Genomic DNA, 959,480 nt, shown 5'->3' with positions numbered 1-959,480 from the left:
CCAGATGTGGATCCACGCCGTCGACGGAGGTGGCCAGCTCGAGCTGTGGTCCGGTAGCCTCGTCAACAAGTACGCTTTTTATATCAATATTTTGGCGAACCTCTTCGGGTTTACAATCCCTCCAGCCAGTTTGTATGGGCCGTCATGAACACCTCGCCCTCGAACCAGACCGTCAATGTATCCCTGCTCGATATCTTCACCGATCAGGGCGCGGCCTTCGGCTCCGGCACCTTCACCATGTACGACCTCTGGCAGAAGGACGCAGACGGCGCGTGGGGCGCCAAAGTCGCCGACGTCTCCGGCAGCATGTCCGTGGACGTCGTCACCCACGGCGTGCGCGTCTTCAAGGCCGTCCCTGTCTCGAGCTCGCGGAGGGCTGCAGGAGAGTTATGACTCGTGGAAAAGGGGGCGCCTTAGCGCCCGCTTCCACCGCGTTCGCGGGTGAGTGGTTTGTGAGGCTCGGTGCAGCGCAAAATCGGGATGAAGTGGGAAACACTTGTACAAATGTACATCAGATTCTGGACTCCGATGTTGCTTGTGATCGCCACCAAACTCTTCGGTCCATGGACTCATTGACATTGGCTGCTTGGAACGGTGCATACAGTAAATTGTGGCTAGGAGATCCGCCAAGACACAGTGGGGGCCCGCTACTAGGGGCGAGAAGTCGACTGAGCAGGTAGCCGGTAGCCAGTTTGCGAAGGTAAACCTGCACATGGGCTTTAGGTTGGAACTGGGCAGCCTCGAGAGATATCTTGGCCATGTTCCTTCGAATAAACCGACACGAGTATGTGAGTACCATTTGCGTTGAGCACAAACACCGCGCACTACCAATTCGCAGGCCAATCGAGATGAGACGTAACATCTACATCCTCCACAAAGTCCACAACGAGCTCCCAGATGCGCTCCTCGATTCCATGCAGAGGCAAGACCACCGACGCCGCCACGCACTGCAGATCCCCGACGTGGAAGCCCAACCGTCCGAGGCGCGCACCCGCCGCGCTCCGGCCGCGCAGCGTGGCCTGCAGCTGCCCGAACACGCGTCGCGAAAGCTGGTCCCACGCCTTCGCGTCTTCGCGCACGACCTGCCAGCGGACGCCGAGCTCCTCCAGGTGCGGGCATGGGAGCGGGTCCGCCCGGGTGGGCTCCGGGGCGCTGAGAGCCTGGAGGAGGTCGAATGGCGACGTGCGCGCGGTCACCAGGCGTGTAACGGCGGGAAAGGCCGCGACGAGGCCGCGGAGCGAATTTTCGGGGAAGATGTGGGCGTGCGTCGGGAGATCGGGCACGAGCAGCTCGAGGTCCGTGATCGAGCCGGACACGCCGACGAACGCGGATGCGAGGGCGTCGGCGCCGGCGGTGATGAGGTCGAAGTCGAGGCGGAGGACGCCAGCTGGAGACCAGCCCTTCACCACGCAGCCACTGGAACCAGCTGAGAAGACGACAGAAAGGCGCGCGACGTTGCGGGTGAAGGGAATGAGGAGCGAGGAGACGGAGGGGTACGGGGCGGGGAGGAAGTCTCGGAGGCTGGTCGCCTTCATCTGGACGAGCACACCCAGGGGGGCTCGAGGCGTTGGATGAGGCTATCGCCAGAAAAAGACTGGGTGACGTTGAAAGAGAGGGTCTGGAGGTTAGGTAGCGGTGTGGAGGAGACTTCTCCGGACAGCTGCGAGAGATTCATGCGAATATCAAGAAAAGCGAGGTTGGTGAGGGTGGGAACACTGCGGAGGAGCGACATGAGTGATTGCTGGATGTGCGTCCCGGGAGGGCCGAATGTACACCAGAGGCAAAGGCATCCTTCGATCTGCAGCGTGCAGAGAACGGGTAGCTTCGTGATCCTGAAGACATGGAGGAAGTAGGGTGATATAGCGAGAGTTTGGAGCCGCGGAAAGGCTGTACCAGAAGAATGTCGACGTGAGAGTCGAGACACCGACGGTTCCGGGTCTCGAAAGTTGGATGCGTGATGGCAGGAGAGCGAAGTGAGCTGAAGGAAATCAGACTCAGATAACCGCTGAAAGGTGGGAAACATATTGGTGGAAACGCTGAGCCACAGAGAAGAGATTCGATGTGCATGAGGAGCAAGGATTTCGCGTGTGCTCATAGCGACCTGGTATATACTGAGGCCAATATGCCGGGGGGAAGATAAGCGCAAGAACGTTTCGTCACGCTCGCGGACGCGAGTGCTACGAGGCTCGGTGTCGTCCGTGTGCTCCATCGCGATTCGGCACATGTTCGCCCAGTATTCGGAAGTGCTGAGCAAGAGGACGCGCCATGCGCGGCACACGTGAAGGAGCCGGATGCCGCTGTAGGTCTTGTGGTCCAAATGGCCGAACACCTCCATGAGAACCTCGGGAGGGAGAGACCGGTTGATAAGTGCGGCGGCGTTGTAAGCAGAGAGGAGCGCGCAGCTGTAAGAGGCGTTCTGCTTCGCCCTGTCGAGCACCCAAGCTTGCCAGTGGCGGGTGGGGTACATACTTCGAATTCGCAAAGCAGCCTGGTGATCTGGAGTGAGTCGGATATACGGGTCAGACATGGATGTCGACTGTTGGCACGTGCACGAGAGGTTCTGTCTGAAGGCCTAGGGTTATAGCTGTTTTAGAGCGAGGTGTGCATGGTGCTTGCTGAAACCGAGGGCACCCGGCAGACGCACGACTCCTGGACCCAGCCAGTCCCGTTCGCGGCGCAAGTTTGCGGGAAGCGCCCGAGGGCCACCGCCGAGGGCAAGGAGCGCGTCCGACCACGGCAACAGTCCCATCTTGCCCCCTCCGGCCTTGCTTTGTCCCCCCTCTGGCAGGCCGACCATGCTCTACGACCCGGACACCGCTAACCATCTCAAGCCCTGGCTCATCAGGACACTCGAGCCCATGTCCGTCTGCCTCTTCTCCCTACAATCCACCCCATTGCTGATAAATTCGACAGATGCGACGCTGAACCCGGCGCGCTCGCTGACTACATCCTCGCCCTCCTCAAGCACAACGCGCCGGAGCCGGAGCTCAGGAAGGAGCTTGAGACACAGCTGGAGGAGTTCCTGGAAAATGGTGCGTCGCGTGCAACCTCGGCTCTTTCTGCGACTCACCCGCAATCCACTTCGCAGCGGTCCCCGCCTTCGTCGATACATTGTTCACCGCCCTCCGGTCGAAGTCATACCTCCCCTACTCTGCCGTTCCTTCTTCATCCGACCGACCCGCCCCCAGCACCTCCGCCGATGGCGGCATCCCAATTCCTCTCGACGGTCTCTTTGGACCCTCATCACAGCCATCCGACCGGGGCCGGAAACGCGGTATCGACGGCACCGACTACGACTCGCACGGACCTTCGAAGGGCGCACGACTGAACCATGACGGCCAATCGTCAAGATACGGTCGTGGCGATGGTCGCTCGGCGTGGTCCGGACGTGGCGAGCGCGGGGGGAGGATGAATGTCAGCGGCCGTGCTGACTTCATGGACGGCGGCATGGCGGGGATGGAGATGAACACGGGTATGAACGGGATGGGCATGAACGGGCGCAATGGCCAGAGCTACAGACCCCCAGACCAGCGGCGGGGCATCTGCAGGGACTATCACAGTGAGTCAAATTGCAGGCTCATGCCCCGGCCCCAATCCCTCATCATTTGGCGTAGACAGTGGCTATTGCGCGCGGGGCGCGTTCTGCAAGTACAGTCATGGGGACGATGCCGTCATCCCTGGTCAACTCTTCCCCCTGGGCGGCGGTATGCCGTTCATGGGCATGATGGGCCCAGGAGGGATGCCGTTCCCCATGGGCAACGCCGCCGGTGCTACTTATGACCCTCACGAAAGGATGGACATGCGGCCGATGAATGGGATGGGGGCAGGACGCGGACAAAATCCTCGACCAGCAGTGCTACCCCGTACGGAACAGAGCGATGCGCCAATGGGACGCAACCCCGGTGAGCTGCCTGTCATCCAGGACCTGACGCCGCAAGTACCTATTCAAGACGTCCAACCGCACATCAATGGCGACGGTCCTGGGCGACCTATGGAGCAACTTCAGTCAAATGGCGCCGTTCCTTCCCCTCAGATCCCTGCAACGGACGGGAACACGTCCAATCGCCCGTTACCGGCGAATGGTCGTGGCGGCATGGCGGGGCGTGGACGCGGACGTGGAAGCTTTGGCGGCGATGCACAGAGCTTCCGTCCCGAGCGTCGGAATGACAAGACGCTCGTGGTGGAGAAGATCCCCGAGGACAAGCTGTCACTGGGTGCAGTCAACGACTGGTTCAGCAAGTTCGGCACGGTCACGAACGTCGCTGTCGACGCCCCCAGCTCAAAAGCTCTAGTCAGCTTCAACACCCACGAAGAGGCCTACAAGGCGTGGAAGTCGGAGGAGGCGGTCTTCGGTAACCGATTTGTCAAGGTCTTTTGGCATCGACCTATGGAGGGTCACGGACAAGCTGGCCAGCGGATGCTTGCCGCCTCTGCACCCATCGTCGCGCAACGAACGGGTCCTACAGCCGAAAGCGCTTCTGTTCCTCAGCCACCAGCACCTGCGCCATCGGTCGCGCGCTCCACATCAAATATGTCTTCTGCTGCGGCAGCACTGGCCGCAAAGCAAAAGCTCATCGAGCAACAAATCGAGGAGCAGAAGACACTCATGGCGAAGCTCTCCTCGGCCACCGCAGAAGAGAAGAAGCCCATCATGGCACGCTTGCGGGAGTTGAACAAGGAGATGAAGCCCTCTGCGACGTCTGCACAATCTCCGCCGCCACCAGCATCTTCGTCCACCCCACGGAAAGCCTCGACGCCACATGTCGACGAACGCCAACGAGCAGAGCTCGAGCGGCTAGACAAAGAGCTCGAGACACATCACAGCGAGAATGGGACACCAGGCGCGGAAGGCGAGGAGGAGAGCACGGAGGAGCTCAAGGCGAAGCTTGAGAAGCTCAAAGCGGAGGTACGTCACGACGAGCTTTTCCCGTCTCTTGCGCGTGCCAACACAATCCCCGTTGTATCATCACAGGCCGCCAGTCTCGGCATCCCTGTGTCGGAGCCAGCAGCGGCACCGTACGGTGGTACATCGTACCGGCCGTACCGCGGTCGTGGACGAGGCGCGCGCGGCAGCTACTATCGCGGAGCGATCCGTGGCGGTCCGCCACGGACGAGCATGAAGCTCGACAACCGCCCGAAGAAGCTTCTCGTCAAGGGCGCCCCGGTCGAGTCTCTTCAGGCGGTGCGGGACTGGTACGAGGTAAGCGTCCGTCTGGCACTTCGGAGTACGACGTTTTCCGACGGTGCATAATTTTCTGTCTAGACGACCGGTCAAGTCGACGCCGTGGACGCCCTCGACGGCGGCAATATCCTCGTCTCGTTCCGCACGCGGGCTGCCGCCGAGCAAGGGTTCGCAAAGGGCTCCCAGATCGCTACTGTCGGTGGCGTACAGCTCTCGTGGCACGCCGGCCCCTCTGGCCCCTCCAAGACATCGACGGTCCCGGTCTCTGCATCCGCCGCGACGCTCGCCGACGCTGACAGCCGGGTGTACGGCCGCGAGGCTGCTGAGGGCGTACCCGAGGACGTCAATGAGGACTCGGCGATGCACGCCCCCGATGACATTGAAGTGGGCGGCTGGGGTGTCGACGACGACGGGTTCGGGATGATGTGAACCTGCGCTCGAACGCCTAAAACTTCCCATTCCCCGCCCGCTGAACCGCGCGCGACCTCATGTCTGTTGTCTCTTCTGTCTCGAGCATTCGTGTTTGTATTCGTAGCCTAGTCATACCCGTGCGCGCCATCAATTAATGGACAAATCGGTGGCCCCGCCTTGCGCGAGGGCCGCGGCCACGAGTTAATCCGTCGGAACCCGCATTGCCCGCAAGCAGAGAACACAAGTCTTCACCGCTATCACACTTCAGATATACGCTTGCAGCGAGAACTCGTAGATAATAATTGCTTACTCTAAGGCCGTCTGAAGCTGCCAACTATGGCCTTGTGTCAAGAATATTAAGCACCAGGTGACCATATATATTGCCGTACTGGGGTGCACTTCAACGATATCATCCTATTCAACACGCCGAGAGTTCGGATCCGCTTCTGAGGCCGTTCACGTTCACGCGAAAATGAATTGTGTATCCGATGCTACACGCGCAGTGTGCGGCACTCGTGGATCCAAAGGGAAGTCAGCCCGCACCTACTACAATCCATTTAATGAGTGCTTCAAAGCATGGTCGGAGCTCGGAGTGATCCAAGTTGCCATGAAAAACGCTGCCAGGCACATCCGAGCGACGTGGTCCACCCTATCGATACTCAGAAATCTGGGGAATAAGCCCAGTTGAGGTGGCGAAAGGCTCAGCCGGTCCTACAGCTGCGTGCAGAAAGCTTGTCCAGGCGCTGAAAAACGCGACGCGCGTCGAAAATTAAATCGAAATTGGTCGGAAAATCGCCAGCGGTGATGAGCACGTTTCTTCTCCCTCTCTCCCTCGCTGCTCGCCCCGATGGCCCTGAAAACTTGAAAATCGCGTCGCGCACGCACTCAGGTACGAGCGGACGCTTTTCCGCGTTCTCAACGACTGAGTTGACGCATCGCGCGGCAGGTTGGGGTGGGGCGGTCATGGTCGACGATCTCGCCTCTGTTAATCACCTCGAAGTGCGTCAAGCCCTGCCGGGATGTGTGTAGGGCGTGGAAGAGGCCTTTACAGGTGAGAATCAACTGGTTTCAACCCCTTCTGCATTGCTCTGGAGACGTCATTTACCCCCGGCGACTGTCACTTTCTTCCGAATCCCCGATGAGTCCGAGCGTGAGCGCACTGTGAATGTATTACTATATCTACCATTCCTTGGGTCCCAGACCTTGGATATGCATGTGTTGTGTGAGCCTTTTGATTCAAAAGTCGCACCCTTGCTCGGAGGGCTGGAGAAGTGTTCGATTGATGGGGTGAAAGGAAGGTATGCATACGTCTACAAGTTACAACCATCATACAGTTCCTTGTGCCTATACGTAGTTCTAATGCGAACGATGCAACTCGCGCAAGAGATAGACGAGCAGCTCACCGAGACCGGCATCCTCTCATTGCGTGAACTGAGTACTCGCCCGCTGCTGCACCTCCACCACGGCACCAGCAGTGTTCATCCTCCAAGGTTTTGACAGATGCAGAGACTGGATGGATCACAGAGAGGTGAATCCGTGTCTTGCTCATGTAGCGTGGCCATTTGAAGCACGTCGAGGTGATTAACAGAGGCGAGATCGTCGACCATGACCGCCCCACCCCAACCTGCCGCGCGATGCGTCAACTCAGTCGTTGAGAACGCGGAAAAGCGTCCGCTCGTACCTGAGTGCGTGCGCGACGCGATTTTCAAGTTTTCAGGGCCATCGGGGCGAGCCAGCGAGGGAGAGAGGGAGAAGAAACGTGCTCATCACCGCTGGCGATTTTCCGACCAATTTCGATTTAATTTTCGACGCGCGTCGCGTTTTTCAGCGCCTGGACAAGCTTTCTGCACGCAGCTGTATATATACCCACTCCGAGCCTTAGAGCCTCGGTCACCGAGTCACGCAGACGCACCAGTGATGGTGGGAAATAATTGGATTATCATCGATATCCAGACGGTATAAACCACATGTTAAACCCCGAGAAGTCGACGCACATATGCGAATGCGCACCAAGCGGTATCGGTCTGGAGGAGCCATTCCAGGATTGGTGTCCACCAAGGAAGGGGCGGTGTCCGGTGTCTCCTCCAGGTCGCCTGATCCTGCGGAGATAGCCTCGACCAGTACGCATCACTAGTCACCGACCAGTTTAGCTCCGTCGAGCATTTTGCGTCCAATGTTTCTGCTGAAAGATGGGAGGTGGTATCCCTGACAAAGCAGAGAGCCTCCTCTGCAGTGAATCTCTCGTGGAGTACGTGTGTCGTCATCCGGTCGAACAAAGGTGCAAGAGAGGGCACATGAGCCGCCATAGGCTACACAGAATTTTGGTGTTAGTACAAGCGCGATACGCAATGAGAATGACCATACCGCCCAATAACGTCGGAATATGTTTCCCATTGACCCAACGTCATAGGCGAACGGGTTGCAGAACGGGGCTCCCCATATCATGTCATCGGGAGGAAATACTCTGTTGCCGATGAACTCCGACGCTGGTCCACGGCACGTCCTCAACGATTCATTGATAGGAAGCTGCATCGATGCGTCGAAGTCGATTAGGGCGAATGTATGCTCAATGTCGCCTTGATTCCGACGCTCGCGCACGTCAGTTTCGAGTGCTTCCGCGTCGTTGTCGAGCCTGAAGTAATCAGCGAGGATGTTGACAGTTATAATGTCCTACACATAACCGTTAACTTTTTCGAACTGACTAGAAGTAGCATGCAAGGACTTACGAGATGAGCGATGCGACGAGCGTGCAGGAATACAAGACTCTGAGCAGCATGTGAGCTCACTTGATGTCAACGTTTGCAAAACACTCACTCTGAGCATGCAATCGATGAACCGCAAGCATTCACGAGGGCTGTCTATGTCATCAATCCAATCTATTTTCCCCCATCTGTAAGGTGTCAGGCAAGGTTGTGCGAAACTTCCATGGGTGTCGTACCTCGGCATGCTCACAATCGAATAGTCGTAGGGGGTGTCCAGTACGGCCAACGGAGGAACGATGCACGGAAATGTCGACGGGTCAGTGTGCTCCACAGCTCCCAGAAGAGATTTACATATGACGTTCTCTTGATCATTTCGGCCAATCGCTTTCAGGATGACATCCCTGCCTGATGAATCTCGAGCAGGAGCAATGCGCCCCTACAATTTGTGTAAGAATGGATGTTGTAGAGGAGCGATGGGGACATACAACTGTTCGAAAGGAGATCTGCTGCCCTGCTGTTCTCGCGACTTTGGCCCAGGGAAGTTTCCCTTGGAGGGGCGATGCATTAGTGGGGGAAAGCCAATATCTGCCCGGAAATTCGTGCAGAACAGGTGGATCTTCAACGTCATACAACTGAAAACCTCTGCCGAGGAGCCAAGCACGGTTGCCCGCCCAAAAGGCCGACCCATCATGCCATTGAACAGGCTATCACATTGCGTTAGAAGATCATGAGAAAACGGTCAGATTGTTCGCATACCATCGGTGCACAGACGTCGTCTTCAGAGTCAGTGACGTTCCGGTGAGTGTTTTTATCGCGGTCGGCCATTATGTACTGTGGCGAAAGGGCAGCGACGGCCTTATGGTGAGAGATCGGACCACGGCAGTTGCAGCAATTGACCAGACAGCCTGCGTTGTTGTCATGAATTCGCTGAAGCGCCAACATGTCACTTGTTCGCATCGCGGCTTGTCACACTGTGACTGTCGATTCCGAGCAAGCAGGCGCTAAATATGGAAAACAAACGGCCGGTCCCTGTCCAGACTGTACCTCGATATTCCAGTGGCCGCCGCGGTGGCGGGTCGGCTGGGCGTTTTGCATGTACTTGGATGAGATTAGAAATATGTAGATCGACAGGCCCGTATGCAGCACGTCTAGAACCGACGACGGGCTCCCGAGACATGGCAAAATAGGTGTCCAGCAACCCTCAAGAATATCCGCCCCTCTACCCAACCCTGCTCTTCCTGCTGCTGTTCTTCCGCAACTTCCCGCTCGCCGGCCGCTGTTTACCCGGCACAGGGGGGCCTACGTCGCCCGAGCGCCCCGACGACACGCTCGCCGTCGATAGCGGCGTCGCGGTTTCCGTGCGGCCTCGTCGCTCCGGCACTTGCGGTTGTGGCGGGTGGAACACCTGCGACTGCCGCTCTGGCGGAAAACTGGGCTGCATCCAAGGCTGCGGCTTCGGTGGGGGCTGCGGGCCTTGTGGCAGGAAGTATCCGTCCACATGCGCGCCGGGGACCTGCTCACGTCCGTACATGGACGGGATGCGCGGTACGGGCGGCATGGGCGAGCGAGGCATGAAGACGGTCTCGACTTCGTGCGCGGGTGGGTACGGCATCGACACGCGCGGCCCACCCGCAGTAAGCTCTCGTGAGGGTGAGCGAGAGTGACGGCGTGATCGCGGAGCGGGTGAGGGTGATCGCGAGCGCGCGGAGGGCGCCGGTCGTGCCGTGTATCCCGGACGACCGAGCGAGGGCGCACGCGAGTGGGAGGCGGGAGAGGCGGATGGCTGCGAGCCGAGGATCTGGCTGGGAGGTTGGGAAGCCGTGCGGCGGTGAGCCACGGCCACCTCGGTTTCTCGCACGGAGGAATGTGAGGACACTCTTGACAGTTGGCTACGAGTCCGGGTCGAGGACGTCGGGGGCCGCGGCGCCGCTGAATGAGGGACAAAGGAAGGGGGTGAACACGAAATGTCAGCTACAGACGTCATGGATTACGGGAGGGAGGCAGGACAACAAAAGGCCCAGAAGGACCGGATAGAGGGCAGAATGCTCACCAGTATAGCTGTGTCGAGGGGCGCCGGTGCCCTGGTTTGTTCGTAGGGTCCCGACTCGCACCGTGGACGGCGGCCGAGTTCCCGCGAGCAGCCACTGATCCGCTACGCTCTTCCTGTCAGAGCCAGCGCTGTGTGTGACACTGTTGCTGAACACGCTCTGCCGATCGCTCATGCTCATGGCGTCGGCCAGGGGATGTTGACCGTGCGGGTACAGTTCGGGCGCAAGAGGAGCGGGGAGGACGATGTTGATGTTGCTATGGATTGAATGTGGGGCTCCGTGGAGGACATTCGGAGCGGAAGTTGAACCGTGGAGGGAGTGCACAGACGAGGAGGCAATGGACATCTGTCGGACGCGCGAACGTGACGTGCGTGGGGCCGAGGACGCGCGGGTAGAATGCTGGAGAAGTCGTTCGAGGATTCGACCGAGTGGGTCATCTCGGAGGGCGAGGCTACCATAGGCACGTCTGACCCAGATTCGGGGAGGACATCCTGTTCCAAGCTGGCCGTACTCGACATGCTGTTGTGTAGATTGAGGCCCGAAGGCAAATAGGAAGGGGTGGGAGGTGAAAGAGGATGTGGCGAGCCTTCACGGGAGGCATCATCGAGGGCCCAGCTGCTTTCCCTGGTTTGACCGTGGCTAGAGAATTCGGGCGCACCGCGGATGAGAGAAGCGCTACTTCCGCTCGAGAAGCCAGCCCGGGAGTAGATGCGAGGGTGAAGGAGGTCAGGATCGACCCAAGTGGTGGGACGGTCGTTCTTGCGGTCTGCATAAGCGGCAACCTGTTGTTCTCGGTGGCGCGCGAGATCTTGTACTGGCGGAAGGGGTACCTTTCTGCTTGCGGAGGAGCGGCAACAGCGAGCGAGAAGGCGCCAGGCGAAGAGGGCGAAGACGAGGATAAGGACCGCACCCACCACAACGGCTATGATGATGATCGTGGAAGTTGAGGGGCCCCCCGAACCACCATCTCGCTTGAGGAGGATGTAGACATTTGGCATAGTCCTGAACGCGTGTGCTGTAAGCGGGGGACTTGACGGGTGAAAAGGAATGTGGAAAAGAGCGTCGAGGGACGAAGCAGGTGACCGGCGGGATATTAATGCATAAACAAAGGGCGACCGGGCAACCGCGAAGAGCTCGGCGCGACCTGGCGGGGGGTCGAGCGGGGGGTCGAGCGAGCTCCGCCGTAGCCGCAGGGCTGGCGGGCAGTGGGGATGAAGGCAAGAGATGGAAGCGGGCGCTGGGTGCACAGGCTGAGCTGGGCGGAGAGAAGAGTTCAGAGGCGCCGGTCTGTTGCCAAGTCCGTCCAGATCCCTCGGCTCGAGATCAGGCCCCGATCCAGGCGGCCCGCCCCGTCCACACCTCGTCCGACGCCCGACATCCCTCCTCGAGCCTCGCTCGCGCGCGACGGCCATGTCCGCCGTCCAGCCTCCATCGCGCCGCGTCGGTCCCCGCTCCATCCAGTCCTTCTCCTCCTCCACTGCCGACAAGTCCACCGCTCCCAACAGGCCTCCCACAGCCAAGCCTGTCACCCTCGCCAAACGCATCCTCTTCCCCACTCTTCCTGCCGATGCCGACTTGCCTGCTCTCCTGCTCTCTCCCGAGGCCGAGCCTGAACTAAACGCAGAGCTTTATGGCTTTATCGCGCTTGCTCTACGAGCCTTCGTCAACACCTGGTGGTCCAAGATCACGCGTTACGACAAGGAATTCCTCCCAGAGATCGCCCGCATCCTCACCGTAGTGGTCCGTGCCTTTGAGGCCCGTTTGCTTGCCACCGACCTCTCGCCACTCGTCTTCCGCGACCTGCCGACGCTGCTATCCCAGCACTGGATCGACTACCGCAATGCTCAGGCCAAGCTACATACCTCCTATGCTTCGGGAGGCGCGGCTTCCATCGCCCAGCTCTTCCACCAGAGCCAGCCGCATATGGCCGTATCCGCTGAAGGCGTCATCGATCCCGTGTATGTCCGTCAGGCCGTCGACCACATCCTCAAGACATGCTTACCGCCAGAAGACTACGAGCCAGAGACGGAGCGATACATCGTTCGCGAGATCATCCTCAAGGTCCTGGTGGGGAGTGTGTTGCCAAGGGTCACCCAGCCGTGGTTCATCCACAAGATTATACTCGACCAGTTGGGGCCCGAGAAGGCTGCGGGCAAGGTACCAGAGGTGTGTGGTCTCCCCCTCTCGGCGATTCGGCGGCCGTCTGTCGCATTTGTCTTCACGAGCACACGAGGGGACTATATATACGTGCCATGTATAGGGATTGTCAAATGCTCAGTTGTCAGTTCGGCCCAACTGGCTGGAGACTTTATTTCCATCATCAGAGCTCTGTGAGCGCAGACCCAGACCCGTGCAGTATCGCCTTTCATGTCTGGGGGATGCATTTCTTTCACCTATGGAAAAGACACACCATGTGAATCGAATACAAATATGAAGCACTCTACCCCATCCCTACGGTGCTACCCCATGCCAACAACATATGCTGACATCTTCTTCTAGTCTCCCAAAGCGGATCCGACGACGCGACCTCCGTTGGCCCGTCAGTCATCCGCACATTTCTCATTCCAGTCTATCGCCATCGTCGTGCTTTCGGCCGTGCAGGCGGTATCAGGCGTATGCCTCGCCATTCTGCACGCATACAAGCAAGCGCGAGATACCATCAAGAAAGTGAACGAACGGAACGACCCGTATGTTGCGGACATCACGCCCGAGGCCACGATGCAGGAGCCAGAGCCTGCATGGAGTCCCTCAAGAGGCGAAACAGGCTTCTTTGCCACACCTTCCATCCCAGGAACCCTGAACCCCTCACCACGACCACCTCCCCCACAACCGACCCATCTACCATCGCCGACTTCGGAGTCAGGATCATTTTTGCAAGCACCCTCACGAACCTCCAGCACGTCCTCCCATTCCCCTACACCCCCATCTTCGTCTTCTCCCACCTGTGCACCCGCCCCCATCCTGAACTACACCCACCCACCTCTTACCTTCCTGCTCTTGATCCTCAACCCCCCACCTGCATCCGCGAACTCGCCTTCGCCCTACACCACCTACACTACTGCGCGAGCACTGACGCACCTGCTCAGTCTCTTTGCGTCCCTCGCCGCACCGTTCCTCGGCCGGCTACTTCCCTACATCCTCTACACCCACGTCCTCTCCCCTGGAAGGCTCTCAAACATCATCCGGAGCGCGAAGACAGCGATATTTCCTGACGGCTGGCCAGGACCACCTCCCATTGACCCCACGCCTGAGGAGCAGGCCGAGACGCGTGCTGCAGTGCGGCGACGGCTTGCGGACCGTATTCCTAGTGAGATTTAGAGCGTGTTGTTGCGACTCGATTCGAGCTAACCTCTGTCACGCAGGCGCCGTGGGCCCGTTACTTGGTCCAACTCCAGAAGCAAGGCTGGCGACGATCGACGCTGCATTGGCGCCGCTTGACGACGCCGCCTGCAACGCGCACATGGCGATGTTCATCGTCGACCTCGTGCTGTTGACGGTATTCCCCGAGATGGGAGTAAGTGAAGACGTCTAAGCTTGAAGGGACGTTGGTATGTTTTTCCGGGGCCGGTTTGGCCGAGCTGTTGTGTCAACTTCCGGGGGATGCCACGAATTGTAACGAACATTAATGTTGACAGTACTACAATACCATGAATGACATACAGATATGACGGACACCATACATGGAGCCTCAACTTCGCGTGCGCGAAATGCGGGGTGTCCCTCTCAGGCAAGCCGTCGCGAGAGGCGATCATTTGTAGCAATTTCTCAACACACTTGAAGGCGATTAAGTTCGTGTAAAAGGTGACCTGAGGCCAGGCTCCTACCCGGGCTCCTACCCAGGCTCCGTCCTACACCCACGTCCAACCTGATATGATAGGCAAGTCTCCGCGTAACATATGTCATCGGCGGTTTCTGACATAGTCATTTTCATTACCCCACATATCAGTCTCGGATTGGAGCGGGAACGCTAGGTCCGGCTGGGTAGGAGCCTGTCCTGAGGCTCGAATGCCTAGATCCAGCAGGAGCCACGAAGAAGGAAAAGACACTCGGAGACGGTCGTCTTGGCCAGATGCTCCATAATTTGCCTTCAGATGTAGTTGCGAAAAGCGAAGCCTGTGGCACGTCGACGTGCCTGCGTCGGCCTGCGCTGGCGTGCCATCTCCCCCGCGTCACACATGTTGACGTTGGGGATCTTTAAGAGCCACCTGTTCTTGCTACATCGCTAAAATGTCGTTCCAGACTACCCGCATGCGTTGGCTGTTGACAAACATATTGTAATCGTAGAAGTGGTACAAAACGTCGCCTTTTGCAATGGCCTTTGTTGACAGGGAAAGCCACGGGCTGGGTTCTGTGCCACCGGCATTTTCACCTCGCGAAAATGCACCCACAGTGGAACACCGTAAATTTCTGCGCCAGTTATGATACAATCGAAAGACTGCTTCCAGCGTACAACCGCAAAGACCCGTTCCTTTCCCCAGCCCACCCTCTATGCAATCCACTCACATCTTGAACGGCGTCCTTGGGTACTGGACCTTTTCAGCCGCGGCGTCATCGACAAACCAGTACACCTGCCCGGGGTGGACAGGACGGATCCGGCTCGACGGCAGACCAACTTCGGGCTCGTCGAGGATGGTGTGCAGGGTGTCCTGCTTGGCGGCGCCGGTAGCAACGAACGCGATTCGGGCGGCGTGGTTGAGGACGGGGAACGTCAGCGTGATGCGCTTCGTCGGCGGCTTCGGGCTGTCGTCGATGTACGCCACCCAGCGGTCGTCCTCGCTGAGGAGGGCGTGACCGGGAAAGAGGGACACGGTGTGACCGTCGGGGCCGGCACCGAGGAGGACGAGGTCGAAAATGGGGAAGCGCGCGGCGTCCCTCATCGCGAACTCCTGGATGAGCTCCTTCTCGTACACGTCCGCGAGCTCCTCGAGGTCGTCCTCGAGCGAGGGGTCGATGGTGTGGATCGTCGGCTGCGGGCCGCCGGGAGGGAGCTTGCCGAAGATCTCGCGCATGCAGAGCGCGTGGTTCGAGTCTTCGTGGTCGAGCGGGACGACGCGCTCGTCGGCGTAGAAGACGTGCCTGGGCGCACCAAGGTGAGCGTGAGCACGGGACCGTGAGCGGGGGATGCGGATGCGGCGATGGAAGATCTCGATCGCGCTCGGAATGCGAGAAATAAGAGGGACGCACCACTTGTCCCACTTGACGGCGGGATTATCGACGAGCTTGGCTAGCTGCTTGGGCAGCGAGCCGCCGGAGATGGCGACGGTGAAGCGTCCCTTCTTCTCGATGGATTCCTTCTGTGCTTTGAGGATGAAACGCGCGAGGCTCTCCATGAGCTCGGCGCTCGACGGGAAGGAGCAAAGCACGGGCGGGTTCGGTGCGGCGTGCGACATTGTGTGGGTTTTCACGGCTGCGTTCGCGGCGAGGGGGGTAACGGAGAGCAGAGGATGAGAGAGAGACGTGGGCGCAGGAGACAAGATAGGATGCACACCTCAGTCCGTCCGTCCATCTGGAGCCGCGGGTGCACTGAGCCCGCGCTGATGTCATTGGGCCCTCCCTCAGCGATTGCCGCCTCGTCTGGTCCCACCCAGTTTGCCCTCGTCCTCGCCCCCCGCTGCCCTGCCCGGCCGCGCGACGAGACCCGGGATGCCGCCGCTCTACTTCTCCTCCTTTGAGGTCTCCCGCCAGGCGTTCTACCGCGTCCGCCTCGCCGCCGCCATCGTCAACCTCAAGCCCATCGTCCCCGGCCGTGCGTCCGTCTCCCACCCGCTCGCGCTCTGCCGCCGTCTCTGCCTCCGAACGCTCACCAGTAGCCCTCCCACCCTCGCCCGCGCGGCCCGCCTGCAGACATACTCGTTATCCCCACGCGTCCCGTCCCGCGCCTCGCCGATCTGGAGCATGACGAGCTCGCGTCGCTCATTGCATCGGTGCAGCACGTCGGGCGCGTCATCGAGCGCGTCTTCGCCGCGGACGGACTCACCATCGCTTGCCAGGTGGCGATCCAAGCGGTCTTAACTCCGGACGTGCCGACCTCCCACTCACACACCCCGCTTCCCCCGTCCCGACCTCCACGCTCACGGCCCATCATGCAAACCTCGCGTGACGGCAAAACAGGACGGGAAAGCGGCGGGGCAGACCGTCCCGCACGTGCACTTCCACCTCCTCCCGCGCAAGACGGAGGGGGACGCGTTCCCGAACAACGACGACGTATACCCCGCGCTCGCCCATGCAGAAGGCGCACTTCCTGGTGCCCTCGCACTACGGCAAGAGCAGTCGGTGCCGCTGCGTGTGGACGCGGACGAGGATCGCAAGCCACGCTCGCGGAAGACATGGAGACAGAAGCGCGCTGGCTCGCCACGTTCTTCGAGCCGTCCGGCGTAGATGTGTAGAGGGTGGGCCAAGGTAGCGGCAGTGGTTCGTCGGTGTAGGCATGGCGCTCCTGGCAGGCCGGGCATGCGCGAGCTGGGCATAGAGCGCACAAATGAACATCCATATCTTCAGACCCCAGTACACATGGAAGTCGAGCATCCTGAGCCAACTGAACCAAGCTTCTAGTCCTTGACGAAGCAGCCAAACTCGACCTGGCAGCGTCTTGAGCTTAGCACTGCTTTGAAGCGCCACTCGTCGGTGTTGGCTGGGACATTGCGTTAGGAGTTCGCAGCGGGATTCGAAAACCGCGCAACATGGTTCGCGGACATCTTCAGGAGCCACGGGCCCATTGGTTAATGTGTCGAAACTCAAGAGTGCTCAGTGGACGTTCGGAAGTATGGACAACCTCCACCACGTGATCGCGGCGCATGACGCGCTCAGCCGTCGCGTCGCGGGGCTCGGCAAATCCGTGCTTCTGCCGCCCCCTCTCCTCTGCCCACAACCACTTCCTTGAACTCGCACCTCCAACGCATCTCCGCACCTCTTGCTCGTTGCACCTCTGTGGGCAAGCGTACAACTTTATCACCGCTCATAAAGAAGTTGCACGATAAGCTCCAAGTGCGTTCCCATGTTTTCACTACGGGACGCGCCCTAATCAGGCGCGTCGCGTCCACAAGATGAATCCATACGCGCCCCCTCTACCTCCACCACAGCACCCACAAATGGCATCGTCCACTGTTCCCGACGCCGCCGTTTCGACCCATGGCCCGTCCCCTGCAAATCCCATGGCAGCACAAGGCCAGATGCAGGAGTATCCAAACGCCCCCCTTCTATTCCGCCACCTAGAAAACACCTTCTTCCAAACGCTTGACAGAAGCTACGCCCTGACCATGGCGCGCTTCGACCGCGTTGAGATTGTCCTCGGAGGCATCTCGAAGAACACGAACGAGCGGCTCGACCAGACCGCAGCCACCCTGCAGCAGACCAAAGACGCGGTCACCGAGCTGAACACGGCGCGCCGGGATGACAACCAGACGCTCCTCCAAGTGCACGGCAATCTCCTACAGGCGTCCAAGATCTTTTTGGGCAAGGCGGAGCGTCTCGAACAGGTCATGGGCAGCCCTTCGGCGACCAACGCAGACGGTGAAGGAGCGCCGACGGTGCTAGAACGGCTCCAGCGGCTCGAACGCAGCATCGCGGAGCTGGTGGAAACCTTAGGAGACCCGACGCTGCGAAGCCTGTCGTCCTCCACCATGAGGTCGGGATCAACACTTCCCCTGTCGTGCGTCCTATGGCAGACGCCGGAGTGGATGCGATTGATCTCGTCCCCCTCTGGAACACTGGACGCTGTGGTGCAGTCGGAGCAGCCCTCCATGGTAGATGTCGGGGTGGAAGCGAGGGAAGTCGAATTGCCAAGCCCCGCATATATGCGGTACTCGACTGCGTCTCAGACGGTCTACGGTTCGTCCCCTGACCCGCGTGAGTGCATACGCATTCTATGGCATACTACACTTCGTAATATGGACTATGACTAGCTTCAAAAACGTATGCTACCACCTCAACGTATACTGCACAACCACTCGCACCCGCGAAGTGGACCCCAAATAGTATGGACAGCGGTGAGTAGATTCTACCCCACTTCTGCCTAACTAACCTCATAAGCGGCTTCGCATGTGCTATAGATGCTTCCTCGCCTTCGGAATCCGCATGGGGCCACTCTCCTGCTTACCAGGATGGCTTCGAAAACGAGACGAGCTTGGACTCTCTCAGTCGACGGGGAAGTTCTCTTGTCGACGAGCAGGAAATTCGCCGCTCCTTAGAGGGCCGAAGCTTCTCCCAGATCTCACCATACACGCTGCTACCTCATGTGAACCATACGACTCCGGCCGACAATTCCCACCCTCTCGGTCCATCACTGTATCGTCAGAAGCCACAATCAACACTACTACCTCAAGTCCAACACCGATTGCACCCCCACCCCCACCTCGCTTGCCCAACCATTCAAGAACTTATCCGCAGCGACATCTTCCATCCTTTCCAGCGTTCCACCTTCGTCCCCAGAGTCCCGTTCCGCCCCCCTGCCTTTCACGCAGTAGCACTGCGTCATCGTTCTCCGTCTGTTGAATCCTTGTCTTCCCTTTCCTCTCTCTCATCTGATGAGGTCATGGAGACGCTCGAGCAGTCTCAACCGAACCTCAACCCAAGAAGACGAGGAGGCAACCCGGCGGTCCGCCCCCGCCAGGATCAAGAGGGAGGCCAACAAGTCCTCGTCGCATGATCAACGTCCTGCCAAGCGCCGCAAAACGATGGGGGCCGTCAAACTCGAAACCTCAAGCGCCTCTCGTGCGGGTGGCGAGAGCAAGTCTGCGATCTCGAAGAGCACAAAACGGGCCAGCAACAGGCGCAAGGGTCGCCCATTCGTCACCACTCCTATCAAGTTGAAGGTGAAGGTGCCGCCATCGTCCCCACAGGTCACTCCAAAAACGAAAAGGCGATACGAGGCGCCACAGATTGGGACCAATTGCCCGTGGCCAAACAAAGTCGATGATGATGGTGCAGGCGAGGTTGGTGGTTTCGCCGCTCGACGACGTCGGAGATCTGACGATCCCGCTGACGATCCCATTCAGATGGTGGCTTGCGATAAGTGAGTGCATAGAGGACCCACAATATCGTTTCCTCCACTGACGCTTCTGTTGCTTAGCTGCAACGGGTGGTATCATTACGGTTGTGTGGGACTCGTTGAAGACGACCCTCGCGCGGAGGACGATTGGCACTGCCCCCCTTGCGAAACAAGCGAGTGCGTCTCCTCCCGAGTTTCTTTAGTTCCGCCGCCTCATATTTGTGACAGAGAAGTGCAAGAGCTGCGCCGCGAAGTGGCGTGGGAGGAGGCTGCGTGCCTCCGTCCAGACTGCGATCATCCTGGATCGGCGGAAGACACCGGCCAGTACTTCATTGAGCGTATCATCGGCCGGCGCCCATTCGACCCGGCCACCGACTGGTCTCCGACAGAAGGCGGGTCGAAGTTCATGTGGTTGGTCAAGTGGGACGGGTACGTGTTCCCTGTATTTTCATATCGACGAGCTTCCTGACGGCTTCTGCAGGTACCCTGTGGGTGAGGCTACCTGGTCTTCTGACCACTGCGTACGAAACTGCCGACCTAAAGTCGAAAACTTCTTGGCTGCAGCCGAGATCGAGAACAAGAACCTGGCGGACAAGAGAAAAGTCCTGCTCAACGAAGCCAGTGCGGCTGGGTTGTAGCGGCCCCACGCCCTCTGTCTTGACTCTTGTTCGCTTTTGTTCCAACCCGCTTAGATTTTGATATGCAGCTCTTACGGCGCTTTCGAAGTGCTGTGCTTAATTTCTCCTCGTGTAGCTTCGTGTCGTGATTCTGCACCATCGTGCTCGTATCCCACGCTCCATTTAATCAATTTAGAACTCGACGCTGGGGCTGGTCGCCGCGTCTCGCCTTACACTCATACCGTCACCCGCATCATTAATACTCTTGTTGGGAAATGCACCAAGTCCCAGCTGTGCTTGAACATATATTTCATGATTGACACCAAAACTGTCGTACCTTTCTCATGCTGCCCTTTCACTCTCCTTCAAGTTTTACGATTCACTTCGATTTCCGTTTCATCAAGTTCTGATACCATTGGCAATCGCGCGACGCTCGACTAACCTTACGTATCTTCCTCAGGTGTAGTGCGGTATCTGCGAGAGGTAGCCTCCTCCAACCATGGCTCTTCGACAAGAAGCAGCTCATTTGTGACGATTTTTTCCGCATGGGCCACGTGGGGATTCCGAGCAGCGCCAACTACCGATGTTTGTCCCTCAGGTTCATGCGATATAGGTAGTCCTGACATGCTACTTGAAACCACACAGGTACCAACGTACTATACGCGCATTTTGGTTTCCCCGCTTGCCAAGTTCACCATCTCCAGAGGAGGAGGTGGCGTGACAAGCGGGTACTCGTCCCAAGGACCACGAAGAGGTATGCGCCAGGACCGAAGTCCCTCCCTTGGGAAGAGAGGGAGACTCACCTGGGCTCAACTGATCAACGTCTTGATGTTGTGCGGAATGTCACGGGTTCTTCGATCCACTAGATGCGCCTGTAAGTACCTTTGTCTGCTGTGCGTCGAGACTGAACTGACCGTTCCTTATTGTCGACGCGCCTAGGACGCCTTGTTGCCAACGGACGCGAAGGCCTTGCGGGTCTTCATGACAGTTCAGCGGTGTCAATGCGACGAGCCGCGCCCCACGGCCGACGCTCACCTTGCCCACTAGGTCCCCGTTCTTCGCCGATATGCACTTGCGCCGCTGCTGCGACGAAGCCCCGCCGCGCCCCTTGCCCTTACCCTTGCCCGTGCCCACCAGCGCGGCGAACTCCCCCTCTACCGCCCTCGTCCCCGCCGCCCCGCCATCCCACGGGCTCGCGACGGAGGCCAGCCAGTCCCTCACGTCGCACCCCCGGAACCCTCTAGGGCCGCCGGTGTTTTCCGCGTCGAGCCTGCGGGCCTTCCGTCCCCTCGTCCTCTCGGCAGCGGACGCGCCTTCGCTCTCGCCCTCGCGCGCAGCTGCACATGCGGAGAGCCAGCTCGCCATGCGGTGCGCCGCGGAGTCGGATAACGCGGACGCGGACGCGGTTGGAGGCTTTGGTCCGCCTGGGGCCTTGTCGTTGCTGGTGCTGGTGCCGGTGCTGGCGGCGGCGGCGGTAGTGGTGGTGATGCTGCTGCCGCCGCTCCCAAGCGCGACCCGACCTCCCCTCTTCCTCTCGCGGGCGCGCTCGAGGCCGTGCAGGGCCGCACGGGGAGGCACCCCGCCGTCAGCCCCCACGGCGCGCGCGATCGGAGGCTCGGCGTCCGCCGGTGCTGCGACGCTGTCGACGACCGCGATGGTCGTGTACGCGTCTTCGCCCTGGACGCCAGCGCAGGAGTCGAGGCTGAGGTCGCCCGCCACCAGCCACGCAACATACGCCTCCTCGGTGTCCAGTACTGGGATCGAGACGTCGGCCGCCTCGGACACGCCCGCGAGCTCGTCCGCCCACTCGTCCCCAACCGCGCTCCGGAAGAACGCGTCGACGTCGATGGTCCTGCCCGTGCACGCCCGCGTCTCGACCTCGGCCGCCAGGGCCTCGGCGTCCTCGACGGTCTGCTCGACGCGCACATCTGCCACACCCGATGTCAGCCACCAGCACAGCGCCCCGCGACGGACGACGTCGACGTACCCTTGGCTGTCTCGCGCTCCTGCTCCTCCGCCTTGCGGATGCGCTCCTCCTCCTCATCGAAGATCCTCATCGCCCGCGCCGCCTCCCACGAAAAGTACTCCGCGCGCAGCCGGGCCATCGGCACCTTGACGTAGTCTTCTCCGTCCAAGCGGAAGAAGGCTGTGCCGCTCGGGGTCGCCCAGGAGCCGCCGACGATGGTGCTGGAGGTGTACGACATGTCGACCGGTGGTGTGTAGAAAGCAAATGTATATGCAGAAGATGGGTTTGGGTAACGGAACAAGGAAGATTAGAAGCGGGAGTGGGAGCAGGTTTGGTCTTATACCGAAGCGGGCAGAGGGGCCGGAGGCTGACCGCCCGTTTTTGGTGTTTGCTCCTAGGAGGAGCGGAGGCTCTGGATTCGACCTGCTGTATTTACCCATGCGCAAGTGGCCGAAGGAGACTCACCGGATGGTGTGAACCTACACCCGAAAGCCTGAAACTTCTCATTTCCCGCCCGCTAAACTGCGCGCGACCTCATGTCTCTGTTTTCCTTCCTCCCCGAGCATTCGTGTTTGTACTCGTAGTATAGCCATACCCGCACACGCCAACGATTAATGGACAAATCGGTGGCCCTGCCTTACGCGAGTGCCGATGCCACCAGCCAATTTTGAAGCATCTACTCGCTCGGGCTGAGATACACGGCCGCAGTCGATACGAAGCTGCCGATCGGCATCGCTCTAGCCTGCACTAACGAGAGCCCATGGATTCGCGCGTCGTGCCATTCAATACTGCGCAGGACGCAATAGTAGCCGTACAGATACCAATATATCCCGGAATATCCCCAGTCGGTGTCGTAGCCTCGCATCAGTCCGTCCGCACGCGATTGGTTGAGGTTCGTATTGGAGACCATACTTGAAGTGTGCGGCACTCATGAACACGAGACGAAATCAATCCGAACATTCAATACATTTCGTGAGCACTTGCATAGGAGTAATACACATTGCCGGGTCAACACATTGGTACATCTCAGCGGCGTTGGATGTTCCATCGATATTCCGAGGGCTCGGGAAGCCGGGAGGCCTTTCGAGCCAGGTCCTCCGCGAAGTCCGCAGGCACTGGCTCAAACCAGCTCCGGGACTTGGCGCCCCAGTAGGGACGCCGGATCATGCACGGGATCTTCAGCGTGGTGTGTAGAACATATCTGGTCTGCCCCATATTACCGGGTACTGCAGTGAGCCTGCCCTGTTCACCGGCCAAAAATGAGCTTTAGGGATGAGGCGGACGTAACAAACGTCTTACCTGTTGGCTGACTGTGGTTCGATCCTCAATCGTGCAGCGTGTGTATGCCGGTGCAGAGTACAACTTGTGAGCGATATGCGGAGGCGGTGGCGGTGGAAACTTCCTGTATGAAAAAACGGCAGACGAGGCGTCGATAGGGATGAAATCTGTCTTCGAGGTGATACAAACCTAGAAAGACTCGGTGAACCTCTGAAAACAGAGAGGACTGTGTGTCTTACTTCAGTGCCGCTGCGCAGCGCATTCGTCCCTGGTGGCCACATCTGCCCCTGCTGGTCCAGCACAAGCAGATCGGCATGTTTGACGGGAGGAATCTTTGCACCTTGACCAGGGGAGGAAACCATGACCTGGTTCCAGAACCCTGGCTCAAGGCACTCAAAGAAGTAGAGCACATTACTGTCAGACTGTGGCGGGGCGGGAGGTGGGTTCTGGTATTCGTGGTCGGCATGCAACCTGTTGAGCATAGATCAGGTGGGATGACGAAGAACGCACCATTCCCGGTACAGGTGGAAATGGCTCTGGAACATGACCTAGGATGCGAACAATCGTTCCAGCTTTCCACTCCGTGTCTGGGATATCCTCTTTGAGTCTCGCGTAATTTCCTGGGGCGAAGGAAAGAGTCTGAGTACGTGGTGGGGGAGCCATGTCGCAAACGACTAGAAGAAGGGAATGGACGAGTGGATGGCATGAGGGGCGAATTCAACCGGTCTTATATACCCACTGGGAGCCCTAGGGTGGTCACCGAGTCACACAGAAGCACCAGTGACGGTGGGAAATAATTGGAGTATCAACCGTATCCAGACGGTACATAATTTTAAACCCCGAGAAGTCGACGCACATATGCGAATGCGAGCCAAGCCGTTTCGGTCTGGAGGAGCCATCCCAGGATCGGCGTCCACCAAGGAAGGGGCGGTGTCCGGTGTCTCCTCCAGGTCGCCTGATCCTGCGGAGATAACCTCGACCAGTACACATCGCTAGTCACCGACCAGTCCAGGTCTGAGGGACATTTGCTGTCCAATGCTTCTGCCGAAATACGGGCAGTGGTGTCCCGGAAGAAGCGGAGAGCTTCCTCTGCAGTGAATCTTTCGTGGACTACGTGTGTCGTCATCCGGTCGAACAATGGCGCAAGAGAGGGCACATGAGCCGCCATAGGCTACACAGAATTTTGGTGTTAGTGCAAGCACGATGCACAGTGATAATGACCATACCGCCCAATAACGTCGGAATATGTTTCCCATTGACCCAACGTCCCATGCAAACGGGTTGCAGAACGGGGCTCCCCACATCATGTCATCAGGAGTGAACACTCTATTGCCAATAAACTCCGACACCGGCCGACGGCACGTTCTCAGCGATTCAGTGGGGGGGAGCTTCATGGATTTGTCGAAGTCGATTAGAGCAAACGTATGCTCAATGTCGCCTCGATTCCGACGCTTACGTATGTCGTTTTGGAGTGCATCTGCATCATTATCGACCCTGAAGTAGTCGACGAGTATGTTGAAGGTTATAATGTCCTATACATGAACGTGAGGACCCCCAAAGACTGAAAATAGCACGCGATGACTGACGAGATGAGCAATGCGGCGATTGTGTAAGAATGCAAGACCCTGAGTTACGTATGAATTCACTGGAGATCAGACATCCGCCATGTACTCACCGTCAGCATACAGTCGATGAATCGTAGGCATTCACGAGGGCTATCTATGTCTCCAATCCAATCTGTGTCTCCCCACCTGCCAGGTGTCAGGCCCGCCGTATGTGATTGAAAAGGGCACTATACCTCGGCATGCTCAAAATCGAATAGTCATAGGGGGTATCCAGTATGGCCAACGGAGGGACGATGCACGGAAATGTCGACGGATCAGTGTGACCCACGGCTTCCAGAAGAGATTTACATATGAGATTTTCTTGATCATGTCGGCCAATCACTTTCAGTATGACGTCCCTGCCAGATGAATCTCGAGCAGCGGCAACTGGTCCCTAAGATTTCGTATAAGTTTTATTCAAATAGAGGAGGAAAGCGGACGTACGGGTGTTCGGAAGGAGATCCTCTCCCCCCCCGTTCTGGAGACTTTGGCCCATGGGAGCTTTACATCGCAGGGTGACGCACCGGTTGGGGGAAGCCAATATCTGCCTGGAATTTCGTGCCAAACAGGCGGATCCTCGATGCCATATAGCTGAAGTCCTCTGCGGAGCAGCCAAGCACGGTTGCCCTCCCAGAACGCGCTTGAAGTCAAACCATTGTGCCAATGGTCAGGCTATTGTGTACGTCGTGTTAGAATATCATGAAGAAAGAGGTCAAATTGTTCGCATACAATGTGTGCTTCACAGCTGTCGTCTTCAGAGTCAGTGATGTTTCGGTGGGTATCGCTATCAGGTTCGACCATTCCCGAGGCGAAAGGGCAGCGATGGTGTATGGCCAGAGGCAGGAAGATCGGGCAATGGAAGTAGCAGTTGGGACGGTGGTATGCGACGATGCGTTGCTGACGTGGCACTCGTGGTGGGCAGTGGTGGGCAGGACCCCCGACACTCCTCTTGCACACACCGACCGCTAGGCAGCGGACGCCAAAGTTCGAAAACAAACGGGTCCCTGTCCATGCGAGCGCACGTCGATAGTATTCTGGCTGGTCGGATGGACGGTTCGTGTGAAAAGGAAGCCATACTAGGTGGGCTGAGCGGTGACTCGGACCAGAAACAACTACACTAACATAGCACTTACTCCCACAGGATGTGGTTGTCATTATGTTCTTGATCAAACTCAATGCATCCGAGATCATATCCTTGCCTTCTATTCCGTGGCGGGACCCACAAATCCCAGACGAGCAAGGAAGTTCTGATACTCTAGGAGGGAAGGGAACAAGTTTGGAACAACGGGGGTTGAAATCGGAACAACGCTCTCGGCTCTTCTCGCCGCTTGTGTTGTGATCAGAACTTGATCAGAACTTCCATAGGTTCAGCGAAAGACCACGAAGTCTGACGCAAGCAGGGGCAGATGTGCCGGCACCTCCTCGTTCATGACTCGTCGTGACCGTGAATCGAGCCCTTCGCCAGATTCAGTGGACTCAGTGATACGACCCCACAGGTCCCCGCCCCCGCGACATCACGCCGTTTTCGCGCAGAGCGTAGCGCCAGGTAGCGCCCCTGCGCACCGGCGACCGTGCGTATGTACCGCGATGCCCCGCGCGCGTGCGTCACGGGATCCTCACAAGAAGAACGACTCAGAAACCACGGTGCCAGTCAGAAGCCGGTATATACGCACCGTGCGACTTCGCAGCAGGGAAAGCCACCACCAAGGGGAAGGAGTGCGTCCAATTAGGGCAACAGTCCCATCTTGCCCCCTCCGGCCTTGCTTTGTCTTCCCTCTGGCAGGCCGACCATGCTCTACGACCCGGACACCGCTAACCATCTCAAGCCCTGGCTCATCAGGACACTCGAGCCCATGTCCGTCTGCCTCTTCTCCCTACAATCCACCCCAGTGCTGATAAATTCGACAGATGCGACGCTGAACCCGGCGCACTCGCTGACTACATCCTCGCCCTCCTCAAGCACAACGCGCCGGAGCCGGAGCTCAGGAAGGAGCTTGAGACACAGCTGGAGGAGTTCCTGGAAAATGGTGCGCCGCGTGCAACCTCGGCTCTTTCTGCGACTCACCCGCGGCCCATTTCGCACGGGCCCCCGCCTTCGTCAACACATTATTCACCGCCTTCCGGTCGAAATCCTCCCTCCCCTTCTGCTGTTCCCTGTTCATCCGACCGACCCGCCGCCAGCAACTCTGCAGTGACATCCCAATTCCTCTCGACGGTCTCTTTGGATCCTCATCACAATGTCCGACTCGCCAGGGCCGGAAACGCGGTATCGACGGCAACTAATATGCCTCGCACGGACCTTCGAAGGGCGCACGATTGAACCATGACAAAGATGCGGTCGTGGCGATAGTCGCTCGTCGTGATCCGGATGTGGCGAGCGTGCCAACGGGAGGATGAATGTCAACGGCTGTGCAGACTTCAACTGCAGACCCCCAGACCGCCGGCGGGGTATCTGCAGAAACTATTACAGTGAGTCAAATTGTGCCCTCATGCCCCGACTCCACCCCTCATCATTCGGCGTAGACAGTGGCTATTGCGCGCGGGCGCGTTCTGGAAGTACGGTCATGGGGACGATGCCGTTATCCCTGGTCAACTCTTTCCCCCTGGGCTGCGGCATGCCGTTCATGGGCACGATGGGTCCTGGACCAGCAGTGCCACCCCGACGGACCAGAGCGATGCGCCTATGGGATGACGCGACCCCGGCGAATTGCCTGTCATCCAGGACCTTCGGACGCCGCAAGCGTGCAATCACACATCAACCAGGACGGCCCTGGGCGACCTACGGAGCAAATTCATTTACAAAATCGAAGAGCAAAAGACAGTCATGGCGAAGCTCTCCTCGGCCACCGCGGAAGAGAAGAAGCCCATCATGGCACGCTTGCGGGAGTTGGACAAGGAGATGAAGCCCTCGGCTACGTCTGCCTGCGTTTACGCAATATCCGCCGCCACAAGCATCCTCGTCCACACCGCGGAAAGGGTCGACGCACGAACGCCAACGAGCAGAGTTGGAGCGGCTAGACAAGGAGCTCGAGACGCATCACAGCGAGAACGGGACACCAGGCGCGGAAGGCGAGGAGGAGAGCACGGAGGAGCTCAAGGCGAAGCTTGAGAAGCTCAAAGCGGAGGTACGTCACGACGAGCTTCTCCCGTCTCTTGCGCGCGCCGACACGATCCCCGTTGTATCATCACAGGCCGCCAGTCTCGGCATCCCTGTGTCGGAGCCAGCAGCGGCACCGTACGGCGGTACGTCGTACCGGCCGTACCGCGGCCGTGGACGAGGCGCGCGCGGCAGCTACTACAGTCAAACCCCTCATAGTGCATACCCCTCGGGAAGGCCCCCGAGGTATGCGTTATGTGGGGGTATGCAGTATGAGAGAAGCGCTTATCGTGGGAGACCCATTGACGCCCTTCTGCAGGGCGCCCTTTTGGCCGCTGGCGCGCGTATCAATCCTCACGCGCGCATTCCTCCCCCCTACATAGCCTACATACGAGTAAAGTAATCAATGACTACGAGATGGTTTTCCCCAGCCTGAAGAGAAGCTTGAAGGGCCGTTCGGCGCTCTTTCACCTGCTTCTCGAGGACAGCAAGGCCGGATTAGAGGAAGGCGAGAGGGATAGTGCGGAGGCAGGGAGAGGTGGCCTGGGGTGTGATCAGGTCGCGCGTGAGCCCCGGCCAGTCCCGACGGTTTGTGTGGCTATTCCAGGCTGCTGGCAGTCGGGCACGGAGGGCACATGGGAAAGTCATCCCGCATTTGGGCGGCATGCAAGGCATACATGTGGGGCGCTAATACTGATTATATACACAGGTATGCGTTATGGACCCCCCGGCCGAGGTATGCAGTATGCGGTATGCGGGGGGTATGCGTTATGCCCCTATACCAACTCGGGAAGAGGCCAAAGGTATGCACTATGTGGGGTAATGCACTATCACAGGTATGCACTACGAGGGGTTTGACTGTATCGCGGAGTGATGCGTGGCGGTCCGCCACGGACGAGCATGAAGCTCGACAACCGCCCGAAGAAGCTTCTCGTCAAGGGCGCCCCGGTCGAGTCTCTTCAGGCGGTGCGGGACTGGTACGAGGTAAGCGTCCGTCTGGCACTTCGGAGTACGACGTTTTCCGACGGTGCATAATTTTCTGTCTAGACGACCGGTCAAGTCGACGCCGTGGACGCCCTCGACGGCGGCAATATCCTCGTCTCGTTCCGCACGCGGGCTGCCGCCGAGCAAGGGTTCGCAAAGGGCTCCCAGATCGCTACTGTCGGTGGCGTACAGCTCTCGTGGCACGCCGGCCCCTCTGGCCCCTCCAAGACATCGACGGTCCCGGTCTCTGCATCCGCCGCGACGCTCGCCGACGCTGACAGCCGGGTGTACGGCCGCGAGGCTGCTGAGGGCGCATCCGAGGACGTCAATGAGGACTCAGCGATGCACGCCCCCGATGACATTGAAGTGGGCGGCTGGGGTGTCGACGACGACGGGTTCGGGATGATGTGAGCCTGCGCTCGAACGCCTAAAACCTCCCATTTATCGCCCGCTGAACCGCGCGCGACCTCATGTCTGTGTGTCCCTTCTGTCTCGAGCATTCGTGTTTGTATTCGTAGCCTAGTCATACCCGTGCGCGCCATCAACTGATGGACACATCGGTGGCCCCGCCTTGCGCGAGGGCCGCGGCCACGAGCTAATCCGTTGGAATTTGCATCGCCTGCAAGCAGAGAACACAAGTTGCCCCGCCTTCACCGTCATCACGCTTCAGATATACGCTTGCAGCGAGAACCCGAAGATACACGCGCGCGGTACTTGCTCACTCCATGGCCGTCGGAAGCTGCTGTGAGCAGTAGCAGCTGTAGTGATACGCAGTAGATTCTAGACCTCAGTACGGTGCGCTCGAGCAGAGTGCAAGACTGAGGGCGGCGCTGCGCGGGCGGGACGGTATAAGTGACAGACAGGACTGATGGCTACGGACCGGCGCGCGTGTATGTAAGCAGGAACAGGAGAACGCGAGGCAAGCGGAAACGGAATGGTATCGTAGGATAGACCATGGAAAAGCGAAAGTCCGGGCGGCATCAAGACAAGGATGAGCGCGCATCGCGCGCACCGCGCGATGTGGGATCAGTGTGCTGCGCCCGCGCGCGCACAGCGCAGACGGCCAACGTCCGGTGACGCGCTGCGCGCGGGGCGCGGGTCGTGCTCCAACAGCTGCTAACTAAGGCCGTGTGTTAAGAAGCACCAGGTGACCATATATATCGCTTCTGAGGCCGTTCAAGTTCACGCGAAAATGAATTGTGTCTCCGATACTACACGCGTGCGCAGTGCGCGGCACTCGTGTACACAAGGGGAAGTCAGCCTGCACCTACAATCTATTCAATGAGTGCTTCAAGACATAGTTGGAGCCCGGAGTGATCCAAGTTGCTATGAAAAACGCTGCCAGGCACATCCCAGCAACGTGATCCACGGCCACCCCATCGATACTCAGAAATCTGGGGAATAAGCCCAGTTGAGGGGGCGAAAGGCTCAGCCGGTCCTATATATACCCACTCCGAGCCCTAGAGCCTCGGTCACCGAGTCATGCAGTGATGGTGGCAAATAATTGGAGTATCATCCATATCCACACGGCATAAACAACATGTTAAATACCGAGAAGTCGACGCACATGTGCGAGCGCGAACCAAGCGGTATCGGTCTGGAGGAGCCATTCCAGGACGGGCGTCCACCAAGGAAGGGGCGGTGTCCGGTGTCTCCTCCAGGTCGCCTGATCCTGCGGAGATAGCCTCGACCAGTACGCATCGCTAGTCACCGACCAGTTCAGCTCGGTCGAGCATTTTGTATCCAATGTTTCTGCTGAAAGATGGGAGGTGGTATCCCGGAAAAAACAGAGAGCTTCCTCTGCAGTGAATCTCTCGTGGAGTACGTGTGTCGTCATCCGGTCGAACAAAGGTGCAAGAGAGGGCACATGAGCCGCCATAGGCTACACAGAAATTTGGCGTTAGTACAAGCGCGATACGCAATGAGAATGACCATACCGCCCAATAACGTCGGAATATGTTTCCCATTGACCCAACGTCATAGGCAAACGGGTTGCAGAACGGGGCTCCCCATATCATGTCATCGGGAGGAAACGCTCTGTTTCCGATGAACTCCGACGCCGGCCGGCGGCACGTCCTCAGCGATTCATGCAGAGGAAGCTGCATTGATACGCCAAAGTCGATTAGGGCGAATGTATGCTCAATGTCGCCTTGATTCCGACACTCGCGCACGTCAGATTCGAGTGCGTCCAGATCGTTGTCAAGCCTGAAGTAATCAACGAGGATGTTGACGGTTATAATGTCCTGCATTATAACCGTTAATACGTCCGAACTGACTTGAAGTAGCATACAAGGACTTACGAGATGAGCGATGCGACGAGCGTGCAGGAATACAAGACTCTGAGCAGCATGTGAGCTCACTTGATGTCAACGTTTGCAAAACACTCACTCTGAGCATGCAATCGATGAACCGCAAGCATTCACGAGGGCTGTCTATGTCCTTGATCCAAGCTATCTCTCCCCATCTGTAAGGTGTCAGGCAAGGTCGTGCGAAACTGCTATGAATATCGCACCTCGGCATGCTCACGATCGAATAGTCGTAGGGGGTGTCCAGTACGGCCAACGGAGGAACGATGTACGGAAATGTCGACGGGTCAGTGTGCTCCACAGCTCCCAGAAGAGATTTACATATGATGTTCTCCTGATCATTTCGGCCAATCGCTTTCAGGATGACATCCCTGCCAGATGAATCTCGAGCAGGGGCAATTTGTCCCTAAGGTTTCACGTAAGAATCGATGATGCGGAGGAGTAATGGGGACATACAGCTGTTCGAAAGGCCGGAATTGGCTGCCCTCCTGTTCTGGCGACTTTGGCCCACGGCAATTCCACTTGGAGGGATGATGCATTGGTGGGGGAAAGCCAATATCTGCCTGGAATTTGGTGCCAAACAGGTGGATCTTCAATGTCGTACAGGTGAAGACCTCTGCGGAGTAGCCAAGCGCGGTTGCCCTCCCAGAAAGCGTTTGAAGTGAACCCATTGTACCAATGGTCAGGCTGTCGTATACGTCGCGTTAGAACGTCATGAAGAAAGCGGTCGGATTGTTCGCATACAATTTGTGGTTCACAGACGTCGTCTTCGGAGTCAGTGACGTTTTGGTGGGTATTATTATCGAGGCCGACCATTTCTGTGGGGAAAGGGCGGCGATAGCCGTATGGATATCGGGCAACGGCAGCGGCGCCCAGTTGGGAGTCGGGACGACGGCACCGTGTGGTATGCCACGTTGCTTGTTCACACCACGCTGATTCCGGGGAAGCGAGCGCTAAAGGTCGAAAAACGGGGAGATTTTGGCCGCCGTAGTGGTGGGTCAGCTGCGCGGATCACTGGTACTTTGGATGAAATTAGAATGATGGAGATCGACAGGCCCGTATGCAACACGTCTAGAACCGACGACGAGCTCCCTAGACATGGCAAAATGGGTGTCCAGCAACCCTCAGAACATCCGCCCCTCTACTACCCAACCCTGCTCTTCCTGCTGCTATTCTTCCGCAACTTCCCGCTCGCCGGCCGCTGTTTACCCGGCACAGGGGGGCCTACGTCGCCCGAGCGCCCCGACGACACGCTCGCCGTCGATAGCGGCGTCGCGGTTTCCGTGCGGCCCCGTCGCTCCGGCACCTGCGGTTGTGGCGGGTGGAACACCTGCGACTGCCGCTCTGGCGGAAAACTGGGTTGAGTCCAAGGCTCCGGCTTCGGTGGGGGCTGCGGGCCTTGTGGCAGGAAGTATCCGTCCACATGCGCGCCGGGGACCTGCTCGCGTCCGTACATGGACGGGATGCGCGGTACGGGCGGCATGGGCGAGCGGGGCATGAAGACGGTCTCGACTTCGTGCGCGGGTGGGTACGGCATCGACACGCGCGGCCCACCCGCAGTAAGCTCTCGTGAGGGTGAGCGAGAGTGACGGCGTGATCGCGGAGCGGGTGAGGGTGATCGCGAGCGCGCAGAGGGCGCCGGTTGTGCCGTGTATCCTGGACGACCGAGCGAGGGCGCACGCGAGTGGGAGGCGGGAGAGGCGGATGGCTGCGAGCCGAGGATCTGGCTGGGAGGTCGGGAAGCCGTGCGGCGGTGAGCCACGGCCACCTCGGTTTCTTGCACGGAGGAATGTGAGGACACTCTTGACAGTTGGCTGCGAGTCCGGGCCGAGGACGTCGAAGGCCGGGGCGCCGCTGAATGAGGGACAAAGGAAGGGGTGAACACGGAATGTCAGCTACAGATTATGGATTACAGGAGGGAGGCAGGACAACAAAAGGCCCAGAAGGAACGGATAGAGGGCAGAATGCTCACCAGTATAGCTGGGTCGAGCGGGCCGTTTTCCGACGGTGCTTTTCTGCTTAGATGACTGGTTAAATTGACGCTGCGGGCACCCCCGACGGCAGTGATGTCCTCGTCTCGTCCCGCACGCGGGCCGCCGCCGAGCAAGGGTTCGCGAAGGGCTCCCAGATCGCCACTGTCCCGGGTACCGTCCAGCTCCCGTGGCACGTCGGTCCCTCTGGCCCCTCCAACAACGGTCCCGGTCTCTGCGTCCGCCGCAATCCTTGTCGACCCTGACAGCTGGGTGTATGACCACGAGGCTGCTGAGGGAACATTGTACTTGGGTACTTGGGTTGTCGAGGGTTCAGATATCCGATAGAACGGAATGGTACAGTACTCCGTCCTGGTCCTGATTGCGGAAAGACCGTAGCTTCGGAGAATCGGAATACACGCCGGTGCGGTCTACAGCTGCATCAGGACTCATCTAGACAACCGTAGTTTGCTGCAGGGTGTGGATCACAAGAGAGAAGACTGTGTTCGCAGCCACGACAGGATGTGGTCTCCGCCATCACCACGAGGGCACGATATCTCCGCACTCTCATTCGCGGTGGTCTTCGCCGGGACCCACAGATCCGCTTCTAGGTGCTCATCGTATCAGATTCTGCCGGTAAATTTCACCGAAGGGAGGAATGTCCACTGGGCAGCCGCAGAACTCCGCAGAAGCACATATATGGCCCTTGTGCAGTAGTGCCCCTGCCCAGTGAGTACTTGAGTATGTATCATGACTCACTCGCTGGCTTTGGAGGGTCTTTGCCAGGATCGATGTTTCGGTGATGTCCGAATTGCATCCGCCTGTGGGACTCTACCACCACGGTCACGTGCCACGGCTTGCTGGGATGCAAGCAGGACGCCAAGAATCTGCAGCCTCGTTCCACTACCCATGTGCGCCACCAGCAACACCGTGATGCTCGACCTCCCCACTCCAGACGATGTCTGCGAATCGTACTGTGTATGTGAACCATCATTTTCTTGGTCCCAACGCCAAATGACGCGTGCGATACAGCCCATGCTTGATCCTGAGTGGAATTTCTCAGACGATGGACCAACCAAGTTCTGGGAGGGGAATCGTGCTTGGTTGCTTCGTAGAGGTATCAACCTCTACTCTTTGGCTCAGAGAGACCAGTCCCATGAAGGGAAGGAATTGTTCACGCATTGGTGCACCCCAGTGAGATCTTGCACACCGGCCGGTGCGCCTCAACTCGAAGGTGAATCGCTCCCGTGGGCAAGGTGTGCGGAAGGACCCCGACGAGAGGCTTTTTGGTTACCGTCGGTGCGTTTCCTTTCTTCACTCGGCGTTGCAGAGGTGTGCTTTCCTTCCACCGCAGAAATATATCGCCCCTGCGAGGGATCCCTCTGGTAGAGACGTGATCCTCAAGGTGATTGATCGCCATGGCGTGGAAAACACCGTGTCCAAAGCCCTCCTGGACGCTGTCGATTACACAGATCCATCCACCTTTCCGTGTATCGTCCCTCCCCTGGCAGTGCTCGATACTCCGTACCATTACTCGTTCCTGTGCATGCCGAGGTAAGTTCGGCTGTCACATATGCAATCGCAATGTCCCACGCGTTAACACGCCCTCCTTGCAGATGGGGAACTGTGAATTGGTTTTACGATATCGACACTCCTCGCGAATTCCTCCGGTTCGCTGGCTGCCTGCTGCGGGTAAGTGCAACGCTCGCTGTTGCGTACCCACGCGCTCACACGCTCCTCAGGCGTTGGAGTTTCTTCATTCTCGTCGCATAGCCCACCGAGTACGTCATAACTTGAATGAAGCCCCTGCCAATGCTGACAGCTCGGAGCAGGACATCATCCCCCAGAACATGCTCTCCGACTCCTATACGCTCGATAGCGACAAGCAGCTCGTTGTTGCTAACATACAGGAACGTCGAAGTCAAGGTGACATTGACAACATCACCGCCCTAATGGACTTGGGCGCCGCCTTCGTGTTTCCTCGGGGCAAACCTTTGGCGGAATGTATCCTGCTGTCATCAGAGGCCATAGGCAACAGGATGTTTGCTCCTGACGATCTTGAGCGAGGGGCTCCATACCATAATCCCTTCTCGTACGACGTGGGGATGCTTGGTAATATCCTGCGGTATCATTTTTGGGTGCGTGGACCGCCTTTTGCAGGTCTGTCCTCCGCGCTTCAGCTGATATCGCATATACCGGTAGCACATGGCATCTGCCGTTCCATCTCTGGCTCCGCTTTTCGACAGAATGACAACATATGTGATCCATGAAAGGTTCACTGCAGAGGAAGCTCTGCGGTTTTTCAAGGATACCACTACACAGGTCTCAGATGAAGCACTGAATACCAAGTTCCTGACTCCGGAGACGGAGGCGCGACGAATCTCGACAGGAGACGTGTATTGGTCGAGACTTTCTCCTCAAGACCAGGAGTTTTGGAAGAGATACCGCACCCCGCCGGAGGCTTGGTGGATTCCGCTCGTGCGGTGGCTTCTACAGTTCCACTGGCCTGGGACCCTATTCTTCTCCATACGCTGGTGGTTGAAGATATGACTGTTGATCTTCAAGAGCCGAGGTTTCGAGTTCATATAGTACATGATTGAAAATCGATTAATCATGTTTCACGTGTTATCTCTTGCGTTCCCTGTGCCCCCGATTCCGACGTAGTCATTCTGTGTCAGACTCTGACGCGTGAACTTGGAACCAAAAATGAGTCACAAACGTTCTGTGCGGATTCGGCGACATCTCGAGGTCTATCGTCGCTAGCATCAGCAAGGGCCAGTGGTGCCGATGAGGCCTCGAGGGACTGCGCAGAGCTCTTTCCTACCCTGATAAGCAACTGGTAAGTATAGCCCTCGAATTTTTGCGAAGGTCTGCCCGCAGCATAGTACTTTGATGGATGTTGAAGACCGTCTGGTAACATTCGACATCGCGACTACAGACAGACACACGGATCGTTACATCCCGAGCCGACAGCGCACAGAGGTTATAACTTCCCAAATTCTCTCGTACCGTAAAGTCCAACGCAATATTGGCACCCACCAAGGCGCCGAAGGCGTCCGGTATCGCTTCCACTTCTCGGGCCGAAAGCTTTGACTAGTACGACTCCCCAGACCATATCCTGTCAGGAACCAACACGAATTTTGTGTCCAGAGCCGCCTCTGAGAGTTTTGCGGTGGTATCCTGCAAGAAGTGCAGCGATTCTTCCGCAGTGAACCTCTCCCGCACTACGTGCGTCGTCATCCTGTCGAAAAGCGGGGCGAGTGATGGAACAGCAGACACCATAGCCTGTGGGGAGGTGAGCGACAAGACGAGCCCAGAAGTGGTTCAGGCTGCACACCGAAAAGTAGTTTCTGAAGAGATTTCCCAGTGTCGCAACGTCGTACGCGAACGGGTTGTAGAACGGTGCTCCATAGTCGGTATCATCGGGGGTAAAATAATTGGCCCCTGTGGCTTCCGGCGACGGCCGACGACAAGTCGTCAACGGCGTGTCGGGAGGAAGGAGGATTGACTTGTCGAAGTCCATGAAAGCGAGTGTGTTTTCGGCATCGCCTAGACCCCTACGTTCTCGTAAATCGGCCCTCAACGCGACGGGGTCGTTGTCCAGCCTATAGTAATTGGCAAGCATGTTGCATTCGCCGATGTCCTGTTCCACATCGTCAACGTTGCAAATCTCTAGAACAACGGAGCGGTTTACTCGATGAGCTATTCGTCGGGAGTGGAGGAATTCAAGCCCCTAGTCTGTCATGAGATATGTAACTGTGAGATACGAGACTGCACTCACCCGCAACAAGCAAGTTGCGATACGGAGAAACTCGCGAGGAGTATCAACGTCGTCTAACCAAGTCACCTCCGACGACCTGAGCTTAGTTGTTAATCGGGAACGAAATATACCGCTGTCAAACACACCTTGGCATGCACACGATCGAGTAGTCGTAAGGAGTATCCAGGACGGCCAGAGGGGGGATAATGCAAGGAAACGTGAACGGGTCGGCGTAATCCGCGGCAGTCAGCAGGAATTTGGATATCGCATATTCTCGACAGTCCCGTCCCGCGACTGTCTTGAGAATGACGTCCCTGCCAGAAAGATCCCTGGCCGGAGCGACGTGATTCTGAGGCTAGGCGTCACGCATTTGAGTAGAGGACGTAAAAGATGGCGTACCCAGAGGTTGAACGCCTTCCGTTGTACCCCTATCGCGTGCCTCGCCCACGGCAGCACCCCCTCGCTGGGAGGTGCGCCATTTGGTGTAGACCATTTCTTGCTTACGAAACGAGGGTCTTTTCCTGGAGGGAGGTCTTCCAATGAGTACAGAACGAAGCCTCTCAGCGAAGCAACCAAGCGCGATTGCTTGCAGGCCTCCTTTCCATCCGCGCACCACTAGTCGGGCTGAGACTGTAATGAGCTGGTAGTGAGACGGGCAGGGAAGATTTCACGCACATATGTCGGCACACAGGAATCGTCCGCTTGTGGATCAGTCAAAGGCTGGGCGCCGGGCATGATGGTTAGGATGCAGGAGTGAAGCGCTGGTTTCGGCCCTTTGGGAGTCCCGGGGCACGCCATAATTGAGTAGCATATTGTCAGAGGAGCCCAAAGTCACGGCCTCGCATTTTGGTTCCAGGAGGTAACGATAATGGGACAGCAAATATCGGTGAAAGCTACATAAGCAGCTTGCGAACCAACAGTATCAAAAAACCGATGGAACATGTGTGTATAGATGCCTGTGCCTGTGGCTAGGGTAGCTACAACATCAGTGCTAGGCCCAGATCCAGCAGGGTTAGAACCAACGACGAGCTCGACATGACAAAACGGGTGTTCAACAACCCTTAAGAACACCCATCCCTTTACGCAGCCCTGCCGTCGTTCTTCCGCAGGTTCCCACTCGCCGACCACTATGATGGCGGCGTCGTGGTTTCCGTGCGGCCCCGTCGCCCCACGGACGTCATGAACCACGGTAGGAAGCACGACAACAAAAGGCACACGGCACCGTGCACGCCACTTTAAGGAACAGATAGAGGGCAGAATGCTCACCAGTATAGCTGGGCCAAGGTGCAACGGCGGCCGAGTTCCCGCGAGCAGCCACTGGTCCGTGACGCTCTTCCTGTCAGAGACACCACCGTGCGTGACGCCGTCGCTGAACACGCTCTGCCGATAGCTTATGCTCATGGAGTCGGCGAGGGGATGTTGACCGTACGGGTAGAGTTCGGGCGCAAGAGGAGCGGGGAGGACGATGTTAATGTTGCTGTGGATTGAATGTGGGTCTCCGTGGAGGGAGTGCACAGACGAGGACGCAAGGGACATCTGTCGGACGCGCGAACGTGACGTGCGTGGGGGCCGAGGACGCGCGGGTGGAATGCTGGAGAAGTCGTTCGAGGATTCGACCGAGTGGGTCATCTCGGAGGGCGAGGCTACCATAGGCACGTCTGACCCAGATTCGGGGAGGACATCCTGTTCCAAGCTGGCCGTACTCGACATGCTGTTGTGTAGATTGAAGCCCGAAGGCAAATAGGAAGGGGTGGGAGGTGAAAGAGGATGTGGCGAGCCTTCGCGGGAAGCATCATCGAGGGCCCAGCTGCTTTCCCTGGTTGGACTGTGGCTAGAGAATTCGGGCGCACCGCGGATGAGAGAAGCGCTACTTCCGCTCGAGAAGCCAGCCCGGGAGTAGATGCGAGGGTGAAGGAGGTCAGGATCGACCCAAGTGGTGGGGCGGTCGTTCTTGCGGTCTGCATAAGCGGCAACCTGTTGTTCTCGGTGGCGCGCGAGATCTTGTACTGGCGGAAGGGGTACCTTTCTGCTTGTGGAGGAGCGGCAACAGCGAGCGAGAAGGCGCCAGGCGAAGAGGGCGAAGACGAGGATAAGGACCGCACCCGCCACAACGGCTATGATGACGATTGTGGAAGTTGAGAGGCCTCCCGAGCCGCCATCTCACTTGAGGAGGAGGTAGACATTTGGCGTAGTCTTGAATGTGTGTGCTGCAGTGTAACTTGCGGGGGGCTTGGCGGACGAAAAGGAACGTGGAAAAGAGCGTCGAAGGATGGAGCAGGAGACCAGTAGAATATGGATGCATAAACAAAGAGGGACCAGGCAACCGCGAAGAGCTCGGCGATACCCGGCGGGGGTCGAGCGGGGCGAAGGCGAGCACGGCCGTAGCCGCAGGGCTGGCGGGCAGTGGGGATGAAGGCAAGAGATGGGAGCGGTGCACAGCTGAGCTGGGCGGAGAGAAGGGTTCGGAGGCGCCGGTCACTCTGTTGCCAAATTCACGTTGCCGTCTGGCCGTACGGGTCGCTCAGCGCTCGGCACTGACGAGGCCTTGATGAGTGGGAGTGGGAGCAGGCTTGGTCTTTTATCGAAGTGGACACAGAGGCGGGAGACTGACCACCCGTTTTTGGGGTTCGCTAAGTACCAGTCGGAGGGGCGGAGGCTGTGGACTCTCCGACCGGTTGGACCTGCGTAAGTGCCGAGGTCAGCAGGACGGTAGCATTTCCGCACGAGAAGTTTGGAAAAAGCGATGTAATGGTCTCGAAAGCGAGCATGCATTCGGCGACGATGTCGTCTGGATGTGTATGCGATGTGGATACAGGGATATAGATGGATTACGTCGATGTTAGTCTATCCGTCGCGGTCCTACCAAGATACAGTCTGTCAAGTCACACAGGCAAGTGGGTATACCTTCCGGGTCATCAGAGTCGTGAGTGCGTGATCGTGGTCGTGATGTCGTTGGATCCAGAAGAGGCCATGTCAAATCCTTACTTTGCTATTTCCCCCGCAATTTCTGAGTGCGCTTCCTGGTGCGCTTCCTGGTGCTCTTCCTCGACCTCGATCGCAGCGACCCCCTCAACTGCCGCTTCAGTTGCAACTGCCTCGACCTCGACAGCGGCAGGCTCCTCGACCGTAATCGAGTCAGGCTCCTCCACGGCGGGTTCTGGGTGTTCGGTGACTGCGACCTCAGGCTCTGGCTGCGCCTCAACAGCGAACTCCTCAACAGCGTCTATCGCAGGGATGTCGACCGGCACCGGGAGGGAGACCGGTGCACGTTCAGGAGATTCAGGGGAGACGAAGACCGGCGGTTCCGCGACGGGGGGCGCAGGCGATGTCGGCGCGGAGGTCTGGGGACTCGGGTCCGGAGCTGGAGCTGGGGCCGGCGCGGACTTCGGCTCGTCGCTCGAGGATGGCGGCGGCGCCGCGGGCGTCGACGGCGCAGGCTCCGCCGTCTTCGGCGCCGTCGTCGCCGGGGTGGTGTCCTTCGGCACGTCCGCGTCCTGCCAGGTGCCGGGGATGAGCGCGATGGGGAGGAGCCAGGTGGAGGTGAGGGTGACGCCGTGGCCCTTGTCGAAGCTGAGGATCTCGCCCCAGGACCAGGAGATGAAGCCGCCGATGTAGCCGATGTAGGGCACGATCGCCTTCACGAGCTGGAACGCGGGCATGAGCGGCAGCGGGATAAGCGACACCGGGACGTGTCCGACGAGCCAGCCGAGCGCGGTCGTGATCAGCGAGGCGACCTTGACTGCGTCGGCCTCTTTGCTGTTGAGCTGGGCCATCACTGGGGGAGGGAGCCAGCTGATATGACAACGTGAGCCAGCGTTCCAGTGCATAAATAATAGACGGCACGTACAGCCTGTACCCCCACCACATGACCTGAAGGGAGAGCTTGGTCGTGGAAGGCAGCCAGACAAGCTTCTTGACAGTGGTCGGTGGGGTGGACGCGCCGGGCTTGTCGCCGTGGTAGAACGGCCAGTGCCAATCCCAATTCTGAGCCTTGACAGGCGTGGCGACGCTCGTTTGGGGCGCCTCGGACGACGAAGACGCTCCCAGGGCGCTGTCGGAGATGATCTTGACGACAGTGCCGTTCGCGTCGACGGACACGATCTGGGAGCGGGCGAGCTCAATCTCGGATTCGTCTCCCGGTTGGAGCGGGCCGTAGAGCATGATGCTCTCTGGGTCGTCGACCATGAGCTCCTCCGTCCCGCTCTGCTTGAGGTTTTGCTTGAGGGTGGCGATGCGAAGGTTGTCGAGCGACGCCCAGATGCTCTTCTGGCAGCTTGAGAGGCTGCCGCGCATGAACTCGGGGTCCGACAGCAGCGCGAACATGCGCGCGTTTGAGAGCGTCTTCGAGGGAGCGGCGTCCGCGACGCCTTCAGCGGGCGCGGGCGCGGGCGCAGTGAGGTACGGAGGGCCGGGCAAGAGCAACGACTGGATCTTGAACGCGAGGGAGTCGACATCCGCTCCAGAGTCGCCCGGCTCGTGGGGACCGCCCGCGGCAACCGGGGGGTCGTCCTCCGGAATGGCCGTGAGGTCTGGGTGCGCTGCGTCGGCGGACGAGTCGGACGAGGGCGTGGCGTCGAGGGCGACGGCGACGGGCTCCTCCTTGGCCTTCTTGCCAGTCTTCTTGCCGCCCTTCGTCGCAGCCTTGAGCCAGTCAAGTCTGACAGACTTCGCCCGCTTGGGAGACGCGGCGTCCTCCCCGAGCGCTTCGGTGTGCGTGGGGGCAGTCTCGAGGAGGTTGGGCGTCGAGTGCGAGCTGTGCTTGGTGCTGAAGGAGCGGCGAAGCGAGACGCGGGTCCGGAGCGCGCGGAGACCTTTGGCTCTCTTGACTGCCTCCGCAGTGGGGCTGGTCGCCTCCGTCGTGGGTAGGGGTGCAAGTGCGTCAGCCATCGTGCGCGGGTATGCGGGGTGGGAGACAGAGGAGGGAGGGCGCACGGGGCGAGGGCGGGCGAGAGGAATATGAGGCCGGAGTGGCAGCGGGCGGTCTGAATTCGATCGTGCTCGTGCACCCGCCAGGCCCGCCACTGCCACCGTGCCACGGGACCAGGGCGCCCAACGCGGCGGCGAAGCGCGCACGCAGACCATGTGCTCGTCATCAGCATCTGGCAAGTGAAGCGACTCGGTGACAGCGGAGGGAGTGAGTACTTTACTCGAGCTTGAGCTCCAACGGAATCTCCGCGCGGCGAACGTTCGCCTCAGAGTGCTAAGCGGGCCGCGGGTCTGGGCAGGAACGGCAAGGTGAGAGCAGCCTGGCCACGATCGGCACCTCTCGAAGCGGTAGAGCCCGTCCCGTTGGACACATTCTCGTACTCAGACATTTCACCGCCCGCCACGGGCCAACCGACGTGATCACATGTTGCGGCATGCTTTCTCTGTGCGCAACAACTTCCGAGCGACCATCGAGGCAACATAGAGTCTGCTACTATTTTGCACATTAACGCCTGAACCACGGTTCCAAGAAGTTGGGTCGTCACAATTTCAAACATTACAGCGTGCGCGTTGACGATCTCACGTTACAGTATACGGTTACGCCGGCAGCGAGCACAGACTGCCAAATGACACCATGCGCATGCCTGTGAAGAAAACACATGAGAGAGTATTACTGTGATATGGAATGGGCCAACGTACATATAGGAACAAAGGAAGATGATGCCCGCATCCTTCGCAGTTGCCGGCCCCAGGAGTATACCGCCACTGATGAACGCAATCATGGTTCTCTCGTAGCCTCGCAGCTTCCCGCAAGACGGTTTGTCTGAAGTCAAAGGCGGGCCGAAGCGCCACAGCTGGGACCGCGGGGGCCCTCCCAGCGCCAGCTCCTCCCTCGAGCCGTTGCTGTCGCTCCACTCTGCGCTCCGCGGCGTTGTACAAGAGTTGCTCGTCCCATTGCTCGCACGTGCACGTCTTCCAGCGCGCCTCGCATACGTAGCAGAACTCGTACCGGCACCGGCACGTCATGTGGTTGCATCCGTGCGTGAGCTCGACAACGTGCCCACATCCCGGGCAGCGCTTCCACCCCGCTTCGCCCGCGAGCGCGAGCACGGCTTCGTCGGTGGCGCTTGAGCATATTTGAGAAGCGTCGTGAGCTGCCGCCTTGCAATGGGTACAGGTCTCCGCCCAGCAGGAAAGGCAGTGGATGCGAGTAGGAAACGGGGTTCCAGCACCAAGGAAGGCGGAGCAGGCTGGGCGATGACAGTAGACCCGGTTTGCGGTGCCGAACTCGATGGCTTTTTTGTCGAGGAGGGTTGCAAGAGCGCGATTGAGATATTGACGCACGGCGGTGAGGTCGAAAGGCCGGCGGCAGCAAGTAGGAGGGAAGAGCGACTCGTCGATTGTCGCTGCGCGGCAAAGATCAACGAAACAGGCGATGTCGTACGGATCGCCGCACGGGGCGTGAATGACGGGTCCGCGGATATCGTCTCGGCAGATCACGCATGTTTCGGTTCTTCCAGCTTCAATGAGACGAGGTATGCATACATGCACGGTGAAAGACTCACGGAACTTTGGCGATTGCCAGTTGTTTCTTTGAAGAAGAGGGGGTCGAAGCGATTGGCCTGGTTAAGTAGTAAACGTCAAATACGCATAGCATGAGAGAGGGTGATTACATACTTGACCGGTGTCGAGGATATCCTTGGCTGGGTTGAAACAACCAGCCTGTTAGAGTCATCCATCGACGGTCTCGGCGTGTTCGTCCTGGTGGGCGGTCGACCCTCGGCGAGAGCTCTCGCGATATCCCTGTCCCCACGAGCAACGTCCTCCGCACGTTCCAACTCCTCTATGAGCTCCGCGTCGGAGCTTAGTGCTTGATATAGACTGCGAGCGAAGACCATGTCGCAAGTCGTGGTCTGTAACGCGGAGGCTTCCTCTGCGAAGAGTTGAAAGGCGAGTTCTTCGTCGCTGAGCGTATTATGGCTATCCTTGCCCTTAGTACCACCTTGGACGTCTGCCACATCATCCAAGCTGAGAGACGCAACCAGTGCCAGCAAGTCCATGTCCTCTCCCGATCGATGTTTCACGAGGTCGCCGGGGGCCATGGGGAGAGCGGGCAGAAGAAGGGGGTGAGAGGCTGACTCGTCACCGTCGTTGGAGCCTTAAGGGCTGGCCTCGTAGAGCGCTGCGCATCGTTCAGAGAAGTCAGCGCGGAAGGGTGTCAAAGACTTACCGCAGCGACATCTTCCACACGGGCGACCTGCTTGAAATTGCCACCGTGGACGTTGCGCAACTGCCACAGCAACTGAGACTCTGATTTGAGCACCGATGGTGCTTCTGCTGGCGCATGCTATACTAAATCGGACCTGCAGCAGCATGGTGGTGGTCAAAAGGAGAAGAAGCGATAAGCGCTTGGGGACCCGCGCGGCCTCAAGCGCCAAAATTTGCTACACCCCGGCGATGTAGAGAACACCATCGTTCATATGCGCGAGTACTACGTGACCACGCACAGGATATCACTGCTTCTGCATAGTGGCGCATTCGCCGCAAGCCCACATGACACTCCTTGACCAGCTACGGGAAAAAGAGCGGGTGATCTACGCTAGCCTTGCTATCTCCAACATCCCAATACATATCCTCCCCATCCACCCTCCACTCCTCCGGGTCTGGGACTTCCGGGAACAGCGCCTCCCCTGGTGCCAGTACCACGAACCCGGGCGCCAGCGCCGGCACTCCCTCGTCCTGGAACGCCGCCCACGCCCGCGCCTTCTCCCGCTCTACGCCCTCCGCGTCTGCCGTCGCCACGGCCAGAACGGGCTGAATCGCGAGGCAGTCGAGCGTGCGGCCCCGCGCTTCGGACAGACGTCTGAACGCGCGCGCAACCGCTGGGAGGTAGCCGCTGCGGTCCTCCGGACAGCTCGGAGCGCAGCGTGCCCCGCGACAGGGGTAGTCGGGATGGAAGGAGGAGCCGATCTTGAGGGTACGCAGGGACGGGCATGCGACGAAGCGGGGTGCGGTGCGGTCGGGGGTGGGCGCGGCGGGGGCAAGGGTGTCTGCGAGGGAGTGGAGGGCCCGGAGGAACACCTGTGGGTATATGTATACCTCGAAACCCAAATCTCCTAGGTGGAAGCCAGTGCAATCCGAATATGGGAGGAGACGTAGAACGAGCGAAGCGAGGGGGGACATGTCCCTGAGCAGCGCGGTGACTTGTGCGACGCCAAAATCAAACACTTCGAGCGAGAGTTCGACGAGTCGCGTAGAGGCGAGCGTTTCGCGGAAGTCACCCAAGAAGGAATTATGAGAGTCTACTATCTCCCCGCTTGTTCCGTCAAGCCAGAATGAAGGAAGTCCAGTGCAGGCGGGATCCGACGCTCTGGTGCCCTCAGACACTGTCGATCTAGCAGGCTTGAGGAAACAGCGTATGGGGCAATCTTCACCAAAATATTCCGCGGATGCACAGCGAAAACTCATCTAAAAAAGATCGTCCGCTGGCAGAACGGTAGGAGGTGCTGAATAGGGGAAATAGGGGCGGAGAAATCCTGTGGAATCAGACCACATATCGCAAGAATGGTAGTGTCGACTGGCGACTGAGGGTGGGAAGGCGACCTCGCTCAAGGTATCGTATACGAGGTATCCATCTGAGTTGTAGGTCGTGAGGGAACGGAGGTGGATGAGTGGAACAGGATGCGGGAGTGGGTCTGGATCATTCATGCCTGGTAGTCCACAGAGATGGAGGTGCTCTAAGCGAGGTGTATTTGCCAGAATGGAAAGGAGCATGTTTCCATCCACGTTGTCAAACCCAAGAGAGAGATGCGTGAGGTTGGGAACTTGTTGGCCGGATACCAGAATGTCAGCTCTGCCAGAGAAAGCGCTTTGAGGGACGCAAGTACGGGCTTCTTGAGAAGGATGAAGAATTGTGGGTCTTGAGCAGGCTCAAGAGTTCTGTCGTAGGGGGATTCAATGAACAGGTTGAGGACTTGCAACTGGGGCATCTCCTGCGAAGTAAGCCAGAGAGGCGGATTTGATTTTGATTGCAGTAGTCCAGGAACAGCCGCATCGAGCCGCCGCAGGCGCTTGGAGAGGGTGGTGATATTTTCCGGAGCAGGAGTGAAGCCGTTGAGGTGGAGAGAGAGAGCAAGAGATTGGGACCTGGCCATGAACATCTTCGCACGAGTGGTATTATAGGTCAAGTCGAATCGAGTCCACAAATGAGGGGATGAGATGGCGACAGAGCGCCATCGCTTGCATATGAATGTGAGGGCGAGGAGAGGCTGCAAGTTGAGCTGCGCGAGTCGGAAGTCTTTGCTTGCATGCTTGAGGCAGAAGGAGGGACCATCGTGTAGATCATCGTAGGTCACCCAGCGGAAGATCATGAGGAGGATTTCGTCAGGAAAGCGATTGATAGGTGTCCTCAAGTTCATTGCAGCGAACAGCTGAGAGGGGACAGATTGCATGATTTGACAGATTGCCGTCGCAGATGCAAGCGCCTGAAATGGGATGAACTTTCGACGAAGACCCGAGCAGTAGAAGGCAGCACCTCATCATGGCTGTGGGGCGGGGACATATGTATAAGCTCTGGCTCGGTCTAGAAATCAGGTTGGCGCACCTCAAACCTGCTAACTTGCCGCTCCAATTGCCGACAAAGCTGGAAATCACAGCTTCCAGCTGCACAGAAGGCGTTGAAGGGGGCATCGTCGTCTGGCTGAGGCTGTCTAGCGAACGACAATGGGATAGTTAAGAGTTTCCATTGACCCCAATCGACCGCCCGTACCCCAAGCCCCAAGCTGCTCATCATTCCCACGCGGGGTGTGCGGGCAGCATAATTACAAGGAGGGGGGCCTCCCAGGTGCTTACCATCCTGAATGTCCACGACCTTGGCCCCGTTCTTCTCAACGCCCGCCCGCCGCGAAACCCCTCTTCCCCACGCACGACTTCTAGAGATCAACGTTCAACGTTCAACCCTCCAGCCCACCTTCGACGCCGTCCTCCCCGGTCATAACCCTATCCTCAAGCCCGCACCACCCTCGACACCTTCGGGCTCCGGCTGGAGTGAAAAACACATCGAGCGACGCGCGCGCGGCGGACGCGTCCCCCGCCCGCTCGCCGCCGCTTTCTGGCATTGCGAGACCTCCAAGCTTCAAGCCTCCACGCCGGTCGCCTATGTGCGCCGCGCCGCGCGTCCTCGCCTCCCTCCCCGCCTCTGCGACGCACCTCCTGCGCACCTCCTGCGGGCACGAAGTCCGCTGCCGCCCGCGGACGCCGCCGTCGGCAGGATCAACATCGTTCCCCGCGTGGCCTGTCTCATGGCTAAGTATGCGCCGCGCCCGGACCTCAGGGAGCACAAAGCAGACGTCACCGAGCACCTGCCGGGCTTCGAGGGGTCGATGCGGTGGGTGTCCCTGCTTTTGGGCAAGGCGCAGTGGGAGGACTCGTGCGGCGGGGAAGTGTTCTCGCCGGAGCGCGCGTTGGACTACATACCACGGGAAGGTGCTGCCGGAGGTAGTGGACGAGGGCGGGGACTGCAAACTGTCGGGAACGCTGCTCATTCGCGAGGACGATTTGCGCACGTACGCGGATGGGCTGGTTGAGGGTGTGTTGGAGAGGGTGCGCCGGATCGCGGCTGACGAGGACGAGTTCTGCAGGTCAGTATTTTGGGAGGGATGGAGTGCGGACGCGATGCTCGAAGTACGAACTCCCCGATTCTGCGTTCCGTGTCGGACACCTGGTTGGAAGTACCACAAGAAGTGGTGTTCTAAGCCATAGTACAACACGCCTCGTTAACTGACGTCAATGTAGGCCCGCAGCCTCCATGTTACACAGGCTGCCAGCGATAAATGAAGCTCCCTCCTCATCTACAGCTCATGAATTATTCTATTAAGACGACTGGTACTAGTATGAAGGTACGAGAAGTTGCGTCGAGACTTAAAATCCCCCAACGAAGACCAGACATATTCGTATATCGTACACCGAGAGAACTGGATAATCTATACGAAACACAGGACGGAAAACCGACAGACAACTCCCCCACCAGTACTAGACTGGCCCGTAATCTGTCTCAGAGCGAGTTACTGGCTGCAGCGTGTGCTGCTCCGGGCACGCCTCCGCCTCCGTCTCCGCATACGCGGTCGAGCCGTCGCACTTGTTCTGCGTGGTGCTGAAGAGCTGGGACGGGACCACGAAGGAGATCGTGCGGCTCGACGGCGGCGCGCGGGCGCTGAACTCGTTGGAGAGCGCGACGCGGACGACGATGAGGCACTGCGAGATCCCGAAGAAGTCGGGGATCACGGACGCCATGACGTAGCCGACGTCGTAGTTCGTCTGCGCGGAGACCACGGGCGTGTCAGATAGGCGTTGCGGCGGGGGTAGCGAGCGGCGGTCGGGACGGAGACTCACGACGATGTGCCCGTTCGGCGCGAGCGAGCAGATCTCGTACAGCAGCAGACCGACCCATGTCACTATCGCGGACTCGACGCAGGCGAGCAGCACGGTCTTGTAGAGCTTCATCTGTCGGCTCATGCGCGCGATGTAGCTGTGGCAGGAGCGAGTGAGGGTTTGGATTGTGCGACGAGCCTGAGGATGACGTACAAAATCTTGACAACGATGGCAGTGGTCAAGATAGTGTTGATGGCGAACATCAGCCATCCCCAGGCCATAGTGATTTGAAGCGTGACGGGGAGGAGCACGTCCTCGTAAAGTTCGTAGTGATAATACGCTGCCAGATGTTGCGCGTCGGAAGACCAACACAGCACTGCTCAGCGCACAGCAGCAGTCCTAGTCAGCATCAACCTTCAGGATGGCAGTGATAAAAACACTGACGAGCGTTGATGACAACGAAAGTCATTGGGATGTAAAGGCCCCATTTTTTCCGATCGAATATGGTATAAAATCGCCACGCCAGCAATCCGTCAGAACAGAGTCCCTGGGAAATGTGCATTAGCTTCCCGATCTCGCGGAATGTCTTTCGAGCATGCGACGCGACCTACGGCGAAGGTGGTAGTGACACTGCTACCGCCGTCAGCGCTCGAGGATCCGTGTCAAAGTAGAGCACTCGCTTTCCAATCACAATCAAGGGAATCCCCCATTTGAAGAACTCGTTGTCAGGAGGGTTCATGATCCTCGCGCGGTCGAACTGGAGGGACCGCGCGACGAAGTGTGCGCAAAGGTTGACGTATCTGCTCGGAAACCAGGGAGTCAGCTTCTCCAACGAAACTTCAACGGCAAAGACGCACAGAGCAATTGTGACGGCCCGCAGTCTGCGCGAAGCCACGCCCCGCCGGCCATGATTTGCCCACAGCGCGAGGACGAAGAGAAGCGTGTAGACGCCTGTAGCACCACGGTCAGCCCGGTCGCGCGTCGCGGCCCGCACCGCCGTGCCGACCCACCGAACAGCGCGCAAAGCACGGACTGGATGATGCCTGTGATCTCGAGCAAGTGCCAGACCGTAGCGAGGTCCGCGTCTGCCATGGCCCGCTAGTAGGGCAGTGTTTGGGATTCGGCGGCCGGGACCCGCAATAATTTGGAGGGTGCGGCGGACGAGCCTAGCGAGGAGAGAAGGTGCGCGGAAGGGAGGCTTGCAAGCCGAATGTTCATGTACTCGCGCGCACAGACGACAAGGCGTTGGGGTATTTGAGTGCTCACCTGTGCGCGCTCCGCGCGCCCGGACCTGTGCGGGTGGCGGAACGAGAAGCATGCCCTCGGCCGGTCAGAAAGCGTCGGTCGAACCCGCCGCGCGTCGGAAGTACTTAGGGTGATACGCGTGATACGCCTGCACGGAGTGCGGAATATCAAAGATGACTTCGAGCCGGAGGCTGGTGCAAGAGGAAGAGCGGCCAAGCTTCCAACGAGCCATCACCTTTGTCGCTCCGGTCGGCGGCGTTCGCGTTGGAGAAACCCAGGGTCCGGAGCTCCGACTTGATTTGCCAGACCACCCAATTTCATCGCGTAACCCGCCAATGGACGATCGGCTCCATGCTCCGCCGGACAAACGCTTCCCTTCCAGCCAGCAATCTTCGCGGTTGCTGTATCACATCCCGAAACCCTGTGTAGATGTGCGTTCGTCGCCGAGCGCATTCAAGAAAAGTAGGTTGTATATCCCGCAGGTCTCCGAATGTCGACATTGCGATCCCTGGATCTAGTCATACGTACGGAGCCCTGGAGATAAGTAGCTCTCAGTCCTGGTTGGGCGGCCTTGCTTCGGGGCTGTCAGTGTCAGAGCCGTCTTCAGAATTCAATGCTTCGGCTCCAAACCAGGGAGACTAAACATCTACGCTCTGATAAGCCGTCGAGCCTGTCTCAATGAATACACTACTCACTTCATATATCATCTCCGCCGGTGCAGCCCAGCCGCGCACACCCTCCACTTGGCTCACGAGTTGCGTCCCTAGCACGACGCCAATCACCGATCCGCTCTCCTCGTCCACGATAGGCCCACCGCTAGAGCCGGCTGTGGGAGGCGGTTCGAAGTGCAGGTGCGCGAGCGAATCGTACGTTCCCGGCTGAAAAGAACATCTCAGGGTCAGCATGGCGAATGCGGTCGGCGGGTTCATCAAGACTGAGGCGCAGCACGCGAACACCTGCGAAGTCTTTGTGACTTCCGCGGAGCTACGAGCGAGGGCGCGCGAGGGCTCGTGTACTACAGCGAACGTGCATTCCACAGGCAGTGATGATGGGAGGTGGGAGGGCGGACCGGTGCTCACCTGGGCCTCCCTGCCGGCATAGTCTCGGTAGCCCAAGACGGTGCCCCGCACCCACTTCCTCCACGCACCGCCGACCCATGGTGTCCAGCCCTCCGCGTCCTGGCCCTCGGCAGGCGGGCGGTCCGTGACAAAGTGCGCGCACACGCGCGTCCCGGGCCGCACGGGGTACGGGTTTACCGGCAGCGAGCACGCACGCGCGGGGGCGGGCGCGGCGAGCAGGACGAGGTCGCCACGGTGCATCGCGGACAAAACCGCGGCGACGGGGTGGAATGTCGGCGCGGCGGACGAGCCTGAGATCACGAAGGAACCCGACAGAAGGGAAGAGGAGGGTGCGGAAGCTGATTGAATCGGGGTCGTGCGCAGGACGGGGTCGTGGCGGATCTGGTGGGGAGCATTCGTGAGCACTTTGCTTGATGAGTGCGTACGTGGGGAGTCGAGGGTTGGAAAACGAGACTTGTTTCCATGCAAGCATGCCGACAGGCGCGCGAGAGGATGGCACAGATTGTTGCTACTCACCTCTTCCAGCGTATGTGCGCACGTCAGGTAGACCGCCTGTCCTTCCGGCGTGCCCGGGACATTCAGCGCGAAAGCAGAGCTGTACGTGACGCGGTGCATGCCTGTGCTATCGTGCACGGCATGCGCGACCACTGCCAGAGCCCGGTCCGCGTCCTCAGTCCCTGCACCCGCCCCTCCAGGACTTAGGAATGTCGTCCGCCTTGACGAGTTAGGGCGCGACTCGTACGGAAGAGCGGCATCGAGGACACGACCGGCGTGCCGCATGTACTGTTCAATGAGCTCAGGAAGAGAGGTTCCGGGTCTTTGCTGCAGCTCGGCGAGGACACGCGCATCGAACAACTTCACGATTGGCGGTTGTGGTCGTGGTTGCGTTGGCTGGGTTCGTTTGTCGTTCGTGTTTGCAGAAGTCGAGGCAGAAGGACCTGGGGGTATTGGTGCGCCCGGAGTGGTTGGTGGATGGCCGAGGTATGTCGTCGAGCCCACCTGGGCGTAATGTCTGGCCTGGTTGCATTGCAACCTCGCATATGAGCTCGGAGCTGAAGCTTGCACGCTTTGAGAGGCGCGGGCTCGTGATGTTGGCGCGAGTCTCAGGGGGGTTCGTAGAGCCGACTTCATGAGGGAGGTCGGGAGGATATAGGATGAGAGCGAACGGTGAGTTGGCAACCTGAACGAGAAACCGGGCGGCGGGATGATCATGGAGCAGCATCCGTCCTCGTGACATGACGTCATGTCCATACTGCGCCCCGTCTGGTTCGGAAAGCCCACATTATGTATTGCTCTTCAGAGCGACATGCGATTAGTGATAGGTTGTAACCAAGCACAACTAGAGTCCAATTCGAGTCGACCTAATCCCTCGTGACCTCGACGCACCACGGGTGGTCGATCTTGCCCGTCTGGATGCCCGTCAGGTACTTCCACAACGGCCGCGACAGCGGGCCCATGCCGTCCTCCCCAGTGGGAATGTGCACGTCCTCGCCCAGGTAGCCGATGCGGTCCACGGGGCTGATCACCGCGGCGGTGCCCGCCCCGAAGAACTCGACGACCTCGCCCGCCCGCGCCGCGTCGCGCACCTCCCCCATCGTCACCTGGCGCTCGCTGATCACAAGTTCGTCGGTGAGGTCTGGGATCTGCAGCCTGCCCTCCGCGTGGTCCCGCGCGAGCGCGAGCACCGAGTCACGCGTCACTCCGGGCAGGATGACGCCGTCGAGCGGGGGCGTGACGAGCTCGGTCACTGGCGGGGATGGCAGTCGTCAGCCAGGAGTCCGGCGCATGAGAAACGGCGAGAAGAACACGCACCTCCGCCAGGGCGCTTGAAGGCGACGAAGACGTTCATGGCGCCGACCTCGGTGATGTAGTGCTCTGGGCCGTGGAGCCAGAGGTTCTGGACGTAGCCCTTGGCCATGGCCACCTTCTGCGCCGCGATACCGGCGGCGTAGTTTGCGCCGAGCTTGTATGCGCCGATACCTCCTGGAGAGGCGCGCGTGAACTCGGTCGTGCCGTAAAGGGCGATGGGTTTGAATCCTTGTGGGAAGTACGGGCCGACAGGGCTGCAGATGATGAAAAACAGGGCCTCCTTAGGAGGGGTGATACCAAGGGCTGGCTGGGTACCAACTGACAACATCCAGCAAAGGTGAGCACATGTTAACAAGGGCTGGCACAATAAAACTTACTCAAAGTGGGACGGACGTATACGCTGTAGCCAGGCTGTTTGGGAATCCAGTGCTTGTCTAAGCGGATAAGCTGCTTCATAAGGTCGATCATGGCCTCGCCGTCAAATTGCTGGACGAGAAGTCATCGATAGGTGGACAGCGCGGGATGACACGGGGTGCTTACAGGCAGGGCAATTCGTGAAGCGGAGTTGTTCATACGCTTCATATTCATATCCGGCCGGAAAAGTGTCACACGGCCGGACTCGTCACGGTATGCTTTCATGCCCTCGAAGAGACAGTGGGCATAATGGAAGACGGTCGCACTTGGGGGCAGGGCAAGATCCGCATCTGGCGGAATGGATATAGCGGAGACTTTCTCTGCGCGAAGGGAAAGACTCACAAGGCATGATTTTGGGCGTGCCCCAGCCCTCAAGAATATGCCATGGGATAGTCAACATGTGGTCCGTCTTGGAACGAATGAACACAAGCGTGAAAAGCAATACAAACAACGACGCACGAAGGTATGGCCGAAGACGAGACCAGATGGGGAAGGAACCGGTTTAGGATCCTTGGTTTTAGTGATTTGAACTAATGAAGGCTACATAGACGTTGGTTGGATGACCGGTAGAAGAGACGGGAACAGATGCACACCTGCACATCCGGAAGCTGGACACGCTCGCCAGTTATTGGGTCTTGTGCAAGGGTGGAGTTCCATCTTGCGAAAGCAAGCCTGCCGGCGCGCGAGGGACATTGGGAGAGCCGTGGGGTGCGCAAGAGGGCGAGGCGAGCAGAGCGTAATGTGGAGGCCATGGCCGCAGACGATGGAAGGTCGCAGCGAAGAGACGGACCGGAGATGCGCAAGGACGAGGACCAATGAGTGACTCACTGCGATAGGCTGAACGGAAGGCTGAAGGGGGCTGCATGTTTCGGCAAGTTCCGGGGTCTCAGCGCCTAGGGCGTGGATGTTAGAACAGGCGGCGGCCTGTGTGAGAGCGGCGGCGGACTGGTGGGCGGAAGGGGTTCTGGATTGACTGCGGTGCGGCACAAGGCGACCACACTGCGGTGCGCGGATGGCGACAGGGAACTTGGGCGATTATATGTTGCAATTACCGGAGGCGCCGATGCCGCGGGCCAATCGGGCGTAGTCACAGACGCGGGCGGTCACAGCTGGGCAGTGTGTGACCGCGACGCGCCGGCCCCCCGACGCGTCGTTATCGATGGCCTGCAGCTGTACTCCACACCGGCAGGGGCGGCAGGGGCGGAGCACACGCACGGGCCAGCGCGGGTGGCTGTGGTGGGCGGGCGCACGGAGGTGGAGGATGGGCGCGGCCGAGAGGGCGCGGCGGGGAGTGTGCGAAGACAGGGCGGACGATTGGCTGTTGCAGTCGGACGGCACCGGGCAAGGCATTCGGCCGAGTCGCACGGCGCGGCAGGTCGTACAGTCGGGCCGGCGTGACAAAGACGTCAGAGTGAGGGATCGGATTCGCAGTCACCGAGGGCATCGCGGATTACATATCTCATCGCCATCGTTGCTTGCTGCCTCACCTCTCTCCCCCTCTCCACCACCTCCTCGCCATACACTCTACTGCACCATGGCCGCTCCTGTGTGCGTCGCGCGCTGCCTTCCATGTTTTCTCCCACTCACCGCTTTCATCTCCAGCGGTGACATTGGCCTCATGGTCTGGCCGTCATGGTACGCGCACCCCTGTTCACCTCCTTCCTTTGCTCATCCTGCCGCCGCTAGGGCCAAAACCTGATCCTCAACATGAACGACAAGGGCTTCACCGTCGTCGCCTACAACCGTACCACCAGCAAGGTCGACAACTTCCTCGCAAACGAGGCCAAGGGTCAGTACGCGTTATCTAGCCGGTCCCTCCTAGCCGCTCATCCTTCCGTTCACCTCACAGGCTCCAAGGTCCAGGGCGCCTGGTCGATCGAGGAGCTCTGCGCCAAGCTCAAGCGCCCCCGCAAGATCATCCTCCTCGTCAAGGCCGGCTCTGCGGTCGACGACTTCATTGCCCAGCTCAGCCCTCACCTCGAGGCCGGTGACATCATCATCGATGGTGGTAACTCCCACTACCCCGACTCCATCCGTCGCACGAAGGAGCTCGAGTCCAAGGGCCTCCTGTTCGTCGGCTCTGGTGTCTCTGGTGGTGAGGAGGGTGCCCGCTATGGCCCCTCTCTCATGCCCGGTGGTCCCCCGCGGCCTGGCCACACATCAAGGAGATCTTCCAGGCGACCGCCGCCCAGGTCAACGGTGAGCCCTGCTGTGACTGGGTCGGTGAAACCGGTGCCGGCCACTACGTGAAGATGGTCCACAACGGTGAGAGAAATTCACACGTTCTGCTCAGTTCCCCAATCCCATTCTCATATATGAGCACCAAGGTATCGAGTACGGTGACATGCAGCTCATCGCTGAGGCCTACGATATCCTTAAGCGTGGTCTTGGTCTCCATGAAGACGAGATCGCGGACATTTTCACGACTTGGAACAAGGGCGTCCTCGACTCCTTCCTGATCGAGATCACTGCCAACATCCTCAAGTTCAAGGATGACGATGGTCAGCCCCTCGTCACCAAGATTCTTGACAAGGCGGGTCAGAAGGGTACCGGGAAGTGGACGGCCATTGCGGCTCTCGATGCCGGCATGCCCGGTCAGTCTTCCGTCTCACGACCATTTGTGCCTCCTATTCATTCCAGGCGCTAGTTACCCTCATTGGTGAGGCTGTCTTCGCCCGCTGCTTGTCCGGTCTCAAGGAGGAGCGCATGCGTGCGAGCAAGGTCATCGCGGGTCCCCAAAAGGAGCCGTTCAAGGGCGAAAAGAAGCAGTTCATCGACGATCTCGAGCAGGCTCTCTACGCGTCCAAGATCATGTCGTACACCCAGGGCTTCATGCTCATGCGTGAGACCGCGAAGGAGGTTCGTGTTGACGCCCGTCTAGGCATTTCACCCTCTACCCGATACTGACCGAGCTTTCGTAGCTCAACTGGAACCTTAACTACGCCGGTATTGCGCAGATGTGGCGTGGCGGGTGCATTATCAAGTCCGTCTTCCTTGGCGACATCACCGCGGCGTACAACAAGACCGCAAACCTCGAGTCGCTCCTCTTCGACGACTTCTTCAACAAGGCCGCCCACAAGGCGCAGCCCGGCTGGCGTCGGATCGTTGCGCAGGCCGTGCTTTGGGGTATCCCCACCCCCGCGTTCTCGACTGCGCTCTCGTTCTTCGACGGTTACCGCAGCGAGGTTGTCCCTGCCAACATTCTCCAGGCGCAGCGTGATTACTTCGGCGCCCACACCTTCAAGGTGGTCCCTGGAAAGGAGAACTCCAAGCTCCCCCTCGGCCAGGACATCCGTGCGTTCTGCTACCTTCATGCTCCTGAACAGGTGACTGACACTCTGATAGACATCAACTGGACCGGTCGTGGTGGCAACGTTTCTGCGTCGACGTATTCGGCATGAGCATGCTCTCACACTGTCCCTCGAGGTGCGGTGTCGCAGAAAGCCGGCCGTTGATCACTGTAGGCGACATAACGCTTCGCATATTGCGCAACAACGGCTCGGTCAAGCTGCGCGTCATCCCGATCAGATCATGCCCGGCGTGTTGTGACGGAAGGTAAATCTTTGGGAAGGTACGATATTTGTATCGTGTAGCATGTAGACCACAAGAAATCGAGCATTTGTACCATCCATCACCTACCGAACTCGTACGTGAACCATCCCGTATACACTCCCATCATGCCCTGGGACGGCCGCCGTCACCTGTCACCCGGGTCTCGCTGGACGTGTGCTGGGCCGGATGCCGTGGCATCCAAACCCCCAATTCCTCGAGCGCAATCGCCCGGCGTCCAGTACATATGATTCGCCACCCGCGATCGGTGCGGAAGGCACAACCAAGGTCGGACCGAGAGGCTGGCCGCCACCAAGCCCGACGTCGCCCGCCGCGATCTCCGGTCGGTGGTCCCAGCGTGACATCGCCGCGGAGGTATATCACGTCGACTTGGCCGCCTCGGTCTCCTTGATCGGCGGGAGCTCCCAGCCGTGCGGGCCGAAGCGCGGGACGACGACTCGCTCGCCGTGCTTGTTCGTGACCGGCTTCGAGTACGTGCAGAGGGCCTTGCCCAGCGCGGACAGCCAGGCGGGGTTGACGACGGTGAGGCCTCAAAATGAAACGGCGTCGGTCAGCATCGGGTCGAACTGGGGCGGGGCGAGGTAACGTGCGTCCATGTAAGTCACGTTATGCGGGTTAGAAAGCCGGCGTCGTCGTTAGAAAGCAAGGGCAGGTCGCGGAAGGATGGCGCGATGCCCGGGCGGAGAACCAGTTCCTGCTGCGCGCGCCGGGTGTGGCTGTGCGTGCGCGCGGAAGCGGGAACGAGATGCGCGCGCGAGGGAGACCGGGAGAACGATGCGGAAAGAGGCAGAAGAGGGTGGGAGAGGACACACACCTTTGAGATAGACCCTGCTCGTCCTCACGACCTCGAGATATGTTACGTACTCCGGCGGCGACCCACCCGCGAGCACCGACGATGGGTGGAGGAAAACATCCTCGTCGGGGATGCCGAGCGCACGGTACGCGACGCCCCGCGCGGTCGTGTATTGCGTCCCGGCACCCTCCGTGCGACCCTTTTCGCTATATCCTTGCGTACGGCGATCTGGTCGATGAAGCCGGCGGCGACGAGCTGACGGAGCACCTTGAGTTGGAGAGGGGAGGGCGGGGGTATGTTTGACTCGAAGCCGGTAGAGATATCGGGGAAGTTGGTTTGCACGATAGAGCTGATCTGCGCACGGAGTTTATGGATCTCTTCCATCGCCTGAGGAACAAGATCAGCATCGTGACACAGAAAACCCGGGGGGCTGCATACCTTCGGCCTAACAAAGTGCTCTTCGCAGAACTTGTGTCCACCACCTGCATATTCGTACGCTCCAACCACTGAAAGGATGCGCAGGATATCGCTCGTCGAGTTTCCCAAGGCCGAATGGAGCTCTGCGACTCAAAGAATGTTTTGCGTCGCCTTTTCCGCACCTCCTTCGCGCGGGCAGCATCGCCGGTCAGATGGCGGAGCTCTTCGTCGTCTTCGTCTTCATCGTCCGATTCCTTTTCCTTTTCCAGCGCTTCTTCTCTGAGGAACGGTCCCCGACAGACAACGCGGACACGATCGCGATGACATACGGCAGGCAGCCGTGCTGTCGGCCACTCACGAGCATACGCGAGAAGCGGGGCGAAAGCGGGAACAGCGCCATCGTCCGCCCAACGTCCGTGATGGCCCCGCCGACCTTGAGTCCACCCGCGGCCGGGGCAAGGGCCGCAAGATGAGTGAGGACCCTCTCGGCCTTCTGCAGGCTGGTGCGGTCCGGGGGAGTTGGGAACGGGAAGTTGACGACGGCATCGATGTGCATGCTCTTCATCTGAAGGACGACACCCTCGATGGGCATACGGAGGATCTCGGGCTGCGCGAACTGCTCGAAGTAGTGCTCAAACAGTGGGGACGAGTACAGGCGGTAGCAGTGGCCTGGGCCGGTACGTCCCGCGCGGCCGGCGCGTTGTGCGGCGGAGGCCTTGGATGTCCAGCTGACTTGGAAAGCTTGGATGCCGTTCGCAACGTCGTACCGCCGCTCTTTGGCGCGCCCGCAGTCGACGACGTAGCGGATGCCCGGGATGGTGAGAGAGGTTTCGGCGACGTTGGTGGAGACGACAACGAGCCGAGTCCCTTCTGGAGGGGGCTGAAATACTTGCATCTGCTTCTCACTTGGTAGGAGGGCATAGAGCGGGACAATATGCATCGGAACTGCAGCAAACGTCTCGGTTTTTCGGGGGGGCTGCGGTAGTGGCATGGACGCACCGTCTGACTCTTCAGTGTCGATCCCCAGCTCATCATTTCCATCCTCGTCATCGGATTCCAGCGCTTCAGCGTCAACCTCTCCATCAACGTCGAAAGCAAGGGCTTCATCCGCTTGCTGAGAGTCGCCGAGTCAAGGTCCTCGGCTTCGACGTCGGCTGTGATCATGGTGAGCTTGTGTTACTCATTAACAGGACGTCCTCACCATGCGCTGGTGCGACGGTGCGACCCTTATCACTGTCTTCTCCCAACTTGGTTGCGAGCGAACTCAGTCGAGATTGAAGAGACTGTCTGGACTTCTTCCGCTCCTCAAGCGCCTTCTTCCCGTATCTCGCCTCCAACTTTCTACAAACACCGGTAATCTCATTTTGACCAGTGAGGAAAATGAGGATACCACCCGGAGGCAGCCGAGAGTGAATCTTGCAGGTCTTCTTGATCGCCTCAGATACGTAATCCGAAGAGGTGCGACGACTGAAGTGGACGGTAACGGGATGTTGTCGAGCGGGTACGTTGATGATTGGCGGAGGCGACGAGAACAAAGCCGTGTTTTCCGCAAAGTCGGAAACTCGTAGAGTGGCTGACATGATGATAAGCCGTAGAGGCTGATCAAATACTATGATTAGTGACAACAAACGGGTATAACATTTTTGTGACGCACCTTGATTTCGTCCTTGCCCTCTTTCCACATTTCCTCGCGTAATTTGACCACACGGCTGAGAACGCCTATAAGAATATCTGTGTTCATGCTCCGCTCGTGGGCTTCATCGATGATGATAACGGAGTACTTGTTGAGAAGAAAGTCCGTCGCCAACTCCCGCAAGAGGACACCGTCAGTCATAAACTTGATGACTGTCGACGATGATACTGTTGCGTCGTATCGGATCTGGTAAGAGACCTTGGTGGATGTCAAGGACAACTCGTGAGCGACACGAGATGCCATCGACATTGCGGCCACTCGTCTTGGTTGGGTCACGCCTATCATTCCTGGGTTGTCTGTGCGAAAACGTCAGAAACATTCGGGATGACGGAAATTGCTGTCTTACCGCTTCCCAGTGTTCCAAAGCCGGCTTCGTACAAGAATTGAGGAACTTGAGTGGTCTTCCCGCTTCCAGTCTCACCGCATATGACCACAACAGAGTTGAGCAAAATTGCCTCCATGATCGGCTGCTCTTCCGAGACGATTGGGAGGAGTAATCTCGCTTCCTCGACATCTGATGGACGAGAGACTGCAATAGCCTTGCGTCCTTTTGCGCCTCTCCCCGAAGAATCAGAAGCTGTCTTCTGAATATGCTCGGCGAGGGAAGTTTTCGGTAGTTGCAGAACTTCGCCAAGAGGACCACGCATCTCCGTAGGTCCGTCTGGAATAGTCTTCTTCCGCTTCTTCTTCGGTGGTGGCGGATGCTCGAGATTCTCCGGGGGTACTTCTGACGTATCTTCACGAGATGGAGGTGCAACATAGCCCTTAGCTGCGCTAAGTTGTGTGACTGCCCATTCCTTGAAGCCCAGACGTTTGCGCTTGTTGTCCTGCGGCTCCTCTTCAAGCGTTTTCGCGGATGTGTCTTCGCCTTCCTCATCCGCAGATGAAGAAGAATCTTCGGAGCTCCCGCGCTCGCCCTCCGAGTCTGAGGCATCGTCATGTTCTTCATCTGGATCGAAAGCCGAATCAGAACTGTCGAACGAAGTGTCGGAGTCTGGCTCCGTAGGTCCTCTTCTCGTGGATTTGGTCTTCCACGTGCCGAACACGCCCTTTAGAGCGAAAGTTAAATTGCGATCTTAGAGACAATCTCATGGTACTACCTTGGCATTGCGAGGTTGCCTCTTGAAGACCTTTGGTGCGATAAATGAGCCATCCGCGTTGCGTTTCAGGGCGCTGCCCACGGCCACGGGTGCAGACGACGTCTCGTCTAACTCATCGTCTTGTACAGCCGTGGAGAACCCGGAGTCCACGATTACGACGGGCTTTGATCGCGACAAGCCCTCGGGCACGTCTTCCATCTCCTCAGTTCTTGACAGGACGCCACCGCCAACATCTACGTCCATGTCATCCCCACTGGCCTCCGGATCGCTCGGGTATGCGGACGATGCAAGGGCGTTTTGGCGACGTCGTTTGGTCGTTCCGGCTCTCCCGTCCATGGCTCGTCTGACTTCCTTGTCTTCTTGCTCATCCAAACGCTGCCGGTGAGTGATTGGGTGACCAGTGCCAAGAGTTGCAGAGGACTGCAGGTTGAGACCAGACGTCCCTTGAGCCTGACTCTTCCTTGGAAGGTGTTGGAGAGCGCGTAAAGGTGCTGAGAGACCGCAGGACGTACGATAGTTTCTGAAACAACTCGACACGTTCTTCCTGCTTCAGCTTCTTCTCCTGTATATAAAGTTATACGCATGTTTCCTCCTCTTACGCATTGCGAATACTGACAATATACTTGTCCAGTCTCTTTTTCTTCTTGCTACTAGCTTTGGAGTTAGACTCCGCAAGCATCTTGCGCATAGTTATGTTAATGGAGCCGTCACAGAATGGGCTTCCGTGCGTACCTCTTCCCTTAAGCGTCTTCTCCTCTCGTGCTCCTTCTCCGCCTCGCTTTTGGGGACCACTATGGTCGCATTCGGATCAGGGAGCTCCTCCGTCTCGCGCGGCTTGTCATTTACACGTTTTGCCTCTTCTTATGAGAGCTCCGCCTGGCTTTCGCGTTGAAACGTACCCGGGGCTGCATGGCGGCAGTGGTATGGATGTAGCCGAGACAAGAGTGGAGGAGTAAGAGAGGCTCGTCCGGGCCCTGGCAGTCATGAGACGCCCACTGCAGTAAAATTCAGATCTCGATCACCCGCGCACGTGGAGATCGGGCCGGGCCAAGTTTGCCAGCCTAGCGCCGGCGGATCGTCTCAATCATCTCCTCCGACCTTGCCGAAGAGGCCAGCCCCCGCCAGTCCCGCAAACCGCCTGGAGGGAGCCATGTGCGGTATACTGTTTTCTTTGCAGGTACCTTCGGAGTCTGAGGAAGCCTACGGGAGCACATCACTTGACGAACTGCTCGAAAAGATCCGAGGCAATGTGATTGCAAGAGGTATGTTGCCTCCGCCCAACCGCCCACGCCATACTTTTTACAGTTCGCAGGACCGGACGCACATGAAGTCATTTGCCACGATACTTTGGCTTACGACTTACATTCTGTGGATCTGAGTTACGCCTTCGAGGGGACTCATTCGTGAAACAACCTCATACAAATGAAGACGGCAACATTTTGTGCTGGAATGGTGAGGTGTGTTGCACTGATCCGAACATAAAGAACACTGAATCTTGACGCTGAGTCAGGTGTTCGAGGGTCTAGAAGTAAGGCTACCCAAAATTATGGAAATCGTTCAAGTGCTGAAAGGTGTTGCGTAGATCGGCGAGCATGAGAACGACGGACAGAAACTTTTCTCGATGTTGGCGGGGACGCCAACCGCAGAAGAGATATGTGACGTCTTCGCCCACGTCGAAGGGCCGTAAGTCTCAAATAAAGCGCCTGAGCAATCTCTGACCTTGATCATCCAGTTATGCGTTTCTTTTTTACCATGTGCGACGCTCATTTAAGACTTGTCGTAGATTCTGCGCTCACACTGAAAGCAGAACGCTTCTCGTACCGTATTCTACGGACGAGACCCGCTTGGTCGTCGTTCGCTCCTGGTGCATCGACCTACCAAAGCGAACCCATATCTCTTGATTACCTCGGTCTCCGCTGGAGTGCACCCGGGATATGTCCTCGAAGAAGTGTCTGTGGCTCATATCCATGGTATACAGCTGGAGAAGGTCTCTGATGTACGTTGCTTCATATTCCACAACCGTGTAAGCTAAAAGTGCAGATAGATACTGAATCTTGAGGACTGCGCAATCTCACTTCCCCGTGTGTCTCGTGTCGAAGACCATTTCGTAAGTACGCTTTTGGATGCGTTTGAAAACGTCTTCAATCACGGCGCCGATATATTCCTCTTGCAGGCAACTCCTGCGAACGTGAACAGGAATATTCCCGACGATCCCCCGCGACCTATCGCCCTGGATAGAATCCCTGCGCATATGAGTGACACAGTTGACCGGCTAATCGTGGAGCTTGACCGAAGTGTTATGTTGCGTGTGCGCAACATTCCGCAACGAGAGTGAGCGCCCGTTATGAACGAGGTGTGCGGGGCTTTGGCTCACTGATATGTAGCAATGCTCCTGGGCAGGCAAGAGTGGCAGTGCTTTTCAGCGGAGGGATAGACTCAACCATGGTGGCTTTCCTAGCAGACAGGCAAGCTCGTCGTTCGGTTTTATTTTGGTGTTGCTGACATCAAGCCATCACAGACATGTGGACCCAGACGAACCCATCGACCTGCTAAATGTGGCCTTCGAGAATCCGCGCAAGATAGCAGTGAAAGTCGAAGGAAATGTGTACGCCCTGCCGAAGAGAGAGAAGAAGAAAAAGCTCCAGGAGCGCTTGGATTACTCGACGGTCACCGTCACGTACGACGTACCAGACAGAATCACCGGACGGCAGGAAGTTGAAGAACTCAGACGATTGTGCCCGCGACGGAAGTGGAATTTCCTTGAGATAAACGTCCCTTTCGAGGCAAGCATCAGTCACATCTGCCGAGGTCGCCTCCGTTGACCGTGTACTACAGGAGTCTCAGCAGGCACGGGCGCATGTCGAAGCGCTCATGTTCCCCTCAAAGACTGTCATGGATCTTGTGAGTCTGATTCTGAATCTCCTTTTATTAGTGCTCATACACGCCCAGAGTCTGGCAATCGCGTTGTACTTTGCGGCACGAGGGATCGGGCAAGTTCGCACTCATCCAGATGCAGATGCAGAAACATATACCAGTCCCGCACGAGTATTGCTGAACGGATTAGGTTCGGACGAACTGTTGGGTGGTTACGGGCGACATCGAACAGCGTTCAAGCACGGGGGATGGCAGGCTGTCATTGATGAAGTAGGGTTGACTTTCTCATATCACTATGCGGGACTCAACTTGTTCCCAGCTTCAGCTCGAGATAGACCGCATCCCAACGCGGAATCTCGGCAGGGACGACCGGGTGATATCTTCGTGGGGGAAGGAGACACGACATCCCTTCTTGTCCCTTTCGGTCGTCAACTTTCTCGCACAACTTCCCGTGTACAAGAAGATGGACCCGCGCCTAGAGGCTGGGTTAGGAGAGAAGCTGCTGCTGCGGCTAGCCGCGTGCAAGCTTGGGCTGGTAGAGGCAAGCAGTCGTAAAAAGAGAGCCATGCAGTTCGGAAGTCATTCGGCGAGAATGGCCCCCGGGGAAGGGGATAGGCAGGGAGATCTATTGCTCCGGGATAATAATGCCCTAGAGTAAATTGCAACCGCATCTAGACGGCAATATTCAACAAACTATAATTCTCAGCCAGGAGGGACTCGAAGCGATTGCCGTGTTCACCCCAGCAGCGAGGGGGCTGGACTCTCTTGGGGTAAGGACATGTCGACGTTCGTCACCTGCAGAGTCGGCTAGTCGCCATTGGTACAGGCCAGGATTCCTGCAGCCTGCATCGATGAAGAAATGGTGGACGACGTGCAAAGGTCAGCACCATCCCCGTGTTGAGAGTCCAGGTTCGATGAATTCAGCCTCGAGTCGGCGAGCCGCGGCTTGAAAGTTCAAGCGCTCGAAGAACGCGATCAGGGCACGTGGTCATGCCGGCCGGTGACGCCGCACACGCGCCGGGCGCGTCGTCTCTGCTCGTCCCCACCACTCATCCTTCCACCTCCTCCGTTGCTCGCTATGGCCGCCCAGCTTGCGAACCGTCTCATTGGTACGCAAGAAGACTTTATACTTCTCTTTAACGGCTAAACGTCCACGTTTCACCTCAGTACCGGTTGCAATTGCTGCCACGGTTGTGCAAGCCAGCATCTATGACGTTCCCGGAGGGTACAGGGCAGTTATGTTTGACCGGTTTTCTGGTGTGAAGGGCAAGGTGCGTCCTCTCGATATCGAGCATTTTTGCAGAATATACTCAGTGCGGGTGCCCGGTTAGGCTTCTGCTGAGGGAACCCACTTCCTTGTCCCCTGGCTGCAAAAGGCCGTCCTTTACGATTGCCGCATCAAGCCTAGGGTACGCGCATCCGCTCTTGTGCATATTCCGCTTCCTCAATTCTTTTTAGAACATCTCTACCACCACTGGTTCGAAGGATTTGCAGATGGTGTCCATCACCCTGCGTGTGCTCTCTCGTCCGGACGTCGAACACCTCCCTCAGATTTACCAGAGCCTTGGTCTTGACTATGACGAGAGGGTGTTGCCTTCCATTGGGAACGAGGTGTTGAAGAGTATCGTTGCCCAGTTCGATGCCGCGGAGCTCATTACTCAGCGTGAAGTGGTATGTTTCTCATTCCTCGTTGTATGTCCGCAGTGTGACTGAAGTCGCCATGCAGGTGTCATCACGCATACGCGAAGATCTTCTCCAACGCGCAGGAGAGTTCAACATCGTTCTTGAAGACGTGTCCATCACGCATCTCACGTTCGGAAAGGTTGGTCTTGTCCGGGTCTGTCCCCCCTTAGCGTGTCGCTGACGTCATCTCCGCAGGAATTCACTCAGGTGCGTTGATACGGGCGACCGACGGTCTTGCAGCATCTTGATACCGTACACGCAGGCGGTTGAGGCGAAGCAGATCGCTCAACAAGGTACGTGCAGTGACGGCACGCACCCCAGAAATCAACTTACGTGGATAACGTTCAGATGCGGAGCGCGCAAAATTCATTGTTGAGAAGGTACGCGCCATTCCAGGGTGAGCATGGGTTCAAAGTGCCTGATGTACCTCCTGTAGGCGGAGCAAGAACGTCAGGCGGCAGTCATCCGAGCGGAAGGCGAGGCGGAGGCGGCCTCAACCATCTCTCGCGCGTTGGCCAAGGCTGGCGATGGCTTCATTGCGTTCAGGAAAATCGAGGCGAGCAAGGCGATCGTCCAGTCGCTCGTGACGAACCCGAACGTTACGTACCTTCCAAGCGGCGGTGGGAACGTGCTGTTGAACGTGCCGACACCCCCTCTCTTCCCTCGCAAGCAGTAGTCAGCGATGTGGATGGTCTATATTATAGCGTGCTAACTTTCACCCCTCACAAATCGCATCTCCGGGAGCAATGTTGCGTGCTGTGACTGATATGAGTGCTCTCGAGCACGCGAAGAGGGGCCGAGTCGTTGCTGGACAGCAGTGGTCTGCGGATCACTGGTTGACCGGCCTGATGATCGGCTGAACCATCGAGTCGACAACTGTGGAGGCTAGTCCGACCTGAGTCTGGCCTGCCTCCCCCACGCTGGTCGCTCGTAAATCTAGCGTGCTGGCAACGGAGGTCGTGCCACCCTCGTTACGGACTGCGGCGAGGCCGAGCGCGCGCAGCGGATGAGCAGGAGGCCTGTGGCCTGGTGTGCAGAGGGCGATGGGAACCGCTGACATAATGGCCGGTGTGCCGGTGGGCGGCTGTGGGTAGGGAGTGACGCAGTGCTCGTCTCGAGCTTCTACCCTCTCGACTTCTGTGATCTTGCAAGGCTCGAGTCTGTCCGTTTTCTCTCTCTCCTCCTCTCTCCTCTCTCTTCTCTCTCCCTTCCTCTCTCGCTCTCTGCTCCTCTCTCTCCCCTCTCTGTCTCATAGCGCCAAAGTCTCGTCTCTCACGGACTAATCTCCCGATTCCGCTGTCAAATTTCCTCTGTACAGATCGCCGTCCGTTTCCCTGGCCTCTCTGATACAAGACCCGTCCACCGTCACTCTAGCCCTTACGACTCCATTATCTCTCTCTCACGATGAATCCAATGGGCTCTATGTCTCCGGCTGAGGCACCCGTAAGTCCCCTCACCTCCCCTGCTCGCCATCCGCTAAAACTCCCCATCCCCGATCGCGCCCTCCCCCTATCCCTTCTCATCATGCCGTCGCGCCGCCATCACATCGCATCCCATTCACATCCACATCCTCGCGTGTTCGCAGAGGCGGGCCCACCTCTACGTTGGCAACCTCAGTCCGCGGGTCACTGAGTATATGCTCACCGAAATCTTCGCCGTCGCTGGCCCAGTCCAGCACGTCAAGATCATCCCGGACCGCAACTACCAGCACGGCGGCCTCAACTATGGCTTCGTCGAGTACATGGACATGCGCGCCGCGGAGACCGCGCTACAGACTCTCAATGGCCGGAAAATATTCGACACCGAGATCCGCGTCAACTGGGCTTACCAGGGCCAGCAGAACAAAGAGGACACCACTGCTCACTATCACGTCTTCGTCGGTGATCTCAGCCCCGAGGTCAACGACGACGTCCTCGCCAAGGCCTTCAGCGCGTTTGGTACGCTCTCCGACGCCCGCGTAATGTGGGACATGAACTCAGGCAAGTCCCGCGGCTACGGATTCCTCGCCTTCCGCGACAAAACCGATGCCGAGCAGGCGATTGCGACCATGAACGGCGAGTGGCTTGGCTCGCGCGCGATCCGTGTCAACTGGGCGAATCAAAAGACCCAAGGCGCCCTCCCGGGCGCGCCTCCTGGTCCCCCTCCTCGCGGTAACAGCATGGGCGGCGGAGCCCCGGCGCCGATGAACTTCCAGGGCGGGCCGCTCTCGTACGAGAGCGTCGTGCAGCAGACTCCGGGCTACAACTCGACCGTCTACGTCGGCAACCTCGTCCCGTACGCGACCCAGGCGGACCTCATCCCCCTCTTCCAGTCCATCGGTTACCTCTCGGAGATCCGCATGCAGGCCGACCGCGGCTTCGCCTTCGTCAAGCTCGACACGCACGAGCACGCCGCGATGGCCATCGTCCAGCTCCAGGGCCAGATGGTCCACGGCCGCCCGATCAAGTGCAGCTGGGGCAAGGACCGGGCGGACGGCGGTGCCCCCATGTCCGGCTCCATGAGCCCGCAGACTCCCGCCGCGCCGTTCGGAAACATGGTGCGTTTCTTCGTGTCTTGTCTCCACCTCCCACTCCTAGTTTTTCCGACCTTTCCCCGCCGTCCCCGCACCTCTCGCGTCGCCGCCATGTGCGCGCCGCGAGACGCGCTGCCGCACAACCCTCTTGTCCAGCCACGCCGCAGGCACCTTGCTGACATGCTTTCCCCCATGTTTCTAGCCTGTGTACGGCATGCCCCAGCCCACCCAGTACGGCCAGTACGGCTTCAGCGCGTACGGCGGCTACCCCAGTCAGCCCGCTGCGGCCGGCACGCCCGGAGCCGCTGCCCCAGGAATGCCCAGCCCCGTCGCGCCTCCGGCCGGCATGGGGATGGGTGCGGCTGGCATTGCGGACGCCAACGCTGCTGCTGCTCAGGCTCAGTGGGGCAGCGCTGATCCTAGTTCTTATTACTCGAATTATTGGGGAGGTGAGCTATTACGCCATTGCGCGTGCTTAGGATGCTGACGCGAGCGCTGGCAGGTTATTATGGCCAGCAGGCACCCGGGACCGCGCCCGATGCTCAGGGCCAGGCTTAACAACTTATATCAACGAAGACTCCCACTTTCAACACGGCTGTAGCATCACCAACCAGTGTCTCGTTAAAGTGTGCCATTACGACCTTGATTGTGTTGCTTAATTGGCCCTAATCCACGCATGCGCAGAACGTCCCGTATCCATTATTGCACAATCATCAGCACTCCGTCCAGACCACACATCGTCTCGAATGTCTTGTCTCGTCCCCGCGGCAGCCCCTTCACTGGTGCGCGTCGTCCACCACACCCGTTTCCTAGCTCCTTCCATCCTTCCTCCCCACGTGTGCAAGTAGGCTTTCATGCTCGTGTTTTATCTATCTTTTGTCTGCAATCAATCATCGACGATGTCTCCATTCTCGAATCGTGCTCCCATTGACCGCGACACCAACAGTACATGATATCCAGATCGTAGTCCTCACTACAAATAGGCCGGCATCGACGCCTATCCACCCTTCGCCCGACAAGTACCACCAGTCTGCGAGGTAGGTGACATGTGCGCCCTATACGTCAGAGGCTGATCTACCTGGTAGAAGATGGTCATACTCACCAGAGACGATGGCCAGTCACATCTAAGCGAGTGATCAGGCCTCAGGACGGCGCTGGTTGTACGCGAGGGGGCGAACAGGGTTCTGGTTGCCTGCCGTGCTCTTGGAGGCAGAGGACGTCTTCTGCTGCGACACGTCGTTGAACGATGGCATGCTGGGGGGCTTGGCCGATGCAACTACCTGCTCGGCCTCGGCCTGGCCCTTGGCGGCGGCATCGGGGTCGGGAACCTTGAGGTCATCCTGCCTGGCGTTAGAACCGCCGCCGCCGGATGATTTTCCACCGCCGGTGATGAGCTGGGCGATGGGAAGGCTGTCGGTCGGAAGGGCCGGGAGGCCCCGACGAATGGGAACGGGAAGGCCCCCGGTGGGAAGGTCGGTAAGATCACGACCGAGGAGGCCGGCCTTGTGGTTATCGCCAAGGTCGGTGGCGCTACTGAGGAGGTCAGATTCGCCGCGGGGGAACTTGGCGAACTGCTGGACTTCGGTGTTGCGGGGGGTCGCGATCTTGCCGCCGAGGCGGGGCGCCTGGGGGGCAGCGTTGACGACGGCGGTGCCGGCGGCGGCGAGGAGGGAGAAGGCGAGGATGGGGCTACGCATGATGTTGAGGCGGGTGGGCGTTGGCGTAGGCTGTGGGCGTGTTGGATTAGGCGGGTGTAGAGTAGGACGCGGCGGGCGGGGTGCGCGTCGGGGGCCGGCCGCGGGGTTTTTGACGGCGGCTGGGCTGACAGGTGCGTTCGGACTCCGCTGCGTCTTCTCGACCTCTGCGCCTGCCTTTCTAGGGTCGCGTCCACCCGTGTTTGGCAACTGCCCTCGGAAACCACCCAACGCCTGCGCGCCAATGACGCCATCGACGAGGCTGGGGCGAAGGGCACGCCCTGCCCGCCAAAGAGCGCGGGGCGATCGCTGCCCGCCGCCGGCCGCGGGGGCTCTTTTATAAGCTCGCCCGTCCCCGCCGTGCACCCCAGGGCTGCTCGCTCTATCTCGTCGTCTTGCTCTCTGTTACCACATCCTACCCACACTCGTTTATCCAACCTCATCCGCCTGCGACCATCATGCGTTCCACGCTTCTCGCCTTCGTTCTAACTGCTCTCGCGGCCACCGCTGTCGCTGTCCCTCTGCCTCAGCTCCAGCAGAGCACGCGCAGCCATGACATGGCTCTCGTCAAGGCTCGTGGTCTCTCCGATATCACCGGCGCCAGCCCCGTCACCCTCCCTCGTGCGTCCTCCATTTTGTTCTTGGTCGACGCCTAATGACCCGCGTCGGCTATTCCAGTGTCCCGCCGTGCGACAGACACCACGGCCAGCACGGATACCAAGGACTCCAAGGACTCCAAGGACTCCAAGGACTCCAAGGACACCACGGACACCACGGACACCACGGACACCACGGACACCAAGGCCACCAAAGCCAGCACCGACTACAGGGGCGAGGGATACCACGGCGAAGACTACAGCAGCGGTGAGTACGCCGTTCGCAGTCACCCTGTCACCATCTTGACCTTTCGTACGCAGCCCGTGACGGGTACTCCGGGCGTGCATACAGCGCCTGCTCCTTCCGTAGCGAGGGCCACTACGACGGCGAAGGCTACTCCGGCCGTTCTGGGTCCGCTCGCGACGGGCAGGTCTACAACAATCGCCGCTCCGAGTCCGAGCACTACCGCGGTGACAACTACCACGGTGACGACTACCGCGGTGACGACTACCACGGCGAGGAATCCTACTACTGCGACGCTTACGACCACGACGGGTACAATCACGACGGGTACGACCGCTACTGCACCGTGGATGGCTGCTACTTCTGCGACGACTACGGCTGCCACCACTATGCCTACGACTACTGCGACAACTACGGCTGCGACTACTTCGACCACTACGACGACGGCCGCTACGGCTACCGTGAACATGGCCGCGAGTACCGTCGCGACAACTCCGCAGACTACTACGACCGCGACGGGGACTATCATGGCTATGGTGGGGACTACCACGGCGGTCACGGGGAATACTACGACCAAGGCTACCACGGCGATGGCTACTACCACGGCGATGGCTACTACCGCGACGGTGGCTACTACCGCGGCGACAAGTACAATGGTGAAGAAAGCTACGGCAAACCCTACAGCTATGGCAACACCGAGACGTACGGGTACTCCGAGTCCTACGACACCCCCAAGACGTACGGCTACTCCAAGCCTTCCTACGACACACCCAAGACGTACAGCTACTCCGAGCCTTCCTACGACACCCCCAAGACGTACGATGCCCCCAAGACGTCCAGCTACTCTGAGGTTTCCTACGATGCCCCCAAGACGTACGACACACCCAAGACGTACGACGCCCCCAAGACGTCCAGCTACTCCAAGCCTTCCTACGACACACCCAAGACGTACAGCTACTCCGAGCCTTCCTACAACACCCCCAAGACGTACGATGCCCCCAAGACGTCCAGCTACTCGGAGGTTTCCTACGATGCCCCCAAGACGTACGACACACCCAAGACGTCCAGCTACTCCAAGCCTTCCTACGACACACCCAAGACGTACAGCTACTCCGAGCCTTCCTACGATGCCCCCAAGACGTACGACGCCCCCAAGACGTCCAGCTACTCCAAGCCTTCCTACGACACACCCAAGACGTACAGCTACTCCGAGCCTTCCTACGATGCCCCCAAGACGTACGACACACCCAAGACGTCCAGCTACTCCAAGCCTTCCTACGACACACCCAAGACGTACAGCTACTCCGAGCCTTCCTACGATGCCCCCAAGACGTACGACGCCCCCAAGACGTCCAGCTACTCCAAGCCTTCCTACGACACACCCAAGACGTACAGCTACTCCGAGCCTTCCTACGATGCCCCCAAGACGTCCGACTACTCCAAGCCTTCCTACGATGCCCCCAAGACGTCCGACTACTCCGAGTCCTACGGCACCCCTGAGACTCACGGGAATGGCAACAAGTACGGCAACAACGACTCCAGCTACGGCCACGACGACCACGACGACTACAGTGGTGATGGTGGCGACTACTGCAAGGGGGATTACTGCAATTCTACGTACGAGGAAGCTGAGTACCACCCGTACTCCAACACTACGTACACTGCGGCGGTGTGAAGTCGGTTTGTCCAGTCCTCTGAGCGAGGCGCTTCCTATGATGGTTCGGATGTATTTGGAACAATATAACACCACTCGTTTGAACACGCGCGGTGTGAACGTGGATGCAGCCAAAAATCCTAACCTTGCATGTCGTTTGTCGCATGGGAATTTGTATCACGTCATGGAGCGGGAGCGTTAGTCTGTTCTCCACTGGCTGACGCTAGTCGTCCGCAGGCTACGGCAGTAAATGCTCGTCAAAGTAAGGCTTTCGCTTGTCCTCCCCTTCCACTATCAGCCCCTCTGGATGCCCGGCCGTATCCGTAAACAGAGCTTCTCCGGGCCCAACGACTACGAACTCCGATACCATCGCCGGCATTCCAGCACTCGAAAACGCCCCGCGCACGCGCTCCGACTCTCGCTGAACCCCACCCGTGTCACTGACAGCAACTGTCAAGAATGGCTGGACCACCAGACGAAGAATCGCGCCGCGCCGCGCCTCCACGAGGGGCAAAAGAGCGTTGACGCAGTGGTGAAGGTCATCTTCGACGCCGTCTTCCGACGGGTGCTCGTCCATGCAAATGTGGTCATGGCATGGTGTCGCGGGGTGCAGGGTGGTGCCGAGCGCAAGAGTACGCAGAGCCGGGCAGGCCGCGAAGCGTCGGAGAGACGGCGAGGCATCCGAATCGGCTCCCCCAACCATCGCGAGCGCGGCGAGGGCGGAGAACGCGTTGACGACGAGGTCCGCGATTACATAAGTACACCAACACGAACTCCGCGCCGGCCGGCTCTACCATGCCGGTGTAGAATCGTCCTGCGTCGCCGCTGACGGTGAGCGCGTCGAGGCGCGGCATGCTCAGCAGCGCGGAACATAGAACACCTCGAGCGAGAGCTTTACGAGGTGCGCGCTGCCAGCCTGGCACGACAAGCTTAGGGCGGACCACAGGGAGGCGTGCCAGGAGTCCAAGGCGCGATTGTCAGAGTCGAGGAATCCGTCGACCTATACGGAGGGAAGCCGGGCAGAGGCGTTCAGTCGGCGCATAGTACCTCTCGACGGATCTTCCTGGGTAGCGGGCATACTAGTGGACCTGAGGAGAAGGCGTACGACGAGATTCCCGCCATCTCTTCCATACGGCTCAGGGTGTCTAAACGACACCCGAGCGTGTACCTCGAAGGAAGCGTCGGTGGAGAGAGGCGTACTACACGGTGGTGGGAAAAGAAAGACGCGAGCGGAGAACTCTGAAGGCACGGGGTATAGCCGGGTGTTGGTGTAGCGACGGTGCTGCACGGAGACCTAGGACGGTGGAGCAAGGTTTTCGATGCCTTCGGGGCCATATGAGCCATTTGTCACCAGGGAGCGGAGGTGGGGGAGAGGTGCAGGTAGTACCGCTGGGGTGAGGTCCATGCTTTCTAAATAAATAGTTCCACCCAATTGGAAATGCTCCAGACGTGGGGTGTTCTCCAGAACAAAGAGAATCGTGTCTCCTCGCAGGGAAGTGCCCAAGCCAACACAAAGGGACAGGTGGGTGAGATTAGGGAACAAGTTCGTCGGGGTTCGGTAACCAATCGAGAAAAGCGCGAGTGCCTTGAGCTTTTCGAGGCTGGCCCGTGGGTGAGTGACGGCTGAAGAGCAGTTGGAGATAAGCAGTCTATCAGTCTAGATCGGTCCTAATCGGGGTTTCCCACGTGTCTCTACACCCAACTGCGTCGACTGCCAGATCATGTACCAGGATATACCGCGACCGTGATCCCCGTTCCAGGAAGCCAATCGTGCACGAAATAACTGCATTAACAGAGCCGGAGAGAGATCAACGCAAACCGTCCGCAAGCTACACTACGGCAAAAAGTGTTCGTCAAAGTACGGCTTCCGATCACCAAGGTCCCAGTACTTCTCTTCCTCCTCGACGACCCACGCCCCGGGACCTCCAATGTCCGCGAACAGAGCCTCCCCCGGTCCAACCACCACGAACTCGGGCACCATCCCTGGCACTCCCGCTTCGTCGAACGCCCGCCGCACGCGCGTCGACTCTCGCTGCACCCCTTCCGTGTCCCCCGCCGCGACGACCAAGATCGGCTGCACCGCCAGACGACGGAGCGCGCCGCGGCGCCCTTCGACGAGGGGCGCGAGAGCGTCGGCGAAGCCGACGACGTGCTCGTAGTTGTCCCGGTCCGGGCACTCCGTCGTGCAGCAGTCGCCGTCGCACGGGCCCGCGGCGTGGAGCGCGGTGCCGAGCGCGAGCGCGCGCAGCGCCGGGCACGAGACGAACCTGGTCGTCTGGGGCGCGCGCACCGCGAGCACGGTGGCCAGGGCGGCGAACGCGTCGATCACCGGGTCCGCGTCTTCGTACACCATCACCTCCTTGGGGCTCCCCTTCGTGCCGGCGTCGAAGGCCCTCGCTTCGCTGCCCGCGTAGCCCAGCGTGTCGTCCGGGGTGAGACGCACGGTGAGCGCGTCGAGGCGTGGCGTGTGCTCTAGCGCGGTGCAGAGGCCGTTGACTTGGGTGTGGAAGACCTCGAGGGACAGCGTGGCGAGCTGTGCGCTGGCTTGGCTCGTGGAGAGGGCCGACCAGAGGAAGGAGTGCCAGTGCTTCACGTAGCGGTTTTCTTGCGTGAGGAACCCGTCGACCCACACGGAGGGTAGCCCAGATTCATGCGCCGACGGGTTCAGTGACGGTCCCGGCGGAGCGTGCGTGGCGATATGAGGGGGATTCACGGGCTTCATCAGAAGGCGTACGGCATGATATAGGGTGTCATCCCTTCCACATGGCTCGTGTCTGGAAGAGACCCGGGCGTGCACTTCGAAGGAAGCGTCCGGGCCAGGGGGAGCAACGCCTGGGGGTAGAAACGGGAAAATGCGAGCGGTGAACTCTGAGGGCCCAGATGGTGGCCAGACGTTGGTACATTGGCGATGTTGAACGGAGACAGATGACGGAAGAGCGAGATGATCGAATATCCGGATGGTGTCGTCTTCGTCGGTGCGATTGGTCACCAGTGAGCGGAGGTGGGGGAGAGGGATGGGGAGCATCGCGGGGAAAGAGCGCAAGTGTTTATACCTGAATCTGGCCACATGGAGGTGCTCCAGGCGCGGCGTGTGCGCCAAAACGAGGAGAATATCGCCCGCTCTGCGGAGGTTGTACTGGACTCCAAGGAACAGGTGGGTCAAGTTGGGGAACGAGTTTGAGGGTATCCAGGATCCAATCCCAAAGAGGGCGGCTGCTTTGAGGTTGTTGAGAGTAGGATCCTTCAGGATAGTGACTTGAGCAGCATTTCTGCCACTCCCATCACACGATGTTTCTCCGAAAAACAGGCTCAACACCTCTAGCTGCGGTAAGTCTTGAGCGACGAGCCATTGGGGCAGGTACGGTCGGCGGGTGTTGTAGACGCTAGCGTCCAGTCGTCGCAAGCGCGTGGCCGTTTTAGCTATCACATGTATGTTTGATATGTCCTTGTCGTTGACATAAAGCGACAGGGGGAGAGACTGGGACCTGGTGACAAAGACCTTCGAGCGGGAAGGACTGGTGCCGTCAAATCGAGTCCACAAGTGAGGACATGATACGGCGATCGTGCGCCATCGCCTGCAGATGTGGGTGAGGTTGATCAGAGGCCGGAGGTCTAGTTGTATGTCCCAAGGATCGCGATAAGTGGACCAATGGGGACCGTACTGGTCGTCACACTTGAGAGCGAAAGTGGGTCCATCTTCTGAGATATCCCACGTCACATGCTGAAAGATCCGAAGGAGGACCTCTTCTGGGCAGCGATTGACTGGAGCTCGAGCATTCAAGATGGTAGAAAGCCGGGAAGGGATGGATGTCGAGATGTCGCAGATAGCAGCAACCGCGGCCAGCAGCTGCCTTCGTTGTTCCTCAGCCCTAAGTAAAGACCGAAAGGTAGATGCCTTCGCTTGATCAGTACTGCTGTGTCGCAGGGTTAGCCTTAAACCATGGTGGGGACTTTGGGCTAGAGTGGACGTACTGAGCGGATTCTACCAGATTGGTCCATTCGCTGATCAAGGCGTCTGTCGCGGTTCTGAACTGGGTTACTACGAAGTCGACCGCAGTCATTGTCGCGCGTCCTGACCGGGGAAAGGTGGGAAAACCAAAGGACTTGTAGTCCACTTTTTTTCGAACCAGGGCCTGAAAAGCAAGTGAGGTAAGCAGCGAACATCCGCAACGGCCTTGTTACCGAGCGGCGGCGGGAGCCATGAGCGGATTGGTCAGAATTCCCACGCGCCCGCCTTTGGTCAACAAGTACTGATCGACCTGTTCGGACCTGTCCTGCTGATTATCCGCCTGAATTAGGCCCAAGGAAGGCAGGGAGAGCGTCGCCGCGATTATAAATAACTACACTAGTCGCTACAGTAAAGCAGATCGTAACAGCAAGCACACGGCCGCGCGGCGGTCCGTGCACGTCCGAACAGCACCAAAGCTGGCCACAGACCACAGCAAGGAGGAGGAACGAGCGGAGAAGGTCAAGTCGAGGGCGGTCACTGGTCGTCACATCGGCCTCATGTCCTCCGGTGACGGCGTCCTCGGCTTCCGGTTGATCCACGCCGTCGTCCCGCCCGCCGTCGGCGTCGCGGGGCTGTCCGGCGCGCTGCCGGGCCCCGGACGGGCGACGAGAACGCGAACCCGGCGGAGCGCAACGGGCTCTTCGGCGGGATCGGCGGGAGCGGGCCGCGCGCTGACGAGCTCGGCGAGATGGGCGGGAGCGCGCGGCGCGCTGGGCTCGGCGGGTAGTAGTCCTCCGCGGTGAGCGCGACGTCCTCGCGCGGGTAGTACACGAACGGCCCGTCCCGCAGCGGCGGCGGCGGCACGGGCAGGGGCGCAGCCATGGCCAGCGGCGGGTCGGTGAGGTCGTACGAGCCCGCGGAGGTGATCGAGAGCACGTCCGCGTACGTCTGCGCGTCCGCCGCGGAGGGCTCGTCGATCGGGACGTTGGCCGGGACGGTGTCCGCGAACGGGTTCTGCGGGCGCACGGGGACGGGCGTCATGGGCAGCGGGCCGGAGATCGCGAACGCCGCGGCGCCCACACCCCCGCCCGCGACGGGCGCGACTTGCGTCATGAGCCCCGCCTCGGCGGCGGCAGGCCCGACGGGCGGCGGGCCCTGCGCGTTCTTGGTGCGGACGAGGATGAAGATGATCGCGGCGAGGAGGGCGAGGACGAAGAGGGAGGCGACGACCGCGACCGTGATGATGATGGGCTTCGAGATCCCGCCAGAGGCGAGCGCGGTCGCCCTCGTGTTCGAGGTGGGCCCCCCGGCCGACGTCGCGCTGCCGTTCGCGCCGCCGGGCCCGGTGGGCACCTGGTTCCCGCTCGAGTCCGTCGGGAAGGCGGTGACAGCCGTGCTTCCGCTCGCGTCGGTCGTGGTGACCGTCTTCGTGCCCGTGACCGGGTTCCGGTTCGAGTCTGTGAGGGTGGGGGCGGCCGTCGAGACCGGATTGCCGTTCGAGTCTGTGGGGAACGCCGTGGTGATGGTGCTCCCGTTGGCGTCCGTGGTCGTCGCCGGTGGCGTCCCGGTAGCTGGGTTCCCGGTCGAGTCGGTGGGCACCGCGGAAGGAGTTCCAGTCGAAAGTGGGTTGCCATTCGAATCAGTCGCCGTAGTGGTCGCGGTGACAGAGCTTCCCCTCGAGTCAGTTGGAGTGGCGGTCGAGACAGGGTTCCCGTTCGAGTCCGTAGGGAAGACAGTTGTGATGGTGCTCCCATTCGCGTCAGTAGTGGTTGCCGTTTCAGTACCCGTGGCCGGGTTCCCGTTTGAGTCAGTGGGCGTGAGTGTCGAGGTCGAAGTCGGACCTGCATTGGAGTCCGTAGCCGTAACGGCGAGCGTTGTAGTGACGGGGTTGCCATTGGAGTCCGTAGTTGTTGTAAGGGTACTAGAGGTGGAGCTTCCAGAGGACGTGGTGGGGCTCGAGGTCTGAATCGGGCCTTGACGCGTGGCGGTGACGGTCGAGACGGCAGTCGGGGTAGACGCGTCGGATGTAGTAGTCGTAGATGACGAATCTACATGGGACGAAACGTCAGCTGGTGCGGGACGCCATCCGAGACCCACGGGGCGGCGATGCACTTGGAGATTGCGCGAGGCGAAGCGAGCGCGGACAGGAAAGCACTCACCATCCGCACCGGTGGTGACGACAAGCGAGTCGAACGTGAGCTGGCTCGTGTTGTTGAAGCGGGCATCGGCGAGGTTGACTACGTGCAGGACATGCTGGACGGTGGGATCGAGGCCGGTGAAGGAGAAGATCGGTTCCTATCCGTGCATCATCCGTCAGCGCCCTGCTCACAAGACATGTCTCGAGGCCCTCGCTCGTGGCGGGACGTATGCGACCCTGCACGCGCCGTGTACGCAGCTGCTCTTGCATAGCAGATCTCCAGAAACGGAAGACGGAATGCGAGACTCACCGGAGGCTGCGAGCCGTTCTCATCGTCCGCGTGGGCGTCGACCCGGAAAGCATTGGGTCCGGTGTCGGATGTGGAGGCGCAGTCGATGCAGGCGAAGTAGAGTGCGCCGGTCTGGACGAGGAAGCCCTGGTAGAAGACGGCGGATGTGTTCGCTGCAGCCGCGAGGCAGCGTCGAGTAGGCGCCCACGGGGGAGAATGAATGTGCGGGGTCAGCGTGGGTTCAACGCGGGCGCCCTCGAATCGGACGAGCGGGACGACAGAGGCACTCCGCGCGATCCGAGGGTGCAAAGGAACGGTGCGGCAGGGTGTGAAGGGGGGGAGGGACTTACGAGGGAGAACGACCTGCATCTGCTCGCCCACAGCGTCTGTGAAGGCGAAGTCCTGGCCCTCGAACTGCGCCAAGTTCCATCCGCTGGAGAAGGAGACTCCGGAGCCGTCGAACCGGAGGGTGCTATTGGAAGCCGCCGCCGCTGCCGCCGCCGCCGGGGCGCAGAGGAGCGGGAGAAAAAGGGTATATAAAGCAAAGAGGAAGTTGAAGGGGGCGAGAGAGAACGAAGAGAAAGGCATTAGGATGGATGCTCAGCATACCGTGCGGGAGGAAGGCGAAAGAAAAAGGAGAGGGAGAAAGGGGAAAAAAGATGAAGGACGACCTCCCGCGCGCAGACGGCGGCGGCGGAGCAGACGACGGCGAGGAAGACAGCGACCGGGGGCGGCGACCTGGGCGCGGGGACCTGCGCCGCTGCGCAACGGCTTTGAATTTGAGACGCCGAGCTCGTCCGATGACACCAAAGACGTCCGTAGGCGAGCGTCCGCCCCGCGTCCTCCGCGCCGGGCGTGCTTCAGCCAGGGCGGGCGCACGTTATCGCTCCCTGGAGCCAATCGCGGGCGAGGGCGAGTGATGATCAGCTCGGGAGAGATGACGGGCGTGCACTGCTCTCTCGATGGTCGTTGTAAATACCTCCGGTTCGCTCACCCCGCCAGGTCGTATTTTTGGCCAGCGGGCGACCGAGGCGAGGGGATCGTGTGGAGAGGACCGACGCCTGGACCTGGTCGGGAATCACTTTGAGCACAACATACCCACAGCACGGACTTTACGCGCTCACGCAGTCCATGATACGGCAGCAAGCCGTGACACACCGACTCCGCCGACCCCGCGGTACATGTTTCCGTTGCGAGATATCACCATCCGGTGCTGTGGCCACATCACAGACGAACAAATCCCCGTAGCTGGCCGCCCCGAGGATTCGACCTTTTCCGGCAGGTGAGCACTTGGCCGTCTTGTGTTTGGAAGTAAGGCGAATGACTAAACAACGTGGAGGCGCCGGCGTAGGAGAGGACCCCAGGATCAGAGCATGCGAGCCTTGCGGAACGGTGCCGTGTGCTGGGGATAAGCGATCGAAGAAGCCCGCTGACGGTCTTGATGTAAGATGCGGGGCATGTACACGTAAGAGCGGACTCGGTCTGGGGTGCCTTCTGTCCTCGGGATGTTCATGGAGGATTGACATAGGACGCCAGAAGACGCCGGGTGGTGGCTCTACCGGGGCAGAAGCGCCCGAACCCTGTTTGACGGTCCTGTGGGTTTTGAACCCGAGGAAGCTTCTATGTCCGGACTGTTTGAACCCACTCTCTGTGGATCCCGCGGCCTGGGCCCAGTGCCCGTTCTGGGAACGGAATCGCTCGGCCACTCAAACAACACCAAGCGCGTACAAACGAGGCTCGGGGTTGGCAAATGTGCGACGTCCTGTGTCGATGTGCTATCGCGGAAGTGTCAGAGCGGTCGCGCGGAGTGGCAAGGAAGGCGGAAGAAGAGGAGCTAGGCCGGAGACTGGCGAGAATGCGTTCAATGGCGGAGAGAGGCCGTGGACAGATGGGGTGTGCGGGTGAACACATCCTTGGATCAAACGCTGAGCTTGGTTGGCACCGTCGGGCTGGGATGCCGTCGTAGCGGCGGGCCGAGGCCGATGGCAGCAGTGGCGGAGGCTCGCGGGCCGGAGCGGGGCACAACTGAGACCTCGGGGGCTTGTTCGGCTCGCAGGCCCATTAGACCCCCGGAGGACTAATGAGGCAAGCGGCGGCTTAAGGCGGAGGGTGAGATGGATCGGGCGCGTGCCGTAAGTGTGGCGGGCACAACCTTTGGCTCGTCGCCTTCCGTCGCCCACAGCTACCCCCACTTCTCTCTCCGCCCCCACCCCCATGCCGCCCGCAGGGTACGTCGTGCGCCCCCACTGCCCCCGCCTGCTCACCCGCCCCACAGCTCCCACGGACACCAGCGCAAGCACCTCGCCGTCAAACGCGCCGATGGCCAGCCCCTCACACGCGTCGACCTCCAGTATGACATGCTCTACGCCATATTCAACGACCCCCAAGCCGTCTTCACCGACCCTCACAACACCATCCGCGGCTATCCCCCCCACTCCAAGGTCTCCTTCCGTGATCTCTACGTGAACGCCCTCATCCACTCCCCCAAGTGCTCCCGCGCCCTCCGTGACAAGATCAGGGAAAGCCCACTCTTCGGCAATGAGTTTGGGATGATCTCACTGCTTTCCAACGTCGGGCGCATCAACACCACCATGGCCTGTAAGTCTCTCTTGCTCTCATCATCCCCATCGCTGGTTTGCCCCTGTCGTGCGCGTCTACCCCGCATACATCCATGCACCACTCCCCTGGGATCCCCACTGACCCCGTACGCGCGCCTAGTTTTTCCTGAAATGAAGACCCAGTTGCGCACCTACCACCCAGTACCTGCTCTGCAACAGACAAAGGGCAATTTGCAGGATGCCCCTCGCATCAAAAACATACTCAAGACTTGTTTCCTCCAGAACGAGGCGCAGGGGAATGTCACAACTCCCAACGACGTTCTTGCCCGCACCGTGAGCACGATTGCACACTCTCCGCCCAGACGATATTAATCCCTGCCTGTTAGCGTTCAAATCAGATCCCACCCACCAGCATCGTGAACCTGGTTTTCGTCTTCGCGAGCCACTCGTCCGTACGCCTTCGCTCGCACCCTCCATCCACCTCGTCCCATTGACGCCGGATGATCTCACAGACAGTGGCACGGTCACACTTCACCCCTCGTTCATACGAGTTCCTTGACCTCTTCACTCCGATCAAAGTGTCTTCACAGTCGAGAGCACAGGCTTTCCTCTGGCTCTGCTACCATTATTACGAAGGCTCTGTAGGAAATCCGTTCCGTGCACCAGACTCTGAAGAGGGCTCCGAAATGGCCCCTCCTTTCGTCGCCTTGTCAGATGCCCAGTTAAAATTGGAGAACGTCGATACGCCTGAAGAGATCCAACGTGGGAAGGACATGATATCCCAGAGGAGTCTCGTTCAGAGCACACGGGACCATCTAGCCGCCCAGGAGGACGTGGCAGAGGCAGCGCGACAGCAAGCTCTCGGCTTGACAGGACGCGGCAAAGGGAGGAGCAGACTCGCCCAATCTACGTCCGCCCTCAGCACGAGAGACGTCACGCCAGCAGATAGCCATTCCTCGACACCGCATCCATACCACGCCGACGCCTTCGATGGTACGCTCGCGGCTCCTCCGTCGTTTTTGCCACTCAATGACTGAACGTCCCACAGGACCAGGGCGGAGGCAGCTCACATCCTCGCACTCTGACAGCCTGAGTTCTCGTCGAGTATCCACTCCTCCTTATGTGCGGGGCTCCTTGCACGCGTCCACACATGAGGCAGCCCCATTGCCACGCACCCCGACCGAGCTTTATCCCGACCGAGCGGCTAGCCCCTCTGCTGACCTGCTCCAACATAGCAATGGGAAGCCGACGAGGAACTCACGAAAGTCCCATGGGCATACTTTGTTCCACCCTATTTATCCCCGTGAGCCGCATGGCCCGACAAGACGTGCGTCGCACCCCCATCTCATGGTTGAGAGGTATCAGCCTGCGTCCCTAGATATTCCAGAGAGAACCATGCTTGAACGTGCGCGCACTTTCCCCTGTCTTTCATCATATCCCTCCATTGACGCGGCTCGCTTCCCAGAGGCCATGCACGTCGTGTTGACCAGAGACCCTCTCTCCGACTCGGACGACGAGATATATGGGGACGAGAACACGCGCCGCGATTACAGTACGCCGCTTCTTCCGCTGAGTTTCGGCCTGCCCCTCACCATCCTTCACTCCTTCCAGCTCGGCGACTGCGTGTGTTAGCCGCCTTCGCGGCAAGGACCCAACCCCGGAGCCGGAGCCGGTCTATCAGCCTTCGTACCCCGCGTCACTTCGAAAAATTCTCGCATAGTGCGCGGCCACCACCCATCTCGTCCAAAGCATGGAAGCGCGGACGGGTCCGGATGGCAGGAATAGACTTTGTCTTGCAACCGTACACTGCTGACGCCGTCCACCTTCTTCTCCATCTCCTCTTTCAGACCCGCGGTCGTCGGGCCCGTCGCATCTCATAGACCACAGCCGCATATGCTTTCTTCTTCCGAGTTCCAAGCCCGCTCACCGCCCCCACCCATCTTCGCTCGCACCCCACGCCACTGATATACCCCGCCACTCCATGCCCCTTCCCCGTTCGTTCGTCTTATGCTGTGTTCATCCCTGTATCATCCATAGCTTCTCGCACCCTTGTACCATCGCCTGCCAGAGCCCGTCACCCGTCTCACGCCACCGCGTCCGTGCATCCATCCGCCTCGGACACAACCGCACTTGCCGCCCGCCCCGCATCCATCACGTCCCCCTTATTCTCTATATAGACCCGTGCATGCCTTCTCCCTCCCCAATAACCGCGCGCGCGCGCGCGACCGCCGGTCCCGCCACGCGGGCTCCCGCGGCCGAACGACATTCGCTCGTCGGGCGCGCGGTGGTTCCCGCTCACGAGGCTGTACATGGGCACGCAAGCCAGTGGCAAGTGGGACCCTGGAGGTGCGCGGAGGTCCACCGCCGCTGCGGGAATGGAGGATCGGCCCGGGATGTTCGCGTTGCCGCTTTTGTCCAGTCGGGTCCGGGGGCCCCCAGGCTCCGCAGGCGAAATTAAAACACGATCAACGAGTGTCCGTGATCTGCGCGCGCGGTGGGCGCGCGAGCGGCGGAGGGGGAACCATTTCCGTTTCTTTTGATCAAGTACCGAGCAGCGCTCGGACGGGCGGGGTGCCCGACGGGAGGGGAGGACGAACGAGAGTACCTGCGAGGATATCGACCGTTTGTCGCTGGGCGAGGCGAAAGTGAGTACTTGTAGGGGTTCCTGAGCATGTGGAGACATGTCTGTGCGCGCGCGGAGAGAGGGAGCTCGGGAGTCTATACGGTAAGCATAATTATACAGATGTGGGGAACCAGGCCAGATCGAACCAAACGTCGCAGGTAGAACAAGGGAAGCGAGACGAGAGAAAACAAGTGCAGAGTGTCAGGTAACCAAGGATGAAGACGAAGGGAGACGCGTGTGCATGCCGGCGCGTCGCGGTGGGCTGCTACCAGTAGAGATGCGATACGTACGTGGGGACAGACTGTGTGTGTATGTACGGTGCATATGAGTGAAACACATGAAGGGGGCCGCAGAGATGTGAGACGGAGAGAGGCGAGGGCGGGGTAGATGGGTGGGGGTAGGTAATGGACAAACAGAGTACATGGGGGGTTCGAAACAAATGAATTCAACAACTGGGCCGCCGCCGGACTGTCCACGAACGACGACGAAGACAATCGTAGCCTTCTATCCTTCCTTTGCTACAAATGCATGCTCCTTCCGCACCTCCCGGCGATCTCACACAGCACGCGCAAGCGTGCCGGCAGATGCGGAGAGCCTTAATGAAGCTGATGTCGACAAGGGGACCTGGAGCGACAGCTGATGGGCGGCGAATGGTTCGAGGGCAGGACTGGACTCCAGAGTCACGGGTGATGCGCCTTATTCCGCAAGCCACTTCTCGCACTTCTTGACGTACTTGTCGAGGAGAAGGGCCATGTCACGGATAACGAACGTCAGGACGACCTTGGCAAAGAATTCGGACGCGTGCCGGAGCTTATTTTCGATTGCGTTGCGGCAGTCGGGAGGGAAAGCGGCGTAAAGAGGCGCGGTACTTTGCGGAGAGGCGGCCTTGGTGTGCTCATCAAGGATTTGGGCAACCATGAAGAGCCTCGACAGGCCCTGAACATACAACGCGGGCGAATCGAGGCTGTGGGTACGATCACGAAGACGAAGAACCTTGATTAGCATGTGGATGTCAACGAAAGATTGCAACGCAGACGTACTTCTTGCCGTTCGTGATCTTGTCGAGTTGACGCGTCAGGCGTCCACCCCACGAAGTGACCTGTTTGAACTCCGGTCAGTTTACGCTCAAACGAGGACCAGAAATGCGTAAGCGGGGTAGTAAATGTCGGGATAGCGGGGGATACGACACTCGCGAAAAAAACAGTGGGCGCAACACTCACCCCGCTGCTCTTCTTGGTAGCGAATCCCTCACCGACACCGAGCTTCTTGCCAAACTGCCCCACAACGCCATCACACACGCTCGTGAATTCTTCGAGCTTGGCCGCCCAGAGGTCGCCCTCCTTGCGGCCGATTGAGCCGATGCCAAAAGCCATCCCCGAGCTGACATTGCCAGCGCCGAAGTACTCCGCGGACCAATGCTGCACCTCCTCCAGCGCAGAGCAGAGGACCTCGACGACGCGGATCTTCTCGGGCACGTTCGTGAGCTTCGCACCGCCCTGCGACCACACCTCCTGCGGAACGTGCAGTCGACGGGTTATGTAACCGCCCGTCTTGGAAGTCATCGTCGTCCGGAGGAGGAACATCATGTGGTACGGCTTCCGGGTCGGGTCTGGCGGCGCAGACGTGGGCAGCGGTGAGAGCGGCGCGGCGGGAATATTGGCATAGGGTATCGGCGGAGGTGGGACGAGCGCAGGTGAGGTGAGCGAGAGCCCCGACAACGACAGAGGCGGGGAAAGAATCGCGGTGTTGACCGTGATTTGTGGAGGCTGCGATGGGTTAAGCCGCGAGGGTATGGAAACCTTCCGTTGCGCGGGGGAGCCAGCTGGCGCGCCGGGGAAGGGTGCGGGGTATGAGTTAGCTGATACAATGGATGGGCGTCGTCCTGGCTGCGAAAGCGCACGGTTGCGGCCGAGGCCAAGACTCGACTGCGTGCTCGACGGCAACGCGGATGCTATCCGAGAGCCCATGTTAGGTACAGAAGCGGCGGAAATTGGGGAGTCGGTGGGGGAGGACGCGTCGCTTCCACTGCCTGGCGGAGCGGACGACTTGCCACGCCGTTGGTGAATCGTGCCTAATGCTGGGGACGCGTTGATCAGCGTTGCTTTCGCCATAGGAGTGACCTCCGAACGGGTGGAGATGGTGGACCCTCCTCTGGGTCGCGGCGTCATGAAACTGCCAGGACTGCCCGGAGGAGGTGAAACCGGTTCGACTGTCTTGGGCGTGACAAGCTCCGGGGAAGGCGAGGGTAATGGCGGAAGGGGTGGAGAGGCGCCATGTGGATGAATGTTCAACCTTGACTTGGAACGGGGAGGCTCTTCAATTGTCGGACGCTGTGGTTGCTGTTGCTGCGTGGTCGAGGAGCTACTGCCGTAGACGGGCTCCTCCCGCAACGCAGCCAGCCGACTTCCTGAGTTGTTGCGTTTGTGGCTTACAGAGTTGCCACGACTCCTTGTGGACATCTCTGCGGGCCGCAGGGTGTGTGTTGGCGTCAGTTCCGGGTACTCCGGTTTCGTAGGTGAAGGTGCGGGGGGAGGAAGTGATGTGGGGAGCGGCGCTGGAGGTGGGAGCGTTGACGGTGCTCTTGACCTGGATCGAATCACGGAGGCACGCGAGCCGGAGGCAGCACCAGATATTGGTGACACCAACGATGGGGATGCCGCGGCGGCATACGGGTGTATGGGTGACGGACTATGTTGGGATTGGAGGGAGCGCATCGAAGGGGATAGACTTGTGTAACTGCTGTTCCTGCTCAGAAGCTCCGACTCGTCATCCGTCGTGCTTTCACCGCGCATCGTCTCGCTTGAGTGCCGATTGTCATGATCGCGAGTGCGAGAAGGGGAACGGTTGCGGGAGCCGATATCCGATGCCGAAGCCTCCGAAGTTGGTGATATTGACGCGGGCGATGAGGGACGGGTAGAATCGCTGGAGACAGACATCGAGGACATTGCTGGCGGTGAGTGAGGGGGGAGGGGGATGTCGTACACGACGCTAAGGATGTTCATCCTATCCGCGTATGTGTCGTGCTGTATGTGCGGCGACGGAGCAGGGCAGTGGCTTAGATCGCAAACATAGGTGCAGAGGTAGATACTCACAATGGACTTGAGCCGTCGAACCTCCTCCTCCTGAGCGACGACGCTTCTTCGCCGTCCGTTCTTCCGCCTGTGGCTCTCCGTACTATCCTCTCCCCGCATGACGCGCTCCATTACTTCGCTCAGAAGAGCAACGCTCTTCGCGTAGGCCATAACAGCACCATAAGGGTCGTCATTGGTTGAATCCAGTTTTACCGCTTCCCGGGCGAGTTCCAAGGCGCGTGTAAGGGCGCGACGCGACGAAGGGCGCTGGCCGGAGGAGCGATGGTTGTCCATGGGAGCGAGCAGGCGGTCGAGGGAGGACTCCTGGGAGGGCGGGGGCGGCTGTGCGGGGGGAGGTTGGGGATTGCGGAGGATCGAGGGAGGGGGAGAGTCGGCGAGATGGTCGGGGACGGCGTCTGGGATGGGAGGGGAGGTCGAGATGGAGGCGTACCGGGCCTGAGAGAATGCGGTGACGGCAGCAAGGCCAGGGGAGGGGGAGGGGCGGGCATATGCTGTGGTCATGCTGGGAACATCGGGGGCTGATCCTGATGCATCCGGGAGGCCATCATAGGACTCGTAGCGCGAGAGACCCATGGCCGGCGGGAGGCGGGGGATGGGCTGTGTTGGCGGCGGGCCCGGGGGAGGGGGAGGGGTGTGGCCCGCGTTAGAGCGACGGCGCGACGCGAAGGTGGACGAGGAGGACGAGGGGGTCCGGCTGATGTGCTACTAAGCGCCCCTGGCCCCCACTCTCGGCCCCTGTGCGCGACCGTGACCGGGCGGGATTCGTAGTCGAGTTCCATCACCGAGCGGATGGCGAGGACTTGGCCGCTGCGCAGACAAGTGTTGCGTTGTCTCGTGCGGGGGTGGGGGGGCGGCCTCTGCCAGCGTCCAACCGGGCGAGTCGCTTGTTCAGCCAAACAAAAGACCCGTTGAAGCTAGTATCCCGTGCTCGAATGAGGGCCTAACGAGCGGGGTGGAAAGCGCGGAGAGACAAGGCCGACAGCGAGGAAGCACAAGCTGGCGGCGTGAGGAGGTGCGGGCCCGGGGGTGCGGGAGGGCCTATATCGGTTGCGCGCCACAACGGGTAGCCGCGTAGCGAGATGGCGGCCTACCAGACGCAGAGATCGATCAATGCAGCGCGAACGTCGTCGGGGACAGCGCGCAGGCACAGCGGGACGGCGGGGGAGGTGGGCGCGCGCGAGAGAGGTTCGGAGCGGAACCAGACGCGGACGCAGACGGCGTGCGGGGTGTCCCAACTGCAGCCTGTCGACACCCGCTCGCCTGCGCGCCCTCGTGCCTCTCCAACCCTCGCCAACCTACTGCTCGTGGCGTGCCCAGCCTGCCAGAGCCTGCCCGCCCGTCGTCCGGCGCTGCCCACACGACAGCCTTCTTTGTGCCCATGTGCCACGGCGGACAGCTGTGCGGCCAGCGACGCTCCCGGTGGTGTCTTTGCCAGTCGCTCAGCGCGTCGGCTGGCCTCGCAACGCATCTGTACCCGCCCTCGCGAACACGCTCCTCGGTTGTTATGGTCGCAGTCTTACCCCCATCACTTCTTCCTTCCCCCCTCAAACCTGCTCATATGGTCTCAGACGCCGCGTCCTTGACCTGGCATACACAAATAACCTGGACGCCAACAGGATCATCGTTTCATACTGACAGAACTATTACGCCGATCCAAAAGAGTGGAAGATTGTCGCACTACCAACATCAGTCTACAAAACACGGAAGGTTCAACAAAGGAGCGAGACGGAAAGCAGCGAGGTAACGCGGAGTTGAGAGGGAACGCCGGCCAGCTAGTAACTCAAACGGGTTATCGTATGTAGCATATCATCCGAGGGGAGGCCCACATGCAACGGGAGAAGAACGAGTGTGAGCCTTGCACACAGGGTATATCGAAATGCGGAGAATATTTTCAAGGAGAGCGCAGTCAGGTCCCTGCAGATCAATCGCGGAACTCCGACTGAGAGCCTTGCGCGGCGAGACGGCTCTCGAGATTCCTGATCGCCATCAAATGAGCATTGGGGTGCCATGACAGCTGAGACAAGCGGCGCATACCTGAGCGACTCTTCCTTGGCAAGCAGCTCCTGCCTTTTCTCGTTGATCTCGCGCTGCACGCGCAGTTCGACCTCGCGCAACTTCTCCTCTTCGCGGCGGAGCTGCTCTTCCTTGAGACGCACACTCTGATTTGCGAGCTCCTCGGGAAGGATGGACGAGTCCTGGGTATCGGAATGGACGGTTCGGGAAAGCTTCTCCGTACGGTAGGTCTCGTAGAGCAAGTCGTGCGTCAGCGCCTTCAGGTCTGCGAGATGGGTGCTTCAAAGCTTATCAGCGATAGTGCGATACTCGAGAGCCAGATGTAGCAACTGACCTGAGAAGAGCTCCACGGAGGCGACTGAAGTCGCAGTGCTTGGGGTTGTCGACCTCAGCAATGCCCCACGGGTAGATCCTAGCGCGGACGGGTTGACCGTCAATCTCGATTTCCTCCTCGGAACCGATGATAGAAAACGGCATCATCGCCTAAAAAGAACATCAGTCCAAGTAACATGCATGCAAGGTATGTGACATACACGGAGCTCACTGTTGTCCTGGATCGTCTCCTCATCATCATCCTCGATGTCGTAAGGGAAGTTGTAGACGGGAATATCGTAGTACTCGATATCCTCCATGACCCGCTTCTTGAAAGCGCGCAGCTCGCTAGGAGTGAGCGAATCCGCCTTGCCAACAACAGGGATGACGTTAACTCGAGGGGACAGGCGGCGCATAAGCTCAATGTCCATCTCCCTCAAACTACAAGACACTTGATGAGACAACGTGTTCTGAGAACTAAGACGAAATATACGTACGAGTGACCAGTAGGAGGGATGAAGTAGAGGAGAGCGTGTACACGGTTGTCGCGGAAACGAGGGTTACGCTTGATACGAGACTCCTCGGCGAGGATGTCGTCATACTGGCGCTCGAGGTACCCAACAATCTCCTGGAAGCTGCATTCGGGTGGACCATGAGAACACTACCACGCCATGGTGGTATATCGTATACATACGCAAACTCGTTGTCGATGTTGTCACCAAAGCCAGGGGTGTCGACGATGGTCAGGGCGATGCGGACACCATCCTCCTCAAGCTCTGTAAAGACATATGAGCGTGTATCGCGCGCAGATGCAAGAGGAAATACTCACCAACGTTCACAGGCTTGATACGAATGCCCTCCTCGACGTGAGCAGTCTCGGGGCTGTCGCACACCTTGTGCGCCAGAACCTCGGACTCACAGAGGGTGTTGACGAAGGTGGTACGTCCAGTACCCGAGGCACCTATATGCCAACGTTCAAATGAGAACAGGAGCACGCGAAAGACACGGGAGGTTGGGACGCTGGGACGCGTGTCCATCCGCAACACGGAAGCATCCGTGCGCGTTGGCGGGCGCAGGCACTCACCAACGACGGCGAGGGTGAACTGGACACCCTTCTTGACCTTGTTTCCCCTGCGGCGACCGGCGAAAGACATGATGACGAGAGGTGGGGGGGGGCGAGCAAGAAGCGGAGAGGACGGCGGACGACGCGAAGGCGACCAGTTTTTGGTGGTCAACGAACACGAAAGCAAGACGGGTCGCTGGCGTCTTCAAACTCCGCTAGTCTGACGCTTATGGGCGCGGGTCGTCCCTTCCTGCTTGGCGCCCATGTGGCGGTTGTGGCCACACTTGCTCAGCTGGGAGGCTCCCAACCACCGCTGTTCCCTGCATGCTCTCTTTCCCCTCCACCTCCATCGCGTGTTACACGAGAAGGTCCACTTCCCTGTACTTCTCGCGTTCTATTGCATCCTCCGTCGCCTTCACCGCACGCTCTACGAAAAACTACAGTGTTCGCCCACCCCGGAAAGTCACCACCGACGAACAGAATGTGTCTGCTTCGGAACTTCTTGACGGCGTATTCACTCATTCAGATGAGTCTCTGAATGCGTCCGAGTCCTCCAATACCCCTTCATGTGCGCCAGCCTTTGCAAGCCGAGTGATTTGCGTTCTAATTTCGATACACGTTGTTATGACGCGTCGAATCAGCTAGCAAGACGCGTGTTTTTTTAGAATCATGCGCACTCAGTCTGGATGAATCATCTCCAGACCTTGTGCCCGCGACATTGCCCCGTCGCACGCGCGGTCGACCCAAGAAGACCGCTGAACCCCTAGTCCCCGCGGCTCGAAAGCGTGGTCGACCCAAGAAGTCTTCTGAAGGCCTAGACCCCGCAGTTGCAAAGACACCGGATGCGACAATACATACATCCTTGGCAGTACGACGCAAAAAGCGTTCAGCGCAGACAGAAGAGACCACCAATGGTACGACCTCGCTTTGTTTTCGCGCATTTCAAGGCGATTGAACGAGGTAGCAGACTCGGACACGTTCTTGCCGAGCACACGTCTTGCCACAGAAGTCTTGGAGAACCTGAGGAACTACCCTCATTGTATTCTGCTCACCCGGGTTGGTCAGTTCTACGAGGTGTGTTCAAATCTAGTGTGTCTTGGAAGTTTACCTGACGCAAATGCATTTAGTCCTACTTCGACCAGGCCAAAGAAGTTGCACAGCTCCTCAACATCAAGCTTGCTAAAAAATCATGGGACGGACAACGCTATTGTATGGCAGGTTTCCCCATCGTGCAGCTGAACAAGTACCTGAAGGTCCTGGTGCAAGATCATCGTCGCTTCGTAGCTATTTGCGAAGAGTTCCCTCGAGATCCTGCACTTGGTGCCAAAGGCGGCTTCGACAGACGCGTTGTGCGAATCGTTACCCCTGGCACTCTCATCGACGAACCCTTCCTGAACCCTTTCGAGAATAATTTTCTGCTCTCCATCACGGCCTCGCAAGCAGAGCAGGGGTTCAACACGCCTGTGGGCCTCGCGTGGATTGATGTCTCAACCGGCGAGTTCTACACCAAGCACGGCGCTCTTTCCACTCTCCGGGATGACTTGGTACGTATCAACCCCAAGGAGGTCGTGCTGGATCAACGCCTTTCGAAAGACGACTCGTCGGCCATTCGTCAATTACTATCAGAAGAAGGTTCATTCGTCTCATATGCCGCAATGCCTCATGAGCCGCCAATTGAAGACGCTTTGCTCTCCGATGGGGACGCATTAAACCCGGACGACGTTACGGCCCAATCAGACGCTTCATGCACCTTGCCGACTCGGTCTTCCGTCGATGAAACCGAGGCCATCCAGCTCCTTGTCTCCTTCATGCATACACACCTCATGGAGCATATGCCGTCACTCATATCGCCAAGTCCTGAAAGCACAACGGGACGAATGTTGATCGACTCGCATACCGTCAAAGCTCTCGAGATTCGCGAGAACCTTGGAGATGGGGGTATGACTGGTAGTTTACTGTCTGTCATCAAACGGACGGTAACTTCTAGTGGTACTCGACTTCTTGCCCGATGGTTGTGTGAGCGCCATAAATTGCTCAGCGAAGACTTATAGCTGACAGGTGTTTCAACTAGGTTCTCCCAGCACGTCGGTCGCCGAGATCAATGCTCGACAGTCGTTGGTCGCGTTCTTTCATTCTCGTGCGTTCTTGAGACAGGATATACTGCAGCATCTACGGGAGACCGAAGACGCATCGCGAATCATCCAGAAACTACTTCTTGGACGGGGTTGCTTCAACGATCTGACAAGCATTTGCATATGCATCGACACATGGGAAAGGATCAAGCAACGTATCATAACTGAGAAGTGGGATTCAGAGGAGCGCTCAGAGTCCCCCGAGTGGACGAACATGGAGGCGTTATTGAATAAGCTAGAGGATCTAAACGCACTGGCAGACCGTATACGGACATCGGTCATCCCTCGCGATTGGACGGCAACAGAAGGCGAGCAATCTGAGCTGCCAGACCCAGCCGCGAGTCCGCCCGCTGGCGCTCGTGATCCCATGAATCCACTTGGACTGGTAGAATGGACTGTCAAGCCCGAGTAAGCCCGTCTTCCTGTGCCTTTAAAGAGGCTTCTCATAGTCTTTCAGATTCTCGGAAGAGCTCATAACACTCCATGAAAAGCTGAGGTCACTCCTGAATACGAAGGATTCTCTAGAGCGGAGACTGCAGATCCAATTCCGTAAGAATTTCGATGACACTATGCATCTCTGATCTGACTTAATGCGGTCTAGTCGCTCCGTCCCTCAAACTACGGGCTTCTCCTGGAGCAGGCATGTTCGTGCACCTGTCACGCAAGAAAGATGCAGCACGACTCAAAGGCAGTCCGGAGTTCGCCCCCTTGTCTGAAAGCAGCTCCACCTGCACGTTTTTCCATTCAGTGCGTCTTCATTTCCTACCATTTTTGTCGCTCACACATATCAATCGATTAGGCATGGAGTCGATTAGGCACAGAGATCAGCCAAACTGCAGTTTCTATCTCGATGGCTGAAAAGCGTGCATTCGAAGATTTGCGACTAGAGGTCTGTGGCTCGTATGCTGTGTCGCTGTGTTATACTGAGATGGCACCAGGTTATCGCCCAGTCTGGGAAGCTGCGCCGGAATGCGAAGATCGTAGACGAACTCGATGTCACGCTTGCTTTCGCTAGTCTCGCCACAGAGATGCGATGGGTACGTCCCGTCGTGAAGGAAGGGTAAGAGCTCATAGAGCCCGCTATGTCGTATCTATCTCCTAACCTTCCCACGACAGAACCGCATATAACGTAGTCAATGGCCGGCATCCCACCGTCGAACTCGGTCTACTGAAAGCTGGCCGCACTTTCGTCCCTAATGCAGTTTCATTCACGCAAGATGCTCAACTTCATCTCATCACGGGCCCGAATATGGCCGGCAAGTCGACGCTCCTCCGCCAGACCGCACTCATGTCCATCCTCGCCCAAACGGGATCCTTCGTTCCTGCGGATCACGCGGAACTCGGCATCGTGGATCGCGTCTTCTCGCGAGTCGGAGCGAAGGACGACCTCTTCAGGGACCGGAGCACCTTCATGGTCGAGATGTTGGAGACCAGTGACATCTTGCACCGCGCAACACCGAATAGCCTTGTGGGTCTATCTCCTTAACTGCTTGCTTGGGCTGTCGCTCACCAAGTGAGTATCATCCAGGTCATCATGGACGAGGTCGGTCGAGGCACGACAACAAACGACGGGCTTGCCATTGCGTTCTCAGCCATCAACCACCTTTTGACTGTGAATTGCTGTCGGGCGATGTTCGCTACGCATTTCCACGAGCTAGCAGATATGCTCGGGCACAACCCTGAGACGCACCGGGGACGTGGACCATTCTCAAAAGTCGCCTTCTACTACACCGATATCACAGAAACCGGGGTGCGTGTAATCTCAAGTTTTTACCAAGATCGACTTCTGATGTGTGCCACAGGACGGATACTTCACTTACACCCACCGATTGAGCTCTGGGGTCAACCGCGACAGTCACGGTTTGATGGTCGCTAAACTGGCCGGGATGCCGCAGCCAATGATCGAAGTTGCGCAATCCGCGCTCGCATGGCTCAAGCAGCGGTCAGCAGAGCGCGTGGGAGACCGGCAGGCCCTTCAGGACTTGGGACAGACACTAGCTACTAATCGCATTATGACACTTGAGACCTAATCACACACTCCTGGACTGGACCCTGGACCTCACGCCACGCCAAACACATGCCGCTCACCAGCTTGCACATCCATTCGATCGGGTACACTACATTCTAGGATATATTCTACAGTACATACTTTTTAGAGACGCAGTGGTTTGGTATCCACTTCACTGAGCACCCGCCGCGATTTGCGAGCGAATATAGTTGAGTGCAGAGCCCGCGCGGAGCCACTTGAGCTGGTCGGTGGACATCGTGTGCTTCACCAGCACCTCGAAAGTTTCACCGCCCTTGCGAGTCACACGTAGGCGAATGTTCGCGTCCGGCATGCCCTCGAGGAGGTCCGAAAAGCCAACGGTTTCAACCACGTCACCAGAGCCGATACGGTCGTAGTCTGCCTTGTCGGCGAACCAGAGAGGGAGAACGCCTTGTTTCTACCCAACGGGAGACGGTCAGTTATGAGAATCAAGACGCGAACACGGGGAACACACCTTCAGGTTGGTCTCGTGGATGCGGGCGAAAGAGCGTGCGACGATCATAGCGCAACCTGGAGGACTGTTGTGAGCTTGAGATACATCTATGGGTAGAAGTCCCCCACCATAGAACCGGGGTTGGAGGGCGGCATGCTCGCGGGCACTGCCTTCGCCATAATTGTCGTCGACAACGAGAGCCCAAGGTTGCTGACGCGCCTTGAAACGCTTAGCCACCGCAGGGATAGTAGCAGTCTCGGATTCAGAAGGAGAATGATCGTGGTCGAAAGCAATGTTAACCTCGCCCCCCTCATCATTTACAGCCTGAAAGTCGATGAGTGGAAGGTCAACCCCGGGTCACAGCAGCACTGACCGTGATAACTGAGAAGGAAGGGGTCAAATGGATGCCTCAAATATAGATCAAAGCACTCACGGAGATTCTCGGAGATGTTAGTGAGATGGCCTTTGTACTTGAGCCATGGGCCCTGGGGAAGTGCAAATCAGTCACATCAACTACAATGCCCTGATTGGGAATGGACGAACGGCAGCAGAGATGTGATCCGTGGTGCACTTGCCCCGCACACGCATCAGCACCTTGAGAGCAGGGAGCTCCAGTTCACGTGCGTTCCCAGAGCCTTCGCCAAAGTGGCTCGAGAACGGCTCGAGAATCTCCAGCCGCTGCGAATCAGGACGGATCACGACTTCGGTCTCAGGCTGGGGCTCAGGCGTCGGCGTCGGGTAGTAGCGCGTCTCTCCGGGAGTGAAGCCTGCCTCGGGCAAATCCTGTCCATGCGGGGGTGAGAAACGGAAAGCTTGACCATTGGGGAGAGGGATGAAGTCCGTCATAGGATTGAACGAGAGCTTGCCGGAGAATGCCATCGCGGTGACGACCGTCGGTGAAGCCAGGAAGTTCATCGTCAGCCGGTTGCCATCATTACGGGACTTGAAGTTGCGGTTGAAGGATGTGAGAATGGCTGAGTACGAATGTGAGTGGTTGGGGTGAGCTGATCGCAAAAAATCGTCACGAACCATTCTCTTCGCCCTGCTTGTCTTCACGCTTCCATTGGCCGATACAAGGCCCACACGCGTTGGCCAGAACGGTCGCTCCGACGTCCTCGAGCTGACTGGTGATTTGGTCACGCTCGATCGTCGCACGGATTTGCTCGGAACCGGGTGTGCAAAGGAAGGGGATTTGCGTCTTCAGCCCGGCTTGTTTAGCTTGTCTAGCAAGATCCGCAACACTGGTCATGTCTTCGTACGAACTGTTTGTGCATGATCCGATGAGGGCGGCAGAAAGTTCGTCCTTCCAGCCTTGGTCCTTCACGAAAGAACCGAACTTAGACAGCGGAGTGGCAAGATCAGGAGTGAAAGGTCCATTGATGGTGGGCTCCAGTTCAGACAGGTTCTGCGAGGTTGCGTGAGCTGTGCATGGAGTAATCGGGTGAGCTCTGGCATACGTACAACTTCGATAACCTCATCGTATTCGGCACCCTGGTCAGCAGCCAAGTAACCGTGGGCTGCTGCTTGGTCCACTGCTTGTGCGACAGGTGCGCGACCGGTAGCTTGGAGGTATGAACGCATGCGCTGGGAATAAGGGAATGTAGAAGTCGTCGCGCCAACCTCGGCACCCATATTGGCCACGGTAGCCAAACCTTTGACAGCGAATCAGGGCGATTGGTCAAGCTTTTGAAAGTTCCCCATACCTGTGCACGATTGGCTGGCCACTCCAGGACCGAAGTACTCCAAAATGGATCCAGTGCCGCCCTAGAATACGGTGAACAAAATGAACCACTGCATTTGTGCGTCCGCTTACCCTAACTGTGAGCTTGCCAGCCAAATGAAGGATGAGGTCCTTGGGCGTAGCCCATCCATTCATCTCTCCCGTAAGCCGCACACCTGGAAGCGATGAGCATACGACTTTCACGGTAAACATATGCCTCGCTGCCTTACCAATGATCTTGGGGGCCTTCAACTCCCAGGGGGTGCCGGTCAGGGCGTCGACAGCATCCGCGCCGCCCACGCCAATTGCAAGCATTCCCAGTCCACCGGCGTTCGGCGTATGAGAATCTGCAAATACCTGAGTGCATGAACAGCGCACTATACTGAAAACAACGAACCTGTTCCAAGCCTGGGCGTGTGTGAGACAACTGAAACGCGACGCTCAAGGGCAAGGATACGCACATGAGCATACCCGGCGCAGCGTAGTTCTCCAGTACAATCTGGTGGATAATGCCCGAGCCTGGTTTCCAGAACTCGATGCCGTACTTGCGCGCCGCGCTCTCAAGGAAGTCAAAGACCTCTTGGTTCGTGACAATTGACCGCTACAACGCAGTGCGTTGAACATGCATGGCGCATCCAACGCAGACAGCGAGAACATACCTCCAAATCCTTCTCAGCACCCTCCGAGGCCTGTATGAGATGGTCACAGTGGATGCTCGCGGGCACCGCACATCTTGACATCCCCGCACTCATAAACTGCAGCCTTGACGGATGGTCTCAGCACAGTCCCGGCTCGCGCGTCATATCTCAGAACTCAGTACTCAATACTCACAGTGCCATCTGCGCCGACGCGTCCTGCATCGCGACGCGCTCCGGGCTGAGCTGCAGGTAGGTCTCCCCGCGGCTGATGCCATTCGCGACGGTGCGCTCCGGGTCGTGGATGTGGCTGTAGAGGATCTTCTCCGCCAGAGTCAGGGGCCGGTTCCCGAGGATATCGCGGACGGTGGCAAGGTTCTTGAGCAGCTTGGGGTATGGAGGCGTAATGGACGTGCAGTCCTTCTCGGGAAGGGAGGTGGGCGTCGCGAACGACCTGCGCAGTCCGGACACCGTGCCACGGAGGCTGCGGGCGAGAACCCTGGGAGAGAGAGGAGGGAGAGACATGGCGACCCAGTGGACAGTCCTGCAGCCCAGAGTGACTGTTGGGACTAGGAGGAGGGGTATTGTTCACAGGGCGCGTCTGTCCGAGTCACTCGGACGACTACTTTTTCCACTCTACGGACCGCTCGGACCGATGCATGGACAGGCGAAGGTCGTCAAATTGGGACTCGTATGTACGTCTGAATGAATCATGGTATGGTCATCAACACGGCATCATGACTTTCACATCGCCCACGGCCTAAACCACCTCCCGACCCCTCAGTTCTGCCCAGTGAAATACGCCGCCTTGTAGGCCGCAGCGTAGTCCCCGACGTTGCCTCCAGTAGTTGCTTCACTGGTCTTCGCGGTATTTTGTACGTCATCGTGGACATCCGACTTATACTGGTCCGTCTTGCTCTCGTAGAACTCTTCGACGTCTCCACCGTACGCACACCCAGTCTGAGTGAGACCCGCGTTTCCAGCGTTGTCTACGCACCCTGGTCAGTACGGCAGCGAGCCGAGCATCCTGAAGACACTCACTAGAATCGACATTGACGACCGCGCCCGAGTTAAAGACGCTGCCGCCCTTCGCGTTACCCGCCGTGCCCGAGCGGCCATTGCCTCCCGCGACATGATTGCCACCGCGGCCGCCGGAGGCGCACCCGGCAAGCGAGTTACCGCCAGTGCCGCCGTTGTTGGAGTTCTGGTTGAGGATCGTCGGGATGCCGTAGTTGTCCGCGAAGTTGATGATGTCGCCGCCGTCAACGTTGCCACTGTCGCCCGTCTGGGCGTTCCCGCCGAAAGTATCCTCGTCCAAGACTCGCTTCTCGAGCGCGTGGTCGGCGTGCCTAGAGAAACCGCAGCGGCGGTCAAAACGGAGGTGGAAGTGGCCGTGCGATGCAAATGAGCAGCTTACTTGACGGCTGAACCACCAGTGGATGAACCCACAGCTCTGAACGCGTTGAGAGCGCGTGCTATAAGGTCGCGTGGGCCAATCCTGCACAAGGTCTATATAGCATACGAGTGAGGGGCAGCTTCAAGGTACTCACTTGGAGGTCTTGAAGGACCAGAGAGTAGGCGAGTGATCAGGGCTCGCATCACGAAGCACGAGGTTCGGGGTGGCCGGGGGGGAGTCGGCGTTCGTGACCGGCTTGTGGGAGACGGTGAAGACGTTGGAGTTGAAGCTGCCGGCAGGGATTGGCGAGGCGTTGGCGATACGAGAACCGAGGGCGGCGAGGGCCACGATAAGGAGAGTGGGGGCCCGCATCTTGCGTGTTGGTTGGTGTGTCTTGCTAGGCTGTGATCTTGAGGACAAAACGAGAGGCGGGGGAAGAGACACGGGAGTTGATTTGGAAGGGAGAGGCAGGAGACGTTGAACGCGACCGGCGCGCTGGGCTCGCCTTATGTCTGGCAGCGAGGAGGCTGACTGCTGCCCGGCCAGACCCCACTCGCCGTGCGCAGGACCCGAGCAGCTTGCGCGGCCGGGCCTTCGCTGTCAAACGATCCCGAGGCGACCGAGAGCAGCCACGCTCTTCACCAACCCACCGATCGGACGCATTTCGCGAGTCGTTCGGGATGACCGGCTTCAGACACGAGCAGGAGTGCAAGGTGGAACGTACAGCATAAGATTGTCTGTCCCCAACTAACAGCAGCATCACCGCCAGAAAATGTGGATTAGAGATTACAGCGCGGACGATCATAAGAAGTAGAGGATATCTGGGACGGTTGGGTATCCAAAGAGAGGTGAGAAATGGGGATCGACAGAGATAACCATGAAATCATACAAACAGAGCCGCACACCCTCTAGTCGTCCTCCACCATTAGCCATTCGGTGTCAGATTGAGGTCCGTCCCCGTTTGAGATGGCATCCCATCCGTCATCATCGTGGTTCCCCCCTCGTTCAGAAGATCCCCGTTTCCCGACTCCGACCCGTTCGTGTCTTGAATCGCTTGTTTCCGCGATTGCATATCTTCGTAGAACTGGTTCGCTTCGTTCATTCGGTTCGCCTCTGCCTGCTTCGCGTCCAGCCAGCGCTGCAAGAGCTTCGCGTTGTCCTTGGTCAACGTCTGATTCCGGTCTTCTATCTGGCTCAGCTCAAGCTGAAGGGTCGAAATCTCATCGTGAAGAATCTGCGCAGAGATGTCAATAACAGCAAACGATAGGAAGGATCCATGGCTCACCTGGGCCGTCCTGTCTTTCTCCGCCATCAACTCGCTGTGCTGATCCACCTTCTTGCGCAGAAGGGCAATCTCATCGCGAGATTTCCTGAGGCCTTCCGCGTCTACCCGCGACAGCTCTTCCTTCTCCCGAAGCGTCTCGTTCATCGCCAATAGCCTCTGCGCGTTCTGACCTTGCGTCTTGTACACGGTGGCCAGCTCATCGCGCAGCGACGAGATCTGGGACTCGAGCGACGCGATGTACGCAGCGCGTACGGGATTGCTGCACAGGCTCTCACGATCAGCGATAGTCCTGACACGCAGATCACGTCCACGCACTCTTCGCTGGTCCCTGGCACAAACACGGTCGAACTGCTCGGATTCGGGCGCGAGCTGCCCATCGCGTTGAGGAGAGACGCATTGCGCTCCTTCAAAAGCTTCGTTTGCTGCGCCAATCTGCGGTCTTTTCAGCGTTCACATTGGGTGGGACGGCGCGTCCAGAGGGCGGAAAGAGGAATGTGAGAATAGGAACAACATCGGCGCAGACCCGTGGCGCCGTCGCCGGACAGCACCAGACGTACATGCGCGAACGTGGACGTACATTGCTCGATGATGGGCGCGTAGGAGCCTTCGCGCGCATTGCGCTCGACGAGCCGTACGCGGAGCGTTTCTTGCCATGACGGCTCGGCCATGGTGAGGCGAATAGAGGTCCGGAGGTGGGCACGCAGGGCCGAGAGCACAGGGCGTGCAACGGTCAGCGGTACGAGCGAGAAGCAGACAAGGGCTAGACGGAAGGAGCAGAGGACCGCAGCGGGGACGGCAGGCGAGGCAGCCTGGTGAGGAGAACGCTCGAGGAAAGCGCCTGGCTCGAGTCGGCGGCACTGCGGGCGCTTACCGCGGGCATCGGAGATTCCGGACTAGACGCCCGTGTCGCCTCGGGCACCCGGCGGTTTCGTCCCATATCCTACCTGACTCTCATTCCCCCCGAGTCCCTCTCCCCTCTCCCGCCACTAACGAGTTTGCCATGGGTCGTGTCCTCCTCAAGGTTTGTCTTTATGTTTGTTATACCCATTCTCCCTGAGCTGACGCCTCACATAGGTTATCATTCTGGGCGATAGCGGGTGGGTCGTATGCCCACCTTTCGGGTTGTCCCTGGTCTAAAGCTCCACCCTATGCTCCTCTGTGGCGCTCTAGAGTCGGCAAGACTTCGCTGATGAACCAGTATGTTAACAAGCGGTTCAGCAACCAGTACAAGGCCACTATTGGTGCCGACTTGTGCGTTCGGTCACTCTCCCGACCTGTCGAGCTCAGCTCCACTGACATGCCGGTAGCCTGACGAAGGAGGTTATGGTGGACGACAGGCTGGTGACGATGCAGGTGTGTTCCCCTTTGGTGCTGCAGTCCATTCACGGTGCTCAGGCCCGGCGTAGCTTTGGGACACTGCCGGCCAGGAACGCTTCCAGTCGTTGGGTGTAGCTTTCTACCGTGGCGCGGACTGTTGTGTGCTCGTCTACGACGTCAACAGCGCGAAGTCGTTTGAGACACTCGATAGTTGGCGGGACGAGTTCCTCATTCAGGCGAGCCCTCATGACCCCGAGAACTTCCCGTTCGTTGTACTCGGGAACAAGATCGACATGGAGGAGAGTAAACGTCAGGTACGCTTTGGTTGTGTTTCATGCCCCTGCCATTATTGAATGCCGCCGTCGCGTGCCACAGGTCACCCAGAAGCGTGCGATGACTTGGTGCCAGTCCAAGGGCAACATCCCCTACTTTGAGACCTCTGCCAAGGAGGCTATCAACGTCGAACAGGCGTTCCAGACTGTCGCGAAGAATGCTCTGCAACAGGAGCAGGACGACCAGCTGTATGTATTGTCTCTTGTGGCCGTGTATGCCCCAGGCTGAATACGACCACAGGTATGTTGATTACCCGGACCCGATCCGGATCGACTCCGACACCAACCAGAACGCGGGCTGCAACTGCTGAGCCGCATCGTTTTTGAGGACTGTGCCGTGGAACTTTTGTTTGTCTTCCTCACGCACCACTGGTTACCCCTTGCCCCTTAGCACCAGGCGCGGTCTGCACCCTGGTTTAATTTACTGCTCTTCGTCGTCGTTCTGTCCTCGCATCTGTACCCCCGTAGCAGCCATCTGAATCATTATCACCGGTGTTGGAGTAGCGATCCGACTCTCCACGGCCCATTGGCACGCAAGTGGGACAAGGGAGGTGTCCCTACGCGGCCCTGCCTCGCTGCCAGCGGAGGTCGCTCACGACACTCGGCACCAGCGACGCGGTGACCTCATCGACACGGCCATGGCCGCAGTGGGCGCTCCGCAGCCAGAACATGGCATCCGTTGGATCCTGAGGGCATCCGCCCCAGACGGCCCAATCCGTCCTGCCCGATATCCACCATCTCACATATACCCAGTGCCTTCTCCATGTGCTAGGCTCGCAGAGCCTCTGTCACTTGTTACGTACCCCAGGGTCAGAATACCCCGCCCCCACTCATCTTCGCGCGTCTCCTGCTTTTCACTCCCGCACGCACACCATGTACGCAACCAATGCGACCACCAAGCTTGTCAATGCCTCTCTGGTGTCGACTGCACACGCCGCGCCTGTTTCCCCCACGACGACTATATGCGAGGGATGGGTGGAGAAGAAGCGCAGGAAACGAATGCAAGGTGCGCACATCCTTCAGCATCTCTACAACAGTTAATGCTCAATGCTCGCTCGCCATCAGGATTTGCGCGCCGCTACTTCACTTTGACAAGCACCGGCGTCCTTTCATACTCGTTCGAGCCCGGCCAGCCCCAGCGCGACCAGATCCTGCTCAGCCAGGCCGCTGTCGCCACTGCACCGGGGCGCAGAGACATCCACATCGACTCGCACACCGGGACGTTCCATATCCGATGCCTGAGCAGAGAGGACTTCGAGATGTGGATGGGGGCTTTCCGGTGAGCGTTGTGCCTTCCATTTATGCTTGTGGTTTGGGTGTCGGAGGTCAAAAGCGGAGGGCGGAGGGCATGGCCATGCAGGCGCATGGCGATGTCTCATCCCGATCAATCGTGTCGACTCTCCATCGGCGCATCGACGGCAACGCTGCTCCTCGCGTCTTCAACTGCACCTCCCACTTTCCGTGGGGGAGACTGGCATCGCGCCCGAATTCTCGAACATCATTCGTCCGGTTCTCGACCACGTTTGTCGACGCGACGTGACGGCAAACGCGGCGCCGTGCCTCTCGGGTACCGGCTCCTCGCGCCAGTTGCCCTCCGGCCTGGCCGAGGGTGACACGGGCTGTATGCCGAGCGGATCACCGTGGTGGCTCCTCGAGCGGGATTGCGCGTATATCAGGGCACTCGTTGACTTACGCTTGCACTCCCTCCTAGCAAAATCCTTGCGATCGAAATACCCAAGTCCCGTAGATCCTCCCTCGCACGCTCGGCCGCGCGCGGAGGCATCCAGTTCAACAGGGCGAACGCGCTCGTAGACGAGATCGGCAATGTGAGTGTGTTGTTCCCGCAACGCACATAGGTCGCTAACTGCCTCGTAATGCGCTTATAGACCATCGCGGATATTGAAGACGCGCTCACTATACTGTTGTCAGAAGACGACCACCTGAAGAGAAGACGGAGCACGGGTATGCGTTCACGGTCTGAGAATGGGAAGGAACATGGGATGTTGGGGTTCCTGAAGAAGGGTGCGTACTCTTCCCTTGGCGCCTCCATATCAATATTCAGTGAGGCATAGGACACCACCACGAACTTCAGGCGCAACTGAGCGTGCAGGAGCATCCGCCGTCGACGGAGGTCCTCAGTCGCATATCCACTGCAGTCAAGCAGCTCAAGAACCAGCATTCCGCCCTAAGCAAATCGCTACAAACACATCCTGCGCTTGACACCACTTTTGTGAGCTCCCCCACTCTCGCCACTACCACAGAAGAAGACGAAGAAGGGCCGCACACGCCATCAACGGCCACACCAGCGGCAGGGCGTATGTCCTTCATCAGTTCTCACAGCGGAGACAACGGGAGTATCTGGTTTGATGCTCCCGAGTACGACGGGCCGGAGGAATTCGTGTTGGATATGACCACGGCCGACGAAGGCAAGTCGCTCCATACGGATTCCCGACTGACTGCCCGCACGGACATGACGGATATGACGGATGTCGGGTCAAGCATCGGTGCGGACACCGACTCCGAATCCGAATCCGACTCTCCGCCTCCCCCGCCTCCGGTAGAACCCACCGCGGCGGCAGTTGTGAAGCGCAGGTCGGCCTTGCCATCAGGGCCAGTCGGAGACGAGGGCAGCCTGTTCGCGGTTCTGAAGAAGAATGTCGGGAAGGTATGTTTGTCCGAGAATAGAGGCGATGTGCAGAGGTTTACCCACGGTGCAGGATCTCTCGAAAGTGGCACTGCCTGTTACTTTCAACGAACCTTTAACGATGCTCCAGAAGGCTGCGGAGGACCTGGAGTATTTCCACTTGCTCTCGCAAGCGGCGAATGCCTCCGATCCCGTTGAGCGCATGTGCTTTATTGCGGCATTTGCAGTGTCAACCTACGCAAACACAAGGCATAAGACAGGAAGGAAGGGCTTGTGCGTGATGTTTCTTTCCTCACCCTGGATATTGTTGACGTGACCTTCGCGATAGCAATCCGATGCTCGCTGAGACCTTCGAAGACGTGCGCATGCACTTCCTCGCGGAGAAAGTCTGCCACAACCCCGTCATTCTTGCCTGGCACGCACAAGGCGAAGATTGGGAGCTTTATGCTACGTCTACAGGGAAGACAAAGTTCTGGGGTAAGTACTTCCCTTACTGCATGATGTTCACCGGAGATCAACCGAGCACCATTCTACCAGGGAAAAGTATGGAGATTATACCTCAAGGGACCATTCACCTCAACCTCGGGAATGAGCACTATGAGTGGTGCGTGACTAGAAATCAGACAGCGTTGACAGCGAGAATCTAAAAGAGACTCAGGAACCGACCTTCGTCATTCATTCGCAACCTAATGATGGGTACCAAGTACCTTGAGCACGTTGGCAAGCTAGAAATCAAGAACACGACGAGCGGTGACTCGTGCACACTCGACTTCAAAGAAGGCGGATACTGGGGCCCCGCAAACGTCGTCACGGGAACACTCAGCTCCGCCTCGGGGAGCATCGTCGCGTCTCTTGAGGGCAAGTGGGACGAGCAGATGGCACGCAAGATCGACTCGTCGCATTTGCATGTCCTGTGGCGGATCACACCATTCCCCAAGAATGCGAACGAATACTATGGCTTTACCTCGTTCGGGATCACCCTCAACGAAATTACGCCCGACCTCGAGGGTCGCATTGCCCCAACCGACTCACGGTACCGCCCGGACGTGCGCGCGCTCGAAAATGGCGACCTCAATGTGGCTGAGGCGGAAAAGGTGCGTGTCGAAGAGCTCCAGCGCTCGCGGCGCGCGAAGGGCGAGGAGCGCGGTCCACGTTGGTTCAAACAGGTCAACGAGGAGTGGATCTACGTGGGCGGGTACTGGGAACAGAGGCAGAAGGGATGGTCGGAGGTTGAGCCGCTCTGGTGATATCGCACAATTCTTTATCTCAAGCATTGGATGTGGGCACACTCACTCGACGCTCATCTACATTAATGGCTGCAGGCTGGACATGCATATAATCTACAATACCGTAATGCATTGGACACCCGGGTCCCCTGAGCATTTACCCAACGGCCCATTCGGTGAAGTCTCCTGGCCTGAAGGTCTCTGATCGACCGTTCGTGCTGCTTGGCGTGCGGCGAAGATTGACAAAAACCAAGACGCCGGGACTGACGAGACGACCCTCGTGACTGCGACGCGCTCACGGGAAGACGAGTCGCCGTGTTGAACACCGACAATTGGACGTCACGGACGCGTGCGCCGTACTCCATCCGCCAATTATCCGCGCCTTTTCCGGGAGTCGACGGCATCCTGCCTCAACCCGCCTTACATGGCGGCCGCAAGGCGTCGGTTCGGGGTGAATCTTCATGGGCGGGGTATATAGACACGATTGGGCGTACGGACGAAATGACAAGGGCCCCGCATAAGCAGGTCCTCCCCATCATGGCTTTCCACGCCATCATTGCCCTCGCGCTCTTCGCTGGCTCTGTTGTCGGACAGCAACAGGTGTATCAGCAATGTGGTGGTATTGGATGGTAAGTACCTGTATTATGTGCACTTCTATGAGAGATTGACATGTCACACCTACAGGTCCGGAGGAACGACGTGCGCGTCGGGATCCGTGTGCACTTTCGTCAATGCCTGTGAGTGTATTCCACTTGCCTAGACGGGGAGAAGGAGAGACGTTGAGATGCTCTTCGTTAGACTACTCGCAATGTCTTCCGGGTACCGCGTCGACCTCTAGCACTTCAACCGCTCCTACCTCGACATCGACCGCACCTTCGACCACAACTTCGACGGCGCCTGCGCAAACAAGCCTTGCGAACATCTCGCCCGAATGGGCTACCGCCTATGTCAAGGTGGGCCCATAATCCGTTTTTGATACCCCCGTCGGCTAAGGCACAACCTATCACAGGCGAAGGCCGCCGTTGCAAAACTTTCCCTCACTGACAAAGTAAACTTAGGAACAGGTGTGCAGTGGGAGAAAGGTACTTACGACACATCAAGGTTCAGCTACGGTGCTCATGGCATAAGTACAACAGGACCCTGTGTTGGAAACACGCCTGCAATCTCGGCTCTGTCTGGGTTCGGAGGACTTTGTCTTCAAGACAGCCCTGTTGGTGTGCGTTACGCGGACCTGGTATCTGCGTTCCCTCCGTACGTACAAGCCTTCGACGACCGACACGCAGGCTCACTGACGCCCCTTTTCAAAGCGAAATCAATGTTGCGGCCACGTGAGTACATGACGGATCTCGGTATATACCATAAACTCACTAAACTTCCTTCAGGTTCAACCGCACTTTGATGAGGCAACGCGGAGCAGCCATGGGTGCTGAGTTTAAGGGCAAGGGTGTCCACGTTGCCCTCGGCCCTATGATGTGAGGCATTTCGAGGTGCCTGCATATAGAAGGTGACTGACTGTACTTCAGGAACTTGATGCGCGCTCCAGCCGCTGGTCGCAACTGGGAAGGAGGAGGAGGCGATCCCTTCCTTTCCGGAGAGTTGGCGTTTGAGACCGTCACCGGTATCCAGAGCGCTGGCGTCCAAGCATGCGCGAAGCATTACATCAACAAGTGGGTAGGTTTACCTTTGTGGAGAACAGCATGCTGACCCTTGATTTAGTGAGCAAGAACATTTCCGTGACAGCAGCTCTTCCCAGGTTGATGACAGGACGGTACGTGTACTAGTAAATCAATACTGACTGCTTGAAGCTCAATCTCCATCCAGCAACATGAGCTTTACAGCTACCCAGTACGTCCACTCTGTCAGAGGGCGAGCAATATGCTTAACTACCAACATTAGTTCCTGCGTAGCGTCCAAGCCAATGTCGCCTCCGTCATGTGCAGTTACAGTAAGTTATCGACAAGTCGTGTAGCATAATTGGCTCTGACTGTCCATTTCCCTAGATCAAAGTGAGCCACGTTGCGCTTTGGTCCTGCAATAGCCTTTCATCATTGCCAGTCAACGGAACTTACTCCTGCGAGAACGATGCTACCCTGAACGGACTGCTCAAGGGTGAATTCGGCTTCCAGGGTTGTGAGTGCTCCAGACGCGACGAGTCAAATTTGCCACTAACTACCGTGCGCAGACGTAATGTCGACTGGTGGGCGACGCATTCGGGAGCCCTGCAGTGAATGCTGGCTTGGACGTGCGTGTTTTGTCACCACTACAGGATTGAACTTACTCTTCAGTCCGCAGATGACCATGCCAGGTGACACTACCATCAACTCTGGACAAACGTGAGCTAAGTACAGATATCTTGTGAGTTGGATTGTGTTGACTCTGATTGTTCCAGCTACTTCGGACAAAATTTGGTCAACGCAGTTCAGAGTGGACAAGTTTCTGAGGGTCGCATTGATGTACGCCATCCCACGTCCATACGTCACGCCCATTTGTGTTAATGCCTTCATGCTCAGGATCTCGCGACGCGTATTTTGGCGGCGTATTACCTCCTTGGTCAAGATTCCGGTTTCCCTGCCGTCAACTTCAACTCTTGGAGCAGTGGTCAGGGCTCGCATGTCAACGTGCAGGCCGATCACAAGAAGTAAAAATCCATTCAGCTTACGATGCATATGTGGTGCTCATGTTTTCTCCAGTATTATCCGCGAAATCGGCGCCGCTTCTACAGTGCTGCTCAAAAACAGTGGCGGTGTTCTCCCGCTCACCACCCCGAAGACCATTGCTGTTGTCGGGAATGGGGCCGGTAACTCCTCCCGTGGTCCCAATGGGTACGCCGTAACCAAGAATAATACAGTAGAAGTCTGATTTGAGTGATATCCAGATACTCAGATCGTAGCGGCGATGATGGTGTTCTGGCTGTGGGCTGGGGAAGCGGGTAAGGGCTCCTTGACATCATACTTGCATGCCTTAGCTTACCTCAAACACAATAGCACTGACGATTTCCCATATCTCATTGCTGTAAGTGTTCATCGATTGTGCTCTAGGGTTCAAGTTATAACACATACCCCCAGCCCATAGATGCTATCACCACACGCGCCAAGCAAGACAGCACAAAAGTCTCATCTTCACTGAGTGACACCGACCTCTCGTCGGCTGCACGCGTCGCTACCGGCGCGGATGTCGCGTTCGTCTTCCTCACGGCAGACAGCGGGTAGGTGCCCCTTGTTCTAATCATGACCCTCTCGCTGAACTTGGCGCTACAGCGAGGGCTATATTACTGTCGAGAACAACGCGGGTGACCGCAATAACCTCAATGCCTGGCACAGCGGGGTATGCTTGGTTTTACTCTATCAGTTTCACAAAATTATCCCTGAACTGATCCACCTTTCGCTTGACAGGACGCGCTCGTGAAGCAGGTGGCCAGCGTGAACAAGAACACGATCGTTGTCGTCAACACCGTCGGGCCCATCCTCGTTGAAGCCTGGATTGACCACCCCAACGGTACGCTAGTAAATTTTTGTTCTCCTATAATGCATTCTTACGAATCCCTCTCAGTGACGGGCCTTGTCTGGAGCGGCCTCCCAGGGCAAGAAGCCGGGAATTCGCTCGTCGATGTTCTCTATGGCGCATACAACCCTTCCGGTCGCCTGCCGTACACAATCGGAAAGGCTGTCACAGACTACTCCGCGCAGGTCATCACCTCCGGCAGCGGCATCGTCCCGATTCCATACAACGAGGGCCTATTCATCGACTACCGGCACTTCGACAGCGCCAAGATCGCGCCTCGCTACGAGTTCGGCTTTGGTCTGTCTTACACCACCTTCGACTACTCCAACCTGAAGATCTCCGGTTCGACCGCGGGTGGTACTCGTCAGCGGAACGGCCCCGGCGTCGCGCTCGACCCGTGGTTGCACGAGGATGTCGTGACTGTCAGCTTCACTCTGACCAACAACGGCACCGTTGCCGGCCACGAGGTACGCCCCTACCCTCGCTCCGCTGTGATCGAAACAGATTTCGATGGCGCCTTATTTCAGATCCCTCAACTGTACACCTCTCCCCCGCCTCGGCCAAATCGGCGCCCTACAACCTCAAAGAGTTCGACAGTGTATTCCTTGCTCCCGGGAAATCGACCACGGTGTCCATGGACCTCTCGCGCCTCGACTTTGCCATCTGGGACGTGACGTCGCAGAGTTGGCAGATACCCACGGGCAAGACGGGCATCTCCATCGGCGCGAGCAGCAGGGACCTCAGGTTGTCAGGGTCGTTGACGAATTAAACGCAGGGAACGCATTCGCTTATTACCCACGTCGTCTGAAACCGTGGGCGATTGTACTGTACCACATGCATCTGCATCTGTATAAATACCCAAGTCTTCATGCGTTAGCCATGGCGTCAATGATGCGTAGATACGCCAATGCGTCCAGGCGCTAATGGGTCCACTGAGCGTGCCGAGCGTCGGTGTCGCAATTCGTCACCAACAATCGATATATTGCGTGCGCACTGCGCGATTCCACAGGCTGTAACCATCCCTGCAGAATGCGAGGAAATGTGAGCACATGAAGTTCACTGGTCACGATGCGTATATGTTATGTTTCGCGACGCGTATGGTCGCATCAGCGTAACGAATGTATAGGCGGCAGCTGGGCATTCCACGATTAATGTCCTTCAAGATGTTTGTTCTGGAAGAACCTCGAGGCAGCGTCCATAAGACTCAGAAAAAAAGGGGGGGAAAGGGACGGCGTTTGAACATTTTAGAGCGACAGGCGGGCAGGCAGGTATATAGTACGTGTGCCGTCGGGACCACGGCAGCGGGGGTGCACAATATGTGCGAGAAACGAAACGGGGGGTGAGTGCGTGCGGGCGTGGGCGGAGCGTTCGGGGGGCGTGCGGGCGTGCGGATCCATGCAGACACAAACAGGGCGGGAGGAATCGGAACGAAGTGTACATCGGAGGGCAGAGTGAGTGGGTGACAAATAAGGGCGTGCGCGTAGCGACTGGCTGGCTGGCTGGCTGGCTCCTCAGCCGCGTGGCTGTGGTTCCGGGGGTGGAGGTTCGGGGTCGGAAACAAGTCGGGAAATCATCAGATCCTGCACGAAGATTATACGGCGTAATGGACAGTAATTAGTCTCTCCAAACGTGGCTGGGGTGGCGCTTAGCGTAGAATAAACGGTGGTAGAGGAAAGGAGGGGCGGGGGAATGACGATGGAGATGAGAGAGTAGGGATGGAATCGTAAGGGCCAAATGAAGGAGGCGGCAGGATACTCATGCGAATGCAATGTATAAGATACAGTAAAAGGGTAGGGCTCCTGGACAGCGAGGGAACGACAAGGAGAGGTATCTGCATGAACTGGTATGTAATTCAACAACCACGAAGTGAACAGAGCGACGGGTGGCCAAGCAAAGGGAGGACTGCAGAAACCGACCAAACGAGACGAGAAAAGGGAAGGCGAAACGTCGACCGTGGTCATGGCCCTGGAAAACATGATCGTCAGCAAGCCGGGTTTCCATAGAGGGTCGACAGCACTCACAGTCACGCCAGAACTGCGTCAGCTGTTCGAGCACCTCGATGACGACTCCGCTCCTATACACGAGCGCGTGCTCAGCACCCTTGACGACCGTGACGCGGCACTTGTCGGGACCCATCGTCTGCTCCATCCACCGCACCGCGTTCTCCCCAATCTTCTCGTCGTGGTCGCCGTACCACACACGCACGTCGTGCGGGTACGTGAGATACGAGAAGCCTAACGGGAGGCGGTCGTGGTTCAAGATCTGCAGCAGGTCGTTGTGCGTTCCCTTCGCGGACTCGGCATGTGACGCCGCGATGAGCGCGTTTCCAAGCGCAACCTGGAACGACTGCGCCGAGCCCGGGGTTGGGGTGGCTGTGGGCGTCTTCGAACCAGCGCTCGAGGTCGCCGTCGAGATCGGGTGGAGGGAAGACGAGAGGGATATGGATGGTGACGCTGGACTGGCAGTGACCATCGACATTGACCGCCTACCAGAGGCTCGAGGAGAGGTCGTCATGTCGGACATCTCACTGGTATCCAGAGGAGCGAGGTCTTTAGGCTTCAGCACAAGAGGTGAAGGTGACCGAGACCGTGACTTGTTGAACTCTCCCCAGTCGAACGGATCCAAGCCCAGGCCCACTTCTGGCCTCTCGGGTGCCGGGGGAAGCCATGTTGTCATGGGCAGTGGAGGGTCGGACGCCTTGGTGCCGGCACGGGAACGGCCCTTGAGAGAGCCCATAGACCGAAGCGCTTTAAGTCGCTTGGTGGGACCGCTACTCGACTTCTCGCCCTGAGGACTCGTTGGCTGCTGCTGCTGGTTACTCTGCCCGTTTGACTTGAAGCGACCGAGGAAGCCTCGTGATGGTTTCCGTGCTGGCGTGCCGGGGCTCGACTTGAATTCGCTGATGGTACGATTCCGGCTGAGGCCGGGCCCGCCCTGCCCGATGGTGCTCAGGCTGTCGAAGCGACCTTCAAAGTCGCGTAGGTCATCGTAGTCGGAAAATGTCGTCGACGTGCTCGGTCGTGGCTCTTGCTCTCGCTCGGACTGCGACGTCTTGGCGGGCGTGACGGTGGAGTGGGAGTGGGCGGAGTGCGGGGGCGATCGCGGGGTGTTCAACGCAGATGACGACGACGCGGCGGAAGAAGGCGGGGACGTGTGGGCGGACTTGATGTCGAAGCCGATGCCTTCGAACGCGATTGTCGGAGGCTTACCGAGCATCCACGCCTGGACCTTCCACTCCGCCGCTTGAGCGGTCTTCAACAGCCCGTTGGGAACATACTTAAGCCACTTGTAACCGCCTAGTAATTTTGTCAGTACGTAAATCAATTCCACTAAATGAAAAGATGCGCTCACCACCCTCGCCGCCCGCCACCCACGGTGCGAGCAGACATAGCTCGCCTCGTACTCGTTCTGGGTGCTTGTTGGCGAAAGCCATGGCATACGGCGTACCAGCCGAATGTGCCATGATGCTGCACTGATCAATCTCGAGTTGGTCTAGCACCTCTTCGACGATAGACGCCCATTCAGGGATGCCCTTCGACGACTTCGACTTGGGCACCTCTGTGCGACCAAGTCCCCACCTATGGCAACCGCGCTCAGGGAAATTGCGAGATCGAGTCTAGAAGAGCGGAGCTCACCGGTCGATGGTAATGAGCCTGATGCCCATGCACTCCGCCATCTCGTCGTACAGCCCCATAATGTGGCGTACGCACCCAAGCCCGAGGAAGACGAGGACGGGGAAGCCGGTCTTGCTCCCGAGGTCGGAGAGGCTCACCGTGAGCGGGCTACCCCGCGAGGCGTGCGGCGAGCGCGTGAGCCTGAGCAGGGTCGTGAGACGCGTGGAACGGAGGTACTGCGCGATCGTCTGCGAGGGCGAGTTCACCGGCACGCGCGTGAGACCCATCAGGTCCAGCGGCGGCAACGGGGGCTGGTCCGAGATCGTCGTCGAGTTCGAGTAGATCGAGCTCTCCCGCCTCGCGTCCGTGGTCGGACGCGGAGACCCGAGCCCCCGCGCGCCGTGCTCCGCAGCGGAATGCGCACCCATCATCTGCTGAGAGCGGGCCTTGTGCAGCAGGTGCGGTGCGATCGCGGCGCGCTTCTGCGCCTGCATGCTCCGTTGGATCTCCTCCGCGAGCGTGTCGACCGAGGAACGCGAGACCATGTCCGTCTCGTCTTCGGTCTCTGGTAACGGTGCGGGCTCGGGCTCGGGCGTAGGCGACTTCAGGCGCGTGCGAGAGCTGCTGGGTACAGAGTCGTGTCCGTAGCTGGTCGCATACGACGTTTTGCGGGACCGCGTCTGCTGCTCGACGGGGGCATGGGCGCGGATGATTTCGGATATCGAGGGTGCGACCGTCTTGGGCGCCGTCGGAGGGCCGGTGGGCGATGGGTACCTGGGGAACTCGGTCGCCGCAGGCCCGGGGCTCGTGGACTGGGGTGCGACGCGTCCGTTGGCCTTCCGCGAGCGCGGGGCGGAGAGCGGGTGCGGGAGTGATCTTCATCGTCCTCGTCCGCGTCCGAGTCCCTGTCGCGTTCCCACTCTCGCTCTCGCTCCCGCGCCGAATGTTTGCGGGGGAGAGCCCCACCGAGCTTGATGCCAGGCGGGGGCTTGGGCAGCGGGGGCTGGTAGAGCGGGTGGAAGCCCACCTTCAGGGTCTTGGACGGGCGCGACGCGGACATACCGCCCAAGCCCATGAAGTGGTCATCTCCGCCGAAGCCGTTCATGCCATCAACGAGGGCGTCCATCGTCTCCACTCCTGCGACGGGTGCGGCCACGACAACCGGCCCGAACGCGGGGTCGCGGAAGAAGAGCGAGTCGTCGACCGGCGTCGGCGGTGTTGGGTCCTCGAAGTGGGAGAGGGAGGACGAGTTGGAGTCGCGGACGGGGTACGAGCTGCTGCCGTAGCTGGTGAGGCTGGTGAAGTGCGTGGAGGGCCCGGAGCGTGCGCGCGAGCGCAGCTTGTTCGAGCTCTCGTCCGGGCTGCGGGGAGCGCGGGGGTCGGCAGAGGGAAACTCGAGGAAGCTCTGGACGTGTTCAGGGAGCTCGTCGTCGTCGTCGTCGGCTCTGTCGTCCCAGCCCCGGTCCCGGTCCCGGTTCCGGTTCCGGTCTCGCTCTGTGTCCCACGGGCGGCTGGAGGACTTGGGTGTTGGGAAGCTCTGCTCGTGGCGCAGGCTGGCTGTCTTGGACGGGCGGCGGCCGTGTGTACGCGGAGGATCGGGGACGCGAGACGTCAGAGGGGCGGGGTCGTCCCTGAAAGCATAGAAAGAGGAGGGTGATGTGGATTTTGCGGGGGGAGAACGGCTGGTGGGGGAGGCGGGGTAGGGTTCGGTGCAGGCAGGCTGGTCGCGACGGAGGGAGAGGAAGGAAGATCTACGGGGAGCCTTCTGCGAGAACGACGAGGGCGGGTCCTGGACCCGCACGCGGCTTGACATCGGGGGTGTGGCACGTCTTGAAACCAGGGAGCGAGTGTGTGGAAGGAGCGGCGGATGCGTCAGAAGAGGGAACGACTGAGGGCCGTGCGGTGTGGCGGCGTCGGGCTCCGCGGCCAGCGTCGAGCTCAGGGCAGCAGCGGGCACAGGCAGGGCGTCGACGGCGATAGCGACGTCGACGAGGCTGAGAAGACGAGACGGCCGCCGACGCGCTCCTGCCCGATATTCCCCCGGCGCCTGCCCGCTGATGTCCCGCTAACGCTCGTGCTAGTGGCCTCCCGCGGTGCCTACTATCAGCTCCGAGGCACAAGAACTTTCTGCCGAGCGACTCGTACATCGTATGATGGAGACAGCATTCGCGGCACTGCGTAGGCTACCAGTCAACATGTCACTCAAGAAAATGTCTGCACCCATACATCGAAGCGAAAAAAATCGGTTTCAGGGTGAGTTCACCCGAAGCCCACAGGACAGCATTGGTATTCATACACTATAATTACATATTCACAGGGCAACTACTACTGGTACAGTACGGTCCAAGCACGAGAGCATAACGACAAGAGTGCATCGGGGGGGGGGGGAATCATCCAAACTCAAGGGATATCCGGGACCAATCGAACGTGGGTGGGACAATGAAAAACAAAACCAGGGGAGAAGCGAGACGCGCGTGGGATTAGATACCACCTGAGCGAAAAGGATGAGGCCATCAGACTCCGCAAGTGAAGCAGAGGGAACAGACGACCATCAATCCGATATTGAACAGGCTATTCCAGATCCGACTGCTAGACCAACACCACGAGCGCGGCAAGCGTCCCGCAGCTCCTGTGTCTGCGCCAGCGTCCAATACGTGAACGGCGGCGCCATCGTCCCTGCGGGCGAGACGAGCTGCTGCAGATGGGGAACGGCCCCGGACTTGAGGAAGGCGCGCCAGAGCTCGGGGGACACGCGGACCATGCGGCCGAGGACGGCGAGGTGCGTGAGCGCGGGGCATGCGCTGGCGATCGCGTCCAATGTGTGGGGATTGGCGTCGAAGCCGGCGAGGCACAGCCTTTGAAGACCGGGGAGCGGGACGGGCTCGTCGTCGTCGAAGAGGGAAGGATGGGAGGACATCTCGACGGACTCGTAATGGAGCTCCTCGAGGCCCTCGCAGACCTCGAGCATTGCCCGCACGTTCTCGTCCATCTCGTCTGACGCCTTGCCGACCACACGGAGGGAGCGGAGGCGGTCCCACGCGCCCTGGAGGTCGGGAAGGAGACTTCCATCGGCGATCTCGACGTTGTTGAGCGCCAAGGACTCGAGGGCGCCGGGCCGGTCCATCATGGAAGGGTGAACGCTCAGTGTGACGTTGCTGAGGGTGAGGTTCTGGAGGAAGGGGAATCGGAAGGCGACAACGTCGTCCCAGTCGAGCGAGGGAAGGGTGTGGAACTGAGGATTGATGGGGGACCGGCAAAAGTCATCGTCGAGGTCGGCGGCGGAGTGGCCGTCGATGTGGAGGGAGGTTATGGTGCGGGTGTTGGACATGACGTGGAGGAACTGCTGAGCAGAGACGGCGAGATCACCGCCGAGGGTGACCTCGCGGAGGCCGTTGAGGCCGAGGATGACCCTGAGACTGTGCATCTCCTGCTCGTCGAGGACATTGCGGCCGTCGGCGACGGGGCGGAGGTCGACGCCGCTGAGGTAAGGAAGGAGGTCTGGGTTCTCCTGGAGCGTGCGGGCAAAGAGCTTGCAAGCGCGGAAGGAGCGGAGAGAGGGGCGCGCATATAGTCGCTTCCTGACCGGGTGGACCCACGAGGGCGAGATGAGGGCGAGCCGTTGGAAATCGCGGGGCCACCAGTGGTCGTCGGACTCGAGAATGATGGGAATGAGGTCGTCGACAAGGACGGGGGGGACGTGGGTGAGGGCCATGGCGGCTGCGCAAACGCGAGGGACGGGAGTGGACGGGGCGGGGGATGGGGGAGTGCAGAGGGGGGGACCGGGCGAGGGATAAATAGCGTGGTGCAGCCTCGCCTGGCCAAGTGCGCACTGCCAGCTGCCGCGTTCTCACTGGCCGGGCGGAGGAGCAGCTCGAACGGCGGACAGTCCTGGGAGCGCGCTGCCCCCGCGCGGGCGTCTCTGCGCTAGCGCTCACCTAGCGTGCTTTGCGTCAGTCAAGCACTCTGCACGGTGCGTGACCGTCGGCTGCAGCGTGCCCACTGGCCGCCCGATGCTATTCACTAACCCGCGCCAGTCCGCGCAGATGACCCGGTCACGAAGGCAGAAATCCGAATTCCCCTCCGCGCCACATCTGGCAGCGAACTCTCACCCGCACACCCTCGTTCCCCTCCTGGCGACCCGTCTGCCCGCGCATCCGCTCCGCCATCCGCCGCTCCGTCATGCGAGCGATAAGATAGGCTGCTCGCCGCCATAAAATAGCCCTCCTTCACGCCTCGCCCCGCCTGCCGCCCACCCTGGTCTTCCTCGAACACCATGACGACATCCTCGAGCAAGAACCGGTTTCAAGACCTTTCGTCCGAAGGCCGAGTGGAGAACGACGTCTTCGAAGACGATCCAGACCACGAGATCCGGTACAAGACGCTCAGCTGGCAAGTACGTCACCCCACCGCCCTCCCTCTTACTCGCTTGCGAATGCGGTCTGATCCACTCTGGAACCCAGCTCGTCAGTGCCCTGATGATAGCGGAGATTGTCAGCAACGGGATGCTCACTCTCCCAAATGCCATGGCCGCCGTCGGTGCGCCTCTGTCCAAACGCCCGCCACCGGCACACATTGAACTCTCTCCAGGCATCGTGCCATCTCTCGTCCTGACCATCTTCCTTGGGGTCTTCGCCCTCCATACGGCGAAACTCCTCATAGATTTTAAGCTCAATCACCCCGAAGTACACAACATGGGTGGGCACTTCTTCTTTCTGATCATCATCCGGCGTCGAATTCTTGGCCGTGGTCAGAAGACTTAAAGCTTGAGCTACGCAAACGCCGCCGCAGTGATCGCGCTCGCGTTCGCCCATCACGACTGCCATGCAGCGCGGTCCTTTGGCGCGTGCCGACCTCATTCGGGCTGAGCTTACCGCGCATTGCACTACACCCAACGCCCCACTGCCAGTGTATCTACTCGCGATTTTCGGGTTTTAGGCGGACCAGGTGTTACGACTCGTTATGTCGGACTTGTGCTTTCCCGACACTGGTTCCCATCCGCAGGTCGCTGCAACCCTTGTATGAGAATAACCATTGTCATCCTCTAGGTGATGCGGGTATGATTATTTTCGGCCCCCTCGGTCGTGAAGTTCTTTCGGCTGGGACGATTATTTTCGCTATATTCGGAACGGTGACATCTTCTCCTCCGCCTGCGCCCGACACACACGCTCATTCCGAATTCCCCTCGGGACTCGTCTCCACAGGGCTCCGAGCTGCTCTCAGGACAGCAGGCGCTCTCGACCCTGTCCAACAACGGACTTTGTGCGACGGTGCTCCTCGCCATCTTCGCGATCGCCACCTTCGTGCTGTCGCTCCCTCGCACGCTTGGACGGTTGTCCTGGCTAGGCCTCTTTAGTGCGCTCCTCATCGCAATATGCGGCTTGCTAGCCATGGTCGGCGCTGGCGCAAATCCCGTCCGCGATCGCGTCATCGTCGCCTCGGTCCCAACGAACTTCTACCAAGCCTTTTTGGCGATAACCGGTCCAGTACGTCGGAGGGCGCTTCTGAAGTACCATAAGTCGCCAGGCTGATGCACAGGTTTGCCACCGTTGCAGGTGTTCGCGTATGCAGGTATGGAATGTTAGCTCCTTGCCGGTGTCTCAGCACATAATCGACTCGGATCTGCCGCAGGCCATTTCATGTGAGGCCGAATGGCGCAAATGATGCGACGTTTGGCAAGGCACTGATTCAGGGGGAACCGGGGATGACAGGTTCTTCATCCTTATTTCAGAAATGCGTAGACCTCAGGATGCCATGAAAGTATGTTTGTCCTCGCTTTCTTGGTTCCTGAAATTTACGGCATGCATCACTTTCCAGGCCGCTTGGCTGCTTCAAGGATTTGCTACGACCTTCTATGCGGTTTTCAGTGTGGTTGTCTACGTCTACATCGGAAACGGCGTTTTGTCACCCGCGCTCTTCTCCCTCCCACCCGTCTGGTCCAAGTTAACCTTCGGGATCGGCCTGGTCAACTTTCTCATGTGCGTCTCGCCGCCCTTCTCGGGCCCTCGTTGTCCCGTTCACTCAACGCCTTCTCCATTCATTCCTACTTCCCGTCGACCCCCGTCTCCGATCGCTCCCGGCCCCCCGACAGCGCCGGCGCACTTTACTCGCACACCGCCGCCAAACTCGTCTTCGTGCGCTTTTTCCGGCACTCGAGGCACATCTACACCCACACCGCCCTAGGCTGGACCGTCTGGACCGCGCTCTGCTTTGCCGCCACCGCCGCCGCGTTCGTTCTCGCCAGCGCGGTCCCCATCTTCTCCTACCTGACCGGCATCACCGCCTCACTCTTCGCCGCCTGGTACACGTATGGCCTCGCCGGCTTCTTCTGGCTCCACGACACGTACCATCAGGCCGAGCCGCAATACACGGGCGGGGTCGGGGGGTCGGGGATAGCGGCGCTGAGGAAGCGGCCTGTCGGTACGGTCTCGGCGGTCTCGACGGTGCTGGCAGGGGCGTTCATCTGTGTCGCGGGAACGTACGTTTCGGTCAAGGTGCGCTTTACAAATGGTTTGGTCGCCTTTTCTGCTATCTTATATTGGACTGTAGCTGATTGTTCAGGCCTACGAGGAGGGCATAGTCGGTAAGCCATTCACGTGCTGACTCTTCTTGAGTTTTAGAGAGTTGGGCGAGAAGGAACTATGAATGCGCATCCTATTCCGTTGTACTCCCTAAATAGACAGTAGCACAGCTGCGTTTCGTTGAATCATCGAAGCCGTGTTGCTATCTGCTCTGGCTGGCTAAGTCATTCAGCCATGCACGCGAGGTGACGGAGCAGTGAGACCGGGTCGCGCGACCAAACATTCCAGCAGAACTCGTCACACGACCTGGCCCACCGGGCCAGCACACGACCTTGCTCCCGTCATGCTCCCGTCTTGTGCTCGTCCCCCAGTGCCCCTCACGTCCTCGGACGAACGTGCTCGACGCGCGCCGGTGACGTCCGCAGGCTGACTTGCGTCTGATATGCAAGTGATGCAAGATGACCCCCGCGCGCCATCTGCCGCGATGCGTCCTCCAGGCATGCATCAGTACAGTCTGTAGGCCAGCCAGGTCTTCTCACCGCCTCAGCCTACGGATCTCGCGACCCCCTGCTGATATTTTCATCGCCCGCACCCGCCCTGTCGCGCTCCAGCCAAGCCTCTATTCAAGCTTCAAAAGCTGAGCTCACGGTCGAACCAGGCGTAGGCGCGCGGCCGCTGCTCTGCACGGGCCTTCCCCGGCCGCTGACTGCAGCGCATCCCGCAAGCCACACGCAATCCGACCCACACCTTCCGAGCCTAGTACGACACATCGGGCCCTCGCCGGTGTGCCTCCTCGCGTTTGGCGTCGTCCTCGCAGCCTCCACTCAAGCCCAAGGCCCATCTCACCCCTTCACACCCTTGCGGCCCTTCCTCACTCTGCTTGCACCTTTTCTTGCAATCTATTCGGACTTCTCTACGCTGCTGTCGGAATCGCTATCGGACCACACCCTCCTGGATCACGTTGACCTTGTACAACCACTGTACTTCTATCACCCACATACCCCAGACCCCAATGACCGCCGCGAACCCACCCCAACTTACGCCATCCCGATACCCAAGCGACCGCGGAGGACATGGTGGCAGACGCTGCACGGAACCGTCTTCCTCCTCGTCTTCTTCGCCGGCTGCATCATGATCAACGCCGCGCAGATCGTCCTCCTCTTCCCGCTCAAGCTCGTCCCGCTCCGCGGGCGCGCAAGCTCTACTACGAGGGCATCCGGTACACCAAGGGCGCGTTCGGTGCCCTGCTCGGTGCGTGTCCCTGTCCATCAGCGAGGGTGGTGGCGGGAAACGGCTCATGCGGTATGTGGATGGTGGGGGAACAGTGCTTGCGAGCCAGTGGTTCGGGCCAACCAAGCTCATAATCTCGTTCGAGACGGAAGGCCAGGGCAAGTTCACGCGGGAGGAGATTGAGAGGCTGGTGGTGCGGGACAGCGGCGGACGGGTCATCGCGCTGGACTTGCCGCGGAAGACGGTCGTGATTGGGAACCACCAGGTGCGCACGCCCCACGACTGACTACCGGACACTTTGGCTCACCTTCTGCGCGCAGGTATACACCGATGGTGGTATGCATGGACGCTCACGTACTTCATGGGCACCCACCGGGACGTGTTCATCGTCCTCAAGAACAGTCTGAAGTGGATGCCGATCCTAGGTTGGGTGAGTCTCCGCCTTTTTGTACCCCGCGTTCCCCACACGCGACCAACCCACGCCGCTCTCTGCAGGGCATGCAATTCTTCAATTTCATCTTCCTCGCGCGCTCTTGGGCCTCGGACCGCCTCCAGCTCGCGGCGAGCCTCTCATGGCTCGCGCGCCGCGCAGAGGAGGAGGACTCCCCGCTCACCTTCATCCTCTACCCCGAGGGCACGCTCGTGAGCAAGGACACGCGGCCCATCAGCAAGAAGTACGCGGACAAGCTCGGCATCGTGCGTGCTTCCTCCCTCCCTCCCGGCCCCCGTCCCTAACACGCCTCTCCTGCCCGCAGCCCGACATGACGAACATGCTCCTCCCGCGGTCTACCGGCCTGCACTACTCCCTGCGCGCGCTCGCCCCGCGCATCCCCAGCCTGCAGCTTCTCGACATCACCATGGCCTACCCAGGCGAGTCTCGCCCGCCGCCGCCCTCCTTCGTCCGCGCGGACTGACCGCCTCTCTCTCCCTCCCTTCCTCCTTCTCCCATCCGCAGGCGTGCCCCACCTCGGCTACGGCCAGTCCTACTACACCCTCCGCTCCATCTTCTGCGACCGCACCCCGCCGCCTGCGGTGCACATGCACCTCCGCAAGTTCGACATCGCCCGCGGCGACGTCCCCATCGGCGCCGTCTCCGTCTCCGCCCCGGCCGCGTCCTCGTCCTCGTCCGCGCACGCGCACACGAACGCGCCCGAGGTCGAGCTCCCCGAAGGCGAGCGCGACGCGTTCGAGCTCTGGCTCCGCGCGCTCTGGCGCGAGAAGGACAAGCAGATGGACCGCTACCTCGAGAGCGGCTTCCTGAGCGACGCCGCCGCGACCGTCGCGGCGGAGGGTGGCCCGTGCGCGACGGCCGTGGTGCTCCCCGTGCGCTTGCGGCGCGCGTACGAGGTCCTCGACGCGTTCTGCTTCTTCGTGCCCGCGCTCGTCAGCTGGGCGTGGGCTAAGGTCGCCGTGCGCTGACCGGCGACCTTTGCTCGTGCGGGGTGCGGGGGCACTGTGCGGGGATCCGACAGTGGTGCACGATTTGGGCTGCGCTGAGGGTTGACCTGTACATCACACCGGATTTTGGATTGGGCGAGCGAATGCAGACTTTAGGTGTTGTTGTTTTCCTATTGTGTATTGCGACGTCAGGCACGAGGCCGCGCGTCGTCGCCGGGAAATTACACAGATGGGCAGATGGATCTAGTGTACTGCGTGATAGAGAGTGGGGAGTGCGCGCGTGACGCGTGGCGGGTCTACGACGGGGTCCGGGCCCGTACTCCGCGTGCGTGCCGGACGGCCACCTCGGCATGGGACGCGTATGCTCGAGGCGGGAGAAGGCCCGGCATAAAGCAGCGGAGACATCGATGATACGGGAACGGGCCTAACGGCGTACCCGGTGGGGCGGAGTGGGAGAGGAGAGGGCTCAGGACGAGACGCCAGCCGAGCTACGCTTCTCCTGGACCTTGGCGATGATGAAACTGGAGGTGTCGAGGAAGCGGCCGACGCAGTTGTGGAGGCAGTCGCGCTCCCTGGTCGAGAAGCCAGAAGAAATCGAAGAGACGCATCTGCATTCAGACGCCGCGCGCAAACCGCACGACGAAGGTGGGACGGCGATTACGGTTTTGGGGCGGAAGGGGCGAGGAACCGCGTGGCCGCGGCCAGGAAGTGAATGGGAGAAGGGGCGAAGGAGGAAAAGAGGGTTGAGATCGCACGGATTGCGGGGCGCGGAGGGAGGAAGACAACGTACTTGTCCCAGCACATGTTGGTAAGGCTGTGGATATTTTCCTGCACCCGCTGTTGCGCCTGCTCGGCCTCGAGGAAGGTCTGAAGCTCCTTCTGAAAGCCGTGCCGGAAAACAATTGGTGACCCAGGCGGATGCAGCGGGTGTATGCACATGGGGAGAAAGACACCGAAGACGACGACGATCAACGGGGTACCACGCATACAACACTGCGCATGCGTACCTTCGTCGTTGCATCCATGTTAACGTCCGAGAGCCCAAAGTCCGACATGGTCGCTGAGTTCGGAGACGGGAGGGTGATGAAGGGAGTTGGTGGCAGGAACAAAGAACGCGTCGCTGACGTCGCGCGTCACGGCTTGTGGCTTGCGCGCCTGTCCCACGTGGCTGTCTGGTTCAATTGGGAAGTTCCTGTAGCGCCCATGGTAGAAGGAACGACGACGGGCGCCAGCGCAATGCCCGGCTCAACTCAAGCCACCAAGCTCACACGCCCCTGCGTTTGTCAAAGGCCGCGAATGGTTTCTGTTGAAGCCACTCCACGGTAAGGGCTTAGCCTACCCCGTGCTTGTCATAGCTATGGCAGTTCGACGGTCTGAAAGCGCTAGAATCACACGGATGGGAACACAGAACACTTCGTGCAGTACCTTGGACCCTGACGGCTCCTGCGCTTGTGCGCAGGGCGACTGACCTTATCAAGCCCGTGATCATATGCAGGCCAGCGCAGAAGGACACGGAACACGGCGTTCGACCACACTGGGCGAGACTCTCTGGGTGTCGGACAGTCACGTCACCGTGAAGTCTATTACGAAGCCGAGCCCTCAATATCGCGTCCGGAGTTTATTCTCGCAGCCGGAGAAGCAAAGGCGACGCCGCAGGCTGCGGGTTGGTACTGAGAATGGCCACATAGGGGCAGCGATGGGAATGGGCAACCCAGGGTCGATGAAGCCTCAGAAGCAACAAGTGAGACGTACGTACGGACGGACACGAGTCTGTGCCAAAGCGATCGGTCGAAAAACGGTGGTGTGCATGAGGATATCATATGCGTTGTCTGGTGATGTCCGAACGCCGTTTGGAAGAGGCTAGAGGGGTGAGAAGTGAATCCGGAATATGTTGCCGGGACACACGAGCCTCGTTGAGTGGGCGGCTGCCATTCTCGGCCGACCGCAGAGACTTCGAGAGGCGGCACGGGTGACACGATGTGTACGTACAGAACGGGGCGGGGGGCACATATCAGACGACGAGTAGAGCGAGGGAGGGCGACCGGACGGGCGCGGTGGGCGCGTGGACGATCGATATGGGAAGGAGTGGTCTGCGAGTACTTCCTTACCGACTCCCGCGACGCAGGCACGGTCGGGCGCAATAGGAAGATGAACGGGCTCTGGGTGCGGGCTGAGGAGTGGTTTGCTGTGGAGGCGGGACGTAATCGCCAGGCAGGGGGGCGCATGTCCCTCTGGACGAGAGGCTCACCGACCGGGTTTGGGCTGGGCGACAGCCTGTTCGAACGGCCGGTCTGCGCTGTGGGCCGCGCACCGTCTGCGGGGGGCGGCCCAGACGGTGCGCGGCCCAGGGCTGCCTGGATGGAGCAGACGGGAAAAAAGGCTGAGCTAAGGTGGCAGATTTGCATCCGCGAACATCGCAAGCGCGGGCGTGCGAAGATCCGGGCGCGATCCTGGACGCCAGCGGAGCGCGCGACGAATTTTGGGCCGTGGCCGGGCCGCGGGAGACGTTGGGCTCGTCCCTCGCTCAGCTGTCCGCAACTCGCTCGTCCTCTTCCTTGTCTCGCGGCCCCAGCGCCCTGCATCCCCGTGGTCTGTGCCGTGCAGCACCGTCCCCATGCGCCAGGGCTGCCGTCTCTGGTCCTAGCCTTCCCGCGACATCCTTCACCCTCTTCCCAGCCCACATCGATCGTCCACCGGCTGATGAGTATCGGAAACCAGCCGTTCGTGCCCATATTCATACACGTGAGACCCTCCCGACATTCGAGAAGCCGCCGACTGCCTACGGTCTTGATATAAGGCGCATCATCCACCGCAAGCCGTTTTGACGCCTCACTCCGAGAGGGTCAGTACCTCCCCATCGCTGCCTTGTGCACCGCTCTTCCTCCTCTTCATGGCGTCATCCAGCTCAACAGACCGTTACCCCGTTGTCCAAAACATCCAGGGATGGAACATCCACCAGGTCAACACCCCGTAGGTCACCCGCCCCTCCCCTTCCTCTTCGTCGCAAACCACCCGTCCGTCGTCAGTGCACAGTACCTCGGCCGCAAGACTCTGCCTATCAAACGCGCAGATGCCGAGCCTCTGACCCGCGAAGACCTCCAGTACGATCTCCTCTACTACATCTTCACCGACACCACCAAGGCCTTCGTCGACTACCTCGCCCCCGACCTTCCCGTCGTCAACTTCTGTGACCTGTACGTCAATGCGCTCTACAACTCGCCAAAATGTTCCAAGGTCCTCAAGGACAAGATGGTCGAGACTCCCGCGTTCGCGATCGAGTTCGCCAAGATCGCCTTGCTCACCAACGTCGGTCGTATCAACACCACCATGGCCTGTGAGTCCTTCTCCGCCACGTGCTTCCCCTCAGTGCTCAGAAATCTTGCGCGTAGTCTTCCCAGAGATGAAGACCGCCTTGCGGAGCTACCATCCTGTTCCTTCGCTTCAAAAGACAGACGGGAACCTGCAGGATGCGCCCCGCATCAAGAACTGCTTGAAAGCTTCTCTGCTTCCGTTCGAGTTCAAGACTCCGCCTCCATCGTCCCCGCTGGAAATCCTCGAGAAGCTCGTACGTTGATGCAAAGGCTTCGCCAGTGCTTATAATTGACATTGTTGTTTAGCGCGGTGGGCAACTCCCTCCGACGAGCGTTGTCAACCTCATTTTCGTTTTGTCTAGCTCTAATCATGCTATGGTGGGTATTACACGCATATAGTTGCGGGTGCTATCTGACGGTGCATTCATACCAGTCGGTTGCGTCGAAGCACTTCGACCCACCTGTAGAGTTTCTGGACCTTTTTTTGCCCATCAACCTCTCGTCAGCCTCACGCGCCCGGTGCTTCCTGTGGCTCATGTTCCACTATCTGCAAGGGCCCGAAAAGCCGAACCCATTCGATGACGAATACTCGCGGCTGAACCCTCCCAAAGTCCCACGCATGCAGAGCCTCACTCGTGAGGAGCAGGCCGGGGAGAACGTCGACCCGTCCGACGAGATCGAGTGGGGCAAGCGCATGAGCGCGCTTCGCAGCAAGTTCCTCAAGGAGCTCGTGGACGAGATGGAAATGGAGAAGAAGCGGAAGAAAAACCCACCGCTTCCTCCAATGCCCACCCAAAGTACCTCATACTCCAGTGAGTGTATATCAGGCTGCGGTCCTACAAGCTCCACAGGATCGTGCCACTGACTCATCCACAGTGCAGGAGATGGCGGCGCTCCGGCAAGCACGGGCACAGAGACACGCTGCGTCCGAAGGAGGCACAGGAAGCCGCGGTTCATCCCACTCTCACGAGACGCGCCCGCGCGGTCCGTCTGCTTTGGGCGAGATCAGCTCGTCAGATGTGATCCCTCATCTCGAAGAGTTCAGACGTCAGTTCTTCGCAGAACTTCAGTAATTTGGTGGAGTTGCTAACTCGATCTATGTCCAGCTGATCTCTCGAGGGAAGATCCTAACCAGGAGCGGGGGATGTTAGAGCGTAAGCCCTTGTGCCACGCAGTGGCTTGGCGGACGAGGACTGACTGGTTATACAGAGGCATGGCATGTAGTCAACGCTACCGACCCGCTAGAAGATTCGGATCATGAGCAAGATGAGCACGTTCGCCTTGAATACAGTATGGCATCCGTTCCCTGTCCATTCACAGTTCACTAATCGCCTCATGGTCTGTCACAGACCGCAGGATGCGTGTCCTGGCGCGTCTGCGCGGGAAGGAGCCTACCCCAGAGCCGGAGCCGCGCTTCATGCCTCCCGGTCCGCCGGGCCCTCCCGGTGGAAGCGGCGGTGCCAGCGGAGACCCCTCGTCTACAGGTCGCCTGCAGCACGTTCACACTTGGCGCTGAGGACCGCGTTGGCACAGCCTATCCTCAAGTACCTTTTAAGTATGTTCATCCTTCACCGGCACAGCGACTTGTCGCGTGATATCGATACATGCTCACACAACTGCGCAGACTCGACTTGCAGCCCGTGAATGCATCAATACCCGCCCGAAGCCCGCAAACCACCCGCCGGATATTCCACCCGTTCTGCTCCCAGTCTACCCCTCGCTGTACGCTTTCTCTCCCCGCATCCCGCTGTCCGCCGCCACACGCGGCTGTACTGTAGGTAATCTCTACGCGCACGCGCTGCGCGCGCACTGCCTTAATACTTGTATACGCCTGTTTCTGCCCCAACCGTTGTGTGCGTGTGCGTGGGTTGTCGTCGGCTGTGCGACCGAACGGTGGACACGCCCCAGGTCCCTGGACAGTTCTACGCTAATAGCCTCACCGTTTACGCACGCCACCTCCCCCCGCCCCCTCCGTACCCGAAGCTCCTATCCCGATCCTGGCCTTTCTACCCGTCGACCTCGCGCCCTGTCGTGGGCCACATTATATCAGTATATTTGGACGTCGTCACACCGCATACGTGCCGCGTGCCTCACCCACCCAACGCGCACTCGAATGTGAGACGAGGATGCAACGAGGTCCTTCAAAGTTCAAACCAGTCGCGAGACGTCTGCCCGCGTGCAACGCATGCGACGCTGCCGCCGCCCGATCGAAGCTCGAACTCGCGCCCAGTCCGCCTCGCTCGTCGCTCGTCGCGACCTCGCCGCGGGGCCGGCAAAACCATACCGGGCGTCCTCTCACAGGCTAACCCCAGCGGTTAACGCCGAACGGCGGCGGCGGCGGCGGCGACGTTCGGCCTCGGGGAGCGTCGCCAGGGGCACGCGCCCGTCGTGCGAACGACGTGGACGTTCCACGCACGCCTTCCACGCCGTGTGTGCGGACGGAAGTTCTCGACGTCGGTTCCGCTGGCCGTTGCGGGCGCGGCGAGTCGCGACGGGCGTGCGTGCGAGCCCGGACGTGTGCTGCGCGCGCGCGCGCAGCCAGTAGCTTGCCTGCGACGGTGCATGCCTGACTACTGTTGGCACTTGCACGGTCGTGTCTCCCCATGACGAGCGTCCCTAGTCTCACTTAATGCGTGGGGCTTGTGTGAAAAGGATTTCGAGAGAGAAGGGCACCGTTGCAAGCCGTCGCACCTCGCGCGGGTCGCTTGGAGTCGGTCCGCCGCTGGATGGGTTTCGTTCCATACGTTTTTGTATAGCATTCGCAATGCGCTATGTTATGTGGGTTGTGCGGGTACGGGATCGATGTGGGCACAGCCCATCCATCTCTCGGCCGTAAAAAGTGGGGGGGAAGAAGGTGGGAGGGGTGGGGTGGGGGATACGGGTAGTGTGGGTGTGGTTACAATTGGTGTGGGCATGTAAGGAGAGGAAGGGAGCGGAGGTGCAGCACGGACGAGGTGCTGGGAGACCGGCTCCAAGGGGCGGCGGGGGGATCCGCACACCGCACGCGGGTCCGCGTCGGCCGCGCCCGCACGGCGGAGGAGTAGGCTGGCCACTCTTCCGCATGATGTAGGGGCGCGGGGGTAGACGGGGACGGGTGAGGGTGTGCAAGGGGAGCGGGTGAGGCGCGGTTCGCCTGGGCGGCGCAGCCGGCCTCAGGCTCCCCGACCGCCTGTGGGTGGTAGGAGGGAGGACGTGCCAGCGGTTCGCCATCGTACAACACCTCCTAGAAAACACGTCCCGGACCGGCACGGCTGGTACGAACGAAAAGAAGAGAAGGAAAAGAAACACGAGCCAGGGATCTCTAGGAGCTAGCTGAGGTGGGGGTGGAAGATGAGGTAGCAACACAAATGAGTCTTCGGGAATAAGAATACAAGCAACGTCCGTTGGCAATCATCCACGATGCAGGGAACATTACGATCGACGGGTCATTCGTGGCAGTATATGTAGTTGAGGAAAGGAGAGAATTGTCGATGTGTCGGAGCCAGTCGTAGGGAATGCAGTTGGTGTCTTCCCGTAGTACAAGATTAGATTCTTCAGAACGCGCCAGGCAGGCCCAGCACAGGATGCTCGAACCCGCTGCGGCTGCGGCGGGGGAGTTCGGGCGGTGCGCTGTGGCGTCGGCTCTTCCGCTCCGCCTCCTCCGCCTCCGTCTCCATCGCGCTGGGCCGGGGCACGACCACCTGCGGGGGCAGCGTGCGCTTGCGGATGCGAGTGAGCATGTTGCGCGACGTCGACTGGCGCGAGGCAATGAACGCCTGGAGGTTGGACTCCGAGAGTTCGATGGGGGAGGACGATTTGCTGCGCGGGACGACCGTCGTGGTAATTTGCAACCGCGGGGCGATGGGAGAACGAGGCGAGGACGGTAGAGAGGGGATCGGAGCGGCGATCTTCATCTTGGAAGGTTCGGGCACAGTAGGAGGCAAGACCTCGCGCGGCGGGAACCGTAGACGACCAACGCCCGCGGGGAGGGCGGGGCGTGCCGCTTTGGGGCTCGGCTCGGCGGATTCGATGACAATGATGGGCGTCGAAACCGGCGTCGACTCGGGGCGCGAGGGCTTGCGGAGGAAAGACGGTAGGCGTTTGGAACCAAGCTGGCGGGCCTCGGGAGCAGGAGAAGCAGGGGCGACGTGCCCGCTCGAGCTGAGACGGGCGGTGATTTGGTCGAGGGACGGGAGCACCTTCCTTTTCGTCGAAAGCTGCGACCGGAGGGCCGGGGCGAACTTGAAGAGCTTGGAGGGCTCATCTCCGGGGAGACGGAAGTCGACCTGTTCGACCCACGGCTGGCACGAAGGCGCGGCGTGCACACCGAGCGAAATCGCCTCAAAGACGCCGAGGGGAGACTCGAGGCCGGGCGACGGCAGCGAATAGTGGAAGACCGCGGGGGATTCGGGCGGGGTGACCGGGATCAGCGTCGCAGAAGGGGACGGGGGAGCCTGGACCTTGGAAAGGAACAGCGCCCTGCGCTCGACTGGGTAACATGAGTGGGGGTGCAGCAGCGGCTTTAAGCTAGACGAGCTCACCCTGCTTGCTTCGGTGGACCTTCAAGGCGATCTCCTTGCGGAGGTCGGTTGTCGGCCTCTTGCTGCCAATGGCGGCGTTTCTCTCTCTTGAAGCCTGGAGGAGGGCCTCAAACCTCTCCCTCTCCAAACCTTTGCCCGTGACGGGCGCATCCTTGGGGCGTAGGGGCGAGAGCTGCTTGGGAGACATGCTCGCAGGGGGGGACAGCAGGGTGGGACGGAAGCTGTCGGCGTCGTCGCTGAGGAAGGAGGCCTGGGAGAAGGGGGAGAACGGCTCCGGGGCGGGCTCCTCTGGGGAAGCGAGAGAGATGGCAATCTCGGGGACGGGGGAGACGACGAGAGGCATGTTGCTGCAGATGGCGGGGGACGATAGGATGTATTGCTTGCTTGCCAAAAAAACAGAAATGTCTGGAAGGGCGACCTGCACCAGTGAACACTTGATGAAGAATGTGCACCGGAAGGCCGGGAGCAAGAAGGAGGAAAGGAAAGGAGAAGAGAGAGAGAAAGCCCGTAAGCTGGCACCACACAAACCCGAGAAGAGGAGAAAGAGGAAGGCTGAGGAGGGGGAAGAGGAAGATCAAGGCGGGCGAGAGGAGGACAAGTGGACAGGCTCGCTGTTGAAGGTAGATCTCGGGCCTGTCCCGGCTGCCCACGCCGAGGCCCCGCCCGGCCGAGTCCGGCGCGCCCTGGCGCACCGTCTGCTCCCCGTCTGATCCCAGCCGGGCCACCGCAGTCCCGCCTGGCAACCCGCCGGTCCTCGCACGCGCCCAGCCTGCCCAGGCCTCGTTCGCGCCAGCGCGCCTGGGCCATCCCCGTTGGGCCTGCGCAGGCCTGCGCTCCCAATAGAATCCCCGTGCGCGATCCTATCAGGGCTCTGTGTTTCGTGCTCTGATCCCTGCCTGATGTTTTGTTCTCACCTTGTTTTCTCCGCACGCCAGAGCCTGCACATCATCGCCCACACGAGGCACCGCGTCGTCAGGCTGCCCTGGAATCTGTCACGAACAGTTGGGCCACGCAAGCCACGGGCGCTCGCCGCTTTTTGGGTAGAGCTCGATGAGTCGATGAACGTTTGAACAGCAGAGCTCCCTCGGCTTGACGGTCACGATTTCGTCAAAATACGATTTGGCATCCCGCGTGGATTTACTCCCGGTGTCATCCGGCCCACGACTTGTTTTGTAATTGCAACGTACCCCTCACAGCCCCTCAACGGCAACGGCCTCCGAAAGCTTCGTCTTGAACAGCTTCTCCGCCTCCACCCACACTCGTGCACTCTCGCGCTGCGGCAGCTCCAGCAGCGACGGCAGCAGGTTCGTGCTGAACTGTTCTGACGCCTCGCGCGGAAGCAGCGTCGGCAGATGGTCGATGGACACCATCGCCAGCGGTGGGTTGCCCTCCCTGCCCAACCCGCCACAGTAAGTTCAATGTCCACACGCCCGCTCTCGCGCGGCGACCCAGGCTTGGAAGGACGCACCCAACTTCGACCGGCACCGTAGGCTTCGCGAAGGTCGTGTTCACAGAGTAAATGGGGATCGGGTTGTGAGGGTTCGTCGTGTCGCAACTGACGTCGACGACGACGCGCAATCGCCGCTCCTTGCCCGCCACCTTGACTTGCTCATGCGTCATGAACGGCGGGATGGGTGTCGCCAGGTAGATGCAGTTCACGAATATGTCCGCCTCAAGGATCTCGGGGAAAGGCCCGCCCTTGGCCGTCTCAGCCATGTCCCACTTCATGATGTCGTCCCTGGCCCGTGACATCAGTTTCGAGCCGTCTCAGACCGCCCGGCAATGAACGACTCACTCCTCCACGCCGACCTTACGGAACAGGTCGACCGCGCCGCGCCCACACCGACCAAGCGCGCCGATGACGATCACCTTCAGGCCCTTCGCGCTCCCACCAAGCGCCTGCCGGACGCCCTCGACCATCGCGTCTTCGTTCTCGAACGGCTCGAGCTGGCCCAGAGGCTTCCCGGCGCGCTCGGCCGCGAGCGCGAGCGCGCCCGCGGCGGAGCCCGCAAAGCCAGCGTGGTAGCCGAACGCGGCGACGCGCCGGCCCTGGTCGTCGGTGAGGAACTCGAGGTCGTAGAGCGTGCCGTGGCCCTTGTGGAAGCGCGCGAGGACCTTGGACCAGCCGCCCTGCTGCTTGTAGCAATGCGCGAACTGGATGTGCGTGTGCGGGAGCGGGTCCTCCGAGACCGGGAGCTCCTTGAGGCCAATGATAGGCACGTCCACCGGCGCGCTCGGCCAGGAATTGTGCTCAACAAGCGTACAGCCGGCGCTGTGGAGGGCGCGCACAAGGCACGGGAGATGGGATGTTGTCTCAGACCACGCGCGATGGAGAGATGGGAGGCGCAAACACTCACGCCTCGTACTCCTCGTCCTTGAAGATCCTCTGCGAGTCCCGCTCAACAGAAATCTCGAATCCGGCATCGATCAGCTTTTTGGCGGTGGTGGGGGTGATGGCCGTCCGGCGCTCGAACTCCTTCTTTTCGCAGCGCAACCAAAGACGTTGGGTAGACATGGCGGTTGGTGGATGGTGGGATCGAGTGTGCAGACGCGAGCTCGCACTTTTGCGCCTTCCTCCAGCCTCGTCCTGACTCCACCTGAGCTGCACGCACGTGAGGCGATTAGATTAGATGGGCCCGATCACCCAGATCAGGGCCACACCGCCGAACCACAGCCGCCCTTGGACTCATACGACCACGCACACAACCATCGAGACCGGCATGCCTGGGCGCGTGAAGAAACGATCCCCTCTCAAGGCACCGGGTACGCTTTCCGTCTGTCTGTGTTTCACAGGAGCTCATCGAGTCGACAGAGCGACCATACATAGCCCTCGGGCTCGAGGGCTCCGCTAATAAACTCGGTGCTGGGATCATCAAGCATTGCCCCGATAACTCCACCCATGTGCTGTCCAATGTCCGGCACACGTACATAACTCCTCCCGGAGAAGGTTTCTTGCCACGAGACACTGCCCAGCACCATCGAGAATGGGCGTTGACTGTGATCAACGACGCGCTGAAAAAGGCCCAGGTCTCAATGCACGATATTGATTGCATTTGCTTCACAAAAGGTCCGAACCCCAGCTCTGTGCGCCGTATTCCGAAGCTGATGGCATGGACAGGTCCGGGAATGGGAGCACCGCTTGTATCAGTCGCCCTCGTTGCCCGAACCCTGTCGCTGCTGTACCGCAAGCCCCTGGTCGGCGTAAACCACTGCGTAGGCCGTGCGTGATATCCGGGCATTCATCGCCCACACTTCTCACGTATGATCTCGTATCCAGACATTGAGATGGGCCGTCAGGTCACCGGTGCCCAAAACCCTGTCGTCCTCTACGTATCCGGCGGGAACACCCAGGTGATCGCCTACTCTCAGCAGTGCTATCGCATCTTCGGGGAGACCCTCGACATCGCAGTTGGCAACTGCCTCGACCGCTTCGCCCGCGTGATTAATCTCAGCAACGACCCCAGCCCCGGGCACAATATCGAACAGGAAGCGAAGAAGTGCGTGGGGCCTATTGCCCGCACTGCCCACAGTGCGAAGCTGACGCCCATCACAGAGGCAAGCGTCTCCTGCCGCTGCCATACGCCACGAAAGGCATGGATGTTAGCCTCTCGGGGATCCTCACCTCGACCGAAGCGTACACCCTAGACAAGCGCTTCCGCCCACAGGGCCCCTCGGCGGAAGACGGCGAGGATGTGATCACCCCGCAGGACCTCTGCTTCTCGCTGCAGGAGACCGTGTTTGCGATGCTCGTCGAGATCACCGAGCGCGCGATGGCGCACATCGGGAGCAAGGAGGTGCTCATGGTCGGGGGTGTCGGCTGTGCGTGTTCTCTGTTCACTCCACGACTGCACACACCCATCTGACTGGCTGCGCGGGCGTTCGTCGCAGGTAATGAGCGGCTGCAGGAGATGATGGGCGTCATGGCGCGCGAGCGCGGGGGAAACGTCTTTGCCACGGACGATCGGTGCGTCGTGCATGCATGGCATCGGACGTGTGTTCGCTTCGGTATTAACACGGCGCTGCGTCCGATCAACAGGTTCTGCATCGACAACGGGCTCATGATCGCGCAGGCTGGCCTCCTAAGCTTCCGCATGGGCTTCGAAACGCCGCTAGCAAAGAGCACTTGCACGCAAAGGTAGGGTCTTCCGAATCTACGCGAATACAGGTGGGATGACCATCGGACCGCAGATTTAGGACTGATCAGGTGCACGTCGCATGGCGAGCGTAGGTTTGATGGTGCGTATGACGCTCGCGAAGCAGTTCTTGTGTTGGTATATGATATAAGTTGTGTATCATAGAAGACGGTTTGAAACGTGGAAATTCGTCGAACGGAACGAAGACAGGCACGGGGCATCTATGGTACTAGCAATAGCGTGGAACGAGCAAATTCAGGTAGCGCAAGAACCGGACTGAAAACATCTAAAAGACACAACAGCAGCCTTCAAGCTTCAAGCACGGGCCACATACTTCTCCATCAGCGCCAGCCCCTCAGGGTCGCTCTCCGCCATGTCCCGGCACAGCCCCTCGTACACGTCCCACCACCACCCGTTCACCTCCTCGTACTCGCCCGCGCGCCCACGCGGGACGTGCCACGGCTTGTCGCTGAAGATGTAGTGCACGCACCGCACCTCGTCGTCGCTCCACACGTTCCGGTGCACGGTCCTCAGCGTCTTCAGCGCGTTGTACTTCCACGGCAGCGCCGCCCAGCGCCCGGCGTAGTGGTGCGAGAGCACGTCCTGGTCCGGGAACGCGAACGTCGGCACGAGCGGCGACGCCGCGATCAGGTGCGCGATCGCCCCGAGCGCGTCGAGCGACGGCTGGAGGACGACCGTGCCCGAGTTGAGCTGCCGGTGCGGCCGAGGCGCGTTCGGCGCGGAGGGGGACGGCGGGGCCCCGTGCGGGCCTTGCACCGCGTTGTGGGCGCAGTTTTCCGGGACCCTGATCGTTGGGAAAGAAAAAGTGTGTGTGTGAGTCGGAGGCGATGGGCGAGGAGGACGAGGACACCATGCGGCCGACGGGCGCGGACGGCTCGCGTGTGCTCACCAGTCCGTGGGGTAATGCTGGAGCTTGCGGGGGTTGCACGCGCAGACGTGGGCGGCCGCGATCCAGCCGTCCTCGAGCGGGAAGTCGAAGAGCTCGTCCATAGGCCGTCGGAGGATCATGTCCGCGTCGATGAGGACGACCCGCTGTTTGAGTGGCAGATTAATGGGGACGGACACGCTGTCGGCTCAAGGGCAGCATGACGTACTTCATACTCGACGAGCTCGAAGGCCCTGCACAGCACGAGTTAGCGGATGATATGTAAACAATCGGAGAGGACTGCGCACCTGAGCTTGGTCCAGGTGTCGCCGAACCGTACGTCAGCGGCATCGAGTGTGTGTTTGCCGTCGTCGGGGCGAAGGGTCTCGACGTCGCGGACAATAATTCCCCGGCCTTTCAGAGCGGCCCGAGCCTCGACAGATAAGCTTGGTGTGGCCATCACCACCAATGGATACCTGCAACCCGCGACAACCATGCTAGCGTGCACTGTGAGCACGCCCGGCAGGTACGAATCCGCGGTGAGAAGCGTCGCATATGCTACTGGGCGTTGGTTGTCCATGGTGGAGGAAGAATGTGAGGCAAGGAGGTTGGGCAAGCTGGCCCCGAACGCGACAGAGTGACCCGGCGACCTATATACGCTGACCGAGCATCTCCGTCACCGCTGCACGGACTGGGATGAGACCTCACAGGGCGTTATCGATGGACGCCACCGCGGGCAGTGAGTTCCTCTTACTGGGCCACACCGTGTTTCCGAGACGATTGCTGGCTCTGCGGATACAACGTCGGAGCGCCCGCACTGAGCGCTCAGACCCTAGCTCCGGCGCGAAATTTGCCTTGCGGCCCGTTGCGGGCTCTGGGATGGGCGACAAGACGACTGTCGAGCGCGCAATACCATCTCGTTGATATGTCGGCACGATCGTCGACCCTCGATGCATCCCCGGCCCCGATATCGCCTCGCTGTACGATACAGAGCCTCATGCGTAGGTATAGACATGCTCACTTTGGATGCGTAGTACAGCGTCAAGCCCACCGATCGGACATTGCAAACGGCTTGCGGCTTGGGGGAGTCTCATGCACATAATTGCATTGGCATGGTCATACACGTGCGTCATGAGGCAGAGCAAAGGAGTAATATGACAACAGAAAAGACGATGGAGCTGCGTTCACCGGAGACGGCTGATAGACGACAGGAATAAGAACGAGGCATGTGGAAAATAAGGGAAGACGCACCGAGCCTCACGCTCACTCTCCAGGAGGGCCAGGATGTCCTTCTCACGGACGGGACCCTTCACGTTACGGATGATGGTACGGGTAGGGTCGTCCATGAACTCGACACGGACTTGCGTGACACCACCGCGGGAGCCAGTGCGCCAAGGACCTGCGGTGCGAAGGTAGCGAAACGTCAGACGAGACGAAAGGTAAGGGGTGAGTCTGGGACCTTGATGACAGTAGCGAGCTTGACGGGGGTTTTTGATGAGTCCTAAGAATAGGTCACACCGCGTCCTTCAGCGACGGCAGTACCTGGAGAGCTCACCATTTTTGCAGGGGAGGAGTGCCGAGGACGACGCTGGTGGTGGGTTTTGGGTCGGTGTATTGGACTGAAAAATAAGGTTCGGACACAGAGTCGGGTGTAAGCTCCGCTCGGCGATAGCCGGTGGCTGATATAAGGGATAAGATGGGTTCGATTCGTGTCAGATATCGATCTAACTCCATATATGATAAGTTATTTACTAGGGACACAAAGTTATGCACCCTTTTCAAACGGTTTACTGCTTGAAAGTAAACCGTTTGGAATGGAGTTGGTCCGCGAGCGGAGAGCACATAACATATTACTAGGCATAAGCTAACAATACATCGATAGATGGAGTAACCTAGTGTCTAATCCGCGAGAGCACCTGTCGTCGATGTAGTCGTGGTCGAGTCAGAAGCCGAAGCGTTTGCACCGGCTCGCTTCTGGTAACCTTTGCCGCGCAGGACGTTCTCGATGAAGTATTCGCCGGCCTGCAATCAGAATTAGCGGGCCGCGCTATGACTGAGAGAAAGCACGCAGTAACGCACCTTGTAGCTACTGCGTACGAGCGGCCCACTCGCGACGTACAAGAAGCCCATGTCCTCGGCGACCTGCTTCCAGCGGTCGAATTCTGCCGGCTCCACGTACCGGTCGACCTTCATGTGGCGTTTGGTAGGCCGCATGTACTGACCAAACGTGACCACATCGACGTCCACCTTGCGTAGCTCTGCGCGACTCATCAGCGCTGGATCGATCGGGATAAAGGCTAGACTAACCCCGCAGTGCATCCATGAGGTCCTCTTCCTTCTCACCAAGCCCGAGCATGATGCTCGTCTTGGTCACGCGAGCGCCTTGCTTCTTGGCGTGTTCCAAGATTTTGAGACTCTGCCGGAACGTCGCTCGCCTGTCACGCACGAAAGGCGTGAGGGCTTCGGTTGTCTCGACATTGTGAGCGAAGACGTCCAAGCCGGACTTCGCGACAAGGGCGGCATGATCGAGATTCCCGGCGAAGTCACCGGTCAAAGCCTCGACGAGGATATGCGGCGCCCTGGGAACGACAGTCAGTAGACTTGTGAGAGCATGGACCTTCCGTCATAACGTACTTCTGCTTAATCTTCATGATCGTCTCGGCGAAATGGTGCGCACCGCTGTCTGCGAGGTCTGGTTCTGGGTCAGCATACAGAGAAGAGCAACTGTTGGAAACAACCACACCATCGCGATCTACGGTTGTGAGAACAATGTACCCCAGGCCCCATCGGCTGATGGCCTCGGCGGTATTCTCGGGTTCATGAGGGTCCAAGGGAGGCGGGTTCTTGGAGGTCTTGACCGAACAGAACCTGCAACCTCGTGTGCAGGTATCACCCATCAGCTGGGAAGCACCACTACGTGAGCACGACGACACTTTCGCTTAAAGGGGAGGAATTGCGCATACCATGATGGTCGCCGTAGCGGCTCTCCGTCCTTCCGCCTGAGAGACGCCTTCCTTCCCGCCCCAGCAGTCGCCGATGTTAGGACACCGCGCTTCTTCGCACACAGTGTGCAAGTTCAGCCCACGGAGATCCTTCTTGATGCTGGAGAAGTTCGAGCCAGTGGGAATCTTCGTCTTCAGAAACGAGGGAGCCGTGGTCTGCGGTAAGGATCATCTCCTGTGAGTTCGGAAACGCGACAGGCAGAGCGCAAGGACATGACTTGCGCTGTAGATTCCCAAGAACGACGCGCTCTGGCACCTTGTCTGCGACGAAGTCGTCGAACGAGGGACCGTCGTTTAGCGTCTGACTAAAGCTCGGCTTGGACGAGGAGGGTGTGGCCAGACACCGCACGGGTGTGCGCACAGCGCGCGCCGCACGGGTAGCAAGTTGAGGCCCGGCAAGACGCATCTCGAGAAGTCGGCGAAAGCGCCGAGGAGTCGAGTGGGAGAGAAGGAGGTGGTGGTCGTACGGCGACCGCAAGCCAGCCGTGCACAGTCCAAGGCTCGAGCTCGTGCCACAGTGACAATATTTGCCGCCACTGCCGGCCCATATAAGGCAGCGGCGCGCTCGATCGCGTCCAATCGCGTCGGTGCGGTGAGCCGTCCAGCGCCTCTTCATCTCTTCCCTTCCGCCCTTGGGCTCCGACCCGTCTCGCTCCACCCGCCATGAATGCGCTTTCGCGTCGGGAGGAGGACATGCTGATGAAAAAGACGAAGGAGACGGCTCTGAAGCTGTGTGATCCCATCGTCAAAGGTACGAAGTGCTACCTCAGTCATTATTCCAACATACAAGCTGGCTCCGCAGAATTCGCCGAATGCGCCGAGGGACGCACATTGTCAGTGGCCTGGCAATGCGGAAGCAAGTACAAGGCGGTTCAGGACTGTATGAAGCGGTAGTGAGTCTGCAGCTGCCTTCATTGCGCGGTTTGCAATTGTACCGACGTTTCGCAGCACTGGCCCTGAAGGGATGCGCCTTGTGCGCGCAGAGTATCTGCGTTTGCGGAACGAACGCGCAGTCAACGCTAATGCAGATGCAACACCGGTATGATGGCGAATGCTACTGCCAAGTCCAGTTCCTCCTCGCACTTCATTTCCCTCACACTGAGACTCCATGCGCACAAACAATGTAGTGTAATAATGGTATGATCTCTGAATATTACTAGCATTCCCCTCCTCCCTACTTCTGCAGAACGTTCCATTGCTGGCGAAGCGCCATCATTGAAGTGATGAAACTGGGTAGATTCTCAATTGTGCGGTCCCGCTTGAGCCAATGAACGCAACGTACCCGAAGATGCCCAACACGCCCTCGTTGAAGTTGACCAGACCGATGTTGGTGGCGGGGATCCAGACGTCCAGAATATCGATGATGAATTGGTACCGAAGTACATCTCGGGCGACTTGGAGGTTGTGGAGTTTGAGGTCCCTCTCCGCCTCGGCACTCTTCTCCGTCCACGACTGGCTCTGAAGCTTCTTGACCTCGTTAGACAGCCGACCGGCCTGTCGACCTCCAGTGAGAGCCATCAAGCTGCTAATTCTGACGTCACGTACCTTGAGCAACCCATGCGCGAGGCTGAACACGATCCCCGCGAACCAGAACTGCATGGCACGCTTGTTAATCTTAGCCGCAGTCGACGGCATGAAGTTGTAGAACTTGATGGCCTGGACTATGTTACGCATGCATATTCTAGCAACCATAAGGGCGTCGGGTGAAAGACGATAGCGTACCCAAGACAATTGGTCCAGAGCGAGATATCCGAAGTAGCCGATCTGGCGGCCAATGGTCGCGATACGTTCCCCAGTCTCTCCTGGCGCGTTCATGGCTCTGAGGACAGCCTGGGCATTTTCCATGAACTTGCCCACGCGTAGCACTGTACGATATGTTCGATACGCACACGCGCGGGCTGGAGATAGATCGGCACTCACACTTCCGTCCCAGAGCCAAGTGTGCCTTGAGCGCATCCCACCTCGCCGCCTGGATTTTGTAGCCACGAGAAAGAAGGAACCACGCAAAGAACCGCGCGAAGTATTGGACAGCACGGTAGAGCTACGCGACGCGACGCATGTCATAGGAGGATGGCTCATATTATGATGAGGTCATACCTTGTCTCGCCCTAAGGTCGTGCCGAGTACCTTTAGAGAGTGGGATGTGGCCGGGTGAAGGACAACCTGCGACGCAATGCTGGCCATGGCGAAGGTGGGTGTAGTGAGAAAAGCAAAGAGAGGTGAGTGAGAAAGGTGCGGTGGGCGTGCGCGGGGGCAATAGCCGAGTATAACGCCGCACTTCAAGGGGAGTCGAATCACGTGTGATACCCCACAGTTCTCCTGAAATCACAGGGGTCGCCACGCGCGGTGGCCCGGACGCAGCGGGACGCGACATTTCTCGTACGGCGCGTCGAGCGTGTATCCGTCGACGTCCTCTGCGCGCCCTTCCACCAAAGAAAGGACGGTCCGCGCGGGGAGCGCAGCGCCGGCCGAGGGTAGCGTCGAACACGGGGGAAGCCGGGCGATACATCGGGAACAGGCGGCATGGTATGCGCGCGTCGTGCTTGCCAAGGGTCGCACACCTTCCCCCACGTCCTCCACCTCCGCCTACACGTCCTCTAGAGCTCTCAGAGCACCCGCCCCCACCCCCACCCCCACCCTATCTCTACATTAATTCTTGAATAAAATGGCCGGCATTCGCCTCGCCCGCGCGATCACCCTCGTACGTGCTCCTCTGCCGCGCTGTCAAACCCTCCAAAACTCATGTGACCCGTCCGCTCCGCGCCGCCCTGCCGTTCGGCCTGGTTCTGGCCTGCAGCGCGATTTCGCTCGTGTAGGCCCGCTGCGGTCGCGCCCGTTCTCATCCACTGCGATGGCCATGGTGGGTCGCCCTCCATTTCGCGCGCAGCGCTGGAGCTCACCGCGCTGCAGGAGCAGAAGTTCCGCATCGAACGCGACACCTTTGGGGACCTCCAGGTCCCCGCGCACCGCTATTGGGGGGCGCAGACCCAGCGGTACGTCGTTTTCCCGCCTTGGCACGCTAGAGGCTAATATCCTGTCGCTCCCGAACAGTTCTCTGCAGAACTTCGACATCGGTGGGCCTTCTGAACGCCTCCCTGAGCCGCTCATCAAGGCCTTCGGTGTGCTCAAGAAGGCGGCCTCAATCGTCAATGTTGGGTATGGGATGGACCCCAAGATTGGCGAGGCGATTCAGCAGGCGGCGGATGAGGTATGTCGGACGGTCCACTCGTGTGCGTGCGCAACGTGGTGATTGAGATGACGTCGTTAGGTCATCTCCGGCAAGCTCATCGACGAGTTCCCGCTGGTGGTCTTCCAGACCGGCAGTGGAACGCAGAGCAATATGAACGTGAACGAGGTGCGTGCTCGTGCGTACAAGCCGATACTCAGGCCCCTCACAATCTGATGTGCGTAGGTCATCTCGAACCGTGCTATTGAGATCCTCGGCGGCGAGCGTGGCTCGAAGAAGCCCGTCCACCCCAACGATCATGTCAACATGAGCCAGAGCTCTAACGATACGTAGGTCACAACCTTGGTATAAGCTGAGAATCATACACCCTGACACGGTTTTAGCTTCCCCACGGCCATGCACGTCGCCGCGGTCACTGAGATTCACCGTTCCCTCATTCCTGCCCTCACCGAGCTCCGTGACGCTCTTGACGAGAAGGCTAAAGCCTTTGAGCACATCATCAAGATTGGCCGCACGCACTTGCAGGTGCGACTACCGGACAATGTCGGACTGACACGAGGCTGATCCTTTGTCCACAGGATGCGACACCCCTCACCCTCGGCCAGGAGTTCAGTGGCTACGTGCAGCAGCTGACGAATGGCATTGACCGCGTGAAGGCCACTCTTCCCCGCTTGAGCATGCTTGCTCAGGGTGGTACCGCCGTGGGGACCGTGAGTGTCGCAGCTACCATATTCAGCGACATGTGTCTTACCAGTAAAATAGGGTCTAAACACTAAGAAGGGCTTCGACGTCAAGGTTGCGGACGAGATATCCAAGCTCACCAACATCGAGTTCAAGACTGCCCCCAATAAGGCAAGTTTCTCATTGAAGCGTTCAGTAGAGATCGTATCTGACGGGTGTGTTAAGTTTGAAGCTCTTGCTGCCCACGATGCCCTTGTGGAAGCGCACGGCGCACTGAACACTGTCGCGGTCTCTCTCATGAAGATTGCGAACGATATCCGCTACTTGGGTTCTGGTCCTCGTTGTGGTCTTGGCGAGCTGCAGCTGCCGGAGAACGAGCCCGGTAGCAGCATCATGCCGGGCAAGGTCAACCCCACCCAGTGTGAGGCCATGACTATGGTTGCCGCGCAGGTCATTGGTAACCAAACCGTTGTGAGCGTTGCGGGCTCGAACGGTCAGTTCGAGGTACGTGATATAATGATGCCCTAATGCGGAATGTGGTTTGTGCTCACGCACTGGCCTCCTCGCGTAGCTGAATGTCTTCAAGCCTGTAATCATCAAGAACGTCCTCCAGAGCATCCGCTTGCTCGCTGACGGTGCGTACATAGTGTGTGAAAACTCGTGTTAGCTACTGACATTTGTTCGACAGCGTCGCGTTCGTTCACCAAGAACTGCGTTGTTGGTATCCAGGCTAACGAGAAGCGCATCAACACTCTTCTGCACGAATCTCTTATGCTGGCCACTATTTTGAATAGCCACCTCGGCTATGACAGTTAGTGTCGACTTTTGTGTTGTGTCTTGAGGCTGTGACTCACAATGCGTTACAGACGTCGCCAAGTGCGCGAAGAAGGCGCACAAGGAGGGCACGACGTTGAAGGAGGCGACGGTCGCGCTGGGCTTCCTGACGCCAGAGGAGTTTGACGAGAAGGTCCGGCCGGAGCTGATGTTGTACCCGGATGAGGCGTGAGGACGGTTGGATGTGGCCATACGTATGTCATGTTAGGTGATAATGCATATGATGTGACGACGAGAGCCCGGCACCATCGGCAAATAGTGTTCGTGGGTGGCCGGATCGGGGCGCTGGTGAACACAGCGCGTCCCCTGCGTGTGGCCAAGGGTGGCAGGGGTGTGCAGAGGACGCTACGGGCAGGGCCGAGAGGAGATCTGGGCAAGGGAGGGCGGGCGTGACAGGGGCAGTGTGACACGGTGGGGAAGCGTAGGAGCGGCAAGGGTTGTCCAAAACGGGTAACGGACATATTTGTAGCGAGAGGAATCCTATGAGACTGCTCGCTGGGCAAATCGCGGGTGAGGTGTCGCTCATCGCGGCCGGCCCTTGATCAACCGCCCTCGGTGCGCCTTCCCTTCCGACCCGCCACCTCCCAGCACCGTCGCTGCCCCCCGCCCCCCGACGCCTGCACGCCCCCTCCCCGCCACCGAGCCAGATTCGACTACTCCTCCACGGGCACCTTGCGTGCTCTCGACCCAGGTGTGTCATCGCCCGGCGCTTCCTAAGCTGTCCAGCAGTCCACGGAAGCAAACCTATTTATTAGCCCACTCCTCTCGACTCGCCCTGTCGCCCGCCTCTCCCAGCAACAATGTCCCTCAAGCACATCCTCAACGACGATCCGCCACTTCAGCCCCTCCAGCCTCCCGGGCAGCATGCCCCACCACACGCCAACGGCAACGGCGGGCCCATGCTCGTCGTCTCCCCCAAGCCCGTCACCCCTCTCTCTCCCATCTCCCAGTCTCATTCTCAACGCGACGGCCGCTCGCCTCCGGATGTCCGCAACGGTGAGCCGGCGCCTGCTCCACGCGAGTACGGTGGCTACCAGCAGCCCCCGGGGGTTTATCAGGGTGCGCCGCACGGGCAGTGGGAACGCGAGCACTACACCAACGGCGACAGGCTCCAAGCGGAAGACGTCCCCTCGGGCCCCAGCAGCTCGTACCATGCGGAGCAGGAGGAGAGCGCGACGCCATCGCCTCGCATTTCGAACGGGTCGAGGAAAGAGGAGTCGCTCCCCGCCGAAGGGAACGGTCGCGTTTTGAGGAAAAGGAAGCTCCCCGACGACGACGAGGACTACCATCCTCCGGGCCAGAAGCGGGTGAGTCGCCGTTCGTTCTTTCAGCGTCGCGTGGTCATTGTTGGTGACCGGTGTCGGTGCAGCAACTACGTCGGACTCCTAGGACGCGTCAGCAGCACCGAAATGAAACCCCGGCATCGGAGACGGTTGATGACACGGGCACGGAAGAACAAGTCGAGTCCGCTGAGGAAGACTCGAGGCTCGGGTCGGACTTGGAAGACTGCCCGGAGCTCTGGATGGCGGAACTTGGTACTTATGTGATAGAGACTCACAAAAGGCAGAAGCAGGTGGATGCGTGGTTCTCGCGATGGATAATCGTACGTGTATATGTACTGAACGGTTTCACGCCCGTGCTGACCCTGTCCTCAGGAACGCGACTCGATTACCGCGTACCGCATGTCCCACCACTACAGGGATAAACTGGCTCGTATTCCCCCTCCTCCCCCTCCTCCACCGCCTACTATGCCTATGATGGAAGAAGACCACATCGCCCCATATCTCCGTCTTCCGACGTGTTTGAGGTACATCGACCGGAGTTCATTCATTCCGACGGCCACAACTTTGTCGGAGACGATGGTGTTCCTTACGAGCCTTCGGTTGGCCCCAAACGGAAAGGGAAGGGCAAGGATGTCGCGAAGCGTCCCCCACCGACAGCTGCCTCGGACAGCGACGGCGACGTGGAGGTTCCGATCAGCGCCATGCGACCCCCGCAGAAGAGAAGGAGGCTGGAGAAAGAGGACGGCGGGGACGACCAGCGTTCTATCGCGGACGAGTCCGTGGCGGGCGCATCTCCCGCTAACAAGTTGCTGAAGCGCGGCAAGGGCAAGCAGCGGGAGACAAGTGTAGACAGTGGGGCATCCGCGACGCCGAAGGTGCGCAGGAAGCCTGGCCCGCGGAGGAAGCACGACAATCTGCCTCCGCAGACGCAAGAGGCTCTCGGCATTGGTTCAGCTGCTCCATCTGTGGCGGGCGACGTGACGCCTGCCGGTTCGCGCCCCCCTTCGCCCACTCTGACTAGCATCTCCGCAACCGTGTATGAACTGGACGAGGCTATCCCTCCTTTGAAGCGCGCACGGAAGGTCGACGACACGTTGATGATCAAGCGGGTCAAGAACTTGGAGGAGACACAGCGCAAGGTCTGGATGAATATCGCACGGCGCGACGTTGCCAAGGTATACAAGTACTATACCACCGGCCAGCAGATCCGCCGTGCGCAAACGAGCCGCCTCGCAACTCTTTCGTCCATCCAAGCTCGGAGACCATTCCAGAAGACAGCCAAGGCAACCAAGGACGTGCAGACCAAGGCGAAGCGGCTGATGCGCGAAATGCTCGTGTTCTGGAAGAAGAACGAAAAGGAAGAGCGCGACGTACGGAAGCGCGAGCAGAAGGAGGCAATCGACCGCGCCAAGGTCGAGGAGGAGAAGCGCGAGGCGGCCCGACAAGCGAGAAAGCTCGAGTTCCTGATCAGTCAAACCGAGCTGTACAGTCACTTCGTCGGCAACAAGCTCAAGAGTATGTGGCTTCTCTGGGGACTACTCTCTCGTACACTAACGAACACTCGCAGCCGCTGAGATCGAAGGAGAAGCTCCTGCAGCTGACGCCCCAACGGGTGCCAACCTTGAGGATGTCGAAGGCGACAAACTGCAGGAAATAGACTTCGATGACGGTGCGTTATTTCCCCACTAGTCTAGGAGCGCTTCGCTTACTCGCCTGCAGACGATGAGACCAACATCTACCGGCATGCGCGTCATAACGCACAGGCAGCAATCTCTGCCGCGAAGAAGAAGGCCCAGGAATTCGATACGAACGCTGCCCTCGAGCGCAAGACAAACGAGGCGCTCAAGCTGGCCAAGCGGCAAGCACACATCAGAGCGGACGAAGACGTAGAACAACCTGGCGGCAATGGCACTCCTCTTGTCGATCGTGCGTTAGTTTTTGGTTTCCTGAATGCTTGGTATTTACCCACCTTATAGTTGACTCCGACGAGCTGAACTTCCAGAACCCCACGGGTCTCGGTGAACTCACCATTGCTCAGCCCAAGATGCTTATGGCCACCCTCAAGGAGTACCAAATCAAGGGCCTTAACTGGTTGGCAACACTGTACGAACAAGGCATCAACGGCATCCTTGCAGATGAGATGGGTCTCGGAAAAGTAAGCCCCAAGAAGGCTCCCCTGTACTAAATGTTGCTCAATATCCGTCCCAGACCGTGCAATCAATCTCTCTGCTGGCGTATCTTGCGGAGACGCACGACATCTGGGGTCCTTTCCTTGTTGTATCTCCGGCGTCTACGCTGCACAACTGGCAGCAGGAAATCACCCGCTTCGTTCCCAAGTTGAAAGCGCTTCCTTACTGGGGCAATCCGAAAGACCGTGCTACTCTCCGTAAATTCTGGAGCAAGAAGGAGATTAGCTATGATCAAGATGCGCCTTTCCACGTCCTCATCACCAGCTACCAGCTAGTCATCCAAGACCAGCAATACTTCCAACGCGTCAAGTGGCAATATATGATACTGGACGAGGCGCAGAATATCAAGAACTCGTCAAGTGCTCGATGGAAGACTCTCCTAGGGTTCCAGTGCAGGAATCGACTCCTGCTGACCGGTACTCCGATCCAGAACTCGATGCAAGGTCAGTATCAGGCTCTTCTTCTGTCCTGAGTCATCCTCACGTTCTACCATAGAACTGTGGGCCCTTCTGCACTTCATTATGCCCAGTTTGTTCGATTCACACGACGAGTTCAACGAGTGGTTCTCCAAGGACATCGAAAACGCTGCGGAGAACAAGGGCAGCAAGCTCAACGAGCATCAGCTCCGTCGTCTTCACATGATCTTGAAGCCGTTCATGTTGCGTCGTGTCAAGAAGCACGTCCAGAATGAACTGAGCGAAAAGGTAAGGGTTGTCTTCATCCTACAGCACACAGCTGACATTTTCTGCAGATTGAGGAAGACATTTACGTGGAACTCAGCGCGCGACAGCGGAATCTGTACAAGGCTCTTCTGGCGAACGTCTCCGTGCAAGATTTGTTGGAGAAGGCCGCAAATTTCGGCGACGCGGAGTCCGCTCGCTCCCTCATGAACCTCGTCATGCAGTTCCGCAAGGTCTGCAATCACCCGGAGCTGTTCGAGCGCGCCGATGTTGTTGCGCCATACTCGTTCTCGGACTTCGGTCGATCGGGCCCTCTTAACCGAGAAGGCGACTTTGTTCAGCTGCCGTACTCGACTCGCAACCCGATCGAGTACACTATACCCACACTATTCTTGCAAGATGGGGGCTTGCTGGACGTCCCTCAAGAGAGCTCGCTTATGCGGACTGGAAACGGTCCCTTGGCGAAGATGATGAACATTTGGTCTACGGAGCTTCTCTACCGGTCCATACAGGAAAATGGTGAGCCATGCAGTTCTTGTCGATATTCGCCCCTACTCACTCAATCTCGTAGACTCTGCGTTCTCATTCTTAAAGTTCATCGACGTCCCCCCCAGTGACGCAAGCGTCTTCCACTCCTTACCGACAATAGCACGACAGGTTCACGCTCTACACCTTGAGAAGGCGTCCTCCGAGAACGAGCCATACAATCTGTGAGTATATTTCAATACAATATCATGATCTTTGAGCTCAAACGATTGCAAGTGATCCCATTTTCGCCGCGAGCGCTGCCTCTAACCCTTACGGCCTCTCTCCTCTGGAGCATCTCTGCAACTTGGATGTCGGTACCGAGCTCCCCGCCCTGCGAGATATTTCAACGAACACCTGGGCCGCTTCTTGCCTTTCCCGGGCAGACCTTCGATGGTTCATGCCACCAGTCGTCGCCCCGCCCATCTCGGTTTACTGTGCAGATCGCACATTCGTGGAGCGACAGGCCCAAATCGTCGACGCGCCGCAGGAAACGCTAGCTCTCTACGGCATGCCACAGTACATGTGGGATTACGAGCCTGCCCATGCATCCTTCGGGGAGCAGGTTGGCGACGTTCCCGTGTCCGGACTTTTGGCCAACTCACCATCAGATCAACTGCCACTCTCCTTCATGCAAATTCCTGAAGCGAAGCGCCTCATCTACGACTCCGGCAAGCTTGCAAGACTGGACTCATTGCTTCAGACGCTCAAAGCTGGGGATCATCGCTGCCTCATCTACTTCCAGATGACGCGTATGATGGACCTCATGGAGGAGTACCTGATTTTCCGACAATACAAGTATTTGCGACTTGACGGTTCATCGAAGCTGGAGGATCGTCGCGACATGGTCATGGAGTGGCAAACGAGGTATGCAGGTTTGAATCTCGAATACCAAGCCTCTCACTAAAGCCTCTATTAGACCCGACATCTTCATCTTCATCTTGAGTACCCGTGCTGGCGGTTTGGGTATCAACTTGACGGCAGCCGACACCGTCATCTTCTATGACCACGACTGGAACCCGTCAAACGACGCTCAGGCTATGGATCGTGCGCATCGTCTTGGTCAGACGCGCCAAGTCACCGTTTACCGTCTAATCACGAGGGGTACCATCGACGAACGTATCGTCCAGCTGGCTCGTGTGAAGAAAGACGTAAGTGCTCTTTGATGGGTCTCTTCATCGCAAGCTCTTATATTATGTTCAGGTTCAAGATATTGTCGTCGGCAACAAGACTTTCACGGATGTCGCGAAGCCCAACGAGATAGTACAGCTGCTGCTGAACGAGGACCAGCTCGCGAATCTCGATGTCAACAGCGGCGGAGCGTCCTCCAAGGCTGCAGGGAAGCGTCCAGCTGGTGCGGAAGGCGCCTCGATCGACCTGTGGAACGAAGAGGGCGACGAGTTCTTCGGCGGCCAGCCGACTGGTACACCTGCAGAGCGCAACAACGACGGGGACGACGACGCACCTCCTGTGGTTACGTCGGGACGGGGCCGAAAACGCGGAAGGGGCCGCGGCAAGGCGGTGGGCGAGTCGACGCCGCGCGGACGTGGACGCGGGCGTGGGCGTGGTGGGCGTAGGAAGGCAGCCGAGATGGCGGACTCGAACTCGTGATAGCTAGCGTGAACAATTCCCGGATGGCTGCAGTCTCCATGATACCGTCTGTTGTTGTCTCTTGCATGGCACAGTCTCTCCACTCCATTTATCGATACATATTGTATGTCTGTCGCTCTAACCCCATTGCTCTCGTCGCTGCTTAGCTACTGTACTCCGCCCTAGACCCTGGTCGCACCCTGTACCCGTATATCATGGCATCCTATGGTTAGAGGTCTTGTCCACCAAGCTTTTGTATCTCGCCCACCACGCCCCTACAACCTGGGCCGCGTTACCGGCCTAAGACAGGACGGACCTTACTGCGCGGGTCCCACCCGTTGACGAAGTGATCAGGCCTCGTACGAGACGTAGGCGACGAATGCCACCCGAAGCACGGAGGCGACGGCGGCGATGGATGGGATGGAGAGGTCCATGGGGTACAATCGCCCCGTACCTACTCTCGTCAGTTGCGCAGTCACCGACACCGATGGACAATGTCAGAGCCGTGGCGGCCATCGTGCTCCGCCCACGCGTTTCATTGTCTGCAATCCGACGACGTAGTGCATCGTACATATTATGACTGCGCGGCGTACAAAAAACTATGAATGACTACCACTCACAGTGCCCTCATTTTGGCGATGGGGAGGCGATAGGTCCGCATCGCGAAGTACTCCCGGGTCTTCCCCCATCTGTCCGCGTCGCCCTCGAAGACATCAACGTCGCTCCACTCAACATCCATACCCACGTCTGCAAGATGCAACTCCGAGACGTGGGTGTAGACGTCGTAGAACAGAGCATCTGTAGTTAGCCTTGTCAGCTCCACCTGGGATAATGGACGTAGCGCAAAACGTACTGGTGGCGCCCAGCCCATTGAAAAAGCCGAAGCGTGAATCGGGGCCCGCAAGTAGGTCCGGCACATGACCAAATAATCGGTGCAACTCTGATCGAACGCACCATGAGCGATATGTCTCTGACTGCAAACGCGCGAGTGCAACCCACCGGCATAGTCTTCGGAGAACGTGTCTGTGTAGATGACATCGAAGCCGCCAATGCTCAACAGATCGTCGCTTTCCACAAATTCTTGCCATTTGCCTTCGAGGATCTTGACGCCTTCCTTGTCATACCACCCTTGTTCTCGCATGTGCTGCAGAACATCAGGATGTGGCTCAATGATCACATGCACCGCCGGTTTGGATGTCTCCTGGAAGAGAGCATCCACCTGGGAGCATGTTATCGGGACCGTACGCATACGCAGCGTGAAAGCAACACTCACAATCCCAAGCCCAAACCCAACGTTGAGAATCTTCAAGCCGTTGGCTAGTTCCGGGTGACCGGTGCACAAGTTACGCACGGTGTCCTGCACTTGGCACTAGCTCACTTGGCCACGAATACACGAAGACCACAGTGATCATAGAACTCACTGATGCCCTCTCCCATCCCATCATAACTCCAACCTCTTCTTCATGGCCGACTTTCACCACGCAAACCTCCTGCCCCTGCTCGTCGGTGACGTACTGCAGCTTTGTGGCCAAAAAGGTGTCGGTCGAGCCCGCCGCCGTGTTGTCGGTTGCTTTGAGAATCAGGGCCAGGGGAGAGTTGGCAGCCGGCGAATGTTTAGCAAGCACTCTCAGCAAAAGTTCTGAAGCGATGCAAACCGTCATCGGCACCACAAAGCAAAGGTATGCGGGATGGGGCGTGAGTACTCACCAGAGCGAATGCCGGCATCGCGGATGATGGTGTAAGCCGTTTCATTGTTCAGAGACAGTGCGATGTCTCCGGCGGTGTTGTGCAGTTTGTCCACTGTGCCCACCTTATGAGCATCCGCATCGGAGAAACACATTGTTGCCGAACATGCTCGCTTCAAAGCAGAAGAAACTCACCAGCGTTCCACAGCGCGCCCTCTTCGATGAGGAACTTGACGAGTTCATTGTTCTCAACGTATGCCGCAGCGTGCAGCGGTGAAGTCCCTTCGTCGTCCTGATACCAGACAGGAGCACCGTCCACCACTAGACCTTTGATCTCGGGCAGCGACCGTCGAGAAAGGATTGCGTCGACGAGCGCATAGCCCTGCTCGACGATTCCATTGACGTCTACGTCCATATCCATGTCGGCGACGTTGGTCTCTTGCTGCACGGACAAGAGGCGAGGGACAAGGACCTACCAAAGGATGTTCAGTCTTTCAGCGTCCGGCACCTACACGGGAATTCACGTGCTGCCACCAAGCGCCAGTGGGCATTTGAACTTTGAATTCCGGCCTGAAGCTTGAAGCCTTGGCTTTCACCACAATGCCCGTCTCCCAGTCTCAGGTTGATACAGATGATTTCTGCGAGCCGTCGTTTGTCAGTGAATGGTTCATATACTTGTCTGATCACGGGCTCAATGCCGTCTCTAGCCGGATCATTGGGACGCGCGTCCATCCGAAGCGTGCAAGTTCTGGGACGGCAATCGTGCATGGTTGCTTCGCAGAGGTTTTGCTCTATATGCCCTCGAAGACATTCCACCGGAGAAAGAGGCCATGCTGCTAAGTGGCAGGAAGTGGTGTACCCCAGCGAATGTGCCACCTAGCGAGGTGGTTTTGCCGTGGGCCAAACACGCGACAGGGACACAGGGGGAAATGTTCTTGCTCTGGGTACATCTGCTGTGTTTTGTCTTTATTTTCGTTGCAACTCATGACGCTCGGCGTTAGAAACATGTCGCTCCAGCCAAGGACCTCTCTGGAAGGGATGTGATCCTGAAAGTAATCGCCCGGGACAGTCATGAGCACGTGGTGTGCAGGTCCTGCTAACAGCCACGGATTACACACATCCATCCACCTTTCCTTGCGTCGTCCCTCCTCTTGGCGTGCTGGATACCCCCTACGATTACTCGATCCTGTGCATGCCGAGGTGGGTTTGGTGGCCATATATTTTGCTCCGAATTGACGCCTTGACTTAGATGGTCGGAGCTCACTTGGTTGGAGGATGTCGACACCCCTCGCGAATTTCTGCGTCTTGCAAGCTGCTTATTGCGGGTGAGTGCGCATTTCGTGCTTCGCTTTCGACCTTCTAATGTATCACCAGGGGCTTCAATTCCTCCATTCTCATCGTATAGCTCATCGAGTAAGTTACTCTTCCGTTCCGTCAACGAGATTACCTGGTGACCCAAGGGGCAGGACATTGGTCCATGCAACATGCTTGTCAATTGCTACAGATGTGATGACGACTACCGCAACTTGAGAAACGATATACGGGAGCGTCGGAATCAAGGCGATATTGAGAACATACTCGCTTTGATGGACTTCGACAAGTCAATCCTACTTCCTCCCGACACATCGTTGACGGCTTGCCGCCAGCCGTCCTCAGAAGCCATAGGGGCTGATCTCTATGCACCTGACGATATTGACTTCGGAGCACCATACTACAACCCCTTCGCCTATGACGTCGCACATTGGGAAACATTTTCAGATGCCACTTCGGGGTGTGCACGTCGGCTCAAATCAATGATTTCTACTATTTCGTCGCCTTCTGTAGCCCATGGTGTCTTCCGTTCCGTCGCTCGCCCCACTCTTTGACAAGATGACGACACACGTCGCACTGGAAAGATTCACTGCAGAGGAAGCATTGGTTTTTTTGGAGAACACCACAGCAGATCTGTCAGAGGAGGCCCTGGATACCAAATTCTTGCTGACACCAGGGCAGCTAGTATCTTCCGCGGGGAGTCATATTGGTCAAGCTGCATTCCAGGATCGGGCGACCTGGGAGAGATACCGCACGCCACTGCGGTCTTGGTGGGTGCCACTTGCGCGCCAGATGTTCCACTTTGAGGTGGTTATGGAGGGCCTCTTCTCTGTGCGCCGTTATCTCGGGATATAGCTACCCCTGTCTGTCTGTGTCCGAACCCGCAATATCATCGTGATCCTCACCCTCCGGCGGAGCAATGCCATGTGAATGGACTGGTTTGCAACGGTATAGGAGGATTGCTGCTCCTCTGCATCATGACATCCATCGGCTTTAAGATTGTTGCATGGGGCACGCAACCGTGCGGTCGTGCCAAGTGCTGCAAACGACTCGGCTGGACACGCAGCTTTGCCGGTAAAAGCCGGGGCTCACAGCAATTAATAGTCCATGTGTCTCCGATTAACCGGGCTCTAATCGTCCGGGTGCCTGCTAGATTCAAGTGGGGATGTGTCTGTGCCCATCGTACACAATGTCCTCAACACCCTCACCGCCTGCGCCGCGACATCGATGTCGTGGCGCGCGCCTGAGTCCTCGGCTCCTGCCTCTCGCCGCCTTTCCCTGTCAATATCCTCCTCCGCGAGGCGCACAACGTTCCCCAGCGCGTCAACGAGTGCACGAGACACAGCGCCGCGGTCGCGCGAAGCGAGAGCCAATGCTGCTTGGGCGCATTCGGCAAGCGTCGCTGGTGTGGGGCGGAATTCTGCCGTCGGGGCGTGCATGAACGCGGTAAGCGAAGAAAGGGCGGCGACTATCGAGGGGCGAATGGAGATGTAGGCGGAGGGTGATTCCTCGGGGAGAGAAGCAGACGAGGAACGATTGAGGGAGGGATCAGATGTAGGCGAGGAGGGGATCGACGATATGCCAGCAGGACCCGGGGTGGAGGTGGAATATTGTTCAGGTTCGGCGTAGAGTGTGGATGAGGCGCTAATTGACGAGTCGACAGATATACTTTGGTCAAGAGATTCAGGCTTAAGAATGGACGTGCTCGAGGTTGATGTCGACGTTGTGGATATCGCAGATTTCTCGCGTTCATGCCCAGAAGTTTCTGGTATGCAAGGCGAGATTGTTGAAGACCTTGATGTTGAAGGCAATGGTGCGAGCAAGGCAGCAGCGCGCACAGCCATGTACGTTGCTTGAACGAAGCGGTACGGTGCATTCTCCGAGCGCGACCGTTCGCCGTATGCACAGAATGCTTCGATGCCTGTGAAAAATGTTAAGCCTCAATAATGTCACCGGGGTTGGATATGTGCAAAGCACGTACCAGTTGGCCCGACCTCCTGGAAGCGCGGAAACATCTTGAGCATGAGGTTGAAGGCGCGTTCGCGGATGAAACGCTCCGACGTTGCACTTGCCACCTCTGCCGCGAGTACTGTCGAGAGGACATCGAAAATCCTGCGGAACAACATGTGCACCTGCCTGGCCTCTCTGCTACCTTTCATGTTCGCGGCAGGAGGAGACGGGATCGCGCGAGCGAGCCGATCCATCGTCATGAGCACCCGCCGGCGCGGGTCCTCTCGCACGTACGACACCGGCGGCGAGGGTCCAAGGTCTTCGCCGTCGTCATCCCCATCGTCGTCTTCGCCAGCTGCGCGCGCCGCGGTCAACCGCTGAAGCACGTCCAGCAGCAGATGCATAAGCGTGTATAGGGTCGGGTCCCCCGCGCGCCGCGCCCCGATGCTTCGCGTGCCGTCGGCCGTTTCCCAGTATGGCATGTCGTTCAGCACGCGCGGGGCACGCCGCAGCAAAATTGCGTCGACGCAGCGGAAGGCGGCGCGCGGGCCGACGTCCGCGATACACGGGCGGACGACCGCTCGCAGGAACGCGTCGTCGACAAACGCGGCGTCTGCGCCTGCCAACGTCGCGCCGTCGAGGGCCGCGCCCATGCCAACGCGCCGTTCACGGTCGCGCCAGGAGGTGTGTGTGCGAATGAGGGAGAGACGATGCAGGTATGCACTGAGGGTCGCGGCGAGTTTCGATTGTACGAAGTGCGGGAGGTCGAGGCGGCTTGCGAAGGGGTCGGGGGTCGTGGCGCCGTGTCCGTTGGTGTGGGACTGGTGAGAGGGAAGGGGGCCGGGGTTGTAGAGACGCGCGTGATAGTGCGTGGCGACGGATGCCACGACGCGCTTTACCGCCTGGACGGTCGCGCAGAGAGCCCAGCTTTGGGGGGAACGGTAAGGACAGTCGGCGTTCTTGGAGGGTATGGGGAGGATGATCGTTGCAGTGTGGAAGAGAACGGCGACGGCGACGAGCGCTGTTACGACTGAGGCGACAACAGGGTGGAGGGTCCAGAGGAGGTCGAGAAGCCCAGCCAAGAAGAGGAGGAGTGCAACTTGCAAGAGGATGGGAAGGAAGAGGATGATTGCGGAGACGTGCCAACGACGGAGGCCGTCGTGCCGAAATTGGCGGACTCGGATGCTCTCGCGTGAAACACTCGATGCGCCGGCGAGGTATTCGCGCAGCCATTGCTTGACGAGGAGGCCGAGCGATGCAGACAGAAGACTGCAAACGAGGGAGGAGAACCAGAGGGTGTTGAGCCTTATAGCGAAGGCACTGGGCTTGAATGACACGACCGCCGTAGTCTCTGGGTCTGTGATATTGGAGCCGGAGGTAATACTTTTCAGCTGTGCTGAGATCTGGGCAAGTAAAGCGGCGGATGAGTCCTCTGGCTGCTGTTGAAGGAGTTTGTAGGCCTCAATGTTGAACGTGGTAACCACGGCGGAGAATAGACCAGCCTGTGGGGTCATCATGTCGGTATGTATGCGTGTCTAGGTGGGCAGTGACAGTGAAAAGGCGTACAAACACCAGGAGGGTGTCAATCTCCTCTTTCCAGCGGGTGATTATGTCCTCGTCGTAGTCTCTAAGTGCTTTGGCGCATGCCGCCCAAGCATCCGAGGTGTCCCAGATGGAGGGAGACTCGCGTTGTTTGCCATCATGAGGCTTGTGTGCACGATGCATCCGGGAGAGCGCAGGGTGGAGGGTAGGGTCCTCGAGCTGTCACGGATTATATACACGCCGGCGCAATTATCTTTGACTGCTTCTCGGGCTGTTCTCGGGCTGTGCAGCTAAGTTCCAGCTGCCCAGATGTAGATGATGAATGGTACTGCCCGTGAGGTAAAGAACCGAACATATCCGCTTACATGCAATGCATTATTCGTGTCAGGATGGATATCTGTTGATGTTGAACGCCGAAGACAGGGATACGCGACTATCACTGGGATGGGAAAGTGCTGCTGAAAACATACGCACCATGAACTGAGGCCATCGCGCGCTGTCACACTGACTTTTGCCTACGTCGTACGATATGTTGGAAGAAGACATACCTATTCACTGGCTGGGAGCAGGAAGAGGTGCCCCTGCGAGCTGCTCGACGACAGCCCGTTACGTCAGCGTGATCGGCGCAAGACCGGGCTTCGGGACTCATTTGGCTGGTCGCAGGCGGCAAGTCTGGTTTGTATCCGCCCACAAACTTCATACATGACTCTTCTCATTGTGCCATCCCCCATATTTAACCGCACGAGCAGCTCTCCTGTTCGTAGCTCTTGCATCTAAATTTCCCGCGCTCCCGTCTCTCCCTGCGTCACGTTCACCTCGCGGCGTCGCGCTAGAAACCCCCATACCCCTCCAGCCTTCAGCAAGTACTGCCTGGGTACCCCAAGACTTCCCCGCGGTACCCTCGCCCGCCGGATAAAGGCGTCGGACGCCTTGTGCATAGTGCGCCACGATGCCACCGAAAAAGAAGAAAACCCAATTGAAGCCGGTCGCGCGTGGCTTTGCGACGACGTCCGTGCCGAAGAAAGTGGTCGAGCCTCCTCCAGAACTCGAGACGGCCGAAACCAAGGACATCTCTACACCTTCGAATGAACAAGTCGATACTGCAAGTGCGAACCGCCAGGGTACCACGAGCACCGACGGCCCACAGGCCCTTAGCGGGGAAGACGAGGTCTTGCAGGGCTTCGTCGACAGGTTCCAGGACAAAGTGGAGAAGGACATCGTTCGCGCCGTCAAGGTGAGTATTTGAGGTTCGCGCATTTTATGCATCTCAGGTCATTTATGGCATTACTAGGCCATCGAGCAAGAGCGGCGTTTCACAGACACTCAGATTCCAGCGCGTCTCGACTTGGACCCTGGCTTCGTGGAACGCCTTCTAGAGCTTGCCTTGGAGTACGAGAATGCCGAATGTATGTCTCGATGCCATGGTTTCCCCTCTTTGTTGTTTGTTTACGGTGAGCATAGTGTCCAGATCTATAGACGAGCCCGAGGACAAAGCCATTATACGGCTGGCCTTGACTTTCGGCACGCTCAGGCGTCTCGGGTTCTCTGAAGCCCGAGTAGAAGAATGTCTTCGTGCAATGAAAGGCGTCGACATGGACGAGGCATTTGACTGGGTAGATTTTGAGTCCTCCATCCCGTTCCGTCCCTGGCTCATTCAACGTGAAGCTACATCTCCATTGTGACGAGGAAGAGCTCGGCGTTCGTCAAGGTTGTTCACTTCGTTAATACTTGTTGGCTATATGCTCACTAGTATCCAGATGTCGGCGAGCCACCTCGAACTCCGATGACGCCGAAGACCCCTCACACTGCTCGCCCTACGCACCTGAGGTCGGATACGGGCTCCTTGTCATCGTTGTTCGTACACTCTGCGCCCGCAAGCCCGGCTTTGAGTATCAAGTCATTTTTGGATGTCAACGCTCCCGCATTCGTTCCCGGACAAAAGCCGCCGGACGCTCCGGCAACTCCTAACAGGACTTCAACTCCATCCTCTCTCTTGTTGGACTCGGATCCCACCCCGGCTTCCCTACGTTGGTCTGCAGTAGAGGATCCGAATACCGAGTTCGTCAGGTTAAGCGTGCGAATCCTGGAGCTAACAACCCACCGACGTCCGGACGAGAAAGGGGATGCCGCGTTCCTGCAAAATCTCCAGCGCCGTCTGAAAGCCGTTCAGGACGATTACTTCTTTAACGCACGCGATGCACACGCGCACTTCAAAGCAGAGAAGGCCAAGCTCGATACCGCCGCCCTCCAGGCGAAGTTACGTGGGCTGGCTTCAGCTGCACCAGTGAAACCGCCACGCAAAAAGCCCGCCGAGCTGGCCAAGGAGCCGCCTTCTCCAGCAGACAGCTCCGTGTCTGTGTCCGACGTCTTCGACGACTCTCCCAACGGAATGTTCGAGCTCTTGGAAGCGATGCCAACCGAAGTGACGGCAGAATCTGGGACCACTATCGCGGTTCGAGATATGGCGCTCCCCAAACATTGGTCTGGACGGACACCGAAGGTGCTCTTGACTGAGCACGTCCACAAGACTGACCGGTATGCTGTGATCTCCTTCAATCTCATTTCTGGAGCCAGCCGTGTCAAGCGCGCCTCCGTCGACATTCGTTGGGATGGCGGCAAAACACAAACTTGGTCCATGGACAATGTAGCGTGCCATGATGAGACGCAAGCGGAGCAGTACATTGCCACCGTCGCTCTCCACGCTGTAAAGTTCGCCAACCCCGACGGTTTCGCTATCGGCGGCACGGCGATTGGAGGTAGTCAAACATCTTTTCGCTTGCTACCTCCTGTTTTCCGCGATCTTTGGGACGAGCTGGAGCAGAACCGTCGCTTGGACGATGACGCTATCAACCGTGGCCTGTGGGGTAAGTTGCGTAACATCCTGGAGCCCAAATTATCGTTGCAAAGCAAAGTGAGTTCTTGTACTACACCTTGGGGTCTATGCTGGTATTGACCAAGAGACTAGTCCGGAAATCGCGTCATCAAAGCAGCTGTCGAGGCTAAAGAGCAAAAGCGCAGCCAACACTACGACAACGGGCGAGATGTTGACCCAGAGCAGATCGTCGCGGACTTCCAGGCTCGACAAGCCAGTCCTGCGTACCAGGAGATGCTCGTGAGAAGGCATATCGTAATGCATTGGAACGGAGACTAATGATCCTACCTCAGAGGTCACGCAACCAGCTTCCTATGGCGCAATACAAGCAAGATCTTCTCTCCCTACTCGAAATGTCGCAGATCGTCGTTCTCAGTGGTGAAACTGGATGGTGATGTTCCCTCCTTATCGGCTATGGCCTGAAGGCTGACGGATTGCGATAGTGGAAAGTCCACTCAAGTCCCCGCATTCATATTGGAAGACCAGCTGCTCAAGGGCCGTCACTGCAGGATCTACTGCACAGAGCCGAGACGTATTTCCGCCATCTCCCTTGCTCAGCGTGTGTCGCGTGAACTCGGGGAACCTGCCGGAGCTGTTGGCACAGGAAGCTCGTTGGTTGGATATGCTATCCGATTGGAGAGCAACATCAACCGTCGGACGCGGCTCGCATATGTTACGAACGGTATCGCCCTACGCATGCTGGAGGGCGGCTCCGGCCAAGGTGGTCAAGGCACAGCATTCGATGAAATCACGGTACGTCCTCTGTTCAGTCGACGCGGCTTAGCTTAAACCTTTTCCTACAGCATATCATCATTGACGAGGTCCACGAGCGGACAATCGAGTCCGACTTCTTATTGATTGTTCTGAAGTCACTTCTCGTTCAGCGACCTGATCTCAAGTACGCACGCATTCTCTTTGGGATGCTCTCTCGCTCATATCGAAACCAGGATTGTGCTCATGTCTGCCACGCTGGAAGCCGAGAAGATCTCAGCCTACTTTGGGGGTTGTCCTGTGCTTTCAGTGCCCGGTCGCACTTTCCCTGTGGACGTCCGGTTCTTGGAAGATGCAGTTGAGACCACACGCTGGAAAGTGACTGAAGGCTCTCAGTACGCAATCAGAGGCAAGAAGGTTGGCTCTTTGTAAAATATTCTGCTGACTAACGACTCACAGGCAAAGACAAGTTCTCTCGCACCAAGGCCAGACAGGACTGGTCAGAGGAAACTGCTGCTGCTGAGGACGATGACGAGGACCAAGGTCAACAAGAGAAAATCACCCTCGAGAAGCGCTACTCCCCGGAGACGATCTCGACAGTCAATCTCCTTGACGAGCGACTCATCCCGTACGACCTCATTGTCAGGTTACTCGAACGCATATGTTTTGAGGACCCGTCGTATGAGTCTTACTCGGCAGCCACCCTTATCTTCATGCCAGGCATGGGTGAAATTCGACGCCTCAACGATATGCTCGTGGAGCACCGCTCGTTCGGTGACGAATCTCAGTTCCGCATCTATCCTCTTCACTCGACCATCTCGAGTGATCAGCAGGGCGCCGTTTTCGACATTCCTCCTCCTGGTGTGCGGAAGATCGTCATTGGTACGTTGGCTGTGAACTCCCAAGTGCAACAGAATATTGATATTGCGGCCTAGCCACCAACATCGCCGAGACGGGTATTACAATCCCTGATATCACTTGCGTTATTGACACAGGCAAGCATCGCGAAATGCGCTTTGACGAGAAACGGCAGATCAGTCGACTCGTGGAGACATTCATCGCCAGAAGCAACGCCGCTCAGCGCCGCGGTCGTGCGGGTCGTGTACAGCGCGGCTTGTGCTTCCATCTCTTCACGAAGGTCCGACACGACACGAAGCTGGCTGGACACCCCGACCCGGAGATTATACGTCTTAGTTTGAGCGACTTGGCGCTACGCATTAAGATCATGAAGGTCAACTTGGGTTCATCCATCGAGGACGTGTTGTCGCGCGCTCTCGATCCCCCACTCGCAATCAACGTCCAGCGAGCCGTGTCTGCTTTAGTCGAGGTGAGCCTTTTCTACTCCCTCTCCGCCGCGCAAATCTCATGTCGCCGCAGGTCAATGCTCTCACCTCTACGGAAGATATTACGCCCATGGGTCGCCTCCTGAGCCAGCTTCCGACGGACGTTCATCTGGGCAAGTTCTTGCTCATCGCCACACTGTTCCGCTGCCTGGACCCTGCGCTCACCATTGCCGCGACCCTGAACTCCAAGTCGCCCTTCCTCACTCCATTGGGCTGCGAGGCCGAGGCCGAGCGCGCGAAGCTGTCCTTCCGTGTGGAGAACTCGGACTTTTTGACCATCCACAATGCTTTCGCGAGCTGGCGCCGCGCCTCCGCGAACGGCATCGCCCGCAAGTTTTGCAAGCAGAACTACCTCAGCCACCAGAATCTGCAACAGATCGAGGAGCTACGGCAACAATTCCTGGGGTGAGTGTCCACGTAGCGCAATCCCTGTTCCTACAGGTGCTTATGCCGGTCCGTCGTTAGCTACCTCGTGGACTCGCACTTCATCCACGTCGACCGAGCCTTCGTCAAGGACCTCAGCCGTGCGCGCTACGGCCGGAACAAAGCCCGCTTCGTGGCCGTTCCACCTGCTTTGGACGTGAACGCGGACAACGCGGCGATGGTGCACGCCGCCCTCGTCGCGGGCCTGTACCCGAAGGTGCTCGCGATCGATACGAACCAGAAGGAGATGAAGACGATCACGAACAACCAGGCCGCGTCGTTCCACCCGTCGTCAGTCAACTTCAAGCGACGGCTGAACGAGTTTGGAGTAAACCACCTGTCCTACTTCACGCTCATGTGCGTACACCTGATCCCTGAGAGTGTTGAAACCCGCATGTTGACAACACAACACTATAGGCATTCCAAGAAGTTGTACGCGTGGGAGACTGGTCCAGTCGAGGACATGGCGTTGTTGCTCTTGTGTGGCGATGCGGAGTTCAAGGTGGGCCCCAACAACAGGATGTTATGCCTTCTTTGCTAACATCACGGCGCAGCTCATGGCCAGCTCGGTTTGGATTGACCGCAAAGTGCGGTTCCGCGTACCACCCAAGACGAGCATTGCGCTCAAGCTGCTCAAGCAGAACTTAGCGTCGATCTTGGCGACACAGTATCGCGTTCGCCCCTTGACAGAACCTCAGCTGCGCTGGAACGAGCTCGCAATGATGATCCTAGGCCGAGTCAAGCTGGAGGGTCCACCACAGCTTCAGGACGGTGTCACGCTGGTGGTGCACAACCGGACCTGACATTTACCTATCTCCTCCATCTGCGTAGCGCACCCGCTGTAAACGTCGTGCATATACATACTGCTGTCTGCTGGCTCGATCCATGACTGTGAGAGCCAGAAACCTAGTCCAATGCATTCGAAAGCGATAGCAAAGCATGTGTGACATGTGTATGATGATGCTAGCCTACAACATATACCGAGACGTCAGGACAGATGGTAAGCTTACTCCTCCTCCTCATCATCACCGGCCTGGATGTTGTAGAAGCGGAGCTGGTAGACGTCCTTCGACGAGGCAACAACGCTAAAGGGGTGGTGAGCAGGAGATCCTACACACTGGAACAAGAGTACGTACCGAATCCAGTCACGGAGGGTGTTCTTCTTGAGGAACTTTTTGGTGAGGTACTTGAGGTACCGCTTGGAGAGGGGGATGCTCGACGTAACGGTGATCTTGGTGTCGCCTACACATGGCGCTCGAGATGAGAGACACGCGAGGAAGAACATAGGGACTAACCATCCCGTTGGATCTTCACGTTGTCGCCAAGCTGGCCAGTCTTGCCCTCGACCTTGATACGGTCGTGCAAGAACTTCTCGAACGCCGCGCCATCGAAGACGCCGTCGCCAGCCGGGCGAGAGTAGTCGATGACGAACTTGTGCTTAGCAGCAGCAGTCTTTCCAGCGGTGGTCTTGGCCTATCACACAGAGAGAGGGAAGAAGAGGGGAAACCCAGAGTTAGCCTACTGAGATGGTAACTCAGCAAAGCGGTACTGGGGCTAACTAACCATCTTGACGGTGGGCGGGCGGCGAGAGAAGGGGGTGGACGTCGGATCTTGAGGCGTTGAATACACTGGTGCCCCACGCCAGACGCGAACTCTGGCGCGGGCAGCAACTGTACAGTTCTTCGCGTTTATTCCCACAAGGGCGTCTATCCCGGCCCGACTTCGAAGCTCCCACAGTCACGCTCCAAAGTCAAGCGGCCCCTAACCCCGAGGCACGCGGGGCGTGGGAGAGCAAAAGTGAGCAGCGAGGACGGTGCCGGCGGCCTTGGACCAGTCGCCCAAAATCGTTGCCGCCATGGCCTCCTCCAGCAAGCTCTCGCGCGGCCAAGTCGCCTCTGCGCAGGTCAGTGGCGACTTCGCTATCAAACCAGAGTCTTCCGCTCCGGCACTGGACACCTCCCAATGGCCGCTCCTCCTCAAAAACTACGACAAACTGCTTGTGCGCTCTGCCCATTTCACCCCCATCCCGTGCGGCTGCAGCCCATTAAAGCGCGACATCACCACCTATGTCAAGTGCGTTGTCGTAGTCATCCATCGCTGTCGCACAGCTCATACAAGGGTGTGAACAGGTCTGGTGTCATTAACCTGGACAAGCCGTCCAACCCATCCTCCCACGAAGTCGTCGCATGGCTCCGCAGGATCCTCCGCGTCGAGAAAACCGGTCACAGCGGCACCCTTGACCCCAAGGTCACAGGCTGTCTGATCGTGTGCATTGACCGCGCAACACGCTTGGTTAAGTCGCAGCAGGGTGCAGGTGCGTCTACTTCCTTCTCTCGCTAAGCGCGCGTCCACATGCCCCGCCCCATTACAGGAAAGGAGTACGTCGCTGTCCTCCGCATACATTCAGCACTCCCCAACCCCACTGCCCTCCCTCGCGCCATTCAGACCCTCACCGGCGCGCTCTTTCAACGCCCTCCACTCATATCCGCCGTGAAGCGCCAGCTCCGCGTCCGCACCATCTATGAATCCAACCTGCTCGAGTTCGATGAAAAGCGCAACCTCGCTGTCTTCTGGGTCTCCTGCGAGGCGGGCACCTACATCCGTACGCTCTGTGTACACCTCGGTCTACTCCTCGGCGTCGGTGGACACATGCAGGAGCTGCGCCGAGTGCGAAGTGGGGCGCTGAGCGAGAACGACGACATGGTGACCATGCACGACGTCCTCGACGCGCAATGGATGTACGACAACACACGCGACGGTCCGTCTACTCCTTGCTTTTTTACCCGCGATTCTCACTCATCTCGCGCCTTCACCATTCAGAGTCGTACCTCCGTCGGGTAATCCGTCCGCTCGAGGCACTCCTCGTCGGCTACAAGCGCATCGTTGTTAAAGATAGCGCGGTCAACGCTGTCTGTTACGGCGCGAAGCTCATGATCCCCGGCCTGCTCCGCTATGAGGCAGACATCGCGCTCAACGAGGAGGTCGTGCTAATGACCACCAAAGGCGAGGCGATCGCGCTCGCTATCGCGCAAATGTCCACCGTCGAGCTCGCCACCTGCGACCACGGCGTCGTCGCTAAGGTGAAACGCTGCATCATGGAGCGCGACACGTACCCGCGCCGGTGGGGGCTCGGGCCAAAGGCGCTTGAGAAGAAGAAGATGGTCAAGGACGGCAAGCTTGGCAAGTTCGGTGAGAAGATCGATGCGACGCCCGCGGAGTGGAGCCGCGACTACGTCGACTACAACCGCGACCCCCAACCTGCGCCCGCGGGTCAGGCGACCTCAGTGGCGCCACCGACCGCGGTGGCGCCATCGAGTCCGGAGAAGGAGAAGAAAGACAAGAAAGAGGAGAAAAAACGGAAACGCAAGTCAGAGGCGGCCGATGCAGACGTTTCGATGGCCGTCGACGGCGAGGGCGCTGTGGACGCGGACGTGGAGGACGAGGCGGCGAAGGCGGAGCGCAAGCGGCTGAAAAAGGAGAAGAAGGCGGCGGAGAAGGCAGCGAAGGGTGAGGGGGACGAGGCCGAGGAGGACGAGGCGCGCCGGGAACGCAAGCGTCTGAAGAAGGAAAAGAAGGCGAGGGAGAGTCTCGGTGGGGATGTATGATCCTGCTCTCTTGCGCGTGGGGGTGCGAGCTGCCCTGGGCTCTGGGTGTCGCGCATATCTAGGAGAGGCGTTTAGCACTGGGACGAGGTTCAGGCCTCAGGGCTCGGCCACGCATACTGCGTCTGGTGACCCATCTCTCACACAAAGCATGCGGCCTGTTGTAATGTACGGAAGAACTTGCGCTTCCTGGCCGCGGTGTGCTTCAGCTGTGTTGTTTAGTACCCACTTCCTCACTATCATTACGTCTCACTGCTGTTCCCCTCGAACCTTCGGCACGAATCTGCGACCTTTCTGCGCGAGAAGTCTGGGCTAGCTTGTTGGCTTTGATCCTAGGGGCGCTTGGGTTGTTGCATGCGCTCCGCAGTTTCTCTTGACAAAGGTGCAACATGCAGCTGAGTTCGGTGTACCTCTGAAGGCGTTGTCTTTCTGTTCTGTCTCTATTTGGTTGAACCAAGGTGAGCATCTGCTTCGAAATCTATAACTGGTTCTTAACGCTATGCTTATTTATCATGTACCTCGCAGATTCGGGCCCTCGGCACTTTGCGAGCCTTGGGTGATTCTGGCACAAAAGGAGAGTGCAATACCCACGCGCTGACGGCCACCGCTATCACTCCCTCTCTTCAATCCTACGACTCCGCAGCGAATTTTACTATCGGCAAGCACACCGATATGATCCACTACATATCTAACCCTGTCCAGTCTGTGGCTAAAGCGAACACTTTGGTGCTCGTCATTCGCCAAGATCAAAGCTCGTGGGGTCAACAGGTGGCCCCCAATTCGTATAGGTCGTAACTGGCTGGTTGCACTCACTCAGACCCTACACAGCTCAGCGAGGAGGGCTACAACGTCATTCTGGTCGATTACCCCGCGGCGCCCGACACGCTGCAGCCGAGTCTCACAGAAGCACGCGCGAAGCTCGGAAATGACTCCGAGTGGGCTCTTCTCACCTACGGCCTCGAGGGGCCCGATCTCTCTGCCCTGGGCGACCTGCTCGGCGTGGGGCACCTCAAGGCTTGCGCGCACTACTGCCCCCAGGCTGAGGCCGCCGACGGGCTCCTCTACGAACGCCCAGACGGATCGGTGGTCCCGTGAGTGTTCTCGACCGGTACCCTTGTCAGGTTCCCGGCCCCCGACGCTGACTCTTCACCTACTCGTAGGACAACGTTCCACCTCTCGGCGAAGCAGGAGGCCCTGCACGCGTCGGCGCAACGACTTGCGGAGCTCAAGTCGGCCGGGCTCGCCACCTCGCAGCGGCCGCCCGTGGCCTTCTACACGTACCCGCTCGTGTCCGCTTCGCCGCCTTTCCGTACGAGGCAGGGCCGCCGATTGACCACGCAGCGGAAGGATCAAGACGATCGGAATACACCTCCGGTCCGCGAACCAGCTCTCGTACTCGCGCACGCTCGAGCTGCTCCGCAGGGAGCTGGGGCCGCACCACCCGCTCGAGAAACTCTGGGACATGCACGCGTACTACGTGAGCGGTCGCTGTGCACCGACGCTGCAGCTCTCGCTCACGCACGGAAAATACAGGAATTTGCAGTTAGAGATTCCGTGAGTGAGTACTTGCGCCGGGATAATCGTGTGGCTCGCAAGCTGACCATCATATCTACCTCAAAGAAACTATGTCTACAATGGTGCGGACTTAAGGCATTGCACATCGACTACGCTTGAACCTAGATGCGTGTGTCCAGGTTTCGACCCCGTATGTCAATCATGTGCCACGTTGACCGGAGGGGTGGGTTACCGGGACCTGGCGCGGTTCTACAAGGTCCGCACATGACTTTCAACCTCGTTGAAAAGCGTCAGTGACCATCCCTGTTTCGATGGCAGTACCACTTCGTTGATGAGAAGGTACGGAGTCGGAGTATTTCCTTGCGCCCGCCGGCCAACCATCCTCGCCCAGATCACTCCGCCTGACTCGGAGCTAATCAGCATCTCGCGGACAAGTGCGTAGCTGTTCTGTTCGAGTCTAATCTCATCTGACACCTGGGGTAGTTGGGGCAGACAGAGTAATTGACGAGATGATCTTCAAATGCACCCACACCACGGTTCGATTCTTCCTGCCCCGAGAAAGGCGCGAATGCTAAATGGAGATGTTATGCAGGAGATTGACTACTTCCTTCCGGGGATCAAACCTACCGGGAAACCGTTGGAAATCGCGCTGGTCGGCGTGGTCGCCTTCCGGGGCGACAAGCTGACGTTCGAGTGAGTGTCTCCTGCCGACAAGTCAAAGCATGTTCTCACCTGTCTGCGCATCCCAGACATATGTGAGCCGAGTCGTCTCTTGACTAGCATGCGGTCGCAGTGACATCAGGGTCGAACTGCAGCTACTGGGACCAGGCGTCGGTGCTCGTTCAGGTGGCTCGCCCTCGATCATGCGGCGTCTGTGTGTGGCTGACACGTTATGGGCAGCTCAGCCTCCTGGATCCCACGAATTTGCCGGTAGCAGGGGTGGAAGTGGCACGAAAGGTTGTCGATCCGTTCGGGATGCCTAGCAACGAGCTCCTGGCGAGGTGGAAGGAGAGCGAGGGTCTATCGATCGAGTGAGGCCCTTTGGGAACATGGAGGCAGAGAGGATAAGCGGTGGGGAACCCGCGATCCGATAGCTGTTCGGTCGAATGTGCCCAGACAAATCCAAGCGGCCCCGGGTGGAATGAGAGTCGAAAGGGGACGTGCACAGGTTCGCGTGGTGGGGGTACTGCTGCGCACGGTGCACCGCTACGGGAATTATGCGAGTAGAAAACCCGCTTCAATTCCACGCCGCATGCGGCGCAGCAGCCCGTACAGCAGCGACGGTGTTCTGAGCACGTCCGCGCGCAAGCAGGCGGGCAACGAGTGGAGGAAAGCACGAAGAAAGTGCGTGTCTGGCGTGTCTTGGCGAGGGGCGGCAGGCTCCTGATGCGCGCGCAGGCCGCGGCATTGCACTGGGCGACCCGAGCGGCAGAGGCGGAGGAGAATGGCGCGGCAGACGGTTTTGACAATGACGGGAGCGTCGACGCGAGGCCGTGCAGACAGCGGGCGTGTGCCGTATAAGTACATCCTCGCATTCTCCGCCCGTCCCGCTCATAACGACCCCGCTGCGGTTCCGTCCCATCTCTCTTCCCCCCTCCCTTTGCCCTCTCCCTCGTCGTCACCGTCCACGACTCCCGCCACCACGTCACACGTCCTTCATGATCACCTCTACGCCCATCAAGGCCACGATCTCGAGAGCTCCGAGGCCGATTCCAAGCCTCTCTTGGCTCAATCTGCCGCTCCCGACCACGAATTCCATCAGCCCGGATATAATCCGGAGTACAACAGCTTCAACTTCAACCCCAGCGGTCCCTCCGATCTTCCCGTCACCCAGCACAACTTTGCGGCGGAGAACAAGCAGCTTGACGAGCCGTTCGTGCCCAAGCCGGAGGAATACAGTCAGCCCCAGGACTACACTCGCCAGTCGCGTTACGAGAACATGGGTGAGTGACGATTCTTGCGAGATATCCGTCTGGTCCTGACGGACCTGTCCAGACTATGCGGACGAGCCCTATCCGTGCCCAAGGTCCCGCAGAAGACACCTAACATGTTCCAGCGTTACTTCGGCCTCTACCCCATTGCTCAGCGCATAGAGGACAAGAAGCGTGGCGTCGGCGTGCAGAGGTATCCGATTGCATGTGCGTCCTCATGCTGCTTTGGTTGGTCGACCCTAACATTCGCGTACAGGCTGGGTGCTTCCGCGACAATGCTCGGCATCCTCATTTACGAGCTGGTGTTGAACAACAAGGCCCAAGGGACCCGTTCTCGTTCAAGGTACACTCTCTTACCTCTTCCCTCCGCACCCACGGACTGAATGAGGCGGTCATAGCCTTCAGTCAACCCTATGCTAGGACCTTCGAGTTCCGCTCTCATCACCCTTGGGGCTCGTTTCCCTCCATGCATGAAGAACGTCACCGATTTCCCTCCAACAACCATCGTTGCCTGTAAGCAAGTTGATCTTCTCTGTGTCGACCCCCCGCTCAGGTAACTACCACAGGCTTGAACAACACCGCCAACCCGGTCACGGAGAAGTGTTCACTGGAGGATGTCTGTGCTTTCGGCGGATGGCAAGGCGAGACACCCGATCAATCGTTCAGGTGCGTCTCGGTATCCTTCTCACCAATTCACTGCATTAACCCATCCTCCTGCAGATTCGTGACCCCCATCTTCCTTCACGCGGGGCTGATTCACTACCTCCTCAACATGCTCGCACAGCTCACATTATCCGCACAAGTCGAGCGTGAAATGGGCACTCTTCCTTTCTTGGTTCTTTATACGGCGGCGGGCATTTTCGGAAACATTCTTGGAGGCAACTTCGCGTTGGTCGGCTCACCTTCCGTCGGAGCCAGTGGTGCCATCTTTGGCACGGTCGCAGTACGTGCTCGATTCCGACTGCACTTGGGTCATCATCTCAACAGCTCCCCTGTAGGTCGCATGGGTGGACCTGTTCGCGCACTGGAGATACCAATATCAGCCCGCGAAGAAACTGGTGTTCATGATCATCGAGTTGATCATCGGTATCGCCATTGGTTTCATCCCATGTAGGTCGTCCTGCCCCATGTCTTTGTTCAATCTCTAACCATCCACCAGACGTCGACAACTTCGCCCACCTTGGCGGTCTGCTCATGGGCTTGCTCGTGGGGATGGCGCTGTACCCCATCATCAGCCCTTCCACCCGCCACCGCTCCATTGTGATCGCGCTGCGCATCCTCTCCCTGCCGCTCATCGTTGCGCTCTTCATCGTCCTTATACGCAACTTCTACACCACCGACCCTAACCAGGGTAAGCAAACGAATAGCTTTACCAGTACCACTGGGCTCACTTTTGTCAACACAGCCTGCTCATGGTGCCGCTACCTCTCCTGCATACCGTCATCTCTCAACAACCACTGCAAGGGAACCGGTGAGTAGCAGCATCCTCGGGTCCTTTTGAATGCGTACTGACACGATTGTGTCTCAGGTTACACCAGCTCGAGCATCTAATCCCATCACCACATCCCCTTCGTGTTCGACTCTACTTTATTACATCCTCTCGTTGTGGAACCATGGACCACTACTACCCATGCCGTGTCTATAATCGCCACGCTCTCTACACCCGGACAATGGCTGTCTTTAACATAGCCGCGTAAAACATACCTCCGCACACCACCATACCAGTCACATTTCTAGCATAGTGCTTTGTATCATAAGACATGGACAGCGCGCTTCTTGATTGACGCTTGTGATTGTTAGAGACTTCAAGTCAGGACTGCCGTGATCTGTTGCGGCTGGAGCCGTTCCATAACCTCGACAGACAGACGGCTTAAGCCAAGACACACCGGCACGCGCACACAGTGGAAAGAAAAGGAAGGACGCCTTGGCGCGCGGCGAGAATTAGAGTGCGCATAAATAGGCAACATAAGATAAAGCGGACAAGTCTCGTTTCCGGCGGCACATCTTCGACACTTTACGGGGCAGAGCAGAGCGAGGGTGTAGGAGGACAACAGGCGGTGTACAACATGTTTTGGACAGCGGGTTCGGTTCGGTTTGGGGGGGAGGGGAGGGGGGCAAGGTGGAGGGAGCGCGTTCGGCTGCCTGCTCACACATGTAGTCGTCGCAAGGCCCTCATGCTCCAGTCGGCTCAGAGGAGCGGCTGGAAAGACATGACCTCATCGTACAGCAGCTTCTTGAGCTCCTCCTTGCTCAGCTCCATGTAGTCGAACTCGAAGTACTCCGGGTCGAGGGAGCTGACCGCGGGCTCGTCTTCCGGGTCGTGCTGTGCAGGGGGATCGGCGGTTAGGCAAAACAGAAACAAGAGAACACGACGGCGACTGACGTAGGCGGTGAGATATGGGTGATCGAGCGCCTGGTCGACGGTGAGCCTCTTCTTCGGGTCAAACGTCTGCGGAGGCGAGATCAGCGATGGGCAACAGTGAGGCGGTGGATCACGATAGAAAGTGGCAGATCATTGGCGCAGGTACACGGAGCCGGGGCCCGAACACGACGGGCATAACTCAAGTGAGAGCGGGGCGTGAGAGCGGGTCCGGTGCGAACCCACGATCATCCGTGACCCCGCGCGCGGCCGTGAAGTCGAAACGAGACCGCATGTGCGCCCCTCAATCCATCAACAGATGGACGGGCGCACTGTGCGGACCCGAGCGCGACCCCGGACAAGCGCGCATGATGGACGAGACAACAGCCGAACAGGAGCAGGCAACGACGACTCACCAGAGTCTTCTGCAGGAAGTCGATCGCATCTGGCGAAGCCTTGGGGAAGAGCGCGGTGAACGGTCTCCGCTTGCGGATGGGCAGCGCACGGATGTAGTCGCGCGAGCGGCGGCTGGTGATCCCATAGAACTCCTCGAGCGTCGGCGTGCCGATCACGTCGAGGATGAGGTCGAGCTGGTGGCCGTAGTCGCGTCCAGGGAAGAGCGGGCGGCCGTTGAGGAGCTCAGCGAGGATGCAGCCGACGGCCCAGACGTCGATCGCCTTGGTGTACATCTTGAAGGAGAGCATGATCTCTGGCGCGCGGTACCAGCGCGTGGCGACGTACTCGGTCATGAGCCCCGCCTCCTTGCCGCCGGGGTTGGTCGAGCGGGTGGAGCGCGCGAGGCCGAAGTCGCAGACCTTGAGGTCGCAGTTGGCGTTCAGGAGCAGGTTCGCGGGCTTCAGGTCGCGGTGCACGATGTCGGCGCTGTGCATCGTCTTGAGGGCGCGCAAGGTCTGGTAGACGAAATACTGCTCGTGCACGATCGCGGGCGCAGATAAGGTTATCGCAGCATCGCGAGCAGCGCGTCGAAGCAATAGCAGTGCAGGGAGAGAGATGAGAGAGATCTGTTAGGCGGCAGTGCGGAGAGCGACGGGAGGAACGTGGACGAACCTGGCAGTGATCATCTGTTAGCTGCTGGGTGCGAATGACGCGGTGGAGATCGGTCTGCATAAGCTCTTGGACGACTGCACAGGATGTTTTAGTCTACGCTGGGATCGCAAAATCGCAAGATGATAACATGGCGGTGTACGCACAGTAGATCTCCTTGAAGTCATCGTAAGAGGTGGGCTTGATGATGTCGAGAATAGAGATGATCTGGGAGCAGTTCGCCGAGATGAAGGACAGCAAATGGGGTGAAGGATTGAAAGACGTACGTTCTCGTTGACGCAAGTATCGGAGAAGAACTTGAGGAGTTTGAGCTCGCGGAGGGTGCGGAGGCAGAAGAGAGTGTGCTCGAAGGGAAGGACCTTCTTGATGGCGACCTCGCGGCCAGAGGGTTTGTGGAGAGCAGCGACGACGGTGCCGTAGGCACCTTCGCCGAGACCGTGGAGGAGCTTGTAGTCATCGCCTGGAGACCGGTCAGAGTGGGAGGGAGGAGGGCGAGGAGATAGTTACCGATGTGGAAGGGAGGGAGAGGCTTGTGCTTGCGGGACGACATTAGGATGTGAGAGTGGAGTGGAAGAGTGGCCGGAAGGGGAGAAGGGGGTCGAAAAGTGGGGGAAGAAGGAGGAAGTCAAGGGGAGTAAGAAAGGCGCCAAGGAGGAGAAAGAAGAAGTGCAGGCGGGGAGCGGGGCGGGAGAATAAGTAGGGCTTTGACTCTGCGCTCGGCGGGCACTCGGTGGCCTTGGAGGGCAGACGGGGTGATGGCGATCAGCATGTGCGACATGATGGGTTGTGCCGATGGTGTGATGAGCAACGGGGGCGTGCGCGCTCAGCTCGAGGACTGGTGCCGGTTCACTCTGGCTGTACGACCCCGTCTCTATCACGATGAACGGGCGACATACGCGGAGAACAGTCCGGCGATCGTGTTTCTGTGTCCGCCGTTGGGCGAGCTGCCGCCACCGCGCCCGCCCATTGGACGCCATGTCCTGCGCGTCTGCTCCACGTGCAGTGCGTCCACGTGCCTGCACATCACTCCCGCGCACGGCGGACCGCTGCGGGCCGGGGAGGGTGGACTCAGGTGGAGGGCAACGAGCGCAGCGGTCTCCGTCGAGGCGGACATCGGAATGTGCGCCGTCGATTGGCCCACAACATGTTCTAGCCGCGTCCGCTACTGAACGCCGACCACGCTTTCCTCCGCCCACCCAGCCCACCCCGTCGCCCATCGTCTGCTCCAAAAATGCACGTCGCTATCGGCCATGTCGGGAGCTGGTAACCATGCCGCGCCGGCTCGCCGCAGCCCGCCGCCCGATCCACATCCATCTGCCGCTGCCCTGCTCCCTCTGCCATATGTTCTCCGTCCTCAGCGCCGCCCCGGAGCGCCTCCCGGCCGACCGAGCCCTTTCGCTCCGCAGGACGGGCAGCGTACGCAATCGCGCGGACACCTCCGGGCGTGGGTGCGCCGGCCTGGACGCTCACCGGGCGCTGGGAACGGGCAAAGGGCAGTTCGCGCGAGGGCAGGAGGGGCGCATGCCACCAATGCGTTGTTTTCGTTCCGCGCGAGCCAATGGGAGCCGCTGCCCCTGGGGTTTGATCGACAGTGCACAATTGTCGCCGCCGACTCTCCGCTGCGAACATGTTTACCGCTCCCTCGGGCCCCTGCCCTCCTTCAAAAGAGCGCGACGCCCAGACGGCATCCGCCAGTACCTCCCCCTTCCTTCTTCTCCCTCTTCCCTTCTCTCTTTTTTTCTCCCTCTCCTGGCTGAGCTAGTCGTCTCTCCTTCCACCCTTCGTCTCTGGCAGTACTCCCGTCTCACACTCTGGCAGTCACCATGTTCGGCTCAGCAGCATCCCGTCTCTCTCTCGTTCTCGCCCTTGCGGCCGCCGTTTCCGCCAAGATGATTGAGGTCCAAGTCGGCAGCGCCAGCGGCGACCTCACGTTCAGTCCCGAGGCAGTCGTGCGTCCTTCGCCTTATCTGCACCCTCCCACCCGCGCTCACACCCACACCCGATCCAGTCGGCCAACGTCGGCGACCAGGTCGTCTTCACGTTCCACCAAAAGAACCACACCGCGACCCAGTCTTCGCTCGCCGCGCCCTGCTCCAAGGTCGATGGCGGGATGGACTCTGGCTTGTGAGTCCCCTCCGCCTGGGCGCGTTCCAAAAATAACGGTCGCACAGCATGCCCGTCCCTGCCAACCAGACGGACAACTTCCCGACCTGGACGGTGAACGTTATGGACGTGCGTTGCCACCCCCGTCCGCCTATTGCTGTCGCTGATCGCTGAGCGCTGATCCCTGTGGGAATCACAGACCAAGCCGCTCTGGTTCTACTGCAAGCAGGCCGCTAAGACGCCCGCCAGCCACTGCGGTGCCGGCATGGTCTTCGCCATCAACTGTGGCCCCGACGGCGCCGCCAACTCGTTCATGAGCTTCAAGAACGCCGCGCTTGCCATCGGCGAGCAGCTCAAGATGGACGCCGCCGCGTCGTCCACCGCCATGGCCCAGTACCCCGGCTGGACCTCGTCCTCCAGCGACTCGAGCAACGGCTACAACAGCATGGACTCGTCCAACGGGTACAACAGCATGGGCTCCGGCTACAACGGCAACAGCTACAACTCCATGAGCTACGACAACTCGAACGGCTACAACGGCAACGGCTACGACTCCACCTCCACCATGGCCTACGGCTCCCAGTCCACTTCATGGGCTACGACGGCTACATGTCCACCTCCACCATGGCCTACGGTTCCATGAGCACCTCGATGGACTACAACGGCAACGGGTACGACTCGATGTCCATGGATTCGAGCAACGGATACAACTCGATGTCCATGGATTCTGGCAACGGGTACAACTCCATGTCCATGGACTCGAGCAACGGTTACAACTCCATGTCTATGGACTCGAGCAATGGCTACGATTCCATGTCGATGTCTATGGACATGAGCTCCACCGACACCGCTTCCGCTTCCATGGCCTCGTCCACCGAGTCGTCTTCTTCGTCGTCGTCGTCGTCGTCGTCTTCGTCGTCATCGAGCTCGGGCAGCAGCGGCAGCAGCCTCGGCCCTCAGACCCACATGGTCATGGTCGGTTCCTCGACTGGTGCGCTCACCTTCTCGCCGAACAACATCCAGGCCAACCCCGGCGACACCGTCACCTTCGAGTTGTATGTTGATCTCCCCGCTTTGACTGCCTTTCGACGCTGATGATGATTTTCCAATAGCCACCAGAAGAACCACACCGCGACCCAGTCGTCGTTCGCCAACCCGTGCGTGCGCCTCAAGGACGCGACTGGCAACGTTGTTGGCCTCGACTCGGCTTCATGCCCGTCGACGATAGCGCCACCACGTTCCCGCAGTGGTCGATCACCGTCAACGACACCACGCCCCTCTGGTTCTACTGCCGCCAGCACAACCCGACGACTCAGGCCGCGCACTGCGGTGCTGGTATGTCCATGGCCATCAACGCTGTTGCGTCCTCCACCAAGAACTTCACCGCCTTCCAGGCGCTCGCCTCCCAGCAGAACGGCACCAACACGTCTTCGACCACGCAGAACGCGTCTGGTGCGAACGGAACGAACGGCGCCGTCGCCGCGCGCTCCCCCGTCACCGCCGTCGCGCTCTACGCTGGTGCGTTCGTCGCGGCGGTCGCCGCGCTCCTCTAAGCGCGTCCCGCGCGTGCGCGCATGCGGGCCGCTGGAACGTGGAGTGAAGAGTGGTGGATCACGGACTGCGCCGTTGTGTTTTGTCGGACTGAAACTCGCTACGTTACCTCGCTGTTTGGGACTCTGGCCAGCCTGATCGCGCTCCTCGCCTTTTGGACGATGCTTTGCTGCACACTCTTTACTCGCCTGAGGCGCACTGCCCGTTCTATACTTAGACCCGGTCCCCTGGAAGGAGGGCCTGCGGCCTGCGGCGAGCCCGCCCGCATGTGTACTTTTCGATAACTAGTACTGACGACGAACTATTCCCCACCCCCACCCACCCGCTCACGCCAGATACCTCAGACTCGGCGGTCCGTTCACTCCCTCTCCCCTTCGTTTCCCGCCGGGCCCTTGTGTTCACGGTTTTTCGACCCACCCACGCTCCGGAGTAGCTTTCGCTTGTGCCCTTCTGCCACTTCGCCCTGGGCCGCCCGGGCGCGCATTCGCGCGTCCGCGCGCGCCGTTTGTACTATCTTTGGCTGGAAAGGATTTGACAACGGCTCCGCCCTCCACTTGCGATTGGTCCTCGCGGCCGCGTCAACGAGGACAGATGTGCACGTCGCACGAGGCTTGTTATAAGCGGTGTCGAGCCTGATCAAGATCTGTGCGGCTCCGGCTGGTGTCCATCGCACCCAGCGGCGAGGAATCAAATTTCGAAGTGGCCCCTGGCCGTCTTTCGAGATCAAGGGCGGCTGGCACGTGCCGTGTTCATCAATGGCTCGCTATATTTGAGCATCACCGATACCGTCGCCCGTGACACACCCAATCTGAAGCCAATTTTGCGGGCCCCGCGCATATTATGTTGTGTCGCGACGGCGCGCTTTCTGCTGCGACACGTTGCGCACACCCTCCGAGCTGCAGCCCCGGGCCCGTGTCAGTCCCCTTGGCGACCGGCCGTGCAGAAGCAGGAAGCAGGAGCCCGAAGCCTCCCCCATCGCACGCGGACGGAGGCTGCCGTACGTGCGTTCCGAGCCGCCAGAAGAAGCCCGCACATTGCACTGACGGGGAGCGCGAACATATATAGCTCGCCGCATCTGTGATGGTCAAAGCTATTCTCGGTGTGCGCCGGCGGCGCCGGGGACCGGTCGTCTCGGGGCGGACATATACGCGAGGACAAACGAGCGACAGCGGTGCGGTTTCGGCGTTCGACGGGCGGTGACGGCGACGGAGGGAGGCTAGGTAGGTACACAACAGCGGGGGCGAAATAGATCATGTCATAATGGTACGTCAAAAGGGCGGCGCCGTCGCCAAGGCTCGTCGTTGGTCGAAGGGAAAGTGTGGTGGGAGGGAAAGGAATTTTATCCGAACGGGAGCGGAGCGGGGGAGATGGAGGGGTAGGCGACGCACTGCACTGCACCAAATTGCGCTGTGGCGAGAAGGCGGGGAGGGGATAAGGTCGTGGGAGTGGGTGGCGGCATTAGATTAGAAGGTGGCGAGCGTTGTACGGCCGTGGAGCGTGCGTGTCGAGCATGCACGGCGGCGGGCGGGGGAGAAGGGGGCGTCGCATGGAGATAACAAGGCGTGTGAGGATAGCAGATGAGAATGGATGGTATCGCGAAGGCAAAAACGAGCACGGGCGTCAGATCACAACACAAGGTGGTTCGCCCGAACCGAGAGGAAGAAGACCACCCCCGTACCATCCCCATCGCGACCTCCATACATGGGCCCGACCAAATAATCACCCCCGCAGGCCGACTTCCCATCGGAAACACTCATCCCTGCCGTCCAAGACCGGCCCAGAAGCCTGACGCGACCCCTTCGACGCCAAAGTCGCCAAAGCGGGTGTCCGCGTCGAGCTCGGTCCCGTACATCGTGCGCTTCATCTGCGCGCCAGGGGTGTCCGGCGGTAGCTGGGATGCGCTGCCCATCCCGAGCTGCATCCCGACTTCTGTGCTTGACACCGTACGCCGCGGGAGACCGCCCACGAGCTCCGTCCCGTTGGCGGCCACTGTGGTGCCGCTCGGTGGGAAGGACGCCGAAGTGTCTTCGTCGGCATCTACGGTAGATGTGTGCATGAGATCGGCGGGATTGACCGTTCGGCCAGATGGGACACGCCGGGGTGTCGTAGATGAAGCGTCTACTGGAGGTTCAGAGCGTGAAGGCGTTCTTCCCTGAGAGGCGGCGGGTGTAAAGCGTCGAAATGGGTGAAAGAGGTCGTTACGCTCTATTCGGCCACCCGCGCGCTCGACAAACCCGCCGGAGGGTGCCATAGGCGAGGGGGATGTTGGAGGTTCCGGGTATGTGAACATTGGTAGGTTCATGTTGAACGGCGTGGACGTCACAGGGTTGAACAGAGACTCGGTGAAGTCAAAGTCAAAGTTGCCGTGCATCTGGTTTGGCGCATTCTCGTCTGCGCCCGGTGGTCGAGGTATTGCACCTCCTCCAGTAGGTGGCGTGACTTGTCCTTCTGCCGGAGCGATCGGGAACAGGTCGGTAAGACTGACCATGGCAGGAAGTGGGTCCGGGTATGCTTCAGCAGGTTCTTCGGGACCTTGGAACACGGTGAACGCGTCTCCGCGTGGAAGGGCTGGCCCAGATCCAGCAGCGTTAGAACCACCTTGATCACTAGTGGAGGGCCCAGGTCTTGACTCTTCAGGCTTCGACAGCTTCGCGCGTTTCTTACTAGGTCGATTCTGCCGCCGTCCCGCGTTGTCATGACCAGACTGGCTCACCCGGCTTCCCTCTGGGCTGTCGCTTTCTTCCGAATCCCGAGAGCGTTTACCCAGCGTCGGCTGAGATGGTCCTGGGGGATCTTGGACAGCGGTGGCTTCAGATGCAAAGCTCCCCCTGGTCGTAGGTGGACCGCATCTCTCCTCTCTATGAGATGTCAATTAGACGCAGCAAGAAAGATGAGCAATAAGTACGCACGATGCACGAGCTTTTCCTAAGCTCTTCTCCGATGGTTGGTCGATCGCAGATCCCAACGACAGATTGGACATGGCTTGCCGTAACACCTGGACTTCGGATTGGAGTTGAGGTACAAGGGCGGCTTGCGAACGCAGTGTGTCCACTTCGGCTCGTAATAAACGAAGTTGGTCTGAGAGGTTGTTGTGGTCAGCCGCTGCGCCAATCGTTGTTGGAATGCGGCCTGCAGAAACTGGATCTGTGCTTGCAGGGCGAAACCTAGACTCATCGTGAGCCCAGATTACAACGGTCTGGGCAACACCAGAACAAAAAGAAACGCACCAGATTCGTGATATACATCTGCAATTGTTCTGGAATCTCCATGCGAGAAACGGGCAACTCAGTCAGGTTGGCCATTGCGCTCGCCAATGGATCCGGCATGGGGTAAGAGATGTCGAACGTGGTCGCGGCAGGTGGGTTGACGGACGGCGGTTCGTGCGAAGTCCCAGACGGGCCCGCTTGGGGCACTTGGTGGAGCTGAGTGCACGACATGCATGTGAGGCCACCGCCGGACTTACTGTCAGACTGCTGCGCTTCTGGTTCTGGAGAGTAGGTTGAGAACGAGCAGTAGGGAAGATATGGGGGTGGGAAACGAACCTTCTTCCTCCTGTATGGCCGCTTCAGTCGGCTTGACGCTTCTGCTCCCCCTCACCCGCTTCCCTTTCTGCGCCATGCTGGTGGAACGTGTCGCAACACGGGCACCTTTCCCTCCCTGCGCTGCTGGCCGGCCTACACCGAGCTTATACAGCGTGTTCTTCGGCCGTCGATTCCGAGGAGGCGCAGCAGCAGGTTGTGGTGGAGCAGGAGTAGGAGGAGCAGGGGAGGCAGCTTCGCTGCGGGAGCCACAGGGCCCTCATCTTCTTCGTCCGTGTCGTGGATGATCATGGAAGAGGACGAGGCACCGCGCAGTCGCGAAGCCGCAGACGACCGGGAAGCGATCCGGGTGGACGGAGGGCGGAGCCTGGAAGGGGGAGGACTGCGACGCGGTGGAGCTGCTTTAGAGCCGGAGAGGAGGTCGATCATATCATCCGTCTTCAAGTTCCCCCTGAAGCCATATTGCTGCCCAGATGGTTGAGGAAGGGAGGAAATAGAGTGGCAAGTGAACCAAACGCACCATGCACATCTTCTGGAGGTCGGCACGTTTCATGACTTTGAGCCTCTCGCGGTCGAGAGGCGCAGACATTGCCAGGACGGCCACAGTGACGAGAGATCAGAGCAAGGGGAGGAAGAGGGAGGACAAGGCCAGAGCCAGGTGTGGTTTCTGCAGAGGTTCAACGACTGAACCAAACAACGCCCAAACAACGCGAGCTATCGGTCACATGACATCGTTCCATGGGCGCCTGCCACACGTTGCGCGCCGTGCCTCCCGATCAGTGCGGGGCCGCCTGGCCAAATAATATTCGTGTGGAAATAAATGCGCACTGAGTCGGTGGGGCTGGCTGGGGGATGTTCCTTCCCCAGCCAGAAGGCAAGAGAGGCTACGGGTGTCCGGACCGCAGGCCCGAGTTGCGGGGGATCACAAGTACTGGGATCACATGAAGGAATGGGGCCCGCGGCCTGCCGAGGGCCCCCATCTCAGCTCGTGTTCCCTCTCATATACATAATATGCCGCATTCTCAGACTCACCGTCTTACCCTCCTTCACCCCTACCCCACACTGTCCCTCTGTTCTTGACGTGCCCCCATGACGAAGACGTTCTCGCTTGACCAAGTCGCGTCCCACAACTCCCCGAGGCATGCACTTCTCGTCTGCTCATCCAGCATCCCCCTACTCACGCCTCAACCCTCAGCTCATGCTGGGTCATCATCAGCAACAACGTGTACGATGTCACGGAGTTCCTCCCGGTGAGTGATCCTCCCGCGGACTACTGTCCCTTCTCACGAGACCCTCCTTTCAGAGCCATCCAGGAGGTACCAAGATCATCCTGAAGTACGGCGGGAAGGACGCCACGTCCGCGTATGAGCCCATACACCCTCCGGATGCTCTGGAGAAGAACTTGCCGCCTGAGAAGCATCTAGGCCAGCTTGATAGCGCCGCCGCCAGTGCCGTCGAGCAGGCTGCTGCAAACAAGAAGAAGACCGTGGACGAGCTCCGTGTGGAGGCGGCCAGAAAGAAATTGCTGCCATTGAGCCGTATGTTGAGTGTCCTGGATATGGAGGTACGTAGGACGCCCCTGCTATCTTACTGTGTGTGCACACTGGGAAAAATGCGGGTGCACGTCGGCGCGCATGCGCTCGTCGTGGTACTTTTGTGCGTTCCAGTCCCTGTCGCGGTGCTTCAAGGCACGACCACAATTCCGCTGGTGATGTGCGTGTAACGGGCATGCGTTGGGTCACTCGTGATGAGGAAGACTCTGTTCATCCAATCCCACGCATACGATACCCCTCGAGGACAGTCTCATGCGCCACTGCATGCTCCTGTCCTGAAAATGTTCTGTGGGCGCAATACTAAAATAGTGTGTGCATGATGCGACCGGAGGACTTGGCAGTCCGCAGGCCGGTACGGCGCGGGAACGCTTCGTGCTTCTGCCTAAGAGTTTCCGATGGTTCTGACACACCAATCAGTCTCCAATTGCACTATCTTGATGTTGTGGCTCCTGCTAACGTTTCTTGCTAGAAAGCCGCGCATCAAGTTTTATCACATAAAGCATGGGCATATTACTCGTCCGCCGCGGATGAGGAACTGAGTACGTTACTTTCCTTGAGTGTTTCTTCGATGGCCTCACATTGGTTCAGCCAACAAGGAGAACGCACGCGCCTTCTCGCGCTACTACTTCCATCCTCGCGTAATGCGCCCTGTGGCGCACTGCGATCCATCCACCACCATCCTCGGCTTCAAGTCTACAATCCCGGTTTTCGTCAGCGGTGCCGCTCTTGCGCGCCTCGGACACCCACTTGGTACGTCGAATTCTTCTCGTCTACCACAGTTAGTCCCCCAACCTAGCTTCCTGTGTCCTTTCCAGGCGAAGCGAACATCACCCGCGGCGCCGGCCAGAGCGGCATCGTACAGATGGTGTCCTCCAACGCCTCGCTTTCGTACGCGCAGATCGCGGAGGCGCGCCTCTCGTCCCGCAGCCGCTCTTCTTCCAGCTGTACAAGCACCGGGACGACAAGATCGCGGAGCAGCGCGTCCGCGATGTCGTCGCGCTCGGCTACAACGCCATCTTCCTCACCGTCGACGCGATCGTCGCCGGCAACCGCGAGCGCGACATCCGCGCCCCGTACGAGCTCGAGGAGCAGGAGGCCGAGGCCGAGCGCGCGGCGAACCCGGACAAGGCCACAGGCGAGGCGGACATGCCGCAGACGAAGGTCGAGGGCCCGGACCCGAACCTGATGGGCACCGCGGGCGCGCTCGTCGCGAACGACGACATCGACATGACTTGGGAGCGCACCATCCCGTGGCTGAGGTCGGTCACGACGCTGCCCATCGTGATCAAGGGCGTGCAGTGCGTGGAGGTGCGTCGTCGGGGCGGGCGTCCTCGTTGGGCGGTTTGGCTGACTAGCGCGCAGGACTGTGTCGCGGCCGCAGAGGCCGGGTGTGACGGCGTGTTGATCTCGAACCATGGTGGTCGCCAGCTTGAATAGTGGGTTTTAGACATCAAACCTAGTTGTGCTTAGCTGACCGCCTCGTAGCTCGTTGCCTGGTATTGAGGTGCTTTACAGGCTTCGCAAGCAACGACCAGATGTCTTTGACAAGCTCGAAGGTGGGTGATCCGAGGGTGCTGGGAGGACTGAACGCTAACTGGTCCGGCTATAGTATACATCGACGGTGGTATCCGCAGAGGGACCGGTGAGTGGCGGCGTGTCTGGGGCGTTCGAGAGATTGTTCTGACGGGCAATTTGTAGATGTACTGAAGGCTTTGTGTTTGGGTGCTAAGGCCGTGGGGATGGGTCGTGCGTTCCTCTACGCGCAGAGTGTAAGCCGTTGATCGAAGTGGGAAAAAAACACAGCCCGCTAACATTTTTGATTCAGGCCTATGGTGAGAGGGTGTCATCAAGACTGTCGACATTCTTCGCGGGAGATTGTCCGTGGGATGCAGCTGCTCGGCGCGAGCAATGTCAAGCAGCTTGTGCCGGAGATGGCGAGTTTCCATTTCATCCCATCACGGAAGTGCTATGACGCTGATACAAACGCTCGCAGGTGGAGCGTGTTGATTGGCAACCGCTCACCCCGAAGTTGTGATGGCACAGCGGATGGAGTTGTGATTGGATTTACTTACATCTAGTGTAGATTTGAACCGGTGAGATAGATTCTTGGATTACCCTGCCCCGCTCGTCGAGGCTGTGGAAGTGTGACACATGCCGTGCGTGTGAGTGCTGCATGCAGACGACGGGACTTCACGCTCAAAGATGATGGGCCGGTGCAGCAACGAAAGGTTTGTCATCTAACGGCGCCTACTTAGTCTTCCAAAAGCTCCTTGAAGGATTGCAGTGATACACCAAACTCCTGCACCATCATAATTAGAGCACGGGACTCGACCAGTGGTCCGGATCGTAGACGCATAGACACTAATGTTACCGGTTGTTGTGAAGCTCTCGTGGATGGGATATTGGGTGAATGCGCAGCACTTGCTTGCATAAAAAGTAAGTCGAGTATGATACATCATGCTATGATACATCTAACAGCCTCTCAATTTGAAGATCGCAGTCAAAGGCTTGCGGACTCACTTTGATTGGTGCACCTTGTCGAGTACCTTCGCCGTGGCCTCGACGATGATTTTCCACTCGAGGCCGTGAAGACGCTCCTCGAAGGCCTCGATGGGTTCTCCGGGGAGGATCTCAACTTCGCGGACGAGAATCGGCTCACCACGATCCACCTCCTTGACCACATAGTGGACCATGACGCCCGAGTGCTTGATCTCCCCTTCTGGAACGCCTCGTACGCCCGTTCGATCGCGTGCGCGCCGTCGAACGCGCCCGGGAGCGCGGGGTGGAGGTTGATGACCGGGACGCCGCGCGCGCCGATGACGTCGAGGAAGCCGTCGCCCATGATGTGCATCCATCCCGCGAGCACGACGAGGTCCGGGGTCTCCTCTACGACCCGCGCGGCGACGGCGCGGTCGTAGTCGTCGCGCGTGCTGCGGGGTGCGCCTTTAGGAAGGGCTGGAGGCCGAGGTACGCGGTCGGGATGGGGGGCACGGCTTGGGCGGCGCGAGTGAGACCGTACGCGGCCTTGCGGTTCGAGAGCACGAGCGAAATGCGGGTCGATGAGAGGGCGGGGGTGTTTTGGGCGTCGATTAGGGCTTGGAGGTTCGTCCCTTTAGAGAGAGGAGAGCTTGAGGACGGGTGAACTGAGAGCGAGCCGGGGAGGGTGCACACCTGAGCCCGAGATGAGGACGACGATGCGCCGCTCGCGGGTCTCTGGCTCGGCCATTGTCGAGGGCGTCGATGGTTACTGGTACGAGTCCTCCCCGAGTGGTGGTCCTGGAGAATTGCATGGCGGGCCGGGCTGGCGGTGACGCTGGGGTTAGGGCCATATGGGCTCCAGTGCAAACATTCTCGCGGATGGTGGCTCGAGATGGGCGGGCCAAGCATCATTGTGCGCATCACTACGACTGACAGCAGTTTGTATCTCGAGCATCACGCGGATGGTTGGGCCGTGTTCGAAGGCGGGGTCGGGTACAACGGCGATGACGATACGACCCGCAACTGAGCGACGCGGAGCGCACGAGCAGTTGCAGAGGCAATTGCCAAGCCCGTACGTCCTCTGCGCAGACAGTGGGCGTAGCCATGCCACTTGCGCCTGCCGGCGTCGCTGCTCGCGTGTGCGCTCGTCGCGTCCTGGGCGAGCCCCAGACGTTCTCGCGAGTCCGGCAGGTGTGCGTGCCTCGGAGCGCGGCGCGGCGAGATCACAGGGCGATTGGCGCGACAACAGAAGGGGGCGGCGTCTATCTGGCCGTCGCTAAGGGCGAACGGAGGACGAGTTGCTGTGAACGCTGCACCGAGCGCTCCGCTCCGCCAACCTCTTTAACCCACCCCTCGAGGTTCCGCCCACCCTCTTGACCGCCGTTCCGCGTCAAGTCCTCCTGTTGGGTGCTTTCCGTACAGGACCGGGTCTCTTCTCCGTCGGGATTGCATCTCGACCCTCTCTGGTTCTCGTAGTGCTTCTCAGCCGGACTGACGCTACGCGCGTAACTTACCAGCTGGCTTTCTAACTTATTCCTTCTTATTCGGCACTACCTCCTCGCTCTCTCGGCACCCTCAACCCCGCGCTCCCTCTCACTCACCCCAATCATGTGGGGACTCTCTCTTGTCACCACCGCCGCCGGCCCCGCGGCTGCGTTCAAGCGCCTGAGCTCTATCGAGGCGGTATGTCTCCTTCTCTCGCATTCACCTCCGTCCCTCACCATTCTGCGCATCCAGATTCAGTTCATCCTCGCGGACATTCCGTTGTACACGGTGGGAATCCTGGCCTTTGGTTCGTTAACTTTCTTCTTCCTCATGAAGCGCGTCGATCGGTGCGTCCTCCTCTTCCTCTCCCATTTGCCGCTGTGAACATTCCAGTCCCCTTGTTAGATGGGTGTTTTGCATCCACGTCGCCATCCTCCTCGCATTTCTCGCTGGCGTCCTCGACCTCGCCCAAATCCTCCTTCGGGTTCCGCCGTGAACGACTCTTCGGCTGCAATCCCGTCGAGCGCTTATGGTATCATCACTGCTCGGGAGATCTTCTACGCGATGTCAAACAGCCTGCGTTTCCTCTTCTACTGGGGCTTTGTCGCCATGATTCCTCTGGGGGAGACGATTCCAGAAGGAAACATTGCACACAGCGGGAGTTGGCGTCGATGGGGCACACTGGGTATCTTCCTCAAGTGGATTACTGTCTTCGTGCAGGTTGTCATGTTCGTCCTTCAACTCCTCTACCGCAACATCACTTCCCTCGGCCAAATCGGCCCTGTCTACGAGACCGAGGCCACGCTGGAAATCATCCTCTCCGCATTCTTCATCCTCAAGCTCTTGATGAACACACTCAGCGTCATGCCTACTCGTGCTACAAGACAGTCAAAGGGCAAGATGTTGGTCCAGTACTCGCCCATCATCGTCACCCTCCTCTTCAGCTTGTGGATTGCTGTCGGTAATGCCATTCTATGTGAGTCCAAATGCCTCTGTATGTCGTTTATCGCTCATTACTTGTCGACGTACCCATAGTCGAGTTCACTGAGACTGTCCTGGGACGCTTTATGCGCGCGATCGAATTCTACATCGACGTCGTCTATGTCATGACCGTCTCTTTCATCCACCTCCGTCACCTGTCCTTCTTCCCTGTCTATAGGCCCAACCGGAAGCGGTCGGAAGGCAGCCTGGCTGGCAGCTTCACGTCTTTCGAGAAGCCCGGAGCGTTTGTTGAGGCCATGCCCACACCAAACGACACCAAGGTCCAGGCAAAACTCATGTACGTCCTGGAGGATCGCTACTATAACGGGCAGAATCTCCCGCAGACAATGGACAGCACCAAGGCCCCGATGATGGTGGAAGGTGTCATCCCGCACCAATCCATGGCCGGTCGTTTGTCGACCTGGCTTGGCCGCCCACGACCGGGTCAGAACGATTCCCGCCCCTGGGACGTCGATGCAGAGCGCGGACCCTCACCGAGGCTTCCTACGATCTCGACTCCATGGACTGAGAGAGCTCGCCCTGAGTCTCCGCTCATCGTCTCCTTCCCTATACCTCGGCTGGATGAAGACGAGCAGCGTGGTGTGGCTCCGGCCCTCTCGTTCGACCAGCCCCGAGCGGCCCTTTGCCTCCCGGGGAGGTCGCTTCTGTCATGGGCCTGGCTCCCTCGTCTACCGGTGCGGTTGAGGATGCTGATCACGCGTCGCAGAACACGCGTATCCCATCCCGCGAGTGGCAGGACATCGAATTCTCCAATGCTGTCCGGAACTCGGGTGTCAACGAAGAAGTAATGGCCAGCGCACTGAAGGAGCGGTTCTACGTCCCTCCTCAAGAAGCCGCCTTAGAATCGCCCTTCGAAACAAACATCGAAGTCCTATCTCCCCAAAGCGAGGAAGGTACGCGTCCCAACAGCATTGCCAGCGTGCAGTACGCCGCCGCATCAACGCCCATGTCTCCACCCTCGAAGTCCGCCGCGCTTTCGCTCTACCCGGCTTCCCCGCTCGCTTCCGCTGCCGCCTCGCCGATCCCACGAAGCCGGCCATTGCCTCCCATGCCTGTACCCAACCGGCCAACCTCCTCGGCGTCTGCTCTGCTCTCCCCGACGTCCCCGATGCCCCCTGACTCCGCGCGCTCGTCCAACATCTCGATCCTGCTCCGTCGCCAGAACGAACTCGACGAGTCAATCGCTGCACTCCGTCTGTTCTCGCCAATCAAGAGCGTGTTCGAGGCTGCTCCGATGCAGCCCCTTTCGATACCGCAAGCGCAGTCAGACTACTCGGTGCGGGACAGCTTGATGCTAGCCTACACCACGGTGCCAAGCATGACGTCGATCCCGACTTCGCTCCCGACACTCCCCAGCGACAATGCGAGCTCGTTTAACCCAATGGAGCCGCTACAGAGCCCGGAGCTGCCGTTGACGACCCACGCACAGTCATCGACACCGCGGCGCAGAGCGAGTTCTATTTCGACAGCCAGCCGCCGCTGAACCGGTCGAGCATTGATTCCGGCGTGTGGCCGCCCCCGACACCGCCGCCGCAGACGAAGGAGCTCGCCGTCACGTTCCTTGACTCGCCGCCGAACGCACTTGCGCCCCCGCGCCAGCCCGAGTCACGGTTCTCGGACGCATCGAGCCTTGGCGATCGGAAGCCCCGCAAGGCCGTTGACTCGGCAGGAACTCAGTATGACATCACCTCCTTCGTTGGCAGTACGTTTGTCCGTTTCCGTTTCTTCATTGCACCGCTCACGCTGCGTTGTAGATCTCACGTCCCCAGTGAATCCGAAGTACAGCGTGATGTCCGAGTTCTCCTCCGAGGAGAGCTTCGCGAACGTCGTCACCGCGCGGCCCGCGCAGTACGTGCGCCCGACCCTCGTCGCCCACGAACGCAGGGAGTCGGACCCCGCCGACATTGCCAACCTCGCGCTCGTCTCGCAGTTCCCCGCGCCGCCTCTACCCGCGCCGACCGCGGCTCGCCCGCTCCCGACAATCGCCGAGCCCGCCCGGCCAACCATCCAAACCCAATTGCCGCCCCAGTCCCAATCGCCCGCTCAGTCCCCCGCAAGAACGCAGCTGCCGTCGCCGCCGCAACCGCGTTTCAAGCGTGCTGTTGGACTCCCGGCGCACCCGCGCTTGAGCCGCGCGAGCACGGCGTCGGAGGAGGTCCCGGAGAGGACACCCCAAGGCGACACCTCGTCCCTGTACACCTCGCAGGGGTCTGGCACCCCTAACACGGTCACGGGGAGGGCATGGTGAGCGGACTACCCTGGTCCGCCTCACTTGTGTCGCTATGAGTCTACCTCTCACCACCCACCACGTACATACCTCATCCTTCCGCACATCGCGCATTCGATTACCTCTCTCGACCCATCCGTGTAATCATTGAATGGAAAGCGCTCTGCACCTCGCACCCCGCTCGTGCACCCAAACATGTGAACACTGCTGTTCGTTCGTCGCGCTGGTTACTTTTTAGCGTTCGTCGTGCAACCCGACCACCCCCATTGTCGTGCACGGACTTTCGGTGTCAGGCGTCGTCGTGGACTGTTATGCGTGTCGATCTCGCCTCGTTGCGTAGTTTCGGACCCCGCCCGTATCATTATTGTGCCCTACTGTATCATACCGCGTAAGGACGGACTGTCGAGTATATCGGACTTTGACGGAGTTCCAAAGTTTGAACATGTACCTAAGCACAGTTCAGCTCTTCTGATGCGCGGGGCCGTCGGACGAGCAGGGGCTTGTAAGTTGTGCCCTTGTTGTCGAGGCGCGTCTGCGGCGGGTACATGTCGCGACCGTCAACGTGTTCTACACGATCACGTGCACGCGTCGGTGACGTCAAGTTGCCGTCGCAGTGCGGAGCCACATAAAACGCGGGCGTGACTGCGCAAGGCACCTCGCACCATGTCTTCCTTTCCCGACTACTACGAGCTCCTCGGAGTTTCTCACACCGCTTCGATAGACGAGATACGCACGGCTTACAAAAAGGAGTCGCTTCGGTGAGTCCTTGCGCAGCTTTCAGGCGAGAGGCGAGCCACTGAGTGGCGTAGCGATCCAGGACGCACCCCGACAGGCTCGTGAATGGCACCGCGGCGGAGAAGAAGGCTGCTACGGAACGGTTCCAGGTGCGTGTTTCGTGGCAGCTTTCCCTGAGAGTGGCGAACCAACACCCGCAGCAGGCGGTAGCCGACGCGTACTACGTCCTCTCGGACGGCAGTCGGCGCAAAGAGTACGACTCGTTGTACTCCACCCGTCGCCCCCGCGACCGCACGGCGCAGCCGGACGCGTCCGCGAACTTCTTTTCCGCGTTTGCGAACATGTTCGGGAGCAAGACGGAGGGCGCGGCGAACCCCACCGGTGCGACGGCGGGGGACCGCCCCGACGCGGACCACGTATTCGCCAGCGTCTTCGAGGAGGTGCGTCTTCAACCTCTCCATCTTCAATATGTATCACATGCTCACCCATCCTACGTCTCCTTCGTGCGCACCACAGCTCCTTCGCCAGAGGTCGAGCGACACGCGCCGTGGTGGGCCTGGTTCGGCGCCGTCTGTGGCGCGGGCCTTGGCTTCATCATCGCCAACGTACCAGGGCTCATGGTCGGAGGGTACGCGGGAAACCGCCTTGGGGCCATCCGAGACGCGAAGGGCAAGAGCGTCGCGGCGGTCTTTGCGCAGCTGGGGGGCTCCCAGAAAGCAGAGGCGAGCATCCTTCAAGACGGCGTTTTTGCTCCGAAGCTAACGAGGTGCCCATTCTACCCCTTACAGATCCTTCGCACTCTCGCGGCGAAGGTGCTCGGAGCTGCTGCGAGCGGCATGTGATTGACGACTTGACGTGTATTATGTATTTCTGCACCGGACCTTGTTGGAAGAAAGTAGTACAGTGCTATGTGTATGTGTATGTGTACGTGCTCTGATCGAGTGCCTCCTATATTACGCGCACCTACCGTTGCGGCCTCGTTGTAACCACACTGCTCTGCATGGCTCATGTTCGCCTCGTGGAGGGCTAAATACAACAGAAAGCCAGATACATTAAGCGCCGGGACCCTGGCGGAGGCCGACGCGTTCGACCTCGTTCCTGCAATCTCTGCTCTTGCCCCCACTCTGCACACGATCGCACCTCCTCTGGCCCCGTAGCGTGCACGATGGTCCAAACCCGTTCAAGGAGCCATGCAACCTCGGCGCGGGATTGCACAGAAGGTCAGGCGACACCAGTCCGTGCCTTCCGTGCATTCATTGTCTCACAAGCTTCTTGCGCCCGGCCGTAGCTTCGAAACGCGCGAGCAGCGTCCCACCGACGGATAACTGCAAAGCGGACCGTGCGTTCGGTGAGCAATGCCCTCCCAGACCCCGTCTTGTCTGCTCACCTGCCCCTGCCAGATTGCGTACTCATGACGCCTAGGAAACGAAGTAAGCACGACACCCGGCTTCACGACTCGCACTGACACTTGGCGGGATCTTGCAGAGCGGAACGTGTCGATGGACGAAGGGTCATCGCATGTTTCACAGGGGTCCAGACTCGGTAAGTCCTCATCATCTCGCGTCCCCACCGCCATCTCAAGTCCGACTTGTGATTTCGAAGCGCAAGCGCTCCAGCTCGAGCAGAAGAGACTCCCCCGGCGCGCGACGCGGTCACGCGCAGAGAAGAGCCAAGCCGAGACCGCGACGGACGCGTCTGTGGCCCCCCCTCGCCGACGCTCCGCCGGCCGCGCGTCCTCGCTCTCCGCGTCCCAGGCGCGCCTCCCGCGGCACCCGTCCGCGCGCGCACGCGCCGCGTCCTCCACACGTGCCGCGAGCGAGGCCCCGACGCAGCCGCGAACGCGCCGCCGGGCCTCCGCGGCGGGCCTGTCGAACTCCGCGACGCAGCCCACAGAGCGCGGCCGCGCGCGGGCGTCCCGCCGGCCCCAGCTGGACGCGCGCGACCGGGCGACCAGGGCAGCGAAGGGCAAGAGCCGCGCTCGCGCCCCCGTCGACCGCCACACGCCGCGTGGCGTGGACGACGATGCGTGGGACGCCGAGTCCGAGTCGACCGCCCCGAACGCCCACGGGGACACGCGGATGCGCGACGAGGACGAGGACGAGGACGAGGACGAGGACTGGGGAGGAGACGAAGACCCTGGTCCCAGTTCCGGCCGCGCGTCGAAGCGGCGGCGGGTTGGGGCACGCGCGAGCCTTGCGGCGTTTGGGACTGGGGCGCACGGGCTCCGTGCCCTGGTGGACGGCGATGGGCTGGATGGGGCTGAGGACGACGGGATGGACTTCACGCTCGACTTGCCCGAGTCTCTGCCGTGGGTGCCGATCGACCCTGGCGACCCTCGCTCGGAGTACGTTCCCGCGGGCGTGAACGCGCTCATCGAAGGTCAGTCAGCCATTGCCTGCGTCTGCCAGTCCACCCTTCCCCATGCCCTCGCTCACGCGCCCTGCCTCCTTCCTTTCACATCGACCCCGTCCCCCCGCGCTGCGTGTGGCCTCGCACGCTCACGTCGCGCAGACATGAAGCGCGCGCTCAGGCTCGAGATGTCCGTCCGCCGCAAGGCCGAGCACGCACACGCCGCCGAGTCCGCGCGCGTCCGCGCGCTCGAGGCGGAAACGGCGCTCCTCACCGCGGAGAACCGCGCGCTCGCGGCGAGGAACGACGCCGCGGCGGACGCGCTTGCCACGGGGCTCCAGAGGGTGCTCGTCCGCGACACCCCGCGTCGCTCCGCCGGCAATGCGGGCGGCTACGGCATCTCGCCCGGTCCACCGTTCCCACTCCCTGCCCCACACTCCGTCCAGGCTTCCCGGTGGGACCGCAGGGAGAAGACGCCCGATGGGAACGCCTGGGCGAGCTCGAGCTCAAGCCCGCGCGCGCGCGGACGGCGTCGGGTCGAAGACGAGCGACCTCGGAGCCGAGGCGGACGCAGACGCGGACGTGGATGCGGACATGGCGGACGGCAGCGGGAGCACGACGCGCGCCGCCGGGCCCTCGCGGCTCTGAATAGCCGGTGTGTGTAGCCAAACGCCGCGCGGTGCCGCACGACCAGGCCACACACACACAGGGCGTACGATGGGCACGGGCGTGGCAGACGGAGCGCTGAACCGCTCCCAGCGTGGACACTATAGGCTTCCTTGTGCTCGCATCCGGACAAGTGTCCAATCAGACGAACCTTGGACAGACAGACCTGGCCAGACCCGGACGGCTCACAGAACCCCACACTCGAGCTCCGGCCGCGACTCCGCGCGCGGCGTTGCAGCGGCCATTCATGACGCGGCTCAGGACGAACCTTGTTGGTATTACGCACCGGCGAGCGACGCTCGATCGCGGATCGCCTGCGCGGCAGAAGTCGGCCTCGTGTGCAACAACAAGGGGACGTAAGCGTGGTGCGTACAGGAACACAAGGTGTGACGGGAGGAAGGCTACGAGAAGAAGGGGCGCACAGATAGACAGACAGCAGAAGGGGGGGGGCCCTGAATGGACAGACACTCGAGCTTGACGCACACCGTGCATTCCTGACACACGCAGACAATCGAAACCACCAGTCTTGGGTCACCCAGTCCGGTGGAGCACATGTTCCAAACGCGCTCGCAAGGGGGCAGATGTCAGTTCGAGAGAGACGGCGCAATGATGACCGCCACGAACGTGTGATTACTAACAACGGTTCGTCGCGAACGTTGCTCTGAGGTGAGTAAAGGTACGGAATACATGCGCGTGCGCGTGGGTGCGCTGGGGTCGCTAGCGTGCGGGAGAGCCGCTGTCCCGTGCGTGCAGGCGACAAGGAGAGGACGTAGTGTGTGATACGGATGACGGTGTAGGGTAGGTAATCTACAGGTACAGGGATGTGCTTTGACAGTGCGGTGGCGTACACGGGCAGGGTGGGATCGGGATTGACGAGGGTGCGCGAGACGGCGTGTTCGAGACTCGATGATAATAATACGCGGGGTGACCAAGACGACGGGAGTATGTGTACACTGCGAGGATACGGCGATTTCGCGCTCGACGCAATCGTATGCAACGGGACGTGTGTGGAGGACCACATCGGAGACGGGCGAGTGATGCAGAGTTGCGAGACGGAATTAGAGTGGGTGAATGCATGGTGGAACGAGGACATGGAGCGCGGTTGCGGTACGATACGATGGGACGGTGCGGGATCTGGGGTGGTGACAGGAGTGTGGCTCAGTCCCAGAGCTCGCCGGCGTGGGTCGCATCTAGACTGGTCAGGCTTTCGGCCATCCGGAGCGCCTCATAGTCGCTGAGGCCTGCGGCACCGTTGGCGATGGCTAGCGTCAGCGCGGCGATGGCCTTCTCCGAGGGGGTCGCAGTGGATGGAGGCGGTGAGGGGCTCCTGAGCTCCATCGCGGGCGGTCCCGTCGGAGGGGACATAGCATTCCCACTGTCGCAGGGCAACAGGGAAAGCGAGACGACCGAGGAGTTGTTTGAGGCGGAGTATGTGTGGGAGAGGGCGGGGGTGGAGAAGACACCCGATGAGGACAGCTCGGTGTCCAGATCGCCGTGTCCATCGTCGTCGGACGAGTAGGCGGAGGGGCCGGAAGAGCGGACGGGGGAAGAGCCGCGATCGCAGTGGACGGGGCCCACTGAGGAATCCGTTTCGTCCTCCGGGACGTCGACCTCCATCATGCTGAGCGACAACGCGCGTTTCTTGTACGGCGGACTGCGACAGGCAGCGGGGGAGACCGCCGGCTTGTCCACGATGAAGATGTCGTCGTCGTCATCGTCTGATTGCTCCGGCGCGGCAAACGCCTGCAGCGTGCGGTAGTAAGAAGTTGGGCGACGCCACGACCGGCGGGGCGAGGCGTGTGGGGGACGCATTGGGCCACCAGCTCTCTCGAAGTCCTGCATGCGGCGAAGGAGGCCCTCGCCGCCCTCTTCGACGCTGCGGTGCAGTTCGCCTAGCGCGTCGGCACGCATTCGGCGGGCCTCGTCCGACGTAATCTGGTCGCCTTCTCGCGGTGATGCATCCCGCGATAAACGCGCGCGCCTGGACCGAGCCTGGCGAGGCGTGGTCTTTTGGGGCTTCTGGGAGAAGAACTGGAACGCGGCGGACGAGGACGGGAGGCCGAGGGTGGGCATGGAGGTTTGCGGAGAAGTTCGCGGTGCGGGGGCGGGCTCGCCTAGAAAGCCCGCGCTCGAGCTGGAACCCGCTAGGCCGTGCTCAGGGCGGTCAGACTGGCGGGATGGGCAGGTGCACCAAGTGAGCTCGGATGACATCAGTGGGTGCGGGACGAGAGCGGGACGAACCTGGGAGTCGCGGCGTGCGCGCTTCCCTCTGCGCCATTGGTCAACGTCCCACTTTTCGGGTTGGTCATGGGCCAGAGCCTTGTAGGAGGGGGCGCGGGGTGCGGGCGCACGGGCCCGTTTTGTGGATATACGCGTGCCGTCGTCGGCCTGGCGGCGGGGGATGGGTGAGGAGGCGGAGAGAGATCGGCGACGATGGACGAGACGGTCAGGCGATTCCGGAGACATGGGTAGAGGGAGAGGCGGAAGGGGGTGCGTCGTGCGGGGAAGACGGCGGTAGTAGGAGAGGTGCTTGGTGGTGGAGGTAGAGGTCGAAGGAGGGTTGGGAGGCCGGGCGGAGAGACCGAGTGGCAGAGGGAGAGCGGCCTCCACCCGCGTCATATGTATGAGGACGGGCCGCCCGGGAGCAGCCACCCACCACTGGCGCTCTCCCCGGAACCCGCCCCAGGCCACCCGGGGCTCCGTCACGGTCCTGCCTCTGCCTGCGATCACTCACTGCATTCCTCCCGGTCCCGTCGTCGCCCTTGCCTACCGCCACCCTCGCCCGTCGGCATCTCCGCGGGCCCGCCCGTGACTGGGCTCCGATGAGTCCTTCATCTTGATTGTATGCATGTCTCTTTCCCCAAACACAGCGCCAGGGTGACACCCCGCCTGCATCGCCTGCACCCAACTGCATTCGGATGGCTCTCAGGTCCTCCGGATGCGGCTGAGGCTGCAGGACGCCCACATGCGCAGGCGGCTGCACTCGGCAGAAGCTGTTGCGACACATGTGGAAGTGCGCATCCGCCCGAAATTATGGTCTCCTCGTCCCGTATTGTCAGAAGCTTCAGTGCAGCTGTCATCCTCGCCCTTTTCTGCTGGGTTTTCATCGATGCTAGGCCGTCTGGGGGCGGAGGAATGGTCCGCAACTCATTCCCCTCCCTCTGCCTTCTGTGCGTCTCCCCCGCACTAACTTCCCTGGATCACCGCCTGCAGTTTGAGTCATTCCCGCCGCCCATTCTGGTCTGTCGACGATGTCGTCCGCTTGACTAAAATACGAGCACGAATCGTGGCACACACACTGCCGTCTCCTCGTTGTGGCGCACGACACACAAGCCTGCTCAAGCATATGTGCCCACTCAACGGAGCACCTCCACCCCGCACGGCAGAAGTCGTCCCCAGTGACCACCCCTGCCCCCGCTCTCGCTTCCCCGCGCGGATCGACCTTGGTCCGAGCTTTACCCCGTTCGCGACGGCGGTCGTGCGTTGGAGGGCATCGGCCCATCGTCGGTGAGCGGCTTCCCCGCAGGACGTACATATACCGCCCGAGGCGCCGCCCCTGGGCGACGCCCGACCATACCGCGCGCAGCACCCCGAAAGGCATCGCGTCACTCCTGCTCGCTGTCTCCGTCCCTTCGGCGACGGTCCTGTGAGATGGAAGGTCATGAGTCGACGTCCTGCCGAACCTATGCACGGGCATCCGGGCCCCAGCTCCGGGCGCGCTCTCATTCGGCCTCGCACCAGGACCTCTGCGGACTTTGACGAATGGAGCTGGAGCAATCAAGTCGGAGCTTGCCAGACGTACATTGACGTGAGTCTTCTGGCGTGGCTATACCGCCGCGGCCCTCAGGGTAACATGGCTGTATGTGACTGCCCTAGCGCTGACTCGCAACACGAGTCCCGTCGACTGCAGCGAGCTCAAACGTCCGCGCGAGTAAGCTCCGGCGTTGACTGGTTGACCATCAATGACGTCATCTGACTCCATTGGGAACAGTGTCGGATGAGACGCGGGGCGTCAAAGTGAAGATCAACGCCCATGCTTCCCCAGACAACACGAGCCCTCACTGGAAACACGTCTCTCTTCTCATCCCGTCTGATAACGGGCTCCGTGAGACTTGTCGTTAGGCTCCACGTATACCCGCTGAAGCTGGACTCTTGGACAGACCCCGACTACAAGCACCAAGTTCGGTCGAGTGTCCTTTGCATTGTAAAAAGAGCGACGCCTGAACGCCGATCATGACTTGCTGCAGATCGTGTTCTGGGAGCGCCACTTCGCGGACGTCTAGTGCGGCCAGAGACGTACGTACGCGAGGGCCGACCGCCTCTTCACCATGTAGCGCAGGCCAGAACGAAGTGGCGGACGGCCTACAGCCGATATCCCTGTGAAAAACACCCGGGTGCGTGTGCTCTCATCCGACCGACTGGCATAAGATGGCACATCGGTGGGTGCCTGTCCTGCGCGTTCCATCAGGAGTGCTGATCCGCCCCTTGCACTTGACCTACATCGCTCGCTGTTTCACAGGTGCGCTGCGGGTCCTTCTGAACGGGACGACGCAGGCGATCACGGAGACGGACCTCCACTGGAGCGGGATCCACGTCGAGGACTCCGGGCCCAGGATGACGCTCTGAGGCCGGACGTGCAAAGTGGCAAAGTGCGTTGCGTCCCACACGTGAAGTCGGGCCTATGAAAACGAGTGTATTTTGTACGCTGGTAAGTAGCTTTATCCGATCCAGCGAGATTGATCCACCAGTTGCTGCTGCTCAAGCGCCCCAGGGCCGTCACCGGCGGTAGCTGCCCCGATCATGCGCTGATATTAGCCTTCCGTTGTTGCCGGCCCGGCTTCTCGCTAGCCACATTGTCCAGGCTGGTGAATAAAACGGTGCTGCCTCTGTCCCAGATGGTTCCGAGCGAGACAGGAAAGAAGTAACATCACGGCAGCGGGTCATGTGCTGCTGCGGCGAGGGAGCGTCTGGTCCAAGCTGCCAAACAGATATGCACGCTGCCACTTCAAGCGAGGTTAGCGGTGCGCAGGTCGTCCTCCAAGGAACAAGCAGACGATGCTATCGGCTAAATGTTGTCCGGCGTCGAGAACACTGGCACGGATCGCCTGTTCAAGGCTTTTCCCATCGTCGAAGCCGTAGACCGCGTGGATGCAGGTGCGGCGGGAAGAGTTCTGTCTCCACCTGACAATGCATGTGTCTACAGCCGCCGGTCGCCCCCGCTGCTGGTCTTCTCGAGCTCAGAAGGTTACGGCGTCGACGAAACCGGCTGCAGGGCTGGCGCGAGGGCCGCTTGAACGAGCCCACGCTCGCGCGTCGATGTTCGAACCGACCATCAAGCATGTGGACCGCGTCACTCGAGTCCAGATCTGCGCTTCGATCGGCTGCTAGCCTTGCCTTCCTTGTCTCCGCCGCCCCGGGACGCGGGATGCGGTCGCCTGCCGCCGCCTGCACCAGCTCGGGTGCCCCGACTCGGAAGGGCTTCGCAGGAGGCACCGGCGCGCGACCCGCCGTCCTATAAGCCCCCGTCCCCGCCCCGCCCCGCGCCCCGCTCCTCCTCGGTGCTCGACTCCGCTCGACCTCCGCGCTCGACCTCCGCGCTCGACCTCGACACACTTCGGACCATGGCCGGCGCAAGCTCTCGCTCCTTCAAGCTCTCCCCCGCGGCGGTCGCGCTCGCGTGCGTGGTCGCCCTCCACGCCGGTTCTGGCGCCGTCGCGCAGACCGACTTGAGCGGCGCGTGTCTCTCTGGCAGCGGGTGCGTGTTCCTCTTCTCCGTCGCAAGTCTTCGGTGGGATGTCGTGGTGGGGAGCACGGCGAGGGCAGCAGCGGGCGCAGAGAGGGACGCCCAACGGAGATCGACGGTGGGAACGCGAACCGCGCGCTGACGTCCGCCCCCTTCGTGCTCGCACCACCGACGCGTCTGCAGATCGAACGCGACAGTGTGCTCGCCCGGCTTCACGTGCCTCGCCCTCAACGACAGTGAGCGCCCAGCCTTCCCCCTCCGCAGCCCTCTCACGCGCCCACCGTGCACGTCTATCACGACCCGCAGCCGCCGCTTGTGTGCCCAACGCCCCAGTCTCGACGGACTTCGCGGCGCTCACCGTCTCCAACTTCGCAACGGCGGCGGCGGCGGCTTCCCCTGCGGTCGCCAACGTCTCTCCGCTCTGGACGTCCGCACTCAGCAAGGTGCGTGTGCAGCGCGATTCTGAAGGCGGTCCGCACGCTCACGCGAGCCCTCGCGCGCCGTGGGACGGTGATCGGCAACGTCCAGGCGAAGGCGGCCATCGCGAACCTCTCCAACGCCGACAAGTCCAATCTCGGCACAGGTGCGTGCTCCATCCCGGGCGCGTGATCGGCGCGGGGGCTAATCCTGGCTCGTTTTGACTTCTAGGTCTCGGCCTTATCGGCGGTGCGGTTTCGTCTGCGGTTTGGGCGAGAGTTCGGGCTGACCGGACGCAGGCGCATGCATCGGCTCGACGCCCTCGATCAGCGGGATCCCCAACTTCAAGGGCTTGTGTCTCCAGGGTGCGTCCTGTCGCCGCTCGCGTCGCACACACTCCCTCAACGAATGCGTGCCGCCATGCAGACAGCCCGGTCGGTGTCCGCTACGTCGACGGCAACTCCGTGTTCCCTTCGTGAGTGTGTTGCCGCGCGTCGGTATGCTCAGCCGCTCAGACGACCTTTTCCCTCCTAGTGAACTCAATGCCGCCGCCACGTGAGATTATTGCAGGCTGCCGCGCATGGTCTTCTGACGACTCAACCGCATATACGCAGCTTCAACCGGACTCTCATTCGCCAGCGCGGCGAGGCCATGGGCGCCGAGTTCCGTGGCAAGGGCGTCCACGTCGCCCTGGCTCCCATGATGTGCGTTTCTTGTCAGTCGTCCAGCGCAGCCCGTACTAAGGATGCGTGTAGGAACATGATGCGCGCTCCAGCGGGCGGTCGCGTGTGGGAGGGGTACGATTCTCGCCAGAGTAATCTCTGCGCACGAGAGACTGACGAAGGCTCTCGACAGTGCTGGTGCCGATCCTTACTTGACCGGCGAAGTTGCGTACGAGATGATTATGGGCATTCAGTCGCAGGGTGTCCAGGCGTGCGCGAAGCACTGGCTCAACAAGTCAGTGCGCTTTCGTATCCTATGGACAGGTTGCTCACCCCGTCCTCACAGCGAGCAGGAGCACTTCCGCATGTCGAGTTCGTCTATCGTCGACGATCGCACTGTAGGAACTCTTCCACTTTGATGGTGCGACACGTTCTCACACATCACGTCCAGCAACACGAGATCTACATGCATCCTGTGAGTCAACAACGAGGACATCAGTCGAGTCCAGTACACTGAAGTCGGGTGCAGTTCGTTCGCAGCATGCAGGCAAATGTTGCCTCAGTGATGTGCAGTTACAGTGCGTAGACTGCCACTGACCTAGGTGTGAACGACTTACCGACATTCAGATGCATTGTAGACCAAAGTGCGCGTTTATTGAGGGGTCATTGAACTAGTACTCACGACACGTGCATCTCTCAGTCAACGGGACCTATGCTTGCGAGAACGACTACGCCATCAACACCCTCCTCAAGGGCGAGCTCGGCTTCCAAGGATGTAGGTCCCCGGAAGTTTGGCACTGTTCACATCAGGACTCATTTGTTTCCCAGATGTCATGTCGGACTGGTATGCCACCCACTCAACCGCCCCCTCCGCCAATGGTGGTCTCGACGTAAGTGGGCTCGGGTTCCCATAAACAATCACTTGCTTACCATACCCTAGATGACGATGCCGGGTGACAAATACTTCGCCGCATTCTCCTCGTGAGCAGATTTATCGCTACAGCAACGTCCGTCCCATTCATGCGTTCGCAGGTACTTTGGGAGCGATCTCGTCAACGCTGTCTCCGAGAGTGATGTCCCCAGTCCCGTCTCGATGTCAGTAGACAGCGCAGCTCTCCATTGTCGCCTCCAACTAACATGCGCTCGGACAGGACATGGCGACGCGCATCCTCGCCGCCTGGTACCTCCTCGGCCAGGACTCGGGGTACCCCGACACCAACTTCAACTCCTGGCTCAGCTTCCTCGGCTCGCACGTCGACGTCCAGGCCGACCACAAGGAGTGCGCTTATCCTCTCGTTCATTCGCATACACACTTTAAACTCCTGTTTTGGTCCACCCAGCCTGATCCGCACGATCGGCTCCGCATCCGCGGTGCTGCTCAAGAACTCGGGCAACGTCCTCCCGCTGAACGCGCCCAAGACGATGGCCGTCGTCGGCAGCGGCGCGCGCCCCGCAATCCTCGGCCCGAACGAGTGCCTCGACCGGAGCTGCAACGACGGGGTGCTCGCCGTCGGCTGGGGCAGCGGCACCGCCAACTTCCCGTACTTGGTCGCGGTGAGTGCACAACGGTCCGACGGATGGCGGCGCATGACGCTGATGGCCGACGGCGCGCCCCAGCCCCAAGACCCGATCGCGGACCGCGCGAAGGCGCAGAACACGTCCGTCGACTGGTGGACGTTTGACAACGACGCCGGGGCGATCGCGAATGTGGCGAAGGGCAAGAACGTCGCGCTCGTGTTCATCACCGCGGACAGCGGGTCAGTGGTCTGCGTGTCTGCGCCCCCGTTTGCTCTCTGATGGAGCGCTGGCAGTGAGGACCAATACACCGTCGAAGGCAACGAAGGTGACCGCAACGACCTCAAGGCGTGGCACAGCGGTGTAAGTAGTTTCGTTCGGCCACGCGAGTTCGAGGCAGAGTGCTCACCGGGATGGATAGGACGCGGTGGTTGAAGCCGTTGCTGCGGTTTGCAACAACACCATCGTCATCGTGAACAGCGTAGGGCCCATTATCATGGAACCCTGGGTTGAGAACCCGAACGTGACCGGTATAGTAAGGGTCGATTATCGCGCGCCTTACCACCGACAACTGACACTGCGGCGTAGATCTGGGAGGGCATCCCAGGACAAGAGGTCGGTAACGCGATCACCGACATCCTCTATGGTGACGTCAACCCAAGGTAAGCAGACAGAATGCCCTCGCTCACAATCAGTATCAGTCACTAAGACACCGTCTCCTATGCAGTGGGCGCATCCCCTTCACGATCGCGAAGGCCGAGACCGACTACTCCGCTCGCGTGATCTACACCGGCTCTGGCACTGTCCAAATCCCCTACACCGAGGGCCTCCTCGTTGACTACCGTCATTTCGACACCGTGAGTTCCCGCTCTGCGCTTGTATTGTCGCCAATGATTGAATGGGCTGGACCTGCAGAACAACATCGAGCCCCGCTTTGAGTTCGGCTTTGGCCTCTCCTACACCACCTTCTCCTACTCCGGTCTCAAGGTGAGCGGCTCCACCGCCGGCGGCGCCCGCCAAGCTCTCGGCCCCGGCTCGTCTCTCGACCCATGGTACGCCTCGTCCCCACCCTCCCTCCTGCTTACTCGCTCAGATGACAACTCGACAACTCGCTCGCCCGTCGCACAGGCTCCACGACCCCGTCGTCTCCGTCACCTTCACGCTCACCAACACCGGCGCGAAGGCGGGGACCGAGGTCCCGCAGCTGTACACCTCCCCGCCCGCGTCCGCGCGCTCGCCGCCGATGAACCTCAAGGGCTTCGACGCCGTCTTCCTCGCGCCGGGCGAGAGCAAGACGGTCACGTTCGAGCTCTCGCGCTACGACTTCTCCGTCTGGGATGTCGTCTCCCAGAGCTGGCAGGTCGCGCCGGGCTCGACCGGGCTCTCCGTCGGCGCGAGCAGCCGCGACATTAAGCTCAAGGGGAGCATCGTCAACTGAGCGCTGCTGGGGATCCGAGGAGCTGCTTGGGTTTGAAAAGAACTCGATCTCATTCGAACAGTAACAGGGCTTTTTGTGCCCTGCCTTGGCTGTATGATGCCGATGTTTTGCTATGGACGCGGACTTGTACGTCTTCGACGAATACGCACATTCTCTGAACTTCAGACTGTGTACTCTTTTTCTTGTATACTCTCCTTTATCATATACCCTTCTTTTAGCTTGCATGTGTCTATACTGTCTTTGCTGCACCTCGCCAACGGAGCTCGAGAGCGAAAGGAAACAAATGCGATTCTCGACAACGAAAACTAGTGTGGGCAGCCAGAGACAGCACGACAACGGACACGTCGGATCACAATCAACGACAAAAACACCACCGATCCATACCAGTCCGTCAATCCGTGCTCAGTTGTCCGTCCCGTCCAATGTCAGACGGGGTATAATCTAACGTACACCGCACCACGCCAGTCACAGCACACGCATCGCGATCACCATCGCCGCCCATTCGTTCAGACCCCAACCTCCGACTTGCTCTTGCCCCCCGTCAGCTGCCGGACGAGGAACATGCCCCGGCCCTCCCCGCCCTCGCTCTTCGTGCGCGACGCGTACCCGATCGCCGACTTCGGGCGCGGGAAGCGCCCCGCGCCCGACCGCGGGCCGTCGTGCATCTTCGTCGGGCTCGACGCGAGCTGCCGGGTGGGGCTGATCCCCCCACCCGTGAGCTGGCGCATGAGCCCCGCGTCGCCGCCGCCGAGGCCGGTGAACTGGCGGGCGAGCGTGGTCGTGCCGGTGAACTGCGGCGTGACGCCGCCGCCGCCGCCGCCGAGGGACTTGTTGCTGGCGTGGTGTGAGGGCGCAGCGGGGGTACTCCGCGAGGGCGAGGGCGAGTTCTGGCGGTTCGTGGGGAGGACGAGCTGCGCGCTGCGTCAGAGACCGTCCGGGAGCCGGTAGTGAGGAACGGAAGGCTCACCAGACACTCGCGGCACCACACGCCGCCGTCCTTGTCCGTCTTCGCGGCGCTGTCGAGCTTCTTGCCGCACCCGGACTTGCCGTCCTCCTTCCGCCGGCCCTTCGCCTCCTTGCCTCCGCAGACGAGACATGCGGCGTGCCACCGCGAGCCCTGCGGGCCGGGGACCACGCCCCGCTCCATGGGGGACACTGACTTGTGGCAGCCGGGGCACGCGCCCGAGCCCCCGAAGCGCGGGGTGGGGAACGCGAACGATTGTTGTGTGGGAGGCGCGGTCTTCGGCGAGGCCTCGACGCGGCTCGTGCTTGCGTGATATGTCGCAGTGGAGGTCTTTGAAGGAGGTTGGCGAAGTGGCGCAGACCGAGGCGTTTGGACTGGATAAGATCGCACGATAGTCTTCTCTGGCGGAGCGCACTGCACGGCAATCGTTAGCGAATGATGGGCCCCCCACGGTCAGAAGGACGTACATTGGGATGACAGACGCCAGATGGTCCACGGACGAAGACTGCACGACCACCGTCGGTGTCCTCGAACGGCCGATGGCACACTGTGCAACGGAAGCAAGACGTATGGTATGTCTTCGGCGAGGCCCCAGAGCTCGGAGAGCCGTCAGGGACCGTCACGAACTTCCCGCCATCCCTTCTGCTAAATAGAGGCAGGTTGCACTTCGCACAGCGAGAGTCCGCTGGGAGGGGAGCAGGGATGTTGATGTCGCGAGGGAGCGCGCGAGACTTGGGAGTAGGAGTGGTCGCCTCGGACTTGGCGGGGCTAATATCGCTAGACGCGCGAGAGGCTTTGTCGGCCTCTGCTTTACCACGACGAGACGGAGGGCTGAGAGAAGGGGGGGTAGAGGGTCCGCTTGAGTGTGAGTGGGCGTCAGAGAGGTCGGCGGTTAGATCGGGGGTGGCAGGAACGGAGTAATACTCAGTAGAACCGGATGTCGATGAACCAGTCCTGAGCAAATCCAGACCGAGTCCATATGGATCGTCGCGAGTGTGTCCAGGACTTGTTAGTCCTCGGGTGAGACGGGGGATACGTGACATCGATCCGCTTCCAGTGAACTCAGAGGATATGCTTGACATGGACGTATCGGAGCTGAGGTCGATCAAGTCAGCAGTGGGGACCTTCTCGCCCAGTAGAGACTCGACTTCCGCATCCCCAGTGCGATCCTTCCTGAGCGTGAACTTGGTGGCCTCCACCGCCGCCTCATTCCGGCCATGGCCGGTGATGTTACGATGGATTGCAGTTCTTCCGGTATCGTCCTGTTGAATGCGGCTAGGAGAAGAGAAAACGGTGCTTTCAATAGATGAGAGGTCATCGTATGTGGACTGCGAAAGAGCTCCACTGGAACGCGGGCGGGACCGTGAACGACGCTCTCGACGTGTCGGGGTCGTTGGCTGTGATGGAACCGTTGACTTGCCAGGAGACGAGGGGTGGCTAGGAGAGGATTGTCTGAGGAACCGCTGCTTCATCTCCTCAATAGCATCCGCGGTTGGCTGTTTCGATGCAGGGCTTCCGTAGCGCGGGCTTCCCGTACCAGTTATTTTTGACGATATTGGCGACCCGTCATTGCTTTCGAGCTCGGGGGATCGAAGCCTGTTGTAAGAGCGACGCGAAACGGGACTGCCGTCACCCGCAAAACTGCGATCGGGGCTGTCGAGTCGTGCCAAAGCCTCCCTCAGAGCGGGCGAACCAGGGCTGACTGCAGAGTGTGCTCTCGCTCTCGCAGCCAGTCGATCGGGTGTAGGACTGGACTGGACAGTGGAGTAACGCTTGCTAAGAGGGCTTTGCGTGCTTGGGGGGGAGGTGGGAATCTGGGTGGAAGGGCTGGAACCGTAGTTCAGAAAGCGCGAACTGCGTACGTCTTTGGCAGGTGTGGTCTCTCTGCTCTTGATACCCAGCCTCATCTCCAATTCCTCCAACGCTGGACTACCCTCGCGGCTCTTACTCACGCGCTTCGTGCCGCCCAGGTTGTTCCGCTCCTCGAACGGCTCCACATTGGCGGTCTTGCGCGGGGTGTTTCCTGTCGGCCGTCTGAGGCAAGTGTCAAAGCAGTCGGCGCAGCTCGGTCGTCCGAGGAGGTCCACCATTGGCCGATCGCTTATGTTCTTGAAACATCCTTCGCAGCAGAAGCAGCGCTTGTGCCAAACCTTGCCACTAGCCTCTACGAAACCGCCTTCGCTCTTGAGAATGAGGACGGCCTTGTCACAGGCAGGACAGTCGCCTTTGGAGCCACCGTTGGCGGTGAAGCACGGACGGCAAAGGAAGCGGGATCCGGAACCAACGTCGTCAATAGGTAAGCCAGGGCGAATTGAAGAGGGGTCGGGATATATGGTAGCGTCAGGCGGGAATGGGTCGGAGCAGATGGCACAGATGAAGGTGGAGAGGGATTCCTTGGACTGCAATACAGAGCCGTAGGCTTTCGCAAGGCGTGACCCGCTGTTCAGGTTGGGTAGAATGCCCTCCTCCGGTTTGACGTCCGACGCAATGTCATCGTCGTAGGGCGCACTTGTTGAGTGCTTGAGAGGTGAGGGTGGGCGGTAAGCGGCGTTGGTCGTATTGATCCGGTCCGAGACTCGTTTGTCCAACGATACCGCTAGCGGCTTTTGGTTCGTCGGGCGCGGGAATCGTTTGGTAGGGGAGGTAGAGGGGGCGGGGGCAGGGGTGGAGGCAACACTTGAACTAGGGTCTTGTCCGGTGAAGTTTCGCTGGAGAGTTTGGATGTTCTTGGTGGGAGACCTATCCCGAGTCACGTAGGTCTTGGACCAAGGATCCTGGGGCTTCTGGCCATCCTCCTGAGACCACTTTACAACGGGGGCTACATGTGGGTCAGAAAGCGAATCAGGGACGAGAGAGTTCGCAAACGTACCAACGGATGTGCCGCCGCATTTACAACGGGGACCAACTACGATATCACCACATCTTCTGCAGAATCCCATATGTGTCTTGAAGGAGCGTGGAGAGAGGAGTCTGGAGGGTAAGGGAGGGGTCGCAAGGAGGTGCGCAGTTGGGAGGCAGCTGAGGCGAAACTCTCCAAACAGGCAACTCCATCCGAACCAAACCGCGTCGCGATCACGTGCCATTCGCGTGGTACAACAGTGGCCCTGGGCGCTCGCCGGCATATGTCTAGACGCTGAAAGCCGCAAGTAACGTGAGAGCGCATCAGAGGAAAGGACAACTCTCGCCTTATCTTTCTTGTTCTCTGGTACAAGTGTCGAGGTCAAGGCAAGATGACAAACCTCGCCCACCGCTCAACTCCCATCGCAGGCTCGAAAGATGACGGCGAGCGTTTCATCAGCATCTACGCCGGCAAGCTGTTCGACTCGCATTCCCAGCAGCTCCTACCTTGTCGTGTTGTGAGCATTTCTCGGGACTCTGGGCTCGTGGCCGACGTCCAGGAATGGGGCCCAGAAGACGTACGCGGCCTTGATTTTGCCAACGACGCCAGCTTGGTCGATCTCCGTGAGGCTACGGTCCTTCCGGGCTTCGTCGACACCCACGTTCACAGTGCGCCTCTTTCATGCCTGAGCAGTTCTGCTCCAATCGTCCCAGGTTATGCGTGTGGTCCGGCGCGTGCGCTGACAGAGCCTCGTAGTGTTCTTGCACCCGTACGCCGAAGTTTCCTGGGAGAACCAACTCACACAAGAGTCTCTCGTCGAGCGCACCGTGCGTGCGACGGTGCACGCGAAACGAACCTTGATGGCTGGTTACACAACTGTCAGGTATGCGATCTCCGCCAGGGCTAAATTGTGCATCTTGACCGAGTTGAACAGAGACTTGGGAACCGAGGGTGCCGAGGACGCCGACGTCCAGCTGAGGAAGTGCATGTCTGGCCCGAACGCGTTGATCCCAGGGCCGCGATACTTTTGCGCGAACCGCGCGATCATCTGCAGCGGGTACTATGGTAATCTCTTTTGTGCGAGCGCCACCATCCGAGAACTTACGGGCCTGATTACAGGCCCCAAGAGTCAGTTGCACTACCACCAAGACGGTGTCGATTGTGTCACAGGCGCCGAGTTTGTCGACGGCGAGGTGGAATGCGTCAAGGCCGTGCGCAAACAGATTGGAGCAGGCGCTGACTGGGTCAAGGTAACGTCTCTAGTAGTACCACCGACCTGTCCGCTGATCCCAACCGCACTCGAACCAGATCTACGCAGGTTCGTAATTCCGCCCCGTTGACGCTCCGTCTTCAAGTCCACTCACACCCTTCCAGACTACAGACCGCGCACGCGCATGGCCGACGTCTCGACCGCCACACCCGCCAAAGCGGTTCGGACCTTCTCCCCACCCGAGCTCGCCGCACTCATCACCACCGCCCGCGGACTCGGCGTCCGCGTCGCCGCGCACGTCCAAACCTGGCGCCTCGACCTCCTCCCCGAGAACGGCGGCGTCGACACGCTCGAGCACGGCGCCGACCTCCCCGCCGATCTCCTCCCCGCCGTCGCCGCCTCGCGCGTGATCTGGGTCCCGACGCTCTCCGTCTTCTACACCATCGACACCGCGCGCGCGCCCGGGGGCCTGTGGGACCGCGCCGCGAAGAACTTCCAGGCCGCGCTCAAGGCCGGGGTGACGCGCATCGCGTGTGGGGGCGACACGGGCCCCTTCCCGCACGGGGAGAACGCGCTCGAGATGAAGCTCATGGTGCGCCTCGGGGCGCCGTGGCGGAGCGTGCTCCGGTGGGCGACGCTCGGCGGGTGGGAGGCCGTGCGGAGCGTCGAGTGGGAGGGTGCGTTGGGAGAGGCGCGGATCGCGCGCCTGGGGGAGATGCGCGAGGACGCACGTGTGGTGGGGGACAACGAAGTGCCGTTTGGTGCTCTGCGGCGCGGGTTTGCGGCGGACATCGTGGCGACTGTGGGGGATTTGGAGACGAACTTCGCGCGAGCGGTGGACAAGGATAACATCGTGTTTGTCATGAAAGGAGGCAAGATAGTGAAAATGAACGGCAGTCCGCTTGTGTAGTACATGGGATCAATCTCACGAGTCTCTGAACCTGTTACGAACAAGACAGTTCTGCAGTCTTAGCGCACCTCAAAGGACAAAATATGTATCAGCGCTCACCTGTAATATGCTAACATAGGCTGAGGAGTAAAGTAAGAACTGCGGAAGTATGTAGCGAGGTCCGTCATCACCCGGTGCGGGCCCCCGCGGGTGTTATCAACTTGACGGGTGTTATTGGAAGTTGACACAACGCAGCGCGAGGAGATAACCCTTTGCGCATGGTGCGTCGCGTGGAGCCGCCTCCGACGTCAACGCGAGGGAGTGCCTGCATCAGATACGGGATCGAGACAAACGTATCTCCTTCAACATCAGGATGTCAGGACAAGGCAGGACAGGCCATCTATCGAGCAGAAGACAGGCTCTATGACCGGCACAGGGGAAGGTGCCGCGCCCGCCAGTATGCAGTCCTCGCTTCTCCGAAGGCCGTCGCACAGAAGCAGCTGTAAGCTAGCATTAGCTTGACGTCATTCGTGCATGTCCAGGCACGACACGCACACGACCACAAAGGCGCCTGGCTGTTGGCTCGATGCGCTCTTGAAGGACGTTGAAGTAACCTTCGTGCTGTCTTCTACCGTGGCCCAAGCAAAACCGCTCCAATAAGGTCCTCAGGTGTGCAGACCACGGAGAAGTAGCGATGTAGGTCCCTAGTAAGGTCGTTTATGAGCTGCAGTCGCGAATACAGAATCTGACTCACAGGAAGGTTGCTCGGCGTGGAGCATAAGGCAGTCGAGGGCCGAGCATATAGCAGAGGCCACTGATAGCGCAAGTGGTTCTCTACAGCCTGAGAAGCGCTTGGAAAGTATCATAAACATGACGTCGCACAGGAATACCCACGCTTCGGCGTGCAATGCACCCTGGGGGTGCATGGGTTTGGCGCAAGTGTTGATGTAAAGTGCAAAAGCAGCTGCAAAAGGTCAGGCGAGGTCGCTTCCATCACTCAATAACTTACCGGCGAATAGTAAGTGCTCAGGATCTGCGCTTCCTGCCATCTTCCATATGAAGTGGTCTTCACAGAGATCCCGTACAAGTTGAGCTACACGTTGATCCGCAAATTGCTGAGCCACGGCGACCAATGTAACGATTGTATCACAGACGAAGAGCCACACTGGCGAGCTGATTTCGGCGGTGCGGAGCAAATGAACCGTAGTTTTAAGGAAAGTCACGAGGGTGTCGGGCGATGACAGGTCTTGGAAGCCTTTGAGCCAGAGCAGGGTCATAACTTGGCCAGTCTGTCTGACGCTTCTCAGCGTCACCTCCGAGATACCATCTTGACTATGGGCGCTGTAGAATCATCTCAACACCGGACATGCACCATGATACAATAGAGTCCGAACTCACGGCAGTCGTAAGTGTAGCGCTTTGGGACGTCAGCAACATTGCACTTCCTTCCATCAAGCATTACTCACAGCGGCTGAGACTGAGAGGACGTTCAGTTGTTGAGTCATGACTCATGGGCTTGAGCAGTGATATGGCTTCAACCAGTAATTCTTTGACTACAAGAAATTAGCGTATGCGTGCATACCGCATTGAGGTCACTCACTTTGGTACTCGATCCATTCTTCCGACAGTGTTTCGAATATGTCCAATAGCATAAAACACAGGTACGGCATGGACGTTTTCTGGAGGATATCTGCTTTCAAAAGCACTACAAAAATCCATAGCACTTTGTAGTTGACGATGAAGATGCATGTGTCATCTATCGTCTTCTGATCGTCTTCGATCGAAGTATGGAACTTCTGCAGCAGTCGCTATATCGTACATATTAGCGTAGCGTGGAGTATATCGATGGCTGAGCTTACTATCATAACCGATAAGGCGGCGTGCGGCACTAGTTGTAGCGAGCTCACCAAGTCGACGTCCTGGACGTCCATGAAATGACAAGGAATAGGCATGTCAAGTTGATTGAAGTAGGTCAAAGTCTATGAAATCGTGGTGAATACATTGGTATGAAAGTCCATGAGATGAAGCACCTACCAAGCAATCCACGATTTCCGACTCATGAAGACGAACGTCGTCCCAGTTGATCCAAGCCCAGGGCAAAGTGGGACCCCATCTCACTAGAACCACCAAGGCCACATCCACGCAAGAAACTGCAGAGGCTTCGAACCTCGGTCCATGGTTTTGGAGGTGCAGCACGTTTTTGATTACATCTAGGAACATCCTCTAGTATGTGGTCGACAAGACAAGCTTGGATTGGTGCCGTCGAGCTGTAAATCCACCGCCTGGCATCATAATGAGCGAGGAAGCAGTACAGCATCGTGAGGAGCACGCACCGCATATAATGCGACGATCATAGCATCAGTCGTCCTGCTGGTATTATTGCGCTCGTGGTCGTACAAGGAAACTCCTCCGTGATTTGCTTGATCCGGGCAATGAGGGCATGGGCTAGCGACTTCAGCTCTTGCCTGTAAAGAGTTGAACAAGATTAAGATACACCTAGGGAGTGTGGGCCTACTTGTTGACATGTATGTGTTCTTTGGCCAAACGAGGCGCCATCACATGCATACCAAATAGGAGGATTGAAGCGAGACGGGTAGCAGCAGGCGAGCAGTACCGAGAGTCCAGTATATCGACGATGGCTCCCCATCTGTCTGCGATTGCAGTCGGTAAGTGTGCACGATGCAAGACATTCCAGGGCTCACCTGGTAACTGAACGGCGGCTCGCAGTGTGTCTTCGTCTTTTTGAGCCCGTACTGCGTCGGGGTCGGTGCCATTCGAAACCTGAATGCCATAAAAACCTCCTGCCACGGCGACGACGACTTGGCCTATCCGCGCGACAACGACATCGGCCCAGCAAACTATGATTCCGGCACTACAGACGAGGTCCGATTCTTTTGCAGCGATGCCTCGGAAAAGCGTCCGATACTCGAAGAGCAGCTTCATGAAGGGAGCGGAAACTAGCGACATTTGTCAGTTGGTGTGAGCTGTAGGGGGCTGGTGAGGTTCGTACGTAGGTCGGCGAGGATTTCGTAGTGTTCGGACGAGACATCTTCGTGCGGGCCATGGAGCTCAGCGAGAAAGGATAGCAGGTCGGAGGAGACTTCACGTATGCTTTCATGAGTGCTTTGGTCCTTCACCTAGGGCATGAGTAGCGTACGGAGATACTAGATGCTCACTAACATGTTCAACAGCGCATATATCCATGTCTTCAAGTATGCTCAGTGCGCGGCGTGCTCGGTGAAGCAGGCATGGTGGGGAGGATTTGGAACATTGAGGAGTATTGCCATCAGTTGGCTTGGACACTACCTCGATGAAATCCATTGCATCCTGTTGAGTGGGGGGCCGTCATCGTCATACTCTGTATCGCTTGAGGTCGACATGAGAGCGGAAGCAGCAGGGTGACGGAGAGGTGGAGAGAGCGGGTCTGAGCGCGCGTCCGACTTCGACTTTCCGGAAGCCCGGAGCCGAGTAGCAGCGGGGAACACACGGACAAGAAAGGGGCAGGTTATACAAGTCAGAGGCCTGGTACATCTTTGAGCAGGTTGGTGATGTCTGTTTTACATTCGAGCTCCTCGTGCGACGTCGAGAACAGAGACTCAAACGCCGCGCTCGCCTCTGCCGTCTGGAACCAGTCAGACACGCGACTATAAGTGGGTGAATGAGCCTCACCTCTCTGCTACAATACACGTAGTCCTCCCACCCCTCATCCTCCTCGGAGTGTATCATGGTCAACATCTCTCTTCGGACCTGAGTCATGCCTCCTTGGAACTGTAACCCTGGCCCTTCGCCCGTTTTCCGGACCGCGACTTGCACCTCCTTAGCGTCGCCAGCCAGCTTCTTCTCCTTCTTTGGCACGGGAATGGGGGCCGGCTCATCTGGATCTGGAGGAGGCCCGTCGTCTTCGTCCGAGTCATCTCCTCGTGTGGGTCGGTGCTTCCGTAGATGCATGTCCATATAAGTCAGAGTAGGACGGAACTGGTGTGTCTCGCTTATTGGGTGAAGGTGCAATCTCCCTATGAAGGGCTTTAACTCTAGACTGGGGGCATCAACAGTAAAAGGAACCCACCTTCTCGTAGGACCCCGAGCACGTAACGGCCAATCTGCGGAACCTGTTCACTCCTCACCCGCACCTCCGACAACCTTGGCGTCTCTCCATCCCTCTGCTTCACCTTCGCCTGCTCCTGGTTCTTCTCCTTGTCATCTTCACTCTCGCCGCGCCGAGGTCTTTAGACCGCTCAGTGTTCCATACTTCTGGACGCCTGTCCACCGGGACGTGCACTTCGATCCGCTTGGCTTTCGGCTTGACACGGGAGCGGATGTACTTTCCACTGGCTGCCGCAGATGGGGGTACCTCCAGAGGTCGTGTGAGAAGAGGGAACTGGTGCAGCTGCAGATTGGGTTCGAGTGCATTGGTGAGGTGAATGGGAATCACGGAGACCAGGCGGTCTTCGACGTCCATCGGCGCGTCCATGGTGGCGGGCCGGAATGAGGGCGACACGAGCGCGTAAATTTCCTCGGCTCAGCCCTGAGAGGCGCGAAGTTTCTCTCCTCAATCTAGTGCACTTGACACATCGGTGTTCGTCTTCCTTGTGCATCATGACACCAAAGCGGGACCTTCGACATCTCATACTACTTCAATCACACTTGGGAAACGGAAGCGTCGAACCTCACTCGTGATCCACCTCTCCTCTCCTTCACCGAGTTACGAGCCCGATCCCACTCACACCGAGTCCGAGTTCGATCCGGGTCAATTCTCAGATGCATCGGCTCCTTCCATGAATGTCGGAACGATTTCAAGACGTAACGAAAGCCGCCAGTACACTTGCTCCTTCGAGGGGTGCACGAAATCGTACAAGAAGCCATCTAGATTAGAGGAGCATGAGAGGTCTCATACGGGCACTGTGAGTATTATTATCGTATGTCCATTGTCTTCAAGCTCGGACCAAATCCATAGCGCCGTATACGTGTTCGGCCTGCAACAAATCGTATCTACGAGAATCCCATCTTCAGGCACATGCTCGAGTACATCTACCAGACTCTGCCAGGCCATTCGCGTGCGAGCATGAAGGCTGTGGCAAGAGGTTTTGGACGTCGCAGCACCTTCGTGTACACACCGAGCAGCATCGCGGTGAGAAAGCGTTCAAAGTAGGTATTACTTGCGAGGATCTCCACAGGTGCTAACATTCGCATTTTAGTGCACAGAGCAGGGTTGTGACCAAGCATTCGCAAAGCATCACCAGCTGCGCGATCACGTTGCTTCCGTGCATTCGCCTCCGGGTACAAAACCTTACAAGTGTACCCATTCGGGATGTACCAAATCGTTCGCCACTAACCAGAAGCTAAACGGACATCAGAAGACGCACGACGGTATGCCCGCAACCACCTTCCATCATTTCGGCACGGCGCTTAAACCATATCGATCCTATAGACAAGCGATACACATGCACCCACCAGTCGTGTCTCCCCGCCTCTGGGACGGACCCCACGTACTACGCGACGTGGTCCGCCCTGCAACACCACACCCGCACCGTACACCCCCCTACCTGCCCGTACCCGTCCTGCAACGGCAAAACCTTCAGCCAACAAAAGGGCCTCCGCGCGCACCTCAAGATCCACGCCCAGCGCGACCAAGAAGCTGCCCTCGATGCCGTCGCGCACTCCGGCGACGAAGACGAAGACGGCGACGACGCCCCGCCCACGCAAGAAGCGGCGCGGCGGCGAAGTGGGCCGCGACTGGGTCTGCGACGTCGAAGGGTGCACGAAGGACTTCAAGTCGGTACGTGCTTCACCCCAGCGCCCCCTTCCCCATTCCCCATTCCGTGGCTCACGCCGATGTCCCGCCTCGCCTCGGCCCGCAGAAAAAGGCCCTCGCGACTCACGACGCCGTCGCGCACCTCAAGCGTCGCGACTTCGTGTGCCCGCACGCCGCCTGCGCGCGCGCGTTCGGCTACAAGCACCTCCTCCAGCGACACCTCGCCAAGCTGCACGCCCCGTCGCCCAACGCCGGGACGGAGGCGGAGGAGGAGGCGATCGCCACCGCGGCCGAGGCGGACACGGAGGCGGATGCCGAGACGGGGATCGACTTGCTCACCGGGAAGGCGTACGCATCGCGCGCTGCGCAGGCCCACAAGCTGCGCTGCCCTCATCCGCACCTCCCGCCGCTGCTGTCACCCACCTCAGCCACAGCCACAGCCGGCGGCTCGCCTCGCCTCGACGAGCCCGCGAAGGCTAGCCTGGAGGAGGCGGGGACGGCTGGCGCGAGGAAGGCGATCGCGTGCCAGTACATGTTCAGCCGCGCGTACGATCTGCATCGACACTTGCGTGCGGAGCACAGCGTAATCGTTGAGCGAGAGCGGGTCGAAGTCTGGGTTCGGCGCGAAAAGGAGGGCAAGTCTTAGGACGCTCGTTCATCTAGTATTGGTTGGCTACAACGTATCGACGCCATCCACTCTGGACACACTCGTTTTTCAATATGCTCCAAGTCCAGCGGCAGCGTCTAGGTTCGTGTCCCCAGGGCGGATCCCGCACTAAGCTACTTACGATGTACAAGACGGGCTAAATAATAGTAGTAATTGTAGTGCGAGGAGATTATATAGTACGCGATGCATGCATGCACGATCGGATGCCGGAGGGAGCCAGGGTCTCTACGTATGAGGTACGTCGTGAAGGGGGCCCATCGTCCAGGTGAGGGCAATGGCTACAAAATACAGCAGGGGGAGGTATAGTTTGACAAGTCCATCGTTCCCGAGGGACGGAGTGCAAGTGCAGAAGGCCTAATGCGAAAGCAGGAAGGGAGAGCGAGCGAGCGCATAACGGATTCGCAAGAACGGCGGTCGTGATCGGCTGGACGGCGCTATGACGAGACGGCGATAGCTTCAGTATCCTGAATGTGGTGCGGTACGCTCGCATAGGAACATTTCATCCTCCTTGCGGCCGAGGAAGAACACCTCGTCGACGTTTTCGTCGTTACCCTCGTTAGACAGTATGAACTCCGCGCGGCCAGGTGATTTCGACGGTCCGATGCTCTGCTTCTTGCGGGGGACAACACCATTGCGCCCGATTGAGGAAGCGAGGCGGCGACGTCCGACTTGCCAACCGGCGTTCCGATTTTCCAAACGAAAGGTCCGCGACGGTTCATGCTTGACAAAGGAGGGTGAAAATGAGGCAGGCTGGTCCGAGAGTGGTCGGCGGGCTTGAGGAGTGCATCGCCGAAATCGACGACCTCGAGACCCCCTTGCCGCATCGCCACAAGGACAGCACGATCCTTCACGTCGAAAGCCTCGAGGCGCTTGACGTCGCCGAGACGGCCACTGGCGGGCGAGCCCTCAGCCTCGTCGGTGCTCCACATGAAGCGGCCCTTGAGAACCGAGCGCCCACGGGAGTCGACGATCGTGGTGCTGTGACCGCCACGGGACGAGTAGAACAGCGCGGGAGGACCAAAGTGTTTCGGCTGGGAGAGGAGAGACTGAGGCGAAAGGAGTGGTTTCGACGAATCCGGCGTGGGGACAGCAGGCACAGCAGCGACGGGAGGAGAAGAGCGGAAAGGGTGTGTAGGGTCTACGCATTGCAGGCGCAGATCTTTCAGAAGAGTGTAGTCGGCATCCTCTTCCCTGCGAACAGGCAGGTCTGGTGGAAGCAGGCCGTCCCGATACCATGCCTGCATGAGGGAGGCTTTCCATGGACCTACGTAACCTTGTCAGCAAATTGCCTTGATCAAAGTACCAGCATGGTACTCACCATGAATAACGCCTTGGGGTCGCGGTAGAACCATCTGGACGGCGGCGCAGGTGTCGGAACTGGAAGGCCCGGGGGCGAAAACTGGACCTGGGACAGATCCACGTTGGCAGTACCATCAACCTCCGGCTCATACTGGCTCCGGTATTCAATGAAGGACCGATACGTCGGAGGAATGATGTACTCGTCCGCGATGGTGGCTAACGGGAAGTTTGGAGCAAACGAGAGCTGCTGGAAGGTTGTGTATGGGCTCATCTGCGCCGCTGCCAGCGTGATCAGCTCGTCCGTTGATGGTACCGTTCCGGGGGTGCCACCTTCGGTGGGCGCCTGAGAGGGCGAATCCGCGGGCGGAGGGAGGCGATCCCAGAAGACGATCCGGTCGGGTTGGCTTCATCTGTCGCTGGCGGGGTGATGGGGACGCCTACGGTCACGTTGACTGTCACCTCTTCCTCAGTGTTGGGAACGCCAGGGTCGGTATCACCATCTCCGCCACCAGCAGATGCGGGCATGTTCTCGCGAGCACGCCGACGAGCCGCCCTACGCTCCGCGCGACCAATGCGGACTTCCCGGACACGGACAGTGGCGGGCTCCAGTCCAAACACGTTCTGGGAGAAGACCAGGAAGACTTCCACAAGATCATCGCCTTGAAGCTGGAGCTCCAGGGAACGCGGGGAGTCCGGCAGGATGAACGTCCGCGACAACCCAAGAGCCGTGCGGTACGTCCCAGCGAACAGTTCCACTTTCTCGCCATTGTCTCCACAGAGGATGGCAAGGAAGCTGCGCGACGCGTCAGCCATGGAACATCCAAACTGCGAACACCTGAGGAGGCTCACCTCTTCTTCCCGGTCTCCACTGCCTTGACAGTGACCGCGCCCTTCGTGCCGGGAAGCTTGACGTATTCCAGTTTTGGTGCGGGGGCATGGGGAGGATTTGGTACGTTAATCAAACGCTCGTTCGCCGTACCACTTCGGCGAGGCAACGAGGGAACGTCATCAGACCTGCGTCCAAGCGCTTGCGTCAGTAGCCGGGGAAGGAAACGAGAGTGAGAAGTTCCGGCTGAGGGAGGCTGCGGCACTGGAGGAATGTCTTGCGTCTGTGTCTGTGTAGGAGGGGTAGTAGTCGGACCGGGAGAAGTAGTCGGACGCCTGGGAGTCACCGTGGACGTCGAGGTAGATGTGGCTATTCTTCCCGACTGTGACCGTGTGAGCAGGCTAGCCCGCCGCTCCAGAAGTGGCGTCGATGTCACTGGCGGCGGCGGCGGAGCTTGTGCCAGTTCAGCAAGGGAAGGAATGGAGGACTGGGACTGTCCGGAAGAATTAGAGAACACCCCACCCAAGACGGACCATCTCCTGCGCCGCCGGTTGTTCTGAGCGTTGCTACCGGTTTCACCGCTTGTGCTCGGCCTGGTGAATGTAGAGTGCGACTCGGATGTCCGAGGACTAGCCGGCAAGTCCCCTTCTGGTTGGTTTTGCGAATTGATCAGGATGGGCTCCTGTTCACGACGACTACCGACGGGCGGTAGCTCCGGCAAACGGCTCTCAAACAGAGCTTCCGCAAGGGATATGCGCTCGCGGGTGGGGGTTGCAGGTGTGGAGATTCCTGGGTAGGCGTCGTCATCGTCTTCACCATCCGCATCGCCGTCGACGTCAGGAGACATCATGCCATCATCTTGTCGAGGAGCAGATCCTAGCGTAAGGGCTTGTCGGAGAGTTAAAAGCGTAGGCGTTGGAGACGGTGGAGGAACTGGAATAGAGTTGGCAATGGGTCGAGACATACTGCTGAGATCAAGGTTGGCTGGTCGTCCTCGACGGCTTGGACGGGAGCTCAGGCTCGGGGCGGTCTGAGCGCGGGTCATCTCTGCACGAGCTGCCGAGGCAGACGCAGCAGCAGCAGTCGAAGCCCCGTTGGCCATCGCACTGGTCCGCTCATCGAGAGCCTGGCTACCGCTAGGCGCAGTCATGACGTTGATAGCTTCGTCGTCGCTTGATGCCCAATCGTTCTTGCTATCGTCTTCCAATGGCCCGTCTTCGTGGGCTTGAGTGTTCACGTTCGTCAGGGTGTGCCTCCGAGACATCGTACCAGCAAGCGCTTCACTGACAGATGTCGCTCGTGACCGGGTCCGTGGAGGTGGAACTATAGGAGGGGGTACAGGTGGGATGGGTGGGATGGGTGGGACCGACGTGATTTCCCGAATGGGGGAGCCAGAGTACGCTGGAGGAGGTCCCGCAGGCTCATCCGGCGGAGGGTCCTCTCGGATTTGCGGCGTCTTCGACTTCGCGGAACGAATGACAGGGGCACGAGGAGCACCGGGGCGCAAGGCCGAGGAAACGGAGGCACGTCGAGGCTGCATGGGTTTCTTTTCCGGGGGCGCGGCTTGCACGATGGCGGGCTGTTTTTCTGTGGATCCTCTCTTCTCATGCCCATCGTGGTGGAGAAGGGTAATAGCGGTGACCGCACGTTTTGTCTCCTCTCGCTTTGCCTTCTCCCGCTCTCGCCTCACCTCTACCTCCATTCGCCATTCTATCATCCGCCGGATCTCTTCCAGTGCGTATACGCGCACGCCATCCCGCCTGCCTGCGATGGCGACGAGAACCCCTCGATGCTCCATGACAACGATGCTCTTGAAGGGTGCCCTGCGGACGAGCGCGTAAGGCTGTGGCGCCGGAGGCGATATCAGCGGCAACGCGTCCAGTCCTTGGGCGTGACATAACAGCAGGTAGTGGGGAGCAAGGAAGGCACCACTTATTGGAGGACTACTGAAGTGACTTGGAGCCAAGTGGATGGTGAGGGGCGACAGCGAGAGGCCTAGATCGTCTAGGCTTGGCGAAGGGAGAGGTGGGGGAGGCGTTGATGGACGGGGAGGAACAGGAGAAGAGGCGCGCGACTGGTTGGTTGACGAGACAGACGGCGGTTGAGGCTCTGCAGGGGCAGGCGCACTGGGACTCGAGGGTTGGTCTCGGCGATGTATCAAGTTGGAGAGGAAGCCAGAGAAACGATTCGAAGCGCGAGGCTGGACGGGGGTCAGAGACCCGCTGAGAAAGGACAGGGGTAGAGAACTCACGTCGAGGGTATTCCTATTACGACGTCTCCGGTCGGTAGCAGAAGCAGAAGCAGACGGGGGAGCCAGACTGGTCTGTGAGCGTGCCGTGGTAGATGAATGGTGGGAATTAACACTACGAGGGGTTGCTGGGAGGATGGGACTGGTGGGCTCCGTGACCTGCACAAGTGGCATACTATGCACACTCGTGGCGTCGGCGTCCGAAACACGCTCTGGCGCAGCTTGTGCGCGAGTGGGTGACGGGGTGTCGACGATCTCGTGGGTCTCTGTTTTGTCCGAGGAAAGCTTTGGGGGTATGGTCAGGTCCTCGCCGCTCTCCCCGGCCTCTTCGATGGCATCGCGCTCGGTGTCAGAGTCAAGCGTATCATGTGCATCACTCCAGTGTTCTTCCCGTGTGGCCGGGGGAGAGCTGGACGAGGCGGGGTTGGGCACCAGGCTCTCAGTGGAGAGCCCGGCTGGATGTGACATCGTCCGGGGTCGCCAGAAAAGCGAGGGAGAGAGACGAAGCAGGAGGGAGAGCCGGGGCCACGAGCGGAGAGCACTCGGAGCGGCAACCGGGACGCGCCAGGGGACGTGGAGGGAAGGAGGGGGGCGGGGAGGTGTGGATGAGACGGGTGACGGAGGGAAGTGTTCTGTCCGTTCGACTAGCGCCGTCCCACGCGTTATCCCTCACGCGAAATGGTTCCTGTCATCCACCACCAGCCCGCCACTTCGTTTCCTAACCTTGACGACGTCCGGCCTCGACACCGGCAGCCGTTATGTCCGCTTGTCTTGGCCAGTTTGGCCAATACGCCCTCACTGACAGAGCGTGGTGGTCTGCCCACCGAAGTTGAACCGCTGGCGTTCGGCGCTCAGCGCTGGATGCTTTCCCCGGCCGGCTTACCAGTCCGCGCGTCCCAGCTCCGAGACCCCGGTCTGATGGCCCTACACGTACTAAACACACTAATCTGCAAAATGGATCACGTTGCCGTCCTCATGCCTGCAGGGCTGTTCTTGTCCTCTGAGTCTCGGTCTCTGGCAAGCCGCTCGTCGGCTGATCCTGGGTAGGCCAGTGCACGCTTCTCGGGATATGGAATGCGGAGTGCTGTTGTAGTTGGCCACAAGACCAGAAGCATATGGGCGCACAGCATCATAATGGAAGAAGACAAAGTGAGGCCACCCCTCGCCTGGTTAATCGTCGTCGTCGTCATCGTCATCGTCGAGATCTTCCTCTATCGCTTTCTTCCCAAGTTCACTCCCGAATGGATCGCCGTCCTCCATCGCGAGCCTCGCGGCGTCCGCCTTGCGCTTCCTCTTCTCGTCCGCCTTCCTTTCTTTCTCCTGCATCTTCTTGTTGTAGGCGTTGCTCCCCACCACCTTCTCCGGGTTCTTGCACAGCCGGAGTCGCCGATCGACTTCCCGCACGGCTTCCACGTCCGGCGGTGAGCCGTCCTGTAAGATGATGGTTTGAATGGCCTCGACCGCGATCGGCGGTGTTGGTGCGGCTGAAAATTTGGCGTGCGCCCACGCCGATGCCAGTGTGGGCGATGCAAGCGAGAAGCACGCCAAAGCAATTTGCGACGGCGTGTACACAAACTCTGCGTCTGTTAGTCGCGCCGCCCGGGCATGCTTCGCCGCATCCTCGTAGGCTCTGCCCAGGTCGTCTAACGAGATGTCTGGTAATGTCTGTAAGCGTGCGCAGACAGTCAGGACAGCAAACATCTCGTACGGCAGCTACTGGAGGCGTACCTGCATGTCTAACCAGATTCCCCAAAGCGCTCTATGAGAATGCCATACTGCGAAGTCGAACCCGAGGCTTTGGGCCACCAGGAACTCGAGATCTAACACGTCCGAAGGTGCTGTCCGTGGTATGTGTGACGCGTACGACTCCAACGATATCGGATGGTTGGTTGTTTTCGTTGCAAGAAACAATGCAGTAAGCCTGTTGACATGTCAGGCATACCCATATGCAGCGACTCGATCGGCCAACTAGAGTGCTATTCAACTCTGAGCGCGATTGCAAGGGCAGATCGAAAGAACTGTCATCACCACGGGTACCCTTGTACACGGGGTCGTCTGGACGAGCGCGGAAGAACAACGGTTTCGTCGTGATACGCCTTCGAACAGATGCACTCCATATAACGCGCTCATATTACGCACATTACGCGGCGCAACTATAAGTCATGATGGCGGTGGTTGTTGTACCGAGGGACCTGGCGAACACAACCCAACAAGTAGTAAAACGGCACTCACATCACGTTCTTCGGATGCCAATCCATTACAGTGTTCTTTAAATAAAACCGTTTGAGATAGGCCACAGCTGTGGCCTCGACTTCTTCAGGGAAGCGGAAGTGACCGCAGAGCTGAGAGATCTTCCCCGCATAGAGTTTGACGAGGAGGTGCTCCTCATGGGCAGTGAGGAAGGAGACGTTGGCAGAGGAGCCAGGCTGAATGTGGGATGCAATGTGAACGCAGTTCGCTTCCAAGGTGAGTGATGCACCCACAGAGTCGGCTTCGAAGGCATCTCGGATCGCAGAAACTGCGGCACCGTTGAGTGCCTCTCTCATGTGCTCGAGCTGCTCGGGCGAGAACCGCCAGTGCCGGTACTGCGAGCTGGCCTCGTAGATGGAGTGGCGCGGCGGTGGCACAGAGTCGTTCTGGCCATCGGGCTGGAGGGACGCGGTCATGGTGGTGGCCAAGGGCGAGGGACCAGGCACGAGCGGAGGCACTAGGACGCCGGGCCGAATTGGGATGCGCAGTTGACGACGCCTGGCGGGCCGGCCACACCTTAGCGACCTGCTTTCCATCAGCGCTGCACATGGGAGCGTTGGGCAGGCCAGGCAGCATCGCGTGCTCGAGCTTTGAGTCTCCACCACTACGAATGCGCTGAGCGCGGTATCCTCTTCTGCGGTCTGAGCTCCCCGTAGCTCCTCTCCTCCTCTTCCCTCAGGGCCGCTGGATGCGCATCGCACACCTATGTGAAGCGACGTTCATGGTGCTGGTCCACCCTCACGGCGCCCTTCCTCCGAGGCCTCTCGGTCCGCTATTCCAACTACACCGTCGGCTGTTTCTGTCCTTCTTCCTATGCCTACTTCTTGCGATCCTTGCCCCCACTGCCTCTGCCCAGCCAGCGCCCAATGATCCTCTTCTTGCCACCTTGGACGCCCCCGCCGCTAATTCGTACGTCAATAACGCGCACTATAGGAAGGATCACATCTGAGCGTATCTATCCATCGCAGGGTTCTCACTGCCGGAAATGTGGTTGATATTGGTGTAAACGTACGTCCATCAACCCTGTTTTTCTGCACTGAATCCCCACACGACACCTCTTAGCTCCCCAAGGCGAGCGATGCGTCCGTGGTCTACAACTCCCTGGAGGTTTACATCGTATCCGCCGAATTGGACCGTGATGTTACCGTCCTCACCTCAGCGGACTTCCTGCCTCTGGATCCCGCGAACCCTTCGAAGCGGGTCTCATGGCCAGTTGCGACTTGCCTGCCAAATGGCTCTTATAACGTACGTGCTTCGCTGCTGTGCGCGCATTCATCCCGGCTCAACGGTACATGTGCAGCTCATGCTCTATGAGTCGGCTACCATGGGAACTCAGAACACTTCGGCACCTCGTCCGTCCCCGTGCAAATCCAGAACACTATTGGCACCGATTTCGATTGCAACTCCCCCGCAGAAAGCTCTGGGACATCCGGGTCAACGACAGATTCGGCGTCGTCGTCCTCTCAATCTTCATCCGCATCTGCCTCCAGTTCTGCCGATGGGTCATTGACATCCGATTCGGCGACGAGCACGGCGGGGTCATCATCATCGTCAAGTGCTACGGAAAGCGTGACCTCCGCCGCTGCAAGCTCAAGTGAGGCCGCCTCCTCTGCGGAAAGCGCCACCGACACCGCAGCATCTGCGTCTATTACGGGCTCTGCAAGCGTAACAGATACTGCGACCGCGACGACGACCTCCAATTCCACTGAGTCCGCGACGGGCACCACAAACATCACGGCCACCATCACCCCTGCGCCCAACAGCACGGACACGAGTGCCGCAGCCACCTCGACAGATGGCGGAGGTATCATCACAGTCACTGTGAGTGACGGGGAGATCACCATCCCCCTCTCGAACCTGCCGGGGACGATTGTCGTGGAGCCGTCTGGCGGCGCGCCCGCGGATAACTCGACTACAACAAGCGTCGGGTCCGGTTTCACGACGATCTTCAAAACGCTGACGCCCAGTGCAACGACGATCCTGGTCACGACAGAGGAGACCCTCATCACTACGGCGCCGGGAGAGACGATTGGTGTCACCGTGACGTGCGTTGGCTCCGCGTTTCACTCCGACTCGGGGTGTCTTCTTTCTGAAACTGACCCTCCTACATCACAGGCTCGTGTCCACGGTCTCGATCATACAGACGCAAGCGTCCAGCCCCGAGCAGGCGGGATTGCTCCCAGTGAACGCAGCGAGCGCAGAGTCCCTCACGAAGTTATCCGCTATGAGGCTTATGATTCTGGGGTGTGTGCTGGCAATGGGACTTTTGTAGGTTTCGGACATGCAAGAATTACAGTTACTTCATAGTCCACGGCGTAATGGAGTGATGAGGGTCCAAGAGGCCCTCGTGCACTAAGCTATACCTAATCATTCAGACCTCCGACGATGCTTCGACTTGAAGCGTCTCAGGACCGCGCACTGACTTCAAGTCGAGCCCGTCTCACTCATTGATTCCATATACTAGACATAGAAAGCATAGAGAGCGTTACAAAGCACTAGTGTACAGTATTGTACTGCATCGGGAATCCCTGTGTGGTGGAGTCAGACGACTTGAGCCTCAAGAACCTTGAGATGTCCCATCCCGCAGGCCCCCTTGTCAAAGTTGCGAACCAGGCGGTACTTTCTCAGAGAAGAACACCCTTCGACGTCGCACCTAGGCAACTCAGCAGGGGGCAACCGAGGAGGGTATGGAGGGATCGCAGCTGCAGGGGGCGCATCGACCCGCATCCCGTCCGCATCTGCCTGGCTTTCGGGGAGTGGTATGACTGTCACCGGCACCGAGAAGGAGAGCTTCATGGCGCGCTCTTCCAGGGCGTCCGTCTTCTCTTCACCCTCTGGCTTGGGCTTCAGGCGCGCGCTCGACACCCATCTGTACATTGTGGGCGGAGGCGCGAGGGCTTCGGGGGTCTCATCTTCTTCGCCCTCGCCTCCCTCACCCGGTCCAGGACGGTCCTCCGCTGTTGACAGGGCGTTGCGCTTGCCTCGCGCGCGGGACTGCTTCTTGAGCAGCCGGTTGATAGTCTCCAGCTGTGTGGCGCAGAACGTCAGCTCTCACGTAGCACAAACCGCTCAGGCAAGTCACGCACCTTCTCATCTTCCAACTTCTTCTCCGTCAGGTTCCTCCGCTTCCGTGCAGTCTCTTCGCGCTTGAGGGCAATCTCAATCTCGGTCAAGGGCTTTTTCTTGCGCGAGTTGGCAGGCTCGTCTGCGAATCCAAGTAGGCTGTGGTGGGTGCACATGCCAAGCAGAAATGTACTCACTGAGAGAGACGTGGGACGGATCGACGACGTTACGGAGTACGGCTTGGCGAGCGGTCAGTGCGCGACCAGAGGACCCCCAGCAATGGAAGCGGAACGTGTCGATGTTTCGTCTTCCTCTTCCTCGTCGTCCTCGTCATCCTCCGATTCTATGTCACTACCTGGAGAGGGGTTGAGGGTGGTCACTTGCCAGAATATGCTGCAAAACTCACCTCGAGTAGCGGCTGCAGCAGCTTTCCGACGTGAACTACGAGGTGTATCATTGGAGACACCTTGAGGGAGTTTGAGCCTAATTTTGAGCCGAGGCTGAGAGCGCGAGGACGATGCTTGAGGTGCAGGAGAGGAGGTCGAACCTTCCTCGTCGTCCTGAGCAAAGTTCAGCCACGTCTGCCAATGCGTAGGTTGCTTCATACGCACGTCGATGAGCTCGTCCTCCGCATCCTCTTCCTCATTCTCATCGTCATCACCGTCGCCGACCACGTCGACGTCATCCGCATCTCCGTCTGCATCCTCGCCTTCCGCCACATCCTCCTCGTCTACGTCCATTGCAAGCTCATCGTCTTCTGCGGCCTCAGACTGCTCTTCGACTGTCAGTGCACGTCAGTAAAGGGATAACGCGTGCATGTGCCACAACACTTACCACTGACTTCTTCCTCCGAATCCTCCTCATACACGACCGGCTTCTTCCTGGGCGGCATAGTGGGTCCTTTCACGACAACGATTTCGGACGGCGTGTGTTCGGAGAGCAGATGTTGCGAAGTAGAGTGCAGCAATGGGCCTCAGGCCTAGAGTCCTAAGAGTCGCAAATGTGTAAGTTGCTCACGTCGTGCAGGCGCCCAAAGGAATGCCTCGATCGCGGGACCAGTTCAGTGATGCGGATCACGCGGGGCGCAGGGGCAGCGGCCACAGGCGACCTCGCTGTTCCCGACGTTCTCTTGGTTCTCCCTGATAGCGAGCCCAGCACGGCCCGATGCTTATCGTCATCACCGTTTGCCAGCGCACCTATCTGCCATCGTCTTTGCCTAGCGGCCATCTGTCTGCAACGGGCGACTAGCTGAGCTTCGAGCCTCAAGCTTTCAAGCTTCAAGGATCCAGTTATGCGGAGTCTCACCTCGCTCGTCGGTCCTATCGTCCTATCGGCCTGGCGGCCCTGGTACGATCCAGCCATCCTACGAAGAGCTCGAACCGTTATACAAGGGTCTGGCCGAAGGCCCTTCCCTCGATGGTCTTCCTCTGGAGCGCCGCGTACCACTCATGACGAACGACGACACTGTCGCGCCTCTAGTTGACATGCAGCTATATGCACCCCCGGTGGTTCCGCTTGGTGGGACGAACTGCGAGGTGCAGCTTCTGCGGCACGACTTCGGTGACGGCAGCTACAACAACCCTGCCGTCGTCAGCTACACCCCACCCAAGTCAAGAGATTGCGGCGAGGCAGGGCAGTGGGCTGTCATCACCCTCAACATGACAGTGTACTCGTAAGTTTTTCCAATCGCACGCAGCGTCGTGCGCGCGCTAACGGTCCCATCACCAGAAACGGTACTCAGTACGATCGTCTGAGCGTAAGCCCGTCCTTGCTCCACCAGTCAAATTTGGGCTGATGGGAACTGCTCATCGGGGAATGTGCAGTCACTTTACCTGTCGCACGTTGAGAGTGAGTGTGATCCTCTCGCCCAGTTACCATGACGGATGTTGATATGAGCTTAGTCTGGCGGCACTCGAGTGCAGAACCCACGAAAACCGGCACGATCTGGACGTACGTGTGGCTTTCTGACAAATTGGACATGTCTGCTGACACCACATGCGCAGGATGTGCGTCCCCTCAGACACTTGCTATGAGGAACCTCACTAAGCCTTACGCTTAGCGTCAAGGATGTCACACACTACAGCGCGCTCTTCGCGGAGCCCGGCAACCTGCTCATGGACTTTAGCAACATCATCTCGGCGGATCTGTGAGTACGCGTACCTGAGAAATTTTTGCTGGCGTTTTCAGCAGTTCCACTGATACATCATTCTCAGCCTGTTGGACGGGGTCTTCCATGGTGCGCCACCATTGATTTCGGCTCCATGATGTCTTCCGCTTAACAACCTCCTTTGGCGCGTTCAGTCACCCTTACAGGAACCTTCTACGCCCCGACGCGTGCCTTCCCCAAGCCCACCGTCGCCGACCTGGTGCTACCGATCAGCAACCTCTCGCCGAACCAATCTAACTTCTTCACCGTCGCGGATAACCTCGGCGGCACTGCGAGCGTGACGGTTCCGCGCACCACGCAGCAGGCCATACTCGAGGTATATGCATCCGGCAACTCGGCCGAAGAGTTTTGGTACCTCAACACACCGGACGCCTTCCTCCCGTACTTCCCCGCCTCCACCGGTGGTAAGGGACCGTTCGCGAGGTGCAGGCGCTCGTCGACGGCCAGCTCTCGGGTGTCGTGTGGCCGCACGCGGTCATCTACACCGGTGGGATAACGCCGACGAACTGGCGGCCAATTACCGCCTTCGGGGCGTACGACCAGCCGACGTATTTCATCGACGTCACTCCATTCCTCCCGCTCCTCGCGGACGGCGCCCCGCACAACATCACGTTGCGCGTGCTCGGGCAGGGCGAGGACCCGACCATCAACTCGAACTGGTTCGTGTCCGGGTCGCTGCACGTGTGGGTCGGGAAGAAGAACGTGTCGGGCACAATGACGCGGTACGAGATCGACGACGCGCCGGCGTCGAGGACGAGCGGGCGCGCATCTGCGGACAACGCGACCGTGTACACGTCTGTCGTGGCGAACCGCACGGTTCTCATCGAGTCCGTATTGTATAGAGATAAGGGCCGGCAGGTAGTCCGCTTCGAGCAGCACCTCGCCTACTCGAACGACCAGAAATATGAAGACGACGGTTGGGTCCAGGTATGTCCGCCGTACCTGCACGACCTGTGCACCCGCTCCCGGCCCGACTGACGCACTTGTCGCTCGGCACGATCCAGTGGGGCACGCAGCTCACCGAGGGCACTACGCTCTCCACGCACGGCTCCAGTGTCGTGCTGCGGGACGCGTTCTCGTATCCGCTCTCCGTGTTCTCGAACTACTCGCAATACGAGCTGGAATACGGTGCGCCCCTATCAAACCCCGCTCTTCACACCCCTCTCACCCGTCACTAACCACCGCTCGACCCCACAGGCGGATACGGCTCCGCGATCAACCAGACGTACGCCCGCGCGCTCCGCACGCCCGCCTTCGCGCACGCCTCGCGCACGACGCTCTCCGTGCAGCACGCCCGCGGCACCGTCGGCATGGACGCCTGGCCGGGGCTCCGCCACGCGATCAACGGCACGGGCGCGACCGCGCAGCGGCTCGCGTTCGCCGCGGGCTCGGGCGAGGCGTACTTCCGCGCGAGCGCGGCCGCCGACGACGCGTGGACGCGCGACGCGGTGTGGGGCACGCCGGAGCTCGTCGCCGCCGCGCCGCGGGTGCCCGAGGCGCAGATCAAGCCCGGGGGAGGCCCGGGCTTCCGCCGTGATCTCGCGGTGGGGGCGGTCCTTGGGCATGCGCCGCGCGTGGGGGGTAGAAGGGGGGTGTGACCGCGAGGTGGAGAGAAGGGAAGGAGAGGAGGGGACGCAGAAATCAGAGTGCGACGCTCGGGAGGTGCAACATCAGCCGCGCGCGAGGAAGAGGCGATTGGTCGAGCTCGAGGGAAGAGATATGTCGGCGGGTCAGGTGTGCATTGTCCACCCGCGCGATGGCGGCGGGAGGGGCGCAGGCACGGACGTCTGTTCCGCCTGTTCCGCCCGCCGTGAACGCACTGCTCGCGCGCGCATTGAGTTGCAATGTGAGCGCGCTCGCACTTCGCACGCCTGCTCGTGGAGCCGTGCCGTGCGCACGCGCGCAAGGGCCCGAAGCCTCAGGAGTCGTCGCGACCAGCGCAATATGTGACCAAGGCGACCAAATGAACGGACCCGGGCGTGTGGAGACTTTGGAAGAGTTGCCCCCTTGGGTGCCGCAGCCAAATGCTCGACGGCCCACGGGCCTATGACCCAATCTCCAGTCCAGATTCTCGGGCCTCGCGTTCTGCTGGACGCATCTCGAGAACATCTCGCGTCGCTCAGACACCGCAACCGTTCTCACAGGTTTGTGACCTGTTACCGAATCGCGTGACCTAACGCGTTGAAATGGCGGCCACCCTCAGGCCCTCTCACCATAAGATGACCCAAAGATGACGGCGATGCCAAGTGCAGGCCCGCAACATCAGCCAGGGCCACCGAGGTCGCACGGAGGGAGCCATATATTCACGGGTCAGTTCGCTTGGATAATCTTACTAGCGGTCCAATGAACCGCATTTCCATCCGAGCTAGAGTTTAGCATGGAAGTAGTCACCCTGCGATTTTAGCACGGAACGACATAGCGGAGAGAAGCTTGTGTGAATGACCATCTGCAAATGATAGCATATTGAGCCGGTATGATGATTGCTGAAACACGGAAACACGGAGCGATGACTTGAACGCATCAGCGTTATTTCACAACAATCGCCGAGGCCCTCGCTGGGATGGACGGGAAGGATGCTGCGCTAGACGGACAAGCATACAACGAGGCGTATCGATACAACAACAGACGCACTGGGTGATGGCAAAGATCGACTACTAGGCCTCTCTGTCTTTCCTCCACGACTCGATCCATTGAACGATGCGGGCAACATTGGATTCGAGGTCTTCGGTGCCTTCACTGCGAAGTTCGACGACGATCTCCTGAGGATAGGAGGACCTGGCCTCATCGAGGACTACTTCCATGATCTCTGCCTCGTTGTTCTCTTGGATCTTTTTCAAGGGATAATTTCTATGCGGGGATGGTAGTGCTGATGGTTAGTATGAGGACGGAAGGCGGAAACAAATGGAGAGGCGGACCTCTTTTCGAGACGCTCCCAGAGTTTGGTGTGGTCGCAGCGCAAGACGACCACGAGGTCTGCCCATCTCTCTGGGAAGATCTCGCAGGTATGCCAGTCAAGAATAATGCCCCCTGCGGAGGCGAGTGGTTCGAGTTCATCGAGGAGCTGTAGAGGGCTGAACTGATCGGTGTACGGGCCAGAAAGATGGAGAAGGCGACATACCTTGTCCTCGTCAACAGTGTAGCTCTGCCACTCCTCATCGAACTCGACGTAAAGACCGTTCTCCTTGACCATGTCTCCGACGTTGATGTGTTTCAAGGGTATGAGAGACTCCTGCGCGAGGAGCTCGGCATGGGTAGTCTTGCCTGTGCCCGGAGTGCCCGTAATGACGATGACAGGAGACTTTTGAGTGGAGGACGACATGGTGTGGGCGCGGCGAATGGGAGAGGGCAAGACAGGGCTCGAGTCGGCAAAGAAAAATCGGGCGGCGATGGAGATCGGCGGGCCGGAGGTGCCGGCATGATCACCGGCGTGTATTGCGGGCGTCTACGGGGCTATGTCGCGTTCCGCCGACTCGTGCAGCGGGTGCCTTTGGAGCGATGGTGCGACGCTGGGCTGGTGCGCGCAGGGGTGGGAACGGGCGGGGCATCACGACGAGCGAGTATTCAGTCCGGGCGTGACACTTGGCAGAAGCCTGGGATGCGGGGCTTGGGCGGGGCGACTGTACCCGGTTACCGTGGAGGACGTGGATTGGGATATGATGAGCTCCCTGCCTCGTCGAAGGAACCCTGCTGCCCGGTCGAGAGCTGAGCTCATCGTCTCGTACACCCTGCCGCTCTGTTCACTTGCTCCTGTCCGCGCCCGACAAATGTCCTCCTCCTGGTGAGGTCTCCTCCACCTTCTCCTCCCCGGCCATGAGCTTGGGCTTCCCTGCCCCCTCGCTCCCGCTTCCATCCACTCCTTTTCTTCTTCTCCCCACCCCGGCCCCGGCGCTGTTTGCTGCGGCCGATCCCCCACTGGCTGGCACATCTTCGACCTCTTCCTTCACTCCGTCCCCATCTCCCCTTTTCGCTTTCGGCGCATCGTCCACCTCGTCTTGTCCGCAATCCACTCATACCGCTGGCCAGCCCAATGCCGTCCTCGTCGTCATCCACACCACCATCACGATCTCCGACTATTCCCGCTACTACAAAGATACCCCGATCTCTGCCTTCCACCCAACCTACGTCGCTCTCGGCGACGGCTCCCTCATCAGCTCCGCCTACCTCCCAAACATCCAAGTCTCCGAGGGTTGGCTTGTCATGGGAGGCGCTCTGGCCGTCTACTTCCTCAGGAACACCTTCAGGGCATTCCAATACACCCGCCTCATGACCGCCAAGAACAAGACGCTTTTCCACATGCTCACCCTGAGCCAACTCGTCGGCGTCGTCGTCTCTATCGTCTTTCTGCTCGCCGATTTCTTTCCCCAGTTCAACTGTACAGCGTCAGTTCAGCCACCCCTGTTCTTGGCGCCGGTCACTTACTCAGGCACAGGGTCGGAGTACTCAAGAAAGGCGGGGTGCTGCTCTCTTCTACTCTCCTGGTGCGTGTACCCATTCTTCCTGCATTTCTGTCCCGGCCTCACTCAGTTCGAACAGGTACCAGGCATCCTCGGTACCAAAGCCTATCGATGTCTCAGCGACGCCGGCTTCGTGATCGTCGTTCTGTGCGTACTACGCTCTTCAATTATTGCCGTGTCGGGCATCGTCATGGCAGAATACCGGGGAGCGAGGAGATTCACAGGTGAGTGTTGCGTGTCGACAGTCTTAATCTTAGCTCACGGTCGCAGGAACGTGCGAGACTGTAAACGAGTCCTCGCTGCTTCCTATCTCTATCTTCCTCCAGTTCGCTGAATCTTGCTTCATCTGTTTATGTTGTGAGCGTATTTCTACTCATGACTTGGCGTTTGCTCATCCAATCCAGTCCTCTACGCTGTATACAGGTCATATCGGAGCCCCGCCGAGATCGCCCGGCTGTCACTCCCATTAACCTCGGACGGTTCGGACGCGGCAGATGACCGAGATCGCCGACGCGATACTCGCAGAGGCTGGTGGGACTACGTCCCGAGCCCTAATAATACGACGGGCGAAAAGCGTGCCGCACCTGGCCCTCCGTTTCAAGGTACATGCCTCGACACTGGGATCAACAGGAAGCAGAAGTGCGCCTCCCACCGCTTTCACCGATGGCTTCTCGGCAACCCGACCACAGGGCAGAACGCGCCTCCAACTGCTCCAAGTCATCCAGAAGCATCACCCTCGCAGACCCCACCGCGAACGTCAGCCGTGTCTATAGTGGTGTCTCCAAGTCGCCCTTCGATCATCCGCGAACCGGACTGTCCTTACCCTCGAGCGAGCTCTCCACCACCACCGTCGGTAATGAATAGGATCATACGCTACGTACCCCGAGCTGAGGTTTTTCGCACCATGCTGAGGAACGAGGTGCGTCCTTATTCGATGCTTGCACGGGAAATTGTTAAATGGGTTACTTCGCTAGCTTCTGTATACAACCTTCATAACGACCGTGCTGTTGGCTATCGGAGTCATTATGCTTATCGGGGTCACGCAGCAACTATTGCTCGGCGCGAATAGCTGGATCATGCTTGACTGTAAGCTGTTGCTGCTCACGATCACCAGTTCGGAACTGAAGAGCTGTGGTAGGGCTCGTCCTGTCCCTGTGTACCATGCACAGCTTCTCCCGCGTTGCTCATCGGCACGAGCGAGAAGCCTGGCTCCAGGACCCGGTCAACTGGCGCGCTATGCGCCGAGCCGAGGTCGAAGACATCACTGCCCTGCGCCCGAAACGAGCCCATCGCTCTTGGTCACCCGTCTCTGTTGACTGGCACCAGCATATCCGTCACCGACATTCCGATGATCCCTCCGAGCCGGCCCACCATCGCTCAGCCGCGGACATGTCCGAGTTCACCACCACCAGCCCTACCACGGATCCCCCCGCGCCATCCTCGCCTGGCTCCCTCTCCGTTTCCTCTTCACGTCAGCGTGCGCGCTCCACTTCCTTCATCCGCTCCCCACGATCCCAAATCCGCTTCCCGGTCATCCCCTCCTCCGCCTCGTCATCGTGCCCACATGCCTCCCTCTCTCCTTCTCCGTCACCTCCACCGACCCCGATCCGCGCGCTCACTGCGGCACTCCACCTCCCACCGTCCCGCGTGCCCAACCCGGGCTCGCCCGCGATCCTCCCCTCGCCCGAATGGCCGTCGACGGCGGTCAGCACGCCGCGGACGGGCGACACCGCCGCCACGGCCCCCGGGCTCGGCCGCTCGTCGTCTACGCCCGGACGGCGGTCGCGGCGCGGGTCCGCGTCGACCGCTGGGCGCGGGGCGCGGTGGCCGCGCGCGCGCAGTCCCGACTTCTACAACCTCGACCCGGACAACTTGAGGTAGCCCTCGCTCGACGCGGGGCGCGGCCGTGCCTGTCTTTACAGCGCTCGTTGTGCTCTCGCGTATGTCTTCACCCCCGCTCTCGTCTCGTCTCGCGCCGCACCGTTTGTGTATGGGAACGCGTCTGCTCTGTCCTTTGCATTGTACATTATTGCATCTGCCCCGTCCGCTGTCGCACCGCTGTCCCCTGCTACCCCGTTCCGATTCCGCGCTCGCGGCGCGTAGCGAAGTACTACTTGGTCGAGCAAAACACGAAAGCTCGAGGGCGCTCTTGCCTGCGTTTCCACGCGTCTTCCTGTGGTGGTTGTGGTCGTATCTCAGCTTCATCATGATGAACACAAACAACCATGCCTGTACTTTAGCGCCTGTATTTAGATATCAGCGCTCGCGTCAACCCGCGAGATGAATCAAATGCGCAACCGCAGCACGCCTCGTCCCATGCCTAGCACTCTCTAATGTCCCCTTCGGGGTGACATACGAAAAAATTGGAACGATACAGAGAAGATTAGCATGGCCCCTGCACAAGGATGACACGCTTTCCCGGAGTGGTACCCTACGGGTCTCAATATTTATGCGTTTTGTTCCACTGAACCCCTTTCAATCACGTCTGGCCTACATTGCACACACCTCAAAACCTTTCGACGCCATAGCTTGCGGCAGGTTTTCGAAGAACGTTTGCCAGTGGAAATCAACTCCCGTCACAACGTTTCGACCTTCAATCGTACGCGGTGAACAATTGTGGATCGGTGGCATCCCGCAAGCACATCATCCATTGGGTCTGCTTCAGACTACGCGACTATATATGCTGGGAGTATTTGACAAGCATATCCTATCAGACATATCCCCAGTCTCATTCCGAACCGCCGTCAGCCAAGATGTTCGCCCCGGCCAGCCGCTCCCAGAGGACGCATATAGTCGGGCCTCCGGCCCTCCATCGCCTGCCCACCCGCAAAGCCAGCCTTTGCTTCTCGTCCCCGTCCCCCCGCCTGCGAGCCAGTGCCCCGCCCTTCATTTCGTCGACAACATGCCGCGCCGGTCCGCTCTCTCTCTCGCCTCGATGGCGCTCCTCATGTTTGCAGCGCCAGCCGGCCTGGTCGCTGGTCAGTCTGGCAACTCGGGCCCCGTGTCTTTCTTTCAGCCTGCTGACCACCCTGTGCAGCGGACCCCAACGACTGGGTCGGGGTCGACTACGTGACGCACCTGGCTGCATCGGATCCCAACACGGCGCAGGCGCGGCGCGCTATCGTAAGCGAAGCGAGCAGCAGCGCGAAGGCGGGGCCGTGGAGTACGCTCTCATTGCTCATGACTGCTTGCGGGGCTTGCTGATGCTCGGCCCTAGGTGTAACGCAGAGCAAGATCTTGCCCCCGAGCGGAGACGTGCGAGACTATTACAGCTGGGCGCCGTAGTAAGCCATCAGTCCGCATGGTCCAGGCCAGACAGATACTCACCGAGATTAGCCACTGGCCGAACTGTAACTTCTGCTCCAAAGGGACGAACCACCTCTCGGGGCCCGGTCGCTCCAACCAGACAACTGCGGACAGCGATAGCGACCCCGGCGACTCCGCTGATGGAGACCCTGCTCCGGACGACGGCGGCGACGTGCACGAGGATGGAGGCATCACCTACGACCCTGCGTACAACGGTGACGGCTTCCGCGGAGAGCGGCGCGACTTGCACGACGAGAACACCGTCCGGAGCAGTACTGGCCGCCATCGACGGATGGTCCGGAAGAAACGTCAGCTCGTCCAGCACCTCGCCTCCGCCTCGGACGCCGTACCGTCTCGTTCCACCGCCTCCGCGCCCACCCGAGCCGCGGCCGCGAACATCCAGCACGTACACATGCTCATACCGACGTCTGTGGACGACCCTACGAACATCGCCACAGCGACGCCGACGTCCAGCACAGACGGCACCGACGAGCTCCCCGATCTGAACGACCTGCCGCCCTTGACGTCGACTACGCCGCGTGGGGTCGCGCCATCCGCCGCACCGGCCCAGGCGGCGGCGAAGACGAGCACCCAGAGCAAGTGCACGCCGTCGCCGACGACCAAGATGGCGCCTTCCGCGAGTACGTGTCCCTGGTTTTGTCCCCCTGACACCCATGGACTGACGATGCGTTCCAGCCTGGACGACGTGCCCTTACGTGGTCCGGGACGGGAAGGTAAACCCGGACGTGCGCGACCTCCGCGACTCGGGGTTCGCCGTCGCGATGTCCCAGCGGTGTGGTACAACGCGCTCGCGTTCGCACTGCAGCGCACGAGCAAGGCCTTCTCCGCGACCGCGGCGAAGCTCGTCGACGCCTTCTTCCTCTCGCCCAAGACGGGGATGAACCCCAATATGAACTTCGGGCAGCTCGTGCGCGGGCCCGGGCGGGCGCACCAGATCGGCTCGTGGACGGGCATCCTGGACATGCGCGGGCTCGTGAAGGTCGTGAATGCGATCGAGGTGCTGAAGGGCGTCAAGAGCGCAGACTGGACGACGGCGCGGGAGAAGGCGATGATGGACTGGATGAAGTCGTATGCGTCGTGGCTGGAGAACAGTGCGCTTGGGAAGGAGGTTGCGAGCAAGGCCAAGTGAGTCGTCTGCGCCGCCTCCTCTGTCACGAACATTGTGTTGACTCGAGGGCAGTAACCACTACACGTTCTTCGTGAGCCAGCTCGCGGCAGCGAAACTGTACCGCGGCGACATCCAGGGCGCCCAGAGGGTGTTGAAGGCGTACTTCGACGGCCGTTCAAAGACCAGATCGCCCAGTCGGGCGAGCAGCCCTTCGAGGCCGTCCGGACGCGCCCGTACCACTACCGCGCGTTCAACCTGGAAGCCATGATCGTCAGTCCCCATTTCCCCGTACTGTTCTTTCGTGACGCACAGCTCTAACGCCGCGCCCGCGGGCCACTGACAGACGAACGCTAAGCTGGGCGACGCGCTCGGCCTCGACTTCTGGACCGCCAAGTCCAAACGCGGTGCGACGATCCAGGACGCGCTCGACTTCGCGATGCGCGCCGACCCGAAGGGCGAGCGCGTCTCGGACCTCGTCCCGCACGTCGCGGCGGTCGCGGCGGCGTACGGGGACCCGAAGGGCAAGTACCGCGCGTTCCTGCAGAAGGCGGACGCAGCGTTCGAGGGCGAGCCGTTCTGGTTGTACGACCAGCCCGCGGCGGTGCCACACTCGCCTGCGGGGCGCGCCGCAGCGAAGAAGAAGACGCGCAGTGCGGAGGAGCGGAGAGGCTTGGGCCACGGGCTGGCGGTCGAAGGTGCAGCGGCGGCGCAGGGGTCGCGTCTGGAGGGCAGAGGCGGAGCCGCGCCGCCGGAGTTCGAGTGCCCTGCGGTGTTCGAGATGGAGGACGTGACGGAACTGGAGGTCGGGTTGTTCGTGACCTGCGACCAGCTGAAGCCGTACTACGAAATCACGCTCCCCGGGGACTCCGGGAAGCCGTAGGGTAGTATCAGAGCCTTTGCAATGCACCTAAATGCAGGATCGTGGTGGACGGCGACATGGTCAGGAGAAAGCAGGATGGCAGGATGAAGACGGAGAGGGTCGAGAACGAGCGCTGCGCGGGCGACGTCGCCCGCGGTGCAGTCGGGCAGAGGCGCCGGGACGGACAAACAAGGACGGACGTGTGCGCTGTGCCTGTTCTTCGTTACGCCATCATCTCCTCCACCGTGTATTCTATTCCCTCTCCCCGCACGACTCGACATAGGCATGGCCGACGCTGCGTCCGGTTCCACAGAGAGGTCTGTCCAGGTCAAACTTGTCCTGCTTGGTGAGTCCTCCTCCCGCCTACGGCTCCACTCGTCTCTCCACCCCTTCCCAACGACCCGTTCCCGGTTGTGGCCGCTCTCCATCTCGCCCATCCTGTAACAACGTCCGGCAAGGTGTAGGCGCTGACGGGGTGCGTGTAACAGGTGAAGCGGCTGTTGGAAAGTCGTCAATTGTCCTGCGATTCGTGAGTCGTCCTACTATCTGTGCTCCCGTCTCCCTCCTCATCACCGCCACTCCGTCTCGTAGGTCTCGAACGACTTCCAGCCCAACAAGGACCTACGATTGGTGCCGCCTTCTTGACCCAGAAATGCCGTCTGGAGGACCGTGTGCTTAGATATGAGATTTGGGATACCGCCGGCCAGGAACGCTTCCACTCGCTCGCTGTGAGTCTTGCATTCCACCTCTGGTATCTGTACATCTCACAACGGCCCGATCGTCCAGCCTATGTACTACCGCAACGCTCAGGCGGCGGTCGTCGTCTATGACGTTACCAAGGCTTCTTCGCTCGAGAAAGCCAAGACATGGGTCAAGGAGCTTCAGCGGCAAGCGAACCCCAACATCGTCATCGCCCTCGCCGGCAACAAGATCGATCTCGTCACACCCTCCGCCGCCGCCGCCGCTTCGCCAGAATCCGAGGACGAGGCCGACGACGCGACCGCGACCCCGGAGGAGTCTGGCGCTGGCGGCGAACCCGAGAGCCTCCGCCAGGTGCCGCGCGACGAGGCGGAGGCGTACGCGCAAGAGGCCGGCCTGCTCTTCTTCGAGACCTCGGCGAAGACGGGCGACGGCGTTGTGGAAATCTTCACCGAAATAGGTAAGCGGCCGTCCACCTGTCGGGCTGTTTCAAGTGCGGCGCTCACCTCCCATGCGCTCTACCTTTCTGCACTACGCCAATTTTGCGTTTGTGCGAACCCTTTCGCAGCCAAGAAGATTCCCATCGACCAGATCCTTGCATCAACCCGTGGTGGCCAGCGCCCCGGTGCTGCGTCGGGACGTGCTCAAGAGGGTGGTGTCAACTTGGACGAGAGCAACGCAAAGGGCAAGGATGCGTGCAATTGCTGAGTCCGCAGTACTCATCATTTTGTCCCGACCCCTCCCCCGTTACGAGCGTCACGTTCTCATACAGTACTATTTACCCACCCACCCCTTACGTTTGTCCGATCTATATGCCCTTCTCCCCGTACATGTACTTGCTGTCGTATTGGAGCGTATTGGACCGCATGTCAATTATTGATGCTGTCTGGACGCTTGGGATGTTCCCCTTTCCTCGAGTGATTGCTTCGTCTTCATGCGCACACCCGACACGAGGCCTCAAGTGCTCCTGTGAGATACTTCGAATCTATGGAATATGAAAGAGTGCAGAAAATGTAAGGATACATGACATGACGAAAGCAGTGGTAAAGCTGAACAAATCAGAAGGATCAGGGGAGAACCTTGCCAGGGTTCATGATACCATGCGGGTCAAACAGGTGCTTGATTCTCTTCATGATGTCGATACTCGTAGGGTTCTTCGAGTATTGCAGAGCGTGAGTTTTCATGTAGCCAATTCCGTGTTCTGCGGAGATGGAACCCTTGTACGAGGCTGTTCGCCGATAAGGCTGAGATTCATCCAACCAAACGTGGGAGGAGATACTCACCAACAAGCTCGTAAACGAACGGCTCCAGGGCAGCTTCGATCTCAGGAGTATATGCCGCAGCAACAATGTTCAGATGAAGGTTGCCTGCGCACCATGTGAGCCGCGCGCCTCTCACAGGGTGCAATCCACTTACTGTCACCAACGTGCCCGTAGCCCACGACGTACTTGACCGCGTCTGCATGCAGGAGGCCCTTCTGCTGCAAGTGCTCGCGAGTCTTGTCGACGACCTCCTGGAACTTGTCGAGCGGTACGGACACGTCGTACTTGTACGCATTGCCCTCCTTCGAGACCGCCTCCGTGAGGCCCTCGCGGATCGCCCAGAGCGCGGAGAACTGCGCGGGCGACGTCGCGAGCACGCCGGTGTTGATGAGCGGCTCGTCCGCCTCCATGAGCGTCTCGAGCAAAGTGTTCAGTTTCTGCGCGTCCGGACTTCGTCAATCACAGTCACACGCGCACACGACCGTAGGGAGTGGGCTACAGCCACAGCGGGATGTGACTTGCCTCCTCGTCATGCTCGCGCTTCCCACCACTCGTCTCGACGAGGACGAAGCACTCGGCGCCCTCGACGTCCTGCGGGTCGAGCGCGCGGCCCTGGCCGTGCTTCACCGCAAGGTCGTACACTGTCCGGTCCATGTACTCGAACGCGGAGAGGATCTCGGAAAGTTGGCGCTTGACCTCTTTGAACAGCGGCTGGACGTTGTCGAACTTGGGGAGGGCGAGGATGACGTTATTCGACGCCTGCGGCGCTGGCGCCGCGAGGATAGATACCCCAGTGACGACCCCGAGCGTGCCCTCCGCACCGATGAAGAGCTGCTTAAGGTCGTACCCTATGAACGCGTCGCGGTCAGCGCGAGAAGCACGAGCGCGTGTGGGAGATTGCGCGACGCACCGGTATTGTCTTTCCGAAGCGACGTCAACTGGTCGAGCACGGTGCCGTCGGGCAGCACGACTTCGAGACCGAGCACGGAACCGTGCAGGGAGCCGTAGCGAAGCAACCGAAGCCCGCCAGCGTTCGTGGACACATTGCCACCGATTTGACAGCTGCGCGAGGAGTCAGCGCGAAGGGTGTTGCTGGGGGAGCACACACACCTGCCCTTCGCGCCAAGGTCGAGGGGAACGATGTGGTGGTAGGGTGCGAGGTAGTCCGAGAGTGACTGGAGGATGCACCCGGCGTCCGCGACGAGAATGCCTGCAGTGAGACCACTCGTGTGAACACTTCGGTTGCGCATGAGGGTGCATTGGGGAGCACTCACCGGAGACGTCGTCAAACGAGCGAACCTTTGTCATGTTGGAAAGGCTCAGGATGAGCTCATCATTTATGGGCACGCCGCCCCCGACGAGCCCGGTGTTCCCTCCCTGGGGCACTATGCCAATCCGGCGTTGGCTGCACCACTTGACTATCTTGCTGACCTCCTCTGTGGTGCGCGGTTTCAGCACGGTGGTAGACTTGCCATGATACTTGTTCATCCAGTCGTTGTTGAACGGCGCAAGCTCCTCCGCCGGTGAGGGTGAGGGAGTTAGAGTGGAGAGGATGGACGTCGGGGGGAGGAACTGGGCGAAGTGCGCCAAGTCCTCCTCCGTGACGGTATTCAGCCCGCGGAGGGCAGCAGCGGAGCCAGCATGTGCCCAGCGGCGAGGGAGGTGGCGGGTGCCGCCCGACGAGCGAGCTGGCGACTGAACATGGTCCTGGTGCGAGCGAGAGAGGAGGAGGCAGGCAGCGCGGCCCGTGAAGCACGCAACTGGAGCGCACATGACGCATGAGGACTCGCGACGCGCGCGTTGCTTCGCCTGTTCTCATGATTGCTGCTCCTTTTCGACATGCCCAAGACGCCGGAGCACATTACAATCAGCTCAGACGATGAGCCGCCACAGTTGATGGGCTGGCGGGGTCCTATGCTTAATCCAACGAACGAAGACGGAATCACCTACACAGGTTACCTTCGGCCTGATCATCCCTCGCGTTCTGTGCAGGGCAAGAAGCGCAAGGCATCGAAAGCTCCATCCAGCAAAGGTAAACACACACATTGATTCATGCACACCTTTAATTAAGCGATAGTCCCGGCAGAGGTCATCGTTATTGAGGATTCCGATTCTGATATTCAAGAGTACGTACCGGGCTCATCCTGAGTAACACCATACTCATCTCACCCACCTCCTCCAAGAATATCTCGGGAGGATGTACTGGATCGGGAAGCGGAAGATGAATATGCTGCAACTGTTCCCGTGGAAAACTACTCGTATCCTCTGGTATAGTGGCTCACCGTTTCCAGCTTCTCTTAGGCTTACCATCGCATCCCGTATAGGTCCTCGACGATCTCTCCACAGATGAGGATGAAGCCGTGCCATACTCCATCAACAACGAGGCATTGAGTAATGCCTACACTCGATTGCACACCCGAACCCTCGCCAGAACAATTCATGGAGAAGGATTTTTTGACTCTTGGACCGCTTCGTTAACTCCCCTTTTTTCGACCGTAAGGGTAGCCCATTTTTCGGGGATCCCTTCTGCTCAAAATTTTTTAGTTACGATCAGAGAGGCTCACAACAGTCATGCGGTCCGGAGGTTCAATCAGGCCAAATTCGCTAAAGCATGCGCGAAAATGCACTTTTCCGAGGGCAAAGCGAGTCATCGGCAACTGTCCGGGTGGTAAGTGCTTGCTTGCTCGTTGAAACCGAGATTCAACCCACGCGTCACGCAGATGTCAACACCATTGTCCAATCTGCCGACATGGTGGTGATAGCAAGCAGTGTCTCCGGCGGAGGATTGAATGGTATGTTGCCACGCACAGTAAAGGTCGGTCATTGTCATTGACAAAGCTATCATCTACATAGATCACGATGATGCATACAACAGAGAGGGGTCTCTCAGTGTATGGGACCATAGCAAATGTACGTGATCAGAAACTTGACTGCAACCCGCTTTGATATCCAATTCATTCCAGTGCATTTGCTCCATGGACATAGCCGAGGATCACAGCATTTCACTGTAAACGATGTTGCACTCGACCCTGCTTAGCGAGTTCACTCACTGGTTCACCATTTGCAAGTGTTGACTCGACCCATACAGCTCTCGTCGGTTCATTTCAGCAGGTAGAGACCACAAGGTCATTCTATGGCAGTTGGACGAACATGGAAGTGTTTCAAAGCTCAAGGAAGGTTTGCAAGTTTCTCCTCTTACTCTTCCGTGATTCATTAGCCAGTAAAATAGTCGAGTGTGAGGACAATCCTGAAGTGGTAAAGTTCCACCCTAGCTCAGAAAGACTCGTCGCTGTGCAATGCAACAACGGGTAATGCGTTCATGCTACTGATGATATAGTACATGCATGCTCACATGTACGCAGTTCAGTATTGCTCCTACATCCCCACGACAGCTTGGAACTTGCCGGCCGTCGTCCGCTCGTCGTCGCCCATCCGAAACACCATCATTTCACGGCGGACATGGTTTGGGGTGTAGAGGCCAGCCGAAACCACCTATTCGCATCCTCCGCGTCTCACGACTCCGGCTTCGAGGGCTTCCACAAGGCGTTCGACATCGTGACACGCAAGGAAGTCGCCAGGTTCAACGCCGGTGGAGAGGCATGCTGTACTCTCGCGCTCGAGACATCGGTCAGTACAGCGCTTGCCCGTCGTCTACCCTCCTGGCCTTACTCACGTCGCGTCTTCCAGGCAAATCCCTCTTCGTCGTCTCTGAGAAAGCACTGACGCGTCCGAAAACCCGAAGGCCGCCTACACCCTCCGCGTCTTCGAGGCCTCTAAACTCATCAGCCGCCCCGCGCAGACGGTCGAGCTCGAGCCTTTCTTAGCTCCCTTCGACCGCGACCGCACATACTCGGACGTCAACAGCATGTCCGTCAGCCCGGACGGGCTCTGCGTCGCGCTCGGGCGCACGGACAACTGGACGGACGTGTACGACACGCGTATGCTCACGAAGGGGCCTCTGCGCTCGTTCGGGCACGAGGGTGAGATAGAACCGGAGAGTGCGGAAACGGAGGGCAGCTCGTTGGGACAGCGGGATGGGCACGAGGGTGAGATGGCCCTGGGTGGTAGCTCGTCAGGACACGAGGATGGGACAGACCCGATGAGGAAGCGCATCACGACGTACGGGATCGTCAAGACGCAGTGGGTAAACGGCCCGCCGTACGGGTACGGGCTCGTCACGGGCGGGATTGACGGTGCGTGGCTGCTTGCGGAGGTTTGTGCACTTGGGGCAGAGGGCTGAGTGTGCGAAGTTGCTTTTTAAAGGCGACGTGAGGTTGTGGGACATCAAGCGTGCCGCGGATGACCCACTCAATGGGCGGGTGCTGGCTCACGGGGATAGTGATGTCGCGACGTTTTGTCTTGGGGACGTTTCTAAAGGAGAGATTCCCATCATTCTGTACGTGCTTTCCTTTCCCGTAGACGCAATACTGACAGCATCTTTGTAGAGGACAGCGCAGTGGAGAAGTCATTACTTACGAGATGAACCCCCGAGAAGACTAGCCAGAACCGCAGTTGCCGCGTACAGAACATCCATACTCTCATATCTCAATTCCCTGTGTCACGAGCTTGCAAGGCAAACCCACACCCCACGATGACCTACGCGATATCATATGATTATTCCAAGGTGGGCGGTCTACTTGAGGTAGCAGAATATACATCCATAGAGATACACGTACTGGTATAACATAGTCGAGAGCAGAGCCAAATCAGCGACTGGAAAACGCAGCCACACGAAGGGGATCCTGTGTGACCGTAACAACTGCCTCGCGCACCCCCATCACCCGACCCGCGCGAGACTCTCAAGCTCCGAGAAGAGCGCCGGCTCGAGCTCGTGCTGCATCATGAGCCCGAACGTGATGTCCTCCTGGTACGCACACAACATCCCGAGCCCGCGCTCGACGCGTGCGTCCCCATGCTCCCCATACCCGACCCCAAACGTGAGCGTCGGCGCGGCGGCGGCGTTCCCAACGTCGAACGAGTCCGCGGCGTCGTCGACGACCTTGAGGAGCTCGACCGCGCGCCGGAGCAGGTCCGCGAACATCCGCCGGCTCTCGGGCGGGAGGGTGATAACGAGCTTGCGGAGGAGGCGCATGACGACCTTGCTGAAGCCGAGCGCGGTGTCGCGCTTCGCGCGTTCCTTGAGCGACGGGGGCGCGAGAAATGCGAGTGAGTACAGGCAGAGGACGAGACGCTCGAGGTATGCTATCCACGATTCGCGCATGATCGCTTGGAAGTCATGATCTGTCACCGGCAGGCGGTGGACGAGGCCTTCGAAAAGCGTCCAAAGCCAGCGTTCGGGCACCGCCCGGGCGACGGCGCGACGGGAGTCGTCGAAGTGCGTGAAGCGAGCGAAGGCCTCGAGGGCGTGGTTGGCGAGCGAGGGGGGAGACGGAGGCTTGGGGTGCTGAAGGCTGATACCAGTCTGGAGGATATACTGAAAGGGGGAAATAGTTTCGGAGGTGTCCACGAGGTACGAAACGATGACTTCATACGTCCGACGGATCATGCGTTGCGTGGAGTTAGATTGGGAGGTAAGGTCGATATTCGTGTTGAAGCTGATGAGCATGTAGATGACCTCTCGGCGGATGGTGAGCAGGTCGGTGAGAGATAGGATGGGTGAGAGAGGGGTGGGCGGCGAGCCTTTCTTGAGCGGAGCTAGACTGCATAGGCGCATTAAGACGGGAACAAGTTTAGGATGTTTTGCGAGGTACGTTGCGCTGGCTTCGTCGCCTTGTGAAATGCTACGAATGATGAATACGACGTTGAGAACGACATCTGCTCGTCGTGGCCCTGGCCCAGCTTTGAGATCTTTTGTGCCTTGGCCCACGTGAAGAGCGGCGAACGGCTTCCCCTCGTCTTCAACGATCAAGTCCAAAAGGTGCTTGTGAGTGAGAAGGGGCGCATCGTCGTTGGATTCGCCTGAATCTTCCATCCCGTCGAAGGCGAAGTCTTCAACGAGATCAACTGCCTCATCCAGCAACTCGGGAGCTTGTGCTATTGGGAAGCCGACTTCACGTTCACGGGAGTGTTGCGTCTGTGGGCGAACAAGAGCGAGCAATCCAAAGGTTGCTAGCGAGTACGACAGCTCGGTGGATATACGGGAGCGTAGGGAGAGCGTCAAGGCGTCGATGTCGACATGGCCGAACTCGTCGCTGTGCTTGATTGGCCTATTGGTCATACGGATCCATTCGGTTTGAATAGCGTCCAGATCTCGACCTCCGTGCGTCGGTAATTCGGGCGCAAATGGCACATATTCAATCTTTCGCCGTGACGGCTGGCGTATGGTACGAGTGATGGTGGCACCGCTGGTTCGGGGGCGCTCGGTGCTATGGACTATTCTCTATGATCAGTAGTGACCCCCCGAAGATGATTGACTAGACTTACCGACCGTGAATCCGACACATCCGACCCTCCTGACAGACACTTAGACATAGATAAAGAAGGGAACATACGGGCGTACCTGTTTTTTGTCTAGCTCGTTTCGCATCGATCTCAACTGCTTCCTGCATCTTCCGCTTCCGAGTCTCCATGTCGTCGCTGCCAATATCCACGGAGCCATTCGGCGCGAGCGAAGGCATGTTTGGGAAACCTCCCGCAGTCATCTTAGGCATAGGCATCACACCTGCGCCATTCATAGCGGGCATGGTGGCCCCGTTCGTTGCCATCGCTCCTGGCATCCCTCCGCCTGACCACAGCGAGTTGAATAAGAGGTTGGGCTGGATAGTGCCTAGGACAAGGACTCACCAGGATGTGCGCCCCCGATGGGTCGAGCCGCATTGACCGGAGGAATCCCTCCTGGCGGCATCATATTCTGGTTCATGTTGGGATTCATGCCAGGGTTCATGCCAGGGTTCATGCCGGTGTTCATTCCTGGTCGCATTTGGCGTTGACGCTGCTCCATCATGTTCCTGCGGTATGCCTCTTCAAATGGACCGAGGAGGGCGTTGTAATACCTCTCGAGGGTACCGACGAGAGGGAGTTCTCCTTGCTCGCTAGGCATGGTTTCGGGTAGGGCGAGTTGCATGCGGATCACATTCCAGCTGTTGGCGCCTTGGACCTGTTATGCCAGAAGAAGTCAGCCGAGTGTTCGGGTAGGCTCACGAGATGAGGCAATGGAACAGGCGGGTACTGGTACGCCAACGTAACGAGACGCGGTTCGCGCGCCAGCATGCGCGTCGACGAGAGCTAGAAGCACGGAGGGGGGATGAGACGCGTCGGTTTGCAAGCGTGCCTGCATAAACACGCTGGAGAAGGGGAAGACACCCGCTCCGGGAGGGGAACGACCAATCGGGATCCTGCGGCGAGTGCCACGCGCAGAGGGAAGAGAGTGTGGGGTAGAAGGATGGGGAACTCTCAAAGCATTTACGTACCGCGGCGCTGCCTCCGGACGAAGTTACGAGTCCCCAGAGCCTGAAGAGGTCGAGGTCGCGGCCAGCAAGCTTGACGACACCGAGGTCGGTGTGGGAGACTTCCAGAGACTTCCAGGGCATGTTCGCGGGGTCAAAGTTGGCGGGGAGCGGGACGCCTGTTAGCTGGGGTGGGAGGGGAGTACCGCGGTTGGCCATGAGGGTCGCGAGGCCGTGAAGCCAGTTGCGGCGGCGCTGCTTGTGGGCGTCGGGCTGCATGGGTGCATTCTGCGAGGACGGCTGCGGGGGCTGCGGGGACGCGGGGTTAGGTGAGGGGATGCGTGGGGGACGGGGAGGTCGGGAAACATACGTTCATGGACGAGTTTGACGCCAGGAGATCGGGGACGGGAGGAAAGGGATGGCTGTCCTGGGGCGCGGGGTCCGGGCGGGACGTGTTCATCGACAATCCGCCGAAATAAGACGCCGAGGTTCCGCCAGGCGCAGAGCGGTTGGCGGTCTTTGCGAGACTCGTGGCCTGCAGCGCGGCCATCTGCTTCGCGGTGAGCGGGTCGAGATTGAAGCCCAGGGCGGGGCCCGCTGGATCAGAGATGCCGTTGGCAGGGGGCGCAAACGGCGAGGCGACGTTCGGGAGATGGTGCTGCCTGTAGTCGGCGGGTCAGCGGGTGCACTGGGCACGCTCCAGTGCTAGCACGGCGAGAGACGCACATCGCAACTGAATGTCCGAGGCAGCTGCCGTTCTCTGTTCACTCGCAAGTGGCCTCCAGACCCTCGACGTCGCTGCCGACCGCCCTGCGAACGACGCCCAAGGACCCCAGCACAGCCGTGGGACCCGCGTGACTCTGCGTCCGCGCGCCTGTTCTCCTTCATTTTCGCCCCCATGCCCCCCTCCGAAATTGACGCCATCTTTGCCTCCAAGCCCAAGGCGGCTCCCCCAAAGGCGTCCACGTCCTCCATAGCCCTTCTCTCTAAAAAGAAGGACAAAGCCGCGGCCAAGCCCGCGCCCCGTGCCTCTGGGAAACGCAAACGCGAAGACGATGCGTCCGCCGAGGACGCTGAGCCCAGCAAGCCTCCAAAGCGGCAGGTACCAGAGACAGTGTTTGGTCCTTCTTCTTCGTCATCCAAAGGCAGGGTAAGGTCTGTCAAAGCAGCCAAACCCGTGCCTGCCACTGTCAGGCCCCAACGACCCAAGAAGGACCGGGAGGAGGACGATCGTTTCAAGGACTCCCGGGGCACTGGCCCTCGTGCGTACCGGCCTATCTTTGTCATCGCCCTTCTGACATTCTGTACTCCAGGTCGGAAAACCGAGGAAGGATTCGCCATATATAAGGAAGATGAACTTGGAATTACCGCGCAAGGCGGAGGTGAGTGCAGCTCAGTTTTAACCGACCATTGGCTGATCGTCCGTGCAGACACTCCCTTATGTCCTTTTGACTGTCAATGTTGTGAGTATATCACGACTTTCGTCTACGCCGTTGGGTTGACTCCCAGCTCAGGTTTCTAGGTGTATCTGTACTCCCGACGGTTGTAGCATATTTTCCTCTCAGCCCCCGTGTGAATTGCTCTCTTCTCGGCTCTTTCGAAGCCTTGTCTACCGCTTCGGCAATGGTAGTTCGAGGTCAATGTGTAGCCAAGACTAACTCTGTAGTCCTCGTGCACATTCAAAGCTGTGCCTTCACGGTCTTGACTGATGGCATGCTACGTCTGAGGAAAACATCACTTGTCTCGATTCGCTGTTTCGTGTGTAAGGTGGGCCTAGTGTTTTCGTTCTGCGTCGTGTTCAAGTCTCATGTGCTTCTAGTTACAGCGTACTTCCAATATATTTTCTTCGCGCATACCTTGGATATACACCCGCCTGAGTTTCGCTGGCTGCTAAGGTATCCTCCGTTGACGTCGCACTCCATGGCATCGAGGTCAAATCGTGCCAGAATTGTCGTCTACGGTCCTACAGGGTACTCATCATATGCCTACTTGGTAGAAGTCCTGGGTAGATATTTTTTGGAGATTTGCCATAATTTGAGATCTTTTCCATTGACCTGTCTAGGAAGATCTCGAGTGCAGTGTGACATGACTCGGGAATGAAATGTTACAATGTATTTGCGTAACACGCAGAACGTATCACTGTCCCAGGCGTGAGGGAGTCGGAGATTCCGCGAGCATTGCCAGCTTGTTCGAAGAGGAGGTACTGGTTGTGCGCGAATGCGCGAGTGGAGCGGGAAAAGAGAGGGCAAGGACGTCTACTGCGAGATGCGCCACCTGCACAGAGTTGTGACCTCATCTCCGTCTATTAGGCGCACTGGTCGGCGCATATGCTCACCCTCTCCTTTCCCCACCATGCTCTCCATCTTCCCTGCTAATTCGTCTACTTCTCTACAAACGCACTCGCCTCTCCTTCTCAGTTTCGCTTTCCGCACCATGACCTCGGACGAGCCCCCGACATATACTCAAGAGCCGTCTGAGGCCGATGCCCCGCTCTCGGACGACTCGGACGACCTCAGTTTCGTCTCTGCCCCGGACGCTGCGAGCGATATCGATGGCACAGAACCGCCACCCTCGGCCTTCGCGCTGGTCCCCAGATTGTCGTTATTCCCGTCGCCGAAGGTGGGGTATCCTTCCAGAAGGGTTTCCTCGGTGCAGACAACGAGCATGCGGCAGTTGAGGGGGAGCTCCAGATCAAGACAGCGCAGGCGGGCTTCAGATGGCAGAAAGTGTGAGTGTATCCCTGCACCGCCCTCTTGGGTTCCCAGGGGCGAGCCACTGAGAACGCGATCTCGACGGCAGCACCGTCGGTCTCAAGTCCGTCGAGAAGACCCAAGCACGTGAGATCGAGCTTGCGCACACCGAGCAGATCCTCGCTGCTACACCCGACCCTTCGCCTCAGCAACGGTCAAGCTTTCCATTCGCTATCCCGCTCCCCGCCGACACGCCACAATGCATACACACCGCGCGCTCCTCGCTCACGCACATTCTTACCGCGTCGGTGATTCCTCTGGACGAAGGTATCCCGCCTCTCCGTCGGTCATACTTTGTTCATACCCGAAGGTACACCTCGCACACCCACGACCTCCATCCGGCCCCGGAGACATGGACTATGGCAGAGCCGAGCGAGGTGGAGGTCCAGCTTCCGCGCACGACGTTTAAGGCTGGAGAACCGCTTCCCATTTACATCACCGTGCCCACGCCTTCTGCGGACCTGGTCGTCGAGCATGGGTTGCGCTTACGGAATCTACGCGCGGAGCTCGTCCGCGCTATACATACCAAGGATGACGATGCGGGTAGCCACAATCTAGCCGACGCCGATTTCACAGCCCTACCCGACGACGACGAAGGAGAGCCTTCCACCCCTTCTCAGAAACGCCCACCCCCCATTCCTTCCACCTCGCGGCAAGCGCCAGATTTTCAGCCAATGGAGAAGGAACACGGTGAACGAAAGGTTGTAGCTCTTTCTGGCGCGTCGTGTCGACTCCACCCATCCCGTCCACTCCGCATTCGTCTGGTCCTGCACCCACCCACCGACTCCCCACGACCCGGCTCACCACATGGTCTTCCGTCCGACGAACTCTCCTCGGCTGAGCTGGATACAGACTGTGCGTCAATTACCCAATCGACACCCCTGCATTCCGTCTCGTTCCGGTTGCTTGTGCACGCGACATTCATGAACATGTCCAACCATACCGAACGCGTCTCGACGCAACACATACCTCTGTTCATCATCCCTCCTTCCGCGCCGCTCCCTGAGGTCGAGCCGTCCGTGGACGCTGCCTACCTGAAAAAGCACGACCAACCGCCGAGTCGGACAGTGCGGCTGGACGACATGGAAGTACCTCAGTACTCAGAAGCGGGTCCTAGTGCCGTTGCTGGAGCGCCTCCTCCCTTCGAGGAGCGCGAGGCCCCACCACCCTTTTTCACTTCTGAGGCGGAAGCATCTACATCCACCCGGCTGCCCACGTTCTTGGAATCAGAAGCCTCGACTTCACGACTCCCCACGTTCCTCGAGTCTGAACAAGAGATCTATGTCCCTCCCGATGAAGACCTGAACATCGTCGCCCCGAGCACATCGGCTCTTGCGCAAATGCGTCCCGCTGTCTTCCAGGGCGAAGGCGAACTCTTCGGTTTCGTGTCTGCCGACCAGTTTGATGGCTACGCCGACGCGCCCCCTCAACGTTCAGATACGCCTCCCCCGAGTCTCGAGATGGCCACGCATGATGCGAACGTAACCGGGCTCGCGACCATGGCCCCCGCCGAAGCGGACGCGGCCATCGAAGCCCTCGGTCTCGCACTCGACCAGCAGAACATCGCTCGACGAAACAGTGAGAGCGCAAGTGTTCACGGGCACGACGTCGACGATCCCCTCCCGCCACCTCCACCACCCATGGACGACCCATCGGACCCGCCGCCGTCCATCGACTCGGAGGAGTTCCGGGCGCCAGGCGCGGCGGTCGCGCACGACTCCCCACCTCGGACGCAGAGCCCGCCGGTGCCGCGCGGGGCGGCACCGTCTCTCCCGCCGCCCCGCCACATCTGGATCATGCGGAAACGCGTGGCGAAGGAGAAACCATGGGCATGCGCCGCCGCCGTATCGGGTGCCGGATATTGGGCATGACGAGCACGGGGATCATGAGCGGGTGGTGCATCCACCGCCGTACATGGATCTCGTGCACGAGTAACAGTGAAATCTGGGGTGCTCACGGATTCTGTTCGCCTACTCTTGTGCATTACTTTAGTTCCGATTGTCACAAACGTTGCTTCCCGGCCTCGTTGCCACAAAGACTTTCGCTCGCTTCCGCGTCCACGTTTGTATTGTTCGATATTTTGCACACATGTATGTACAACACGCCATCAGCCAACAATAGAATGCAAAATCAGCCTCGTAGACATTGCTTAAGTTAGAATAGAACATTCAATTCGACAGATCAGTCATAAATCACGTGTTGGAGCGTCTCTGGGGTTGAAAACCCTAACCCCGACGTGACGTGAGCCAAACTCTAACCCCCGTACAAGGTTACCTCCCGCCGCCCTCGACATCGAGTCCGCAATCCCCACACCATGGTACTTGGCTCTCCGACGACGATCCAGAACGCCAGTAGCATCTGACATGTGTAAACGATACAGGCGATATTCCAAGATGTGAACGGAATGGCGGTCAAGTTTTTCATTCAGAAGGACATTCCACAGGAGATCCAAGCAGAAGTGTGCGAGACCATCACCGTGCGTACCTCCTCCTACACCTATTCTTGCGCCCGCTCATGAGACATGCGCATCATTCCGATCCATATGTACACCTCTGTGGCACAGTCGCTTGGTGGTCGAGTCGAGTCCAAGGTGCCGCGCGCGGGCTTCGTGCTTGTACAACCGGGACGGCAGAAGAGGAGCGTCTGCGGTTGTGCTGGGCGACACCGGAGCGACCAGACAGGTACTTCGTGCCGTACACGTACGTGGAGGCGTGCAAAATCTCGGGCATGCTCCTCAAGCAGATCTTCGTCCACGACGGGCAGTCAATCCGGATGCACATAGACTCGAGCATCGCGAACGTGAACGTGCGCGCGGCGCTGTCCACGCGCATCATGGTGTGTCTCCCTCTCTTGCTTCTCCATCTCTCTCTGTGTACGCCACGCAAGCGGCTGGACAGGCTATGGGAGGACTCCATGATCGCTGGGATCTTGGGTCCAGGGCGCGCGCAGGGGGTGGCGGCTTCCGCGGAGCGTGTGCTCACCGTGTGGGTGCAGCATTCCGGCGGCGATCCCACCGCAAGCGCTCAGTCCGCGCGCGTTATCCTCGCGGACCCGAACACGGAGATTTTCCAGCACCTGGTGAAGACGTACCAGGCCGAACCGGACAAGTTCGTCGAGTCATACCTGTGGGTCAAGAAATGCATCGAGAAGGGGCAGGTCATCTATACCCCCGTCGTCTACAAGAACCCTGGCGGGCGCCGGCCCGGAGAAGAGTGCGTCTTGAGCTTGTTGCCCGCATGCTTCCTCTGGCTAACGCAGCGCCGCAGGCGAACGCAGTTCACAGAACTCGATGAGGAGCATCTTTGCGCGTGGATCGCGGCGAAGATTCCGTACAAAGAGACGGGCGGTCGGACAGGCAACAGGCTGTATCAGCAGCTGTGCGAAATGGTGCGTTCCATGGACTTCACGGGTGGTTGACCGGATGGCTGACCACTCGCACGGCTGAAGGCAGAGGATCCGGAGTACGCCTGGGTGACACGGCATACCTGGCAATCCTGGCGCGAACGCTACAAGAAGAACGCCACGCGTCTCGATACGAAGATCGCGGAGATTGTCGACCAGAAGAAGCCCGCGCACGGAGAGAAGGGCCAGTACGGCTACGTCCGCAAGCCAGAGGAGAAGCCCAAGCGCGTCCGGAAGAAGCGCAATGCGAATGGCGACGTGGCTGACCCCATCGCAGGCCCCTCCGGTCTGCACGCACTCGAGTACGCTGTGCCCATGCCCGTCCCCATTCCGCCGGCCCTCCAGGGGGTGATTGGACAACTCGGCGGTCCGAATGACGCGTTCAACCCGATCGTGTACTCCGGGCAGACAGCGGTCTTCCAACACATACCGACTCCCGCACCTCCGCAACCTCAGCAGGCAAACCAGATGACCCTCATCACCGAGAAGCGTGAAGAGGAGATGGAAGACGAGGACGAGTGGGCGATACGCGAAGGAGATGCGCCTCAGCCGGCTTGGGCGAAGCGCAAGCCAGCCGAAGAGGAGGAGGGTCCAAACAAGAGGATGCGGACAACGTTGGGTGTTAAGCTTAAAATCACATACGAGCGACACGCTTACACTGTCAAACAGCCCGCCGGAAGAGTCATTACATCCGATTGATCAAGCAGTACGCGGCATCGCACGAGAATTTAGGTTCACAGTGGAGGAGGTACAGGAGTACTACGACAAGTGCGGTGACCCGGAACGGACAAGACTCCGTTTCATGAAGATGAGGGAGCTGCTCGATAACTTCAAGGACGATGATCAGATGCTACCTGTTGTATGAGGGCTATCGGGACTTTAGCCATGGGCGATGCAGTGTAATTCTATATTTCTCCCACTTCGTCCGCGGAATGCATTCAGTCGAATTCCGTCAGAAGCTTGTAGTCTGCAGCTCTTGCTGGAGCCGACGGACTATCCGGCTTTCGCCGCCTGCAGTGAACAGATATTAACTCGCGTCATACCCAGCACATGGCGACGTACTTCTCCCGGCTGCGGCAGAGGGAAAGACCCAAAGAGATCGGGGTGTTTCGGTAGTGGCGATTCGCTGAAATAGCCGAACCTCAATGTCATGGTTGTCTAGTGTATCTTTTGCTTACCTGAAATACGGATGTTTTAATGCTTCCTCAGCGGATATTCTCTCCTCAGGGTCGTAAGCGAGTAGGCGTGAGAGTAGATCTATTCCGGCGGCAGTTATGTATGGAAACTTTTGCCGCAACTGAGGGAGGTGGGGGGTAGGAAGAGTGATGGTTTGAGCAAGGGCATCGTCTGGTAGTCCGGCCAGGTCTGGTTCGTTGGGGGCCCAAGAAGCTTGAAGATCATGGAAATCATCTCTATCTCTCCTTTGGCTTGGAAGAGAGGTCATTCAACAGCAGCTCGGCGAAGATGCAGCCGACCGACCACATGTCGACCGCCGTTGAGTATGTCGTCGCGCCAAGGAGAATCTCAGGCGCACTGGACATGACATAGAATAGATTGAAAGTGTGGACTTCGTAGTATACAGGTAGTATCGTACATACCGATACCACAGAGTGACCACGAGCTGTGTCAATCCACCAACACCCACGGGTCTCCGTATCGTCTTGCAAGCCCGAATCCGCGACTTTGATCGTTCCTCGATTGTTCATAAGTAGATTACTGGTTTTGAGGTCTCGGTGGAGGATCCAGCGTTCATGACAATGGGCCACGGCGGAAAGCAACTGGAGAGTAAGGGTCTTCACTTCAGACTGCAAGAATGGTGCCGGCATGACGGTGAGGAGGGTCTTGAGGTCATGCTCTATAAAGTCCATGACGATGAACACCCTGACGGAACCTCAGTATCGAGGTCAATGGGCAGAGAGAATAGGACGAACTGAGTCAAAGTATCGCCAACAACAACCTCTCGTATGCCGACTACGTTCTCGTGCTTGCACACCATGAGCGCATTGACTTCTCGCAGCGCCGTGATTGGAAAACCGTGTTTTTCTTCTTCGAGCTTCAGCTTCTTGAGTGCGACGATGTCTCCAGTCTGCTTGTCCCGGGCTCTGAATACTACACCATAGGAACCCTCTTCGATGGAGTTCAGGCGTTCATAACAATAGACGGAGCGAGAGGGCAGCAGCGGAGGATGGGCTGTCCTTGGAGGAACAAACAAACTATGCGTAGCCCTTGTCTGCTTCGGCGCAGCAACCTGGGACGGTGTGGGGGTCGAGACGCGATCCGGGGTGCGGGCCTTGTCCGGCGTCGTGGCCTTGGACTTCGGGCGACGCTTAGGGGCGGGTTCTCCGGCGGCGGCTGGTCTTCGTCGATGTCCCAACGCGAACGTTTTCGAGAAGGTGTGGATGGGCCTGCGACGTCCGACATGCGAAGAACAAAAGCAGGGGGAGAAGGAGGAGTACAAGACCTATCTAGGGGAGAGTTCAGGCGCGCGACGTTGCGCGAACAAAAAGTCGCGCGCGCAAGACGCGTGATCGAGCAGCGCCGCGCTGGTTCAAGTCTTGCTCTCCCCCGCCACCTCCCCCGCCGCCCCTATGGCCTTCCGGGCATCTCTCGCTGCCCCCCAAAACTTCGCGTCGACATCCACGTTTGGCTCCGCCCTCGGGTCCACCAATGGCAGCAAGTTTGGCAAGCAGGCGCAGGCCGCGTCGAAGCCCGCGGTGGTCCTCGACCTCCCCGCTCTGCAGGCAGCCAGTCGTGTTCTGCTGGAACAGCTCACGAAGGACGCGCAGATGATCCCCGACCTCGGAGACATGATAAGTGAGCATTGAAGCTTGGAGCGCGACACGGTGCTTACGCCGAAGCAGCCGGGATGCCCTCTTCTTCCTCATACACCGTGTTCCCGGACGATTACCGCGCCCCATTCCAGAAGCGGAGACACATAGGTATTCCGGAGAGTCTATGGCAATATTACACATGTGAGTGTTCTCTAACGTGTACTATATTCGTGCACAAACAATGCTCTCAGCCACACAACTCGCCACGCACATGGGTCTGCTGCCCGAGATTGAGCGGGTGTGGATTGCCATTGACCACAATCTCTTTTTGTGGGATTATGTGGAAGGGTGCGTATTTAGAACACTGCGGTGACACTGTCGTTGTTGTTAATGTCTTGTACAGCCAAGAGCTCAGCTCGTACGTCGACCAACCCGACGTGATCACGAATGTGGCACTGGTGAAGCCTAAGAGTGGGGTGTTCATCGACGACATTACCTCCCTTTTGGTCATATGCACTCCCATCACGGTTCTCCTCATTGGCGTCTCAACGCATCCAGTCCCTGGTCCGAACAATACGACTCGCAAGAAATCAAGCTGTACGCCACTGACATGTCCATTGCATGTGACGTCGAAATGACTGCCGTTATTGGGACACCAGACGGCCGCATCTTCATGAACGGTTCGCAAGACGGCCATCTGTATGAGCTGCATTATCAGGAGAAGGAGGGCTGGTTTGGTAAAAGAGTGCAGCTGATCAACCACTCAGTTGGTGGGGTGCAAAGTCTACTACCAATGTTGGGTTCATCCAACGCGGAAGGTACAACATCTGTTGAACACCAGCCGAATTCTTGTTGACTGTCTTTCAGACGGAATCGCGGACCTCATCGCAGACCCGGCCCGAAACTGCTTCTACACTCGGACGTCCAACAACACTATTTCAATCTGGCGAACCAACGGCGAAAAGCACGTCCAGCTCGTACAGACTCTGTCCAACCTTTACAAAGCAGCGCAAGACAAAGTTCCTGGATCACCTGCGCTGACACCTCAAAGCTTCAAGATCATTGCACTCCACGTTGTCGATCCCAGCGAGTCGCGAGCCGGTGTTCAATTGGTGGCCGTAACGAAGAACGGTGTGCGACTATACTTCTCGCCCTCGTCGTATGGTATGGGATATGGATGGGGCTCGACCAATAACACGGGAACACGACCACTCTCCCTCGTTCACGTTCGCCTTCCGCCTCCCAACCTCATTCATCCAGATGAGCAAGGTCGCAGTTCCAGAATACTCACGGTGGCTACGGCGCGGGTCAGGCTCAGTCAGCCCCTCCTCGTCCTTATATCCTTTCCAGTCTCGGCATGTCATGCTACGAACTCGGTGTCGACATTGCCGTCCAGACAGCAGATGTTGCGGACACCGACTACATCCTATGCATATCCCCAGACCTCACACAGATCGCACAAATGGGACAGGGGCAGGTGCCGACAATCCAGCAGGCCCATCCCGCCTATGGTGCGGCTCCGGGGCCCAGCCGCATTCCCCTTACCGAACGCGCAACACTTCTGCCGATTGCTGGAATTACGTGGGCCATCGCGCCAGCTCCTCGTTCGAAGTACTCGCTGGTAACATCCGCGCCTGCTAACACACCAACACCCTTGGTCACCAACGAACTGGCTACCCAGTTCACTGAGCCAGCTCGTCAGTATATCATCCTCAACAATGGCGGACTTCATTGGATCGTCAAGAGGAGGGCGGTCGACGCAGTTAAAGATGCTATCGAGGAGTTCCAAGTCGAGAGGAATCCACAGGCTCTTGTTGCATTCCGCGATAGGTAAAGCATTCGATTCAAGTCTAAGCCTATGCACCCCACTTAACCTGTGGCAGTTATGGCGCGACCAGACATGTGCCATGCTACTTGCCATTGCGAGCGGAAACACTTTCCTCGACCCCATGGAGCAGTCGCCTGTCGGTGCGATGAGTCGCGTTAGTCCGGAACTTGCAAGCGTTGCCAGGCAAGCATTCTATGACTTCGGTGACCGGCCAGGCTGGACAGAACGCGTCACATATGGCACGGGTAAGTCGATTAGATGGCTATGATGCGTTGTATGAGTGCTCATCCTTCTCAGCCGATGCTTCGGGAACTGCGACGTTCAGTGGCAGACGTGAAGGTTTTGCTCTGTACCTTGCGCGCCTCGTCCGTCCCTTCTGGAAGGTCCTCATCACCAAGGCTGGGTATGTGTTGGAACCTCAGCGGTTACCGTGACTTACTGATGCAAAGCCTAGCCCTGGTGGTCTGCAGGATCTGAATGTACCGGATGACGTGCTGGTCACCGCACAGAAGAACCTTCACGCGCTGAAGGAACTTCTCGATACCAACCCGTATCTGTTCCACTCCGCTCCTGGAGACCACACCGGGGCTCGTTCGGCGTCTGTCAGTGAGCAAGAAGCGTGGAAGGTACGTCTTTCAAGTCGTACATATCCCATAGATGTTGACTTCTCCATACAGGCAGAGCAAAGTTCGGTATCCCAGTTGCTAATCTGCTCAGCCGTGCGATTGAAGCCATCTCGTTCGTGCTGCTACTCAGCGACCATAAGCTGGGCGAGTTGATCTCTCAGTACGTCTTGATTCTTTACTGTGGTTGTCATTGCGGCTAACATTCCTCAGTTGCGAGCCTGACATGCAAAAGCTTGTTAGCTCGTTGACCTTTGAGGACCTTATCGCTGCCGACAAGGGCGTAACGGTTGCTCGTGCGCTTGTCAACGTCATCATCAACCAGCAGATTGGCCAGCAGATCAGCGTGAGTCTTATAGGAACAGGTATGAAAGTAGCTAATCTCCGTTCAGGTCGATACCATCAGCGAAGTCTTGCAACAACGGTGTGGATCGTTCTGCAGCACGGACGACGTCATGCTGTACAAGGTGTGCCAACCGCTCGCTGTGTTGTGTTTTTCTGCCAACACCGGTTTCATAGGCGCGCGAGAACGTTCGCAAGGCAGTAGAGACTCGCAATCCAGTGGAGCGTCAGACCTTGCTTGGAGAGTCCCTTCGGTACGTCCGAATTTTTTATTTTGATCAGTACATTCACACATCTCGCCAGCCTCTTCATGAAGGGCGCTCGCAACCTGGAGTTCGAGAAGCTGCAGGAGATCTGTGGGGACTACCAGCAACTCAGCTATGCCAAAGGTTAGTTGATCTCAACTGATTTCCATGGCTGACACTGACGATCCAATCACAGGGGCCGTCGAACTGCCACTGCATTGCGCGCAGGCTCGTGACACCGACCTCCAGGGACAAGAGTACTGGATCGCGGGATGCCCTGCCAACGATCCCCGTGCAGCCTTGTGGGAATCGCGTCGGCAATGTTATGAGCTCGTCTTGGACTCTCTGTCTGTCTTTGAGGAGCGCAGTGCACCGGGGAAGCAAAGCGTCAAGCAAATCGACGATCCGGAAACCGTCAGAGGGCATGCCTACGAGCTGGCTTTTGCCAGTGAGGACGAGATGTTCCACTCCACCCTGTACGAGTGGTTGATCGGCCGTGGCATGGCGGACGAACTTCTTGAGGTACGACCTCCTTCTGTGTGAGACCTTGATCGAGCTGTGATTAACGTTACCTATTCAGATGCGGCCAGCTTACCTCGAAGCGCATCTGAGGCGCGAACCGATCACGGTGGAGAAGTTCCAGTTCTTGTGGCAGTTCTATGTCAAGGATGGTCAGCCGTTACGCGCCGCGGAAGTCCTGGGTATCCTCGCGGAATCGACAGAGTAAGTCTTCGAGATTCGAGCACATGCCCACGTAGCTCACTCCATTGTAGCTTCAACTTGTCTCTTGAGGCGAGACTTGAATACCTGACGCTCGCCGTCAGTAACGCCAAGTCGCATCCTGTATCCGTCGGAGGCAGACACGAGACGGCCATTGCCTTCCTCACGGACCTCGAAGAGAAGCTGGAGGTTGCGCAAGTGCAACTGGAATTGCACAATACACTGTCGCCACGACAACTCGAGCCCGACGTCGCAGATCGGTTCAAGGCGCTGTCGTTCCGACTGTACAATATCACAGAGGTATGTTTGGTGGTATACGTGTCTCTTGAACGAGCACTCACGGCGCCATGTAGCTCTACCAGCTATTCGCCGACCCCTTGGACCTCCCTCTTGTCAAGCTGCTTATCCTCCACGTATCAGAGCACCGTGACGATAGCATTGTTCGCCCGATATGGAACAAGATCTTCGAAGAAGGTATATACCAATCTCAGGGCTTGGGATTGCTAGTGACTCAAATCATTCCTAGCCATCGCAGAAGCGGATGCACAGACGGCGGCAGATCGGATTGTGGCCACGGTCATCCCTCTGGGACAACGTTTTTATCCTTCAGAGAGTGCATTCCCGCTTCGTGAGTAAGGTATCTACTCCATCGACGCTTTGCTGACCATCATTTCACCAGAACATGTCGCTTCGCTACTCGTGCGATTCTCCTTGGCGCACAAGGGCGATATCCCGTACGGGTGGGCACCACGGATACTTGTCAAGTGCGGCGTTCCATTTCCAGAAGTCTGGGACATCTTGCATGAGATGTACGAGTCACAGGTAAAGCCAGTATTACCATCTGTCAACAGTGCAAATCTCTAATTTTGTTGATGAAGGTGCCGCCTTTCAATGAGCAAGCGAATGTACAGGCGATTTCTTCCGACATCGCAGTGCTTCTAAGCGACTGGGTCGATGAGGCCAAGCGACCTCAGTCTGCGGCCGCGCGCGATGAGTTCCCTGTGTTCCGTATAGACCAGGCAGTGGAGCAGTATCTAACCGAAGTAGAGCCCAGTCGAACGGAAACAAAAGTCACGTACGAGGCGATCAAGCGACAGCTTAGACGCCATTGGTAGTGTAGATGTCGCACATTCTAGCCATGTATAATACGGCAGTCCCATAGTTTTGAGTCGCTCCATCTGGGTCGAGCTTTTGGCGCTCGAAGCCACGCGTCATCAGCACGGTTTACACGCAGTCGGTTCCTGGTTTGATACTATCACTTCCACCCACACGCCTGCCTAGTGACTAATATCCCAAAGGTATCGAGGATACTAATGGAAGGACTTGCTCGTCGGGATCCCGAGATTGCCCAGGACTTCATACAGCTACTATTTTCCAAACTTCAGCAGAGGCGGCAGGAGCTGGAAAATTTACGCAAGCTCGTGAGTAACACATGGCCTGGGTGTTTCGAAGTACCGTTTATATCAAAAATGGACAGTCCACACACAGCGAGAGCTTACTAGCTGACAGCTCCGACTTTCATTCGGAGAACAAGGCGCTGAAGCAGGAGATCTCACGCCTGCGAGAACGTCTCGTTCAAACTCAGGATACGCATCCAAGGACAGAAACCGCACGTCACGTCATACCAATGTACAGCCGCTTTATACGAACAGCTGACTCTCGTACAGAGCATCTCTTCCTTGCGGGACGATGCCAAGCAGGCCGAGCAAGAGTTGCTACGACTTCGGTCTGTACAAGTGAGCTGTCACCACAACTCACTGTAGCAAGGCTCTAACAGACTGGCAGGGCGACGCGGTACAGAAAGTGCAAGATAAAATTCAGCTATACAGTCAAAAACTTGTCGCCATAGAATCCGAAAACGCGACAACATCCGAGGTAAGAATTCAAAGAAGTGCATCTAGATGGTACGTTAAAACAAACCTGGGGTAAATCAGGAAGTTGCGCAGTTGGTCAATGCGGTGTCCAAAGGAGAAGAGAAGATGATCGAGAATCAGCGGCTGAAAGAGCGCTTCGAATCCGAAAAGGCATGTCTATCCATGCTGAACGAGTCTTACAATGGACCTCGACTGAGTACTCCATGACTAGCCGTTTGATCTACAGGGTTTCTATGAGCGATGCAGTGGAAATGGACGTACGCCAGAGTATACGGAGACGTTAAGTAGGCTGGACGTGCATCTGATGTCCAATGTACGTTGGTTGTATCACCACCCCTTTGTCGGGCATCACTGACGACTTACATCCCCGATTGTAGAAGATCCGCAAGAAAATAAGGCAGGTTTCACGAACCACAACATCCCTCGTCGCAGTGACTGACCATGAAAACCAGTGAGGGACGAAATGTCGTGTACTTCAGAGACACCCACAGTGTACAGTGGTTTGGCAAGAACCACGATCTGGGGCTATCGCTTCACCCCACCTGGCAATGCTTCCCACCGAAGAAGGGCGGTTCGCCTGTCTGGAAGCAAACGCAACTCTTCCCCAACCACTCACATCTCCAAGAAGTAGACATTTTCCAAGGGCTCGAAGGCGGGTGGACTTGTCTCGGGACGTACAAATGCCACAAGTCCCTTCTTCCTGTGGCCGAAATTTCCGAGTTTGGCAAGGGGAAGATTGTGAGAATGACAAACTCTTGAAGTGACCAGGATCCTTGATCTGACACTTTGCAGAGCCCCACACAAGCTGCCAAAGATACTACAGTCGGTAAAGACCTCCACGCTCCTGCCATCATCGCCTTTGTTGCCGGTCTCTACGCGACTGGGGCGATTACCTACAACGTATTTGCCATTGAAAAAGTTGCGCCGAACAACAAGTGGTACGATATTCTTGAAGTCAGAAATGAGGAAGTGGGCGGCGTTGCAACTGAGGACAGCGACGAAGCTGGTGGCTCTCAGTCCGATGGCTCTGATGGAGACGACGAGCCGTCGGACCACACCAGTAGTACGGACGAAGATGAAGGAGTTGAGAGCTCGGCTGACGAAACTGCTAGCACAGCTACGGAGTACTAATGATACTTTTGGTTATCCTGTGTGGTGTAGACGTGGTTGCCCACCAATTGATACTAATCGTGCACAAAGGCTCGTGTAAACAGCGTTATAAGTTGAAGTTCTAGGGATCACCACGGGTGCGGGTGAGTGGGTAAGGGTACGTCGGGTGCCGTGCCGGTCATGCTTTTCCAACCCGCGCACCCGCATGGTGGACTGTCGGGTACCCGTGGAGACCCGTGGACGTGGCCACCCTCACCAAAGTGCAGTACGAGTCTCTACCCGCGCTGCTCCCGACGCGCACGACGGAGGTGCACATCGCGCTCGCGCTCAACTGGCTGACGGTCACCCCGTTTGTGATGCTCGCGCTCGTGTGAGCGGCGCTGCTCGACCTCCTGACGTGCCGCACGGGCGTGATGATAGTCAGCTTCGCGCGGTGCATCGCGATGGAATGCGCTCGCGAGGAGCAATGGCGAGTACTGCGCAATCCGTCATCGTCGGCAGCGCGCTGCGGGTCGACCTCTACGCGCCACTCGCGCTCCTGTTCGTGAACTTGCTGGGCAGAGGTGGAGGCGTCGAGTAAATGGTCATGGCTGACGGCGCCCGTGCTCCAGTACCTCGGCATTCCAATCTATCCTGGGATCGTGACGCGCTTCCTGCCGTGGTTCTCGCCGCTCGCGACCCTGCTGTACACGACCATCGTCATGTTCGCGTACCAATTTCATCACATCGTGCACAACCTCGGTCCCGTCTTCCACGCTGTCCCCTCGTCCTCTACTTCACCTTTGTGTGGCCCGTCGTGTCGCGCGCAATCAACTCCTGGTGCCATCTGCAAGCAATGCGTCAGCTCTGACGCGTCTCAAATAGCTCCAGAGCGAAACATAGGTGCCGGGGACTTCGTCGGCACGTCCAGCCCCTCGACGCCCGAGAGCATGTCAGGCGAAACGGGGCCTGTGTTCCAGATCGCGGACAAGGTGTCCGCGACTGTGCAGTTGTCGCCCAACAGCCAGTCGTGCTTCGACAGCACGCTCTCGAGCACGCCGAACACCTGGATAACCGTGTCTCTGCTGAACGGCCTTGAGTTTTTGCTGTCCAATGAACATCTGTGAACCATACTAATAGGAAAAAAATAGAGGGCACATACCTGGAGGTGCTACTTGATTCATGGCTCACGCTCGACACCTCTGCCTGCTCCGTTGGAGTACCCACAACATGTACACGGGCGTCCTCTACGTCGCGTTCGCCGGGTCGGAATCGTGGGCGGCAATCGGACGACGCGTGGACCCCGAGATTACGCAGGATTACCCCCAACGTGCCCGCGGACGTGCCTTGAACAGAGCACAGCACGGGCGCGCGGTACATAGTTGCGTGACCCGCCGACCTTGTACATGTACCATTCTGTGCCGGGAGCGCACCTGTGCATACATTGTCAGGTACGCCATGCGAGAAGGTAGCTGCAAGGCGGCAGACCCACCACTGGGGTTGAGCGCGACAAAGGGCGAGGCAGGGTGAGGTGCGCTGCGCACGAGAGATGCACAGGCCGACCGCGGAGGACGACATGTTGCACGAGCGTGGGTCAGAGTCCTGGGTCCGGCGCCGCGCCCGCTGTCCGTGGACAGCCGACTTGCGCGATGTGCTCTTTCATAGCGCGCGGTGGGGCGAGGACACAGGGAAGGCGAAAGACGTACCGGACTCCGTTGTAAAGTGACGCTCTTCAACTCCCAGTGTCCGAACACTGGAGTACGCACCAACAGAGAAGAAGCACGGGCCGCCTGAAGGCTCATGCTGGAGCCAGGCAACGCGCGCAGCATCGTTGAGGAAGCATGTTCGTGCCGAAAGAAGAGAGTTGGCGGCGAGCGTGGACTCCGCTGTCCAGCTCGCCCGCAGACTGCAGTAGTACTTGGTCTCACAGCGGGTCAACTCAAAATGACCCAAGTGTCAACCTGCAGTGGCGATCCCGTCAGAACCGTGCACACTCGAGCGTCGGGACAAATTCGGAGATTGTAAACAATTCAAGCAAACTCGTTTCGGAGCTCGAATATTCTTTATCGGTGCTCAGCTGAGTAACAAGCGCTTACTCCCAACTGTTGAACCCGCACCTACCCAACGGACGTCTCGATAAGCAATCCCTCTCGCCCATCGACTTTCGTGACAGTGGAAATGCAACACGGAGAGCCGAGCACGGCGAATCAGCCATCTGGCGAACGCAATCTCGAGCTAGTAAAATATCTATGTGACGAACTTCATCGCGTTCTTGACGAAACGAACCGCCTCACGCAGCGACAACCTGTCAAACAAGAGGTAGTGATCTTCTCTCTGAGGACCGTCAGGATTTATTAGGCTAATTTGTGCCACCACTGGTACCATAGGTAGCTGAAGACGACGTTGTGCTCGACCAGTCGGATTCTCAGGCACTCCGAACAGAGAATGCGCGACTCAATTCAGAGCTCGAAGCTCTCAAGGCTCAACTACACGAAGTTGGCGTGCAGACTGCCGCAGCCGCCGTTAAATGCACCCAGGTACATAATTGTCAGTAGCCTCGCCCCGTTTTTCGTGTCAACACACCTATATTGTAGGAGGAGCAGCGACTTCGAGCACGTCTGCAAAGCATCAAAGACGAAACTGAGCGCGTGACATCTGAGCATGTAAGCGTTGTTGCTAGTGTACCATGCAGGTGGCTCTTGAACATCTTCGTGCGCTCAGGACGCAGAACTTGCACGCCTGACAGAACAATTGAACATCGCTCGCACCCAATGCAAGGAAGCAAAGTCTGTCAGATCTGTACTCATAGAGGTAAAAAGGGTCACATCATAGTCTTGGATCATCAGCAAGCTTATGGCGTGGTTTTTGCATTGACATAGACTGAGGCAGGCAATCAGGAGACGTTAGACCGAATGATGGTGCAAATCAGTGAACAGGAAGAGGAACTCGCGATGATTTCATCCACGCTGGTACGTCCTTAAAAAACGAAGAAGTATCGACCTCTGAACTTGTAGCATCATTCTCGTTCGTACAGCACGAACATCCGGCCCCGTTTGAATGGCAAAGTTTCATGAAGCAAGCTGCGTTGGGCGAGAGACGTGCAAACGCAAACGGGGCGTTCTACCAAGCAAATAAAGGCTCTCAAACCTTACCTCCTGTGAGTACGTGCGGCCAAACCCTCTTGGAGCACTTCAATGAACGTTATTTGCGACATACTCAGGCTCTAATCAATTTGTGGCAAGTCTCAATTGGTAATTAGTGCCCTCTGTTGCTCAGCTCATCGCGCCCCGCAGCCAGTTCAAGAGTTACATGCTCGTCGACCCTCGTTGCTCGCGCTGGGCAATGAAGTCCAAGAAAGTGGTGGCCAATGAGCAACGTTGCCTAATTTTCGGACCTACCTACTCCCACAGTCCCCGCGCACAGCCATCCACTGCGTGGACTCGCTGTCCAATTCCCTCAGCCGATAGAGTCTACGAGCTTTTCCACATGGAGAACAACCGCCGATGGGAGTACATTGGGACCTACAAGCCGGTACATTGGATTACCGGACCGCTCGAGCAGTTTCAGACCACCTGCCAACTCCGCATCTCTAATGTACGTAGAGTAACACCCTCCCAAGAAGTCCGAACGGCTGACCCTTAAGCTTTCTGGACAGGTTCGCCATCCGCTGATAGAGCAAACATTGATATCTAACGAGATGACGCCGCCAATCTTTGCAACAATGGTAAAAGCAATGTACCATCATGGCACACTTCAGGTTGTATGCACTGGTTGGGAGCGCATTGGGTACAACGACGGGCTAGCGGGGGTGTTACAACATGCACTCAGAAGCAGCAAGTCCAAAGTAAGTAGATGTCGTTTTTGCCGATGTACACATGCTGATGTTCAGGACCGACAACATAGCAACCAAAGAAGCAAAAGCGTGGTGCCGAGAACCAAGGTTCAGGATCCTCGAAGAAAAGGCACAAGTCTCGTAAATGAGCATCAAATAACCAAACTTCTAGTTGCGTGTTCAGACGAACGTGATTCCCAGATTATACAGCACTGCTACATTATAATACTACATAGAGTAGACCTGCAAATACTTGTCCGCCGTGATGGAGCAACCTCAGATGGAGATCACACTGTCATGTGGTCGTAAATAGTCGTGAATAATCTAGTTCAGAGACCTCTCTGCCAAGCGTCGCTCGGCTTTGATGTCTTCCTTGACCTCGCTCACGCTCGCCAAACCGGGCAGCGCGACCTTCCATGTGCCCTTTTCCATGACGACTCTGCGAATCTAGAAGAAGTCAGATCAGCACAGGACGCCGAACACGAGACATGGACAGAGCGAACGCACCTGATTTTGGATGAGCTCGTGGATTTTGGGAACATCCTCCAGTTTCGCGCGGCTCCCCATGAGCGAGGATGTTTTAATGTCAAGCGTGAAATCAGAGCGTGGAACAGGAAGGGCAAATGTGAGAGTGGGGTGAGGAGCGGTGGGGTTCGGCGGCGTCATACGAACCTAGGGTCATACCGGAATCGTGAGAATAGACGGAACGTCATATATGATGAACACTCACCGAAGCAGAAAAGAGCGACAGGGAGATAGAGAGTGAAACGGGTAGGCGAGCGAATGACGGGAATGGATAGTTGAATAGCACAGACGTGGAGATGGATATTGAGACATTATCGACATAGTTCATGTCGTAGTCAATATGCTGTAGTATGCGTCATATCAGGAACCGCTTCGCTGACATCTGAAGCTTAGCACTCACTGTTTCTGCACCTGGGGAGGAGTCGCGACGGATGCGTGCGTGCGAGAATCGCGGCGCAGACGAGCCCATATCTACCGAATGCACTTTTACAACGTCCTGGAAACCCTGGTGAGGTAGATGCATGTGCAACACGCGTCATGGACGTACGAGAAGACCGGTGGGGCGCATCTTGTTCACAAACTCCTCCACGCGCTGGCGAGCGATCTCGTTTCCTTCCGTGCCTGCGAGACCGTTCCGCAGCTTGATGCGGTACGAGTCCACAACCTTCGGACGATACTTGAGGAGTCGCATCAACTCAGGGCCATGGTAACATACCTGCTGCAGGAGAACGTTCAGCCACTCTGAGCTTTCCGCACCTCCCTCCCGCTTCGCCTTTTCGAATGGGTCAAAGTCCAGGCGTGGCGCTACCAGCCCGTCATCATCGCTGTCTAGCTCGACTCTCGGAGGGTATGCGGCCTTCCGGTACGGCTTCTCGGTATCGGTATCGAAGAAGAGGTATTTGAGGATCAGAAAGAGCAGGAAAAGGATCGAGAGCTGTCCAAGGATGAGCCCTTGCGTGAACGTTGGCTGGAGGGAAAAGATGTACGCCGACGCCATGGCGGGGGCAGCGAGCGGGGGCGGGGAGTGGACAGAGGGAGGGAGGAAGCCGGCGTCGCTGCCGCCGAGCCGCGACCGCGAGAGCGACGACGCCGTTCCTGTCGTCATCATTCACGTGCGACGCGTTTTGTCGCGTCGCGCGCGTACGCCTCCAAGTCCTCCTCTTCCTCAGTCCCTTCACGTCGGCACGGCGATGGACTCCCTCGCCGCATTTGTCTCGTGGCCCACCGCGCCGCTCACCAACCGCCTCGTGCTCGACGCCCTCGCAAGCCTCCCGCAACCACCGAAGGTCGTCGGCTCTCTGCCGGATCACGCTGCCGCACCCCGCCTCCTCCAGTGGGCGACCTACGATGCACTCGATCACGATCTCACCTTCTCCCACGAACCCGGATTGAAAGTCTTGTCGTCTCCTATGTCATCCGAAAAGCCCTCATTCGCAAGCACTTCCTCTCGAGATGCATCCACAACTATCTCACGAAGCATCCTACATCGGCTCTGAACAGAGGCGTGCCCCGGACCTGGGAGCTCGAGCTCAGCTTCGCGGACGAGCTTGACGAGCTGTGGAGCGACGACCTCTACGATTTGGCCAACGAGATCGAGAAGAATGACCCTGCGCAATGGTGGATTTTGAAGCCCGGCATGGCAGATCGCGGCATGGGACTTCGACTGTTCCACAGCAAAGAGGACCTAGAGGCGATCTTCCAGGAGTTTGAACAGGACGAGTCGGATGCGGAGGGTGAGACGGCGGACGTTCCTGATACTGCGGTTGCAACCTCCCAGCTTCGTCATTTTGTGATACAGGTGAGTTATTGCCCTGTTTCTCCTGAAGCAATTGTTCTGATCCGCGCTCAGGAATACCTGGCCAAGCCACTGCTGCTCGATCCTTCCGAGGTGCCTCTGGATGACTCTCCCAAGCCTGCTGTCGGAAGTCTACATGGACACAAAGTCAGCTGAATCCTCGCCTCTGGTCTGCATCTCGTTATTCAAGCCTTGCCTAGTTTCATCTCCGGGTCTACTGCATAGCTTCTGGGGCGATCAAGGTCTACATGTACGATCGAATCCTCGCCTTGTTTTCTGCCGTTCCCTACGTGGCCCTTCAAAGCAGGAGTCTGAAGGCGGCATGGACTCTCTGCACATCTCACCAACACCGCTCTACAGAAGGAGCGTGGGGAAGCTGGAGTGCGTCTCCTGGACGAATTGGTTGGATGCCATGTTCTCTCTGCGCCGCAACAGCCTCGCAAGAGGCACGCGATGGGAAAGATGATGGATCCATCCGAGAGACACAACCCAAGGCTGCAGGTCTCTGGGCCTCCAGTCTTCTCTCAAGATGATGTCGCTGATCTCAAAGCCCAAATAAGCGATTTGCTCGCGGAGACATTCAAAGCCGCCGTAGAGATGAGCGTCCACTTCCAGGTATGTGATGACGCTGAGCGTCGGAGGGAAGTAGTTGACTTATCTCCCCTCAGCCGCTTCCCAACGCATTTGAGCTGTACGGCATCGACTTCGTAGTCACTCATTCTCCTGAAGGTCCCCGGCATTTGCGCGCCAATATCCTAGAGGTCAACTCGGAACCAGCCATAGAGCTCACAGGCCCTCGGCTCACTTGGATTCTGGAGGACCTCTTCAAATCCATTTCCAAGACCTGTGTGGAGCCCTTTTTCAGCACGGATGGATCACTGGCTAGCGAGGTGAAGTCCTTGAGGGTTGGGGAGACGAGATGTAATTTGAGGAAATGTCTTGATTTGCCGGTGAGAGGTGCGCAGGGCTGGTGAACACTGCGACGACAAGAAGTATTCTGCATATGTACTCGTACCTTCCTTGATCCTTGACAAATGAGGCTGTTTACTCGATTGGGATACTGACGTCGAATCCTGTTGGCAGTTTCTGCATGCGTCGTGGACGTGGTCACATGATTGATTGTCGTCCGTGAGGCTGGCAGTGCCTTTCATTCTACGCCTTCCAACAACGCCCAATACCACATTCTTTATCCTCCTCCGTGTCTTGCCTCAACACCTCACCTAAACTTTCTTTGTCGCTCCCGTCCATCCTTTCGATGCACCACAAAGATTATGAAATCTGGATTTCATGCGAAGGTAAACGGCTTCCGGAGTATAACGTCCAGCTGGAAGGAGGAGAGGGGAAGACCGTTGCATGCTTTATTCCGAGTGAGAGAAACAAAGTACGTAAACGCATGCCAATTGGGTGGGTACGCAGCGGCTAAGCTAGTCCCCTGAGCAGGCCTTCGAGATTAACTGGCGCAATAACGACAGGGAGCATACTATGGATCTGGTCTTCACCATCGACGGCGCTCGTATGTCGGGAGGGTCTTACAGCAGGCCCGGCCGTGCTGGTGAGCGAAAAGGGGTTTGGACTTCCCCCACGTCCAGGCGACCTTTCCTGTTCTCCGCTCTGAAAACCACCGGTGAGTATTCTCCTTCGGACACACACGTACTTGACGTACATCATCGGAGCTAGTGCTCTCCTAACTCCTCTGAGACGGCAATGGTGACGGTGTTTTATTTCAGACGACGATTCCGTCATGGCTCGCGACCACAACCTTTCAGACCTGGGTTCCATTAAAATTAAAGTCACTCACGTGGTTGTCCAACCGCAGAAGGTCCCGTGGAAGGCTGAGATGCTCGCATGTGTTGATGTTGTTCATGAGAGGACCAAGAAAGCAGGAACTCACAGTGTAGCGTGAGTCCTCAGATTACTTGAAGGTGCAATGTCGGGGTGTATGCGCCTCCTCACAATGTACTGCAATTGCAGGTTAGGGGCCGCAAAGCTCTTGTCGAGGGAATCCGAGTCCTCGGACTGGCGCGTATATGTTGATCCGGTGAACCCTTCAGGGGGCGCAGCAGCAGTGTTTATTTTCCGCTACAGACCACTGGGTACGTCGGTCTGTCGTTGGCCAACTCATGAGTCGATCTCATCATCCTTCTCTCAAATCCACACTAGATTTGTTGAAAGCCCAGGGGATAGCTCGTTCCCCGAGTGCCAAAGAGGGTCGGGCCACACCTCCGAACACAAATGATCGAAACATGGTGTCAATGAAGCGCGGTGCTCCTTCCGGAGCATTGCCCCCGTCCAAACACGCACGGCATGCCGCCGATAACGATTCTGATAACGACGATGAAGTCAAAGCTCTGCCGGTCTGCGTCGTTTCGTGAGGGTTCAGCTTTCTCGACTCACAAGGCGCATTTTGTAGCGTCCACCGCACGGCGTCAAGATTAAGAATGCCGTTTCAAAGAAACAGAAGGCATCCGGTCATGTGGAGAAGGAAATCAAGACGGAGCCGCACAGCGTCTTTCCTGTGGACAGTGCGGGCATCATTGACTTGACCTCACTGGACTGAGCCAAAGCACGCTGTCGATCGCTATTGATTGGAAGTTCCGTGGTACCGTACCCTTCATATAATTCTTGGATCTCATCTACGGTTTGCCGCGACACGGACGGACCCTCGGCCCCGTGTAATATGTAAAGCTTCTCGTTACTCGTGTTAAACCAGGACTGCTCAGTAGTTGCTTATGTGAAAGGAAGCAGCTTTCTTGTTCCGGTGGCAGAGACCCCGCGGGCTGAGTCAAGCGCGCCTGCGAGATCTAGCAGGCGGCAGAGGAAGGTAGAGGCTTCACATGTAGTACCAAGGTTGCCTTTTGGAGCGAAAATGCGGGCGTTTGAGCGACTGAGGCTCGCTGCAGGCACTGGAAGTCCTGCGTCTTCTCCCTTCTCCCGTACTCTACCTTCGTCTTTCCGCTTGCTTTGTGGGCTCTCGGTCCCAACATGTCGACAAATTCGTCCAACGTGCTGTTCGATGACATCTTCACGATCAGCGGCATAGACAAGGAGGGCAAGAAATTTGACCGAGGTGCGCGTGCGCCACAGTCCTCCGCAACCCGGCCCCGCCGCTCATCGTGCTCCTCGATGCGCAGTGTCGCGTCTATACGCGCACTCCAAAAACTACGACATGGACCTGACGCTTGACTACAACGTGGAGCTGTTCCCTTTGCACGACAAGCAGACCTTCGCGCTCGCGCTCGCGTCGTCGCTGTCGCGCGCACCACAAGCGGCGGGGGCGGAGGATGAAGACAAGGACAGGGACGTGTGGAGACCGGATGCGAAGGGACGGAGAGGGCTGGATGATGACTACGAGTATGTGATGTACGGGAAGGTGAGTATCGGTCGCCCTCCGTCCCGCGCTCCCGCTTCCCATACAAGCCGCGTTCTTCCTTGTTCGAATACTCAGTCGTGCTCCTCAGGTGTACCGATTTGACGAGGGCTCAGCAGAGGATGTGTGAGTGGACCCCAAAGTCTTACGCGTCGATACGCGAAGTCTGACGGTTTCACAGGACGGCATACGCGTCCTTCGGTGGCCTGTTGATGTCCCTCAGTGGTTCGTCCAGACATATGACGAGCATTGTGCTTGGGGACCCTGTATTCATCCTACTTCGCCGGTGATGACATGGACGCCTGTTCGTCCGCCTTGTATTTCTACCGTCCCCTCATTGTGCTGGAAACCCGCCGGACCACCGACCATCCGTCAAGAGCTCGACCGATATTCACAGACGGCACAAAACCGAGTCCGTGCCCGCATGGCCCGCCCTCCGCGTCTTCAAACCAGCTCCATGTCTTCACTATTACAGACCCTGCACCGAACGCTCTCTCACCTCTTGCGACGGTACGGGCTCGAAACGGTCCCCTGCGCCGAGCACCGAGCCGACACCGAACACGAGGGCTCGTGAACGGACCTTGCGCCCTCCTGCCCCTGACCTGCCAGCGGAGGCCGCGCGTCAGCACGTCCCAACTACCACGACAAGGAGGCCTCCTGTGCACAGCTCCCGCCTCTTGGCGGCGGCGCGGGGACCACGCACGTCTCTGGGACCATCGATCAGCCATGCCGCGAGCGTCGAGGGTGGAATCGGGCGATGCGCAGTGGTATCGCGGCGGCCGCGTGCTCTTATGTCGCGCTCTCAACCCGCAGGCCCGGACGCACATCGCTGGGAGCCCCGACATCAGGCGTCGTTCGCAGGCCCTCCGTGAATTCGAGCTCAGGCGTCTTCGGGAAATTTGCCGCGCTCCTAAGGCTTGAGGCGTTGAACACTCTGCAAACCCGGCCGGTGGACGCCTGCGGGATGCTGGTGGGTCTGCCCTGCGATGGCGCACGGACGTGAGTGGAGACGTACTCAAAATACACAATTGCCTCCCCTCGTGCAGCAAGACGGGGGCGGCTGGTGGGAGAATACGTAAATTGTAAGATTGCATAGCGTATGGCATGACAGAAATGAAACACGAGAAACAAGACCCCAGCTGAGACACGCAGGCCCGGACCTTCGTGGTCTACCGCCTACACCTGCGGGTGCGGCCCCTGCGAGTAGTCCGCCGGCTGTGGAGGCACGTCCGCGTACGGCGGGTACGGCTGCATGCCCATCATCGGGGCATTGGGGCCTATTGGCGAGGTCGGCACTGCGGTCTTGTCGAGGTCGGCCTCCTTGACGGACTTCAGCCAGACGCGGTCGCTGCGCTGCGCGGGGAGGACGAGCATGACGAGCAGCGTGATCGTGTACGCCCACACTGCGAGCGTTCAGTAGGTGGCGGTGAACGCAGAAGGAATCGAGAGACGCACGGGGGATCCAGCCGAGGAAGCCGAACGCGGCAGTGGCGGAGGTCTCGTGGCAGAGGCCCTGGAACTGGGCTGCCGCGCGCGAGCACGAGCCCCAGAAGGTGGTCGCGGTGGCTGCCGCCGATCCGCCGGTCGCGAGGAAGAGCACGCCGAGGAAGCCTGTGCAGAGCGCGGTCGGGAGTCTGATCACGGGAGGCATCGAGGCTGGACGTACTCAGCCAAGCAATCTCGACCACGATCATGGATGTGAAGACCCCCGAGCGCAGCATATCAATGGCAATCCTGGACAGGAAGACGTGAGCGATAGGCAGAGACTTGTCGAGAGTCGAGCATCGAACGTACATGGCGGGGACAGAGACAAAGGTGAGAACCGCGGTGGCGACCGCGAGCCCTCCCCAAGCGAAGTTTTGGACGGTTTGGCCCTTGAGGACTGAGACGAGGTGGGCGCCGAGGCCCAGGAGTATGAGGGAGCAGAATATTATCCACCCTGGATGGTGCAATGAGCCGCGCGCCGGGATGGGAGGACTCGAAAGACGCACCCATAACAGCGATACGGAAGAGTTGAAGCCAGGACATGTCGAAAAGCAAACGTAGACGGGAGGATGACCGCGAAGGGCTTGGAGAAAGTGGTTAGCGTAAGGGGGCTAAAGCACTGAAGCGTTGAAGCGTTGACGAGACGTACCTGCTAGTAGAAGGGAGGAGGAGGGCCCGAGCCTGGACTTGGATGGAAGGGGCAATTATATAACTGATCCTCGTCGAAGCCGTACCACATTGCTATGCCTCGCGACGGTCTTGGACACCGGCCCGCGTGCTTGGCAGAGATCTGAGACAAGGCCAAAGTGAGCTCGGTCCAGGACACCTCAAATTGATCAACCTCTGGACCGCGCACGCGGCTGGTGCGCCGACAACTTTTTGCAGATCGACAGATCTTGACACATCGCGGTGCTTGCGTCTTCACCCTGCACTGGTCGCCGTGGGTGGGGCAGGTCGATGTGCCGACAAAAGAGCCCTCCTTCGTTTACAGCCCTGGTTTGCCATCAAACGTGGAACCACTCACGCGAGATCAATTGTTTGTCCCGCACAAACAATGCCCGAAAAGTCAGGCCGGCAACGTGCGGTGTGACGTCGCAGTCACAGGCAGCATCGTCCAGCTTTTTAATGAACTCCCCTATATTACGACGTTTAGACATTCCCCCGACCATATTTTGAGTCAACACTCGAGACGAGGCTTGTCTCGGCCAGAGCTCGTGTACGCTATTTACGGTGGGTCTATAGCGAAAATCTCGAGAGCGCTGGTACCATCCGGCAGCGCAGAAAAAACCGATCAACGTTGCCCATGAAGAAACAACGACCGACAGACCGACGTACGCAAGCCCTTCCCGGCTCCGCCCAGCCCATCCACACTCGACTCATCCACCCAAACGAAGTTCTTCGTCGGAATGTCGCCCCTTTGCGCTAGCCGCGTTGCACGTAGCAGCTGAGCTTGTTTCACTCGAGCGCGGCCCTCGATATCTTCCGAGTGAAAGAGAGGTCGCGTAAAGTATAGAATAGGGTCGAGAAAGAGGAGGAGGCGCCGGTGGTCTCCCCAAGGAGAAGCTGGAGCTCACCGAAATAGATGCTGGGATTTTCTCCAATAGCGGAGAGGACGAGTACGATATCGGTGGCGAAGAGGAGACAGGATCATGCAAGATTTGGAGGCAGCGCATCCGTCTAGCCGGACTCTCGGAAGTCACGCAACGATGTTGTAGACTGTTGTTTAGTTCAAATGTATCTTATTGTCGACAAAGAACCACTGTAGGATTTGCTCGCACCTCTCGAGACTGATGTGGGGAGGCATGATATGAGCGGGAGTAGCATAGATCCAGCCAGCGCGTTGGCAGCATCGTCCAGTCGTTGCCTGTGACTGCGACGTCACGCTGCACGTTGCCGGACACACGATTGATCTCGAATTCATCGAATGAGTGGTTCCACGTTTCATTGCATGGGGCTGCGACGCTACGATGGCTCGCAACCAGTCGCAACCACACCTTGCCTGCGCCAGCTCTGAATGGATCGGCTCGGGAAGCCTGCCAGGCCGCTGGAAGCCTTGGCAGAGCTGAGCCTGTGTACATGCCATAAGAAAGTGGGCGCGCTGGACACACTTCCGTATAGGGCTCGAGCCGGGTTTGATGTGCTCGGCTAGCGGCCAGGCTCGGCACACGAGCAAACTAGTTCTTACCCGTGGCGTTGCCACGGCGCGCACGGGCCTTCGGCCCTCGAGACACAACGCTGGGCACGTATTTGAGAATATTATAAATAATACTTACAGTGATAGCAAAAAATGAAGCATGTGCTGCAAAGGGCGTGCAGAGCTTTTATCGACATGCACTCGTGTGTGTTGGTGGTGTGGATTTGAAGGATCCCGTTGGATGCGAGAGAGGTAATTACCCCGTTGGATAGTGAGGTTTTATATAGTCAGTTCTGCGGGGCATGTACCCGAACAGTCACGCTCTAACGCATACGCACGCGCTGGCGTTTGCGCGCCCGCACGCGAGAAGTGTCGCGAGGGGTCGGCCTTGTATGGCTGGCCCAAAATATCGATAGGCCGTTGTTACGCGCGAGTGGGGTCGTTTTTAGTTTTGGAGGGGCCACAGCGCGTAGCACCCTCGCGCACGACCGCACGACGTGTAGCGCGAGTCCGAGCGCACCGCCGTGAGCACCGCGCGCGCATTGCACAGTACCCGTGAGCATTGTGCTCGCGCGCGAGGGCTCATGTCCAAATATCTGTTAGGACGTGAACGTAGGACATACCCTTGTACCGCGTGCAGATGCCATGAATTCCACAATACAAAATCATGCTATTGCCCCACCTTGCTAGGCTCGTGCGGGGGAGTCTGCAGTGCACGCGGAGATATCGTCGCGCGTGCGCGGTAGTCGCGGCTGTGCGCTCGGACTCGCGCTACACGTCGCGCGGTCGTACGCGAGGGCGTAGTACGCACTGTGGCCCACTACGGGATTGCCCCTGGCCCACTCGCGCTCCTGCACGAAAATCAATAACAAAATATTGGTCGGTCTCATCGCCCCGCGCATCGACCTCGTAAACTCGGCCGAAGGACAGTCCCGACCTGGGGCGGCCTCGCAAGCTCGGCCACCCGCCCGGCGCACGTGGAAGCCACATGGCAAAACCTCGGTTAGAGTCGCTTATTTCGGCAACTTCGCTAACTTCGCGTATCGCTGTAAGCGACGTACGCGGCTTACTAACACCACCGCTCCCTTCTTTATAGATTCAAACCCAGCTTCTTGCGGTGCCGACGCGCGACTGGCTCGCCATCGCGCGTGCCCGCACGACGCGACGAGAAGAGTTGTTCCGCTGGAGGAGGACAAGGGACGTACCCGTCCGCTACGACGCCAGCCGCGCCGACGGGCACGTCGACCGTGTGCACGCGCTCGACCGCCCAGTACCAGCTCGGGTGCACGTCAGTTCTAGACTTCGTGTTCGAGTCCGCGCGGGCTCGCACTCGGGGCGTGTGGTCTTCAAGAAACTCGAAGGGCGTAGGGGAGACGACCCATATCCCACCGGGGTGGACGAGCATGGCGAAGGGCAGCGCCATCTGCTCGAGGACGATTGGAGGACGAGGACGAGGACGAGCGGCGCCGTGTCTTGAACACGCATAGGGCTGCAGCGCGGGGAAGACGCGGCAAACACGAGGTCCTCTCTGCACGAGATCGCATCCGACATGCTCTTGTCGGCGATGAGCTCGACGCTGTCCATCGGCCGCGGCAGCGCACACCTGAGCACGGCCTCGTTCGTGAGCTCCTGTACCCGCCCCTGCTCCGAGCCCCACCCCGCCGTCCAGTCCCATCAGTCGTAGACGTACATGTCCGTGGTGGCTCCCGCGCGTCACGGTCCGGGAGTGCGGCCACGGCGACCACCGCGCACGCGACGTCGAGCCCGTGCACATGTTGATGCCGCCCCGCGCGCCGACAGAAAGGGGGACTCGGGTCAGCGAGCGTGACGAACGAACTTTCGCCGTCCCAGGTCGGCGCGCGCGCAATGCGGTTGGGCTCCGCGCACCCCCGTCGAGAGCGCGAACGTACGGACGGTGGGGGGTTCCCTGTGCCAGGCCTCGCCATCAAGCTCCAGCGCGTATGTATGCCCGACGCACTGCATAGGGCCGCCGCTCGTAAGTTCTTCGGCGCTTCAGCGTGCGACGAGGCGGACGGTGTAGTCGGCGTGGAAGAGCGCGTGCTCGCATTGCACGCGCGGGGACGTCGCGTCGTGCAGGCACGCGCGATGGCGAGGGGCCAGAGGGCACGACAGGCGAGGACAGGCGCTCCTACAAGTTCCAACGCGCGCCCTGATGGGCTCGTCTCTGCCCGTCGGCTCACGCCTGAGTTCAAACGTTCAAACCCGGCTCGAGCCCTACGGAAGTGCGTTCACTGAGTATGCATCTCCCCGAACAGAAGACGGATGATGAGCGATGTGCACGTGCGTAGCTTACTCGAAAACAGCGACGATCGGAGGAACCAGCCGCCTGAGGACAGCGGAAGCAGAGAAGGAAGAGTTAAACAGCGACAGAGTTGGTCCGATGTTCAAAGCGTGAGTGGAGACGTACTTACTCAAAACGCACAATCACCCCCCTCGATGCGACCGTCATGCAGCAGGGTGGGCGATGCAGGTGTGGGCGAGGATCGACAAGGAATACGTAGGTTGTAAGATTACATAGCGTACGACACGACAGAAACGGAACACGAGAAACAACTTGACCCCAGCTGAGACACGGAGGCCCAGAGGGCCAGACCTGATATCAATTCGTCGCCTACCGGCCTACACCTGCGGGTACGACCCGCTCGAGTAGCCCGTCGGTTGTGGGGACACGGCCGCGGACGGCGGGTACGGGTGCATGCCCATGTTCGGGGCGGCGGGGCCCGTCGTCGAGGTCGGCCCCGCGGTGTTGGCGAGGTCGGCCTCCTTGACGGACTTCAGCCAGACGTGGTTGCCGCGCTGGGCGTGGATGATGAGCATGATGAGCAGCGTGATCGTGTACGCCCACACTGAGAGCGTTCGACGTTCAGTAGGTGGCGGTGAGGTATGGTTGACGTCAGGTGCGGAACGAGGGCGTGGAAGGGATGGAGAGACGCACGAGGAAGCCAGCCGAGGAAGCCGAACGCCGCCGCCGCGGAGGTCTCGTTGCAGAGGCTCTCGAACGTGGCGGTAAAGAGCGAGCACGTGCCCCAGAAGGTGGTCGCGTTGGCTGCCGCCGATCCGCCGGTGGCGAGGAAGAGCACGCCAAGGAAGCCTGTGCAGTCCGGGGTCGGGAGTCTGGTGGCGGGAGGCATGGAGATTGGACGTACTCAGCCAAGCAATCTCGACCACGATCATGGATGTGAAGGCCCCCGAGCGCAGCATATCAATGACGATCCTAGATAGGAAGACATGAGCGATAGACAGAGACGTCGAGCATCGAACGTACATGGCGGGCACAGAGACGATGGTGAGAACCGCGGTGGCGACCGCGAGCCCTCCCCAAGCGAAGGTCTGAACGGTTTGGCCACCGAGGACTGAGACGAGGTGGGCGCCGAGCCCCAGGAGTATGAGGGAGCAGAATATTGTCCACCCTGGATGGTGCAATGAGCCGCGCGCCAGCATGAGAGGACTGAAAAGACACACCCAGAACAGCGACACGGAAGAGTTGAAGCCAGGACATGTCGAAAAGCAAACGTCGACTGGAGGATGACCGCGAAGGGCTGGGAGAACGCGGTCAGCGTAAGGGCGCAGAAGCGCTGAAGATGAGACGTACCTGCTAGAAGGGAGGAGGAGAAGGACTCGAGCTTGGACTCGGATGGGAGGGGCGATTATAACGGATCCTCGTCGAAGCCGCGCAGGCGGTCATAGGGTGCGACTCGGACCATAGATTGCTATGCTTGGTGACGGTCCTTGGACGTCGGCCTTGTACATGTGGTACAGCCCCCGAAGGCCCGCGTCCTTGGCAGGGATATGTAAGGCCAGAGTGAGTTCGGTTGTGATCCACGGAGCGCGGGCTAGGACGCCTCAAATTGACGTCTGGACCGCGCACGCGGCTTGTGCGCCGACGACATTTGGCAGATCGACAGATCTTGACACGCCAGCGCTTCTATCGCGGGGCTTGCACCTTCTTCCTGCACTGGTTGGCGTGGGGGGCAGGTCGATGTGTCGACAGAAGACCCTATGCATGACGACCAAGACAGTTGTGGACACTGAGGCTCTGCTGGCCGCCCTTGTGCCGCCACGGCAGCAGCCTGTGGCGTGATGGAGGCTTTAACGAAGTCGTGCCTGCTCCGCGTCCGTCCGTCCGTCCGAGGTCTGCTCAAGAGTGGGAGCGGGAGATAACGCTACGATGACTCGCAACCACGCCTTGCCCGCACGAGCTCTGAATTGGCCGGCTCCGGAAGCCGGCTCGGCCGCTGGAAGCCTGGATCATGGGCCTGGCCAGTGTACATGTAAGGGGTACTAGGCTGTACATGTCTCCCCAAAACCGCTGAAGACGGGCGACGAGGAATGTGCACGTACATGGCTCACTCGAAACCAGCGACGATCTGAGAAACAGCCGCCTGAGAACGAACGGAAGCAGAGAGTGAAGAGTTGTGCAGCGGCAGATCTAGACTTGGTCCGAATCGTCCGATGTTCACGGTCAAATTCAAGTCGCAAAGGCGCCCATGCCACCGCCGGCGTCAAATGGCTGTATCACCAGGCACCACCGCGAATAACTACTGCGGCTTTGCACCCCCCATCCTGCCTATACCTCCGAGCAATCCGCAACGCTCGACAACGGCTGGCTCCCGTGTTCGTACGGCCCGGGCGCAGGTCCGGCTCCCGGTCCGAGAACGGGTGTATCGGTCCTTGGTTGAGCATCGCCGCTGACGTCGCGCTGATTCTTCAATGGGGCCATCCCGCATTCTGCAGGGACTTGATCGTAAAGCGCTGGCTGCAGTCCAAGACGAGGCCGTTACGGTTGGATAAATTGGATGCAGATAAGTGAAAAAATACTCACGAAGCAGGGAGGGAGGGGGACACCAAGAGGCCGGTGAAGACGGGCCAGGCGAACGAGTCGAGGAAACCGAATTCGACATGGGCAGCTGTGACGTCCGACTTCAAGCCGAAGGCTGAACGTTTGAACTCGGTCGTTACAAAATGTTGGGTGGACGAGTCGCCGGCGGGATCGTCATGATTCTGTCATCGCCCGCTCACCCGCTCGCGCCCCTGCCTACGATGATTCGATGCAGAACGGAACGCCGCGCGTGGGTCCACCTCCTCGCGAGCAGCCGCGTCGACGCCGAGATCCCCGCGCGGTGAACAGAGGCGGAGGCCGCCCACGACCGTCCGCTCCGCACCCTCGCCCATCGCCGATGCCCGCCTGCGCCGACGTCGGCCGCCCGTTCCCCGCCGCGCCATGACGTCATCCGTTCTCGCCGCCCGCTGTGGCAGCCGCTCAGGATAGGGGCTGTCTGCTTGAGCCTGTGGGCTATATAACGCGCTTTTGCTCGCTGCGAACGTCAACCCAATCCCCTCCCATACCTCCAGTACTACTCTTCGCTGCTTCTCATCAATTGCAATGGCCAACCCAGGAAACGTGCGTATCGCCTATTACGTCCTATGTCTCGCCGACTCACGCATTCAATCAGGTTGCACGCGGCCTCAGTAAGACATCTCTCTGACGACACTCTGCTCCGCACGTCTGACGATGCTGCCGCGGCCTGTTTTAGAGGGCGCCATCTCCAATCCGAACACTTCCGACGACACCCGCGAGCGCGTCCAGAACCGCCTCAACGAGATGTACGAGCGCGGCGAGCTCGACAGCCCGGAGGCGCACGCCGCCCAGGTCGAGCGGGGCCACAAGGTGAAACGGTCTTTCCATAGTCGCATTCTAGTCCAATCACTCACATGTGCGGCCTTTCTGCAGGCGGCGATCTCTAACACGCACAACAGCGAAGAGAGCAAGCAGCGCTCTCAGAAGGCGCTCGACGGATGAACCCGAACGATGGTGATGCGGAGTATATGGCTGAGAATGACCCGTGATTAGTGTACTTCATATGGCGCAGCGAACAGACTCTTGTAATAGCGGAATAAACGATGAGGGTATTGCAACGAGTATTTTTGTATGCCGTAAAGAGTGTCGGGAGTTAAGCAGTGATCGACGTTTGCGTGGCGAAACATCTCGTACCAAACAGTCGATCGATCTCTTCCTACTCGATAGATTTAAAACCAACAGGGTATCGTATTGTATGGGCACATACACACAGTGCTATGTAATCTCAACTCTCCGAAGGCATTGATATTCGTGAGTAGCAGCGTAAGCCGGTGCTCTATGGACATGATCAGAAACGCAATACTACTGGTACCCGGCAGTGTATAAAGCAATGAATAACCGCGCAGCGCAAAGAAAAGAAGAAAGAACTAACGTGGCGTTGCAGACACCAGGGCGGGTCGTGAGCCTCCAGGTCGACGGAGAAGATGTAGGACGGGAGGCAATTAGCAGTAGCAGCGGTAGTAAGGATATCGGTTATAGAATACGTATGCAGTGTTTGGAGTAGCGTGCAGGGGAGAGTAGTTGTATGTGTGGCAGGCCGAAAAAAACAAAGGAAGTGGAATGAATTACTCTCAGTATCATAACCGCCAGAGACGGGCATCAGAAGGCAGCTGGTCGTCGTCGTCGCTGGCGCAGGCGGACGAGACGAGAAGAGGGAGGGCCGGTGGTCACTTGATCTTGCGCAGCTGCTTGATCGCCGCGTGCATCTCGAGCTCGCTCCGGCCCTTCTCCCGCCGGCTCTTGCGCTCCCCGCGGAAGAAGTAGCTCCGGCTCTCCGCCGCGACCTCCACCGTCGTCGACCACGACCGCCCGTGCACCTGCATCGGCGACGCGGGCCGCGCCTCCCCCTCGGGCGACACGGGCTCGAACGAGTGCAGGGACTGGAACGGCCCGGGAGACGGCGTCGGCGCGGGCGCGGGCGACCGCGGCACGACCGCGGTCGACGGCGACGAGAGCGGCAGCGGTGGCGAGAGCGGCGGCAGCGACGGCGACGTGGGCGAGCGCGGCAGCTCCGACGTGACCAGCGGCGGGGGCCGCGGCGACGTCGCCTGCGCGCGCCGCGCGCCCTGCTGGCTCCTGCTCCCCGCGCTGAGCGTGCGCTTCCGCGGACGCCGCTGCGCCTGCGCGTGCGAGTGCGACGACGCCGACGCGGGCGCCGAGCCGCTCTCGCCGGACTCGAACGTGCGCGTGCTCGCGCCCGACGGCGAGAACGGCCGCCGCGGCCGCGTGGGGCTCGGCGGCACGTCCTTGTCGCGGTTCGGCGTCGGCGGCGCGCCCCCCGTGCTCGCGCTGTCCCTGCGTTCCCGGCTCCGGCTGCGCTCCCGGCTCGACGCGCCCTCGAGAACCGCGAGCGCGCGGGAGACGGCGGGGCGCGCGGCGGGGGCGGGATCGGGATCGGGAGCGGGTAGTGCAGCCGAGCGGCGGGGGAACAGACGGTCCGGGGGAGCCGGGCGCGGACGCAGAGGAGCCGGGCGGGACGAGCGCGCCCGTGATGTCGCTCAGGCCGACGCCGAAGAAGCGGGACAGCTTCGCGGCGCGCAGGCGGCGCGTCCGGAAGTCGACGGGGCTGCTCGCCTCGGACGTCGACGCGGCATACCCGGGCGAGGACGGCGCGGGTGGGGACGTCGGCGCGGAGATCGAGCCGCGCGAGGGGAGGGGCAGGTTCGTGGCGAAGGTCGTGCGACGGAGAGAGCGAGGATTGCGACGTGCGGGGGCGGACGGGGGAGAGCGGAGTGAGCGAGTGGGAGGGAGAGAGCGTGTGCGACTGTGCGAGGAGAGCGAGGAGCCGACGGAGAGCGACTGCTGGCTTGGCGAGGTCAGGCGCTCGTAGACGGTCGGGATACCGAGCGGGGGAGGCAGGAACATGTCCAGCGTCGAGGCGTCGGGGAGTTGAGGTAAGGAAGCCCCACGTCCGTCGCAGCGTCCTCTGCGTCCGACATGGCGTCGGGAGTGCCTTCACCAGACGAAAGCTCGCGATCTGGGTTCGCGAAGATGAGCGGTGAGATGTTCCGGGGGTGCCCTCGAGATCCGCCGAAGCTCAGCGTCGAAGATGGGCTGTGTGGGCGTAACGGACACAATCGTCGTGTGCGAGTGCCGTCTCCGTGTGCACTGCGGTCCGAAGGCGCCTTCGGTCTGGTGCAGATGCGGCCGTCGAGAAGTTCGTGATCTGGAACAACGCTGGCGGGACATCGTTGCCGAACATCTGTTGTGGGGGCCGCGCTCGTCAGCGTCCGAACACTAACAGGGAGCCAGAAGCGGGGCACGTACCTGAGCCATCTTCCTCGCGCGCCGGACGTTGAGCGCGCGCTGGCGCTCGGCGGGCGAGAGCAGCGCGTCGTCATCGAAGTCGACGATGTCGACGTCGTCCATCTCGACGTCCGAGTCGACGAGCAGCCCGGGTCGTCTGCGCAGCGTCTCGGGGGCCCCCGCGGTGTGTGGTCGCGCCATCCGGGTGTGGCGGAGGGTGCTGTTGGACTTCTTAAGCACCCCGCGCCTGGCGGCTCCGCGCTAACGGTGAAGGACGGCGCGGGTGAGTCGGGCGTGGGAGCCCGCGCCTCGAAGCTTAGCCGCCGCTTCCCGACGCGATCACCACGCTGAGACCGCTTCGCCGGGCGGGTGCTGCTCTCTGCCGTGGGCGCCGCCCGCAGCTCCTGCGACACCTCTGCGAGCGAGCGCGTCGAGGGCGACGCGGCGGGCTCGCGCGGCGGCACGGGGACGACGCGCGGAAGAGCACGTGCGGCGGGACGTTCTCCCCGAGCTGGCGGGTGAGCTTCGCGGCGCGGGCGCGCTGGACCTGCTCCGGCGTGCGCTCCGGCGGGACGAGGTTGAGGGACGAGAGCGAGTCACGGCGTGAGGAGTGGGAGAGCACGGAGTCGCGCCGGGAGCGCGCGGGCGTGAAGGAGACGCGGACGGCGCGGCGGCCCTGACCGGCTCCCCACCACCCTCAGCCGAGGGCGTGATTGGCGAGGGCGGCAGCGGGGGGAGGGCGCGCTCGTCCCGCGAGAAGGCCAGGTTGAGGGACGGGCGGAGGGACGCGAGCGAGCGAGCGCGGGCGATCTGCTTCTGCTGGGCGAGCCTGTTGTGCGCCACGGTCGCGCTCCGGCTGAGCGAGCCCTTGTGGCCGATCGGGAGGCGGAACGCGGAGGACGAGGGCGAGGAGGGCGGGCTCGCGAATTGCGCGTGGAGGTCGGTGGCGTCTTGGACGGCGACGGCGACCGGGACCTCGCCGAGGATGCGGCTGAGCTTCCGGGATTTGCGGAGGAGCTTCGTGCGCTCGCTCGGGTCGAGGCCATCGGAGACGGGGACGGTGAGGAGCGGCTGGTCCTGCCTGTGCATGAGAGGGGAGAGCAGCGGGCTCCTGAAGGTGTCGCGCTTTGGGGAGGGCAGCGGCCTCGGGAACGGGGCGGGGTCGATGGAGGGGCGCGCGGCGGAGAGAGAGGGCTTGGAGAGGGAGAGATTGAGGCTGAGGGAGAACGACTTGCGATTTGGGTTCGAGGCAAGGCCGAGCATGGTGGGGCGCGAGGCCCGGCGAGGCGGAGAAGGAGGGGCGCGGGCTAGAGGGAGAGGTGGGGGTGGTGGAGTATGGTACTCAGCATATGCATGCAGAGGAAGAGGGTGGAGAGAAGGACATGGTTGGCCGGAAGAAAAAGGCGCGGGGGCCGTTGCAGCCTCCAGGCGGTGGACAAGCTTGTCGCGGTGCCGGCCGCGGGCACGCGCACGGCCGCTCACGTTGGCCGCCCGCGGCGTCGCGTACGCACCATCCTCAGTCCTCGCGACCCGCCGCACGGCCATTGGTCCGCCCCGCTTCGCGGCCTAGCGTACGATCCGGATCTGCCTCCTCTCACCAACGAGGCGCGAATATATCAGTGCCCCGGCTCATCACCTGCCCGCGTTACGCGACGCGCCTCGAAGCCTGCAAGTCAGGGCGGGGCAGACTCCTTGGACCAGCTGTCAAAAATAAAGCGTTGGCTCTCCTCGGACCCGCTTCACACTGACCGCAGCGCATTCCTGGTCCCAGTGCCTCGAGCCAACCTTGCGCAGCCCGAGAGCGCCGCCGCGGAGGCGGGGCAGCAATCAATTCGATCAGACGATGGCGACCAGCTACGTAAGCGCCGCCGCCCGCGATGCGCGGCGGGTGCTTAGTATGCTTACTAGTGTCTTCCGGAGCTGCATCCCCTGCCTCCCCCTCATTGGTGCACAGACTCGAGATAGCGCAATGTACCCCCATGAGTTTATTAGAGCGAACGGAGGGGAAGTGAATCAGACGCAGATGTGCAAACTATGGCCGGACATCACGTCGGCAAAGACGAAGCGCCTGGTGTGCGCACGGGTCCTTGCTCCTCTTCGCCATGGACGCTTCTTCAGGCCTGGTTGACAGGAGGACGCTCTGGGAGAAAGATAGAATGAAGTCCTGAAGACGATGTGCGGTATGCTAGAATGCGAGTGTGACAAATAATACATGATATGCAATAAGACACGGACATGCAGTGACCAGATCCAGCTACTCACTCACGAGTCACGACGACCAACGCCAACGCCAACTCCTCCTGTCGCCCGTCACCACAGCCCAACTCCCGGACGACCGAAACAAAGTCGAGGCGCGGCTCGTCAGAAGACGGCTCACGTATCAAGCATCGCGACCGTGGCGCTCGGCTGGCGCGTGTACGGGCTCGAGGGCTGTGACAGGCTCTGCCGTCGCGTGAGCTTGTCGGCGAGGACGGCACGGACGACTTGGTGGATCGTGTGTTTGAGCCTTGCGCCTGATCCCCGTCGTCGCTACCGTGCCCGTGTCCTTTCGCGGTCGTCGGCGTGACCGCGGTCGAGTCCTCGGCCGTCCCCGTCCCCGTCCCCGTCCCCGTCCCCGTCCCCGTCGAGTCCTCGGGCGTGGGGCCGATCGAGCTGTGCTTGCCAAACAGCATCGAGATGCGGAGGTCTGACGGGAGCTTCACGAGCGAGACGCGCTTCGCCGCCCGCGTCTTGTGCCACTCCTCCGCCTGCTCTTCCGGCATCTCCGACGCCGTGTAGAACTTCTCGTGCAGCGTCCCCGTCCGCGGGCCGTCGTGCTGCTCGTCCGTGCTCACCGTGCTCTCCATCGAGTGCTGCGCGGTGAGGCGGCAGGGCGGACCCGCGTGGGGGATTCGCGCGGAGGCAGCGACGATTCCGACGTGCGCGACTCGGGCGATGGCGACAGCACGGGCGAGCCCAGTAGCAGCGTCGGGTCAAGCGAGCGAGGATGCCAGTCTGCACCTCCGGAAAGTGCGGAATGGAAGGACTCTGCGAACGACTCCTCCTGCTGGTCCCTGCGCGAGCCCGCGCTCGGCCGTCGGGAGATCGAGAGCGGCGTAGACGACGACGACGACAGGCCGTGCCCAGTGCGCGTCACATACTCGGAGAGCGTCAACGTCGGGGGCCGGGCCGTACGCTCCCGCTCCGCCTCCCGCTCTCGTGCCGCCTGCTCGGCCTCACGCTGTGTCACGAGCCGTTGCGTGGCGGCGCGGAGGGCCAGGTGCTTCGTCCGCCGCCAGTCGCGCTGCTCTGCGGCGAGATCCTGGAGGAGCACGTCGCGGTGGCACACGAGCCGCTCGACGTCAAGGCGAACCTGCATAACGTGTTTGGCGACGCCCTGAACGGCCGTCTGCAGGCGGTCGCGCGTCGCGCGTTGGAACGGCGTGAGGACAGCGACGTTGCGAATGAAGCGCATGTCCGTGTCGAGTTGGGTACGTGCTTGTTCGAGGCGCTCCTCAATGTCTGCCACCTTGGCGCGCACGACCTCAGGGCGGGACGATATGCGGGGTTTAGAGGAGCTCGGTGGATGTCCGTTTGCAGCGCCGTTGGCGGTGACGGGGGCTTGGGAGTGAGAATGCGAGTGTGAGGGGGGCAGGCCGGCAGGATTTGAGGGCGAGCCGAGGGTGGACTCGAGGCTGTATGCACGTTTGCGCACCGAGCGGATGCTCATGACGTCGTCGGGGGTGCGGAATTTGCCCGTCGCGAGTTCGGTCTTCACTTCGTCGAAGGTAGCCTTGAAGAGCCGAGACGTGTTTTCCAACGGCGGTGAGTTGAGGTCCGACCCGACTGACCCGACCGACGTCTGCCGCCCGTGAAGATCCACGGGCGATGTGGGCTCCGGCTCCGGTCCGCTCCCGCGAGGGATGTCCCCCGACAGGCGTCCGTTCCAAGTGCGGATCACGGGAGAAGGCGCGCCTTTGTCGAGGTGCCTCACGTCGTTGAGGTGTGACGCTGCCGCGGCGTATCCAGTGAGCTCGATATCCTTGCTCGACAACCCCAGCGTGCGCATTCGCACCCCGGCTGACTTGAACGCGCTGGCGTAGTTGATGCGAGCGATCCACGCGTTCATATCTGCTTCGTCGTGTGCTTGCAGCAAGTACTGACGACCATCTGGGAGTACGAGTCGCAGGGTGTTGGGGTACTGGGCGTCCCTCGTCAGCATTTCATTGATATACAAGCAATCGGATCGCACACCTTGGCATACGACTTGTCGAATACCGCGACTGTATTGCGCAGGGACACCAGCTCATCGGGCTGTGGCAACGAGTTCTGCGGGAGAACCACCTGGCCGTTCGTCGCCTCCCCTTGCGTCTGCAGGTTGCCGATCCACGACGCGTCCCGGAGGAACAGTATTTGTGATCCGGTCAGCACGACCGCCCACTCCCTCCACTTCCGGCTGATGGCACGGCGTCCACCCTCGGTCGTGTCGTCCTTGCGTAAGAGGAGACCGACCTTGGTCACCTTGATGAACGACACGCCGTTTGCGAGGTTCGACGGTGAGTAGGGAAGCGGGCTGAGTGCCGGCTGGAAAATCGGCCCGGGTCCGCCGGCCACGCTCATGCCAAACCACGGAGTCCCCATGTACTTGTTCTCCATCCCGGTGACCTCGACCATGGTTGCGACGGCGAAAGCGCGTTGCAACTCATCCTCGTTCCAGGCGCCGGCAGTACCCTGGTAGAAGTAGGGGCTTTCGGGAGGAATGAACGAATAGACGTCCACTTTCAGATCTCCAAGTAAGTTCTATCGCAATCTAGTCTGAGCAATGGCTTCCTAAAATGTAATACTGGGGACTCACTCGCGCGATGAGATAGTAGGGATCGATCTTGTTGTTCTTCCCGAGCAGGTTAGTGCCAGAGCCGCCAGGCGACGGGGTTCCGATTGTGGACATGCGTCGGGAGATGGCCTCAGGGATCAAACCGCGCTGTCCGGTAGCGTCCAGGGGATCCTCGATGAAAATGAACGGAGCAAAGACGATGTTGTCATAAAAGCACTTAAGGTATGTTCAGCAAACGACGGTTGAACGAAATCATCATAACTCACGTCGAGAACCTCATGAGCTACACCTGGTAGTCGGGCATTCTTGATATAATCCGCTTTCGTCATCTTTCGTTTATTGGACTTGTTGAAGGCGTCCGTATGCAACATTATAAGGCTAAATGCTAGGATATATGGATGGTCTGTGCACCAGGAATCAGCACGTACGATGTAATGATCGACGCAGATGAGCGCACCATCGGATGAGAATAAGTTAGGATTACACTGGACATATCGCGCAGCGAACGCCTCGACGACTCGGTCTATTTGCTGCGTTTCGCGCGGAAGACCCACTTCCATAAGCAGCTTCCGAACGGCAACATCAACGGGATCGCCGACAAAATTGAAACGCTCGATGTAAGCACGGAGCGCTCGTGAGTGAAACTCGTCGGCACTACAGAGAGGAAGGAAGGTCAGCATTAGTACTCAGAGATCCCCGAGAGAGCCTGATGTGAAAAGCCTTGAGAACACGTCTAATGTGACCATACGCTCGCAACAACCGGCGGCGGTACTTGGGGCAGGGACACCATCCGAGACACTCCGCACCGTGTACAATCCCGTGCGCAGTCACCGCCACGATCAAGCGAAAGTGAAGATAACGAAGTTCCAGCCAAGGCGGATCAGAGAGACGCGACTAATCATGCATACGTACCTAGACGCAAGTATCCCGGCGATCTCAGCTTTGCTGACAACGTCAACCAGCCTGGAAATGTATCCCTCTGGCGACTCCTCGTCCGACCTCGGTCTGGGTATTTCTATTGACGGCTTGGATAACGACGGGCGGGCAGACCCGAGACTGGATGGAGGTGACGTCACGGCCGGGTCTGGCAGGTTGGGCGAGCTTGAGGTTGTCGGGGTGGGGGTATTTGACGATGATCCGCCAAACAAGTTGACAGACAGGCGGTGAAGGAGGGGAGGATTTGTGTGGGCTCGGGTTCGCTGTGGGGGCGGGGGCGACGTCTGCTCAGGAGGGTGGGGGTGGGGCGGTTGCGCGTGTTGAGGGGTAGGTAAGGGTGAAGACGTAGGTGATGATTGTAGCGGCCGTGTTTCAGCGAAGAACGACAAGCGAGGGCTGCCTGGCGAGTCTGCTGTCTGCGGTCGTGTCGATGCACGCTTTCGGCGCGCGTACAGCGGCGTTGTCGGTATCACTGTTGGCGCGTCTGGGAGCGAAGGCCGTCCGTCGTCTTTTCGGTGACTCTGTTGGCGCGTCCGTTCGGAATGTCTCCGTTGTAGCTCTGACGGCTGCTTCGGAGCGGAGAGATTGGACGTCGAGGGTGCTGGGGCATGTGAACCAGGAGTGGGAGTACCGATAACAAAGGGAGATATGGGGGGAAACGCAGGTAGGGTGGGTTGAATTTGTGGAGGAGAGGGTGCAGAGGGCTCCGGGCGGGAGTTAACTCTCCTTCGAGTCCAGAACGAACCTTTGCGACTTAGTGGCTTGGGCTCCGCCGGGCTATCGGGTTCCCTCTGCTTGCCTTTGACGTCTGAAGACGACATGAGGTTGAGAGGACCGAGCGATAGTCCGCGCGTTCGCCGACGCTCCCTTGGTAAACCGTTCAAATCATCTCCAGAATCCACAGATGGTTCCTTGTAAAAGCTCTTCGCGTGCCGCATCACGGAGTTCGAGGGCCTGATGTGTCCGGTAGATGTGCTGGGAGAGGGAGGGACAAAGGAGATGGTATTGAGCTCAGTCGTCGATGGAGAGGCGTGGGGGAGGCCAAGGCCAAGCGCGGCGCGAGCGAGGGCAACCTGAGACGAACTCGCAGACTCCCCGAGCGCGTAGGATGCGCGAGAGACGGGCTGTACGGAGGACGCACGCGAGGACGCGAGAGACGGCGCGCCAGACTTTGTGACCGCCCTCCTTCTCGAGCCGTGGGGGTCGTCTCCTTCGTTGTGGGAGGGCACGTCCGGAGATAGACGAGTGGGGGGTGTGAGATGCTCAGGACTGAGCTCGGGTGTTGGAGGCAGGTCTTTGTTTCTCATGCGCATGTTCGGGGTGTTGGACGAGGACGCGAGGGTTGCTCCATAGAGCCCGAGCTCGTCTGTTGAGCGAGCGGCAGAATGGCTGGACGGATATGCGGGAGGGCGGCGGCGCCAGAGAGGAAGAGAGAAGAAATGAGTGGTCTGGGTGGTGGTCACCACATGGGTCGTTGTTGATGTCGTTGCCTCAGACGCGTAGAAGGAGGGGTCGGTGCCATCGGGAGCGTGTGTCTGGGATGGAACAGGAAGCTGCGTTGTATTACGAGGATGCTTTGCGGGGGAGCCCTTGTTGGAGAGGCCAAAGAGCGCAACCATGCCACGGCCGGGGGGTGGAGAAGAGGGAAGCGTCCGGAGGGAGCTCCAGGATGGCGAGCAGAGCAGGTGTATGCGTCGTCGTCGTCTTCAGGCTCGTCCAGCTCGCGGGCAGGAACGCAGGATCATAGGATTGGTTGCTGTTTCGGGAATGGTGTGGGTCACGTGTCACGGCCCGCATTGCCAGGACTTGGACGCGGACGCGGACTCCGCCTCACGCCGTGCACCATGTACACGGACAGCGCGAGCAGGGCTCCGGACCCGTTCTCCGGCAGAAGACTGTCCGAGAGCACGGCGGCCATGCGTGCGTACGCGGGTCCGGCCCTCCTCCCGAGGGCGTGAGGATCCGACCTCCATCTGCATCGATGGCCACACCCGCCATTTCTTCTCCGCTCCTTTCTCTCCCAACGATGTCGCCCCGATGACTTGCTAGCCCGTCTCACCCTCTTCTCCGCACTCGACCATCCCTCGACCATTTCGGCCGCATATCTTCGTACGCTCATTCTATCCCGCGTTCGTATTGAAGTAGTATCCTGAAATATTCCGCCAGGACTTGCGATCATTGAGTGAGGTCTGCTCTCACAATGTTGGTCGTGACTGTTTTCATAACAGGAAGGCCCCCTCAACAGCCCCCACAATGGAGGACACCATCTCCCAGATTCATCTTCAGGTTACCCAGTGGTGGCGAGGCAAGGACGCCCAGGGAAACATCCAGCCCCTCTCCTGGGCCCTCACCTACAAAATCTCCGGCTCGGACCATCGTCCTATGGGCACCAAGTACGGCGTGGCGGGTACCATCGACACCTACGCCTATGAAGTAGACCGCAGCGTCCCCATCCGACACGAAGGCTGGCGCGGATCGCTCGTCGTGGGCCGCATAGCGCCGGACGCCCTCGAGCAGCTCGAACGCATCCTCTCCCAGATTCCGGTCGTCCGTGGTGATCCCTCGTGGAACTGTCATAACTGGGTCTGGCACGGCATCCGCGAGCTCAGGCAAGCAGGCTTCATCATCGATCCAAACCTCACCTGGCAGGGTCTCCGAGACAAGATGCTGGAGCTTCTAGAAGCTTGGGAGCGGGGAGACATTTGAGACGTGGCCTGTCCAAGGTCGGGCTCGTTCAAATGTCTGCTTGTGCGCGCCTGTGAGTTTTTGATGCATATGTCCAGAGCCCAGTCTGATTAGTCCTCTGTTCATTCATATTCACTAGGGTTTGGTTGGAGATACTACTCATTACTTTTGGTGTTCCAATTTCAACCACTTTGCCAGTCGCATACAGATATTACCTTTATGCACTAGGTCAATCGCAACAGGTTTGAATTCGGCTGAGTACACCATCTGCCAAATTTTGCATAAGGCGCTTGGTTCACACCTCCCAGAAAGATATCATTCCTAGATCGAAGGGATCAGCACTGCTATGGCCGTCATGCTTATTTGACGTCGTCGGTGTACGCGTGTAATAGGTTTACGGCGCAAGTTAGGTTCAGAGAACGGGTCAGAGACGATGTATCTACGACGACACAATACAACAGACTAGCACAAAAAGGGGAGACGAAAACTATGTCTTGGATCTGCGCTTTTTCTCCTTCTCTATCGCAAGCTTCTTGACCTCGAGTTGTTGCCTCTACAGCCTCGGTTAGTCCAAGCATGACAGCAAATGAACGCTGGAGACGTACTTCGGCGGCCCGTTTTTTCTCTCCGTACTTCATGCGCTCGTACAGCTTCCGTTGCTTGTTGCTCATCATCATCTTGTTCATGTCCTGCTCCGCCTCGTCCTCCTTTGGAGCCCCAGCCTTCTTTGCTTTCTTCTGCGCCTTCCGCGACTCCTTCTCAAAGGTTCCAACGTCCACGCCCGCGGCCTCCGCCTCGAGCTCCGCGACCCGCAACGTGGCCGCATCCTCGGCGGCGGCGGCAGCCTTGAGCGCAGCCTTCGCCGCACGAGCAAGCTTCGGCTCCTTCTCGTCGTCTTCCTCATCGTCCTCCTCGATGGCCTCTTCCCCGTCCTCTTCGCCAAGGATGACCTCGTCCTCCATCTCCTCGTCCTCCACCTCCGCAAGACCCGCCGTCGGGTCGTACGCGTCGGCGCGCTCCCCAAACGGACTGAGGTGCGGCGGGAGCGTCTTGCCCTGCGCGTAAAGGCCTTCGAGCAGGATCTTGCCCGCGTTCACGCAGTCGACGGCCCACTGCGGCTGCACGTACTTGCGCCGGAGCCGCCGCTCGCGCTCCGCCTCGCTCTCGCCCGCGCGCTGCACGACCGGGCGGTCGATGATGACGTGCGTGATCGACTCGTCGTCCTCGACGACGGGCGAGCCGTCGCCAGAGGTCGCTGGCCAGCCTATCCGACCCCCGTGCGAGCGCACGATGAACTCGAAGATCGGCCGCGAAGTCTCACGCGAAAGCCAGAAGGTATACGGTGCAAAGAGTTTTGAGGCGGTGGATTGGGGGAGCGTGGAGAGCGTCTTGAGAGTGGGAAGGGCAGCGGTGGTAAAAGCGGGGGCAGAGGGGGCGTCGTCGGCGTTCTCCTCGGTCGTGTCCTCGACGAACTCTTCGTCCTCCTCGTTCGCTGGGGCAGATTCGATAGAGTTCATCTGTACGTCCTCTCCGTCCGCGGACGCGGCGGTAATGCTTTTGATCGTTTGCCGGACGTCTTTGTTGGAGACGCGCTTGCCATCAACCTCGACAACTTTGGAGGAGCCATTGGTTGCTGGTCGCGCGTCTTTCGCCTCCTGTAAGCTGAATGCACCGACGCCTGCAGCGCCGTCATCCTTCTTGGTGTCAAGTGGGGGTGGATATACGAGGCCGGCATCCGTGTATAGCTTGAAAAAAACGAATCCGAGGAGGGTCTGATACAATTCCAAAAACGTAAGCATGACGCGCACGTCGACGTCTGTGGGGATCTAAGGCAGAGCCAGGGTTAGAGTAGATAGACGGTACGTCGAAATCACTCATACCGTTTGAGTGAATTGATACGGAACGAGCCAGGTGACGGTCTGGTCGAAGACTTCGGCTTGGTAGTACACGCCCTTAATGGAAAGGAAGACCTTGCGCAGGGCGTGTGTATGCATGACATATAGTTGCCATTCCGATGCGAGCCGCGCACAGTTTTCGACGAGGGTAGGGGAGACTTTGGAGTCGGATGGTAGGGACGCAAAGAGGAAGTCATGCAAAGTGCATCGTCGATATCTCGAACGGCGTCAACGAAGGTGGGATACCTGAATGCATGCACGCGCATAAGACCTCAGTGGCAGAGGGTAGGGATGAATGGCATACCGCTCTTTGATGATATGGTCCAACCGGTACACCGGCTTGTTTTCCTCCAGGCTTTTCGCGCTACTCCATTCGCCCCTTCCCAACGCCCTGGTGAGCTTCTTCGCGAATGCCTTGTGCTCTCTGAGCTTCCGGAGGACTGGCTCGTGGGCGAGGTACGCGATATCCTTCGCATAGTAAAAGTTGGTAGGTGCAGAGGACCCCTTGTTCGCCTTCTTGCGACTACGAGGCTCCCTGGGATATATGCCTATAGGTGTAGATATTAGTAAGCCGTAACGAGAAAAGTCAAGTATGTGCTTACCCTTCAGGATACACAACCTCCGGAAGTCTGCAAGAGAGCACTGAAGTTTCTTGATCGCCGAGGAACGGGTGACATAAGCCTTGGCTGCTCCAGCCTTGCCCTTCTGCTTTAACCGACCCATGCCGCGGGATGAGGTGAGTAGAGTGCGTGAGGAGAGAGGAGGGATGGCGGAGTGCTCAGTGGAAGGACCGATCAAGAAGCGCTCGCCCAAACTTTTCGACCGAGACGCGGGCGCTTCGTGATCCATGGCACGCGCGATCAGGATTCAGAGTGCGCCTCGCGTCCGACCCAACCTCCGTCTCCCCCGCCATCCACCATGAGGTCTGTGCCATGTCTTGCTCCCCTGTGCCCCATCGTGCTCACGTCCTTCGCTTCCTTTCATGCGTCTAGTCAATACGTTCACGTCCCGAAGTCGGAGCTCGATGAGGCTCAGCTCCGTGCGCTGGAAGAGCATGAAATTAGCCAGGGCCCCTTGTCCGTGCTGCAGCAGGCGGTTCGAAATCACACGCAAGTCCTCATTTCCCTTAGAAGCAACAAAAAGCTGCTAGCACGTGTCAAGGCGTTTGACAGACACAGTAACATGGTGAGTGACTCTCTTTACTGCCCGACGACTATGGGCTCATGCACTTTGATGTGTAGGTTCTGGAGAATGTGAAGGAGGCATGTAACATCTTCTACCTCTGCGAGTTGGAAACCTGATGCTGGATTAGATGTGGACAGAGATGCCCAAGGGGAAGAACAAAAAGCCTGTGAACAAGGACAGGTTCATCAGCAAGATGTTCCTGCGGTGAGTACGGCCCACTTTCTCATTTGACCTGAGCTGATATATGCCTGATATGCTTGATCTTATTGAAGGGGAGACTCTGTGATCCTAGGTATTGTTATTAGCAGTTGACGTTGTAGTGATGCTCTAACGATTGTTGTTCCCAGTTCTGCGTAACACTGCATAGTGTTTTCCGCTCTGTTCTGGTGATGACCATTTTGCAACTGCATCGTTTGTGCCTCCCTCATCGCCACCTTGTATCGTGTATTGTATCATTCTGTGATCGGAATTTCATTGCTTTGTGGGAACCACCGTCTCAGACGGTTTCGGTTGTTTAGATATGGTCACATATGTTACCTTCGTCTCACGTGGTACGTTCTCCTTGACATATCGAGGCTGAATGGATAGTCGTCCGTTGAGAGAGCGTTTCAATACAATCAAGAATTCTACAGGACCGTCACGATTCCGCTATACACTGCACCCACTTCCCCCTCAGCCTCCTTAATTGCTTCGAAAACACAGTTCAAAGCGATCCAGCTGAAGCTCCGCGCCCCGAACACGTCACCTTCCATCGTGGCTAGCCGGTACGCGCACCAGGCCCGCTGCAGACTCTGTTCTGCTGTGAGGTCACTCCTTCCTTCGATCTCGCCCCGGATGCTCGCGACAATGTTGGAGGTCTGTTCCCGTATATGCGACATAAGATCCTTTCTTCTTTTTCGCACCGCGGTTTGCGCGACGATCGTTCCAATCTAGTGGCCATTCAATACACGCTCTCGGCAGTTCAGGGCTTAGGCATATCACTTACCATTACTTCCTCCTCGGCCAGCATAGCGTCGGAGGCGAGCGAGAGCGTGTTCTCCATGCAGATGTTGTGCAGAGCAGTGACGTAGCTACGGTAGAGCTCCCACAGCGCAAAGACTTCGTCGTAGTGGCAATGGTGTGGATTGATGAGCTGTGACACTTTGCCTTGAACAGCCTTCCAGAGCGCGGTGCCCGGCGATCGATAGTTCTGATACTCTCCCAGGACGCGTATCCGCTGTTCGTCTGTTCCATGACCCATATGCCTCTGTTGGTAGTTCACAGCGGTCCTTACGGTGCGCAAAGCGGGCAGATCGATTCTGCGGAAAAGCTTGCCAATCGCCTTGTCGCTCTCGTAGTATCTCGGGCCTGTTGCGCCACTTGTCTCCGGGGCACTCCAGTCAGGCTTGAAATCCCTAGGGGGTTGAGGGATGCGACTCGTCGGCACAGGTTGGCCGGATTTCGGGTAGTCCACAGCGAGACTGTGCAGCTCCGCCAACGCGAGACATTCTGTGCTCTCGATCCCGTCCGGCTCCTGGTCTGCGAACGATAGCCAGTTGGTAGCGATGATCCCCACCGTCTGTCGAGCCATGAATCAGCAGGGATGACCGCGAGCGGAGTGAGAGACTGTTAGACTCACGTCGCTGATGATGTACTCGGCGACGAAGTCGGCTACATCGACCATCGTGCTCTCGTAGGGAAGCATCTTCCGTGGGGCGGCCTTGTATGCGGCCGCGGACCAAACCTCTGACTCCTGCGGTAGCAGCTCCGCCCGCGAAGTGACCAGATACAGATCTCCATCCAAATCACCTCCCCCGAGGCCGAAGGTAACGGCCGGGACCCTGTATGCGCCACGAGATAGTAAGAACACAACTCAGCTTGTCATCGAGCGGCAACGCACCGTGAACCGAAAAAACGACCGTGTTCCTGAGAGATTCCCTCGCGAAAGGGGAGCCAACAGGGGGTTTCCCGATAGCGTAGGCCAGCTGTACATCGCCCGGGTGGATGCAGGGCGAGCGAGTAACCATGACCGGCCCTTCTAGGTAAACCAGGCGTTGGTCTGCGTCTCCACACAAGCAAACACTTGGCCTTCGTGCAGGTAATGATGTACGTCCGCGACCCCGACCAGTGCCCAGCTGTCATCTCCAGGAACGGGGATCCTCGCTTGATGTTTGAGTTCCCGCAGGACGTGGTTAATTGCGAAGTCCATCATGTGTCTCCAAAAGATGTCGTCCTTCGGAGGCTGCAAGCCGAGCTTGTGAAGGCTGAGCATGGTCGAAGTTAGACGAAAAGCTGTTCCGAGGCCATGTGCCTCAAGGAGCTTGGCCGACGCTTGGAGCGATATAGTTGCCCTCTGCGCTTCTCGGACGGCGTCGTCTTGTAAGTCGCGAAACACCTCGTACGGAACCCCGACTCCTTCTAGGAGCATGATGAGCGGCCTGTTGAGGTAGAAGCGAGTCGGCTTGTCGAACGCCCTCGCGATCTCGATGTCCAGAGAGAGGTTGTCCTCGAACTTGATCATCGAAGGGCGAATGACAATGGCTCTGTCAGGTAGTCTGTAGTCGACACTGAGCATCCCTTTGGATCCCTGGAAGCGAATCTGGTACGCTCGTGGAGGCAATTTTCCTCTACGTCCTTGCCGACGGCGCATCTGCAGCTGCGCCCAGATCTCGTCGGCCAGCCTCGGTGACATGTTGCCGACGCCATCTGTGAAGGTGTACTCTCCGGTAGGGTCCTTGATGTCTCTCGCCACCATGGTTTGCCCGACGCCGATGGACATTGCCGCGTCCGTAGCCGTGAAGGCTTGAGAGATACGAGCTGCATAGCGAGCAGGGCACCGCATGAGGTGAGGGTCGAAAGACAGGTTTCGGAAATTGCCTAGACTAGCAATGATGGTGTCCGCATTCACGAAGTGAACACGACCAGAAGCATCGACATGCTTGAAAGTCTTGACGAACCAGACAGCGTGTTCCTTCAAAGCGGATTGAGAGTAGGCGAGGAACTCGAAATGGGCTCCGGCGACCTCGAAGCCATCGACCATGATATCTCTTACCCGCCGGTCGATGAGTTCGCTTCCGTCGACGTCCGAGTTGAAGCGATATTGAAGACGATCTTCGTCTCTGAAGCTGACGCGTACGAAGCTGTCTTGGTTGCGCCTGTAGGTTCGCATTACGCGATTGGATTGCTCAGGAAATGGGCCAGATAGATGGGTCGTGGTAGGAGTGATGGTCATGCGGAGGCAGTTGAAAGGGGCGAAGGGATCATCGACCTCTAAGATCGAGTCGAGGGAGCCGTGGACGAAAGTTGCGTGATGTTCGGCGAAAAGTTTGAATACGACGTTGTCTGCTTGAGGTCCCCGTCGTCGAGACCCGGTGTCCGGATTGCTAGGCTCGCCGCCGTAGTTGAAGAGGGTCGTCAATTTGGGGACGAAACTACGGAGGAGGGCTGCGGTATAATCTCGACCATGTTGGCGCAAGATTTGGTCGATGGAACGACGGAGTGAAAGCAATTCCACCATGTTCGCGAGCCATTGGCGAAGGATGGCTTCGATGTGAAACACGACTTTCCACGGTAGAGTCTTGGTCCACGCTTCGTAGTCTGACTCGACCGCAGCGGAGAACAAGTCCCGTTGAGCTATGGTATAGACGAAATCCGTAAGTTCAATGCGTGCGCGTTGACATTGTTGCCGGAAAGCCAAGGTCTGTGCAAAGTCGCATACCAGTCGTATGGACAACGACGTATAGGGCGCGAATGGTTCTTGACTGGGGCTGAATGCCGCAAGCGTCGTCGCGGTTTGGGACCACAAGCTGTCATCGCTTCGAGCTCGAAGGCGGGAGGATAAAGGAGTGAGAAAAATATAGCTGGTTCGACGGTTCCCTGGGCTCCGTTCGCCGAAACCCAAGAGATTTGCCGAGATGAATCACAACGACTCTCCAGTGGCCGGGCTCTTCGTCTTCGTCCTCGACGCAGATGCGGAAGTGGCGCAGGGTTTCGTTGAACTCGATGAACCCGGCACCCAGCAGATTTGCCACTCGACAGAAAAGACATGATCCCGACATTCCCATCCGAATTGAAGGGACGAAAAGGATACGCATTCGGACTGCAGGGGGGCTACTGCATCTTCAGGTTCGCCGGTAGTTGCGAGGTGTGGGGGTCTTCGTAAAGTTGAAACCGAAGGCGATCTATGAGCCCGGTCGAGGTTGGCCGTGGCTAGGCGCGAAGCGGACAGTCGTGCTTCCAAGCACAAGGAATTTGTGAGGTGAAGGTAGCCCGTATAATTGAAGGAAGAACTCCGCTGTGTCCTTGGAGGGGAGAGTTAAAGTAGCGCTTTTCCATTGCCCTGGTCGTCGTTGCGGATGAAGCTGTACTTCGAAATTGAAGCGGGGTTGTGAGGGTTGTAGGAAGGGCTGTGCGTGGAGGATGTTTGCGAGTTCCTCCTTGAGTTTGTCCGCTGACATTCCAGTGCGAATCCGGGAGATGTGGATGTCCATGCTGCGCGAAAATCAAGAAACGAAGACTGATACCGTGATGCCAAAGAGATTTCGGACCATTCAGGGGTCACCTGTCACCGGTCAATTTCAGTACCTTCAAATGACCGAGATGAAAACGTATGACTCACGGCCCTGGCTTTGACGGAAGATGGAGAGGAGTGCAGGCCGCGCGAGGTGATCCGCCTGCCTCTGTCAACGGGTCTTGATCGATGTATGTGGAAATACACTAATCTGGCCGCGCTGCCGATGGAAATGCGCAAATCCCCTGTATAAGTTGACAGGGATGCGTGCGATACGCCTGGCCGGCTCCGACACTTGATCGGGGAGCAATCGTTCAAACGGCCGGCTGTGCATGATCGAGACGGCTAAACCAGCTAAGACCCCATTGCCACGGGCATCAGTGCATACGCGTGCCCCTGGTTATCGCAATGTCGTATCATGCCAGATGTTCCAGCCTGGGTCCACTCATCGCAAGAAAGGGATTCGACATAAGCTGAGTTCTAGAACGCGATATTACCGAGAATACAGTACCCACCTGTCGCGGTACGTTTCTTTTGAAGGATGATGTTGGTTGGGGAAGTCGATATTGATTGGATATTAGGCGCCACTGGCAGAAACACGCAGAAGCGCTTGCAAGTCTGGAGATCTCACGACCACCTCACTTCTGCACAAATGTCTTCACATACTATGTCAAGTTCGCGAACACAAATATAGTACAGAGACAAAGATCTTCTTCACATCCTGAGTTACGTTCCACGTCCGCGCATACCCTTAGATCGGTCCACCATATTTCCTCATGCCCTGTCATCAAGCCATTGTCAAATAATGGTCTTTGTGAACGGACATCAATGCAGACTCACCGCCGAGACACCGTGCGTTGCTCGTCTTCAATCTCCTTAATCGCATCGAAGATGCTGCTCATCGCTATCCAAGCGAAGCTCCGCGCCCCAAACACGCCGTCTTCTGCGCTGGCCAAGCGATACCCCAGCCACGCGCGGTGCAGCGACTTGTACCCGGAACACTGTCATCGCCTTCGATCTCAGTTTTGATGCTCCCCACGAGAGTATTTGTAAGCTCTCTCATCTTCGACATCAGATCACTTCTCTTCCTCGGCTGTGAACACTTCGCCACGATAGTTCCAACCTATCCGTGCCCGTAAGGAGTAAGTAAGTGGACGGAAGAAGAACGTGTGACACTCACGGCAGCCTCCTCCTCGGTCAGCATCCTCGAGCGATCATTGGAAAGCGTGTGGTCCGCGCAGATCGTCCGTAGCTGGGACGTGAAGGAGACGTAGAGTTTCCAGATGTCCTCGACCGCTGCATCGTCACGATCCTCCGTGTAAATGAACTCGTCCACGCGTTGCCGGACGGCGACCTCGACCTCGTCGACATCGGAGTCTTCGTAGACCATCTGGAGGGTTTCCTGAGAAAATGTCTCCACTTCGTCGTGACGCTGCAAGCGTCTGCGTTGATCGCGCCGGGTATGTTGAACCACAGCAACTGCGGGCAGATCGATGCGGCGGAAGAGTTTGCCGATCGCGCGACTGCTAGGATAGTAGGATTCGTTTTCTTTCCTCAGGGTCTCCGGGGCATTCCAGTCAGGTTTCTGCTTGTACTTGAGCTTTGGGATCTTTTCTAACGGGACGCGCTGTCCGCTCTTAGGATAATCGACCGCGTCACTATGGAGCTCGGAGAGTGTGAGACAGTCCTTGTCGAAGATTCCTTCCGAACTTTGATCCGCGATGATGAGCCATGTGATGGCTATAATTCCGAGAGTCTGGGAAACACTATAAGAAAATAACGGACAAGATGTAAGGACTCCGAGTGTCCATGGACTTACGTCGCTGCTGATATATTCCGCCACGAACTCGGCAACGTCCTCCATGGTGCTGTCATGGTCAACATATTTCTTGTCCGCCGGTGCATAGGTCGCAGGGGGATAGCTACTCTGTGGCAGGAGGTCGTGTCTTGTAGTCACATTGTACACGTCCCCGTCGAGATCACCACCTCCTAGACAGGACGGCAGAGGTCGATTTCCTGAACCCCAGTTATCAATACAGTCAGGACCACATGACGTGAGCCTCACCTCGTATAGAAAAGACCACAGTGTTCCTAAGCGGTTCCCTTGCGAACGGCGAATTTGGAGGCGGACGACCTATTGCGCGGACAACTTGGACGTCACCGGGGTGGATAGTCGGGGAGCGGGAGACGAGGATGTCTCCAGAAAGGTAGATGAGGCCCGACTCGTGTGGGGAATCAACGCAGGCAAAGACTTCTCCCTCTCGGAGGTATCCGTAGACGTCAGCCACCCCAACAAGGGTCCAACAGTCAGAACCTGGGACTGGGATACGCGCGTGATGCTTCAGTTCTCGGAGGACGTGATTGATCGCAAAATCCATCATTTGTCTCCAAAAGTCGTCGTGGGGAGGCTGGACTCCGAGCTTGTGTAGGTTGACCATAGTCGACACCAGGCGAAACGAGGTGCCTAACCCGTGTGACTCCAGCAGCCGCGCGGATCGTTCGAGAGACTCGATGGAACCTTTGGCACTGGCCTCGGCGTCATCCTGTAAGCTCTCGAAAACGGTGTATGGGACTCCTAGGCCCTCGAGCAACGTGATGAGTGGGCGATTGAGGATATATGGTCCGGGCTTGTCGAACGCGCGTGCGATTTCAATGATCCCGGACCCCGGGGGAGCTTCGAATTTGATCATCGAGGGGCGCAAGAGGATGGACATTCCCTGCTGCGTGTAGTCTACGCTCAACATCCCTTTGGAACCCTGGAAGCGAACCTGGTAGGCTCGGGGATAAGTCCGATCCTTGCGTCCACGTCGTCGTCTTCCTTGCAGTGTTGCCCAGATAGCTTTTGCCAGCTCTGGGGAGATGGTACCGACACCGTCTGTGAAGGTATATTGATTGGTCGCATCTTTGACGTCAGGACCACGCGTGACCTGAGTGACGGGAACTTCGACGGACGCATCTGTAGCGGTGAAGGCCTGAGAGATCCGAGCAGCGTAGCGAGCAGGGCATCTTATGAGGTTGGGGTCGAAGGGTAGGTCGCGGAAGTTGCCTATGCTTGCGATGATCGTTTCGGCATCGACTATGATGGTTTGTCCGGTGGGTGTCCTGTGACGGAAAGGTTTCACAAACCACACCGCGTGCTCCTTCAGAGATGATTGAGAATATGCCAAGAAGCGGAATGGAAACCGGCCGACAATGTTCAGACCATCGAGCAAGACACGTTTAATACGACGATTGATGAAGGCGGGGCCGTCCACTTCTCTGTCGAAACGGAATTGAAGTCGGTTTTCGTCTTGAAAACTAACGCGAAGAAAGCTGTCTTGGTTTTTGGTGTAGGTTCGGATAATGCGATTGGAACGCTCTGGAAAGGGGCCGTCGAGGATCATGGTAGTAGGAGTAATGATCACTCGGAGGCATTGGAAGGGCGCTGTAGGATCCTCGACGGCCGTCGGGTTTTGCAACGGCCTGTGAACGAATGTAGAGGAGACGCGCCTGAAAAGATCGGGGATGGAGGTGACTTCGTTCGAAGAACCGCGTTGAGGAATATTTGTAGAGGCATCTCGATCTTCGCCATACCAATACAGCGCTTTCGCGCGACCCTTGAAGTCTTGAAGAAGAGCGGCCATGTACTCCGGTCCTTCCTCTGGACCCTTGCGCCGAAGAAGTCTGTCGATCGACGGGCGGAGCGCCATGAGATCTGCGAGACTAACGAGCCATGACCGCAGAAGAGCCTCGACCTGAAAAGCCACGAGCCAAGGCAGCACCCACGTGCGGTACTGATCGCGAAGTTCTTGCGAGAACAGGTTCCGCCGCTCAATAGGGTACGGGGAGTCTACGACCTGGGCATGGGCAGCTTTCGCGAAAGTACAAAAGTTCTTGAGGTCTTCGACGGACTCGCACTGAAGACGGATGGCAGAGGAGGTGTATGGAGCTATGTCTTCATGATCTGCGTCGAAGGCGGTGAGACGCTGTCGCTTCGGGGGCTGGCCACCCCCCAGGATGGAGACGATGGCATTGACCGCAGATTCTGATTCGAAAGTCGGAGGATGCATGAGGCTGAACATGATGACCGGGCGGCCCGATGGCTGGTGTACACCTGCCGACACCCAATACGTCTGGTTGGCCCGGATGGCTATGATGCGTGAGCTCCCAAACAGCTCTGTTGCGCTCTCCTTGATGCGAAACTCCCTGCGATCTGCATCGAACTCCAAGGACGCCCGGCATGGTCGCTCCCACTCGACCGAGTAAACGTGATCAACGCAGAACCAGCCGAACTGGATGACGTCGATGTGGACTTCAAGCGCCTGGAGTTCTGTGTTCCGCTGTTCCCGGTCGTAGGCCGCTCGGGGATCCTCATATGGTATTCGGCGAATCCGATCGACGACCTCTGGGCGAGCGGGCTTGTTGCTCAGGGAGAAGAGTATTCGGTTGTTGTTGACAACCAACTGTCGGCGTGGAAGCTGACCGTATACTTCGAGGAAGCGGTGTCCGACTTCCAACGACGGTAGAGTGAGAGTGCCGATGCGACAGGGTCCCTTCTTTCGCGGTTGTATGAAGCGTATCTCGAAATTGAACCTAGGAGCCGCGAGGCCGTGGAAGAGAGGCCCATGCAGGATGGTTGCGAGTTCAAGTGTGAGGTGGTTGACGGAGACGGACTCTGGAATATTCCTGATGAAGATCTCCATCCCAGTGTCTGCCATGATTGCTGGATGGGCATATATCGGAAGGTGCGAGAGTGCAAGAGTGCGAGAGTGTAGGTGGGCAATGGGAGAGAGAAAGAAAGAGGGCGGTAGGGAGAGAGTGCCGCAGGCCTCCTCAAGAACAAGATCATACGCAGCACAGGGAGGGCTTACCGCAGAATACGCCTCGAAGCACACTAGTATTGACAGCTGACGAAAATAATGTTGACATATTTATTCCATGCGCATGTAGTATCTGAAACCGGGCATGTAAACGTGACTTGTCGCACACCGAATGCTTGGGGTATGACACGGCTACCGCAGCACATCTGGAGCATACGAATCGAACTTTGTCATGAGAGGGATCAATGACCCGGCGGGACGCCATCCGTATCGGCGCATACCGGCATCATGTATGTTCCTCGCGAAGAGCATATGAGAATGGGGTGCTCACCGGCGTTGTCCGCGGCCGTATACCCTTCGGTATAATCAGATGCATCGTCTACACATCTCGTGCAACCTAAACGACAGTAGTCACCGCGGTCTACGGTGTCAAAAAGTTCGCCCCAGGAAAGAGTTGCTTCAGTTCTCGTCGGACGGTAGAGATTCGGTCCTCTATCAATGTCTGTGTCGAAGCCTTAGTCTCGCTGAACGTGGGCGAGCATGTGGAGGACGTACCACGTTGCGGATATGCCCGTTCCGCTCAAACTCTGACCTAACCCATGCCAGTGTTTCTTTGCGCGTAGCTTGGTCCGGAATGGCTGATGACGGTTGGAGCGCATGGACGGAGAGAAGAACGAGGGATGCTTACATCGTGTGGCGCGGACTGCTTGGCGGTAGAGGTTGAGCGCACGCTGCTTCAAGATGAAGTGCTTCAAGGTGAGCGCATTCATTGAGAGAATGTCAGAATACCACTCCCGAGACCAACTAGGAAACAGCGAGAAAGTGAGTGTAGAAAAGTTGGGACAAAGGATGTCTGCACGCGGAAGAAGAGAGCGGGCGTCTGGCGCGTGCCTTCGCGTAGAGGCTTCGCTGACACGGAAAAGGTCAAACTCGTCTGCACCTCCTCTGTAGATCCTCTTCTCCCTCACTCCCCTCGCGCCCCGCCGGCATGACTTCTCAGGACACAGATGCCTATCTTTCTGACAACAACGCGCAATCAACAGCAGCCTCCCCTCCTTCCATCGACGACACCGTCGAAGCAATTGCCAATGTCACTTTGCAGGACGAGGTAGTGGAAGAAGTCGACAAGAAAAGCACGGACTCCCCACCTCGCCCCCTCTACGTGTACCCTCGTAATGAGCTCCTCAACCTTCACAATTCTCCCTTGGTGGGTCCACCGATAGGTATGCCGGTGTTCAAGGATTGGTTTGGGTGCGTTGCACATACGTCAACTGTCAGCTATCCGCAACTCAATCCACTCCGTGTAGCGATTGGAACGAGCAAGTTGGAGGTAAGAAAGAATCCGATTCATCGGCTACTACTACTGCTAGAGACCGTCGGTGCGTCTTCAAACCATGCGCCAAAGATGTTGTTTTAATTCGCAGTGTTTTAGCTTCCGCAGAGATGCAGATGATGGTGGTATGTCCATCCCCATCTGCTTGTTCTTGCTTCGCGTCTTATGCACTGGATTTTAGACTCGGCGCGTACATCGTTCCGTTCTGGCCTCTCGCAGCCCTCGCAAATGGGCAACTTCCGACATCAACCCATCCGAACGACCGATAAAATAGGCGACAAGGATCTCGACAGGGAGCGTGAACGTGACCTCCGTGACCGGGAAGGTCAAGAGCGGCTTCGCAATGTGCGTATGTGCGCCGTCTGGTCTGATTCATACTGACGTGGGCTATGAAGCTTTCGGACAAGTACGATCGTGACCGGCTGGCCTTGACATCTGCATCAAATATTCGCAACAAGGAAAGAGATGCTGCTCCCCATCTCTCTGGTACGTCTACAGGCAGGATTGGTCAAACGCAGACCACAGGTCGACGTGGCGAAGGCAGGGAGACAACTAAGCGGAAGGCAGGGGAAAGCAGTGACGATTGGCGAAGAGGTACGCCTCTCTAGGTCGTTCACTCATGTCTATACATCCTGACCGGTCCCAGGTGCGGAACCTAGTCGCGCGTTGAAAGATGATCGTGAGTGTCCATACACTCGACGTGACACTGTATCTGAAGGTACGCCCATCAGGGACTGACTCCCGTCGAGACCGCGATACCCGTGACAGACCCCGCTCGCGAGTCCGAGACTCCTCCAGAGCCCGACGTGATCCCTCGACGAACCGACGCGACCGCGACCGAGAAGATCGTGACCGTCCTCGGGATCGTCGTGGCGACGGGGACCGAGACGACCGACGAGACAAGGATGATGGCGGCAGGCGTGACCGAGATGAGTTCAGCCGTCGTGACTGGGACGACGGACACGATCGCGACCGCGAAAGGGACGACCACGTTGCTCGGGACGGCCGCGACCGGTACGATTACAGCCGGCGCCCACGAGACCGCGACGACATCGACGAGGATCCACGGCATTGGCGAGACGATGGGCGGAGGGACGAACGCATCGCATCGCGGCGTGAACGCGAACCTCGCGAACGGGACCGAGACCGGGACTGGAACCGGTTCGAGGACCGTGACAGAGAGCGGCCATCTGGGGGCGACGACCGCGACGCACGCAACCGCCGTGGTGGGCGCGATAGGAGGCCAGGCGGAAATGACAACGCGAAAGAACGAGAGGATCGGCGGGACCGTGACAAGGATCGTGAGGCAGAGCCTGCGTGGATGGAGACCTATGTCCCGACGACGCCTGGCGGTGGTATCCTTGGTGGCAAGGGTGCCGACGGCGAGCTCGACGGCATACAAGCATGGAAGAAGGGTATGAAGGATAAGGAGCGAAAAGAGAAGGGCGAAACTCTCGCTGAAAGCACTACGGGGGCCGACACCAATGGTGTATCCGACAAACCAGCCCCCTCCGAGACACCCATGGACGAAATCCAACTTTTCAAGCTGATGATGAAGCGTGAGGCGGAGAAGAAAGAGGGCGACAAGACTCAAAATGGCCTGTCTCACCATTCCTTGTCGGAATCTGGTCCCCAGGGTTGTCCGCCAGCCCGTCGCTTCAGAGCCAAAAGGGCGAACCCATGCCTCCAGGAGGTACGTAGGTGTGACTGGTGTCAATCGTCGTGTTCTAATCACTCTACAGAGCCAACAACCCAGCGGGCTGCCGACCACTCTAAAGTCTCTCCAGTTCCGGATGGGGAGAAAATGACACCGCTTGACATAGCTGCTGCTCAGTCGGGACCATCGACCATTATAGCTTCCTTTTCGTCAGGTGCTCCTGATTCATCACGCCCTTCACAAACCTCGAGTCCTGCCATAGACCGTCCCATTGAGGTTTCCCGAGTAGTCGGGCCACGGTTGAGCCAAATCTCGGCCGGCATTTCACCGTCGTCGTCGCTCGGCTCCGCCAACCTTGTTGATCACTCGCTTACAAGCCCTTCTGCGAACACCTTCAACCCCCCTCCCGGTTCTCGTATGCTTGCTCTTAAAGCGCGCGTCCCATCGTCAGCAAGTGCGAACGGTGTCCCTGGCGCAGGCCATGTTCCACCTCCTGGAATGTCCGCATCCAACCCACAGGGCCTTCCACCAGGCGTGTCTAACCTCCCGCCTCACCTTCCCGAAGCTGCTCACGAGATGCAGTACGGCGGCCAACGTATGGACCAAGCATCCCGCGGCATTCGCAGCTTCTCTCCGCTACACAACGGTACTGGCCCCCACGGACCACTGGAAGACATGCGAGAGAACATACACCTTGGGCAAATCGAAGGTCTTCGACGGACGTCTGGTTCCGCTGCTGAGCGTGCGATACTTGGACTCCCTGGTGATCCTGGCCCTTCCTACGCCGATCTGGGTGGACCTCAACAAGGCGGGTTCCCCCCAGGGGTTATGCTGGACCCAGCCGCGCTTGCTGGAAACGCCAACTTTGCCAAGGGCAGTCGGTTCGCCAAGTTCTTCGACTCCAAGACCCGGGATGTGCCAGCTGGTGGCCCACGCATGGGTCAGCAGACTCCTAACATGGCAAGTCCGATATCACATCTCAATCAGCGGCAAGAATCCATATCGCTAGGCGGTATGGGTGGACTTCGGGGGGAGCGGACGATGGAGGACATCTTCGCCATGCTCCAGAGTTCGGCTCAGGCAAGTGTTGTTACGGAAATATCTCAGTGCTGGTATTGACGACCTCGATACCAGAGCCATCGCGGATCTCCTCAAATCCCGCAGTCAGGACGCATGCACCCTGGCGGTGGTCAGTTCCCTCAGTCTCAGCTCGAGTTGCAGATCCTCCACCAGCAGCAGCAACAGCAGCAACAGCAACAGCAGCTTCAGCATCTCAACCACACCCGCCTGGAGTCGCTCTACGACACCCGCCTCGACGACCGCAACTTCGTGCCCGACGGCCTCGTACCTGGCCTCCGCCCCGTGCCCCCGCGTTCGCGTAGCCGCGAGCCAGGCGGCGTCCTGTTCAACGAGCAGATCGACGATCCCCTCCACTTCAACGTTCAGCGCCTCACCCAGCAGCGCAACATGGAGCAGCAGATGTACAACCAGCAGATGCCGTCGATGTACAACCAGCAACAGGCGAACATCGTCCGCAACGGCGGCGGCGGCGGCCTCCAGATGCAGCAGTCGAACCAGTTCCGCGGTGCCTCCCCCGGCGGCCTCTCGGCGCAGAACGCGCTCCAGGGCGGCGGCCCGCCCACGCAGCGCCTCCCGCCTGGACTCGCGAACCTTGGCGGGCGCCCGCCGCACGACCCGTCACAGTACCTCGGCGCGGGCGCGGGCGGCGGCATGGGGATGGGTGTTGGGGGAATCGGCGGCGGGATGCACGGCGCGACGCCCGCGCAGCAGGTCTACAACACCTTCCACCAAGGTGGGCTCGGGTTCACCGGCGTCGGGAACCAGCCGTTGCGTGGTCCGCCAGGGGGCGGTCCTGGCCCGCAGATAGGGATGGGCGGACTCGGCCCGAACGTCAACGTGAACCTGAACAACATCAACGAGCTCCGCGCGCTCGGGGTCGGGGGCGGCGGCAGCGGCGGGATGCGCGACGGACCCGGGTTCGGGCCGCAGCACGGGCATGGCGGCCAGCTCGCGGCGCTCCGCCAGCAGCAGGTGCAGCAACAGGCGCAACAGCAGCAGCAGCAGCACATCCCGGCACACATGATGCAGCATATGCTGCCCGGGCACCTCCAGCAGGGCATGCCCGGCGGGAACGCGCAGACGACGCAGGACCTCATGGCGCTACTCATGGGCGGGCACCGCGAGTGAGCTGGGTGTCGGCGGTCGTGCGACCAGGTGTGGCTGGTATCGGTAGTGGTTTCGGACTCGTCTCTGAACCGCGATGGGCACTCGAGTATGATAATATTGTACTGTGCATATCTTCCCCTCTTTTGTGCATCTCTCCGTCCGTTCGCTCGTTCGCAACTCCCTTTTCGTTCGTTCGTCATCCATATTTTTTTGTCCGTTTCATCCACTATCATCTCCCCATGTCGATGCTGTAAACGCTCGGTTATGTACTTAATCTTGACACGCGCGCGCGTACCTCGGGTCGTCGAGTGCGGAGTTGGGCTATCATGCGCTAGCGCGCTCGGTCGCTGCAGCGATCGAACGCGAGAGGAAGCAAGACGACGGGAAGCGCACCCAGTGTGGATGGGAACCGCCCTTGATCCAAGTCGGCATCAAGTTGTAGACTCGATTGGGGTGATGCATGTGACGAGCCCTGGGAAGAGGACGACACTATTGCGCCGGGTTAAGACGCGTAGATGCCAGACAGCCATATCGCGGATGGAGCACGATGGCGTCTCATTTCCGCGGTCTCGGCGCATATTTGACACAGACGTACACGGGCGCCGCGAGCCACGGATGGGAGGTTACGAAACGACCATTCCAGCGCTCCACGTGGCCAGAAACGCCGAGGGTAGCCTTAACATTGCTGCTCATCGGTTTGCGGAGAGGAGAAGGACCAAGAAGGGTTGATGATGAAGCCATGAAGACTTGTGATCTGCTGCAAGTGCGAAGTTGGCAGATGTCCTGGTGCCGTGTGACGTCACCACCCACCAGATTTGCGTGCGTCCCTGATCGTGTAGCGCCCGATATTCGCGGGCCGCCCGCCCAAGTACCTGTGACGCGCCCGTCGGTGGCGACTGACTGCTGCCACTTGTTCGCCTTTTCACCCTAAGCTGTTCGGCCGACATGACATGGTAGTGGCCGCTAGTGGTCGCACGAGAAGAAGTGGCACGAGGAGGCAATGGAAGAGCGGAGGACACGAATCCGAGAAGGATGGGGTTTATTAGCCGATGCTGGCAGGGGCGTGAGAGCCAAGTGCGCTCCCGAGGATCGCGGCTCGTGAATCTGATCCGGAGATCCGGGGAAGCCCAGAGCAGAAGCACGGAACCCACACGGCGGGCGCTGTGAGAAAGCCAGGGTGTGTCAGCAGCCTTCTCCGAGCCTCCTCCACGCTCTGCTCCCTCTCCCTCCGCATTCCGTCCGCGAAATCAGCACGAGCTCGGTTTCTCAGCCATGGAAAAGCCCCCGCTATCGCGCTACGCGGGTTGCGCTCGGGCGTGGTCTGTGCCTCCCGATTCCCGACCGCAGATCTGAGACCCATCACCCCACCCGCCAAGCCCCAAGGCCCAGGAGGCCCAAGTGCTCGCTGCCTGTTCGACGTTCGTCAAACAAGCGAACGCCCACCTTGAGCAGACACTCGTATCGCGGGCGCCGTCGCCACATTATCTTTCATTCCACAAGGTTTCGCTCGCCGACCGCGCGAAATGAGGAGCCCGCCACCTACTCCCCGCGCGCAGGCAGCGATAGAAGCCTGAAAGGGAGCAGTACGACGGTCGTGCGACGTGATCGCAGGCTGTAGGTACATATCCGGGAGTGCAGCCAGGGCACCCCGGAGTTCGGGCGGGCGGGCAGTGCAACCACGGAATGGCGCCGTGCGGAAGGCAAGTAGACAACGGGCAACGGGACACTTGGCCCGGCTGACGATCACGCATTGAGGTGAACAGCAAGCCCCGCACCAATCTGACTGTCGTTCGCGTACCCCGTGCGCGGGTGGAACGTAAGCCTGCGCAAAGCGACGGAGATAGCGTGCTCGTTGCGCGGGGCGAGCGCACTCGGTCTCGCGTAGGTATCGGACAGCGCGCCCGGCGAGGCTATAATTTGTGGGTGCGCGTGCGAGGACAAGGCAGAGAGCACAAGATCGCCCCGTCGTGGGCGCGGGGACCATGTGCATGATATGTGGCGGCGAATGGAATAAGCTTATCCTTCGCCGGGGACAATAGCGCGAGAGGCCGCGAAGGCCCAGAAATCGCCGCTATCAGCCCGAGCATCATTCAACGCCCTGTGCAGCCGTGCACAAGACCTGGCTGCAGGCGTGCGCCAGCTTCGCCCGACAAGGCCACCAGGTGGAGCAAAAGCTCCGCGGGACGCCAGTGTGCGCGTACGGCAGTGGCACGACGATGGTGGCAGCAGTACGCCCGCGCTGCGTGCGCCCCGACGAGCTAGAAGCCGCTGATGGACATCTCGTCGTGCATCGCGCGCGTTTCCTCCCGGGTTCTCGAGTGTGCTGGTCCACTCAGCGCGGGCGCAGGTGTGGGCGTGGGGCTCGCGGTGTTCCGGCATCCGAGGCCTCCGTCGTGCTGCCTTTCTCGGGGTGTTGCCTCACACCGACTGCCTCGTGTACGGGCGCGGGGGCCCTGCTCGCGCCCGAGAAATGGACGTCGTCGCGAATGCGCTCGTCGTGATCTAATTTGGCATGGCGGGAGGCGGGACGCCCCGGGCGAGGCCAGTGTGCCACCCTTGCTGCCTCAAAGTGCAAGTTTATACGAGACGTTTCGCTCCGGGAATAACCACGGCAATATGACTCTTCCAAGACCGGCCTAAGACCAGAACTCCCGCTGCTTCTCTTCACACCGCCGCGCCCACCGCTCCCAGGACGTCGCGCCGTGCGCATCAGTGCGCGTCATCGAGCTCTTCGGGGCGCGCGCCTCCACCCCGACGCGCCCAACGCGTGCGACGGCGGGGACGACGAGCAAGACGCCTGACGTACTCCTGACGTCGGGCACGACAGTGCTCGTGGGGGCGCCCCGCCCGACATATCCGCCCGTTCTGATACTGCGCTGCGAGCCGCCCCCGCACGTCCGCCACAACGCTGTCGCGGCGATGTCGCACTCGAACGCTGGGGGCATCGACGCGGCCGCCACCCCGACCCTGTCGGGGACCGAGGCCCCCGCCGGCGTGCACGACCCTAGTAGGATCAGCCGTGGCTTATTGGCGTCCGCGCCCCTGCCGCCGTTTCGACGTTGTCGGCCGCTGCAGGCAAAGGCGGTCGCTTCCGCGGGCGAGGCGCGCTCCGTCGCGCACAGGGACCTCCCGACGCGCACCGGAGCCCGAGACCCAGGTCGACGTGCGCGTCCCGTGGTCCGAACGTCTCGCTATTTGACAGAGTGAATTGGAGGCTGCAGAGGCTGCAAAGGCGAGATCAAAGGCCGGTGTCTGCGCACGTGGGGAATTGGGAAATATGGGACTTGCAACCGCGCCATGGGTCTGGGCGATCTGCACGAGCCACTGGGCCTGTGTAGTTGATCGCGAGTGATGATGATGCAACCATGTCACGGTCGCGCTGCCAGATACGCGGGCGCGCGAGGGGAGCGTAAACGAGGACTTGAAGAGAGTCATCTGCGAAGGCGGGAGTCATAGAAAAGTAATGAGGCTGCTGGGGCGGCGCGCAGAAGGCGGGCAGCGTTCCTGCACGCGCGGGCTGTCGGACGGGGAAGCAGGAGGTTACCTAAACCATTAGATATGGGCTGGATTCGGCAGACGGCAGCTGCCTGCAGGCAGACAACGTGTTCAAGGTTCCCGCAGCTCCCGGTCAGAAATTGGCCAATTGGTAAAGGGTCCGACGGATTAGAGTGGTGAGGAAATCTAAGCGGGCCACGCCTTTTGTGCGCTGTGATTGACCCGCCCGCCAGCTACGTTGCACCGGCACCTCCACCTCTCTCTGAAGTACCTTGGTCGTCGCAAGCACACGTAGCTCTCCGCGCCCTCCTCCTTCTCCAGACACCGGCGAGCTTCCCCAGGCAGCCTCCGCTGGTCTTCCGCCCGAGTGCAGACTAGGCTCCTTCTCTGGACCCTACTCCTCGCCTCCTGCGCACCTCCCCCGCCCTCCCCCTCCCCCTCCATCTCCGGCTCAGCCCTCGCGGTGTCCTCTCGTCGTGGACTACTTCGTAGCGGCCGCCCCCTTGTCCTAGAAGACGGCAGTATCGCCCGAAGTCCTTCGTTTACCCACCCAGTCACTCCTTCGCCTCGGTCGCTTTGGCCCGTACGCCATAAGAGAAAACTAATCAAGTAAGGCCGCACCTAATTCCCCGGACCACCCGCCCACCCGCGCAAGAAAGCTGACCAGCGCCCCGTCACTGTGAGTCCAACCGGGTCTTGTACAACGGCGGTGATCGGGTGACGGTGGGGCTGACGGGGCCTGTTTGCAGGACTTGCAGACCCCCCGCCGACTGAACGAACCGCCCCGAGCCGGTTGGAAGAAAGATCGAACAAGAGTCGAGGCGAGTGCAGACGATCGACGGTGAGTGTGCTCCCTTTGCCGACGTGGCGCGCGCCGCCTCCCCGGCGGCGGCGCTGTGGAACGAGGCGCGTGGGAGTCCGGGTTCCCGGCGCGGCAGACGCCCCTCCGCACGTGGGGGTGCCTCCGCGGTGCGCCTGCTGCTCGGCCTGTGCGCGCATCTGCGGCGTGTTGGTGGCCGGGGCGAGTGGCACGCCGTGGTGAGGAATGTTCGCGCGGGGCAGGGCAGGGCGGTGGGGCGGCCAAGGGCGGGAGAGAGCTCAGGCCTGCACACGAGGCATCTGATCACGGGTCGATAACATCTCCCTTAGCCCGGGGTAGCCCGGAAGTATTATCGGATTATTATCCCGTCTCAGAGCTTGTAGTCGCGCATTGTCCTCCCATCTTCCCGCGCCTGTTTGCCGTCCCGGCCCCCCGGGTCTCTTATATCTCTATTCGGCCGCCCTTCTCTCCCCCTCCTCCCATCCGCCCCGGCCTCGACGTTTGCAACGTCTGACCCGCGCACAGGGCCCCCCTCCCCCTCCTCCCTGTACACTTAACGATTTCCGACACTGACGATCTCATTACGCTCCCCGCGCCAGCTCCCCCGCCGACGCTTATCCCCCCCGCCCGCCCCAGCTACCGCTTCCCTGCGATAGTTGCATGATTTCTCCCCCCTTCGGTGAGTGTTTTCTGCCTCTCCTCGCGTCGGGGCGTTTTCTTTCCCTCGCGTCGTTCTCGTTCTTCGCCTTCTGCCCTGGCCCCGATGTGACGATCGGGCGGGTTGGCGCGCTCGCGTGTCTTTCGACTCGCGAGTGAAATGCCCGTGTTCATCCCGCTCTTTCCCCGCGTCGCTTTGGCGTGCCTCCTTTGCCTTCCCCTCCCCCCTCTCCCCCTTCCCTCCCGGCACTTCTTGGTTACCCCGCAAACTTCCTCGTGTGGTCTTGCCTGTGTCTTCGACCTCTCTCGCAGAAACTTGACCCTCCTCTATACCTTCCGCACGCGACGCTTTCCCTTGGATCGTGATCTTGCGATGACTTCTCTCCCGTCTGGCTTTTTTCTGGTGTCTCACCCGCGTTTTCCATCTTCCAGCGAATCTATAATATCCACCGCCTCCACCAGCAGTTCCCCCGTCTCGACCATGAAAGACGTCTCCAACTCCACCCGGGCTACGCGTCCAACAGCGTACCCCAAGAAGAAGCCTTCTCCCTACGGCGTCTCCAAGTCACGACGACAGTCCCCGCTCTACCCCCCACATTCGCTCGTTCGGAAGACCCGCGCGCAGCAAAGGCAGAACTCCTCGTACAGCGTCAGCGGCTTGCGCAGATCAGCGCGCTCCGACGGGAAGGCATTTATCTCGAGGAGGAATACCATGACGAGATCCGCGCATATATGCACGAGATGGAGGTGAGCCCGCGTTGGCGCCCACATCTTGCGCGAATCATGCCGCTGAGACTGCCTTCAGCGCATGACAATGTGCTCTCTGGCCTCAATGGACCAACAACCCGAGATCAAGTGGCATATGCGTCCGTGTCTCGTCGACTTCCTCGTCGAGCTGCACTTCATCTTCCGTCTCCGGCCGGAGACGCTCTATCTCACCCTTAACGTCATCGACCGCTACGTCTCGAAGCGCGTCGTGTACGTCAAGCACTATCAGCTAGTCGGTTGCGCCGCCCTCTGGATCGCCGCCAAGTTCGAAGACGCGAAAGAACGCGTCCCAACAGTGCATGACCTCGCGCAGATGTGCTCAGAGACTTACGACGAGTCGGCGTTCATTCAGATGGAAGGCCACGTTCTTTCGACGATCCAGTGGACGCTCGGACACCCTACGGCCGAGTGCTGGCTACGCATCCTCTGCTGCGGCCCGGTGACGGAAGAAGCCAAGGTTCAGCACGTCGCGCGGTTCCTCATGGAGATCACCCTCTTCTACCGCGAGTTCGTGCAGTACCCGTCTTCTGCCATTGCTCTGGTGCTCTCTCGCTTGCGCGGTACCTGTGCGGCAAGACTCGCCGGATCTTCGAGGAGACGGAGGAATGCCTAGAGATCGTGGATCATTTGGACAACCGGTTGGCGAAGCACGTCAACGACCTTTCGGAGACCCTGGTCAAGAAGTACTCGTACTCCTTCTACTCGAAGGCGGCGACCTTCGTGCTCCAGTTCTACCTGCAGGGTGGCAGGTGGCAGCGTCAACCTCTCGTTGCACTGCCGATGACGCCCGTGCGTTCTTACACGCGCGAGGTCACCACGCCCATGAGCGTTTCCAGCGCCTCGGATACGGACGATATGCCGGTCACTCCTTCGAGCCCAATCCTGTCGAGCGACGCGTTTTCGGGCTCGTACATGTCAGACGACAAGGAGAACCTGCCTTCGCCCAAGTTCGAGCCGGTGCTCAACAAGAACCTCGTGGAGCAAGTACCAGAACACTGTCTGCCCCACGACTTCCTCGCGTACCAGCGTCAAGCGCTCCACAACCTCAACATGGCCTCGCCGCGTCCATCGGCCATGGTGTCATGATACCTCCGGCCTCTCCGACTGATTCGTTCCACCCCCACGCCGTCGTCCGCTTTGCGCTCGGTGTAATAGGTTGTAAAAAGCTTTCCACCCGCTTTCCTATCCGCAATCTTTTCCGCTCGTCGCACAAAATGTACCACCACCGCCATCTCACACACGTCGTTCAACGGCACTTCCACACGCATTCACCGCCAGCACCATCATCGGCCCATCCACCATGCATTCATTTCTCGCACCTGCAATCGTCTCCACCATCCGTGTTTCTTCTCTGCCAGACGACGTGGCCTATACGAGTACAAGAACGCCGTCGAATCGGACGGCTCGACACAGCGGACCACCGCACTGTACGCGCTCCCTTCTGTACGACTAGGACGGCCGCCTACGCCCTGTTCCCGGTGTACCCGTCGATCGACTGCATTCTGGTATCGCTCTCAGCCCGGCTCGTGCGGACACTTCCACAACCGTTCCCATCTACAGTACCCTATGCACACCGTCTTTCCTTCCTTGCGCACCTCCCCCGGATCGCACACGAACGCCGTTGCCCTTCGTCGTCCGCCGTCCCCCTCCCGATCGCGCTTAAACTGTCGCCGATTTTGTTCTATCTTATTCGTCACGTTTATTGTACATCCTTCACCCCCCGCGTTGTCGCCCACCTCCCACCGATCCTGTTGCGCATTGTGTCATACCGCCCGTTTAGTGACCCTCTTCTTCCCGTACACTTGTCAATGTCGCAGCACCGAATCAACCACAATCACTGTCGTAGTTCTGAGCCTGAAGGGCTCGCCGCACTGTCTCGCCCACCCCCTGCCTGTCGTTTACATTACCAAGCCAATCGTGCATCGAATATATTATTTTGTGTATCGCCCCCCGCAGCGCGCGTGAGGTCGGTGATGCCTCGAGGCGGGACCGAGCGCGACCCCGCATGGGCCGGGATGACGTCGGGACCACCCAGGGCGGATCCGTGCGTTGACGTCGAGGACATGGCACATCAGCCTCGTCGGCATGCCCGCCATCGCGTCCACCGCCCTCCGCACGAGCCTCCCACCGCGCACCGTGTCTCTCGGGCCCACGCGGGGTGTGGATCTGCGCACCCGCATCAGGCGGTCCGCGCACGCTCGTCGGACGGGGGCAGGGAAGGGGCTGCAGGAGAACAAGGCGGCGTGATCGCGGTCGCGCGCGCGGGGGCGGTGGCCCTTCTGTTCCTTCCCGGTTACCACGATCACGTAAACGCGCCCCCGCCAGAAGGCCCGGCGAAGGCGTCGAACCCGCCCGGGGCTTTTCGCCGTGGAGGCCAGGCACGGGACCCGGACGGCGTGCACGCGCACGCGCGCGAGCGTCGCACAGGTTCGAACTTGGACGCTGCCCGGCCGGACCGTTCGAAAGATGACGCGGGTGGCCGTCGAGTCGAGAGTCCCCTCCGTCGACGGGGCCGACGGCAGAGTCGAACATCGAACATGCTCGTCGCCGTTGCGGGCGCAGGCTGGGGTTAACGCGGCCCTGCGTGCGGGATTAACGAACGCTGCGAGGTTCAACGAGCTGCGCGGGACGTAAGCCAGGCTCCAGCAGAGCGCGGGGCCCGCCGCCCCGTGCGGCAGCGCACTCGCACACCTCTCGCGCTCTCGGGACGTATAGCCTCGCATCGCGCCTCGCGACGCGCTCTGCACCCGCACCCGCAGCGGCGAGAGGCCGCGGGTGGGAGCGTCGCGCGCATTCGCCTTCCATCTCCGCGCGCGAGCTTGATTCTGCGTGATTTCGCCCGCCGATGGCCCATGGGCGCGCTGCGGCGGGGAGGATGGGAGAGTTCGTGCGCCCTAGTCTGCGCCGGACTTCCGTCCGAACGGCGCTCCCGTCCCCACGGGCGATCTGCACGAAATCGAAACCCCAATCGCCGCACGGCCAGTGGGCGGAATACCACCCGCAGGGCCCCCTCCTAGGATCCCAAGGACGCCCCCGTTCATCACGCGCACGGGCGCAGAGGGGCGCAGGGAGGGAGTGGGCCCGTGTGCGTACCAAGACGATGGATCGGCGCACGAACGCTCAACAGACGTCCCTGGCGGCGAGGAGCTGGCCCGCCACGGAGCACCTCCGAGGTCGACGCGTTCTGGGCGGAAGCGGCCGTGCTGCGACCTGTTGATGGGTGGTGGCCCGTCGCGCTTCCCCAAGTCCGCCGGACGAGCCCAGGCCGGTCGTGGAACCGCGGTCCTCCTTCCATCATTCCTCGCTCGCGCACTTGTCTCTGGCTCACTGGCACAAGACCGCGGCGGGCGGCGAATGCAGCACCTTCAAAGCGAACGGGCCGGCGCAGCTATTTTCCGTCGGAGTTGCCACCCGGGGAGATGGGATGGCCGTGCTTGCGCCCTTGCGGAGCGGGATGGCTTGCTCCTTGCAACCGCGTGGTCTCTGGCCGGAGAATTGCGGTCAGTGCCACTTAACACGCATCTATCGGCGACAATGGGCATATTTAGAGGACTAGACATTTGCGTCAACGGGCAATCGTTCAACCGATGCTGAGCACTCACTTTTGACCTTGCGTGCCTGGTCGTGGTCGTCATAAGACGTGCCTCGATGACGCTGGCAGGTACACTCTTATCAAGTATTAGTAGCACACAGCCGCGCCGCGCCACGATACTGTACGCTCTGGCGATTGGGTAAAACGTTTCAAGCAGCATGGACGTCATTCACTACGTCGACCGATAATATACATATGAACGACTGCTTTCATCCTAACCCGGTTCCCCCATTTTCCCCCCTGGCCTTCGACCCGCAACATACCATCTTCCGGCGCAGTGGCAGCAGGAGCTGACAGCAAGCCCCGCTCCATCTCGGACGTCCCCTACCACGAGGCGGCGACGGCGACGGCATCCGCGATGTCGACTTGTCCGCCAGCTGCCTTGGCTCCGTTCGCGACTTCACCCCCTCAATCTCAGGCCTCAGTCGGTCGCTCACTCGAGCACCCAGCCGTCCTCGCCGACGCGCTTGATCCCGACGGGCCGCCTCTCGTCGAGGCTGATGCGGCCCGCGTTGAGGATCGCGGTGGTGACGACCGTGTTCGCGATCGTGGGCAGCCCGTGCTTGTCGTAGTCAGCCGCGCCGGTCTGGCCCGCGTTCACGCTGCGCGAGGCGTCGATGAACTTCTCGATCGAGATGTAGCCGTACCCGCGCTGGCCGTCGAAGTGCCCGCTCTCGGACGGGGAGTACTTCATGCTGTGTGCGTGTGGGATGCCGGGGGTGAGGGTTTCGCGGAATCAGCGTTGAGTAGTTTGTCCGGAGGTATTGACGACAACGTTCGAAGGAGGCGATTGAAATATTTGTAGGAGCTTCGGTCAGTTTGGAGCTTCAGGCTAGCGAACGGCCGTGTCACGTACTAGAAGGGGTTGACCCAGGCCTTGCCAGTCTCATCCTGGACGATGTCGTAACCACGGTGGGCTTGGTCGACGTTGATCTCACCCTACAGAGACAATCCCGAGAAGGCGTAAAGTCGCAAGAGGCAAAGAATCGAAGAAAGCGGTGATGAATCAGAATTGCTTCCATGACGCGAGAGGGATAAACGCACCTTCTCAGCCATGTAGTAGAAGTGCTGGGAAGTGTGTACACCGGATTTAAGCGGAGCGGTCCAGGATGCAGTATAGACGGCTGTGCCCCGGTGTTTTTCACTCTTGAGCGACTGCCAGTCGACGAGAAGGGTGATCGTGTCCTCCGTCTGCGGTACGCAGTTGTATGGCGCGCCCGTCGCAATCCCGGCAGCCGCACTGGCAGTGACTCGAGTGGGAACGGCGCGACCCTGCATCATCCAGCAGTGGATGTCGATGTGGTGCGAGGACAGATAGTAGCTAAAGTACACCAGAAGCCCGACGTCAGCACGTAGATCTGTCATAACCAATATGAGACATGGACACATGCCTGATATCCGAGTCCTTTCCGGCCCATGCGCGGAAGGTCTCGAGCTGGTTCTTTGGCTGTGCCATCCATGCGCTGAAGAAGTTGAACTCGCCGAGATCAGCAGCCCGTGCCCTCGCATCACTGTACACCGGGTCGAAGCTATCGCGGCATGCATGAGCCGCGGCATGCAAAGAGCGAGAAGGATTGCAGTGCACTGACCGCTTGTGGTGCTCGACGAAGCAAACAACACCTTTCTTGGCAGCTGCAGCGACGAGGTCCATATGGTGCTGAAGAAGCTGGACTGCAGGCTTCGTCACGAGTACGTGCAGCCCGTGTTCGATCGCGTAGGACGCGATGGGGTAGTGGGTGCCTTACCATAGAACACGTTAGGTGCTCGAATCATGCACAAATGCTTCATACGACGTACTGTCAGGAGTGAAGATGATGACCGCGTCACCCGGAGACATCTTGTCAATGGCGCTCTTGTCTAGCTTTCAACATCAGTACTGGATAGTGTCGCAATAATTCTAGGCTCACAAGCTTCCGGGTTGACTGAGTCGCCTTCGGGGTAGGCGTCGAACCTAGTGTCCCAATGAGGCGCTGGGTGTCTCATTGAGAAACACGACGTACGAAACGTCCATGTCCTTGTACACGTTTCCGATCTTGTCTTGCAGATGTTGCCTAATGGCAGGGAATTTGCCGCCATTAACTCCCACCATTCCAAGGTTCCCAAGCTACGAAAGGTATAAGACGAGCGGAGGCACACTCAGGAGTATAATCTCACCTTTCCCAGCCTTCTCAGGTCAAAACAAGTGAGGGCAACGACCTGACGCGTTTATTAAGAACCGAAAATTACGGATAAACGTGTTTATCTTACGCCGATCTGAAAGAACATGTTATTACAGGCGAAGTAGGCGCCTTACGATTAACGACTTACCTTCTTGTCAGATGTCGAGGCTCCGGCCCCTGTCCAGCCAGTGGTGTACTCTCCCTGGACAAAAACATGCCGAGATGAGTGTTGTTATTTAGCGACATATGGATGAACGCACAGTACCACCTGCAGGATCGGATCGGAAAAACGTCAGCGATTTATGCCTTCAGAATCAAGCATGAAGAGGCATACACATCAACACATTGAGTTTCTTGAGCTCGGACGACATCGCGGGTGTGGCTGAGGGCGTGCTGAGCTGGTGGGGGCAGAGAAGACAGGAGGGGAACGGGTCATCGAACCCTGACGCAGCGAGTATTTAAGGTCTCTCCGAGGATTGTGCTCTGGTGAGGGACGGACCGTGGCCGGACCGCCCACCGGGCCGGACGTGCCGAGCTCGGAATGCAGGGCCGTTCCGACCGGTTTCTTGGAGGCAACGGAGACGACCAGTGCGTGAAGGTTGTCGGTCAACGCTTTCTCTTTCTTCATCACTCCCACCTGGGCTGGAGCGATTGCCCCCCTCCTGCTACGCTAATCAAAGACTGAACTAGGAGCTCTAAGCCCCTGCAAGTGAACCGGGCCCGTATGCGTCTCTTACCAGTCGTAACGTCTCACTGCATGGTCGGCAGGTGCGCCTACTCTTACGGCCCTGGTCGCCTGTGGACTGCAGATCCCATGGCGGAAGAAGGAGCACCCACAGCACACATATCCCCGTGGCCGAAGGTGGACCCTGGGGAGGAAGGAGTAGACAGAGGGGAGTCTAGTGCTGCAGATAGGCGGACTTACCATCCCCACGACTTCGAACGTGGTTGTTATTACCGTTCCACCACCTGCCCGGGTCAGGCGGAAGATCCGTGGGTAGAGCGTCGAGGTGAGCCCCATCATGGCGGCTCAAGGTGATCTCATGGGGTGAGTGCCGCCTTTCAAGTTCCCCCGTGAAGCCGTGTCCTCTCTCCGCCGTGGACAACATTCACGATCTCCTCATACCGCATGCAAACACTCTCTCAGGCAAACCGCACTGTCTTCTTCGTCACTATCGGTGGTGCGGGTTGGCTGCGGGTGGGCCGCTGGATTCTCTCTTTGATTGGTTGGGGTGGATCGGAAACGAAGCGAGCTCGTTGCAGATGAGGCGCTTTGCGCCGGTGCGCTCGCGAAGGCACGGAGGGCCTGACGCTCCGGTCGGCTGGGCGAGCGTACGATCCGCAGAGAGGCCAGGCTAGAGGGCGCTGGAAGGGGGCACGGAGGCAGGGAGGACGACGTACGGAGGGGGCGTGTTGGTGGAGGCGCGGTCAGGGCGAGGGTGGGCGCTCGACGCGAGGCACGTGGAGCGTTTTGGGAAATAGTGACGTGCAGGCTGGAGTGCGCGCACTCTCAAAGGTCGGGCACGCCCTGATATCGTTCCCCCTCCTCCTCCTTCATGCTCTTGTCATGGCGCAGCCATCCGCCTCTCCCACTCCCAACGTTCTCAAGCCCCCGCTCTCTGCGTCCCCTCCCGCCCTCCTTTCCAACTCCCTCTTCCACCCGCGGAAGGAGTTCTTGCGCGACCAGCAGCGGGTCTTCTCCTCTTTCTCCCTTTTGACCTTAGCAGGCACCGGCCTCGTGCGACTCTACAGCTTCCCGGACAGCGTCATCAATGCCCTCCGTAAGCTCTTCGAGACACTCACGGATATCGGCAGCTGTCGCGAAAGCGCAGCGAATCATTTCTTCGAGTTCTCCTTGGAGAGCAAGCCCTGGGCGAACGTCAAGACCCTCGCGTCGGAGAAACTCATTGTCGCGATCCTCTCCGTTGTATATCAGTTTGGTTTTTCTTTCCTGTCCACCATCGAATATGCGCGAGAAGCAGACGATCGCATCGCTCTCGCTTTCTCTCGACCCACCAATGCTCCCCTGAACCCTCCCATCCCTGCGGTACCAAGTGGCTCTGCTAGTACCCTCCCACAATCAAGTCCGATGCTCTTCGCTATTTCCTTCCCCTCCACAGCCATTCTCCGGGTCATTGATCCACCCCTACCATTGACTCCTGGCATCCTCCAAGCCGTCAGGAACGCGTGGCCCCGTGGAATCGCGTATGAGAAGAAGATCGGAGATTCGTATGAGTTCAAGCTGAGGGGTTACAAGTGTATGCGCATGCTTTGTGACTTCTTTGTGATCCTTCGACCTGACGCCCATATTTCGCAGGGTTCCAGGAGAACACATTTGCAGTGGATTCCCTTCAACAAATTCTGTCCTTACTCGCAGCCCTCGACCGCCATTCTTTCACCCTGCTGACCTCTCTGACCATCGGGAACCGCTCAAGAACCAGGGACCTGTGGATTTTCATCGGGCCTCCAGGAGAGTCTCACTCGCTTGAATCACCACCATCCAGTCCAACAAGTTCAAGCCTGGAGCTGAAGCGAGAGATCACGCCGCAACACGGGTTAGTAGTTGGTGGCGTGTAGTGCGTAGGGCGACGATTGATGACTTCATGCCATCCGTAGAGCCATGTTCGACGGCTTGCCCGATCAGAGCCGTCCCACCTCCCCTCCCTTTTCTTCTCCCTTGAAGCAGGTCACTCCCACCAGTAGCAACAACAGTAGCAAGCTGAAGAAGCCGTTCCCTCCAGTCAAGCTTCCCAACGCGTTCACGTCGGAAAGCTCACTGCATGCGAAGGCTGCGAGCGAAGTTGGAAGCGTCGATATGACTGGTGTTGGAACCCACCGCAGAGCCGAAAGCCATTCTAACACGCCGGATGTGTTCTATACCACCGGCCCAGTGCAACCTGGCAACGTCTACCAACGCGACTTCAATCCGTGGAACAGAGGAGGGAATGCTCCCCCCATTGAGGCGACTCCGTCATCGCGACCTCCCCCGTCAGCATTCGGCCGCACCCATTCTCGTCACTACTCCATGTCCTCTACCGACGACCCTCTTCTCCGATCGGTCAATGTTGATTCCCCGTATGATCCCGCACGGCCGGGCTCTATGAGCTCCAGCTCGACGAACTCGCGAGCGCGGAGGGCGTCGTCGCCGCTGGCCTCAACTCCCCTGACAATGCAACCGCCTGTGGTGCACATCACTCCGTCCTCCGACGTATCGTCCGTTCAAAGCAGTTTCCCGTTCTTCACAAACGGAAATGGGCAGGCTCCGAAGGCCGACGGAGAGCCTCTACGCACGCCAACGCCACCGCTGCTTGGGTCGGGCGCGTTCCGCGATTCCGCGTTCTCGTCCAGCACCGGATGGCGGTCTACCACGGAAGTGCCTATCGCCTGGACGGGCAAGGATCCCGAGCCGTCTAATGGAGATGACCCTCATCCGGTCAGCTCGTCTTTGCCCCGGGTCACCCCCTTCGGCCCACGCGAACGCAGGCCAAGCTCCGGTGGACGGACGGACGGCCAGGTGGTGCAGGCACCTGTCCAGCCACCCCTTGAGCGCCGTGGGTCAAGCGGGCCGCCGCTGCCGGGGGCATGGGCGTCCACTCCACAGGAGGAGAAGGATGACGTCGTCGGGCACGGCCCATCCCTCTCAGTCACCACTAGCTCGAGCACCAGCCCGCCGAACCCCAACATGATCCCACCCACCATCACCGAGCATCCGAGCCAAGAGGGCGACGAAGTCACCGTCCAGCTCAATGGCAGCGTCCGCGTCATGCAACCCAAGCAGCACCGCGCCCAGGGCGACGGCGCGCGCAAGAGCGAGGCTGCCGTCCTTGGCAACACTGAGGACAAGACGGCCCTTGCTAGCATCATGCCCTCCCACAACGGCAGCGCGAACGGCTCGGCTCACCCCCCTCCCTATTCAAGCTCGGGCTTGCCCCCGAGCGGCAAGCGCCGCGCCAACTCCATCTCCGAGGGTTGGGTCATCATCAACGTCGATAGCAAGGGGAAGGACGGGCTACGCCCCGGGGCCCTGAAACACCAGCGCAGCCAGTCCGACTCACGCATCCCGACGGTGAACGCGCTCGCGCAGACCACCACGGGCGGGAGCAAGTCGACGATGTCCCCCGCGGCTAAAGCGATCGTCATGGTCGATGCCATTGGGGAGAAGGAGCGCCAGCGCGAGAAGCAGTCTGGCAGCCGGCTCAAGAAGCTGCTCGGCCGCTCGGTGGACAAGTCGGAGAAGGCGAACGGCAGCGGCGCGAGCACGCCCCAGCAAGCTGCCTCGCCCACGCCGAACGGGTCAACTGTAGGAGGCAGCCTGCGCAGGGCGAGGCACGCTTCCCAGCAGGCGAGTCTGCGGAAGTGAGGCGGCGATGCGTGTTTGAGATCATTCAGGACACGGTCGGTTCTGGTTTTCGTACTTCTTTCCACATCGGTTCCCTCAACGGACTCAGTGCTTACTCGTTAGATGACTCTGCTTCGTAACTTGCCAGGTACTGTACACTATGACGATTCATACGTTCTCACCGATACCTTCTCCTACCCCACTCACATCTTGGGTATACTGATGACCTCTCTCGAGTACGACGGCGGCTGACATGCTTCGGACTGCTTGCATTACTTGTACGACAACGTTGCGACCCTTACTGTACATCCACCTGTATTCTCATAGTGTACGGATACCGAGTAGAGTAGTTGAAGTGCGCGCGGTCGATGTCGCAGGTGCCGATATGAAATGAATGTTTTGCGGATGAAAACTTGCTGGACTTTTGGCGATAGTCGTCCGTAGTTCCTCCACAGGGACAGGACTCTTTAGATGGCCTACAGCAAATCCAGTCTATTGCCGCTTTGTAATATGTACACTTCTGACTTGTGCGGCGTGCAAACAAGAGATCTATTGTCTTTCTTTCCAAGCGCGAACATGGCACCAATGAGTATGCACGTGACCGTTCCGCGCGACCACGGCCTTTTGTCGCGGAGGGAAGCATCCTCCATAGCTACCGTAGGCTACCGTTCGGAGGTAACGCTTTGCTGCGCCAGATCGCAGCCTGTGTCTCAATGGTGTACCTTCGTGGTATCCCGGTTTGGCGCGAGTAGATGCCCGTGGAAAGCGCATGGGGAGAGTTTGACGCACCTCGGCGAGAATAGGAGACTGTACACCCTCCCGACTTGTCATGACGGTCTCTCCATGAAGACTCCACGAGCTCTCTGCGCTCTGCGTCCCCCGCCTCAGCTTGAACGACGCGTGACCGTGTCATTCGGCGCGCTCTGGTCCTGTTCATATGGATAGCCACCGCTGCGGGGGAGAGCGCGCGGCGGCGCGGTGGGTGTGGCGACCGATGAGGCCTTTGCACAGAAGGCCAGAGCGAGACGAGCGGGCCTGCGTGGTTTCCCGAGCTGCGAGGATGTCGGGGAAAGGAGGGCCGATGGGAGAGCGCGCGCGGTGACGGGTACGCCGAGGGTGATCTGGGTGGCCTCCGTGCGGCGCGGGGGGAGCATCGGGCAGGAGGCCGGGTGGGGGTGCGCAGCTCGCGCGAGGGGGGCCGCGCGGAGTGCGACGAGGAGCGCGACGCAGGGGGGTGGTAGTGGCGGGGGAGAGGGAAGCGGGGCTGAGTTGGAAACCGCGCGGGGTCGCGGGTGGCTGGGCAGGCAGGCAGAGGCCGGCGGGTGGGCGTGGAGGCCCTCGGGAGACGCACTGCTGCAAAAATGCGAGGAGACCGCTTCACGCCCCCGGAGGCCAACCTAGCCACCTGCCGCCCCTCCGCCGCCCTTCCCTCCCTTCCCTCCCTCCCTCCGCCCCTCCCACCCCCACCAGCTCCCGCCGCCCTGCCGCCCGCCCGCCACCGCCATGCCCACCTGCAGGCGCAAGCGCGTGCTCCTCACCGAACCGTCCCCCGTCCTCCTCGATGCGCTCAAGCATGATCCGGCCAGGGAGGTCTTCTACCTCGCGGAGACCGGCGAGATATTCGACCACTACGAGTGCGCCCATTGTCTTTGTTGCCTCTCGCCGGCCCGCTGCTCACCTGTCCTGCTGCTACCAGAGCCTATGCCGCCCGCATGTCCTTCTACAGGCTCAAACAGTTCCAGTGCGAGGTCACTGGCAAGAGCGGCCTGGACTACTTCCAGGCCCTAGAAAGCGAGCGACAGGAGGCCCGTACCATGCACTCCAGATTCCCGGACCAGCTTAAGGCTGCCGTGCTCAAAGCAGTCCAGTGGCGTGCGTTGGCCTATCTCTTTTATGTTCTACGTGTCCTTTGTGCTCAACATTGCCCGCTCATCCTTCCAGAGGTCATGGGTCGTTTAGACCACCTAGTAGAGGCTGTGTACGACCGCTTCAAAGACCGGTACTACCCTGACGAGAGTAAGTATGTCGATCTTTCTTCCGGAACACCACTTAACCACGACGTCATCGTAGAGGTTTATGTGGACATACAAGGCGACAAGTGCGTGTATTTCTGTCTTGGCGCTTCGGTCCTCGCCCTGACTACCATCCAACTCTTAGGTATCTCGTGCGCGTTATTGAGGTCTCTGCGCAGGGCTCCGCCGCGCCTCCCCAGAGCCCCGTCCCTGTCGCGTCAACATCCACCGCCTCATCGCCACTGTCGTCAGATGTTCCAACACCAATACACAAAGTTGCAGAAGACCTCAAGATCCCCGTCAAAGACTCCATTGCTATAGACGATCCCGTGAAGTACGTCTACAAGGTCCAAGTGCTTGAAGAGGAGAAACAACCTGGTTTCGCTCGGACAGCGGAGAAGAACAAGGGCAAGGAGTCGGGTCGAGGACAGTGGAGTGGTACATTCATGGACGTCAAATGTGCTGCAATGGGGTGCGTATCTCAACATCCTCGCGCTTTACTACGTGCCGACGCTCTGTTGTAGCCGAGACCGCCTAGCCTTCTCCAAGTCTATATTGCGACGGTTCATCCGTGATTGTGTCGACCGCGATGCCGCTGTCGCTTCTCCCTGGACTGTCAAGCCTGCAATTGCTGCGCGATACGGCGTCAGCAGCGTCATGCCCGATGACATCAGAAAAGGCGTAGAAACATTGAAGAAGGGCGAGATTGACAAACGTAAGAAGGTCTGGGAGGATAAGGAAGGTCCTGCAGCGAAGAAGCGGAGGCAGATGGCGGAGGAAAAAGGTACGGCGACTTCTGTCTATTTGTATCCCCATGCCGTACTTACTTCGTTCAAACGTAGCCGAGAGAGAGAAAGCCGTCGCCGAGCAGCGGCAGCGTGAAGAGCGTGAGAGGGTTGAGCAGCAGCTGAAGGCGAAAGAAGAGAACGATCGTCTGACAGACAAGAAGAAAAAGAAACCAATTCGATATCCAACAGAAGACTTGGACGTAGTGCTCGGTGATAAAGAGAGACGTGCAGGCATGAAGGTAAAGAGACCCGCTCCCAGCAAGCTCGCAATGCCTTGTGGAGACGACCCGGAAACCAATGCCCACTTCCTCATGTCCTACAACTTCCTGGTCGTTTACGGGTAAGTTTTGTTCTTCAATCATCGTTCGTGTAACAGTGTGTGGATGCTTGCTCTGCTCCCAGTCAACCGTTACACATGTCAACCTTCACGATGGACGACTACGAGGCCGCACTTCGGCATTCGGCCATTGAACCGCGTTGTCAGTTGCTCGCCGAAGTCCATGCCGCGCTCATTTATAACCTGCGCACCGTCCCATTCAACCGACATAGCGCGGTCATGTCATTGGTTGCTCTGAAAGAGGAAGAAGACATGCAGAGCGAAGTATTTGGTATCACTATCGACGATCTTACGACCGCAATGGCTGACGTTGGCAACAACTGGGAACGTGCACCTCTGCGACATTCAGAAGGCCGTGAAGGCTGGGAGGAGTCATTGATTGGCTGCCTCAAAGACGTGAGTACCTTGCTGGGTACAATGGCGAGTACTGACCGGTATACCCGACTTCCAGCATGCGACGGTCGAGAATTTCCCTCGTCTACGAGAAATTCTGACGCGTCTCCTCTTCGCCCCAGAAGAGTCTCAAGAACCATCTGGTTCTGCCGCCCCAACACCAACTACCAGCCCGACGCCCCCTCGCCTCACAACGCCGACCGCACCCAGTCAGCTGTACCACAAGCTCCCGCACAAGGACCGTATCGCTGTCATCGCTTTTATGTGCAACCTAGCGATTTCCAGCAAAGCCATCCACGCTCACATGGAATTTTGCGAAGAGCAGCTCACTGCATTACGAAAAGAGAAGATCGAGGTCAACCGCACCAAGAAACAACAGTGCGCCTGTCAGCCCTCGCTTCGCATATTGCTAACTGACCGATGCCCGATCAAGCCTCGAGGACATGGCGCGCTGCAAGGCGAGCACAAGTTCGAGATCAACGGGGACGGCGACACCATCATGCGCGACTCCTCCGACCTGTCCGACGCGCCCGGCTCGGAAAACGAGCAGTCTCGCGCTCCCCGGCGGACCGCCGCGAAGGAGCGTGAGCTCGCGCGCGCGAAGGCCTCCTCGGTGAAGCAGGCGGTCGCCGAGCACCGTCGGCTCGACGAGGAGGTGAACAAGCTCGAGCGGCGGCTCGAGGGCATCGAGCGCGAATTCCGCAAGCTCCTCGGCGCCGTGCGCGTCAAGCCAATCGGCCGCGACCGGTTCTACAACCGTGTGTGGTGGTACGACGGCATGGGCGCGGCGTCGCTCATCGGCTCGGGCGGCACGGTGCAGTACACCACCGGGCGCATCTTCATCCAGGGCGCGAGTGAGTTCGACCGGGAGCTGTTGAGCCGGAGGGACGAGAACATCGAACAGCGGCGGCTCGTCGAGGAGGGGCCGGAGGGTATGCTGGGCTCGAACGACTGGGCAGTGTACAATGACATAGAAGAGGTGAATCCCCGCCACGCCCGTTCCTCACCGCCGTTTGCTAACCGACATGCAGGTTCAGGAGTTCATGGCATGGCTGAACCCGAAAGGTGTCCGCGAGTTGAACCTGAAGAACGCGCTCACCAAGTGGTGGAACCACATCGGCCCTGGCATGCGTCGACGCGCGGCGGTGAGTCCCCACTCTATCTCCGCTCGCCAACATGCAACTGATGGCCATCCCCGCGCAGGATCTCACCGCGAACGCCAAGATCCCCGAGGCCCGCCGCAGCGCACGCAAGAGTGCCGGCACGGAGCTCATGCGCGAGCCATACATGCAGTGGACGAACCGCAAGGCCGTCAACGGGCAGTGAACGCACATCGCTCCCGCCCCTCTGTGGACTACGTTTCTCTTCCTCGCCATTGCACTGTACTGTACAAGTGTCGTCTATAATCCTCCCGGGTTTGTGTTCGGCCGCTCTCCTCTGTAGTAGATTTGCCACATTGCTCCACATTTCCTTCCGCCCGCCCTTCCACTTACCGAGTCCCAGATATTCTCTCATCAATCTACATTCACGCAGCTACATTCATCACAACAGACTCCCTCTCTCGCATCGACCCTTCGCCTCCGGAACGCGGACATTATCGCCACGACTCACGCGATCCAACAATCCAATAAGAAGTGTTCCATCATCACACGGATGTCGGTGCAGACTTGACGCGTCCACGTTCTTCCTGCGACAACGAGCCGAATCTGCTCTCAACGACATCAGCTACGAGCACAACCTGTCCACGCAAGCAATGCCTGTGCAACGCAGGCGCGACTTCGAGTGCGCTCAATTGGTGTGATTTGAACTTTCCACACGAATGACGACAGGTATTCGCACAAAACAAGATGCTGATGGTATATGTTCAAGCGGCCCTTCATGATAGCACACAAAACGTCACACAGCGCGTCGCATCACGCGCTGCCCTCGCCCTCGCCCTCGCCGTCGTCATCCTCCCCCTCAGTGTCGTTCCCCCAGTACTTGTTCCCATACCAGAGGAAAAGCTCATTGCCTTTGCGCACCTTCTGCGCTGCACGTATCGGGCACAGTCAGTATCTGCCACCCACCACTGGGCCTCGGGCCAACCAACAGGCACTCACTCGTGAAGAAGAGTAGCCTGTAGTTGCCGTCGATCAAGCGCGCTGCGAAGCAGGTCGTTGATCAGCTCATGGCGCAATGCGCATGACGCAAGACACGGAACGCACACTGGACGTCGACGTTTGTCTTTTTACTGGCGGCGTCGACCTCGGCCCGGGTCATCCCGTCGCTGGGGCCGACCGGGTCGTTCATGCACCGCGTCGGGTCCCCGACGGTCGCGGCATCGGCGATGGCGACCAGATTCTTTTTGTCGATGCCGTCGTCGATGTTGAAGAGGTAGTTGAGCTGGCGGTGGTTCTGCACAAGCGAGTTTGCATCGTCCACGCTGGGGGTGAGACGAGGCGGTCAGCATCGTGTCGAGTAGGTACGGGCTCGAGGGGGAAGGCATACTCTGAACTGGCGACGGGATGGATCTCCGAGATGTACTCTGTCGGCCAGAGTCAGAAGGACGGAAGTGAGAGCGAGGGCGGGACGGCCGCGCCAGCGGGTCAATTGACAGGGCGCGCACCTCCAATGAAGGTGCCCTTCGGAATGTCGCTCGCAGCGAACGTCCCCAGGCCATGAAGCCCGCGCTTCACGATCAGGTCCTATCACGCCGTGCGTCAGCACGCGGCGAACCAAGTCTGTGTGCCGTACGCACCGGCTTTTTCTGCTTTTGATACTCCATGTTCTTGCAGCAATGTTTTGGCCGAGAACTGAGAGATTTTCCGCTGCCCTTTCTCTCTGGTTTATTAGGTTGTCAGCACCCCGGCGGCGTCGCGTCACTGCGGGTCACATTCTCACTCTGTCTGGAGAGACGCGCATGGTCAATGCCACGGTCAACCTCAGGCTACATGATGGCTCACTTGGGCCTGCAGAGCTCTGGGTTGCATTCCCGCATCGCCCGAATGCATGCACACTTGTTATACACACACTTCTTCGTGGATCTGCAGGTGTCCCCGCAGCCCTTGCGCCTAGGACCTGAAAGACCCGCCCGGTAGAGTTAGCTATGGACTGTTCATTGAACAACGAAGAAACGCACATCTTTCAGGGCACTGGCACCTCGATTGACATGGCTTCTTACTGCGAATGCAGTAGCAACGCGTCGAAACGTCGGCGCAATTGCCTTCGTGCGCACAGTAATCAAGGCTGCAGGAACACAAAGCCATGAGTCAAGACGGATCATCATAGACAAGCGGCCCACTTCTCTGAGGCCGCTCTCAATGACGTAGTCGGGCGGTCCAGAAAGGCAAGCACGAGGTCTTGCTCCTGGTCAGGGAACATGACTGCCCTGTGGTACCAAAACTGCAGATTTTAGTCCTAAGTAGTGATCACATGCTACGCGGAGCGTCTATGACTTACATCAAAGCAATTCGTGCCTTTGCAGAGCGCGACCAGGTCACAAGGGAACTGGTTCGGACACATCTTCAGTACTCCCCAAACGTCGCGGTCAAAGGCATACACATCCTATTCAAGGCGTATATGAGAGACACGAAGCACTGGGTCCGGCAAGAGTAACTCACAGGGACCTCTACGACATCTCTCCTGAGCATGACGAGGAAACAGTTGTCGCTGCATGGCCGCTTGTCCTTCTGACTGGCGAGCTGTCGGTTTGTTTTCGATGGCTTGTCGTACTGTAAAGGAGGACCGGCCATATCTGATGGTGACGTGAGCTATTGTGACGTTGCGAGCACGAGAAAACTTACTGTGTGCCATACACAGCGCCATGTGGCAAAGATTACTGCGACAAAACACGCTGTTCATCGTTTCGAGCGACCACAAGAGGTTGGCAGGCGGCGAAGTCGCAAAGACTGTGAGCTGTTCTGCGAGAGAGGGGACGCCCCAATCCGGCAGATCGCTTCCAGAAAGACCAGGGGAATGAAACGTTTAAGATGAACACGAATGTAAGGGTATGAAGAAACAAAACATACCGACGTTTCAAGCTCGATATGAGCCCGTCATGCCCGCGAGCGATTGGAAAGACGCCAGACTTGTCTACAGTTGCCAGGGTCGTGCTGGAATCGAGTGCGGCTCCGCTTTTGAGGGTTTGGTGGTATATCCACATTCCGTGCAATGCAATGAGCTTGTCTGTCAAAGCGTAAGCCAGAAGCCCTGAAACGCGGACTTGCAGAGAGCTCACAATCAACATCATACCAGCGATGCTGCCATGAAAACTCTGTATACGGTTTGACGTACTCCGGGATTTCTTTCTGAAAGTCCTCTTCGTCGGCATACGGGATGAATTGAAGCAAGTACGGGTCGTGGTCATTGCAAATACTCTGGTCCGCTGGCGTGCACGCCTCGTACTTGGGGTAGGCAAACTCAGAAGTTGCGCTCTTTTTCAAGTGTACAGTGTGCGCAGTACGAGGGCCCTGGGTCCGTGAGCCCGATTGCTGGAAAAAGGTTTGGGTGTATGCGGCAGAATTAGAGGAGACAGGCTTTGTAGGAACCTCGCCATTGATGAGGTCGTCAAAGGTAATTGCTGGGGGAGCGGTGTACGCAACCCGCAGGCCCTGTATCATGGTGTTACAGTGATTGTTCTCCCACTCATAATAATCATGCCAGGCTTGTCTGTACGAAGCTACCTGGTCGTCAGTGCGCTTACGACTCTGGCGGAAAGCCTCGTTGACACTGCTGTCTGGAGCCGGGGTAGAGTTTTCAGATCCGGAAGCAGACATGAGAGGAGTGGTGGAGGGCTGAGGCCTGAGGAGCAGCGTGGCGAGCGTGCGCGTGAGCAACGCTGCAGCACGCACAGTGCATGTTAGCGTTTAAGCACTCGAGTCGTGGGTCGCGTGTCACGTCGCCAGCTGCCTTCACCGTGACACAACATAACAGTACTCTGCGATTGCTACTGGTACAAATAATCGGAAGTGGGGTCGAGACAGTATAGCTACAGGTGGTGCTGTGGAATGCGTGCATAGGGTATGTTGGCAATAAGTCCATGTTGGTATCCAGACTTGTGAGTATCGTGCGAGTATCGTGCGCGGAGTGCCCATAGTCCACCGGCCAATCCTCCAGGCAAACACAATCGTGGGTGAGCAAATCTGTACTTCCCATACAGAGCAAAACATATGCAATAAACAGCAAGCGGCACAGCAGCAAAACAAGACCACGCGATCGTCGTGGTCATCGGTCCTTCGTTTTCGCTTAAACCTGGTCAGTCTTTCGTCGGCCTGGGCTCTGGGTGATGCATCAATGGTTGTGGTTGTGGTTGTTGGCAAGCCAGTCGCGCATTCATCCGTGCCTCGCGCGCTTGGCGTCCGCGGCCTCAGCGGGCGTATACTGCTCGCGCCTCACTCCCCCGCCGGTGGCCGAGCTCGCACCTGCATGCTGCAGACCCATACCTTGTTGAGGCCGACGCTGTGCTGCCTGTGCCTGCTGGATCCCCCTGTGCAACACAAAACACGATGAATGAGGCGGATCGCGGGAAGGAAGACGGGGCAGGACATGACTCACTCCATGATCGCCGCAGTGCGCTTGAGGCTCGCGCTCCGCGCACCCTGGTTCATGGATTGGGCGTGGTGCTGGTTCGGCGCGGACGGAAAATTGAAGCCCCCACCCATGGACGGTGTGCGCGCCCTGTCTATTGGCGTGCTGGGCCCAGTGCCATTGGACTGGGGCGCCTCCTTCCCATTGACGTTCCCGTGAGCGAAGGCACTGGGCTGTACGCGACGGTGCTCGACGGGGGGGTTCGAGGCCGCCTGTGGTGCCTGAGGCTGAGGCTGAGGCTGAGGCTGTCCGTTGGAAGCAGCTTCGGTCATTTCGTCGTCGACGCCCGCACCCTCGTCGAAGTCGATCGGCCGCCCCACGCCTTCGTCGAGCGTTGATAAATCAGCGTTCGCGAAGAAAGCGTCGTCATCCGACGAGAATGTGTAGTCGTCCGAGCCGTCGTGGTCCGTGGCCGCAGCGCCCTTGGCGAGCACTTGAACTGGGCCGCTAGACACGACCTGAGGGACATTCGAGGAATTCGACGGAAGGGCGTGCTGAGGGGCGGCCTGGGCCGCTCCCTGTTCGCGATGTTGTGCTTCTTGGGCCTCTTGGATTGCCTTCATGCGCTGGGCATGGCGCAGGGCTTTCAATTTCGACAGGGGGTCGTCGTTTTTCAGCGAAGGTGCGGAGGCAGATGAGACCGCTGACGCGCTGCCGTTCTCGGCGGTGGAGGTTAGTACCGTCTTTCCTTTGGCATTGGGAGTGGAGATTGCTTGCGGAGGGGGGAAAGAAGTACGATTGGGAAGGTGAGCCGGAGGTGGCATCATGGGTAGAATAGGCTCTTGTTTTACCGGTGGTCGCTCCGCCTTCACGGAGGACGGTCCAGCTGCCAGGGAAGGAGCTGCAGACACAGCGGCGGATCCATTCGGAACGCGCGAGCTACCCTCCTCGAATTCAGGACGCCGATGGAGTTCGCTCTTGTCCAGTTTGGCCTGCATGGCATGTAAGAATGTGAAAAAGATACTCCATATATGCGCCATACCGGGGGAACCTTGATCTTCACGACCTCTTGAGTGTATGCTTTGTCGTACAGGCAATTCCCGAGCAGGTTACCAAAGTTGCGGAGAGTACGCTTGATAGCATCGGTGACGGCCTCCTTCTTGCACTATATGCGCGCAACCGTCAAACCAGTACTAAGGAATGCAGAATATACATACCTTGTCCAGTGCTGCGCCCTTGCTCTTCGAGTTCTCCAGTAGCCCATACCCAACATCCTCGTGGAACACACCGTCCCGAAGGGTAACGCGGACAATAGCCGTGACTCCCACAGAGTATCGTGCACTTTGCTCGCTGTAGTCTATGAAGTCCGTGGTCAAGCTCACGATGGTGGAGCTCCAACCATTGAACCCAAAGCTGATGTATGCGTGGGGTGGTCAGGGCTGAGACGCGGGGTAGATGCATGACGGACTCACACTTCGTTCGCCAGGTTGATGACCTTCCAGCCTTAGTGGTTCTCAGAGAAAGGGCTTCAAGCAGGTGTATATGCCACGCACCTTCCGCGTAAGTCAGCTTCGGCCCTCCGCCAGGCCCTGGCCTCTGCGAGATGAACTCCGGCCCAAGCTTCTTGTTCAGCTTTGCTTGCAAGGCCGCAATCTTCCTCTCGCTCTCTTCGCTCATGATGGAATACGAGCTGTCTGACCAAAATGACTGCTGCGTTCCAGCAAAGCCGGATGACGGAGATGCTCCATGTACAGAGGCGTTGTAGGACATGGGGCCGCAAGTCGCGATGTGGGTAATATTATGGGACGGTTGACCAAAGGGGGCCCTAGGAGATTGCGCGGCGTTATGTGAGTTCATGAGATGCGAGCTTAGGGAGCCTGGAGAAGCCATGAGGACATTAATGAGGAAGAGAGACTGAGTCCAATCGAGTTGGTGGCGGAACCGTGATCGCGGGCGCCAGTTGACGCGGCGAGCGATCGCGTCAGTGTCGTGCCTAGGTCACGTGCACTTTGAACAGGGTCAAGTATGCTGAAATACTCACCAGGGTCCAGCGGGCACTGGCCCGGTGCCAGATATTCATGCACATACAAACGAGTGCACTTGATCATGTCTGGTACGCCATAACAAAGGCGTCGTAAGTGGGGCTACCGACCGTAAATTGGAATCGGTTTCCATGACTCTGCGTTGCATCGAGTCAAAGTGTTCGACCGCCCTGCTCCAACTTTGCATCCGGCTTCGCATTAGCTAGGATGCTCCGGCCGCCTCGCCTTCATGGGTTCCCCGTCATCCTATGCGCTCGACAAGAAGAAGCGCCTATGTGGCTTCGCCGAGCAGCTCTTGTGGAAATGTATAATCTTCAAACCAGCAATTGTACTCGACGTATATAAACAAAACGTCCAGGTATCGATACACATCATGAAAGGTCGTTACCGTGCTCGAGTCTATGCTTCTATCTAAGGTGTCATCAAACCGAAATGATTGTCCATACACGCTACCTCCAAGTACTGCGTCTCATGACCGAACGAACCCTTCCAGCCATGAACTGGCAATTTTCGTCTCCTACGCCAGAGCACCCTCTTCAAAGAACGGGATTCGCGCTCTCGAAAGCACATATCGTGCCCCACACCGCCATCGCGGTGCTCACTGCGAGCAAAATCGCGTCCCAGAAACCACACTGGCGCGCACCACCGGCGAGCGCCACTTTGGCGCAGACGGGGCCGATGATACAGAGGAGGAAGGAGAAGGTAGAGCCAAGAACGGCCATAACGGACGCGAACTCGGGTATGAGGATGGAGACGGCGACGGAGAGTAAAGTGAGCGCGATGCGCTCGGCGGTAATGAGGAGCTCCTTGGTCTTGCTGGAGTGTCCGGAGGAGGGAGAGATTGGGGAACCGTGAGGGTCGTGAGGGTCGGCGGCGCCGGATTCAAGGCCGAAGAACATTTCGATCGTAACATTAAGCTGCAAATGTGAGACAGTGAGTTGCTTGGGAGTAAGGGACAAGTCGAGGGCATACGCACGGGGCGGGCAGTAAGGGCATACTTTGACCTGCATGGTAATTAAAGCGTCAGTAACTTGAATGAAAAATGACGGGAATCAGACGCACAGGGGAGTGATGACGAGACCCCATAGTGCGATCGTGTTCAGAGCCGGATGAGTGTTATACCTCATCAGGTCCTGACTGAACTCATCGCTGACGGCGTTGCCGAACATGATGTAGCCGACTACGCCAAGCAGACCGTATATTCCGGTTGCAACGACGAAGGCCCAGTTAATCATTTCGTCGAAACGCGAAGGATCTTGCATGTCCCTCGCCAGAGTGGGGATGACAGCATGTCCAGAGAACTGCGCAGGCGTTATAAGCGAAGTAATGGCGTGAAAACAGAGAACTTACCCCCGCCATGAACAGCCCGAACGCAACCCCGAGTTCTTTAAAGTTGTCAATACCAAGACTAGTAGCCGCTGGGTTCCAGAGACTGCCAGGGCTGTCGAATTTGGTGAAGCCGTCGAAGATAATTATGCAGATGATGGCCACGAGGGAGAAGATCCCGACGATAGACGCAAACGAAAGCACAGAGAGGGGCATGAGAACCGCGGGTATCATTCTGTAATTCTGTGAGTCTTCAGACAATCCACATATTGGCATTACAACTTACATAGCAAGACCAATCAGCTTGTAGATATCTGAAGAGTATTCTGGGAGGACCGCGTGCAGAGAGTCGGCATATAAAGTGACCAGAGCAACACTGCAATGTGTCATTATATGGAGTGTGTGTTTGCTACTAGGATAACTCACGAAACGGTGAATAGTTCGAGGCCAAAAATGGCACTGATGAGAGGCATCGAGCGGGGTCCAAAGGCCTTTCGACCAATATCGGCGTAGGAACGAATGGTGTTATCTCCGAGAACTATACGCGCAAGGATCTTCGCACTGGTGCCAGTTAGCTTCGGATTACAAGACAACTCAGTGGAGATACGCACGTATAGCATGAGATATAGCCATATCCAATTATAAGAATAGTGCCCCAGATCCAACCGGCGTAAGAGAAAGCCATGGGCTCGGAAAGCATACCGATACCAAACAATACGGCAACTGCATTAAGCAACTGCGGGACGAGCTTGTATTAGCTCGAGATATCTCATAGGCACGTAGAAAACGTACCGTCTGCGCAAAAGTGCTCTGCCCGCCATGGCTTGGCTTGCGTTCCCTCCAGGACGACTTGGATCGAGTACTCAGATGTGAAGCTCGCCTTTGAAGGGCGGAGTGCTCTGGTATGCTCTGCTCGACTTGTGCGGGGGTCCGGTAGTTCGGAACAACGGTGCGAGAGGAGGAGGAGCGGGCCATAAGGGGTGTACGTTCGCCTGGACCGGCGCGGGGAGTAGGGAGGTCGTCCTCGTCTTCAAATGCTGGAGGAATATTCCACGGCGCTCGTGCAGCAGGACGAAAATCATACTGGCGACCTTCGGAGGTAGGGGCAGGAGTCAGATCGTCGTCCCACTGGATGTTGGCAAGGAACGGGTGTTCGCCGGAGCTGCGTGTCCTCTCGCGTATCGACGGCGCATCCTCGTCGTCGTCGAAAGGGTCGAGGTCATCGTTTTCTTGAAAGGCATTTTCGGGGTCGGTTGCGGCGCTGGGACCAGAGGACGAAGAGAGCGATCCAGAGACGAAGTCGGAGTGTTGGGTTTGCGTGCGACGGTCTAGGGAACGTTATCAAACTGCGAGCAGTGATCGGGAAAGGGAGCAAAAGACTAACAGGCTTCTATAGCACCTATGACACTACTCGCGGACCGGTAAGAACCAGATACGACGGCGGCTGGGAGGGACATGAGAGCGGGTCAGAGAGGTCGTGTGCAGAGGAGCGCGGTCCGCGGAGGGAGGGCGATGGGGAGCGGGAACAAAGTCGAGGGCAGAGCTGTACCTCCCGGAGCAACGGTGGCGTTGATGTGGGCGGGGGCGGAGGTGGTCGAGAGAAGCAGCAAGGTCCGGGGCGGCTGAGTCGGCAGGTGAAAAATGCTCAAGTTTGAACGAGCTCACCACGCGGACGGTGTTCGGCCTTTCCGGTGCGTTCGCTGCGCCTTCGGCAAACTGCCTCAGCTTTGGGCGGGTGCGACAGTGCGAGTGACCTGACGTCACTCGCCCACGATATCACGCGCCTCGTTCGTGCCCGGTTCTTTCATTTCCACCACCATGGCCCGCCTCCCCTTCCTCGGCCGCCTTACCTCCAGAGATTACGCCGCCCTCATCTTTGGCGGCGTATTCGTCCTCTTCGAGGCCATCCTCACCCTCGTTATCTCCTTCCTCCCCAAAACCGTCATCGAATGGTTCTACGACCGCTCTCGCAGCCTCTTCCACTTTTCCGTCGGCCCTCCCATCCCCAAGTCTCCCCACCAGCATCTCACCGACCGCATCCGTCGTGCAGAAGACTTCTCCAGGCTATGCGAAATCTTTGGCTATGAGCACGAGGAGCACGTCGTCCTCACCAAGGACGGTTACCTTCTCGGACTCCACCGCCTGCCTGCAAAGAAGGGCGAGGTCAGAGAGAACTCGGGTGTATCCACCGGCAAGCCCGTCGTATACCTTCACCACGGCCTCCTCATGAATTCCGAGGTTTGGGTTTGCCTCACCAACCCCGAGCGTTCTCTTGCCTTCACCCTCGTCGAGCTTGGTTTCGACGTCTGGCTCGGTAATAATCGCGGCAACAAGTATTCCAAGAAGTCCATTCACCACAATCCTAACTCTACCAAGTTTTGGGACTACAGCATCGACGATTTCGCCTGGCACGACATTCCCGATTCCATCAACTACATCCTCGAGGTCACCAAAGAACCCAGCCTGAGCTATGTTGGCTTCAGCCAGGGTACCGCTCAAGCATTTGCCGCCCTAAGCATCCACCCTCCTCTGAACGAGAAGATCAACGTCTTCGTTGCTCTCGCGCCAGCTATGAGCCCAGACGGATTGGCTGCTTCTGTTGTCGACAGTCTGATGAAGGCTTCGTGAGTACCCTCGACATTCATACGCAGGGTTATTCTTAAACGCTACTGTACCCTCAGACCGACACTCCTTTTCCTCATCTTTGGTCGCAAGTCGATCATGTCCTCGGTACCCGCATGGCAATCCCTCCTCTACCCTCCGGTTTACTGCGCGGCCATCAGCTCTTCCCTCAGTTGGCTCTTCAACTGGCAATCCCATAATATCTCCGACTTGCAGAAGTTGGCCGCCTTCTCGCACCTCTACTCCTCGGCTTCCGTCAAATCGGTAGTCCACTGGTTCCAGATCATGCGGAACGGCAAATTCCAGATGTACGACGACGACGTTCAGCGCGTTGTTCTGGTACGGCGCACCGCCAAGCCGTCTGGCGTTACTGCGTACGCGCCCGCCCAGTTCCCAACACGCAACATCGTCTCTCCCATCGTGCTTCTGTATGGCGATTCGGATTCGCTCGTGGATATCGATGTGATGCTGCGCGAGTTGCCTCGCAAGAGGACGACGGCTCGTCGTCTTCGCGGCTACGAGCACTTGGACGTCATCTGGGGCGATAACATCCACAAGGACGTCAACCCGCATGTCGTCGCCGCGCTCCGAGACCACTGCATTAACCCAGAGCGCCTCGATGCGGCGGCGAAGATGACCAACGGGTTCTCGGACTTTGACGACGTTACGGAATCCAACACCCCTGCAGATACCCTCTCCGGATACGAAAATTAATTCTTCCCTCGTCATGTATGCAGTCGAGTCTGGAACACCGTCACAGATCCTAGCGTGTCGCATTTACACACTGTACCGTATGGAGAGCTGTAGTGCCCGCGCTCATAATTGTCCGACCTTGCTTACCGTTATTGTCGAAAAGCTTGTGTCAATTTTCATAGCCACTTACGATCACTGACATTTCTGTGATATGCTATTCATATACTCGAGTGTGTTCCTGATTTGCTATCAACGGCAAAATGACTGCAGGATAGTGTGAAAGGAGATTGTGCCATCTCTATACGCGAGCACGATCCGTGTGTCGTCCTTGCACATCGCCATCCGCACGAGGGGCTTCTCCCCCGTGTGTACTGTGTAGTATCCGCGCGACACACGCTGCGCTGCCGACGCTCCAGAATCGCACCCTCCAGTCGCCGTAGGAGGGGTCCGATTACAACCGAATGCCAATCTCGACCAGGCGTTCAAGCGTCAAAATACGAGGGCGAGCGTGCCAGGCGTCCTCGCCTGTGTCGCACAAATCCCGCGGACTCGAGGGAAATGTACTTTCGCAGTCAGATCCAGTATAGAGACACCGGTAAGAAGATCTACAGGCTACAGCGTCGCGGCTAGTTTACAGCGGGTACAACAGGAAGGGATGTCTGCGCGGCGTGTGCAATGACTTTTGTGAGCTCTGCAATTTGACGCAAAGCGCGCTGATGAGACGGAGGTTAGGGAAAGAAAACATGAAGGACGCACGAGAGAGCTGAATGTTCTCCTGAACTACTGTCGACTCGATCTGGTTGTCGGGATTGGGTGGGATACCGACGACGCTCGAACTTGCGTTCCACGTCCAGCCGAGCTTTTGAACGTAGGCATTCAGCTCAGGGCCTGTCAGTGAGCGAAACGGACGGAGCGATGAGCTCCACGCATGAAAGAAAAAATGCGGCAAGACGTTGCATACCAGACAGGTTAAGATAGGACCCCAAGCGTTCACTGCCTATGCTCGTGAACGCGGCCTTAACTGCGCGGACAGCGACCTGGCGCACTGCGTCCTCGAACCCCACGCACTCCACCGTGTAGTTGTCCCTCAACGACTCGACATCATTCGACCGATAGAAGACCCAGAATGCAGGGAAGCGACATTGCTGCAAGAGACCGTGGAGTGCGGTGAGGATACGGAGCTGATCAGGAAGGGGGTCGGGCTCGTCTTGCGGCGGTGCGGTGGTACGCTCGTCCAGGAGGGATATGCAGAGATTGAAATCGGGGAAGGGGGCGGAGGTGAGGGCTTTGATGAGAATGTTGATCACAACATCGGGGTTGTACAGGTCCGGGTTGAACTGGTACCTGGAGGAGGACCATTAGCTCGCACACACAACCTCAATGGGTGGCAAGATCTTGGGGAGGAAGAGAAATGAAACTTACAGCTTAAGAATGGCAAGGTTGGCAAGGCAGTCATACTCCTCACTACGGATCTGGTGGTAGAGGTAGTCCTCAAGGATGCCGACATTGGACGGATTGTACCGGTCTGTAGATTTGACGTCCGATCAGAGAGAAAACTTGCATGCAGGGGGGCTTGGACTCGTACCGACTCCGGAAACCAAAGTCTCGATCAGAGGGGGCCGTGAAGGAGGGGCCGCCCAGTTCGCCGCGGAAGTCATTGTGAGGTCGTGAGGGATACAAGGAGCGTCGAGGAGCTGGGAGCAGGTAGGAGTACAGAGCAGACCGAGGGCTGAGCCAAGCGGCGAATCGCCCGGCGGGCCGTACAATAGTTGTAGACGCCCGCCTGAGACATGTTCACCAACTTCGTCTGAGACGCGCCCAACTTCGACACAACCTCCAGCTCAGATGTCTGTTACTGTCACCATGAACATCGACGACGAGGACCACAAGCCGCCAACGGAAATGGTCATGGGTGGCGCAAATGGCGCATCTCGTTCTCACTCTCCTGTTGCCCCGGACTCGCGCATGTCAGCTCCTCCTACCGCGTCTTCACCTCCTCCGCCCCCTTCCTCCGCGTTTACGCCTGTCCCTGTGTCAGCACCAGCACCAGCACCAGCACCAGCACAGAAAGGCCCATACAAACCCAACTACAAGCCACACTTGATGTTAAGCGGTCATTCGCGGTCAATATCTTCGGTCAAGTTCAGCCCAGATGGGACCATGTTGGCGTCGTGCGGTAAGTGTGGTGGAAGCCCGGGAAGCTGTGGACGAGTACAGACTCACGCATGATGGGAAGTAAGCTGCCGATAAACTCGTCAAGCTATGGGATGCAGACTCGGGCGATATCATCCATACATTCGAAGGCCATACAGAGGGAATTTCCGACGTCGCCTGGTCGAGTAATGGCGAGTTCCTCGCATCTGCCTCAGACGACAAGTCTGTGCGCCTGTGGAGTCTTGAGTCGGTGAGTTGTCTGTCCTCTTCATGCGTGCGTTGGCCGACGTCTCTCTTCACTGGTAGTACGATGTTATGAAAGTTCTACTCGGGCACACCAACTTCGTGTTCTGTGTGAACTTCAGCCCTTCGTCGAACCTGCTGGCCTCGGGCGGTTTTGACGAGTCTGTCAGAGTATGGGATGTGGCGAGAGGTATGCAACATGTTTGTTGTACATGCACGGTCAACTAATGTTTCCGTTCAGGAAAGACCTTGAAGACGCTCCCCGCACATTCGGACCCAGTGACTGCGGTGGCGTTCAATCACGACGGTACTCTGATTGGGTCATGCTCAATGGACGGCTTAATGTCAGTGTCCGGGATTTTACTCCAGTAGGCAGTGCTGAAGCGCAGTCTTCCACTTGTAGTCGGTTGTGGGACACCGAATCCGGGCAGTGCTTGAAGACATTGGCGGATGACGATAACCCAATATGGTCAGCTCAGCTTCCCTGCTAATAGGAACCCTACTTACCCCCGACAGCTCACACATCAAATTTACCCCGAACTCGCGGTTCATCCTGGCAAGTACTCAGGACTCGACGATTCGGCTCTGGAATACGCAGACAAATAAGTGTGTGAAGACGTATAGCGGGCATTCAAACCGGACGTATTGCATATTCGCGGACTTTGCGCCGGGCCGAAAACACATTGTGGGCGGGAGTGAAGACATGAAGGTCTACATCTGGGACCTGCAGACGCGAGAACTTATTCAAACGCTGGAAGGTCATCGAGGTGCGTGACGGCTGTTGTGGCAAGGCCGCGGATGTTCTAATAGCTTTACAGATGTCGTGGTAACAGTCGCCGTGAGTGATTATGTTGCCGCGTGGAGGACCGTTAGCTGACAACGACATTAGTCACATCCTACTCGGCGACTCATTGCGTCGGCCGCGATGGAGAAGGACTTGACTATTCGTCTGTGGACTGATGACCAACCTGACGGACATTGACCGGAATCTGATTTTGGGGCGCACGGATGTCGTCGTTCCGATAGAGCCTATTGTTATATGAGTATAGTTCCAGTGGATGACGTTCCGTAAGGAAATACGGAACTACGGACGCTCCGTAGTTCTCTAGACCGCTCGAAAGGGCAGTTCCGCCGAGATGCCGACGAGAAAGTGATACCCGAGGATCTCACTGTGGCTGCTGGAATAACAAGCGCCCAAAAGTCTGTGGAGGGGTCGGCACCCCCCTCGCAGAGCAAACAAGCCTGCCGAAAAGCTGTAGAGGCCTCCTGAAGGCCTATTTTGGAGGGGAGGTAGTGATGTGGACCATTATCGGCGCTGACAAATCGACGACTGGACCTCAACGGACCTCCATGAGGTCTGGCTAAGGTCTCCGCGCGGTGGAGGCACTCCGTTGACGCCAGCTTGACGCCAGAGATCCCTCTCGTCGCTTAGCCTCGCTTAAAGCTCCGGAATTGCATTTACGGGTCTAGTAAGAGCGGTCTGGCTTACGGACCGTCATCCAGTGAATCTAATTGTCGCCATCTGGCTCGGAACAGTCGCTCAGACTGACCCCAGATTCCGACTCTGAGTGAATGCTGGCGGAGTTCTGGGTGCTCTCCGGCGTCGGAGTGGTTCTGAAAACAAGGAACGAGGGTCCGAACCCCGACGCCGGACCTGGAACGGGAAGCCTTGTCGAACGCCCAGGCCTTCAGGAAGGCGGGTGAGGAAGATAGGACACGGCGTCTCGCGTTCGAGAAGGTCCGGTCGTGTTCCAGAGTGCGCAGCGCCTCCCTATTCGGCAAGTCATTCTGAGGGCGCAATCGGCTGACTCACCGTTCCGTGCCCACGCTTTCAAACTCCGCCGACCGCCATATATAAGCTGCCCGCGCAACCGCTGCGCCTCAAGCTACCCTATCTACACCACCCACCTCGCATCGCATCCCTCCTCATCACTCGCCATGCAGATCTTCGTTAAGACCCTCACCGGCAAGACTATCACGCTCGAGGTTGAGTCCTCCGACACCATCGACAACGTTAAGGCCAAGATCCAGGACAAGGAGGGGTGAGTGGCGGTCGTCGTTGGAGAGTGTGAAGCATACTGACGACCTTAATAGCATCCCCCCTGACCAGCAGCGCCTCATCTTTGCTGGCAAGCAGCTCGAGGACGGCCGCACCCTTAGCGACTACAACATCCAGAAGGAGTCGACTCTGCACCTCGTTCTCCGTCTGCGTGGTGGTATGCAAATCTTCGTCAAGACTCTCACCGGCAAGACCATTACCCTCGAGGTCGAGTCGTCGGACACCATCGACAATGTCAAGGCGAAGATCCAGGATAAGGAAGGCATCCCCCCGGATCAGCAGCGTCTCATCTTCGCCGGCAAGCAGCTCGAGGATGGCCGCACCCTCAGCGACTACAACATCCAGAAGGAGTCTACCCTTCACCTCGGTACGTCCGCATCGTCCTTCGTGCACGATATCTCGTCTGAGACCCTTCATAGTCCTTCGTCTCCGCGGTGGCATGCAGATCTTCGTTAAGACGCTGACTGGCAAGACGATCACGCTTGAGGTTGAATCTTCCGACACGATCGACAACGTGAAGGCGAAGATTCAGGATAAGGAGGGCATCCCGCCTGACCAACAGCGTTTGATCTTTGCCGGCAAGCAGCTCGAGGACGGTCGCACCCTCTCGGATTACAACATCCAGAAGGAGTCGACGCTGCACCTTGTCCTTCGTCTTCGTGGCGGCATGCAGATTTTCGTTAAGACGTTGACCGGCAAGACCATCACCTGGAGGTCGAGTCGTCCGATACCATCGACAACGTCAAGGCTAAGATCCAGGACAAGGAGGGTATCCCGCCTGATCAGCAGCGCCTCATCTTTGCTGGGAAGCAGTTGGAGGACGGTCGCACGTTGTCCGACTACAACATCCAGAAGGAGAGCACCCTGCACCTCGGTATGTTTGAGTGATTCATCTATGAGGTCTGACGCTAATCATAACATTCTGCAGTCCTCCGTCTCCGTGGCGGGAACTGAGCTGGATGTTGTCTGCTGTCGCGCACTGTAGTTTTTCTGTCGTATCATCAGTTGTCGCCCGTAGCATGTGGAATGTATCATCACCTGGCTTTCGAATTGTCGTCATCGTTGGGGAAGAGCTCCTCGGAGCCAGTGTATAAGTGAGAACGTATGCTACATAACATATCAGCGATGCTAGGTCACTCCGTCTAGACCGCCTTGGGTTCCGACTTCGCATGCCGTCGCCTTCGTTTCCGCTGATGTCCTGATCCTTCTGTATGCTGCTCCCCGTCGTCCAAACCTTCCACCTCGCGTTTACGCTTCTCGCCCGCATTGTTCGTTTCAGACTGGGGCTTCGAAGATGTACCCGCATCTACCTTTGGTTTCTTTTTCTTCACGCTCAGTGGGTTTGGCCCTTTTGGACCCTTCTTTTTGCGTGGCGGTTCCGCAGGTGCAGGTGCCGCACTCTGCAACGCTTGTGTCTCCGGTTCGCTCGGGCGTAGCGCGTTCTCCTCCGCCTGCACAATAAAAAAGCGAGGGATGAGCAAAAGGGCGAGCGGTCGCCAGGGAAAGGACGCACTAAGGCTTTCGTGTGGAGCGTCGCGTCGCTCGGGGGTTCGAGAATCATCACCGCGCGGTTGAGGTGCACGATCGGGACGGCGGGGATGGCGCGGAGCGCACTGCGAAGGTCCGTGGATGCGTCGCGAGCGCGTAGCGGTGCTTGTTCGTGTCGCCTGCGGGGGCGGCGCATGAGCAAGAGCGAGCGCCGCGGGCCGTCTCGCGCAAGCGGTAGAGGGCAGAAGACTGTGGGCTGTGGGACGGGGAACGGGCACGCACCGACGACACTGCGGAGGCACTCGTCCCCGGGTATGGGCGTGCGGTGGTTGCATTTTCGCCGCTCGAACGTCTTCGCGAGCGCGACGGCGTCGGGGTGGTCTTTCTCTTCGAGGTAGAGCTCTTGGATGCAGCATTGGGTGATCACTGAAACGCGGCTTCGCCGAGCGGATGGTCAGCATGACGCTAACAATAGCGCTTGGGGACGTAGCCAACAGAAGATGCAGGGAGGATGGCTGCTCACTGGGTTTAACGGTTCCTTGGAGAACGACGCCAAGCTGCTTCACGAGCTCGATCTTGTGCGCGCTCGCTTCCTTCGCCATATGCGAGTCCACTATATTTCCGCCGCAGAATGAGCGTGGGTACCGGCCGGGATATGTCGTTGCGCGCACCGAGAACTTGGTATGGTTGTCGGAATCCGAAAGACATCGCATACAGCGACATGAGCTTCCGGTATGCTTTGGCACGCTTATGTCTCATGTTGGGTGAACAGTATCTTCAGGCTCCAGTATCAAGACTAAAAAGTCGGCTTTTGGGAGCAGGGTGTATAAGGACTGACAGCAAAGACGGGCAGCAAGACGAGCAGAGGATGGTGAAGGAGCCTGAGCAAAGTGCGAGGAGATTTACCGCCCGCGCCGGGCCGGCGCTGAAGCCTCGCATGCGTGTTGCCGGCCTCGTGCCGGCCAGTCCGTTCTCTCAGCCACCACGACACCATGCGTATATCCCTACTCGTGCTTGCCCTCGCGAGGTTAGTCAAGCGGCGGTTTATGCTTGCGTGGTGCTGACTATGGTTTGTAAACAGCTTTTGCATATCCACATTTGCCCTCGACTTGAAGGGCCGCATACACTGGAACGACCATTGCAAAGGTACGTTCCCGATCCTCGAAAGGACGGCTTGTTAACCTTTCGATGGCACCGCAGGTCTCAACGAACTTGGACAGACCAAGGTAGCGCTTGACAATGGAAAGCTGCATGGAGGGGTGACACGAGATGGCTCGTTCGAGATGTACGTCTCCTGTTCAAACCCATCTGCGCTCTCCCTAATGTCTTCGCATCACCTAGCCCCGATGTCCCACCAGGGACGTACGTGCTCTCCGTACAAGCCCCCGACCATGCATTTGAGCAGGTGCGTCTGCTCCCGTCTGTGCGCCCCCACCCTGCTCATCCCGCCCCGACGCATGCCTCGCAGATGCGTGTCGACGTGTTCGAGACCGACTCCCTCCCCGAAGTGCGCCCGTACTTCCCCGGGACGCCGCTCTCGGCCGCGTCGACGGTGACGCTCCCGTACCCGATCCAGCTCGCCGCGCGGGTGCGGTACGACTTCTTCGTCCCGCGCGAGAGCTTCAACCTGCTCGCGATGTTCCAGAACCCGATGATGATGATGATGCTCGGCGCGGGCGTGCTCGTCCTGCTCATGCCGATGATGATGGTGCGTGCCCCTTCCGGATCCACCCCCCTTCGTTCTCCGTGCGCGACGCGCAAGGTGTGCTCACGCGCGGTGTGGCCGAGCAGAAGAACATGGACCCGGAGGTCATGGAGGAATTCAAGGAGCGGCACGCCAAAATGACCGGCGCCGGCGCGCAGTTGCAAAGCGGGGACCTTTCAGGCGGGTGCGTGCCGTATGCTACTTTGTGATGAGTCCGTGCTGACTCGACATGTTGTGCAGGCTATCTCAGCTGTTCGCCGCGGCGAGCGAGGATTCCAAAGCGGTGACGTCGGGCCAGTCGAAGAATGCGAGTGCCTCGGGAGCGAAGCAGCGCAGTGGCAAGGGCAAACGTCGGTAATTGGTCGGTTGTGCAAACTTTTGAGGGGCGACTGAGACTGGAGTCACCTACATAGCTGAACGAGATGCCACGGCCTCTGCGCCCTGATATCAGTTCGCTGTACTCCCTTATTTGTACCGGAGAGAGACCGGCGATGTGTGCGCATGCTGTGAGACAGGCTTGTTGTGACATGATCTGTCTGGACTGCTTGTCGCGGCCAAGGGTGACGTCAAGAACGAGAACGTGGCGGTGGAAGAGCAGTACGTTGTGGCATAATGTTCCCCCGTGTAAGGAGGTATAAATACTCTGGTTAATGTTACACGGGTCCTCCAAGTAGGTGAAACAGGCCCAGGTCACCACAGGTGACAGGGATCAAAGGAGCACACTGCGCGCCGTGCCGTATCTTTAACCTATGATGGCGGTGGGTCTTGGCCGGTTGTAGCAGCGGTCGGGTAGTCGAGTATATGGCGCAGAACAGCGTTCCTGGACACGGACAGCCTCAGCGATGGCACATGAGGGGAGGCCACGCGGGCACGGACCTCTGCTTAAACCGAGCGAGCACAGTGTGCACAGACATGTCGTCCTCCTCTGGCAACGGACTGCGTGCAGTGAACGTCAGGGCTGCGGGCAGGAACGCGGAACCAAGGACGCTGCGACGAACCTGGCGCTCTCAGCGACAGGTTTGGTGGCAATCTCAACAACATAGATATTGTTGTTCCGCAGGGCGGGCTCGCCTGCGACGGCAGCGCCTGGGGCGTCAGACACCTTGAGGGAGGAAACGATGAGATCCTGAGAAAGACTCTTGACGGCGGGGGGACCGGGACGAGCGGAATCATAGTCTAGGACGAGCACATGCTCGCCGGGAAACTGGGGCAAGAGGGCGGCGGGAGAATCGTCGGCGTAGTGGTACTCTATGGCGGGGTGGCCGAGGGTGGTGGACGCCGCTGTTACGGGGTTGAGGGCATTGGTCTGGGCGACGAGGACATAGTAGGCGGGTCGGACGGGGACGGCGCGGCGGCCATCGGAAGGCGGGCCCGCGAGGGAAGCAGAGCCGGTGTGGGGGAAGTGGAGACGACTGACGGATGGCGCGGATGGTTGCGAGAGCGCTACGGACAGGCACAGACGAGGGCGGTTTCCCGCGGTCATTGCATAGCGTGCGCCTTCCGAAGCTGGTGCACCCCGCCTCGGCTTCCTCTCCGCGACGAGTCGAGACCGCGCCCGCCCAATAACCCTCGATCGCCGACGACTGTCTTGCGTGCTCACTTGACGTCGCTCGTGATGTGCGGACGCTCGGCGGATGGGTTGCTTCCGCCTCATCTGCTTGCATGTGCACTCCGCCCGCATCCACACCCTGGGCACATCATCCTCGTCCCCCTGGTGACCGACGACGATTCGATCGTCCAAACTTCCGACGCGCTCGCCTATCCTCGCGTGTGCCGTCGACTACAAAAGCCCGCGCCGGGCCCTGGAGCAGGCCACGAACCTCCCGAGACTGACGCAGTGCGCCCCGCGTTGTCTCTTTCCTCCCTTCCCCCTTCCTACTCACCTTTCATTTGCACGCTCACATTCATTTTGTATCCATACTCTCTTTCGCGATCATCACCACAATGACCCGCCTCGCGTTCACCCTTCTCACCCTTCCCGTCCTCCTTTCCTTCCTTGCCTCCGCTCAAGCCGGCCCCGCCTGTGCCAAGAGGAACCAGGACTCTACCGACTGCGTCGAGGCCTGCAAGGGCAAGTGGGGATGGCCTGGGTTTGCCATGAACACCGACCGCTGGGGGTCTGTTGGATCTGCCACCGGCACCTCGACCGATGCTCTGACCGCCGCTGTGACCAAGGGTTGCCGCGTCCGCACGTACGCCACGTCCTCACTTTCCTTGCGTCCTTCGCTCACCTACTGTTTCTAGGAGGTCCTCTTCGGCCCTCTCGTCTGCGACCGCACCCACTAGCTCTGCGACGCTTGTTGGAAACGTCGCCCTCACTGCATCGGCTTCCACCGCGTCTGCTGCCGTCACATCATCCGCGTCCATTGCTCCCCTCGCCAACTCCTCCAGCGCGATCAACGCCACCCTCTTCCACAGCTCGACCGCGTCCTCCTCTCACAAGCTCACCGCACTCGCGAACACCGTCTCTTCAACTTCTACTAGCAGCTCTAAGCCCAGCACCACCTCCACAAAACCCGAGACCACGAGCACCACCCCCAAGACGACCTCCACCTCTAAGAAGGAGGAGACGACCGAAGCCCCGCCGACCACAAGCGCCAAGCCCTCCACCTCCACGAAGAAGGCCTCGACAACGAAGCAGGCACAGACCACACAGTCCTCCGGCAACTCAGGCAGCAGCAGCTCCGACGCGACCTCGCAGAGCGACATCAACGCCTACCTCACTGCGCACAACTCCGTCCGCTCCCAGCACGGCGCTTCCGCGCTCTCCTGGAGCGACGACCTCGCCGCGTCCGCGCAGACCTGGGCCAACAACTGCGTCTTCCAGCACTCTGGAGGCAAGCTCGGCGCGTTCGGCGAGAACCTCGCCGCGGGCACGGGCAGCAGCTACGGGATCAGCACCGCGTCAAGTCGTGGACTGACGAAGTTTGTGAGTGGTCTCTGCTTCGCCTGTGTTAGCATCTTACGCCGGAGGTTGACGCCGCCATGCAGCCGACTACTCTTCCAGCAACCCCCAGGCGTCCCACTTCACCCAGGTCGTTTGGAAGGCCACCACTCAGGTCGGTTGTGCCGTCCAGTCTTGCGGCGGCATTTTCGATGCCAGCTTCGGGGTACGTGTCCTACCTCTTGTCCGACTTGCATCTCAGCGTCTGACGACGACCCTCGCCACAGCCCGCCAAGTACTACGTGTGCGAGTACTTCCCTCAGGGCAACGTCATTGGCGCGTTTGCGCAGAACGTCCAGGCCTAAGTCTGAGCGCAGCCTCAGCGCTTTACCTTTCAATATTCCGCCTCGACCAGGGGACCACCCGTTGCCTCATTCCCGCCGCGCGAGCGCGAAAGCCGAGAGGGCACGATTAGCGTATTTCTTTTTAACCTTTCAGTGCCGCCGGTGCATCAGGCATGTCGCGACGTGTCACCCCTGTATCTTTCTTGACCATTGGCTAGTACCGTACCTTTCGACCTTCTCTGTAGCATCTTGTCGCGTTTTGGGCAAGGTACCCCTCTTTTGTCGTCCCGTGGCTCTCGGTTCTACCTGTGGCGGAGTCGAATGCAGCTTGTACCATCATCTTTTCGTGTGAAGGCGTGCCAACCTGTGCCAACCCACTCGTAGATCTCGAGGAACCCGCAGTTCTTGCTGTGCTGCCATCTCGAGTCAGGATTCGGAAAAAGGTTGTTGAGTGGGCCAGAGATGCCGTCATATAGCCGGCGTCGACCGGGCGGTCGGTGCTCTGCCGGGCGCCGACACCAGAGGGACCAAGGTGCAGCTCTTGGACTCTCACCTGCATGTTGTCCCGGGTGGCCCGGTGGTCGGCCGTCTCCCACCTTCTCTATGTCGTCCTCGTTCTCCTAATTGCTATCTTCACCACCATCTCCTGCGCCTTCCTCATCTCCCAGGCGGTGCGCCATGCTCCCAACCAGTCCTTCAAACAGAACATCAATGTCATAATAGTTGGAGCATCATATGTCGTCCTGGTGGGTGGTCCGTCCGCGTAGTCTCACGTGCTATTGTTGTCTCATGTTCGGCGGCAGCTACTCGTGTCCATCGCGTTCTGCCTGAAGCGGAGGATCGCAGTCCACAAGCGTCTGCAGAGGATCTCGGAGACTTTCCACACTCTGGGCAAGAGTGATGTCCCTGAGGTGCGCACCGAGAGTTGCTGAAAGTTCATGCTGTAACGTCGGTGCCCGCACCCAGTCCGTCCACAAGTACATCCAGCAAGAATACACCCGCGCGTGTCTCATTGCGTACGAGTCCCGGCCGAAGGGTCTCTCGCAGGACGGGTGGGGCAAGCCCGGAACGGCACTCGACGGTCTGCGCTTCCGTACGGCCCTGCTGGACTCAGTTCGTGTGATCGGTGCGTGGCCCTCCCTTCGCTCGCGGTGCTAAACCCTGCTCACGTCATGCGATGTGTAGACAGTCTCGCCCACGAGGTCATACCTCGACATCCGGTGCTGCGTCCTCACGCACGGATGCTGCACCACTTCCGCTTCATCATGCCGCTCATGAGCAAGGACGAAGACGGCTTGACGCCTCTGCACTATTACGACTCCGCCGTCCAGCTCGCTCGACATGCTACCCGGGAGCCGGGGAGAACGAGTTTTTGGTCGGGATCACGGCGGCGAGAGAGATCGAGAATGTGTAAGTCGACTATATGCTATCTGATGCGTCTTTGGGTCTCAACGCTCTACCAGCCTGCAGGAGTGTTTGGCGGAGATGCGCAGGGGCTCCGCTTCGGACCTGAGTACATGTAAGCCCGTGCTGTGCATGTCCTTCGAGGCTCTCGAACTAAACACTCGCCACCGTAGACGCAGACCTGTTGACGGGCCGTACCAATGACAACCGCGGTCACCCCGAGCTCTCAGGTGCAGTGCGAAGAGTCCATATTCGTCAAGGAAAAGGGTACAAGTACACGAACAACCGCCATTTAATGCAAGCCCTTCTCGTACACCTTCTGGAACGCCGGCCTCGCCGCCCACGCCTTCCAGTACGCCTCCACCTTCGGCGGCACCGGGCCCCTGTCTCCTTTTCGAGCGTCTTGTACCCGTCCGCGACGGAGCCCCCGGTGAACATCGCGATCCGCGCGAGCCACGCGCCGAGGTGGTAGTCGTCCTCGCCCGGGGTCTCGCCCCCGAGGAACCCAGACTCGGGCAGGAGCGTCGGGAGCTCGGTCATGATGAACGCGGTGATCGTCTTCCAGAGTTGGTGCCGGCCTCGAAGACGCCGGCCTTGGCGGCGTCGGGCGCGGCGCCCTTGAAGACGGCGAGCAGACCGCCGTTGACCGCCTTCTTGCCGGTGTAGAACTCCTGGAAGTCGGCGGCCGCGGGCAACGCGCTGTGCTTCTCGAGCGAGTCTTGGCCTGGAGGTCGTGCCCGGCAGAGGAACGGTGAGTGGTTAGTCCTGGAGTGCGATGGCGGAAATAACTCACGGTTCTGGAGGAAGATCAGCGGGAAGCCGGACGCGAGTGCCTTCAGCTGCTCGTCATTGCGCTGGACGGCGGCGCGTCAGCACGGGTCTGGTGGCACGGCACGGTGCGGAGCACTCACCGCGAGCAGCATGGGCGCGTTGGGGTCGAGCTGCGCCTCCTGAAGGGTGTCCCGGAGTGCGGTTCCCTTCGCGGCCTTGCGCGGGGCGTGCTCGATAAGGTACTTGATCACCTGCTTGGTGGACGTGTACGCTTTGCCGTCCGCGACGAGCGTCGGGAGCGTGCCGTTCGGGTTCTGCGCGACCCGTGCCGCGGGTACCCAGTCAGTCTCGGGAAGCGCTGCAAGTCACAGGGGTAGGCTTGGGCACGCACGATGGCGAGGAACTCGGGCGTAAAGTTGGCGCCTTCAGCGAGGTTGACGACCTTGACATCGATGGCGTCGGCGGGGTACTCGAGGTCGGCGCTGTGCCGGACGCGGATGAGCAAACGCAAGGATGCGGCACAATGGCGCGGGGACTCACATGGCAAGTTCTCCGGCGGCAGCCCAAACGGACATGCCGAATGTGTAGTAGGTAGGCTGTATAGGGAAAATATTCAGCCTCTGGTCGGCCAAGCCACTGTATAGTCGTTCACCTTGGACATGGCTTTGCTAGGTGGTGGGTGTAATTGCAAAGAGGGATAGGAGGCGTGCAGGAGAGATGATATCGATGGCAGTCGAGGCTCGCCTGCCTTTTATAGCGTACTAGTATACAGGTACGGGCTCGCCACATCTCAGACATGGTCCGCTCAGTCGCCAGCCGACGAACCCCGGGCTCGACAACTACCAATCGCCGTGAGAGAGACGCAGACTGGGCGGCGCAAGTGTGCTATGGCGTCAGCGCACGGGACGTCGTTTGTCACACCCAACAACTTCTTGGTGCGCCGCGCTCGGGCTTTGATGGTGTCTAAGCCTGCCCTAGACTCATTGGCCATTAGTTGCCAATCACGCCGCTGAGCGTTCGCTGCATCGTTCCCCCGAGCCTAGTGATAATAGCTAGATGGAATTCTTCGGAAGTCGTTCGCAGCGTCAGCTAAACATGTGCCAGTAACAATGTCGCCCCGGGTCGGACCCGACGCTCGACCACACTGCTGAGAGCAGCGGTTATGATGTGCATGTGTTTCGATGGTTTTTGGCAGTCCTCGCACTTCTGACTCACACTGACCGTGCGAGATCCGGAGTACGGTGAAGCGCACATCGCATGTCGTACAATTTCATCATCTCCGAACGTACGGGCGCGTTAACTAGTCGTAATTGGGAACAAAGACATCTTCGCGGTCGAGAGTCGTCCATTTCCTTCAGCTTGCTTGGTTGGGGGGAACCTCCTGTCCGTGCGTCACCACTGTCCCCCAGCGAGCGTGAAAGGTGAGCACAGAGCACTCAACCCTCGGGAACAAAGGCACATAGACTCACCTCCACGTACTGCGGCAGGTCCCGCACCACCTTCTGGAGCGAATTGACGACGCTCGGCATGTGGTACAGCTGCCGCCCGCACACCGCGCAGCACGCGGAGCCCATCTCCGCCATCTCCTTGAGCATGTACACCTGCTCGTCGAGCGCGGCCCCGAGCGGGAACCGGTCCAGCCGCTTCACGAGCGCGTACTTGAGCCCGATCCACGCCGCGTGCTCGAGCGGCGCCCCGCACCGGCTGCTCCCGCACCCCGTCGCCACGCCGTATCCGAACGCGCCGACGCTCGCGCGCCGGCGGCCGTCCCCGCCGCGGGCGCCGAAGGCCCAGCCGTCGACGCGCCCGCAGACGGCGCCGAGGACGTTCATCGGGAACGCGACGAGGTCGTCCAGGGCGGCGACGAAGCGCGCGCGGCGGGCGCGGTGCAGTGCGAGGAGGCGGTCCGCGGCGCGCGGCGGGGCGTGCGTCACGAGTTCGAGCAGCGCGGCGGGCGCGAAGACGTCGAGGGCGCGCGAGACGGTGAGCGCGGAGGCGCGCTGGGCCTCGTGCGCCCAGCCCATTTGGGAGGCGATGGCGTAGAGCCGGATCGGGGACGCGGGCGTCGCGGCGGGCGAGGGGGTGGTCGGGGAGGTGGGCGAGGTGGGGGAGCCGTCCGAGAAGAGTTGGATTCGAACGACGTCGAGGGCGAACTGGACGTCGTATTTTTCGGCCGCCCTCAGGGTTTCTTCCAGGAGGTCGATGTCATTGGCGGGAGGCCCATACCGCCGATTATGCCGAACAGTGCTGCGAGCACATCCGTCCCTTCAGGCATTGGGATGGGGTCAAACGCTGCCGCGCTCGAACTTTGGGGCAGTGTCAGCATTGTAGAGAAAAGAGCTGAAGCCTGCCGTAGAGTATCCGGCGAGACCCCGAAGTGAACACCCTCCCGTGATCGTAGGACGAGGCGTCCGTCGGAAAAGGGAAATTTTCATGAAATACACAGTTTGTGGAGGTCGTGGGGGATGTCATCATGCCTGAAAATACATCAGGATTCCATAAGGCTCTCAGGGTGAAAGGGAACATGAAGACTGACGGGGATAGGGGGTGGACGGACTGGCACGTTGTTGGAGCCACAGATCAAGATGGAGACGAAGGACGGGACACTCATGTGCTGAGCACGCCGGACGTGAAGGCTTAGGAACGGTAGAGGTTCATTGTTCCCCATTCACCTGAAGGACGGTTGTATCGAACGACATTCGCGAAGGTTGTCTCCAACACGACGGCTATTTCCACTAAATCCTTGATGGTACTTTTGTCATTAACGCACAATTAGCCCACGGAAGCACCTCTACGGACAACATCTAGAATAAAGCACTCTGATGGTATAGGGCGCTTAGAAGCAGAAGACCTGAGAAAGGTGCGGTTAGCCAAGCGTTGTTACGTGATCTCGTCATACACACCTGATCCTCCAGCTTGCTGACAGTCCGGGGCGCAGGGTACTTGAGCTCGTCAAGGTATTTCCTGTGGTTCGCGGAGCATTCAATACGCAAGCGTGACAGGCGAAGGGGGAAAATCTCACTTCATGGCAGTAATCATGGGCGGAGGGCCTGTGGAACGCGATTCAGCTCACGCCTTGCTGCGGACACGTAAGGCGCGTTTACGTACCGCAGAGAAGGACCTTGATGTTGTGGTCCGTGGGCGGCATGTGTTTCTCGATCATGTCCTTTGTCACAAAGCCCACACCGCCTTGCCACGCCGTAGGCGGGTTGTTGAGCACGTAGTAGACCCGGAAGCGGTTCGAGTGCTGGGCGGCGAGCTCATCAAGCTCCTTCTTGAGCAGGATGTCCTCCTCGTTCACGTTCGCGTAGATGAGCGAGAGCTTGGTGCGGTCGAGCGGGTTCTTGAGCGCGGCGCGCACGATCTGGAGCATGGGCGTGATGCCCGTGCCGCCTGCAATCATACCGAGCTCGCGAGAGAGCGAGGGGTGGTACTTGAACTGTCCCTTGGGACCCTTGATGCGCACCTTGTCGCCGATTTTGAGGAGCGAGATGTAACGGGAGATGTTGCCCTTCTCGTACGACTGACAGTGCGCGTGGGGTGGTAAGCGCCGGTGGGGATGCACAAGGGCGGACAGAGAACGCGCGAAAGGACAGCACACACCTTGATAAGAAGGTCGAAATGGCCAAGGTTGTCGTCGCTGCTAGTGGGCGTGTAGCTGCGCATGATGTCCTTGCCATTTATCTCGGCCGAGACAGATACGTGCTGGCCAATGGGCAGGCCGAGAACATCCTGCGGGTGGGGAAGCGCGAAGCGGTAGCTTCGGGAACGTTGAGCACGGCTCGGACAAGCCAGCAGACTGTATGCGCGGGCGTGGACTCACATCGCGGTGTTGGGAGAGATGACAATCTTTTCCTTGAGGGGGAACTCCTTCCACACCTGAGCGTCCAGCACCGGCTTGCGCTCTGTCCAGCAACGCGGCGTCAGTTAGGACACATGGGCAGCGGACAGCGGACACGTACTGCCGGAGCTGAACTTCATGAAGATGAATGCGCCGGTGGCAAGCGCGAGGGCAAGCGCGATGAGCTGCGTGTAGGAGCTGTCCATCCTGCTGAAGTCGTTGTGGGGTAGGTCGCGGTCGGGATTGTCGAGGCCAATGAGGATGAGGTCGGCGAGGTATATGCCGCGGGCGTGAAGCTGGGCGGAGATGAACCGAGAGAGGCCGAAGAGGACGACGGACGTGCCAGCGAAGGACGCGATGAAGGTGACTTGGAGGAGGTTGGGCATTTGGGCGGCCGCGGGGCATGCGTCCGCGTAGCAGTTTCGCACTATCCGAGTCTGCCCAGGCGCGCCGAGGCCGCGTTACGCGTCTGACCGGCCCGCAGACGCCCACTGTTACATACTGGAATCGCGCCAGCGCATCCAAGAGTTCATGCACACGACTTGCGGTGGCACGCGGTTGGTATCGTTGTTAGCGAGAATGGACATGGTATGAAGCAAGAGTCGCGCGTACACTGATGGATGGACGCTTTCAAACACTCGGCGGAAAACAACAAAAAAGTGGCTAGGAGTGGACGTTTCCTCGCACCTCATGGCGGCTGCATTGTCGAGGCGGGCGGCAGGACGGTGGGACAATAGTAGCGGCGATGGTTGCACGGAGTTTTTGTGGATCAGAGTACAATGAGAACACAAGGCGGTCAGGCGCGCTTCCAGACCTGTGTGAATGGACGCCGAGGGTGTGGTCATGGCGATGCCCGCGACTTTTCTACGGCCGAGTCGTCTATGAAAGAAGCTCGGTGTCGACGACGCGAAAACCGTGTCCGGTCCGACAGGAAGCCGTCGTTTCATTGACCCGCAGTGCGCAGCCGAGCCCCACGGATGAACCTGTGCAGAGCCCGGGAGGTGGATGAAGGCGACGGTCTGCGAAGGTCCACATCGGCCTTACGGCTCAGGCTGAAAGAAGCTACGGATTGACGCAAAACGACACGAGCTGACCATGCGAGGATACCGACGAGCTTGAGCTCAAGCCAGGCACAGGTTTACGAATCGCTGCGGGGAGAGCGTTTTCCACCGGGACGCAAGTGGCCAGGAACGAGAGGACGAGCGCAGCGCATGAGCGCCACGTTTGGTGATGAGGGGGTGATGTGAGACCAAAGGACGGGGGAAACGGGGCCGAGCCACGAGGGAATCCGAAGATGTGCCTGCAGATCTGAAGCGATTGCAGCTGATGGATGTTCATGCGGAGGGGAGATGTTGCAGATCCCCGTGGGCGAAACGCTGGCTCGCGCGAGACGTGGCGTCGGGCGGGGGGGAGTCGAGAGTGGAGTGGCGGGGGAGCGGTGTGCGGGACCGTGGCGCGCCAGCTCTGCGTGGCTCCGGTGGATGGCGTGGCGCGGCGCGGCGGTCGCTGCGGACGACAGGCGCGGGCGGGGAGCGGAGGAGCCGTGGGCCGGAGTCCGGAGCCCGGGCGGCGCTCGGTCAGTGGGCGATCGTTTGGATTAGGGCACATGGGCCAAAGCAAGCCAAACACACGCTCCCGCGCCCAGACGCCCAAGTTGAACTTATGGGCCGGGTGGGCGGAGGATGCTCGCCACCTCCCCCGACTCCCTCCCGCCCGTCTTGCTGGGGCTCCTCCCGTCTCCCGCCTTCTTGGGAATCCGCTTCTCGTTCATATTTTTCATTTCTCCTTCTTCGGGTTCCCCCCAAAATCTTGCTTCTTGCAAACGCTATCTACACGCCGGCGTGTTGACCAAGCCATGAACCCCCCGCAGCTCGCCCTTCCCCCACGCCGCAAGGGCCCTCCGACCCCGCTGCACATCCAGACTCCAGGCCACAATCCGTCTCTCGCCTTCTTCTCGAGCGAGAGCTCCGCCTCGACTCTCTCTTCCACCACCTCAGACGCCGACTCCTTCATCCTCCCCTCCCCCAGCAAGCCTCGCTCCCTTCGTAACATGAAGAAGCTCTCGATCACCCTGCCGTCCGCTCAGTCCTCCGTCAACTCCCTCGGCCTTCCCGCCGACGACCCTCACAATCCTCCTCCCACTGCCCCCGACGCTTCCGTCCTCTCCAAGCGCCGGCCCTCAGTGGTTTCCCTCCCTAACACGAGCAGCCTTCTGCTCCGGAGAAAGGGCGAGGATGGCGATGGCTCCCCCACTGTTGCCTACAGCGATGGCCCTATCCAGATCCTTCCGGGCATCTGGCTTGGCTCCGAGGACAATGTTCGCGATTGGGCGGGTCTTAGGGAGAGGGGAATCCGGTCGATCCTGAACGTAGCAAAAGAAGTTCAGACCGTCTTTGACCAAATCGTTCAACCCATGCGTCCGTTCATGTCGACTCCCGACTTGAACGCGACTGTTGCTCACGGGCCCGACTCTGACTCGACATACAACCCTGCCCATCTCCCCACGGGTCGGCCTGCTATGCACTATCTCAAGCTTCACTGGTCGCACGGCCAGGCCGATCTGGTCTCCAAAGGATTCCAAACCGCGTTCTCATATGTGGATCAGGCCTTGGAGCGTGGAGACGGTGTGCTCATCCAGTGCGTATATCCAGTATTCCATCGCTCCGAAAGCTGACTAATTCTGGTCTATGTAGTTGTCAGTGCGGCGTCTCCCGTTCCGCCACACTCGTAATCGCCCTCGTTATGCGTGCTGCTGCACAGCAGTCCCCAAGCGTCCCTCCCGAAGTCTGGGCGCTGAAGGGGATGCAGGGCGCCTACCAGTTCGTCAAGGAGAAGAGCAAATACGTCGGTCCGAACATGTCGTGCGTTTCTGTTCTCCCCACGTTATGTCAAATCCATCATCTCACATGTGCTCCCTGTAATAGTCTTATCTACCAACTGCTCGATTATGAGCGTGCGTTGAAGGGCGGTAACACTTCTCCGACGCCCTCGGAGATCTCTGCGGAGGAAGAGTGGAGCCGTCGCCGTCTCGCCATGGAGGACACAGATGGTGAAGATGACCGCCGAAGTGTCGAGATGATGCAAGAGGCCAAGGCGCTTGACCAGGCCATGGAAGACCGTATCATTGCTCGCAAGGGGTCCGCCTCTTCTCTCAGCTCGACAGCATCCACAGGTACAGGAGGTGTTGGCATGGGCGCTGCGTGGCGTTCCAAGTACGGCTCTGGCCGCAAGCGGAAGGGCTCTACTGCCAGTGTTCTTACCAACGGGAGCATCCTCAGCGAAGATCTCGTGGAGGAAGACGAGGAGCACGAGCTTCTTGGTGTTGGCCGGGACTTCGACGGCGCTAGTCTCGGCGCGAGGAGCTCGGGTGAAGAGGAATCTGGTGATTCGGCTACCGACCCAGTTCCTCCTGCCTCGGCATGCTTGACAGCACGCCCTCTCCCATCTGCTCGTCGCCAGTCACGTCGTCCGCCTGGTCTTTCGCTGGCTCCGCCTTCTGCCCCTGCCACCAAGACCTCGTTTGGTCTTATTTCTGCGCCTGCCAACAAGGCGTCTTTCAACCTCCCGCCCATTCCGGCCACTGCGGTCAAGTCCTCGTTCGACCTGACCCCTCGGGCCAACCGCACCGCGAAGGTCCCTCGCCATCGCCCGCCTCCTCTGGGTATTCTACCCGCCGTGCCCGCCTCCCCTATCATTCCCGTCAACGTCCCCATTGGTCAGCCCCGCAGTCGGACGGAGTCTCGCAAGCCGGATATGCCTCCTGCGCATCTTCGCCATTCGCTCAAGATCACCCCTCCGAAGACCAAGCCCTCCACCATTCCTGCGACACCCTCCCAAACCCTATTCGTGTTCCCTCCGTCTCCGACTTTGGCGGCCTCGCGCACACCATCGACACTCACGCTGACGTCGAACTCTTTCCCCTTCCCCTCTTTGTCGACGCCCCGCGTCTCGACGTTCAAGGCGGAAGGACGTCGCAAGACTTTCATTGGCCTTGCGGCACCACCCACCCCCACTGTCGCGTCTTCGCGCGTGGATGTTCGTGGCTGGATCGCATGATTGATACCATGCTCGGCACATGTTTATGCCCATGCACCCCTCTCCTCTCGCGCTGTCGCCTGTCCTCGTGCATTTTTATCCGTGTCACATCCCGGATCCCTCGCATGTTCTGTTTGTCTGTTTATTACCTTCATCCTTCACTTGGACTGTATCTCTGCATCCAAATTTGTGGCCGCGTAAATATGACATATCATTATCACGGCGTCTGCTTTCCTTCGCTGTCTATTCTTACGCCCTCACGCGTCCTTTACGTTCTCTGTGCATGTTTTCCCCCTCTTCACTTGACATTGCATTCGGACTTTGCATCGTGGCGTCGCTCCCGGTTGTCTGTATAATATACGTCTCATCCTTCTCCCGATCGAGCCAGTCAGCATCTCTCCTCTTGCCGCACCTCATCACTCCGCTCACCCCTCTCGCATCACCCAAGGCCCGCGTCTCCTTTGCATTTCTTTATTCCTTTCACCTGTCACATATCTACACTTCTCCACATCCGAGCACGTTCCGCTAAGCGGGCGAGAAAACAATTTTAAAAAAGGAACCATGTTGTTCCCTGGCACAGACCAGACATGTATCCCGCCCCGTGTGTGCCGCTTTTGTCGGACTGCCGCCACACACTGCGATGCTTGAGCACGAGAATGGGGCGTTCCACAGGCAATAAATTACGGAGCACCGCATCCGACATGCGTGTACACGGGTAGCAAATGAAATGACGTCGACAGCCATACGCACGGTGGCGACGCCTCGCAACCGTCTCCCTGAGAGCTTGAGCCGGCGGCTCCTGACCACCCTCCGCCCGATCACCCGTGCTCGCTCGATCGAACCGCCCCAGCCTGCGGCGGCAGAAAGGTGCGGCCTCGGGGGTTGACGTTGCGCGCTGAGCGCTGAGCGTTCAGCGACCGCCACTGAAGACGCGGCCGACGCTGGTTTTGACGACGCCGGTGAGGAGCTGGCCGCCCAGGCCGCCCAGACCGGGCACGCCCCAGCTCGAGGCGGCGAGGTTGTTCGCCCACTTCTGCTTCGCGTCGCGGTCGCTGCAGGCGGGCGCGTGCGTCCCCCGGGGGTGGCGGTCGCGCGCGGACGGCGAGCGCGACGTGAGCCGGGAGAGGGGGTTTTTGGGATGCGTGAGGGGCGCAGTCGTCGGCGGGGAAACGGCGGGGGGACGGAAGCGGGGAATCAGGGACGTCAGCTTCCAGAGTGCGGGCAGGCAGCAGGTGATGGGGGAGGTGCGCACGCGTATGTGAACCCGATGGCGTTCGTGACATTGAAGACGAGCGCGAGGATGACGAGCGGCACGAATCTAGACAGCCGTGGGCGTTGGCGTCGAAAACGCGTGCATGTGAAGAGACGGGCACGACGCACGAGAGGTTGGATATGAGCGCGACGATGAGGAGCGCGACCCACGCGACTGGGAAGGTGTACACCGCGACCTAGGAGCGTAGGACGGGTCAGCGCGACGTTGGCGCGGCGTGGGAGGTGCGAGTCTCACTCACCCAAAACATCCTACGCGAACACGGGCGCGGTGTGAAAGCGCGTCAGTGGTGTGTGATCGGCCCCAAGCCACCGCGTAAACGGCGACGCGAACTCACCTCGAGTCAATGGGGTTCGCAGGGTGGGTGGGCTGCGGGATCGAGTAGACAGGAAGCAGACATGCGAGAAGCGCGGGCGATGGGATGGTTAGATGCTGCACGCAGATATCCGGCAAGACAAAGATGGGCGCACATCACGGCTTTCAAACACCCAGTAGCTTTCACCATCATCGTCCACCTGTGGACATATGGGATCGTGTCAGCGGGCGAATGATGCGCGTGAAGTGATGCGCGTAGGGCCGCGCGAGGAAGGGACGGACCTGGTTCCAATAGCGCAGGCCCACGAGTCGTCGACCCGCGACGTTCTGTGTGTACGCGTCAGATGAGCATGTTCATTACACATGCATATGACATACGCACTTTACAGTTCCAGAAGTCCATCGCGAGCAACACCACGACGATTACGGACTACACACGCGAGCACGTTGAGCTCATTTGGCGGGCAGATGTGACGGAGATGAACTGACAGAAAGAACATAGCTGGAAATGAAGAAGCCGCACAGGATGTACACAGCCAATGCTGCGGAGCGGAATGCGTAGAGAAAGAATAGAACAGTTGGGTGGGCCGACTGGGACACGGCAGGTCAGTAGACTCGCGAGACTGAGGCAGGACGACATGTACGTGCCTGTCTGAGGATTCCGGCGATCCCTGTAAACCGAACATACACAACCAGTCCCACCGGTGTCCTTGCACCAAGCTCGAGCGTACGCACCTGACTCTGCGTCCCCCGGAGTGGACGCCAATTGTGTCGGTGCAGTACGAGTGTTGGTCGCTGCGGGTGCTGGGCCGGACGCAATGTTGCCGGTCGCGGACGTCCTCCGCTCGTACTCCGGCTCGTCCGGCTCGATGGTGTCGAATAATGGGGTGTTAGAGCTCATGGCTGTAGAGAGACAACGAGCATGGGCGGTAGGTGTCCGCGGCGATGTCACCGGTGCGCGCAGGCGCCGCCGTGCATACAGCAACCGAGGCCTACGCCGCGCGGGCCGGCACTCTGCTCTGCTCCTCCTCCATGGACCGTCTCCGAGCTCTTCGTCGCACCGGCCCCGCCACGCCATCTGAGCGCACGCCTCTTCTGCAAGGATCCCCACGCCGCGGCCAGACAACATCCAGCCTCTCGATAGACGAGCATGAGGACCTCCCCCACATTGGTCCCTTCGTGGCCGCAATGCGATCTGAGGACCTCCCGAATTACACTGCCGAGAACCTATACCCTCCAAGCCTCTATTCTCGCTCACTTCGGGCGTCCTTCGCGCTATGCTCGCTCATGTACTACCGCGACTACCTCAAGGGCCACTCGCCACGCGGGCGCAACATCTGGGTCCAATGGACTGAAGAAAAGCGGCGTACAAGTGCACTTCAAGACGTTGACATGCTCTTAAGCCAGGTGTGGGCACAGTTCATCTCTGAGGAGGGCTCTCCAAACGAGCTGGAAGAAGTGCTCTGGGCTCCATTTCTTCTCTATCCAGATTCCAAGCTGTCCGTCCGTCGTGCGTCCATTGCTTTCTTCCGCGCACCCCGAAGTTCATGTTCACTGCCAGTTGTTGATTTCCTCGCTGCGGGGGAAACACCTGTCGACCTCGTCACCCATCCCCTGATACATTTGAGTCTCCTGGATACCTGGAGATATGGCCGTTCTAGCCGTTCCTCCGACGATAGTATTTCAGCCAGGATCCTCCATCTGGTTGACGGCAACGGGGTCCCTAGGTGAGTAAATACTCATTTCTGCAGACTTTGCACTTGTTTACCACTTACAGGGTGCTACACCTCATGGATCTTCTGATATTTTTCGCTTTCCTTGGGGTGTACTGCAGCTATATCATTGCGCCTGCCAATCAAGCAACGGCCATACAACCAGATTCCAGAGGACCACTCATTGCACTATACGCGCTATCGCGGCTATGTCGTCGGTGGTCCGCGTCCACCCTGTCGTTTGCACTCATCCTGGGGTCGTTCATCTCGTTCGTCCCTTCCACACCTCCAGCCACGTCCAGCGCCTTTCTTTTCGCCATGCTCGCCTTCGCTTGGCAAATCGTCCTGCTCCATCTCCCAGTGCACCCTAGTCCATTGTACCTCCTGCCCGTCGAGCGTATTCTTCCTTTGACTGTGCTGGTGTGGCGAGGACTGCTCCGGACCTTTCTTCCAGTCACGGCGTTCTTCCTCCCAGGGTTCCTCATCTCGTTCTTCCTTCTATCCGTTTCCCTATATGACAACTTCTTCGTTCTTTCTTGTGGCCTCTTCGATCAGGCGATGTCTTCACCAATGGAGACTCGAGTTTTGATATTCACTCTGTTCATTGTCATGTTTATATTTCTATGCTGCGCCCTTGGCGGTGCTGTCCTGGTGCAGCCCTTCCTTACTTCTCCAGAGGGCCCCGCTCCTCTTACTTGGGATCGATACTCTCCCTACATTGGTGTGGAGGCTCGTCGAGTGTTTGCTCGTACAGTTGCGATCTATTCTGGCCCATATTACTTCCCTGCTCCTCTCAACATCCTCCACATACTCTTTGTTCAATTTCCGGCCGCCGTTGGTGCCATTGCGGGATGCAAGTCCCGTTCCAAAGTTTTCGATGTCGCCGAGAAGGTGTTATGGAGAGTGACAGTAGCGCCATTCGCCTTTGTGCTTTCGACCCTTTGGTTGTGGAACCTACGCACCCGATAGCTCAAGGAATGTTCGATTGCACTGCTACTATATCATACATGGTGTTGGAATTACTTTCTCTCGTTAAGCTACTGTGTGTTATAATTTATGCTGTACCACGTGCCTGAACATCGGAGGATTTGGCGCGATGTGTATACTGAAGCGTACGTGATGCGTGAGGCTGTGTTGAGCGCTGAGTGACTCTTCGGGACCGGCGTCTCGGCCTTGGCCACGGTACCGGCCGTGTTGCCAGCGACTTCGCTCTCCTTCAGACCATGATGAGCTCACGCAAGAGGGCGAGTCGCTCTGGCGGAAACCCTCTATCCAAGCGCCGAAGGACAGGTGGAATCGGACAGCCCACGCCCGACGACGACGTCCCCATCGCGCAGTCACAAGCAGAGGCGCCGTCCGCCTCGGCGTTGTCGATCCGGACCGTTGCTCCCGAGCATGTGTCCTCACTGTCTACTTTCTGCATCAGGTCGTTCACTCAGAGCTTTCAGCGGCTTTCGGGCGAGGAAGACGTGTGGGATGACGCGAGACTGTGGCTGAAGGAACTCCCAGACGCCCTCCTACAAAGGGTCTTCACAGCTCTCCGGCAGACATGTCCCACCTTTCTCCATCATGGATTTATCGCTACTGTAAGTTGCTCCTGCATTTTATACTATGCATCCTCTCAAGGAATCAGTATCTTCTGCGTGGCCACGCAATAGCTTTGGGTGAAGATCTCCCCGCTGTTTCCAGGAAGACCATCCAAGCTATCGGCGATGTCCCTGCGAAGGACAAACTTCGTGAGCTGAGTCTGACCGGACTGTCAAAGATAGCAGACCCTGTGTTTGCGGGAGTCATAAAGAAACTTCCTTCACTAAGGAAAATAAATTTACGGTCAGTTTACTTCCGTCTCACTAAAGCATCTACTGGATATTGAAACTCCACCAACAGCGGCTGCACGAAAGTGTCCCAGAACACTGCTGACGCGATAGCAAACCACTGTACATTACTTGAAGTGCTCAACCTCAACTACACTGCGGTGCCTGCAGCCTCGCTAGCCCCCGTACTCCTGAACTGTAAACAGCTGGAGGTGCTCAAGGTGGCTGGCATTCCCAACTGGGTAAGCTATCTGTGCCATTCGCGAACCATGACTCATCCCAGAAACATCAGACCGACACCACTGTCTCGAAACTGTGGACCGCCCTCGAGGTCTCTGGGGACCTCACGTTCCCAAATCTCCGCTCACTCAAGCTGCGCCAAGCTCCTCTCACCGATACCGTCCTCCACCCGATCCTCGCCGCGTGTCCAGGCTTGCAGCGACTCAACCTCTCATTCACAAACGTCAAGAGCCTCACCGTCTCGCACGGCACCAACTTGCCCCTCAGCCCCCACCTAGAAAAACTCGTCCTGACCTCGACGAAGATCTCCGTGCTCGAGCTCCCCGCGCTCATCAGGAGGCTCCCGAAGCTACGGACGCTGGCCATCGGCGCGCTCGGCGGTGGGCAGGGCTCCAGCGCGGCGATAGCAAACACGTCCGCGATGACGCTCACGGACGACGCGCTGCGAGAGCTCGCGCGCGCGATCGCGGCGCACTGCCCGGACATCGAGCGCGTGAGCCTCGTCGGGAACACCAAGCTGGGACTCACGGGCTCGCGCGGGCCCGACGCGGCGCTGAGCCAGTTTGTCCGCGCGGTGGGGCGCCGGTGCAAGGTGCGTCGCCGGGAACGGAATGACCCGACCGGATCACGCTCACTCCGTGACGTGTGCGTTTCAGGGTCTGAACCTGGCCAGGATCACCTCGCTCCGCTCTTCCGACTTGGAAGGCCTGGCGGACGCGGACGATGGAGAAGGCCCGCCGCGGCTGACGCATTTGAATCTGAACGGCACGTCTGTAGATGACACCGCTGCGCCATATCTGTCTGCGTGCGTGGATCTACAGACTTTGGAGCTGGGAGGGACGAAGATGAGCAGTGAGTGTTTCGCGGTATACATCGGGATTGCGCAGTTGATACGTGAACGCTTTTGTAGGCGTGGGACTCTTCCCTATCATCGACGCGTGTGAGAAGCTCGAGAAGCTGGACCTGACAAGCTGTCGAGGGGTCAAGGTCGGCGAGAGGCGTCGCTTCTTTGAAGTGAGTTCCATACACGGATGTTCAAGACACAGTTGTTCACCGCCGTCAGGTTTGGGAAGAAGAATGGAAGAACACCTGAACCAGAACAGGTCGGAAGGAGATGGAAAGCAATGGCGTATATTAAGACTACAAATGCCCTGATACAAGGAACCCTGTCAACTACCCACTCATCGTAATATCCCTGTTCTGTATCTTGTTTTATGCAACTTAGGAGGGAACACACTGCGAGTAGAAGTCGCTATACTTCACACAGGTCGAACCAGCTGTGGACAAGTCCTCGTATCAGCATGCGTAATCTAGGTCCCACATCACGAAGGCACGTACCAGCACAAGCCGTGGGTCCGGTCCAGCTTTGGCCACCACACTGTCCATAAACAGCCGAGGTGCCGGTGGAGGTAGGTGCAGTCGAAGTCGTGGTCGACGAGACCGTCGTCGTGGATTTCGAAGTTGTAGTGGTGGTCGTTGGCATGGAAGTGGTGGTCGTAGTTTTCGAGGTCGTAGTGGTGGTCGTAGGCTTCGAAGTTGTAGTCGTAGTCGTAGCCGTCGTGGTCGGGCTCGTCGCAGAACCCGACACGTCTCCATAGAAGATCCCGCGTCCGTTCGTGCCTATGTACACCCTGAAGAGCCCCGAGTCAGCGACCGTTCCTCCCTCCCAGACTAGAGACGAGCGAGCAAGCACACTCACCGGCCGTAGGTGTTCAGGTCTGCAGCCATGCAGTTCGACGCCGCCGATCCGAACCCGTGCGCCGCGTCGTTGATCTTCACCCAGCTCGCGCCGGCGTCGTCGGAGCGGAAGTAGCCGACGCCGCCGATGTTCGCCGCGGCGAACACGGCGGGGTACCCGCCGCTCGTCTTGGGTGCGCCCAGCGCCATCGCCCACGCCTGGGTCGGACCCGAGATCGCGGTGAAGGTCTTGCCCATGTCGGCCGTGTGGAAGATGCCCTTGTCGGTCGAGACCCAGACGTCGCCGCTCAGGCTCGGGTGGACGACGACGTGGGAGGGCGAGGTGGAGGAGCCGAGCGTGCCGGCAGTGGCGGCGAAGGTCTTGGCGCCGTCGGTGGAGAGGTAGAACTTGGACGAGTCCGCTGCGTAAAAGAACGAGTTGTTGCGCTTGTCGGAGGCGATGACGGCGGTGGAGGGGAGCGAGGAGACGACGGCGAAGGAGTTGGTGAACTGCGAGACCATGATGCCGTTGGAGGGCGTCTTCCAAAGAACGGTGTCGCCGTCGGCGGAGAGGGCGACCTTGCCGCCGCCAACGTTGTCAGGTGCGCCGTAGTCCTGGTACCTGAAAGAATCGCCTCAATGGGGCGAACAGGGTGAAGAATGGCTGGTGACGAACCAGGTGGAACCAGAGTTGGACGAGAGAGCGATCTGTTTGCCCTGGGAACCATCCGTCGAGGTACCGACACGAACAATGTTGGAGGGCTTGTTGCCGGCGTAGTCGATGTCCGAAGAGGTAGTGTATGTAGGCTCCGTCCGGGAGGTAGTGGGAGCCTTGTCGAGGTTAGTGTGGACGAATCCTATACCCTAGATAAGCAGACAGCAAGAACCTTCACGTAGGACACAATTACCGTCAATATCGCCAATGGCAGAAATCAGCGGAGGACCTGAGGGGGGAGAGATAAGGCCTTGCACAGAAGTCTCTTCCACTCCGTCGGCGAGCGACTTGAGCGTCACGTTGCGGACCGTGTCCCACTTCAACAGGTCATGACCGCCGTAGATGGTCAACCCCGTGCCGTAGAGCCAGTGGTTCGAGTCGAAGGGGTCGATGACGAGACTTTCCATCATCCAACCGATCTGCTTTTCAATGTCGGAGGCCGTCATGGAAGGCCCAATCCAGGGCGCTAAGCTGTCGTCGTACGCGTAGTAGCGGTCCATCGATGGGTACGAGTCCCACGCCCAGAGCCCAGTCCAGGTCGTACCGCTGTCAGTTGAGCGGAAGATCTGTCCGTCGGGCCACCAAGCGTTAAGCGCAGCGACCATGATCGTACCAGGTTTCTGGGCATCGAGGGCAATGCCGCTGAACAGGAGTTAGTGACGGGGAACAGAAATGTGACATGTCTACATACCCAAAGCCGAAGTAGAGGTCACCGGCAGACACGGGAGTAATGTCCTTCCAGGTGCCAGCAGCAATGTCGTACCTATGAATGTAGCCCTGGGCAGCGAGTTAGTATCAATGCTGCTAACAGGACTTCGTTACTCACGTTTGTGCCATCGTAGGGACCAGCACCATCGGAGTACGAAACATAGAGTGCCTTCTCCGCTTTGGAGAGAACACCCTTGTGAGGCATGAATGTGTGGTTCTGCCCAGCAACAGCGCTCCCTACAGAGCTGATGAGAATTTGGCAACACATACTTAAGCAAGCTGACGACCCACAAGTTGAACCGGCATCCTGAGACACGAAGACGTTGTTGGCTCCAAGGTTGGCCACACCGACGAAGATACGAGGAGTAGCAGTGCCTGAGGTGCCTGAAGTCGAGTCGAAGGTGACCCAAGCCAAGCCGACGATGTCGCTGTTGTATCCAGAGGCATCTGTGGGGTCAGGGATGTAGGTACCTACGTGGTGCGTTACGTTAGAGAGGGCGTTTCTTTTAGACACACATCTCCACTAACCGACACTGGGGAAGCTCTTGACCTGGCTCCATGTAGCGCCGTGGTCAGTAGACTTCCACAGGCCATTACCGCTCCGAGCACCGAACAGCAAGATGTTGTTACTGTTCGGGTCGATGGCAAGGCGCTAAAATGACAGGTCAGCTTCACGGTCATCCGACAAGGGATAGCCATCCGCACCTCACCCATGCCGCGACCAGGCATGTTGCCGCCAACTTTGAAAGGAAGTTTAGAAGGCGTGAACGAAGCGCCACGGTCGGTGGAGATCAGGATTTGCCCGTTGTTGGGATCCCACGAGTTTGTGTACATGCCAGTCGCCTTTAAAGACGTGAGCAAACACGTTGAAGGGGAGACCAAGCGAACGTACCAGGTACAGCCGGCTGGGATCCACAGGGTCTGTCGCAAGTGCGTCGACACCCCAATAATCCCAACGCGCATCGTCGGCAAAATCCAGCAGAGGCGTCCAGGAGTCGTCCGAGTTGAGCCTGTAAGCCGCGCCAATGTCCGTGCGCGCATATGCGAGGCCTTTCTCGGAGGGGTTGAAGACGATGCCGGGCACAAAACCGCCCCCGCCGCCGATCTTGACGTTCTTCCAAGAGTATGTCTGGGATGAGACTGCGGCCACGAGGGTGATGGCCGCAGAGACGGACAAGGCCGTCAGGAGCGTTGAGTGCAGCATGTCTAGCGAGGGGCGTCGAACGGTCGGAGGAGTGCTGAGCTCATTATATGCGCGGCGCCCAGTGAGCGGGGCCCCGAGTGGAAGACAGGAAGCAAGGAAAGTCGTTATTAGCTCCGAACATCATGCGTTCCGCAAGCGTTGACCGAAGAATATGCGGGGCAGAAGGGCGAGTGAGGTCGCATGTGCGAGGGTCGGCACAACTCGTAGGTGGCCTGACAGGGTGACGAATAATAATGTTCCGAAGATCATCTGCGACATGTAAGGCCGAGACTGAGCCGGAGGGTCCAGCTGTTGCAGCACATGGGACACATATCTAGGACACATATCACTCGATGACGAACAGTATTGCAAGATCAACGGGACGCTTACCGCGCTGACGAGCACAGAGGGCTGAATGGGGAACGGCAGGCTTGCGGGGTTACTGAGGCCCACGACGCTGAGAAGGCAGACATGACAACAGTGGGAATTGGCGCGTTGCATTGGAGGTGATTAGCCTTCGACGTCGAGCTGTGCTCGGTCCCTATGCGGCACACACACGGTCAACCATGAGCCTCAGCGGGACGACCAAAACCTGTTCGTGCGAGAGGCACATCTGCGATGTCGTACTAGAAGACCACAGATGGACAGAGTGACGTTTGGGGGTCGCATGCGAGGATGGGAGATCAGCTGACTGGGGAGCAGATGGTGGATGGGTGCCTGGGGACGGACATCGCTGGAGAGCAGTGCACGGAGAAATTTGGCTCCCATGGGTGAGAGACTGCAGTGCACAGGGCCACACTTGAAGCGCGTGCCTGCCCAGTGTAAGAAAGACCTGCAGGGCGAGGACGAGAACGTTCAACCAGACAAGGGCCGCACGCGGAGAGTCGGCGGGTCGCCAGGCGATGGCCGGCCCGGGTCGGTCCGTCGTGGGTGGCCGCTCTGAGGCGTCAACGGCTGCCTTTTCGGCTACAAGGCCATTTGTTGTCCTCCACAACAACCTCGCAGTGGCCGTGTGTCCACCTTCTCTCGCTAGCGTTCCCCCCGCTCTCAAAGATGCCCTCTCGCGCACCACATCCACACTTTCGCCCTTTCCCCTCTCTCTGCACCCCTCACCTCTGTATACCGTGATGTCTCAACTCCTCAGCTTCCTCCGTTCCACCGCCTTCACTTTCAGTTGGCCGTTTGCTGCGCGTACCCCACACACCCAACCGCCAAGATTTCTCACCCTGGATGAAGGAGTCAATACCGGTGGCGGCGCTGCAGGGTCTAACGACATGGAACTAGATGATGAACCTCCTGTCAGGCCTTCCGATCATACTCGCATCTTCGTCCCGGATGGTTCACTTGCTTGGGCTGCGTATGAGGATTTGGACCCAGAATTCACCGACCCGATACTCCTTCACGGTGGGTCACCTTCGTATCTTTCGGTTCTGACATCTGAACTTGTCCGTTTAGAGTCTTCCTCTTGCGCCACTGAGCTGGGACAAGCCCTGATCGGACACCGTTTGACGCAGCTTGTTCGCAGGAGGTATATATTCTCTACCTCAATCTCATTTCTTGTTTAACGATGGTTTCAACGAAGATGGCTGCGTGACGCACCCTCGGCATTCGTCGGATCCTACAGAGAGGTGCATCCATCCGTCACACACTCCACCCCGAAGCCGCTAAGCGTCATCCCGTCCTACAGATAGCACTATTGTGCTCCAAACAGTACCTCCGTTCAATGCAAGGCGCGGGCGTGCCCAGAGTAATCAACGTCTACGACGACGTGAACTACATCAATCTGGCAATTGTGCCTCCCCACCCCACCCTCTGGTTCAACGCATCAGCCGTGATGCCGCATGCTCTCAAGAGAGCAGTCATAGAAGCTTACAGGAAGCTGCACCGTGCAGGTATTCTTCATAGCGCGGTCGAGAGGCATAACATCCTCATCGGAGCCGACTGCCGCGTCACACTGTTCAACTTCTCCCACTCCAAGTCCACACGCCCCGTCGACGGGCTTTTGGGCCGTGCAACAGCCAAAGATTTCCAGGCGGAACTCAGAGAAGTCAAATACAAACTTGACTACGACGGCACTCGTGCACGCACTCGTTATGCTTTCCGGGACACTTCCAGGGACCCTCGCCTCATTGAAGGCAGGATTGTCAACGAGCGGAATGGGAAAGGCGATGACGGCTACGTCTTGCATCCCGCCACAGGCAAGCGTTGGCGCGAAGCATTCCCTATGGAGGAACCTGCACGAATATACGTCCCTAGCCGAAATGCTGAGCAACGAGAAGACGCGCACCGCGAGTACGAGGAGGCCCTCAGACGTCTAGAAACACGACATCGGGACGAATCTGAGCTACCGCTTTTTGTGTGGCCTCTCAAGTCTCGGCTTCCAGCTCCCTTGGCTGCACTACGGGAAAGGGACCCCCAAAAACACCAAGCAATACCCTCGGCGAAAGGTGCGCCTCGAGATGGCATTCATCCTCTCAAGTACCCATGTGCGTCATCTTCCCCTGCATGCTGCCCTTGACCCCACTAATTATGCTATGCAGCGACCACGAGAAGCTACAGCACGGGTTCTGGCCCGCTTCCACAAGCGTCCCCCTGCGACTCACCCCCAGCTGAGATCAAGGTCCGGGACTTCGTCTCGGAGTCCTACACCGGTCCCCGCGGCTTCTACGTCCCACACCCGCCCACAGAGGCCCTCTCCTCCCTCATCCGCGTGGCCCACATCCGGAACGAGAACGCGCTCGCCTGCGGCGCGGAGGGCCTCGACACGTACTGGCGCGGCGACGCGCACGCGCACGCGCCCTCGAGCGGCTTCTCGCGCCCCGGCGGCCACGGCGACGACCACATCTCGCGCGGGCACCTCAAGCGCAGGCGCGAGGCTGCGCTCCGCGGGTACCCTCTGACCGCCTCGGAGGAGCGCGAGGCGAAGCGGCGGCGGGTGGAGGACGAGCGACGCGCAAGCCTGCGCGAGTCCCCCGACCGCCCCGTCCGGTTTCTCGACATCCCGATGCCCCCGGCGCCGCCCGTGCCGCAGGAGATGCGCTTCGTCGAGGTCGGGGTCGAGCCTAAGCCCCGCGCGCAGTCGCATCGTGGTCGCACGGCCGACTTGGACGTGCGGTCGACCGGGGCAGACGACGGGCAGGCGGAGGCGCCGCGGCACAGGTTCGCGTGGCTGCCCCGCCCGATATTCCCTCACCGCATCCCGGGAGCGGTCCGCAAGGGCTCGTTGAAGCGCACGCGGCCGGTGCGCGAGGTGTCGTATGACCTCCGGACGTGGCAGCCGCGGCGGCTCGCTGAGGAGGCGGCATCAGACGAACGCCCGTGCCTCTGTGTCACGGAAGACGGGTTCCCGAGGTGTGTCCGCGAGCACAGCGGGTTCAGCAGCGACGAGGACGAGGACCTGGACGACGTGGTGGCTGCGGCGGTGGAGGAAGCGGCGAGGGAGGACCGCGAGGACACGCCGTTCCCGGACTTCGGGATGCTCGGGGCGGGCAGCACGTCGAGGCGGAGCGCGCGGCTCGCGCAGAAAACCGCGAGGACGTCGAGCGCGAAGGGCAAGCAGAGAGCCGCGAACGGGAAACGAAAGGCACCCGATGACGCCTCGGATCTCAACCCAGCCCCCACCCGCAGGCCTCGGCTGTCCTCGAGCGCGCCTGAGGCTGGACCTTCCTCTCACCGTGGCCCAAGCTCCTTCCACCGAGCGTCGCCGGACGCGTCTGGTTCCGGCACAAGTACGAGCCAGGGCACCAGCGTTGCTGCTTCGTCGAGCGGCGGCAGCAAGACGAACACCCGCACTCGAGGTTCGAGCTCCAGCCGCCGCCGCTCCGTGCGCTTCGCCAGTCCGGATCCAATCCCTGCATCAAGTCAAGCTGGACATTGTCATCGATCGGCCTCCCAGACCACTTCCAGTGCCTCCTCGAGCACAGCTGGTCCCAGCACTAGACCCCTCGGTTCGAACGCGGAACGCGATAGCGCGCGGGGCTCGCAAGGGATGAGCAGGATGAACAGCTTTCGAGGTCGTGCGAGGAGCGGACCATCTGCTGCACCTGCGCACCGGTCGGACTACGACTCGGACTTGGAGCCCGCCCCCTCGGCCACGCCTGCGCAACACTCGCCGGCCGTGCGGGAGAACGCGCGCTTCTTGGAAGCAGGTGCTGGGACACGGGTAGCCCCGATGACGTCCGGGCCGGACACGGATGTCGACATGGTGGACAGCATGCCTCTCACGACCGTCGACGACATTATGGAGGACGTCGCGTCGCGTATGTGGATGGACACGCAGAAGAGGCGGGCGACGTCGATCACGCATTGGCTGGCCCATGGGGGGTTCGAGGACTTTCCGATACACGATTAGACATCGGATGTCGCGTGTATTTGGGTTCTGTCGTTGGTGCTCTGCTCGTGACGCCCTGCAGCAGGATCATGTGGAGTTCAAGAATGAGAGTTTTGGGTCCGGGGTCTGTGTTCCTGCTATGCATTGCGCTGCGTGTGCCAGTCATGTGCCAAGCGGTGGGCCAAGTGAGTCGAAGTCCTTGGTTGTAGAGCGAAGATGTCCGGAAACGCATATGATACTTGTGTACGTATCAATCAGGCTAGGTGCGGCTCTCGGCTATCTTTCCACTGCACGAGGGATCTCCGGTGCCACTGGGTTTTGCATCTCCAAGAGGCAAAGCCGTGATCACATCCACTCGGACATACGTTAGCGACTCGATCGTGACTCACGGGGAAGCGTCGCAACTGTCGAGCTTTGTGAGCCGGGCGATGGCTCTGACAACAGCTGAGAGAGGTTTACGAAAATGCGAAGGGTACTCACATAGCCCTGTATGCACTCACAGTTCCGAGTCCTTCTGCTGCGGCTGAGGTGTGTGTGGAGGCCAGCAGTTGTGGCAAGGCCGGGGGCTGGAAATCAGTTCGGACGTGCCTGGGGAGCTAAGCCAAACACAGCCGCTCGCGTATCCGCGGACGTCGCTGGTCGTGTGCCCGGTGTTTTCGCCTCCGCCATGCTAAGTGGAGCGTTCCCTCTGCGCCCACGCGTGGTGGCCGACGTTCGCGAGCAGGCACAACCCTCACGCTCGCAATAAGGTATGCCCTGGCCTGCGCAGATAGGGAGCAGGGTCAACCGTGAGCGGTTCGGACGCCCGGAGGTGAGGATGTCGATCAACGGGTCGGCTGCGACAGGCGATCGGTCGGTGCGCTCACCGCTCGTCCGAGATCATCATCTCCCCCTGGGCAGCCTCACCCGAACGGACGGCACGATCTGAGCTGGGGGCGAATTCGTTGCGATCTGCACCACGCATTCCACGTGACTCGTGCTCGCGCCGGGACCACAGCTGGGCGCACCGTCGGAGCCCATGGTTATGAATGAACGGCCGATGAGCTACTCATCCGCGACATACGGACCTGATAAGTGCGCAGGCAGGGCGGAGGACGAGCAGACCTGCGTGGGCTACGCGACGGTAGCCGAGTGTCGCAGCTGGGGGCGACGGTGTGTTACGCGCGCCACTGACGGCACGAGAGATTTTGCGCGCGACCCCACAGCGGCCAGGCGCGTGGTTATCGCCCTGCCCCGCACCAGACGCCTGCCTCTTTGACAGCCTGCGCGGGGCACTGGCTCACAGACAGGCATCTCACGCGCACTTACGCGCGCGCGCAGGGAGGGCGCACCGCAGCGGGAATGGAGCAAGGAGAGGCGGGGGCAGTGAGGGCGAGCAGCTATCGCGGGAAACGCAAGAACGAGATTGGACATGGCAGATAGCGGCGGCGGGGGCGCTCCAGCTGCCATCGCTAGGGACGCCGGGCTGACGGAGGATATAAACTCGGCCCCCGTCCGTCCGGACGCGAAGCTCCTCAGGCCTTGCCTTCCTCCACCTCCCGTCTCTGTCCCCCATCCTTCCACCATGGGCGTCGAAGACAAGCGGTCCGCCGACCCTCACTTCGTGAGCGAGGCCATCGTGGAGAAGCCTCTCGACTACGACTCCGAGTCGTCAGGCGCAGCCCCCCAGAATGGCACCCTGAAGCGTCAGCTCAAGAACAGGCACATTGCCATGATCAGGTCCGTCCGTCCCCCTCCTCGCCCGCGATAACACGCTCCTGACCCCACGTCTCTCGCAGTATCGGTGGTATGTTTCCCTTCCCCTTAGCCGCTCATCCGGCCCGTGTAACCCCTTCGCGATCGCAGGTGTCATCGGTACTGGTCTCTTCTTGGGCAGCGGGTCCGCTCTCGCAAAGGGAGGGCCCATCGGTCTCCTCCTCGGCTACCTCACGGTCGGCACGGTCTGTTTCTCGGTCATGGTGCGTTTCTCCCCGCGTGGACATTGTCGCTCGACCTATTCTTATCGCACCACTCCCTGCGTATGTTTGATAGATCTCGCTTGGCGAAATGATCGCGTACTTGCCGCTCCCTGGTGGTCACATCAAACTGGCTGAGCGTTTCGTCGACCCTGCGTTCTCCTTCACTATGGTATGCATCACGTGTTTACCGCGTCCCTTCGTGCCGTCCGTTTTCGATCGCACTCACTCTCCGAATCCAGGGCTGGAATTATTGGTACAACTGGACGATCATTCTCCCCGCTGAGCTCTCTGCCGCTGCGGTTCTCATCAACTTCTGGAACAAGTCTGTCAACAACGCCGTGTGGATTACCATGTGTCTTGCCGTCGTCGTCGGCATCAACCTTTTCGGTGCTGGTGCTTACGGCGAGGCCGAGTTTATCTTTGCGTGCGTTCTCTTGTCCTTGTGATCTGGGGATGTGCCCGATTGACACCCCCTGTCTCAACTAGCTCGATCAAGGTTATAACTATCGTCGCTCTCATTATCATGGGCATCGTGCTCGACCTCGGAGGAGGTCCCAACCACGATCGCCTCGGCTTCCGTTACTGGAAGAACCCCGGTCCGTTTGTCCAGTTCGATGGCATTGGGGGCGCCAAGGGACAGTTCCTTGGTTGGGTCGCTGTCTTGACCCAGTCTGCCTTCTCCTTCATTGGGACTGAGATTGTGGCTGTACGTCATCGTTATAAACGCGTTTTGAACTCCTGACGCTTACTTACTTCGCATAGATCGCTGCTGGTGAGGCCAAGAACCCTCGCCGCAACCTGCCGAAGGCGATCAAGCGCGTCTACATCCGTATTCTGCTCTTCTACATCGGTGGTGTCACTGTCATCGGCCTGCTCGTTCCTTCCAACAACCCCGACCTCAACCTGAACACGTCCAACGCCGCCGGGTCGCCTTTCGTCATTGCCATCAAGACTGCAGGGATCAGCGGTCTCCCGTCGGTCATCAACGCCGCTCTTCTCACCTCGGCTTGGTCTGCTGCCTCCTCTGACCTATACACCTCGTCGCGCGCCCTCTGTGAGTATAAGTATAACTTGGTTTCGACGGGGACGACAAAAGCTAAATTTATTCCACTACAGACGGCCTTGCCCTCTCTGGGAATGCGCCCAAGATCTTTACCAAGGTCACGAGAAACGGTCTCCCCATCGTCTCGCTCCTGTTCTGCGCGATGTTCGCTGTTCTCGCCTACATGAGTGTGTCGTCGGGTGCTGGTACCGTATTCAACTGGTTCGTCAACAGTGAGTACCCAAGTTCAAAATGCTGTCTGCACAACTTGTTGACATACTCGCACAGTGACCTCGATTGCTGGTCTGATGACCTGGTTTGGCATCTGTGTGACGTACGTCCGCTTCTACCACGGTTTCAAGGCCCAGGGCTTCGATCGCAAGACTCTGCCCTACGCGCACTTCCTCCAGCCCTACGCTGCCTACTGGGCCATCTTCTGGTGCCTCCTGATCTGCTTCGTAAGTGTTTCTGGGTTCACGTTGCGTCGTGGCTGTGCTGACGCCCCGCTGCCATTCATTCAGTTCTCGGGTTGGGCTGTCTTCCTCAAGGGCCATTGGGCGACGGACACGTTCGTCACGAACTACCTCCCCTTCGCCCTTTTCCCCATCCTCTACGTTGGCGCGAAGTTCTGGTTCCGCACGCCGATGGTCAAGTACGAGGACATGGACTTCATCTCCGGTCTCAAGGAGATCGAGGCCGACACTTACGACGAGCCCCCTCCGCGCAACGCGCTGGAGCGCTTCTGGGGCTGGCTCATGTAAAAAGCGATCGTCGTCGTCGACGGACGTGTTGTTGTGCTACAAGGTCCCTCGGAGGTGTTGTGTGTGTACGGGCGCCGCGCGTCGACGCTAGTCCGCGCGGCCCGTCTTTCCTACTGTACTGTAGCTGTATATCCCATTCGTATACCACGAGTCCGGACGCTAGGGCCGGTATGCTCTATAATCTATGCCCAGTAAAAGCACACATCGAGGGCCCGCGCGCGGACGTCGGATCATGTCTGCAGATTATTTGCGAGGTGGCCGCATAGGCACCACAAAGTCGCACGAATATGCTGTAAGGGATTGCATCCGTTGACGTCCGCGCCAGGGACAGGTACCTGCAGATCCACGCGCGATTTGCTTCCGCAGCGTCCAGCCCACTCGAATCCGCGGTCTAAGCCCATCCGGACGCGGCCGCGCGGGCTGCACTCGGTCCAGTCGCGCGTCGTGGCTCTTCTCGTGCACGCGGCCGCGCTCTGCGACCGGGTCAAGGATCCTGCGAAGACGCCGCCAGCGGAGATGTGCGTTGTGTTCGATAAGCACTACGTAGAAGGGGCTCCGCGAGTGCTCCAACATATGACGCTGGACCAGGGTCAGAACCTCGCCGGCCGGAGTACGTTCTCCCGCGCGCACTGCGACCCAGTGCTGGCTTCCCCGCCTTCTCTCCCCGAGCCGCCATCTTCTGACGTTCCGGCGTCGGGATCCATCGATGGGTGATGTGGATGGGAGACTGGGATCAGAGGGCAGAGGGCAGGTGCGACCGTGCCGGGCGCCGTGGCGACGCCATCGCGGCAGGTTCCCTCCCCAGCTGTACTTAGGGCGCGCTTCTGTCCGCATCGACTCTTCCGAACGGAACTGCGTCATCGCGCGCTCCTGGTGGAATGCGAGAGGGGCATGAGAGGGGACGAGCGGCTGAGCGGCGACACGGCGATATGCTGTCTTCGTCGACGAAGGTGTGTACGTGCTGAGGGGTACTACTTACGTCTGTATCGACAAGCGCGACTCACTAGCGTGCGGATCACCGAGCACGATTCCCCATAGGATGCAACGACGTACTTTTCAAGGCCGCTACACTGTGCATTTGTGGGAGACCTCCGCCGCCATGCCCCGCTTGGTGGTCTCAACCACCCTTTCGGGTTGCTTGTTTGACGATGTGTGATGTTCCTTGATGCAGCCACTAGTTTGTTGGTTGAGATATTGTTCACTGGCGGGACCTCCGCCAGGGGATGCGTTGGATGGGTCGGCGACGGGTGTCGCGAAACCCATGGACACAGTGAAGCTGGACCCTTGAGGTCCAGGCTGTGCCTGGCGAGGCCGACCAATCGACGCCTGTAGACCGTCGCTAGGCTCGTCAACGAATGTATGTGAGGATCTTGAGGCTCCCGCAGCCACTACGGTTGCCGACCCAGACCCAGTGGTTGACGTTGACGGTGCCAGAGTGGACTTCTGAGCGAGGCTTCGACCTCGACCGCTGATCGGAGGGAGTTCAACGACTGGGAAAACGGGCCACAGCCTCTCCGTCGGAAGAGTGGCAGAGAGGAAGGAGATCGCGAGTGAGCTGTGATCTTGCTTGGCCATCGTAAGGGATAGACGGGCGAACACGCGATTAGCGGAGGTGGAGAACTCGACGATGGTGCGAGGCAAGAGAGGGAAAGTCATTTTCTCTTGCCCCGGTGTCGGCGCGCTTTTGGACGAGAGGGGCATCATGAAGAGGCTGTACTTGTGTCGGTCTTCTGCCCGCCAGAAGCAATGTTTTGCGTGAGGCTCAGTTTCCTGTGTTCGAGCTCCGTGATGCGGCGCCAGGATGCCTCAACGGCGCGGAAAGGCGTGACGATATGTCTCCGTGAGATCCGCACGTCACCGCGGCCCTCCCGGACGTACTGGATGAACATGCTCACCCGCCCGTCCAGCTCGCGACGTTGGAGCCGAGTGCGACGAGCAGCCAGGATATCAACAACGAGGTGCAGTTGACCCGCGAGCGTGAGGCCGCCGAGCGCCGTGCCGAAGGTGCGCGAGTGGTGAGTTTGAGGACGCTTGATCAGCGCGGCGACGCGATCCTGAGGCCGGAAACCACTCCGAACTGTCCGCCGGCATCCTGGTGAGGTCGTTTGTAGTGCACGAGAGGTGCGGACGGGGTATCACCGCGCGGCCATCATGGATGATAATCAGCTGCAGGTTTTGGGCCACCCCCGCACGTCGCTTGTGGTCTGCAGATCGTCCATAGACGATTTGCGGGGAGGGAGCTCGGCCGAGCGGGCTGACCACAGACGGGGATAGGTCCAGATGCCAGGACGTACACTGCTCACGGATGTCAGCGTCATAGTCGCTTGCGTACTTACGACGTACGTCCGTGGTGGGTGGCATTTCCAATTGGACCGTAGGAGGTGCGTCTCTCGATAGGCCACGACTCGGAGAGCGCGAGTGCAGGACCCATGACCTGCTGCCCCATAAGCGGCAGTGCCTTCGCAGGAGGCATGTCTGAGAATGACGGTGAAACCGACACTGTGAATTGGTCAGTGACCAGAGTGTGCGAGGTACGGGTTTGAACCGTTGAAACCTGGGCCAGACTCCGATGCATGGGCTAGCCGTTAGCGTCGGGGAGCGCTGGGGCATAATCTCCGCCATAGACCGGACCAGGGGATGAGCTTCTGAGAAGACGAAGGCGGCGGACAAGGGGAGAGTGGAACGCCAGTGCTACGCAGTGGAGCCCTAGGACCACGCGGCATCCCTCCGTAGCGACAGTTGGGACAATGACAGTCTGGGGATCCGAGGATGGTGCGGCGTGGTGGCCGTCGCGAAGAACCAAGTATTATCGCGCCGACTCTTTGTACGCAACTTGTACGCATAGACGATGGTGCAGGCCAGCCGTGTCCCCACGACGTCACACCATCTGGTCGAGGCCACACATCGTGCTGCGCGCGGCGGCAACAAAGCTTGGAAGGCTAAAACTAGCGGCGGGAGTTGCGGTCGTCGGGCCCTTGTCCTTAGCAGGCAGGCCTTGGGCTGCTAAGCAGTTGAGCATATCCGTGGCAGAGCCAACGGGAGCGCGGGTAAAGGATGGTGGATGCCATGTTTGAGATCATGCGGAACGCGTCGGCCAACGCTCTGGACTGTGCGCGCGGGGCGGCGGGAGAGGGTGCGCAGGCGTTCATTATGGGGCGGGCTGTACGGTAGAGGCGTGATACAATCATCGCCGGACGGTGTCGTGATGGATGATCTCGCCCGGTACATCCTGTCCATGGGAGCCTGAAGGGGTCCAGTGCCGTTCTCCCTACACGCTCGCGCTAGCCACCCAGCCGGCCTCTTGCACCTGCACACCATCCTGGACGTCCATCACGCCTCCGTGCCCGCTTGCTTCCCGCCCCGACGTCCCTCTCCCTGTCGCCGATGCCTGGCTCCGACCTGGACGAGCTCTACTCGTCGTACTCCTCTCGCTCGGGCCTCGCCGACGTCGACGACCTCGATGTCGACAGCCCCGTGCTCGGCCACCTCTGGGCGGACGGCGAGGACCGGCGGGTGACGAAGAGCAAGCGCGAGTCTGGTGAGTTCCGCCCCCCTTTCGCTTTCGCCCGTTTTAGCACTGCGCCCATCGAGAACCTGGCCCCGGGCCCGTCACGACCGCAGACGGCCCCGCGTCCTCCCCGCCCCCCGCCCCCATTCCTGCTTTCCGTCTGCGCTCTCCTCCCATCCTTCCCCCCGCTCCGGCCCTGCGGCCACAGCGCGTCCCCTCCTTCGCCTTCCCGAGCGCGTTTCAGTGCTGATCGGCCCCCTTTCCACCCGCGCAGAGCTTGACTATTACCACTTCTCCGCCCTCTCCCCCCCGTCCCCGTTTTCCCCTGGCAAGACCGCCATGCTCGCCCGGCCGCGTGCGCCCACACCTTCCCGCGTGTCTGTGGCCGTCGACGACTGGAACTCCGACTACGACCCCCAGTCACCCGACGCCTCCGTCTCTCCCTCTTCCGCCTACGTCGTCGCCTCTCCCCCGCAGATGCTCACCCCGTCTCCCGTCATCAACTCCCACTCCCTCTCCGCTCTCGGCTACACCGCGTTCGGCGGCGCCAGCTCTGCGCCCGGCCCCCACGACGAGGAAGCATCCCACTCTGATCATTCCTCCCAGCGCTCGACGTCTGCCACCGCGCTCCCCGATCCCTCCCAGTTTCCCGATCCCTACCCGACCTATCGCAGGCAGCCCGCGCGCTGGCAGGTCGGCACAACCACCCCCGCCCTTTCCTCAGCCGACTCCTCCTCGGCATCCACCCGCTCGTCCGCATACACAGGCTCCGCAAAGTCAGGTGACTACGGCCACGTCCATGTCGCTCTAGGCGAGGACGAATCGGCCAAGGGCGTAGGCGTGGGTATAACCACCGACGAGGTCGTCCAGCTGCTCTCCAAGGAGAACGGTGCCGTCCCCACCAACCAAGGTAGGACCCCCGTGGACCAGTCCCGGTGGTCGGACTTCTACCAGAACGGCCTCCGTTCGCGCTCTTCTTCTCTCGCCAACAGCAACAGCAAGCCCAACTCAATGCACGAGAAGGCCCTTCGTGGGTCCCCCAGCTTCGACATGGGCTGGCAGCGGCCCGACGAGCGGGATGAGCAGGGATTGGCGAGCGACGAGGACACGGACGAGGATCCATCTTTTGAGGATGATGAAGACGATGAGGATGACGGCGAGGGAAAGGACGATGACGAGGAGCCTACGAGTGCGGCTATCATGGCAGAGGACGGTCGTGGGGTGATTATTCATGGTCACGACGTCCCAGTGAGCAAGCTGCATGTCTCTCCAGGTGCGTATCCCTCCATCTATGCGCGTCGAAATCGCTGATTCGCCCCAACACGAACCAGAGACCACACATCTGCTCATCGGATCGTCCCCTACCCAGAACGCCGTTCCATCATTCCTCGCCACTACGCTTCCCCAAATCTCTGCGTCCCTCCTCGCCCTCGACATCTCGGCCAACTTCCTGAGCGCTCTCCCACCAGCACTTTCGACGTGCGAGAGGCTGGAGGAGCTGAACATCGCCTCCAACCCGCTCCGCGTTCTGCCGACCTTCTTGGCAACCCTCGACAGCCTCCGCGTTCTCATCGTCGATGCGACGGGTCTCACCACGCTCCCGGCGAACCTCGCTTCGCTCGAGAAGCTTCACACGCTCAGTGTTCGGCGAAACAAGATGCATTCGCTTCCGAGCTGGCTCTGTATCCTCCCGGCTCTGGAGACCCTTCTCGTTGACGGCAATCCCTTCCAAGGACCGTGGAAAGCTCTCATGGAACCCCTCCTCTCCCGCGGCCCGCTGTCTCCCACATTCCCGCCTTCCACGCCCATCTTCCCCCTCCCGTCCGCCAGCATGCGGAGCATGATGACCACTGCCACAACAGAAACAGACGACTCCGAGGAAGCCGTCCCGCTCGCTACCCTCGCCGCTCGCTCCGCACCCGGACGCGTGAGGATGAAGACCTTACTGTCACCTCACCGCGTGCTCCGAACCTTGCGCGATCCATCACCGCTCCCACTCCTAACACCACCACCCAGCTTCCATCCCCCGGGCTCTCTCGCACGAGAACAACGCCGAACCGCGCATATTTTGACAAAAGCCGCAGCGGCAACGCAGGGCCGCAGTCGATGTTCAGTGAGGCCGGCGCACCCGGCACGTCTGCGAAGTCCGCTGGGCCTGAGAATCAGGTCCGGAGGATGAAGAGCGCTGGCGAGTTGCACCGAAACTATGGTGGTTCTCTCCGCAATCCCTCCGCATCGGCCTCTTCGTCGCCCCAGCGCCCCGCGCTCACCGAGTATGTCACGTCAGCCTCAAGCTCCAACTTGCTGACCATGGCAAATCTGGCGAATGCCGCGGAAGACTCGTCTATGCCTCGCCGATTTGCAAGTCTCGGGGTCGCTTCGGGTGCGATGTCGCCTACGTCGAACAGGTCTCGTCGGACTGTGGAAAGCAGTATCTGGGATAGCCCAACAGAGGATATCGAAACTTCTCCCGTCCCCCCGCTTCCGAACCGGGTGGCATTTCCACAGGGAGAGAGCGTGTATGCTATGGATCAAGCACCACGGCCACGCTCGAAGCATGAAGGGGAGAAAAACAGTCGATGGGGCTTCCTCAAGAAAATGTCAATGGGCAAGATGCGTCCGGATCAGCCTGTGCCCACGAACCGGTTGTCGCACCACGGTTCGCAAGCGCGGCCGGGTGCCCGCCCCGGCTCTTCACGGCAAGCACCCTCTATGCCCGTCATCGATGCTCGCTTCTCCACAACCGGCGCTGCCCTCCACCAGCCCGAGCTGCCTGGCACGGAGCCCGCCATTGCACCCAACCTCTCGCGGCAGGCATCTGGCGACCTTCTCAAGATCTCACCCCTCGACCAGCTCAAGAAAGCGTCGACCGAGGCCGCGAAGCAGGTCCCCCGGTCGTGACCAACGGCCTCCTCTCCCCTACCACGCAAACGTCGCGCGCGAACAAGCGCAGAAGCTTCCTGCCGATCGACATGACCCCGATCCCGATCCCGAACGCGTCACAGTTCGTGCCCGACGTCACCGCTACGAACTCCCACGAAGAGGCGGAAGAGTCGGCCGTAGCGTCGCTCTCCGTGCCCAGCCCTGTACCCGCCGAGGCGTCGTTTGATGAGATCCGTCTACGGGAGGAGGAGCGCGCGCGTGAGGCGCGGATTCGCGCCCTGCGCTCGGTCATGTCCTACCTCCGCGACATGCACGACCTCAGCCAGTCCGCGACGCAGACGCTGTCGATGTACGGCGGCCCGCCTGCGGAGATTCCACCTACGCGCTCGCGCCGGCCGACGATGGTCGACGGCGGGCGCATACTGTCCGAGGCGTCAATGTCGTCGATGGGTTCCGGGCCGTCGTCGCGGCCGGAGTCGATGAACTTGCGCCAGACCGAAGGCCGGATGGGCTTGTCGATGATCCAGACGAATAGCGTCGCGACGACGGACAGCATTGGCTCTGGTGCCGGGGAAGAGCGCAAGTGCAAGGACGACAAGTCGAAGCGGGTCAGGGTCATCCAGGAGATCGTCGAGTGCGTGCTCATATATATGGTTCCGAAGGCTGACTGAACGCTCAAGCTTACCTTTTGCGTCCTAGGACCGAGAAGACGTACGTCAAGCAGCTTCAGGAGCTCGTCGACATCTATATCAAGCCTGCCACTGCCACCATCACCATCTTGAGCGGTGTCAGTCAAATCAAGGACACCGTCGTTCCCTCGACGGATCGGAAGATCGTCTTCGGAGGTCTCGAGTCCCTGTACTACTTCCACAAGGAGAGCTTCCTGCCCGCGCTTGAGCGTGCCGCCCATCCGCTCGCGATCCCGTCGAACGCTGAGGACGCACGGATCTCGCTCGACGTCGCACGGCATGTGGCCAACACTTTCACCTCGCACGCCGCTTTCATGAAGATGTATTCGACCTCGATCAAGTAAGCTGTCGTCTTCTCCGCGTTTGCCTCTTTGCGTCAGTGCTGATCATGCATGCGTGCACAGCAACTTCGATAACTCGGTCGCGAGACTGAAGCAGTGGGTGTCTGACAAGCCGCCGCCTGCGGCGAGCACTGCCCTGTCACCGTCGTCGAGCACCGCGCAACTTGCGAGCCTAGGCATGGGTCTCACGGGTGGGCTTGCGAACGTGACGTCGCCGGACGGATCTTCAAAGGAGCCGCCGCTGTCGTCGAGCCAGCGCAAGCGTCTCAAGCAGTACCTCAAGCGCTGCAAGATGAACCCCCGGCACTCGCAGATCAGTCTCGAGAGTTACTTGCTCCTCCCGGTGCAGCGTATCCCTCGTTACCGCATGCTTGTAAGTCGTGGATCACATCATTTAAGATACAGTACCGTTGCTAATCAACCACTCTGGGGTTGCAGCTCGAGCAGCTGGTCTCTAGCAGCCCGCCGGCAAGCGAGTTCATGGACGACCCCATCGAGCGTGCTTTAGCGGAGATCTCTGGTCTCGCGACCACCATGAACGAGGGCAAGCGTGATGCCGAGTCTCGTGGTCGGCTTGTGCAGTGGCAAGGCCGGATACGCGGAAAGTTCCCCAGTCCTCTCGTGCAGCCGCATCGGTGAGTGGATGAATCTGGCGTCTTCTGTTGTGTCAACTGATCGCTCTCTCTGTCACAGTCGTCTCATCATGGACGGTCCGCTACACCTCACTCGTGTTGTGCGCAAGGCGACGGTGGCGTTCGAGGTCATCAACGCCCAGGGCGACTCTTCTTCCGTCGAGGTCGAATGCCTGTCACCCGAGCTCACGCCACGGTCCCTCATCGGTATTCTCTGCAACGACTTGCTGGTGCTTTGCAGGGATCCTTCTGAAGGGCAGGACCCGAGTTCCAGTGTTGATCTCTGGGCTGTGCTTCGCATGCAAACTCTTCCGCAGCCGGCGAGCATCGTACACGCCAGCAGTACGTCCTTTGTCTGTATGCGCTGACGGCGGTAGAACTGATGTTGGCGTGCGTAGCCCTCCGCTTGGTCGACAACAAAGCGATCCTCTACTTTGACGCGCCGTCGACTACCGATGCTCTGACGTGGTTCCGAGGTGAGCCCGGTTGCTCGTATCCGATGACGCCGTGGGGTCCTGACAGACACCCTCGCAGCTATTAATCTGCATATTCCTGCATCGAAAGCTTAAATTTCTACGACCCTATCTGACGCTTGCCACTAACAACCTCATATTGTCTCATTACACCCGATCTACTCCCCCGTCCCTCCATACTCCATGCCCTGCCGGCACCTGGCCCGGCCTCCCTCCCTCGGCCCTGGCCTCGGCCGAGCCTCCCACTCTCATGTGCACGCTCGTTTATACTGTATTCTGTCAGACCGCCCGCTCACCATCGCAGACCTGTGTCCTCATTGTCAGCCCTTTCGCTCCTTACCACCTACCTTTATCTCATCTGCATGCCCACGGGTTCCTCTCTCCTCTCTCCTCTCCTCTCTCCTCTCTGTCTCTTCACTGCATCTTTTTATTCTAGACTGGTCTGTGTACTTAAGCTGCCGGCTCTGTCGATAATCCCATCTAAGTCGCTTCGTATGCCCTCAGTCTTGTCCTTCAGGGTGATAATCGGTTGCTCGTGGATTACGGTAGGTTACAACAACAATACTATGCGAAAAGGTCCCCGACGGATGTGCCGCTGCTGTTCAGAATGCAACCAGGCCGAGTATGATCACTCCGACGGCGCACAACCACGGCAACGCTAGCGTTTGCCTCGTTGCGTCGTTGCCGGGTCGCGCTGCATCTGAAGGGCTGACTGTTGCGCCCGAGCCTACTGTTGCCGCATGACAATTGGCGAAATCTAGACGAACACAGGCGAGAAAGGAGCTTACCGGACGCTCCCTGTGAACGAGACGAAGGAGTCGCAGTCCCGCCGCCGGCGTCGGTGCTAGCAGAGGTGAGGGGGGAGACGCTGGTACTCACACTTGGAGTGCTACTGCCGCTTGCGCTAGGATTGATCACTGCGTTGGTCGACCTGCGTGGAACGAGCGGCGAGTTGACGCTACCGAACGGCTTAGTAGGACAGGGGACGAAGGACGCACGGGCAGAAAGTGAGGGTGTAGTCGGCGTTCAGGCCGGAGTCGCACGTCCACAGAGCCGTGCCGCTCGATTCGTCGAACGCGTACGCGTACGCGTTGGGGCAGTTCCCCTCTGCTCGCGGAGTCAGCGCCATCGCCGTGCGTGGGACGGAACGAGGGAGCGCCCACTGAAATAGGTGTAGAACTCGACGCCGGACGAGGGGCAGGTCGCGGCGGTGGCGTGGCTGCCCGAGCAGCAGTTCGCAGAGTCGGCTGCGTGTGCGTTTCCGGGGGCACGGGTTAGATTTTCGGCGGGATGGTGCTGTGGGGGTGAGGCCTACTGAGGTCGCCGTCCAGGTTGGCGGAGCATGCGCTCGAGCAGCCGACTGGAAAGCCTGTCGAGTTGAACGGGCCCTGAAGAGGCTGGGGACCTGGGAGGTAGGTGGCTCCGTCAGCCGTGATATTTGGCGGAGAACGAGAGCGCAAGCACAGTCCGGTCCTAGATCGACAGGACAGTCCGCGACGGGGCAGTTCGCCGAGTTTGTGACCGCCATGGGCAAATTGTAGCCGTCGACGAGGGACACTGGGGTCGTCGTCGCGGTCAGTCTTCGAATATTCATCGAGAAGTGTTTGGGCTTGCCATCGTAGAAGTCACGGTTGTTAGAAGTCGGCGGCTCGGTCGGGGTCGGACGAGGAATAAGATGCAATCGATACGACGCGGTTGGTCCCTATGGGCACCGGGAGGCGAGTACAGACGGACGCGGGGGAGAACGAGGTGGTGGGGAAGGGCAAACGCGTGAGGCGAGTGCGGGACGAGGGGCGGCGGCTATCTACGGGATGACTAAGCGCTGGTACCGTACGACCGAGCTTGCTAAGTATGCGGGCAGATTCCAACAACGGTTCCCGTCTCCTTGCAGTGTCCATTCCGCGACAGATGCTGGTGGGACGCCCTGTGGATGAAAGGTGAGAAAATCGTCGACTGGACGGCACTCTGCGAGGCGCACCGTTCCAGTCGAGGGATCGCACAGCAATCCGCCATTGCACCACCCGTCCAAACAAGTGGGCCCGGTGGTGATGGAAAAATCACAATCGCGCCTGCCCTGTCCCCGGCCCCTGTGGGCCAACATACGTCAGTAGCTGGTCCAAACCAGCGCTTGCCCAGCGGCGAGCCCACCCAGATCCGTCCGGCCTTCCAGTTGTCGGGTACCGCGAAAGTGACGGAGTTCGATGGCGGCGCCTCCCACCTGCACACACAAGAACAACGACACTACTCAGTAGGCTTTGGAAGCCGAGTGCAAAGTGACAGGCCGCACCCGGTGGGGAAGTCTGGAACAGCGGTGCCTGCCGACAAGTCCGTGAACATCTAAAGAGGAGCAGAGATGAGCTACGTTCTCCGCTGCGCTGATCTGTGCTCACAGCAGGCCTGCATCAGTGAGTCAGCGTAAGAACGGGATTATCTGCGGTCTGCACGGACCATATCGTGAATGGGCACGAATTGAGGACTGTAAAAGTCCGCGCCTGAACAGTGGTGGCTGTACCGGCACTGAAGGCGAGAATGAGACAACTGGAGAACATCATGATGGTGAGGCGTTGTTTGTCGCGTGAGGGGGTCGTTGGTGGTCGTCAGAGATTCGGAAAGGTGCTCTCACGCGTTTTCCAAGGATAGACACGGCGTGGGTGGAGCGGAGGGCTGAAAGCCCCCGCCTTCAAAGTTTGCTCGCTGCGGGGCACGTTCCAACAGTGCTCCTCGTCTTGAAGCTGAGTGGCTCCGCTGCCGGCGCCAATGGGCCCGGCGCCACCACGCCCCATCGGAGGCGCCTAGATCGCAGGTCAGTGAGTCAGAGTTATCAGATAGGCCGACGCTGACGGACCCATGACGCATCTCGCCGGCTTGCCACGGCCCACGGCGCGGGCTCACACCCACTCTTCACTCTTCCTACCAACCATTTCCGAATTCCCTCCTGCGGCCGCGCGAGGCCTTTCTCACGTCGTCTTCTCCTCTGCACCTCTCCCTCGGTGTTAGGAGACCGCGACATGGATCCATTCGAGGCAAAACTCGTTGCGGCCGCAGTGGGCTCGACCGTCACTGCTCTCACCAGTCAGTCTTCTTGCATCTCCCCTTCGCTCGCATCTTTCTGACGAATCTTCTCAGTGACCCCTTTCGACGTCGTCAAGACTCGATTGCAAACCCAGCCCCCTCGACCCCGTCCGTCGGCTCCGCTGTTCCCCAACCCACCACAAAATCAATGTTGCCAACCATCAGGAGCACCGTGCATTCGCAACATGTCCACTCTCGCCAGGTCTGCCGTCGAAGGCGAGGTGGTCTGTGTGTGGGATCATGGGGTGTATAGGACAGAGCGCGTGAATGGTTTCTTTGACGCGGTCAAGCACGTCTGGAAAGTAGAAGGACTCGCGGGTCTATGGAAAGGAGCGGGAACTTCGCTGTGAGTTTTCTCTTCTCGTTGGCGCCTCCCCGCTCAACATCTCCAACGCCCTCTAGTCTCATTGGTGTTCCTGCGTCAACATGCTATATGCTCACGTATGATCATTTGCTCAATACTACTCTCCCTCCGCTCCTCCCACAAGCCGTCGTCCCACTTTCCGCCGGTATCGTTGCACGCACTGCCATGACTTCCCTCCTCTCTCCCCTCGAGCTCGTCCGAACAAATCTCCAGTCCACGCCAATCTCCCCCGACAACCCTCACACGCTACGCTCCGTCCTCACCTCCGTTCGAAATCTCGCCCGCGTCAATGGCTGGCACTACCTCTGGCGCGGCGTCGGTCCCACGCTCTGGCGCGACGTGCCATTCAGCGGCCTCTATTGGGCGGGCTATGAGCTGTGCAAGAGGCGATTGGGACGGATGGGCTACGAGGGCGCAGGGGTCGCGTTCGTCAGCGGCGCGGCCAGCGGCACCACCGCCGCGCTGCTGACCTCTCCATTCGACGTTCTCAAGACCAGGCGGCAGGCGCTTCTGATGGCGTCGTCGTCGACTCGGACGTCCAGTCTGGGACTCGCGGCCGAGATCCTCCGAACCGAAGGTCCCGCAGCGCTGTACGCCGGGATCGCGCCTCGAATTACGAAGATCGCTCCAGCTGCGGTATCATGATTGCCAGTTTGAGGTAGGTTTCGTTGTGGTATCTGAATGCACTAAGCTCATTATCGCTGTCAGGGTATGGGCGTTTCCTTTCCATGGGCAATAGACATAGAGACAACTGATGACGCACGGGGACGTTTATCTTTATATCCGCATCTAGTACAGGAAAATTACCGTCGTTGTAATACCAAGAGACATGTCATATCCAACGCGAGTGCAGGTGTGATCAGAAGTAAGTGTGCTAACCCAAGAAAGCAGCAGAGCGAACGAAGTACTAGATAATGCGGAAAGCAGCAGTAGACGCACACGCAGTCATCCTAGCCTGTTCAACTGTCTCTTCGCACCTGTGAGCTTGCCCCCACCCGGTCCACCTCATTAGTCAAGTCATCCAGCTCCTCGTTCTGCTCCCGGATCTCCTGGTTGATCGCCAGCCCGAGCATCCTCTGCCTAGACAGAATCGTCGACAGCTGCGCGAGGTGCGAGTCCTGCTGGTCCATCTGCGTCTGCTGCAGCTGCACGAGCCCGTGGTTGTCCAGCGGCCGCGTCTGCTCCGTCTCCTTCGGCGGCGCCGCCTGCCCAAACACCCTCGCCACCGGCCTGCTGAACCCTCCTGGCATCCCCCCGCCGGTGGGGGACGACCCCGAGCCGAGCAGCGCGTCCCTGTCCGCCTGCGCCGCCGGGTTGCGCTCCGCCGCGGACCCGATCCCCCTCCCCGTCATGCGCGCGACGGTGACGATGCGCGCGAGCCGTTCGCAGTCGTCGCGGAGGCGCGCGGCCATGTCCGTGCGGCGCTGGAGCTCGCCCTGCGCCATGCCCGACGCCGCGGCGAGCACAGGGAGCGCGGCCTCGAGCGCGCCGACGCGCTGGAGCGCGCCCGCGAGGCGCTTCTTCGCCTGCACGTTCGCGCCGTGCGCGCCGTTGACGTCGCCCGCGTCCGCGAGCGCGTCGCGCCGGTTGATGTCCGCGCGGACGTCGCGCACGCGCGTCTGCGCGTCCTGGTGCGCCTCGAGCCACGCCGCGGCGCTCATGCCCGCGCCGTCGCCCGCGTCCGCGGCCGCGCCGCCGGCGTAGTCGGGCTTGCTGGAGGGCACGCCGAGGAAGTCGCGGAAGGCGAAGGCGGCGCGCCAGACGTCGTCGCGCGCGGCGAGGATCGCGCGGAGGTACTGCTCGAGCCCGGCGCGGCGCGCCTCGAGCAGCGCCGGGTCCGTGCTCGAGCGCAGGAAGGAGAAGGCGTGCTTCGGCGGGAGCGGGGCGGGCGGGGGCGCGCCGCAGGCCTTGGTGAGCTCGAGGTGCAGGTCGGCGAACTCGGAGTACCGCCGCCACATCTGCCAGGAGCGCACCGAGGCTTGGATCTCGATCCGGAAGACGACGTGCGGCTTGGGCTCGGGGCGGTCTTGCCAGCCGCGGATGTGGATCGCTTGGATAGCCGTCATGTGAAGGCGAGCGGAGGTCGGGAAAGAGATGGGGGTGGCAGATTAGATGGGCCGAGCGAGGAGGAGGAGACGCAGGAAGTGTAACAAGAGGAAGAGCGAGGATGGTGGTGGTAGGAGGGAGAAGAGCACAGCGCGAGAGCCGTATGTGCGCGGCGGAGGCACGCAGTCCGCACGCTTACGCACCGTCGGCGTCTAACCTGTAGATGCAACACGCTCCAGAATCCGGATGGAGTCAGAGAAACAACGGTCGTATCTCGTCCTGAGCAGAATCGCCATGCTGTTTACAGACCATACCAACGTGCTTCGATATCAATGCATACAGACAAGGGGGCTCAATAAGGCTACATCTAGGGTTTCTGCAAGCTACTACGACCGTCCTCGACAAGAATCCTCGATCGGAGATCAACGTAAAGTCAGCGACTGACTGCCGGGATCGGACTATGAAAGCTGTTCCGGTGGGGGAACTTCTGGTGGTGGTGCTTCTGGGGCAGGAGTTGGCGGAAGGGGTATCTCCACCGGGACAGGGATGTGGTGGTGCTCTTCGCCAATGTGCACGTCGCCGACGAGATAGCGAAGGACGTCGCTCAAGGTGATGATCCCCAGAAGGCGGCCCTTCCTCCCGCCCCGCCGCTCTTCGTCCTGAGAACGACGGTCAGTACGCACGGCGCCAACGTCAAAACAGAGCGGCACTGACGTCACCCTCGACGACGACCAGCCGATGCACCCGACGTTTCTTGATAAGCTGCATCAGCGTGGCCAAAGAGTCTGACGCAGTGCAAATCACAACTCCCGGGAAGTCGGGTGTCCGCTGGTTTAGTGCTTCGGAGATGGTGAGGTCCAGGGACTGGTATGCTCCTAGTCGTACCAACGTCTGCACGTCCCTCAGCTCGGAAAGCGCGAGTATATCCGGGCAGTACTCACAATCACGTCCACGGTCTCATACATGTTCACTACGATGCCATCCTCGTCGATGATCGGCACTGCGGAGATGCCGCGTGCTGAGAACATGTGTACGACGTCGAAGACGGTGGTAGACATGGTGGCCGTAGCTATTGGATCGTATGGGTTGTGACCTTCAGGCGTGTTTTCAGGATGCGGAAAGGGGACGAAGGTGCCAATGCCTAATCTGCGGAGTGGTAAGTGCAGCTGTTGGATCTCCTTCCCGCACTGAGGAAGGCGAACGGGACAGGGTTTGAGACTCATAGTCTAACGCGCGATCCAAAACCGGGACACTTGAACTGACGTTTATGGAGATGAACTTGAGGAGACGGTACTGTGTGAGGATGGATATGATCACCTCATGGCCGGTCTCGGTGTCGCAGTCGAGTAGGGGGACCCGACGAGCATGGGTCTGGATGAGCAATTTGGCGGCCTCGTACAGCGTCGCAGAAGGGTGTTCGCGGAGAAGAGGAGGCTGGTCAACACCGAGCTGCTTCTCGATGTCTTCGGCGATGTGAGGCTGATAGCATGGGAAACTCGGCGGGGGAAGCACGCACCTCGCAGTGACTCTAGCCGAAAGGTCTCTACGTCGGAGGCGGCGGCGTCGTACGACCAGCACTGGTAGTAGTATTGAATGAGATGGATGATGTCGGACACGGTGAACATGCCGGCGAAGCAGGATCGCTCGCTGTTCCATAATGGCGCGGAGACCACGCCTGAGAGACGCGGGCATCAGGCGAGGAAACGCGTTGGGAATGGGGGAAGAGGATACCATTAATGAGGAGACATTGGAGGGCCTTCTTGACCTCCAATTTGGAATCGAGGACAATCAACCTAAAGCTGACGGGAAAAGTGTCGTAGCAGGTTCTGCCCTTGAGGTAGGTCCTGATAGCAGCAAGGGCGGCATCGTGGCTCTCCTGGGTGATGGGCGGGAGATGGGAGCCTGCGCGGGGGCGGCGCGTGGAGCCTTTGCGGCGGACGCGAGGGGACGAGTTCGGGGTGAGGTTGCTCATGAGGACGGCGGCGCCGTGGACGGAGGCAGAGAGCTCGAGGAGTGCATCGCTGCCCTGCGCCTGCCCGCTTAGTCAGCCTGCCCGGAGCTCGCCGGCGGGCTGCCGGCGGGGCTCCGGGGCCCAGCGGTGGCTGGCAGTGGGCAACGGCCTGCGGGCGGTGCTTTCGCCGCCGTCCTCCGTCATCGCCGCTCGTGTGCGTTCCCACTGTTGGTTGTCTTCCTCTGCCTCTTGCCCTGCCCCTTCTTTGCCTCGTGTCTCTTTCCCCTTCTCCTTCACTCCAGGGCCATGAGCCAGTCCGAGGGGCCCTTCGTCCCTCCCCGCTATGCCACCTGGGATGAGGTAGCACAGGCCCTGTCAGCCGGCGTCGCCGCCGTCCAGGACAACCTCCAAGTCGGCCCTCTCGACCTCTCCGAGCAGACCCTCGTTCAGCCCACGCCAAATCGCGATCCTTTCTACATCATTCTCCCCATGCTCATCGTGCTTTCTACCTTCCTCTTCCTCCTTCTGCTCTTCCTGGTATGCGTCATCCTCCTCCGCCGACGGCGAGGCATCATGCTCCGCGACTCCGATGGTCCAGTGGACATGAGCCGGGAGGATCTCATCGAGGGCGAAGGCGGATTCGAGGGAGTCGAGTCCCGCTGGCTGGAGACTGTCTCAGAGTTAGAGCGTCGAACCTATCAGCGTGCAAAAGGTGAATTCCCCATCGTTCTATCCTCTTGCTCCCCCGCTGACCCCATTCCCCCAGAGTACCAACTGCAGTACCCTCCCAACTCCCTTCCCACCGACATCACGCTATCCCAATTCCTTTCGATTCAAGAGAAGGGTGTATCAGCATGGTGCTTTGAACCGGACTTCGAGGCGCTATCCTCCCTCTTGGTGCATGCTCGCACCGAGCTCACGTTTCTTCCCGACCCTGCCTCTGCCTCTTCCGTCCAGTCCAATCTGCCTCTACCCAAACTCAACGAGGTCTACTATTGGGAGACGAAGATGTTTGACCTTCCTGAGACGACAAACGTTGCTATTGGCTTGGCCACGAAACCCTACCCGTCTTTCCGCCTTCCTGGTCTTTGTCGACACTCCGTTGCGTATCACTCTAACGGTGACAAGTCCCACAACTACCCGTTCACCGCTACCGCCTGCGGAGTGTCGCTCAAGGAAGGCGATGTCCTCGGTGTTGGATATCGGCCCCGCTCAGGCACGGTGTTCTTCACCAAGAACGGGAGGAAAATGGAGGATGCGTTCACGGGTCTCACCAATTGGAACCTCTTCCCTACCATTGGTGCAGATGGCCCGTGCAGCATCCACGTCAATCTCGGCCAGTCCGGTTTCGTCTTTATCGAGGCCAACGTCAAACGCTGGGGTCTGGCGCCCAGCGTCGGAACTCTTGCCCCGCCGCCAGCGTACGGGAGCGAAGTGGGCAGTATTCTTCTCGCCGCTGGGGGCGAGATGACGCCAATTCATAGTGGTGCCGGTACCCCCACGAGTCCAGCAGGCGGTTCCACGCGGTCCCGTCGTTCCCACCGCTCACGCAGACCACGGTCGGGCCTCTCTATATCCGCGCCCGTCGAGTCCTCCCCCCTCCGCAATAGCCCTCTCACCTCCCCATCTCCCCCGGCTACGCCCCCGCCCCCAATCACCCCCATCGAGGAGGAGCCCGCCTTCCAGGACGGGGCAGGATCATCCACATCTCGGAGGTACATCTCGCCCACCGACACGCCATTCCACGCCCCTCCTAACTCTAATATCCCCTCCTCTCCGACGGAAAGAGAGGAATACCTCCCTGTGGATGACGAGGTGTCAGGTGCTGGCTCTTCCCCGTCGCACTCCCGCAATACCTCGGGTGCAGGTGCGAACCAGTTCAATATCCCCCGACCTCAGCCTATCAACATCACTCATACCCGTACCGGGTCACGCTCGTCGGTATCAGGCGTGGACCTTGCGATCCAGGTTCATCCACCTCCAGAGTCGCCAATCACCAGCGACCTCCCCACACCCGGACCCCGTGACATCCACCTGCAGGCGTTAGCCCCCCCAAGTTCTTCTGCTGCCGGGCCGCCTGCTCATAATTCTGTTAGCTCGGCCTCGCAGCTGGAAGTCCTGAACGCGGAGCCCCCCGCGTACTCTCCTCTGGATGCCTTTGCGTACCCCGACGGTGCCCAGGTGGATCTCCCCGCCGAGGTCATCGCCGCGGCGCTGGAGAGAGGTGCTCTGCCGCCGCATGTCATCGGGACTGGGAACTCCCGTTCTGATAGGCACAGGAGTCGTCGTGACCGGCGGACGTGAAGAGGCGGTAGCGGTAGCTTGAAAGAGGTGTAATCCAAGGACTTTAGAGTAATCCTATCCGGGTTCGTCGCTGCTTGATCCAGGTTTGTATTTGTATGAGGGCTCGCTCGTTGAGCCGTGGACGTTGCCGTTAGTTGTCGAGGTTTCGAGTCGCATCTAATACGCACACCCTGCACTGTACCCGTCATTCACCCACCCATCCCACTAGCATCCCCATCACCACCCCACACTTGCACTCCCATAGGCCCCTCCCACGTTCGCTCACCTCCCTGAGGCCAACATTTTGTCTGTTGTGTTATTGCTACCTATCGCGCCTGTTTTCCTTCGCTTCGCCTCGTTCTATGTAGATCTCGTCTCGATGCATAAATCTAGCCGGAACCTAATCGCACGCGCTCTGCACCGCGCGTTCTAGTAGTCATTCTTGTTCCTTAGCAGATACACCTCCGCTTGCACACATCCCTCTCGACCCCGAGCAGGTTGAAGCCATTCTGAGGGACGCGCCGGTGCGCAACAACATAACGTGCATTGGCAGTATCGTGGACTAATGTGGAACATCCGATTACTGCAGCGCAGCGGGTGGACGAGCCGCACGGCACAGCGCACAGCGCAGAGAACCAGCCGACAACTAGGAACCAGCCCCCAAACGACGAAGACGACGCGACGACAGCGACGACACAGCAGACAAGTACACCGACAGCGTCACGCAAAGCGCACCGCTCGAGGCCGCGTCGGTAGGTCCTGGCAGTCCAACCCGAGCCCGAATGCCACCGATCCCTCCTTTTCCGCCTCCTCCTCCGCCTTGGACTCGACGCTCGAGCCCGCGTCGCTCGCGATGGACGCCTCCCCGCGGCGCGGCGCGCCTTCTCGTCCTCCCCCGCGCTCCACCGCGTCGGGCGCGCTCCTCGCGGTGCCTTGAAGTCGCTGCTGTGTCTGCTGCATCGGCGTCGGTGTCACCTGCGCATGCGCCGCGCTGGCAGGGCCCAGCCGCGCGCGCTCGCGCTCGCGCACCTCGCGGTCCGCGCGCCACTCCTCCACGGCCACTGCGGGCGACGTGAACCCCAGCGGGTCCGCGCCGGTCCCGCGGCGTCCTGCCGGCGCTCGCGCGCCCGCGCCCTCTTCCGTCGTGCGGCGCGGAGGCGGCGGGGCCACGCGCCGAACGCGAGCCAGAGCGCGAGGGCGAGGAGCGCGAGCACGCCGAGCACGACGAGCCCGATCGCGTTGCGGGCGCCGAAGCGCTGGATGTCGGCGGCGAGCGCGGTGTCGCGGCGCAGGTTCGGGAGGTCTGATGTGGAGAGGGCGGCTGGGTCGTGGGCGGAGGAGGAGGCGGCGGAGGGGCCGGCTGGAGGGGGTGCGGAACTGGTTGGGGGGTCGTGCGGGAGGGCGGCGACGGCGAGCGGGGGTGCGATGAACATTTTGGACGACGGGAAGTGCGGGCGCGGCGAGAGGGGGGAGGATGGCGAGGAGAGGACGGCGTTGGGGAGCACGACGGCGAGGCGAAGAACGGCGATGGCGAGAGCGAAGAGAGGGCGGACGGGTGGGTCGACGCCGTCGACGGATGGACTGGCTAATTCACTTGAGACCGCGAACAGCAAGCGGACAGGGCGGGCGACGGTCGCGGGGCGGCGAGCAGTGTCCGACGAGCACAAGGCGATCGGGCTGGCAGTGCGTGTGGCTGGCAGGTTCGAGTTCCAGTCGGGCGTCGTGCATGCATCATGCATCCTCGATCGGGACTCGAGAATGGAGCGGCCGTGCTTTCACCGCGGGTGATGGAAAAAATGTGAGCGAACGCGCGGTAGATCGTGAACTGAAATCTCTTTCATACAAGCCAGGATTGATTGCTACAAGTCGCAGTGCTACAGGTGCATGGTACGCTGCTATGCGGTCTGCGCCACATAGCTATCTGCGCCCTCGCTGCCTCTCTCCACAATCTTACACGGGATAACCTGTGCACGCAGATACGCTCCACCTTCACACACACATTTGGGCTGCCAGAGTAGTCGGAATCACGGCTCCAGTCGCTTGGGGTCACGGGGGAAGAGCGAGGCGCGGCGGATGTTGTTGAGCTTCAAGAAGAGCATCAACACCCGTTCCAGACCGATGCCACCTCCGCCGTGTGGAGGCAGCCAGCTTGAAGGCGTCGAGGTAGTGGCTCATCGACTCGGGTTGCACACCCTTGCTGAGCATCTTCTCAGCCAGCAGGGCGCGTCGTGGATACGTTGAGCGCCGGAAAGGATCTCTTCGCCGCGCATGAAGAAGTCGTAGGAGTTTGAGAGCGTCTGATAGAAAGAGACGAACACGGAGCCAAGTCAGTGCGGGACGAGCGTGGGGTTAGTAGAGTGTGGCCTTACCGGGTCGTCGGGGTCGGGCATCGTATAGAAGGGTCGGAGGTCCATAGGGAATTTGTCGATGATGAAGTAGTCAGTGTCATACTTTGCACGGACGATGCGACCGAGACGCTTCTCGTTGTGGTGCTGGGAAAGCCCCGGTGAGTACAAAATCTTCCCTAGACAATGAAACGTACTCGATGTCGTCAGGTCTTCTCGAGGAACCCATCTCGACCAAGAGGTTAACAGCCTCCCTGAAGGATAGCTTGAGGTTCCTTCAGGACCCTCTCTCCACTTGAACTCGTCCGCCGGGAACTGTTCCGCACGGTCTCGATCTCGTTTGCATACTTCTGCTTCAAGCTGCGGAACATGTGGAGGAAGAGCCCGTCGAGCAGCTCCATCACCTCGTGGTAGTGCTCCTCGAAAGCCATCTCCAGATCCAGACCGATGAACTCGGTCATGTGTCGGTGAGTGTTTGCGTTCTCGGCGCGGAAGACGGGGCCGATCTCGTATACGCGCTCAAATCGGCAGCATGGCCATCTGCTTTGCGAGCTGGGGCGACTGCGCGAGGTAGGCCTTGCCCTTGAAGTAGCTGACCTCGAACACGGAGGCACCAGATTCTGTGGCAGCACCTTGCAGTTTCGGACTGTGGATCTCAATAAAACCCAGGCCATCCAGGTATTCGCGGAAGAGGTGGGTGATCCCGTGCTGGAGCTTGAAAACAGCTTGGTTGGTTTGTGTCTGTACAGTGATTTTAGACAGTGTGATAGATGGTCAATGTAGTGTATCATACCCTCAGGTCGACGACACGGTTGTTCAGACGGGTGTCAAGGAGGACGCGCTTGATCTGAACGTCCTCTGCCTCCGTTTCTGGGGGCTCGGGACGGTTGGCGTCGTCAACAGTAAAGGGCAGGACAGTCTCGAGGCCAGAAACGAGATGGATCTGACAGCCCGGCCATGTGAGCATGACTGAACGCATCTCACGAACGATCAAGCTCACCTGCGAGATATGCAGTTCCGCGTCCTGAACCGTGGCGCTCTTGATCGCCTCCGGCGCCTTCTTCACGGTGCCCTCCACAAGCACAATGCTCTCGATCGACAGACCCGCGGCCCACTTCGCCATCTGCTTGCTGACCTTCTCCGGCGCGACGGATAGCAGCGCCTGAACGGAGTCGGTACGCTGGCGCAGATTGAGGAAGACCATCTTGCTGCCCTGCGCACGCGAGGTCTGGACGCGCGCGCGAAGGAGGACGGACTGGCCGTCCATGGACGCGTTCAGGTCCGCGATGCGCGCGTGGGCGCGCTTGGGGCGCGACTGCGACTGGTTCAGGGGGAGCTTGCCGTAGAACTCGGTCGCATAGTCCTGGTGCGCGTGCGCTCTGGGTGAGGACGGCGGGAACGGGGGGACGAGCGGGGGCATGGACGCACGACGTCGGCGGCGGCCTTCTGCGCATCGGCCTCTGCCTGCTTGGCCGCCTTCTCTGCCGCCTTGCGGGCCTTCTCCTCCTCCTTTGCGCGCTTCTTGAGTTCGTTCTTGGATGGGCCCTTGGGGCCGTCCGTTCCCTCGGCGGGGCTGCGCACAGCAAAGTAAGCGTGCTGCACGGTGATGCGGATCAACGCGGGTCAGACGGCTCACGGGGCGGGGGCGGGGTCCTGGTTGGGTTGCTCTGCGTCGGCCATAGTGAAGGTTGGGAGAGAAGGGGGACGGGGCGAGTTTTATGTCGCTCGACGCAGGCTGGCCGAGTCGAGGTGAGTCGAGCAGATCCAATGTGTGCACTTATCTGATCTACCCGGTGGGGTTAGGAGAAGCGCGCGCGGGGTTAGGGCCCGGCGGCGCCGTCTGGACCGCGCCGGGTCCATCCGGCCGCTCAATCGCCGTTCTGGTCCGCGGGGACCTCCGCGGGCCCAGATGTATATCCCTCGACCGCATACGCTGGCAACCTGCACTCTTGTTCCCCCCTCCACTCACTCTACACTCGTCCACAAAATGCAGGCCATCGCCCGCCCCCTCGCGCGCGTCGCGCCGAAGCACGTCCGCTATGCGGGCACCGTCTCCGCCTGGTCTGCGGTCCCGGCCGGTCCTCCCGACCCCATTCTCGGTGCGTGTCAGCCGTTCGTGTACGCCGAAAGGCCCCGCGCATCTCTTCGTCCGGGCGTGGAATTCGCGTGGAATGCGCCATTGCGGATGCGGGAGTCTGCGCGGGGCCCCGTGGTTATAATTACCCCGCATTCCGTGTGCGCACCGTGCGCCCCGGATGAGTGCTGACGATCCTCCGGTGCACTCACAGGTGTTACTGAGGCCTTCAAGGCGGACAAGGACCCCCGGAAGATCAACCTCGGCGTCGGCGCGTACCGGGACGACAAGGGCAAGCCGTACGTCCTCAACGCCGTCCAGAAGGCGGAGGAGCAGCTCGCGGACGCGAACCCGGACAAGGAGTACCTGCCCATCACTGGACTCGCTGAGTTCACTTCCGCGGCCGCGAAGCTCGCGTACGGTGCCGAGAGCGTGCCTCTGAAGGAGAACCGCGTACGTACTCTTTTGTTTTGGCGCGCTGTGCGTGCGGACGCGTCCTGACGTGGCGGGCGGTCTGCAGATTGCTGTGACGCAGTCCATCTCGGGCACCGGCGCTCTCCGCATCGGGGGCACGTTCCTCGGCCGTTTCTTCCCCCATGTCAAGACGATCTACCTGCCGGTGCCGTCGTGGGGCAACCACACGCCCATCTTCCGTGACTCGGGTCTGGAGGTGAAGGGCTACCGGTACTTTGACAAGAAGACGGTCGGTCTCGACTTTGCGGGCATGATTGAGGACCTGAAGGTACGTCGGGTGGCGAGTCTGGGTTCGAGCGCACCGCTGATGTACGCCACCTCACGTGCAGAACATGCCGGCGCAGTCAATCGTGCTGCTGCACGCGTGCGCGCACAACCCGACTGGGGTGGACCCCACGCCGGAGCAGTGGAAGGAGATCTCGAACGTTATCAAGGAGAAGTCGCTCTTCCCGTTCTTCGACATGGCCTACCAGGGCTTCGCGTCGGGGGACACGTCGCGGGACGCGTTCGCGGTCCGGCACTTTGTCGCGGAAGGCCACCAGATCGCGCTCTCGCAGTCGTTCGCAAAGAACATGGGCTCTACGGCGAGCGCGTCGGCGCGTTCTCGCTGATCACGGCGAGCCCGGAGGAGAAGGCGCGGGTGGACAGCCAGCTGAAGATTGTGATCCGGCCAATGTACTCGAACCCGCCGCTGCACGGGGCGCGGATTGCGAGCACGATCCTCCGGAACGAGGCGCTGTACGGGCTGTGGGAGTCGGAGGTGAAGCTCATGGCGGACCGGATCATCGAGATGCGCTCGCGGCTGTTCGAGAACCTGGTGCAGCAGAACACGCCGGGGGAGTGGAGCCACATTAAGAAGCAGATCGGGATGTTCAGGTGCGTTTCCGGTCGTGGTCGCCGCGGCGGGCGTGGGCGCTGACAGACCGGGGCGGGGCAGCTTCACGGGCCTGACGCAGCCGCAGACGAAGGCGTTGGCCGAGAAGGCGCACATCTACATGACCGCCGACGGGCGCATCTCGATGGCGGGTCTGAACGGGCGGAACATCGACTACTTCTCCGAGAGCGTGAGCAAGGCCGTCAAGGGCGACCTCTGAGCGCGGTCGGGGCGGGTTGGAGCGGGTCGCCGGTGGTATAGAGGGACGGGGCCGTGGTAGACGTTAGACTCACCGTGTCCCCGTAGAGCGCACGCAATGAGACTTGTCGCTTCCAAGCATGCTCGCCTGCAACCGCCGGCACGCGTGCCCCAGCCGGACGGACGCCGCCGGGGGCGTGCGCGCGGGAGCTCCTCGAAGCGGACCGCCTGTCACCCGAACCCGCTCATTTGCCTTCATTTACTCGGGACGGACGATCGACAGAGGCCGCCTTCGTCCTTCGCACCCCCCGCGCCCCGCCGTTTTATCCTCTCCCCCCGCCCCCGCCCCTCTCTGCCCCTTTCCCCCCATGTCGACCAACGCGTCCCGCAGACTGTCCGCCGTCCCCCGCCCCCCTCCCACCCCCGCAGACTCCGGCGACGACCTCCAGGACGCAGACGTCTCCTCCGTCTCCTCCAGTGGCAGCTTCATGGCCACCGTCCGCGCACGCAAGGCCCGCCGTCGCTGGACTGCCCCCGCCCCCGCCCCCGCCCCCGCCCCCTCTGCGCGCGTCCACCCGACCTCGCGTGTCCCAGCGCCCATCCGCACCGATCTCAGCCCCTGTAGGTCCAACCTGGAGCGCGGTCCCAACATGTCTCCACTCACCGAGGGCACGGTGCGCGTTTCTCTCCCCCCCTTGGCCGTTCGCGCTCACGCATACATCCAGGTTTCGTCTGCGTGGTCCACACCCCTCCACACCCCCGATCTTGCCGACTGGACAACTTCCATGGGCAATTATGGCGGACACTCACTCCTTCTGGATCATCCCATCCCTCCTCGCTCCCCCACTTCACCCACTTCACTCACTTCAGCCGCTCGTTTCAGTCACCCTCCGCCCCCTCGCACTCCCACCGGCTCGCCTGCACACCATCCACGTCTCTCGTCCTCGGGTTCTCGCGACCTTCGCTTTCCGTCCCCCCACCTCGACCCTCCCCTCCTCAACTTCATGCCTGGCCTTCCTCCGCTCAAGCTTCCTCTCGCCGACATCTCCGCCCAGGTGGACACCCAGGAGTACCACAGCCCCCCTTCCCCTGCCTCCGACGCTTATTCCACCACGTCCCTCTTCGCCATCTCCCCCCAACACCTCAGCCACACGCCCTCTGATGCCGATCCTCCCCGCTTCAACGTCCTCCCAGCGGATCCGGCAGAAGAGGTCGCCCCCCAGTCCTACCTCCCGGCATTCTCTCCCCAATCGGTCACCGGCATCTACTCTCCCACTACCCCGGACGTCTCTGGAAGCGATTCCCCTATCCTCCCCACCGGCACCGTCGCTCACATCGCGGACCGTAGCCGTCCCGAGTCGGTTCGCTCCGCCTACATGGACCCGGACATCGACGCGTTCGCGCTCGCGACTGCGGTCGCCGGCTCCAACCACTCGTCATTTGACCTCCCATCGTCGGTGGTCTCCGTGGCGGTGCTCCCCGCGGTGTCCTCGGGCTTGCCTTCGCCTGAGCTCCCTCGTCCGATGAACTTGAGGACGGAGTCAGGAGTCGCGTCCACTGTTCATGTCACACGCGATGTTTCATCCGCCGCAGCGGAAGTTCTTAGACGGGGTAGCGCCGATCACGATCGCACCTCCCGGCGGCACTCGACTCCTGAGCCTAGCTCATGGTACAGTCCCAACATGGAGCCTCTCCACACGATCACCAGCCGTGTGGACGTGGATGTGGACAACCAGCTTGCGTCAGGGCAACAGAGCCGACAAAAGCAGCCTGTTTTTGACTCGGTGCGCAAGATCGGTTCTCGCATCCGTGGCCTCTTCAAGTCCAAGGCGGAGAGCAAGATCAAACGCAAGGATGCCGATACCCAACCGGAGTTTGGCATGATGACTCGGACTACCGCCGTGACCAATGTCGAATACCAATCTGTGCGTCTCTGTCTGTATTCAAATCTTATGTTGCTCAATGCGCACTGCAGGAGCATCCTATACCCTCTCCTAGCCCGGTGGCTAAGCTCAATCCCTATCGTCGTCGTCGCTCGTTACCCCCACCCGCCCTCACCGATACCCTGGCGCCTGTACCGAGCAGCTCCTCTATGTTTACCTGGGCTCATTCCTTGTCCGCACCTGTATCGCAGTCCAAGTCCAGCCTTCCCAAACCTCAGGTCCCCACTGTCGACCAACGTCCTACACAATCACTGGACGATCCCTCTCGCTCGCCGCATACTCCCAAACCTCGTAGGGATAGGACAAACACCAACGGCAGCGAGCGCACTAGGGGTTCGCTTTTCTCGCTCACCCCTACCGCCGCGAAGCCGGAGTTTAGCTCTGTCCGGTCGACCACTGCTCGCGTCCAACCCGCCCCAGGCTCACGCCTCGCGGAACTTTTCCAGGACAGCGCCTTTTCCATCACGACTGAGCCAGAATCATTTTGGGGGGACGAGCTGCCAGTCGTTCAAGTTGCCGAAACAAATGCGGAAGAACACCCAGCAAATTCGTTGGACTTGAGCGCCCCGTTCTCAGAGCACAAGAGGATGGAGACAGCCCCCTCACAGACGGCACCGAAATCACAGGCGGCGGTCGACATGGAGCAGTCTGCAGCAAACGACAAGCGATCCCGACGGTTCTCCCTCTCCTCACTCATTAGCAAGCGGTCTTCGCGAAGCGGGCCTTCAATGTCTACTGACTCGAAAAAGGGCCGCCAGCGCTCTCGTACCAGTGTCATTATCCCCGCCGTCCCACCTCTCCCTGCGGACAAGTTCGCCGGCCTGTCTACGTCACTACTGTCACCTCCCGACTCCCGGGTCTCTGTCCTGAGCTCCGGCGCCGAGTCAACATATTTTGACGCCCCAGACCACCCACACGACGAGTCCGACCTCGAGAGCATGAGCTTCGCACGCATGTACGGCTCCACGACCAACGGCTCTTTCATGAGCCTCGGCTCGAGCACGGACCGTGAGCGGCCCTCGGACCATGGCGGTAGCGGGCGGCGCGAAGCGAGCGAGGCCTCGACGGCGACGGCGACATCGAGCCAATCGCAACCACAGTCGCTCTTTGCCCGCGCGACGCACGGGCGCGCACGCCGCGTCTCTGCGGTCGCGCAGCTCGTCGGGGAGAGCGAGAGCGCCCCGGTAACAAAGACGCTCCGGTTCTCGCCTGGGGGGAGCTTCGGCGGGAAGGAGGCCGAGGACGCGGACGCGGACGCGGGCAGCCTCGTGGGGAGCATGCGCGGCCTGGAGCGCGAGGAGGACGCGGGCTTTATGCACGCGCTCGGGTTCGAGTACGACGAGATTGTGCGCCGGGTGCGAGAGGGCTCCATCTGAGATGGGCTCTAGGACTTCAGTCGAGTATTCTGCACACGGACAGGATGGTAGGATCGTGTTTTATTGTATGTTTGTGTTCTCGGTTCGGTAGCTTACAGCTCGAGGCTTGTACTTTTACCGTCCTCGCTCCAGTCTTTGTCGGACCAACGTTCTTTACTATCTCGCGAGTGTCTGTAGCGCACATGGCACGCTACATGTATTGTACATATCATCTTAATGGGGCGCATCAGATATCCAGGTCTTCGTCGGGATCATCGTCGTCCAAGTCGTCCGCTGAGTCGGGGTCGTACAGTATCACTCCAGGGGCGGGTACGACGGGTTTTCCTGTCAGTGTTGATCAGTAAAGCTGCTCGTGCCGCAAGCCCACAAACAGACCCGACCTTCATGCGCGTAAGGCAGCGGGACCTGCGCGCGGGACCGCTGCTGCTCCGGCGTGAGATTCAAGTTGAACGACAGGTCCTGCGTCGGGTCCGCCGTGCCCCCAGGCTGCGAAAGCGCGCAGGCAGTCAGCCGTTCCAGTCTCCCCCGTCGAGAAAGAGAAGGAGGGACGCACCTCGGACGCGGCGGCCTTGCGCCCCGCGAACAGCGCCTTCAGGCCCCCGAGCTCGCGCAGGGCGCAGGGCGCGCCCCCGGCCCAGCCCTCCAGCCCGCGCTCAACGCCGCGACGGCCGCCTGCGCCGCCGCCGCCACCGCCGCGGACGAGGGCCTCGACGACGAGCTCGTCAGCCGCTCCCGCGCCGCCAGGGCCCCCAGGCCCGAAGACGAGGCGCTCGACGTCGGGCGCGCGCGCGGCGAAGGGGGAGAACACGCGCCAGAACTTGGCGTCGGCCGGCGAAGGAGGAGAGGCGGAGGACGTGGGAGAGGCGGCGGGCGGCGGGTGGACGAGGTAGGCCGCGGCGAGGTGGGGGAGGAGCGCGGCGGGGTGGGCGGTGAGGTGAGTGAGCGCGGGGGAGAAGCGGGTCGCGAGGAGCGGCGCGAGGAGCGGGGAGGGCGCGACGAGGTGGAGGACGAGGCGCGAGGGGGCTGGGTGGGCGGACGGGGGGTGAGGGGGGCTGGGAGGAGACGACGAAGGGGCGGGCGTACCTCCGCGTTCGCGGACGAGGGCGAGGACGTCGGAGAGGAGGCGGGTCGTCTCTGAGAGGGAGGCGAGGTCGGAGAGGAGGGTGTCGCACGAGTCGATGGCGACTGTGAGGGCGCCTTGGGGAGCTTCGGGGAGAGAAGGAGGTCTTACTTGCGGTGAGATCGGCGCAACGGGATGGACGGCGTACCTGCACGGACGGCGTCGAGAATGCTCTGTTTCAAGCGCGCTTTCCATTCGCCGTCGGACTCATCGGAGTCGTTGTACCCGGGCACATCGGTGGTTCGGTCCAGGATGTGTATGCGCGCCGAATCTACTTGAGTGCTCGAGGCCAGCAGGCGCGACGGCGGGTAGAGAAGGCAGATGAGCACGAGCGATTCGCGCGCGCTACCGCTCGACCGCTGGACAATGGCGCGCAAGATCGGCAAGCATGTTTGGGCCGTCGATGACTGGAGCAGGACGAAAGACGAGCCGCGGGGAGACGTTCCGAGGGAGGAGGAAAGGAGAGACGCCATTTCGTACGCCAAATTCAGAGCAGTCGCGGCAATCTACTACCTCTCTGCCACGGGCCGGTTTGCCGGGCTGAAGGGCTCAGGCGCCGCAATAAATATCGGATTCATTGCGACAGTCGACCCGCCCGTCATTGGATGTACACGCACAACTTCCTCACCAGCTACCCATACCAATAGTTCTAAAGTTTTAAACTCGCCTCCCCTGACTGTACGTGTCGGTGACTTAATGAAGGCTTTGAAGGTAGGAGTTGCGGCAGTGTCCTTCAAGAGTGCGAAATGCACGGAGCCATACTCGAAATCACCCACGGCATCTTCAGTAAACGCAGGTACACGGCTAGAAGTTGACACGCTCCATAGCAGGACATGGACAGAACTTTGAGCTTATGTGCCGGCGAAGCGCACTCTAGATCTATAACGACGACCTCACGGCGAATGGGAAGATCGAGGTACCCGGCAGCCCGCTGATCCGTTCTCACCACCATCTCCAAGGTATTAAAACACCAGCGGGGCAGCAGCAGCAGTTATACACACGTACCTCTCTACGCTTGTGCTCCTTCGACCCCTCGACGAAGCACTGCGAGAGACGTTCGAGATGTATTCGGAAACCGTCAGTAGCGCGTTATGGTTGGCTAGATGTCGCTAACACCGCACTCATTAGACGTTCCCCAACTTCCCAGTCCCCGTGGACCACTCCATGGAGGCGCTCCCTATGGACTGTCGGCTGAGACAGATGTACCCTGACGATCTCTTTCCGAACGGTGCGGGTATCCGCCTCTGCGTGCCTTCGTTGAAAGTGCTGAGGGGTTCCTAGGAGCGTACGCGGCACTCCCTTATGGGCGTGTGCGGTACTGGCTGATGGGACCGCAGGATGGTATCAAGGTCGGCTTTCATCGCGTTAAGAGGGCTCTAACAGATCACTCACCATGAGCCGAACGACAGGTAGTCCTCATCCACGGCCTCTCGACGCCCGCGATCACCTGGAAGGACATCGCTCCGTACCTCGCTGAGCGCGGTTTTCGTCTCCTGGTCTACGGTGCCTTCGCGCGTTAGTTCGACATCGCGCGGGTTCCGCTCACACATCCGCCAGACCTGTACGGCAAAGGGTACTCCGAGGCCCCCAAGGTACCCAGCACGACGACGCTCTTCATCACTCAGCTCGCGTTGCTTATGCAGTACGTGCACTGGGACTCGGCCAACATCGTTGGCTTTTCCATGGTCAGTTCCTAAACTAGTGCCCCACCGGTAGGAGCCGACACTCACTTTGCGCATCTTCACGTAGGGCGGCGGAATCTGCGCCGCGTTCTGTTCGACGTTCCCATGGCTCGTCGGGGGCAAGGCTGCCTTCGTCTCGGCCGCTGGCCTTCTTAGCGTGAGCATCCATCAACACGTCTGCATCGAAACCGCGTGCCAGGAAGACTCACCAGCGTCGCAGACCAAGCTCGCTCCTCCCAGCCTGCCGGTACGTCCCCGCATCCAGCATCGCAGCCGCTGCTCCGCTCACAAGGCGCATCGCCGCGTCCCAGCACACCGGCGGGATCTACACAGAAGTAAGTTGGGCCACACTGCGCTCTCACCTGCGCTCCTGATACCTACGGGTTCGCGCAGTTTCGCGACCTGCAGACCGCAGAGCTTCCGGGCTACGTGCGCAGCCTCAACTCATGCCGCAAGGTCGGCCCGCTCCGCGCACTCGAGCCGGCGTACGACAAACTTGCCGAGGTCGTGGTCGGTGCCCAGAAGACGAAGCTGGCGGTGCTCGTCGTCCACGTCCGTGCAGTCTCGTTTCTCGTGTCTCACCCGTAGCTGACAAAACGCAGGGCACGGCCGACGAAGTCGTCCCGCTGGAAGAGGCGGATAAGATCAAGAGGCGTGTTCCACAAGCAGAGGTGGTTAAAGTTGAAGGTGCCATGCACGACATTGTAGTGAGCGAGGGTCATTGGCAGCAGCTCGCGCAGGCTCTCGCCCGCTTCTTGGCCTGAGGGCAGACCATGAACTCCACGCACGAAGTGAGCGATAAAGTAGTTAGCAATTCACGGAGGTGCCCTGTGTATGACCAGTACAAAGTGATCAACATTGTCAGTAGATGAATACTATATATACGCGCATTATACCATATGTCCCAGAACCCGTTGCCCTCAGCCACGGGCCCTCGCCCTCACTGCTTGCCCTTGCGCGCCTCCCATGCGTTTCTCGCGAGGATCCGAATGCTACTCTGCCATCGGAGCGCACCGACGCGCTCCGTCTTCCTATCGAGCACGAAACCGTGCTTGGCCAGCGACTTCGCGACGTAGCCCTGGAGCGGTGACGAGTGGGCGCGGACGGCCTCGAGCGTCTTGTCGGCGCCGAACGCGTGCTCGAGCGCGAAGGAGAGGAGGTCGTCGGCCATGTCCGCAGGCCGGTACGGCTCGTCGACGTAGAAGTGGCGGATGGACGCCACGGCGGCGGTGCCCTTGGTCGTCGCCGGCGCGCGTTTCGGCGTGGGGTCCGCCTTCGTCTTCGCCTTGCCTTTGCCCTTGGACTTGGGGCCCGCGACGGCTGTCGCAGCGGCGTCGAGGGCGGCGTCCGAAGCGGCGTCGAGGGAGGCGTCGAGGGCGATGAAGCCGACGAGGCGGGAGTTGTACTCGAGCACCCAGAAGCCAGACGCAGGGGAGCGCGAGTAGTAGGCGGGGATGTCGACGAGGTCCGGGGAGCGGAGGACGTGTGAGGAGCGGTCTTCAAAGCCCCAGCGGTTGAGCCTGCGGCCGAGGTGAACAAGACATCGCGCGCGCGGGGCCAGAGCGGAGGGAGAGGGACGCACCAGTCGATGGCGAACATGAACACGATGGATAGCGCACCAAAGGCAGGGACCGGGGTCAAGTAACCAAAAAGTCCGAGCTCGGGTCTGGGCCACCAGTTTTGCCACTGCACCCATACGGACGACAGCGCCACCCAGAGCGCGACGACGAGGGGATTGAAGTACACTGCAGGCGCGCCATGTCAAGCTGAGGGCGCGAAGGGGAGAGAAACACGACAAACTTTTCTGGTTCGCGACTGCGATGGGCTCCATGCCCATTTTTCCAACCAAGAAGCGGATTTTCTTCTGGTCATCGGACGCAACGGGGCGAATGGTGGCCGACGGCTCTGCGTTTGGCTCGGCCATTTTGTCGCGCGAGAGACCAGGAGGCAGGAGCGAGATGGAGGTGGTCTCGCGCGGGGGACGCGGAGGCGGAGAGGCAAGAGGGGACGGTGAACGACAGCGCGGCCGCCATTGCGCTCGGTGGGGGCAGAAGATGGACGGTGGCAGCGCGATCGCCCCGCGCACGTTCGTCCTCCCCTCGATCCACGCCCGGTGCACGTGACCGACGCGTCTAGACTCCTTTTTTTTTTTTTTTTTTGGATCCTCGTTTATTGCCCTCGAGGGCGGGGCCCTATGGTAGGCATAACATACGGCCAGTTCGTAGTTCGTAGTGTATCGCGTAACAGCGGGGAGCGTCGTCTTCGCATATGCACCCCCGGGAGTGGTCCCGGAGGCACAGGGCCGAAACTTGCCGGCGGGCGTTAGCCGGCGTGCCAGTGAGCCTTGTGGGGGCTCAGGGTGTGTCTGAGTGGGGGTGGAGAGAAGAAGAGACCGGAGAATGTATACTGTACTAATTCAAACACTCCGATACCCCTTGTGACCTGTGACACAAAAGTTCCGGTTCCAACATCCGACAGGATGGTCCGTGAGCCGTGACATGTCCGAAATCTCGACAGACCGAGCACTGAACCTCACCTGAACATGCGAGAAACCCGTTTACACAGTGTCTGAATTCATTAATGGTTACACATCTTCTTCTCTTACGCGTGTACATGTGTGCGACAAGCATTTACTACTGCGCTCGCTCCCTGGCTTGAAACCTGGCTCATATGGTTTCGTTTGCGATTTTCGACAGATGCCCCGGTGACGCGTGACAAGCGCCCAAATCTCGTCCGCCCAGCGGGCTGGTGACCGTGATGTGACGGAGTGTTTGAATTAGTACAGTAGTATGTGTACAGTAGTAGTATAGTAAAGAGGGGAAAGAGAACAAGGCGTGTGGGGTGCATCAACGGGGAAAGCGCGGTGGAGGCTGGCGTCCGTGCTGGTCGTGGGCGTCTTCGCGCGGGTGTCTTCTCGCGCAGGGGTGTCTGAGTAGGGGACGGTTGAACGTTGATCAGCGGAGTCGTGCAGCAGCGGTCGTCTTTGCGTCTAGACTCCACGGTCCCCGGTCCGGAAATCGGATCCCATCGCGATGCAGTCCAGCGTAGACGGCTTATATATGGCTCTCTCTCAGTTCTGTGCTCGCCTGCACTCAGACTGCGACGATGCTCGTCACCAAGACCTTCCACGACGTCCCGTCCAAGCTTGACCCCAATGGTCGCCCTATCAGGGTTTTTGTCATTGCCCCTTCCGTCCCAGGCTATCCGAACGCCAAGTTCCCTGGTACGCCCATCGACTCCCTCGCCTCTGATGGATGCTCACGTCTCGCCTCTTTTTAGGTGTTGTTTGCTTCAGGTGCGCAGCATAGCACATCGTTTGCCCCTGCAGCAGCGTGTGACGGCATTTCGCTTGTGCCAGTGAGATCTACCAAGTGACCGGACCTGTTGAACGTTTCGCGGGCCAGATCGCCAGCCAGGGCTTTGTCGTTGGTATGTTCTTCAACTCACGATTGTCATTTCCTTTCATTCAATTTCACGTCCCTCAAGCGTGCCCCTCGACCTACCATGAGTTCGAAGGCCCTGAGGGCATCCCGTATGACGTCGAAGGTGCGACAATGTCCTGATCACTTTGACATAGCATGACTGCACACGAGGTTTTAGGCACCGATCGGGGGAACAAGTACAAGGTCAGAATCCGCACGCACGCTGCGTATCCCCAGCACTGAACGTGTACCAGATTGAGAAAACGATCGCGGCCTACGACGAGGTCTGCATCCCTCAATCGCTACTACCTCTCGATCTCATATCCGGTGCCAGGACGCAGCCTTGGCCATCGACCTCTTGTGCTCCCTGAAGAACTGCAACGGGCGCATCGCAGGTGAACGCCCCGTGAAATTGCTCGCCCGTGTTCACCCCTCACCTGTCTCCCTTCAGCGACTGGCATGTGCCTCGGCGGACACCTGGTCCGTGCCTCCCCTTTCTTACCCTCCTCCCAAAATTAACCTTCGCACCTCTACAGGCGTTCAGGGTACGCACCTCGCCCAGCGCCTCCCTCACCGCACACCCAACTCACCCTTCCGCAGGCCGGCTTCGACAAGCGCGTCCTCGCCTCCGTCTGCTTCTTCGGGACCGACATCCACTCCGCGACGCTCGGCAAGGGCAAGAGCGACAACTCCCTCGTCCGCGTCCGCGCCGGCGAAATGAACGCCGAGCTCGTCGTGCGTCCCGTTCCCCTCGTCCTCCTCTCTCTCACTCTCACCGCTGCCCGCCCCAGATGATATTTGGCAAACAGGTGTGTGCATTCCACCCCATCCTGCCCTTCGCGCGCGCCCTCCTTCTCACTACTCTCTCTGCACCAGGACACACACGTTCCCCGTCCAGGCCGTGACCTCATCCGCCAGACGCTGGAAGACGCCAATGTGACTGCCTCGGTTCGTCAACCCATCTGCTCTCGTCCCACCCTTAGCCCTCATTGCCCATAGTTCCTCGAGGTCCAAGCTCAGCACGCCTTCATCCGTGACGAGTCCTCCAAGGGTCGTTGGGACGCCGCCTTGACCCGTTCTCTCTTCACCTTCATGATGGAGGTCTTTGAGAGGACTGTTGGCCGAGACCTCGGTGATAAGGTCGATGATGGCGCAGAGATCGAGCATGTCTGCTGAACATAAGTAGTGACGCTTCCATGCACGCTGTGTACGATACAATGAGAATCGAATTGCATACTGGTCTAGGCGTACATGAACATCCCCATGGAACTCCTGACTGGTCACACAGCAGATAATATCAGAGTGCGAAGAGAGCAACGCTACAATCAATTGACTTCTTCTCATCCTCTACGCAACGTACGACATTACAGAACATGAGCCGCGGCCCGTGAGACCGGCGGCATGCTTCGTGATCGTGAATACAACAATGGGGGGAGGTGGTAAGAACACAGTTGCGACAGTTAGAGATACCATGCGAGATGAGATGACAGAAAGCGTGACGGGACCGAAGGGAAAGGAAGACCGCGTCAAAGAAGTTTACTTCTTCTTGGATGCCTTCTCCGCTGACTTGGTGACTGCAACCCATACTGGTCAACATCATGTCATGCTGCAGTCAAAAAGCGCGCTTACCCTTGCCACCAGACTTGTCAGTCTTGTCGACGCTCTTGATGATGCCGACGGCGACCGTCTGCCTCATGTCACGGACGGCGAAACGACCAAGAGGGGGATATTCGTTGTAGGCCTCAACACACATCGGCTTGCTCGGGACAAGCTTGGCAATGCACGCATCACCAGACTTGACGAACTTGGGCGACGCCTCCATCGTCTTCCCCGTCCGGCGGTCGACCTTCTCGATGAGCTCGGCGAACTTGCAGGCAATGTGGGCGGTGTGGCAATCGAGGACGGGCGCGTAACCAGCACCGATCTGACCAGGGTGGTTGAGGATGATGACCTGGGCGTTGAACGACGCGGCCTCCTTGGCGGGGTCGTTCTTGGAGTCGGAGGCGACGTTACCACGGCGGATATCCTTGACCGACACGTTCCTGCGATGATGATCAGCATCCGTCAATTTCGTCGAAGAGCAGTGCACTCACTTGACGTTGAAGCCGACGTTGTCACCGGGGGAACCCTGCTCGAGCTGCTCGTGATGCATCTCGACGGACTTAACCTCAGTGGTGACGTTCGTGGGCGCGAAGGTGACGATCATGCCGGCCTTGATGATACCAGTCTCGACACGACCGACGGGCACCGTACCGATACCACCGATCTTGTAGACATCCTGGAGGGGGAGACGGAGCGGCTTGTCGGAGGGACGGACGGGGGGCTCGATGGCATCGATGGCATCGAGGAGGGTCTTGCCCTTGACGGCGCCGCCTTGTTCTCCTTGGTCCAGCCCTTGTACCATGGCATGCTGGAAAAGGCGACATCAGGCTATGAACATGAGTAATTACCGTGCGCATACGTACTTGGCCGACTCCTCAAGCATGTTGTCACCGTGCCAGCCAGAGATGGGGACGAAGGCGACCGCCTTCGGGTTGTAGCCGACCTTCTTGATGAAGGTGGACGTCTCCTTGACGATTTCGTTGAAGCGGTCCTCTGACCACTGTAGCAATGTCGTTGATACGATGTTAAAGGAAGCCAGAAGAGAACTGCGTACCTTGGTGGTGTCCATCTTGTTGACGGCGACGATGAGTTGCCTGACACCGAGGGTGAAGGCAAGGAGGGCGTGCTCGCGGGTCTGGCCGTCCTTGGAGATACCAGCCTCGAACTCACCAGTACCACCGGCAATGATGAGGATAGCGCATCAGCCTGGGAGGTACCAGTGATCATGTTCTTGATGAAGTCACGGTGGCCAGGAGCGTCGATGACCTGGAGAGGTGATGAGAATACATCCACCATATTTACAAAGAAAAAAATAACATACAGTGACCATGTACTTCGGGGTCTCGAACTTCCAGAGGGCGATATCGATGGTGATACCACGCTCACGCTCAGCCTTGAGCTTGTCGAGCACCCAGGCTGAGACGCTCTTCGATTAGATAAAGAATCACATGCGAGCGCCTAGATGTACTCACCATACTTGAACGAGCCCTTGCCGAGCTCAGCAGCCTCCTTTTCGAACTTCTCGATGGTACGCTTGTCGATACCACCGCACTTGTAGATCAAGTGGCCAGTGGTGGTCGACTTGCCGGAATCGACGTGGCCGATGACTAGAGGCGATCGCGGATGGACGATGATGAGTACTGGGGACATGGTCGACATGCCAAGCGATGCTCACCGACGACGTTAACGTGGGACTTATCCTTTCCCATTTTGAGGCAGATCTGCGAGGCCCATGTCAGTACAAGGTCGGGATCGAAGGAGGTCGCGCATCGGTCGGACGAGTAGCCGGCGGGTAGATGTCGGACGAGCGCGCGACATCAATATCGACGGCGCGTTCGCTCGCGCGACTGCCCGCCGACATCCTAGACCACAAGGGATAAATCATAGAAGAAACTCACGCAAAAGAAAGTGTGAAGGAGGGGGAGACGAGAGGGGGGGATGAGGGTAAGAAGAAACCTGGTGTGGACGAGATCTTAAGGTTTATATCCCCCCGCACGGCCTCAAAAATTTTAGATGATCGATAGAGATCTTGCTGATTACGGTGCAAACCCCCCATCGCGGCTCCGGCGCCTGCCCGGAGTCACCGTCCGGGCCGCCGATTTGGCGTGTGAGCGCGCGAGATCCAGGCAAAACGCACGACGGGCTCGAAGCAATGGCACAGGCCCAGGTTGCCGGGCGATCGCAGACAGCGGGGAGTGCGGAGCGAGACAAATTCGAATTTCTATTGCACATGGCTAGTTACTACGTACGCAATACACCGTATGGATGACAGGGGGCATGTAGGAGAACAGATGCGGCCAAAACGAGGGACGATGCGATGGGGTCGATAACATTATGGTGTGTACAGAACGGGCGTGAGCGAGTGCGAGATAAATGTCCCTTCGGGGGTGCCGAGCGATGGATGGATGGAAGAAGATAGCATGACTTGCAACGAGGTCAAGGGCGCGTTCGAATCCCGCTCCGGGGGCGCGAAGCGATCAGATAGCATTCCGGTGGTCCGCATCTACAAAAGCCAAGTCCAATCAGCCCGTCAGCTAGACACTTCCGATGACGCGAAGCGACCCCGCGTCGCACGCACTTTCCATGGATCTTCTAAGTACTTTCGTCGGCGACTACGCCTCCATGCCCCACCCACCGCTCCCGCTGAGGAACCGGCTCTGGAGGATGGTCTGGAACGTTGGTCGCGCGTTCACGTCCACTTTGAGACATGCGCGAACGAGCTCCGCCGCGTCGCCGACAGCCCCACCTCCGTCATCTTCTTCGCCATCCTTCTCCTTGCCGTCCGCGCAGCGCTCGTCCAGCGCGATCGACGCCGTGGCGAACGGAGACTCGAGACCATCCTGCGCCTCGGCTGCTGTCGTGAACGGGCATTCGCCGACCAGCATCACGTACGCGACGACGCCGAAAGCCCAGACATCTTGCTCCTTTCCGTAGTATCGCTCACCGCGGAGAATCTCAGGCCCAGCGTAATCGAGGCTGGAAGGTCTCACGGGTTGAGGGTCATCAGGGTCAGATGGAGGACGATATGCACTCACGTGCCGCTGAAGGTGTCCCAGCCGCCCTTCCTGACCAACCCGGAGCTTCCAAAGTCGATAAGAACGCATTTGCCGTCGGGGCCCAGCACCACGTTCTCGTCCTTGATGTCTCGGTGAACTGCATCCCGCGTTTCAACATGCAAAACTTACGTATAGACGGGTCAGACTCACCGATGCCTTTTGAGTGTAAGAATCCGACGGCGTCAGCGATCTGGCCAAGATAAGTTCGGATAAGATCTGGGGGCAGCCCGTGAGGGAAGCCCTCTACGAGTTCGAAGAGGTCCGAAGGCGGCTGCGGCTCATCCGGTTTGGGCTCCGGGGTTGTAGACGGAAGAACGAGGTAATAGTAGTGGTCATCCTCGAAGAAGTCTAGGAGGGGGCAAATGTTAGGGTGTCCGCTTACGACCTTGCCTTCCACCCAATCATTCTGGGCATCTGCTTTACGGCGAAGGGGGTCCCAGGGGCGCGGTGGAGGGAGAACATAGTGTGTGGTGGAGATTGCGGACATGACATAAATCTCTATTGGGATGGTGCCAAACTTCGGATGACGCTTCCAGCAATCCGCCAGAATACGCGACTTGATAATCTGTTTGATGACAAGCGGGGGCTGCAAGAAAACGTCAATCTACCGACTCTCTGACTCGCTCCACAAGGACTCACCCCCATTGTCCCGTCATCCATCATCTCCCGAGCACGCTTGACCAGTCCGTATGCCCCACGCCCGATCTCGCGCTCGACCACAAACTCAGAGATGCTCCTGTCGCCAGTCGGGCATGCCTTTTCTCCAGGGGTCGGTGGTCCGACGCTGCTCGCGACGCTAAGGAAGCTCGCCGCACTGCTGGTCCGGACTAGCTTCTGGGGACCAGACGGCATCGGAGATGCTTCCACCGGAGCTATTGAGACACGCCCGGCCACGAGCGACACGCGTTGTTGAGAAGATCGACGCCGCATGCGGGGCATTTGAGAAGATCGGGGAGAAGACGGTGTACTTGAAAGAGCACTGCGGAGGGATAGGGAAGACGCCGTGGGCACCATCGGAGAGGTTGGACGAGATGTGAATGACCGCGGAGAAGGTGGTCGGGATGAAGCGGGGGACCGAGTCAGAGGACCAGCGATGAAACTACCTGTCCGAGGAGACATGGGGGTGAAAGGCGTGGGGGGAGTGAAGGACGTAGAGATCTTGGGCATGCCGTTTGTTGCCGCAGAGCGTGGCACTGCGGAAGAGCTGAGCCACACTGGACGAGTTGGACGGATGAGACTTGGCTTGTCCTTGGGTAGACTGAGAAGAGAGTCGGGGGCGACTTGGAGACAGCTTTCATCGCTGGAACCTTCATCTTCTGCCTTGTGGTTGTTCCACTTGAAGCCGCGGCCGATGGAGGTGACTCCCCAGCTATTGCCAACGCTGGCTGCGCGGTATAGCTGGGGACCAGAGGAAGGAGCTATCCAGTCGTCGTCATTGTCGAGGGAGAGGTCGACGGCGTGGGACGCGAGCATGATGCCTTGCAAAGGGGGGAGGCCCTTTGGGCGGTGACGAGTGCGTGAGAGGGAGGGAGTGGAAGATGGTGGGGCTGAACGGGAACGCGAAAGGCGGAGTGACGGCTTGGGAGACGGCGGCTCTATGAGGGCGCACGTGAGCAATTGCTCGCCACCGCGTCCGTGGTTGAGCCGACTGGCTGCAGTCCACAAAAACTCGTCCTCTGAGCTGGAGTCGTATTCCTCATCCATGCAGATCGTGGTGGTTGGAGGCGAAGCTGGGACGCATGGATCGTCGTGGCACCGTCGTCTCCCTGCCGGATCCAATGGGACGACGCGACTCGATCTGGAGACCTCCCTTCTCAATTCGCCAGCCTGCCACCGCCCGACCCCAGGTGATAAGCGTCACGCGTCACGTCCCAAGGCTCGCTCGGCATCCCGTCCCCACGTGGAACAGGCGCCCGTCTCCCCGCGCGCGCATCTGGTGTCGTCCTCGAGCTCAGCACACCCCCGCCAACGCCGTCCTCAAGCCCCAATAATCGTGAGTCCGTCCTGATTCTCGTTCAATACGACGTTCCTGCATCCCAGAATCCTGTCAGTGCAACGTTTGACGGCAGACACGACCAGCAAGAGGTTGGATGCTTATCCGCACTTGTGGATGACTGGCGGGACTTGGCTGGCATATCACCCGCAACCTTTTTGCTTACGTCGCTGCTGCCTCAGTTCGCCATGGTCAAGGTCCCCATCGTCAAGAAGCGCACCAAACCGTTCAAGTGAGCTCTACAGGCTGCCTGCACACCTCCCCAGATCCTGAGCATAACTGCAGGCGCCACCAGTCTGACCGCTACAAGAGCGTGAAGGAGGCATGGAGGAAACCCAAGGGTATTGATAACCGTGTCCGGCGTCGTTTCAAGGGCCAGCTGCCCATGCCCAAGGTTCGTTTATGTATGCTCCTCCCGTTTCCGTTCTCACAACTGGACTTCGCATAGATTGGGTACGGCAGCAACAAGAAGGTAACATCCAAAGTCCTCGTGTGCGTACTCGCAGACCCCTCATGCGTTTGATACAGACCCGCCACCTCCTCCCCAACGGCCTCAAGAAGTTCTTGGTCACCAACGTCCGGGACGTTGACATGCTCTTGATGCACAACAAAAGCTTCGCAGCGGAGATCGCGCACAACGTGAGCAGCCGCAACCGGACACTGATCCTTGAGAGGTACGTCGGGATATCACCTCGGATTAATGCGTGTAGTCTGATTTTCTGGTGCGGGATAGGTCGAAGGTTCTCGGAGTCAAGGTCACCAACCCTGCGGCCCGTCTGCGGTCAGAGGAGTAAAAGGTCGTTGTCCGTATTACTGCTGTCCCACTTGATGTTCCTCCACCACATGTATCCATTTGACTATGCCGAGCACAATCGACATGCGACCATGATCCAGGCCTCACCGCAGATATCTCGTTTCGTGAGCGTGATCGGTGCGCATCGCTGAACATGCTGCGTGAATGCGGTCGAGGTCGAGGTGGGCGGCAGGCGTCAGATGTAGATAATGGCAAATGGACCGATCTGGTGCGTCCGGAGACTCCGAGCGCATGCAATTGGACAGACTGGGCTTGTTCCAGATGTGCGGCTGAAGCGTTCTTGCCTCTGACCTCGACCACGACCTCGAAGGAAAGCATACAAAACGAGGCCCCGTCTTCGGCGTCTCTGCTGAGACAACCCGCAGCTCTGTTCTTGTCCCTGTGCCGCTGCCTCCCGATACCCACCTCTGTATCCACCATGAGTTCCAGGTGAGCATCACTCCGATCTCTCCAATCTTGCTCCCCCGGCTCATGCATCACTTGCGTATACGGACAAGCGACACATGCGGACTCCTGGTACACCGGTAACCAGTCTCAGTTGGATCAAGAGCTCACAGGCTGGTTGGCGGGGGTGACGCCTGCACCCGAAGACAATTTCAAGCCTCCAATCTCCGGGACAAAGGCTATAATCGCGCCGTGAGCAAACCTACGATTTATCTGCCTCTGCGATGATGTTGTAACACTATGGCTAGTCATGCCGGATACTCTTACTCGGGTGCCGCGGCCGCGTGGGCGTACAAGAGTATAGATGTTACAGGGATGTAAGTAACGCGCTCTTGGCCCTTCCTTTTAGTGCTAACAAAGATAATCGTACAGAAAGCGGGTGTTCATCTTGGGCCCTTCACACCACGTCTACCTAGACGGTTGCGCTCTCTCGCGATGCTCTCAATACGAAACGCCGCTTGGTGGGCTCCCTATAGACACAGATAGTAGGCGGATCGCATTTCTTCCAAGTGTCACGAAAACATGACACACATGCGTAGCGATGAACGAGCTAAAGAAGATCGGTCGTTTCACCGAAATGTCGCTCGAAACCGATGAAGACGAGCATAGCATCGAAATGCATTTACCCTACATCCGCAAGGTTTTCGAAGGGTGCGCAGTGTTTCAGCGATGCGGAACGGCCTCTAACACCAGATGCGCATGCGCAGGCAGGACATCAAAGTGGTGCCTATCCTTGTGGGCGCGATCAGCTACGAGAAGGAGGTGTCGTACGGCCAGCTCCTTGCTCCATACTTGGCCCGCGAAGACACGATCTTTGTAATCTCTAGTGACTTCTGCCACTGGTCAGTGGGATTAACTTGCAATAGAAGATACTTGCTGACACTAGCCAAGGGGTCTGAGATTCCAGTATACTTTTTATTACCCTCGCCCTCCGCCCACGACCGCTATACGGCTCTCGCGCTCTGACATATCGCCGGCGAGTATGAAGGAGCACCCCATTCATGAATCCATCTCGGCTTTGGACCACGAAGCTATGGAGCTCCTTACGATGCCTCCCTTCCGGGCGGGCCAAGCCCATCAAATGTTCGCCGATTACTTGGCGAGGACGAAGAATACGATCTGCGGACGGCACCCCATAGGAGTGTTGCTTGGCGCGCTCACGGCACTGGAGGAAGAAGGGACGGGGCGTCGCTCAAGTGGGTGCGGTACGAACAAAGCAGTCCCTGTATGACCATCAAGGATTCCAGTGTCAGTTACGCTAGCGCATATGTGACGTTCTAGATGTACAGCATGAAGTATAAGACTTTGATAGGACTGAAGCAGCAGCAACCAAGTTCCCTGTACACTAATGTCAATATATGCCCGTGTGCCATTCTCTACCTCTATGCTCTATGGATATCGTCTGGACAAGGTATTGGCGACAACGGCGTTCAAAGTTTCAGGCGCTCTCGAACCTCAACGGGCAGAAGATGAACCTGTAGGCCAACCGGGTGGTCAAGCTCGTTCTCGGTGCCGGGTTCACCACGGTGGGCGACGACCTGCACAAATCGAATCAGTATTCTCCCGAACCACCGTCAACAGGGAGGCTCACGTTCCAATCCCCACCACCTTTGCCCTTGCACCGGCTGTCGACGATGTACTCGGCATCATGAAAGCCCCAAGGCCGCTGAGCGCCCTCCGAGAGGTGCCCGACCTCAGCGTTCCTCTCGAGCGTGAACCCCCCGAGCACCTCCTCCGCGCCCAGGTCCTTGCGCCGGACGCCCGTGATCGAGCACGTCGCGACGCTCAGCGGCGCCTCGCGGTCGCCGACGAGCTCCCGCGCGAGCGCGGCGACCGTCGCCGCGTGGCTCACGAGCAGGATGCGCCGGTGCGCGCCGTCGAAGCGCGCCTCGACGGCGGGCACGAGCGCGCGGATGAGCGCACCGGAGCGGTCGTGCACCGCCGGCACGGACTCGCCCTTGCGCGAGGGGTAGTAGAGCGACGGCCACCGCTCGGCGTCGACCTGGGGGAAGTGTGCGCGGAGCTCAGACGCGGGCCCCGGGCGCGGGTGCAGCCCGGTGTTGGGCTCGACCTGGGAGTACCACTCGGAGAGGCCTGGCCGAGTACATGACGAGCAGGACGGGTTCTGGTCAGCAGAGCGAGCAGGGCGGGGAAGGGCTTCGAGGGGACGGACCGTGCTCGACGAAGAGAGGGACCTGGAGCGCTTCAGCGGTCGGCTTCGCCGTTTGCAGGCAGCGATCTGGGGGTGGGGGTGATTCCCGGTTACGCTGTTTATCAATTGACACGAAATCGCCTACACCTACAGTATGGCGAGGAGAATATCGCAGTTGGGCGCTCTTCAGGTGCGAGCGATTTGAAGAATTCGGCCACTTCTTCAGCCTGAGTCACCCCAGTCGGCGACAAAGCTGGGTCGCGAGGAAGACCTGTAAGAGTGTGCGTGGGTCATGAATAAGGGCTTGGAAGCTATTGTCTCTAGCCGAACCTGTCGCACTCTTCCTGTAAAGCGGACCGTGGTCCGTGAGTCATGTCCGACGAGCTCGACAGCTGTAGTACGTACCAGTCATCCGTGACCCAGTTCATGCGATAGCCTGCAGAGTAGTCAGAGAGCGAGCGTGAAAGCTAGGCCAGTGGTGTTTACCATGTCGGGCAATGTAAATGTACTCGACTGTCATGCCGCGAAGGAGCCCGTGGAGGCGGAAGTAGAGAGGCGACAATACACCTCACTATCAGCTCGCCGATCTCGGGTCGACCCCAGCACGGCAGCTTCGGAGACGCGGTGATTCGCCGCCAGACTCTTTCTGGTCCAATGAGAACCGCTGTCTCCGCACGTTGTCAGCACCAAGGAGGACCCACGTTCAGGCTGGAAAATACGCTGGGCGCAAACTGCATCGATGTTCTTACACCTCGTATACAACACGACTATATATGATGTGCCAAAGAGCATAATATACCGTGCATAGTCTTGGTTCATATGTCATGTGAAGTGAGTGAGACGGCTACTACGGAATCGCGAGCAGAAGGACAGGGTACGCGGAGCAAAATGATGGAGATAGAGGGAGAAACACGAGGCAGCGACGATGCACGAGTAGCGCACAGATATCAAGACACACCAACGACGGCACAAGCAGGGATCAGAGGATGTGACTCCACTTTTTGTCGGGTCCGGGTTATAAGGAGGGAGTCAACGGCCGAGTCGCGAGCCAGTATGTTCTTCAGGCCAGCGAGGGGAAGGCGGTCTCGTCGTTCACGTTAAGCGACGTAGTGGTGCCCGTCCCGTTCGCACCACGACCACGACCTCCGCCACGGCCACGACCACGGGTGCCGCGCTCGGCACCACGGTCTCCACCACGGCCGCGACCACCGCGCGCCGGACGCTCAAAGCGAGCATCAATTTCAATGAAGACCTTCTCCTCCTTCTTGGTTTTGGTCTTAGGAGCAGACCTCGTCTATAACGGTGACGGTTAGATCTATTTCACTTGAGAGGACATCAAGCAACATACCTTGCCAACAAAGTAGGCGCTCTCTTCTTCGTCCTTCTTGGCGACGACGACGGCATCCTTGAACGCTGCGTCATCAATCTTGCGACTCTCGAGCTTCGGAACGATGTCCAGGCCGCCTTGCTTCTTGCGGTATTCGTCCAGGGTGAGCGTGTTGTCATCTTCTTCAGGCTCGCGGGGCTCGCGGGGCTTGCGCTCAGCCTTCTCGTCCGCAGCGCCCTCGGCGGCGGGGGTATCGGTGGGACCAGCACCCCAGGCATCAGCATCGGGAGCCGGGGCCGCTGCGCCCCATTCGTTGGACTCGGCGGCGGCGTCGGTGACGGCCGCGGCCTCGGCCTTCAGCTCGGAAGTGCCCTCGTCGCCACCCCAACCTTGGTGGACCTTCTTGTCTGAGTCGCTAAACGATCACGGGATAAATCACCATACAATCACCGATATCGAAAGGAGTACGTACGTCTTGCCAGTCATGCTGTGGCGATCGAAGGGGCGTCCACGACCACCTCGTCCGCGATCGCCGCGTCCCCGGCCACGGCCACGACCACGGCCTTCGCCATCGACTGGATGCCAGAAGTACAGGGAGAGAGGAAACCTGTGAGGATGATGGGGTAGTGCAGCTCAAGGCGGCTTACCACGCTTCTTGGGCTCGCTGTCGTCACCAGCAGCCTCAGCATTCTCCTTGTCACGAGGAGCAGTCTTGCCGCCGCGTTGGTAGTAGCGGCCCCCTCTTGAGGCAGGACCACCACGGGTCTTCTGGGCACCATCGCGAGCAGCGGGGGCGGTGGCTGCAGGCGCTGCCTGCTTGGCCGTAGCGGCAGGAGATGGGCTCGCCGGCCGCGAAGCATCATCTGGTGTATGCGCAGCGAAATCAGTCGGTCGTCGAGAAATCGTGGGGCGCGATGCGGATTGGAAGATGGGGGGAATGGGTGCATAGAGTAGAAACGCACCATCGAGGAGGGCAAACGGATTCCTGCTGGCCACCGACATCTTGAAGACACGGGGCCGACTTTCAGAGTCAGAAGGGGTGGAATTCCCTGAGTACGGTCAAGTAGATTGGCGGCAGGGGGCGTGAGGGGCTCGCAAAGTCTCTGCCCAGATTCAGCCCGCGCAGGGACCCCGACTGCGCGCCCGGGGTCCTGGTAAGCCACCCCCGATCGCTGTACAGTTCTTCGCACCCTTATAAACCCGGGTGGGCCCGACCGTGCTCTTCAACGCTTAAACACAGGTGAGCCAAGTCCCTTCCTCGGTGCCTGCCCTGTACTCATCTCTTCTTCTCCAGCCTTCAAAAGCATCTCGACGATGATCTGCTCGCCAGCACGCTGGACTTGAGTGGGTCGAGGACCTTGAGACCGTCATAATGGGCTGGAGAACGAGAAGGCTCCGGCTGCGAACGATGGGACTTGGGTGCGACGCACTCGTGCTCTGTGGATGGGACTTCGGTCTCAGCAGTTGACTCTTCGTAGTCGCTGTGTGGGCTGCGTCGCAATGTCTCGTTGTACATCTCAATGTCATCTTTTCCTCCTTTCATTGCCGGTGTGAGCTGTGACAATACCCCTGCCTCGTTGGGAAGCTGGCCGATCACGCCCGTGTTCCCGCCCCGAGGCTGTCCCGCCCAAGGCTCGAGCGACCGAGGTGATTCGAGGGGAAGGCTGCGAAGGTGCGCTAGCGGCGGAGCGCTGCACGCGTGGTCCTCGACGGACGATCGGCGGGTAGGACCAGTGCGGGACATGTGCATGATAGCGTTTCTTCGGCGAGATGCGCCTGTGACCAGAGAGCCTATAGCGGCGCCCTGAGCCTCTCACCTAAGATGCAGTTCGCCCTACTCCTTGTCTCCGACCCTGCTCCCCGCCACGGCGACTGAAGCACTCAGGTCCCACACTCCACTCCGGGCCCCCTTGTTTATGAAGGATGGGCAGTCGCCGTCTCACCATCTCTTCGCTGCTCTGCGCCGATGACCAACCACGGAACATCCTCAGCCACCCGCCCCTGCAGAGCCTCTGTATCCTCAGATACTCTCAGGCCCTGGCATACCACCCCCCAACGACTTCGTGGACTCCACATATCAGCCTCCCCCCCTCCATAATACAGGTCGTGTTCGCAGCAGGACAACGTCCGGGCCGAGCCGAGACAGTCACCATACCGTTCCTCTTGCCTTGCAGCCCGGACAGCTTAGGGCATATACCCCTTCACCCCCGGTAGATGATGCGGTTGTCCATTCTGGGTCAAGAAGAGGCTACAGGGATGATGTTGCGGCCCCAGACACATTTGCCAGTAGTTCCAGGATCATGGTTTCATCTGGAGGCCGTGACCGACCTTACCATCTCACACACCACCAGCCACACGTTGCTCCTCAGCCCACTTCTTCCTCCTCCTCCCGTCGAAGCTCAGACCCGAATCGTGCGGAGTATCGTTTGCAAGACACCGCTTCTTATTTCTCACCGCCAACCTCTTCGCGAAGTATTCGTCCCGACTCCGTGGCGTCGTCGCCCTATCCGCCGCCGCCCACGCAGCAGCACGCTCTCTCGCATTCTCCACCACACCAACCATCTCCTCTTTTATATCACGCACAGGCTACCCGACGAGCCCCCCAATCACCAGAGGTCGGCCTTCGGCCAACGACTTACTCGCCCTCGTCTACCTATCGTCCAATGACGCAGTCTTCACCGTACTCCCATTTGTCAGGGCCAGGTTTTCCTCCCCAGCCCCTGTCGCACGCCCAAAGTCCCGGAGCGCCATCGAATGCGACAGTTGTCTCTAGTCAAGAGACTGTCACGTCGCGGGGACCTCGCTTCCGTGCTCCGTCGCTCTCACAAACCGAACCTTCGTCATCGACCCCACGACACTCGGCGGCAGCACTTCCCAATCTGCTCAATGCCGAATCTCCACGCTCTCCCAACATCGGGCTGGGACCCCGCCCGACCTCGAGCGGACTGAGTGGACTGGGAGGTTTGGAGGCACTGGTGCAGGCTGCGACGGAGGAAAGGCGAAGGCTGAGCGGTGAGCATCCGACCTCTTTGGAAGCGAAGGAGACGGCTCGTAGGGCCTCTCAGAGCCCTGTGCTGAATCGGCACCCACCTCCGCTACCTCCAACCCATTCTCCGGTGCTACAGCGGAGTCCAATGCTCCCCTCCCCTCGATACGACACTCGCGTGAACTCACTTGCCGTAATCCCACTTGGGGGTATGAAAAGTACGCATGATGGAGAACCACCGAACAAAAGACGGCGCAAGACTGGTAGTTTCAGCACCGGGCAACCCAGTGCCGCCGCTTCTTCGACGACATCATTTGCTCCTCCTCCTCCGCCATTTTCGACGCCACACCCTCCATCAATAACTATGCACCCCGAAGACGCATCCAGCCACGCTCAGCCAAGCCAAGAGCCGCCTAGGGTTCCCAAACGCACTAGCATCGCACAGTTGCTTTCTCCTGAGCCGGCACGATACAGCCCTCCTCGAATGACCTTCAACCTCTCTTCCTCGCCGTCTCTTCCGACCCCAGAGCTACAAGAGGGGCTATGTGACAATGCGAACGTTCCGGACACGACAGTTGTGGCCTCCGCCGCGAGTGTGATGGGGAGGAAAAAGGGGACGGAAACACGAGAACAGGCAGTTGCGCACGTGGAGAAGGCCCAGGTGGTCAAGTCGCCATCACCCATTCAGCAGCCCGAGGTATCAGTTGAAGAATTTCCACCCGTGGATGAGCTTGTCGCGGTCCCTTCGCCTCGTCCAACTGAGGCTTATGCTCTCGCGACACCCCCGGCTCATCTCCGTGCGTCGATATCTCACCGTTACCTCTTCAGGTGGATGTACATCCAGAGCCGTCCCACACGCCTCCTGAAGCGGAACATCAGGTCGAAGTTCCAGTCATTTCATCCTCTCCACCGCCTTCAGATGTCCATCCTCTTCCGGTCGTATCGACAGTACAGACAGAGGCCGAAGACGTTGGGCCGGTCGACAGGTCATCGCCATCAATCCAAGCTCTACAGACTCTCCCTATTGAGGATGTGAAGCTGGATATCGATCTGTCTTCTCCCGAACGCCTTGAGAATACCTACCCGCCGGTACCCGTCTTCGCCCCGGCAGAGGCATCCGTGGATGCACACGAACCCTCTATCCCGCCTGCTGCCGACATCGTGCGCGACACGCCGGTGGAGGACGTGAGTATGGGATCTCCATCGTTGCCTCCTGCGGTAGTGGCTGTTAAATCTCCCCAAACTCTGCCGATGAAGATGCTCGCGCTGTCACCTAAGCTTCCTGCCGAGGAACCCTTGGTGCTGTCTGCGGTTCCCGTCGTGGCCGCCATGGTTGTGGATGCTCCTTCTCCAACCCCGGCTCCGGCTCCGGTCCCGGTCCCGGTCATTGTCAAAACGGAGCAGGGAGCGCTCCCTTCATTTCCTGCAGATATCAGTGTGCGGCCTGTTCTGAAGGTCTCAGCGAAGGAGGACAAGAATGGCGAAGGAAGCAGTCGACCTACGGAGGTACCCGCACCACAACCAAAGCCGAAACCGAAGCCGAAACCTCGGCCAAGGCCGAAGGTGAAGCCAGCACCAGCACCAGTTCCGGAGCCCGAAGTGAAGCCTGAACCAAAGCCCGCGCTGAAGGTCGAGCCAAAGCCTATCCCGAAGCCGCCGCCCAAACGCTCTGAGCCCGCTCAGGAAGAGGACGCTCATGAGTGGTTGCTTGAGCATTTCGCAGACGGATCCCCCGCACCGTCTCGGCGTTCATCGGTGCCTCCTGAAGAACCTCCACAATCGCCATACGTCTCAGAACCCTCTCCTCCCCCTCGTCCTGGCCCTTCATCCAAACGATCTAGTGCAAAGAAGCGTCCTAGTCCCCTACGCTCGCCGACGCCCACGGCTCTCCTGGAACAGGAGCTTGACGATATCGCTCAGGACCACACCACGTACCACCAGGCGGCCTCAACGCCTCGATCTGATGGAGACACCGATTTCGCGCTTGAGCTCGATCTCGCTTTGAGCACAACGCCAGACAAGGGCGCTGACTCCGATGTCGTGATGGCGAACGACCTAGATGATGAGTTGCTGGACTTGATCGACGAGAAGCCTAGGCATACCCACACCCACTCGCACGTCGCTCCCGCAAGCAAAGCCTCCCATCCGTCTACAAATGCCGCTCGACCCGAGAAGCCACCTGTGGTCAAGGAACCTGTGGTGAAAAAATCTTCACGCGAGGCCACTCCTCCGCTGCGCGTCGCCTCCGGTTCACCAGCTCCTTCTGAGCGCATCGTGATGCCTCCGCCTGTTGCTCCACCAGGTCAGAAAACTGGTACGGCTCAGTCGGGATTTGTTAAGGCGGAGAAAGAGGAGGTCGGCAAGGCTGGCAAAGCGGAGGCTGGCGCCCCGTCCGGTGCTAAGGAGAAGGAGAAGGAGAAGGACTTAGCGCCATCGAAGGTGAGAATGGACCCACTTAACCTGTATCGTTTTGCCAACATTCTATCCTAGGCTGCTCCAAAGCCGAAGCCTGCCAAAGCCAAGCCCAAACCGATACCGCGACAGAAGGCGAAACCGACCAAAGAGACGGATGAGGCTGCTGGCTCTTCAGGGCGCCTCACCCCCTCGGGTGCTGCTCATGTGGCCAAGAGCAAGAAAAGCACGGCTGGGGCTACTGCCACGAAGCGAGCCGTTCCTACGGCGGTTGGAGCCGCTCGATCACGCTCTACGTCTGAAATGCCCGTGGAACCTGCCCCGGCCCCCAAGCCCAAACCTCAGCCGGAGGAAGATGAGGAGCTTGAGACGGAAGAGGGGGACGATAAGCTTTACTGCATCTGCAAAACGAGCTACGACGAGGACCGTGTTATGATTGCTTGCGATAGGTGCGTTTCAGCATTGTGACATTACTATCATGAGGAGAGCTAATATGCTTGTAGATGCGACGAGTGGTATCACACCCAATGTCTAGGCATCAATGACTTGGAGGTTGACCTCATCGACCAATTCGTTTGTCCGCCTTGCATTGAAGGTGGGCCATCTCGTTCCGGCAATAGCAATGGTCGAGCTGACGTGGACTTTCACAGCGAACCCCGATGTCAACCTAAAAACCACCTACAAGCAGCGCTGCATGGCTGGTCTCAAGCACCCACACCCCTCCTCCTCTTCCGCATGCCACAAGCCGTCCCGTGGGGCCTTCTCCAAGTTCTGCTCTGACGAATGCGGAATCGCTCACATGCAGCAGCGGATCGAAGGGTGGGGTGGCGACCAAGCCGTCCTCTGGGCCAGCGTCCGGGACACGAAGCAACGTGAGGGCGTCGTGGTGAAGGTGCACGTCGTTAGCGGTCCGAACGGCGTCGTCAAGGACGAGCGGCGCCCCGGCGGCACCCCCGTCAACAACCTCGTCCAGGAGACCCTCGAAGTCCAGCGGCCGCGCAAAACGCAGCGGGACCGGCTCATTGCCCGACTGCAGGTCGAGTTGGATAAGATCGGGCCCAAGCGCGAGAAGCTCAAGGAGGAGCTCGAGATCGTCTTCTGGCGGCAGAAGCTCCTCACTCTCGCCGGCGAGCGGTCCGATATGGTCGACGAGTGCGGGTGGGACCAGCGGCTTTGCTTCGACGACGACGAGTATATGGAGTTTGGCGCGGGTGTGCTGGAGAGCTATGAGGAGGGTCACGCGCCGCAGCCCGTCAGTAATGGGGACCTCGAGGATCCGATGCAGGTGGATGGTCAGGCGGTAGAGGACGGGGAGTGGTGGTGTAGGGGCGAAAAGGTGTGCCCTCGGCACAGCGGGTACGTACATCTCATCTCGACGTTAGAGCGTTTCACCGAGCACTCGTCTGGCAGGTGGCGCAAACTTCGCGCCAGTGAATTCGACTTCGACCAGGAGCTGAAGGAGAAGACGATGGGGGCGCTGACGACACAGGAGCGCGAGATCCGGAAGCAACTTGAAGACGCGATGAGCGCGCCCGAGCGGCCGCTAATGCTCCCCATGCTCGCTTCTACGGCGCCCAACGGACATGCGCTCACAAATGGATCAAAACCGAAAGCAAACGGAGTGTCGGGGAAGAAGGGGAAGCAGAAGAAGTGATGTTTGGTTGCGTAGATGCTGATGAGATTAAGTTTCGTTAACATGTCGCAATGTGCTCTTTTACAAGCTATGCACGCGATGATCGACGCTGTCAGGTTGATACTACGTGTGTGCGACAACAATGTGAGGTAAATACAACAGTCCGGATGCCCCCCAAGGTGTAATGAATCTGCCTGTGTAGGGGGTGCATCGACACGATGAAGATCAAGAGGTCCAGGAAGCTGGGTGCAGCCAGTGCAATCGTCGGTCAGTATCCATCGCCTTCTCCACCCTCCCTGCAGAAGCCCTTTTCCTCATATAGGAACTGTGACTTGTCGTCTTCGCGTTTCTTCTTCGTCGCGACCTCCTGCTTGTGGTACGGCTCGAGTTCAGCCCAATCTACCTGTGTGAGGGGAATGTCGTCTTCCTGATCTAGGTCCTGTATGAAAGCTTGAGATCGAACAGAGCGACACGACCGTCGGGAGACTTACAATCTCGCCAAGCAGCACCACGTTCTCTCCACGAATGAGGAACAACCCCCGCCATGCCTCCGCAAACACATTTTCGTGGTATATTCGCTCTACAGTGTCCTCGAGCACAAGATTTGCTGCAGAAAGCCACGGACTGTTAACGCGTCCCCTAACCCGCGCGGAAGCGACGTGGGACGGCTCACCGAACTGATCGTAAGAACGCAACACTCCCTGAAGCTTCCGGCCATCACGAAGGACCACCAACATCTTCCCTAGGAGTGCCCGACGGAGGGGGGACATGGGGAGGGAGACAGAGAGTGGCAAGGGAATTGGGCTCAGGGTGCACCTCGAGTACGCGGACTTTGGATAGACGTACTGTCGACGCAGTCTACGAGCGAGCCCGAGGTTGTGAATGGGATCAGGGAGTCCATTGCGCTGGCGAGGCACCCTTACGGGTGAGGGTGGACGTTCGTCTGAGCGTTTCCGGAGTCCGAGTGCAGTCCGACTTGTCCGTTCCGCCATTTTGACGGCGCACACGGCGGAATGGCGTCTCGATGTGCTATGTGGGTCTATATGTAATGGGGTTGTTCTAACACAAGCTGATATGGCCGAGTCGTTAAGGCGAGTGATTTGAATTCTATTCATTATCACTTGGGCGTTGCCCGCGTAGGTTCAAATCCTGCTGTCAGCGAATCTTTTTCTTTAGTCGAACGTCAAACATTTTAAAACATCTCCGTTGCACTGTATGTCATATTGACAACATGTACAGGCCATCCCTTTTAAGAGTGTGTAGCCATCTCAGCCGAGTTTCGGACGTTCTCGGACATGACCTGCTCCATCCTTCCACTCCTGGTCGTTGAAGTTCGCTGCAGCATGGACGTGTTCGCGCGTTATGCAGAAAGGGATCGCTCGCCGCGAGTGCTCCGTGCAAGATGGGTAGAAGGTGTGGGCAGTCGAATGCATAGTACAGTGCAACAAAGCTTATGGTGTCGACGCGGTGGCCTCCTTCCCAAAGTACGTCCACTGTCCGGGCTCCGGCTTCTCTTCCAGTGGCTCCCAACTGCCGTCCGTGAAGTGTGAATATTCGTGCCTACACGGAAGGAGATGATTGACCCACGCTTTCCACTCAAGCATCTTGGTCGCAACGGACAGCTCGTCCTGCGCAATGTCCATGGACTCCTCGATCTGCCCCTCGTTCAGCTCCTTCTCCGCCGCGTGCACATCCCCGTTGGCGCGCTCCAGGACTTTGAGCTTGTGCTGCGTCAGGGCCTCGGCGGCTTGCCGGTAGACGGAGGCTTGCGGGATGGCTGAGAGCGCCTGGAGGGTGTCCTCATACGTCTTCTTGAGCTCGGGGAGCGGGTTGGCGGACACTTGAAGTCCGGTAATGCCCGTCGACCGCTTGGCGACTGCAGTGAGGAGGGTGCGGGTGCAGCGGAACATGGAAGGCGATGGTGGAGGGTGAGAAGGCCAGCTGAGCTCGCAAGTTGCGTCGAGACGCCCGGAGGTTCGCGGCGCGCGTTGGCACACGGACGCGCCGACCTGCCAGTCTCTCCGCCCCATCCCTTCCTCCTCAACTACCATGGCGGCAGCGTTGGCTCTCCATCAGTCTCGCTCGTGGCTTGCCGTCCCGCGGCTTCCTCTTCCGCGGCTTTCTCTTGCTGCTGCGTTTCTTCCTTCCTTCCTGGCCACACAGAGGCCGTTCACGTGGGCGATCCCTCCACTGTCCTCCCTCCTCGAGCTCTTTCCCCCGTGGCTGCTCGCCGTCCCCAAAAAGAAGGTCTCGCACTCACGAAAGAACATGCGGAGTGCGAATAAGGGCTTGAAGGACAAAGAAAGTAAGTCGTGCTACGTTCTCCTAGCCCAGTAGAGTACCCATGTCTAACACGCCCACGTTTGTACCAGACTTCGTTCAATGTCCAAGCTGCGGGTCAACTAAACTCGCCCATCACATCTGCCCCACATGTTATCGCGATATCAATCTGAAGTGGAAGGCTCGGAAAGCCGAGGGCTCAGCAGAGTTGTGAGTTGTGGGGGTAGACTAGTGTGTGCGTTAGATCCTCCGTCTCTCACAATGGGATATTGACCTTCCCATCTCACCCGTAATAGAATCTAAACTCTCATAATTCATTTCATAGAACTTTCTCGCCGCTCAGCACGCACTTGCGACGGAGACTACGACGCAACAGTTGATGCTAGAACTGCCAGATTCATGTGGGCAAGTCCCAACTTGGAGTTTATATGCCCCTGGGTGACATCATGACGATAATTCATGGTATTCGTCAGGACAAGAGGTCGCGCAAATGACATAACATACCAGGGCATCTCACCTCTGAAATACACGAGCAGCTGAATGCGCCACGAGCCCTTGCGATTGGCGGAGCTCGGGATTGAACGGATGGCCGCGCGATTCTCACCTTTAGCCGCGTTGTAAATTGGTGATATAAATATACCAGGTTCAAGTTCAAGGGAACATGGTATGACCTTTGTGGTCTTCGTGTTTTTGTTTCATTTGAGGAAGTTTGGCGGGCTACCCCCCTCCCTCAACCTTTGTATGTTGTATACATCGCGTTTGCGCCTCCTGCACGTAGCTAGCTCGCGTCACTTTCTCACAACTCCCTCTGCGTAAAGTGTGTGTCACGGCGTGAAGCAAAACCATACTGCCGGAGCGGCGGTCGACAGTCATACATGATGTAAAGTGCGGTGAGGGTGTACCCTTCAATCTAAATGCTAGGACCTGTTAGGATGTTTTCCCTTGGGTAGCATTCTCCCCGTTCTACTCCTACACACAAGGCGAGCAAACCCGTTGGGTAGGTCGCGACACTTCATATCCAGCGTACAACACAGGGTCAAGCAAACGTCTCATTCAATGTACTTTCATTTGTGTTACAGCGTTGTAGACTTCTCTTAGCTCATATGATCCCATGGGCCCTATATTGAGCTACTGCATGGCACAATTCCGTACGAGTGCTGCGGCCTCTGCGGAGCGAGGGACTATGTCACACTCGACCTTGGAGGGGTACCTGCGAGGGTGCAGAGTGTCAGGTGGAGTGGGTGAAGATGAGAGCCGAGAGGAAATGCATACGATACAACTCCGTGCAAGAGATCGGTGGGGTCCACCTCCACATGGTTGCCGACCTTGTCTTTCTTCGGGTGGATCTCGAAGGTGTGGAGCACCGAGGCTGCGTAGATAAAGATCGAAGCGAGGGCGAAGTGGCGTCCCGGGCAAGCTCTACGAGCAAACCATTCTCAGCCGCTTGCGTGATAATTATCCGATAATCCTACGTACCTGCGTCCGAAACCGAAAGCAAAGGCACCGGGATCCTGAACTTCCGGGTTTAACGCACCGTCCTTGAGGTAGCGTTCCGGCATGAACGTCATGGGCTCGGGATACATCTCCGGGTTGTGTGTCATCGTCCTGGAAAATTCGTCAGTCACACTGTTGGACAACAAGTTCCACACTGTCCTACCAAACGTTCCCGAGGACCATGGAGCCCTTGGGAATGCGATATCCCTTGTATTCGTCTTCCTCCATGACCCGGTGGGGTAGACCCAGCGTAAAGACATTCTGCCACCGCAAGCATTCCTTCACGATGGCAACAATGTAAGGCAGGCGGCTCTGATCCGCGAATTCAGGAAGCCGGTGAGAGCCGACTACCACATCGAGCTCGGCCTGAGCCTTGCACTGTACTTCGGGGTAAAGAGACATAGCCAAGAAGAATGTCTCTAGAGTCGAGAAGCTCTGGGTGACGTAAATCGAGCCGGTTGGTCTCAGCGGAGATGAATGATGTGGGAGTGCTTACTGTGTCAGCACCGGCTACAATGGATTCCAGAGCCCGATGTCAGATCGATCTTTCGAGCTTGCACTGACAGGCCTCTCACCTCCGTAGACAACACCTGCGACACTCATAGCCAGCTCTTCCCGGTCCTTCGCAGGAAGGTCGTTGTTGTCGTCACGGGTCATAACGTCCGTGGCGAGAGACCAGGTCCCTGTACCGCTTTGCTGCAACGATTGAGTAACGAGATGGCATCGTGGTCACGAGAGCACCTACCATGTCGGCCATCGCCTTCTTGAACGGCGTGTGCTTCAGATCCATGGCCTCGCCCCGATATCGGACAGCTTTCCGCGCAAACGACGCACCCGGCCATCCAAACGGAAGTCGCCGCAAGAACGGCAAGAATTCGCACCACAGGGCGCCGAGCACCAGCGACTTCGTAGGCCCTTCTACTGCTCTTTCCCCAATCAGGATATACTCATCAGTGGCACCCTTGGCCTTGACCCCATAAGAGACCTCTAGAATAGTCGCCCCGAGCACGCTTCGCAAGATATATGTCGGTCGTTTTTCCGCCATAGTAGAGTGCATGTACTTACTAGCGGAGATCGTGCACAAAGTTCTGAGGGTTTTGCAACATGCGGAACAGAAGATCGCGAGCACCGGAGACCTGCGCGGGTTGGAATTTGCGCGAGGCAGACTGATGAAAGTGCTCGTGCAGGGAGCGTCGGATCTGCCGCCAGCGTGTGCCGTAACACATGAGGGCCACGTTCCAGTCCCATCCGATCCTAGGATTCCCAGTGAGATGGGACCGTCGGTAAAAAGTGCGCGACTCACATGTCAACGACTGTTGAGTGATAACGATCTGAATAGATGGCGGAACGCCTCTCGAGAAGGTCGGTGACCGCCTCGGCACTGTTAAGGACAATGACCGGTTGACCCAAAAGACTGATATGGACAATGTCCCCTGCGCGCTGCATTAGCACAGGTATTGCAGTGGAGGCAGTGGAACAAACCGTAGTCCTTTGCCCACTGATCGAACGCGAGAAACTGTTTGGTGTGAGGAAGATCAAGGGCGTTTCCAACTAGTGGCCGGGGTTTTGGACCTGGGGGCAGCGGGAGCGTCTGAGGTCTGCGATATATTGCAATCGTGAGGGCGATGGTGAGAAAGGACCCAAGAGCGGCGGCAGGCTGCAAGTCCATCATGTAGTCTCGGCGAAAGACGGGGGTTGACGATTCTGCGACGATCGAACAGGGCATTTATACATAAAGCACGCGCCCACCTTGGCTATGACGGTGCTCGACACCAGAACCGGGGAAGGTGCACATAGCACATCCACATCGGACATCGGAGACACTAAATGAGGACCGCGCACCGATATACCGTTACCGCCAGGGTTCAAACGTTCACTCCTGGTGAAGAATTGCCAAGAACGCTGGTCTTAACATGTGTATGGCAAATCCGCGGATCCAGCATGTCCACCAGAGTGGACGCCCAAACCGAAGACAGCAAGACCATGTGAGAAATAGCGTAAAGGTCGAGAAGTAAGGCACTCACCGAGAGGCTCTTGTGGTGCAAGTGATTTATCAGGCAGATGCCCTGACAGGCTAACCGAAATGTGCCCTCTCTCGCATTCAACTTGGAAGGGGCTATCCTCGCCCCGCTATAGCCGAGTTGACGTTGTGGTAACCGACGTCGGACGCAGTGGTGGAGCGAGCGTATCGGAGCGGTGCCGGCATTATGCCATTTGGAATGCGCAACAAGAGTGGCCACGCTGAGAAGAAAACGTATTAGAGCTCTGCCACGATCACTAGCAGCGATGGCAAGCTTCGATCAGATAATCCGAGTGGGCTGAAGCTGAAGGCTTACCCCACGAAGTCCACCTGGATGACGGAATGGCATCTTATGCACAGTCTTGCCCGTATCATCCTGCTCGCAAGGCACGCGTGTGCGGCGGCCGGGCGTCTGGTGCTTCGCTGCTAGAGCGGACAAGTCGCCTTGAAAGGGCTCCCGGAGGCAGACGGCGGGAAGCGGGCGGCGCTCCGAACCGACTCGAAAGCCGCCCAAGTCGCCCACTTCACAGACGCAGTCACATGACTGACGCGCCTTCAACCACCACGCGAACCCAGCTCATTCCCTTCTCCCCCTTCCTCAACCTCCCCGACGCGCCATTCGCTGCCCCTCGTCCCTCGAGAACCCGCCTGCACACCATGGATGGCTCAAGACCCGGAGAAGCAGGCGTCATCACCTGGTGCAACTCCCTTCGCCTCACAATGGCCAAAGATTCCGGCCGCCAGTTCTTGCACGAACAGATTCAAACCGAAGGGTTTGATTTCCTCGACATGTACCTTGAGAACTTCCTTGACGGCCCACGCAAAGAGTATGTGTCCACTAGCTCCTTTTGTTTGCACGTCTTATATGAGTTGCGCAGACCCGTCCTCGAGCTCCTCAAGACTCCCGGCCGCAAGAAGAAAGCGCCTACTACAACTCGCTCGGCCGTCGCTGCCGCTAGCAAAGTCCAGGCAGTAGTGTCATTACCGCTCGAAGTAGGTTTTCGGAACCATTCCATCCTCCCCACCTAACGTGCAACAGGACGGCGACGCCAAGGAGAATCACGGTCCCATAAACGACTTCCATAAGGCTCTGCTACAAGTTAAAGATACGAAAGGCAAACCCAAGGATGTTCGAGATTCAGAGACCTCCCGGCAGCCGTCCGAAGAGCGGCCTCGTCCAAAGCCACCGGCCATCCTCGCTAAGCTGAAAACCCAGAGGGTCGTTACGGTCGCCGACAGCCCAGCCCCGGAACCTGCAGTTGAGATTCGCGACACGCGGCCACCTCTGCCTTCTCTCCCGTTGGAGGAGCCGTCTCCCGTTCACCCTCCCGTTCACCAGGCCGCGAAGGAAGATACAGCGATGGAACAGGTGCAGCAAATGGCGAAGGAGCTTTCGATGATTGAAGAGGACGATGAGCTAGCCGAACGAAGTCGTGCGTCTTTTACTGTCCCGCCCCCAGCCCCGTCAAGAGACCCAAATCCCACCCCCGACGCTATGGGTATACTTCAGCCTCAAAATACGATTGATCCTCCGTCGCCGGACGTTATGATGGAAGACGAGCTCGATATTGCGCCAAGCCCAGAACCAGAACTTCAGCCGGCAGATACCACAGCAGCATCAGCGCATTCATTCCACGACGTGCCTCTTAGCCCTCAAGTCCCTCAGTCTCAGTCTACGTCGGCTCATACTGCTGAATTTCACACTGCACCTCTCCCTCGCGTGTCGATACCCCCCGTTCCTGTGGAAGAGGAGCAATATTCACATACTGCACCTCTCCCTGCCACGTTTTCCACCGTTCACGAAGAATTCACCGTGCCTCTTCGTGACGAGCCCTCCGCTCCCGTACCAGGCCTCTCCAGAAAGCCTAGCTTGGCTCACTTCACGGGTCTTCCAGCACCATCCCCTTTACGCAAATCTTTGCGACCAGTCGGCGATACAGCGACTGTGCCCACCGCTCAAGCTGCTGCTCCCGCGGCTCTCGGGAAACGCAGTTCGACGTCATGGCTTTCGAAGGCGCGAGAAACGAAGGCTCTCGAGATCACTAACAAGCGCTCAAGTACCTTCGGTGCGGCGAAGCGGAAGAGCGGCGAGATGTTGGACGCCGCGCACGCGGTTCTCAGGTCACTGGAGGAGGAAGAAAGGGCTCCGAAGACACGGAGGCTATCGAAGTCTCCTGAGGAAGCGGACGATGAGCAATCCGGGAAATCGCAGGAAGCAAGCTCGTCACGGTCGACAGCACCGCCTGTCGAGGCACATGCGGACGAGAACGACACGGACGTCTTCACGATGCTCTTCAAGAAGAAACCCGAGCCGAGGCCGGGCAAGAGCATGGGGAAGTCCCTCGGAGGGATTGCCGCCGCCGCGTTGGCTGAAGCGCGAGCAGCAGCAGAGGTACGCGTGGCAGAGCGACACAAGATCGAACTGGGGGTGTCGAACAAGTCCGAAGACGCTGCGATGGACGTAGCGCGCAAGTCTCCCTCGCCGGCATTGGAGCCTACCCAAATCGAGCCAAGCCAGCCGGAAGAGTCGAGCCGCAGGCTGAGTGTGTCCGACCTCGTGCCAACGTCGCAAGGCAAAGGAAAGGAGAAGAGCAAGGACGTCCCGGTGTTCTCCTTGCCTACGCCTGCTGCCGTTGCCGCCGACACCAGCTCGTCCACGACTCCGCCCACGTCCCCGCCCCCCTCGCGCAACAACACCTTCATCGCGCCCAGCGGCCCCGTGTTCTCCAAGCCGCCGGCCGCGAGCACGGTGCGCAAGGACGCGCCGCCCGGGCCCCCGCGCGACTTCAAGCTGCCGACCACAAACCCATTTTCGATCCCGGCCGCGATGGCGCTCGGGATGGGCACCAAGTTCCAGCCACTCTCCGCGCAGAGCAGCAAGGCGAGCATCTTCTCCGACGTCGTCTTCGACCGCCAGGACAACTCTCCCGGCTGGCTGCCGTCGACCCAGGACACGTCCTACTCGGCCGCTCAGTCGCAGTCGCAGTCGCAGGGCAAGACGGGCGCGGACGAGCACGACGAGCTCGGCGACGACGACAGCTGGGGCATGGACGAGAAGTTCGGGCCGCAGCACCAGTGGACGCCGTACGGGTTCACGAGCGCGAACCCGGACGGGAAGGACGACTCGATGACGTGGAGCACGCTCCCGAGCCAGAGCACGGGCCGGAAGGGCGGGGACACGACCGGGTACCAGCCGACCCAGCCGTTCTTCACGACGTCGCTTCCACGGACACAGGAAGAGGAGGAACAACAGGGAGAGGAAGATCGGGAGCGCGGGTTTGCGGAGCGTCTTGCGGACGCTGCGCGGGAGGAATCTCAGAGAGAAGAGGAAGCCATGGAGGAGGCGGACGTGGCTATGGAGATGACGACGATGAGCCGGAGCGGACAGACCGGGGGAAGAGCTGGCTGCAAACCTACTGTCAAGCTCGTTCAGCAGGTGGATTGTCGCTCTGACCTCGAGCCGATTGTTATGTTACGAGCATTTCACTGACGGACTTCTCTTTACAGGCTTCGAGGAGCGACAGCCAACAGTCCATGGCTTCGATGACGTCGTCAGCGTCGTCAAGTCAGGACCTCGGTTTCTTTGGCCAGGCCAGCAAGCTGGTCAGCAGCGTGCTTGGTGGTGGCAAGAAGGTTAAGCCCGAGGTGAAGAGCCTCCAGCTGGCTGCCGCCGCTGCGAAGAGACAGCAGGAGGAGCAAGATAAGAAGACCACTCGTCTCAAGGAGATGGAGAACCGCCGTCAGCAAGCCATGCAGCGCAAGGCGGACGAGGAGAAGGCCCGTGCTCAGGAAGAGGAGCGGAAGATCAAGGAGGACGCCGAGCGTCGCAAGCGCGAACGTGAAGAGCACACGGACAAGCGCCCCATCAGGCCTGCGACCTCCATGTCGAAGAGGGTAAGCGGATGGATATCTTTGCTGCTTCGCTGCGTTTGCTGACCCCATCGCACAGTCGGAGGACGACACTATGAAGCGCAAGCTCAATGCGCCCGCGGCGCAGAAGCCTCCCTCAAAGGAGAAGAAAGAAGTGGTGCCTCCGCGTCAAACTAAACCTCCTTCCACCGCCGCAGCGAAATCCGCACTCAAACCCGCACTCAAGCAGCCCGCGGCCGGTCCTTCTTCCAACCCCGTCACTCCTGGCGCACCAAAGACGGCTGCCACGAAGACCGTGAGACACGTCCCTTCTGCCAACAACCTCAAGGCCGCCGCCGCGCCCGCGACAGGGAAAGGCAAGGCGAAGGAGCCCGCTCCCGCCGCCGGCCCGAGCCGCCCGACGGCCCCAGCAGCAGCCGCGCCGGGGCCCCCGCGCGTGGCGAGCGAGACGATTGAGCTGCCGGACATCAACAGCGAGTACTCGGATTCGGAGGACGAGGACCGGCCGCGGCGCGACCTGCCGGACTGGGCGAAGAGCCCGGACATCGCGGCCGCGCTGCGGCAGCAGAGCACGATGAACCCGGACGACATCTTCGGGGCCGTCGCGCCGCTGCGGATGGAGGACATCTTCAAGACGCGGCACAGCCGGTTCCGCGCGCGGACGAGCTCCGCGAACTGGGCGGGCCCGGACGAGCTCACCGCGGCGGAGGAGCGCGAGTACGCGCGCCGGATGGGCTTCAAATAGACGAGCGAGGGTTGGGGGTTCGTCGGTTGTGATCGGCGCAGGGGTTGATGTCAGACTCGGATCAGCACGCGTGATGTGGACTTGTTAGACATGGCGTTGGATATGCAATGGTGGGGTGTGTTGGTCTCTGATTACAGGATGGGGGTCGCGCCACTACAGCCAGGGATACAACAACGAGCGCCACGTGCGGAAGATGCGTATGGGAAGACAAGAAGACGAAGGTCCGAGGTAAGTGGTAGGTACAGTACGGTCTATTGACATTATCTACTATAAACAGGAGGGGATCCTGGGGGGTATACCTGGGAGATAGACGAGGAAGGTCGCTAGAGACCGCGACGGCAGCGCCGCTTGTGCGCCTCCCAGTCGCTCCTCTGGGCCAAGGGTCAGCACCTGTTGTCAATCCCGACCGAGTCAGGCAAACATACCTGACAGTTGACAGAACAGTAGAAGGCAGTCTGTTCCGAGGAGGTCAGCTCGGTCGGCATGCAGAGAGACGGATTTGGACTGACCTTGCAACCTCCGCAGATGCAGAAGTCCGGAGACCGGAGCAGCGGCCCAGCACACTGCAGAGAGACATAGAACGAGTGCGTGAACAGGGCGGCAAGGAGAGACAGGGGGGCGGAAGGCGTACGCTGGTGTGGCTGCACGCATGTCGTCGGGGGCGCCGAGCATGCGGAGGGCTTTGGCCTTGAAGAGCTCGCGCTTGGCGCGCTGGACGCGGGCGAGGTTCTCGCGGCTGCTCGCGATCTCGGCGAACTCGCGGATGGCGACGGAGACGTCGAGGGACTTGGAGAACCACTGCTCGGCGTCGTCAAGACGGCCCATGTGCAGGTAGGTCTCGCCGAGGCCGTTGGAGAGCCGGGCGAACGTCGGGCTCGTGGAGGGCGTCGAGGGGCTGACGAGCTCGAGGGCCTGGTGGAAGAGCCGCTCGGCTTCGTAGTAGCTGCCGCGGGCGCCGAGCTGGCGGGCTTTGGTGCTGAGGGACGCGGCTTCCTCGAGCGCAGCATCGGAGGTAGAGGGCCTCGGGTCGGGGAATGCAAGAGTGGGGATTCCATCGCGGACTGAGGAGGTCGGGTGAGAGGAGAGGAGGGGCGGGACTGCGGGCGGGACGGAGGGGGTTCAGAGGGCGACCGGTGGTGGGCGTGTCGGGGGCATCAGTCGTTGCGCTGCAAGACGTTGTTGCGGGCTCGAGGGGAGGGGGCGGATATATGACATCCGCGACCGCGCTCCGAGCCAAAGTTGGCCAGGAACGGTCACGTGGGTGCAGCCCCGCGACGCGGAAACGTCACAGCCACCGCCGGGAAGGCCGGCAGGGGCGCGGCGCTCGGGTCGGGGGCCCGTCAGGGGCGCGCGGCCATTCTCCGTCTCTCGACCTCTTCCGCCCGCAGTCTCCCGCGCGCGGATGGCTCCTGTCCTCCACCGCGTCCACCGCTCCCCGTCTGCACGAAATGGATAAATACCCTGCGTCGTCGCCGGTCAGTCTCAGGCTCCCATCTCTCACTTCTCATCCCGGCTTCTCATCCACTCACGACATCCACTCACGACAATGTTCGCTCTCTCCTCTCTTTTCCTTTCCCTCGCGCTGGGCGCGCTGGCCGCACCGACCCCAGACAGCGCGATTCGCCGCATCTCCGCGCCGAACCGCAAGTCTCTCACGACTGCAGATGGCCGGTTTGATCACCAGAAGGCCCTCCGCCAGGTCGCACACGATCACAAGTAAGCAGCCCTCGCCAATCCCCCGTCCTCCGCCGTTCCTGATCTCCCGCCGCCCATAGCAAATACCGCAACAATCTCATCAACCTCCACAACAACGTCGGCCCCGATCCGTCCAGCAACGGCTCCCAGCTCCTCCCGCCTGCCGAGCACCACGCGCCCCACGCGCGCCAGCTCCCCCACGTCGAGCCGATGACCGACGAGGACGAATCGTACTGGGCTGGCTTCATCGCCGTCGGACCCCTTCCCAGCCTTTTACGTCGACTTTGACAGTGAGTGTGTCGTGTCCACCGCTCCCTGCGCCGCTCACCTCTCTCCAGCCGGCTCCTCCGATCTCTGGATCCCGTCCGAGAACTGCAAAGGGCCCTCCTGCGACCGGAAGAGAAAGTACTCGCCTGGTCACTCCCACACCAGCAAACTGCAGAAGGACAAGTTCTCCATCAAATACGGAGACGGCTCCACTGCGAAGGGCCCCGTCTACACTGACACTGGTGTGTACCTCCCCCCTTCGATGATTCGAGCGGGGAACGCTGATGCTTCGTCGACGCGCAGTCACTCTCGCCGGCATCGCTGTCAACAACCAGTTCTTGTCTGCCGTCGACACCATGTCCGACGCGTTCATCGACCAGGCCATCGACGGCATCCTCGGCCTCGCCTACCAGTCCCTCTCGACGATGCACAAGACGCCCTTCGTCAACTCGGCCAAGCCCAGCACCTCATCCCTCCGCCGAGTTCGGCATGAAGCTCACCGTCAGCACCTCCGAGCTCGTCATCGGCGGCCAGGACCTCAAGCAGTGCGCCGGCCCCCTGAGCGCCATAGCGTCACCGGCAAGACCGGGTTCTGGAAAATCTCCGGCGGCTCCCTGCTCGAGCACTCTCGCCCCGTCTTCACCTCCCACTTCGACGCCATCATCGACTCGGGCACCACCCTCATCTACGGCCCCCCTGCCGACGTCGCCAAATTCTGGAGCACGATCCCTGGAGCAAGGCTCTGGGACGCCGGTGCCGGCTTCTACTCGTACCCCTGCCACGAAACTCCCTCCGACGTCGCCTTCAACTGGGGCGGCCGGAACTGGGTCGTCGCCCCCGAGAACTTCAACCTCGGCGAGCTCGACCAGCCGGGCATGTGCATCGGCGCCATCGCCGGCCACGAAACTGGCCTCGGCGCGAACACCTGGTTGCTCGGCGACAGCTTCATGAAGGGTGTCTACACCGCTTTCTCGTTCGAGTCCAACACCGTTGGTTTCTGCCCCAGATCAGCTTGCCCTAGAAGGATCACACACACACTGTATCGTTAGCATTTCGCAGTGCTGGACACTGCAGAGATCTCGTTAGAGCTTGTATCATAGACATCTACACACATTGTACATCAACCAATCAAATTCTGAAAACAATCCCAGACAGAGGTCTGCCAGTCCAAAGAAGAGGTATACGGTTACTTGATCTTGTTGAGCTGTGGACGTGGTCAGCACAAGAGGCATGGTCTCAACAGGAGTTGACTCACCCTCTGGGTGTTCTTGAAGAGAGCTCGTCCAGACCATCGTCTTCTGGGTGATGCGGGTGATACGCTCATTCTGGGTATCCAGCTCGCCGCTCATCGCCGAGCCAAGGGCTTTCAGGCGCTTCGTGACGTCCATGATCTCGTCGAGATTGTCGTCAAGCTCGTCCTCGAGCTGGTCATCCTCCTCGTCCGCCTCGAATTGGTACCGCTTGCGCTGGTCCTTGCGCTGCTGCATTTGCGCCGCGGTACGGAAGCGACCGCTGCCCCCACCGCCGATCCCCTCCTCTCGTCCTCGCCCCGGCCGTAGGTGGCCGCGCGGCCGAGCCGGTCCTGGGTGTCGCGGATGTCGCCCATCGCCTTCTCGCGGTTCTCCCGCTCGTCCTCGTATCGCGCCTGGATCTTGGCCTCCTGCGCCGCGCGCTTCGCGTCCTTGTTGAACGTGATCACCGGCCGGAAGATCGAGCGGTTGAGCTGCTTCAGCTCGTCCGTCTTGTCCGTCGCGCGGAGCGAGTGGCCCTTCGAGACATCGAGGTGCCGCTCCGTGTCCGCGAGCCTCTCTGCGGTTCGGTTTCGCGTCAGCACCGCCCAGGAGAGCGCCCCTCCGCACGCACGACGCCCCCAGGGGACGGGCGGAACGCAGCACGCGCGGGGGAAGAGGACGGACGGCTCACCAGACTGCGACCCGAGCTTGCCGATCGTGTTCCGCGCGGTCTCCTCCGCCTCGCGCGCGAGCCGGAGCGCGTTGCGGTCGAGTTGACCGAGTCCTGCTTCATGTTCCGGAGGTCCTGCTTGATGCCCTCCACGTCCTCCTCGTTCTCCTCGCCCGGCGGCGGCGTGCCCCGCCGCCCGGGCCTGCCCCCGGGGCCGTCGTCGAAGAAGCGGCCGGAGCCGCCCTTCGGGGCTGGTACCCGGAGAAGAGCTCGCTCCGGTCCTGGTTGACGTCGCCCCCGCCGCGCGAGTAGGCGTCGCCGACGGCGTTCTGACGCACGTAGCGCTCTCCACCGTACTTGTTCTGCGGGGCGGAGGCGTGGCGGTGGCGTACGGGTCGCCGTCGCGGCTGGCGACGTAGGTCGACGAGGACGAGCGGGTGAAGTTGCTGGGAGGGCGGGGGGAGCTGCTGTTGCCGCGGTTGCCGAAGAGCTCGTTGCGTTTGACGTCCTCAGACATGGACGGCTGCTGCACCGGCGGGATGGCGGTCTTCTCCTTGCGGCTCCAAAAGACATGGTGGATGACTTCTAGAGGGTAAGCGAGAAGGAGGCGGTAAGAGGGAGCGACGGGATGAGAGAGGACGGATGAGAGAGCGACGAGGGGACGATGGGCGATGGGCGATGGCAAGGGCGGTGTGCTGTGCGGAATCTGCCACAACGATTTAAGTACAGCACAGGCATCACGTGAGCATTCCCCTGGAACGCCCGATCGGCCTGACCACACGACGCGGTTCCAGACACACTGGCACCGCGAGCTGCCCGGCAGGAAGACGTACAGCGCAGCACAACAGTCAAGGCGGCGTAATATTATGCACGAGGCAAAAACCCAATGATATACTGACAATGACTATATGGCTACATTACGTCCGCTTGTGATGATCCACATGGTATAGAAGAAATCATGCTAGGTCGCGAACACAAACTGGAAGGGAGAGGACGTGAAGACAGAGCGCAGGACGCCCGTGGTGTGTATTCAAAAGGTCGTACGGTCGAAGTCGGCGTGTGGATACATGGTCTTCAGCTGCTTCCGAACCCACCAAGCAGGGGTGGCGAAGCTGATGTGGGGGAAGGTGGCATGGCGCTTATTGAATGTGGACTCTCTGAATATGCCGGAGTGGAGGATGCCAACCATTTCTCCTTTGCCATTGACGATGAGCGAGCCCGAATCGCCGCGTGTGCTAAACGGACGGTCTTCACTGCAGTAATTGAAGAAAGCGAGATCTACTGATTCGACGCCTTGAGGGTTGCATAAGAAAGCCTCCAATCCGGCGTGGTTCCCGACCGTCAGGTCGGTGGTGCTGCCGTCCTTCATGACGACAAAACAAGGGTGGCCATTCTTATCTGTGCAGTTGGGAGTAGCCAAGCCGTCGCGTGGACACATCCCTTGATCCTGAGCTGGCCATTCAAAGGCCACTTGAACGCCCTTTGATCATCGAGTCGTAAGGAGTAGAATTTTCCCGCAAGCTCGCCGGGGGAATAATGACCTGCTGAGAAGAGTCTGTCGGTTAGACTCGGTGGTATGAGAGCATGGGGTCATGACACACCCAAATCGAGGACGTTGCCCTTGAAGCAAGGCTTGAACTTTCTCTCCTCGACCTCAAACGTCGCCAGATCCCGAGTATAGTTAGTATCTTGGACGTCGACAGAGATTCTCGGAGCCCAGTGGACGTGCCCTATGTTGCGAAAATCCAGGTCGCTCCATTTGGTTTGCATGTCGACAAGAAAGGTTTCCACCACGCTCCTGTCGCAGTGAGCTTTTGCTAACTCCTCCGCTTCCTAGCTAACTTGGTTGCTACGTTTGGGTCGTCGATCGTCGGCGTCTGCTGCAACAGGTCGATCTGCTTCACGAGTCCTTCGGCTTTCTTAGCGTGACCAGCCACAGCCATTTTCGTCTCTTCGAGTCCGCGCTGGTATCGACGCAAGCCAGCGAGTCGAACGCGTTGGATACGGCAACTAGCAGGATGGAGCTTATAGTCCACGGATGGGCTCCCGTGGAGAACATGGCAGTTACTGACTCCGAAGACCTTGTCACTAGGGGCACCGTGCTCGTCCTGGTTTTCGTGGAAGAAGAATGCGACGCTTCCCTGAGCGTCGGTCACTTCCATCTCATCCTTGGTGACCGACATACCGAGCGCAGTGGTGAGAAAGCAGCGCAGATGGAATGTGGGTTTCCTTATCGCGGTGTCGAGGAGGCACGGGCCTTACTTAACATCTCCACGACACCCTCAGACCACTCTACGGATGCTCCCTGGATTCCGTGGCTGTCGAGAATGCTGAGGATACCCGGGGTGGCGTTGAAGGCATCTTCGGCCGTTGTGGAGTTGGGGTAAACAAACATCCAGACGACGACAGGGCCCATGGTGTCTCCTTCCTGGTCGTGGGTGACGAAGCGAGCAGGCACGATGACTGAGTACTTGATTTTCCGAGCATTCACGTGATCGCGGATATGGGGGCCAACGACAGGCCAGACGGAATTCAGCGATGTGTTGAAGACTCCGCGGGCAGTCTTGGTGGGGACGAAGTGAAAGCGACCGGTAGGGGCGGGAAACGGGCAGTCGAGGAGGTTTGATCTGTAGACCAAGAAGGGGGGATTCGGAGCAACGCCACGATAATACATTGCTTGTTCAAAGGCGGAGACGAAGAAAGGAGAGCAACGGGCGCCACGTCAAGTGTAGTGGAGAAAGATGGGACGACTGGGAAGCGGCACTTTTGGGCCATCCTATCGATACATTGAAGGGTGAGCAATGAGAAGTCTACGTGGACGATAAGTGAGGTGTCCGCGGGAAAAGCAAATGAAGGACTCGCAAGGGCGTTTGGATGCATCGACATCATCTCTAATGTCTGGAGAACGACACTGGATACGCCTCCAAGAAGGCTGTCAGTATGACTCGGCAGACCTAGAAGCGTATTGCGATGTTCACCTTCGCCCCCAGACCTGCTTCGTCCAACTCTTCCTTCGTGAAAGGGGATTCTGCGCTGGGGAGTTAGTTAGCATGTGAACACGGCGAGGGAAACGGCCATGGCACTACCAACCCGACGGTACCATGGATATATGCATAGGGGAGGGCATCCGCAAACTGGTTGTCGGAGGCAAAGGCCAAGAGGCGATCCAGGCAGGTCTCAAGCCTCAGGCCTTCAGGCCCGAAAAGCTCGTGCAACGTCAACGGCCTCGATCGAGGGCCAATGAAAGCAGGATCAGGATGTGCGGCTCGTGGCGCCTGCGTACTTACTCCTCCAATGACATCATGATATGCAGGACTTGCGCTTTACACCACCACCCGGAACGGATGGCTGGCGGATAATTTTGCCGAGCTGAAACTACGGTGGAACGGAGCGTTCCACCGGCAGAGCTGAGAGCGAGTCACCACGCGCGAGGGGTGCAACACACGAGGTCGCACATTTGTCGAAGTACAGCAGCGGCAGAGAGCAATGAGGTAACAGAGAGGATATGACTACGGTAGGCAGGCGACTCTCGCCAGCCGTCCGAATCATGACTTGCCTCGTGCGCGTTTGCCCTCCGCCTCCTTGCTTTTCTTGCCCACCACCGTGACACCCTTCCCGTTCTTGACCAGTGTCTTGAGCGCAGCCTCCTTCTGCCGCTTGACGTCGCCGACGCCTTTTGGCCGCCCGAACTTCTGTACACTCTTCTCGATCGCGTCGCGGGTCTTTTTCTTTGCCTTCTTCGTCTTGTTCCGGAGGGCGCGTTTCTCAGTCGGCGTGAGCTCACTGCGCGCACGCAAGTCGCGTGATGACGGTGCGAAGATCTCCTCTGGAGCGAGCATGCTCGAAGTAGCCATCATAGTCGGGAGTGCAGATTCCAAACTCGCGGCGGCGACATTGGAGACGCTCTCGATTGTGCCCTTGGGCTACGAGGAAAGTCAGTGATTTATACGAGCGATGAGTGGACATGATCCTTACAGCCTTAGGAGTGAAGTGAGCGTTGCACAGCGCATCCAGCTTGTGGCAGATATTCTCCCAAAGCTTCTCGATCTCTTTGTGTTCCTTCTGGAGCTTGCCGTCGCGATCTTGCCCCGCAACGCCACCGCTCTGTGCCGCGGTGTATTCGTCTTCGTAGATCTCCGCGAGCGACTGCTTCGACTTGGAGTCTTGAAGCTCGAAGAAGCGTGACGGGAGGAAAGGCTTGTCGTCAACTGGACGTTTCCGCACAACGTCGTCGAACTGTCCCTCGAGGATGCGAGCCTTGATCCGCTCTTCGAGGCTGTGAACAACGTCTTCGGTGATGACTGGCACGGACTTCATCACCCGTTCGAATTCCAGGTCTTCTTCAAGAAGCGAATTTTGTGGTCGCGACTTGGATGTCGCCTCGCCCATGAGAGTCCAATCCTTCTTGCCAATGTTTTCAGCTTCCAACGCCGCGATCTCTTCGCGCAGTGTCGCCATACGCTTTTCATGCGTCGACATCCCTGAAAGATCGTTCAGCAATAGGCCAGGCCAACAATACACTGAATGGACACACCTTTCTGGTCGTCCTCCTCCTCGTCATCGTCAGCGAGGAGATCATCCTTTGTACGCCGTATCGTCGCCAGGTCATCATAGTCCTCGTCTTCTATTGACGTCTCATCCTCTTCTTCCAACTCGTCGTCGTCGCTATCTTCATCTTCCTCCGCCGACATATCTTCATCCTCGTCCTCTTTGTCGTCGTCGTTGTCGTCATCATCACCTATCGTGTCAACATATGAAGAATCTTCGCCTTCGTCCTCCTCTTCCTCTTCATAAAACATGGCTGAAACAGGGAGATTCTTGCCCTTTGCCTTGATCTTCTTCACCCTGACCTGGTCGTTAAAGCGAACCTTCCCTGTTGAAGCGGCCCCACTAGCAGGTTTAGAAGGCTTCTTGGGTTTCGGGGCCTTAACGGCTGTGGGAGGGTCGAAGAAGTCTTTGTAGAGCAACTCTGAACGCGAGAAAACGGAAATGAGCATCTGAATCAACGACAGATAACAATAAACCTGCACGTACCTCCGCCGCCTTCAAGATCCTCTTCATCAAATGCCGCTGAGCCGTCAACCGGTGCGAAAAGGTCAACTTCCTCGTTATCGTCATCGTCGTCCTCGTCGTCCTGGCTGAGTCTACCGCGCGAAACGTGCTTGGACTCCGCAGCCTCGATCTCCGCATTGAATGCCGCGAGGTCAAAAAAGCCGTCGTCCAGCTCGGGGTGCCCGCCCTTCTTCCGCTTGAACCTCAGCGTCCGCTGGCCTCCAGAGAAGAAAGACGGCTCGTCCAGATCCAGCCCCGGGTCGTCGTCGTCCGAGTCGTCGTCGGAAGGGTCCCGCAGCTCCTCCACGCCCTCCCCAAGGTCCGCATCGTCGCCCTCCTCGCTTTCCTCGCTGCTCTCCTCCTCGTCTCCATCTTCCTCGTCGCTCTCCTCGTCCTCCGACCCCGCGAGCTCCAGGTTCTCCAGGTCGGCCGGGTCCCACCCCTCCGCGAGCAGCGCCGCCTTCATCTCCTCGAGCTCCCGCCGGCTCGCCTCCTCGTCCAGCTCATCCTCCTCGCTCTCGCTCTCGCTCTCTCCCCCCACGCCGCCCCCCTCGTCCTCGTCCGCGTCGACCCGTATCGGCCCGTCGAGCGCGTACTCGAGCATCTCGCACACGCCGCGCGCGCGCAGCTCCAGCTGCGCCCAGATCTGCTCGTCGCTCATCTCCTGCACGAACAGCTCCGCGAGCGGGGTCTCCTGCATGACCGGGGCCGCGGGGCGTGCGGGCGTGGGCGCGGGGCCGTCCGGCTCGTCGCGCTTCCGCTTGCGGTCGTTGCTGCCGCTTGCCGGAGTGGAGGGGGGTGGGGTCGCGCCGCAGCAGCGGCGGCGGCGGCCCTCGCGCGCGTCTGCGGAGCCTGGCTAGGATATATGGACGCGAGGAGGTTGTTCACCTGATGTGAGGCGGGGTGCTCGGTGGAGAGAGCTGGGTTGGGGCCGTGAGCACACAGGGGAAAGCACGCGCGAGTGCCAGGTTCGGTACGCACCGTGGTCGTAGACCCATTTTGTTGCGTCTAGGGCGGCCTGGCGGAACTCTTCGCTCCCTGTGGCCAGGGCCTCGGGCTGTTCTCCGATGAGCTTTGAAAGATGTTCGAGTTGAAGGGGAAGCCTCCGTTCAACAGCTGCTGTCTTAGTCGGGTCGGCGGGAGCGTCAGCCGACATATTGCGGTTGAAGGGCCGAAGACGAGGAGGTAAGGACTGTATGTGGAGAGTGGTGCAGGCTCAGGCAGGCGCCTACAGTGCAATAATTTTGGATCCGAATTCGGACGCCAGTTGTTTGTTCGTGTTGTCCAACGGCTTCAACTTTCCGTTCACCACCTCGTTACTATATTTACACACACCTGCTTATTCACGAGCAAGCCATGGGGGGTAAAGAAAGCGTACACGTGGATAAAGTACAACATGCCATGAAGATTACACCACTCAGATTCCCTTCAGCGCAGCCTCCACCACGGCACCGATCCCCAAAACTTGCTCTTCGTGCAAGTTAGGGCCGACAACTTGCAGACAAGCAGGGAGCCCGTTGAACTTCTCGGCGTCGTCTGAGAGTACGATTAGCATGAGATTAGCACGCATTCCCCTCGATCCAGCTCCACTTACAAGTATCATACACAAACTTGTCATCTTCACTCCAGAAGTCTTCGCGTATCGGTTTGGCGTCAAGAGCAGGATCGACTTTTGTAACTGGGAAGACGAGGCTGGGGTAATCCATCGTGTTCCAGATAATGGTATAGACAGACGACCTGATACAATGTCAGTCATGGTTTTGGGCAATGCAGGGCGTTTTGCACCACATACCTAACATGCCCGTGAGGCACGGCAGTGTAAGGACCCGCGGGAGAGATGAGTGCGTCGATCGGACGGCCAGTGCCCGTCTGCGCGGAAGTAGCCTCCCAGCGATCAAGGAGCGCTTTTCGGAGCGCTCGTCGCTCCTTGTTCAACTGCCAGATCTCGTATGCGGTGGCCTTCGGCCGAGGCACACGCCATGGCGCAACATAGCTGGGGTCTTCGTCGGGGTTCATGGACTGAATTAGAGGCTCGCCGGTTATGATACTGGCGTTGAAGTCGTCGTTGCCGTCATTGAGGAAAGCCGAACGCTTCACGGAACAGCGGTGAGTGAGGACCTCCCGCGCAGTGCGTATTGGGGACTCACCGCTACGGTAACATACTCGGCATGCCGCAAGGACTGCCAATCAATAACTAGACGCATGGTATCAACGTTAACGAACCATCTCTGTCAGTGGGAGAGCACGTACCAGTATGCCCTGCGCTTTCAAGGGCCTTCTTGGTCATCTCCAACGCCCGTTGGATAGGTGGGACAGGTTTCATTGACCCTTCGTCCCACATGATGCCAAAGCAAAGTTTCTTCCCTCCGCCAAGACCCTTCAACTCGAATTCGTCTTGGGACCACGGTTTTGGGACGGTGTTCGGACAGTACCGCCATGGTTCTGCCTCGATGATCGTTCGCACGAGTGTCGAGACACCCGAGAGAGAGATGCTCAGTGGGCCGAGCGAAGATGGGACCGATTCTTGACCATCAAGCGAGTTGACGATACCATACGACGGAAGGCGGTTGCTGGATGGCTTGAATCCATAGAGACCGCAAAAGGACGCCGGGATACGGATGGAGCTGAACAGAATGTCGGTGAAACGACCCGTAGCAAACTTTGAGTATGAGTGACCCACCCTCCTATGTCAGAGCCGACACCCAATACACTGCCATGCATCGCGATAAGCGCACCCTCACCGCCAGACGATCCACCAGGGGTGAATCGACGATGCAAAGGATGATGTGTGCGCCCAAACACGTTGTTGGCGGTCTCTCCCCACTATAGGGAGACATGAGCGTGCGTTCATTTTATTTGGAGAAAATTCGGCACCATCAGTGTCTGAGGGACATTTGTCCTGACAAAGAGGACCGCCCCCGCCTTGACGAGCAACTTTACGAGTACGGCGTCATCCTCTGCGACTTTACCGATCCATGCAGCGTAGCCTAGTTCACACAATATTAGTGCTAAGAGTAAACGGAGTGAGGAGGGCATAACTACCCATCGTAGTTTCTAATCCTTTGATGCAGATCTGGTCCTTAAGGGATATAGGAAGGCCGTGAAGTGGACCCATCACGGTGCCATGCTCCTTAAGAAAGGCATCTAGCTCTGCCGCACGTTCCAGAGCCTTGTCGATGAAGATCTCCGTGAGACAGTTTACCTGCGTTCCGGTGAGTGTGAGTTTACCGATGATAGACTTCAAATCGCGCACCGCTTGCTGGGCGATGATGGCCCTCTTGCTGAAAGCCGTCGTGACTTCCACTGCGGACCATACTCCAGATGCAAGCTTCTGTAAAAGGATAGACACGTCGGGGACATCCGTGATCTCAATCTCCTTCTCTGTAAGGAGGCCGCAAGTGTATGGGACGGCCGATACGTCGGTCTGATTGTCGGGTATCGCTGGAATAAGCCATTCCTTGGGTATAGAAGCTTTCCGCCGCTCGAGTTTGTCGGCGACATGACGTTTCCATTCCCCCATCTCTGCCGGCGGCGCAGTCATGGCAATCTTCGATGAGAGAGAGGTGTGGGCTGCGGGAGGAGGTGAGCAAGGCACAGAGAGCGCGATAAGAGGGTAGGTATATATATGGTGCTTGCCTGAAACTGAAATTCCCAGAGGCTCTCAACGCGTGCCTATGGATACTAGCACGGACTTGGATCAAACGAACGTCACGATGCATGGTGAAAAACTGGAACATGATCAAGCTCCAGCTGACTTGATCGAGTCCAGATGAAGAGGACAGTTGACGTCTCGGGTTCAATGTTCAACGCTTCACCCGAGCCACCCAAGAGGATCATCGAGGAGCGGTGCCTCGATAAGAAGACGCTTCACATACGCGGGGGCCGCACCGCACCGGTGACCTGGGTTCAAGGCTCGAGAGCAAGTCAGCTGGTGGCGGCCCACCGTGCGTAATGTCCGTGACCACCTCGACGACCACCCGAGCGCACACCGGCACAGAGTCAATGTACAAGGCGCATCAGTGGCAGCAGGCATGGAAATAGAACGTGACATAAAAGGCAGAGCAGAAGAGGAGGCGAAGAGCCTGGCCGGCCCTGTTTGTTGTCCGGGGCATAAGCGCCTGGGACCGAACTGGAACAAAGGGTGTCGCCACCCCCGTCGTCGACCCCACACTTGTCGTCCTCGCTCACGCTTATCCTTGTCCTCTATTGTTCTTCGCCTGCTCCGTACGATGCTCCCCTGCTCTGCACCGCCTGTCTGGACCTTCTGCCGACCCTATATTTAAGGCCTCTCTTTGCGTCTCACTTTTCTCCATTGTCTCTTGACGACCTCTCGCCCCCTCTCCATCTCTGCAGGCAGGCCTTCCACTCGCTCTCTTCTCTTCACGACCTTTCAGCTAGAAGCTCACTTGCCTCCACGAAACCCGACTCTCTGCACACCTCACTCGCACCTGCCCACACGCTTTATTCACGATGCTTAACGGAGTCACCAAGGCCGTCAACCTCTACCTCATCCCCCTCCTCTCGCTCACCTCCTTCATCCTCATCCTCTTCACTTACCTGGCTCCGGTCATTCTCTTCCCGGGTCAAGTCTCCCTTCTATCGGTCACCCCATCTACTGCCCTCACAGACTCTAGGTCTTCTGACGGTGTGGATGGGCCTTCGGTCTTCCTGGGCGCGCTCGGTATGTTTTTCTGCGTTGACGACGTCAGTTCCCTCGCTAACTTCCCTCTAGGCTCGTGCACGCGCCCCAACAATGGTGGTCCTTTGACCTGCACTGCGCCCACCGTCTCTCCCACCTACGGTACGTCGCAATCCCCGCGTTTCATCTACACCCATTCTTATTGTGCCCCAGACCTCTCCGTGCTCCCCAAGAGCGCGCCGGACCTGCTCTCCGCGCCCACCGCGACGACGCCCGTGTTCATCGCCATCTCCCTCGCGTTCACGATCATCTTCTTCATTCTTTTCACCCTTACCACCTTCCGCTCCAAGATGGGCAAGGCCGGCAACGTATTCGACAAGCCCGCTGTGCAGCGCGCGACCGCCTGGATCGGCCTCCTCGGCTTCCTCATCGGCATCGTCTCCTTCCTCGTCATCCGCATGTGGTTCGGCAAGGCCGTCGAGGACTTCAACCGCGACATCTTCGAACAGGGCTCCAACGCCCCGCAGCTTATCGCGTCGACCGCCAACGGCTTCATTAGTGAGTTCCGCCGAAGCTGGGCGGTGTGTAGCGTGGTTTCTGACTGTCTACGCTCTACAGTGGCCTGGGTAGGCTTTGCGTTCTACGCTGTCCCTGTCGTATCTTCTCTGGCTAAGCTCCACGTCGCTGCTGGCAAGGCGTGAGTTTGCGTGCTCCCGAGCTCCTCCGTTCTACAAGGGCATAGAAAAGGACTCGCCTCATGAGTCGTGGACATCACGGACATACATACATATACCTTGAGCTGCTGGTGCGGTTCTGCACTCCTTTACTGTATCGATACGACTCCCCTGTACCTTGTATTCACTCGCGATATACATAATGCTCTCGCCAGAGATGGAGCGCGTCTTTCCCTCCCGATTTTCTCGATTACAGCCGGTGTGTCATTGCATGAGTGTCATTGAAGAAGTCGTAAAGAACAAACCATGAGAGCGATACGAGAGCCAGATGAACCGACCGAGGCACAGACAATCTTACGAATCCAATGTTCCCACATTCTCCTCACCGCCGCCAGGCCTATAGACTAGAGCTCGGCAGCGTCTGCGTGACGCTCGCCCCCGCGAGCCCACCCGACGGCAACGTGAAGCTCAGCGTCTTCGTCTTCGCCGTACCCCACCCCGCCGGCGCCGAGCCCGAGCCGAGCGTGAACGTGAGCGTGAGGCTGGCGAGCAGCTGCGTCGGGTCCGCGACTGTCACCTCCCAGCTGTCCATCCGCACGATCACGCTCGCGCTCCCCGTCGACGTCAGCCTGATCGTCGCGCCCCCCGCGGCCGCGGCGGGCACAGTGAACGCGCCCCCGGTGGCGTCCCAGAAGACGCCGTACGCCGTCGGGCCGTGCGCGGCGTCGAGCAGCGCGGAGATCGAGCCGTCGTTGCGGATGACGGCGAGCGTCTGCGCGGCCGTGGCGGCCTTGCTCGCGAACGAGGACGCGGTCGTGCCCGGGAAGACGAGGTAGGCGATGGACGCGGAGAGGTCGTTGTGCGTGAGGTAGGCGGTGAACATGTCGACGGAGATCGCGCCGGCGGAGGACGCGCCGATCGCGCTCCAGTTGCCGGTCTTCGTCGACGCGTCGACGGTGAGCGTGACCGGGTTCGATGTGTTGAAGGCGTAGCCCACGCCCCCATGCCAGAGGGTGCTCGGGTGCGAGAAGTTTCCGCCAGTGGACGCGGCGCCGTTGACGAAAACGCTACCGGAGAGCTTGCGCTGGTCGAGCACGGAGAGCACGGGCGTTGATGTGTTCGTGACCGAGACGCGGGCGACCATGACGAGCTGGACATCGTCGTCGAGGAAGAGCCAGGTCTTGCGCCAGTTCAGGCTCTTGTTGATCGGGTTCTCGTACCGCATCGCGACCGCGGCGACGGTGCCGTCGGTCGCACCACCGACCATCGTCTGTGTGCCTGTCTTGCGCGTCATGCTACACGAGAGGACGGTGCCGCCGTAGTCGACGGTAATACCGGGAATGAGGTTCCAGTCCCAGGCGGCCACGATGTCTTCGTACTCGTCGCCGTTGATGTGGGTGTATACGGTCCCGTCCGCAAGGTGGAAACCGAAGTTGTTGGCGGACGCGGTGCACTCGGTGTTCTGGGTCCGCTTGGAATACATACGCAGAGTGGTAACGTAGCCAGGTCCACGCTGAACCTAGTACGATGTTCAGAAGAAGGCGATCGGTTCAGGAGGAAAGGACATACAAAGTAATCGTTGGCGAAGAAAACACGGCTTCCCATAAGATTTCCGGAGTTCGCCGTCGTTGTGTTCAGGTTCAGGTTGTTGAAGACGTCAGAGAAGACGTCCGAATCCCAGAGCTCTCCGATGACTTGTATCTGGGTAAGATTGGTCTTGATATTGGCCGATGCGCTGTAAGGGGGGCTTCAGCCACTGCTCTGTTAGGTCATCGTACACATCCGTGCTTACTGGTTATCGGAGACAGGATCCGTCATCAACCTGCCCAGCACGCTCTGAACGAGCTATCAATACTGGAAATCAAGGGGGAAAGTTGTATACACTCACGAAATCCCAGTGCAGCACATTAGTGAAGACGTTCCGGAAGATCATCCACTGAATGGCATCCACCAATGTCTCCAAAGATGACCTTGCGGCGTCGCTGGCCTGGAACTGGGTTCCTGCGGCTTCAATTTCGAAGGAGAACAAATCATTTTCGCTGAACGTCATCCGTTGGTGCATATACGCATATTTGAACGCAGACGACCCACTAGTCTTTCCCATAATTGCCATTATAAATAATTCCGGCATGCTGCCCAAAGGAGCCGTCCGCTCTGATACCGTCGGCCTTGGTACCATTCTGGATGAGAGCATCGGAATGCACGTGGTCGAAGCCGGCAGAGACGAGCGAGACGTTCCCCTGAAGAAGACCTTGATCGATGCCGATGCTAGCGATGTCTTGCAGGTTCGCGCCGGTGATGTTCGAGACACCGACGATGCCTGTATCGAAGGTGGCGAAAGACCTCGAGGTGAACTTGACGCAATTATCGAGTTCAGTGGCTATCAAAGAGTCGCCCAAGAGCAGACATGCTTCACCGACGGAGGTCGGGATTCCGACGACCTGTGAGAGACGAGTCAGATCAACCCATACGTTTGTGATATATGTCCTGAATATGTACATTACTGAACCAGTTCGTATTCCACAGCCCGGGGACCCACACGGGCATGCATCGGTGCCGCCTTGGTCAAGGCAAGCGGGAATCGGAAAGTCGTTCTCGAACCAGAAGTTCATGGCCGACGAAATCGCCGCGCGGATCGTTGAGTCCTGTGTCCACTGGGCGGCGTTCTTGAAACCGCCGTGCCAACCCGCAGAGAATGTCACTACGCTTTTATGAGTCCATGGCTACAGACCGTGGCGTAACAAAAGCTCACATATGCGGGACCAGTGCGTTTCCGCTTTCCAATTGGCGGTCGGGGCGTTACAGCCAGTAGTATAGTCGACATCAGGCCAAGAGCCGTCCGCAGACTGGGTAGAGAGCCTAATACCAGTGTGAGGATCAATGCTACCGTATAGCGTGAGATCGTAGTGCTCACCAAGTTTGGATCGAGGTTGCGCCGGTAGTCGCGCCGACAATAGTGGCAAACCTGCGCTCCTTGACGGTGTCAATATCGTCGTCCGCGGTAGAGGCCGCTCGGACAGCAGCGGTATCGGCAGGGATGGCAACCGCAAGGCGCGAAGCCGAAGCAATCAGAGGAAGGATGGCGAGATAGCGCATATCAAGCACCGGCTGCTATCAGAGGAACGGCTCGAGACCTGACGAGGCATGGGGGGCATGGTGGTGCTTTTATACTTCCAAAGGTCTTCCCCGAGAATGCCCAATGTGCAAAGAAGCTCGGCGCCATCCGCGATGCAGATGGTCGTCCACCTTCGCGCACGCGATTCTCCGGCAAGACTCCCTGCAGTGGCTCTGGGCATGATGTCGGAGGCCTCTCCAGGCACAGGGCTGGAGTAACTCCGTACAATACGGAATGCACTGCCATGAACAGAAAACTGGTCCTATGTGATCAGGAAAAATATACACAAGACCTGGAGGCGACTCACAGAGCGAGAGCTGGATCTTGGATCATTCGTATCGCCTTTTGGAGGAGACTCTGAGGCAGTCTCGGTGCATTGCTCCGCGAGTGTTCCTGCACAGAAGCGTGTCTAATTTGGGGGCTACCGTGCGCGCAACGCTACGTGCCGCGTGGTATGTCGGATAGCTGCATCGGAGAGAGGGCCAGTTGTGGCGAGGAGCAGGTTGGGAAGAAGACGAGGCCCGCGTGGGATGGCGGCAGCGTTGATCACGAGCCGCGCGCCCGGCGAAACCTGGCTCTCATGCGAAACGGGCTCAAAAGGCTAGCAGACGGCCCCGGCACCACTCGGGGCCACTGACAGTACAGGCACAGGAAGTTGTGGGTCCATCGCGTACATGTCATCTCTAGTCACCGTTTAGCACGGGCGTCGTGTGTATCACGGCCGATATGTCATTTCGTTATATATAACTAGTCGCACAACAAATGACTTGGACCATTGGCGATCATAGCAAGGGGAAATTTTGACTCCCAACGCTCATTCAGGGTATTTTCCACCGCCCCTGTGTGATGACTCGCTTCGAACATAACGGAACAATTGTTAGACCTCGACATACGTCCTCCCGGAACTCGAGTCAGACGTCAGCGAGCTTGCTTGAGCGACATTGTTCACGATCCAAAGCAAATTAAACCCACTTATTTGGCTTTGTCAATGTGAACCGAGACTGAAGGAGGGCTCGTCGGGCAAGCCAGGTTGTACAACAGGGGTCGTCCCATGGATGCATAACGAGCAACGTACGACATACAAATCGACATAAGATCAGAACGCAGCGGTCTGCTCGTAACCTTGCTGGTAGCCCTCCTGAGGGGGGTACGCAGTCTCCTCCGCCGCAGGCGGCGGTGCAGCGACGACTGCAGGCTCGCGCTGCTCGGACGTGGGCTCGGCCACGATTTTGTCGAGAGGGGGCTCGAGGATCTGGACAGAGTCGGGAAGAGGCTTGCGGGGTCCAAGCTGACCCTCGGGGTCCCAGCCCTTCATGCTAGATACCGAGGTTAGAATACTTCTTCACAGTAAAACAAAATAACAGCGTACATTTTGACCTTGATACCAAGGACACCCTGACGGAGCATGACGTGCCTGACGGCGTAGTCAACGAACTCAACGGCGGGCTGACCGGAGTGGATCATGAAGCCGTCGGTGAACTTCATGGACTTGGCACGTGCCGCACGAAGCTTGCCGGAGACGACAACCTCGCAGCCCTTCGCATTGGACTCCATGACGAAACGGAGGACACCATAGCAAGCACTTCAAACCGAATCAGAATACGGCAGGGGGAAGCGTTGGCTGAATGTGCGTACCGGCGGACAGCGAGACCACCAAGGAGCTTGTAGCGGAGAGACTCGCACTGGGCGATGGCGGAAAGACCACGGTACTGGACCTTCTCGGCGTAGAGCTCGAGGGAGTTGTCGGGGAACTTGAAACGCTTTTGGACGAGCGCGGTGAGCTCGCGGATGCGGCGGCCCTTCTCACCGAGGACCTCCTGGGTGTGGGTGGCACGAATGATAATCTGGGGGTGGGTCTATGGCTCGAAGTGCATTCCGCATAGTGGACCGCAAGAGCACTCACCTCAGTGCGAGCGTGGGTCACACGGACATCGCAGCCGGAGTAGCCCTCCTCGGAGAGCTCGCGGGTGAAGAAGTCGTTCAACTCGGCGCGGAAGACACCGTCTGCAACGAACTTGCGCTTCTTGCTAATCTGGCTGGCCATCTTGAATTTGAGGCGAGAGCTATGGAGGACAAGTGATGTGAGCGCAGTTCTCAGCGTCATCCGAAACCAATCTCATCCATCCATCCGGTTCTGCAACGCTGACCGCGCTAGGAATCCGCAAGGCATGACCTAGAAACCATACGTACTGGATAGACACTCACTGAGGGGGGTTGCTTCACGGTGGACGCGCCGAGGATGTAGCTCTTGAGGCTTTGGCACGAGACTCCAGCCAGGGCACGACTTCCATGCTGGGAGGCTGCATATGGTAATTAACTCCCACGACCAATGAGCGCCGAGAGTAGCATAAATTTCAGCCGCGGACGCATCGAGTTTTCTCGTGCTCTCCCTTCTCCCTCTTTACGACGCAGTCTGCACATCTCACGCTTGCATTGGTGAGTTTGTCTCGTTGCGGTTCTCGTGTCCGCTATGAAGAGTGTTGTGTCTTCAACCGTAACTGGCACCTCTTAGTCGATTCGATCCCTTGCTTCCTGGCACTTGCCTTGCTTGGTCTCGATGACATGAATGACCTTCTGAGCTTATCATGTCGTTTTCCGTTATATCCTCAAGCTGACTTTGTGACTCCGTAGGTTCATGTGTATCATCTCTACACAGTAGCTGTGGGGTGGGGCGCGGAATATGCGGATGTAAAGTCAAGTAGCTGCATGTATCACAGTTGCGTGTATAGGGTGATATCGTAATGTTTATTGTCACTTTTATTGTCACTGCGGAGTTGGTGGTCGAGGTTATGTTTGTAATATGGGGACGGCCATGGCTCTCTGCTTTACTCATTACCCGGTGGTGTTACGGCTCATTGCATTTCCAGCAGATATCTCCAGGTCCAGTGGATTGGTGTCCTGAATTTGAACCCGGTATGGTCTGGTATGGTCCCTTGGTAGCCACCGTCGTGAGAGAGCAGCGTGCCCATGCGAGCACTAGCACTCGCTGTATAAGACAGCCATCTGGCTTCCGCAGGGCGCTATCAACACCCCCACCTCTTCGACACGAACGGCCATGGGTAGCTGGCAGGACCTCGTCGCGGACAAGAAGCTCAGGCAGCAAGCCGCCATCCCGCTCGACTGGGTGCTCAAGTCGCCTCCGGCCCCTGATGTGCTCGATGTCAGGACGTTCCCCGACAGCCCCCAATGCGGTGTACTATCGGAGAGGGAGATCACGATCACGAACGCGGTCGACGTCGAGCTCCTGCTTGCCAAGCTAGCATCTGGGGAGTGGTCGTCTGTGGAAGTGACCACTGCATACTACAAACGAGCTATCATTGCACACCAGCTGGTACGTTCAACATCCTTGCTTGCAGCCATGGTCGCTCACTGACCTCTTGCCGTTATAGGTCAATTGCTTGACTGAGATATTTGTCGATCGTGCCCTGCAGAGGGCTCGGGAACTCGACGAGCATCTGAAGACTACCGGCAAGGTGGTAGGCCCGTTGCATGGTCTCCCGATCTCACTCAAGGACCAAATCCCTATCAAAGGCCTCGAATGTACCATGGGTGAGTATAGTGTCTTCGCTGACAGGGCAGGCCTGACCAGACGAGTTTCCCAGGATACGCTTCATGGATAGGTCGATACTTTGAGAAAGATGCAGTCATGACCCAAGTTTTGTATGCTTGCGGGGCAGTGCCATTCGTCATGACAAACGTGCCACAGACTCTTATGGTTCGACTTAAATTGGTGCTATTCAGCGGCTGCGTTCACTCACGCCATACATTTCAGTGGTCAGAGACGTACAACCTTGTGTTTGGTCGGACCTCCAACCCCGCCAACCGCACGCTCACATGCGGTGGATCGTCCGGCGGCGAGGGCGCGCTCGGTGGGATGAAAGGCACTCCTCTGGGCATCGGGTCTGACATCGGCGGGTAGGAACACGCCAGGCTCTTGCTTCTTTCCACACATAATCTAACCTTGTCTCTCTGTAGCTCCGTCCGATACCCGAGCGCCTTTAACGGACTCTATGGTCTCCGCCCCTCTTACCATCGCATCCCCTACTCTGGATGCGTCAACAGCCTCATGGGCCAAGACTCGGCCCCGTCCGTACTCGGCCCGATATCCGGCAGCCTCTCTGGAGTCCGCGCGTTCATGAAGGCCGTCATTGGGCAGCAGCCATGGCTCCTTGACCCGCTCGTTGTCCGGAAGCGATGGATCGAGGAGGAGTACCAGCTCGCCGATCACGGCTTCGGGAAGCAGCTTTGTTTCGCCCTTATGGAAGACGACGGGATCGTGCTTCCCCACCCTCCCCTTCAACGCGCCATGAAGATGACGGCAGACGCGTTGCGCGCGGCTGGCCACAAAGGTGCGCTTCGCTCGTGCTTCGTGGCATATGCATGACGAGAGCTCACTCCCATGATAGTGATCCCGTGGAAACCATACAAGCAAATGGACATCTATACGACCGGGGCAAGTGGACATCGACCTGCTCCGCGCGCACCGCATTGATTCGCTTTTGTTTACTAACCTAGGCTGCCATCTGGCTCGCTGGCGCACTCGAAGATATCGATGCGGTCACCGCGGCCAGCGGCGAGCCACGCATTGAGAGCATGGCGATGCCCGGGGCCCAAGCAGTCGACACGGGGATGGGCTACCCGGCAGGCATTTCGGCGTACGAGAACTGGCAACTGCACAAGCAGCGCACTGCCCTGCGCGAGGAGTACCTCGCTCTGTGGCAAGCCAGCGCGGCCGAGACGGGGACCGGACGCCCGGTCGACGCAATCATCTTACCCGTCGCGCCGTCCGCTGCCCCGCCTCATGGCAAGAGCATGTACGTTCAGTCTACTCTCGATGCTACGACCCTATTGATCAAACCGTATCCTGGAGAAGCATTGCGACGTACACCGTGCTCGGTAACATCATGAACTACCCAGCTTGCGTGTTCCCGGTCACTACGGTTGACCCCGTCCAAGACCCTGTGCAAAAGAGGGAGACCTTCATGAGTCCGACAGACGAAGAGAATTACAACCTCTGTAAGCACGAGGGTTCATGATGCTTGCAGTGTGTTGCCGACTCTAATGCCATTGCTGCAGACCATCCTGACACCTTCAAGAACGCTCCCGTCAGCTTGCAGCTTATGGGTCAGACTTTGGAGGAGGAAGCGGTACTTGCAATGACCGAGATTGTCGATAACGCACTCAAAAGCAAGTTCGGAGTCGTGAAGAAATGACGGGTAGTGTAGGATCCATTCGTAGGGTGAAGTTTTCCAGAAGATGTACATTGAGCAACAAAGAATCACCTTTCAACCCGACAACATCCTTCACGCGCGTGCTTCGTTCACGAAGATAGCGGCCCCTCCCATGCCACTGCCGATACACATGCTTGTGCAGAGAATTGGCGCTCCCCTCCTACGGAGCTCTGCGAGACCTGTAACAACTTGACGGATACCGGCTGGGCGGAATATATCAGTGTATAGAAGCACATATTCCATTAATGTGACATACTCATTCCCAGTGGATGCGTGAGTGCAATAGAACCACCACTAAAACAAAGGATTAGACGAAAGCACCAGGCGAATAACCGGTATGAACGGACTTGGGATTGATATTCTCCATGGGAATCTGGAGGTTCTCTACACAGTACGCAAATTGCGACGCGAAGGCTTCGTTGATCTAAGATGGTCTTCTGGTGAGCCTGGTGAAGATGGCGAATGGTGATAGGAAGTACATACCTCCCAGACGTCAACGTCTTCTTTCGAAAGGCCTGTCATGGCCAAGACCTTCGGGATGGCGACCGCGGGAGAGATCCCCATATACCGCGGCTCAACGCCTGTGAAGCCGTGTTTTCTGGATCAGAGAACAGACAGAATAAGATGGACGGGAGATTGACTCACCGACAAACGTGCTCGCAACGTACTTGCCTACAATGTCCCAGTCCTCGCGCTCCGCGCGCTCACGGGTTGTCAGGAAGCAGAGAGCAGCACCGTCACCGACGCCACTGGCATTCCCAGCAGTAGTCGAACCGTTTTCGCCGAACACAGGTTTCAGTTTGGAGAGTGAATCGAGAGTGACACCAGGCCGAACGGTATCATCAACTGAGATCACGGCACCGCGGATCTCCAAGGGCAGGATCTCTTCCGAGAAGGTACCCGACTGGACGGCCTGTCGGACATGTCAGCTTGTTCGTTCAGAGTACGAGCATGAGAGATGGACCTTTGCCGCACGAGTGTGTGAGATCAATGCATACTCGTCTTGCTTTTCGCGAGACACATTGAAGGCCTTCGCGACTTGTTCGGATGTCCATCCCATTGGCTGCGTAGGATTGCGACTCCATCAACCGAAAGTTGTAACAAAAAGAAGCATGGTCGCACCTGCACGCAGTCGGACGACTGCGAGTTGCTACTTAACAGTTCTACAATCTCGGGTGTAGGCCGAGGGCTACAGAGGAATCGCTATGGGTTCCGAGCGGAGGTTCGAAGGGATAAAATCCACTTACTTCAGCGTCATGCTTCCACCCCGACCGCCATCCCCAGTTCAATCTGACCGCTCTTCACCGCGTTTGCAATAGTGACAATAGATTGAAGTCCGGACCCGCAAAGCCGGTTCGTGGTGGAAATGGAAGTCTCTACGGGCACTCCGGCCGCAATCGCCGCCGCACGAGACACATACAGAGGAGACGGCGGATGGCATGTTCCTGTAGAGGGTTGTAGACGAATACTTAACAGCATGTGGACGTGCAAAGCTCACCCACGCAAATATCTTCCAACAACGCTGGATTCAGCTTCGACTTCTCAAAGCTGGCCTGGTCCAGAAGAGCCGTAAGCTTCAACGCTTGGACGTCAATAGGTGAACCATACCTTAAAGAGGGCATGCAGCAACTCATCGACAGGAACGTCCTTGAGCTGGCCTTTCTTCGCTCTGCCCAACGCCGTTCGCTTGGCGAACGTTATGACGACGTCGTCAGGATGCTTCGCGAGGAGGCCCGCGCGACCGTTGGCCTGGGTAGCATAGGAACGGGCCAGCGGTTGCGCAGTCTGTCGGAGGCTTAGTCTAGACAACATGGTCGATAGCAAAACGGAGAGGGAGAGAAAGAGAGAGGGGGAGGAGGGTGGTTCATGGGTCCAACAGCACTAAGTACTGTGTATTGGGGGATATTCCCCACACTAGTGGCTGCAGCTAGCGGTAGATCTGTGCTCCCAATCCCTACGACGCGCACACATGACCTGTCTCGCAACGCGTCTTGCTCATCCGTCCGACTAAATCCGACAATGGCTCCCGCGCGGTCCTCCGTCCATTACGCGTCCGTTATATTTGTAGCTATATACACATAGAAGTAGGTACATTTATATACGTTGAAAAAGCATTTGAGAGCAGAGCAGTACGAAACGAATCCAGATATAGTATACGAGAGCCTCTAGGAGCAGCAGTGAAAAAGCAGATAGGACAGCGATAGCAGGAAGAGACAATCGCTGTGTATGGTGTCGAAACTCTTTCAGTCGAAGTCGTTTGAGTATATTTCAGGCATATTCTTCGTCATTGAATGCCTTCTCGCTCTTGGCTCGTTCTCAGGCCTCATAATTGTCTCCATTATCTTCAGAGTTGACGTTGTCCTCGCTCTTCAGCCAAGCTTTAACCTTGTCATTGACTTCGTCTGTAGGTTCATCTTCATCTACTTCGCTGCAATGTTCTTCGGCGGTAAGCAGAGGAGGCTGACCAGGAATGCGCTGTCGAAGGGTACATCCTCAATGAGGAAGTCGTACAAAGCTGAACAAGACCTCAACGATACCTTCAGAGCATACTTGCACACCAGATGACCCTTAGGATTCATACCCGGCTCTTGCCATGCCTTTGGCTCCGAGGTCAGTATGACTATGCATGACAATTGCGACAGTACTCACCCGCTCCACGGTGTAAAGGCCATCATATCTGTAGCCTTCAGCAGGGGCGAACTCAGAGTGAAGCTTATAGCCACGAATCACGCGCACGGGTTTCTTCGTCTCAGAGGATCGCTATCGGAAAGAAACGTCAATCGGTTGTCCCTATCATGAATTAGGCTAGTAGCAAACCTTTAACGCAGCATTGAAAGGGTTATCAAAGGTCTGGTCATAAGTCTGGGGTCCTGTACGAAGCTGCAGCCAGCAGTCAGGAGTCCTGTACGAACCAGTGTAACAGCATCACGAACATTCTTCGGATTCTTCCTGGTGCCCTTGAGATCGCGGCCACCTATTGTCTAGATTGATACCCTTGAGACATAAGAGACGATAGGAGCAGCTCACCAGACCCTGTGAATGTACTGAGCCGTCGTCAGAGACATCTCATGAAGTCGAAACATGGGCACTCACAAGCCTTCTCCGAAGTCAACGTCATCCTCGTATCCTCCTGACAGTGCAATCGAATATGCCCCATGAGGACCAGCAGAAATACCGGCAACCCACGGTCTGAGAACGCGTGAATGAACATGACCGTGGGACGAAAGATTGACACTCACGCATGTATCGAGTCCGCGCTGCATGCTTGTCTAGAGGAATGTCGTGAGCATGCAACTCAAGCCAGTTGAGCAACAACACGTACCGCGTCTCCCACCAAGAGCCTACAGGGACGCCAGGGATGGCACCATATGTCTTACTGTACGACATACGCATGGATTTACTTGTTCCAGGAGCGGCAGGTGTGGCTTTGGGTACTCACGGGTCATAATTCCTCTTCGACAGATTGGGGTCCCGCGCCGCGCTCACGACGCGGGGCAGCGCGCGAGCGCGGAGCATTGCGGCCACCTCACCGTCGTCCTTGTAGTTGAGCTCCTTCCCTCTGTTACGCGCACTCCTTCGCACCCCTTCTCCGTGGTCGGCCTTGGCAACTTTTTTCGGAGGCTCCTCGACTGCTTCGTCGTCGTCGTCAGCGCCTAGGTCGCGGTTTGACGCGTCGTGAGTGGGTAGTCCGCGCTTTTTCGACGGGTCAGGTTTGCGGGGCTTGCGGGGTTTAGTGATTACGATTTTCTCTATATTCAGCGCTAGTAATGCGGCCTGATTGCTGGCTATTCGCGCCGTGCGTGTCCGGTCGTACTCCGTCATGCTGAAGTGGAGGGATGGGAGGAAGGTGGGAAACTTCAAGCGGATGCCGTCCGCCAAAGCGCTTTCGCGTGTATCACGTGACCGTGTAACCTCGCGTGGTCTTGCGGAGGCTCAGGCAGAGGCAGTTAGATTGTGACGCTGTGATGCTACAGAGTGATAATGCTACAAGGCAGTCCTGCACACACACTCGATATCCCGGATGAACATGTGGATCTAATACCCCGCCGGCCCCGAAGCGATTCCTAGGTAGTTCTGGCTGTGCCCCGATGGCGAGAATGAGTTCGCATCGACACCTTCATAAGTAGGAATGCGGAATGATTGCCCCTCAAACGGACTAGCAAGCGGCGATAGTTGGTGTTCGGACATGAAATGCCCTGCAGGACTTCCGGGGGCGATACTGGGAGTGCCGGTGGAGAAGCCAGATCTGTCGTCAAATCGATCGTGCATGTGCTCTACGCGGGGTCGTCAGCAACAAAGTAACATGTGGAGAAGAATATACGCACTTCCAACGAACTTGCACTTTCCCTGTTTCCGAAACACGCATTTAAGGCCTTTGGGACAGAAGTGGTTCATGATGCAGTGGTCGCCTAGAGGACACCGGTTGCCTTTCATGATGTATCGTTAGCCTCAAGTGATAATACAGTATAGTTCACTCACCATTATTGACTGCAGGGCATGGCCACTTCTTCGCATTCACTCGTAACTCCCCTACCTGATCGGGTGTAAGCGGGTAGTTGTGTTCATATTTGCAGTGTTCTCCGTTGTTGCATCGTGCGAGATAGAAGAAATTGCAGGGAGGTGGCCTCTCTGGGAAACGATGAACAACAATGCGATGGCACGAGCTCAAAGGATAACGTACGTTTGTGAAGAGGCTGAAGACCAACACACCATATCAGAAACCGATGCGACGATGATCACGGTAGCGACATACCTGGGACGGGTCGAGGGGTGTGACCTTCTTGCTTGGTGTAAAGGCCTGGAAGTTTGTGCTCGGCGGGGAAGGTTTGGATTGACGAGCTTTGTCAGAGTCTTGTTGCTGGACAGTGGGATGTTTCGGCTTCGGGGATTTGTTGTATGACGTTGACGCAGGCGTGCCAGCCATCGGGGGAGTAGTGAACGCCGCAGTCGAGACATTGGCCTTCTTATTTCCGTTGGTGTAGAGCTTCTTCTGAATGAACACGCCTGCAATCTCTAACTGAGGCAAATTCAAATTATGGATTTCGTGTGCGAGGTCTTTATATCCCTTAAGAAGGACGATCTTATCCAAGAGACCCTCGTTCTGCAAGAGATTGAGCGTGGAGGTGTAGCCGTTGTCGTGTGCGCCGCCGAAGAACACTCTGACGGTTTGAGGGAAGCGAGTGAAGACGCGGAGACACTCTGTTGTACGTCAAGCGTCGCTCATGAACGTGGGTCACTAGACTTACCTTTAATCTTGGAGTCGGCGGCTTCTTTCCCGCTGCCGACATCGACGATGGAGAACAGAGGAGACGCTTGGTTGAACCCAAGCATGAACGCCTCGAACTCCTCCATGGTGCAAACCGCGTTGCTGATGAGCGTCTCTACCAGTCCACTCTTGTTGCAGTAGATGGTGAGCCATATTTGCCCTCTCCCTGGGGCAGACGCCTCTGAAGGATCGATTGACGCAAGGTGATCGGAGAGACCCTTGGTCAACAGCATAGCCGCTTGTCGACCGCCTACTTGGCCCTGCTTGATGAGGTCGGAGGAGAAGATGTTGCCGTCTCCGTCAATGAGGCACACGACCAGAGGGTTGTCTTCCTGTGGTGGTCATGACGTAGGGACCCGGAGGTAGACAATGAATACCGGGAGAGTGCACAGGAAACAAAGAAAACAGCTGCGGCGCACCTTCAGAGCACCAATATTCCTCTCTAGCCTCAGGACCGTCTTGTTCAGGACCTTACGGTCGCCATCCGCAGTTTTGAAAGCCTCTTTCCAAACAGAGAGTTCCTGCTCAAGCTCCTCAACCCGCGCGTGCAGCTGCGTGTTTGTCTCAAAGGTTCGTCTGAAGAGAGCTGGATGAAGGAAGCACCCAGCATCAGCATGCACATGAGCGAATGGCAGCCACAAGCGTGTGCTTACATGTCTGGTCATCAAGAAGTCGTTTCCTGGTGGCTCGGTAAGGGAAGAAGGTTCGTGGGACCAAATATCCAGTGGCGTGCTCACCAAAGTGTAAGATCCGCTGAATCTACGGTTCGTCGCCCATGGGCATGCTGTGCAGCTTCAAGCTATGAAAGAGCGTCGGTAGGAATGGGGAGTGGTGGGAGCTTTCGCATGAGTCAGGGTTTTATACAAGCCCGAGTAGACGTCGCTACGGCTGGCGCCAGTGTCTGCTGAGTCTGCTCTGCTCGACCACAATTGGATCGAGGACGCCCATTTAGACGCCCATGACTTGCCTGCAGTGGCTCCGGGTGTGGTTCTCTCAAGCATCCGCCTCTCGGCACACGAAGGACGCGACAAAACGAGCTATGAGTCACATTCTAGTAGACGGTATCTGCGCCAGAATATCCTGTTCCCACACCCTGAGTAGATGCCAATGCCCTGTTAATCCTACACCTCTTCCGCAACAATGTGAGCGATTCGAATGAATGCTTCTTTGACCTCATTGCCTACAAGCGGATCTCCTGTGGCAGCACGACCCGTCTTCTTCTTCCAAAGTCTCCAGACGCCTGCTAGGGCGATTTTGAGATCCGCCTCGTCTTCGTCTTCTTCGGCGCTGGCCTCCTCCTCCACTGTACCCGTTCGGTGAAGATACGGAACAGAGGCAACGAAGGCGCCCGCGCTGGGTATCGGCATCCCAGTGGCCACGAGGGCGGGCTGGGACAAGCCCAAGGCCGATGAGGACGACGACTCGGAATCGCCAATGGTTGGAGAGCTAAGCTCCTCTTCCGGTTCGAACAGACCATCTAACGCAGGGCTCGGGAGAGGACTCGAGCGCGGAGAGATGGTGGAAAGAAGATGGGCGAGCGCGGACGGAGAGGCTGGATCCCACCGGGAACCTATAGGTGGTCGCGATAGCATCGACGGAGGAATGGACAGCGGCTCGTCGTAAGACTCCGCGTACGGAGCTTTGGGGGGATGTGACGACTCTTGTTCGTCAACCCCTTCGGCGTGCACTGCCGGAAGTGGCTTCCGTCGATTTGGTGCTACAGGTGAGGGAATGGTAGAATCCGCGGTGCCTGTGAGAGCGGATCAGAAATAGGATCCTCTCTCGTACACGACATGAGGGGGGGATACATACCATGAACAGAGGAGTACTGCGCCCAATATGCGTCTTCAGAGGACGATGTGTCCTTGCGACATGTGGGTATCCCGTCGGAATATGCGCTGTCCCCGATGTCGGTGGAGCCGTAAGAATTCCAATAATCGTCTTCATCCTCGTCACTAGCTAGAGAGCTTTCGCGCAAGGCGGGTGCATGGGCCGTAACTGGACGCACAGGGCTTGCAGGAGGGACGAGAATGTCCTCCAAGCTGCTGCGACTCCCCGAGGGGAACGGCATGAGGTCGAGGTTGTGATATCTCCAGTCTCCTGCGTCGTGCCACTGAAGAATGAGGCGAACGCCATCGCCGTCGTCCGAGACGTTTACATGGGCGAAGAACTCCTCGCCGTCGAACGAGTACTGGATGGGAAAGGTGAGAGGCTGATCGTCATCGAGGGGCTTTGGGCGGGATTCGAGAAGGTCGAGGATCTGGGCTCTCTTCTCCGGGGAAGAAGGCCAACAGAGGTACTCGTCCGGGGTATCTGGGGTAAGGCGGAGATAGTGATGGCGCTGGAGGAGGGTTTGGGAGAGCAGATGCGAGGGAATCGGCTGCGTAAGCTGAGACGGCGGGGAGATGTACTGCAGGAGGACGTGGGGGATGTTGGGGGAAAGCAGTGAGGGCGCCATGGAAAGGGTGAGAATGGGGAGAGAGACGTACGGGACCACGGCCTCTGAAGGCCAGCTGATACTTATGTTCAGAGAGAGAAATCCGGCACGCCGTGGCGATGTCCTCGCGTACACGATCGGGTTTTGCCGCCCAGACGACCGTCTTCCTCCCACCACCGCCAACGCCCCAGAGTCCGCCTCTGTCCCTCTGCATCTCGCGCCCCCGCCTCTCTGTCGCAATGCGTTGCGCACACGTCGTTGCCTCGTTCCTCTTCCCGCTGCTAGCCGTTGCCCAGGTGCGTAGAGTTGTCCCCCCTCTTCCGGCCCTTTTCCTCAAAACCACCCTCCCAGTCCAATTCCTCTACATCCGGCTCAACTGCCCCATCCTCGGGGTCCCCAGCTCCCGTGTCCAACTCAGGAAGCGGCACCCCCTCCGCAACCATTACTGTTATAACTTCCGTCTTCACCACCGTTGCACTCGGCACCGATCGCGCTCTCCACACTCTTACCTCCACGAACCTCATCACGAGCACAATAGGAGGCACGTCTACGGCCGGTTCCACTGGCGGCGGAAACACGGCACCCTCCTCCACCACTCCCATCACCACCACAACGGCTGCGGCGAGTATCGATGGTGGAGGGAGTGTCGCCGGCGGAGCCCCAACACCTGGCCAATCGTCCAGTGGAGGAAAATTCGGCCCCAATGACGGCTACATTGCGGCTGCTCTCGTTCATCACGCTCCTCTCGCCCTCGTCATCTTCACGGCCGTAGTTGGTGGTGCTGCGATGGTGATTGTGTAGGAAGGGCATTGGACATCACTTCGGACAGTCGGAACCCGTCGCACTCATTTCACACACTCGCATACGCATGGACATCTTGTATGACTTTGACGGACATTCGATACATACTGTATGCGTGTGGTTGGCCTGTATCGTGCTGTGTATCGTACACTCGCCATGGCATGGTCTTCACTGAGGTCACCGCACACCGTTCTTATCGTACACCTACCTAGACTGGATAATGACCTTCACGTTGATATCGACGACGACTGAACCCTCCGACGAAACGAGCGACATGTTCATCGCATATTCTGGCCGGAAACAAGCGTCCGGATCCGTGCGTGAACGCGTTTGGGCAGATCTGTCGGAATCCCGCGGACGGGATTCTTGAACCCAGTTCCAATCGATGTCGATGAGCAGGTGCGCATATCGCAGCATTCGCTCCTCTCTTCTCGCCAGCACTCCCCGCCGCACTCGCTGTTTTCCATCTGTATCTTTGACGCATCCCGTCCGTCTACACACTGCATCCATGTCTGAGGAACAGCCTGTCAAGAAGATGCGCATGGAAGGCTCAAAGGTGAGCAAATCCGACATGTTCCCCTTCAACACTTTCCGATCTATCGTAGGTCATCGGCACCCATAATGGTACATTCCATTGCGACGAAGCTCTTGCTGTGTACCTGCTCAAGCACACCAAAGCCTACGAGAACGCAGGTGAGGGATATGTTGACAACCCGTCGGGAGGATCGTTAACGCCCTCGTCAGGTCTCAAGCGCACTCGGGACCCCGCCATTCTCGACAGCTGTGACATAGTTGTGGATGTCGGCGGGAAGTACGATGAAGCTGCCCAACGGTTCGATCACCATCAGCGCGGATTCACCGAGATTTTCGGACATGGGTTCGAGACGAAGCTGTCGTCGGCTGGACTGGTGTACAAGTGCGTCCCTTTGCCTCGTCGGAGAGAAATATCGTGACGTTGAAGCGTCCTGGGCCAAGGCATTTTGGGAAAGAGATCATCTCTAACTGGCTTCAGCTGCCCCTCGATGACCCCAAGATCGAGACTCTTTGGCTCAAACTCTACAGAGAGTTCATTGAGGCCATCGACGCCATCGACAACGGTGTCAACCAGTACCCCACAGACTTGCAGCCCAAGTACCGGATCCGCACCGACGTCTCCGCTCGTGTGGGTCACTTCAATCCAGCATGGAACGAGTCGGTGGATTCGCAGACAGTGGACGTGAGTGCCTGGTTGATTCGGAGTGATATTCCCGTGGCCAATCCTCTTCGTAGGCCAAATTCCAGCTGGCCTCGAACCTCGTCGGTGGGGAGTTCTTCCAACGTCTGGACTACTATGCCAAAGCTTGGCTCCCGGCTCGCGACCTCGTCATCGCGGGGCTGAACGCACGCAAGGCCGTCGACCCGAGCGGCCGCACCATCCTCTTTGAGCAATTTGCGCCTTGGAAGGTAGGTTCACATCATGCTCCTTCTGGAACTTAGCCTCATCCGCTCCTATAGGAGCATCTCTTCGAGCTCGAGGCAGGCCTGCAGATTCCGGACGACGAGAAACCAGTTTATGTTCTCTATCCTGACGAAACTGCCAACAACTGGCGCATTCAAGCGGTCCCCGTTGCACCCGAGAGCTTCGAGAGCAGGAAGGCCCTTCCTGAGAAGTGGCGCGGAGTCAGAGACGATGAGCTGTCTAAGATGTCTGGCGTCGATGGCTGCATTTTTGTGCACGCCAGCGGATTCATCGGCGGTGAGTGTGTTTTGGCATCCATCGTTGTCGTTGCCCTCAGCTCATCAAATCGGTAGGCAATAACACCAAGGATGGCGTGCTCAAGATGGCCAATCTCGCGCTGACGATGTGAAAGCTGAAAACTATTATGGGAGTCGGTCAAATTGCCAATACAATGGCAAAAGATCACGCATGATGATCTTGTTATTCGAGTTACTTACTCGAATTATCTCTGTCCCTCCCGGGACACTACGTCCAAGACGTCTTTCTACGTCGCACACGCGTCGTAGATTGCCTCAGGCAATCTTCGCCTCGTAGACGAAACCCATGTCAGTGCGGCCAGACGTGCACGGAGTGTACGGGGGGAGTGCCAGCGGATGGTCGGGCCGGGGTAATAGCATCCTACTAGACGCTGTAGTTGGTAGCCTTGTCTGCTCATCCACTATCCGCACGGTTGGCTATTCACCTTTGACTTTTGTACACTATGTCCGCGCATCAACCCAAGCCACGCGTGCTGTTGACTGCAAGTACACTCCGTTTTCTCGTTTCCCCGCCCAACATATTATTGATGGAGTTCATGTCGCACCTTAAGAACGATGATGGCCCCCCGGTCCCGAGTCACCTTACATTTACGGCCTGTACCGTCATCTCACGGAAGATCTGGGTAAGTACAAAGTACTGCATGCTATTGAATGCATGATCACGGCTCATCATGGAACGCAGGGTGGGACGTGAAGGTCGTGGTTCCTAGTACCCAGAAATCATGGATTGGTGCGTACTGGTGTATATCGCTCCCTTGGAACCTCTTTGCGACATGCAAGTAGGCGGCGCATACCATATCAAAGACATCATCAATGGACGCTACTACTATCCCCGTGTTCCTGGTGTGTCTTGACACTCTTATACGAACTGACAAACGTCTCAGATTATTCCATACAGACGGTCTTGGGGAGACGTCAGAAAAGTCAAGATCGCTCAAGGAAGGGGAGACGGCCGAATGGATCCTTCTTGACGGTGTACGTCTCTCTTCTGCTTCGTAATGAGAGCGCGGTTTGGACGCTTTGCGATGATCGAAGACACCGGCTACCTGTGCAAATATTGGGCTTCACAACCTACACCACGGGGAGATAGATCTACTAGTGCGTGTTGCTCGAACCACATCTTCCGATCACTATCCTCACTCTCTACCCTCTTTGACTCCCTAAATCCAGATATCCGGACCCAACTTCGGTCGAAACAGCTCAGGTATGTCCCCACCTCTCCGATCCCAAGGTCTCCTTGTCTGCCCCACTCACACTCCCCTACAGCCGCGTTCGCGCTCTCCTCCGGGACTGTGGCGCCGCGCTCTCCTCCTCGCTCTCCAAGACGCGCGCCATCGCGCTCTCCTACGGCACCGTCGCACGCCCGACCCCGCCCGAGTACTTCGAGCCCGCGCACAAGCTCGGCGCGCGCATCGTCGCGCACCTCTGGGCGCACTGGGCGCGCGAGTCCGGCCCTGCCGCCGAGCCCGTCGACCTCTACAACGTCAACATCCCGATGGTCCCCGGCCTGCTCGCGCCCGAGGGCCTCCCCGTCTGCTGGGCCCGCTTCTGGCGCAACTCGTACGGCCGGCTCTTCCAGCCGATCCCCGGCGCCGCCGCGCGCACGACCGCGGACGCGCCCGCCGCGGTGCCGGAGGGCGCGCAAGGGGGCATCGCGGACGAGGCGGGCGAAGGGGGGGCGGAGGTTGGGGGCGGGCTGGTGTTCAAGTTCGCGCCGGACATCATGGAGCTCATCAACCCTGCGGCCGCGAGCTTGCCGATCGGTTCGGACGGGTGGGTGATCAGGAAGGGCTGGTGCAGTGTGACGCCTATGCGTGCGTCGTTCGCGGAGCCCGTGGAGTGGGACGTGCAGTCAGAAGAGGAATTCGAGGGAAAGATCTGGAAGAGTTTTCTATGAAGGGTACTCGTGTATGTCATGCTTGGATGATCCGTGATTCCGTGAAGCGTTGTACGGTATCCAATCGCGTATAATGTCCGTGTGAGTACATGATAGCGTCGAGTTGTATCGTTCGTGAGGTCCGGGGAAGAAGCCCTCTGAGAAAGTGTGTAGGGGCTCGTGAGGTGCGGGTCACGAAAATGAGGCTGTCAGGTGGCATGTCCGCAGCATCCGCCCTAAAGAGCTAACAATGCCAGCATAGGAAGGATGGCCACAAGCGAGACCACGCTCAAACGCGATGGGAGGGGCAAATTGTGGGCACTGCCATTGACGAGGCCGGACAATTTTTGCTTGCGATACACCTTGAGGGTGTTGATGCTCCAAGATGCGTTCTAAAGAACAGAGGACATGTCAGAATCGAGACGAGTCCGATGACATTGGATCGAGTACACCCACCACAAAGTTCGCTGGATCCATGAGGCGGTCCGTGCATGTCCCAGGGCACCCGGAGCTAGCGTACGAGTTTCCCGCCCAATCGCCTAAGCAAGAATGAAATCAGCGTGTTTGCTCGCGCACGATCCTTTTGAGTTTGCCTCACCGCAAAACGTAATGTCTGGGTACGAGTAGTCAGTTGACCGCCGGAAATGAAGACGCGTATGGTTGTACTCACCGAAAATGATCGAATGGTTTACGAAGTTGGAGATGGGGTCGCACCCGCTTGGGTCCAACATCGCCACGGGCGAGCCCCAGCTTGATGGATCCGGTTGACCATTCAGAACGTTCGCTGGGACGGCCGCACGGTAGAAGGACCCTACGCGAGAAAATTTAGGGAACAGGCATCACAGAGACGGAAGTAAGGACTCACAGACGGCAATTCCGTCGTCGTCCCACTTCATGGCGAAGACACCACCTCCCTGTGCGTCGAAAATCGGCCCGTATGACGCACGGCTCCATTCGGTAACACCGCAACCGGCGTTGTTGTTGATGGTGCCGTCACAGTTCAGGTTGGCGGACCCATTGCTTCCATCCTGTCCCGCCTGTGAGACCAAGGCAGCGCAAATCCAGTGCTCCTGAGCGTACCACGATAGTCCCAGTGAATGTGACATTGGGGTTCATAGTGCAATCTTTGCGCAGCTCTTGGTCAACTGATCAATCTACAAGCGTCGAAATGGCTCACTGGGCCCCGTGTGCCAAGTCACCTGGTTGTGAGCGTTGTCGTGCACGCCTTCAAGGATATCTATCTCTCCGGTCTACGGGCTTTAGGTTTAAGAGAATACGAGGTGTGACGTGTGAGCACTCACGTAAGGCCATTGTCCACCGCCAAGTGTCCACCATGCAGGCCATACACCTAGGACCTGGTCGGTCAAACCTCTCCCAGATGGATACGGACGGCTTACCACAGCCCCATGGCGCATGGTTGAGATCTAGAACGAACAGTCCTAGAGAAAAGTCAATCGATATTCCGCAAAGCCCAAAGGATTAGCTTGCCGGTGTTGTACTGCGCTATGCTTGATATACGCACACTCGAGGGGGATGAGAGGAGAAAATGTGTAAAAGAATGCTCGACTCACCTGTTCCGGAACACACCTGAATCCAGCTGGGTGGTATTGTCGCCTTTCATAACAACCTTTCCATCGTCCGTTACAAACGCTAGCCCGTTTCTTATGGCAGTGTCGTGGTCGGTGTAGCTGGGACAAGGGCAAGGATAAATCGACCAGAGCGCCCCAGTGAAGAGAGTACTCACTTGACCATGCCACTAACAAGGGCCACACGACGCCGTAAACATCACGCAGGAGAACGTCTCTGGCACATAGGCTACATACTGGGTGGGGTCGTCGCCAGTGTAAAAGGAGAACTTGCTGAATGGCACGATGGCTGTCAATGGGCGCCACAACCGCGATCGGGGCACAGACAGCCCGAAATGGCGACGCACTCGAAGAAGTTGTCGCCCTCGTACGTGTCCTGGATTGTCCATACGAACGTCGACCCGTTGGACGTCGTCTGTAGGCTGCTGGCTCGCGTGTCCAGCTTCACGGCCTCGGCGGACCCGGCATGGCGGAGCAGCAGAAGACCGAAGAGGCCGGTCGACAGCCAAGGAGCAGACGAGACAGTCGCAGAAAGGAGAGGGAGAAGAGTAGCAGGCGGCACAGAGAGCATGAGCGTTGCAGAGGAAGGGCTGCTAAGTTCCCGGACGGAACGGGGTCGCAGAGCAAGCCGCTGCTATAAATGGAGCCGAGGGTCCGGGGACGCGAGGCTGGGGACCGGGATGCCTGCAGCGTGTCCTTGATCTAAGCGGCACGCCCAGCTCGTCAAGGCCGCCGTCCAAGTCCGACCCGCACGCAGAGACGCCCCAGCCTCGCGGTCGAGCTCCGGGTGGCACCTGGTGGCACGCGTCCACCTGAGCATTGGCGTAAACAACCATTCTCGGAAGTTCCGTCGTCTTCTGCCATCCTCGTGTCAATCGTGCTGCTTCCATTGCGGCCGATTTGAGACAACAACCCCCTACGACCTTGCCGCTCACCAGATGGCCGTCAGGGTCATTGGCGTTACCGTACCTATGCGTACCACTTTCCACAATAACACCGGAAGGGCAGAGAAACCACGGCACTGCACACTGCCTCATCACCGAGGTTAAACTGGTACACACAATACAGGGGGCAGACAACCTCTTTTGTTGGGCAGGCTGCACAGAGGCATACATCCATAACATGCATGAGAGGACATGGGACGGAATGTGATGGGCGTGGGTGGAGGAGACGATATGGGGCATGACAAAACAATACAACAGATCACCGGTAGCGGCGGAGGCTGAGGGTGTTGTGCTTCTTCCAGGTCGACCAGCCCGGAGTGTGGTTGTAGCGGTGACCCTTGCCGAGACCACGGTTCTATTCGACGATCGATGAGAAATCACCAGGGGTCTCACAGAAGAATACCAACGCACCTGCTTTCCAACAGAGGTGAGACCACGGGCCTCGCGACGCTTGTGAACGGGCTTGGTGATCCAGTTGATCCTGGGGTCGCGGCGGATCTGCATTTTCATTGAGACATGCAGTCGCAAAATGGGATAGAAATGAACGTACCGCCTTGTGGCTGGGGTCAACGCAGATGACCTCGTAGTACTTGTAAACACCGTCCTGGTTAATCCAGTACGAGTTAAGGACCCGCAGGTTGCCGCAACGGCGACCAACACGCTCCTCCGCAACACTCCTCTGTCCACGCTGGGGCTTGAGCTGGTTAACACCCTGCCGAACGGGTTTACCGTAGGTAGCACCTGCGCGAGAGATGAGACCAGCACCAACTGCATCTCGGGAAAAAAATACCCTTAGGGACGTGCTTCTTGCGGTTACCACGGCGGACACGAACGCGGTAGATCACGTAGCCCTGCTTGGCCTTGTATCCCATGCGACGAGCCTTGTCCGGGCGGGAGGGCGAGAAGCGCGGTGGATGACGTTGAGCTGACGGTACTCCCAGCACCTGGCCGCAAAATTGGTTATGGGGACGCATTATGGAGGACAGCGACATACCGAACGCGCAAGAGGAAGCGGAGGACATCCGACTGCTTCTTTTTGTAGAGCTCGCCGATATACTTGTAGGCACCCATGTTGCGGGCTGGGTAAGAGATCAAGTCAGTCTCCGGATGAAGTGAGGGTCATCCACACGCGACGTCGCCCATCCACCGTCTTCCCGCCGTTCTTTCGCGTCCACCGTCCACACAAGCAGCAGAAGTACCATAGGGACGGCGTGGGATAGATTATGGTACTCACTTCTTGTGTCTTGAGGTCGGGCGGGGGGTCGTCGAGTTTGCGGTATCGTCTGTGGGTGGCAGACAGACTCCTTCGTATCTCGGCCGATGCCGACTCTCCACGTGGGCGGCCATTGCGATCAAGCAATAAGCGCTCGCAGCCCGAACCTGTCACATATGTACATATGCCGCGGCCTCGCTGGGAGTAAGTTAATACTTTGGTTGATTATGATCATATAGGTGCTGATCGACGCGTTATCTACAAGATGATGAGGTTGCCGCTGCCACCTCCCTCTCGCTCCGATTTGGACCGCAAGCGCAGCCATGCGGTCACCATAAACAGGCCCCATGCGAAAATAATGAGCGTCCCAGAGAGGATGGCGAATACTTCCCCTCGTCTGACCTCGCCCTTCGTGCGATATATCTTGCGCTTGAGAGTGGTTTCTGAAGTCTCCCCTGCTTCGTCGACGACCATAGCATCTACGAGATATCGACTCCCGCGTATAGTGTCCGTTTGAGAGCCACTTCCGAGCAATGGGATGTTTTGCTCGGCGCTAGACGTTGAAAGGCGTTGGACATGGGCGCTCAGACTGCCGCCCCTGCCTCTGGTCTCCCGACTTGCGCCGTCTTCGCCGGCCTCCGACGAATATTCCCTATCCGACGTGCCTTTGACAGATTCCGCGTCTTCGTCCTCGCTGTTGTCCGCAGTGCGAGGAAGCAGTGCGCTCATGCGTCGTGAAACATCTTCTTTCTGCTTTCTGTCCAAGCGGATGAGTGCGACCACGGAGAGAATCTCTACAACATTGAGAGCCACAAATGCGTTGAGCAGGTGTTGCGTCTCTCTGGAACCACCATCATTTGCCACGGAAGAGGTTTTGTGATTTTTGACATCAAGCGCAAGACCTGCCAAAGTTTGGAAGATAGTAGATCCAGTTTGTTCCAACTGTATTTTGGCGCAAAGCGTCTCATTAGATATCACTAACACCGACCAGCCAGGCAGTCATCTACGTACAGCTTTATGGGCACCAAGAGTCGTCGACACGTACTTGTCAGGTACGATCCTAGGGACGATTACGACAAGTAGCACTGAAGATCATATGATACTCAGCGCGGTCCATGCGGGTATTGTGTCAAGCCGTACTTACGAGGTGCAAATCCATGTCCGAGAGCAAATGATAGAACTGCAGGTATAGGTGTGCGTGTCCACTTTGGCGGTGCGGCGAGCCAGGCATAACATGCCGATGTCAAGACCCCAGAAACAAGCAGCAACTGCATCGGCATGTTGCGTTTCTTCGCACGATCCACTATCATACCAGTCTAGACGAAAAAGACGGTTACACTGAGAGCATTGGATCGAAGATAGGGCCTACCACAGGATACAGAATTACACTACCGGCGAGGAGGTATGACGCGGTTATACTTGCGTCAGCTTCGGGAATATCAAATCTGTGCTGCAAGACGTTGCTATGGAATTGTTAGAATCGGAACGTTCAGGCAAGGCGTTGTATGAGCGCTCACGCGGCAAGGTGTGTGAAAGGAGCCCATATTGATCCACACAGTACATTCAGACCAATGTATCTGATAATTTCCTGTTAATTTCGGCGAAGCAACAAATGGATGAATGACTTACGCCCAAAACACGTCGCCTAGTTTCGTGATGTCTCTGAGGTACACCATCCGCTTCTTCGCCACTTCCTTCAGAGCTTCTGCTTCAGATGAGATGTTATCGCCAGACAACGCAGCTTCTGCATGCAATTCCGACGCCTCTAGCTCCGTGCCTGATTCATGAATGAGCCATTTAGAGGCGGACAGATAGACGATATTTATGGCGAATGAAAGAGCTGTGAGGAATGTCGACGCGTAGAAGGGGGCGTGAGGTCCGAATTGCTGCGAAAGCGGATATGAAGTGAAGGCGGATATGAAGGAGGCGCCCTTCCCAGCGACCAGTCCTAGGGCAAGAGACACCCCCAGGCCATGCGACTTGAAGAATCGAACGATTATGGTTTCCTGTACAACAGCCAGAGGACTGACTCCGAGCCCGAAGACGAACATTCCAAGTGCCATGAGTCGAACATTATCCGAGAGGTTGCCGGCCAGTAGACAAGCTTGGCCTAATCTGACCTCAGGAAAATCAAGAAGGAAGTTCTGTCGTGGATACTCACCAAAAAATACAACCCCGGTAGCAAGAATGCTGGTGTACGTTGTCCCTAGTCTGCTCGCCAAAAGGCCACCTACGAGCGGTGTCCATGTACTGTTCAGAGACGATGCGGATATGAGAAGGGAGAACTCGGTGTTGTTGGTTCCCATTTCACGCGAGAGTCGAGACTTCAAAGGGCCGAGGATGTAGGTTGCACTATACCAACGAGTTGAAAGGAAGAAGACTCATGGCAGAAATGATACGCACTAGTGACTTCCAACGCTGAGCGAACAGGCGCAGAGTAATGCTAATGACCGAATGAAAGTCGCCCGCGCGGGAGAAGGCAGTACACGGTGGTCAAGAAGTGTCGCATCCTCTCCAATGACCTCTATCACTTCCTCGGGCTCGGATTGTGGGACAACCCCTCGGTATTGAGTGCTTTCCATGAGACTTGGTGGTGGTTGTCTGCAGACCTCCAGGACCACAGGGATTGTGTGTTTCCGGACGTCAGGGAGTCATGCGCTTTAGAAGGAAGCACAGAGAGGTGTGTATCCGGGTTTGGGGGATGTCGGCGAGCAGGGGGCAGTCAGACAAATTACGACGCCTGCGGCCTGGAGGCCTGAGAAGTCGATGACGTTTGAGAGCGCATTCTTATCTGATAAGGAAACATCTTCCGATCTCAGTGGCACACGAGTTGCACTGAGCTTGCCAATAGGAGACATATAGTATTCTACACCTTTCGAAACATGCATTTTCACGCGGTGCAGTACGTAGTTCCGTGCGTTCAGTTGGGGGTCTCCGGTTCCTGAGTGTGGGCATTCAATTGAGTTGGCACACATGGTGCATCGTCGAAGCACGCCATGATGAGACTGTCCAAAAGCGCCAGCGTACATTCGGAAGGGAGGTCGGAGAGTCTGAGATGTATGTGTACCGGTCTGCCTATACGAACATTCGGGAATCTCGGGTCCATCTCCGTTTTCCTAGACCCGTTCGTAACCACAGCAGTGTGGCGATGAGAGTCACGCAGCATAGGGCGAACTCCGTCCAACCCAGTGCTTCGACAGTGAGCGTCTGGCGACACCTGTTCAAAATGGTTGGTGGTGTTATTGGGCATATGGAGATCAATAAGATCAGAGTGTAGCGTACCGCGAGATGGGGGGTTTCCCTGCGCAATCTCCTCCCGTGCGGGCACCGTGCATGAATCCTGTCCCAACTCCCTGTGGATACTGTCGGTGCGGGGAGCCTTGACAGAAGCTCTACGGTCGGGATACTTACCCACAAGATGGCAGTGAGAAGCAGCCAGGCCACGGAGCTCGCTACCTGCGCGAGCAGATGGATAGCACCGTCGACCACCCAGAGGACGTACGCCGTTGAGAACAGCAGCGTCCAGGAGGACGAGAAACAGAGCAAGATGAGCCTGAGTTTCAGACGGGTGTCTGTCAGACATTGCCGACATTTGGAAGAAGCTAGAGACGGACAGAGAATGATAACTTGAGCTGCTCCATGTTCCCGTCTCATTGCCGGCACTGATGAGGAAAGCGGTTAGGCCGAGTTCGGCAGCAGCGGTCAAAGTCATCAGAGTGAAGAGGAACGGGTGGTAGTCGGCTCGCACAACCGCCGTTGGCCGACGTGGTCGCGCAGTGGCCTTTGAGGACATGGGGGGCTCTGGCAGAGAGATGATCTGCTCGGGAAAAGAGGATGGCTGGAGATATATAAATCGCCGGAGTCGCGCACGTTGCGTGCGGCAGATGCTCATGTTAGACTTGCACCTCGCGGACAACATGCATAGTGCGTGCATATGCGGGGAGCATCCGTAGAGCGTCCGCTCGCAATCCATTCCCGAAGTACGCTTCTATGTCGCGAGATGATGGTCAGGGCGACAGTCAGTAGGCACACGGGCAACGGTGCATTAATGAAGCCTGGGCGCGTGGCGGACGCTACAGAGTTCGCGGGCGTGTGGGGTCGGCTGTGGGCAGATGAAGGCGGAAGACGGCGCAGATGAGAGAGTTAAGACCAATGTGGGCCGCGGACGCAGGGGGAGGGCGGGCGTCACATGATAGCGAGGCGGGCGCGGGCGGTCAACTGAACGAGCTGTTGCAACACGCAACGGGCCTGCTCTCGAGCCCGTTCTCCGCCACACCTTCCTCTTCCCGTCGCCCTGGAGAGGCTGATGCCCACACCCTTGTCTTGTACCGAGACACCCCCATGAACGGCACCCTCGCCCACAAGTCATGACTCCCAAGGCTCCCCCTATCGACCTCCCCCAAATCCCATCCCTCCCCCCAATCCAGATGCCTGACACGTCCAACATGTTCGGTAGTTCTTCCGCCCCGAGAACTGAGTCGCCTTCATCCCGACCAAACTCCGGCTCTCCCTACACTTCCCAGGACGCTTTTTTGACTGCGCACACTTCCTTCTCACCGGATCCTCCCAGTCCGGCTTCTGGCAATGTCTCTCCGGCTCACATATATCCATCTGCATCACCCACGATAGCCACAACTCCCACCGGGCTCCGGAAGTCTATATCCGTCGACTCTTTTGTCAACCTCAAGCACCCTGGCATGACCGCCTCAAGACAGAAGCCGGCCAGTCCCCTTTCCACCGAATTCCTTCCTTCGCAGTCAGATGTCGACCGCTTCCCCACCACATCCGCGCGCCCCATGGACACGGCTTCGAGTGGCTTCCGGCCTCCTTGGGCTGACCGCGATAAGCGGTCCATCCTCACCCAGTCTGTTTCGTCACGTAGTCGCGGCACCAGCATCAGCACCGCTACTGACGACCGTGACCTCGACGACTCCGACATGGAACGTTCGGACGAGTACGCGAGGCGGACACGGAAAGGAAAACAGGCGACTCGTCAGTCTGTACGCCCGGGCGAGCTGCCAATGCCTCCCCGTCTTTATACCAGAGGGTCCGTACCTGCCATGCATCTCAGCCGGGCGGGCGCGCCATCATCCCCTTCTCGCAGTAGCAGTCTCAGCATCAGGGGATCGAGGTCTAAGATGCCGATGTCGGTGCATTCAGAGCATTCAGAGGTGCGCCATTTCATCGCGGAGGCGTTTTTGCCATGGCTGCTTGCTCATGTGTTCGATCACTGCTCAGATCGCCCCTCTAGTTGACCTCACTCTACTTGTCGTCGGGCCTCAAGGCTGCGGGAAGTCTAGTGTCGTCCACAAGGGCCTGAAGCAATATTCGCTAGGGATGCCTGAGGAGATCAATGTTGATATCGACGGAGGGAACGGGGTCTTCACATGTGCGTCGCTCTTTCATCCTGTTCAATACTATTCTCATTCCTCGCAGATACTGCCAGGAAAGGCGTCATCCCAGCAGATGACAATACCTCTGCATGCGAGCTGCGTGTTCTGGAAGCAGATGTTTCCACGTTTAGTCTCGCTCGGGGAATCTGGGAGGACGCTACTGATACCTGGAATGGTATAGTCATCTGCTACGATGTTACAGAGCCGAACTCCTTACAACACGTTGAGGACCTCCTCCGTGAGTTTCATGGTGGCCATGATGTCGGACAGAAAGCTAAACGTATCTACAGGCGCATTTGGCGACTTCCGTGCCCCAACCATTGTGCTTGCATGCAAGTCTGAGCTTCCTGCCGAAGTAAATCCCGCGGATGCAGCACGGATGCTAAATCAATATGATGTTGGTCTGATTGAAGTCACAACGGCGAGCGAGGACGGTAAGGCGCGCATTCGTAACGCCTTCCGGTGGATTTTTACCGCCGTCTCATCTCAACTCAGTGAGTTCAATTGTCGCGGATTTCCTGATTTATGCCGACACCTATTTCATGTGTAGAGTATGGTCATGATTGGGTTCGCAACCCGGCCTCTCCGGCGATGCTTGCGTCCCCTTCATTGCCTCCGTGGGACATCTCACGCGCGTCATCTGCCACTCCGACCGCATCGTCGTCTATGCTCGCGTCTCAGCAGCATTCTCCGACAAGTCGCACATCAATCGGCCACTCTGCCTCGCAGTCTACCTCGCAGGTTCCACGTGGATACCATCTACCACTTACCAGCAGTACCCCTACTTCGCCTCCGACACCTGCATCTCCTACCCGTGCACGCTCGACAAGCGATCTTCTGTCTGAGCACGAAAAGTACAAGCGTGAAGAACGCGACTCAGTCTACAATGCTCCGCGCAACGGTAGCCGCACGTCATTACAGGGCGCCCCTCCGATTGCTGGACTTAGTGCAGAGAGTGCTACGGACATTTCAACAGAAGCAGCAAGAGATCCTTCGGTGAAGGAGTCGTAAGTCGTTGACCGGTGAATTGGACATCCCCCAACTGATTATAGTTCCAGCCGAGCGCCTCCATGGATGAGTCTTGACGACTTGCTCAACAAACTTTTGTTCATGGCTGTCTGCGACGACGGTATGCTTGTTTTTGACTATGTGGTCCGAATACTCCCTGATCGATCTGAACAGATCCCCTCTTCATATCACACTTTCTGTTGACATACCGTCGCTTTGCGAGTCCACGAACCGTCCTACTGGCCATGCAGAAACGGATGCGCGCACTTGATCTCCCCGCTGGTGATCCAATGTTTGCATGTTACGCGCAGATGCGGTCAGTCACCCTCGCTTCTAACCATCACAGAACCCATCTCATTGTCCGTACAGGGTTTGCCAGCTTCTAGATCATTGGATCAGTCTATATCCCACCGACTTTGCCGTTCCCGGGGCCTCGAGTGCATTGGCTGCACTGATCAAATCCATCTTGAACAAGACCTACTTGTTACACTATGGCGCAGAGTTCCTCCCTTTCCTTGAAATGGTCTCGAGCCTAAGGGATAAGGACTCTTCGTGGGCTCTCAAAATTGAAGACGAAAGCTCGGATACGTCAAGTATATCAGATGAAGAGCATTTCATCGTAGACCACAGTGTCGCTGAACGGTCTGCCAGTCCTTCTCCGGTACCTGTGGAAACCGCCCCTGTCACTACTTTGGCACCATCTGGGTTCACAAGAGAGCGCAAGGCGAGCCTCCCTCTCTCCGCCAAGGCTCTGATCGCCGTGCCATCCACGTCTGGTAGCAGTTTTCACGATCCATCATATGGCATAGGCAACCACCTGTCAACGAAGACTATCCTCCGGGCCCTTCAAAGTGCCAGCCATAGTCTCCATCTCTGCGATCCAGCAGATATCGCACAAGAGCTCACCCGAATACAGTGTCAATTCTTCCTGCGTATAGAGGTGGGTTACTATTACCGTACGTTGATCGTGTGTCAACTGATGGAAACTATAAAGCCACGGCACTGGTTACAGCATGTACTTGTGCAAGGCAAGAAGGATACAGAATCGGATCCTATCACCGTCTACAATCTCATTTCGAACCATTTCGGCGAATGGTATGACCATCTCATACATGACATGGCCTCTTGTGCTGATGATGAATAACAGGGTGGTTTCGTTGATTCTTTGTCACGACAAGCCCAAGGCTCGTGCTCGACAAATCGAAAAGTTCATCGACGTCGCCAACCGGTTGCGCAATATTCACAACTACTCCGGTCTCCGTGCTATCATTGCTGGGATCAACAGTGCGACTTTCGATGGGGACGAGTCTCTGGAACTCCTGCGTACGAAGGCCAGCGATCACTGGAAGAACTTCCAGCAATGGGATCAGCTGCTTCAATCCGTGCGTTCACATCAGAAGTATCGGATGGCCTTGAGGAACACCAAGGGCGCATGTATACCCGCACTGTAAACGTCTTACAGCGTTGTGATATTTCCAGGACTGAAATTGTTTTTCAGCGAGATCCACCTTTCTGATCTTCTTCGTGCCCATGAAGGCAATCCTGATTACCACGACGATGATCCTAACAAGATCCACTGGGCAAAGTTCAACATGATGGCGCGTTTCATCGACACAATCGTGGGGTGTCAGAAAGGATGTCGTGAGAGTGGCGAATACGATCGATTCCCGGATCGCCAGAAAGTTCGCGAGCTCTTCCTCATCCAGCAAGAAGACATGCTTATGGACTATGAGGTATGTCAATGGTAACCCTGGCCGTTGTGTATACGCTAATCACGATCTCAAGATGCAACGGTCGCGTATAGCGCCCCCAGAGCTTGACTATGATGAACCAGCCCCGCCAAGAGGACCACGCGTCGCAGTACGGGATCAAACCCACAAGGACGCCGCGCTCTTCCGCAAGCTCCTCAACTTCTCATGGAACTGATATCCCTGCGTCGTCTCTCGGCTCATCATGTGTGCTCGTCGCTTTCCACTATACCTTGCTTTCCACACGTCGCACATATCTATGACATACCTTACCTCGCGCGGATCTCGTTTGTATCACACTTGTTGTCGACCTTTGCTATCCTGAATATGACGAGACTGTATGCGGGCCTCGGATCACACCCTACCATTATACCCTGTATGTCCATATCATCGAATCTTTCCCCCAATGCAGCACCAACGCTATGAACTGCACGTCGTTGTTCCAGATAAAATCGAAACTCTTCCTAAAGCTGTCTTTGCCCATTGCAAGCCAACATATTGGAACCTGGGGTAGCGTGCAGTCCGGACCGAGGGTGACGGGCGTCTATATCTTTGCTCCTGCCTCCGACCCCGGCGATGTCGAAAACCCAAGTGACCGAAGAAGCCGTCGAACTTAACCCGGAATTCACTTTTGATGTCACAGGGGATATCTATAGTGCATTCCTCGACGAGCACCTCGATGTGCAAGACCTTGTGAAAAAAGGTTCCAAGCCGGTACGCTGAAATTTGGTATGTACCCAATTTCACCACTGACGGATATGCAGGAACCTATCTCAGTGGACGATATCATAGCGCGGAGGAAGCTACGTGCCCATACGGGGAAACGGAAGAGGCCCATAGAAGACGAAGGACAGGAGGATGAAGACGAAGACAGTGAAGGAGAGGAGGATGAAGACGATGAGGAATCCGAGGAGGAGGATGAAGATATAGAGCAGGATGGTTTCGAACTGCAAGGTGGAGAAGGAGAAGACGAAGAAGACCCTTTGGCAACTTCGGACGAGGACGACGACGACGACAAGGGGGGCTCAGAACAAGCGGCAGAAGCGGAGGAGGAGGAAGGAGCGTCTTCCGAGGACGAGTCCGAGGAGGAAACCCAGGTGGAAAAAGACCGTAAGGCCGCTTTCTTCGACTCCGAAGCTGCACCGGCCGAAAACCACACATCCTTCCTGTCCATGAATCTTTCTCGTCCCATCATCAAGTCCCTCACGACCCTCAGCTTCACTTCACCCACACCGATCCAAGCAGCAACTATCCCCGTAGCCTTGCTTGGGAAGGACGTCGTCGGTAATGCTGTCACCGGTTCAGGAAAGACCGCAGCGTTCATCATCCCAATGCTGGAGCGACTCATGTACCGTGATCGCGGGAAGAAAGCCGCCGCGACTAGGTGTCTTGTGCTCGTTCCCACTCGCGAACTCGGTGTGCAATGTTACGAGGTTGGTATCAAGCTTGCCGCGCATACGGACATTCGATTGGCGTTGGTCGTTGGTCTGTCCCTGTTATTCGTCACGTTGGTGGCCGCTTGCTCAATACTATTCATACAGGTGGTCTCTCCGTGAAGTCCCAGGAGGCGACTCTTCGCACACGACCGGACGTGGTTATTGCTACTCCTGGTCGTCTTATTGACCACATTCGAAACTCGCCCACTTTCACCCTTGATGCTCTCGATATTCTCGTGCTTGACGAGGCTGATCGTATGCTTGAAGACGGCTTCTCGGACGAGCTCACGGAGATCATCAAGTCGTGCCCGACATCCCGTCAAACGATGCTCTTCTCAGCAACAATGACCGATTCTGTCGACGAGCTGGTTCGCATGTCTCTCAACAAGCCAGTCCGGCTATTCGTGGACCCCAAGCGTAGAACAGCCAGCGGACTCCTTCAAGAGTTCGTTCGAGTCCGTGCTGGGAAGGAGGCCGAACGGTCTGCTCTTCTTGCGACACTGTGTAAGAGGACGTTCAAGACTCGGGTCATCATCTTCTTCCGAAGCAAGAAACTTGCCCACCAGATGCGGATTGTCTTCGGGCTGCTGGGCATGAAGTGCGATGAGTTGCATGGTGACCTTACCCAAGAACAGGTGAGTTGAGACGCCAATACCACCTTCTTGTTGGAAATTGACTTGAACGCAGCGATTGAGGGCTCTTCAACAATTCCGCGACGGAGCCGTAGACTTCCTCATGGCTACCGACCTAGCCTCGCGCGGTCTGGACATCAAAGGGGTAGAGACGGTTATCAATTATGACATGCCGGGCCAGCTTGCGCAATATCTTCACCGCGTGGGAAGAACCGCCCGAGCCGGGAAGGAAGGACGGTAAGTCGTCCTCCGCCAACAAACGGTGCCTTGTTCTCACCAGTGTTTCTGCTAGGTCCGTGACACTTGTGGGCGAAGCAGACCGCAAATTGCTCAAGGCGGCGATCAAACACTCTTTCGGTGAAGACCAAGTCCGCCATCGACAAGTACCGCCTGAAGTAGTTGGCAAATGGTCACAGAAACTGGAGTCACTGAAAGGCGAGATCTCCGAGATCCTCCAAGAGGAGAAGGAAGAGAAACAGGTTGGCCGTTAGATGTCTCTGAACCTGACAGACAAACACTCACAACTTCGTCGACAGATCCGGCAGGGAGAGATGGAGCTCAAAAAGGGGCAGAACATGATCGAGCATGAAGCGGAGATCTTCTCGCGACCGGCTCGCACTTGGTTCCAGACTAGGAAGGAGAAGGCCCAGGCTGAGGGTGAGTCCATAACTCCGTGATGGCCAGCGCTGACCGCTTCCCGCGCAGCTGTAAGCAAGCAGCAGTACGAGGCCGGCTTCGAGGCCATCGAAAAGGGAAAATCGAAAAATCCCGTTGAAGCGAAGGTACGTAAATTACACCCCTTTGATCCGGCCGTACGACTCACGGGAGTCTCACCAGCCCAAGCGAGAGAAGTTTGCGGGGCTGTCTCGGCGGGCCAAGCGGAGGAAGATGGCGATGGAAGAGGACGAGGCGCCAGATAGTGGGGCCATTCGAGCTGCTGTCCGGTCGGCCAAGAAGGCGTCGCGTCCGGGTAAGATTGGCGAACCCGAGAAGCGGCCGGTGTCGTCAAAGGAGAAGAGGAAAAAGGCTCGGGCAAAGTCGGTCTCCAAACCAAAGGGCAGTGCGTTCGAGAAGGACCTCGGCCAGCGAGCCCCTCGAGAGGGTGCCCGAGCAAAGAAAGGCGATGTCATCGGGGGTATGGGTAAGAAAAAAGGCGGAAAGCGGAAAGCTTGAGCTATTACCGCTTCTCGGTCTTCCATCCGTTCGTGTGCTATGTTGCGGCCGTGTAGCTTTGCTTCATGTGTCGTGATACCATGTATACGTACCATGTATACGCCCACTTCCGACCATACTCAGTCTCTTCAGATGCTGCGAGTACTACGATGTCACAATGACTATCGTATAACGTGACCGTGCTTTGGCTGGACACGATCCTTACGCGTCGAAGCGCCTACAGACCGCGTTTGAACCGCGACTGAGTGGCACGGTGCGCCAGTCTCATCGAATGCATTCCTCGCTTTGTGCTCTCATGCACCCATGTCCATTTCCTCGACGCAGACGACACGTCCGATAGCTTAATAGCCACTCGCCTAAGGGTGTCGCCTCCTCTGGAAGCCGCTTTGATACTCTGCACCACAACTGCACCAAGCAAGTTTCGGCATACTGAGCCGACTCCTTGCCTGCGCCAAGCAAGTGGTTTGTCTGCATCCTCTGTCGGCTTCTCACGTCGCTCCTTCAGATATTGTCGTGATGACTTCGACAATCGCCTCCATCGCGACTATTCAGCTACCCGCACCTACGCAAGTTCTCACCTCATCATGGTGCCCAGACAAAGATTTGCTTGTTGTATTCTATCGCGTGTCACATCAAACCAAGATGGCCTTGTACAAAATGCAGGGCTCGAAGAAGTGGGAGGTGACCATTGACTCGAGGCAAATCGGAAGAGCGGAGGTGGAAGTACTTGGGGTGGCATGGAGCCCCGACGGTACGTTTCTTCATACACATCGTTCCGTTGCCCCTTCACAATCGCATAGCCCAGTCGCTTGCTGTGATTTCCAACCCTCCTTTGGTCTCTGTCCACTCGATACAAACCGGGCAAGTTGTGAACGACATACCGTTCAGCCAGACTGCACCCCTCAAACTAGCGAACGTTTGGTGGTTTCGTGAAGAGAAGAAAGTAGTGGGCAATGGGATACCTGATATTTTCAAACGGGGGGATAGTACCGTGAGCAGCAATTTAACAGCTGTTGGAAGTGTGTTCCGACCATCGCGCAGACAGGTTCTGCACTCGCGATTTTGAGGAACCTGCCGTTGTTGGATCCTATGGAAGATGATGCGACACCACTGAAGTACGAGGTCTCTCAGATCGTGGTGGATGAGTCTCATTTAGTTGCAGTTCAAACGATCTTTTCGCTTTCCAAGGGACGCGAAACCGAGCAGCTCCAACGGCTAGGACCATCCCTGGCAGCATCGCCTCTTGGCCTGCTTTTCAGCAACGTCGGGATGACGCCTCAATTGCGGCGCAGGCGCAAACAGCGCAACAAGCATTCCCAGAGGAAGCTGATAAACCCGACGATACGAACCTCAATAGCATCCTCGCCGTTGCAGACACTTACGGCCAAATGCACTTGTTCTTGGAGGGCTCATATCTCCTGGGCACGCTGGGTATCCGCGAAACGACGTACCCTCGATCGGTTCACAAGCTCCGAGAATTCTTCTTTGCTCACATCGGATCCTCAGCCGCGGGCGATGCCGATGTAGTGCTATTCCCGTACGCAGCTCAACTCCCGTACCTAGCAACAAGGCACTGCAGAGAAGTCGCTCGTGTGTCTACCGCAGCGAGGGAGCTCGCTGGATACGCTATACAGGTGGTGAAGGACATGCGTTCAGCATGGTTTGGCACGGAGACTCAAGGTGGAGCACGGCTTCTGGGACAGAAGTGGGTCCAGGCCCTCGAGGAGAGGCAGACGAAGGAGTTCGGACGTGAGTGCTATTGCCATCCGCTTCATTTGGCGCCTCATTGACAACTGCGCAGAGGAGGAGGCGTATGGTCTCCTTGATTTGACCTGCTTGCTCACTACTGGCCGTTCTTCGGAAGCACTGATGGACTTTCTCGGGAGTGGGGAACATATGAGCGAAAGGGTGCGTACGGGGGTTTTAATCTCTCGCTTCGCTCACTTCATCTTTGAATTGCTACCAGAGCATGCACAAATGGGAAACCATGATGACCGAAGCACTGGTGAAGCTCCGCGATATGGCGGAGCAGCGTGTTGCACCCGCTGTGCAGCGTCTTCACCTTCTCCTGCAAGAGGTCCAGGGCTGGGCCACTCTGTAGGCGAACCTTATATCGAGTCTTGGAACTTGCTGACTGTGCCCTCAGGCCGCAGTATGCCGTGTGCAATATCAACCCGCCAACGATCGAGGCCTGCCTCGAGCTAGCAGCAAGCGCGATCATTCTATCGAGCTGGCTCGCTACTACCGCACGCAAAGAACTCCTTCGCTTCAGGGAATTCATGAAATGGCTACGCTATGGTTCGTCTCGGATGTCTCTTCTGTGACGGTGTCCGTTCATCATTTGTCCTAACACGATTGGATGTACTGCAGAGACTAGTCGTGGAAATGCTACCGGGGACCACCCTACACCACGACCGCAACATGATATCCTGGAAGTCAATGAATACCTTTCATCGAGTCTCGTCGTCAGCCCGATCGACAAATGGTTCTTGGGTCTCGCCGCGCCCATCAAACGGACGGCACTCGGCGTCCCGAGCATGGACACCGCGAACCTCAAGGTGGCAGTCAAGAAGGCCCGCGAGGCACTAGCGCAGTGGGATCGCGGCACGCAGCAACAGGTGAGCACGCGCCTCGACATCAGCGTGGGGGGCGACGGACGCATACGTGGGGTCTACCTGATGGGTTGTACGCGACGGGTAGGGAGCCCCGCGTCCCCGTGTCTGCCCTCCCGAGGCGAATTTCCACTTTTCATTATCGCCTGCGAGACTGACCCGATCGCTCGCAGCCCGTCCAGCCCCGCGACCTTCCGCACATTGAACGGAACCTGGACTCGCTCCTGCATGCTCTCGCGTCGCGTTGCCAGGAAGTGTTCGTTGAGGCGTGCAAGGCCGCTGGGCGCTCAGCGGTCGTGCTCCGAAGTCCCGAGACAGTGCCTGTGCCGGGAGAGGCGGCTACGGATTTGCCGACAGGACCCGCCGCTCCGTTAGTACGCGAGCGGACGGTTGAGGATGACAGCAAGGCAAGCGACGCTTTCGGCGTTCTAGCGTCCTGCCGTGCGTTTACTGACCGCAGACGGGTACACTTGTTTCCGTCCCCACAGCCGGACAATTTTGTGCACTGTCTCGCGATGAGGCCGCCGCTCGTCGGTGACGGTGTCGGAACGGGCCCATCATACCGTGAGCACCATCCCTTCCGCACAATCTCCCCGTTCGGCGTGGTTCGCCAGAGGCTGCCTGCGCTGTTCCACGTTGTCGTGCGCGATCTGGACTGACTGCCGCCTATCGCTTTCGCTAGTCTGCCTCGCCCGACTGCAACAGGGCCTCGGGGCCCTGGACACCCCGCCCACGATCGAGGTGGCCGTGTTCGAATGCAGCGTCCTCGAAGACGTGGGCGGCGCCGGGCACGCGTTCGAGCTCGTCGACCTTGACTTTTTCGACGGCTCGCTGCTCGTGATCGTGTACCGGCACCCGGAACAAGGTGAGTGTGCGCTCCCTCCGCCTTCCTCCCGTCCCCCTCCCCCACCCGACACCCCGCCTCCGCCGCCCCGATCGCGCGCAGGGTGCTCGGCTGGCTGTCGGTCATCACGATCACTGACGCGCCCCGCCCACGCCCAGGCGCGCGCATCGCGACCGTCGGCTACGCGGACCTGCTGTACCACACGATCCCGGCGGACGGGTACGTAACCGGCACGACTCGAGGGGCGCTGATGCGCGACGTGCTCGCGCGCGTCGCGGGCGGGCAGGTGAGTCGGTCGGGCTTCCCGCGGTCTTGCCTTCTTTGTACGCGCTGCGCGTCCATTGCTGGCCGGACGGGGCTTTGCTTCTTTGCGGCCATTGCTCTGGGCTCTCGCCCTTGTTCTCGTATCCGCTCGGCTGAAGGGGGACAAGGGCTCCGCCGTGGCATGTGGATACCGACCGCTAACGGACGCGCTCGGCTCGGTTTGCAGCTCCCTGCGGTGCCCACGCCGATTGTGCAGTCGCGGCCGCTGGGTGTGGCATTCAAGACCGGCGCGGTGAAGCTCGCGGTGAACGGGCGAACCGGCCGGCGGGTCGCGTGCGTGCTGGACGGGACGGGGACGGTGGTGGAGGTTCTGGATATGGAGGCGGAGGAGGACGAGGAAGACGTGGAAGACGAGGACGAGGACGACGCGGATGCGGCGGAAGAGGGTCCAGAATAGGTTGCGGTCGCGCCGCAGGAAATGAGAAGATGGTTAGCGGATTCCTGCATTCGTGCGCATCTGTCGCACTCGAGAACTCGAGAACCACCGCACGCGCGGGAGTATCGCCGCGCACCCACCCACCCGGGGCTCGCCCCTGCAGCCGGGTCGCGGAGGGGAAATGGGCTTGGCTGAGGGGCTGGGGCACAAGCGGGGATGGGGACGAGATGCTGTAAACAATTGACCGAACCGGCGGCGGGAGGCGGAGGTGATCAGAACCTGGAGAAAGCACAGCGGCGGACAAACAAGGGACAGAAGCCCCCATCACCCGAACTTTCCGGGGCTCTGGGCGAGAGCGGGCGCGATGGGGCGTGGCGAGAGCTGTGCTCGGCGGGGCAGGTGGTCTCATTGGTGCGGCGGGGGTGAGCCTGAGAGAGCGCGAGATGCGGGGTTGGCTGGATGGTGGCTTGACGAGGCCGTGGGCGCTGGAGATGCTCTCCGTGCGAAGCGAGAAGGACGCCGGCGGGGGGCGCGCCGGACAATGGCTGCGTACTATATCTGATTCTGGGCTGCAGCTGTTGGCAGGCGGCTGCTGGATCCGTGTGCTGGCGAGAGAGCGCAGACCGGGTCACGCACGCGGGGCAGGGCAGGTGTGCGCTCAAGCTGTGGGCGCAGGCCGGGGACCGATCGCGCAGGGCGGGACACGTGGGCGAGGCGGGCGCCTCGGGAGACAGACGGGCGCCCTGGAGGCGCGCGGAGGCAGATGTGGCAGGGCGTCCGTGCGGGCGGGCCGGGGCTGCCCTAATCTCATCCCGGGCGATCGGGCCTGGGGCCCTGGGCAGCAGGCAGAAATGCGGATTAGGCTCTGGATCGTCCGAGCGGCTCCCGGGCCCTCCGCCGGCCTCCGCTGCGCCCCGCAGAGAGGGCGCCGGGGGGGCGGCCGGCAACGGCGCCTGCCCACCGGTGCCCCGGGCAAGAAATTAATAGACGAGGATGGCCGGCGTCGTGTGCCGGCTCGCGCTCGCCCGCCCTGCTCGCTCATCCGAGTCCCAAGCGCGTTATTTCTCCCTCGCTCGCATCCCCTGCTCCCGCCACCCGCCCGCTCTCTTCTCCTCCGCCGCCCGTCCCGCCCTCCCTCTCTCCCTCCCTCCCTCCCTCCCTCCGCCCCGCGCACCATGCCCCCGTCCCCCGAGCCTAAGCTCAACTCAGACGACAGCACCTCCCGTCTCTCCGACGCTGCCCTCAGGAAGAAGAAGAACGCCGATGCTCAGGCCGCCTTCCGCGCTCGCCGCGCGAACTACATCGCGACACTCGAGGAGACAGGTCCGCTCGAGCTCGCCTCCCGCTATCCCGCTCCCCGCTGATCCCCCTCGCGCCCTTCCCCCGCATACAGTCACCAACCTAGAGGCTGTCGTCCTCGAGCTCCAGGAGTCTGTGCGCAAAAACCAGAGCGCTCTCCAGGAGGCTCGCCAGGAGAACAGCCGGCTCAAGTCCGAGCTTCAGAACAAGGATAAGATGCTCCGTATGTACGAGCAGACCCGCAAAATCGACTGCGACCCCCAGGACGAGTACCCCATGCCTTCCTATGCTCCCGCGCGCACCCCTCCCCTCACCATGCCCTCTATGCAACCCGGCGCGACCAACGGCTTCTCCGACGACCCCATGCGCTACCCCTCGGCCAGCCATACCTCGAGCTCGATGAACGGCTCCTACCACAATCCGAGCGGACAGGACTACTCACAGCGCTCCCCGGCGCTTGGATATGTGCCCATGGCAACGTTGGCTCAGATTCGCGGGCCATGGACGCACACAACCGGATGCAGCGCTATGAGCCCTACACGCCCTACCCCATCGACACTTCCGCGCGCGATGGCGGCTGGGTCGGCCACTCGGCAACGACCGTCAGCGACGGCTCCATGGACAGCAGCTCCGCGACGCACTCGCCCACATTCGTCGAGTCGCCCACGCTCACCGCATCCGAGATTCAGTACCAATCCCGCTACGGCGTCATGGAGGACCAGAAGGTTCCCATCACCCCGCTCGCGACGTCCCCGTACATGTTCGCTCCATCCCGCTCGTTATCTCCCGCAGCCTCAACGCCTTCCTCCGCCTCCTCCACATCGCTCGCCCCCAACTCCTACGCCTTCACTTTTCCTGAAGGCTCCGCCATCGCCGACCGCCCCGAATTTTACGGTCGCCGTCCCCAGAACCCCCCAGAACTCACCCTTCATGGCGGCACTGCCGACGTCACCGCGATTCTCCGTATGAGTGGGCGCGGCGGCACTGCGCCCACGTCGGAACGCCCGGTTCAGGCGCCCTCACCCTACACGCGCGGTGACAACGGTTCGGGCGAGCGCGAGTCCGACGGCGAGTCCTCCTCATACACCTACTCGTCCCACTCGCGCACCCGTACGCGCACCACCAGCTCTGCGTCCGCCGTGTCCGTCGCCGCGTCACGCGCATCGCGCTCCCCTTCGCCGGACCTGCGCCGATTTGTGGAACGCTTGCGGTGATCAAGGCACAAGCGTTCGGGGCTCTCCGTCGCACGCGCGGCCGTTCGAAGAAGACGAGCGAAGGGGCTGCGAAGGCGGCGGTGGAGGCCCTGGCCGCCCGTGGCATCGGCGTGGGCGGCGACAGGCTCGGCAACCCCGCCAAGCGTCCACGGCTGCACGACGGGGACGGCGATTTACGGATCTAGTGCGACGGCGGGCGCGTCGGGCGGGAGCCGCACGCCTCGACTCTACAGATACGCCCGGATGCGGAGTCGGAGACTACCGCCGTCATCGCTGGGCGAAGGGGCTGAGCCTCCGCGATTGCGATTGGGTCTGCGCCCAGGCCTTGCACACCGGGGGACGCCGCGGACGGGCGGGTCCCGGGCTTCGGGTTTGTGGGTTCGACGGCGGGGTGCTTTATTCACGACCGTGGTGGACGCGGACGCGGAGCACGGACCGGACCACGCGATGTCTGGTTGGAGATAAAGGCGATGGCACGACGCGGACGAAGACGAGGACGAGGGGCGATTAGGAGAAGACGACACCACACGCGCGTACGCTCACGCATTGACTCGCAAGCTTGCAATCCCACCCTCCTTTGCCCTGCTATCACGCCCAACGCACAGAACAAGAAATTGAATTGAACGGAGTATGAGAATCGGAACATGCAACATGTAGAGGCCTCCCACACACCATATGTACCAACAGCTCGAACAGCATCGCCATTTCCATCGCCAGCACCCTCGCGCACCCTTTACCCGGTCCCGGCTCTCGCTCTTGCCACTGCTCTAATTCCCTCGTTTCCCCCGCCTGCTGGTTGCTCTCTGACTTGATTGCTTTGGGACTCTGTAGACGTCTGCTCGTTCCTACTTTCGTCACTGCCTCTGCCCTGCTACACGTCGCGCTTGGATATGGATTTTTACTGGTCCACGCTCTGTTCTACTACCATTGTCACATCAGATACCGCTTTCCCTGCGCACGTCCCATGCACACCCACAGTCATTGGTTCGTTACTTATTGCTCTCTCTTTTATCCCCTCGACCACCTTCTATCCTCTATCACACACGGCCTCGTACACTTCACTGTAGGATAGTATTGCTGTAATATAGCACTTGCGCTTGCTTTGCATGTAAATATAGCCGCTATCGTCCACCACATGCTTCCGCCGCCGCCATCGCCGCCGTGTCCCCACCGAGCGCACGCATTGCCCTCGCCAGCCGCAACACACGGGCGCGGGCGTCCGCTCCTCCGCACCGAGCCCGAGCTCGCGCCGGGAATCTCCTCGCCCTTCCGCCTTCTGCGAGTTAATGATCGACGGTGCCCGCACCATCCGCGTCGGAGGAGACAGCCCAGACGGACCCCATACACGTCCCTCGAGCGCGACCAAGCCGCGAACGACCGGCCCAATCCACTTCTTCCCCTTCCCCGCAGCGTCCCCGGCTCCGTCCGGGCCTCCGCGGCGTCGAGTGGTGGTGGCCCCCGCCTGCCCCGCTGCCGTCGCCTCGACTGCGCGGCGCCGTGCCGCCCCGGGCAGCGCGCCAGCCAGCCCGAGCCTAGCCCCATCCTCCCTCTCTGCACCGCGCGTTTGGGGCCCACCCCGGAAACGACGAGCGACGTCGGACGGGCGGGCTCCAAGCCACCAGGCGCGCGCGCGCGCGATAAGTGCGTGCTCGCACGGCCGGGACGGGCTCCGTGAGGGGGGAAGGGGGGCGTCGCGCCGAAGATAGCCAGAAGAATCCCCTGCGGCGGGTACCTGCTGGGTCCCGTTCAGAGCCTGCTCTCGAGCCGGAGCGGACGCGAGTGCCACGCGTTTCGCGCGCGACGTCGTCGTCGCCGTCGGGCCGCGGGTGGCCAGATGAGCTGTGCATGTCGTTGACTGGTGACTCGTGGGCGGGGGGCCTGGCCGGCCCAGGGGCGTTTTGCCTTCACGCTTTTCGCTTTCTGCTCGCGAGCTCGTCGGAACGGCGCGTTTCCCGGGCGCGTCGCCGCCGCACGCAGGGCCCGGGCCGGCCTCAGGCTCGCGGCGCGCGGGCGCCGTGCAGCGTGGTCGCATGGCCGCCCACGAGGAGATGGTTTTGTGGAGGGGTGAGTGATTGAGGGAAGGCTGGAGGCGCAGGTGTCCGGTGGATGTGTGGCGCGCTAGCCGTGGCACGGGCGGGATCGCGGACCCACTGGAGGGCGGCAGCTCGGACTTTGCGCGTCCACCGGCCCCGCAGGCAGTCCGAATGGAGGCCGTTCGGGCGTCGTCCTTGCTCGGCCGAACGTACGGACGAGGGCGACTGTGAGCACGTCGAGCCCAGCGCCAGCCCCCGACCCCCAGGCGCGCGGCCTTTCAATCTCTCATCAAGATCCGTCCCAGGTTCCAACATCAAGACCGTCTCTCCCGCCGCGCCGTGCGCGTTACAATCGACCGCAGCGCGCACGGCTACCGACGGGCGCGCGGCGGGATCACGGAGCGAGCCCACCCCGCGCGCGCGATGCGGTGGCAGCCTGTGGGATGTGGGGGCCCGTCGCCGCGATGGGTGCGCTCGGCTAGCCGATAATCGCAGATGCCACCCCTGCGCCCCATCTCCCAGGGCCGGCCTGGACTAGAGCACTAGACTGCGCGAAGGCTGGGGCGCAAGTCCGCGGAGTCGCCGCAGGGCGGGCGCAGGTCCGCGAGCCCCGACCCCCAGCGAGCGACGTCGACCGCGTCGGCCGTGGTGGACGCGTCCGCCCCACGCCGTCGACGATCGGGCGGCGTGAACACATCGCCCGCACTCGCCCACGTTCATTTCTCCGCGCCGGCATCAGGGCAGAGGGACGCCAGGTTCGAGCCCGTGGGACGACCGGACGCGCTCGGCTACGGCCCAATGGAACGCTAGGCTCCTTCGAGAACACGCGCTCGGGGACTTGGCGAACACCGTCCACGGCGGAGCGGCCGGCGGTCGTTCGCGGACGGCCGTGCCAGCGGTGACGCTCGACCAACACGCTAAAAACACCGAGCTAGGCGTTCTCCATTGTCTCCACCCTGGTGGGTATCCGGGCGTCCACAAGGTCCGGGCGATGGCCTAGGTTCAAGATGGTCTACACAGGAACGTTTGCCTGACCACACCAAACCCCGAACGGCGAGCGGCGAGTCGGCAGAGATGCGATTGGCCCTCGTGCTCCGCTCTACATGGATCCCCGGAAATGACCACACAGGATAGCCTAGAAGTAGCCGATCCGCGCGCGCAGAGTCAACGCGAGAGCGAGAGCCGTCGATTGACCTTAGGCACGGCTGGGTCCCAGTCGCCTCGAATTTCACTAAACACATGTTAGCTGCTTCGGGAGATAGAGGGCTATGACGCAACACGCACTTCTTGTACCGCTGCGCCCAGACGAGGACGCCTGGCGCAATGAACGTGGCGAACAGGAAGCAGACCACGTAGATCCGGGCTGCGGTGCGTGATAGCGACTGCGTGAGGAGAACCGCGAGCGCGGACATGAGCAGCGTGAGGACGACCTGCAGTGTCTTCGCGCTGACCTGGGGCGAGCAAACGTTTAGTTATCGCACCAATCGAGAGTACGCGACCGACCTGCATGCGGCGGCGTAGCATAGGGAACAACGCGAACGATTGGACCGAGAACAAGATCAGCCCAAACACAGACAAATCGTCCGGTAATCGCGAAGCCAGTACAACCGAGGACGAGATGGCAGCGTTCATTGACAGCACCGAGGTAAGCCTTGGAACGAGAAGCGTCCGGAGTTAGATCCCGACTCCGGTGTCTTCTCACGCAAAACGGCGTACCTCTCGCGCTGCTGGCTTCTGGGTCTCATCGCAGTATAATCGGCCAGAAGCGCGTTCAGGATAAACAGACATGCCGACAGAGCCCAAATCGAGTCCGAGGATGTTGCAGCGGTCAAAGTCTTTAGGACCGGAGAGAGGGACATGAGGGCGAGGAAAACGAGGATAGAGGCTTTGACTGCCTTCGCCCCTGAGCAACCGCTGCGGTTAGATATCTAGCACACCATCCGATTTGGGGGAGTGGACGAACTGTTCGTGTTCCGAGTCTCTCTGTCTAGCACGGCCCATTCAAGCAGCTCCCACGCGATGTACCCCACCAGGAAGACTCCGGAGGATATCCATATGAGGGCGCGTGGATCCAGCAACCGCTGTTGTAGCCGAACGAAGATTGCGATGACGACGAAGATGCTGGCAAGGTGCTGACTTATGGGGCATGAGAGGAGCACGAGGTGCCAATAGGTGTAGGGTTTGAAGTTTGCTGCGAAGCAAAGCCGATTGAGATCACTGGAGGAGCGACGCGTTTACCCTAACCACTCACGATTCTTGCTCAAAGACTTGAGAAAGGACTTGGGGACATAGTTATCGGGGTATGGCTTCTTCTTCCACAAGACACGCTCCCACTCTTCCTCCCATGACTCCGTGTACATTCATGGGACAGTGAGGAGCACCCAAGGCAGCGTCCAGCGGTGGTGCTGGCCGTCCCGAGGGCTGGGCTGATTACGGCCGGGCAGGCGGTTTGGGCGAGGACTGGATGGATGGAGACAAGTGGCAAGGATGGCCGGCCCTGCGCTGCCAGCGCCTCCACAGGGCGCGCGTCTGGCGTCTGATAGGCGTCTAGACCGACCAACGCCGAAATGAAGCTTCGTCAATATTAATCTCACTCTTTCCCTAACCACCGCTCTGTTTTTCCGAGCCGAGTGGAAGCCATATTTGCGACGTTTATACAGCCAGACACCGACCAGCTTCAGACGTGCACATGCAGTCCGCGAGGCTGTCTGTGTGCACTGTGCAGCAGACGCTTTGCATGCACCGTTCGTCCATAGAGTACAGATGTCCGTCAGGAGTCCCATGCGGCCAACGGCGACCTGGTAGGTATGGCTAGTCCACAACGTGTGTGGGTCTCTCAGTGCAGGCTCCTCCGTTATCATCCAACTTCCGAGCGCAGACGGCAGTCCGTCTGCCCCGCCAATGGCCATTCTCCCGAACGGGCGGCGTTCAGTCCCACTGCAGGATGCGCGGTGTCGTAAGCCCAGGTCCCCGGTCGCCCCGCCCTGCACCTTGCACTCACCACGAGTCGCTCTGGCGCCGCGGGCTCCGGCGTGCGCGTAGCCGTCTTCTGCGCCTCCAGCTTCGCCGCGAGTCTCCCCGCCTGAGGGTTCGAAGGCTTCACCCCTCGAGCCTGAGCCTGGATTGAGAACAGGGGAAGTCGTCAACATTCGCCGAACACCAGATGCCAGGGACACAGATGAACGGCACGGACGTCTTTCTGCCGTCGCTCTGCGGCTTCCGCGGCGGCCCTTCGAGGGTCGGCGGGCCGGGAGCCCTGTAGGGACCCTCCCGCAGCGCCTGCGGGGGCGGCCCCCAGGACTTCGTGTCCGCCAGTGACGGTTCCAGACTTGGAGCACAGAGAACCCATGGGAGGGTGATGAGAGTCTATGCGAACCTGGAAAGATGCAACATGCCAAGGCGTTCCGGATGCGTAGCGGTGCCGAGGCGCAAGGCACTCCGCACTTGCCTGAGATGGACACCAATCTATGCAACTTCTATGCATCACTTCTTCCGCGGCTTGTCTGAGCGCGGCAGTACGATTTGCAGCTGCCCATCCCGCGACACGAGGGCAGCACGAGTACGTTTCAAGATCAACACGTCCGTACGATCCACCAGGCAAACTCGGCGCCCATGCAATGACGCCGAGAGCTGTGCCTTCGAAAGACCGCTGAATTAGTACAGAATGGATGCGCTACTAAAATACAAATGTCGGACGCTATGCGTCCGGACGACGTCCTCACGAGGATGCGTGTCAGGGATTTGGAGGCGAATCAGCAACGGTCTCGTATGTGCCCCTTCCGTCCCTCGTAAACCCTCTCGTCGCGCCAAGACGGATGTCCTCGGGTCGTCTCTGAGGGATCCATGCCTGGGCGGGACAGCAAACTCAATTGTTTACCGACAGCGGACGCGCGTGAACAGCACTCACCTCCCACCACCTCCTGCTCGCGCTCCACGCCACGCCCGCGTCGAACCCTGCCTTGACCATCCGACCCTTGATCCCCGCCCCAAGCAGGAGGCCGAACACAGTCAGCAGGAACAGCGTCACGACGAGCTGGTCGCGCGGCGAGTCCCTCTCTGCATTCCCGGCGCAGCGATCGTCCGCGCGGAGACCGGCGAGCCCGAGCGCACGGACGCGAGAGAAGGAAGACGGAGGGAAGGGACGAGTGAGCACCCCCGCACACCACACGCGGTCAGGGACTGGGACGCACGGAAACAACGAGCCTCGATGTCGCCCTCCTTGCCCGTCGCGGTGTCCGGGTTCGTGTCCCCGATGGACGCCCCCGCGCACTTGGCGAGGTTCTGGTTGAGGCACCACTGCTTCGTGCACGACAGGCACGGCTTGCTCGGGTCGTCCGGGCTGGACATGGGCAGGATCGTGTAGTTCGTCCCGAAGCAGATGCCTGCGGGCGGGCGCGCATGCACGCGTGGAGATAAGCGTAAGCGTGCGTTCCCTTCACTGGTGCGAGCGCGGACGGGACGGGGGAGGGTGCTCACATTTACAGAAGTTCGTGGCCTCCCACTTGCCGAGCGCAGCGTAGACGGATGGCTGCGCCCGCGGACGTCAGCGGACCTTCCCTGGCGCATGGACATGCGATTCCGCTCACTGTGTAGAGGAGGAGGAGGAAGAGCCAACACAAGACCGAGCTTGCGCGGGCGGACGCTGTCTGAGCCATGGTCGCGGTGCTGGGCAGAGAAGCGCGAGCAACGCGCGTCTGTCACCGTTCCTCTCTGGCCATCGACCGCCAACGCCCCTCTGGGTCCCCTCGCTCCTTCTGCTCCCCGCTCTCCCGACGCGACCGATAGCCTACTGTTTCATTCCGTTAATCTTGCCGATAGCTTACGACCGCGACCTAGAGGCGAAGATCGGTAGCTCGCGATGGCGACCGAATTCGAGGACGTACTCACCAACCAGCCTGTGGTAATCGACAATGTTCGTCCCTCTCCTCGTGCGCCGGTGTAATTCTCCCTAGTGTATCGTGTATTGAAGCCTGACTGAACGCTGCAGGGCTCCGGGACGATCAAGGCCGGGTTCGCAGGCCAGGACCATCCAAAGTGCTTCTTTCCGTCTTTGTGCGTACACGCCGTTGCATGACGCGTCCCGCCCCGTGTTAACGTCCGCCTGCTGCCAGTGTCGGGCGGCCAAAACATGTGCGCGTCATGGCCGGCGCGCTGGAGGGCGACGTGTTCATCGGGCGCAAGGCGCAAGAGGCCCGCGGACTGCTCAAGATCAAGTACCCGATGGAGCACGGGATCGTGACCGACTGGGACGACATGGAGCGGATATGGAGCTGGGTGTATGCGGAGGAGCTGGGGACGTTGAGCGAAGAGGTACGTCGCGCGTTCTTGTCCGGTGCTTGGACGAGAGACGAAGCGTGAGGGATATAGCATCCGGTTCTGCTCACAGAAGCCCCGCTGAACCCGCGTCATAACCGCGACGTCGCGGCCCAAATCTTCTTCGACACGTTCAACGTTCCCGCTCTGTATATCTCCGTTCAAGCTGTATTGTCATTGTGAGTAGACCTGTGGCTATGTCTCGCCCTCGACCGCTGAAACCATCGCGGACTGGCAGATATTCTTCCGGCCGGACAACGGGGATTGTCCTGGACTCAGGTGATGGCGTAACACACGCGGTTCCCGTTTTCGAGGGATTCTCGATGCCGCACGCTATCAGGAGAGTAGATGTTGCAGGAAGGTAAGCACGATCTCAGATTGCTGGAGTGCTTCGCCATAACCGTACGTATTAGGGACGTCACCGATCACCTGCAGCTACTGCTCAGGAAGTCCGGACACCACCTACACACCACGGCAGAACGTGAGGTTGTGCGCACAATCAAGGAGAAGTGCTGTTACGTCGCGCTCAATCCGGTCAAGGAGGAGAAAGATGCCATGGGACGCAGCGAAGATTTCCGGTTACCCGATGGAAACACCGTCCAGGTATGAGACTTTGTTCACTAGGACTATGCGCGTCTCTCACACAAGATTTGCGTCAACAGCTCGGCCCAGAGCGGTTCCGCGCACCGGAGATCCTATTCAACCCCGAGCTCATTGGACAAGAATACGCCGGTGTGCACCAAGTTGTTGTGGACTCGATCAACCGAGTGGACATGGACCTGAGGAAGAGTCTTTTCTCGAACATCGTCCTCAGCGGTGGCAGCACGCTCTGTCGTGGTACGTATACGTGACGTCTTGGCGCGAAGTCCTGATTGACATCGCGGAACAGGATTCGGAGACCGTTTACTAAACGAGGTTAAGAAAGTAGCGTTGAAGGATATCAAGATCAAGATCTATGCACCTCCTGAACGCAAGTACTCGACATGGATTGGTGGTTCGATTTTGGCTGGTCTGAACACATTCAAGAAGGTGAGTCGGATTTTCCTTGACTCGTAACTTTTGCTTATGCAAGAACAGATGTGGGTATCCGCGGAGGAGTATCAGGAGGACCCAGACATCATTCACAAGAAATTGGGTTTCTGAACGTGCTCTTCACTCTACTTACACTCATCACTGGTTGTTCGTCGGTAGGCCATATCCTTTTGTCGCTGTGATACCCGACTGTAGTGTGCACTCCTAATGCTATCTCGGACATCAATCTCATACAGATTGCACAACATGAATAGTCCGCATGCGCATAGTGTTCATGAGCATTAGACAACAGGGGAAGCGGGCATAAGTGATAGGATACAGCTGCAAAGAACTTTTGCGATGTGCGAGTGTGCATGATGTGCAATGCGATAGAGCCCGAGGATAATACAATGCGCCCGACCCTTACTTGCCCTTCTTCGCGGGCTCGGAGGCCTTGGACTTTTTGGTACCCCGGAGCTATATGCAACAATGGATGAGCTGCCAAGGTCGCAAGACCCGCAAGCAATGAAACAGACCTTCTTCGCACGGTTCTTGCGCTCCTTGCGAAGCTTGCGGTTGGTCTTCGGTGGTGCAACCATGAGGCCAGACTGACATACGTTCAGGCTCATGAGTTACATCGTCCGCAACGAGATATGCAAGCACGGAAGACGCACCCGAATCAACCGGTACTTGGGCTCGAACTTCCGCTGTGACGCCTCATCGTCATAGATCAGGCCGAAGCCCGTGCTCCGTCCACCACCAAAGACAGTCTTGAAGCCAAAAGTGACAACGCGGTCCTTGTCCGTCTTGTAGGTGGCGGCGAGGCGCTCGGAGAGCTCCGCCTTGGAGACGTTCGCGCGGCTCGGGTGGAGGACGTCAAGGACGAACTGGCGGCGGGCCAGCAGGCGGTTGGTGATAAACTTGCGGGTGCGGATTGTGACCGGTGCTGAGTTGTCGGCCTGCACACGCACGCGCAGCGAGTACCGGGAGTGTTCAGAATGCGAGCGGGGAAGGGGAAGAGGTCGTCAGACGATCTGCCTTCACTGGTGGACCGAGCTGCCATAGGTACATCCAGATGCCAAATCGTCCATCCATCCCATTCCGCCGCTCGTACGCCCATTCCACCATGCCAAACGGTCTGCCAGACATCCGGCAGTACGATGGAGAGAGACTCACCATGGTTACTTGCCGGCTTTTGGGTCCTTTACCTTGATGTCGTTCGGCGTTGAGAAATCGCCAGTGCGCCTGCCAGTTGTGCTGACCAAACAGGGCAATACACGCGGGCCCGTCGGGCGAGCGTGAGCGCCATTGCAAATACCCGCAAATACCACCGGTGGCGGACTGGGCGCCTGCACTCCGGTCCGTCTCCAACCAGCTGCTGTGCGAAGCCACTCCAGAGTCGGGTGTAAGGAGGCCGCACTGCGCACCCCCCTCCTCGACTGCGCCAACCTCCATCGTTGTCGTATTTATTCCTCCTCTACCGCCTACCCGCACCCTGCGCTCGCGCCGCCACCGCCCACGATGAGCATGAGCAGCAACAACCGCTCGAATTTCGCCTCCTTCGCGGCCTACGTGAGTCTTCAGCATCTTGTCGCCGCATGGCCTCACTGTCTAGGCCTCCCTCCGCGCAGACCCCACCGCCAGACGATCCCTCGCACGCCTCGCCGCCCCCGCACGCCTCGACCTCGCGCGCGTGGTTCCCCTCGGGTGGGGCCCCACCCTCCGGTGGCCTCGCGCAGCCGACGTCCTACCAGTCCGGCGGGATCCCGACGTTCAACACCTCGCAGGCGGGCGGGCTCGGCGCCGTCGAGGATGCAGACGCGGAGAACTCGACGAGCATGTGGGAGACCCGGCACGGCTGGCGCGTCGACCTCCTCGCCGCCTCGGCGTACCTGCTGGGTCCCATCTCCGGTGCGTGCTCCCTGGCCCCTGCCTTCTCGGGAGAGCATCCCCCTTTCGTCGCCCTTGGCCCACGTCTGACGTGCGTGCGTGTGTGCAGCGTTCATCATCCTTGTGACGGAGACCTACAACGACTTCGTGCGTTTCCATGGTGCGTCATCCTCTCCTTGATATGTGTGCTATCAAAACACTCCCCTCACCTCCCTCACTCTTCGCAGCGTACCAGTCGGCCCTCCTGACGACGCCTCTGGTCATTCTCCGCATCCTCGCATCCCTCCTGCAATTCGCTCCGTTCCTCCGCACCGTTTTCACTTTCCTGATAATCGTACCGTCGCTCTACATGGCGTAAGTGGTCCTTGTATGCACCAGCGAGTCTTAGCCGCTAACTCCTCATCTCGCACAGATGGCAAGCATATATCGATGCATCTCGTAATGGCCTAGTACGCTTTCAGATACCCTTTATCGGTCCGCTTGCAGAACGATGGGTCTACGAAGAGTGACCGTATGTTCGTAAATACGGCTTGCCTGCTGTGCATCGCTTTCATCAATGTACGATTTTTCCGAGAACGTCTGCTCTTGCGAAAACAATGGTTCTGAACGGTGGCTCTTGGTGTGCGTACCCTCGTCCCCAACTATCCATACAATCGCTCGTTGCTTATGGTGCCATATGACCTGCTTTATTGCTACAGAAGAGTGTGTGGACCAGCCGTCTAGTGATGTACAGATACAAACGCGAGCCCGCTCAAGAGCCGTTACACCGACATGCAGTGTTCAGAGAAGCACGCCTTCGCACTTCCAGTCAAATTCGCACCCGGTGTTCGTCGCTTTGCCAATCAGTGCCAGGACGGTAGGCTTCAGCTCGTTGATCAGCTGATCGAGAACGTCCTCCAGCAGGTCCAAGACGTCGATGAGGATGCACTTGATTTGGAAGACCACTGTTGCGGTTCGTTAAGGTCGACGCCCAAGGAGCGCAGCGCAGGGAGCCCAACTCACCAGGTTCCAAAGTCGAGCCCAAGATCGGGATGTTGCCGACGAGCTCGTCGATGTACTTCAAGGTGTCCTTGAGCGAGTTCACCAGGTCCTTGATCGCCGTCTCCAGCTCGTTGTTCTTGTCGTAGAAGCCCAGGCCCTTGTCGGTCTCGATCAGGCTCTGGAGGGACAGCAGCCCGGTCTGGAAGGACGAGATCGAGGCGACCGCGTTGTCGCGGAAGATGGGGTCGTTGCCCTCGGCGGCGGACCGCCCGGCGAGGCCGCCTGCGCGGTGGTCAGCTCACGGTCGTCCCGAGCACAGAGCGGGCCCAAGCACACGCACTGATGATCGTCATCTGCTCGGTCAACGAGCTGAGGATCGCGACCGACCGGCTGTGGACGTCGTGAGAGGCGGCGGACGAGGCGCGGCGGGCGACGGGCATGGCAGCGGTGTTTGCGTTTTGGGGGGCGGACACGACGTCCGTCTGCGGCACAGCCGCGGCGGAGGTGAACAGGCCGGGGTTCTTCGCGGCGTAGTCTGCGAAGCGCATGGGAGGGGCGGCGATGGGTAGGGCAAGGGCGCCGAGAGGAGTCGACGAGGGACCGAGAGTGGAGACCAGGGCGGCAGCCTGAAGACCGAGGACGACGGCGCGGGTGAAGGTGGGCATGTTGAACTTGAACGCGAGCGCGAGGGGGTTAGGTTGTTGAGTAAGAGCCGGGATCAACCAGAGTAGGAGACTTGGGGACGCGACTTGCGCGGAAGGGCGACCAGAGAGTCGTAGAGTAGAAACCAGCGGGACGTGGGCGACCAGGAGCGCGAGCGTAGAGGGAAAGACGGGACGGGGGCCCCTCGCCCTCCTTCGCGTTCTTTATACTTCACATTTTCCTCGGCGGGCTCGACGCCGGACACAACCTTAGTTCTCTCTGGCGTGCATCCGCGATTGGCTGCCCGGCGCTCGCGTGCAAGGTTCGAACCCATCACGTGCCGCGATTTTCGGTACAGCCACGCACCCGAACTGTGCGGGTCAATTTCCTTCTTCCAATGCGGACGACGCCATGTCTCCTAGCAACGGCGTTAATGAATTCGTACAGCACACACGGCAAAAGGCAAACACAAAATGAAAGCGCAGGCGCATACATTGGGACGATCAAGCCCTTCCAAAAGCCCAAACAACAAAAACCCGAAGGGAACTACGGAGACGAGTTCACGCCCAGGGGCAAATGTCCAGCAGAGTGAAAGTACATATATGCGGAGTCGCGTACGTCTTGTCGCGATCGCGACATAGGTAATCTACCAGCCTTCACTAGGGTACACCGTGGTACCGTAGCCGACAAGACGAGTCTGTAAAGGGTCCTCCCCACCGCCCTCCGAATCCGAGCGTGCGAAAGCATGAAGACCAAGATAAATAAACAAGAGGGGCGTAATCGTGTGGGGAGACGTGCGCGCAGACCGCAGCCCCCGCGGGCGGGGCGCGCTCAGCCGGCATGGTGGGAGAAGAACAGCGCGGAGCCATCCGCTGCGTGCGAGCGAGGCGGAAGAATGTGCGAATGAAATAAATGGTGCGCGGCGCTCGGGCGTGATGGCTCGTGTAGAGTCCGGGGCAAGTGTCCAACTGATGATACGTGAGCGAAGGGCAGTGTCTGGGTGCCGAGTCCGCCGACTCTTGGGTCAAAGCAGGGAGCGTAGCAGGGTAATGAATGGACGTTCTTCATGTTCGGAACTGGGAAGCCCAGCCAGGGCCGCAGCACGGAAGACGTGCGCGACGCAAGGCAGACTTGGGGGACGCTGGGAAGCGTTTAGACCTTGACGCAGGTCTTGTTGTCGACCGACTTGAGGAAGCCGCTCGCACAGGTCAAGACTAGATAGGCGCGGAGTCAGCAAGCATTGCCGGCGATCGCAGCGGACGTTCGCTGCGTGATGGACAGATAGATGGGCCAGAAACAGATGCTCACCAACACACTCGCCCGCGCGGCAGCCCACATTCTTGGAGCCGGTGATGGCGGTGCAGTCCTCGCCAGCGCCGACCGACGCGCAGCCGCCGCACGACTCGAGGTCCGAGCTGGTGTCCACGCACTCGAAGTTGTCCGAGAGGCCGGTGGTCGAGGTGAGACACGCCTCCATGCCGGCCGGGCACACGCTCGTGGAGCGGGCCTTGTGCGACCGCTTCCAGCCACCCTTGTGGCCGTTGCCGGAGTTGCCCCAGCCGTAGCCGGAGTTGCCAGTGTTGCCCCAGCCGTAGCCACCGTTACCGGAGCTCGGGGTCTTCGAGGGAGTGGCCGGCTTGGTGGACGTCGTGGTGTGGGGGTTGCAGCAGAAGGAACCGGAGTTCCAGCCCCAGCCGTTGCCACACTGCGGGGGAGGTTGGTCGGGGTGGTGGGGGACACAGCAGCCCTTGCCGTGGTTCCACTCCCAGTTGGACGGGCAGTCAGTGCCAGAGGGGGGCGAGGGCGGGTTCGGGCTACCACCGTGGGGCAGGCAGCAGGACTTGCTGCCCCAGCTACGGGAGCGAGCAGGTGCGCGGTCAGTCGGGATCGACGCAGGGCGGGCGAGAGGGTTACGTACTACCACTGGCCAGAACCGCAGGTGCTCGAAGTGGTGGCGGGGGGCGCGGAGGTGGTGTGGACCGAAGTGGTCTTGACCGAGGTGGTAGGGTGGGCGGTGGTCTTCACAGTAGTCGAAGCGGCGGGCGTGCAGCAGCTCTTGCCCGAGTTCCAACCCCAGCCGGACGAGCAGGAGGGGGTCGAACTGGAGGGGGAGTCTTCGGCACACAGCAGTCCTTGCTCTGGCTCCACTCCCAAGAGGACGGGCAAGACGAGCCCTTCGGCGGGCTCGGGGGTTTGGAAGAACCCCCGTGGGGGAGACAGCAGTCCTTGTCACCCCAGCTGCGTAGCGGTCAGCGCCTCGAGTTTCGGAACCGAAAGGGCGTTCGGAGCACTCACTAGAACTCGTTGCTCTTGCAGGAGGATGAGGAACCGGAGTTGCCCCAGCCAGAGTTGCTGGTGGCGAGGGCGAGCGGGAGCGCGGCAGCGACGACGAGGAGACGGGCAAAGAGCGTCATTTTCAAAGATCGTGGGGCCCCAAGGCAGACGGGGAAGGGAGGACGGTGGGATGGGGAGGAACAAACAGGCTAGGGAAACAAGGCGGGCAGGGGGGAGGGTTTTATACCGCGGCCGATCGGAAGGTTCCTCGAGAATCAGCAACTGTTCTGTTCACACACATTCTAGTAGAGAGGGACTGATATCATCTGCACCTTCCAGGCGGCCATCAATATCCGCCACGGACAACCGTGCTGTTGGCAAGCGTCCACTGCGTGAACCCGTCAGATGGCACCGGCGCCTGCGCGAGGGGCCTGGTCGCCGGCAGCCACTAGCTCGCAGCGCAGGGCTTACCGACCGTGGCTGAAGGAAGGGGCGGGCGCAGGAGGTGTTTCGCGCCGCGTCCAGCGCGTAGGGGCACGCTTGTGTGCGTTGCGGCCCGCGCGCGTACGGCATGTGCCTGGCATGCCGACCAGAGAAGGGTCCAGCGGTCCACGCCACGGCCGAAGCGGAGAAGAAGTCCAGCTGGAAATCCGGATCTGACGCGCGAAATGAGCGCGCTCGGGCGCGTGTCGGACGCCAGGGTTTGTTGCGAGCACGATCTCGTCAGCGGTCAACACAGGGCAGGGTGGCGACTGGTGGCGGCGGCCCACCTGAGGCCTGAGGACTGGTTGCGAGGCGCATCGGGGTATCAAAGGGCGAGAGAGATGTGTCGGAGGAGAGATCGCAGTGGGATCCATGCCACCGCCGACGAGGCTGGGCACGCCACGGTCTCTGCAATTAATGCGCCGTCGGGGCCTGCAATGGTCTGTCGGACGACCAGGGCGGGTCACGACGGGCAACGGCCCAGCTTCGGAGCTCGAAAACGCGTAGAAAAAGCCTGTCAAAGGTGTCTTTTCTGCCGCTTTTGTGCGCGTGTGAAAAAGGCACTAAATGGGCAATTTTTCCGGATGCTTTACGGGGTGCCGAAAACGATCGATAAAGAGACCTTTGGTACCCATTCCAATAACGCGCGTTACTTATCATTCGTACTCACTTGTTTGTTACTCACATACTATACACGTTCTATTGCCTTTACAATGAATTCTATTGTCTTTGTTCTGAGCACAGTATTCTGTCGTGCCAAAACATTCTTCCAAAACGTCACCTTTCAGGATACTCTACGACACACACAAACTTGACATAAAAATTCGCCTTTCCCACCCTTTTTCTCCCCTGGAAAAATACCTGCCGGAAATGACACCTTTGACAGGCTTTTTCTACGCCTTTCCGGGCTCCGAAGCTGAGCCGTTGCCCGTCGTGGGTGCAGAGGTTGCCAAGTCGTCGGGGAGGACAAGCAGCCGCCCCGGGCGACAACAATGCATGTCCAGACGCCCGTCGGGCCTCGTGCACGCTGTCCACACAACAGACAACACCCCGAAACCGATCCAAGTCGTCTTGCTCTCGTCTTGTTCCCTGCGGCTGCCACTGTCGTCGACGTTGGGCTCGCCGACTGGGCCTCCGAACGCGCGCCCACCCTGCCGCGAAAGGTGGGCGCCGTCATCCGCGTACCTCGCCCCCTGCCCCATTCAGCGCGCTACCCACGGCTCTCTCCGGGGTTGACTTATCAGAATTGGAGGGAAAACCATTGCGCCTATATTTACATTTCTTGCCAGTCATCACGGACATCAAAACGGAAGGAAGAAGCGGGAGCTTGACGCGAGGGGAAATCGCGACTGTCTGATGTGCCCGTCAGGATCCTCTTCCCTCCCCGCCCCGACCCTTCCGCGCCTCCGCCGCACCGTACCAGTCTCCGTCAGCGTCAGCGTGCGTCCCCTCGCGGGTGAAGGCCGCGTCCGCGACCCTCTTGGTCCGCGTTAGAGCCTCCCGTGCACGTCCTCCACCAGTCCGCCAGCGCCTCAGGCTTCTAGCGCATGTGCCTTGCCGAGCGCTCGCGACGCGAAGAACCGCACATCCGCGTCCGTATCGTTCTTGAGGGCCTCCAGCACCGGGGCCACCTTTTGCTGCACCAGCTGCGAGCCCTCCGGCGTGTCCCCAAACGCGGTCGCCACGCTCTCCAGTGCTTTGGCAACGTTGAAGCGGATGTTCGGGATCGGGTCGCTCGCGAGCTGCACCAAAGTGTCCAGGACGGTCTCCTGCACGACCTCGAGCGTCAACGAGGGTGCGATCGTCTGTCAAATCCATCAATCAGTCACGGTCCATGACGGGAGGTCCATACCCTGCGCCAAAATCGCGAGGCTATGACGTGTTCCGGCCCCTTCTTACCATGATCGCTTGCACGGTCGTCATCCTGTAGAGGTAGTTGGGATGCTGGCCCATCCCGACCACCTTCGGGACAATTTGCTCCTTCGACCATTCCACCCCAAACACCTCCGTGAGCTTCTTGAGATTGACCGCCGCCGCCTCCCGGATGCTGTAGACGTTATCTCCGAGCCACGACATACACAGATTCCCGAGCGACTCGTCGAAGAACGGCTTGCCGAGCTGCGTCGCGAGCAGCGGGATGTACTCGATGATCGCTTGGCGCACGCGCCATGACTTGTCTTCTGCCAACTCGACAATCGCAGGGAGCAGACTGTCCGACAGAAGTTCGATGCCAATCTCTGCGGACACTCGGCGTTAGCTCGCCAGCCCGAAACAGTGGAGTGTATGGGACAGCCTTTGCGTACCGGAGTTGACTTGTTCCAGCTTCGAGATGATGTTGAGCCGCACCTCTGGGAACTCATCTTTGAGCACATGAAGGAATAGAGGCAGCAGATGCTCGATGGTCGCATCTTTGCCCAGGAGCGGCGCGAGCCCACTGATCTGGTTGGCGAGAGCGGCGCGCACATGCTGGGACAAATCCTGGCACAGGTCGCGCACGCAAGGTACGATGCGAGCGAGCACGACCTCCTTCTCGAGCAGCTTGGAGAACCCTGCGGCATGGTTGAGCGATTCTCCAAGCTGACACCTGCCGCACACAACGTACCTGGGACCTGCCCCGCGGCCGCCGTGCGCACCTCCGCCTCGTTGTCCTTGAGCAGCTGGACGAAGTGCCCGATGAGCTCCTCTCGGACAAGCTCCTGCCCGACCACCTCCGCAAGCTGTTCCAGGAACGCGCCACTCAGCCTCAAACGCTGCTCCGACGCACGTGGTGGGCGCCACGCACCTCGTTGAAGTGGCTCGCAGCCATGTATCGCACGCGCCAGCTCTTGTCCGTCATCGTCTGCCGGATCTGCTTCAGGAGCTGTTCCTTGACCTCCGCCGGGGACAGCTGCTGTGCGATCGCGATCAGGTCCTCGACGGTGAGGAGTCGGACCGAGTCCTGGTCGTCTGCTTGCAGCTTCCGGTACATCGCGAGACCGTCGCTGAGAACCTGCGCCTTCGAGTACTTCTTCGCCAGGGGCTATATGCGGGGATAGGGCAGATCGCGCGCAATCAGCATGGAGTCCCGAGGCGTCATGGAAAAGAGCATGCGTGGAAGGGGCGGGGACAATAGGAATGGAAGGGAGTACGCACAGCGAGCCATTTTGCTGCCGCACGACGGACCATGGGGGTGTCATCTGCGGCGAGAGATGCGAACGCGCGGCGAAGGTCGTCTTGGATGGAAACAGGAACCTTGTCGTAGACGGGGGCATAGAGTGCGCAAGCCGAGGTGCGGGACGTGAACCATTCTCCTCGCGATAGTCGTTGTACGAGGGGAATGTAATATTGTTCGATCTGTTGCTGGCTGAGGATGGCTGCAACCTTGGTGATGGACTCTGCTGCCTATCGTGCATCGGGTGAGGATGTGGTCCATGGGACGGAAGGACAGGCAGAAAACGACGGAAACAAGGGGTGGATAAAACGGGCGCGACGATGCGTTGCACGACGTACCTTGTCCCGAACTAAGGTCTCCTCGACCGCAGACAGGTTCTCCAACGGACCCAACAACACATGCGCATGCTCAGGGCCCCCGATGTACTCCTCGAAAGTCCGCCCCAGTTCCTCCGCAAGAGCGAGGAGAACCTCGTCTTCGTCGTCGACCGAGTCTTGCAAAAAGGGTATCAGTTCATCGCGCGCGCGGTCAGGACCCAACGCGAGTGCAATGGTCGAAATGCGGTGGATGGCATTCAGGCGCAGTTGGACGTCCTCCGACCGGAGCTCATCCATGAGAATAGCAATCGGGGCAATCTGGTCATATAAGCAAGAACGTGATGAGCTTCAGCGGGGACGGGAAGACGGCAGTAGGCGGACATCATCTAGAGATGTATTGGGGTCCATGATATGGCTAGTTGTCTTGCTCTAGTGAGAGAGAGCGGCGTTACTATCTTCGTCGACGGCCGTGAGCGTATGCAGGATAGTGCGCAGAACTGCGGTGCGAGAGAAACGCGGGTCGAGGTAGTGGGGAAGGAGCGAATGCTACCAATCGCGCGCCCATGCCCATGTTTGGTGCCGCGCTGCAGACTGCCTCGTGCGACCTGTGCCGCGGGCGCCTCTTTCATTTTTTGATGTACCACCTTTCTAAACAGGGATGGCTACACCGTCGGGCTTGGCTAGCAACAACACGGCAGGTTCAAATCATGCATTTCGACGAGCTACAGATACAATAGCTACAGCCCAATCGCGAATTTCTACAGCACGAAGCCACAGCAAACGCGACTGAGAGCAAAGCCTTCGCGAAGAAGGTAGGGTTTTCAAAAATTGTGCAGCACGGGCTAAGCACGAAGCATAGCCCAAGTGTTGACTCTTCTGTCCAAGCTGCCACAGGTTCTCTTCTAGAAACCCGTGCGTTGATGAGGCCTAGGGTTGATGGCGGTGACTACAACAACGTTAGCTAGCAGAGTAGGAAGGAGATGCTGGATACTTACTTCTTGATGTGGCGGCGCTTATCCATAGGTGGGAGACGGGAACGAAGAAACGACACCGAAGACGACCGTAGCGCCTTGATCATGGGCGATGCCCGCACGCCTGTACTCCTGAGGTCGTGGGCTCGATCTGCAGTCCGTAGACAGTCTCTGGATCCTTTGACCATACAAGAACGCCTCCGGAAACACCGGGGCCGATCGCCGAATGTGTTCGCGATCTACTGACGACGTCCGCCAGGAAATGAGGGTGCTTGACCCTATCGTGTCGACGAGGTTGACAACCTGTGACTAGCCGAGCCTGTCGCCCGCTATCGCTGCGCGTGGATCCGCTAGCGTCTACGACGTTCTGAGTCGATCGTGCGTGTTGTGACGTGAACGTGGACGTGTACCACCGCTTGTTGCGGGGTCTTCGGCTTTTCCAGCCCGAACCGCTTCGGACCGTGCTGGTGCCAGGCTTCGTGCAACCGCGAGGACGGCGAAAGATGACTCGATGTCGATCCTCGTGCGTCCAGCGTCGAAGCCGACCAGTGTCCGAGTTCGGTTGTCCATCGGGCTTCCTAGGCCATTTTCCCAAGGCGCTCCAAGAGAGGAGCGCAAAGCCTTCGATAGACGCACGAAGCGACCTCGTGGGGCTACGAAGGATTGGCAAAGTGGGCGACAGAGATCGTATTGCGTCGTGCGACCGTACACTGCTTTCGCTCGAGCGACGTGACGTGCCGTTGCACCGGAATAAGCCCGTGGCTGAGAGGAGCAGCATTGTCCTTTGCGAAGCGACGGGTTCCCCATTCGTCCGTATATACGCGGTCTGCAACAAAGCCTCTGCAAAGCTCGGTAGGTCAAAGACATAAACAGGAAGTCGACTCCATTTGCCTATCTCTGCGTGGCCGTACGTCTCGCGGCCCCCATGACAGGGACCGAGGGTGCCGAAAATGGTGCGAGAACCACCTCGTACACCCGGCTCGAAACAACCACGCTCGCGACTTGTGTGTACGCAATCCAGCACGAGTGCGGCCATGTCCATGAGGAGCTGTCTCGAATCGAGGGCGTAGCGTCATCGGGAGGAAGAAACAAGACCACAAGCCTGGCGGAGTAACCTTGCCATACTGGCAAGAATAGCGTAAGGACGATGCCGCGAAAACCGGAGCAAACTTGGAAGAAGGCGGAGAAGTGCGTCTGGAATGGCCGAGGCTCAAGCGGGACGACTCTTGCGCAACAGAAGGTGGTGGAGAAAGAGCATGGGGCTGCAAGGGAGGGGAAGCGGCACGGAGGGGGCAGGGCAGAGGGAAGGGAGCAGAACCAAGTCGAGGCTGCGGCCAGGCTGCCGGAAAGCAGTCGCACTTTTGTAGTAAGGCGGGCGTGCTTCAGGGCAGGCGCGCCTATCGTGAAACCCGAGTCACGCGAGGCGGTGACCAGTGCTGTGTCACACTGCGTCACCGCCTGTCGGCGTCCATGGATTGCCGGCGGACGATCGGACCGGGCACACAGGCCGGGAAAGCCGTTGCAGGGCGACCGCTCCCAGCCCCTCCAGGCTCTCTATCCTCCACCCCGACGACGACGACACCCACCTCAGCATGCCGGCCAACATCAAACGCGATCGAATCATTCTCAGTCACCCCTCCGTATGGCCAATCCTACCTCACCCAATCAGTACTAACGCCCATTGTTTCCCAGGGGTCCTCTGCGGAGATTCTGTTGTACGGAGCAACTGTGATCTCCTGGAAATCGATTGGGCCGGACGACAGCACACCGAGTGAACGTCTCTTTGTTTCTGGCAAGGCCGCTACGGATGGGAGCAAGCCCGTTCGAGGAGGCATCCCCGTAGTCTATCCCTGCTTTGGTGCCCCTACACACCCCGATCACATGAAACTTCCCCAGCATGGATACCTGCGCAACAATGTTTGGCAATTCGACGGCATTCCTATGGACAACGAGGCAGGCGTGACGCTGAGGCTCAGTGGGTCGCCATCCTCATCATGGCTCGACACTCAGCTCACCCTCAGCTGTTAGCAATGGCGCCTAATGCGGCCATGAAGGAGCAGTACTCCTACCCAGTCAGGCTTCAATACGTGGTTACCCTTGCCCCCCACCAGCTCAGCACGGACCTTCATGTGAAGAATGTCGCATCCAGCGACTCCTCCCCTATGGAGTTCCAGGCGCTTTTCCACAATTACTTCCGATGTGTTGCCAACGATGCGCTCGTCTATCCTCTCAAAGGTCTTTCTTACCTCGACAAGACGGAAGCCACTCCTGAGCTCCGCAGCTCTACCAAGCTAGAACTTCGCGACGGCGTCGATGTGAAGAAGTTCACCGATTCTGTATACCTGGACGGACCGAAAAGGTACACGCTCAGGTGGCCAGGCGGAGAGATCGACATCAACACCAACCTCAACGACGTCGTCGTCTGGAATCCGCAGCAAGAGGCGGGCTCCAAGATCGGCGACATGGAAGATGGCGGATGGTTAGTAGAATCATCGCGTTCACATGTCTGTAGCTAATGTGATATTCTAGGGACAAGTATGTTTGTGTGGAGCCAGGTACTGTTCGTGGATTCATCACGCTTCCTCCCGGAGAGAACTACATCTGCCGCCAAACGTTGACCGTCAAAGTGTGACGTTCCGGGTCCGAATGAAGGAGTTTAAATGTTGGGAGGTTTTGACTACAGTCCACCAATGTACTTGTAAGGTTGGAGCGTTGACTGGCAGACAATACTGATGTGCAATTACCGTGAATTTACGCGACCTTTAAGACTAAGTGCCCTCAGTCACAGTTGTCGTAAGGATAGTCCGGGATTGTCCGGCGGCACTGTGAGCCAAACGAGCACGTGCTCTCGACGCGTCCTCGACGCGTTTCGCCATTGCGCGTCTGAGCGTCTGTCGTGATTGGTTCTTGATCACTCCCGCCCACGGCCTGTATATGTCCCCACTCTCTCATCTTGTATATTATCTCTTCGTGCCGATGCAACTTGCCGTCGATGTCTTCCCCGTCAGCGACACTACAAGTCAGGATCAATCATATTGATTACACCGTCATTCCACCGGGGCTCCTCGATAATTCGACCCTCCACCGAGTCCCTGTTATACGTATTTATGGGGATTCTTCTCTGGGCCACAACACATGTTTACATGTGCATCAAGTATACCCTTACTTTCTTGTTGAATACCTCGGAAAAATGAACCCGGACCTTGGTATGCCTCCTCTTTCATCCATGCTGCCGCTGCCGTCGAGCTGCCGTCCCTCATGCATCTTTCATACCAGTACAACGCTATGTCTCGAAGCTCAAGCATTCCCTGAACCATGCAATTGCCATCTCCCTCAAACGTAACCCTGAATCCGTCAAGTCTCAGTTCGTCCGTGCCATTGTCCTAGTCAAGGGCGTGCACTTCTACGGCTTCCACTCCAACTACGCTCCCTTCCTCAAAGTGCACATCGCCGACCCCGCCTTCGTCAGCCGGGCTGTCACCATCATGCAGTCGGGGACGGTCATGTCGACTCGGTTCCGCGTGTACGAGTCCCACCTGTCCTACATCCTCCAGTTCCTCTCCGACTTCGGTCTGTACGGCTGCGGTTGGATCAACTTGGGCGAGGTCTGGCGGCGCGGAAGGGAAGAGGAAGATGAGAAGGAGGAGCACACGACCCCCCGGGTAGACTTCAAAGACTCCCCGTACCACCGCCAGTCTCGGATGCCCCTCGAGGTCGACGTCGCCGCCCACCAGATTCTCAACCGGCACAAGCTCTCCGCGCGGGAGATACACCACAAGCTCACCGTGCCCGCGCCCCCTCTCCCCCCAGAGCCTCTCGTGCTCAGCGTGCGCGAGCTCTGGGAGGATGAGCGGCAGCGCCGCGCCGCGAAGGGGCTTGAGCCGTCTCCCGAGCTGCCGAAGGACCCAAGCGCGAACTCGCGCGAACCCGGCGGGGACTGGGTCGCAGAGGCGCGGTGGTGGGAGGAGATCCGGATGCGCATCGAGAAGGAGCGTGGTAGGGAGGCGCCCCCGCTGAAGATGTCTTGGGAGAGGTGGGTAATGACCACATTCGAGAGCGTCGAGGCGTTGTGGGAAGACGAGTACAAGACATGGAAGCCGCAGAGGAAGCAGGCCAACGGGAACGGGGAGCATGAGGACGACAACTCCGGGACGTCGGACGCGAATCCATACCATGCTTCACAGGGATCGGGAACTGCCAGTGGCTTTCTCGGTGCGTTGGATGGGGCGATTGCTGAAGAGGTGGATGTAGACGAACGTATGCTCGGTAGCCAGCCATGGCTCAATTCATGGAACACGAAGAAACGGAATGGCCGAAGGATGGAAACGATGGCGAGGAAGGAGAAGATGAACAATACCCGGAAGAAGATGAGATGGAAGACGGGCCTCCGCCTGACAAGACACTTAGTCAAAACGATACCGAGAAACGCGAGAGGTGCGGCAGGGTCTCATCGCATGGTTCCGCCCAATTTGACTCTCGAGAGCGCACAGTCCGACAGAGCTCACTCCGTCGCCCACAAATGACAACCCCTTCGCAAATGTGTGGTCCAAAGTATCGCGGTGCGCTCGATCATCTCAAGTTTGTCATCAAAGCTAACAAGCAGCCAGGTCCTCGTCTGTTCAACGGTCACAGTCTCTTACTTCGGTTGATCCAAAGACCCCGACGAAGTAGGTGATGCTGCTCATATCTACAATCGATGCTGATCATATGTCAGGGTATTCGTCATCAAACATTGGCCTTAAGGGAGGCTGACTGTTTCCACCAGCGTCGTAGGCTCACTCCGGCGTCGCCCGCCCCCCTAACACCGTCACCCTCGCGGCCCGCAACGAAACGACCATTTGCACGTGCGATGAGCAGCGATTCAGTGTTACCCGGTCCTCCGGTGGAAGCAGATACATCGCGCGCGGTGCTCCAGCCGCTACAAGCGATTGAGGACAACGTTCTGGTCGAAGTCGATACCGCGATGACAACAGCTGCCCATGGAGACAAGAGACCCGCAAAGAAGCGCAAGCTCAGTCCACCTTTGCCCCCCGTCGCCGCCCCTGCGCGGAGTACAGAATCTAACACTTCTGATCCAGTGTCTGATGTCTCCTTTCAGTCTTTTACTCCCATTCCGACCTCCCAGCTACTCAGCGACAAGAACGTTTTCCAGTTTGCTCGCTCACCACCAACTACTGCTGAGCTCCTCGGCAGTACCGATCGTTACAACATTCCCAGCAAGGTCTACCGTGACCCGTGGTATTCCAAAGAGTCAGACGCTCCTGACAAGCCTAGGGAGTTCGCTGGTCTCGTCTTTCATCTTAAGGGAGGAGAGGGGGTTGCGAACCTAGAGGAATGGCAAGCGACTCTGGGTTCCGAGTCGAAATCTTCGCTTTCGCACACATTGAGTCATCGTGGCGTCAGCGGATGGGAGTTCGCCGGTGCGCCTCCCAGCGTTCGGCAAGTCAGGAAGTGGCTCCAAGAGGACAAAGTCCGCGCTAGTCAACGGACTGCAAAGGACACCTCTCAGGCAAGTGTTTCCAAGTTCGAAAGGTTTACTTGCCATGGGTTTTAAAGAAGCCACCTAGATCTCGGGTCCGACCCAGCTCAATCCATTTGGGCTCAAGAACACATTGGTCGCCCGGTCGGACAAGGTCAAGCGTGAGAAGCAGACAATGACCATCCTCGGGCTTGAAGTCTTTGGTGGGTCGTGTGGATATGTTCTAACCTACATGATCTGATGCAAACTGACGATTCAGCGCCGTCCAGGGACGATCGTGTCCCGGATCCTGCGGAGGACGAGATTGTGGCCGTGTTTTATTCTTTCCAGGACTCGGTGCGAGACTCTGATGGAGCAATTGCTTTGGAGTCTGGTATTATTGCTGTGGAAAGCGAGCAACTCAGCCAGCGCCGATTGAGGGCCATCAAAGCGGACTATGCTGAGAACGAGTTGGAACTACTCAACAAGTTCATCGACATGGCGAACGAATTGGATCCAGATGTTCTCACTGGATGGGAAATTCAAGCTGGTTCGTGGGGGTATTTGAGTGCTCGCGGTCGAATTTATGGTAAGCGGAAGGTCCCCCGGTCGTTACGGACAGCACACTCATTTTTCTAAAGGCTTGGACCTCGAAGAGCAGCTATCTCGCGCTCCGGCAAGACATGTCGGCGGGCGCAATGACCGATGGGGCATGCGCACGACATCGACCTTCAAGGTCATCGGCAGACATGCTCTCAACACTTGGCGAATCATGCGCTCGGAACAGAACCTGAACATCTATACATTCGAGAACGTCGTGTTTCACGTCCTCCGACAACGGTGGGTTCCATCTGAAAGCCACAGGTCTATCTTTAGCCCTCATTTCAACTCCAATTCTCAGAACGCCGTGGTACAGCCCGAGGAAGCTGACGGAATGGCACTGTAGTGCCGTCCCGATGCACGCGGAATATGCCATTCGATATTTCTCTCGACGTGCTGCCATGGTGGTCGAGATGCTCGACGCTGTTGATGTAGTGACAAAGACGGCGTGAGTCTGCAGTTGACTCTGAGAGCAATTGAGCTGAGCCCCTCAGCAGGGAGTTCGCGCGCGTCTTTGGCGTCGATTTTTTTTCGGTTCTGAGCCGAGGATCACAGTTCAAGGTCGAGTCGTTCATGTTTCGGATTGCAAAGCCGGAGAGTTTTGTGCTGCTCTCTCCCAGCAAGCAAGACGTAAGCGTGTTGTTTTTCGTCTACCACCATTGCTTATATGCAGTGCTCGCACAACAGGTCGGAAAGCAGAATGCTGCCGAATGTATACCTCTCATCATGGAACCTCTTTCGGCCTTTTACAGCAGTCCGTTGGTCGTCCTGGATTTCCAATCACTATACCCCTCAGTTATGATTGCTTATAATTATTGCTATTCTACTTGTCTCGGCCGCGTCACGGAATTCAAGGGCACGTACAAGTTTGGCGTCACGGATCTGCGTCAACCGGCTGGCATCCTGGATACCCTGAAAGATCACATCAACGGTAAGCCGCATCCCGCTTGTTTTCGTTTATTGCTAACGAATCACTGGCACAGTTGCCCCTAATGGTATGATGTACGTTAAGGAGACTGTACGGAAGGGGCTGCTTGCCCGCATGTTGATCGAACTGCTGGACACGCGAGTCATGGTCAAACAGGCGATGAAAGGCGCGAACGATGACAAGGTGATGTGCACGTACCTTCGCTCGCCGTCTATCACAGCGTGTTGAACGTTCGCAGGCTCTACGTCGGATCCTCGACGCCCGACAGCTTGGGTTGAAATACATCGCTAACGTCACTTACGGATATACAAGCGCTTCTTATTCGGGGCGCATGCCGGCCGTGGAGATCGCGGACAGTATCGTGCAGAGTGGTCGAGAAACGCTGGAGAAGGTATGAGGCAGTGACCAATGACAAGCCCATTCTTCTCAAGCGCTTACAGGCGATTCGCGTGATCAACGGCACAAGCAAATGGGGCGCGAAGGTCGTATATGGCGACACCGACTCCTTGTTCATCTACCTGAGAGGGAAGACCAAGGATCAAGCCTTCCGGATCGGCCAGGACATGGCCGATACGATTACACGCATGAACCCTGCTCCGATCAAGCTCAAGTTTGAGAAGGTTATCAGTCCCTCGTTCCCGTGACCAAAATTCAGGCTCATGAGGACTGTGTAGGTCTATTTGCCCTGTGTGCTGATGGCAAAGAAGCGCTATGTCGGATTCAAGTTCGAAAACCCCGACGACACGGAACCTGTGTTTGACGCAAAGGGTATCGAGACGGTCCGTCGCGACGGCGTGCCTGCCCAACAGAAGATGACGGAGACCTGTTTGAAGTAGGTGGTATCAATTTTCCCAATACTAAATCTCAGCGTGCATCACCCAGGATTCTTTTCCGTACACAGGACCTGAGCGCAGTCAAGGAGTATTGTTGCCGAACCTGGAACCGCATACTTGACAATAAGGCTTCACCTCAAGACTTCATCTTCGCGAAAGAGGTCCGAATGGGAACATACAGGTTTGAGAACCATGGTCTTGAATGTGGTGCTCGGAAGTTGAACGCTGATTGGCTCTAGCGACAAAGTACCGCCTCCCCCTGGGGTCACGGTTGCCGCGCGGCGGATGCTCGAGGACCCCAATGATGAACCGCAGTACGGTGAACGCATTCCATACGTGATCGCCCGAGGGGAACCAGGATCTAGACTCGTCGACCGTGCAATCGATCCTCACGAGTTATTCCGAGACAAGTGAGTGGCCAGTGACAATCATCTCTGGTAGTTTTCCTTTTCCCAGGCTCATTGGTTGCTCAGCCACAAGCGACTCGATGCGACGTACTACATCTCGCGAGTGCTGATCCCACCGTTGGAACGGATATTCAACCTCGTTGGAGCCGACGTTCGCAGTTGGTACGACGAGATGCCCAAGAGCCTACGCGCCGATCAACCCGACGTCACTCTGTCCCCTAGGAAGAGCAAGTCAAAGGAAGCAATAGCGGCAAATGCTCACAAGATTGATGATCACTTCCTGAGTTCTCGTTGCCTGATCTGTGGGGGCTTCACTCCGGAAGGTGAGTATCGATGCTCATCACTGTTCGCTGATATGCTCCCTCATGCTTCGCTCCATAAGTGCTGTGTGACCTGTGCCGGACGGACTATCCTTTGTCCATGAGCGAGCTTTTGGCACGCATCCACAAAACGGAGCGGCGGCTCATGGACGTCCACCTCGTCTGCAGCTCTTGCAGTGGTATTGCACCTGGCGAACCTGTTGACTGCGAGACACTAGATTGTCCCTGGTTCTACGAGCGACAAAAGACATATGCCAAATCAGATGCTCTTGCGACAATTCACGAACTAGTCGACGACCTGGAGGAGGAGTCCAAAGAAGAACCTGGATGCTATGTTGTTGTTGAAGAAGACGAAGGACCAAGCGAGGAACTGTCGAGCACAGACACCACCTCGGATGACGAGTTTATGTAGCCGTACACTGTTTGTGTTTCCCCATGTAGCATATACGCTCATTGCGGCCAGTCACCTACAACTTCAAGTTCGGTTTTAATTGAACGTCCGCACTGTAGTAGCTTCCGACAACGCCGCCACGTGTAGTTCCGGGCCGGTGACACCCGGCCCCGCGAACTGCGTGAAGAGCGGCCTCTGCACCAGGCTCCGCAGCGTTGAAGTTGTCTCCAGTCCTACCACTCTCCTTCCCCATACACATCTGCAGCTTCACCATGGCGGACTTCATTCAAGCTTTGGACCCCTCAAAGCTGGTTCTCGCCGGGACGGTACGTAGATTCGGATGGTTTACGAGTCCACATTGTTGCTCATGCCGGTGTCCTACAGACACTGTCCTTCGTGACCAGCGCGTTCCACGCTCCCGTGTACAATCTCCCCATTTTCCTCTTTGGCATGCTCGCGCAGGAGAGCCAAGATGCTATCCAGTCCCTCAGAGCGGTATGCCCGTCCATGTTTCGTTGCTGTAACACACGCCTCCTGACATGCAAGCCCCGCCCGCCCGTAGTTCACGATGCTTCTCACGGGGTCGGTTGTGTACGATATCATTTGGATGTCCAGAAACTCTCAAAACTGGTTCGTCAAGCTTGTTACCATCCTTATCCTCATCGTCAAGGTGTGTTCCGTTCTCTGCGCGCGTTTCTCTCCCGCTGCACCCACCAACGCATATGCGTAGCTCCCCACCGCGCTCGCGTTTGCGACTGCGCTCCAGCAGCGAGGCTCTTCCTTCCCCGGCCTTGGCATCCGCGGCAACGACCTTTCGGGTCCGACCGGTGAGTCGTCCTTGTCGCGCCCTTGCATAGGTGCGGCTGCGGCTGCGTGTGACATCATCTCATTTCCTCCTGCGCAGTGTGGTCCATGCCCGGAGGCTTCACCTCCAACTTCGGTGGTCGCGACGGGTACCAGAACGTCGACGAGCCGGCGCCAGGCCCCAAGCCGCTCAGCGTCCCTCCCTCGCAGCCTCAGCCGCCCTCTGCCCCCCCTCAGGCACCACCGCAGGCACCAGGCGCGTACCAGAACGTTTGAGTTTTCTCTCGCACGCAAAGGCAAAAGGGCGGACGTGGATGATGTTCGAACGTACTATTTATACAGATGGGACTGCGTAGTATGTGTGTGCTCGAAGCGACTCTGCTATGAATATTGTATACGAGAAACATGCGACATTCTGCGGAACAGATTGAGAGGTACGGAGAAGCGGCAACACGGTGTGGCCCCAAGCACTGGGCAAAGACTTATTCTACGCGCTGGATACGCACCGGATCGTCGTCCTTGATCCAGATGCAGCTGCTTCTCTTGTCCTCGCCCTCACACGCCATCCATTCGTCTGAGCACTCGTACTGCGTGCCGTCGACCCACCGCCGCCACGCCTCCCAGAGCCCCTTCTCGAGGTTCCTCGTCCAGCGCGCCGTGTCGAAGAGCGGCATGTGGTCCCGATTGAGGAACAGGTTCTTGCGGAGCCGGATGAGCTCCCCCGCCCCGCGCGGGACGACCGCGCCCGAGGGCTCGCGATGCGGCACGTACGACACGCTCTGCGCGAGTGCGACCGCGCGCGCCTCGTACTCCTCGGCGCTGTGCACGGTCATCTCCGCGCCGAAGCCCGTGGCGTGCACTATGCTCGCCGCCACGCGGGAGCACATCTTGTGCCGGTGCTTCGGCCAGGTGAGCATGGGCGTGCCCGTCCAGAGCACGTCCGCGGCGATCGTGTGGGCGTTGCACTGCACGAAGACGTGTCGATCAGTCTCAAGTCGGCTCCGACGATGGTATGGGAAGGGAGTTACCTCGACGGTATCAAGGAAGAGGTCGACGACGCGTGCGCGGTAGATGTGGAAGTCCTTCCTGGCGATGTCCGTGAAGCGTATTCGTGACGCGACGTCTTTGCCTGCCCACAGCGCGGCAGACCGCCGGAGATGCTCCTCTGCTGCTCCGGGGAAGCGGAGCAGCCACAGAATACTCCGCGGCACCTTGCGAAGGATGCGAAGCCACAAATAGAAGATTCCCTGACCGGTGATCGCCAGTCAGACTGCAGGATAACGATAAGAGTAATTGTCTCGTAACAGGACTCACCGGATCTACCTGTGCAAACAGCCAAGGCCACAAACGCGCAAACGGCTAATGGGCGGCAATAGGTCGGAGAGATAAAGGCAAACTCACCTTGTAAAGCTGTCCAGACCGTTGTGTGTAAGCGTGTGGGACCTTGTGTGCGCCGCTGATAAGCACGCACCTGGTTAAAATTAGCGAATACAATCACATCCCTACAAGGACGTAATCAGTGTGCGGTGTAGTGCCCGCCGGGCATATGGGTACTAACTGTGGTATGTCCGGGAACACCTCTCTGCGGGCACAAGCTCGCCGACGCTCTTCGTCGAGCCACAACGTATCGGCGTCAATAGTTGAACGAGTTTCTGGGCTCAAGCCGTCGTCTCCACGGAACGATTGCTTGTGATCGGTCACCATGAAGGTGTGCTGTAGCGTTTATCAGACGAAGTACTTGTGGTGAGAGATGGTAATCATACGGGCATGTACATGAACTTCTCGGAACTGGACGAATGCGGTGTAAGCGCAATACTAGATTTGAGTGGATTGACTCACTAGATCCACAGTTCGCTGTCGTCTTCCGGATCTAAGTCCGCGCCCATGTCGAGCGGTTCGATCGGCAGGGGGCTATCGCCTCGTTCGGACTGCAAGATCCTCCATCGCTCGGCCGCAGACAAATCCTGCGGACAGGATATCGGGTCGCAGACGATGTAGTCGCACCAGGCTGTCCGTTCCATCAGCGCGTTAGTGCAACGAGCATGGTATATTTGCCTACACGCGCCGACGGTTCCCGCGTAGCCAATAAGCTGCATTTGGATTGGCACGGGCCTCACGGCGAAGATGTCGTTCCTCGCGCCTTTAGTGTAGCCGCCCAAGTTGATCACTGGGACCAGGAGGCGTGAGCATATGTCCCACGAAAAGGCCGTATTTACCGGTTGACATACAAATGTGGAGCTCGTGCTCGCCAATGTGTTGGAGGATCTGCTGGAGGTTCCAGCTCGAGACATCGACGCAGTGTTCAACCATGCTCGCAATTCGTGGCCGGTACGCGGTACCGTCCCAAGGACTAGTGGTGTAGATAAATATATTGAAGCGATCCCTGTCATGCAGGCCAAATACATTCTGCATGAGATGAGAAAGCGGATGGTTGCTGTAATACAAATATTAGCCGTTGGCTTCGAGGCAATCACTGAGGACGCTCACTTGACATCATTGGATATGTATCCCAAATTGATCCTCCCGTTGAAAGGTGGTCTTGGGGGGCGGAATACATGCTCTGGCATCCACGGATGGGAGTGACCAGCGTATGAGGCTTTCAACGCAGCACGGTGTGGTATAAGACGAACAGTTCTCGGGGATACTGGACATGTGAACTGACACGCACGTTTCATTAGTAACGACCAAACGCACGAGTAGTATGCTCAAAACGTACAGTATGGAACGGCAAAACAGAGGGTACTTCGGGTGACTGCAGAGCCTTAGGGAGGGGTGGCCGGTTGAACTGAGAGGATATAGCGTTGTTGGGTAGATCCACGAAGTCGCGGACTTCATAAGTTCTACCGAAAGTTCGAAGATACCATCTTCGCTGAAGCTGTGGCGCAATCCAGTCGCAGAATCTGAGAAAAAAGCCGACACTGTTGACGTGATAGACCATTCGGTCGTTCACACTGCCTGCCAGACGTTGAAACCTCGAGCGCCATTGCTCATTTTCATCTGGCCGGAGATGTCGTCCTAGTCCACAAACTAATGCGCGCAGGCACGCCTCGGTCGTGGTGACGAGCGAGTCACCTCTGTAGAAGGGCTGTCGATATCCGTCCTTGATCTGCTCGTCCGTCACCGCAACCATCTGGGTGACCCAGCCTGCTTGAGGGTTTCGTGCAGGAAGGAGGTGACATCCAGCGTCGTCGACACCGATTTCGTCAACCAACGCACCGCGTCCACGCCAATCGCATATCGAGGAGAGGGAATTCGCTAGACCGCAAACGGCTTCTGGGAGATTTGGGTTTGCTTTCGCCGCGCGATAATAATACTCGACTGCATCCCAAGGACGACCCTTACGGTTCTGCGTCAGTCTTCTCGATTGTCTGTGTGGTGGTAGTACAAACCGAGTCCTTGATGACATTTCCAAGATTGGCCAATGCAAGTCGCAATTGGGGTTCTGTTCAACAGCCTTCTTGTACAATCTGATACTCGTGCGATTGGGAATCAAAACATGGCGGAGGGTGAACGGAACACTCACCTGATCGCTTCCTCAACCTGGCCTTGTTCATTTACGAGTGATCCGAGATTGGTCAATAAGTGTGGGTGCTTGGGATCAATATGCAAACCCTCCGTGTAGAACATACGAGCAAGGGCGGTTCCATCTATGACTTCGCCATCCGGACTGGATCGGGTTTGCGAAATGCCAGAAAGCATTATCCCCAGGTTGTTATAAGTCGAGGGCGCGGGATCACAGGTGAGGGCGATGTAGTACAGCAGGATGACAATGGACGCGCTGATACGCAGCCCACCCGCCGAACCAGGGATGGCAGCATTGCTCAATGCGGCGTCTTGGAAACGTTTGGCCAGTGTGAGAAGGACTGTGCTCGTCATATTGTTTGCCTGCTGTCGTATGATATCTGACGGTGGCACCAGTGCTCCACTAGGACCAACCTGACAGATACCGGGAAGTACGCCGCCAGAAAAGAGTGCAGTGCGGAGAGATGACACTTGTTCTGGAAGAAGGAGCGGGACGGGAAGGAGGCCTCCTCCAGCGAGTAACAGCGGGTGTAGGAGCTGTTCGCCTGCCGCCCGAACCTTCTTCATAAGAAAGAGAGAAGGGTCGTCCAAACGCTGACTGATGTCGGTCTTGAATATATTGCTGAAGTCCGCGGAACCAACAGTCCTGATATCGGAGCATAGCGCGTGCCCAGCTGTGCATGTGGCAATGAGGAGATCGCGAAGGCTGTACTGTTCGGAGTCGAGGCATGGTGACGGAGGGCGTAGTACGAGCTCCAATGAACGCGCATACTCATGAAGAGCGCGCTCTATGTTCGTTGGGCCGAGCGTTGAGTAGATGGTGCCGCTCGTGAACACGGCGCGCTGCAAGCGAGGTATTTCGATGGGTTGGAGACGCGAAGTCAGTCTGCCATTGGAGTCGAAAACATGCGTCTGAACGTATTGACAGATAGCTTGGGCTTGACGATAGTAATTGAGACGACGGCCTTGATCAGATGCACAATGAGCCAGCGTGAAGGTCATACCCAAGATGTTGTCCTGCGAGGAGCAAGTTCAAGGAGATATCACCACATTGGGTACGGAACTCACCAGTGCATCCCAGAACGTAGGGCGTACTTGCAGCGCTTTCCACCACCACTCAAACGCCTTCTGGATCTGGCCCTGAGCTTTCATGGCTGTCCCGATGTTATTCATTGCTTCCACATAGTTCGCGTCGATGGACAAGATTTGGTCATTGACGGCTATGCTGGAGTCAAAATCGCCCAAAGCATAGTAGATGCAAGCTAGAAGCAGCATGGCGGGGAGGTGATGCGGATGCAAAGCAAGTAGAGTGGTGAGGACAGGAATAAGACGTGTCCTATAACTCTCCGAGGGTACGAGGATCCCCGGCGATATATTTGCGAGAGGAGCCGAGGTGAGACCAACGGGGACGAAGGACGGGCCTGGTGCGTCGTAGGCGTTATACGCGTACACCATTAAAGCGTCCCGAGCGAGAGTCGTGGCTAATGCATTACTGCCACCCAGGGAGAGATCCTGTTGCAGGGGAGGCGAAAGTGCGCGAGAGGTCGATGTAGAAGGTTCAGGTTGTTGGAAAGCAGAAGGTCCCGGTAGATACGCTAGGACAGGTATGAGTATACGGAGCGCGAGAATCCTTGGGACATGAAAAACTTACTGGGACGATGCTCGTTGGGGTGCGAAGCCGAAGAGCAATGGGATTGGTCGTGTGAGAGACACGAGGAAAAATTAGGATGCCATGCCTGAGGAGGAGGGAGTTGCTGTGCGTCGCCGAAGCGAATGGAAATGGATGTGGGGGAGAAAGAACGACAGAGAGCAGATGGGTCTGGAATCGGACGCGAGTCTGACATCTGCAGAGTCTATGGCCGTGGGAGGGGGGGCGGTTGCATGGGGGCGACGGTTTGAGCGGCCGTGTGCGGGTAAGGACGAAGAAGGGGCGGGGCGCGCGGGGTGGATGGAGCTCGAGCATGTTGGACGCGGTGTAGAGCTCGTCAGTCCAAGCTGGAGACAGTGCCGTCACTGTGAACTCGCACTCGCGTCACTCGCCCGCATGACGTCGCTGATCAGTTTCACGCTCACGTGCCACGCGTCTCGACGCGCTCTCTCGCCTCTCCCGAGACTCGAGTCCCCACGCGACACAACCACGTACGTCCGAAGTCTCGTGTCTTCGTCGATCGCACCCGAATCGGCCCGCGAGCAGGACTAGTCCCTCTCTGCACCGGTGGGCCAATGCCGGGCGTGCAGGCTCGGACTCCGAGTCGCTGCGACGCCGCGGCGTGTTGGCCTGCCCCGGGAAAAGCAGCTCAGATGCATCCTCCGGTCCGTCATCCGCACCCCAGCCTTTAGGCACTGTCGGGAATAGCGTCTCCCACCCCTGCCTTCAGCCCCTACGCTCTGCCCCCACCGCCTTCCCATCCCGCGCACCACCCGATCCCTCAGAGCATGTCCTCCGCCACCCTCCTCGCCGACATCCGCTCGCGTCTCGTCGTCGATGTCGACTCGATGGACCCTGATGTAGCGGCCCGTCATACCAATATCGCGGCCAAGTTCTGCGACATGACCTCCAACCAGGCAATTGTCTACGGCGAGGCCACTCGTCCGGAGCGCGCCGAGCTTTTCAAGAAGGCTTGTGACCACATCCGATCAACCAACGCAGAGCTTGACATCGACACTCAAGTGTCGAACGCGATAGATCTTCTTGTACGCTCTTGCCACACTTGCTAGCTCCAGGCCCTACACTCACCATGTTGCAGACCGTGTTGCTCGCCAAGGAGGTCTACCCTTACCTCACAGGTCGTGTGCACGCCCAGGCCTCCCCGTCGACGGCGTACGATACCGAGGCTACTATCAATCATGCGAGGAAGCTCATCTCCGTTTTCGAGGCCAACGGTATCCCCAAGTGCATATACGCCCGTATTCCCACCGCTGTTCATGGCGTTTCACTCACACCTCTCGCATAGGACACGGGTTTGCATCAAGATCCCCGCCACCCCCGAGTCCGTGGTGGCGTGCAAGTATCTCGAATCCATCGGCATTCGCACCCTCTCCACCTGCCTTTTCTCTGTTCCCAGGCCCTCGCCGCTCATCAGGCTGGGTGTCTCTACATCGCCCCTTACTTCAACGGTGCGTTCTGTGATCCACAGCAAACCCGGCTAAATGACGTCTTGATTTGTTGATTCTCCAGAGCTTCGGGTTCACTTTGTGCCCGGCGTTTGGAAGGAGTACACAGACACCGCCAAAGAGCACCCGGCCTCGCCCGTCATCGCTTCGATCGTCAAACTTTACAAGGAGATCGACACCAAGACCCTCGTCATGCCCGCCAGGTATGTCCTCCGACAGCATCGTCCGGTCAGCGCTGAGCTTCCTCCGCCCACGCAGTATTGTAACGGCAAAAGAGGTGCGCGATTTTTCTCGTTCGGGCTCCCTTCATCCTAAGTGAGCATCGGCTATGGATAGGTCGTCGCCCTCGTCACGCTCGGACCCGACCATCTCACCCTCTCCGGCGCTGTCTTGAACCAGCTTGCGGCTGCCAAGGGCTCGGAAGTTTCCCTCGAAGCTGAAGCCTCCGTGGGCGTAGCAGTCGGTGCGGTGGATTCGCTTCCTTCTCTTTTGGAAGACTGACTTGAGATTTTTGACCACAGAGCCCGAGGTAAAGTCAGCCGACTACCTTGCCAATGGTGGCGCTGCTCTCAAGTCCGCCATTGCTGCCGACGCTGAAACGAGTCGCAAACTGGAGGATGCGCTGAAGATCTTCGGCGAACAGGAGGACAAGACCAAGGACCTCATCCGCGCGGCGCTGATGGCCTAGGCCTTCAGGTCGATGCACAAGACACGAACCCCAAGAACCCCGCAGGAGCGTTAAGAGATATAGGGACGGACGGTCACCAGGATATCGCATAGAATTACCATGTTATGTAACAACATCTATAACAAGCCTTCTTGCTTCAGTACGTTGATGATGAGATAGGCCGATCGTCGATCCCTATCCATTCCAATCCAGTCGCCTTTTTTGAATGGCGGATGGTCTCCATCTGCGACGTAAATATCATCTTCATCGACTCGGCGTGCCTTCTTTTCCTCGGCTTCTTTCTCAAGATCCTCTTCGGTGTCCCATTGCACTTCTGCCCACTGCCATTCTCTGAGAGGTCACTGAGCCACGGCCGCACGTCGAAGACAGAAAAGACGTACCCCAATGTCATTGCGACAATGCGAGGATCTGGTACGTTTGGTAGGATCGAGAGCAGCAGGTTTGTCAACACCGGCTGCATGTCAAACGCCTCCTCCATTACCGGAAGCGGTACGTATTCGACCTGTGTGCGGCCCGTGAGCTTCCAGTCCACTAACTCAAAGAATAAAAGTCATACTCGCCTCAAGTAGCATCCCCTTCACCGCACCGCCGGACAAAATCACATTCCCCGCCCTAACCAGCCAATCGCTCCCGATCGCATACACATGCCCCTCCACGACCAAGTGAGCGCCCCCGCCCATCGTCCCCGGACCCTGTTGCGTGCCCTGGCTACCGACGATGCTCGACTGGCTGCTTGAGCCCTGGCTGCTGCCTCCTCCGCCCCCACCGGACGAGCGGACTGGCGCCCAGCGCGCGCGGAGCTGGGTGAGGAGCTGCTCGAGCGCCATCGGGGGCACGAGCGTCGGGAACGTGTGACGGAAGTGTGTGGGTGGCGGGAAGGACGCGCTGCCGTCCGGGTGTGCGCGCGCGAACTCGGCGGCCTGGGCGAGGTAGTCGGCGCGCATGGGCGCGGCGGGGTCTTCGAGGACGCAGAAGACGTTGTCTGTGGGCGTGCGATGCATGAGGCCGCGTCTTTTTGCGAAGGTTGGGGTGCCTACCGTCCATGGTGAGTGTGCACATGGAGCGCTCTACGGGGACCTGGAAGCCTGGGACGGAGCCGAGAGTCGAACGAAAGGACTTCATGTGTAGTTGCCATTTGCCTCGGTACAGACCCTGAAGCCTGTCAGCATCCCCACCAATATGCAGCTTTTTTTCTCAGCACCTGGTGGTTTTTGGTAATATTCTGAGCTATGAGCTCAAGTCCTGTAGTTGGGGCATTGGTCCATCTCACTAGACTAGTAAGCAGGGCATGAGTGATTGATGCTACGTGAAAAGAAGCAATGGACAAACCCTGAGAAGCCCATGTCGAGGTATTGACTAAGGTGGGTCAACCGGATGTTGTGTGCTCATTCACCCGGATGTGTGGCCCACCACCACGCTGGACTCGCGCAGAACAAGCCACATTAGCGCCCTCCCGAAATCCAACGCGTCGTTAGCGTCGTGACGTCACGCGTGTGAAAACAGATCTGCACACCGGATCTAGAGAAGCGCAGCTTTCTGGATCTGTCTATTTCGTCCACCATCGCTGCCGCTACTAACGGACTTTTGAAGATGTCTGGCTTCGACACGATATGGCCTGCAGACTCGGCAGAGTTCTGCCCTCACCCCGACAGGCACAATATTTTTGTTTGTGGAACGTACAAGCTTGAGCAACCAATGCCTGCCCTTGAGGAAGTGGATGATCACGCAGACCCCTCGGATACGTCTTTCGTGAAGAAATCACAGACGCGACGCGGCAAGTGCCTTCTCTTCCGCGCTGACAGTGATGGCCGCCCGTGCGTAGAACCTACATTTTGGTGGGACTGACTGATAATCGTGGCCCAGCTCAGAAATTTGCTTCAGGAAACAGAGCTTCCTGCGATACTGGACATGAAGTGGTATGTTTTTGGCTTGCCCCAGACGAGGTGATTTCAAGGCCAAATCGAGTCTTCGAGGTGTCATCGAACATCCCATGTCCTTCCTCTGCTCGCGATCGCCGACTCGGAGGGCCATATCACTTTACATCAGCTCGAGAAGGGCACGGTAAGGACAGAGCAGCCTGCGTGCCCATCTTTTGCTGATGGTACATACTCTCATAGGCTCGCCTCACGCAGATACAATCAATCGCATGCGCGGCTTCGGATGTATTGTGTCTATCGCTTGATTGGTCCAATCGCAGAATGCCCGCTGAGTGCGTACATTGCGGTGGCACGGCCGGAGCGCGTCCGCTCACTTGCGAGACCAACAGCGGGATGGGCAAGCTCGTCGTCTCCCTTTCCAACGGATCTCTTTCCCTTCTCTCCCCATCAGCTGCCGAGCTCGTCGTCACGGATTCTTGGCATGCACATGACTACGAACCATGGATTGCCGCATGGAACTACTGGGACACTAACGTCGTGTATTCGGGTGCGTAAGGTATTCCTTGCCCAGCGCAGTTACATTTACCGACGGCATTCAGGCGGAGACGACCTCCAAATGAAGGGGTGGGATATCAGACAGGGTGGTGCTCAGCCAACCTTCACCAACAAAAGGTTTTCCGTATCCCTTCTGCGTTCTGACGGAATTCTAAATCGGTTCGTTCACAGGTTCGACGCTGGCGTGACTACTATCCAAAGCCATCCTTTCGTAGAGCACCTCATGGCTGTTGGAAGCTATGACAACACCGTGCGGCTCTTCGACACGCGTAAACCTCTTGTACCTCTCACACAGGTTGACGTCGGAGGCGGCGCATGGCGAGTGAAATGGCATCCGACTCCCGCCCGAAAGAACGACTTGCTCGTGGCCTGCATGCATGATGGATTCAAAGTGGTCCGCTTCGAGCTCATCGGGGAAGACCCTGTGCAACCCTTATCGTCGGAGATCATCAAACGCTTTAACGAGCACACGTCGCTGGCGTACGGCGTGGACTGGTCATTTGCGGACGCGGTGGACGACGGTACACTAGTGGCAAGCGCTTCGTTCTACGATCAGATGTTACATGTATGGAGAGCGTAAATGAATTATATAAATTAATGTCAGGCGGTACCGTCGACATTTTCCCCTTCGGGTAGTGGAGTGGAGGTCCTCGTCAGATGAGCAGGGGTAGAAGGAGCATTTGTGTCCAGACGTTTCCGACGCCAGAAGCCCGCGTTCGGACCCTTCATAACGAATGCCAAAGTCCATCGTGAAAGACCACGCAGGGTATCTGGTCGGTGCACTACGGTGGTGAGCAGCGAGGCCAAAGAAAGAACAAAGATGGTTCTACAACTCATTGTCAGTGCAAAAACAGTCGTCCCAGCAGAACAAGACGTACCTTTCAGCCAAGCGAACGCTGAACTTGCCACTCTTGACCCAGTCCGCGGCGAGGCATGCCCTGATCGCACGAGGGAGGACGTAGAGTGCCATCTCGCCCCTCCGACTGCCACGCTCGATCCAAATACTCGCTCCACAGACCAGACTCCCCATGAATGCGCATCCGAATGGGCCGTCCCAGAAATCGTGCGAGATGTGAGGAAAGAGACGTGCCAGAAGGAGAGTGCGGGTTAAGCATATGGTGAACCAGGTGGACGACACAAAGGCTGATAGGAATGTTGCACTACGGGCCGCACTGAGTGCGGTAGCAAGGAGGCGGGGTATCTCAAGGAGCTTTCGCGGTCTTGTGATGGCAATAGGCAAGAAGTGAACCTGATTACTCAGTCAGCAGGATGTCATTGGCAGATTAATGAGAGCACCCACAGGGAGATAGATGGCAAGAGCCTCGGCGAAAGCCTGGGCTCCACGAATGGCTGCGTTGGCAGTACAGCTACCTCCGGTAACCCCGCCATGAACGACCTCGCAAGGCAAGCCTGCGACTCCTTGCCTTCCGGGGATAGAAAGTCTCCTCCATACTGGGTTAGCGTAGAGGCCATATGCGGGAACAACGGCTGGGTCACCCCATGCAGCTGGATATCCAAGGTCCCTCGAGAGCGACGTGACCAGGTCCTGCGGAATGGACACCCCCCTCACATAGGAGAACTTCCCGGCGCGAATGGCACGAATGGCAGCAAGTAGTCGCGGGTCGATGCTGGCGAGGGTCATGATCCACTTGTTGTAGGACCGGGGTAGCCTGTCCGGTTCGTAGAAGAAGCACCACATAATCCTGGAGCGATGTTAAGCGGACGAAGCGAATATCGAGACTGACTTGACGCACCTTGCACTGCAGGCCCAGAACACTAGGGCATCCAACCGAGTAGACCATTTCCGATTGACTGACTGCTGATCTTCCTTTTGAGTCAGTGTGAGCCTACTGAGCTGCACCGCCGACGGCTTGAAGAACATCATCTGCACCGCGGAGTCCATCGCTCGGACCAGGAGCAGCAAGGAGAGGTCCAATGTCGGTGAGGGACGTCCTACGCCAGCAGAAGTCGCATGACGTCGCCGTGAATGCAGCAGCGCGACTGCGAGAATGGACGACACGACATTGGAGACGAACGATTTCTGCCAGTCTTGTAATGAGGCGGCCCAGGTGCGGAGCTTATGGAGGGCATCCCAGTACCTATCACCCCCTCCCTCTCGTGTACCAATGCCAACAACCTCGCCTTCTGTCCACCTGTCCCATAGTCGGCGAATGGCAGCGCCACCGGCTACGCCAACGGTGATTGAGGTGGCGAACGCGTTGGGAGAAAGCTCGCGTGCAAGGATATGTAGTGCGCGTCGAAGGCCTTGTGTGCGCGCCTTACGCGAGGTCAGGAATGGGAGGAGCGCGGGTCCGAGCGCAAGGGAGAGTGCGAGAGTGTATGTGCGGAGGGCGATCTGGAGAGGATGGTCGTCTGGGAGGGCATGGAGGAAGTCCGCGAGTTGATGGGACGCGTCGTGTAAGCGTTGGCGGATACGCTCAGTCTTCATGGAGGCTGCGACGCGTGTGGTGAGGAGGAAGAGGACATGGTCGTCTTGAATGCAGGCAGTGGGATCGACCGTGGCAATCGGCGTCGACTGCGCGTGATAGCTTTCCGGGTGCGGTCAATCACATGCGCGACCGCACCCGACCGCACCCTCATCATCAACATTCAAATGCATAGTGCCTGACCACTGCGAAGACACAGGCAAACATATTACGCATGTGCCGTAATTCCTTACGAAGATGTAGAATATGCCACGAATCATCGTAAGTACAGTATATACATAGTGCCAGTGAACTACGAGGCCGGAGACTGATGTGAGCTAATGGCGTCGCTGTCCATGCTCTGGGTATAACTCCAAAAGTCCAAATAGTGCGTGCTGTCTGACATGCTCAATCCTGCTTGAAATTCTGGGAGTAAACCGGCCCGACCTAACAGCAGTAGGAATCTCGCGCGAGAATCGGGGTAGACAAATTGAGTCAACACCTCGGGTCCCTGCAACAAAGCATGAGCTCAACTTCAGTGAGCGGCCAAACACTACACTCACATGCTGGCGGAGGACCTCTTTCAAAGAATCTCTGGGGGCCGGTGCAAGGCTAGCGCCGCTATCTTCAACGAGTTTCTCCGCGCCAGACCGACTGGTTGTGATAGAAATCGTATCCTCGAGCGAGGAAGGACCCGCAGGCATAGACGTTGATTGCGGCATCGTTGAGGGATTTACGTATGGCGCTATAATGGGACTCCAGGATGCCGGACGAGACGGCGGTGTACTTTGGAATACGCCAAGCCAGCTCGCCCAAAGCTCCAACTTCCTCCCGTCTCTGCCGAGACGACGAAGGGCAACGTGGCACCGCTCCCAGTCATAGTCGTCGCCCTTCCAGACTTCACACCCTCCGCTATAATCACTGACGGTGAGCATGACGGATGGCGGCCTGTCGCGCCCTCTTCGTGATGTTCCAGTGTGGGCAATGGATCCAGTGGTCCGTCCGGAGCGTCAGGGTCGTATGAGGGTTCATGTGCAAGTTGGGCCGGGCGCATCATGAGACGAATCCACCGTCGTCGTCGTACGAGGCCGCGGTTGTTGAAAAGTCCTGGGTTGGGGCCCCACTGCTTACTGCGAAATGAACGTGCATATTCGAAGCCGTCGTATTGCACTAGACCGTCGCCTCGCATATCGATCATCCATGCGCGGGACACCCATTTCCACGATCCATCAGGGAGTGGGTAGTCTTCCAACGAGACGGTAGGCTGGTTCTTCCTTGGCGACCTCACGGGGGTGGGAATAGTGAACGGAGGTGGATCAAGAGGCAACAGAGTTAAGGACGAGTAATATGGAGTGGAGAACACTGTGGCACTAAATACGTCTTTTCAGGGGAGATGCATGGAGACGAAGATCCTGGATACGCACCCTCGCTGGTTTTCGTATAGGATTGCCCAACGATAGACGTCCTTGTCTGGAGCGGTTTCTGAAGAGGCAGTAAAACCATCTCCGAGCTTGACAAGATCCAAACCATGAGAGGAAGCCGAATCCGGGCTTGTCACTTCGGGGAACGCTGGAAAGAAGGTCGTAGACTTGCGCCTGAACGCTTTGGGGTGCCGACGAAGAATGTGAGGGAGAGACACATTAGAAAGGAGGCCACGCTTCTGAAAACGCTGTCGAGCTTGCTCTACAGCTTCGGGGTCATCTCGCTGAATGGAAGTGGGTGGGGGCGGGGGTGTTTTAGCGGATGGGCGTGGAGAGGACGGACCAGCCAGTGAGGAAGTGAAGGAGGAATCGGACATGGCTCAAGGGGAGCGAGGGGATGTCTGGTTAGGGTCGCAGTTATATGCCAGGGATGAATGCATGATGTCATCATTCACTTCCTCCCCGCCGCCATCATGTTACGCCTTCGCCCTCTAACTTCCGCTCTTCCGCGCATCCTATCCTCGGGCCCTTCTCCGATACTACCCCCCGCGCGAACACACATCGCCGCTTGGAAGATCCCCCGACATTATAGCTCTGGTCCTGGTCGTCCCTCCAAACTCTGCCCGTCATGTTCAGCCCCGTTAGCGACAGCTCTACCCGTCTGCGCGAAATGCTCCTATATTGCTCCCATACCAGAATCTATGACCTTTCATGAGATGCTCGGGGTACCATATGGACCTAACCCGTTCACAGTCCGTGTTCCGGAGCTTAGGCAAGAGTTTCGGGCAGTACAAGCGGTTGTACACCCAGATCGGTGGGTGTCGAAGCCACAGGTCACTTCCTCCGTTCTTTTTCCCAGCACTTTGACGAGCCTTGCTTTAGGAACAGCAAAAAATAGCTGCGGCAATGTCATCTCGCGTGAACGAAGCCTTACATAGACTATCAAGCCCACTGAGGCGAGCAGAGTATATCCTTGGACGGGAGGGCTTCGCCGGAGACGAGACGGACAAGTTGGAAGATATGAGCCTCCTTATGGAGATCATGGAGGCTCGCGAAGGGCTGGCAAGTGCCGAAGACGAGGAAGTGGTTGCCGAGATCAGAACAACGAACAATGGTACGGGGCAGTTCAACTTCACACCACTTGTCTGACCTCGTGCTTAGCCAAAATAGAAGAAACTATTGAGGAGATTGTGCGGTTAGTTGAAGCTAAGGACTGGCAAGCACTGCGTTCAGCGGCAGTGAAGCTGAAGTACTTGGAGGGTGTAGAGTCTGCAGCTGCCGCTTGGCCAGCTCAAGGGCCCGAGCACTAGCCTGTATTCTGCACCACCATTATTCTACATGCCCCCATCTCGTTACAGCCAGAGTGAATATCCTGTTTTACGCGTGGCCCTCATTCTCAGAAGGCAACCTGCGCAATACTTGATGCTTCTTCCACTGAGGAAACATTAGCATACGCGCCTTGCCGATAATTCCAGCCGACGATGTAGGCGCCAATGTAGGCGCTCAACGCGCAAGAGGGCGTTGGCGTTGTCGCTGCCACTCGTCCTCTTTGCGTTCGTCCTCTTTGTCTCGTCCGGATCGGCTTTTTTCGGGTACGCTCAGTGCTCCCAGTGAAGCTCGATACAGTGAGGGCTCTGCCAGGTATGCTCACGTCCCGGTTCACTGCGCTCAGTTAGCTTACTTTTCCGACTGGCCATAGCAGATCTGTCAGTAGTTCCATCCATCCCCTTATGCGCCTTGCCCTTTCTCTTCGACTGAGGCGCGGGCTCTCTCTCATGCAAGTCTCGCATACTCCATCATCTGCGTCACCCCTGGCTTCAGCTTCATCCTTCTCATCCGCCGCCCCCAAGCCGACGCCTGCTTCTCCAAAACGCGCCTCAAGCTCTCCTTCCCCAGACGAGCGGCCTGCAAAGCATACCAAACTCGACGAGCAGTTCTCCAACATGAATAGTCCGGATCGTTCCCGTTCTTTTCCCACTCGTGGCGCCGGCTCCTCCTGCTTGCTAGAGCGCACAAGAACAATGTGTCGAGAGGCAGAGGGGGTAAGAAGAAGCAGAAGGCTCCTTCCGTGCCTGTACTCCCTGGCCCAATGCACGACGAGGCATACATCACGAGCACGTACAGAAAGAAAACTACCACGAAGAAGACCTTGACGGATAACCCCAAATCTCCGTTGAATAACCTCATCACGGCAATGGGCGGACAGATGGTGTTCACGGGCGAGCAGGGTACCATTGATGGGAGCGATGCGCGAATCTGGCGGTGAGTTGTTCGATTGAAAATCTCCCAAATATGATCTCAAGGTGTATCCCTCAACAAGATGCACAGTCACCGTGAATTATGAAGGCCATGAAATTGTCGGGACTGGTGACCATGCCGCACGCAGAACGGCGGAAAGTCTGGCCGCCCTTTCCGCAGTGTATCAGCTGGATACTCTAGATGCAGTATGTCATGCGTATTCATTGAATCGCCAGTCTCCTAACCTTCTGCCCGAAGTTCGATAAAAAGAAGGCCCGTGAAGATGTTGCACCTGTCGAGACGCAGCTTTCCGACGGGAAACTCGTAACCTACGAGCAGGCTCGCCATTTCATGGACTACTACTGTCGCCGCTTCCGCTTCGGCAAACCGGACGTCGTGTACACTCAGCCTCCTCGAAGCGGATGGCAAGCAGACATGATCGTCGGCGACCGTCGCATCGGCTTCGGCAAAGCGAATTCCAAGAAGGACGCTCTTACAAGATGTTACACGGATGTCGTGCAGTACCTGGAAAAGTGCGATCCGCAAATCTGGAAAGATTTTTTGGAAGATGTGAAGACAGGAAAGGACCTCGGCATGGCATCCAGCGTCCTGTTCCAAACAGATGACGTGCTCGCAGATCGGGTCCAAAATCTCAAAGACGACATTAGACGCAGCACGCTTTACCACAATCGACCAACTGTCCGCAAGTTCGAAACCGACGGTGCTCAACCCGCTCCCCAAACAACCTTCAGGGAACGACCACTCCCTTCTCCTGCCTACTTCTCTGAGAAGTCAAAACGTCTGAAGGAGCGTCGCGAAGCGTACCGTGTCGACCCTCAACTGGAGTCCATCCGTAACACTCGAGCTTCCCTCCCAGTTTTCTCCAAGTCGGAAGAGCTCCTCAAGCACATTCGCGAGCACGACGTCACCATCTGTATGGCTGCCACAGGTTCAGGGAAGACGACACAGATTCCACAGCTTCTCCTCGACGAGATAATCGACCGGGGCGAAGGCGCTACGTGCAATATCCTCTGTACTCAACCTCGAAGGATTGCAGCCATCAGTGTCGCAGAGCGAGTAGCAAAGGAAAGAGGTGAAGTCTGTGGTCGCGGCTCTGTGGGATATCAAGTCCGTTTCGAATCCAAGCTGCCCGATGAACACGGCTCCATCACCTACTGCACGACCGGTATCTTTCTGCGCAAGATGCAGAGCGCTCTCAGGGAAACGGGCTCCCGTCACAGCATGGATTCCATCACCCATGTCATCGTCGACGAGGTTCACGAACGCGATGTTGATATCGATCTCATGCTCGTCGTTCTAAAGCGCCTCCTCAACGAACGAAGAGCCCAGAAGAAGCCCATCAAGATCGTGCTCATGAGCGCCACTATTGACTCGACCCTTTTCCGCACCTACTTCCCCGATGAACAAGGCAACCCCGCTGGCGTGGTCGAAATCCCGGGCCGTGCTTTCCCAGTCCAGAAGCATTTCCTTGATGATTTCGTCCCCCAGTTGACGCAACCTTCTGCAACCTCTTGGGTCTTCAGGGAAGAATCGGTCCGCAAGTACCTTGCTGCAGAAATAGGCGACGTCCCTAACCTTCCTACTGCTCTCAACTCCCGCGCTCCTACGCCGGTCTTACGGGATCATTCTCGTGACGTTGACGACCTCGACCTCCCTTATCCCCTCATCGCCCTCACCATCGCGCACGTAATTCAGCAGACCGACGACGGGCATGTCCTTGTGTTTATGCCCGGTTGGGATGACATTACCGCCGTTAGAAGGATACTCACGGACACCGATCGCTCCAAATCTCTTGGTTTCAACTTCACCGACCCCTCAAAAATCAGTATCCACGTCCTGCACTCCTCCGTCCCGGTTGCAGAGCAACAGGCCGTCTTCGATCCTCCGCCCCCTGGCGTTCGCCGTGTCATACTCTCCACGAACATCGCGGAGACATCTGTCACCATCCCCGACGTTGTGTATGTTGTGGACACTGCTCGCGTCAAGGAACAGCGGTACGATCCCTCGAGACACATATCAAACCTCGTCTCCGCATGGGTGGGGAAGTCAAATCTCAACCAACGTGCTGGTCGTGCCGGTCGTCACCGGCCGGGAGAGTACTACGGTATTCTTGGCAGGCGACATTCCGAGGAGCTCCCCGCCCATCAAACCGTAGAAATGAAGCGCGTCGACCTCGAGAACGTGGTCATGCACGTCAAGGCGCTCAACTTCCCGGACATGACCATCGAGGATGTCCTCGCTGCCGTCATTGAACCCCCGGCTCCGGAGCGCATTGAGGCCGCCATCCAATCCCTGCACATGGTCGGCGCCCTTGATGCCGACAATAACCTCACGTCTCTCGGTCATGTTCTTCTCCAGCTTCCTGCCGACCCACGTCTTGGCCGCCTTGTCCTCTTTGGATCATTCTTCCGATGCTTGGATGCTGCCCTCACTCTCGCAGCTATCATGGGCTCCCGGGAACCGTTCGTCGCTCCCATGCACGTCAAGGCCGAGGCTCAGGCTGTGAAGAATTCGTGGTCTCCAGAGGAGTCCCGGTCCGATCCACTTGCTGCGCTCCGTGCATATCGCGAGTGGTGGGAGTACCAAAGCCAGGGCCTGTACGTGTCCGCGAACCGGTTCTGTCAGGACAACTTCCTCTCGAAGCCTACGCTGCTGAACATCGCGAAGACGAAGGATCAGCTGCTCAAGTCGTTGTACGACTCGGGTGTCATTGATGTGTCCGCCGGTGGCAAGCTCCCCTACGTACCCCCGGGCATGCGCTCCAGGGACACCATCCCATTCCCAGTCAGCTCAACGAGAACGGCAACTCGTGGCCACTCTTGGCCGCCCTCATCGCGATTGCGTGCCAGCCGAAGTTTGCTATCCGTACTGGAGAGAGGGCCTACCGTACGGCCATCGAGAAGGTCAGTGACAGTACTGTGAATAAGAGCGACGTTCGTTAACTAGGGGGGTTCAGGTTGTGATTGTTCACCCATCTAGCGTGAACCATCGTAAACGCGACATGCCCAAGGATAGCGGAGACCATCCTCACATGGAGAGGCAGATCATTGCTTACGCCGAGAAGCGTCAGAACATCTCTACGGCTCAGAAGAACTCCGAAAAGTACATCGTCAACACCACCCGACTTGATCCTCTCACCTACGTTCTGTTCGGCGCCTTCCGTATTGCTGTCACGCAACGGGGACTGGAGTGCGACGAGTGGCTTCCCATCATCGGAGCGGTCGACGTCCTCGACGATCTGGAGCGGGTGAAGGTCATGATGGAGGATTGCATGCTCCGCGTTTTCCAGGGTCTCATCGCCAGCCGTCAACGCAAGGCCCAGCAGAACCGACGTCCGCTAACGTACGATGGCGGGCGGGAGGATGAGTCTGGTGATGAAGAAGAGGAGAATTGAGCAACACGCCTCTCTCCGACACAGAAGTCAAGGAATTGGACCTGATGACCATGGATATCGTCCGCATCCTGAACCACTACACCAAGTACCGCGCCGCTACGCAGTCAGAGACGAACTCTCGGCCCGGCACTCCGATGGCCTCGCCTTCGTTTGGGTCCTCGCGCCTCCCTTACTCCCCTTACAGCGGCTCGCGGTCGGGCCACTCGACGCCCTACAACATCGCCTCGGCGTATTCGTCTCGGCCTAGCACACCCAGTCGGTTGTCGAGGGTATAGTGCAGGTGGAGTTGAGGTTTTCACAGAGCGTTCTGGTTGCGTCGGTAGAAAGTTATACTAGTCTCTTTACAAGCAATATTCGTCAAATAATAGCATCACTTTCTCCCCTTACCAACCCCGCCTGAGTTGTTCCTGGAGGATGAGCGCACGTGACCGCGCCTGCGCCCCGGCCGAAACGCGAGTGATGGAGACTGGCCTGCCTCTCGAGCTCTCCACCTACGCGTGGCTTATGACCTGACCTGTGTACCTCTGGACTCACTTGGGACCTCGACCATCTCAGGACTCGCTGCTTTGCTTCGTTGTTCATACTCACTTGCTGTCCGAGTCCCGATACAAACACATTTCCCCGGTTACCCCCCATAACAAGATACCACCATGGCTACTAATATGCGAGGCCTGACGCAGGTACGTGCTTTCTATGTCTCTCTGAGCGTAAGCAGTCGAGCAGTTCTGGCAGTTCATCGCGGACATCCGCGGTGCACGCGTCAGGGAACTCGAGGAGAAGCGCATTAATAAGGAGATGGCCAATATCCGCAAGCGGTTCAAAGGTATGTACGACTTGCAGTGTCCAGACGGTCTTCTGCTCAGATATTGTAGACGGAAACCTGGACGGCTATCAAAAGAAGAAGTGAGTCTGGCTTGTGCATTGATAGAATCCGCCACTTACCCCATGCGCGCAAGATATGTGGCCAAGGTCATCTTCACGTACATCCTTGGGTACAAAGTGGACGTGGGGCACATGGAAGCCGTGAACCTCATTTCCAGTTCAAAGTACAGCGAGAAGCAAATCGTATGTTTGTTTCTCTCAGGCATATCTTTCTGTCATGTTGAGATTTCATACAGGGATACCTAGCCGTAACGCTGCTTATGCACGAAAACTCAGACTTCCTGCGTCTCGTTGTCAACTCCATTCGGAAGGACCTGAATGACAACAACGAAATCCACAATTGTCTTGCGCTTCATGCCATCGCGAACGTTGGCGGGCAGGAGATGGCGGAAGCTCTCGCAGATGACGTCCACCGGCTACTCATCTCTCCGTACGCGCCTTTGCTTTGCAGTCATCCTTTGTCCTGAGTGTTTTTCAGAACATCACAGCCCTTTGTTCGCAAGAAAGCGGCTCTAACTCTGCTACGGCTATACCGCAAGCACCCTGACGTCATTCCTGCTGCAGAATGGGCACTGCGTATAGTGTCAATCATGGACGACCCTGATCTTGTAGGTTATGGTTGTATTCTATGTTTGTCGTCAGTCTGACGCGTCTTCAGGGCGTCGTGCTCAGTGTCACTAGTCTGATTATGGCGCTCGCATACGACCACCTGGACGCTTTCGCTGTATGTTACCAGAAAGCGGTGGACAGATTGAGCCGCGTGAGTGATTATAACTACTCTCGAGAGCGTCCACCCATCCCGCATGCAATATCAGCTCATTGTAGAGCATGAATACGCGGCGACGTACTCCTACTACAAAGTCCCTATTCCCTGGCTGCAAGTCAAGCTCCTTCGATTACTCCAGTACTATCCTCCGTCAGGTACGTCAGCCAGCTCCCGGATAATAAGAACCTCGCTGATGGTCTGGACAGATGACCCCGCCATTCAAAGCATGCTACAGGAGATCTTGCAAACGATTATGAACAACTGCAACGAGCCCTCACGTAACGTGCAGCACAACAACGCTCAGCACGCCGTTCTATTCGAGGCCATCAGTCTAGCAATCCACATAGACACCACCTCTCCTCTCGTCAACACAGCCGCGGTCTTGCTTGCAAGATTCATCAGCTCCAAGGAAACGAATGTGCGATACCTCGGGCTCGATACCATGGCCCACCTTGCTGCGCGGACGGAGAACTTGGAGGCAATCAAGAGGCACCAAGGCACTATTATTCTTTCTCTGCGCGACAAAGATATTTCCGTTCGTCGACGGGCACTGGACCTGCTCTACAGCATGTGCGACACCGACAACTCGGAGCTGATTGTAGGGGAGCTGCTGCGTTACCTGAAGATCGCGGATTATGGCCTCCGGGAGGAAATGGTTCTGAAAATCGCCATTCTCACCGAGAAATACGCCAACACGTACAAGTGGTATGTGGACACCATCTTGGAACTGCTGAGCGCGGCTGGCGATCATGTGGGCGAGGAGGTCTGGTACCGTGTCGTCCAAATCGTGACAAACACGGAGGATCTTCAGTCGTATGCAGCGAAGGTTGTCTTCGAATACCTGAAGTCACCATCATCACATGAGAGTCTCGTGAAAGTTGGCGGTACGCGCGTTTCTCGACACGGTAAAGAAATCGATTCTCATGATATTGCAGGCTACATCCTTGGCGAATACGGGCACCTTATCGCCAACGAGCCCGGCTACAGTCCCGTCGAGCAGTTTCAGGTCCTACATTCGAAGTCCCAGTTCTGCATGGCACCAACACGGGCCATTCTTCTGTCCACGTACATCAAATGGGTGAACGTCTTCCCCGAGATCAAGCCCCAGCTAGTCAACGTGTTCGAGCGCTATCGTCATGTCCTCGACGTCGAGTTACAGCAACGAGCATGCGAATTTTACGCCCTCGCTCGTCGACCAGACGACGATGAACTGTTGCAGAACGTCTGCGAGGAAATTCCTCCATTCCCACCTCGGGAGAGCGCTCTGTTGAACCGCCTCAACAAGAAACATGGGGACACAGAGGACAAGCGTACATGGACCCTAGGTGGCAAGGACTCGAGTCTCAACAGGTCGGCGTCCAAGATGACGAAGCAACCATCAAAGCTTGACATCAACGGTTCTGCACCACCCGGCGACATTTCCGCAGACATCGCCAATTCGCTGCTTGGTTTGGACATGTCGTCATCACCAACGGCTGCAACAGCTTCTCAAGCGATCCCGGATTCGTCTGCCGCTCTTGCTGCGAAGGGGAAAACACGCCTCACCGCCGGCCCCAACGTCGACCGGTGGTTCGACAAGCTCATGTACACCGCGGAGGGAGTTCTGTACGAAGACGTGCAGGTCCAGATCGGCATCAAGTCGCGCTACCAGGGGCCCCTCGGTCAAGTCGCCGTCTACGTCGGAAACAAGATGTCGGCGCCGCTCACGTCGTTCACCACGACCCTGCACACCGAGGAGTCGGAGGCGCTCTCCGCATCGTTCGTCAAGATCGCGCCCTCCACGGTCGCGCCGCGCACGCAGATCCAGCAGGTCGTCCAGGTCGAGTGCAAGAAGATGTTCCGCACCCCGCCCGTCCTTGTCGTCTCCTTCCTCGCCGGCGCGCACCAGACGATCGCCGTTCGCCTCCCGATCGTAATCACCAAGTTCCTCGAGGGGGTCAAGCTCGGCTCGACGGACTTCTTCGAGCGCTGGAAGCTCATCGGCGGGCCGCCGCGCGAGGCGCAGAGCGTCTTTCCCATCACGCTCGACGCGTCGGGCCACATCGACATCGCGAGGCAGCGCCAGGTCGTGTCGGGGTACGGCTTCCAGGTCTTGGAGGGTGTGGACCCGAATACTAGCAACGTCGTGGGCGCGGGTATCTTGCACACGGGGTCAGAAGGGAAGGTTGGTGCTTGCTCCGTCTTGAGCCCAATAGGGAAGCAAAGGTGCGGTCAATATCTTGCCGCTGTAGTTTGTGACTGACCTCAATTGGCTCCATACAGCTTTCGCGTATCACGATCAGGAGTACGTCGGAGGACGTTGCTAGCGAGGCGCAGAAGTTGCTGCAGAAGCCGTTGGCGGCAGAGACGACTGGGTTGGCAGCAAAGTAGTCCAGGCGAGGGTTCACGTGATGATCTGTTCTGTGTAGCATGGACTCATATCTACCGGATGTGTACAACGTACAAGACACTGACGACTTAATGCATGGTATGTATAATACACTGGGAAGCGGTCGCAGATAGCAGCAAGCAGCGGTACGCGAAAGCAGCAACGCCGGCGGTTCGTCCAGCCATACATCCATACCCTCCGTCCAAAAAAATCTACAACACGGTGAGGGACACAGCGATGGAAATAATACATGTGGCGCTATCGCCGGGTCAGGATTGCGCGGAAGATGTTCCGTCGCCGCTTGCCCGCGTCATCCGAGCCGTCCAACGAGGGGTCCATCGTCGGCGACAAGAGCGGCGGCACGGTCTTGCGCGCGAGCGGAGAATCCGTCGACGTGGAGCGCGGGTGCGGGTTGGCCGTCGCGACGGGCCGCCTTGTGCGCGAGCGGCCCTCGAAGGACGCGTCCGCCGTCGTCGGCGTCTGCGGACTCAGCGACGGCAGCGGCGGGTGTGCCGTGCGCGGCGAGCGCGGCGAGGCCGGGTTCGGGCCGGAGCCCATCGACTTGCGTCCTCTGCCGCCCTCTTCGGACCGCTCGGGACTGGAGGGCGCAGTCGACGGCCGGCTTCCCTTGCGGCGGATGCGCTTGGCGGGCGAGGACACCTCCGCGCCGTTCCCGTTCCCGTTCGTGTTGCCACGGGAGGAAGAGATCTTGCGCTCGCGGAGGGGGAGGCGCCAGGGCGACGACGGCGACGCGAGGGCGGGGCTCGCGGGCGTGGCGCGGATCGGGACGTTGATGACGGGTTCCGAGTGCTGCCTGCGAGGCTTTGCGGCGAGCTTGCTGACGCGGAAGAGCGCCTGTTCCTCGACTTCGAGACAGCGGGCGGAGAATTCGGCGAAGTGGCGGTCGTCCGTGACGCTGGGGCCGCTCAATGCGTCTTTGGGAGGCTGGGAGTTCTGGGTCCGGGAGTAGCGTACGACGACGGAGGTGATGACGGCGAGATGGCGGGGTATATCGAGCAGATGGGGGAGCAGAGGGATGGCTTCGCGGTGGAGGACGGGGGCCGTCGCTCCTCGCTGGCGGAGGGCGTTCATGATGCGTAAGCGTTCGTGCTTGTCAGACGAAAGAGGGGTTTGAGGGCCTTTGTTGGTAGGTTCTGGGGTAGAAACGACAATAATGTAGTCAATCATAGCCTGCAGGCTGTTCGTGAGGAACTCTTTGACACCGCGCATATAATCTTCCTTTTGTACAGACTGATGTCACGTTAGTCAACTTTCAAAACCCGATGAACGGGGGAACTCACTGGGTTCAGGTTAGCCAGACTCTGGATCACTTTGGCTATAAGCGTCAAACTTCGTTGAACGGAGATGTCAGGCAGGCCTATATGGAGCGTGAGATTCGGGTTAACCGATGATGGTGTTCGCCCTAGTACCAACCTGGAAGAAGCCCGAAAAGATGCGGATGTAGGATGGCAGGAACAATGAAGCGCAGGAAGCAGAACGCCGAAACGCTCTGCCAAGGCAGCTCACGGCTCTGGTCGTCCTTGTTGCGATACTGGCTCTCCACCAGCCTGCGTGTATGCTCAAACAAACGACGCATTTCCCTGCACAGCCGCGGAGAAGCGTCAGCTTCTGCGATAAAAACAGTCAAAATCAAGCGTACGGCGGACAAAGTCTTCTCGCATCATAGATGCGATCCCAGAACTCTTGGCACCACACCACGAGCAGCTCGACGTTTTTCTCGACCGCGCGTCCCGTCTTGCCGATCCGTACGGGGTCAACCTCGATGGCCACCTTCTCGGAGCAGAGGCGCCTGATGGAGGCGCCTATGCTAGCTTCGAGGAAAGGCATGCCGTACCACGACATATACAACTCCACGGTCTTCGTGAACACAGTGTTGCCTCGGCTGCGAGGAAGGAGATAAGAATTGGTCTTTCACGTGCAAAGTTTCTGCCGAGAGACTCACAAGAGCGTGTTATGTGCTATAGATAAGCGCAGATAATGGTAATCAGGCACCGTGCTTCCTGGAAGAGGGACAGACACTCACAAGTCAGTGTGCCGTCAACTTCGCGGTCAGCCTGCTCAATGATGTCGTCCAGCAAAGCACTCTTCGCGATGGCAACGGCCATAATGTTCTGGTTCACATTCTTCGTCTTCATGCGGGACTCTAGGTCGCGCATCCAATCCAGATGATTGCGTGAATGCAACGTCTAGGACCGATCTCAATCTGGGGTGGTTCCGAGCATCACGGACGGCAACATACCTTGAGCATCTTCGAGTAGGCGGCATAAGGGAGGATGATCTCTCTAAAAAGACGATCAATGCAAGACCTAGAACGAACGGCGCGCACTCACTCGTCCACCCGGACCTTGAGCCGCATCTCACCCGCCTGGGTGCTCGAAGTCGGCCCCCCGTTCACGACAGGGTACCAGCCTTCGACGGGTTCCCCGCGCCGGAAGTTGACGAGCACGATGTTCACGCTCCCGACGGTGACCGGCCGGCTGAGGCGCTTCTCGCGCCAAATGACGATCTCCAGGTTCTCGAACGGCGGGAGGTCCGGGAGCAGGAACCGCTCGTACCAGTCCGGAGAGCCGATTCCCTTCTTCACCGTCGTCCGCCCGCAGAGCGTGCCGTTGAAGAACACCTCGCAGTACACGTCCATGTCGACCGCCTCCGAGGACTCGCTCCCGCGCCCGTCTCCGTCCCCGCTCGGACCCCCGCTGGAGCCGCCGCCGAGGCCGCCGGGGCCGCCGTTCGCGGCGTCGTCGGCGAGGAGCGGGCGCGGGACGCCGAGGTTGCGGCCCTGGAGACAGGAGAGGTCGACCTGGCGCCACATGCGGTACAGACCGCCGTCCTCGGGCGAGAGCCAGCGGCCATACACCTCGGGCATGGCGTACGAGCGGAGGAGGGCGAGCCAGGTGTGCGCCGTCTCCTCGTCCTCGAACTGGATGTACAGCGGCTCGCTGGTCGGGGCCGCGCCGCGCATTTGACCGCTGTGTCGTGTTTCGGTTTCATGACGCGCGCGTTGTCAGCGGGTGCGGGCGCGGTTCCAGGGGCGCGAGGGATCGGCGGGGAAAGAGGGGGGAAAGTTCGCGAGTGAGCGGGAGCGAAGCGCGCGGGAGACATGGCGACGCACGCGACGGAGAACACAGCCAGGCAGTTGCGGCGCTCGAAGAGCGAGCGGTGGACGACTCGGATGTCGGTATGGTTGAGCAGGTACATGTAGATAGATCGGTACAATATCGTGTCCTGCATGCATGCTTCAGCACGACGCGCGCACTGGCGAACGGGGGAGGACTCACGTCGACGTAGATGTTCAGCAGACACCCCTCCTCCTCTTCGACGAGCTTGCATCGTGCGGGCCGCCACTGGCCGCTGTTCGTCGAGTTGCGGGCGAGCCCGAGCCAGCTCGCTTTCTCTGCACCGATGGCACGCACGGCGGGTTCAGCCACCGCGACGACGCGTGTATGCGCGAGGGCGAGTGCGCACCTTTCACTCTCTTGGGGGGCGCGTCGCTCCCGCCAGACGCGGCGCGTACGGCGTCGCGTTTGTCTCCGGACCTCTTGTTTGGCGGCTGCACGCGGCGGGGAAACGAAACGAGAATCAGCGTGGGTGTCGGCAGGCGGGTGGGCGGCGAGCGAGAGATAATCAGGGCGTCGGCTCGCCAAGATCTCTGCCCTCCTTCGTCTCCTCGGGGCGGTAGCGCGGGGAGTGGGCAGCGACGTACCTTGCGCAGGGCCGCTGCGGCCTTAGCGGAGACGTAGAGCTCGACAGACACGTAGAATTCGCGGTCCATCGTGCGCTGCGTTCTAGAACGCCGCGGGGGGCGTGGGCGGGCGAGGGGTGCGCGGTGGTGGGCGGGGCCGAGCTGGCGATCAGGGTCGGTTCGAGAGAGACGAGGACGGATGCAGAGGGGGACAAGGACGCGTCGGGTGGGTGGCGGTGGGGGAAGGAAGGCAAGACGCGTCTGGGGACAGGTCGTGAGCCAAGTGCGGCTTGTATATGAGACTGGGGGAGACAGGGAGGGGGCGTCAACTCGGGGCGAGGCGGGGCAGGGTGCAGGAAGGGGGAGGAGCAAGAGGAGGACGCGGGGCTGGCGGCAGCTAGAACATGACAAAGTGCTCGCCGGGCGCGGGGTCGGAAGTGAAGTCGGAGGAGAGTCCGTCGCAGGTGGCGGCGCCGTAGCTCTGCTCGGGCGTCCGCTGGCCGAGATCGAGGCTCTCCGCCCGTGTGCTCAGCCATATCTGGCTAAGTAGTTGATGGTTGCGTCCCTCAACCGTCCCTCTGTCATCCTCGTCCCCCTGATCCGCACTGCGTCCTCAGGTGCACCACTGTACGCCTTGCATCATACTCCCGCCCAACGCCTCGCTCCCCGTCAATTCCAGACTTGAGCGCTGCCGGGAAGCCACTCCGAAACACGGTTCGCACACAAATCGTTGACCGCCCCGACTCATCCATTCGTATCTAGATGTCCGCTGTACACCATTAACATACGCTACCGTAAAGAGGATGAATGTCGGTTGATGAAACGTTCGCAGCGTGCCCCATCGCGATGACGTCGCGCATTTAGGGTATCAACATATCGGCAACGGCGCATCAGAGCACGTCTGCGTTTTTCGTCCGAGCCCATCGAGTCCGTTACTCTGTTTTGTGACTAGGTATATGGTACATCAGCTGCTGATGTTGGGATGGGGAGACCCAAGTTCGATGACTTACCCGTGACCATTCGCGACGCCATTCGCCTTAACGGGCCTCTTGCCAGTCTTGTACGTCTGAATGTAGAACTGGATGAAGAGCCCGAGATAGCTGGTGAGCAGCACGCATCCGAAGATGGCCGCAGTCTCGGTTCCCGCGCAAGAGCCGAATGATGGCCAGGAGGGGAAGTAGTTGGAGACGTAGTACGAGTAGGCTAGCGCGCAGAGCCCCGCATCAGTTCCGAGATCACAGACTTGGCGCGTTATGAGGAACTCACTGGCAAAGTACACAACGAACAAGTCGATGATGAACTGGGTAATCTGGAAAGTCGTCAAGTATTTCTTCCACTGTGGCGCGCGTCAGTATAGTTGTGGAGTGCACAAGCGCAGTGACCGCATACCCAGATCTTGGCACCACCGGCGGTAGCGTAGTAGTAGTAGTCTGCAGCCAACACTCAGCAACGTGTATCGCAAACATGTCTGGACAGAGACGTACACATGATAACGTGGACTATCAGGTTGATTGCGATAGGAACCCATTGCTGCAACGACGCTCGTCAGCGCTCGTGCCCGTTGGATACGTGGACGAACGGAAAGGGATAACGTACAACACTGGTCCTCCCGTTAAGTTGAGTATAGCATAAAAGCGCAGTTGCAGAGTGGTGGAAGACATGGAGGAATGCTGCGAGGAGTATGAGTTGCGGGACAAGACAGTATAAACGCCGTGCGCACCGAGAGGCTTCTTCTTGAGAGCGAGGAACACGGTGTCGATGAGCTCAATGTACTTGAAGTAGTAGTTGACCATGTAGTAGAACTCTAGTTTCTGTACGGCGCGTCGATACGCGTGCCTGCAGAGTATAGCGCACATACACGCACCTCGGACCACATATCGTCATTGCAGAGAACCCAAAAAGTACCATGCTTCAGGTAGCGGGGAACGACCTCTTCCATGATGAGGAGGACGAGGAGAAGACTGCCAGAGCTCAAGAACGCATTGTGTACGCGAAAGAGGAACTGGAGCTTGAGCGGCGACCTGTTCTTCATGAACGCCCGGATGCTGAAGATGGTGACGAGGTAGGCGGCGAGCATCGGGTAGACCTCTTGGGGCGTCGAGAGCGGTGTCTTCCCTGCGACATAGTGGGTGAGGGGGTAGGGGACAGGGAGAGAGCCGAGGCCGGCGCGGTGGAGGAGGAGGTCCGAGAGAGAAGCCATGGGTGGAGGACGGAGAGGTGGTCGACGAAGGAAAGACGCGAGTCGCATCGACTGAGTTTTCCCTGGCGCGGAGGCGCGTGCTTTTGGCGGGCGGCACTTTCCGGGTCCCGCCATGTGCGTGATCCCCAGTGAGGGTCCCTCCCGTCTACATACGTCTACATACGTCCCGGCGCCACTCACATATGTAGACGTATCTAGACATCCAGGACGGTCGGAGGACGTATTTTAAATCTGTCTAGAAACGTCTGTTCAGATCTAGACGTATTAAATGTGTCTGTATCCGTCTGTATATGTTCAAATATGTCTGATTATGTGTGTGGTACTGGATACGGGAAGCTCCCCACGACCATCGGCCCGTTCCACCCGCCCTCGCCCCGCCCGTCGCCGTCGCCTTGCACCCCGCCTTGCGCCCCGTCGTCCACGTCCCCCGCGCCTCTCACGTTGCGCCTCCCGCGCCTCTCGCGCGTCGCGCGTCGTGTCCGCGCCCCCCTGCACCGCGATGCTCGTCGCCAACCCAGCTCACTGCCTGCGCACGCGCGTGCCAGTCGTTCGCCCACACCCGCCCTTACCCACTGCGTATGCAGTCTTCCCCAGCAAGATGCGTCCCGCGTGTTTATACCTGGCTGTTGTCTCAATGGGTGTGAGATTGATCGGCGAGACCAACGAGGCAGCGCACCGAGGATACATCTGCAACGCCCCGTAACGTCCTTGCTCCCGCTACTCACGCCGCTCCAGCTGCAGAGCGATTTGATTGCAGAGTGCGGAATCTCGCCATCTCTACAACAGATACTATGTCAATAGGTCGTGGCGCCGATGAGTCCAGCCCTTACCGTCCGTTGCGGGTGCTTCATTGACTTGTAAAATGCGTCAAATTCTTCGTGGGTCCCGTGATGCGTATTGTACCGCAGGATCGCGCATTGGTCCCTAGGACTAGAATAGAAGGTGAACGCAGGTGCCAAAAAGGAAACGGACTCTACCTGAGCTTGGCCCTGTCTGCAGGTACCGGTGGCCACACGAACTTCGAGGAACCGGAGGCCTTCTTGGTGCTTGCAGAGACGTTCTTCATGGAGGTCCGAGGACCCCGCGCTGCGACACACCTGAGGATGCCCTTGGGGTCGATGATGAAGAGCCCGCAGAGGGCGATGCCCTCGTCATCGATGAGGACACCGTAGTCGTGCGAGATGGACATGTTGCGGTCCGCGGCGATGAGTAGGAGCTTGAGGCCTTGAAGTCCGGGCCGAGACCTACCTGCTTGTGCGGGGACGTCGCCCAGGCAAAGTGCGAGTACTGCGAGTCAGTCGAGACACTGCGGAGCTAGCATGAGCGGCTTCGGAACTGGACTCGGCGGAAGGGGAGGGAGACGGAGTGGGAGGTGAGAAGAACGGACCGAGGAGGACGGTGTTGATGGTACGGGGATGACATCCATATAAAGATCCGTTAGCGACAGCGACACGCACCACATAGACAGAGGGATGCGACGCACCACTGGCCAAGGTGGTCGGAGAGGACGACCTCTTGAAGAAGCCGTCGACGATGGCACTCGCCTTGAACGCGGGCACGGGCTTTGCACAGTGGCGACCTTCGTTGCATGTGGTTCACAGGAGAGGGAACTATGCACTGTGGATGGCAGAAGGGTGTGAGTGATGGCATCCGTCAAGGAATGGTGAGTATATGCGCACCTTAAACCACCCAGCCTGCATTCTGAACAACAAAAAACATACCGGTGATCATTCCAAGACGACCAGGGTGAGGTACTACGCACTCTCTTGCATGCCTCTGGCAAGACGAAATCCACGTCACACATGTCATCAAAGAAGGGCGTACAAAGCTGCGTTCTTAGATTGCGGAGGATGAAATAGACGAACGGGAGAGGGAGAGGTGGGAGGTGGTGGAACGGACGAAAGAGGGCAAGACGCGCGTCGCGCGAGGCGTCAGAAAGTCGCGACGTCATCGGAGGCATTCCGTGGCTCACGTGATGAGATCGAAACTCGTTTTTCAAGAGAAACAGGTGCAGACTCCAGAGGCAGTGACAGAAGTCTTGAACAGAAAAAGTGGGTAGCAAGACAAATAGCGAGGTGCTCTATTTTTGCGTGGACACACGCTGACAGGAGATGCTAGATTTGCTGATTCTAACGTCGTCTCCGGCGCCTGAGGGGAGCTGGTCGTCTGAAGACGTCCCACGACGTATTTCATCATATGTAGACGTTTGCAGACGGGAGCGGTCCTCACTGGGCGTGATCTCTCAGCCAACGGCCTCACCGGGAACCGACGCGTACTGCACGCTACTGCACGTTGGTCGCTTGGTCTCGTCGATCGCTGCACACGGCTTACGCGCAGGGGCTGGCTGGCCAACAGGCATTAGGTTCTCGCGCGCCTCCAGGGAGACAAGGGTACAAGCCGTACTTGACGGGAGCGCGACAGGGGTGTAACGTCTTGTAACGTGTGCATACGCCGTCTTCCATATAGGGTAGTAGATACATGTCCAAATGCAGGTTATAAACAAGAGAAAATGCGAGGAAAGCGACGACGAGGGTGCGAGGACAGGGGGATCAGGTGATGATGAGAGCGTAGCCATCCTTGAGATCAGCCAAGAGGGCCCTCTCTCTGAAACGGCACGTGTGAGCGGATCCCGGATCATGAACGGGACACATGCGTAGCAGGTGCCAAAACGAGAGGCGCACTTTAGGTCGAGCTTCGCGTTCTGCACGGCCGCGAACGCGGCCGCCCTGACGTTGGACGCGTCGAGACCGGAGGGAAGCGCACAGACGAGGCACATGGCGCAGTTCGCAGGTTGGAGCCTGTAGGAAGCATGGACCTGGGAGCCACGCGCGTCAGACACGTTCCGGGCGACAGAACGAGCACTCACCCCCGCCGCGCGGAGGGACTCCACGAGATTGTGCACGAAGAGGAGGGAGCGGGTGCGTAGGTCATGAAGGTCGTGCAAGTCGGCACCTACACAGGCGGGTGTAAGTATACGGGTTGTGGCCTCTATGACGCGTCGTGTGACCGAGGACACGCACAAGTGGAGGAGGAGGGGCAGCCAGTCGGGATCGTGCAGTGTAGCCTGACGGAGTGGGCCGTCTTCTTGATCAATCTACGCGCGGAGTAGATGGTTGAGAGCGAGGTCCAGTAGCGGACAAGGAGTTACTCACTGGGTGAAGGGCGCCATGGCCTCGTCTAGATTGCCCAGCTGGGGCAGGAAGGTTCCGTGAGACGAGGAGTGAGCGCGTGGGTGACTGGAACGCACCTCATTGAAGGTGACGTCCTTCGTTGGACGGTCGGTCTCGAGATGAACGGGGATGTGGAGGGAGGGGGACATGACAGACATCATCGTGAAAGCGGGGAGGGAGAGGGGGGGTGTGCGGCGGGTGTGGGGTCGGCCTGGGCTGGAGGGCGGGGTGGTGTATATGTATGGATGCAGTGTTCGTGACGGAGGACTGGGACCTCGTTGCAGGCTTCGCGGAGAATACCGGAGGGTAGCCGGGGGCGAGGAAACGGGACGGAATGGATCGGTGGTCCAGTCGCATGCACAGAGTCAGCCACAGCCTCGGTAGGCGAGCGCCGCCTGGGGTCAGGGGACCTCCATTTCCTCGACCGACGGCTCGACGGCTTAGCCTCGAGCGAGATGACCACCGCGCTCCGTGCGCAAGAGAGCGCAGAGCCTCCGTCCGCCCAAGCACGGTGATGCTCGCTGCCGGATCGTCAGCCGTCCCGCTCTGCCGTCGATAGCCCGGACGCCCGCGCCGGAGAGCGGCAGCCGGCGCGACCGCTCCCAGACGCTGCCGTCCTCCACTCTATCGCAACCACCGCCCAGTGCCCCTCCAGACTGCGACCAGGCCGTTCGACCGCTGGTCCAGTTCACCTTCCCAAACCACTCGCCCATCATGTTCCGTGGTACGACTGGTCGCCCCTCGGGAGAATGCACGGCGCATAGGCTAAGTTGTACGCCATCTAGCGTTTCACGTCGCATCGTCTCCCAAACCTCGGCCCAGGCCAGGGATCCAAATAATTCCTTCCGTGCTAGCTCGTCGTGGTCTGTTGCGCTGTAACCCAGGGCATGCCGTTCGAAAATCTTACAGGGTGCAAAATCAGTCGCTCAGATCTTCAACAGAACCACCTTACACTCATCATCCACCGCGCGACCGTGGCGGACCGTATCTCATCGCCGAGAATCAGATTTTGGTCGGCTTTCGGAACCGGGACCCTGCTACAAATTCTTCTCTCACAAGGCCCGTCCCAAACCGGACGTCCAAGCACAGGCAGAACTCGCCTTCCCTTCCTACTACGGAAAGTGACTGTCAGGGACGATGCTACTGCGTCCTGTCCCAGCCTCGTGCGTTCCCAGCACAAGGTAAATGGCCTGATGTGGCGGAATCGCCGAGATTATCTGTTTCGGTACCTGGCGACCCCAGTACTGGGACCAGGAATCCTAGCTGCGTGTTGCACACTTGCTATCTCTGTCACCTACGATGAGACCTTACCAGTCGATGACAGAAGAAGTTCCCGGTTTTTACCTCGCCTGAACGCCCTCCTCCCTCCCTGATCAAATGTCTCCTTGGTCATCACTGCTCCTTTCGTGTTAAAGGGCATTAGATTAGGGAGATTGTAGTATGCGTCCTTGCTAAGGTCGCGTGTCGAACGCAAGTATCACGGTTGGCGCAGGAGCAGGATCTCGCGGCCAGGATAATCCCGGCGCATGCCTCACCGGCAACTGAAGCCCTCAGGAGTCGTGTCTCGAAAACCCGGTCCCTTTTTCTAGTCCCCGTCCTCAAATCTGCCATTCGCGCCTCGTTTCGCCGTCGGACCTCATGTATCGCACGGAGCGCCTGACGTCTCGACGGAACTGCGGAAATGCCGATGCCGAAAGACCAGCCTCCTGGAAAATCAACCTCCAGGGCGCAGGGCTGTGCGGCGGCGTTGAGGGATGGTCACGAGGGCAGGCTCACCGCAAGTATGCCGTCGGTGTGCTCGACGCTGTACCGCGACGCTAGTGAGGACATTCTAGTCGGATGATGGTGGGACCCGGGAAGATGGGTCGATACTGCATAAGAGCCTGAAGTTTGAAAAGGGGATGAGCATCTCTCCGGAACTGTATCTCAGTAGTCAGGCTGCTAGGTAACGTTTACTGGTGTTTCCGGGGTTCACTACTCACCAGGTACTACGCCATCAAGGTGTGCTCACGGCACCACAGGTGATCCGCCGGGATGCGGTCTTCGCGCTGGAAAGCAATTTACCTCAGACAGACCGAGTGGACCACCCTTGTCGTCGAGTCTGAGCGTGGATGGAGATGGCAAGCGCCGACGGGCGGGCGGCCAGAACGGCCCTAAGGCCCGCTAGACGCACGTTGCATGGCATGACGTACGTACGCGACCGCGACCGCGCGCGATCACAGCCGTGCACTCCTCTGCGCGTTCGGTCCTCCAACTTGCTTTCCCCCTACATCTCGCTTGCGTTCTCCACCCCTTGTTATTATTGCTGCAGCCGGCGTATTCTAACGGCACTCACGTCCTCATCATGCCTTGGTGGTCGGACCCCGGCAAGGAGGTCCTGAACATCGTACGTTTCGCCTTCGGTTCGCTTGTCTCCGTTTCGCTTAGCCCGCTCCTGCGCTCAGCTGTTCAACCGCGTCCTTGCCCCCTATGTCGAGAACTTGGACATGAACCAATTGAACTTTGGAATAGGACAAGGTCATATCCTTCGTTGCAGTGCATCTCCTCGTCCTCACCCCGCGCGCAGGCCAAATCACTTTGAATAAATTGCATCTGAAGAAGGGCGCGTTAGACAAGTTTAGGCTGCCGGTAGACGTCATTGATGGTGAGTGGATCTAGCTATGTGCCGCTCCACCGTGTCGTGAACGTGTGCAGGCCACCTGGGGAAGCTGTCCCTCTCCCTCCATTGGATGAACCTCGGGAACCAGCCGGTGGAAGTCCTTGTCGAAGATGTCTACCTCCTCGTCGTCCCTTCCGCCCAAAATGCATACGATGCCGAAGAAGAGGAGCGCCGCATGCAGGCCGCTAAATTTGAACGTCTAGAGAACGCCGAGCTGCTCAATGTCCGCACACGAGCGGATGCAAGCCCAGGTTAGCAGCCCGCCCCGAAGAGACGTCCAGAGCGGCGCGCTGAGACGTTCACAGACAACGCGCAGTCGCAGGGCCTCGTTTCCTCGCTCGTGACGAAGATCATCAACAACCTGCAGATTACTGTAAGGAACATCCACATTCGGTATGAGGACAATATGAGCGTGCCCGGGGTGAGCCAATCGTTCTCGCGGCGGCCGAGCGAACTCGTGTGCTTAATGTCGGACTATGCGCCCCGCATAGCATCCGTTTGCGGCCGGCATTACTCTGGCCGGCTTCACTGCAGTCTCGGTCAACGAGCTTTGGCAGCCCGCATTCATCGATAGCAAGGCCGGCGCAGTGCACAAGGTACGACTGCGCGCCTGGGAACCAAGAGGAGATGAACTTACTTTCGCGCAGCTTGCACGTCTGGAATCTCTGGCCGTCTATTTCGATACTGATTGTCAAAGTCTAGCCGGACTTCCGTACGAGGAGTTCGTGAAGAAATTCACAGCGCTGGCGAGTATCATGAGCACGCGCTTTTGATCATCTCTGACACTATTCTACCAGATTTCAAAAGGCAGTCGCCTCTCACCTCACCAATTCATCCTCAAACCCGTATCCGGAGAGGGCAAGGTGAGCAGCACGCCGAATCAGTTTGGCAACCTATTGCTGAATCCTGGGTAGATCATCATCAATCATCAATACGACAAAGAACACCCTCATTTCGATATAGCGCTCTCGTTCGACGAGATCGGCGTGCTGCTCGATGACAACCAATACCGAGACGCCATCTCTCTCGTCGACATGTACCACTTCTACATTCGACAGCACCAGGTAAATATAGCTCGTTTTTGTCACTGGAATCTCACGCACTGAACTCTCTCACAGTACCAGAAATATCGCCCAGCCGCGACAGCGCTGCAGGAGAATCGGCCGAAGGCCCTGCTCCAATTTGCCACCACGGCCATTTTGGATGAGGTTCGCGAACGCAAGCGGAAATGGACGTGGGCATACTTTGCCGAGCGCCGAGACGATCGGCACCGTTACATTGACCTATTCAAGCGGAAGCAGTTGGGTTCTCTCACTCCAGCGGTGAGTCTAGGGAGATCAGTTCAGGTGACAGTTGTCTCATATCACCCTCAGGACGCCGGCATGCTGGAGGCTTTAGAGCGGAAGCTTTCATACGACGATCTTCGATTATACCGGTCCATTGCTCGTTCCCAGCTCCGCAAGGATATGGCGACACGACGAAAGCTGGAAGAAGAGCGGAGGCGTCGGGAGCCGCAGAAGCAGCAGTCATGGTCCACGTGGATATGGGGTTCGTCTGAATCTGGGCCCAGCAACGACGAGGCCGGCTTCTCGGGCGAAATGACGGACGAGCAGCGGCGCGAGCTCTACCAAGCGCTCGACTTCGACGAGAAGGCCGCGCTCGCCGAGTCGCTCGACACCCCGCGTGATGCACTCAAGGTGCGCGTGAAAGCCCAGCTCAACCGCGGCTCGTTCGCGCTCAAGACGGATCCACACGGCACGAACACCGAGATCATCTCCGTCGTGTTCGACATCTTCCAGGCGACGTTCCTGCAGCGCCTAGACAATTTCGAAACGTCGCTATCCCTCGGCGGGTTCGCCGTCCGCGACGGCACGACGAAGAACACAGAGTACCCGCTCATCGTCCACGTACAGGAGAAGCGGAGCCAGAGCGATGTCGTCAAGACGCTCCCCGTTGAGAACGCGCTTCCTGGCATGCCTGACCCGTTCTTTTACCTCAAATTCGAGCGCAACCCGCTCGACGAGCGCGCGGACAGCGCATTGACGGTTCGCATGAGGTACATGGAGATAGTGTATCACAGAGGATACGTCGAGGCGGTCTACAAGTTCTTCAAGCCACCGAGAGCCAGCTCGAGTCTGTCGAAGCGCTTCTAGATGTTGCAACTCAGACTTTGGAGAGCCTCCAAAAAGAGACGAGGATTGGTCTCGAGTACGCGCTGCAAACCCACAAGACCATCGACGTGCAGATGGACCTCAACGCGCCGATCATCATCGTTCCTGAAGGGTGCGTGCACTCAGGAGCTTCACTCTGGCACAAACTAATCATCATCTAGTGTGACGACAACGCAATGCAAGCACCTACTGATTGATGCGGGTCACATTTCCATTGTCAGCGAACTGGCCAGCAAAGAGTCGGTCCGAGAAATTCACGCCAAGCGGAACAAGAAGTACACCCAGGCCGATTACGACCACCTCGCGTCAATGATGTACGATCGCCTTTCCGTCAAGCTCGAAGCCGCTCAGGTGCGTTTTAGTGTCTAAAATCGACGCGTGCGTACTGATGACGAGTTCAGTTCTTGATTGGCGATGACCTCGACTCATGTCTAAAAGCCCTACGGTCCAAAGAGCAAGACAACCTGCACCTACTCGAGCGCACGAATTTCAACCTGCAGGTCCAGAACTCGATCGTCCCCACCGCGTACAGCCTAGCACGCTTCAAGCTTTCCGGGCACCTTCCGGTGTTAGAAGTCAATATGTCGGACACCAAGTACAAGGCTCTGATGCGCCTTATCGACGTTGCCATCCCGCACTTTGACGACGGTGCAGCAGAAGCCCGAGCTTCCTCCGTCGAGCGACCCACGATTGCGCGACGACGCCACATGTCGACTGCCTTCAAGATTCCCTCCGGCTTCTTCGGCTCGGCCTCGGATGAGCTCGCCATCGAAACCGACGATGAAGACGCCCATGCCACGGCAGACTCTGTGACAAAGCTGAGGGCCGATGGGATGACGGAAACCAAGGATGACGCGGACGATGAGTTCTTCGTAGCGGATGTCGGAGCGGCTTCCGTGAGTCGAAGTTCTTCTTATGGTACTGAAGAATGGGTGACCTCATCTCCTTTCGTCAGGATCCCGCGCTCCATCAACATGTGGTCGAAATCGACTTCAAGGTCGACACGCTGCGGGCCTCGCTGTACAAATCCGCGTCTGACGGGACGGAGAAGCCGTTGGGCAATGTGGCTTTCCAAGGTTTCGGCCTCACGTACTCAATGGAGAAGTTCGTCATGAAGGTAGATGTCAACCTCAGGTAAGCGGTCTACAAGGCCCAGCCACTGGCATTCTAAAATTGACGTGTAAACCCTCAGGTCGCTGTCGATGCACGTGAACCAAGTCGGGAAAGAGCCTCTGGAGTTCATGTCCTCTGCTGCTGGACCGACGGAGGACGATCTGCTCATCGTCAAATACGCCCGCGTGCAGCAGACGTCGCCGGAGTATCAGCAAGTCTACGAGGGTATTGATCAGAACGTGAACGTCAAAATCTCCACCTTCTTGTTCCGTGCGGCGCCGGAACCTGTCGTGACCTTGTACGACTTCATCATGACAACTTTCGTCCCAAAAAACAATGGGAACGTGCAGGTCAACTCTGCCCCGGGTACGCCCGAGGGCGGAACTCCGGAGGCCGTTGTGACGTCTGACCCGTCGTCTGGGAAGATAAGGGTGCTGTTGACCCTAGAGGGCATCCAAGGTGCGTTCGGTGATTGACATGACCGCGTGAACAGACACTAACTAGGTATGCAGTATTCCTAATCAACGATGAGGTGCAAATTGCGACACTGTCCCTTTCGACCGCATATGTGGCGATCCTTCTTCGTTCAAATACCATGCGTATCAACGGTCGCTTGGGCAGCCTTGCTCTCAATGATGATTCGCCCATTCAGACCGCCTCTGCCGACTTCAAGCGCATTCTCTCCATCGAGGGCGACAACTTCGCGGACTTCACTTATCAGACGTTTGACCCGAACGATCATGAGACGTACGCAGGCGTCAAGTCCTCCATTTCATTGCAGACCGGGTCGCTCAAGGTGCATTACCTGGAACACACTCTGCATGACGCGTACTTCTTCATGATGAAGCTGGCCAAGCTGAAGGGTCTGTATGACGCAGCCACCACTGTCGCCGTGCAGCGGGCTTCCGAGATCGAACGCATGAAGTTTGACGTGTCCATCAGCACTCCAATCATCGTGTTCCCCTCCGACGCCCAAAAATCCCTTGACGTACTGACACTGCGACTGGGCTCGTTGAAAGCACACAACGCTTACGACGATGACGATAATCGCACCATTGCTGGTCTGCATGGTATTCAGTTGACGTCGCGGGTGGACAATGCCGGCCTGCCTGCGGAACTCAAGCTCGTCGACGACATCAACATCGACGCCCAAGTCACCCAGAAGGCGAACATCGATCGCTCAAATGACCTTGATTGTCCTGACACAGAGGTCATTTTAGTTCAGTCATCCGGATCCTACAGACACTGACATCACTACAGGTCTCTGTCAAAATATCTGACGTCCGGCTCCACCTCACCCAGACACAGTACTGTTTGGTCATCGCTCTTCTCCAGTCCATCCCCAAGGTCTTCGCGGATGTTCCTGATGCGACATCTCTCACCACTCCCACTCTCCCTTCGTCAGTGACCGCGTCCGACATCCAAAGCCGCCACGACAGCACGACGGAGAGCTCGGTTACACCCGTGGACCTCCGTCCAGAGCTAGCGACCCATCCTTCAAGCGGCGCGGCTCGCCCGTACACTACACTAGACCTGGTGGTCACTATCGGCGCGGTTAAACTCCATCTCTACGATGAACACGCCACGACTCCAGAGAACGTCAAGGAGCATGGGATCGCTAGATTCACTCTAGGCGACAATAGTCTTCGCTTCAAGATGCTATCCCACGGCGCCATGGAGGCTCAGATCGTCCTGAAGTCCATGATGATGAACAACACTCGCCCAGGGAATTCGAAGTTCCGGGAGATTATGCCTGCGGCTCAACACGATCGGAACCAGGTCATGCTCCTGTACACGTCCTCTGGCGGACCGACAAGTCAAAGTCTTGCTATCCTGACCGTCGACTCACCGGAGGTCATCTTCGCCATCGACCCTGTGTTCGCCCTTTTGGAGTTCTTTACCAGCGCTTTCTCCTCTTCTCCTGCCCCATCGCCCGACGTCGAACAGGAGACCGCAGTCACTCAAGTTGCACATCCTTCCCAGCCGTCCAACTCGAGCACGTTTGATTTCCGGTTTGATCTGCATGACGTCTCTGTCAGCATTCTCGAGGACGACGCGATGATCAACACCCAGGCGATCCGACTCACCGTCAAGCAATTGCTCGTGTCTCAACAGGTTTGTAGCTTTGGCTGCACTATACTTCCCTTCTGATGGAGTTATTTCAGGGCATCTTCGCTGTGAGCGTGAAGCAGGTCGGGATGTCCTTGACTCGCATGGGAAAGCCCGCGGAGAGCGTGCGGTTCCTCGATGACATGGACCTTACTTTCACCCTAGACAGTCGCTCCGGAGAAGCGCACCAAACGACCAGCATCGAGATCACTGCGTTGCCGATCGTCTTCCGTGCATCGTACCGCGACATCATGCTCATCATGGCCATCGTCAACAAGGCCATCGCGCTCTACGGCAATTCAACTCAGCAGCCAACCGAGGACAAGTCTGAGGCTAAGACGCTCGGCAGACCTCAGTACCAGACCCGTAGAGTGTCGAAGCCTACGATACGCTCTCAACCTGTCGGAAGTGCGCGTGTGATCATGAGCAAGGAGCAGGTGGGTCTCGTTCCAGAATTGATGTTTTGAAGTGATGTTCTTACCTGTTCCCTTTAGTTCAAAGGCTCGTTCGAAGGATTCCGCCTAGTTCTCATCGGCGACCTGCACGAGCAGCCTCTTTTGCATCTAAGAGTCAAGCCCTTCATACTCGGCGCGAAGGATTGGTCTGGAGAGGTCGCTGGCCAGTTGTTTCGTCCGTCGCACTCTCACCTGACACTGTCTCCAGCTTCAAGCTACGTCCACGTTGTCAACCCACATCAGCTACTGGAACTTGACGAACTCCCACTGGGAACCTTGTGAGCGACACGCTCGTCGTACTCTATATTTGGCTTACAGTGTCCCTAGTGATTGACCCTTGGACTTTCACGGCGAACGTATGTACGCTACTGTTAGTTCACATTCAAAGCCACTGACTTGACGGATAGATCTCTAAAGAATCAGCCGTCAGCGGTATGAAGCTGTCAATCAATTCCAACCAACGCCTTGACGTCAATCTCACGATGACCTTTGTCGAGCTTGGCCTGTCGATGATGTCTATGCTCAGTACAGAAGGCGAACACATGCTGGAGAAGGCCCGTGGGATCTACGCGCCTTACAAGATTTGGAACCGGACAGGCTATCCGATCTTTATTTGGTCTGACACTGAAGGAGGCGAGTCACACAAGGAGACCAACACGAAGCAAATTCCAGCGGGCAAGACGATCGACTGGAGATTCAACGACTGGAAGACTATGCGTGAGGTACGACGATAATCTTGTCCTTCAATGGGATGTTGCTAAATTTTACTAGCACGTCTCGTCGAGCGGTCACAACAGCATTGGAGTACAAATTGTCGGCAAGCAGTGGGAGCACCTCCGAAGTGTTCCGGTAGACCGGGAGGGAGAGTACACGTTCTCGCTCAGGCCTCACACTGGCAAGTTTCCTCATCGCCTGGTATGTGAAGTCAAGGTTCAAGGGAATGTCAAGTTGGTGGAGCTCCGGTCGACATACAAAGTTGAGAATCACACTCTATACCCCTTGGAGCTGACGCTTGTGGACGAGACGGGTCAACCTGTGTATGCCGTCGAGAAAATTGGTATGTCCACTTGAACGGCCTTGTTTGACGTATATATTTAATGTGTTTCAGTGCCTGGTCAAGACTACTCTCTTCCAGTCGACGCTGTAAGCCAATGCCGCGTGCGCATCCAGCCTGATCGTACGTTCCCATCCTTTACACCCGTATGTGATGCTCACCATCAGCACTAGAGGGCTTCGGATACAAGTGGTCACCAGCGGTGCGGTGGGAGGACCTCATCGCTAAGCGCTCCTTCACTCTGCGTTGTCCTCACACGGACCAGAACGAGGCTGCCTTCCGATTCCAAGCGTGGGCAGAAGCAGATGCGAACGACATAACCTCTAGGTACCTTAACACATATCTTCCTTCACCTTGTACTCAAGGGCTCTACAGGAAGCTGCCTCGGATCACTCTCAAGCTGAGAGCACCCATCGAGCTCGAGAACCTCCTCCCCTATAACTTGGAATACCGGATCTACGACAAGGATACGGACCAGAATTGGAGGAGCTACCTGCGAAAGGGAGGGGTCATGCCCGTTCATTCTGTCGAATTGGGTCACCTCATCCTGCTCAACGTACAAGTGCAGGATACAGGTGATTGTTGGTCTGTAATCGCGCCTGCGATATTTTTGACGTGGACTGGGTATTTACAGTCTTCAAGCCGAGCGACTTCGCAATCATCAACACCGATGCGAACTCCGACTTCGATGTGGAGAGTAAACTGGTTCTGAGAGACGCCAACGGCCGCAAGTTGGACCTGAGGTTGAACTACATGTACGTGCATGACACTGGTGGTCCGTTATCGTTCTGATTAATCGCACCTAGACACTATCCCAACTCCGGAGGCTCTTTCAAGGTTCAAGTGTACAGCCCTTACATCGTGCTCAACAAGACGGGCCTGCCGTTCTTCGTGAAACCGGCACGTACACGCATCGGGGCTCCTATAGCGATTGCTGGGGACACGCGTCCAGGTGAGTGAAGCATTCGCTGCCTCCTACTTGCCCTGAGATTGCTTTTAGAGGTGCTCTCGACAACGGCGCCGTTCCGTAAGTAGTCATCGTGTTTATCTTTCGCCACCGTTTCTGTTAACCATGCTGCATAGTTCTATCCCACCCCAACGACAATGGCAAAGACTTCGCCTTCAAGATCGGAGATTCGTCTTGGTCCCAGGTATGGTTATGTGTGTGCAGTGCAGCGGGGACGCTGATTCATATCATCAGGGCGTGAGCCTCGATGCCCCAACCGCTGACACCAGGCTTGTCATGCCTCACCAGAGTCAGGGGACGGAAGAGATTCAAGTCGGGCTGTCGTGGACAGAAGGTCTCGGCAAGTATAAGCTGTCGAAGGTCATAACTCTGGCGCCGCGATTCATCATCAAGAACAACTTCTCCAAGTCTCTCGCCTTCAGGGAACATGGATCCGCCCCGCGCGGACGTTCTACCGTCGAACCAGGGGAACGCGTTCCCTTTCAGTTCATGCGGGTGGGCGAGGACAAGCTGCTCACTGTCGCTTTGCCCGGTCTCAACGCTCTATGGTAGGGCGGAAAATCTCATGAGATAGAAGCATTGCTGACCCCCTCGTAAGGTCGCCGCCCATTAACTTGGAGGACATCGGCACCGTACACTTCCGTCTTCCCATCGCCGACAAGCAGATGCGGTTGATGCGGGCCGAGGTCAAGATCAGTGGCTCTACGATCTTCGTATACCTCAGCGAGGCGACCGAAGGCTGGCCATTCACCATCGAAAATAACAGCGACTACCCCTTCACATTCTCCAGACCGTAAGCCGAGTCCAAGCGTGTCGGACGTACCACTGACTTCGCGACTGAATAGGACCAGAGCCGAGTTAATGCACCGCCAAATGCGAAGCCACTGCCCACCTACACAGTGCAGGCGAAGTCTGGCGCCAACTACGTATGGGACCAGCCAGCGGCGCGAGACAAGAGGATCGTACTCGCATATAAGGGCTCTCGTAGAGAGCTGGACATCATGGAGATCGGAGACCTTATTCCCTTCCGCTTTGCTGTGAGTCATGCCCACCGTATCGAGATGACAGTCACCTCACCGGCTTGCAGGGAGATGAGGGTTCTCGCATCGTATCCCTGGACGTGAGAGCCGATGGGCCAAGGCAGATCTTGAGCATCAGCAACTACATCGCAGAATTCAGCTTGTACAACCCAAGCGTCGCAATACCGGTCAGATCATGCGACAAGATTCAGTTGCAAGCAGTCAAGAAGCTTTCGAGGCAGTGCAGGAAATTGCCGCGCCCACTATCAGCGTTGTCTTGGATCTTCACGGTCTCGGAGTGTCACTCGTGAACAAGAGAATGGTCGAAGTCGTCTACATGTCCATAAACTCGTTGAAGTTCGACTACTCAAACAATCCTGTCTCCCAATCGGTCAACCTCTCCTGTGGCAACCTTCAGATCGACAACCAGTTGCACGATGCCCTCTTCCCAGTCGTCCTGCAGCCCACTCCAATCACCAAGAGTCGAAGACGGTAGCGGCCCTTCCTACTGTACAAGTTGCAGTCATCTGGTTGAATGACCAAGGTTTGTGGTCTGTCTAGGAGTCGTCGCACGTGCTAAGTACATTCCGCAGATCATGGTGTATTTTTCGTCAAGTATTGTTCGATCCTTCTGCAAGCCCTGACAGTAGAAGCGGATGAAGATTTCCTCTTCTCTGTGTACGACCTCACTAAGCTCACGGGGGCGTCATGGGACGCTGCTCAGGAAGAGTATGTATCCTCTCAATCTCTCCCTCCCCCGGGTACTGCAAGGTATCATTAACGAGTATAAAGTGTTCTGCTCCAGCAGCCAGAGGACATTCCTGAACCGCACGGCACGTCGCAAGGACAAGATCTGTACTTCGAGGTCCTCGAGTTGCAGCCGATCAAACTGTCTATCTCGTTCATGCGCACGGAACGCATTAGTGGAGAAGAGAAGTAAGCAACATACTTTTGGGTCGAAACAACGCTCACCGTCTGCAGGCTGAGCCTTCGCAATCCCATCGCTGTTGTCCTCAACGCGATCACCATGGCTATTGGAAACGTCAATGACGCGCCTTTGGAGATGAACGCCTTGGCCATCAAGGATATGCGGCTAACACTCCCTGATCTCCAGGAGCGCATTACGCACCATTACCGCCAAGAAGTCCTCCGGCAACTGTACCGCATCCTTGGCTCTGCAGACTTTATCGGGAACCCTGTCGGCCTGTTCACGAACGTTAGCTCCGGTGTCGCCGACATATTTTACGAGCCGTTCAATGGTGTCGTCATGCACGGGAACAAGGACATCGGCATCGGTATCGCCAAGGCATGTCATTCATCAGCTCCCATACAGCTCCTGGGGCTAATTGTGCAACAGGGTGCGGCGAGCTTCGTGAAGAAGACTATCTTCGGGGTCTCAGACAGTTTCACCAAGTTCACTGGCGCAGTCGGAAAGGGTGAGACAGCCCCTGTGGTCCATCTTGTTGTGACATTAACATGGTCTTGCAGGCTTGTCGGCAACGACTTTCGACTCCGATTATCAGCTCCGCAGGCGCATGAACCAGAGACGGAACCGTCCTCGACACGCAATGTACGTGACATAAAGTTTTGTCTCGGGATGCGAATGACGTGTATTGTAGCTATGGTGTGGCCGCCGGGGCTGAGGCATTCGCAAGTAGTGTTGTCAGTGGTGTGGAAGGTGTTGTCGTAAGTCCAGTATGGTCATACGGCTATCAATGCTGCTCATGCGATGAATATTCAGCTCAAGCCCATCGAGGGCGCCGAGTCGGAAGGCGCGAAGGGCTTCTTCAAGGGCGTCGGCAAGGGTCTCATCGGGTGCGTGTCAGAGCATTCTGCCGGTGTACATACGAACTGAAATATACAGCAGCGCCGTCACGAAGCCCGTCATCGGGGTGTTCGATCTCGCATCGAACGTCGGCGAAGGTACCCTGTTCTGCCTCGAAGCCGCAGAAGAAGCTCACATAGCCTGTAGGGATCCGCAACACGACTACGGTCTTCGATAATCCGGCACGAGATCGCGTTCGCATGGTAAGTCCTTCCTCTCTAGATCAACTAGCTGCCGCTTACAATCAAGCGTAGCCTCGGCTGATTCCCGCGGACGGCGTACTGGTGGTAAGCCGTGCCCTATGGCACTACGGGTCGCGACACTCACCCATTGTTTAGCCTTTCTCCGAGCGCGAAGCTCTCGGTCAATACTGGATGAAAGACTTGGACCATGGCGCGTTCCGCGGAGAGACATACGTCGCGCACATCAGTGAGCTCTTGAACTATGGAACTGTAATCAAGAGCTCATACAAGGTCCCTCAGACCTTCCCGGAGGCGACAACGTCGTCTTGCTCACCACGACCAAAATCATCTCCTTCTGGTCGAACAAGCTCAAGCTCGAGTGGGAGCTTCCCTTCACGCAAGTCCAGGGCGTCACGATAGAGGACGCGGGCATCAAGTTCGCGCACAAGGCTGGCCGGCAGAACGACCGCTTCGTCCACATCCCCGACAAGCCCTCCCAGACGTGGTTCTTCGGGCAGGTCGCATCGGTCGTGAAGGCGTTCAACGCGCGGCGGAGGATGGACTCATGATTGCAGGACGGAACACAGTAGAAGTTTCACGCAGCACATACGCACGCATCTTGGATTCTGACGGGCAGCGTCCCTCTCTCTCGGACATCGCGGACACGATTACGCTGTATTGCTAGACCGAAGTACTGTAATGCTATATGTACCATGCAAAACGCACCCGCGAGTGAGAACGGGCGAATGTGCAGGGCGTGTGTAGGGTGGGAGGGACAACAGCGGGCGGGTCCCAGAACGAAGTCGACTGGCTATGTAATGCAGGGGCGTCGAAGCAAGGACTGTAATGACAAACAAGACAGACATGGGACAGAACGGGGAACGAACGACACGCGGCCTATGAGACAAGGCAGGACAAAACGGGACGGGTGGAGCCAGACGGGACGAGCGGCATGTAAACCGCGGCCGAGACGAGAGCAAAACTGGGCAGGGTAGCGAACGAAGGCCGGAGCCACAGGTTGGGGGAGGAGGCATACGGGGTCGCGGGGGATCAAAGCGAGATATAGACATAAAGTAAGAGAATAAATACCCGGAAGGCACCAAGGACGCCGGCGAGCTCATCGCTCACGCGCGCCCGCCGACGGTGTCCGCGCTATCGCGCGACTTGAGCCGCTGGCCGTAACGGACGTTCGTTGCGGTGCTTGTGCTGAAGTTGCGCTCGCGGCCCTTAGGGCTCGCCGCGCCGGGTCGTCGCGCGCGCCGAACTCGTCGAGGTGGTGGTGCCCGGCGGCGACCGTGGTGGGCGTGCCCTCCTGCTCGCCGTCGGTGTCGCGGTCGTAGATGGAGCCGTAACTGCCGCGCGGGCTGGCCGAGTACGCGCTCTGGAAGTCCGTCTCCTCGTCGTCCGTCGCGATGCTCGTCGCGCCCGGAGTCAGGCTCGGCGTCGATGGCGTCACGAGCGCGGAGAGGGACGCGTTCGACGGGATATTGCGCACGTTTCCGCGCCGGTCGAGAGTCTCCTTGGAGGTCACCACCGACGGGCGAGCGGGGCGCTCCTTGGGGTCCACCTCGGTTTTGGACTCGCTCTCCGAGACGTAGAGGACGGGGACCTTGGGCGAAGGCACCTTTGGGTGGGGCGTGGTGTGGCCAGTGGTCGACCCGCCCAAGCTGCTTTTCCTGCTGTGGGGCTTGGCGCGGCGAGCGCGGAACCGGCTGGTCGCCTCCGACAGCTCGCTCTCGCTCGGCTGACTGTCCAGCGAGCGGCGGTAGGCCTCGGGGCCCATCGCGTTCTCGAGCTGCAGATGATCCATGTCAGCACACGAAAACTCACTATAGACCAAGAAACGCAACATACCTTGCGCTGGATCTCGCGTACTTTCTGCGCGATCTTGTCGCTCTTCTGGCTGATACCTTCGTCGACGGCCTTCATGTTGTCGCCCTCGTCCCCGGCCGAGAATCGCTTCTTCTTCTTCTCCTCCCGCCGCTTCTTCTCCGCCTCCATCTCCTCCTCATCCTCCTCCATCACTGTTCCCGTCACGCGCTCCGTCTTGACCAGGAGGTCGTCGCCGTTCGCGAAGCTCTCCGCAGCGTCGACTCGGTGCTGAACGACCTGAGCGGACGCGCCGGCATCGGGTGCCGGCTCGCGTCGCTCGGGCGGCGGTACGTGCTCGGCGCCGAGCGCGACGACATCCGGCTCGACGGCCGCGAGCCTCCGTAGTCCGAGTCGTCGACGTCGACGTCGACGGCCATGTGCACGAGCGCGCGCTCGATCTGGGCCTCGACCTCGGCGATCATCTGCGCGCGTTCCTCCTCCATGCGCTCCATGTTCTCGCGCATCTCCTCGAGCTCCGTGAGGGCCGACTTGTGCGCGGTTTCCGTCTCGCGCAGTTCTGCGAAGGGCGGGGAAGACCGGTCAGCGTCCCGTCGGAGGGCGGAGATGACGAAAGGGAAGGGGACGGGGCGCGCGAGAATGAGGAAATGGTTCGCGGCACTCACGGTCCTGCAGCTTCATCTTCTCCGCCGCCGTCAGGGTGATCATGCTCGACAGCCGCTTCGTCTCCCGCTGCTCCTTGTTGATCTTGCCTCGGAGATCGCTCGCCTCCACGCTCAGCTTCTCCGCGTACTGCTCGAACGTGACGAACTTGTCTCGCCAGAGGTCGGACTCGGTCATCAGGAAGTTGAGCCGGCGGGAGAGACGGCCGATCTTCGTCTCGAGGTCGTCCCGCGCGTCGACGAACGCGGACGCGCGCTTGCGGATCGACAGCTGGATGTGCTGCTCCGCGACGGTCAGCCTGGGCGGCGCGCGCACCGCGCCGAATGAGGAGATCCGCTTCAGCAGTGACGGCTTCTTCATCCTGTCCGCCAGCACGCCGTCGAACGCCTGGATGATCCGCGTCGAATGCCACCACTCGGGCGGCTTGACCATGTCCGCGACTGCGGTCGATGCGGCACCACGCTTCGCCTGGATCTTGCATACCGGGCGGAAACGACCTGCGGGGAAGGCCTCTTTGAACTCACTGCAACGACGAAGAAGCGGTTAAGCGTATAGCACAAGCAACGCGCGGCGGTACACCAACCTGGGCACGCAATGATCGGGATGGTAGTGAGGTTCGAACGCAGCAAGTAGCTTCTGCCGGTAACGGTCGCGCTGCTGCTTGGTCGAGATGGCACCCGGAGGGGGCGACGCACAGTTCAGGTAGTTGATGTCCCTGGGAGTGGAACGCGACACAAAAGTCAACTCCCTCGGGTCACAAGGACTGAGACGGAGATAACGGCACTCACAAGTCCACGACGCACACCTCCGGAGGAGGGCGCACCGCGTGGCGCGACTCGGTGGCAAGACCGATAATCCACGGGCCGGGGTCCTCGATGTAGATTTTGGCATCGCGCGAGTGTACCGCGGAGAGCGCGACACCGCTCCAGGCGCGCAGCTCGACCAGGTACTTGACCGTGAGCACGGCGATGCCGAGCATGGCGGGGTGCCGAGAGAAGAAGAGGATACGGCCGGTGGGTGCTAGGGCGATCTGACGGCATGGGTGATAAGTCACGCGAGCGCAGCAAAGGACAGGAGGATTTACCTCGCAGATGGTCAAGATGTTGTCGATGTTGAGGCACTTGAACAACGGCCACATGGTGAAGTTGACATCGACAAGCCCACGCCCGAAGTCGAGACCACCAGGGAAGCGAGCGACGACTTCGAGGCTGGTCTCTGCACCGTTGCTCGCCTGCGACGAGGCGTCGAGGCGAACGAGCTCGCCAGGCCGCGGAGCTGAGTGAGAGAGGATCTTGGAAATCTGGAGTGTATGAGACTGCACATCTTTGGAAAAGCGCGCCCAAGACAGCGTGAGATAGTCGCGCATCAAGTCATAGATGGGATAGCGCGAGACCAGGGCTGCAAAGAGAAAGAACCGCGGTCAGCGCTGCGCCGGCACCATCTTCACGGTCAAGGCGCTCCACTCACTCAACGCGTACGGCAGCCAGAAGACGGCGTCGCCGGGCAAGAAGAGCGTGCTCTCGCCCGGCGTGTGGCCCACGGTGCTGGCAACCTCGTAGTCGCTCTCGCTCACCGCCCCGCCCTCGCCGTCGGTCTCCATGTCGGTTTCGGCATCCGTGCCCGCGCCCGCGCCCCACGGGCCCCGCGCGCTCATCTTCGCTCGCCGACGCGCATGCAGGGTCGGGTCGCCTCCGCCGTCACCGTGCCCGCGCCGACGCGACGCGACGAGACTTTGCGCGCTCTCCTTGCGCGCGCGGTTCGCTTCGAGCGTGCGCCGGATGGCCGCTGTCCGCTCAGCGTCGGCGTGCGACCAGACAGTCAGGCACACGCCGTGATATGTGACCTGCGCGTTGTTCCCCCCGCCAACGCCGGAGCCGAGATCGTTCCCTGACCGCGGGTTTGGAGTGTGCCCGTTCGGAGAGAGGAAACCCGAAGACGGGCCCAGGTAGGCCGAAGAGGGGCGGGCTCTCGTGAACGGGTCGTCCGTGTACGGGTAAGCGTACGACGACACGTCGGTGTTCGTTGTCAAGACCGAGGCGCGCAGCATGTCGGTGGACGGACTAGTAGCGAGAGGCGTTGAGGGCGCGGGTAGGGTGAACGTGAAGTTGTGCACCGTCGACGCGGGCTGCAGCGTGGACGCGATGATTTCGACCTCGCGCGTGAAGGACAGCTGACCGGGGGCACTCATCAGCGGGCCGCTCGGCGGGAGTAGAAGCAAGGTGAGCGTACCTTAAGTGCCTTGGAGAGCATCTTTCCGATATCCTGCTTGCTGAGATAGCCCGACGAACTGAACGTCGTGCCGTTGTCGTCTTTGCGGCCACCCTTCTTGCGCTTCGTGCCTCCTCCGCCGGCGCCGGGGCTGATGGTGCTGCCTAGCACCTCAGGACGCCACCAGCGCCCGACGGCGCCCTCGCTATGGTTGAGACCCATGACAGAGTCAGAGTCCGCCAGGGTCCATGTATGCGGGCTCTTGGGGAGGCCAGAGACGACGTAGAGGGAAGCGAGCGGCATGGAGGGCCCAGAAGAGGAGGGCGGGGGTGCGCTCACCGAGGCCGGGGCAGAACGAGCAGACGCGAGCGAGTTGCGGTTCGAGGCAGGGATGGGTTCCATGCTCTGGCGGTGACGGATACCCAGGACGCGGGCAGCCTTGTCGCGGCTGGAGACAACGGCGGTGTTGTTGTCAGCAGGGACGTTGGCGTCGACGGTCACGTAGTCTAGGTCGTTCTCGGGGACTGAGACGAAGGAGGGAACGGAGGGCTGGCGAGAGACGGAGGACTTGCGGCCGTGGCTAGCACTGGACCGCGGCGCAGAGTGGTTGTTGAGAGAGGAGGTGTGTTGGAGGCCGGGGCCGGATCCGGAGTCGTCCTTGTTGGCTCCGCTTGCGGAGATGGTGATTATCGGGTCAGGCGCTGGGATCGCCCGGCCACCGCGGCGGCTGGTGGACGAGCCGCCGCCTTCGGTACGCGAGCGTGCACTGCCGGTCGAGCGCAGGCTCAGGCTCGACTTTTGCGCGGTGGGCCGGCGGGAAAGGAGCGAAGCGGAGTTGGACGTGGGTTTTGTGGACTCGTCGTCGGTGCCGCGAGAGGTCCTGGAGTGCCTCTCGCTAATGGGCAGCCCGGGACTGGCAGACACGGCGAGGGGCTGGACGGGAGGGTTGGCGCGAGTACGAGGACTGGACATCTTGGAGAACGGGTGGGCCGTGGCGCGAGGTAGACGGGGAGGAGTTGGGTGGGTGGCGGAGACGGGAACGAGGGAAAAGAGAGCGCGAGAAAAGGTGCTCAGCTGGCAAGCCTGGACGACCGCTGGAGGGCTGAAAGGAGGGTGGGGTAAGGACAGACGGACAGCCTAGAATAGAAGTCGTCGGCAGACAGAGCGGGCGAGCGACCCGACAGAGGATCCGGAGGACGGAGGAGGAGGGAGCGGTGAAAGAAGAGGGACACCGTGCGCGGCTTGTAGTGCTCGCACGCGGAGCTGTTTAGACTGGGAGGTCGGTCTCTGCCAGCTAGTCACGAACGTATAAGCGACCGGCAGTTTAGAGGCAGCGTGGAACCATTAAGCGATTTGATCACCCTGCGTCGCATCCCAAGAGAGAGATTCCACGGTTATACGGCCATTTCCGTGGAGCACACACGCTTTCTGCATACCCACGGCGCGCGCGCCCCGCGACGCACCCTGAGAGCAAGCGGGGGCCGCTATGCGCCCGCGCGCGGAGCAGAGGAGGTCGCGGAGAGTGCGCGAGAAGAGAGGCCGAACCAGGTTTCGGCGCGCGCGAGATGTGGAACAGGGCGGGCCAGGGCGCGTAGACGCTTGATGGATACGCGATCACGTGTGCGGCGCCGCGCAGGTTTCGCGTTACGGCAGATCGCGATCGGCTATATTGCCCGCTCCTACCGCGCCGGACGCACTTACATAACCGCGCACCTTCACCACCTCGCCCGCCTTGCACCCACGCGCGCCTCTCCACTAAACTCCCGCCGAGGCGCGCACCCTTTTCGAACCGTCCCGCGGCGCGTTCCCGGCGCCCCGGGACCCAGGATCCTTGCAGCCCGCCCATCACACGCTATCACACGTCGACCTCATATCGACCTTCTGTCTCGAAACATGCGCGCGAGCTGTGAGCACGTCGGTTCGGTCGTAGCCGCCCTTTTCGTTTTTCTCGCGTTCTGATCATCATTGTGCGCGAAAGTGCGCGCTCGCGAACTGCCGGTCTTTCGTGAACATGCCGCCCGGATATGAAGCAAACAGGGGGCGAAGGTAGCCATCGTCCATTACACTATTATATGTGCCGGGGTGTGCGACGACGGTCTACAGTAACCGTAGACCCTGGGGTATCGAGTTGGTGTTCCAAAAACAAGTAACATCGGCGGTCTACTACGGCCGCAGCCGGGATGAGACTGACCGTGCCCGCGCGCAATCGCTGGGCCCGCTCATCTCCCCGACTCTGCATGGAACACCCCCCGCAGCCACGTCCACGCGCCCTGGGCCTGCGATCCTCCACCGCCCTCACCTTCGTGCCTCGCGTCTAGCGCACCTTCACTGTCTCCCCGCTCAAGGTCCGTGCCATAAGGCAGCCCACTCCCCGCCACCGCTGCCGCTGTTCTCCGCTCTGCGTCCCCCTCGCTCACCACCCGCCGCATCTTGAGCGGCGATCGCGAGTTCGGCATTCCCCTCCCTAGCTTCCCCGCGCCCCCCTGTTCGCTCTCTCCTTCCTGCCCGCCTTGCTCCGTCCCGGTTCCACTCGCGCTCCCCATCGTCAGGCTCCCGCTCATCGCGTGCCCGCTCGCCGTGCCCAGTCCGCTCGCCGTGGGACGCCGCCGCCGCTCGCGCGGGACGATCGAGAACCCAGGGCTGATCGGTGACAGCCCGATCGAAAAGCCGCCGATGCCCGAGTGGTTAGGCGAGAGCGGGTTCAAGAACGGCGGCGATGACGGCGGGAGCGTCGCCCCGCCCATCGTCGTCCTCCGCCGTCGCGTGCCAGAGCCCGTGACGCCGCTCTGGTAGTCTGACAGCATGTCATGCTCCGCGCCCGTGCTCGTCGTGAAGGCGGAGAGAGAGCGCGGTGGGGGAGAGGCGAGTAGCGCGGTGTCGGTTTGTAGGCGGCCGTGCCCGCCGGGCGTGCGCCGCTTCGAGTGCGCGGGGCTGACTGGTAGTCGAGGGGAGAGTTGAGGGGCAGGTGTTGGTGTCGGCGGTTCGGTGACGATCTCCAAGGGGGGAGAGCGACCTCGGGAAGTCTCCACGATGGATGCTTCGTCCATAGGCAGGGGCTCATCTTCGTACGGCTCGTCGTCCCGCCCTTCAACGTCGATGTCCTCATCGGCACTCATAAGCTCCGTTGGCGGATCCCCAGATGTCCAGGCGCCGATATCGACACCTCGACCACCCTCGGGAGGGAAACTGATGATCCAAACACCCGCCAATAGGACAGCGATGCCGAGAAGGACCAGCAAGAGACAATAGGTCGGGAGCTCCGAGAATTCATCGAAGTACACGAGTCCGTTCACGATCGACGATAAATTGTAGAAGCAGAATGCGACTGGTCATATGTTAGTATGAAGCCATTCAACAACGCGATTTCACACTCACGGGGGCAAACTAACGTGGGGTCGGCGAGGACTAAGCTCTTGTGCATGTACCAGAGCTGCAGGAGGGCGAAGACAACCAGGGCTATCACCAGCATCCATGCTTGCCACCTCCAGAACTGGTTGTCTCCTCCCAGTGTGAGCAATAGTAGCTCAACACCGCTCTTGGCGAAAAGCAGGCACATGCCTGAGAGGATGCCCGAGATGGAGGCATACGAAGACGCGAGGAATAAGGGTGTGCGTGGGGATCTTGCGGTAAATGATAGCGGGCTGGTGATCATGGAACTGATAGAGGTGGAGGGTGAAGGTGACTTTGAGCGGGGATGAGGCTTGCGGTCAATGAGGGGAGTGCGTTCGGTGGGAGATGAAGGGTCCAGCGCATGGCTCGCGGTCGTGGCGATCGTGAGGACAGAAGGTGCGGTAGCAGGAGCAGCGAGGGGTGATAGAGGAGGGGTAACATCCGCAATCTTGAAGCGACGTGCGTATGAGTACTCCACAATGTGGGTCTAGGACGAAGTCAGCGCATACCCATGCGGCACAACGTAGAGATACTCACCGTGGCCAGGACGACTAACACAACGACTCCAAGGAGCGAAAAGTAGGCTATGAAAGCCGGCCTGCTGAAGAGACGGAGAAGGTCTTCAAGAGAGTGGGTAGGCTCCGGCAAAATGCCGAAGATAGCAATGAGCACGGCGCCGCCGGCGATGAGGAGAGTGCCAAGGACCATCCATGGGGAGAACACATCGCCAAGAAGGAGGCGGGCGAAGAAGGCGTTCCAGAGGAGAGAGACGGCACCGAGGGGTGCAAGGATGACGACGGGGAGGGACGCGATCTGGACGACGGATCCAAATAGGTTGGAGGAGATGAAGACGGCTGTAAAGACGTGAGCAAATGGAGACGATCGACCTGCGAGCAAACACACCAAATCCAAGAAGCCAGAGACTGAATGGGCGTGAGCTGCGGACATGAGGGACGGGAAGGAGCAACGCACGGCCTTCTGGTCTCGGGCTTCTGCTCCTCCTCTGGCAGGGCTTGGTTCAGTACATGACTCTTGCGCTGGATGGTGAGGCCAAGGGACTGGACAAAGGAGGCGAGGAGACCGATGACAATGCCGACAGGGATGGAGACGGTGGGTTCGCCGTCGCCGACGGTCATGAAGGGAAGGTTGTGGGTTGTGAGCGAGCACTGGCAGGCCGACTGAGCGCTGAGCGCTGAGCTCCTACACGCTTGAGCGGTGCGTGAGGCCATATAAGGGAATGCACGTGCGGGACATTGAGCCCTTGGGGCGCCCAGTCAGACAGAGTCCTCGCGCGTCAACGTCGCACACTCATCGCGCCCCGCTACGGTCCCCACCTTGGCATACCAGCTGCGCGAGGTCATGAGCTACGAGCTACTGCTCAAGGAGCCATTTGGGCCTTTCCGCGAGCATCACGCGCTCACTCCCGAGACAAGGGGTACTACAGCAAACCGTCCAGTTGCCCTCGACCAGCTCATCTTGGAGCAGGATGGGTTCATTACAGGGTGCGCCTCATGTGTATGCCACCCTCTCTGTCTTCCTCTCACATGCATTTGGACCTCCACCCGTAGATTATCTGAGTGCGAGCTGGACCAGCAGGTGGAGTTTTCCGACAAGCCTAAGAGCAGAGTCCGTTTTCAGGGTATCTTGACCATCCAGTCCTTGGACTGGCTTACTCGGTCTGCATTTGCTCATATTGAAGAGGAACTCCAGAAGCGAGACCTCTCCGCGCGTCGATCCGCCTCCCGGAGCACCCTCACCCTCGCCTCTGTGTACCGACACCATGAGAGCAAACTGAAGGTGATCATTTATGGTGTCAAAAATCTCCCTGCCAATTATTTCACTGCAAGTAGGCATGCAAAATACCTGCCCAGTCCATATCATTGACAACCCTATCTCAGCTCAACATGTCCCCAATGGTCTAATGATTGTGTCTTCCCAACAGTAAGTCATTTCATGTCTCCAAGTGGTATCTATTACTCACAGCAGAACAGTAAGCGAAGATATGCTGTGACGTCAATGCACCCACAGACCTATGAACTTAGCCGCAAGGTGAGCCCACCCATCTGCCATGTCCCGACTCCTCCCAGGGTACTAACAAGCTGACTTGCAGTATTTTTCCCGCTGGAGCCTCTTCACGACCCTCCAAGACATAGTCGCTTTAGATGCTGGGAACAACACATACAATGCAAACAAAACCCCACTCAAAGACCGCACCCCCGACTGGTTCGCCCGTCTGTACATCAAGCACTTCACCAATGTGGGTGGGCAGCGCCAACACCGCACCATCTTCAGCAACTCCGATTCCGACCTTGAAGACACACCGGAAAGCTTGGTGCCAGGCCGAAAAATGCGCGGGGGGCGTGAGCACGTGCTCCGGCACGTTCCCTACACGGAGGTCCTTTCGTTCTTCACCGAACATGTCGAATGGGTCATCCGTCAGGAAACAAGACGCAAACGGGACCACCTGTTCGACGTCGACGTGTGGACCCGGTGGCTCCCCGTCGTCAAGAAGTACCGCTGGGAGGCTGCTCGAGAGGGCCGCCGATGGGGCGTGTGGGTCGGCGACCCGCTTCCGACGGACGAGCCAATGGAAGAGGACGAGCCCGTGCCACTCGCGCCCGCACGCGCCCGCCCCCGCGCAAAGCGCAAAGCGTCGAAGAAGGCGGACGAGGCCGTCTCCGCGCCGCCCGCCGCGAAACGCAAACGCACCGCCGCGGCGACCTTCACCTTCCGCACCACGCGCGACGGCCTCCCGCAGAGCACGTACGACTCGGACTTCTCCGTCGAGTCCGACGTGCCCCCGTCCTCGCGCGGGTCGACCCCGGAGCCGCCGCACTACACGGACCCGGCGGACCCGGCGCTGCTCGCGCTCCTCCCCTCGTCCTGGTTCCACCCGCCGCAGCCGAACAGGGCGGGCAAGTGGGCGTGCGACGCGCCCGGGTGTCTGTACGTGATCGACCTGTTCCGGCCGACGGAGGAGAACCTGTCCTCGCCCGAGATCCCGCACGCGGCGCGCGAGCGGCTGCGAAGCCAGAAGTGGACCTTGAAGAAAGACCATTCGTGGGTGCTGGACGCGTTTATCGCCATGACGAACGCGCACTACCTCGTGCACGCGGAGGAGTGGGGGATCGTGTTTGTAAAGGAGAATGGAAGGGTGAGTCTATACCTGTTCTGTTACTTTCAGTATGGCTGCATCTCATCAATCTGTTTCTCCAGGTGCGGATGCGATGGAAGAACGAGAGGAGCCATGCAGTTGCGCCTGAGGACCGTCTCCTGCAGCCTCGCAAAGATAATCGTCGTCCGCCTCCCCCCGTGATCAAACGAGAGGAGACGTCTCAACGATATGTTATTCAGTGATACAGTCTACAAGTCTGTCGTAGTTCTTGTTCGTCTGCTCCCACGGATTTTAGAAACGAAAGAAAAGAATACATTATGCTATTGTATGTACTTTTAGAGACGTGTGCGGCTAATGATACAACGGTCGTGTTCCCCATCCTAGATCTTTGCATTCATACAGTCCATTCAATCCCATTGCCACTGCTTGCTCAGTCCATCTCCTCGATGTCGATGTCGTCATCGGCGTCCCAGTCGACGTCCATGCTCTCGCCAGTACCCTCGTGGTTGGGTAGGATTTGGAGCCGGTTGTGCGGGCCATCGAAGTGGACGCGGACGACCTCACCGTCCCGGACACGCTCAGAAAGAATCATGACTGAGAGCGGGTTGAGGAGCTCCTGCTGGATTGCGCGGTTGAGCGGCCGCGCGCCGTACGCGGGCGTGTATCCGACCGACATCAGGTAGTTCTTCGCCGCCTCGTCGAGCTCGAGCCTGATCTTCCGGTCCGCGAGGCGTTCCTGGACCTCCTTCAGCCGGACGTCGACGATCTTCAGGACGTTCTGGCGGGAGAGTGTGCGCTGTGGACGGGCAGTGAGCATCAATCCGTTCAAATTCAAGGAAATGCACACTTACGTAGATGACAATCTCGTCGACACGGTTGATGAACTCGGGCGGGAAGTGGTTGCGGATCGCGCCCATGACGAGCTCGCGCGTCGAGGTCTTGACCGGACCCGAGCCCATCTCATTGAGGAAGACCGCGCCCAGGTTGCTCGTCATGATGATGACCGTGTTGCGGAAGTCGACGATGCGGCCTTGGCCGTCCGTCAGACGACCGTCGTCGAGCACTTGGAGGAAGAGCTGGTAAAACTCTCTTGACGCCTTCTCGATCTCGTCGATGAGCACAATCGAGTACGGCTTCCGGCGAATGTACTCCGTGAGCTGGCCGCCCTGGTCGTGACCGATGTAGCCCGGAGGAGCGCCGATGAGACGAGCGATCGAGTGCTTCTCTGAGTACTCGGACCCATCGATGCGGATCATCGCGTCGGGCGAGTCGAAAAGGAGGGTCGCGAGCTATAATACCATAGTCAGCATCACTAATTATATGCACAAGAAGAAACTCACAGTCTTGCTCATCAGCGTCTTACCGGTACCCGATGGACCAGCGAAGAGGAAGCTGGCGATGGGGCGGTTTGCGTTGCGTAGACCAGAGCGGCTGAGGCGAATCGCGTTCGCGACCGCCTTGACCGCCTCGGGCTGGCCGACGACGTTCTCCGCGAGGATCTTCTCCATGCCCAAGAGCTTCTCCTTCTCCGTGCTCATCAAGCGGGTCACCGGGATGTTGGTCCACCTTGCAACGATCTCCGCTATTTGGTCGGGAGTGACGGTATCCGTACCTGCGCCGCGGCGGGCATCCTCCTCGGACTTCTTCGCCTCGAGGTGGGTGAGCCTGTTCTGGAGGTCGGGGAGGGCGTAGTAACGGAGATCGGAGGCGGTCGCGAGATCGTAGCGGCGCTCGGCCTCGTCAGCTTTGGCCTTCACTTCGTCGATGCGCCGGCGGACGATATTGATCTCGTCGCTGCGCTGCTTCTCGGCTTCGTACGCGGCTTGGAGAGGGGTGAGCATGTCCTCGACGTCGGCGATGGCCTTGCGGGCGACCACGAGACGCTCCTTGGAGGCGTCGTCCTTCTCGCGCTCGAGGGCGTGGATCTCGACCTCGAGTTCGAGCTTGCGACGCTGGAGCTGATCGATCTCTTCGGGAGCAGTCTCCCGGGTTACGCGTACGCTATGAGGATGCCATCAGTATCTGGGGAAATGGGTGACGTGGTGACCGAGATCGCTTACCTAGCACAGGCTTCATCGACCAAGTCGATAGCGGAGTCGGGCAACCTCCTGGACGTGAGGTACCGGTGGGCGAGGGTCGCGGCTGAGATGAGGGAGCCGTCGAGGATGCGGACACCGTGATGAACCTCGTACTTCTCACGAATGCCGCGCAGGATGGAGATGGTCTCCGAAACGGTGGGTTCGTTCACGAGGACCTGGGCGAACCGACGCTCGAGCGCCGGGTCCTTCTCGATGTACTTGCGATATTCGGAGAGGGTAGTGGCGCCGATGCACCGGAGCTTGCCACGGGCGAGCAGAGGTTTGAACAGGTTGGCGGCGTCCATGCCTCCGCCCTCTGAGCCTTGGCCGGCCATGATGAGGTGGAGCTCGTCGATAAAGAGGATGACGCCGGTGCCGTCCTGGGAGGCCTTGTCGACTTCGTCCAGGACGGACTTGATGCGCTCCTCGTACTCGCCTTTGTACTTGGCGCCAGCCATCAGCGCACCCATGTCGAGGGAGTAGAGACGGCAGATAAGGGATGCGGGAACGTCGCGGTTGACAATGCGTTGAGCGAGACCCTCGGCGATAGCGGACTTGCCGACACCGGGCTCGCCAACAAGCACAGGGTTGTTCTTTGTCCTACGAGAGACATGAGCAACTAATTTAGGAACAGTGCAACAATATAAAATTTACCTTCTGCAAAGGATGCGAACAACGCGGCGGATTTCGTTGTCACGGCCGATCACGGGGTCGAGCTTGCCCTCCTCAGCGAGGGCGGTGAGGTCGGTGGCGTACTTGTTCAAGGCATCGAAGCCCTGCTCTGCGTTCTTGCTGTCGACGCGACGGTTTCCACGGATCTGTTCGAGGGCGGTCTTGAGGACTTTCTCGGTCATCCCCGCTTCCTTGAGGACGGGAGCAATCGAGGGGTCCTTGATGAGCCCGGCGAGAACGTGGTCCTGGGCGATATAGGAATCGTGCATCGTCTTGCGGAGTTTGTCGGCTTCACGGAGGACCTTCATAGCCGCCGAACTGAGCGAGATCTCGTCGGGCGGGGGTGATTGAGTGGGAAGCCGGACGATGAGCTTTTGGACACCCCTCCGAACAGTGGTCTGCATGGAGATAGGTCAGCATCATCGCTCACAATATGTTTTGATGAAAGCTACTTACGACATCGCCACCGGCCTTCTCAATGACCGATGCGAAAAGAGAATGTGAACCGGAAGTCGCGTTCGCGTCGCCCTGACCCTCGTTGAGGAAGACGAAGGCCATATGTGCGGGTGGACTGTACGCGGGGGTGAGCAGGTCAGACGCTAGAGATAATCGCATGACGTACATACCCTGTGCATTGGCATAGTCCTTGCAGAGCTGGATTGCGGCGGCAAGCGACTCCTGAGTCTTGTCGGTGAAGTTCATAGAAGATGCCATGATCAAGGAGGAGGAAGAGTAACGGGAGAGTGAGGGGGAGAAGCGATAATCTGGTGAGTGGCAGGCGCGGCACTCGCCGGTAGATATACGCAGGCCATCGAGTCCGCGAGAAGTGCGACGAACGGACTGGACCGTCCACGACCACGCCGGAACGTTCGAGTAAGCGCGCCCGCTTTCCTCCCAGGGAAGGCGCGGTGACGTCGACGGATCCTGCGTACCAGCCCGAACGGTCCCGGCCTGCTTCCCACGGCCCCGTGCCCACCGACCAAGCCGTCGTCGTCGTCGCCTGCCATATGCAGACCCCGCCAACTCTCCGCCTGTGTTGACCGCCATGCTCGCCCGCCGAGCCCTCCAGGGCCTCGCTCGCCCCCTCACTCGTCTCTCGTCCACCTCCACCCCCGCCCCAAAGCCCGAGGCACCGACGTCTCCCGTCACCGCCAACCAGGCGCCGAACTTCCCCTCAACATGGTCCACTAACCAGCGGCCCCGTGCCCAGGCCATGACTGGCCCACGGTTCGAGCAGACCGTCCTTGAGCTCCAGCCGACTCCGCTCAGCGCAATGGAGATGATTGACAAGGAGCCCATCCGTGTGGTCCACGGCCGCAAGGCCGTCTGCGACGGCGGTGCGTTTCTCTCCTTTGACCCCTTGTAATTTCGACGTCTGACCCCTCAGTCCCTCAGGAGGTGGCCCTCTCGGTCACCCCAAGATCTTCATCAACCTGGTGAGTCGCCGTCCTCGAACGTCGGAGTACACCTCCTGTGCTGATATTCCCGTGATGCAGGACAAGCCTGGCCCTCGGGCATGCGGGTACGTTGTTCGGCTGTCATTGTCAATCTGCGACTCGGTTCTGAATGGACGCGGTCACTTTGGGCTTCTGGATACACAGCTACTGGTGCGTCCCTCGTGCATCCAGTCTCTTTCTCGTTCTCATGCGCCATTTCTGTCCCAGTGGTCTCCGGTTCGAGCAGGCACCTCACCATCACTAAACGTGGTCGGTCTTGTATGCGTCTTCTTCGCAGCGGAATACACTGTGATTCCCCGTTCCCGCATACCGCGCCCTTATGTGCCTCAGCCGTTCCTCATCGCCTCCAACCTCGATCGCTCGATGCAACGTCCGTGCTTCTGCCCGAGACGTGCCATGTGAAGTCCGCGTACGGCACTCGCACGAGGCCTGCATCCCGTCTGCCTTTCACCTTCCGTCCGGCGTCCACGCGCCGCGGAGTTAGGCTTCTCCGTTCCAGACCCGGGCCTCGCGTGCGTGCTCGGGTTTCTCGTCTGGGGAGCACTCGCGACATGCATCCGGCACTCCGATTGGGGTCGCCGCGCGGCGCGGGGAAGCCACGCCTCGCGCGATTCATGCACTCAGCCGCAGCCAAGGTTGGCGATCTACGCGCTGGTTCTCTCACGGCGCGAGATATTCTCCTGCGTGCTCGGAGGTGCACGGAGCGCCGCACGTTGTACATAGCCGGCCGCGTCGATAGCTCATGGTTTTCCTTGTGGCGTTGAATAACGCACCCGTTGTAGCCGAGACCACGCTTCCTCCCTCTGCAAATCTTCAGAGTCTAGACAGCCTGAATTAATCAAATTGTGCCGGCCTCCCACTACGACAAGCCGGAAGCCAAGACACAGGGTATCGTTTATCCTCGCCACCACCGGCTCTTGTTCTTCATGCACACGTTCGCCTTGTGCGCGGGTAAGCACCGGCGTCTCAGTCGACTTCGCTCGATCGCCGTTTTCCAACGGCGATAGCACGCTCGTCCCGTCCGCTGGGCCCCGAGCGTCGTGACCACCAAGTAGTTTTTCCGCACACGAAAGTCTAGTTCTCGTCTAGGAAGACCATCAGCTGTCGTGGGACACGATTTCGCTCGCGGCGCAGTCTTAGTGGCGAAGTATGTACACCAACCTCCTGCTGCCCAGGCAACGGACAGTCCTCGCTTTGAGCGAGACGAACCCATAAATGATCGGGTCAATCTGATGCACTGCAAGACGGACGGACTCCGGAGGCTTGGATCTAAGGGTCGAAGAGGTCAAGGCAACTCCCGAAGTTGGAACCGAGCTGTCGAATAGCCATGTAGTACGGCGGTGTCGAATAGCCATGTAGTACGGCGGTGTCGTGTTGCATAAGCAAATGAGATAGATGTGGGAGCGAGAGAGCGGTACAGGGATGATCGGAGAGCATTAGCAAGACATGCGCAAACGTGCCAGAGATCGTGTCGCGCACGGAAAGAACGTGCACTAGGTTGTCTCGAGCTGGTCTGATCAGGCGCCCGCTCCGGAGCGATGGCAGGTTCGACGCATGGCCATCCGCCGACTCCGCTGCGCGACCAGAGCTCGATTGCGACAGGCCACCGCCGTACTACATGTCCGGAGAAGATGCCGAGTTCGAGTTCGCCTGTGACGCGGGTCGCTCGCCGCTCGCCGCCTTCCACAACTCCACTCAGACCGCAGCTAGCGGATGCAAGAGAAGGATGCGATACACCACGTTCGTCGCTCTGCCCTTCTGTGTGGGTGGCCCTCGCCGCCTACGCCACCCGCTCGCGGTCGCAGTCGCGCTGCTGCCTTGCCTGCTTCCTCTTCTCTGCACGCTCGCTGTGACACGGCATGCAGTATATTCCGCGACTCGTCTTGACGCAGACGAGATCGTCGATGCTGTTCTTGCAGAGCCTGCATCTGTAGCAGTGGCGGTGGTAGGCGTCGTCACCGGACACGATGACGTCGTCGGGAATAGGCAGTTTGCAGACCTTGCAGCTGTAGGGGCAATCGGCGCATGTCGGCAAGCCGTCCAGGAGCAGCAGCAGGCTGGAGTCTGCGGTGATTTTATTGCCGCATTTTCTGCATTTGAAGCAGTCGAGGTGGAACCAGGATTGGCTGGGGAAGGGAACCACGGTCAGTCTCTAGGCAACGCAAGGACGCGGGTGTGGCGAACATAAGCGGACGCCGTCGCGGCCAAGCAAACACGTACAGAACCGAAGCTCGCGGCCTTGCAGACGCGTACACAAGCGAAGATCGCCGGAGCTGCCGGTGGTCGCTCACAACGGGCGGGGACGTGGTCCGCCACACGACGAGCAACGACCACCCGAAGACCGAGTGCTGAACGCATAGAAGCTCGAAAGATTTTGACTGGAACACTCGATGTCGCTCGAACCAGTGCCACAGGGCCAAGCCAACAGACGAAGTCTGACACCCCTGCAGTCATGCCTGTCGCGCACATAGATGAAAAGCCCTTGACGCATGAGTTTATAATGCATATATGCTCGTAATGCATAGCCAGGGCCATGGACGATCCGCCAAATATTCGCCACCCGATGACCATCTCAGTGGATATATGCTCATAATGCACAGGCCGACCGACGCTGTGCACCATGAGCTTTACATCTCTGTGACAAGTATACCAGGTGCGGCGCGCGTCCATGCAAGATGAAAGTATCGTCCGTATATGCGCAACGGCACCGCGGATATGTCGCACATCCATCCCCGCGCGATAACGCGAGTGACAGAGAGCTCGGGGAAGGGGGCAGATATACGCGTCAGAAACTCACCCGAACGAGACCGCGATCCCGTGTACGAATGACTTGCAGTCGTGGCAAATCTGGGAGCTCTCGGTCTCCAACGCGGTGTGGTGGTTTGCCATGGCGGTTCAGGGAGGGGGGTGGGAGAACCGCGAGCGTCGGGTCGATCGAGGGGGGAGTGGACGCGTAGTCAGTCCACGGAGTGCACGGGTGGAGGGAAGGCGTCCGTCTAGGATCGCTCCCTGTGCGCTGGCTCGCGGTGCATCGTGCACGCCGCGCGCGGCAGAGTACGCGAGCGTATGTAGGCGAGCCTTCGGAGGGTTCGATTCACATACCATCGACCGCGGAGCTGAGCGCCGACGGGTTGCTAGATTGGGACTCCCACGCTGTGGCGCCCTTGTGGCCATCAGCGTTCATCATTGGAATCCCAAGCTCAGGCTCTGTTGCACGCGGAGCTGTTGAGGTGTTTGTGTCCTTTTCTCGTGCGGGTACCGCCTCGCGTAATGTACAAATACAGGTGATATGTAGTCTAAGTACGATAAATGAGTTGAACTAAACCGCGCCGGGAGTGGCGGCGGGACGGCGGGGAGCGGGAAGCGGGAGGCGGAGAGGCGCGTGGGGGTTGCGGCGCGCGCGGTGGGGGGGAAAGCCGCGCGAAGAGCGTAGAGGAGGGGGAAGGGCGCACAGCGCACACGCCGCCGCCGGCGGAAATATTGGGCGAATTATAATGTACCGCGAAAGCGAAAGGTGAAGCAGCAGTGCACGACGAGCGAGGGGAGGGGCCGGGACTCGAGACGGGGAGGGCAGCGGGGAGACTGGGTAAAGTGAGCGAGTGTGGGGGGACGCGGGTGCAGATCGCCCGAGAACCAACGTCCACTCCGCGCGGCGGGGCAGGCGTCTTAATGACATGACGGTCATGACGGCCCGTGCGCGACGGGGGGAGGGTGCGGCGTGCAGGTGCGAGGTCCAGGTAAAAGGGGGGTTGTTCGTGAAGATGGGTGAATGAGTGACGGGTGAATGCTACTGTTAAGTTCGCAGACAGAAAATGCAGGACCAATGGTCAGGGATGGTGTGCGGATGAGGATGATGTGCTGATTACAGGGACAAGTAAGCAGTCCGACGGGGATGTAGTGCGCGAGGAGCAGAGACGCATGCAGGGATGGAGATGAGAGCAGGATGTGAGGCGATAAATAGAAACCAAGAGCGAGCGTGATATGCAGCGGATCATCCGGACAAAATGGAGGATGAAGCAGGGACCGAAGCAGAGAAAGAGAGCAATCACAATGTACAACGGACGTCATCCGAAATCGCTTGCAATGTCGTCCGGTGATGTGAACGACATTGGCGACAGAGGTGGGTACTCGCCTTCTGCGACGGCCTCGAGCTGTGCGAAAGGGGGTAGTGACCCTGGTCGCGTCTGCAGAGTCGCTAATGGAGGCTGAACCACACAGTCAGAACCCGATTTCTAAAGAAAGGGGGTAACGGTTACTCACCACCTTGAACATGGGATTGATCGCGGACTTCGGTGCCATACCAGGGCTTGAGGGGTAGCTCCCGTTCCCTGCAGACCGCGACTCGTACGGACTCAGAGACCCTGCTGGCTGGAAGCCGTTCGGGTGTCTGGGTTGGGGAGGGATGATCAATGTCGGTCGCTCTACCTCTCGCCCTCCTCGCGTGCCATCCCTGTCCAGTGTCGACCCGCTTCGGTTCTCGTGCGGTGCCCATGGTATTGGCGACGACAATGACAGCATGTGCATGGGCGGTGGAACAGGAGAACCGCCGTCCGAAATCGACGAGGAATCCACCGATGCGCGCAGGTTGAAGTCGTTCGCGAACTGCTGCTCCATCGCGATCGAGTTGGAGGATCGCCCGCTAGGCGCGAAGTCGTCCGAGAGCGTTGTCCCCAGGGAAGACATGGACGTCATCCGACTGATCCCCATCGCACTCGGGCGGTGTCGTAGTCGGTTCGGGCCAGGATCGCTGTCCACCGTCGCGAACGAGATGACCGAGACCGCGCTGGTAAGGTCGTTCGAGGACATGGAATGGTCGTCGTCGAAATCTCTCCTTCGCGCTTTGGGAAGTCGCTCATCGCGCCGCCATTCACGGTGATGGTTGTCTGAATGACCGTAGCCGGAGAAGTTGCCACCCGCGACGTCGACGGAGGACACGCCGTGACTTTGCGTTTGTCGAATGGGCCCGGTCGCTGCAGGATGCGGCACATGAGACTTGCCTCCCAACATCGCCACCGTACTGCTCCACTCGACTTCCTCCGTAGCCGCCACTTGGTCCCGAAGTCGCTTGTGCTTCTCCAAGACGGCACGCGCCTGCTCTTTCTGCATCTTCTCCGCGAGCAAACGTCGCTGCTTTTCCGCGTCGCGCTGGATCCTCGCTGCCTCTTTCTTCCGCTGCTTGGGGTCCAGGATGATGCGGGGGACCTCCTGGGCGGGAGAGAGCTCGGACAAGGAGCGACTGTCCGTGCTGGAAGACTGAGTGCGCTTGAGAGAGGGGGTCGAGCTGTTCGAGTTGATGGGATTCTCTTGCACAGGGGCGAGCGCATGGGAAGGTTTCTCCCCGTGACTGCCAAACATCTGCGCCAAACCCCACTTGCTGCTCTTCTTCCCGAAACTGAACTTGCCCAGCTTCCCTGGCTGATGATGGGGGACTTCTTGAATCTCCGCATCGTCGATGTGTGGTCGCTGAGGATGCTCGCGGGCCATAGGGGACGTTTGCACGTCCATGGCTTGGTAGCCATTGGCAGGGATCTCGACCTGAGGGGAGATCTCCATAGGGTCCCAATGCGAGTCCGACGCCGACGCGTACGAAGGCCATCCCTGGGACTGTTCTGAAGGGGTGCGCGAACGACCTGGTGGCAGCCGAACGTGTAAGCCTTCGTGAGGATATGGCCTACTCGAGTCCGAGTATTCCGTCCGAGAGGAGGGCGAGTCGTAGAAGGCTGTGCGGTGAGACGCCGAGACGTCGGGAATCTGGACGGTCGCTGCGGGCGGCAACGGCTCGAACTCCGGCCTTCCAGATCCCGAATGGTGGGAATGGGAGGGAGGGAGGCTCCGAGGTGAGACCGAGGGGAGAGAGCGCACTGGAGACACCCCGTTGCGCTCAGAGGTGTGCACAGCCAGATGGCCGTTGGAGACCGCAGTCGTCGACATCGGCGGGCCAGGCGGGTTGTTAAGCGGCGAAGTCCTGAGGAGGTAGGGATGTTCGAGACACTGCTTGCTGGTGAGGCGTATGTCAGGATCATACTTGAGCAAGTCAGCAATGCAGTTGACAAGTTCGATAGGAACGTGACGGTCGAAGAGAGAATAGAAGTCTTTGGGTGGGATCTACTCGGAAGATGATTAGGAGAGGTCGCAGTATACGGATGGACACGAACCTCAGGGAACGAGAAGCCCACTGCCCGCGCCATCTTGACACCTCGTGGCCACTGTCCCCCTCCAACGGGCATCCCTCGTGCATCGCGTCCATAGTCCCTGCACGGGTCTCCGAGAAGCTCGCAAATCCTCGCGACTTGGTCAACTTCACCTTGCCCAGGAAAAAGAGGTCGCAGATTGACCAGCTCGGCCATAATGGTCCCGAGCGCCCACATGTCCACCGGGTTTGAGTAGTCCCTGCTTTTGAGGAGGACCTCGGGTGCACGATACCACCTGGTTGAAACGTATTCCGTATACGGGGGCTTGCTGGCGGTCTCCCTGGCCAAACCAAAATCCGCCAGCTTGACGATGACCACGACGTCACTCTCCGAAGGTGCGTTGGGGTGGCGTGGGCATTTACCGGACGGTAGTCGTACAGGCCAGTGGTGGTGACGAGGAGGTTTTCCGGCTTCATGTCGCGGTGAAAGTAGCCAGACTCGTGTATGTGGTGCAAGCCCTCCACAACCTGCCGGAAGATAGAAGAGACGAGACCTCCTGCTAGCGGTTTCCCTTTCCGGGTCTTGATGAGCTGGTACAGGTTGCCCTCCATTGACTCGAACACGAAGTAGAGCTCCTTCGTGTCGGGGAGGAGAAAGAAGTCGTAGAGCGGGATGATGTTGGGGTGGTAGGGGATCGCGCGCAACGACTGGGAAGCGGTCGGGGTTAACGACCGCCGCACGGATGACGAGCAGCAGACGCACCTCGAGCTCTTTGAGCTTCTTGCATTCGTCCCATCCTCCCTCCCACTGCTTCTTCATCCTCTTGACGGCCACCAGCCTCTTCCCGGCGTACTCGGGTCGCGCGCCACGGCCACACTGCATGGCGGACATCGGTGTATTGGGCGGTAGCGTCCCATGCCAATCGCAGAGCCAGACGGTGCCAAAGGAGCCGTCGCCAACAATCTTGAGCGGTGTGTATGATCGTGTGGAGCCTGGGTCGTGTGGGGGCGTCGATCAACTGACTGCCACGGGTGGAGGAAGAGGGGCGCGGGGGACAGAAGAGAGGTAGACTCACTGCTCTGGGCGTCGCCGACGACAAGCTCGTTGTTTTGCACGGTGACGGAGGGGATCGCCTGGACGGTGATGCGCTCCTTCGTACCCGGCGCCTGTGTGCGATGGCTGTTGGCCGGGGGTGGGGCCGGCTGGTGCTGGGGCGGGGGATGGCGGGGCTGCGGGGGGAAGGGGTGGCCATTGTGCATGTGCGCGGGGGGATACGAGTGTTGGAGGTGGACTGGAGGATTATGGCCTTGGTGGACATGGTCTGTGTACATGATATGGAGATGAGTTGCATTGCCCAGGTGTGAGGGATTAGAGGACGGGCAGGAGGTGGTAGAGGCGCATAGAGTCGGCAATAAGGACAGGGCGGGGGCCGGGCGGGGCGGGAGAGGAGGGGCGGGGGGCGGGGGAGGGAAAGGGAACTCGGGAGAGAGAGCGGAGGACTTGAAGGGGAAGAAGGTGGCAGGGAGAGAGCGAGCACCGAGCGCTGGGACGCTCTCTCGCGCGGAAGACGAGAAACAGATTGAGAATCCTGCCCGACAGCCGATCACCACCCTTTATTTTCCACATTATTTTCCCTATCCGCCTTCCAATCGGTCCCGAAATCCGCCCTTCTTCCCTTCCTGGGCCGCCGTCCGTCCTCGGTCCGCCTCGTCCCAGCTCGTCCCCCCATCCCGCCCGACGCCCGTCCCGCACGCGCGCATCCTCCCCGCGCGAGTCCGCCCGCCCCGGTTCGTGCTGGGGCCGCGCGCGTGCGGGGCTGGCAGCTCGGTAATCATCCACCTGCTAATCGGGCGGCAGGCCATGCACGCAGGAAGAAGCCGGGGCGACTGGGCCTTTGGCGAGCGCGACGGTGATGCGCATCGATCCATCGCCGCGGTGGAGACATGATGGATCTCTGTGCGTGCTCGCAGCGGGCTGAACAGTTTGGCCATCGCTCGGACGTCACGCAGGCTGGCGGCGGCCAGCCGGCCACCCTCGGCCACCGCGTTAACGCCTCGGCGCTCGAGCGCCTGAGCGTCCGCGAGTGTGATGGGCTGATTGGGTAGCAGGCTGATGGAGCCAGAAGCGGCGGCGCGTGGTCCATCGCGCATCCTCGCCCTTCCCGCTGCCCATCCCCAAGCCCGTGCCGCCCGCCCGCGGCAGCGAACGCCGTCCGTGGGGAGAACGACCGCGGTCGGTGGCCTGCACCCCCTCGCTCCCGGCGCCGGGCTTGGTGGTCGGCCGCGATCAGCGGAGGCAGGCGTCGATGCTTCCCACCCGGCGGCGAGCTTGAGCTTGATCGCCTGCGTCAGCCACGGTCCATGCATCCGCCACGGTCCCGCTGATGCGACTCGGCGCCTCTCTCGAACGCACCGCACCGCTTGTCGCCCCAATCTCGCCCACTGGCCCCGATCCGGGTGCGATCCCGTTCTCCGACTCTCCCGGCCGCCTTTCCATGGATCGCCCACCGGCTCCCTCTTCCTCGATCGTCTGTGGCTGCGTTTCACTATCCGTGCCATTAAAGCCTGCGGTACAAGTTACAAGAGCCTGCACATCTATCTGTTCGTGCGAGAAAGAATCGTCCGCGCCGCCCGACATACCTCCACGCCACTAGTACGGCACCTCGTCGAACAGCTTCGAGATGCTCTCGCCGTAGTGACTGCGCCTGATCACTTCCGCGAGCACGTTCCCGATGTCGATAACCTCGATCTTCGCGCACTCCGCAACGTTCGACGACTGCGGCAGCGTGTTCGTCACGATCAGCTTCTCCAACGCCGACTCCTCGACGTTCTTCAACGCGTTTCCGCTCAGGATCCCGTGCGTCACCATCGCGTGCACGGACTTCGCCCCGGCCTCCGCCAGGTGCCGCGCCGCCAGGCAGAGCGTGCCGCACGTGTCGGCCATGTCGTCCACCAGGATCGCGGTCTTGTCCTTGACGTGTCCGACGAGCACCATCCGTGACACCTCGTTCGCCTTCTTCCGTTCTTTGTGGAACAGCGCGAAGTCCACCCCTAAACGGTCCGCTATCGACGTCGCGCTGGTGCCCCCGCGCCGGCTCTCAGATAAGCTCTTCCGCGATCACAAGACCGGCGGCCACGCACCGTTTCGCCCCACCGGCGTCCGGCGAGACAATGACGATGTCCGTGAGGTTGAAGTTGGCGCGGATGTACATGATGGCAGAAGGCTCCGCATAGAGCTAACGGGGTGGGCGCGAGTGAAAATCAATACGGAAAGCATGCACGGGTGTCACTTACGCTGCAATGTTGGGGATTATCATGAGTTTTCATGTTAGCTTGTCAAGAATGACAAAACACCCACTTGTCAACGGGCACGTCAAAGAATCCCTGGATCTGCGAGGCGTGGAGATCCATGGTCTGTGTGGTGGCGATCGGCGCGCCGCATTGCTCGTGAGACCAATGTTGGACGGGCGAAGGGACAAAACGTACGATGACGTGGTCGCAGCCTGATTTTTGGAGCATGTTGGCCACGAGCTTTGCGGTAATGGGGGCTCGGCTCTTGTCCTTCTTGTCTTGGCGGGCGTAGGGGAAGAGAGGGAGGATGGCAGTTATCCGCTTCGCGCTCGCAATCTTGCATGCGTGGATCATGATGCAGACTTCCATGAGTGCGGTGTTGACCTCGCCACAGCCGGTGTTGATGATGTACACATCGTCCTCCCGTACGGACTCCGCGACGCGAATAATGCTCTCCCCGATGCCGTTCTTCGTCACTTCCGCCTTTGCCAGAGGCACGCCGAGCCTGCAGTGCGTGGGGATCATAAGACGACGGCACGAACCGGTGTAAGAGTCTATGCGCACCGTCTGGCGATGACCTCAGCAAGCTCGGGGTGGCTAGTGCCTACGAGGAGATGAAGCAAATGGTACAATCGATGTGGAAGTGGACGCACCAGAGAAGAGCTTGATGCCGTTCCCAGTGAACATGATGTAGTGATGGTCTCAGCTGTAGTCCATGAAAAGAATAAAGATACGAGGCGAAGAGAGACAGAGGGACAAGGAGTAAAAGGGGAGGAGTATTTTACTGGAGCTGAAGCGGCTGGCGCGCAGTTTGCCAGAACGCCAAGCATGTGGCAGCCACCTTCCGTACAAGGCAATACCCACGAGGCCGGATCAGTTACGTAACCCCGACAATCACGTGTGTCGCGGAAGAGTGCCAAACAGACGCTCGACGCCTGCCTCCGTGCTCAGAACGCGTCCCAACGCTTGAGACGCAGCAGACCATTCCGTAACACAGCGATAGTGCAAATTGGTGGGCGGAGAGGGCCTGGTTTATAATAAGCATCACAAATGGCTCTGGCTACCACGACGGGGTCACTGAAGACGGCGCACTCACAACGCTCGTGCAGTGCCACACAATCTTCAGTACGGCCCTCAAGGACCCCACTCACCAGCACCCATGTGTTGCATATGTATCACCATCCGTCACGCCGTCAGGGAGAATCCCGGTCAAGACACTCGGCTCGTCAACCTGGTGTGTTGCTGTACACGGGTACAAGCGGAGCTTATCTATAATTGCCCAGATTGCTTCTCAGAGAGTTGTCGCACGGTTCTGTCTTCTTCAATGTGAACCAGGTGATCGCTCTCTCACCCTCCTATCCATCCGTATCGGCGTAGTGTTGCCACGCGCATATGTGACGCATAGGGATAGAATGAAAATAATAATAATAATAATAAAGGCGTAGTGTTGCCACCTTTCGTTGGATTGTAGCGACGTGCTCTGACAGGACACTAGAAGCCATCCGCCGCAGGTGGCCTTGTGCACTACATCTACAGGTCCCCTACGATGCAACCGTCTCCTTCTGTCTAGTCAATTGGAGTCGTGAGTCATTATTAGGCCGCCCACATTGTTTCCATTCGAGCTCCCAGGGTACAAGCCCAGCGCATTCGGATATATACGTGCATCCGGACTGGGCTAGCACAAGTACACAGCGCTCAGCCTCTGACAATCCCTACAAAGGTCGGGCTGAAACTGGGCTCACTCCGCTCCCGCTTTCTTCCTCTCTGCCTTGCAACGCTAGTCTGATCTTCCCTCCGATCCCGAGCACAGTTCTCCTCCGCCGACGCAGCAAAATGACGCGTCTGTGGATCCGCCCGCGCACCTTGTGTGGTTCCCTGGCGCTCGCACTCTTATCCGCTCCTTCCTTTGGCACAGCGCCCCGGAACGGTCCCAGCAGCCCTCCGTCCTCAAACTGCCGTTGTCTCTTCGGCGATCCGTGCTGGCCCGGGCCTGCCGAATTCGCGCGGCTGGAACACCATGTCTCACAGCCCCTCCTCCATCCCGTCCCCCCGGCGTCCCCGTGCTACCCCGTGTCCGCGCCGTCTGGAGACTGCGCGGATGTGCACGCGCAATGGACGAACGCGTCCTGGCGCGCGGAGCGGCCGGGGGCGATGCAAGGTGCGGTCTTCGAGACGTTCGTGTTCCCGAACGGGACGACGAGCGCGTGCTTCATGGACACCGCGCTCGGCGTCCCGTGCACGCAAGGGAGCGTGCCCGTCGTCGGCGTCGACGCGCGCGCGATCGAAGACGTCCAGGCGGCCGTCCGCTTCGCCGCCGCGCACAACCTCCGCGTCGTCGTAAAGACCACTGGGTAAGCGGCCCCGCTCTATCTTGCGCCCACGAGGTTTCTCCGTGCGCCGTCTTCTTTCCAAACCCTCGCTAATTCATGTCGTGCTTCCTCACCCTCGGCGTACCCACAGCCATGACCTCTTGGGACGGAGCACCGCACGCGGTGCATTTATCATATGGACGCACAACATGAAGGACATCACCTTTCACCGATCCTTCACGCCTGCCGGTGCGCCGCCCGAGTCGGAGACACATGACAACGGTGCGTCTATACGCGCGGCCCTCGACGCGCGCGTAGTACGTATTCCACGGTTGAGACTCAAGTACTCAAGTACACATCCCTCTTGGCAGCCATCACGTTGGGCGCCGGTGTTCAATGGGAAGAAGCGTATGAAGCTGTGAACGCCAAAGACCGGGCCATCGTCGGTGGACAGTCTCCCGGCGGCACTGTGGGCGCTGCAGCCGGTTGGGTACTCGGCGGCGGGCACAGCCCTCTGTCGCCGACGTTTGGTCTAGGCAAGTGTTCGTGACTTTTGGCGAGTAGCTGCGGTCTGCTAGTGGCGTCCGTCCTTCTCTCCGCGACGCGAGGCTGACGCTGCTCGGCGACAGGCGTCGACAATGTGCTCGAGTTCGAGATGGTGAGCTCGAACGGCACGGTCTTCACCGCAAATGCGCACCGGAACACGGACCTTTTCTTTGCGCTGCGAGGAGGCGGCGGGGGCACGTACGGCATTGTCACGAAGACCACGTACCAGACGCACCCGAACCTCCCGCTCACCGCTGCAGTCTTCGCCGCGTCGTCGAACTCGTCGAGTCTTACCGCGCCAGTGCAAAGTCTGCTCCTCAACCTCCTCAAAGCGCTTCCTCAGCTGTCTGACGATGGCTGGTCTGGAGTGACCTCGCTTTCCACAGACCCGACCACCGGCACGCTAGGGTCCTCTGGGACTTTCGTCCTCGTTAACGGCACCTCGGCGCAGGCAAACGCCAGCATCAACCCGTTCTTCTCCAAGGCCGAGGCGCTCAGCAATGCCTCCGACGGCGGGCTGACGGTGCAGGCCGCGTTCACGACGCCCCTCCCGTCCTACTTTGCCTTCCTGAACGCGTTCGCCACTCCCGACACCGCAGGTTCAAACGGCGCCGCGGGCTCGTGGCTGCTCCCGCGCGACGTCATCGAGCGGCACCCCGAGCGCGTCGCGCGGACGCTCGCTCCGCTGCAGAGCTTGACCATCCTGTGAGCACACTCAATCGTCTCTACATCCCGCCACACGACCACACTGCCGACGGCTCCGCGGGGCGGGGAACAAGACGTCTGCTGCGAGTAGCCGTGACACTCCGCCCCGCCCCGCCCCACTCGCCGTCTCTCTTTCCCTCCTTCTCCCCTCAGTCCTCATTCGAACCCACGCTAACAACTCCCGCCTCACACGCCGCAGGCTCGTCGCAGGCGGCGCGGTCGCGCGCGTGCCCCCGGCCGCGATGGGCCTCCTCCCCGCCTGGCGCTCCGCGCTCGTGCACGCCCTCTTCGCCACCGGCTGGGCCGAGGGCACGCCCGCCGACGTCATCGCCGGCCGCGTCGACGAGGTGCGGCGGAACATGACCGCCCTCCGCGCGCTCGCCCCGCACTCTGGCGCGTACTTGAACGAGGCGAGCCCCTTCTCTCCCGTCCTGGACTCCTTGTGCACTCGTGCTGACGGGGGTGTCGGCATGGCAGGCGTCGCTCGTGGAGTCCGATCCTTTGCAGGCGTTTTTCGGAGACCACCACACCGAGCTGAGGGCGATCAAGGCCGTCTACGACCCGATAGATCTGTTCGTAGTCCGCGATGGGATTGGTTCGAACGAATGGGACTCTGAGCTGGTTTGCAAACTGCCCAATCTCAAGATGTCCGCTTCTGCTCGTTGATGTAGTGAAATTCCAACTCACCCCCTTAACGCAACCGAAAGGAAAAGGCGCAAGGAAGATGGGGCGCGCGATGTGGCGGCGGCGGCGGCAGCTTCCAAAGGCTTCCTGTCGTTTTGGGACGCTTCTTTATGTGCGCATTGTCTACATATTGTATTTAAAATGCCTTGGGTTATATGGCGATGTAGTCTAGCTGTCTATGATGCTGTAGTCAGTGTAAGAATTGTGGAGGGCTCATGGTTCGAATCCTGGTGTATGTGTTTTCTTTTTTTCAATTGTTGCCACTGGTTGTACATCCGGAAGTGAATTTTCTGTCTGTCCCTCGTTTTATTCATGTGTGCCCCGCGCGAGTACACGGCATGTCCCGGCTGTCCGATGAACGAGTCAGTGTCCCATATTACACTCGCTTTTTTTACATTGTGTGACAGTACTTGCAGGATTCTGTCACTCCCGCAATCGGAGTGTAGCAACGCCATACAGACCCACACACGGGCCGTGGGCCCAGGAACCAGCAGCCATGCCTCCCGCCGCTGACGTGAGTCTTTCTGCGCCTCGCACGCAGATAGCCACCTACTTATGGCTGACCGAAACCCACCGAGTTATTTGCGTATCCCACGCCGCCCCGCAAGTACAACTGTTCCAATATCGATAGGCCGTTCTCGCGCAGGAGCGTCTTGGAGCGGGCCACATGAGCGCTAGCGCCCTCGCGCACCACCGCGCGACGGGCAGCGCGCACCACCGTGAGCGCCGCGCAGTCGTGGCGATGTCTCTGTGTGCACCCCCACTGCGCATTGTGCTCGCGTGCGAGGGATCATGCCAAACCTTCTGTCAGGACTTGAACATTGGACATACCCTCGCACCAGGTGCAGAGGCCATTCCACGGGACTCGTCGTGCGCGAGGAGTTTAGATCCGTGGTGCACGTATATCGCCACGCGCGCGCGGTGCTCGCAGCGGTGCGCTCGGACTCGCGCTGCCCGTCGCGCGGTGGTGCGCGAGGGCGCTAGCGCTGTGGCCCACTCGCGAGAACGGCCTATCGCTCCCGTAAACTCCTCCTCCTCCTCAAATCACGCACCTCTTCGCTCCACTCCTCCGTACTCGGCCCATTTCGGGCGTTAGATTCCATCGAAAGAACACCTGCATTACTAAGACTACCAAATCGAGCCATTTAGGCGCCGGGTTAAGGGGGTGAGTTGGATTCTCTGATGTAGTACTTCGGAGTTGTATATCCTATTTGACCCAATATCAACAAAACGTTAACAGCATCATCACAAACATGTCACCCGAGATCCGTGAGGCAGAGCGTCAGGTCGAAGGACGCTGAACACAACAAGGTGGATTGCGACGATCGACGAACATAGACGGACATTTGAGCACTACGCTACAAAACTACAGATGACGACGCAATGTATCGAGCTGCGATAACGACGGGAAGGCGACAAGGGAGGAGGGGGATGCACGGATCACGCGGATCACGCCTAGTCTGAGGAATCTGGGGAGGGGGGTGAGGGTAGGGGGGAGGGGGAAGGGACAAGAAAAGAGCGATGCAGAGAGAGAAAACGGAGGGCGGCGCAAAGGGAAGAGAGTTGGAGACGGACACACGGGCTCATAGCGTAGCAGGCGACAGGACGAAACTTAAAACACAACGACGATATCGAGGAATCGCTGTGGCTGCACTGTCCGGATGCTGAGCAGGTATGGGACGAGAACGGAGAGACGCAGAGTGAGAGACGCAGAGAGTGAGGGAGTGTGAGACAAAGCGGGAATCGAGTGTGGATATGCGATGTAGGTGACAAAACCAATACTAGGACGAACCGTATCAATACACGAAGGAAGAGCGCACTGCTCGACTACCATCGACATTATCTAGAGCCTGTAAAGATATGACTAGGTCACGCCCGATATACGGGGTTCGGTGTGTTAAGGATAGACAGTAGCTGCGCGTTGTTGGCAGCGCGAACAACATTATTGTGAGCTGTACGCACGCGATGGGTCAGAACTGATGGATAGCTTGAGTGACGAATAGAACTTACCAATGTGAGGCGTGTGGGTAGGAGGGAAATGATAGGGAGGAAGGGCACGAGCTGGGCTCGTAGGAACGCGCGCATACGGCTGGGTGAAAGGCGGGGGGCCAAGAGCGGGGGATGGAGGGAAGGGGCCCGAGGTACTGTTGTTCCACTGTCCATTCAGAGGTAGCATTGAACGAAGCTGATGCTCGTTCATGCTCTGTCGGGAGCCAGAGGAAGGGAACGGTGCGCCGTGAAGGGTGTGGCTTGTACGAGGGCGAGCCATCATCCCCTCTGGGATGTGCGGAGGGTACATCGAGTGAGGGGGAGGACCGTGGTGGGGATGAGAGTGCATGGTGGACGTGAAAAGCACGGATTTGTCCATCACCGGAGGATGGGGAAGATGCGGTACGTGCCCGTGAGCGACTTGCACAGTGGGCACCATGGGGGAAGTTTCCGGGCGGAAGGACATTCGAGAGGCCGTCCGGTCGGACTCTTGTGCAACACTCTCAAGGATAGAGATGTACCGCATTTCCTTCGTAATGTTGCGAGGATGCGAAAGATACGGGGAAACATCCGTGGCCACAGAAGACCCACGTCGCGCATGACCAGCTTGCCGCAGCATAGGCGATACGGTTGGCCCCGTGACGGTGCTGCGTTGCTCCTGCCGAGGGATGGGGTTGAGCGAAGTAGCCTCTTGTGGATGAGGAGACAAGGCTGGGGAAGACTGGGTCTGAGGGATGCCGGTTGGCATAGGGCGCATCGTGGGCATACGGGCGGACCAGTCAGGACTCAAGTCGACAGTAGGCCGTGTAGTTTCTGTCGACGATGTGGCAGGTCGTACAGTTTCTGCTGACAACGAAGCGGGGCGTGTAGTCTCCGACGACAGTGTAGCCTTCGTTCTAGTCGCAACCACCTGGGCCTTGAGAGGAGCTTCAAGCACCAAGGACGCTGCTGACCTTTGCAGGCTGGTCAAGAGGCTAGCGAGATGATTATCCCCGACGTCCAGGCTGGGGGCTGGACGAGCAGGGTCAGCAGTGCTCGAGTCAATAGATGAGTCGAAGGTGGCTTGGTGGACACGAGCGGCGCTGTACTGTGGGGAAGGTGTTTGAGGTTCTGCCGACGAAGCCTGGGAGCTGAGTTCCTGCGAGTTGCCCACAGAAGCCTGGTCATTGACGGTGGCTCCATCCTCCTCTCCTGATGAATGTATCTCCTCTTTGATGGGCTGAGAGGGCTTGCGCAGGATGTAACTCTGCTTGCGATCATGGATGAAATGCTTCAGAGGACTAGATGTGTGGACCATGCTCAGCAAAGTCGCTCTCACGTATGCCGGTAGACTTACGGGACGAAGGGTGTGATCAGATAGAATTTGCCAGGTGCTACCCGGTTGCGCTTCCATGTGGGGAGATCGGTCAACTTGAACCACGAGATTTTCTAATCACGTCTTCAGATCAAATGATTTCGGCATATTCAATCATTAGACTCACGCTGATCTCCTTCCTCGTCTTGGTCTTAAATTCGAAGTCCTCTGGTACCCCGGGGACGATGTAGAGGGATATCGACTGCTCCTTGATCGACAATTGAATCACGTTTTCAGGGTCCAGTTGTCCCTCCAGATTGTATCCTGTCTCTTCCAGCACCTGACAGACGGAAGTCAGTGGCACGTCACTTGTTGGCAAGGCGTCGTACTTCTCGGATAGCGCATCGGTACTTGGGCTCCTGCTCGTTGATCTTCCCTTTCGGGAATCCCCATCCTGCTGACGATTTCCAACCTTTGACGAGAACGCACTGCGGTAGCAGGGTAAGGTATTACGTAATGAGACGAGTTGAGCAGATTTTGCACTGACCTTGTCCCAGGTATTGTTGAGCATGATGGCACCACACACAGGCACTCGTGTCTTGTATTTCATAAAAGAGTCGAAGGTCCGATCGTGGTCTTCCGCCCAGTGTGCGAGGAGGGGACATGCGTGGAAGAGAGCTTCAGAGAACGTCTTGAGCGTGTAGGAGGGGAACTTGGAGGGATTCTGTTCCCGGACGAAATCCTCGTAGTACCAGTGGCTGCATCGAAACCGATCAACGAGTGGCGGGAGCATAAAAGAAGAGACCACAGACGCTTGTTCGACCTGGAAGCAAACCCTCTCGACCGATGCGAGCTCCTCTTCCGGGAGGTTAAGGATGAAACGACTGCAGGTCGTGAGCGGGAAGAGGGCGAGATGAACGGGCGCGGGGCGTACCTGGACAGATCTTCGAGGACCTCCTCTCGGCTGAGATCCGAGTATTGGACGGGCGCAAATTGGTGGGATGATGACGCTGCAGCGTGTGGGAGCTCGGGCGATGAGGATGATGATGAGGCCATGGCGGCGAGCGGGGGGAGGGGGAGGGGGAAAAGAAATGGGAGAGATATATAAGAAGGAACGGGTTGAAGCGGAAGGGTGTGGGCAGGGACTGTCGAGGTTGGTGGTGGCTGGTGGACGAACGCCTACGACCCGAGCCCAGTTGGCTCCCATGCCCGCCACAACAGCAACAAGTACAAAGCGACGAGCTCCCGCCCCATCGCGGTCACCGAGCGCTTGGCCACTATCCTGCCTCTTTCGGTCCTATCTCGACCACGGGGTTCTCGTCTTTTCTCCGTCGACCAGCCGCGGTCCGCCTAATAACATCCTCTCCGCTTCTGCCGTTTTCTTCCGCAAGCAATGACCGTTATCGGCGAGGATCTTTCGGCCGCTGCGCTGGCTCCGGACGGCCGTGACGCGGCCATCGAGCTGAACAATGAAGCCATCCTCCTGGAGCGCCAAGGAGACTTCGCGGGTGCCGAGAGCAAGCACTTGCAGGCAATCCGTATCAAGGAAGCCACCCGAGGTGTGGACAGTATTACCACCGCTGTCTCCTACAATGGTCTCGGTGAGCTCTATGCCACCATAGGCAATCTAGACAATGCGGAGGAGTACCTTATCAAGGCCGTGAGCGTGCGCGAGCGATTTGGGCTCAAGTCGGATCTGGCCGTTACTCGTGATAACCTGGGAAGGGTGTTCGAGATGAGAGGAGACCTGAATGCTGCAGAAGAGATACGTCGCCGAGGCGCTCCTAGCAATGTGGCTTGTGGCAACTTCCAAGTGAGTGCTCGTCAATGGCTCAGACTAGCGACTTGGCCGACTCCTTTAGCGACAGTGTCCCAAAATATCCAATGCGATATCCATCCTGTCAAAGTGTACAACATGCAAGGTGGGCCCTTGCGTGCATGCAGTATAGTATGATTGACTCAGCCTGATAGGCCATCTTCTATTGCTCTCGCCCTTGTCAAGTTGGTTTGATTCGTCCGCCCTTACTTCTTAGCAACGTTGTTAATGTGCGGAGGGCAGGTCGCTGACTGGAAGAGGCACAAGAAATACTGCAAAACTCGGTCTTAGCCTTCCGAAACGAGCGCCTACTCGCCCGTGAGTAGCTTTCATACGCTCCTGGCGTTGAGAAGACATCAGCATCGTACAAAGCCACGGGGAGAATCGCTGAAGATGCTCACTTTGTATCCACAACCTTTACATCCTACCGACAACTTCACTTGTTCATTTCGCGCGTGGGTGGTGTCTGATGAGTCGACTTAGGTAAGGGACATCACCCCTGCGGTGCCTTCAGAATGAATGCAGGTAAACTCACCTCGTCGACCGCATGCCTCACCCGCTCGCGTGAACCTACAGGTCATGCTGAACTACTGAAGTCGTGTGGCTGGCTGCTGTCACGCGACTAATCTAGGAGTGTTATGAGTCTGACCACCCACTAGCCACCCATTGAGGAATCCACGATATAGAGTGAAATTACGCCCGTGTACGTTCATTAAACGACACGGTTGCGACAGAAATCTAGCACTGTCGCTGGCTTGGAGAGGGCGATCGCTCAATCATCCACGGTATATCTCGTGAGCTTCAAATGGTGTCGTGAGGCTCTCTGTGGGACAACTCACCCGCGTTGCAAGAGAATGTCACAGTTTTCTCCTGCACAACTGTACAGATGCATCCTGTAAATATCAACCGTGCAGTGATGAAGAGGTTGTAGGAGCATGCAGGTAACGAAGTAAAGAGTGGTAGAGAGCGTTCCAGCGCATGGACATCAGGCCCAATATGCACGCGATCACATGATGTGACGTCAGGCTTGATCAAGCGCCCGAATGACCAGAGTTGAGTCGGGAAGCTATGGCTGACAGAACTATCGACGGCGTGCATTGCATATGGCTGAATACTTGAATTGTCATTTCATCGCAAGAATGGCGTTCTTCTGAGATGATTGCGGTATTCCCCGGCACTTTCGTAGACTTTGGGACGTAGATGAAACCTTAAAAGCACCGATGCAATGACCCAGAGCGATGAAACAGAGTATTAAAAGCTACAACATCCAGGATCCAGGGATAGTAGTACAAGAAAAATGGGGATCCGCATAATAGTAGAGACCTCATAAGATCTTCGCCTCCATTCAACTTTTGATCAAGCGATACCGAGGAATTCGAGGTACTGCTGCTCGAAGAGAGGGACAGTGTGGCCGACGCCCTGAGCGAGGATGGCCTGGAACTCGGATCCAAACGTGGCGTTTGAGTACCCAGCGGGAAGCGCAGCCTCGGTCGTGTTCGAAATGGGGGCGCTCGGGAGGCCGAACACGGTCGTCCACTGCTTGATCTCCTCCTGGAAGTTCTGGGGTGCCAAGATCGTGTCGCTGCGCAAGACATTGTCGTTAGCCAACGGAAGTAGTGAGACCGCAGTTGAACACTCACGCGGTGCCGTGCCAAACCTGGACCCGCGGGCGCGTGCCGCTGAAACTAGGGAAGGCAGCCATGACGCGCTGCGCCCACTGCTTGCCCGTGAGCACGAGCTTGCCGTCGGCGCACTGGTTGTTCCACGAGTCCTCGGGCTGTCCCGGGAGCGAGAAACAGCCGAACGCGACGCCGGAGTCCACGACGGCGGCTTTGAAGATGTCGGGGTACGCGCCCGCGAGGACGGAAGTCATCATGGCGCCAGAGGACGTACCGACGGCGAAGACCTTCTCTGCGTCGACGCCCCAATTCGCCACGGCGAACCGCGCCGCATTGGCGATCGAAAGTGAGTCCGAGCCTCCATCGTGGGCGAGAGTCGCGTCGGAAGAAACGTCCCAGCAAGTGCCTTCGTGCGGCTGCAGAATGGCTGGTCAGCGCCGAAGATCCCGAGATGCGACTAGCAAGGAGGCTCCTACCGAGGAGGGGAAGATGACGACATAGCCAAACTTCTCAGCGAGCTGAGCGAACTTGGAACCTTGGAAGTATATCTGTGCGGTGCCCGTGCAGACTGCGTGCAATCGCGTGCAGGTCAGCTTCTCGTCCACAAGCTTCCAGAACGAGAAACGGCGACGCACAGTGCGACGCGACGAGGAGCGCCGGGTTTGTCGCGACCTTCGCAGGTTTGTACACGAACATGCCGACGTTGTTCGGGTTCGTGCCGAAGTTGGTGAACTGGGTGAGCGTCGAGGCCGGGATGGCGTCGAGCGAGGTCGCGCTCGCGAGGACCTTCCCGGTCCCCTTCGCGGCGGCTGCGGCGTTCGCGCCGCCGAAGCCTGAGCTCGCGTCTGGGCCAGCCCCTACTTTAGCATTGGTTTTGGACGCTTTACCATTCCCAGACCCGAACCCAGCCGGAGCCGCACCTGCGGTGAGGACGAGAGCGAGGGACAAGAGCGCGGAGAGTTTGAACGAGACCATCCTGGATTCGGAGGCGGGCCAAATGCGTGGATAAGAGTTCGGTTGCGCGCGGTGTGTTTCCTTGTGTCGGCGAAAACAAGGACGGAGACGGAAGTTGGTGCGGATCGAGGAAAGGGATGAGCGCTGCTGCAGTCTCCAAACACAAGGGCGGCCCTTTTGTGCATCGACCTGCTCTTATGACGCGTAAACAAAAACCCACGGCAGGCCATCTGACCGCTTCTGACCCGCGCCGGGTGCACGACGGAGGCCGCGGAAGCAGTGGACGATCGAGCGTGGCGGAAGGCGACAGCAGCCTCGGACCGTGGCACGGTCGCCATCGCGGTGTGCGACGCTGGGGGGGCCAGGTCGTGGCCGGTGGTGTCGAGGCCAGGACACGCTTCGAGAAACGCACGTGGAGTAAGCGTATAGATCGTTGCTTCGGCGACGTTGTCAAGTCGTACATGATGGAGACGACGCAACGCTCTTGCATATCTGAGACCACAACGAAGAGTCGCCGTCGACCTCCTAAATAAACAGGGCTTGACACACGCATCGGCGTTAGTAGAGTTGTAGAGAGGCCGCATGACGCGATTTGCGTACCTCTCGAGTGTCATGCGCGTGGTAGGAGGCAAGTTTAGTCCACCGCTTGCGACGAGGTTGCCTTTCAAGGTCGGAAGAGCGCTTGCGTTACCGTTCTTGGAATGCCTAGTGCCAAGAACATCTCACGTCCGGCGCCCCTGTCCAGGTGGTCTCATCCATTTGCCATCGATAATGCTCTGTAATCGAGCCTAAGTTACGAAGTTCCATTCGCGTGTGAGAGTCGAGTGTTGCGAGCCGTTGATGGGGTAATATTCATCACCACGAACAGAGCGTCATTTGACGTTTAGATAGCTCTGGAATTTATGCACGGACCGAGGCCGTTTTTTACATATGACATCATGCGGACTTTCTGCACAAGACCCCTCAAACTCCATCTAGTCAAGTGGATGTCTTACGCAATGCCGAGGAACTGGAGGTACTGCTGCTCGAAGAGCGGGACGGTGTGGCCGACGCCCTGGGCGAGGATCGCCTGGAAGTTGGGGCCGAACGTCGAGTTGGAGTAGCCGCCCGGGAGGTACGACTCGGAAACGTTCCTCGACGGCGTGGCGGAGTAGCCGAAGACGGACGTCCACTGCTTGATCTCCTCCTGGAAGTTCTGGGGGTAGAGCGTCGTGTCACTGCGAGCGGCCCCAGTCAGCTGCAAGCGCTTCGAAACAGAACATCGCAGCACACGTACGCGGTGCCGTGCCAGACCTGCATCTTGGGGTAGCTCCCGGTGTAGCCAGAGTACGCCGCGCGGACCTTCTGCGCCCACTGCGCGCCGGTGAGGACGAGCTGGCCCTCCGCGCACTGGCTGTTCCAACTGTCTTCCGGCTGGCCGGGCAGGGCGAAGCAGCCGAAGGCGACACCGGAGTCGACGATGCCCGCCTTGAAGACATCGGGGTACGCGCCAGCGAGGACGGAGGTCATCATCGCGCCGGAGGACGTGCCGACGGCGAAGACGCGGTTCGCGTCGACGCCCCAGTTGGAGATGGCAAAGCGGGCAGCGTTGGCAATCGAGAGGGAGTCAGAGCCACCGTTGTGCGTGAGAGTCGCGTCGGAGGAGACATCCCAGCAGGTACCGGAATGGGGCTGGACCAGAGTTAGACGGTAAATGAACGTAGGAGGGATCTGAGCCTACCGAAGAGGGGTAGATCACGACGTAGCCGTAAGTTTCAGCAAGCTGCGCGAACTTGGACCCAGAGAAGTACGCCTGGGCGGTACCCTGGCAGTCTGTACGTGCCGGTCAGCTCTTCCACACAACTTTATGTGCTGGACGGATATCTCACAATGGGAGGCGACGATGAGAGCTGGCTTCGTCGCGACCTTCTTAGGCTTGTACACGAACATCTGGACGTTGTTCGGGTTCGTGCCGAAGTTCGAGAACTGGGTGAGAGTCGACGCGGGAATCGACGCCAGACCGCTGCCAGACGTGGGCGTGCTGCCAGAGCTGGTCGAAGTCGAAGTCGCGACGGTCGAGGATGAAGCAGCGCCGGGCAAACACTGGGAGTAGTAGGCGTTGATCACCGAGCAAGTCGAGCCCGCCACTGCGTCGTGCATTCTATCAGGCCCTTGCCAAAGACGACATGGCTAAAGCCTAACGCACCACATGTAGTAGGGCCGCTCCACCCGATCCCACCACATTGGCCGTACACTGCGGACTGAGCCGCAGCGACCGAGGCGAGGGCGAGGGAAACGAAGAGCTTCAGCGAGAACATGGTCGCCAAGAGGTCGTTGCGCGAACTTGTGGGGTATCGAGGCTTGAAGACGACTGTGATGGTGGAGTCGGATTGTCTGAATCTTATACCCAGGCGAATGAATTGCGCGCGGGGGTCCTCATCTGACCCCCATGACGATACGTAGGCAGGAGACCCGGATATGACGGAAGCCCTCGGAGAAACATCAGTTGCCCCGGAAAGGGCCACTTGGGTGATGAACGTTTGGATGGCGGCCAGTCGTGGTAGACCGCGTTGCGAGTCTTGCGCGTCGACGGGTGTCGAACCATACACGTGGGGAGACCAAGCGGAGATTTGTCGCCACAGTCAGAGTAATGGGGCCGTCGGGTACGTCTTCGAGGCCCCGGTGTCAGGAGTTCCAGAACTTGTAAGGTACGTCTGACCGACAACGGATTTGACAGGACGAAGCGTGGACCATGTGGCCGACGGCTCCGAGGTTTGTAGCCAACTACTAACTTGATGGAGGCATGCCCCGGCCTCGGATGCGCGTATTCGACGCCTCGGAAAGCTTGCTCCGTCGATGCGAGGAGAGCTGTACGGGTCACTCCATCCGCTTGAATGCAGCGCAGAAATAGAGAGGCCTCGCTTTGTTCCGAGCTGTACGCCTGTGTCGCCATAGGTCGCCATATGCGGGCAAATACCGCTTGACGGTACAGAATTTTGCATTCCGTCTGAACACCGCGAGTGTCATCCCACACCAAGCGGAAGAACTTGAGCCTTGACCAATACGGTTTCGGACAAAGGTGTTCCACAAATAACACTGGCGCCGAAGACCCATATGGACCTGCCAGTCGCAATTAGAGAGGGGGGCACATATGACCGAGAGGGCAAAGAGACCGTCACATACTTGAACATGACGCGATCACAGACTTGTACGATACATCATAGGACCAGCGTCGGTCCCGGGGCTCGAAGGAACAGGTCTGGAGGTTGGACCTGGGTTGTGGTAGAATGCAGCGATTGAAGTTTGGATCGGCTGAGACTGGAGAGAAACCATATTCAGCACGACCACGTGGATGTGACGTCACCTGACTGCCCTGCTCAGCCGTAACCCATGCATCGACGGTCGTTCCACTCGCACTCCCGAGTCAACTCTTACATCTGTCCAGGACAACTGGGCGCACTCTAATCCCGCATTTCGTGGTCTCGGCGGTCCACGCAATGGCTAGTGTGCACTCCTGGGCGGGTATGCACTATGCACGCTTACGGCATCGCAGTACCCACAAATAGGTCGAGCAACTCCGAGTCCTCCAGGCACTCCATCATCTTGCTGTTCTCCTCAAGGCCTCATGTCTAGCCCAAATTCCGAGACCCCCGTCGCCTTCGTCGCTCAGCCGATGCGCTCGGCCCCTGCACTACCTCCCCGACCCAAAGCTACTGGCAATTCTACGCGACAAAGCGAGCCTCTGGCGCCACCAGCCCTTCCTCCTTCTTCTCCGGTCTCTCCTTCAAGCTCTTCGGCATCATTTCTGAACATCACCTCGCCCCTTCCTTCGCCCGTGCCAGACTCGCATGCCACACCTCTCGTAGTGGAATCAGACTCAGACTCAGGCCCGGAAGATCTTACGGGGGTGGGCAGTCCTGCACCCGGTGCATCAACGGATACACTCAGCACGAAACCTGAAGAGGAATTGTCTGAAGTCCAGCTTAGGGGGCTCTATGATGATGAGGAGATAGAGAGATTCCTCCACTTGTTCTCTACGGTGCGTTTCCTTCGACCTATTTACAATGCCGACTTCAACTCTGGCTTGTTTCTGGCAGTATATCCGCGAAGTAAGGGTCGCAGATCCTGCGAGCGCGTCGAAATCGCATCTTGCTAAAGCTGCAAGCACCTCTGCCCTCCCACTCTCCGATACAACGACTGGTCCAGCAGGCGAGGTCCCGGTCAAGTCTCGTCCTCCATCTGAACGGGATGGCACACTATCACAGCGTATAGCTCTGGTTCGTTCTGCCCGTTTGCCTTGTTGTAAAGGCTGAAGTAAATCTCGCGTGGTAGGACTTCTTGCTTCCCCTACTTCCCCCAGCTCGACCGCCGCCACCCGGGTTCTCTCTTGGTAGGCTGAAGCAGAGCGCACAACGCTTATATGTTGCTATCGAACCATACTACTCTATGGGCGCAATCCCCCTGCTGAGATTAGCGACCTGGCAAAACCCGACAAGGAGTTTTGCCTACTGCGCTGTGAGCATTTGCACGTCTCTTCCATTCACCCCTGCGGAAACCTCAACGGCCCCGTTAGTTGTATTGGGTGCTCTGGTACCGGGGGTTGCTCCTATCAGCCTTGATGGCGCGTGTTTTGTACCACATTGTCCGCTGGAAGATGCACCCGTATCCCACCTTGGAGGAGCTCCGCGACCATCGTTCCCGAATCGACCGCTCGCAAACCTTCGGCACCATTCTCGCGACGCGTTTGGTTTCCAGTCCTGCGATGGGCATCAGGGACATGTGGGGGCTCTTCGATGACTATCGCAACATACGAAGGATGAAGAGGAAGGCCAAGAAGGACTCGAAAGAGAAGAATTCCCCGGATCCCGAGGCACCGCCGAGTATCTACGACGGCACTCGGTTGCATGCCGCAGCCCACAGCACGACGGATGTAAACGGAGAACGCTCAGAGCAAGAGATCATGGAGGAGGCCGACCTGGCACGCTTAGGCTTGTTCCTCTTGAACGAGGCGAGTGACTTGCTTGAACGAGTCAAGAAGTATGTATGCGCGAAATTCTTCTACCCATTTTTCCTAACACATGAATCAGTATCTTTTTGTGGCGTGAGCCAAGCGCCTCGGTGTATTACAGCCTGGTGAGTGTGGTCATGCATCACGGTGCTTGCGCAGTCGTCTGACGGTCGCGACAGCTTCTCGTCAGCTGGCTGTTCTTAGGTCTGCTGCCCGCTCAGTATCTAGTGAAGTCGATCGGGTTCGTGGTGGGGGTATGTTTCTGGCATGCTGTGCCGGTTCTCGGCGCGATTCCTCCCAGTGAACGCAGCAGGTACGTCAACGGTGCGGCAGACGCTGGATATTGCTGACGAAGGGTATGAATAGGTTCCCGTCTCCTCTTTGGATAGTGCCCACAGACACGGAGTACGCAATGGAGCTCATCTCTCAGAGGGTGGCGCGCGGGCTTCCAGTCAAGGCGAGGCGTCGGCGCGGGGACCAGGCCAAGTCGGCAGCACCGGACACGGCCGGCATACGGTCGTTTGGCACGGACGGCGAGGGCGAGCACGCGAGCACGTCGTCGGTCGACTGGAACAAATGGGGGGACCGGATCTCGGACACGAAAGAGCGCGCGGGCGAGCTGAAGCAGATCTTGCGCGATGGACAGGTTCGTGTCTGCTGGGCCTCTCCTCGGCTGTGTCTGACATGGACGTGGATGCAGTGGAAGCAGGCCGAGAGCTGGAAGGCGCTCAATCCGCTGCAACCCAGGGTGGCGGCGCCCCAGCTCGGGACCCAGCCGCGCGTGGAGACACAGAGTGAGTGCCGGGAGTCGCCGCACGTCCGATGCGCCGCTGATCGCGGCCCACGCAGCCTTCCCCGCCCAGCTGAAGAAGAGCCCGGGGCTGATCACGATGACGGAGGTCGCGATCTGCTTCACGCCCCTCATGTCGTCCCACGCCACGCTCGCCGTCCAGCTCGCCGACATCACCGCCGTGAAGAAGACGACGCTCACGAACGGCATCGGGCTGCACTACATGGACGAGCGCCCCGACGGCACCCGCGAGGAGAAGGAGGCCACCTTCATGTTTGTCGGCGGGCGCAGCGAGCTCTTTGCCCGGCTCGTCTCTTGGGGCGGTGGAGGAAAGTGGACGAAGATCTAGATCCTTCGCTCTCGGTACGACTGCTTCCTCAAGTGGAGTCTCGCTCGTTCCAGATTTGACCGCTTCCATCCAGGACTCGTTTGTGACTTCGGTTGTTGTACAGTAGACGTGTATTCTATCGCCCGTACAACGATTCCGTCGCGCCGTGTGCCCTCCCCCGCTCTCTCCGTCTCCCCGTCATGTTCTTTTCTTCAGAATTGCTGGAGCGTCGAGACAGTGGCTATGGGTTGCTTTGGTGCGTGGATGCGCCTCATGCCCTCTTTCCTGTTTTTTCATCCCGAGGTCCCAGGCTTGCCGCTACTCTTGGCGCCAAGTCGTCATTCAAGAGTCTCCCCAAACGTTCCGTCTTGAATGCCGATATCTCTCAGCTATGCGGGCTTATCGCAGAGCCCCCAGAGCCCCTCGCACTCCGGCTGTCTAGCAATCTCATGATCGGCGTTGCTCGGTAAACATATCTTCTCCACCCGCGTCGTTCTCTCGCATTCATCTCCCACTTGTCCAGCGTGTACAAAGGTGAGAACATCGATCTCCGCCATCCCACCCCACGACCCATTCTGGTGCTAGTCAAAGAAGACATCTTCTACGCCGATGTGACAACCTGCTTCAACTCGCTCAAGAAGGCCGTGCAAGAAATGACTGTGGTATCTGCCAGCGCTGCGCAACTTCAAATGGGCCAGCCTACCCTACGGTGAGGAATCCTAACGCACGCGAGGACCTGCCTAATACCTGGTGCTGTAGGGCAGAGGCGATCACACTGGCCGCAGATCCCGCCGCAGCGTTCAGCATCACCGTCGATGGCATGTTCTTGGTACGTCCAGCGATGTTCGCTGCGAAATCCATGTAACACTCTTGCGATAGACCTGGGGAAAGCCTACTCAACAAGGTATGTTGTCGACATATTTCCCTGTGTCCGCCTCAATGATCAGATGTAGAACAAGACTCGGACGATGACTTCGACCCGAAGGGCAAAAAGCCAAGATCTACGAGGCCCCAAGGAGACACGAATGCTCCATCGTCCGCCGTCCAAGAACAAGGTAGAGCGTTGCATACCCTCGACGACCGTCACCGCAATGTTCTTTTTGGTGCCATCGGGGCATCGCTCACGGGAAGTATACATGAGCCTCCGGGATTTGCGGCTTCGTCCTCGCAAGCCGGCGGAGGATTCAGTCTAGACGACATTTTTGATCTTCCAGAAGGCGCAACTGGGATCGATATCGGGGACGAGTTGGCGCGAGAACTTGGAGAGGGCTGGGGAGGCGCCGATCTTCAGCCGCCTAGGTGAGGATGGCACGTTTGCAGCACAACTCGTACCGTTAACGTTGATGTTTATTACAGCGCGCAAGGAGCACAAGACTTGAATGCTGCTCTCGCGGTTGACATGGGTGACATGAGTATGCATGATGACTTCATATTCAATCCCCCCGGGGGTGCTGGTCATTCGTCTACAAACCATGATGGCAGAGGTAATTCCAGACACTACGACCTTGCTACTCGATTCACATCTTTGACGCAGAGAGCTCGCCTCCACGTGGAGAGCCGATGTTGCCAGGGAGCCTTCCCAGCCCACATCTGCAGGAACCACTACCCGATGTTACCTCACAACCGGGGGCTGAGGGTCAAACACCTCATTCCCCACAACGCAAGGCGAAGCGGGCGAGGTTGCAGATAGACAGGAGGATCGAATTGACGGACGAGGAACTGAAGGTACGCCAACTCAGTCTTCTTTTGGCACCACGTCTCACTACTCCCTCAAGACTGCTCGCGCGAACTACGTTCAAATGCAGGAACACCTCAACCAGGAAGTTGCTCAGAAGAAGATGGACAGGGACGCCAATAGAATCATCGAAGAAATGATCTGTGGTGCTCCCCGAGGCGGTAAGCCTCTGTAGTCTCACCTGACGACCAAGCACTGACACACCCGCAGTGGAAGCTCCGCTACTGGTCGACTTTTGGTTGGAAAATTTCCGGTTGCACGTGGGTGCACGTTCTGGGAAACTTCACATTGAAATGGAAGGTGTGTATCGCTGCCTCATACTGTCTGATATGTCATGCTGAACTCACGCCCCCAGGCGAACCACCAAGAAAACGACTGCGGATTCATGACCTCGACACCGACGCGCAAACTGTGCGTTCTCCTGTAGCAGAGATGGAACCGCACGCTATGGATGTTGACCAGACCTTCAACTTCGAGCTCCCTCTTAGTGATCATCATCGTACGTTCGTGCTTACAGGACTCGTCACTAAGCTCATTCTATGCTTTTTGCAGATCACATCGGGGACGAGATCTCCAGGATGCGCTCTTCAGAGGTGCGCCTTTTGTGAACCTATATCATATCCTCCTCACCGTTCTATAGGAGCCCGGCCAAGCCCGTCGCGGATCCCGACCTCCATCAGCTCTTGGGAGTCATCTGGGAATCAACTTGGAGCCGGCGCACGACATCATCTCTGGATCCCAGCGTAGCGCACTATTCCCCTGGGATCACGCCGGCCCCAGTTCTTCCGTGGGCGGTGGTGCCGGTGATGCTTGGAAGTCAGCCAGCAAGCGCAACAGCTCCCACGGGAGCAGGCGCGAGAGCTTTGCGATCCCGGCCGACAGCAACATACATTCATCACCGGTTAATTTCGATTTTAGGAGCTCAGTGGCGGGCGGAGATGACTTTCATTTCAACGGTGCGCATCCACATGTGATCCCCGACGTGGCATATGGCTAACCTTTCGTGGCATATGGCTAACCTTTCGTGGCATATGGCTAACCTTTCGTGGCATATGGCTAACCTTTCGTGGCATCAGTACCGGACGCTCTTGATGGGCCCGAGGAGTCCCAGCAGTCCAACATTTTGACCCTAGAGAAGAACTCGTTCAATTACCTGGAGTGAGCTTCCACCGCCAGGAACACATGCGTCTCGTTCTGATGGGATATTCCCCAGATATGTGAAGATGCAGATCAGTGCAATGCCGACTGGAAATCAAAAGCTCTGTTTCGAAGATGTCGTTCCGAGCGCGACGAGCACGCGGCGTGTTGCGGCGGCGGCGTTCTACCACTGTCTTGGTATGTGCGACTCAATCGTCAGGTGCGAACGAGTTCTCATACGAAAGCACTAGTTCTCGCCACCAAGGATATGCTGAGCGTGCGGCAGGACGAGCCGTACGGCGAGATGGAGTTGAGAGTGAAGTGAAAATTCTGGCTTGAGGCTGGATCTATACTGGAGTGGGGAGCGTGTGTGCTGGATCTCTGAGAGGTGCTCGAAAGGCTCGTTCGATCTTGTAGCAGGATGCATGAATTGTGTGGCACAAAGGGGGAATAAATGCGGCCATAGTTACGTAAGCGACAAGAAAGTGGGCTGAGCGACTCGGTTTCCTGACAAGCGAATACTATTTCTCGCGATGATATCCGCGTCGGCCCACCCGCTCTCTGGCCCTCTCGTCGGCTTATATGTTATCGCGTCTGCCCGTCCTCCTCACACCCGCTTTCCGGCCTAGATCTCTCCCCATCCGCCCCCACACCCGTCCCGTTCTTTTTGCTGTCTCTCGAGCAATGTCCTCTCGTGCCGTCGAAGCCTCCCGCGCGATCCTCAAGTCCATTGACCTCTCCGGGGGCTATGACCCAGAGCAGACACGTCTCATGGACGAGCGATGCATCCTCGTCGACGAGGAGGATAACGCGCTCGGCGCGGCGGACAAGAAGACCTGTATGTCGTCCCCCTCCCCACTCCCCAATCCTCCCGTCCCTGCCCGTCCGCCCCGCTCACCCCCGGCGTCCCCTCGCACAGGCCACCTGATGGAGAACATCAACAAGGGCCTCCTGCACCGCGCCTTCTCCGCGTTCGTTTTCCGGCCCTCGGACGGCAAGCTGCTCCTGCAGCAGCGCGCGAGCGAGAAGATCACCTTCCCGGACATGTGGACGAACACGTGCTGCTCGCACCCGCTCGACGACTTCGCGGAGGAGAAGGAGGAGAGGGACCAGCGCGGCGTGCGCGTCGCCGCGAGCCGCAAGCTCGAGCACGAGCTCGGGATCCCCCCATCCCAGACGCCGGTCGACGGCTTCCAGTACCTGACGCGCATACACTACCTCGCACCCTCGGACGGGCTGTGGGGCGAGCACGAAGGTGCGTGGCTTCCCGCGCGTCGGGGGGCGAGAGCGGGGCTGACCGGCGGGCGGGGCGCACGCGCACAGTGGACTACATCCTGTTCATGACCGGGGACGTCGCGGTGACGCCGAACGTGAACGAGATCCGGGACTTCAAGTACGTCAGCAAGGGGGAGCTACAGGCGATGTTCGAGGACCCGGGTGAGTGTTCTTTGCGTCTGGGGCCGCGTCTGGGGGCGCGCGGGCTCACCTCGCCGCGGGCGCGCAGCGAACTCCTTCACGCCGTGGTTCAAGCTCATCGCGCGCGACTTCCTCTTCGGCTGGTGGGACGAGCTGCTCGCGCGCAAGGATGCGAAGGGCGAGGTGAGCGCGAAGAGCCTCGCAGGCCTCGTGGACGGCGGCAAGGTCGTGAAGATGGTTTGAGCGGGGTATACCTGAAGTTCTTGGGTCTCGGTGCATGTACAACTGAGTTGCTCACGGCGATAGACGTTTTGAATTGATTGCAGAACGCGGTGCTCGGGCGGATCTCGCAGAATCCGTTGGCGTTGTTGGTTCGCACACCACCTACAGTCGAAGATAGCGGAGACACAGCCAGCCGACACGAGCAGCATTGTGGGCCACTTGGTGGCCCACACGCCTGTGCTGGAAACTTCAGGTACCCGGCGCTTCTTCGCACAGCCCGAACCATATGTTGTCTGTTCTGGGGGCTGGACAGAGGAAAGGTTCGAGCACGATATGGACCCCACTGTTTGCGGAAGAGTCCAGAGGGTGGTTTGCGCGACGTCGCATTTTCAAACCACCCTTGACGAGTGCAAGCACCTGGTTCGTTAAGCGGTAGTGCATTTCATTGCCACAGCATTGATTCCTCTTCTTTCCTAGGATTCTGTCGCACAGCTTCACCAGCGTCCTCGGGGCGCACATGCGCCCACCACGTTCCATATGAAGGGGGGCGCTCTCTATTTTCAGCTGCAACCGTACAGCCCGTGGCGATAAACGGTGCTTCAAGGGCGCACAGTGACTCATAAAAAGGCCACGGCGGGACCTTGCTCAGATATCATCCCCATGGCCACCCACCAGTACGGAACCCACCAACCCACCAACTCCACCCGCGCACAACGCAACGCTGCCTGCGAGTCGCTAGAATCAGGCCAGCTTGGGCTTGCCGGCAGACTGCTCACCGTGCCAGCTCCGTCGGCCAGCCCGTGTTCTTCCGTGGAATGTTCTCCTGCGGAGAGGTGGGTAGCCCCGTCGCCTTGCGGCATTCGCATATCGACCACCCGTCAGATCCATGGACGATTTTTCCGAGCATGTCTGTGAGAACGACTTGCCTGCTGTTCCGCAGGTGGATGCCACTATGAGCCGTCCTCTTGCGGACGCGGTGTCACTGCGGGATACGCCCGCCACTGCCGAGGAGTGAGTACTTTCATAAATATCCCTCCACGTCTTGTTTCCGACATACCGCTCGCCTATTAGGGACGACCCCCTCCACATCGTCAAAGTTGACGACGACGCCGACTTCTTCACCCCCAAGGGGCCGAACACCTCGATGACTGGTGGTGTAAAGTCGGTATCCAGGCCTAGGCCTCCTCCGCCCCCTCCTCCGCCCGTCAGGCCCATCAAGAGGTGATAGACCGCACACCGGAGAACGAAGTACAGCAACTATGGTGGATGGGGAAATGATATTCGGGGTTCACTGCGGACGCGAATCATGACATGGACATGGACCAATGATACAGCGGTGCTAGTTTTGTTTGGTGTTGTTCGGTCGCGTACTCTGTATACCCCGCTCTCAGTATGAGCATGTTCTGGACTCTAGGGCTGAAGCGCCGGCACCGGGGCGCTAATGGGCGTCCGCGACGAGCGGCGGTGGCTTGGCATCTGTGAACGCTGTCCATGCTCCCTGCTGCCACTCCATTCCGTCATGTTACAATGCCTGCCTTTCGGTTGTTCCCACAAACACAAGATGCAAAGTGCTCTACAGCAACTAACCAACCCTAAATGGTTCAAGGTCTAAAAACGCAAACAAGTACGTAGCAATGCCAATGCGATTCAAGTCCTCTCCGACGTTCAACTGCTATCGCAGAGCGACTCGTCCGCCTATAGGCTGTTCGTGGCGCGGACGGGGTGCTGTCCAAGACCCGCGGTGTGTGTGATGCTCATTGCTGGTGAGTGGCTTCGTACACCGCTCGTTGGCTAGCATTATACGACGATGTCACATGGGCAGTCTTGCCCTTGGCTGTGTAGTTCTGGGGCGTCAAGAACCCATGGGACCTCCTTTCGTACTCGGAAAACGGTTGCAGGAATGTAGATAGGATCAGCTTGGCTGGTCCAATATTCCCCGCCGCTGCGGTTGGACTGTGTGTGGAAGGTTCCGTGCACGACGTTCGACAGGATGTACGTCTTCTTCGCGCGTTCGGCATCCTTCGCGTCGAGCTGAATTTCATCCTTAAGGAGGGCCCCTGTCGGTGAAAGCCATCTGTCAACTCCACACACGCCCCGTGGTAAACACACCTGCTCTCATAGCCGCGTAGGCTGTGTGTGCCGTCATGGCGCACGGAAGAAGTCGTTACAGCACAGGATGCGTTGACAGTTCCGTGCGCTGGAAAAGTGTATGGCCCCACAGTGCGATGCGTCTGTTGACCGCTTCTTCAAATCTCTAGACGACCGCCCAGAGCGCCTCAGAACGTCAGGAGCCGATAACGACACTCACACTCCCCCATCCCCTCTTCTCCGGACATGCCAAATGTCGACATCCGAGGCTCACAACGAAACCGCGCCAAGTATCGGGCAACGTCTTCTGTGTGCTCTCTCCGGTTTGGTAGCTATGCGTGAGTGGAAGGCTGTCACAGCACCTTCTGTGCAAGAACTCGCGCTGAGCGCAGACGACGTGCTCTTTCAAATCGACCTTTTCCTTGGCCTCCGTCACTCGATTGTATTGCATGACTTCTTCTCGTGAGTCCTTTCCGCACAATGCAGTGTGTGCGCGGCTTAACCAATGGGCGCTGTTCAGGGACTATCAATGAAATTCGCAAACTCGAAGATGGCAGTGTCGGACACATCCTGTGCACCCGAAGGCGCGTTTGCTGTCACGTTCCACTACATCTATCGATCTGGCAATGTCTTGCACCGGATGCTCCACCGCGGACGAGGCTCGAGGTACTCGCGTGGCCCCCTTGTCCGCATTGATTCCACGACGGAACTGTAACTTTAGTTTTATTCCCACCACTAGTTCAACGTGCTTCGTCAGCCCCGTATCATAGAAGGGTGGGTATAAGGGTGGATACAAGGCGCGTCTCCTGACGCTGATGCTCCTGCCGTCGCTATCGCTGGTTTGCTCCAAGCCTCCAACCATCGATCTCTGACCAAATCCTATCGCCCGGTGCGCAACACCCCCTCGCGGCGTTCACTGCATTTCTAATCAGACCGCAGATACCGCTACGATGAACTCGAGTGCCGATGACGCCTCGAAGACGGCCCAGTCTTCCACGCATATCGGACAAGACACCACGTACGCTAGTCTTGCTTCTGAGGCGGGCGGCCCATTCTTACATCTCTCAAATTTCAGAAAACCCAAGATCAAAGCCAACGACGTATCGGCTCGGGCAGACCCGTGCGTTGTTCGCTTTTGAGTATGACAGCGGGAGTCGCTCATTCGTTCATCTCGCGTTGGTCAACCGGCGCAGCATCATGTACGTCTCTGACTATGATACCGTTGGTGCAGCCGCAGGCCTCGGGCTGACTGCCGCTTAGCGAAGAGGACGACGACGATGACGACTACGATATCGAAAGCTTCAGACCAAAGGGTGCAAACAACACCTCCACCATTGGTCCCCGCGGGGTCTCCAAACCTGTCAAGCGATAAAGAATGGGCACTCTCAGCCGCGCGCGGAGCAGTGAGCGCGTCTATGAAAGGGCGGGCCGTGTCCAGACTTTGAACTTGCCTGTTACCCCACGCGCTACAAAGCAGTTGCTAATCACTGCGGCAACCAATACCCTGTAGAGACCCGGACGGCCTAGTGGTTGATTGAGAGTTGGACCGATTAGTTGATGGTCCTGAAACTCCCATGCGGACGCCTCCAGGCATTCTGTAGGGACGGTGAGGCCTGTCGGAGTGCAGGGGTCGGGCGTCGTCGCCTCACAAGGTTCTGGCGCTGGAGCAGGCCCTCTCCAGATATTCCCACAAGGGCGCGGCTGCAGCCTTGCGCCCGATGGCGGTCGGAGGCTGGAAGCTTCGCCCCGGCATCCGCCGCCCCTCGTCTCGAGCCTCGCCCCGAACTTCGGTCACACACCGGCACCCAACCACGCCCCGCCCACACGCTCGAACCGTCCACACAAGCCGCACTCACGATTGTGGCCACCGGTATTCCGGCCCAGAGACCACAATCCCAGCCTCGCCGATGGAGAAGCTCGCTTCTGCATCGACCTTCGCTCGAACCTACTCTCTACTGCCGTCTACGCACCACGTTCCCTCAGCCATGCTCCCAATCTAGGATTCTCGGTGCCATGCTGCGTCGGCCCGCGAAATCGAGACTTTGACCGTATCCTCAGCCGGCGCGATTCTTCGGCGCGTGCCCTGATCATGTGCTTCGAGTGCGTTCTCTGAGCTTTCCCACTGCGGTCAGGATACAAAAGCGATGTGAGTAAAGTGGACCCCGCGTCTTCGCTCCTCTTCGCGTCTTATCGCACATTCGATTCGTCCCGGGTGAGCACCATCATCGTCGAGAATTCGAACGCGTGAGTATCCGACAGAGCGCTGCCTTGCTTTACTCATCTAACTTGCTTCCAAGGCTGCATTCTTCCGCCATGGAAGCGCAAATCGGACCTCCTGGCGCGCCGAGCGATGCGTCAGCGAAGAAACCCGGCCTCAAGTTGCGGTAGGTCAAGCCCATCCTGCGGAGGAATGTGATTCATCGCTGACCCACCTCTGCGACAAGGATGCCTTCTCCAGACAAAACAAATCACAGTGTGGAGTAGGTCGCACAGGAAATGATACCGTGCGCAAGACTCAGTGACGCACGCCCCCACAGGGACGATAGTCAATGGTCAGACGAAAGCGACGAGGAGTTTCGGTCGAAGGCCCCAAACGACCGCATGACCGCGACTCCGCGCACTCCGAAGACCCCGAAGAGCCCGAGATCTCCTACGAAGCCAGTCGCGCGAGTGGCAGTCAAGCCTAAGCCGGCTCGGGCAGACGACAAAGCTGCAAAGGCGACAGACGTGGCGACCAAGTCCGTGACCGATTCCAAGCGAGGAGCGAAGTAGAGAGCTGGAGGACCCGCCGCCGACCATGGGCTCGAGCCCCGCGGCCTCGAGTCCAAGTTCGGGCGGGCACGTCTTGAATATAACGTTGGAGCACGCCAAACTTGTATTTACACTTTGACATCGGTCGTTCGGCGCGCCCCGTTCCCAATCGCCGACAAAGTCGAGGAAGCCAACCGCACGCGCGCTCATCCTTTGACAGGGCAAAACAGGGTTCAGATCCTGTACCTCCTTGCCAAAATGAGCCCCAGCAATGTGGCCAGATCTGTGCGGTGCACAGTCGCAGGGTGGACAAGCGCAGGGTGGATCCCCGACTCATAAGCTCGAGCGTTGAGGCTGGACCGGCAGCACTCTCCCTGCTCTGCCCGCGTCCTCGTCCTCAGTGCTCCCACTTGCGAATCAGTTCTCGGCATCCGCCATGTCCGTCGACGACCACACCACACCCCGCGCCGATTTCGCCACGCTGGACTCGGTCACCGTCAAGGCCTCGGCCAATGGGTTGACTTTGACAGAGGTGCATGTGGCGGAGAGTACGACGTACGTCCTTGTCCATCGTGCGGCAGTGACACCGTCCCTTTCCTCAACAATGTGCTCTGCGCTCCCAGAAATAGAGTGCTGATGACCACAACGGTCGTGAGCTGCGTTGAGGCGAATACCAGGTCAGCAGCGCCAGACACACTCTACCGGAACGGTTTACCCACCCCATACTGCAGCGATTCCGATTACGACTCCGATGTCGACGACCTCGTTCCAAAGGGACAAGAAACTCCACCCAGTAAAGGCCCTCAATCCAAAAAATCCGCGCCCAAGAACCCGTCTGCAGAGAAAAAGAAAAAGGAGGCGGCGGCGGCGGCGGCGGCGAAGGGGAAAGCGCCAGAGAAAGAGGAAAAGGCAAAGGTAAAGGGGAATAAGAAGGCAGGCGGAAGTTCGGAGTAGAGGGATGCAGGCTTGGCACTCAAGGATCATCGCGCGAATACTTTGAATTGGAATTGGATCGTCTGGGACTGGGTGCCCATAAATCTCTCCTCCAGGCCGCAAACGAGGCGAAGTGTCACGCCGCTTGAACTTCTTGTGTGCTTGAGTACTTGAGTAGGTGCTGACCGACGTCGGATCACAGCCTTGCTTGTCCTGTCCTTGTCGGTGGCCATGGCATTGGACAAGAACAGTGAAGAATACGCTCCTCGGCTGATAAACTTGCTCAGCAGACACTGTGATGACCTCGAGATGCTACCGAAGACCGGCATATGTGAGATGTTGAGGTTCCTTCGATAGGTCTTCTCATATTGCCAGTGTAGTCTCCGAAGCTCCCGAAGATGACCTAAACATTCGTGAGTTCATGAGTCATGACCACGCAGGCAAAGCCGAAAGTTGAAGGCGAAGAGACGAACCATCGGCTTAGCGAGGGTGGTGAGGTGTGTTGGCAGTGAGACCGCTGTTGGTCATTTGGCGCCTAGTGCTCATCCGGTGATCGGTCCGCAAGCCGCTGGCGCAGCGCCACGCCGCGTACCGCTCTGCCGTACCATGCCCATACCCAACTTTCAACTGCACAGGATTCACTTGTGTTTTGTTGCGCGGGCCGACACGGAGCTTTGGGACTAGTGTCGGCACGAATTCCGCTTCCTCCTGAGCTCAGTGTGAGTCCATATTTTCTCTTCCGTATCAATTCGTCTCTCCATCTAAGTTACTTCGGTCACTGTATGTAGCCAAGGCGATAGTACTGACGCCGTTCGTTGGCTGACACGGATAAAGCCCCTCAACTGGATTCGTCGACGGCGAATCACAGAGATGGACATTCCTTCGACCAAGGCCTCCGACCCTCGAGGACATTCCCTCTGCCCTCAAGCTTGGCTAAAACCCACCTCAAGAGCCGGCCGCACCCTGGTGTATAAGCCATCAATACAACGGATACTCTGCAAGTCACCGGCATTGGACATTGTCCGCGATCAGCGCGAGACTGCCATCACGCATGTTTTCCACATCCTCACGACAGGACGCAACGCGGCAGCTTCGATGCATAAACTAGGCTCCACGACGGTCCACCTCCGTGAACTCAGGAGCGACCGTTTCGGTCGCCCTTGGAGGACCTGGCAGGCCATCTGACGCCCCTTCAAGTTTGCCTTACACGCCCACGACCGCCCGTCGGAGGTGCGCGCCTGCCACGAGGGCGGCCATGGCCCCCGGCGGGCTTACGCGTATCTGGGGCGAACCCTCCCCGAGGTGTTCAGTATAAATCTACACCGCCTCGTCGCTCTCGGGCCCCAACCCGCACACTGCCCTTCCCCGCAAGACCCGCGTCGACTCCGCGCCTCAGATCTCAGAACCCTTGCTCTCCCTGGTACGTGACCGCATCCTGGGACTTCCCCCGCGCGCTGAAAGGACCTCCCCGCCAGAACGGCGCCCACCCGCCTGCTACCATTCCCCAAGGTAAAGCCCTATTCTTGATGCCCGCGCGGGCATCACGCCCTCACGCGTCTGCCGTCCTCCTGCCGCCCCCGTGTGCTCACCCCTCCCCGTCTAGCATGATCGCCCTGTCCTCCTCGCCACTTAACATGGCCCGGAACGAGGTCCCGGTCGCCCCTCCCCCCCTTCCCAGGTCCGCCGGCCTTCGAACCCACTCCCTCCCCAGAGGCCCATCGACCCGCCGACGCAGTCGACGACGTAACTGGCCCCGCCCGAGCCCGCTCGTCGTGCACGAAATCGGCCGTGCAGACGGACGACTGGGGGCGCGGCGGCGACCATCAGAGGGGAGGTTGATCGGAAAGACCGCACTCCGTGTCGTAAAAACGCAGTCGTTGTACGATAACATTGAGGAAAAGACCCGATGCCACGGCACACTCCCATGTTCTCGCGGGTCGGTCTTGTTCACGGGAGACGTGCGAGCGTATCCCTGCGGCCGTAAACGCTCTCGATGGCGCAATCCCGAAGCACCTCGATGCCGAGCGTCGTGGCCGCTGCTGCTGCTCCCGGCGAGCCGGGCGCGCTGGTAGTACGGCGGGCGCACCACTGCGGCGGACGAGAAGCCGCGCAGCATCGAAGTCTGGTCAGGCTGCGTTCTGTGGCGCTCTCTGGTCGCGAGCCTCGTCCGTTCGCGCTCGGCGGCGCGGGTTCTCTCACCACCCCGGACGCTCACGGAGCGTCGAGAAGCCGAGGGCGTGGCGGCGGCATGGCTGTCTGCCACATAAACTTGGCGCGCCCGCTCACCGCGGACACCGTCGTTATCACAGGTCCTCCTTGCGTGTATTCTCCGATATCGGGATCAGGTGCCGTCGAACTCTCTCCAGAGCGGACCAAAGTTGATGCGACCAGGGAAGCAAATGCGGGAGTCAGACAGATTTACTGTCTATGTGCAGCGCAGCGCAAAGCATGCGCGGTCGATACAATCAGCAGAGTCATAGTAATAGTATCAGCGTCTCAAATACATCTTATGGTAACAACGAAGCGTAGCAGACCTTCATGAGTAGTACACCTTGTACACGTACAGTCTATGAAAGAACATCGTCGTAATGTACGTCGCGATCGTAAATCTCGTATATCATGTACTGGAAAGAAAACGTCGCGTCCCATCGCCCGGCGATGGGCAAATGCCCGTCGGCTTGTCTGGCTGTTCAGACCGGGATCGGCATGGGAGGGTCGGGGTGATCCCTGCGACTCTGGCGACTTGAAGGCCGCCTGCCCCACCCCCGTTCATCATCATCATCTCCTTCTGGCTGGGAACGGCGCGCCACGAATTGTTCCGGAACACCCACATCTCTCTGCGGGAGCGAATGTCGAGCAGAGAGCGGGTGCCCATGGGCACGCTGCCGCACATGCGGAAGCCGTTTAGGTGGAGGAATCGAAGCACGAACGCCTTCAGCATGTTCTTCTCTACCGTGACTGCGGGGTTGGACAGGGTGAGCACGCTCACGTCGAACGAGGAGAAGAGGGCAAACGCACCACCATAGCTGCCCCGCTTCACCTCAAATATGTGCGATCCAACGTCGGTCATACGGTCGACGCTCACCCGCCGCGGAAAGTAAGCGCGTAGCTCCGAACCCATCCGCTGGGTGAGTTCAGGATCAGCGTGGAATATAGTAAGTCTGTCGCCAGAGTTCGAGATCATGATGGCGAAGCGTCGATTTCCTCAGGTTCGTGTTTCAAAAAGACGAGTCGGGGGGTTTTCCACTGCACGTCGCGATAGTGCGAGCTCTGGTGACTACGGGTCCCTCACGTACTGGGTTTCCGGCGTCGATTGTTGCCTGATAATGGTAGCCCTGAGGGGATTGGCCGTTTTAGTGGGAGGGGAGCAATGAGCAATGCACAGAAACATACCATGCGAGCGAGAACACTGTACATGGTGACAATAGTTCGTCCGACCCTACAAGCAGAGCGGGTTTGATATAGATCAGAGAAGGAAGTGGCTGCTACGTACATCGCGAGGTCGAGATCGCTCGACGCGTTCCATGGGCTTGCCACAAACTGGACGGACCGCTTCGTCTTGCTTTTGCTGCGATCAATGGAATGGATGCCGTGGGGCCAAGTGATGAGGGCCTCCTGGTTGAGCTCCCCGAACTCGTCTTCGTCCGTCATGTTCTCGATCTCGAGCTGGTCCGAGGACCGGAGGCTGAGGAAGACGTGCACTAAGCGGCCAAAGGCACGGCAGCGGCAGCAGCAGCCCCCCAGGTTCGGCTCACGCTCCGGGTGCGGGAAGAGGAACGCGCGGGTACTCACGAGGCTGCCAGGCGGGGGCGCGCATGCGCGAGCCGCCGGAGCGCGTCCGCTGGCGGTGGACCGCGTCCTGGCTCCGTCCGCGGGAGATCTGCTGGGTGAGGGACGGGGCGGCGTCGCTCATCGAGGGCGGGTACTCGGGCGTGCGCGTGCGCTTGAGCGCGGACTTGAGCGGGCGGCCGGTCGCGATCATCCGGCCGGGGGTGGAGGAGCGCGAGAGGTCGCGGTCGAGGGGGCGGGGGCGGCCTGCGCCCGGGGTGCTGGGCGGCATCGCGGCGGGGTACCTCGGGAACGGCTGGGCGAGGGGGCGGGGCCGCCGTTGGCCTGGGGGTAGGCGTAGCCCTGGTATGCCTGCTGGTAGTATTGGTGCTGGGCGAAGCCTGCGGGTGGCTGGGCGTAGTAGCCGCGCTCGGAAGGGTAGGCCTGCATGCTGGGAGAAAGGCGTGGGAGGCGACCAGAGAGTGAGCGGGCGAGAAGACGGAAGCGGGTCAGAGGAGAGGCGGAAGGCGGGGACAGCCAGAGCGCGGAGGGAGCGGGCAGAGGAGAAGGGAGGGCGGTGGACTGAGCAGGCGTTTTGGAGCCACAACTGGCGCCTGCGAACCGTTGAAACGAGGCGCGAGGCAGGCCGCGGCCGCGCGCAAGGCGCAGCGAGCACAGCCAGCGCGACACGGCGGCCGGGCGTTGGGAGATGTGTGTGCACAGAGCAGCCTCTCGAGCATTCCGCCGCACCCAGAGCGATCGTCTTTCCCTCCTCCCCATCTCAGAACTACCAGTGCTGGATCCAATGTCGGCCCTCTAGGCGGTCTGCCAGCGTCTATTGCATGTGCCCGGCCCGTGTAGACGCTCAGACGCGCTGGGGCACACCGGACGACTGCGAGAAATCCCACTCGTCAGACTCTAGTCATCTTTCTCCTCCCCCTTCACCATGGCCTCCTCCTTCGCCCAGTGGATTCGCTCCCCCGCCGCCATCAAGTACTTTTGCAGTGCGTAGCTATCTCGCTCCTCTTTTTTCTGCGACCCGCTCACGCCGTTTCACAGGCACGCATTTCTGGGGCCCGGTCCGTGCGGTACAGCACACCCGTGTTGCACGGTCTCACCATTCCTTGGCTTTTCCAGGTCGCCAACTGGGGTCTTCCGCTTGCCGCCCTCGCAGATCTGAAGAAGGATGAGGATGTCATCTCGGGGCCCATGACGACTGCCTTGGCGTCATACTCGTGAGCCTTTCCGTTCGCACTTTCGCCGCTTCGCCAATGTTCAATTCCGCTCCCCGCTCCACCCAGCATGGTCTTCATGCGGTTTGGTACGTCCCCGTGTTCTTTTGCGGTTGGATGCTTTTGTTCAATCCGACTCCGCCTCTGCAGCATGGCGCGTACAACCCCGCAATTACTGTTGTTCGCGTGCCACGCGACCAACGCAACCGCGCAGTCAGTCCAGGGCTTGCGGTTCGTCAACTATTGGTACATGGGAGGGAAGGACAAAAAGGATGCGGCGGCCATCGCTGCGCCGCCCGCATCTGCTTCGTAGATTGCTGGCGAGGAGGATCTGAGGCCTGAAGGTTACCGAGGAGGACATGGCCGAGTTGGCTTCTTCAGGACCGCACCAGGACCACCTGCTATTCACTTGCACGTCGTTGCATGCTTTTCCCGTCTATAACTTACCCATATAGTAGAAACAGTGATAAAATCTCTCATGCCTACGATCGCGTACCCAAGAGGCATATACCCACACATCCTCGTCCAACCGTCGTGAGGGCATTTCACCAGAAACCATCGTCCGCATCGCGACCCTTGCCTTTCTTCCCTCCCTTCGTCTGTGCCAACACCTGCCGCTCGTACATCTCTGCAATCTGCTCGGACGTGTCAGCCCGGTCGACTGCGACACGCGCGTGGTGAGCGGACGCACCTGCTCTGGGCCCGTCGCGTCGTCCGCGCCCTTGTCCTCACGCACGCGAATGAACCGCGGAAAACGCAGCGAGATCCCGCGCTCCTCGACGATGCCCTGCGCCGCGGTGTAGATCGGGCTCAAGCTGAGGTCCGCCGCGAGCACCTCCCACACCACCTTGGGCTCGACCCACACGTCCGGCTTCGCCCCGCCCACCTTCACATCCCCTCGCGGCACGGCGGTCTCGAGCGGCGACAGCGCGCCGTGGTGCGCCTGCAGCGCCTCGTCCGAGAACCCCGTGCCGATCTTGCAGATCGTTTGGTATTCCTCCGAGTCGGCGTCGTAGCAGGCGAGGAGGAAGGCGCCGTAGACGTTGGTCCGCTTGCCCTTGCCGTGGTAGGCGCCGACGACGACTAAGTCGAGCGAGTCCCCGGCGCCGGCCAGGTAGTCCTTCTTGAGCTTCAGCCAGTTCACGGTCCGGCGCGAGGGCTCGTAGCGCGAGAGCTCGCCGTCGAGCATCTTGACCATCAGGCCCTCGCAGCCGTCCTTGACGGACTCCTCGAGGAACGTCTGGATCTCGTCCGTCGTGTCCGCGTCCGAGGCCTTGGCGAACTGGAACTCGAGGTCCACGGGCCGGAAGTGCTCCTGAAGCAGCCGGCGACGCTCCGCGAAGTCGAGGTGGAGGAGCGGCTGCGGACGGAAGGCGGGAATTAGGCATTTTGCGCCGGGATCGGGGGAGTGGGCTCACCTCGCCGTTGAGGTATAGCAGATCGAAAGCGAAAAGGCAAACTCGGACTTTAATGTCCTCGACCTTGACGTCCTTGCGCTTCCGTCGACTGAGCTCTTGGAAGGGAAGTAGCTTCGCAGTATCCACGTCGATGGCGACTGCCTCGGCATCGAAGACGAAGGTCTTCGTGCCTTCCTTCACGCACTACGGAAGGAAAAGGTCAGAGAATGGGTCAAGCCAGGGACAGATAGAATGAATGGAGCGACAAGACTCACACGCGGCAATTGCTCCATGAGGTCGGGATACTTCTTGCTCATGTCTTCAGAGTTTCGACTGAACACGGCGATGCTTCCGTCTTCAAGCTTGTGAACCTACGGCGGGCACTCAGCAACACAATGGTATGATGGAACCACCAACCCACCTGTGCGCGTTCTCCGTCGTACTTGTACTCGCAAGTGAACTTCTTGCCCTCGAACTTATCCAAAACCTCGCCGATCGCCTTAGTTGGCTTCGCCAGCATGGGTTTCAATGGCACTCCAGGTGTAAGCTTGCACTCCTCTCGGAGCCCGTCGAGCCAGCATTCAGAAGCGCGGGAATGACAAGGTCGTAGTTGGGCAGTTCGCTGTACACTTGCTTCAGGATGCCCGACGCTTCCCCAGTCGTGCCGTTATCTTCTCCATGTTCAGCTTCTTGCTCGCTAACAGAAGGGCGTCAATATAATCCAACATACAGCACTTGATGCACCCGCCTGCTTCCTGCTCGGCGAGAAGAGCAGCATGTGAAAGCGCGACCAAGACAGTGCGTTCGGCGTTGCCTATCCGAAGCTTTCCTTCCAGACTCCGAATAATATACTTCGCCTCTTGTCCTTGACATGAAGCTAGAAGTTTGGTAATGATAGACACTTTCTTGTTTTGCGACTGAGACCGGGGTCAGTCAATCCTAACGTAAATGTGCACCATTGGCCTTACCGAATGGCCGCTGCTCATCGCAATCTCTTTAAGATTCTTGAACACGACTGGCAGCGTCAGAGGCTTCGGTTTGAACAATGTCTTCTGGCTATTCTTGGAGTTCTGGATAGGACATCAGAGACGAACAATATTCCGTTGCAAACGTGCGAACCATTGCTACAAGTCCGAGGTCGCCTTCCTTCTTCAGGTCGGCTTTGACGACAGCCGTACTGCGGCCAGTGGACTCGGTGATAGCCTTGATGAGAAGGCTCTCTCCGATACCCAACTCAATACCCATGTAGTCGGGGCACAACTGAAGGAGTCTTATGAGGCGAACTGATTATCTGAGACAAGTCACATACTCGGTTGATGCACAGGTAGACGGCTTGTAACAAACTCTGCGTGTCCCCCGTTGCTCGTCGGCGAATCACTAATAGGAAGAAAGAGGTCAACAAAGCTGTCTTCTCAAGGCGCTTTGTGGTTGCCTCAATGAGCCCGAACACCTTGGCCAGAGCGGCGTAAGGCACGCTGATGAGACGGTCAGGACACTTTGGATGCGTCAATGTATGGGAAACGTACGGCTCTCCAGGCTTCCAACCGTTCGGGAGGTCGACATCTTGTGTGCGGGATAGTGCCTCTTGTGCACTGCACACGCCTGTGAGAGGAAGCCACAGGAAAGCTCAGGAACTCACCTCTGTGAGGCCATGCCTTCTTCTTCTTCTTCTTCTAGTTCGTCCAAGTCTACTTCCTCCTCCCCCTCATCAGCATCCTCTTCCACGGCCGAAGACATGGCGACGTCTCCCTCCTCTGGTTCATCCGAAGGAGCTTCCTGGACTTTGCCCTTCGACCTGGACGGCGCACTGACGCCGCTGGTCTTCGGCTTCGGCTTGACACTGGGACCGCCGGTCTTCGTCTTCGCAGACGACTTGGAGGCGGAGGGGACAGCATCATTGCTCGCATCTGTAGCAGCTTTGGTTTCGGATGCGCGGCTGACGAGACGCGACGGTCCCGCTGCTCAGCGGCGGTTCAGCGACCACAACAGCCCATATTGGATCGCGCACACCCACGTTCGGGAGCGTCCTCGTCGTCGGACTCCACGATCCTGCGCTTCTTGGCAGCCGGGTTCTTCACTTTCGGAGCGCGCACCGTTAGAATGAGATGGAACACAGACCGCAGCACGAACTCACCTTCCTTCGCGGGCGATGGTGAGCGAGGGGCTGAGGTGGAATCAGACGGGGACTCTGGGGCGGTGGCACCGGAGACGCACCTGCGGCAGCGCCTTTGTGCTCTCTTCGGCAACCTCTGAGCTCTTCTCTGGGCCACCGCCTTGGTGCTCCGCTTCCTCTTGCCTCCAAACGCGTCCTTGAGGGTGGTTTGGACAGGTGCCTGGGTGTCTGGCTTGCCAAAGAACTTCCCTGTGGCCGCAGTTAGATTACATCAAGCAGTATGCATAGCAAGCATACCTAAAGTTTGCTGGCGCCCCATGGCAATGCAGTGAACGTAGTGTGCGGTGAAAGGTGGGGCGGACGCGACGGAATGCGGAACGCGGCTTTGACGCGTGCTGTGACTGTTACCAGCATGTGTGACTCTACGCGACACGCCAAGGAGATCGGCGGCCTCTCCAGACAAGCCTGCAAAAGACAAGCAGACAGAGGCAGTAACACAATGGCAGGTTGAAGACAGGGACCAGGATTGCATAGGAATGTGCGAGAGCCATGGGCGGTGGCCACTGCGACGTGACAAGCGAAGTGACAGACGCGCCGCGCGCGAGCGCACTTGGTCTACCTCTGCCTTGACCAATGCCTTCACTCACGACCCTGCACCACATGGCGCACTCCGTTTTCCGTCACAGGCTTTCACCAACACAAAGCCCATGCTCATCACATGAGTCGATTGTGCTCGGACAGATGTCCCCGTGCGCCCTCACCTGCAGTGCGGAGTTGCCTGTTCATGCATGGCACCCGCTCTGATCAGTTTTTGAGTTCCGATACAGCCTTCGTGTACTGACCATCTCGCCCGAAGTCAAACGCAATCATGGCTTCCTCCCTTCCGTCCATTTGGTGTCCTCATCTGCGCTGCCCGGAATATAGCAAGTTCCACCCACACGCCCCTTCTGCCCGGCTCCCGGTATCAACATCGTGGCCGTTTCTGGTGGCATTGCGAGATATAGTTATGCCATCCACAACCTCCGGTGAGGGAGCTCGTCCAGTTCCCTCCTGCTCGACCTTCCTTCAGCGACTCTCCCCAGCGCCCGCGAGTTTGCAGCATCCCTACGGACTCGATGGATGTCCTCACGTCGGCGGTCATTGGCTTGGAGGTGCGTTACTCCGGTACATTACTTGACGGACCGGGCATAATGTAATGCGTGGTCCGCCCAGGCCACAAACATCATTCTATATCTCCTTCTCATATGCACCCCAGCACGAAAGCATTCTATGGTTCAAGGCCTCATCATCTGCTGTCTCCTTCGCTCAGTTCTGGACGTTGTCATGCCCCTTGTCTACAAGGTCTCGCCTTCACAGCTGGACAGCAGGCCTATAGAGTCCCCGTCACTGGCCACCCTGTGTGTCGCACAATCTATCCTGTGAGTTGACGGGGGGTGGGTGTAAATAATGATCAGCATTGACTGCTATTTCAGGCTCCGATATGCTACGGTAGTAAAGGCGGCCTTCGCGGTCAGCTTCACTTTGGTGATTCCCTGTTCTTACACGATCAAGGAGCAAACCTGCTTACTCCTATGCAGCCATTACTCTACTTGGCATTGTGCCAGCTTCAACCGACCCGTAGTGCCGATGAATTTCCTCGGCTCACGAAGAATTACGTTGGTGCGCTCTGCGCTGGGCCCTTCAGTGAGTAGGGTTGGGCACTCTCTGTGAGCTGCCTTGACTATTTGCCAACTAAAACACAGTATGGGCTCTCCCGGTGTTGATCACTCCAATCGGGCCTATTGTGAACGGTACACCCACTGATGTCGAGTTCAACATCGTGAGTAAAACTTCTTTGTTTTCGAGCTGGCGTTACGATTTTACCCTGAACAGACATCATGCTACTTCGAAGACCCGGCTTTTGCGATCGTTTCCTTGGTCTTCACCCTCGTGCCGCTCGCGGTAGCCGTCACGCTTACGGTGCTGATCGGTGTCGTCATCTGGCGGAACTCGCAGACTATGCTAGAGCGCTCAGGCTGGCATTTCATCAAGACTTCCCGCTTTATTCGCTTCACCGCCCTCGTCTTGGTGACCATAGTGTCTATGGCGTTGTATACTGTCGTTCTCACGCGGTGGATGTTGAATCATCGCCGATGGAATGGGGAACATCAAATGTGGACGCGGGATAAGTTGTGGCTCTTCGCTGGTCGGACAAGCGTCATATGGGAAGGTAAGTTCTCCATGATCTGATCTACATCATACACAACTCGAAACTTTTGCATAGCGGTCACTCCTCTCATCTTTTTTGTGATTTTCGCGGCACAAGAGGAGATATACGAGACCTGGTTGGTCTGGCTGTCGCGTTTTGGACTGCCGAGTAAATGGTTTCCAAGCCATCACTCAGGAACTGGCCTTCAAGTGGCTGGACAACATGGTATGACATCACATCCACATGGACACTACGGACCGTACTGACCATCCTGATAGTGATCTCACATGCGAACGTGTCCTCGTCGACAGTATTCGCTCGCCCACTAGACAAACAGCACCCAGCCTCGCCTGCGTTGCCGGCACATCCCAAAAAGATCCTCGCACGCGCACGAGCCTCTTCCCACTTCCGGCAAGGATATCAGCACCACGGAAGCCGCTGTGGACAAACTCAGTCTGTACATGTGGACAGCGGACATCCCCTCCCTCCACGATGTAAACCAGACGATGTTTTCACATCACCCGATGGTATGTCTCGGTTTCGATCGACCTTGTTGAATGGCCTGCCAATGGCAACGTCTGGTAGCCAGGCTTCGAATATCAGTCGTTATACGGACCACAGAGACATCAGATTCGAACCAGTGAATACATTCTACAGTACGTGATGCCCATCGGGGTCGTCCAATGTTTCTGCGAATGCGATACCATTGAGTGTATCTGTATTATATTTGAGGCTCTGTTCAACAATGTCACCCTTGGACTATCACTCCGTTTTCGATCATTGGTACAGAATTGGATGGTATTATCACGCGGCATTATAGGACAAATGTGGTACGAAGGACTTGCTAGTGTGTCTGGACAGAATTTCTGGCAGCGGTGACCTCAGAGCTCCGTTCAGGAATAGACGCCCTGGAGGCTGAAGCCGGCAGTCGCCGAACTGTACAGTTTATTGATGGTGGCTGGGCGGCAATATATTTGGCGCCCGTGCCCCGAAGCTTCAGCAACAAGCTAATCTGACTGGTCCATCCCTCCCATCCTCAAGACACCGCCGCACACCATGGCCGAACAGGTATGCATGTCATTTGCACATTGCGACTTTACACCCCTGACGACGTCGCTTTTTAGATTGAGAAGGCTTTCCAGAAGCAGCCTATCTTCCAAAACGCGAAGGCTCGCGGTGCGTCCCTAAGGTGTCTGAGGATGGCTCGGGAGGATGTTCATGGAGAGTGCGTTCGTAGGCGGTAAGAAGGTCTCCACCAAGGAGAAGCGGTGGTACAAGGATGTCGGTCTTGGCTTCAAGACTCCTGCGGAAGCCATCCAGGGTACCTACATCGGTATGTCTTGAAGTGTCTCTTGCATTACCTGTCGGCAAACCTTTGGATCAGACAAGAAGTGCCCCTTCACCGGCGAGGTCTCGATTCGTGGTCGCATCCTTACCGGTCGTGTCGTGTCCACCAAAATGACCCGCACGATCATCATCCGTCGGGACTACCTCCATTACATCCCCAAATACAGTGCGTTGATATGCTCCCGTTTGTTTTATGCGCTCGATCCTCAAGGCCTCGTTTCTAGATCGTTACGAGAAGCGTCACAAAAACCTTGCGGCACACCTATCACCAGCTTTCCGTGTAGAGGTCGGCGACCAGGTCACTGTTGGTCAGTGCATTATATCGCCTGTAGTCAAGTTTTTGCGTGCTTATCCCACGCAGGCCAGTGTCGGCCGTTGTCGAAGACGGTGCGTTTCAACGTCCTCCGTGTGTCGAAGAACAAGGCGGCGGCGAAGACGTTTGGCAAGTTCTGAGGAGGCTGCCGAGCGACTGCATCGACTTCAGGGGGCGTAGTAGGATATGGTATTATTGTTTCCTCATGTGCTATGACTGCATCAAAATGACACTGCATCCATGCGACGACAACCGGTATGAGTGTGCTGCGAGTGTGTGCATTGTGTGCGAGGCGAGCGAGGGACAGGCACTGGGAGAGGAGCGCAGGAGCGAGGCCATGGCGGAGGGAGTGCCAAGCCGCGGGTGGCGGGGGAGCGGAGGACCAAACAGTTGCCAAACAAGGATGAGGGCGTCCCGACGGTTGGGCCGAGTCGAGGAACGCTGGCTCTGGCGTCCACCACCGCCCTACTTGCCGTCCTCCCCCTCACTCTGTCCTGGTGTTAGTGTACCATATCTTCACGTTCTTACGACGCCCCATACCCCGTCCACCATTCCTTTCCCCACCTAACCCCCACTCTCTGTCAAGCTGGCGCCAACACTCCTCTCCGTGTTCACCTCTCGACTCTCGAAGTCCAGGTCTCAGTCACCTCAGCCTTCGTCGCCCTCGAGCGGTCCAGGAAACCTCCCGATGGGACAGCAGCAGTCCAAGAAGTCGAAGAAGGGCAGCAAAGACAAGGATAAGGAGGGCAGTACCGACGCTGGAGCTCCTGATGCCCCGAGCGCCGACTCCAACGATACGTCCGCCGCCAGCCTCTCCCGCGCGACGGGCTCCAAGGACCACGCAGCCAACGGGAATGGCCACGATGTCCTTGCGACGCCATCGACACCTGCCATGACGATCACAAACCCCGAGGGCGGGGCGGTCGTCCCAAACGGGAGTGGTTCAAGACCCCCCGGCTCTCCGAGCAGTTCTCCTAATGACGGCCTCGCCGACAACTCAGGCAAGAGTCCATCGGTCACATCATCTCCCCTGGCTCATGGCAAACCTGCTCCCCTCGATATTCCTATCACCCATACCATACTTTCCACCTCTCCAGGTTATCCCACCCCCGGGTCGACGAACAGCTTCTCTATCAACGAACCGTCGAGCGTCACGAACAAGGCGAACGGGAAGGATGCTGTGAAACAGCTGGACATCGATGACATGATCCAGCGGTTGTTGGATGTCGGGTACACGGGCAAAGTGAGCAAGTCGCTCTGTCTCAAGAACGCAGAGATCGTCGCAATTTGCCAGGCTGCCCGTGAAGTGTTTCTCAGCCAACCGACGCTCATTGAGCTTTCACCACCCGTGAAGATCGTTGGCGACGTACATGGGCAGTATTCCGACCTTATCCGCCTGTTCGAGATGTGCGGATTCCCGCCGGCGGCGAACTACCTGTTCCTAGGCGACTACGTGGATCGAGGGAAGCAAAGTCTTGAGACCATCCTCCTTCTCCTTTGTTACAAGATCAAGTACCCCGAGAACTTTTTCCTCCTCCGAGGTAACCACGAGTGCGCAAATGTCACCAGAGGTACGTCTCCTGTCTACACACCCCGGCGTCTCTCCGTCTTACACGTCCAGTGTACGGCTTCTACGACGAATGCAAGCGCAGGTGTAACCTGAAGACCTGGAAGACATTCATTGACGTCTTCAACTGTCTCCCCATTGCCGCCATCGTCGCGTCGAAGATCTTCTGCGTGCACGGCGGACTTTCGCCCTCTCTGCACTCTATGGAGGAAATCAAACGGATACAGCGACCAACAGACGTCCCCGACTACGGCCTCCTGAACGATCTGCTATGGTCAGACCCTTCGGATACCGCAGTGGACTGGGAAGACAACGAACGCGGAGTCAGCTATTGTTTCGGAAAGGCCGTCATCAACGACTTCCTCTTGCGGTATGACATGGACCTCATCTGCCGAGCACACATGGTTGTGGAGGATGGCTACGAGTTCTGGAACGACCGGACTCTGGTGACCGTATTTAGCGCGCCCAACTATTGCGGAGGTGAGTCATAATTTGTCCGCGACCTCGTGCGCTACTGAAAGCATTCCCTCAGAGTTCGATAACTACGGCGCATGCATGAGGTTTGTGCCTTCCGTCGCTGCATCGTAGGGCCGTCTTCTCACTCCCATGCAGTGTGTCTGAGGAGCTCCTCTGTGCGTTCGAATTGCTCAAGCCTCTAGATGGACCGGCACTACGAAAAGAGATGACCAAGGCCAAGAGGAAGAGGTTTGTCACGTCAACTTCTTGCGTCGACTAGGTTCTCACTGTCGCTGCCCGCAGCATGATGGCCAACACGACCTGATCGTGTTTTGATATATGTGCTTGGAGGGTGTCTATACGAGTATAATCGCCAACGGAGTGTCTACCCACATCCGTCCCGTGCGTGGTCAAAGCCAGCCTCCCCCCTCCGAGCATAGACTTCCGCGCATCGCCCGCTGGGAACGTCGACACAACATATGGAGTAGGGCTGGCCAATCGACCGCGTGCGCGGACGGCAACTTGTCGGTCCGCCCATACTTAACTTAACACGTACCCTCGTCATCGTTGTCTCGCTCTCTCCAGTGCTGTTGGCCACTCTCAGGGATCACCGTTTGTGTACACACGCCGCTCATTGCACTCTCCACCTCGACGTCTGTGTCCACGCACCCTCTGTCTGTCTGTACGTACGTGCCCCATTCCCTTCGTCTATGTCGATTGTCCATGTCGTTTGGATCCCCGGTTACCCCTTCGTCTGTGCTGTAGCCCATCTGCCCGTCCGTTTCCTCACCTCCTCCTCTACCCTCACTTCATCACCTCTCTCACTGATTTCTTCGCCCCAAAACTCTCGCGCTTATTGGTTTTTGCGGGGATCGGATATCCTGGAACTTCCTCCCTCGCCCTGCCCGCGACCCGGCTGGACCCCTAAGGGCGCCATCGTTCGCTAAGCACCGCAAACGACGCTCGCTCAATTCGAGGCCGACAAGCGTCCGAGAGGGACGAACGGCAACATAGTCGTAGAGTTCATGCCGCCCGGGGACGAGCTTCTTGGAAGGGAGAAGCAGAGCCGCGTGCCGGGATGCCAACGAAGCCGCCGAGGCGTTCGTGCTCCAACGCTCGCACTTACTGCAGTACTGGTCCGCGTGAGCGGTGAGGCAAATCTGCTTCTCGCGCGCACGAGGCTCTCCAACAGTTGCGTGTCCCTATCACGGCAACCTCATGCGACGCGAGCCACACGCGAGCCCTGGATTTCCTCGGCGGGCCACGGAACCATCCTTGACACGGCTTTCCCAGACCTCCACCGGTGTCTCCTTCCGGAGTATCACGCGCGCGTCGGTCGCCCTTGACATTTTGCTGTTTAGCGCCCTTCAGCGCAACGCAGTGCGCGGGTTTTGCGCGCCGGGTAGGCTCGCGACGAACACAGACGTGATGTGCGCGAAGTGCGGCCTGATGCGAGACCACGGTTGGAGAGATGCTGCGACACACGGTGCGGAAACGCGCCGGATGAGGGACAGGAGACATCGACAATGCGGAGATGGACGATGGAGACGGAAGATGGAGTGTCTCTTTGGCTCGTGCGATCGATTTGTATGCGAAATGACAGGGCCTCCAGTGGGCAGAAGGGCGGTGGCGCGATAGAGTGCGGTGTGTGAGCCGCAGCGCGGTTGCATGGCAATCGGTGGCGAAACGGACGTTACCTTGCACCCCTACGCTGACAGAAGCCGCTATCTTCCCTTCATCATATCATATGCCAGAATCCCGAACGCGAGGACGATGGATCCACATCCCAGCAAGCTCCAGACCGTGATGGTCTCCACGGCGTTGCCGAAAACGGCGTCGGAGGCGAAGACGAGCACGATGGTGAGCAGATTGCCCACGGATGTCACGATGGGGCCCCAGACACCCAACAGAACCTACAAATGAGGTTTAATGAGGACTGTGCAAGGAGCACTCAAGAGGACCCATGAGCGCACCATGAAGCTAGCGTTGAATATGGAACCCGTGATTGCGATGCACAGTATGGTGAAATACGTCCGAACCCCGTGTGGCAGCTCGAAGGGAACGACACCCCAAGCGTCCAGCAGCGGCACAGGTACCCATAACAGGACGCAGGTGCACAGCCCAATAAGGGATGTGAGCAGGTTGGGGAAGAGGCCGAATGGGAGAGGGCGGATGATGCCGTCATTGAGGGCTCTGCTTTCCTCCATCACGGCCGCCTCATCGTCGTCCATCAGCGCATCCTCTGCAGAAGGAGCGAGGCGAGAGTAGCGGCGCTCAGCCTGGACCTCCGGATCGTTGGGCAGCACGGCGTAGACCTTGTAGAGTACTTGGTATGCACCGTACCCGACGGACGCTGCGAGCGTCATGAGGTCGCCTATGAGAGCAGTCGTACTCGCTTGCTGTGCGGAGACGGCGTCCGTCTTGTCTGCTTCTAGGTGGAACCACCGTAGATGACCGCGAGGGCTCCAGCGGTTGCGATGACCACTCCCAGCAGCCGGTGAGGATCGACTTGAATCTTGAGGAAACTGATCGTGAAGATATATGCGAAGAACGCGTTGGTGTTCCAGAGGGCGGTGACGTCTGTCACACTGAGCAGGTATTCAACGAAGCGTTATAGCGGGCCAAGGGTATTCACTCACGGAGCCATGGTGACTGCCACGAACCACAGCAGGGAGGGTACAGACATTCCTATCGTTAAGAATATGACGAGGCGAGTGATTCTCCATGTGGGGAAGATGGAAGGACCCTGTGTGATGCCTTCCGCCTTGGGAGAGAAGTGTTGCAGCAGAGCGTCGAGAATACTGTCACGGAGCGCTTCGAAGGTGTGCTGGGATGTTGCATAGAGGTATAGTGCATGCAGAGGGAACATCAATAGGAATGAAGAGTGCACGATGTAGCTGGCATCGTGCTTCAGCGATTTGGCACTTGTGTGAATGCACTCAAGCCTCACAATATGAGGTAGGGGTGTCGGAAGCCGAGAGACGTCTGGACATACTGTAACCGGGTCTCAGCATCGATAGAAATCGCAGCAACAAGGGACATACCTGCGTCAGCTGGGTCTCTGCCACGAACGCGACCAAAGCAACTGTGAATAGGGCGACCGCGGGCTTTCCTCCGAGGTGGACGGCCGCATGGTGCTGCGAGGACATCTATCGGGGGCGGGGACGTTGAAGCGACTTGCTAGCGCACTGAAAGCGGCATGGAAATGAAGAGAGACGATCTGCGCAGGGAAAAGGGCTGGCGGTTGGGCTCTTGCCCGCGGCCGTCCTGCTTTCCGTCCTCCATCTCCGACATGGGGTCGCCGCTAGACGCCGACCGCCCGGTGCCTTCCACCAATCACATGCCGTCCGCTCCGGCCGGCTTGGCTGGAAGAGGAAAGGCCCTGGCCGGGGCCCCGGCCGGCCCCGGCGTCCACGGCTCTGGCAGACAGCAGGAGAGGGAAAGACTCCGCATCCTCAGCTCGCCGACCGCCATGTTGCGTGCCCTCCTTGCCTCCTCTCGCCCTCTGCTCGCGCGCGCCCGGGCGGCGTCCGTGCCCCTCCTTCACGCTCACCCGCACCCCCACCACCATGCGTGCGCTACCGCGTCAGCAATCCCGATGCTCTCGCGAGGGATGAAGGTCCGCGCCTCGGTCAAGGTCATGTGCGACGGCTGCAGCATCGTCAGGCGGAAGGGAAGGATATACGTGATCTGCAACAAGAACCCGAAACACAAGCAGGTACGCCGTGCCCGCTCTCGCACTCCACGGGCGTCGTTGACGTGCCCCGCAGAGGCAAGGATGAGGAGCGAGCCTCGGCCACCCCACGCGCCATTCGGTGTCCCACCACCCGCACTACTCTGTATACTCGCATCCCCGTATAATCATCATACACACACTGGGCCGGGCGGCACCTACTGCCTCACCCACATCTGGAACTCGTACTGCACCCCGTTCTCCTCCTGCACTCCCGCCGCGACCTCGAACCCGACCCACTCCTGCAGCTCCTCGTGCGACGCCTGGTGCCACGGCTGCTCCGCGCACTCCGACGTCGTGACGAAGTCGGGCATGAACACGTCGCAGCCCTCGAACGCCGGGGCGAGGATGCGCGTGAGCAGCACCCGGTCGACGAACGATTTGGCGGACAGCGCCAGCGCCAGCGTGTCGCGGTACAGCGACGCGCCCCCGATGACGAATGCGCGGTGGACCTGTGCGTCTTGCGTCTCCGCCGCCGAGAGCCGGCCAAGCGCGTCCTCCAAGCTCGTGTGCAGGTGGACCGAGACGCACGACGTCGCCGGCGACTTTCTGAGGGAGTTTGTCTTGTCTGAGCGCCGAGGTTCTCTGCGTTTTCGCGGTGCCCCCCACTCACAGATCGTACTGCGCGTTGCTGCTGACCACGACGTTGAGCCGCTGGTTGAGCGGCCGGAACTTGGGCGGGATGCTCTCCCATGTGTTCCTCCCCATCACCACCGCATTCAAGTGGCCTTCCGGCGCGGCGGTCGTGACGCGCTTGAAGTACGCCATCTCTTTCGAAAGTCGCCATGGGAGCTGTGAGTTCTGGCCGATGCCATTGTTCCGCGTCGCCGCGACGATGAGCGTGAGGCGGGTCATGGTACGGTGAAGGGAAAGGCAAAGAGCGCGCCTGAGGCTTGAGAGCAACGGCCCAATGAGGCGCCTCCGTTCATAGGTGCATCCCATAACCACCAACCTACCGCGCGTTGCACAAGCTCTTTACCCAGGTTTTCTATGTAGTATGGAAGAACAGTGACGTCGGATGCTGGATGACTGTTGGAAGCGCCCATGGGGTTGGGTAGCGGTTGTGTACAAATGGAATGGTATCGTGTATCCTTGGTATCGCGGCCAGATGTCTAGCACCCTCCTGCGCTCGTTTTATTTCATCAAATAATCCCCGCTGGGTTTCAAACGAGCGTAAATATGCTCTGTGAGTATGCCGAGATGGCAGATGGCCATGAGGCCTTGCGGCGAATACCACATGGAATTTGAGAACGTATAATCACATCGGACATGTCGGAAGTTCCAGGATAGACTATGGTCGCAAATGATAGTATTGGAGCGTGATATGGGCGTAAGCTAGCGTTATACAAGTAGGTGTAGATCTATAAATCGTCAAACAGAGGAAAGTCCGCTCAAAAGTCCCAGATCGTCATGTCAACATCCTCTGGCCTGCACATCTACACTGATCGGGGAGTACGAGTCTTGGTGAGCTCGTAATCCCCCTCCTCGCTCTTCTTCAACAGACGGCCGGGGTGGAAGACGTTGAGCGTGAACATGCCCAGGGTGATCATGACACCGTCGAAGACGACTGTGCAAGGCAGTTAGCAACGAGTCTCCCGAGTCTGCTTGAATACGACTCACTGAAAAGCCACTCAGTGTGAGCGATCTTCCCGTTAAAGCCGCCAGCGAATTCGATAATACGGTAGATGGACCTGTGTTTGCACACTCTTGTCAGCAAGGACGATGGTAACAAAAAGAGCTTGCGCGTACCGGACGTATATGAAGAACGTGCTCAAGGTGATGCCCGCCAACAGGAACTTCACATTACGGTCCATGGGAAAGCCGCGGGTAACCTCCTTGTGGTACGGCCGCTCGTTCGCCCGGCGCCAGACGAACTCAGCCATGAGGGTGCAGAAGACGGTAAGCGAGACTAGGAGCTAGTCAGAACTGTGAGATCCCGAACCGGGGGATTGAACGCACAGATCTGGATCCCCAGACCGACGAGAATGATGTCGCTGCCCGTCTTAACAGCACTCGGGTTGGTGGGGCCAGTCGCAGCAAGGCCTCCACCGCCGCCGGTGATGAGAAGGCACAGGATGTCTACTGAGAGGAAGATGCGAGAGTCTGCAACAGTCCAATTAGTTGTGCAGAGATTTTTCCGGGCCGCGGCAGATGAACATACACCACCGGGGAGTGAGACGGCTGTACTGAGGGCCGACATGGGTGACTATACGGCGTAGGCCAATGAAGAGCGCGGCTACAAATGGAGTGGGCGCAAGGACAAGTACAGTAATTCTGTGGAAATTTGTCAGCATTTGACTCGAAATGAGTAGGCGAGGAGACTGACTGAATGATGTAGGGATGGAACGAAAACGGGTTGGAGGCGGACTGTATCCGCGCCGCCCACCCAACAACCTCTGCGGCACCTGCAATGACCGCTGTTGGGAACAACCACCACGCTTTTGCCCTCGTGGCTTGGAATGTATGAAGCACTGGACAATCTGGAGTTCATACGGCGCCGAAGGAGCGTCAAAGGAAGGACTCACGTGTTGTGATGCCGAAGAGGACGACAAAAGCGAGACCGGATTCCTTGGAAGGGGTGTATCCATAGAGGTTGGTGGTGTTGTCACCAACTGCGAGAGTGATTAGTCGAGCGTGATTGAAAACGGGTCGGAAGGCAGACATACGCATTGTAGAAGAGGTGCGCTGTTGGGGCGGGAAAGATGGAGGACGGAGAACGGGAGGAGGAGAAGACCGGGGGCAGTCTGAGAGATCTGGTCGGTGACATGATGGCTTATAAGTCGTGCAGAGAGGTTGGAACGGCGTGGGGGCTGTGTACTGTAGGTAGAGCCTGACGGCAGAGGTGTCGAAGCTCGGACTCGCCGCCGAGAAGGATCATGGGCCGAGCCAATGCGGAGGTGCAGGCGTCGAGCATAGTGGATTGCGCAGTGCGCTAGCAATGGCTATGCCCTGTTCCTGGGGCGCTCGGAGTGGTTACGGAAAATGTTGTGAGCACTTGACGGAGATGAGGCGGAGACGCCCCTGCGCGGGCTCGGGGCGTCAGCGCGGTGACCAACTGAATGGGCCAACCTCCGACAGGCGCCCGCGCTCGGGGTCGCCTCCGAGAGCCTGTGGGCGCTTCGTGCATTGTTTGTGGCCACCAATTTGACGAATGCCTCCTCCATCGACATGCGGCACTCAACCGATTTCAAGTCATCGACTGCAGCGGGCGTACAACACACCATCCTCGCACCTGGCGCGAGGCAGTAAACTTGGCGCCTCCATCCCGGCGACAATCTCATTATCTATCGCGACTGATCACAAACTACTAAAGAGAGCGTCCACGAACACCGAGAGGTAAATGAACAAGGTCCACGAAAGTTGAATCTACACCACGGTGTTGACGCGGCGCGAGTTCTTGGTCACCAGCGGCATAGCAGCCTCATGGACCTTCGCAGCCTTTCCCAGCAGCCGCCCGGGGTGGCACGCATTCAGCGTGTACATGGCGAGGACGACCATTGCGGCATCGAAGACGTCTATGCCGCACAGTTTAGTCTGCATATGCTCCGTCTGAAGAGTCAAGACTATGGTACTCACTGAACCACACTTCGGTCCGGATGATCTTGCCGGTGAAGCCGTCCGCGAGCTCGATCGTCCGGTATACCGCACTGTCCCATCGAATCAGCTCAGTCCGTCGGCCTTCTCACATCCACATGTCCTGCGCCCAACTTACCGAATGTACAAGAAGGTCGTCTCGGCCGACAGCCCGACAAGCAACATCTTGAGGGGTTTGATTATGCGAGGCTTGTTGGAGGACGTGCCACCAGAGGCGCCGCTCGACATGCGCACTAGCGAGGGGCGCAGAGGACGCCCTTCGTAGTATCGCCACACGTACTCAATCACGAGCGCACAGAACACGGTGAGGGAGGCTGAAAGGTGGGTATCAGCGCTCGGACGCTGATCCTGTTCTGGGTGCGACTTACCCAGCTGGAAGACGATGCCCGCCAGCATGATGTTTGAACCCTGCGGAGATAACTTAGCTTGAGACCCCAGCCTCGGCACGGACAGGCTCACCAACTGGGAACTAGCGTGATCAGGGCCGGCGGTCGCTGCAATCCCACCTCCAGTGGACTGAACCAAAAGAGCCACGAAGTCCTGCAAGACACACGTATTTTGAGAGCTGCTCCGATATTAGCGCCACTGATTCCTACTCACGATTGTGAAAAAGACCTTGGAGTCTGCATGAGTGCGTCCCTGGTCAGTAAGAACGTCCGAACTACTAGGTCCGACTACTAACAGAGAGCGGAGGGCAGCCGGCTGTACTGGTCGCCCAAACAAACGACGACACGCCCGAAGGTGATGAACAGTGCGCCAACGAGCGGAGTTGCGGCTATAATCGTGCACACGATTCTGCGGCGGGCGTCGTGTCTGAGTCAAGGAAAGGGGATTTAGAGTTGAAAAAACGCACTGAATGAGAAAGCCGTTGCCGTTGAGGGGATCGTAACTTGACCACAGTCTCCCGGCCCAGCCGATGGCCTCTCCGATGCCGGCGAGCATCGCCGTTGGGAGGAGCCACCACATACGGTATCGAATCGACTGCCCCAGATGAAGGACTGCACGCGTGCGCCGTTAGCCAACTATCTAAGACCAAGCAAGGAGCATTTCTCACGAGTAGTGACGAAGAAGAGCACGACGAAGGTGTAGCACACCCATTGCGTGGGCCAGTAGCCATAAGATGGCGAGATGATATGGCCGCCGGAGTCGTGCTGGATAGGATCTGTCGACAGGCATGTGAGTGAACGAGTCATGGGTTAACAGGTTAACAATGGGGGTTGGTGCGTACCTTCGGAGCTCATAGCGGGAGTTGTGAAGAACCACTGCAAACAACAGAGGATGTGGAGGAGAAAGTCCTGATGAGCTGGCTGGGACCGGCGCATCCCATCTGCTTTAATACCGAGGGTCGAGCACCCACGAGTGCCTATCATACGTATGAGCAGCTGCGGGGCCCGGACGCCCATCAGAAAGCGGTGACCGTCAGGAAGCTGCACGCAGGCGAGAAACTGCGGAGGTTCCGGAATCGGAAGACCATCGAGCCGGGAAAGGCGGCACATGCTGGACGTAAGAACTGGTGGGTTTGGGGATGGCGCTCGCAGATGCGGCGTAAACGGGAGTCGTCGACAGCAGACGGTACGGTGCCGTCGATCCATTCTCGGGAGGGTGCATATTTGCAGGCCGTTACGGGTTACTTGTGGTTGAGCGGAGGATTGCCGGCGAACGTGGCATCCAGGACTGCGGGCGTTGAACTGCGCGAGTCCCTCAGATGTCACTCGACCTGCGTCGCAGTCGTCAGAATCGTGTGACTGTCAACGTGCATCGTCAGTCGGACTACCTGCGCAGCCTCGTGGGCTACTCACCTCCGCCTACCACCGTTGAAAAGTGACGTGGATCGCCTATAGAGTCCGCCGGTCTCGGATGTGACGACTGAGCGTCAACTCTCGAGCCAGGCATCTTGCGACAAGCGTTGCAGCCCCCCGTCTTCACCGCTGGGAGCTTCGCCAAGATTTCGCGCATCTGGCGAAATGGAGGGTGGCCCAGGCACTTGGTGGTTGCAGAAGACGAGTTGCCGACAGCACCGCTTCCCGGACAGCGGCCCGTAGGCGCCCTTGCCTTTCGACCTCCACTGCTCCCATCACGGCAGAGAATTCTCCCCCCGATCGGAGAAAAGTAAGGAAAATCCCCACTGAGATGATGACTGAGGCACGCCCGCGAGCAGGCCGAGATCTCAGACCACGCGCCGCGCACTGCCAGAGCGGGGCGACACGTCGTGCGTGAGTCGCGAGTTGGGCTAGCGGCGGTGACGGTCGTTCGTACCAGTAACGTCGGACTGAGGTGCGGAAGGCGGCAAGTAGCATAACTTGGCAACTTCCCCGGTGCTATCAGAGAGCGAATGAATGAGATCTCGGCCTTCTGTATACGTCTTCAGTCGCTCCCTCTTTTGTCATTATAAATAATCATTAATGTGCGGGGGTAGAGATAGGATACCCGGCCACTGCAGGATGCGTCCTTTCGAGTTAAAACGCGTGGATAGAGTCCGAGGTCTCCATCGAGAATCCCATGGCGAGAGAAAGAGCTTTAGTCTCTGTAAGGGCTGTGGCTGTGCATGAGCAAGGACTTGCGATGCATAGAGTCCGACTCCTTGATCCCAGATTCACATGCGTAAGCAGGGTGTTTTTGACCAGCCAGGAGCCATCCGGGATGGAGGATCGCAAGGGTGTAGATGGCCAGAACTACCATGCCCCCATCTAGAACATCTGAACCAATCGTTAGCGGATGAGCGCGTACATGATACTGAAGCGCACTTACTGAAGTAAACCTGGGTCTGGATGATGGGTCCGTCGAAGCCATTCACAAGCTCAACTGTGCGATAGACCGACCTAAGGCGGATGGATCCCAGTCAGCCACCGTGGCAGTCCGGGGTAACATGCGGCATCACTGACCGAATGAATAGAAAGAGTGAATCGAGACAAACGCCGAGGACCATCAGCTGCATATGGGCGTCTATGGCACCGCGGCACAGCGCGAACGATGACTGCGCCGCGGACGGCGACTTCGACTTGCGGACGGGCCTGTCGGCGGCGTAGCGAATGAAATACTCGACCATGAGGGCGACGAAGACGGAGATCGACGCTGCGCATATAAGTGGGAGGACCGGAGCGTGAGAAGCGCAGGTGGTTGTTCGTAGGGCGCAGTCAGCGTACCTAGTTGAAAGACTATGCCACCCAGCATGATGTTGCTTCCCTGTATCGTCGAAATCGGAGTCCGTCATTTTGTCGCAGCACGCGTGTGCACCAGAGACTTACCAGGTTCAGCTGATGCTGGTCTCCATCTGCGGAACCTGCGAGTCCACCGCCAATGCCTTGGGCGTTCAATGAGATAAAGTCCTGCATAAAAACAAATGTTAGACACAAGATACATGCTGAACAGGTTACACCTACACATGCCAGGAAGATTCGCGAATCTGTGGGTGCCTCAATCAGCAGGGTGACCGGCCAGGGGAACAATCAGAACGTACACCACTTGGGCGGAAGTCTGCCGTACTGCGTACCGAGCCGCTCAGAGATTAGCTCGAAGCAGAGGAAGAGGGCTGCGACCAGTGGAGTTGGGGCCATGATCGTAACAGACATTCTGCGCTCAGCGTGAGGCACTGTCAAGCATGCGTTCTGCTCAGGAGCGCTTACTGCATTATGAATGCGTTCTTGTTCAGCGGATTGATGCTGGACCAGAGGCGCGCGGACCAGCCCACAACCTCGCTCAGTCCGCACAGGGCCGCAGTGGGTAGAAGCCACCTCATGCGCCAGTAGAAGCTTTGCGCAGTATGTATCACTGCACGAACAGATACATCAGAAAAAAACTGTAATCATCCGTCGAACGCGCACATACCAGCGGCGAGAGTGAAGAGAATAATGAAGGTAATGCATACGCTCTTCGTAGGAACATAACCGTAGGAGTTGCGGGGGTCATGAGCCAAGTCAACAGGCACTGCGATTCGAGCGATTAGCGATATCCAGTAGAGCCACAAGTCACGCATGTCTACCAGAGTGTTCATGTCACTGGACTGAGGGCTTGAGAGAAAAAATCGAGGGAAAACTGTGAGATGCAGTTCCCCACAGACTCTGGCCTATATATCACGACACTTCATGCATCTCTTGCTCCGATCATCACACCAAGGTGACGCCTCTCCTGGGCGATAAAGTGAGCGGAAGTAGTGGCGATGCACAGCGGCTGTAAACGCACCACGTGGAGGGGGCGCCCGGGTGCTCTTCGATGCAGCTCCTGATGCTTGCTCCGGTCATCATGGAAGAAGCCTCGACATGTAACCTGAAGTTTATTGTACCGGTGCTGCTCTGTCAAGGATACCAATGAGATTTTTCACTTTCCGGCGAGAACGCACCCGGGTCCGTTAATGGCTGAGAGTATGCGCGCTGTGTGCTGCGCTGGGCGATGAGAGCCGATACGTGCACAACCTGACGCTCGCGATAAGAGTATACTTCGGGGCAGAGAAGAGCAACACAATCGACGGATAGCTAGATTTGCAAAGTACAACAATTTGACAGTCAACTTAGGAGAGAAAGCACACACTTGCATTCGTCCGTTCTCCAAATTCCCAACGTCACACGCAGACATTGTCTTCTTCAAGCCGCCCATTTCTTCCACTCGCTCCCTTCAGGCGGCTTGACTTCGACGTTTCCCTTGCCGACCTCAGTCCAGTTCGTGCTGAGCGTCGTGCCGCCACTCTCCTGGTAACTCTTGAGCATCGCGCGACGAGTGTCATCGTCTGCATCTGCGTAAAGTTTCTTGAAGAAATCGTTCACCGCGGCGTCACCACCAGCGTTCGGGTCCTGGTCGGATGTAATAGGCTTGTCTTGCTTGAGGATATCAGTCGTAATCCCCTCCCAGTTCTTCTGCTGCTTCCGGGCGGTGGCAGTGGGGGCTGCCGACGTAGGGAAGGAAGAAAGGGCTACGGTGTGCGCGCGTGGTGTCAGATGCTAGAAGCGTGGGCAGAGAAATTGGGGACGCACGATCAGGAGCTTCGCCCACCAGGCCTCCCCATCGCCCCTGAGCCATCTTCACGAGCCGGATCTCCACCTTCACCTTTCCGACGGTGAAGTCGCATTTTGATGCGTCGATCTGGCCCTTGAGAGGCTCGAGGACGAGGATCTTGTCGCCATTGGTGTACGAGAACTGGCCGCGACATTCTCGGCGGTGAGGATGCGTCGATCGCACGAATGCGGACTGCACTAACCTTCCTGGGCTCAAAGGTGATCTGCACCTGGGCGGGGTCTGCGCCCTTGTCGAAGATAGAGAGGGTAAGCCTTTCGTCCGTCTCGTAAAACTCGTGCCTGCAGGTGTGCCACTCAGATCCTTCCGCCCCTAGGGAGCGGAGAGACGTCTGGACATACCTAGGCGTGGTCATGGCTCGGGTCCTGGAGAGCGATGAGAGTGGGACGGAATGTTGCGCGAGATGCTGGCTGAGTGACGGGGGTGAGCAGCGACGGGTCCTTGGACAAGACGCATGATGGTGGACGCTGCAGTTATTCAGGGCCAGGAATGGCAGGGACGCGAATATTCTAGAAGCACGTGAGCGACGCGACGCGCAGGTCCGGAGATGCAGATCGGGTGTACACCTTCGCCTATGACGTCATCCCTGTCTCATCCCGGACGGTCGAGCGACGACCGTCTCGTCTCGTCTGGGGAGATCTCCACTGCGACTACTTCTCCCCCTCCACCTGCACCTCAGTACTCAGTCCTGACCTCCTCTTCGACCCACCGCCATGGCTGCCCCGCTCCCCAAGGCCGCGCTCTACTACAGCCCCCAATCGATATGGGCCTCAGTTCGTAAGTGTCTGCATTCTCGTCTGCACTGCTCTTCTCACCCCACTCCCGCGTCACAGCCTTGCTTGCTCTGTGAGTGATCGGATCCACTCTTGATCATTGCGACCATGCCCCTGACATCGCTTTCAGTGAGGAGAAGGGATATGGCAGCGATGAGGTCGATCTCAAGGCAGTAGACATTGGTGCAGTGTCGCCTTTTGGGGTCGTTTTCTGGATATGGCTGATAAACTATCAGCCAAGGGCGAAAACTTCGCTCCTTCCTATCTGCGTCTCAACCCTAGTGGCAAGTCTTGTCTTGTGCGCACGGCGTCTTCGCCTCATGTTACCTCCCCGCGCCCGTAGGCACGGTGCCGACCCTCGTGGTTCCTCTCGAAAAGACACTCTCACCGGAAATCGAGAGCCGCTACAAGGCAATCCAGGACACCAAGGTGCCACTTCACTCGAAACTGTGATGTCATGCGTGCTCACACCGGCCTTCAGTCCATCGTGGAATTCCTCGACAAGTCGCGGTCGGCTCAGTCGCGCACCCACACCACCTCCTCCGCGCCGTCACCGTCGCTGACAGCCGCTACCATCGCTTTCGCCACAACCTCCAGCCTCATCATTCAGCTGCTTCACAGTCCGGAGACAGACCCGAATGCCTTGTACTACATGAACGCGCGCTCTGACGAGGAACTCAAGGCTTTGGCGCAGCAGCTTACCCCATTCCTCGCAGGCCGCCATGACGCCCTCGCCACGCTCATCGCGGACAGCAATTCCGACGCAATAATCGTTTCGGAGAAGACCAAGGCGTTCTGGAAGGTGAAGAAGCTGGCGACCGACAAGTTCATTCAGGTCTTCGAGGTGGCCGACAAGCCAGCGTCGGAGTTGTCTGAGGAGGCGAAGAAGTGGCGGGCAGATTATCTCCAGTCTGCACGTGAGGCGTGGAACACGCTCAAGGACGGCCTGACCACTCTCAATACAGAAATCATCGGGCCGTTCGCACTTGGTGAGCTTCGTTCGGCGCGGCTCGAATCGGTCGAGGATACTGACTACGGATACGTAGGCGACCAGCTTTCCATTGCAGACCTTCATCTCGCTGCGTGGCTCGCCCGCATCGCGTTCCTGGCTGGTGCGACCACGTCGGACGACGGCGGCACGGTACTCGCGAAGATCGAAACGCACCTTGGCGACGACTTCACGCTCCCGAAAGACTTCTCTGTCGCAGAAGCGCGGAGAAAGGCGGGTTTGGTGAGTGCCGACGTCGAGACGTCCGAGAAGCAAAGTAAGCTCGCGGCGTTCTGGGACGCGATGAAGGACCGTGCAAGCTGGAAGAAGGTGTATGGCGATGGCTTGCACTAATTCCTGCGGCGGGCTACGGCGGTGTTGGTCGTGCGCTTGCGGGTGCGGTTTGATGTGTATTCCTGAGCGGGACTGGAGAGTTTCAATGTACTAGATCCGTGATCAGTGGAGACGGCGTCCATGGGCCTCGTGAATGATGGTGTGGTGTACGCGGGAAGAAGTTATGCGAGTTGTACTTGTACTCCATGGAACATTGTTACGTTATGTCTTGAACCTCGCTCCGAAAGGAAACGCAAGTGCTGTACGAAACAGCACTGCCCACTCGCCGCGAGGCATGACACAGGACTCGGCCGCGCTTGGGGAACCTTTTGCCCGGGCGAGAGCCTTATCGATACGCCTGGATTGTGCTGACCTCACAATGCGTGTTGAATACGAGCACACGCTGAAGCAGTGGATACGCAACATAGCGCTCACGGGCTCTAAACCCATGTATGACACGCAAGTGGGGCCAAGGAGCGTCGCGCGCAGGGCCGGGACGGCGGCCCGTCGGCGCTATCGATCACAGCGCGCAGACCGCAGGCCGAGACGTGGGGCAGGGAGCGGCCCAGGCAGGAGGCGGCGGACATACGCGAAGACAGGCGAAAGCGGGCCACGTTGGGGTCGACACGGGGAGAGCAACTGGCAGGCGGGGGGACGAGCGTGGTGACGGCCGGATATGTTGATGGGGAGGGGCGAATCGGAACGGGAGGGGGCGTCGTCCGGGGAGGGCGAGCGCTCGGGCAGCGCAGCCGCTGTGCTCAAGCCCAAGCCCGCCAATGCTCTTTCCTCCTCCTTGACCCCGCCCCGTCCCTCGCCCCGTCTTGCGCTGCGCACGTCCGTCTTTTGGCCTCGTGGAGCGCTCTTCCGTTGTCGCCCTCTTGCCAATGTCCTTCATTCGTGACCTTTTTGCCCCTTCCACTTCCTCCAATGTCCCCCTCACGAACATAATCCCCGCATCCGACCAGGACTACTCTGGGATCTCGCCGGAATGTCCACCCACCGTCCCTTTGTTACCGTCCCGCTCCACCCCTCCCGGCCAACCCGCTCCCCCATACGACGAGGATGAAGAGGATCTGAACGTCCTCGCCCCCCGCTCAACTCATAACAGGTCGCGTCTCTACCCCCCCAGCCCCGCCGAAACATCCCTCTCCGCATGCTCGTCCGTGACGAACACCCCAACCCCCTCGCGAGCGCCCTCCCCATTCGCGTCCTACTATTCCGGCACCTCTTCATCCGACTCCGACTCCGATGACGACGAGGCCGACTCCCCTCTTCTCAGCCGAAACGCGCCCTCTTCATGGCGTTCCGGTGAGCAGACGCGTTGGTTTCTCTTTCGGCCCCGTTCCCGGGGACCGGGCAGCGAGCGTGTGCGTGGGCGGAGGAGGTGGAAAGACATACATGGCGGTTGGCGATCCGTCAAGAGACTTGTCCGACGGCTCGTCCGACATCCGTTCTTTCCCAAGACTCCCGTTACCATCGTGCGTACCCTTCCTTCTGCTCCTACCGCTTGCTCCGAGCATTGGGTGCACGGCATGGCCCCGCACCTCACGCGTCTGTAGGCAATTCGAGCCGCGCGGGTCACCAATCGCTATCACACTATGACCCCGCCAGCCGTACTGCGCAGCCGGACCTGCCCTCCGTCTCTTCTGCGTGCTCATCCGACCCATACTAATAGCTTCTGTTGCTCTAGTTGTTAACCCTGCTCGCATTCACTATCTTTGGCGTGTCTCTCACGTTCCTCCTCATCTACATCCTCAACCCCGACAAGGAGCCACTACCGTGGAGAGGATACTGCACGCTGCCACAGTACGATGATGGGCCTCCCTCCATGTCGATGAATCCCAAGGCGTTCCTTCACACACCCATCCCCACCAACATCACCGCGCCGGAGTTCCCGCCCGCGGATTTCGACACTCTAGCGCCAGCGGGCGTGTTCGTCGGAGTTTTCTCGATGGATACTTCTGTGGAGCGGAGGATGCTAGTGCGGTCGACATGGGCGAAGCATGTGAGGAGTCGGGAGGGTGCTGGAGTGGGCGATGGAGGCGTCGGCACGTCGCGCACGATCGTCCGGTTTATTTTGGGTCTTCCCCAACGGGATTGGGACCGGAGAGTGCGACTGGAAGCCGACAGTGCGTTTTTCATGGTCGATGTGTTTTGTTTGGCCAACGGTGATTGACGTGACTCAACAGCGTACAAGGACATGGTCATTCTGCCCATCTCGGAGAATATGAATGGCGGCAAGACGCATGCGTTCTTTTCTTGGGCGGCCAACAACTCTTGGGTACCTCCACAGTACTACGACGGTTTCGGCAAGGTCCCCGAAGGCTTTTCCTACCTCAACGAAACTGATCCTGCCCCTTCGTTGGCGGCTCACGACCCCAAAGCTGCTTTCCAAGATCAACAACGCCATGCTGTCCCTCAACCTTGGGTTCGACCAGATTTCGTGCTCAAGGCAGACGACGATTCATTTGTGATGCTCGCAGAGCTCGAAGCGCGTCTGCGTGTAGACCTCTACAAGGACCCATTGCCGACGCCTTGGGAACGTTCCGAACGGGAGAACACGCGGACAAAGGAGGCTACCCCCGCTACCTCTGCACAGTCGGCATTGTTGGACTACACACAGCTGGCTGCGTACCTTGGTTCTTCGCCCCCTGTCCCGCAGACCCCACCTTCAAAGGACCCATTGGTTTTCTGGGGATATCTCGTCAAGAATCGCTTCATGGCCGGGGAGTTGTATGCCCTTAGCTTCGCTCTCGTAAGATGGGTGGCCCAAGACCCGTTGGTCAAGACTATGACACGGGGAGCTGAAGACAAGCAAACATCGAAGTGGATCCGCGCTCATCCTTTGGCAGATCAGGTCCGTTGGTCCAGCCATCGCTGTTGGATCTACGACCACCCACGAGCAGGCACGGTGTATGTCATCCAAATAATCGGCTTGATTGATCGGCAGCTGATCCGCATGCAGGTACTCACATGGCTTCTTGTTCCCGTCTGAGGTCAAGCGTGTGCAAGATGGCGTCGTTCGTGATCTTGAGCGGCTTGCGCAGCACGAGACCAGAATTGAAACCTCGACGGTGTCGGGCTACGCCGCCGCGCTAGGACATAGCGTCGCTGCCCCTGAGCAGTGGGCGCACTCAACAGTGTCCAAGTTCCACGTTCACTATCAGCCTCCCGTCGCGGATCTTAACCTCGAGCATTCCGTCGAAGCCCTTGTTGAAGGCAGTGATATGTCGTTGATACATGACGGTGCGTCGTTACTGTTCCTTTCGATCCTGTGAGCACCGACCTAATGGCATGATCAGACAGCTCTTTCATGCCGGATACGGCGTGGAAGTACCGCGAGGGGAGGAACAAACGCTACGGTGACCGGCGGGTCGGTGGTACCGTAGTCGTCCATTTCATCAAGAAGAACATGTGGTTCCTCGAGACTGCGGCCGCCCTACTACGTGGAGACGATGTAACGGAACTCGAGCGGTCGCTGGGGCGGCTCGATGCGTCTCAACCGAGTGAGGACGGCATCCCATCGGACTCGGCCGTGGATGTGGTACGCCGGCACCAAATTCCATAGCATTCGTAGGCCTGTGTACCTTCGACCTTCATCTGCACTCTGCTTTGCTCTGTCGCCATTGTGGACCCCTCCTTCACATCCCCATGCCTCCTTGCGTACGCCCTCCACCTTCCATCCGCCTCGCATCGCACCCCTCGTTACTGCACCTGCCCCCGTGCGGCCCACGAAGCCCGCCCCGCCTGCCATCTAATCCAATCCTACTGTTACCCGTAGATACACATCTTACTGCTCGGTTGCGTAAATTATCACCATTGTATATATCCCTGCCGCATGCCGTGGTCCCTCAGATCGAGGGTGATGAGTTTATGTGCGGGCAGCGGAATGTAATACCGATGCTATCGGTGAATGGCCGAAGCGACCCGTTTGCATAGTTCTCCCCCTCGCGACGGAACGCCGTGGCGGCGATGTGTGGTACCGTGAGACTCGGCGACCTGGGTGACTGGAGCCTTCACGATGATCAAGTTCACGGTTCATTTGAACTTGTCGCGGAGAGACTCCCGCAGCTGCGCACTATACACATGAATACATCCGCGGCTCAGCTCACCGTCCACCCGAGTGCTATGCTCTAGTCTGGGCTCCGCTGGAGTCGATGCTATGGGCACGGCCTTGAGGGAGGTTTCGGCGGCAGCTGAGAGCAGGCTGTGCAACAATTGAATGGTGCTCGGCAAGGAGAGCGGTTAACTAGTGCATCGTGTGATGCTCGACGTGCGTAGCCTCCGGGCCAAGAGTTCGCAAATGATGCGGGGCACAACGAGGGCTCGACTAGGTTCTGAATCCCGGACGGACGCGTCGCCGACGTTCATCGTGCACGTCGGTGTCAGCCAGTCCCATGTGGGGGCGCCGAGAATAACCAGAGAGGCCAACTAGCCTGGCAATGACAGCCAGTCCCCAAAGGTCCTCGAAGGACCCGCGTAAACCGACGGATTAGTAGCATGTACCGTGCCAGCAATACAAAAAGCTTCGCAACAACTCGCACTCCGCCTCGCCCTCGCCCGCCGCCCTGTCTCAGCTCGCCCCGAGCCCGACGTCGGTCTCTCAACACATACCCAGCGCGAGCGGCCGGTGCGGCGCAGGGTAGAAGTAAGGCTGCGGCACAAACGGCTGCAGCGCCTCCCCGCTCCTCCTCCGCCGCCACACCGCGTCCCGGATCGCGCCCTCCCAGCGCTGGAACCACTCGCCCTCGCTCTCGCCGACGAGGGCCATCGCCTCGCCCGTGGGCGCCTGTTGCCAGCGCGCGCCGCCGCCGGGCGCGAACGGCGGGGACGCGCCCGGGGGCTGCAGCTGCCAGTCTTGAGCGCGTACGCGCCGCCGCAGACCTCCCAGCGGCCGCCGCCGCGCGCGCTGAAGCGCCTCCAGAGCCAGAGGAAGGGGTAGACGAGGGTGACGCAGAGGAGGAACTTGAGGCAGCGGTTCGAGAGCGTGCGCGCGAGGGTGTTGTCCGCGCGCACGCGGATCTTGTGCAGCGCGAGGTCGAAGGAGACGTGGATGTTGTGGCGGTACACGGAGCGGATCGCGGCCTGGAGGGCTTGGGTGAGGTTGGCGGTGTTCCAGCCGTACACGACCTGGCAGGAGGTCAGCGTCGGCTCGATCGCAGGGCCCAGTCGTCAGACAGGTGCGGCGTACCTTCGTATACGTGAACTCCTTGAGCACCTTGTCGCTTGCGCAGTACTCATCCGCCCACTGCCGCAGGGTCTTCGAGGACTCCAGCACCCGCGCCGCCGCCGGGGGTGCGCCGGACCCGGTCTGCTCGAACCAGGACTCGGGCGCGGGCGCAACCCACGGGGGGAGCCCACACTCCTTCCGCATGGCCTTGCGGTCCTTGGCGGCGCTCTTCTCTTGCTTGGTCGCCTTGCGCCGCCCCAGGTGCATCGGCTGTCCTTCGGGGTCGCCGCCGGCGGGCTCCGCGTTCGTGGGGTCGTACAGGGCGTCGACCTGCATGAACATCTGGCCGCGATACGCGGGCTCGGCGTCGGGCAGGCTCCAGTGCACGGGCCCATGCACAATCTGGGGCGTGAGGTCGATGTAAAAATCGAAGTCTGTCGGGCCGATTAGTGCGCCAGATCGAGAGGGACGGAGGAAAGGACGGACGGACCGGTGACGGTCTCGGTGTAGGTCTCGGTCTCGTGGCGCGTGTGCCCGTTCGAGTCCGTCCTGGTGACCGAGCGCGTGCGGTGCTCGGTGTGTGTCCCGCGGAGGTGTACGCGGTAGTCCGGGCGGGTCGTCGACTGCGAGAGCAGAAAACGGTAGAGCGCCTCCCCTGGGAGAGCGGCAGGTGTGAGCTAGGGTCTGGCGGAAGCGTTGAGAAGCCGCGGCGCTCACCGTCCTCGTTCAGGTGCGGGTCGTGGGTGACGATCTCCTTGCCGGAAATGAAGTATTCCGCCTCGTAGGGCGTGAACTCGGGCGGTGGCTCTTCCCCGCCGGGCGGGATGTACGTGTACTCGAGAGGGTGCTCGACGTATTTCGGAGCGGCAGCAGCATCTGGGGGCGGGCCGAGATGCGCCGCATCGGTTGAAGAGGACGAGGCGGCTTGACTGTCCTCAAAGGTCGGGGGCGCCTCCACGGGTGGCGGCTTGTTGTCCAGCTGGTATTCAGACATGTCTTGTGGGTGCTGCAACGGTGTTGTTGGTGGAAGAGGTGCCGGAAATGGATGAGGCGCGAGAGGAAGGTGACAGCCACATGAGGGCGGTGCGGATTTCAAACACGTGTTGCTAACGTGCTGCACTGGCAGCTGTCGGCATGGCGGGCCGGCTGCTTCCCGCTTATGACCTTCAACCACCTCTACGTTATGCCATATTCTTGACCACTTGCATCACTACTAAGCTTGCTACTCCGGCAGCTGGTGCATAAAGCTCGCCCTCACCTCCCAAATATCTTGCCATGACTTCACGAATACTAGAGCGCCGCCACCTCTCAGAGCGGACAGTCCGGTGCGCCGCACCCGGATCTCCTCCCCGCCTTAATCCGGTGCACCTACGCCCAACGTCAGTCGCCCGCCGTCGCGCCGCCGCCGCACATCCTCTCCGAGCCGACCGGATCGTGCGCACGCAGGGTCTGTCTGCTCTGAATACCCCCAAACCCGGGTGGGAGATCATGGATCATGCGACCCACCGTGCTCGGATTGCAGCTGGGATCGTTGTTGACGCAGATGCTCGGTCTCTAAAGGGCTCGAATGGGATAAGAAAGAACGCGTTGTGTGTAGGCGAGACCTTTGAAAAAGCAAAGTTCGCATGTTCTCAATCGCAAGTGTAAAACTGCAACGCTGCGGAATCCTGGGCCTGAGCTGCGCGCACTATGTGATAACAAATATGGCACCACGCTTGTCGGGCCCATGCGGACGTCGTGTAGCACCTCCGCTGTCCAGAATGTTGAACCCATGCCGCGTTATCTGTCTCACAGAGGGACCCCCACCGCCCCCATCTCGGGCGCTTGAGCATCGCCTGGTGGCTCGTGTGGCGATCGGGAATGCACGATTGACAACCACCAACGTCCAACGTCCCGCTCCCAGGCACGACTCAGATCAGGCACGCAGCGTTAGCACACTTGGTTCGACGTTTTGGAGACATCAGGGGCGAAATTTGGGCGGAACGCGCCGTGGCTGCCGTACGATCCCGTTGAGCATCTCGCGCGCGGCACTCACACGGCAGCGGGCGGGGACATGTAATAACGAATGCAAAACAGTACTTGGCAAATGACTGAGCGGCAGCACGCGGAGAGTCCGAGTCCGTGGGGGGTGCCGGTGAGGGCGTGGCAGCGTGGGGCGTAGGTGACGAGCAAGTGACGAGCGAGTGACGAGAGAGCGGAGGTCCGAGAACGTGCGGCGGGCGAGAGCGAGTGTGGGATGCGCAGTCCGGTCCGAGGCTATAGGCTGTAAGTTAGAGAGCGACGTGCTGTCCTTTCGCGGAGAAGAAGGGCTGTACAGCGCCCGAGGGGGCACGAGGTTGTCCGTGGTCGTGCGGCGTGCGAGAATACAGTAATGCTAACATACACCAAGCGACGGATGGGTGGGTGCGGGGGACGTGCGTACGAGAGACGATTGTGTGCGAGAGACTATGGAAAGCAGGGGTGGACAAGAGTAGAGAATAAGTGAACGCAACGATGGGGGCAAAGCGAGTCATAAGCGTATCTAACAGCCACGAGGAGGGCCCGCAGTTCAACACCTCCTTCGTTCGAAAGTCATCCTATCAGGCGGCACCTCACCCACGCCGCGAGTTTTCCCTCGACATGTCGCCGACCTTGACACCAGGTGGGAGGTTACGAATCTGAGACACCGCCGACGTCAGCGCCGACGTCCGCCACCGTCGAGACAAGACGTACCTCAAGCTTGCCTCTTGTAGGCTCTGGCACGACGTCGCTGTCGACCGAGTACACGCTCACCGTGTCTCCGCTGTCCCCACTCGCCGGCCGCCGCGTCTCACTGCTGCCGCTCACGTTCGCCGCCAGGTCGAGCGTCGGCGTCGCGGCGGGAGTCGCCGGTGCGGTCGTCGCGGCGCTGTAGTATCCGTTCAGCAGCGGCTCTGTGCTTGCGATGCTACCCTTGGCGGCGTGTCCCCATCCCATCGAGCTCGTCGTGCTCGTGTTCCGGCTGTGCGTTTCGGGCCGGCCGGCTGTCGATCCGCCTGGGCCTGGCGGCGGGCTCGACGTTGGTGCTGGGGCGTACCCATCCTTGCGTTGCGCGGGTGGCGGAGGCGAGACTGCGCTGGGGCCGGCGCCGTGGGTGCCATAAGGGTCGAACTCGCCAGTGCCGGGCGTCGGCGGCACGTTGTAGCCCTCCGCAGCTGCCGGCCGAAGTCCGGTGGCCGCGTACAGGTTCAGCAGCCCAGAGGACATGCTGGGGTTCGACCCGCCGAACGTGGCCGACGGCGCGGGCGTGCTGGGCTGACTCATCCCCTTTTCCTCGTCCTCGTCGCCGTCGACCGGATGGCGGTTGTAGCCCGCGGCGGCGAGGGTAGAGGCCACAACGACGTCGTGCTCCATGCGCTGTTGACGCCTTCTTCGACGGATGTAGCAAATCAAGAATAGCACCAGCGAGGCTGCGGTCAGGCCCACAATCACAAATACGCCAGCTACCGCGCCTTTGTTGCTGAAGAATCTGGAAAGTCGTGTCAGCGAATCGTTCCTCTAACGTACCACGTTGAACGCATACTGAGACGTTTGGGAGACACTGTCATTGTTGCTGGCCGGTGTAGGATTTTGAGCGATAATGGTCACCACCGAAGTTCCACCACTACTGTTTGTGACAGTCGATGTCTGTGTGACCAACGCCGGAGTGCTAGTTATCGTGTCACCACTCTTGTCAGTCGTGGTAATGATGACAGTCGACTGCAACGTTGTTCTAAACAATACCGTTAGCTGATTCTGTGGAGAAACTGATCCCTCAACTCACGTAGGCCGTACCGGAGCATCTGTCGAGGTCGTCAACGAGCTGGTCGTCAAGGTGTTTGTGTCGGGCAGAAAGGTGGTGGTCGAGGTCGTCGTGTTCGATGTGGACGTAGGAGGATCCGCAGCGGTGGTGGTACTTGAGGTGGTCGTCCTCGAGACGGTTGTCGAAGTGGAAGTGGAAGTGGAAGTGGAAGTGGAAGTGGAAGTGGAAGTGGAAGTGGAAGTCGTGGAAGTTGAAGTCGTGGTAGTAGTACTAGAAATAGAAGTAGAGGTAGAGGTCGTGGACGTCGTGGTGGACGTGCTAGTAGGCCCAGAGTCCGAAGTGGTGGTGGTGGTGGTGGTGGTACTGGCGCTTGTTGGGTTCGACATGGCAGTGGTGCTGGTGCTGGTGGTACTAATGGAGAATAAGACAGAAGAAGTGTGTGATAGGCCTGAGAATACTCACAGCGTCCCAGTGGATGTGCTCTCTGTTGATGTGGTCGTTGACTCCGCGGGGGGCGACTGTGTGGAATCCGATGTTGTTGCCGTTGACGTCCCTGCAGTGGTAGACGTTGTTTTGTCGGGGGATATGGGAGATGAAGGAGAAGTGGAGGACAAAGGTGTTTGGGGAGTGGGAGTAGCAGTCGTGGAAGCGGTTGAGGACACATTGGTGGACGTCGGAGGTGTAGTGGAGGTGGACAATGGGTCAGTTGGGCCGGAAGCAACGACGGTGGTTGCAGACGGGGTTGTGTCAGACATGGGAGTGGCAGTCAGCGAATGTTGAAAGAAAGGGAGTGAACGCAAGGAGAAAGCAGGCGCAATCTCGCGTCGGGGTCAGGAAAGAGGAAGGAGGCGGAGGCGATAGACTGCGGGGAGTGGCCGAGAGACATGAGTTGGGGGTGCGGACTGCAGGAGATGGAGGGAAGCTTACGGAAGGCGTAGGTTGCGGAGGAGAATCGATAGGCGGAGACGAGAAGGGAAAAGGAAAAGGCGGGGGGAAGACGGAGGAAGGGACTAACCTTCGGGAGACTGTCTCTTGGAACGGCTGAGAACGCTGGCCATGGATGGCTCAGCAGCGGGCGGACATGGTGGGGAAAGGAGAAAAGGTCGGCGGGCGGGATCGGAGGCCGTGAGCGCGGCAGAGTACAGCAGTAGCAGGGCCGATGAGGGCGTGGACAAGCCTCCTGGCGCAGGTGGCGGCGAGCCCTCCACTTTAATCGCCCCGATCAAAATAGCCGACGGCCGCGGCGCGGGCCCCGGCCCGGCGTCCACTCCCCACTCGCCTCCCCGCGGTCTCGCTCCTTGGTCCTGTCCTCGCTCGCTCCCGCCTTCTCTCTCGTGTTCACTCTCGGCGGTCCTTCGTGGTGGAACATCCGCTGGTTACGGGCGTCGAACATAGTCCTGTGGGATGGGACGTGTCCGCGGACAGACGGGGTTCGGTGGCCGAGCGGGAAGGAGAGGAAATTACAGACCGGTGGACGCTGTCCGTCTACGGGGCGCTGGGCTCGAGGGCGCTGTACGGAGGGGGCCAGGGCCAAGACTGTGCAAGTCGGCAAAAGTCGGGTGAGGGAAACAGAAAGCTTGAACATCCTGTCTTTCTCTCCCGAGCTATCTTGTTGCCGCCTCTGGTCAGATCATGGTCGGTCTCCGACGACGAGCGGTGGCCGTCCCCGGTCCGATTGCCATCTGTACCGGCGACGGCGACGGCTGGTCATGAAGTGACATAAACACCCGCTTCCTCCAAGTGGTCTATACCTACCCCACTCTTGGCCTGTCGCGGCCCAGTGAGCGATGGGCGGCAGCGAGCGTTCCTCAATGCGGGGCTTGAACGAATCTGGTGCGCAAGTAAATCGCACACCAAATACACTACAGCTCTGACTGTGGGCTTCATGGTAACAGAGATGAGCACTTCAGCCGGGGCACGACGGCGAGCGCGCATGCGGGCGGGGCTACGCAAGTCTCCGCCCGTCGCTGTTCACGCTCTGGCCCTCGGCCTCAGGTGTTTCGTTGAGGCTTACGCGGTGCCTGGAGCAAACGGTGGTTAAACCATGGGCCCGGACGATATGGATCTATAATTGCAGGCCCTGGCGAGGCACCTATAGCCCATGCGCGCTCCGAGTGGACGTCGACGGCCCTTCGCATCCAGCAAAGATTTGGCTGAGATTTGCTTCGTTTCCCCTGCCTGTCCGGTTATTTTCAGACGAGTCGCGGGTATGCTCCTATCTCCATCCTCGCATCGTCCTGCTGCAGGACGTCCACATCATGCACCCCGAACACGAATGCGAAGGGTCGACCCGTTTGGTGTGCGTAGGGTGGCGTCGACATACAGGCCCCAAGATATTCGATCTCCGGCAGAACCACGCCGGCGTGGGGCGCTCCGGGTGTGCCACATGCTCGTCGAGCCGTTGCACGCGGGGAAGCAGCCTCGTCGCCGTCTTCGATCATTCAAGCAACCGTTTCGCAGCAGTTCGCAGCCCGGAGAAAGCGTGAGCGCCGAGCTTTTTGGCTTGCCAATTAACTGCTAACCCACGCGTGTCCATCACCTTCTCTCTCACTCTCCACGGAGGCCTTCCCTCCGACCCGGTACTGCCTTCGACGTCGCATCGCTAGCCAACAGCACCGATCTCAGCCACCCCCCACACTTGCACGCCTCTCTGCTGGCGACCGCTGGGCTGCCAACAATCTGTATGACCACACGCCATCGGGCCGACGGATGGGCTATTTTTACTGCGGGGCAGCAAGTGATGGCGGATGGCGAATCCCGTGAGGTATGTACCTCATCTCGGTCTGCAGTCTGCCGTTCACCGCCTGCTCCCCGCTCTTGAAGGTCAATGGCACCGAGATCTGCCCTCGAATCTGCCAGAACCAGCTGGTGGGTCCAAGTGAAAAAGCCAGATGCTGGGAAACAGCGATGGACGAGGAAAACCCGGCGCCGGGCCCGGGCCTCTAAATTTACTATCTTGTCTCTGAACAACCACAGATGGCGGTACTCCGACTGATGACGATAACGTCCTGCGTCCGCCTCCGCCATGTGCTCCTCCTCCACCCCGCCCCGCCCCGGTCTCTTCTATAAGATGCCCACGCCCACGCTCCCTCCCCCCAGGGCCCTCCCATCCCCCACTCTCCGCCATGGCCGACCCTGTGACCACCGCGTCCGTCCACACCCCGGTCGACGAGAAGCCCTCGCTCTCCGATGACCTCTCCCTCGACAAGTCCGCTGTCAAGGTCGACGAGGATGCCCGCATGGCCGACGAGGTCGAGGAGTTTGAGGAACGCCTTCAGCGCGACGAGGCCGCCGACGAAGAGTACCTCGTCCAGGAGGCCTACGAGGTCGCCATCAAGGTCTGTTCTCCGACTTCCCCTCCCTCCTTGCCCTTCCTCACTGTTTCACCCCCAGGTCCTCTCCACCCACGACGACCCGGAACTGAGTGCGCTCACTTTCCGCACATTCTTCCTTGGTCTCGGCTTCTCGGCGTTCGGCGCGTACGTTTTCACACCCCCGTCTCCTTTGGCCGCTGCCTGAACTCTCTTCAGTGTCTTGGCCCAGATTTATTACTTCAAGCCCCAGACGCTCAACGTCTCTACCCTCTTCCTCCTCGTTCTCTCTTACTGGTTTGGGACCGCCATGGCAGTCCTCCTGCCCTCTCACGGCATCTTCCGATGGATTAACCCCGGGCCCTTCAACAGTACGTCAGTCCTTGATGCCTCCACACCAGATCTGATCGTACCTCCCCTTAGTCAAAGAGCACGTCGCCATTATCATCATGTCCTCTAGCGCCGCTGTGTCTGCCACCGCCATCCAGGTCATCTCCGTTCAGGACTGTGAGTGTTGGATGCAGTGCCTGGGGCCCGACCTTTGCCTGACCTTGCGCATATAGTGTATTACAACAACACTCTGAACGCTGGTCTCGCCATCTTCACCCTCATTGGTTCCCAGCTACTCGGCTATGGCTACGCCGGGTTGTTGCAGGACATGCTGGTTCGCCCCACCAAATGTTTCTGGCCCTCGACGAGTACGTCGCGTTTTCTATGGATGAACTTGTCCCTGATATTCCGCAGTTTCCACGGCCAACCTGTTCCAGGCCCTCCACTTCGACAACCAAATGACCTCCAAGCGTGTCCGTCTTTTCTGGACCGTTTTCTTCGTCATGTTCGTGTGGGAAATCATTCCGCAGTGTAGGTCACAGTTTGCAGGGCCGTCTGCGTAACGCGCTCATCCGTCCACCACAGGGATCTTCCCGTTGCTCACCGGTCTTTCGATCTTCTGCCTCGCCAACAACACCAACACGGTGTTCCGCAACGTGTTTGGCGGTGCGAGCAACAACGAGGGCATGGCGCTTTTGTCGTGGTGTTTCGACTGGAACCTCATCGGCAGCTCGTGCCTGTTCAGCCCGCTCTGGCTTCAGGTCAACCAAGACATCGGCATCTTGCTCACTTACATCCTCATGGCCAGCGTCTACTACGGGAACCTCTGGCGCGCAAAGGACTTCCCCTTCATGTCCCAGGCCATATTCGCCTCCGACGGCAGCCAGTACAATCAGACTGCCCTCCTTACCAACGGCAAGTTTGATCCCGAGAAATTCGCGACTCTGGGGGTGCGTACTTTAACCGCTCACTTATCGGTACAGCTAACCGAACAACACCGTCTAGCCCGCGTTCTTCTCGGCCACCAACGCTCTCTACTTTATGACCTCCAACTTGTCCCTGGGCGCGACCTTCACCCACGTCTTCTTCTGGCACTGGCAGGACATCAAGCCCTTCTTGAAGACTTTCAACCCTTGGAACAAGGAGGAATACCTCGTCCACGACGCGCACTACGAACGCATGAAAGTTTACAAGGCTATCCCACGCTGGTGGTACTTCGCTCTCCTCGTCGCCGCTTACGCGATCGCGCAAGCGACCAACTACGGAGCCCACTCCGGGCTCCCGTGGTGGGCGCTGACGGTCATCCTCATCATCTCCTTCATCATGTCGCTGCTCTTTGCGACGCTGGCGGCAACGATCGGGTTCTCCGAGTTCAACACTTCCGCACTTGGCTTCTACCAGATGATCACCTCCTACCTCGTCCCTGGGGACCCGATCGCCAACCTCTACGGTGCGTTGTACGGTCAGCACCCGCAGGGCCAGTGCATTTCCATGCTCGGCGACCTCAAGCTCGGCCAGTACACCAAACTGCCCCCGCGCGTCACGTTCTTGATGCAGGTCCTGGGCACCGTTGTTGGGGCCATCCTGAACTGTGCGTGCCTCTTCACACCCTTCCCTTCCTCACCGTCCCACTCTGCTCACACTTGCACCCGTAGACATCATGATGGTCACGATCATCAACGCCAACCGCGCCGCGCTGCTCTCCATCTCCGGCACGCGTCTCTGGTCTGGCCAGAACGCGCAGTCCTTCAACTCCAACGGTATCTCTTGGGGCGGGCTCGGGCCTGAGATGTTTGGCTCCCACGGCGTGTACTTCATGGTGCCCATTTGCCTCGCCATCGGTGTCTTCCTCCCGCTGCCGTTCATCGCGGCGTGGTACATCTGGCCCAAGGCCGGGTTCGAGAACTTCAGCACGCCGATCATCCTCCAGTACTCGTGCTTCCTCTCCGTCGGCATCAACACCTCGGTGAACCCGAGCATGGCGATCGGCATCTTCTCGCAGTGGTGGGTGCGCACGCGCTACCCGCGCTGGTTCACGAAGTACAAGTGCGTATCCGAAAGCCACTCCTTTGATCCGCGGGCCTAAGCTGACCATCCTTCGCTCCCACAGCTACATCGTCGCCGCGGCGCTCGACGGTGGTACCCAGGTCATCTCGTTCATCCTCAACTTCGCCGTCTTCGGTGCGTCGGGTTCCGCGCACAGCTTCCCGCAGTGGTGGGGCAACGACTTCAGCCTCTCCGCCGACCGTTGTGCGCTCCCTGACAACTAGCGGCTGGGAGTGGGGGTCGTATGCGGGTGTCTTTCATCTTGGGGTTTAGGCGTCGTCTTCATCTCTGTCCCAGTACTGTAGTGGTAGCCTGCGGGCCCGCCTCCCATGGTTCCCATCCCCGCGTCTTGTAGTGTAGTAGTAATCTGTACATACGGTCGGATAGTCACGTCTTCGTATGCTTATAATCTCCTTTTCAAACGAACGCCTTGCCGGCCGTAGGTCTGTGTTGGCGGAACTGCCGGGCCTTAGGCTCGGGACCAGGACGGATCAGCCTGAAAGTCGGGTTGGTTACCGATGGACTGGTTCTCGAGCCTAGCTGGGCCTGTGAGTCCTACAGCCCGGCAAACGCCGGGGTTCACACTTCTTTTAGCGCTTCCTGTTCCACCAGGGTAAACGACCACATGTGTCAAGTCGTGTTCGCAGTGGCGTGCAGAAGATGTCTGAGCGCTGCGGGCAGGTATGACCGCGTCGTCAGGACTACACATAGAAAACGAAGTGCCGGCGCATCAGTTCGCCGCTCACTGTGGCAAGGGTCCTGGGTCCAAGTCGGTACGCCTTCAACTAGATAATTGTATACCAGCTCAAGAATAACACTGTCGCATGCGTTTCATCGTAAACCAATGACATCCCATGCACTGATGCACCAGCATTCACGCAGGTTCCCGTGGGGTCATCTCGCAGTGTGGACCCACCCGCACCTATATTTGCGCCAGACAACTTGTAGACTTGCTCCGGACGCCGTTTTCACCGAGAGCTCTCAAAGATGGCGGCTCGCCGGAGGGTTGACCCTGTCGCGACGGAGTACGGCAACACGGTGTCCTTCTGGGTCGAGTGCCCCTCGGAGCTCCTCGACCTCCGAACCAGGACCAGTCGCCTTCTGGCAGTTTCGCGCTAAACGGTCGACACGATCAAGCATGACGATGCGCTGCGCGCGCAGAATTCCCGTAGTCTGGGTGTGAGCGTTCTCGTTCCAGGTTCTTCACCTCCGGCGCGCTCAGCGCCTCCTTCGTGCGCTGCGAACAAGCGCCGGAACTCGGGCCCCGGCGCCACCTCACCTTTGGCATGCCACTCCGCCTTGGGAGTTCGAGGCTCGCCTTCAACTTGCTGAAAGTCCCCCCTTCGCTGCGCCTGTTGCCCGCCCTCGTCCAACGCTCCATCTCCACCGCGCCGCCACCTGTGGTGCCACGTCGCTCGCTCTCAGGCGCCGCAAAATATGGCTCAGACCCCTTCGAGTACACATTTGGACGATGGATATAAGCCTCGTGCATGCTGTCCTTCGGCGTCCGTTTCTGGCCCGTAGTCTAATTGACCAGAGTCAACGATGCGCTTCGCCACGCAGAGCGGAGACTCGTGTTCAATATCGACGAGCTGTGTGGGCTCGCAGCCAAGTCCGTAGGTCGAGATCCGGCTGATGTCGTCGACGTGTCGAGGGTCGGCGAGGGCGGCTGGCATACCTCCACGTTTCCGGCACTACGATGCCCCCATCTCGCGATTCACGACGCTGCCTTCGCGACCGGAGGCGGAGGGAGTCTATATCAGCCTACTGCTACATCAAGAGCACGGAGGAGTCCAACAAGATCCATCACGTTGCATTGACGGACGTCAACTATCTGCTCTGCAAGCGCCTCTTCACCCACGCCGGTAGCCTCTGGGAGGGCGAGACCGTCGACCTGAAGGTCGCTCTCATTGGAGCGGCGCAGGCGTGGAGGGCGCTTACGGGGAAAGACACGCCGTGTCTGGTCGTGTTCGACGCCGACGACGTGCGCGAGACGATGGAGCTGGATAAAGTGCAAACGGACGCGGACGAGGGCTTTGAGAGGGTGCATGACATGCTCCAGGGCGGGTCAGAGTGCTGGGTGACTTCTGGCTACTTACTTTCACGAGCGGGCGTTAGTGCTCAGCAAGCAGCTGAAGGCAGGCGATGTCGGCGGAGGAAGTGTTGGAGTTCACGGATCACTGGGTGTTTGACGATATGGACGGAGAGAAGCATATGCAACGGGTCGAGCTGGATCTCTTAGCCGTATGGTCCGGAATACTCGAGACCTGTAGAAGGTTCCGCAGTCGCCGCGGATGGCGTGGTACGGCGGAGGATGGATCTCCCACCTTATCGCTCCCCTTGCGCCCCGTCCTGCCCCGTCCCGCCCGCCTCTCCCACTCTCCCCTCGGTGAGCCCCTCATATGTGTGCCGCGGAGTCGATCTCGCGCTGACCGCTCGTTCTCCCGCACCCGACGATGGGCGGATCGACCAGCACCCAGCTCGACCCCAGCCCAGCCGCCGCTCCCGACGATACATACGCCCACCCCATCCTCGGCATGACCAAGCGCCCCCGCGTCCCCACCGCAATCGAGTTCGGGAACCCGGCCTCGTTCTGGGTCGAGTACCCGTCCGGGCTCGTCGACCTCACCCGCACCGCGCACCTGCCCGCGTCGAGCGAAGGCGACCGCGAGCCGCCCGAGCCCACGCTCGTGAAGGAGCTGCAGGTGGACGTGCCCGCCGACGGCGAGCGCACCGTGCGCGTCCAGGCGGCGCGCAGCGCGATGGTCGTCATCGACATGCAGAAGTGAGTGCGCGAGGACTCGGTCGGACCATGAGCACGCTCAGCGCGGAGTGCCTGACGCGCGCCCTGGCCAGCTTCTTCCTGCACCCGGACCTGCGCGAGCACCCGACGGGGCTCGCGTGTGTCATCCCGATCGCGAACACCGTCTCCGCCCTGCGCGCAAAGGGCGCCAAGATCCTCTGGGTGTGCGTCCTCCCGTGCCCTCCTCCTTGCCCGCATCGACACCTTCAGCTGACACCGTGGACTCGCAGGAACTGGGGCCTGACCGACCACGAGCTGACGACGATCCCGCCCTCGCTCGTCCGCGGGTTCATGAAGAACGGCCGCGTCGGCTTCGGCGGCGACCTCGGCGGCAGCTTCGGTCGCCTGCTCATGCGCGGGGAGTACAACTCGGACCTGTACGGCCCCCTCCAGATGCTCTACGAGGAGGGCCGCGAGGCGGGGACCGACGTCTGGATCCACAAGAACAGGCGAGCAGTGGGCCCCCGCGCGTCACCCCGAGATCGCGATCGCTCACCGGTTTCTGCGCAGGATGAGCGGGATCTGGGGGCCGCAGTCTGCTCTGGACCTCTACCTCCAGGAGCACGGCATCACTTCGCTCTTCTTCGCTGGGGTGAACGCCGACCAGGTCCGCCCAATCGCTTGCCTCACTTCCCAGGACTCGCTGCTGATACGGTGTTAGTGCGTCCTGGGCACCCTCGTGGACGCCTACTACCGGGGCTACGACTGCATCACCGTCGAAGACTGCATCGCAACGACTTCCCCGGAGGGAGGTCTCGAGAACGTTCTGTACAACGCGGGTGGGGTACGCGCTTCAATTTGCTCTCCTCGTGAAAGTCGAAACTGACTCCACAATCTCAGGGCTACGGCTTCCTCACCGATTCCAAGAGGATCATCGATGCCTGCTCGTAAACATAAGGGTCGCGTACTTCTTGACTGACTTGATATCTTGACTCGGTAGACATTGTAAGAACTTGGGAACGAAAGACCATGTAACATACAGATGGGTTATACATGCACGTGCGTCTGCTGACGTGCCGGTCAAGTGTTCAGTACAGGGGGTCGTCGGCGAGGCGCGTCAGTTCTGTGAGGTGCGACGAGCCCTCTAAGCGTATCGGGGTGGGGTAGTAATACAACACAACGGCGACTCGAGCGCGCGGAAGAGGCGGACCGGGTCTACTCGAAAGCCAACTCATAAGTCATACACTCTCTCATCTTCAGCATCCTCAACTCCGCCACTCGACGCTAGGACGACGCTGACAAAGAAGAGCGAAACCGTCAGCTCTCAGCAGAACAAAAAAAACATCTGAAGGGCCGCAGGGCAGACTCACCTGTTGCCCCCGTATCCTCGAGTAGAACGTGTCCTTCTTCCCCGCCTGGTGCCCGCTCAGGCTCGACCCCGCCGGGCTCGGCGGCTCGTGCCCCGAGTGCGACTGCGGCGGCGTGAGGGACGTGAACGACTCGGGCGGCGTCAGCGGCTCGTACGCCCTCATCGCCGACGGCGGGTGCGAGTCGAACTGCGTCTCGATGCTCGTCATCTGCGGGCGGGCGCCGCTCGTCCGGAGCGGGCTGCGCGGCGGCACGACGGGCGGCGTCGTCGTCGCCTCCGGCTGCCGCTGCGGCCGGGGCGCGGCGATCGGCGGGGGCGGCGGGGAGACCGAGACGGGCACCATCGGCTTCATGCGGTGCGGGGACGTCGGCGACGGTGACGACGGGAGGTCGTGCGCCGGGACGGGCTTGCGCGCGCTGAGCGTGGGCGAGGTCACGCGTGCCGTGCTGCTCGCGGGCGACGGCGGGCCAGGCGCGGGGTCGTCGAGCGCGACGTCGACGAGACTCGCGCTCGCGCTCGACCGCGTCAGCGCTGGCAGCGTCGGAGGGTACAGCGACGGCGACGAACGCGCGGAGGCGGAGGGGGGCTCGGCGCGATGCGCGTGCGCGCCCGCGAACGGGTGGAGCGCGTCAGACGTGAGCGCGAGGCCGATGCTGCCCGTCGTGCTCCTCCCGCTGCTCGACTGGCGCGAGCGGCGATCGTACGAGCGCCTCCGGGAACTCCCTGCGCTTTCTCTGCGGTCGTTCGCGCCGACGCCGGTGAGTCCGAGACCGGATGCACCGCCGCTGGCCTCCTCCATGTCGTCGTCGAAGGGGCTGCGAGTCGGGCGGGGAGCGGGGGCAGGCTTGCGGTCTCCGATGATGAGCGTTTGGTCGGTGAACCCGGAGGCGTAGCGCATCGTCGGGGTCGGGCTGAGTGCGCGCGGGTCCTCGAAAGGGTTGTCGGGCATCGGGAGCGGGCGGGAGATGGAGTTGACGAAGATGGGGTTGCGGCGGCGCTGGCGTTTGCGGAGCATGAGGCAGAGGCCGACCATTACTCCCATGATGACGACGCCAACGACGAGGAAGACTCCAGCGACGGCAGCCGTGTTTCCGAAAAAACTACCGCGAGAAAAATCGTCAGCGTAATCTAGAGATAAAATAAGGACGAGGCCTTACCCGCTCTTAGTGGATGCCGCACTCACGCCCCAAACACCTGTCGGGTTCGCGATGATGTGCGTGACACTGACGTGCGACCCGTCCGGCTTCGTTGAAACGGAGACACTTGTGAACACAGGGGGCACTGAGAGCGAGGTGTGGCTGCTTGCGTCCGTTACAGTCACGAACACGGGCGTCGAGAGCGTTGTCTCCGGCACGTCGGTGATTGTGCTGGTCGTCGTTGGCGCAACGGAGTTTAGGTTCGCCTGTATAATTCCTTTAGAACCTAGTTGCGTCGATGATGAAGAAGCGAGAGAAGAAGCGGGAAAAACGACAGGGAGAGGTATAGAAGGCGCCGCCGTGGTGGCATGCTCTTCAGTGGAAGAGGTGGGGAGACTGCGAGTGGAAGAGGGCAAATGAGTCGCTTTGACCGGAGCAATCGCGGTCGCAACAGTCTTGGCTGGAGTAGTAATGAGCGAGGAAGCGGACGAGAACATTGTGGTGGGGAGTGGATCGGGAATTGGATCCGCAGTGGGTTTGTCTAGAGGAGCGGTCGTGCTGTGCACGTGGATGATAGAACTACTGGCTTTGGTGGAGGAAAGTGGATCCGACACTGAGAAGGTGGAATGTGCAGGAGAAGAAACGGAGGCGCTAGAAATGGGAGGAGGAGAAAGAGCATGCGAAGTCGAACTGACCCCATGAGTGCTTATAGACGAGCCTCCGGCAGCCACGGTCCCTGGATCAGCAGACGTGTGAGAAGCGGAACTGGGGCTGGAGGCGGTGCTTGTAGATATTGGCACAATGGAAGTAGACGGACCAGATGTCGTGGAATTCTTGGACGGTACAGGAGTGGAGACCGAGGTCACGGCAGATGACGTGGACGAGCTCCCTGCTGGAGGTGCAGGGTCGGTCGCGTGGTCGGCGTTGGTATCTGTAGAAGTGGATGGTGCCGACGACGATGACGACGGAGAGGTGGTCGTGTCAGGAGACACTGTGGTCGAGGTGGTTTCCGATGCAGTCGACGACGTTGCATCGGGGGTCGAATTTGAAGTGGTGGTCTGAGTAGACGCGTTCTGGACAGCCATCTTTGTCGATACAGCACTACAGCGGCATTAGTACCTGTACATTGGCGAGATATGAGAATCCAAGCTCACCTTGAACCGGAAGTGTCTGACTTGATAAATGAAGAAGCGTGGAGAGCAGAAGTGGAGACAGACGAAGCCCTGGTGCTGGCTGTAGAGGGCGCGGCCTGGTCAACCGCTGCGCTAGACGATGCTACGGAGAAGGAAGAAACAGAGCCCGAGCCCGAGGCGACAGAGGACGCAGACGAGACGGCGTCGGACGACCTCGCCCCAGAAGCCTGTGAAGAGGTACTTGGCAATGGCACTGGAGCGGACGTCGAAGAGACAGTTGGCCCCCTCGTCGACGACAGAGGCAGCGAGGCGCTCGCACTAGTGCCGTCCACAGATGGCAGTGACAGCAGGCTAGTACCTGCCCATGTACATCAGCGAGGTCGAATGCGTCCCGTAGAGCACGGACGCACGGCACGCACGAGAGGACGAAGCGAACAAGGAGACAGAGCGGATGCCCCGCGCGCGGGCCCGAGGAGGTAGCGAAGGAGGCGGGGGCTGCCTCCCGCGTCGAGACGGGGTATATACCCCCCTTCCGACGTTGCGGCTGCAGTCAAATCCTAGGAGAGGCACGCGGCCCCTTCATATGTCATAGCCGGAAGCCAGGGATACGACACGGCAGGTCCGAAGACACGTCTTCGGAGAGCACTTAGAGTGGGCGCATTAATGAAGTACCGTGTCGCCGAGCGGGTGCGGTGCGTCTACGCCCCCCATAGCGGCGCGCGAACCCCGTCCTGTCACCGGCGGCACGCCTCGCCTTCTGGGATAGAGGGCCAGGCGCGCCGCGAGACGTTGTCGCAGAGATATGCATGGAGCTCGACGGGGGATACGAACTCGCTCGTGGACGTAGTGAACTGAACACCTACTCACCAGCAGACGGCATACCTCCTGGATCGTCGGCGTGTGTTTTGTAGTTCGTCGTCCGTGTCCCACGAAAGAGGCGACTCTATTCCGGAGTGCCAAGAGGGAATGCGCGGCACCGCAGGGCACTTGGGCGTGCGGGAGTGGAAGCGGCGGGCTGCAGGGGCGGCGGCGGGAGGGGGGCGTGCGCAAGTCCGTCGATCTATAAGTACGACGGATGCGAGCGTCGGGTAAGCCATGCGACGCGACCCAACTCAGCGATCCCCCGCGAGCGAGCGTGCGCGCGCCGTGGGACCGGGGAAATCTCGAGTGTAGTGCGGGACGGGTGTGCGCGCAGCACGAGCCCGCGTGCGCGTCCGGGACAAGCCCGGGGGGCCTGCTGCCCGTCGCGAACGGCTTCCCACCAGTCATGCGACTGATAGTCCTACCGTGCTTATCGCCGCGTCCACGCCGTGGATCTCCCTGGGCGAGTTCCCAGTGCGTCTGGGAAGGCGGACTGCGCCCGACGCCCGAAACGGGTGAGGACGAGGCTACTGCCACTGGTCGCGCTCGTAGGACGGCAGAGTGCTCTCGCGACCGTGTGGACCGGGCTGCGAGAAGGCGGTGAGCGTATGCGGAGTACGGACACATGTTCGACCTGCCTGCCCCCGTTACGCAAGAGAAGCGATATCTGAGCTGACGCACGCCCGGACATAGGAAAAGAGCATCATGCGCCGGCTGGGCATGCGAGTGGAGCCAAAGAGAGGACGTCGTCCATGCGGATCATCGTCGCCCCCTCCTCCCCACACAAGTCACACGCCCGCTGCCGAGGCGCGCACAGCTGCCCCGCGTGTGCGACCCGGTTTCGAGCAACGAAGCATGTCAGATGATCAACGGCCACCAAGCACCATACGGAGAGGTCTACTAAACGAATGTGGATGTGGTAAAACTACAGATGATCCGATACATGGAGGCAACAGACCGCAGAACATTAAACGTGACTACTACAAGATATCCCGGCGGGCACTAGCGTGGGCGAGGTTCACAAGAACAGTGAGAGTCTTGGAGCAACGAGGTATAGACGATGGGAAGGGGGTATGCTGCGTCGCAAACGATCATCGGCGTAGTGGGAACGAGTGACGAAGGGAGAGTACTAGTGGCACGGTGTGATTTGCATCAGCGTGTCCAAACCAAGAGAGAACTACCGCCGCTGTCAGCCTCTGTGAACGCGGTGGTGCAGACGACAAGCGAGCACTCACCAAAACCAGATCTATGAACAGGAAAGAGGCCGGGGTGGAGTGCGCTAACAACAGCGCACGCTCGTCCCAGGCACCCTCAGCTTGACCGTCGTACTCTTCCGACGCCCGCTCAGGCTCCCAAAGCTCAGTCGACTCGAGCTGTTCACCCGGCGCAGCGCACGATCTCCATAGCTCACCCCGCTTCCTGCCTTCTCAGGGTCGAGCGTGCCGGCCTCGATGGCGAGCAATATTGACCGTGCGCAGAGGAGGAACGGCGCCTCGACGTTGTCTCCAGAAAGCGACGACGTTTCGAGGAAGTGCACGTCTTCAAGAGCGCAACAGGGAGCGTCATGGCGAGATGCATGAAGACGAGCAAGCGACAAACAGAGTCAGCCTCCCGTCCCGTCCGGACGAACCGGCGTCCCGAGCGCAAGCTCAAGTGACCGAGCGAAAGAGACGCACCATGTTCGGCCGCCCACCGACTCGCCTCTGCCCACTCCACCTCCCGCTCTTCCTCCCTGTCCGACTTATTTCCAACGAGGACCGTGACCAGGTGCGGGCTGCCCAGAGCCCTCGCGTCCTCGAGCCACCGGGCGAGCTTCGCAAACGAAGCGCGGCTAGACGATAAGCGATTGCGCGAAGATGGACAGCGTCTCAGCCCGCCGGCGTGCAAGTGGAGCGGGGATGACAGAGTAGCACGCACCTGGTGATATCGTACACGAGGATCGCCCCCGCCGCCCCGCGGTAATAGCTCCTTGTCACGGACCTGCGGCACGGAGGTGAGCGGGCATTGATCTGTCGACGTCCGCGAGAAGAGACAGGGATCACGCAGGCACTCACCGGAACCTCTCCTGCCCCGCCGTGTCCCAAAGCTATTTCCGCCGTCCCGCTCCGTTCAACATGTGCACACCTCGGATGTATGAAGACTGACCTGCAGCTTGATGCGTTTCTCACCGAGCTTGACGGTCCGACTCGAGAACTCCACTCCAATCGTGTGTTGGGAGTGTTCCTTGACTGGCCATATGGTCAGATAAAGATGGAACATAGAGGCCCGTGCAAGCGCTACCCACAGGAGTTATGCGTAAAATGGTGCAGCAAACAGGTCTTTCCCGACCCCGCCTCTCCTAAAAGCCTCTTCCGGTGAGCGGCGCAGCAGCGTGAAGCATAAGTTCTACCCACCAATTATGATGAACTTCATGAGGAAGTCTGAAGGCAGAGTGAGAGAGACGATCGGCGAAAGGAGCCAGCAACACGCACCGTATGTCTCGAGCAGCTCAGTCGCGTCCGCATCGTAGTCTGTGTACGCCATGGGGGCGGGGATGGAGGGAAGGGTGGATGGTGAGCAAGGGCGCAGGGTCGGCCACGGCCGCAGCGGCACAGGTCGACCACTGTGGCTCCGACTCTCCGAGCGCCCGATGCACGTGGCCCTCCCCGGGTGCCTTCAATTGCGAACCCAGACAGCTGCCTATCTGCAATCTTTGCTTTCCACTGCTCCAGCGGCCCACTGTGTATACGCAACCGCACCCGTCAAGCACGGAAGGAAGGAGCGAGCCAGCGCGCAATGCATACGAGACTCCAATCGTACATATCACCAGATCCTGAAACTGCTTCAAACCATTCCGGTCTGACTGTCCACTCCGCGCCACCACGCCGTTACCACCCCTTCCAGGGCACCCAGACATCCACCACCACGTTCCCGTCGCTCACGTCCGAGTCCACGACGTAATACCACGGGTAGCCCGCCAAGATCAGGCACGCATGCTGCCCGACGATTTGCACCATATCGCCCAACTTCAGCCCACCATCACCCTGGAGCGGTCCAAGGTCAAATGACGACGTTGGCATCTGGCTCAGGATGCCGTGTTCCTGCGAACACCGCGCCAGTCTCCACGGCTTCCCGATTACATCACCATATCCTGGGCGCGGCCCGGTGTCCTTGCTCATAGCGATCGCTCCTGCGTCGCAGATGGCCTCGTCGGTACCGTCCTCGCCGCGGCCGGAGTAATAAGATATCACAGTGGCGAGAACCCGCTGGGAAATGTCTCGGTGAGTTATCAATCCAGTGTTGAGTTGCTGGAGATCCAGAAGCGGATAGTTTCCTGTCATATCAGGTTAGGGCGAGTCTCCAAGTAGCGGCAAACGACATACCTGCGTGCAGTTCCAAGACACCATTCAAAGATGCTTCGAGCTTGGTTCTCAGCTCCTTCGTCGCTGCATGCGCTGTCGGCGTGGCGCCTACGGAGAGCACATAGGGTTCTGCAGATTGGGACAATCCAGGGGTGCTGGCGATGATCTTCATGGCGAGCGCGGCGGCCGAATTGACCGCGTTGATCTCCTCGAGGAGATATTGCGTAGCCTGATCGAACGACGTCGAGGCATACGAGTTTCCGGCATGTGTATAGAAACCGTAGATCGAGATCGAAGGGGACGCGAGGACGGCACGGAGGAGGAGTTCGAATGTGGGCGAGTCAGGGCGAATACCAGCACGACTATGCAGCGTCGCGTGAGCAGTTAAACCTCAGCGGCGGAAGCGGACCGAAGGCGGAGATACACTCACAGGTTCCCGCAGTCGACTTTCATGAAGACCGACCATTTCCTGTGATTCGCCTTGGTGGCTTCCCAGGCCTCGATCACTCGGACCTGGTCTGGATGGTCAACGAGGATGCGCATGGAGGCACCGACGGCGGCGAGCTCGTCGGTGAGCGCAGAAAGATCGGCGATCTTGTTTGGGGCCATGGGGAGGCCGTAGAGGACCTGATGTCATGGCCCGGGCTTGAGGTTAAGGATATCAGGGGAAGGATTCTGATGCGGTACCTACGTCTTTGACGGTCCCGTCGGCCATGAGGCCGGCGCGGAAGACCTCGCAGACCTCCATGACGGTGGAAACGACGATGGAATGGGTCTCATCGGCGTTCGAGTTGAGCTGCAGCCTGGTGCCTTCAGGGGTCTAGAGGGAGGGTTGCTGGTCAACGGAACATTGTGGCACTCGGACCTCGGGGCGCGCGGACGACGGACCTTGTGGGACTTGACATGGGCGCGGAACTTGGCGCCAAGGGACTTTGCGATCTGGTGGACCTTTGTGCAGTTGCGGGCGAAGACAGCGCGGTCGATGACGAGGGCGGGGGTGCGAAGGGCGTTGAGGTTCTTACCCTTGTACTCGTCGACGAGGTCCTGCTTCTCGGGCTTGCCGCTGATGTGGTACGGGGTGCGGGACTGCTTCGGAATGAGGGGGTTGACCTGGTGGTGCTCCTCGGAGCTCATGGCGGGCGGGCGATGTGCAGACGGGGGGTGGGCGGCGTGCAGGAGGGCGGCGACGGGGGAAAGGGACTTATAAGAAGGCGGCCGGTGGCAGGCCTCTGAGGGGTCCTCTGCCGCCCCAAGCATCGACGGAGCACGTCCATCGATTGATCTCCGCCGCGCGCCTCTCCCCGCCCCAAAACCCGCCCGGCCCGCGAGGTTTATCGCCCAATCCAAGGCTAGTCGCCGTCGCGCGCGCCGACTAGCTCGCCGCCAATAGTGTACAGCAGCCTGTTTTGCCTCCTACAACAGCCTACGCGCTCCGCCCCCCGCCTCCCAGCCCTCATCACCATGTCCGAGCCCACCGTCCACCAGCCCATCCCGCCCGAGATCGCGGACAAGCTCCTCCCGAGTATGCCGCCTTCCACAACCAGCACCTCAAGCACTCCGTCCCCGTCCACCTCCTCCCTTGGTCCCCCGACATCCGCAACGCGCCCGCCGTCCTCGGCGGCTCCGACCCGCTCCCCGTCGCCGGCGTGAACGACTACCCCCTCTCCCACTGCTCCGTCCGCGTCTTCACGCCCGAGGGCACCGCGCCCGCCGGCGGCTGGCCCGTCTTCATCTTCTTCCACGGAGGTGCGTGCGCCGTGCCTGCTGCTGCCGCACGCGTGTCCGATAACCGTCGATCGCCCCGCGCGCCCCCACATCGCAGGCGGCTGGACGCTCGGCACGATCGCGACCGAGAACGCGTTCTCGAGCAACATGTGCAAGCGTGAGTACCCCGCGTACGTCACCGGAACCGTCATCGAGCCCTACTGAACGCGGACCCCGCATTGTTCTCCCGAACGGGACAGGCGCCGAATCCGTCGTCGTCTCCGTCGACTACCGCCTCGGCCCCGAGCGCCCGTACCCCGCCGCCGTCGAAGACACCGTCGAGGCCCTGCAGTGGGTGCACACCAAGGGCCCCGAGCTGCTCGGCATCAACCCCGCGCTCATCGCCGTCGGCGGCTCCTCCAGCGGCGCCAACCTCGCCGCGATCGCGACCCATCGCGCCCAGGCGCTCGCCATCCCGCTCGCCTTCCAGCTCCTCGTCGTCCCCGTCACCGACAACACCGCCGCCGTCGGCGACGGGCGCTACCCGTCTTGGACTGAGAACGCCAAGACTGTCTCGCTCGTGCCGGAGAAGATGGTCTGGTTCAAGAACAACTACTCTCCCAATCCCGAGGACTGGACGCACCCGGACAACTCCCCAATCTTCGCGACGGACGAGTCTTTCAAGGGTGCACCGCCGGCGTGGATCGCCGTTTGTGAGCTCGACATCCTGAGGGACGAGGGCATCGCCTACGGAGATAAGTTGAAGAAGGCTGGCGTGCCGGCGGAGGTCAAGGTGTACAAGGGGGCACCGCATCCAATCATGGCAATGGATGGTGAGCTCAGTCATAGTTGCCTTTGAGGACGTAATGCTCAGCATCTTTTCATGCTGTTCAACCTGCCTGTACCTAATTCAGGGTAAGCTGTTCGTCGCTGACAACACACGAACCAGTCTCATACTTCTCCGTGTAGCGCCCTCGAGATTGGCAAGGAACTTGTATCGAACGCGGCTGAGGCGCTCAAGAAAGCTCTCTACCCTTCATGAGTATTATATTAGGACAAGGCATGAAGGGAATGTAAGATTGAATAAGAATATGTTGTTACAAAGGCCAGGACAGCCAGGAAGCCAGACGTGTTAGGTTTGATTCGTTCCTTGATTGAACACGATCCCCCTAGCCAAGGTCGGTAAGAGATGGTTTGCATGTGGCCAACAGGCCAAACAGAGCACGCCTGCACAAGAGCAAATCACCTGCTTCAACATAACCGCCTGAGCCATCTTATAGAGCTCATTGATCAAGGAATGGCGGATCACCTGTCCACTCTGCTCAGCGACACGACAATGGTCAGGCATCATACCAGTGTTGATGGCCCAAATGCAGGCGCATGAGCGAGGTCGATCTAATGCAGAGATGCCATTGAGATTTGGGAAGACATGAGACGATTGAGCCATCAACAATGAACCTGCCTATAACATGCTGAGGCGGGCGTGTTCGTGGGCGGCCGAGCAAGACATCGATATGCGTATCTGGGTAACAAGTATCTCTGAGAAACGACCATATAGCTTCAGTATCAAAATAACATAGTGTCTTCTTTTTTTACCGCGGCACTTGGAAGTCCCGATAGAGCGACCGACGTCGGCTACGCTTGGGGGATCACTGGTGTGCCTGCATAATCGCATCGGAAATGAAAGCAGCAGTGATCTGGCGTCCGCCGAACCAACGGCCATTCAAACCATCGACGGCACCTTTGGCAGCATCCACAGTGTCAAACTTGACATAGATCTCGCCCTGTTGGCGATGAGCATCCATCCACGGCTGAAATTTGAGCGACATACCTCAGTTTCTTTCTCGATCTTGATGGCAAGAACGCGGCCATACTTCGACTCGCACTCTCCCTTGACGTCTTCGGCGAGTTCCTTGTCCCAGTCACGCTCGGTTTCTCTGAAGGAATCTGTAAGCACCCGATCAACCTTCCCGACTCCAAACGTACTCTTCGGGGTCAAACATATTCTTCATTAGTACCGACCGCGACTGCATGGTCTGGGGGATGTTAGGCCGCGAGCTGAAAGGGAATTTGATAAGCAAAAGCAAAAAGGGAGCTTTGAGCAGCACACGCACATCGGCTCTGGTCTGGTCGGAGGAGGGTCAATTCTGGCAAGTTTCTGCATCAGCGCTTGACGTGACGCTGCGTTCAAGTTACCGCCTAAAAGAAACTCATGAGAAACCAACAAGGCCAGAGAATAAATCACTGACCGCCGGCTTCATCCAAAGAGTCTTGTTGAGTGTAACGAGCAGAGCCCTTCTCGTGAACCGTGTTGACCCGAAGCTGTCTTAGAGTGAGCCTTTGTAAAACGTGTTGCACATTGCCGGAAGGACTCACAGTTCTGCCGGCCAAGTCGAAGCCTTCCATCTGCTCAAGAGCCATCTTCGCATCCTCAGAACGCTTATACCTAGATGTGTTGTGAGACGCGTTCAATATGAGACATGAATTGTTGGCTCACTGTACAAACGCATAGCCCTTGCTGCGCCCAGACGAGGGATCGCGATGAAGATCGACAAACTCAAGTTCACCAAATGGCTCGAACACCTGCTTGATATCGGACTCAGTGAGATTGAAGTGGAGAGATCCGACGTAAAGCCTGGGAGTTGTGTTGAGCGACAGACATTTGGGATGCGGAGATGCAAAAGTGCTCACTGCATGCCACCGTGCGGGGCGCTGACACCTGGCGGCAAGTTCAGATTGCCATCACCGGGATGAAGCCTGTTCCTCTCAGCCTCTGTGTGTTGGATCTGAATAGGAAGACCCATGACCACCGTTCCGCTCAGGCTGATAGCCCTGTCAACAAGCTCGACAGTGCGGAATTCGACGTAACCAATACTGTCGGTCTGTGTTAGTAATACGCATATAATGCCCTGACGAACAACTCACCCCTTGGACCGACGGGAGATCCTATCCGTGACAATGCGGGAGTCCATGACCGTGTTTTCCCCCAGCTTGTCCTCAAAGAAGTAGCCCAAGTCGCGGGCTGTGAGTCGTGCAGCAAGTTGAGAGACGAACACAGACCGAGCTTCAGAGTCATCCGGACTGGGCTCGTCGTTCATAGGGTCGTCCGGGGCGACTTCATACGTTGGAGAGGGACGCCTTCGGGAGAAACATAAATAAGGACCTAGGAGAGAAGGACGGCTCACCGACTTTTTGGGAGGGCTGAGAGGACGGCTACGTTCGCTGTCGCGGCGGTCGCCACGAGGAGGCTCGTCGTGGTCGTCCCGAGGATCCTTAGATCGTCTGGGAGGGCGGTCCCCATACCGAATGTCACGAGAGCGGTTCCTGCGGCGGGGACTATCAGTCGCGGAAGGCGGGGCATTGGGGAGGCCAGCGGACGGTGGCGGGGCTTCGTCGACACCGTCGTCGGAACGCTTCCTCTTCGTCCTATCGTCGGCGGAGTGACTGTCGTGGCCGTCCTCGGGCTCGTCGCCCCGCTTTCTGCGCCTGTCGCGGTGGTCACGGTCGTCCCGGTCGCGTTCGCGCTCCCTGTCCCTATCCCGCTCACGGTCTCGATGCCTACGTCGATCTTCGTCTTTATCTCGCTCACTGCGGCGGCGCTCACCGTCACGGTCCCTCCTGCGGTCCCGGTCCCGGTCCCTGTCTCTGTCGCGCTCCCTGTCACGTTCTAGGTCGTGGTTGCGGTGCGAGCGTTCTCTTCTGTCGCGGCTGCGACGCCTGTCGTCGTAGTCATCGCGGTCACGGTGACGCCTCTCCTTCTGATCCCTGTCGCGAGAACGAGAGCGATGAGAGCGCCGAGTACGGAGGGTCTCGCTCGAATGGTCGCGGGAGCTGGTCGACGGTCAGCGGGAAGAGAACTCACGGGGCAAGAGGAAACGTACGATTTAGAGCGTCGGTCTGGGGATCTGTGTCTATCGACTTCCATTTTTTCGATTTTGCCGTTCTCAGAGGACATGATGGTGCGAATGGAGGCGTAGCAGTCCTCGGGAAATTCAAGTGAAACGACGAGGACAAGGACACGCCGCCCAGACCTGGGCCTGCCCTGATTAGTCAGCTCAGAGGGAAGAGATTCTCACGGCTCTCTATTTACGGGGACGGCGTCTATGTTACAGGCGAGGGACTACTGGACTGTCTATACCACCATTTCTATCTCCGCAACGCTCAGCTCACAGGAGCCCCGCAAGCCTTGCCCGTACCCTCTTCTCTGCCTGACCCAGCTCGGATGCCTCCGATTTCTGGTACAGAACGTTGAGAGGGTTTGCATCGCCCTCCTTCTCCAAGTCTTCCTCAATCGCACTGAACTCTTTGCAGAACTTGCCGTTCAAGACCTTTCGAACGACCTCATCAGGACAGCACAAGACGCAGTCGTCAAAAGAGTACTTGCCTGGTTGTACAAGATGTTCTTGAAGTGTTCTCGCATCGCGGAACCGTCCAGATTCAGAGCGCCGTTCAGCTGGCCGTATTGCGAGACCGTGGAGTGGTGCTTGAGCTGTGCGCACGAGCGTTCAATCCAATTTCTTGTAGCAAACTCGAAGAGACGAACCTGTTGGATGAACCCATCCTCGGCCGCACGCTCAAAGATCTCAGCGGGCTCCTTCGACATCCACCTAGACAGCAATATTGAGCGGTGCTCTTGAAGTCGATCAGGAGCCACTCACATCTCGTAGCAGAGAGCCTCGTCCGAGCATCCAGCCTCCTTGAGAACGCTAAACGCTTCTCTGCAGTATCAATCACAGGTCAGTATCTTGCATCGCTATAACAGGCATCAACTTCGCTGACCTGAAGAGCATGATGACGTTCGGCCATAGCGCCTGCTCCGCGAACAGGTCCATGGCGGTCTCCTCGCGCACCGACGAAGCAATGGCCCCAGCCTTAGTGGCGCCAATCGCACGCGAAAGTGCAAGAGCGATCTCCAGCGCCTTGCCAGTGCCATCCTGTTCCGACGAGATGAAGCACGGGAAGCCCTTGCCCTTGACATACAAACTCCGGACCGAAGAACCGATCATCCTGAACAGAGTGCCTGAGTTGGCTTGTGCAGTCAGAAGACCAATACGACCTACCGAGGGGCAACCATAATCACGTCTTGCGTGGGCTTGAAGTTCAGCAGCTTGAAGAACACGTTGTATCCACTGGCAACCACAATGGCGGCCGTGTCCTTCAGGTTCGGAGCCACCTCCGTGTTGAAGACGCGGGGCTGGACCTGGTCAGGGATGAGGAGGAAGACGACTGTATGCATTGTTGAGACCGGATAATGGTACGCAGAACTGATATCTCCGGCCCAAATGGATGCTTACCATCCGCATCCTTGGCAGCTGCGCCAAAGTCGCTGACAACGTTAAAACCCTTCGACTTCGCGTCCTCGGCGTAGGAGTCGGCCCGGTTCGCAACAATGATCTTCTCGTTGGGAATGCCCGAATCGCGCAGATTCTGGGCCTGTGCTGCGCCCTGGTTTCCGAACCTGATGCCAACCTTGTGAGTATATGCAGCACCCAGGCGGAGCAGAACGTCAAACCCACCCAAGGAACATGATAGTCTTGTCCTTGAGGACATCAAGGTTCGCGTCGATGTCGTAGTAGCTATACACAATGTCAGTCAGGATGACCTGCCCGCACGGACTCGAGTCGCTTACATCTTCGCAGACATGATTGCAGAGGCCGTGCGATGTTGAGGGGGAAAGAAGTGCAGCAGTTGCAAGCGTACACCTGGCCTCCTCCCCACGACCTATATACTCCCCCAGCCCCGTTCTGGGCCCGAACGTCCCGTGTTGTCTCCACCAAGACGAGTCCCACCGCCGTCCCTATGACTTGGGATCCAGTCCCTGTGACGTCCGGGACGAGCACCCGGCGGGCCGCGCAGTACCGCCACCCCCATCCCCATCGCAGCGCGATCGGTTCATCCGTCCATCGCCCGCACCCGCGCATGCGGGGTACAAAAGCTGGGCGGGCGCGTGCACCCGCGCGCCGCGTATTCCTGCTCGCGCTCGACCCTTCGCACACATGGCGCTACTCGCGGACAAGGTGGTGTGTATCACCGGGGCCTCGCGGGGTATCGGGCGTGGCTGCGCGCTCGCCTGCGCGAAGCACGGCGCGACCGGGCTCGTCCTGCACTACTTCGGCGACGACGCGACGACGCGCGAGGTGGAGGGACTCAAGGCGGAGATCGAGGGCGCGTTCGCGCAGTGCAGAGTCGTCTATGTCCCCGGGGACATCGCGATGCGGGAGACGTCGCTGAAGGTGTGTTATCGTGCTCCTCCTGCTCGCGTATGGCCGACTGACGACAAAACACGTATTAGGTCGTCGAGGAAGGCGTTAAAGCCTTTAGCCGCATAGGTCCTCCGCATCCAAGCAGGGTGATCTGCTCACCTGACCGATCCCTAAACAGACGTCCTGGTCAGCAACGCAGGCATATGTCCATTCCATGAATTCTTGACCATGCCGCCTGAGATATGGGAGCGCACGCGAGGCGTCAATCTGGATGGGACTTTCTTTATCACACAAGGTCGGCACAAGGTCGCTCTAGAGATATAGTACCGTCCACTTACCCGAAGTAGCTGTCGCGAACCAAATGCAGAAACAGATTCCCCAGGGAGGCTCCATCATCGGCATCTCTTCGATATCAGCCCTAGTGGGTGGAGAGTATCAAGTGTGAGTTAAAGCCCTCGTCGTCTTCCTGCCCCGCTTAAACTCCATCCAGGCACTACACTCCCACCAAAGCCGGGATTTTGTCTCTCATGCAAAGCACCGCGGTCGCCCTCGGAAAGTACAACATCCGCGCGAACGCCATTCTTCCCGGAACGATCGCGACGGACATCAACAAAGAAGACCTCGCAGATATCGCCAAGCGCGAGGGCATGATCAAACGAACGGCACTAGGGCGGCTCGGAGGTAACTTTCCACTACTAACTCACCTGCGTCTCGAACTCATCAAGTGCAGAACCTGATGACATTGCGGGACCCGTGGTCTTCTTGGCCAGCGACCTTTCAAAGTACATGACGGGTTCTCAGGTGTTGGTGGATGGTGGTCTTTTTGTCAATCTCCAGTAACATTTGTAGCATAAACTCGAGTCGATAGGACATTGTTCTGGCGTTTACGCATTTGAATGTAAAACCGGCACCAGATGACAGCTACTAGCACTCGCTCACCAGATCAATGTATCACTTCGTCCACACTGGCGGGAGTGGTGAACCGTTCACGACGGCAGGTTGTGCATCGATGAGGATCGTGACCCAACGAACCCATCCAGGCCCAGGATTCTTCCAAGCATGGATTGTGCCCCTCTGGACGACCACGTCACCCGGATTCTCTACGAGAGTCTCCGAGCCGTCTTCCATCTCCAATATGAGCTTGCCAACGACTGCAACGATATCACTGAGCAAAGTAACGGTTTTCTCAGACAAGATCGATACGAACGAAGAATATTATGATCGAGTGATGACGTTCTGTGCTGCAATTTGAAGGACGGGTCAGTTGACCGTCTTCCACTCCCGCCAGTCTGGCTCACAGCAGGGGCGCGAGCACCGGGAGCGAGATCGGTGTACTGGAGGTTCGTCCCACTTTTCATGAGCATGTCCATTTCTCCGTCTGGCACACGACTGGCGCCGTCGGTTCTAGTGAGTGATCGGTGAGTCCCCTCCTGTTGCATGTAAATCGGTGTCGACGACATACTCATCATTGTTGTCAACTACGGGCACTTGACCCGTCTTCCAGATTGGCCCCACCCTGCCGCCGGGAACCTTCTCTGATATCTGTACAAAGTCAGCACTCATACTATACTGCAGCTAGGGTTGTTTACGGCAATGTCGGCGACAATGGTATCGCTCTTCACCACTGCTACACCATCCTGGCGATGTCCGGTGACAATCCGCCGTACGGGTGGAAGGGGCTCAGGGAGAGAAGACATAGTAGAGGGCGCCAATGAAAGCAAGTCTGCTGCTGGAGGAAGATGGAAGGGCAAGTAATCTCAGCCAGGGCTTGGGTCATATGTATCCAGAGCGGACCGAGGCTTCCGGGCTGGTCACCACGTGGCGTACCCGCACGATTTCAGAAGCAGTTGGGGCACACAGGCAGTCAAGGGATCTCACGGAAGACGAATCCGAGAAGAATATGATCGTACAAGTATCTGCGTACGGAGCAAAAAAAGACATCCAACAACCCATTGCGTTATGGTGCAGTATCTGGGACCCTCGTGTGAGACAAAATACAGCATGACGCGGGGCGGGATACGCACAGTAGTAGTACTCGTCGATAAGCGGGATCCAGTCTTTCACGAACGCGCTGAAGATACCAATGAACGGCATGCTTTCAGTAGTGTTCGCAAAGTTATCCAACTTGGGCCTGAAAGTATACCAACATAAGCGTTCACAAACAACGGCTGATGATGGATGAGAGCGTACCTCGTCCATGAGTCCCAGATAGAACCTCTCAGGAGGTACCAGACGATGTCCCGGTCCCTCCTAGCGTACTCGGAGCGCTCAAGCGCAGCTGACGGGCTCGGCACACGGCGGAGGTTGAGCGCAATTAGCTCCATGGCCAGAACAGTGACGAGAGGCCTAGTATCCTTGCGCCCCTTCGACAGCATGGTAGCTGGGACCAAGATGAGAATCAACGGCGCCGGGGTAGGTCGTGATAACGTACCGTATACAAGAGGGCGGAGGACGTAGATGACCTCCGAGAGCCATTCCTTGGGGTTGGCCAGAGGCTTCACCAGCGAAGTGGGTGCCTTCACGGACGTGGTTGTTAAAGCCTTGGGGAGCAGGTACGCTTCGACGGGAACAGGGGAGTGGGTGGGGGGAGGAGGGGTCAAGAGGGGGTGAGTGGGAAGAGCGATATGGTTGTTCTTGAGGTGCTCAGGAGTCGAGGGCAAGGACGGCGGGGGGGAACTGGCAACCAACGTAGGCGAGGAGGTGTCGGATCGGTCAGGGATGCTATCGGGGTCGAATTCGCGCTCCGGGACGAGTGGGGAAAGCAACGGTCGACGTGTGATCCGAAGCAAAATGAGGCGGAGCAGCGCTCTGGAGGACACGGTTGGAGAGGTCATGGCCGGAAGAGACGCGATACGCACTTGAGCAGCTCGAGCATGACAATTCCTCGCCAACGCGTCTGTCGCGAGACCTTCCTCCGGAGACCCATCTCGACGAGCAGCTCGGTGAACCGAATCAACTCCAACGCACGGCCAATCCATTTGTAACGCGAATCCTTTTCGGACCACGCGCGAGTGAAACGCGTGTGTGGGGAGGAAGGGAGCAGAGGCTTGTACTTGGGATCCGACTGGCCGACCTTGGCGAGAAGGGTATCATGGTACATGCTCATGACGTTCAGGACGGCAGAGACTGCACGTGGCGGGATCAGCAGCTGGGTGAAGAGCACTTGCAGGACATCGGGACTGACGTGCTTCTGAGGCAAGCTCGGCATCCTTGAACCTGCCGGGGAGCAGCCACGTAACGGACCTCAAGGTGGACTCGAGCGAGGATATGGTGGAGACATGGGCGACGAGAAAAGATTCATAGCGGGCCAAGGGGGAGGACATGGAAAGTAAGGACAGAAGGAGAGCGAAACCGAGCGCGGTGGGGTCGGTGGCCGACCCGCAGGAGGATGCGGGGATAGAGACGAAGCGCGGTGCCCACTCCAGCCGCGGCGGGCAGCGTCCTCGCCGGCCCTGGGAATCCGGCCTCTGCGCAACCGGCCCCGCGCCAAACGCGGACGCGCGATGCATATGCATGTGCTATTCCGCCCGCCGTCCCCGCCAGCCGCGAGCACCGTCGCCCTGGTGCGCGCGATGCCCTTCACGCGGCGGCCGACGCGCGACGCGACGGTCACGCCCGCCGCGCACCCCGCAATCGCCCAACAGAACAGCCAAACACGTGGCGGAGGCCACACTTGTTTGGTCAACAAGCCCCAGGAGCGCTCGCTGCCGCGTCCTCGTGCCGCTCCGACCGTGTTCAGCGTCGGACCCGCTGTCCGGGGCGAGTCTTCTTCTCCGCCTCCTGGTAGGCTCTAGCGTGGACCCAGCCCCCACGAGGTGGGTGGCGAAGCACAGAGCAGCGCGCGGCAAAGACGGTGCGGAACGCGTCGCCGAAGGGGAAACTTCAATGGGCTCTGCGCCCCATCTGGGCTTCTCGAGCTTCGTGGCGGACACTGGCGAAAGCGTGTGTGTCCGAGCCACACCTGCCGCGGCCGTCGACAGCCCGCCTGCAGGCTTGGGTAACGAGGCGCGACACGCCGACGTTGTCTGCCTGGGGCATGCGCGCGGGGCGCCAAGCGGCTCGATAGCGCGATCACTGCACCGTCTATATTTTCGCAGGCCCCGAGGAGCGAACCCTCCTTCTCCTTTGTCCCGCCGCCCTCTTCTCAAGCTCGATCGTCCTCACCTGCTCTTTCCTCCCCGCCGACCCTGGCTCCGCCGCCGGGCATCCCCATGGCCTCCCACCGCCCCGCTGCCTCCCAGCGACTCAACTACTACGGTCAGAGTCCGGTACGCGGCCAGCTGGAGAATCCAGATGGGACAACCAGGTCCGGATGGAGATTCATCCAATGCACCGACACTCCCAATGAACTGCGAGTGAGCCTTTCCTCTTCCGCACCGATGACGCAGCCGTGACCTGGCGTGGCTCGCCCAGGTCCTGCTCCCCCCGCGCACCGCCGCGATCTACAGCCATCTCCTCAAGGCTGAATCCTTCGAGCTCGCCAAGGACAAGACCGCCGACTGGGAGCGCATCATGGAGATTCGCCATCTCAAGGACCGCATGATCCGCAAGTGCTCACGCCTCAGTCGCGACGCGCAGCCCAAGGACAAGCCTGTTGCACGGGTCATGTTCCAAACCTTGCACGCACCCCCAGACTTCCGCCTCAAGGAGATGGAGCGCTGGTTCAAGCTCCAGGGCGGAGACGCCGCGTCCGTGACGGTCCCCACCGCAGAGCGAGCACCCCCTCCCCCCGCACCCGCGGTGCAGTACTGCCGCGACTGTCCCGAGTGCATGGCGCACCAGGCGCGCGCGCAAGCATACTCCCGTCAGGCCTCGGTACGTCGCATGCCCTCTCCGGGAAAGCCCTCGCCTGGACGGTCTCCGGAGCGAGGCATGAGGCGATCGGCACCCTCTTCCAGTGCCCACCCTCCTTCTCACCCCAAGCAAACACCGCCTGCCCGGCAAGAAGCCCGCTCGCGAGGCGGACATGTGCGGCACGCGTCCGTCCCCGTCCCCGCGGTCAATGGGCACCCTCCACGTCCAGCCGAAGGACGCAAGTCTGCTGAGTACCTCCGCGTGGACCGCGCTGAGCGTGCACAGGCGCGTTCCCCCGACCCCGTCCCCATTCCCTATCGTACTCGCCCCACGTCTCCGTCTCCGGAGCGCGAGGTTTCGACGCCTTCGACGAGCTCTCCTGACCATCAAGTGCTGGATCTCCCGGCGACTACCCGTTCACCCAACGCGTCTCCATCCCCGGATGACACTCCATCCTACACCCCTCCGAAGGGGTCATCTCCAAACGGCCTTCCGACGATCCACGAAGACCTGGAGCATGAGCCTCATCGTCCTGTCGTTCGGCGTAGAAGCAGCTTGAAAAAACGCGACAGCATGAGCAAGCTGAGCGTTGCAAGCCAGTCTAAGTCTGTGGCATGGGCGATGGACAAGGACTGGGAGGATCAGTTAACGGAGTATTTCAAGGTCACAAACGATGCCGAGGTTCTCGGTGAGTTCTTTCCGCCATTCAATTCTGCGTAATCCGTTCGAATCGCCGGCTCTTCAGCCATCCAACTGGACCAGCTCCGTGTAACGTACCGCAACGAAATGGAAACCATGCAAATGTTGAGGCAGAAGATTGAGCAGTCGCATGACATCATCATCCGAGAAACCGAGCTCCTGCACCAAAATCAGACGGCCATGAGGGAACAGGAGGACCGCATCGTTATGGCTCACAACACGCTGGAGGACAAACACGACGAACTTCAGCAGAAGGGTGGGTGGTCAACTCACATACCCCCCGCCCCTGATGCTCACCTTGCGTCTACAGTGATTGCCGTGTTGGAAGAAGTCAAGCGCGTGGTCCTGCTTTGCGACAAGAAACGCGACATGCACGGACAGACATGACGAACCTCATGACCTTCCACGACGCACTAATCTATGTGCGACATGCATCTATGCTTTCCCCCATCACTTTCATATGCTCAAGATGGACGCTGGAAATCACTATCACCCCCACAGGATGGATATCTATAGACCACACATGTCGGGCCGACGATCGGCAGCAGCGTAGTGCTTTCACCCTATTTTTGGATGTAACATTTGTAGCATCAGGTCCTCACCACGCCTACGCGACGGGACCCACAACGCTATTAGTAGAGGATGATTGCCCCGCTCCACCCCATTTGTGCTTATGGGTCCACTGAGTACCAAGTCGTCTCATACGCCAAAAAGTGCGAAATTTGACCATCGTCAATGAAACCGGACCTATATCCTCAATTGACGCATTGCATATGGGCTGCGTAGTACGCGAGTACTCGGGCGACCGGAGGTGGCTAAATTAGAATACTAAATGTCCCAGGATTAATACTACACAGGCATGACAAACACACAAGTTCCGAGTCCATGCGCGCACTCAGCGCTCAGCACTGCTTCAAGAAGCTGTTCTTGGGTATCACCTGCTTAAAGTCGTCCACCCACGTCGTCAGCAACGCGTTAGTGTACGCCTCCTCGTACCTGCACGAACGAGTAAAGTCAGCGACATGTGCACGCCCCGACCGTGACGGGAAGCTACATACTCCTTGATGTACGCAGCGGTGGGGAAGTCGTCGGGGTCGCAGCCGACGTTCTTCGCGTTCGGGTCCTGGTACACACGTATCCAGTCGATGCGCATCTTGGTCGGGAAGACGAGGTTGTCGAAGTCGACGAAGCCGAAGTTCTTTGACATGCCCAGGTTTGCAATCAGGTACTAGAGTTTGATAGAAACGTTAGCAGAGTAGCGCCCCCGCAGGCACGACACCAAGCTCACCATAGGTTCCTCGGGGACCACACGCTGGCTGATCTCCACCGCCGCGTCGGGTCCGACGGCGGCGGCTTTCACCGTCCACGCGAGTGCGCCATCGTTGATCCAGGATATGTACTGGAGTGCACTTGTGATCAGACCACTGCGGGCGAACCCGGCAAGCCAAAAGACAAACGACTTACAGCGCCATCGACGCCAGGTTTATACTGGAAGCCGTAGGTGGTGTACTGTCCACCGCTCAACTCATAAGCCTGCTGGTCTGCGCACGCTACGTGAGCAAGCTGACGAAGGCACAAGAGAGAGCAGCGTACTAGTGGCACTGACCACAGAGGTGGCTTGCTGGAACGAGCCTCCCTCATAGTGATTGGGTCTGCTTCTGGTTGTGTCGGCAATGACGTAGCTCGAGTTGTCCGCGTGGTATCCCTCATTGAACGGCTGTACAAGTACCGCGTGAGCTCGGACGGGAGGTCGTCGCCTCAAGGTGCGATCACACTCACCCCCCACTGGCCAGACTGGGAGACCGCCCCGACGTCTTCGCCCATGGGCGAGCCTCCGACCTGTCCACGCAAATACACGTCAGGCAGATCCGTTGACTCGAGGACATCACAGTCACACACCTGGGCCTCGAACATGTCGATCTCGGGGGCGGAGCGGCCAACGTACTCGCCATTCTCATGCACGGGACCAGGGTGAGACTCGCCCTTGCAGGTGCAGCGCGAGAGACGTTGGCCAGGAAGGAAGGACAGGATGCCGTCCTGTCCTTCATCTCCGTTGACCGTAGCAGCGACGGGTAGACCGTTCACGGTCTGGTTCGGAACCGTGCCGACATCACACGAGTCATACGAGTACGGCCACTGGGACGAGTGTGAATGGCCTCGCTTTCGGTAAAGAGCGAGAAACGCACCATTCCGTCAAGCGAGGCACCGTAACCAGCACGTCCGAGGTTACCCATGGCCCAGACGGCAGGCCAAAGACCTCTGATGTTGTTCGCACCCGGGAGCATTACAGAAGCCTCTACTAGACCACCGGTAAAGCAGAACTTGTTCCAGGTCGACATCATCCCTCCGGTGTAGCTGAGATCGTGGTTCGGTTTCTTAGAGAGGGTGATCTCGAGAGCACCGTTGCGGGTCGTGATCGCTTCGGGGTCGTACCACTCGAGGTTGTTCGTCTGCCAGTAGTGGAGGTCCACCGCCTCCCAGTACGGGTCGTCGCCGGGGTAGAAGTACCGTCCGTCAGTGTTAAACTCATCGCTAAAGACGAGTTCCCACTGTTGGCCGTTCACGTAATCGTTCTTGGAATACGCATCCTGGGGAGTCTCGAGGTCGATAAGACCCCAGTTTCCGGGGATGGCGGGAACCTGGCCAGTTGCGTTGATGCCCCCAAGGTTAAAGCCACCCAAAAACGAAGGCTTGTTGGTCGTCATGAATGAAATGACAGGGTACCCAGCGCTTTTGGTAGTGACTTTAGAAAAAACCACAGGGGTTCTGATTTGTGCATCACAACTCACAAGAGGGTGACGATACCGGTGACGAGAATGATAATGCATCCAAGGTTTATGAAGCCGCGACCCGTGAAGATGGTTCCGCCCTTGTCACTCCTCTGGTCGCGCCGCGGATCGGGATTATGGAGTTTATCATCGGCCTCGGGCCCATTGAAGATAGACGGGTCCATGGGAAGGGAGTACTAGAAAGAAAAATTCATTCGGGATGGGGAGGATGCACGGGATGGTTAGATGCGTACCTTCTCCGATATGGAACGAGCAGCATCGCTGCCGTTCTGTGGATCCGTTCGGCCATGGACGCGGTTGCGAAGCGGAAGGGACGTACCATAGACGCGACGCTGTTGGAGTTGCGGAGGAAGCGGCCGGGCGGGGCAGCGTACGCAGGCTGGGGACCCACTCGGGAGTGGCTCATCACGAACGGAAAAGCGGTGCAAACGGGTATAAGACAGCCGAGAGTGTTGGTAGAGACAGAAGAAAGCAAAGGAGTGGAGGCGTGGCGGAGGGGTCAGAGGGCCGGGGGTCAGCAAGGATGCATGTACGGAGGCAGCGGTGTTGGTGGGAGGAGAGAGACGTCACGCAAGGGCGTTGGATGTAGGACTCGGGGCGATCCACGCTGTAGCATGGTCCAGGGCACTCCATCAAAGAGGTGGTCCGGGGGACAAAAGCAGGATAGCGCAAGACCTGCCCTGTCCGAGCTTGATCCATCAGAAGAGTGGTTTCAAGCATGTGCCCACGACGACAGCAGCCCCGCCCGTCCTCCGATGCGACCGCACATGGTGACGGCGCGGACCAGACGGCCAGACTGTTGGATGGCCAAATGGCGGTACTGCAGCGACGCCTGTGGGTGTGCAGAGAGGCGGCAATGGACAACGAGCAGGGTAGCCGGGGTGAGCCTATGCCGTGCCTGCGCTCAGCAGCATCAGCAGATGGGGATTGAGAAAACAAAGATGCGCAGACCGACCTGAGAAGGATACCCAAGGCGGGGACAGCAGGCCGCGGGGGACTGCAGTCAGTTGGATTCTGTGTCCTCCGATCGAAGGAGATCTTTTCCTCGGTGATGGGAGCAGCGGGCGGGTGGAAGCCAAGCTTGGCAAGCTTTGCCAAGAACGCTCGCAGTCACCAGGGCCCGCTCTCACGCTCTGCCCTGATGTCGAGATGACCTATATACATAGTATGTACGGTTACAACCAGTTACAACCGCGCACGCGGGGAATGTGTACTGGACAGCGCTGCACAAGAGAGCCTCAACATCAACGTCTACACAGGTAAAAATGCGCGATTTTTCTTTCTTTTTTCTTTTCCGTTTTTTGGCGGTCCTGCTGGATGGGTAACCTGCCGTTTGACTAGTCGGTCGATGATCGAGCCTAAATATCCCCTCGTGCATTAGTCGATACACCTTCCACGCTCTGTGCCCACGTTCGGGTATGCATATACTACTCGCTCCTACGGCTACATGGGGTGCCATCTAACCCCTCCACTAGACCTATTACCATGGTACTTACGGGTATACGTGTATCCGTCGAACGCCTCGTCAGAACCAAAACGCCTATGTAGCCTGCTTTATGACATAACCAGCTGCCGTCGCCTGGCCCTGATCCACCACAAACGAACTACGAACCCGTACGTGACGATAACCACCAACGCGAGGGCAATCACCAGGCCAAACGCTGTGTAGTTGTCCCCGGCTATGTCATTGTGAGGCACTTCGCAATTCATCGACACTGCACCTGCGGGACCATTCGTGAGCACTACTTCAACCTTCCTACCGATGAACGCACCAATGACAGTCTGCACACACAGAACACCCAGGGACACGATCGTGAGCGTTACAATGGCCTTATCGCTGCCCGACTTCGCTTTGCTGACTGAAAGCCGAAGCTGAGACAGATAGGTAGGATGAGACTGGCTGAGCATCCGTTCGTAATGCGCCAGCGATTGTTGGAGTGTCAGGATGTGATCTAAGTCGAGGTAAACAACCAATACCACTTGCAATCACACGACGAAGCTCATACCTTGAACGTCCCCCATGTACACGAAAACGTCAAGATCATCGTCTGTACCTTTCCTGAGGCCCCATTCACCCTTCGCGAGCAACCTCTTCTTGACTTGTGCCACGACTTCGGATTTGACTGCCAGAAACCGTGTCAAAGACGTGACCAGCCGCCGAATGCGTGCCATCCGGTGGACAGTGGTTGTAGACCGAGTCTGCTCCGGCGAGCTCTTGTCGATGGACTTGAAGCGAGGGATAGAGGCGAGTTGCCGGGAAAGGAGCCGCTGGGCACGACGAATCATGAGTGGAATGTCGGTGGGGTGAACAAACCGAGGTTTTGTCTTAGTGGATATTCTGGCACAGTCGACCAAAGAACCCTTATCTGAAAATGCTGTTGGATCTGGCTTCTCGTTGGCATATGCCGTATCTGATGACGTAGAGGAAATGCCCTTCTCCTCTTCCAACGGTAGAAGGACCCCGTCTGCTTTCTGATCACCCTCAGCTTCCCCCGCGGAAAAGACAAGACGTTCGATGTCGAGAACTTCAGCTTCAATGACGTCTAGATAAGGGAAGAAAGAGTCGACAATCGAGTCCATGAGGCCATGGGCGATCCACTCTGCAGGGATTGTCAGTCCAAGAACGCCATTGATATGCAATCATTTCACCTGACGAGGTGCTCGCTGCATCTCCTAGAAGCATGATTCTATGGCGGACTCGGTCCACATGCTCGTCGATATCAGAAAAGTGAAACTGAGACAATGGTGAGGCTCTATAAGACGGTGTCCGACTCTGGCTGGCTCACCGATAGAATGCCCTCGCGGAAGACAACCAAGTACATATTGACTTCTGCCAGAATACTCTCGTCCATGGCAAGAAGATCGTCCTCGCTTAGCAAATTCCGCACTCGGTCTCTGGTCTTCTGGCTTTCAATTGCCCGGAACGAGACGAAGTAGTAGCCGAGCTTGGGGAACAGCTCCAACTTCTCGCGTGGATCTTGCGTGAGAATGTCCTCCAGAGTGAGGGGGTGCAAGTGAAGCATCTAAGCGAACAAGTAGAGTCGGGAAAAATGCTTGGGGAGAAAGCACAGAAGGACCTCACCTTGCCCAGAGCGCATAGATCCTCCCAAGTCGGCGACGATATATCCAGCCACCACGCCTGTGAAGCACGCTGTGGCTCGGGAAGCGTTGGAGTCGACGCCGGTGAGAGCACGGGAGGGGGCGTCACCACTTGAGCCAGTTGCGGTGAGGCCTCCTTCTGCTTCCCCTTCCGACCTGCCCGCGATTCCCTTGGTGGCAAAGTCGACGTTGCATGGGCCGCTACTCCAGAAAGCATATAGTCTTGAAACAGCGGTGACAGTGGGCGCGACGCGGGCAAACTTGCCGACACTGACGAAGGCGTTGGATCCGGTCCCGGCCGCGTGCGCCGCGCCTTCGCCCGCTCTCGCACTACCACGCTCAGCCTCGCCGTCAACTCCTCAAGAGATGCCGTCCGAAGAATGGGGTCTTGAAGAATCGCGGCTCGGGCAGCCTTGCGAGCGGAAGTGGGCTGCGCTTTGGCAGGGCGTGCGTGGGTCAAGGGGAGTGGAGGAGCGTACAAAACGAAGCCGCGCGGGATTGTACGGAGGTCTTCCCGTGCGCGGATGCGCGCTGCGACCTCGCGCTCCGAGCGTGCGTTGTGGACGGTGTTGATACTACGTGCACGTCGTTTTCTGTGGCGAGACTTGGTGACAACGGAGGCGGATGAGGAAGTGGAGGATGAGAGACTAGAACTGGAATTCCATGCGCGAGCCCAACGAGAGATCGCATTCTCAATCCCAGCAGAAATCGCGCCAAGTGGACCACCGAATGAGCTGGAGCTGGAGCTGGAGGAGGAGGAAGAAGAGGTAGAAGCGGAGGGTGCTGGTGAGGACGAGCGGGGAGAAGCCGGGGTTGGTGGCGACCCGCGATAGATATCGTGAGCTTTTCCATCCTCGTCTGAAGCCTCTGCGAGGTCTGCGGGGTTTTCGACTAAACCGTAAACCTCAGCGGGAGGGGGAGGTGAGAAGTATGCCCCCGGGGAGGAGTCGTCCGTCATGACAGCAAGAAAACAGTGGGGGAGGTCAAGCGGACAGGCCTAGAGGAGCGGATCGCCTGCACACCAAGGCCAAGACGCCTGGGGATATGCAGCAGTTGGAGAAGGCTACATGGACGTCGCGCAGATGGGGGTCGCCTCCGACGGTCCAGTGGCGCGACAGTTCTCAACAGCGAACGATCAAGCGCCCATGGCATCATAAGCGCCGCCCTTGGACACTACTGAGTGCTGCTGCAGTTTCTAACATTTCCGTCATGACCACAGAACCGCGCGCAAAGTCGAGTTCACTCAGGAGACGCAACCAAGGTATCGTCCAATTTCGACATCATCGAGCACATACAGATAAGGAAATGGCAGGAAAAACATAGTTCATGAAGGTCGCAGTCGTTTTCCTGGCCGGCTGGTGTTCTGCTCGCTGGGCCGTCGTTTTCGCGAAGGGCCCTCCTGAGACCCCCTGGACTCCGCCGTTTGCCTCTCGAGTAACGGCCGCTTCTTCTTCTCCTTTTGATTGACCTTTTTCTGCTTCTTCTCAATGGCTTTACGAACTGCGCCTCTACCACCCGATGCAGCCAGTGCATCAAACTTGGCGCGCAAGAGCAGCTCCTTCTTGGACGCTTTACGAAGGACAACTATGTGAGGAACAAGGCCACAAAAGCGAATCACCCAAAACTCACCGTCCTTCATGTACCACGGCTTCTTGCCCTCTTTCCGCCTCATCTTCTCCTCCTGAGCGGCGTTGGACAGTGCTTCCATATCGATATGTTGTCTGCGGTCTTTGTTGACGGAACTCTCGGCGCGCTTCACTGCGCGCTCCAATCGCCCGACTTCTGCTTCTCGTTCGCCGCGGAGATCGCGTGGAGAGCTCATAAGTAACTTTCTCGCGCGCTTCAAATCGTCTTTCAACGTCTTCAGCTCATCCCGATGCATCTCAGAGAGAAAGCCATATTGAGAAGAAAACCGCTTTGCGTCGAATTCCCCAGTCATGTTCAGAAACCGTGGATCCCGAGGAACCTAACATGAGAGTAAGCTCATCGCGTTGGATACGCCAGAAAGCAGGTCAAGCGCACCACAGTTTCTTTGGCTGTGAATCTGGAGCGTGATACAGGTCGTTTGGAAGACACTTCCATCGGCCTAAATCTCCATTCAGTAGTCTCTTCTAAGAGACGATGGAAAGCTTACGCATGCTTATTCTTGCGCTTCGGCACCTCCTTCTTTTCACGAACGGTGGATTCCTTCTCCGCCCCCTTCGTAGGACGTGAAGGGAGCGCGGGGAGTTCATCAGGTTCAGAATCATGTGATGATTCTGAGTCTTCATCTGAGTTGTCCGATGTAAGGGCTTTACCCAAGGCCGCTTGAGCCTTTCTTAGGGCACCGAAGGAGAGAGAGTGCAAGTCCTCTTCCTGGAATTCATGGCACATCAGAATCGTTTAGAATGAATGAAGACGAGACACGCACCAGACGAGCATCCTCTTCCTCTTCGTCCATATCGCTTACACTCTCGTAGGCCTCACTCCCGTCGTTGTCTAGATCTTCCTCGTCGATCCACTGCGCGACCCTGGCAGTATCCGGTGCAGCGTCCGCATCCTCCTCTCCAGAGAACGAGGCATCACCCTGAGATTCTTCTCCTTCAGTCACGTCTCCCTCGTTGTGCGAGGCAAGGGGCGACCCAGATTCCGAACTGGTGTCATTCGCCTGAGGGCGGCGGATCTTAGGATTTGGATTTGGATTTGGATTTGAAGAACTTGCGGCAGAAAGGGTGACTGAGGACAGCTGGGGAGGTTTTCTGGAGGCTGGACGGGGGCGTCGAGGCATGCTGCAGTGTACACAGGGCGGGGCTGACAGTGGAGTGAAACTTGTGAAAGAGGCGTACGGGCGCTACGTGTTGTCATATCTGATTAGTAGATTCAGTCCTCGCGCTCCCAACACCAGGTTGTCTGTATGCGATTCTCCCTTACCCTTTGCAGGACTCCTCACTTGCCGAAGGTTCGACTCTCTTGGCCTCGCTCCCATGCTTTCGTCCCCGAGCTTGCCCTTGCTGCGCCCGCGTCTTGGTCATCCAATGGCGACATCGACTACCAATCCCCATCACCCACTCACCGACGGCAGCATCACACCCTTTCGCTAAACTTCAGTCGACCACAATCAATCCAGCCTCCTCATCCGACGTCCCTTCATCACGCCCTTCGCACACCATGCCCAAGGTCGCCGTGCTCCTCGGCAGCCTTCGTCGCCCCGGTATGGGCTTCGGTATCGCCAGCTGGCTCACCCCCCTCGTCCGCCAGAGCTTCCAAACTGCTCGCACTTCCACCCCCGACGCGTCCTCCGTCGACGTCGTCCTCGTCGACCCCACGCAGCCCCCGCTTCCTCTGGGTCCCATCGTCGACGGTTCGCACGTCCCGGCCGACATACGCGACCCCACGAAGCATCCGAACCCGGCCGTACGCGAGTGGGCGATGTTCGTCACCTCTTGCTCCGGCTTCATCATCCTTTGCCCGGAGTATAACAAGTCGTACCCCGGAGAGCTCAAGAACACGTTCGATCATCTCTACTGGGAATGGGCGAGGAAGCCGGTGATGGTTGTGGCTTATGGCGGAGGTGGTGGGGCACGGGTTGAAGAGGCATTGCGAGGTATGCTAGGTGGACCGTTCAAGATGCAAGTGGCGGACAAGGGCGTCGGAATTAAATGGCCAAGGGGTACGGACAAAGTTCCCCCAGAGGGGCCCGCACCAAAATGGTTACAAGCCTATGAACCTGAAGTTCTCGCGGCAGTGGAGGAATTGAACGGGCTCATATTGAAGAACAAGGCTTGAACGTTTGTTAGCACGGTACCATGTCAGTGAGTTCGATCAATACGTATGCGATGCCGTTACAGATGTTCTGCTGTACATATAGCCCAAGATGTAGTCGTGAAAGTCGTAGAAATCATTAGAAGCATCATTCGTACTCCGCCGTTCCCTTCGAGCCTTCCACCATGCCCTTCGCGGAGGACAACGCGCTGACACCGGGACTCCTGCTGTCTAGTAGAACGTACTTCCCGTTCTCCAATCGAACGTCCAGAGACAGCCCATGCGACGATTCTCGGGGTAGCCAATGCGGACTGATGCCAAACCAAACGGCCAGCTTCGAAATGAAGCGACGACGCGGAGTCCTGCACTTGATCACCGGGTCGTCGAATATACCTTCCCAGCGATAGGTTGGGCGAGCGCGGATGGAAGCGTCGTCATATTCCGTGCCATCACCAGTGCCGAGTGTCGACGGGCGAGGAAGTGTTTGTTGGTCAACTTCCTCCATGTCAAGCTCAGAAGTCTCATCCCCTAGGTGGAAGATGATGGCCTAACGTGCGAGTGATCAGATATCCAGAGTTCAGAGCAACGGTTGAAGCACTCACCCTATCCGATCCTTGGTACGCGATGTCGTTCATTCGCAGGTAGATCTTGTTCAAGAAGCCTGCGTGGAAGAAGTCTCCGGACTTCGGTTTTGTGTGCAACAGGCCGCGTTGTGTCAGGAAGTTTTCAAGGGCAGCTCTAGGGAGAGGTGTGTACGCGATGGAGGTTGGGTAGTGGGGATTGAAGTCGGACGCATATAGCTTGACGCCGTTGATAGTGTTCCAGTTTCGACGCCAGAAGTCATCCTGTCCAGAGTCAGTTGTGAACACCAACGAGCAGGAAACAGAGAACTCACCCATAATATGTACCACCATGTCGCTATTTCCGAAGAGGAAGCAGCCATCCAGCGGTCGTACGTGATACTCAAGACATCCACACTGTCACTCATGAGTCGACGGACACGTGCATCGTCTTCTCGATGTATGGCGCTTTTGGCAGCTCCTACTGGCTCCCGAGGGTTGCTGTACACATGGGTAAGGAATGTGTATGATAGCGTCCGCTTCTTGAATTCAGCTTCCTTCCGGAAATGTCTGCGATAGTTGTGAATGACGGCTTCGAGGTACGAAAGACGACTTGGAATAAGGCTTTCGTTTATTGCCAAGAAATGCGCCAGGACCTTGTTCAAGTCGTAGTCATCGGTGAGGCCGATAGCCACTCCGGGAACTGTCACGTCCTTGGCATAGTCGAGTTGAACATCAAAGCCACTCCCGAGATCGACGCCTTCCCACAGGGTGTGGCCACTGTGTTTAATAGAGAACTTGGCAGACCGGTAATGGACATGTGTCTGGGCTGCGTAGCGGCGCCCACAACACCAGTATTTCTCTTGGTTGCCGACGACCTACAAGAGACTGGGTCAAAAACAGGCGTGCGGCCGGTGAGAATATCCATACCTGAATATGATCATACGGCCAGCGGACAATTTGCCCGTCCAGGGAGCGCAGAGCCATACGAAGCTGCCGCTTACGCATGATGTCTTCGCTGGAGTTCACGTGAACATATTTGTCCAGCTGCGTAACCTCGTTCAGAACGATTTGAGGACCATCATCGTACTGCAGAACCTGCACTGGACTGAGACCGACATTTAAAGCGTGATAATATACATAACGCACCAGCGTTGGCGGAAAAGGAATCCAAAAGGCATTGCCGAAGAACCTTGTGCAGCCGCGAGGAGGCGCGCCTTCAGGTTTCCAGTAACAATCCGGTCCAGTGAAATGATTCTGAATGATATCTTCGAGATATTGGAACCGGTCGCGATCTGGTCCTGAAGTGATCTTGACAGCCTTGTTGTACGCTAGAGCACCGACTTCACGAAGGATCTAACATGGCCTCAGCGTCTCTGTTGCACGGATTGAGACTTAGTATGTGTACCTTGAGATTTTCAACATGTCGTTCAGCCGGAGTGCCTTGGAAACTGAGAAGGTATGGTGGATACTCGCTGTCGCGAGCCTGTTTAAATACCATTTTCTGGTCCTTGGGGATGTGACAATGCTCGTCGGTGAGTAGCAGTGTTGTGATGGCCTCTTGCCAAATTCGGCGCTTCGTATGCGACGAGTTCGGAGAGATGTCCATTCTAGAGGAATGTTAGCCACTTGTTTGAATAAAGCGACGGATTTGATACCTAGGAGAAAATATGTCGATGCCTATAGGTGTTTAGCAACATTATTCGTCTACAAAGAGCAGTTTCACTCACTGAAATCGATGCGGCGCGAGAGAGCTAACGAAGCACTGGATGTGAATATCGACCGTATGGTATCTTTCAGTGGACATACTCTTAACCCATTCTCTGATGCGACTCATGTGAATAAAGGTGAAATCTGTAAGGACGTGTCAGTCCAGGCCATAGAAAGACGATGATATTCTCAACACACAAAAACTTAAACCGTAAGTTACGATATACACACTGGCGAAGAGGTGCTATGAGACCAATCATCAGGTGGAAATTTCGGTGAATCATGACATACGCATAGAGCACCGGTCCATCAAGGATGTCTTCTCCGGGTATATCGAAAGCGACAGCGAGTGAGATAACAGACGTGAGGACGTAGTTGAGGCGGGAAAACCATTCGTTAGCGTTGTTGACGGGATCCAAAAAGGGTGCGTAGATGCATTGTAGGATGAAGAACGAAAGCATGGAGATGCAGAGCAGGATTTGACGAGCGACAGCAACCTTGTCACGATCGGAATTTCGAAACCAGCAGTTATCGGGGTCGATGACGGCGGTCAGCAGGAGTGTCGTGACTTTAGCAAGTAAAACCATCGACTCATAGGCAGCCCACCCTCGCCGGAAGCCTGCGAAACCATTGAGTTTAAAAAACGCAGCGACCGATGTGAAACGTACCTCCATACAGAAATACAAGCGGGTTCGAGTCCCGATCAAGCAATCGTTGATACTCCAAATCCATACCGCTTTGACTCCTCGGTGTGCCGAGCTCAGTAAAAGCATCGACCTTCGGTGCAGTGCGACGGATTGTTCGGTATAGGTGAATGGGATACCAAACAGTCAACTTAAAACGCATGTCACTATAATGAGCGACGGCTGTAGAGAGGGCAAGCCGAACATACCCCAGCGAAGCATGTGAGAGCAAGAATCATTACGGCAGGAGCGTAGTTGATTTCATTGCGGAGCATCGTCGTGGTGTAGCAGAAATCCAAAGGGTCGCGGTACTCGTCTGGCGGTCCAAGAGGCGCCACGACAGGCGGGAACGTGGTGGCATTGGTGTAAGGGTTATCCACTGCCCATAGATCGTCCGACCATACGAGGACATGGACTGCCATGGTGCTCAAGGGAAGGTAAATGACGGTGAGGACGAAAGTGACTACGATCACTGCCCAGGAGTTCTTCAGGTAGGTGGTTGGCTGAAGTCCTTCTGGTGTAACGGCAGAACAGCATGCCGCCGTCATACGCATGAAGAAGTAAAGTAGTAGACCCGCGAACACCATGAATATCGCAAGTAAAACCAGGGACTGCACAAGCGAAGAGGCGAAGTTGAATGCAAGGATATTAGGGCTGTTGGAAGTCAGGGCATGTATGAACGAGCCAAGTTTTACTTTACTCACACAGTTTGAAGCATTAATGTTCGAAAATGTTCAGCGGGTCTAGCCCCGTGCGATACTGTTGTCCATTAGATTTGTTGAAATGGAAGAATAAGCAGGCTTACAGAATGTACTGAGGAGGAGGGCAAATATCTGGAGTGTGTCAACCAGCCCTTGGACGCTGTAGAACGAAGCGATGGCACTCGACCCCTACGTTCCTTCAGTTTACTGGCATATCCCAATAAATGTGGTAGGCGGAACTCACCGTGATTCCAAGTAGGGTGTTGGTGAGGGCGGAGAAGATAGTTTGTCGATCCCTCCAGGCTGGGACGGGCTTCGTGTTGTGTTCCAAGTCCGCTATATTTTGCCCTTGCAAGCGATCCATAGGTGGGAACATAGAAGCCTTGCCCTTTCCCTTCCCGCTGCTCTCGTCGATGCTGCCGCCGAAGTCTTGAAATTGCGGTATCTCCAGTGTCGAGAGGTACTGGTCTAATTGAGGCAGGGACACCGGTGCAGCATTTCGCGCCAGAATCTGGGAAAGAGGCACTGGTGTATGGTCTCCGAGAACGCGCATGGGAGGCACCAGGGTGATCGTGGACGAGGTGGCTCGAGGCTGCTTGGGCTGTGTGGAAGAGACAAAAGACGCCGTCTCTTCGGGGTAGAGGGAGTCTCCGCGCAATTTGGATCCATCAAATGAGATTGTCTGAGAAGAACCTGTGGTCTTATGGAGCAGAGTCTCGAGCTCAATGTTGGCCTCGTCGTCGCGTGGTGGTGACTTGGCCCATCCAGACCCATTAGGGCGCGAGCTCCCACGAACGAAGATGCTTTGGTGTCGTCCAGAGACGGCGACGAGCTCATCTGTAACGTCCGCATCTTCCACTTCGTTGAGAGTGAGACCATATTGACTTTGATCGTCTATATGCGGAACCAGGGTGGTCGAGGATCCCTCAGAGATAGAAGGGTCGGGAAGGATGAGGTCATCCTCCTGGTCTGCACCACTGGGTTCTCGTCGACGCAGGAGAGGGTGGGCAACAAAACGAGCGGGAGAGGGTGCAGGGATGTCGAGAGTGTTCTGTGATGGTCTCGGCCTGGGCGTGTAGGGTGAAGAAGAAGCGGGCCGAGGTGCCTCGTCGTTCCGGTCGGGGTGGAGTCGGGAAGGGGACGAGGGGGAAGTAGCCTTGGACTCGTATATGCCGACGAGATCCTTGACGGCCATGGCAGAGAGCGAAGAGCGCAACCAGCAAAGGAGGGGATATAGGCGGCGCGGGCACTCAAGCCCACATCCTCAACAGCGAGAAGGCGGTGGTGAGACGACGACGTCAGACTCGGACGGCGGAAAGCTCCCAGTGGGTGAACTCGATCGGGAATTTCCCCGCGTGACTATCCGACGCGACGCGATGGTGTCATGACCACGTGCCCCAGCTCTGTCGCTCGGACCGCTGGAAATGGCCGCCTTCCGAGCACGTTCCTCGCTTCCTCCCAAGTAAGTACTCCCAGGCAAAGTGGCCGACTGCAGTGGCCGACGCTCGTCCCTCTCCCTCCGTGTTCACTCATGCTTGCCTAGGCCTTATGAATCGATTCCAGGAGCACGCCGCACATGCATACAGACTTGTTCATGACCATCTACTGTACCATTTCACTCAATTCGACGGCCCTTGTGACGTGTGACATCCAAAATACGGATTCGACATTCGACGGACCGCCCTGTGGGCCGTGACATGGTCGAAATTTCGACAAATTGGTGGGTAAAATTCAGATTTGAAGGGCATAGAAAGCGGATTCTTACATGCATGGGCTTTAGCAGAGACTCAGAGGCGATTTCTGTTCTCCGTGAGCCATTTTCGGCCTCGAAGCGGCTGTTCATCGACTGGTTCCTCGCCGGCGCCTGGTGTGACCTCCACCTGCAAATTCGACAGACCGGCCGGGGACACGTGACAAGCGCCCAAATTTCGTGCCCCAGGAGGCCGTGTGACCGTGACAATTCGAATTGAGTGAAATGGTACAGTACTAGATGAGCTCCTGCACAACAGCACCCACTCGGCTTTCCCCCGCCGCCCGGTGCAGCCATCCTTTGACGTACGCTGAATGCGTATTCGACTCCGAGTCTTCCTCGTTCGACTCGGCATGCACTGACTCCTTGATTGCGTTGAACGCCTTGTGGAAAATGGAATGGTCGTGCTCTGGCCAGTGGACCTTTGCTGGCATCTCGGTCTTGAGAGCGGTAGTAGCGGCAACATGACCGTCCCATGCAACCCGAACATTTGCTTCCCACGGCAGGAGCTGGTGAACAAGATCGGGATTCTCCATAAGATGCTGCTTAAGCTGTAACTCAGGTGAGGGCTGCTCCAGCACAGATGGATGGATGACTTCGTGAGTAACATCGTCCGTGACGGTAGGAAGGGGTCGCTCCTTGGTCTTTGCGTACGAGTAGATACCCACGAGCGGGCTAGCAGGACAAGTGTGAGTGCGCTTGAATTGGGTAGGGAAGGCGACGTACGGGTGGAAGGGTAGCGCTCCCCAAGGTGCTGTCGGCGTTGGTAGCGAGGACAAGTACGAGAAGTCAATCGATAGAGCATCCTGGATCTCGGCCTGCGGCAACTTCTCAGTGCAATATCTTCAATGTCGGGCCAATGTCAACGTACCACCATCCAATTCAGAGTCACGTCAGACAAATCATGTTCCTCGTAACCGCCTCCAATCTGTACAAAGGATCAGCCTTATTGTAGACTGACTCATAGCATGACACTGACGTCGCAATGGGAGCCTGCCATACGACGTCCCAATTAGTACTCGTTCATGTTCGGTACCATCCCATAAAATCACCTGAGAACCAGCACTAAAGGGGGCAGAAATCAGTGGCTGACAGTCCGCTTTGTACGACTGTTCGCACCTGTTTGAGGGTTTGTCCTTTACGTCGTCCACCCTCGGTTTGCTCAAATTTGGCGACGCTCTAGAAGTAATTCATGAGTTGACAACAAATGAACGGACGAAGAATACTCACAAAGTCTTCGCGATCTTCATTGATTGCCATTGCGTGGTATGCACGAGCAATGTGCTCTCCCAGCAAACGGTCAGGGAATCCGAAAATAGTTTTTAACTTCTTGCTCCGGAAAACTAGCTCTTCAGGAAGTCCGAGGGAACCAACAGTATCGAAAACACCAACAATCCTGAAAATGGTTGGCAACATGAGGATACGAATGAATGGATGATTCGTACTTGATAGAGAACTTGTGAGGACCGCTTTGTGCTCGCATCTTCCCCGGGGCATTGGGATTCGTCCAAGGTTCAAGCTTCTCATCTAGGATCTGGATCTCTATATGACAAGTTTGATTTAGCAGCACATTTATCACAGCATGGTGGCAGACTAACGATCGAGGTCCGTTTCTTTACCTCGCTTCTGATAAGCAAGGAAGATGGACGCAAAGTGGTCCATCTGAGTGCGGTCCAAAACACCGATGGCCCCCTGTGGGTGGTTCAGTTCCTGCAAAAGATTGAATGCGGGATAGTCGCGTACAATGAACATGGCAACCATCCTAGCAGTATATGCGCCCTGTGACATGTCGGATGTCAGAGCGTGAGATCACAGTCAGAAGTAAATGAGCACATACTCTGGAGAATCCGAACAAGAAGATCTACAAGAGACGTGAGCACGAAGAAAGGTGAAAGCACTCGTCTGCGTGCATACCTCATCTCCCGGATGATAGTTACTGTGTGGAGAGCACGTTATAGGTGGCCATTGGAAAAGGAGAGAATTGAACGTACTGAGCTATGAAACCATATGCGTCCTCGACTTTCTCGGCTAGTTAAACGATGTAAACAGGGGGTCAGAACCCATCTGGATATCACGCACCAAGATTTGCGCCGGTGATTCCTGTGTGTTCAGTAGTATCAGCCTCTGGTTGCCGATGGGCGGACGTCGGACGGACCATCGACAATCTTGTCATACAGGTTGTCTGTGCCAATCCCGGATTGATAGAACACGATCTGATGTACCGGAGGTTCGCTGACAGCTCCGGTGAATTCCAAGTCTGGCTTTAGTGTTTCAACAAAAACTCACACTCGGTCGTCGACGTAGTTGAGCGCGCGCGCGAGGCGCTGTGAGTCTACGTGAGCTAGTGTCCCTGTCCCAACCACTAAGCACATACGAGTACATTAGTGTACTTCCAGTTCTGCCGAACGTCCAACGCGTCCTGCCAGGTGCTGTCGCAGCATGTCAGGTCCTACCGAGAAAGCGGGACAAGAGGCGCACGTACCCATCGCAGCACACGATGAGCCTCTTAGAGACGCGACTGAAGGTCCGCAGATCGGCGCCACCAGTCTGGAGGCCGTCGGCGTAGGTGCCCGCCATGACGGATACAGCTAAACGGGGGTGGAAGTAGTATAGGCCGGCAGGCGAGACGGGTGAGCCACTGGCGTCGGTCCAGGGAACTTTCTGGCTAGGGCCAACTTATGTATGTGGGCCCATGGCCATCTCGAGCTGCTGATGCACCGCATCCGGAGAGAGCTGGAGTGCCAATGATAGATCGCGATAAGAAGCCGCCGCCGCTAGAATAGACCCGGGGAAAGCGACGCCGACAGTCCTCGGCGCCGTCTTGGGCGGCGAATATACAGCCCCAGGCGAACGTGCGAAGCGGCCTGCTCACGTTTCTCTCCTCCACGTGGACACACTGGTCGATCCGGGCAAGACCGGGGCTTAACAGACTGTGCCATTCATCGGACCGACCGCTGAGCTTGGCTCTTCTAACTCAAGATGCATGAGGTACGACTCCTGTACAGCGCTGAGAATCCATCCAATAGTCCGCATTACACATACATATTGTATAGCGTCATTTGCCGAGACGCATCTCTGCAGATGCGAACTCGTCCAGAGCTCTGCGGAACTCGACTTCCTCTATGTGCGACACGCGAGCTTCTGCAGAGCGCAACGGAATTCTCGGCACAGCGGTTTGATACGGCTCCCAACTGTTCGCAGCGTCACGATCAGACCCGCATCAATACGTCGAATGGAGGACTCACTAAATTTCCGTCAGCCTCATCTGCCAAGGGGGCAGTCCGTGCAGCTCCACGGGGCAACACAGCTGCTCAACAGGTGGCCTTTGGTGGACAATCGTGAGCTCAGGAGAAGGGAATCCATAATCCCCTGTGCCAAAGGATTTGTTCAGCTACCAAATGGACATGACAACGGCCAAGCGCACCTTCTAACACGGCGGTGAGCTGTGCTATTGAAGATTTTGGGATAACAAGAGTGTTCCCGTTGGCCTTGAGGTCTATCAATTCCTCGAGAAGAGCAGTGGCCGCCGCCGCCATTGCTGCTTTACTCGACTTGGACCAGAGGATATGTAGAATTAATGGTGGCTCCCCCTTTTCGGTGGCTCCTGCTGTACGGTTGGCCGAAAACAAACGTCACGAAAGTGAAAAACTCACGGGAAACACGTCGACGTCTAACGGCAAGTTTGGTGATATTAGACCTCCGCTTGGGGGTAGAATTATGTGGGACTTGTATCGTGGTGACACCTAGCTTGGGTATAGGTAAGGAGCGAGGAGAGAGGGGTCTTGATTCGGCCCCGTCGGATGGTGGAGGGGTGGGAGGGTATTGGATATCACATTCCGTAGGTGAATCGCTCGTGCTCTGGTCCTGCGCTGAAGGTGACAGTCTCTCTCGAATGTCTAGAGAAGCATTTGCAAGAATCCCTACGCGTCCCCGTTTGATACAGAACATACATAAAACAATCGTACCACGTACCATTCTGATCGTACACCGTCAACCTGGGAATCCCTACTACTTGACACCATTCTGCGACCTTCTCAACCGAGTCGAGCATGTACTTTTCATTGGTTTCCTCATCGTCGAGAGGATTTGGGACCAGGGCGAGAGCAAGATGCCTGGGTACGTTTGAGCGTTGAGCAGTCAACAGCTTAGGGCTTTTGCGTGTTTTTGAAGCCAAGGACTTCAATACCAGGACCAGGTGGTACAAGCAGTGAAGTACAGCGAGCGCGAGCTTCGCCAGCCAAGCCATGACGTGATCCGCGTTTTCCACGAAAAGGACGTGTCGGCCAGCAAGAACCGCGCAACGCCGTTGGCAGTAGCGGCGCGGAGGAGGTTTGGAGGGGATAGAAGTGGATGGACGGCGAGAGCCCCGCTGCTGCGACCACCTCTGAAGTCATGTGATACACAGCTTCCCGACGTTGCCGACGTGTCCAGTCGTGTCTCGTCTGGCGGAGGTGATCGAAGCGACAGCTGCGGAGCAGGAAAAGCGGGCTTGTTTCCCCGGAGGACACAGGGACGTGATTGCCCAAAACACCCGCAGGACAAGTCCAGTATAGTGTGCATGGTCGTACAGCTGCTGGTAAGTACAGCGGATGATGGTAGTTTACATGATGATATCCCATGCCTGCCCAGGGGCGCCGACGCGATAACGGCTCTTTACAGCACACCGCCATCGGCCACCTCCAGCGTACGCTTGACCTTCAACAGTATGCTGGTCTTCCAGTTATCCAACTTCGTGACTTGGTCGAACTCGAACACCGCGCCGGTGAAGGAATCTACGTCTCCGCCTTCGACGGCGTCCGCAAGAACATTGGCGAACTTCGCTTCCCTCGTCGAAGGGAAAGTAGTGTCCAGAGACCCGTACTTCGTCAAGTTACGCTTGGCAGTAACGACGTCCTAACGACGTATGCGATTAGACACGGTCAAATCCCGAGGTACATGTAGGCTTACCTCCATGGCGAGAGCGCAGAGGCTAGAACGCAGCCAGTACTCCTTCACGCTGTACTTCGTAAGGGCCGAGGACAAGGAACCGTTCGCGACCTGTTCATAGAGGGCAATCGCTTGTGGGTACTGCTCTAATTCGGCATGCAAATCAGCGGCGTCCTTGTAGCAGGCATTCGCCGTTCTGCGACACATGAGCGAGCGGTATACACCGACTGATACCAGAACTCACGCAGTAGCATCTTCTTGCGAGTACCATTCGGCGGCGCGCTCAAAGCTCTCGCAAGCCTTTCGGAGATCGTTCAGCTCCTGGAGATAAATCTGGCCGATCTCCTTCTCTCGGTCGGCGGCTTGCCTGAAGCGGCCAGCCTTGCAGAGGAATGTGATAGTTTGAGAAAGGGCCTGAGTTGCAACTACAATTCGAGAGCATGAGACATAGAGCGGAATGCGCATACATGACATGCTTACGACCAGGGTCGACACGTTTGTACGCCTTAGCAGCGTTCCACCAGGCGTTAGCAGCCTCGTTGCCCTCGTTACTCTTCTCCCTACACTCGGCTTCCCGCGCATGAGCATCACCGGCCTCCTTGAACTGCTTGTCGATCTTGAACGCATTCGCCGCCTGTTGGTATAGATCTCCGGCCTCCTCGTACTTGGTCGAAGCGGAGGAGAACCACCCGGTGGAAGAGTTGGCCTTCTTATCCGCCTTCTCGAGGAGGGTCTGGCCTTGAGATTTGGCGGGCATAGTGAGGGTCGTCGGGTACGGAGCAACGATGCGACAGCAACTGACAGCAGTCGATGTGGTGGTGAGTGAGAATGGAGGCTGCGGTGAATTAATGGCAGTACTTGGTAGTATGCGGCACCGCGTCGCACGTGCCCTCGGCGCGGTAGCGATCGAGATTCGCCTGGAGTAACGCCTACCACACCCCATATATCCCCAACTCTGGCGGTGCGACCAGTCGTCGCCCACTTCATCCCACCCATCATGGCCACCCTTCCTGTCGACGCTATAAAGCCGCTCGCAGACAAGCATCCCAAGCCGCCCAACGTGCTCTTCCAGTACGGCACCGCCGGGTTCAGGACCTTGTATGCTTGCGGCTCCAACGGTCTAAATGCTCGCGCTAAATCAATTCTCTCCAGGGGAGATGCTTTGGACCCTGTGATGTTCCGAGTCGGAGTACTTGCTGCCCTCAGGAGCAAGCGGTTAGATGGCAAGACGATCGGAGTGATGGTCACTGCGTCCCACAATCCCGAACCGGTGCGAGATTTCGTGCTGTGATCTGCGCCCGTCTCATTAAGACCATCCTAGGACAACGGTGTGAAGCTTGTTGATCCTCGTGGAGAGATGCTTGAGGTGTTATGGGAAAACCATGCTACCACGCTCGCCAATGCTGCTTCAACAGAAGACTTCATTGCTGCTGTCCAGACGCTGGTCACCAACTCTAGGATCGACTTGTCTAAGCCTGCGCGTGTCGTTTATGCCAGAGATACCCGGCCTTCCGGGCCCGCACTTGTGGCTTCTCTTGAAGACGGTCTCAAGGCTATGGGCGCTGAAACTCGAAACGCGGGCGTAACCACCACGCCCGTCCTCCACTATCTGGTCAAGGCGATCAACACCAAGGGCACGAAGGACTCTTATGGCGATGACTCAGAAGAGGGATATTTGGAGAAGTTGAGTTCGGCTTTCAAGAAGCTTGTAGTATGTGTTGCGTTCCTATCCTCAGGGTGGAGCTCACAGTCGTCACAGGCCGGCAAATCGACAGCTTCTCCTCTTATTGTCGATTGTGCCAACGGCGTCGGCGCTATTGTCGGAAAAAAGCTTGCCGAGGCACTTGGCAGTAGCCTTCCGTTGAATCTCCAGAACACCGCCATCGATACTGTTGGAGCTCTCAATAACGCATGCGGTGCCGACTTCGTCAAGACTTCTCAGAAACTCCCTCCTTCTTTAGCGTCAGTCCTCAAACGGGGCGAAAGGGGTTGCAGTCTGGATGGTGACGCCGATCGACTCATTTACTACTACATGGACGAACGTGAACAGTTCCACATGCTGGATGGAGACAAGATTGCAGCCCTTGTGGCCGCGTTTATTGTCGATCTCACGAAATCCGCAGGACTCGAAGAGGTCGTCCAAGTAGGCATCGTTCAAACGGCGTATGCCAATGGTGGCTCGACAAAGTACCTATCTGAAGTATGCTTTTCCTCCGTCTAATGAGGAACGATACATAACTGATTCATCACCAGCGTCTCCCAGTGAAATGTGTTTCTACAGGCGTGAAGCATCTTCACCATGCCGCAGAACGGTACGATGTTGGCGTTTACTTCGAGGCCAATGGGCACGGCACCGTTATCTTCTCTCCGGAGACTCTGGAGAAGCTCGCCACCCATCAGCCCTCCACTCCCGCTCAGTCCACTGCGCTCAACCACCTCATCAACTTGACCAAGGTTATCAACCAAACGGTTGGTGATGCGCTTTCGGATATGCTTCTGGTCGAGATCGTCTTGGCGCACAAGTCGTACAGTGGCGTCGAGTGGGATGCGCTCTACATGGATCTTCCCAACCGCCTTGTCAAGGTCGTTGTCGCCGATCGCCACATTTTCAAGACTGAAGATGCGGAGCGCCGTCTCGTCAGCCCCCCGGGTCTCCAGGCTCGAATTGACGAGTTGGTTCGACGCTACGCCGGCGGGCGGTCGTTTGTCCGTCCGAGCGGCACGGAGGATGTCGTTCGCGTCTACGCCGAAGCCACCATCCGGAGCCAAGCCGACGGTAGGTGTCTAGCGTCCATAGGTCCGATTTAGAGTGCTGATCCGGACACACCGGTGATTCAGAGCTCGCGTTCCGAGTTGCAGGATTGGTTTACGACGAGACCGGCGGTGATCCTGCGAGACGTCCAGCAGAGTTCTTGTGAGCGGGCTTGTGAGACGGCCGCAGGTCGCGGACGGTTGTGAAAGAAGTACCCACCTGTATTGTATTTCTGAAATGTCAAGGAGGTCACTGGACTGGCGATCTGTTGGTGCGCGAGACGCGAAATGCACGATTGGCTATTTGTCAAGTTTGACACACCGGAACAGCCTCGGGGTTTGCCGGGCTATGCCTAGAGCCCACCTTTACGCTGCCCGCCCCCATAAATGAGCCATGATGTCGCCATGCTGCACCTCCTGCCAGTCACTCTCCGCATCCAGTCTAGGCGCACTTTTATCGCTTTACATTCTTCGAGCAACCCTTGAAAGCCTTCTGTGACTCGATTATGTGCCGTTTCGTGATCTATAAGGGCACTGAGCCCGTCCAGCTTTCTCATCTGCTCACTCGTCCATGCCACTCTATCATCAACCAATCATTTGACTCGAGATTACGTCTGGATCACCGGAGACCCATCAACGGAGACGGATTCGGTGTTGGTGAGCCATGTTTTGCATCTTGTATAGCCCAGAGAGGTGCCTACTGGTCAATAGGGTGGTACGACCCGGTGTACGATGAAGAGCTTGGTAGCCAGCCATGCATTTTCACTTCCGTGACCCCGGTGCGTCTCATCATCTTGTTATGCACTGGATAGCCTATGTATAAGGTGCTCTAGGCCTGGAACAACGTCAACCTTCTCCGCTTGGCTGAGAAGACGAAATCTCCACTGGTCTTGTGAGCACTGACTTTTAGTTCTATGATGCCAGCGGCGTTAACTTCGGGCCATACACAGTGCGCATGTACGTGCCACAACGGCGGGAACGCTGAGTCTGGACAACTGCCATCCATGGTCTTTTGGGAAGCTCATGGTAAGTGATACTGTATTCTTCTTGCGTGATGTGTTGACTGGACGCGGTGTGTTGACTGGCTACAGTTTATGCATAACGGTGGTATCGCTGAATTCCACAGGATCAAACGAAAGCTACAGAACAGTCTATCCGACGAGCTTTTCAACATGGTGACGGGTAACACTGGTAAGAGTGTTCTCGGACCGTTGAAGGTTCCTATTAATCTGTTTAGACTCCCAGTGGTCATTCGCACTACTATTGTCAAAGGTAAGTCGCTCCACTTTGCGTGGTGTATTGTTCGACCTTTTCCCGTCAGCTGCCCGATCCAAATGCCAAAGGTTTCACGCCCTCTATCCTTCAACGCGCCATGTTAGAGACGATTGCACACATCAACGCGTTGCTTGAGGAGGCGAATATCACCGAGGTACGCTGCATTCGCCACCTGCAGCGAGATACCATCAGCCTTATCCAAACCCTCGCACTCAGCCGAGCCTCATGAATTTCTGTGTGACCGATGGAGAAACTGTTGTCGCTACGCGCTATATCTCGTCTCGGACAGATGAAGCGGCTTCCTTGGTGGGTACTCCTGGTCCAACAGCGTCATCCCAGTCTAAATTCCTGTTTTCAGTGGTTCTCATCGGGCAGCACGTTTAGTGAATACGCAGAAGGAGGTCACTATAAAATGTCGAAGACGGACAAACGGGAGAATATCATTCTCGTAAGCCTGGTGTACTTGTCCCCGCATGCTGCTCCTGAACTTTCGTCAGATCGCTAGCGAACCGCTCACGTTCGAGAAAGGTTGGTCGACTAATTTCCTCCATATTGGCCGCAGCTGAACTGACGGAATACTGTCTGTAGCTGACTGGATGGAAATCCGAACGAATCACATGGTTGTGATCACTCCCAAGATGAATCTGCTCCAAATTCCCATTATCGACAAGTTTTACACGCCTCCCTCGGATCCGAAGTCGCCCACAAGAGATTCTGAGTTCGCGGCTACCAAGGGATTTTTGATTCCGAGACGGGAAAGCCACCCTCGCTCTCCCGCCTCATCCCTTCAGAATGGCTCACATTAGTATCGGTGCCTGTAGGCGGGAGGAATAGAGGGCAATACGTTATAACATGTGTGCTAGATACGTCCAGTTTGGATTGTTATACAGTCATTTTCTCATCGGAGGTGCAGTTCGACGTTGAGTGTGCGCAAGAGCGTCGAAGTGGGTGTGCGGGTGTATAGTTACTGTTTAACGCGTTGCACGTGTTTACAGCGAGGCAGCTACTGGCACTCTCCAGTGTCGGCGCTGGTCGTATTCACCACCAGCTCTCCTGTATCGCCCATCGGCGATACCGGACAGCTATGGCTCCTTGGTTCCTCTGGCACGCCCTTTCGAGCACTGCCAGGTAAGCGTAGACTGCATTCTGCTTCGCTGTTCACCCAAGCTGAAGTACGGTCCGCAAAGGCTTTCAACTGTCACTCAAATCCTCATCTTCCTCCCCCTCACGCTCTCCACACTGTCCAAATCGGCATTCCTACTCCTCTCGCTGCTGCTTTTTGTTCACGCTCTCATCCATGGAACGCTTGCACTTCTTTGGGGGTCGCCCGCTCTGAGCATCTTGCAAGTCCCGATGCACCCCTTTCTCCTTCTCGTCTGTTTCAACGCGTTCTCTGAGAGTGTCCACCCGTGGATAACAACTACAGCATCCTGGTGGGGCACAATTCTGCAATGGTCAAGCCCAGGTTTCATTGTCATGGAAGGCGTGTCAAGTCTGCTTGTGGCACAACGTCTGGGACAAGTTGGGAAGGAGCTCGTCGATGAAGGAGAGGTCTACCAATTCGGTCTACTAGTCGGCGCGGCAGCTGCATATGTTGCTTCGGCTTGGTGGATAGTTGTGGTGAGTTTTCAACTTCGGGGTCTGGTCGCGTGCGCCTGATTTACATAATGCGACAGTCTTATCCTGCCACGGCCGATTCCCCGCTCTCTTCAACCCTCCTCGGCGTCGCAATGACAACCCTATGCTTTCTCATCTTCATAGGATTTGCCCTTCGACGAACGAACGTGATCGAAACCAGTTGCATGGCTCTCATTGTCGCTTACAATGTGTGGTTGTGTGGTGTAGATGATGCGCTGGTGCTCGATCCTACGCTCTCTTAGTACGCCTTATGTCTGTTTATATATGCGGATCTGACCTGCCTTTCTTCTGCAGCTCGCCACTAATATCAAACATCCTTCCTCATCTCCAAACTCTGATGAACTTCCTGTCGAATACAGTCCCCAAACCGGTACTCTTCGCACTCGTGTACCGGCTTGTCGTTCTGCACTTCGCCTCGCGCATTCTCCCCAACATTGGCGCAGACACCTGGGAAGATGAAAGTGGTGTTGACGATGGCTGGGAGGGTCGACCGGTACGTCCTTTTTCACGACCTCCCATGCAAGTACATGCTGAGGGTAGACCTCTCCCTAGACGTCGAGGTTAACGAGGCTGTTGCTCACCTATAGACAGGCAATCTTTGTGACGGTGTACTCTCATCTTCTCAGTGAGTAGGCTGTTAAGACTGCTGCCATTTCCTGAACTCCTTGTAGTGCTCGATCATTCATCGCAAGTCTGGTGGAGATGGATGAATATCTTTTTCACCCTCGCCCTCTGGTCAGTGGAGCTTCTAGTGAGCAACGAAGATGATGGGACGAAGACATGGAAGGTGGATTGAACTCGGGTATTTCTTGCACGCGACGTTCTGCACAAGGTTGTCATACAATACGTGATTGATAGCTACTGCTAACTGTGAACCCACTTCAGACCCAAGCCTATTCGCTCCTCCCGCCCCAATCAATGACCCGAATTTGCCTTCCACTCGGCCTCCTCATCCGGTTGTCCCTCGTAGAATTCCCGCTTCCAGATCTGCGCCCTCCGCTTCACATCCTCCAAGATTTGCTCGCAAGCCATAAATGCTTCTTTGCGGTGTGGAGAGGAGACCGCGATGACTATGGATGGCTCGCCTACGGGGACGGTGCCCAGACGGTGGTAGAGGGCGGTGCGGATGACCGCGTGCATCTGCCCGTCTACGGACGGTGTCTGATGCTCCGAGCGTGTGTATGCCTGGTGGGCGTTGTGGACTATGTCAGCCATTGTCTTGATGGCAAGCCTGCTGTACGCTTGATACTCTAGTTGAGTAACTACGCTGCCTGGCTGGACATGAATACAGCGATCAAGATTCGAGCGATGTCGCCATGCCTTTGAATGAGTTGCGTGTGGTTCCGATAAAAACTGCAGTTGCTCCTGCGCCGTCATCCGCAACGGACTGGATGATGTCTTGTGTATCCAGGGCAGAGTAGGTCAACACACAGGTCCCGTCTGGTGTGTCTGACCGTGCTTCGATGGATGCCGAAGGCGTGGCTTGTGACGTAGACATACAGGCTTCCGATGGTTGGCTGAGACTCGGTAGGCACAGGCTAATGGGGTCGGCTCTTGAGGCCTGAGGAGGAGCTGGCGGAAGAGGCGTCGTGCGTGCTGAGGCCGGCGTGCTCGAGGCTGATCGAGTGCGGCCCGGGCTCGCCGACGGTGGCCTCATAGACCGGGCGCGGAGCCCAGAGGGATAGTCTCCCCTAGGCAGACCTTCCACATACAAAGGTCTGCTAGCGTTCGCGCCCGAAAACCCGTAGCTCTGCGGAGTTTGAAAATCCATCGTCCTGATGCGGAAGGCCCTTCTAAAACAGGCAGGCGTTACTGGATTTGGGAGGGTGCACATGATGTGCCTTGTCAGGTGTCTGTTCGAGTGCGCGCGCGCGCGCGAGAGAGCTGAGATCGGACGGCGCGCGTCCTGCAGGCCCTCCACTCGCTCCTCCACCACCGCGTCCGACGCGTTTCCTCTCCTCGCGATGTCTTCATGGCATGTGCGCTGGGATTCCACACCCAATGGCTCGTCATTCCGGCCCTACTCGCCTCCCAATGCCAGTCCGGTTCCACCCTCTTCTCCAACTACTCCGCTACACACAGTCTCCTCCCATATCGCTCTCGCCCCGGCTACTTCTCGGTACATTCAAGGCTCGGAGCCAGGGAGTGTGGTGCCTCAGTACGGCGTCGGATTTGTGCAACAGCAGTCACCGAGAACCCCAGGTACGTCTGTATTAGCTCTAGGCGGACTGGCCAGATTCCGACCAATCCGTTTCTCAGTTCGCAAACGCGCGCGCACGCGCAGCATCGCATCGCAATCCGGGCGAGAGCTAGGATCAAACAAGAAAACACGCAAGGAGAATTTACCCCCCACTCAATCGGCTACACACCCTACGGCTGTCCCAGCGTCTTCGATCTTGCCCGACTCTCGCTCTCATTTCCTGCCCACGTATCCACCTCCACCTCTCCCCCCTTCCACGACTTCCCCCCCGGATTTCAAGGCTCTGAAGGAGGGTTCGCATCAGGCGAAGATAAGTCATGTTCTTCACAGTATCTATGAGGATGCGGACTGGACTTTGGGCGAGTTCTTGTATCATACATTTCTGTCTGGGGACAATGTACATCGTGAGCAGAGCCATGCCCAGAGAGTGTCGAGATTTCTGAAGGGGCAGGATCGTGTCTACACCCCTGGTTCTATATTGGATCTATGGATGCGGCACCCTGATGGTGCACTGCGGCGTCCTGATGGTACACTGGACAAAGAGAGGACTGAATGGGCACGAGTGAAAGATACCCTTCCGGAGGATCGCAAAACGGCTGCCTCAGTTCGCGTCGCCCTCACACGTTTCTCTGCAGAGCTTGTCCGAAAGCACCTCATAGGAGAGGCTGAGCGGGCCGTCCAACCTGAAAATGGCTTGCACGCTACACGGAAGGTCCGAAGGAACGGTCCCACCGGCCAGAAGACTGCCGTTGAATGGGCCGATATCGGCGCAACCACACTCTCCTTGGCCTCCGACATCATCCAATATCATCAACTCTTGCTCTGGGATCTTCTGAGCTCCGTTGCGACGCGCGAGAAGGACTCCGAGAACCAAGATGGGCACGAGGTGGGCACGCCGCACCGAGCCGCACGCAAACAGCGCCCCGTTGAACAGGTGAGCAAACTTTATCTACGTCTCTCTCCCTCAGCATTTCTCAACAAGTTCGTGCAGGTTGTCACCAACGTCATCATCAACCTCGACTTCTCGCGATCGAGCCACGCCAACTTGGTGCCTATCTCCCGCACCCTCCACCTCTTCGCACTCAGCACTCCCTACGACGCATACCCCTACCTGTCCCGCATCGGCATGACCACGGCGTACTCTACCGGCTTACACGTCCTGAACACGTTGGCGGACACTGAATCCCATGCCGTGCGCGAGCTGGGAGCGCAAGTAGGCACCCCCATCTGCATCATAATGGACAACGTACAACACTATCTCAAGCAGCGTGACGCTTGCGTCGGGCGCGCGAACGGCATCGTCATCGGCATTGCCGCCACGTTCGTGGAGAACCCGCACATCTCGTTGTCTGCGCTTGACTTCGACGACAAGCAGACTCGCTTGGCGACCAACCTCCGCGCGTCTCTCACTGTCACGCAGCTCTTGAAGTTCATCGACCAGCCCCACCAGGAGACCGTTGGTGTCCTTTCCCTGTTGCGCACCCTCGTGGAATACATCCCGGAGCTGAACAAGTACAGCACCAACGTGACAACATGCTATCGCACCCAGGCCGCGAAGATTCCCCTCAACCCGGCCGGATACCGTGTCCATCCACTCGGCTCCAGTGCGAAGAACGAGAACATCACGACAGAGTTGAAAGATGCTTTGCTCGACTTCCTCGGTCAGGTGGGCCAAGATTACGCACACTCCAACCGCCGGCTCACCCTGTGCATTGGTGACGGGCTCACATACGAACGTATCTTGCAAGTGAAGGATTACCTGCGCTTCCATGACGACCCTTTTCCAGAGCCTTGCGGTGGTTGAGCCTGTTCTCGCCCCGTGGCACACCGCTTGGGCAGACCTCAGCCGCATCTTCAGCACTCACTGGGGTAGTCTCGTGACCAAGGATCCATCCAAGCTCGGGTTCAGCGCCGCGAAGCTCCATCGACGCGCACCTTCAAACCTCAAGAAACCTGATTTCAACCAGGGCTTTGAGATCCTGGAGACGACTCACGACGCACACATTCTGGACTGCTTCCGGTGAGTCATGTCCGACCCGAAAACCAGGATGATCAGGCCAGCAAGGCTGAGTCCTGACACCCGCATTTAGGGTTTACTACTGTACGGACAATATCTTCAAGTATTTCGCCGACCTGAAAGCATCCCAAGCTTCGAAGACTTGAAGCGCGATGCTGAGCAGGTGTATCATATGTTCTGCACACACCTGGCTGGAGAACGAGCCGTCGAGCCTCGTGCTGATGATGTCAGTCTCGTGGCGACACTATCCAGCTCAGCCCACTCCCCCACAACGATACCCCAATCATTGTCCACAGACTCCCATTCTTCGTCTGCTGCCACCACATCTGTTCCCATACGTGGAGAAGCCCTCGATGACGCTCCCATAGCGTCCGCGCTCATCGACTCGTCCGGCACGCAGCTATTAGCGCCCACCGTGGCGCTGCGCGCTTCAGATCAGCCCGCGGATCCATCGTCTTTCGAGCCGCCTACCTCTATTGAAACAAGCCCCCGTCATCGGCACAGTCTTCCCAAGTGGGAAAGCACTCAAAATGCGGTCCCGAAGGCTGTTTCTGTGTCCCTTTGGGTACCTCCTGGCTGCGGTGCCATCCGACAAGCCCCGCTACGACACTGCCACCTAGCACTGCGACTGGTGCTGTTGCCGATGTTCCTCAGATGACGCCAGAGTCTCCAGTGGCTGCTCAGAAGACGACCAGGGCTAGAAAGAAGGCCAAGAAGGCGTTGGTCCCCTTCCTTGGGGATCGTGTCCTCGCCGACTCCATCAACTTCCTACGCGAGGGCATAGTGCTGCGCGAGATGATATATGCCATCGCTGAAGGCGACGTGGGTCGCATATATGAGGCGATGAAGGTCTGTATCACTATCATGAATAGTTGTGAGACACACTAACCTTCAACTCGAACCAGGTTATGTTGTTCACATTCGCCGGATCTCCTGGTAGCCGATACCCCAACTATCTCCTCACCTTCATCACTGCTCTCGAGCTCGAGTCAAGCATCGATCTACGTCACAGTATCCTCGCAAGCCTCGTCGTCAACTTGAAGGGCCAGCCTGGCAAGTTCACTGCTGCCGACCTTGTTGAAGAGTACTTCAACCGCCTCCTTCAGGCAATTGCGGAGCGCAAAGGCGCTGAGTACAACACCAAGTTCATGCGTCACACTGTGTCACGAAACCTCTATCATCTCTCGCGTCTATGCAACGATATGAACGAGAGTGTCGGGCTTGCCATGCGCTCTGGTCGACACACCGCCCCACGCCGCCTTGCCGACATCCGCATTCTCACGGACGAGTTTCGGCGTCAGCAGCTTCACCTCCGGCGCCCTGGTCGCACATTCACACCTGACGACGAGAACCAGAACGTTAAGCCTAGCAACTTTCGAAGTGGTGTCATCAAACTGCGTACGAAGAAGCTGAAACAGTGGATCCACAGCTCGAACTCATCCCGAGGAGCCACCACCACCTCGACTGCACCCGTGAGCTCGGCAGTTTGCGATGATGAGTCCGACGACTCAGATGAGGATCTCCCAGCCACTGCAGAAGAGCTCATTCAGTCGCTCGACAATGGGATTCCTACGTGGGAGCTTCAAGACGGCAAGCTTGTTCATGACGAGATTAACATCGACGACGAGGCTGTGCGCATGCTGGAAGGCACCGACGACCCGACTTTGGTGGATGATGGTTTAGTTAATGTGGCAAGTAACGGGGAGGCGAGTTGTGCAGATGACATGTAAGCTACTGACGGGTACGGTAGAAAACCAGCTTGTTGCCCGGTTCTGTGATGCGCACATGCCAGCTCTGGTTAGGTTGCGACTCTCCCGACACGTTGCTTGAACCCTCGGTGGCCGTGATTGTAGCAGCCTCAGCGGCAGCCTTGGAAGCTTTGTTCTGCTCCCGAGTCTGTCGGGATTTCTCTGCTTTCTCCGCTGCCTTCTTTGCTGCAACTTGACGGAACTCCTCTTGCAGTTGTTGGACGTTAACTAGAAGCTTCTCATAGCGATTATTTGTTGGTAGCTCGTGAATTCCGGGTGCGATCTGGCGGAGAGAGTTCTCATCACAGATGTCCCAGATGTTGTCAAGGATGTTGTCAAGTGCGTCATCTGGGAAGAGCTCTTCCTCGGGAAAGAAATCTTCAAGATATTCATCTGCAGCCAATCTGAATGCTCTCCGAACAGCACGAAGCTTGGCACGACCGCTCTCCTTCATGTCTTGTGTGATGTATGGCCGTTCTGGTGTGCCCTTCTGAGTGCATGCCGCTATTGTAGCCAGGGATGTCGCTCATATTTCTGACACTGTAGCCCAGGGATACCACTCGGGTGGGCTCATATGAGCGGGCGCTCTGTAGCCCAGATTCCCACTCATATGACGGCACAGCCACACTTATAAGCCCACTCTATGCCACATTTTTGTAGCACCTTCACTACTGTTGCTGCTTTGTAGCTACTGCGTTGATATGAGTTTGTAGTTTGCCTTGCCACTCATATGAGCATTTGGCCTGCGTTGCCGCTCATATGAGCCTGTCGCCGGTGTTGTCGCTCATATGAGCCCGTCGCCAGTGTTGCCACTCATATGAGCCCGTCGCTGATGTTGTCACTCATATGGGCCCGTCGCTGATGTTGTCACTCATATGAGCCCGTCGCCGGTGGGCCATTCATATGAGCCCGTCGCCTACGTTGCCGCTCATATGAGTCTGTCGCCTGCGTTCCCTCTCATATGGGGACGGTGCTCATGCTGTATATCATCTCGATGGCTGCTCCGTTTATATAAATGTATGTACCAAGTGTTGCCGCTCATATGAGCATGTGGCCTCCGTTGCCGCTTATCTGAGTCCATCGCCGGTGTCGTCGCTCATATGAGCCCATCAAAGGCGGGGCCATTGGCATGAGCCTGTTGCCGGCATGCTCATTCATATCAGGAGGCCGCTCTTGGTGTGGAATGTCTAGATACATATAAAAGCATGTTCCCTGTGCAACCGCTCGTATATACATGCCCCTCCGCTGCCACTCGTGTTAGCAAAAATCGCCATTCTTAAAGTTTAACACCGGTCGTGCATGGGGGATTCAAGGACCAAAGAGATTTCCGGCATGATGTTTTGGGTATTGAATGATCCGTGCAGGCCACATTCCTTGGGCCATCTGTCACTAGGGCGATGGGGCAAAGACCCCGGGGAACACGTCGGCGTGCTTCTTCAGACCGCACGTGGGACGGGCGTGGCAGAAATGTATATAGGCTTTGGTCCGCCGTCTGCCCATTTCCTTATCGCATCTTTCCAACCCTCTCTGCTCCCCTTTTCGTTGCCAACAAATATGTCCGAAACTTCCGACTACATCCCATATGCTCCGATGCTCCCCGTAGCTGTCCCAAACGACGTTCCTCTTGGAGCCAATATTCTCTTCGCAAAGCAGGTACGTCACCCACAGAGCAGGGATGAAGCACCTCCTTGCTGTATTTTCTTATTGAAACCACAGTGCGACCACTGCCTCTCTCGGAGCGTAGATTGCAAATACTCACGCTCGATGGAAAGCACCAGGACCCCCACTCGCTGTGATGGCTGCTGGATCAACGGACGTACATGCACGTACAACCTGCTCAGTGCCTATGGCGGCTTGACCAGTATGTGCACACGTTCAATGGGCTCCGTCTTCCATCATAACCTGGGATTGATAGTCGAAGACGACATGCCCTTATCCGCGCTTGCATACATGGACAAGAACGGCTTCCGCATCAATCCAAGGCTGCAAGGCCGTGATCTTATCTTAGCAGAAGGCGCCGTTCGATACTTTCTGGAGAAAAGCTCTGCACGGAGCTACTCAGTGTTGACGTGGCCCTGTGAGGTTTACAAGCCTATCTTTGGGAATGACGAAGAGTGGCCCGTGCTCGAACAGTACAAGTTTCCCAAAAGAACCGCTATGAACGCCTTGTCGGTGGCAATGCTCGGCTATAATCTCGAACACAGGTGCCGTCCGCCAATCATGCCCTGGGTTGTGGAAACATGCGGCACCGGCGTGTGCCTTCCCATTGCACCCTTCCGTCATTTAGATTATCTACGCCCTCGGGTCAGCCCTCTCTGGCAACATGAGGGGCCCATTGAAATCTCATGGCTCCAGCATGACAATACCCGCTTCCAACAAGCTGGGTCACCGGGTTGGCATCCATCATCTCGTTCGCCAACTCCACCGCCGGCATACCCTCAATTTGAGAGGACGCAAGTCGAGGCTCGTGGAGAGACTGACGAAGAAAACGTTGGCAACATTTGGTCGAGAGGCTCTGCCTCCCCGTCCGCCTCCTCCTCCCAGCTCAACCTCTCCACCGCCACGGGCATCAACGTTGCAATTGACGGGAATTTCGTTCTAGGCCCTCGTCGGCTATCTTCTCGTCCGCTCTCAGAACATGTCTTCCACTATACCCCCCAGAGCAGCGCCCATATGGACGAAAACGTGCCAGCAACTGACGATGAAGGCGCCGCCCCACCAGAGGCAAATAACCATCAGTTATACATCGACATCGGCGGTGTGGAGCGGCAGCTCAACCAGGCGGAGATTCGCCAGATCTCCGTCCACCGCAGCAGGTACTTGCATGCAAGAACGGAGCTGCTGCAGGGCTCCCAGAACCCATGCTGGCAGCTGTTCGAGATGGGCAGGTGTGCCATGGATGAGGAATTGGTGACTAATCTCCCCTTTGGACTAGTGGACCTAGCAGACGGTTCCGCAAATGTAGATATTCAAAACGTAGACGGCCTACGGGACGGGATGGATGTCGAAGGCATGATGCTGGTGGGTTGGCGTTGCTGGGACCTTGCTGCACGAGCAGAAACACCGCCCAGAGGAGGCTTCAGTGAACTGTCCCCCGAATACGGTTACATATGACGTATTGCAGCAGCCAGTTCCGCTTTCCACGTATCATTCATGTAAATGTGTCCACTTGCCATGAACACTGTTCTAAACTTTCATAAAGCGATGGATTTGCAGCCATGCTATTCTTTATATGCACCCGATCGCGTTCTGTTTTATTACAGAGAAACCTGTGTATACGTTGGCGGCTTCAAAATATAACTGCCTTACTGGCTGGGGCTCTGTTTGCCCGCCTGCAGGTGGCCACTCAACTCCGAGCGCCCGTCTGCAGGTGGCCACTCAACTCCGAGCGCCCGCCTGCAGCTGGCCACCCAACGTTCCCAGTGAGGACCGCTCCCCTCTAGAGACGTTTACATATGATGCAGAACGTCGTGGGACGTCTCCAGATGATACGCTCCTCTCCGGCGCCGGAAACTACGTTAGAATCTGTTGGGCAGTATCTCCTGTCGGCGCGTGTCCACGCCAACACAGAATAACTCGCTTTGTGTCTCATTACACAATGTTTCTTTCTGTCACTGGCTCTGCAGCTGTACATATCTCTGGAGCTTTGCTCTCATAACGTGAACTACAGAATGGTCCGAGCCTCCAATGACGTCGCGACTTTCTGGCGCCTCGCGCAACGCGCGGCTTGCCACCACCTCCACCTCTCCCACTCCCACTCGTCTATTTCATCCACCGCAATCTAAGAGTACAGCTGTCTACGCCCTTCTATTTGACGTGTGCAACGCGGACTCCGTCTTGGAGACATGCAATAGAGTGCGTGGCACCCCACCCTGGTCGTCTTAGAATGAGCACTGGTATGTTTTCTGTCATTAAAAATGCAAGCTGGGTGGCCGACGGTGCGCATATACCCACTATTCGTTGACGGATGCTACCTCTCACTCCTTTCTGTTCTTTGCGATCATCCACGGTGCATAGTTTCCTCTCCTTCAAATCGCACGCAACAACAGCGGTCGCCACTGTGAAGAAGCCCGTGCCCACGCTCAAGGCGAACGGGGCAGAGGTCGTCCTCTCCACTACCTTGACCACTGGTAGGTCACGTCCCTCTGTCTGTACGGCGTATATCCCTGTCGCTAACGGATTATTTATATGTATGTGTGGATGCCATTCAACGACGCACTCCCCATGCCATCAACACCGTCCTCCTCAGTTCGTTCTTCTCACCTCCCGCACCGCCCCCTCCCCTTCCACCAAGTCCGGCCACTCATGCTAGCCACGCGACGTCCACGGCGGCCTCGACCGACCCGCAGCACTCGTGCTTTGCCTGGGTGACTTCCCCACGCAAGGAGCGCGGCCTCGGCCTGGACCATAAGCTCCCATTCATTGCGGACCACAGCATGTCCATCCCGTGCGCGGTGCGCGGCGCTACTACGGCTTTCTCATCGAGGACGAGGGCATCGCCGTCCAGCGGCGTCTGCATGCTCTTCATTGTCGACCCCAAGGGCATTCTCAGGTGCGTCCGCAGCACGGCGGCATAGGAGAGGGGATCGTAGCTCATCCTGACTCCTGATCTTGTATTCTGGCCACTCACGATCAACGACCTCCCCTCTGCAACAAAATTGCTCTTAGTGAGAGCAAGGACATTACGGGGCGTCACAGATGTATCCTCTGTGCGTTGCCTCGTTGTTTTCGCCGATCAATCTCACCCATCGGGAAAACAGCCGGGTATAAAGGCGCGGGACACATACCGCTTCGGAAGACTGCATACGCAGTGGCTAAGCGCGGGTGTGGGCAAATGACTGACACGCCCGATGGCGAAGAGCACGCGGGTGCGCAGGTAGTGAGCTCGTGGGCCATGAGCCGCGAGCGTCGCGGTGCAGGGGGGCGCAAGGCGCGAGGCGCGAGAGGGGCGCGGACGACGGGGCCCAAGGCGCGATGCAAGGCGATGGCGACAGACGGAGCGAGGGCGGGTGGAACGGGCCAATCGTCGTGTGGAGCTTCCCATATCTAGTACCAAACGTATAATCAGATATATTTGAACAGATACAGACGGATGGAGACACATTTAATACGTCCACATCTGAGACGACGTTCCTAGACGGATTTACGATACATCCTCCGACCGTCCAGGACGTCTAGATACGTCTACATATGTGAGTGGCGCGGGGACGTATCTCGACGTATCTAGACGGGAGGGACCCTCACTGGGATTCAACTCCGAGCGCCCGCCTGCAGGTGGCCACTCAACTCCGAGCGCCCGTCTGCAGGTGGCCACTCAACTCCGAGCGCCCGTCTGCAGGTGGCCACTCAACTCCGAGCGCCGGCCTACGGTCCCTCCACACATGCAGGGTGCCGGAGCCACATGTTCTTCTTGTATCCTATCTGTGTGTAGATATTTATTCGTCTCAGGCGGAGTCTACGGATGGACGTGGGTACGGGGATGAGCATACAGTAAGCAACGGAGACGTGTGGTATTGGCTCAAAACCCATGTATGTAAGTTAGCTAAGCCTGTGCCTTTTCGCGGTGGATGGTTCATCTTCGTGAATGGCTAGCTGCCGAAAGGCCGCCATCCCAGCCATCACGGAGGAAGGTTTGTTCGGGGCCGTCGTGATTCGCCGAAAAGCTGCCATGCCCGCCATGGGCGCGGTTTGGGCCGAACCAGATGCCGTCTGCGAGACACGGCGCAACGCCGCCATTCCACCATGGACGAAGGGACTTCGTGACGCCGCAGGATTGCTGGGGAACTGCCGTAATGCCGCCATTGCCTTTGCAACCGGGCGATGTGGATCAGAAGCAGCCGTAGACGGCCGGAAAACCGCCGTCCCATTGGTCGCTGCGGGAGGATCTTCGATATGAAGTTCGAGCTTAGGCTGCACCTTGCCATGGCCGTCTTTCGAATCGGACTTCGCTTTGCTGTCCGATGATGCCGGTATGTCCTCCTGCTCCGGAGGAGGCTTCACATCTTCTTGGACAGACGTTTTCACCTTCGTCGCGTCGGGCCGCTGCGAATAACGCCTTGTCAGAATGTTCAAATGGGATGAGGCGCATCCTTCGATATTAAACGCTTACAGGAACACTTCCGGGCGTGGCCGGGGCACGTTTCGGATTAAAAAAGCCGGCTTTGCCGAATGAATGTTGAGTCTTTGTCCGTGCCAGACCGCCTCGCTGAAACATGGGGATGGCATGAGTGGCGGTAACAGATGCACAAAACGAAGACTAACCATATGCCAACATTTTACGCAGCCATCCATAACCTCCATTCGGATTGACAATGCCCGCTCCGGTGTCCACATATCATGGTCGACGTACAACATACGTTGCATAGTGTTGAATGTAATCGGCCCACAGGATACGCCGTCGAATTGCCGTGGTGTTGCGATCGATGTCTTGTCATGGACCCAAGGCTGTATGCCTTCCGGTTGCGAGAGATACCTGTCGATTGCTGCCACAAGAGTATGCACCCCACGGAATACGCGCGGGTCCGGGTCGTCGGGGCTGCGGAGAGAATCTACGATGACGAACGTTCTTGCGTCAAGGTCGACGCGGACGGTTACCCAGTGGCGGATCTGTGGAATATGCCAGGGAATGATGATTTGGCCGTTTGCAGAGTTTCCAAGCTTGCGCAATGTTGTTCGTAGGACACGTTGTGAGGCGTCCTCCTGGGTGACGAATGGCACGAAGCCGGTATGGGCGACGACTACCGCCCGGCTTTCACGTTCGAGAGAAGCATTCCAGACATCGGCGCAGTCGTTCAGGGAGTCGTCATTGATCAGGGTGTCTCCTAGAATGCGCTGGCACCGGGCTAACAGATCGGAGTTCATGGCGGCGACCTCGCCCCAGTTCACCCGAGCGTATCGTCGAAGCTCCCGTCTTTGCGACTGCGGTGCGTTGCTTTCGCAAAACCTGATGCCTTTGATCCAGACGTCACGAGCATTCCACACCTCAGACATGGCCCTCCAAGCCGTCGCTGCCCATGCGGGAAACCGGACGTCTGGGGCGGCGGGGTGGATAAGCGAGGGAAGGCATTGGTCGACGAGCAACAGCTTGGATTCAACGGGTATGGTGTAGTGGCGATGGTCGAGCTCCCATATGAAAGCTGGGTAGGTGCTCGGATCAGTGGGGGGAAGATGCGAGGTCTGCACTGCACCGGTGCTGCTGGGAAGAGCAGGCGGAGGTGGATGGGTCGGATTGTACTCGAGCAGCTCGGCTACCCGGATGTCCTCGGGTGCGAGCAGCATCTCTTTGACCGCAGATGGGATCGCCGCTGCGTTGCACTTTGACCACGTCGTCGACTGGAGATCTTCCGGGACCCAACGAAACGGGTCCAAACGAGCGGAGAGCGTGTCTATAATGAACAGTTCAGCGGACAATGTATATCGCAATGAATGTAAGGTACCTATGAATTGGTGCGACATCTGTTTGAAGAGAGGAAGAGCTGGGTTGCCACCTCACAGCGGTGAGCCTCGGGCGCTGTGGAGGATGGCTGTATACCCGGGCGTGACACCGACGCGTCGCTTGTTCGGGCGCTACACGCGGGCATGTGAACGGACATGCAGGCGAATTCGCACCGCGTGCCACATCCATACCGGCCGCCCTCTGCTTCCCTCTCCTCCTTGAATGCCTGTTTCGCCTTGCATCCCTCAGATCCACCCTACCATTCGCAATGTCTGAACACGTCTCTACATCCTCTTCTACACCCTTGCCCAAAGATGTGGAGGCCGAGCTTCGCCGGCACGCGACCGCGATCCAACACGCCCTGCACCACCCCCCGCCCAAGGACACCACTCCGAAGGATATACTCCAGCGTTGGGAGCAGGGCTTCAAGCGCGCAGTCTATGCCATCAGTGAGCTCTATCCAAAGCATCATGCGCAGATCCCCGCCCTTCCAAAGCTCGTATTGGGAGCGCTTTATGAATACGACTATGCGGAATATGCTGCGGAGAACGGTATAAATTACGTTCCCTCACCTTGGAATGTGAAGCCATGCGGGAGGGAGGATCCCCGTGAGGGAGGGTTTCCTTTCAGCTATCCAATCGTTGGTGATGACGACTGGAAGGTCGGATTCGTTCCGATGAAGCAACTACAAGATAGCTGGGTATTTGAGTGTGAGTCACGTTTATCCGCCCAGCCTATCTTTACCCTAAAAGCGTCATTAGGGAGGTCGACAAAACGGACCGAAGGTACGTCGTGCACCGGGATCCATAGCATTTGATAACAAATTTGATCAGATAACGGGGGCGTTGGCTCCTCGTTGACCGGTTCTCTGGACGACGGTGACGATGTGCCGCCCCCACCCGTTCACAAAAAGTCGAAGATGGATCCGCAGGCGAAAGGCAAAGCCGCGGCAGAATCACCCGAAGGAGACGGCAAGTCCGTAGCCATATCCTATCGCGCCTCTTTCTGATGCTGTCATTGCAGCCGGTGCCCCAAAAAAGGAGGATATGAAGCGGGGACGCGCCGCTGTGCGTCATGATCAGGCGAAGGAGCCTGGGCGCTCCCAACGTTTGGATTATGTTTCGCCCCCGCCCCACAGTAAGCCATTGACGAAACAGCAAGTTCTTTGCTAACAGGTGATTCGCCGACAGACGTGAAGGGAAAACGGCGTGCTGCCAAATCCAAGCAGAGGCAATCACCTTCTGTCGAAAGCGAAGGTTCGTGAGCGTTTCTCCGAATGGGTAAGCAGCTGACAGACGTTGCGTAGATCCCTCGGAGCCTCCAAGCCCACCGCCGAATCCGCGCGGTCCTAACAAGCGATTCGTGCGCAAGCCCTCGCAGTCGCTGGGCACGGCATCTCGTGCGACGTCGCAGTCCAAATCCAGGGCAACATCTCGAGCGACCTCTCAGGCGTCGTCTCGCGCGTCGTCTCGCGCTACGTCTCGCGCTACGTCTCGCGCTACGTCTCGCGCCTCCTCTCGCACTCCCTCTCGTGCTTCCTCCCGTGCGCAGCAGTCTGGCCGTGCTGGGAAAAAGAGGGCGCCGCGCAACAGGAAGAAGCCGACGGCTCCGTTCGTGCACCACGAGAGATACTTTCCCCCGCCAGTCCCTGTCAGCCAATTCAAGACGTACTACCCACTGGCGACGCTCCCCCTTGTAAGTTTTATTTGCACCATGCTCCTTCCAGCTCCTTGCGTATCGACCACATTGCTTTGCAGAACATGCGGTGTAGCCCCTGCAAAGAGCATGGTACGCCTTGCCAATTTTGGCCTTTGAGCGGTATAGCGTGTATTTGCTGCCAGGATCGGCGCGTCGCATGTGACGTCGTTCCAGACATTGCGGCCGGCAGCGCAAAGTCTGTGCTCGCAAAACACCGTTTGCTTCGCGTCGGGATGATGGCGGCGAATCCGAACGTCTTCCCCGAAACGATGCTGTATTCGAAGATGTGGCGCCGCGCACGCAAAGACGACGTCCCGACGTGGACAAGGTATTTGTGCGAGATTTGGAGGACTGCTGGGTCCCACAGACACACGGAGGCCCAAACGCGTACCAAACCAGACACCTTAGCATTCCGGGACAACGGCTTAGTCCCGTACCCTGTGGGGCCTGTCGCGCTAGATGATGAGGACGCTACTCCCGTGAGTGAGCTCTCGTGTTGCGCTTCTTCGGCACTGACGCCATCGCAGGATGATCCCGAGTGGGAACCGAACGATAACAAGAAGCCGAGGGGTCGCCTATTCGCGGATGCCAATGATGGGCAGGGCCTTTGTGAGTTCGGATGAGGACGGCCGTCGACTACGAGTTAACAATGGCCGTTTCAGTTGAAACAGAGGAGGACTGGCTGGCAGCGGTGGTAAAAGGCATGATCCACGCTGTGCAAAACGCAGACGTTGGCGACTGACATCATGTTTTTGCAGCGTCGGTGCTTACGGGCGACGATACGCATGGCGACCACGCCGTGGAGAAGGAGCCTCCACGAAAGCGGGCGAGAATTCGTAGCCCGGCTGCAGAGACGGATGACGACGACGCAGGAAAGGGCCCGTTGCCAGGTCCTTCCGTCGCTGGCTTCAACATTCCGCCTCAGGTCCCAGGTATGTCCAAAGAATGCTGTTCCGACATGGTGTTTATCTTATGCAGGACGCGACTTCTTCCGCATTCCAGAATCGACGCTACCGACCATCGACGGGCATAAGCGGTGGCAAGGCAGGGCAGCGTCGCGGCCCGCAACGATGGCTGACATCAACGACCTTCGCACAGAGCTGGCCGCGACTAGCGCGTCACTGGAGGAAATGCGTCAGCAGAACCAGCGGCTTCGAGAAGACGTCGATGCACTACGCGTGCGTGTTCTCCAACTGGAGCAAGTCAACCAGGCTTTCTTGGCAGCGTCGCCTTTCGTGTTCGATGCGGACATTGGTGTCCATGATCTGCCCGCGTCGACCCCGCATTACATGGCAAACTTCGACGCCACTGAGTCTCCTCCGCCGACGTCCACCTCCACGTTCCTCCCTCCACCGACGCGCGCCGTCACGCCTTCTCCCCCGCCCACGTTTATCGCTACGCCGCCCCCGCCCACTACACCCACGATCACGCTTGGCGAGATGGAAAACGCTACGACGTCGTCCGCGGTCTCTGCGGGCCCAACGTCGTCCCGTCCGCGCTCTATGGAGGCCTTGACATCTGCGCCGATTGTCGAAGATATCGGCTTGGCCGGCTCGCCGTCGCCCGCATTTCCCCTTCCCAGGTTGCAAGCACATCTCCCCCAGCTTCCATCGTACGCGTCATCATCATCGGATGAGGAAATGGCGGATGCAAAGTCCAGCCCAATCGAAGAACCACCACGGCCCGTCTCGCAGCAAGAGACCGAGCGTGTCTCAGACACTCGTTCCCCGGGGTTCGTTGGAGAGCACGAAGGCACGGCGTCTACTGCGCCGGAGGAAGGCTCCGCATTGGGGCTCGCTGGGCTCAAGGTCGAACCGGCGTCGCCTACAACGTCGTCCACACCACTTCCCGAAAGTGGAGACATGTTGGAATCGCCCTGCGATCAACCTGCCGGGCCTCGCCTGCCACCATGGCGGATCTTTGATGAGCAAGGCGCGCCAGCGGCGTATCTGCTGGCACTCTCGCCTGACCATGCAGCCTTGGAGGCACTCGATGAACGGAACATGGACATCCCAATGGACGACGCATGAGGCCATTCTGTAGTGTATGAACCTTGTAATACGTCGATGACATGTGGAATAAGCATCTTTCATTGTACAGCCGCAGTACCATGGGCAACCACGACGCCTGTGCATTACCTAAATGTACATATGCCACGGGTGCCAGAGTGGCGAGCATGTCCACGTCGAGGAGGCGTCAATGCTTCGGCGGAGGATGCTGCTGTGGAGGTCGGGCTGCTTTGGTCAGGGCTTAAATGAGACAGCAACGGCGGGGCAATGGACGGGCACGGAAACACGGACGGCTGGTAAGACTCACGGGCTCTGGGAAGGCGCGGATGCCACCTGCAGGCGAACCCTCGGAGTTCAGTGTCCACCTGCAGGCGGGCGCTCGGAGTTGAGTGGCCACCTGCAGACGTGCGCTCGGAGTTGAACAGCCACCTGCAGGCGGGCGCTCGGAGTTGAGTGGCCACCTGCAGGCGGGCGCTCGGAGTTGAGTGGCCACCTGCAGACGGGCGCTCGGAGTTGAACAGCCACCTGCAGACGGGCGCTCGGAGTTGAGTGGCCACCTGCATGGTGCAACGTTGCCACAACGTGCGGCGTCAATATCAGCCATATAAACAATGACGCGTCTGGACAAATCTTCCATTGCCCCGCACGCCTTCTGAAATGGGGGATGTCTTTCTAAGACAAGCTCATCGGCTCCTGCCCATCTTTGTACGCGCCCGCCTGGACCACTGGAGCAAGTCTCTCACTCGCCCCTACATTCCCGAAATGTGCAATGAAGGCGACGATATAGATCTGCATGATGGCTGCCGTCAGGCTGCTGATGTGATCACCAACGCCATCCGGAATGCCAGTACGTGTCCACACATTTTAAGTCTTTCTGTTGCCCATATCGTAGCAGTTCGGGCACCGGTCAAATTGGAGGCGTTTGCAAAGACTGTACCCCGATCCCATGGTTGCCCAACTTGGGAAGAGATTTCAGCCCGCCAACGCGACTTCCCTGTGCCAATGGTCACTGACTCTGGCATTCCCGCGGCGCAGCAGAACCCAGCGGTGGTTGAAGACGAAGACGAACGTGTCTTGGCATGGGTCCTCCCCGGGCTTCTCACGAAGAGCCTCCAGGTACGTGTGTTTTATTTCGCGTAGGCAGTAAATTCTAACGGCGTGCAGGCGGAGCTTAATGCTGCCAATCAGAAAATAACGCACCTTTTTCAACCGCCCAGCGATGACAAATTGAATTGGCGTGTTCACACAACACATTTTCGGCAGTGCAAGAACAATGGTGCTGGAATTTGCGACATTGGGCCATGCAAGATACCACCATTTACGAAGCACGATGTACGCCCCCTGTGTTTGAAGAGCTGGTCATATGTTGACTGTCGCATAGCTGTCGAATGTACGCGCCAGCGCAAACTGGCAAAGGCCTGAGATATCCCAATGGGCGCACGATATCGGGCGCGCGGGGGCGCTGCTAGACGCAGTTCTGAGGTTGGTACATCCCGAACAGTGGAGCGTGCTCCGAGCACATCTGCACCACCATCTCAGAACGCAAGAATCTTGGCCAGTCACTGGGATTGCATTGCAAATCATCCACGATCGCATAACCCCATACCACGTTGATATCAACAGCTTCACAGCGATGTTCGATTTGCTGGTAACGTTGGGATCGTATGGTAATGATGGATATCTCAGCCTTCGTGGCCTTGGCTGTTCTTTCCGTTACTGCCCCGGCACAGTCGTCCTTCTCCTTGCAAATCTCATAGAGCATGGAGTTCCACAGGTGGCTGGATGCCGCACTGTTATGTCGTGGTACAATAGAAGAGAAATGATAAAACTCTGGGCAGAGGGCGGGCTGCCTGCTTTTGATGTAGCCATGGTGCCCAGATTAGATGATGTGCTGAATATACTAGCTATGTAGATGAATAGCTACATTCAATCCTTTTGCCCTCATGTAGAAGGGGAATACCACCCATAGTCTTAGCTCTTGGCTTCCCCACGATGACGTTTCAACGAACCAGTACCTCCTTCCATATCCACATTGCGTTTTCTCCTGTGTTGTTGTTGTTTTGAATGGCTAGCCGGCTTGGAAACTGGCGCCGTCGAAACCTCGTCAAACCCATTGTCGCCACCATCTCTCACTGTCTTCATCTTTGCGACAGGCACTGGGAGCCGGTTGCTCCTTCGGGTAGGAGCAGGGATGGGTGCAGGGGAATGTTCTGTGTGAATTTGGCCCTGTGTAGGAGGAATAGGAGGTGTGCTCTGTGGGTGGAGGGCAGGATCTGCAGATCCAGATGCAATGGGAGTTTCGAAGCTTTCGGCGATGGCTGTCCTTTCCGCTATGGGTCGAGGCTTAGGGTGATGGCTGCTGATCACAGGACGGTAGGCATTCACCAAAGCCTCCAAAACAGACATTCTGGTGACAAAGGAAGCATCATCTGGCAGGAGGTTGATTTGTCCAACTGAACAAAACTGGAAATGATCAAGTGTGAAGCTGGGCAGGAGCGTTTCCTCTTCATCTGGGAGGAACTCGTTCAACAGCTGCAGGTCCCTCATCAATAGGCCAATCGCAAGACAGAACCGCTGAACCTGGATGGGCGTTCGTGTTTCCTGAACGGATTCCTTCCTTAGCCAGTCAAGGAGGGGAGCGTATGCACTTGGATCACGGTAGAGGATCCCGCCAATGTAGCCGTTGTCGTTCTTCCATGTTGCCCACGGCACTGTTTCAATCGGCAGCACATCCACCGGCATGTCGAGCTGTTTGGGAAAGCTTGTCAATCTCCAATTTCAGCAACGCCATTCCATAGAAAACCTACCGCCTGGTTTACTCTAAGCAACATGTTTTGGTACGGCGTTGCATATTCGCTCTGCAATGACTTCAGATAGAGGGACCTTGCATTCGGAATACTGTGGTCCAGAGCATGGGAAGGCGGTACGCGACGTGGGTGCACGTCGCCACCACACACTGCAGGGGAAGGAGGAAGGTCTGGCAGGTCGCGTTGTGCAATGGAGATATGGCTGATGTTTGCAACGGCGGCCTCCACTGCATTGTTGTCATTTTCATCTTCTTCATCATCGCCCACTGTGGCTTGCTCTAGAATTTGCTCTCTGTTCTCCAATACGCCAAGGCCGGGTGCAAAGGGAGGGCCTTCGTCTTCTTCGCTGGACGATACATTATGGATGTTGATGTATTCTGTGTCGTCTTCAGACCCGTTCGCCGCATTTGTGTCGAAGTGTTTCCAAGCTCTTCCAGTGCTCCTTTCCTTTCGTTTTCCCCTTGCCTTTGCCTTTGCTTTTCTGACGTCTGCTGCGGCAGTTGTGGTCTGTCGGGGCTCAGCGGCAGTGGTTGGCTGCTGCAACGTACGATATGTGGATGGTCCCAGTGTTTCAGATCCCCTCGACCCAGACCATACCCGTCGAAGGTGAAAGCGACCGTCGGGGGGATGAAACGGCTTCCAGGATCCAAGCCCGTGGACTCCTCATCAATAGAATCCAAAGCCTTCAAAGAGTTCTTCTCTCTTTGAATTATGAGCTCCGCCCATTCGATCAAGTCTGAGTCCTTGATTTGCTGGATGGTTTTGAGGACCAGGCCAAGCGTCGGGGGATACCAGCCTGGGCCGAAGACTTCTTCCAGCTGCCCAGCCAGAATTCGCCAGGGCGGGTGGTGAACCGAACGCGTTCCATTGCCCATAGCGAGGTCTGTCGGGGATGAGACTCAGTTACGTGATGCAGTAAGCATTAAACTCACCGATGTGGTAGTTAAACCAATCTGCCATCACTGCCTTGATGTTCAGACCCGCCCGCCACTGTTCATTCGTTGGAATGAACAGAACCGGCAGGTTGGCACGCCATACGAATGGAACCTCTCTTGTCTGAGGGGGCTTTGAAGCCTTTGCCTTGATCTGCTTGCTCTGATTAGTCCAGGTTCCATTTGAAATGATTTGGGTGCACCCACTCCAGCGGTCCTAGCATACGATTCCGGCGTCCCACCCTCCAATACAGAATGGAATATGGAAGACAACACCTCGAATGGTCCTTCGTCCCACTTCGGGTGTTTGTCAGGCTCCGGCCAACGAGGGCCGTTCTCCCCTCTGACGTGGGCTTTGTTGAGGTACGTTGTTACGGAAGATCTGTGATGTTTCTCAGCTTCCATGAAAACAAGTTCTGTCGGTGGAAGACGTACACCATATGGCGGAGCTGCCCATTGTTATCTCTCCTGAGGCCATAGATGAAACATGGCATATTTCCGTTCATCATGAGGTATTCGATGACTTCCTCCATTGTTCGAGCAGCATTTTTTTCCGCCCATCTAGTGTTCCTGTTGTCGACCCAATGTCTCAAATATACTGTTGTTACTTACAGGCACTTCTCCTCATTGGTCCCTCCCCCATTCCGAAGCCTCTGCTCGAGCTCTCTCCAGGGTTGCTTCTCATCGTCTGAGAGGTCTTCCCACATCTTGCTGGCTATAGCGGATGTCGCACCAACAGAGTTGTCACTCTGCTCTCTCCCCATTGACTGAATTGTCTCCTTGACCTCTGGATCCTCCCTCCATAGCCAATATGCAGTTTTGTGGCGGCCTTTCGTGAAGTTTGGGCTTTGGGTTTGAGTTCGAACCGCATTGTTGTTACCGAACCAAGTGTGTACCCTCTGATGGAAGATAGAATGGGTGAAACCATGGACGGAGCCCTAGCATTTAGCGCACCTGAGTGACGAATGCCCCCAGGACCTTAATATTTGCACTTTGCCCGCGTCCCTCAATCAGCACTGCTGCAATGTCTTGTTCAATTTTTCGTCGAACTACGGCATTGCCTGCTCCCCATTCCGCGCATTTGGATGTCAGCGTCATTTTCTCCCCCTTTGTCCATACCCATGGGCTGAAGTTGTCCTCGGAGTCACAAAGTGCCATCGGAATAATGAAGCACAGCGAGAAGGAAGATGAGAAGATTCGGGCCAATGGGGCTTCGCAGGCTGGATCTGTGAGCTGGATGAAATGCCACGTGCCCCTCCATCATAAATTTTGCAAAGGACGCGCATTTCAGCGGCTACAACCAGATGGTGCCTGAGCAAAACTTTGTGCCTCAGCTGCTGTCAAAACCTTTGTTTGCAAACCCCACGGCCTGCCCTCATAGCTTTCATCCATTTCAGTCACCATCGTCATCAATGACCATCGAAAGAGCGGATTACAACAGGCGTTTCCGTCCAGCCCCTAAACTTGAAACAACCACCAATGGGCGTCGTGGCCACCGCCAGCGGACAGGGAGATTTCCTCAACCTGCTCCTCCAGAACAGACCCCATCAGCACCCAACGTGGGCAAGCGTCAGAAGACAGGGAAGGAGCATAATCCTGACCAGTTAGACGGAATGGATGGGGAATTTGTTCTTGGGCCAATGGAGGAGCTTCCCACAAAGCCCAAAAACACACGCAAGGCATGCAGTTTGCCCGACTACATACACTGTGGATTCTCACATATGAATTCAGACGCAAAAGGAATTCTATGAAGATTTCAAGCTGAGAAAAGAGGTCTACATGGGTATTCTTTTTAACGCCCATGCGGGACCTACCAGCAGCTGTTCCTGTGGCAGGCCTGCTCTGTGGAGATGCACTGAATGCCTTGGGCGCCCGGCATCCTGTGGCCCCTGTTGCAGGAAAACCCACATTGGCCTTGTATCACACAGGATTGAAAGATGGAAGCAAAATCACTGGGCGAACGCCTCCCTGTACGACCTCCGAATGCAGATCCATTGTGGGCATGGCGGTGCCCCCTGCCCGTCCCTTTGCGAAATGCCGGGAACCACCGCTCTTCCGATTGGGGATTCTTCCTTCACTACTGAAAACGGCACCTTTCAAGACACGCATGCCTCTAGCCAAGCAGGTCAGGATGAAGACGAAGAAAGGGAAGAGGCTGAACCCCCTGTGCATGCATTTGAGGACCACCCAGAATGGGAGGATGAAGACGCCGTGGAAGAAGATGACGACCTTGAAGCCCAATCTTTAAAGCCCCCTCCTCCCCCAGATGCCCCTTCCGACATCAACATTCCGACATATTATGGAGAACGCACTCTCTCAGTCATCCACACAAATGGACTCCATCGCCTTTCATTTACATTCTGTCGATGCCCAGCAGCAGATGCTGAAGATGAGCAGCTTTTGGGCCTGGGCTTCTATCCTGCGTCTTCAAGAAGGGTGAGGACAGTCTATACAACGGAGGTCCTGAAGGATTTCTCTCTGGCAAACCGACAATGCAAAACATCCGCTATGAGCTACCATACATATCTATGTTGAAAAACAGATGGGGCATTCTACGGGGATCTTGCAGTAAAGAAGCCATTCTTCAACCCATTTCGCTTTTCTAACTACTCCCTTTGCCAGCTTGGGTACAAGGGTCTACTACGAACGTCCAGGCAACACCGTGTTCTCTTTCACCACATGCGGGCAGGGTTTGGTCACACAAAGTCGGAGCCTGGGCCTGGTGAACTTGCCGTCAGATGTCCGGCATGCTTAAGGGAGGGTGAAAACACACCACCAGGATGGGCAGAAAACCCCAACCGGTACGTTGTCCGGTTTTGTTGCATATCACACACACTTCAGAAGGTCTTGCAATCTTCCCTCGTGCATCAATGGCTGCTATGCACGCCGAGTGCGAGTGAGTGATGGCTGTGGGCCCTGCAAACATCTGTGCATAGGCGGCCGTTCAACTCCGAGCGCCCACCTGTAGGTGGCCGTTCAACTCCGAGCGCCCGTCTGCAGGTGGCCACTCAACTCCGAGCGCCCGCCTGCAGGTGGCCACTCAACTCCGAGCGCCCGTCTGCAGGTGGCTGTTCAACTCCGAGCGCCCGCCTGCAGGTGGCTGTTCAACTCCGAGCGCCCGTCTGCAGGTGGCCACTCAACTCCGAGCGCCCGTCTGCAGGTGGCCACTCAACTCCGAGCGCCCGCCTGCAGGTGGCTGTTCAACTCCGAGCGCCCGCCTGCAGGTGGACACTCAACTCCGAGCGCCCGTTTGCAGGCGGCCTCTCAACTAGGGGAGCCCATGCACAAAGGGCATATGCACCCTGCGTGCCCCGTTTTTTGCCTATGGCCTACGAGACCACGCACCCTGTGTTCAAGCCCTTTACAGGGGACTTTTATGCCACACAAACTGATTTAATCTTTCAGCTGCCAATACCCGGCTTCCCTTGTTTTTGATGGGAACTTCTGTGCGCAACATATGAAAATGGCCTCTGAATCAGGCGATGTTTCTTTGATGGATGGGAAGATGCACATGGTGGGCCGTGCGCAATATAAAGCACACCTTGCAGATGCACTTGCACGGAATGAGGCGGTGCGTTGAGCTTGTTTTTTTCAATTCTTTTTGAGGGCTGAAATCAAAGCATCATTTAGAAGCCTCGTTCTACCTGCAACTCGCATCGCGCAGCAATGGAGTCCCATAACACGAAAGACCACTTGGACGTCACAGGCATAGGGGCAGCCGCGTGTTCACGACATGGGGTCTTTGTGCCGCATTCTGCGGTCGACTTCCAACGTGGAGAAGCGTACGCCTCCACCTGTATAATATGTCATGCCCCTTACATTCTCCACAGGCAACGGAATATGGATTATTCAGTCAATTGGGCGCTGAAGGCATACACGGTCTACTCCTCCTTCCTGCTCATATATGACATCATTTGCCAATACCACATCAACATGGCCACACGATTTTCGAACTCCCCGTTTCTTGAAATTCCCCCAGAGGCTACGTTTCTCTGGGCAATTGGCCAGTTCCACGTCCATGGGCATCAACACGACTGCTTCGCCCGTTACTCTTTGAACTTTGTCCGTTGGGCAGGCATTCTAGTGCGTAGCAGGGGTAACCCCCGGGTCTCCCGATGCTTACCCTGACCCCTACCCTCAGGGGGTCACAACCCTCATACAAGGGTCAGGGTTTTGTAGAGGGTCACAAGGGTACTCGAGGGTCAAGGGTTTGACAAGGGTAGCAAGTACAGCACACACGACATTGTCCTACTCTACTGTATCAGTACCAGCACGTGGCCGCAACACAATGAGCTCCCAACCACCCTCCAGATCGTCCGATGCATCATCTCGAAGGGCAACCGAGACGTCGGTGTCTCGAACGAGTCCGAGCTCGCTCCACTCATCAAGGCACAGAAGCGCCCGGATAGACGTGGCAGACAAACCGTTGCGGACGTGTGGAAGGAGCAGCCGCCCTTTGCTGAAAACGCGTTCAATGTCGACTGAAGTGGCTGTGGAGCATCCTTACTGTAAGCGAGCTGCGAGAGGTTGAGATACCATGATATACACATACCAGGAATTGTAAGGTAAGAGAGCGCCATGCGTGAGAGATGGGGATATTCACGGCGGCGATTCCACCACCAACTGAGTGGATCGTCAGTGTACTCTGTAGACGCCGCAAGATAGCGATCAATCTCGCTCGCCCCTGCAGCCGGACGCTTCTGTTGGAATGCAGGGAGCTGAGCGAATGGATTCTGTTGTGCACCGCATTGGCCGCGCATGCCACATATAAACTGTAAGACAGGAGTCAAGTACTGGTGATAAAGAACACTCACAGTGTCTTTCTTACGGCGTGGCTCAGTCGTTGGCTTCGGGGCCCGATCGTCGTGCTCAATATCCCTCTGCGCATAGCTGCGGAGGTACTCATCCCGAGTCATCTTCTCGGCCGTATCAATCCAGTCCTGTTCCCACTTCGCAGTCTTGAAGTACTCGAGCTTCATCTGAGGATGAAGGACTGGAGGAAGATCATCACAGCGAGCGCATATAAGTATGTAATACAGGCCAGGACATATATACGCACCCATCGCGATCCGGTAGACCTCCGTATGATCAGTGCGATCATAGTACCGATTAAGTGTCTTCTTGCCAAGAGTAACCGCAGCGCGAACAGCGGCAGTCATTCTTCCAGTATCCAGTGCGTGCTCCGTGAGTTTCTCGTCGAGGTGATCCATGGCCGGAATGACGATGGGCAGATTGACATGCCCCTTTCTAGAGAAGAACGTGGTAGCATTCTCGAAGAGCTGTGAAATCGAGAGAAGTTAGAACGTGACTGTGTGGGACGTAGGCACAAGAAGACGAGAAGAAGAGATTACACTTGTGTGTCCGCATCCGTGTCGCAGCGTCCACACGACGCGCGTCACGGTCCCCGTGTCTGCGTCCGCGTCGCAGCGTCCACACGACGCGCGTCCCTGTGTCCGCGTCCACACGACGCGCGTCCCCGTGTCCGCGTCCACACGACGCGCGTCCCCGTGTCCGCGTCCACACGACGCACGTCCCCGTGTCCGCGTCCACACGACGCACGTCCCCGTGTCCGCGTCCACACGACGTGTGGCCCCACACCAGCATGATCGAAACGGATCTGCTCACGGTGGTGTGTAGCACGTACTCAAGCATGCGCATCAGTGCCAGAGCGTCGGGCACCGCAGAGCGTCGGGCACCGAAGAGCGGAGTCGGGCACCGCAGAGCATGCGCGCAGCGCAAGGGACACAGGTCGAGCGAGCCGGCGTGCGGAGAGCGCTGGCAGTTGGAGTGTGAGATACACACACCGCGCGCTGGCAGCTGGAGTGCGTCAAGAACGGGGTGCATGTGCGTGTGGGGCACACATCAGCACTCTTGAATACAAGAGTGTTGTTGAGTGCACGCCACAGAGGCGAGGGCAGTAGGACGCGGGATCTCATTATCGAGACAGCACCACAACAGCGGGAGCCCAGAACAGGTGGAATATGCGCATGAAAAACAGTACAAACAACTTACCTGTAGTCCCGACGCGTCCCAGGGCCATGCAGAGTATGGATGGCGTCGTTTCCATCCGCGATAAGATGATCACGGATGATCAGGCCGACCGTATGAGATTTTAGGCAGTCGAGTGGCGTTGTTTAACCACAGCCAGAAGAAACGTTGTTGGGTTGCAAGGGACGTCGAGAGCGAGCACAAGAGGAAGCAGTTAGTCATGGATGCCAAGCTGGAGAATGGGGGGACGAGACAGAGCACGGGAGGAGGTGGGAGACCATGAGCGTTGCGGCTGGTTTGAGTTCAAACCAGCTGTGTTGCGGGTGCAGATGCGTGAGAGTAAGATTGCGTAACTGCCACGTACCTTCAGAACGTCTCGCAGCTGCTCGACTATCTCCCACTCCTCGTCGTCCAAGTTGTGCTTCTTCAAGCCAAGATCAAGGTCCGTAGTTATCCGGTGAATGGCGGCCTTGTACTCAACCGCAAAGTCTAGCATGTAGAACGTCGAATTCCAACGAGTTCGAACATCCCGCGGTATCATGCGCTCCTTCAAACGGAGTTCGCGAAGTGTCCGCTTCCACGCAGGGAGGTTTATTGTGGGGGAATTGATGATTGCGAAGGACAGGGTGCGAATCTGTGGTGGCAGATATCAGGTGTGTTGTTGTATTGTATCTGAGTGCGCCGCACCTTCGTTAAGACGTTCTTGATTGGGGCGATACCAGCCTCAAAGTCCTCGCGCTCATCGTCTGTCATGTCTTCATTGATGTCGAAGAGACCGTCTGAGTCGTCCGCTTCAGGTGTGTCATCCGCTTGGTCACCCTCGTCGTCCTCGGTGTCCGAACCCATACCACTCCAGTCAATTTCCGCGAGCAGCCGTGCTAGTGTTTCCTCAGCAGTCTCCGCTGTGTCCTTGTCGCCCTCCTTTACCTGGAAAGGACGGAGTACTGATTGCGCACATAGGTTCACGACATGGTCGAAGCATCGGGCACGATTACACTGACCGCCAAAGTTGTCAAGCCTCTTGTACAACTCGTCGACCATGGTGTCATTAGCGGCCGCGCTGTCGCCTGTCACCGCGAGGATCTACAAATGTTTGGTAAGCAAACACAAGCACGTATCTATGGAGATGCACTACTAACCTTATCTTGGATACCGAAGTCCTTCAACATGGCGTCAAACACAGCTGCCATGACGAAACCGGAGTGCGACTCCGCAACCTCGATGACATCCAGTATCATGCTCAACGGAGCCCCGCGGTGGTGCAAGTGGACGGCAAACGCGATGAACGGCCTATGGTTAGGCGATGTCCACGCGTCAAAGGTGAAGTTTAGTTCGCCTTCATATTCCTATCATGTGTATTCATCCCGCGTCAGTACGGTACCCTGCCATGAATGCGGAACTGCTATCACATACCTGAAGCATCCGGCCGATGCGCTGCCGGCACTTCGCGAACACATGACGGATGTCGCGTGAGACAGTGGAAGGAGACGGGATCTTGTACTCCGGGCGGCCCGTCTTCATCAAGCACTGGAACGCTCGGTCGCTGACGATACGGAACGGCCGCTTGTTCTCTGCACACCAGCGCACAATCTCGATTCTATGCCACACTTCAACGCTTGAGCATGAACTGATTCATGTGAGTGCGTACCTGGTTTCCATTGATGTATGCTGTACGATTGAATACGTGACCTTGCCTTTTCCAGCCCGCTTGAACGCTGTAGTCAGTTTCCCGGTGCGACCGAACGCCTCCAGACCGGGCCGAGCCTTGTCCGCAGATCCCGCCCCCGTTCCAGCCTTCCACGCCGCATCTTTCCAACACGACTTCGCATGCCGATGGAGGTTCTTTGTGGATGTCTTGTCGTTGGTTTGGGTGTTACGTTTGATCTTCTGTGTACATCCAGGGTTCGCGCAAGAGAACTCGTGCACGATTTGGCCTTTCTCATTGGTGAGGATCTTGATGTCTGGTTTGTAGAATGCGTACACCGGGGCTGACCACTTCTTCTTCAACCGCGCTAAAGTGCGATAAGGCGTTGTTGATTCTGATGCGATGTCGGATCCGACTCACCAAGAGCTGCCTCAGGGGTCTCGTCCTTGGGCTCGTTGTCATCATCCTCTGTAGCAGGTACGTCTTCGTCATTTGATGCCTCTTGGTCTGCTTCCGACGTGCCAGAGTTGAATGACCCACGCTTCTTCAGCTTCCCGGCGGCTTTCTTACCGGTAGCCTTGACGGCAGAGGCTACTCCTTTGACCGCAGAAGCTGCAGCACGTGCTGCCTTCTTGATAGTTGAAGGTCGCCGAGTCTCCGTCCCACTCGCATTATCGGCATCGCTCCCAGAGGCGTGGATGGAGACAATGCCAGGGGACGAACCTTGGGAGCGGGTCTCTTCGTTGCCGCTACCGTCTGAGTTGGAACCTGTGATACGCTTCTTCTTCCGAACCTTCTCCGATAGTGCTGATGCCTGGCGCTTTAGAGCTTGGGCACCCTTTCTAAGGGAAGATCCTCCAGCCATGAGTGGTGGAGTGTGGTGAGGTGTAGCTCAGAATCTGTGTGTATGAGGGAACAGGGGAGGGAGAATCTGCGGGATGGCCCTCGCTCGGACAGCCCCCTGAATTTTGGTGAATGTCTTATGTAATACAAAGGCTCCTATTCACGATGACGGCTCTCCGTTCTTCAGTGCACATGCCTGCTGAGCCTGCAAGGCCAGGCTGCTACGTACAGCAGCTCTGGGACCACCGAGGGTATCAAGGGTATTGGGGGGTCAACTGGTACCTACCCCGACCCCTACCCTTGCGCACCCTTACCCCCTACCCCCAAGGGTAGTGGCTACCCCTGCTATGCACTAAGGCATTCAGGATGGGGAGACGATGGAGCCACTGTGGAAACCACTGAATGCCATTGGCGACAGCACCCGCGGCATGAGCACATCACACCGACAAGAGGTTCAAGACGACCACATGTGCGATTCCAACTGGATGAAACTGACTCGCATAGGTGAGATGGGTCTATTTTTCTCAGCTCACCGGCTAATTCTTGGAACAAGCACGCACGCAGTGTCGGAAATGGATCACGGCCCACGGTGAATTTGCAGCTGCGAAGAAGGCATTTCAAGACATCAATGGCGTCGCCACCCAGGAAGAGATTGCCTTGTGGACTGCAGCAGTCAATGATGCTCATAATGCTGCAAGCGAGGATGTTTCGAAAAAAGACATATTCAGCTTCGCCAAAAACCCTTGTATGTTTCTTTCAAGCACTATCTCGCTGCAAAGGCTCATTCTATATTTAGTGCCTGGGATCATTGCTACACAAACGGCTATGGTTGAAGAAGAGAACAATGCTGGGGCGGCGAACGTTACAGAATGGCTTGTCCTTGGCATTGCTATAGATCGCCGCAGGTGCGCCTTTGCCTTCTGATCCCTTCTTCCTTGAAGGGGCGCTCCTTGTTGCAGGCTTGCCTAATGCATGTCTTCAGAGTTATTGTGGCACGAATGGCCCGGCAGCTTAGCAAGGCTTCCACAGACCGCGCCCGCCTCGATCTTGCCCAGGAACGCCAGAAGCTGCTCTCCCTTATTAAGCGCTTCAATCAATCCGGGGCCACCTTCCTTCCTGCCGGCTCTTACCCAGTTCTCGATTCCCTTTCCACACCTCCGACACTTGGTGAGGAATGGGACGCACACGAAGGAATCGATGCCCATGGTGCTATTCAAGTGGACCCTTCTGTTGCACCAGAGCACGTGGGCTCCCCAGAGTCGCGCCCCATCGTTAACCCTGCAACCCTCGGTACAGAATACCTCTTGCGTAATAACCTGTGGCCCCTTGCGGTTCAGGAACGGGAGCTTCGGCAGGCAGATATGCACGACAGCATCAACGCCATCAGGGATGGCATTGCTAACAAATCGTACCAATTTGCCACAGGTGTACGGAATGCTTCTTCTACCCGTGCCTCCCTGCGTTCCTTTGACGACATCAGAATCTGCGACCAAATGATTGCACGGCATGTACGGATCTACATGCAGTCCCGGCAAGCCTTCGTAGCCCTGCATAATGTTCAAGACCTGGATGAACGGGCGCTCCTGCAGAAGCATCTGGCCATGTACCTGCCGATTGTTCCGGCAGACCTTAACATCAATTCGTCCATCGTTGAAGCTTCCTTGCGAGGGCAACGCCACAAACATCCCTCATGGCTGTGGACCTTTGCTGGAGAAGGGGCAGATGCAGAGAAAAACTATCACGCTGCCAGTAAGCATCTGTTTGCAATACCGCGATAGCCCCCGCTGAGTTTTAAATTCACAGCTCGTCGTTCCATGTGGTATAGAGGGCATGAAAGGAAGGGTAGATGGCAGGAGGAGATTAGCTGGCTCGCCCTTGAGATGGATGCAGTTTTGCTGTCATTCCGTGCCTCTGAGACGGCATGGAATGACAGGGGAGCAAACAACAGTTTCTCCCCTGGGCAGCAAAGCTATGCCTATAGGCAGGCTGCGATGTGGGGCCGTTTTGCACATGATGCCCAGGGCTTGTTTTCGGCTGTGGTGAAGCGCTGCCCAGTCTCAGCCTAATTTCTTCTTATGTACGCTTGGTGCTTATGAATGACATGGTTCAATGCAGTGTATATCATTCCTAAAACCCGGCAGCCCCATGCTCCGTCGATGGGCCATCTGGTCTTGTCTGTGATTGCCAAACAGGGCTCAGCCTCCTCCCTTGATGCCGCTGTGTTTGCTGACACCATTCTGTGCCTAGAGTCTAGTTCAAGCATTGCCAATGTTGTTTAGAGGAGCTGCTGCCCCCCCCCCCCCTTCTAACCACCATGGAGCTACACCCTCCTGCTAAATGTTTATTTGAGCAGGGTGTATGTCAGTATGACGTCGCAATTTGCAAAAGAAAGTATGAATGGCAACACAGGCCATGGGCCCCAATTGGTGGCAACGCTGGTTACGTGCTTGTATGAATGGAAACGCAGGGCACATCCTTATATATAAATGCAGTAGTCTTCTAGATACGCAGAATGAGCGCTGTCCAGAAATGAGAGAGAATGCATGTGATGGACGCATGTGTGCAAAACGCCGGTGACGGGCTCATATGAGTCGCAACGCAGACTATATGCTCATACGAGTGGCAACACTTGGCACATTCTTTTATATTAATGCAGCAGCCCTCCAGATATTACACAGCATAGGCGCCGTCCCCATATGAGAGAGAACACAGGTGACGTACTCATATGAGCGATAACACCAGCGACGGGCTCATATGAGCGGCAACACCGGCGACAGGCTCATATGAGCGGCAACGCAGGCCAAATGCTCATATGAGCGGCAACACTTGGTACATGCTTTTATATAAATGGAGCAGCCATCGAGATGATATACAGCATGAGCGCCGTCCCCATATGAGAGGGAATGCAGTGACAGACTCATATGAGCGATAACACCAGCGAAGGGCTCATATGAGCGATAACACTGGCGATGGGCTCATATGAGCGACAACACCGGCGACAGGCTCATATGAGCGGCAACGCAGGCCAAATGCTCATATGAGTGGCAAGGCAGACTACAAACTCATATCAACGCAGTAGCTACAAAGCAGCAACAGTAGTGAAGGTGCTACAAAAATGTGGCATAGAGTGGGCTTATAAGTGTGGCTGTGCCGTCATATGAGTGGGAATCTGGGCTACAGAGCGCCCGCTCATATGAGCCCACCCGAGTGGTATCCCTGGGTTACAGTGTCAGAAATATGAGTGGCATCCTTAGGCTACAGGGACGGCACCCAGTGCCCTTCTGACCCGTGCGACCTTGAGTTGTGAAAGAGACACATCTCAGTATACTGTTCGGTATTGAGTCAATATGTTGTAGGGCTCACCTGGTACCTTAGGAGGCACAGTATCTGTTTGATAGTACGAAGAACATCCACTGCAGTTGCATGGAACCACACGTTCTGCCGGTGGACTCTCACAGCACGTGCGACAAGTGCAGGCGGTGTCCTCGCTGGGGTTGTCGAATGCCTCATCGATGGCAGTGACCTTGCATGCGGCAAGCACAAGCTTGGCTACACCGAGATCCACTGTACTAGCCTGTGACGGAGCATCCGAGGGTTGCTTTGGTGTTGAAGTACCACCACTCTTCCGTTGAGCGTCTTTAGCAGCCTGCCAGTCATGGAGTGTCTTGTCGCATAATGGGTCATCGGGAAGAGCAGCTTGACAAAGCTCAAGAGTGTTTTGTGGGAGGTAGACGATGAGCCTTGACCCCTTCTCTCGGCCATCCCGAACTCGTCCAGCCTTCTGCAAGAGGCTCTCTAGATCGTCAGGTAAAGCCCCCTCGAAGATGATGACGTCATCAACCTCGCGAACATCTATGCCGATGGATAGAGCATCAGTCGCAAGTACAACCAAGTGGCCCTGACTTGAACGGAGCCGAGCGAGTGTCGCAGTGTTATAGGACTCCCAGTTGAGACTGTGGTAGGACCGGACCCGTTCGCTTTGAGTTGCAGAGCTAGCCTGACCTGATGAGAGCTTCGAGGTGAGGTACGACTGGATTTGATGTGTGAATTTGATTGTGCGGCAGAATATAAGAATATTGCGAGGTGCGGCAAGCACCCAGTCGAGTTCCGGGAAACTGGTGGAGCTAGCTGAGGACTTCATCATCCGGAGGTCGAACTGGAGGTCATGACGCGCATTTGATCGTCGCAGAACATGGAAGTATCCCTCGTGAAGTCCGAGAGAGTTGCAGACAGAACGGAATGGAGAGGCCTCACGACGGTCCGTGACAGAGGCTCCGCGCAGAGTGGCAGTCAGCGCGATGAGCACTGGTGAGTGGTTGAACCGTGCGCGCAATGGTCCGATGTGCTGGAAGTCTTGCCGGAACGTTTTCCCCCACGTATTGAGCAGGTGTGCTTCATCGACCCCGATAGCGACTACCCGGCTTTGGTAGGACGGAACCTTGAGCAAATTCTCGAAGCCCTTTGATGTGAGCTGCTCAGGCGCAATGATGAGAGCATCGTAGTCTGATGCGGCAGACCAAAGGTTGCTGTTCTTGCTGCGCAAGCCTTCATCGAGGGTGTTCTTGTTGATTACTAACGGCCGGAGACCAACAGCGGAGAACTTGGCTGCCTTCAGAGCCAACGTGTTTGAATGGGTGCAATGTGTCTAAAACAGAATACACGTACCATATCCCCTTGCAATGCCATTGTCGGACACACTACAACCATTGCTGCCCGACGTCGGAAGTGCTCAGGGGGAGGCTGGGGACAGAGGGATGGTCGCCGCATCACAGCTTGCATAACGAGGAGATACATGGTGAGGAACCCGGTCTTCCCTGACCCTGTTGGGGTGATCGCGAGAAGGTCGGTCTTGTCGAGGGCGTGGGTGATCCCATCGAGTTGGTAGTCGTGAGGATCAAAGGGAACTCGAGCGCAGATTATCCGTCGGCACAATGCACGGCCTTCTGAGGTGCTGAATTTGAAGGAAGAGAGCGCATGTGGACGAGGGACGGTGAGAGTAGATGTCATTATGTACGCATGCTAAGGTAGCGGGGGGAAAGAGTGGATGGGAGTACGGAACTGAGGGCGCGACGACGACGAGAATGGACGAGCCGGCCAGCGCTTCTATCGCGCGTCGCGTCCTCGCGCGCGCGCGCGCGCGCGCCGCGCGTTCGAACGCGGTCGTGTATAGATCACGTGGATGCGGAGATTAAAATTTATGCTGACTAAGGGGACCTACGGTCCCAGGCCTCAAACGCATGCAGACTACCAGAGGGAGGGCATGTCTTTCCTCCAGCGACGAGCTGCTCCGCTTCTTCGCCCTCCTACCGCGCTGCTTCGATGCAGGCGGCCTATCTCTTCTCTCTCCACCGCTCTCAAGGAGCATGCTCCCATTGATGTCCACCCTGAAGTCCAGGAGGCCCTCGCTCACGGTCGCCCGATAGTCGCGCTCGAGACTACTATTGTCACCCATGGGATGCCATATCCCTCCAACCGTGAGACAGCAATGTCAGTGGAGAAGAATGTGCGAACATCCGGCGCGGTTCCAGCCACCATTGGGATCATCGAGGGGCGGGTCAAGATTGGGCTGGGACCTCAAGAGCTGGAGCGTCTCGCCGACGTCTCAGCTAATCCCTCTGTCGTGAAGCTGTCTCGTAGGGATCTAGCCGCGGCGATAGCGGCGAAAAAGGATGGGGTGAGTGTTTCAAACAGGATACATGTCTCCCCAAGTCCTCGAAATGAGCATCATTGTAGGGAACGACATGCAGCACTACTTTAATCCTTGCGGCACTTGCTGGTATCAAGGTATGCGTCTATGCCGCTTGTGAGACTCCACAGACGATTGACTTCATCAGGTTTTCTCTACCGGAGGGCAAGTCGTGACGTATTTACACCCGTTGCGGTGCTGATCATCGCGTTAGACTCGGAGGAGTCCATCGTGGTGGAGAGACGAGTGGGTATTTTCTTCCATGGCGCATCGTTCCGTCACTGAACGCCTTTCACAAAGCTATGGACATCTCTGCTGATCTTCATGAACTCACGCGCTGCCCTGTTGGGCTCGTTTCTGCTGGTGTCAAGTCCATCCTGGACATAGGAAAGTCAGTAATATCATTTATCCCCACCGCTTCGACTCAGGGCTAACTGCTTCCCCGCAGGACATTAGAATACTTGGTAGGACCTCATCCTCGCCTATTCCTTCCCTTCCCAAGTACTAAACACTCTGTCAGGAAACGCTCGGTGTGCCTGTTGTATCATATGGTCCTTCTGACGACTTCCCCGCGTTCTACAGCAGGCGCAGTGGGTTCAAGGTATGCGAACAAATATGTTACTCAGGGTTTCGCTCATTATATATCAGAGCCCGTGGCGAGTTGACAGTCCTGAATCCGCCGCTCAGATTCTTTGTGAGCACTAGTTTGAATGTATAGCGTGACTAACGGTATACTCATTCTACTCCAGACACGCAGAACCAGCTGGGCATGTCAAATGGTGCCCTTTTTGCTGTGCCTATACCTGAACAGTATGAGGAGGTTGGCGAAGAGTTGCAACGAGCCGTTGAACAAGCTGTTCGTGAATCTGAAGGCAACGGCATCAGTCGTCGGGGAAAGGAAGCAACTCCATGGCTTCTGAAGCGAGTAGGAGAGCTTACCGCGGGGAAATCGTTGGAGAGCAGTCAGTTTCCTTCTCGTGCCATCCGCGTTCCATCTCACCGGTCACTTGAACAGATATTGCTTTGATCAAGAACACCGCTCTGATAGGCAAGCGTTATATGACTTGTTTTTGTGCAAACATTGACATGAAACATCAGGGGGCCAGATTGCCGCGTCGTATTCTCGATTAATGGGCGGTCCTGCGGTTGCCTCACAGCCTCATCTATCTCAAACTTCACCTACGCCTTCGAGCCAGCCACAGCCTGAACAGGGCGAATCTATGGTTGGCTCAGATTTCAATGTATCTCCGTCGTACATGCTAATCAGACACGTTCCCAAGGCATCGCCAAAACTGGTTATCGTTGGTTCTGCAGCGGTCGATATCACGGCTCGAGCGGATCCCGTGGGTGGAGCGGCCAACACGAACAAGATGCATACCACCACTCCCGGCGTAGTCTCCCTGACTTCGGGAGGGGTTGGACGCAACGTTGCCGAGGCCTCCCATCGCATATTATGCTCTTACCCGGATGGCTATTCTACAGAGACCCTCCTCATTTCACCCATAGGCGAGGATGGCTTTGCCGAACTGTTGGTTTCCGACTCAAAACGACTTAGAATGAGGACGGATGGTCTCATTCAGGTGCCCAAAGGCCGCACTGCCGTCTGCAATATGGTCCTCGATAGTGCTGGGAGCCTAACAAGCGGTGTAGCCGACATGGATATCGTTCGGACCTTCGAAGCTTCTAAGGTATTATCTTCGTCCATTTGCATCGGGAAGTACTCACCCGAAATATATTCCTTCCCAGATCATTGGCATCTTAGACCAGCACCAGCCTAGCATCATAGCTGTTGATGCCAATACGTCTGACAAGACTTTAAAGTCTCTGGTTGATTACGCAAACAAACGCAATATCTCCAGTAAGTCTCAGTTGAGCTCAAGCACATGCGTAGACTGAGACATTTCTAGCGTTCTTGTCCGTATCATTTTTAAAGCCTCGCGATTTCCTTGGCTGATCAGCATAATGCAGCGAGCCTACCTCAGCACCGAAGTCCACAGTTATTTTCCCGGCGATCGCTGCCGCGCTGAACTCCGCCGATGTTACTCGCGCACCAGTCACTTTCGCCACGCCAAACGTCCTCGAGCTGGCTCACATGTACCAAGAAGCTTGTGCCTCGTCCCTCGAACTTACCTCACACCGCTACTGGTGGCAGGTCATCGACCACATGGGGCTCGGCAGCCAGTTCCGCAACGAACTCGAACAACTTGCCCGATACAGCGCATTCGCGGAAGGTGACACAGTCGCCAACGGCACGCTCGCTTTCCTTGTCGACAACGGCGTCGCGCAAATGGCTATTAACCTCCTTCCATTCTTCCAACATCTCATCATAAAGTGCGGGGAGCGCGGCCTCATCACTGCGTTCCGCATCACTGGGGAACAGGCGCAGACGTCAGCCTGGGCAAAGGAGGCAAGCAATATCGCCGTCGCACGTCAAATCGTTTCCGCCAACGGTGTGGGGACCAGCATCGTGGTATTTAAGCACTTCCCGCCCATCCGGGTGTCCGACGACAAGATCGTGAACGTCACTGGAGCCGGGGATTCGCTTGTCGGTTCGATGCTTGCCAGCCTCTCGCAAAACCCGGATGCCTTCCAGAGCCCCGAGGCTCTGGACAAGCTGGTGTCTCAAGCTCAGCTGGCAGCCGTCTACACTTTGCAGAGCGAATACGCCGTATCTCCGAGGCTCTCTAGTTTACGGAGTAATGGGTCGTTGGATTAAGTAGCAACTATGGTATACATATCTCTAGGCGGACAACGGTCCAACTCTGACTTCTTCTCGCGCGCGCCGGGTCTGCTCCTGTTGATGACCCTGCAACAACTTGGCCTGCCGCCGCAACTTGTCCTCATATCGCCTCTGTTTATGTGCCGTTAGAAATCAATTTGAGTTCAGAGACACAAAACAGACCAGGGCGCCATGTTTGAGGCGAGTAATGATGTTGGCGGCCTGTCCCTTCGTGAGAGTCTTGAAGTCTGGTCTGTGGGCTGCTTCGACCACTTTGCGGCCCTTCCACTTCTTGCGGACGAGTTGCAACTGGTTTGGCGTCGCCGGCTGGGAGCGCCATTTTGCCGTTCGTAAAAGCCCCGCTTCACGACCTGAGTCGATGAGCTTTTTGGCGAAGGTATCGCTGCCTCGCACGGCTTCAATGAAGTCGGTGGCGTCCAAAAGTTTCTGTTGACGGCCATACGGTGATATCTTCAGCTTGAACGACACGAAGTTTTTCAGAGTCGGAGGCGTATAATGGGCCTGCCATTTTGGTGCTATCAAGAGCATAAGTGGTGCTATGCGTTGTCGATGTACTCCACTCACGCTGCCGATCGTCTTCAGACTCAACCTTCACAATTTTGATGAACCCTTTTTCGAGGCATTCAAGGATATAGATGCCTGCGCCGCAGCATACCCATGCGAAAGGAGTGATAGCATTGATGTGAGGGTCTCCCGAACTGTTGTCTTCCCTCGCGAAGGGATCCTCGTGATCCACGTATACAACTGATTTGGGCGGCAGCACGGTTCCGGAGACACTATGCAGCGATGGACCGAGTTCTTCAGACCTGGAAGAGTCACAATGCTCGGCTGATCGTCGTTCTAGGCTCTCGATCGTCTCATCTGTGGTCAGACGGGAGAAGTCAGCACCAGCGGGGGGGTCACTTCAGGAGCGGCCAACCATTGAGGTCATCGATATGGTTAGGATCAAGGCCAAAGAGCGTTGGTGTGGAGATTACCCCAGAAACGCGATTTTGAGAATCGACAAAGTCTATAATGCGACAATCTTCTTTGCCTGTGAAAGGTGATAACCTCATTCCTCGACCGATCTGGTAAGACGTCAGTTCGAGGAGGATGGAGGCAAGAACATGCTCACCATCTGAGCGAACAGATTTCGAGACCGAGTGGGCCGCGCGACCATGACGCAGTCAATGTTGGGCACGTCTGTTCCTTCAGTGAGCACATCTACGATCGCGTAAATTATCGGCACACTTCTCGTGAGGAAGTCGCAAGTCCAACTCACTGCAGTTGATCATTACAGGAAATTCTCCGTTTCTGAATGCCTGGACGAGCTGTCGCCTCTCCAGCGGAGGGGTCCCAGCATGGACGTAACGAGCATCTACGCCTGCCGATCTGAACGTGGAAGCCAGTCTGAGGATATGCTCAACATTAACACAAAACACTAGCGTCGACTTGCGATCCGCTAGAAAGAGGTTCCATCTCAATCCGAGGGCGGCACCGACAAGAATATATGACCTACAAGCCTTGTCCAGCCATGTTCGAACGATCAGCTCATTGACGGTATCGGTGTTGACAACATGAGCGAGACTTGTCGCCTGAAAGTCTCCAGATCGAGAGCTGATAGATACATTGCTGAGGTCCATCTTCGCATGAACTGTGGTGAAGCGGACCCCACAGAGCCTGAGGAATGGTGTCGGTTACGCGATTGAGCTAGTATTGACGGCCTACTCACCACTGTTCCTTTATCATGTCCAGGAATCCTCGGTGGTACACTATCTCTTCAAAAACAGAACCCAATGCAAGTCCATCATGTCTGCTGAAGGTTGCGGAGAATCCGAAGATGGGTATGCGATGCTTCACCGAGGACGTGGAGTGCTCGGACTCGTCTGGATTCTCAACGTCGGAGTGGAAATGAGACAGGATACGACGGTACCTGACAGACGTGGAGTTGGATGTTCCCCTTTAAAATCCCCAAGAGCAAACATCATAGTACAGTGACTTACGAGGGCGCCGCCGCATGGTGGGCTTCATCCACAATAACCGCCTTGATAAACTCCGGGTGGAACTTCTCCAATCGCTGCCCTCGTAGTAGAGTTTGGACAGTCGCGACGGTGCTAAAGACGAAGGAGAGAATGTGGACAAATCCACGAGCAGCCTGATGAAAGAGACATACACGTCGGCCAGGCCAGAGGCATGCTGCTTTCCCTGCTCTATCTCCACTGACCACTCGGGAAACAGGCGTGAGGCCTGATCTGCGGTCTGCTGAGCGAGTTCGACGCTATTGACAATGACCAAAGACCGAGCGGCGCGGGAGGCGTTATGCAATGGGGGTAGCTTTCCAAGCAAGGAGATGAAGACTGTCGTTTTGCCAGAGCCAGTGGGGAGGGATACGCCTATGCGTGAAGAACCTGTCTTCAGCGCGGCCAAGCAAGCATTAAGACAAGTTTCCTGGTATGGTCGAAGAGTGACAGCATGAGCAGAAGAGGAGTAGCACCTCGTGATGCGCGAGGCAGAGAGCAAGCAGCACCATGGTTGTGGCATAGAACCAGCCGCTGATTCCCATAGCCGAAGCTGCCACCGGGCAACCAGTCACGCGTGCTATTGAGTACGGGCGACTGCGCTCAACCCTCCATCGGTACGCGCCACACATACGAGAAACATTTAATCTATGCCAAGAGGAATAAGGACAAGATCTATTGCGTGCGGGGTAAACGATAGTACTATGAGGCTGATAAAGTGTAGAATGTCCGGGACATATACGCTTAGCCAGAGCCACCCGAGTAAACCTTGCCGAAGACAACCTCCTGGAGCTTGTCGTAGAGCGACAGCACACCAGCACCGGCAACACCACGCAGAATGTTGGCACCAGCACCCTTGAAGAGGGATTTCATGCCCTCCTTGGCGACGATCTGGGAGCCAGCATCGAACATGGACTTGTAGTGAACGCCAGCACCAGACGTCATCATCATGCGACGACTATTCATTGGAGTCAGCCACCATCTCCAGGACACAGACGCTAAACTCACCGAATCGTGTCGAGGGGGTACGACGCAAGACCGGCACCAATGGTGACACCCCAGCCGAGGGCGAAGGAGGCCAAGAATGAACCCTGGAGCGCACCGACGAGAACGACCGGCTCTGCGAGAGAGGTCAAAAGATGGTCGAAGTAGCAGCACAACAAAATTCTTACTGAGGGAGTCATAGACACCGAAGTAGAGACCACGGTAGACGATGATGCCGACGACTGAGGGAACGAAGCCACGGTAGAGGCCGGCAATACCGTCGGACGCGAGAGTCTTCTTGTAGACATCAACGAGACCGTTGAACTGACGAGCTCCTCCACCCTTGGAGGACTTGGCGTCGTTCGCGAGACGCGTACGGGCGTAGTCGAGGGAGTAGACGAACAAGAGAGACGCCGCACCGGCAGCACCACCAGAGGCGACGTTGCCAGCGAACCACTTCCAGTAACCGTCATTCTTCTTGAAGCCGAACAGCGACTTGAAGTAGTCCTCTGCGCGTGACGTGTCAGTGGCATACGACTACTGAATGCATAGAAGACGCACTGAAGGCGAAGTTCAAGGCCTGCGTAGGGAAGTACCGGATGACGTTGGCAGTGTTGCCTCTCCAGAGCGCGAGCACACCCTCATCTTTCATGGTGCGAGTGAAGCAGTCACCGATGCCCTTGTAGGGCTCCGCGAGACGACCCTGCTTGATCTGGGGAAGGCAGGAAGTTAGGGATCTGTATAGATGGTACGGACCAAGTCACGAACCATCTCATCCTGGTTTTGAATGAGGAGCTTGATACGCTCAATGGGGGCAGCGGAGGTCTTGGCGACAGCCTACAACAGACGCGAAATGGTCAGAGACGCGTCGGGAGACGAACAGAACGCGTCACATACCGCAGAGACACCACCCATCATGAAGTCGACTGATTATAGGTGCCAGGTCAGCAAAGTGCGGTCCGCGAACAGCACGAACGACGCGCTGCGCGACGGCAGAGCAAGACGGGACGCACTGAAGAAGTCCTGGGGAGTCTTGCCTTTCTTAACGTCGGCCATTTTGACGGAGGGGAAGCCGGGGGGAGGAGGAGGAGGGAGTGGAGGGGGAGAAGAACTTGCGGAGGAGCAGGGCTCGCGTGCGAACGTCTAAGTACGTCCTCGGATAGCGCCGGAATTTGCTTCTCCGAGTACGGCCGACTTCCCAGGCCGCCAAAATTTCGCTGGCCCAATCAGCAGCCTGGTGGCGAAGCGCGGTCCGGCGCCGGTGAGATCAGCCCCGCTGAACCAGGGCCTGCCACGACTCCACCGTCCGCAGCGTCGGGCCCGGTCCGCTCCCACTCGATCTCGCTCATATTCTCACCGCGGCTTGGACAAAAGCAGACATTGGAATAGCCGCAACTGCAAAGCGGGGGACGACAAATAAGGGCTCTATGCTAAGTACTGTACCATGATAAATACACATCAACCCAAGAGGCGCACGACCATCAGCCACCCGGCCAGCCAGCAAATCACGTCACCGCCAATTGCGTGGTGAAGATGCCCCCGCACCGCTTCCACGTCGTGATGGGTAGGAAGAAAGCGGCGGCAACGTATTGTTGCGATAGTCCTCGTGGGTCGGACGCGCGGGGAGCGAAGATGGAGGGGGCGGGAGGGCCCCGGAAGAGCTGCTATACGACTGTGATCCAGACCCGCGATAGGAGGTAGTCTGCTGAGACGAGGAATAACGCGGCTGCGATGAAGACGGGACGGGGGGAGGGAGCCGTCTATATGCGTCGTCTCCCATTCGCGGTGTGGAGCCGGGGACCTGCGCGTTTAGTGAAGCGTGGTCAGGCCGTGATTTCTTCCAGATCTGCTCTGTTGGCGATGGGAGATCGTCAGCCTCCTTCCTCTTTTTGGACGGAGGCGGGGGTGGAGGGGGAAGCGGACGTCGAGGTGGGGGAGGAGGCTGCTCCTCCTCATCCGAATCAAGGGTGAGGTCGATGATGTCCACGGCCTGAGCGCGTGCCGGCTGAGAGCTGGGTACGTTCGACTGCCTTCCTTGAGGCACCGCAACGTCCGTGGAGGGTGACAGCTCACGCTTCACCCGTCCTTCATCCTCGTCTTCATCGTCAGAATCCAGGATCACGATCTCCGCATTGCTGGGCCGAGGCTTGTCAAACCCGTTAGCGCCATTCATCGCGACTGGCTTGCTCGGGGACGGGGGAGGCTTGACAGGGCTCGCTGGCTTGACTGGCTTCTCCACTGAGTGAATTGCTTTCCACCGCGCAGATCCGAATTTGTTGTCTTCTGTATGCCACTCTCCATCAGGCTCGACGATAACATCGTCGACGTCCTCTGGTGTGGCTTTGAGAATGCTGTCGAAATACCTGTCGGCGAGTAATTGTCAACGCCTGAAAGTAATTCGATGGCGTCGTTACGAACCCATCGATGAGGAGTTCTTCAACGTTCAACACTTTCTCACAGACGGGACACAGCCAAGTCGTCGTCTGTTCCATCATCGAAAACCAAGACAAGGCATCGAAGCACTGTGGGTGCACGCAAGCAGAGGATCGACATGGCGTTGTGATGCGTCCATAACTCAGCTGCCGCGTGTTAGTGATGCTCGCACCATGACTTCCAGAGTTGCTACTCACTGGACACTTCAAAGACATCTTCTGATGCCCAGCAACGATGTCGTCGTCGTCACCATTGGCTTTATTCACTGATTACGGGAATGAGCCACGCTAGAAGAGCAATGACCATGAAGACGTACTGTCGGCGAGCACCTCGGCGGCTTGCTTGTATTTGCCTTTGCGCAATCGATCGATAAGCTGTTCCGTCGAAGTGACTTCCACCAGCCCAACTACCAGATAGTACTTCTGCTCGACGCAGTCAGGTAGTCGGTCCGGAATGCAGGCGCAAATGGTGGCGTACCTTGGGGGGCGTGGGCTGCTGGCTGTTCACGTATATTATCTCGATCCTGTTGGACGCGTTGGCGGTCTGGCGCACATGCTTCCCAATGTCCGGCGGAGGCGCTGTGCCCGGTTTCTTCTTCAGTCCCTTGAGGCTCACGTTCAGTTGGTTCCCATTAACGCGAACCTCGCACGTCGGGGGAAACTCAATGGGACATGGCGCAGCGGAGCGAAATGCGCCGGGGAGGTTGGCAGTAGGAGGCGTATGATACGCCGAAGAAGTGCAGTAGAGCCGCAGCTGGTATTTGGGGCTTGACGGACCGTGAGCAAGCATCGATCGCAACAAACAAGACTGGTAAACATACTTTGTAGAGGTAACCTTGGATAAGACTTCGTTTGTCATCACAAACGTCACGTTTTGAGAACGTCGATCCATGGAGCTTGCGGACTCTGGAGATATTGAGGACGACCCTGATGAATATATTGAAACCAAAACGTACCCGGACATTCGGCTACACCAGACACTAGCCGCTCGACTTTGAAGAAAGGCGAGTATTTGAACCGGATAGACGGCATTGGCGGCAATGGCGGTGGGGCAGATGTGGAAGATGAAGACGCTACAGGTGCTGCAGGCGGGACACGGCGGGTCCAGGGATCATAACGTGATGAACCTGCCTGAGAGGCTCCGCTCTGGTAGGGAACAGAGGGGGAAGGGGTCGCGGCGGGGAATGTGTGCGTGAACGACGATGAGCCGTTGGTGTGGGAGGTGTAGTAGCTGAAGGATATGATGTGTTAGCAGCCGTCCTAAAATGTGGCTCGGGAACATAATGGGGGTCGGGCGTAGGTGGCTCGCACGACCGCGATACAAAGAACTCTGTGGCGACGAGAGGCGTGAGTACTCACCCAGTCTGGCGGACCCGTGTCATAATGGCCTCTCCTTTGGTCCAACGATCCACGTTATCGTTCTGCCTCCAGTCGTTGAGCTCGCGGGTAATCTTGTCGATGAGGTCCTGTTTTTTGCCGGTCTTGGTGAAGTTCGTCTGGCACTCCTCGTTGAAACCGGTGAGTATTTGTTTGAGCTGCTCGACCTTGTTGGACCTCAAGTTGTGTCGGAGCGTCTGATGGGATGGTCGCGGGGTCAGCCTCCGCCCGCCTCCGGCCCCGACCACTGACAAAAAGGAACCGTGAAAACAGTCAGCACTCACCTCAAATTCTGCCCACACATCCTGACCGGCCATGTATAATGGGGATGCACAAGATGCAGAGAGCGGCAGTCAGGAGAGCGACACGCGCGAGGGCGACGGACAGAGAACAGGCTCAGCGAGCAAGCGCGTGGGAAAGCAGGTATGAGGCTTGCGTCACGTGGCATGACGTTCCGCGTAACGCGCATCCTCATAGGAACTCTTCAAGCTCTCAGACAGTCTCGTCCTGGCATCCCTCCTACGCATCGCGCTCTCCCCCAGTCCCTCTTCCCCCTGCGAGCATGTCCGCCACAGACGATTACGACAAGCTTACGCCTGAGCAGCGCGAGGCACGCGATAAAGCCGATCGCGCACGCGAAGCGGCCGAGCAGGCTGGTGCGGCATTCTGATCGGCGTCCTACAGACTTCGTACCGACCACGCTTTGCCGGACAGCGCTACCCTACCGCTGGACACAACAACTTGGAGATGTCGACGTCACTATCCCTGTTCCTAAGGGCACTCGGGGGCGCGACTTGACTGTCGTGATCCAGAAGAAGAAGCTGAGCGTAGGCCTGAAGGGAAAGGACCCCATCATGGCGGGCGAGCTCTGCAAAGAGATCAAGGTGGACGATAGCACTTGGACACTTGGTGCGTAGATCTTTAGATTACCGTCGCATTTTAGTACTTATATGTCTGTGCAATGCCTACAGAGGATCAGGAGAGTGTTCTCGTTCATCTCGAGAAGTTTAACCAACAGCAGTGGTGGGAGAACGTTTTGACCCATCACCCGAAGCTGGACACGACCAAGATTCAACCTGAGAGCAGCAAGCTGAGCGATCTGGATGGAGAGACGAGGCAAGTCGATGGGGTACAATGGGAGCTCTGTGACTTATCACCAACCCGTTTAGAGCAATGGTGGAGAAGATGATGGTGAGCCTCCGTTCTATGACTTGCATTTGGACCAATGCTCATTCAGTGTCCAGTTTGATAATCAGCAAAAGGTAAGACTTCTGCCGTTCCTTCTGGGTACTGTCTTACCGTGACATAGCAAATGGGAAAGCCTACCTCGGATGAATTGAAGAAGACGGAGGTCAGCTCTTATCGGATCACCCAGTATCATTTCGCTCACGGATCTTTAACTAGGCGTTGAAAAAGTTCCAAGCTGCTCATCCAGAGCTTGACTTCTCTCAAGCCAAGATCTCGTAGACGATCTGTGATCAAAGTCGTTCATTCCAAGTCTTGTGAAGCCTTGAACAGTGTAATATCATGTCTGCACGTTGAATTGAGTGTCCCGTTCTCAAAACCAATCATGATTCCAAAGTGCGCGTGAAGCCTTCGCAAGCGAAGGTGGCTATGAGTTACAGGGTATGTACGCAAATCAATGTCCAGGACAACACTAGCACAGTCCAGAGTGGAACAATACGTCCTTCGTGGATCCCAATGTGAGAAAGGATTATCAGCGGGGCTAAAAGCTGCCACATACCTTACTGCTCGGCGTCAGGGTTGACAAAAGGGAGAACCTCCCCGTTCGGACCAGACATCGCAGGCTGGTCAACAGGCACGCTGCGCTTGGTCTTGCCGGCGTCAGGGTTGACGAAGGGGACAACCTCGCCGTTAGGTCCAGACATGGCGGGCTGGTCGAGAGGGACGCTACGCTTGGTCTTTCCAGCGTCCGGGTTGACGAAGGGGACAACCTCGCCATTGGGACCCGACATCGCAGGCTGGTCAACAGGCACGCTGCGCTTGGTCTTGCCGGCGTCAGGGTTGACGAAGGGGACAACCTCGCCATTGGGACCCGACATCGCAGGCTGGTCGAGAGGGACGCTACGCTTGGTCTTTCCGGCGTCGGGGTTGACAAAAGGGAGGACCTCCCCGTTGGGGCCAGACATCGCGGGCTGGTCGAGGGGGACAGAGCGCTTGGTCTTGCCAGCGTCCGGGTTGACGAAGGGGACGACTTCACCGTTAGGGCCGGACATGGCGGGCTGGTCGAGAGGGACGCTACGCTTGGTCTTTCCAGCGTCCGGGTTGACGAAGGGGACAACCTCGCCATTGGGACCCGACATCGCGGGCTGGTCGAGAGGGACGCTACGCTTGGCCTTTCCAGCGTCCGGGTTGACAAACGGAACGACTTCGCCGTTGGGGCCAGACATGGCGGGTTGGTCGAGGGGGACAGAGCGCTTGGTCTTGCCGGCATCGGGATTGACGAAAGGAACGACCTCGCCGTTGGGGCCCGACATGGCTGGCTGGTCGAGCGGCACAGTACGCCTGTAGGCGGGGATGGTCTCAAGAGGTTCGCGCTGAGCGATGGCACGCTAAAGGGGGCGCTTAGCGAGATGAGTAGAAAGGGAGGATGAACACCTACGCGGAGGGGCATGGGCATGGGGGCCGCGACGGACTGACCGACGAAGACGGCGATGAGAGCGATGCTGAAGAGCTTGGGGAACATGGCGACCTAAAGGAAATAAAGAACGTAGAGCGGATGTGTGTGTCGTCGAGGATCGGGTCAACCGATGAAAAGCGTCCTGCGGCCTTGCGCGAAAAGGAATCTAGGCGGGGTCAGCGTCGGGGGGCAGCGGAACGGCGAGGGAGCGTACCAGAGAGGACGAGAAGGGGGAATGGGGACGGGGGCGGAGGGCAGGCGTATAAGACGCGAGGGAGGCGCGGCATTGGCGCTGTGTCCGCTGTGTGGGAGCACAGGCAAGGCAGGCATTGGCTGCCAGAGCCCAGATCAGGATCATCCCCGCCGTCTCCTGGCAACTCTTGGCGGGCACGTATTTCGGGCGGGCGTCTGTCACGCGTCCCTGTCACGCACCAATTTCCGCTCACTCGCTCGGCCCGTCTTTCTCCTCGTCGCCATGTCCGACCCCCGATTTGCCCGTCTGAAGACTGACCCCCGCTTCCGTCGCGTCAAGAAGGACAAGCACAGGGTCGTCGTCGACGACCGCTTCAAAGCCATCCTCAACCCCGACCGCAAGGGCAAACGCAGCATCAGCAAAGGTACGCCGCCCTTTGCACTGGTCCTCCTCTCCTCACCCACAACATGATCAGCGCCTGTCGACAAGTATGGCCGTGCTCTTCCACCGACCCACGAACAGGACAATCTCCGCAGGTTCTACCGTCTCGAGGACGACGACGAGGCGAGGCTCGATCTTCCCTCTGCTCCAGACTATGCTCGCGGAGATATTCTGCTCGAGTCTTCGGACGAGGAAGGCGAGCCCGCCCAGCGCGCCGAATCCGATGATGACAGCGACTCCGGCGGAGTGGTCACTCTAGGGCGCGACATCACACAACCTATTCCGGTTCCTGGTGATTCCGCGGAAGTTGATCTCGACGAAGATACGCTCGCCGACTTGGACGCACAGGCCGCCGAGTACGCCAAAGCCAATCCGGAGGATGCTCAAGGCTCAGGTGGCATTCAGCACACTCGTAGGATCGCGGCTGTTAATCTCGACTGGGACCATGTGCGTGCTATCCACCTCTACAAAATTTGCTCCTCCCTGGTTTCGCCTACTGGCGCGGCTGCCACCTCGGGGTCGAAAGGCTCATCCAAGCGCGGCTCCACTTCTGCTGTCCGCGGGAGAGTCCTGAGCGTACGTGTCTACACAAGCGAGTTCGGGAAGCAGCGGATGGCGAGAGAGGAGAAAGAGGGTCCGCCACCCGAGGTTTTCAAGAAAAAGCGCGACCTGAAGCCGGAGGAGGTCAACGAACGCACTGTCTACGAGTTCGGAGACGAAGAGGATTATGACGAGGATGCATTGCGAAACTATCAGCTGGAGCGTCTGCGGTATGTTGCTCCCTGTCGGCATGAGACGAACCCTCATGTAGGACGTTGTAGATACTTCTACGCTATCATCGAATGTGATTCCGTTGAAGCTGCATCGCACATCTTTGATGAGTTGGAGGGCACAGAGCTCGAGCGCTCCGCCAATGTGTTCGACCTAAGCTTCGTACCGGACGGTATGACTTTTAAAGATAGCCCTCGGTGAGTTTGTTTCAACTTAGCTTGACCGCGACTGCCTGACACGTTGCATAGGGACGAGGCTACGGAGGATGTCAACGCGCCTTATAAGCCATTGGAGTTCACGACTGATGTAAGTATCGCCTGGCCACCTAGTACCTGGAGTGACACGTACTCGCACAGGCTCTGCGCCATTCCAAGGTGAAGCTCACCTGGGACGAGGACGAACCAGAGCGCGCCCAAGTCACTCGTCGCACCTTCACCAAGAAGGAGATCGAGGAGAACGACTTCCGCGCATATATCGCCTCCTCGTCGGACTCCGATTCGGACAACACTCCCGCCGCTGTCAAGGGCAAGGCTAAGAACAACAAGACCAAGGACGCCGGGCGCGATCGACTGCGCGCCTTGCTGCTCGGGGAAGGCGACGAAACGCTCCCCGAGGGCTGGGCTAAGGGCGAAGATGACACAGGCGCGGACGACATCGACATGGAGATCACATTTACGCCCGGGCTCAGCACTAGCAAGGACGGGGACGAGACCACACTTGAGAAGTACCAACGAGAGATGCGAGAAAAGAAGAAAAAGCGGAAGGAGGAGATGCGTGGGCGCGCGGGGTCATCCAAGACCGAGCCAAAGACCTTGAAAAAGGCTGAGGGTTTGGAGGACGATTTCTTCGGTGCAGACAGTGAGGATGGGAGTGTGGAAGCCGGGGTGTCGCAAGAGGAGAAGGGCAAGAGCACCGACAGAAAGGGCAAGCGGCCCGGCGGAGAGGACAAGAACGGAGACCAACGAGCTCGCGTCGAGAGTACTGCGGAAGAACTTGCCTTGCTTGCCGCATCCGACAACCCCAATCGCGAGATCAAGCACTTCGACATGAAGGCTGTTCTCCGCGCCGAGAAGAAGGGCAAGAAAAAGGGCAAGAAGGGCAAGCGCGGGATTGACGAGGGGGAGAACGAGGTGCAGGAGGATTTCTCCATCGACGTCAAGGATGAACGTTTTAAAGCGGTCCTTGAGGACCACACTTTCGCTATTGATCCCAGCAATCCTCGGTGAGCATCCGCATCTTACATTCTGTATGCTCCTTCTCTTAACTGCCATGCAGATTCAAGAAGACGAAGAGTATGGCCGTACTTCTCGAAGAACGCTCACGCAGGCAGCAAAACAAGTCTAAAAACGGTCGACAGTCGACCCAGACCGCGCATGCCGACGGGGGGACCTCCAGATCGAGCCTACAAAGCTTGGTGGAAAGCGTCAAGCGCAAGAGCGTGACACTGGACGCACCCGGAGTGGGGAAACGCAGGAAGTTGGCGTGATCATTGTTACGCATAGCTACAATTGTATAATACTGCACACCGCGCGTCCGTGTGCACACCTCTCGGACAGCGTGAAATAACGTCACTGGTTCAATCGCCATACATACAGCGTGCCTTTCTCTCCAATCGCTACCAGTCCCAGTCCATTGAACCCCATTACACACACGCTGATGTCGGGGGACTCGGCAGCACTGCCATCCGTGATCGGCGCGACGACCTCCCATCCTTCCACGCTGCCATCAATCATCGCCAACGGCGCCGGCGCCGGATACATAGTTGCCTGGCGTCCCTTCGACTTCGCATGCTGACTTCCGGGCTCTGCCTGCTGTGAACTTCCTGTTTTGTCCAGCGGGTGGGCATGAAGTTCCGCTGCCGTGTCGTCCAAAGTGACCATCTGCATGGGTAGAACGATATCGTCCAAAGGAAAGCTTGGCGGGTTTCTGGCTTTGAGCATGTTAATATTGAAAATCTTGACTGATTTTCCAAATGGGATGGAGAGCATAGGGTCATGCGTGAACGTTTTGAAGATATCCACATGTCTCGTTCTTTCAGGCAAATGGTACGCCCCCAATATCTTGAAGGATTCTACAGGACGCGTGAGCGCACAGTACAGAAACGGATCACGCATACCAACCACTGTTTCGCCAATCCTGTGGTATGGCGCGTGTGAGCGGATGCGGTCACAGAGGGGTATAGATGGTCTTACGTACACTCGCTGCTCCTCGCATGACCATCTGGTGTATCACTCCCGGCGGGAAGAAGCGGCAAAGGCTGAGCCAATGCCAAAGAACCACTGGAATTTCGTGGAATGAGTACTGCGGACGCGAATAAGAAGGCAATCCCGAATGACCTGTTCCCTCTTCCGATTCCAGATAAGTCTTCCCTTGAGCGTCCTCGCGTCGCATCAATGAAGGCGCACTACATGAAATGAGGATATCATCCATGACCCTGAACCAGATTTTAAGGGAACAAAGCGTGAGCATATCAATAGGGGGCGTACCACTCTACTGAGAAGACACAAGCTTTATGCAGAAGATCTGTACTGAATAAGGGTTTATCTTCTCTTGCAAGCGTCGGTGGGGTCGTAGGTTGGAAGGCGGAAGGAGGTATGAACCATATTTTTATGGCTCGATCAACCTATACGACACAAAGTGTCACAACTGAAAGTCGGCGGGTTCGGGATTTATCCGTGCTCACACCGCCAGTAGCAATCAAAGGCAGGGATGGATGAAATGCCTGTTATAACAGCATGAGCGATGCGCCACAATTAACAGGAATCACGTACAGAGCATGAAACGGCAGCCCTGTGGCCCCCAGAGCGACCACCAACCATGACTGCAACACATCGACCTAATCCCACGCCTTCAGGTTCGTGCATATCCAGCCCGTGTGCCGGACCTGCGAGACTGGGATTCGTGCTTGGAGGCCAGTGGCTATTATTCGGGCCGTTGACAGGGGTAAGAGAAACATCATAAATTCGTGTTGTGAAGTCTTTTGAGGTGGTACAAAAAATGTTCGGTTGGGTCGGATGTACAGCTATAGACGTGATGGGCTTCTTGGGGTAAGCGAGGCCGTTGTGACATATAATACCACTCACACCACCATGGCCTCGTAGTTGCCCAACGATGGCTAGCGAAGTCACATCAAGGAGCATGATGACGCTCCCAACTGCGAAAATAATTAATGGCTGTATCGGCGCTGAAGAGTTAAGGGCCCAGGCAACGTGGAGGACTTGGGCATCTGACTGGAAGATGTATATGTGAATCAAAAAACACAGCGTCAGAGAACACAGTGCTCCATCATTTACTCACCTCATCCAGTTGCAGGTGGTATGGCTCTTCAGTGGCGAGCTTGGGATACACATATATACTGCCCGTCCCACCTACAATGACGGACCCCATCCACGTTCCTGCCACCTTTTTCCATCCTTCAAGGAGATTCGGGTCAGATGTTGGACCTTCCCAGAGTTCGTCAATAGACTGCGTCGTCCACGGGAACGGCGCGAGGCAATGGAATGCCCGCTTATCTGTGGACTACCGCAGATCTCAGTAGTCGCGAGGGTACCTCAAGGTCGGACGACGGACTGAGAGCAAGGTAAATGGGCGGAAGGGGTGATCTTGCCTGGGGTCTCTAAACCACGGGAGGTTGGGAGCATCCATGGGGCGCGACGCGGAAGGCGGGAGAGAAGAGGGGCAGAGGTTGTATTAGGGAAAGAATACTGGGGAGAGAAGGTGTAGTATTGGGGAGAGAGGGAGAATGGCGGATGGGAAAGCCGGCGTGGGCGATTGGCGGAAGGTGGCGCTTCGCCTGAACTGGCGCCCGAGGGCACAACCGCGTCCGACGTCTCTCATCCCGTACACGACTTCGCCCGGCCGCGTTCTGCCATGGCCGACGCTCCTGACTCTTCGTCATCTGGCACTCCGCCGAAACTCCTCTCCTTCGAACCCAAACCTGCCGTTTCCTACGGTTTCGCTGCCGGCGTCCAAGGTGCTGGCGTCGGTGCTCTGGTCAGCGCCGTCCAGAATGCCCTCGGGAAGCATTCCAGCGGTGCCGCGGGCTTCCTGACACGGACAGGAGGGACTATCGCGTTTTTCGGTATGTCCTGCATTGTTCTCATCGCGTTTACGAGCGATTGAACTCTATGTTCTCAAGCTGCAATGGGTGCAACATACGCCACGACGGAGTCGTTCGTCGCCAACGCACGTGAGGTGGATGACCCTCTGAACGGTGCTGCCGGAGCATGTGCTGCAGGATTCCTGGCTGGCCTTCGAGGTGCGTTGTTCCATCTTTTCCCTTCGCGCAGTTGCTCATGCAATTGCCAATAGCGCGTTCACTACCTGTCGCCCTCGCGTCTTGCGCTGTCCTCGGTACGGCGATAGGGACTGTTGACTATGTTGGCCAAAACGCCTCTTCAGAGCAAGCGTTATCGAAAGAGGAGAGACGAAAGCGGTTCTTCAAGCAGCCACCCCCATCGCCGATCCCCTCCGAGTAGAAACTAGCCACCTAATGTAGAGTCGCAATGCACATCCGTCGCTTGCTCTGTCCATTTTCACTCTGGGATGTAGTCGTGTGAGGCTACCACATAAACACATGCAACGTCTCTTCGTATGTACATTGGACACATAACATAACCAGAGGACAGCCTCCAGCGATCCGTGACCAAGTGGATGCAATGGTCAGACTCCTGCCCTCTCGGCTAATTGTGTGGTGGACGTTAACCCTCATGCACCAGACGTGGTAGGATGTAGCCGCTCAACAGCAGCATTGATCTCTTGCGCATTGGTCTCCCACAGCTTCTGCCAACCGGCAGCGTCCAGCTGAGGGTGCTGCGACTGGTTTGAGCCATACAATAGCACTGAGAAGATGCATTCAATACTCACCTCCTGCGCAATAAGGTTCCAGACCATGTCATCAGGGATGTTGTCCGCTCTGCCATCCGCGAAAAATTTGGCCATGACATCGAAAAGGTTCTTTCCCGCGGCTGCCTTGTCTGCAGTTGCCTTCCTGCTTGCTATTCCTGCGTGCTTCCTCCACTCCGCAATCTTCTCCCTCCACAGCGATTGTCCCAGGTGGGTGCCCCAAGAAGCCGTTGTATGATGGGGCATCTACTTCCATTTTCATTAGTATATAAAGGCGCTGACGGAGTGCAACCTCACCTTCTGCTGCAACTTTTCAGCCATCTCGGATACCGGCATATCGTGGTCGCGCGAAAGCAAAATGGGAACGTATCGTTCGACGTATTCGTGATCTTCTTTGGTGTACAGATTTTTTCCGGTCGAGTGCTGAATAATGCGAGTTGGGGGTGGTGGAGATCCCTGTCCTGCTTTCGTGGAAGCTGTCGGGGTGACTGTGCGCTGCTTGACTGGTGTCTCTTTGCGGCCATTCTTGATTGCTGGTGTCTTGGCGATGGCCTTAGTACCGGATTTCTTCACTCCAGCTGGATTGCCTGCGATAGGTTTGGTGCTCGGCTTGCTCACGGCAGGCTTGGTGTTTGGCTTGCTTGTGGCTGTCTTCTTCTTTGGCTTCTTTAGCGGCACGTCGTCGTTCTTCGGTGTATTTGCCTCTTCGTTCTCGCTCTCATCCGATTCCTGGGGTGTGGGAGATGGAGGGGGCGACCCGGCCTTGGCTTTGGAGCTTGGTCGCCTGCTAGATGCGGAGAGACCGCCCGACCTCTTGAACACACTGGGTTCATCATGGGTGTAATTCTCCCAGGGCTGCTTGGAATTTCGTTGGTCACTCTCAAGCACCCAGTCATGATGAAGAGCGGGCTTTTGGAGCCGTTTTGCCTGCTGCAGCCATACAGCGAATTGTGGAGTGGAGACGGGGCCAAGGATGGCGTAGTCCGCTTGTTCCATATCTGGGACCAGCTTTCCCCCGTGCCGCTGTGAAAGAGCAACGTTGAGTAAAGCACTTAGCAAGTAAACACTCAATTGACCTTAATCGCACTCGCAACCTTGTCCCGGCCTCTCAGAGATACGTGCACCCAAAAAAGGTACGGAGAGCCGTTTTTGTGGGCGAAGATCGGGCGACGAGAGGAGTTATGAGGTGACTGCGAGGAGGACGGTACTTTGTCTGTGTCATCTAAGTTTCCCAAGCGAGAGTGCTTCAGCTGACTTTGATCGTTTGGGTCTCTCTTCTCAGACAACTTGCTCGAGCCCGCAACTGGAGACCTTTGCTTTTGAACGGGCAATTCATCTTCGTCCGTGAAAGAGCCTGACAGGAAGGTTAAAATTTTACTGTCTAGGCATATCAAAGTGCATCACCAACCTCGTCTCCTGGATGCCTTCGAATGGGAACCACCACCACGCCGATTCGTAGGCGGAGGGACGACTGAAGGGTGCGGTCCAGAGTGCGGTTGAAAATGAGGGCTTTGCATTTGTTGGGGCCACATTATATTTGGTGGGAAGTGGCCAACTTGCAGCTGTTGAGGAAATGCCTGCGGAACTTGCTGGACAGTGGGGACACCCGTCATGGCCATCATCATCTGTACGCGCTGAATGTATGGATCGAAGTTCATTGAAGCACTGGAGCCCGCCGGGACAGCACCAGGAGTTTGCATGTGCTGGAAGGAGGTTACGGGTGGCATGTGCGGGAGAGTGTGGGGCGGCACAGGGACAAGAAACGGGTTGTGAGCGGGCGGAGGATTCTGCGTCGACGGCGGGGGACTGCGGGGATGACACAAAAGATAGGTATAATGCGCTGCTTCATATATTCTAGACTCACCGTGAAAACGATGCAGTCGCCTCCTGGCCAATGGCTGCGGAAAATCCTCCCCAGTCCTCGTTCGCTAGTAATGCTCGCCCCTTCTTCGCACAGCTTGATATCCAGTCGTAATCGAGTATCTGCTTAGACGGATCAGTGGCCCAGCTTTGAATGAGCTCTTGCCCGCCTATGGACTCGGGGTCAACAAGGATCACGCTGGCTTGTGCAACGTCGGTACAGGTCTCGGCGCCGCCATGCTATGATTGAGAATTTAGGCAATTTGTTTGGTTCCTTGTAAGACGTACTCGCCTTGAGTTTTCGCAGGAGTGAGGGACGCCCTTCAATTTCATCGGCTTGGAGAAAGACTTTCAAAGGTCGATGGTTAGAGTCTTTGAAAACCTTCGAAGAGGACGAATTGGAATTGACGTGAGAGGGACTTTTCATGTTGCAGCTGGCATCCGACAGTACTTTCACGAAGCACGCGAATTGCTGGGTGGATGATGGAGGTTACAGAGAGAGGTGCTATCCCGCATGCAGTGGCGGGGGTGGAACTCGACACGACCGAAGCGCCGAGTCAAGCAAATCATTTAAGAGAAGGGCTTACAGACAGACCCCACGCCGTTTGCATCACATATCCGCACACCCGACCAGGCCCATCACTTGAACAAGCCATGATGTGATGTTTAAATACAGCACAGAGTAGTTGTGTGCTCGCGATAAGCGCTCATGGAAAGTATTCACTCCTCTCGCCCGCATGTAATCAACACCACGCGGCAAGATCAGCACACAATGTAATGCACGCTGGACCATAGCATACTTGAAACATATCACCTGTCGGAACGAGGAAGCGCAAAAGTATTGACTAGTGGATATTGACAAACGTCCGTGGCGTCCACCATACTAGACGTCCTGATGCCAACTTTCTTCATAACTTCCGAACGCACCAAGCTTGGACTCGCCGGGGCCGCCCTCGGCGAGGGCTTGGGCATACGCCTGCGGAAGCTGAGCGTGAAACAAATTAAGGCCGTGAGATCCATTCTAGTTGTGCTAAGTAGTTCTAGCCGAGCGCTGAAGCGCTGACGCTTGCGTTTTCGTAGCAGCTGTTTGGAATGCCGAACGTCAACGAAAATTGCGAGTCGGATCAGAATCAGACGCAACGCAATATCTGAAGGCTTCGCTTCACGCGCGTGCTTGGCGCGTACGGCACGAACTTAGCTTGGGGTTCGGGTCGGCCGTGCTTTGTATGCACGTGTACCATCCTATCTTATCCATCTACGTTGGACTCATGTACTCTGTTTTGACTCTGCCGGCCTCAGACAGCTGATATAATTGGCTGAGTACTGTGACCATTCTCTAGTACGTGTGGTATTTCTTTCCTTCGATATCTGTTCCCTCTAATTGTACCACCATCGAACTCTCCCCCTCGTTGTGAGTGGCTGCCACCAAACAGTGGCAAGCTCTGGTGAAGACTCGAAAATACGACAGAGTCAACGCACAGCTCTTTACATTAGCCTCAGCAGGCCTCATATCGGCGAGAGCACTGTCAACGAAAGAGGACTCAGGAGGTCGATAGACCTACAGTGCGAATGTTGCGCTCGGCACCAAGTTTTGGCAAGTCATATTACGTCGGTGTGTTCAGAGGATCTCAGATCTCAGATGTCATAAACAAGCCTCGGGCAGGTACACGTAGTTTCCCCCATATAAGATACACGGGGATGTCAAATCACACCCGACACAACTACACGATTTTTGCCATGATGGTGGGCTGTTAGGAAGCCCCCGAATTATACATGAGCGCCGTGGACGCTGACATTTTGCATGTTGTCATAACATAGCATATGGAAGATTTACAAAACATGACAGTGCTCGATGCAACGATACTGACGACGCAGCGATAACGTTCACCGGTAGCTGTGCAGAGCAATGAGGAATGGATAACGACACGCAAAAAGTGTGACAAAAGACGCACGACTTCTGCCTCCGGGCACGGGCACCATGACCACCAAACTTCTTTGGCTCTGCTCTCCTGGGGTCCGCTATCAAAAGAGTCCTGTCGTACGCAACGAGCTTCTTCTTCAGCTCGAGAGCGCTGGCAGCATCAAAGTACTTGGCGTAGTATGCGACAACCGCCTTGGCGATCGCCTGACGGATAGCGTAGACTTGCGAAGTGTGTCCACCGCCCTTCACGCGCAGACGGATGTCGATCGCGGAAAACGCCTCCTCCCCAGCGACAAGGATGGCCTCGTAGACCTTGAAGCGGAGGAACTCAGGCTTAAGGAGGGAGACGGGAGAGCCGTTAATGTGGATGAGGCCACGACCCTCCTTCGCGTGAGCAACAGCGGTAGCGGTCTGAAAGCAGCATGATGAGGTTGATGCACAGGGAACGTGTTGAGTAAGACGCACCTTCTTTTTGCCGAAAGTCTGAACGGCCTGCGTCGTAGGAGCCATTTTGGTGAAAGTGAGGGGGGGTCTTGCGAGTTGTTGATGAAGCTAGGTGTCAGGCAGATGAGTTGAGAATGCTTGAAGGCATATCGTGCGCGAGACTGTCATCCACAAGATCCTAGTCCCATCCAACGCCAAAACGCTCCTTTCCCCATCCCGCGACGCTTCAATCCACATCCCAGGACTCACGAAGCCCTCTGGAAGCGGTAGAGCAACACAAAATCACCACTCACCCCTACGATGCTTGACGTATGTTGGACGACTTGCTCGATGACCCTCTAGGCATGCGCGCTGGGGCGTTCCAGAGTCACGCGTAACGCTCTTTCCACTTGAAGAGCCGTCACGTTGATGGCGTCACTCCCGGCTCACGGTCGCGCTTAGACGCCTGCCTTTCCACTTCAGCGACAGTCATGCTGGCTGCTTGTAGGCGTGCGCTGGGACAGGTATGGTGCTTTTCATCTGAGTATACTTGGTCTCATGTGTTTCAAGCCCTCTCACTATGCTTTCCGGGGCTTATCTACACTCGAGGCTTCCGCCAGCCACCCTTTGGTCAGGGATATCGCTCGTCACGCCGGTTCAGGCCCTCTCCCCGCTTCGGCCTCTGCACATGGGCTTGGTGCCAATCAGATTGTGACTCTCCAGAAAAGTGAGTGTATCCAAGGCCACTTTGTCATGCTTCCTCTCAATATAATTTCTAGGCTCCCGCGACCCTCTCTACCTTGAGATGTCGTCCCTCATCCCTCCAGAAGACGGTATGGACCCTTCGACTGAGCTCGTGGAACTCGATCCGACTGTATTCAACCATCCAATCCGGCGGGACATTCTTCATTTGTGCGTCATACACTATCTCGACGGCCAGCGGCAGGGTAGTGCAAGCACCAAAACGCGTGGAGAGGTTCGCGGTTCCGGAGCCAAGATCCGACCTCAAAAGGGTACTGGACGAGCACGTTTGGGCGACGCCCAGAGCCCCATGTTGCGCGGCGGAGGTGTCGCTTTTGGACCCAAGCCGCGCGACTTCTCGACGAAGCTCAACCGCAAGGTGCTCCAAATGGGCATGCGAATCGCCCTTAGTGCCCGGGTCAAGGAGCACTCGTTAGGTGTTGTCAAAAGCTTAGACTGGCAAGGCTCCAAGACCAGGGATCTGGCGACGCGTATCGAGGAGCTTGGATGGGGCAGGACGGTGCTGGTCACAGGCAGGGAGGAGATTCCTCGAATGCTCAAGCTCTCCGCGGGTAACTTGAGTGATTTTGTTACCGTCACGGCAAAGGAGCTCGACGTATACCATACGCTGAAGGCCTCACGTCTCATGCTTGACCTGGAGGCAGTGGAGTGGTTCGAACAGAATTTGGGCCATGCACGGTTCGCACCTCCGAGGGAGTACCACTTATAGTTGCACACGTCCATTTGTATACGATAAACCCTATAATTCTTCACGCCTCTGTTCTCTGCAGATTGTGGGTAGTAAACGTCGCTTACTACGAACCGAGCTGGCGTTTGAAGGTCGGGGGGCCCGGACGGATGGGTGACTTCACGTCCATGTGACTAGACACGCGCTTGGAGTCGGACGCGTCGGGCTGATCACTTAGCTGAAGCCCTCATCTTGTCTCGCACCATCATCTCTGTACTTCTCTTCAGCACCTTGCCTCTCTTATAACCGATGAGCTCCCCGGCCCGTCCCTCCCAGGAGCAAGAGGAAGAAGGCCACATTCCCGGCCCTCTCCTCATTGAAAAGCTCGCGGAGAGCGGTCTTACTGCTCAAGATATCAAGAAGTTGACAGATGCAGGCCTGCATACGGTGGAGGCGGTAGCATATACCCCTAAGAAGACACTGATGGCAATACGGGGCATTTCAGAACAAAAAGCGGACAAGATTCTCGCAGAAGGTACGTAGTAATTTCACTTTGTAGCGGCGCGTCCAACCCACCTCCACGGGACGCAGCCCTCAAGATCATCCCCATCGGCTTTCAGAGCGCAACGGAAGTTCATGCTCGTCGATCTGAGCTCGTTCACATCACTACTGGCTCCAAGAACTTGGACGCTCTGCTCGGTGGAGGCATCGAGACGGGCGCAATCACGGAGTTCTTTGGAGAGTTCCGCACCGGAAAGTCGCAGATATGCCACACGCTCGCAGTGGCGTGTCAGCTTCCCATAGACATGGGTGGCGGGGAGGGGAAGTGCCTCTACATCGACACGGAGGGTACTTTCCGGCCGGAACGTCTGCTGGCCGCCGCAGAGAGATGGGGTTTGAACGGCGAAGAAGTCTTGGACAACGTCGCGTACGCGCGAGCGTACAATGCTGATCACCAAAATCAGCTGCTCACACAAGCAAGCGCGTTCATGTCTGAGTCGAGGTGAGCCTGCTTTGCTACATGCGCCACTCCATAGCACTCACTCCCCGATGTACTCGAGGTTCTGCCTCCTCATCGTGGATTCTGCGACCGCGTTGTACCGCACAGACTTTAGCGGTCGTGGGGAACTCTCAGCAAGACAAGCCCACCTCGGAAAGTTCCTGCGCACGCTACAAAGACTGGCAGATGAAGTAAGAACGCTTGGGACCATTGACTGGAACAGCGCACTGATATCTCTTGCAGTTTGGAATCGCTGTAGTTATCAGCAACCAGGTCATGTCAAACCCAGACGGAGCAGCAGGACCATATGCGGCCAATGAGAAGAAACCAGTAGGTGGTAACATCATTGCCCATGCTTCAACAACTCGGTACGCCGACTTTATCTTCACTAGCCTGACCACTCATGCGAACATTTTGCAGGGTGCAGCTCAAGAAGGCCAGGGGAGCTAATCGCCAGGCGAAGATCGTTGATTCCCCTTGTCTTCCCGAGTCTGAGACGACATTTGCTATATTGCAAAGCGGTATCGGTGACCCAGAGGAAGAATAATGCGGCCTTTTTATTATTGTTGCATGCTGTCCTAGTACTTTTGGTCTCGCTCTGTAATTTCACCCTCGTTCTGCTAAAGGACGTCTCCTTCGGATGCTTACTCTGTATGCTTCTACGGCTCGAGCTAGTAATACATGGTTTACAGGATACAAGTCTACGGCTACGGTTCCAACCCAGTTGAAGGGACGAGGATCAGTTGAGTGATTCTCGTATAGAATGCAGGAGAAGCTGCGGTGTGCTCGATTATTCTAACAGGGAGACCGTCCGATGGCGGTTTTTGATGGGTGGTGGGGTCGTGAATGAGGACGTAATACGTATAGGACGACAAACTATGCCAGGAGACGAGTGAGGATGTTGGCGGAGGTCTTGCTGATGGACTCCTTGAGAGCGTTCACATCTGACTGGCTGACGCCTGCGATGTCGGCCATGAGGTAGGCAATGTCCCCCTTGGAGTCCGAGTACTGCTTCTCAACGTTGTGGGTCGACAGAACCTCGTTCACCTGACGAAGCACGCCTGGGATGTTGTTGTGCACGTAGCATACGCGTACATGGTTCGGCTCCTCTTGGGTGATCGCCCGGAGGTCCACCTCAGGGAAGTTGACAGCACCAACGGTGGAACCGTAGTTCAGGTAGCGGATGAGTGCCGCCGACACCTCGTCGCCGATCATGCGCTGTGCCTCCTCGGTGGAACCTCCGATATGCGGGGTGAGGATGACGTTCGGAATGGAACGCAGGGTGCTTGACCACGCGTTGAGTTGGTCGTCGAAGGGTGCACCATTGGAGCCGGGTTCTGCGGGGTACACGTCAAGGGCTGCGCCCGCGAGGTGGCCACTCTTGAGGGCGTTGACGAGAGCGGGGATGTCGACGCACTTGCCGCGCGCATTGTTGATGAGGTAGGAGCCTTTCTTCATCACCGCGAGCTGCTCGGTGGAAATGATGTTCATCGTCTCCGGGAGCTCAGGGACATGCAGTGTGACGAAGTCCGCCTCGGCAAGAAGAGTGTCGAGGGAGTCAACCTGGCGCGCGGATCCAAGAGGCATGAGGTTGATGACGTCGTAGTAGACGACTCGCATGGCGAACGCTTCCGCGAGGACAGACAGCTGCGAGCCTATGTGGCCGTACCCGACAATGCCGAGGGTCTTGCCGCGGACCTCCCAGCAGCCCTTGGATTGCTTGTTCCACACGCCGTCGCGCATCTCGAACGCGCGCTGGAAGTACTGGCGCGCGAGGGCGACGACCTCGGACATGACCAGCTCCGCGACAGATCGGGAGTTTGAGAACGGGGAGTTAAAGACTGGAATGCCCGATTTCGCAGCGCTGAGAAGGTCGACCTGGTTGGTTCCGATGCAGAAGCACCCAATGACGAGGAGCTAGGGCGGAATGAGGACGCGCGCAGCGATGACGTGATGTACACTTACTTTCGACGCGGCCTTGAGGACGCGTGCGGCGATCTTGGTCTTGCTACGGATGCCAATGGCGTGGTACGAGCCGATCTTCTCGACGAGCTCGTCCTCGGTCATGGCCTTGGCAGAGTGGTCTACATGGAAGCCCAGCGCGCGGAATGCTTTGACGGCGTCTTGGCTGATGTTCTCGAGCAGGAGCAGACGGAGCTCCTCGTTGTCGGTAGGGTGAAGGGCCTTCGGCCGGCGGATGGGGAAGCTGACGGAGTCTTTGTGGAAAAGCATGCGCTCGTGGATGCTGCTCGAGTTGATGGGGGAGGTGGAGGCGGCCACGACATTGTGGGGCATGGGGACGCTGATGGGGATGGCAGACGACATGGCGGTGGTCGTGGGCGAGGTGCAGGGCAAAGGAGGGGAGCAGCGTGGCCTGGTGGGGTGGGCGAGGACTCGATTTATGGGGAGCTTATTCGGAATTGGGTGGTGCGCCGAAAGACTCAGGATGGCGCCATGAACGCGATGATTAGATTAGATCACTGGCCCCGCTTGACTCGACGCCTTTCTTCCGTTCATCCCACATGCCCCCCACCACCTGCCTCGCCTGCCATGGGCCTCTACCTCCTTGACTACGGCGCGGGAAACGTCCAGAGTCTCGCCAACACCCTAAAGAAGCTCGGCTACGACTTCCGCTGGATCGCCCATCCCTCCGACTTCCACAAGGCCACCGTCAGTTTTGCGTCACCCGCAGCCAACGCCTTGCTAATGCGCCCCTCTAGAGCCTCATTTTCCCTGGCGTCGGCGCGTTCGGTAGCGCCATCGATGGCCTTCTGTCACGCGGTCTGTACGAGCCGCTGCGTGATTACATTGCGTCGGGGAAACCGTACTTCGGCATCTGCATAGGCATGCAAGTCCTTTTCCGTTCCTCCGCAGAGTCCCCCCGCGCAGAGGGCCTGGGCATCATACCCGGTGGCATCGGTCTTTTCTCCAACGCCGACAAGTCTGTCCCCCACATGGGCTGGAACGCGGCCGAGTTCCTCGATCCGGACGAGAAAGCACACGAAGGCCTCGATCCGCGCTCCGTCTACTACTTCGTCCACTCCTTCCGCGCCGAGTACGACTGGGCGCACGCCGAGGTCGCGGAGTGGGGCCACACTACCACGCAGTACGGCTCAGAAGTCTTCATCGCCACCGTCCGCAAGGGCAACGTCTTCGCCTGCCAGTTCCACCCCGAAAAGTCTGGCGCAGCCGGCCTCAAGGTCCTCGACGCCTGGCTCCGCCAGTCCGAAGCCGACCGCGCCGCGAGCCCGCCCACGCCTCGCGTCGCGCGGCCCCCTCGGGCAAAGGACGGGTTCACGAAGCGGATCGTCGCCTGCATGGACGTGCGCTCCAACGACGCCGGCGACCTCGTCGTCACCAAGGGCGACCAGTACGACGTCCGCGAGCGCGCCGCGCACGCCGCTGGCGCGGTGCGCAACCTCGGCAGGCCCGTCGCGCTCGCCGCGCGCTACTTTGCCGAGGGCGCGGACGAGCTCTGCCTCATGAACATCACCTCCTTCCGCCACTCGCCGCTCCGCGACCAGCCGATGCTCGCCGTCGTCGCCGCCGCCGCCGAGGAGGTCTTCGTCCCGCTCACCATCGGCGGCGGCATCAAGGACACCGTCGACCCCGATGGCACGCCTCGCCCCGCGCTCGAGGTTGCCGGCGCGTACTTCCGCGCCGGGGCGGACAAGGTCAGCATCGCCACGGAGGCCGTCTTCGCCGTCGAGCGCATGCGCGAGCGGCCGAGCCTTGACGGGATCGGCGAAGGCGACGGCACGAGCGGGATAGAAACCGTTGCGCACGCGTACGGCCGCCAGGCGGTTGTCGTCTCAGTTGACCCGCGCCGGGCGTACGTTGACCTCGACTATGACGGGCCGTACAAGGACGAGGTGGTTATCGGCAAGCCCGACGGACCGGAGAACGAGCGGGGGAAAGCTTGGTGGTATCAATGCACGGTGCATGGCGGTCGAGAGGCACGGCCGTTGTCGGTGCTGCAGCTGGTGAAGGGTGTAGAGAGGCTTGGGGCCGGAGAGATCCTCCTCAACAGTATCGACAAGGACGGGACGGGTGCGGGATACGACATTGCTCTCATTGACCTTGTTCGGCGTAGCGTCCGCATTCCAGTTGTGGCAAGCAGCGGGGCAGGAAAGGCGGATCATTTCGTTGAGGTCTTCCAAAAGACCAACGTAGAAGCTGCGCTGGCCGCAGGCATTTTCCACCGCCGTGAAGTAGGCATAGACGAAGTGAAATCATCTCTGGCATCTGCCGATATCAATGTACGATTGGTTTAGAGGTAGACCTGGCAATAGTATATGTGATTTTTCCTACACTACAACAACCTGTTTCTGCATGCGGAAAGGTATGTGTACACGATGGATATTCGGCGGTGACATTCGTGACACAAGGAACTCGAAGCCGAAAAAGAAAGCAAGGATGCCCACATCAAGAAGGCCGGTATCATTTCACGGGGAAGGTAGGGTCATTATGTTGAAAACGGAAGAGAGGGTTGTAGCGAGAGTGGCATATACCATAAGTACAACGAGACATGAGGGGGATGTTTCGTGTCCAAGACACGCTCGAGTCCTTCTACATGTGCACGACCACGTAATACTAGTCTACATGGTGAGTCAATCAAAAAGGCTCTGGGGGATACAGTTGCAATGAAGAGGCAACGCACGATGCGAGGATTAAGGAAACGAGCGTACAATTGGGGTACAAGCAGCAAGTGGTTCACTCGTTCACTTAGAGCGGCCCTTGACCACCGTTCCAACCTTCTTCAACAGACTGGTCTTGCGGCCGAGGCCAGCACCACCTCCACCCTCCGCACCATCGAAGTAGCCGTCAACTGATTCCCCTGACGGGGTACCTTTCGGAGGGGTTGGAAGAGACTTGTCCTTTTGTGCAGGCATGCGATCGACGTAGACAAACGCCTCTTCCGAAGGGGATTGGGCGTGTCCGGCACGGCCATAACGTCCTAATCAATGCGAATGAGGGGTCTGCGCGCAGGGTTAGAAGATGGACCGCAACACTCACCAGAGGGACCAGGAGACATATCACCACGACCGTCTTCACCGCCCACAGGTACATTGGGGGAATCCCGCATCTTGCGGATACGCTGCATGATTGATTTGTTCCTCCGAGGTGTGTTGCCATTCAGCTCGTAACCGGCGCTGGTGGGCGGAGATGACTGCTCATTGTCCAACTCGCCATCGGGGACAAAGATGGGCTGGGGAGGGGGGATGTTGCGCTTCGTCGGGCGTCGTTGGGGGGTGGGATGATTCTCTTCCAAATACTCCCGGTAAACGTCACGGGCGTCTCTGCCGTCCTTGGTGCGTTTGGTGGAGCTGTTGTAACCGTGGCTTCGGTGGTACTCGCCGCTGCCGCGAGCAGCGGCCCCCCCGCCAGCCGAAAAGTCCTCAAAGGGCTCCGGTTCGTGGATACCCCATGCTTCCGCAATCGCGTCATGCTTCTTCTTGGGGGCCTCGTAAGGAATGAAGAGGTCGGGCGACTTGGGGAACTGCTGGGCGGTTGCTAAGGCTGCTTTGTCTGCTTCCTGGCCAGCTTGCCAGGCAAGCATGGGGGCCTTGGTGCGATGACGGTTGCGGGAGGGTGCGCAGGCATCGAATGGGCCGTCGTGGTGGAACACTGACGTGGGCCAGGGGGTCAACGGGGGGCGGGATGTGGGGGAAGGGAGGTACGCACTGGGACCAACGCCGGAGAAGTCGAGCCTATCGATGACATCAGCATGGGCCGAGCCCTTCTTCTTGCTGGAACGACTGGATTTGCCCTTGTCCATAGTGTTGGCGGCGCGAACGACGGAGTCCTGAGAGTGCGAGCGCCTAGATACGGGCGGGGGAGCGGGGCGGACGGTGGCGGGGCTGCTGGTCGGGCGAGGTGGTGAGGGGGAGAGGAGAGGAGCGAAGGGAGGAGGAAGCGTTGATATCAGCGATCAGACGCAGCGGCCACGGGTGGCCAGGCGGGGACTCACGGAGGGAGCTCGGTTTGGCTCCGGTGGACCCTATGGCGGGGGTTCTGATCAGAGGAGCCCCGGACTGTGACAGTGTCGCGGACGGCATCCATGATGTTCTGCCGGTTGCCGGATGAGGTGTGCGGTCGCTGGGCGGGTGTCGCGTACTGAGCGGGGGCGGGGGCGGGGGCAGGTTTAGGTACGCCGTGTTTCGGGGGAGGCGGCGGGGGGCGGGAAGATGGGTGCTGAGCGTGCCTGGTCAGAGTGGGGACGCCGTATGCCGAGTACGAGAGATGGGCAGGATCGTTGAACGGGTCAGAGGAGGCCGATCTGTGCCGAGGTCGCTGCTTGGAAACGTGCATGATTCTGGCGTTATGGACTGAGCGTTGGGTGGCACGGAGCCTCAGGCACTCGCCGAACGGAGTTTGGAGAGGTCGCGGGAGGCGGTCAGGCGGACTGGATTCGGCAGGTTGGATCTCCCACGCCAAGAGGGTCGGCAGAGATGCTGAAACGGCAGACGCAACAGCTGGGTCGAGGGCGAAGGGGCGCAAGACGGATGCTGGCGCGGGCGGGCAGCAGGACGGAGTGGTGGGAGAGAACACGGTCGAGTGGCGGCTCAAATAGCTGCGCGGGGGCGAGGGGGCAGCCATGCCATGACACACCCCCGGCCTCTGACGCACTCCAGGGCCCCCTCTGCCCGCCTCACCGGCCCGTCCGCGACTGCAGTGCCCACCGCCTGCCATTTGTGCCGATGATATCATCCCCTGGTTCGCTGCTTATTCGAGCCGCTCCCAAGCGTATCTCTCTCGCGCCTTCTATCACCACATAGCAGCCCACACATGTGATCGCCCCTTGCATGCACACCCTCGAACTACAGGAGCCTGGCGCTGAGCTGTCTTCTGCGCACCGGTTGTACTTTGCCCTCTGCCCCTTTACCGTCATGTTGGGATTGGGCCACACCAGTGCCGCTGCATGCGCTTTACGTCCCTGGCCGGATATATTTCCTGCCGCCCTTCACGCACGCAAGGCCAGGCTAGCTCATGAGTGACCATCAGCGCTTCAGCAGCTGTGGCCGGCATGGTGCACCGTTCCGCGTTTCTGTGCTACGACCCCCGTTCTATACATGCTATAATGTCTGCTACCATTCGATCAATGCCCCACGTCCTTCTGTTGTTCAGTCGCTCCATGGCCATATTATGATGCGTCCCGAACCCTGTCTGCTCACCGCCTCGCGTTTGCAGACAGACAGCCTGTAAGACGGCAGTCACTGGCGCCAAATCTCGGCCGGAGCTGTTCCGGCATCGGCCTCGGACCGGAGTAGTCTCTCACGCATTGGAACTCCGCTGTATCAGAGGGCGGCTTACCACTGTGGGCAGATCACCGTACGCCTCGTCAAGACCCCCTCCTCAAGGTGAGTACGTCCCTATGCCGCCCCAAGACACCGTGAAACTCGCTTGAATGAGTTTTTTGTCTCTACGGAATGGTTGTTTGCCCAAAAATCGTGCGGGAATTGGCTGGATGGATGGGCTTGCGGATGGATGAAGCTCTTGTGCCTTCTCTATGGCAGCCACAGTTCGTTCCTCTTTGGCTGGATCCTGACCTTCGCGTTTACGCCTCAGACTAAGAAATGGGTTTCCGGTACAACAACGGTGCGTAGCTGATTGAGAATGTCATGCGATGCCAGCTTCCTCACGAACGACCTATGATCAGTCCTTCACGCCAACCACTTCCGCAAGGACTGGCAGAGCCGCGTCCGCACCTGGTTTGACCAGCCTGGCCGCAAACTTCGCCGCCGCCAGGCCCGCAAGGTCAAGGCTGCCAAGCTCGGTGTTCGTCCTCTTACCCTCCTCCGACCGGCCGTCCGCGCCCAGACCGTCCGCTACAACCGCAAGCTTCGCGAGGGCCGTGGCTTCACCCTGGCCGAGCTCAAGGAGGCTGGTATTGGCAAGAAGGAGGCGCGTGGTGTCGGCATTGTTGTCGACCACCGGAGGCGAAACCTCAGCGAGGAGGGCAAGGCTCTCAACGTTGAGCGTCTGAAGGCGTACAAGGGGCGCCTCATTGTCTTCCCCCGCAACGCGAAGAAGCCCAAGAAGGGCGACTCCACCGTACGTATCCAATGCCCATGTCACCTCGCGATGGTACCGATCATATCTGCAGGGCGACGACCTCACTGTCGCCACTACCCGCGCGTCCGTTCCTCTCCCCGCATCCTTCATCCACGAAGTGCCCCGCAAGATCACCGAGGAGGAGCGCGAGTTCCAGGCTTACCGCACCCTCCGCGACGAGCGGGCTGTTGCCCGTCACGAGGGCAAGCGCAAGCTCCGGGAAGCGAAGGTTCGTGTGATTCACGGTCATAAGACTTTTCGGGCGTGCATTAATACATATGATTTGCAGAAGGCCGAGGAGGAGGCGAACAAGAAGAAGTAAAACATCTCCGTTCGGCTTCCTTCCTTCCTGTACCACCTTTGCACCACGCTACCTCTTGCACCGCACATGTACTCAAAAGCTGGGATGTCCAGAGTCTTATAGCATCATATGCCACATGCACGAATATGACGACCTTATTTGTGCTGGACCGTCTCATTTCGTGTTGCGTAAATACGGCCGCGGCATTCTGTTGTAGGAAGCTGGCGACGCTAGTTCTATACACATCCATTCGACCTAATTGCGTGACATGAAGACAGGAAGTGGACGATCTAGTGACCATGGCTTCCGTGACCTCGGAATCCGCCACCATGCCGATGATTTTGATTTGGTCGGCGACCTGCTTGAGGACGCCGCGGACCTCGCCGTTGCCCTCGACGAAACCAAACTCGGCGTACTCCAGCCCGCGTTCCTTGGCGTACTCCTTCACGATCAGGCTCGCGGCCCGGAGGTTGTGGCGGGGAAGACGAGGGAAGAGGTGGTGCGTGACCTGAAGGTGGAGGCCGCCGTGGATGAACTCGATGAGGGGCGAGCAGATCACGTCGACGGTCGTGCGGAGCTGGCGCGCGAAGAAGGACTCAACGGGGCCCAGATCGTCGGTGGACCGGGAGAAGTGGGAGAGCACGATCTGCAGGCACGGAAGGCGGGGGGTCAGCGCGCGCGATGCGGGGGCGCAGGGCGAGGAACGGGCGGACGCACCTGGACGTGCACCGGGGCGGCGGCGACGTGGCTGACGAGGAGGAAGGCGAGGGCGCGGGGCCAGGTGCCGCAGCCGCGGAGGAGGGCGGCGAACCAGGTGAAGAAGAGGCCGAGGCAGACGACCTCGGCCCACCACCACCAACGGCCGCCGCGGTAGCGGCGGGGCTCGAAGGCGGTCTTGGCGAGGTAGACGTACGAGTTGGCGTAGAGGTTGAAGCGGGCGAGGCCGAGGACGACGTAGAAGAGCTTGTGCTGGACGGAGACAAAGAACTTGCCGGGGCCGTCGAGCGTCATCTCGCGCTTGTGGTAGGAGGACCAGAGGGAGTTGAGGAACTTGGGGGAGATGGCCAAGAAGGGGAGATGTTGGATGTCCGGGTCGCTGGAGAAGGGGTGAGTGAGGCCATCGGGGAGGGTGACGAGAGACGTACTGCGAGGGGTGGTTAGTGACCACTGCATTTGGACCGTAGGGTTAGCAGGAGCCTGGAGGAGTAGGAGGCATTACTTACAATGATGTACATTATGATTCTGGGGAACGGCGTTGAGTGTTGCATCTAACGGACGAAACATAAACACTCACATGGACCCACCAGCCGATACTAAGTCCACCAACCAGATCCGCAATGAATATGGAGATGAGACGGTCCATCAGCCAATCATGGGTGACACCGACATGCCCAAGGTCGTGCGCAAAGAACGTGAGCTGCTGCCAGAACAATCCGAGGAATAGGGCACTGGACATGAACCAGCCTTTGGAGTAGCTGAAAGCAGATATCGCGGCGAGGAGGGTATAGCGGACGAACTCCGGGCCATAGCCGGTGAAGTATGGGGTGTTATAGAGGCCGGCATCTATGACGCGCTTGTGCATCTCTTTGTACACGTCCTGGTTCATTTTCTCGTTCTTGAGCGACAGATGGTTCGGCGAGGGCTCCAAGTCGGCAAGTGTAGGACCGGTGTGAGCAGAGACCCCCTTGTCTTTGCTGACGAGCAGGATCTCCGCGGCGTTCGCGCCCTTCAGAGGCTGGACCGGCGTCGCCTCGTTGTACCACTCCGCCCTCCCGTCTTTCCCTACGCGACGCACCCAGCCGTTCGCGATCGGAGGGACGAGCGGGAGCCAGCCTTGCTCCCCGAGCTCGACGCGACCGATGGAGAAGCCGCGCATCTTCTTGAGGGACTCGTCCGAGTGGAACGCCTCGACTTCATCCGTTGCGTCGCGGCCAGTATAGTGCAAGATGGAGAGGCGACCGCCTGGATGTGCGGTGAGCCAGGAAGCTGGGACACGGATGAGGGAGCCGTTGAGGATGAAGAGGTTGTCCCCCGCGAGGACGCGGGCTGCGACTTGCTCGCGGGTCCACACCTTGGCTTCTTCCGGGAGTCCCATGGGGGCGTTGGAGAAGCAGGGAAGGCGACGAGGCGCAAAAGGCCAGTCGGCGCGGCCTTGAGGAGATGTGTGTGTCGTCTGGGCGTAACCCGCGGGCGTCTGGTGCGCTCGCGCAGCGACACGTGCCTGGGTTACATTGGCGTCCGCTGCACTGGGCACGACTGCGGCGGCTATCTCTCTCACGGCGGCGAGTGCCTCGAACTGCAGGGTTCGTCTTGGAGGGCAGCGTCGTCGGATCTCAGGGTCACTTCGCACGCCGCGCACGTGCTCAACACTCTGTCTGCGCCCGATGTTCGATATATACTCCTTATTAAGGACGTCTAGAGGCGATGTGGAGATGTAAGGGGACGACGTGGGGATAATTGTAATAGCCGGCTCGATCGTGATGGGAGTTTTGAAGCCAAAGTTGAGTGGGCGTGCCTCTCAAGCCATGTTGTCTTCCGAGGCAGAGCGAATCCGTTTCTTACTCCAGGACGTCATTTTGTGTAGGCGCCCATCGTCCCTCGAGCCTCCGCCCCTTCCCTCCAGGAGCAAGCGGTGGCGGGACGAAGGGGATGGTCTTGCCCCACCTGTTCCCTGCAACGCGAGTTGTGTCGAGCCCATGGCCGAAGCCTGCATTTGTTGTTCATTTGTTCTTGAGCTGTAATTCGACCTCGGCATGCATGTCTGGGGAAGGAGCCGACATTAGGAGAGGACACTAGAATCAATCAAGCCAACTTGGCAGGAGAGGAGTCCGGGACTCAGAGTCAGAACATGGTGCGGACGGCTGGAAGTGCCCGACTTGGCTCTTCCCGCTTCCGAGATGCGGCCAGCCTACGACCGTCACGAACGCGCTTGCCGAGCCCCAAACGGAGCAGACGAGACGGGTTCCCCCCGGCGACGGAACGGTTGGCACCGAGAATAGCATGAATATTGCCTTCGTCACTCCGGGTGAATGGCGCCATAACACACGACGCATGGCGGGTGCTTGGATGATGCGACCGGCTGCGTCCGCCCCCACGGGAGAATGCATCCATGAGATGGGAGAGGAGGGTTTGAAATCGAGATGCGACACAGCGCATGCGCAGGTTCGTGAGCGCCGGGTCGCTGAGAACGCTTGAAGCTTGAAGCCTTGAGGGAAAGGCAGACGGTGGCGTGTCGTGGGCAGTGGCGGGATCTGTGGCTGGTGTCATGGCTCGGGCAGCTTGTCTCGGAAGGTGCGGCTTGTAAGGTCTTACAGCCAGGCGTCGCTGTGATGGACCCACGCGAGCCGGCGTCGGAGGGAGCGTGGGACGGCCGGCTGTGCGCGCGTGCTGAATTTGAAGGTGTCTGATGCGATCCTCCCGCGCGCACCCACAGACAGTGGGCGGCGGCGGCAACTGGCCAGGACTGCGACGGCGACGTGCGAGCGGGGCAGGCGCCTGTGGCGGAAGTCGCGACCCCACCCGCGCGCTCCCCGCGCGAACTCGCCCAGAGGCAGTCCCCGGGAGCACTCCCCCATCCTCTCTTCCTCTTCCCTTCCTCCTCCTGTCCAAGTCCCGTGCGCCCCCCGGTGTGCTTGCAGCCTCCTCCCTCCGCCCTCCAACGAGTCCATGCTCCGGCCCTCCTTCCCCCTCCTCCACTCGCTCCTTCTCCTATGGCCTCTCCAAGCTCACGCCGCTAATTTCTCCTTCTCCTACGGCGCAGCCACTCAGTGCGATGACTTCCAGATATCCTGGACAGGTGTGTTCCCCTCTTCCCTTCCCTTTCTTCGCGTTGACTCATCTCTCTCTCTCTCAGGCGGCACGGTGCCGTTCTTCATGACCATCATCCCCGTACGTTCTGCGCGCCTCTCCCGACACTTGGCGTGCTTACCCAGCTCGACCTCCAGTCCTTTGGCACACCCAAGAACATCAGTATTCCAAACAGCGCCTTCACCTCTCAGCAAGGTAAATACTCCACTACCCTCGCCTACACCGCCCAGCAAAACCTCGTCGTCGCCCTCTCCGACGCCTCGGGTTTCGGCTCCGGGGGCATCTCTCCCGTGATCACTGTTGGCAACTCAAAGAGTGGGAACAAATGCAACACAACCGACCCAGGTGGGCTCTCTACCACTGATTGACGATCTTCTCTTATCCCTCCCACTCCCAAGGCGTCGACTTCACCTACTCCACCGACTCGGCTCTTTCTCAATGCAGGTATGATCACCTCCGTCCTACCCCCGCGACGTCTCATTCTCTCCCAGAACCTATACCTTCAACCAATTCTCATCGGCCGTGCAGCCGATCACGATCACAGTGCGTCCTACTCCAATCTCTCCTTCAGGTGTCCTGCGAGGCTCAGTTCGTACGCCTTCAGGGATTCGTGCCGGGCGGCGATTCCTTTGTCTTGAACCCACCAAAGGGCTCCACAACGTTCGATTGGATAGCCGACATTGCATCGGGGACTTCGCTGGCCTTCTTTGCTGTCGACTCCCGGGGACGTCAAGGCGGGACCACGGAGTTCGCGACAGTCGGCCTGTCTGACGACAAGACATGTCTCGACAAGAACTCGCCTGCTTCCGTTATCGATGCCCCTAAATCCACTGCCACGTCTTCGACAGGCTCGGATTCGAACGGCAACCCTACGAACCAAGACAGCACCAGCTCGGATGCAGGGACAATTGCTGCCGTGATTGTCGGCGTCCTGGTATCCTTGGGTGTCATCGGCTCCCTCTTCTGGTTCTACCTCCGTCGCCGAAAGGGCAACAGGGGTCTGTTTGGAGGCCGTTTCCGCAAGCAGGAAGTCGACCTCATCCACGTCGACTCCAATCTACCTCCCGCCTCCGCCCTCAACCCATATCCTCTCTACCAGACACAGACCAACGGTTCCTCTGGAGATGGCAGGACGCCAGGTTCCACGGCCAATCTCATGCACGGGGACGCCCACGACGTCTTCTCGCCTTACGCTACGCCTCTATGAACATCGCACCTCCGCTGACGCCCTCTGCCTACGGGTCTGCGAACGAAGGCGCCGCCACAGCATACGGTACTGCCGCCTCCGCGCACAGTGCATCGCAGCGTGGTTCGCAATACACCGCCGACTACAACGGTGGGCAACGCCCAGAAGGCACCGTCACCTCGTGGGACCAGAGCTTGACGTCGAGCGCAGCGCGCCGGAAGGCGCAGCAAGCCGGCGTGTCCACTTATCAACCGCCCGCGCGGTTCATTCTCCACACCGACATCGAGGACGACATCCCGCCACCGGCAGAAGACGAGGTCATCGAGCTGCCCCCTCAATACACTGAGCGACGCACCCCTTCAGCATCGGGTTCCGGCACGCATCAAGAGAACACCAGCTCCACACAACATACCTTCCCACCCAGCGACGCCGATCGTAAAGGGTGGCGCCAGTCATAGGGCCGGCCCCATGGGTGTTGCTCCCCGTCTCCCTCTCCGCCATGGACGCGTTTCTTGAGCCCACCATGCGCCTTCGTGGCCTCCCCACGCACGTCGTCTCTGTCGTGTCCCTCGTTGTGAGGTGATTGCGGACGTGTCCGTCGCCGTGCTACCGGAGCTGGCTGCTTTCTTGCTTTACCTTCCACTCTCTCCAGACACTGCTATCCATCCGTTACCTTTGAACGCGCGCTCTATCCCTCACCCTCTCACCCTCTCCACCCCCGCCATTTCTGTGAGCCGTTCTCGTATCTACAGAGACCTATAGTTCTTTCACCGCGCTGCGCGCTTGTGTTCGCGTTAGCCGGCCCCGCTGTCATTATCTCGATTAAGTATTCCACACCAGGCTCCCTCTTTTGCTCGCTCTTTTCTCGACGTACCCTTCTGCCAGGATACCAGTGTCATATGTAGGGTAGTATATAATGAGCCCAGTCTACGGGCGCATGTAGTAGAGGACACATCCACCAGACCGTCGCTTGTGTGCCTGTGCGTCATCGCCGAGTCTGGCAGCTCGTTCGCATGACCGGTTCGTGCCCGCGCGTTCGCCGGGTCCGGCTCGCCTGTCAAATAATATCTAAGGCGGTGCGCACTGCAAGAACAGGTCGCGGAGCGCGGTGTATTGGACGAATCTGGGGGCGTGCGATAGGATAGTGCGTAAACAAGGCGGTGATACACGAACGGTATGACGACATATGACAGACAGCAGATGCGGAGGCCCAGCGGGCGGGCGGACGGCGACGAGCGGCCGGAGGACGACGGACGAGCGAACAACGATAGAATACATTAGCAATAACGCGCGCGCGCACCCCTCCCTCCCCCTCTCTCACCCTCCGTCATGGACTCTAGGAAAGCGATACATAGCGATGACACTAGCGGGCGTAGAATCACTGAGCCTCAGGGATCCCGAACCCGGTGAAAATAGGTCCGGGCGCATTGGGGGGTTGCGCTGGCTCCGGGACGGGCATTGCCATCGGCGCGGGGGCGGGGATAGGAATGGGTTCCGTAGGTGGCGAAGGGTCCACCCGGGGCTGGGTGCTCTCCGTTGGGGAGTCTTGCTCGATGCCCTCCTCGATGCCCGCGCGGGCGAAGGCGTCGATCATCGAGTCCTGATCCTTGCGTCGCTTGTGTCGGCGGCGGCGGTCGTCCTTGATGACGCGCGCGACGCGGCGGCGGAACGCTCCGTGGCTGCCGGGGTCCGAAATGGCCTGCTTGCACGCGTAGCAGGCGAGCTCGATGCTGGCCAGGAGGCGCACTGTCTCCGAGTTGTTGAGGGCCTGAGGAGGGTAAGTGGCGGGACCAGAGTAAATAAACCGTGACACGGGATGGGCAAGGAAGGGATCATCGGAGGGAAGACGCCACCACGAACGCACACAATACAAAGGAAACGTCAGTACCGCAGCCATGGCAGAAGGGCCAACGTGCTCACATTCAAAGACCAGGATACCACTCGACCTCCATCAACACAACCTATGACCACGAAGTTACCGCGTCGTTCAGCTTGGAGAGCGGCTCCCTGTCATAGATGGACATGTGAACAGAGCACACGAGCAGAACATTATCAACGAACCTCTCCGAAGACGGTGAATATCTTGTGCGAAGATGCGGAGCGCACAACTGAGCATGGTTCAATGTCAACGAACGCGTGATTGTAAGAAGTAAAGTTCTGGAACCCACCAACTCGCGACGACTGGCCCGAAATCTCCTGAGTGACGATTCCTCGACCCATGTACGCCCAAGTATCTTTCTCGGGCCGTCGGATGTGAACCTTCACGGAAATGTCACGGAATGGCGGAGCTTGCTGGGGCGTGTTGGCGACGGCTGCGCGCATTTGGGCGTAAAGGCGGTCCATTTCGGTCAGAACTGGCACAGCCCAGGAAAGACATGGGCAATCGCGTATACAACGCAGGCCAGCACTCACCACCATTAGATGGAATGACAGGGTATTGGATGTTGTGGGCTTGGTGCGCAGGTTGGGGAGGAGGTTGAGGGAAGCCACCGGAGTCCATATGGATGTCAACATCCTCCATAGCGTGATCTTCGGCGCGCTGAACAGGGTAGCTCTGAGATACGGCCAACGAGAGAAGAAGGAGGATGAAACTCACGAGGTCCATTGGTAGACGCGAGGGAGGGCGTAGCTGGGAGGGACGGCTGACTGGAGTGGAGGCAGGAACGGTCTGCGAGGCGAACCCAAGCCCTACGTACGGGCGCCTATGCCACACGTGATCGTCATTACCGCGTACACGCGCGACGCGTTCAGCCACTTTTGTGTGAAGGGGGATATCGCCATTTGCGTGGCCTTCAACACAGCGGAATCCCTATGTCACTGCCATCCATGTGGTAAGAAAGTATCGTACTGCTTGGTATGTAGCGGATAGGTGTGCAGTCTCTGAACCAGTGACTTCACTGGACACAATTGATGAGGTCTCGTCTTGACATTCTCAAGAGGATCGCCCGAGCAATTCGCAAATCTCATATCTAATCGATCACGACTATGGTCAGCCCAGTAATGACAGCAATGTGTGGCCGACTCTCGCAATTGCATTATGATACTGTCGGCCGAGGTGGATCGGATTGTGGGTGTCATCGCAATCTGCACGGGAAAATGCGAGAGAGCGGGGCTGGACGCACGTTGCGGGATAGATACATTCTTGACAGAATGTTATTCATCGGAGCTCAGGAGACAAATACGGGCCGGCGACAAGACAGAGATTACGCGGGGTAAATTGAACATTAATGATTGGTGTCCGTTTAGTGGGGAAGGTAGCAATCAAGTCCGTCCTGTAAGACATGTTAACGTGTATACTTGTTCATTGTCGTCGCACTTACGTCGCGTTGCTCTCTGTCTCATCCTTTTCATGTGGAGTCTCGTCCGACGCGCCGTTGACCGTCGCACCGTTCTCGCGCGTCTTCGTGGCCAGGCCACCAGAGGCCTTGATATCCCAACAACGCACTGTCCAGTCAGCCGCCCCACTGACGAGCAGATTGGACTCTGCACTGAATGCCAAAGAATATATCGACGCTGTATGACCGGTCATCTTCTTGATACATCGACCAGACCCGAGGTCCCAAAGCCGGATAGAAGGCTCTTCGCCTGAGAAACCAATCCATGTCAGTTCAATAGCCCGCATGAACATGAAAATATACACAAACCCGCGGTGGCCAGATAGCGACCGTCAGGGCTAAAAGCTAGAGTGGAGACGATGTCGTCGTGTCTGTAGAAGACACGGACACATGCGCCGCGCTGGACATCCCACAGCCTAGCGGTACAATCGCTGGAAGCTGTACCCAGATACAACGAATTTGGGTGGAAGTCGACGGCCTACAAAAGCAGCGTCAGTATATGGCCAGCGTGAGTGGCTCATTAACTTACATTGACATCACTCAGATGTCCAGCATATATCCGAAGTGCTGACGTTCGATCCGTTGACCATAAGCGCGCCGTACGATCTCGAGACGCAGTTGCAAAATAGATGCCCATTGGGCTCCACTTGACATCCCAAACTGGGTTTTGATGTCCACGGTAAGCCACGATGTTTGTCATGGTTTCTAGAGACCACAATCGCGCGGTCGCGTCTGCAGATGAAGACAAGAGGTACTTGGGGGACGCTGCTGATCCGCCGATTGGATCAAATGCTACCGAGTAGACTGGTCCACTGTGGCCTATCAACTTCCTGGTCGTAGTGCCACCCCTCTCTCGAATTTTGTTCAGGGACGAGGCTAGAAATAAAATCAAGAATGTGTTCTGACAACAAAGCGTAATGCGCACCGTCTCGTATTGCGTTCATCTGGAAGTCGCTGCGCATCCCCTTCAATTTCTCGCCCTTCAAGCTCCATAATCGAATATAGCTCTCGGAGAAGCCGGCAGCCAAGAGAGAGGCATCGGCAGAGAACTCGCAACATGGGACGCTGGCATTTAGTTCAGCTACGTCGAAAATCAATTTAGTAGAGATGACTCACCCTTCGCCCACGTCATGGAATGTATATGCGCATATACTCGGCAAAGCGCGTGCACGTACGGCAGCACCTTGCTGGGAGTTCGCGGTGGTGGACGTGAGCACCGAGGGGTCAAGCCGTATACGTTTTCGCGCATCGCGGACTTTCTCAACTTCGCGCTTGACGTCAACGGTTTTGAATGATGGGGGATGGGGAGGAAGGTCAGACAGAGCAGGGGAAATCAGGCCAGCGGGAGGTGTCGGACGCGCGAAGTGGAGATCATACTGGGCCCCAGGGTCCTGATCAACGATGGCTTGCTCTCTCAAGGTGCGTTCCGTTTCCGTTCGAAGTTCTTCGGAGATGGGGGCAGGACCGAGCTTGAGCTCGCCCTTGGCAGAGTTGTACGCCGAAGCATCCGTGGTACTTCCGTTTGTTTGAGGCACGACTGCGGACACGAACCCGGTAGACTCTTCCCATCCTCGCTGGGAAACCGCGGTCGTGGAGGAGGTGGTCACTGAAGGAGTTGACTTAGAATAAAGAAATGGACACGGGAAATACACTCACCATCAAAACGCAGGTGGTTATTCACAACTCTCATGACAGCCGCACGACCGCGTTTTCCCTTCTCTCCAGAGAATCCATCTCCAGCCCCGGTCGGCTCGCCGCCAAAACCTTCCGTCAACCAACCGATCAAGAGACTGAACCCCGAGCGGCTCATACGGACAGTGTATTTTTCCATTCGGAAACGCTGCGCAATCTCATCCGTCTGGACATGGTATGGAAGAGTTATGGTTGAGAGGTGGTGGAGGGTGGTATGGTGGACAGAAGAGAGGGATGCCGAGAAGGTAGAGTAGAAACTCTGGGCTGTGAGGGTGCAAAACGTCAGCTTTGAATAGCTCGTACCCGCACATGTACGCGCCTGCTTCACGGAATCCTTGCTGCACCAAGTCCAAATAGAAGTGGCAGAATATGGGGAACAAAATGGGTCTGAACTCAGGCTATACATGAAGCTTTAGGTCCGCGCACAATGCAGTGAAATAAAGGACGGAAGACCCACTCGGTACATGTCAAGAGAGCCGTCCACCCAAGCTTCAAGCTCGCGGAAGCCTTCGTGTTTATCTGTAGGATCCAACAGCAACATCTCCTCCGCGCCAACAGGCCCAATGCTCGAGATGAGATTTTGGATGTTCTGGGGCTGGCCGATCTTGGAGAGCTCGTTCAGAGCGGTCGAGCTATCTTTGAGGGCATTGCCGTCCGCGTCCGTCGGCTTCTCCGCAAAAATGGCAAGCTGTTTGACGAGTTCCTCTTGGGAGATGGTGTGCGTCGACAAGGTTTCCGGTTGTTTGCCCTTCTCGTCTACAGACATGTCGTCGCGCTCGAGGTCTTCGATGATCTTCTCCGGTTCCTTGTGACCACGAGAGCGCAGATAGTCCAGAACCATCCGGTCGAGATCTGAGATGCTGCTTGAACTGTCCGCGCCTCCAGGAGGATTACTGGCAGGAGGCGAAGCCCCATCAGGGGAGGAAGCCGCAGGTGTAGCAGACATGCTTGGTTATTGTACAACAATCCGCAGAGGTATTGGCGGTCAAAGTGTCATAAATGAAGCACGAGAGCAAGGCCGGATGGGTGTGAGAGTAGCGGTTCAAGATGGCAGAGGTATCCTCAGCCACCTCGACGCGTCCGCCTGCGCGTCCTGTGGCGGCCCGTGCGTGGTCATCACCTGTGTGCGCTTTGGCGCGTCGCTCGATCGCGCTCAACGGATGCGTATGGACGGCTAGCTGAAGAGTACATATATTGGAATATACATCCTGCGAGTATTTGGTATACACTATAGTACTTCGGAGGTATCTGGTACAGCAACAGCCCAAGCTCTACAAAGCGCCGATTCTCACCCCTACCACCTTCCTCTACGCCCTCGCTTGTAGCTACCACCACTCCCTCCGCGATATGAGGACGAGGAAGTCTGAGAATACGTGCGTTTCGTTGTAGTGCGCGCCACGAGCGCAGGTTCAGCTTTTGCGTAGCCTGCTTTCTTGCATTCAGCGTCGAATGCTGCTACCAGCGCATTGAAGTCCGTGTTTACCATGCTGCCGAAGAGAGGATGGGATGTCGACCACTTTCCGATTGTGAGCCGAGGAGATGTGATCCCAAACGCCATACGAGCGAGAAGGCGAGGGTCGTCGCGCTCCGGGCAGGCGTCGAGGATAGCCCTGATAGCATGCGGGGAGGGAACTGACTGAGCGATAGGTTCATACTCCACGCCGGCCCCTGTTGTACAGAACGTGCAGTGGCCGCACATGCCATCGGGGACGGCATCGTCATCTCCGAAGTAAGTTGCCAGCCCTTGGGCCATACCTACGACGAAGGCAATTAGCTAGAAGAGCGAAGAGCCGCACGCCAAACTCACAGTCGTCCGCAGTAGCATACCCTATAACCTTGCGAATCTTCTCAACGGCTTCTTCTTCTCGGCCAACCATGCGTTGATACATTGTAGTAGCAAGAGATTTGATGTCCTTACTTGACTTAGGCATAGCATTGAGGACCATATACCTCTTAAGTGCGGATCAGTGACATTGTCTATACCAGCGAGCAGACCGAGACCTACGTTTCTTAGCTGAGATGGCTTGGACCATATATGACCTGCAGGATGCAAGATTGTAAGCGTTTTTGGATTTTTCTGAGGGAGGATGCTACTGGCCGTCGTTCTCCCAACCATTGACCGCTCTAGCGAGGACTGTGCGTTCCATGCGGGAATATTGAGCGGCGTGGACAAGATTGATCTGAAAACAATTGTGAGCCGGAAGTAGCACAATGACGTCGCTAACGAACTTGGTATTTTCCGGCCTTCAAAGTCCAATGGGTGCGGATCACGACTGCGGCTGGGGATATATCGCCCAGAACAGCTTGCCAACCTGCGGGAGTCCGGGACGAGATGTCGTAAATCTCGAAGAAAGGTGTGGTTGCTCGAATGTAGCCGTGGTCTAATTCGAGCTGCGCATAACAAAGTCCTAAGACATTTTGCTGGGTGATAGAATCAGCCGGAGGAAAGATGATTCGCGGCGTACAACGCACTCGGATGTCGTAGCTGCACGCGGATGCACAATCAGCGATGGTCCACCACGGACTTCGGCTGGACGTACTCCTTTGCCTGCTTGTAAAGATTGAAGTCCAGTGTCCCATCCGACCCAGGCTCTTTCGTCGCGACTTCTTGGATCCAGAGTTCGATGTCGCGTTTGGCGCATGTATCACCTCTAGCAAAACCCTCAAGGACAGGAAGGTCGGATGCGCAGAGGAACATGTAGCAATCTGAACGAAGGCCATCACGACCAGCTCTGCCGACTTCTTGGCTATAGTTCTCCAATGCCTTCGGCATGTGGAAGTGTATTACCTGAAGGGTCATCAATGCCAGCCATCTTCCAACCGATGAAATTCTTACCTGTCGAATGTTCGCTGGGAAACGTTGAATTCAGGACAGCAGATACAAGCAAGGGCATCATGCACTTACCTTTGTCAATACCCATACCAAATGCGATGGTTGCAACCACAACCGACCTGTCCGAATCCATGAAAGCCAGCTGTACACGCTCGCGTTCCTCGGCGGGCATTCCTGCATGATACATCATCGCGTCTTCGCCATGAGAACGCAGGCTGTTCATGACTTCCTCTGCGTGCCTTTGCAGCGTCACATAGACGATAGCCGGGCCCGTTCGCGCCTTGAGGATGGTGACCAGGCGTTTAATCCTCTGTTCTGTGTTTGAGAACACTTCGGCATTCAGAGACAGGCTGAAATAGCATGGAATCAGCGCCGTGGTAGTGATCACCATCCATTGACTTACTTGGGCCGGTACACAGGAATGCGGAATACCCCTTCGGTGCGGTGGATATAGAAGCTGTCACAGATATCCCTGGATACTGACTCGGTAGCAGTTGCTGTGAGGCACAAAACGCGCTCAACGTCCATTTCATCCGCGAAACGTGCGATCTTGAGGTATTCGGGCCGAAAGCTCGCTCCCCACTGCAACGTTTGGCTTGGCACAAAACACGGATATGAGCGGGAAACATACCTGTGAGATGCAATGGGACTCGTCCACCGCGAGAAGAGATATCTTGACGCGTTTCATGAGTGAAATGAAGCCTTCGTTGTTGAGTCTGCCGCAGGGAAGACCGTCATGTCTCCGCGACGAAGAGGAGGAATAAGTGCGTGCTCACCGTTCCGGCGCGACATACAATATCTTCATAGCCCCCGAAGTAACTTCCTCCTTAACCCACGCGATTCTCCCCGCGTCTTGCGTGCTGTCGATGCTCGCGGCCTTGACGCCCTTCGCAACAAGCGCATCCACTTGGTCTCTCATCAGGGCGATGAGAGGGGAGATGACCAATGTTAATCCCTGTTCCACGGCATATTCAAGATGCTTGCGAGTTCGCAGGATAACAAGCCCTTACCTCCAAACATAACCCAGGGATCTGGTATGTAAGGCTTTTCCCTCCTGCATGCCAGTATCATCACTTGGTGCTGCTGATTTCGTATAGACGCGTACCGCCAGTAGGGAACAAAACAAGGGCATTGTCACTGTCCACCAGGAGGCGTCGAATGACCTGCGTCGCGGTATTGAAGCGTTTCAGGGGACAGCGACGCGTTGAAAAGTCAGACGCGTAGTACGTACCGCTTCTTGCTCCAGGCGGAAGGAATCAAACTTGAAGACTTCCTGTAGAACTCTGCGTGCTTCCTCCATCTTTGAAACAGCGGCAGTTGTTGACGGGGTGGACATAAGCGAAACACAGTGAAGGCATAAGACAGACAGTATGAAGCACGTGAGCAGCAAGACGAGCAGGTGCAAAGCAATATTTACGCGTTATTTGGCGCTGATTTGATCACACACAATAGACGCCAGTCAAACGGTATCCACTCCCAAGAATCGTAAATATTGCAAGAAAAAGCAGGGTAACACATCTCGACAACTACACTCCTCCGCAGATCATACACACGCCATCCGCCGCCAGCCGCCTCGGCCACGCATGCTCGGCCAACATGGTATTTAGAAATGTTCCTGAAGAAGCACAAGGTCAGCCTGGACAATTGATCCGCTGCCGCGTGTGCCGCTCACCTTCGCGAAAGAGAACTCGACGGCGGAGTTGTTGTTCTCCACACAGGCCTCCTTGATCGCCTTGGCAAGAACGCCAGGACCGCAGAAGTACGTCTGCACGCAGCCATCAGCCATGTTCGCTCCGGTAGGTTAGACACTCCGCTACTCACAGCGACACGACTCTTGAGCTGGGATTTGGTGCCGGGGATGTACTGGCCCGCTTGAATCGCCTGGTTCATGCGGCTGTAGATCGACTTCCAGTCGGGGCGACCGAACATGGTGCGGGTGCGGAGGAGAGTGAGAGGGTCGTATTCCGCGCCAGCGTCGTTCACAGCGATGTTCCAGAGCATGTCCTCCGATATCTTTTGGGTGAGGTAGATATTGATACGGAGGAAGTTGGCTAGAACCGGTCCAGAATGTCAATCAAACGTCACTGAACAACCACTGCCAACACTCACGGTCGGCCTGAGCGGCCTCGACTTCTTGGAGAAGCGTCTGGAACCATCCGAACGAGGGAGCGTCACGGCAAACCCAGAAGAATTCGACGCGCTTGAGAGAGCCGAGGGTGCCCTTCTTCTGGCGGTACCAGATATGCTTGAGGATTGACGCGAATGGAGTAACACCTATTCCAACCAGCCGGATCGATAATTATCCAGAAAATGCATAACAAGTTACTCACCGATACCAGCACCGACGAGAATAGCAACCTCGGCGTTGAAGACATCCTCAGCAGGCGCTCCATAGGGACCGTCGATGCGCACGGCCGGGAGGTTACGACCAGTCGCGTCGATCTCGACGAAATCACCACGAACACCGTAGACGCCATCGTTCTTCTCGCTTCCCTTCATCGCTGCCTTGGTCATCGAGGCAACAACTTGAGGGCCAGCACCGACACGCTCTCCCAATGCATAGGTCCAGTCACCGACCTGACGGATGTGAACGGAAACGTACGGGTCCTCCGGCGCAGAGGTAATTGTGAACTGTAAACCAATGGCATCAGCATTATTCAGGCTAGTCCACGAACGGAATAATTACCGGATGCCACTGGAAGCCAGAGATATCCGGAACCTGGATGAACAACCACTGGCCGGCAACGTACTTGAAGCTAGGCTTGATGATGCGCAGCTCCATAGCACCTATCAGGAACGACAGCACATATGAGATGGATGAGAATAGCCGTAGGGAACAAACGAACGCACCGCTGGGGTGGACAAGGACCTTTGACAGACGGGTGGCACGCCTTGCACGAATCTCGCGCCACATCCTCTCTCCAAAGTAGATAATGCCAGGCCAGATGGTGAACCGCCAGCTCAAGTATCCCAAGCAGTGTTCCGTGCTGTAGAAGGGGAAGCTAGAGATGTAGTCGGGTCCCGGGGAGTCGCGAACGAAGCATCCGGTGGCATGGGTGTAGAGACCGAGCATGAAGAAGAACGCAAGGTGGTGCGTGTACCAGAATGCCTCGAAGCACTGGTGGCGGACCTTGTGGTGCGCCGTCGTGTAGATCAAAAGCATGATCAAAAGCATAAAGTGGCCAGTGATGCCTCCTGGCTGAGTGTAGTGGATGTCGAGGGCGATCTCCGGGCGGACCTCTGCGGACATCGATTTAGGCAAAGGCAGGGCGAAGAAAGTAAGCACACGTACGGGTAAGTTCGACCTTGAAGAAGTTGACGTAGTGAGCAGTGGTGTGAACCATGGACCAGAACACCATAGAATAGGCGACTTGACGGTGGAACCAGATGTTTTCATCCGCAGGGAAGAGCCAGGTGAGCTTGGGGCGAACGACACGGATCAAGTTGCGAAGCATGGGGACGAGGATGAGGCCTCCATTGAAGGCGAGGACAAGACCAGCGCCACGCGAGACCCAGACGGACCAAGTGAGGCCGTTGAGCGCGGACAGCTTCTTGTTGGTTTCCTGGACAGCACGGCACGGCGTATGAGAAGGGGGGGAGGGGAGGAGGAGGAGAGACACATACTTGACTGTACCAGCCATAGGCAAAGAAGAACAGTTGCAGGCCGTAGAAAATGACGTTGAAGGCGAGGCGGCGACCGGTGAGGATCTCGCGATGAAGCCAAGAGTCGCCCATGTTGAGGGAGGAGAAAGTGATCCGGTGTATGAAAACCAAAGGAGCGTCGTCCGGCCGGCCAGACAAAGGAGAGGACTCTGGAACAGGAGAAGAGGGAGGGTCGGGGGACGGGAGAGAAGCACAGAGGGGAAGAAAAGGAACGGGGATATGAGCGTTCGCGCGGCTGGTGGCATGGCGATGGGCGCTCGCGCGCAATCGCGTCCCGGCCCACACCGGCTGTGCCTAGCCATCCCCGGCCACCCCGCGACCCACACCCCCGGCCCCGCGTGCGGCCACCGGCGACGCTACAGTGCGCCCGCTATTTCTGGCTGCTCGCAGCCGCCGCCAGCCACTCTCTACCGTGCGATTGAGCTGGCTGCTGCCCCGGATGCATGCCCTCAACAGGCCCCATTCCGAATCGTACGCGCGCACTCTCACCGAGCAGCATTGCCTCCGAAGGTGGCCCATCTGACGATGTCAGACGGACGGCACACATCAATCATCCCTCTGCCCGGCTCTGCCGTCGGAAACCAATCGTGTCCCATTTCCCACAGCATCGTACACCAACATCCCGCTCTCTTGGGCCCGCGTCCCCTGCCGCCCGCCGCCCGCTGTCTCTACCCCTCATATCGATACGCGACCATGGCCTCGATCCGATGCACGTCTGTGCTGAAGCTTCGGAGCTTCACCTGCTGGCTCTTGGACGCCTCGATTGCGAGCGGGTCCGTATCCACCCACTCGTCCGCAGGCACGTCCGCCGACTCTTTCGTGTACGCCAGGATATTGAACACCGTCGGCTCGTCGATCACCGGCAAGAACGTCACCGTCGACACAATCTGTTTCAGGATGTTGCGGATCTCTGCCTGGATTTCGCTCTCTGGCTTCGAGGTCACCGCGCCGCTGTGTGTGTGTCCCATCAGGGCTCCCGTTCTAGACGGCTCCAGCCAAACGCCAAATCAGTCTACTGACCCCTCCGTGCCTTCCGCCGGTAGCTCGACCAGATTGATGTCGAACACCCAACGCTCGAGCGGTGTGCGTGAGTCCTTGGATATGATCGCAAGCACCAGCTGCGTAATTGCCCCGGTGAGAAGCCATTCTGTCCGGATCATCTCGCCTCAGTTGTCGGCGGCGTTGCCACTCTCGCGCGCGACTTACCGTTCACTTGCTTAAGAATCCTAGAGAGGTGGTTTGCCACCGTTAGTTGCGCCGTCGTCAAAGGACCCCAACACGCACTTCTCAAGATAGTTCTCTAGTGCGAGGTCTTGCGTTACGAGCACCGTCTGGCCGTATTTCTTGACCATATGAAAGTCGTCCGCGGGATAGACCCCGCGCTGGAACAGGATACTAAGATCTCATCAATCCAGGCCGCGCCACACATGCACGACCGGCTGGGCGTACGTGTTCGCCGCGAACTTGAAAAACTCGGTCACCAAGGCAGTCGAACCTTTGAGCGTGATGGCCTGCCGAGTGGGCGTCGGCTTTTGCTTCTGCCTAGTTGGGGCCATGGTATATCTGCGCGTGGGGAAACAAAGGGTGCAGATGGAGAAAGAGAGGTGACTGTTGGGCGGGTTCGCAGTCTTGGGTGCTTGATGCGACCTCACGAATGCGGTTCGGCGTGCGCTGCAGGCTGACGCGTGTGTCACACCCGCACGTGCGCGCGTCAAGCAACCGTAACGCGTCTACAAGTCTAGATCTGCCGCGAGTGCTCGGCCTTACATCGTATGCACAGTACATACGAGGGGCACGCGGACCACTACTGTGATCAAACATTGCCGCTGCCCAGCCAGCTCGGTATGGGATGGGTGTGATCGACAATAGAAGAATCTAGCGAGCCAAGGAAATAGATTATACAAATACCATGAGACTACGCAAAGGGGGCGGAGGCATGTGGCACATTTACAGGCATGAACAAAACTACGTAGATCGAAACAGGCCGCTGAGCATGTGGTCGTCCTGGTTGGTTAAGGCTAAGGGATCTCGAGGGCGTGTCCGGGGGTGCCGGGAACGAGGAACGGAAGTAGGTTGAGGGTGGGAAGGGTAGGACTCGCCTCCGAGCCGATATCCATATCGGAAGACGGAGCGCCTGCGGTCAACATGTTCTCCAAGAGCAGCTCGTCTTCCGACTCTGAATCGCCATCCACAGAGGGAGAGAGAGCCGGTGGCGCCAGCGGGGGTGACGACCACTGAGCGGTAAAGCGAGCGCGAACGAAGACAGGTGTCGGTTGCCTGGCGACGCCCGTGGCGATCGAGCGCAGGATGCGTGGAGTGACAAGAGGATGTTGGTAGAGAGGCTGACGTTCAGGCGGATGGGGGTTCTCCTCCGAATCCGAGTCGAGCGTAAGGTCGATATAAATAGGCTTCGGCTTGGCCACTCGGGGGCCCCGCTTTACTCCAGACGTCGACGGTTTGCTCGGCGAGAGTCCGAGTCTTGGCTTAACTGCTCGGCGCCCCGAGTAAGCGACTGCACACGACCGTCGCTCAGAGTGGTATAGACAACGTACCATTGATGGAGGTCAGCCCGAGCACGCTGGCTTTGAGATTCGGACTGCGGGACGCCCGTGTTGTGATCTTCTCGCTTGTGGAGCGTCGTTGTTTGACCACGGCGCCATGCTTCTTCTGCGCGCGTGCTGTGGCGGCACCGCGGGGAGAGCCTACAGGAGCAGGTTTTGAAGGACGGTGGATGGGCGGTCCGGTGGAGAGCAACCCGGGGCGAAAGTTCAGAGGTTCGACATGGCTTTTCTTCGGCCCAGGTCCCTTCCCAAAGCTTTGGTGAGGGCCGTACTGACTGCGACATGGGGGCGCCGTGATCAACAGTGATGAGGAGGGGAAGTGATGGCTTACTGCACGAAGAAGGTATCTACCACCACTTTGATGAGAGGGGTGTAGATCTCCTCAACCCAGGCATCCAGCGCCTCGAACCCATGATGAAGGTAGTACGCGCCTATGACCGTCTCAAACAAATCCGCTGTGGCTTTCACCTGGTTCCGATTCTTGCTCGGGGCCAGGTGGGCTTCACCAAAGGTCGGACCGTTAGTGCCTCGAGGACTGCACTGCTGACGGCCATGATGTCCAGTTTCTCTGACAAGAGAGAGAAGGTGGCGTTGGAATGCAAAGCCGCCCGGCAACACTATGCGTCCACAGCAAACGGTTCAACGGACGGGAATAGGACGGTCCACATGTCACGCACCGTATACAAGTGGGGTGTTCCATTCGGCACCTGCGCATAGATCTGACGCCCGAGTGTGGCATACATGAGGGCATCGCCAACGAACTCGAGCCGTTCATTTTCCGCGCGAGCTTGGGGTCCGGCCAAGATCTTCATCCACGCGTCGTCCGAGAGGTGGGGAAGTGAAGCTGTGAAGGTTGGATGTCTGATGGCCCCTTCGATGGCCCCTTGAAGGATGTGGTGTTGAACCATGGCTGAGAGAGAGGGAAGCTGAGTGGCGTCACGGGAGCAGGTTCCGTCAAGAAAACGGTGCAGAGGTTGCGCCTTTATGTCGTACTCGAGGGCTGGCAAGAGGGCGTGGAGGGGGGGCTGACGTGCACGGGCCACGACAGGGGCCCATGTGTGGACGGTTGGAGGAAGGGGCAAGGCTCTACAGGGCTCTACCTGCTTGCCAGCCACCTGGGCGCTTGACCGCCCAAAGGCAGCCAGTCCGACTCGGACCTACGGCCTCTACGCAACATGTCACGTATCATCTTCCAAACAAACACATTATCAAAACTATTAGCATACATAGGAATATTGAATACCGTCCTCCATGGCGAGCCACAATCAATGACAAGTACGGATGGTCCCCCCGGGTGTATACCGTACCATTCCAGACGAGTCCGCAACCATTTACCATCAGCGTACTTCGAGAATCGCGTCCTCCGCGCGCAACAGAACTCGCTTCGTCATCTTCGCCGTGAGCTGGTACACCTTCCAAAGGGCTCTGGATCAACGTCAGTTTGCCAGCTTCATATGAAGAACAGCGGAACCTGCCTGGCGGCCCCCGCCAAGACCACTGCGAGGATGATGAGGGCCATTAAATCCTTCGACTCGCGTCCGACACGAGCACGACGGGTGCGCAGGCGCAACCAGTGGAAGGGGAAGGGTATGGAAATGAGCATGTGAGCGATGGAACCTGCACCGACGACAGGGAGGCCGAGCAGGAATCGCCGGAAGAGACTGAGGAGTAAACCCGGCGGTTTCTGAGGCTGAGGAGGGAACGCCGTCCTGCGTCGGTGGCGCCCCGTGGAGTCGTCAATCATGTTGTCGTCGACCAGGATGCCGATCGTCATCCTCACGAGACTTCGGAAAATCTCGAGGGGATACCAGTTGGTATAGGAGAATGTTCCGTCCTCGTCCTCCCCGGCAGTAAAGAATGTTGTGATGAAGGAGCTGATGAGGACGATGGTAGTGAATATCAGCGAGGATACCACTGCAATCACAACTGCGCCAATTGGTCAATAAGCCGTAGGCAGCAAGAAGGTCTAGCAACAAACCTGGGTTGGTCGCGATGCCCAGCACGCGGGTACGGGCGAAATGGTAGTGGTACCCGCACTGAGGGCAGGCATAGAAAGCAGATCTGGAAGACGATGTGTTTCTCCATCGCTGAAGGCATTTGACATGGACATGCTGCAAGTTGAGAAGGAACCTTGGCCGCGCGTTGACATTACAAGCTCGAAGTGGGGACGTACGCTAATTGACCCCTTGCAGAGACATGGACGAATCAGCCTCCCCAAGTCTGGGTCCGCACCCTCGAGGCATATGCGGCATTGTTTGTTGTCCGGCTGAGTCTCCGTCTCGGACAGGATGGTTTCTTCCTGCTCTCGTTTGGTGCCAGGCTCTGAGTCGTCATGGGCATGGTCCAATGTTTCCGGCCGCTCGCGTTCTCCTTCGCCCTCGGCTTCAGGTCGTTCTTCATGCATGAGAACAGAGACTAGGAGAACATGAGAAGCAAAGTGCTGCCTAGAACCAGACTTGTTTTGGGCGGGCAAGGTGAGACGACGGCGACTGAGGACGGCAGTGTAGGGAGTGGGACGCGGGATGCAGCTGACTTCGACGAAAGGGCAGTCTCACCAATTGCTCTCCCAGGCCAACTTTCTGACGAAGACGATTCACCGGCACCTCCGATCGGGTCGGGGACTTGGCTCCATTTTATGTTGAAAGGTAAACGGAGCTAACTACAAATTTGCTTGAAATACTGTAATCGGTAGGTATGCGTGAGGTTCGAACGAGGCGCGAGGAACGAGCGCCTCGGCCGAACGGGTGCTTTCTAGGCGTGGGTTGCCGGTGGTTGCCGGATGAGGGAGACGCGCGCTAGCGCGCTAAAGGCTATCGCCTCTCGTCTCCTCCCGCATCGCACCCACGCAGCTCAAAGCGCACCCACCCACCACTCCCAGCGCTTTGGTTGTGAGAGTGGCGCAGAACGCGTCGCACTCCGGCCTCGCGCTCAAGCGGACCGTCCGGGATCGCGACTCACACTCGCGTTCTGCCCAGCATCGGGCCCGACCTTCCCGGACGGGCGCTCCGCTTTTCCCTCCCGCAGACCAAGACCGAACACGTGGGGCGCTACAGTGACCAGAGCGCCCCTCGGCCATCGTTTCCCCTCACTGCCGGCTTGCCACAAGGTTCCCACCACGCAACTAGGAAGCTATCTGTTATCCCTCCGCTTTGCCTCTTTAGATGAGATGGACCAGGATATGCGGCGCGAAGATGTTCACCGCCCCGAACTCCTCGCTCGTGTCGTTGCTCGAATCTCTCTCTCTTCTCATCAGCAAGTACCACCCGCTCTTCCAATGGCAGTGTTTTCCCCCCAGTCTGGCACGTATTTGTACACTTTGGGCCGCTGCTGAAGCCCCTCCCATTCGAGGACCATAGGCGGGCGTTCCGCGGAATACCGAGCTTAGTGCACCTGAGGTGAGTGAAGACGGCGAGAATGGCTGCGCGCACGGGGTCCGAGTCCTGCGGGTCAGGAAGGGCGGCAAGTTGCAACATTCTAGTCCGTGTGGCTGCGGCAGAAGTACTTGAGCTCATGACGCATAGCGGTCGTCCAATTGAGCACGAGGAATCCGTAAAACCAATAAAACGCGGCCACTGGGGTACTGCTGGCGGTGTGATAGAGAGAAGCAGGAGAGGAAGGCTGAGGAAGGCGTGCGGTTTTGCGCAAGAGACGCGCAACCGGTGTGAGAACGATTTCATGGACAAGATGCCTTTCACCGCTCGCGTTCAGAAAACAGTTCGGAGACGCGGCGTGGAAAGGATTCTGAACTCGACATTCGAGCAGAGATGGTAAGAAGAAACGTGTAGTGTGAGATGAAGACGCTCGGAGACTTGCTCACGTGTCGCCGCTCCGAGGCCACGGCGCTGGCACATAAGAACGCAAGCTGCAAGTTGACGGTGACCACCTCAAGACCACCTCGAGCGACTTTTCCAGTCGATCGGCGTTCAAACGTTCAATAATTCAACCCTCATGGAGTCGGACTCCGAGGTTGGCCATGTCCGTTTCGTCGGTGCCTTTGCTGGCATGGGTAGCGGTATGTGGTTCCCTCCGTATACTTATATTCAATCCTAACTCACCAGTGGCCAATGGCCTTTTTAGGATTGACCAAGGTGGCCCATAGATATAAATGCCATTCTAATGGCAGTTGCTCACTCTCCCTCAGGTAGCTGTCGGTCACGGGTTAGTACAACACACTGCATGTGACTTTTATAGGTCCGCATTCAGGATACGTGTCCAGAAACGTTGCATACTGAACCGCTCGTGTCTGTAGTACTTGAACTCTATGCTGTACATCCAGCTTCGACACCATCAAAACGCGACTGCAGTGCTCTCCGCCTGGAACGTACAAGAACGCCATCGACTGCTTCCTAAAAACAATCAGAACTGAGGTGATGTGACCGTCACACAACCGTGAAAACCTGCACTGACACGAGCGATCTCAGTCAGTTTTCGCCTTGTACAAGGGCGCTACTCCTCCTGCAGTCGGCTGGGCAGCAATTGATTCCGTGCTCCTGGGCTCGCTCCACAACTACCGCCTGCTCTTACTGAGGTGGGGCTTAACCGAGGCCACCTTTGGGTCGGACGCCCAGCGGCTCACTCCTCTTGGCCACGGGATCGCCGGACTGTTCGCAGGATGTACCAGGTCAGCCGAAAATTCAATCGCTACACGAGCATCGGTTGAGCTCTCACGTTTGCAGTGCGCTGGTAGCCACGCCAATAGAGCATATCAAAGGTGTGCGTTTCCCCCTCTGTTCTTTTGCCTCGCGTTGAAAGGTTCACAGTGAAGTTGCAACTACAACTCCAGCGTTCCGCTGCCGATCGCCAGTACAGAAATCCTATCGACTGTATTCGCCAGATTGTCCGTGCGAAAGGAATGCTCGGTCTATGGACCGGTTTCACTGGGAGTCTCGCATTCCGCAGCAACTTCTTCTGGATGTTTGGATCAGTAGAGGTGAGGACGGCCTTGATAAGTCGTTACAACAGTCTCTCACCTAACGCATACAGTTGCTCATGAGAGCATTCGCCAGGCTAGATGGTACTCAGTATGCGGTACGTGCCTAATTTTTATGCACAGGGTAACCACACGACTGACGTGTCTTACATCTCCCAGATGAGTACTGCCACAGCAACCTTCCTCTCTGGAGGATTCGCGTCCTTCGCCTTCTGGTTCATGGCTATCCCTGCCGATAATATAAAAAAGTGGGGGTGGCCGATTGTACACCTAATTCTACTGACGAAGCATCGACAGCCGGATGATGGCATCGCCTCCAATTTTTCCAAGACCATCCTTCATGGGAATGGCAAGGACAATCTTCGCGGAAGGGGGATACCGGGCCTTCTTTCGTGGGTTAGGGCCTACGGTTCTGCGTGCTTTCCCAGTCAATGCGTCGGCGTTGTGGGTCTATGAAGGCACAATGCGGGTGATGGGCGCAGAGAAGGTAAGCCTTGAAGTTTCCGTGTCATGTCAACACCGCCTGACCTCCAACAACAGACTCGTCATTAAATGTACCCGCTTTCTTGGCTCTGAATCCATACCCGTTACTTTAGAGGTCCTTTCGTACCACAAGTTGGTAGACAGCATACCACCCTTCATCGTTGATATCCCATACACATCGAACTGACTTGACGCCTTGCACGAATTTCATCAAACAACATAGGCCGCAAAATGAGAGTGCATCGGCGATTGAACGTAATGTCATAGAGGGAGCGGCATAGGCGTGAAGGTTCGTCTACGGACATCCCAGGCATTGAAGACTACGGCAGATAGAGGAACGAAACACAACGCCGCCCATATTCGCCAATCCTGCGCTAATGTGGCCATCATCGACCGCTGTTGGTTACCGCACTGTCTGCGGCCCAGCGCCCCCTCCACACCCGACTCCGAGCTATCGGCGAGGCGAATCGTGCGTGCGAAGAGGTTCTCCAGTCCGGTGGGCTCCTCGGGTGCGAAGAAACGCTGTGGCCGGAGCCATGACGCGTCATCCTCGTTGGCGCGGCGCTTCCTGTGAGGAGTAGTGGGGTCGATGTCCATCGCGTCGGGGTCCCAGTTGTCGTCGTCCATGTCAACGTCCATGCTAGGGGACCTAGGAGACATGTTCTGCGACGATTGAGGGGTAGAGGACGAGGCCTGGTTGGAGTTGAATGACGGCACTCCGAAGATGGGATTATGGGAGGGGCCTGCAACGACTGGGTTGTTCGATAATGAGAGTGTTGAAAATAATTCAGGCTCGCCTGCCGCGGGAGTGCTACCACGGGACGAGGTGGACTGTAAGGAAGGGGAGGCCGACAGTGCTCGTACGGGACCTTTCGAATCTACCAGTCTGACAGGAGGCGGATGTTGCACTCGGAGGACTAGGGTTGTCCAGACGCAGGCCTCAGGCGAGGCGTTAAAATGACGCTTAGGTAGGAGTTTGAATAGTCCACTTACCACAACCTCCAAGGATAGCATGGTGTAACAATATATCCGCGCTGTACGTGACGAGGGCTCCTCCCATAGATGAAGTAGATCGAAGGAGAGGTTGTACTGGGACGCTGTAAGCGCAGAGGCCGTGCATAACCTTGTGACCCATATCAAGAGTTGCATAATCTGCGACAATTGCTGAGAAATGTCTCTTGAAAACGTATAGGATAAGATGTTCACTCACAACATGTTGGTTTTTATTGTGCACGCGGACCACTCTGCCTTGGAATTGGTATCTTCGTGTGACGGCATACGTGGGATCCCACGCGGTCCAGAGAAGGGACAAGACAACAAGCACTGACAGTAAGACGGGGAAAACTCCGGGAAGTGGTGAGATCTGGCATCGCAGCGCGACTAAAGGAGGATGAGCACTTCAGGCGGAGTAAACGTGATGAGGTCTGCTTACTTGAAGCATAGCCAACCACGGCGCACGCGAAACTACCCGCCCAAAGATAGCCTCGCACCTTCCATGCTTTAAGCTCACGTTCCAGCTTGTCTTTCTCTCTTTGCGTCCCTGATGTTCGTCTCCGGCTGTCCGTTCCCTTCGTAGTCTTCAATGCACCGCCGAAAGCGCGTACGCGAACCATCTGGTCCGACTGGCGAATCTTCTCTTCCACACCGGGAAGACAGTTCGTGCACACCGGAGGGTATCGAAATTCTACGGACCGTTGGTGGTCCGCAAAGGAAGCTGCTCGCCCCTCGTAGGCTGGATCCTGCAACTCGATGTCAGGAAAGGGATACAACTTCATGGCGCGACACATACATCGGGAGGAGGTAGATAGTTTGACAACAGGTTTTGTATCAATGTCTGGTTGGTTTGACAAGTATGGCAAAATTCAGCATCCCTATACACGGAGGGAAGGCGATCCTTGCGGGGTGATGCTATGAGAGCCCGAGGGGTGGTCAAGACGCGTCTGAGAAGAGCATGGAGCGGCACACCTCTCATTGCAAAAGCACGAGCGTTGAGATTCTCGTCGTGCATGGCAGGCTCGTCTGATGCAAGCTCTCCGTTTGCATCATAGCGGTTCCAACATAGGCAGTGGGGACATCGGAAGCAGCGGGGGTTCCGAGGAGTAGGAGAGATGTCGGACTGGCAGAAGAAGCAAGCGACTGGCTGTGGTTGCCTGAAGATGGTCGGCATGGCGGGGTTGGATACTACCTGGACGCAGGGGAGGACATCTGTGGCTGAGGAGCAGTTGAACGATCGGCCACGGGCCGTAGTCGAGGGTCCCCGCGGCACGTGCACGAGACGCGTCCGCGATGTTTCCCTCTGTTTGGCGCCAGCATGATTCCCGCCGGACCTCCATGTCCGTTGCACCAGAGCCTTCTGCCTCGAGGGGCTCCATCTCTCTCCAGCCGAGCTATTTCACATCGTCTCTCTACGTCGATCCCTTACGACAGGATTTCGATGATCTCATTCGTGCCTTTTCCACCCAACTACCTCAGACAACACGCCCATTCGAACTCTTCAAATCTCTATGGATCGATCAAGGATGGTGTTGGCTTCATCTACGAGTCCATGACGGACGCGCAAAGCAAGCGTTTGTGTCCACCACAGAACGTGTATTTGTTGGTATGAATACACCCTCTTCACAGCTGCACTCCGCTGATGTTGGCCACAGAAAGATTAGCGGACACCTCAAGTCCTGCAGCACAAGTTGTTGCCTTACTTGCGCTCTACACGTTCCACAATACCCAGCCTTCGAATTCTGCCCCACCGACAACTTATCGTGCCTCTCACATTGGGATACCCATGGGTGTGTGACACTCATTTGTGCACTCCGTGATTTAATGCCCTCGGCACAGACGTATACAACACCATGATCACCCTTCCAGAGCATCTGAGCGAGCCTTACCTGTCGTTGAAGCCTCACGTCGTCCACGTCCTGTCCAGTCTCCTGGACGCCCAAGCATTCTACATATTGCCGCATTCGTCGCTCAAAGCACAAAACCCACCTCGGCTTCCGCGAGAAATCTTCGTGCCTGATGGCCAAGATGCCTTGGCGGCGCTCCAGGCCACAGGTCTCGGGGAGGCGGATTCGTCGGCTCCTCCGCCTGCGAAGAAGAAAGGGCGACCGTCCAAGCGGGACAGAATAAGGAAAGCCAAGGATGCTCTGACCTCGCTACAGAAGTACATGGACAAGAACACGGTCGCTCTGCCGAGCGAACTCGGTGCAGTCGCTGGTCCAGAAGCTGAGGTCGCACACGTGGTCTTTGGGCAGGCGCCACATGCTTCCTTGGCGAATTATGGCGCTCGCAAGGATGATCTGCTAGCGGCGATCCACCAGGAGACGGCTGACTGTGGATCTCAGGCCGCTTTGCGAAAAGCGAACGAGGGGCTCTTGGTGCGCCTGAAGCAGATTGATGCGATGGCGGCCGAGCAGGGGTTGGAGGTGGGAGGTGAGGGTGAGGATCAGACCGGGTTGGAACGGGTCGAAAAGGCTGTCAAGGAGTTGCAGCGTTCGGGTGCAGGCGCAAACGGAGGTATTTTGAATCTGTTAGAAGGTGCAGGGATGGACACTAGCACCTGGAGCCCACATCAGTCAGGTCTCCTTTTCCCGGCTTACGCAGGGGTTGACCTGGGCTAACTTGACGTGAAATCCCGTTAGTGTCAGCGTACGTTATCATAGGATGCGCCCGATTGGTATTATGTGCACAGTCGTAGTCCTTCCTTCCCTTCGAGGGCGCGGCCTACCACCAGCCAAGAGTCAACGATGACGCTACCCTCGACTGGTTGATACAAAGCATATCTGGACTACATCTCGCAGCTATACGGTACCCCTACAATGCGCCCCCTTCCACTCCTCAGGGGACACCTCGAAGCTCCGAGGAACGACATACGAAGCTCCAGTAGATGATCGCGAGAAAGGGCGTCGGCGGACAAGCAGCTACTCTGCGTCGGAGCCGCCCTTTCCGCCGTCTACGAACAGTGTCTTGTTCTCGAGCATCGCCTGACGTTTCCACCCCGTCCTCCTTCTTGCATTGCGGTCTTCCGTCGACGTTTCCCACTACGCGTCCTTCAACATACCGAGGTCGAAGTTCGCGCGGCCGATTCTGCCGCCCTCGGACGCCTCGCTGGTATCTATCGTCCACCAAAGGTGCAGAGCAACGACACAAACGCTTATGCCCTCTCTCAAAGCCCCCAATAGACTAGACAGAGTCTCCGGATGGCCAGCGCTTTGCGTGTATGAAGCGCCGACCGACCTATGACCCAACTTGGAGACCTGATTGATGTGAGTCTAGAGTAGCTGATGCGCACAGTGTTGCGCCGCAACTTTGAATATATCCCCGACATATGGATGCCTCCTGACGAACCTATATCGGGTGCGCATAGTGCTGCTGTATAAGGGGACGGAGAGCACAGCAGAGGGGAAGCGACTTGGCGAGGGTGGTTTGGGAAGGCGCTGTGCGCTTGACCGCGACCGACTCGGCGACTGATCATTTGATGGATTCTTCGAGTTCTCGTGCGCTGGGACCTCAGCGGATCTGTCGCTGGGCTATAAAGACGTCGAAGCCAAGGAGGCCGCGCCTCTGCCCCCCACCGAATGCACGCCCGGCCGCGATGCAGCCGAGTCCCTCGTCCCTCGCGCAGTCAGTCAGACGCCATTGTGCTAGCCTCCGACACGCTTGACAGGTACGTCGTTTTGGCGCCGCGCGCCTCTTTCTCGCCGAGCCTCTATCTGCACTTACTTAGACCGCCACCCACCGACACGCCGCGCCGCGCTGGGCACTCTTGCGCCGTGCCACGCATGCGCATCCAATTTTCAACTTCTTGGCCACATAGGCATATGCTCGCGTTACATCGCGAATGTGAATGAATCGCCTCACGATGCCACGGTCCTGGGCTCCTTGGGCCCTAGAGCGGCAAGACGCAGCTGACGACCTAACGGCCTTCCGATCACTCCGCAGCCATTGCTCGTCGCTCTTGCCCGATGTCCGGCATAGTGGCTGCGCGCGAACGGGTGGCGGTTTGCGAGCAGGGCGAGGCATATCCCTCTGCGCAAGCTCGACCCAACAGCACCATTACGCCGTACTCCACGTCGGTAGTTCACCCTCCCTAGTACTTCTACGACTCTCCAGCTCGGATGGCCGCCTTCCCCAACCACCATGGCCATAAATCACCTTCTGGCTCCAGTCATTCTCTCCTCAGCCCTAGCGAGATGAGGAGTGGTGGGCCCTTTACTCGTAGATCGAGACTGTCTGCCAGTGCCCAATCATTCGTATGTCCGTCCACTTTCCCTTCTGTAGCTTACGGGCCGCTCACCTGTGATCAGGCGAGCGCAGATGCGCCTCTTCCACCTTCGATCACAGACAAGGTACGTCACAGTCATCCACGCGCGCCTCATTCCACTCACTCGCGCGTCCAGTTCATTCTCCCCCTCGACCCCGCCGAGTTTAATGAACCAGACGCGGACGATCAACTGCACTCGCCTGAACCACGAAGGGATCGCAAGTACGATGGAGGTGGACACATCTTCACCGGCCGAGGGTTCATGAACTTGGGCTGCATATTCGTCCTCTGTGCCGGGATTATCACCCTTTTGTGAGTAGTTCTGTCTCATGTACGCACTCAAAAAGACGCCGAACGAATTGTAGCGCGGGTTACCCGCTCATTACCTACTTCACGGAGCACAAACAATCAAATCTCGGTGGCTTCAACCTTGGCGGAACCAATGCATCTGGCCAGGTTCCTGACATTTCGGGCAACTGGGGTCTCATCGATGATGAAACGCCCGAAGACGTCCGCACGAAGACGGATTATGTGAACGGTGCAACATGGCAGCTCGTCTTCAGCGACGAGTTCAACGTCGAAGGGCGGTCGTTCTACCCCGGAGATGATCCTTACTGGGAAGCCGTCGACCTCCACTACTGGCAGACGAACAACAAGGAGTGGTACGACCCCGCGGCTATCACGACTAAGAACGGCTCGCTCGAGATTCAGCTCTCGCAGAAGGAGAACCACAATCTCGCATATACGGGCGGGATGATGGCCACGTGGAATAAGTTCTGCTTCACGGGCGGCCTGGTCGAAGCTTCCGTGATGCTTCCCGGTTTCAACAACGTCAAGGGTCTCTGGCCCGCCATATGGGCGATGGGCAATTTGGGTCGTGCGGGTTATGGTGCATCGCTAGAAGGCATGGTGCGTCTTTGGCTTTCTGTCTCTAATCTGTCGACTCACACTTAGTGGCGCTAGTGGCCATACACGTACGACTCGTGCGACGTCGGCACGGTGGCCAACCAGACGAAGGACGGGCTGCCGGTCGCCGCAACAGAAGACAACGGCTCCAGCGACAACGGGGTGCTCTCGTACCTGCCTGGCCAGCGCCTTTCCCGGTGTACCTGCGAGGGCGAGTCGCATCCTGGGCCCGCCCACAAGGACGGAACGTATGTTGGCCGATCGGCGCCAGAGATTGACATGTTTGAGGCGCAGGTATGTCCACGGCGTGACTTCTCCGGGATAGGCCAATAGACCCACACCGCCAACAGGTCGAAGGAGATTCCCTCTCCACCAACGTCGGATCGGTTTCGCTATCGGGACAATGGGGCGTGCGTACAACGCGAAGTGTCGTCTGACCAGGATTTCTAACGTCGGCCTTCCAGCCCTTCAACTATCAGTACACGTGGGACAATACTTCCGAGACGTTGTACATCCCCGACGAGACTATCACCGTGCTCAACAGCTACAAGGGTGGTGTATATCAGCAAGCGACGTCTTGCGTGACCACAGTTGGTGGGTCGCGTTGTCGTGCCACCCCCAGAGACGTTAATTTGAAATCGGTCGTCCAGATCAAAAGGCGTACGAGTTCAATGGCTACCAATACTCCACATACGGTTTCCAGTATGCCCCAGGCTACGACGATGCGGTATGTACTAGAAGTCCAGTGCCTCGAGATGGGTCAGTCAGCTTAATGGGGGTGCCCAGTACATAGGATGGATCGCCAACGGGGCTCTCGCGTGGAAGCTGACAGCGGCGGGTATGGCAGCGGATGCTACAGTCGAGATTAGTGCAAGACCAGTCCCTCAGGAACCCATGGTGAGTGGCTGGCAGCCAGGACCATTCGGTGGGCTGACCTGTGTGTGACGACAGTACTTGATCATGAACCTGGGCATCTCCGAGAACTTCGGTACCGTGGACTACGACAACTTGCAGTTCCCATCGACGATGCGCGTAGACTGGATCCGAGTGTATCAGGAGCCAGGGAACATCAACATAGGCTGCGATCCGGACGACTTCCCGACGGCGGCGTACATCGCAGAGTAAGTCGAAGCTCCCGGTTAACTGGAAGCGGAACTCACGGGGTGCTGCCCAGGTACTCCGAGGCGTATTCGAACCCCAATCTGACGACATGGGTGGACGACTACAAGCAGACGTTCCCGAAGAACAGTTTCCTGGGCGAGTGCTGAGCGGACGGTGCGAGGTGCTGTTTCTATTAGTATACGTTTAAGTACTCTAGGGTGTCGGTAAGTGCAGAAGTACTGGCAAGTGGTCGCGGCGAGTGCTGACGTCGGTGGGGCAGTTACAGATGTATGTGGCTCACCGCGAGTAATGATATGTTGCCAGTCGGGTGCGGGAGAACACTTTGGGGACGAGATCGTTGGAGCGCTGTCACCCGAGACGTGCTCGCTTGTTTCCGGCGCCCGCGCGATTGGCTGGCTGCGGGAGGCGTCGCGTCCGGCGCGCCTTCCCGACGGCGCTCTCTCGCCGCTCTCGACGCTGGCTCTCTGCTCTCAACCCTTCCGCTCGTTCCCTCTGCGCTCTCTCTCTTCCCCTCCTGCCCCCATGGCGTACAGACGGCCCTATGACAAGAGCCCTCCCTCTTCCGCCAGTCTCCTTCTCAGTGGCACGCCAGGCGCGGACTCGGACCGTTTCCGCCCCATGGCCTCCGAGTACTCTTTGGTCCGTCCCCCTCTCATTGCTCTCCACACCACCGTGCTCACGCCGTGGCGGCGTCCACAGAACGACACTCGTTTTACTACCGGCAAAGGCGGCGACGCAATCCCAGCATCTTTGTCGGACAAGGTGTGCTGTGCTCATTCTCACTTCCCTGCCCTTGTCATGACGGCATGCTGCGTGACGCCAGTACTCCCTCTCCCCCGACCCACGCTCATGGGGTGCCGACCTCTCGGTGGACACTCCCGAACAAGATGACTTCCTCCACAACCCCGACCCACGGCGGGACCGCAAAAGCGACAAGGGCGGCCACATCTTCACCTCCAGGGGTCTCGCCAACTTGGGCTGTATGCTGATCTTGGGAGCGGGCATGTTGACCCTTTTGTGAGTCTTGCTTCTCGCACCGTCATAAACCGCACCGCTCATGCTTATACTCCCGTCTGTCAGCGCCGGCTATCCTCTCATCAGTTACTTCACACGGACGCCGCAATCCACTCTTGGTGGCTTTAACCTTGGCGGAACCAATGCCACTGGACAAGTGCCGTCCATGCCTGGCAACTGGGGTCTCGTCGACCTCGAGACACCCGAGGACGCTCGCACTTACCTTGATGTCATCACAAACAAGGAGTGGCAACTCGTTTTCAGCGACGAGTTCAACATCGATGGGCGCACCTTCTACCCTGGCGAGGATCCGTATTGGGAGGCTGTCGACCTGCATTACTGGCAGACGAACAACATGGAGTGGTATGATCCCGCGGCGATCACGACGAAGAATGGTGCCCTCGAGATCACCCTGAGCCGCAAGGACACCCACGGTCTTCAGTATCAGGGCGGGATGATGTCGACATGGAATAAGTTCTGCTTCACGGGTGGTCTGGTGTTGGCCTCCGTGATCCTGCCTGGCGCGAATAATATCCTTGGCCTGTGGCCCGCCATCTGGACTATGGGGAACCTTGGACGCGCCGGATTCGGTGCAAGTCTGGAGGGCATGGTGCGTTTCTTATCCCTGTTGGGAGTGCAATATCTGACGCCTCGTCCAGTGGCCATACACATACGACTCCTGCGATGTGGGCACCGTGGCCAACCAAACAATGAACGGTCTCCCGCTTGCGGCAACAACCACGGGTGGTAGGGATTATGACTTCGAACTGTCTTACCTCCCAGGACAGAAGCTTTCTCGTTGCACTTGCGCTGGGGAATCTCACCCTGGACCTGTGCACGCCGATGGTACCTACGTCGGCCGCGCTGCCCCCGAAATCGATATGTTCGAAGCACAGGTACTGAGTTGATCGGCATACAGAGGAGGCGTTGAACTGATCTCCTCTGAAAAGATCTCTGGGGACCCCTTGTCGGGTCAAGTCTCTCAATCGGCGCAGTGGGGCGTGAGTAGCTCGTTTGCTCGTCGAGGAAGGTGTACTGAGGTGATTGGCTCAGCCTTTCAACGCGAACTACGCCTGGTTCAACACGTCCGACAACTTGATCATTCCAGACCCCGACATCACTGTCCTGAACCCCTACGTTGGTGCTGCGTTCCAGCAAGCCAGCTCAGGCGTTACTCAGACCAGTGAGTGCACCATACCTTCGGTATTGAGGCTCCTGCTCATTGCACATCAGATCAACAAGCCTACGAGCACACCGGTGGAGTGTTCTCTATCTACGGCATCCAGTACAAGCCTGGCTTTGATAATGCGGTTAGTAACACCTTGAGTCTCCACTCTGAATTTCTTTTATTGACGTTTTTTAAAGTACATCACCTGGATATCTGATGGCAAGGTGGCTTGGACGTTGAAGCAGCCCGGGTTTGCCGCCGATCCCTCGGTTGAGATTGGACCTCGTCCTGTTCCTCAAGAGCCTATGGTATGTGTGCCGTTAATTTGTGTAGAATCGTACCTAACCGCGTCGTAGTACATCATCGCGAACTTGGGCATGTCGGCCAACTTCGGCTTTGTCGACTTGAAGAATTTAATCTTCCCGACGACCATGCGTGTTGACTGGATCCGAGTGTACCAGGATCCGGATAACATCAACATTGGATGCGATCCTGCGGACTTCCCTACCGCGGCGTATATTGAGGAGTGCGTATATTGTGGAGCCATTGAATCACCATTCTCATCCCCCTTTCAGATACCTCGAAGCTTACACGAACCCAAACCTGACGACGTGGCGGGACGACTTTAAACAGCCGTTCCCCAAGAGCAGCTTTTTGGGTGAATGCTAAGCGTTTGGGCCCTTGCACAGTGTCTACTTTACGGTTCTTTTAAGTATATTCTAGAAGCTCGTGAGCTCATAACCGACATTGTCATCTGAGAGTTGTGGCTGTGCGGAACTGCGTCCCGTTATCCACGTCCGGTCCTTACTCGATATACCTATCACATCTGTACTTGTGTTTCCTTCCCAACGCTCCGTGCACTACTATACTACTCATCTCTTTACATGACCCGGTCGCTTCTTTCTCGTTTAGCTCTGGATACTTCGCGGGAGCAAATAGGAAGGAAAACATGCATCGGCAGACATATCAGTCACTGCATGATGGAGAGCCTGAGCTGGAGAAGCTGAGTGTGTTCTGGGACTGTCTGGCGTCCCTATGCGTACAAAAAACTCTCTGTCGGGGAATCGAACCCCGCTTTCGCGCGTGACAAGCGCGTGTACTAACCGATATACGAACAGAGACTTGCTTAGCAGCTTGCCAACTCCAACTATATAGGCACTCTAGCACGCGAAGCCCTGGAGCCCCTTTTTACTGTGATGATTGTGTGTGTAATGTCGCGACAGCCCAGAAGGCCTGAGGTCTGAGACCTGAGGGGCAATACATTGAATGTCCGTGTAAAGTAAAACATACATTACTTAGGCATAACATCAGAATACATTCGTGAAGAGTCCTGCTCACGCGCTTTCACCGCACGAGAACTGCGAAAACGAGTGTTCAAGTAGCGGCCTACGCTACATCGGGCTGCCGGTCTGCGGCGGCGAGTGGGTCGACGAGGAGAGCGGCTGCTGCCAATGTACGTCCTCCTTCGCGCGCACGTCGAGCGTGACCGTGAGGTGGTGGTACCGCTGGAGGTCGTAAGCCTCAGAGCGGCCGATCCCACCGACGTCGTTCGGGAGCCAGATCACCGGCGGGGGCGCGAGCAGCTCGGGCGCGTAGAGCACCCCTGCCATCTCCTCCGCATGGTCCGCAGAGAGCGGAGGCAGACGTGGGGGCGCGTCGGGGTTCGTCCGCGCGGCGCGCTCCGTCGCGGTCAGATCGTCGAGGGTTTCGGTTTCTGTACGTTCGGGTTGAATGAGGGGTACGGAGAGACCGGCAAAAGGGAAGAACGTACCGAGAGGAACAGGCCCTCGCTTCTCTGACGGTGATGGGCTAACCGCGAGCGTGAGGGACATCATCTCGAGCACCGATGCAAAAGAACCACGGGCGCGCGTGTTCCTCGCTGAGCTGACGAGGCTGGTGACCTCTTCGTCTAGCTCTAGGTTTCTGGACGGTTTGGCGGTCTGCCGGAATGCGTCCAGAGCGCCGATGGTGACTGGGAAGAGCGACTTGTGTCCTGGCTGCTTGGTTCTCCAGTTGCAGAAACTCTCCGCCGCCACAACGACGAAAAGAGCTGTCCCTACAAGAACACCGCCTTCAACCCAGAGACGTCGGGAGAGGAAGATGAGGCCCAGGAGGAGTGGTTGGAAGGCAACGATGGTGCAAAGACGACGCAGAATCCAAATTTGTAGGAGGCCACCCGTTTGGGAGTGTGTTCGTCCATAAACATAGCCAATAAGGAATCGATGTGCTGGAAGGAAAAGCACCCTTAGAACTTCCCCAAACGTGACATTTAGGTGACTCACCAACTAGTGTAAGGAAAAGCAATAGCAAGGCAGCAGGCGCAAGTATAGGAAAAATCAGAGCAAAAGCGGATGCAAAGATGACGGCGAGAATACAGCAACTGATGGCATAGGATGGGTCGTAGGTCCGAGGGTATACGGCTGTTGAGAATCTCCATCAGTATGATATTGGGTGCTCTACATAAGGCTTGCGCACCTCGGAATCGCTGACGAGGCGTAATGGCAGCCTTTTCTGCTCTTGTCACCTGCCACAGGCGGATGGGTTGAAGTAACAGGAGACCGGGGAAGATGATGGCAACGTTCAAGATGAGGGACATGGCGAAGGTGCTCATGTAGATTGCGCCGTTGGATATCGAGTGTGTCACTCCCGAGTTGTTGCTGAGAGCATGCATCGCAAATAGCACGGCACCAACGGCGAACAACCAGATGCCCACTACAGCAGTGAACAGCCAGAACATCGTCTTGAATATGATAAGCTGCGTGCCAGACACGGAAATGGAACTAGCCGTGTTGACAGACGCTGATAAGCGGAATCAGCGCCCTGGAGAACGACATGGCGATGGTAACAGAACTCACCGCGCAAGATCCAAAGGGCGATGCCAATAAACAGGCTGGCCGCAGTAGCGGCGGCCAAAGATGTCGCAACACCCGCGGCAACTGGGTTGCTGGTTGTCATTGGCAGGAGGAAAGGGAAGTAGTGGGCAACGTCTGGCGCTTGTGCGACTGCGAGACCCGCGACCGCCGTTACTGCAAGGCCGTTAGTGTAAGCTAGCGTTTATGGGAAATAAATAACGCACGTCCAACGGCTAGAACGAACCCAACCATAACGAGGGAAACCCAGCGCAACAGATCCTTTATCCAGTCCCTGTGGTTCTGCAGCTCGTCCCAACGAATGTCTTCCTTGGCGCGACCTTCAATGAGCTGGACGCCTGGGATGAATCTGAGCCCTCGGCCAACGAGCAACCAACCCTTGATGCGTGCCCCATCCGCGATGTCGTTATAGCTCTCGCGTTGGACCTCCGCGATTTCCGAGTTGATGACCTTGAGTTTCCATCGCCAATGGTTGATGCTTGCGTACGTCTCGCCCAAGACATCATGGTCGACGCCTGAAAGTGGGCGCACGAAGGGTTGACGTGGTTGCACGCGCAGGTGCGGAGGGGGGATCTGCTCGGGCGCGACGGCTGTGCGCATACGCAACGGGAAAGTCTCGCGATGCTCTTCGACGGGGGTGCCTACACGAGCCTGCGCTCGAGGGGGACGAGGTCGCCGCCGCGCGTCTGCCGGGTACTCTTCTGCGTTCTGGAAAGCTTCTGGATCCTCGTAGGCGACGTCGTGCCACTCCTCTTCCGGTTCATCAGTTTCCATGATGGCGTCTGGATTTTGCTGTTGTAACCAGTGGGGCTGACCAGTGTTGTCATTGAACGCCGAGGTATCCCATGAAGCATGATGATTATCGCCGTAAGGGGCTTGGTTATGTCCGGGCATGTCACGGGATGCGATTGGTTTTAACTGTCCACTGTCATCCACGTGAAGAGGGCTGCCCAGGGGGAGAGGTCCATACGACGCGGACTGCCGATGCATCTCTTGAAACTTGGAGCCAACAAGGCGCTGTTTGACGGATTCGGTGAAGCTGATGTGACTGGAATTGGGGGCTCCAGATGAGGTGAGGTCTCTCTCGGGATTCGCAAATTCGCCCCCAGTGATTCCCCCAAGTTCAGCAAGTTTGTAGAATTGAGATGGCAGCACATAGGATGTGGGAGGCAAGGACGAGGAGCCGAAGGCGGGATTTCTACCTCGACGCCTCTTACGGCGGTCCTACCAAGAAATCAGAGCGAGATATAGAGAATAGTTAAGTTGAACGTACGTTAGCGCTAGTCAAAGGCTTGGGACGACTGATCGACGGCCTAGCTGCCAACGCCTCTGCCTCTTCAGGTTGAGCTGGAGGTTCCCAATCTGCTATTGACGGGTCTGGCGTGCTGAGGCGGAAACTTTGAATGTATTTCGTTTCCGCTACTTCGAGGTTCTCCAGGATCTCATCGCGTTCGTCGATTAGATGAGCAAGCTGGGTGGTGTCGCTGTGGCGTGACCTTAGAAACGTTCTGGAAACCTCGCACAGTGCACTCACTTGATCGAGAAGAGCGATTGAACATCGACCTCCAAGCTCCCCTTCTCTTCGGCGCCGTTCTCGTGTGTTCCACGCCGGCGCCGTTTTGCGCGCGCATTCCGTTCGGTGACGGCGTCCAAGGTCGAACTCAATCCTATTTTGACGAGATGGTCCTTGAATCGCTTTTCGCCCCACCCTACGAATCCGGGTACGTGCTGCGCACCGAGCCAGCCCATCTCGATTCCCCGGCAGTGCACCTCTGCCCACCGCTCCCGGTACAATACGGTACGATTGAATTCCTTGAGAATCTTCCAGATCACGGGTAGGAGCCCCAGAACGATGGTGAGAGCCGTCGCAATGATGATTCGAATGCGTACGGTACGTGCGAGGTCGCCCCCGGACACGTCGCGCACAGAGAACATGAGGTGAAGATCGGATGCCGAGGGCGAGCTTGCGTCTAGTGCCTGAAGAAGACGAAGCAGGCTCAGGTCTTGGAGCACAGAGTACACGCCGGTGAACTGGGGCGTAGGCGCGCTGTTGGCGAGGCAAGGGATTGAAACCATGTAGAGGGGGAGGAAGCCTGCAAGCGCGAGTAGCGTCCACCCGGCAACGATAAGGACGCATATCCAAAGAGTCCGTTGACTTAGCTGCTCGTCGGATGGGAAAAGTTCTGCGTCTTTGGAGGGCGAGCGGCCGGCGTCGGAGACGTCCGACGGCATGGACGGGACGAGCGGTACATGGGGGAAGAGAAATGCCCACAAGGAGCGACCGAGCGGTTTGGGCCGAAGGCTAGCAGTTGTCAGCGGCGACAGGGTTCGTAGGGCGACGCAACTCACTTCTGGTGGACGAACCATTCCCTCAGACCGTAGACCTGACGATATCGGGGGCGCAGAAACGCGAACAATAGCTGTGGACGCGTGAATTTACGCGTCATAGCGCGTGCAGCAAGGAATAGTGGACTGACCCATATCAATAGCCCAACGACGGAGGGGATTAAGAGGGTGGAAAGCAGCCCGAGCGATCCGGCGTCCACGCCGTCGCCTATACAAACGGGTTGAATGGCAGTATTGGCTTGAACAGCGGTGGCGGAGTCGGGAAACGCGGTGAAGATGGTTGAAGAAGTGACAGTGGTTTGGGAAAAGGACGTAAACGTTGTCGAGGGATTAGAGATAGTGACAGGAACCGAAGTGGTGAATGTGGTCAAGTCAGAGGAGAGGGAGATGGAAGAGGTATCACCGGCGGATATCGAAGAGCTCCCAGATGAGGAAGTCAGAGGGCTCGAGGGGAATGTGGATGTGGAGGGTGTCGCAGAAGAAGAGAGTGAGGAGGAGGAGGAGGAGGAGGAGGAGGAGGAGGAGGAGGAAGGGGCGTGCGTGCCGGTAGGGAGGAAGGTGGAGCCACCGCTGGTGGTCCACCAGTTGTTATTGACGTCGATAGAGAGAGCAGACATGGTATGTTCATTAGCTGGTCGTCGCAGTCGTGGATATGGAGTCGTGTGGGCCTGCGCCCAGGTCTAGGGGGGATACAAGAGCGTCGCGAGGGAAGAGAAGCAAGAGGCGCGGTCATCCGGCCGCACACCTCCCACCGTTCGCGATCCAACCGCGTGCCAGAGACTCTTACGTCATATTCTCACAGCCGGACCTGCGCGGGAGGCACACCCGCTCGCTCAGTCTCACATCACGTGGAGCAGATACGGCGGTGAAAACGAAGCTGATGTACAAACGAGCAACAGTAGAGAGCGTGGGGTGGATGTACTATGTACGAGAAAGCGCAGAAGAGCGCCAGCGATCTGCAGCACGGTCGTCAGCGGCCGCGGGGAAGAAGGCGGGGACGGGAGAGGACGAACCACCGGGACCGGAGAAGCACAGAAAGGAGGGCTTGCAGAATCGCTATGACGGCCCGTCGGTGATCACAATCGCCCCATCCTTCTCCGAGAGCAGTCTGTGCGTGCTCTTGACCCACGGCGCCGCATCCTCGCCGATGGTGGGCGACTCCAGTCCTCGCTTCAGCTTCTTCTCTCTCTTCTGCTTCGTCTGTATCCTCGGGACCGCTGACGAGTCGGCCTCAAGCACCGCTTTTTTGCTAGGAATGCAGCCCATCTGGGGCACATCAGAATGAGGCCAATGCAGGGCGCGGGGGAACTGACCGAGAAGCGGGGACCAGGGAGAAGCGGCGGGTGAAGGGGAGGTTGGGCCTGGCAGGGCGGCGCGGGGGCTCTTATCCCATGGCTCTTAGCCGTCGCGAGGGGGTCGTGATACCGAAGGCAGCGGCGGTGTCAAGCGGGCCAGCGCGGATCGGGGCCATCTTTCAGGGACTGCAGCTAAACCACACCAAGGCCCATCCCGGCCACCGCTCACCAATTCGCCCCCTCCCGCCAATCCCCGTCCGTCTCCCCCGAGGCGCCCGCCAGACACGCAGCATATGGGCGCCTACGCGTGAACACGTCCGTGGCTCCGCCTGCACAGTCTGCCGTCCGTCGTCTGCCTCCGCTGCGCCTCTCCTCCCCGTCTCTCCTCGCCCGCCCCCTCTCTCCTCATGGCGAGCGCCGTGCTCAAGCAGGTACGCCCCCTCCCCCCCGCAGCCTCGTCCACTCATCCTCTCGTCAGGCAGGTGCCGCGCCGCCCACACTCCAGGACTCGCAGACAGATGCCTTGCTCACCCTCCTCAATCTCAACGCACCTGTCGACTCCGCGGGTAGTGCATCGCAGTCTGCCTCCAAAGGCCCTTCTCTCAAAGTCACATCTCCCAGCGGCCCTCCCGTCTGGAAAGTGCTCGTGCTCGATCAGTACACCAAGGATGTCCTTGCCACCGTCCTTCGCGTACAAGACTTGAGAGACGTCGGTGTCACGCTGCATATGTGAGTTCAACCGACACATTTCCTTTCACCTCCTCCGCATATTCCTAATCCCACATCTAGCCAGCTTCACTCCAACAGGCCACCGTTGCCGGATGTACCCGCCGTATACTTCGTCTCCCCCACTCTCACCAATGTCCGAAGGATATCCCAAGACCTTGAGAAGGGTCTCTACGAGTCCTATCACCTCAACTTTGTGGAGCCCCTTCCTCGCGCTTTACTCGAAGAGTTGGCGGGGTCGGTAGCACGAGATGGAACCGGCGAGCTTGTGGAGCAGGTGCGTTCTTTCCGACGTAACGCATGTTTGAGGCTTTGTATGGGTTTCGCGTTGTTGGCTTGTGTCAAAACATATACAGCACTGCTTGTTTGCCGTGCAAGAGAAACGTGAATGGTGTTGCGCGAGTCTTGTCTGGATTGATCACGGCAGAGCTTGAGCATGGGCTTTGGAGGGCTTTTACATCGTAACTTCTTTGGAGCTTCCCCATGCTACATGGCTACAGTGTCTGGAGAAAACCCATCCAATCCCTCATGTATGACTTCCCACAGTACTCACCTACACTGGCGTTTGCAGGTTCTGGACCAGTACCTTTCCTTCATTGCACCATCACCCTCCCTGTTCTCCTTGTTGCCACCTGTCAATGCTACGCCTTCTCCATCATCCGGTACTGCTGCACCGACTGCGGAACCATCACCTCCCGTCACAACCTATGAACTTCTCAACTCCCCTTCTTCGTCGGAGCAGCAGATTGAAGAGGAGATTGAACGCATTGCAACCGGTCTCTTCAGTGTCGTAGCCACCATGGGTACGTATCACAAATCCCGAGTCGAACTGCGTTTTCATTGGGCTCGACACAGGCCATGTCCCAATCATCCGTGCCCCCAAGGGCAACGCGGGGGAAATGATTGCGAAGAAGCTTGAACAAAAGATTCGAGATGCGATCCTGTCATCCGCGAGGTCACATTCGCCCTCCTCTTCGCTCAGGATGCATCTGGCTTGTCGAACCTTCAGAGACCACGTAAGTTCGTGCTACCATTATGGTAGCGCCGTCGTTCTTAGTCTGGCACAGTGCTTCTGATCGTGGACCGAAATGTCGACCTCACCGCGATGCTGGCACACGGTTGGACATATCAGGCACTTGCCTCGGACTGTCTTGAGATGAAGCTCAACAGGGTGGTCGTTACTCAGCCCCAGAAACGTTCTTACGACCTCGACTCGAAAGATTTCTTCTGGGCGAAGAATGCCGCCAACCCATTCCCCCAAGTCGCAGAAGATATCGACATCGAGTGAGGAAGTACACGCAAGACGCTGAGGAGATCACACGCTCTACGGGTGTGGGCGACGTGAACGATATCGCTCAGATGTGAGTCTCACTTGCGCTCCCGCCCCATCGTAACCTAGAACCTGGGTCACCTTCCACACAAACAACCCATCTCACCCCGCGCCGCTCTCCAGGGACCTGTCCGCGAACGCAGCACACCTGAAGACGGCGATCACCGCGCTGCCCGAGCTCACTGCTCGCAAAGCAGTGCTCGACACGCACATGAACATAGCGACCGCGCTCCTTGGGGAAATCAAGAAGCGCGGGCTCGACGTGCTCTTCAGCACCGAGGACGCCGTCACGCGCCAGACCGCGCAGGCGATCCTCGAGGCCCTCAGGCACCTGAAGTCGGACGCGGCCCCGACCCCGATGGACAAGCTCCGCCTCGTCCTCGTCTGGTACCTGTCCGCGCCGGACACTGCGGTGTCCAAGGACGACGTCGCGGAGCTCGAGAAGGAGCTCAAGGCTGCGGGCGCGGACGTCGCCGCGTTCGAGTACGTCCGCCGCACGCGCGAGATCTCGCGCATGATGGCACCGAGCATGCTCGGTGGGGCGTCCACGCCCGTGCCCGGCGTGAGCACCCCGGGCGGCGAGCTCTTCAAGGGCTTCAGCGCGCTTGGTAGCAAAGTGAGTCCCTCGAAGAGAGAACCGACCCTGTTGATGACACGACGTCCTTACTCCTTGTCATCGCAGCTCACCGTCCACCTGAAAGACGGCGGGTTGGAGAATCTCATCTCCGGGGTGAAGAACTTCTTGCCCGCTAACAAGCTCCTCGCCGTCACTCGGCTCACCGAGGCGCTCATGGACCCGTCCGCAGCGTCGAACCAGTCGCTCCAAGAGACCGACGAGTACCTGTTCCTGGACCCTCGTGCGCCTCGGAACCCCAATGCCGGACTGGGCATCTCTGGTGTCGGTGCTCCTGCACCAGGGGGCGCGGGGAGTGGCGCGCCCGTCGGATGGCGTTCTCCGAAGGCATCGTATTTGTCGTCGGTGGTGCGGGCTACGTCGAGTACGGTAACCTCGAGGAATGGGCAAAGAAGACTGGAAAAAGGATTACGTATGGCGGGACGGAGATCGTGGATCCTGGAGGGTTCGTGCAGATTTTGGAAAGTCTTGGGAAGAAGGCAACGTAGAACGCGTTTGCTTGACGTAGCTTTTGTGTACCTGCACAATCTATTATTGATCCACGTTCTTTCAGAGTGTGCAGGAGTTTCCGTTGAAGGGCTATACGAATTCAAGTAGATAGCAATACATGATGTGTGCGTATAAAATAACGACTGAGGCCTCTGACCAACGCACGCCTACTTCCGATTGTTTTTCTGGTTAGCAAGTAGCTGGACCATCCGAACGCTGGTTCTAGCGTGAGGATGATAGACCAGCCTGATTGAACTCATCACTCACAAGATGTTGATCATGTCGAGCTCGAGACCAATGGACTCTTTGAGCGGGTCCCGTACCATCCTACCCTCTGCAGCCAGCCTGGCATTGCGCAAAATCTTCTGTGTGCTGTACTTGTGTAAGCGAATGTGTTCTCCGTATGGAACGTAAGACAACATACTCGAAGAGCACGAAACCGCTGAACACGGCAAGACCACCATACAGAGATATCGCCTCAGAAACAGCCAGACCACGCATGCCCAGAGGAAGGGCCAAAGGTGCGAGAGAACTGAGCGCAACCACAGTCACGCCGGCAAGAAGAGGGCCTCCCATGTAGAGGTAGGTATCGTTCCTGCACGTTCGGTCAGCCTCCAGGATCGGAAAGTCCAGGCAGGTTTGGGACTCACTTAGCGGTTGCCCCGATGTACGAAAGTGAGCCCACAACACCAACCGTGTACAATGCGGCCCGTGAGAGGAGGGCGGGACTAAAGAAGTAGAGGGGGCTGAGGACGGCGGCTTGGCAAGCGTTAAAGCCCTACACGAACTGAATATACACACGATCGGTCAGGCCTCGAGGGACTCACCAGCCAGAATGAGTGCTTGAGCACGGGGTTCTCGGGAGATGTGCTCATGGCACCGAACATCATTGCCATTGACCCCAGACAGCTCACGCCGAGTACCACCAAAGGTCGAGCAGCCATCAGCCTGACCGCAAATCCATTCCGGAACATAGCCCGTGCGGCGAGAGCAGTGAACGCGAGACCGGCACCGGTGTACTGGAAGCTTTCATGGAGATACGAACGCTCCGCTGGGGATAGCGCGTCTCGCGTCTCGCGGTTGAGGAAGAAGTTCACGCCGACCATCGTACCGGCAACTGTTGCCTGTTCAACGTTGGTCATCGTGGAAGCAGGATGTCTAGAACAGAGGAACACTCACGGCGGATATCCCAAATTTGACCCATGATTCGGTCTGGGAGGGTTTCCGGGCAACGGGTTGCGCGTCGGTGAGAAAAGTGCGGGAATGTCGGGAGGACGGGAAGGGAGCGCGTTTGTGTGAGGAAGGAGCGTTCGGACGAAGAGTGCTGAAGAGCCGCAGACCGGGAGGCTGCCGACTAGCCTGCGCAAAGGCAGACTGCCCCAGGGGGCGGAGAGCGAAGAGGTTGATACGGAGCATGCTGAAGGGTTGAGGGAAGGACGCGGCCAGGAGCGGGGTCTATGTCCTCACTGTTCCCCGGCCGCGCGTCGGACCGGCACGTTACGTCACTGGGCGCTCGAGCCCTCTCGACTCGAAGCTGCATGGCTAACGGGGACTAAGGCTTTTGTAAGGCCTGAGGGCGTGAGGGAATCGGAATGTATTTCATTGCCCATTATACCATGAAGTATAGCGATATAGAGGGTAACATAGCTGAGCAATACACGAGCACGAATCGAAGACACGACTCTACCGCAACTCCAGGACTTTCGTTAGGTCCACCACTCCCACTGTACATTGCTCCATAGCCATAGCGATACGGTTCAACTGTCCTGATTGCTGCCATACAATCTCAAAGATACTGGGTCTGTGATTGCCGGCATGCCACGACCACCGTTTCTTTCGCGCCTGGTAGGATCGCTGTCAGACGTGTTGGCGGATGAATGAGTCGCAACGCGTACCTGAACGTCGTAGATGTGTAACCATCCGTCGGCACCGGCCGTTCCTACATATCGGCCGTCTGGGCTGAATGACAAAGCATACAGATTCACCGAGACGTGGTCTTTGAAGGTACACAGACACTGGCCATTGACGCTATCCCATAACTTAGCGCACCGTCGAATGAGGTACTTCATACGAGTAAGACATCCGTGGTGGGCTTGCAAAAAAAATCGAAGGTTACTCACGTGGCAACAATCTCATGCTCTCCCGCAGGCGTGAACGGTGACCACACTATGTTGCTGATTGGTGAATTGTGTCCCTTCAAGATGACAGGAGACGGTGTTGCGCGTGAAGAACCAACGTCTTCAATGTTCCATACTCGACCAGTGTCATCATCCGAGCAAGAAGCGAGTCTAGTTCGAGTAGGGTTGCACTTGACCTGATTGACTTCGCTGGCATGCCCACTGACCGGATTGATCAGAACTATGACATCTTGCAATGCGCATTAGACCTACATTAGTGTCTTGACCGGTTTGGCGGAGTCGACGCTGAGCACGCGGATAGACCGTCAGCCTTGCTTGTCACGAATATCGTGTCCGAAATCCAATCTACATCCAAACAACACTCTGCAAGGAAATATTAGTACGTGCCATGACAGGCATGAGCATTTCAGACCTTTTTCAGAATCCGACCACTGGTATTGCCTGTGCAACCGCTTTTCTCCAACTTCCCAGACACAAGCTGATCCATCCAGACTGGCAGAGACGAGCCAACGTCCCGACGGCGAGAACCTCACGGCGAATATCGGCCCCTTCTCAATTCATAGTCAGCAGCGTTCCACAAAGACTTGCAGTAAGGAGCGAGAACTTACATCATGCTGTGCATGCGTGAAGTATCCCTTTCCCTGGGCATCACATATACGAAGGACTGAGTCAAAGCAACCGACAGCAACATATGCGCCATCGGGAGACCAAGTGATCGATGTGAGATCACAGCCCTCACTTCGTGCGACGTAGGCACAGGTAAGTGGATGTCCTATAGTAGGTGATGTGGTTTCCCCTTGCGATGAGCCAGGTACGTTCCATATGTGCACGACGCTATCTTTCGACCTGGGAACTTCGTTAGAGTCTGGCGCATAGAGAAGGTTAGATGACAGAGAGTCACCCTGATGCTAGATAGGTTGGATCCACAGGATTCCAAGCACAGACGAAAACCTAATGTGGACCACAAATGAGTTTATGTGGACGTACGGCGCACGAACATGAAGTACCGCACCTCTGCCTTGTGTGCTTTGAGTAGCTGTACCGCGCCGTTTGCTAAGTCTGGTGGCTCCGTTGTGTCTACAACATGGGTATCTCGAGTAGCAGTTGGTGATGCCACAACCAAACGCTCATCCACGGACCCAGTGGGATTCGATTGGGCAGGTGGTCTAGCTTGAAAGAGACAACATTGGTTGGATGAACCTATACGAAGACAGAGTAACATACGTTCTACAACGACAGGCGAATGCATCTCCACATCCATCCCTGTGGCAATCTTGGTGCGTTTCTCCCTAGGCAGCTCATCAGGGGAGGACGTAGAACTGGTCTTCCTCTTGAGAGACGACTCGGCGATGCCATTCATAGGAGCCGTATGGATATTTGTGTGAGGGGTTTGAGATATGTGCAGGTGCGCGCCGTCTGGGAGAGGTGGAGGGGGGAAGTTTGGATCATACGAACACACGTGAGGTTCCAGCAATTTGAACTGGTTGGTGCAATTGAGCGTCATGTTGTCCCCCCGCCAATGTGCTTCCACCTCCGAAAACAAAAGCGCTTTGCTGAGCAGTTCGACGAGCTCGCCGCGGGGTATATTCTTTCGATAGTGCTGAGAGTGCTCCAAGCGGCCTTCAGCTCGGAGAACGAACGCACTGTGGTGAAATCCTACGGAAGGCAGCAAGTCATCAGGTCCAGACCGCTCGCGGATATATAGATACTTACCAGAATCTTTAAAGTAAGCATATATGAGACAATTAATTTCATCGGCGGTGATGTGGAACGGGTCTGCCATGCCGCATGTAGAGTGATGGCGATGCGAGGAAAGGGATGTGAGCGAGAGCGAGAGTCGAAGTAGCGTCCATGAAACGCGACCAACGATTCAGTTCATTCCGGCGGAGTTTGTCGGAGTTTTTCGGAATCTGAAGAGTGATTGACCTCCCGGGCCGGGGGCAGGATCGGTGTGGATCATGGCGTTCACACAGGTCGAACTCGTCAATGCTTGCTCAGCGGGGCTATCTCCCGGCCGGATTCTCGCCTCCTTCCATCGCGCGCCCCCCCTGTGAACCTTGCATCTCACGGACTGGCCCTGAGCTACTACCACTATGTCCGACAACCGCAGCCCTCTTGACGATGCTTCTGGGGCCCAAGCGCTTCTACGGGCATTTCTTGAAGGTGAGTACACTCCAGGATTAGGTCAGGGGTGGCAATGAGACGGCTCTCTCAGTTCGAGGTGCTTGGGACACGTCAGGCAGTCGCGCCGGTGAAGAGACTACATCGCATATCACTCCGGAGGAGTTCATTCAACTGCTAGGTCTTATGAGTCGGTCTGGCAACACCGAGTTGGAATCGATAGAAGCTCAGGTAGAAGACGAGGACGACGAGGACTATGTCGATGAGGATGAAGACGACGAGATGTACGGTTCTGAGATGGTCCGAGAGAGGTACAAGCCTTCGGTTACTGCCCCGCAGGAAAAGGGCATGGAGCTACTTTTTGGTGGGGAGTTTGGAAAGATCCATCATCAGCTGCAGTCCCGCGCTGGCCTTAACAACCTCGCACGAAACGTGATATCAAGGTCTCTGAGTTCTCGTCCAATGCGGAAGGAGGATCTAGCATGTGTACGTTCACGCACTGCAGATTGTAACGGACCCTCATTGCCCGTTAGGACTTGATTCCCAACTCTAGTGGCACTGCGGTTGCATCCTATGACTCAAACGCTTATGTGGGACAGTATTCATCCGGTATGTTCCCCGCTTCAAGTTGGCCGACTCGTGCTGAATGCTCGTAGATTCCACATTCTATTATACTTGCGGGAGAAGTACGTGTGCTCTCCGCCCCTTGTCAGAAGTGCATATCACTCACTTGTCTGCAGGTTTTAAAATTCACGTATACGATACCACCAAACCGCTTCGGACCGACCTCCGCCAAGTTCGTGGCTCCCGCGATGGGCACGCGACTTCTATGGAAGTCATCAAAACAGTCAACGCCGTGCCCGGTGGATGGACTATCACCGATTCTCATCTCAGTCCTGACAATCAGCGGTAAGTGCAGTCTCGAATGCAAGAGAGCGTGGCTCTTATACCCATAATCAGGATGATATATGCTTCTGTTGTAAGTAAGCCCTGGCTGTGTTCCACCGTCTGAACACTCACTATCATCTATACACATAGACGAACGTCGTCCACATGACATCTACAGCAGATTCGTCAGCAGAGCAAATACCAATAGACTTCAGTGACCCGTCACCAAGACGAGGGCGCAGGAATATTGGTGCCCATTGGTACGAGCGAGACGATTGCAGCATATGGAGCTGCAAGTTTTCGGCGGATGGCTGTGAGGTCATCGCTGGCGGGAGCAGTAACATATTCGGTACGTACTTGTTGTCCATGGCAACCCGTTCGTCGTCTCATATCCTGCCAGTCTATGATCTCCTCGCAGATAGGCGAACTGTCAAGATAGATGCACACACTCAGGACGTGAATAGCTGCTGCTGGGCGGATACCGCTTCTGGAAATGTCCTCGTCAGTGCGTCTGACGATACTTTCGTGAAGGTTTGGTATGTGCTGGATCCTAGTACGAGTCCAGTTGAGTTACGTGTGCTAACTTGGTCTGAATGCTAGGGATCGTCGGTCATTATCCAACAAGAAACCCTCGGGAGTACTCATAGGAAATACAGAAGGCATCACCTATGTGTCTGCCAAAGGCGATGGCCGGTATGTCATCTCCAACGGCAAAGATCAGATCCTTCGGCTTTGGGACCTTCGCATGATGAGAACCAATCATGAGTACGAGGAAGTCGCGGACAAGCAATATGGCATCCCCCACTACGACTATCGGTGCGTGACATGACTTCCATTGTGCAGAATAGCAGTCTCACATCCATTCAGTGGTGACCGCTATCCACACCAGAGGTACAAAGCCCACCCACTGGATTGTAGCGTCATGAAGTACACCGGTCACAGCGTACTTCGTACCCTCATACGGTGTCACTTTAGTCCTACGGAGACCACCGGCCAGCAATACATTTACTCGGGTTCTGCTGATGGTCGCATTCATGTGCGTGCCACTTCTTTTAGGCATCTCATCCAACTGAAAGTTTGCTCAGATATGGTCGCTCGATGGACGGGTCGTGCAAGTACTCGATCGTTCCTTCACCTTGCCCATAGGCCTGGACCCATCCGATGTAGACGTCGGTGACTTCGCTCAATCGAGGGTACAGCCATGTGTTCGAGACGTCAGTTGGCACTCACAGGCGAGTGTAGCGATAACATTTCCGTAACTCCCACCCTCATCTTTCTTCGCACAGCAACCTATCCTCATGAGCACGGGATGGCTGGGGGTTAACTGGGGAAGGTCAGATGGTAGCGTTGTTGCGCGGCATGAGGTGAGCATTCTATAACGTCTTCTGATAAGGCAGTCGCTCACGGTCTTTGCAGTGGAAGGGGTTGACGAAGATCCGCGGCGGTCTGGAAGATCTCGTAGAGCGGGAAAGGTTGGAGCGGGGTGGCCAATCGCGCACTTTGCGACAACGTATGCCAGGCGCCTTTGAACCCGAATCCCCCTTGTCGGATGGTACGTTGGAGCCAGATGAAGACTGGTAATATGTTGTCGACGTAATATTGTTGTGAATTTGTATCCTACTACATCATGTACAAGTCTGTAGATCACCCAACTCGGACTCGTGGAGGATAGTACCGTGATGCCGTTTCATGTGGCTGCCGCAGATGGCGATGACGTTCGTGCAGCGCCATCTTTCCGGTTCGGTTGATCGAGCATGGCGGCTGTGGCGATGAAACTGCTTGTCTCCGATCTCGTCTCTCTCTCTCGACCACCTCTGGGTGACTGGAAAAGGACGTCTGGATTCTAGCATGCTCGTCACCTCGGATAAAGAAGCTCGCATAGGCACTCCTGTTCCCCCACTCGAGGCGGACCTAAACAACCATGGATTCCCGCGCGGTTACTTCATGCTTCGGTCGATCGGGACTGACCGTGTTCTCGACGTTACCCAGGGCTTCAGCGAAGACGGCACACCCGTCATTCTCTGGCCATCCACGGAGAGCTCTTTGGTGGACTGTGAGCAGTGACTGACGCCGCGCTCCCATACAAACGCTGATAAGGCGGGAACAGCGATGAGGCGTCCAGAGTGCAACAACCAGGTGCGCAGCCTGTTGTCTTCATATCTTGACTTCTCCGACAGCCGTCATGCCCAGGTCTTCTTCATCGATACCTCCGGAGCGCTGTGCTCGCGATCTGCGGGGCATGCGATAGATATCGAAGGTACGTGCTGAGATGACGCTCCCCGCCCGGCCTCTCCAGTTCACCCGGCCGCCCCGCGTCCCAGGCGAGAGCCCCGTGGTCCGCCACCGGAGGCCCGTCAGCCTTCCATTCCCCAACGCACACTCCCACCCGCTTCCCCGCTTTGCATACAACCCCGACACGAAGGAGATCACTGTTGTGTTCACCGTCGACCCCGCCCTCCGCGGGGACGCGGACGCTGCCGGTGCAGGTGGGGACGCCGCGACGGCGTCGGCGGGCGCGTGGAAGGAGAAGACGTACTACCTGAGCTCGGTGCCCGTCCGGAATCCGCCCACGATGATCGCGAACGCGTCGACGCTGCTCACCTCGGCGGTCACCAGCTCGCTCTCGCTCTTCGGCGTCAAGCAGACGAACGCGACCCCGGAGGAGATCTTCGACGGGCAGATCGACCTGACGGAGCACGAGATCGCGGAGCAGGACCGCAACGAGGCCGAGGAAGTGGACGATTCCGTGGACGCGCTCCGCCCGGTCAAGGTCGTTGGGCTCACGGCGGAGGAGGCGAGGAACGCGAGCGGGTCCGCGAGACTCCGCCGGCAGTGGGAGGTCCTCCCGCTGCGGAACAACAGGCACCGCACTGGGGCGTCGCGCTGAGGGTAGCTCGATTCGTGCACGTTTGGAGTGCGGCCAGCCGACTATTTTCATTTTCTCTCGGATTGCAAGGTGTGTTAGTTGGTATGGAGTGTACGATACCGGTCAGCTGGATTACTATGGCATTACGCCTCGGGCTTGATGTTACAGTATGGTGTATCAATTATTGACAAAGGACTGGATCAGACTTTAGCGGCTATATCTGAGGGTGTGATGGCGGATGTTCGTCCTGCCTATCATACGCGAGTGTGGCATAGTAAACACCAGAAAAGATAAGCCAAGTATGTATATAGTAGCTCCCGATGGAATTTCGGTGATCCCTCTTCTCTACGACTCCCAACGTTGGTCACGCTCGCCCTGCAGGTGCAATCGTTAGTGAGGTTGCCTTCAATCACATCACTCACTGGCCTTCTGCGTCCAGATGACCATGACGACGCTACTTTCAGCGCTCGTGCTTCTTGCACACTTGGCCTCCGTCCGCTCTCACGTTGGACACGGCCACCCCCAGACCGGGGCCGAGCAAGTGCCCTTGCTGGATGTCCAAGACTTCGCGCCATCCGGGTCTACTCCCCAGACCTGGTTGGAGAAGTACGGTCCTCAGATTGATCAGGCGTTCTCCGGGCCTCTGTCGTTTTCACACCTCCCTTACGCCCGATGCCTAGAAGACGAAAACGCGGGATTCGACATTGCGCTGCTGGGCATGCCGTTCGACACCGCAGTAACATATCGCCCAGGCGCACGCTTTGGACCCTACGCCATCCGTTCAGGCAGCAGGCGGCAGCGCGAGACGCGGGGATACACCCTTTCGTGGAAAAACAACCCCTACGAGCTTGGGTCGAGAATCATGGACTGTGGCGACGTGAGTCGGAGGAATCCAATAGGAACACGACTCGGCTGAAATCTTCTTGCCACACAGGTGCCCGTGAACCCTTTTGACAATGCACTGGCTGTCGACCAAATGGAAGTTGCCTACTCGACGCTTCTGGATCGCGCTCCCACCAGTTCCGACGTTTCTGGGGTCGCTTCGGTCACCCAGCGGTTCTCCAAGGACGGCAAAGCGCATCCGCGGATAGTGAGGTGTGCAGCTCGCTTCTCCGACGAGGTCGGCAGACTGACCGCCTTCGCCCGCAGTCTTGGCGGAGACCATACCATCGTGCTCCCGATCCTCCGCTCGCTCAACAAGGTTTACGGGCCCGTGTCGGTCATCCACTTCGACGCCCACCTCGACACATGGCCCGCATACCCAGGCCCGGGCTCGGAGCAGTCTCGCGTCACCCACGGGACGTTCTTCTACCTCGCCAAGGAGGAGGGCCTCATGACCAACACCAGCATCCACGCCGGGATCCGCTGCAAGCTCGCTGTGCGTCCTCTCCCGGATCCGCATCCCTGTGTACGCCGCGCTAACCCCGACGGGGCCGATGCAGGGCATGGCTGACCTGGAAAACGACGAGGAGACCGGCTTCCAGCTCATCTCCACGGACGACATCGACGACTACGGCGTCGCCGCCATCATCAAGCGCATCCGCGAGCGGATCGGCGACTCCCCCGTCTACCTCAGGTCAGTCTCCGTTCCTGCCCGCTCGCCCCCCGCTCACCCGCGATCGTGTGCCAGCCTCGACATCGACGTCATCGGTCAGTCTCTCCCGCGCGCCGCGCATTCCAGTGCGGCGCCACCCACACTGACTTCGGATATGTGCCCGACCCCTCTTCTCGCCCAGACCCCGGCCTCGCGCCCGCCACCGGCACGCCCGAAGCAGGCGGATGGACGACCCGTGAGGTGAAGAGGATCATCCGCGGCCTCGCCGGGCTCAACTTCGTGTAAGCCGCCCTCCACAGTCCCGTCTCAGGGCACCCGCCGTCGCTCACATGTTTCTGTGTGTGCAGCGGCGCAGACATCGTCGAGGTCTCTCCCGCGTACGACAACGGTACGCGCTGCTCGTCGTCGTCTGTCCAGCCGACGCGCTCACTGACGTACCCGCGCTGCGCAGCCGAGATTACGGGCATCGCGGCCGCAGATATCGTGCATGACTTCCTCTCCATGCTTCTTTCGACCGAGCCGCCGACTGCGCACAGCACCTTCGCTCCAGCCAAGGAGCCCTGAAGCATCCCGCAGTTGCGCAGCTGTTGCTTGCCCCGAGAGACGACTGCTGAGCACTTACGTTTACAAAAGTTGTACTGCTTGCTGCGTGTGGCGTGTCGTCTAGGGTGTGTACATGGCAATGTATTTCGTGCATCATGCGGGAGAATCGTCGTCGCTAGCTAGTGTACATCGCTAGATGGAGGCGGGTCGTCCGAGTAGTAGTCGAATCGAATAATTACGAGAGCTGGTAAACAGTAAAGAGGTCCGCATGAACTAGGTTCAAAGTCCGAGTACATCTCCTCGCGAAACAATGCCGACTCACGGCCTCCAGCACCGCGACCTCAAGCCAGCCAAGGAAACGCAACCCGGGAGGACGGGGACCGGAAGCTCAGCGCTTGGCGCCCCACTGCCCTGGCGGTTGCGCCGTCGCTGCATCATACATCGGCGGGCTGTCGGAGTAGTGCGGAGCGTCTTCGTGAGTGGGAGACTCCACTATTGTCGCGGGCATAGATGGGTTCGGGTCGCGGGGGCCTCTTGGGCTCAAAGGTTGTGGCATCCCGGAAGGCACCGACGTGTTGATGGGCGCAGGAGTGGACGACGTTCCCATTGAATACACCGATGGCGCCGACGGTGCGGGAGAGGCCGAGGGGTGCGGAGGGTACGAGGTATCGAGTGCAGGCACAACGTTCGAGCCATACCCGTTGCCACCGAGGGTGTACGAGTGCTCAGGTGCACGATACGGGTTCGTTGCCGCTGGAGGGGTAGGCGTTTGACTGGGGTACATGTATCCTGAGGTGTTGTACGTATCGTTGTGGAGGTTCGCGTGGGACACCAGCTGAGCAGGAGCGACAGGAGCGGCAAACGGATCGCTGTAGCCTTGACCGTACCCATCGTTGTGTGAAACAGCAGAATGGTCTAGTTGAACCCATCAATACCATATCAACAAAAGGTTGAAGCGACTCACATGAGGTCCCACGGGCAGGATGGCCGTAAGATGCGCCACTTACTTGTTGGCGATGGCCGTAAGGGTCTGCGGCAAGGTAACCGGCCGCACCGGTGGCGGCGGCAGCAGGCGTTGCACCGTAACCAGATGGCTGGTAGTCACGCTGGGAGTAGCCCGGCTGTTGGTACTGCTGGTCGGTGTGCGTTGACGGGGCCTGGGTGTGCTGCGAGCCTTGACGTACGGGCGAAGGACGGGACGGCGTGGAGTTGTTGTAATACGCGTCAACGGCACGGTTGCCGGGAACTGCTTGGGCGTATCCCCCGGCGTAGTTCGAACTTTGCTGGGCTGCGGAGTAGGGAACAATGGAGCCCCCGTCGTCGATGAAGTGGTCGTCGCTCTTCGAAGTCAAAGGCTGCGTCTCGTACTCCTGAAAGGCAGGCAGTCCAAGTTCATGCTTCCCTGCGGCCTGACGGGCCTTTCTGTCCGCCTCCGCCTTGACCGCCTCCAACCGCATCTGCTCTGAGTACCCATTGTTGACTGCTGGACGGTTGGCCTCTCTGTCGGTTCCACGAGGACGTCGACTGATGCAGCAACGGCCAAGGCCGTAGAAACAACCAGCGAAAAAGAGGAGGACCCAAGCGGCAAGGGTGAGCCAAAGGGCTAAACCGAACTCGGCCTTGCCGTTGTTGACCGCGGTAACGCGCGACTTGGTGAGGTAGAAGAGAACGATATCGAAGATGAAGGCAATGAGGGCGACCGATGCAGCGAACCCAGAAACGCAGGTGCTGCAGTACGCCATCGACATTTCGCGGACGTGGGCGAGAAGTCCGAAAATGGAAGAGATGCCGGCGAGGACTAGGGCGACGATGTGGAGGACAAGTGCATAGGTGATCCACTTCACGACCACCTCCGGGATTTCAATGCCAGTGTTGTTCCCGAGGAGGTCATTGATATCTGTTCGGGAGTTGTAGCTGGAGAGTGTAGACCAGAGAATGAACACTCACCAAGCTGATAACCCACCGAGGGCGAAGAGCAGGTCTGGTTGTTTGGGAGATCAAGACAGTATCCGAGGGTACCCAAAAGGACAGAGCCAGTGACACCATTGACGGTCATGGTCGCCTTGAGGAAGTAGATGGACTTGATGATGGGGACATTGAAGGATACGACGGCAAGGAGGATGGTCGCGATGAGGGTGACGAGGAAACCCGGCGTGGCAGGGCGAATAAGGCCCATGAGGAGGGTAGGCGAAGAAGCGGGGGGCAATGAAAGGGGGAATGCGAAGATGGCGCGCGGGTGGGGGGATGAGGGCAGCCTTTGGATACTCAGCTGGCCGGGCGGGCAGTGTGGGCCCTGACGATGGTGTCCAAAATAGGCGCCTCCTGAGCACTGGCGGCCCCCGCGCCGCCTGTGCCCGCCGCCGCCGACCCACTGCCTCTTCCCCGTGCGACATGCACGCATTAACACGTCCGTTACCTGGTCACTCTGCGCAGTGCATGAAAGGCTCCTTACCGCGCCCAGAAATGCTTGTTTCCCCTTTCTCTCGCTCCATACGGGCGGCCTCAGATTTCCATCGCGAAGTCCACACTGCATGCAGTTTATGGCGGTGATGTGAACTGTAATTATGTAGCAGCTGTGGCTGATTTCCATTTCCATCCCCATCTGCCATCTACGTATCTCACACCGGGAAATCAACAGCATTTGTCGCATCGTACAGGCTGAGAGCCTGCACTCACGCTTTCCCGGGCGTGCAAACCGCAGCTCGGTCGCTCGGAAAAATCCATAGCACTTGTCTTACGCGATCGGTGCGGAGTATCCTCATGCTTTGATGGTACGATCCTCTCAAGCACATGGGACAGCTGGAGGCGGTCTCAGAACGAGAAGAATACGAGTATCGCGTCTAGTTATGGGTTGGCGTAACATGATCGATAGAGTCAGTTGTATTCATCCGTGCGTGACCAAACGTGCCGACTTACTACATTTCCTCATTTTTTCGTCGGTCTCCTGCCCGCTCCTTCAGTGCATATCATCTGTCCAGTTCTTGGTTATCACTACTGTCTCGCTATTCGCACGGTTGTGATGCGATGCAACACTCACGGAATCGGATCATTGCGCCTTCCACCAGAGGATGTGCATGCCTTTAACAAGGCGGCCCGATTCTAGTTTTCTCTCCATCGGTGTTGTCTTCTCGTACACAAATCCGTTCTTCTCGAAGACGCGACGGCTCCCAAGATTCTCTTCGAACGTCTCAACGCGAATCTGCCGCACTCCCATGCGAGGTACGGCCCATTCGTGAATCAATGTTCTAATGGCCACGCTCATGATTCCTCGCCCCTGGTGAGAGGCGGCGATGTAGTCTATCGCCGGTCGCTCTGTGAGTGGGACGTGCGGGTGTACGAGCCATGCTCACCTCCAAAACACCATACGATCTCAGGGTCACCCAGTGGTCTCTCGTAGTTGGGGTCCTTCAAGGCCTTTTGCGCGTCTTCATCTGACTCGTCCGGCCAACGTTCACGCAAGATCGCGATGTCGCCCAAGAAGATATCGCTACCGTCGTCGCGAACCTCTCGGATGCAGCGTACCGGACATGCCGATACCAACACCGGCGGCGCGTCTGGATCAGCTTCGCTTGCGATACGGAGGACTTCCAAAGCGGCATCCGCGTCTTTCTTGATCATGCTGATCCACTGCTCGGCGTGCTCGGGGCGGTAGGGGAATGGTGGCCCTTCAAGCCAGCTATAAACGCGAGGATCGCTCATGTGGGAGAAGATCGCGGGTCCATCGGAGGTACGCGGAGGCGTCAAGATTATGTGTTCATGAGGGCTGGGGAGTCGGAGGAAAGGCTCCTTCGTCTGGGGGTTGAACTGCAGAGGGTGATACTGCGACTGGGGCATGTTGCGGGGTGAAGTGGAAGACGACCGCTACCGATGATCAATTGAGTACTGACTGTAGCTAGTTCGAGTCAGAGTTCCGGCGCCTTCCTCCCGCAGACGAAGCTTGCCCATGGTGATACTGCTTACTGGCTATCAATGGATACCGGTGCGACAACGGGGCAGCACCAGCGATCGAGCATTTCACGGCAAGTCATAAAAAAGTCATCCATGGGGCCGCAAGTGATTCGAGGTGACTCGAGAGCGGTGTATGGAGGGCACAGACCGGATCCTGGGCCGGGACAGAAACAGTCGGCATGTTCTGGCGGTGGGCGCGCTCTCGAGTAGTCGAGGCGAAAAGCTCGGGGAATGGTGTGGGCGCGCGCTCTGGTTGGCTGGACCGTTGCACGTGCTCTCATGGGTCAGCCTGCCCTGAAGCGATCGATAAGCTCCGATCCACCGTCGAGCGAAAGTTTCCACCTCCTACTCAGAGTCCTGCGGCCCCGGCGTGTCTGCTCGACTCTACTCCTCCCTATATCAAGCGGCATCTCTCTCGGTGTCGTCCCCAACCCGCCCTTTTCTCTTTTCTCCCTGTAAAATCTAGCCACCATGGTGTGAGTACCGCTCGCTTAGATCTTCGCGCTCGCTTCTCATCTCACCCCTTGCTGTCCGATGCAGTAACTTCACCGTCGGTCCGTGACTGGTCATTGGCACCCATGGCCCATTTGCAACGAACTGACTGTATGTAAAAACAGACCAGATCCGTCAACTGATGGATCGCCCAACGAACATCCGTAACATGAGTGTGATTGCCCATGGTGCGTATTCCTCTCATACACTCTCTTGTTCCTCGATTCGAGCACTCCTTTCTACAGTCGATCACGGAAAGTCTACTCTCACGGACTCGCTCGTCTCCAAAGCTGGTATCATTGCGGGCGCGAAGGCCGGCGAAATGCGTTTCACCGACACAAGAGAAGACGAAAAGGAGCGTGGTATCACGATTAAATCAACCGCCATCTCGATGTACTTCGAGGTCGACAAGGACGACGTCGGCGCTATTAAGCAGAAGACCGATGGTGCGCACTCAGTTTCTCATGCGTGAACCTGATGTAGCTGATGATGGGTGCACTACTAGGTACCGAGTTCCTGATCAACCTCATCGATTCCCCCGGACACGTCGACTTCTCTTCCGAAGTTACTGCCGCTCTTCGTGTCACCGACGGTGCGCTCGTCGTTGTGGACTGTGTGGAGGGTGTTTGCGTCCAGACCGAGACCGTACTCCGTCAAGCGCTCACTGAGCGTATCAAGCCGGTCGTCGTTATCAACAAGGTCGACCGTGCCCTCCTCGAGCTCCAGGTCTCCAAGGAAGACCTCTTCCAGTCCTTCTCGCGTACAGTGGAGAGCGTCAACGTCATCATCTCGACCTACCACGACGAGGCTCTCGGTGACGTTCAAGTCTACCCTGAGAAGGGTACCGTCGCTTTCGGTTCAGGTCTCCACGGCTGGGGTTTCACTCTCCGTCAATTTGCCTCCCGCTACTCCAAGAAGTTCGGTGTCGACAAGGAGAAGATGATGTTGAAGCTCTGGGGCGACAACTACTTCAACCCTGCGACGAAGAAGTGGACGACCAAGAGCACAGATGCGGACAACAAGCCTCTCGAGCGCGCCTTCAACTCCTTCGTCCTTGACCCCATCTTCCGCATTTTCGACGCCGTCATGAACTTCAAGAAAGAGGACGTCTACAAGATCTGCGAGAAGCTCGACGTGAAGCTTGCTCAGGATGAGCGCGAACTCGAGGGCAAGGCGCTCCTTAAGGTCGTTATGAGGAAGTTCCTTCCTGCTGGCGACTCGCTCCTGGAGATGATTGTCATCAACCTCCCCTCGCCGGCGACTGCTCAGCGTTACCGTGTTGAAACCCTCTACGAGGGTCCTATGGACGACGAGTCCGCCATCGGTATCCGCGATTGCGACCCCAACGGTCCCCTCGTTTGCTACATCTCCAAGATGGTGCCGACGTCCGACAAGGGTCGCTTCTACGCTTTCGGTCGTATCTTCTCCGGTACCGTCCGTGCTGGCCCCAAAATCCGTATCCAGGGTCCCAACTACGTGCCCGGCAAGAAGGACGACCTGTTCGTCAAGTCTGTCCAGCGCACCGTGCTCATGATGGGTCGTTACGTCGAACCTATTGAGGACTGCCCGGCCGGCAACATCCTCGGTCTCGTCGGTATCGACCAGTTCCTGCTCAAGAGCGGTACTCTCACTTCGTCGGAGACTGCGCACAACATGAAGGTCATGAAGTTCTCGGTCTCTCCTGTCGTCCAGGTTGCCGTCGAGGTTAAGAACGCGTCGGATCTCCCCAAGCTCGTTGAGGGTCTCAAGCGTCTCTCGAAGTCTGACCCGTGTGTGCAAGCGTGGATCTCGGAAAGTGGTGAGCACATTGTCGCGGGTGCCGGTGAGCTCCACTTGGAGATCTGCTTGAAGGTTAGCGCTACAAATACCTAGTCTTATGGCATCTCTTACATTCTTCGTAGGATCTCCAAGAAGACCACGCCGGTGTCCCCCTCAAGATTTCCGACCCTGTGGTCGGTTTCCGTGAGACTGTCAAGACGGAGTCTTCGATCGTGGCTCTGTCGAAGTCGCAGAACAAGCACAATCGTCTGTACGCCAAGGCCATGCCTATCGACGAGGCCCTTACCCTGGCCATCGAGGCTGGCAAGATCAACCCTCGTGACGACTACAAGATCCGTGCTCGCACCATGGCTGACGAGTTCGGCTGGGACGTCACCGATGCGCGTAAGATCTGGTGCTTCGGTCCCGACACCACCGGCCCGAACCTCCTCGTCGACACCACCAAGGGTGTGCAGTTCCTCAACGAGATCAAGGACTCTTGTGTTGCTGCCTTCCAGTGGGCGACCAAGGAGGGTGTGCTTTGCGAGGAGAACATGCGTGGTGTTCGTGTGAACATCCTGGATGTCACGGTGAGTCCCGTGAAGGCTTTCGAATGTCAGATCTCGCCTGATATCTCCTCAACCAGCTCCACTCCGATGCCATCCATCGTGGTGGAGGTCAGCTCATCCCGACCTGCCGTCGTGTCTGCTACGCCGCGTGCTTGCTCGCCGAGCCAAGTCTCCAGGAACCGATCTACCTCGGTATGTTCTCAACGATTCCACCACCGCGCATGCTGGAATTTACCGTTGACATTCGTTTCAGTCGAGATCCAGTGCCCGGAGAACGCAATCGGTGGTATCTACTCGGTACTCAACAAGCGTCGTGGTCAGGTGTTCAGTGAAGAGCAACGTGTCGGTACCCCCATGTTCACGGTGAAGGCCTACCTGCCCGTTATGGAGTCGTTCGGTTTCAACGGCGATCTCCGCTCGCAGACCGGTGGCCAGGCGTTCCCTCAGTCGGTTTTGGACCACTGGGAGTTGATGAACGGCTGTACGCATGGTCTATGTCTTATCATCGGAACCTGTACTGATATAGACGATAATAGCGCCGCTGGAGAAGGGTAGTAAGCTCGAGGACATCGTCAAGAGCGTCCGTGTGCGCAAGGGTCTCAAGGTTCGTCGCACGGGAAGTTGCCCTCAGACTGGCTGACACATGCTTGCAGCCCGAGATCCCTCCTCTGGACACGTACTACGACAAGCTCTAGACGGGAGGATGTACGAGTGCAGAAGTCCATCGATGTGTCAATGTGTCCCCCTGTACTTGTGTTGCCGTCCAGCCCTGCCTTCATCTAGCATTCTCGACCCTGTTGTACACTCTCATATCCTCTGGCTCTAAGTAGCAATGCATTTCTTATGACTTCCGATTCATAGCGCTTCGCCGCATCGCGACATATTTGCGATTCCCACGTCGGTCACCGCTTGCAGCGGAAAGTACGTCAATCTGCGGCGGCGGCGATGGCAGGGAAACGGAGGTGGCAGAGGATCGGCGAGGCCGCGCCCGGTGGACGGGGGAACATCGAGGGTGCGAAGTGCGCGGGTTCGCTGTCGCCCGCGGACGCGAGCGCGAGGCCATTCGTCGGGAACGCCGCGGTCCCGGACTCCCGGGGCGGCAGCGTGCACGCAGGGCTTCGCGAAGAGCGCGCGGCGGGTGGGTCGCCCGCGGAGTCACCACGCGGGTGACCAGGGACGGGCGCGGGGGATGCAAAGCGGGGATAAGACCCGGCTTGGGTCGCGGGCGAAGCGCGATCTGTGGCCAGCGCAATGCATGGAAAGCAGTCCATGCCCGGGAGGAGGGCGCGGGCGGACGCGAGCGCGCATCGACCGAGCCCCTGACGTAAGAGAAGTCGGGTCCCCAGACCCCACATCGCGCGGCCCCCACACGCATCTCTGGGAGGGTGGGCATTGCGTCATCATGCGATACATACAATCTCAGGTTAGTGTAGGCGTATGTTATATACTAGGCGAGAGCTAAGGTGCGATAACGGACAGCAATGATACACACGGTCGAGAATACCGATAGAGAACGAGCGAGTACGTAGTCAGGGAAGGAGGCGGATCCAGCATCGACCAAGGAAACAAACGACAACACCAAGCAGAGTGGGAGCACGACGGTACAAGCGACAGAGGAGGAATGACCAAACGCAGGGAAAGCACATACACGCGGAGGATACCAAATGATAGAGTGGAAAGACGAAACCCCGTTGCTAGTGCACAGCACCTAACTAGACCCTTCGCGAGCGTCCCCTGTGGTGCGCGACTGTGCGGAAGCACCGCTCCCATCCATCCTCAGATCGCGCCAAGGCGCGAGAGGGGGGAGGGGGAGGGGGGTTGTGCGATGTGCGAAGGCAGAGCCCCGAAGAGGGGGAGTGCGCTTCGTCAAAGGCAGTCCGCATGGAAGGTGTCGGTAACGGACCCAGGGGGTCGGCGCGCCGTCACGACGGAATGCGTCGGGCGGAAGAATGGGTGGTGGACGCGTGCAGAGACGCGGGGGACCGCAGCTGCTCATCTGCGCGCGACGTAACGCCAGTAGAGCTGGTTGGGCGGCTGCGGGAGAGAATGAGCATTGGACAACGATGGACGGCTGGAGGGACGTACTTGGGTACCGGGGGTGGAGTTGTCTGCAACGAAGGAGAGCAGGGTGCGGATGAGGAGGGCTCAAATAGCGGAGGGGAGAGGAGGACTCACGAGCACGAATACACTCCCAAACGTCGACACCGCGACCCTTGGGGTCCCACACGCCGCACTGGGCGTGGAGAGGCCAGTGGAGGTTGAGCTCCCAAACACGAGTGGCGTCGGCAACAAGACCAGGCATGGCGGAGCGGGCAGAACGCGGGGGAGGAGAGGGTGGGGGAGAGGCGCGGTGCACGAGACTTTGGAGAAGGCGGGCTTGGAGCAAGAGTGGCTTATATTCCGGGCGGGGACAAGCGCCAGGGGCGGAGGAGGAAATTCGAGTGCAAAGGCCAAGGGGTGGCGAGAACTAAAGCGCCAGACACCGTCTCCCCCCACATACCCCCCAGGCAAGTTTCCGGGGTCCTGGAATTTGCGTTGCCGAACGCTTTTTGTCTGGAGTGCCCTAAAGTCGTGTTTCCCTTGGACCGATTGGGCCAAAATTTTGAGTACAGTCTGAAGAACATATTCGGGGCATATACTGATAAACACCATGTGCACAGAAGACGGTGAACTCTCAGGGCGGGAAGGGTTTGCTGAGGTCGTGAGCCATCGGTAATCGGCACCGCCAAAGCGGATCGGAGCTGACAGCCGCCCCCAGCGCTATCGTCCCTTCGCTGAGCCAAACAGTGTAGTCATATATTACATACAAACTCCCATGGTAAAGTCTTGTTAGCGCAGCGGCATCGACATCTGGACACCGGTTTTGTTTTACTTGACTTAGGTCAAGGGTTCAATTCCGTGCATTGTCTTTTTGCATTTTTCCTCCACAACTTCCCATCATGGTGCCATGCAGTGCATCTACTATATTTAATCACTGCTCGAAGCATAAGAAAAAAATCGGTGTACCCAGGGTGGGCATGCGTGCAAAAATGCGTGCAGCCGGGATAGCACTCGGCACCAAAACCGGCAGATGGACGACTGTGCCACTGTGCCATCGAGGCTTTGCTGTAGTAGCCCGTATGTAATATATGACCACACTGTTTGGTTCAGCGAAGGGCCAGCCGGGCATTGTTGGAACTGTCCCCACCGCCAGCCGGGATCCGGGGATTCGGCAATCTTTCGCGGATTTGTCCTGTTCGTCATGGGCTGGACCGTCCGGTTGACGGCGATGACCGTTTGCAGTAGGTGGGGGGGTGGCAAGTTTCCGGGGTCCTGGGCCGACGGTTTCCACAGTCAGTGTCGGAAACTTTTGTTCTCGCCACCCCTTGGCAAAGGCGGGCGGTGACATAATGGCGGGACGGGCGGCCGCCTGGGTCGTGCCCGTCTGGCGTCCGGCTGGCGATGGGCCGCGACAAGTCCGAGCGAGCGGGGGCTCCGTCCGCCTCAACCGCGTCCCCTGCCGGCCCCTTGGCTGGGTGCGCTGATCCTCCGCCGCTGCCCTATCCGGGCGGTGGTTACGATCGATAACCGTCCTGGTCGTGAAGCCAGCCGTGCTTGGCCCCGTCGCTCGTCCCCGCTCTCAAGACGAGCGTGCAGGATCCATCACCCGCTGTCCGCCCCGTGCCCATCGTCGTCCACCCGCGCACTGCCCTTTGTTCTCGCTGACGCGCACTCGGCAAAACGGCCTGCTGCCCATGCATGGCTGAGGCCAGACTCGACCGACGCAATGTCAGTCGTCCACGCGCCAGGCTTCTGCGCCTGCATCATTCATCTCATTCACACCGCTCCACTTCCCTTTCTTCTCTCCCCCTCCACCTCCCACGACCCATCAATTTCGGCCAAGGCGTCAGCCCGGCACGCGCTGACCACGCCCCCTCGGAACAGTCAGCACTCCAGACACCGTCGTGACGCCGCATCCGGCTGCACGGGCGCCCAGACGCCCGAGGCGGTCGGCCTGCCTCTCGAAAGGCGCCCTCCTTTCCGTGCCCCCCGCGGGCACCATCGACCGCGGTCTGGCTGCGAAGCCGCTCGCCTGCTCCACACAAGCGAGAGCCAGTGGCCAGACCCAGTCACGTCATCGCGATATGCCAGGCCTCGACCAACCCCCGGGCGCGACACGGCGGCCCAGCCTGTCGCCGTGCGCAATCCAATCCTCCCGATCCTGTCCTATGCCTCCGCTTGCGCCCCCGTGTTTCGGACTGTTTCGGGCTGTCGCCCGGGCCAACCGCCGCCATCGGCACGCCTCCGGGTTGCCTCCGGGCCTGGCGATCAACCAGGTACACCCAGCCGTTCTCCATTAAGCTTTTCGGACTCGGAGGCCACGGCCCACCCGTGACGCTCTCCGAAAGCCGCTGCTCGTTCGGCCGGGAGCCCCTGGGGTCTCCGATCAATCTCCCAACCTCCCCTCTGACCCGCGCGGCCTCCCTGATCCTCCCTGCTGCCCACTGCCCAGCCTGCGGCGTGAGCGGCGCCTCTCGATTGGTCTTGGACTCTGATCCAGACAAGATCCGGCGCGATAACATGGCGACGTGCCTGTTTGCCCTCAGATGGGAGCCTGATCTTGAGCCTGCCCAGTGGCATGGTAGCCTCGTGGCCGCAACACCTGCATGCGCGCCTGCCGCCTGTTGTCGCGGTGTTCGGAGCCCCTCACGTTCGCCGCACGTACGCGTTGTGTGTTTAGGAGAACATCAACGCGGGGCTGCACGAGCCGTCGACCGCAGGGATGCCGCGCCATTTGAGCAGAGACGCCCCCAGGCTTACTGCGGCATCTGCTCGTCGCGAAGGGCAGGCATACTACATTGTCTTTCACCGTCAATTATGACAACGGTCCGCTTCATATCCGCGAGGAGCCTTACCGCGGCGTTTTGTACGATTGCATCGACGCCGTGTCTGATGCTCCACCCCACGCCGTACCGGAGGGCCTCGCGCCACAGCCGCACCTCCGCTATCGGATGCATATCGGGATGCTTGATCCATTGTCGGCGCTGACACGGTTGCGTGACTGTACTGCAGTCTGTCGTCATATTTTCCTGAAGGTCGTCACGCACTGTGCTCCTGAATCCCAAGCCCTGCCCCGTTAGATTCATGTTCAAGGAATTCCCGCAACGAGCAAAGCTCTATTTGCTAGCGAGGTGCCACAGTGTGCCCACTCACCAGCGTTCTAATCTCCGACAGGGTCCTTTGCCCCGACATTCACGTTCAGTGCAAGTCATGATTGACAGCACACGTCGCGCAAACCAAAGAAGAAGGGATAGCTGCGGTGTGCTGTATATATCCACGCCTAGAATAGCGGTCGTTAGCTCTGATGCGCAGCTGCCTGCGCAGCGCCTCAAACCACAGAGATTTCCGTTCTGGGAGGTGGGTGTGAAGTGGCACGTGAGCTGCGGGGCGCGCCTCGGACGCTTGGCCAAGTCTCTCAGCATTGGCCTCTTCTCCGCTGTCTTGTCCCTCTGTTCTGCTCTCTGTCCTAGTTTTGCCACACTCTTTACTCATTTCGCGGTCTCGAGCCTTACCCGTGTGCTCCCCACGAATCCCGTCATGAAGCTCTCTTCACAACTCACCACACCGGCCGTGCTGTCTCTCCTGCTTTCATCCATCTCTGGGGCACTTGCAACCTCTTCTACTCGCCGGGCGACTACATGCAATGGACACTCTGAGGTGTGTACCATTCACCTCTGTGTGCCTATCTGTGTCCTCAAAGCCAATGCCGGTTTGCATAGCTCTGCGACAAGAGCTTTGGGAATGTCACGTTCGTCGGAACACACAACTCGTACGCGGTCGGAACGAGCAGTCGTGAGTTGCCTGCACGTTTGGTGCGCGTTCGCCAGGGTATTCACAAGATTGCCCCGCAGTGTTCGTCAACCAGGATTGGAACAGTGCGCACCCTTGTTTCAGACCCACACCCCTCTCCCGCTGAGCCCTCCCAAGTCACCCAGCAGTTGAATGATGGCGTTCGCATGTTGCAATCGCAAGCCCACAACAAGAGCGGCACCATCGAGCTTTGCCACACCAGCTGCGTGCGTGATCCTCTCTGAGCCGGTGCCAATGGCGGCTGACGTCAGTTTAAATAATCGCAGAGTCTGCTCGACGGTGGCTCCCTAAAGGACTATCTCACGCAGTGTACGCACACGCTCCTTGCATCACCTACAGGTGCTCATCAGTCGTTCTAGTGAAGACGTGGATGGATAGCAACACTGAAGACGGTGGGTCTGGACTGTGCTCCTCCGACGACACCACTGACCCAATTCTGGGACAGTCGTGTCTCTGCTTATTGTCAACTCCGACAACATCGCTCCTTCCGTGTATGCTGACGTCTTCACGTCGGCTGGTCTGGATACAATGGCGTACACACCTTCCTCCTCTGCGCTTACGGCAAGCTCTTGGCCCACTCTGGGGTCACTGATTGACAGTGGCAAGCGCCTCGTCGTCTTCCTTTCCACCTCGGCCGATTTCACGTCAGTGCCGTACCTCATCGACGGTGAGTACACGGCGTCGGTGGCAACGAAGAGCCCGTAGCTGAAGGTTGCACTCCAGAGTTCACGAATGTCTGGGAGACCGCATATGATGTCACGGATACCACGTTCGACTGCAACGTGAACCGAACGAACGGGGACACGAGCACGCAGATGTATCTCATCAACCACTTCCTGGACAAGCTCGTCGCTGGCGTTCCGGCCCCAGATTCCTCGCGCGCCAACTCCACGAACGCCGCGAGCGGCACGGGCTCACTCGGCGTCCAAGTCGAGACGTGTGCCGTCCAGCACGGACGGAACCCCAACTTTATGCTGGTTGACGTGAGTCGCCGCACTGTGTATTCGCCGGGATCGCGGTGTGTTCTAACCCCCGGACACAGTTCTATGAATACGGGAACGGCTCCGTCTTCCAGGTTGCCGCGGACGCCAATGGGGTGACGTACAACCCGACGACGGCTGTCGCGCAGCCCAAGTCGTCCACCTCGTCCACATCCTCTTCAACGGTTGTCACTACCAACAGCGGCGCTATGGAGCTACGTGTTCTGCCCACCCAGTTCTTGGGGGCGGCCACCGTGGTTGCGAGCGTGGTTGTGGGGGCGCTGGCTTTCTTCTAGTGCTCCCGATTTCTCCGGGCTGATCTAAACGCTTTGTCGCGCTGGCATCGCATGCATGGACTTTTGGGATATCCACACTGTAATAGCCATCACATACGCACAGGACAATCATACCGTAGACGACACCATCGAGTATTCAATGCTGGCTGCTCTTTGTCGCCCGCTGACGCGCCCCGCACCGATCACCCGCGCTGTGCTTGAGAACGAGGCCAAAAGGGGGAATCAAGAAAGCAAAAAGGCCGACGGGCGAAGCACGCCCCGCGGGCGCTCGGAGCCCCCGGTCCGACCCTGAGCCAGTTCGCCGCTCCTCCTCCGCGCAAAGCTCGACCTACCCCGCACACTGCCCCCCGCCCCCGCCCCCGTCGCCCGCCGATGAGCTTCCAAAACTTCAGGCTGCCGCCCCCGGTGCCCTCGAACGCCTTCGCCGAGCTCGACACGCCCCCGCACTCGCTCTCCGCCGGCCCGTCCTCGTCGCTCTCCCCGCCGTTCGCGCAGCTCCAGACGGGAGCCGGCCCCGCGCGCGTGCACTCGCCGACGGCGCCGCTCTCCGGGAGCGGCGGGCCCGTCGTCGGGGCGTTCTCCAGCGCGGCGGGGGTGGGGGACGGGGCGGGGGCGGACCACGGGCGGAAAGGGCTGTACGGGAGCGGGGACGCGGACGACCGGTACACGCTCGTGTTCGCGTCGATGGACGCGTTCGAGACGTGGCGGCAGGGCGAGGAGGGCGAGAAGATGGTCGAGTTCGTCAAGGGGGACACGCACGCGTCCAAGGCGGTCCCGCCGCGGTTCAAGGAGCACACCAAGCTCGTCTGCGGCCGGCACTCGCGCGGGGGGCGCAAGAAGTACGTCAAGAAGTACCCGGACAGGGTGCGCAAGGTCCCGAGCAGAAAGGTGCGTCGGCTGGCTTTCAGTGTCGTCTGCGTGTGTGCGGGGGTGCGGGTGTGTGCGGGGGTGGGGAGGAGGGACGCGAGCTAATGTGCTTTAGGTACTATAGCTCGACGGGATTGGTTGTCCTGCGTCGATCAGCTACAAGACGTACTACGATACGGAGGAGGTCAGGGCATGCTGTGAGTCGCCTTCTGCCTTGTTGCTCATTCAATGCTCTGAACCGCTTGCAAGATGTCTCGGAGCACTCGCACGAGATCGGGCCCGCGAACCTGCCCTTCACGAAACGAGGGCGGAAAGCCCAGGCAGAGATGGAGGCCCGCTCCGCTGCAGACCGCACCCGCGGACGCACCCGAAAGCCCGAGCCAGCAGACCCCGATGAGTCGATGTCGATGAGCCCGCAGTCCATATCCTTCATGGACGACGTGCACGTGCCCGGCCCCTCCTCCTCCTCGTCGGGTGTCGGACAGACGGTGGTGGCTCCCCCCCCTCTCCCGCCCCCGCCCTCCCAGATGTCCGTAGCGGAGCCGCAGGGGGTTCAGTCGGCGATCTCGATGCTCGCGCCGCTGCCGCAGATGCAGCCGTCGTCGGTCGACATGTCGCAGGAGCGGTGGGACCGCATGGGGGTGCTGTTCCAGAGCGTCCGCGACCACGCGCGGTCGTTCGAGTTCCCCGCGCCGTCCGTCGCGGCGCTGGAGAGCGTGCTCATCCGGCTTTACCTCGAGAGCCCTATCGGCGGGGCGATAGCGCAGCCGGTGCCGCAGATGGACGGGATGCAGGGCGGGGTGGGCATGGGTGGGCCGCCCATGAATCCGAATCATCATGGAGGAGGGACGTAGTGTGTGTCACGGACGTTGTTCATATGTAGCATAATACCGCACACACCAGTTGTACCTCCGCGTGTAACATAAAATGCATGCCTACCGCCTGCATTTACGTTGTAATGAGCCGGAACCTGCTCTGGTCGAGTCTGAGATCAGCTGGTAACTGCGGCTCCCCGGACCGGGGCAGGAATTTGGAAAAGTGCTCTGGCGCTCTTGTAGGCTCTTCCCCACTTTCCACCTCGACTCTCGCTCACGCGCACGCCCGCGTCCTCCCGTCTTGGCTTTTCGCGCGACTTCCCGCCTTCATGTCCTCCATAAAGAACTCGCTCCACAGGAGAAACCACAAAGAGCGGTCGCAGCTGTCGCACCGCTCACGACTCGGCATCCTCGAGAAACACAAGGACTATGTTCTCCGCGCTCGCGACTACCACTCAAAACGAGACAGGCTCAACCTCCTGCGCGAGAAGGCGGCGACCAGGAACAAGGATGAGTTCTACTTCTCGATGACGAGGGAGAAGACAGAGGTCAGCTCGTCTGTGTGTTTATGGATGATGCGGGGCTAACACCTCATTTTCTGCAGGGAGGCGTGCACGTAAAAGACAGAGGGAACGAAGCCCTCCCAACAGACATCGTGAAAGTCCTGAAAACCCAGGACGAGAACTATCTGCGGACGATGCGAGCTGCGGGGCTCAAGGTGCGTCTCCTGCGTTCGCTCGCCCTCGTTGAAGCTTCTGACACTGCGCGCCGCGGCAGAAAATTGACAGGATAAAGTCGCAGCTCATGCAGCTCGCAAACCTGGTGCACTCCGCGGACGAAGACGGGATCGGTGGTTTGGACGAAGAAGAGCTCGAGGTTCTGCGCGAAGCTGGCGTTATATCGTCGTCGGGGAAGGGCAAGCGGAGGTCGCGCATGAGGAAGAACAAGCAGATCATTTTTGCCGAAGACGAGGCAGAAGGTACGTGGTATCGTTCTCGACTCACTCCTCTGCGCACCGACGTCCGTCCTCCTGAATAGCCCGTGAACGTGCGGCGACAAGTCGCCAGGCATCGTCTTCCGCTTCTCCCCAAGACGGCAGTCTGGAGACAGTGTCGGAAAGAATGGATGTCGACATGGGGTGGAAAACACCGGAGTCGTTTGCGCGGAAGAAAGGAAAGTCCCGCGCATCTGCGGAGGATGACTCGATCACCTCTGTGGATGCTAGCCAGACAGAGGAAACACCGGTGAGAGCCCACGAGGTCCCACTTCTGCATGCTTGTACTGACCCATTTCTACCAGAACCATCGAGCCCGTTTGCTCAAGGAGCTTTCTGCTCGGCTCGTGAGAGACAGACAGCTGCGGTATGCTGAGAGGGAGCTTGAGATGCAGCGACATCTTATGAATAGTGGGGCGGCTAGAAAGCTGAGTGGCTTAGAGCGTGCTGATGATGCAACGGAGACGACGACGAAGACAGGCCGAGACCCAAGACAGTAGACGAAAAAACATGGAAACCTCGGGTTTACAAATGGCGAGTAGAGCGGAAGAGGTAGTTGCTCGATAGTTCATTCGTATATTTCCATGGGTACAACATTGGCTCGCGTGATACAATTGCGTGACGTGTTTGTAAGGAGATGCAGTTGCTAGTAAGACAAGGATATCGAGGAAGCATAGATACTACACAATATCGTCACATCCTTCCACGTCGAGATCTTCTACCTCATATACTCGTACAAAGTTGTCCGTCTGCAATTCGAGCTAATCAGCGAAGGGATCAGCGAAGGGATCCTCCACCTCAGCTGCGGCTTGCGGCTATAGGTAGTACTGCGTGGTTCATCGTCGGATACGTCGACATATCCTCGCCGGGTTCCAGAGGACGGGCCTGCCCGATTGTGAGTTGCTTCGTCGGAGGACTCATAGTCGCTATAATCCGAGAGGGAACCACGACGATATTCATCGTCTTCGTCCGAGGAACGTGCAGTAGTGGGTCGGATTGGAGGAGGGAGATTTCTAGTAGGGCAAAGAAGAATCTTAGACGGCGTGACAGTACTTCGTCCGCAAGCGTACCTCTGGTCTGCACCCAATGAACCGAATTGTAGATCTTGGAGGTCTGGATGGACGTATGAGGGGCTCGTGGGCTCGTCTCTCCTGAACCTGGGCTGAAGTTAGAGCCACCCGCCCGTCCAATGGACCTCTCGATAGCTGCGCGTTGCTTTTCTTGAAGCTTCCCAAGCTCACTCGTTGAAAGCTTGGCTGCAGCAAGCCCCTCTTGGATCTCTTTGACCTGTTGCTCGGAGGTCCCGGGCTTGGAAAGCTGTAGCACGATGGTTAGATGATACCTTTGACAGGTAAAATTTACTTGCAGCATCGTAGTTCTCCAGAGCAGAGATGATCCGGTCGTTGGTGTCGATGAGAACACCTATCATGTCTTCGTTCTCAACCAACTAACAGCGGGGTTAACAGTAGCGCGATGGATTTACCAGGACCCTCATACCTGGACGTAGCGAACGATATGCTTCCTCACTTGCTTGACCTTGGCTAGGCACTCTTGAACACGTTCGTTTTCATCCAAGCGTTCTTGTTGTGTGTTAACAAGCTGCAACATGATAAATATTCTCCCGCGAGTCGTAATGAGCGAAACTCACAGTCATGGCATTCACAAGGTTGTTGGTGACCTGGGATGCACTAGCAATCGCTGTCAAGATCTGAGGCTTCTCCTACAGTGATTACTGGCCTTAGTGTCGTCGAGGTCAATCTTTCATGCAGCGACGTACCTCTTCGAAATTGAATGGCTTCCTCTTCGTGCGAGGCTGAGCCGGTTTGTGCTTCCGTTCAGCCTCCTCCCGTTTCCGCTTCTCCTTGTCTTCTTTCGTCTTTCGCTTCTCTGCTTCGCGCTTCTTGCGGGCTTCTTCCTCTCGTGATTTGCGTTCTACGTACTCCACATCTATGCCGAGCCCGAGATTAACGTGCTCTATGACTTTCTTGTCTTGTGCTGCACGATCCGATTGTGCTAGCTTGCACTGGTCGAAGAGTCTGGCGACATCAATCATGGAGGGATCGTCCGAGAACTGGCGCTTCCATGCAGCCAGCACCGAGGCGAGCTTCTTCTTGACTCTAGGATCCGTAGAGGGATCAGAAGCGAGGTGCTTCAGCGCGTCCGTAAGCATGGTATCGGCGAAAGAAGCTTATTCCTCTGTGAGTAGGGCAGCCATGACAGCGCGGATAGTGCGACTCACTTTGGAACTTGTGTCCACCATTCTCTACGATGGCCTTGAGGATCTACAAGCAGGCGGTGATGAGCAGCTAGAATGTCGTGTTTGATCTATAACCGCGTACATGGAGCGCGCGATATTGTTGATGAGGATTCCCGTGCTTGATTTTCTTGCGAAGCGCTCTCGAAGCCTCCGCTGGGCTGATCGAGGATATGGATCCAGGCAGTCTCGTGCGAGTCATATGAAGCACTTACCCAGTTGCCTGGATGTTGATCGACTCCACTAGTTCGGGAATGCTGGGACACAAACATGGGTAAAAGCGCGTCCGCGTACGGATGCGCGACGTACCCATCGTACGCCTCCCCGTCGTAAGAGCTCGAGGTCAAGATCTCGACCCACTCGCTGATAGATGACTGGGGAACTGGTCAGAGCGGTCTGGTTTGAGGTCACTGAGAGCAGACGCACATGTGGCTTCTCCCGGTTGAAGACCGAGTATGCCTGCTTGGCGAAGGACATGGTGGACATAGTGGATGTGGCGGGGAGGGCAAGTGCGGGCGGAAGACGAGGTTCCGGAGACACCGCCCGGCCCTTATATGTATGACGTCTGCCGTCGGACAAAGCGCCGGCTCCGGTCCGCTTAGATCTCCTCTCCACAAGGACCTCCCTTGCCCTCCCTTGCCCTCGCTTGAAAGCACTCCTCATCAAAGCCCTCGGATTCCATCTGATTTCCCACACAGCCTGACTCTTGTGTACCACTGGGTGCTCTTTCAAGCGTGCCAAATATTCTCGGAAGAGCGTCACCAAGCTCCGGCAAAGAGCCAACGCCTGATTCGCCATGACGCCCTCTGGCAGGATAGCCGACATCCGACCATTATCCCGGTGGATACGGGAGAGCGGGGATGTCACGCTGAGCATCGGTGCAAGCGGTCTGCGGAGCTTTTTGTATCCGTAGTTATGGTTGTGTGCATTCAGATGAGCTGTGGTAGAGTAAGTACAGTGGACTACTACTTGATGTAGTACAGCCTCATGTGAAGCTTATACCCATGTGATAAGGCCTCGAGGATTGCCCCCGACCCAGAACGGTTCTAGTGTCCTTGGAAGACGCATGCCTACGACAGCACCAGACTCGTCCAAGACTCCGCCGTTCTCGATGAGCGCGACAATCAAGCGAGGCACTGCTGCCGCAGTCCCGTTGAGAGTGTGCGCAAACGGCAAGCGCCCCGACTCCTCTGCTGAAGGCTTGTCTCCGGAGGGCGTTAAGCGACGGTAACGAATGTGCAGTCGGCGGGCCTGGAAATCCGTGCAGTTTGAGGTTGAAGAGATTTCTCCCCATCCTCCTCGGCCGGGCATCCAAGCTTCTGCGTCATATTTGCGATACGCACTCGCGCCCAGCTCTTCCGTTGGCATCTCCAGAACTCTGAATAGGAAGGTTCAGTTACCGCCTAGCTGAAAGCTGTCCCGTGTACTCACCTGAACGACAATCCCAAACCCTCAAAGATCTCCGCCTGCAGCTTGCGCATCGCCTCCATCGCCTCTCCGCTCGTCTCCTGGTCCGTCACCGCAAAAAGCTCCAGCTTCGTGAACTGGTGCACCCGATAGAGTCCTCGCGTGTCCACCCCTCGCGCGCCAGCTTCCGCCCGGAACGCGTGTCCCAGCCCACTACCTTGATTGGCATCTCCGCTGCGGACAGTATCCTGTTCGCGAACATCCCTGCAAGCGGGATCTCCGCCGTCCCTGTCAGCACCAACTCCGGATGGTTGTGTTGAGCATCTTCCGCAGGATCCGCGTTGTTCGCAAGATGGTACATTTGTGTCGAGCCCCCTTCAACTGGATCGCGGGGTTGGAAACCGCAGCGCCGCGCGAAGTCGGTGCGTACAACGTCGGGGGTTGTCACAGGGGTGTAGCCGTGCTGCATCGCAACGCTGAGCGCGTAGTTGACGAGGGCAAGCTCGAGCAGGGCCCCTTCGTTCTTGAGGTAGTACCATGATGAGCCGGTTACGGACGCACCAGCTTCCAGGTCGATGAGGTCGAGAGCACGGCAAATGGAAACGTGGTCTCGTGTTGGAGACGCCGGAAGAGGTTCAGGACCGTGTGTTGAGATGGTCACCGCGACCGATTCGGGACCAACGGGGACGTCGGGATGAGTGTCATTGGGGATGGCTAGGGCGAGAGAGTACAGTTCCTCCTCCATACGTCCGATGCGTTCTTCGAGCCCCGTGATCTCGGCTTTGAGGCTCTTGGCTTCATCCAACGCCGCCTGTTTCCTTTGGGGGTCCTTCGACGACGTACGTATGCGCTCACCGACAGCGGTGCGTTCGTGTCTTCGCGCGTTCAGGTCTCTGTTCAGAGCCTTCTGTTCTTCGTACAATCGTGCGACGGTTTGTACCGCGCCGACAGGAAGGGGGGCTTTGCGATTGAAAGCGTTGTGAGACTTGTAAACAACATTTTCCGAGATGTCGCGGTAGTCTAGTCTGGGACGTTGCAGAGCGGTGTATTCAGCAGAGGTAGAATGCATGCGTAGGCTTGGACCTCAACCAAGTATTAGCTAGTGAGGTAGATCAACGGGGAAAGAGACTCACGAAGTTTACACGTACATCGTGCGAATCGAGAGGATGCAAAAGGCTTCATTCCGTCAACCGGTAGAGAACAGAGGAGATTCAGGGAAAGACACTAGCGCACGAGGAGATTAGTCGAGCCAGACGCGCTCTAGGGGGGGACGGGTCATAGTCCAACAAACGGGTGCTGGTTCTACCCAACGGTATATAAAATCATAACGCGCTCACGTCACAGTCGCGACGGTCACGGGACCCAGGCCCGGTTTCCGAGGGCAAGGCCCGTCGAGACGCGTCCAACACACTCCGGACTTTGATAACCCTCACTTCGAGTCGTCCTGATATGGCCCACTAGAAGGTATGTCGGGATGGATGCGCAGATCATGGTATGCAATTAAAAGCCTCCAGGTGGTTATATAATGCGAACGAGAGCTCCGAGGTTCACAACTTCCGCTTCCTCATAATGATATCCACGTCACCACGAGGGTGAATGACACCCAGACCGATGCGCTCCGACATAAGCACAGGTCGAGTGGTGCACCCCTCATCGATCTCTAGGGTAGCATAGGTCAAGAGGACAGCAACAAACATGCGGAGCTCCGTCATAGCGAAATGTCTAGGAGAGAAAATCAGAGACAGCCGGGATTGAAAGATCAAGGATCGATTCACGTACCTCCCTTCGCACATCGACACTCCACCACCGAACGACATGGTGTGATTGGCGACGACTTTGCCGTCCTTTGTTGCGCGAGGAGCCTCCAAATAACGACGAAGGTTGAGGTGAGTAGCTTGCGGGTGAACTTCATCGTCGATGTGCACATTTCTCGTAACGCAAACAACGCGCTCTCCTTCCTTGACTTGATAGCCTCCGAGTTCCGTATTCTCGGTGACTTGGCGCATGGAGAAGGACGAGGTCGTGTACCGCAGTACCTCTTGTAGGGCCGAGTTCAGGAGTGGAAGTGCTTTCGAGCTCGTGCCGACTTCCTCGAAGAACGCGAGGCCGACTGAAGTGGTATGGTGAGTAGCCTGCCACCGGTGACGAGCATTGTCCAATTCTTCGACAATAGGACCGAGCCCTTCAGGCTGGTCAAGACAGAGAGCGATGAGCCAATAGGCGGTAAAGACCGCATTAGCCTGCAACGCCCAGAGCTGAGACCCAAGTATGGTAGCCACATCCCGAGTGGTCTGGGGTGAACGGTGAGTGTGAGGGCGGCGGTAGTGACTAAGACGAACTTGCCCAGTTGTCGGCACGGATACCGTTGACAGCGACTTGAACGAACTCGGTGAGCTCTTCTCCTTTCTCCTGTTGTTCGGCGACATACTTCTCAACCAGAGCAACGAGGTTGTCCCAAGCCGCTACGGTACTCTTCAGGAGAAACCTTGGGATGGGGGTATTAAGAAGTGGAAGGCCTTCGTCAAACTTCTTGAAGAAGGGATACGATGCTTCGGCCGGAAAGTCCGCCCCGAAGTAGCATGCGCTGCTGCCCGGTATGCAGGAGGTATGATGAATGTTTTCAGGGGCCCTGACGCGCCGTCCGTACTCGAAATCATTCCGAGGAGTGCGTCGTGTACACTAGCGAGATAAGCAGACGTGATAGGACCGAGGTTGTTGGGTAGCATGAGGTGGTGAAAGGCTGGCATGTACCGATCAATCATGTAGGAGTCGGACACGATTCGCGGGTCGACGAAGAATAGCTTCTGGCCTATATCGATGCGTATGTTGGTGATGTCGAAGTTCTGCCAAAACTATCAACAATCGAAGCAAATTCAAGAGACAGTTCACGGACCTTGGAATCCCGGTAGACCTGGCTGATGAGCTGGGATCAAGTAAATTAGGATGGGTTGGCCAAAATTCTTATTAGTGTTCAAACGGACCGTAGGTGACGTGACATATATCATCTCTGTTCCCAAAGTCTTCAGACGAAAGATAGGACCAAGCAGACTCCTGAGAGCGGCTCTGTTGAGGAACACATACTGAGGGATGCGACAGATCACTCACTCCATATTCCTAAAGAAGGCGTCGGGATCCTTGCCCATCTCCACAACGGGGCCAATCCATGGTATCCATGATGGTGCACGCGGAGGTCGAGATGAATCGACTGGGCGAATGAGTTTGACGATCCAGTATAGCGCAACGAGGAGGGCAGCGAAGGCAAAGGGTGACTGAGTGACGAGCCCTGCGGGGCTGGAGGCGTCGAGCAGCATGTCGCCGTCGTCGGGTTCCAGCTCAAATCCGTCGGCCATCCGCCTGTTTTCAAGGGTGGTGTTAGTAAATGGCAGTGTGGCCCGACCTCACACGGGATCTTCGATGGCGCAGTCCTTATAAGTTGATGGTGGTGTTTGGAGTGCGATAATCGGGGCGATGCGTGATGTCGAAATGGACGGATACAATAGAGAGGATTCGTCCTTGAAGCTACTGTAGTGTCGTGGCATGGTGGCTGGCCCGGCGGACTCGTGCGGCCTCGCCTCACAGCGCCGTGACCATCAAACGCGAATGGTCACGAAGGAGTCACAATTTGGACGCGTCAGATCTGGCGCGCGTCGTTCGCGTCATTCTCCCTTGCACTCACTATGTCGCTGTCTATCGCTAAGGGGAAGGCCGTCGCCAACGGGAATGCATCTACCACTCCCTACGAATTACCATGGTACGTATCAGTACCTTGAAGAGAACCGACTTTCACCATTCTTCAGGGTCGAGAAGTATCGGCCGCAAGTCTTGGACGACATCGTCGGAAATACCGACACTATTGAAAGGCTCAAAGTGATAGCGAGGGATGGCAACTGTCCGCACATCATTATTTCTGTATGTGGTAATCCTCTATTACGTTCTCTGCTGCTCACCGTGTGGTGGAGGGATGCCAGGCATTGGAAAGACGACAAGCATACACTGTCTGGCCCACCAGTTACTCGGAGATGCATACAAAGAGGCAGTATTGGAGTTGAACGCTTCTGACGAGCGGTACGTCTCTCGTCATATGTGCATTCAAGTAGCCCTGTTCCTCATCTTCGCGTAGGGGGATCGAGGTTGTAAGGAATAAGATCAAAGCCTTCGCGCAAAAGAAGGTCACGCTGCCTTCAGGGCGACACAAAATCATCATCCTGGATGAGGCAGACAGGCATGTTCTCTCGCCTTTCTTGATCACTGCGTGCCAACAAGTTGTAGTATGACGGCGGGGGCCCAGCAAGCTCTGAGACGAACCATGGAACTTCACGCCAAAACCACCCGGTTCGCTCTGGCATGCAATATGTCGAACAAGATCATTGAACCCCTGCAGAGTCGCTGCGCTATCCTTCGGTACTCGAAACTTCGAGACCAAGAAATCCTTAAGCGGTTACTGGAAATATGTGAGGCCGAAAAGGTGAGTCTTCTGCAATGTGATGTTTGCATGTGCTGTGCCGACGAAGATACCCATAGGTCGAGCACAACAACGAAGGAATCGAGGCCCTTATCTTTACTGCAGAGGGAGACATGCGACAAGCAATCAACAACCTTCAATCAACATGGTCTGGTTTCGGCTTCGTGTCTGGGCCAAACGTCTTCAAAGTGTGCGACCAACCCCATCCAATCGTCGTTCAAGCCATGATTCGAGCATGCGTCAAGGGCGACATTGATGGTGCCATGGAGAGGCTCAACGAGCTATGGGACCAAGGCTACAGCGCTGTTGACATCGTAGTCACTGTGTTCAGGGTGGTCAAGACATTCGACGAGTACGCTTGTTTGATGCTTCTCGATGTTCTCTGCTGAAGAGCCTGAATTGTGTAGGATGCCGGAGTACACCAAACTGGAATACATCAAGGTAGGGTCTGGTGTCTGAGTTCTGAAGTTGCTGCTGACGAACGCACAGGAGATCGGATTTACCCATATGCGCATCCTTGAAGGTGTGGGCACACTGGTTCAACTGGGAGGTTTGATGGCTCGACTGTGTCGGATGTATGTCTCGTTTGATCACCTCTTCGTTGAAGGTAACGGATACTGACTCACAGCCTTCTCAGGCATTTCAAACCTGCGCTTTTTCGGGCATGATCCCGCCGGGCGCCCCGTACGCCTTACCCTGCAGAGACGATTGTGTTTCTATGGGGAACAGCAGACTGTTATTTTGGACGAGTCTGCCTTACGGTATGCTGTATTTCTGCTATCGTCGTATGCTCTGCATTATCGCATTTCTTCGCCGCTTCAATACCCGTCTGGGTTGCGAAATCGATGCTGCTCTCGCATGTCGGTGAAAGAAGAGGACAGATGAAACGGACCCGAACCCCGGGCCGGCAGTAGCGCCTGCCAAAAGTGGGATGAGACGCGATAATGTCGAGATTCGATTTATCATCATCTCTCGTTCCGCGCCTCCACTCCCGAGTTCATGCCCACCGCACGCAGTACCCATCCACTTTGCCCATGTTCGCCTCCTCGAGCAACTCGACGACTTCGGAGATGACCACCCCCGAAGACACGCCCGTTGGCCGCCGCCTGCGTACGGTCAAAAACATCATCATCGTCTGCTCCGGTAAAGGCGGAGTGGGCAAGTCCTCAGTCTCGACTCAGCTCGCCCTCACCCTGCGCGCATCCTCTCCGACGGCACGGGTTGGGATCCTGGACGTCGATCTGACGGGGCCGTCTATCCCGCGGATGCTCGGCGTCGACGGGCACCCGGTGCACCAGAGCAGCGACGGGTGGGTGCCGGTGTACGCGGACGGGAGCGAGGGGCGGCTGGGGTGCATGAGCGTCGGCTTCCTGCTGAAGCGCAAGGAGGACTCGGTCGTCTGGCGCGGGCCCAAGAAGAACGCGATGATCCGGCAGTTCCTGAGCGACGTCCGGTGGGGGGAGCTCGACTACCTCGTCATCGACACGCCGCCTGGTGAGTGGTGCTCGCCGGACCTCGAGCGGGGCACGCTAACGTCGGTCGCTGTGGGGCAGGCACGTCGGACGAGCACCTGTCGCTGGTGGAGCACATGGCTCCGGTGCGAGACCGGGTGTGCGCGGTGGTGGTGACGACGCCGCAGGCGGTCGCGCTGCTGGACGCGATGAAGTGCGTGTCGTTCACGCGGGCGACGGCGCTGCCGGTGCTCGGGCTGATCGAGAACATGAGCGGGTACGTGTGCCCGTGCTGCGGGGAGGTCTCGAACGTGTTCTCCACCGGGGGCGGGGAGGAGCTGGCGCGGCGGGAGGGGCTGGCGTTCCTGGGGAGCCTGCCGATCGACACGGAGCTCGTCGGGCTGCTGGACGGGGCGGAGGGGGAGCGGCCTGGGGAGGACGGGGCGGCGCTGGCGGAGGGGGGGAGCAGGCGGTCGTTCGAGCTCCTGGCGCGGTACGAGAAGACGGGGACCGCGCCGCTGTTCACGAAGATTGTCGACAAGGTTCTGGGGCGGCTGGCAGGGGACGGGCAGCCTGCAGGCTCTCTTGACAGGCCGTGACCGCGGGTCGAGCTCGGTCAGTGGGCGGTCGCTCTCGTTCACTCCAGATGCGCAGGCTGAGTGAAACGCGCAGATGGCTTCTCGGGCCTGTGTATACAGAGACATCGATCGCAACTTCAGTCGCGTCCGCCATCGCGAACTTGGTGCCACAAGCAACTTCTGCGGCGGGCGTTGGAGATACTCTGCGGCAGCGTCAAGGCATTCTCTCCGGAGAGCCCGAGGTGGACAGCGGAGGGTGGAACGTAGAACATGGAACGCTTACAGGAGGAACCCGACAAATGATCAGTTGAGCTAGTAGGACTTGAGCGATGACGGGGAACGTCACGAGGTGAACTTCTGAAGCCCATCTTGCGGGATCTGTCTGACGAGGCACTGCGCTCAGCCACAATCACCACGATGAGAGCTGCCGCCGCGCACTGGGAGCAGCAATCTATCGGAGGAGAGCTCGGATCGATTCCAGGGACCCGCAGCTTGCACGCCGGAGACCGGCCGGGAAGACGGAGAGAGCATCCGGCCGCCGGGATCGTGAGCGACGGGCGATGGGATCTCGGAATCAGGATCGACGTTGGACACCCTCCGCCTCGATAATTCGCATAATTCGAGATGGAGCCCGGATGGATGGACGCACGCGAGTGCTGGACTGGCAGGCGATGGCGCGGAGGCAGGCCCGTCCACCCGGCGCATCGATGACGCGAGGCCCGTCTCTCGGCCACACTCGCGCCCAGGCAGCGCCCGTGCATTGGCAGGCGGGTGGCCGACCGTCTTCTGCCGACACTCGAGCCAAGGCGCGTGCTCCTCCCCAGCGCGCACGACTCGCGCGCGGCCTCCTTCGCGCAGCGCGTGGCCCGCGTTCTCAACCGCACCGCGCGCCCCGTGCTGGCATCCCGGCTGCACGCGCACACATGGCCGCGCCGACGGGCGAAGCGGGGCGGAACGAGCGGGCGCGTGCGGCGATGGGAACAGGTCCCGCTGATCCTACCCGACCACGTTCCACCCGGTACGTCAACGATGACCAAGGCAGGCAGCCCACGCCCGCCATCACTGTGGACGGGGACGAGGCGTGGGCTGGTGCGCTGCCGCTCTCTAACCGGATATGGCCCCTGCGCGACTCTCTCTCCGTCCCATATTTATCGCCCGCGCCCTTCGCCTCGCTCCCGTCTCCTGTCGCCCCTCATGCTCTCCCCATGACCTCCCCTCCCTGAGCACTCCCCGCCCCGCCCTCGCCCACGACCGCAACGACCCTCACGATGACCCCCAACGCCTCGCACGATCGTACTCTACTCCCCCTCACTGCAATTGCAACCCGCCTCCTCCCTCCTAAGCGCCTCGACGTCCCCCACCCAAGCCCGATTTTCGCAGGTGCGTCCCCGGCCTCTTCGTCCGCTTCCCTCCAAAGCGTAATTACGCTTGTCCCGCTCTTCGTTTCCCTCCCTCGTCGTGCACCTCGTTTAACCGACTCATGCTAAAGCCCTTCTTTTTTATGCAGAACCTCCGACCCCCTCATCCGCTGCCACGATCCGCGACAACCTGCCCCCGGCCCTCGAAGACGACGTCCGCATGTCGCAGGCCCCCCGTGCGCGCAGTTCAAGCAGGACCTATCGTTGGATAGAAGAACAACAACATCATCTCACTACCCCTGCCGCCCTCGACGATACCCCTCAGATGATCCCTGGAACCCACCCGTACCTCGCTTACCCCTCCATGAGCGCTGCCTCCCTGGCCCCGCCCCGAGTCGACTATGTCAATGGAGGTGTTGGGCATTCGACCCAGAACGCGTCCACAGGCCGGGACGCGAAGGTCACGCAGGTACGGCGCGACCCACGTGATCCATCCGGCGTCTCAGTTGACCGTCTTCCCGTCTGCAGGGAACGGAACCGCCGAGCGACGCTTCCACGCCGCGCAAGAGCAGAAGCTCGCACGGCCTTTTCTTCTCCGCCCAGTCGCCTCTCCGGGGCCTCCACCTCAACTTTTCTCCCCGCCGCGCCTGTCCTGCCACCTCCGGACCCGCGCCTCGCGCGCACAGTCCGGCTGCTTCCTCGACCTCCACCTTCCGGCGGACCGTCGAACTTCCCGTCTCCCATGCCCGTGGCTCCAGTCCCTCGGTTTCGAGCATCGCACCGCGGCCCGCGCGTGCTGACCTCCCGGAGGTGACGCTCACCCCGCCGAAGACGACGGTATGGAAGTTCAAGCGGCCGTCCGTCTCAGGCCATTTTACGGTGCCGTCCCAGGACGAGGACAGCGAAGGCTCCCCGCCGCCCCGTCCCAGCACCTCCTCCAGCTTCACCCAGTCAGGGTCCTCCGCCACCCGCATCTCGTCTGACGCGCCGCGCAAGATGTACTTCGGGTCCACCCGCTCCCAATCTTCCACCACCATCTTTGGCTCCTCGCCTTCGTTGTGGTCGCTGCCTGCGGACGCGTCGCACATGAACGATCCCCCGGAGTCCACGAAAGTTCTCGCTCGTGACCGGGTCCTGTCCGCGTCCGACGGCGCAACGATGACCTGGAGACCCCAGTCGCCGTCAAACTTTGGGACCATCACCAATGTGCTCTCCAGCCCGAGGGCTCGCAAGAAGAGGAAGCTGATCATCAGTGGCATCCCGCCCCATGATGAGCGTCGATTCGACGCCGTCCGCAAGTGGTGCGAGGTGAGCGTTCCGAGCTAACGTCAATGAGAAACCCCAGTCGCTGATTGCGGGGGACTACCAGTCGTTCGGCGAGCTCAGCTCGATTTCGAGGGTCCCCAACGGCGACCTCCACATCGACTTCCGTAAATCGGAAGTCTCGGACACTGTATGCCGCCTCAACGCGCGAGTGCACATCGCAGGCGTCGGCAGCGTAGGCCTTTCATGGTTCACTGGCAAACGCCCGTAACCTGTCTCGGATTTGTTGTGAGCATCCCGTGCTACCCGACCTGTCCAGACTGAATGCTGACCGGGACCTTTGATTCAGTGTACATCAGTGCTATCATAGCTGCTCTCATGCACGCCGGCCTAATCCGCATCATATTCCCAGCTGGCACATACCATATGCTGTTGTCCCTTGCATCCCTCTGCAGTGCTGTACATGCCCACCCCTTCCCGACTCCTGCATGCCCCTCTTACGTCTCTACCTGCTCTACATTGCACCGCGCGCCGGCTAATTGGACGTTCTCGCTCAATGTACCTAGCTGTATTTTTATTCGCGTCCCCTTCCACTGTGTCATGAGCTCGTCCCGCTGCTCGCAGCGTCGCTGTCTTGTAGATCTTGTGCTGTGCGCTGGCAATAACATGCATTCTGCCTGAAACCCTGGTGGGATTATGTAACGTCTCGCTTCTCCGTCCTGATAGAGTCTCCTGGGCGGTCCCGGCAATCGCACTGAGACCGTTGCGAGCCCAGATTGCCGAGGCCTGTGTGGTGGTGCGCACAGCGCCGGAGCGACGCACAGGACGAGCGATGTCTTAGCGGATATAATGTTTAAATGCAAGCTTACGTGGGGATGGTATGTATCTAAGCATATGTACGGTACTAGGTTCCAAGCGGAGCGTACACGGAGGTCGTCAAGCTAGTCCGATGGCGAGAGAAAGCGTGATCCTGAGGATGAAATAAACATATACGTCAGTCCGTGCTCGAGCCAATTCGTCAGTGCGCCCCACCCACACCCAGACCTCAGCGTACAGCTCTGTAACCCGAGCGGCGAGACCACCCTCTCTTCCAGCTCGTCCCCTGCGGGTGCACAGCCTGTGTCGAGGGCGGATCGCGCGACGCCGCTGCGCTCGGCGAGACCAGGCCGACGCCAACGGCGACCGAGCTGACCGACGAACGGCGTCCCCAAGCCGTCGGGCGCAGCAGAGTAAAAAAGGACCAGACCACGGCGGTGGTCATATCTCGGTGTACTCGGGCGGGACGTCGTGCAGGTCGGGTTCGGGGGCCTCCGCGGGCACGGGCTTGCCGTCGTCGTCGAAGCGCACGCCCGAGTCGGCGTGGTACTTGGGCGCGGCGGACGACGAGCCCGCGCCGCGCGCGTCGCGCTCCGCGGCCTCCTTCTCCGCCTGGGCCTCCGCGGCCTTGCGCTGCGCGGGCGTCGCGAACGCGAGCGGGGCGACGAAGCCCGCCGCTGCCGAGGCCGACGACCCTGCTGCCGCGTAGTTGCCGGCGTCGTTGACGACGGAGAGCGTGCGCCCGCTGCTGGAGCCCCCGAAGACGGAACCAGGACGCGATCCCGCGGGGCCCGAGCCGGATTGGGTGTCCGAGTACATGCTCGGGGCGCTGCCGGCGACGCTGCCGGGGGGAGGATACGTGTGCGACGCGGTGGACATATTCCGTGAGACAGAAGGGGCGTGGTCCGAGTACGGCGTCTGTGCCGCGCCGGGGGTAAGGAAAGGCTGGACTTGCAACGCGCGCGGATCCATCGGATGATGCTTGTCCTCTGCGGGCGGGGTGAGATCGAGGGCAGCGGGGGCGTGGGCGCGGACTTACCTGCGTCGAAGAGCGCGGCGCCGTCGAACGTCCGGTAGCCGTACGGGCGCCGCGTGCGCCACCAGAGGAAGTAGAACGCGAGCGCGGAGGCAATGATGAGCGCGACGCCGCCGATGACGCCGCCGACTATCGCGCCGACGGGCAGAGAGGATGCTGCGCCCGCGACGGCGACGTTCGTGGACGCGAGCGTCGGCTGAGACTCCATCGTGGTCGTAACCGTGACTACTTTCCCGGCCACAGAGTCGGAGGACGAGCTGCCGATGTACGACGGCTGGTTGTTCGAGATCCCAAAGGCGACGACGTCGAGGTAAAACGGCATGTCCTCGGACACGTCGGAGATGACAATGTCGAGCGTGTGCTTGCCATAGCTGAGACTGGTCGCGGAGAAGAAGAGGACGTTTGTGGCGGCTACGGCATCCGCGATGTAGACGGAGGCTGTATTGCGCGAGTTGTCGAGGATGTAGATTGAAGACGGGCCAGAGCTGCTGTTTGATGACGACGGCGCCTTGACGGTTTGGCCGATGATGAACACCGAGGAGGCTACGACACGCGTAGAGAAGACGCAGCGTAAGGGGGATGTTGGGAAGGCGAGGCATCATGGTGCGTACCAGTGAAGGAAAACGAGAGGGACGCTGAAGTGGTCTGAGTATAAGACAGCGTCTGATTCCACGCACTAGCCACTGCGGTCGAAGACTCAAACCAGGCGTCCGAGTAGGCTAGATGGGGGTCGGTGTCGTCGACATAGATGTAGGAGGACATGGTGGAGGCGATCGGCGAGGCAGACGGAGAGACAGAGATACAGTGGTGGAATGAAAGAAGCTAGAACGAGCAGAAGATGAACGCCTGTACGCCGCAAAGAGGCATGGGAGAGGAGAAGGAGGAGAGGAGAGAAGACGCGGGGGCGAGGGGGAAGGCGCAGGCCGTTGTCGGGGCACTGCTTCACACTTCACCGCCGGATGACACCCCCCTCGGCGATCTCGCTCATCGCTCACCACCCAGCGCTCGATACCCTGCTCCGCGCTGACCCGTACCACCTGGCTGTGATCCTCCGTCCTTTTCTCCCCTCGTTTTTGTGCCCTGGGTAGTGTGCAGGAGCGCACAGAATTGGCTGCTAAATCGTCCAATATATTGCTCAAACCCTGCTCGCCGGGCTCGCCGCCACGCGGCTGCAGCACCTCACGCCTCAAACGCCGCGATCACATCATCAACACGTGCAGAATCTATAGCACGCAGCCACTGTCCCAAATCTCGCCAAAACGCCTTCTGGCGACCGGACCCGACCCAAATCGGCACCACCGACAGATGGTGCGCGTCCTGCAGCTCGTGGACATGCCAAACCCCAGCCTCAGGCGGAGTGTCGTGGGGCGTCTTCTCGGGTGAGTCGAGGATGCCCTCGCCGTGGTTGTAGTGCCTGCAGAGCGTATTCCTATTTCTTCGGTCAATCTGCAGTCATACAAAAGAACATTTGGACTCGGGCACTCACTCGCAGTCGCATGGATGCCACTGTGAAAACAGCGGGACAACACCATCATTCGCTCGCAGTGCGTTCGATACATAGCCTGCACCTTCGTCTACATTGACGATCCCATCCTCTATTCGGTCTTTGCCACCACCGCTCGACGGATGGGTGGCCGCAATCGCATTGAGGAATCGCGGCGTGGGCCGCAGCACGGAGAAGTCGAACGCGGAGATCGTGCGCGAGGACAAGTACAGCGGCCAGAACACCGCCTTCTGCAGCAGCGAGAAGGTTACACCGCCGTTGCTAGAATGCTCGTCCGACATGCCCTAGGGAGACTTCGGTCACTGCGACGATCGCGGGAAGCAGACGGACGACTCACCATCGTCGCGCAATGGCTGCGGTAATATGTCCTCGGATTTGTCGCGCCCTCGCCAGCGTCCTCGCGCTCCTCCGCGGCCTCAAATGTGACGTCGTACGGCGTCGCGTCGCGCGATGCCGACCAATCGCTCTTCCACAGCTGTCCCAAGAACGATATGAAGGATGCTTCTCGGAAGGATAGGGCACGAGACTCGGCGTGGAAGTCGAGAAAGCTGAGACAGCTCGGTACAAGTGGCCACAGGTATGACCAGACGTGTACCCCTTTCCCGATGAGGTCCCCGAGCGAGAGCGGGCGGACGTCGGGGGCGTTGCAGACGTCTTCGCCCAACGCGTATACAATTTGAGTTCCTCTAAATGGTGATGATACTGGAATACCGTGAGGGATGTGCCATGAATTTCGCGAGAGCAGGACGCACTAGTGTTCACAGAGAGTATCATGTCCGGATGATACTGTCTCCCGAAGAATCCAGCAGACAGAAGCGACTGCAACTTCATGATGGTGGGACCTCCCTGAAATATTCTCAATTAACGACGTGAAGGAACAGATGTGAGAGGACAGTGACATACCACAGAATGCCCAAGGAAATGTAGTGGATGCTGGATAGACCATTCCGGATAGAGCCCGATGTCCTGTGTGCGACCATGTCTACTATGCGCATGCTCGCGCGCATGCTTCGCCCCATAGTCCACTGCTCGCGTCGCGTGTCAGCGGCCGCACGCCTTCCGGACGGTGCTCGTTGCTCACCGGTGCCCCCAACAATCAAATAGAAGAGCTCGCATGCCCGATCGTGCAGCGAGCTCACCGGCCCTACACTACGAACGCGCGCGCCTGGTCAGACTCCCAGCACGCGGGCGGCGCGTAGCAAGACGACGGACCTGGCAAATATCGTGCGTCTATTCCGCTCCCCGATGGACCGACAAGCGTAGTTTGAGTGCTCCTCAAGTTTCCCCACACGAGCGCGCCGGCGCTACTCAGAAAGCCTTCGACGATGACGAGCGGGGGCGACTGCATATGCGAGAGCGAGGGAACGAGAGAAGAGGGGAAGATGCAAACTAGTGTTGGGAGAATACAGCCCTTATTGCGGACTTGGGTGCGTGGGCGGGGACCATGGTCAAATCGGTGGGAAGAAAGAGCACCGACCGTCATCCCGTCGTCTCCATCCTCCGGCGCTAGATCTCGCCCACCAGCGACCGCGTCCTCAGCGGGGATCGCCCGCCACCGCGTCATCCTTTCTCTCCCGTTTCTTCCGTCCGCGTCACTCGTCTCGTGCGTCAGGATGGCTCGTCCAACAGCCTCATTTTCAAACACGACCCATGGTACACGATAAGCCGTCCTTACAACTGAACATGAAAACAGCCCGTTGCTACTAACGGTAGAGGTCAACCCGCCACCTTCAATCGCCGCCCGATCGTCCCTAGAAAAGCATCCCCACCAACTTGAAGGCGTTATGATCGAGTCCTATCCCCGAGTCTCATACTGGGCCGATGACTGATGCCAGCTCGGCCGGTCCATTCCCGATGGCGGACCTTGCACGGGTGCCATGTGCTCGCCTGGGGCCGGGACTCCCTGTGTGCAACGTCAACCGTCGACCAAAGAAAGAAAGCCAAATTCGCACTTACCGGAATCCCCGGCTGAGGCGGATTGGCCACAGGAAGCGCATGTCCGCTTGTAGACTGGAAGGTTGGGATTCCGTAGGGAATTGACCCAGGCATCCAGTAACGAGGCTGCATCTGCGGTAGAAAAGCCGTCGGTGGAACATTGGCCGAAGGTGTACCATTCGGCATTCCAACCGGGAAAGGTCCTGGAAACACCGTGCTTGTGCGTTGCCACGATGCATGCCAGGTAGTACTGGATCCTGGTGGTGTACGGGCGGGCAGGATGGGTGCTTGACGTCCGTGTGCATTGGCCATGTACTGGTCGAGCGCTTCTCTCTGATACACTGGGACTAGGGCGCCGTGGTCATTCTGGATGAAACCCGTGGCTCTGAGAGGGGGCTGAGTGCCTTGTTGGTGAGAATATACTGTAGGAGCGGCCTCTGAAGTGCCCACGTCGACCTGATTCCGTCGTCAGACCAGTAAAACGGAGACAAAAGCACAACAATACCTTCTCGGCCGCGGATGCAGCCCAAAGTGTCCCAGACGCGGTATTGCTAGCCGGGGAGGCAGAATCCCGCGTGAAGAAGGAAGACGAGACTGAGGGCATGGTAGGGTATGGATACCCAGGATACGGATACCCAGGGATCACAGGTACGGCGTAGGGGTAAGGTGCGGTGTATGGGGGCATCCAGGGCTGAGCAGCGAAGAACCCCATATTCACCGGATACGGCACTGGAGCGGAAGTGGAGGAAGGCGTAGGTAGAGACGCACTTGTCGGGGGAGGTGTCGACGTTGCAGTGATACCATCTCGCCGGATGTCGCAACGAAGGGAAGGGACTTTCGTTGTACCCGATGACATAGACGAGGAAGAGAACGAGGAGCTGCTCGCACCCGAGCCGTCAGGCATCCCACGCCCTCGAGGAATGATGTCAGAGAGACCGTGAAGCGATCCACTATCGGGAGTTCCACGGGTGGAGGATGGTGACTCCTGGTATCCATTGTAAGGGAGGGGTTGGTTCAGGGACGCAGGCAACCCGGAAGTGGGAGCAGTGGATGGCCCCAAGGGAACTCTTCTGTCGACGGGAGGATGTCCCCCAAGGTAGGGTCGCCCACGACCACGACCTGGACGCCAGTTCCCTCGAGTGGTTGGATTGCGGTCGCGCAACTGAACTCGAAGAGGTCGTCCCTCGTGTGTACGATTATGCTTCGGGACACAGTGAGCATGATCAGAAGACTCAAGAGAAGAACGGCTTACCGCTTCTTGTACCGCGAGTGTTGCAGACTCCATCGACGCGAACTTCACGAATGCGAATGCAGACCGTTTGTTGACTGCGTTCTTTTAGAAGACGACGATCGTGGGATGATAGAGAACAGACCTGGTTTAACCACTTGCACCTCTTGGATCAATCCATACCGACCGAATGTATATCGCAGCTTTTGTTCATCCCAAGCGTCTGCGATATCTAGACCACCAACGAAGATTGTAGTAGGGTCAATCTCTTTGAGACCGTCTTGCTGCATTATCGGTGGTAGCCCGCGAGGAAATCCGACAAAGGCGGACATGTGGGGACCCTGCACTGGCTCGTTATCGCGGTGCCTCGCTTAAGATATGCACTTACCCGATCTATGGCACCACCGGCTGTTTGGAAGAAAAAGCGTTCTGCGTGAGGTGAAATTGGCGCACTGGGAAGGAGTCCTGGCGACACTGGGCTGTCGAACTCGGAGGACGACATGCCGTCTGGTCGCAGATATGTTGCATCGCCGAGGTTGGGCAGAACAGAGGGCCGGGAAGCCAACTGAATGCTCTCCTGGCTGTTCATATCGTTGTTTTGATCTGCCCATCGCAATGCAGGGCCTGTTGGATGCCCACGAGCCACGCCTACAACACCTGCAACAGGTAAGACCCATGATATTGGCGAACAATCAGTGCTCTGACCTTGAGCACTTGGAGGCAGAGGCAGTGGGTGTCTGATCTGCAGCGGGGATGTTTGCAGGGTACGGGGGCCGCCGATGGGACTTGAGTCGCCGGAATCAAAGTATTTTGCGCGATCGCTTGGACTCCACAAGGCCGATCGCGGTATGGACATGGGTCGCTTGAGTCCGGAAGTTGTCGTTCCACCAGACGGAGGGTGATGCGCCCAGCTGACAGTCAGATGGGGTATCCTACGCAGCGTCTATGGCAATGTCAAAGTTGATGGCATACTCAGAAGAAGGGGACGCGTACTAGCAGGGCGGCAACGCTATGTTCCCTGTCTTTCCATTTGACCTCCCAAACTCCACCATCCATGTCTGCAGCACGAGGGGCATTATGAGGGAAAGGATAACCACATTCTGGCGGTTGATGGTCTTGTTGTGGGGGTCACAAAAATTTCCACAGAAGTAGGAGCGGTGAGCGACGTACCGGCGTCCGGAGAGACTACGTGAGGTTGGAAGCTTTCTAAAGGTCCAAATGTCATGGACAATTTCTTGACGGACTGCACTCGATACGTCAATGCTCACGGTCACGAATCTCGAGATCATGGTGCCAACCTCGGAATCATACTTGAGGGGATGGAACAGCACACCGTCGCCATCAAGCTCGTCGTTATGGCGAAACCCGTCCTGCTCATTCGAAACGTAGTTGATTGCATCTGCATCGTAGAGAAGTCCCAGATATCTAAAGATGCAAACGGTAAGAAATACGCCCGTCTCATTGCTCATGCCCACTTACTTCGCGTTACGGGGTCGATATATTCTCATGGCGTATGGCTGCCGTAGATTTGTGATCTGTCCGTCCGAGTCGTCTGATATACCGTCCAGGCTTCTCGGCAGCAAGCTCATTGGCGCTCTGTTGGATTCGTGAGTCTAATGCTGCACCACGCACGGCAGGTCTCCTACCTATAAGACACTAATAGTGTTCGAAACGCTTTCGCTGGCTCGAATCGGAGATAACGACCTAAGAACAGCGTCGGAGGATCGTTTTGAAGCGCAATGAGTAGACTACGCGCGGCAAGCGGGCTCTGAAAACGGAGCGTGAACAGACCGCACGAAGAGCGCATATATCAAACATACGAACGTCGCATTGAACGAAAGCGCATACACCTCCCCGACTATCGCGTACCACCTTGATAGTCTTGATGTGTGGATATGCCGATAGATGTTCCGATAGACGGTGTGTCAACTCGCCGCGATCCACGTTCGCGGGAAGGCTAAAGACGACCGATTTCAGCTCTAGAAGACCAATAGCCGGGAGGGCACGACGCTCACCTGCCCACGAAGATGCTTGCGTCGTGAAGAGTTCCGTCTTGCCATCCAGTTCGGTCGACGGTAGGGGTGTTGAGGTGATCGGCAGGGCTCCTGGAGGTGTCTCTGGCCAGTTGAATGGTCGCAGGGTTGAGATCGGTCGTGAGTCGCTGGGCCGCGGGAGAGGCGGGCGGGGAGGATTCTAATGTATCGTAGCGTGTGCCCCATGCCCTGTCCTTGGGCGGGAGTTTGGAAGGCATGGGGGAAAGGCTGCGGCGAGAGCGAGAGGGGGACGGCTGGGTATTTGGACGACCGAGAGCACGACGGGGCGAGAGAAGAGGCAAGGAAGATGGGTTAAGGCAAAACGCGCGGCCGATCCCGAGGGCTGATGGGATTTTGGTAGCGTCACAAGAGGGTGCACAAGGGTCGAAGCCGGGGTCGAACGCGCCCTGCGCTCGTCACGGCGTCGGCGTCGGTCGGCAGCCGTGTTTTCTGGGGTAATTCGACGACGATCCGGCGGACATGTCGAGAGCCGAGACACTGCCTGTGCGCGCGGCGACCACCGGCCAGCCCACCAACCGGCGTCCTGGGCAGAGCAGGAAGCCCGGGAGACGCCAGGCGGCGGAGTGGACGACGTGGAGTAAGTGCCTTTGATCGATCGGGGCGACGCCGTCCTTCCCTGCCTCAAGGCTGCCCATGCGGTTACTCGCCGCCAGCGGATCCTGCTAGCTATAGAGGCCTCCTGCACCCACCGGCATCGTACAAGACCGCACTCGGCGCGAACGTGCTGGCTGGCCATGGCAGCACTCCTGGACTCGCCTGGACGTCAGTCAAGCACCTGAGATCGGTCCGACAGCTCGCTCACCTTACTCAAGCCCCTCCTGAGGCGTGTCATCGCTGGCCGCCTGTCATCCGGCATAGTTATAGACGCGAGTAGCGGCCACGTTGGTTGAGGACCAGGTCCAATAAACCTTCTCTTCGGGGAGCCTGCAAGATAAGCGATTAATTGGCGACAAAGCGAACAAGCTCGACACCAGCCAATCTCCTTAGCAGGGGTTCCATACGTACCAAAGGCGACAGCATCATCAGCTCGCTCGTTTTTGGCCCCGAAGCATGACGCTGCGAGCAAAGACCAACTGCATACGGCGCTGGTAGGTGTGACACAGCCAACAGGAGGCTACATAGAGAGCATAAATGCTAGAGGCGGTATCCCTTTTGTGCAACTGATCTGCTGTGAAACGTACGTTCGCAACATGCGGGTGCAAGCAGTGCGAGAGCAAGGTCAGTTAATCCGGTTTTTACACACCAACAATATTCAAGCAATCACGTGCACCCGAGTTGACGCTCAAAGTCTTGTTCTGCGAATAGCCAGAAAGAGTCGTCGTGCGTTACGTCTGTTGTTGTTCTTCACCACCCCTCCTTCTCTCTCTATCGCAACTGCTATTAGCTATGTCTGATGACGGATACGGTGGTGGCGGCGGCAGAGACGACTACGACTACGATGGCGGAGGAGGGTGAGTCGAATGCTCAAGTCCTAAAGGACTACGCTGACTCGGTGAACTCACAGATTTGGGGATGACGCATTCGTACGTGCATCCAGCATGTCAATGTACTTCGTTAGTCCTTATATACACCTGTCTAGGATGAAAACTACGACTTGCTCGCAAATGAGGGCGCCGAGGGTGAAGCTCAAGGAGAGGGCGAACAGGCCAACGGCTTCCCCCCCAACGGCGCAGAGGGCGCACCCGAGGCCGGCGACGGCCAGGCTGGTCAACCTCCATCTCAATCAGGCATGCAAGGGGAGCGACAGGCGAATAAAGAGCGCGTCACAACACCATACCTCACGAAATACGAGCGGGCACGGGTGTTGGGTACTAGAGCGTTGCAAATCAGGTGCGTTCGGCCCTCTTGCCATCTCACTTTCCCCGCCTCAACGCCCCAATGTTAGCATGAATGCACCTGTGCTCGTGCCCCTCGAAGGCGAGACGGACGCTCTCCAGATTGCTATCAAGGAGTTGTCTCAGCGCAAGATCCCCCTTACCATCCGACGCTACCTCCCTGACGGCAGTTTCGAGGATTGGAGCGTTTCTGAACTCATCACTGACTGAGCTTGTTCTTCCCTCTTTTGTCTTGGCTGCTTAGAGGGTTGTACAATGTATTATCTCTGTGCTTTCATGTTTTTGGACTTCCTGTTATGCCACTTTCATCGTCTACATACATCACCCAAAATTACTCCACCGTGGTCATCGCGGTGCACCCCATGTACTGTGTTTTTTAGTCTGGGAATCGCTCCCATGTAATAGTACGGTCCTATGATTTGTCCAATCCCCACGTTCCGCGGTCCCACAAGCACCCTCTCATCTCGACTAATCCAAGGGAGCGCAAGTTCAGTTCGTGTAAACAAAGTACATGTGATTCCAGTGCGAGAATTGAACATTGAAGAGCACTTGTGCCATCAATCCGTCTCGTCCGTGTGATATCCTGCCCGCCGCATCTGGCCCAACTTGTGCCGCGCCGCATTGAGATCCTTCTCCAACCGCAAAATCTCGACCTGTTGCTCCATCTCGCGCCGCTTGTACTCCATCACAGCCATGCCCTTGTAGTCCACGTCTTCCTCCTGGGCCTGCTTCGCTGAGATCGCCTTGACCTGTTTTACGAGGGCCTTGCACGCCTCGGTGACCGCCTTGGCCGCGAGCTCGAGCCGCTGCTGCGTGTTCGACATCAAGTTCGCCTTGACGCGCGACGCGGCCACGAGCTGTGCGGTCGCGGCGGCGACTTCGTTCGAGGCGACGATGAGCTGCTCGAGAGTGTGCGTGCCGGAAAGGACGCCGTCGGCGGACTCGATAAGCAGGTTCGTTGCGAATGCGACCGCGCGGGCGGCGGAGATGAGACCCTCTGTCCAGCGGTTGTTGCGCTTGTAGAACTGCTGGGTCGTGCTCGTGCCCTTGCCCTGCCCGACAATCTCCTGCTGGGATTCGGTCGCGGCCCGGATGAGGCGCGCGATGGCGGACGTGATGGCCAGCGCGGAGGAGAGGATCGCGTCGTGCACCTGCAGGTCAACGGCGCTGTACCGAGACGAGTCGCGGGGGCGGGACTGGAGTTGCTGAAGGCGCTCCGTGGCGGCTTCGATGGCCTGAGCGGCGCTCAGCATTTCCTGCTCGACGAGATCCCCGAGGTCGCCGCTGCTCTTGACTGCGCCAGCCTTGCCGCCCTTCGGTACGAGGCTGTCCACGATTTCTGACATCTTCGACAGCGCGCCCCGGACTTCGCCGTTGTGACGCATGGCCACTTCCTTGCGCTGAGTGGGTTGCGGGAGGAGGTCGAGCTTGTAGGACTGCAGGTTGAGGAATGCCCGCAGGCCGACATCACCAGCGTTCTTTGCAACGTTGATGACTTTGTCTGCGACGTCGTCGTCGACAAGACGAGTGATCCCCTTGGCGTTGACAAGAACGTCCGCGAGCGACTGAGCGAGCTCGTTTGCCCCCTTGATGACCTCGACGTGCTCGCCCCCGGGCTCACCACCCAAGTAGAGGTTGAAGATAGTGGCGAAGTCGGTTGCGTTGTTGATAGTTTTCTCGATCATTGACAGCGTGTACTCTGGCGTGGAGTTCTGGTTCCCAGCCTGCGCGGGAGATTCCAATTCGTAGATCGCTTCGTCAACTTTCTGCACGCAGGCATTGAAGATGGAGTCTGAGAATAGTCTCAACATGAATGTTACATGTATAATATGGGAGGGCAAGCGAACCGATGATGTCGTTCAACTTCTTTCGGTTGTCCAAGATGAGGGTATCGATCTGCGCGTTTGTTGCTTCCTCGTTCAACCCCTGGTTCTGGGGGAAGGGAGTCGGTAAAGGTTGGCTTAGAATGCATCGTACATACCTGCTGGGCTTCATGCAACTGCCGGAGGGTTTGGGTAAGACTATCATTGAGGATTTCAATCTCATCGTCCTTCTCTTCGCGCAAACGATCAAGATCGCCTCCGGCATTGTCGAGCTTGGCGAGCAGATCGTCAATTTGCATTTGCTTCGCCTGATATCTGGTCAGTAGGCAAGTAGTCAGAGTTTGCAGATGGACTTACCCGTAACGAGTCTTCGAGCTCAGTGAGCTGACGGTTATACTTTGAGAGTACACCAGAGACCTCCGAACTCTTCGACCGCGTAGCATCCTCTGCCCGCTCATTTGCGAAGTTGATCTCGCGACGGAGCCTGTCAAGCTCGTCCTTGTGACTCGATTTCTGGCGGTCGAGGTCGAAGCGGGCCCGGTCGCGTTCGCGGATCATGTCGGCCAGTTCCAGGTTCTTGGCTTTGAGGTCGCGCTCCATCCTCTCCATCTTGTCGACGGACTCCTGAGCAGAGTTGGCTTTGAGCTGCAGTTGCTTGAACTTAGAGAGCATGTCAAGGTGCTCCGTGCGTAGTTGGCTGTATAGCTTGGCCAACGCCTCGTACTTCCTCTGCCAAGTCGCGACTTGTTCCTGGAGCTGTCGGATAAGTTCGTCCTTCGAGGCCATCTGAGACCCGACGTTTGCTGTGACGCTACCGAGCTCGCTCTCAAGGGCTTTGACTCTCTGCAAAACAACATGAATAAGCCGGTCGCAAAGAGCTCAGAATACTAACTCGATCATACTGCTCCAGCATCAACTGATCGCGCTCGTATTGTCCTCGCATCTCCAGGATTCCACGTTCCAAGTCATGCACCTGTTGCGCGGCTTGATTGTTGTACTGCATCATTTGCTGTTCCATCTGCTGCCGAAGGAGCTGCTCTTGGGCCAACCGTTGTTGTTCCATCTGCGACGCCTGTCTCTGCTCGAATTCCCGTTGCTGTTGTTCCTCCATCTCCCTGCGACGCCGCTCTTCCTCGTCGCGTGCCGCCACCAAAGCTGCTTGCTGATCTTCATACTGCTTCAGCATGCGCGCCTGCTCATTGATATCAATGGCAGGGGTAGGGGCGGCTGGAGGAGGAGTCTTGACAGAGGCGGTTGTGGGGCGCGCAGGCAGGTCTGGGGCAGAGCCATTGTCCAGTAGGTTCGGCGGTTCCTAAGAGAGTGTCAAATGGCTGCATCTTTTCTACCACAAAGAACTGTTACCTGGCCCAGCTTCGGCACATTAATCAAACCAGTAAGATACTTGAGGTTAGAGCATTCGTAGTAGAACTTGCGGAGGTTGTAGTGTTGTGCGTTGTATCGCGTACGAAGGGGTTCGAGAGCCTCGATGTCATTCGTTCCTTCACTGGAATTAGAGTAGAAGAATTTCGAAGATGGAAAGACTCACGTCTGTGCATTGCGCGGAGCATGCTAGTGATGAAACGATAGATCCCCCAACTTTCCTTCACCAGAGGACCAGCGCAGAGATGCGGCACTCGTTACTGGCAGAATGATGGAAGTGCGCGAATATCATCTTTTGGAACTCCTCGATCTTGTCTTGCAAGGCCATGAGATCTGAGATGGTTTCATATCTGACCGATGGTAAGCAGATAAACCACGAGAATTGGATGTGCTAACCCTTCGTTGGGATCGTCTATGCCCTTTAGTGTGATATACTCTTCGTATTCAAACAGACCGTTGAATTCAGGACGAACTCGATGGAAACGCAATTTCGCCAACAGGAATTGCACGTAATTCCTGATGAGAGGACCATAGCCTGTAACGGATGAGTGGTTGGTCTGTGCCGCACGAATGAACACACCTCGAGAGGTATCGTGCCCAGCTGTTCTCGCACAAGTCTCTAACCAACCAGTCTGACCATGCGCCTCTTTGATACTCTGATCAACTGCAATTACTATGAGTGCTCATGTGGCAGTAATCATGTCACAGACCACAGGGTGCCCCTCCTGCAGCACTTTGTGGACGGTGATGAGGCCTTGAAGGTCTGCACTTCATCAGAGAGGATAGGTTGTACTCGCAAACCGGTCCAGAAGGAAATTGAGGAATGGTAGTCCCAGGTGTAGACAATACACTCTGATGTAGCATAAGAACACATTGAAGAGGTCGTACGAAACGGGCACGTACTCCGGACATGTTTCTGTTTAGGTGCGGATTCGTCTGGGTTGGTAGCCTTCTTAATGTTCACAACCAGCTCTCCTTCCGCCTTGTCCTTGTCGACCGGTCGGGTTGGATAGTGCATGTCATCACCGTCGATGTTGTAGTCAGACTGACGCGTTCGTGAGCCTGAATGCCTGTGTGCTTGTGTAAGCTTGCGTGCGGCGGTGTGTATGGGCTCAGCGTACATGGTGAAGGGATTTCTGAGACAGCGAACAGACAAGAAGCCAGGTAGGAAGAAATGGTCTAGGGAAAGGTGGGATAGCCTCCGCTGCGGCGTGTCCGCCCTTGGCGCCTCGCATGTGCCAGACGGTCACGGATCAACAAGACGCGGGCGCACCTTTCCGCCCTGTACGCTTCACCAACGCGTCCCTTCCGATGCTCTCGCGACTGGCACGATCCTTCCTCGCACACGGTCAAGCTCTCACACAACTGGCGGCATACTCAACTCCGAGACGGGCGTTCGCGTCTGACTTGCCCTCTGGTCTCATTACAAGGCGAAACGAGAACCATGGATTACACCGACGATGGTTGTGGTTGGATGTATTCCAATTGCAACATTCGTTCTTGGCACCTGGCAAGTTCAACGATTGAAATGGAAGGTCGCGCTCATCGACGAACTGGAGGAGAAGCTTGAGCGCGAACCGATCCCTCTCCCACCTCATGTCAAGTACGTGCCATCATCCACTCTGTATTGGCTCATCCTTACTGTGAGTTTGAAGCATGGATGTCGTACCCGACTTTGTATATCGGAAGGTCGTCCTCAAAGGTGTTGGGATGCTCGCATGTCATGCTCATAGGTCCTCGGGTTCGAGACGGCACCAACGGATATCACGTAGTGGTCCCTCTCATGCGTTCCGACGGATCAACTGTGCTTGTCGATCGCGGGTTTGTATCAAAGGACATGGCGCAGTGGGTACGTCGTTCTCTGGCGACAGAAACCGGCGAGGTCGAAGTCCTCGGGATGTTACGCACGGCCCAAGTTCGCAATAGTTCACTCCGGAAAACCATCCCGACAAGGGCGAGTGGTACTGGGCGGATGTGAACACCATGGCCGCCCATGTTGGTGGAGAGGAGGCCAACGTTCAACCTGTCTTTGTTGAGGAGATATTTGGTACGTTTGAGAGTCTACTGTATGCCAATATCTCTCACCTGGATCCAGAGGGGCATGCTGGCGAAGCGGCTTCGCGGCTTGCTCGCGGTGTACCTATAGGCAGGTCACCATCAGTGGATGTTAGGAATTCTCATGTCTCCTACATCGTAACATGGTGAGTCGTTCGGCGCCCGTTGATTTTAGAGACGCGGCTAACGCATTGGTAGGTATTCGCTTTCAGCTTTCACCACCATCATGCTCCTCCGTCTAATCCTTAGGCGACGGCGGGCCTTGGCGCGGATTCCTCGGTAGATTGTGACCTATCTCGAATACAATCGCTAGTACTCGAGTCGGGATATAATACACACATAGAAACTCGATGCAAAATTTAAACAGTCGGACTCTGGAACGTTCAGACTGTCGGAAGTGCGCGCGGTGTGTGTTACTTTACGAATATGGGACGCCCGACGTGGGGGGCGGGCCGCAGACTCACCGCGGAGACGCCGAGAACACGGCCCTTCCTGCCGTACCTGCCGTCTGTCTCCGTTCCTCCACCAAAACCACTCCTTCCTTGCTGCACATCCTCTCTTGAAATCATTCCTTTCAAACACATCACTGTCTCACTCAACTGGAGCTCGCAATGGCTGAGCCCGGTCCCGGGGCGTCCTCCTCCACGCAGCCTGAGTCTCCGCACCAGTCCTCCGTTACCTCTACTCCCTTGCATCGGGCAACGCACATTCACTTCCCAGTAGACCCCCTCACCGTAGGAAACGAGAATGGTCACCACTCACTTGGGTTGGGGCCTCCTCCTTTGCTCCGTGGTAAGTCCGGCATTCATAGTGGTCCCCTGCTTCCCCAGCAAGACGAGAAACGACGGCGGGTCAAGTCGGTCGACGCGTCTGCAGTCGAAATGTACACCACTAGGGAATCCGCGCCCTCACGCAGAACCACGAATTACTCTCGAAGATTGGACCAGCGGGATGCTACTGTGCGGGCAGCTTCAAACGTTCTTACCGAGACCTTTTCCGATGAGTACGACCTATGTGAGCTGTCCTCTCATTGTATGGGCGGTGTGATATTCTGACATGCTTTGAAGCTCGTGAAGGCATGTATACTGCTACGCCGATGTGCTCAACACTCTTCTGATGGCGAATTAGACCCAGGAGTGTTGGAGGACGTGCAACGTGCCTTGAAGCTGAAGGCTCGACGTGAAGCCCGTTTGAGGACACAGTCCAGCCCTTTACGCGTGGAATCGCATCCCCCCTCCGACGACATATCCCTCTCCTCCAGCCCGTCTGTAGCGGTCCCCGTCAACCTCACCTCTCCATTGGTACGCCCCGTGCGGCTCTCTGGTGATTCAGAGATCGACTTCAGTCCCTCCATCGGCGTTGTGCCATTCCGCGCCATTCCTTCTTCATCTGACGGCGGAGCCACGTTGGACTGGAGCTCATCTCCTCTCGAAGACGCTCGAGATCGTCGTTGGTCACTTTCCAGAAGCAAACGCAAGTCCAAGGACCAAGCCTCTTTCAATGGCGCTTTCGGTCGCGAGCAGGAGGCACATCACGCGAGTTAGCACCCGTCACCGCGGTCTATTGCTCACGCTGACCGGGAAATATAGGCAAGCTGAAGGAAATTCGTTCTGGTGTCAGTCCCTTGACTCTGAGGAAAGCGGAGATGATCAAAGATCAGCTGCGACGGAAATATGAAGTCCTCTTCTCCAAGAGTAAATCACCCTCCCCTACTTTATTGGAGGTCAGGCGATGGTATCATAATCAAGGCGAAGAACTTCGATCCACACTTGATCAGGCGGAGCCTTTGACGTGGATGAAGCATCTTTGGGACAGCCAAGAATCTTCAAGGCCAAAGCTCTCGTCTTGGAGTCCTACGGCTCTTGTCTTTGAAGAGTACGCGAGTGCTCACTCCGCAAGACCTACGATGGACACCATCCCTGAGAACGACGTGGTCCTTCCATCGTCACCCTATACGACATCATTCTCTGATGCTCGATCACCTACCAGTAGCTCCTACTCGTGGGCTACTCCCCGTCATTCGTTGGAAGCTGCAATCTCCCTTGCCCGGACCTCCTATGACGCGCAAGTATCATTCGAACCGTTGGTTGAATCTGGAAGAGATTCCCTTGGCCCAGATTCACGCCGAAGCAGTGACAACTACAAAGCTTGGCCTGTCAACGGAGGCGACTCGGCACAGAGTTCGCTCTATAGCGTAGTCTCGAAAGGAGCCTCTCCTAACAGCAGTCGCAAACGGTTACGGGAGCTCAGGAAACGACTCGCACTTCGGCCCAGCGACGAAGCTCTGTCATCTGCAAGGAACTCCTTGTCTGAGAACAGCGGACACAGCGCGTCAGAGGAAGGAGGAAATCCTATGCGCAAACTCACATCCCTTCAACCTCCTCGTAGCCGACCCACCAGCCTCCATATGCACTCTCCAAACCCGTCGGCGGTACAGGCAGCCTCCGATGCCCCGACTTCTAGCGAGCATTCTGACATACCCGCAACGGCTACTCAGAGCAGCACTCGCTTCCCTGGTGTTACTGATGCAAGCCTGACTCCAAGGCCCGAATCTGCGTCCAAAGAGGGCGCGCACTCCACTTTCCTACGTCGCAAGTTCAGGAGATCTCTACCATCTGCCAATGGCGTGTTCGCTCAACAACAGCAGAAGCGTCGACGATCTGCGAATGAGGAGAAGGAGAGGGAGGAATATGAGGTCAAGGCCCAGTACGCTGTTTCCCTCAATGGGTAGCTGCCCGCACTAACCTATACTTGCAGACTTTTGGAGGATACCCTCTCCCAAAATTACCGCGTACGACATCTTCTTCAACGAGTCTGTGGAAGTATCCGCGACTACGACTCCTTGCAGGCCGGCCTATCGACTCTTCTTGGAATACAGTATTCAAGGATACCCTCAGAGGTACTAGATGCCCTCTTGCACGACCCAGCCGCAATCACTGGAGGCACTCGCAGTTCGAAGAGTTGGGTTGCCGTGGAGGACATTCACGCTCGAATACAACGGCAAAGAGAAACCCTGCACGACTTCATCCACCTGGGGATTGGCGAAGTGGACGGTGTCGCTCCACCATGCAAAGTCTTCGATGAGCCGGTATCGAAGCTTTTGGGCGCGTTGGAAACTCTGTCTTCTCAACGCGAGGCCTTAGCCCATCACGCTGAAGACGTGGCAACCGTTCTCAAGAGAGTAAAGGCCGTCCAGGCCGAAGTCAAACGCGAGTATAATGACGCACTTTCACATACGTCGCTGGTCTATCCCGAGGTATGTACAATGGCTCGATCATTATGGCTTTGATCCTCACACCTTTCAGTTGTCACAAATCGCAGCCTTGGAAGAGAACTATCGAAACCACTATCAGCAGTTTTGGGACATCGGCCTGGACGCGCTTACCTTCTTCCTGGACACTATGGCCCCCTTCTGGCGGAATTATGGAAAGATTATTGGTGAAGATGTTCAGGACTTTCTTATCGTTCCTTGGTACCGCAACGAATTCACCGGTGAACCGAAGCGCTATCTCATCACGCAGCTACCCCAGCGTTCGTTTCGTCACTGGGGAGCCTTGCTCGCTCTGTCTTTCTCATGGACAACTGGTACGATTCTGCAAGCCCGTGGCGCTGTCTACTTCAGTTCTCAAATTCACCTTCCTTGGATTGACCATAGCGGACTGTGGTCTCTCGTCTTTCCCGTTTACATTACACTCCTTGCGATCCAGTGGTGCGCAGTTGTCCTGGAAGTCGCCGTCATTTTTGCCCAGTTGGGTATAATCGTCTGGTGGCTTGGCTGGTCTGTCAATCTATTCACGTAGTGCTGTCGATATGCTCTGTTTTTATATCTTTATACCATACGCATCGTCACATATTGTACAACACCGCCTACCCGTCATCTAGACGCTAATGAGACATGAATATCCTCGACTGGGGCAACAACTGGCGTGAGAGCTGGAGGTGGTTGCACCGCAGACTGAGAAGGCTGAACCTGAACAGCACCAGACTTCGACCGCTTCGCGAGCGCGCGGGTTGCAACCCATTCACGAACGTTACGGACTGAGGTTCCGTGCTGGCCCCCTGAGGCAGTCTGCCAGCGTCGATGCAGGTTCTACAAAATCCTGTATGAAGGTGAGATTGTTGAAGGAGACCGTGGTCGAGCAAACTCACGTCCACCCCTCATCAAGGGAACATCCGTTTGTCCACAGACATGGCATGCGATTGGAGCAGGAGCCGAAACCCTTTCTTTGACTGACTGCCTTCGTTTGATAGGAGCAGGCTTCTCGACCTGGGAATGCCGGGCTGCAGTCGCCTTTCTTGAAGGCCGACGTTTTGGTCGAGTGCTGTCTGCGCCTTGCGGTTTGACAAGTTTCATCGAATATGCTGGCGCAGCGGCCTGTATCGAACACAATGAATGAGATGGAAAGTACTCGGTGAGCGCTGAACGCACCGTCTGGACTTCAGTTAACAAATCTCCTTCGGGAAGACGATGTTGAAGGAAAGATCGCGGACGCGAATTCTGAACCTGGGGATAACTCGGTCAAAGACACCAGAAGCTCTGTTTGGGAACGCACCATCTCGATCAACTTGGCCTTGCTTTCTTCCATTTTTTCCTGCCCCCGGCCCAAGCAATAAGAATGTCCCATAGGGACTGAGGCACCCTCGAGAAACGCAGAGTAACAACTTCTTGCTGGCTCTCGTCCTCGGGGATGGACTCGTTTCCCGGCGCCGCTTGAGTACTTGCAGCAGAGATTGACATGGTGATAACGACATCTGTACCTCGCGCAGAGGCTCCTCCACCACTCTTAACACGTTCGCAATAGATATCACCTCGAGGCAAAATCCATCTGTCAGATGGGCGGTCGGGAAACTCGAACACGATGTCAAAAGGCTTCGGAGGAGAAGAGGGCGCGGACGATTGGCTTGCGACAGAAGCTGAAGCACCGGGAGGTTTGGGAACCTCTGGTTGCTGCACGTTTTCCAGAGACTGGACGAATAGGGCCAATGTCTTCATTTGGTCCTCAGTCGCAGTTCCACTGAACACGGCGGAAACCAGGTTTGCTAATATGGGATTGGTTTGGCATGCCGACGCGACCTTCGATGAAAGCTCTGGAGTTACTGTGAAGGAACCCGAGTATTCTTCTGTAACAGAGGTCGTTGCAGAGGTCGTCGCCTGTAACTGTTGTGTAACTGCGCCGCACACGAAGAGTGTTGGTTGCCGATCATCTATGACTTGGATAGAGAATCAGACACGTACATTGCGAATCCGCGCTGCTAGTGGAAGCTACAGGCGGAATGTAGTGGACTTCCAAGATCGACGTGTTGGGAAATAAGTGAGGGCCAATGCGTATGTCGATTTTACCATGGGGTTTGATGTTATGGGGTGGTGGTAGAGGCTCGTTGGTGCTCTTGTTGCCCCGAGTCTTGGACTTGAACTTCGGAAACGTAGAGAATATCCACCGCTGCCTGGCTGTACTAGCATGAGCATTGGCATTGGCATCCATTGGCCTGGATCGCTGGTAACTCACATTGCATCAACGACAAAGGGATGACTCGGCTAGTTTGTGGGATCTTAAGCGAAATGTGCGTAGCATCAATCGTTGCAGCTAACCTGCTTGCGAGAGACTGGAGAGTATCCTCTTCTTGCGCCGGCTCATCGAGCTCCCAGTCTGGTTGACTGCCCGTAGGTAGACGAACGGTTTTGCTCATCTTGAAGAAGTGGGTCCGGAAAGACCGAGAAACTGAGCGCCACGAAAGAAGACACTAAAAGAACGAATAGCACTGGGTGAAATATCAACGAGCGGCGCGGTGGATGTCATGAGCAAGTTGGGACTTGGAGTCGAACTCTGGAGTTTGCACGGCCCGCCCAATGGCGCTTCTGCACCGTCCTTCCTTCCCCCGCTCCATGGACTCCCCCTCACTGAACTGAGACACCCGCTCCCTCTGTACACATCTGCGACTGAACCTGATACCTGGGCTTCCGGAGCATGTCCCAACGCGTCCGTGAGTCATGCTCGTATCGTTCATAGTTCGGCTTCTCAACCTTGGCCAATAGAGAAAGGTAGTACCGTCTTCCGTCCAGTTGCAAGGCCTCGGCCACGTACTGGAACGGAATCACGGCAACCTTCAGCACTACCAGACTCCTCTGCTAGCTCTTCTACACGCGACCAGGAAGGTCACGCCTCCAGAGCTCCCTCTGCCATGCCTCCTCCGGCCGTTTCCCAAAAGCCTACCACGGAGCCACCCACTTCGACAGACTTGTTACAGGATACTCTCTCAGGCATCACCAAAACACCGGGAAATTCCTCTGCTGTAGCAGGGGCAACGACTTCTGTACCTTCGAGCAATTTTCGAGTTCCTCCATCAGTACGCAGTACTCCCGCACGGATGCCTCCTATTATCGCGTCTTCTCAGACATCATCCGGGACTCCACTCTCGATGCCTGTACCTCGAGGTTCAATAGTGCGCCTTCCCTCTCCGCCGCGTTATGCCCCTCTTCCTCCACCAAGTCAGCACCCCCCTGCCTCTCTTTCCTCCGATACAAATGTCCTTCCAGGTCTCCCACAAGTGCTGCTAGACCAATCCATAGACTCGATGCCATTCCAATTCGACGCCTCCCAAATTGACCCGCGGCTCATGCTCCCTCTTGACAACACCTTGTTCCTGATTTCGGAGTCGAAAGGTTGTCGAATGACTTGCCCGTGCCTCAAGCTGAACAGCTTGGAAACCACCATGGCACTTGGAGGAGAAGTCATCGAAGCAGAGGCGGAATTCACGCAAGCGCAAAGAGACAGGTGCAGATTCAGAGCAAGCGGCAGCGGATGACCGTGGGTAGCACCCACATTGTGTACTGGATAACTTGTGCTGACGATGTGGTTTAGAGGCCTCAGACGCAAACCCTCTGCGAAACGACGGCGCTCAAAGCGGTCCCACACTGAGGGCGACGAGAACGCGGAAGATTCCGGCCAAAGGACGCGGGAATCATCTACTTCTCGTCGAGGCAGAAGTCGACTTCCGTCTCCTCCTTTCGACCCGGACGCCGATCCCGGAGAAGAACTCGATCCCACAGTAGTGACTATGGCTACTCTCTGTGACGATACCGGAAGAGGACGGATTAGCAGTAAAGCAAACCAGATTGTCAATAACCATGTTGCATGGAGAGCTGCGAACAGACAGAAGCGGGCTCGGATGAAGGCTATCATGGAAGCCAAGAAGTATGGACGTGACCTCGAAGCGGAGGAGGACGGTATGGATCAAGCCATTGCAAGTACTCCTCAAGGTGGTGATTCTGCTTCGGGTTCCAACCCAAATACGCCTGCTCCCGACTCGACAACAGAAGATGACCCTCTCGCTGACAAATCCGCGGACGACTTCAACTATTCCGATAGTATGGCAGTCAGTCGTTTCAACGTTCAAGTCCGAATAGGAGCCAACGGGGAGACTGTCATCGACGAGGCTTCTCTTTTTGTGAATCGCGACGAGGGTGACCAAACCGAAAACTACACTCATGTGGAGGAGTCGGACTTCACCAAGTTTGTCAACTCGACGACGTACAGCAAGAAGGTCCGGGGGTCGCGATGGAGTGCAGAAGAAACGGATCTCTTTTTCGATGTAAGCCGTGAGGTCTGTGGCCACCGGCTTGTTCTTACAGTTGTGCAGGCGCTGTCTCAGTTCGGGGAGAATTATGAACTTATATCGTACGTACTCCCTGGACGAGATAGAAAGGCATGTAAGAACAAGTTCAAGACTGAAGACAAGAAAAACCCCGCACGCATCACGTTCTGCCTCAATAACCGTCGGCCGTACGGTATGTCAAGGGTATCTCGTTACCATGGAAGACGACCCTGACTTCCGACCACCGTTGCAGACATCGCAACTCTGTCACGAATGACAGGCAAAGATTTTTCGGGCCCAATACCTGAGATCCGTGCACCGACCCCCGTGCTTTCGTCCGAGCTGCAGAACGAACCGGAGCAACCGCCAAGCCCTCCTCCTCCTCGGCCTGTGCGAAAGAAGAGCCGGACACCGAGCACACGCGACGCTGGGGTTGAGATCGTCGGGCATATTGATGACGTGGACAAGGATGACCCTCTCGATTTGTTCGCGCCGACATGACGCATTCGGTCTGTACTCGGCGTATATGCATTGAGCCCATCGGCCGCGTCTTCTCTCCACGGACAGCATGCGTGCACTCGGGCCCGAGGAGAAACGGTCACGTGGTAAGAAACCTTGCTGGACAAGACCGCGTTAAGTTACCCCAAGCACGTCTTGTTGCCATCCCCCATCCGTCTTTACTCTTAAACACCTCTCATCATGGTCCGCCGGGCTCAATCCAGTGTTCCCGCCGCCTCGCGCCCCTCCACACCTCCTGGAGACGATGTCGACGAGGTATGCTTCATAGTGCAAGTCGCGCATATAGCTGCCAATACTTTCCCAGACTCCATTTTTCGACACCGTTGATGAACTTCAACAACATGTATGTTGGATTAGATGCCACGCTTCACTTCACTCACCCACACACAGGGCATCAATGTCCAAGACATCCTGAAGCTGAAGGTATGCGCATATATTGAGCTCTGCCGCAGGACGCGCTAGCTTATGAACAAGCACATAGTCCGCCGCCATTAACACCGTGTCTGGCGTGAATATGACGACCCGCAGACAGATGCTAAAGATTAAGGTCGGTCAATTTCTACGTGTCCCGTCGTCTATGTCCTTGAATGCGCCTCTAGGGTATGTCAGAAGCGAAGGTGGAGAAGATTAAGGTACGTATCGCTTCACATAGGATATTGCTACTGCTCCCACATCTGTGTTGTAGGAGGCTGCCCACAAGATATTGGTACGTGGTATCTACATCTCGCATCCGCCAGACATTAATCTGGCACAACCGGCGCCAGGGATCGTCGTTCGCAACTGGCATAGAGGTACAGGAAAAGCGGAAGAAAGTCCTTTCCATTAGCACCGGCAGTAAAGCTGTCGATACTGCTCTGGGTGGTGAGTAAGATTACACGGTAGCTAAAGCATCCTTTGGACTCGTGACTTCAGGTGGTATCATGTCTCAGTCAATTACCGAAGGTTCGCGACATCATTCTTCTGCGTGTACTTCCCCTGACATCTTAAAGTGTACGGAGAATTCAGAACTGGGAAGACACAACTTGCCCATACCATGAGCGTTTTGGCTCAGCTTCCTGGCGAGATGGGAGGAGCTTCTGGCAAGGTAAGTCGCAAATATGATCTACAATCCGTACTAATGCTCGCTCCAACTAGGTGGCATATATCGACACCGAGGGAACATTTCGTCCGGACCGTATTCGTTCTATCGCTGATCGCTTCGGAGGTATTGATACCAGCATGGAGTTCTAGTTGCATAGTGTTGACACGGGTTGCTCAGTGGACGGAGATATGGCGCTAGAAAACATACTCTATGGTGGGATTCAATTCCTCGAATATCTTTTTCGTAGACGCTAAGATCTATACGCAGCCCGTGCACACAACAGTGAACATCAGGTTACCATTTTTCCTGTCGAAAATATGTCACGAGCACTCATTGGATCTAGATGGAGCTCATCAATGAATGCTCTCTCCGGTTTGCTGAGGATAAGGATTTCAGAGTACTCGTGAGTGGTGGTTTACTGTACACTTTGCACTCATCCACTTGACTCTCTTGGTTGCGCGCAGATCGTAGACAGTATCATGGCCCTCTTCCGGACCGATTTTTCTGGCAGAGGAGAGCTTAGCGAACGACAACAGAAGGTATGCGGGCTCTGATTTGAACATAGCAATGGTAGCTTATCATGTTGGCGGGATCCAGCTTGCACAGGTATGCCTTCAGCGCTATTACCGTAGTCACCTACATGAAGCATATCGTGTTAGATGCTCTCTAAATTGTCCAAGTTGTCGGAAGAGTACAACGTGAGGACATCTGGTTTGCAAGTGTCCCCCTTCAACGCTCACAAACAACCAGATTGCTATCCTCATAACCAACCAAGTACAATGTGCGTCCGGATCGCTTGGATGGGGGACGATTGCTCACAGTACTTGGCAGCCGACCCTGGTGCTACTATGACCTTCGTGGCTGGAGGAGCCCTGAAACCAATTGGCGGCCATATTCTCTCCCACGCTTCGGCCACTCGCATGTTCCTGAGAAAAGGTCGGTGGGCATCTCGGCCTGTCTGACGGTTTACTGATGTGTTTGGCAGGCCGGGCAGAAGAGCGTGTGGCCAAATTGGTAGACAGTCCCGACAGACCCGAAAGCGAGGCGTCATACAAACTGGATGAAGGGGGTTGGGCTGATGTTTGAGAGACGAGCGAGATTCATAGGAAACGGGTTCGGTTGCTGCATGTGCTTGTGGCGCGGGCTCCATGTGAATGACAAGACGTGAGTGCAACTTTGCTGCTGGATCTGGACTAGTAGCGGCCGGGATGATTGTTACTGCCAGCACCACACGGGCAGGTGGCCTGGTGCGGGGGGCGACGCGTCGAGCGAAAGCTGGACAGCCCCGGTGATGTGCTGGGACTCGGCGGGCGGCTACTTACGAGAGGCGGAGTGTCGACGACGCCGACGTCCATGTCTCCCTCGGCGGATCCTGCTTCGACAGCACCCACGTCCAGGCATGGCCAAAATAGCGAGGTCGGCATCCGCGACGAGCCGGGGGCGCACATCGTCCGCGGTGATGGACCCCGCCCGTTGGCTGATGCCCATCGTCGTCGCCGTGCCTCATGTGCATCACCACCGTGCCCAGCGCCGGCTTGCACGTTCGTCTGCCCGCCTCTATAAAGCCCCGCCGCGCCCGAGGGCGCCCCTCGTCGCCTCGACGCCCGTCAAGCTCCCGCCCCGTCGTCCGACATGGCCGCCGCCCTCGTCCTCGCCACGGTCTCCGCCCTCGTCGCCGCCCAGGGCGCGCACGCCTCCCTCTTCTCCGTACCGCGGACGTTCCCGAACATCACCGCCTGCGCCAGCGAGCCCTCCGTGTATTCGTGCGAGAACACGACGGCGATCGCCAACACTTGTTGTTCGCCCACGCCTGGCGGTCTCGTGCTCCAGACCCAGTACTGGGACACCTACACCGGTTACGAGCGCAAGGGCCAGCTCCTTCCCAAGGGCAGCTGGACCATCCACGGCCTCTGGCCCGACAACTGCGACGGGTGCGTTCTGCGCCTCTTCGACCGCCAGGTTTATGGCGCCCGCTCACCTGATGTTCTGCAGGTCGTACGAGCAGTACTGCGATTTCTCTCGTCAGTACGACCCCGCTCCGTCACCTGCCGTTCTGCCCGGCAACACGACCGTCCCTGTTTACACTGGTCCTGGCGTCGACACCTTCGTCGCCAAGTTCGGCCGCCTTGACATGCTCGACTTCAGTATGATCGACCGCTACGTCCGCTGAGCGCCTCACTGACCAACGGGCTCTGTTTAGTGAACAAGTACTGGGTGAGCCAGGGCCAGCCCAACGAGGCCTTCTGGGCGCACGAGTTCTCGAAACACGCGACCTGCACGTCCACCTTCGACGTCGCTTGCTATGGCCCCGACTACAAGAAGCACCAGGACGTGTCGACTTCTTCGAGGCCGTCATCCGCGCGTTCAAGATGTACCCCACCTACGAGATGCTCGCCGCGTGAGTTGCCCACGATGTTCGAGACGGTCGCTCTATGCTCACGCTCCACCGACAGTTCTGGCATCTTCCCGTCGAACCACACGACGTACCCGCTCGCCCAGATCCAGACCGCGCTCAAGGCCCAGACCGGCGCCGTGCCCTACCTCGGCTGCGGCAGTAACGGCACCGTCCTCCAGGAAGTCTGGTACTTCAGCCACGTCCTTGGCACCGTGCGTATACCTTCCTCCGCCTTTCCGTCGCTTTGTTGCTCACGCGGTCTGTAGGAGCAATTCGGGCACTTCAAGCCCCTCGACTCGACCACGAAGTCCAGCTGCTCAACCACGGTGCCGATCCACTACTACGAGCGCACGAAGACCTCGGAGCGCGAGGTCAGGAACGACCTCTTCTAAGTACATGTAATACGCATCTTTGCCATATAGTTGTAGGTGGAGTAGGCATGTATAATAGCTGCCGACGACCTGAGGCCCAGCCAGTCAAGTGACGCCGTCTAGGCGAGGTCTGGTTGTAGTCTGGCCAGAGACAGGAGCCTTCAAGTCAAGTATCTTCTGCTCATCGCCCACCACGTCCCGAATCCTCTTTGCGAAATGCTTCTGCTCAGAGTCCCTGTGCTGCAACCAGCTCTTGGCCTTGCCTGCAGAATGCCGCTACTGCGTCTATCGATCTCATTTGCGGCCCGAGAGGCTGTGCCGTCTTTCCGCAACTTGAACCTCGCCGCCGCTCACCCGTCGTGCCCCCTCCTCCCGCCGCCACCGCCTCTCCCACCGCTCGAACGTATGCCGCCCGACTACGAGTCCCAGGCGTACTGGAACGCGCGCTTCGAAGACGAGCGCCACTTTGAATGGCTGGGCGACGGCGCGGACACCCTCCTCCCCATTCTCCGCACAGATCTCCTCGCCTCCCTCTCCAGTGCTCGATCGCCCGCCCCACCTTGCCTCACATCCCCGACGGTCGATCCGGCCGCCCGAGCCCAGCCGCCGCCGCGACTGCTGCACATCGGCGCGGGGACGTCGTCCCTCTCCGAGCGCCTCCGCGAGCTGTACCACGAGCTGTTCGGGCCCGCCGTCGACGAACGCGCGCTCGTCCACGCCGACTACGCCGCGGGGCTCGTCGCGCGCCGGCGCGCGGCGGAGCTCGCACGCGGCGGCCGCATGCGCTGGGCGTGCGTCGACGCGCTCGACTGGGCGCAGGCGCAGGCGCTGCTCGAGGGCGGCGTCGGCGGGCGCGCGTTCGCGGCCGTCGTCGACAAGAGCACGTCGGACGCGGTCTCGTGCGGCGAGGACCTCGCGTTCGGCGCGCCGACGTCCCGGGCGCGGCTGCACCCTGCCCTGCGGCGCGGCCCTTCCGCGGGGGGCGCGGCGGGGCTCGTCCTCGAGCCGATGGCGCTCTTCGCGCTGCACCTCGCCGCGCTCGTCCGCCCGGGCGGGCTGTGGATCGCGCTCACGTTCTCCGCCGCGCGCTTCGAGTTCCTCGTCGACGCCGCGCACGTCCCGCCACGGATCCCCCCGGCGCGCGCCCGAGTCGTTACTGGACGGTCGAGCGCGTGCACGCGGTCGAGGCGCCACAGGCGCGGACGGCATCGGCGCGGACGGGCACGTCGTGCACGCGCCGACGGTGCAGCACTACGTCGTCCTCCTCCGACGGACCGACGCGTGTCTCCAGTGATAGCGCGAGGTGCGTTGGCAGACTCGCGCGCCGGCCGCCCCCGCTGACGCACGGCTGGTGCCAGGTCCGAACAGGCGCTTCGACGTCGGAAGTCCCGCTGGCGATCGCGGGAGGCAGGGAAGGGCGACGGAGCAGACGGAGCGGTGGAACGTCCACGGAGCGCGCGCATCGACAGCCGCCCGTAAATTTGCGCCGGCCCCCGCGCGCGGCCAGGGCTGCAGGTTGGTGGCTGCTTGTGGGGCGCGCGGTCGTCGGAAATGAATTAATGAAGTGTCAACGTCGACGTTGGACGTTGTGTGCCCCCGTTTCCCTTGTCTAGCTGGCGCTCAGAGCGGGACCGCACGGGCGCACGCAATCTGAGGGAGACCGGCCCCGCAAAACGACTGCCGTCGCGGCGGAGGGGGTAGCGTGCATCAGAACGTGCTGAACCCCAACATTCGTGCGCGACGAGCGGCGTAGGCGCACCCTCGCGGCCTCCGAGGATGTCGATGAATGATCAATGTCGGACGATCGGCTCGGGTCCGGCAACAAGACCGCGGCTGTTGCTGTACCCCTAAGTATGACCTAAGTATGACCACATGATCCTCAAGAGCAATCGAATGCAAGCCACGATCGACCCAGGTTCCGTGGCGAGCGACTTGTCGGGGTTCACTTTCATCATCGCGTTTGAGACGTCTAACGGGACGTTGACACAACGAACGAGAGCCCAAGGGAGGAGAGAGCAAACGGACGGTTATGCGTGCATGAGCAGAAGCAGAAGCAGAGATGGATTGGCCAAGACTGGGAGGGCTCTAAGAAATTAAGCAGGTACGCGCGAGGAGCTGTAGTAGTACGTGCAAGTCCGCACCTGGAGCAAGCGGAGGCGAGTGTGCGTATCGTAAGATGACAATAAAAAGACATAGATACGAATGAAAGACAGGGCGGCCTGCGCCGCCCCAGGGACGAGGTGCAGGGAAACGTAACCTGCCACGAATCAACAACGAATGACATGCGCACAGCGGCGACAGCGAGGCCGACCAAGGACAGTGTGGATACGCGACCGTGGTGCGGCGAAGAGCAGGAAGGGAACCCTGCAGGTGAGAAACATGTATGATACAAAATCCCCAGGTCAGTAGTACGAGCTGTCGACGCTCCGGATTGTGTCGAACGAGCCCTTGCCCCGGTCCATGTCCAGGAAGCTGCTCTCCATCGCTGGCGAGTCCGGCTCAGGCCCGTCCGAATCAGAACCGTCCCCATCGACCGCGTCGTCGGGCTCGTCGTCGATGTCGAGGAAAGAGGGCTTCCTCATCAGCGACCGCCGCTTCATACTCTTCTGCTGCAACTGGTTGAACGAGCTCGGCGGTCTCGAGGACGCGATTGACCTTGCACCCGTCGAGTCGTGACGGGCTCTGTTAGCCCGCATCGGAGGGGGTGAAAGCGGGTTCATCGGCACAACGCTCGCCCTCTTGTCGGCCACGCCGCTCGATGTGATCTCGTTAAGGTCACTCCGCGATGGCCGACGCCGGGGTGGCGGCGGCAGGCTGGCGCTTGGAATGACTGGCGAAGGCGAGGACTGAGAATAGCGAGGGGAGTGAGGGGGCGACAGGCTCAGACTAGCCTGGGCAGTCGATGGCCGGGTGGTTAATGATGGGACCCTGGAGGATCCCTTCGCGAGCATCGACGAACTCCGCAGAGGACCCATGCGAAGTGATTCGAGCTGAGACATCCTGGACGGCGCCGCCGAGAGATGGGAGCTGAGGGAAGTGAGGGAAGTGACGCGGGACCTTGAGCCGTTCTCGTGCCCTTGTGCGAGCGAGGTGCTCGAGAGGACCGAGTTCGAGCGCGAACGAGATGTGGTCGCCGTCGGCGCAAATGTCATCCCGAAGTCTCCTGGTTGCAAGACCAGCCTTGCCATTGCCTCCCGCTCCGCCTCTTCCTCTGCGCTCTGCGCATCCTCCAGCTTCTCCGCGAGTTTGAGCTGGTCCGCCGGAGCCATGATGTACTGGGGCGTGTAGTCCGACTGCGACGCGCTCGCGGTATTCGTTGATGCCCCTCCGGCTTGCTGTTCGTCCCAGAACGATGAGGGTGAGATACACGCGTTCTTCGTCATCAGCGCCAGCGGTGCCCCCGCAGTGCCGAACGACATCGTGATGGGTTCCACCCCGCTTGACGTGACCGGGCGTACGTCGCTCTCGAAGCTGAAGATCGACCGCTTGTCGTCTTCTACAGACGGGCTCGTCGGTCCGTGCGAAGAGGTGCTTCTCCGTGCGCTGGAGCCAGAGAAAAGTCGTTTCCGGGGGCTGGCGACGCTTCCTCGTCGAGGCTCCAGGATGGGTGATGCGGGGTGTTGGGGGAGGGTCTCGACGCTGGCTGATGGGTGGGCACTGCCAGAAGAACCCGGAGGCCTGGGAGCGGCGGTAAAGGCACGCGGGAGGTATGGAAGGATCGCTGCTTGCGCGGTGTCTTGCCTGCATGAAACTCTTCCGACGGCGCTGATGCGGTCGACTGGACGCTGCCACTTGATATGCGCTGTGGCAGATTCTGCGCCGACATCTTCTTCAACAGCTTGGGGGCCTTGTGCGGAATGTGGTCCATTGCTGGGCTGGTGGGCACAGGCGGGAACCTGCTCAGCGGCGACGGCGAATTGGATTCGGTCGCAGATTGGGGAGGGCTGACTTCACCGTCGAAGATGTACAGGTCACGATTGGTCCGACGCTTTGCCTTCGGCTTCTCCCTGTGTTCGCTCGATTCAAACGGCCCGAGGTCGTAACTGTCGTGCATCAGCTGGAAGATGGCGTCACCAGAGTCAAAGTCATGCATATCCACACTAGGTGCGAAGTTCAAGCTTGATGAACTTGAGGAGGCGCGGAATTCTAGAGGCGACATATCGTACGGCAAGTTGGAGGCGGGAAATCGCGGAGGTGGTGGTAGGTCACTCGTCGGGGGTGAAGGGATTGGAGGGAGATGTACACGGGACGATGACGCTTTCCGCATCAGGACCGAGGGTCGCGCTCCTGCCGACACCGGCGAGTCTGGATTCGTCGCATTGGACGCGCTCCGAGAGCGAGTGATGGAGGGAGGAGTGGGAGCATGCGAAGACACGGGAGAGACAGAACCAGAAGCCTTACGGCGGACAGACATCGGTTGCATGGGACTCAGCATCGGGACCGAAGGGGATGGAGGGACAGCGCGATAGTCCATGTCTGCTCTGGGCCGTGGTAGAGAAGGTGTCGACCGCTTGCGTGCGAGATGGGTCGAGGAGCTACCAACGGGAGGCTCACTCAACCGGGTCCGCGGGTCATGCGGACAACGGTGCTGCTGGACGCATTGGACCCTGACACCTTCTTGGATCGGTGGGAAGCGCGAGCCATAGAACGCGTGCTGGAGTCATTCGTCAAGTCGTACGCGGAACGACTAAAAGCCTGTCAGTATCTTTCGCAGCGGGAGAAGACTGGAACACGCACCTAGCCGGCGGTGACCTAGCGAAGGAGGTTGACAGAGGAGACAGGCCTGTACGTCCGAGGAGTTTCCATGAGAGTTGGACGAGGACGAACCGTACGACCGTCGGTTCTGAGGTATCGCATCTGGGCGCTTGTGGTGGGGATCGAGCACAGAAGAGTCCGAGTAGACGGAAAGCCGGTTGGGGTCCTGAGGCAGATGGTGTACAACAATCCCGGCGGACGCGAAGGGGTCTATCTCGGAGAAGGCTGTCATTACAGACGGTTGATAAGAGAGGCGGTCGCGCGGGAGGTCGGACGGTGTACGTGGCTCGGAGACAGCGTCGTAGTCGTACTCTGACGAGCGCACGGTGGACACGGATTTCGCGGGAGGACGATTGGTGTAGAAGGGCTACGATCACCAGGAACGAGGGACTTGGTGCTACTCTGGGACGTGCCTGGGCGGGAGGTGGAGTAGGAATTGGGAGAGGGGAGAGGGGACGGCGGGTCTTGGATGGTGAGGGTCGGGAGTCTTTTCGGCTTGAGGCCTATGGCGGACGCTAGGGTGTTGAACTTGGAATGACGTCCTTTGCCTTGGAGGAGGAGCTGGAGGCAGTGGAGGGGTACTTCTCGTCATCGTCAATTGCGAGACTGGAGAAGGAGCGGTGGGGGCGGAGGGGTTCCTTGGAGGACTTGGAGCGGGACCACCACGATCTGCTTGGGGTGGGGGACGAGAGGGCGGGGGGCATCATTAGGGGAGAGAGGGGAAGGGGAAGGAGCGTGTAGGAGTCGGCGTCGGACTGATAAAAGGCACGAGTGGTGGAATCCGGGATCAGTGATTTAGAGAGGCGAGAGGAGGGGGTGGGAGATAGGCTTGGTGGGCGGGCTCGCGGACGCTCACGGCATGGAGGAGGGAGAGGAGTTGGGCAGGCACCGAGGCGTGCGGGAACGAAGCTGGACAGCGGAGGGCCTGGCAAAGAGAAAGGCGGGTCGGGCGTCGCGACGGATGTCGACCAGTCCGTCTTCCGCCAGCGCAGGCGCCGGTTCATATCACTCCCATTAATTCGCCGTCGCCCCGTTATGTAACCCGCTCGCGTGCAAGGACTGACTCGCGCCTTGTGCCGCTCTGGTCAAACCCGTCGCGGCTCTTGTTATTCTGCGCCCCGCGCGCCCCCTGCGTTCCCCCTGCGTTCCCCCCGCGCCCGCGCGCCGTGGAGAGTGTCGGGCAGCGGGAGCACGTGTGTGTGTGCTGGGCCTGGGAGGACGCGAATCAGAACATCATTCCGCGGCGCTCGATCACAGTGGTAGCGCCGACGTCCACGCGCGCTCGTCCGCCTGGGCCGGTCAGGGCCGGTCACCGGTCATGCGTCCCGAGGGCACGGGCGGATCCCGCTGCCGTCTCTGCCGGTCCCGTCGCCTGCGCCTTGCTCCATCTGCGCGTCCATGGCTGACGATCGTACACACGGCCCATCACCCGTGCACGCCTCGCAGTTGTAAGTATGTTCGTCCACCTGAGGCTCCGTCGTCTCCGCCGTCGACTGTCCTCGCCCGGTTCCGCTCAACGAGGAGGCGGATGACACGGCAACTGCCACAGTGCCAATCTCACCACGACGCTCGATAGTCAAACGCACAGTTAACGCTTGTGTTGTGACATGCACGCCGCCAACTGCCTGCGCGTTGCCACCGAGACGAGCCCTCGCACCCGCCCCAGACCATCAGCCATCAACGAGAGTCGTCTTCCATGACTCTGAGCCCATAAAATAAGCTCGACGCTGAGGACTGACATCGCCGGCATGAGACGTCCTGTCAGACGTTTTCCTCACCGGACCATTTGGCAACCGAGCCGCGCACACCGACGGTCGTCGAGTGCGCAGCGATCCGTGGACCAGAACCATTTCGCCCGCCGCGCTTGCGGTCCAAGGATGATATGAGAGTTTACCCCGAGTAAAGTGCGTACACCGTTCCGTAGGTGTTCTGGGATCAGAAACGTCCTCTCCGCCAATGCATCTTCTCAACAACGGCCAACAACGGCGCGGACCCTTTCGAGCTGCTGTCTCAATTTACCTTCGGGATCCTCGGACAGGCAGCCCGACTCCGGCCTTCTTGCCCTGGACGGCGCGGCGCGTCGACAAGCACGGAGCTCGTCGCTCTTTGTTTTGGTCGTCCTCCGCACCAAGCAAGTCCTCGTCGAAGCCTACCCGGTGGCAGCCTGAATGATCTTGAGAAGCCGCGGGGGCCGCCGGCGGGCGCGAAGCTCACCTGCTGATATGCGAGCCTCAGAACCCGTCTTTCGACAGCGACAGCGACATGGGAGATTGACGGATCGGCGCGATGACCGTGGACGACCTTTCAGGGGTACGGCTTCCCCAACAGTAGCGGGAGCGAGTCACACCAAGCACACACAACAGGTTACCAAAAACGTCCACGCATAGGCATAAATAATGAACATGTGCGGGACACGTCGCATTTCCGTCCCTATCGTCCAACGCACAAGCACGACTCCTGCTGAGCACCGAACACCTTCTCGCCGCCGCCGCTTCGCATTACCCCAGCGCGGCCCACATGTCCTCCTGTTCGCGGTTCTGGGCCGCCTGCACCGCGCGGGGCATGTCCGAGAGCGCGTTCGCGCGCTGGACATTCGTCCGCGGCGGCTCCTCGGCCGCGTCGAACACGACGTCGCTGCTCCGGATCAGCGGCCGGCCGAGCTCGCCCCCTGTCTCGTCCTCGTCCTCCATGTCGATGTCGAGTGTGTACCCGCGCCGCCGCGCCGCGGAGAGGTCGATGGGCTTCGGGCGCGTGAAGATGGACTGTCCGGACCTGTCGGGTGGCGCGGTCAGCCTCTCGTTCCGCGTCGTGGGAGGGATGGGCAGCAGCGAAGGGGGCGAGCACCCCGAGGAAGCACGGTGTGGAAGAGGTATAGGAGGATTGGAGAGGAAGCAGTGGATGAACGGCGGGGAGATGTGGGGTGCGCGGTTGCTTTGTTGAAGAATGAAGTACGTACTGCCGCATAACCGAAGCGAGACGGCCAAACTGGAGCACATTACGTGCGACAAGCAGCAATGTGTCCAGCAGCTCTTCCTCTTTGCTGGTGTTGTCGCAGCCCGCAAAGAAGATGAAGAGGAGGGTGATCACGCAGAATGCCGTCAGGACGAGGTCCATGATGTTCCAGGCGGACTTCCAGAATTGCTGTTTGAAGGAGCGATAGAATAAGTGCGCTGGGTAGGGATGATAGCGTGGCCACGAACCCGTCCAAAGGCCACAAAACGCACTCCAACCTCCAGGATCATAGCTCCATTGATGATAAACTCCAGGATGTAGAATGGGAGGGTAGGACAGTCGTTGACTAGACTGAGGACCACGGTGGTGACGGACAGCGCAGCCATGGCCAGGTAGAGCATGATGTACGTCCCCGAGTGGACAAAGCGATTCGCAATGTTCTTTGCGATCTCATCGCGCGTCATAGAATAGATCGAACGAGTAGGTCTGCAATGTCAAGGGACGCGTACGCTATTAAGTGTCCATGAGCTGACAAGACCACGGCGCGCTCAGGGGACGTACGTTTGGGAGGGTCCATTCGAGAGAGGCTCATCTTCGCCGGCCTCGAGATCGCTGAGTCGCTGGTCGTCGGAGGAAGACATGAGCCCGAGGACGAGAGAGGCTACACGAGGACGTCGACTAGTAGCCATTAGTCTGGTCCGGCGCTTACTCCCACCGGCTCGCTTTGAATCCCAACATGCACAAACAAGCGCTTGTCCCTGCTTGTCCACATACTGCGACGTCGCCCCCGCCGCCGTAGCCGCCGTTCGTCCCCTCCACACTCATATTCCACCCGTCTCCCTCTAGAACTTCGTCAAGATGGGTGGTGGTGACTTGAACATGAAGAAGTCGTGGCATCCGCTTCTGATGAAGAATCAGGAGCGGGTGTGGCTCGAAGAAAAGAAGGCGGTACGTATCCCATCCACTCAGTGCTTTTGTTGGTCGTCCAAACATACACCCCCTAGCTCGAGGAGAAGAAGAAACTTGACCAACTCCGAAAGGAGAAGGAGGAAGAGCGTCAGCTACAAGAACTTCAGCGCATGCAGGAGGAACAGACGGGTCGCAAGCGGCAGGAGAAGCTGGACTGGATGTACACTACTCCCGCGACAGGGAGCACTCAGAACCCGAACGACCTGGAGGACTATCTTCTCGGAAAGAAGCGGGTAGATAAGATCCTGACGGCGGACGAAAACGAGAAGGTACGTCGCTCTCACACTTGAGGCTGGTTTCATGCATTCAACCACTCCCGTTTAGATTGGGGCTGCCCACAAGAACTTCATTGCCATCCAGCACGCCAATACGTTGCGTGACACCGCTGCGAAGATCCGCGAAGATCCTCTTCTCGCCATCAAACAGCAGGAGCAGGCGGCGTACCAGGCTCTCATGGCCAACCCTCTTCGTCTTCGTGAGATGCAAGAGCGGAATGGCATCCAGTCGAAGAAGGAGAAGAAACACAAGAAGGATAAAAAGAGAAGAAGGAAAGCACCGCAAGGACAAGCACAAAGCAGACTCTCGCTCGCGCTCCCCGGAGTCCGATCGGGAGCGACGTCGCTCCGACCCCAGAGACTACTACTCTCGCCGGCGTTCCCCAGTCCCCATAGTCGGCGCTCGCGTTCACCTCCGCCCCGCGCTCGCTTTAACGAGGACCGTCATGATGGCTACCACTCCACTCGCCGTGGACGTAGCCGTGACCGTTCCCCCGACCGGTATCATGACAGCAGGCGGCGTTCCCCGGTGACACGAGTTAAGACATGGCCGAGGTCGGACGACTCGGACGACAACATGCGGGAATTGCGCCGCGACAGGAGCCCTGCCTATCAAGACTTCAGGAAGCGACGGCGCAGCCCGAGTCCTAGGAAAGATGATCCCCATTCTCCGCCAAAACGGTCGCGTATGAGCCCTCCCCTTCCCCCGCGACCCTCTTCGTCCCGGCCAAACCAAGCCGTAGACGACCGTGCGGCTCGTCTGGCGGCGATGTCGTCGAACGCAGCCTCAATGACGGAAGAGCGACGGGAACACTGACTCAGCTACTGGAGCGGGAGAGGGCTGAACACGAGGCGGAAGAACGGGAGAGGGTGAAGTCGAAGGGGATGGGTGGGTTCTTGAGCCACGAGCAGAAGAAGGTATTCGGAGGCTCAGGCGGCCTTGAGGAACGCATCCGGCGAGGTCGTGGGCAGATGAGGGTGGACGGTGACTAGTGAATATACGTTCAGTGTATGATTAGCATTCGATATGGACGGTTGCCGTTCGGACAGTTCGGCCGTGGCGAGGTCTGCGCGAGCAGGATGTCGATGAACCAGGGAGCGCGCAAAGCCCTGGCGCATGTGGGGTTGTGAGCTATTGAGCGGCCTCGGTATAGCTGCAGTGCCCACAGCAAATGCGGCAAGTGCTCCTTATAGTGAATCGACAATCGGCTGCTAGTAATGAGAGCACTGCTGACACCATAGCCGATTGAAATCGTCGCCTCGACCAGGCGCACACGCCGTGGACTGGGTCCGGGCGCCTGCTTCGGACTTCGGTCGAGAGGCGCTCTGGCGCCCTTGTGTGGCCCCACACGGACGTCGGCCGACACTCGAGCGCCGAGGGAAATACCCACCGCGGGGGTCCGGCTAGCAGCAAGCACGATCGCACGCCGGGTCTTCGGAGGTCGGGCTACAGTATATATGTCCAAGGCCTTCGCGTGCAGAAGATGCTCCCCGCCAGGCTCGTCCACTCCTCTCGCTCTTCCTCATGGGCAACAGCGAGAAATCCCCGACTCCCACCACTGGCGACAGCGACGATGTCTCGGCTTCAGCTGTAGACCACGCCACTGCCCAGCCACCGGATGACAAACCACAGGGTGCCCTCCGATCCTCTCCACTAGTCTTTAACCCCGCTAACCTCTCCCTGTCAGATCCTAGCGCTAGCAAGCCATATAGCGTCTACACATCCAGGGAGAAATGGTTCATCGTCGCCGTCACCTCTTTTGCGGCCATGTTCAGGTCCGTCAGCGAGATAACAACCTCTGTCTGGCACGTTGCAACGTCGTTGACGCACGGCCCGGTCCGTTTACAGCCCATTGACGGCGAACATCTATTTCCCTGCCATTCCAACGATCGCCCTTGCCTTCAACAAATCAACGGAACTCATCAATCTGACTGTAACGGTGTACATGGTCATTCAAGGTGTCGGTAAGTCCCCTCGGTGACTTCCATCAAGTCCGTCCCGTTGACATTCATTACCAGCGCCTATGTTCTGGGGAACGCTGTCGGACCGTTGGGGAAGACGTCCGATGTTTGTCGTCTGCCTCCTCGTCCTCTGTGTTGCCTGCGTTGGGCTCGCCCTCGTGCCCACGGACGCCTACTGGTTTCTCATGCTCTTCCGGTGCTTGCAAGCCGCCGGCTCAGCGAGCACTATCGCCCTCGGTGCGTGGCTGTCTGAGCATAATTCCAACCACAGCGCCGTTTACGTGACCCTCTGCAGGCGCTGGTGTGATAGCGGACATTGCGGCCCCTGCTGAGCGCGGCAACTTCTTTGGCATGTGGAGCATCGGGCCGATGGTAGGACCTTGCGTCGGTCCTATTTTGGGCGGTGTTCTCGCCGACAAGCTGGGATGGAGGTACGCCCCGCCACAGTACTATTTCTTCAGGCATCTCTGACTGCTTGCAGGTCCATTTTCTGGTTCTTGGTGATCTCGTCTGGAGTATGTGCGCTTGTCATGATACTGTGAGCACATTGTCAAGATTGTATGTCGAATAATTCAGTTGACGTGCCTACAGCCTTCTCCCAGAGACTCTTCGTGCCATGGTCGGAGACGGGAGCATCCCACCCCCCGCGTGGTACAAACCCGTCATCCCCGTCATCAGCCGCACAACACAGGACACCAGCGACGTCGTCCGGCCACCCCCTCGCCCCTTCCAGAACCCGCTCCTGCTCTTCCTCTGCCCCGACGTGACGCTCATCCTCCTCTTCAACGCGCTCGTCTACGCCGAGTTCTACGCCGTCATCGCCACCATCTCCGTCCTCTTCCAGGAAGTCTACCCGTACCTCAACGAGACCGAGACCGGTCTCTGCTTCCTCCCCATCGGCATCGCCATGCTCCTCGGCGGTATCGTGAACGGGAAGATCTCCGACCGCGAGTACCAGCGCATCAAACGCCAGATGATAGGCAAAATCGAGGCCGACCCCGAGAGCACCCTCAAGCCGGAGGACGTGACGAAGGAGGAGCACTTCCCCATCGAGCGCGCCCGCCTGCGCCTCATGCCGTTCCTTTTGGGGATCTTCTCCGTGGCCTGCATCGGATACGGCTGGGCCCTGCAGGCCCACGTCTCCCTCGCGGGCTCGCTCGTGTTGCAGTTCATCAGTCAGTTTGTGACCCGCTCCGCTCCCTGGCGATCTAGCGCTGACCTCGTCGTGCCAGTCGGCTGGACATGCATCGCGATCATGAACAACGCGCAGACGCTCATCGTCGACCTCGTGCCCGAACACGGCTCTGCGATCACGGCATGCGTTCGTCTTTCTGGTTCTTCGCAGTCTCCGCCGTTGCTCATCGCAGCTCTCAGAACAACCTGGTCCGGTGTTGCATTGGAGCCGTCGCGGTCTCTGTCATCGATCTAATCCTCAAGGCTCTCCGTCCAGGCTGGACGTACGTTCTCCTAACGGGTATCTGCGTCCTCTTCTTGCCAGTCCAGTGGGTCATCCTGCACTATGGGCCCATCTGGAGGGCCCAGCGACGAGCGAGGAAACTCGCTGCCGGGCAAGCGACGCTGAAAGTGTAATCTGCTCATCTATAGTTGCTTTCTAATCACTGCACGGAAGAGGTTCGTGCCCTTACGACATTATACTAGACTTTTACGTATACATTCGGGTTCGGCACATCGTAGAGTGGGCCGAGAGATGGTGCTATGTCTGAAAGGTAATATGAAGACGAGGTACAAGTACAGCGAGATACGGCGTAGAGCAGAAGAACGGCATAGTAGAGACTAAACAAAGCCCAAATACACAGCAGAGAAAGTCGCTCATTGACATCCCAGGTCAATGCATCTGCATCCGATATCACAAAATCTCTACCGCCGATGCCCATCCATATGGTGACCGTTGGTAGTTGGCCCGAAGTTGAACCCTGTATGGTAAGAGGTGAAGTCGTTGTTGAAGCCCTGAGAAGGTACGGATCCGCCATTCGGCGCAAAAACATAGCCGTCCTGGGGATGAGAACCCTGGGGCACTTGGGTGGGTGAGTAGCTGGGAAGGGAAGAGTAGGGCATAGGCGCGGAGACGGGAGGAATGTCCATAGGAGCTGTAAGTCCCAGGCCCTGGAGACCTCCCGGGGTCATGAGCTGAGTTGGCCACCACTGATAACCGGGGTAGAAGGTTGTTGGCATTTCGGGCGCAGGGCCTCCCAACGATTGGGTAAAAGGTGTGTTTTGAACTCGGTCACAAGAGGCGCCAACGCTGGCGCCAGGACCACGCAAACCATCCGTGGGTCTGTGCATGCCTCGAGAATGTATGTCGGTATTCTTCGGACCTCCGAAGGCATGATCAACGCTACGCTTACGCCTGTTCGCGTCCGGAGGGTTCACCGGGTAGTTCGACTCGTCGAGGCGAACCTTGGCTCCTTCTAGCAGCTGACGCAAGTTGGTAGCCGTAGGCCACAGTCGCTGGAAAGTCAATCCAATGTTAGTGCGAATCGCTTGTATTAGCACAGCTCACCAACCTCTATCCGTCGGCATGCAGCAATACACCGTGTCAAGCCAAGGGTAGCCTGGGGATCCCAAGGGCGTCGTGACACTGACATTTAACGACTATGAGGACAGGACAAGGTAGAGGCGTAGGGGAATACTCACGAGTAACGACGTGCATGATACTATATCGACAGAGAGAAACGTGAGTCGTCTCAATTGCGCATGTTCTGAGAAGACTCACCCCGCAGCTTGTAGGTATATGCAGAGAAAAGCGGGCGCTCTCTCCAAACCGAACCGTTCGTGATACGTTTCCGCTGTAGGCCAGCATTAAGACAACGGGGAGAAGGAGTAACACATGGGGCATAAGCACCTAGTGTAGAGATATGGACGGCGGCGGCGGAGCAAGCATCGAGTGCCTTCAAGGTGAGCGGATCGGCGGCCGTATTCGAAAGCGACTGGATAGGCCTGAGACAGAATGCTTAGACATGCGTACGCGGGGACATCGTTCAACTCACTCTTCAGATGCGGGCAGACTGATGCATAATGACGTCATTGACTGTGCTAGGAGGATGGCATCAAGACTTACAATGCCCGATGCAACAGCAAGACAGCAGCGTGGTACTCGGTGTGTAATACAAGTACGTGGGGCAGCACGTTGGCATTCTTGTCGTTGAGATTATACCGCAGAGGCTCAGGTAGATCGATCTGCCACTTGGCGAGGCGTGTCTCCAACTGCTCAAAGACCACGCGACGTGGAATATCGATGGGCGGTTCGACAGGGTATATCTTGTCCATGATGTCGGTGATGATTACGGCTATTTTTTGTCACTAGGTAGCTCGTGAAAAACATCAAGTTTGACATACACAGATGACACGCTTGCTTAAAGGAGGTCATCAACCTCGACGTTTGAGGTGTGAAATGACCGAGGATGCCTGGAGGATACGGCTCCCACGGTTCATTCTCATCTACCTATGGATTTTGAGTTAAGTATGAGGATATCAAGTACTATCCAGCTAACCTCGTCTGGTTTCGGCAGCGGTATTGAATAATCGTTGGCGCGGAACGTGATCGGCCTGCCCAACCACACAGCAGACAGCCTACAGGAGGGTTGAGAACATGATTGAGACATCACACGATCAGTACCTACTTATCGGACATACAGCAAGACCACCAGATGTGCTTCCTGATCTGCTTCTCAACATCAGAGAAAAGTGGCTGCTTGCCGTCAACCGTCCAACTTTCGGTATTTCTGTTGATCCCAAGGTCGATAGCCATGCGCATAGCCATACCTGATATCACAGCGCATTATAAACGGTCGCCATCAGTGACCACGTACTTCGACGCACCGCTGTATAACCACCCCTTGTCCATGGCACCTAATAGCGATGAGCTTGAATTTGAAATTGCATTTAGTCCGCTCACCCATCCCGAACTCCCGGATAGCCAGGAGGAGAAGAGCTTGACAAGTGGAAGGACGACTGCTCTGGTATTTGCGATCTGTGCCTTCCGTCAATTTTTGTCATTGCAGTGAGAATGTGGGATCTGACCAAGCAATTTGTGGGCGTCCACGGCGAAACTCTGACCGGCTTTGGAGAATGCGCCACTTTCATCCAGTGGATGATCGTCCACCCTGTCGGAGTATCGTGCTGCGATGGCGAACATCGAAAGCAGCAACATCTTGCAGGGGCGTTGCATGGGATGGCGATGCAATGAGGTAGTTGTGACAGTAGCCGGCAGAGGATGGTTCGACCTGTGGAATTCTTGTGAGCAACACCTAGATGACGTGAAGTGACAACCGACATTCTAAGTCACTTGCGTCAGTCTTGCGCTGATGTAAAATAGAGGACATACTTACAGAGCGCCGTACTGGTAGAGGAAGTCTTGCTTGTGTATGACTGGAAAGAAGGGATGTACATAGGTGAAGTAGAGCTCGAGGAGATACCGTTGTACGTCCGGCGCAGGCATGTCCACCTCGACATCCTCTTCTTCGTTGATGAGATCGTGGGAGGGTGACTCCGGGTCGACGTTCGCCATGAATCGCCTACACACCAAATGTATGAATTACTTCGGTAGCCACTGTTGGTTACGAGATGCTCACCAAATCCTGTTCTTTTGTTTGTCGTCACCCTGACCATGGCTCTGCGCTAACAGTGGAAGACCTGACGCGGGTCCATGATACCGGAACTGTAATCAAACAATGTGAGACGGTTGAGAGGCCAGAAGGAACACAAGTACCTCCTTGTTCTGATCCACAGAAAGATGCCCGAAAGCCTCCGCTGCCTCGTCGAGAACATCAGCGGGCTCTGTAGTAGTCACGGATTCTAGAATGTTATTAGAGTTGCGGTGAACTTGTTCAAGGGACCTACGCACGGGCCGAATCAGACATCGTATACATATTGTCCCAGTTTTGTTGATCCGGTATGTTGAGTGGCCATTGCTCCAGCCTTCTCCGGGTACGCGCGTAATCCGATGAGTTTCCTGTCGAGGATGACGACCTCGAAGGTGGGCTCATGGGAGATGATGAATAGCCTCCCCACTGTGTGCCATGCGCAAGGCGAGCAAAGAGCTGGTCCTGCCATTCTCGGGTAGGGGTGGCGGATGCAGTGGGATCTACACTGGAATGAGACAGCATCACATACGAGATGAGGTGGCTTACCTTGGGAAACAATCTCTCTCGACACTCGGGACTGCCTTCGTGATCTCCTGTCTTCTCGTGCAGGCGTGTGCTCGGGTACATCAACGAGGGACGCGTAAAAGCCTTCGGTAGTGAGATCGTGCCGACTATTCATGCGTCCTCGTGATCCCTTGGAGGTCATCAGTCAAGGGCAGGGAGATGGCGGCGGAGACGCACATATGGCCCTGCTTGCACCCGATCGAGGATCGCGCTAGCAAAGGAGTCTCCCCGCAGGTCGGTCATGATAGCCTGAGCTCCCGGCGACTCCATGATGGTAGCAAGAATGCACTCGACCTGATGCCATCGTTGTTCTATGGAATGAATGTAACCCTTGGGAGGACCACGTTTGAAGCTCGGACCTGTGCGCATGGGTAAGAAGACGGGAGCAGACCAGCCTATTCCCGCAACTCGCCTTGGAAGGTGCATGCTGGTGGCATACCGAGAGTGAGCCGAGTATAGAAAGAATTGTCCGGGAGGAGACTCACGTGTGCCAGCAATTTCGCAGTTTTGGCACCTCTCGTCGGTGCCAACCTCGCACTTGGACTTGATCTTCCTGCACCTGTCGCACGCTGTGTGCTCTCGGTGAGAATTACGTAGGGGCGCGTAGCGAGAAAAGCGGTGCGTGCCTCTTTTCACGCCGGCCAATTTGGCGGCATGGTCTGCGACAGTCTCGTCCTCTTCCAACTGCTTGACGGTGGGGTTTTGGTCCGGGATTGACGCCATAGCGGCAACGGACAGCTGTGGGGGCTCGAGACGGGAAGACGGTGGTCGCTGGGACAGAGGTGGGCCGGGCGCGGAGCCCCTGGGAGCTGCATAGAGCAGCCCGAATCCTCTGACATCACCGTTCGAGCCACCCCTGCCCCGGGCCAGAGCGACGACGTCAATGGCGCGTCACGTGGCCGTGCCACGCCCGGGCGTCTTCACGGAGCGAGAACTCTCGCGGGAGCTTCGCGAGTCTCCTCCGCGCGCGATGGGCATCCAATGGCCAGCGAGCAGCCCTTGACCTTCAACCGTCCGTAGCCCCAACTGCGCTCTGCCGTCTCTCCGCTTACTCCTCCTTAGAAGCCGTCCGTGGCGTCACCGAGTTCAGTGCGTGCGTGCCTCGCTCCACACACACTCCTCTGCTTATCTTGTCTTTCAGTTGAAGTCGCGACACACACCATCTTGTACGTCCGACAAGTGTATCCTGCAGAGTTGTTCGTGCGACGCCGGAAATACAACACTGCCGTGTTTCAATCTCGGCATCCTGCTCTAAACGAATACATCTCCACCGCCATTCAAGCAGTAGCAGATGAGTTGACTCATGTAAACTCATCCCCTGATGTAGCTGTACGTAGAGCTGAGGTAACGCAGGGGCATGTCGACAAACTCGTCGTCGTCCTCAAAGGCGCCGATGAGAAACCTCTCGAGCGATTTATCTTCGCCGTGAGGACGACTCTGAAAGATGTCGAGGCCTTCAACAAGGACACCAGGCGAGTCTTTTGGAGGTCTGCCGTGTGGCGCATGGATCACTTACTTCCTCATTTGCCAGTGTGGAGGGTGCAATCACTGTCAGCTCACTTGAGCAAGCCTTTCGTTCGTTCCTTGTGAAGCTTTGCATGGTAGAAGCACAACTCGGGCAAATGTACCGGGATGGTCAGCCTCGCCATGGTGTCCGGGTGGTTCGACCTGACCATCGATCCAGATTTGTCCTTTGCTATTCTCTTGGAATTACAGGACAACGTAGCACCGGCCGCGTCTCCTGGCGAGGTAAGGCACTGCACAGTCATCCACTGCACCAGCATACCGATTAGCTTGCTCAGGACCCGCCGCCATGGATACCCGCAACTACAGCTCACACAACCGCTGGTGCATCTGACACGGCTGAACTTCATATGATTCGAGCAGTTGACACAGGCATCATTAACGTCGGTGTAACTTTCTGGTCCATATATCCGCATCTTTTCACGATCTTGTCCCGACGCAGATCTCTATGGCTGTTCAGGAGTCTGTGTTCAAACTTGCTCTCGATACGGAAGAGAAGCAAGAAAGCAAGGGTAAAGGGAGGGATGACAGGAGTGCCTGATAAATCGAGCCTTAATGTCCATCGTCGTACGAGATCTATCGCATCCTCGTGGCGATCATCAATAGAAGCAAATAAGAGTACAGAACATGACGAGAAGGTCCGTGCGATTAGACGTCTACGCGTATACGTTGAATAATTGGTATAACCCGATCCCATTCCTCCATGGCCTGAGAATGCACGTTGTCAGTTATTACCGAACCATGAAGTTACACATACATACCGCCTTGTAAAATTCGATTTGACCATCGGCATAGCTTCCGAGCATCTCTTTCATTTCGGCTTCCTTAGTCAACTGGAAGACCTTCTGTTCACGGAGAGTCTCGTCACTAAACGCATCTGACGTCTCATGAGCTGTCTGAACAGCGTCTTGCAGCTTGACGACGAAACACGGTGTGAGTGGCAAAAAGATGGACATAAAGGAGCATTGGCGCACCTCCTTAATCTTGACGTCGAGCTTGCGCATACGCTCTACACGACTACGATCATCGTCCGCACCGCGAATGGCGTCTACTCTGTCTTTGAGGTACGCCCCGAGGCCAAGGCCGGTGCTCCCAGCACGACCGCTAATGACTGCGGCCAGGCGATCCCGCTCCGCCGTCACGTTGGATAGATACTCTGAGAGTTCTTCAAAGTCCATCTGCTTCTGGTCGCGAAGCTTGAGAACGGCGCGATTGGCATGCGAGTACTGAAGCACTGCGTGGAGGTGGACGAGGAAAGGGTCGGCGGTCATTTGCGTCTACAAGATCGGTATGTGTAAATCCCCACCCCGTGGCTTTGAGCCATGATGCTTACCGTGTGGCGTATGAGCGCAGAAAACTCGAGGAGAGTGTTCGAGAAATGGTTCAGGGGGTCGGTGATGCCGGACTCCAGGAAGCCAAGACCCTGCACGGCAACGGCGAGGTCGTGGTAGTCTCCCGTAAGATCTTCACCCGGTTCAGGGTTGCCATCTCTTTCAGCCTCAGACCCTCGCACAACCAAGGAAAACGAGATAGATGGAAGGAGGCTCACCGTTCGTGCGGTTCCGAATCCGGCTGAAGAGACGTTCAGAGAGCGTGATGCCTTCCTCGAACTTATCAACATGTTCGCGCATGGCCATGAAGCGTTCGTCGGGCTTGCGCACGCGGGAGAATGCGTTTAACAGGGTATCAGAGAGACTGTCAATCACGCCAGATGATTGCTCCGGAACTGGAGGATGAGCAACATGCTGGTGCATGATGACATGCTGCATAGCGAATAAGCAACATATCCGCAGGCGAAGATAGATCGACGTACCCATTCTGTCGACTCAAAGAAAGCACGCAAGAGCGTGCTCCTTTGTAGTGTTGGGTGTCTGGCGAGTCGTTGCAAGAAGAGGTGCAAGCTGCACATGCCTCAGCATCGAGGGTAGGGGTCATCACAGCATTATGGAAACTCACTCTGCTCGCCGTCGCTCCATGAACTCGGGCTGAATCTGTCTCCAGTAACATATTCTATATAGTCGTTGAGAGGACGTTCGGTGATAGAAGGCTGGGAACATACCAAGCCTGTGCTTGTCCGGCAGAGGAGGCACGACGCATGCGGGAAAGTCTTTCGCGAGATGCGAACGAAGGAAAACGAAGTCTGTGAAACGCCTCCGCGCCGACGGAGTAGGTGTTGAGAATATGGGGAGATTCGTCTTGCGTCGTATCAGCACTTGTCGGACATTGCAATAAGGGCGAAAGGAGACACACCTTGGCAGAGACAAATATGACACGTAGGCATCCTTCGTTTCCGCAAGCTCCTTGACGGGGTCTTTGACGGTGGTGATGAGGTAGCCCTCCCACTTCGGGTCGTGTGGCCCGCGCCCGTCCTCGCTCTCGGAAGTGCTTTGCCTGAAGCCCAGAGTGCCTACGGCAGTGGACGGGCCATCGTACGAAGGCGGGATAGCGGGAGATTCCCAGGTAACGCTGTCGAACACGTCCTCGTCTTCGCCGAGCATGTTGTGGGGTGAGGAGAACGCAGCGGGCACAGTGGGGGAAGGGACAGTGCAGGCGAAAGCGGAAGCGGTGCCTGCGCGGCTCGCGGCGCGACGTCAGAGACCACGGCGCAGTCGCATCTTCACCGTCTCTCATTCAACCACCACCACCACCCTTCCACTCCTCACCGACCGCTATGGTCCGCCACTGGGGATGGCTTCCGTTCTGTTCTGTTCTCCTTGCCGCCTGTGGCGCCGCGGCGTACGAGGTCCCGATTGCCGACACCGACTACGACCGTCAAGTCTGCTCTGGAATGTGGGGAGGGCAGAATACATACATAAATGGTGGCGTCATCTACCCGTCCAACTTTGCCCTAGCATGCTCACCGTACACCCAAAGTTACATTCAATCCCACTTCTCATGGCCAGCTTGCAACAGTCATCTATGAATGGGGCGATGTAGGATACCTTGGGGTGTGGGATACATCGCGGTCAGAGGACTTGCCAGTGAGTCTATCCCTGTGTCTGCGCGGTAATCTCGTCTGACCAGAACACGCAAGCAGAAGATCTATGTGTGCACGTCGGACGCCATGCGCGGCGGTTTCTGCACCTCCTCAGAGCTCGGGAAGTTCATCATCAAGCTGGCCGACGGCAAGTCCGTGAACGACACCAGTTTCTGGACTGCACGCGTTGCCTTTTCGCAGGGGAATAATACCGGGTCCGATGGTTCCGAGGTCGCTATCTCTGGCCTCTGGAACAATCCTGCCGGCAACCCCACGCCCCCGAAGGAAACTACACTTCGCCATGGAAGAGACAAATCGGTCTTCAAAGACGTCAGAACGGGGCTGCATTGAACCCAAGTCCCTCTGCGCTTATAACTTATAACGAGCCCATTCAGTATCTCGTCCGGAAGACCGGCTACTACTGTGTTGGTGTGTACAAATGCCTCTGCAATCGTACGCTCACTCATCGCTGGTTCAGCCACTGTCCCCATAACTGTTCTCGGTTCGTCACGTTCTCGAGCCGACACCGACGTAAACTACCACCCCGCGTACAACGGCACTGTCTTCTTCCGAAACACCTTCGATGGGCAGCTTCCAGCGTCCGACTACCCGAAAGTTAACGTAAGTCAAAGCCCATGGTCATAAATGCTCTGAGTTTACCGTCAGTGCAGTTCTACTTCGCGATGTTCCTGCTATACTGCGTTCTCGCCATTGGTTGGGGCTGGCTTTGCTACCAAAACGTCCAAGACCTTCTCCCCATTCAGGTAGATATGACGCTTAAAGCAACATGGCGTTGAGAGCTCACACATCCTCTAGTACTACCTCTCTGGACTCCTCGGCTTCCTCATCGTCGAGATGCTAGGCAATTGGGGTAAGCTCCTATTGCTCAACATGGTGCATTCGCTCACTGCCCTTAGCCTACTACCGATACTTGAATGCCCACGGCGAAGGGACCACTTCCACGGTGTTCCTCATAGTTGGTAAGTGTGATCCACGAGTATTGCTCTCCACCTCGCTCATCCCAGTACGCTGTAGTTGCAATTCTCGATGCTGGTCGCAACGCCCTCTCTTTTTTCCTTCTCTTGGTTGTCTCTCTTGGACTGAGTGTTGTCAAAGAATCTCTTGGTAGGCTGATGCTGAGGTGCCAGCTCCTCGCCGGTGCACACTTCGTCTTCGGAGGTATGTCGAGATTGTGTCTGTTCACAAGCCCAGGCTAAGTTTGTGTACGTAGTGCTGTACGCCGTCGGCATCGTCGAGCTGGAGCTGGAGTCTAGCTCTGCCTTCGTTCTCCTTCTTTTCGTCATTCCTTTGGCCCTTACTCTCAGCGGCTTCCTTCTCTGGATCATCTATGCTCTCAACGGTCAGTTGGTTTGTATGACCATCAAATGCTTGACTGACTTTCTCATAATTCAGCGACAATTGCTCAGCTAGCTGCCAGGAAGCAGCACTACAAGCTCTCGATGTTCGTCTGGCTCCATCGCATCCTCTTGCTGACGGTCGTTGTCATCGCGATCTTCTTCGTCGTATCGTCAATGACATTCTCTGGGCGTCTCGCCGAAGGTGACTGTCCGTAACGTTGTCGCGTACCCACATATCTAACTGGGCCTTCTAGACTATGGTTCCAAGTCATGGAAGTCTCAGTGGTGGCTGCTCGATGGCTGGCTCTGCCTCCTTTACCTCGTGGACTTCGTTTCTATCGCCTGGCTGTGGCGCCCCTCGCCCAACAACAGGAGACTGGCCATGTTCGACGAGCTTGCCCAGGACGAAGAAGACGCCGAAGACTACGATCTCGAGTCGCTCGAACGCCGCACCGAGGCGCGTGGCTTCCACGAAGATGACGATGCGGCGACTCTTGTTGGTCGCGGCGTTGGCGACGACGCTGTCGTCTTCGAGATTGGTGATGAGGACGAGCAAGGCGAGGAAGACGAAGCTACACCGAAAAGGCGGCGTGGGGAGCAGCATGATGGCAATGCGCACGAGAGGGAGGGCTTGATGAAGGACGATTAGGTACACGTATGGGTCCATATCTAATATAGCATTTGTAGAGTACACGCATATCATCTCTGACAGCAGGCTGAAGGTGGAGTCCATGCACTAATCCGAATACGTCCCGTCGACGTAGTGTACAGTCGAGCCGCGATGTTCATACTTTGCAATTCCTGAGGATAAAACAATGCATGAGGGTTTAGGGTGCCATCTGAACTGACTTCACCGCGGCTTACCTGGAAGAGCAGCTTGGCGGCATAAGGGATGTAAATTTGTGAACAAGCAGTCTTGTTCTTGCAAGCACGACACTCGAACGTTTGCTTTTTCTGCATAGAATTGCAATGAGTATCCGCTGGCGATGTCGTATAATGATATTCTTACGAGGTTCGCGATAGCAGTGAGACCGCAACTGTGGACAAAAGGGTTAGAGGACTGCATAGAACGAGTCGGTGAGATACGCACATGTCGCAGACGTGCAGTCGGTATGCGTCGCTGGCCTCGAAGAGACGCTCTTTCAAGAACGCTGCGACACCGTGCGAGATCATGCAATCACGCTCCATCTCTCCGAACCGCAGACCACCGTCACGACTGCGACCCTCGACGGGCTGACGAGTAAGGATCTGCACCGGTCCACGCGCACGCGAGTGGATCTTGTCGTCGACCATGTGCTTGAGGCGCTGGTAGTACGTGGGACCGAGGTAAACCTGCGCCTGGAGCTTGCGGCCGCTGTGCCCATGGTACATGATCTCGAGACCGCGGGACTGGTAGCCCTTCTGACGTAGGTAGCCGGAGACAGACTCGACAGTGAGGTCGGTGAAAGGCGTCGCGTCACCCTCTTGGCCGATGAGGGTGGCAAGCTTGGAGAGTAGACACTCGACCAAGTGACCGATCGTCATACGAGAGGGAATGGCGTGGGGATTGATGATGATGTCGGGCGTGATGCCCTCGGCGGTGAACGGCATGTCCTCCTGGCGGTAGGTGATACCGATCGTACCCTTCTGACCGTGACGAGAGGCGAACTTGTCGCCAATCTGAGGGATGCGGGTCGAACGGACGCGAATTTTGACGAACTTCTGGCCCTCGGCGTTCGTCGTAAGGAGCACCTGATCAACGATACCCTGCTCGGTGCTCTTGAGAGGAGTCGAGACATCGCGCTTGGTATGACTCCGCGTCCGCTGGCCAAGTTCTTCGCTGTCTGGAGGAATAGGAGCCGTTTTGCCGATGATGATGTCTTCACCGTTGACGTTTGTTCCTGGAGCGATGAGACCATCCTCCTCAAGCTTGTCGTAGGTCCCGTGCTTCATGCGCAACGTGGTGTCGCGGGTAGGCTTCTCAAACTCTTCGAGCTGCTGTACACCCGACTTCTTCTCCAGGTCCATGTAGCTCCGGTAGTAGATACTGCGGAACAGACCACGGTCGATCGAGGACTGGTTCATGATGACGGAATCTTCCTGGTTGTACCCGCTGTAACAAAGGATGCAACCACAGCGTTCTGACCGGCTGGTAGCTCCCGGAACTTGAGATATTCCATAGAACGGGTGGTTGCAAGGGGCTTCTGAGGGTAGTAGAGAATGTTCGCCATCGTGTCCATGCGAATCAGGAAATTGGTGAGGAAGATACCCATGGCTTGCTTGCCCATAGCGGATTGGTAGGTATTACGCGGGGACTAAAGCGGTGTTAAAGAGGAACCAGTCAACCTGAATCATGGCGCGTACCTGGTTGTGGTCGGGGAAGGGAATGATGCTGGCACATACCCCCAGAATCATACTTGGATGAATCTCGCAATGCGTCCAAGTGTGAGCATGAGTCACGGCCTTCAGGCGCGCCGACGGGTCCTCATTCTCCTCTTCGACTGGCTCGAGCCCCGCTGCACGAGCCCGAGATTCCTCCAGATCTTGAGGAGTCATGGAAATCATCACGGTCTCCTCTTCCTCGGCATCCAGCAACTCGATGACGCCCTCCTGGATGAGATCATTCCAGCCGAAACGGTTTATGTCTTTTTTCTTGTCTTTGTCCGGAACGGCGTCCTGGTCTGGAATGGGGTCCTTGTCTGGAACGGTGTCCTTGTCTGCACCGATTTCCGGCTTTATAGTGCCGATCAGCTCGACGTGTTTCTTCTTGATGAGAAGCTGCTGATTTTCGACGATGAATAGTGGACGGCAGACTCGACCAGCGTCGGTGTAGAGGCGCAGCTCGCGCTCACGGGTGTCACGGACAACAGAGACCTCCGATTGATGTCGTCCTTTCGGCGAAGTTGACGAAGATAGGTGACGAGCTGAGCAGGATTGCGGTGCACGCCCATCCAAACGCCGTTGACGAAGATCTTGGTGTATGACGCCGTGGCATGGTTACGCTCTTCAAGACTCTCCAGACCCCATTCTTCCAAGAACTCGATGACGGGACCGGAAAGCGAGCCGACGGAAATGCATGACATGAGTGAGAGGTTCTTGACCAGACCGCAAGCTTGTCCTTCCGGTGTCTCCGCGGGGCATACCATGCCCCAGTGAGTGTTGTGGAGCTGACGAGGTTTGGCGATCTTGCCTTCTCGGCCAAGAGGGGTATTGCAACGACGCAAGTGGGAGAGGGTTGACGCGTACGTGTAGCGGTTCAACACCTGTGATACGCCGGCCTTAGAGGACATGGTCTTCTTTTGGTCTCCCCAGTTACCAGTCGCAAGAGAGTATTTGAGACCGTTGGTGATGGTGTTGTGCTTAACAGCAAGCGCGAGGTTGAACTCCTTGTGGGTCTCGACACACTGAAGACGGACATTAGTCGTGATGGGATTACGCGGGCCACAAGACTTACCTTCTGGAGGTAGCGGTACACGTCTTTCGTCAATTGCGGAAGAGCATCCGGAAAAGGTTAGAAAGAAGGGGACCAGCCAGGTCGAGTCGCTTCTTGCCGAAGTGGTCACGGTCATCGAGGTCTCGGCGTTCCAAGCAGCAAGGAGGAGACGGTGGATCATGTATCCAAAGAAATAAGCCTTCTTCGACTCAGATCCTTCGGCCATGGAAACATGAGGCAGCATCTCTTTTTGCAGGATTTCTTGTGCGTAGCGTAGACGACGCTCCGGTTGAGACCTGTCGTCGTGCCACGGTTGCCATGTAGTCAAGGGCAATCTATAAAAGTAGAGATGGGCAATGCGAGACCAAAGGACATGAAGAAAACAAACCTCGCGATCCTGAATTACGAAGCCCTCGTCGATACATGGCTTCAGCATCTCCAGCATCTGATTATCTTGCATATCATAACAAATATGCTCGAGAATGTCGCGGTCGGAGATTATCCCCAGAGCTCGGAAGACGACCCAGATCGGGATGTCTACTTTGATGTAAGGATGGTCGCCTTCATGACATTGCCCAACTATCCAAAGGTATAAGATATCTGGCACACGGGCAGCCAATTGTATATGAAACGTACTGTACGGTCTTGGCTGCGGTGATACAGTTTCACCTGGAACTGACTGATAGTCTTGCCACCCTTCTCAACCGCACTACGAATCTCCGCCAAGAAGCTAATGGGAGATGGCTGGGCCTTCGCGAAGACGTAGACGTGATTGGTGGCCATGCGCTCCTGAGCAATGAGCACCTTCTCTGAGCCGTTGATGATGAAGTAGCCTCCAGAGTCGAAAGGGCATTCGTTCAAGGCGTTGAGTTCATCGTCTTCGCAGGTTTGGAGAATGCAGAAACCGGAACGCAGCATGATGGGCACCTGAACATAGGCACCATGAAGGATTGGCTCATTGACCGGATTAAAATGATACATACCTTGCCTATCCACACTTTCTCGTGCTCCTCTGCCCGTTCATCAAATTCCGACTCCCAAATCATGTCTCCCGTAGCACTATCAGGATCCTCCCTACCCATGAGGACCCTCTTCCTCAACTCCATGTAGAGTGGCGCGGAGTACGTCAGGTTACGGAGGCGGCATTCTTGAGGGAAGAGTGGTACGACAGAGCCATCGGGCTCCGTGATGAGGGGTTTGGAAAGATAAACTTGGCCGAACTTGATTTCATAGCGACGCGTCACATCCGTCTCGTGTCCCGTATGTTGGTCAGCTTGGTCGAGGATTAGGTCCGCATTCTCATCGACGAGTTCTTGCATTGTGTTGTTCACAAACTCGTCGAAAGAGTCCAGCTGCTGTCTGACGAGGCCCTTCTCGTTGAAGAAAGCGGAGATGACAGCCCAACAGTCTTCCTGGGTGATGTCTTCTTGTTCCTCGCCGTCGCCGTCGAATCCATAACCATCGTCATAAAATGATGCTTGAGAAGGGTCAGGGTAAGCTACAGACGTTCGTTCAGTACAATTTCCGTTTAAATAAGTGAACGAGCCCACCTTGGCTCATTATAAGGCGTGAACGATCGTGTACGTGAGGTTGGAACGAGAATCTTCAAGACGCAAATAAGACGCAAACGGGGTACCCCAGGTAGAGCCTGAACGAGACCCAGCGGTGAAAGGACGCGTGTGCAGCTGAATTAGAGAGCGACGGGGGGTCGGACGGCTAGGGCGACGTAGTGGAGAGGGCCCAACGACGCTGGAGACCGCGTCGAAGAGCGTCCTCGCTGACGAAGAGCACTCGGCGCTTGTGCGCCTGATCAAGCGCCCGAGTACGACCTAGGCGACAGGCGCTGGCAATTGCCCTCGTTCATTTTCGTTCACCTGCTCCCGCGTGGTCATACACATTCTTCTCCCATGCAGGCCTCCATGTGCGATTCGTAGATTCGTACGCTCGGCTCGTCAATTGCCTCTGATTTTGAGACTTGTCACAGAGAAAGTACTAACAATGCCGTACATATTTCTAGGACATCACGGAAGAAATCTCTCGCAAAAGCCTTTCCATCTTGCGACCTGCACTATTGGCGTACGATCCCTGTGGGTTTTCTGGCCATTAGTCATGCTGCTCGGGGTGTCATAGGTCAGTGGTCTTACACCGAAGAGGATTGTATGGTTCAGATAGTGATATAGCTGATAGAGCTCTTGACGCAGCTCGTACTGGTCCTGTGGGGAGGACTTGGGAAGATGATCGTGGTACGTCTTATAAAACGACTGCGGGATCCCGCCGAACATCCGTCCAATCGCCAAGCTACGGCGTCGAGCGATTGGTGAGAGCACTTCAGGGGCGGCGCTACCACGGACTCACTCGGCTTCGCTGTGCCCGTAGTAGCACGAAGGATCAAATATGACTGGCTTTCCGGTCAGGCGATCCACACCCATGTTCCCACTCTGGCCGCGCAAGCGTCAAATCCAGACGTCCAAGTCAAATGGCTCAGCCGAGCGTACCCAGAGATCTCCGTGCAACAGAACAGGCAGGATGTCGAGCGGGTTCAGAAGGGCAGGAATCACCCTCATACATCTGTTCAGCAAAACAGCCATCACGGAGCGGCGAAGGTTTGAAGACCGCACTCACCTTTCCCTCACCTGCGCAGCCTGTCGACAGAGCGAGCTAAAACCGCCTTTGGCCTCCAATTTGTCCACCAAGCCGCCTATGAGCGCATCGAAGCACTCTGACCACTTATCATACCAGCCGTTGTCCTGCCTCGTGGGACCGCAGAAGGTCGGTAAATGGAATCCAAACTTCCCGTTCGAACTGCGGTAGGTGTGCATTTCGGTGGCCAGACGCTTCCCAAGCTCGCTTGCCGCGTCAGTGGTGAGCGAGCTTATGTCCTTGTACTCTGAGAGGAAATATGGCCTTCCCACGTCGCTTTCTCGCCACTTGCAGTCAGTGTCAATGAGTCCGCTGCAGATCATCGCCGGGACGATACCAGGGGCAGCGACTCCCATTGCCTTCAGAGACTCGGCCTCCCCTGTGTACTGGTCTTGCTCGCTCGGGTCGCCGATCTTTGCGAAGTACTGTTGGCCGGTAGAGGCGCGCAGGGTGGTACCGTGCTGTTGGATCAAAGCTTCGGGATGGGCTTGATGCAGTGCGCGAGTGAAGACGGGGTGGATGGCCATGTCCTGTGCAAACGCGAGGTGCGGTTGAGGCCTTGAGGACCAGAGACCCGCGTGGGAAGGGAGGCGCCCAGAGGTGAAATTCCGGACGGCATGGGTGCCGTCATCGATGTCGATATATCTCAAATGACCTCTTCAGCTGCTATATCTACAGGCCTTAAGCAGCACCTCCCTCTCATCCGCCCCGCTCTCTGCAATCATGTCTGGGCATAAGTTCGTCAATACCGGCGTTCCCGGTGCCTACCAATATCTCCCTCTCAACGACCCCCCTATCGGATTGGCTTACCCCAGTGTCAGTGACCTTTGTCTTCCACCGTTAGTCATCGACGCCTAGTCTCAGTTTGCCTTCAGAGCATCTACCCCCAGAATGCGACAATGCCGGAGCTTTTCAAGCCACTGACGATCCGTGGGGTTACGTTCCACAACAGAGCGTTCGTGGTGAGCAAGCATTTCGGGACGGTGCAAGCTTCATCCTCGTTGACTTGCATGCACGGCGCAGTCGCCAATGTGCCAGTACAGCTCAGACAAGGGCCATGCGACTGACTGGCACTTCGTCCACATCGGGGTAGGCTTCTCGTTCGCTCTAATCGCCGCTCGCTAGAGCTCATTGTTTTGGCACAGGGTTCGCTACCCGTGGCCTGGGTGCCATCTGCATGGAGGCGACCGCAGTTATCCCCGAAGGACGCATCTCGCCCCAGGACGCAGTATGCCCGTTTCGGCTCAGCACATGATCACTCCACTGAAACACACAGGGCCTCTGGGACGACAGCCAGATCGCACCACTGAAGCGCATCGTTGACTTCGCCCACGCTCAGGGTGCCGTCATTGGCGTTCAGCTCGCCCATGCTGGGCGCAAGTCTTCCACGATGGCCCCGTGGGTGCACTCCGATATGGCCCACACGCGCATTGCGCCGAACTATATTGCGCTGCTGGAAGACGGAGGCTGGGCCGACAGAGGTGGGTGTTCAAGGCCGTCCTCGCGAGCTGGAGTCTCATCACGGCTGTTGTCATACCACAGTCGCCGCTCCGAGCCCGATCCCTTTCTCTGACGTTTATCCGACACCCTACGAGCTCCCCGAGGCGGAGATCAAGCAGATTGAACAAGCTTTCCTTGACGCCGTCGAGCGGTGCAAGAAAATTGGATGTTTGTACCATTCTCCCGATCAAGTGGATGCCTGGGGCTCAGTTCAATTTCTTCCAGATGATTTCATCGAGATCCACGGCGCGCACGGCTACCTTCAACACGAGTTCATGTCCCCGCTCTCGAACCTCCGCACCGACCAGTACGGCGGTTCGTTCGAGAACCGCGTCCGCTTCTCGCTCTCCGTCGTGCAGAAGGTCCGCGCCGCCTGGCCCAAGCCGTTTTTCTACCGCATCAGCGCCACCGACTGGGCCGAGGGCCCCGAGCGCGACGCCGCGACAGGCGAGTGGAAGCAGTGGGGGCTCGAGCAGAGCACTCTCTTCGTCGGTGAGCTCAAGCAGCTCGGCGTCGACCTCGTCGACGTGAGCACCGGCGGCAACTGGCTCAAGCAGAAGATCCCCGTCGCGCCCGGCTACCAGGTACGCGCACATCATTAATAATTGAGTGCGCGCTCGGGGGCCAGGTCGCCTACCGCGGCGCCACAGATTCACTCCATCGTCTGTCGCCGTGAAGGGCAAGAGCCGGTGGCACCGGCAGCTGACGATCTGCGATCGGGTTGTAGGTCCCCTTCGCGGCGGCGATCAAGAAGGCGCACCCGGACATGCTCGTCGGGACCGTCGGGATGATCACCGACGCGGAACAGGCGGAGATGTATCTCCGGAACGGCCAGGCGGACGTCGTCTTCCTCGCACGCGAGCTCATCCGCAACCCGCATTGGGCGATGCAGGCCGCACAGAAGCTTGGCGTCGCCGTCAAGCCCGCGAACCAGTACGAGCGCGGGTGGGCGACGGTGCTCACCCCGCACGGCCGGGTCAGACCCACCACGAGCGGGGTGCCGAGCAAGGGTCGGGCAAGGAGCATCTGGACCAGAAGCCCGCAAACACTTGACCCATCCCTGGAATGTATCTTGAGTGACCAGCCAGAAGTTACGATGTCTAGAAGGCGATGTACTAATCAGACGGACAGACCACATTCCGCTTGGCATGCGTAGCCCAGAGAGCGAATGTCCACACAAATACACATAAATACTACGTTATAGTCGGTACAACAAGCCAATGTGATGAGATAAACAACAAGTCCACAGAAGCTACACCGCCTCCGCCGGCAATCCAACTGAGAGATAGATAGATAGATATCGAACTCGTCACCTCACCTCACTTCGTCCACAGAAGGTGGGGTTAAACCGAGAAGTCCCCACGACGTCCGGGGTAGCCAGCTTTGCTCTCGGGGTCGTAGTGGTATTCCTGGGTAACCTCCACCGTCGGGCCGAACGTGGACAGGTGAATCGCGTTCTGGGCTTTGCTGGTGGCGGCGCGACGTGCATGCTCGTCTGGCCGGCCTAAGACGGGGTCAGAGGACATTAGACCGATAGTAACAACATCGCGAGACGTACCATGTTACCGTGCGCGAGCCAGTAGTGTTGTGCATCGAGGAAACAACCGTGGCAGCAGTCACCTTGAGCGATGCCCGGGCATTCAAGCTGTTTTGATGTCATGAGCCCCCTTTCTCGAAAGTTAAAGCACAAAATGCTCACCTCGCCAACAGCGAGTTGGCGTACACTACAGGAATGCGTCTGATGAGTCAACGTAACCACAGTGAAACTACTGTTGACTCACAGTTGCCAACGACCGCGTAAACACCGATGTACATGAACTGGAGCTTGTCAATGTACTGGTTCTGCAGGAGGGGATGAGCGAGGAAAACCACGTCAGCGTTGTAAAGAAACTTGCCAGTACGATGACTGCGACATCCGCGATGCTGAACGATATGTCAGCCACCTGGAAGACATGCAGCGAACGAGAACCACCCACACAGTGATTGCGCCAACCTGGATGGCGTAGAAAATAAGGGTGTTGAGCAGGCGGTTTGTTCTACAATATATCCAGTCAGTCATTCCCACCGTTTTCCGGAGAAAGCGGCCACGAACCTTGAGAAACCAGTGCGAGTCCGGTTAAGCAGGAATACGAGGGACCCAGCAATAGCCACGTCCGTCGAAATGGCGGTGACGAGCGCGAAAGGCGCGAGGACCTATCAGCGAGTACGTGAGTTACCTAGAATAATGGGCACCAAACTGGAGACAAAGACATACGCTCTGTGCGCCGGCGGCATAGTCGGTGAGGTTCTTCGCCTGGAGCCTGGGGATCGAAGGTAAGAATGACGACAAGAGTCACTAAAGCGGCGGCACCCACAGGTTCACGAAGGTAGCCGTGCCCATGCCGAAGTTCCAAAGGGTGAGGACGACCTGCGGCCAAGAGATCAACCTGCTGACTGAAGGCCGAGATCGTTGCGGGGCTTACGACGAGGGAAGTCAGGACGTAGCGGACAGCACCCGTGCTGACTGCATCCCGGATCAGATCACCATCTCCGCCAGGGCCCAAGGGGCAAGGATGACGTACTCTTATAGATACGCCATGCAAAGTAAAAGTGGCCGAAAAGCTCGCCAATGTTCTGCAATGGGGCAATCAGGCGAGAGCGGGCCGACGTGACACGGTGAAACGCACGGTCATGATGATGATGGACTGTTGATGCAATGGCGCCAAAGGTCAGCAAAACGCGTTCGATACGAGAGCGGACGTGGACGGACGCTCAAGCTCCTGGAGACAGGGATCACGTTGTCAGAAGCAGGTCGAGACGATCATCTGTAGGAGCTCACCAAACAATCTCCGAAAGGCCCAGGACGTTACCCCAGTTGAGGACCAGATAGTTATACACAGCGTGTGCGGTGAACGTCGACCGAATGAACTCGACGATCCTGTGCGTTGGTGAGTGGCAAACTCAGAGAACGGATATGGGTGGATCGCACCATACACAAAAAACCTGAGCGGGGACCGAGTGAGTGGGAAAGACATCGGCAAGACAAGGATGGGCGCACCATGAGTTTCATCCAGAGACGGTCCTCTGGGAAGTTGTTGTAGTAGTACCATACCTGGAGCGTGGTGGCGCCGAGAAGGCTGGAACTGGGGTGAGGAGCGGCGATTAGGAGAACGAGGATGGGGACGGACCCCATGGACGCCAGGCTACCGATGTAAGCAGCCCCGAAAGTATAGTGGACATCAAAAAGCGGAGTGCCAGGCGGCAGAATAGGGAAGGGGAAGGTGGTCGAGTTCATGACGAAGGAGCGACGGGGGTGACCGGTGAAGGGCGAACGAGCGAGAAACCGAGGGCAGCGCGAGGCCGCGCGGTGTGCATAAGTAGCAGGAGGGTAGGGACCGTGATGCGCTCTGGCATTGGAAACCGTTCGGTGATGGGCTGTGAGCCCGCGGGGTGCGATACGGCAGCGCGGGCGACCGCCAGGACGGTTTGATGGGATGTCGCACGGTCGATGACGCCGTGGAGGATGCTCAGGCGGGGGACAGTGCGAGGAGGAGCAGATGGCACCGAGGTGGCCGTGCAGGTGCCTGTCGAGGATGCTCGGGCGCGGCGCCCGGCAAGGGGATGGCGGAGATCCATCACGCTCCAGGGCAGATGGCAGCATGGTGGCCCTTCGATGCAAATCCCCGAGCCCCCCGCCACCCCGTCCTAGCCACCCTCCGGTGTGTCTCGTCCCCGGGTGTCCCGGGCGTCGCGGCTGTCAGCTTCTGCGATTCCCCCGCTCTCATCCCTCGCGACGCGGGACAACACTCCGCCGTGGCGTCCGGGACGCCCTCTCGTCGCCCGCCGCCCTTCGTCTGCTCGTCCGAGCCTTCACCCAGCTCACGAGCACGCCCCCGACCACCGCACGCCATGTCCGAATCTGCCCCGCTTCCGTACGACGAGCAGTGGCTCGACGGCCCGTTCGAGACCAAGTTCTACACCCGCCTCTACCTCCCGCCCTCCCCCACCCCCACCCGCGCCGTCCTCGTCTTCATCCACGGCTACATCGAGCACATAGGCCGCTACACCGCCGCGCACGCCCGCTGGGCCTCCGACGGCGTCGCGGTCTTCGCGTACGACATGCGTGGCTTCGGCCGCACCGCGCTCGGCGACCAGCGCAGCCCCAGCAGCCTGTACGGAAAGACGGGAGGCATCAAAGAGCGCGCATCGGACGCGGAATGGGCCATCACGCACGCGCACACAACCGTGCCCGACGTGCCGGTCTTCCTCATGGCTCACTCCATGGTACGTGACTTCCTCACCATGCGACTGCAAGTGGCTAGTGCAAGTGCTGATAGCGCCCGTATCTCCCAGGGCGCTGGTCTGGCGCTCAGCTTCGCGACCCGCGATGGAACGGCTCCACCAGAGCAGAAGACCGTCGATCTGCTGTCGGGCGTGATAGCTTCTAGCCCTCTTGTAGAGGTGGCGCGACGGGCGCCGTCCACGCTCGAACGCAAGCTCTTGGAATTCGTGGGCAGATTCCTGCCGAACCTCGTCATCAAGACGCCCGTCCAAGATAAGGTCTCGGTCAGCCGTAGTGTCCTCGACGCGCTCCTGAAACCATCTTTGATCAGGACTTTCTCATGACCCGACCGTCGGCGAGGACAGTCTGAAGGACCCGTACATCAAGGGCTACGGCCGTCTGGAGGGCCTTATCGACATGATTTCCAGGGTAATCTTACCCTGACGTCACTCTCAGGCGCCCAGCTGACCCGCGCTCGTCCACAGGGCGAGCTCCTGCTCCAAGAAGGGTACAAGCAATGGCCCGCGAGACTGCCGGTATGTCCGCGCCCATCCGTCGGATCCTAATGCCTTCTGACTGTGCGCCCCCAGGTACTGATCCTCCATGGGAGCGCAGATATGGTCCGTGATTCGAACGTGTGCCAGAGTTTGCGGCTCACAGAGATCTCGCGCAGGTCAACGCTTTCCCACCTACCAAGGAAGTCTTCGAGAAACTGCAGGCACCGGACAAGGAGTTCATCATATACGAGGTTCTCATTCTCTCGCTTTCTTCTCGCCGATCTCAGCGCTGATCGAAGCACGGCCTCGCTCTAGGGCATGATGCATGATCTGATGACCGAGCCGGATATCAAGGACAAGTACTTCAATGATTGCTTCTCATGGCTTGAGAACCACATCAGCACTTCGACCGTTGAGCGTTAGGCTCCAGCGCCGACGAGCGGCATGTACGCTCTATTATACCCATGCATATCTAGATTCTGAGACTCCTGCCATGCGTCTCTGTACGTGCTAGTGGGCTCGTTCATCAGACACATACCCATGAGAGTACATAGCCGGCTCCACGCTCGGAAGAGGCAGCAATAGAGGCATCAGAAAATGATTAGATACAGCAGAGAGTCGTGCGCATCTCGCGCGTGGCTGCGAAGTCCACATGAGCAGCCCCGCACGTCCACACACCGGCATAACCACCGCGATACGCACACGGCCGTCCATCGAAAATAAGTAGTCTAAGCCAGAAGACAGCGGCAAATGTCTAGCGCTCACAAGAAACTGAGTCGAGCTCCAGAGTCTCTTCACGCTTCTCCCTCAACGGCGGGCTTCTTCTCCTTGCCCTCGAGTGCCCACTGCTCGTCCACGTCCGTCCGCATGTCGACCTCCTTCATGAGGAGGCAGCTGAGGAGGCCAAGGCCGGAGATGCCCGCCATGGTCTCCCAGATGAGCTTCAGGCTATCGGCGAACGCGTGGCGAACCTCGTCTTGAAGCAACGGCGGGCTGAGGTCCTTGATCGCTGGAATAAGGGAGTAGGCGAACGCCGCGCCAGAGGGCAGCGAGTCGATCAGCGCGCTAGGGAGCTTCGCTTGGAGCTGGTTCTGCAGGATTGCACCGCCGATTGCGATGCCCCAATTCTGGTCAAGTACGAAAGTCGGGCCGATCAGCCTAGATCTGATGGGACGATGTGAAACCGGTACAGACCTGTGTCATGCAGCGCACGAACGTGAAGAAGGCGAGTGCATGTGCGTTGTTTGAGTAGGGCAGCGGTGCGAGGATCGGAAATTGGGTCGCAATCCATATGATTCCAAGGCCTATGCCTAGCACGAACTGCGAGCAGACGTATCGTGCCTTGCTGGAATTGTCGTCGAGGAGGGTGAGGATCCCGAAGCCAGCGATGGTAAGCGCCCATCCGATGTAGTTCTGGGGGCGATATCGACGGGATATCTCCACTGAAATCCCTACCCCGATGCAGGATGGCGCGATAAAGCAGACCATGGCAAGGATGTCGACACCGGATCTCACCGGGGAGGCGCCTTTGACGGACTGGAAGTATACTGGCAAGTAGTATATGGCGCCAAAGGAGACAATGCCATGAACGCCAGTACCCAAATATCTGAGCGAAGCGATTTAGTCCAGAGAGAGCATCAAGTAGCAATGGGCACGACACACCCGCTTAGAGAGGTACGATTGTTGACGACCGACCATGGAATCTTGAAGCAGTCGTTGTGAGAACACCGCCCAAGAAGCAGTGAAGATGGACTTACTATAGGCTCTGCACTGACGAAACGCTCGACGAAGAAGAAAGCAATCAACGCCACAATGCCAACGATGAGAGGAACAAGGGTTTGAGGGGCGCTCCAGGCAAACTGGATGCCTCCCCACGTCAAGGCCAAGGTGAGCGATGCAGAGCCCCCAACGACGATGATGGCACCACTAGAGAGGAGGAGTGAATCAATTGGACCTCGTGATATGAACACAGTGGAACGTACATCCAATCCATTTTCGCAACTTTCTCACGGAAAGAGAACTTGGGTGACGGGACCCGGTAGAAGTAGATGATGAGCGCGAGGGCAACACCGGAGATGGGTAGGTTCAAGTAGAACAACCAGCGCCATACATTCCCGTGTGCTAGAGCACCACCCACGATAGGTCCTGTAGCGCTGTGTGCGTTCAATATACTAGACTTGGGCGTGTTCGATAGGGTGCTTACGAAGCGCCAGCCCACATCCTGTCGATGCTACGTTAATTGCTGCAATGTGAGGCACCGGCAATGACACCTACACAGCAGTGATGCCTTGGATGATACCACGCTGAGGAGAGGGACGAGGTCCGCGTAGATGATCTCGGTTGTGGCGAGACAGCCGCCGGAACCGAGACCTTGGACGGCTGGACGAATAGGCGCCGGAAGTCAGAGTTGGACGAGGGCCTGGGGAAGGGAAGAGACATACTACGGCCAGCGATGAGCATATTCAAGTTGTGGGCAGCTCCGCAGATGGCGGAACCGGCAGCAAAGAGGATGACGCTGAAGAGGAGGACAGGCTTGCGACCGAAAATGGAGACGAGACCGCCACAAAGAGGGATTAGGGCGGTGGCGGCAAGCGGGTACGCACTACCGGCCCAGATGAAATCGGTGCCGTTGAGCTGGTTGACGATCGTGGGCAGCGTAGTGGAGACAGCGGACTGTGTCGCATACATTATGAGCAGCGGTCACGAGGCGAGCCAGAAGGACATACGAGGTCGAAGGCGGAGAGGAAGTCGCAGGTGAGGGTGGCAATGAGCAGCATCCAGAAGGGCAGGCCGACCGTGGACCAGGAGAATTCGTCATCTTTGGCAGGAGGCTGAGAGGAGCTGGGGTGTGGTGAGTGAAACGGGACCAAGGAGGGTGTGGTCGGCATCTACCTGGACTCGTCAGGGAGCGGCTTGAGTTGGTCGGGGGAGTCTGAAGCGGCAAGGACGAGGTCGTTGACGGACGGCTTCTCCTTGACGGAGGAGGCCATGGCGCAGAAGGGGAGTGGGGAGGAGGGGAGGAAGACGGGGGACGGGGGGAGAGAAGGCGGGCGGGGGTAGAGGCCCTGGGGAGCATGGGCGGTGCACCATCATCGAAGAGCCCGAGTCCGACGAGAGCGCGGCTCGCTGGAGAAGGCGACGAGGACTGGGCGTGCGCCGGCGTGGATACCAGACAGCCGGGTCGCCGTTGGTCCGCGATCTCTCCCCGGAGACGCGTTGTCCGGGGTCCTCGGTCCGCCCTGTCACGCGTCTGGGATGGCGCGCGGATCGCTCGTCCGTCCGCCGCCCCGTCTCTTCCACGCGTCCATGGGCAAGATGGGCTTGAAGCTTGATGCTTTGATGGCCCGTCGCCGGCCAATCTTCGACCACTCCGGGCGAGGGTCTCAAATAGCCCCGCCCCCGCCTCGCCCGCCGCAGCCGTGCGTCCCGCATCTGCGCCCATCTTCTTCTTCCTCTTCTCTTCCTTTCCCTTCTTCTCCCGAGTCAGTCTCCTCTTCTTTTCATCAACGCCTTTCTAACCCGCCCTGGCCCCGAAGTCGCCGACCACCGCACGATGGCCCCCTCGTCCTTCCCCCTCGCCGTCACCCTCTTCAAGCTCGCCTTGGTCTCCATTCCCGCCTTCTTTGCCGTCCTCGTCCTCACCCCGCCCAAGCGCGCCCCCCAGAGCAAGGGCCCCATCTACAAGGGCATGCTCTTTGAGCATGTCGTCCGCTATGTCTCCGGCTCCGGCTCCGTCCGTATCTCCTCCTCTCACCCGTTTCCACTTTTTCTTATTCCAAGCGCGCATTGCAGATGCTTATTGTCGGAATCGCCATCGGGCACGCGGTCATGCTCCTCTCCCACCACCCCCAGGGCAAGGCTCTGCGGCCAGTCCTCCCGCTCATTTGCCCCACCCCCTCGTCCTCGCTTGAAACGCTCACTGCGTTCACACCGCGCTTTATCGTCGGCGTTGCCTTCGCCCTCGCCGGAGGTCTCTTCCGTTGGGTCGCGATGCGCAAGCTGGGTGGGCTGTTCACGTACGAGGTCGTGATCAAGGATGACCACCAGCTCGTCGCCTCCGGCCCCTACTCGATCGTACGCCACCCGGGCTACACCGGCGTTCTCCTCCTCCTCATCGGCGTCCACCTCAGCCTCTGGGACGACGCGGGATACATCTCGCAGTGCAACCTCTCGTACACCCCCCAGTTCATGTTCATGCCGATGCTCTCGACCTTTGCGGTCGTCAACCTCGCCCGGCGGTGCTCGGGTGAGGACGCCCAGCTCCGCTCCCACTTCGGCGAGACCTGGGAGAAGTACAGGGCGCAGGTGCCTTACTGTATGATCCCGTACATGTATTAGATTCGTACGCACGGTGTCCCGGTTGTAGTCGTACATATTCATAACTTATTTGTACCTTTGTCTCGAGTAGAAGCGTTGTTGTATTGCAGGTATCCATCTTGATGATGCGCGTTTGGGTGGTCGAAGAAGGCGGTCCCCGGATCGACGTGCACGTCACAACTCGCATGGGGCCGGGCGAATCCGTGTCGAGCCGCGGCAGATGCGCTGGGCTGGCGCGCAGAAACCTGTGCGATATCGCGCCCGGCCCGTCCACAGAAGTGATGTCAACACCTTCTGGCCACAGCTGGTCCCCCTGGCGCGCAGTTTGCCATTGCCAACGGCCCCCGAGCCCCCCTGGCTCAGCTTTCGGAATTTGGTTGCACCAACAGCAGCCATTCTGATTATCTATGCACGTTCCATCCTGCTCCGTGGACGGCAACAGGCAGATCAAGGGCACGGATCCGCCGACGCCGGGACCTGCCCTGACATGCCCGATCATGAGGCAATGACCTCTGTGCTCGCCCTGCAGCCCATATCACATATCCAGCCCAGAACGCCTCCGGACACCGTTGATCCGCCTGGAGCACCACATGCTCTCTCTCTCATATAACTCCGTCCACCCCACGGCGCTGTCTGTGTCTCCTTCGGCGCTCGCAGTCCACTTCCTGCGATCCACGTTCGACCCCCATGGCGATCCACGATGCAGCCCCCGTTCTTGCCGGTCTTGTGAGTCCCCTCCCCTCCTCCCTCCCTCCCGCTCACCCGACCATCATCCAGCTCACTTGGCGTTTCCTCAACCGTCACACCGTTCGCGGAGACTACTTCCTTCTTTACTCCGCTTTCCTTCTCGCTTCCCTCTCCGCCTACAACTACTGGCTTGCTGATCCCCGAGCATCCTTCATGCCTCCCTCACTCTCCTCATCTACCTCGCCTCACTCGCAACGAGCACAGTCCTCTACCGCCTGTCGCCCTTCCACCCCCTAGCGGAATACCCCGGTCCTTACCTCTGGCGCATCAGCACCCTCTTCCTCGCCACCCTCTCCTGGACCGGCCATCGCCACCTCGAGCTCGAACGCCTCCACGAGCGTTACGGCAAGTTCGTTCGCATCGGTATGTGAGCTCCCTAGACCTGGCGCTCCCAAGGCCATCGCTGAGGAGCCTTGCGCAGGCCCAAACATCCTCTCTACAAACGACTCCTCCGAGTTGATCACCATCTACGGCGCGAAGACGCACCTCGACAAGCCCGACTCCTACAACCTTCCCGGCAGCACCGGAGAAGTCGCGCTCTTCTTCAAGCAGTCCCGGGACGACCATGCCGCCCGCAAGCATATCTGGGCCCAGGCGTTCACCATGAACTCGTGCGTGTAGGCCTGACCCCGCGCGAGAGCGTGAGCTCACCGTCCGCGCAGGATATCAAACTTCTTCACACCTCTCCATCGCAACACTTGGTACCTGATGAAATGCATCGCGGACCGCACCCGCCCTGATGGCTCCGTGAACTTGTATGAGTGCCTTTGCCATTGGGCGTATGATATCATGGTGAGAACACTCTAGAAAAATCTCGATGCGCCTCGCTCACATTTTATCACCAGGGTGATGCCACCTTTGGCGGTACCAATGGTCTTGTGAGTGCCTTGCCCGCGCCGACAGTGATCCGGTACTCATATGCGGAGCAGCGGCTGATGAAGGATGGTGATCCAAAGAACATAGTCGAAGGAGGAAAGATTGCTACCGTGGTGCTCGACAGGTGAGTTGTTGTCCCCGCGTGTTGTCTGAATGGCTCATGCCAACCCCCCACAACAGTTTCGGTCTGTGCCCGTGGCTCATCGACATCCTGTGGTGGTTGCCTGGTCTAGCGACCATGGACTCGATGAAGGAGCTCAAGGCGCTGGCTGCAAGCATGATCCAGACCCGTGTGCGCAACAGCGACAACGTCAAGATCCGCGACCTCATGTCCTACTTGGTGCGTCAGAATGCGTACCGGCGCGGCTGATTGCAGTTGCTCACGTATGCACTAGCTCGAGGGTGACGCCCGGACGGGAAGGAAGATCGACATGGCGGACCTCCAAGTTGATGCGATCGTCGCCATCCAAGGAGGCAAGTCCACCCTTGCCCCCCCACGCCACGTCAGGCCTGACAGACCACTGCCTCTCCAGGGTCGGACAACACCAGCACCACGCTCATCGTCGCCGTCTACTTCATGCTCTGCCGCCCGTCTCTTTGGACCGACCTCCGCGTGAAGCTCGAGGAAGTGATCGAGGACCCGACCGCGGACCTCGACAAGACCACGCTCGCGTCCATCCCGCTTCTCGACGCGATCCTCAAGGAAGCCCTCCGCTTCGCGTCCCCGTACTACGTCCCGCGCGAGGTCCCCCCCGGCGGCGTCACCGTCGCCGGCAGGTACTTCCCGCCCAGTGTCATCCTCGCCTCCGCGAACCACGCCGTGCACATGTCCGAGGAGAACTTCTCGCCGGAGCCTCGCGTAAGCTCCTGCCCCTGCCCCTGCCCCTGCCCCTCCCGCGCGCAGACCGTGACCCCGGCTGACCCCGGTCACGCCCGCAGACGTTCCTGCCCGAACGCTGGCTCCCCGGGGGCCTTGGCCCCAACACGGTCACGAACCAGAGCGCGCTGTCCTCCTTCACTTTCGGTGCGTCGATGTGGCTCGTCGCTCCCACGCCGCGCGCGCAGAAGCTGACCGTCGCCGTCCGCGGCCGCCACCCACAGGCCCGCACCACTGCCTCGGCAAGAACTTCGCGATGCACGAGATGCGCATGTGCCTGGCGCGGATGGTGCTGATGTACGACTTCGAGCTCACCGGCGGGCACGACAGGGGCGAGTTCTACCGCGGCCTCCGCAACGCGCGCACCACCCTCTTCGACAAGCCCCTCGTCGTGAACGCCAAGCTCCGCAGGGCGTCCAGCTCCCCGTTGACCTTTAGAGTGCCCCCCTTACCGTTTATTTGCCGTATATTTGCCATATTTATTGCCCCCGGGTACTGTATTCCGTAGAGAGGGGGCTGCATCCCCACGCTTTGTGTAAGGATATGCTCAAGCGCTGTAATTCGAGTTTTAGCCGAAGATTGTTCGAGCGCGCGGATGTGAACATACAGCCAGGTTGTGAGCGTGGTATGTACTGAGCCGGGAATGGAGCGGGAGTCGGATTAAGTCTGGCGTAAGGTTTACTTCTACAAGGGGGAGCATCGGCTGCGCCGTGAGACGGAGTCTATCTATAAGTAATGGCGATCGTGGTTAAATTGCCGGGGTGAGCCTAGGAGCGGGTATTGTGAGATGAAGCAGATAAGATGTGAGAGTGCGCCGCACCAGTCGTACTTGACGAGATCGTCGGCATTCACCAAGGCCGCCGTGGCAAGCTCTCGCGCCTCCATCCAACCCAGAGCTATCACAGAGACGTTAGATAGGAACTCGGCGCGGACGTAAGACATCGAACCTTAAGGAAGGCTCCGACCTCGCCGGAGGGAAGCTGTTTCATGTTCTCTTGCGTGGACATTTGTCGGCCCAGTTGACGCAAAATGGGCAACGCCCGCTTGAACAGGTCCAGCTCAGGGTCCAGCTGTCGCCAATGCCCTCCAGCAAGAGGATGGAGATCACGGTGTTCACGAAGTCCCCTTCCATCTTGACGTGGTGCTTTCTCACTGCATGGAGGACGTCTTTGAGTATGTCCGATATCTTGATCTGTCCAAGCGAGAAGGTCTTCCGCTTCACGTTGAGTACAATATGTTGCATGCGGAGCGCAAACGTCTCGACGTCAATCACGAGCTCTGGCGTGCGGCATCGCTCGACCATCACACGCCGGCACGGTATCCGTCGAACTCGGCGACAGCCCGGAAGAGATCGAGGAAGTTGCGACGGTTGACAGCGTTCAGCGTGGTGACCAGTCCGGCGTCGACGAAGACGACCTCAGGGATGTAGCCATCGGCGTGCATGTCTTCCAAGGCAGCTCGCCAGCGTACAGGGTCGCCAGAGATAGCACGGAGATGATTCACCACAACATCGTTGACTTCTGAGGGGTTTCTGTCGTCCCTGGGACAACCTCATCAGGTTTGCTGAAAAAAGATGACCACAAGAATCCAGTCTCTCGCGATGTTTGGCGACGCATGAACTTGATCATGATGTTCCCTGGATGGAGATCCGAATGAACGAAATTGTCCAGAAGAAGCATGTTCTGTGGAGTGTGCTTAGTTGACTTAACTGGAACGATGGCACAGAGCTCACCAAGAACGCGTCCAGCCCGACCTCAGCCAAGGTATCGTTATACGGACCGCCTCCATTCTTCAGGAACAATTCCAGCGGCAGGGCGTTCTCGAACTCCTCAACTAGCAAATCTTGACTGCTCCACAGCTTAAGAGGGCGGGGAACGTGACCGGAAGCTTGCGTCCGTCGAAGTTATGTTCGAAGATGGCCAAATTGTCCGCCTCTTTGCGAAGGTCGAGCTGTTCGTGCATCATCTCTCCGAACACATTCACCTCCTCTGGAAGCGACAGCCACTGCATTGTCGGGAGGATGTTGAGGCAATTCGCAAAGAAGCTCATGATGCTGAGGTCGCGATTTATCATCTTCGCGACACGCGGATGGAGCACCTTGATAGCCACCGATGAGGTGGGAGCCGACGGAGGAGGTCCTTCGGTGAGAGGAGGGAGGACGGCTTTCCGTCTTGAGCGTCGGGGAGCGAGATGAGCCGGAGGGATGATGTCCTTCTTCAGAGTGCCTCGATACACCTGCATATTCGCTGTAAACCAGGCATCGCAACGGGGCATTACTCTCTCGTACCTGCGCTATTGCACCGGTTCCGATGGGGGTTTCGTCGAATTCCTCGAAGACCTCCTCGAGTGGCATACCGAGGACTCCTTCGATGACTCGCCGAGTGTGTGCAAGGGAATGCGCCTTTCCGCGGGAGTGCAGGGCCCCCATGCGATCACACAGGAGAGCAGGGAATAGATCGGCTCTGGAGGCAGCCCATTGCGCCAGCTAAAGAGATCGAGAAGGTCAGGCCGTGGGTTCTTGGGGGATATGTAGAGTGAGACGTACCTTGGTAAACGTGGGACCCGCTCTCTGCATCTGGCTCGTGAGGAACCCGTACCACCACACGGCGCCCCATCTATCTCCGCGCAAAGAAGGCTCTGGAGGGCCGACGAGGAGCATTGGGGCCGCCAACAAGACTGGGATGAATATGCAGCAGAGGTAGACGAAGCGTTGGGCCGTCATGATAGGCTCCAAATTCTATTCCGGAGGAAGACAGCAACGCGAGAAAGGACAGTGAGTCGGATTCCGAGGGGGACATGATGATGGTCTCCCCAAGATCGGGACATGAGGTCGGGCAGGGGATGAGGTCTGGAGAGGCGAAGACATTATGGGAATCGGCGCGGGGCTTTGAGAGATAGAGCGCAAATCCTCCGGCGAAAGGGAGGATCCAGAGCAGACGTTTGACTGGAAAAGGCGCGGGGGCGGCAGTACGGGTGAAAAACAGAGAAGGAAGGCGCGCTGAAGTCGCGAGGGAAGAATGGCGGGCAGAGGGGCGAGGAGGGTAGACTGCCTCAGCCCGAGTCTGAGCCAGGGGAGACGAGGGGCAACAGACGGCATGAGGAGTCAGGACATCATGGACGACGGTAAGGACGGGGCTGGGGCTCCTGCGGCCGCGTCTGCGTCACCCGACTCCGAGCGAATCGGACACGCCATCATGCACGTGAGTCCATACGCCTTGTCTCTCATATACAAGCGACTTCAACTTGGCACTTTGGTTGCCGGTGGCAGGATGCACTCAGATGTACGCATACACGACACTTGGCGCTCAAGATAACAACTGGCGATGCCCATCGAATCATGTCGTACAGTCGAGTCCGCTTCTCTGTCCTCACGCCCTCTCTGTTGCGTCACTTCTCATGCCGCGGGCACTTATCGGAACGGTTGAACGCGACGGTTCCTCCAGGCTGTTCTGCGCTCCAGCGATAAGTCACTCCGGCGAGAGTCAAGTCGGGGCGATTTACAGCCGACGGCCTGGGGCGCGGGTGGGGCAAAGAGTGACAGGCGGGGAGCAAACGGGGGTGGCATCGCACGGCTTATCGCACCATCGATCGTCCACTGTGAAGTGGACTGGGCTCGGAGGTGATGCGACGTTGCGTTGAATAGAGACGTGTTCGCAGACGCCCAGGCCCACCATCATACGCCGTCCGGACACACCCGCGGAGATGCACGCTCGCTGCACATCGTTTAGCAGCGACGGGAAACGTTGGTGCGTGCGGAGACCCGCAGGACCGCAGGGGGCGGGCGCGGGGACCCAACGACCCCGATCGGCGAGCGGGGCGGGGGAGCGGTCGGGCGTCGGAAGTGCGCTCTCCACCGTCGTTGACGTCCAGCGAATTTTTGATCGCTCCGGAAGGACTATCGAAGTCTGCGTTACGTAAGTGTAGATAGAACACCCGGCGAACGGCACGGCCTGGACGCCCGCTTCTCACTTGCCTCCGTCCTCCCTCTGCGTCCTCGACGCCCACCTCCTGAGCCTTGCGCTCATGGACGCTCTTTATGCCTTCGTCACTCTCGTAACCTCCGACCACTACCTCCCGGGGCCCTCGCTGTTGCTGCCGCCCTCAAGGAGCTCCATCCTTCTCCCCCCGTCTCTCCTGAAGTCCCCTTCCAGACACTATGTCTCGTCACTCCAGAATCCGTCGACGTGTCCTCTATTAAGCTACTCCGAAGGGCGTTTGACATCGTCATTGGCGTGGAAATTATCGAGCAAGAGGACTTGACTGGTCTCAAACTGCTCGGTAAGTCACTGCATATCTCCTCATCTCTGTCGAGTGCATATATTTCGACGCGTTTTCCTATTATTTTTGCGACGTCTCCCACCGTTGTTGCATCATGGGATGGCGCATGCGCGTGTTCGTCGTGATCTGCACCCCGTGAATGGGTACATCACGCCCTACAAGCTCATCGTCATTATCCTCCATGGGTTTCTCTCGCAACGCTCCTCCTGGCTGGTGTACGTTTGTGCTGACCATCGGCTTTCAGGACGTCCGGACCTTAACTTGGTTCTGACCAAGCTTCACATCTTCCGCCTCACTCAGTATTCGAAAGTCATTTTCCTCGACGCCGACGTCCTCCCCATAAGGCCTATGTCCCACTTGTTCACCCTTCCTCACGACTTCGCGGCTGTTCCTGACGTGGGCTGGCCCGATATCTTCAACTCCGGCGTTATGGTCTTCAATCCGGGAGGAGACAAGTTCGACCAAATCCTCGAAGTCCTCAAGTCCAAGGCTCATGGGACGGTGGTGACCAGGGTGTTCTCAACGAATGGAGGGGCAACGACTGGCATAGGCTCAGTTTTACGTATAACACTACTCCAACCGCCGTTTACACGTGAGTCGGTCTTCAAGTGATCATCTGACGAGTGTGCTGACCGAATATCACAGATATGCTCCTGCTTATGAACGGTTCGGCGCCCAAATTTCCGCCATCCATTTCATTGGACCTAACAAGCCATGGGTTTCTGTCACCTATCGTGCCCCTGGTACGAAGTACGGTCGACTCACGGAAAAGGGCCCAAACCTTCAACTCCCATCCTACGACTACGACACTCTTGTCGACCGCTGGTACGACATTTACGACAGGCACTATCGCTCAGAGCAACACCCGCAACATTCCAACTTCGAGTTCACGCGGTATGACTCGGCTTGGGACTCCGGAGTCAGCAGCGGTGCGGAGATGGCCCCCCTCCAACTTCTCCAGGTCCAGGCGCCGCGCTCGGTCTCGACGATCTGCGGAAGATTGCGGTGGAAGGAATAAGCACCTACAACGCGACGTCCCAAAAGCGGCCCAGGGTTGGGCAATACCGTTCTATGCCTTTGAACGGTCGCGTCGATCTGATGCGTCCGCGCAAACGGGTAGCCCCGACAGAGGCTCGGGACTCTGGTGGGGAACAGAACACGACTCCCCGGCAGCCCTTCATGGTCGTCGAGGGTGACGAAGTGCCCAGGATGGAGACATTGCCGACACCACTCCCACATGAGTTTCCGCCAGCCCCATATCGCCAGCCCCTCGCTCTGCCACCGTCCGCACCTCCCGCTCCTGGTCACCCAAACGAACCGTATGCGGAGCAGCAGTACGTCGCTTGGGGGCAGCAGCTGCATCAGGAAGCTGCTTACCTTTCCTCGGAAGGTGACATCGCAGGGGTGCAAGCCGGCGCCCCGCCTCCCGGAATGCACTGGGCTTCTCATGGCGACCGGCGATTCTTCTCGCAGGGCACCGTCTTTCACCCAGAAGAGAGCGAGCAATCGGAGGACGAGCGGCCTGGGGTCCCTTCTAGGCAACCGTCTTGGCGAGCACAAGATTCCTTAGGGTTCCTGCAGCACTCTCCCTCGGCGACCGTCCGTTCCAGCACCATCATCGAGACCATCACCGCGGTACCCATTCTCCCGTTTACCAGCGTGGCACCCATTCTCCCGTCCACCAGCGGGGCACCCATTCGCCGGTCCACCAGCGTGGTACCGAGTCCCCTGCACATCTTCGCAACGGATATGTTTCTCCCCGTGGAAATGGTTATCAATCCCCTCGTGGCATCTTGTCTCCTCGCGGCGTCCAATCCCCTAAAGGACAACATTCTCCCCAAGTACGTCGCTCTCCACCTCCCGGACCTCCCCATGCTGCCGAGCACCCGTACCATCCCCCAACACACCATTATGTCGACCAGCAAGTACAGCATTCGCATTCACCAGAAGAAGAGCAAGGTCGCCAGTCGCGGGCATGGGAGCATCCTCCATCTCACGCGGGTCACCATCCTCAACGTCCCTCATCACCCCCAAAGTTCGAATGGAACCCGGCCGTCGAACCGCCACCCAAGACTCCTCCACCTTCGGCTTTCCCGGAGAACACATATTTCCCGAACATCTGGGACCAAGTTCCTAGTCGAGAGCACGACGCCACGCACCCACACTTCCTCTCTCACATATCGGACTCGAAGTCGGAAACGTTTTTCCACCCCCTCCTGCCTCGCAGATTCCTGAGCAGTTGCTGCGCGAAGGGCAATACGAGAGCGTCATTGGTCGTCCCGAGGGGCAGCCGGTTGGTTCACCACCTGTCCCCGACCGGTCGAAGATTCATGCCATCTTTCCGTGGGAGGAGAAACCGAGATATGCTCCGCGTCGCGTTTTTCCGGATTCTGAATCAGCGCCTCCGGTGGGCACGTTCATAGAGGAGCCCAGCCCGGCACCCAAAGTTTCCTTTGGACCTCTCGCTCTTCAACAGCCCGTTCGGAGCCCCCCGCCCATCAGCCTGCCTTTCAACGTCGCATACTCCAACGCATGGGACACCGTGCCAAGTATTCAGAAGTATGCGTCGAAACTCGTCCGCCCTCATAACGCCGCGGCACAGCTTCCTCCACCTGAGACGGACGAGGGTTGGCGTCGCTGGGAGCAGGAACGCGAGCGTGTCAACCAAGAGAAGCAGGATGCCAGTAGCATGGACGGCGACGATGAAGACGAAGGCGAAGAGGAGGAATCCCAAGAAGCTTCAACGCGCTACGACAGCGGTCCTCGTCGAGCACGCGCTGGGAGCTCGGCTTCTTTGGCCTGCGGCAAAGGAAAAAAGTATCGTGGCCGTGGGGTCCAAACCATACCGATCGAGACTCGGAGTATGGGCGTGCAGGTCGAGTCGTGGATGGAAGACGTCGAAGCTGCGCGGGCAAGCAAAGACGGCAAGCCTGGCCGTGGTACAGACATGGGTATCAGACCGTGGCCGCGGATCTCGACTACCGCCGGATTGCTGCCTCCGTTCCGGACTGATCCTGACCAAATGGCGGTCGCCGGGCCGGGCCTCACCCAACCTGTGCACTACTCCGGAGGGCTGCCTTTCTCTGGAAGAGGGTCGCCCACCGGTCTCAGGTCTCCCCAAACGATCGGGTCACCCCGCACATACTCTCCTCCTGCCGGCCAAAGCCCTACACAAACCTCGTCTCCTCCCCCACTGAAGATCGCCGCTCCACGACCATTACCGCTTTCCAAACTGGGATCCCCTCGAGGCACGTCGTCGCCCCGGCATCCGATGTCCCCTCGACGGCTGTCCGGTGGGCAAGTGCCGACGAGCAAATTGGCGGATCACCGAAACCGCCCGGGTCGCCCTCGGTCGGTCCGTCGACCAGTTCGTCTCCCCGCCAATCGCCGAAGCTGACGAAGCTGTCGACGCCGTTCTCGCCACCTCTCGAACGCATGTCCTCGAACGACACGATGGTGACTTCGTCTCCGTCGACAACAGGAGCACTGGAGACGCCCGAAGGAACGCCACTGTTGGGGCCGCGCAAAAGTGGACGTGTCTGGGACCCGGCGCGTGGGGTCGATGTGTTCAAGCGTTCGTCGGAAGAGGTGTTGGCGCGCTTCCTCCGGTCCGGTTCGTTCGAAGAGGAAGATGCTCAAAAGCGCCAGATATGAAGTATCCTGCCTCACCAAAAGCTCCATCCGCCCAGTTCTGTGTATACTTTAGCCTGGTTCCCTGTTTCATTATTCCTTTCACGTTGCCGCTTTCCTCTCAATCACGCATGTCCTCCCGCAAGTCATTCTGCCTGTCTGTCTGTATCTCGCACGCCACTGTCTCGTCTCTCCCCACCATTCATTCCATGTCTGTCGCATACCATCAGCCCCCGCACATACCCAGTTCCCCAGCGCTCTGGTTGATTCGCTGCCACTCGTTAGAATATTCATACGGACTCTGATTGAGCACAGTGGAGGAAAGATGTATCGGAAGCCAGGCCCCGGATTCGTCCATAGCTGCACTTCTTTGTCTGTACCCGATCCTATGCACTCCAGCTCTTTGACTCCCAGCCGTTTGTCTCACGCGTCAGTGGCTCTCTCGTGACAGAGATGGGAAGCTCCGGGCGAGGTGGCCCTGGCATAGCGCCTCCTCCTCCTACGCCATGACGTCAACCGCCACAGCGCTTGCGAGTGACGTCGTGCGCACATCTAGCAGCATATATACCGCTGTCTATCCTCATAGTCTGCACCACCATCTGCTACGACTCACATCTCCCATACCCCATCTCACCACCCTACATTCACCATGTCTACCTCCACCCTCCCCACCGGCCGCAGCGACGCGCGCTTCGAGACCTCTGCCGCCATGGCTGAGACAGAAGCGTCCACCGCCAAGCTTTCGAAGGAGGTGCAGCAGAACGCAGCTCAAGTGCACACCGCGGCCGTTGACGCCGCACATACTGCAGAGGTGTGTTAACCGCGTTCATCACCAGTCTTTGCGCGCACTCATTGCCCCCGGCGCGTGCAGGAGAAGGAGACCCGTAGTGGCACTGCCGTCGAGCGGCTCGAGGAGGGCCTCAGCCACAAGACGGACGTCGCGGCGGCGCAGGGCGCGGCCGACGTCGCGTCGCTGACCGCGACCGCGACGGGGTACGTCGACCAGGCGAAGACGTTGGCCGGGAACGCGATCGCATTCGTCCAGGTGAGGAGCGTCCGCCATGCCGTCGCGGGGCGCGACTGACGGATTTTATATACACAGATGTCGTCGGGTACTGCTTCACAGACGGAGAAGTCTGTGGGTGGTGCGAACGGCGCGACGAACTGCGGGGTCTCTACGACCGTGCAGACTGCGGTCGCGACGGGGAAGGAGTACGTCGCCTCAGGCTCCTACCCAGCCGCCGCTTCGAGTTGGGGCCTCTCTAATCCGAGAGGCGGGGGTCGAGGAGGGGTTCCAGGGGTCGGGCACAGGGGAGACAAATCCAGTTCATGTAATGGGTCACATGAATATCACGTGAAATCTTAAGCGAGTTTGGAGAACAAGGGCGCCATAGCGAGGGTGCCCCAATCCGGCGACCCCTCTCCGTCCACGACCGAAGACCGAAGCGGGCGCCTGCTACGGTCGACCGAGTGTTAGCGCCCGACCGAGCGACGACCGAAGGCCCCTAGCATGTGCACCTCCCCGCGCCCACCCGACGAGGCTGGCCGCGTAATTACTGGTACGCGAGAGCCGCGAGCGCCTATAGCCGAGGAGAAATATACCAAGTCGAGGCGCCCGTGCACATAGGCGACGACAGCAAGCGAGATCCCTCCCCCGCCGTGCGGGGCATCTTCCTGCGCATCTCATCGTGCGCATCGGGCCCGGAAAGGGTGCGCGCGACTGTTGGACGATGTGGGTCCAAAGGGCGTACGCGCACGCGGGGACGGCCCGGCGCGAGCGAAACATCCATTCCATGTACCGTAGGACTACTGTACTAAACGCCATGTACCGTACCGTACTACGAAGCCCGCGGGTAGCCGAACGTGGGGAGAACGGAAGAGGGGGAGATGGCCCGTACCGATCACGGAGCGAGGCTGGGGGAGCGAGGACAGTTTATACGGGGGGACAGTGCTCGACATTGGTGACAACGATCACTGTACGCCGCCCTGTCCAAGTCACGAAGAAATGTCAGCGCTGACCATGTCAAGGAAGGATCACGAGAGAGACCTCAGTGTGCTGTCTGAATCGGAGTGTGTTCATGAAAGTGCGCATGCGGACAGCAGATACAGGACATCATGAGCGAGCTCCTGCATGGGCACAGAGGAGATGGCCCGTACCAATCACAGAGTGACGTGGAGACCAGTTGGACACGGCTCGTTGGCGCGTTCGCGTCAAGGGCCGTTGTGCCGCAACCGGGTAAAGACTCGTCCAGCGCGGCGCGAACCCGAGCGGACGGGTGGTGCGCGGGAATTGACAGTGGGACGGGCACGACGCACTTCTCTTGCTTGGAAAGCATGCAGGAGCTGGGTCGTGAGGTCACTCCGTAGGCAAGGGTCGGCAGGGCTTCCGCTGCTGAACGATATCAGCCACCTTGACGCGCCAATAGAACGAGGTGAAAGCGTTTACTGGAAGACGTCTCGCCACATGAACTGGCATGCTGTTACCGCGCTCCCGCACCTCTCAACAAAGGGGCTGCCCAAACAGAAGGGGATGTATATGGTAAGCTCGAGCCCCTTCACAGCGCAGAGACTGATCCAACCTACCGTTCACAGCATATCTACGGAAGGCCACCGCAATCTGAGTGGAACCAGATCTGGGGGAGATTTGAGCTGATCTGGTTGGCGCGCGAGGATGCGGGACAACACGGACGACTGCGGGAGGCACACGCTCGACGACGCGGTGCCGGACGAGGACGTGCTGGTGCTGTGGGAGCCGATGTGCCCGAGCGTGCGGCCGCCAGTCTCGAGCGCGGGCGGGCCGTGCTTCACCAACGCGGAGGGCGAGGCGTAATGAGATGCTGGGCGGGTTTGGACTGCCGCTGGGGGAGGCGGAGAGGTCAGAGAGGTCGGCGACGAGGACTGACTGACGTCCTTGATGGCCCCAGTGAAGAGCAAGTTGGACGAGGCGAAGGCGAGGGCGAGGGCGGGAGGTCCATCGGGTTACTGTGGGTAGGTGAGGTCCATGCCCCGGGAGACGTGTGGTCCAACTCACTGGCGTTTGAGCTGTGCGAGCTTGTGTGCAGCTAGCGGCGAGTGGAGCTCGAGGTGTTTCGACTCTTTCTGAACAATGAAGCGGAGGAGGTCGGCCTGCCTGCGACGAGCCGTGGAGTCAGGGGCCGAACCCGAAGCTACAGCGCAGAAGATAAAGAGGGAAAGACATACCTCTTGTGGCTTAAAGATGTTCTCTACTTGAGTGTCGACAGATGGGAGGTGGTGGGGGAGCAGAGATTCCGGCTTGGAGTGTGGTCGCGAGGGAAGCGGGAGATGGACGCCTGCCCACAGGAAGGGCGAAACTTGCGGGCTCTGGGAGAGCCCTACACTGATGGGGATGGCCTGAGTGAATGGACAGCACACTGCCATCGGCGAGCTGGAGTGGGCGCGGGGCTGGTGAGCAGGGAGGCGAAGAGATGGCGGTGGTCAGAGGGAGAGAGGAGATGGGCGTCACAGCGAGTCTGGACGTGATGTCACCGTGGCTGGCGCGCGACCTGGTCGTGGCAGCCAAAGAAATGCATTGCAGGAAGCGTGGGCCCATATCCACTCGGTGGCAGTGCTGTAGCCCGTCGGTAACGCCCATACGAGGTGCCCACGTTGCCGTCGGTAACGGCCATACGAGCTCGTACGAGCTCCGGTAATGTAGCCGTCAGTAACGGTCGTACGAGATGTGGGGGGCAGGTAGTTCCCCTTGATAGCTTAGTGCTTTTCCAACTCTCCTACATACCCTAGTACATTGTAATTGGTACAACAACAATGAAAACGATATTCTACAGCCCCTGGGAAGCCAATACCGGGCTGATACAGCAGGGGATGCCGGCTCCGTTAGTGGCACGTCCCACTGCGTACATTGCGCCCTACTGCACCGTACGTTTCGGTAATGCGTTCGCTACGTTCCCCTGGGTCATACGAGCTCGGAACAGTCGTTTTTATCACCGTGCGTGCTGTGGTTGGCCCGGAGCAATGAAAACACTGCCCACATCAGTACTTCACGAAATCTCTCAAAATCTCTCAAAATTTCTGTGGAGAGGCGTGAGACGTTGTGAGACGTTTTGAGACATTCAGAATTTCTCTTACTTCCAATTCTTAGTGAGATGTCGTGTGAGAGATTTCAGACAGATCAGAAAAACCAGAAGTCCAAGATGGAGACGATTTTACCTTGTTCGGGATTCACGCACGCTTCACACACCAAATACGGAGGCAAACAGCTATATTTCTCTAGGTCTACCAGTACACATGTACACTACATACTACGATATCGTACACTCCTCGTGCAGCTCAGCACCGTGCAGCCTGCGTGGCGCAGCATGGTGCTCGGAGAGCTTGACTCGCCCATCGGCGAGTACGCACTCCACCACTGTCGGCCCCGCTCGTGCACGTCATGCGGGGCGACAGCGAGAAAGGCCGTTGAGTACCACACCGTGTTCGCACCCCACTCTGTCGTGAATCGCCAAACCCAGCCCATCCACCTGCGAGGGACCCGGTGGGCGAGCCGAGGAGCACGAGGGCCTGGGCCGAGCACTAGCGATGGTGGCTTCGAGGGCACGGTGGCGGGTCGTCGGCGCCCACGTCCGGAGGAGGGGGCATCACGCTCGGCGCGTGCGGTCGCGCGTCTGGCAATGGCGGCCGAGTGGGCGTGGGCGTGGACGCGCGGCGCTTTCTCAGACGTCACGGGTGGCGTGGGTAGGGGCGCGGTGGGCGCGGGAAAGGGCGAGGACGGGCCGTGGACAATCGCGCGCGGAGGCGAGCGAGAGGGACGTGGAGGGCTGGCGCGCGACCGCGATGCGCGCGTCTGCGTCTGTGGTGCACCGGGACGACGAGGGCGAGTGCTTGAGTACCGCATGAGACGCAGGGGGCATTGAGGAGAAGCTGGACGTCGTGGAGGATGGCGTGGGCGGCCAAGCCGAAGCCGATTAAGCTCCATGTTCCCGACGAGCCCAGCGATGGTGTGTGGGCAGTCTCTTTCCTGAGCGCGAGGCGCTGGGTGTTCACGGAGGAGAGGTGGTTGGCGAGCAGGTGGAGGACGTGGTAGAGGACATTGAGGCAGCGAATCCGGAGGTGGGGGGCGAGGGGGGTGCAGTGGGTGGAGTACTCGGTGTATCATGAGCTGAATGCAAGACAAATGGGACATATGGGCGTACCATGTGTCTGGGGGATGTGCTTATTGATGCCCGTCCAAGGTCCAGCAATTCACAACATGGAGCGTGTTTGGTCGGTGGTCGCCCCCGCCGCGTGCGTGTGCGCCAGCCGCAGAGCATGTCAGTAGTGTCATCGAACATGGATGGAGACTGACTACGCACCTTGTGACACGATGGGCGGATAGCCAAGATGCTCTGACCTTCGCGCGAAGCATGGCGAGGGCGAGGGCGAGGTCGGGGCAGGGTGGAGGAGGATGACAACGACGACGAAGACGAGAGACTGCGCTGGCAGAATCCTCCTAAGGCTGAGATTCTCACGCTAGGCGCCGCCAGCTGTCGTCCAATGTAGCGATGCCACCGCACTTTGTCCTCGTCCTCGTCCCCTCCTATGCCTGCTATCCTCCCTGCCACCGTCTCGAACGCCTTCCCCCCTCGCCCTCGCCCGCGTTTCCCCCTCACACATGTCGTCACCTCACCCTCGTCGGCACCTCGCTGGCCTCACCAGCGTCACCCCCAGCAGGTTGTCGCGATCCCTCCACCGCTGATCCGCATCCGCGAGCTCGAGCAAGATGAGGAGCTCCGCTGCGAGCTCGAGGGGCCCCGTCGGCGCGGTGCCTCCGCCCAGGACGCGTTCCCCCGCAACTCCTACCCCACGCTCTCCGACAATCGTCACTTCAGTAGTTGAGGCCAAGCGCCGCCGCACAATGGACGCGATATATGTGAGTGCACTCCTTCTATCCCGACGTTTTTTGTCTTTCCCTCCCTCCTTCTTACCCTACTCCACTCCCACTTTTCCTTCGCTGCCGTACAATACAATTTCTCATTGTGCCATTCGGCCATTGGACTACGCACTGAGTTAGACCTTCCACCCACACGCACACCGCCAGTGGGTCCTTGCGAGCTTGTACGGGCGCAGCGCACTGCCCTTGTTGCGCAGTACGACTCTACAAACCCGTTAAACTTGAGAACGAGCAGCACTACGTGGTGAGTACCTCTCCGCTCTGCGTTGCACCAAACGAAAGACTGACGATTGGCACCCACATCACCCTGCTCACCCTCGTCGCGCCCGCGTCACACGCGTCGGGCTTGCGTCTTTCACGTCACCACATTGTCCACATCGCCGCGCTGCTGTCCTCGCCCATGTTGCCCAGACATTGCGCCCACATCACCTGCCTCTCACTTGCCCACCTCGCCCGTCGCCGTGCGCACAGGCCATGGCCCCGAACAGGCCCGTCTTCCTGCCCGCTCCCGGCTTGGTCGATGGGCTGGACTGTAAGCTGGTGCGTGTGCGGGTAAAGCACAATTCGACGCGCGCAGCAAGGACGTCGTGGTCTTTGTCAGCGTGGACGCGAAAGACGGGCCAGTGCGGCCCATGATTGAGTGCAGCGTTGACGAGGGGTGGTGGGCGCCCGATGGGCATGACGATCGCGTGAAGGATGCGAAAGAGAAGAAGCAAACCGGGAGACCATGTGGAGCAAGGGACAGGTGCGCGAGCATAGCGTGTGGTGCGTGTTCGCATGCGCGCTCATGCATCATCCTAGATTGCCCCCCATTGTTTGTGCTGCACCATGTGGAGCGCACGGTGCGTTCAAAGCCTCTTGGTCGTGCGTGGTTCAGGGCCACGGATGCACGCCGCCGTCTGCAATTAGGTCGCATCCAGTATACCTTGTTTCACCTGTGTAGAGTACTCAATAATATATCTCATTCTCGCCCTCGAAGCTCGCCGTGTGCCGGTGTCAATGCCGGTCATCTGAATTGTCTGATATTTGTCTCAGATGTCTGCTCACCTCTCACTTCTCTGAAACGTCTCCCACAAGATAAGCGAGAGATCAGACAGTTTCAGACATCTGGGGATGTACTGATGCAGACTCGTACGAGCCTGTAGCCGTCTGTCACGGTCGTACGAGGCACCTCCGGTGTGCACCCGGAATATTGCGGTAACGGATTTGGCAGATGCGCGCGAGTGTACTGAACGTAACACATCAAATTCCATTGCCGTGCATATTGTGGTTACAGAGGGAGGGTCGGAACAGTGCTCAGGCTTGTACGAGCCTGTACCCTGTCTCAGACGGTCGTACGAGTACCTCCGGGAGAGCGGACACCCGGAAATCTCGGCAATGCATGGCGTGCATTGCCGAAGGTTACCGGAACGCAGCAAACCTTATTTCGTCGCTTTGCGCACTGTAGTTAAGGTGGGAGAGTCGAAACAGTGTGCAGGCTCGTACGAGCCTGTACCCTGTGTGAGACGGTCGTACGAGTTGTTCCCTGGTGAACCTCGTTTTTTTTGTTGATGCTTTCGGTAGATGCGCACGGATAAGCTGAGAATAGCGAACTCAATTTCATTGCTGTACCTGGTGTAGTTAAGGAGGTATTGTCGAAACAGTGTGCAGACTCGTACGAGCCTGTACCCCGTCTGGAACGGTCGTATGAGGTGCTCCTGGTGGGTATCAAAAATTTCCGGTAATGCATGCAATACATTGCCAGAGATCACTGGAAAACAGCGCACTTTGTTTTATTGCTGTGCGTGGCATGGTTAAGGTGGCGGAATTGAAACACTACAGAAGCTCGTACGAGCTTGTACCCTGTTTGAGACGGTTGTACGAGTTGTCCCCTGGTGAACATGGTTTTTTTCGGTAATGGGTTCGGTAGATGCACACAGTTGTGCCAAGAATAGCGCACTTGGTATTATTGCAGTATGTGCTCTGGTTGGGGCAGCGGAGTTCAAACAGTGTGAACACTTGTATGAGCTTGTACCCTGTCTATAACAGTCATACAAGGTGTCCTCTGGTAAAAACCCACTTTTTCCGGCAGTGTATTCATTACCGAGATTCCGGCAGTCCCTCCATTACCGAGTGTTTGGTCATCTGTGTGTATTACCACTCTCACAACCGAGTTTTTGACCACCTGTGCATATTACCGCTCTCACTGCCGAGTTTTTGATTGCCTGTATTCATTACCGAGTTTTTTGCACCCATTGCCGAGTTTTTGATCACCGGTATCAATCAGCAGTCCTCATTACCGAGTTTTTGACTGCCTGAATCCATCACCGAGTTTTTGGTCACCTCCAGACTTCAATGCCGAGTTTTTGACCACCGGTATCCATTGCTCATCCTCATTACCGAGTTTTTGGACACCTCCAGCCTTCAATGCCGAGTTTTTATTACTGAGGTCTGTAATCCCGGTGCTCACTGTCAGTGCTCTCGCTGACCTCTGGCCTTCAATGCCGAGGTTTGAATACCGAGATCGGTAATCCCGGTGCTCACTGTTGGTCCTCTGGCCTTCAATACCGAGTTTTTTGTTACCGAGGTCGGCAATTGTGCTACCAGTGGTGCTCACTGTCTCAAACAGCGAGCTCACTGTCAGACACAGTGAGCTCAACATGTTGCCCATCTCTGCATCTGTCCCTCATTTTTTTGGAATGCACCTCTGCATCACATCTGAATGTATTGCAGCACCTTGCAGCATATTTATATGAGTTGGTCTGCCTGTACTGAACACCTTCTACCTGAGAAGTCACCCTTCACAGCAGCATGTGTAGATGTTATTTCACCTCGCTGTTTTTTGGATCAGGGAGGAGCATGCAAGAGCTGTGGGTGTGCAAATTTGGAGGGCAGTAGCTGCAAAAGTGAGGGAGTAGTGTGGTATGATATTTTAAAATGACATACCACACACAGAAATGGGATGGGAGTGTATCACATTCCGAACACCTGGATATATTCATAGACGATATTATGAATGCAATGCAGAAGAGAGCGCACAGAAATCAGGATTTCCGGTGAAGATACAAGATATGTGTGGAAAGTGGAAGTTCTGAGAAAACACGACATGCATAAGTTCATGTGCAGACATGATATCAACATGCTGTTTGCTGCATCACAATTGGGTACTATTGGGGTGCTCAGATCGGAATGTTCAAGCTTATCGGTGATGAGATGTATATGGGGCATCATATGTCATTATTTCATGACATACAGTATCCTGACACAGCATATGCTCCGATTAGAATGCGAAAAAATGGAATATAACAGGGTAGAGTATAGCTATCCAACGCAGAAGAGACCTTGAAAAACGGTTGAGAATCAGTGGAGATGTGCAAGGTGAGCCAGAAGTGTGGTTTATGCTGAATGTGCTCCAACCTCGCTTTCCACTCCAACCACACTTCTGGCTCACCTTGCACATCTCCACTGATTCTCAACCGTTTTTCAAGGTCTCTTCTGCGTTGGATAGCTATACTCTACCCTGTTATATTCCATTTTTTCGCATTCTAATCGGAGCATATGCTGTGTCAGGATACTGTATGTCATGAAATAATGACATATGATGCCCCATATACATCTCATCACCGATAAGCTTGAACATTCCGATCTGAGCACCCCAATAGTACCCAATTGTGATGCAGCAAACAGCATGTTGATATCATGTCTGCACATGAACTTATGCATGTCGTGTTTTCTCAGAACTTCCACTTTCCACACATATCTTGTATCTTCACCGGAAATCCTGATTTCTGTGCGCTCTCTTCTGCATTGCATTCATAATATCGTCTATGAATATATCCAGGTGTTCGGAATGTGATACACTCCCATCCCTCAGCGACTACTCAATCGTTTCTCGAGATTCTTTCTGCATTGTTGAGGAGAAGAACACCCCGTTCTATTCCGCCTTTCATAATAATAATCGGAACACATGTCATATCACTATACTCTATGTCATAGAATAATGACATACCATTCCCTGCATTCAATCCTTCACCGATAAGCACCAAACTGACGATCTGAGCTCTACATCCACATATAAACGTACTGCAACAAGCCGTAAAGCAATCAGAGGTCTGCACAAAAACATATGAAGGCCGCATTTTCAAGCCAACTCCCCCTTCTGAGCATATGTCATATCTTCACCACGGCATCGTCCATTTACTTGCTTCTTCTTGCAATGCGCTCTGAATGATCTCCAGGTACAATTCTGGGTGTATGTAAGACGATACATGTATATACCATGTCACTGTGAAGTATGTCATTCTGAAATAACATATGACATCATACCTGCACCCCTCTAGCTATCCACCTGCAATGTGATACTAGAGCAGCTCTTATCTACAGCTATCTGATGCAGAGCTTAGCCAGCCAATTCAACACTTGTAGATGCTTGTATGTTGCACGCATTTTGGGGGGTATATGGGCTCAGTGCAGGCACACTCAGGCAAGTGTAGCTATTGAATTGTGTGTCATTAGGTACGCGTTTTAAATACAAGTAGATTGCAAAAAGAACGGAGGGAAACGGAGGGGAGGGGGAGGCAGGGTGCAGGGACAGCGAGCTCGCTGTGAAATGATGTAGGAGGGGCGGGACTCGGGACATCACGGGGCCGGGCGGGAAAAACATACGGGGGCAGACTGGACATATACCATACTTAGTAGGGGGCGTTGAATACTTCCCTGTAAGGAAAGCACTACTAACTAATAGTTGGGGGTGGGTGGGATTTTGAGTCAAGGAGACTCGGCACAGCCCCCCGGATCACTCGAGTCTGGGAAACTGATATTCCGTGAGGGACAGGTGTCCGAGAGTCGAGACCGTCTGAACCCTGACATGCGCCCGGCCGCACCGGACCGCCCGCGCGCGAGCAGTGGTCACCCGCTGGCGTGCTCGGACGCGCGAAGGCGACGCGCGCGCGCGGGACGGCGAGTGCCACGTGCGGCGCGCACGCGGTCTCCCCCACTATCCTCTGCAGGTCCGGCCACACCCCCTCCCACTCCCGCGCGAACCCTGCACCTGCATGTGGTGCCGCAGAGTTAGAGCGGCCGCGTGCCGTGGAGGGCGACGCGGCAGAGAGCGGGCGACATCGCGGGCGAGGTCGCGGTCGGCGTGCCATGGGTTTCCTTCTCCAGAACAAGGTCGGTCTTTGCACGCGCTCATCATGGACGATGGCCTGGGAATCGTAAATACAGGAGGAACACGAGCGGCCTATCGACGAGGAGGGTATGCAGCATGCTCATCACCAGGTTTACGAGGAAGGGTCAGCGGGTTCTCTGAGTGCAGGATCCATGGGTAGCGCCGCTGCCATGTAGGTGAGTATTGTTCACCGATCCCTCATCTGGGCGCGATTTCTCACCAAAGAGGAGAAAGGTGTTGAGACAGTTCATCTCCGGCGCCGGCGGATCACAGACCCAGCTGATCAGCCTCGCAATGGCGAGGGCGTCCAAGTTTTTTGACAAGTCGGGCGGAGCAGCTTCCGGCAACAAGCAAGACGCCGTCAATGGTGCTGCTATGACCATCATGAAACTATTAGTGCAGTCCAAGTTCAGCGGCACTTCGGATGGGAGTAACAGTGGTGGACTGGGGAGTCTGATGGGTTTGGTGAGTCATGGTTCCTTTCGGACATCCGTTCCAAGTTTACGCAAGTTATGAAGGCGGCCAAGTTCATGTGATAAGGATGAAGATGGTCGGTCACTGCCTACGACGAGTTGCTTATCTACGTAGATATCTCCAGTTGATGTCACTCGAGCACTTGTTACTTGGAAGGTAATTATTGCGCGAAAGATAGGCACGTTGAAGGCGGCAGAGTAGGTGCATTTCAGGCTCGCTCAGCAGAAGTCGAAGATATCACCGGCGCGGGCCCACTCTCCCGGATTCTCGATCCGTTGGTGCATCAAGGAGAGCCGCGCTCGACGGCGAGCCTGGTAAGTATGACTATCGCCTAGGCGGTCGTATAGTCATAAAACTATCATCATGCTCACGGCGAACAGTGGGAAAACAGGGTAATAACTTAAAAGTCGGAACTTACAACGTTCTCAATGTCCTAGCTAGATCGGCTTGATACTCGGCTTACTCGACCGGTACCACAACCTGACTTTGTCAAGAATGAGTATGGCGGAAGCCTCGATGTTATGAGGCCGATTGGAAATAACGCTCCCTGCACGAGCTTGAGCCTTTTACGGTTCAGCCACGCATCGGGCTTCTTCCTGGTGATATTCCGCGACACGGAGAGTCAGAAAATTGTCGCAAGTCGGCACGCGAACCCGCTGGATTCCGCTGGAAGACTTCGGCGGCCACTCTCATCTCCCTGAGCACGCATTGGTCCGGCAGGCACGCATACGTTCGGGTCTACTCGCTTCGTGTACATCTACTTATCCGATACCCCTGCCACAAGTTGCTTCCCCCTATCTCGCGCTCTTGATCCCTTCGCCGTTGTCTCGCAACTAGTATCTCGTTATCATGTATGGATCTCACCAATGCGCAATACAACGTGTCGTTGTGCCTACTTAGGTGGTTTAGGAGACGTGCAGCACGAATTCGAGACTTCACACGTGCCATGGACTGAACCAGTCGAGGCGACGAGTTCCATGAACTATGATTCTAAGGAGTGCCAGGTCTCCAGGATCGATAGAGATTAATACCATTTGAGCACCCCTGTCGTGTGTAAACGTGCAGTGGGCCCAAGTAGTTGATCGAACAACAGAACTACTCAACCCCGGCCTGAGACGAGGCGGGAATGAAGGGGCAGCAGGGACCACAGAAAAATGGCTGGGGCCGGGGCTGCTGAGTCGCTCTCTGCGCGCGCTTACTTCATGTAAGATTTCCTGTCAAAACTGCATCACCAGCATGAAGCTTCATCGCAACTCTATCATAGCCACTATCGTTCAAGGGCCAATCCACCGTAACAAATCGTATTCCTGTGCCCTGACTAGATCTTATACAAACATCGCTCGGAATGGTCCTCGTACTTTCCCCGTGAGCATGATTCGGCCGTACTTGCCGAAGAAAGCGGTCAGGAATGATCGCTATGGGAAACGTACACGACTCACAATATTCACTTGACGCTGAGGCGCTAGTACCGGAATTGATTGTACGTCCTCGTCTTCGCAATCTTCATGATCTCCAGAGCGGCGTGGTTGATAGCCTTCTGCATTTCACTTATGCCAATGCGGCACGCGACACAAAGGTCATAGGCCTCGTTGCAGGCGAAGAAGCGGATGTCCTCTGGGCTAGGTCGGGTATCCCATTCAACCTTGGACGAGGCCTAGTGCAGAGTGAGTGAATCATCACTACTAGACATACAATCGTCGACTCACTCGAACTGCGGCGGCGGCCCCAAACGCATAGATGTTGTATCCCACGTTCCCCCATAGATCGAGTTATAGATTGTTTGGTAAGCGGCCACATCAACCGACGGGTTATCGTACTTGACCTGAATTAATGTCAGTCACGTTGTCGACGTAAGCAGAGGAAGTCTTACCTTGTGGTTATATAAGTATGCCTTGGCGAGCTGGTTGCGTACGCGTCGGGTTATTTCGTCGGCGCTGTCCTCGTCCATCATGCTCAGGGTGCGGGGAAAGTGGGTGTGACAGGTACGCATGACCTCAAAGCAATGCGCCACCATCTGGTCCAAAATCGGAGCGTGACGGCTCACAGGCATGTAGGACCGAATTTCCTTCATATCCACTGCCAATTGGAACGCCGCGCAATGGACATACTCCGCCACTTTATCGTTCATCATGGTAAATGCATCACTGAGGAGATTATGCCATTCGTTCTGGAATTTATGCAGGTCTTCGGCGGGCCCTTTATCGATGACGAGGAAGAGTTGGAAGTCGCTGTCGTTGAGTTTTCTCAAAAGTTCAGAAACAGGAAGAGGAGTGTGTGGAGCAGCCATGGCCGTCGAGAGCGGGGGTGAAGGGGGATGAGGTGGAGGAGGGCCCATTCGCCCAAGTTTTGAGACATGGAGCTTTGTCGCAAACATGACCACACACAACGCTTCTGCGCCCTTGTATATTGTTTCCCATCTTCTGTATTGTTCTTGAGCTCCGGAACTTTTACAGCGCGAGCAACAACATCAGCGGAAAATCTTGAACTTTGTGCTACGGGCCCCAGCACGAAGAAGGCCTAGAAGTCTCGTAGTCATATAATCAGATCGGAACCTAAGCGTGCCAGTCAGCGTAGTGAATACTAATGGGACAAAAATCTCCCGAGAGATGAGAGATTACTCTTGAGCGAGAGAGACGGCTGACGTCTCAACACGTCTATGGTTCCGACCCAGAAGCCACAATCTGAGCATCCCAAGCAAGTGGTGGCATGTTCCATGTGGTACCCTTCATGATGACTGGTTTCGATATGTGGGTCCATGGAACGCTCACCGCATTCGAAGTTGTTCGCCTTTGTTCTATTGTTGGGACCGTTTGAGTCTTTGGATATCATGGGCGTTAGAGACACAAAGCAGATCAAAGAAGCCACACATACATGTTCTAATTTGTGAAGGCATGAGAACGGGGCGCGCTGCATGGGGCGAAACATGGGGGTATAGACGACAATCCCAAGACGGGGCGCTGGCGAACTTGAGTGTAAGACACGCGGACTCACGCGATCGACAAGCTGTGGCTGAGGATAGGACGGGCGGGGCCAATCTTGGGGCTGGTGGTAGAGGAGAAGGCCTGATCCAGATACGCCAAGACGGAAGGGGAGCGACGCCTCGACGGATGGAATAATAGCGGAGATACTTGGCGTTACAGATGCACGAGCAGCGCATGCAGCCCTGCCACACCGGCACTGGCGTCGCGCCTTGGTCGGGGGACCTTCAGAGGGGACGCGGCGTATGTGGAAGGTCTGCCTAGGGGAGACTAGTAGGGACGCGGCGAGTTTGCGCCTGGTTTCGAGAACGTGTGTGAAGTCGCGAGCCCGTCAAGTTGCTCCCTGTTGATCGCAGCATGAGCGAATTACAAACGCGCTTGACGTCAACGACTACCTAGCTTTCATAAGAACTGCCAGACTCACCCAGCTGTCAACCGAGGTTCCGAGAGTGAGCAAGAGCGTCGAAGAAACAGATCGAGCGCCGAAAATATGGGACTTAGTGGATAATAGAGCTATTAAACACGAATTGAATGGAATGGGGCTCCATCACCTGTAGATCGTAGAAAGCAGAGACGAATCCGATTGTCGATCGCGGACATTCAGGCGATACATTTCACGGCTTTGTGATTTGCACCAAATCGTACGCTTCTGCTCGCTCGGTCACTGTGGAATCTCAAGTAACTGCACGAAGACATTGAATAGCAGTGCCGAGATCGCTTGTTAATAAGTAGACGTCACTTACAAATCCGAGACGCTTCTGTACACTTGGACACGTTGAGATACACTCCTTCATACCAATAGAGTGGCCTCAAATGATGAGGACGATGATGTATATATGACATAACGATACATATTACTTGAGATGCGGCAATGTACAGGACAAGAATAGGTATACAGAGCCTGATAGCAAGGAAAGCGGAGGACAGCGAATAAG

The 959,480-nt window shown here is 58.2% G+C and overlaps 334 protein-coding genes and 2 non-coding genes across 336 annotated transcripts; 160 read left to right on the top strand and 176 right to left on the bottom strand.

The window, feature by feature from the left end:
• Nucleotides 1-31: 31 nt before the first annotated feature.
• On the top strand, nucleotides 32-393 carry BXZ73DRAFT_97046 (uncharacterized protein; the record flags this gene model as incomplete). Its single annotated transcript, XM_048027237.1, has 2 exons — nucleotides 32-69; nucleotides 126-393. Coding segments are annotated over 2 exons (306 nt in total), but the record flags the coding sequence as incomplete, so codon positions are not given.
• Nucleotides 394-1,531: 1,138 nt separating this feature from the next.
• Nucleotides 1,532-2,467, bottom strand: BXZ73DRAFT_39324 (uncharacterized protein; the record flags this gene model as incomplete). The annotated part of the gene is made up of 1 exon (XM_048018351.1): nucleotides 1,532-2,467. The coding sequence occupies one exon, from the start codon at nucleotides 2,465-2,467 to the stop codon at nucleotides 1,532-1,534; it is 936 nt and encodes a 311-aa protein (XP_047882924.1).
• A 328-nt stretch (nucleotides 2,468-2,795) lies between these two features.
• Nucleotides 2,796-5,611, top strand: BXZ73DRAFT_39181 (uncharacterized protein; the record flags this gene model as incomplete). Its single annotated transcript, XM_048018326.1, has 6 exons — nucleotides 2,796-2,860; nucleotides 2,914-3,041; nucleotides 3,089-3,559; nucleotides 3,615-4,906; nucleotides 4,973-5,200; nucleotides 5,264-5,611. 6 exons carry the CDS (start codon nucleotides 2,796-2,798, stop codon nucleotides 5,609-5,611), a joined length of 2,532 nt encoding a protein of 843 aa, XP_047882923.1.
• A 1,952-nt stretch (nucleotides 5,612-7,563) lies between these two features.
• Nucleotides 7,564-8,996, bottom strand: BXZ73DRAFT_39566 (uncharacterized protein; the record flags this gene model as incomplete). The annotated part of the gene is made up of 6 exons (XM_048018403.1): nucleotides 7,564-7,902; nucleotides 7,958-8,263; nucleotides 8,320-8,358; nucleotides 8,408-8,483; nucleotides 8,532-8,731; nucleotides 8,781-8,996. Coding segments are annotated over 6 exons (1,176 nt in total), but the record flags the coding sequence as incomplete, so codon positions are not given.
• Nucleotides 8,997-11,753: 2,757 nt separating this feature from the next.
• On the top strand, nucleotides 11,754-13,875 carry BXZ73DRAFT_39228 (PXA domain-containing protein; the record flags this gene model as incomplete). The annotated part of the gene is made up of 4 exons (XM_048018335.1): nucleotides 11,754-12,513; nucleotides 12,853-13,030; nucleotides 13,097-13,650; nucleotides 13,706-13,875. The coding sequence occupies 4 exons, from the start codon at nucleotides 11,754-11,756 to the stop codon at nucleotides 13,873-13,875; spliced, it is 1,662 nt and encodes a 553-aa protein (XP_047882921.1).
• A 967-nt stretch (nucleotides 13,876-14,842) lies between these two features.
• Nucleotides 14,843-15,733, bottom strand: BXZ73DRAFT_39894 (6-phosphogluconolactonase; the record flags this gene model as incomplete). The annotated part of the gene is made up of 2 exons (XM_048018470.1): nucleotides 14,843-15,419; nucleotides 15,528-15,733. The coding sequence occupies 2 exons, from the start codon at nucleotides 15,731-15,733 to the stop codon at nucleotides 14,843-14,845; spliced, it is 783 nt and encodes a 260-aa protein (XP_047882920.1).
• Nucleotides 15,734-15,986: 253 nt separating this feature from the next.
• Nucleotides 15,987-16,729, top strand: BXZ73DRAFT_87428 (diadenosine hydrolase; the record flags this gene model as incomplete). Its single annotated transcript, XM_048024562.1, has 4 exons — nucleotides 15,987-16,089; nucleotides 16,188-16,333; nucleotides 16,455-16,626; nucleotides 16,653-16,729. 4 exons carry the CDS (start codon nucleotides 15,987-15,989, stop codon nucleotides 16,727-16,729), a joined length of 498 nt encoding a protein of 165 aa, XP_047882919.1.
• Nucleotides 16,730-17,386: 657 nt separating this feature from the next.
• Nucleotides 17,387-19,967, top strand: BXZ73DRAFT_97040 (uncharacterized protein; the record flags this gene model as incomplete). Its single annotated transcript, XM_048027236.1, has 6 exons — nucleotides 17,387-18,188; nucleotides 18,915-19,273; nucleotides 19,337-19,353; nucleotides 19,411-19,506; nucleotides 19,558-19,758; nucleotides 19,811-19,967. 6 exons carry the CDS (start codon nucleotides 17,387-17,389, stop codon nucleotides 19,965-19,967), a joined length of 1,632 nt encoding a protein of 543 aa, XP_047882918.1.
• Nucleotides 19,968-20,881: 914 nt separating this feature from the next.
• BXZ73DRAFT_97039 (uncharacterized protein) lies at nucleotides 20,882-22,150 on the bottom strand (the record flags this gene model as incomplete). The annotated part of the gene is made up of 3 exons (XM_048027235.1): nucleotides 20,882-20,923; nucleotides 20,982-21,874; nucleotides 21,934-22,150. 3 exons carry the CDS (start codon nucleotides 22,148-22,150, stop codon nucleotides 20,882-20,884), a joined length of 1,152 nt encoding a protein of 383 aa, XP_047882917.1.
• A 788-nt stretch (nucleotides 22,151-22,938) lies between these two features.
• BXZ73DRAFT_74044 (uncharacterized protein) lies at nucleotides 22,939-23,735 on the bottom strand (the record flags this gene model as incomplete). The annotated part of the gene is made up of 4 exons (XM_048021973.1): nucleotides 22,939-23,154; nucleotides 23,212-23,379; nucleotides 23,430-23,661; nucleotides 23,701-23,735. 4 exons carry the CDS (start codon nucleotides 23,733-23,735, stop codon nucleotides 22,939-22,941), a joined length of 651 nt encoding a protein of 216 aa, XP_047882916.1.
• A 287-nt stretch (nucleotides 23,736-24,022) lies between these two features.
• On the bottom strand, nucleotides 24,023-25,430 carry BXZ73DRAFT_39962 (uncharacterized protein; the record flags this gene model as incomplete). The annotated part of the gene is made up of 6 exons (XM_048018480.1): nucleotides 24,023-24,361; nucleotides 24,417-24,722; nucleotides 24,777-24,815; nucleotides 24,866-24,941; nucleotides 24,989-25,188; nucleotides 25,239-25,430. Coding segments are annotated over 6 exons (1,152 nt in total), but the record flags the coding sequence as incomplete, so codon positions are not given.
• A 1,154-nt stretch (nucleotides 25,431-26,584) lies between these two features.
• BXZ73DRAFT_97037 (uncharacterized protein) lies at nucleotides 26,585-29,286 on the top strand (the record flags this gene model as incomplete). The annotated part of the gene is made up of 6 exons (XM_048027234.1): nucleotides 26,585-26,649; nucleotides 26,703-26,821; nucleotides 27,798-27,919; nucleotides 27,986-28,037; nucleotides 28,763-28,875; nucleotides 28,939-29,286. 6 exons carry the CDS (start codon nucleotides 26,585-26,587, stop codon nucleotides 29,284-29,286), a joined length of 819 nt encoding a protein of 272 aa, XP_047882914.1.
• A 1,132-nt stretch (nucleotides 29,287-30,418) lies between these two features.
• BXZ73DRAFT_39167 (uncharacterized protein) lies at nucleotides 30,419-31,997 on the bottom strand (the record flags this gene model as incomplete). The annotated part of the gene is made up of 6 exons (XM_048018322.1): nucleotides 30,419-30,757; nucleotides 30,813-31,118; nucleotides 31,176-31,214; nucleotides 31,264-31,339; nucleotides 31,388-31,587; nucleotides 31,638-31,997. 6 exons carry the CDS (start codon nucleotides 31,995-31,997, stop codon nucleotides 30,419-30,421), a joined length of 1,320 nt encoding a protein of 439 aa, XP_047882913.1.
• A 2,189-nt stretch (nucleotides 31,998-34,186) lies between these two features.
• Nucleotides 34,187-35,701, top strand: BXZ73DRAFT_39441 (uncharacterized protein; the record flags this gene model as incomplete). Its single annotated transcript, XM_048018377.1, has 6 exons — nucleotides 34,187-34,450; nucleotides 34,506-34,705; nucleotides 34,768-34,843; nucleotides 34,894-34,932; nucleotides 34,984-35,289; nucleotides 35,354-35,701. The coding sequence occupies 6 exons, from the start codon at nucleotides 34,187-34,189 to the stop codon at nucleotides 35,699-35,701; spliced, it is 1,233 nt and encodes a 410-aa protein (XP_047882912.1).
• Nucleotides 35,702-36,244: 543 nt separating this feature from the next.
• On the bottom strand, nucleotides 36,245-37,185 carry BXZ73DRAFT_39250 (uncharacterized protein; the record flags this gene model as incomplete). The annotated part of the gene is made up of 5 exons (XM_048018341.1): nucleotides 36,245-36,436; nucleotides 36,489-36,794; nucleotides 36,846-36,884; nucleotides 36,933-37,008; nucleotides 37,058-37,185. Coding segments are annotated over 5 exons (741 nt in total), but the record flags the coding sequence as incomplete, so codon positions are not given.
• A 1,037-nt stretch (nucleotides 37,186-38,222) lies between these two features.
• Nucleotides 38,223-39,071, bottom strand: BXZ73DRAFT_20151 (uncharacterized protein; the record flags this gene model as incomplete). The annotated part of the gene is made up of 1 exon (XM_048017594.1): nucleotides 38,223-39,071. A coding segment is annotated over one exon (849 nt), but the record flags the coding sequence as incomplete, so codon positions are not given.
• Nucleotides 39,072-40,408: 1,337 nt separating this feature from the next.
• On the bottom strand, nucleotides 40,409-41,234 carry BXZ73DRAFT_26395 (uncharacterized protein; the record flags this gene model as incomplete). Its single annotated transcript, XM_048017733.1, has 3 exons — nucleotides 40,409-40,703; nucleotides 40,759-40,823; nucleotides 40,908-41,234. Coding segments are annotated over 3 exons (687 nt in total), but the record flags the coding sequence as incomplete, so codon positions are not given.
• A 1,187-nt stretch (nucleotides 41,235-42,421) lies between these two features.
• BXZ73DRAFT_39160 (uncharacterized protein) lies at nucleotides 42,422-43,939 on the bottom strand (the record flags this gene model as incomplete). The annotated part of the gene is made up of 3 exons (XM_048018319.1): nucleotides 42,422-42,481; nucleotides 42,537-43,406; nucleotides 43,511-43,939. The coding sequence occupies 3 exons, from the start codon at nucleotides 43,937-43,939 to the stop codon at nucleotides 42,422-42,424; spliced, it is 1,359 nt and encodes a 452-aa protein (XP_047882908.1).
• A 469-nt stretch (nucleotides 43,940-44,408) lies between these two features.
• BXZ73DRAFT_97032 (uncharacterized protein) lies at nucleotides 44,409-46,288 on the bottom strand (the record flags this gene model as incomplete). The annotated part of the gene is made up of 2 exons (XM_048027233.1): nucleotides 44,409-45,223; nucleotides 45,634-46,288. The coding sequence occupies 2 exons, from the start codon at nucleotides 46,286-46,288 to the stop codon at nucleotides 44,409-44,411; spliced, it is 1,470 nt and encodes a 489-aa protein (XP_047882907.1).
• A 408-nt stretch (nucleotides 46,289-46,696) lies between these two features.
• On the top strand, nucleotides 46,697-47,422 carry BXZ73DRAFT_74038 (uncharacterized protein; the record flags this gene model as incomplete). The annotated part of the gene is made up of 1 exon (XM_048021972.1): nucleotides 46,697-47,422. The coding sequence occupies one exon, from the start codon at nucleotides 46,697-46,699 to the stop codon at nucleotides 47,420-47,422; it is 726 nt and encodes a 241-aa protein (XP_047882906.1).
• Nucleotides 47,423-47,867: 445 nt separating this feature from the next.
• On the bottom strand, nucleotides 47,868-49,298 carry BXZ73DRAFT_97031 (uncharacterized protein; the record flags this gene model as incomplete). Its single annotated transcript, XM_048027232.1, has 6 exons — nucleotides 47,868-48,363; nucleotides 48,420-48,582; nucleotides 48,651-48,753; nucleotides 48,844-49,006; nucleotides 49,064-49,157; nucleotides 49,217-49,298. The coding sequence occupies 6 exons, from the start codon at nucleotides 49,296-49,298 to the stop codon at nucleotides 47,868-47,870; spliced, it is 1,101 nt and encodes a 366-aa protein (XP_047882905.1).
• Nucleotides 49,299-50,061: 763 nt separating this feature from the next.
• On the bottom strand, nucleotides 50,062-51,310 carry BXZ73DRAFT_39335 (uncharacterized protein; the record flags this gene model as incomplete). Its single annotated transcript, XM_048018355.1, has 4 exons — nucleotides 50,062-50,097; nucleotides 50,147-50,329; nucleotides 50,531-50,911; nucleotides 51,047-51,310. 4 exons carry the CDS (start codon nucleotides 51,308-51,310, stop codon nucleotides 50,062-50,064), a joined length of 864 nt encoding a protein of 287 aa, XP_047882904.1.
• Nucleotides 51,311-51,891: 581 nt separating this feature from the next.
• BXZ73DRAFT_97029 (branched-chain amino acid aminotransferase II) lies at nucleotides 51,892-53,505 on the bottom strand (the record flags this gene model as incomplete). The annotated part of the gene is made up of 7 exons (XM_048027231.1): nucleotides 51,892-52,277; nucleotides 52,343-52,657; nucleotides 52,717-52,825; nucleotides 52,880-53,043; nucleotides 53,096-53,162; nucleotides 53,213-53,293; nucleotides 53,347-53,505. 7 exons carry the CDS (start codon nucleotides 53,503-53,505, stop codon nucleotides 51,892-51,894), a joined length of 1,281 nt encoding a protein of 426 aa, XP_047882903.1.
• Nucleotides 53,506-54,287: 782 nt separating this feature from the next.
• BXZ73DRAFT_87422 (6-phosphogluconate dehydrogenase) lies at nucleotides 54,288-56,154 on the top strand (the record flags this gene model as incomplete). Its single annotated transcript, XM_048024561.1, has 9 exons — nucleotides 54,288-54,301; nucleotides 54,356-54,374; nucleotides 54,440-54,542; nucleotides 54,603-54,836; nucleotides 54,857-55,018; nucleotides 55,081-55,347; nucleotides 55,401-55,612; nucleotides 55,675-56,047; nucleotides 56,099-56,154. 9 exons carry the CDS (start codon nucleotides 54,288-54,290, stop codon nucleotides 56,152-56,154), a joined length of 1,440 nt encoding a protein of 479 aa, XP_047882902.1.
• A 528-nt stretch (nucleotides 56,155-56,682) lies between these two features.
• BXZ73DRAFT_87421 (P-loop containing nucleoside triphosphate hydrolase protein) lies at nucleotides 56,683-61,237 on the bottom strand (the record flags this gene model as incomplete). Its single annotated transcript, XM_048024560.1, has 16 exons — nucleotides 56,683-56,852; nucleotides 57,138-57,315; nucleotides 57,339-57,503; nucleotides 57,555-57,674; nucleotides 57,716-57,812; nucleotides 57,836-58,478; nucleotides 58,533-58,647; nucleotides 58,683-58,687; nucleotides 58,735-59,131; nucleotides 59,188-59,522; nucleotides 59,573-60,275; nucleotides 60,327-60,786; nucleotides 60,839-60,888; nucleotides 60,943-61,005; nucleotides 61,059-61,151; nucleotides 61,175-61,237. The coding sequence occupies 16 exons, from the start codon at nucleotides 61,235-61,237 to the stop codon at nucleotides 56,683-56,685; spliced, it is 3,657 nt and encodes a 1,218-aa protein (XP_047882901.1).
• A 239-nt stretch (nucleotides 61,238-61,476) lies between these two features.
• Nucleotides 61,477-63,858, top strand: BXZ73DRAFT_87420 (asparagine synthase-domain-containing protein; the record flags this gene model as incomplete). Its single annotated transcript, XM_048024559.1, has 12 exons — nucleotides 61,477-61,592; nucleotides 61,657-61,783; nucleotides 61,837-61,854; nucleotides 61,909-62,009; nucleotides 62,059-62,080; nucleotides 62,134-62,322; nucleotides 62,500-62,657; nucleotides 62,711-62,791; nucleotides 62,845-63,109; nucleotides 63,162-63,227; nucleotides 63,276-63,470; nucleotides 63,520-63,858. 12 exons carry the CDS (start codon nucleotides 61,477-61,479, stop codon nucleotides 63,856-63,858), a joined length of 1,677 nt encoding a protein of 558 aa, XP_047882900.1.
• Nucleotides 63,859-64,278: 420 nt separating this feature from the next.
• On the top strand, nucleotides 64,279-65,559 carry BXZ73DRAFT_87419 (prohibitin; the record flags this gene model as incomplete). Its single annotated transcript, XM_048024558.1, has 8 exons — nucleotides 64,279-64,309; nucleotides 64,368-64,471; nucleotides 64,532-64,609; nucleotides 64,659-64,871; nucleotides 64,927-65,022; nucleotides 65,146-65,176; nucleotides 65,232-65,263; nucleotides 65,320-65,559. The coding sequence occupies 8 exons, from the start codon at nucleotides 64,279-64,281 to the stop codon at nucleotides 65,557-65,559; spliced, it is 825 nt and encodes a 274-aa protein (XP_047882899.1).
• Nucleotides 65,560-66,519: 960 nt separating this feature from the next.
• Nucleotides 66,520-67,953, top strand: BXZ73DRAFT_39162 (uncharacterized protein; the record flags this gene model as incomplete). The annotated part of the gene is made up of 3 exons (XM_048018320.1): nucleotides 66,520-67,419; nucleotides 67,598-67,844; nucleotides 67,898-67,953. The coding sequence occupies 3 exons, from the start codon at nucleotides 66,520-66,522 to the stop codon at nucleotides 67,951-67,953; spliced, it is 1,203 nt and encodes a 400-aa protein (XP_047882898.1).
• A 578-nt stretch (nucleotides 67,954-68,531) lies between these two features.
• Nucleotides 68,532-69,092, bottom strand: BXZ73DRAFT_97025 (uncharacterized protein; the record flags this gene model as incomplete). Its single annotated transcript, XM_048027230.1, has 1 exon — nucleotides 68,532-69,092. One exon carries the CDS (start codon nucleotides 69,090-69,092, stop codon nucleotides 68,532-68,534), a length of 561 nt encoding a protein of 186 aa, XP_047882897.1.
• Nucleotides 69,093-73,417: 4,325 nt separating this feature from the next.
• Nucleotides 73,418-78,546, bottom strand: BXZ73DRAFT_97023 (uncharacterized protein; the record flags this gene model as incomplete). Its single annotated transcript, XM_048027229.1, has 5 exons — nucleotides 73,418-75,452; nucleotides 76,212-77,580; nucleotides 77,692-77,827; nucleotides 77,980-78,131; nucleotides 78,309-78,546. The coding sequence occupies 5 exons, from the start codon at nucleotides 78,544-78,546 to the stop codon at nucleotides 73,418-73,420; spliced, it is 3,930 nt and encodes a 1,309-aa protein (XP_047882896.1).
• Nucleotides 78,547-80,172: 1,626 nt separating this feature from the next.
• BXZ73DRAFT_87417 (uncharacterized protein) lies at nucleotides 80,173-82,148 on the top strand (the record flags this gene model as incomplete). Its single annotated transcript, XM_048024557.1, has 6 exons — nucleotides 80,173-80,186; nucleotides 80,234-80,556; nucleotides 80,677-80,849; nucleotides 80,903-80,968; nucleotides 81,029-81,509; nucleotides 81,565-82,148. The coding sequence occupies 6 exons, from the start codon at nucleotides 80,173-80,175 to the stop codon at nucleotides 82,146-82,148; spliced, it is 1,641 nt and encodes a 546-aa protein (XP_047882895.1).
• A 1,687-nt stretch (nucleotides 82,149-83,835) lies between these two features.
• On the bottom strand, nucleotides 83,836-86,804 carry BXZ73DRAFT_97021 (uncharacterized protein; the record flags this gene model as incomplete). The annotated part of the gene is made up of 3 exons (XM_048027228.1): nucleotides 83,836-84,103; nucleotides 84,180-84,238; nucleotides 84,360-86,804. The coding sequence occupies 3 exons, from the start codon at nucleotides 86,802-86,804 to the stop codon at nucleotides 83,836-83,838; spliced, it is 2,772 nt and encodes a 923-aa protein (XP_047882894.1).
• A 1,348-nt stretch (nucleotides 86,805-88,152) lies between these two features.
• On the bottom strand, nucleotides 88,153-89,710 carry BXZ73DRAFT_39348 (GTP binding protein; the record flags this gene model as incomplete). The annotated part of the gene is made up of 8 exons (XM_048018358.1): nucleotides 88,153-88,207; nucleotides 88,266-88,523; nucleotides 88,579-88,727; nucleotides 88,778-88,997; nucleotides 89,054-89,191; nucleotides 89,251-89,332; nucleotides 89,386-89,517; nucleotides 89,641-89,710. 8 exons carry the CDS (start codon nucleotides 89,708-89,710, stop codon nucleotides 88,153-88,155), a joined length of 1,104 nt encoding a protein of 367 aa, XP_047882893.1.
• A 233-nt stretch (nucleotides 89,711-89,943) lies between these two features.
• BXZ73DRAFT_87414 (muts domain V-domain-containing protein) lies at nucleotides 89,944-93,781 on the top strand (the record flags this gene model as incomplete). The annotated part of the gene is made up of 11 exons (XM_048024556.1): nucleotides 89,944-90,187; nucleotides 90,629-90,693; nucleotides 90,747-91,635; nucleotides 91,691-92,159; nucleotides 92,209-92,300; nucleotides 92,353-92,498; nucleotides 92,551-92,640; nucleotides 92,690-92,811; nucleotides 92,868-93,219; nucleotides 93,280-93,501; nucleotides 93,554-93,781. 11 exons carry the CDS (start codon nucleotides 89,944-89,946, stop codon nucleotides 93,779-93,781), a joined length of 2,919 nt encoding a protein of 972 aa, XP_047882892.1.
• A 150-nt stretch (nucleotides 93,782-93,931) lies between these two features.
• Nucleotides 93,932-97,111, bottom strand: BXZ73DRAFT_39676 (aconitate hydratase; the record flags this gene model as incomplete). The annotated part of the gene is made up of 14 exons (XM_048018430.1): nucleotides 93,932-94,195; nucleotides 94,253-94,308; nucleotides 94,360-94,555; nucleotides 94,605-94,612; nucleotides 94,665-94,716; nucleotides 94,775-95,205; nucleotides 95,261-95,636; nucleotides 95,693-95,883; nucleotides 95,935-95,995; nucleotides 96,045-96,127; nucleotides 96,182-96,308; nucleotides 96,409-96,552; nucleotides 96,611-96,713; nucleotides 96,783-97,111. The coding sequence occupies 14 exons, from the start codon at nucleotides 97,109-97,111 to the stop codon at nucleotides 93,932-93,934; spliced, it is 2,421 nt and encodes an 806-aa protein (XP_047882891.1).
• Nucleotides 97,112-97,366: 255 nt separating this feature from the next.
• Nucleotides 97,367-98,354, bottom strand: BXZ73DRAFT_97017 (uncharacterized protein; the record flags this gene model as incomplete). The annotated part of the gene is made up of 4 exons (XM_048027227.1): nucleotides 97,367-97,575; nucleotides 97,628-97,935; nucleotides 98,004-98,084; nucleotides 98,137-98,354. The coding sequence occupies 4 exons, from the start codon at nucleotides 98,352-98,354 to the stop codon at nucleotides 97,367-97,369; spliced, it is 816 nt and encodes a 271-aa protein (XP_047882890.1).
• Nucleotides 98,355-98,907: 553 nt separating this feature from the next.
• BXZ73DRAFT_39538 (ATG16-domain-containing protein) lies at nucleotides 98,908-99,935 on the bottom strand (the record flags this gene model as incomplete). The annotated part of the gene is made up of 4 exons (XM_048018398.1): nucleotides 98,908-99,216; nucleotides 99,268-99,526; nucleotides 99,583-99,706; nucleotides 99,845-99,935. 4 exons carry the CDS (start codon nucleotides 99,933-99,935, stop codon nucleotides 98,908-98,910), a joined length of 783 nt encoding a protein of 260 aa, XP_047882889.1.
• A 332-nt stretch (nucleotides 99,936-100,267) lies between these two features.
• On the top strand, nucleotides 100,268-101,227 carry BXZ73DRAFT_39836 (small GTPase superfamily; the record flags this gene model as incomplete). The annotated part of the gene is made up of 7 exons (XM_048018460.1): nucleotides 100,268-100,288; nucleotides 100,342-100,364; nucleotides 100,438-100,518; nucleotides 100,575-100,620; nucleotides 100,674-100,898; nucleotides 100,960-101,105; nucleotides 101,158-101,227. 7 exons carry the CDS (start codon nucleotides 100,268-100,270, stop codon nucleotides 101,225-101,227), a joined length of 612 nt encoding a protein of 203 aa, XP_047882888.1.
• Nucleotides 101,228-101,789: 562 nt separating this feature from the next.
• Nucleotides 101,790-104,807, top strand: BXZ73DRAFT_87410 (Oxysterol-binding protein-domain-containing protein; the record flags this gene model as incomplete). Its single annotated transcript, XM_048024555.1, has 9 exons — nucleotides 101,790-101,922; nucleotides 101,982-102,195; nucleotides 102,628-102,742; nucleotides 102,803-102,938; nucleotides 102,989-103,581; nucleotides 103,634-103,833; nucleotides 103,889-104,037; nucleotides 104,098-104,164; nucleotides 104,219-104,807. 9 exons carry the CDS (start codon nucleotides 101,790-101,792, stop codon nucleotides 104,805-104,807), a joined length of 2,196 nt encoding a protein of 731 aa, XP_047882887.1.
• Nucleotides 104,808-105,323: 516 nt separating this feature from the next.
• BXZ73DRAFT_97013 (beta-glucosidase) lies at nucleotides 105,324-109,056 on the top strand (the record flags this gene model as incomplete). The annotated part of the gene is made up of 26 exons (XM_048027226.1): nucleotides 105,324-105,415; nucleotides 105,471-105,523; nucleotides 105,585-105,739; nucleotides 105,796-105,868; nucleotides 105,923-106,037; nucleotides 106,094-106,114; nucleotides 106,169-106,258; nucleotides 106,310-106,453; nucleotides 106,503-106,554; nucleotides 106,608-106,631; nucleotides 106,683-106,731; nucleotides 106,787-106,792; nucleotides 106,842-106,916; nucleotides 106,969-106,983; nucleotides 107,053-107,119; nucleotides 107,176-107,239; nucleotides 107,297-107,424; nucleotides 107,477-107,608; nucleotides 107,662-107,715; nucleotides 107,771-107,798; nucleotides 107,852-107,991; nucleotides 108,044-108,110; nucleotides 108,179-108,281; nucleotides 108,336-108,754; nucleotides 108,815-108,825; nucleotides 108,885-109,056. The coding sequence occupies 26 exons, from the start codon at nucleotides 105,324-105,326 to the stop codon at nucleotides 109,054-109,056; spliced, it is 2,349 nt and encodes a 782-aa protein (XP_047882886.1).
• Nucleotides 109,057-110,244: 1,188 nt separating this feature from the next.
• BXZ73DRAFT_74021 (uncharacterized protein) lies at nucleotides 110,245-113,714 on the bottom strand (the record flags this gene model as incomplete). Its single annotated transcript, XM_048021971.1, has 5 exons — nucleotides 110,245-110,252; nucleotides 110,309-111,583; nucleotides 111,639-111,865; nucleotides 111,923-112,777; nucleotides 112,822-113,714. 5 exons carry the CDS (start codon nucleotides 113,712-113,714, stop codon nucleotides 110,245-110,247), a joined length of 3,258 nt encoding a protein of 1,085 aa, XP_047882885.1.
• Nucleotides 113,715-114,452: 738 nt separating this feature from the next.
• Nucleotides 114,453-115,613, bottom strand: BXZ73DRAFT_39675 (uncharacterized protein; the record flags this gene model as incomplete). Its single annotated transcript, XM_048018429.1, has 1 exon — nucleotides 114,453-115,613. The coding sequence occupies one exon, from the start codon at nucleotides 115,611-115,613 to the stop codon at nucleotides 114,453-114,455; it is 1,161 nt and encodes a 386-aa protein (XP_047882884.1).
• Nucleotides 115,614-116,174: 561 nt separating this feature from the next.
• Nucleotides 116,175-118,501, top strand: BXZ73DRAFT_87407 (amino acid transporter; the record flags this gene model as incomplete). The annotated part of the gene is made up of 10 exons (XM_048024554.1): nucleotides 116,175-116,294; nucleotides 116,362-116,437; nucleotides 116,489-116,596; nucleotides 116,947-117,029; nucleotides 117,103-117,384; nucleotides 117,454-117,469; nucleotides 117,591-117,658; nucleotides 117,716-117,876; nucleotides 117,990-118,392; nucleotides 118,448-118,501. 10 exons carry the CDS (start codon nucleotides 116,175-116,177, stop codon nucleotides 118,499-118,501), a joined length of 1,371 nt encoding a protein of 456 aa, XP_047882883.1.
• A 376-nt stretch (nucleotides 118,502-118,877) lies between these two features.
• Nucleotides 118,878-121,068, top strand: BXZ73DRAFT_87406 (uncharacterized protein; the record flags this gene model as incomplete). Its single annotated transcript, XM_048024553.1, has 8 exons — nucleotides 118,878-118,935; nucleotides 119,426-119,595; nucleotides 119,619-119,670; nucleotides 119,745-119,914; nucleotides 120,047-120,079; nucleotides 120,145-120,345; nucleotides 120,405-120,519; nucleotides 120,605-121,068. The coding sequence occupies 8 exons, from the start codon at nucleotides 118,878-118,880 to the stop codon at nucleotides 121,066-121,068; spliced, it is 1,263 nt and encodes a 420-aa protein (XP_047882882.1).
• Nucleotides 121,069-121,513: 445 nt separating this feature from the next.
• Nucleotides 121,514-122,102, bottom strand: BXZ73DRAFT_97009 (uncharacterized protein; the record flags this gene model as incomplete). Its single annotated transcript, XM_048027225.1, has 3 exons — nucleotides 121,514-121,619; nucleotides 121,709-121,926; nucleotides 122,055-122,102. The coding sequence occupies 3 exons, from the start codon at nucleotides 122,100-122,102 to the stop codon at nucleotides 121,514-121,516; spliced, it is 372 nt and encodes a 123-aa protein (XP_047882881.1).
• A 1,835-nt stretch (nucleotides 122,103-123,937) lies between these two features.
• On the top strand, nucleotides 123,938-125,874 carry BXZ73DRAFT_87405 (uncharacterized protein; the record flags this gene model as incomplete). The annotated part of the gene is made up of 9 exons (XM_048024552.1): nucleotides 123,938-124,017; nucleotides 124,074-124,381; nucleotides 124,437-124,612; nucleotides 124,665-124,736; nucleotides 124,792-125,170; nucleotides 125,235-125,405; nucleotides 125,465-125,512; nucleotides 125,568-125,648; nucleotides 125,708-125,874. The coding sequence occupies 9 exons, from the start codon at nucleotides 123,938-123,940 to the stop codon at nucleotides 125,872-125,874; spliced, it is 1,482 nt and encodes a 493-aa protein (XP_047882880.1).
• A 2,017-nt stretch (nucleotides 125,875-127,891) lies between these two features.
• BXZ73DRAFT_40003 (uncharacterized protein) lies at nucleotides 127,892-129,221 on the bottom strand (the record flags this gene model as incomplete). Its single annotated transcript, XM_048018492.1, has 2 exons — nucleotides 127,892-128,826; nucleotides 128,879-129,221. 2 exons carry the CDS (start codon nucleotides 129,219-129,221, stop codon nucleotides 127,892-127,894), a joined length of 1,278 nt encoding a protein of 425 aa, XP_047882879.1.
• Nucleotides 129,222-130,068: 847 nt separating this feature from the next.
• Nucleotides 130,069-131,393, bottom strand: BXZ73DRAFT_39600 (saccharopine dehydrogenase; the record flags this gene model as incomplete). Its single annotated transcript, XM_048018411.1, has 4 exons — nucleotides 130,069-130,266; nucleotides 130,343-130,616; nucleotides 130,674-131,150; nucleotides 131,236-131,393. The coding sequence occupies 4 exons, from the start codon at nucleotides 131,391-131,393 to the stop codon at nucleotides 130,069-130,071; spliced, it is 1,107 nt and encodes a 368-aa protein (XP_047882878.1).
• A 205-nt stretch (nucleotides 131,394-131,598) lies between these two features.
• On the top strand, nucleotides 131,599-133,106 carry BXZ73DRAFT_39187 (peptidase M22 glycoprotease; the record flags this gene model as incomplete). The annotated part of the gene is made up of 8 exons (XM_048018328.1): nucleotides 131,599-131,641; nucleotides 131,691-131,945; nucleotides 131,997-132,098; nucleotides 132,156-132,375; nucleotides 132,432-132,697; nucleotides 132,767-132,842; nucleotides 132,915-133,013; nucleotides 133,067-133,106. 8 exons carry the CDS (start codon nucleotides 131,599-131,601, stop codon nucleotides 133,104-133,106), a joined length of 1,101 nt encoding a protein of 366 aa, XP_047882877.1.
• Nucleotides 133,107-133,326: 220 nt separating this feature from the next.
• BXZ73DRAFT_39739 (nucleotide-diphospho-sugar transferase) lies at nucleotides 133,327-134,477 on the bottom strand (the record flags this gene model as incomplete). Its single annotated transcript, XM_048018443.1, has 4 exons — nucleotides 133,327-133,816; nucleotides 133,922-134,064; nucleotides 134,127-134,151; nucleotides 134,206-134,477. The coding sequence occupies 4 exons, from the start codon at nucleotides 134,475-134,477 to the stop codon at nucleotides 133,327-133,329; spliced, it is 930 nt and encodes a 309-aa protein (XP_047882876.1).
• Nucleotides 134,478-135,081: 604 nt separating this feature from the next.
• On the bottom strand, nucleotides 135,082-135,288 carry BXZ73DRAFT_39375 (ribosomal protein S28e-domain-containing protein; the record flags this gene model as incomplete). Its single annotated transcript, XM_048018361.1, has 1 exon — nucleotides 135,082-135,288. A coding segment is annotated over one exon (207 nt), but the record flags the coding sequence as incomplete, so codon positions are not given.
• A 508-nt stretch (nucleotides 135,289-135,796) lies between these two features.
• On the bottom strand, nucleotides 135,797-137,305 carry BXZ73DRAFT_87400 (lipoic acid synthase; the record flags this gene model as incomplete). The annotated part of the gene is made up of 8 exons (XM_048024551.1): nucleotides 135,797-135,813; nucleotides 135,862-135,919; nucleotides 135,977-136,155; nucleotides 136,205-136,476; nucleotides 136,532-136,589; nucleotides 136,641-136,797; nucleotides 136,861-137,055; nucleotides 137,141-137,305. The coding sequence occupies 8 exons, from the start codon at nucleotides 137,303-137,305 to the stop codon at nucleotides 135,797-135,799; spliced, it is 1,101 nt and encodes a 366-aa protein (XP_047882874.1).
• A 257-nt stretch (nucleotides 137,306-137,562) lies between these two features.
• Nucleotides 137,563-137,787, top strand: BXZ73DRAFT_6048 (uncharacterized protein; the record flags this gene model as incomplete). Its single annotated transcript, XM_048021711.1, has 2 exons — nucleotides 137,563-137,650; nucleotides 137,702-137,787. Coding segments are annotated over 2 exons (174 nt in total), but the record flags the coding sequence as incomplete, so codon positions are not given.
• A 286-nt stretch (nucleotides 137,788-138,073) lies between these two features.
• Nucleotides 138,074-139,083, bottom strand: BXZ73DRAFT_97002 (peroxisomal biogenesis factor; the record flags this gene model as incomplete). The annotated part of the gene is made up of 6 exons (XM_048027224.1): nucleotides 138,074-138,128; nucleotides 138,182-138,393; nucleotides 138,445-138,555; nucleotides 138,622-138,764; nucleotides 138,820-138,940; nucleotides 138,997-139,083. The coding sequence occupies 6 exons, from the start codon at nucleotides 139,081-139,083 to the stop codon at nucleotides 138,074-138,076; spliced, it is 729 nt and encodes a 242-aa protein (XP_047882872.1).
• A 481-nt stretch (nucleotides 139,084-139,564) lies between these two features.
• BXZ73DRAFT_87398 (fumarate hydratase) lies at nucleotides 139,565-141,773 on the top strand (the record flags this gene model as incomplete). Its single annotated transcript, XM_048024550.1, has 12 exons — nucleotides 139,565-139,643; nucleotides 139,787-139,892; nucleotides 139,951-140,107; nucleotides 140,168-140,254; nucleotides 140,312-140,415; nucleotides 140,470-140,611; nucleotides 140,665-140,796; nucleotides 140,849-140,938; nucleotides 140,993-141,271; nucleotides 141,339-141,402; nucleotides 141,456-141,578; nucleotides 141,634-141,773. The coding sequence occupies 12 exons, from the start codon at nucleotides 139,565-139,567 to the stop codon at nucleotides 141,771-141,773; spliced, it is 1,503 nt and encodes a 500-aa protein (XP_047882871.1).
• Nucleotides 141,774-142,401: 628 nt separating this feature from the next.
• BXZ73DRAFT_97000 (SNF2 family N-terminal domain-containing protein) lies at nucleotides 142,402-148,101 on the top strand (the record flags this gene model as incomplete). The annotated part of the gene is made up of 15 exons (XM_048027223.1): nucleotides 142,402-142,908; nucleotides 142,971-143,204; nucleotides 143,257-143,389; nucleotides 143,458-144,399; nucleotides 144,452-144,553; nucleotides 144,604-144,810; nucleotides 144,861-145,039; nucleotides 145,093-145,516; nucleotides 145,569-145,777; nucleotides 145,825-146,272; nucleotides 146,325-146,463; nucleotides 146,516-147,145; nucleotides 147,198-147,429; nucleotides 147,482-147,701; nucleotides 148,055-148,101. 15 exons carry the CDS (start codon nucleotides 142,402-142,404, stop codon nucleotides 148,099-148,101), a joined length of 4,653 nt encoding a protein of 1,550 aa, XP_047882870.1.
• A 383-nt stretch (nucleotides 148,102-148,484) lies between these two features.
• BXZ73DRAFT_39729 (uncharacterized protein) lies at nucleotides 148,485-149,968 on the bottom strand (the record flags this gene model as incomplete). The annotated part of the gene is made up of 7 exons (XM_048018441.1): nucleotides 148,485-148,666; nucleotides 148,722-148,808; nucleotides 148,868-149,087; nucleotides 149,142-149,230; nucleotides 149,286-149,507; nucleotides 149,576-149,668; nucleotides 149,749-149,968. The coding sequence occupies 7 exons, from the start codon at nucleotides 149,966-149,968 to the stop codon at nucleotides 148,485-148,487; spliced, it is 1,113 nt and encodes a 370-aa protein (XP_047882869.1).
• Nucleotides 149,969-151,994: 2,026 nt separating this feature from the next.
• BXZ73DRAFT_87395 (uncharacterized protein) lies at nucleotides 151,995-154,539 on the bottom strand (the record flags this gene model as incomplete). Its single annotated transcript, XM_048024549.1, has 3 exons — nucleotides 151,995-152,785; nucleotides 152,846-154,316; nucleotides 154,381-154,539. The coding sequence occupies 3 exons, from the start codon at nucleotides 154,537-154,539 to the stop codon at nucleotides 151,995-151,997; spliced, it is 2,421 nt and encodes an 806-aa protein (XP_047882868.1).
• A 766-nt stretch (nucleotides 154,540-155,305) lies between these two features.
• Nucleotides 155,306-160,508, top strand: BXZ73DRAFT_87394 (P-loop containing nucleoside triphosphate hydrolase protein; the record flags this gene model as incomplete). The annotated part of the gene is made up of 16 exons (XM_048024548.1): nucleotides 155,306-155,590; nucleotides 155,648-155,762; nucleotides 155,818-155,969; nucleotides 156,022-156,064; nucleotides 156,114-157,267; nucleotides 157,322-157,468; nucleotides 157,522-157,619; nucleotides 157,672-157,981; nucleotides 158,032-158,126; nucleotides 158,176-158,348; nucleotides 158,399-158,821; nucleotides 158,875-159,266; nucleotides 159,317-159,687; nucleotides 159,748-160,062; nucleotides 160,123-160,207; nucleotides 160,260-160,508. 16 exons carry the CDS (start codon nucleotides 155,306-155,308, stop codon nucleotides 160,506-160,508), a joined length of 4,407 nt encoding a protein of 1,468 aa, XP_047882867.1.
• Nucleotides 160,509-160,711: 203 nt separating this feature from the next.
• Nucleotides 160,712-161,271, bottom strand: BXZ73DRAFT_96997 (ribosomal protein L22; the record flags this gene model as incomplete). The annotated part of the gene is made up of 5 exons (XM_048027222.1): nucleotides 160,712-160,790; nucleotides 160,842-160,947; nucleotides 161,001-161,178; nucleotides 161,228-161,238; nucleotides 161,265-161,271. The coding sequence occupies 5 exons, from the start codon at nucleotides 161,269-161,271 to the stop codon at nucleotides 160,712-160,714; spliced, it is 381 nt and encodes a 126-aa protein (XP_047882866.1).
• A 289-nt stretch (nucleotides 161,272-161,560) lies between these two features.
• Nucleotides 161,561-163,310, top strand: BXZ73DRAFT_39146 (putative rRNA pseudouridine synthase; the record flags this gene model as incomplete). Its single annotated transcript, XM_048018317.1, has 4 exons — nucleotides 161,561-161,778; nucleotides 161,835-162,019; nucleotides 162,077-162,463; nucleotides 162,526-163,310. The coding sequence occupies 4 exons, from the start codon at nucleotides 161,561-161,563 to the stop codon at nucleotides 163,308-163,310; spliced, it is 1,575 nt and encodes a 524-aa protein (XP_047882865.1).
• A 3,559-nt stretch (nucleotides 163,311-166,869) lies between these two features.
• BXZ73DRAFT_39174 (rhomboid-domain-containing protein) lies at nucleotides 166,870-168,232 on the top strand (the record flags this gene model as incomplete). The annotated part of the gene is made up of 8 exons (XM_048018323.1): nucleotides 166,870-166,964; nucleotides 167,010-167,089; nucleotides 167,174-167,266; nucleotides 167,320-167,419; nucleotides 167,474-167,696; nucleotides 167,752-167,863; nucleotides 167,913-168,104; nucleotides 168,159-168,232. The coding sequence occupies 8 exons, from the start codon at nucleotides 166,870-166,872 to the stop codon at nucleotides 168,230-168,232; spliced, it is 969 nt and encodes a 322-aa protein (XP_047882864.1).
• A 709-nt stretch (nucleotides 168,233-168,941) lies between these two features.
• Nucleotides 168,942-170,727, bottom strand: BXZ73DRAFT_87391 (mitogen activated protein kinase; the record flags this gene model as incomplete). The annotated part of the gene is made up of 7 exons (XM_048024547.1): nucleotides 168,942-169,076; nucleotides 169,137-169,202; nucleotides 169,529-170,038; nucleotides 170,181-170,254; nucleotides 170,324-170,384; nucleotides 170,444-170,637; nucleotides 170,685-170,727. The coding sequence occupies 7 exons, from the start codon at nucleotides 170,725-170,727 to the stop codon at nucleotides 168,942-168,944; spliced, it is 1,083 nt and encodes a 360-aa protein (XP_047882863.1).
• A 1,273-nt stretch (nucleotides 170,728-172,000) lies between these two features.
• On the top strand, nucleotides 172,001-173,833 carry BXZ73DRAFT_96994 (Cupredoxin; the record flags this gene model as incomplete). Its single annotated transcript, XM_048027221.1, has 7 exons — nucleotides 172,001-172,126; nucleotides 172,186-172,301; nucleotides 172,349-172,409; nucleotides 172,480-172,862; nucleotides 172,925-173,335; nucleotides 173,393-173,471; nucleotides 173,528-173,833. The coding sequence occupies 7 exons, from the start codon at nucleotides 172,001-172,003 to the stop codon at nucleotides 173,831-173,833; spliced, it is 1,482 nt and encodes a 493-aa protein (XP_047882862.1).
• Nucleotides 173,834-175,584: 1,751 nt separating this feature from the next.
• On the bottom strand, nucleotides 175,585-177,959 carry BXZ73DRAFT_87389 (uncharacterized protein; the record flags this gene model as incomplete). Its single annotated transcript, XM_048024546.1, has 6 exons — nucleotides 175,585-176,689; nucleotides 176,741-176,933; nucleotides 177,055-177,243; nucleotides 177,374-177,530; nucleotides 177,623-177,835; nucleotides 177,891-177,959. The coding sequence occupies 6 exons, from the start codon at nucleotides 177,957-177,959 to the stop codon at nucleotides 175,585-175,587; spliced, it is 1,926 nt and encodes a 641-aa protein (XP_047882861.1).
• A 500-nt stretch (nucleotides 177,960-178,459) lies between these two features.
• Nucleotides 178,460-180,958, top strand: BXZ73DRAFT_87388 (uncharacterized protein; the record flags this gene model as incomplete). The annotated part of the gene is made up of 13 exons (XM_048024545.1): nucleotides 178,460-178,509; nucleotides 178,566-178,620; nucleotides 178,674-178,934; nucleotides 179,393-179,462; nucleotides 179,512-179,673; nucleotides 179,739-179,788; nucleotides 179,851-180,231; nucleotides 180,286-180,359; nucleotides 180,409-180,479; nucleotides 180,622-180,692; nucleotides 180,763-180,777; nucleotides 180,798-180,857; nucleotides 180,917-180,958. 13 exons carry the CDS (start codon nucleotides 178,460-178,462, stop codon nucleotides 180,956-180,958), a joined length of 1,362 nt encoding a protein of 453 aa, XP_047882860.1.
• A 481-nt stretch (nucleotides 180,959-181,439) lies between these two features.
• Nucleotides 181,440-182,507, bottom strand: BXZ73DRAFT_87386 (phosphoribosylglycinamide formyltransferase; the record flags this gene model as incomplete). The annotated part of the gene is made up of 5 exons (XM_048024544.1): nucleotides 181,440-181,634; nucleotides 181,721-181,853; nucleotides 181,895-182,033; nucleotides 182,095-182,140; nucleotides 182,493-182,507. The coding sequence occupies 5 exons, from the start codon at nucleotides 182,505-182,507 to the stop codon at nucleotides 181,440-181,442; spliced, it is 528 nt and encodes a 175-aa protein (XP_047882859.1).
• A 502-nt stretch (nucleotides 182,508-183,009) lies between these two features.
• Nucleotides 183,010-186,136, top strand: BXZ73DRAFT_87385 (uncharacterized protein; the record flags this gene model as incomplete). Its single annotated transcript, XM_048024543.1, has 10 exons — nucleotides 183,010-183,084; nucleotides 183,139-183,233; nucleotides 183,292-183,378; nucleotides 183,411-183,862; nucleotides 183,922-184,467; nucleotides 184,497-184,567; nucleotides 184,595-185,081; nucleotides 185,114-185,197; nucleotides 185,276-185,590; nucleotides 185,643-186,136. The coding sequence occupies 10 exons, from the start codon at nucleotides 183,010-183,012 to the stop codon at nucleotides 186,134-186,136; spliced, it is 2,706 nt and encodes a 901-aa protein (XP_047882858.1).
• Nucleotides 186,137-186,778: 642 nt separating this feature from the next.
• BXZ73DRAFT_87384 (DnaJ domain-containing protein) lies at nucleotides 186,779-187,692 on the top strand (the record flags this gene model as incomplete). Its single annotated transcript, XM_048024542.1, has 5 exons — nucleotides 186,779-186,873; nucleotides 186,933-186,999; nucleotides 187,054-187,290; nucleotides 187,381-187,572; nucleotides 187,639-187,692. 5 exons carry the CDS (start codon nucleotides 186,779-186,781, stop codon nucleotides 187,690-187,692), a joined length of 645 nt encoding a protein of 214 aa, XP_047882857.1.
• A 3,331-nt stretch (nucleotides 187,693-191,023) lies between these two features.
• Nucleotides 191,024-192,331, bottom strand: BXZ73DRAFT_39603 (uncharacterized protein; the record flags this gene model as incomplete). The annotated part of the gene is made up of 2 exons (XM_048018412.1): nucleotides 191,024-192,009; nucleotides 192,103-192,331. 2 exons carry the CDS (start codon nucleotides 192,329-192,331, stop codon nucleotides 191,024-191,026), a joined length of 1,215 nt encoding a protein of 404 aa, XP_047882856.1.
• Nucleotides 192,332-195,486: 3,155 nt separating this feature from the next.
• Nucleotides 195,487-199,640, top strand: BXZ73DRAFT_96987 (beta-glucosidase; the record flags this gene model as incomplete). The annotated part of the gene is made up of 28 exons (XM_048027220.1): nucleotides 195,487-195,620; nucleotides 195,792-195,844; nucleotides 195,915-196,051; nucleotides 196,137-196,191; nucleotides 196,257-196,274; nucleotides 196,325-196,390; nucleotides 196,452-196,500; nucleotides 196,560-196,580; nucleotides 196,640-196,729; nucleotides 196,781-196,822; nucleotides 196,881-196,982; nucleotides 197,034-197,085; nucleotides 197,139-197,162; nucleotides 197,217-197,265; nucleotides 197,326-197,331; nucleotides 197,388-197,462; nucleotides 197,516-197,577; nucleotides 197,628-197,668; nucleotides 197,720-197,786; nucleotides 197,839-197,966; nucleotides 198,028-198,241; nucleotides 198,305-198,444; nucleotides 198,499-198,565; nucleotides 198,624-198,737; nucleotides 198,791-198,864; nucleotides 198,930-199,059; nucleotides 199,118-199,254; nucleotides 199,331-199,640. 28 exons carry the CDS (start codon nucleotides 195,487-195,489, stop codon nucleotides 199,638-199,640), a joined length of 2,457 nt encoding a protein of 818 aa, XP_047882855.1.
• Nucleotides 199,641-200,146: 506 nt separating this feature from the next.
• BXZ73DRAFT_39614 (uncharacterized protein) lies at nucleotides 200,147-203,543 on the bottom strand (the record flags this gene model as incomplete). Its single annotated transcript, XM_048018415.1, has 4 exons — nucleotides 200,147-200,551; nucleotides 200,608-201,018; nucleotides 201,072-203,422; nucleotides 203,474-203,543. The coding sequence occupies 4 exons, from the start codon at nucleotides 203,541-203,543 to the stop codon at nucleotides 200,147-200,149; spliced, it is 3,237 nt and encodes a 1,078-aa protein (XP_047882854.1).
• Nucleotides 203,544-203,834: 291 nt separating this feature from the next.
• BXZ73DRAFT_39975 (uncharacterized protein) lies at nucleotides 203,835-205,563 on the top strand (the record flags this gene model as incomplete). Its single annotated transcript, XM_048018485.1, has 5 exons — nucleotides 203,835-204,111; nucleotides 204,200-204,326; nucleotides 204,378-204,508; nucleotides 204,563-204,705; nucleotides 204,799-205,563. The coding sequence occupies 5 exons, from the start codon at nucleotides 203,835-203,837 to the stop codon at nucleotides 205,561-205,563; spliced, it is 1,443 nt and encodes a 480-aa protein (XP_047882853.1).
• Nucleotides 205,564-209,296: 3,733 nt separating this feature from the next.
• Nucleotides 209,297-211,940, top strand: BXZ73DRAFT_87378 (uncharacterized protein; the record flags this gene model as incomplete). Its single annotated transcript, XM_048024541.1, has 7 exons — nucleotides 209,297-209,464; nucleotides 210,201-210,447; nucleotides 210,497-210,687; nucleotides 210,738-210,909; nucleotides 210,971-211,191; nucleotides 211,220-211,318; nucleotides 211,401-211,940. The coding sequence occupies 7 exons, from the start codon at nucleotides 209,297-209,299 to the stop codon at nucleotides 211,938-211,940; spliced, it is 1,638 nt and encodes a 545-aa protein (XP_047882852.1).
• Nucleotides 211,941-212,417: 477 nt separating this feature from the next.
• On the bottom strand, nucleotides 212,418-216,802 carry BXZ73DRAFT_87377 (uncharacterized protein; the record flags this gene model as incomplete). The annotated part of the gene is made up of 11 exons (XM_048024540.1): nucleotides 212,418-212,573; nucleotides 212,639-213,225; nucleotides 213,276-213,603; nucleotides 213,702-214,053; nucleotides 214,110-214,679; nucleotides 214,701-214,768; nucleotides 214,790-214,875; nucleotides 214,903-215,019; nucleotides 215,053-215,369; nucleotides 215,391-216,286; nucleotides 216,338-216,802. 11 exons carry the CDS (start codon nucleotides 216,800-216,802, stop codon nucleotides 212,418-212,420), a joined length of 3,942 nt encoding a protein of 1,313 aa, XP_047882851.1.
• A 702-nt stretch (nucleotides 216,803-217,504) lies between these two features.
• Nucleotides 217,505-219,000, bottom strand: BXZ73DRAFT_39229 (cyclin-like protein; the record flags this gene model as incomplete). Its single annotated transcript, XM_048018336.1, has 4 exons — nucleotides 217,505-217,999; nucleotides 218,063-218,255; nucleotides 218,567-218,760; nucleotides 218,818-219,000. 4 exons carry the CDS (start codon nucleotides 218,998-219,000, stop codon nucleotides 217,505-217,507), a joined length of 1,065 nt encoding a protein of 354 aa, XP_047882850.1.
• Nucleotides 219,001-219,305: 305 nt separating this feature from the next.
• On the top strand, nucleotides 219,306-220,940 carry BXZ73DRAFT_96980 (uncharacterized protein; the record flags this gene model as incomplete). The annotated part of the gene is made up of 8 exons (XM_048027219.1): nucleotides 219,306-219,493; nucleotides 219,553-219,592; nucleotides 219,647-219,829; nucleotides 219,885-219,946; nucleotides 219,999-220,178; nucleotides 220,249-220,629; nucleotides 220,700-220,828; nucleotides 220,892-220,940. 8 exons carry the CDS (start codon nucleotides 219,306-219,308, stop codon nucleotides 220,938-220,940), a joined length of 1,212 nt encoding a protein of 403 aa, XP_047882849.1.
• Nucleotides 220,941-221,125: 185 nt separating this feature from the next.
• BXZ73DRAFT_87375 (uncharacterized protein) lies at nucleotides 221,126-222,539 on the bottom strand (the record flags this gene model as incomplete). The annotated part of the gene is made up of 7 exons (XM_048024539.1): nucleotides 221,126-221,611; nucleotides 221,671-221,789; nucleotides 221,845-221,886; nucleotides 221,919-222,026; nucleotides 222,054-222,207; nucleotides 222,259-222,428; nucleotides 222,482-222,539. 7 exons carry the CDS (start codon nucleotides 222,537-222,539, stop codon nucleotides 221,126-221,128), a joined length of 1,137 nt encoding a protein of 378 aa, XP_047882848.1.
• Nucleotides 222,540-223,095: 556 nt separating this feature from the next.
• BXZ73DRAFT_96978 (peptide N-acetyl-beta-D-glucosaminyl asparaginase amidase A-domain-containing protein) lies at nucleotides 223,096-225,412 on the top strand (the record flags this gene model as incomplete). Its single annotated transcript, XM_048027218.1, has 10 exons — nucleotides 223,096-223,319; nucleotides 223,376-223,403; nucleotides 223,471-223,495; nucleotides 223,549-223,597; nucleotides 223,707-223,793; nucleotides 223,861-223,883; nucleotides 223,949-224,130; nucleotides 224,244-224,741; nucleotides 224,819-224,942; nucleotides 225,012-225,412. The coding sequence occupies 10 exons, from the start codon at nucleotides 223,096-223,098 to the stop codon at nucleotides 225,410-225,412; spliced, it is 1,641 nt and encodes a 546-aa protein (XP_047882847.1).
• Nucleotides 225,413-226,468: 1,056 nt separating this feature from the next.
• Nucleotides 226,469-227,133, bottom strand: BXZ73DRAFT_96977 (P-loop containing nucleoside triphosphate hydrolase protein; the record flags this gene model as incomplete). The annotated part of the gene is made up of 3 exons (XM_048027217.1): nucleotides 226,469-226,661; nucleotides 226,730-226,875; nucleotides 226,933-227,133. 3 exons carry the CDS (start codon nucleotides 227,131-227,133, stop codon nucleotides 226,469-226,471), a joined length of 540 nt encoding a protein of 179 aa, XP_047882846.1.
• Nucleotides 227,134-228,011: 878 nt separating this feature from the next.
• Nucleotides 228,012-230,149, top strand: BXZ73DRAFT_39547 (uncharacterized protein; the record flags this gene model as incomplete). Its single annotated transcript, XM_048018399.1, has 7 exons — nucleotides 228,012-228,193; nucleotides 228,244-228,292; nucleotides 228,348-228,492; nucleotides 228,539-228,625; nucleotides 228,673-229,187; nucleotides 229,243-229,354; nucleotides 229,407-230,149. The coding sequence occupies 7 exons, from the start codon at nucleotides 228,012-228,014 to the stop codon at nucleotides 230,147-230,149; spliced, it is 1,833 nt and encodes a 610-aa protein (XP_047882845.1).
• Nucleotides 230,150-231,203: 1,054 nt separating this feature from the next.
• Nucleotides 231,204-233,583, top strand: BXZ73DRAFT_96974 (chondroitin AC/alginate lyase; the record flags this gene model as incomplete). The annotated part of the gene is made up of 9 exons (XM_048027216.1): nucleotides 231,204-231,246; nucleotides 231,306-231,431; nucleotides 231,486-231,552; nucleotides 231,605-232,215; nucleotides 232,271-232,350; nucleotides 232,401-232,720; nucleotides 232,776-232,851; nucleotides 232,899-232,973; nucleotides 233,047-233,583. 9 exons carry the CDS (start codon nucleotides 231,204-231,206, stop codon nucleotides 233,581-233,583), a joined length of 1,935 nt encoding a protein of 644 aa, XP_047882844.1.
• Nucleotides 233,584-233,847: 264 nt separating this feature from the next.
• BXZ73DRAFT_87370 (GTP-binding protein ypt5) lies at nucleotides 233,848-234,969 on the top strand (the record flags this gene model as incomplete). The annotated part of the gene is made up of 5 exons (XM_048024538.1): nucleotides 233,848-233,908; nucleotides 234,051-234,098; nucleotides 234,154-234,290; nucleotides 234,349-234,721; nucleotides 234,830-234,969. 5 exons carry the CDS (start codon nucleotides 233,848-233,850, stop codon nucleotides 234,967-234,969), a joined length of 759 nt encoding a protein of 252 aa, XP_047882843.1.
• A 359-nt stretch (nucleotides 234,970-235,328) lies between these two features.
• Nucleotides 235,329-237,303, bottom strand: BXZ73DRAFT_96972 (FAD-binding domain-containing protein; the record flags this gene model as incomplete). Its single annotated transcript, XM_048027215.1, has 8 exons — nucleotides 235,329-235,489; nucleotides 235,545-235,628; nucleotides 235,678-235,973; nucleotides 236,029-236,371; nucleotides 236,434-236,585; nucleotides 236,634-236,733; nucleotides 236,798-237,230; nucleotides 237,295-237,303. 8 exons carry the CDS (start codon nucleotides 237,301-237,303, stop codon nucleotides 235,329-235,331), a joined length of 1,578 nt encoding a protein of 525 aa, XP_047882842.1.
• Nucleotides 237,304-238,673: 1,370 nt separating this feature from the next.
• On the top strand, nucleotides 238,674-239,968 carry BXZ73DRAFT_39487 (uncharacterized protein; the record flags this gene model as incomplete). Its single annotated transcript, XM_048018386.1, has 5 exons — nucleotides 238,674-238,831; nucleotides 238,886-239,169; nucleotides 239,237-239,543; nucleotides 239,628-239,716; nucleotides 239,787-239,968. 5 exons carry the CDS (start codon nucleotides 238,674-238,676, stop codon nucleotides 239,966-239,968), a joined length of 1,020 nt encoding a protein of 339 aa, XP_047882841.1.
• A 332-nt stretch (nucleotides 239,969-240,300) lies between these two features.
• Nucleotides 240,301-243,148, bottom strand: BXZ73DRAFT_39288 (uncharacterized protein; the record flags this gene model as incomplete). Its single annotated transcript, XM_048018347.1, is given in 5 exon segments — nucleotides 240,301-241,863; nucleotides 241,899-241,936; nucleotides 241,984-242,250; nucleotides 242,268-242,580; nucleotides 242,894-243,148. 5 exon segments carry the CDS (start codon nucleotides 243,146-243,148, stop codon nucleotides 240,301-240,303), a joined length of 2,436 nt encoding a protein of 811 aa, XP_047882840.1.
• Nucleotides 243,149-243,767: 619 nt separating this feature from the next.
• On the top strand, nucleotides 243,768-244,391 carry BXZ73DRAFT_96969 (DUF1764-domain-containing protein; the record flags this gene model as incomplete). The annotated part of the gene is made up of 3 exons (XM_048027214.1): nucleotides 243,768-244,131; nucleotides 244,183-244,251; nucleotides 244,300-244,391. The coding sequence occupies 3 exons, from the start codon at nucleotides 243,768-243,770 to the stop codon at nucleotides 244,389-244,391; spliced, it is 525 nt and encodes a 174-aa protein (XP_047882839.1).
• Nucleotides 244,392-245,302: 911 nt separating this feature from the next.
• On the top strand, nucleotides 245,303-247,554 carry BXZ73DRAFT_87366 (uncharacterized protein; the record flags this gene model as incomplete). Its single annotated transcript, XM_048024537.1, has 8 exons — nucleotides 245,303-245,389; nucleotides 245,464-245,597; nucleotides 245,669-246,638; nucleotides 246,663-246,686; nucleotides 246,717-246,729; nucleotides 246,751-246,963; nucleotides 246,988-247,384; nucleotides 247,437-247,554. 8 exons carry the CDS (start codon nucleotides 245,303-245,305, stop codon nucleotides 247,552-247,554), a joined length of 1,956 nt encoding a protein of 651 aa, XP_047882838.1.
• A 469-nt stretch (nucleotides 247,555-248,023) lies between these two features.
• Nucleotides 248,024-249,886, top strand: BXZ73DRAFT_87365 (uncharacterized protein; the record flags this gene model as incomplete). Its single annotated transcript, XM_048024536.1, has 7 exons — nucleotides 248,024-248,095; nucleotides 248,183-248,233; nucleotides 248,257-248,454; nucleotides 248,614-248,831; nucleotides 248,886-249,006; nucleotides 249,067-249,635; nucleotides 249,691-249,886. 7 exons carry the CDS (start codon nucleotides 248,024-248,026, stop codon nucleotides 249,884-249,886), a joined length of 1,425 nt encoding a protein of 474 aa, XP_047882837.1.
• Nucleotides 249,887-249,959: 73 nt separating this feature from the next.
• Nucleotides 249,960-251,442, bottom strand: BXZ73DRAFT_87364 (Pkinase-domain-containing protein; the record flags this gene model as incomplete). Its single annotated transcript, XM_048024535.1, has 8 exons — nucleotides 249,960-250,022; nucleotides 250,084-250,147; nucleotides 250,200-250,448; nucleotides 250,471-250,554; nucleotides 250,620-250,681; nucleotides 250,704-250,902; nucleotides 250,953-251,373; nucleotides 251,403-251,442. 8 exons carry the CDS (start codon nucleotides 251,440-251,442, stop codon nucleotides 249,960-249,962), a joined length of 1,182 nt encoding a protein of 393 aa, XP_047882836.1.
• A 167-nt stretch (nucleotides 251,443-251,609) lies between these two features.
• BXZ73DRAFT_87363 (nucleoporin) lies at nucleotides 251,610-256,665 on the top strand (the record flags this gene model as incomplete). Its single annotated transcript, XM_048024534.1, has 22 exons — nucleotides 251,610-251,835; nucleotides 251,883-251,993; nucleotides 252,044-252,140; nucleotides 252,196-252,356; nucleotides 252,380-252,610; nucleotides 252,660-253,084; nucleotides 253,105-253,622; nucleotides 253,648-253,865; nucleotides 253,918-254,023; nucleotides 254,075-254,246; nucleotides 254,309-254,406; nucleotides 254,457-254,589; nucleotides 254,636-254,695; nucleotides 254,763-254,839; nucleotides 254,889-254,974; nucleotides 255,027-255,352; nucleotides 255,411-255,553; nucleotides 255,604-255,850; nucleotides 255,904-256,024; nucleotides 256,086-256,178; nucleotides 256,230-256,372; nucleotides 256,429-256,665. The coding sequence occupies 22 exons, from the start codon at nucleotides 251,610-251,612 to the stop codon at nucleotides 256,663-256,665; spliced, it is 4,029 nt and encodes a 1,342-aa protein (XP_047882835.1).
• Nucleotides 256,666-259,390: 2,725 nt separating this feature from the next.
• BXZ73DRAFT_73983 (uncharacterized protein) lies at nucleotides 259,391-260,091 on the bottom strand (the record flags this gene model as incomplete). The annotated part of the gene is made up of 3 exons (XM_048021970.1): nucleotides 259,391-259,619; nucleotides 259,676-259,859; nucleotides 259,947-260,091. 3 exons carry the CDS (start codon nucleotides 260,089-260,091, stop codon nucleotides 259,391-259,393), a joined length of 558 nt encoding a protein of 185 aa, XP_047882834.1.
• Nucleotides 260,092-260,691: 600 nt separating this feature from the next.
• On the top strand, nucleotides 260,692-262,494 carry BXZ73DRAFT_73982 (uncharacterized protein; the record flags this gene model as incomplete). Its single annotated transcript, XM_048021969.1, has 9 exons — nucleotides 260,692-260,751; nucleotides 260,901-261,050; nucleotides 261,108-261,176; nucleotides 261,235-261,324; nucleotides 261,393-261,482; nucleotides 261,548-261,674; nucleotides 261,974-262,107; nucleotides 262,271-262,357; nucleotides 262,417-262,494. 9 exons carry the CDS (start codon nucleotides 260,692-260,694, stop codon nucleotides 262,492-262,494), a joined length of 885 nt encoding a protein of 294 aa, XP_047882833.1.
• Nucleotides 262,495-262,669: 175 nt separating this feature from the next.
• Nucleotides 262,670-263,867, bottom strand: BXZ73DRAFT_39616 (maintenance of mitochondrial morphology protein 1; the record flags this gene model as incomplete). The annotated part of the gene is made up of 6 exons (XM_048018416.1): nucleotides 262,670-262,792; nucleotides 262,853-263,017; nucleotides 263,076-263,213; nucleotides 263,271-263,366; nucleotides 263,418-263,534; nucleotides 263,586-263,867. 6 exons carry the CDS (start codon nucleotides 263,865-263,867, stop codon nucleotides 262,670-262,672), a joined length of 921 nt encoding a protein of 306 aa, XP_047882832.1.
• Nucleotides 263,868-264,060: 193 nt separating this feature from the next.
• Nucleotides 264,061-265,639, top strand: BXZ73DRAFT_87361 (tubulin-tyrosine ligase; the record flags this gene model as incomplete). Its single annotated transcript, XM_048024533.1, has 6 exons — nucleotides 264,061-264,203; nucleotides 264,266-264,668; nucleotides 264,720-264,812; nucleotides 264,866-264,955; nucleotides 265,026-265,280; nucleotides 265,334-265,639. The coding sequence occupies 6 exons, from the start codon at nucleotides 264,061-264,063 to the stop codon at nucleotides 265,637-265,639; spliced, it is 1,290 nt and encodes a 429-aa protein (XP_047882831.1).
• A 2,008-nt stretch (nucleotides 265,640-267,647) lies between these two features.
• On the top strand, nucleotides 267,648-268,322 carry BXZ73DRAFT_96963 (RNA polymerase; the record flags this gene model as incomplete). The annotated part of the gene is made up of 4 exons (XM_048027213.1): nucleotides 267,648-267,732; nucleotides 267,797-268,035; nucleotides 268,124-268,158; nucleotides 268,214-268,322. The coding sequence occupies 4 exons, from the start codon at nucleotides 267,648-267,650 to the stop codon at nucleotides 268,320-268,322; spliced, it is 468 nt and encodes a 155-aa protein (XP_047882830.1).
• An 886-nt stretch (nucleotides 268,323-269,208) lies between these two features.
• Nucleotides 269,209-270,060, bottom strand: BXZ73DRAFT_39403 (uncharacterized protein; the record flags this gene model as incomplete). Its single annotated transcript, XM_048018370.1, has 5 exons — nucleotides 269,209-269,435; nucleotides 269,488-269,643; nucleotides 269,699-269,766; nucleotides 269,827-269,971; nucleotides 270,024-270,060. 5 exons carry the CDS (start codon nucleotides 270,058-270,060, stop codon nucleotides 269,209-269,211), a joined length of 633 nt encoding a protein of 210 aa, XP_047882829.1.
• A 4,231-nt stretch (nucleotides 270,061-274,291) lies between these two features.
• BXZ73DRAFT_39366 (uncharacterized protein) lies at nucleotides 274,292-275,171 on the bottom strand (the record flags this gene model as incomplete). Its single annotated transcript, XM_048018360.1, has 5 exons — nucleotides 274,292-274,518; nucleotides 274,608-274,763; nucleotides 274,819-274,886; nucleotides 274,938-275,082; nucleotides 275,135-275,171. The coding sequence occupies 5 exons, from the start codon at nucleotides 275,169-275,171 to the stop codon at nucleotides 274,292-274,294; spliced, it is 633 nt and encodes a 210-aa protein (XP_047882828.1).
• A 1,884-nt stretch (nucleotides 275,172-277,055) lies between these two features.
• On the top strand, nucleotides 277,056-277,472 carry BXZ73DRAFT_96960 (uncharacterized protein; the record flags this gene model as incomplete). The annotated part of the gene is made up of 4 exons (XM_048027212.1): nucleotides 277,056-277,073; nucleotides 277,126-277,141; nucleotides 277,207-277,340; nucleotides 277,404-277,472. The coding sequence occupies 4 exons, from the start codon at nucleotides 277,056-277,058 to the stop codon at nucleotides 277,470-277,472; spliced, it is 237 nt and encodes a 78-aa protein (XP_047882827.1).
• A 725-nt stretch (nucleotides 277,473-278,197) lies between these two features.
• BXZ73DRAFT_96959 (uncharacterized protein) lies at nucleotides 278,198-281,039 on the bottom strand (the record flags this gene model as incomplete). Its single annotated transcript, XM_048027211.1, has 7 exons — nucleotides 278,198-278,825; nucleotides 278,965-279,332; nucleotides 279,374-279,549; nucleotides 279,606-279,732; nucleotides 279,798-279,996; nucleotides 280,241-280,323; nucleotides 280,377-281,039. 7 exons carry the CDS (start codon nucleotides 281,037-281,039, stop codon nucleotides 278,198-278,200), a joined length of 2,244 nt encoding a protein of 747 aa, XP_047882826.1.
• A 1,110-nt stretch (nucleotides 281,040-282,149) lies between these two features.
• Nucleotides 282,150-287,443, bottom strand: BXZ73DRAFT_87359 (uncharacterized protein; the record flags this gene model as incomplete). The annotated part of the gene is made up of 10 exons (XM_048024532.1): nucleotides 282,150-282,233; nucleotides 282,344-282,628; nucleotides 282,655-283,956; nucleotides 284,010-284,555; nucleotides 284,611-284,805; nucleotides 284,856-284,992; nucleotides 285,047-285,243; nucleotides 285,502-285,552; nucleotides 285,589-286,973; nucleotides 287,360-287,443. 10 exons carry the CDS (start codon nucleotides 287,441-287,443, stop codon nucleotides 282,150-282,152), a joined length of 4,266 nt encoding a protein of 1,421 aa, XP_047882825.1.
• Nucleotides 287,444-287,778: 335 nt separating this feature from the next.
• BXZ73DRAFT_87358 (uncharacterized protein) lies at nucleotides 287,779-288,231 on the top strand (the record flags this gene model as incomplete). Its single annotated transcript, XM_048024531.1, has 1 exon — nucleotides 287,779-288,231. The coding sequence occupies one exon, from the start codon at nucleotides 287,779-287,781 to the stop codon at nucleotides 288,229-288,231; it is 453 nt and encodes a 150-aa protein (XP_047882824.1).
• Nucleotides 288,232-288,697: 466 nt separating this feature from the next.
• On the bottom strand, nucleotides 288,698-290,954 carry BXZ73DRAFT_96956 (Pescadillo N-terminus-domain-containing protein; the record flags this gene model as incomplete). The annotated part of the gene is made up of 6 exons (XM_048027210.1): nucleotides 288,698-288,763; nucleotides 288,816-290,036; nucleotides 290,091-290,180; nucleotides 290,240-290,351; nucleotides 290,410-290,653; nucleotides 290,708-290,954. The coding sequence occupies 6 exons, from the start codon at nucleotides 290,952-290,954 to the stop codon at nucleotides 288,698-288,700; spliced, it is 1,980 nt and encodes a 659-aa protein (XP_047882823.1).
• A 69-nt stretch (nucleotides 290,955-291,023) lies between these two features.
• Nucleotides 291,024-291,657, top strand: BXZ73DRAFT_87356 (Sm-like ribonucleoprotein; the record flags this gene model as incomplete). The annotated part of the gene is made up of 6 exons (XM_048024530.1): nucleotides 291,024-291,028; nucleotides 291,098-291,290; nucleotides 291,347-291,367; nucleotides 291,418-291,494; nucleotides 291,563-291,582; nucleotides 291,638-291,657. 6 exons carry the CDS (start codon nucleotides 291,024-291,026, stop codon nucleotides 291,655-291,657), a joined length of 336 nt encoding a protein of 111 aa, XP_047882822.1.
• Nucleotides 291,658-291,916: 259 nt separating this feature from the next.
• BXZ73DRAFT_96954 (RNA dependent RNA polymerase-domain-containing protein) lies at nucleotides 291,917-300,476 on the bottom strand (the record flags this gene model as incomplete). The annotated part of the gene is made up of 8 exons (XM_048027209.1): nucleotides 291,917-292,219; nucleotides 292,276-292,848; nucleotides 292,909-293,110; nucleotides 293,351-294,902; nucleotides 296,881-296,902; nucleotides 296,960-297,535; nucleotides 297,599-297,768; nucleotides 297,845-300,476. 8 exons carry the CDS (start codon nucleotides 300,474-300,476, stop codon nucleotides 291,917-291,919), a joined length of 6,030 nt encoding a protein of 2,009 aa, XP_047882821.1.
• Nucleotides 300,477-301,566: 1,090 nt separating this feature from the next.
• On the top strand, nucleotides 301,567-305,776 carry BXZ73DRAFT_39881 (uncharacterized protein; the record flags this gene model as incomplete). The annotated part of the gene is made up of 9 exons (XM_048018469.1): nucleotides 301,567-301,829; nucleotides 301,886-301,957; nucleotides 302,011-302,036; nucleotides 302,093-302,256; nucleotides 302,307-302,505; nucleotides 302,558-302,596; nucleotides 302,643-303,528; nucleotides 303,613-304,654; nucleotides 304,703-305,776. 9 exons carry the CDS (start codon nucleotides 301,567-301,569, stop codon nucleotides 305,774-305,776), a joined length of 3,765 nt encoding a protein of 1,254 aa, XP_047882820.1.
• A 2,615-nt stretch (nucleotides 305,777-308,391) lies between these two features.
• Nucleotides 308,392-309,209, bottom strand: BXZ73DRAFT_73973 (uncharacterized protein; the record flags this gene model as incomplete). Its single annotated transcript, XM_048021968.1, has 3 exons — nucleotides 308,392-308,824; nucleotides 308,896-308,979; nucleotides 309,016-309,209. The coding sequence occupies 3 exons, from the start codon at nucleotides 309,207-309,209 to the stop codon at nucleotides 308,392-308,394; spliced, it is 711 nt and encodes a 236-aa protein (XP_047882819.1).
• Nucleotides 309,210-311,208: 1,999 nt separating this feature from the next.
• On the top strand, nucleotides 311,209-312,581 carry BXZ73DRAFT_87353 (cyclin; the record flags this gene model as incomplete). Its single annotated transcript, XM_048024529.1, has 4 exons — nucleotides 311,209-311,331; nucleotides 311,358-311,474; nucleotides 311,533-312,036; nucleotides 312,072-312,581. 4 exons carry the CDS (start codon nucleotides 311,209-311,211, stop codon nucleotides 312,579-312,581), a joined length of 1,254 nt encoding a protein of 417 aa, XP_047882818.1.
• A 2,939-nt stretch (nucleotides 312,582-315,520) lies between these two features.
• BXZ73DRAFT_96951 (D-galacturonic acid reductase) lies at nucleotides 315,521-317,617 on the bottom strand (the record flags this gene model as incomplete). Its single annotated transcript, XM_048027208.1, has 13 exons — nucleotides 315,521-315,782; nucleotides 315,944-316,026; nucleotides 316,132-316,408; nucleotides 316,473-316,616; nucleotides 316,677-316,827; nucleotides 316,885-316,944; nucleotides 316,995-317,038; nucleotides 317,088-317,191; nucleotides 317,242-317,283; nucleotides 317,335-317,340; nucleotides 317,395-317,448; nucleotides 317,507-317,514; nucleotides 317,581-317,617. 13 exons carry the CDS (start codon nucleotides 317,615-317,617, stop codon nucleotides 315,521-315,523), a joined length of 1,272 nt encoding a protein of 423 aa, XP_047882817.1.
• A 1,196-nt stretch (nucleotides 317,618-318,813) lies between these two features.
• Nucleotides 318,814-321,606, top strand: BXZ73DRAFT_39827 (uncharacterized protein; the record flags this gene model as incomplete). Its single annotated transcript, XM_048018457.1, has 3 exons — nucleotides 318,814-319,504; nucleotides 319,564-319,822; nucleotides 319,893-321,606. The coding sequence occupies 3 exons, from the start codon at nucleotides 318,814-318,816 to the stop codon at nucleotides 321,604-321,606; spliced, it is 2,664 nt and encodes an 887-aa protein (XP_047882816.1).
• Nucleotides 321,607-323,088: 1,482 nt separating this feature from the next.
• On the top strand, nucleotides 323,089-326,441 carry BXZ73DRAFT_39699 (chromatin remodeling complex protein; the record flags this gene model as incomplete). Its single annotated transcript, XM_048018436.1, has 11 exons — nucleotides 323,089-323,219; nucleotides 323,282-323,457; nucleotides 323,527-323,601; nucleotides 323,656-323,683; nucleotides 323,743-324,069; nucleotides 324,122-324,381; nucleotides 324,440-324,725; nucleotides 324,788-325,118; nucleotides 325,174-326,094; nucleotides 326,147-326,260; nucleotides 326,319-326,441. The coding sequence occupies 11 exons, from the start codon at nucleotides 323,089-323,091 to the stop codon at nucleotides 326,439-326,441; spliced, it is 2,772 nt and encodes a 923-aa protein (XP_047882815.1).
• Nucleotides 326,442-330,425: 3,984 nt separating this feature from the next.
• Nucleotides 330,426-332,297, bottom strand: BXZ73DRAFT_39205 (Rad52/22 family double-strand break repair protein-domain-containing protein; the record flags this gene model as incomplete). Its single annotated transcript, XM_048018332.1, has 5 exons — nucleotides 330,426-330,642; nucleotides 331,553-331,785; nucleotides 331,838-332,033; nucleotides 332,093-332,123; nucleotides 332,174-332,297. 5 exons carry the CDS (start codon nucleotides 332,295-332,297, stop codon nucleotides 330,426-330,428), a joined length of 801 nt encoding a protein of 266 aa, XP_047882814.1.
• Nucleotides 332,298-333,198: 901 nt separating this feature from the next.
• On the bottom strand, nucleotides 333,199-335,445 carry BXZ73DRAFT_87349 (transmembrane amino acid transporter protein-domain-containing protein; the record flags this gene model as incomplete). The annotated part of the gene is made up of 9 exons (XM_048024528.1): nucleotides 333,199-333,579; nucleotides 333,639-333,666; nucleotides 333,725-333,963; nucleotides 334,013-334,223; nucleotides 334,275-334,364; nucleotides 334,415-334,549; nucleotides 334,600-334,724; nucleotides 334,781-335,316; nucleotides 335,373-335,445. The coding sequence occupies 9 exons, from the start codon at nucleotides 335,443-335,445 to the stop codon at nucleotides 333,199-333,201; spliced, it is 1,818 nt and encodes a 605-aa protein (XP_047882813.1).
• Nucleotides 335,446-335,806: 361 nt separating this feature from the next.
• Nucleotides 335,807-337,324, top strand: BXZ73DRAFT_73967 (triacylglycerol lipase; the record flags this gene model as incomplete). Its single annotated transcript, XM_048021967.1, has 2 exons — nucleotides 335,807-336,612; nucleotides 336,670-337,324. The coding sequence occupies 2 exons, from the start codon at nucleotides 335,807-335,809 to the stop codon at nucleotides 337,322-337,324; spliced, it is 1,461 nt and encodes a 486-aa protein (XP_047882812.1).
• Nucleotides 337,325-337,929: 605 nt separating this feature from the next.
• Nucleotides 337,930-338,961, bottom strand: BXZ73DRAFT_96945 (initiation factor 3; the record flags this gene model as incomplete). Its single annotated transcript, XM_048027207.1, has 5 exons — nucleotides 337,930-337,994; nucleotides 338,060-338,191; nucleotides 338,265-338,647; nucleotides 338,726-338,828; nucleotides 338,889-338,961. 5 exons carry the CDS (start codon nucleotides 338,959-338,961, stop codon nucleotides 337,930-337,932), a joined length of 756 nt encoding a protein of 251 aa, XP_047882811.1.
• A 187-nt stretch (nucleotides 338,962-339,148) lies between these two features.
• Nucleotides 339,149-340,682, top strand: BXZ73DRAFT_87346 (WD40 repeat-like protein; the record flags this gene model as incomplete). Its single annotated transcript, XM_048024527.1, has 9 exons — nucleotides 339,149-339,236; nucleotides 339,354-339,479; nucleotides 339,544-339,707; nucleotides 339,764-339,890; nucleotides 339,942-340,044; nucleotides 340,104-340,169; nucleotides 340,217-340,467; nucleotides 340,519-340,538; nucleotides 340,590-340,682. The coding sequence occupies 9 exons, from the start codon at nucleotides 339,149-339,151 to the stop codon at nucleotides 340,680-340,682; spliced, it is 1,038 nt and encodes a 345-aa protein (XP_047882810.1).
• A 2,219-nt stretch (nucleotides 340,683-342,901) lies between these two features.
• BXZ73DRAFT_73965 (PIN domain-like protein) lies at nucleotides 342,902-344,006 on the bottom strand (the record flags this gene model as incomplete). Its single annotated transcript, XM_048021966.1, has 5 exons — nucleotides 342,902-343,210; nucleotides 343,273-343,412; nucleotides 343,530-343,673; nucleotides 343,771-343,860; nucleotides 343,919-344,006. The coding sequence occupies 5 exons, from the start codon at nucleotides 344,004-344,006 to the stop codon at nucleotides 342,902-342,904; spliced, it is 771 nt and encodes a 256-aa protein (XP_047882809.1).
• Nucleotides 344,007-344,239: 233 nt separating this feature from the next.
• Nucleotides 344,240-345,310, top strand: BXZ73DRAFT_96941 (uncharacterized protein; the record flags this gene model as incomplete). Its single annotated transcript, XM_048027206.1, has 7 exons — nucleotides 344,240-344,274; nucleotides 344,329-344,393; nucleotides 344,448-344,532; nucleotides 344,589-344,652; nucleotides 344,716-344,955; nucleotides 345,039-345,136; nucleotides 345,193-345,310. The coding sequence occupies 7 exons, from the start codon at nucleotides 344,240-344,242 to the stop codon at nucleotides 345,308-345,310; spliced, it is 705 nt and encodes a 234-aa protein (XP_047882808.1).
• Nucleotides 345,311-345,699: 389 nt separating this feature from the next.
• On the bottom strand, nucleotides 345,700-346,435 carry BXZ73DRAFT_73963 (uncharacterized protein; the record flags this gene model as incomplete). Its single annotated transcript, XM_048021965.1, has 3 exons — nucleotides 345,700-345,772; nucleotides 345,829-345,888; nucleotides 345,951-346,435. The coding sequence occupies 3 exons, from the start codon at nucleotides 346,433-346,435 to the stop codon at nucleotides 345,700-345,702; spliced, it is 618 nt and encodes a 205-aa protein (XP_047882807.1).
• Nucleotides 346,436-346,896: 461 nt separating this feature from the next.
• Nucleotides 346,897-348,201, top strand: BXZ73DRAFT_96939 (PR-1-like protein; the record flags this gene model as incomplete). Its single annotated transcript, XM_048027205.1, has 4 exons — nucleotides 346,897-347,144; nucleotides 347,197-347,885; nucleotides 347,944-348,062; nucleotides 348,124-348,201. The coding sequence occupies 4 exons, from the start codon at nucleotides 346,897-346,899 to the stop codon at nucleotides 348,199-348,201; spliced, it is 1,134 nt and encodes a 377-aa protein (XP_047882806.1).
• A 536-nt stretch (nucleotides 348,202-348,737) lies between these two features.
• On the top strand, nucleotides 348,738-349,594 carry BXZ73DRAFT_87344 (uncharacterized protein; the record flags this gene model as incomplete). The annotated part of the gene is made up of 5 exons (XM_048024526.1): nucleotides 348,738-348,926; nucleotides 348,984-349,091; nucleotides 349,147-349,306; nucleotides 349,366-349,505; nucleotides 349,544-349,594. 5 exons carry the CDS (start codon nucleotides 348,738-348,740, stop codon nucleotides 349,592-349,594), a joined length of 648 nt encoding a protein of 215 aa, XP_047882805.1.
• A 282-nt stretch (nucleotides 349,595-349,876) lies between these two features.
• Nucleotides 349,877-351,016, bottom strand: BXZ73DRAFT_87343 (uncharacterized protein; the record flags this gene model as incomplete). Its single annotated transcript, XM_048024525.1, has 8 exons — nucleotides 349,877-349,967; nucleotides 349,994-350,142; nucleotides 350,172-350,308; nucleotides 350,378-350,438; nucleotides 350,496-350,669; nucleotides 350,747-350,837; nucleotides 350,896-350,951; nucleotides 351,008-351,016. 8 exons carry the CDS (start codon nucleotides 351,014-351,016, stop codon nucleotides 349,877-349,879), a joined length of 768 nt encoding a protein of 255 aa, XP_047882804.1.
• A 2,175-nt stretch (nucleotides 351,017-353,191) lies between these two features.
• On the bottom strand, nucleotides 353,192-354,582 carry BXZ73DRAFT_96936 (NADH-cytochrome b5 reductase; the record flags this gene model as incomplete). Its single annotated transcript, XM_048027204.1, has 7 exons — nucleotides 353,192-353,206; nucleotides 353,259-353,319; nucleotides 353,378-353,405; nucleotides 353,464-353,878; nucleotides 353,959-354,115; nucleotides 354,179-354,260; nucleotides 354,318-354,582. 7 exons carry the CDS (start codon nucleotides 354,580-354,582, stop codon nucleotides 353,192-353,194), a joined length of 1,023 nt encoding a protein of 340 aa, XP_047882803.1.
• A 1,469-nt stretch (nucleotides 354,583-356,051) lies between these two features.
• BXZ73DRAFT_73959 (uncharacterized protein) lies at nucleotides 356,052-358,252 on the top strand (the record flags this gene model as incomplete). The annotated part of the gene is made up of 3 exons (XM_048021964.1): nucleotides 356,052-356,833; nucleotides 356,890-357,057; nucleotides 357,121-358,252. 3 exons carry the CDS (start codon nucleotides 356,052-356,054, stop codon nucleotides 358,250-358,252), a joined length of 2,082 nt encoding a protein of 693 aa, XP_047882802.1.
• Nucleotides 358,253-359,141: 889 nt separating this feature from the next.
• On the bottom strand, nucleotides 359,142-360,717 carry BXZ73DRAFT_87338 (DUF846-domain-containing protein; the record flags this gene model as incomplete). Its single annotated transcript, XM_048024524.1, has 9 exons — nucleotides 359,142-359,283; nucleotides 359,484-359,549; nucleotides 359,612-359,679; nucleotides 359,972-360,016; nucleotides 360,099-360,143; nucleotides 360,199-360,246; nucleotides 360,306-360,407; nucleotides 360,432-360,468; nucleotides 360,548-360,717. The coding sequence occupies 9 exons, from the start codon at nucleotides 360,715-360,717 to the stop codon at nucleotides 359,142-359,144; spliced, it is 723 nt and encodes a 240-aa protein (XP_047882801.1).
• Nucleotides 360,718-360,848: 131 nt separating this feature from the next.
• On the top strand, nucleotides 360,849-364,675 carry BXZ73DRAFT_39992 (RNI-like protein; the record flags this gene model as incomplete). The annotated part of the gene is made up of 10 exons (XM_048018490.1): nucleotides 360,849-361,326; nucleotides 361,378-361,543; nucleotides 361,702-362,455; nucleotides 362,749-363,114; nucleotides 363,162-363,358; nucleotides 363,416-363,584; nucleotides 363,635-364,174; nucleotides 364,239-364,434; nucleotides 364,493-364,596; nucleotides 364,646-364,675. 10 exons carry the CDS (start codon nucleotides 360,849-360,851, stop codon nucleotides 364,673-364,675), a joined length of 3,000 nt encoding a protein of 999 aa, XP_047882800.1.
• Nucleotides 364,676-364,803: 128 nt separating this feature from the next.
• On the bottom strand, nucleotides 364,804-367,886 carry BXZ73DRAFT_87336 (uncharacterized protein; the record flags this gene model as incomplete). Its single annotated transcript, XM_048024523.1, has 11 exons — nucleotides 364,804-364,859; nucleotides 364,921-365,213; nucleotides 365,282-365,881; nucleotides 365,936-366,116; nucleotides 366,168-366,616; nucleotides 366,666-366,751; nucleotides 366,801-366,919; nucleotides 366,974-367,153; nucleotides 367,211-367,334; nucleotides 367,388-367,525; nucleotides 367,575-367,886. 11 exons carry the CDS (start codon nucleotides 367,884-367,886, stop codon nucleotides 364,804-364,806), a joined length of 2,538 nt encoding a protein of 845 aa, XP_047882799.1.
• A 1,106-nt stretch (nucleotides 367,887-368,992) lies between these two features.
• Nucleotides 368,993-372,216, top strand: BXZ73DRAFT_73955 (uncharacterized protein; the record flags this gene model as incomplete). Its single annotated transcript, XM_048021963.1, has 5 exons — nucleotides 368,993-369,269; nucleotides 369,321-369,393; nucleotides 369,448-369,493; nucleotides 369,577-370,312; nucleotides 370,406-372,216. 5 exons carry the CDS (start codon nucleotides 368,993-368,995, stop codon nucleotides 372,214-372,216), a joined length of 2,943 nt encoding a protein of 980 aa, XP_047882798.1.
• A 1,543-nt stretch (nucleotides 372,217-373,759) lies between these two features.
• BXZ73DRAFT_96930 (amino acid permease) lies at nucleotides 373,760-375,956 on the top strand (the record flags this gene model as incomplete). The annotated part of the gene is made up of 10 exons (XM_048027203.1): nucleotides 373,760-373,914; nucleotides 373,974-373,981; nucleotides 374,041-374,153; nucleotides 374,227-374,322; nucleotides 374,393-374,577; nucleotides 374,640-374,859; nucleotides 374,916-375,207; nucleotides 375,270-375,428; nucleotides 375,484-375,653; nucleotides 375,717-375,956. 10 exons carry the CDS (start codon nucleotides 373,760-373,762, stop codon nucleotides 375,954-375,956), a joined length of 1,638 nt encoding a protein of 545 aa, XP_047882797.1.
• Nucleotides 375,957-377,656: 1,700 nt separating this feature from the next.
• On the bottom strand, nucleotides 377,657-378,429 carry BXZ73DRAFT_73953 (uncharacterized protein; the record flags this gene model as incomplete). Its single annotated transcript, XM_048021962.1, has 2 exons — nucleotides 377,657-378,048; nucleotides 378,300-378,429. The coding sequence occupies 2 exons, from the start codon at nucleotides 378,427-378,429 to the stop codon at nucleotides 377,657-377,659; spliced, it is 522 nt and encodes a 173-aa protein (XP_047882796.1).
• Nucleotides 378,430-379,941: 1,512 nt separating this feature from the next.
• BXZ73DRAFT_87334 (uncharacterized protein) lies at nucleotides 379,942-384,578 on the top strand (the record flags this gene model as incomplete). The annotated part of the gene is made up of 15 exons (XM_048024522.1): nucleotides 379,942-380,108; nucleotides 380,139-380,353; nucleotides 380,375-380,737; nucleotides 380,796-381,349; nucleotides 381,397-381,737; nucleotides 381,759-381,806; nucleotides 381,831-381,895; nucleotides 381,917-382,350; nucleotides 382,413-382,981; nucleotides 383,047-383,376; nucleotides 383,441-383,750; nucleotides 383,816-384,012; nucleotides 384,071-384,351; nucleotides 384,408-384,485; nucleotides 384,544-384,578. The coding sequence occupies 15 exons, from the start codon at nucleotides 379,942-379,944 to the stop codon at nucleotides 384,576-384,578; spliced, it is 3,987 nt and encodes a 1,328-aa protein (XP_047882795.1).
• A 506-nt stretch (nucleotides 384,579-385,084) lies between these two features.
• BXZ73DRAFT_73951 (uncharacterized protein) lies at nucleotides 385,085-385,611 on the bottom strand (the record flags this gene model as incomplete). The annotated part of the gene is made up of 4 exons (XM_048021961.1): nucleotides 385,085-385,209; nucleotides 385,271-385,280; nucleotides 385,362-385,440; nucleotides 385,481-385,611. The coding sequence occupies 4 exons, from the start codon at nucleotides 385,609-385,611 to the stop codon at nucleotides 385,085-385,087; spliced, it is 345 nt and encodes a 114-aa protein (XP_047882794.1).
• A 1,879-nt stretch (nucleotides 385,612-387,490) lies between these two features.
• BXZ73DRAFT_39502 (mitochondrial carrier) lies at nucleotides 387,491-388,563 on the top strand (the record flags this gene model as incomplete). Its single annotated transcript, XM_048018390.1, has 3 exons — nucleotides 387,491-387,554; nucleotides 387,609-387,900; nucleotides 387,957-388,563. 3 exons carry the CDS (start codon nucleotides 387,491-387,493, stop codon nucleotides 388,561-388,563), a joined length of 963 nt encoding a protein of 320 aa, XP_047882793.1.
• Nucleotides 388,564-388,877: 314 nt separating this feature from the next.
• On the bottom strand, nucleotides 388,878-389,984 carry BXZ73DRAFT_39197 (syntaxin; the record flags this gene model as incomplete). Its single annotated transcript, XM_048018331.1, has 1 exon — nucleotides 388,878-389,984. The coding sequence occupies one exon, from the start codon at nucleotides 389,982-389,984 to the stop codon at nucleotides 388,878-388,880; it is 1,107 nt and encodes a 368-aa protein (XP_047882792.1).
• A 438-nt stretch (nucleotides 389,985-390,422) lies between these two features.
• Nucleotides 390,423-391,936, bottom strand: BXZ73DRAFT_39960 (uncharacterized protein; the record flags this gene model as incomplete). Its single annotated transcript, XM_048018478.1, has 6 exons — nucleotides 390,423-390,623; nucleotides 390,679-390,855; nucleotides 390,906-391,151; nucleotides 391,228-391,427; nucleotides 391,481-391,639; nucleotides 391,696-391,936. 6 exons carry the CDS (start codon nucleotides 391,934-391,936, stop codon nucleotides 390,423-390,425), a joined length of 1,224 nt encoding a protein of 407 aa, XP_047882791.1.
• Nucleotides 391,937-392,404: 468 nt separating this feature from the next.
• Nucleotides 392,405-394,219, top strand: BXZ73DRAFT_40004 (SPRY-domain-containing protein; the record flags this gene model as incomplete). The annotated part of the gene is made up of 2 exons (XM_048018493.1): nucleotides 392,405-392,627; nucleotides 392,682-394,219. The coding sequence occupies 2 exons, from the start codon at nucleotides 392,405-392,407 to the stop codon at nucleotides 394,217-394,219; spliced, it is 1,761 nt and encodes a 586-aa protein (XP_047882790.1).
• Nucleotides 394,220-396,222: 2,003 nt separating this feature from the next.
• BXZ73DRAFT_73947 (aspartate-tRNA ligase) lies at nucleotides 396,223-398,223 on the bottom strand (the record flags this gene model as incomplete). The annotated part of the gene is made up of 9 exons (XM_048021960.1): nucleotides 396,223-396,282; nucleotides 396,391-396,495; nucleotides 396,568-396,690; nucleotides 396,870-397,049; nucleotides 397,141-397,284; nucleotides 397,337-397,486; nucleotides 397,544-397,906; nucleotides 397,972-398,116; nucleotides 398,180-398,223. 9 exons carry the CDS (start codon nucleotides 398,221-398,223, stop codon nucleotides 396,223-396,225), a joined length of 1,314 nt encoding a protein of 437 aa, XP_047882789.1.
• Nucleotides 398,224-398,530: 307 nt separating this feature from the next.
• Nucleotides 398,531-400,185, top strand: BXZ73DRAFT_87329 (PLP-dependent transferase; the record flags this gene model as incomplete). The annotated part of the gene is made up of 6 exons (XM_048024521.1): nucleotides 398,531-398,642; nucleotides 398,832-399,070; nucleotides 399,138-399,359; nucleotides 399,421-399,683; nucleotides 399,713-399,967; nucleotides 400,029-400,185. The coding sequence occupies 6 exons, from the start codon at nucleotides 398,531-398,533 to the stop codon at nucleotides 400,183-400,185; spliced, it is 1,248 nt and encodes a 415-aa protein (XP_047882788.1).
• A 346-nt stretch (nucleotides 400,186-400,531) lies between these two features.
• On the top strand, nucleotides 400,532-403,482 carry BXZ73DRAFT_96919 (uncharacterized protein; the record flags this gene model as incomplete). Its single annotated transcript, XM_048027202.1, has 3 exons — nucleotides 400,532-400,837; nucleotides 400,889-402,088; nucleotides 402,139-403,482. 3 exons carry the CDS (start codon nucleotides 400,532-400,534, stop codon nucleotides 403,480-403,482), a joined length of 2,850 nt encoding a protein of 949 aa, XP_047882787.1.
• Nucleotides 403,483-403,708: 226 nt separating this feature from the next.
• Nucleotides 403,709-405,075, bottom strand: BXZ73DRAFT_96918 (uncharacterized protein; the record flags this gene model as incomplete). The annotated part of the gene is made up of 5 exons (XM_048027201.1): nucleotides 403,709-403,806; nucleotides 403,863-403,968; nucleotides 404,036-404,505; nucleotides 404,566-404,688; nucleotides 404,751-405,075. The coding sequence occupies 5 exons, from the start codon at nucleotides 405,073-405,075 to the stop codon at nucleotides 403,709-403,711; spliced, it is 1,122 nt and encodes a 373-aa protein (XP_047882786.1).
• A 589-nt stretch (nucleotides 405,076-405,664) lies between these two features.
• Nucleotides 405,665-407,048, top strand: BXZ73DRAFT_87327 (alpha/beta-hydrolase; the record flags this gene model as incomplete). The annotated part of the gene is made up of 9 exons (XM_048024520.1): nucleotides 405,665-405,679; nucleotides 405,731-405,830; nucleotides 405,884-405,951; nucleotides 406,012-406,105; nucleotides 406,160-406,287; nucleotides 406,352-406,441; nucleotides 406,550-406,588; nucleotides 406,678-406,836; nucleotides 406,887-407,048. 9 exons carry the CDS (start codon nucleotides 405,665-405,667, stop codon nucleotides 407,046-407,048), a joined length of 855 nt encoding a protein of 284 aa, XP_047882785.1.
• A 176-nt stretch (nucleotides 407,049-407,224) lies between these two features.
• On the bottom strand, nucleotides 407,225-408,208 carry BXZ73DRAFT_96916 (uncharacterized protein; the record flags this gene model as incomplete). Its single annotated transcript, XM_048027200.1, has 3 exons — nucleotides 407,225-407,804; nucleotides 407,867-408,029; nucleotides 408,085-408,208. The coding sequence occupies 3 exons, from the start codon at nucleotides 408,206-408,208 to the stop codon at nucleotides 407,225-407,227; spliced, it is 867 nt and encodes a 288-aa protein (XP_047882784.1).
• Nucleotides 408,209-409,389: 1,181 nt separating this feature from the next.
• Nucleotides 409,390-410,882, top strand: BXZ73DRAFT_73944 (dienelactone hydrolase; the record flags this gene model as incomplete). Its single annotated transcript, XM_048021959.1, has 13 exons — nucleotides 409,390-409,507; nucleotides 409,564-409,579; nucleotides 409,643-409,713; nucleotides 409,771-409,830; nucleotides 409,885-409,910; nucleotides 409,961-409,990; nucleotides 410,041-410,101; nucleotides 410,158-410,186; nucleotides 410,243-410,251; nucleotides 410,307-410,441; nucleotides 410,498-410,515; nucleotides 410,583-410,654; nucleotides 410,706-410,882. The coding sequence occupies 13 exons, from the start codon at nucleotides 409,390-409,392 to the stop codon at nucleotides 410,880-410,882; spliced, it is 822 nt and encodes a 273-aa protein (XP_047882783.1).
• A 360-nt stretch (nucleotides 410,883-411,242) lies between these two features.
• Nucleotides 411,243-413,042, bottom strand: BXZ73DRAFT_87324 (translation elongation factor; the record flags this gene model as incomplete). The annotated part of the gene is made up of 10 exons (XM_048024519.1): nucleotides 411,243-411,280; nucleotides 411,336-411,748; nucleotides 411,800-412,116; nucleotides 412,168-412,308; nucleotides 412,363-412,452; nucleotides 412,479-412,574; nucleotides 412,630-412,724; nucleotides 412,781-412,915; nucleotides 412,984-413,008; nucleotides 413,034-413,042. 10 exons carry the CDS (start codon nucleotides 413,040-413,042, stop codon nucleotides 411,243-411,245), a joined length of 1,359 nt encoding a protein of 452 aa, XP_047882782.1.
• Nucleotides 413,043-413,920: 878 nt separating this feature from the next.
• Nucleotides 413,921-416,068, bottom strand: BXZ73DRAFT_87323 (kinase-like protein; the record flags this gene model as incomplete). The annotated part of the gene is made up of 4 exons (XM_048024518.1): nucleotides 413,921-414,284; nucleotides 414,344-414,461; nucleotides 414,515-414,950; nucleotides 415,004-416,068. 4 exons carry the CDS (start codon nucleotides 416,066-416,068, stop codon nucleotides 413,921-413,923), a joined length of 1,983 nt encoding a protein of 660 aa, XP_047882781.1.
• An 802-nt stretch (nucleotides 416,069-416,870) lies between these two features.
• On the top strand, nucleotides 416,871-418,896 carry BXZ73DRAFT_87321 (MEMO1 family; the record flags this gene model as incomplete). Its single annotated transcript, XM_048024517.1, has 9 exons — nucleotides 416,871-417,031; nucleotides 417,433-417,434; nucleotides 417,669-417,807; nucleotides 417,864-417,932; nucleotides 417,988-418,100; nucleotides 418,155-418,266; nucleotides 418,323-418,457; nucleotides 418,507-418,756; nucleotides 418,813-418,896. The coding sequence occupies 9 exons, from the start codon at nucleotides 416,871-416,873 to the stop codon at nucleotides 418,894-418,896; spliced, it is 1,065 nt and encodes a 354-aa protein (XP_047882780.1).
• A 149-nt stretch (nucleotides 418,897-419,045) lies between these two features.
• Nucleotides 419,046-420,287, bottom strand: BXZ73DRAFT_96910 (phosphoglycerate mutase-like protein; the record flags this gene model as incomplete). The annotated part of the gene is made up of 7 exons (XM_048027199.1): nucleotides 419,046-419,153; nucleotides 419,207-419,709; nucleotides 419,789-419,854; nucleotides 419,919-420,038; nucleotides 420,098-420,111; nucleotides 420,173-420,203; nucleotides 420,254-420,287. 7 exons carry the CDS (start codon nucleotides 420,285-420,287, stop codon nucleotides 419,046-419,048), a joined length of 876 nt encoding a protein of 291 aa, XP_047882779.1.
• Nucleotides 420,288-420,827: 540 nt separating this feature from the next.
• On the bottom strand, nucleotides 420,828-422,096 carry BXZ73DRAFT_96909 (uncharacterized protein; the record flags this gene model as incomplete). Its single annotated transcript, XM_048027198.1, has 5 exons — nucleotides 420,828-421,061; nucleotides 421,116-421,509; nucleotides 421,567-421,669; nucleotides 421,742-421,957; nucleotides 422,057-422,096. The coding sequence occupies 5 exons, from the start codon at nucleotides 422,094-422,096 to the stop codon at nucleotides 420,828-420,830; spliced, it is 987 nt and encodes a 328-aa protein (XP_047882778.1).
• Nucleotides 422,097-426,609: 4,513 nt separating this feature from the next.
• On the top strand, nucleotides 426,610-428,146 carry BXZ73DRAFT_39097 (uncharacterized protein; the record flags this gene model as incomplete). Its single annotated transcript, XM_048018311.1, has 4 exons — nucleotides 426,610-426,941; nucleotides 426,996-427,087; nucleotides 427,143-427,848; nucleotides 427,903-428,146. Coding segments are annotated over 4 exons (1,374 nt in total), but the record flags the coding sequence as incomplete, so codon positions are not given.
• Nucleotides 428,147-428,393: 247 nt separating this feature from the next.
• On the bottom strand, nucleotides 428,394-429,026 carry BXZ73DRAFT_39352 (Sm-like ribonucleoprotein; the record flags this gene model as incomplete). Its single annotated transcript, XM_048018359.1, has 4 exons — nucleotides 428,394-428,564; nucleotides 428,617-428,732; nucleotides 428,799-428,867; nucleotides 428,972-429,026. 4 exons carry the CDS (start codon nucleotides 429,024-429,026, stop codon nucleotides 428,394-428,396), a joined length of 411 nt encoding a protein of 136 aa, XP_047882776.1.
• A 167-nt stretch (nucleotides 429,027-429,193) lies between these two features.
• Nucleotides 429,194-429,286, top strand: BXZ73DRAFT_t18. Its single transcript has one exon. It is a non-coding gene; the product is annotated as a tRNA-Ser (tRNA).
• A 290-nt stretch (nucleotides 429,287-429,576) lies between these two features.
• BXZ73DRAFT_39715 (NADH2 dehydrogenase) lies at nucleotides 429,577-430,035 on the bottom strand (the record flags this gene model as incomplete). The annotated part of the gene is made up of 2 exons (XM_048018438.1): nucleotides 429,577-429,655; nucleotides 429,713-430,035. The coding sequence occupies 2 exons, from the start codon at nucleotides 430,033-430,035 to the stop codon at nucleotides 429,577-429,579; spliced, it is 402 nt and encodes a 133-aa protein (XP_047882775.1).
• Nucleotides 430,036-430,174: 139 nt separating this feature from the next.
• BXZ73DRAFT_39309 (ribosomal L32p protein family-domain-containing protein) lies at nucleotides 430,175-430,619 on the top strand (the record flags this gene model as incomplete). The annotated part of the gene is made up of 2 exons (XM_048018348.1): nucleotides 430,175-430,430; nucleotides 430,498-430,619. 2 exons carry the CDS (start codon nucleotides 430,175-430,177, stop codon nucleotides 430,617-430,619), a joined length of 378 nt encoding a protein of 125 aa, XP_047882774.1.
• A 914-nt stretch (nucleotides 430,620-431,533) lies between these two features.
• BXZ73DRAFT_73936 (CyP450 monooxygenase) lies at nucleotides 431,534-433,571 on the bottom strand (the record flags this gene model as incomplete). Its single annotated transcript, XM_048021958.1, has 10 exons — nucleotides 431,534-431,615; nucleotides 431,678-431,824; nucleotides 431,882-432,010; nucleotides 432,063-432,334; nucleotides 432,396-432,409; nucleotides 432,475-432,595; nucleotides 432,645-432,909; nucleotides 432,965-433,153; nucleotides 433,203-433,332; nucleotides 433,382-433,571. The coding sequence occupies 10 exons, from the start codon at nucleotides 433,569-433,571 to the stop codon at nucleotides 431,534-431,536; spliced, it is 1,539 nt and encodes a 512-aa protein (XP_047882773.1).
• A 1,005-nt stretch (nucleotides 433,572-434,576) lies between these two features.
• Nucleotides 434,577-438,534, top strand: BXZ73DRAFT_87319 (uncharacterized protein; the record flags this gene model as incomplete). Its single annotated transcript, XM_048024516.1, has 6 exons — nucleotides 434,577-434,746; nucleotides 434,798-434,912; nucleotides 434,959-436,380; nucleotides 436,438-437,355; nucleotides 437,427-437,813; nucleotides 437,869-438,534. 6 exons carry the CDS (start codon nucleotides 434,577-434,579, stop codon nucleotides 438,532-438,534), a joined length of 3,678 nt encoding a protein of 1,225 aa, XP_047882772.1.
• Nucleotides 438,535-438,857: 323 nt separating this feature from the next.
• BXZ73DRAFT_96903 (uncharacterized protein) lies at nucleotides 438,858-440,042 on the bottom strand (the record flags this gene model as incomplete). Its single annotated transcript, XM_048027197.1, has 5 exons — nucleotides 438,858-438,903; nucleotides 438,960-438,989; nucleotides 439,044-439,097; nucleotides 439,166-439,595; nucleotides 440,036-440,042. The coding sequence occupies 5 exons, from the start codon at nucleotides 440,040-440,042 to the stop codon at nucleotides 438,858-438,860; spliced, it is 567 nt and encodes a 188-aa protein (XP_047882771.1).
• A 38-nt stretch (nucleotides 440,043-440,080) lies between these two features.
• On the top strand, nucleotides 440,081-441,596 carry BXZ73DRAFT_73934 (protease; the record flags this gene model as incomplete). Its single annotated transcript, XM_048021957.1, has 5 exons — nucleotides 440,081-440,250; nucleotides 440,310-440,506; nucleotides 440,568-440,738; nucleotides 440,800-441,485; nucleotides 441,546-441,596. 5 exons carry the CDS (start codon nucleotides 440,081-440,083, stop codon nucleotides 441,594-441,596), a joined length of 1,275 nt encoding a protein of 424 aa, XP_047882770.1.
• Nucleotides 441,597-443,428: 1,832 nt separating this feature from the next.
• BXZ73DRAFT_87317 (uncharacterized protein) lies at nucleotides 443,429-445,072 on the bottom strand (the record flags this gene model as incomplete). The annotated part of the gene is made up of 5 exons (XM_048024515.1): nucleotides 443,429-443,796; nucleotides 443,835-443,939; nucleotides 444,000-444,231; nucleotides 444,252-444,627; nucleotides 444,666-445,072. 5 exons carry the CDS (start codon nucleotides 445,070-445,072, stop codon nucleotides 443,429-443,431), a joined length of 1,488 nt encoding a protein of 495 aa, XP_047882769.1.
• Nucleotides 445,073-445,943: 871 nt separating this feature from the next.
• Nucleotides 445,944-448,606, bottom strand: BXZ73DRAFT_96900 (Mpp10 protein; the record flags this gene model as incomplete). The annotated part of the gene is made up of 6 exons (XM_048027196.1): nucleotides 445,944-446,321; nucleotides 446,374-446,879; nucleotides 446,933-447,367; nucleotides 447,433-448,306; nucleotides 448,339-448,370; nucleotides 448,432-448,606. 6 exons carry the CDS (start codon nucleotides 448,604-448,606, stop codon nucleotides 445,944-445,946), a joined length of 2,400 nt encoding a protein of 799 aa, XP_047882768.1.
• A 261-nt stretch (nucleotides 448,607-448,867) lies between these two features.
• BXZ73DRAFT_87315 (general amidase) lies at nucleotides 448,868-450,991 on the bottom strand (the record flags this gene model as incomplete). The annotated part of the gene is made up of 9 exons (XM_048024514.1): nucleotides 448,868-448,986; nucleotides 449,045-449,187; nucleotides 449,243-449,541; nucleotides 449,598-449,644; nucleotides 449,701-450,074; nucleotides 450,131-450,273; nucleotides 450,325-450,437; nucleotides 450,493-450,652; nucleotides 450,704-450,991. 9 exons carry the CDS (start codon nucleotides 450,989-450,991, stop codon nucleotides 448,868-448,870), a joined length of 1,686 nt encoding a protein of 561 aa, XP_047882767.1.
• Nucleotides 450,992-451,920: 929 nt separating this feature from the next.
• On the top strand, nucleotides 451,921-452,790 carry BXZ73DRAFT_39964 (uncharacterized protein; the record flags this gene model as incomplete). Its single annotated transcript, XM_048018481.1, has 4 exons — nucleotides 451,921-452,131; nucleotides 452,183-452,251; nucleotides 452,303-452,647; nucleotides 452,708-452,790. The coding sequence occupies 4 exons, from the start codon at nucleotides 451,921-451,923 to the stop codon at nucleotides 452,788-452,790; spliced, it is 708 nt and encodes a 235-aa protein (XP_047882766.1).
• A 370-nt stretch (nucleotides 452,791-453,160) lies between these two features.
• On the bottom strand, nucleotides 453,161-455,859 carry BXZ73DRAFT_96897 (polysaccharide lyase family 8 protein; the record flags this gene model as incomplete). Its single annotated transcript, XM_048027195.1, has 8 exons — nucleotides 453,161-454,282; nucleotides 454,333-454,498; nucleotides 454,556-454,599; nucleotides 454,652-454,802; nucleotides 454,855-455,204; nucleotides 455,268-455,464; nucleotides 455,516-455,622; nucleotides 455,678-455,859. The coding sequence occupies 8 exons, from the start codon at nucleotides 455,857-455,859 to the stop codon at nucleotides 453,161-453,163; spliced, it is 2,319 nt and encodes a 772-aa protein (XP_047882765.1).
• A 1,115-nt stretch (nucleotides 455,860-456,974) lies between these two features.
• On the bottom strand, nucleotides 456,975-457,922 carry BXZ73DRAFT_87312 (40S ribosomal protein S3; the record flags this gene model as incomplete). Its single annotated transcript, XM_048024513.1, has 4 exons — nucleotides 456,975-457,194; nucleotides 457,248-457,460; nucleotides 457,514-457,722; nucleotides 457,782-457,922. 4 exons carry the CDS (start codon nucleotides 457,920-457,922, stop codon nucleotides 456,975-456,977), a joined length of 783 nt encoding a protein of 260 aa, XP_047882764.1.
• A 1,011-nt stretch (nucleotides 457,923-458,933) lies between these two features.
• Nucleotides 458,934-461,091, top strand: BXZ73DRAFT_39781 (general amidase; the record flags this gene model as incomplete). Its single annotated transcript, XM_048018451.1, has 8 exons — nucleotides 458,934-459,209; nucleotides 459,268-459,427; nucleotides 459,481-459,593; nucleotides 459,651-459,793; nucleotides 459,854-460,247; nucleotides 460,394-460,692; nucleotides 460,752-460,894; nucleotides 460,955-461,091. 8 exons carry the CDS (start codon nucleotides 458,934-458,936, stop codon nucleotides 461,089-461,091), a joined length of 1,665 nt encoding a protein of 554 aa, XP_047882763.1.
• A 90-nt stretch (nucleotides 461,092-461,181) lies between these two features.
• On the bottom strand, nucleotides 461,182-462,921 carry BXZ73DRAFT_39860 (thiolase; the record flags this gene model as incomplete). Its single annotated transcript, XM_048018465.1, has 10 exons — nucleotides 461,182-461,312; nucleotides 461,366-461,403; nucleotides 461,457-461,533; nucleotides 461,593-461,690; nucleotides 461,755-462,022; nucleotides 462,074-462,172; nucleotides 462,232-462,312; nucleotides 462,376-462,554; nucleotides 462,608-462,662; nucleotides 462,718-462,921. The coding sequence occupies 10 exons, from the start codon at nucleotides 462,919-462,921 to the stop codon at nucleotides 461,182-461,184; spliced, it is 1,230 nt and encodes a 409-aa protein (XP_047882762.1).
• A 504-nt stretch (nucleotides 462,922-463,425) lies between these two features.
• BXZ73DRAFT_40022 (uncharacterized protein) lies at nucleotides 463,426-468,833 on the bottom strand (the record flags this gene model as incomplete). The annotated part of the gene is made up of 18 exons (XM_048018497.1): nucleotides 463,426-463,584; nucleotides 463,647-463,706; nucleotides 463,759-463,869; nucleotides 463,927-463,989; nucleotides 464,043-464,083; nucleotides 464,137-464,153; nucleotides 464,203-464,298; nucleotides 464,349-464,378; nucleotides 464,432-464,485; nucleotides 464,549-464,858; nucleotides 465,435-465,536; nucleotides 465,589-465,738; nucleotides 465,791-465,803; nucleotides 465,863-466,308; nucleotides 466,356-466,707; nucleotides 466,795-467,054; nucleotides 467,583-468,125; nucleotides 468,188-468,833. 18 exons carry the CDS (start codon nucleotides 468,831-468,833, stop codon nucleotides 463,426-463,428), a joined length of 3,453 nt encoding a protein of 1,150 aa, XP_047882761.1.
• A 218-nt stretch (nucleotides 468,834-469,051) lies between these two features.
• BXZ73DRAFT_96892 (uncharacterized protein) lies at nucleotides 469,052-469,613 on the top strand (the record flags this gene model as incomplete). The annotated part of the gene is made up of 2 exons (XM_048027194.1): nucleotides 469,052-469,108; nucleotides 469,164-469,613. The coding sequence occupies 2 exons, from the start codon at nucleotides 469,052-469,054 to the stop codon at nucleotides 469,611-469,613; spliced, it is 507 nt and encodes a 168-aa protein (XP_047882760.1).
• A 508-nt stretch (nucleotides 469,614-470,121) lies between these two features.
• BXZ73DRAFT_39182 (GAMM1 protein) lies at nucleotides 470,122-471,460 on the top strand (the record flags this gene model as incomplete). The annotated part of the gene is made up of 7 exons (XM_048018327.1): nucleotides 470,122-470,169; nucleotides 470,219-470,306; nucleotides 470,358-470,529; nucleotides 470,589-470,829; nucleotides 470,883-471,056; nucleotides 471,108-471,348; nucleotides 471,405-471,460. 7 exons carry the CDS (start codon nucleotides 470,122-470,124, stop codon nucleotides 471,458-471,460), a joined length of 1,020 nt encoding a protein of 339 aa, XP_047882759.1.
• Nucleotides 471,461-471,811: 351 nt separating this feature from the next.
• On the top strand, nucleotides 471,812-473,265 carry BXZ73DRAFT_87307 (survival protein sure-like phosphatase/nucleotidase; the record flags this gene model as incomplete). The annotated part of the gene is made up of 7 exons (XM_048024512.1): nucleotides 471,812-471,838; nucleotides 471,946-471,991; nucleotides 472,051-472,098; nucleotides 472,152-472,211; nucleotides 472,267-472,343; nucleotides 472,404-472,466; nucleotides 472,693-473,265. 7 exons carry the CDS (start codon nucleotides 471,812-471,814, stop codon nucleotides 473,263-473,265), a joined length of 894 nt encoding a protein of 297 aa, XP_047882758.1.
• Nucleotides 473,266-473,480: 215 nt separating this feature from the next.
• On the bottom strand, nucleotides 473,481-475,401 carry BXZ73DRAFT_87306 (glycoside hydrolase family 16 protein; the record flags this gene model as incomplete). Its single annotated transcript, XM_048024511.1, has 12 exons — nucleotides 473,481-473,636; nucleotides 473,701-473,783; nucleotides 473,915-474,055; nucleotides 474,110-474,272; nucleotides 474,325-474,368; nucleotides 474,422-474,494; nucleotides 474,546-474,592; nucleotides 474,642-474,683; nucleotides 474,763-474,767; nucleotides 474,816-474,932; nucleotides 474,989-475,000; nucleotides 475,178-475,401. 12 exons carry the CDS (start codon nucleotides 475,399-475,401, stop codon nucleotides 473,481-473,483), a joined length of 1,107 nt encoding a protein of 368 aa, XP_047882757.1.
• A 632-nt stretch (nucleotides 475,402-476,033) lies between these two features.
• On the bottom strand, nucleotides 476,034-476,845 carry BXZ73DRAFT_87305 (60S ribosomal protein L15; the record flags this gene model as incomplete). Its single annotated transcript, XM_048024510.1, has 6 exons — nucleotides 476,034-476,129; nucleotides 476,186-476,272; nucleotides 476,325-476,515; nucleotides 476,565-476,655; nucleotides 476,694-476,718; nucleotides 476,769-476,845. The coding sequence occupies 6 exons, from the start codon at nucleotides 476,843-476,845 to the stop codon at nucleotides 476,034-476,036; spliced, it is 567 nt and encodes a 188-aa protein (XP_047882756.1).
• Nucleotides 476,846-477,245: 400 nt separating this feature from the next.
• On the bottom strand, nucleotides 477,246-479,942 carry BXZ73DRAFT_87304 (MFS general substrate transporter; the record flags this gene model as incomplete). Its single annotated transcript, XM_048024509.1, has 10 exons — nucleotides 477,246-477,929; nucleotides 477,999-478,072; nucleotides 478,132-478,303; nucleotides 478,357-478,450; nucleotides 478,505-478,564; nucleotides 478,617-479,097; nucleotides 479,149-479,339; nucleotides 479,391-479,521; nucleotides 479,723-479,742; nucleotides 479,894-479,942. The coding sequence occupies 10 exons, from the start codon at nucleotides 479,940-479,942 to the stop codon at nucleotides 477,246-477,248; spliced, it is 1,956 nt and encodes a 651-aa protein (XP_047882755.1).
• Nucleotides 479,943-481,432: 1,490 nt separating this feature from the next.
• Nucleotides 481,433-485,314, top strand: BXZ73DRAFT_39743 (ras GEF; the record flags this gene model as incomplete). The annotated part of the gene is made up of 12 exons (XM_048018445.1): nucleotides 481,433-482,158; nucleotides 482,226-482,376; nucleotides 482,424-482,618; nucleotides 482,671-482,874; nucleotides 482,931-483,387; nucleotides 483,439-483,509; nucleotides 483,563-483,704; nucleotides 483,758-484,328; nucleotides 484,383-484,483; nucleotides 484,536-484,835; nucleotides 484,887-485,121; nucleotides 485,174-485,314. The coding sequence occupies 12 exons, from the start codon at nucleotides 481,433-481,435 to the stop codon at nucleotides 485,312-485,314; spliced, it is 3,294 nt and encodes a 1,097-aa protein (XP_047882754.1).
• Nucleotides 485,315-485,712: 398 nt separating this feature from the next.
• BXZ73DRAFT_39674 (DEAD-domain-containing protein) lies at nucleotides 485,713-488,377 on the top strand (the record flags this gene model as incomplete). Its single annotated transcript, XM_048018428.1, has 8 exons — nucleotides 485,713-485,850; nucleotides 485,901-486,621; nucleotides 486,678-487,207; nucleotides 487,260-487,441; nucleotides 487,497-487,683; nucleotides 487,741-487,861; nucleotides 487,910-487,986; nucleotides 488,042-488,377. The coding sequence occupies 8 exons, from the start codon at nucleotides 485,713-485,715 to the stop codon at nucleotides 488,375-488,377; spliced, it is 2,292 nt and encodes a 763-aa protein (XP_047882753.1).
• Nucleotides 488,378-488,893: 516 nt separating this feature from the next.
• On the top strand, nucleotides 488,894-492,554 carry BXZ73DRAFT_39613 (anaphase-promoting complex, cyclosome, subunit 4-domain-containing protein; the record flags this gene model as incomplete). The annotated part of the gene is made up of 12 exons (XM_048018414.1): nucleotides 488,894-489,128; nucleotides 489,178-489,368; nucleotides 489,419-489,492; nucleotides 489,540-490,126; nucleotides 490,179-490,285; nucleotides 490,344-490,474; nucleotides 490,524-490,675; nucleotides 490,748-490,995; nucleotides 491,163-491,553; nucleotides 491,672-491,860; nucleotides 491,992-492,119; nucleotides 492,324-492,554. The coding sequence occupies 12 exons, from the start codon at nucleotides 488,894-488,896 to the stop codon at nucleotides 492,552-492,554; spliced, it is 2,664 nt and encodes an 887-aa protein (XP_047882752.1).
• A 1,154-nt stretch (nucleotides 492,555-493,708) lies between these two features.
• Nucleotides 493,709-495,231, top strand: BXZ73DRAFT_73918 (uncharacterized protein; the record flags this gene model as incomplete). The annotated part of the gene is made up of 4 exons (XM_048021956.1): nucleotides 493,709-493,856; nucleotides 493,927-494,297; nucleotides 494,357-495,028; nucleotides 495,052-495,231. 4 exons carry the CDS (start codon nucleotides 493,709-493,711, stop codon nucleotides 495,229-495,231), a joined length of 1,371 nt encoding a protein of 456 aa, XP_047882751.1.
• A 3,012-nt stretch (nucleotides 495,232-498,243) lies between these two features.
• Nucleotides 498,244-499,439, bottom strand: BXZ73DRAFT_96882 (phosphatidylinositol N-acetylglucosaminyltransferase; the record flags this gene model as incomplete). Its single annotated transcript, XM_048027193.1, has 6 exons — nucleotides 498,244-498,310; nucleotides 498,364-498,530; nucleotides 498,583-498,730; nucleotides 498,796-498,982; nucleotides 499,043-499,270; nucleotides 499,331-499,439. 6 exons carry the CDS (start codon nucleotides 499,437-499,439, stop codon nucleotides 498,244-498,246), a joined length of 906 nt encoding a protein of 301 aa, XP_047882750.1.
• A 1,373-nt stretch (nucleotides 499,440-500,812) lies between these two features.
• On the bottom strand, nucleotides 500,813-501,734 carry BXZ73DRAFT_87299 (uncharacterized protein; the record flags this gene model as incomplete). The annotated part of the gene is made up of 5 exons (XM_048024508.1): nucleotides 500,813-500,911; nucleotides 500,957-501,135; nucleotides 501,270-501,461; nucleotides 501,556-501,607; nucleotides 501,666-501,734. The coding sequence occupies 5 exons, from the start codon at nucleotides 501,732-501,734 to the stop codon at nucleotides 500,813-500,815; spliced, it is 591 nt and encodes a 196-aa protein (XP_047882749.1).
• A 203-nt stretch (nucleotides 501,735-501,937) lies between these two features.
• BXZ73DRAFT_39096 (actin-like protein) lies at nucleotides 501,938-503,535 on the top strand (the record flags this gene model as incomplete). Its single annotated transcript, XM_048018310.1, has 9 exons — nucleotides 501,938-501,991; nucleotides 502,067-502,131; nucleotides 502,191-502,389; nucleotides 502,447-502,571; nucleotides 502,631-502,753; nucleotides 502,806-502,995; nucleotides 503,055-503,229; nucleotides 503,282-503,421; nucleotides 503,470-503,535. The coding sequence occupies 9 exons, from the start codon at nucleotides 501,938-501,940 to the stop codon at nucleotides 503,533-503,535; spliced, it is 1,137 nt and encodes a 378-aa protein (XP_047882748.1).
• Nucleotides 503,536-503,826: 291 nt separating this feature from the next.
• On the bottom strand, nucleotides 503,827-504,582 carry BXZ73DRAFT_87297 (40S ribosomal protein S24; the record flags this gene model as incomplete). The annotated part of the gene is made up of 4 exons (XM_048024507.1): nucleotides 503,827-503,880; nucleotides 503,940-504,011; nucleotides 504,078-504,362; nucleotides 504,580-504,582. 4 exons carry the CDS (start codon nucleotides 504,580-504,582, stop codon nucleotides 503,827-503,829), a joined length of 414 nt encoding a protein of 137 aa, XP_047882747.1.
• A 342-nt stretch (nucleotides 504,583-504,924) lies between these two features.
• BXZ73DRAFT_96878 (uncharacterized protein) lies at nucleotides 504,925-505,802 on the top strand (the record flags this gene model as incomplete). The annotated part of the gene is made up of 5 exons (XM_048027192.1): nucleotides 504,925-504,975; nucleotides 505,035-505,314; nucleotides 505,403-505,453; nucleotides 505,521-505,647; nucleotides 505,706-505,802. 5 exons carry the CDS (start codon nucleotides 504,925-504,927, stop codon nucleotides 505,800-505,802), a joined length of 606 nt encoding a protein of 201 aa, XP_047882746.1.
• Nucleotides 505,803-506,073: 271 nt separating this feature from the next.
• BXZ73DRAFT_73914 (uncharacterized protein) lies at nucleotides 506,074-506,939 on the bottom strand (the record flags this gene model as incomplete). Its single annotated transcript, XM_048021955.1, has 3 exons — nucleotides 506,074-506,237; nucleotides 506,296-506,556; nucleotides 506,615-506,939. The coding sequence occupies 3 exons, from the start codon at nucleotides 506,937-506,939 to the stop codon at nucleotides 506,074-506,076; spliced, it is 750 nt and encodes a 249-aa protein (XP_047882745.1).
• Nucleotides 506,940-508,068: 1,129 nt separating this feature from the next.
• BXZ73DRAFT_96876 (uncharacterized protein) lies at nucleotides 508,069-509,330 on the bottom strand (the record flags this gene model as incomplete). Its single annotated transcript, XM_048027191.1, has 5 exons — nucleotides 508,069-508,130; nucleotides 508,225-508,769; nucleotides 508,835-509,017; nucleotides 509,077-509,154; nucleotides 509,212-509,330. The coding sequence occupies 5 exons, from the start codon at nucleotides 509,328-509,330 to the stop codon at nucleotides 508,069-508,071; spliced, it is 987 nt and encodes a 328-aa protein (XP_047882744.1).
• A 1,875-nt stretch (nucleotides 509,331-511,205) lies between these two features.
• BXZ73DRAFT_40010 (ARM repeat-containing protein) lies at nucleotides 511,206-513,549 on the bottom strand (the record flags this gene model as incomplete). Its single annotated transcript, XM_048018494.1, has 8 exons — nucleotides 511,206-511,478; nucleotides 511,573-511,910; nucleotides 511,977-512,222; nucleotides 512,276-512,390; nucleotides 512,456-512,692; nucleotides 512,806-513,054; nucleotides 513,163-513,459; nucleotides 513,523-513,549. 8 exons carry the CDS (start codon nucleotides 513,547-513,549, stop codon nucleotides 511,206-511,208), a joined length of 1,782 nt encoding a protein of 593 aa, XP_047882743.1.
• Nucleotides 513,550-515,704: 2,155 nt separating this feature from the next.
• BXZ73DRAFT_39690 (galactose mutarotase-like protein) lies at nucleotides 515,705-516,744 on the top strand (the record flags this gene model as incomplete). Its single annotated transcript, XM_048018432.1, has 4 exons — nucleotides 515,705-515,752; nucleotides 515,805-516,087; nucleotides 516,141-516,591; nucleotides 516,642-516,744. The coding sequence occupies 4 exons, from the start codon at nucleotides 515,705-515,707 to the stop codon at nucleotides 516,742-516,744; spliced, it is 885 nt and encodes a 294-aa protein (XP_047882742.1).
• A 360-nt stretch (nucleotides 516,745-517,104) lies between these two features.
• On the top strand, nucleotides 517,105-523,153 carry BXZ73DRAFT_87292 (uncharacterized protein; the record flags this gene model as incomplete). Its single annotated transcript, XM_048024506.1, has 21 exons — nucleotides 517,105-517,318; nucleotides 517,389-518,359; nucleotides 518,383-518,546; nucleotides 518,603-518,694; nucleotides 518,716-518,779; nucleotides 518,886-519,627; nucleotides 519,680-519,794; nucleotides 519,851-520,159; nucleotides 520,212-520,410; nucleotides 520,472-520,618; nucleotides 520,668-520,800; nucleotides 520,858-521,101; nucleotides 521,154-521,281; nucleotides 521,337-521,489; nucleotides 521,539-521,718; nucleotides 521,773-521,930; nucleotides 521,981-522,112; nucleotides 522,171-522,341; nucleotides 522,405-522,661; nucleotides 522,721-522,995; nucleotides 523,100-523,153. The coding sequence occupies 21 exons, from the start codon at nucleotides 517,105-517,107 to the stop codon at nucleotides 523,151-523,153; spliced, it is 4,902 nt and encodes a 1,633-aa protein (XP_047882741.1).
• A 168-nt stretch (nucleotides 523,154-523,321) lies between these two features.
• On the top strand, nucleotides 523,322-524,129 carry BXZ73DRAFT_96871 (uncharacterized protein; the record flags this gene model as incomplete). Its single annotated transcript, XM_048027190.1, has 5 exons — nucleotides 523,322-523,375; nucleotides 523,434-523,544; nucleotides 523,612-523,719; nucleotides 523,780-523,876; nucleotides 523,954-524,129. 5 exons carry the CDS (start codon nucleotides 523,322-523,324, stop codon nucleotides 524,127-524,129), a joined length of 546 nt encoding a protein of 181 aa, XP_047882740.1.
• Nucleotides 524,130-524,335: 206 nt separating this feature from the next.
• BXZ73DRAFT_87291 (TPR-like protein) lies at nucleotides 524,336-528,830 on the bottom strand (the record flags this gene model as incomplete). The annotated part of the gene is made up of 12 exons (XM_048024505.1): nucleotides 524,336-524,818; nucleotides 524,882-525,100; nucleotides 525,325-525,355; nucleotides 525,412-525,566; nucleotides 525,617-525,641; nucleotides 525,693-525,861; nucleotides 525,913-526,020; nucleotides 526,082-526,287; nucleotides 526,341-526,510; nucleotides 526,570-527,190; nucleotides 527,394-528,392; nucleotides 528,444-528,830. 12 exons carry the CDS (start codon nucleotides 528,828-528,830, stop codon nucleotides 524,336-524,338), a joined length of 3,573 nt encoding a protein of 1,190 aa, XP_047882739.1.
• Nucleotides 528,831-529,811: 981 nt separating this feature from the next.
• On the top strand, nucleotides 529,812-531,177 carry BXZ73DRAFT_96869 (aldolase; the record flags this gene model as incomplete). Its single annotated transcript, XM_048027189.1, has 8 exons — nucleotides 529,812-530,069; nucleotides 530,123-530,268; nucleotides 530,330-530,372; nucleotides 530,441-530,492; nucleotides 530,554-530,692; nucleotides 530,748-530,766; nucleotides 530,826-530,952; nucleotides 531,011-531,177. The coding sequence occupies 8 exons, from the start codon at nucleotides 529,812-529,814 to the stop codon at nucleotides 531,175-531,177; spliced, it is 951 nt and encodes a 316-aa protein (XP_047882738.1).
• Nucleotides 531,178-531,293: 116 nt separating this feature from the next.
• BXZ73DRAFT_96868 (uncharacterized protein) lies at nucleotides 531,294-532,520 on the bottom strand (the record flags this gene model as incomplete). The annotated part of the gene is made up of 6 exons (XM_048027188.1): nucleotides 531,294-531,507; nucleotides 531,558-531,679; nucleotides 531,894-532,159; nucleotides 532,215-532,329; nucleotides 532,379-532,451; nucleotides 532,507-532,520. 6 exons carry the CDS (start codon nucleotides 532,518-532,520, stop codon nucleotides 531,294-531,296), a joined length of 804 nt encoding a protein of 267 aa, XP_047882737.1.
• A 247-nt stretch (nucleotides 532,521-532,767) lies between these two features.
• BXZ73DRAFT_39376 (WD-40 repeat-containing protein) lies at nucleotides 532,768-534,189 on the top strand (the record flags this gene model as incomplete). The annotated part of the gene is made up of 7 exons (XM_048018362.1): nucleotides 532,768-532,991; nucleotides 533,046-533,093; nucleotides 533,151-533,238; nucleotides 533,295-533,386; nucleotides 533,444-533,601; nucleotides 533,654-533,726; nucleotides 533,781-534,189. The coding sequence occupies 7 exons, from the start codon at nucleotides 532,768-532,770 to the stop codon at nucleotides 534,187-534,189; spliced, it is 1,092 nt and encodes a 363-aa protein (XP_047882736.1).
• A 20-nt stretch (nucleotides 534,190-534,209) lies between these two features.
• On the bottom strand, nucleotides 534,210-536,058 carry BXZ73DRAFT_96866 (uncharacterized protein; the record flags this gene model as incomplete). The annotated part of the gene is made up of 4 exons (XM_048027187.1): nucleotides 534,210-534,435; nucleotides 534,488-534,858; nucleotides 534,910-535,312; nucleotides 535,364-536,058. 4 exons carry the CDS (start codon nucleotides 536,056-536,058, stop codon nucleotides 534,210-534,212), a joined length of 1,695 nt encoding a protein of 564 aa, XP_047882735.1.
• A 3,487-nt stretch (nucleotides 536,059-539,545) lies between these two features.
• Nucleotides 539,546-543,384, top strand: BXZ73DRAFT_87287 (P-loop containing nucleoside triphosphate hydrolase protein; the record flags this gene model as incomplete). Its single annotated transcript, XM_048024504.1, has 7 exons — nucleotides 539,546-539,718; nucleotides 539,777-539,900; nucleotides 539,953-539,979; nucleotides 540,001-542,457; nucleotides 542,481-542,618; nucleotides 542,672-543,057; nucleotides 543,099-543,384. 7 exons carry the CDS (start codon nucleotides 539,546-539,548, stop codon nucleotides 543,382-543,384), a joined length of 3,591 nt encoding a protein of 1,196 aa, XP_047882734.1.
• Nucleotides 543,385-543,759: 375 nt separating this feature from the next.
• Nucleotides 543,760-547,127, top strand: BXZ73DRAFT_87286 (Adaptor protein complex AP-2 alpha subunit; the record flags this gene model as incomplete). Its single annotated transcript, XM_048024503.1, has 12 exons — nucleotides 543,760-543,789; nucleotides 543,842-543,932; nucleotides 543,982-544,012; nucleotides 544,066-544,174; nucleotides 544,228-544,421; nucleotides 544,470-544,599; nucleotides 544,650-544,751; nucleotides 544,807-544,912; nucleotides 544,964-545,641; nucleotides 545,693-546,921; nucleotides 546,945-546,962; nucleotides 547,020-547,127. The coding sequence occupies 12 exons, from the start codon at nucleotides 543,760-543,762 to the stop codon at nucleotides 547,125-547,127; spliced, it is 2,826 nt and encodes a 941-aa protein (XP_047882733.1).
• A 256-nt stretch (nucleotides 547,128-547,383) lies between these two features.
• BXZ73DRAFT_96864 (Rho GTPase activation protein) lies at nucleotides 547,384-550,918 on the bottom strand (the record flags this gene model as incomplete). The annotated part of the gene is made up of 12 exons (XM_048027186.1): nucleotides 547,384-548,376; nucleotides 548,427-548,503; nucleotides 548,560-548,726; nucleotides 548,786-549,028; nucleotides 549,089-549,104; nucleotides 549,170-549,332; nucleotides 549,386-549,428; nucleotides 549,477-550,115; nucleotides 550,259-550,371; nucleotides 550,425-550,540; nucleotides 550,612-550,696; nucleotides 550,850-550,918. 12 exons carry the CDS (start codon nucleotides 550,916-550,918, stop codon nucleotides 547,384-547,386), a joined length of 2,724 nt encoding a protein of 907 aa, XP_047882732.1.
• A 916-nt stretch (nucleotides 550,919-551,834) lies between these two features.
• Nucleotides 551,835-553,028, bottom strand: BXZ73DRAFT_39762 (GNS1/SUR4 membrane protein; the record flags this gene model as incomplete). Its single annotated transcript, XM_048018448.1, has 7 exons — nucleotides 551,835-552,031; nucleotides 552,095-552,164; nucleotides 552,218-552,258; nucleotides 552,313-552,358; nucleotides 552,425-552,498; nucleotides 552,549-552,639; nucleotides 552,693-553,028. 7 exons carry the CDS (start codon nucleotides 553,026-553,028, stop codon nucleotides 551,835-551,837), a joined length of 855 nt encoding a protein of 284 aa, XP_047882731.1.
• A 973-nt stretch (nucleotides 553,029-554,001) lies between these two features.
• Nucleotides 554,002-554,217, bottom strand: BXZ73DRAFT_96862 (uncharacterized protein; the record flags this gene model as incomplete). Its single annotated transcript, XM_048027185.1, has 2 exons — nucleotides 554,002-554,074; nucleotides 554,126-554,217. 2 exons carry the CDS (start codon nucleotides 554,215-554,217, stop codon nucleotides 554,002-554,004), a joined length of 165 nt encoding a protein of 54 aa, XP_047882730.1.
• A 1,360-nt stretch (nucleotides 554,218-555,577) lies between these two features.
• BXZ73DRAFT_73902 (uncharacterized protein) lies at nucleotides 555,578-556,347 on the bottom strand (the record flags this gene model as incomplete). Its single annotated transcript, XM_048021954.1, has 6 exons — nucleotides 555,578-555,632; nucleotides 555,710-555,843; nucleotides 555,895-555,980; nucleotides 556,049-556,122; nucleotides 556,181-556,218; nucleotides 556,276-556,347. The coding sequence occupies 6 exons, from the start codon at nucleotides 556,345-556,347 to the stop codon at nucleotides 555,578-555,580; spliced, it is 459 nt and encodes a 152-aa protein (XP_047882729.1).
• A 2,195-nt stretch (nucleotides 556,348-558,542) lies between these two features.
• On the top strand, nucleotides 558,543-570,321 carry BXZ73DRAFT_96860 (vacuolar protein sorting-associated protein 13; the record flags this gene model as incomplete). Its single annotated transcript, XM_048027184.1, has 49 exons — nucleotides 558,543-558,584; nucleotides 558,643-558,715; nucleotides 558,765-558,842; nucleotides 558,893-559,108; nucleotides 559,163-559,278; nucleotides 559,349-559,453; nucleotides 559,505-559,582; nucleotides 559,655-559,720; nucleotides 559,772-559,921; nucleotides 559,976-560,179; nucleotides 560,231-560,990; nucleotides 561,047-561,140; nucleotides 561,190-561,379; nucleotides 561,430-561,924; nucleotides 561,984-562,162; nucleotides 562,221-562,600; nucleotides 562,654-563,351; nucleotides 563,402-564,256; nucleotides 564,307-564,687; nucleotides 564,745-564,861; nucleotides 564,914-564,983; nucleotides 565,033-565,061; nucleotides 565,113-565,427; nucleotides 565,477-565,762; nucleotides 565,814-565,882; nucleotides 565,933-566,086; nucleotides 566,135-566,334; nucleotides 566,394-566,514; nucleotides 566,566-566,711; nucleotides 566,760-566,786; nucleotides 566,843-566,910; nucleotides 566,961-567,274; nucleotides 567,325-567,439; nucleotides 567,493-567,519; nucleotides 567,572-567,763; nucleotides 567,814-567,846; nucleotides 567,906-568,149; nucleotides 568,209-568,289; nucleotides 568,339-568,474; nucleotides 568,538-568,681; nucleotides 568,727-569,181; nucleotides 569,234-569,315; nucleotides 569,365-569,431; nucleotides 569,487-569,560; nucleotides 569,613-569,668; nucleotides 569,718-569,773; nucleotides 569,825-569,857; nucleotides 569,909-569,999; nucleotides 570,053-570,321. 49 exons carry the CDS (start codon nucleotides 558,543-558,545, stop codon nucleotides 570,319-570,321), a joined length of 9,231 nt encoding a protein of 3,076 aa, XP_047882728.1.
• A 548-nt stretch (nucleotides 570,322-570,869) lies between these two features.
• BXZ73DRAFT_87282 (DENN domain-containing protein) lies at nucleotides 570,870-575,425 on the bottom strand (the record flags this gene model as incomplete). The annotated part of the gene is made up of 10 exons (XM_048024502.1): nucleotides 570,870-571,547; nucleotides 571,607-571,845; nucleotides 571,872-572,141; nucleotides 572,248-572,768; nucleotides 572,829-572,960; nucleotides 573,034-573,275; nucleotides 573,330-573,643; nucleotides 573,713-574,415; nucleotides 574,475-574,901; nucleotides 575,046-575,425. The coding sequence occupies 10 exons, from the start codon at nucleotides 575,423-575,425 to the stop codon at nucleotides 570,870-570,872; spliced, it is 3,906 nt and encodes a 1,301-aa protein (XP_047882727.1).
• A 1,247-nt stretch (nucleotides 575,426-576,672) lies between these two features.
• BXZ73DRAFT_39840 (uncharacterized protein) lies at nucleotides 576,673-578,979 on the bottom strand (the record flags this gene model as incomplete). Its single annotated transcript, XM_048018461.1, has 5 exons — nucleotides 576,673-577,778; nucleotides 577,829-578,330; nucleotides 578,381-578,697; nucleotides 578,747-578,766; nucleotides 578,816-578,979. 5 exons carry the CDS (start codon nucleotides 578,977-578,979, stop codon nucleotides 576,673-576,675), a joined length of 2,109 nt encoding a protein of 702 aa, XP_047882726.1.
• Nucleotides 578,980-579,202: 223 nt separating this feature from the next.
• Nucleotides 579,203-581,200, top strand: BXZ73DRAFT_96857 (uncharacterized protein; the record flags this gene model as incomplete). The annotated part of the gene is made up of 6 exons (XM_048027183.1): nucleotides 579,203-579,345; nucleotides 579,412-579,689; nucleotides 579,742-579,784; nucleotides 579,835-579,892; nucleotides 579,954-580,997; nucleotides 581,060-581,200. The coding sequence occupies 6 exons, from the start codon at nucleotides 579,203-579,205 to the stop codon at nucleotides 581,198-581,200; spliced, it is 1,707 nt and encodes a 568-aa protein (XP_047882725.1).
• A 188-nt stretch (nucleotides 581,201-581,388) lies between these two features.
• BXZ73DRAFT_39637 (P-loop containing nucleoside triphosphate hydrolase protein) lies at nucleotides 581,389-584,422 on the bottom strand (the record flags this gene model as incomplete). The annotated part of the gene is made up of 7 exons (XM_048018422.1): nucleotides 581,389-581,754; nucleotides 581,810-582,247; nucleotides 582,299-582,959; nucleotides 583,019-583,636; nucleotides 583,691-584,106; nucleotides 584,165-584,279; nucleotides 584,331-584,422. 7 exons carry the CDS (start codon nucleotides 584,420-584,422, stop codon nucleotides 581,389-581,391), a joined length of 2,706 nt encoding a protein of 901 aa, XP_047882724.1.
• Nucleotides 584,423-584,753: 331 nt separating this feature from the next.
• Nucleotides 584,754-585,409, top strand: BXZ73DRAFT_96855 (zinc-finger domain-containing protein; the record flags this gene model as incomplete). The annotated part of the gene is made up of 5 exons (XM_048027182.1): nucleotides 584,754-585,045; nucleotides 585,104-585,144; nucleotides 585,205-585,230; nucleotides 585,310-585,315; nucleotides 585,373-585,409. 5 exons carry the CDS (start codon nucleotides 584,754-584,756, stop codon nucleotides 585,407-585,409), a joined length of 402 nt encoding a protein of 133 aa, XP_047882723.1.
• Nucleotides 585,410-586,945: 1,536 nt separating this feature from the next.
• BXZ73DRAFT_96854 (uncharacterized protein) lies at nucleotides 586,946-588,054 on the bottom strand (the record flags this gene model as incomplete). Its single annotated transcript, XM_048027181.1, has 2 exons — nucleotides 586,946-587,171; nucleotides 587,963-588,054. The coding sequence occupies 2 exons, from the start codon at nucleotides 588,052-588,054 to the stop codon at nucleotides 586,946-586,948; spliced, it is 318 nt and encodes a 105-aa protein (XP_047882722.1).
• Nucleotides 588,055-589,229: 1,175 nt separating this feature from the next.
• BXZ73DRAFT_87278 (Pkinase-domain-containing protein) lies at nucleotides 589,230-592,555 on the bottom strand (the record flags this gene model as incomplete). Its single annotated transcript, XM_048024501.1, has 6 exons — nucleotides 589,230-589,370; nucleotides 589,426-591,270; nucleotides 591,321-591,683; nucleotides 591,719-592,003; nucleotides 592,059-592,288; nucleotides 592,372-592,555. The coding sequence occupies 6 exons, from the start codon at nucleotides 592,553-592,555 to the stop codon at nucleotides 589,230-589,232; spliced, it is 3,048 nt and encodes a 1,015-aa protein (XP_047882721.1).
• A 1,390-nt stretch (nucleotides 592,556-593,945) lies between these two features.
• BXZ73DRAFT_39130 (phosphoribosyl pyrophosphokinase) lies at nucleotides 593,946-595,273 on the bottom strand (the record flags this gene model as incomplete). The annotated part of the gene is made up of 6 exons (XM_048018316.1): nucleotides 593,946-594,372; nucleotides 594,437-594,531; nucleotides 594,650-594,709; nucleotides 594,782-595,091; nucleotides 595,151-595,190; nucleotides 595,240-595,273. 6 exons carry the CDS (start codon nucleotides 595,271-595,273, stop codon nucleotides 593,946-593,948), a joined length of 966 nt encoding a protein of 321 aa, XP_047882720.1.
• Nucleotides 595,274-596,419: 1,146 nt separating this feature from the next.
• On the top strand, nucleotides 596,420-598,812 carry BXZ73DRAFT_87276 (FAD-binding domain-containing protein; the record flags this gene model as incomplete). The annotated part of the gene is made up of 7 exons (XM_048024500.1): nucleotides 596,420-596,451; nucleotides 596,524-596,937; nucleotides 597,047-597,177; nucleotides 597,267-597,431; nucleotides 597,525-598,146; nucleotides 598,346-598,574; nucleotides 598,654-598,812. 7 exons carry the CDS (start codon nucleotides 596,420-596,422, stop codon nucleotides 598,810-598,812), a joined length of 1,752 nt encoding a protein of 583 aa, XP_047882719.1.
• A 1,887-nt stretch (nucleotides 598,813-600,699) lies between these two features.
• Nucleotides 600,700-603,169, bottom strand: BXZ73DRAFT_87275 (DCP2-domain-containing protein; the record flags this gene model as incomplete). Its single annotated transcript, XM_048024499.1, has 9 exons — nucleotides 600,700-600,782; nucleotides 600,841-601,708; nucleotides 601,730-602,099; nucleotides 602,156-602,247; nucleotides 602,301-602,453; nucleotides 602,503-602,601; nucleotides 602,661-602,871; nucleotides 602,926-602,997; nucleotides 603,048-603,169. The coding sequence occupies 9 exons, from the start codon at nucleotides 603,167-603,169 to the stop codon at nucleotides 600,700-600,702; spliced, it is 2,070 nt and encodes a 689-aa protein (XP_047882718.1).
• A 337-nt stretch (nucleotides 603,170-603,506) lies between these two features.
• BXZ73DRAFT_87274 (uncharacterized protein) lies at nucleotides 603,507-604,220 on the top strand (the record flags this gene model as incomplete). The annotated part of the gene is made up of 4 exons (XM_048024498.1): nucleotides 603,507-603,926; nucleotides 603,982-604,035; nucleotides 604,085-604,114; nucleotides 604,173-604,220. 4 exons carry the CDS (start codon nucleotides 603,507-603,509, stop codon nucleotides 604,218-604,220), a joined length of 552 nt encoding a protein of 183 aa, XP_047882717.1.
• Nucleotides 604,221-605,285: 1,065 nt separating this feature from the next.
• Nucleotides 605,286-606,523, bottom strand: BXZ73DRAFT_73889 (Alpha/Beta hydrolase protein; the record flags this gene model as incomplete). The annotated part of the gene is made up of 4 exons (XM_048021953.1): nucleotides 605,286-605,511; nucleotides 605,570-605,964; nucleotides 606,025-606,116; nucleotides 606,184-606,523. The coding sequence occupies 4 exons, from the start codon at nucleotides 606,521-606,523 to the stop codon at nucleotides 605,286-605,288; spliced, it is 1,053 nt and encodes a 350-aa protein (XP_047882716.1).
• A 970-nt stretch (nucleotides 606,524-607,493) lies between these two features.
• Nucleotides 607,494-608,799, bottom strand: BXZ73DRAFT_39508 (alpha/beta-hydrolase; the record flags this gene model as incomplete). The annotated part of the gene is made up of 5 exons (XM_048018392.1): nucleotides 607,494-607,719; nucleotides 607,779-608,173; nucleotides 608,223-608,314; nucleotides 608,371-608,628; nucleotides 608,688-608,799. The coding sequence occupies 5 exons, from the start codon at nucleotides 608,797-608,799 to the stop codon at nucleotides 607,494-607,496; spliced, it is 1,083 nt and encodes a 360-aa protein (XP_047882715.1).
• A 1,179-nt stretch (nucleotides 608,800-609,978) lies between these two features.
• On the top strand, nucleotides 609,979-612,628 carry BXZ73DRAFT_87271 (uncharacterized protein; the record flags this gene model as incomplete). Its single annotated transcript, XM_048024497.1, has 10 exons — nucleotides 609,979-610,003; nucleotides 610,237-610,520; nucleotides 610,579-610,758; nucleotides 610,814-610,996; nucleotides 611,055-611,518; nucleotides 611,569-611,614; nucleotides 611,669-611,802; nucleotides 611,856-612,135; nucleotides 612,190-612,283; nucleotides 612,339-612,628. The coding sequence occupies 10 exons, from the start codon at nucleotides 609,979-609,981 to the stop codon at nucleotides 612,626-612,628; spliced, it is 1,980 nt and encodes a 659-aa protein (XP_047882714.1).
• A 179-nt stretch (nucleotides 612,629-612,807) lies between these two features.
• On the top strand, nucleotides 612,808-615,804 carry BXZ73DRAFT_87270 (uncharacterized protein; the record flags this gene model as incomplete). The annotated part of the gene is made up of 16 exons (XM_048024496.1): nucleotides 612,808-612,863; nucleotides 612,918-613,065; nucleotides 613,147-613,316; nucleotides 613,367-613,436; nucleotides 613,487-613,511; nucleotides 613,561-613,906; nucleotides 613,964-614,061; nucleotides 614,142-614,332; nucleotides 614,383-614,503; nucleotides 614,553-614,642; nucleotides 614,698-614,841; nucleotides 614,895-614,935; nucleotides 614,983-615,298; nucleotides 615,419-615,500; nucleotides 615,556-615,677; nucleotides 615,731-615,804. 16 exons carry the CDS (start codon nucleotides 612,808-612,810, stop codon nucleotides 615,802-615,804), a joined length of 2,094 nt encoding a protein of 697 aa, XP_047882713.1.
• Nucleotides 615,805-616,061: 257 nt separating this feature from the next.
• BXZ73DRAFT_39909 (Isopentenyldiphosphate isomerase) lies at nucleotides 616,062-617,138 on the top strand (the record flags this gene model as incomplete). The annotated part of the gene is made up of 4 exons (XM_048018471.1): nucleotides 616,062-616,317; nucleotides 616,399-616,734; nucleotides 616,803-616,916; nucleotides 616,984-617,138. The coding sequence occupies 4 exons, from the start codon at nucleotides 616,062-616,064 to the stop codon at nucleotides 617,136-617,138; spliced, it is 861 nt and encodes a 286-aa protein (XP_047882712.1).
• Nucleotides 617,139-625,456: 8,318 nt separating this feature from the next.
• BXZ73DRAFT_96840 (uncharacterized protein) lies at nucleotides 625,457-627,107 on the bottom strand (the record flags this gene model as incomplete). The annotated part of the gene is made up of 8 exons (XM_048027180.1): nucleotides 625,457-625,575; nucleotides 625,653-625,847; nucleotides 625,908-626,013; nucleotides 626,186-626,224; nucleotides 626,283-626,328; nucleotides 626,383-626,590; nucleotides 626,682-626,924; nucleotides 626,963-627,107. The coding sequence occupies 8 exons, from the start codon at nucleotides 627,105-627,107 to the stop codon at nucleotides 625,457-625,459; spliced, it is 1,101 nt and encodes a 366-aa protein (XP_047882711.1).
• A 496-nt stretch (nucleotides 627,108-627,603) lies between these two features.
• On the top strand, nucleotides 627,604-628,202 carry BXZ73DRAFT_96839 (UPF0041-domain-containing protein; the record flags this gene model as incomplete). Its single annotated transcript, XM_048027179.1, has 6 exons — nucleotides 627,604-627,661; nucleotides 627,717-627,736; nucleotides 627,795-627,892; nucleotides 627,959-627,978; nucleotides 628,040-628,047; nucleotides 628,104-628,202. 6 exons carry the CDS (start codon nucleotides 627,604-627,606, stop codon nucleotides 628,200-628,202), a joined length of 303 nt encoding a protein of 100 aa, XP_047882710.1.
• Nucleotides 628,203-628,434: 232 nt separating this feature from the next.
• BXZ73DRAFT_87268 (ATP-dependent DNA ligase) lies at nucleotides 628,435-631,023 on the bottom strand (the record flags this gene model as incomplete). Its single annotated transcript, XM_048024495.1, has 13 exons — nucleotides 628,435-628,488; nucleotides 628,581-629,249; nucleotides 629,308-629,490; nucleotides 629,562-629,657; nucleotides 629,708-629,820; nucleotides 629,841-629,915; nucleotides 629,936-629,983; nucleotides 630,017-630,203; nucleotides 630,255-630,356; nucleotides 630,406-630,546; nucleotides 630,596-630,761; nucleotides 630,813-630,878; nucleotides 630,926-631,023. 13 exons carry the CDS (start codon nucleotides 631,021-631,023, stop codon nucleotides 628,435-628,437), a joined length of 1,998 nt encoding a protein of 665 aa, XP_047882709.1.
• A 1,699-nt stretch (nucleotides 631,024-632,722) lies between these two features.
• BXZ73DRAFT_96836 (uncharacterized protein) lies at nucleotides 632,723-633,916 on the top strand (the record flags this gene model as incomplete). The annotated part of the gene is made up of 8 exons (XM_048027178.1): nucleotides 632,723-632,817; nucleotides 632,872-632,923; nucleotides 632,977-633,082; nucleotides 633,142-633,218; nucleotides 633,272-633,608; nucleotides 633,663-633,727; nucleotides 633,783-633,812; nucleotides 633,899-633,916. 8 exons carry the CDS (start codon nucleotides 632,723-632,725, stop codon nucleotides 633,914-633,916), a joined length of 780 nt encoding a protein of 259 aa, XP_047882708.1.
• Nucleotides 633,917-634,643: 727 nt separating this feature from the next.
• On the top strand, nucleotides 634,644-635,387 carry BXZ73DRAFT_96835 (ribosomal protein S17-domain-containing protein; the record flags this gene model as incomplete). The annotated part of the gene is made up of 6 exons (XM_048027177.1): nucleotides 634,644-634,655; nucleotides 634,712-634,763; nucleotides 634,825-634,920; nucleotides 634,972-635,100; nucleotides 635,159-635,242; nucleotides 635,296-635,387. The coding sequence occupies 6 exons, from the start codon at nucleotides 634,644-634,646 to the stop codon at nucleotides 635,385-635,387; spliced, it is 465 nt and encodes a 154-aa protein (XP_047882707.1).
• A 548-nt stretch (nucleotides 635,388-635,935) lies between these two features.
• On the top strand, nucleotides 635,936-637,595 carry BXZ73DRAFT_96834 (phosphoprotein phosphatase PPZ; the record flags this gene model as incomplete). The annotated part of the gene is made up of 5 exons (XM_048027176.1): nucleotides 635,936-636,818; nucleotides 636,869-637,294; nucleotides 637,347-637,374; nucleotides 637,427-637,519; nucleotides 637,574-637,595. The coding sequence occupies 5 exons, from the start codon at nucleotides 635,936-635,938 to the stop codon at nucleotides 637,593-637,595; spliced, it is 1,452 nt and encodes a 483-aa protein (XP_047882706.1).
• A 1,399-nt stretch (nucleotides 637,596-638,994) lies between these two features.
• BXZ73DRAFT_39969 (uncharacterized protein) lies at nucleotides 638,995-640,419 on the bottom strand (the record flags this gene model as incomplete). Its single annotated transcript, XM_048018482.1, is given in 6 exon segments — nucleotides 638,995-639,183; nucleotides 639,244-639,701; nucleotides 639,713-639,858; nucleotides 639,910-640,167; nucleotides 640,221-640,264; nucleotides 640,315-640,419. The coding sequence occupies 6 exon segments, from the start codon at nucleotides 640,417-640,419 to the stop codon at nucleotides 638,995-638,997; spliced, it is 1,200 nt and encodes a 399-aa protein (XP_047882705.1).
• A 323-nt stretch (nucleotides 640,420-640,742) lies between these two features.
• BXZ73DRAFT_39751 (ribosomal protein L36-domain-containing protein) lies at nucleotides 640,743-640,988 on the top strand (the record flags this gene model as incomplete). Its single annotated transcript, XM_048018447.1, has 1 exon — nucleotides 640,743-640,988. A coding segment is annotated over one exon (246 nt), but the record flags the coding sequence as incomplete, so codon positions are not given.
• Nucleotides 640,989-641,161: 173 nt separating this feature from the next.
• BXZ73DRAFT_39609 (dihydrofolate reductase) lies at nucleotides 641,162-641,858 on the bottom strand (the record flags this gene model as incomplete). The annotated part of the gene is made up of 2 exons (XM_048018413.1): nucleotides 641,162-641,552; nucleotides 641,617-641,858. 2 exons carry the CDS (start codon nucleotides 641,856-641,858, stop codon nucleotides 641,162-641,164), a joined length of 633 nt encoding a protein of 210 aa, XP_047882703.1.
• A 581-nt stretch (nucleotides 641,859-642,439) lies between these two features.
• Nucleotides 642,440-643,673, bottom strand: BXZ73DRAFT_87264 (RTA1 like protein; the record flags this gene model as incomplete). Its single annotated transcript, XM_048024494.1, has 7 exons — nucleotides 642,440-642,570; nucleotides 642,624-642,694; nucleotides 642,753-642,912; nucleotides 642,963-643,106; nucleotides 643,165-643,277; nucleotides 643,330-643,474; nucleotides 643,529-643,673. The coding sequence occupies 7 exons, from the start codon at nucleotides 643,671-643,673 to the stop codon at nucleotides 642,440-642,442; spliced, it is 909 nt and encodes a 302-aa protein (XP_047882702.1).
• A 696-nt stretch (nucleotides 643,674-644,369) lies between these two features.
• On the bottom strand, nucleotides 644,370-645,838 carry BXZ73DRAFT_96829 (RTA1-domain-containing protein; the record flags this gene model as incomplete). The annotated part of the gene is made up of 10 exons (XM_048027174.1): nucleotides 644,370-644,518; nucleotides 644,580-644,650; nucleotides 644,716-644,911; nucleotides 644,966-645,005; nucleotides 645,057-645,137; nucleotides 645,198-645,220; nucleotides 645,280-645,392; nucleotides 645,451-645,595; nucleotides 645,652-645,759; nucleotides 645,826-645,838. The coding sequence occupies 10 exons, from the start codon at nucleotides 645,836-645,838 to the stop codon at nucleotides 644,370-644,372; spliced, it is 939 nt and encodes a 312-aa protein (XP_047882701.1).
• Nucleotides 645,839-647,114: 1,276 nt separating this feature from the next.
• On the bottom strand, nucleotides 647,115-648,588 carry BXZ73DRAFT_96828 (RTA1-domain-containing protein; the record flags this gene model as incomplete). Its single annotated transcript, XM_048027173.1, has 9 exons — nucleotides 647,115-647,293; nucleotides 647,346-647,416; nucleotides 647,480-647,669; nucleotides 647,741-647,780; nucleotides 647,843-647,923; nucleotides 647,978-648,000; nucleotides 648,055-648,167; nucleotides 648,221-648,365; nucleotides 648,423-648,588. The coding sequence occupies 9 exons, from the start codon at nucleotides 648,586-648,588 to the stop codon at nucleotides 647,115-647,117; spliced, it is 1,008 nt and encodes a 335-aa protein (XP_047882700.1).
• Nucleotides 648,589-649,174: 586 nt separating this feature from the next.
• On the bottom strand, nucleotides 649,175-649,956 carry BXZ73DRAFT_96827 (SGS-domain-containing protein; the record flags this gene model as incomplete). The annotated part of the gene is made up of 4 exons (XM_048027172.1): nucleotides 649,175-649,500; nucleotides 649,562-649,724; nucleotides 649,786-649,882; nucleotides 649,943-649,956. The coding sequence occupies 4 exons, from the start codon at nucleotides 649,954-649,956 to the stop codon at nucleotides 649,175-649,177; spliced, it is 600 nt and encodes a 199-aa protein (XP_047882699.1).
• Nucleotides 649,957-650,314: 358 nt separating this feature from the next.
• Nucleotides 650,315-651,716, top strand: BXZ73DRAFT_39396 (uncharacterized protein; the record flags this gene model as incomplete). The annotated part of the gene is made up of 7 exons (XM_048018366.1): nucleotides 650,315-650,378; nucleotides 650,435-650,447; nucleotides 650,505-650,557; nucleotides 650,611-650,667; nucleotides 650,718-650,803; nucleotides 650,856-651,363; nucleotides 651,421-651,716. The coding sequence occupies 7 exons, from the start codon at nucleotides 650,315-650,317 to the stop codon at nucleotides 651,714-651,716; spliced, it is 1,077 nt and encodes a 358-aa protein (XP_047882698.1).
• Nucleotides 651,717-652,579: 863 nt separating this feature from the next.
• BXZ73DRAFT_39264 (uncharacterized protein) lies at nucleotides 652,580-655,263 on the top strand (the record flags this gene model as incomplete). Its single annotated transcript, XM_048018344.1, has 5 exons — nucleotides 652,580-653,173; nucleotides 653,386-653,824; nucleotides 653,885-654,608; nucleotides 654,661-654,941; nucleotides 654,998-655,263. 5 exons carry the CDS (start codon nucleotides 652,580-652,582, stop codon nucleotides 655,261-655,263), a joined length of 2,304 nt encoding a protein of 767 aa, XP_047882697.1.
• A 1,035-nt stretch (nucleotides 655,264-656,298) lies between these two features.
• BXZ73DRAFT_87259 (uncharacterized protein) lies at nucleotides 656,299-657,859 on the bottom strand (the record flags this gene model as incomplete). The annotated part of the gene is made up of 5 exons (XM_048024493.1): nucleotides 656,299-656,538; nucleotides 656,580-656,825; nucleotides 656,887-657,299; nucleotides 657,356-657,520; nucleotides 657,583-657,859. 5 exons carry the CDS (start codon nucleotides 657,857-657,859, stop codon nucleotides 656,299-656,301), a joined length of 1,341 nt encoding a protein of 446 aa, XP_047882696.1.
• Nucleotides 657,860-659,456: 1,597 nt separating this feature from the next.
• On the bottom strand, nucleotides 659,457-661,380 carry BXZ73DRAFT_96823 (uncharacterized protein; the record flags this gene model as incomplete). Its single annotated transcript, XM_048027171.1, has 6 exons — nucleotides 659,457-659,522; nucleotides 659,578-660,352; nucleotides 660,407-660,582; nucleotides 660,647-660,895; nucleotides 661,088-661,178; nucleotides 661,238-661,380. 6 exons carry the CDS (start codon nucleotides 661,378-661,380, stop codon nucleotides 659,457-659,459), a joined length of 1,500 nt encoding a protein of 499 aa, XP_047882695.1.
• Nucleotides 661,381-663,750: 2,370 nt separating this feature from the next.
• BXZ73DRAFT_39682 (OPT oligopeptide transporter) lies at nucleotides 663,751-666,536 on the top strand (the record flags this gene model as incomplete). Its single annotated transcript, XM_048018431.1, has 10 exons — nucleotides 663,751-663,963; nucleotides 664,019-664,104; nucleotides 664,156-664,307; nucleotides 664,360-664,443; nucleotides 664,500-664,634; nucleotides 664,681-664,797; nucleotides 664,852-665,216; nucleotides 665,272-665,857; nucleotides 665,922-666,312; nucleotides 666,377-666,536. 10 exons carry the CDS (start codon nucleotides 663,751-663,753, stop codon nucleotides 666,534-666,536), a joined length of 2,289 nt encoding a protein of 762 aa, XP_047882694.1.
• Nucleotides 666,537-668,849: 2,313 nt separating this feature from the next.
• BXZ73DRAFT_87253 (Isochorismatase hydrolase) lies at nucleotides 668,850-670,006 on the top strand (the record flags this gene model as incomplete). The annotated part of the gene is made up of 6 exons (XM_048024491.1): nucleotides 668,850-669,097; nucleotides 669,169-669,279; nucleotides 669,346-669,564; nucleotides 669,626-669,722; nucleotides 669,777-669,899; nucleotides 669,956-670,006. 6 exons carry the CDS (start codon nucleotides 668,850-668,852, stop codon nucleotides 670,004-670,006), a joined length of 849 nt encoding a protein of 282 aa, XP_047882693.1.
• Nucleotides 670,007-674,833: 4,827 nt separating this feature from the next.
• On the bottom strand, nucleotides 674,834-676,077 carry BXZ73DRAFT_87251 (ras-domain-containing protein; the record flags this gene model as incomplete). Its single annotated transcript, XM_048024490.1, has 8 exons — nucleotides 674,834-675,093; nucleotides 675,231-675,385; nucleotides 675,472-675,534; nucleotides 675,609-675,640; nucleotides 675,700-675,782; nucleotides 675,839-675,892; nucleotides 675,948-675,974; nucleotides 676,026-676,077. The coding sequence occupies 8 exons, from the start codon at nucleotides 676,075-676,077 to the stop codon at nucleotides 674,834-674,836; spliced, it is 726 nt and encodes a 241-aa protein (XP_047882692.1).
• Nucleotides 676,078-676,421: 344 nt separating this feature from the next.
• Nucleotides 676,422-678,029, bottom strand: BXZ73DRAFT_39476 (uncharacterized protein; the record flags this gene model as incomplete). The annotated part of the gene is made up of 5 exons (XM_048018385.1): nucleotides 676,422-676,867; nucleotides 676,917-677,257; nucleotides 677,326-677,522; nucleotides 677,587-677,715; nucleotides 677,784-678,029. 5 exons carry the CDS (start codon nucleotides 678,027-678,029, stop codon nucleotides 676,422-676,424), a joined length of 1,359 nt encoding a protein of 452 aa, XP_047882691.1.
• Nucleotides 678,030-678,356: 327 nt separating this feature from the next.
• On the top strand, nucleotides 678,357-679,458 carry BXZ73DRAFT_87249 (lipase/ esterase; the record flags this gene model as incomplete). The annotated part of the gene is made up of 4 exons (XM_048024489.1): nucleotides 678,357-678,371; nucleotides 678,419-678,641; nucleotides 678,718-678,777; nucleotides 678,860-679,458. The coding sequence occupies 4 exons, from the start codon at nucleotides 678,357-678,359 to the stop codon at nucleotides 679,456-679,458; spliced, it is 897 nt and encodes a 298-aa protein (XP_047882690.1).
• A 790-nt stretch (nucleotides 679,459-680,248) lies between these two features.
• On the bottom strand, nucleotides 680,249-681,697 carry BXZ73DRAFT_39808 (splicing factor CC1-like protein; the record flags this gene model as incomplete). Its single annotated transcript, XM_048018454.1, has 9 exons — nucleotides 680,249-680,383; nucleotides 680,431-680,536; nucleotides 680,586-680,657; nucleotides 680,714-680,798; nucleotides 680,849-680,921; nucleotides 680,976-681,045; nucleotides 681,097-681,234; nucleotides 681,291-681,473; nucleotides 681,525-681,697. The coding sequence occupies 9 exons, from the start codon at nucleotides 681,695-681,697 to the stop codon at nucleotides 680,249-680,251; spliced, it is 1,035 nt and encodes a 344-aa protein (XP_047882689.1).
• Nucleotides 681,698-682,765: 1,068 nt separating this feature from the next.
• BXZ73DRAFT_87247 (IlvN-domain-containing protein) lies at nucleotides 682,766-684,242 on the bottom strand (the record flags this gene model as incomplete). The annotated part of the gene is made up of 9 exons (XM_048024488.1): nucleotides 682,766-682,927; nucleotides 682,984-683,088; nucleotides 683,143-683,206; nucleotides 683,258-683,317; nucleotides 683,379-683,606; nucleotides 683,660-683,825; nucleotides 683,894-684,057; nucleotides 684,116-684,175; nucleotides 684,229-684,242. The coding sequence occupies 9 exons, from the start codon at nucleotides 684,240-684,242 to the stop codon at nucleotides 682,766-682,768; spliced, it is 1,023 nt and encodes a 340-aa protein (XP_047882688.1).
• A 353-nt stretch (nucleotides 684,243-684,595) lies between these two features.
• Nucleotides 684,596-685,642, top strand: BXZ73DRAFT_87246 (NAD(P)-binding protein; the record flags this gene model as incomplete). Its single annotated transcript, XM_048024487.1, has 6 exons — nucleotides 684,596-684,832; nucleotides 684,892-684,928; nucleotides 684,981-685,097; nucleotides 685,150-685,243; nucleotides 685,293-685,510; nucleotides 685,533-685,642. The coding sequence occupies 6 exons, from the start codon at nucleotides 684,596-684,598 to the stop codon at nucleotides 685,640-685,642; spliced, it is 813 nt and encodes a 270-aa protein (XP_047882687.1).
• A 111-nt stretch (nucleotides 685,643-685,753) lies between these two features.
• On the bottom strand, nucleotides 685,754-686,499 carry BXZ73DRAFT_96815 (uncharacterized protein; the record flags this gene model as incomplete). The annotated part of the gene is made up of 5 exons (XM_048027170.1): nucleotides 685,754-685,953; nucleotides 686,010-686,043; nucleotides 686,101-686,206; nucleotides 686,265-686,344; nucleotides 686,392-686,499. 5 exons carry the CDS (start codon nucleotides 686,497-686,499, stop codon nucleotides 685,754-685,756), a joined length of 528 nt encoding a protein of 175 aa, XP_047882686.1.
• A 260-nt stretch (nucleotides 686,500-686,759) lies between these two features.
• BXZ73DRAFT_96814 (peroxisome membrane protein) lies at nucleotides 686,760-688,125 on the bottom strand (the record flags this gene model as incomplete). Its single annotated transcript, XM_048027169.1, has 6 exons — nucleotides 686,760-686,773; nucleotides 686,827-686,933; nucleotides 686,993-687,182; nucleotides 687,234-687,610; nucleotides 687,661-687,928; nucleotides 687,987-688,125. The coding sequence occupies 6 exons, from the start codon at nucleotides 688,123-688,125 to the stop codon at nucleotides 686,760-686,762; spliced, it is 1,095 nt and encodes a 364-aa protein (XP_047882685.1).
• Nucleotides 688,126-689,013: 888 nt separating this feature from the next.
• BXZ73DRAFT_87244 (uncharacterized protein) lies at nucleotides 689,014-690,682 on the top strand (the record flags this gene model as incomplete). The annotated part of the gene is made up of 4 exons (XM_048024486.1): nucleotides 689,014-689,157; nucleotides 689,216-690,284; nucleotides 690,342-690,551; nucleotides 690,606-690,682. 4 exons carry the CDS (start codon nucleotides 689,014-689,016, stop codon nucleotides 690,680-690,682), a joined length of 1,500 nt encoding a protein of 499 aa, XP_047882684.1.
• Nucleotides 690,683-691,197: 515 nt separating this feature from the next.
• BXZ73DRAFT_39938 (glycoside hydrolase family 16 protein) lies at nucleotides 691,198-693,248 on the bottom strand (the record flags this gene model as incomplete). The annotated part of the gene is made up of 9 exons (XM_048018475.1): nucleotides 691,198-691,291; nucleotides 691,354-691,523; nucleotides 691,584-691,694; nucleotides 691,760-691,836; nucleotides 691,889-692,012; nucleotides 692,075-692,134; nucleotides 692,195-692,431; nucleotides 692,482-693,025; nucleotides 693,085-693,248. 9 exons carry the CDS (start codon nucleotides 693,246-693,248, stop codon nucleotides 691,198-691,200), a joined length of 1,581 nt encoding a protein of 526 aa, XP_047882683.1.
• Nucleotides 693,249-694,638: 1,390 nt separating this feature from the next.
• Nucleotides 694,639-697,141, bottom strand: BXZ73DRAFT_87242 (uncharacterized protein; the record flags this gene model as incomplete). Its single annotated transcript, XM_048024485.1, has 6 exons — nucleotides 694,639-694,805; nucleotides 694,857-695,036; nucleotides 695,091-695,684; nucleotides 695,734-695,818; nucleotides 695,871-696,107; nucleotides 696,167-697,141. 6 exons carry the CDS (start codon nucleotides 697,139-697,141, stop codon nucleotides 694,639-694,641), a joined length of 2,238 nt encoding a protein of 745 aa, XP_047882682.1.
• Nucleotides 697,142-699,330: 2,189 nt separating this feature from the next.
• On the top strand, nucleotides 699,331-699,948 carry BXZ73DRAFT_39740 (flavoprotein; the record flags this gene model as incomplete). Its single annotated transcript, XM_048018444.1, has 1 exon — nucleotides 699,331-699,948. One exon carries the CDS (start codon nucleotides 699,331-699,333, stop codon nucleotides 699,946-699,948), a length of 618 nt encoding a protein of 205 aa, XP_047882681.1.
• A 124-nt stretch (nucleotides 699,949-700,072) lies between these two features.
• Nucleotides 700,073-704,773, bottom strand: BXZ73DRAFT_39558 (uncharacterized protein; the record flags this gene model as incomplete). The annotated part of the gene is made up of 17 exons (XM_048018400.1): nucleotides 700,073-700,471; nucleotides 700,527-700,769; nucleotides 700,820-701,362; nucleotides 701,415-701,582; nucleotides 701,634-701,840; nucleotides 701,893-702,094; nucleotides 702,143-702,164; nucleotides 702,215-702,238; nucleotides 702,294-702,338; nucleotides 702,393-702,424; nucleotides 702,486-702,813; nucleotides 702,863-703,028; nucleotides 703,087-703,531; nucleotides 703,582-703,636; nucleotides 703,683-703,767; nucleotides 703,823-704,208; nucleotides 704,272-704,773. The coding sequence occupies 17 exons, from the start codon at nucleotides 704,771-704,773 to the stop codon at nucleotides 700,073-700,075; spliced, it is 3,852 nt and encodes a 1,283-aa protein (XP_047882680.1).
• A 791-nt stretch (nucleotides 704,774-705,564) lies between these two features.
• On the bottom strand, nucleotides 705,565-707,905 carry BXZ73DRAFT_96809 (uncharacterized protein; the record flags this gene model as incomplete). The annotated part of the gene is made up of 18 exons (XM_048027168.1): nucleotides 705,565-706,003; nucleotides 706,055-706,146; nucleotides 706,200-706,256; nucleotides 706,308-706,321; nucleotides 706,381-706,393; nucleotides 706,448-706,507; nucleotides 706,559-706,724; nucleotides 706,774-706,870; nucleotides 706,927-707,020; nucleotides 707,072-707,107; nucleotides 707,166-707,189; nucleotides 707,243-707,264; nucleotides 707,320-707,356; nucleotides 707,408-707,428; nucleotides 707,484-707,560; nucleotides 707,615-707,652; nucleotides 707,703-707,757; nucleotides 707,811-707,905. The coding sequence occupies 18 exons, from the start codon at nucleotides 707,903-707,905 to the stop codon at nucleotides 705,565-705,567; spliced, it is 1,437 nt and encodes a 478-aa protein (XP_047882679.1).
• Nucleotides 707,906-708,383: 478 nt separating this feature from the next.
• BXZ73DRAFT_87239 (uncharacterized protein) lies at nucleotides 708,384-709,574 on the bottom strand (the record flags this gene model as incomplete). Its single annotated transcript, XM_048024484.1, has 5 exons — nucleotides 708,384-708,519; nucleotides 708,574-708,697; nucleotides 708,753-708,935; nucleotides 708,982-709,248; nucleotides 709,301-709,574. 5 exons carry the CDS (start codon nucleotides 709,572-709,574, stop codon nucleotides 708,384-708,386), a joined length of 984 nt encoding a protein of 327 aa, XP_047882678.1.
• A 407-nt stretch (nucleotides 709,575-709,981) lies between these two features.
• On the bottom strand, nucleotides 709,982-711,011 carry BXZ73DRAFT_39493 (TPR-like protein; the record flags this gene model as incomplete). The annotated part of the gene is made up of 4 exons (XM_048018387.1): nucleotides 709,982-710,221; nucleotides 710,276-710,450; nucleotides 710,499-710,679; nucleotides 710,735-711,011. 4 exons carry the CDS (start codon nucleotides 711,009-711,011, stop codon nucleotides 709,982-709,984), a joined length of 873 nt encoding a protein of 290 aa, XP_047882677.1.
• Nucleotides 711,012-711,251: 240 nt separating this feature from the next.
• Nucleotides 711,252-713,172, top strand: BXZ73DRAFT_39834 (phosphoacetylglucosamine mutase; the record flags this gene model as incomplete). Its single annotated transcript, XM_048018458.1, has 6 exons — nucleotides 711,252-711,352; nucleotides 711,407-711,524; nucleotides 711,576-711,965; nucleotides 712,014-712,454; nucleotides 712,508-713,030; nucleotides 713,093-713,172. The coding sequence occupies 6 exons, from the start codon at nucleotides 711,252-711,254 to the stop codon at nucleotides 713,170-713,172; spliced, it is 1,653 nt and encodes a 550-aa protein (XP_047882676.1).
• A 339-nt stretch (nucleotides 713,173-713,511) lies between these two features.
• On the top strand, nucleotides 713,512-715,086 carry BXZ73DRAFT_39619 (N-terminal nucleophile aminohydrolase; the record flags this gene model as incomplete). Its single annotated transcript, XM_048018417.1, has 11 exons — nucleotides 713,512-713,662; nucleotides 713,717-713,784; nucleotides 713,839-713,897; nucleotides 713,956-714,031; nucleotides 714,097-714,196; nucleotides 714,243-714,277; nucleotides 714,327-714,434; nucleotides 714,497-714,586; nucleotides 714,639-714,728; nucleotides 714,778-714,808; nucleotides 714,869-715,086. 11 exons carry the CDS (start codon nucleotides 713,512-713,514, stop codon nucleotides 715,084-715,086), a joined length of 1,026 nt encoding a protein of 341 aa, XP_047882675.1.
• A 278-nt stretch (nucleotides 715,087-715,364) lies between these two features.
• On the top strand, nucleotides 715,365-716,714 carry BXZ73DRAFT_87235 (uncharacterized protein; the record flags this gene model as incomplete). Its single annotated transcript, XM_048024483.1, has 6 exons — nucleotides 715,365-715,408; nucleotides 715,468-715,900; nucleotides 715,957-716,159; nucleotides 716,213-716,411; nucleotides 716,471-716,543; nucleotides 716,590-716,714. 6 exons carry the CDS (start codon nucleotides 715,365-715,367, stop codon nucleotides 716,712-716,714), a joined length of 1,077 nt encoding a protein of 358 aa, XP_047882674.1.
• A 119-nt stretch (nucleotides 716,715-716,833) lies between these two features.
• Nucleotides 716,834-717,416, bottom strand: BXZ73DRAFT_87234 (molybdenum cofactor synthesis 2; the record flags this gene model as incomplete). Its single annotated transcript, XM_048024482.1, has 2 exons — nucleotides 716,834-717,189; nucleotides 717,239-717,416. 2 exons carry the CDS (start codon nucleotides 717,414-717,416, stop codon nucleotides 716,834-716,836), a joined length of 534 nt encoding a protein of 177 aa, XP_047882673.1.
• Nucleotides 717,417-717,919: 503 nt separating this feature from the next.
• BXZ73DRAFT_87256 (uncharacterized protein) lies at nucleotides 717,920-721,865 on the top strand (the record flags this gene model as incomplete). Its single annotated transcript, XM_048024492.1, has 13 exons — nucleotides 717,920-717,958; nucleotides 718,258-718,346; nucleotides 718,449-718,636; nucleotides 718,688-719,004; nucleotides 719,110-719,364; nucleotides 719,386-719,643; nucleotides 719,668-719,722; nucleotides 719,750-719,865; nucleotides 719,906-720,138; nucleotides 720,259-720,550; nucleotides 720,790-720,984; nucleotides 721,041-721,458; nucleotides 721,585-721,865. 13 exons carry the CDS (start codon nucleotides 717,920-717,922, stop codon nucleotides 721,863-721,865), a joined length of 2,736 nt encoding a protein of 911 aa, XP_047882672.1.
• A 1,572-nt stretch (nucleotides 721,866-723,437) lies between these two features.
• BXZ73DRAFT_73862 (uncharacterized protein) lies at nucleotides 723,438-724,997 on the top strand (the record flags this gene model as incomplete). The annotated part of the gene is made up of 3 exons (XM_048021952.1): nucleotides 723,438-723,536; nucleotides 723,600-723,744; nucleotides 723,799-724,997. 3 exons carry the CDS (start codon nucleotides 723,438-723,440, stop codon nucleotides 724,995-724,997), a joined length of 1,443 nt encoding a protein of 480 aa, XP_047882671.1.
• Nucleotides 724,998-727,421: 2,424 nt separating this feature from the next.
• On the bottom strand, nucleotides 727,422-729,161 carry BXZ73DRAFT_73861 (uncharacterized protein; the record flags this gene model as incomplete). Its single annotated transcript, XM_048021951.1, has 3 exons — nucleotides 727,422-727,925; nucleotides 727,993-728,088; nucleotides 728,145-729,161. 3 exons carry the CDS (start codon nucleotides 729,159-729,161, stop codon nucleotides 727,422-727,424), a joined length of 1,617 nt encoding a protein of 538 aa, XP_047882670.1.
• A 425-nt stretch (nucleotides 729,162-729,586) lies between these two features.
• On the top strand, nucleotides 729,587-733,046 carry BXZ73DRAFT_73860 (uncharacterized protein; the record flags this gene model as incomplete). Its single annotated transcript, XM_048021950.1, has 12 exons — nucleotides 729,587-730,028; nucleotides 730,080-730,103; nucleotides 730,152-730,293; nucleotides 730,342-730,385; nucleotides 730,494-730,574; nucleotides 730,732-731,013; nucleotides 731,090-731,106; nucleotides 731,160-731,344; nucleotides 731,384-731,495; nucleotides 731,544-731,625; nucleotides 731,775-731,948; nucleotides 731,995-733,046. The coding sequence occupies 12 exons, from the start codon at nucleotides 729,587-729,589 to the stop codon at nucleotides 733,044-733,046; spliced, it is 2,637 nt and encodes an 878-aa protein (XP_047882669.1).
• A 10,881-nt stretch (nucleotides 733,047-743,927) lies between these two features.
• On the bottom strand, nucleotides 743,928-744,762 carry BXZ73DRAFT_34485 (uncharacterized protein; the record flags this gene model as incomplete). Its single annotated transcript, XM_048017846.1, has 3 exons — nucleotides 743,928-744,098; nucleotides 744,166-744,349; nucleotides 744,401-744,762. Coding segments are annotated over 3 exons (717 nt in total), but the record flags the coding sequence as incomplete, so codon positions are not given.
• A 4,193-nt stretch (nucleotides 744,763-748,955) lies between these two features.
• BXZ73DRAFT_33712 (P-loop containing nucleoside triphosphate hydrolase protein) lies at nucleotides 748,956-750,199 on the bottom strand (the record flags this gene model as incomplete). The annotated part of the gene is made up of 2 exons (XM_048017834.1): nucleotides 748,956-749,845; nucleotides 749,902-750,199. Coding segments are annotated over 2 exons (1,188 nt in total), but the record flags the coding sequence as incomplete, so codon positions are not given.
• A 301-nt stretch (nucleotides 750,200-750,500) lies between these two features.
• On the top strand, nucleotides 750,501-753,642 carry BXZ73DRAFT_87232 (indigoidine synthase A-like protein; the record flags this gene model as incomplete). Its single annotated transcript, XM_048024481.1, has 14 exons — nucleotides 750,501-750,914; nucleotides 750,974-751,024; nucleotides 751,075-751,091; nucleotides 751,141-751,172; nucleotides 751,227-751,317; nucleotides 751,375-751,390; nucleotides 751,447-751,527; nucleotides 751,575-751,620; nucleotides 751,676-751,888; nucleotides 751,942-751,974; nucleotides 752,025-752,167; nucleotides 752,207-752,614; nucleotides 752,673-752,784; nucleotides 752,909-753,642. 14 exons carry the CDS (start codon nucleotides 750,501-750,503, stop codon nucleotides 753,640-753,642), a joined length of 2,391 nt encoding a protein of 796 aa, XP_047882666.1.
• Nucleotides 753,643-753,666: 24 nt separating this feature from the next.
• Nucleotides 753,667-756,186, bottom strand: BXZ73DRAFT_39647 (P-loop containing nucleoside triphosphate hydrolase protein; the record flags this gene model as incomplete). Its single annotated transcript, XM_048018424.1, has 10 exons — nucleotides 753,667-753,777; nucleotides 753,829-754,181; nucleotides 754,231-754,527; nucleotides 754,586-754,733; nucleotides 754,781-754,869; nucleotides 754,928-755,107; nucleotides 755,165-755,325; nucleotides 755,378-755,578; nucleotides 755,649-755,759; nucleotides 755,819-756,186. 10 exons carry the CDS (start codon nucleotides 756,184-756,186, stop codon nucleotides 753,667-753,669), a joined length of 2,019 nt encoding a protein of 672 aa, XP_047882665.1.
• Nucleotides 756,187-756,407: 221 nt separating this feature from the next.
• On the bottom strand, nucleotides 756,408-757,703 carry BXZ73DRAFT_39567 (mitochondrial carrier; the record flags this gene model as incomplete). The annotated part of the gene is made up of 7 exons (XM_048018404.1): nucleotides 756,408-756,621; nucleotides 756,672-756,783; nucleotides 756,836-757,156; nucleotides 757,209-757,359; nucleotides 757,416-757,484; nucleotides 757,545-757,573; nucleotides 757,661-757,703. The coding sequence occupies 7 exons, from the start codon at nucleotides 757,701-757,703 to the stop codon at nucleotides 756,408-756,410; spliced, it is 939 nt and encodes a 312-aa protein (XP_047882664.1).
• Nucleotides 757,704-758,157: 454 nt separating this feature from the next.
• On the bottom strand, nucleotides 758,158-760,773 carry BXZ73DRAFT_39706 (PINIT domain-containing protein; the record flags this gene model as incomplete). Its single annotated transcript, XM_048018437.1, has 9 exons — nucleotides 758,158-759,010; nucleotides 759,066-759,226; nucleotides 759,278-759,345; nucleotides 759,397-759,502; nucleotides 759,558-759,846; nucleotides 759,901-759,985; nucleotides 760,036-760,310; nucleotides 760,439-760,653; nucleotides 760,741-760,773. The coding sequence occupies 9 exons, from the start codon at nucleotides 760,771-760,773 to the stop codon at nucleotides 758,158-758,160; spliced, it is 2,085 nt and encodes a 694-aa protein (XP_047882663.1).
• Nucleotides 760,774-761,018: 245 nt separating this feature from the next.
• On the top strand, nucleotides 761,019-761,923 carry BXZ73DRAFT_87228 (nuclear movement protein nudC; the record flags this gene model as incomplete). Its single annotated transcript, XM_048024480.1, has 7 exons — nucleotides 761,019-761,112; nucleotides 761,171-761,365; nucleotides 761,428-761,572; nucleotides 761,626-761,647; nucleotides 761,701-761,718; nucleotides 761,766-761,807; nucleotides 761,861-761,923. The coding sequence occupies 7 exons, from the start codon at nucleotides 761,019-761,021 to the stop codon at nucleotides 761,921-761,923; spliced, it is 579 nt and encodes a 192-aa protein (XP_047882662.1).
• A 278-nt stretch (nucleotides 761,924-762,201) lies between these two features.
• BXZ73DRAFT_96794 (uncharacterized protein) lies at nucleotides 762,202-763,163 on the bottom strand (the record flags this gene model as incomplete). The annotated part of the gene is made up of 2 exons (XM_048027167.1): nucleotides 762,202-763,029; nucleotides 763,080-763,163. The coding sequence occupies 2 exons, from the start codon at nucleotides 763,161-763,163 to the stop codon at nucleotides 762,202-762,204; spliced, it is 912 nt and encodes a 303-aa protein (XP_047882661.1).
• A 409-nt stretch (nucleotides 763,164-763,572) lies between these two features.
• On the top strand, nucleotides 763,573-765,988 carry BXZ73DRAFT_73853 (uncharacterized protein; the record flags this gene model as incomplete). Its single annotated transcript, XM_048021949.1, has 6 exons — nucleotides 763,573-763,714; nucleotides 763,766-764,501; nucleotides 764,553-764,699; nucleotides 764,751-764,808; nucleotides 764,859-765,724; nucleotides 765,778-765,988. 6 exons carry the CDS (start codon nucleotides 763,573-763,575, stop codon nucleotides 765,986-765,988), a joined length of 2,160 nt encoding a protein of 719 aa, XP_047882660.1.
• A 2,384-nt stretch (nucleotides 765,989-768,372) lies between these two features.
• On the top strand, nucleotides 768,373-768,980 carry BXZ73DRAFT_96792 (uncharacterized protein; the record flags this gene model as incomplete). The annotated part of the gene is made up of 3 exons (XM_048027166.1): nucleotides 768,373-768,583; nucleotides 768,641-768,760; nucleotides 768,814-768,980. The coding sequence occupies 3 exons, from the start codon at nucleotides 768,373-768,375 to the stop codon at nucleotides 768,978-768,980; spliced, it is 498 nt and encodes a 165-aa protein (XP_047882659.1).
• A 4,034-nt stretch (nucleotides 768,981-773,014) lies between these two features.
• Nucleotides 773,015-773,638, bottom strand: BXZ73DRAFT_39691 (ribosomal protein S9/S16-domain-containing protein; the record flags this gene model as incomplete). The annotated part of the gene is made up of 2 exons (XM_048018433.1): nucleotides 773,015-773,539; nucleotides 773,594-773,638. 2 exons carry the CDS (start codon nucleotides 773,636-773,638, stop codon nucleotides 773,015-773,017), a joined length of 570 nt encoding a protein of 189 aa, XP_047882658.1.
• A 718-nt stretch (nucleotides 773,639-774,356) lies between these two features.
• Nucleotides 774,357-775,022, top strand: BXZ73DRAFT_87226 (ribosomal protein L4; the record flags this gene model as incomplete). The annotated part of the gene is made up of 1 exon (XM_048024479.1): nucleotides 774,357-775,022. One exon carries the CDS (start codon nucleotides 774,357-774,359, stop codon nucleotides 775,020-775,022), a length of 666 nt encoding a protein of 221 aa, XP_047882657.1.
• Nucleotides 775,023-775,289: 267 nt separating this feature from the next.
• On the top strand, nucleotides 775,290-776,527 carry BXZ73DRAFT_39334 (putative RAD1 protein; the record flags this gene model as incomplete). The annotated part of the gene is made up of 5 exons (XM_048018354.1): nucleotides 775,290-775,515; nucleotides 775,572-775,983; nucleotides 776,042-776,171; nucleotides 776,224-776,348; nucleotides 776,401-776,527. The coding sequence occupies 5 exons, from the start codon at nucleotides 775,290-775,292 to the stop codon at nucleotides 776,525-776,527; spliced, it is 1,020 nt and encodes a 339-aa protein (XP_047882656.1).
• Nucleotides 776,528-776,856: 329 nt separating this feature from the next.
• On the bottom strand, nucleotides 776,857-778,305 carry BXZ73DRAFT_96789 (uncharacterized protein; the record flags this gene model as incomplete). Its single annotated transcript, XM_048027165.1, has 2 exons — nucleotides 776,857-777,897; nucleotides 777,946-778,305. 2 exons carry the CDS (start codon nucleotides 778,303-778,305, stop codon nucleotides 776,857-776,859), a joined length of 1,401 nt encoding a protein of 466 aa, XP_047882655.1.
• Nucleotides 778,306-778,530: 225 nt separating this feature from the next.
• Nucleotides 778,531-780,254, top strand: BXZ73DRAFT_87223 (imidazole glycerol phosphate synthase HisHF; the record flags this gene model as incomplete). The annotated part of the gene is made up of 2 exons (XM_048024478.1): nucleotides 778,531-778,650; nucleotides 778,701-780,254. The coding sequence occupies 2 exons, from the start codon at nucleotides 778,531-778,533 to the stop codon at nucleotides 780,252-780,254; spliced, it is 1,674 nt and encodes a 557-aa protein (XP_047882654.1).
• A 683-nt stretch (nucleotides 780,255-780,937) lies between these two features.
• BXZ73DRAFT_39255 (uncharacterized protein) lies at nucleotides 780,938-782,292 on the bottom strand (the record flags this gene model as incomplete). Its single annotated transcript, XM_048018342.1, has 3 exons — nucleotides 780,938-781,608; nucleotides 781,666-781,841; nucleotides 781,952-782,292. The coding sequence occupies 3 exons, from the start codon at nucleotides 782,290-782,292 to the stop codon at nucleotides 780,938-780,940; spliced, it is 1,188 nt and encodes a 395-aa protein (XP_047882653.1).
• A 1,265-nt stretch (nucleotides 782,293-783,557) lies between these two features.
• On the top strand, nucleotides 783,558-784,357 carry BXZ73DRAFT_96786 (60S ribosomal protein L13; the record flags this gene model as incomplete). Its single annotated transcript, XM_048027164.1, has 4 exons — nucleotides 783,558-783,579; nucleotides 783,641-784,035; nucleotides 784,088-784,264; nucleotides 784,325-784,357. 4 exons carry the CDS (start codon nucleotides 783,558-783,560, stop codon nucleotides 784,355-784,357), a joined length of 627 nt encoding a protein of 208 aa, XP_047882652.1.
• Nucleotides 784,358-784,510: 153 nt separating this feature from the next.
• BXZ73DRAFT_96785 (fatty acid/sphingolipid desaturase) lies at nucleotides 784,511-786,431 on the bottom strand (the record flags this gene model as incomplete). Its single annotated transcript, XM_048027163.1, has 6 exons — nucleotides 784,511-784,591; nucleotides 784,650-784,982; nucleotides 785,054-785,432; nucleotides 785,482-785,503; nucleotides 785,560-785,578; nucleotides 785,631-786,431. The coding sequence occupies 6 exons, from the start codon at nucleotides 786,429-786,431 to the stop codon at nucleotides 784,511-784,513; spliced, it is 1,635 nt and encodes a 544-aa protein (XP_047882651.1).
• A 1,571-nt stretch (nucleotides 786,432-788,002) lies between these two features.
• Nucleotides 788,003-789,787, top strand: BXZ73DRAFT_96784 (uncharacterized protein; the record flags this gene model as incomplete). The annotated part of the gene is made up of 7 exons (XM_048027162.1): nucleotides 788,003-788,132; nucleotides 788,190-788,224; nucleotides 788,281-788,488; nucleotides 788,542-788,587; nucleotides 788,635-788,686; nucleotides 788,748-789,255; nucleotides 789,399-789,787. 7 exons carry the CDS (start codon nucleotides 788,003-788,005, stop codon nucleotides 789,785-789,787), a joined length of 1,368 nt encoding a protein of 455 aa, XP_047882650.1.
• A 2,699-nt stretch (nucleotides 789,788-792,486) lies between these two features.
• On the bottom strand, nucleotides 792,487-795,302 carry BXZ73DRAFT_87219 (TFIID and SAGA subunit; the record flags this gene model as incomplete). The annotated part of the gene is made up of 9 exons (XM_048024477.1): nucleotides 792,487-792,601; nucleotides 792,650-792,914; nucleotides 792,974-793,142; nucleotides 793,194-793,540; nucleotides 793,590-793,729; nucleotides 793,781-794,270; nucleotides 794,321-794,620; nucleotides 794,676-794,754; nucleotides 794,814-795,302. 9 exons carry the CDS (start codon nucleotides 795,300-795,302, stop codon nucleotides 792,487-792,489), a joined length of 2,394 nt encoding a protein of 797 aa, XP_047882649.1.
• A 348-nt stretch (nucleotides 795,303-795,650) lies between these two features.
• On the bottom strand, nucleotides 795,651-798,489 carry BXZ73DRAFT_39530 (ATP-dependent DNA helicase; the record flags this gene model as incomplete). Its single annotated transcript, XM_048018397.1, has 15 exons — nucleotides 795,651-796,111; nucleotides 796,164-796,308; nucleotides 796,362-796,433; nucleotides 796,492-796,536; nucleotides 796,586-796,777; nucleotides 796,829-796,841; nucleotides 796,897-797,144; nucleotides 797,193-797,206; nucleotides 797,262-797,539; nucleotides 797,593-797,771; nucleotides 797,821-797,905; nucleotides 797,966-798,144; nucleotides 798,200-798,243; nucleotides 798,295-798,352; nucleotides 798,421-798,489. The coding sequence occupies 15 exons, from the start codon at nucleotides 798,487-798,489 to the stop codon at nucleotides 795,651-795,653; spliced, it is 2,082 nt and encodes a 693-aa protein (XP_047882648.1).
• A 303-nt stretch (nucleotides 798,490-798,792) lies between these two features.
• Nucleotides 798,793-800,924, bottom strand: BXZ73DRAFT_87217 (NADPH oxidase; the record flags this gene model as incomplete). Its single annotated transcript, XM_048024476.1, has 9 exons — nucleotides 798,793-798,804; nucleotides 798,862-798,954; nucleotides 799,011-799,240; nucleotides 799,299-799,463; nucleotides 799,520-799,820; nucleotides 799,876-799,976; nucleotides 800,040-800,429; nucleotides 800,482-800,752; nucleotides 800,814-800,924. 9 exons carry the CDS (start codon nucleotides 800,922-800,924, stop codon nucleotides 798,793-798,795), a joined length of 1,674 nt encoding a protein of 557 aa, XP_047882647.1.
• A 596-nt stretch (nucleotides 800,925-801,520) lies between these two features.
• On the bottom strand, nucleotides 801,521-802,408 carry BXZ73DRAFT_87216 (spindle assembly checkpoint protein; the record flags this gene model as incomplete). The annotated part of the gene is made up of 5 exons (XM_048024475.1): nucleotides 801,521-801,803; nucleotides 801,873-801,999; nucleotides 802,059-802,078; nucleotides 802,137-802,247; nucleotides 802,302-802,408. The coding sequence occupies 5 exons, from the start codon at nucleotides 802,406-802,408 to the stop codon at nucleotides 801,521-801,523; spliced, it is 648 nt and encodes a 215-aa protein (XP_047882646.1).
• A 2,455-nt stretch (nucleotides 802,409-804,863) lies between these two features.
• On the bottom strand, nucleotides 804,864-805,817 carry BXZ73DRAFT_73841 (zf-C3HC4-domain-containing protein; the record flags this gene model as incomplete). Its single annotated transcript, XM_048021948.1, has 3 exons — nucleotides 804,864-805,339; nucleotides 805,392-805,449; nucleotides 805,587-805,817. 3 exons carry the CDS (start codon nucleotides 805,815-805,817, stop codon nucleotides 804,864-804,866), a joined length of 765 nt encoding a protein of 254 aa, XP_047882645.1.
• A 1,873-nt stretch (nucleotides 805,818-807,690) lies between these two features.
• BXZ73DRAFT_6425 (mitochondrial carrier) lies at nucleotides 807,691-808,833 on the top strand (the record flags this gene model as incomplete). Its single annotated transcript, XM_048021766.1, has 6 exons — nucleotides 807,691-807,780; nucleotides 807,835-808,034; nucleotides 808,090-808,124; nucleotides 808,174-808,395; nucleotides 808,519-808,591; nucleotides 808,641-808,833. Coding segments are annotated over 6 exons (813 nt in total), but the record flags the coding sequence as incomplete, so codon positions are not given.
• A 254-nt stretch (nucleotides 808,834-809,087) lies between these two features.
• On the bottom strand, nucleotides 809,088-810,993 carry BXZ73DRAFT_39955 (Ima1 N-terminal domain-containing protein; the record flags this gene model as incomplete). Its single annotated transcript, XM_048018477.1, has 6 exons — nucleotides 809,088-809,765; nucleotides 809,820-809,978; nucleotides 810,037-810,206; nucleotides 810,259-810,565; nucleotides 810,616-810,734; nucleotides 810,792-810,993. 6 exons carry the CDS (start codon nucleotides 810,991-810,993, stop codon nucleotides 809,088-809,090), a joined length of 1,635 nt encoding a protein of 544 aa, XP_047882643.1.
• Nucleotides 810,994-811,157: 164 nt separating this feature from the next.
• BXZ73DRAFT_39872 (uncharacterized protein) lies at nucleotides 811,158-812,440 on the top strand (the record flags this gene model as incomplete). Its single annotated transcript, XM_048018466.1, has 4 exons — nucleotides 811,158-811,425; nucleotides 811,475-811,609; nucleotides 811,659-811,745; nucleotides 811,797-812,440. The coding sequence occupies 4 exons, from the start codon at nucleotides 811,158-811,160 to the stop codon at nucleotides 812,438-812,440; spliced, it is 1,134 nt and encodes a 377-aa protein (XP_047882642.1).
• Nucleotides 812,441-813,784: 1,344 nt separating this feature from the next.
• BXZ73DRAFT_87212 (beta-glucan synthesis-associated protein) lies at nucleotides 813,785-816,257 on the top strand (the record flags this gene model as incomplete). The annotated part of the gene is made up of 11 exons (XM_048024474.1): nucleotides 813,785-813,895; nucleotides 814,127-814,168; nucleotides 814,220-814,395; nucleotides 814,449-814,992; nucleotides 815,047-815,283; nucleotides 815,340-815,399; nucleotides 815,454-815,583; nucleotides 815,640-815,716; nucleotides 815,776-815,886; nucleotides 815,941-816,110; nucleotides 816,164-816,257. 11 exons carry the CDS (start codon nucleotides 813,785-813,787, stop codon nucleotides 816,255-816,257), a joined length of 1,752 nt encoding a protein of 583 aa, XP_047882641.1.
• A 376-nt stretch (nucleotides 816,258-816,633) lies between these two features.
• BXZ73DRAFT_96775 (glycoside hydrolase family 16 protein) lies at nucleotides 816,634-818,962 on the top strand (the record flags this gene model as incomplete). Its single annotated transcript, XM_048027161.1, has 11 exons — nucleotides 816,634-816,750; nucleotides 816,811-816,873; nucleotides 816,935-817,128; nucleotides 817,192-817,735; nucleotides 817,785-818,021; nucleotides 818,076-818,126; nucleotides 818,179-818,308; nucleotides 818,359-818,435; nucleotides 818,491-818,601; nucleotides 818,650-818,819; nucleotides 818,869-818,962. The coding sequence occupies 11 exons, from the start codon at nucleotides 816,634-816,636 to the stop codon at nucleotides 818,960-818,962; spliced, it is 1,788 nt and encodes a 595-aa protein (XP_047882640.1).
• Nucleotides 818,963-819,342: 380 nt separating this feature from the next.
• BXZ73DRAFT_t17 lies at nucleotides 819,343-819,414 on the bottom strand. Its single transcript has one exon. It is a non-coding gene; the product is annotated as a tRNA-Asp (tRNA).
• A 270-nt stretch (nucleotides 819,415-819,684) lies between these two features.
• BXZ73DRAFT_39230 (uncharacterized protein) lies at nucleotides 819,685-824,126 on the bottom strand (the record flags this gene model as incomplete). The annotated part of the gene is made up of 10 exons (XM_048018337.1): nucleotides 819,685-820,007; nucleotides 820,065-820,520; nucleotides 820,576-820,713; nucleotides 820,769-821,092; nucleotides 821,149-821,319; nucleotides 821,370-822,387; nucleotides 822,437-822,647; nucleotides 822,698-823,465; nucleotides 823,513-823,583; nucleotides 823,641-824,126. 10 exons carry the CDS (start codon nucleotides 824,124-824,126, stop codon nucleotides 819,685-819,687), a joined length of 3,966 nt encoding a protein of 1,321 aa, XP_047882639.1.
• Nucleotides 824,127-825,211: 1,085 nt separating this feature from the next.
• On the top strand, nucleotides 825,212-827,982 carry BXZ73DRAFT_87209 (Sec1-like protein; the record flags this gene model as incomplete). Its single annotated transcript, XM_048024473.1, has 11 exons — nucleotides 825,212-825,235; nucleotides 825,283-825,533; nucleotides 825,594-825,807; nucleotides 826,102-826,333; nucleotides 826,386-826,485; nucleotides 826,542-826,546; nucleotides 826,598-826,791; nucleotides 826,824-826,891; nucleotides 826,984-827,476; nucleotides 827,543-827,789; nucleotides 827,822-827,982. The coding sequence occupies 11 exons, from the start codon at nucleotides 825,212-825,214 to the stop codon at nucleotides 827,980-827,982; spliced, it is 1,989 nt and encodes a 662-aa protein (XP_047882638.1).
• Nucleotides 827,983-828,150: 168 nt separating this feature from the next.
• BXZ73DRAFT_39497 (Bax inhibitor family protein) lies at nucleotides 828,151-829,399 on the bottom strand (the record flags this gene model as incomplete). The annotated part of the gene is made up of 6 exons (XM_048018389.1): nucleotides 828,151-828,199; nucleotides 828,251-828,355; nucleotides 828,408-828,578; nucleotides 828,634-828,761; nucleotides 828,811-829,107; nucleotides 829,163-829,399. The coding sequence occupies 6 exons, from the start codon at nucleotides 829,397-829,399 to the stop codon at nucleotides 828,151-828,153; spliced, it is 987 nt and encodes a 328-aa protein (XP_047882637.1).
• Nucleotides 829,400-829,666: 267 nt separating this feature from the next.
• On the bottom strand, nucleotides 829,667-831,904 carry BXZ73DRAFT_87207 (WD40 repeat-like protein; the record flags this gene model as incomplete). Its single annotated transcript, XM_048024472.1, has 10 exons — nucleotides 829,667-829,825; nucleotides 829,879-830,011; nucleotides 830,104-830,322; nucleotides 830,415-830,484; nucleotides 830,534-830,672; nucleotides 830,730-830,967; nucleotides 831,023-831,072; nucleotides 831,134-831,291; nucleotides 831,346-831,777; nucleotides 831,835-831,904. The coding sequence occupies 10 exons, from the start codon at nucleotides 831,902-831,904 to the stop codon at nucleotides 829,667-829,669; spliced, it is 1,668 nt and encodes a 555-aa protein (XP_047882636.1).
• A 524-nt stretch (nucleotides 831,905-832,428) lies between these two features.
• Nucleotides 832,429-836,017, top strand: BXZ73DRAFT_39256 (WD40 repeat-like protein; the record flags this gene model as incomplete). The annotated part of the gene is made up of 16 exons (XM_048018343.1): nucleotides 832,429-832,728; nucleotides 832,776-832,851; nucleotides 832,899-832,928; nucleotides 832,983-833,151; nucleotides 833,203-833,221; nucleotides 833,281-833,479; nucleotides 833,531-833,666; nucleotides 833,731-833,946; nucleotides 833,998-834,166; nucleotides 834,216-834,368; nucleotides 834,417-834,494; nucleotides 834,547-834,686; nucleotides 834,978-835,183; nucleotides 835,238-835,266; nucleotides 835,321-835,387; nucleotides 835,452-836,017. The coding sequence occupies 16 exons, from the start codon at nucleotides 832,429-832,431 to the stop codon at nucleotides 836,015-836,017; spliced, it is 2,553 nt and encodes an 850-aa protein (XP_047882635.1).
• A 424-nt stretch (nucleotides 836,018-836,441) lies between these two features.
• BXZ73DRAFT_39814 (Arginase/deacetylase) lies at nucleotides 836,442-838,115 on the top strand (the record flags this gene model as incomplete). Its single annotated transcript, XM_048018455.1, has 8 exons — nucleotides 836,442-836,873; nucleotides 836,931-837,091; nucleotides 837,146-837,374; nucleotides 837,439-837,572; nucleotides 837,627-837,646; nucleotides 837,733-837,832; nucleotides 837,899-837,939; nucleotides 838,003-838,115. The coding sequence occupies 8 exons, from the start codon at nucleotides 836,442-836,444 to the stop codon at nucleotides 838,113-838,115; spliced, it is 1,230 nt and encodes a 409-aa protein (XP_047882634.1).
• A 367-nt stretch (nucleotides 838,116-838,482) lies between these two features.
• On the bottom strand, nucleotides 838,483-840,270 carry BXZ73DRAFT_39421 (pali-domain-containing protein; the record flags this gene model as incomplete). Its single annotated transcript, XM_048018374.1, has 3 exons — nucleotides 838,483-839,009; nucleotides 839,059-839,991; nucleotides 840,042-840,270. 3 exons carry the CDS (start codon nucleotides 840,268-840,270, stop codon nucleotides 838,483-838,485), a joined length of 1,689 nt encoding a protein of 562 aa, XP_047882633.1.
• Nucleotides 840,271-841,140: 870 nt separating this feature from the next.
• BXZ73DRAFT_87203 (acyl-CoA N-acyltransferase) lies at nucleotides 841,141-841,928 on the bottom strand (the record flags this gene model as incomplete). The annotated part of the gene is made up of 2 exons (XM_048024471.1): nucleotides 841,141-841,391; nucleotides 841,445-841,928. The coding sequence occupies 2 exons, from the start codon at nucleotides 841,926-841,928 to the stop codon at nucleotides 841,141-841,143; spliced, it is 735 nt and encodes a 244-aa protein (XP_047882632.1).
• Nucleotides 841,929-842,513: 585 nt separating this feature from the next.
• On the top strand, nucleotides 842,514-845,556 carry BXZ73DRAFT_96766 (eukaryotic translation elongation factor 2; the record flags this gene model as incomplete). Its single annotated transcript, XM_048027160.1, has 10 exons — nucleotides 842,514-842,518; nucleotides 842,583-842,596; nucleotides 842,660-842,722; nucleotides 842,780-842,980; nucleotides 843,040-844,385; nucleotides 844,436-844,882; nucleotides 844,939-845,053; nucleotides 845,115-845,342; nucleotides 845,398-845,465; nucleotides 845,515-845,556. 10 exons carry the CDS (start codon nucleotides 842,514-842,516, stop codon nucleotides 845,554-845,556), a joined length of 2,529 nt encoding a protein of 842 aa, XP_047882631.1.
• A 1,297-nt stretch (nucleotides 845,557-846,853) lies between these two features.
• On the bottom strand, nucleotides 846,854-847,163 carry BXZ73DRAFT_87201 (uncharacterized protein; the record flags this gene model as incomplete). The annotated part of the gene is made up of 3 exons (XM_048024470.1): nucleotides 846,854-846,895; nucleotides 846,947-846,969; nucleotides 847,037-847,163. The coding sequence occupies 3 exons, from the start codon at nucleotides 847,161-847,163 to the stop codon at nucleotides 846,854-846,856; spliced, it is 192 nt and encodes a 63-aa protein (XP_047882630.1).
• A 3,275-nt stretch (nucleotides 847,164-850,438) lies between these two features.
• On the top strand, nucleotides 850,439-851,987 carry BXZ73DRAFT_96764 (PLC-like phosphodiesterase; the record flags this gene model as incomplete). The annotated part of the gene is made up of 9 exons (XM_048027159.1): nucleotides 850,439-850,558; nucleotides 850,621-850,693; nucleotides 850,753-850,776; nucleotides 850,829-850,917; nucleotides 850,978-851,020; nucleotides 851,071-851,103; nucleotides 851,157-851,378; nucleotides 851,435-851,694; nucleotides 851,754-851,987. The coding sequence occupies 9 exons, from the start codon at nucleotides 850,439-850,441 to the stop codon at nucleotides 851,985-851,987; spliced, it is 1,098 nt and encodes a 365-aa protein (XP_047882629.1).
• A 2,011-nt stretch (nucleotides 851,988-853,998) lies between these two features.
• Nucleotides 853,999-855,163, top strand: BXZ73DRAFT_87199 (small-subunit processome; the record flags this gene model as incomplete). Its single annotated transcript, XM_048024469.1, has 5 exons — nucleotides 853,999-854,217; nucleotides 854,274-854,387; nucleotides 854,447-854,519; nucleotides 854,708-854,913; nucleotides 854,969-855,163. The coding sequence occupies 5 exons, from the start codon at nucleotides 853,999-854,001 to the stop codon at nucleotides 855,161-855,163; spliced, it is 807 nt and encodes a 268-aa protein (XP_047882628.1).
• A 261-nt stretch (nucleotides 855,164-855,424) lies between these two features.
• On the bottom strand, nucleotides 855,425-857,403 carry BXZ73DRAFT_87198 (uncharacterized protein; the record flags this gene model as incomplete). The annotated part of the gene is made up of 14 exons (XM_048024468.1): nucleotides 855,425-855,465; nucleotides 855,492-855,676; nucleotides 855,734-855,820; nucleotides 855,859-855,883; nucleotides 855,905-855,980; nucleotides 856,006-856,110; nucleotides 856,161-856,262; nucleotides 856,312-856,383; nucleotides 856,441-856,850; nucleotides 856,903-856,945; nucleotides 857,003-857,078; nucleotides 857,133-857,174; nucleotides 857,227-857,291; nucleotides 857,344-857,403. 14 exons carry the CDS (start codon nucleotides 857,401-857,403, stop codon nucleotides 855,425-855,427), a joined length of 1,389 nt encoding a protein of 462 aa, XP_047882627.1.
• Nucleotides 857,404-857,913: 510 nt separating this feature from the next.
• BXZ73DRAFT_87197 (seryl-tRNA synthetase) lies at nucleotides 857,914-859,393 on the bottom strand (the record flags this gene model as incomplete). The annotated part of the gene is made up of 3 exons (XM_048024467.1): nucleotides 857,914-858,295; nucleotides 858,349-858,537; nucleotides 858,567-859,393. The coding sequence occupies 3 exons, from the start codon at nucleotides 859,391-859,393 to the stop codon at nucleotides 857,914-857,916; spliced, it is 1,398 nt and encodes a 465-aa protein (XP_047882626.1).
• Nucleotides 859,394-862,001: 2,608 nt separating this feature from the next.
• Nucleotides 862,002-863,454, top strand: BXZ73DRAFT_87196 (P-loop containing nucleoside triphosphate hydrolase protein; the record flags this gene model as incomplete). Its single annotated transcript, XM_048024466.1, has 8 exons — nucleotides 862,002-862,075; nucleotides 862,122-862,237; nucleotides 862,284-862,389; nucleotides 862,445-862,546; nucleotides 862,594-862,789; nucleotides 862,846-863,163; nucleotides 863,276-863,361; nucleotides 863,424-863,454. The coding sequence occupies 8 exons, from the start codon at nucleotides 862,002-862,004 to the stop codon at nucleotides 863,452-863,454; spliced, it is 1,029 nt and encodes a 342-aa protein (XP_047882625.1).
• A 402-nt stretch (nucleotides 863,455-863,856) lies between these two features.
• On the top strand, nucleotides 863,857-864,836 carry BXZ73DRAFT_39390 (P-loop containing nucleoside triphosphate hydrolase protein; the record flags this gene model as incomplete). The annotated part of the gene is made up of 2 exons (XM_048018364.1): nucleotides 863,857-864,280; nucleotides 864,340-864,836. The coding sequence occupies 2 exons, from the start codon at nucleotides 863,857-863,859 to the stop codon at nucleotides 864,834-864,836; spliced, it is 921 nt and encodes a 306-aa protein (XP_047882624.1).
• Nucleotides 864,837-866,083: 1,247 nt separating this feature from the next.
• BXZ73DRAFT_87194 (uncharacterized protein) lies at nucleotides 866,084-867,707 on the top strand (the record flags this gene model as incomplete). The annotated part of the gene is made up of 4 exons (XM_048024465.1): nucleotides 866,084-866,195; nucleotides 866,323-866,642; nucleotides 866,702-867,481; nucleotides 867,543-867,707. 4 exons carry the CDS (start codon nucleotides 866,084-866,086, stop codon nucleotides 867,705-867,707), a joined length of 1,377 nt encoding a protein of 458 aa, XP_047882623.1.
• A 986-nt stretch (nucleotides 867,708-868,693) lies between these two features.
• Nucleotides 868,694-870,050, bottom strand: BXZ73DRAFT_96758 (uncharacterized protein; the record flags this gene model as incomplete). Its single annotated transcript, XM_048027158.1, has 4 exons — nucleotides 868,694-869,241; nucleotides 869,292-869,831; nucleotides 869,900-869,923; nucleotides 869,966-870,050. The coding sequence occupies 4 exons, from the start codon at nucleotides 870,048-870,050 to the stop codon at nucleotides 868,694-868,696; spliced, it is 1,197 nt and encodes a 398-aa protein (XP_047882622.1).
• Nucleotides 870,051-870,467: 417 nt separating this feature from the next.
• Nucleotides 870,468-871,623, bottom strand: BXZ73DRAFT_96757 (uncharacterized protein; the record flags this gene model as incomplete). Its single annotated transcript, XM_048027157.1, has 4 exons — nucleotides 870,468-870,717; nucleotides 870,775-871,076; nucleotides 871,130-871,494; nucleotides 871,545-871,623. 4 exons carry the CDS (start codon nucleotides 871,621-871,623, stop codon nucleotides 870,468-870,470), a joined length of 996 nt encoding a protein of 331 aa, XP_047882621.1.
• A 3,517-nt stretch (nucleotides 871,624-875,140) lies between these two features.
• BXZ73DRAFT_96756 (uncharacterized protein) lies at nucleotides 875,141-876,206 on the bottom strand (the record flags this gene model as incomplete). Its single annotated transcript, XM_048027156.1, has 5 exons — nucleotides 875,141-875,161; nucleotides 875,224-875,380; nucleotides 875,435-875,472; nucleotides 875,825-875,912; nucleotides 875,971-876,206. 5 exons carry the CDS (start codon nucleotides 876,204-876,206, stop codon nucleotides 875,141-875,143), a joined length of 540 nt encoding a protein of 179 aa, XP_047882620.1.
• Nucleotides 876,207-877,395: 1,189 nt separating this feature from the next.
• Nucleotides 877,396-878,054, top strand: BXZ73DRAFT_96755 (subunit common to RNA polymerase I; the record flags this gene model as incomplete). Its single annotated transcript, XM_048027155.1, has 4 exons — nucleotides 877,396-877,460; nucleotides 877,514-877,532; nucleotides 877,589-877,839; nucleotides 877,895-878,054. 4 exons carry the CDS (start codon nucleotides 877,396-877,398, stop codon nucleotides 878,052-878,054), a joined length of 495 nt encoding a protein of 164 aa, XP_047882619.1.
• Nucleotides 878,055-878,401: 347 nt separating this feature from the next.
• On the bottom strand, nucleotides 878,402-882,645 carry BXZ73DRAFT_87192 (cytoskeleton assembly control protein; the record flags this gene model as incomplete). Its single annotated transcript, XM_048024464.1, has 13 exons — nucleotides 878,402-879,636; nucleotides 879,692-879,776; nucleotides 879,826-879,975; nucleotides 880,025-880,510; nucleotides 880,560-880,979; nucleotides 881,030-881,166; nucleotides 881,214-881,236; nucleotides 881,275-881,397; nucleotides 881,444-881,582; nucleotides 881,628-881,701; nucleotides 881,758-881,899; nucleotides 881,951-882,109; nucleotides 882,555-882,645. The coding sequence occupies 13 exons, from the start codon at nucleotides 882,643-882,645 to the stop codon at nucleotides 878,402-878,404; spliced, it is 3,264 nt and encodes a 1,087-aa protein (XP_047882618.1).
• Nucleotides 882,646-883,713: 1,068 nt separating this feature from the next.
• BXZ73DRAFT_39325 (uncharacterized protein) lies at nucleotides 883,714-886,902 on the top strand (the record flags this gene model as incomplete). Its single annotated transcript, XM_048018352.1, has 5 exons — nucleotides 883,714-884,116; nucleotides 884,231-884,641; nucleotides 884,692-885,808; nucleotides 885,860-886,358; nucleotides 886,408-886,902. 5 exons carry the CDS (start codon nucleotides 883,714-883,716, stop codon nucleotides 886,900-886,902), a joined length of 2,925 nt encoding a protein of 974 aa, XP_047882617.1.
• A 3,049-nt stretch (nucleotides 886,903-889,951) lies between these two features.
• On the top strand, nucleotides 889,952-891,196 carry BXZ73DRAFT_39401 (uncharacterized protein; the record flags this gene model as incomplete). The annotated part of the gene is made up of 3 exons (XM_048018369.1): nucleotides 889,952-890,692; nucleotides 890,741-890,888; nucleotides 890,949-891,196. 3 exons carry the CDS (start codon nucleotides 889,952-889,954, stop codon nucleotides 891,194-891,196), a joined length of 1,137 nt encoding a protein of 378 aa, XP_047882616.1.
• A 198-nt stretch (nucleotides 891,197-891,394) lies between these two features.
• BXZ73DRAFT_96751 (Rad51-domain-containing protein) lies at nucleotides 891,395-893,381 on the top strand (the record flags this gene model as incomplete). Its single annotated transcript, XM_048027154.1, has 16 exons — nucleotides 891,395-891,469; nucleotides 891,519-891,557; nucleotides 891,605-891,637; nucleotides 891,696-891,761; nucleotides 891,814-891,846; nucleotides 891,900-891,920; nucleotides 891,979-892,075; nucleotides 892,127-892,156; nucleotides 892,204-892,298; nucleotides 892,639-892,698; nucleotides 892,760-892,834; nucleotides 892,893-892,901; nucleotides 892,955-892,993; nucleotides 893,046-893,076; nucleotides 893,127-893,231; nucleotides 893,281-893,381. The coding sequence occupies 16 exons, from the start codon at nucleotides 891,395-891,397 to the stop codon at nucleotides 893,379-893,381; spliced, it is 909 nt and encodes a 302-aa protein (XP_047882615.1).
• A 546-nt stretch (nucleotides 893,382-893,927) lies between these two features.
• BXZ73DRAFT_96750 (ribonuclease T2) lies at nucleotides 893,928-895,082 on the top strand (the record flags this gene model as incomplete). The annotated part of the gene is made up of 6 exons (XM_048027153.1): nucleotides 893,928-894,226; nucleotides 894,288-894,439; nucleotides 894,496-894,587; nucleotides 894,644-894,693; nucleotides 894,749-894,902; nucleotides 894,957-895,082. 6 exons carry the CDS (start codon nucleotides 893,928-893,930, stop codon nucleotides 895,080-895,082), a joined length of 873 nt encoding a protein of 290 aa, XP_047882614.1.
• Nucleotides 895,083-895,331: 249 nt separating this feature from the next.
• Nucleotides 895,332-896,355, top strand: BXZ73DRAFT_96749 (uncharacterized protein; the record flags this gene model as incomplete). Its single annotated transcript, XM_048027152.1, has 2 exons — nucleotides 895,332-896,177; nucleotides 896,311-896,355. The coding sequence occupies 2 exons, from the start codon at nucleotides 895,332-895,334 to the stop codon at nucleotides 896,353-896,355; spliced, it is 891 nt and encodes a 296-aa protein (XP_047882613.1).
• A 1,108-nt stretch (nucleotides 896,356-897,463) lies between these two features.
• On the bottom strand, nucleotides 897,464-900,520 carry BXZ73DRAFT_87188 (uncharacterized protein; the record flags this gene model as incomplete). Its single annotated transcript, XM_048024463.1, has 15 exons — nucleotides 897,464-898,693; nucleotides 898,720-898,826; nucleotides 898,854-898,936; nucleotides 898,958-899,005; nucleotides 899,030-899,068; nucleotides 899,090-899,118; nucleotides 899,161-899,188; nucleotides 899,219-899,542; nucleotides 899,570-899,596; nucleotides 899,621-899,715; nucleotides 899,740-899,748; nucleotides 899,851-899,925; nucleotides 899,947-900,128; nucleotides 900,188-900,319; nucleotides 900,346-900,520. 15 exons carry the CDS (start codon nucleotides 900,518-900,520, stop codon nucleotides 897,464-897,466), a joined length of 2,583 nt encoding a protein of 860 aa, XP_047882612.1.
• A 1,794-nt stretch (nucleotides 900,521-902,314) lies between these two features.
• BXZ73DRAFT_39449 (uncharacterized protein) lies at nucleotides 902,315-903,250 on the bottom strand (the record flags this gene model as incomplete). The annotated part of the gene is made up of 3 exons (XM_048018379.1): nucleotides 902,315-902,588; nucleotides 902,773-902,957; nucleotides 903,017-903,250. Coding segments are annotated over 3 exons (693 nt in total), but the record flags the coding sequence as incomplete, so codon positions are not given.
• Nucleotides 903,251-903,626: 376 nt separating this feature from the next.
• On the top strand, nucleotides 903,627-905,005 carry BXZ73DRAFT_73816 (Pre-mRNA splicing factor-domain-containing protein; the record flags this gene model as incomplete). The annotated part of the gene is made up of 4 exons (XM_048021947.1): nucleotides 903,627-903,716; nucleotides 903,773-904,006; nucleotides 904,062-904,693; nucleotides 904,798-905,005. The coding sequence occupies 4 exons, from the start codon at nucleotides 903,627-903,629 to the stop codon at nucleotides 905,003-905,005; spliced, it is 1,164 nt and encodes a 387-aa protein (XP_047882610.1).
• A 532-nt stretch (nucleotides 905,006-905,537) lies between these two features.
• On the top strand, nucleotides 905,538-907,564 carry BXZ73DRAFT_39698 (MFS general substrate transporter; the record flags this gene model as incomplete). The annotated part of the gene is made up of 8 exons (XM_048018435.1): nucleotides 905,538-905,788; nucleotides 905,862-905,977; nucleotides 906,032-906,211; nucleotides 906,270-906,405; nucleotides 906,456-906,512; nucleotides 906,566-907,149; nucleotides 907,207-907,295; nucleotides 907,349-907,564. 8 exons carry the CDS (start codon nucleotides 905,538-905,540, stop codon nucleotides 907,562-907,564), a joined length of 1,629 nt encoding a protein of 542 aa, XP_047882609.1.
• Nucleotides 907,565-907,852: 288 nt separating this feature from the next.
• Nucleotides 907,853-911,865, bottom strand: BXZ73DRAFT_39587 (fungal-specific transcription factor domain-containing protein; the record flags this gene model as incomplete). Its single annotated transcript, XM_048018408.1, has 19 exons — nucleotides 907,853-908,443; nucleotides 908,500-908,573; nucleotides 908,630-908,649; nucleotides 908,709-908,781; nucleotides 908,838-908,932; nucleotides 909,054-909,282; nucleotides 909,332-909,437; nucleotides 909,487-909,565; nucleotides 909,616-909,757; nucleotides 909,815-909,844; nucleotides 909,891-909,971; nucleotides 910,016-910,218; nucleotides 910,324-910,509; nucleotides 910,567-910,652; nucleotides 910,704-910,771; nucleotides 910,839-911,078; nucleotides 911,125-911,272; nucleotides 911,320-911,537; nucleotides 911,628-911,865. The coding sequence occupies 19 exons, from the start codon at nucleotides 911,863-911,865 to the stop codon at nucleotides 907,853-907,855; spliced, it is 2,907 nt and encodes a 968-aa protein (XP_047882608.1).
• Nucleotides 911,866-912,123: 258 nt separating this feature from the next.
• BXZ73DRAFT_96742 (uncharacterized protein) lies at nucleotides 912,124-913,207 on the top strand (the record flags this gene model as incomplete). Its single annotated transcript, XM_048027151.1, has 7 exons — nucleotides 912,124-912,154; nucleotides 912,205-912,231; nucleotides 912,284-912,308; nucleotides 912,674-912,692; nucleotides 912,748-912,891; nucleotides 912,945-913,049; nucleotides 913,109-913,207. The coding sequence occupies 7 exons, from the start codon at nucleotides 912,124-912,126 to the stop codon at nucleotides 913,205-913,207; spliced, it is 450 nt and encodes a 149-aa protein (XP_047882607.1).
• A 107-nt stretch (nucleotides 913,208-913,314) lies between these two features.
• Nucleotides 913,315-915,164, bottom strand: BXZ73DRAFT_87184 (uncharacterized protein; the record flags this gene model as incomplete). The annotated part of the gene is made up of 10 exons (XM_048024462.1): nucleotides 913,315-913,374; nucleotides 913,428-913,580; nucleotides 913,641-913,943; nucleotides 914,000-914,154; nucleotides 914,216-914,429; nucleotides 914,480-914,567; nucleotides 914,623-914,651; nucleotides 914,672-914,676; nucleotides 914,726-914,878; nucleotides 914,915-915,164. 10 exons carry the CDS (start codon nucleotides 915,162-915,164, stop codon nucleotides 913,315-913,317), a joined length of 1,410 nt encoding a protein of 469 aa, XP_047882606.1.
• A 173-nt stretch (nucleotides 915,165-915,337) lies between these two features.
• BXZ73DRAFT_96740 (lung seven transmembrane receptor-domain-containing protein) lies at nucleotides 915,338-917,650 on the top strand (the record flags this gene model as incomplete). Its single annotated transcript, XM_048027150.1, has 12 exons — nucleotides 915,338-915,442; nucleotides 915,570-915,647; nucleotides 915,704-915,973; nucleotides 916,030-916,072; nucleotides 916,122-916,264; nucleotides 916,315-916,407; nucleotides 916,460-916,514; nucleotides 916,561-916,623; nucleotides 916,679-916,822; nucleotides 916,875-917,003; nucleotides 917,057-917,203; nucleotides 917,256-917,650. 12 exons carry the CDS (start codon nucleotides 915,338-915,340, stop codon nucleotides 917,648-917,650), a joined length of 1,665 nt encoding a protein of 554 aa, XP_047882605.1.
• A 50-nt stretch (nucleotides 917,651-917,700) lies between these two features.
• Nucleotides 917,701-923,580, bottom strand: BXZ73DRAFT_87183 (DNA-dependent RNA polymerase II second largest subunit; the record flags this gene model as incomplete). The annotated part of the gene is made up of 15 exons (XM_048024461.1): nucleotides 917,701-917,802; nucleotides 917,866-917,955; nucleotides 918,011-918,038; nucleotides 918,092-919,080; nucleotides 919,113-919,295; nucleotides 919,345-919,854; nucleotides 919,902-920,384; nucleotides 920,435-920,457; nucleotides 920,508-920,555; nucleotides 920,585-920,709; nucleotides 920,779-920,992; nucleotides 921,055-921,340; nucleotides 921,397-921,911; nucleotides 922,980-922,981; nucleotides 923,036-923,580. The coding sequence occupies 15 exons, from the start codon at nucleotides 923,578-923,580 to the stop codon at nucleotides 917,701-917,703; spliced, it is 4,143 nt and encodes a 1,380-aa protein (XP_047882604.1).
• Nucleotides 923,581-923,776: 196 nt separating this feature from the next.
• On the top strand, nucleotides 923,777-925,606 carry BXZ73DRAFT_87182 (FMN-linked oxidoreductase; the record flags this gene model as incomplete). Its single annotated transcript, XM_048024460.1, has 9 exons — nucleotides 923,777-923,869; nucleotides 923,929-924,015; nucleotides 924,077-924,153; nucleotides 924,179-924,281; nucleotides 924,330-924,534; nucleotides 924,596-924,721; nucleotides 924,779-925,137; nucleotides 925,281-925,508; nucleotides 925,535-925,606. The coding sequence occupies 9 exons, from the start codon at nucleotides 923,777-923,779 to the stop codon at nucleotides 925,604-925,606; spliced, it is 1,350 nt and encodes a 449-aa protein (XP_047882603.1).
• Nucleotides 925,607-925,896: 290 nt separating this feature from the next.
• BXZ73DRAFT_96737 (uncharacterized protein) lies at nucleotides 925,897-927,827 on the bottom strand (the record flags this gene model as incomplete). The annotated part of the gene is made up of 17 exons (XM_048027149.1): nucleotides 925,897-926,020; nucleotides 926,112-926,198; nucleotides 926,253-926,277; nucleotides 926,335-926,395; nucleotides 926,455-926,476; nucleotides 926,530-926,589; nucleotides 926,646-926,746; nucleotides 926,808-926,853; nucleotides 926,908-926,960; nucleotides 927,016-927,056; nucleotides 927,115-927,166; nucleotides 927,220-927,237; nucleotides 927,303-927,312; nucleotides 927,372-927,470; nucleotides 927,522-927,535; nucleotides 927,591-927,669; nucleotides 927,721-927,827. The coding sequence occupies 17 exons, from the start codon at nucleotides 927,825-927,827 to the stop codon at nucleotides 925,897-925,899; spliced, it is 999 nt and encodes a 332-aa protein (XP_047882602.1).
• Nucleotides 927,828-928,441: 614 nt separating this feature from the next.
• BXZ73DRAFT_96736 (lysophospholipase) lies at nucleotides 928,442-929,734 on the top strand (the record flags this gene model as incomplete). The annotated part of the gene is made up of 7 exons (XM_048027148.1): nucleotides 928,442-928,816; nucleotides 928,886-929,098; nucleotides 929,175-929,243; nucleotides 929,300-929,350; nucleotides 929,405-929,434; nucleotides 929,488-929,562; nucleotides 929,627-929,734. 7 exons carry the CDS (start codon nucleotides 928,442-928,444, stop codon nucleotides 929,732-929,734), a joined length of 921 nt encoding a protein of 306 aa, XP_047882601.1.
• A 371-nt stretch (nucleotides 929,735-930,105) lies between these two features.
• Nucleotides 930,106-932,088, bottom strand: BXZ73DRAFT_87181 (iron permease; the record flags this gene model as incomplete). Its single annotated transcript, XM_048024459.1, has 8 exons — nucleotides 930,106-930,438; nucleotides 930,506-930,917; nucleotides 930,974-931,014; nucleotides 931,069-931,237; nucleotides 931,294-931,487; nucleotides 931,629-931,690; nucleotides 931,753-931,984; nucleotides 932,038-932,088. 8 exons carry the CDS (start codon nucleotides 932,086-932,088, stop codon nucleotides 930,106-930,108), a joined length of 1,494 nt encoding a protein of 497 aa, XP_047882600.1.
• Nucleotides 932,089-933,103: 1,015 nt separating this feature from the next.
• On the top strand, nucleotides 933,104-933,649 carry BXZ73DRAFT_87180 (uncharacterized protein; the record flags this gene model as incomplete). The annotated part of the gene is made up of 1 exon (XM_048024458.1): nucleotides 933,104-933,649. One exon carries the CDS (start codon nucleotides 933,104-933,106, stop codon nucleotides 933,647-933,649), a length of 546 nt encoding a protein of 181 aa, XP_047882599.1.
• Nucleotides 933,650-934,315: 666 nt separating this feature from the next.
• On the top strand, nucleotides 934,316-936,636 carry BXZ73DRAFT_96733 (cytochrome P450; the record flags this gene model as incomplete). Its single annotated transcript, XM_048027147.1, has 12 exons — nucleotides 934,316-934,354; nucleotides 934,406-934,578; nucleotides 934,647-934,738; nucleotides 934,797-934,986; nucleotides 935,038-935,167; nucleotides 935,221-935,253; nucleotides 935,305-935,375; nucleotides 935,432-935,591; nucleotides 935,647-935,709; nucleotides 935,769-936,110; nucleotides 936,191-936,275; nucleotides 936,353-936,636. The coding sequence occupies 12 exons, from the start codon at nucleotides 934,316-934,318 to the stop codon at nucleotides 936,634-936,636; spliced, it is 1,662 nt and encodes a 553-aa protein (XP_047882598.1).
• A 240-nt stretch (nucleotides 936,637-936,876) lies between these two features.
• BXZ73DRAFT_87179 (ABC1-domain-containing protein) lies at nucleotides 936,877-938,850 on the bottom strand (the record flags this gene model as incomplete). Its single annotated transcript, XM_048024457.1, has 9 exons — nucleotides 936,877-936,895; nucleotides 936,949-937,024; nucleotides 937,134-937,404; nucleotides 937,437-937,668; nucleotides 937,707-937,810; nucleotides 937,861-937,986; nucleotides 938,010-938,363; nucleotides 938,416-938,613; nucleotides 938,674-938,850. The coding sequence occupies 9 exons, from the start codon at nucleotides 938,848-938,850 to the stop codon at nucleotides 936,877-936,879; spliced, it is 1,557 nt and encodes a 518-aa protein (XP_047882597.1).
• A 1,301-nt stretch (nucleotides 938,851-940,151) lies between these two features.
• On the top strand, nucleotides 940,152-944,060 carry BXZ73DRAFT_87178 (uncharacterized protein; the record flags this gene model as incomplete). The annotated part of the gene is made up of 17 exons (XM_048024456.1): nucleotides 940,152-940,181; nucleotides 940,235-940,406; nucleotides 940,651-940,880; nucleotides 940,919-940,998; nucleotides 941,052-941,335; nucleotides 941,368-942,005; nucleotides 942,092-942,542; nucleotides 942,599-942,921; nucleotides 942,964-942,981; nucleotides 943,009-943,039; nucleotides 943,076-943,090; nucleotides 943,115-943,239; nucleotides 943,261-943,289; nucleotides 943,323-943,535; nucleotides 943,572-943,694; nucleotides 943,719-943,761; nucleotides 943,809-944,060. The coding sequence occupies 17 exons, from the start codon at nucleotides 940,152-940,154 to the stop codon at nucleotides 944,058-944,060; spliced, it is 3,057 nt and encodes a 1,018-aa protein (XP_047882596.1).
• Nucleotides 944,061-944,685: 625 nt separating this feature from the next.
• Nucleotides 944,686-945,402, top strand: BXZ73DRAFT_73804 (uncharacterized protein; the record flags this gene model as incomplete). The annotated part of the gene is made up of 3 exons (XM_048021946.1): nucleotides 944,686-944,847; nucleotides 944,908-945,081; nucleotides 945,139-945,402. 3 exons carry the CDS (start codon nucleotides 944,686-944,688, stop codon nucleotides 945,400-945,402), a joined length of 600 nt encoding a protein of 199 aa, XP_047882595.1.
• Nucleotides 945,403-947,063: 1,661 nt separating this feature from the next.
• Nucleotides 947,064-949,419, bottom strand: BXZ73DRAFT_96727 (uncharacterized protein; the record flags this gene model as incomplete). The annotated part of the gene is made up of 5 exons (XM_048027146.1): nucleotides 947,064-947,162; nucleotides 947,238-947,408; nucleotides 948,876-949,157; nucleotides 949,208-949,214; nucleotides 949,367-949,419. The coding sequence occupies 5 exons, from the start codon at nucleotides 949,417-949,419 to the stop codon at nucleotides 947,064-947,066; spliced, it is 612 nt and encodes a 203-aa protein (XP_047882594.1).
• Nucleotides 949,420-955,387: 5,968 nt separating this feature from the next.
• BXZ73DRAFT_73803 (uncharacterized protein) lies at nucleotides 955,388-956,268 on the top strand (the record flags this gene model as incomplete). Its single annotated transcript, XM_048021945.1, has 3 exons — nucleotides 955,388-955,558; nucleotides 955,780-955,881; nucleotides 956,005-956,268. The coding sequence occupies 3 exons, from the start codon at nucleotides 955,388-955,390 to the stop codon at nucleotides 956,266-956,268; spliced, it is 537 nt and encodes a 178-aa protein (XP_047882593.1).
• Nucleotides 956,269-957,029: 761 nt separating this feature from the next.
• On the bottom strand, nucleotides 957,030-957,854 carry BXZ73DRAFT_96725 (uncharacterized protein; the record flags this gene model as incomplete). Its single annotated transcript, XM_048027145.1, has 3 exons — nucleotides 957,030-957,221; nucleotides 957,363-957,389; nucleotides 957,438-957,854. The coding sequence occupies 3 exons, from the start codon at nucleotides 957,852-957,854 to the stop codon at nucleotides 957,030-957,032; spliced, it is 636 nt and encodes a 211-aa protein (XP_047882592.1).
• Between the last annotated feature and the right edge of the window lie 1,626 nt (nucleotides 957,855-959,480).

The sequence above is a fragment of the Epithele typhae genome (assembly GCF_022376455.1).
Source record: "Epithele typhae strain CBS 203.58 chromosome Unknown BXZ73scaffold_3, whole genome shotgun sequence".
NCBI lineage: Eukaryota > Fungi > Basidiomycota > Agaricomycetes > Polyporales > Epitheliaceae > Epithele > Epithele typhae.
Note: the sequence above shows the minus strand (reverse complement) of the source record. Positions and strands in the feature narration are given on the sequence as shown.